This window comes from Rattus norvegicus, chromosome 17 (genome assembly GCF_021556685.1).
Source record: "Rattus norvegicus strain SHRSP/BbbUtx chromosome 17, alternate assembly SHRSP_T2T, whole genome shotgun sequence".
NCBI lineage: Eukaryota > Metazoa > Chordata > Mammalia > Rodentia > Muridae > Rattus > Rattus norvegicus.
Genome location: NC_141550.1, coordinates 49,334,784 through 50,442,328, shown reverse-complemented (window position 1 = coordinate 50,442,328; position 1,107,545 = coordinate 49,334,784). Strand labels below are relative to the sequence as shown.

At 40.8% G+C, this 1,107,545-nt stretch overlaps 3 protein-coding genes, 1 long non-coding RNA gene, 1 other non-coding gene and 4 pseudogenes across 19 annotated transcripts; 3 read left to right on the top strand and 6 right to left on the bottom strand.

The window, feature by feature from the left end:
* Positions 1-25,328: 25,328 nt before the first annotated feature.
* Positions 25,329-31,551, bottom strand: Gpr141-ps1 (G protein-coupled receptor 141; annotated as a pseudogene). 2 transcript variants are annotated; one of them, XR_015641689.1, is made up of 3 exons: positions 30,628-31,551; positions 29,371-29,450; positions 26,431-27,879 (listed from the first exon to the last, which is right to left on the bottom strand). The product of XR_015641689.1 is annotated as a G protein-coupled receptor 141, transcript variant X2 (transcript). The 2 variants fall into 2 exon arrangements; XR_015641688.1 differs by lacking the exon at positions 30,628-31,551 and having other exon boundaries at positions 25,329-27,879; positions 29,371-29,454.
* A 19,424-nt stretch (positions 31,552-50,975) lies between these two features.
* On the bottom strand, positions 50,976-114,294 carry Gpr141 (G protein-coupled receptor 141). Of its 4 annotated transcripts, XM_087590131.1 has the most exons (5): positions 114,086-114,207; positions 102,759-102,792; positions 74,205-74,404; positions 56,319-56,452; positions 52,916-53,987 (listed from the first exon to the last, which is right to left on the bottom strand). In XM_087590131.1, exon 5 carries the CDS (start codon positions 53,971-53,973, stop codon positions 53,056-53,058), a length of 918 nt encoding a protein of 305 aa, XP_087446257.1. In that variant the 5' UTR covers positions 53,974-53,987; positions 56,319-56,452; positions 74,205-74,404; positions 102,759-102,792; positions 114,086-114,207; the 3' UTR covers positions 52,916-53,055. The 4 variants fall into 4 exon arrangements, with proteins under 4 accessions (NP_001397233.1, XP_087446257.1, XP_087446255.1 ...); XM_087590129.1 differs by lacking the exon at positions 74,205-74,404 and having other exon boundaries at positions 114,086-114,294; XM_087590130.1 differs by lacking the exon at positions 102,759-102,792 and having other exon boundaries at positions 114,086-114,211.
* Positions 114,295-148,766: 34,472 nt separating this feature from the next.
* LOC148000162 (uncharacterized) lies at positions 148,767-196,692 on the bottom strand. Its single transcript, XR_015641687.1, has 4 exons — positions 196,081-196,692; positions 195,841-195,987; positions 190,692-190,752; positions 148,767-149,451 (listed from the first exon to the last, which is right to left on the bottom strand). It is a non-coding gene; the product is annotated as an uncharacterized LOC148000162 (long non-coding RNA).
* A 21,624-nt stretch (positions 196,693-218,316) lies between these two features.
* Positions 218,317-255,198, top strand: Krt18-ps6 (keratin 18, pseudogene 6; annotated as a pseudogene).
* A 171,450-nt stretch (positions 255,199-426,648) lies between these two features.
* Positions 426,649-431,738, bottom strand: LOC148000161 (uncharacterized). Of its 2 annotated transcripts, none has more exons than XM_087591857.1 (2): positions 431,315-431,684; positions 426,649-428,486 (listed from the first exon to the last, which is right to left on the bottom strand). In XM_087591857.1, the coding sequence occupies exons 1-2, from the start codon at positions 431,398-431,400 to the stop codon at positions 427,364-427,366; spliced, it is 1,209 nt and encodes a 402-aa protein (XP_087447983.1). In that variant the 5' UTR covers positions 431,401-431,684; the 3' UTR covers positions 426,649-427,363. The 2 variants fall into 2 exon arrangements, 1 of the variants encoding a protein (XP_087447983.1); XR_015641686.1 differs by lacking the exon at positions 426,649-428,486 and adding an exon at positions 429,560-430,484 and having other exon boundaries at positions 431,315-431,738.
* On the top strand, positions 427,082-950,815 carry Elmo1 (engulfment and cell motility 1). Of its 9 annotated transcripts, none has more exons than XM_087591058.1 (23): positions 427,082-427,215; positions 522,287-522,437; positions 544,642-544,682; positions 545,666-545,738; positions 580,346-580,396; positions 590,644-590,813; positions 600,804-600,839; positions 616,251-616,350; positions 624,945-625,096; positions 627,191-627,269; positions 629,499-629,543; positions 630,595-630,645; positions 631,840-631,962; positions 634,102-634,233; positions 694,717-694,821; positions 727,144-727,252; positions 800,174-800,310; positions 906,595-906,758; positions 914,291-914,403; positions 923,716-923,823; positions 933,874-933,956; positions 944,409-944,486; positions 949,367-950,810. In XM_087591058.1, the coding sequence occupies exons 2-23, from the start codon at positions 522,360-522,362 to the stop codon at positions 949,565-949,567; spliced, it is 2,229 nt and encodes a 742-aa protein (XP_087447184.1). In that variant the 5' UTR covers positions 427,082-427,215; positions 522,287-522,359; the 3' UTR covers positions 949,568-950,810.
* Positions 621,380-621,508, top strand: LOC120097999 (small nucleolar RNA SNORA17). The gene has a single exon (XR_015642072.1). It is a non-coding gene; the product is annotated as a small nucleolar RNA SNORA17 (small nucleolar RNA).
* Positions 950,816-980,462: 29,647 nt separating the features above from the next.
* Hnrnpa1-ps11 (heterogeneous nuclear ribonucleoprotein A1, pseudogene 11) lies at positions 980,463-981,748 on the bottom strand (annotated as a pseudogene).
* Positions 981,749-1,014,915: 33,167 nt separating this feature from the next.
* LOC148000160 (uncharacterized) lies at positions 1,014,916-1,015,836 on the bottom strand (annotated as a pseudogene).
* Positions 1,015,837-1,107,545: the final 91,709 nt, after the last annotated feature.

Below are 1,107,545 nucleotides of genomic sequence, written 5' to 3'. Positions count from 1 at the left end.
AGCATTAAAACAATCACACAGACAGCTCTTGCAGGATTGCCAAAACCTTCAATTTGAGGGACAGGGAGAAGTGCAGTAAATTTATTTAAGCATATAAAGATAAAATAAAAGCATCCCTGGGCTAGTTTGTAATCCAATGAAATGGGTTAAATAACACATCTTATCTGATTTTTCAAGTTCAAAATTCTTACGGCTTTCTTAAATTTTTAATAATGTCATTTTTTGAGCAGAGATGTACTTTTATTTCTTAGTTGCAGGGTATAGAAGCATTAGGGTTTATAAAGTATAATATTGTTAATTTGAATAAAGAATGTGATTAAATACTTATTTTCAAAATATTGGCTTAATCTTTGTGTGACTTATTTCATTGCTAGAAATACTTCTTCTCAAGAGAATGTGGCTTTAAAAGAAAAGGAGGAAAGGTTGTCTAGGTTTACTCCATCACAACACAGAAGACATTTGGTTTGGTATTATCAGGAAATTGTCCAGTGTTCTTTCTGTAATCTAGATCTTAGTTGCTTTCTCTCCCCAATAAATCAGGGTGCTTAATAGCTAGCAAATCATGGGGGTTGGAAATGAGAACATTTTCAGAAAAAATTTTGAGAGTATTGCAGATGCCAAGAAGTGCCTGCTGACAGCTGTCTCCTGAGAGGCTTTGCCAGAGCCTGACCAATACAGTGCAAATGCTCTAAACCAACCACTGGACTGATCACAGGGACCCCAGTGGAGAAGTTAGGGGAAGAAAGGAAGGAGCTGAAGGGGCCTTATGTGGCATCAATGGGAGGAGAAGCCCTTGGTCTTATAAAGGCTTGTAAATACTAGAGTAGGGAAGCAGGAGTGGGTGGGTGACACCCTCATAGAAGCAGGGTAAGAGGGGGTGGGATAGGGGGTTTGCAGAGGGGAACCCAGAAAATGGGATAACATTTGAAGTGTAAATAAATAAAATATCCAATTTAAATAAACTGGTTTTTAAATATAATTAATTTTAAAACATTCATTTCTTGTATGTGCTTGTGTGCATGCACAGTAGTGCTGAGGCTCATGTGTAGGAAAGTTGGTCAGAGGACAACCAGCAGGATTTGGTTTTATCCTGTTACTATGTGCATTTCAAAGATCAAACTCAAGTTAGACATAGTGGCAAGTACTTTTACTCACGCAGCCATCTCACCAGCCTGAACGTTTATTATTGAAAATATTCTTATTTGTCTAAATTTGAGATCATTTGTAAGGCAGCTTAATCCCTCTTAAGCTGCTGGAGTAGAACACACACACACACACACACACACACACACACACACACACACACGCCAACTTATTTTCTACAGTTTGAGATCTTGCTAGACCAATATCAAGGTATTGGCAGCAGTTAGGGACTTTGCTGTAGTGACCTCATATGGTTGATAAGGGAGAGCTCTCATACAATCAAATGGTCACAGGTCTGTAGGGGAAGGGGTTGAATCTATCCTTTCTTTTTTTTTTAATTTGAATACTTTTTACTTATTTTTTTCTTTCTTTTTTTCAACTTGAGTATTTCTTATATACATTTTGAGTGTTATTCCCTTTCCCGGTTTCCGGGCAAACATCCCCCTCCCCTCTCCCCTTCTTTATGGGGAGGGGAACACCCATAAAGAATCTATCCTTTCTTAAGGACATCCCCTGACCCCAACACAAGGCCATTCTTGAGAAACAGCAGAAGTCCATTCGCCAAGGGTGGAGCCCTGAGAACTAATTACCTCTCAATGCTGTCACACTGGGAATGGAGTTTCCATCCAATAGATGGAATTTCAAAGGATATATTAAAACCACAACACACATAAGGTCTGTTTTTATTATTAGTCATGATGGACTAACACCGAGGAACAGATTAAAGATGAATGGTATTCTGCAATGATGGGTCTGTGATTAGTTTAAAGGGGGTATACAAATTTGTTATCATTACTTGGGCATGATTATATACCTATAACCTGGTTTTGATGGAACCAAGAAGGACAAGGTGCATAACTGGGATGTTTCTGTTTGACAAGCTCCTGACAAATGGCACTCAAGAGATATTGAACATCCTCACAGCTTTGCACACATATAGTGTCTGAAGAGCTGGAGACAATTTTGTTTTTGTTACCCAAAAATGATAGGAAAAGATGCCAAGGAAACCATTACTTTTGATAAATATGCAAGTGTGTGATAATGTCTCTTATTTCAGATAAGTGAGATTAACGGTAACATCTATTTTTTATTATATTTTACGTGTGTTGGTGTTTGTCTACATGCCTAGTGCCCAGCTAGGACAGTTTATATGTATGGGTGTTTGTCTACATGCATGCCTAGTGCCCAGAAAGTGTTGGATATCCTGAAAATGGAATGACAGATGTTGGTGGGCTGCCATATGGGTACTGGGCATTGAACCCTGGTCCTATGAAAGAGCAGCCAGTACTATTAACCAGTGAGCCATTTCTCAAGCAGCCTTTCTTTCTTTCTTTAACTTTGGAGACTGGGCTGGGGCTGGAAAAGTGGCTCAGTGGCTAAGATCTAAAACTGCTCTGCCAGAGGACCCAAGTTCAATTCCCAGCACCCATGTCAGGCAACTCCCAACCAAATGTAACTCCAAACTTTGGAGAACCTGACACCACTGGCCTCCAAGGGCACCCATTTTCATGTACACTAAACACACCTAATTAAAAATAACAAAAATAAATATTTAAAAAAATTTTGGACAGTGGTTTATGTGCCCAGAGAATTTGAAGAAAGTAACTTTACAAAACTGAAGACATCCAGGCTGAAGTTGTAGACTTGCAAACAATTGGCATGGCCTGGGAGGACAGTAGTAGGCATAGCTGAAATGTATAGTTGGAGGACTGAGGGCGTACAGGAGAGTAACTAGGGACATTAAAATTATAAAAGAAAACTACGAGAAATCACGAGAGCCAGCAAGAGGAGCAGAAAAAGGTGATGTCAGCAATCAAACAATGGCAAAGGATAAGGAAGAAAAATCAGGTCCAGGCTTACATGTAATCAGGCAAAGAAAGGTATGACCCAAGCATCCTGAATGAAATCGTCACAGCATTGATGTGCGTGTAGCTGAGTCACATAAGAGAGCTGCCCAGGGAGTGAGTGGAAATAGAACCAGAACGGACAGTGCCTTCTAGAGTCTAAAGAATGATGGAGGGAGGAAGAGAAGAGTCCATTGCCAAGGAAAGGGGATGGCAGAGGGCTTGTCTAGACAAGCATCAGTTGGACCTCTCCCTGGAGGAGAGGTTGCAGAGCTGGGAGACCAGAGAGGAAAAGACATAGATGGAGGAACAGCTTCAGATGAGAGGAAGAATATTTCTTCCAGCAAGATCCAAAACAGCAACAAATAAATTCCAACCTCTCTACAGTCTACCTTATGCATTATAATTGTTTCTACTGTATTTGTGCGGATTATTTCTATAAAAGACACCTTGATGGATCCTTGTAGTAGACAAATGCTACCTATAACAAACAAATCTGTGTATGAAAGCTGTATTGTAGCCACTCTATAATCCCAGTCATTTAAAATACTTTAAAATGCAAAATAAATTTAAAAAGATTAATGCATTCACATTATGCTCTTATAAATACCAAATAAAAATAACATTGTACATGCAATTGTTAGGCAAAATAATTTCAGACATCAATGGATATGGCTAACTGTGACTGCCAATTTACAATTTCATCCTCCCACAGTAACTTCAGTATTCCTATGTGTATATATTTATATAGTCTCTGCTGCATGTTTTGTATATTTTGCATACACACATCATTTATCAGGTGAATTCAGTAAACTTTAATGTTTGTGTCATTTGAGTGAAAACACAAATATTACTGGTAGAAAGTAACCTGCCAAGCTTTGCTCGGTAGAAGTTAAGATGTGTAAAGGTACCACATTTTCTGTATCCATTCCTCTGTTGAAGGGCCTCTGGGTTCTTTGTAGCTTCTGACTATTATAAATAAGGCTGCTATGAACATAGTGGAGCACGTGTCTTTGTTATATGTTGGAACATCTTTTGGGTATATGCCCAGGAATGGTATAGCTGGGTCCTCAGGTAGTAATATGCCCAATTTTCTGAGGAACCACCAGACTGATTTCCAGAGTGGTTGTACCAGTTTTCAATCCCACCAACAATGGAAGAGTGTTCCTCCACATCCTCACCAGAATCTACTGTCACCTGAGTTTTTGATAATAGCCATTCTGACTGGTGTGAGGTGGAATTCCCAGGTTGTTTTGATTTGCATTTTCCTGATGACTAGGGATGTTGAACATTTCTTTAGGTGCTTCTCAACCATTCGGTATTCCTCAGTTAAGAATTCTTCGTTTAGCCCTTTATGCCTTTTATAATAGGGTTATTTGATCCTCTGGAGTCTAACTTCTTGAGTTCTTTGTATATATTAGATATTAGCCCTCTATCTGTTAAACAGCTTGGGTAAAGATCTTTTCCCAATCTGTTGGCTGCCATTTTGTGCTATTAACAGTGTTCTTTCCCTGACAGAAACTTTGCAATTTTATGAGGTACCATTTTTCTATTCTTGATCTTAGAATATAAGTCACTGTTGTTCTGTTCAGGAAATATTCCCCTGTGCCCATGAGTTCTTTTGAGGTGGGAGTGGGTTGGTGGGAGTGGGAGCATCCTCATAGAAGCAAGGGGGGGCAGGAAGGGGTATGGGAGAGCAGGGAAAGGACATAACATTTGAAATGTAAATACATAAAATATCCAAGAAAAACAAAATTGAAAATATAATAAATTTAAAAAAATAAAAAATAAAAAGGGAGGGAGGAAAGGAGGAAAGAGCAAATAAAGAAGTAGTTAAAATGCCTTGAGGGGTAGGTGGTTGCTTCCTTGTTTCCATAGTAAACAATGCCAACCAATCAGTCAACTTCCATGCATTTAAGGATGCTTTTGCTAACTCCTCTGGACATGCTTCCTGTGATGTCTCCATGAGGCCACATGGAGTGGTTGTGTTTCTATCAGCTTGGTCAAATTTCCTGACCTCCTGTCCTAACAATATTTTTGCTTCAGATTATAATGTTGGTGCTTCTGTGAAGGTTAACTGGTTGAAATTTTTCAGTCCCCAGTTTATGGTGACTATTCAGTGTTTATTACCAATTTCTGTGCAGAGATATTACTTTGTACTACTTTTCTTAGTTTTTCTGTGTGCGATTATATTCTTTTTAAAACTTGCAAAAGTGTCATTTCACAAAGGTTTCTATACAAACCAATAAAATAAAATAGAAGTGAGGAGCAAGGCTGAGGGAAAAGACTATGGGGATGTTTGCTTGCAGGATGGCTGCTGAATGTTACACTAAGTCACTGGTCACTAAAGGAGACAACAGCATTTGACTACAGCATTTGATTTTAGGTCATCTTAACACCATTATGTCATCTGAGACAAATTGCTCTTTCCACAGAATAAAAAGGGTCATGAATACCCATGACACATTGTTCTGTATTAAATTGCTTTGTTTCTCACAATGATAGCATAACAGAGTTAGATTTGGTCTCTAGACAAATGTACTAGAAACAATGATGAAATGCAAGAAACTATGGTTTTTAAGACATTAAATTGGCATAAAAAAAGGGTGATGATCAACAGGAGATAGCTACTAAATTAGATGAGCCCCTCACCCTTCACTCTTTCCCCTAAAGACCTCTCCCTGACCTCCTTTCTGTTACCTTCTCCCCTGTACTCCTCCCCCTGCACTCCTCCCCTCCGCTCCTCTCCCTGCACTCTTCCCTGTTCTTCCTCCCCAGAACTTATCTCCCTGCACTTCTTTTGTCCTCCTCCCTGTGCACTCCTCCCCTCTGCACTCATCCCCTTTCACTTCTCCCTTCACTCCTCCCCATCCCAGTCCCACATTTTGTTGAGTCCCAGCAATTTGGGGAAAGGAGAATACAGAAGTGCAGTAGCCACTTACTGTTCACAGAGAGCTGGGAGTAGTGCATGCTCCACCAGGCACACTGAAGTACTTAATTTAGTGGGTGTGGGGTGGAGTACTCAAATACCACTGGCTGAACACTGGAGAACTAATCACCCAAAATCCAACACTGCTGTGAATCTGCTTAACAAATCTTAGACACAGCACCTAAAAGGACCAAACTACATCCCAGGAAAAAAAGAAAAGCAGAAAATAGACAATATCTTACCAGGTAGAAATTCCACTGAATGTAGTTGAATTAAAAATGACAGCTATGGGGTGGGAGAGAAGGCTCAGCAATTAAGAGCACTTACAATTCTACAAGATAACTGGAGTTCAGGTCTGATATCAGGAGGTTCACAAATGTCTGGAACTTTCACTCTCAGGAGATCTGACATTTGCTTCTGGCCTACATAGGCATCTACACATATATACATATTCCCATATTACACACACACACACACACACACACACACACACACACACACACACACCTTTCTTTTTTTATCTTTATTAACTTGAATATTTCTTATTTACATTTCGATTGTTATTCCCCTTCTGGGTTTCCGGGCCAACATCCCCCTAGCCCCTCCCCCTCCCCTTCTATGTGGGCTTCCCCTCCCCATCCTCCCTCCATTACTGCCCCCCAACAATCATGTTCACTGGGGGTTCAGTCTTGGCAGGACCAAGGGCTTCCCCTTCCACTGGTGCTCTTACTAGGCTATTCATTGCTACCTATGAGGTTGGAGTTCAGGGTCAGTCCATGTATAGTCTTTAGTTAGTGGCTTAGTCCCTGGAAGCTCTGGTTGGTTGGCATTGTTGTTCATATGGGGCCTTGAGCCCCTTCAAGCTCTTTCAGTCCTTCTCTGATTCCTTCAATGAGTGTCCCGTTCTCAGTTCAGTGGTTTGCTGTTGGCATTCGCCTATGTATTTGCTGTATTCTGACTGTGTCTCTCAGGAGAGATCTACATCCGGTTCCTGTCAGACTGTACTTCTTTGCTTCATCCATCTTATCTAATTTGGTGACTATAGTATATGTATGGGCCAAATGTGGGGCAGGCTCTGAATGGGTGTTCCTTCTGCCTCTGTTCTAAACTTTGTCTCCCTATTTCCTCCAAAGGGTATTCTTGTTCCCATTTTAAAGAAGGAGTGAGGCATTCACATTTTGGTCATACTTCTTGAGTTTCATGTGTTCTGTGCATCTAGGGTAATTCAAGCATTTGAGCTATAGCCACTTATCAATGAGTGCATACCATGTGTGTTTTTCTGTGATTAGGTTACCTCACTCAGGATGATATTTTCCAGTTCCATCCATTTGCCTATGAATTTCATAAAGTCATTGTATTTGATAGCTGAGTAATAGTCCATTGTGTAGATGTACCACATTTTCTGTATCCATTCCTCTGTTGAAGGGCATCTGGGTTCTTTCCAGCTTCTGGCTATTATAAATAAGGCTGCTATGAACATAGTGGAACATGTGTCTTTGTTATAAGTTGGGGCATCTTTTGGGTATATGTCCAAGACAGGTATAGCTGGGTCCTCAGGCAGTTCAATGTCCAATTTTCTGAGGAACCTCCAGACTGAGTTCCAGAATGGTTGTACCAGTCTGCAATCCCACCAACAATGGAGGAGTGTTCCTCTTTCTCCACATCCTCGCCAGCATTTGCTGTCACCTGAGTTTTTGATCTTTCTCACTGGTGTGAGGTGAAATCTCAGGGTTGTTTTGATTTGCATTTCCCTTATGACTAAAGATGTTGAACATTTCTTTAGGAGTTTCTCAGCCATTTGGCATTCCTCAGCTGTGAATTCCTTGTTTAGCTCTGAACCCCATTTTCAATAGGGCTATTTGTCTCCCTGTGGAGTTCTTTGTATATTTTGGATATAACCTTCTATCTGTTGTAGGATTGGTAAAGATCTTCTCCCAATCTGTTGGTTGCCATTTTGTCCTAACAACAGTGTCCTTTGCCTTACAGAAGGTTTGCAGTTTTATGAGATCCCATTTGTTGATTCTTGATCTTAGAGCATAAGCCATTGGTGTTTTGTTCAGAAAATTTTCTCCAGTGCCCATGACACACACACCTTTCAAAAAATGGCAGATGACTGAATCAGAAGGAAAGGATCATTATAAACATCAATAAAGAGAAGGTGATTCAGAAATTATAGTATTCTGAGACTCATTGGATAAGGTCATTTCTGTAATCTGGATCTTAGATGAGTCCTTGACCTCCTGCCAGTGTTGCTATCAAGAGGTGGAGAAACCTTTAAAAGGTGAGGTCTACCAGAAAGGTGTCAGGTTAGTGGCATATATTGAATGTGTCAGTCTGCTGAAGATAAGACCATCCCCTAAATAGGATAGTGGACCCCAGCCTTATAGTACCCCTTTCACATTCCCAGCCAAATAGATTGTAAGATATCTCTTGGATTTCAAAGCATGCAGAGCTAGCTGTGTGTGTAAAACCACTTCATTTTCTTCATTGAATTCATTAGATGAAAACGGCCTGGTACTATTCATGGTTACTAAAGGGGAAGAAAGGAAGGAAAGCAAATTGGTATTGAGAAAGTCTTTCTAAAAACAAGAAGATAGTAAAGGGAAATCTTTAAGACTATTTAGTAAGATAACAATACAGGAGAATGAATCCCTGTAACATATTGATCCAAACTGCAAGAACCACAAAATGAGTTCATACAGCATTACGAAGCAGTATTTCTTGTCCTTTCATATTTAATGAGTTACTTACTCATAAATTATCCAGTATTTTGACATCATTCTTTTACTGCGCAGCCAAAGAAATTGTGCAATTATTTCTATACTTGGCCTCTGGTAATTCTGTACCTTTCTAAATAGTTCCAAAAATTCCCTGAATTTAATAATTTCTCAGATAGCATATGCTTGAAGTTCTAGACTTTGCAGAATTGTCATTTTGTGTCAGTTCTTGTCTCTCTCCACCTCACTCTCCCCACCCCGTTGCATGTATTTGCCAACAGTAACAATAGCCGAAGGTTTTGTAACTTTAAAGTGTCCAGCCATGAACATAACTTTCACCCCACAAGAACATCCCATGACAAAACACATATTAATCAGCCTCAATTTCTAGAATCTAAAATGCAAATGTGCTCTTCAGAGACAAATTGATAGCTTAGCCTGAGACAGGGTTTCTCTTTGTAGCCTTTGACCTAATCTCTGAAGCCCCAGATGTCTACCGAGATGACACTACAGAGGGTTTTATTTATCTTTGCAGGTTATTTTATTTTATCATTTCATGTATTTATTTATAATAAAATAAGATGTATATTATTTATTAATGTGTGTATGTCTATATGCCATTTATATGCCTTGTCTCTTTGGAGGCCAGAAAGAGTGTCAGATGGCTTGAAATTGGAGTTAACAGATGGTTGTGAGACACCATGTGGGTACTGGCAGTCAAATGGAATCCTCTGGAAGAACAGTGCTGTGTCATCTCTCTAGCATTACATGTCTTTTCTTATTACTTAAATTATCTCTTTCAAAAAAGTCTTCTAGAAAATTCTGCCTCCAATTTTAGCAAACATAATATCTACAGAGGCCTATTTCCTTCAAAGTGAGCAACTAGACTTTAATATATAGACTTGGAATAAAATCATAATTTACAATGTGGTCAATATGCCTATCTTTCAAATGTATTGCCTGTGACATTTGCTTTCAGCTGTCCCTCTGAATACTGCGTAAACAAAACTAAAAATCTACGTGTGTGGCAGGAGACAGTATCATTCATGAGGCCATACTTTGGTTGTTGCCACAGGTTCAGCTTATAAAACACCAAGGCTGCTGTGATTTTTTTAAAATGCCTCTGAAAAGTCCAGTATTAGTAAAAAGGGAATCATGTCAAAGCACAGAACAGAGGAAAATTAAATGTAAAGGTAGGAGCGTGGAAGATGCTAGACTGTACTAAGTATAGCCTAGGAACACAGGTTTAAACTACCCCAAGTTTCATGTTCCAACCTAGCAACAATCTGGTGGATTTTTGTAGTAACAGAACAGAAAAGTCATAAATAAAAGTAGCCTGTACAGACAGACATGTATCTCAAACAGTAGATGGAAGCTTATGTCTTAAAACCACAACACACACACACACACACACACACACACACACACACACACACACACACACACATTCGAGATAGAAAGAGATAGAGAGATAGAGATAGATAGATAGATAGATAGATAGATAGATAGATAGATAGATAAATAGATAGATAGATAAATAGAGATTGAAAAGTTTAAGAAATTTCGTAACTTCAAAACATTACCCCAGTGACAACTCCTCCAAAAAGACCATATGACCTACTCCTTCTCTTCATTTTCTTCTCTTCAAAGAGAGAGTGAGGAAAATAAGGGGAGATCTTTGTGTTGAATAGTTTAACATGACAAAAGGTAAAGTTATCTGAAGGGAGGGAATGTCAATTGAAAATGCCTCCATGGAATTCAGTTTTAGAGCATTTTCTTAATTACTGAATGATGTGGGAGAGCCCAGACCACCGTGGGTGGTGCCAAAACTGGGCTGGATTTCTGGATTCTGTAAGAAAGCAGACTGAATAAACCATTGGGATCAAGCCAGTAAAAAGCACCCCTCCATGAGTTTGCATCAGCCCTTGCTTCCAGGTTTCCTGCTCTGAGTTGCTGCCCTCACTGCATTTTATAATTAACTGTTATATGTAACTGTAAGCAAAATAAATTCTTTCCTCACCACAAAAAAAAGTAGCCTGCAAATACATTGTGGAAACCTAAGTCCATAGGCTGATGCCAAGTGGAGAAGCTTTTGTTATAGGTACCAGATACTCACTCCCGGATGAGACTGTTATCCTCTTGGTTAGTGAAAACTAGGCATTTGTTAGGTTAATGCATTCTATTAGCTTTCATTTGTTAGTCTGTTAGTTAATATGTCCAACTATGTCCAACACAGAGATGGGCAAGAAATGGCTAATTTGGGTGTAAATTTAGCCTAGGATAAGTTGTAATTAGACTCTGGGTGTGCAACATTCCAACGTCCCGCAGTAACTGAACTTCTAATCAGTTAATTGATTATGTAGAAGGTTCAGTTGAAGGTCTAATTTCTTCCTTGTTCACAGAGGGAAAAAAGTAGAGAACAAACAAAGCTAAGGGGAAATGAAGCCATAGGCATACTAAGAAAAACATGAAAACCAAGTCTAATTTCTTAAGGCCCAAAACACTAAAGTAGAATTGAAAATGTCTCTGATTGCTTATTATGGCTGAAGAGAAAAGTCTGAGTGCATCTCGACAGACAGATGTTCTAGAATAACTAGACTAAACAAATAAAGCAAAGCCACAGCTAACACATATATTAACTCAAAATAGATCACAGACCAAGCATAAGACACAAAAATAGATCCTCGAAAGTGAGCACAAGAGAGAAGCCAGGCAACCCTGGGTTGATAGTCTTTAAAGACAAGAAGAAATGATTGATAAGCTGGGATTCATAAAAGTAAAGAAAATTCTACTCTGAAAGAGAAAAAAAAAGCAAGTAAAGTTAGGGAAAATATTTATACTAGATATCATTGATTAAACATTCTTAGCTTCAGTACAGAAGAATTTTTGAAATCAACAATAAGAAATATTTTAAATGAGTCCAAAACTTCAGTACACACTCTTCATTAAAAGATACTCAGAATACAAGCAAATAAAAAATATTCTGTGTCACATGCTAGCCTGAAAATGCAAATTAGCAGAACAATGAACTATAAGGACACAGTGCTACAATAGCGAAAATCAGAACTCTGATCACAGGAACTCCTGCTCACTGATGGTGGGCTATGGAATGATACAGCTACTTTCTAACAGCAGACATTGTAAGCAGCTTGTTGCAAAATAAAACTGGCCTGACAATAGGATATAGCAAATGGATTCCTTAGCATATACTCAGGTTAGCTAAGGAATTAAAACCACATAAAACCCTGTATGGAACACCTATAGTAGATGAAAAGGTGGCACTCTCCAGAGGGTGAGTAGATAATCAAAAAAGAAAAAAAGGATGAGATATTGTTTGATTCCGACAAGGAATGACAATACCTGCCTGTCACAAAGAGATGCCAGGAAAACGCAAGCAAATTCTGTAAGGCTTTATGGCTCCAATCACGTGAATCTAACAATTGCAAAGTTATTAAGACAGCAAAAGGTAAGTGGTCCAAGGGTTAGGACAAGGAGGAGATGGATACAGAGGCCCAGAAGATTATTTTCTACCTGCCTTAAAATTATTCTTAATGCAACCATAACAGCAGATGCATGCCATCATGCAGTTTCAGAAACCCCTAGAATAAATAAAGCCAAGAATGAACTCTAATGCCATCTCTAGGTTCTGAGTGATCCTCAGAGCTATATGGATGCATTGGTGTCATAAAGGCACCACTCTGAGGAACAATGTTGGTGTCTTGTAAGGTGTGAATATATGCAGGTGTAAGAAGAAATGGGACCACTGTCTTCCTCAAGCTTTCTGACAACTAGAAATGGCTCCAAACAAATTTCTGATAAAACAAATAGGATTTCTATGGAATAATATCCCCATGTCTCATGGATCATATGCACTAACTGTCCTCCTTCCTGGCTTGTCATTAGCAGCACTGCAGGCACCTCTCCGCTGAGTAGATCATCACTAGCCCTGATATCCCATCCCAAGTCCCTCTGAAACCTTCAGAGGCGACATTCAAATGTCTGCTACTTCCAATTTCATCTAGGCTAACTGACAAAGTCAGATGCTTCTCTATCAAACCTTCCATCAAGATAGTTCCCTAAGCTGAGAACAGTTGTTAACTTAAGAGAAAATATTTCCATAGAGAATAATATCACTGCCACAAGTCTTCTAGAATGAAGGGATTCATAGTAAATCACCATGTCTCTTCATCTTTTGAATATTACCAAGCAATCCCATTAAATGTAATATTCATAGTTTATATTCTCATGCTAGTGATATCCCACATATATGACATTAGTACCACGCTGTCACCAGACTTGCTAAGGTCAACACCTAGGTTCTGGCAGCCCTACAAGTTGGTCTGTCTATTCCTCCTCAGTAGATCAATGGAAGAAAATCATGAAAGGTAAATGTATTCAATGTAGTCACATGAGGAGGAGAAAATGGAGATTGGATGACTCCAAGTTTATTGTCATGGCCATGAAATAGCCTGAGGTTTAAACACAGGGTAAGAGATGTGTACAACTAAGCAGTCCTGTTCACAGTGTGGTCCTGCTCACCACCCACCTAATACTGTCTTGGTTCCAAACTCTCCTGCAAGGTGGTCTGACATGTTGTCAGAACTCGTTAGAGAGATAGGTTCCTCCTCTGGCTGGCACAGACTTGAGTTTCTTCCTTCCCTCAGCCTGGGGTTCCTTGGTAAAGTCCAATTCCTTGAAGACCATTGCTTCAATAGTCTGGGAGTTTAAAGGGACACAAGTGTCTTTCTCTGGGATCTTTGTCCTGCTTTGCTACTTTCTTGGCACAGCAACAATCATTCTTGTCTATGCCCCCATGCTCCATGCAGCAGAAATGTGGTGTTGGCATCATATGTTATGCACATTGGGTCCTTGTATATTTTCCTATTGTAGTTTCTCTCCTTTTAAACCTATGTGACCTTTCTGCTTGATGAGCTCAGTGGAGAAATCTTATTGTGATAGAAACTTCAAAACCACTTTCAAGGTATATATGCACATTTAAAGTGATAAATGCAATAGTTTTCTTTTAAAAGAAGATTCTTATTGTTATTTTGAGAGAGAGAGACAGAGAGAGAGAGAGAGAGAGAGAGAGAGAGAGAGACAGAGAGAGAGAGACAGAGAGAGAGAGAGACAGAGAGAGAGAGAGAACCTGTAGATGGGTACCTGCACCTGAGGGCAGAGGCATCTAATCTGTGAGCCACCTGACATCTGTACTGGGAGCCAAACTTCGGTCCTCTGCAAGAGCAGTACTTGCTTTTAATCTCCGACTTGTCTTTAGAGCTCAGTAGAATGTCTTCTTAGCTTTCTTCAAATCCAAAGTTAAAAGAGTATTACCCAAGTATAAGGAGACCATTTGTAAAATTAGTAGTGTAAAGAGGGAAATATCACTCATTTCATGAACTAAGATATGTGGAGATATTTAGTATTGAAAATACTTGCAATTTAAGAAAGACAAACTTGAATGGATTACAAAATATATGCATATTTTTACAGTAAAATGCTTGCAAATAGAAAGTTGTTCCTCAATCCTGATCTTTTTTAAAAGTAGAAATTGAGACAGGAGTGAGGACATATTGGACACAACTCAGAACTCCGTGTTAGATTCTTCAGTGCTCTGGGGTTTGCACCAGAATTAAATCATTATAGTCCTGTACTGGGAAAAGGGGAAAAAGCAAGTGGGGTCTCTTGAAGGCAGGCTTAAAAGACCATGTTATCTTTTATCTAGTACCAAGAGTTCATAACCCAATCACAGAAAAACACACACGGTATGCACTCATTGATAAGTGGCTATTAGCCCAAATGCTTGAATTACCCTAGATGCATAGAACAAATGAAACTCAAGACAGATGATCAAAATGTGAATGCTTCACTCCTTTAAAAGGGGAACAAGAATACCCTTGGCAGGGAATAGAGAGGCAAAGATTAAAACAGACACAGAAGGAACACTCATTCAGAGCCTGCCCCACATGTGGCCCATACATATACAGCCATCCAATTAGACAAGATGGATGAAGCAAAGAAGTGCAGACCGACAGGAGCCGGATGTAGATCGCTCCTGAGAGACACAGCCAGAATACAGCAAACACAGAGGCGAATGCCAGCAGCAAACCACTGAACTGAGAAGAGGACCCCCGTTGAAGGAATCAGAGAAAGAACTAGAAGAGCTTGAAGGGGCTCGAGACCCCATATGTACAACAATGCCAAGCAACCAGAGCTTCCAGGGACTAAGCCACTACCTAAAGACTATACATGGACTGACCCTAGACTCTGACCTCATAGGTAGCAGTGAATATCCTAGTAAGAGCACCAGTGGAAGGGGAAGCCCTGGGTCCTGCTAAGACTGAACCCCCAGTGAACTAGACTGGTGGGGGAGGGCGGCAATGGGGGGAGGATGGGGAGGGGAAACACCCATAAAGATGGGGAGAGGGGAGGGGGATGTTTGCCCGGAAACCGGGAAAGGGAATAACACTCGAAATGTATATAAGAAATACTCAAGTTAATAATAAAAAAAAAAGAGTTCATAACCAGAGAAAATTGAGCTCCTCCCCCAGTCCTGTTATTTGTTTACATGTAGTGGCATTTGCAAAGCTTTGTGTGCAGGAAAAATGGAAGACCATGCACAAATGGAGAAGCTGGCAGCTGTTTCTCTATCCCTTCTGTCTTAAGGCAGAGGTTTAAGCTCTGTAGAATTCGAATTTGCTTCTTTAAAAGAAGTAGGAATCAAATTTGCTTCTTTAAAAAAAGTAGAATATAGGTTGTATTAATATTGTAATTTAGATGAGCTTGAGGATGATTCTCTTTCTAGAGATGTGTGAATAAGGAAATCATCAATGGAAATGATGTATCCTGAGATTAGCACCATCCGATCTGAAGAGACATGATAAGACACAGTGAAGAGCCAGGCTGCCTTTTAGAAGCAGTTTCTTAAAGGGATGTAAGCGGCACCTCAACTGTAATGACCAAGGGAAGAATTCCCAGTCCTCTTCCTCCCACTAGATGGCACCTCCTCACAGTGGTCAAATCCAACAAGCCGCCAGCTTGCAAAAGAACCCCGAAGACAGGCATGGAGGCCAGCCTATTGCTCACAGCGAGGGAGGACAGAAATAGTGCACAGAGGAAAGGAGCAACATTTATGATTAGAAGACTCAAAATCAGAAATATTCGAGCACACTCATCGGGAGGCTGGCTGATATTCTGCCCTTGGGATGAAGGTCAAAAGCTAATGACTCTGAAAAACAAGCTTACGAGACTCCTGGGCCAAACAGAACTGCTTTGGAGCTCAGCCAAGAAGTTTGAAAATGGAAACTGCTCATCATGCTCCCGTGGTAAAGCAGAGGCTTGTGGTTACTGCTTCACACAGCTTTTCTTCCTATAATCTCCCTTCTCACTCCAAGTCCTTCTGTGTTCCCCTCAAGAACTCCTCTTAGATTCTTGACATTTTATAATTACTATATTTGCAAACACACACATATAAAAGAGGAGTGTGTGTGTGTGTGTGTGTGTGTGTGTGTGTGTGTGTGTGTGTGTGTGTAAAATCTATAGTGGACTGAGCCCAATTAATGTTGCTCATATGTACATGTGTTTAGGGTTTCCCAGGTAGGGGTAGGAAACTTGCCAGGGTTTCGATCCTGGAGAAAATCAATTCTCTCTACCTTGGCAGTCATTGACTGCCTACAGCTCTCCATTAATGGGACTAATGTGGAATTCCCCACACATCCAAATTAACATGTCATGTGTAAGCAATGATACAATTGAAATAGTAAAATTGAAATTTTGTGGATATAGCATTCTGTCTTGTTCAAAAGACATTAGGTTTCAGCAGTCTTCCTGCTTTTGCAATCTTTCCATCCCTGATATTTTCTGAACCTTGGTGTACATCCTGTTTTATAGATGTACCAGTTAGAACTTTTACTCATTTATTTCCTGTATTTTAATTAGTTATGAATCTTTGTGGTAGCTCCCATTTATTGCAAAAAAAATTCTTTAGTGAGGAGTGAAAGCTACAATTTGCTATTGGTATTTACAATGTAATTGATATAATTAACATTAATTATTAATTATGAAATGTTAGTAGGTTCTGCCTTAGCATCTCTGATCTCTCCAACCACAGGTTCTTGGCTACAGTAAGTTTAGAGTAGTCTTAGACCTGAGTTTCTGCCTATTGAGCAGGACTAAAGATCAATTAGACAACTGTTGGTTACCCACAAGATAAAGTGCCATTTCTGCACCTCTAAGAATATGTAATTGGGTCTGGTCCTTATTCTGGTTCAGAGACTTTTCAGCTAGTCATGGCTGTTTATTAAATTTTCCCCTTAACAAATTGATTAACACCTTCCACTGCTACAACAGTCCCCAGCAAAGAGGCCTCTAGGTTAGTACTAGTTTGATTCCTCCAAGTTCTGTGTCCAAAACATGTGGTATCTTCAACAACAGGGTTTTACTTTCAAGTTTGTGAGGCAACGAAGGGCAACGGCAATACGCTGTATTGCTTTAGAAGTCTCTGGAACCCCTCTGACCAAACCATTCTAAGGGAGGAGTCCCTAGCCTGACAGACTTCCTGCTTTATTTTAGACAGTCAGTGGGTATGGGGGGAAATATTATCACCCCATGTGAGATAACAGAGATACAAGATAACATGTCTTTGCATATTTTGTAACTGAAGATATAGATATCACGATGGGGGTGCTGAGAATTGAACCTGGGTCCTCTGGCAAAGCGGCCAGTGCTTTTAGCTGCTGAGCTAGCTCTCTAGCTGTATTATACATGAAAGCCAGTAAAATGTTACCCAATGGCTTTTTCAAACATTGTTAGTGTTATTTATCCATCCTCCTCCTTCTTCAATGTTACTTTCTTTCCTCCTTATCCTCAGTTGTCTCTTCTGTTCTCATTTTTCACAGCAACTGTATTCTTCTGTGTCCCATTCAAGAGCCTTTCCTCCCCTCATGTAGCCCACAGTCTCTTACTTCTATGTTTACTTCAAGTTACACATTTCAATCTCAAGATTCAGAGTTAAGATCCACAAATAAGAAAGAGATTGTGACATTTGTCTTTCTGTGTCTGGGTCACCTCACTCGGTGTGATGTTTTCCAACCAATCGATTTAACTGAACATTTTATGATTTCATTTTTCCTCACAGTTGAAAAAAACTCCACTGCATATGCACCACATTTTTTCATATGCACACCGCCTGACTGACATCGATGCTTCTTGCATTTTGTATCTATTTTGAGTAGAATGGCAACTGACCTGGCCAAACAATTTCCTTGGTATTAGGGTACTTTAATATTTTAACTTTTATTTTTATATTGATGTTATCTACCACTACTTCCCTCCAACTTCCTCTAGTGTCCCTCACCCAACTCTCTTTCAACTTCATGCCCCCTTTCTTATTGTTATTATAAATAATAACACAATAATTCCAGTTCATGATTCCCATATGTGTGTAAGGGAAGGTCATCTAATAGGATGTGAATGGTCTAGCAGCAGCCATATCTCTAGAGCAGAGTGACTTCCTCCTTTAGCAACAATCAACTGCCAAGTCAGCCAAGGATGGAGCCTTGAAAGCTCCCATCTGACCCATCCTGGAAATATGACTGTCTTGATCTTGTGCAGATTTTGTTCAGGTAACAATAATTGTTGTGAGTCAATGTGTCGTGTCATGTCCAGAATAAGTCAATATTTCATAAGTCCTCTCCATGATCATAGTTCTTCAGTTCTTTCTTTCCCTTCCTTTTGAAATGTTCTGTGAGCTTTGGATAAAGAACATTGATAAAGACGCCCAATCTACAGCTGAGCACCCAGCTACTTACGTACGACACATTGAAAAGTTATGTTTGCATTATCTGCTGCAAAAGAAAGCTTCTTCTATCAAACTCTATGGATATAAATAGAATATTACAAGGCAACTCGACAGTGTGATCATTTATCAATCCTCAATTTCTCTAAAACCTATGATTTCTACAGTCACTGGCTTCTTAACCAGTGTGTGAAAGCGACACCAGGTGTGAAATCCTCTGCCGAGTCAGGTTCATATCCACGCATGAGAATACCTGGACGTCTTTTCTTGGATTTCCTTCAGTGATAGAATGTGATGTGTCAGGGTAAGTCAAACAGACCCTTGCCACTTCTAGGTGTTTTCATCAATGTTCTATATACAGTACTAGAAACTAAGTAGGATACAAAGGGTAAAAATTATCATAGTAAACTTATAGAGCCTTTGTGATGTGCTGGCCACTGTTATCTGTACCATGTTTAAGCATGCCGTTTTTAACATGCACAGTGATGGGGGAAGGGGTGGTAAGCACCAAATGATAACCAATTTTTGAACTTATACATGGATAATCTCTAAATGATTGCACTAATGCTTTATGTTTTGAGCATAGCTGTATTTGATACTGAAACATGGTGTGATGATTTGTATATGCTTGACCCAGGGAGTGGCACTATTAGGAGATGTGGCCTTGTTGGAGTGGGTGTGTTACTGTGGGCATCCTAGCTGCTTGGAAGCCTGTCTTCCCCAATCAGCCTTCAAATGAAGATGTAAAACTCTCAGTTTCTCCTGTAACATGTCTGCCTGGATGCTGCCATGTTCCTGCCTTGATGATAATGGACTGAATATCTGAACCTATAAGCTAGCCCCAATGAAATATTGTCCTTACAAAATCTGCCTTGGTCATGGTGTCTGTTCACAGCAGTAAAACCCTAAAACATATGGCTACTGAGTCAGGTTATGCTATATGCAATAAACATATAGACTTTGAAGACTTTAGTATAAATGAAAAAGATTATAAAACATCTCATGGATAATCTCATCTTGATTATCTCTTCAAGTAAAAGTATTTTTATTAAGTGAGTTAATAAAATGTGATCTCTCTATTTTGGATTATTATTTTTATTATATTTTTTCATTATTTAAAACAATTTTCAAGTTCAAATTATTTTGAACATGTTCTTCCCCTTTCCCACTTTAGGGTTGTCTCCCCCACTCCTACCCACACAATTTTAAGTTCTTTTTCAAAAACCACAAAATCCCAATATAGTAATCTGCCCCCAACCAAGAAAACAAAATAAAACCACATCCAAAAAGAAAAACACACAAACATACAAAACCCAGCAAAAACTGTAACCAAATAAAAGCACATGTGTGCACACACACTAATTTCTGTAGTCTAATTATATATAAGTTGGTCATCTAGTCCTGAATATGAAGGCTGTCCTAGAGTGGTTGATATACTCAGTGTCACTCCATTGGAGATCTTACCTCTTCTAGCAGGTATAAGTAACAACTCATTTGTTAACCGTTATCTAGGTTTTCATTCATTCATTTTAAAAAATAAAACAAAATAAAATATAATTAGATAAAGCAAAAAGTATTATGTAATAGTTGGACAAGACTAACCAAGAGAAGGAAAAGAGTCCAAGAGAAGGCATAAGAGTTAAATAAAATATAATTAGATAAAGCAAAAAGTATTATGTAATAGTTGGACAAGACTAACCAAGAGAAGGAAAAGAGTCCAAGAGAAGGCATAAGAGTCAGAGACCCACTTTTTTTCACACTCAAGAGTGCCATAAAAATGCTAAGCTAAAAGTCATAATGTTTACCCAGAGGGCCTGCTGCTGGTCCATGCAGTCCCTATATCATACTACCTCAATCTCTGTGAGTCTCTGTGATATTTTCTCATGTTGATTTAGAGGGCATGATTTTTATGGTCCCCTCTGGTCCTTAAGCTGTTTTGTTTTCTTCTTTCATAGGGTTCCCTGAACTCTGAGGGGAGGGATTTGATGAAACCTCCCATTTCGGGCTGAGTATTCGGAGGCCTCTCATTCTCTGCATGTCTGACCATGGGTCTCTATATTTGTTCCCATGTAATGCAGAAATAGGCTTCTCTGCTGAGAGCTGAACAAGGCACTGATCTGAGTACAGCAGAATATCATAAGCAGTTACTTTACCACTGCATGTTTTAGACCAGCAGTATTTAGTTTGCCTGTAGGTCTCTGAGCTACCTAGTCTCAGGTTCTAGTCACCGAAGCTGTGTTGAGTATGGTTTCTATCAAATGGCATGGGTCTTAAGGCAAATCAGTTATTGGTTATTTTCACAGTCTTTGTCCCACCATTGCCCTGGCACAATTACAGGATATACATCAGTTTAAATAAAGGGTTTATGTTTGGCTTCATGTTTATATTTTTCTTTTCAGACTGTGAAGAGTACTGTACCAAAGGCACTAGAAAATAGGTCTAAGGGCTCTATGTTGGCACCAACAAGACATTCATTTTTAATAAGTTGTGTAGAAATTATCTTCAACAATGAAGCCTTGCTGTCAGTTTGTGGAGAGTAACCTAATAGTTTTGGCAACAGCTTCCTTTGTTTGGGGATTCACATGAGGCCCCATTTAGCTAACAACTCAATTAGATGCATGGCATCAAATTTTTAAGTTATATATTTAATAATTATCTGTTGCTGCATAACAAATTATTCAAGAATCAAATATTTTATTGTATCTTGCAATTATATTTATTTTGTAAGTTTTCCAGTCTGTGGTATCCAGTTATAGTAACAGGAAATAGACTTAGAATCAACAGTTGTATAACTGATAGTGATTCAGGAACCATATATGAAGATCTAATGGTTTTATACTTAGCGTGACTAGCAATTCTTTTTTTTTTTTTTTTTTGCAATCAGCAAGAGGGTTTATTGGAAAACACAGGTACCTGCGGGCACACAGTCTCTTCGGAGGACTTGCGCCCCAGCAGCTCCAGCATGGGGCTTTTATAGGAATTGGGGAAGCAGAAGCGGGCGTACAGAAGCAGATGCATAGTTACAGGGATTGGTGGATTCAAATGAGGCACATAGACATGTTCACATATGATTGGCTATCTCACATGATGAGGTAGTAAGGTATAGCTACACACATTGGCAGGTTTGGGGCGTCCTGGATGTCGGGGGCTGGGGGCTTATCTCTTCCTGCCAGGTGGCCTGTGAGTCAGATCCGGTACTCCTGGTCTGTTCTGCATTCCGTTCCTTTTATGGTCTGTTAGTTCTAGTGGCAGGGCGGGGCTGCCTGGACTTGCTTTTCACAATGTTTAGTCCTGAGGTTGTGAATTTTGAAACATACTCTTTTAACTTCATAATTTTAAACCTTAAATCTGTATAATTTTCCTTTCATTCCTCTCTTCTTCTACTAAGTAATTCTAATCTTAGAATTTTGGTATCAAGTCTAGTATTTGGTCTCACCAGTTGTCCTGACTGACTGGTACTGTTGTCTCAGAACCATCAACTGCACAGCACTCACTCGATTTTTAACAAAAGCAATTAACCTGTTTGTCACGCAGGGTCCAAAAACTAAAACCAAGAAAATTATTAGTAATGGTCCAGCCATATAGCAGAGAGTAGGGTAGTCATCCATGGAGACTGAGTGAACCAAGACTCAAACCAACCTTGTTGAGCGTCTCTATCTTTTTGTAAGAGTCAAACCTATTAACTAGTTTCTCTAACACACATGGACCTATAATCAGAAGCAAAACTAAGAAGGGTCCCATAAGGGAAAATACCAGAGTAGTCATCCAAGGAGATCTACTAAACCAGCTCTCGAACCATCCCTGATGCGTTTCTCTGTCTTCCTTTTGTCTAACCTTTCTCTAAGTTTATTCATGGAGTCTTTAATTACTCCTCAATGGCAGTTCTGAATTCTCTATAAGCCTTGCATTGCAACAGCAGATGTCCTTGTGCTGCCCTTGCAGCACCTAGATAGCCTTAGCCCTAAGTAATTCTCAACTCCTTTTTTGTGTCTTACTAAGTCTTTAGCATCAGGATTCCAATCTGGACACTATCTAAACCTACACACCAAGGTCATGACTAGCTTTTAGAACTTCTAAACTTATACAGAGTGTGATCCCTGAGGCACAGTCCCAAGAAGTGTTAGGAGTACTAACATATGCAATGTTACATCATTTGTAATGGAAATCAAGCCTATCCCCACACCTATCTTGATAGAACCCAGGACAAACATGACTGAATTTCCCTCTAGGTCCCAGCTCTCAGCCCTAACAGCTAGTACACGGCTGGTGAGGGCTGAGAATTGACGGCTGTGACTAGCAATTCTTATCCAATCCCCAATTGTTCCCTTTGCAGTATTTCCAAAACCATGATCTGTTTTCATGTACTGTCATGTGTTTACACATTTGTAATTCATCTTTCTGATGCAGTAACAGGTATACTTCTTGTGTTTGCTTATTATCAGAAACTGGTAAAGAAGAGACTAGTATGTAGGTTATAAAACTCAGAATGCCATACAGAATAAAAGTGACTTAACTGAGGTGTTCCTTCTTGGCATCTTTCATGAAGCCTCAGTGAAGGGGCCAGCTAAATAGGCTGTTCTTTCATGGTTTAGTGGGAAAGTATTCCTAAGTAGGCTTACAGGACTGCTAAGGAGTCTCAGCTCTTTGCCATATGGACTTTCCCAGTTTCCCGTATCAGTACGCGGATTTTCCAGGAAAAAAAAATTCCAAATGAGAAGGAGAAAGATGGAAAGATGTCTCTTCATGAGCTATCATGAGAAGTGACATCTCTTCATAATGTCTACTTTATTTACAATTCAATAGAGGAGGAAAAAACTTGTTTAGTAATGTGATTATTTGCAGGAAGCAGTCATTAGCAGCCCTCTTAGAGGCTGTCCGTCATATTTAAAACACCTATGAAATTAACACACTAGTCTATGTGTTACTGACTATATCAATCAATCTTGTTTTGTAACAAAATTATAAAACACTTGGACTATAGTATTTTGAAGTATAATTGATAAGTATAGTATTAATAATGACAAGTTTTAGTGACAAAATAAGTATTTATTTATGTTGTGATTTAATAGTAAAGCATGAGATAAACCTTGAACAATAAGATTTCAACTCTCTAAAGTATATTTCTACATGAATTAGCATTCTGTGAAGTTTTGGCTCTAGTATTAATATTATTTTTACATCAATGTGACCAATACCCACCAAAATAGCTTAAGGGAGGAAAGGTTTATTTTGACTCTCAAGTTTAAATAATTCTCCATGCTCTCTCAGCTAAATGCACTTGGGACAAACACCCTGGGGCAGAAGCATACAGGATGGATATGTCTTTTCTTCTTGGTAAACAAGAAAACAAGATGGGGGGAGGGTGAGGGGAGGAAGAAGCTCTGCATCCTTAAGAAACCAAATTCAGAAACCTCTTTCCTCCAGATTGGCCTGACGGCCCCAAGTTTCCAAAATTACCAAACAGAGAAAAAGACTTTAGTACATAAGCTCTTGAAGGGACTACTAAGTCATATTTTCCCTGCCCCTCAAAAGTCTTTTGCACTGTTACAATGGATATTATATTCTGCTCATCTTCAAGGGCTGACACAGATGCTGGGTGAGCAAAGGCACCTGGTGTCAGGCTTGACAACCTGAGTTTGATCCCCGGTACCCAGAGAGAGTAAGGAGAGCAGTGACTTCTACATGTGCTATACGTGTACACACACACACACACACACACACACACACACACACACACACACACTAATTAATCAACTAATGTAATCTTTAAAATTGCCAAATTAAACATCTAACATATATTCTGAGACTTAAAGTAAACTTCTAGCTGTAAGTTTCTGTCAAATTTTAAGTTACATGCTTTAAGGTACATTGGCATGGAGTAAATAATTCACTCCAAAATAAAGAAATGAGGAGACAGCAAGGATAGGCCCCAAGTACAACTAAACCCCAGCAGAACAACCAGGAAATTCTATAATCCACCTTAAGCACTCAGAACACATGGTAGCACAATCTAATCTCCAAAGGTCTGAACAGTCCTCTGCTGTAGTCTTATTAGAGAAACCCACTTAGACTGCTACAGTTTTTCTCAGCTATTTTCTAGTTTTACGGTGTGTGTGTGTGTGTGTGTGTGTGTGTGTGTGTGTGTGTGTGTGTTTGTAGATGCCAAGTCTTTTTCAGCTTTTTTAAAGTTATGGCCAGACCAATCTGGCCTTGCACTTGTGATCCTCTTGCCTCTGGACTCTTCAACATATCCTTCTAGAATGTACTATCACATCTGACCACATACCACCACTCTTGTCTTACTCTTTGTCTAGTTTTTCTAGACACACATTTAAATTTCCTGGGCTATCCAATATCTCAAGGTATTCATAGGAGCTTGGTCTTAACCTTGAAGCATCGGAAGTTTGCTTCTTGTAGGTAGTTCACAAATTGTTACAAATTGATTGGACTCGCAGAACCTCTTTGGACTCTTGGTAGAAGTTTCACTGCCCCATAGCTTTTCTTTTCAGAAGGCTTGCAAAATATTCACTATAAACTGGATAAAAGCATCTGGACAAAAATATGCCATTGTGTGAATGCTATACTGTCTTGACATTTCATTCACCAAATTTATTTGTCCATCATAATTAAATGGTCTGACACATAATTTTCAGATATAGACAAAATGTAGACTTTGTCATAACTAGCATGTATGGCATTAGGTACAATTCCTAGGGAGTTCCTAGTTTCGTCCTAAACTTCATAAAGCTGTTCATAAAATCTCTATCAATATCTCTATCAATATTTGGTCTTCTGAGCTCTCACTAGAACATCCATTAAACACTGCATTTTAGAACCTCTCTAGCCTACATTTCATAATTCTTCCAAATTCTACTCATAAACCAGCCCCAAAGCTTCAAGAAATGAGTCATTTTTTTATTAATTACTTTATAATACTATAACCAAATTACTAACAGAACAAGTTAAAGGAGGATTTGTTTTTTTTTTTAACCACAGCTTGATACTATACACTTGAGTAAAATATGAGTGTAGAAGAGATGTGGCCAGGGGTCTTTTTCATCTATGGAAACAAGAAGCAGAAAATCAGAGAGGAAGAACTGTTGACCTACTTCGTCTTGGGAAGTTCTTGCTTCCCAAAGTTTCTAAAACATCAACGTGAGGACCAAACTTGTGATACATGAGCCTTGTGAGGGCATGCTTCATTATCAAGCTATGACAGCTCTGTCTTAAAATTGTACTTCATAAGGTGCCACCAAATTAGGAAAGCACTCAGTCCTACATGTTTGGAACTCTATCACAGGACCCATGGAGAGGATTGCAAATATTTAACCCAAAGTTCAATGATTAATAAACACAACTAATCTCCACATGACTCCAAAATTCATTTGTATTGACTATGCTCACCTATTAGCCACCAGAGAACTATTTGAGTGTGGTATTAATTAAATACATTCTTCAAGGAAGCATTATTATAAGCAAAAAATAAGTACATGTCAATTTCTATGTGATAGAAACAGAATCTAAGTTAGTTATCTTGGTTAATTTTATTGAGTATGTCAGACACAGATGCTCCTTTTAATTATATGATGGTTCTTGAGTGTCTAGAAAAATTATAAAAAAGAGCTATATGGCTTCAAAGGTTTGTGGCCAATGAGTCTGTTGGCATCATCAGCCCAGGTCCAATTTTTGTTGCTATTGTTGGTGGTGGTGGGGTTTGTTTCGTTTGTTTGTTTGTGTTGTCTTCCTCAATGTCTTTTACTGCTTCGTACTGAAGGTAGATCAGGAGGTAGCCTCCAGCTTCCAAATCCCTACTGTGCCTTGATCAGGATGAACCTCACTGATGTCCAGTCTCTTGGAAGAGTTTCTCCTAACTTTCTTGACCACACTGTTCAAGGTAATACTCTCCTCTCCGTGCTGATACCAGCAAGAAATCTTAATTTAAATAGATTGAGGTTATTTTAGTTCTTTTTTTTTTTTTTTTTTTTTTTTTTTTTTTTTTTTTTTGGAGCTGGGGACCGAACCCAGGGCCTTGCACTTCCTAGGCAAGCGCTCTACCACTGAGCTAAATCCCCAACCCCTGAGGTTATTTTATATCCCCATTTATAACTCTATGTTGTCTAAATTTTGATGGACAGGACTGGGGGGAAACACATTCAGAGAAAAACGTGGTAGAGTGAAAGCCTCAGGAGTTGGGGAGAACTAATACATGTGCTTGGCTGAAGTGAATACTGAATGAAACAGGAAAAGGATAAAAGGATGTGTTTGGTTGATATACAGCTAAGAAATCCAATATATTCTGGGATACATTTAGGGCTTGTAAGCATTCTCAAAGAAAAAGTAGATAATTAAGGTTAATTATGTTTTTGTAACAAAACAACTGTGGCTAAGAGAAATCCAAAAATCTGATATTCAGGATCAGAGAGCTTGAAGTTTTTAAAGATGATAACAGCACTCCATCTATTCAACTAAAATGATTTTCATCACTGTGTCCTATATACCAATCACAGAAAGAGCTTGAGAAGGTCTAATGGATGACACCACCTACAAAACATAACATATCCAGGCAGCAGAAGGCTGTTAAAGCAACACAAATTTCATTGTATAGTATCAACTTAGAATTTTCTTGCTCTGGATAATTTTGAATAAAATATACCCTGAACACATGGTGGGGTATAAAGCAGACAACTATGACCAACAGGAAGAAAAAGCTTTTGATCTGGGCTCTGTACTCTTGATGGGCCCACATACAAGGCCAATAGGCTTTTATCAAACGAAGAATGACAGCCAGCTGTATCAGAAAGAGGACCAGAACTGTTGTCATCATAATGACAATTATAGAGTAGTTTATGATGATGATGTTCCTGCAGTTGAGAGATCTATGAAACTCAAAGCACCGTTGTTGCTCTGTGTAACTTGGATCTGTGCCATACTGTAAAAAAAATATCGGTAGAAAGATGAAGCTTCCTACCATCCAAATTATAATGCTTAGAGCCACAGCATGGAACTTTTGTAGCTGTTGCATCTGGAGTTTCTTAAAATAGATGAGCAACCGAAGGGTAACAATGGCCACATAGAAAACAAAGGTAAGGTACATATGAGCATAAATGACCCCACTAACCATTCGGCAGGTAAAGGACCCAAGCTTCCAGACTGCTGAGAGATAGTAGCTGAGGCGGAATGGCAGACTAATCAGGAGAAGGGAGTGTAGCACAATGATATTAATGATGATTGTGGCAATCGCTGATTGGCTATTCCTCTTGAATATCATGTGTGACATCATAACTGTTCCAACGGTGCCTCCAAATAAGACCACACTATAGGCTGTTGTCAGAATTGCCCTGCAGTAGGCATCACAGCCTTGCCGTGCTGTAGGCGTCACCACACTTGAACCATTTGACACGATGGCTACATTCACCACATCCATGGTATATCGTGAAGAAATTGGATCACAAACTGTCAAATCAAAAGTTTTACAAAATTATGATTGACATACTGAAATGATGCAATCATGTCCCAATATTGAACTTTTCAATCCTTGAGTATTCTTTAAAAACTTTGAAATCATATAAAAGAAATTCTGTTGTAAATTCTGCCCAGTAATTCAAACATACTGGAGACAAGAGTGAATGAAGTTAAATAATGAAGTTGGGTGGGCTTGAATGTAAAACCCAGAACTGTGCTCTTATATATTCTATAAACAGATATGCTCACGTATGTATACCAGGACAAGTGGAGTATCATGACAGAGAAATATCTAGATCCAATCATATTCAAAACAGCACCAAACTTCTTCAATCGTTGAAATAAATAGTGTGCACTGTACATATATGTTCATACTGTGTGCATGAACATTCATTCATGTGCCTATCCATGGTCAGTTAGCAACAGGTTATCTTCCTCAGTGGCCCTGCACTTTAATTTTTGAAACAGTTTCTCATGGCTTCTGGAACTTTTCAACACAGATGGCCTATTTGGCCATCTGCACCCTGGAATCTGTGTCCAGACCTGTGTCCACCTCTAAGTGGACAAACGCCTCCATACCTAGCTCTTACTTGGGTCCTGAGGACCCAGACTCACATCCTTCTGCTCACACTGACCCTCTCCCAGCCGATAAATAGCATTTCAAGGCAACATATTCATGATACAGAAATTAACCAAATTTAAGTGAAACTGGGGTCAGTAGAACCCAGTGCATATTCAGATCAGATTTATAAATATGACCCCTCAAGTTTCAGGCAAATGGATTTATAACAATGCAGAGAAAACCCAAACAAATCATTTCACTATCACAGGAATGTTTGTCAGGTGACCTTGGATTTTTTTTTTCTGGGTGAAGTTTTTGAGCAAGAACCTTTCTAGCACATGCTTATTCTGGGACTTCTTTCTGCTTAAACTTGAATACTTTCACACACTGGTGTGTTTAGTTTTGGTAAAATGGTGTTGGAGGATGGTTTGTTTGATTGTTACTTGTTTTTCTAGTGTGAGTTTGTGGCCTATTGTTCCATGAGCAGTAAGACTGAGGTTGCTTGCAGCCATCCAGCAAATACAGGCAGTGCAGTTGTGTACTTAGAGGCTGAGGAGGGACATGTTTCAAGAGGGGCAGTTTCAAGAACTTCCAGAATGGAAGGAGGAAGGCTGTGCTGGCTGCAGTGAATGGTGATTTAGACATTCTGTGAGCTCATTTACTTCAGACTACTTCATGATTTAAAAAAATCATGATTTTTAATATTAAAACACAAGCAGCTCCTGACCTTTATTCTAAGTGTCATGGTAGATAACTAAGATATTTAAAATGGTTGCTACACAAATATATATTTAATAAATACCTATTTTAAACACTAACAATTTCTCAAGACCCCTGTCCTAACATCCCAAGACTGAGGCCCTGACAGCTCCAGCTTCTTGAGTGGGTCTGAGGCTTGTCCCCATGTGCCCCTTGCTCACCTGTCAAGAGGCACAGTAGAATTATTTGTGTCTCAGTGAGAAGTCATTTGCATGGCAAGTCTGAAGATTCTGAAGTTTTTCTGCAAATACAACATTTTTTGTGAAAAGAATAACTGTTGTTTTTTTTTAATAGAAATTCAGTTGACTATAGCATAGTTATTGCCCTCAATAAGATTTTATGTTAATTTAAAAACATTATAACTTCAATAATGTTTATGGTCAAACAGGCATTTTAATGAAGTGCATACATTCGAACTATGTGACTTTTGCCTGCTTTATGTGAAATTATATTTCATATGCTTACATTAACAAATTTAACACAATTTAGAGTTTAAATTTTGGTCTTTTTTGAATCTAAGTATATGATTTAAGACTGAAACTAATTTAAACTACTTTTGAAAATTATATGAATTTTGAATTTAATTTGAAAATAATTAGGCCTTCATTATGATGCAGTTCCACAGCTTAACTGGGTGTGTCCTGAGACAGAGGAGAACCTTTGGAGAAACACAAGTCGCTCTACTCTAAGCAGCTGCTTTAATAATGGGACAGGAGACTGAACTTCCCTGTAGCTATAAAAAACCGACTGATGACTCCCTTCAGGGGTTAACTTGGACTGCATCAATATAGAAAATTGAAATCATGACATTGGCAGGAAAAGACTCAGAAAAACATGAACAGCAAGTAGAACCTAGATATAAAATAATCTATGTATTCATACAAACACCTGTGTGTTGGCATGTAGATGTGTATGTATGCTAAGTCAGGAGATTAGGAAAGAGAGCATGGCAATAGAGAAAGAGATCTTAAAAGAAATGAGAACAAAATAGTATTACATTTTAAAAGGTGGACGATTTGAGGCACAGGAGATAGCCAGACTGAGGTGAGCTGAGGAGATGGAGTAGAACAGCGACAGACAGGATAGCTAAGAACAATATAATGATGCACATATATGAAAATGTTGTAACAAAACAGAACTTGGCGTGCTTACTTAAAAAACTAGTAAACTGATAAATAAAAGAACCTAACAGATTGTCTGACATCTCAGACAGACCTAGCCTGCCTTTTGGTATTTCTCAGGAACTTTCTACATTTTCTCTCACAACTTTACCTAGTGACTCCGACCCCATTTTCTAACCTTATCCTTCAAAAGCCTATAATGAATTCTGGGTATTTCTTGGGTCATTAAAACCAAGCACCAAAATGTCTAGAGACTCAGCCCTCCAAAAACCCAAACATAGCCATCCAAATACTTGCCTGCTTCTTTCCAGTTGTAATCTATCTTGGTGGAAAATTCAAGGCACCGTGGTCATCTGTTGTTCTACATCAAAGCAGCCAGTAAACGCAGTTGCTGGAGCCAAGACTATCCTAGCCCAACAGACAACACAGCCATGAGTGGGCCGATGAGTGGAGGGACAAGGGCAAGACTTGCACTGAAGTCTCCAGAAGTCCAACAGCCAAGATGCAGAGTCCTGATAAACTAAGCCTTTGAGCTCAAACGGACATTGTCTCGACAGTGGGGCAGATTCAAACCAGAGATGTGTTTTCACTCCCAATGACTTATTCGTAAAGTTAAAATGAAAACTGCAGAGGAATTTTCCAGCGCGGTTTCTCATCCTGCTTTTAGGGACCACCCCAAATTCTGACTCAGAATAAGAATGGTATGGGGAAATACTTCCTGGACAGCTTTCTCTCCGTCGGGGTCTCCGCACATCCCATTGTTCATGGGCTCCCTTCGCCCAATCAGGCTGCTGTCTGGAAGTGCGGTTCTTTTGGAGTTTCACCCTTCTGCTGATGTAGCTTCTACAGGTTTGCTTCTCCCAAAGGTCCCATATTCTTTCATGAGCTGTCTCGCCTCCTGTCCTAACCTTAGCTGTCCTAAAACATTGAAACATACTGGAAAAGAAGTGTAAACGGAGTCGCACAGGAAGATAAAAGAGACCAATACACCTTCAATGATGGCAGGCACCTGCCGTGAATCATACCAAGATTCAGCTACAGAAACTAAAAACAATGGAAATGTTGTTGTCTCTCAAGCTCATTACTGCCTACATTTGAGCATTAGTGGAGATTATTTTCAAGTTCCTTTCAAAAATGTAAACATCACCTGTACCTGTGCTATCTGCTACTCAATTGTTCAACAGTGCTTCTCACTTCGAAGACATAAGCTAACCCAGTCTACTTGTAACAGACCCATCTGCTTAATTATTCGAATAAAACTTAAACAAAAGATAAAACTTTGGCTCTTACTAAGATAGTAACAATTTCACCAGCTCAACTCAGCTAGAAAAAGAAAAATCACTACACACAGAAACAAGTTTCAACCAATTGTAAGCATGTCAATTCTTAAGTCAAATTAATTCATAAAATACAAAATCTGGGTCACAGCTCAGTTTTGGATGTATTAATCTGACAATCTTTATTTTTTTCAATAAAGTGTGTTCCTGGGATCTGTATGCTAAAGTATGTTCCCATAGAAACGGTGCTATGTTTAGAGCTTGCTCCTATGAGGAAGGAAAACTGGGAAATAGGTTACCTGCAACCAACAGCAGAGAATAAAATGAAATAAATAAAACAAAACAGTGTAATGAAAACTGCGCCGTATAGCTGTTGTGCACACGGAAGCCATGGATGTCTGCTAAAACGTGTGCATGTTCTATCACGGCAGGAGGAACTCGGCAGTCCCCACACCGCCTCCACCCACAGTCAGATGTAGCCTTTGCTCCATGGAGACATGAAAATTCTTTAATGAGAAACACTATTCCTAACAAGACAGCCTAAAAAGTGGTTTACTTCAGGATAATACTTTTTTTTTATTTAACCAAACTCAGAGCTGAGGACATTTTCACTGCGATCAACTAGGGCCAGAAACGATGTCATCCCTACCCCACCAGGAAGCACATGGTGGGAGGTTTGCTGTTAGAGGAACAGTTAACTTGTTTTCTACTTTTTTTTAAATTAAATTAATCTACATTCACGACCAAAAGGGATGCTTTTTGACATTTAAATACATGTACAATATATATTTTTCTTGGATTTCTTTCCAGATTCAATTTCTTGTGTTCTTTCTCCCCTTTCAATGTCTCTCCCTCCTCCCCTCAAACAGTCTCTACTGGGAGACCCCACAGCCTGGTCAGGTGGGCACTCCTGAGGCTGCAGAGCAGAAGAGACCACCAACACTGCCCACCCCTGCCCACATCCCTGGCCCAAGAGGAAACTGTATAAGGCCTCTGGGCTCCCGTTGGGGAGGGCCCAGGAGCGGCAGGACCCCTGCCTGAGACACCGCCGGAACCTGAAGGAAACAGACCGGAAAAACAGTTCTCTGCAACCAAATCCCGTGGGAGGGAGAGCTAAACCTTCAGAGAGGCAGACAAGCCTGGGAAACCAGAAGAGACTGCTCTCTGTACATACATCTCGGACGCCAGAGGAAAACACCAAAGGCCATCTGGAACCCTGGTGCACTGAAGCTCCCGGAAACGGCGGCACAGGTCTTCCTGGTTGCTGCCGCTGCAGAGAGCCCGTGGGCAGCACCCCGCGAGCGAACTTGAGCCTCGGGACCACAGGTAAGACCAACTTGTCTGCTGCAAGAAAGCTGCCTGGTGAAATCGGGACACACAGAGGCAGAACTCCTCTAGGACCGGGCACGTCCTGTGTTAAATCAGGAACAGATAAACCAGTTAAACAACCCCATAACTCCTAAGGAAATAGAAGCAGTCATTAAAGGTCTCCCAACCAAAAAGAGCCCAGGTCCAGACAGGTTTAGTGCAGAATTCTATCAAACCTTCATAGAAGACCTCATACCAATATTATCCAAACTTTTCCACAAAATTGAAACAGATGGATCACTACTGAATACCTTCAACGAAGCCACAATTACTCGTATACCTAAACCACACAAAGACACAACAAAGAAAGAGAACTTCAGACCAATTTCCCTTATGAATATCGACGCAAAAATACTCAACAAAATTCTGGCAAACCGAATCCAAGAGCACATCAAAACAATCATCCACCATGATCAAGTAGGCTTCATCCCAGGCACGCAGAGATGGTTTAATATACGGAAAACCATCAACGTGATCCATTATATAAACAAACTGAAAGAACAAAACCACATGATCATTTCATTAGACGCTGAGAAAGCATTTGACAAAATTCAACACCCCTTCATTATAAAAGTCCTGGAAAGAATAGGAATTCAAGGCCCATACCTGAACATAGTAAAAGCCATATACAGCAAACCAGTTGCTAACATTAAACTAGAAGGAGAGAAACTTGAAGCAATCCCACTAAAATCAGGGACTAGACAAGGCTGCCCACTCTCTCCCTACTTATTCAATATAGTTCTTGAAGTTCTAGCCAGAGCAATCAGACAACAAAAGGAGGTCAAGGGGATACAGATCGGAAAAGAAGAAGTCAAAATATCACTATTTGCAGATGATATGATAGTATATTTAAGTGATCCCAAAAGTTCCACCAGAGAACTACTAAAGCTGATAAACAACTTCAGCAAAGTGGCTGGGTATAAAATTAACTCAAATAAATCAGTTGCCTTCCTCTATACAAAAGAGAAACAAGCCGAGAAAGAAATTAGGGAAACGACACCCTTCATAATAGACCCAAATAATATAAAGTACCTCGGTGTGACTTTAACAAAGCAAGTAAAAGATCTGTACAATAAGAACTTCAAGACACTGAAGAAGGAAATTGAAGAAGACCTCAGAAGATGGAAAGATCTCCCATGCTCATGGATTGGCAGGATTAATATAGTAAAAATGGCCATTTTACCAAAAGCAATCTACAGATTCAATGCAATCCCCATCAAAATACCAATCCAATTCTTCAAAGAGTTAGACAGAACAATTTGCAAATTCATCTGGAATAATAAAAAAACCCAGGATAGCTAAAGCTATCCTCAACAATAAAAGGACTTCAGGGGGAATCACTATCCCTGAACTCAAGCAGTATTACAGAGCAATAGTGATAAAAACTGCATGGTATTGGTACAGAGAAGGACAGATAGACCAATGGAATAGAATTGAAGACCCAGAAATGAACCCACACACCTATGGTCACTTGATTTTTGACAAAGGAGCCAAAACCATCCAATGGAAAAAAGATAGCATTTTCAGCAAATGGTGCTGGTTCAACTGGAGGTCAACATGTAGAAGAATGCAGATCGATCCATGCTTATCACCCTGTACAAAGCTTAAGTCCAAGTGGATCAAGGACCTCCACATCAAACCAGACACACTCAAACTAATAGAAGAAAAACTAGGGAAGCATCTGGAACACATGGGCACTGGAAAAAATTTCCTGAACAAAACACCAATGGCTTATGCTCTAAGATCAAGAATCGACAAATGGGATCTCATAAAACTGCAAAGCTTCTGTAAGGCAAAGGACACTGTGGTTAGGACAAAACGGCAACCAACAGATTGTGAAAAGTTCTTTACCAATCCTACAACAGATAGAGGCCTTATATCCAAAATATACAAAGAACTCAAGAAGTTAGACCGCAGGGAAACAAATAACCCTATTAAAAAATGGGGTTCAGAGCTAAACAAAGAATTCACAGCTGAGGAATGCCGAATGGCTGAGAAACACCTAAAGAAATGTTCAACATCTTTAGTCATAAGGGAAATGCAAATCAAAACAACCCTGAGATTTCACCTCACACCAGTGAGAATGGCTAAGATCAAAAACTCAGGGGACAACAGATGCTGGCAAGGATGTGGAGGAAGAGGAACACTCCTCCATTGTTGGTGGGATTGCAAACTGGTACAACCATTCTGGAAATCAGTCTGGAGGATCCTCAGAAAATCGGACATTGAACTGCCTGAGGATCCAGCTATACCTCTCTATACCCACAAGATGCCCCAACATATAAAAGAGACACGTGCTCCACTATGTTCATCACAGCCTTATTTATAATAGCCAGAAGCTGGAAAGAACCCAGATGCCCTTCAACAGAGGAATGGATACAGAAAATGTGGTACATCTACACAATGGAATATTACTCAGCTATCAAAAACAACGACTTTATGAAATTCGTAGGCAAATGGTTGGAACTGGAAAACATCATCCTGAGTGAGTTAACCCAATCACAGAAAGACATACATGGTATGCACTCATTGATAAGTGGCTATTAGCCCAAATGCTTGAATTACCCTAGATGCCTAGAACAAATGAAACTCAAGACGTATGATCAAAACATGAATGCTTCATTCCTTCTTTAAAAGGGGAACAAGAATACCCTTGGCAGGGAAGAGAGAGGCAAAGATTAAAACAGAGACTGAAGGAACACCCATTCAGAGTCTGCCCCACATGTGGCCCATACATATACAGCCACCCAATTAGACAAGATGGATGAAGCAAAGAAGTGCAGACCGACAGGAGCCGGATGTAGATCGCTCCTGAGAGACACAGCCAGAATACAGCAAATACAGAGGCGAATGCCAGCAGCAAACCACTGAACTGAGAATAGGACCCCCGTTGAAGGAATCAGAGAAAGAACTGGAAGAGCTTGAAGGGGCTCGAGACCCCATATGTACAACAATGCCAAGCAACCAGAGCTTCCAGGGACTAAGCCACTACCTAAAGACTATACATGGACTGACCCTGGACTCTGACCTCATAGGTAGCAATGAATATCCTAGTAAGATCACCAGTGGACGGGGAAGCCCTGGGTCCTGCTAAGACTGAACCCCCAGTGAACTAGACTGGTGGGGGGAGGGCGGCAATGGGGGGAGGGTTGGGAGGGGAACACCCATAAGGAAGGGGAGGGGGGAGGGGTGAGGGGGAAGTTTGCCCGGATACCGGGAAAGGGAATAACACTTGAAATGTATATAAGAAATACTCAAGTTAATAAAAAAAAAAACAGTCTCTACTGTTACTACACGTGTGTGTGTGTGTGTGTGTGTGTGTGTGTGTGTGTGTGTGTGTGTGTGTGTGCGTGCATGCACATAGGCTGTGTATCAGAGAAGACAGAATATTTGCCTTTCTGAATCCAGTTCATTTCTCTCAACGTGATGATTCTGAATCCCATTCGTTTGCTGAGGCTGACATGATTATTACCAAGACACTACTGAGTACATGCTGCATTTTCTTTACCGTTCATCTGTTGGTAGGTATGCAGGCTGCTTCAGTCTCCTGCTTGTTGTGAACACTGCAGCTAGAAACAAGGTTGTACACGTGTTTCTGTAGCATAATGGCTCAGACCCCTTACAGTGTGTGCTCTGAATGGTATGTGTGGATCATATAGCTGTTCTATTTTTAGATTTTTGAGAGACCTCCACATGAATTCCATGGTGGTTGGATGAGTTTCTAAGGGTTCTTCACTGTTTGCTTTCTTGAGGAGTGTGGAAAGTTTGAGACACTCTCTGAAACTTTAGTCTGGGAATGGAATTAAGCATTCATATAGAAACACTTTGAAAAAAATCTCAGAGAATCAAAGATGCTGTTTTAAAGACTTACTTTTATTCACATGTATCTGTGTGTACATGCTCATGTGGGTGCATGAACGTGTGGAGGTCAGAACAGAACGTTGAGTCCCCCGAAGCTTGATTTTCAGGCAATTATAAGCCATCTGTCATGGGTGCTAGGAAGTACATCTTCTTAACCACTGACCTCTCTTTCCAGCCCTCAAAAGTGGTGTATATAGTCTATTCTCATGTCATAAACTGAAGTTTCACATGAGCATTAATTGTTAGCCTGTCATTTTTCAGAAGTCAATACATCTTCATCAGGTACATACAGGAAACCAATGTTTCTAAGGAGCTACTGTGTATCCTTCTATGCCAGGTGTCTTTGGAGATGGCTCTTGAGGGGCTGTCTCGGCCCCTGAAGGAATGGAATGGAAATTGTTCACCATCCTTACAGTCGCTAAAGTGCTGTTGGGAAATGTCCTTGGGCAACTGGTAAGAAAAATCAGAAGCTACTCACTCTTCAAACACATTTATACGCTTATGTTGTGGAATCCTGGGAAATGCCATCTGATCTTGACTGCCCAGAAACCAGGTCACCCTGAGTTCTGGATGTTGTGAGGGGACTTCAAGTGCTCTCCATAATGGCATCTCTGCTCTTAGTTTCTGTTCACTTACTTCTCTCTAAGGCTATGTGCATATGCGTTTCACCTCCCGCTCTCATAGCCACAAACAAATTTTCTAGTATAAAAATTTGAGATTTGGAATGAGAAAAGTAAATACAAATTACTCCTTTCCTCTCTGAAGATGAAAGCTAGAGGAAGTTAGTGCCCCTCTAACCCTTCTCCCAGGGAACATGCCAGGATCAGAACTTTTTAGAATCCTTCCGAGTCAACCGAAGTCTATTTTGAAAAGCTTATTCTCTGGCATATAGAGCTTCAAGTAATAAAACCACAGCTGGCACACAGAAGTATTTGGTAGCTGAGTTATAGATATTCATTTTAAAATATGTGCACATGCCCAATCTGCTTTCTTTTCTCCAGGGCATATCACGAGCAGATTTCAGGACCAAGTGGAAACTCTTTGAGAAAAATTTTCTGTACTAAATGTGCATACATTGTGTTGGCATTATTCTTGAAAAACATAACTCTTTAGGTAGCATTAAATTGCCTGACATATTGGATAGGTGGAAATGAGATGGTGATATGTTAATACTACCCTATTTTGTATAACAGTCAAGAGACAAGAAAACCATACATTTTGACATCATAGAATTCTTTTTTTAATTTTTATTGGTTATTTTGCTTATTTACATTTAAAATGTTATGCCTTTTCCTGGTTTTCCCTCTAAAAACATCCCATCCCACCCTCTCCCCCTGCCTCCATGAGGGTGCTCCCCTACCCTCCTACCCACCCGCCCACTCCTACTCCACCACCCTAGCATCCCCCTCTGCTAGGTCATCGAACTTGTTGCCAGATAAGTCCATCCTCGGTTACATATGCAGCTGGAGCCATGGGTCCCTCCATGTGTACTTTTTGGTTGCTGCTTTAGCCCCTGGGAGCTCTGGGGGGGAGGGGTCTAGTTGGTTGATCTTCCTATGGTTTGCAAACTCCTTCTGCTCCTTCAATCCTTCCCCTAATGCCTCCATTGGAATCCTGTTCTCAGTCCGATGGTTGGTTGCAAGCATTACATCTGTATATGTAAGGTTCTGGCAGAGCCTTTCAGGAGACATCCATATTAGGCTCCTATCAGCAAGTACTCCAACAATAGTGTCTGGGTCTGTAAACTGTATGATGAGTCTGTGCTTTTTTCCTAACATCCACTTATCAGTGATTGCATACCATGTGTGTTCTTTTGTGACTGTGCTACCTCACTCAGGATGATATTTTCTAATGCCACCCATTTGCCTGTGAATTGCATGAGGTAATTGTTTTTCATGGCTGAGTAGTACTCCGTTGTGTAAATGTACCACGTTTTCCGTATCCATTCCTCTGTTGAGGGACATTTGGGTTCTTTCCAGCTTCTGGTATTATAAATAAGGCTGCTATGAACATAGTGGAGCAAACATTATATAATTCTATCAGGAACAAATCTCATAAATACTGCAAGCTAGTTGGTTATCTCTTTCTGGCAGTGTGTTCTTTACAACTTAAAAGAAAACAAATACTATCTGGGTTTGGTGACTTTATATGGGATGGATCCCCAGGTGGGGAAGTCTCCGATTGGCCTTTCCTTCAGTCTCTGCTCCAAACTTTGCTTCTCTGTTTCCTCCTGTGAATATTTTCCCCATTCTAAGAAGGACTGAAGCATCCACACTTTGGTCATCCTTTTTTTGTGAGTTTCATGTGGTCTGTGGATTGTATCTTGGGTAATCCGAGCTTTTATCAGTAAGTGCATATACAGCCACCAAACCCAGACAACATTGCTGATGCCAAGAAGCACATGCTGAAAGGAGCCTGATATAGCTGTCTCCTGAGAGGCTCTGACAGAGCATGACAAATACAGAAGCGAATGCTTACAGCCAACAACTGAACTGAGAACAGGGTCCTCATTGGAGGAGTTAAAAATGATTAAAGGAGCTGAAGGAGTTTGAAACCCCATAAGAACAACAATACTAACCAGGAACTAAACCACCATCCAAAGAGTATACATGGACAGACCCATGGCTCCAGCTGCATATGTAGCAGACAATGGCCTTATAGGGCATCAATGGGAGGAGAAGCCTTTGGCCTTGCCAAAACTTGATGTTCCAGTATAGGGCAATGTCAGGGCAGGGAGGCTGGAAAGGGTAGGTGGGTGAACACCCTCATAGAAGCAGGGAGAGGGGGATGGACTAGGAGGTTTATGGACCGAAACCAGGAAAGGGAAAAACATTTGAAATGTAAATACAAAAAAATCTAATAAAAAAGAAAACAAATGCATTTTTACATTTTTTGTACATATTTGTGTATGTGTGATATATATGTGTATATATAAAACATATACACATTAGTATATATATGTATGTATATACATATATATATATATATACATATTCATGTGTGAGCATAGATGCACATATAACATGGAAGTCAAAGGGCAACCTCTAGCGTTGGTCCTCAATTTTCACTTTGTTTGAGACAGGGCCTTTGTTACTGTTGTTAGGCACTGTGCATGCCAGGCCAGCTGGCCAGAAGACCTCACTGCATCCTCATGTCTCCACGCAATCTCAGTAGACAAATGTTCTGGTGATTCAGTTCCTCACATTTGTGTGGCAAGTGCTTTGCCCATTGAGCCATCATCTCAGGCTAAGAAAAAACATTCAAGTAGGATAAGAGGGAGTTTTTAAGACTGACCCTGAAACACAACTCTGCTGAAGGAGAGATAAAACCTCAATTCACAGCATGCCCTGTCAGACCGACTTCTCTGCCCCTGGAGTACATTCACGTCTTTATGGATTGAGCCTTTGGCACCTGCCTCTCTGCTCGGAGTGGTGTTAGGCTGTCCTTTGTCATTCTGGTTTCATTAAGATAACTTTCTCAGATCCCAGACTGCATATCTGGAGGTCGCTTGCCTCTGTCACACTCCCCCATTCAATTTCTTCATGCATGAGCTCCACCTGCAACTTTATGATCTATTCACAGTGGTTTATGGCCCAGCTTCTCTTCTCCTAAAACCTCCATCTCTCTGGGGACTCAGCCTCTGGCATTCGAAAGTACAAGTCAGTGTCAGTTTTGAGAATTAGGAATGGTTGGCTTATCTACCACTCTCCTAAAGATACATTTTCCAGGGCTTCAGCATCTGCTTACGGTTGCTTCTCAGTGCTCAGATGAGGGGCTAGCATACAGTTCCTACATTAACTCAATAATTTAAATGAATGTGCAACTATATGTGACCTTCTGAGAGTGGATATGGGATAATAACTTGTTGGTGAGTTAAGAGTTCCTCGCTTAATCTTTACAACTTTTCTGGGGCTAGATCTGAAAGTGATAGTTGGCCTTGGTCTAAAAGAGGTTCTATCATATCAAGGTTCTTCATTTTTTCTTTTATTACTATTTTGTGAATTTTTCATCACACAATATAATTTGATTATGATGTCTGCTCCCTTAACTTCTTTGATCCTCCTCACATTCCTACCTACCCAGCCTAATATTCTTCAGTTCCTCATTTTACAGGAAGGAGCTGAGACAGAGTGGCACCTGGAGTACAGGCTGCACAGAGGACTTGGCTCAGAGGCTTGAAAACCCATCCTTCTTTCTTTACTGATTCAATGCTGCCCAGGGTAAGAATCCCAAAGCCACTATAGCAGATGGTCGCTATTATTCCATATTCCAAAAGATCTTTTCTGTCTTGGCTACTGTCTCTTAACATTTGGGAAGCACCCCAGAATATGAATGTTTTTAGTGAATAATGAGGAAGCACTGTGTTCAGCAGAGACTTGTATTATTTTTTTTTTCGATTTCAGATCCTTAAATGTTATGTGAGAATTGTCTCTGTGCCTTAGGGCTCCAGTCTGAAAAAAATGCAACTCACCTCTTAAAGTTGTCATAGACTGTGTTTGGACCCGTTCCGCTTTGATTCTACTCCTTTATGAAAGGAATACAATATTTTCTCAGAGAAGAGCATAGGAGAGGAATGGACAGTTTAGCTAACACATCAGATGTAGCTCCGATCAAAAGATTAAACCCAACACTTTCCTGAGATGCCAATGATCTTGAGATCTTACTATCTAGAGGGAGTTCAGTTGAGATACGGTTCACAATGTATCTGATTAATGTGGCAAAGGAGACTAGGGGGGAAGTCTCAATGCCTTTTTAAGGGTATACTAATACTCAGACATGTCTAGAATATAAACATGTGTGTCACTATAATCTATCTCCAAACCAACATTTCGAAGCATTTATTGTGTTTATGATTCAACTGGGATCTTATTAATATGGAAATTCTGACCCAGCAGTTCTGGGTCCTGAGATCCTGCATCTGTCACTCATACCCAAAAGATGTACAAAATACTTACTGCTCCATGGCATACACCTTATGCAGTAAGAGAGTACATGCAGTAGCCATTGGCACATGTATCTATTTTAAACAATCAATAAAATATAATAATTCATTTACTTCATCACCCTCCACATTTGAAGTGTTCTCTCAAGGCAAGTGCTATTAAACACAGTTATCTAAGAATGCACAATTTATTTTTGTTTTCTGCATATAAGTGGTTTCCTGGAGTATGTGCACCATGTTCATGCTGGTGCCCATGACAGCCAGAAAAAGGCAGTGGATCTACTGTAACTAAAGGCACAGAGGGTGGTGTGTAGCTTTGTGGGTGCTAGGAACCAAACCTAGATCTTCTTTAAGAGCAATGATAGCTCTTAAGTACAGAGCCATCTCTTCAGCTTCCAAAAACACAGCTTATTAAATAATTACTAGTCTCAGGGACTTCCTGCCACAAGCTTTGTAGCCATGAGGATCTTAAGAGAATTGACAAAACATCCAGAGAAGGAGGACTCTCGAGATGGATGTAATCAACATAGAGCATTGTTGCTAACATAACACAAACTTTCGCTCAAAATTGTTCACTCATGATAGGGATGTGCTCAGAGAATCTTTGTAGCTATAAAATACATAGGCTTACACATGGGATTTTTGAATGGAAGCTTTTTTGCTTATTTATATAATCAAATTCAAAAATATAACCCGTAGGGGTTAGTGTGGACTGTCCAATCAAAACGGGCCCTATGATGGTGACCTACTTTTTACATTGATAGTTCAATGTACTCAAAGAAATGCCCTTATCCATTTAACGATTCCACCCTCAATCCAGCATGTCCTGAGCTGTGAGAGAAATCTCACATTTCCTTCTGTCTAAGTAGAAAAATAATTACTGGGTCTTGATTACAATGGAGACTACAGAACTCTGGACTCTTTTTCAGGCTTCAGTTAGAATGAAGAACAATTTCACTAATCACATTTAACTCAAAATGCCACAAGTCTCTTTAAAAATAAACCTCCTTTTCACAGAAAGCCCAAACCCTAGGGGATTCTGCCAGTCCAAAGCGGACACCTTGCTCAGAGTGTTAAAAACTGTTTTTAATTAAGTGTACAGGCCAGTCTCCTTTCAAAGGAAATGAAACTTCTTTAAAAATCACTTCATTTGTCCTCTTATTAGTAAATGAAAAGGCACAGAAAAGCTTATAGACCTTGGTGATAAGCAGGGTGGATCACATTGTCCAAGTGCTGTGGTATGAAAGGACACTCAAGAAAACTGACACCATCACAGGGAGACAGGGAATAATTTCCCTGGGGCAATGTCCTGCCTCAGATACTCTCAGAACATTGCCTTGTATATAGTTTTAAATTCCTTCCAGACCATTACAGCACCGTGTTATGCAATGGACAGTTTGACATGCTGCTTGAATTGTACTCTTGAGGAAAAGGGACAGCTGACATTTGGGCTCAGATAGGTATTGTGTGCTTTGCACAAGGCACAGAATCTTTGAACCCTTATTTAAAAAAAAACAGGCAGTATATAATCTTGTTTCCTGTGTTAAGAAGGTTTTTTTTCAAAAGAAGAAACATGAAACTGACAGGAGCCCCAAGCATGACATGGCTTCCTAAGATGACAAAGTGCTATTGCACTAGTTCATTCTCCAAGCCTTCCTTCACTCTACTGCTAGTGGCTTTTTTTTTTTGCTTTTTGTTTTCATATTAAGAAATATCTATATGCCTCATGACTAAACAATAGTCCCATAAGGTCCTTTGGGATGTCATGGCTCAGTTTGGCTCAAAAGTAGACTTTGGCGGTTCGGGGTGAGGCAGAGCCTAAGAAAATGGGCACTGCAAATGCGTTACCTTAGGAGCTGCTCCTTGGAGTGCAATATAGATACAAGGTAGGCAGATTCTCAGAGTGACAGGACAGGAGAGGCTGGGTGTGGGAGGAGGAAGGAAGCAGGGAGAAACTACTTAAACAGGAAAAGTAATTATGTCACATAATCACCAATGTCCTTTTTCACCAATGGTTTTAATTTAAGACAGTTTTGCAAAATAAAATTTCAGTATGCGAGGAGACACTATTTTCTGAAACCTGTTACAGGCATGTCGAGCCTAACCCTGAATTCTGCTGCGTGCCGTCTGAAAGCTTGGTCTTCAGCCATCCCCTATGAATATCCAAGGATGCAGAGAGCAGAACGCTGCTGGTGAAATGAGAAAAGGGGTTTAGCTCCTCCTTGAAAGAGAAGCAGAATCTTTGGAGGATCTGTAGTGTTTTGAATCTGAACATCAGCCAGTCTTTGCGCATGTGTGACTTTCTCTGCATTAGTAACAAGTGATTTTCTCCCCCAATCAGGCAGAGAGGGAGCTTTCAGACTGATCAACTGGCCATGTCCTTAGATAGTCACTTGACGACTCTGGCTTTTACTAGCAACACCCAGAATTGATGAACAGTAAAAAGTACAAGATCTATATATGCATAAACTTTATATAATATTTCTACATTTGGTATGCAAATTGCCGCCTTTACTTCAATGCCTATATCACACTTCGATTCTCATTCAAACTTAGACAAGCATTATAGGGCTTCCCCAAATAAGTCATCAAGGCCAAGATCACCTTTCCAGTGTGTTCAAGAACAACTTTGAGTTATCAACTATTGTCAGAACTGACATTAATTATTATCAATATCTTCATCACTCTGAATTATCTTGATTTTTGTCCTGTTCCTTGCCATAAATATAAAAACTCATATTAGGCAATGGTTCTCGGTTAAAAGAGACGAAGATGAGTATTTTTGGTATCTTGGGTAGCTAATGCTATCGACAAATCTTGTAACGCTTTGAGATTTATCACATTTACTGGCATGCAGATATAACTAGGGATATGTGGACCTGTCTGCTTTCTTCCACTTAGATTTTATGTACCTGGAGATGTTATTAATTTTAAATTTTAATCAAATTCACTGAGAGAGAAGGACTGTCTAATTAAAATGCCCTCAACGTTTCTGTTAAAATTATTAAAGCAAGAGCATAGTTTAGTAAGACCCAGGAGACTTTTCAGATTAATGCTCTATTGGACTAACTCAAAAAGTCAAAATGAGTGATTACAATATCTTGAAAAATTATAGGAATTCTCCAGGAAAATGGTTTACCTTCAGTGAAAGAATGATCTCCCATAAGAAACAGAGAAAATTTTATTAGTGGAAACAGCTTCCCAGAGGAGCCTAAACATTATAGTTTTAGCTGAATAAATTTAACAATGTTAGCTGAAGAATAATTCATAAAGATATTCAGATATGAATATGCTGGTACTTACAGCTCACCCATCTAAACTCTTTTATCACCTCATTTTGCAAAATCAGGTATTTAGTACTTCTGCCTGACCCACTCATTCCAGCATGTACTCAGACCTACTTTATCTCTTGAAACATATTGTCATGACACCTTTCCTTATGGTTTTCTAGATAGTTCCATCAACATTTCACCCTTATTCATTGGGTACTATAGAAACCTCTGTTTCACTCTTTCAATCAAGTCTTAATTTCAACCCATGTCGGAGGAGCTGGGAGTGGCAGGCCTTAGATAGGTTTGTTTCCTTTTAAGTTCTCTAGCATACCCTCGCAAACAGCAGCCATAGCTCCTATTTACTGTATTCTTTAGTATTTTACTTCTCAGGAGCTATATTTATGTAATAAATATATTTATTACTCTAGTCTGCTATTCCAAATGACTCATTATATTAAATTTCCTCTGGTGAAGTACATGGGGGTCTCCATTTCCTGACTGGACCTTGATGGATACAAAGAACATTTAAGAATAGTTTATGGTATTTGGTCTTAGCAAACCAATAAAATGTGGTGCTAATATCTGAGATGAGGCAGGGCCCAGGAGGAAAGAAATCAAATATTCTGATCTAGTTTCTTTAGATTGAAGTTTCCTATGATCATAAGTGGTGTTTTCAAGTTAACTGTTCTGTGTTTGTGGCTAAAATTTAGGATAAAGGACAAGGCAAGAGCTATTTCTTGGAGGAAACAATTTACAGTTAACATTTATAGCCAGGGGATTGTGTGATATCTCTTCGGGAAGTGTGTACAAAGAAGCAGGAAGATCACTGAGAGTTGAGTCCTGTGGCACTCTAAACTTTAAAGATACAGTAGAGCTTGAAATTAAATAACTCAGGTGATACAAGAAAAAAAGACCTAAGAACAAGACCTTCTAATAGCTAAAGCAAGTATTTCAGTGAAAGAGACCATTCATTTTATCATTGCTTTCTTTGAGGTTAAGATGAAGATTCATCATGAACCACAAGATTTGTAAACTGATGTCATCAAAAACATTGACAAATTCTATAGCAGAGCCGACTGTCTAAAAACCAATGGAACTGGGCCAAAAATCTGATGGGTGGTGAGACACTAAACACAGAATACACTCAGTGTTTTGGAAACTTTCATAATGCGAAGCTTATAGGGGAAGCCAGGCAGTGATCCAACACTGAATGAAGGGAGTAACTGCATGTCATGCATCGCTCCAGCATTTTTATACAGAGGTTGAAATTCAAGTGTGTGTGTGTGTGTGTGTGTGTGTGTGTGTGTGTGTGTGTGTGTGTGAGAGAGAGTGTGTGTGTGTGTGTGTGTGTGTAAAATAGTGCTCCAATTAGAAAACAATGGAGGTGTTAGTACAACCTTCATAATTTTGTGGTTTCATATTTTAGAACATTGTCTTTACTTTAAAAGAAGTATCCACATTGATCTTTTGGGGTTATGTTTTATGTTTAAGGACATGAAAAGTTTGTATTTCTTCAAGCATCACAATAGAGCAATCCATTTGCCTCATGCACTAAAGCTGTTTTGTGATTTTTGTTGAACTTAATTAATCTGAAACAAATGTGTAAACATTGTATTTCCAGGAACTGCTCCTTGCCAAACTGGATACTGCTCTGGACACACGCTTCTGTGAACCTCCCAACCCCACAGCATAGTTCACATCTAGTACATTCTTACTCTTTTAGGCCTTTTAAAGAGCATTCAAGCATTCCACACCAACTGGAACCAACCACACGTTGACAGGCATAATACTCTTAATCCTTTAATATTGGCAAGAAGCAGACTTTACTTCTAAAAGTGAAATATATCACAAGTCAATTATTCCAAAGCAGTTCAGCATATGTTCAGTCTTTGAATATTTACAATGGTATTCAATCTCAAATAAAAATCTTTCTTTCTTTTAACATTGGCAGATTTTCTGAAGCACATGTCAGCTCGGATAATGTTGCCAAGAGCAACAGCAGCCACAACTCTTTTTATCTCCACGGAATTCTTAGATTGGGCACCAAGGGTATCAAGGTCAAAGTCTTCTTTTCTAACTGACTGACATTGTCAACACAGTTATCTATCTGTGGTTCTTGCCATAGCCACCATCTCACATATAACTATGATGGCATAATTAGTATTTATTATGTTTCTTCAGTGCTGTGATACAAATACAATGAATTATAAAAAATATATTTCAGAAGATGCCATTCAATGAATTTGACTTTAAGAAAGACTCACTGCATGGTTATTGTATTTCTCAGCATCCTTAACAGATAAACGGAATTCTCACTACGGACAAACACCTCTCATTTGCAGATTCCTACACTACTTAGAAGTTCATTGTCATTGGGGAGAGCAGGTTTGTATACAAGAACTAAACAGCTTCCCTACCCTGGAGTCATTCAAGATGGATGGAGCTGTCTACTCAATAGAGCACTATTAATAACCATAAACAAGAGGCGCTGAGCCTGGGGGAGCTTTCTATAGTCCCTCTGGCTGCTGACACTGACGACTGGCAAGCAACTTCCTGCTTTGATAAGAAGTTGCTAAGAAGCCACTGAGAAGTATGCCAACAGGGACAACAGGCAGCTGGTGTTGAATCATGTGAACTCTTTGAATGATGAAGGAAGGACTTGGAAAAGAAATCTCTGTGACAAAACCAAATAGTGGGCAGGATCAGATAGTTTTGAATGATTCATAAAATTCAGAATATATGCCTCTTGTAGAATAGGAAGTTAGAGCCAAAATTATGTCAGTAGTTTATGATAAAATTAGAGATGTTAAAAGAGAGCAATGTTACAACATGTTATAAAAATGCATAAAATGTAAAATGTTTATGATGGTTCGAAAATAAAGAGGAAGACAATTTAGAAGCTGTATCTGACTATTATTCAAACTGATAAAAACAAGGAAACAGAAGCATGGCTAGGAGTGGGAGGGTCCAGAAGACAAGCACAGGAAGTAGAATAAAGAGAGTTCACATGCCTGCTGCCGGAACTGTGAAAGATGCTCAGTGTATCGTACTTTAAAGGAAACATGAATTTGCCAGCAATTTGCCTCCTAAAGATGACTAGAAGGAAGCAGAGTTGGCCTTATGCTGGAGAAAATCCTGGTGTTGAAGGAGCAATGTTTCTGGGGTGATTTCTTCTACCATCAAGAGGAAAGAGGTCCAAAAATATCTTCATTAGCATATGAACATACACAACAATTCACCTATCTGTACACTTTATAGCTATACTTTTTAATCAAAATCCAACAGATATTAATCTCCCCCACCTTCCATTCCAACCCTTCATTTTTCTGGCCTACATAATATAAAAAAGCATAGTTAAATATTTCCCTAATTAATTTTCTTTTACTGATGAATGTTCCATTTTCATGGATTTAATGGTATGTTTCTCTGTCTTTAAATTATGAAACATGTTCAAATATAATACTGGTACTGTTTGCTTGCCTTATTCTCAAGGAAACCTTTGTAGTGAGGTTGTAATCTTTGAGCTGATGAACTCTGGATACGTTTTTTTGTGATGTCTATGCTTTAACTTTCTGCCTGTGCTCCATGCTTACATGTGAAAGCTCCTATCATGTTTCTCCAACCTGCCAACTATTAACAATTAACTTTTGTAGGTTAATTGGCATCTGGTATCTAATTGACTCATCCCCTGTTTTGGTTGTGAGGTCTGTTGCTAAGAAGAATGCTTTTTGTGATTGTAGAAAGGAAGTGGACAGCTCAAGGGATACGGCAGACAGTTGGGTTGTCATGAAACATATGTTTTATGTCCAGAATTGGACATCATCCAAGACTTTCTTCGCTTTCCTAAACTTGAGACTTTGTAAACCTTCAAAAGATGGGCAGACCTGAAAAAGTGCTTCTAGGAGGCAGGTACAGATTTTGGTGTTTACTCTTGTTACTTAAAACAATGTTTTTCTGAGAATAAATGACACAATCTTGACTTCTCTAGAGTCACTACTCTGCTTATTCAACCAGGGATGAGAGGAAGATTCTAAAATTACTGATCAAATGGGCAATGGTCCTATCTTTGTGCTAATACTATGCCTTCTAGAAGAGATATGGTTTAGAATGAAAAAGGAAGAAAGGAAGAAAGAAAGAAAGAAAGAAACAAACAAACAAACAAACAAAAAACAAAGAGGAAGGAACATATCTCAGTCATTGCTAATAACATGAAATATTAAGATGTACCTAAAAGAAACAATATTCCGCAACATTTTTTACCGTTGTCTGAAGTCTCTTCCTTTTGTGTTCCTCTTTCTGTCTTCCCCATCTGCCTTTCTCATGCCCTCTTGTTTACCTATAACTACTAAACAAGGCTCCTCCAAGACCCGAAGTCCTCAGCTTGGTTTTCCTCAAAAAGGGTCTATTTTCCCAAATAGCTGCTACCCCTTCTTCTTAGACCCCCGCTCTCCGATCTGTTTAAGCCCCTTGCTGGGTGAGCTTTCTTGGTTCACCTCTCAAAACAGTGCAGTATCACTGTTGCCTTCTGCCATGGAACTCTCCTCACCAGTTGTTTACATGGTGTTGAATGAGCTCCTATGACAAGGAGAAGTTCTTTGTGCAATAGTGCAAATGAGCAGGATGGTCTTGTTCTAGGCCTTGTCCCTCGTCTTATTGGAAGTAAGTAAGCAATTATCTGGTTGAAGATGATGGCACCACAAATGTTTCTCTCGCTGACTTTGACCCTAAAGCTGGTGAGAGAGCAGAGTTCCTGACAGCCTCATATTGAGACTGATATACAAATTTAAGGGCAGGTACTTGGAGGAGAATCTCGGAATGCATATATATTTTCTATACCACTTCATTCACCCCACACAAAAGATCCTACTACAAGTGAACCCAGTGGATTTCATTCTACTTCAGCAGCCCCTTCACAAGAAAGCTTAGTAGAGAACACCTGTCAACTATAGCTCTTAATAGCAGCTAGAAGCACACTTTCTACTTCTACCTACATCTCAAACACTGCCTTGTCTTTGGCTCTGGCCTCTGTTGGACACTGGCTGCAAGCCAGTTTGACAGCAATGATACTCAGAAAAAAAATGCCATTTAGTTGTCAATGAAGGAAACAGACAAAGATGTCCTTGCCATCTTGCTAAAAATCATATTTAACAGACAGAAGAAGGAAAGGAGTTCATCGTGGGGCGGGGGAGTATTCCTAAGGCATTAGCATATTTTCCAGGCTCCTAGCCTTTTCACAGACAGACCTCATTTTACAACTGATTCTGTGCATGGTAGGTTAATGATTCTCAATTCCTAGACCAAATAAGCCTAGATTGTATCACACTATTAAATAACACTTTCCTGTACTGAAATGAAGCTTGATGATAATGAATTTCATAGCGTTCCTGTGATAACACATGTAAGTATAAGAAAAATACATATATTAATGTGTGTTAACTAGAGAGATGAAATGAGGCAATCTGATATTGTCGTCTCTATATAATCTCCACCTGAAAACAACAGCTAAAATTATCACTTATGATAATGCCGTGTTGTATTTTAATATCATAAATGGTTTGCTTGTGATCATGTGATTTTTGTTTAAGTAAATTTCTGAAGTAATGAGAATAATTTTTCCTTGAAGTCTATGATAATTATAGTTTCAAAAGTATTATATGCTTATGAATGCTGAATAAAACCCATTGACTCCAATAATTACCCACTTCTATTCCACTTCTTACATGTCTGGATGATTATTCAAATACACAGCAAAACAAGATGATGCTTTTTAATGCAAGGTCAAATTTCTAGGTTCCAATCTCACCAATAGTTTCTACTAGTAATCCTTATGATGGTGACATCCAAAGTGGCCTTTAAGGCCAATGTCACCACCCATTACCATGTAGTATTCATTTTTATATCAATTAAATCAAAAGACCAGAAAACTTGAAGACTTTTCATTTATTCTGTGAAGCCTGATCAATAAGGTATTACATATTATAATTGCATATTATGTTACATGTCTATATTCTAGATAACAGTTTCTATATGTGCAGGCCCATAGAAAGAGATGAGCCTTTATTACAACACTGAGAAATAGATAACTGCTGCTTTGCATCAACATGTCTTAAAATCTGAAAGATACAATCCTGTCCATAAAAGTAGGATGCATAGTCCACAATTACAGTTGCCACTAGAAGAAAATCCCCAGAAAACCCTTATAACTAAAACTTATTTTAAATATTCCTTTCTACCTTTCTTTCTTTATGCTACAAATGGATATGTTACATATTTTCTCAAAATGTTTATGGGGCTAGTGATAGTATTGCAAATTTTATGAAACAAAGTAAGGGGAAAAATTAGAAAATAAATACAAAAGGGAAGCTAGCAATAAATAAAAGAAATGTTTTTTAAATGCTGGAAAGAAGAGATGTGATTATTTAAAGAGGACAGTTGGAAACAGTCATGTTTGCAGTGTGTTACTACATTTGATTCCTTTAGGATGAGTTGCCTTGCCTTGGTAATTTCACTGACACTAGAGCTTCACAAGAACCTTTCTTGTCCTTCAGATGAAGTTTGGAATCTGTGGATCAGCAGTAACTGATGAAAAGTCTTTAAGATGTAAGGATGTCCCTTCCAGGAATAATTGCTCTCTTGACCCACCTGTTCTTCTACTTACACCACTAATGACTTCAGTTTTTCTGAAGCCTTAAATCTGGACATGGCTCAGTTCCCTGAAAAGTTTCAAGACCACAAAACTGAGGGAGATGCGGCATGAATAACGAAGGGAAAAAAACCAACATAATTTAGTACAAACCATAAACCTGTGCGTGAACTTATCATGAATCATTCTTGAAATAAAAGTTTAATGCAATTTAATATGCCACATGTCACAAGTTATGAACAAAATTGCAAAATGTGACTAAGAATTTGGCAAGGATATCCATATGGCTTAATATTTTAAAGGATGGGATGGTATTACTTTTCTGCATATTTATTCACTCATTTTAAAATGTTTCCTAAAACTCTTTTAATGCAACCTAAGTCTCATATAGTCTAAATTAAGGATTATCCCATATCTTCCCCAAATTTCTTTCTGTTCAAAATACAGTTTTCATTTACTTAAAAATGTATGACTTTAAAAGTGGAGTATATCTAAAAGACTCCAGTGTATCTTCCCATTTTCAAATGGGTAAGAATACATTAACTATGGCCATAGACATGTAAAATTTTATTCAAAACTCAGAGAAGGAAAACAAAACAAAGCATAGCAAAGCCATAATTGTCCTGAATTGCATCACACTGGCCCTGGGCATTCCCTATGTTAGGCTTTCTCCATTACTTGGGTATCTTAGGAAGGTTACCATTAGTTTAATTTTCAGAGAAAGAGTGTGATTGATGACAGTGTGCTGCCAATCCCCATGTCCTTATACACAACCTTTAAAAGGACAAGGTTAGAAAAGCTCGTTAAAGAAGTCCTGCTGTTTCCTCCAAAGTTAGGATGATATAAAAAAATTTCTTGCTCCCCCAACTTCCAGGTTTCTTCCCAGGTGTGTGTGTTGACCGTGCCAACTAGTCTGGGAAACCAAACAGAATGTGTCTGTTTGGAGCCCCATGATAACCAGGATGAGCCTTCACAAGGTGAAGTGGAATAGAAATAACTAACTTCAGCTACCTGCAGCTTGAAGCCTAGGAGGGAAACCATGTTTCAAAACCAGGAAGTCACCACGCCCTAACATAACTCCAGCACCCAGTTGACACATGTTTTCTGGATAGCCAAATAGACACTGTATGTTGGAAAATAATGCAATATGGCAACTTCATATAGGTTCACTGCCAGTCATCTTTGCATGGATACCTTCACAAACAACAGGCATAGAATAGGAGAGGGTAAAACACTTGAACATTTTTTATTCCTTTTGTTTGTTTGGGCCAAGGCAAGATTTCGATGAAGCAATGAAAAGGCATTCTTAGCTCCTTGCTTATTCCCACACCCGACCTGAAGAAATGAATATGGTAATCTCGGCTAATGGCACAAAAGGCAATTCCATATGTCAATAATCTTTTGCTTAACCCAATGACTTCCTCCAAAGACAAAGAGCAACAAATCACAGCAGCTGATGGCTGTTGTGCTCAAGAGGATTTCATTGTAAAATGCAACTTTGTTTATACAGCTCTTGGAATGTGCCACGACATACAAGTAATACATCCTGAAGAACTGGTAGGGGAGAAAACAAATAAGAATGATACCTATAAAGAAAAGATTTTTCAGTTGTGCCCAGAACTCCTGGTGGGATAGTAAGGAATGGCGAAACTTCCTCACCATGGACAATGTGATGAAGGCCTGGCAACCCAAGAGAATCAGTGCAATGGTTATGACAATAATGATTATCATATAGTTGACGACTTGCACATAATCTCGGGCAAGTTCTTTATGAAATTTAAAGCACTGTTGCTCATTGTATTCTTCATTATTTCCATACTGAGAAACCACCAAGGGTACAACAATGACAATCACCAAAAGCCACATGGCAGTACTGGCAGCAACTGCATGCAATTTTCTGTAGAATTCTACTTTGTCTCTACGCTTAAAGAAGATGAGGTATCTGATGACAAGTATCACCACGTAGAAGAGGAAAGTGAGGTACATGTGAATATGTAGCATGGCACTCACAAATTTGCAGAAGGGCAATCCAAATGTCCAAGTCCCTTTGATGAGGTAAGCTAAGCGGAAAGGCACTGTCAGTAGGAATACCCCATGGACCACCACCAGGTTAATGACAGCCATGGTGGTCACTGAACGTGAGTTCATTTTCACCAACAAGAACAGGATGGAGATGACGCCTACTAGCCCTCCAATAAGCACTATGAAGTAAACTGGTGTTAAATGGTGTGCCAGTATAGGGTCACAAGAGGAATTCTCCGAGGTATTATATTCATCCATTCTTCAAACATTGCCTGCAAAAGCAAAAACACCAGTGAACCTTAACAAACTTCCAAACTGTTGTTCCCAGCTCCTCCAATGCACTGACAAAGTGGCTCTGAAGTGTATCTGTTCTCATGACATACTTATTAAGAATGAAGATAGCAGTCTCTGTATTTTTGTGGTGTCTATACCTAAACCACCAAACCATTTCATTGGTTGGTTTGATATTGATATTAATGCAACACTGCTTACTGAGTTTAGGAAGAGGTTCACAGTTCTGAAAGCTTAAGGTCAAAGAGCCACACACTTGATGTTGTCCTTCTTTCAGACATAATTGTAGGGAAGTAACAGAATATGGGGACTCTAAATGTAAACGTGTCTCCTTTTTTTATTGGTTATTTTATTTATTTACCTTTCGAATGTTATCCTCCTTCCTAGTTTCCCATCTGAAAACTCCCTATCCCATCCCTCCTGCTTCCATGAGGGTACTCCCCCACCCACCCACCTACCTACCCACCCACTCCTGCCTCTCTGCCCTAGCATTCCCCTATGCTGTGGCATTGACCACCAGCCAAAGACTGCATCACTTCTAATCTCTCACTCTTTTCAGAAAAGCATCAGGATTTAGTCATGAGGATTCTGTCCCCAGACACATGCTGAGTGGCTGATGAAGTCATACAAAATATTCTAGGCATATTTCTATTTCCTTCCTTCTAGTTCTTCCAAGTAATTAGCAAATGACCTAAGGATAATCATGCATAACTCCATAAGAATGCTGACTAACTTGACCACAGCTCAGGGATGTGAGTGCAACAGAGAACTATATGAATCTGATTTTCTCATGATGGTTTTAAGATCTTCCTCTATGAGGTCTTGGAAAAGTTCTTCCCCTGAAATGTGGCATGACTCCCAATCTCTCATCTTGTAGCTAATGTCTTGCAAATTTTAAGAACATCTACTCTCACTTCTTTGAACTCCTGAAAAACCCTCTTTATAAGTACTCAGTTCTCTCTAATACATTCTCCAAATTCTTATCTTTCATATTTATTTTAGATTTATTTTATTTTTATGTGTATGAGCACTTTGCCTGCATCTATATGTGTGTACCACATGAGTGCTTGGTATTCAAAATGGCCAGAAGAGGATGTCAGATAACTCTGGAACCGGAGTCCCAGATGGTTGTAAGTCACCAAGTGGGTGCTGGGAATTGAACCTGAGTCCTCTGGAAGAGCAACAAGTATTGTTCTCAACTGCTAAACCATTTCTCCATCCCTCTATATTCTTCATTAATTATTAGTATTTTTAAATCTCTCAATTTCACTGCACAAGTCAAATCTAATTTCCTATTTTTAAATCATTTAATAGTTTCTCATTCCCCAAATATCAATAATACCCTTTAAGTACAGTATGAACTTCTCAAGGAATTAATTAAAATATATTTTTAAAGTCCAGAATGTGCTGGATTACACTGCTCAAAGTTTGTATCTTAAAGGATAGAAAAGGAACTTGGCCACGTCTAGCATTCTGGCTTGAACAGTTGCATAATCATGAAATGTCTAAGGTATTTGTTTACTGATGCTAGAAAAACAGGAATTCACTGGGTACCTGACCTTTGTAACACATTTGCAATTATTCTTAATGCTTTTATGAACATCTCTTCAAACATGTATTACTATCCACATTATAAACCAATTATTAAACCAAATGATATACATTATGTTGATGAATCTCAAAAGCTTTGTATAAATCATGTAAATTCTCAGCAAGAAAACAGTACTCCTAAAGATAAAAAAAAAAGGTTAATGAAGTGTAAAAATATTACTTTATGTGCCAAGTAGAGCTGTGTGTACAGTAACTAGCCAGACACACAGGCATCCTAAATTTTCAGAGGAACTGGAAAGATAATTAGAAAAAAATCCTAAAATCTTTTCTAGGAAAATAATAATTTCTAGAAAAATTGAGAAATTCTGTAGTAATACAAAATGCCACAAAGTATGTGATGTGTGTGTGTGTGTGTGTGTGTGTATGTGTGTGTGTATGTATGTGTGTGTTCTAGGAAATTTAAATTAATGTGAGTGAAAACAGATAAATGTAGTCAAACTTGTAGTGGGAGATGTGGGCTTTAAATTGCTCTACAGAATACCAGGATGATGGATGTCTGATGTCATCATTGAACACTTAAAATGACAAATGATCATGTAATTTCTTTACCTCAACTAAAACATGATGATAGCCTAACCCCAGAAAGCCTCTGCTTCTGTGGAACATTCAGTACGCACTTCAGAATGCTGTGGCCCACTTCTCTGTATCTCCCTGCAAGCTCTGAAGTTTGCTGTCTTGCATTGGGCAGTCCCTCTACTCACCGTTACTTTCTCCTTATAAAAGAGCAGTTCTCCTGAGGAGAAATAACCTTGCTTTCCTCTGAGTCAGGCACGGATGTTCCACCGACACTTCTGCTTACCATTTCCTTTCACTGTTAGCATAGGAAGACTGATTCCTGAAAGAAAAGAGTAAAGTCAGTGCTCTGCTACTTGAATCAATCTCTTTATAAACTTCCATGATTGCTGCCTTTCAGATATCAGAAGTGTGAGTTAAATGATTTCTGTGTGCCAGCACTATACTATATTGGGCTACTTACTCTCACAGTAGGCTCCCAGATGCACAACATGTTTTTACATGGGATTTAAGGCCGCAAAACAGTCTTAAGCCTTCCTTTCTGTCTCTCTGTAATTCTCTAGGCTCTTGGGTTTTGGTCTCCTCCACTTCCTGTGGAGAGAAGCTATAGTTTCAGAATGTGACTTTACTTCTGCTAGAGATGAGAGTTAGCCTGTGATGAATATCAATGTGCAAAAGCTTTAGTTCATCTGGTATCAGGGTCATGGGCTGATCCATTTGCTCTGGGACAGCTGTGGCAGAATTCTGGTATTCGGTACTATAAGTCCCAGAACTCAGATATCAAGATGAAATGTTAAACATCCATCATAAATGTTGTTGAATGTAAACAGAATAAGGCAATAAAAGGTGAAATTCAAAGGCTGAGGACTGAGTTAAAGACTCTGTTTCACAGCGCTTATAACTTTTAATGTAACAGTCAAACATTGTGGTGTGCTTATGCATTCACTGTGAAATGCTCTCTTCAGTTCTTTTTATTTTGAAAACAAAGTCTGACTCTGAGACCTGTACAATTAGTTTTTGTTGTCAATTACACACATAGAGCCACCTGAGATGAGAAAGCATCAGTTGAAAATTGCCTAAATCAGATTGTCTGTGGCCATGTCTGTGAGACTTGTTTTGATTGACATGGGAGGGCTCAGGCGACACTGGCAGCACCATACCTGCATACCTGGTGTGTTTGGCTGTGCAAGAAACATAGCCAGGCATGAGCCAGCAAGCAGGATTACTCAGTGGTATGTACATCAAGTTCTTGCCCAATTTACATCCCTTCACGCCATCCCTCAGTTATCCACTGTAAGTTGTAAAGTTAAATATGCCCTTTCCTCTTCCAAGTTGTGTTTTAACATGGTTTGTGTTAAACATAATTTAACACTATGTGTTAAACACACATAGTTTGTGTTTTAACATAGAAAAAGAAAAGCAAACCAGGACAGAGTCTATGCTAGCCTAAGATGCATAATTGTAGACACAGCTGGCTGTCCAGTCAAATACTGAGAATGTATGAGAATGAGTATGTACCGAAACACCTGGCTCTTACTTCAATATTTCTAATGTTTTTTAAAGTCTACCTTTGCTGATATTCTTGAGCCTGTTTTGTTTACAATGGTTCTCAACCTGTGGGTTGCAACCCCATTGAGGGTTGCATGTCAGATAGCCTACATATCAGATATTTACATTACGATTCACAACAATAGTGAAATACTTATAATGAGGTTGCAAGGAAATAATTTCATGGTTGGGGGTCACCCCAACATGAGGAACTGTGATACAGGGTCACAGCATTCGGAAGGTTGAGAACCACTGCTCTCAAGTATGTATTTTGTACTTTTTCTTTCATTCTCTTTGCTTCTAAGCTTAAGAAATCTTAAAATATGCCTTTAAACAAAAAAATGTCCTCTTGTAGCACTACAAATTCAGAGTATTTTGATTCTATTTACCCCTTCCTTTCCCCTTAGTGTTTTCATGAATTTTAAGTCTATATATGCTTTATTATTCTAGAATAAACAACTTAAATACAGGCCTGTGGAAGTTTTTAGACAAGCTATCCAACATGGTCCCTGCCAGCACACTCACATTGGTATTAGCTGTAGGTTTAATGTTCTCATGTGGGTTAAGAGAGTCAGTCTTTCCATTGACTACAGCCAAACAAAAATCACATTATTTAGACAGTGTATGCTAAAGGAGCAGTTAGCAGAGTCTAGCCATCACAACTACATAATAATACCAAATGTGGTAAATATGCTGATAATTTTAAAATAAGCTAAAAATAAAAAAAAATACAAAAATCAGGACAGGTGATTCACACTAAAGACCTTTGGAAGAGCCTTAAAAAAACCTACTAATATAGAAGCTGCTGTGTGTGTGTGTGTGTGTGTGTGTGTGTGTGTGTGTGTGTGTGTGTGCATACATGTATGAAATTTTTAAAAAGTCACCATATAATGAGGGAGACAATATTCTAATTAAAGATGTTATATTACCAAGTAAAATTTCCAGTAACAAGAATGGATTACATCTTGTTGAGTTATTGGTCAAATGGGTTCCAAAGAATGCCCCAATCCCAAATATCACAGGACTATTGCTTACTCTCTACAACCTGATGGCAAGACCCTGTTTCTGAAGACACCACTTATTTATGTCATTGTACGTGGAAAAATTAAGCTGCTCCCCAACTAAAAGATTTAACTTTACTGACTGGTGTTCATGGTGCTAGAAGGTAATTTGCCGACACTCAAGGAGAAGAGTAACCATCAATATTACCCGAATCTATGGCCTGAAACATTCAACTGCCTGCAAAGATTATACTAGTGCAATGATGACAGAAAAGTTATGGGAGTAAGCACACACTTTTAGGGTCTGCTCCATGAGAGGGAATCCATATCTGACACAGCTAGGGTGCTCAAAAACTTGAGACTACATAGGTCCTGGGTCCTTGGTAAAAACCTACTACTCTTATTCTAAAGGGAACATAACAATAAAATGACCTCTAATAACATATTGCTACACAAATAGATCAGTGTCTCTCTCAGCTCTCATCATACAAATGTCTTCTTGCAGTACATGGTAATTAACACTGACAATGTTTAGAAAGTGAGAGATTTTGAAGTACCCAATCCTAAATTGGATGTCTCTACCAAACTTCTTCCTTCGAGTGTCAGGTATATCTAAAGAATAGGAGGTAGAAAGGTTTTAAGTAAGTAGATCATACCAAGGAAACAGAACTTTCCAGATATAAAAGAATTCATAAATATGTAAACTCACATAGATTGTGAAAGTATGTGCAAGATCTACACAGATTCAAGCAACACAAAATCTCAGCGCAGAGAAGAGGAAATGTGTAGGAAAGTTCTACTTCTAACCATGAAGCTGTTTGTAATTGCTTCTTGCTGGGACAGTGAGGAATCAGTCTCCTCCAGTGGAATTACACTGGGTATAACAAACACAATTCAGGGCAAGAAAGACTCTACTTTCTAAGTTTGCAGTGATCATGATGATACTTCTAGCTTCTGCTCACGCATTCCAAATGGTGAAGACAGAATGGAAATCTACCAATCTTTATTTAATCATTAAAGACTGAGGATGTCTGGATTTTATTCTATTGTGTTTCTAAGATTGTACCTATTAAATCTTAACAAAACAGAAGTGGCATACGTTTGGTGATGTGATCAATTTAAACAGCACTTCTGGATAGAGCCTAGTTCATGGAATTTTGTGGTTTAGGGGAACTTGACCTTTCAGTGCTCTACTGTGCTGCTTGCTAATGAAGCATCTAGGTTAAAAGCAATCAGAATAGTCTTCATGGATAGCACATCTCAATGGTCTGCCATTGTGGAGAGCACCTAGCTTTCAAATATCTAAGCATGTTCTTCCTAGACTGTCCATAATAAGTTGGTAAAGTTTGGTCATGAAACAGGCTTCAGGTTTTAAGATGAGATATTCTGGGAGACAGCTCAGGTTCAAAACTTCCTCCTTCGAAGAGGGAATTCCAGGGGCTATCAATAACCACATGAAAGTAATGAGCTTTATTCTTTTCTGATGTGCTTTTGTGTCAAGAGCTAGCTCACCAAAGATAGTTAAGGGAAAGGGCCCACAGTCAAAATCACTTACTAGTGACAATTGTTACAAGAAGACAAATCTGGGGCTTAAAGGGAAGGTCAGAGTTAAAACAGTGAGGTCAAGAACATTGGGATGGAGATAAAGGAGCTTGAAACTGGATGTGAAACAACTCCACAAAGAGCAGGTAAGAGGAGAGAGGGGACTCTGGACTAGTGTCAGCAGGCTGCCTGGCTCCCCAGGGTCCTCCTACCTCAGCGAACACACATGTAAGTGTCCTTTTCTCTTCTATGTAGCCTTGCTTCTGTTGCAGCTAAGTGGAACACATTCAGTTGTAAGGATGGGTTCTTACAAAGCCCCTGCCTATTTTAGGAAAAGACATTCCCATGCTGCTCCACAGACAAGGACTTAAATATTAGGTAACCAAGAACAACTCCTGCTCCACTGTGGTAGCCATGGGAGGAGTCACTCTCAGGATGGTTACAAGTTAACTACAGAAATGTGATAACAGACACAGCATTGGATAGTTTATAGCCAGCAAAACACTTGGCAAAAGTCCTAGTCAGAATCACTAGTTAACAAACAGATGCTTAGAAATTAGTGAAAGTGGGATGCCATCCACCCCTAACTGGGTCAAGAACAAGGATACAGCACACTCACCTACATATGTGTCAAGGCTGCATACACAGAGCACATGTGCCCTCCTCTGGCTAAGCCCATGACCACCCATAATACTAACCTGTCTCAACAGAAAAGTACATCTATCCTTGTTCCATTTCAACCAGAAAACCTCTGGAGATCCCAAGACAAACTAGCTCAACTTCTTTTCCTCTCTTGGGAATCCCTCCTACTCTCAGGAGTATATCTCCATCTTCCTTACCTTCTCATTTTCCCTCAACTTTCCTTACTAAAGCTCACTTCCACTTTGTTCACTCCTGTGGATGTCTACATTCTCCACCTTTGTTGGGATGAGACGTCAATATTTCAGACTGACAGTTGAGTGGCTGCTGAGTTTCTGAAACCATAAGTGCCTTGGTCGTGCAATGCTCCACGAGAACAGCCCATTCTTCCCCAAAGCTGCATCACGGAAATGCCAGGAACTGGGTTTTCTCAATGGTCCTTTGGGAATAGTGGCTTTCATGTCATTTAGTGCTGGTTCTAGCTGCAGTCATCTTACATGTGACAAACCAAATTCCTCACATGCTATGTGTCACACCATATTACTGTAAATGTTTCAGCCATAGCTTTACATTTATATACTGAGTTTCTTTATCCATTGCTTCTTATATCTCATGTGTCTCCTGGTTTCTATGCAGGGTAGTTTTCTTCTGATGGAAAACTCCATTTAGTATTTTCTTTAATAGAAGACTGTGAATTCTTATATTTTGTGTGAGTGCCTCTGAAAATGCCTTCACTTTATCTTCATTTAAATATACACTTTAGTGACTTAGCAGCATAGCATAATGCTACCTTCCAGCACTATAAAGAGGCTACGCTCTCATACTCTAGCCTTCATCATTGGTACTTAGGCCATTGAGGGAGCTCCTGAATCTGTTAATGTTGTACATCTTTTCTTAAGCTTTATGCCAGTAGATAATTTTCTTTGTGCTGAGCATAGTCTTTGTGTCTGTGGGGTGTTCTCTGATTGTCCTGCTAGAGATTCCTCTTGTTTTTTAAATGAACTAGTTGATGTCCTTGATTATCTTAGGGAAGGCCTTACCTTTGACCCTAGAGACTCTGTTTTGCTCCAATTCATTCCCCTCACAGTTCAATTATATTTATGATAGAAATTTTCAGTGTTTCTCTTGCATCTCTACTATTTTCAACTCTTTTCCTATCTGGGTATTTTCAGTTCTTCTTATTCAGTTCTTTTATAACTAGCTGTATCTTATCAATTAAAACAACTGTGTTCATAGTGAAATTCTTTCTGTTCTAGACTGTGCTTACTTTGATTTATTAATTTTACTTTGGTTATGACACTTTCTCATAAAGTATTTAATATTTTATATTTTCTTCTAATTCTTAACTATTTGACTACTCAATACATAACTACTTAAATTCTAGTACTGACACTTATATTTATATTTGATTTTTCTCTCATTTTTTTCTATTACATAATCATAACATTTCTCATATATAGTACTTTAATATGAACTTCTTTTTTTTTTTTTCGGAGCTGGGACCGAACCCAGGGCCTTGCACTTGCTAGGCAAGTGCTCTACCACTGAGCTAAATCCCCAACCCCTTAATATGAACTTCTGAAGCTTAGTTTTCGTCATGGAAAGCCTCTAGATGATGTTCTTTTCTTACCAGTAGTAATTATCTTTAACTCCAAAAATGGATTATTTTGAGCCAATTGAAACATTGCAACCTAGAAGAACAAGTAAACATCTGAAAACCTCAGGAAGATCCTGAAACTCACAAAATTATGAGCTTCCCTTCTTAGGTTATATGAGCAATAAAGATGAAATGAGGTTTTCCAGTCCTTTGGGTGGCCTGCAAGTCCTGAAGGGCACTCCAGGACAGCAGCTGTTGTGAGTCATTGCCCATGTTATTGATTTTTCAATGATACAGCTGCATGCACACATTCCCCCTTAATCCATAGCCCTCCATTCACAGTTCTGTAAGTAGTGAATTCATAAGTTTAGTAACATAGATATGGCTATACAGTCTTATTGGATTTGTCATTTGTCATGATCTAGAGTGAGTAGAAGTCTTTTCCTATCTCTCCAGAAAAAGTCACCTAACAGTTCATTCAGTCCTACTAAGGCTTAGTTTACCGCTTCACTCTACATTTTCAACAATACTCAAATGTGTTATACTGGGTACCATTAGAGAATGATATGGACTAGCAGTTCTCAACATGTGAGATACACATCAGATATCCTGCACATCAGATATTTACATTACAATAACAGTAGCAAAATGACAGTCATGAAATAGCAATGAAATAATTGCTTGGTTGGGGGTCACCACGACATTTTATTAAAGGATCTCAGCATTAAGAAAGTTGAAGACCACTGATCTTGACTTTCTTCAAACTTTTTCTTGCAAATCCATTTATATCTCTGTCATATTTTACAAAAAAATTCTGTCTTAATACTGTGGTCTCTCTCTCTCTCACTCCAGGATCCATCACATTCAGGAAGAATTTGAACTTGTAGCTCTGGGTTAGAAAATGTCAGTATGGAAGGGAATTGCTTAAGTTACTTGTTTAAGTTCTTCAGGAGGATTGCCTGATTTATCCAGAACCTTGGATGCACAGTGAGGCAAATTAATTTTGCATTTTATTTAACTTACTCAAGTTTGGGTCTGGAGGTTAACCCCTAGGGTATGCTAGGTTAGTATTCGCCTTTGGTCTATATCGCCAGCTCTGTGTTTTATTTTATTTGGCCTTTTAGGCTGTTCTTGATGAAACCTGTGATTGATCATCTGATAACCATTCCATCCCATGATTATTCAGATGCCAATGACATGGGAGGTGTTTGGGTAGCACACAGTAAACTAGTGTTTCGAAACTGTTGGATTCTGCCCAAGAGAAAGAGAACTTCCTTCTAAACATTCAAAGATTAATTTCCTAACTTTGTGAATGTTCTACTATGAATTGAATAATTCCATTATGAATTGTGAATTATGGATACTGTCATGAATTGTAAATTTGGAAGTGCATTATCTAATGCTTGCATAAGCAATTACACTCCTCAGTGTTCTCTAGTCACCGGCTATGCCCTGGCTACGCTCACCTTGCTCCAAGAGCTACAATGTTCAGACTTCTTTTCCATCTAGAATTCCCATCTCAAAACCATTACCCAGATATCCTCTAATTCTTCAGAAACCAACTCTGCTGTCAGTGCTTCAGGAATGCTGCTTTATGTCCTATAGTAGGTCTTGTCTGCCTGGCCTTTTCTAAGAGAATGGTCTATGCTCTTCACTTGAGTGCCTAAACAGTTACTAAAGCAAGCAGATACTGCTTTCTGATTTATCCTCACGCAAACCCTCAACTTACAAATTCTGAGAAGATGAAATGGTATACATTTTTGTTCTTTTCCACTCTTGAATCAAGAGAGTCACCAACACGAAGTATCGCCTTAAATATTACGTTGAGGAATAACTAAACGTCTAAGAGCACAGAATGTTATTTCATTCTTTGCTGTTTTCAAAGTTACTGTGGGAAAATTAATCAATGTCTATGAGGCTCATTTTCTCAGCTAAAATGTAATCTATTTCCACCTCAAATAATCCAGACAAATGACATAATATATGGGAATATGTAAATTAATATATCACTCAATAATTAATAATATCAGTTACTCTAAGAGAAAGAAAAAGCTTAAAGTATGGAGTCAAGATGTTTTCTCAGACTATCCTTAGCATTCTCCACGAGAAAAAGCCCTACAGCATTCTTGGTTCAGAGAGGAACCGGGAAATAATCTGCAGACAGCTGAAGCAGTAATATTTGATGGTGCTGAACTGCGTTTTGCCTTCCCACAACTGTCCTCATCAATGTCTCAGTCCATGTATTCTCTCAACATGCAATTTGTTATTCCAAGCTATCCCAAGCACCTAGGTTTTCCCTGACCTCGGAACTAGACTCCAAACTGTTTAAGGTGACATTCTTCACCAAGTAGCCTGTGGAAGAAACAATTCTAATCACAGCTGGAAATTGTTCGGCAAGAAGAGCAAGGAGTGCTCCATCTTCCCACACTGCCCATGCCCATCCACACAACTACTCATCCTCGCCTTGCCACAAACATCGTTTGGATTCTCTGTCTAACTGACATACTTTGGTTCACTCCAGGCCAGTCTCCTGACTCAGATGCCACTCTTCTAGCCTCATTTGGTTGTTTCTCAAAGAATTCCATCTGGCAATATCTTCCATCAGTCTACTTCTGAGGTCTGCTTTTCCCTTAGAGAATATCTTTTCTAGCCCCAGCCGTCACACCACTCATCATTCTTTCCAGTGATTTCAGTTCATCCTGAAGTTTGGGGCTAGCCATTTCCCAGTCAGCTATGTTTGTTGAAAAGTCAGGATGTTAAACCACTTGCCATTCTACCACGTCTGCAGGATCACTCCAGCAATCCTTTCTTTTCCAGTCTTTCTGTTTCTTTCTCCAGCTCGACTCCCAGGATGGCCTGTTCTGGGTCATCAATTCCATAGCATGTTGGTTGTCTCCATTAGTGTCTTGATAGTGAAACTTGCTCTTCCTACCTGTCTAGAACATCTGTCCAGCTAGGAACCTGGCCCTGAGGAAATCTCCTGGGACTGCCTCTATATACCTCCTTGGACCCAGATCTCTGCTGGTTTATGATTCCATTGCTACTGTGTTTACTCACAGGGAATCAGGATACTGTTAGTCTCCCAGATGGCCTCACTCAAGCTACAGCTTATTCATTATGCCACAGGGCTCTCAGCTAAGTTACCTTCATGTTAGCTGCTCGCTCTGTCTGTCTGTCTGTCTGTCTGTCTGTCTGTCTGTATCTCTCTGTGCTCTCTCTCTCTCTCTCTCTTTCTGCTGTGTGTGTGTGTGTGTGTGTGTGTGTGTGTGTGTGTGTGTGTGTGTGCCCGCGTGCTTATGTGCCTGCACATGCCTGCTAAGAGCACATTCTTGTTTGAGGTCATACCCAACCACCAGACTTTGATGGGAAAACAGAAGCTAAAGCCCTCTTTCTGTCTGGTGTTTACTAAAAGCAAATGCACAAATAAAAGAAAAAAGCAGACCTTCTTCCTTTTTACCTCTTTCTCTGAGGCAAGTATTCATTTATTCTTTTCTTAAAGAGGACTCTAAGCAATGTAATGAACACCTACCTTCAAATTGGCCACTAGACTTTAAAAGCCAAAGAATTATCAGACCAGGGTCTAGGAAAGAAGATGATGAATTGATAAAAGCTTTTGACTGCATAGCAGTTAGAACCCATTTTCTTCAGCAGGGATGGAGAAACAGAGAGAGAGGGGGGGGCAGGGGGGATATATATGTAAGAGAAGAAGTCTTTCTATACAGAGAGTACAGATTTAACTGTAGGAATGCTGGGACTGTTAAATTAAATAGCCTAAACTTTTTCTTTTTCTTCTCTTGTTTGCCTTTTTCCCCCCTCATAAAAGTGATTTGTTATCCCTGTGGATGAGTGGCTTATAGCCATTGCTTTACAGATCCAGTGTCATGCCAGCAGAGTTCAAGAGTGACAGAATCACCTGTATAGGAAAAATGTCATTGTTGTATTTATAACAGGTATGATAAGTGATTGCATGTTGCACCAAATGACTTTTATCAGTATCACCTCCAAGAATTGTACATTACACCCAGATTGAAGCAGAACATTGAAATTTGCAACAATTCTTATGTGCCATTTGATGTTAGCGGTGGTGAATATTCCCCTTGCGGGCCTCATTTCCTTACACATTGGTTTTCCAAACAAGACATAACAGGAACATTAACTACTCAAGATGAACACACTTGTTTGAATCTCGTCTCACTAAATATGCCACTTCTACATTTGCTGTTAGACTTGGAGACCCACAAGGAATAGGGCCACAGACACTTTGGGCAGGAAACAACAATAACAACCAACCCAAATGAACAAACAAACAAACAGACCTAGAAGGAACCAGGGATAGAATGAAATACAGTAGTTAAAGACACCACTTCATAGAGGAATGTTATAGAGGAAGGGGGATATAGTGACTCTATCTGAAATTATTCCATATACTCATGAAATAAATAAAAGCAATATGTCAAGAAAATGTGTAAGGGAAGGAGGAGGAAGATGAACACAGAGAAAACAAAACAAGGAGACAGAGTGGGGAGGAAGACTGAGGGGTCCCTGATAAGAGGTTGCTGTCACCTGGGAGCTTGGAGTCAACTATGACAGCTTTCTACATCCAGGAAAGGCTGCAAACTTATTGATCTACCTAGCTGGCTATTGTTTAATAAAACATAAACTGTTTGCCAACAAGGCAGCTGATCCCTGTTGAACTCCTGGAGGGATGTCATGTCTGCTTCCCTGGTGGAAGCAGCCGTGACAGCTGTCCAACAACATAAACAAGACTTACTGGAGTTCTTCTGACGTCTCATCCACACCTCTCCATCAGGCTTCCTCTTCTGTGGGAGTCCACCTCTCCCATGTTCCTGTGCATTCTCTGGGTCATTTCTCCAGAATCCTTTGACTCTCACTGTACCCATTCTAAGAGCTTTCCAGAATGTATATCTGATCGTCATCCTTTCCTTGGTTCATTAATCCTCAATTTAACTCCATGTCTTGATTGTATGCTTGTTTTTAACATTGATGACTTTTAGCATAGGTCTACTGCTCTAATAGTGGATATGAGTTGTTAACTAAACCAGTGAAATAGTGGTGGAGAATTCAGTGAGCTTACTGAGCCTTTCCTTGATAGACTCCTGATTTACTCTAGACCAGTAACTGATGTCAGGATCAGAGAAGCAATCTGTGGCCCCTGAGAAAACTCTCCTAGGGCGTTTATCCTCCTCTCTGTCTGTGCAGCAATTACCTGTCCTGACCAGGGACCCCTTCCCTGACTCTGACTGGCCATAAAGGACCAGCTTAAAGTCTTGTCTCAAACTCCAATCTCCTTCCCTCTCTTATTGTCCTACTTGACAACTCTTCTTTGATCACTTTTGGTCAGAACTAGAGTGCTTACCCTGTTCTGTCATTTATGTCCTTTGCCACCCAGTTCAATCTAACTTCAAGTCACATTGCTTCTCATGCCCACTTCTTTTTCCTTCATCCCACTGCTAGGTTTTTCGATCCAAGAATATTCTCCTTCATACCTCCAGGTTGTTTCTTACCCTCATGCACTCCAAATGCACAGCTAGACAACTAAAGTCCTAATTGCATCATAAATTATTCTGATTCTTTTATTTAAAGCATCTCCAAGGCTTCTGTTATGTATGGGAGATGTGTACTTATTAACATGATATACTAGACCAGAACCCACTGACTTTTGCATGCCTAAGCCATTCTCCTCCCTCATGACATGCCCAGACAACTACAGCATAAGAAGTCTGTTGGGCTGCTTACATTTCTTGAACTTCTATCCATGTATGTTTGGCTGAAGCTCAGCTGGTGGCAACTTCCTTGTGTCTTTCCAGTTCCCTCCTGATGCCTTGCCACAACTCCCGTGGGCTGTGTGGTCATTGCTCATTTCACCAGGAATACCTCAAGATCAGAAGTGAGATGTGGAAGTGGTTTCTATGGCTGTCTCTTAAAGTATTCATCATAAGACTAACACGAGTGAGTAGCCTACAAAATGAGACTCCTAGAAGTGTTATAGAAGTTTACAAAGTAATGCTATCCAATCCCCTATCCTTGTAGGTCTACAGCCTATGTCTAAGACATCTTTCTATTACAAGAAGATTAGGAACTATGATGTACATTGAGACTTCTCACCTTGGATGTTAAGTGATATCATTTTAAGTGTTTATTGTCTATTGTTATATATTGTATATTACCTAATATAGATTGTCTGAGATGGATAAAGCACATCTCTATATTTAAATTGCCTTTTTCATGGTAGGAGATAATGGGAAGATAAATTACTTAACGAAATCCTCATGTGTATAAAAAATACAGGTAATTTTAAAAGATGTGTTGTAAGTTGAAGATAAAGAGTGAAAGTATCAAGTGGAAGAGAGGAGCAGAAAGAGGATAATAGCCAGAGGATCAAGGACTTGGCTATGAGTTTGTGTCCCCTAGTAACTTCAGAAGTTACATGCATAAAGTCTCACTAACATGACTGCCCAAATATGAGCTGACTACAGAAAATACCAGTGGACATTCAAGTGTACAGAAAAAAGCCCATGAGGCCTCAACCTTACACAAAGAACTACAGGTAACAGAGAAAAGTTGAGAATGGGAGAGGTGGTTTTCCCCAGAAAAGAGTACACTAAATGTTTATTCAGTATTAAATGCCCATCCTTGAAAACATGCATACAAGTAACATTATAAGCACTTAACAGGTTATATTTATTAATATATATATAATATATTATATATAATATATATGAATACAATAATAATCAATGCGGGAAAAGTCTAGGACCTCAAAGGAGATTAGGGATGTGTATATGGAAGGGCTTGAGGAGAGAAGTGGGAAGGGTGAAATGATGTAACTATAATCTCAAGAAACAAAACAATATATGTATTTTTTAAAAAAAATAAAAATTGTTTAACAGAGTTACATAATAGGTGCTGGATTTTGAAGGACACTTTGAAGTTATGCTTGTGCAGAGGTGGAAATAAAGCGCTCGAGGGAAAGACAATGCTCTGAATAAAGACTTGGATGCATCTGTTGGGGACCTCCAGTCACCTGTTACGGGACATAGGATAAATAGAGTGCAGGTGTCTGCTAAGGAGTCTTACCAAATGCTCAGTGTGTGGCTGTATAGGCATTTCCTATTTTAGCCTGAAATTATGAGCAAGACAGAGAATTTTAGATTACCAGATGACATTCCCATGTCTTCACCTTTAAAACTGTTTTATTTTTGCAGTGGAATGAAAATTAGAGAAAAGCCAAGCAGACAAGTTCATATCATTGAATGGATATTCTGTTGGTCAAGTTTAAACAATATAAGGTTTGACAAAGTTTGACACCACATGGGAGAGTTTACCCCTATACTGAACAAAAGTTAAGAATGGGTTGAAGAGAAAGGTGTGTGTTTCAAGTATGTCCATCTACAAATAAAGTCAATGCTGTGCCAAATACAAACATGGAAATCGAGATCTAATTCTTGAACACTTTAGAACAATAAATTACATTAAGAAGACATCAAATTCCTCAGGCAAATGGACTATGCTGCTACTTCGTTTCCCAACAAGGAAAGTGTAATTTTGAAAGTCCTTAGAAAGAAGGAGGATATGTGAAAAAAGACTCCAGGGACTGGAGAGATGGCTCAGTGGTTAACAACATGAATGTTCTTCAAGAGGTCCCAGTTCATTTCCAAATACCCACAAAGCAGCTTCAAACCTGTTGGGAATTGGTTCTAATGCTTTGTCTTAATTTGCCTCCAAAAGCTGCACTTCCAAATGCTGAGGGTCCCTACCCCCCAGCTCTCTTTGATTGGTAATAAAGAATTGCTGTACAGCCAATGGCTGAGGGAGATGGAGGTAAGACCTTTAGATTGGACCAAGGAGGAGAGGAAGAGGAGAATTGCTATGACAGGGGAGCAAAGAGAACAAATAGAACAAAGAGAACGTAAAGACCTGCCAACGTGTAAGAATCTGGGAAAGTGGCCCTAGGGACCACTCCCCCAATTATGTTAAGTAAATACCTGGGGTAGCAGAGATGAAAGATAAAATTTAAAAGAGGTTAACTCAGGAATACCAGAGGGGAGTGGGAGCTAGCTGTGGAAACATTTAGAAGCCATTGAGCTAATGAAGGCATATCAAAATTAACATGTGTGTGTCTTTCATTCCTGAATCCAGAACTCTTGGGCGGGTTCAGCACATGTGCGACCTGATGGGAGCCAAAGTGGATTAACTATTTACTGCTACACAAACCATCCATAACTCTAGTTTCAAAGCATACTCTTCTAGCTTCAGCAGACACCAGCAACTCAAATGGTGCACAGGCATACAGGCAGAAATAATACCCATATGCGGACAAAGAAATAATGTTTTAAAAATGTATTTATTTTATTCTTTGTGTATGAGTCTAAGTAAGTATAGGGTTTCAGGATTGGCCACCTGATATTGAATTGCCTTTAGTGAACTTTTCCCAGCAAAGATCATTATTTCACAACCAGCACTCCTTGGTTGCTTATAGTTCAGTGTTTTCTTAATTTTTACTTGCCTGATGGCTAAAGATGCTGAACCTTTTTCCTATACTCATTGGCTATTTTACGTCTTATTTTGAGAATTGTCTGTTCAGTGCATTGGCCTATTAATTGATTAGATTGTTTGTTTCAACTGGTTTACTTTATATATCTTTGTGATGTTCAGCATACATTCTAAAAAGGTATTCTTTTGATGGCCATACGTAAGGACCAAGGTTGGGAAAGAACATTGCTGCAATTTTATTACTTAATCTCAGGCTCTGTTAATAATTTATCAATGACAACGAATATCATCTGGAGGCTGTGGATTCTGTGCAGGTTATTGGGTGGTGCAAGGATAGGATTTATTGAAGAAATGGAGATAAACTTGAGGGGAAAACAAGAATTCAGCAATGGTGCCTGGTCTTGAATACAGCATTTGGAAATGGACTCAATGTTATTCCAGAGAGGATTATAAATATAAGTAGTATTACACTGACATATGGGGTGTGCACATGTGTGTGTGCATGAGTATGTATATGTGTATGGGTATGTAGGTGTGTATGTGTCTCTGTGGATGGGTGACAACAACCGAATTAGGTCACAAATTTGAGAGAACAAAGGGATTGGAGGGAGGAAAGGAAAGGGGCAAATGATGTAATTATATTTTTTAAAGAGTGGAAAATTTCAAAGAGTGGAAACATTTAAAACAGAAACAAGCATGTGCATACACAGAGAACAATGACATTCCACTTTACTCTAGTCATAATGACTATGTAAATGTAATAAGCTCTAAAAATGCTGAAGATGATGCCGAAAAAGCAGGACAATTGATTATGCAGTCCTGGTGAGGATGCAAATTAGTACAGTCATTATGGAATCAGTCAGAACAAAAATTCCTCAAAAAACTAGAACTAAGCCAAGTGGCAGTGGTGTATGAACCAGAGGCAGGCTAATCTCCTTCAATTTGAGACCAGCCTGGTCTAAAGAGTGCGTTCCAGGATAGCCAAGGCTATACAGAGAAACCCTGTCTTGTAAAGACCAAAAAAGAACAAAATAAAACAAAACGAAAACTGAAAACTGAAATTAAAATTAAAACAGTCATATATTCGATCTCACTGCTCCTGAATACACAGCAGAAGTCAGAAAACGAGACAAATATGTGCATAGCCAAGGTTACTGTAGTCACAATAGCCAAGATGTGGGAACAGCCTACAGTGAAAGAATGAAGACAATGTGATATGAATATTTGGAGAATTGTTTTCTTTAGCCATAAAGAAGAATGAATTCATGTCATTTGCAAGGGAAGGAATGGAATTAGAATCATCAAGTAAGTTGATGTAAACTAGACTCCAAAGACAAATCTGTTTTCTTTTCTTTGCAAAATCTAGCTTTAAATACATACATGCACAAATGCATATGCAAACATGCACACACAAATAGAGATATGTATACACAACCACATACAACATGAGAGTGAAAGAGGACTCTTTGGAAAAAGGAAAAGGGCCAGCAGAAAGCAGGAGGGGATGAGAGAGGGTAAAGTGGGTGAATATTAGCAAGTAAGTAATATACACATAAGTAAATTTCATAATGAAACAATTAGGCTAATAATTAAAAACATGCTAACAATAAAGACCTAATCCTCCCAGTTAATCTTCAAATTAATTCAAAAGTTGCAGCATGCTTATATTTTAACAATGTGAAAGACCAGTGTAGTAAAATGCAATAGAGGAATCTGGGCTAAGCAAATATTAGAATTCTTTACATCATATTCTTAAGATTTCTGTAAATGGACAGTAGAGAGTTACTTATAAATAAATGTATTTTTAAATTAAGCAAAATCAATCTGCGGTAGGAACATTTTCAGCACTGACACTGCTATGACTGACAAGTTAAAATTCATCTTTCAAATGAATCTTCACAACGAACTCTTGAGTTCTTTCTTCTTCACTGTCCCTTCTATTGTCTGTCCTCCACTCAACAACCAGAGTTATCTGCTAAAAGGAAGTGAGATCACTCCTCCCACAATGCTCCAGTGGCTCTCCCCTTACTCAGCATCACACCAACACTTAGAAGTGTTCTACACCATCCTGTGGGGAGTCCTTCTGACTAGCTATGATTTTAGTCTCACCTTCAATTACTTCCCTCATTAATATGTGACAACTGGATATGACCATTGATATGCCTCTACCTCAGGGCTCTCGGACATATTTAAAGATCTTTTTTGTACTGTTCTCCATATAGCCATTCAGCTGGCTAGCTTCCTTCATGCTCTGGCTACAGTCCTTACTCAGAGATTTCCTCCCTACCTTTCTGTTTGAAATGATGTCATCCACACTCACTGTTCTTCTGGAGGTTATTCGTCTCTGCAACTGTATTGTTGCTTTACACACGTATTTGCCTGTCTATCCTATTGCTCTGTGTTCCTGTGTAGGTAGGTATTCTGTTTGCCCATTTGTACTATAGCTCAATACACTAGAACTTAAAAATAAAGACAAAAATGATTCTGCTTTGTTCGCATTTTTACTTCCAGAATTTGGATTGGGGCTCTGTGTGTATTATCTTCTTGATATATAAATATTTAATGAATAAAACTGGTCATCCTATAAATTCTAGTGAAGCACAAAATCACCACATAATCAATAAAACATGCTACATACAAGCCACGAGAAGAAAAAAACCAATCAAAGGCAGGAAGGACAATCGCAAACAGAAAACCAGCAAGCAAACAGCGTGCAACAATAATAAAAATGTCAACAATCCTACCTAAGAATAGCGGCGTGCCTTTAATCAAAGCACTTGATGAACTGACATAGCCAGGGTTTGGAGTCAGCCTGGGCTACATGAAACTCAGTCTCAAGATACTGATAGCAGTAACAGAGAGCCCTGGGAACTTGTCCCAGGCCCCTCGTCCTAGCTCTCATTCCTCTCTGCTCTTGCTTCATCCCTGGATTCTCTTCCTGTTGAGTCCTTGCATTTGGCCCTTGACCATTCAACTGCAGCCCTACCCAGTCGTTTTCTGCACAGAGCTTCTCAGTGCGCCTTCCCTTCTTCCCTATCTTTCTTCACTCAGTCTTACCCTAGTGCATCTCCAGGGCAGGAGGAACAAACGTACCAGAGGACAAAGAACACAGAACTAAGACTACAGTCTTTTGTAAAAGAAGATCCTCGTGATGAGAGACTGGATTAAATTGCTGAAGGCACTGAGACCCACACAGGAACCTTCAGAAGAGAGCCGGCCACTCACTGGCTAACCTCATATTCCCGTTCTCTTCCAGAGGCAAAATCCCCATGGTGGTGGCAGTGTCCTGTTTTAAGCCAGTCCAACCTCTAGCTCACTTGCTAGGAGCGTCAGAGGTTCTGAAGCCCAGATAGAAGGCATGGAAACAGGTTCTGAGACGGACGGGAGATCAGTCCTCCACCTTTGTCCAGCCCAAGAAAGCACATCCAGATTCCTATAGTAGTTGAAAAGGAATAAAAGCAGACACTTTAATCACTATTGGAAAATCAGCAACAGGCTACCCAAAGCATACGGAGGAGAACTCTGGCTGACAGAGGCACAGTAAAGATTGCCTTAGCCTACCTAAAAACGAGAACACAGCACTACCTTAAAAATACCAAGAGTAGGTGAACTGCAACAACAGATCAATCGAGAGAACCCCATTTGAGGAAATCACATATGGAAGTGGCATTCATCACCCCAACCCCCAGGTTTCCCCACACACTGTTTTTATATTTTCACTCTCTGGCGATCATTTTTCTCTGCATCCTGGAAATAATCACCTGGCCCTTCACAATCAATGGCTGTGAAAAGAAATCTCCTCTTGAACAGCTTCCAGTGAAATGAGACCTGGAGCCTACAGCACCAAAAACTACTCCAATGCAAAAACTAAACAATTGAAAACACAGAAAAACGTGAAAAGGGAATGGAGACGTGGTGGGGGATGGGAGGGCTGGGCTGGATGCTGCATGGGTATAAATGATGGTAGGAGATGAATGTAGCCGAAATCACTTATATACGTGTATGAAATAGTTAAACAATAAATTGATTCTTTTTCTGCTGCAGGCAGAGAAAGGAATTCTGGTTCAAAGTCTCCCTTTTGTCACTTGAGAGGTTAAACGTTCTTTTTCCTTTCTTTGTTTTAAACCAGTGTGACGACACCGTCTGGTAACCTAGAAGGAAAGTGGAAGTGAGGTAAAGCTCCGTGAGTTTGAATGCTGCGGGCTTTGGGTTTGTACAGGGCAGGAGCCACACTTGTCTCCTCTGCTTCTCCTCAAGCAGGAACAGCGGCCACACCGTCTTCCCCTTCCCTGGGAGGACTCTGCAGAGACTCAGGTCTCCTTATTGAGACACCTTATTAAGAAGCCTTGTGCATTTTGATCCTGCCCCTCTTCACCCTGCCACGTCCTTTTGCTTCAAAGAAATTTCCTATCCAGGAATTGTGATTTGCTCCTTAAAATATGCCTGTGAAGTTCTGTGCCTAAGATTCCTGAGGGTGCAGAGCTGTCCAGCCTTCTTGCCACCCTTACTACTTAGTTCTTCTAACGCCACAGAGAAGCAGAGTACCAGGCAAGCGCACTTATATAAACAGTTAAGGGATGGGAGGTCAGACCTACATAACATGACCCAGTCATTCCTTCTCTTGGTTCACTTTCCAAGGTTTACATCTACTATTTTAAAAAAAATCGTGATTTTAATTGCCTGCATTTCTGTGCCATGAAATCCCTTGTTATATTCCTCCCTCAGAGGATACAATTAGTCAATCCCTTGATTCAGTGTGCCCATGTCTTTGTTCAGTGTGTCCTTGCCATGACAGGACTCTCCTTGTACTCACTGAGAAGTCTCTAGTTATGGGATCCATGGTTGAAGTGTTATGTTCTTTTGTTTTATCTCATAACCATTTTTTACTTAATAACAGGCAGAAGTACTAGCTGGCAATCACAGAAAGCTAAAGAGAAACTGTAAGGCATTTTCTATGATTAAAAATATGATGGGGTTGGGGATTTAGCTCAGTGATAGAGCGCTTGCCTAGCAAGTGCAAGGCCCTGGATTCGGTCCCCAGCTCCGAAAAAAAGAAAAAGAAAAAAAAATATGACAATTGTTGACCTAAAGATAGGAAAGATATTATAGAAGGTGAGTAAAAATCAGTGGTAAGAAAGGTTTTGTATCTAAGACCTTGAAAAGGGAAGAAATATGCTGATTTTGCTGCCATATTCAAAATGCAGAAGTTTTAACCACAGAGCATGATAGGCTTGAAGGTAAAGTCACGAAGCAGGAGCTTCTGGAACTGCCTGCAGATTCTGCTATGCAGTGGGGTCACAGAGTGTATCTTCAAGGATGAGATGAGCTGGTGCAGTCAGCAATGCTAGTGTCTTGAAGCATCAAGATATCACAAGGCAACAATCAGAAACGAGTAGAGAAGGTTGCTTGCATGAGATCATTCCAAGCACCCCACTCTAGGCCTGTTTCAACTGTAGCATCCTAGTAGACTTTCATCATCACATAACCTGGGTTAATATCCACCTGCTCATCTGACCTGATGTTAGTTTTACCCTGATGTCAGCTTTACGTCCTCCTGACCACTGACAGGGTTTCTTTGTTGTTGTTGTTGTTTCTTTTATTCTCTTCCCTCCCCTTCCCTTCCTTCCCCTTCCCTTCCCTTCCCTTCCCTTCCCTTCCCTTCCCTTCCCTTCCCTTCCCTTCCCTTCCCTTCCTTTCCCTTCCCTTTCCTTGTCTTTTCTCTCCTCACTGGTTTTGTTTTTTAATCTTATTGTAAGAAAAGTAACCAAAAGAAACTGAGGGAATATTCATTTGGCAGATGTCTTAAATGCTCCAGCCTATTTCTTAGTATCTTTTGTTCATTTGTGCTATTCATGAGCTTTTTTACTTCACTTTTCAACAGTGATGTATGAAAGATGCTGAACCTTGAGGTGTCTGCACCTTTAAATCATGGCAGTGTTTTAGGGTTGCTTAGCCAAGTGCTCAGTGGTGGCATGTTTCCAATGGTCACCATAAATAATCATGGGAAACATTTTGTGAATTAAGTTTCGTTCATTTCTAGATGGTATTTAGCTATCCATATGATGGAGAAATATTTATGAATATAGATTTATAGTACCAAACTGATTTACTTTGAAATATACCAAATTTAGGTCAAAAAGTTATTCCTACTTTTCTAATGTAAGATTTTCCTAGTGAGTCAACTCCAAGGTTCATCTCTACTTGCTATTCTTGTGAACATATTTCTGAAATACACAAGATGAAGGACTGAGAAATACTTTCATCATCCCATGAGCCATACACTAACTCGCTGTGCTCTGTGAGCTAATCTGCCTGTAAGGGAACTCTCCCACAGTGGATCTGCAGGCTCCTCTGTTGCTTTAACTCCCCTTCCTCCCCAAGCAGAGCCCTGGAGAAATCACTGATTTCCATCATGATAATGAATATAATCTGCCAAGCAGTTCAGCTACCACAGTGGCATCAAAGCCAGAGAGTGTGAACAGCAGCAGGAGACAGCAGACATGCGGCACCTCGGAATATGTGGGTGGGTCAGTTTTCCTGGATGGTTTAATCAGATCAAGATCGAATGCTAGCTTTTGCTTTACAGCACTAATTTATGTTCTTCCAGTAAACTTGAATTCAAAAATAAAATTTTAAAAAAAATGTGAAGCCTATTTATTAAGGGGGTAGGTGTTTCCTTTGGAGAATGAGTTAACATCTATAGTTGGAAAGTACCATAATTCTAAAGCGATCCTGATTTGCCAGTGCTCCCCTCAAATCAGTGATCCACAATCCAGTGTGTCTGTGAACTGCACTCACATTCTATCCTCAGTGCTTCTGGGGTCCGTCTTTCTCATCAATACTGAACATGATTGCTATGATTACTGCTATCCGAGATTCCAAGTTGCTCTCCCAATCCTGACACTAAAGAAAGATCATATACAAATTAGTTATATGGCCCCCAAAGATTCTAGAGTGTGGGTATTTGTTACCTAGATGTTGAAAGAAGAGATTAAGGCCATGGAAATTAACAGGTCTCCTTTATTCCCTCAGCTAACTAGCAATACTGATTTGGGCCTCAGCACCATATCATGGGGGACAGGATCGCAGACCTTCACTGTACCATCATGCTCTCCAGGACTGGGAATTCTGGAAAACTAGCTAGTGGTCCCTAGCTTTCCTCAGCACTGTTTATACCTCTGTAACCAGTTGCTAGGATACTTGAAGGCATTTCATTTGCATACCAAGCAGAAGACCTAGGAAAATCATTTAAATGGGACTACTCAATGTTCTCTAAGATGGATAAATGCTGGAAAAGAAGTTCATCATGTTGCAATGCCAAGAACGCAACATCGTATTCAAAACTTGATTACCAAAATTTAATTTGTCCCTGAAAGAATCCAAAGCTTTTCTAAATTTTATTTTAACTCTTCTAAATCCTATATCTTTCACCTTTGAAATGGGAAATCATGCTGAGAATTTCATAGATCAGAGAGAGACTGTTCACATCCTCTGCCCCAGATGACTGTGCCCAAGACATAGAATACCTAGCCATCGAAGGGCACCTGGCATGGCATTTGTAAATGATTTCTGTCCTGTCTCCAACAATGCCCAGAAGCATAACCAGTTGTGTTCCTCTTCTCAAAGGTCTAGAAATGCCAGACTTGAGTCATAGCATGCCGTTCCTCTGACTGCTTTCTGCATAGCTCTGGGTTCTTCTCCCAGCTCCTTCTGCAGCCCAGGTCTTCCTGAAGGGCACCCAACTCTCCTTGCTCCACACTCCCTTCCCATACTACACAGCTGTAGTGAGTGGAGACGCACCTCAATGAATAATGATCTCCTCAAGAGCAGCCTCCCTCAGATTCTTGCTCTAACGAGGCTCTGCTGCTCCTCAGGGAGGTGGACGTATCTTCCACACTTCGTGTTGGACCCCATCCTTTCCTTAATTTTGAATTAGACCTAAAGAGATTCTATAAGATTTGAAATCTACCTTTCACTTTTATCCTCTCAACTCTTCTTGCCAAAATTTTATTAACCATCTCATTCTACATGAAAATTTTTCAGACAAAAGTGGCCCTGAATGAAGGAAGTTGTGGTACAAATTGTGTCAGTGTCCCATCTAATCTTCAGGTACTTTATCTGGCTTGATTTCAGCTACCCTTGTGCTGCACACTCTCACTTAACATGGCCACAATGACTTCTGAATTCTCTAAGATTGAACAGTTAATCCATTCTTGCAAAACTGATGCATGATTCATGGATGTTGCAGAAAAGGTGACTAATGATATGATGAAGAAGGGAATGTGACTGTTACAGATCTTTTAGGTCATCTCTACAAGAAACCAAAACCTATTTTTCTATTGTGAAGCAGGGTGAGATTTGTGTTCAAGTTAGGGTGATTTTTAAAAAGTGCCAGTGCTAGAGGAAGGAAGAAGAAATACAGCCATCCATACCTCAACTGGCATTTTTCTTGGCAAATTTGTGCATAGAAAATGCATTTCTGAGTGAAAGACCTATAAGACAAAAACTTCAAGGATTTGAAAAATGAATTGAAGAAATATCAGAAGATAGAAAAATCATCCATGCTCATAGATCAATAGAATTAACCTAGCAAAAATGGCCATCGTATTAGAAGCAATCTGGAGATTCAGTGCAATCCCCATCAAAACACAATTCTTTACAGACCTTGAAAGGGCAATACTCAGCTCCATATGGATAAATAAAAAGCCAGGACAACTAAGACAATCCTGTCCAATAAAAGGACTTCTGGAGGTATCACTATTCCTGATTTCAGGCTGTACTATTGAACCATAATAATAAAAACCACATGGGATTGGCATAAAACATACACATTGATCAATGGAATTGAAACAAAGACACAGACATAAATTCATACATCCATGGACACCTGATTTTTTATTTAAAAAAAGCCTGAAATGCAAAATGAGAAAAAAGAAACCATCATCAACAAATGGTACTGGTCTAACTAGATGCCTGCATGTAAAGAAATATAGGTGGATCTATATCACCCTGAAAAACAATCAAGTCCAAGTAGATGAGAGAACTCAACATAAAATCAGATACACTGAACCTGATAGAAAAGAAAATGGGCAACTGATTTGAACACATTGGCATGGGAGGTAACTTCCTGAGCAGAACACCAATAGTTCAGGCATTAAAAACAACAATCAATTAAATGGGACTTCATGAAACTGAAAAGGCTCAAAAGACATAGGACACAGTCAATAAGACAAAACAGCAGTCACAGAATGGGAAAAGATTTTTTACCAACCCCACACCTGACAGAGGACTAATTTCTAAAATATCTAATAAACTCAAAAAAATTAATAAACCAAATAATCCAGTTAAAATGGGTACTAATATAAACAGAATTCTCAATAAAGGAATATCAAATGGCTTAGAAATACTTAAAGAAATGTTCAACACTCTTAGCCATCATGGAAATGCAAATCAGAATGACTCTAAGAGTCCATCTTACATCCATCACAATGGCTAAAACCAAAATACACATGGCAGGTCATTTTGGCAAACATGTGGATTAAGGAGAACATTCACCATTGCAGGTGGGAGTGTACATTTGAATAGCCACTTTGGAAATCAATATGGCAATTCCTCAAAACATTGGGAATATTTATACCTCAAGACACAACTATAACACTCTTGGGCATATACCTAAAGGACCGTCCATCCTACCACCAGGACACTTAATCAACTATGTTCAAAACAGGGTGTAGAAACAACCTAGAAGTCCTCTACCAAAGAATGGGTAACGAAAGTGTGGTACATTTACACAATTATGGCTCTGTAGTTAAAAAGAAATATGACATCGTGAAATTTGCAGGCAAATAAATGGAACTAGAAAATTTTATCCTGAGGTAACCCAGACCCAGAAAGAGAAACATTTTATGTACTCACTCATAAGTAGCTATTAGCCATTAAGTAAATAATAATCAAGGTATAATTCACAGACCAAGAGAGAGGAAATTAAGTGCAGTGGGAACTCCCTGGAATCTAAAGAGTGACCCTGGTGAGGACTCCTAGGAAGATGTGGGGCCTGAACATCATCTCCAGTAACCAGGCCAGGCTTTCAACAATGGGTCTAGGACACCAACTAACCCAGTCATAAAACTTTCAACCTACAGTCTGTCCTGCTGGCAATATGTGCTAGGAATGACGACCCAGAACTTGCGAGAATTAACCACCAATGACTGATCTAATGTGTGGCCCATACCACCAGAGGGAGTGCATGCCCAACACTCCCTGGATGACCAGGAACCAAAGACTAGATTGCCTAGAGACCTAAGAGTAGAACCAACATGATTGGCAAAAATAAAAAAATTAAAATAAAAATAAAAAATAAATGAGATGATTCCTAATGATGTTCTGACATATTTATAGATCAGTGCCTGGTCTAATTGTTCAGTTGTCATCAAAGAAGGTGATGGAAGTGAAGACCTATAAACAAACATTAGGTGGAGAGAGAAGCCAGGTTGGAGGTTTCTATTTGATCCCTCTCCCCAGAGCACAGTGAACCTAGCCAGAGAGGGGGAATTATGAGAGTCAGAGGGGTCAAGAACACAAGAACATGGCTCTTTTCCTCCTACTGGGTTGCTTCACCCAGCCTCGATGTTAGGGTTTTTTCCTGGCTTTATTGTATCTTCTTGTGCCATGTGCAGTCAATGTCCTCTAGAGGCCCACTCTTTTCTAGAGGTATATGGGTGAGTGTACCTGGAGAAGAAGGGAGGTGGGGGCAGAGAACTGGAAAGAGTATAGGTAAGGGAAGCTATGGTCAAGATACATTGAATAAGAGAAGAATGCATACAGATTAAAGAGTAAAAAGAAAATGCATTGCTAGACTAGCAGCCAACATGATGGTCAATCCTGAGTTCTACATGTTAACAAAGACCTGGGTTCTTACAGTTTTATTTTGGTCCATTTCTTAGTCCATACTGGGTGCCTCCTTAAACTCAAATAACATAACTATTCTGTGATTGCACCAGTTGCCAGGCAACCAGCAACCTCCACCCTACTTCTGCTTCTGAGATAACTGAACTGCCCAGAACTCAGTGGGCATTTCAAAGGACAAATTAGCTATACTTTGTACCATAGTCTTTTCAGGTTATAGAAGAAAATCAATATCTAACAATGAAACATGTATAAACAAGAAACCAAACTGCCCCTCCCAATAAACTGATAGCTGGCAGAGTTGTCCCTGGATTTGTTTTAAATAGGCTGCTAGGTCACGGGTGTTATCTTCAGTCACTTAAACTTACCTTGAATTGCTGTTTTACCATCTTCATCTCACTGAGTATACTATTCACCTGTAAATGTTTTCTATTTCTTCACATATTGATTGACCATTTTCCTTACTAGATTAGAATCTCCACTTGTACAGCTCCTGTGACCATTTAATTTATATGGCGCCAGATACACAGAAAAGACTGCATACTTTTGTGAGCTATTTGCTTAGTTTATGGTTTTATTCTTACCACCTTTAATATTTCTATGCTTTTGAATGATGCAAACTTTTCATATAACTTAGTTACTTAAGCCCAGAGATGAAGAAATACTTTGCCAGATGTTGAAGCCAGAGTATCACTTACCTGCTATATTTATTATAAATTCTCTTTCTGAACAATGGGAAAACTTGCATTTAATTTTAACTGCACCTGTTTACCCAAGAGACATGTATAAAGATTGCTGTGATGTTTAACATTGGCAATCTGACCGGATCTAAGATCACCTAAGAGGCAGGTCCTCTGGGCATGCCTGGAGAGAGTTTCTAGATTAGGATAACAGATAGAAAGACCCACTATACTTTAGATGGCACCATCCTGTGGTCTGGGCTTCCAGATGAAATCAACAGTAGAGAGCAGGCTGAGTATCTATGTCCCTTGCTTTCTGTTTTCTATGAACAATATGTGATCAGTTGCCTCATGGTCTCTGTCAAGCCTTCCCTGTCATTACAGAAACCCGCAAACTGTGAAACAAAACACACCCTTCCTTCTTAAGAGTGTATCTTCTCTCCCTCTCTCTCTCTCTCTCTCTCTCTCTCTCTCTCTCTCTCTCTTTACGTTTGTCAAGTATTTTGTCCTAGATCCAGTTAAAGTAATTAATTTCGTGGTAATAAACTAAGAATTCAAGGTAAATTGCAGCCAAATTCCTCAAGCAATTCCAAGAAGAAGACAGATGGTGTGAGGGGAAATGGAGATAAAAGAAGACTGTGTCATGAAAGCATGGGTGGGAAACTAAACCCAATGGGGAGAGAACAATGCAACTGATGTGCTTAAATAGAAGAAAGGATCAGAAAGGATTGATCAAATGCAGAACAAGTGAGAAAAAGAATGTGAAGTGTCAGGATATGGAACAGAATTAGCCGCAAAGGACAAATGCCAGCCCTGGAACTTCTGCTAATGGTCAGATGTTCTTCTCTGTGCTGATCTGGAAAGCATCAGGCAGCAAACTCAGACTCTCTGTAGACTTCGACAAACCGGCTCACGTCTTTCAGAGATGTCCTCAGCAGCCCTAATTGCCAGTAAGATGGACGATCAGTTCTCTCTTTAGTTCAGCTTTGGGCTCTATAGCTTGGAGTAAAAGAAAACAGAGATTTCTCTTCTATGCATTTGATATGTTTTTTTTTCTTACTATGACTCATCTATATCTTCTAATCTTCAGCCTTTCTAGAGCACATATAAGAAATCACAGGCACTTACACCTTAATTTGAATATTCATAATGAATAGGGCTACTTAACATCAAATGTGTCCTTGATTTTGGACACAGCCACTATTTTTAAATATTGCATCTACGGGATTGCAGACTGGTAAAACCATTCTGGAAATCAGTCTGGAGGTTCCTCAGAAAATTGGACATTGAACTGCCTGAGGATCCAGCTATACCTCTCTTGGGCATATACCCAAAAGATGCCTCAACATATAAAAGAGACACGTGCTCCACTATGTTCATCGCAGCCTTATTTATAATAGCCAGAAAATGGAAAGAACCCAGATGCCCTTCAACAGAGGAATGGATACAGAAAATGTGGTACATCTACACAATGGAATACTACTCAGCTATCAAAAACAACGAGTTTATGAAATTCGTAGGCAAATGGTTGGAACTGGAAAATATCATCCTGAGTGAACTAACCCAATCACAGAAAGACATACATGGTATGCACTCATTGATAAGTGGCTATTAGCCCAAATGCTTGAATTACCCTAGATCCCTAGAACAAACGAAACTCAAGACGGATGATCAAAATGTGAATGCTTCACTCCTTCTTTAAATGAGGAAAAAGAATACCCTTGGCAGGGAAGGGAGAGGCAAAGATTAAAACAGAGACTGAAGGAACACCCATTCAGAGCCTGTCCCACATTTGGCCCATACATATACAGCCACCCAATTGGACTAGATGGATGAAGCAAAGAAGTGCAGACCGACAGGAGCCGGATGTAGATCGCTCCTGAGAGACACAGCCAGAATACAGCAAATACAGAGGCGAATACCAGCAGCAAACCACTGAACTGAGAATAGGTCCCCTATTGAAGGAATCAGAGAAAGAACTGGAAGAGCTTGAAGGGGCTCGAGACCCCAAAAGTACAACAATGCCAAGCAACCAGAGCTTCCAGGGACTAAGCCACTACCTAAAGACTATACATGGACTGACCCTGGACTCTGACCCCATAGGTAGCAATGAATATCCTAGTAAGAGCACCAGTGGAAGGGGAAGCCCTGGGTCCTGCTAAGACTGAACCCCCAGTGAACTAGTCTATGGGGGGAGGGCGGCAGTGGTGGGAGGGTTGGGAGGGGAACACCCATAAGGAAGGGGAGGGGGGAGGGGGATGTTTGCCCGGAAACTGGGAAAGGGAATAAAAACAAAGAGAAAAAAAAAATAAATATTTTCTAAAAAAAAAAAAAAAAAAAATATTGCATCTACGATGGAAAATTGAAACACACTGGCTAGGGAGCCTCTCATGTAGTTGGTAGGGACTCAGTACTCATAGGACCCTTGGGTCCCCACATCAGGCAACTTCTCTCTAGGGTATAAATAAACGTTCTCTCCTCAGCCACTGGAAATAAAGAATTTGGGTTGAAAACTTAATTGGACACTCACAACAGAAGTATACAGAAGTTTATAGATATAAAACAGAAGTAAGTTTATACATTGAAACTTCACTTTAAAATAGAAACTTCTGAAAAGAAACCATATACACTGAGGATTCTTTGCAATGTACTGGCTTCCTGATTAGACAAGGCTAATGCACCCAAGGATATAGAAGTTACCATTTTCAGTCAATGAGAAATGATACAGTTGTCTACAGGTTCCTGATTTCTTTCTTTCTCTCTCTCTCTCTCTCTCTCTCTCTCTCTCTCTCTCTCTCTCTCTCTCTCTCTCTCTCTCCCCCTCCCTCCATCGTTCCCCCTTCTCTCTCTCCCTCCCTCTAGAGAGAACCTAAATAAAATAGTGAAATGAGGGTGTGTTTTTTTTTGTTTTTTGTTTTTTTGCTTTTAGAGCACTATATTTTCTACCGAAGCCTTGGGCATTACTTAGTCATCCAATTCCTCTTGCTGCCTAACAAGGTTTATTCTTTTCTGTGTCCCATTTCTCCAAACAACTTATCACACAGAACTGAACACGTTCCTTGCCAGCTTCTCATGTGCAATGTTTTTGTATCTCTTCCAATATTCCTCAGAGAAAGTAACTACCCTAGCTAACAACCAAACCACATTTACTCTATCACATCGTCTTGTTTGGACTAGAGCTACAACTGCCATCTCTCTCCACAATAAAGTATAGATGCCCAAGTAAGGCAGGAATTGTAATTTTTTCTGTTTCTAGTTCAGTTCTTAGCAGATCTGCTGTCTAGTTGTTTCACTGGGAAGGACAGTGTGAACAGTCCTTTTGTGTTTCTCTCTCCAAACTCCATCTCTGCCTCCTCCGATCCTGTTTCTGTTCCAAAATCCATGCCATTGGGAAAAACTGACTCATATCTGAGCTCCTAGAGTAGGATCTGAGCATGCTCTAAGATAAACTGAATAGTGAGCCTTCATACCCACCTCATCCTTAACATCACCTCATCATGAACATATGATCTACGATGACCAATCAGATTTCATGACTCCTCAGGATGCTGGACAATGGCAAACTCCTGTTTTAAATAATGGGATGTGTTTGTCCAAGGACCAGTGATGTAGTAATTATACCATTGCTTTAGCAAGTGTTGCTACCCCTCACCTCAGGGGCTAACGTCTCCTGGTATCTGCTATAACAACTGTGTTTTAATATGAAATAAAACAGGATGGAAAATCCCCTACTAAGATTTGAATCTGTCAAAGTCTGGTTACAAAATAAAAGAAAGGGAAATCAGCCTTCTGCCCTGATAACATCAGTGAAATTGCACTAATCTCTTCATTTGCAATGTGGTACATAGCATAAAAGACCAGCACAAATGGGCCGTCACTTCACAAACCAACACTTGTCCTTTCTTTTTTTCCCCACATCTAGAGGTCTTTGTCTTTAAAAGAAAATCTTATAGCAATGCATTTTTAAATTCTGAATAAATATCTCCCAGCTTTAATGAGGATAAAACTAAAACAAATGAGGGCTCCCTGGGTACTTTGTAATGCCTCATGCTTGAGATACAGATTAATGAAAAGCCATTGCAGAAATCATAAGAGCTTGCATCCAGTTTCTGCACCCTGAAGCAACGCAGCATGGTGTAATGGGACTTGCGACACGAGGGGCAGATCAAAATGGCACATAACAAAAAAAAAGTTTCATTTCTTGGATCATGTCTTTAAAGCAAAAAGTGTTCCTGGAAAACTGAGCATAATATAAACTTTCTTCGAGGTTACTTTAATAATCATAAGTTAAGTTGAATGCTGTTAGGGTTACTCTTTAACTTTATTTTCAAGTTGTGCAAGGTCTGAGAAGATGAATCAGCCATTAATGTATTTGTTACACAAACCATGATGAGATACAATAATTTAAATTATATAGTTGGAAAATATAATGAGCCTGAGAGTCCAAGTTTAAATCCTCAGAAATCTGCATAGATGTCAAGTAGTCAACCAGCTTGGTGTTTGATTGAGGACCCTGCCTCAGTGAGTAAGACGGATTCCCAATATCAACCTTTGGCCTCCACATGCACATGCACCCTACAAACATGTAGAAACATGCATATACTCAAAGACATTCAATACACAAACATGAAAAATGAGGAAAACATAAAAATTTTTGTGTAACTGGCAGCTAGTTACCAAGAGAACTAAGTTATTTAAAATTCCTGTTCTAAACTAATACTCTGGAACCTATGGGGGTGGTCATTTGAATAGGTATGCCCCCCATACCTATTTTGAATGCTTGGTCCATAAAGAGGTGCACTATTAGGAGAGGTGGCTTTGTTTGAGAAAGTATGTGGGAGTCGGCTATGAAGTCTCTTGTATGCTAACGCTATGCCCAGTGTGAAATGCAGTCTCCTTTTGCTGCTGCAGATAAAAAGATATAGAATTGTCAGGTCTTCCAACACCATGTCTGCCTGCATGCTCAGTGCTTCCTGACATAATGATAATGGACTAAGACCATAAGCCAGTCCCAATTAAATGTTTTCCTTTGAAAGAGTTGCCTTGGTCATGGTATCTCTTCACAACAATGAAACCCAAACTGAGACAATGGCTACATAGTAATTCTCCTCTCCTGGTTTATTTTTATGGTGTCAGACTGTGAAAATACCCACACTTAAAATTTTAAAATTCTGAAATCTTAGAGGAAAATGCAGTCCTTGGAGTCCATGTTAATTGACTAGTTCCATGAGTAAAATTGTGAAGCATCACACTACCAATTACCATGACTACATTGTTCAGCTGTATGTCTGGGTACTAATTACCATCTACTACAAAAAAAAGAAGCTTTTTCTGGTGAGGGCTGAAAAATGTACTGCTGTATATGTATAATAGTATGCCATTAGGGTTATTGTATTGCTATGTTAATTTAGCAGAATAATTTAGCATTAGGTTTTCCATTAGAGCCCCATGGCCTATCTAGTCTCAGGTTCTTGGTTATAACAGTGTTAGGTACGGGTGTTATGCAAAAGTGTGTCTTAAATCTAATAAGAAAAAAAAGTGGTTGGTCAGTCCCCTAATATTTGTGCCACTATTTTACCAATTGCCATGATAAGATACAATAATTTAAATTATATAGTAGGAAAATATAATGAGGCTATGTACCAGCCTTGTGATTTAATGACTTTTTAAAAGTCTTTTTTGCTTCAGACTATTAGGCCTTTCAACTTTCTAGAGAATAATACAAGCCTTTTTGTGCCACACTTTCTCAAGAGTGGGAAATAGGATCCCACTCACATTTGTCCCTAAACTATCAACATAAAATCCATCCTACTTTGTATTTCAGAAAATCTGAAGGCCAAAGTGTGTATGTGGGGGGAAGGGGGAATCATTGAACAGAAGACAGAAGAAGAAAAGGAGGAGGAGGAGGAAGAGGAGGAGGAGGAGGAGGAGGAGGAGGAGGAGGAGGAGGAGGAGAAGAAGAAGAAGAAGAAGAAGAAGAAGAAGAAGAAGAAGAAGAAGAAGAAGAAGAAGAAGAAGAAGAAGAAGAAGAGGAGGAGGAGGAGGAGGAGGAGGAGGAGGAAGAGGAAGAAGAAGAAGGAGAAGAAGAAGAAGAAGGAGAAGGAGAAGAAGAAGAAGAATTGACTGCAAAATGAGCATCCTGCCCCATATTTAAATTTTGATGCTATTGGTTGCTCTAGCAGTACAATTTAATATAAAAGGTCATAGTGTCTCTTCACAACAATGAAACCCAAACTGAGACAATGGCTACATAGTAATTCTTCTCTCCTGGTTTATTTTTATGATGTCAGACTATAAAAATACCCACATTTATAATTTAAAAATTCTGACATCTAAGAGAAAAGTGCAGTCCTTGGAGTCATCAATACCACAAGATTGTGGTGAATCATACAGGTGACAACACAGGGATTTAGAAACTGTGTTTTAACCCTTGCATAGAGAGATTCTTAATAACTATCAGCTAAACATGTAATATTCTAAGAGGTGTTTTCACTCATGTGATATGTAACTGACCAGCATATTCAAATGTGAAATGGAAGCTCCTTAGTAACAATGAGGAAGATAGCATGTAGTTCAATTGCTGATACAAAGTCTGAGATGTTTATTTGGCTAATAAAGTTTAATGTAGACAACTACATCATTATAGCCAATACAAACAGGGAATTAAAAGAATGTTGATATTAAGAGAAGCAAAGAAATCTGAACAAGACTGAATAAATATAATAAATATTAGCACATTGACTGAAATTAGTTTCAGAGTTATTCAAACAAAACTTTTCCAAGTTATCCCAGTGGTATTTTATCTAAATTTTCTTTTTTTAAAAGATTTATTTATCTATTTTATGTTTATGAGTACACTGTAGCTGTCTTCAGACACACCAGAAGAGGGCATCGGATCCCATTACAGATGGTTGTGAGCCGCCATGTGGTTGGTGGGAATTGAACTCAGGACCTCTGGAAGAGCAGTCAGTGCTCTTAACCACTGAGCCATCTCTCCAGCCCCTAAATTTTCTTATGTGTAACAACATTGAACTTAATTTTATATGCATAAGAGTTTCTACATATCTAATATAATCTCCTCTCTCTCTCTCTCTCTCTCTCTCTCTCTTTCTGTGTGTGTGTGTGTGTGTGTGTGTGTGTGTGTGTGTGTGTGTGTGTGTGTGTGTATCTGCATGAAAGACATTGGCTCAGTTCTTATATACATGACCCCACCATTGGTACATGTAGCTATGTAGCCCCTTCCACTGCAGGAACAGGGCATATTAGTGCCTCCTTGACTTTATGTTAATCTGGTTGACTTGTTTGTTGAATAAGTGAAAGTACAAGAAAGTATGTCAGTTCCAAACTTTGCCTCAGAAGCATATGTTTATGTAATTCCCCTACCCCAGCCCCACCCCGTGTCTCCATCATTACCAGGAGACAAGCACACTATTCTAATTCTTGGTCATGAGAAAAAGAAAGACAATACCTAGTAGACCTAAACCTTCTCAGAGAGCTCACGGTAAGCACACATCAGTCATGGGAGCAGGCTCCACTGAGGTCTGCAGAGCCACCCTACAGCATGAGACCTAGTGGCTGAAACTTAGCCCATGCATGGGTCTCTGAAGACATATCACTACTCCTTAAGATGCTGAGTCTTCTAATGACATAGTACACAGCATTCTTTCTCAGTACTTAATGGAACAGAATATTGTGAAACATTTTTTAAATTATTGCTTCCATCTGCTCATATAAATGGAAGGGGAAACACTGATAGATATCAGGTTTACTTAAAAACACTGAGTCGTAATGCAATACACAAATAATGTCAGTTGGAGACATGAACACAAGTGATATGGCTAGCAAATTTCAGTCTACTTTCAGTGGTCAATATTAAAAGCAATATTAAATATGCACAGACAATCTTCATATTTTTCCATGCTTGCAGTTCCCATCTAACCTATTCCCCAGACATAGATCTCCAGAGTCCCTTAACCACTGACCCTTAATCTTTGAGTCTTTTTTTTTCTGAAAAGCACTTAGAATCCATGAGGGCCAGCCCAGGGCATCAAGACGTAAGGCACTGTACTCAGAAGGGTCAAAGCGAGAAAACAATTTCTCTTTACCCTTGTATCTAAGAGTCCATTGATGTCTTAGTTGCCTACTCGTGCTCCATATGCTCTTTCCCTTGGGATTTCCCATGGGCAGATGGTTTTTGTCTCTCTAAAACCTTCTCATTTGGATTATAGATTTTACTGCTAAAAAATAACAGGGAAGAGATAAAAAAGATGGTCTCTGGGGAAAGTTACAAAGCTTCTAGAAACTTCAAAGTCTAAACATGGTTCTTGAACTGAAGTTTCCGTATTGCTTCTAATGTGCTCCTACAATACAGAAAGGTCTGGCTGCCTCATTCCTCAGGCACTACTGGTTTTGACTAATCAAAATTCAGGTCCACTATTCCAGGAAATGTGTAGTTTTTTGCTATGCAGTTAAAAAAATCTGTGGCCCTGGGATCCATAGTTTGTTTTAGACCTTCCTGTTTGAGAACGTCTATTAGGGTATATTCATGGCCAGTAGAGCAGAAGGCCCAGACACATAGTTTGGCTAAGCAAGGAGGCTCATGAAACTGACTGAAGCCAAGAACAACTGTTTAAAATTTGCTTGAGACAAGTAGAACTCCCCTTTTTGATTTGACTTTCTGGGAGGACCTACCCTCAAAAGACTGAACCCATGATAAAAAGAAATCAAAACCTCTTAAATACATTCATAAAGCTTTCATATCCTCCTTCCATTGCTTTAGGTAGGAAAGCCCTGACCAAACCACAGATGGTGGCTTCCTGATTCCGTGCCTTCAGCATCTGCTTTCAGTTTACTCAAAATGGCCCAGCCGTACTGTGAAAAGAGTGGAGCCAAGAAGCTGCTTACCATGCCTGTTCACGAGGTAATACACAGACCACTGCTCTGAGTCAAGGCATTGACACTGAAAGTGTCACTACAGCCGCACCCTAAGTACAGTAACAATCCCTTCAGATGATTCCTGGCCATAGTAAAATCTGACGCACACTACCCTAGGTGACCTGGAGCTACTCATATCTTTGCCTTGGTGCATCTACCTATGACTCCATTTTTCCTGTAAATATGCACTAAATAGTATAGTTTCTTCCCTTGCACGCTTTTCTCTAATTCATGGTGTCTCAACAATAAAGGAGAATTTACGGAGCCAGATCATGTGGTCGGAGCCAGATCAAGTGGTGAGCCGTCTCTACTTTCACCCTAAAAGGTCTAGAATACAATGCTAATTACAATAATGTCACTGAGTATTTGACTAGGACATATGGAGTTCTAGCACCCATCTGGAAGGGAAAATACATTATATGCTTATGTAGATAAATGACAATTAAAATGGAATAAGCCAAATGAAAACATCTCCTACTTCCTTAGTTCTGTCCAGCAATAACATTCGTCACATCAACAGGAAGCGTCCTTACATCAAGATGGTACATTTATTTTAATAGTATGTTACACTGAAAGAAATAACAGCTATCTACAGCAAGCTATGGAGATCGCTTAGAGAGCAAAGCTCTTGCCAAAAGTGAGAAGAGGACTTGAGATCTTCAGAAGCATGTAAGTATGGCAGTCCTGCAATCCTAAGAGACAAGATCAAGCTGATAAGCAGACTCGTAGAATAGGAGCACTCCTGGCTTAGTGAGCAACCCTCAGTAGATGATGCGGAGAGTAGTACGTGAGGATGTACAATGTCAACATCAACTTCAGGCTTCAACATGCACATGTGTGTGGTGTGTATGAATAGGTACATGACAGTTTGCATGTGTGTCTGTGTGTGTGTGTGTGTGTGTATACATGCATATATACATACAATACATATGGAGTGAATCAAACCCGAGTATCTTGGAAATTCATCTCTGCACCTGAGTAAAACTAGACAATAGTTGCATAGTATTCCTAGTCTACAGTTCAAAAATTTCCACGATCATACCTTTTTAGAAAGGAACAAGTTTATTTACCATTGTGCAAAGAGAACACTGAGTATATTGGTGGCAGACCCCCCCCCCCCCGCTGCCCCCGGAACAGCACTTTCAAGTTGGCATTTTGAAAACAGAAAAGGAAGGGCAGAAAACCTGTCAAAGCAAAACACAGCATCCAGAACTGATGAAATGATGAAGATAGATACACTTCCATTTTCTTTTCTGAAGCATGGAGAGTAAAATATTACTTCAGTGAACACCCCCAAGAGAAGCGTTTTGTGAGGGCTCCCACTAGGTCACCAAGCTTGTAAGTTTCTGTTTGGAAGCTGCTTATCTACCATCTGCAGAGCAGGCTTGGGGGAAAGAGGCCCCATGCTGTGAAACAAAGCTGCTTAGTGTCTGCATGGGCACCTACAAGGCAGTTACTGACTGTTCCCTTGATTAAAAATACTCAAAGTATTTTCATTTAAAGTGAAAAGAGAGAAGCTGAGGAGCAGCAGGTGTATTTAAGGCTGCAGGACTCTCCAGGCAATTGCACTCATTATCTAGGAACACCTCACTGGTAAGTACTCAGTTTGGCACATTTAGAATAACACTGGGTTGAGGGATCTTTGCACTCAGTGGAGTTGATCTAGAGTTGACTGCTCTTTATGGTTTTGATGAATTGTACTGACAAGCTTAATTCATCTAGCTGTTAGTGGTTTTCAAATGAGTGAAAATTTTTAAAGTGAATAAAATTACTGTTTCTTTCACCTAAGCATCAGTGAATTAAGTAAGGTGTGATGATAATCTTGAGTGCTGGCAAGAATAAAAATATATAACTTGATAGAATTCAAATCAGTACTGTTTCTAGAAATCCACCAGACAAAATATATCAAGTGTATTAATGTTCATTTGGGATAAGAGTACTGCTCCAGGAGTAATAAAAAGTTAAACCAGTCCAGAAGTAGAAAACAAAATGTGTATTCTATATCCAAGAACATATGTTTCATCTATATGAGCTACTGTTTCCATTACACAATGCTACAAAATATAAGTAAAATTTAAGATGCCCTTGGAAAACAAGAAAGACAAGTGTTTTTAAGCTACTAATGCAATAGTTCTCAATCACACAAAGGTGCCCTGAAATTTTCCATTAATGACAGTAACTTTAATGTCATTAACAAAACAACATTCTTGGATAGAGTATGGAATTTGTGTCTTTATATAGTCTTCCTTGGATCTGCTTAAACATAGTTTAATAAACTATCTAGAGGAAATTTCAAAGATACAGTAGACTATCAGTCTTTAATGCTGAAGTAACCATGTTCCATGCATGCATGATGAAATGGAAAAAAAGTCGGAAATGAGCTGGAAGCTTCCTTAGTGTCAGCTAGCTTTTTATAGTCATTGAATGGGCCTTGCAGGCTGCTGGGGGAGAAAAGGCATCAAGGGTCTTACGCACCCATGAATTCTACAATCTCTGAGACCAACCTGCCAGGCAAGATTCACCCACTAATGCAATAGCAGCACTATTGCTGTAGGGGTAATGGACTCCTCTCTGAATTGGAGATCATCTCTACAGAAGGGAACCCATGGCTGGAACCATAAACATGGACAAAACTCAAAGGTCCAGTAGATTCTAGATCCTAGCAGGGAACTGAATACTGTTGCTCAGCTAAATTGACACAAAGCCAAGGTTTCTTCTAAATATTTATGCTAATATCCATACACAAATACTGCTTTCAGATTTAGTCAAAGAAGTCTCTCAAGTAAAAGGTGGTAAATGCTAAGCTTAATAGGTATTAAAGATGCTGAGAACAGTGACAGATGAGTGTTCAACCCTAAACAAGACATTTGTACTGTACTCCCCTCTAAAACTTACAGAATATTGCAGAAGAGGGGGAGAACAGAATGTATGAGCCAGAAGATAATAAGAAAGGCTGAGAAATGTCATCTTCTGGATAAGACATAGCTGTTACAATCAGAAATCCACCGCACTTGTAGATGCCTGCACTGTGTCTGTATAAGAACGAACCCATCAATAGTAACACATTGATGGGGGACGGAGGGTCAGGAGCTCCACTCATCACTGCTGAACTATTTGATGCTAATAGATTTGGAGGGTGGAATTGCTTATTGTCTTCCACTGCATTTCCAATAATGACCCCATCAGAAATCAGAGGAGAGCTCCAATCCAAATGTTACCCAGATGGCACTGGTTAAATCAAGTGGCTCATAAAACAAAAGACTTCAATTCTAGGAAAGGGAAAGGGAGGTAGGAATAGAGGTTAATGGAGATAAGAGCAAGATAAGGGGACTTGCTGGAAGACTCATCTCAAGGCATTATATGCAAGTATAAAATTCTCAGTAACAAATTAACCAAAAGAAAGCAAAGAGCAATAAGAGGCACTATATTAATGTATTCAAATAAGTTTCTTAAGCAAGGCCTTTGAGTTTTATATCTTTTGGTTGCACTAAAGTTCTGGTTATTCCCAATTCTTATGCCAAAGATAAGCATATTATCTATGGTTTTGTTTCCCTACAGATGCCCTGCTTCCTCTCCCAGCACAGTTCTCTGACTGCTTTTTCCCAGGAGCAATCCAGGATGTCTTTGCCTGCAGTTGGATAGCATCTACCTCACACACAGCATAATGTTCAGTTCCCCAAGTGGTTTGGGTTTGGCTGCTCTCTGAAGATGGCATCTTACGCTTTTGTCTCCTTGCTAGTAATTGCAAAAGCATGGGGGAAGAAATCTTTATTCCAATTGTAAAATTAAGTTCAAAACGACAGCCGAGTTAGTTAGAACAAAGGCTTCTCTGGTCCAGTTTTTTCCAAGAACATTGTAAAAGAATGAGTTTTGGGATTTTTGTTTGTTTTATTTTGTTTTTAATGCCTGTAGTACCAGAGACTAGATTTGGGACTTGCTTCAGTAACTAAGTTAGCTCTTCACCTGGGTTCAACATCTTTTCCAATTATGCCTCAGCTCAAGCTCTTAGAAAATGAGACTTCTAAATCTGCTGGGCTGTTGTAGCAGTTCCAAGAGCTATCTGCAGCCAAGCACCTTAGAGGCTACCTGTTAGCTTAGAGATCATGCATATTCCAATGTTCTCTGGAGTTTGGAAGATTTCTGTAGTATCTAGAAGCTTCCAGAGCCAGAGAACTCACTTTGTTCTCAGAGGCAGTATGTATCATTGTCAGACAAAAAGCAATTGATTTGTGTGTAGCAAGCCCACTGTGGGTTCATGTCTCAGGAGCTTTCTAATTATAGTATATGTTTCCTTCCCAACCACTATTTTATCATGAACTGAGCTCTCCTTTCTTGTCGATTTTCTCCCAACCTTTGTCTTCCTTTGAACCCTGTCATCCTTCATTACTGAGGAAAGGAAGATTGTAGTGGTGTGTGACTACAGACTCAACTCTGAAGCTCTGAGGCTTTCATCTAGCGGAACTATATTGAGAAGCTGACATGATGAGTCCACAAGTAACGTATCCTGAATTATTAAGTTCAGATGAGCTGATGCTTTCTTCATCTAAAAATTGTTCCATTTTGTGCTTTACAAATGCATACAGAGAATCTACTTAAAACATACGTTTGATCAGGCTTTTCATAAATGCTGGCTGCTGGTGACAATGAAAAGGTTGATATTATACTCTGTGTCTAGCCTATTTTAATACCTTAGCTTGTCAATAATCTTCATAAATTATAACTTCAAAACTGAAGACATAGGAAAGTTATAGTTAGGAGAACAAGAGTACAGAGGGATACTTAGCAGTTGGTGTGACTATCTCTTCTACCTTCCCAGGCCTATGGCTTCCTCATCTATAAAATCAGATGAAAATGCCTACCTTGTAACTTAGCAAATATATAAGTCTTAGTGCTCAGCACCAAATTTATAACTATTTAGGATTCTCTTGGTAAGTAATAAGCATTTAATTTAGCACATGAGGGGCTCTGGGAGGTTTGAGTTCACCTGGCAGCCCTGAAAGCAGTGTTTTTCCCATAGACTCCTATCTGAGGTCATTCTGCTCCCAAGAACTTCCATCCAGAGCTGTGAACAGTTCACTTTGATCTACCAGTAGATTCTTTAACAGAAGACAGTAAAGAAAAGAGAAATGAGTTCTGGAGGCATAGGAGAGAAAGGGAAAGAGAAGTGTGGAGCAGGTAGGTGAGTAAGTAGTTGTTTTTGAAAGCAGGGAGCACTTAGACAGTCACTCACATAGAAATCAGTGTCTCACATTCCTTTGTCCGTGCACAGTCTCATAGCCGACAGTCTGCATTACTATCTATGTGTAAAGAAAAACACACCATAAAAATCTACTTGTACCTTGCTTACAGTGGGCAACAGTGCAAAAGACAGGAAATTTGACATCAAGCATCTTTCCTGTGGTGTGGTCACATTTTGCCCTCACCACTCGAATGTCATTTTGCCAGAGCCTCTGCCAACTATACCTAGCCAATCACTAGATAAAAATCTTTGGGTTCTTGTTTGTTACTGATATGCAACAGCTTGTACAATGTTAACAGATAATCAATACATTTTTCAATCATAAGTGGATTGAGTCTCTGGTCTTTTCCCAGGGCTCACAAACTCCGTTACATACCCAAATAATTTTAACCATCTCTAAAAACTTGTGTGACTTTATATGAATGCTTGCAAAATAGGTGCCATCTTGTTTAGGGAAGGGAAATGACCTTGTAAATACATGCTCAGCACAAAGGGTGTTTTTTCTGAATAATTTCAATTTTCACTGGTTGGTTGAGCTGAAGACTATAGAACCTGTGGATTAGCATGGCTGCCTGTGTCTATGACAAAGTAGTTTGGGACCTAACCTGTCCCTAAGCCCTGCTCCATTCCTGTATGACTGGAAGAGTCTCAAAGTGGCAAGTAGTGATAATTTATTCTTTTCAGAGTCTTGACACTATGTTTCAACTTTAACATTTTTAAATTGTTTGTACTGGTATGAAAATGCAATTTCTTAGTCCCGTTGGAGAAGGACCTAGGTAGTACCAAGGCTGTGTTCAACTACATACATGTATTATTTGTTTGAAAAGCATTGACCGCAAGCTTGTCGCTGATAACCTAATGAGAACTCAGGCATGAACCTTGTAGGACAATGAAATAAGGGTGATCCTCTGTTAGCAGTTCAGTGTGTCTTAAGCTGCCAACCAACATCTTAAAACACTTCCCCTGTCTTCTCTTTTGGAAGTGCACTGACGAAATTGAATCCATTGCCTTGTACACACTAGGGAAGCTCTCTCACAGTAGCTACAACCATACCCTTTAGAAATGCTTAAAAATTCATGGATGAAATAAACAACACCTCCCTGAATGGGGTCGGGGTGTTCCAGAAATGTGGTTTGGTAAAGCTGACAGGCCAGTATACAGGGAACTACACAGTAGTTCACAGGCCAGTACACAGAATATAAAACCATGGTCCAAGTCAAGCTTAAAGTCAGATTGTTGTTCGACTATACAAAGCTGACTTGAAAGGAAAAAAGCCTGGAGAACATTCCTTTCCGGTGCAAGACATCTTCTTGTTCAGGGGGTGAGAAATAAATTCTCCTCAAACAATTCCACCTGAAAGCTCTCAGTTGAGAGGGAAAAAAAAGGTGAAATCTTAGTCTGAGCTGGCTAAGCAGCTGGAGAAGCCTGGGGCAGGGGGAGACTTCTAAGTCTAATGAAATATGTGAAACAATAAAAGACTACATTTAAAGCAAATTTAAATTTAAGAAGCTTTGCCTCTTGAAAGTCATTTGCTTAGGCTTCTAAAAAAACTCAAAACTTAAAAGTTACATTTTTAAAAGTTAACTTTTGAAAATAAAATGTATAATCATAAAACTAGACTCTCAAGGGAAATATTAAACACAGAGTAAAGGTTAGTGAATTCTATGCAATAAGAAATAAACATTTTTCAAAAGGAAACATTGGAATAAACACACTGTGCACATACTTTAGCACAGTGCAGCCTCGTTTAAGTCATGAAGATGTCAAGAAGTCCAGTGCAGCCTCAATGTTTTTAGAACTGAGGGCACCAAGGCACAGAAAGGCTAAGGAGCCCACCCAAATCAACACATCTACTAAGAAAGAAATACAGCCAATTTGCAGCCGAAAGAACTAGGTTTCAGTTCTGTTTCCTAGCAACTGCCCTGAGATCCTCTGAGGAAAACGGAAATCACTAAAAAGGAGTCCTGTGGAGGTTAAATTTGTCCCAGAAAAAGCAATAGTGAGGGTGAAGCAAATAACTTTTTGTAGAGATGATGCCTGAAAATTCTCCAGAATTGGAGAAAAGCATCAATCATTCAATTTGATAAAGGTCAGATTTCCTAAGTAGAATTTGGAAAAAAAAAAAGCCCATATCCAGACATAGAATAGTGAACCCGAGAGTGGTAATGTATAAGAGATGCTGACCACTTAGAGAAGACAAATTGATAAAAATGAAAGCCTGTTATAAAGGAGACTTCTAGAGGCAGTGATGGAAGCCACGTGATGGGCATACTATTGTCCTAGGAGCAAGGAAAGATGACCATGAAAGAATAAAAAATGCAGCTAAGAAGTCAGAAGTTTAAAAATGCTATCTCACCCCTAAGAAGCCCTAAATACCTCAAATTCCAGACCCTGCCCTCTACCTGAAAGTAGGTAAAAGGTCACATTTCTTGAGTCTGCTCTCCCAGGAACTAGATAAAAGGACTTAAGATAAGGCCCTTAGATATGTGATTCTCAACCTAGTAAAGATAATAGAAAGCTTCTCCCAGGAACTAGCTGACCATAAAGTTAAATTAGAATCTTAAGAGAACAATCTTGAGAGACAAGAAGCTCTTCCTTGTGATTTTTCACTGGTATTCTTCACACTTTTCCAATGATGCCATCCCTGCCCCTTCAGGTTGTGGTTTCTCCCTTTAAATACCCTTTCTCCCAGCCTCTGGGGGTGGAACTCCACTGCCCCTTCGTGGTATGTGAGTCTTGACCCCAGTGCACTGGTTCCTATCGATAAACCTCATGTGATTACAGCAAGGACGGTCTTGTGTGAGTTCTTGGGGGGTCGCATCATCCCAAGACTTGAGTGAGAGTCTCCCAGCTCTGGGGGTCTTTCAACCATCAGCTACAAGGTGTACCTGGTGGGATTGTCATTGAGGGATGTGAACAAAATAATGCCGTTTTATGCAAACAAAAATTGAGAGTACCTTCACTAAAGAAGAATGTAGAGGACAAATCTAAGAAAGAAAGAAAATCATATAAGAAAGAAAACTCTAAACTATAAAGCAAAAGAGTTAAGCTGCTAACATACATTAATAAATCTAAAACAGTTTTCTATAAATAAATTCTAAAAATTAAAATGTTTCAAAGAAAAATAATTAAAATCTATAACTGACAAATAAGAACAAAAGAAGTAGAAAGATTTGTCTGTTCATATTCTCATTATTACTGTAGAGATTAATGCGTGAAAAAGGCTCTCTTGGGAAAGTTGAGGCCTTTGGTGAGAAACTGATTTCCAGATAGGTCAGGGGAAGTTTGAAACAAGCATCAGAAAAATGTAAAAAGGAAAAACACATTTGGTCAACATTGGTGAGCACCCACCTTCCTAACAAAGAAATTTGCACCTCTCCTGTAGCCCCATGTCAGTGCTACAGTAGATTAGCAACTCCCTTAGCTAACAACTTACAGATACTACTAATGAGACTGCTGGAGTCTGTACATTTAGGAAACATGCAGGAGTGTGTATACATCCTGAAGTAACATATACATTACAAGACTGGGAGGTTGTTTAAATTAATTCACGTTGCTGTACAGTACTTAACTATAAATTACAATATACCTATTTAGTGTGTATCCTGTACTTGCAGAACAGGGAAAGTTCCCTGGACTGAGAACATGGGCATAGTGTGAGCTCAGCCGAGCAGAATGAAAATCTTCTTGGACTGTGCAACATGTTTCACCTCAATTAAGCTACAGGTGAGAATTACATGGTAGGGTTGGGTGGTCTTGCTGCCGAAACACTGTAGTGCCTTCTACAAAGGACCTTTAAACAAGGAGCTAATATGATCTGGAGCTAGTAGTAAAGAAACTGGACATTTATTGAGTGCTTACTGTGTCCCACATCAAGCCTTGCCTTAATCCTCCCAAAAGTGTCACAGTACGTAAGGTACAGCGTCAAGGTGACTTCCTACTAGAGCTTCCAGCTGGTAGCTGCTGCATTTTTAAGCTCTGTTTTGGACCCTACTTGAGCTGCTGGTGAATTAAGGTTCATTTATATGTTTTCCAAGCATTGTCTTAGCTCAGATGAGAGACAGATGTAAGACAAAAAGGCTATGAGAGTCAGTATGAAGGTGCCTCAAATGACTGAAAACAGATCTGTCCGCTCCATTTATACTATTCTTGAGCACATACCTAAATGACTCTGTATCCTGCTATAGAGATACTTGCTGATCCATGCTGCTCTACTCACAATATCTAGAAAATGGAAACAGCCTAAATGTCCATAAATTGATGGGCAGATAATGAAAATATGGTACATTAACATAGTGGAAAGTTACTAAGCTATTAAGAAAATTGGAATTATAGAATTTGTACTAAATACTTGGAGACAAAAACAGCCTGAGTGAAGTGACTCAGACCCAGGAAAACAAATATCACATGGTTTTTCTTCTTTGTAGACATTAGCTTTAAACTCTCAGACACGTGTGTTTTGTTTGAATACACACAGAGGTCAGTATATTATTAAGGGCCCTTGGGGGAGTGTTGGAGGCACATAAATGTGCTCATAGACATGCACTAGGGCAGTGGTTCTCACCCTTCCTAATGTTCTAATCCTGTAACTCAGTTCATGTTGTGGTGACCCTCAGACACAAAATTATTTTTGTTGTTACTTCATAACTGTAATTTTGCTATTATTATGAATTTCAATGTAAATGTCTGTTTTTCCAATGCTCTAAGGTTAGCCCTGTGAAAAGGACATTTTACCACCAAAAGTGTCAATTCCACAGGTTAAGAACAACTGCACTGGGGAAACCAGGAATGTTAAACGCAGAGGGCTTGTGCCCTCAAGGGAAAGAGTACAAAAATCAATTTTCACCCAGAAGTCTGAAGCAGATGTATTTTCTAAACTGGTGACCTTTGTACAATCTGTGTGGCTGATGTGGCTGAAGACCGTCCTTCAGACCTATTCTCGTAAACTTATTTTTTTCAGTCCATCTATGCTATCTATTTTTTATGCAAGGTGTCATACTTTACAAGAACTTTTTTCCATGAACTTTTCAAGAACTTTTTTCAATGATTTTTTTCCATGTTCCTTTGAGCCTGCTTTATTGTACATGTGATGTTGAGTTAATCAATACAAAAATGGTCTTCAGCATTGTGTTGAGTATAAATAAGCTTAAAATAGGCAAATTGGGGTCAGACTTCCAAAGTTTTACACAATGCTGGCTACTGAGTCATGTTGTGCCAAACTGCCTTCTTGATGACCATGGTTTGCCTGTCTGCTGTCAGTGAAGCTCACATAGATCCCTGCAGGGGATGGTCTTCCAAGGGAAAGAAAGCAAAATGAACTGGTATAAAGGCTTAGAGCATCGTTATGAGGGGCTAAAGAGATGGCTCAGTAGTTAGGAACAATGGTTGCTCTTCCAGAGGATTTGGGTTTAATTCTTAGCAGCTACACGACAGCTCACAACTGTCTATAACTCCAGGTTCAAGGTATCTGGGACACCCACACAGACATACATGCAGGCAAAATTCCAATGCACACAAAATAAAAATAAACCTAAAAAAATTAATTGTGTAATAAGAAAGGATAAATTGGGGTAAGAGAAAGGAGAACAGGGTAGAAAAGAAAAAAAAATGACAGGGATAAATAACACTAAAGAATTTTCAGAAAAGGTTAGATGGAAACCTACTACAGTAGAAGTATATATACTGCTCACTGGAGCAATACTAACACAAGCATCATGGGAGTAACCAACCACTCCCTGATTGTATTTAAGTCCCATTCCATAAGATATAACCCATACCTAGTATAATCATTAGGCTAAGACCCTACAACTATACAGAAGTCATAGTCTCTAGGAAAGAACTTATTACTATTTTTCTTCCAAATGTATTAAACTACATCATATTAAACTGACTGCTAATGACTTCTTCTACCCGTACATTAATGCATGTTTCAACCCTCATCAGAGAAGCTTCTATTTGCAGTAGATTATGATAAATATAGAAACACATAACCTAGGGCTAGGGATTTAGCTCAGTGGTAGAGCGCTTACCTTGGAAGCACAAGGCCCTGGGTTCGGTCCCCAGCTCCGGAAAAAAAAAAAAAAAAAAAGAAACACATAACCTGCCAGTGTACAGTGTAAGAAAATAGCAAACACTTAGCCCTGAATGAAGCATATATACCTCATCCCTCCTTCCAATGTTCGGGTTCACCACAGAAGAGAGGACAGAAAGAGGACAAGAGCCAGAGGCAGTGGATGACAAGGAAGGATTATTGTTTGATACAACATTGCAGATGTACACAGGAGCTCACTACAGTTACAACAGCATGCAAAAAACCTGTAGTAGCCTAAGGCAGACCAACTCTCAGCATGAAAAGAGGATGATTAGCATGATTCCACCAAAAGCCAAGGAGGTATTAACAATATTTAGTGGAGAGAGGAAAGAATGGGGGAGGGGAGCTAAGAATGATGAATTGATCAAGCAGCAGTGAAAGTTATTCGAGCAACACAAATTGACCTTGAAGGGGAAAGAGGAGACAGTCTGGATAGTAAAAGAAGAGTAGGTGGGCCTACCGTAGTTGGGTAATGAAGAGTGAGAATGATCAAAATACATTGCATTAAATGTCAAATAACTAAAAATCAGAAGAAAAAATTATTCTAGAAAATCAGCAAACTAAGCACTCACCCAGGCATTTGGACGGTGATTTTTTTCCCTCATCCTCTTCATATTCATTCTAACCAATATTATGCTAACAAATATAAGTCTGGCAAGGATTCCATAACCACTTTGTCCTTCTATGAATATCTCTGCCAAGATTTTAGTGGACCTGTTTCTGATCTCTGCCCACAAAGAAAATTTGACACTAAACTTTTAATTTTTCTTGATTGGAACATTCTGGAGAAAAGAACGTTCAGTTCATTCAGGGCAGCAAGCTGGAGAACCATGGTAGGTGATGTGCAAAATGTTGATGGTAGAAGCCATTCAGACTAAACTTCTCCTCATCCTAGCAATTGATGAAGGACACCAAGAATACATAGCTCATATTTATGTGACTCTTGGAAGCAACAATTTTTAATTATACAAAACAACCAATATTACATGAACGTATTCCTACAAATGTCCTAATTCTATCAAGTTCTTAGAAACTGACCATAGATGGAGATTATAGAGGACTTGGAGAGAAAGAGAATCAGGAAAAATGTTTGATATATACAATTTCCTCTGGGAATGATAAAAACAAGCATCTACTAAAAATAGGTCATTTTACTCTGATTACTCTGTTTGTCCAACAAAATGAATATAATTAGCAACTGAACTATATTAACATATGCAAATATGTTAACACCACCATAATTGTATTTTTAACAGCAGAAGAGGGATTTGTCTTCTACACAGAATTTCTCCTCAGTAAGGAAAGGGTGGTCCAGCTGATCCCATGGTGTATGAAAAGTAGAAGCCACTTGGAACATTGGAGCTGACTCAGACTTAGAGAAGCCAGATTCTGTTCAATGGTACTTCTTTCCAGAGATGGCCTGGCTTTTGACATTTTCTACTTGATGCCACACATACTTAGAGGTCAGGAGAGTCCAAATTTGTGCAAGTGAAAGTAAAGAAGGCTTCCCAAGTAGGAACAGTGAAGTTAGTGAAGTCATGTTTCGGGAGGAAGTATTCAGGGATGTATCAGAGTGAATCTCTTTAGGGATTTTCAAAAATATTTCTTCAGTACAATTGCTAAACAGAAGAACAATGGATGATGTTTACCAAGGATGATGCTCACACAGTCTATCACATAGTAAGTGGTACATTTCTGCTTTGTCCCCTGAGGACAAAGAAGCAGCAGCAGGTGATAGACAAAATGCCTCCTTTCACTTAAGAAGGCATCAGAAATGATACAAGATACACAGCATAATGCTGCCTTTTGTTATTACTTCCTGAAAATGTTATGAGACAAAAAATCTCACTGTCTCTTAAATTTTTTCATCTTAAAATTTAAAGGAGTTTGTAACCTGAAATATTTCCCATATTTCTTTTTAAAATTATATCAAATTCTTTTATACTATTATTTAATATCTAAACTGGAATTCTTTACATTAAATGAAATATTTTTAACAAATAGATGAATAAAATGTAGACTTCTTCTGAGAAGAAAACAAACTAGCTGCTAAATATTGAATGCTTTTTTTTAAAAGAAAAGATATTATTCTTAAAGGAAAAAGGAATAGATAACTCAAGTCCCTCCCCTACTCCATTCAGATGTGAGGACCCCTGACCAGCAAGCATCTTCAGATAGGCAGATGATGGGGCACAGAATGAACATATTTGTCAAGGAGCAGAGTGGATTTCCATTCTCTCATCTGACTCTTGGCCTGTGTGGAAGAGCCTGCAATTTATACACAACTTTCCACAGGTATGACTTCCTGTCCATTCCCCCAAAGGGCAGAAAGTGATCAGTAAAACTTCACTCCCATAGTCTATTTTATTAGATATTAGACTGGCTACTTCAGCTTGTTTCTTGGGTCTGGTTGCTTGGAAAACTTCTTTCCAGACTTTTACTCTCAGGTAATGTCTACCTTTATTGCTGCAGTTTGTTTGATATATGCAGCAGAATGATGAATCCTGTTTACACATCTATTCTGTTAGCCTGTGTCTTTTTTTGTGGAATTGAATCCATTGATGCTGAGAGGAATTAATGACCAATGACTGTTAATTCCTGTTATTTTGATGGTGGTGGCAGGAGAGAGGGAGGGGAGAGAGAGAGTTTGTTTCTAAGCAGACACAAGAAGCAAGCTTAAGTAGCCATTCTAATATCTAATAAAAAAGACTTCCAACCAAAACTAATCAAAAGATATGGAGAAGGACACTTCATATTCATCAAAGGATAAATTGGCCAATATGATGTCTCGATTCTGAACATCTTTGCCCCAAATGCAAGGGCAACCATATTTATAAGGATTGCTAAAGCTTAAAGAATACATCATAATACATCTCCAAAATGCTGACCATATAATCAGTCACAAAGCAAGCCTTAACAGATAAAACAACATTGAAATAATCTCTTTTGTATTATGAAACCACCATGGATTTAAGCTAGACCTCAATAACAATAGAAACAACAGTGCCTACAAAGTCTTGGAAAGTGAACTACTCTCTACTGAATGACCACTGGGTCAGGAAGAAATAAAGAAATTGAAGACTATCTAGAATTCAATGAAATTAAGGCAGAACATAGCCAAACTTATGAGACACAATGAAAACATTGCTAAGAGGGGCGTTCATATCACTAAGCACCTTCATAAAGAAATTGGAGAGATCTCATACTAGTAACTTAGCAGAGCACTGAAAAGTTCTAGAACAAAAGGAACATACACAGAAGTAGATGACAGGAACAATCAAACTCAGGATTAAAATAAACACTGTGTGCATGTGCATGTGAGTGTGTGTGTGTGTGTGTGTGTGTGTGTGTGTGTAATAAAAAAAAAAAACAAAAACAAAGAGCTGGTTCTTTGAGAACATCAACAAGATAGACCAAGATAGACAAACCCTTAGCCAAACTAAAAGGCAAAAAGATACTATACAAACTAAAAAAATCAGAAATGTCAAGGGGGAAATAACAGACACTGAGAAAATCTAAAGAATCATTAGGTCTTGCTTCAAAAGCCTTTACTCTACAAAACTGGAAATGAAATGGATGATTTTCCTGATTTATAAAACTTTCCAAAGTTAAATCAATTAACAATTAATTTGTTAACAATTTAAGTTGCCTTATAACCCCTAAGGAAATAGAAGAAGACAGTAAAAGATTCCCAACCAATAAAGCTCAAGGCCAAAGGGTTCTAAGACAGAATTCTATAAGACTTAAGGAGCTAATACAGAGACAAACTGTTCCACAAAATAGAAACAAAAGGAACACTGCCCAACTCATTCTATAAGTTCACAATCATCCTGATACCTCAACCACACAAGCCTTTTTTGACCAGTTAAACTGGAGAGCAAGGTTCACATAGCAACACTTGGTATATAAGAGGATATGTATCTCAGGGGAAACCAATTGTTTTTTTTTTTCCATTTACTAGATTTTTTCCCCCATCTTTATTAAATTGGGTATTTCTTATTTACATTTCAATTGTTAATCCCTTTCCTGGTTTCCAGGCCAACATCCATCTAACCCCTCCCCCTCCCTTTCTATATGGGTGTTCCCCTCCCCATCCTCCCTCCATTACTGCCATCCCCACAACAATCATGTTCACTGGGGGTTCAGTCTTGGCAGGACCAAGGGCTTCCCCTTCCACTGGTGCTCTTACTAGGCTATTCATTGCTACCTATGCAGTTGGAGCCCAGGGTCAGTCCATGTATAGTCTTTGGGTAGTGGCTTAGTCCCTGGAAGCTCTGGTTGCTTGGCATTGTTGTTCATATGGGGCCTTGAGCCCCTTCAAGCTCTTTCAGTCGTTTCTCTGAATCCTTCAGCAGGGTCCTGTTCTCAGTTCAGTGGTTTGCTGCTGGCATTTGCCTATATATTTGCTGTATTCTGGGTGTGTCTCTCAGGAGAGATCTATATCCAGTTCCTGTCAGCATGGACTTCTTTGTTTCATCCATCTTATCTAGTTTGGTGACTGTTTATGTATGGGCCACATGTGGGGCAGGCTCTGAATGGGCGTTCCTTCAGTCTCTGTTCTAAATTTTGCCACCCTATCCCCTCCCAAGGGTATTCTTATAGCCCTTTTAAAGTAGGAATGAAGCATCCGCATTTTGGTCATGTGTTCTGTGCATTTAGGGTAATTCAAGATTTGGGCTAATATCTACTTCTCAATGAGTGCATAGCATGTGTGTTTTTCTGTGATTGGGTTACCTCACTCAGGATGATATTGTCCAGTTCCATCCATTTGCCTATGAATTTCTTAAAGTCATTGTTTTTGATAGCTGAGTAATATTCCATTGTGTAGATGTACCACATTTTCTGAACCCATTCCTCTGTTGAAGGGCATCTGGGTTCTTTCTAGCTTCTGGCTATTAAATTTACATTTTAAATGTTATCCCCTTTCCCGGTTTCCTGTCCATAAATCCTCTGTCTCATCCCCTTCCCCCTCCCCAACCACACACCGCTTCCTGCCTCCCATTGCTGACATTCCCCTACACAGGGAATGGGGGGAGTCCAACCACTTCTTGAGAAGCCAGTCTTTTCTTTTATTGGAAATTTTCTTTATTTACATTTCAAAACCTTTCCCCCTCCCCCTGCTTCTATGAGGATGCTCCCGACCCATCCATCCACCCACTCTGTCCTGCCTCACTGCCCTGGCATTCCCCAACAGGTAATGCCATCCTCCACTACATATGCAGCTGGAGGCATAGGTCACTCCACGTATACTTTTTGATTGGTGGTTTAGTCCCTGGGAACTCTAGGGGATCTGGTTGATGTTATTGTTTTTCCTATGGGGTTGCAAACTGCTTCAGTGTCTTCAGTCTTTCCTCTAACTCCTCTATTGGAGTCCCCTTGTTCAGTCCAATGGTTAGCTGCAAGCATCCACATCTGTATCAGTAGGGCTCTGTCAGAGCCTCTCAGTAGACAGCTATATCAGGCTCCTGTACATGCACTTCTTGGTATCCTCAATAGTGACTGGCTTTGAAGACTGTATATGGGATGAATCCTCAGGTTGAGTAGTCTCTGGATGACCTTTCCTTAATCCTGGCTCCACAATTTGTCTCCATATTTATTCCCATATTTTGTTCCCCCTTCTAAGAAGGACTGAAGCATCCACACTTTGGTCTTCCTTTTTCTTAAGTTTCATGTGGTCCGTGAATTTTATCTTGGATATTCCGAGCTTTTGGGCCAATATCCACTTACTTGAAATCCTATCCTAGTACTTGAAGTCCTATCCTAGCAATAAGACAACTTAAGGATATCAAGGAGATATAAATTAGAAAAAAAAAGAAGTCAGAGTATCACTATTTGCAGATGATATAACAGTATACATAAACAACCCCCAAAACTCTACTAGGGAGCTCCTACAACTGATAAACACCTACAACATGTGGCTGGATACAAAATTAACTAAAATAAAAATCAATTGCCATCATTATGCAAATGATAAACAGGCTGAGAAAAGAATTGGGGAAACAACACCGTTCACAATAGCCACAAATAGTATAAGTTTTAACCAAGCTAGTGAAAGACCTGTATGACAAGAACTTCAAAACTCTGAAGAAAGAAATTAAAGAAGATATCTGAAGATGGACAGATTTCCCATATTCATGAATCAGCAGAAATAGCCATTTGAACTAGGACTGGGAAAGGGTTAGAAGTCAAGTGGGGGGAGGTTGCAGAAACCTGGGATTGGGGAGGCTCCAAAGAGTCTATAGGGGTGACCCTAGCTAAAACTCTTGCAGTCAGGGATATGGAGATTGAAGTGACCACCTCTGAAGTCAGGTGGGACTTCCAGTGGCAGAAGGGGAACTCCAACCCAACCACAACATCTTCAACCAAAAATTTGTCCTGGCTTCAAGATGAGCAGGGATAAAGACGGAGCAGAGATTGAGGGAATGGACAGCCAATGACTGGGCCAACTTGAGACCCATCCCATGGAAAAGAACCAATCCCTGACATTGTTAATGATACTCTGCTATGCTTGAAGAAAAGAACCTAGCATAAGTGTTATCTAGGAGGCTTCATCTAGCAGCTGATGGAAACAGATGCAGATGGACCCATAGCCAAACATCAGGTAGAGCTCAGAAAGTCTTATGGAAGAGTGGGACGAAGTATTGAGAGAGGCAGAGAGTACACTAGAAGATGTCCTATACAGTAAACTAACCTGGAATCATGGGGACTCAGAGATTAAACCACCAACAAAAAAGCACGCATGGGCTTTACCTAGGCACCCTACACATTTGTAGCAAATATACATCTTGGTCTTTGCTAGCATTCTACCCCACAATTACCTGGAAACAGCCAGGTATGCCTGACACTATAAATTGGACTGCTTGCCCCTCCTTGCTCTCTTCCTCTTGCTCCTGCTTCCTCTTGCTCTCTCTTGCCCCTTTATCCCTTCTCGCCCCATTCCCCTCCCTGCTTCTCTCCACGTACTTATGGTCGGCCTCTACTCCTCTACTCTTCTACTCTTCTACTCTTCTATTTCTCTCTTTCTCTCTTTTTCTTTCTCTGCCCTACTACCCTCTTAACTCCCCTCCCCATGCCCTGAATAAACTCTATTCTGTATTATACTGTCATGTGTTTGATCCCTCAGGGAGAAAGGGATGCCTCAGTATGGGCCTGCTGGGGCATCCCCTTTCCCCAGACCTCCATAGAACATATCCCCCCCATCTTTTATAAATACAACAGTCTTCATGTGGGTGCCCTAACAATTGGAGAAGGAGCTCTCTCTGGCTCTGTTGCCTGCCTTTGAATCCCCTTTCCCTAGCTGGGTTCCCTTATCTGGCCTCAGTGGGAAGGGATGTGCCTAGTCCTGCTGCACTCTGATGTGGCACAGTGGCTTTGCATGCATGGGTGGCTTTCCCTTCTCCTAAAGGGACGGTAGCAGGTCGGGGAGGCATTTATGAATGTGGGACTAGAAGGAGAAAAGTATGGGACTGCAATTGGGGTACAAAGTGAATACATAAATAAATGAGCAAAAAATAATTAATTAATTAATCAATCAATCAATTAAGAAAAAACTTCACTCTCCAGCCCAGCCCAGAAATTAGGGGGCCAGAAACTTTGCAAGAATTATTTCTCACCCCAGTGTGAGTCAAGTGCAACAAATGCCACTCTTTTTAAAAAGTCACCATACTCTGCAGGAACTGTGATCATTAGGCAACCGCATATTTCAAAATCACAGTTACATTCAAATCTGAAAAGAGAAGCAGCCTTGGAAGTCTGAAGTCAGTTCTTTGTGAGCACTGGAGTTCCAGGCCTTCACTGTTCCTCTACCATGGTCTTGGCCATGTTGTCTTTATCTTGTTGCTCACTCGCTTAGCTTCTGAGGATATTGCTTACATATTAAGCACCAGACACTGTTCTAGAACACAAAGATATGTGTGTATTGCTATTAAACATATCTTGTATCAAAAAGACTATGATCACCTAAAGTTTGATTGTAGTTGTTTTTAATGACATTTGCATACAAAATAAAATAAGACAGGGAAAAATTAGGAAGATAATTTAGCATAAGTTATGAACTAACTTTTTGGATCCTTTAAAATGTAGTATTTTAGGAATCCTTTCATATAGGGTGACTCTTTTGGATGGAATCAAGCTAATTCATTGGAACATTCTAAGACAGATCTTCACCAAATGTGAGATGCTGTCCTGGAAGCTATGCTGTTGAAAATCTGGGAGTAAGAAGAGGGGAACACAGAAAAAAACTATAGCTGCCAGAATTAGAAAGAGTCTGAGTTAATTGAAAAAAATACCAAATTCAACAAATTGAAACTTAATAAATAAGGGTTATAGTTGTTAAGTAGAAATATGGGGAGAGTCCTTAGATGTGGAGAAAGTATGTCTGCCTTGGACAGGGTCATTGACAGAGTGTCCTGCCATGGTCACAGCAGAGTAAGTTTATATCTCCTCCTTGATGTTGCTAAAGACATCAAAATATGGCCATGCTAGGGTTCCAATAGAAGTTATGGGTCTAACTCTGGGGATTTTGTTGGTGAGTGTACCATCAGAGTGATGGATCACTCTGATTACATCACAGTCAGACACAGGTATCAGTGTAGAAGCTGTTGATCCAATGTTCCAAACAAAAACATCAGAAATGCTAAGAGAAACAGGGATTCTGACATGACTGTCAGCTGGTATGCAGTCACCATGGCTTGGTGGTTGGCATTCTGCTGCTGATATCAACACACGGCAGAACTCTGATGCTTTCCCAGATACAGCAGTGGCCTTGGCTGTGGCTCCCACTCAGGGTGTAAAGAGACCAAGTGTTATTAATGCCTTCATACTGACTTGTTCCAATATGATGGGGCCTTAGAACATGAACCAAGACAACTTCAAGTCGACTCAATGAAACAAACTATCTACCCAGGCATTAATTAATTCATTAACTATACAAATGTCACTACCCTATTACACTATTAATTATCAGCCAAATGAACTGAAAAATACAAGATGCTGTTAAGTTTGCCTAAGTTGTGTTATGTGGAAGGTTTGACACCTCAGAACTATGGTGAACATTGTAAATAAATGAGTCGGTTGAGTCGGTGCCAAAAGAGATGGTAGAATTAACTAAGAATTCCAATGAGGCTGTGAAAGAAAACATAACGCCTGAACAACAAAGAATGTTAGCAAGCAGGACCCCAAACACTATTTAGAAGAAAAGGTAGATATAGTTATGATTTCAAATATTGTCCAGTGTTTTACAACAATTTTGCATACCGTTTCTTTAAATAAAGCAACACAGAAAGCTTTTCCAAATACATCTGGCTATATTCCTCCATAGTTCCTAATGCTGACAATGACGGGGACTCTAAAGGTGTACTTGGTGAAGTGTAGGACACATGGTATCATTTCAGCACTGTGACACCTCAGTTCTCAGTTATACAATCACTTCTGTTTCCTTAGTCACGGTATGGTAGATTCCAAAGTTGTGTAAGAATATATCAAAGTGAACACATTTTTCTAAGATTTGATTTACTATTTGGAAAAAAATAACAGAAATTTTTATTATTGACTATAAAAGAAAGTAAGTTTACAATAAAAAAGAAATATTTGAGCAGTTTTGGAATTTTTCTCGAGTCTCCTTGAAGGACATCATGAATCTGAAAGGGGTGTAACATTTATAACATACCCGGACCTGTTATTGCAGTGACAGCACACAGTGGCTCTCACAAAGTAATACTAAACACTTTACAGTGCTCACTGACTCTTACATTGAAAGAGCATATTCACGAATCAGTCTGATTTTCTTCACATGAGCTGGAATTTAGGCCATTGTAGTAATTGATGAGCTCTATATTCCTTTCTTTCATTAAAAACATTTTTTGCATACCCTCAAACTTTTGTGGACAAATTCAGGTGATTGGTAGATCACCCTATAGACAATCCAGTGCTAAAGTGACCTCTTAATTTTTAACTGTGAAAAATAACAATCAAGAACCGGGCCATGGGGGCAAACAATGTCTCCTAAGCTGGATCCACCTTTCTTCTTGCTTTTGTATCTGCTGTGAGGCAAGAACAATTGTTTTCAATGTTGCATTTTAAGTGGATTCACAGATACTTCTTGCCTACAGCTTTACCTCAGCATAAAATAATTACTATGCAGCCTTTATTAAAAAAGTTTGTCAAACATCTGACCTAGAAGGTTTAGACAATATTTCTCCAAGCAAACAGGATTTTGACAAAGAGAATTGCTATCCCCTGATTGTTCACCAGCTGCTCTTCCTGTTCTGCCTATTGACTAAGGTACTGACTTATGAACTGATTTGGAAAACAGGATAAGGAGTTGTAAAACTGAAGAAGTCATTTCTCAATTACATTCTGCAGCTGTGAGGAAACTGAAGCACAGTGAATTTAATGACTTGCAAGAACACATTACAGAAAAAGGCCAAGCTGGCTTCTTAGAGTCAGCGTGCTCTGATGACTTATCCTTAAGTTGCATCTTATCTCATTCCACATATTGGAAGCATACCATTAGTTGCAGATAGGAGATAATGGCATACATTTTTTAGAAAATAAAATTATTTATACAGGTATTCTTCAGTTTTATTTATGATTTTAAAAATTAACTTTGGAGTGATTTTGTCCCATAACTTAAAATTGTAATGACGAGTACAGTATGCTAAGGGTTCATTTCCGTGACCAATTGCTTGTCTTGCCTAAGCAGACCCTGAGTCTCACTCCCAGAAACTTAAAAGTAAAACAACAGAAAGAACTTAAAATAAGTCTTATCTCTCAGATTATTTTGAGCAAATTTCCCTAGAAATGTCTCAGCATGTGGTTGCTACCTTAATTTTTTGTATTGATGAGGGCTTTCAAAATGTTTCTGAATGAAACATGATGATATTGTCCATAATAGCATTAAAGGGATTTAATACTAAAAACCACATCATTTTAAAGATGTCTCCGAGTAACTGCCTATAAATTTAACACCAAGTCCTCTGATCTGTAACCAGGATTCATTTCTGTTTTTCTTCTGGGACGAATTCAGAAATAAGCGTGTCCACCTTAGTACCTAATAGAAACTAGGCTTCTTGTTCAGAAGCATGTGTCTTACACAAGATGGAGACAGCAATTCTTTTTATAACAGAGGTTTGTGGTAAAGACTGAGGAGCTTTCTTTTCACAGCACTTGGTTCTGAAGATTCCAAATTAGACGCAGACAACAACAGGCGGCCTATTTTTATCAAGGTCATCGCAGAAATCTTTACCTCAACACTTCAACACTTACCTTCAAAGCCAGATTTCCAGCATGAGTTGTTGAGTTAGGCTACAGGTCTAAGGTTCAGAAGGTTCTCCAGCAGCAGGGCTGTGTTGACACATCCACTCTCTGTGTGAACAAGGACCTAGACTGACCACTAAGCAAAAGGAAGCTAAAGGGTTCTGTGTTCCTCACGGTGTCGTCAGACCACAAAACCCCAGAGCCATTTTAAGCACACTGACACAATAAAAGTGCCAGGCTTTTAATGATGAATAGCCCAACATAAAAAAATATGACGGGAAGGACAACTGTCAAGAAATGTTTATTAAGGTTTACTGATTACTCTGAGTTAAGTATTTATCAAAATTTGTAGAGATTATGAGGTAAAGGTGATGTTATCAAAAACAGAAACGGAAGATGAACCATGTATTATGTTAAGAGTGAAGTGTGCATGCGTGCGTGCATGCGTGCGTGCATGCGTGCATGCGTGTGTGTGTGTGTGTGTGTGTGTGTGTGTTGTGTAATATTTTCTACACAGGTGACACCTCTATCTTTAGTGATTAGTTCTTGTATTGTTATTTTTATTAACGTACATCAGTGACCAAAATAGATACTCTACTTATATTACAGATTAGGAGAAAGAAAACTTTAAATCTAAATATATTCTAGCAATAGATGAAGAATGCATTTATATAGTTAGTTTTTATCTATTGATTTATTATTGCTGTCGTTGTTGATGTTGTTGTTGTTGCTATTGTTGTGTGTTTGAGACACACAAAAAATGGAAGAAAGGGAAAGCGTTAGAGAGAAAGAATGGGAGAGAATGTACACAGTGCGTGTGTGGCGGTCAGAGGACGATTTGACAGATTTGAGTAACTTCTTCCCCCTGGGTTCCAAAGGCTGTACCCATGTCACAGGCCTGCATCATAAACAGGTTTATTCACTTATTCATTTAGTCCCAGATTCACCTTGAATTTCAGCAGAATCTCAAACTAAATAAATAAACAAAGTTTATACACACAGTAATGAAGTATTATACTGTTTGGTAAGACAAGTAAGCTCTTTGAACTGTGCTTTATGTCATGCTTTGAACCATACTTTATGTCATTATTACAGATTACAATTTTAAGTTTGAATTATTTTATTTTTAATTTAAATTCTATAATTTTATTATTTTTTACTATTTTGAACTATTTTTAAATTTAAATAGATTTTTACCATATTCATCCCTTCCTCCAAGTCCCTCTAGATTGTATGCCCCTCCTTACCCATCCAAATTTAAGTTCTTAAAAAAAAAACCTAATCAATACCAAACCTCTCCCAACCAAGAAAATAAAATAAAACTAAATCCAAGAATAAAAAACAAATAAACGAAATGAAACGTCAAATTGTAAGCAAATAAAAGCGTGCACACAGGAAAGATGAAGGATGTGGCGCTCACTATGTGTTTGGTCAGCTCCTGAGCGTGAGGTCTCTCCCGCAGTGGTTGATACGCCCAGTGCTACTCTATTGGAGAAAACTGTTTTTCTCTCTCAGCAGGTATAGGTGAGTTCAGTTGTTAACCTTTACTCTAGTGGCTAGGTATTCATTCATTCATTCATTCATTCATTCATTCATTCATTTGCTCATTCACTTTCTGAAACTATAACAAAATAAAATATAATGAGATAAAAGCAAAGCTATTATATCATAGTTGGGCAAGACAAACCAATAGTAGGAAAAGTCCAAGAGAAGACACAAAAGTCTGTAACTCATTTGTTTGCACATTCAGGAATCCCACAAAAACACTAAACTGGAAGCTATAATATAGGCACAGAGGACCTGGTGCAGACCCATGTTGGCCCTGTGCATGCTGCCTCAGTCTTTGTGAGTTTATACCGGCTTTGTTCTTGTTGATTTAGAGGGCCTTGTTTCCTTGGTGTTCTCGATGCCCTCTGGCTCTTATACTGTGTCCACCTCCTCTTCTATGGGATTCCCTGAGCTCTGCAGGGAAGGGGAGTGTGAGGCATCCCATTTAGGGCTGAGTGATCCAAGGTCTCTCACTGTCTGCATAATGTGTGACTATGGGTCTCTATTTGTTCCCATCTACTGCAAGAGAAAGCAAGGTACTGATTGATATGCATAGCAGAATGTCACTAGGAGTCATGTTATCACATTTGTTTTGCTTTTTTTTTTTTTTAGACCAGTAGTATTTTATTTTACCATAGGTCTCTGGACTATTTAATCTCAGGTTCTTGGCCATCTAAGCAGGATCATATATGGGGTCCATCTCCTGAAATGAGCCTTAAGGCAAATTATAATATAATCATTACCTTGTAAATCATGTAGTAGTCTATAAACCTATGGGTTATGAAATTTGTTTTTAACCAACTATCTTAGACACACCTGCATTTTAAGCTACAGTTAGGCATATTTGTATTTTAAAAGACATTACGAGGTACCAAGTTGATACTAACCTTGAGTTCTTGTTACTTTAAAAGTCCCAGTTAGACATAGTTTGATCATTTCTGATCCCCTTTACAGTGCTGGGATCTTAATAGTTGGAGCCAGCTTCTGGCAGTGCATTCCTAGTTCAAGTGCTCTGAATTTGTAGTTTAAACAGAAGGAACTCTACATTAGGAAAGTCTTGAATTTCAGCAGTAAAGCACCATCTTTGTACATGAGTAAAAAGGTTGGGCATTAAAAACAACTCATGGCATATTTGTATCCCAATTGAAACACCTGAAAGATAATAAAAAGTATTATTCAAATGAGGTTATTTGGGACAAATCGAGATGTGAGATCAGTCTGCCTATGAGAACTGTTTTTGTTAAATAGAACACTATTCTGAGTAGTGTCATTGTGAGATACATTGCTTTGAACCACAAATATATAAATAAGAATGTTTTTCTTCCCTAAAATCTCTTGTATGACAAAACACATGTTGTACACTGATGTATTTTGTTTGTTATAAATATACCCATACACACGTATATGCGTGCACACACACACATGTATACACACATACACACACACACACACAAACACACACACATAGCATTCCCTGTTTAACTATCTGAAAATTATCAGTGGGGTTAGAGCACAGGACTGTGGTCAATGTTGTACGGATGTCAAGGCCTAGAACCTGCAGCAACTACAAATAAGGGGGAATGTATCTGATGGACGTAGGGTGTGAGGAAAGACACAGTACTACACAGTAGCACTAGTCACAGGGAAATAAAAGCCCAGTGTGAGCAGACATTACCCCTGGGCTGTGGCCTACTCACAGAGGAAGGTGTATATGTTGTCATCTTAATCTTGTGTCAGAACACTTCGTCTTGGTTTGTTCCACCTGTGTGGGAAAACTGGAGGAGCTGATGTCATGTGGTGATTTGGATGCCCTTGTGTGCCCTGAGGCATTGGGCATATTTATCACGGAAACTACAGTAGTGTCTGTGGCTGCTTCTGGAGTCTGGTCTGGTGCTTATGGCTGCTGTCTCTGACTCTGGGCTATCACTCATCTCTCTCCACTCCTTTCTGACATACTTCCCTGATGCTGGGCTCCACACGTGGACATCCCGGTTTCTCCTCTTTTAATTTCGGTAGCAACAGAGTTGCTCCATGCAGTGCTCCTGCCTGGGAGTCCTCCCTCAGCTGTCTCACTCTGATTACTGGCATGGTTTTCTTCTTCTCATTCTTCCTTCCTACTCCCAATTTTTCTTTACTGACTTTATGAGTGGTTAGCTCAGTTCTCTCGTTAATATTTTACCCACACTGCAGTTCACTGTCATTGACTCCCAGACATTTCCTCTACACTTTTACTTATCTGAAATATTAAATGATCCATACAATTAAAAAAAACAACTCATGGTAGAGGTATGTCCATTTTTTGGTATTCATAGAATCCATAGATTAAGGGGGACAGAGGGATCTAGAGAGAGGCAGTTTTTCACTAGTTATTGAGACACTAAGGACTTAAGGAACAAAACGTGCAGTGTGAGACATAAACTGGCACCCAACTGGCAAGCATGCTTCTCCGCTCAAGGAAGTGCTGACTCCTAGCTTAGCACTGAGACCTAGAGTAAAATAGGACCAGAAACACTAGACAGAACAGTCACCAATTTACAGGCAATATGAGAGGAGTTAGCCCTTTAACATATGACTCTGAGAGTGCTACGAAGTCATGAACTAGAAGTGCTGTATTAGCATATCTGTAAATCTCAAATTTACTGGACAAGTCAGATAATTATGAGATCACTGGAAAGATTAGGGACTTGGCACTATCCCCACAGCCATACTTGCCCACCTTAAAAAATCTGCCCTCTGGATGATGACATCACATAGCTTAGTCAAGTCTGGTCTTCTATAAAGTTAACAGAAGCTAGCTCATGAACAGGAGCTTTAGGGCAAGCGTTGTGCTTGTGCAGAAGTGCAGCGGCCACCTGTGATGACTGCTAATATACCTGCCAATGGCCTCTTTGTTTTCTTATGTGTTTGTTTCAGAAACGACCCTCTAAAGAAAACCACGGTGAACATGTTTAAACTAGTTTAGACCATAAAGTAATCTGCTAAATCAGTCCACTTTGTTCATTGAAATCTAATTCTAATAATAACTCTCTGGCCTAGAAACATTCTTAGCTTTTTAAACATGCAATGTATTACGAGATATGATTGTGAACTGCATCTGTGCATGAACATGACTGTAACTACATGCAATGACCACTATTTCCAGTATTAATGCGCATATATCTTTTCAGCAAAATCCTATTTTTGCTTTCTTTAGAGAGACACTGCTTTAGGAGGCTCTCTACTACTCTGTTCCCTTCTTACTTGCTATGACTAGTGTGTGTGTGTGTGTGTGTGTGTGTGTGTGTGTGTGTGTGTGTGTGTGTGTGTGAGAGAGAGAGAGAGAGAGAGAGAGAGAGAGAGAGAGAGAGAGAGAGAGAGAGAGCGCATGTGTGTGTGCCTCTGTGTTCTAAGGATTAACCACAGGGCTTCTACCACTGAGTTACACCCCAGTCTTCTTCCCTTTCCTACTTCCTTCTTGTTTTATTGACGCTGTCATACCAAATGGGTGAGCCCATCTTGCTGTTACAAATGCATGAAGATATATGGAGAATAGAAACAAGTTCCCCAGAGAGGTCTGGACAGGATTAGCTTGAAAATAACTATAAGTACTAGTTTAAAGAATGGAAATGAAGGAGGAAGAGTTTATACTGGACTCTACTCTTCAAATTAAATAGAAATTTTGAAAATTAAAAGATAATTCAACTAAAATTAAATGCTCAATTTATGGGAAGAAATATGGAAGAGAAGCCAAAATTCATGTCTATAGAAAGCAGTGGACTAAAGGACAATTGCAGAGAAACATAAAATAATAAGTATGTAAAAAGCACAAAAGAAGGACCTGTCATGCCTGTAACTGGTGCCTGAGAAAGAATGTGGTAGAAGCGGTGCTTTAAAAGGTAATGAATGAAGGCCCCGTCTCTAAAGCATCAGATGAACAGAGCGGGAAGAACAACAAAAAGTAATACACAGACCAAAGTTACAGAAAGCCAAAATTAAAAAAAAAATTAAATTGGAAGGTTGAAAACTATTTGTTTGCCTACAGAATGTGGGGTTACTATCCAGTTGGAAAAGTGCACAGGGGGGTAGGTGTATGCCATTATGCAGGTGAAGGCAGACAAGATAAAACGAGGGCTGCCATTGGACAAGAAGGAAGGGAGGTGGGAACAGAGGTTTTAGAAGGGAGGGAGAAGCAGGAAAGGAGCCAGAACGAGGAGAAGGAGCTGGGAGAGCATGGCGGCAAATGTTAAGAGTCTTCTCTGTGCACACAGATACAGGTTGATATGAAGATTTTATGGGGTCGGTATCTACAGGATTTTGTGCTGTCTGGATGGTAAAACTATATCTCACTATTATTGGGTCAGAGGTTCTGGTGTGGTGCATTCTTTCATGTGGCGACCTAATTTAGTTCAGGAAAATGTGTGGTGGCAGGATGCACCAAGCCCGCCACAGAATTGGAATGTATACACCTGGTGTGATAACAACCGCCAAGGGAACTGTGAATGAAAGCAAAGCAGCATGGCAAGGTGTCACCCTGGAACGGCTCACGGACCGCCGGAGTCAGAGAGAGAACCTGTGAGAAAAGCACGGAGCAGTATGAGCGAGCACCGGTCTCGCCTTTTCATTTTTACCGCAACACAAGTGCAGTGGTGTGTGTGTTTTAGACTAGAGGTCAGTCTCTAGTATTGCTCTGAATGCGTCATCCACCTTGTTTTGCAGGAACATAATTTCTTCTAGAGATTTGGGCATTTCCATTTAGACTGACTTTAGAGCCTGCAGGATCCACCTGTCTTCAACTTCCTAGGACTGGAATTGTGAACGTATCCTAACATGCCAACTCTTCCCATGAGTGCTGGGAATCAAATTCAATTCGTCATGCTCGGAAGACAAACACTTTACTGACTGAAGTATGTCCCTTTACTGCCCCAAATACTTTTAAATGAATGGCAATTAACAATGAAAATAGGTGTTTAGTTTTTTTGTTTGTTTGTTTGTTTTGTTTTGACATGAGAGGCAGAGAAAATGGAATAGTGGAATAGTATCCCTCAGATTATGAGTGAGAATCCTGCCAACTTAGAGTACTTTATCCACCAAACATATTTACTATCTACTAAACTATCATAGGAATCAAAATGATAATAACTTCTATCCTACTGACAGGCAAGAGGCAAACAAAAATTAATAAAAATACAAAACACAAGCGGTTTGGGATGAACAAGGGGATCCACGACTGAAGCAGGGGCATGTGGAGCTGAAGGGTGAAAGTAAGTGCAGGTAAGTCTTAAAATACCAAGATGTAAGGTTGTGATGAAAATCATCACTAGCGTGGTCCCAAAGCAGGAGGAATCAAAATACCTAGTTCTGACCGAAAAAGAAAATTGAACTGAATTTCTCAAGAGCATACATCTTTATGGACTAGGTAAAAGCACTCATTTATGTTTAATCAGTTAAGAATGTCCATTGTATACCTAAAGAACATCCTGGATGCAGCAGTATGTAGGTCAGAATGAATAGGAATATGAGGTACCATGAGGTAATCAAACAAGAGAAACCTGATTACAAACACAAACACTTGGGCACTATGTTGTGTAAAAGAAACAAGACACAAGAACTTCTTGTGCGGGAGCATTTCTATGAAGTTTCAATACAGACAGCACTGATGCATTGTATTGCAAGCCCAGCTAGTGAGGACCACTGGGAACTAGTGGGAAGACTAAGAGCAGAACCAGATGATGGGGAACTCTGAGCTGTGTCTGACTTGGTGGCTTCTTAACTTGGTCTCTGGTGGTTTGTCACTTTCCTATTGATACATCACACTGAAATAATGAAAGACATTTTTAATTAGCCACATGGAAGTTCTGCAATGCAATAAATGATTATTTCACAGTCCCATCAGTCCTAAGTAGTGCTTTGGCCAGCATTCTCTATTCTCCCGAGGGCTTGAGATCAACTGTCCTCCTGTTCCAGATTCCTTGCGTGCCAGGCTCATTTTCCGGAGCACGGTGTTGAAATATGCCCTTCCTCATTTTGAAACAGATCGGGCTTATGCTTTATCTGCACTAAAACAAGTACTAAAATAATTAACTCCAAACCTATATTTGGAGCCAATTGGAAGCAAATTTGCATAAGGTATCTGTAGGCCTCCAATTCTCACCCATTAACTCAGTATGCAAAACAGACTCTGGCTGAACTGTGCTGCAGATCTTCAAAACCATTGCAATCATGTAAAAGGAATGGCTTCCAATATAGGGTCAGTGCAGAAGTGAGCGTGGTGATATTACCCATGAATGTTTGGAAAGCCAGGCATGATGTGTGAATTACAAAATCTCAGTGTTCCTTGATGCTTATACATAATCACTTATCCCATTTCGACTTGATTTTGCCATAACCCTGGCACTTAAAAGTTTTATTTTACTACAAAATGAAATGCAACCTTATAATACCTGCCCTAATCTCTAAGTTATAACCACCGAGGAAAAGTGACAGTCACATGGGTCTTATCTGACTGGAATCTTCTTTTCTCCATGTACAGGATTGTAATTGCTTCATTTTCTTTCCATTCTTAAAATATTTTTCATATAAAATATTTCAATCATATTCTTTTCCCTTCTCCAACTCCTCCCAGATCACCTTCACTTCCCCTATCTACAGAAATTAATTTTCTTTCCCTCTTTGCTTTTCTCTCTCTTCCTAAAAAAAGAAAGGAAGGAACAAAGGAAGGAAGGAAATCAAACCAATTAATCAAACAAAAGAATGCAATAAGACAAAAATATTAAAACAAAATGCACACAAAACAAGTGAAGTCTGTTTTGTCCTAGCCACCTGCTCCTAGGCATATCCTGTAGTGTGGATCATATACTCAGTAACAGTCCTTTAGAGAAAGTGATTTTCTCTTTCTCAACATAGCAATTGCAAACAACTTCTAGGTTAGGAGTGGCACTTTGATCTACTTCCTCCTCTCTATGCTGATTTTTTTTTCTGGAATCTATGTCTTATGCATGCCGTCAGAGCCTCTGGATTGCATAGGAGCAGCAACAATCCAAAAAAGAAAAGCAGCTTCCTAGAAGTCACCCACCACCTACCTCTGATTCTTTTTGCTACTTCTTCCACATAGATGCCTGAACTTTTGCAGAATAGTTGATAAAGACATCCCATTTAGGGTGGAGTGCTCCAAAGTTTTTTGCTCTCTGCATATAGGCAGGTTGTGTGTCTCTGTGTTATCAGCCACTTACTGTGAAAGGAAGTTTTACTTAGGAGAGTTGAGTGATGTACTAATCTATGGACATAGCAAGATGTCCTTAGGAGTCATTAACTCCTATGCACCTTTAACAGAAGAAGAGCAGTAGGCGTTCCGCTACTATCTGTTTAGTCAGGTTCTTGGCCATTTTAGCAGTGTTAAAGCATGGGCTTCATAGTGTGGGCCACAAGTATTCCTTTTAAAACTGGTGGGTAACCTCAAGCTGTATTACAAAGCAATAGTGATTAAAAAAAACCCTGCATGGTATTGGTACAGAGACAGGCAGATAGATCAATGGAATAGAATTGAAGACCCAGAAATGAACCCACACACCTATGATCACTTGATCTTTGACAAAGGAGCTAAAGCCATTCAGTGGAGAAAAGATATCATTTTCAACAAATGGTGCTGGTTCAGCTGGAGGTCAGCAGGTAGAAGAATGCAAATTGACTCATTCTTATTGCCCTGTAGAAAGCTCAAGTCCAAGTGGATCAAGGACCTCCACATAAAGCCAGATACGCTCAAACTAACAGAAGAAAAAGTGGGACAGAGCCTCGAACACATAGGCATTAGGTAAAATTTCTTGAACAAAACACCAATGCCTTATGCTCTAAAATCAAGAATCAACTAAGAGGACTTCATAAAATAGCAAAGCTTCTGTAAGGCAAAGGACACTGTCATTACAACAAAAAGGCAACCAAAAGATTGGGAAAAGATCTTTACCAATCCTACATCCAAAAGAGGGCCAATATCCAATATATACAAAGAACTCAAGAAGTTAGATTCAGAGAATCAAATAACCCTATTGAAAAATGGGGTACAGAACTAAACAAAGAATTCTCAGCTGAGGAATATTGAATGGATGGGAAGCACCTGAAGAAATGTTCAATATCCTTAGCCATCAGGGAAATGCAAATCAAAACAACCCTGAGATTCCACCTCATACCAGTCAGAATGACTGAGATCAAAAACTCAGGACAACAGATGCTGGCAAAGATGTGGAGAAAGAGAAACACTCCTCTGTTGTTGGTTGGATTGCAAGTTGGTACAACCACTCTGGAAATCAGTCTACTGGTTACTCAGAAAATTGGACATATAGCTGGACCTGAGCTATACCACTCCTGGACCTCAAATGACACTCCAACGTATAACAAAAACACATGTTCTACTATGTCCATAGCAGCCTTATTTATAGTAGCCAGACTCTGGAAAGAACCCAGATGTCCATCAGCAGAGGAATGAATACAAAAAAATGTGGTACATTTACAAGTTTGGAGCAGAAACTGAAGGAAAGGCCATTCAGAGACTGCCTCACCTGGGGATCCAGCCCATATACATACAACCACCAAACCTAGACAATATTGCTGAATCTAAGAAGTGCATGCTGACAGGAGCCTGATATAGCTGTCTCCTGAGAGGTTTTGCCAGAGCATGATAAATACAGAGCTCACAGCCAACCATTGAACAAAGAAAGGGATTCCCATTGGAGGAGTTAAAAAAAGGATTGAAGGAGCCAAAGGGGTTTGCAACCCCATAAGAACAATACCAACCAAACAGAGCTCCCAGGGATTAAAACACCATCAAAAGAGTATACATGAACAGACCTATGACTCCAACTGGATATGTAGTAGAGGAGGGCCTTGTTGGGCACCAATAGGAGGAGAAGCCCTTGGTTCTGCCAAGGCTGGACCCCCAGTGTAGGGGAATGTCAGGGTGGGGAGGTGGGGAGGAGTGGGCGGATACCTGGGGGAACAGCCTTATAGAAGTAGGGGCAGGGAGATTGGATAGGGGGTTTATGGACAGGAAACTGGAAAAGGGGATAACATTTGAAATGTAAATAAAGAAAAAATACCCAATTAAAAATATATATTAAAAAAAGTACTGACAACTTTTCCAAAACAGCCAGGTTCTGTTCCTAGAATGAATATGGCAGCTCATAAAGCTCTGTAACTTCAGTCAGAACAAGGTAAAAAAAAATAAACAAAAACATAAACGATGTTGGTTTACTTCTATAATATTTGTATCACTATTGTATCAATACGTCTTATAGGCAGGTCACTATTGCAGGTCTGAACATTTGTTGCTATGTGATATTGATGATTACTTTTTTCTTCTGGTAGCATCAAGAGCACCCTTTAGCACCAGCTAAGCCTGGAGCTTCTATTTGAGAACTAGTTTGATTTGTCCATGTTCGATGGCATGGGTAAGTGGTGTCTTCAGCAACAGAGCTTTGCTAACAGGTTGTGGAGAGTAGCCAGTAGCTTTGCAGTATTGTGCATACTTGTGGTATTTAAGGGGTCTAATGAGCATTTTTGTCCAACAGATCATCAAAATTTAATCTATTGCTTCACTGAATGTTTTTCTTGATGACAAAAGATGTCAAGTCTTCTTTATTATATGCTGCCTACATTTTAATTCATTTAAAATATGTATATATTTAGAAATCTTCTACAGTGGTAGGTTTCTATGTGGCTGTTTCAAGCCTTTAGTGTTAGTTGTCCATCTCTATGTCCCCTTTCCCCCTACTCTTTCATCCCTCTTCCCAGTTAATCCTGCTATCCCAGTTTCCTGTTGTCTCTTCACAGCACTGTTATATTTCCCTAATATGTCTCAGTAGCATTGATCTTATTGGCCTGAATCTTCTCTTCTCCACATGCTGAGCTAAGATATGTACAAACAAAAGGAAGTGGTAAGGTTTTGAGTGAGTTCCTCTGTATTCCTGGCTTCGTCCTCTTCTTCTTCCTCCTCCCTCTCCTCCTCTCCTCTTTCTTCTCTTTCTTCAAATTCTTTCTTCTTCCAGGGTTCCTCTAAAGATATATCAAGTACTTCCAATGTTCTCTAACCTAAAAAACGATGTCATTCTTTGTTGTATAGTATGCTTTAAAAGAACTACCTATAAGCATATCTCCCACCACCCTGTGTTTTAGTTCTATAAGAAGATCCTTCCCATGGGCAAGCACCAATCCCTGACATTATTGATGAAACTCTGTTATGCTTGCAGAGAGGAGCCTCGCATGGCCTTCCTTTGAGAGGCTCCATCTAAGAACTGACTCAGAGAGATGAAAGCATTGGATGGAGTTTGGGGACTCTTAATGGAAGAATTGGAGGAAGGATTGAGTAATGGAATAGGAACTCCATAGGAAGATCAACAGAGTCAACTAACCTGGATTGTTGGAGGATCTCAGAAACTGAACCACCAACCAAACAACATACATGGGCCCGACCTAGATCTGCAGATGTGCAACTTGGTCTTCATGTGGGTTCTGAACAATAGGAGCAATGGTTCTCCCTAAAGCTGTTGCCAGTCTGTGGAATTCCAGAGTATGTTTTATCTAAGGATGAATTTATTCATTAATTGAAAAAATGCTTCTTCCTAGCCACTGCACTAACAAGGCTTTCTTGCTGCCTGTGGGTTCTCTGCCTTGGATGGGGAATTTTCATCTGCCATGTAACATTACAAGCCTCACTGAGCCTCACTGTCACTGCTCTGTTAAACAAAGGCTCTTTGTCTTTGACTCCCCTCACCATTCATACCAGTCTCCCCCCTCCCACAGCCTGTCATCCTTTACTGTTTCCAACATACACAATAAACTTTGATTTATCTAACACACACACACACACACACACACACACACACACAAACTTATTTGTGTGCTGGAAGTGTATGTCAGTGGTTAAACATGCACATGACTATAATGTACACAGTACCCTGAGCTCCATCCCCCAACACCACAGAAAATTTTGTATTCTGTTTCAATTTTATAGTCATACATCATTCGCATTTCACCAGAAAAGGATTCTAAGAAGTTAATGACTATAATGTATGTACAACTGAATAATAGTAACACAAAACACATTGCCTATTGTACATACTCAGTGTTTGCTTAGTGAATGGATAGATTCACTAATTAATATGCATCTGCATATTAATTGCATGCCAGGAGAAAGTTAAGAATTCCATGTGTTTTGTTTTGTTTTGTATTTTTAATTTTGTCATCATAACAATTTTATGGGCATGAATCATTAGTCTCATTTTATAGATAAGGAAACAACCTAAAATATTGTGATAGTCTATCCAGAACACCGTTAACAAACAATATTGTGATTTGATGTTTTATTAGCCAGTCATACTAATGACATTTATAATCCAGTTATCTAGTATTTATTGAATCAATGCTATCATACATTGCTCTTTCACACAGCTGGAAGGCGATGGTTTCTTGTGTTCATTAGGTGTGCTCTTTAACATGTCCTATGAATATGACAGTCTGAATGGCGATAATAAGAGTTTGTCTTCTCAGTTCTTTACTTATCTCCCTCCCTAGCCAACTGAGGAAGTAAACATACAGAAAAGCTTCTCCTTTTCTGGAAACAGTCTGAACAAAATAAAAATCTCCTTATATCTCATCAGTTACTCTAGTTCCTCATTATTGGAAACAGAGCCCTGTGAATCACTAAAATGCCTTCACCAAACAATTACAAACCTCCACACACCATTAGCAAAGGGATCCAGGTCAGACTTCAAGTTCACCAATGATTTTATTTTTCTTTTATATGTCATCTTAGTGCCATTTGGGCAGTGCCATGGACTGCGGACTGTATGTTTGTGTCTCTCAAAATCAATGTGTTAAAATCCATCCCCAACGTGATGCTCTTTGAAAGTGGGAATAGTACCTCAGCAGAACAAAGTGAGACTTCTGGAAGAAGTTCTGTATTATGGATCAAATCAGTACGACCATGATACTGGAACTTCCATCCTCCAAAACTGTATAAATGAGTGAATGAAGGAAGGAAGGAAGGAATGACTAAACAAATATGTATATTTACTAAACTCTGGTATTCTATGTCGCAGCATGGGCAGACTATGTAGGACTTAATGAGTCATAGTAAGAATATTTTATTTTACTCTGGGTGATATAGGAAGCCATGAAATGTTTTGTATAGAATAATGGTATTCTCTGTCACCAGACTAAAGCCTGTGATGACATGACAACTGTCATTATTTTGATGGCTGAAAATGGTCCAGGGTAGAGAATACTAAGAAGCAAATGGAAATATGCTACAAGGGAGTTATAACAACTAAATGTGGAGGTGGTTAGAACTGACTGGTTCAAACTACTGAAGTAGATCAGATATAGAATATGAGCAAGGAGGAGATGAAGCCAGTGCAGAGCTTCTGGCCTAAGTTATTAGCCCCATTCTTCACTAAGCTTAGAGAGAGTCTGTAGGAAGGTTGAGCTTGGAAAACAGTAAGAGTAATGATTATGAACATCTCAAGTAGAAGATGCCAATTAGACATCCAAGTTTTATTAGACAAATGCCTATATTTCCAGGTCAGCCACAAGTATTTGAAAATAGCTCAAGCTGTGGCTTTCATTTCTTCTGTTATAATAAAACTTCAAGAAATAGTTACCTCATTGGAACATGGTATTGGTTATAATAAATCTGCGCTGCCACTTAGAGCCACAAACAAGTTGTGTCTTACTCATTTAAGACGAGAGCCATTCTTTATCTATGTTTACAAAGTCATGACCCTGACTGAGAACAGAATGAAGACATTAAATGAGAAAGCTAAGAACTAAGCTGCTAGAAGCTGTGACATTTCAAGGGAAGAGATAAGGATAGTGCAGGCAGCCACCTGAGAAGGCGCAATGTGACCCACTAGAATGAATATTACGAATGTCTCTCCTCCACCTTGACAACAGCCATGCCTTAATGGCCTTGGTAGGATTCACATCCTAAACATGCCGCATGCAGTGTTCCTCCTGTAATCCTGAGTTTATAAGCTGCTTCTTGTCCTACATCTCATTGACACCTCCTCAGGAAGTCCTTCCCTGACTGCACCATGATGGGGCTGGACTTGCTCTATCACAGGCATTGTTCTGATTCTATCCAGACACATCTGAGCTGCTCAAATGTACTTGCTTGAGTCTTTCTGTTCATGTCAGTCACCAAAGCTCATAGTTGCATCACCCAGGAAACTTCTTGAACTTCAAGAAGTTTCCGTGGGAACAATAGACTGGGCAACACCAGAGACCACAGGAGTGACAATAGTCTACAATTCAACTTCCTAGTTCTACTATTTATGTACTATTTCATGAAACATAATTCCTTTTATATTTAATAACATTTGTTTGATAGCATAGAACAGTAATAGAAAAATTTCTATGAGCTTTGTGTATTGTGGTTTGAAATTGTGTGAGTGCATGTGTGTGTGCCTTTGTGTGTGTGTGTATGTGTGTGTGTGTGTGTGTGTGTGTGTGTGTGTTGTATGTATGTATGTTTGATGTAGAAGGTAGCTTGACTCCATAGTTCTGTAGCTGCATTTTAGTTTAGCTAATCTATCTGGAGACGAGAATGAAGGCATTGAAATCACAGACTATTTTATCTGCCCCTTTTACATTCTTTGGCGTTTGTTTTATAAAACTGGAAGCCCCCAGTACTTGGAAAGTTTTGTAATTATCACATCTTGTTAGTGAATTGGCCCATTAATTGATATGTATTGGGCCCTCTTCATCTCTTCTAGTGAATTTTGATTTGAAGTCTGTTGGTCGGGTTGGGGATTTAGCTCAGCAGTAGAGCGCTTGCCTAGCAAGCGCAAGGCCCTGGGTTCGGTCCCCAGCTCCGGAAAAAAAAAAAAAAGAAGTCTGTTGGTCATATATCAGAATAGCATTGCCAGCTTGTTTTCAGTCTCTATTTCAAAATGTACACTTCTGTACAAGGAAATCACATGGGTCAAAGAAAAAAGCTTGAAATTTTGGAGGGGCTTCTTCAAAAATTGGAGACTCCCAATTATGTACAGGAAATGAAATGTAGATTCTTGGCTATGGTTTAATGTTGTTACTGAGTCTCTACTGAGCAAGTGGCTGATGTCTGCATGAACTGCCTTTCCTGTGATATTTTTCATGCCTTACTTTTGCACTGAGTGCCAGGTAGATTTTCTCACCCTGAAGAGATACCCCAGATCATAGTCCTTGTGGTTACTGTTTTCATTGAAGGGCGTCTCCCAGATGGACTGAGATTGAAGATGTCATGGATGCCATTGGAACTTCAGAGTTCTTGGGCTTCATTCACATCCGTGAATAAAAGCTCTGTATTTGATCCACTGTTGGCCTCAGGCTATCAAACTTCAGGGTTAGTTCTTCTAATGACATCTGTACTTACCAAGGCAGGGTTTTCTCTTCCTAGCTTGAGACATGCCAACTGCCTCCTTTACACTTCAGTGTGTCAGTAGCTAGCCCTCCTGCTCTGCCCAGTTTTTTCTCTTGACTTTCCTTCATTCAGGGCTGATGGCAGGCCAAACTGGGGTTCCCTCACCTACAAGTGTTCTTGTAGGGTTGTAGACTCACATCTGTTCCATCACCTGTGCTTATCCTATGCTTCCAAAAGGGTGGGTGCTGGGCTGCAGGGAAGTGCCAAGGCACCACTGCAGGAGTGGGAAAGCACAGTTTGAGTTGTGGGAAAGCCAGAGTTGGTTCCAGGGCGGCTTGTGACAAAGCCAGGGCGATGGGGTTCTCAGACTCTTGGAAATCCAAGTACCACTTGGAGTTGCAGAAGAGCAGAGAATAGAGTCAGGGGCTCTCAGGCTGGGGACAGCATCTATCCCAAGTGGGTGTTGGGGGCACAGGAAGGGAAGCTCCAGCTTGTCCCATCAGGATGATTATCCTTATCTTGGCAGAGGCAGGCTTGGTGGTGGTTGTGGCTAGGAGCACAGAGAGGCCTCCTACTTCTACAGGACATTAGGCTGTGGCTCTGTAGGTGAAGGCCTTCTTCATGGCTTCCCACAGAGGATCTTGGTGAAGAGAGACAGTCCATGGTTCCAAACAATTCATCATAATGGCAGAAATGGATGTGTAAAACCACACCTCACTTCTCACTGTGGACCTGAGATTAAATACCTTTTGTAGGGAGGAATGTCTAGGAAGGGAAGCTTATTCACTAAGCCCTCTGAGCCTCTAGGTACCTCATTAGCATGGAGAAGTCTGTGTTGGGCCTAAGTGACCATAGCACACATTTCTTTTTCCGTTGTCTTGGTTCGAGATGTTAGAGATGCCTCATCTACATGTGGAAGGGTTTGAGGAATTGCTCCTACATGACTGATGGCCACAAATCTCTCTATTGGGGGGGCACTGCGGCTACATGATAGGGAACTGGTTCTGGGAGCTCCTACCATCCCTTGAGGGTCTCTGGGGCTTCTAGCCTTTAGCTCTACCTTACCAGGCTTCCTCTCACTGTTCATTGCCCTGCATGCTTCCTGCCTCAGGCTCCCTGTGTAGCATGGCATTCAACAACTCATTCTCTCTCAAAATGGTCCCTGAACACTGCCCTCCAACAAAATGGGCTTTCTTTCCATTGTTGACCTTTCTGAAAAAGAAATTATCGCCTCGCCAAAACTTGCTAAAGAATTGAGGCTTAGCAACAATCCTTGACACTATTAATGATACTCTGTTATGCTTGCAAACAGGAGTCTAACATGGTTGTCCTCTGAGAGGCTCTACCCAGCAGCTGACTCAGCAGATGCAGACATCTACAGCCAAACAGTAGATGGAGCATGGGAACTATTATGCAAAAATATGAAGAGTTATGGGCCCAAAGACAGGAACTCTACAGGAAGACCAACAAAATCAACTAACCTGGACCCGTGGGCTCTCAGGGACTGAACCCAAAACCAAAGAACATACACAGGCTGGAACTAGGCCTCCCTGAACATATATAGCAGATGTGTAGCTTGGTTTGTGGGTCCCGGGCAGCTAGAGTCAGGAATTTGGGTTCAAAAGACTTTTGCCTATCAGTGGGATATGTTCTTGTAGCTGTGCTGCCTTGTCTGGCCTCAGTGGGAGAGGATGCATCCAGCCTTGCAGAGACTTGAAATGCTAGGGTTGAGAGGGTGGGGATACCCAGGGCAGCCTCCACCTGCTCAGAGGAGAATAGGAGAGAAGAGGAGGAAGGTTTGTGGAAGGGGGTGAGGGGGTAAGGGAGAGTGAGCAATATGAAGTGAATAAGTGAAATGATAGATAGGTAGATAGATGGATGGAAGGAAAGAAAGAAAGAAAGAAGATAGATAGATAGATAGATAGATAGATAGATAGATAGATAGATAGATAGATAGATAGATTTATTCATGGCCTTTGGTAGATGTGGGCTTGCCTTGACGTTAGGAGGTTCTCACTAGGAAGCTGCACTCCTGAGGGTGTGTTCCACTTACCAGTCTTCTTTGCCCTTCTTTGGTGGTCTTTTCATTCACTTCAAGAATTTCTAAATCTCTTCCCCTACTTTTTTCTTCAGGATGCACCCAATTGTTTCCCTATTCTGGCTCTTTCAGGAGCTTTCATGGAGGTAGCATCTAGTCTGTCATCTTACTCAGAAGGCAGTGAAATTCATGTATCGAGGTTTGTCGTTTTTCTTTTCTTTTCTTTTCTTTCTTTCTTTCCTTTCTTTCTTTCTTTCCTTTCTTTCTTTCTTTCTTTCTTCCTTCCTTCCTTCCTTCCTTCCTTCCTTCCTTCCTTCCTTCCTTTCTTTCTTTCTTTCTTTCTTTCTTTCTTTCTTTCTTTCTTTCTTTCTTTCTTTCTTTCTTTCTTTCTTTCTTTTTTTCAGAGCTGGGGACTGAACCCAGGGCCTTGCGCTTGCTAGGCAAGCACTCTACCACTGAGCTAAATCCCCAACCCAAGGTTTGTCATTTTTCTTTTCTTTTTTTTCTTTTATTAACTTGAGTATTTCTTATATACATTTCGAGTGTTATTCCCTTTCCCAGTTTCCGGGCAAACATCCCCCTCCCCCCTCCCCTTTCTTATCGGTGTTCCCCTCCCCACCCTCCCCCCATTGTCCCCCTCCCCCCAACAGTCTAGTTCACTGGGGGTTCAGTCTTAGCAGGACCCAGGGCTTCCCCTTCCACTGGTGCTCTTACTAGGATATTCATTGCTACCTATGAGGTCAGAGTCCAGGGTCAGTCCATGTATAGTCTTTAGGTAGTGGCTTAGTCCCTGGCAGCTCTGGTTGCTTGGCATTGTAGTACATATGGGGTCTCGAGCCCCTTCAAGCTCTTCCAGTTCTTTCTCTGATTCCTTCAACGGGGGTCCTATTCTCAGTTCAGTGGTTTGCTGCTGGTATTCGCCTCTGTATTTGCTGTATTCTGGCTGTGTCTCTCAGGAGCGATCTACATCCGGCTCCTGTCGGTCTGCACTTCTTTGCTTCATCCATCTTGTCTAATTGGATGGCTGTATATGCATGGGCCACATGTGGGGCAGACTCTGAATGGGTGTTCCTTCAGTCTCTGTTTTAATCTTTGCCTCTCTCTTCCCTGCCAAGGGTATTCTTGTTCCCCTTTTAAAGAAGGAGTGAACCATTCACATTTTGATCATCTGTCTTGAGTTTCATTTGTTCTAGGCATTTAGGGTAATTCAAGCATTTGGGCTAATAGCCACTTATCAATGAGTGCATACCATGTATGTCTTTCTGTGTTTGGGTTAGCTCACTCAGGATGATATTTTCCAGTTCCAGCCATTTGCCTACGAATTTCATAAAGTCGTTGTTTTTGATAGTTGAGTAATATTCCATTGTGTAGATGTACCACATTTTCTGTATCCATTCCTCTGTTGAAGGGCATCTGGGTTCTTTCCAGCTTCTGGCTATTATAAATAAGGCTGCAATGAACATAGTGGAGCACGTGTCTTTTTTATATGTTGGGGCATCTTTTGGGTATATGCCCAAGAGAGGTATAGCTGGATCCTCAGGCAGTTCAATGTCCAATTTTCTGAGGATCCTCCAGACTGATTTCCAGAATGGTTGTACCAGTTTGCAATCCCACCAACAATGGAGGAGTGTTCCTCTTTCTCCACATCCTCGCCAGCATCTGTTGTCCCCTGAGTTTTTGATCTTAGCCATTCTCACTGGTGTGAGGTGAAATCTCAGGGTTGTTTTGATTTGCATTTCCCTTATGACTAAAGATGATGAACATTTCTTTAGGTGTTTCTCCGCCATTCGGCATTCCTCAGCTGTGAATTCTTTGTTTAGCTCTGAGCCCCATTTTTTAATAGGGTTATTTGTCTCCCTGTGGTCTAACTTCTTGAGTTCTTTGTATATTTTGGATATAGGCTTCTACCTGTTGTAGGATTGGTAAAGATCTTTTCCCAATCTGTTGGTTGCCGTTTTGTCCTAACCACAGTGTCCTTTGCCTTACAGAAGCTTTGCAGTTTTATGAGATCCCATTTGTCAATTCTTGATCTTAGAGCGTAAGCCATTGGTGTTTTGTTCAGGAAATTTTTTCCAGTGCCCATGTGTTCCAGATGCTTCCCTAGTTTTTCTTCTATTAGTTTGAGTGTGTCTGCTTTGATGTGGAGGTCCTTGATCCACTTGGACTTAAGCTTTGTACAGGGTGATAAGCATGGATCGATCTGCATTCTTCTACATGTTGACCTCCAGTTGAACCAGCACCATTTGCTGAAAATGCTATCTTTTTTCCATTGGATGGTTTTGGCTCCTTTGTCAAAAATCAAGTGACCATATGTGTGTGGGTTCATTTCTGGGTCTTCAATTCTATTCCATTGGTCTATCTGTCTGTCTCTGTACCAATACCATGCAGTTTTTATCACTATTGCTCTGTAATACTGCTTGAGTTCAGGGATAGTGATTCCCCCTGAAGTCCTTTCATTGTTGAGGATAGCTTTAGCTATCCTGGGTTTTTTGTTATTCCAGATGAATTTGCAAATTGTTCTGTCTAAATCTTTGAAGAATTGGATTGGTATTTTGATGGGGATTGCATTGAATCTGTAGATTGCTTTTGGTAAAATGGCCATTTTTACTATATTAATCCTGCCAATCCATGAGCATGGGAGATCTTTCCATCTTCTGAGGTCTTCTTCAATTTCCTTCTTCAGTGTCTTGAAGTTCTTACTGTACAGATCTTTTACTTGCTTTGTTAAAGTCACTCCGAGGTACTTTATATTATTTGGGTCTATTATGAAGGGTGTCGTTTCCCTAATTTCTTTCTCGGCTTGTTTCTCTTTTGTATAGAGGAAGGCAACTGATTTATTTGAGTTAATTTTATACCCAGCCACTTTGCTGAAGTTGTTTATCAGCTTTAGTAGTTCTCTGGTGGAACTTTTGGGATCACTTAAATATACTATCATATCATCTGCAAATAGTGATATTTTGACTTCTTTTCCGATCTGTATCCCCTTGACATCCTTTTGTTGTCTGATTGCTCTGGCTAGAACTTCAAGAACTATATTGAATAAGTAGGGAGAGAGTGGGCAGCTTTGTCTAGTCCCTGATTTTAGTGGGATTGCTTCAAGTTTCTCTCCATTTAGTTTAATGTTAGCAACTGGTTTGCTGTATATGGCTTTTACCATGTTCAGATATGGGCCTTGAATTCCTATTCTTTCCAGGACTTTTATCATGAAGGGGTGTTGAATTTTGTCAAATGCTTTCTCAGCATCTAATGAGATTATCATGTGGTTTTGTTCTTTCAGTTTGTTTATATAATGGATCACGTTGATGGCTTTCCGTATATTAAACCATCCCTGCATGCCTGGGATGAAGCCTACTTGATCATGGTGGATGATTGTTTTGATGTGCTCTTGGATTCGGTTTGCCAGAATTTTGTTGAGTATTTTTGCGTCGATATTCATAAGGGAAATTGGTCTGAAGTTCTCTTTCTTTTTTGTGTCTTTGTGTGGTTTAGGTATAAGTGTAATTGTGGCTTCGTAGAAGGTATTCGGTAGTGATCCATCTGTTTCAATTTTGTGGAATAGTTTGGATAATATTGGTATGAGGTCTTCTATGAAGGTTTGATAGAATTCTGCACTAAACCCATCTGGACCTGGGCTCTTTTTGGTTGGGAGACCTTTAATGACTGCTTCTATTTCCTTAGGAGTTATGGGGTTGTTTAACTGGTTTATCTGTTCCTGATTTAACTTCGGTACCTGGTATCTGTCTAGGAAATTTTCCATTTCCTGAAGATTTTCAAGTTTTGTTGAATATAGGTTTTTGTAGTAAGATCTGATGATTTTTTTGAATTTCCTCTGAATCTGTTGTTATGTCTCCCTTTTCATTTCTGATTTTGTTAATTTGGACACACTCTCTGTGTCCTCTCATTAGTCTGGCTAAGGGTTTATCTATCTTGTTGATTTTCTCAAAGAACCAACTTTTGGTTCTGTTGATTCTTTCTATGGTCCTTTTTGTTTCTACTTGGTTGATTTCAGCTCTGAGTTTGATTATTTCCTGCCTTCTACTCCTCCTGGGTGTATTTGCTTCTTTTTGTTCTAGAGCTTTTAGGTGTGCTGTCAAGCTGCTGACATATGCTCTTTCCTGTTTCTTTCTGCAGGCACTCAGCGCTATGAGTTTTCCTCTTAGCACAGCTTTCATTGTGTCCCATAAGTTTGGGTATGTTGTACCTTCATTTTCATTAAATTCTAAAAAGTTTTTAATTTCTTTCTTTATTTCTTCCTTGACCAGGTTATCATTGAGTAGAGCATTGTTCAATTTCCAAGTATATGTGGACATTCTTCCTTGATTGTTGTTGAAGACCAGTTTTAGGCCGTGGTGGTCCGATAGCACGCATGGGATTATTTCTATCTTTCTGTACCTGTTGAGGCCCGTTTTTTGAGCAATTATATGGTCAATTTTGGAGAAAGTACCATGAGGAGCTGAGAAGAAGGTATATCCTTTTGCTTTAGGATAGAATGTTCTATAAATATCCGTTAGGTCCATTTGGCTCATGACTTCTCTTAGTCTGTCTACATCTCTGTTTAATTTCTGTTTCCATGGTCTGTCCATTGATGAGAGTGGGGTGTTGAAATCTCCCACTATTATTGTTTGAGGTCCAATGTGTGTTTTGAGCTTTAGTAAGGTTTCTTTTACATATGTAGGTGCCATTGTATTTGGGGCATAGATATTTAGGATTGAGAGTTCATCTTGGTGGATTTTTCCTTTGATGACACTTCATAGTGTCCTTCCTTATCTTTTTTGATGACTTTTAGTTGAAAATTGATTTTATTTGATATTAGAATGGCTACTCCAGCTTTCTTCTTCTGACCATTTGCTTGGAAAGTTGTTTTCCAGCCTTTCACTCTGAGGTAGTGTCTGTCTTTGTCTCTGAGGTGTGTTTCCTGTAGGCAGCAGAATGCAGGGTCCTCGTTGCGTATCCAGTTTGTTAATCTATTTCTTTTTATTGGGGAGTTGAGGCCATTGATGTTGAGAGATATTAAGGAATAGTGGTTGTTGCTTCCCGTTATATTCATATTTGGATGTGAGGTTATGTTTGTGTGCTTTCATTCTCTTTGTTTTGTTGCCAAGACGATTAGTTTCTTGCTTCTTCTAGGGTATAGCTTGCCTCCTTATGTTGGGCTTTACCATTTATTATCCTTTGTAGTGCTGGATTTGTAGAAAGATATTGTGTAAATTTGGTTTTGTCATGGAATATCTTGGTTTCTCCATCTATGTTAATTGAGAGTTTTGCAGGATACAGTAACCTGGGCTGGCATTTGTGTTCTCTTAGGGTCTGTATGACATCAGTCCAGGATCTTCTGGCCTTCATAGTTTCTGGCGAGAAGTCTGGTGTGATTCTGATAGGTCTCCCTTTATATGTTACTTGACCTTTTTCCCTTACTGCTTTTAATATTCTTTCTTTATTTTGTGCATTTGGTGTTTTGACTATTATGTGACGGGAGGTGTTTCTTTTCTGGTCCAATCTATTTGGAGTTCTGTAGGCATCTTGTATGCCTACGGGTATCTCTTTTTTTAGGTTAGGGAAGTTTTCTTCTATGATTTTGTTGAAGATATTTACTGGTCCTTTGAGCTGGGAGTCTTCACTCTCTTCTATACCTATTATCCTTAGGTTTGATCTTCTCATTGAGTCCTGGATTTCCTGTATGTTTTGGACCAGTAGCTTTTTCTGCTTTACATTATCTTTGACAGTTGGGTCAATGATTTCTATGGAATCTTCTGCTCCTGAGATTCTCTCTTCCATCTCTTGAATTCTTATGGTGAGGCCTGTATCTACAGCTCCTTGTCTCTTCTTTTGGTTTTCTATATCCAGGGTTGTTTCCATGTGTTCTTTCTTGATTGCTTCTATTTCCATTTTTAATTCCTTCAACTGTTTGATTGTGTTTTCCTGGAATTCTTTCAGGGATTTTTGCGATTCCTCTCTGTAGGCTTCTACTTGTTTATTAATGTTTTCCTGTGTTTCCCTAAGTGTGTTCATGTCTTTCTTGAAGTCCTCCAGCATCATGATCAAATATGATTGTGAAACTAGATCTTGCTTTTCTGGTGTGTTTGGATATTCCATGTTTGTTTTGGTGGGAGAATTGGGCTCCGATGATGGCATGTAGTCTTGGTTTCTGTTGCTTGGGTTCCTGCGCTTGCCTCTCGCCATCAGATTATCTCTAGTGTTACTTTGTTCTGCTATTTCTGACAGTGGCTAGACTGTCCTATAAGCCTGTGTGTCAGGAGTGCTGTAGACCTGTTTTCCTCTCTTTCAGTCAGTTATGGGGACAGAGTGTTCTGCTTTCGGGCGTGTAGTTTTTCCTCTCTACAGGTCTTCAGCTGTTCCTGTGGGCCTGTGTCTTGAGTTCACCAGGCAGCTTTCTTGCAGCAGACAAGTTGGTCTTACCTGTGGTCCTGAGGCTCAAGTTTGCTCGCGGGGTGCTGCCCAAGGGCTCTCTGAGGCGGCAGCAACCAGGAAGACCTGTGCCGCCCCTTCCGGGAGCTTCAGTGCACCAAGGTTCCAGATGGCCTTTGGTTTTTTCCTCTGGCGTCCGAGATGTATGTACAGAGAGCAGTCTCTCTTGGTTTCCCAGGCTTGTCTGCCTCTCTGAAGGTTCAGCTCTCCCTCCCACGGGATTTGGGTGCAGAGAACTGTTTATCCAGTCTGTTTCCCTCAGGTTCCGGTGGTGTCTCAGGCAGGGGTCCTGCCGCTCCTGGGCCCTCCCCTACGGGAACCCAGAGGCCTTATACAGTTTCCTCTTGGGCCAGGGATGTGGGCAGGGGTGGGCAGTGTTGGTGGTCTCTTCCGCTCTGCAGCCTCAGGAGTGCCCACCTGATCAGGCGGTGCGGTCTCTTTCCCACAGGGTCTGGGAGCAGAGAGCTGCTGCGGGCCCGGGATCCGCGGGCGTGGGACCTCCGGCAAACACAGGACGTGCCCGGTCCTAGATGAACTCTGCCTCTGTGTGTCCCGATCTCACCAGGCAGCTCTCTTGCAGCAGACAAGTTGGTCTTACCTGTGGTCCCGAGGCTCAAGTTTGCTCGCGGGGCAGGTTTGTCATTTTTCAATAGCAAAATTTTAGGTGGCCAGTAAAATACCTGTATAGGTCCTTTCTTGCAATCCTAATATAGGTATACTTGAAGAAATTAGAGCATAGAGAGACAAGTCCTCTGCTCAAGTTCAGTTTGGTTTACAGCTTGAATTCAAGTTCATTTTTCTCTACCTAGAGATTATATCTTAATGTTGAGTTGTAAAAAGTTAAAGAAATGATAAATATTTGAGAACTCTATTTCTAAAAAGAGGTATATTCTTATAGAAAGATAATAAAAAATATATTTTATTGAAAGAGAAAAGAATAAATTACAGAGCAATTACTTATACTTAAGTATTACCAATGTGAAAAATTAAAGTTCCTGAATGTAAATCGGCTTATGTAAAATTACAGGCATAGATTACTGCATTAGAAGTTAAAAAGTCGGGGCTGGGGATTTAGCTCAGTGGTAGAGCCCTTACCTAGGAAGCGCAAGGCCCTGGGTTCGGTCTCCAGCTCCGAAAAAAAGAACCAAAAAAAAAAAAAAAAAGAAGTTAAAAAGTCAGATTTTTAGAGGTAAAAGAAGAATTTTCACATTGTTTCCCTAAATGTTTTAAATGTAAACTTCTTTTTAGGGCTGTGTTAGCCATGCTAAGTAAATATCAATAGTATGTAGGTGGAATTCTAATAAAATTAAACAAAGACTACCACTGTCCACAGCAACTTGTTTAGAGTACATCTGAAGACTGGGGTGGGGGGAGGGTGCAGCTCTCTGTGGCCATTTATAAAACATCTACCTGAGACATAGGGATGCAGACTTAGTGTCAGGCATGTGAGGGAGAAAGTACCTCATTATATTTACTGTGTTCTGTTCACTAGCACTGTTTTGTTTTTCAAATGTAGGTTTGGACTATGTAGAAGTTGAAAACAATTGCTTTGTGTGTGATTCATTTTACCATACGATACAGCAGCAATGCCTTATTCCTTTTTATCCATATGACCAAGCCCAGGTCATGGCTACCGTGATCTTCTGCATAAATACTAGAAAGGCTACAGTGATGATGCAGCAGCAGAACTGGGTACCACTGTCAGAAACTGAAATTTGGGAATTCTGATATCATAGATCTCTGTCTCACTCACACTTACAGTACTTCAAACTTGATATTCAATCATCAAAATTCTATATTTTAATCTAAGTGGAATGATGGAGAAAATATAAATAAGCAAACCAAACAACAGCAAAGTTATTCCAAGATCTATTTGTGATAACTCTGTGGATTTATATCAGTTTTAAAGACTACTGAAGTCAGGTAATAGCTCAGTCGCAGAACTTTAGATTAACATTCTAAGCACTATAAGCATGAAATAGCAAAATACAGAACAAGCAGTACAACTCTGACTCACACACTTAAGATTGGAAGCTTAAGGTCAAGATATAGTAGCTATATCAGTGCCAAAGTTAGTGCAGCCCAGAGAAGGCCATGTCAAGCCCTTCGACAGGGTGGAGTCAGCCCCGACCATCACAGAAAACCACTGATGTAAGAAATTTTTCTACCTGTTCACCACTTCCAATACCTGGCTTTCCCTGTGGCTGCAACTAAATGACAGTCACTGTGCAGAAATAGCACACCTCTCCAAGCCTCCATCCCACACAAATCCATTGAGGAAACAGAGACAAGGTTCTGAATTGATCACATGACGGTGGAATGGGGTTAAAATGGCAGTAGGAAACAGGCTTTAAGAGTACCGAGTCATAGTGGAGGTATCCATATTTTTAAGTATTACAGAAAATACTAAACTTTGCTTTGTGAACAGGATACCATCATTCCAAAAAGCCATGGAAATATTTAAATGGAGACTGGTTTATGAGTTTCATTGGGAAGAGTTTGGATGGCTATGTCATTAGGCAGCTTAAACAATCCTCTCTCTACAGGCTGTGAACTGGTAAGATAAGTATCAGCATGTCCAGCTTACTTTGTTAATGTGGTGCAGAACATGAGTCTGGGTCACATTGTTCATGGTAACATCAACAACTGTAACGGCTGTGGGGCAATAGGCAGAGTAGTATCTGTGGGACGAGTCAGTAGGAACAGTCACAACCTATTATTCAGTATTTTATAATATAACTAATACGTGCTATTACCTGGAATTAACAGTCACACGGCAGCCCTTTCCTAGCGTAAAACAAGAGTGTACAACAAACAAATGCTTCAAAACAGTATTTTCAGAACTTCATGGTTAAGGTGGCTCTATGTAAAAGGCTTATTCTTGCTTCTAGAACCAACCTTGGAATCCTTAGGTAGATTCAAAGAGTATCTGTGTATATCGGTTTCTTAAGTATACAAAGATGTTACATTCATGTTTTGGATTTTAGCATCTTATATAAGGCCAAGAAATAATTGCATGAGAGATACAAACAAATCCTGCTGATTTCTAAGATCTTCAGGAATCTCATTTGGGGCTGTTGAAGATAAAACTATCCCCAAGCTTTCACACTACACCCGACAACACAAGGAAACCCTTCTACATTGCGACACTGAGATGGACATCAGCAGAGCAGGTGTGACTACACCAAAAGGGAGTTGTGCTCCCGAGGAGCCGATACATAGTGGAAATTAACAGGATACTGAGATTTAAGAAGTCTGACATTTAAAAGAAATTGGCAAAGAATTCTCCCATGGTCTCTATTGCCATGCCTAAGCCATAAACAAGAAACTTGCCATTTTCCCAGATGCACAAGCCCCTAAGCCAGAAATCCCAAATGTCCTGAGGATTATCACTGTATGGAGGATTTGTTTTGAATCCCCAACAGATCTACGGGAACCAGCAGGAGGAAGGCTGCCAGGAGGTCTCTCTTTCTACTAGGCTGCAACTTTGTCTAACAATTAAGTCTTTCCAAAGTCTCTTTAACAAGGATAGTCACAGCTACTGCGGATTGACCACATTCTGCTTTTTCTCTCTTCTGCTATGTTTTAGTGCCAACCCAAACCACTGTGATTTGTTAGAAAGGTAATTTTAATTACATACCAAATACAGAAGAATGCTTAAGCTAGCATTCATTACCTGCTTAGATTCTGTGAATCTCAGCATAATTTGCTTCACTGCCTGTGATAATCTGATAATCAGTAGTAAAAGATTCCATTTTTACTAGCAAAGAGACTGTACCCACCCTGCAGCTAATGTGTTTCTACCTTAAATCTAATGTGGGGGGGTTAGTTCTTCCCACAGCATTTGTTGCCACGTACACTCATGGACATATCTTGACATAGCAGACATTTGTGCAGTTCACACACACACACACACACACACACACACACACACACACAGAGAGAGAGAGAGAGAGAGAGAGAGAGAGAGAGAGAGAGAGACCAAGATACACTAACCACCTGCCTGCCAGCACTCTGCCTAGCACCTTCTATCCCTATGAGAGCTAGCTAGCATGGATAGAGCTTCTCCATGTCCTGTGACCAATGTGTATAGCAACCAGATTCACTGGGTAAACTGACTAGTGGTTTGATGACTTGAGAGACATGACAGATACTGATACCAGAGATCTTACTTCTGCATGACTAACATTCTCATCAGGCAAACCTCAAAACAGCATCCATATTGGTATTGATGGGTTAAAGAATTCAGCTGGCTTCCCTCTTCCAAAATGCATGTAAGTCTAAAAGTATTTGAAAAAAAAAAAAAGAAGGCTGTTGTTTGTAATAAAACTCTATGACAACTGGAGACAAACCACATTGAAAAAGCAGGCAATGAGTCATCTCCAACAGACATGACTTGAGGACAGTTAAACATTTCCAATTACAACTTAGTTCAGTTAGCCCAAGGCAACTGGTTTTTCATCCACTGACTTCTCTGCTGAGGCCTGAAAGGCTACACTAATCTATGGGTAAACAGATATGAATTGACAGAGCAGTTTGAGACTTTATTTAGCAAAATAATAGCAATAGGTTCCCCCTTTGAGGCCTGTGAGCTTGCCAAGACCAGTGCCAAGTGTAAGATTTATTGGTCCGAGATGTCCCGGAGACACCCCAAAACAATACCGCATTGCTCACCAGAATTGATGGTAAGATCCAGTTGCTATAAACACCATCACATTGGTCACAGAACATGGAGAAACTTCATCTTTGCTAGTTAGCTCTCAGAGTAATGAAAGCTGCTATGTAGAGTGCTTGGGAGTGGGGTGTCATCAGTCTTACCCAGCCATGGACACTGTGAACTGCAGCAGTCACTGCTTGGTGAAGCTATGTCCTTGAGTGTAATAGTGCCACAGATGCTGTGGAGAGAACCAACGCCTTTCTTATAAGATTATAGGAAGAAACACATGCTTAGTCTTGCAAATCTGATATGATTTTCAAAAAGAAAATCACTACTGCTTCATCCCTCTTTTGCTAGAGCAAGAGAAAATGTTCCATCAATAACAAAAAATCATTGTTCCTTTTTAAAAATGTGGGATTTTTGGGGGAACCTTTAGAATATCGAGGTGTACAGAATCCTACCGTAGGGTGAAGCATAAGGAATTCAATCAATGAAATCCAGCTTTATTACTTCCATAAACCAACTAAGAAAAAAATTTAGTTTGACTTGTACTCAACTGTGAAGCCATGACTATTTTGCTGTGATCATTCTTCCTTTCCTTTTTATTAAGTTGTTAAGTGCACATAATTCCCACTAACTAAAGGCAGAAATTTAAAAAAGAAAAGGGAAGGAATGATGTGGGATAACCATGATCCCACAGACAATCATGATCCAAGCAGTTTTCTTTCTGAAAACCATTAATGAGATCACTAAAGCTTCCAAATTACTTCTGACACAAATTGCCATAAACTAGTAGTTTTTTAAAAGTAGAGATATATTCTACAATAGTCCTGTAGTCTGGAGCTTACATTCAGCACAGCAGCAGGGGCTATGGAAAAATCTTCCTTCCAGCTCTGGGGTATCCCAGGATCGCTGACTTGTATCTGTCTTTCTCCACTTCACATGGCTATCACTGTGTGATTTTCTCTTTTGTCTCTCACAAGGCTACCATCTCTGGATAACATCTCCTCGCTATCTTTACCTTCACTTTATCTACAGAGATCCTTACTTCAAATGACATTACACTCTGATACTATAGATAAAGCGATTCTTCTTTGCTGGGTATCATTCAACCCACCAAGGAGACCTACGAACCCAGGCTACACAATAACTGCAATAGACTTGTTCGAACTTCCTTGAAAGTCAATGCTTTCTCTCTTTTTTTTTTTTTTTCTGGAGCTGGGGACCGAACCCAGGGCCTTGCGCTTGCTAGGCAAGCGCTCTACCACTGAGCTAAATCCCCAACCCCAATGCTTTCTCTTTCACAGATTTTACAAAAGTACATTTCCACAGCTAACAGTACCACCCAAACCTGAGCCCACCAGGCAGCAGAGTATCCTGCTACATAAGAACACTGAACCTTTGGAATTACTTTTCCAAAGTCCCTGAAACAGAGAAGATCATTGGAACTACTGTGCCCGATTGATTAGCTAAGGAGTCTGTAGTTCCAACCCTTGAGACCTCCCTGAGCACTCAAAAACACACTCCCAGGTTCCATACTGACTTCCAATTCTGAAAGTAAGGGAAAGCTGATCAGAGGTTAGGGTGATGAAAAGCCAACAGAAAATTTAAAAAACACAAGCACTGCACCATACAGGATGAAGGGTTCTTACTTACCTGGTCTGTCCATGTGCTCTTCTGGCCTCTAACTAATCAGCAATGGAGGGCAAACAAAAACTGGATAATAAAATCCAGTGTTGAGGAAAGCACAGCTTATCCTATGACATGGCTATGTCCCCGAAGGAAACCAGGGAGAAGGAAAGGAGGAGGAGTGAAGGAAAAGCAAGCAACAGCAGGAGGAAGAGGTATGGGAAGGAAGGAGGGAGGGAAAGACAGAGAACTTACTACTCGCTTGGAAAGGAGGGAGGGAAAGAACTTACCACTCTTCATGGAAAGGAGGGAGGGAAAGAACTTACTACTCGTATGGGTTTTTGTGCCTTTTCTTTAGGTTTGGCTCAGTATTGTTTTGTCATTTCTGTTGTTTGTTTTAATTTTCAGTTTTTTGTTTTTGAATTTTTTGTTTCTTTTTGAGAGAGAGAAAGAGAGAGGACAAGAGAGGAAATTTGAAGTTGGATGGGTAAGATCTGGGATCAATTGTGGGAGGGGAAATATAATCAAAACATGTTTATAAAACTTTTAATTAAGAAATATAAAATTACACTCCCACTTCAATATCCTCCATGTACACACACACACACACACACACACACACACACACACACACACACACACTATACTATTGTTTTTAGCTGAATGGGCAGGAGAAACCCCTTCCCCCTAACAGACTTTTAAATGAAAGAGAGCTTCTGCATACTGAAGTTACTGTGTGATCAAGAGGCCCTATCATAAGCTGTCACACTTGGGAGGTGATGGCAGGGGACCAAGGGTTCAAGGTCATCTTCAGCTGTATGCAAGTCCCACTTGCTCTATGTGGGAGCCTGTCTCAACAGCTTACCAACAGCAAGATCACTAAGCTTCTATCCCTAACAACAGGAATTTGGTCTATATTTGCCAAAAAAAAAATTGAGTACAGCTAAATGATCATTCTAAGTGTGAGTAGGGTAGGGGATTATGAGAGTCTTAAGAGAACTACACTTCCCAGTTCGTATGCTCTAAAAACCCTCATCTGAAGCAGAATATAAGTTACTTGGCAGTATGCTTCATCAAATGCCCAGCACATGATTCAAGGAAAGTGATAGGCTGTCCTCATACAAGTTCAGCACTGTGAAGAGTAATAAAGGACTCACTGGGAAATATAGAGCTCCGATTGAAAAGAAGAAATGTGTGTAAACATTGACTAATACAGAGGTTAAAAACACAGAAACAGAGAGAAGAAGCACAATTCCCCTAGTATGGTGGGGGTGGATGCAGGATTAGATGTTAGGGTAAGAGTTTCTTCTCCTTGCCTAATAACTGAACAAGAATTAATACTCATAGCCTTTCATTAATTGCACCAAGAAAGTGAAAGCATAATCTAAGTCATAACCTTTGGAAAATGATTATATTAAATTGGATTAGATTATGATGGGGTTTCCAGGACTGACTTGTGCTGGATTTATTTGGAAGAAAGAGACCGCACAGATAAAGCAAAATACATGCTCTGCATGGTGTGATGCAGCCTGTTCCATGAAGTTTAGGTTTCTGGTTTCAAATTCAGTCTAAATAAAGCCGTTTTCTTACAAACAGACCATTTTATAAAGCAGTCTGCCTCGGGCATTTTGCTATAGTAACAAATGAACTAGCATAGTTGATAATAGCAAGTAGTCTGGGCTGGATCAAGATGAGTACAGAGCAAGGGTTATAGTCTTTTTGACTTAAGTACCAGATACGAGCTATTTTAAGCTTTCCAGAGCCAGACCTTCTCTACTGCAACTAATAAACTTGGAGGATGAAAGACTCATAGACAATAAATTAATGGATGCAGTTGTATTCCCATAAAATTGTATTCACATAAACAGGATATGCATCATTAATATTCCTTTAGAGGATAAGGGAGAACATTCTCCCCAGAGTTAGAAATCAGTAATTAGCAATTCTATGTTTTAACCATTGTAACAACTTTTTAATCCCTGTGTTCACAGAGAAGCAAGCCCCTCAGTGGAGCATCTCTCCCTGGGTAGTGAACTGAGAAAATAGTTTAAATATTGCCCAAGAATTTCAGTTTCACGGCACTGAAACAACCCAGGAAATAGTCTGTTTGGATTTCAGGCAGCATTAAACAATCATGGACACACAACAAAATTTCCAAAAAGTCTATCTCTGTCTCAGTTGACCATTTGATACAGGAGAATGTTTTCTGGAAATGTCACATTACAGCTTATTGCACAGTTCTGAAATGCAGTCTTAGACCTGCCCTCTAGAATTACATAGAAAGCTGCTGCCTTGGTGTAGTCTTGCAGCCTGTGTTCCAGGGAACATTCTGGGTTCTGCGTCTGGAAACCTGCACTCAAGACAGGACTGAGGAAAGTTAAGAGAATTGTAATAGAACTCCTAGTGATGGCAACATTATCCACAGAACCCAGCCCAAGTCTATTAGTAGCTGGCTCAGTGACACATTTCCTATTTACATATTTGGCTCCCATGAGGTAAACTGAACATCAATGAGTCTTTCTAGTAGATATAGAACCTTGGCTGAAGGCAGAACTCCAGCAAGATCTACTGGATTCTTACAGAGCCTCAAAAAGGATACACCAGTGGTAAAGTGCTGGCTCCTGCTGGCTCAGCATTAGTATTTGTTTTGGTTGAATTTCAGAAAGAAAAGATCATTTAGAATACTGCATGGGGACAGACACCTGTGCAGAAGCTAGTGTGTAGCCAAATGTTCTCTTGAAAATAATGCAGATTAAAAACAATGACTTCATGAAATTCTCCAACAAATAGATAGAACTAAAAAATATCATACTGAGTGAGGTAACCCAGTCACAAAAGAACAGACATAGTATGTACTCACTGATAAGTCGATATTAGAAAAAAAGCTCAGAATACCCATGATACAGCTTATAGACTATACAAAACCCAAGAAGAAGGAAGACCAAAGTGTCAATGCTTCAGTCTTGCTCAGAAGGGGGAGCAAAATAATTATGGGAGCTACAGGGAGAGAGGAATCTGGGAGGGAGAGAGTATGGGGAAGGAAGAAAAGGGCAGGATCAAGTGTGGGAGGAGACGGGAGAAGTACAGAGGATCAGGAAATTGAATGAACATGTGTAGTAGTGGGGAATGGGGAATTGGGGCTAGCCACTAGAAACACCCAGATGCCAGGAAAGTAAGAGGCTCCCAGGACCCAAAGGAGATGACATTAGCTGAAATATCTAACAAAGGGGAGAGAGAACCTGTAAAGACCATATTGAGAGGTTAAGCACAGCTCTCATTGAGGAATGGGGGACACCCACCCATCTCAAAAATATTAACCCAGAATTGGTCCTGTCTGAAGGAAATGAAGGAACAAAGAGTGGAGCAGAGACTGAAGGAGAGGTCACCCAGAGGTCATCCCATCTAGGAATCCATCCCATCTGCAGACACCAAACCCAGACACTATTGCAGATACCAAGAAGTGCTTGCCGACAGGGGCCTGTATAGCTCTCCCCTGAGAGGCTTTGCCAGAGCCTGACCAATACAGATGCGGATTCTCTCAGCCAACCATCTGATTGAGCATGGGGAACCCAATGGAGGTGTTAGGGGAAGAACTGAAGGAGCTGAAGGGGTGGTAACCACATAGAAAAAAAATTCAGCTAACCAGATCCCTGAAGCTCCCAGGGACTAAACTATCAATAAAGAGGTACACATGGAAGGACCAATGGCTCCAGACACATATGTAGCAGAGGATTGCCTAATATGGCACCAATGGGAAGAGAAATCCTTAGTCTTGTGGAGGCTTGATGCTCCAGCATAAGGGAATGCTAGTGTAAGGAAGCAGGAGTGGTTGAGTGGGTGAGGGAGCACTTGCACAGAAGCAGGGGGAGAAGGGTGGGATAGGAGGATTTGTGGAGGGGAAATTGGGAGGGAGGATAACATTTGAAATGTAAATAAATAAAATAAGCAATAAAAAACTTGAAGAAATAACTTAGAAGTGACCATCAACAAATGATAGGTAAAGAAAATGTGATAACAAGACACAGTAGAGTCTTCTTCAGCCATAGAGAAGAATAAAATTATTCCCTTTGACTGAAATTTAATATTAAACAGACTTAGTTATATCAAGAAGACAAACTGCATATTTTCACATGTGTAAATAGGAGGACTATTTGAGAAGCAAAAGGTGACTAATAAATGAGAATAATGGGGAGAATATAGGGCTACATCTGGTCAAAGTATGAGACACTTGAGTAAGAACATCACCAACTGTCACTTTGTACAACGAACATGGGTTGATCTTCATTTTTAAAACAGGGAGACCAGGCAGAACAGACAATGGAGAAGGTTGAAATGTTTACCTCCAGGAGCCAAATGAGAATGTTTGTAGAATTCTCATTGTTTTGAGCACATCTCTAACATTTAATAATTCAAACAACAAACTTCAGGTGTCACAGCTTGATCCAGCTAGATTGGTTAATTAAGTCTATTTGGATGGTTACTTGATGGCTTTCTCAGTTGGGATTGGAAGTCCTGCATGACTCAACACTTGAAAGTTCCTGCCAGAATGAGGCACAGGAGCCCTGCTAAAGTAACCAAATCTGTAGAGGTGATTGTGTTTGTCTCTGTCGTCAGTCCAACTTATGGAGGTCAAGGTTCTTCATGTAGTAGCAGAGAAGTTACATACAATGATAAGGCATTTTCCAAGCCCTTTGACTTCCATCACTGATGTCCTGTCAATCAAAAGTACAAGGCAAAAGTCAAGATTCTATAACTCATCAATAGCCTAGGAGCCTTTTCTGCCATGTAGTGTCCGGTCAAATCTATGAATATGCACTGTGGCTGTTTTGGGCATAGCTGAGGAGACTGGCCATACTATTCAGTCACTACAATGAATGACAGGGAAATAAGTGTAGACTGGCCACACAACTCGATCATTGCCTTCTTAATTATTTTTAACACTTTTTGGGTAAGTCGTACACACTAAAGCACACCTGACATGGTCAGAGGAAAACCTTGTTCTCCTTCCACCATATGGGTCCCAAATTCTGGTCATCAGGCCTTGCAGTAAGGGCCTTTACCCACTGAGCCAGATTACTGCTCCTCTGAAACACTTTCCTATGCTTGGGAACCAGATCATTTCTGAGAGTGAAATGATACATTTTTCTGGAAACAAAATTTAAACTTCTTTCAATGTATGTAAGCTGCATTTTCAAAAAGGTCAAAATCCAACTTAGTTTTTCATGACTTCAGTATACAAACCATTTTCATGAAGTTTTATTTTTTCATTTACTTTATATCAAAAATGAAATCTGTTTCTCTATATTGAATGGTGCCTATAAACGTACCAATTCATATACTGAAGTTTACATTAGTTATTTTTTTCTTTGCCATGACCAAAACCCTTATAAGAAGGAACCCAGGAGGCATCAAAGAGCTCTGCTTAGGAGGGGTGTGTGTGTGTGTGTGTGTGTGTGTGTGTGTGTGTGTGTGTGTGTGTGTGTGAAGTTTCTAAGACACATTTTGAAACTGTTCCTGTGAGGGTCTTCCCTCTTCCACTTTTCTCTCCTCTATGAAGTCTGGAACTCTTAGAGGAACTCATTCCCTTTGGAATTTGTGTTCTTCTGAGGTTCAAACACCAAGCTTTGTCAGAACTCCTAAGACTACCCAGCCCTTCCTGTTTCTTTTATGACAGTAGCCTTTTTTCGTACACACCTTCAGATCTCCCCAGGATTATTTTTACTGCTTTGTTAGTTATTTCAAATGTTTCCCTTAAAAACATCGGCCCTTCAGATGACCAATTAATCTTGGTTTCCCCAGGAGTTTTTGACTCTTGGAAAGCTCTAAATCTGCCTTATTGTGCACTCTTCAAAACGTGACTCTGATATAATTAAGTTGGGTAGTCTTGGTTGTCCACATTACTACATCTGGAATCAACTAAAACCAAACAGCTGGGCATGCCTGTAGGAGACATTCTTGATTGGTTCATTTGAGGTGGGAAGACCATCCTGTTTTGGGGCCACACCTTCTGGTAGCACCTCACACGAAGGGACATTGAAGAAGGAAGCTTGGCTTTTGGCCTGCTTCCTCTCTCTCACACTAGCAAGTTCATTGTTCCTGTTCCTAAGATGTCCCTTCACTGGTGTCAGAATTTACTCCCTTGGTGTACTGGGACTCCAATATAGACTGAAGACTAGCTGAGACATCCAGCCTCATGGGCTGAACAACTGCCTGATTCTTGGTTTTTACATCCGGAGACAACCATTATTGTTAGACTACTTGGACCACAGCCTATATAAATTCTAATAAATCCCACATAAACGTATATATTCATTCCATCAACTTTGTTCCTTTAGAGACCAAAGCTGACTAGCATATGAACTCTTATATAATTAGCACTCCATAATGTAATACTCTGAACAAAATCTCATCTTTCATCTGTTAAACAGTCTACATTTCAATACACAAGTCTTAATATTGCATCCAAATCCATATCAGACTTAATCATGGTGGTGGCAATGCTGAAAGGGAGGCTGCTTAGCAGCCATGGTGAGACTTCTGAAAACAAGATTCTACCAAGCCCTGACACCTCAATAGTGACACATGGCAGTCTCCACCCAGTGCAGGCTATACCATAACCATAAGAAATCTACATTGTAGATATGTGCAGGACTGATCCTCATAGCTATGCTGCCAATAGATTCAGTTTCCACAGATACACTCCTGAGAAGGAGCAAAGTACAGTTATAGCACTCATGTGGTAGTACTCATCAGCTAAGCTGTAGGATCTTTCCTGGGTGGGATCACAGCAAAGCTCAGCTAATTGAAATTAACCTGGCTGAGTTTCGTTCACACCAAGGGACACATTGTACAGGCCTGTTATCTGCCATTCTACATTTGCATCTTCAGGGAGCACGCTCTTGGATATTCTAGGCAGGAGTCAAAAATTATTTCTATAACTAACCTCATAATAGCTCATTTTTGCCTTTTTGAACTATATGGGATCTGTGGGTGGTAAAATTCAGTATTACCGATCTTCAGACTGCTAAATTTTTCAAAATTTTGAACTTTATCTTATTATTAAACTATGTGGGACAGCTCAGATATTTCACAATCACATGATGTCCTTAGTGTCTTGGGAGAAAGGACAGCCTTCCTCTGTATTCATTGCTACTATTTAACTCTCTAAGCCTACACATTCCATTGTTAAATATTTTGTGAAGGTGAGCATACCATTAAAATATTCCTCTGAGCACTTCTAAAACCTCTCATTTAACTTCAGCAGAATGAATACATGATTGGTCTACTTTTTGTCATAGCTCTCCAATGAAGAGGAACAAAATTTCCCAAGCCTTTAGAGAATTTTTCCTGAGTTACACTTTGGAGCCATCACAGTTCCTTGTGAGGGTGATTATCTGTAGTAAGGTATAAAATGCCCACAGACACTTAAAACTTACCCATTTAAGTCAGTGTCCTGTTAAATCGATGTTGACTAGGTCATTGCAAAGTGATCTCATTACACAATCTTTGAAAAATTCATAAAGATTTTGAAGCATTTACTGATCAAATTCCTATCTCTTTCCCCAAATTTTCCTCCAAAGAAAAGTGACCCCCATTTTGACTGCAAGTGGCCATTCTAAAACTGTAATTCCCTGTCAAAATATCTATGCTAAATCATTTTAGATAAAATTGTCAAAGAATTTATCTATTTCACCTTTTCAAAATATAAGAGGAAAGTACCTATTTGTAACATCAGTCCTGCAGACAGGCCTAAGCAAGCCTGAAACACATGTGCATTGGACAGGTGGCTCCTTGGGGACATACTCATCTACGCAGATCTACGTTGATGATCTGGCAGCATAGTCCTACAGCATCTATCAAAGCATCAAACTGGAGCAGGGAATTGTTCCAAATGCCTGTTTGCATGTAAATAGCCTAGAGTTGCTATCAGGAAATCAACTGCTTTCCTGGAAAGACACAACATCTGCATTTGCTGTCTATATCACACAGCAGAGTATGAATTTTGAGCTTGCCTTCTCTTCAGTTGGCACTAAGTTTGAAAAAGCTTCTCTGACTCCTGGCTTATGTGAATTATAAACCATCACCAGAAAATATTTATAAATAACCAGTCACAAAAATCCTTTGACATCCATCTTACAAATTGCTTAGCCAATGCTGGGGGAGATGGTAACCGAGAGGTGGTAGAGGCTAATGACTCAGTCACACTGGATTGTACATCTATACCTCCATTTGCTTGGTCCAGCAGTGAAACCTTAATACAGAAAAAAAAGAGTAATTCCTATAAAATACATTGTTATGCCAACACTCAATACACAAAGCTCACTTTAACTAGGATTTCCCATTGTTTACTGGTACATAGCTGTCTGAATATATAGCATAATATAGCTTTGTTGATGATATCAATGACCCAGATAATCATTTTGGTTTTATATGACTTTGAATTCATACCTTTTGGATAACACTGGGTCTCTGTGAGTTAAAGGTTGAGTCCTGACATAAGGCACCATTAAAATATGGCAGAACCCTCAGGAAAGTAGATTATCAACGGCATGAAGTGAAAGTACACACTGGAAATCCAACCATGCCTCTTCTTTCTACTCTTTGGTCCTTGCATTCCAAGAGGTGAGTACACACACTTCTTCAAACCCCCACTGCCATTTTGTGCCTCACAGGTCCAAAAACAATGGAACCAGGGGCTGAAATCCATGTCTATAAAGGTATTACTTCTGGTATTTTGTTGCTGTTAAAGAAATCTGACTAACTTGGAGGCCAATCTCTCAGCTTGTGTCCATCTTTCTTTCTGCAGTAAGTGCTGTGTACTCTATGTGGAAAAGGTATTTATTCTTATCAACAAAAGACAAGTCTTGAATAAGAAACATGTATTTGCTTTAATACCCATATGCTTTCTCTCTTATATATGTAAAAATATATGCTGCATGTGGCTGTGCATACTATTCATATACTATTATGTATCGTGTTTATGTTTTTCTAAGCTTTGAAATGATCCTTGAAGATACTGAAGGGGACCAGGAGGGGACAACATTTGGGATGTAAATAAATAATTAATTTAAAAAAGGATACTGGTTCTACTTGATAAATGAGGGATTTTTATTGAGGCTTCAGGATTTTTTTTATTTAAGTTTAACTGATTAGGGAAATGTATGCTACAGATTACCAACTAATTACAGAAATACACGTTGGCTTTTATGAATTCTTGTCTATTTTTAATGACTTGTTCCAACTAGACTGAACCTCTATTGTTTCGAGATAACATCCTATTCCTCTTTGTAACAGGTGAGGTCCCACTTTAACTGGATGTACTTTAAAAAAACTATTTTTATAAAATTTCTATCATTTAGCCTGAGATAACACCAGGTAATAGCCTGCATATCCCATAATTGGTAAGAACAACCCTCCTCTGTGCTCCAAAGACACAAGCAAGCAGCATGTCTCCAGTTTGTTCTTTTCTCTTTCTAAATGCTTCACTGGGACCCTACAAATGACATAGACATTTGATAGAGTCACGAGAAGTGGGAATAGAATGTAGTGTCAGGAGCAACAGTCTTGTAACAAACAGCTGAGGCTGCTCCAGTGCCGGAATTAGCTGATCATGATTAGCATGTGTGCTTCTGTAAAGCAACCAATACCATAGTTTTGCTTGAATTCAAAAGGATAAAAGAGACTGTATGTACAAACCTGTAAGTATCTATAATGACATAAAAGGGCTAATGGAATTTAGCTTTAAATGTCTGCCAATATTGAGCTGATAGGCCTAGTTTGAAATTTTGTAAAAGAGTAAAATTAAATCTGTCTGTTGAATGAGATGGCCACACAAGCCTGCCAAGCTGAGTTCAATCCCTGGATCCCACAAAGGAGTGGGAAAGCTGACTCCGGAAGGTTAGTCTCAGACCTCCACACATCCCATGGTAAGTATGCCCACATCCATACATGCACATCATACTACTACTGCTACTACTGCTACTACTGCTACTACTACTACTACTAATAATAATAATAATAGTAATAATAATAATAATAATTCAGAGTGAAAATATTTTGCAAGAAACATGCTCAAGCTTAAACTTGGATAGGAGCAGAGTGGCTCAGATTGCCACATGCTAAATAAAGTATAACCCAGAATACCATTAGCCATGTCCCTCTCTATGTCCTATATACAGTAACAATCTGACTCCAACCCTGTAATTTGGTGTACTGTTGGGTGATAGGAGCAAAATAGAACTGGCATTATACCACGGAGACCATGAAGCTCAGCAAGAAATGATGGGAACCCACTGAACCTTTGTGCACAGTGCCAACCGTATTTAGCCTACAGTTGTAATATTGTTATCATTATACAGATGACATGCCTCTATGGCATTCCTTCAGAATTTTCTGGGGAAAATGGATTTCATAGTAGACTGAAGCCATGTTCCATGAAATAAAGGAAAGAACCAGAACAATCTAAAAATTAATACCATGATTTCATTCTTGCTTCCATTTATCAGGGCAGGGTCTTCTGACTCTGGCTTTAGTTTAGTCATTTTTTGGCATTTCTAATATGAAGTATGTTAATGGATAATATCACAGCTTTCTTGATAAAGTAGCTCTGAGTCTAACTGTCCTTCTAGATATCTAGAGTTGTCACTTGCTAGTCTTGTTTCTGCTCTGAATTAACCTACTTAACTTTTGTATTCACTAAAGTTTCTACTGAATAATACAAATGGCCCTTTGTAGTGACAGTTTCTGCACCAGATGTGGAGTCTCTCAAATGCAAACTGATAAGACCCGTTTAAAATGACACGAGAAATCTTCTTGTCATTGTTCTCTAAACAATATAGTCTAATATTATTTACATGTTATTGACATTGTATTAGGCATTACAACGGATTTAAATTTTGCAGTAGGATGTGGAAAGGTCAAATGCAAATGCTATTATATGTCATATGAGGGCGTTGAGCACCCACTTATTTTGGAATCCACAGGGCGATAGAAACAATCACAACTGTACCCTCCTCAAGGAGTCACCTCATTAAACAGGATAATAAATGCAAACTGCACCGGCTCAGCCAACTGTATGCATTAAATTAGTATTTAGTGCATTTTTGTTATGTGTATCATCATAATTATTATGTATTTATTCTCTACTTGGGACATTATACAAACACAGCCTGCTCCAGTTTCTCATTTTCGCAGCAGTGTTATTTAGCAGTGTGGCCTTAGAAAGTTTTATAAAATAGTTGTGTGTGTGTGGAAGCAGAACTCTAGCTGTGAATTCTGATCCTTTTTGGAAGCACAGATACTCATTGTCAGATCAGTGTGCATACTATAGAGAAAAACCAGGGAAGCAAATGAGGAGAGTGGCAAGTGATGTTTTTAAGCAGAACTCCTTGCAGATAATAGAGTCTGGGGCTTTCAAGCTCAGGCACAGCAGAGTTATTATCCATGCTCTTCATAGTAATAAAAGAATAGTAAATCATTTAGAAGCTTAACAGGGAACCAAGGATCAAATTCTCTAAGAAGAGCCCTACAGGAGTAAACCACAAGCCAAGCCATGCGGCTTTGCTTTAATTGAACCAGACTCTGAGCAATGGCATCCTAAGCTAGTATAAACTGATAACCAGCTATATATTAGTGGAGTGATATTAGCCTATATCTTAATGTAGCATTCAGAGAAAAGCAAACATGGTTCCAGTTACCTACAAAGCTTTGTGATAATGCTTAGTAAAGGAGGGGAGGGGTGTCAGGGAAACTGTTCTATACTTTCAAGGATTAAACTCAGGCTATAAATGATGCAAAAAATATGTGCTCTGTTGAACTCATACACTTAAGTCATTAAATAAACATGCAAGCAGATACGCATACAGCAAACACTCCCAGGAGAGTTTCAGAGAAGGTGTCACTTTCTCAAATGCATCATCAAGGCGTCTATTTTTTTATAAAAATGATATCAATAAGACAATCAAAGTATACAGGAAAGTGATGTCTATAAACAAGAAAAGGAGCAGCAAACAAAAATCATTTCAGGAGCCTCTAGGCATTGTAAATGGCTGTCAATACACAGGTCCCCCACCTGTATAGAAGACTAGAGTCTGTGATTGGGCAATGAAAAGGGAAGGCAGGGCTGAGAGTTTCAGAGACAGAGGGCAGGAAACAGAGAGGAGAAGGACAGAGAAGATGGATCAAGAAGAGGATGAACCCAATCCACATGGCTTTAAATATCCACAGGTAGCTATGAATATTATAGAAGAGTGTAGAATAATATGGGGCAGCTTGTATCAATATATATTGGCTCTGAGTTCATTGTGCGGGCATTTTGTGGGTTGATAATTTATTGATACAATTCTAACTGAAAAATTACAAGCCTCTAGACTTTTGATTTACTGGGTTATGGGGATTTACGACAGCTAGCCACAGGTGGCAGATGACTGGGAAGGTGAGCTGGGAACCATGGGGCAGGGAGACTCATTACTAGAGTGTAGCCAGTGATAGCCTGGATTGGTTTTTAATATTTCACACGATGTGAAAAAACTTCAAAATAACTATTAAAGTAACAAAGGTTGAAAATGAGGCTTGTTTGCAAAGTAAAGGGAAGCATGATGACAGCCCCTCACCAAGTCAAACTCTCCTGAGATAAAAAGATGAATGGCCTAAACCCAAGTTCTGAATTTAAAGGTAGAAGAGCTAAAATTCATTTACTGTACAGGTTCAAAAAAAAAAAAACTACAAAGCCCGAGATACATCAGTAGAGATTGTAGAATCTGGAGAATAAAGAAGGAGAAATAAAAATGACACTGACCTCAATAACCACACCGAAAGCACTCAGCATCCTACTACAAACACTCAACAAGCAGGAGAAGATTATCCTTTTTACAGACAATAGCTGACGTCATACTTAATGCTGTGAAGCTGAGCACTTCCTCCCAAGATCAGAAACAAGATTAAAAAATGGTAGCTTTTTCAACATCTCTTCCAATCATTGTACCAGAGAGTCTAGACACACACAGCTAGATCATAAAGCATGAGATAAAAATTGTGAAAAAAAATCTATGAGATAATTTTCTGAACTGGGTGTAGTGGCATACTCCTTTAATCAGAAAACTTCGTGATTTCAAGGCCAGCTTTGTCTATAGAGAGTTTCAGGGTTACACAACGACATCCTCTCAAATGAAGAAAAAGCAGCCTTGCATTCAAAGAACATGATTTTGTGTACATGAAATCCCTCTTTAATGACCTAAGCTATATTGCAGAATGCAAGATGAACCTACAAAATTTCATGGTGTTTTCACACAGCTGAAATGAGTACTACAATGATGAAAATGAGAAAATCTTGAATACAAAAACTTACCAAGAATAAAATATGAGTAAATTTTGAAGAAGAAATGCACAACATAGACTGTGGCAGCTTTTGTAGTATAAAATAACAAAACTGTAAAACCATGAAATAGAATTAAAAGCAGTTAGAAAGGTCTAAAACAAAGAAAGTTTTTCCACATAAACCATCAGTTAGGCATTTTTCTTAAATATATAAAAAATTATAAAAATATAAGGAAACTCATAGAATGGACATTGTCAAAATTTTAAATATGTTTCAAAAGATGTCATCAAAAAAGTGAAAATAACTGATCGAATGGGAAAAGATCATGCATCTTATAATTGCCTAGCTTCCAAAATGCTCAAACTTCTATTACAACTCTATAATAAGGAATCCAATTTAAACAGGGTAAAGAGATTAGGTAAATTTTCTCCAAAGAAAATATAGATTCCCAAAATCATACCAAAATATTTGTGTTGCTAATAAGAAAATTTACCAAATCCACAGTGAGTTATTGCTTCATACTAGATTTCTTGTACTCAAAAAGAAAGAAGGATGGGTGGAGGGGGGTGGAAGGAAGGGAATAGAGAGGAGGAGAGAAAAAGGAGGAAGAGAACAGGGATAGGAAGATAAGCACTTATGACGTTCTGGTTGTAGACGTATATCAGAAAGAAAAAATGAGGAAGCACGGTGTCTTGGTTAAAGGTTACTATTGCTGTGTTGAAACACCATGACCAAAGCAACTTGAGGAGAAAAGGGTTTATTTGGATTACACTTCCACGTCATACTCCATCACTAATGAAACTCGGGGCAGGAATTCTAGCAGAGCAGGAACCTGAAGACACAAACTGGTGCAGAGGCCATGGAGGAAAACTGCTTACTGGCTTGCTCCCTGTGGCTTGAACAGCCTACTTTCTTTCTTTCTTTTTTTCCCCATCTTTATTAACTTGAGTATTTCTTATTTACATTTTGATTGTTATTCCCCTTCCTGGTTTCCTGGCCAACATCCCCCTAATCCCTTCCCCTCCCCTTCTATATGGGTGTTCCCCTCCCCATCCTTCCCCCCCCCATTATCGCCCTCCTCCCAACAATCACATTCACTGAGGGTTCAATCTTGGCAGGACCAAGGGCTTCCCCTTCCACTGGTGTTCTTACTAGGCTATTCATTGCTACCTATGAGGTCAGAGTCCAGGGTCAGTCCTTGTATATATCTTTGGGTAGTGGCTTAGTCCCTGGAATCTCTGGTTGGTTGGCATTGTTGTTCATATGGGGTCTCAAGGCCCTTCAAGCTCTTTCAGTCCTTTCTCTGATTCCTTCAATGGGGTTCCGTTCTCAGTTCAGTGGTTTACAGCCTACTTTCTTATAGGACCACCAACCCAGGGATAACCTCACACACAATGGGCTGGGCCTCCCACAACAATTAAAAAAATGCTGTATAGGTTTGCCTGCAGCCCAATCAATTGAGGTATTTCCTCAGTTGAGGCTCCCTCTTCTTAGATGATTCTAGACTTTGTCAAGTGTACATAAAATTAGCCAGCACACATGGGCACTAAAAATTACGGATGTGTAGATGTGCATGGTATCATTATTCATAGCAACTCACCCCAATATCATCAATTGCAACTGAAGTAAACAAAGCATGGACTGTTTAGGCAGCAGAGTATTACGTACCTATAAAAAGGAATGTAATGCTGAAACACATGTCAACATGAACAAGTCATTGAATGTTAAACACATAAAGACACATATTTTGAATGATTCCATGTATGTGAAATGTCTCCACTAGATAAAGCTGGAGAATGCCAGTTGTTAGGAGAGAGTAATTAGGATTAAGAGCTAACAAACACGAGGCTTCTTTTTGGAATGACAAAAAAAATTCTAGAAATAGTAATGATAAATGCACCACATTATGAAAATGCCAAGACATACGTACACAATTTAAAAGGAGAACTGCATTCAAAGTCATGCATTTGCAGAAGCTCAGTAGGTTTCCATATGATTTTATAAATGTATTCAGTATTAAGTATCTCTCCCTGTATTCTCACTGTGACGTTGTCCTCCCAACATTCACCAAACTCTTCCTGTAGCGTTGTTCCTCTTTAACCTTTCCATTCCATCTCCCACTTGATTTCCCACCCTTGGTCCCTGACTAATTTCATAAATGTTATGGTTAATTCAAATGAAACAAAAATATCTAAGATTCAAAGCTAATATTTTCAAATGAGAGAAAACATGTGTTTATCCTTTTGGGTCTGAGTTACCTCAGAATAATTGTTTCCAGTTCAATCTATTTACCTGAGAACTTCATGATCTCATATTTTCTAACAGACCAATGATACTGTATCATGTAAAAATGTACCACTTATCTAGGCTGTTTCCATTTCCACAGAACACAAAATGACTGCATGGAGAAAGGAAGATGGCATAAAGAAGAAACTGACTGTGGATAGCTACTAGAGATAGAGGGTCAGTTTTCCCTGTGGGTGTGATCCTCTGTACAAAGTTGGGTGGTTGAAAAGGGGGTACAGATTAGGGAGGACTGGAGGAAGTGGGAAACACTGTCAAAATTCAGTGCATGAAATTCTCAAAGAATAATTTTTAAGTGACAAATTTTGGAGTGCTAAGCTCTAAATAAAATGCCTTTATCAGGCGTCTCTCTTCAAGATTCAGGAATCTATACAGAAGAGCAGGTTAAAAAAAACTTCCGCCAAGTAGCTGAGTATAAAATTCACTCAAACAAATCAGTAGCCTTCCTTTATACCAATAATAAGCAGCTGAGAAAGAAAATAGGGAAACAATGCCCTTCACAATAGCCACTCATAATATAAAACATCTTGGTGTCAAGTAAAAGAACTATATGACAAGAACTTTAAGTCTCTCAAGAAAGAAATTGAAAAAACTCAGAAGATGAAAAGATCTTCCATTCTCATAGATTGGTAAGATTAAAATAGTAAAAGTGGCCATCCTACCAAAACCAATCTATAGATTCAAAGCAATCCCCACCAAAATTTAAGCACAACTTTTCACAGACATGAAAAGAGTAATTCTCAACTTCATAAAAACAAAGAAACAAACAAAAAAGGAGGACAGTGAAAACAGTTCTCAATGATAAAAGAACTTGTGGGGGAATCAACATTCCTGACCTCACGGTGTACCACCAAGCAATAGTGATTTAAAAACAAAACAAAACAACAACAAAAAAAAACTTCATGTTATTGGTACAGAGATAAACAAGTTGATCAATGAAATAGGATTGAAGACCCAACCACCTATGAACAGTAGATCTTCGACAATGAAGCCAAAGAAATACAGTGGGGAAAAAAAGCATCTTCAACAAACGGTTCTGGTCTAACTGGTGGTCTGAATGTAGAAGAATTCAAATTGATCAATTCTTATTTCCTAGTACTAAGCTCATGTCCAAGTGGATCAAGGACCTCCACATAAAACCTGACACACTGAATCTAGTAGAAGAGAAAGTGGGAAAGAGCCTCAAAAGAAATTTGGCACAGAGAAAAATTTTATGAATAAAACACCAATGGTTCAGACTCCAAGATCAATTGACAAATGGTACCTCATGAAACTGAAAATCTTCTGTAAGGCAAAAGACATTGTCAATAGGACAAAATGGCAACATACAGATTGGGAAAAGATCTTCATTAACCCTACATCTGATAGAAGGCTAATATCCAATATATAAAAATAACTCAAGTAGTTAGATTCTAAAACCAAATTCCAAATTTAAAAATGGGATACAGAGTTAAACAGAAAATTCTCAACAGAGGAATCTTCAAGGGCTTAGAATCACTTAGAGAAACATTCCACATTCTTAACCATCAGGGAAATGCAAATCAAAACAATCTTGAGATTCCACCTTATACCAATCAGAATGGTGAAGCTCAAACACTCAGGTGACAGTAGATGCTAGAGAGAATGTGAAGAAAGAGAAACACTCCTCCATTACCAACTGGTACAACCACTCTGGAAATCAATCTGGTGGCTCTTCAGAGAATTGGAAATGGCTCTACCTAAAGATCCAGCTATACCACTCCTGGGCATATACCCAAAAGATGCTCCATCATACCAATAGGACACATACTTCCCTGTGTTAGCCTTATTTGTATGAAGGTATGAACAACCCAGATGTCCCTCAACAGAAGAATGGATGCAGAAAGTGTAGTTCATTTACACAATGCAGAACTATTCAGCTTTTAAAAATGAGCATATCATGAACTTTGCAGGCAAATGCATGTAAGTAGAAAATATCATCCTGAGTGAGGTAACCCAGACCCAAACAGATAGACATGGTATGTACTCAGTGATAGATGGATATTAGCCAAAATTTCAGATTATCCTTGTTACAACTCACAGATTATAGGAAGCTTAACAAGAAGTAAGGTCCAAGTGTGGATACCTCAAACCCACTTAGAAGAGGAACAAAATAATAACGGGAGGCAGAGGGAGGAAGGGAACTGGGTGGGAGAGGGGAAGGGGGAAGAGAAAAGGAGAGACAGGATCAGGTATGAGGAGAGAAAGGAAGGACGCCCAGAGGGCCAGGAAAATGGATCAAAATATGTAGCAGTGGGGTTAGTAGGCAAAGGGAAAACTCTAGAAATTCCCAGGGACCTGGGATGTGAGATGCTACCTGGACTCAATGGGATGACATTAACTGAAATGTGCAACAATGTGGAATGGAACTGGAAGAGAGCACCTCCAGTAGATAACCCCCAGTTGAGGCAGGGGGGCACCCGCTCATCTTAAAAAATTTTAACCCAGATTTGTTCCTGTCTAAACAAAAACATAGGGGCAAAAATGGAGCAGGGACTGAAAAAAAAGACCCCAGTGACTGGTCCGACTTGGAATCCATCCCATGAGCGAACACCAAACCTTGACACTATTATCAACACCATATTGTGAGTACAGACAGGAGCTTGGCCTGGCTGTTTTCAAAGACGCTCTACCAGCAACTAACTTAGACAAATGCAGATACTTAGAGCCAACCATTGCATTGAGGTTGGGGATCAATAGGAAAGAGTTAGAGGAAGGACTAAAGGAGCTGAAGGGAATGGCAACCCCATAGGAAGAACAACAGTGTCAACTAACCCCGAACTTTCAGAGCTCCCAGAGACTAAGCTAAAATCCAAGGAACATATATGAGGTGGTTCATGGTCCCAGGCACACATGTGCAGAGGACTACTTTGTATGGCCTCAGTGGGACAGGATGTCCCCAGGGAAGCTGGTAGGGGTGAGGTCGGGGTGGGTGGAAAAGCATTCTCTCACAGGTGGGAGAGGAGTAGGGAAGGGGTGAAGAACTAGGGGAGAAGGGACCTAGAAGGGGGATAACTTTCGGAATGTAAATAAATAATATAACTTAATAAAGATTTTTTTTTTAAGTTTGTGAGAGCCAGAAGTGGTGGATGACTCTCAGGAAGCAGTTTCCCCCAGACACAACAGATCCTGGCACAGCATGTGCAAGACCTGCACAAGTTCACCAAGATAAAACTGCACAAGTTCAACAAGATAAAACTCCCAGCACCCAAAAGGGGAAGTGGGCACAAGGAGCTAACCAAGAAGCTATTTGCAACTGCTACATGCTAGAAGAGGATAAATCTCCCACTCGAGAGTATCTGGATACCCAACTCTGTGTGTGTGTGTGTGTGTGTGTGTGTGTGTGTGTGTGTGTGCACGCGCGCGCGCGCGCGCGTGCGTGTGTGCTCGTCTGCTTTCCTTTGGTTTGGTTTGCTTTCATTTGGTTTGAGCTTGGGATTTTTGTGTGTTGGTTTCTTTTTCTTTTGAGAAAAAGAATGAGAGAAAGAACATGAAATGGTGGGTAAAAAGGGAGGTGAATCTGGATGGAGGAAGAATATTATCAAGCTATATTGTATCAAAATTTTTTAAATAAATAAATAAAATAATTTAAAGTGGCGAATATAATGTTATATGAGCTTTAATTATTTCTCAGTGAAAACTTTAAATTTTTTATATGTGTGTACTGTGTTTACATCATTTCCTCTGTCCTTCCCTCCTTCTCTCCCTCCCTCCTTCTCTCCCTCCCTCCTTCTCTCCCTCCCTCCTTCTCTCCCTCCCTCCTTCTCTCCCTCCCTCCTTCTCTCCCTCCCTCCTTCTCTCCCTCCCTCCTTCTCTCCCTCCCTCCTCTCCCTCCGTCCTTCTCTCCCTCCCTCCTTCTCTCCCTCCCTCCTTCTCTCCCTCCCTCCTTTCTTCCTTCCCTCTAAATCCCATCTAAATCTTCCTTCAAGACACATATTTCTAGTGGTCTTAGGAACTGCAACACTGCTCAAAATGGTTTGCTAGACTAACAGTAAAAAATAGTATTCAAAATTACAGTTATGAATTAGCAACAAAGTAACTTTATAGCTGGGGGTTACCACAACATGAGCAACTGTATTAATGGGTCATTGCATTATAAAGATTGAGATCTAGTGATCTAAACCCATATAAATAAATATATATATATTAATATTTTTAAATTTATAGGTCTTTATATCAATACAACCTGCTAAATTTACTTTGTATAATGATACTTCTTAACCTAAACTTTTTAATCATTTCAAATCTTAGTTCAGGACAGTGTTTCCTAGCCATAATGTCAAATGCATGAAAAAATTAGAATGTATTTGAAGGACAATAAAAGTTAATCTATAATTCAATTGTACTGATAGTTGTATGCCTGTCACTACACAAAAAAGCTATTGAGTGGTTTAATGTACACATAACATTTAAACTAAGCTCACAAACAAAGAACACAGAGACTAAAGCATACACGATGGCTATAGCAGGTAAGAAAGGAAGAGGAAAGCCGGTCACACTCAACTTCATTCAGCGAAGGAAGGGATGCCAGGAGACTGGGTGCAGAGCAGTAAGTGGATGGATGTGACTAGATTTAAGAGATTTCTAATATGTAAAAATCTCCAAAATTTGGAAGCAAACGTGGAGATAAATAACAGCAGTCTGTAAATGAACATGGTATTGGAATAATTTACTCTAATTAGCTCTTCAGAGAATAACTGCCAGATAAGTCTAAATAAATAATGAGAAAGGGCTGCTTTGACTAAGACACAAAGCTATTCTGCAAATGTTCTCTATAAAATGCTACATCTTTCTTGATTGCTCTTGGCAACTGCTCAGAAAATCTCATTTAATTGTTTTATTGTGAGACAAGATGTTTTGCCGTACCTTCTAAAACTTGTGTTCTAAAGTAGAGTTTTTGTCAGGGTTTTAGGGTAAAAAAAAAAAACAAAAAACAAACAACGTGGGTGTTCATGATGCTCCATGAAAAACAGAACAACACTTTTATTTCAAAGCCAATGTTAATAAACAGAGGCCTGTATTTCAAGTAATCCTTTGCAAAGAAGAGAGACTGTCATTACTTATCTATAAGCAAGCCTGTCACCTTCAGTCCCATCAGCAAACTCATCATTTTGTGAGTTTCTCACCACAATCTACTGTACAATTTCTGTACACAATCTACTGTACCTAGTCTTTGTAGCTGAGAGCACTCATTAATCTAATCTGGTTTAGTGTATTTTCAGAATTAGATAGCTAAAAGACAAAATGGTTTGCTAAGCTAACAGTAAAAAATAGTATTCAGAAAGTAACATTCTGGACTTAAAAGTACAGTTGATAAGGATTCTTAACCATTTTACTAGACTGAGGACATCCCTGACTTTGACATCACGGAAGTGAAATCCAGTCTTCTGCTGCTATAACTAGCTGGCATTTTCCTTTGCTTCATACCCAGAACTAGTTACTAATAAGAAAACGAATGTATTTTTCTAACTAATAGTAGTGCGTTAGCAGTAATAGAATATAAGAATTTCTAATGTACTAAGTTCTGCGAAGTGTGTCTAGAACTTTCCGAGTCTGAAAAGGAGGGATCGTCAAAACAGAAAGCTATTGCTGCAACAAACTTAATGTATCTTTCAGAAATACATAAACGGTGGCTAAGAAAATCATGTGTGAGGGAAAACTCAAGGTAAAGTTCATAATATAGTTTTAAAAGGCAAACATTAGGTTTTTACAAATACACTCTGTGGTCTCTGCTCCGAGACCCCGTGGGAGAGAGACCTCACCGCCTGGTCAGGTGGGTACTCCTGAGGCTGCAGAGCAGAAGAGACCACCAACACTGCCCACCCCTGCCCACATCCCTGGCCCAAGAGGAAACTGTATACAGCCTCTGGGTTCCCGTGGGGGAGGGCCCAGGAGCGGCAGGATCCCTGCGCCTGAGACACCGCCGGAACCTGAAGGGAAAGACCGGATAAACAGTTCTCTGCACACAAATCCCATGGGAGGGAGAGCTAAACCTACAGAGAGGCAGACACGCCTGGGAAACCAGAAGAGACTGCACTCTGCACACATCTCTGACCCCAGAGGAAAACACCAAACGCCATCTGGAACCCTGGTGCACGGAGGCTCCAGGAAAGGGTGGCACAAATCTTCCTGGTTGCTGCCGCCGCGGAGAGCTCGTAGGCACCACCCCATGAGCAAACTTGAGCCTCGGGACCACAGGTAAGACCAACTTTTCTGCTGCAAGTGACCTGCCTAGGGAACACCAGACACAGGCCCACAGGAACAGCTGAAGACCTGTAGATAGGAAAAACTACGTGCCTGAAAGCAGAACACTCTGTCCCCATAACTGGCTGAAGAAAACAGGAAAACAGGTCTACAGCACTCCTGACACACAGGCTTATAGGACAGTCTAGCCACTGTCAGAAATAGCAGAACAAAGTAACACTAGAGATAATCTGATGGCGAGACGCAAGCGCAGGAACCCAAGCAACAGAAACCAAGACTACATGGCATTATCGGAGCCCAATTCTCCCACCAAAGCAAACACGGAATATCCAAACACACAAGAAAAGCAAGATCTAGTTTGAAAATCATATTTGATCATGATGCTGGAGGACTTCAAGAAAGACGTGAAGAACTCCCTTAGAGAACAAGTAGAAGCCTACAGAGAGGAATCGCAAAAATCCCTGAAAGAATTCCAGGAAATCATAAATAAACAAGTAGAAGCCCATAGAGAGGAGTCACAAAAATCCCTGAAAGAATTCCAGATAATCATAGATAAACAAGTAGAAGCCAATAGAGAGGAGTCACAAAAATCCCTGAAAGAATTTCAGGAAAACACAATCAAACAGTTGAAGGAATTAAAAATGGAAATAGAAGCAATCAAGAAAGAACACATGGAAACAACCCTTGATATAGAAAACCAAAAGAAGAGACAAGGAGCAGTAGATACGAGCTTCACCAACAGAATACAAGAGATGGAAGACAGAATCTCGGGAGCAGAAGATTCCATAGAAATCATTGACTCAACTGTCAAAGATAATGTAAAGCGGAAAAAGCTACTGGTCCAAAACATACAGGAAATCCAGGACTCAATGAGAAGATCAAACCTAAGGATAATAGGTATAGAAGAGAGTGAAGACTCCCAGCTCAAAGGACCAGTAAATATCTTCAACAAAATCATAGAAGAAAACACCCTAACCTAAAAAAAGAGATACCCATAGGCATACAAGAAGCCTACAGAACTCCAAATAGATTGGACCAGAAAAGAAACACCTCCTGTCACATAATAGTCAAAACACCAAACGCACAAAATAAAGAAAGAATATTAAATGCAGTAAGGGAAAAAGGTCAAGTAACATATAAAGGCAGACCTATCAGAATCACACCAGACTTTTCGCCAGAAGCTATGAAAGCCAGAAGATCCTGGACAAATCTCATACAGACCCTAAGAGAACACAAATGCCAGCCCAGGTTACTTATTGTATCCTGCAAAACTCTCAATTAACATAGATGGAGAAACCAAGATATTCCATGACAAAACCAAATTTGCACAATATCTTTCTACAAATCCAGCACTACAAAGAATAATAAATGGTAAAGCCCAACAAAGGGAGGCAAGCTATACCCTAGAAGAAGCAAGAAACTAATTGTCTTGGCAACAAAACAAAGAGAAGAAAAGCACACGAATATAACCTCACATCCAAATATGAATAAAACAGGAAGCAATAATCACTATTCCTTAATATCTCTCAACATCAATGGCCTCAACTCCCCAATAAAAAGACATAGATTAACAAACTGAAACACAACAAGGACCCTGCATTCTGCTGCCTACAGGAAACACACCTCAGAGACAAAGACAGACACTACCTCAGTGTGAAAGGCTGGAAAACAACTTTCCAAGCAAATGGTCAGAAGAAGCAAGCTGGAGTAGCCATTCTAATACAAATAAAATCAATTTCCAACTAAAAGTCATCAAAAAAGATAAGGAAGGACACTTCATATTCATCAAAGGAAAAATCCACCAACATGAACTCTCAATCCTAAATATCTATGCCCCAAATACAAGGGCACCTACATATGTAAAAGAAACCTTACTAAACTCAAAACACACATTGCACCTCATACAATAATAGTGGGAGATTTCAACACCCCACTCTCATCAATGGACAGATCATGGAAACAGAAATTAAACAGAGACGTAGACAGATTAAGAGAAGTCATGAGACAAATGGACTCAACATATATTTATAGAACATTCTATCCTAAAGCAAAAGGTTATACCTTCTTCTCAGCTCCTCATGGTACTTTCTCCAAAACTGACCATATAATTGGTCAAACAACAGGCCTCAACAGGTACAGAAAGATAGAAGTAATCCCATGCATGCTTTCGGACCACCACGGCCTAAAACTGGTCTTCAATAAAAATAAGGGAAGAATGCTCACATATACGTGGAAATTGAACAATGCTCTACTCAATGATAACCAGGTCAAGGAAGAAAAAAAGAAAGAAATTAAAGACTTTTTAGAATTTAATGAAAATGAAGGTACAACATAACCAAACTTATGGGACACAATGAAAGCTGTGCTAAGAGGAAAACTCATAGCGCTGAGTGCCTGCAGAAAGAAACAGGAAAGAGCATATGTCAGCAGCTTGACAGCACACCTAAAATCTCTAGAACAAAAAGAAGCAAATACACCCAGGAGGAGTAGAAGGCAGGAAATAATCAAACTCAGAGCCGAAATGAACCAAGTAGAAACAAAAAGGACATAGAAAGAATCAACAGAACCAAAAGTGGGTTCTTTGAGAAAATCAACAAGATAGAGAAACCCTTAGCCAGACTAACGAGAGGACACAGAGAGTGTGTCCAAATTAACAAAATCAGAAAGGAAAAGGGAGACATAACTACAGATTCAGAGAAAATTAAAAAAATCATCAGATCTTACTATAAAAGCCTATATTCAACAAAACTTGAAAATCTGCAGGAAATGTACAATTTCCTAGACAGATACCAGGTACCAAAGTAAAATCAGGAACAGATAAACCAGTTAAACAACCCCATAACTCCTAAGGAAATAGAAGCAGTCATTAAAGGTCTCCCAACCAAAAAGAGCCCAGGTCCAGATGGGTTTAGTGCAGAATTCTATCAAACCTTCATAGAAGACCTCATACCAATATTATCCAAACTATTCCACAAAATTGAAACAGATGGAGCACTACCGAATTCCTTCTATGAAGCCACAATTACTCTTATACCTAAACCACACAAAGACACAACAAAGAAAGAGAACTTCAGACCAATTTCCCTTATGAATATCGACGCAAAAATACTCAATAAAATTCTGGGAAACCAAATCCAAGAGCACATCAAAACTATCATCCACCATGATCAAGTAGGCTTCATCCCAGGCATGCAGGGATGGTTTAATATACGGAAAACCATTAACGTGATCCATCATATAAACAAACTGAAAGAACAAAACCACATGATCATTTCATTAGACACTGAGAAAGCATTTGACAAAATTCAACACCCCTTCATGATAAAAGTCCTGGAAAGAATAGGAATTCAAGGCCTAAACATAGTAAAAGCCATATACAGCAAACCAGTTGCTAACATTAAACTAAATGGAGAGAAACTTGAAGCAATCCCACTAAAATCAGGGACTAGACAAGGCTGCCCACTCTCTCCCTACTTATTCAATATAGTTCTTGAAGTTCTAGCCAGAGCAATCAGACAACAAAAGGAGGTCAAGGGGATACAGATCGGAAAAGAAGAAGTCAAAATATCACTATTTGCAGATGATATGATAGTATATTTAAGCGATCCCAAAAGTTCCACCAGAGAACTACTAAAGCTGATAAACAACTTCAGCAAAGTGGCTGGGTATAAAATTAACTCAAATAAATCAGTAGCCTTCCTCTACACAAAAGAGAAACAAGCTGAGAAAGAAATTAGGGAAACAACACCCTTCATAATAGACCCAAATAATATAAAGTACCTCAGTGTGACTTTAACCAAGCAAGTAAAAGATTTGTACAATAAGAACTTCAAGACTCTGAAGAAAGAAATTGAAGAAGACCTCAGAAGATGCAAAGATCTCCCATGCCCATGGATTGGCAGGATTAATATAGTAAAAATGGCCATTTTACCAAAAGCAATCTACAGATTCAATGCAATCCCCATCAAAATACCAATCCAATTCTTCAAAGAGTTAGACAGAACAATTTGCAAATTCATCTGGAATAACAAAAAAAACCAGGATAGCTAAAACTATCCTCAACAATAAAAGGACTTCAGGGGGAATCACTATCCCTGAACTCAAGCAGTATTACAGAGCAATAGTGATAAAAACTGCATGGTATTGGTACAGAGACAGACAGATAGACCAAAGGAACAGAATGGAAGACCCAGAAATGAACCCACACACCTATGGGCACTTGATTTTTGACAAAGGAGCCAAACCATCAAATGGAAAAAGGATAGCATTTTCAGCAAATGGTGCTGGTTCAACTGGAGGTCAAGATTTAGAAGAATGCAGATCGATCCATACTTATCACCCTGTACAAAACTTAAGTCCAAGTGGATCAAGGACCTCCACATCAAACCAGATACACTCAAACTAATAGAAGAAAAAGTGGGGAAGCATCTTGAACACATGGGCACTGGAAAAAATTTCCTGAACAAAACACCAATGGCTTATGCTCTAAGATCAAGAATCGACAAATGGGATCTCATAAAACTGCAAAGCTTCTGTAAGGCAAAGGACACTGTGGTTAGGACAAAACGGCAACCAACAGATTGGGAAAAGATCTTTACCAATCCCACAACAGATAGAGGCCTTATATCCAAAATATACAAAGAACTCAAGAAGTTAGACCGCAGGGAGACAAATAACCCAATTAAAAAATGGGGTTCAGAGCTAAACAAAGAATTCACAGCTGAGGAATGCCGAATGGCTGAGAAATACCTAAAGAAATGTTCAACATCTTTAGTCATAAGGGAAATGCAAATCAAAACAACCCTGAGATTTCACCTCAAAAACTCAGGTGACAGCAGATGCTGGCAAGGATGCGGAGAAAGAGGAACACTCCTCCATTGATGGTGGGATTGCAGACTGGTACAACCATTCTGGAAATCTGTCTGGAGGTTCCTCAGAAAATTGGACATTGAACTGCCTGAGGATCCAGCTATACCTCTCTTGGGCATATACCCAAAAGATGCCCCAACCTATAAAAAAGACATGTGCTCCACTCTGTTCATCGCAGCCTTATTTATAATAGCCAGAAGCTGGAAAGAACCCAGATGCCCTTCAACAGAGGAATGAATACAGAAAATGTGGTACATCTACACAATGGAATATTACTCAGCTATCAAAAACAATGACTTTATGAAATTCGTAGGCAAATGGTCGGAACTGGAAAATATCATCCTGAGTGAGGTAACCCAATCACAGAAAAACACACATAGTATGCACTCATTGATAAGTGGCTATTAGCCCAAATGCTTGAATTACTCTAGATGCCTAGAACAAATGAAACTCAAGACGTATGATCAAAATGTGAATGCTTCACTCCTTCTTTAAAAGGGGAACAAGAATACCCTTGGCAGGGAATAGAGAGGCAAAGATTAAAACAGAGACAGAAGGAACACCCATTCTGGGCCTGCCCCACATGTGGCCCATACATATACAGCCATCCAATTAGACAAGATTGATGAAGCAAAGAAGTGCAGGCCGACAGGAGCTGGATGTAGATCTCTCCCGAGAGACACAGACAGAATACAGCAAACACAGAGGCGTATGCCAGCAGCAAACCACTGAATTGAGAATAGGACCCCCAGTGAAGGAATCAGAGAAAGAACTGGAAGAGCTTGAAGGGGCTCAAGAGCCCATATGTACAACAATGCCAAGCAACCAGAGCTTCCAGGGACTAAGCCACTACCTAAAGACTATACATGGACTGACCCTGGACTCTGACCTCATAGGTAGCAATGAATATCCTGAAATAAAAAGCTCCAAGATATGTAGCAAAGACTTAGTGAATGAAAGATACTGAGGCAAAGTATATGTGATTGCTCCCAGGTATGCCACAGTGAGCGCTTCCTTGTGCAGTACAGACATGCGTCCTCCATGCCCTGCTCCAGCTGCATTTCAAGCAGGACAGGGACATTTTTTGCTGCAGGTTGTCATTTTAATATCCTTCCTGGGAAAGAGCTGATACCTGAAGGCAGAGGGTCAATATTTCCAGCAATTTGGTGGAAGAGAAGCACAAAGCATGAACTACACTGTAGGATAAACACAGGGTTGGATGAGTATTCTTGAGCGTACACTGTTTCTGCATCAAACATTCTGTCTGGTACTTTGTATAGTTTACTCCTCACAGCAGAACTATGTTCTCATGTTTTCAATGCCAAAGAACAATGTTTGTTATAACCTCAAGGGCAGATGAGTGCAGAGGCGGAATTTTAGCCTGGGCTTATCTGCCTCTAAATTGGAGGTTTTTTAAACATTATTACATCATGCCTCATCATGAAAAATGGTTTATTTCTTTAAAATGAAAGATGAGATTATTCAGTAGCCACTGAATTATACAATGTACATTTATCTTATGTTATCAAATGTATAGGAAATCTTACTACATGTAAATATGTTTACTCTTGGAATTCATATTATCTTTCAAATACACAATCTCATTTGAGCTAAATGTTATTTATCTAAGACCCAAAAAGCTTGTAGATTCGTTTGGTAGATGCCACATCTTTGGGGTCCTTACAAACCTTACAAATTCAGTGTTTGGAGAATCATCTTTATAGTTAAGATTTATCAGCTACAGAGAGACTAAGAAGACCAGAAACAAAGACCTTCTTGTGTATTTTTATATTCATGTGTTGTTTTGTTCAAGCTTTACCTGTTTATTTCTTTGCCATATATTTGCTTCTTTCCTAAGTACCTTTTCTGCTTTATTTCTTTCACTTATTACTTTTTGAGAATTCTGAACACGTGCACCTTATAGACATCATTTCTACCCCTGCCACTGTCCCCTGGTTTCTGCTACCTCAATCTCCCTGTCAAATTCATGACTTAAGTTTTTTTAATTATTACTGTTACATGCACATAGACACACATGAATACTATGCTACATTTAATAGATATATTATATAGATTTTCTGGTTATATATTTTATGTTTATTTTAAATTTCTCAAAAATTTTGAAATTCTTACTAAAATTTTCAATAGCTGTAAAAAAAAAAGAATTCTAGAATGCACATGGAAGAAAAACAATGTCTTCTATAAAACAAAACTTCAGTGGGCTGAACTGTGACCAAGTACAGAGTGTGCACTACACAAGTGTGCAGCGGGGAGGTCAGATCCTCGGCCCCTACAATACAGCATCAGCACGGCAGCTCCCCTCTAAACCTACCACTAGATAGTCAAAGACACAGGACCTCCAGGGCAAGTGGGTAGACTAACCAAACTGCTGAATGCTAGACAAGTGAAAGACTCAGCCTCAGCATGCAGGGGGAGAAAAATCAATGAAGACCTTGGACACCAACTTCTGCCTATATCATACATGTGCCACACACACATTTTCTAGTAGAGGAAATTGGATTACAGCAATGAATTGACTTGTTCAGTCTTCTCACACAGTCAGTGATAAAGCCAAAATGATGGCTCCTGACTTGTAGTCATCTTATTTCTTGGAAGTGCTCCTGACAGCGAGAGGCTAGAATGAACCCTAGTCATTTAATTGCCAGTCAAGGTTACATGACCTTATCCAAAGCTGCTTCCTAGTGGCCACCAGGGAGACAACCACTTTGTAGAAACACTGCCTCTCTTCCTACAAAAGGCTATGATGGTGTCACAGGTGGAGCCATTTCCTCTAGGGATTTTTGTTTGTTTACTTATGCTAAAAACGAAATTTTAATAAAAGATGCCTTTGAGGGATAATATGCTGCTTATAAAAAACTTTTTTTCCTGTTTATAACCCAAAGAACTCTCCAAAGACATGGAAACCTACCAAAATTGCGCCAAAAAGATTCAAATGCAGTGTGTGCTATACACTCCTGTGAGAGTCTGGGGAAAAGTCGGAGAGGTTTGAAAAAGCAGGATCTGAATAAAATTCAGCTCCCTGATCAAAACACCTACACACAGGATAAATAACACGAGGACAAAGGCTGGCTGCTCCACCCAGCCTGGGCAAACAAGAACACTCCTGACCATAGCATGGTTAAAGAGAGCTGTCACAGTGGAGAGGATAGGACCAATCCCCTGACCTGAGCTCTACCAAACCAAACAAAATGGCAGATGAAACAGCTAAGGACACTTACATAATCATTATTTCTGTGTGGTTTAGTAAAAATAGCACAAGCACTGACCCAGATCATTGGAATGGCTACAAAGTACTTAAAAGTCTTCCCGATGGATTTAAAGAAAACATATATGTGAACATGATGCATGCAAATATAAAACAAAACACACGTGTGCGCACACACACACACACACACACACACATATATACACATATATACATACACACATGCACACCCACATATATACATATATATACATATATATATATATATATGAAATATACACAACAGTACTATAGTTTGAATCTTGAATGTTCCCCCAGAGGCCCAGGAGCTAAAAGTTTATTTTATTTCGCCTGTGGTGCTATTGGGTGTTAGTAGAACCTTTAAGAGGTGGCACACAACCTATGAAAGTTATGCTGTTGGAGTTACCCTTGAGGGGATATTGGGACCCTGACTCTTTCTGCTTTTTGCTGCCACTAAGTAAACAGGTTTCCTATCCCATGAATTTCCACCGTGACACACTGTGACATCAGAGAGCTGAAGCAACAGGGTTCTGTGAAAGCAGACTGAAGCTGTAAGTCAAAGTGAATCTGTCTTCCTCTCAAGTTGTGTGAGGCACTTTTCACAGTGGAACAACTGACTTTAAAAATGTATCCATCTCCAGAGAAGAAACAAGTAGAAAACATGGGCAATAAAAAGGGACAAATGGAAAAAACGTGAAGGGAGACTTCAATAGGGAGGGGAGAAGGAGGGAGGAGGGTTAAATAACACTAAGGATGTTTGGGAAAGCCATAAGAAATTATAATTTAATGTTCACTTAAAATTACATAAATAATGAATGCATCTATACATACAACATACTTACATATATATACAAATATATTCATGCAGCTTAAACGAAGTTATACCATTTGAGGTGACAATGCTCCCCACCAAAGCTATAGAATTTAACAAAACCTCCAATGCCAAGAAAGGGAAACCTCCTTCAAAGTCATTGGTCAGAATAGCACAAGCATCTCCCCAAAAATACAGGATATAGCCATCTCCTCTGGTCACCTCCCAGAAACTGCAGGTATAAGGACAGCACACATGTCAGACAGAGGACTTGGATGAATAGAGCTGGAGCTGACCTGGAAGCCTCCTCCCGGAGAACTAGCTCTCAAAGTACTGGGAGGAGCTATGCAAGCTGCCCAAGGAGAAAAACAACCCATAGTAATAGCAACACACCTGTAATACCTACAAGCAACAGCAATATCCAGAATGACAAGCTATCCTGAAAGGTTCCGAAGAGCCATTATACCCCAGGGGTATGCAGCAGCTGTCTGCTCAACAGGAAGAAATGTAGGATTCACAGAGTAAACCCAGTCCAATAGCCATGGCTAGTGAGGCCAGAGGCCCTAGATAGGTTCTATTAGTGCCACTGCCCTAAACCAGTGTAATTCCTAAGTTCACTCTAAATGTTCCTTCTTATACCTGCAGGCAAGTGTAACTCTGTCCTGTCATCAAGAAGCTTCTTTTTGAAGCAGATAGAGAACATCGCAGAAAACCACAACTTGTCAAAATCCAGGGACCAGCTGACCATAGAGTACCTGGTATCAGTTAATGTATTACAACCCCTATCCCTAAGGCTCACGGACATCTTGGAAGAAGGGGTAGAAAAATTGTAAGAGCAAGAGAACCAGGATGTCTTCTGTGAGATTGGGCCTATTATGCAAGACAGGAAAGCAGCACCCTAGGAATTTCAGCAAAGAGGTTGCCTAATCAAAACCTGATTAGCAATAATAGGAACTGACCCACAGACATGAATGAGGCAAATCTCACAAACACCCACCTCTAGATGAAGAACAACAAACAACTAATGGCTACTAAAAGGCAGAATCAGCCTTCTCCAATGTTAAGCCCTAGGAGAGGTTAATCCCAAGTGGTCAACTCTAAACATATATACATATGCACATATGTACTAAATAAACTCTACAGGATGTATGTATGAATTTGTATTTATGTGCACATATATAACAGGAATTACAGAATAAGAAATCATGAATTTGAGGAGTAAGGGGCCGTGGGAAGTGTTAGAGAGGAGAAAGGGAGGGGAGAAATAATACAAATTTAATATTCATATATGAAAATCTCAAAAGAAACCACATATAGTATACTAACATAATAGTGTTTCTGATTATATAAAGCACTCAGTACATTATTTATGTACGCATTCACTTGGTGCCTAATAAAGGCTGGCTGATTAAGGTTTTTATGCTCTCTTCTCTGCTTCCTTATCTCAACTTGATCTTCCCTCAAATACTCTGAATCCCTTTTGCTATTTTGTGTTTAAAGCACATCTCCATGGGTTAAAGAAGCCATATTCCACCTGCTACTTCAATGCCCCTATTAGCTCTTCACCCTTCCACTGAAGAAGGTAAGCACTGGAGTCAGGAGCTTCTGAGGTTCATTACCTCACCTTGTGAGGCCAACAGCACTGCCATGGGTGTGCTTGGCTGTCCGGCAGTTCCATCGTCTCCTGCAGCCTTATTATCTGAGCAGCCTGCAGCACTTCCTTGTCCCGGGGGTATGTTGTTGCCCAATATTTGGGCCAGATTCCTTCCCCAAAAGATAAGCCGCGATTTGCTCTGACAATGTGTGAAGCTGTGTGTCACTGAACCAAGTCCAACCCTCCTTTGCCTAGGAGTTCACACTGCTGCTTTCTCACCTTCAAAGCTCTTGAATAAGTGCTACAACCCTCTATATCCAATCCTGAAATACCAACAGGGTGATAGTAAAGACTAAATTAGTAAAGCAAGAAGTCTGTGGGCAGAGACTACACTGGAAAGCACTTCGTCAAGAGTTATGTCTGAAAAACACAAACCGAACAAAGTTTCATCCACCTACCCATGCCTGGAAATCCCAGAAAATGCTCGCCCAATGGAGTTAAATATCTCCAATAGCTCTCAGACATTGCACGGCTCTACCCTCTCAGTAAAGCTGATCAGCCTTCTGATCTCAGCCACAGCTTGGGATCACTGGGTTCCCTGGTCATACAGTTCCCCCAAAAGAAATGTGCTATTATTTTAAAGCATGTTGTAGGTTGCACTGTGTATGTGTGTGTGTGTGTGTGTGTGTGTGTGTGTGTGTGTGTGTGTGTATTTACTTGACAAATAGCCATCTTTCTCATAGTCCATCATTTTAGGCTGCTCAAACAGTATGTGATTTCTCCAATATGTCGCCTCACTTTTAATGCTGTGACTGACACATAATACATGCACATGCATTTGTTGAATAGTACAATTTTAGTAATGACCCAGAAAATGAATCATTTAGATAAATATTTCTAACCTCAACTAGGATAACGCTGAGAATGTGCCAGCACAACAGGTCTCCATTGGGGCAGTGTGTAAGATAGCCAGGGTCTTAGAAAAAGCCAAAATTGTTAGATTGGATCCTAGTCAATTCATGTCTATTAAAGCCCATTTTGCATTCTATACCTATACTAACATGCCTCCAAAGCCCAGGAAAACAGATTGTTCTCTTTGTGCCATGACTACAGTCTTCTTTTCTTCTTTTAGACAATTGGCACACAGCTAGAAAGCATGTCAGTATCTAGCTGCTCTCCAATGTTCCAGGCATCTCATATGTGCCACTTTCAGAAAGGAAAAGGCCCTGTATCTACTTTTGCATATCCCGTAAATCATCTGTCAGTCTAGAACATGTAGCAAGCAGTTCTGTGACCAGTTATCAGCACTTGTCAAATTTTTGCATGCATGCCAGATATATGGGCAACTGCAGAATTTATAGGATGTATGTTGTATTTATGTGATTCTGAAAGAAAACAGTAACTAAAGTCAAATCCTGAGCATTGAAAAACAGAATTCTTAGTGCTGCACTAGAAAGTGATGAGACCAAAGTTTGTTTCTTTTGTTTTTGGGGGGAGGGTGGCTCAGTGGGTCAAATGCTTGCCAAGCAAGAATTACAACCCTAGTTTGAATTCCTCAGAGACATGAGCCCTGTGTGGTAGCAAAAATCTGTACTACTACTGCTTTCTGTGAGATGGAAGGTAGAAACAGAACAACCTTCTGTACTCGGGCCAGCTACCCTGGCATACAGAACAGGAATCAATAAGGAGACCCTGTCTCAAACAAGGTGGAAGCTGATGAGCAGCACCCAAGGTTGTGTCATGACCTCCACAGGTATACACATGAACACAGAATGCATTCACAAGCAACTTACACAGGGACACACATTCATGAATATAATTAGTCACTGAAACGTGTTTGCTAACTCTGCAAAAGTAAACTGCCTAGTCTCCAATAGGTCAAGATAAAGGGGAATTTCTTACAGGGAGTCCTCAAAACACACTATGGGGAATCTCTTCAGCTTAAGCATATGAAGCCTCCTAGTGTGTGTGTGTGTGTGTGTGTGTGTGTGTGTGTGTGTGTGTGTCTGTGTGTCTGTGTGTGTGTCTGTGTGTGTGTCTGTGTGTGAGTGTGTCTGTGTGTGTGAGTGTGTGTGTGTCTGTGTGTGAGTGTGTCTGTGTGTGTGTCTGTGTGTGAGTGTGTCTGTGTGTGTGTGAGTGTGTGTGTGTCTGTGTGTGAGTGTGTCTGTGTGTGTATGTGTGTGTCTGTTCACAATGGAAGTATAAGAATACAAAGAATGGTACAAGGGACTGCAAGCATCCATTGTTTAAGCTTCAATAATTCTAAGCGAAGCATATCTTGTTTCATTTTTATCTCCATCATTCCTACCAAAAATACATTTTTGAAAAATGTATTGCAGCACTTTATTAATAAATGTGTCAGTCATAAATATAAAACTTTTTAAAAATAAATTTCTTATTTTCACACCTAAAACCATGGTTTCTCGTTATCTTTCAAATTTTTTATTAAAAATAGATTCTTTTCTCTTACAATACATCCTAACCACAGTTTTCCCTCCTTCCACTCCCCCAACCTCCCCCTACTTCCCCATATCCACTTCTCCATTTTCTCTACAGAAAAGAACAATATCTTAGTATTCTTCATAATATTGGCATCTTGATATATCCAGTTAGAATTCAGATTTTCCAAAAATGCAGATTTTTGTCGTTGGCTGAATTTCATAGTGTTTGCTTTTGAGGGTGGCTTGTTTGAATCAAAACCCAGGCAAAGCATACCCTTTATCCTGGTTGATCCAGCTCAGAATTTCTATATCCACTCATCTGTAGGCTACCCACACTCCTCAGTATTTTTATTTGCAATTCTTGCTGTGATGCAAGTGGGTCACTTGTGCTCCAGCCTTCCGCACATGGGGCTTTCTGGGTATGGTCACTGTTCTCCAGCCTTCCACACACTGGGATTTCTGGGTGTGGCACAGCTCACTGCCTCACCTGCAGTCCTGTCCCTGGTGTTTCCTGAGCCTTTGCAGGCTACAAGAGATTTGGGGTTGACATCTGGAAAGAATATTTCATAGCTTCATGTCACCTGAAAAGATACATAATACCTCTTGATTGTATTTTTCTGTAATGAAATCTGTCATCAGGTTCACCTTGAAAGGGTCATAGTCAATCTGAGCCATTTTTCTGTGTGTGTGTATATGGCTATAACTTATAGTTAGCATACAAAGGGCAAAATAAATATTTTCCTTTCCTTTATTGTTTGTTAGGGAGATTTTTTTCCCCATCTCCCAGTGGTGTTCATTGGATTTATGTTGTGGTTCACAGCACTACTCTGGACACATGGATTTAAATATATTTGGTATGTTTCATGGCATTACCATTAAAATCCATATCAGTGGCCCAGTTACCCTTTTTTAAAATAAGAAGGCGCTCAGATCTTTTAGATGTGACCGGAATGTTTTCCAGTGACTTCCTAACCTGCCAGACCAAGGTTCTGGACTTATTTTGCATATCTGCCATCACAAACTTGGAACAGGTCATTTCTCAAGAGAGCATGGATTCCTTTATGAGAACTGGGATTTGGGAACTGTGGACTAGACACTTGGGATAATCATTTTTTTCAAGTTGCTGCTAGACATTTTCTGGAGGAAAAAAAATAAGAAAAGTGTAACTTGCAAAACAAAATGCACCAGGAATTTATAGAGTCCACAGTGGCATTGAGAAGTCAAATTTGGTAGCATACACAGCTGTGAAATTTCTTTGACTTCATGTTTGAATCTCTTTCCTCACACACTAAAAATATTGGTTTAAAACTTAACATTAGTATAACTAAATAATTTCCTTTACTCCAACACATACATGTTTATAAGTATGTTCACATACACATGAATGTACAATATATATACATATATATTGATTTATCATTTCAGTCAGACAATTGTATCAACTCTGAGCACAGCTTTGAATTCCTCAGTTGTGATTACTCTCTGTGGGATATGTCTTCCCACAAAGAATATAACAGTAATTCATACAATTTTATTTATTTTTTATTTTTTCACTGTTTTATTCCCCTCCTGGTCCACCCTCCAACTGTTGCACATCCCATATCCTACCACCACCACCCCCACTCCGCGAGGATGTCCGTACCCACCAGACCTCCTGGTGCCCCAGGTCTCTCCAGGGGTAACTGCATCTTCTCTAGTCCAGACCCATCAGTCCTCTGCTGTATATGTGTTGGGGTGGGAGGTTATATCAGCTGCTGTCTGAGCAATCTTGGGGATCCAGGTTAATTGACACTTCTGGTCTTCCTATAGCATCGCTCTCCTCCTCAGCGTCTTCCAGCTTTACTTAATCCAACCACCAGCTGCTGTTCATTGGCTGTGTATAAATATCTTTATCTGACTCTTTCAGCTGCTTGTTCGGCCTATCAGCGGGCAGTTATGATAGAGTACTGTTTGTGACCACACCATAGCATCAGTATTAATGTCAGTCCTTGGGGCCTCCCCTGAGCTGGATCCCAATTTTGGCCTGTCACTGCACCTCCTTTTCCTCAGGCTCTTCTCCAGTTTTGTCCCTGCAGTTTTTTCAGGCAGGGACCATGCTAGGTCATTTTTTGACTGTGGGATGGCAACCCCATCCCTCTATTTGATGCCCTGTCTTTCTATTGGAGGAGAGCTCTACAAGTTCCCTCTCCACACTGTAGGGCATTTCATCTAAGGTCCCTCCCTTGGAGTCTTGAGAGTCTCACCTCCCAGGTCTCTGGTACATTCTAGAGCCCCCATCACCCCACCGCAACACACATACATCCTACATCCCAAGGTTGCCTGTTTCCATTATTTCTGCTGGCCCTCAGAGTTTCAGTCCTTTTCCCCCATCAAATAACTGATCATGTTCCCCTCTTCCCTTCCCTGTTGCCTTTCCCACCCAGGTCCCTCCCTCGCCCTCCTGTGATTGCTTTCTTTTCCCTCCCAAGTGGGATTGAGACATCCTCTCTTGGGCCCTTCAGCTTGTTAGCCTTCATGAGTTCTATAGATTGTATCCTGGCTATTCTGTATTATTTTGGCTAATATACACTTATTGGTAAGTATATATCATGCATGTCCTTTTGGGTCTGAGTTACCTCACTCAGGATGATATTTTCTAGTTCCACCCATTTGCCTGTAAAACGTGGGATGGCCTTGTTCTTAAAAGCTGAGTAGTATTTCATTGTGTAAAAGAATCATATTTTCTGTATCCATTCTTCCATTTTGGGACATCTGGGTTGTTTCAAGCTTCTAGGTATCACAAATAAGACTGCTATGAACATAGTGGAACACATGCCCTGTGACATGGAGGGGCATCTTTTGGGTATATGCCCAAGAATGTTATAGCCGAGGTATATCTATTTCCAATTTTCTGAGGAGTATACATATGGATTTCCAGAGTAGTTGTACCACTTTGCAATTCCACCAGCAATGCAGGAGTGTTCCTCTTTCTCCACTTCCTTCCCAACATGTGCTGTCACCTGAGTTTTTGATCCTAGCCATTCTGATTGGTATAAAGTGGAATCTCCTGGTCATTTTGATTTGCATTTTCCTGATAACTAAGGACTATGAACATTTCTTTAAGTGCTTCTCAGCCATTCAAGATTCCTTTGTTGTGAATTCTCTGCTTAGTTTTATATCCCATTTTTTGATTGGGTTGTTTAGTTTCTTGGTGGTGAGCTTCTTGAATATTTTGAATATTAGACCTTTATCAGATATGGGGTTAGTGAAGGGTTGTTGTTTTTTTTTTCCCAATCTGTAGGTTGCCAATTTGTCCTATTGACTGTGTCCTTTGCTTTACAAAAGCTTTACAGTTTAATGAGGTTTTATTTATCAATTCTTGATCTTAGAGCCGGAGCCATTGGAGTTCTGTTTAGAAAATATTCCCTCCATGCCAATGAATTCAAAGCTCTTTCCTAATTTCTCTTCTATTAGATTCATGTATCTGGTTGTATGTAGAGGTCCTTGATCCACTTAGACTTGAGTTTGTGCAAGGTGACAAATATGGATTTATTTTAATTTTTCTATGTACAGACTGATAGACTAGAAACATTTATTGAAGATGCTTTCTTTTTACATTGTATATTTTTGGCTTCTTTGTCAAAGATCAAATGTCTGTCAGTGTGTGATTTTCTTTCTGGGTCTTCAATTCTATTTCACTGATCAACATGTCTGTCTCTATACCAATACCATGCAGTTTTTATCACTATTGCTCTGTAGTGAGGCTTGAGGTCAGGAATAGTGATCTCCCCAGAAGTTCTTTTATTGTTAAAAATTGTTTTTGCTATCCTGTTTTTTTTTCCAGATGAATTTGAGAATTTTGAAGAATTGTGTTGGGATTTAGATGGAAATTGTGTTGAATCTGTAGATTGCCTTTGGTAATATGACAATTTTTGCTATTATTTCCGCCAGTCCAGGAACATGGGCGATCTCTCCATTTTCTGAGATATTCTTTGATTTCTTTCTTGAAATACTTGAAGTTATTGTCATACAGATCATTCACTTGTTTGGTTAGAGTTGCCCCAAGATATTTTATATTATTTGTAGCTATTGTGAAGAGTGTCCTTTCCCTAATTTCTTGCTGAGTCTCTTTATCATTTAAATAAAGGAAGGACACTAATTTATTTGAGTTAATTATTTACCTGGCTACTTTACCAGTTGTCTGTCAGTTTAAAAAGTTCTCTGGTAGAATTTCGGGGGTTGCTTATGTATACCATCATATCATATCATATCATATCATATCATATCATATCATCTACAAATAGTGATACCTTGACTTCTTCTCTTCCGATTTGTATCCCCTAGACCTCTTTTTGTTTTCTTATTGCTTTAGCTAGGGCTTCGAGTACTAAATTGAATAGATATGGGGAGAGTGGAAAGCCTTGTCTTGCCCCCCGATTTTAGTGCAATTGCTTCAAGTGTCTCTCCATTTAATTTGATATTGGCTGTTGGTTTGCTGTAAATCACTTTTATTATGTTTAGATAAAGGCCTTGAATTCCTGATCTCTCCAATACTTTTAACATGAAGGCGTGTTGTATTTTGCCAAATGCTTTTCAGCATCTAAGAAGATGATCGTATGATATTTTTCTTTGATTTTGTTTATATAGTGGATTACATTAATGGATTTTCATATATTGAACCAGACTTGCACACCTGGGATGAAGCTTACTTGATTGTGGTAAATGACGGTTTTGATATGTTCTTGGATTCAGCTTGCAAGAATTTTATTGAGTATTTTTCCTTAATATCCATAAGTTCTATTTTTTGTTGGGTCCTTGTGTGGCTTCATAGAATGAATTAGATAGTACTCTTTCTGTTTCTATTTTATGGAATAGTTTGAGGAATATTGTTATTAGGTGTTCTTTGAAGGTCTGGTAGAATTCTGCACTACAGCCATCTGGCCCTGAACTTTCTTTGCTTGGGAGATTTTTAATCAATTCTTCTATTTCCTTAGGGGATATGAATCTGGAAAATCATCCATTTCATCTAGATTTTTTTCAGTTTTGTTGAGTATAGGCTTTTGTAGTAGGATCTGGTTGGTTTTTTGTTTTTTGTTTTTTGTTTTTTTTTTAATTTCCTCAGTTTCTGTTCTTATGTCTTGCTTTTTATTTCTGGTATTGTTAATTTGGATATTCTCTCTAGGTCCTTCAGTTAGTTTGGCTAAGGGTTTAATCTATCTTGTTGATTCTCTCAAAGAACTAGCTTTAGGTTTTGTTGATTCTTTGCATAGTTCTCTTTGTTTCTATTTGGTTGATTTCAGCCCTGAGCTTGATTATTTCCTGCATTCTACTCCTCTTGGGTGTATTTGCTTCTTTTTGTTCTAAAGCTCTCAGTGCTGTTAAGTTGCTAGTGTAGGATCTCTACAATTTCATTACCAGGATACTTAGTGCTATGAATTTTCCTCTTGGAACTGCTTTCATTCTATTCTATAAGTTTGGGTCTGCTGTGTCCTTATTTTAATTGAATTCCAGGAAGACTTTAATTTCTTTCTTTATTTCATCTCTGACCAAGTTGTCATTGACTAGAGAGTTGTTCCATTTCCATAGGTATGTGGGCTTTCTGTTGTTTTGTTGTTGTTATTGAAGATCAGCCTTAGGCCATGGTGATCTGATAAGATGCATGCTATTATTTCAATCTTCTTGTATCAGTTGAGGCCTGTTTTGTGACAGATTATATGGTCAATTTTAGAGAAGGTGCCATGAAGTGCTGAGAAGTGTATTCTTCTGTTTTAGGGTAAAATGTTCTGTAGATATCTGTTAAATCCATTTGGTTCATAACTTCTATTAGTTTCACTGAGTCTCTGTTCATTTTCTGTTTCAATGACCTGTCTGCTAGTGAGAGTGGAATGCTGAAGTCTCCCACTATTACTGTGTAAGGTTCAATATGTGTTTTGGGCTTTAGTAAAGTTTGTTTTCTGAATGTGGATGCCCTTGCAATTGGGGCATAGATGTTCAGAATTAAGAGTTCATCTTCGTAGATTTTTCCTTTGATGACTATGAAGTATCCTTACCTATCTAGCTTGATAACCTTTGGTTGAAAGACTATTTTATTGGATATTAGGATGACAACTCCAGTTTGTTTCTTGGGACCATTGGCTTAGAATACTTTTTTCCAGCCCTTTACTCTGAGGTAGTGTCTGTCTTTGTTATTGAAGTATGTTTCTTATATGCAGCAAAATGCTGCATCCTGTTTATATATGCAGTCTGTTAGCTTATGTCTTTTTGTAGGTGAGTTGAATCCATTGATATTCAGAGATATTAAAGCCAGATGATTGTTAGCTACTGTTTTGCTTATTTTTGTAGGTAGCATTATGTTCATGTGATTCTCTCCTTTTGGACTTGTTTTAAGATGATTAATATCTTGTTTTTTTACCTTTGGTGTAGGTATCATTCTTGTATTAGAAGTTTCCTTCTAGAGTCCTCTGTAGGGCTAGGTTGATAGCTAGATATTGTTTGAATTTGGTTGGAATTTTGGAATATTTTGTTTTCTCCATTTATATTGATTGATAATTTTGCCTGGGATGGCATTTGTGTTCACTTAGAGTCTGCATGACTTCTATCCATGCTCTTCTGGCTTTTAGTGTCTCTGTTGAGACGTCTGGTGTAATTCTGATAGGTCTGCCTTCATAAGTTACTTGGCCCTTTTTTTCTTGCAGCTTTTAACATTCTTTCTTCTGTGCATTTAGTGTTTTGATTACTACATGACAAGAGGATTTTATTTTCTGGTTCAATTTATTTGGCGTTCTATAGGCTTCTTGTATATTTATGGGCATCTCTTTCTTTAGGTTGGAGAAGTTTTCTTCTATGATTTTGTTGAAGACATTTCTGGGTCCTTTGAGTTGGGAATGTTTGCTCCTCTCTATTCCTACTATTCTTAGATTTTGTCTTTCCACTGTGTCATGGATTTCCTGGATGTTTTGGGTTAGAAGTTTTTTATGTTTTGAATTTTCTTTGACAGTTGTACCAACATCTGCTAAGGTATCTTCTACACCTGAGATTTTCTTCTATCTCTTTTATTCTGTTGGTGTTGCTTATATCTGTAATTCCTGACCTCTTTCCTAGGTTTGCCTCCATTTGTGTTCTCTTTATTGTTTCTACTTTCACTTTTAGGTCTTGGATAGCTTTGTTCGATTCCTCCACCTGTTTGTGTTTTCCTATATTTCCTTAAGGGATGTATTTGTTTCCTCTTTAAGAGCTTCTATTCATTTACCTGTGTTTTCCTGTGTTTCTTTCAGTGAGTTATTTATATCCTCCTTAAAGGACTGTATGTCTTCATAAGATAGAATTTTAAATCAGCTTCCTGATTTTCAAGTGTGTTGATGTATCCAGGGCTTGCTGTGGTGGAAGAACTGGGTTCTGATGATGCCAAGGCTTCTGTTACTTATGGTCTTATACTTGCCTCGTAGCTCTGGTTATCCCTGGTGTTTGCTGGTTTGGGTGTCTCTGTGTGGAGCCTGCCTCTTGTGTCCTTGGGATGCTTCAGGTCTCCTGGTAGGCCTGTGGCTCTGGTTGTAGCAGACCTGCTGTTGGGCCTTCAGACTATGGGGTCTTTATAGGAGCATGTATGTGGTGGTGTGTTGCCCTGCCTGCAGTGGCTCTTCTGGGAGGCCTTCAGACTATGGGGTCTTCAGAAGAGCGGTCAAGCTGTTGCCGTGTGTTCTCCAGGGAGGCCTTCAGACTGTGGGGTCTGTTGTCCTGTGTGCAGTCTCCAGGAAGGCTTTCAGAGTGTTAGGTCAGTTGCTCTGCATGCAGTGGAGCCCCTGGGAGGTCTTCAGACTGTGGTGTCAGTTGCCCAGTTGCCCTATGTTCAGAGGAACTCCTGGGATGCCTTCAGCCTCTGGTGTCTTCAGGGAAGCAGTCAAGCTAGTGATCTGCCCCTGCAGAAGGCACCAGCCAGAAAAAGTAAGTCATTGTTTAAAATAATACTTGAATCATTTTTCTCCAACTCTGTCTAGATTTAGGCACACATTCATGCTATTTTACCCTTTTATATATTAATTTTATTATCATTATGTAAAGAATATACATAGATTCAAAGTTAAATCTTCTAAATGAGATGTATACTAAATCATCTGTCTTCCAGCATTATCTTCTTTATTCTATTTCCTTTCACCCTTAGAAAAAAATTCTTACAGATTTTGGGATTTCCCTGACTTATGAATTAAAATAAATGTTTATGCTATTTCCCTCTGTAGGTAAAAGGCCAATTTTCCTACTTGATGCTACAGCTGTGTATGGTTAATTTCTAAAATTTTGGTGTTTTATTTTGGTTTCAGTAATCTGCATTTTTCTATTTTATATGATAAATATGCAATGCCCATAATAACAGAAGCCAGTATAGTGAAACTAATTCAATGGAATTACATCAAAAAGAGCACTGACATCTGAGTGAATTGAGATGAAGAAATGTCATTTACTTTCATGTTTTCTGTATCTCCCTACACCGAGCAGGTAAAACGTCTGTAATCTAAACATGAAGTTATTCCTTTAAAGAGTACACTGAGATATTGTTGCTCTGACAACAAAGTCCAAGCTTTATTAGAAAATTCATAAGCATCCAGATCTTGCTCACATCAAACCAACCCTCTTGTTGTCTCCTTTACTATAGTCCAAATATTGCAGAATATTGAGACAGAATTGTTCTCAGTGATTAGAATGCTTTACTTTTTCTTTAAAAGGGGAACAAGAATACCCTTGGGAGGGAATAGGGAGGCAAAGTGTAGAACAGAGGCAGAAGGAACACCCATTCAGAGGCTGCCCCACATGTGGCCCAAACATATACAGCCACCAAACTAGATAAGATGGATGAAGCACAGAAGTGCAGGCTCGGGTGTGGTTGGTAGCTCGTGGGAACTCGTGATCCCCACAGAGGAACATAAGCTATTTGTGAATTCTTCAGACTATGAATCTGTTAGCAGCCTGTGCAAATAGAAACTTGTTCTGGTAAATTATGAATTACCAGATAAGTACTTGCAGAATAAACAGAATACACAATTAGAACCCCCCCCCAAAAAAAAAGAAGTGCAGGCTCACAGGAACCACATGTAGATCTCTCCTGAGAGACACAGCCAGAATACAGCAAATACATAGGCAAATGCCAGCAGCAAACCACTGAACTGAGAATGGGACCCCCGTTGAAGGAATCTTAGAAAGGACTGAAAGAGCTTGAAGGGGCTTGAGGCCTCATATGAACAACAATGCCAACCAACCAGAGCTTCCAGGGACTAAGCCACTAACCAAAGACTATACATGGACTGACCCTGGACTCTGACCTCATAGGTAGCAATGAATAGCCTAGTAAGAGCACCAGTGGAAGGGGAAGCCCTTTGTCCTGCCAAGACTGAACCCCCAGTGAATGTGAATTTGGGGGCAGGGTGATAGTGGGGGGAGGATGGGGAGGGGAACACTCATATAGAAGGGGAGGTGGAGGGGTTAGGGGGATGTTGGCCCAGAAACCGGGAAAGGGAATAACAATTGAAATGTAAATAAGAAATACCCAAGTTAATAAAGATGGAGAAAAAAGAAAATGGCAAAGCTCACTGTCTTCTTAGGAGTCTCCGTAGCTCACAGGCCCCTTCCATATTCCTATTCTTCTATTGAAAATGCCTCCTCTTTCTCAAACAGCTCAGGGCCAGGTACCATGAAAATGGGGCACCATGGCCCTAATTGCAGCCTGATATGTTTTCTCTATATTTATCATTCTCTGTCCATGGACATAATACTCCCGTTCTGCAGTACCCAGCAGTAATAGTTTTAAAAATGTTTCCTCCTAATATAGTAATAAGTAGTCATCAAGAAGACAATGAATGCAAACCTATTTCCCATATGCCTAGAACAACATTCTTAACTTTACCTCATCGACTCTTAAATATTTAATACCCTCCATTCCTATAAAAAAGATCAAGGTCCTATGAGTTTAGGTTCACTCTTTACATCCCAACAGTAAGTCAGAGTATTTGCAGAATGGAAGCATGAACGCAGGACTGGATAGCTGCCCACTTGTCAAGCATACCCAAGGCCCAACACACACACACACACACACACACACACACACACACACACACACACACACACACACTCACACTCACACATATACACACACACGCATGGGTGCAATATGTACAAGCACCCACCGCACAAGTACTACTAAATCTGTTGAGATGATTGTTGATGTAAACGATACACCTTAATGGTCATTTCCCTTAGGAGAAAACTATGTTATGATTCAGCTTAGATGTATGAGTCATTAAAAAAAAGGCACCTTGCTAGAAAAACGGGCATGGGAATGAAAATAGGAATAGTTGAGTCTATATAATGTTGCTTGTATGTTTGATTTCATAGCTGACTGTTTGGCACTAGGCAAGCAATTAGTGTGCTCTTCCCCGCACTTCTCCCACTCCTAGACTTATCCAGTTGCTTTGTGAGGCCTCAGTCAATGGTTTTATTTTAACCAGGAAAACTAATCCAAAATGGTAGCACAAAATTACTTATATTATTTCCTATAGGTCACATATCGAGGCATGCATTGCCTGAAATATCATCTTAATAAGAACCTGCATCTCCTAAAATACATTTTCTAAACCAAGTAAAAATCTATAATTCTTTTAAAAGAATAAAATATTCAGAGAACTGGCAAAAATGTTCAGAAAGGACAAGGGATAATTTGTTGTTTTGCCTTTCCATTTACATTCTAAGTGTTTCGGATGGCTACACCGAGTGATTGGATTCATCTGCACTAGAACCCCCTGAGATATTTTTTTTAAAGTTGAACTAAACTCAATAATCAGTTGAACTCTTAAGCATGAACAGAAATAAATGTAAAGAATGCCCTCTCTGTTATCTGGCCGATGGAGAATGCATTATTGATGTGTTGTGATAAGAGGTGCTTTCTTCTCTGTTCCAATAGTGATTTGTTTTCCACTTCAGTGCCAGGAAATATTGCCACTGAAGGATGTTTTCAGCACAAGGGAATTGGATTCAATTCCACACCCTGCCTTTCCCTCTACCACAACAGCTCTTGGGCTTTGTCAACCAGGTGCCATTTATGTCCGAGTACCCGCTTTTTCATTCAGCAGGGAATCAATGGAACCAAAGTATTTTTCTTTCCCTAATCATACCTTTTGTTCCATACCTTGAATATTCTTCAAATTCCAAGTGATTTGTGGTTCATTCATGTTGCCACCATGCTTCATCTATAAAAAAAAATAAGCCTTCAACTGTGTCACCATTGAGAAGATAGTCATACTAAAGAACTAACTAACTTGGTTGCTTTTCAAAGGGTCAGCCTGTACTCTGTGTTTTGCACAGAGGTGCATTCCACAGCCCATTTTTCTAAATATACCTGCAAATTACATCTGCACGTCAGGTACTTGCTGTAACATCTTGACAATCTCAAATTCCAAATGAGCAGATTTTACTTAGAATATGAATCAGATGAGAAAAGCTAATTTGTATTTACTGTGACATTTAGGAATGCATGCTACACAGTTATTAGTAATTTTGGGCCCCAGTTACATGTGCTGATGGATCATTTGTCTTCTATTAGCATTCAGTTGGCACTGACTTATCAATACACACTAGTGAGTATGTATTTCTTCTTTGTCTTTCTGTAGCGGGAAGTCTCTGTGTGCCAAGCACTGTTCTAGCCACAGTCTCCAGTCTGACTGGGAAGGTGATGTAGGAGAAACTTGATGATGTTACATTAAAGGATGAACTATTACAAACCGAGCTGAGTGCCCTAGGGAAGAAGAGCATAGGCATATCATATTCTCCAGGCTGGAATAAATATCTGAGGCCTAAGGATAAAATAGAGTTAGTGGGTCTTGCTCTCTTACACCTCAGGTCTCCAGGCACTTGCTTCTTCAAATCCTGAAACGAGATGAGCAAGATGGCTCAGTGAGCAAAGGCACTTGTGTGCGAGCCTAGTGAATTGAGTTGGATGCCTGGAACCCACATAAAGAGAGAACTAGCTCATATATCCTCTCACCTCCACATGTATGTAGTGATCCATACACACCTGCACATATATGCATGCATCATACACAAGCATACAGAGAAAGTCTTTTTTTTTAATGAAACAAATCCTAAGATCATGACGTAGGGAAGTTCTGTGAGACTCCTTCCTTTTGTGAGACATTTTCTCTAGTACTGCTTGAGGTGACAATTGTGCTAGACCTAACCCTGACTAACTTTAAACATTTAGTGCTCTGCCCACTTAGAAAGGCTTATGCTTCTACTGTTGGCTCTGCAATACACCATAGCTGCAGACATGAAATGACAAATCCATGCGGAAGCAGATGACCACCTACCAGTGCTTTATTTGACAAATGTGATCCAAAGTTTTGGCATGTTCACCATCAAGAGAGGAAAAGAACAGAGGTGACGTAACCCAGAAGTGTCTGGGAATTCAGCTGGATGGAACAGCTATCCTTCCACAGCTCTGCCACATTTCATTATGGCTCACAAGTGAATGTTCTTCATGTCTTCACACACACACACACACACACACACACACATACACACACACATACACACACATGCACACACACATACACACACATACACACATACACACACACATGCACACACACATACACACACATACACACACATACACACACACACCTTTTATGGAAAATGTACACATTTTATTAGAAATATTAGGCAGATAAAGCAAGGTGCTCAGAATCGTCTCTGAAAGGTTTAAGCCAGAGTAAAGAAATAGAGTAATTTTTTTGAGACATGTTATTAAATATACATCCTCGAGTCAGATATTACCCTTGGGGAGTAGCTGTTTAGATTTAAGTTTTAATGACCTCATATAGTGGTGCTAGATGACTTTTCATGGGTTATGCATCACCTTGTACACAGGAATAGCCAACCTGCAGCCTATAAGCCCCAAACATCTAAGGTTAGCTATGAATATGCCTCAATGCAAAATTATACTTACTAAAAATATCAATATTGATTGATTGATGGATTGATTGTTGTAATTTGAGTGAGTGGCTCTCAAATGTGAAATTTGAAGATGACAAAGTCACATTGAGGGACTAGAAATTAGACATACACCTGGCAGGCTGGCAGATAGAAAAAGGGCTACAGAGATGATAGCAATTTCCTATTTCTTGCTGATATTCCTGACTCATGCCCTAAAGACCTGGTAGAAGCCAGTAAGAAGCCCTGCCAGTGAACTGGTTCTACAAGTTCAAGGCCAGATCAGTCCATGCTTCCTCAAAAATTGTGGGCCTATCAGCCTCCCTGTCTTTGTTCAAACTGACCAACCCTAAGTTTGAGAACAAAGACCACTCAAAGTCTCTTTGAGAGAGAGAGAGAGAGAGAGAGAGAGAGAGAGAGAGAGAGAGAGAGCAATGATACTTCAGCTCCCTGGGGCCCTCTGCCTCTCTCTCTCTCTCTCTCTCTCTCTCTCTCCCTTACTGCATGTTTTTTTTCTCATTTCTAATTAGTCTTCCTTCACCAGTTGATCTTGTCCTCTATGTCTGAGGATTTCCCTGCTGCCGCCTGTTGTACTCAGGATTTTTCCTGCCCTTTGAGAAAACAAGTCCAGTCAAGACCTCTAGATGATAGCAGTGCAACCTTGTGAAAATTTTGAACAGGCCTATCAGAATCTCTGAAAACCAGAACTCAACACTTGACCAAGGTCATATGTCAGTAGACACATTCTAAAATCAAACTTACCCAGAGCTCTGGACAGGTCATTGTTTGGAGAGAAAATGTGAGGTTGTATACATGATAAAACCTTGGAGTTTTTGATACTGGAAAAGATCCATAAATAATAACCTGGATAAAAACTGTAGGGTTCTGTGTTCTGGTCACAACATAGTTAGTTGTCTTTGGAGTAGATCAAAGGCCTTCATGCTAATGTGTCCAGTTCTCTAGCTAATAACTGAAGTGGAAACTTAATGGTCTCTTTGGAAAACTCATTGTGTCAAAGAACATTCCGTTGAGACAGACACAAGTGAAAAGATGTTTTGCTAAAGCAAGCACATGAAAGGACACATGATGAGGGATTCTTAGGTAATGACAGACTTGTATTTACCTTACATTGCCTTGTTGAACTCTGCTTGTCATAACTCCATAGAAAAAAATGCACCAGAAAACTTCTGGTAGTGTTCTAGTGGCTTTTTGCCACTTCCTCAGACTCAGGATAATCGACAGAGTAATGTCAACTAATACAGACTCACATGGAGTTTTGCTAACACAGACTCATATGCCGAGGCAAGACACAGAGTGAGGAAAGACTGGTGAATGGCACATGGTTTTTGGAGGGAGTATAAATAGGATTCAGTGGACAGTGACTGAAGCTTTCTGCATAGCTAGCTTTGCAATGCTCCTCTGTGTCTTTGCTGATATTTTCTTAGTTGAGAGGCATAGCAAAGAATTTCTCCTGCCATTCCTGGTGGTCCTGGACCCTCCTGCTGACTCAAGTCAATTTGACTGAGGTATTGCTGTGTCTGCTAGGTGGCGCCACTGCTGCTGACCCATGTTTGTTACCCTGACACTACTGAACTGAACTGCTGGCATAGTCGTAAACTGTTTGTGAGTGGATCGAGCTGCAGTTGCCAAACCTTGCGAACTGAATTGCTGATTTCCTGAAACACAGATGGGATTTGCTCCAAAGAACAATTTCTAAACAGATCCACTTCCCCAGTATTCTACTGTTTATTTTCCACTATCTCTAGTGGATAGTGGGCTAGAAGAGAGGTTAAAGCATTTAAGAACTGTTATTCAAAATAGTTTGAAAAAACAAAGATTACCGATAACCTTTGACCTAGAATCCAGATAAATGATTTTATGTTTTTCATGAAAGGCATCCATGTGTCTTCTCTATAGATCTCCCACCTCCTTTTTGTTTTTAACCTGATTTCCATAATATACATTGTGTGTCTAAAATATTAATTTGTTGTCTTGATCCTTCTCTCTCTTTGATGGATATTGTGATAAATTGCATTGTCAAATCAACTTGATCTTTGCAGAGAACGGGGATTTATGATAAGGAATCTATGTAAATACACACTAGTTTCTAAGATACTTTCATAACACAGAGAAAAACCATTTAATCCAAACTATAACACATGTAGACTATATAAATCTATATTATTATTACCACTTTATATATACATATATATATGCAGATAGTCAGAATCAATGTCATATTGCTCAGTAAACCAATGAATATTCAGCTTGAAGTTTGCGCACTGTCGTTTTTAAATTTCCTACAAGAAGAGGGTGAAATCCAGTGCTATTCCTCAGCAGTACCATAAAATGATTTGATTAGAAGACTTCCTTTGAGGTTAATCTCCCACTCTCTCAGAGGGGCACGCAGAACTCTGATTCCAGAGGCTTAGCTGCTTTAGTCACAACAAACACCAAAAACTGGGAGGATGGTAACCAGACTGCAACATCACCATCCATTTTTGAACCTAACAAAGACTTAAGAATACAAAGGCAAAAAGAGATATTCCTGCATGATGTAATGAACAATATCAAGGCTGATAAGAGGGGCCCACCTCTCCATGGGCACCAGTTGAGTGTCAGGCACTAAGAAAACACTGTTAAGTCTATTTAGATTACCGTTGGTACAAAGAGAATGTTCTTAATTTTATATTGTAAGCACTTCAAGTTTATGCTCCTGTACTAAGCAAAGACATTGGGGATGGAACAATGTGAGTCCATAGTAATCAGTGGTTAAACTATCCCTTGTGTCTCTGGCTGCCTTGGGCAAAAGAATTGTCAATCTGACAGTCAACTGGACTATCCTTATACCATTGTGCCTTGAATACTACAAAGGTTTCAAGACAACTGTACAAAGACTACAGCTGATTGCTCTGGCACCTGAATAACCCAGCAAGTCTCTTCAAGACATTTTGTTTGAGCATTTTTGCTATCAAAAGTCTTAGTGAACTCTAATACCCATCAATGCCTTGAAAAGAAGATTGGAACTTCCACTGATAGTCTAGCAGAGAGACTGCTGTGATTGGTGCTAAGAGGCAAGACTGTGGGTGGGGCAAATAAATAGTTACGATGCCCCAAAAACAGCTAGAACCAGTGCCAAGAATTTGATCTGTTTGGTCCAAACACCTCTTCTCAGACAATATAAGAAGGATGCTCAACCTCAATGATTCAATATACTTTAACAGAAAACAGTGGATGGAAAGCCTAGGACAAGAATAACCATTATTATTGAAGTAAAGCAGTCAGTAGGCATATCTGTAAACCGTCAGACAACTAATTGACAGGTGAAGGAACAGTGGTCTGCTCACCTCTGTCCTCAAGAACTCAGGTAGCACTAAGCAGCCCAAACGTCCAGCATTCACTCCTGAGCAGCTCTAGCTTCTAGGGGTCCTGACTTCTAAGTATAGTCCAGCAGAGTCAGATACCCAAGTTGTCCTGCTGACAGTTCTACATGACTAGGGCAGGCGAGGGAGAAGAGAAAATACAGATATAATAAGAGAGTGGAAAATTGAAATTAATGAAGTACAAAGGGTATAAAGGTTACATACCTTTATCATCAGAATTCCAGAAGGCTGTCACCATACAAGTCTGAGCCATTGCACTGGCCAAGCAAGATCTCAATAGCTGAGAGAGCAAGAGGCCTGTAAAGATTACACTTGTTGCTTCCCCCTGTTGACAATCACTGCTATCAAAGAAACAACTGGAGCAGCAAAAGCTAATGGAGACCTGCACTTGCTCTTCTTCTTGTCTATCCATGCTTTATTTCCAGTTTGAGCAAAAAATCATGAGCTTTAACATCCAAAAAGCAGAAGTAGCCACAAGGAACAAACACAAACTGAAACAAACTTCACCAGATACAGGCTGCACTGTGTGCAGTCGGACTAGAATTATCAGAATCTCTTGCATGGTTTTCAGAGCTACGTGGATAAAGCAATCAATCTTCTTGCCTTGAGTAAGGCCAGTTTTTTTATTTACAAATCTGAGGGTGTTACAACGGCACCATACTCAAGGTCTACAACTCTATTTTCATGAGGTCTTAGAGGTTATCTCCTTATGAAATTACATTTTCATAACTGTCACTACATACTTAGATAATAAAAGCTGCTACTAGCCCTGGGCTAGGGTCACCTAACAAAGTGCCTAGATATACAAGCTGCAGCCAGTGGCTGTGGCAAAGTTGAAAGGAAATTTTCCCTATGAAAGGAAATGATAAGGAGGAACTGGGAGCACATGGATGTTATGTTGAGGGGAATGAAGGTAGTGTCAAGAAACCACATTTTGAGCAAGAGACTTTAAAGAACAGAGATGTCTAATGGGGAGTTTTAAAACTGCTTGTTGGATATATCTTGTATAAACATCTTATTCTGCCCACCAGGACTCTTCGGTGATGTCTGAATTGTCCTCCAATGCTTTCCTATTAATAGGTTCTTAGTAGGGAAGCAGTCAAGTACTGAGTTTGATATCTGGGTTGGTGCCCAGCATGGACAGATGCAGAAACTGGGGAGGTGACCCAGCTTAAAGGGTCCAGTCATTTCAGTGGAACATGCCTTCCATCACACTGAGAGCTAAGAGTCTAATGTGGGAGGAGATAAAGACACAAAAAAAGAATAAAGGAAGATGATTGCAAGGAAGGGAGGGGAAAGAGTGAGCAGGGTTCTTTATTTCCTATTGTATGAACAGTTTCAGAACTGAACCAGTCTCTAGTCATAGGTCCTGAATTTCTAAAAAAAAAAAAAAAAAAAAAAAAATGCCTTGCTGTACAGCCACTCTAACCTCAAACTTTCTCTTTGTACACATTTTCTGCTTTTTACTGGCTCTTTTTCAGAGTTTGTGATACTCTTTGAATATCATACAATTACATATAACATTCATAATTGAAAAAGTGCATATAATATGAAACACATGTAAGCAAATTATATGACAGATAAGATTTAACTTTTCCTTTTGCTTTGCTTCCTATAACTTTTTATATTTAGCTCATTTATTTTTTTCTTTATTGAAAATAGACCCTTTGCATAATAGATTAAAGAAAATCAAACATACCAGAATAAAACAAAATGAACAGGAAACCAGAAGAGACTGCACTCTGCACACATCTCTGACTCCAGAGGAAAAAACCAAACGCCATCTGGAACCCTGGTGCACGTAAGCTCCCAGAAAGGGCGGCGCAGATATTCCTGGTTGCTGCCTCCGCAGAGAGCTCGTAGGCAGCACCTCACGAGCAAACTGGAGCCTCAGGACCACAGGTAAGACCAACTTTTCTGCTGCAAGAGACCTGCCTGGTGAACTCAGGACACACAGAGGCAAAATTCCTCTAGGACCTGGCACTTCTGGTGTTTACCAGGAGTCCCAAACCCACGGATCCCGGCCCGCAGCAGCTCTCTGCTCCCAAACCCCGTGGGAGAGAGACCTCACCGCCTGGTCAGGTGGGCACTCCTGAGGCTGCTGAGCAGAAGAGACCACCAACATTGCCCACCCCTGCCCACATCCCTGGACCAAGAGGAAACTGTATACGGCCTCTGGGTTCCCGTAGAGGAGGGCCCAAGAGCAGCAGGACCGCTGTGTCTGAGACACCGCCAGAACCTGAAGAGACCTACCGGATAAACAGTTCTCTGCACCCAAATCCCATGGGAGGGAGAGCTAAACTTTCAGAGAAGCAGATACGCCTGGGAAACCAGAAGAGACTGCACTCTGCACACATCTCTGACGCCAGAGGAAAACACCAAATGCCATCTGGAACCCTGGTGCACAGAGGCTCCAGGAAAGGGCAGCGCAGATCTTCCTGGTTGCTGCTGCCGAGGAGAGCTCGTAGGTAATACCCCACCAGCAAACTTGAGCCTCGGGACCACAGGTAAGACCAACATTACTGCTGCAAGTGACCTGCCTGGTGAACTCCAGACACAGGCCCACAGGAACAGCTGAAGACCTGTAGATAGGAAAAACTAAACGCCCGAAAGCAGAACACACTGTCCCCATAACTGGCTGAAAGAAACAGGAAAACAGGTCTACAGCACTTCTGACACACAGGCTTATAGGACAGTCTAGCCACTGTCAGAAATAGCAGAACAAAGTAACACTACAGATAATCTGATGGCAAGAGGCAAGCGCAGGAACCCAAGCAACAGAAACCAAGACTACATGCCATCATCGGAGCCCAATTCTCCCACCAAAGCAAACACAGAATATCCAAACACACCAGAAAAGCAAGATCTAGTTTGAAAATCATATTTGATCATGATACTGGAGGACTTCAAGAAAGACGTGAAGAACTCCCTTAGAGAAACACAGGAAAACATTAATAAACAAGTAGAAGCCTACAGAGAGGAATCGCAAAAATCCCTGAAAGAATTCCAGGAAAACACAGTCAAACAGTTGAAGGAATTAAAAATGGAAATAGAAGCAATCAAGAAAGAACACATGGAAACAACCCTGGATATAGAAAACCAAAAGAAGAGACAAGGAGCTGTAAATACGAGCTTCACCAACAGAATACAAGAGATGGAAGAGAGAATCTCGGGAGCAGAAGATTCCATAGAAATCATTGATTCAACTGTCAAAGATAATGTAAAACGGAAAAAGCTACTGATCCAAAACATACAGGAAATCCAGGACTCAATGAGAAGATCAAACCTAAGGATAATAGGTATAGAAGAGAGTGAAGACTCCCAGCTCAAAGGACCAGTAAATATCTTCAACAAAATCATAGAAGAAAACTTCCCTAACCTAAAAAAAGAGATACCCATAGGCATACAAAAAGCCTACAGAACTCCAAATAGATTGGACCAGAAAAGAAACACCTCCCGTCACATAATTGTCAAAACACCAAACGCACAAAATAAAGAAAGAATATTAAAAGCAGTAAGGGAAAAAGGTCAAGTAACATATAAAGGGAGACCTATCAGAATCACACCAGACTTCTCGCCAGAAACTATGAAGGCCAGAAGATCCTGGACAGATGTCATACAGACCCTAAGAGAACACAAATGCCAGCCCAGGTTACTGTATCCTGCAAAACTCTCAATTAACATAGATGGAGAAACCAAGATATTCCATGACAAAACCAAATGTACACAATATCTTTCTACAAATCCAGCACTACAAAGGATAATAAATGGTAAAGCCCAACAAAAGGAGGCAAGCTATACCCTAGAAGAAGCAAGAAACTAATCGTCTTGGCCACAAAACAAAGAGAAGAAAAGCACACAAACATAACCTCATATCCAAATATGAATATAACAGGAAGCAATAATCACTATTCCTTAACATCTCTCAACATCAATGGCCTCAACTCCCCAATAAGACATAGATTAACAAACTGGATATGCAACGAGGGCGCTGCATTCTGCTGCCTACAGGAAACACACCTCAGAGACAAAGACAGACACTACCTCAGAGAGAAAGGCTGGAAAACAACTTTCCAAGCAAATGGTCTGAAGAAGCAAGCTGGAGTAGCCATTCTAATATCAAATAAACTCAATTTTCAACTAAAATTCATCAAAAAAGATAAGGAAGGACACTTCATATTCATCAAAGGAAAAATCCACCAAGATGAACTCTCAATCCTAAATATCTATGCCCCAAATACAAGGGCACCTACATACGTAAGAGAAACCTTACTAAACTCAAAACACACATTGCACCTCATACAATAATAGTAGGAGATTTCAACACCCCACTCTCATCAATGGACAGATCATGGAAACAGAAATTAAACAGAGAAGTAAACAGACTAAGAGAAGTCGTGAGCCAAATGGACTTGACAGATATTTATAGAACATTCTATCCTAAAGCAAAAGGATATACCTTCTTCTCAGCTCCTCATGGTACTTTCTCCAAAATTGACCATATAATTGGTCAAAAAACGGGTCTCAACAGGTACAGAAAGATAGAAATAATCCCATGCATGCTATCAGACCACCACGGCCTAAAACTGGTCTTCAATGACAATAAGGGAAGAATGCCCACATATACGTGGAACGTGAACAATGCTCTACTCAATGATAACCTGGTCAAGGAAGAAATAAAGAAAGAAATTAAAAACTTTTTAGAATTTAATGAAAATGAAGGTACAACATAACCAAACTTGTGGGACACAATGAAAGCCGTGCTAAGAGGAAAACTCATACCTCTGAGTGCCTGCAGACAGAAACAGGAAAGAGCATATGTCAGCAGCTTGACAGCACACCTAAAAGCGCTAGAACAAAAAGAAGCAAATACACTCAGGAGGAGTAGAAGGCAGGAAATAACCAACTCAGAGCTGATTTCAACCAAGTAGAAACAAAAAGGACCATAGAAATAATCAAAAGAACCAAAAGTTGGTTCTTTGAGAAAATCAACAAGATAGATAAACCCTTAGCCAGACTAACGAGAGGGCACAGAGAGTGCGTCCAAATTAACAAAATCAGAAATGAAAAGGGAGACATAACTAGAGATTCCGAGGAAATTCAAAAAATCATCAGATCTTACTATAAAAGCCAATATTCAACAAAACTTGAAAATCTGCAGGAAATGGACAATTTCCTAGACAGATACCAGGTACCAAGGTTAAATCAGGAACAAATAAACCAGTTAAACAACCCCATAACTCCTAAGGAAATAGAAGCAGTCATTAAAGGTCTCCCAACCAAAAAGAGCCCAGGTCCAGAAAGGTTTAGTGCAGAATTCTATCAGACCTTCATAGAAGACCTCATACCAACATTATCCAAACTATTCCACAAAATTGAAACAGATGGAGCACTACCGAATTCCTTCTACGAAGCCACAATTACTCTTATACCTAAACCACACAAAGACCCAACAAAGAAAGAGAACTTCAGACCAATTTCCCTTATGAATATCGACGCAAAAATACTCAATAAAATTCTGGCAAACCGAATCCAAGAGCACATCAAAACAATCATCCACCATGATCAAGTAGGATTCATCCCAGGCATGCAGGGATGGTTTAATATATGGAAAACCGTCAACGTGATCCATCATAAACAAACTGAAAGAACAAAACCACATGATCATTTCATTAGATGCTGAGAAAGCATTTGACAAAATTCAACACCCCTTCATGATAAAAGTCCTGGAAAGAATAGGAATTCAAGGCCCATACCTAAACATAGTAAAAGCCATATACAGCAAAACAGTTGCTAACATTAAACGAAATGGAGAGAAACTTGAAGCAATCCCACTAAAATCAGGGACTAGACAAGGCTGCCCACTCTCTCCCTACTTATTCAATATAGTTCTTGAAGTTCTAGCCAGAGTAATCAGACAACAAAAGGAGGTCAAGGGGATACAGATCGGAAAAGAAGAAGTCAAAATATCACTATTTTCAGATGATATGATAGTATATTTAAGTGATCCCAAAAGTTCCACCAGAGAACTACTAAAGCTGATAAACAACTTCAGCAAAGTGGCTGGGTATAAAATTAACTCAAATAAATCAGTAGCCTTCCTTTACACAAAAGAGAAACAAGCCAAGAAAGAAATTAGGGAAACGACACCATTCATAATAGACCCAAATACTATAAAGTACCTCGGTGTGACTTTAACTAAGCAAGTAAAAGATCTGTACAATAAGAACTTCAAGACTCTGAAGAAAGAAATTGAAGAAGTCCTCAGAATATGGAAAGATCTCCCATGCTCATGGATTGGCAGGATTAATATAGTAAAAATGGCCATTTTACCAAAAGTGATCTACAGATTCAATGCAATCCCCATCAAAATACCAATCCAATTCTTCAGAGAGTTAGAACAATTTTAAATTCATCTGGAATAACAAAAAACCCAGGATAGCTAAAACTATCCTCAACAACAAAAGGACATCAGGGGGAATCACTATCCCTGAACTAAGCAGTATTATAGAGCAATAGTGATAAAAACTGCATGGTATTGGGACAGAGACAGACAGATCGACCAATGGAACAGAATTGAAGACCCAGAAATGAACCCACACACCTATGGGTACTTGATTTTTGACAAAGGAGCCAAAATCATCAAATGGAAAAAAGATAGCATTTTCAGCAAATGGTGCTGGTTCAACTGGAGGTCAAGATGTAGAAGAATGCAGATCAATCCATGCTTATCACCCTGTACAAAGCTTAAGTCCAAGTGGATCAATGACCTCCACATCAAACCAGATACACTCAAACTAATAGAAGAAAAACTAGGGCAGCATCTCAAACACATGGGCACTGGAAAAAATTTCCTGAACAAAACACCAATGGCTTATGCTCTAAGATCAAGAATCGACAAATGGGATCTCATAAAACTGCAAAGCTTCTGTAAGGCAAAGGACACTGTGGTTAGGACAAAACGGCAACCAACAGATTGGGAAAAGATCTTTACCAATCCTAGAACAGATAGAGGGCTTATATCCAAAATATACAAAGTACTCACGAAGTTAGACTGCAGGGAGACCAATAACCCTATTAAAAATGGGATTCAGAGCTAAACAAAGAATTCACAGCTGAGGAATGCCGAATGGCTGAGAAACACCTAAAGAAATGTTCTACATCTTTAGTCATAGGGGAAATGCAAATTAAAACAACCCTGAGACTTCACCTCACACCAGTGAGAATGGCTAAGATCAAAAGCTCAGGTGACAGCAGATGCTGGCGAGGATGCGAAGAAAGAGGAACACTCCTCCATTGTTGGTGGGATTGCAGACTCTTACAACCATTCTGGAACACAGTCTGGAGGTTCCTCAGAAAATTGGACATTGAACTACCTGAGGACTAAGCTATACCTGTCTTGGACATATACCCAAAAGATGCCCCAACTTATAACAAAGACACATGTTCCACTATGTTCATAGCAGCCTTATTTATAATAGCCAGAAGCTGGAAAGAACCCAGATGCCCTTCAACAGAGGAATGGATACAGAAAATGTGGTACCTCTACACAATGGAATATTACTCAGCTATCAAAAACAATGACTTTATAAAAATCGTAGGCATATGGTTGGAACTGGAAAATATCATCCTGAGTGAGGTAACCCAATCACAGAAAAACACACATGGTATGCACTCATTGATAAGTGGCTATTAGCCCAAATGCTTGAATTACCCTAGGTGCCTAGAACAAATGAAACTCAAGACAGATGATCAAAATGTGAATGCTTCATTCCTTCTTTAAAAGGGGAACAAGAATACCCTTGGCAGGGAATAGAGAGGCAAAGATTAAAACAGACACAGAAGGAACACTCATTCAGAGCCTGCCCCACATGTGGCCCATCCATATACGGCCATCCAATTAGACAAGATGGATGAAGCAAAGAAGTGCAGGCCGACAGGAGCCGGATGTAGATCGCTCCTGAGAGACACAGCCAGAATACAGCAAACACAGAGGCGAATGCCAGCAGCAAACCACTGAACTGAGAATAGGACCCCCTTTGAAGGAATCAGAGAAAGAACTGGAAGAACTTGAAGGGGCTCGAGACCCCATATGTACAACAATGCCAAGCAACCAGAGCTTCCAGGGACTAATCCACTACCTAAAGACTATACATGGACTGACCCTGGACTCTGACCTCATAGGTAGCATTGAATATCCTAGTAAGAGCACCAGTGGAAGGGGAAGCTCTCGGTCCTGCTAAGACTGAACCCCCAGTGAACTAGATTGTTGGGGGGAGTGAGGCAATGGGGGGAGGATGGGGAGGGGAACACCCATAAAGAAGGGGAGGAGGGAGGGGGATGTTTGCCCGGAAACCGGGAAAGGGAATAACACTTGAAATGTATATAAGAAATACTCAAGTTAATAAATAAAAAATAAAAAAAAATAAAAAAAAACAAAATGAACAAACGGAAGGGAAAGGAGCCCCAGAAAATCACAAGAAACACATATAGATACAGAGACTACCCTTTTGCACACTCAGGAATCCCATAAAAACACTAAACTGGAAGCCACAGTATATACACAAAGAGCCAATAGGCTAAAAAAGAGGAAAATATATGTGCACATATTTTTAAATATGATAATTTTTATTCCCTGACACATTATGAGACGAGGAATCTGCAAAGACGCTGCTGAGCTCATTTCGTGTTAGCCATCTGCTGCTAGGCATGCCATGCCCTTAAGAGCAGTTTGTTTGCCAGCGAGACTCTCTTGGGGAGAGAAATTTTCATTTGCCAGTGAATATCAATCAGATCTAGCTTCTGAGTTACTGATGGGGCATGTGTCGTCTTCTCCTTTCAGTCCTAGCATGTCATCTGGTGCAGATTCTGTGATTGCTACCTCAGTCTCTGTGTCAATCCTGTCGTTTAGAGTATCTCGTTTCTTTGGTGTCCTCCATCCCTCTGGCCCTTACACTCTGTCCACCTCCTCTTCTGCTGGGATCCCTGATCTCTGAATGGAGGGGTTTGAGGGAGAAGGGTCATTTAGGTCTGAGTGTTCCAAGGTCTCTCGCTCTCTGCATAATGTCTGACAGTGGGTCTCTGTATTTGTTCCCATTTGCTGTAGGCAGAAGCTTCTCTGATGATGGCTGAGTAAGGCCCTGATCTACGCGGATAGAGGAATATCATTAGGAGCCATTTTATTACATTTATTTCTTTAAACCAGTAGTATTTGCTTTTATTATCAGTCTCTGGGCTATCTATTCTCAGGTTCTTGGTCATACAAGCAATGTCAGATATGGGGTCCATCTTGTGGGATGGTGCATATGTTAAATTTTATCATTATCTTTTAAATCACATAACTGTCTATAGACCTATGAGTTATAAATCGTTTTTAATCAAAATATTAGATAGAATATCACTAGAGTTATTTTATTGTTATATTGGTTTTTAAGAATAGTGGTATTGATGATTGATGCAGATGATTGAGCAAAGAAAGAAAGACACTGAAGTCCCACACCCGCGGATCCCGGCCCGCAGCAGCTCTCTGCTCCCAGACCCGGTGAGAGAGAGACCCAACCGCCTGGTCAGGTGGGCACTCCTGAGGCTGCAGAGCGGAAGAGACCACCAACTCTGCTCACCCCTGCCCACATCCCTGGCCCAAGAGGAAACTGTATAAGGCCTCTGGGCTCCCGTGGGGGAGGGCCCAGGAGCGGCAGGACCCCTGTCCCTGAGACACCGCCGGAACCTGAAAGAAACAGACCGGATAAACAGTTCTCTGCACCCAAATCCCGTGGGAGGGAGAGCTAAACCTTCAGAGAGGCAGACAAGCCTGGGAAACCAGAAGTGACTGCTCCCTGCACACACATCTCGGACGCCAGAGGAAAAAGCCAAAGACCATCTGGAACCCTGGTGCACTGAAGCTCCCGGAAGGGGCGGCACAGGTCTTCCTGGTTGCTGCCGCTGCAGAGAGCCCGTGGGCAGCAACCCACGAGCGAACCTGAGCCTCGGGACCACAGGTAAGACCAAATTTTCTGCTGCAAGAAAGCTGCCTGGTGAACTCAAGACACAGGCCCACAGGAACAGCTGAAGACCTGTAGAGAGGAAAAACTACACGCCAGAAAGCAGAACACTCTGTCCCCATAACTGACTGAAAGAGAGGAAAACAGGTCTACAGCACTCCTGTCACACAGGCTTATAGGACAGTCTAGCCACTGTCAGAAATAGCAGAACAAAGTAACACTAGAGATAATCTGATGGCGAGAGGCAAGCACAGGAACCCAAGCAACAGAAACCAAGACTACATGCCATCATCGGAGCCCAATTCTCCCACCAAAACAAACATGGAATATCCAAACACACCAGAAAAGCAAGATCTAGTTACAAAATCATATTTGATCATGATGCTGGAGGACTTCAAGAAAGACATGAACACACTTAGGGAAGCACAGGAAAACATTAATAAACAAGTAAAAGCCTACAGAGAGGAATCGCAAAAATCCCTGAAAGAATTCCAGGAAAACACAATCAAACAGTTGAAGGAATTAAAAATGGAAATAGAAGCAATCAAGAAAGAACACATGGAAACAACCCTGGATATAGAAAACCAAAAGAAGAGACAAGGAGCTGTAGATACAAGCCTCACCAACAGAATTCAAGAGATGGAAGAGAGAATCTCAGGAGCAGAAGATTCCATAGAAATCATTGACTCAACTGTCAAAGATAATGTAAAGCGGAAAAAGCTACTGGTCCAAAACATACAGGAAATCCAGGACTCAATGAGAAGATCAAACCTAAGGATAATAGGTATAGAAGAGAGTGAAGACTCCCAGGTCAAAGGACCAGTAAATATCTTCAACAAAATCATAGAAGAAAACTTCCCTAACCTAAAAAAAGAGATACCCATAGACATACAAGAAGCCTACAGAACTCCAAATAGATTGGACCAGAAAAGAAACACCTCCCGTCACATAATTGTCAAAACACCAAACGCACAAAATAAAGAAAGAATATTAAAAGCAGTAAGGGAAAAAGGTCAAGTAACATATAAAGGGAGACCTATCAGAATCACACCAGACTTCTCGCCAGAAACTATGAAGGCCAGAAGATCCTGGACTGATGTCATACAGACCCTAAGAGAACACAAATGCCAGCCCAGGTTACTGTATCCAGCAAAACTCTCAATTAACATTGATGGAGAAACCAAGATATTCCATGACAAAACCAAATTTACACAATATCTTTCTACAAATCCAGCACTACAAAGGATAATAAATGGTAAAGCCCAACATAAGGAGGCAAGCTATACCCTAGAAGAAGCAAGAAACTAATCGTCTTGGCAACAAAACAAAGAGAATGAAAGCACACAAACATAACCTCACATCCAAATATGAATATAAAGGGAAACAATAATCACTATTCCTTAATATCTCTCAATATCAATGGCCTCAACTCCCCAATAAAAAGACATAGATTAACAAACTGGATACGCAATGAGGACCCTGCATTCTGCTGCCTACAGGAAACACACCTCAGAGACAAAGACAGACACTACCTCAGAGTGAAAGGCTGGAAAACAACTTTCCAAGCAAATGGTCAGAAGAAGCAAGCTGGAGTAGCCATTCTAATATCAAATAAAATCAATTTCCAACTAAAAGTCATCAAAAAAGATAAGGAAGGACACTTCATATTCATCAAAGGAAAAATCCACCAAGATGAACTCTCAATCCTAAATATCTATGCCCCAAATACAAGGGCACCTACATACGTAAAAGAAACCTTACTAAAGCTCAAAACACACATTGCACCTCACACAATAATAGTGGGAGACTTCAACACCCCACTCTCATCAATGGACAGATCATGGAAACAGAAATTAAACAGTGATGTCGACAGACTAAGAGAAGTCATGAGCCAAATGGACTTAACGGATATTTATAGAACATTCTATCCTAAAGCAAAAGGATATACCTTCTTCTCAGCTCCTCATGGTACTTTCTCCAAAATTGACCATATAATTGGTCAAAAAACGGGCCTCAACAGGTACAGAAAGATAGAGATAATCCCATGCATGCTCGGACCACCACGGCCTAAAACTGGTCTTCAATAACAATAAGGGAAGAATGCCCACATATACGTGGAAATTGAACAATGCTCTACTCAATGATAACCTGGTCAAGGAAGAAATAAAGAAAGAAATTAAAAACTTTTTAGAATTTAATGAAAATGAAGATACAACATACCCAAACTTATGGGACACAATGAAAGCTGTGCTAAGAGGAAAACTCATAGCGCTGAGTGCCTGCAGAAAGAAACAGGAAAGAGCATATGTCAGCAGCTTGACAGCACACCTAAAAGCTCTAGAACAAAAAGAAGCAAATACACCCAGGAGGAGTAGAAGGCAGGAAATAATCAAACTCAGAGCTGAAATCAACCAAGTAGAAACAAAAAGGACCATAGAAAGAATCAACAGAACCAAAAGTTGGTTCTTTGAGAAAATCAACAAGATAGATAAACCCTTAGCCAGACTAACGAGAGGACACAGAGAGTGCGTCCAAATTAACAAAATTAGAAATGAAAAGGGAGACATAACTACAGATTCAGAGGAAATTCAAAAAATCATCAGATCTTACTACAAAAACCTATATTCAACAAAACTTGAAAATCTTCAGGAAATGGACAATTTCCTAGACAGATACCAGGTACCGAAGTTAAATCAGGAACAGATAAACCAGTTAAACAACCCCATAACTCCTAAGGAAATAGAAGCAGTCATTAAAGGTCTCCCAACCAAAAAGAGCCCAGGTCCAGATGGGTTTAGTGCAGAATTCTATCAAACCTTCATAGAAGACCTCATACCAATATTATCCAAACTATTCCACAAAATTGAAACAGATGGAGCACTACCGAATTCCTTCTACGAAGCCACAATTACTCTTATACCTAAACCACACAAAGACACAACAAAGAAAGAGAACTTCAGACCAATTTCCCTTATGAATATCGACGCAAAAATACTCAATAAAATTCTGGCAAACCGAATTCAAGAGCACATCAAAACAATCATCCACCATGATCAAGTAGGCTTCATCCCAGGCATGCAGGGATGGTTTAATATACGGAAAACCATCAACGTGATCCATCATATAAACAAACTGAAAGAACAAAACCACATGATCATTTCATTAGATGCTGAGAAAGCATTTGACAAAATTCAACACCCCTTCATGATAAAAGTCCTGGAAAGAATAGGAATTCAAGGCCCATACCTAAACATAGTAAAAGCCATATACAGCAAACCAGTTGCTAACATTAAAATAAATGGAGAGAAACTCGAAGCAATCTCACTAAAATCAGGGACTAGACAAGGCTGCCCACTCTCTCCCTACTTATTCAATATAGTTCTTGAAGTTCTAGCCAGAGCAATCAGACAACAAAAGGAGGTCAAGGGGATACAGATCGGAAAAGAAGAAGTCAAAATATCACTATTTGCAGATGACATGATAGTATATTTAAGTGATCCCAAAAGTTCCACCAGAGAACTACTAAAGCTGATAAACAACTTCAGCAAAGTGGCTGGGTATAAAATTAACTCAAATAAATCAGTTGCCTTCCTCTATACAAAAGAGAAACAAGCCGAGAAAGAAATTAGGGAAACGACACCCTTCATAATAGACCCAAATAATATAAAGTACCTCGGTGTGACTTTAACCAAGCAAGTAAAAGATCTGTACAATAAGAACTTCAAGACACTGAGGAAAGAAATTGAAGAAGACCTCAGAAGATGGAAAGATCTCCCATGCTCATGGATTGGCAGGATTAATATAGTAAAAATGGCCATTTTACCAAAAGCAATCTACAGATTCAATGCAATCCCCATCAAAATACCAATCCAATTCTTCAAAGAGTTAGACAGATCAATTTGCAAATTCATCTGGAATAACAAAAAACCCAGGATAGCTAAAGCTATCCTCAACAATAAAAGGACTTCAGGGGGAATCACTATCCCTGAACTCAAGCAGTATTACAGAGCAATAGTGATAAAAACTGCATGGTATTGGTACAGAGACAGACAGATAGACCAATGGAATAGAATTGAAGACCCAGAAATGAACCCACACACCTATGGTCACTTGATTTTTGACAAAGGAGCCAAAACCATCCAATGGAAAAAAGATAGCATTTTCAGCAAATGGTGCTGGTTCAACTGGAGGGCAACATGTAGAAGAATGCAGATCGATCCATGCTTATCACCCTGTACAAAGCTTAAGTCCAAGTGGATCAAGGACCTCCACATCAAACCAGACACACTCAAACTAATAGAAGAAAAACTAGGGAAGCATCTGGAACACATGGGCACTGGAAAAAATTTCCTGAACAAAACACCAATGGCTTATGCTCTAAGATCAAGAATCGACAAATGGGATCTCATAAAACTGCAAAGCTTCTGTAAGGCAAAGGACACGGTGGTTAGGACAAAACGGCAACCAACAGATTGGGAAAAGATCTTTACCAATCCTACAACAGATAGAGGCCTTATATCCAAAATATACAAAGAACTCAAGAAGTTAGACCGCAGGGAAACAAATAACCCTATTAAAAAATGGGGTTCAGAGCTAAACAAAGAATTCACAGCTGAGGAATGCCGAATGGCTGAGAAACACCTAAAGAAATGTTCAACATCTTTAGTCATAAGGGAAATGCAAATCAAAACAACCCTGAGATTTCACCTCACACCAGTGAGAATGGCTAAGATCAAAAACTCAGGTGACAGCAGATGCTGGCGAGGATGTGGAGAAAGAGGAACACTCCTCCATTGTTGGTGGGATTGCAGACTGGTAAAACCATTCTGGAAATCAGTCTGGAGGTTCCTCAGAAAATTGGACATTGAACTGCCTGAGGATCCAGCTATACCTCTCTTGGGCATATACCCAAAAGATGCCTCAACATATAAAAGAGACACGTGCTCCACTATGTTCATCGCAGCCTTATTTATAATAGCCAGAAGCTGGAAAGAACCCAGATGCCCTTCAACAGAGGAATGGATACAGAAAATGTGGTACATCTACACAATGGAATATTACTCAGCTATCAAAAACAACGAGTCTATGAAATTCGTAGGCAAATGGTTGGAACTGGAAAATATCATCCTGAGTGAGCTAACCCAATCACAGAAAGACATACATGGTATGCACTCATTGATAAGTGGCTATTAGCCCAAATGCTTGAATTACCCTAGATCCCTAGAACAAACGAAACTCAAGACGGATGATCAAAATGTGAATGCTTCACTCCTTCTTTAAATGAGGAAAAAGAATACCCTTGGCTGGGAAGGGAGAGGCAAAGATTAAAACAGAGACTGAAGGAACACCCATTCAGAGCCTGCCCCACAGGTGGCCCATACATATACAGCCACCCAATTGGACAAGATGGATGAAGCAAAGAAGTGCAGACCGACAGGAGCCGGATGTAGATCGCTCCTGAGAGACACAGCCAGAATACAGCAAATACAGAGGCGAATGCCAGCAGCAAACCACTGAGCTGAGAATAGGTCCCCCGTTGAAGGAATCAGAAGAAGAACTGCAAGAGCTTGAAGGGGCTCGAGACCCCAAAAGTACAACAATGTCAAGCAACCAGAGCTTCCAGGGACTAAGCCACTACCTAAAGACTATATATGGACTGACCCTGGACTCTGACCCCATAGGTAGCAATGAATATCCTAGTAAGAGCACCAGTGCAAGGGGAAGCCCTGGGTCCTGCTAAGACTGAACCCCCAGTGAACTAGACTATGGGGGGAGGGCGGCAATGGGGTGAGGGTTGGGAGGGGAACACCCATAAGGAAGGGGAGGGGGGAGGGGGATTTTGCCCGGAAACCGGGAAAGGGAATAACACTTGAAATGTATATAAGAAATACTCAAGTTAATAAAAAAATAAAAAATAAAAAAAAATAAAAAAAATAAAAAAAAAAGAAAGAAAGACACTGTGGGATGAAAATGTTTCTCAAGCAGCAGGGGGATCAGCCTCTCAAAGTATGAACTGTGAACCCCTTTTACAGAGCCTCTGTGTTGTTACACAAGAGGCATCTTTAGCAAATCAATATCTGTGTACCAAAACTTCTTATCTGATTTAGGGGTTTTCTTAAAAGAACCATCACCTAAAGTAATTGTCAGCCATACAGACTTATTGATTTGCCAGGCATTTCTCAAGACTAAGTTTGGCAACTAAATAACTAAATTAGACTCTGAGAATCCTTCAAAAGAACCACCCCATAAAATCTCAGATAACAATCTCTGATAAAGGCTACTTTAAAGCCTAGGAGCCATAACTCCGGAATTCATGACTGATACAATGGTTCTCCTTAAATGATGTCTCAGGTTCCTGGTCACCCAAGTAGTATCTGATATGGGTCCCATCTCATAGAGTGGCTATTAAGTCAAATCAGATATTATTTGATTACTTTGTATCACCATTACACTCCCACGCCGTGCAGGCAGGACATCATTGTAGATTAAAGAGTTTGTAGTTCTGTTGGTGTTTACATTTCTCCTTTAGCAGCATACAGATACCTTCTGGTTCCAAAGATGCTAGAACATAGGCGTGAAGGTTCTATATAAGTATCAATACAACTTCTGCATGTTAAATGAGATATGTAGATGTTGTCTTCATCAAAAGGGCCTTATTATCAGTTTATGGAGAGCAATCTATATTTTTGGCAACCCCTAGTGAGCCTGATTTGTTTGGGAATTTCCATGGGACTTTTTTAGCTAAAATTCAACAAATCTATTGCCATTACTGGAGGCTTAATTTGAGAACTCCAGTTGGGGTTCTGTGTCTCCCAATATTTGATAATTTCATTTAGAGTGCCTTCATATGGTTTTAGGAAGCTTCTACTGTATAAAGTAATGGACTGGAGGAGATGGTTCGATGTCCTGAGGGAAATAGAATAGATAGTTATGAGTGGGTTGGGGAGACTGGAATGGGAGGATCAAATGGGGAAGAAGGTAAGAGGGGGACAGGTAAACTAAGAGTCATTTGCGAGGTAGCATGGATGTCTGGAAGCCTAGTGTCAACTTTCAATCCTCTTCCTCTTCTCCAGGGCTTTAGTTAAAGGTATGTGTCACCACATACAGCTAGCTCTTGCATGTTCGTCTATAGCCCGTCTGTTCAGTAGTCTTCATTTCTTAATGTCATCCCACTTTCAAGACTCTGCTGATTTCAGAAAGAAGACTGCATTCACCAGCTTTCCATCCCTGTGATGAAATGACTGGGCTGATCAGCTTACACATACACACATGAAACAAGGCTCACAATTCAAGGTTCCAGTTCATGATCTGTTGGTCTCATTGCTTCAGACTTCTAGCAAAGTAGGACATCACGGTGGTAGCACGTAACAGATTGAGATATTTACCTACACAGCCAAGAAGCAAAAAGAAAGTTGACAGTTCAGGGACCCATAATCCTCTTTGAGGGACCTAAGAAACTCCCAGAAGACTCCCACCTCCTAATGCTTCAAATATCTACATCCCGGAGGCCAAGCCCTCAACACACGGACCTTTGGGGTCATTCAACATGTAAACTGTATTACAGAGGTAACTAATGGCTCCCACCCAAACTTCCCAGAAAGACTATTCTAGCCTCCTAGTCAAAAGTTCCAGTTCATTAATCTAACATTTCTTTCTACCTTCTAGAACAGTCTGGCCTGCTTCATTTGATGTAGGCAGTCTCCCTTTACACTTCTTTTTTGTTCCTCATTTTGGACAGCCAAACCCACGTAGGAGGGACTCCAAATTTTTCTCACTCCATCTGCATACCTTCATTTGTCTCTGTGTCTGCCTCATCTTATGCAGTTGGTGTGTCCCTTATAAATCTAGGTAGTATGGGAACATAATCAGCTGCTTATAGATGTCAATCACTGACAATTAAAGATGATGTAGCTTTGATATTTCCTGAAGTAGACCTACGTAACTTGTCTTTAGGAAGTAGTTCTCTGGGTATGCGGCTCAGTGGTAGATTTTGCTCATCATAAATGAGGCCATCGGTTCAATCCATCGCACAGTTATTTAAAAATTAAAATCATTTCTAATATCAAGTGTCCCTCTTGGGGGCATAACAATTATAACAATTGTCATCTAAAAAGTTCACTACCAAAAACTGCAACGGGATTAAAATTATTTTAATCCTTGGAAAGATTGTTTTCTTTGTAAAGTCCTGGGTATTAAATCCAATGCCTCATGCATGCCAGACAAGTTCTGTCAGTAAGCTACAGCCTCAGCCAATAATGTTTAAATCATGTAACATTTTGATGGACTGGACAGTGTTCACAGCTGCTCTTGGCTGCATGCAGCCTGTGAGCCACAACTGAGACTGGCCTTGAGAAATTTCTCCTGAAAAAAGTTCTCCTAAAACATCCCCTCAGGATGACCTAAAGCTGCACTCGGATGCTGTAAAGCCAGCATGGTCTTCTACATCTTTCCTGTAGTGCTGCTGTCTATGCCTTCACGGTATGTGGAATGATACATAACAGGAAATACCCATGACCTCACTTTATCCCCCAGCGCTCGTCTGCACTGTCTATGTTCTAGTCTGATTTTGTTTCTGAGGTGAGGAATAGATTTGATGGGGATATTACAGAAGCTGGGGACACATATGGGGTTTCTGTTTCTCAACCAAGGTCTTCTTCAAACAGACTTCAAGGTGACAAATGTGTTTAGCAGGATTCTACACACACATAAATGACTGTCTCTCGCTGATGAGAGACAGGGATTCCATCCTTCCAAAAATCCATATGGAAATGAAAACGTACTTTGGTGTATAAAGTATCTTATTTATCCTGTACATACTACCCATTTAGAAAAAGTGCAAAATTATTTAAAAAATTTTCTATTCTGATGACCAGCATTAATCTTCAGAACTATACACTGACTTCCTTGAAAATGCCTCAAAGTGCTTCTCTGAACAAAATCAACCCTAAAAAGGAGTAGATACTGCTGAGTGCTGTGTTCAATTCCTGCCTCAGGAAAACTTCTTACAGTTCTACATCATTTGAACATGATGGATGAAAATGAGCAAAGGAGGGAAGGAGACTAGAAAGACTGAGATAAACAGAAAAAAAAACAGCAAGCGAGATATATGAAGCCAGATGTTTCCAGAGAAACAAAATGATGTCCGGAAGAGTGCAGAGCAGATTGACAGAAATATATCAGGCCAGCAGGAAGCCGGGAAGCCGCCTCCATCCGTGCCTAAACCCCACCTCGTCTGGGATGTCTTACAGCTATTCCCTCACTTCCTTATCTCCCTTTAAGAGGGACTCAGAGTGGCAGGAAAGCAATGAGGAAGGGCTCCTCTCAGTAACAGAATAACAAGTAGACAAAAGGGAAAAATAACAGGAAAGTGGGGGAAATCCCTGGCAAGAAGAAAAGGGAGAAAGAAGACAAGCATGAGGGTGTGTGTTTCAGGATGGCTACCTCTGGGAGGCCATTTTCCCACTCTGGAGTGATGCTGATGGGAACAGCATATGCATGGGCTGTACCTCACCTACACAGCATCTGGAGAGCTTGAAGGTCGCACCCCCATAACTATAGCATCAGCCACATGAGACACCTGAGTGCCTCAACCTTGTTTCCCTTTAGTGCTTAAGTGATTGTGGCTTGCATTCAGGAATGCAATGTCTATGTCTACAATTCTCAAGTGGCACAATATTCTGCAACTGATATGCAAACATTTCCTTAAAACAATGAATAATATAGTAAGTAATAAAACATTTAAAACCTATCTTAAAACTAAGAAAGAGAAGCAACACAAACATCACGCCATATTAATACTTCTTGACTACACAGTGGGCAGATGGTTCTCTTCTCTCAGTACTTCAGGATGCTTAGATTTTCACTTATAAAATAATGGCATAAATAAATAAAGAGATGCAATTACTTTGTCAATTAAAATTCTAAATGATGTTTTTAAACTTGGGCTTTAAGACGTGGAGAATAAAGCAGCAGCAAAGAGTAAAGGCCAGCCCCCTTCCTCCTCACCTGCTCCTCTTCCCTGTTGCTACTTCTGCTCCTGGCTGGGATCCTTAGCAGTCCACAGAACCACCTTGCCTGCAGCTTCTCTCTTGTCTCGTTTTCCCATGCTCCTGTCCTTTCACCCCACACTAACTCCAACATGGACTAGAGTGGCTTCTTCCCCCATTCACATAATTGTCCACTGTAGGCGGTTCACTACACTCCCTCAGCAAAGGTTATGGAGGAGCTTTCTTTTGTGCATCTCTAAAGCAGAAATGAAAACTGAATGCAGTCATCCCTTAGTGCTGACAGGAGCTTTGTCCCAGGCCACTATGGATACTAAGCTTTTCAGATAAAATGGTGAAATATTTACATGTAACCTACACACACCCTCCCGTGCCTTCTAAAGTCTCTCCCTTACTTTTAACAACACTAGATACAACGTAAGTGTTACATAAATAGTTACTATGTTAGACTGTTTAGGCTATAATAGCAAGAGAAAGTTTGCATTATAAATATTCCATTATAAACACAGTTTTTCCCAAATAGTTTTATTCTGACAGTGGCTAAATCTAGAGATACAAAACACTGGTGTGTTTTGAAACCTGAGGTTACTGAAACTCAGTTTGCCCTTGTGGCTTTTAAATGAGTGACATAGTCCAGCATTTTGTTTGTACAGGTCCCTCACTACCAGAAAGAAAGAAGGGCAAAGCTTTTGGAAGTCCCTACCAGCCCCCATAGGAGAAGATCCCAGCCCCTTGTTCATTTTTTCCTGGTCATTTTCTCTCCACACTCAGCCACTCAGTCAGTGCAGTTGGCTCCTTCTCAGAAGCCACTTTCCTCCTGACGCTACACTACACGCATTCTGAATTCAACTCCATTCCTTATGCAAAGCCTGCAGTTGGCTCTGCATTCTGCCCTCCGCCTCTAAATCACGGATCTGCGCATATGTTAGGGAGGCTGTGCCCGCAGCTGCTACATATCTATTAATTCATTTGGTTAAGTGAAAATTCATTTGCCCCTTGAGAGCAATTATGCTGGCAGAGGGCAGAAGCACAGTTGAAGTGCTTGTTTTAAAGCAATTTTTTAAACTCTTGCTACTCTGAACTGTAACTTCACCGAAGAGCCCTATTTAAAATGTGACAGGCACACAGGGGCAATTTGTATGGAAACGGTCTGCCAAGTCTGCCACAGGAAAGCAGTCCTCCTGAAAACAAGTTGGAAGAATCTGACTGTCTTAAATTTTCCTGGGTGACTGGCCTGAAAAAGGACGACTGAGAAGATGGGAGGAAGTCTGCCTCCTCTCTGCTTTCCAGACCGGTTATCTGCTCAACTTCATCTGCATTCCTCCCTCAGCGGACCTGCATCTCACGCCCCCTGAAATACCCTGTTTTGTTTCTTTCTCGGGGAGGATCCAGGAGCTTCTCAGCTCCTTCTTACTGGAGTCTTTGCTTTCTCTGCGTTATCCCCAGTCCCCATATCAGATGAATCATTTCTGCCACTTGACCCTGTCCATGACGTTTCTCTCAACTCAGCTCTCACAAGGTGTTTCTTCTTGCAGCATTGCAGAAGTTTCACCTTTCTGCCTTGGAAAGGACCAGTGTCTCTCTCTCTCTCTCTCTCTCTCTCTCTCTCTCTCTCTCTCTCTCTCTCTCTCTCTCTCCAGCTTTTGGAAACTGTATTATCAGGAAAAGGCACAGAAATATTAGTGGTCTAAAATCACCCAAAGGATTCCTCATTGTCAGCAAAATTGTCACAGAGCCTTCCATTTAAGATACAATAAAAAATTCAGGACAATGAGAAAAAGAAAATGTTTAAAAGTCTAAATTTCCCATACCCATTCCATGAAGCTCAGGAGGTATTCAAACAACAGCAGCACATGCACTCCTGGATAAGGACATGACCTTCAGACACATGGCCATCTGATCCTAAAGCCACCAAAGCTATCTAAGCAGCCAGTAAGACCCGTCCTAAAGTGATACAGCTGCCTACATTCTCTGGTTACCTCATTTGGGTCACGTGTTATTATCAGAAACTTATCTTACCAGATTTGGGACACTCTGGAATAAATTTCATCATAACTTGGGTAGAATTATAAAAGCAGGTGAGTATTTCTAAATGTTAGCTTTTTAGTCTATGATTTGCCAAAGCCAAGTGTTCTCCTTCATGGCTGTAATTTAATCTATCTACAGGACATTTATGTCTCACTGTATTTCTCCAGCAGTCTGTTTATCCATCTACCCTGATGGACTCAACGGCTCTCCAGGAATGGCTCTCATAGCACATGGTGGTACCACTGTAGAAATGAAGGGGGTTATTCTTTAAAGAACCTTTCTCCCTTTCCAAGTCCTTACAAGCACAACCATGTAGTGAACCTCTGTGGCCGATCCTGACTTGGCAGCTTTTCATCCTGGGTTAATCAGACTTCTTCCTTTGAAGTTGTATGGCAGAAGGTTGGACGATGCAGGCTTTTCCTCTTTGGAGGAAAGAGTTGAAAAATCATGGATTCAGTGGCACTAGCTCCCCTGTGCCAAGTTCATGTCTCCAGCTCACCCATGAAAGAGAAAATGAATGCAACGCAGTCAAGATAAAGGTGGGTGAGTATCATCAAGAGCACTGAGGAGCGTCAGGAATTCTCAAAAGGGCCACGGTGACACCTCCCCAGAGTTCTGCTACAAGACTGTCACAGTGACAGCTCCCCAGAGTTCAGCTATAAGGCTATGTTGGTGATTGGTTTTGTTATCCTGGTGTTTGTTGTTACTTTATGAACTACATTTACTCCTCCAGGAAATCTTGTTTTGCTTCAACAGATTCAAGCAATTTTCTATTACAACAAAGTCAGAGGATCACTAACCAATAACCTATAATTTAATTAGTTTATCAGTTACTCAGTGATGTGATGACTGTGCCAGAGTTTGTGTCAGGCCTTAGAGAAGGGGGGTTAACAGCATGTATCACACTATCAAAATATCAGTGCCTGGAGGAAAATGGGCAGAAACTCCCTGTCCTTGGTTGCACTGCTGCTGTCCAATGCAATCGTTAGAGGCTCTAGAAGGACTCACTATGGGAATAAATGGTATTTGGTGATATTCTCTTCCTTGACTTCAAAGCCTTTCAACAAACTATGTCAACTATCAGGACTATCTACCTGAGGGTCTATGCAACAGAAACATACTCAACAGTCATCACATCAGAGCAAAAACATCCCAGAAGGCTTAAGTCATTTCCCTTTTCATTGGGCTTTATAAATAAGCTTCTTTACTGAATAAGAATGAGCTAGCAGAAGATAACTAGGGAAAATGAAGAATGGCAAAAATACTTAGTTGGCATGACTTCATTTCCTAAAAATATATTAATTAGCTTTATTTATGTTTTTGTTTAGTTTTTTTTTTTTTTTGTGACAGGGTCTCCCTCAGGGGACACTGAGATTTCTGATTCTCTTGTCTGGCCCTTCCAAAGTGCTAGAACCATAGATAATCACCAAACTAGCAGCTTAATTAATTAATTAGTATCTGCTTAAGAGCCCACAGATACCCAAAGGCCTAATCCTCCAATTGTGGGTTGATCACCAAAGTTCAGGATGTGAAAATGTATAAAGTCACACGTTTTTACCCAAAGAATAGCATGAGATTGCATGCCAGTGTTTACATGAAAAAAGTATGCAAGTTTTCTGTTTATGAGGAGCATGACTGTTCCCACTCTGAGGAGTACAAGGTCCAGTACAATTGTGTCCTGGATTCACCTAGAGAGTGTCACAAAATGCTAGTCTTTGAATAGTGTGTGTGTGTGTGTGTGTGTGTGTGTGTGTGTGTGTGTACGCTATTGTGTATGTGTTGAGAGCTATCATTGCAAGGAATCACCCAGAAAGGAAAAGCACATAGTGAAACGGACAGACATGAAGCTCTGTTTGCTCAGGTTTAAGAGGCCACAAAGCCTTCTCAGAGAAGATATATTTCAATAGAAACAGACAGCCAGTCAGGTGGTAATGGGGGATAATGGAAGATGAGAGTCACAAGTAAGAAGAACAGGAAATGAATATATAGGAAAGTACCCTGAAAGAGAACCTAGTATGCTAAAAAAAAATCAAAAACAAAATGAAGGCCTTACAGAAGAGATAAAACAGAAGGTGATAAGCTAGGAATAGAAAACAAAGACTGAAACAAACTTGACATTCTGATACATAATTCATTCATAAAGCAATAGAATGGCAATATGAGGTCTGCTATAGGATACTGAAAATAACTATGAATGACATAGAAAGAGCAACCTTCCTCTTGTTTCTGTATGCATCAGAATGTCTCCTAGGGCCAGGCCTATCATAGGATCCACCTAGTAACAGATAGTCAATGTGCGTATATCGCTGCACTGATGACCGATCCTTCCCTATTCAAAAGTTACCATTCCTCATCATTGTTTGATATATGTATCCTCTCCAGTTCATCAAAGCAACTGCACCATCTCGTCAACCTTCACTCACCGCCCCAGGAGGACATGACAAGGTAAATTATATTAGGGAAAATTGAAAGCACTTAAAATTTGAAGGACTTGCCAAAAACTCAGTGTGATAAGCTAAGAAAAATGCCAAGTTCCAAGATGGCTTTTATCCCATGATTCGGAGACTCCAATTCATCTGTAAGGTGACATTGCTGAGAGGAACCGGTAGCCTGGAGCATCTCCACTGAACAGGGTTCACCGAGCTTCAAGCCAACCTGCACTTAGGAAAAAAGTAAGAGGGGAACAAAATTGCTTTCTGCTCAGGGAAACTCGTCCAATTTCAATTTCAGGGGAAATAGTTAAGTTTTGAACTGAGCTGTAAGGGGAGGAGAGACCAATCTGTCTCCTGAAGGATGCGGATTTGGAAATCCCCATTGGTAATAAGAATATTGAGCTGCTTTCTATTTGCCCTCACAGGTGAGATTTTCGAGCCTGTTTGTCTGAAGCTAAAGCACTTTGATTTGATTCCACCTCGTAGTTTTCACCAGCTCAGCAACTGCACATTGAGGTTCCCTCATTTATTCAGTTTTGGATCAGCCTGCTGTATTTCCCAGGACACTGCCAAACTCTTATATGCCCAGATATGATTTTTCTCCCACTCTGATCTTTCCTATCACCTGATCACTAGAGCAATTTAACTTCTTAGTTATAGCACTGACGTCAAACAAAATAAACTCAGAAAATGCAGGAAATCCTTTGAAATGCATTGAATGTATTCAATGCACCCCAAATCACCTTCAGACTATAAACTGACCCCAAATTGCCTATAGACTATAGATCCAAGTTTCTACATTTCCAATGTATTCCACTTGGGGTCTACTTTTTTGGAAGTTCTAAATTGGCCTCTCCCCTATTTCAAAACTATCTTTCCTATCACCCTGCTTTGGTTTCCATTATTAGAGAGAATTATATGGCTATAAAAGGTCTTTGCTTTTCCTGAGTCTTCTGCAAAGTACACTATCCCTGAAGGATTAATATTTGATGCTCTTTCTCTCAGCTAATAGTATTCAGGATTATCTTTCAATTGATTGAAATCTAAACCAAAATAGAATATTAGGACTGTGGGTGTTCAATAGCCAAAGTCAGCAAAGAGCAAGGAAAAGAATACATCAGTGATGATATGTCCCTGAAGAAAGGGGCAAAATGAGATACTCAGAAGAGAGATACACCAGACGGTGTCACAGAGATCATGCTGCATGGTTAGCTCTGGGAGTGTATCCCATTTCTGTTGTGAGGTAAGAGCACCAGAGACCACCATGCAGATATTCTTAAACGAAAAAATAAAGTCTTTATTGCTAGCCAGTGGCTGTGTGGGGCACTTGCCCAAATTATGCTTCCCTGAAACTTTCAGCTCTATTTTATTTATGCAGAAAACCCACATCCTGGTTGTCACAGTTTCATCAGCAAGAACCAAAACTACAGAAGCCAGAAAGCAAGGTTAGAACATTTTTTCTGGAACTCTGGACTAGGTCTCTGATGGGTGTGATGGTTTGCATATGCTAGGCCCAGAAGACAGGCATACAGATCTCTAAATTCCAGGTCAATCTACAAAGCAAGCTCCAGGACAGCCAAGCTTAGGTGGTGAAGAGGAAGCTTAGTTAGACAGCCAAGCTTATGTTAGAAAAGAGGAATCTAGTGATAATTTAGTAGAACAAGGAGGCCATGTTCCAGCTCCTGCAAACAGCAGAACTCAGCAGCTTCAGCCATGTGTTTCTGGCTTTATATTAAAGAAGAGAAGGAGACTACTAGGACAATTGATGCTGGTTAGCTGGAGTTAAGAAAGAGATCAGAGGGGTTGGGGATTTAGCTCAGTGGTAGAGTGCTTGCCTGGCAAGCACAAGGCCCTGGGTTCGGTCCCCAGCTCTGAAAAAAAAAAGGAAAAAAGAAAAGAAAGAGATCAGCATCACTGGAGTGAAATCTTCTGGGAAGTGTTTTCTGAGAGCACAAAGAAGCTGTGTTCCATTCACAGCCAAGGTTGTACCTCATGCTACAGCTGTACTTGGTAATGTGTAAGAGTTACCCAGGTGGAGCTGGTTTTAAAGGCATGAAGCAGTTGTGAAGAGTATCTGAGGTTGGGCACTGTGAGAGGCCATGGAAGGCCATTGGTGAAGGTGCAGCCTCAGTAGCAATTGATGGCCCAGGACTGAAGAGGTCATGCAAAGGAGTTGAGGCTTGGCACCATGAAGAGAGCCTGTGAGAGGCCACTGGTGAAGCCTAGTTGCAATGGAAGATCCAGTGTATTGAAGATGCCAGTACCATGGGATGATCACCAAGAATAGCTGAGGCAGTGGAGTGGATCAACCTGAGTGCTACAAAGGGCAGAACTAGAGAAATGAAGCCAGCCCTCTGGAAGTAGGGTTTTATTGCTGTAAACAGACACCATGATCAATCCAAGTTTTATAAAGGACAACATTATTTGGGACTGGCTTACATGTTCAGGGGTTCAGTCCATTATCATCAAAGCCGGAGCAGGCAGGCATGGTTCAGGAGGAGCTGAGTTCTACATATTCACCCAAAGGAAGCCAGGAACAGACTGAGGATCCCCAGGCAGCTAGGAGGAGGGTCTCCAAGCTTACCCTTACAGTGACACACTTCCTCTAACAGGCCATACTTTCTAATAATGCCACTCCTGGGCCAAACATATGCAAACCATCACAGTGGGTCAGGTCTGTGTTCCCATTTTGGCCAGTGTTGGGGCCTACATTCTGAGTTTTAAGGTCAGAATGGTGCTTCTAACATGGAATCATCTGCCATACATCTATCCTGGAACTGTGAATTACACAGATTTTACCTGGGCTTCCTAATCTTTCAAATAGAAATAGTATCTACCTCCAGACTATCCCCAAATTAAGAAGATTAAAAATGGTATGTGTAATCTTAAATGTGGCCAAGCACTGAGTATCAGCTAGCTGAACTTAGTAAAGTGAATTGCCTTACCCTTGGCGACTTTGAGTTTTGTGTGAGATATCCGTGGAATATTTATTGCACAGCACACAGCCCTGATGTGTGATTGTAAGGTTTCGCTTTTTCTGCTTCAATCCCCATCAGCATCCCTAGCATCTATCTAATGGCCATTTTCCCTAGAAACAAACACACATTGAAGACTGACCTTGGCTCTATTTTATTACTCTGTTTCAAATTTCAAGTGGCCATTCCTGTCCTTTCAGCCCTTGCCTTAACCATTGTTGCCCATTGTTCCACCAAATTTAATAGCTAAACAAATAATAAAACAAAGAAGAACTCTGTGATAGTGTGAAAACTGGGTTGTGAGACTGTAGAGCTGCTCTCTTTAAACAATAGGTCTGAGTAGGGAGATTGAAATATCTGTTGTAAGGAAGGAACTCAACCCTCAGATGACAGCTACTCACAAAAGCTGTGTTAGAGGAGCCCCACTATGGCAGCTGTATAATAAGGTCTGAGGAAGGTGGCCCCCTCTCCTCTAGAACCTAAATAGCCTCAAGCCAAGAATCAAAATCAAAATTGCCAGCATATGGTTTTTTCTTCCATCAAATGATGTTCAATTTGGTCTGTGATGATGTTTTTTAAATCTCATTTAATATAAATTCTGTTTTATATGAGCTAACAGATGGGCCTGAAAGCTACCAAGCAAAATGGCTATATAGTATTATAAGTCACATTAGCAGGAAGACAGATTCCATGACTCTTTATAGATTGAGGAGCAGTTAAAAATATTAAAAAATTAGGTTACTAGTTAGTTGTATTTGGAGTGAAAAAAAGCATAACTTACAGGTTCAGGACCTAGGTAATTTTAAGACAGGAAGTAAGTAGACATTGGATAGAAAACAACATTTCAAATATACTCTCTGCACAGTTTTCTCATTTGTAAAATGAGATTCATTCTGAGTCTACTATGGAGTAGGGCTTTCACCCCATGTGCAATATCTGTATAACCCACGCCAGTGCCTGCCCTGAAGACTGAATGTAGATGGAGAACCTAAAGTTCTACACTAGCCCAATTTCTCAAAGGAAAAATAAAGAATTGAGTGTGCCTGTGTGTGGTTTATTGTGATGTATCGATCCACATTCGCAAGGTCCAATATCCCATCATCTATCATCTGTAAGATAGACACTCACAAACACAGCTCAAGGCTGTTGACACCAGGTTAAGTCTGAGGTTTTAGATCCAGGAATGCTGAGGGCAAAGAACTACCAGAAGCTCTAGCAGACAGGCAGAGAGAGGAAGGAAACAACACTCCTCCAGCATTTCCAGTGTATTGGAAGAACATTGTAGAAGGCCACCTGATCCTTCAGTGCCCTTACTCAAATTCTAAAATTCTAACTTCTCATGAAGACATTCCTAGACACACCCCCAAAAATATATTATATATTATATATCAGTCAGGCTGGCACATAAAATGTTTGTCTCTGGTTTGATAGCATGAGAGATCATTAATGTAGCTACATATAACTTGACATCTATATGCTCTGAGAAGTGTGCAGCAAATGATTTTGCCATTGTATGAACAATGTAGAGTGCATTCACATAAACAAATATGGCTGTGATGTTTGCAGACAATAAAATAATTACAGAAGTACTGTCCTATGTGCAGCCCAGATATCATTGTGTGGCACAGGACTGAATCTGTAATAAGTCCAGAGTAAAGGAGGTCATGTTTGTTTGAAAATATCTTTGAAACTCACTAGGTAGCCCAGGCTGGTCTTGAACTAAGTACTAGGATTACAGGCATAAATCACTATGCCCTTTCATGTGTGTGTGTGTGTGTGTGTGTGTGTGTGTGTGTGTGTTTTTACACACTCATGTGTGCACATTATATGTGTGCACATATAATATATATGTGTACATGCTTGTGAAGCAGAGGTTGACTTCCGGTATCTTGCTTAGACACTCTTTGTTTTTTTAAAAAATGTCTTTCACTTTTTAAAACTTACTTTTGTTCTTTAACAAAATGATACATGCATATAATACATTGTGGTTACTTTCTTCAAAAACTCCATTTTCTTCTCTCCATCCATATCAGCCGCCTCTCTACAGTCCTCTTCTCAAATTCATGGCTTTTGGTTTGGTCTTGTCACTCATCCCATTTAACCCAACCCATTTTTTGTGACCTTCATGGAACTATCTGTTAGACCCTAGTACATCATCAGTGGGTACATAATGAAGGCAGTGACTTTCCCTCCCTGAATTAGTTCAGAAGTGAGTAGAGCCCCCAGCCCCTTTCCATCCAACCCTGATTATTGACACACCAGTTCTCATGAGGACCCAGTGCAAGTACCAATATCCACTGAGATACCGAAACTTAGACTGCTGTCTTTCCCAGCAGAAGGCATTCTCAGCCCTGCTCTAGCTTCCAGATTTTCTTTCCATTGCCCCTTCGGCAAAGTGTCCTAGTTTGCTTTCTGTAGATGTGACCAAAAGCAACTTGGAGAGAAAAAACATTATTTGGTTTCCATAACATAGTATTTGTGGGGGACAGGAACTGAAGCAAAAACCTGGAGGCAGGAACTGAATCAGAGCAGGGGGCAGCCCCACTTACTGCTTACTGAGATTGCTTTGTTTGTTTTCTTTGAGATTTGTTGTTGTTTCGATTTTTGTTTGGGTTTTGCAGTTTTGAAGCAAGATTTCTCTAGTCCTGGCTGTTCTGCAGCTGATTACCTAGACAAGGCTGGTCTTGAACTCACAGAGTTCTGCCCACCTCTGCCTTCTGAGGGCTGGGATTAAAGTCATGCACCAGGCCTGACTCACTTGCTTTTTTAAAACAACCCAGTAGCCTGCTCAGGGTAGCACAGTGCACAGTGGGCCAGACCCTCCCACATCATTAATCAAGAAAATGCCCCAAACATAATGCCACAGACCAATCTGTGGAAAGCCTTTTCTGAGTTGAGATTCCTCTTCCAAGATGACCCTTGCTTGGATCAAGTTGATGAAAAATCTAACCTGCATACTGAACCTTAGAAGGTTGGAGTACATGTGTAATGCAGGGAAGAGCGCTCTCACTTCCCTTGTGCTTGATACCTTGCCCACCTGTGGAGCCCATGCATTAGCGATTATTCACTGGAAAGAAAGACTTCTTTCTGATTAGGAATATAAACAAATGTTTGCCAGACAGCCTGACAATGTGTCAATTCAATTAAACTATAAAATAAGTTAACCCTAGAGCCTGGCACTTCCCCTACCGTGTAGATTTCTAGGACAGGACCTGGAGTCTCTCCTGTGGTATGGGCCCTGCAAATCAGAAAGCATTTAGTCGCCTACACAACTGTATTGCTTCTTGGTGCACTCATGTGCACATCTCACCTGGCAGGGTAGTCTCATAGTTCATAGGGGCTGGCTAAGACTACCAACAAAGTTGACAATTACTTTGTTCTCTCAGCAGCCTGCAAAGCACTTTCCAGCACCGTGAGTGCTAGTTGGAGGACAGGAAGCTTCAGCCCAACTCTAGCTTGGTTTATTGTACATTCCCCAACCTCCCTGTGGCACTGGGAATTATAGGCACTGCTGAATCTAGCTTTTCTAATGGGGGCTAGAGAACACAAGTTAAGCTTGCTGTAAGCATTGTGCTTGAGTCGTAAGCATTTTACCAACCAAAGAATTTCCCTAGCTCCTGCCTGAGGTTTTATTTTATTTTATTTTTTGTTGCATATTTTATGTATTTGTATGTCAAATGTTATCCCCTTTACCGGTTGCCCCATCTCCCATCCCCCTGTGTACTGGCTAGTTTTGTGTGTCAACTTGACACAAGCTGGAGTTATCACAGTAAAGGAGCCTTAGTTGTGAAAATGCCTTCAAGAGACCCAGTTGTAAGGCATTTTCTCAACTAGTAGTCAAGGCGGGAGGACCCAGCCCATTGTAGGTGGTGCCGTACCAGGGCTGATGGTCTTGGGTTCTTTAAGAAAGCAAGCTGAGCAAGCCAGTAAGAAACGTCCCTCCATGGCCCTTGCATCAGCTCCTGCTTCCTGACTGGCTTGAGTTCCAGTCCTGACTTCCTTAGGTGATAAAACAGCAATGTGGAAGTAAGCTGAATAAACCCTTTCCTTTCCAACTTGCTTCTTGGTCATGATGTTTGTGCGAGGATAGAAATTCTGACTAACACACCCTGCTTCTTTGAAGATTCTCCCACTCCCACCCACCTCTCCCAATTCAACACCCTGGAATTCCCTAAAACTGGGGGAATGAGCCTTCAAAGGGCCAAGGGCTTCTCCTATTGATGCCAGACAATGCCATCCTCTGCTACATGAGAGGCTAGAGCCATGGGTCCCTCCATGTGTAATCATTGCTTGGTGGTTCAGGCCCTCTGAGCTCTGGGGGGGGGGGTGTCTGGTTGGTTGATATTGTTGTTCTTCCTATGGGGTTGCAAATCCCTTCAGCTCCTTCAGTCCTTTCTCTAACTCCTCCATTGGGGTCCCTGTGCTGAGTGTGATGGTTAGCTGCAAGCATCTGTATCAGTAAAGCTCTGGCAGAGCCTCTCAGGAAACAGCAATATCAGGCTCCTGTCAGCAAGAACTTCTTAGCATCAACAAAATTGACTGGGTTTGGTGGCTCCATATGGTATGGATGCCAAGGTGGGGTAGTCTCTGGATGACCTTTCCTTCAGTCCTGCTCCATTCTTTGTTCCTGTATTCCCTCATATGAATAATTTCTTCCCACTTCTAAGAAGTACTGAAGCATCCACATTTTGGTCTTCCTACTTCTTGAACTTTATATGGTCTGTGAGTTGTTTCTAGGGTATTCGAGCTTTTGGGCTAATATCCACTTATCAGTGAGTGCATACCATGTGTGTATTTTGTGATTGGGTTACCTCACCCAGGATGATATTTTCTAGTTCCATCCATTTGCCTATGAATTTCATTAAGTCATTGTTTTTGATAGCTGAGTAATATTCCATTGTGTAGAGGTACCACATTTTCTGTATCCATTCCTCTGTTCAAGGGCATCTGGGTTCTTTCCAGCTTCTGGCTATTATAAATAAGGCTGCTATGAACATAGTGGAGCATGTGTCTTTTTTATATGTTGGGACATCTTTTGGGTATATGCCCAACAGAGGTATAGTTGGGTCCTCAGGTAGTTCAATGTCCAATTTTCTGAGGAACCTCCAGACTGATTTCCAGAATGGTTGTACCAGTCTGCAATCCCACCAACAAAGGAGGAGTGTTCTTCTTTCTCCACATCCTCGTCAGTGTCTGTTGTCACCTGAGGTTTTTACCTTAGCCATTTTCACTGGTGCGAGAGGGAATCTCAGGGTTGTTTTGATTTGCGTTTCCCTAAGGTTGAGTAGGGATGTTAAACATTTTTAAGGTGATTCTCAGGCATTCTGTATTTCCCAGTTAGGAATTCTTTGTTTAGTTCAGTACCCTATTTTTAATAGGATTATTTGATTTTCTGGAGTCAACCATCTTGAGTTATTTGTATATATTAGATATTAGCCCTCTATCAGATGTAGGATTGGTAAAGATTTTTTCCCAATTTGTTCATTGCCATTTTGTCCTATTGACAGTGTCCTTTGCCTTACAGAAGCTTTGAAATTTTATGAGGTCCCATTTTTCAATTCTTGATCTTAGAACATAAGCCACTGGTGTTGTGTTCAGGAAAATTTCCCCTGTGCCTATGTGTTCGAGGCTCTTTCCCACTTTCTCTTTATTAGTTTGAGTGTATCTGGTTTTAGGTGGAGGTCCTTGATCCACGTGTACTTGAGCTTAGTACAAAGAGATAAGAATGATTAATTTGCATTCATGTAGATGCTGACCTCAGTTGAACCACCATCATTTATTGAAAATGCTGTCCTTTTTCCATTGGATGGTTATGCCTCCTTTGTCAAAGATCAAGTGACCATAGGTGTGCAGATTCATTTCTGGGTATTCAATTCTATTCCATTGATCCACCTGCCTGTGTCTGTACCAATACCATGCAGCAATTGCTCTGTAATACAGCTTGAGGTGAGGGATAGTGATTCCCCCAGAAGTTCTTTCATTGTTGAGTATAGTTTTCGCTATCCTGGGTGTTTTGTTATTCCAAATGAATTTGCAAATTCTCCTTCTACCTCTATGAAGAATTGAGTTGGAAATTTGATGGGAATTGCATTGAATCTGAAGATTGCTTTGGGCAAGATGGCCATTTTTACTATGTTAATCCTGCCAATACATGAACATGGGAGATCTTTCCATCTTCCGAGATTTTCTTCAATTTCTTTCTTCAGATACTTGAAGTTCTTGTCATACAGATCTTTTACTTGCTTGGTTAGAGTCACATATTTAATGTTATTTGTGATATTGTGAAGGCTGTCATTTTCTTAATTTCTTTCTCAGACTGTTTATCCTTTGAGTAGAGGAAGGCTACTGATTTGTTTGAGTTAATTTTATACACAGTCACTTTGCTAAAGATGATTATCAGGTTAATGAGTTCTCTGGTGGAATTTTTGGGATCATTTAAGTATACTATAATGTCATCTGCAAATAGTGATATTGTCTAATTGCTCTGTCTAGGATTTCAGATACTATATTGAATAGGTAGGGAGAAAGTGGGTAGCCTTGTCTAGTCTCTGATTGTAGTGGGATTGCTTCAAGCTTCTCTCCATTTAGTTTGATGTTAGTTACTGGTTTGCTGTATATTGCTTTTACTATGTTTAGGTATGGTCCTTGAATTCCTGATCTTTCCAATACTTTTATAATGAAGGGCAATTGAATTTGTCAAGTGTTTTCTCAGCAACTAATGAAATGATCATGTGGGTTTTTTCTTTGAGTTTGTTCACATAGTGGACTACGTTGATGGATTTCTGTATACTGAACCATCCCTGCATTCCTGGATTGAAGCCGATTGATCATGGTGGGTGATTGTTTTGATGTGTTCTTGGATTCTGTTTGCAAGAAGCTTATTGAATACTTTTGTGTTGATATTAATAAGGGAAATTGGTCCGAAGTTCTCCTTCTTTGTTGGGTCTTTGTGTGGTTTAAGTATAAGTCTAACTGTGGCTTCAAAGAATGAATTGGGTAGTGTTCCTCCTGTTACTATTTTGTGGAATAGTTTGAAAAGTGTTGGTATTAGGTCTTCTTTGAAGGTCTGATAGAATTCTGCACTAAACCCATCTGGTCCTCAGATTTTTTAGTTTGAGAGAATTTTAATGACTGCTTCTATTTCTTTAGGGGTTGTGGTACCTGGTATCTATCTAGAATATTGTTCATTTCATCCAGATGTTCCAGTTTTGTTGAGTATAGGATTTTGTAGTAATATCTGATAATTTTTGAATGTCCTCATTTTCTGTTTTGTCTCCTTTTTCATTTCTGATATTAGTAATTTGGAAACTCTCTCTGTGCCCTCTGGCTAGTCTGGCTAAGTGTTTATCTATTTTATTTACTCAAAGAACCAGCTCCTGGTTTTGTTGATTCTTTGTATGGTTCTTTTTGTTTCTACTTGATTGATTTCAGCCACGAGTTTGATTATTTCCTACATTCTACTCCTGTTGAGTGTGTTTGCTTCGTTTTGTTCTAGAGCTGTCAGGAGCACTGTCAACCTAATAGTGCATGCTCTTTCCAGTTTCTTTTTGGAGGCACTCAGAGCTGGGAGTTTTTCTCTTAGCATGGCTTTCATTGTGTCCCATATGTTTGGTTATATTGTGCCTTCATTTTCATTGAATTCCAAAAAGGCTTTAATTTCTTTATTTCTTCCTTGTTATTTTCTTATTTCTTCAAGTTATCAATGAGTAGAATGCTGTTCAGCCTCCATGTGTATGTGTTGTTTTTCTTTTTATTGAAGACCAGCCTCAGGCCATGGTGATCTGATAGGATGCAAGTGATTATGTCAATTTTCTGGTATTTGTTGAGGCCTGTTTTGTGACCAAGTCACAATATGGTCAATTTTGGAGAGGTAAAATGAGGTGCTGAGAAGAAGGCATATGTTTTTGTTTTAGGATGAAATGTTCTATAGATATCTGTTAAATCCATTTGGTTCATAACCCGTTAGTTGCACTGTGATTCTTTTTAGTTTCTGTTTGCATGATTTATCCATTGATCAGAGTGGGGTGTTGAAATCTCCCACTACTACTGGGTGATGTGCAATGTGTGGTTTGAGCTTTAGTAAAGTTTCTTTTATAAATGTGGGTGATCTTGCATTTGGAGCATAGATGTTCAGAATTGAGAGTTTAGCTTGGTAGACTTTTTTGCTTTGATGGGTATGAAGCATCCTTCGTCATCTTTATTGAGAACTTTTGGTTGAAAGTCAATTTTATTTGATAATAGGATGGCTACTCCAGCTTGTTTCTTGGGACCATTTGCTTAGAAAATGTTTTGCAGACTTTTATTCTGAGTTCCTGTCTATCTTTGTAGCTTATGTGTGTTTTCTGTAAGCAGCAAAATGCTGGGTCCTCTGTATGGATCCAATCTCTTAGTCTGTCTTTTTCTTGGGGAATTGAGTCCATTGATGTTAAGAGATATTAAGAAATAGTGAAGAGGAGCAGACACACCTGGGATGCCAGAAGAGACTACACTCTGCCCACATTTCTGACTCCAGAGGAAAACACCCAATACCATCTGGGACCCCAGTGCACAGGTGCTCCAGGAAATGCAGCACAGTCCCTCGTGGTTGCTGCCCTCACAGAGAACTCAAAAGCAGCCCTCCATGAGCAACTTGAGCGGCCAGACCACAGGTAAGACCAACTTTTCTGCTCCAAGCGACCTGCTTGGTGGACCCAGGACAGAGGCCCATAGGAACAGCTAAAGACCAGTAGACAGGAAAGAATACACACCCGAAAGAAGAACACTCTGTTCCTATAACTGGCTGAAAGAAAACAGGAAAACAGGCCTATGGCACTCCTGACACAAGGGCCTATAGGATGGTCTAGCCACTGTCAGAAATAGCAGAACAAGGTAACACCAGAGACAACCTGATGGCAAGAGGCAAGCACAGGAACCCAAGCAACAGAAACCAAGACTACATGGCATCATCAAAGCCCAAGTCTCCCACCAAAAAAATACGGAATATCCAAACACACCAGAATAGCAAGATCTAGATTTAAATCACATTTGATCATGATGCTGGAGGACTTCAAGAAAGACATGAAGAACTCCCTTAGAGAAACACAGGAAAACATAAATAAACAAGTAGAAGCCTACAGAGAGGAATCACAAAAATCCCTGAAAGAATTACAGGAAAGCACAATCAAACAGGTGAAGGAATTAAAAATGGAATAGAAGCAATAAAGCACAAAGGGAGACAATCCTGGATGTAGAAAACCAAAGGAAGAGACAAGGAGCCGTAGATACAAGCATCACCAACAGATACAAGAGATGCAAGAGAGAATCCCAGGAGCAGAAGATTCCATAAAAATCATCAACACAATGATCAAAGATAATATAAAACGGAAAAAGCTACTGGTCCAAACATACAGGAAATCCAAGAATCAAAGAGGAGATGAAACCTAAGGATAATAGGTATAGAAGAGAGTGAAGACTCCCAGATCAAAGGACTAGTAAATATCTTCAACAAAATAAAAGAAGAAAACTTCCGTAACCTAAAGAAAGAGAGGCCCATAAACACACAAGAAGCCTACAGAACTTCAAATAGATTGGACCACAAAAGGAACTCCTCCTGTCACATAATAGTCAAAACACCAAATGCACAAAATAAGAAAGAATATTAAAATCAGTAAGGGAAAAAGGCCAAGTAACATATAAAGGCAGACCTATCAGAATCAAACCAGATTTCTCACCAGAGACTATGAAAGCCAGAAGATACTAGACAGATGTCATACAGACACTAAGAGAACACAAATGCCAGCCCAGGTTACTGTATCCTGCAAAACTCTCAATTAACATAGATGGAGAAACCAGGATGTTCCATGACAAACCAAATATATACAATATCTTTCTAAAAATCCAGTGCTACAAAGGATAATAAATGGTAAAGCCCAACATAAGGAGACAAGCTACACCCTAGAAAAAGCAAGAAACTAATCATCCTGGCAACAAAACAAAGAGAAGAAAAGTACACAAACATTATCTCACATCCAAATATGAATATAACAGGAAGCAATAATCACTATTCCTTAATACCTCTAAAAAACAATGGTCACAACTCTCCAATAAAAAGACATAGATTAACAAACTGGATATGCAATGAGGACCCTGCATTCTGCTGCCTACAGGAAACACACCTCAGAGACAAAGACAGACACTACCTCAGAATGAAAGGCTGGAAAACACCTTTCCAAGCAAATGGTCAGAAGAAACAAGCTGGAGTAGCCATTCTAATATCGAATGAAATCAATTTTCAACTACAAGGCACAAAAAGGTAAGGAAGGATACTTCATGTTCATCAAAGGAAAAATCCACCAAGATGAACTCTCAATCCTAAATATCTATGCTGCAAATACAAGGGCACTTACATACGTAATAGGAACCTTACTAAAGCTCAAGCACACATTCCACCTCACACAATAATAGTAGGAGATTTCAACACCCCACTCTCATCAATGGACAGATCATAGAAACAGAAATTAAACAGAGATATAGAAAAAGAGAAGTCATGAACCAAATGGACTTAACAGATATTTATAGAACATTCTACCCTTAAAAAAAAAAGGATATACCTTCTTCTCACCACCTCATGGTACTTTCTCCAAAATTGCCCATATAGTTGGGCATAAAACAGGCCTCAACAGATTCAGAAAGATAGAAATAATCCCATGCGTCCTATCAGACCACCACAGGCTAAAGCTGGTATTCAATAAGAATGAGGGAAGAACGCCAACCTATACATGGATGTTGAACAATGCTTTACTCAATGATAACCTGGTCAAGGAAGAAAGAAAGAAAGAAAGAAAGAAATTAAAGAATTCTTAGAATTTAATGAAAATGAAGGTACAACATACCCAAACTTATGGGACTCAGTGAAAGCTGTGCTAAGAGGAAAACTCATAGCTCTGAGTGCCTACAGAAAGAAACAGGAGAGAGCATATATCAGCAGCTTGACAGCACACCTAAAAGCTCGAGAACATGAAGAAGCAAATACACCCAGAAGGAGTAGAAGGAAGCAAATAAACTCAGAGCTGAAATCAGCCAAGTAAAAACAAAAGGACCATAGAAAGAACCAACAGAACCAAAAGTTGGTTCTTTGAGAAAGTTAACAAGATAGATAAACCCTTAGCCAGACTAACGAGAGGACACGGAGAATGTGTCCAAATTAACAAAATCAGAAATGAAAAAGGAGACATAATTGCAGAATCAGAGGAAACTCAAAGAATCATCAGATCCTACTATAAAAGCCTATGTTCAAAAAAACTTGAAAATCTGCAGGAAATGGACAATTTCCTAGACAGATACCAGGTGCTGAAGTTAAATCAGGAAGAGATAAACAATTTTAACAACCCCATAACTCCTAATGAAATAGAAGCAGTCATTGAAGGTCTCCCAACCAAAAAGAGCCAAGGTCCAAATGGGTTCAGTGTAGAATTCTATCAGACCTTCATAGAAGACCTCATACCAATACTATCCAAACTATTCCACAAAATTGAAACAGATGGAGCGCTACCAAATTCCTTCTATGAAGACACAATTACTCTTATACCTAAACCACAGAAAGACCCAACAAAGAAAGAGAACTTCACACCAATTTCCCTTATGAATATTGACGCAAAAATACTCAATAAAATTCTGGCAAACCAAATCCAAGAGCAATCAAAACAATCATCCACCATGATCAAATAGGCTTTATCCCAGGCATGCAGGGATGATTTAATATAGGGAAAACCATCAACGTAACCCATTATATAAAGAAACTGAAAGAACGAACCCACATGATCATGTCATTACATGCTGAGAAAGCATTTGACAAAATTCACCACCCCTTCATGATAAAAGTCCTGAAAAGAATAGGAATTCAAGGCCTATACCTAAACATAGTAAAAGCCATATACAGCAAACCAGTAGCTAACATTAAACTAAATGGAGAGAAACTTGAAACAATCCTACTAAAATCAGGGACTAACAAGGCTGCCCACTCTCTCCCTACTTATTCAATATAGTTCTTGAAGTTCTAGCCACAGCAATCAGACAACAAAAGGAGATCAAGGGAATACAGATTGGAAAAGAAGAAGTCAAAATATCACTATTTGCAGACGATATGATAATATATTTGAGTGATCCCAAAATTTCCACCAGAGAACTACCAAACCTGATAAACACCTTCAGCAAAGTGGCTGGGTATAAAATTAACTCAAATACATCAGTAGCCTTCCTCTACACAAAAGAGAAACAAGCCCAGAAAGAAATTAGGGAAATGACACCCTTCATAATCGTCCCAAATAATATAAAGTACCTCAGTGTGACTTTAACCAAGCAAGTAAAAGATCTGTATGATAAGAACTTCAAGCCTCTGAAGAAAGAAATTGAAGAAGACCTCAGAAGATGGAAAGATCTCCAATGCTCAAGGATTGGCAGGAGTAACATAGTAAAACTGGCCATTTTAACAAAAGTGATCTGCAGATTCAATGCAATCTCCATCAAAATACCAATCCAACTCTTCAGAGAGTTGGACAGAACAATTTGCAAATTCATCTGGAACAACAAAAAAACCCATGATAGCTAAAACTATCCTCAACAGTAAAAGGACTTATAGCAGAATCACCATCCCTGAACTCAAGCAGTATTACAGAGCAATAGTGATAAAAACTGCATGGTATTGGTACAGAGACAGACAGATAGAGCAGTGGAATAGAATTGAAGACCCAGAAATGAGCCCACACTCCTATGGTCACTTGATTTTTGACAAAGGTGCCAAAACCATCCAATGGAAAAAAGATAGCATTTTCACCAAATGCTGCTGGTTCAACTGGAGGTCAGCATGTAGAAGAATGAAGATCGATCAATTCTTATCACCCTTTACAAAGCTTAGGTCCAAGTGGATCAAGGACCTCCACATCAAACCAGATACAGACAAATTAATAGAAGGAAAAGTTGGGAAGCATCTCGAACACAAGGGCACTGGAGAAAATTTCCTGAACAAAACACCAATGGCTTATGCTCTAAGATCAAGAATCGACAAATGGGATCTCATAAAACTGCAACGCTTTTGTAAGGCAAAGGACACTGTGGTTAGGACAAAATGGCAACCAACAGACTGGGAAAAGATCTTTACCAACCCTACTACAGACAGAGGGCTTATATCCAAAATATAAAAAGAACTCAAGAAGTTAGACCACAGGGAGACAAATAACCCTATTGAAAATGGGGTTCAGAGCTAAACAAAGAAATCACAGCTGAGGAATGCCGAATGGCTGAGAAACACCTAAAGAAATGTTCAACATCTTTAGTCATAAGGGAAATGCAAATCAAAACAACCCTGAGATTTCACCTCACACCAGGGAGAATGGCTAAGTTCAAAAACTCAGGTGACAGGAAATGGTGGCAAGGAAGTGGAGAAAGAGGAATACTCCTCCATTGTTGGTGGGATTGCAGACTGGTACAACCATTCTGGAAATCAGTCTGGAGGTTCCTCAGAAAATTGGACATTGAACTACCTGAGGACCCAACTATACCTCTGTTGGGCATATACCCAAAAGATGTCCCAACATATAAAAAAGACACATGCTCCACTATGTTCATAGCAGCCTTATTTATAATAGCCAGAAGCTGGAAAGAACCCAGATGCCCTTGAACAGAGGAATGGATACAGAAAATGTGGTACCTCTACACAATGGAATATTACTCAGCTATCAAAAACAATGACTTAATGAAATTCATAGGCAAATGGATGGAACTGGAAAATATCATCTTGAGTGAGGTAACCCAATCACAAAAAAACACACATGGTATCCATTCATTGATAACTGGCTATTAGCCCCAATGCTTGAATTACCCTAGATGCACAGAACACATGAAACTCAAGAAGGATGACCAAAATGTGAACGTTTCACTCCTTCTTTAAAAGTGGACCAAGAATACCCTTGGGAGGGAATAGGGAGGCAAAGTTTAGAACAGAGGTAGAGGGAACACCCATTCAGAACCTGCCCCACATGTGGCCCATATATATACAGCCATCAAACTAGATAAGATGGATGAAGGAAAGAACTGCTGGCCGATAGGAACCGGATGTAGATCTCTCCTGATAGATACACCCAGAATACAGCAAATACATAGGTGAATGCCAGTAGCAAACTACTGAACTGAGAATGGGACCCCCGTTGAAGGATTCAGAGAAAGGACTGGAAGAGCTTGAAGGGGCTCGAGACCCCAAATGAACAACAATGCCAACCAACCATAGCTTCCAGGGACTAAGCCACTACCCAAAGACTATACATGGACTGACCCTGGACTCTGACCTCATAGGTAGCAATCAGTAGCCTAGTAAGAGCACCAGTGGAAGGGGAAGCCCTTGGTCCTGCCAAGACTAAACCCCCAGTGAACGTTATTGTTGGGGGGAGAGTGCTAATGGGGGGAGGATGGGGATGGGAAGGGAGATGTTGGCCTAGAAATCGGGATGGGGAATAACAACCGAAATCTAAATAAGAAATACTTAAGTTAATAAAGATAAAAAAATAGTGATTGTTGTTTCCTGTTTTTTTTTTTTTTTGTTATATGTGGAATTATGTTTGTGTGGTTATCCTCTTCTGGGTCTGTTGCAAGAAGATTGCTTTCTTGCTTTTTCTAGGGTGTAGTTCCTTCTTTGTGTTTGAGTTTTCCACCCATTATTTGTTTGTAGGGGTGGATTTTTGGAATGATATTGTGTAAGTTTGTTTTTGTAATGGAATATCTTGGCTTCTCCATCAATGTAATTGAGAGTTTTGCTGGATATAGTAGCCTGGGCTGGCATTTGAGGTTTCTTATGGTCTGTACGACATCTATCCAGGATATTCTCATTATCATAGTCTCATTTTAGAAGTCTGGTGTAATTTTCATAGGTCTGCCTTTATGTATTACTTGACATTTTCCCCTTACTGCTTTTACTATTCTTTGTTTTGTGCATTTGGTGTTTTGACTGTTATGTGATGGCAGGAATTTCTTTCCTGGTCCAATCTATTTAGAGTTTTGGAGGCTTCTTGTATGTTTATGGAAATCTCTTTCTTAGGTTATGCCAGTTTTCTTCAATAATTTTGTTGAAGATGTATTTTTCTGGCCCTTTAAGTTGGGAGTCTTCACTTTCTTCTATACCTACTATCCTTAGGCTAGGTCTCTCCATTGTGTCCTGGATTTCCTGGATGTTCTGGATTAGGAGCTTTTTGCTTTCTTCATTTTCTTTGACTATTGTGTCAATGTTTTCTATGGTATCTTCTGCCCCTGAGATTCTCTCTTCAATCTCTTGTATTCTGTTTGTGATGACCCCTGATCTCTTTCCTATGTTTTCTATTTCCAGGGTTTTCTCTCTATACAATTTCTTTATTCTTTCTATTTCCATTTTTAGATCCTAGATCTAAATTCCTAGTTCAATTCCTTGTTTCCTGTAACTCTTTGATGGATTTTTGTGTTTCTTCTTTAAGGGCTTCGACTTATTTACCAGAGATGTGATTTTAAATCCAAACCTTGCTTTACCAGTGTGTTGGCATATCCAGTACTTGCCATGGTGGGAGAACTGGGTTCTGATGATGCCAAGTAGTCTTGGTTCCTGTTGCTTAGGTTCTTGCGCTTGCCTCTTGCCATCTGGTTATCTCTAATGTTAGTTGGTCTTGCTGTCTCTGACTAGAGCTTGTCCCTTCTCTGGGCCTGAGAGTCTGTGATCTTAATAGTGAGAGCACTCCTGGGAGACGAGCTCTCTGCGAGCGGGTGTTGGATCTGGAAGGCTGTGGGACATCCTTAGCTCTGGGTGCAGATGGAGAACAGAAGTGTCATGTCTTAGGCTACCCTGCAGCTCCCGTGACCCATGTGCTTCTGGCATGCCTCTTCTTGGACAGTCAGTGGAGTGAAATTGGGGGTCACACCTGTGGGCATAGAAGTAAGAGCACTCCTGGGAGACCAGCTCTTTGTGAGTGGGTTTTGGCTCTGGAGGACTGGGGAACAGCCTTAGCTCTGGGTGCATATGGGACAGAAGAGTGCCATCCCAGGCTGTTTAGCAGTTCCAGTGCCCTGTGTGATCCTGGTATGTCTCTCTTTAGACAGTCAGTGGAGAGAAAGTGGGGTCCCACCTGTGGCCTTAGGAGTGAGAACCCTCCTGGGAGACCAGCTTTCTGCAGGCAAGTTTTGGTTCTAGAGGGCTGTAGGACAGCCTCTGCTCTGGGTGCAGATCCTGCCTGAGTTTTTTCATAGCCATTCAGTCTAATTTACCCCAGGGAAGATGAGGGGCACATGTAGAAAGAGTGTAGTACACTAGTTTGGGAAGTCAGCTGAAAGGAAAATCACCCCAAACTATAGCTGAGTTCAACAGTCTTCTTGAAGGTTGGCATGCTGGCCTTCCAAACACTAAGCACAAATTCAAGTCCAGGCAATATGTGTGTCACAGAACTTTAAACATAGTCACTTTTGAAAAAGTCACTAAAGATGAAAACTCTCATAATTTCTCATTCTCTATACCATTATGGTAGGTTAAATAGAAGTCCCAAAGAATATATCCACTTCTTAATTCCTAAAACATATGAATGTAAACTTATTTCCAGAGAGGATCTTTGTAGAAGTAATAACAACTTCTGTCATTTGAGGTTATCAAAGTAACCCGAAATCCAGAAACAGTAAAGAAAAAGGCACAAAGAAGAAGACAAGAGACTGGGAACACGGAGGGAGGTTGGAATAAAATAGTCAAAAAAGCCCATCAGCATCCATCGGCAGAGACTGCAAGAAGCCAGCAATGCTATGCTCGTGAGCAGCAGTAGCAGCAACAACAAAAAACCTGCCCTTGGCTTTGGCTTCTAGAACCAGACAAGAGTAAATTTCTGTTTTCTTTGGGCCACCAAGTTTGATGTAACTTTATGATATCAGGACTATTCCAGCACAACCAGAGCAATGGTAGCCATAGAGTGGCCCAAGTCAGGCCACAGAAGGAGTTGAGCACTGGGCAAAGGACATTGACATAGATCTCTATCTTCCTGACTCCTCTGGCCCTCTGACCATCACTGTTGTAGCCCTAAGTTGTAATTCTTGACCTATGCCAAATTAGCCCTCAATGGTATCATTCTGTCCCTCAAGGCCTGCTTTAATCCTGGCTATGCCCTACAGTTCACTCAACTACCAGCCTAATTGTTCAATATAATTCTGACTTCACAGAGCATGTATGTATGTGTTGAAAACATACTCCTGCTCGACATATTCCCATGCACTCTGTACTAATCAAAGAGAAAATGTCCAACAATGCACACATAGCTCAAAATTCTGGCCAGCATTTGGTGCCTGAAGAATGTGCAATGAAGAAAGCTTGGCAGTAAACAAGGGCCATGAAGTGTTTGATAAAGAATTGTTCCTTTGCAATACAAGCACATAAATGGTGAAAGGGTCATTTCTGAAATTTTATCTTGGCTTCAGAATTTCAACTTTCAGGAACAACTTACAATAGGAATAAGTGGCCCAAGTCATTAATTCTTTCAGATGTTACCACCGTGCCCTGTCTTCTAATGATGGTTTCCCTGACATACATCAAGGGAATCCATTTCAGAGCAATCTCTCCTGCTGGAAGCATATACAGTCACATTTGCTTCTGACTTCATTCCACAGCCACTTCCTTCTAGAAGGCCTCCTTGAGGAAAAACAAGTTGTCTTGTATTGTCTGCCTTCACAGCAATGTTTCCTCCCCTGCTATCTAAGAACACAGCATGAAACAACAAAAATGTCTGATCAAATCGCTTGATTTAGAGTGAGAAATCTGAGCGTGATGGTGTACTCTACTTGTTATATATTCTTTGTAATATGATAAAGTTCTCTATTCTACTCTCAACCATATGTATGATTCTGGAAACTTTTAACTTTAAATCTGGGGGACAGTGGTTTATTATAAGAAAGGAACATGCTATAGTTCCTTTGCATGATAACTATGGGACTAAACATATTTAGTTCCCAGCTTACATACAAATTCTCAATAAATAATAGTGATTCCACAGCTGTTTCTGTGCTTGTCATTGGTTTATTATTTAAGTTTAGTTATTACTTGCTTTATATGGTTGAGTGTTTTGCCTGCATGTAATCTATGTACTACATGCTTGCCTGATTCCTATCTAGCAAGCATCTAGGAATCAGGCAAGATAGGGCTAGATAGGGCCTTTAAATCCCTGGAACTGGAGTTACAGATGGTTGTGAACCTCTATGCACACTGGGAATTAAACTCGGGTCCTCCACAAGAGCAGCCAGGGCTCTTCAGTGTGGAGATATCTCTCTAGTCCCTGTACTGGTTATTAGAACCATCATAAAGACACCCAAGGGTTTCTTCCCTACAACGTCACTTCACTAATCACCATTTCTGTGTCATTCTATGTTGTTGATATAACAATTGAGGTGGGGATTAAAAAAGGCTTAAGAAATGGACACCAGTGGAAGAGGAAGCCCGTGGCCCTGCTAAGGCTGAACTCTCAGTAATGGAATTGTTGAGGGGAGGGCGGTAATGGGGGAGGATGGGAAGGGGGAAGGGTTAGGGGGATGTTGGCCTGGAAACTGGGAAAGGGAATAGCATTTGAAATGTAAATAGGAAATACCCAATTTAATAAAGATGGGGGAAAAGGCTAAAGAAATATAATGAAAGCTTTTTATGCATAGCTGTTGAAAGATAAGGGTAGCATTTGTTTCTCAATAATTTTGCTTAACTCTCTTTTGTATCTGTGCAGAAGTTATCACCTCTGCCCAGGAAAAAGAAGACAAAAACTTCATAGCAGCAAGAAATCATGGCAACTTAGTGGACTCTTGGTTGTGCATCCAAAATTACCTAAGAAATTATCTTTATGAATGACCAGACATGTGACTCTCAAAGACCCTGGTATGAACTACCTGAGCATTTCCCTCTAACTGAGGATTATACCATTTTCTCAGGTTACGTGTAGAGAAAAAATTTTCAGCATCTCTGTTAGCCTTGGTAAATGCCCACTGAAGTCATATCCTGTTTCTCCTGTTTCAGAGTGCTGACCCTGTGCAGTGCTTTAACCTCTACTAGTTCTCTACATATCCCTTCATGCCTCTACTATGTCCCCCATTTTCTGCTCTTCACTCATCCTCTCAAAATATCTACCTCTGCCTTCACCTCTGCCTCTAGCTTCGCCCTTCTGTATCTGTCTCACAACAAAAGTGCAGGTGATGAATTTTGCCTCTGACTTCCTTCAAGAAGTCTTAACTCCGCTGATTGTTAACACCAATTTATCTTTGATTGATTGCAAACACCATCAACTGGAAGTGTCCAGGCCATCCCAGTTGGGGTGATCCTTAGTCTCCCTGCAAGGGTTGTTCCAAATCCCCAACCTTCAAGGGAATCAACCTCTTGGAAATACACCTGAGGAACTAAGCACACTGGCATGGTGGCAGCCACTGAGACTTAATTGTGATACCAGCCCCAATCTATGTTGCTTCATCTTATGTCAGTCACTTGGTGTGTAAGTTCCTTAAGGATGCCATCAAAATATCAAAGAAATGTATTGTCCGAAGGTACACTCTAGGATGAAGGTTTCCGTGCAGTTGGTTTCTTCCAGATCAAAGAAGAATGACTTGTTGCAGAGCTCCCTCAGGGAGTCTTGCTCACTCCTTGGCATTAAGATAGCATCCTCCTGTCTTTGCATAATCTCCTTCCATATGTGTGAGTCTCTGTGACCAAATAGCCCCCTCAGTAAGACATCAGCCATAATAGGCTTCATGAGTGAATATCGACTGTCTTGGTCTCAGCTTACCCTGATCAAAAGCAACAAACTCATTTCACCAGCACCAGTGCTAAGAATCCCAACATCTGGCAGACATAGACAATTCAGCCTTTAATACTTCAGCAACATTAAAGTAAATGGAGAGAAACTTGAAGCAATCCCACTAAAATCAGGGACTAGACAAGGCTGCCCACTCTCTCCCTACTTATTCAATATAGTTCTTGAAGTTCTAGCCAGAGCAATCAGACAACAAAAGGAGATCAAGGGGATACAGATCGGAAAAGAAGAAGTCAAAATATCACTATTTGCAGATGACATGATAGTATATTTAAGTGATCCCAAAAGTTCCACCAGAGAACTACTAAAGCTGATAAACAACTTCAGCAAAGTGGCTGGGTATAAAATTAACTCAAATAAATCAGTTGCCTTCCTCTATACAAAAGAGAAACAAGCCGAGAAAGAAATTAGAGAAACGACACCCTTCATAATAGACCCAAATAATATAAAGTACCTCGGTGTGACTTTAACCAAGCAAGTAAAAGATCTGTACAATAAGAACTTCAAGACACTGAGGAAAGAAATTGAAGAAGACCTCAGAAGATGGAAAGATCTCCCATGCTCATGGATTGGCAGGATTAATATAGTAAAAATGGCCATTTTACCAAAAGCAATCTACAGATTCAACGCAATCCCCATCAAAATACCAATCCCATTCTTCAAAGAGTTAGACAGAACAATTTGCAAATTCATCTGGAATAACAAAACACCCAGGATAGCTAAAGCTATCCTCAACAATAAAAGGACTTCAGGGGGAATCACTATCCCTGAACTCAAGCAGTATTACAGAGCAATAGTGATAAAAACTGCATGGTATTGGTACAGAGACAGACAGATAGACCAATGGAATAGAATTGAAGACCCAGAAATGAACACACACACCTATGGTCACTTGATTTTTGACAAAGGAGCCAAAACCATCCAATGGAAAAAAGATAGCATTTTCAGCAAATGGTGCTGGTTCAACTGGAGGGCAACATGTAGAAGAATGCAGATCGATCCATCCTTATCACCCTGTACAAAGCTTAAGTCCAAGTGGATCAAGGACCTCCACATCACCAGACACACTCAAACTAATAGAAGAAAAACTAGGGAAGCATCTGGAACACATGGGCACTGGAAAAAATTTCTTGAACAAAACACCAATGGCTTATGCTCTAAGATCAAGAATCTACAAATGGGATCCCATAAAACTGCAACGCTTCTGTAAGGCAGAGGACACTGTGGTTAGGACAAAACGGCAACCAACAGATTGGGAAAAGATCTTTACCAATCCTACAACAGATAGAGGCCTTATATCCAAAATATACAAAGAACTCAAGAAGTTAGACCGCAGGGAAACAAATAACCCTATTAAAAAATGGGGTTCAGAGCTAAACAAAGAATTCACAGCTGAGGAATGCCGAATGGCTGAGAAACACCTAAAGAAATGTTCAACATCTTTAGTCATAAGGGAAATGCAAATCAAAACAACCCTGAGATTTCACCTCACACCAGTGAGAATGGCTAAGATCAAAAACTCAGGTGACAGCAGATGCTAGCGAGGATGTGGAGAAAGAGGAACACTCCTCCATTGTTGGTAGGATTGCAGACTGGTCAAACCATTCTGGAAATCAGTCTAGAGGTTCCTCAGAAAATTGGACATTGAACTACCTGAGGATCCAGCTATACCTCTCTTGGGCATATACCCAAAAGATGCCTCAACATATAAAAGAGACACATGCTCCACTATGTTCATCGCAGCCTTATTTATAATAGCCAGAAACTGGAAAGAACCCAGATGCCCTTCAACAGAGGAATGGATACAGAAAATGTGGTACATCTACACAATGGAATATTACTCAGCTATCAAAAACAAAGAGTTTATGAAATTCGTAGGCAAATGGTTGGAACTGGAAAATATCATCCTGAGTGAGCTAACCCAATCACAGAAAGACATACATGGTATGCACTCATTGATAAGTGGCTTTTAGCCCAAATGCTTGAATTACCCTAGATCCCTAGAACAAACGAAACTCAAGACGGATGATTAAAATGTGAATGCTTCACTCCTTCATAAATGAGGAAAAAGAATACCCTTGGCAGGGAAGGGAGAGGCAAAGATTAAAACAGAGACTGAAGGAACACCAATTCAGAGCCTGCCCCACATGTGGCCCATACATATACAGCCACCCAATTAGACAAGATGGATGAAGCAAAGAAGTGCAGACCGACAGGAGCCGGATGTAGATCGCTCCTGAGAGACACAGCCAGAATACAGCAAATACAGAGGCGAAGGCCAGCAGCAAACCACTGAACTGAGAATAGGTCCCCCGTTGAAGGAATCAGAGAAAGAACTGGAAGAGCTTGAAGGGGCTCAAGACCCCAAAAGTACAACAATGTCAAGCAACCAGAGCTTCCAGGGACTAAGCCACTACCTAAATACTATACGTGGACTGACCCTGGACTCTGACCCCATAGGTAGCAATGAATATCCTAGTAAGAGCATCAGTGAAAGGGGAAGCCCTGGGTCCTGCTAAGACTGAACCCCCAGTGAACTAGACTATGGGGGGAGGGCGGCAATGGGGGGAGGGTTGGGAGGGGAACACCCATAAGGAAGGGGAGGGGGAAGGGGGATGTTTGCCCGGAAACCGGGAAAGGGAATAACACTTGAAATGTATATAAGAAATACTCAAGTTAATACTTCAGCAAAACATATTATCATTGTGTGGAGCATAAGTATCTGAATAATTTAATATAATTTAATATTTAAAGCTTTTGCTAGACAACAGTAATTTTTCCAGTAAAAATAATAAATGGCTACAATGCAGCATGGCAAAAGGATCAATATTTGAATGTCTTTACACACAAGTGTTCAACACATTTGTCCTTTAAGATTGCTTTGTTTCTCTGAAGAATTTTCTCTGAAGTTTCCCCTGGGAACTCATTTAAAGTTGCTTCCAGGCCTCTTTCAGTGGGCTTTGGCTTGTAGAGTGGCACTTTATGTAAATTCTGTTACAAAGTTACTGGTTTCCAACATGATTTTTTTTTTATTAACTTGAGTATTTCTTATATACATTTCAAGTGTTATTCCCTTTCCAAGTTTCAGGGCAAACATCCCCCTCCCCCTCCCCTTCCTTATGGGTGTTCCCCTCCCAACCCTCCCCCCATTGCCGCCCTCCCCCCATAGTCTAATTCACTGGGGGTTCAGTCTTAGCAGGACCCAGGGCTTCCCCTTCCACTGGTGCTCTTACTAGGATATTCATTGCTACCTATGGGGTCAGAGTCCAGGGTCAGTCCATGTATAGTCTTTAGGTAGTGGCTTAGTCCCTGGAAGCTCTGGTTGCTTGACATTGTTGTACTTTTGGGGTCTCGAGCCCCTTCCAGCTCTTCAAGTTCTTTCTTTGATTCCTTCAACGGGGAACCTATTCTCAGTTCAGTGGTTTGCTCCTGGCATTCGCCTCTGTGTTTGCTGTATTCTGGCTGTGTCTCTCAGGACAGATCTACATCCGGCTCCTGTCGGTCTGCACTTCTTTGCTTCATCCATCTTGTCTAATTGGGTGGCTGTATATGTATGGGCCACATGTGGGGCAGGCTCTGAATGGGTGTTCCTTCAGTCTCTGTTTTAATCTTTGCCTCTCCCTTCCCTGCCAAGGGTATTCTTTTTCCTCATTTAAAGAAGGAGTGAAGCATTCACATTTTGATCATCCGTCTTGAGTTTCGTTTGTTCTAGGGATCTAGGGTAATTCAAGCATTTGGGCTAAAAGCCACTTATCAATGAGTGCATACCATGTATGTCTTTCTGTGATTGGGTTAGCTCACTCAGGATGATATTTTCCAATTCCAACCATTTGCCTACGAATTTCATAAACTCTTTGTTTTTGATAGCTGAGTAATATTCCATTGTGTAGATGTACCACATTTTCTGTATCCATTCCTCTGTTGAAGGGCATCTGGGTTCTTTCCAGTTTCTGGCTATTATAAATAAGGCTGCGATGAACATAGTGGAGCACGTGTCTCTTTTATATGTTGAGGCATCTTTTGGGTATATGCCCGAGAGAGGTATAGCTGGATCCTCAGGCAGTTCAATGTCCAATTTTCTGAGGAACCTCCAGACTGATTTCCAGAATGGTTTTACCAGTCTGCAATCCCACCAACAATGGAGGAATGTTCCTCTTTCTCCACATCCTCGCCAGCATCTGCTGTCACCTGAGTTTTTGATCTTAGCCATTCTCACTGGTGTGAGGTGAAATCTCAGGGTTGTTTTGATTTGCATTTCCCTTATGACTAAAGATGTTGAACATTTCTTTAGGTGTTTCTCAGCCATTCGGCATTCCTCAGCTGTGTTTTCTTTGTTTAGCTCTGAACCCCATTTTTAATAGGGTTATTTGTTTCCCTGCGGTCTAACTTCTTGAGTTCTTTGTATATTTTGGATATAAGGCCTCTATCTGTTGTAGGATTGGTAAAGATCTTTCCCTAATCTGTTGGTTGCCGTTTTGTCCTAACCACAGTGTCCTCTGCCTTACAGAAGCGTTGCAGTTTTATGGGATCCCATTTGTAGATTCTTGATCTTAGAGCATAAGCCATTGGTGTTTTGTTCAGGAAATTTTTTCCAGTGCCCATGTGTTCCAGATGCTTCCCTAGTTTTTCTTCTATTAGTTTGAGTGTATCTGGTTTGATGTGGAGGTCCTTGATCCACTAGGACTTAAGCTTTGTACAGGGTGATAAGGATGGATCGATCTGCATTCTTCTACATGTTGCCCTCCAGTGGAACCAGCACCATTTGCTGAAAATGCTATCTTTTTTCCATTGGATGGTTTTGGCTCCTTTGTCAAAAATCAAGTGACCATAGGTGTGTGGGTTCATTTCTGGGTCTTCAATTCTATTCCATTGGTCTATCTGTCTGTCTCTGTACCAATACCATGCAGTTTTTATCACTATTCCTCTGTAATACTGCTTGAGTTCAGGGATAGTGATTCCCCCTGAAGTCCTTTTATTGTTGAGGATAGCTTTAGCTATCCTGGTTTTTTTGTTATTCCAGATGAATTTGCAAATTGTTCTGTCTAACTCTTTGAAGAATGGGATTGGTATTTTGATGGGGATTGCGTTGAATCTGTAGATTGCTTTTGGTAAAATGGCCATTTTTACTATATTAATCCTGCCAATCCATGAGCATGGGAGATCTTTCCATCTTCTGAGGTCTTCTTCAATTTCTTTCCTCAGTGTCTTGAAGTTCTTATTGTACAGATCTTTTACTTGCTTGGTTAAAGTCACACCGAGGTACTTTATATTATTTGGGTCTATTATGAAGGGTGTCATTTCCCTAATTTCTTTCTCGGCTCGTTTCTCTTTTGTATAGAGGAAGGCAACTGATTTATTTGAGTTAATTTTATACCCAGCCACTTTGCTGAAGTTGTTTATCAGCTTTAGTAGTTCTCTGGTGGAACTTTTGGGATCACTTAAATATACTATCATGTCATCTGCAAATAGTGATATTTTGACTTCTTCTTTTCCGATCTGTATCCCCTTGACCTCCTTTTGTTGTCTGATTGCTCTGGCTAGAATTTCAAGAACTATATTGAATAAGTAGGAGAGAGTGGGCAGCCTTGTCTAGTCCCTGATTTTAGTGGGATTGCTTCAAGTTTCTCTCCATTTAGTTTAATGTTAGCAACTGGTTTGCTGTATATGGCTTTTACTATGTTTAGGTATGGGCCTTGAATTCCTATTCTTTCCAGGACTTTTATCATGAAGGGGTGTTGAATTTTGTCAAATGCTTTCTCAGCATCTAATGAAATGATCATGTGGTTCTCTTTTTTTCAGTTTGTTTATATAATGGATCACGTTGATGGTTTTCCGTATATTAAACCATCCCGGCATGCCTGGGATGAAGCCTACTTGATCATGGTGGATGATTGTTTTGATGTGCTCTTGAATTCGGTTTGCCAGAATTTTATTGAGTATTTTTGCGTCGATATTCATAAGGGAAATTGGTCTGAAGTTCTCTTTCTTTGTTGTGTCTTTGTATGGTTTAGGTATAAGAGTAATTGTGGCTTCGTAGAAGGAATTCGGTAGGGCTCCATCTGTTTCAATTTTGTGGAATAGTTTGGATAATATTGGTATGAGGTCTTCTATGAAGGTTTGATAGAATTCTGCACTAAACCCGTCTGGACCTGGGCTCTTTTTGGTTGGGAGACCTTTAATGACTGCTTCTATTTCCTTAGGAGTTATGGGGTTGTTTAACTGGTTTATCTGTTCCTGATATAACTTCGATACCTGGTATCTGTCTAGGAAATTGTCCATTTCCTGCAGATTTTCAAGTTTTGTTGAATATAGGTTTTTATACTAAGATCTGATGATTTTTTGAATTTCCTCTGAATCTGTAGTTATGTCTCCCTTTTCATTTCTGATTTTGTTAATTTGGACGCACTCTCTGTGCCCTCTCGTTAGTCTGGCTAAGGGTTTATCTATCTTGTTGATTTTCTCAAAGAATCAACTTTTGGTTCTGTTGATTCTTTCTATGGTCCTTTTTGTTTCTACTTGGTTAATTTCAGCTCTGAGTTTGATTATTTCCTGCCTTCTACTCCTCCTGGGTGTATTTGCTTCTTTTTGTTCTAGAGCTTTTAGGTGTGCTGTCAAGCTGCTGACATATGCTCTTTCCTGTTTCTTTCTGCAGGCACTCAGCGCTATGAGTTTTCCTCTTAGCACAGCTTTCCTTGTGTCCCATAAGTTTGGGTATGTTGTACCTTCATTTTCATTAAATTCTAAAAAGTTTTTAATTTCTTTCTTTATTTCTTCCTTGACCAGGTTATCATTGAGTAGAGCATTGTTCAATTTCCACGTATATGTGGGCATTCTTCCCTTATTGTTATTGAAGACCAGTTTTAGGCCGTGGTGGTCCGATAGCACGCATGGGATTATTTCTATCTTTCTGTACCTGTTGAGGCCGGTTTTTTGAGCAATTATATGGTCAGTTTTGGAGAAAGTACCATGAGGAGTTGAGAAGAAGGTATATCCTTTTGCTTTAGGATAGAATGTTCTATAAATATCCGTTAAGTCCATTTGGCTCATGACTTCTCTTAGTCTGTCGACATCACTGTTTAATTTCTGTTTCCATGATCTGTCCATTGATGAGAGTGGGGTGTTGAAATCTCCCACTATTATTGTGTGAGGTGCAATGTGTGTTTTGAGCTTTAGTAAGGTTTCTTTTACGTATGTAGGTGCCCTTGTATTTGGGGCATAGATATTTAGGATTGAGAGTTCATCTTGGTGGATTTTTCCTTTGATGAATATGAAGTGTCCTTCCTTATCTTTTTTGATGACTTTTAGTTGGAAATTGATTTTATTTGATATTAGAATGGCTACTCCAGCTTGCTTCTTCTGACCATTTGCTTGGAAAGTTGTTTTCCAGCCTTTCACTCTGAGGTAGTGTCTGTTTTGTCTCTGAGGTGTGTTTCCTGTAGGCAGCAGAATGCAGGGTCCTCGTTGCGTATCCAGTTTGTTAATCTATGTCTTTTTATTGGGGAGTTGAGGCCATTGATATTGAGAGATACTAAGAAATAGTGATTATTGCTTCCCGTTATATTCATATTTGGATGTGAGGTTATGTTTGTGTGCTTTCATTCTCTTTGTTTTGTTGCCAAGACGATTAGTTTCTTGCTTCTTCTAGGGTATAGCTTGCCTCCTTTTGTTGGGCTTTACCATTTATTATCCTTTGTAGTGCTGGATTTGTAGAAAGATATTGTGTACATTTGGTTTTGTCATGGAATATCTTGGTTTCTCCATCAATGTTAATTGAGAGTTTTGCTGGATACAGTAACCTGGGCTGACATTTGTGTTCTCTTAGGGTCTGTATGACATCAGTCCAGGATCTTCTGGCCTTCATAGTTTCTGGCGAGAAGTCTGGTGTGATTCTGATAGGTCTGCCTTTATATGTTACTTGACCTTTTTCCCTTACTGCTTTTAATATTCTTTCTTTATTTTGTGCGTTTGGTGTTTTGACAATTATGTGACAGGAGGTGTTTCTTTTCTGGTCCAATCTATTTGGAGTTCTGTAGGCTTCTTGTATGTCTATGGGTATCTCTTTTTTTAGGTTAGGGAAGTTTTCTTCTATGATTTTGTTGAAGATATTTACTGGTCCTTTGAGCTGGGAGTCTTCACTCTCTTCTATACCTATTATCCTTAGGTTTCATCTTCTCATTGAGTCCTGGATTTCCTGTATGTTTTGGACCAGTAGCTTTTTCCGCTTTACATTATCTTTGACAGTTGAGTCAATGATTTCTATGGAATCTTCTGCTCCTGAGATTCTCTCTTCCATCTCTTGTATTCTGTTGGTGAAGCTTGTATCTACAGCTCCTTGTTTCTTCTTTTGGTTTTCTATATCCAGGGTTGTTTCCATGTGTTCTTTCTTGATTGCTTCTATTTCCATTTTTAATTCCTTCAACTGTTTGATTGTGTTTTCCTGGAATTCTTTCAGGGATTTTTGTGTCTCCTCTCTATGGGCTTCTACTTGTTTATTTATGTTTTCGTGGAATTCTTTCAGGGATTTTTGTGTCTCCTCTCTATGGGCTTCTACTTGTTTATTTATGTTTTCCTGGAATTCTTTTAGGCATTTTTGCGATTCCTCTCTGTAGGCTTCTACTTTTTCTCTAAGGGAGTTTTCACGTCTTTCTTGAAGTCCTCCAGCATCATGATCAAAAATGATTTTGAAACTAGATCTTGCTTTTCTGGTGTGTTTGGATATTCCATGTTTGTTTTGATGGGATAATTGGGCTCCGATGGTGCCATGTAGTCTTGGTTTCTGTTGCTTGGGTTCCTGCGCTTGCCTCTCGCCATCAGATTATCTCTAGTGTTACTTTGTTCTGCTATTTCTGACAGTGGCTAGACTGTCCTATAAGCCTGTGTGTCAGGAGTGCTGTAGACCTGTTTTCCTCTCTTTCAGTCAGTTATGGGGACAGAGTGTTCTGCTTTCGGGCGGGCGTGTAGTTTTTCCTCTCTACAGGTCTTCAGCTGTTCCTGTGGGCCTGTGTCTTGAGTTCACCAGGCAGCTTTCTTGCAGCAGAAAATTTGGTCTTACCTGTGGTTCCGAGGCTCAAGTTCGCTCGCGGGGTGCTGCCCACCGGCTCTCTGCAGCGGCAGCAACCAGGAAGACCTGTGCCGCCCCTTCCGGGAGCTTCAGTGCACCAGGGTTCCAGATGGTCTTTGGCTTTTTCCTCTGGCGTCCGAGATGTGTGTGCAGAGAGCAGTCTCTTCTGTTTTCCCAGGCTTGTCTGCCTCTCTGAAGGTTTAGCTCTCCCTCCCACGGGATTTGGGTGCAGAGAACTGTTTATCCGGTCTGTTTCCTTCAGGTTCCGGCGGTGTCTCAGGCAGGGGTCCTGCCGCTCCTGGGCCCTCCCCCACGGGAGCCCAGAGGCCTTATACAGTTTCCTCTTGGGCCAGGGATGTGGGCAGGGGTGAGCAGTGTTGGTGGTCTCTTCCACTCTGCAGCCTCAGGAGTGCCCACCTGACCTGGTGGTTGGGTCTCTCTCTCACGGGGTCTGGGCCCAACATGATTTTTTAACACAGGCACAGTAATTTGATCAAAAGACATCTTGGATGATATATGTGGTATAAAAAGCTTTAAAAATTTAAGTAGCAATGAATATTAAAATAATACAAGAGTGAACAAAATCCCTTCCAGAAATTCTGGTGCATTTAAACCTAACGCTGACCCTCCTACACACACTTCCAGCCAATTGCAGGGTGCTTCACCAGCTGGCTGAAGTGGTACAAACAGCATAAAATTATATTGCTCCTATTTGAAACCCAGAGGCTTTTTCTTAATGTTTTTTTTAATTGGGAAGATCTATAGTTTACACTTTAAATTTGACCAACCAATTAAGAGTTTGCTCTTTTCTGTTATATAATTTTCAGTTATGTCGGTCAACTCTGCACTAAGGGCCACTGGACTATGGTGCAAGCACTTCTTCAGTATAAAGAACCATAAAGTGAAATTACCCAAAGGGACCAAGCTGGAGCAGGGAGACACATGCATGTCTGCAGAGGTCAGCCTGCTGTAGACTGAGGCATCAATAGGTCACAGGCACTTCTCTGCTCCTTGGCCTTCATAGTATTCACTCTCCTTGCCAAGACCTCAAAGCTACCGGCAAGGGAAATATTACCTTTATCATGTGTTTTCTTGAGCTCTCTGTCACCAGCCACCAGAATAGACCTGTCATCCTTGTATGTATTCTCAGACTAAATCAATATGAGCTGAAAACAAGACAGAGCAGTAAAATGTTTAGTGGTGTGGCATCCCAGTGACCAGGGACAGAAAATCCTGAGCTTTTTAGCTTTAACTTCTCGCTCTTCTATCCAGCAATCATACTTCTTGGAAATAATTTATTTGCTCCAGGAACACCTATTCCCCAAGGCAAATGGCTTTATGACTTTTTAATTATTGCTAAGTTAGTAAAATGCCAAGGGGAAAACACTAAATGTTTGACTAATCTTTTTATAGACATAATCTGTTTTGTGCCATGAGCACCTCAAGTCATGAGTCTTACCTGCTTGCCATTACATCTTGGCTCTTCTGAGTTGCCAGATGGGTCTAGGCCTAATCCTTAGAGAGCCTTGGGCTGCTTAGCCAGCCGTCCTGTCACAACTTTAATAGCCTTACCCACAGCACTGCCTCATTCTTATCTACACCACCTCTCCAGTCCCAGTATTCAAAAAGGAAAGTGAACGCCAGCAGTGTTGAATTGGTCTTTACCTTGACTGACAGCAGGTACTGGGGAGATGGGCACAGATTACTGCACAGAAGAGCCTGGGTGGATGTGCTGTCTATGTTTTCTAAATCAAATCACATCATTTGTGTCAAATAAAAATTGTATATTTTGACAGCAGAACTCCTGTCCTGGTCTCTCTCTCTGCTCTCCTCTGCAGACAAGCTGAGCTTCACCACCCGCTACAGCACCTTCTCCACCAACTACTGGTTCCTGGGCTCTGTGCTTACTCCCGGCCAGCAGGTCTGGCCTGTCACCAATGCAGCCAGCATCTATGCAGGTGCTGGGGGCTCCAGACCCCAGATACCATCCATCTGGGGTGGCTCTGTGGGGTCCGCAGGCCTGGCAGGAATGAGTGGAATCCAGACTAAGAAGGAGACTACGCAAGACCTGAACCAGCTACCTAGACAAGATGAAGAGCCTAGAGACCGAGAACAGGAGAAAAGGGAGCCCCAGGGGTCAGAGACTGGGGCCACTACTTCAAGACCATCGAAGATCTGAGGGCTCAGATCTTTGCAAATTCTGTGGACAATGCCCACATAGTCCTGCAGATCGACAATGCCAGTCTTGCCGCTGATGACTGATGACTTTAAAGTCAAGTATGAGATAAAACTTGCCATATGCCAGTCTGCGAAGAGTGGCATCCATGGACTCTGCAAGGTGGCAGATGACACAAGGTTGCAGGTGGAGACAAAGGTTGTGGAAGGAAGTCCCAGGTCTGGAAGTCCAGATTGCCAGTTCTGGGTAGACTATGGAAGTGAATGCCCCCAAATCTCAGGTCCTCAGCAAGATCATATCGGACATCCCCGCCCAGTATGAAGAGCTGGCTCAGAAGAACCGAGAAGAACTGGGCAAGTACTGCTCTCAACAGATTGAGGAGAGTATCACAGTAGCCATCACCAAGTCTGCCGAAATCAGCGGCACTGAGATCATACTCAAGGAGCTGAGACGCATCCTCCAGACCTTCGAGATTGACCTGGATTCCTTGAAAAACCAGGATATCAACTTGGAGAACAACCTTGGGGACGTGGAGGCTGGACACAAGGCTAGATGGAGCAGCTCAATGGGGTCCTTCTGCACCTAAAGTCAGAGCTGGCACAAACTCGGGCAGAAGGACAGCACCAGACCCAGGAATATGAAGCCCTGCTGAACATCAAGGTCAAGCTTCAGATGGAGATTGACACCTACTGCTGCTTGCTGGAGGATGGGGAAAATTTCAGACTCAGTGATGCCTTGGACTCCAGCAACTCCATGCAAACTGTGCAGAGGACAACTACCCGTAAAGTCATGGATAGGAAAGTGGTATGAGGATCTGACACCAGAGTTCTAAGGTACTGAGGCTGAGAAAGACGGAACCCCTGGGGACTGAGGGATCAATAAAATTTGAGAGCTCAAAAGAATAGAATTGTATGAGACACACCTGGGAAGCCAGAAGAGATTACACTCTGCCCACATTTCTGACTCCAGAGGAAAACACCTAACGCCATCTGGGACCCCAGTGCACCAAGGCTCCAGGAAAAGGCAGCACTGGCCCTCCTGGTCTCCACCCTCACCAAGGGCTCAAAAGCAACCCCGCACTAGCAACTTGAGCCGCTGGACCACAGGTAAGACCAATTTATATGCTCCAAGAGACCTGCCTGGTGGACTCAGAACACACAGGGGAAAATTCCTCTGGGAACAGAAATTTCCGGTGTTTAGCTAGAGCCCCAACCTCTCTGATACTGGGCCACAGCTCACTGCTCTCAAACACCTTGGGAGAGAGAGAGCTCACCGCCCGGACAGGTGGGCACTCCTGAGACTGCAGAGCGGGAAAGACCACCAATACTGCCCGCCCCTACACACATATCCCTGGCCCAAGAGAAAACTATATAGGGCCTTTGGGAACCAGAAGATAGGGGCACATAAAGAGCAGATCTCCCGCAGTCCAGACACCAACCAGACCTGAAGGGAACTGGTCAACAGTTCTCTGCACCCAAATCCCCTGGGAGGGAGAGCTAAACCATCAGAGGGGTAGACATGCCAGGGAAGCCAGAAGAGACTACACTCTGCCCACATTTCTGACTCCAGAGGAAAACACCTAACTCCATCTGAGACCCTGGTGCACCGGGGGGGGGGGGGGGGGGCCGGCAGGAAAAGGCAGCGCAGGCCCTCCTGGTTGCCACCCTCACAGAAATACAAAAGCAACCCCACAAGCAACTTGAGCTGCAGGACCACAGGTAAGAAAGACTTTTGTGCTCCAAGCAACCTGCCTGGTAGACTCAGGACACAGGCCCACAGGAACAGCTGAAGACCAGTAGACAGGAAAGACTACACGCCCGAAAGCAGAAAACTCTGTATCCATAACTGACTGAAAGAAAACAGGAAAACAGGTCTACAACACTCCTGACACAAGGGCCTGTAGGATGTTCTAGCCACTGTCAGAAATAGTAGAAAGAGGAAACACCAGAGACAAACTGATGGCTAGAAGCAAGTGCAGGAATGCAAGCAACGGAAACCAAGACTACATGGGATCATCGGAGCCCAATTCTCCCACCAAAGTAAACACTGAATATCCAAACACACCAGAAAAGCAAGATCTAGATTTAAAAATCATATTTGGTCTTGATGCTGGAGGATTTCAAGGAAGACATGAAGAACTCCCTTAGAGAAACACAGGAAAACAAAAATAAACAAGTAGAAGCCTATAGAGAGGAATCACAAAAATTCCTGAAAGAATTTCAGGAAAACACAATCAAACAGGTAAAGGAATTAAACATGGAAATAGAAGCTATACAGAAAGGACACAGGGAAACAACCCTGGATATAGAAAACCAAAGGAAGAGACAAGGAGTTGTAGATACAAGCATCCCCAACAGAATACAAGAGATAAAACAGAGAAACCCAGAAACAGAAGAGTCCATAGAAATCACTGAAACAACGATCAAAGATAATGTAAAACGGAAAAAACTACTGGTCCAAAACACACAGGAAATCCAGGACTCAATGAGAAGATAAAACCTAAGGATAATAGGTATAGAAGAGAGTGAAGACTCCCAGCTCAAAGGACCAGTAAATATCTTCAACAAAATCATAGAAGAAAACTTCCCTAACCTAAAAAAAGAGATACCCATAGGCATACAAGAAGCCTACAGAACTCCAAATAGATTGGACCAGAAAAGAAACACCTCCCATCACATAATAGTCAAAACACCAAACGCACAAAATAAAGAAAGAATATTAAAAGCAGTAAGGGAAAAAGGTCAAGTAAAATATAAAGGCAGACCTATCAGAATCACACCAGACTTTTCGCCAGAAACTATGAAGGCCAGAAGACCCTGGACAGATGTCATACAGACCCTAAGAGAACACAAATGCCAGCCCAGGTTACTGTATCCAGCAAAACTCTCAATTAACATAGATGGAGAAACCAAGATATTCCATGACAAAACCAAATGTACACAATATCTTTCTACAAATCCAGCGCTACAAAACATAATAAATGGTAAAGCCCAACATAAGGAGACAAGCTACACCCTAGAAAAAGCAAGAAACTAATCATGTTGGCAAGAAAACAAAGAGAAGAAAAGCACACAAACATAACATCACATCCAAATATAAATTTAACAGGAAGCAACAATGACTATTCCTTAATCTCTCTCCACATCAATGGTCTCAACTCTGCTATAAAAAGACATAGATTAACAAAATGGATACACAATGAGGACACTGCATTCTGCTGCCTAGAGGAAACACACCTCAGAGACAAAGACAGACACTACCTCAGAGTGAAAGGCTGGAAAACAACTTTCCAAGCAAATGGTCTGAAGAAGCAAGCTGGAGTAGACATTCTAATATCAAATAAAATCAATTTCCAACTAAAAGTCATCAAAAAAGATAAGGAAGGACACTTCATATTCATCAAAGGAAAAATCCACCAAGATGAACTCTCAATCCTACATATCTATGCTCCAAATACAAGGGCACTTGCATACATAAAAGGATCCCTACTAATGCTCAAAGCACACATGACACCTCACACAATAATAGTAGGAGATTTCAACACCCCACTCTCATCAATGGACAGATCATGGAAACAGAAATTAAACAGAGACATAGACAGACTAAGAGAAATCATGAACCAAATGCACTTAACAGATATTTATAGCACATTCTATCCTAAAACAAAAGGATATACCTTCTTCTCACCACCTCATGGTACTTTCTCCAAAATTGACCATATAATTGGTGATAAAACAGGCCTCAACAGATAAAGAAAGATAGAAATAATCCCATGTGTCCTATCAGACCACCAAAGGCTAAAGCTGGTCTTCAATAACAATAAGAGAAGAACGCCCACATATACATGGAAGTTGAACAGTGCTCTGCTCAATGATAACCTGGTCAAGGAAGAAAGAAAGAAAGAAATTAAAGCCTTAGAATTTAATGAAAATGAAGGTACAACATACTCAAACTTATGGGACACAATGAAAGCTTTGCTAAGAAGAAAACACATATATCTGAGTGCCTGCAGAAAGAAACAGGAGAGAGCATATATCAGCAGCTTGACAGCACACCTAAAAGCTCTAGAACAAAAAGAAGCAAATACACCCAAGAGAAGTAGACGGCAGGAAATAATCAAACTCAGAGCTGAAATCAACCAAGTAGAAACAGAAAGGCCACAGAAAGAATCAACAGAAGCAAAAGTTGGTTCTTCGAGAAAATCAACAAGATAGATGAACCCTTAGCCAGACTAACAAGAGGACACAGAGAGTGTGTACAAATTAACAAAATCAGACGTGAAAAGTGAGACATAACTACAGAATCAGAAGAAATTCAAAAAATCATCATATCCTACTACAAAAGCCTATATTCAACAAAACTTGAAAATCTGCAGGAAATGAACAATTTCCTAGACTGATACCAGGTACCAAAGGTAAATCAGAAACAGATAAACCGTTTAAACAACCTCATAACTCCTAACGAAATAGAAGCAGTCATTAAAGGTCTCCCAACCAAAAAGAGCCCAGGTCGAGATGGGTTCAGTACAGAATTCTATCAAACCTTCATAGAGGACCTCATAACAATACTATCCAAAAATTTGAAACAGATGGAGCGCTACCGAATTCCTTCTATGAAGCCACAATTAGTCTTATACCTAAACCACACAAAGACACAACAAAGAAAGAGAACTTCAGACCAATTTCCCTTATGAATGTCGACATAAAAATACTCAATAAAATTCTGGCAAACTAAATACAAGAGCAAATGAAAACAATCATCCACAATGATCAAGTAGGCTTCATCCCACGCATGCAGGGATGGTTTAATATAGGGAAAACCATCAACGTAATCCATTATATAAACAAACTGAAAGAACAAAACCACATGATCATTTCATTAGATGCTGAGAAAGCATTTGCCAAAATTCAACACCCCTTCATGGTAAAAGTCCTGGAAAGAATAGGAATGCAAAGCCTATACCTAAACATAGTAAAAGCCATGTACAGCAAACCAGTAGCTAACAGTAAACTAAATGGAGAGAAACTTGAAACAATCACAGTAAAATCAGGTCATAGACAAGGCTGCCCACTCTCTCCATACTTATTCTACAGTTCTTGAAGTTCTAGCCAGAGCAATCAGACAGTATTAGGAGATCAAGTGGATACAGATTGAAAAAGAAGAAGTCAAAATATCACTATTTGCAAATGATATGATAGTATATTTAAGTGATCCCAAAAGTTCCACCAGAGAACTACTCAACCTGATAAACACCTTCAGCAAAGTGTTTGGGTATAAAATTAACTCAAATAAATCAGTAGCCTTCCTCTACACAAAAGAGAAACAAGCCCAGAAAGAAATTAGGGAAGCGACACCCTTCATAATAGTACCAGATAATATAAAATACCTCGGTGTGATTTTAACCAAGCAAGTAAAAGATCTGTACAATAAGAACCTGAAGCCTCTGAAGTAAGAAATTGAAGAGGTCCTCAGAAGATGGAACGATCTCCAATGCTCATGGATTGGCAGGATTAACATAGTAAAACTGGCCATTTTACCAAAAGCGATCTGCACATTCAATGCAATCCCCATCAAAATACAAATCCAATTCTTCAGAGAGTTAGACAGAACAATTTGCAAATTCATCTGGAATAACAAAAAACCCATGATAGCTAAAATTATCCTCAACAATAAAAGGACTTACGGGGGAATCACTATCCCTGAACTCAAGCAGTATTACAGAGCAATAGTGATAAAAACTGCATGGTATTGGTACAGAGACAGACAGATAGACCAGTGGAATAGAATTGAAGACCCAGAAATGAACCCACACACTTATGGTCACTTGATTTTTGACAAAGGTGCCAAAACCATCCAATGGAAAAAAGATAGCATTTTCAGCAAATGGTGCTGGTTCAACTGGGTCAGCAAGTAGAAGAATGCAGATCAATCCATGCTTATCACCCTGTAGAAATCTTAGGTCCAAGTGGATCAAGGACCTCCACATCAAACCAGATACACTCAAACTAATAGAAGAAAAGGTGGGGAAACATCTCCAACACATGGGCACTGGAGAAAATTTCCTGATCAAAACACCAATGGCCTACACTCTAAGATCAAGAATCAACAAATGGGATCTCATAAAACTACAAAGCTTCTGTAAGGCAAAGGACACTGTGGTTAGGACAAAACGGCAACCAACAGATTTGGAAAAGATCTTTACCAATCCTACAACAGATAGAGGGCTTATATCCAAAATATACAAAGAACTCAAGAAGTTAGACCGCAGGGAGACAAATAACCCTATTAAAAAATGGGGCTCAGAGCTAAACAAAGAATTCACAGCTGAGGAATGCCGAATGGCTGAGAAACACCTAAAGAAATGTTCAACATCTTTAGTCATAAGGGAAATGCAAATCAAAACAACCCTGAGATTTAACCTCACACCAGTGAGAATGGCTAAGATCAAAAACTCAGGGGACAACAGATGCTGGCGAGGATGTGGAGAAAGAGGAACACTCTTCCATTGTTGGTGGGATTGCAAACTGGTATAACCATTCTGGAAATCAGTCTGGAGGATCCTCAGAAAATTGGACATTGAACTGCCTGAGGATCCAGCTATACCTCTCTTGGGCATATACCCAAAAGATGCCCCAACATATAAAAAAGACACGTGCTCCACTATGTTCATTGCAGCCTTATTTATAATAGCCAGAAGCTGGAAAGAACCCAGATGCCCTTCAACAGAGGAATGGATACAGAAAATGTGGTACATCTACACAATGGAATATTACTCAGCTATCAAAAACAACGAGTTTATGAAATTCGTAGGCAAATGGCTGGAACTGGAAAATATCATCCTGAGTGAGCTAACCCAAACACAGAAAGACATACATGGTATGCACTCACTGATAAGTGGCTATTAGCCCAAATGCTTGAATTACCCTAAATGCCTAGAACAAATGAAACTCAAGACGGATGATCAAAATGTGAATGCTTCACTCCTTCTTTAAAAGGGGAACAAGAATACCCTTGGCAGGGAAGGGAGAGGCAAAGATTAAAACAGAGACTGAAGGAACACCCATTCAGAGTCTGCCCCACATATGGCCCATGCATATACAGCCATCCAATTAGACAAGATGGATGAAGCAAAGAAGTGCAGACCGACAGGAGCTGGATGTAGATCGCTCCTGAGAGACACAGCCAGAATACAGCAAATACAGAGGCGAATACCAGCAGCAAACCACTGAACTGAGAATAGGTCCCCCGTTGAAGGAATCAGAGAAAGAACTGGAAGAGCTTGAAGGGACTCGAGACCCCATATGTACAACAATGCCAAGCAACCAGAGCTTCCAGGGACTAAGCCACTACCTAAAGACTATACATGGACTGACCCTGGACTCTGACCTCATAGGTAGCAATGAATATCCTAGTAAGAGCACCAGTGGAAGGGGAAGCCCTGGGTCCTGCTAAGACTGAACCCCCAGTGAACTAGACTGTTGGGGGGAGGGGGACAATGGGGGGAGGGTGGGGAGGGGAACACCGATAAGAAAGGGGATGGGGGAGGGGGATGTTTGCCCGGAAACTGGGAAAGGGAATAACACTCGAAATGTATATAAGAAATACTCAAGTTAATAAAAAAAAAATAAAAAAAAAATGTGTTACCTCTACATAATGGAATATTACTCAGCTATCAAAAACAATGACTTAATGAAATTCATAGGCAAATGGATGGAACTAGTAAATATCATTCCAAGTGAGGTAACCCAATCATAGAAAAACATACATGGTATGCACTCATTGAGAAGTGGCATTTTAGCCCAAATGCTTGAGTTATCCTAGATGCACAGAACACAGGAAACTCAAGAAGGATGACCAAATTGGGTATGTTCCTCTCCTTCTTTAAAAGGGGAACAAGAATACCCTTTGCAGAGAATAGGGAGGCAAAGTTTAGAACAGAGGCAGAAGGAACACCCATTCAGATCCTGCCCCACATGTGGCCCATACATATACAGCCACCAAACTAGATTAGATGGATGAAGCAAAGAAGTGCAGGCCGACAGGAACCAGATATAGATCTCTCCTGAGAGACACACCCAGAATACAGCAAATACATAGGGGAATGCCAGCTGTAAACCACTGAACTGGAAACGGACCCCCTTTTAAGGAATCAGAGAAAGGACTGAAAGAGCTTGAAGGGGCTCGAGACCCCATATGAACAACAATGCCAACCAACCAGAGCTTCCAGGGACTAAGGTAGTGACCCAAAGACTATACATGAACTGACCTTGGCTCCAACCTCATAGGTAGCAATGAGTAGCCTAGAAAGAGCACCAGTGGAAGGGGAAGTCCTTGGTCCTGCCAAGACTGAACCCCCAGTGAACATGATTGTTGGGGGGAGGGCGGTAATGGGGGGAGGACGGGGAAGGGAAGCCCATATAGAAGGGGAGGGTGATGGGTTAGGGGGATGTTGGCTGGAAACGGGGAAGGGGAATAACAATCGAAATGTAAATAAGAAATACTCAAGTTAATAAAGATAAAAAAAATTAATCCAAAACAGGAGTAAATTCAGACAAAATTAATCACAAAATTGAAAAGAAAATAAACAAAATAACAAAAGAAAATAGAATTGTATATTTTGAGGGTGAAATCATCTGAAAAACATGAATATCAAGTCCTAGTTTGTCACATCTGAAAAACAATTGTCTTCATTAAACGAAAAAAAAAAAAAAAACCATTAGGAGAGACAGGAGAGAAGGCGAGAAGCCATGGCAGGTGATGTTAAGATTCTACTCTGTTTATTTACAGGTTGTTATTAATGTTCCTAAGGGATGGATGGTACCGGGATTTGTATGTTTAAGTGGGCAATTATATCTTATGAATTGGATCTACGATTATTGTGTTGTGTGTTCTTTTATGTGAGGGTTTGAGTGTAGGAAAGTGTGCGGCTGGGATGTTTTTCCATCAAGATATCTAGCAGATATCTTGGAGCAGTGAGGTTCTGGACCTAGAGCGGGTAAAAGACAAACAAAACCATTTTTTTTATATATTTTTACAACAATAGATGGCAAACTAATGTGATGGGCAAGAATCCACTAGTAATCCTAAGAGTTGAGAGAAAGTTTTGATTTTAAGAAGCCAGCGCCATCGTAAGTCATGTGATATCTCAAGGGCGGGAATTCAAACAAAGAAACAGGGAAGTAGCCTGGGCTGGCAGGCTGTCTGTCGGTCCCCTGCTGTGTGATAAGTAATGGCAGCTCAGAGAGTTAGAGATTAAAAGCTGCCTTTTAAAGAAAGTTGTTTAGAAAGTCTTTCAGGACAATCATATTCTTTTTAATGTGGGCTCCATGGGAATTTTGGGTTGAAAACCTAGTTAGACAAGCTACTTCTTAATTACAGGTATTATTAAAAGGTGATTGAGTTTGTTTTTAGAAAGAAGAAAGTAAAGAGATTACCTGAATCAGGTGGGGATTTTCACCCACAGTTCATAACTTAGATATGGAAAAATTAGTCACTACCTACAAGTAGAGAGTTGTGATCAATGTCTGTAACACCAGGGAGAGTGAATGCAGACATATATTATAGAAGTTATTAAGGTTAAAGAAAAATCTGTGGCTCCGGGTAGAGAGCTTAACAGATGGATATATTTTGGGCTAAAGTCCTGAGTTTTAAGTTGCTTATTGGTTTTAGAATTGATAGGTGTTTAAGTTCGTCTTAAGGAGAGTAAAGAGATTACCCGAATCACGTGGTAATATTCATCTATGGTTCGGAACTTAGGGAAAAATTGGTCACTAACTCCAAATAGAGAGTTGTGATAAATGTCTGTAACACCGGGAAGAGTGAATGCAGACATATATTATAGAAGTTATTAAGGTTAAATAAAAATCTGTGGCTCCAGGTAGAGAGCTTAACAGATTGAGATATTTTGGGCAAAAGTCCTGGTTTGATATGTTGCTTATTGATAGTGGAATTGATAGAAAGTATTTGGTTTGTCTTATGAATTACCGTGCTAAAGGCCACATGGCTCGTTGATGCTGGCTAGCAAGGGTTTGTGGTTACTTTTGATATTTACCACAACAAAAAGCTCAGATTCTCTTAACGTGGGCTCCACGAGAACTTTGGGATAATTTCCTCAAATAACAGAGTACAAAAGCCTATCAGGCTCATTGTTTAGCTTACTTCCTTCTTAAAAAATTGTTTAGTCTTCATGATGGGTGTGACTTTGAGTTTTATGGTTATATTATTACTCTGGCAGAGAGTGCAAGATACAAGCTTTTCTGGTTTCAGACTAAGGAACACAGTATTTTAGGAGAAAGATTCTGTCTTTGTGTTTTTAAAAAGTGTGATTAGATTCTGGAAAACTCACAGAGTCATACTGATCAGATTTGATAGAGATAGATCGCCTGAAAAATTTATCCAGGAGAATCAAACAAAAAGATATCTCGATTCTAAACTTTTGTCTTGAGAGTTGTATTTTACAGAGTGTGCCTATTTGGATTCCTGGTCTCAAGGACTTTCAGCTGGATCCAGTCAGGACACATTGGCTACAGCATTTGCTTCATTCTTCCTACCCCCTACCCCCAAGGATATCTCAACGCCCATGTCCAGCTTGAAGAAGTTATAGAGGAGTCGTCGCCCCAAATCCCTGGACTTTGGGGGGCTGAAAGTGATTATTCTAAAGTTGTTTTTATGAAGAATTTAGAAATGGTTGTAATTTAACAGGAAGGAATTAGCTAGATCTGTTTATACAGTTGTAATCTCATTTATTAACTAAGCTAAAATCCTATCTTTGCTTTGAATTTGTTAAAAGTTTAAAAGTACAAGGGTTAGAGCCAGTCCTTCTAATGATGTCATTAAAACATCTGTGAGTTAAGGGCCAACTAGCAAATTCACATCTCTGACTTTGTGAGCGTACTTTCAAGACAATATTAAGATATAAAGACAACAGTCCAGATTGTCTTAGATAGATGGTTTTCAAAAATGTCAGAAATCCACAAAATTTGAGATTTAAAGTTATTTATTTTTTGTTGGGACATATCTGTTCCTAACAGTTCCCCTCTGATGGATTTAACAAAGAATTTGAACATCTCTACCTCCAGGTGAGGCAATACTTTGTGGCTAGGCAGCCACTGGACAAAACTGCCTGTTTCATCTGCAGACTAATACTGCCCAGAAAATGTCAAATTATGCAGAATAGTTGACTGATAAACTCTGCCAAGACAGCGTGATCAGCCCTTCAAAATCTGCATTTCAAGAGTCTGTCAGTTTATTTTGGGCCAGAAGCCTGAAGACTTGCCCTCACATGTTGCTAACAGGGGACTATGCTAATGGGATTTGTCTCTACAACCTCTCAGTTCTGGAAGCCGTGTTAGGCTTCCTTTGTGTATAGATATTTGGTCATTCCCAGATTTCTGATGGGGTTGAAGACTGATTATAGTCTCATAGCCTATCAGGCTGTTTAACTCTGAAAATACATGTTTTATTAGATAGTTATCAGATAGTATACAAGCTAGCCAAGATATAATATAGATTTTAAGCCTTTCTTAAGCTGGAATGGATAACTAAATGTTCTGTTTAATTGATATAGTGAAGGACTGGGTGTTGAGTATATCATATGCTTTATAAATTGTAGAATGGTAATAATTGTACACAATTTATATATAAGTGAAAAGGCTTTTTAACTGGACAAAAAGGGGGAAATGTTGTGATTTGCCCTGAAGTTATCTGTATTTTGATGCTAATTCCACTGCCCCAAGGACAGCTGCCTAGTCACTTACTCAGGAATCAGGTGACTTCACCAGAAACTTCTCTCCATTAAATTTGTAAAGTACAGGTGAGGGGCAGGTACAGGATAGAAGGAGGCCTGTCATTGTAGGAGAAGGAAGGATGGGTGGGAGAAAAGTTTGAAGGAAGAGGAGGAGACTAGAATAGAAAGGGAGAGACAGGAGAGGAGAGGGTGAGAAGCCATGGCAGGTGATGTTAAGATCCTGCTCTGTGTATTTACAGGTTGTTATTAATTTTCCTAAGGGAAGGATGGTACCGGGCTTTGTATGTTTAAGCGGGCAATTATATCTTATAAATTGGATCTAAAAATATTAGCTTCATCTACATATTTGTGCCAATTAGTAAGTACAGGGCAAGAATTCCCTCTTCCACAGCCCACACAACACTCTACAATTTCCAAAGCTGAGCGCCATTTCTTCTCTATAAAGTCCTTTCCCCTTTGCACAAAAGAAGATATTTCCAATCTCCTAAGAAAAAACAAGAAGACCTCTATTTCTGGTCTGTGGAACTTGAGTGGAAAAACACTCCCTGCATATTGAACATAGAAGGCTTGTTCTACAATGCCAATCAACCAGAGCTTCCAGGGACTAAGCCACTACCTAAAGACTATACATGGACTGACCCTGGACTCTGACCTCATAGGTAGCAATGAATATTCTAGTAAGATCACCAGTGGAAGGGGAAGCCCTTGGTCCTGCTAAGACTGAACCCCCAGTGAACGTGATTGTTGGGGGGAGGGCAGTAATGGGGGGAGGGTGGGGAGGGGAACACCCATAAAGAAGGGGAGGGGGAGGGATTAGGGGGATGTTTGCCTGGAAACCGGGAAAGGGAATAACACTCGAAATGTAAATAAGAAACACTCAAGTTAATTAAAAAAAAAAAAGAAAAAAAAAAAAAAAGAAGGCTTGTTCTATAAATCATATCTTCCAGAAGGGTAATGCATGTAAAGACTTGGTTTTGTACCATTCCGATTTATGCTCAACACCTGCGTGAGTTTGCTTCTGGTTGGCTGTTTCTGTTCTTGCAAGGGCATTGGGAGTCAACTTCTATCTGCCCTTACAGCACTGGAGGCAACTCCTGATAATAAAAAAAAATAACAGAAAATAAGAAAAATCACAATATCTGAGAGCCCAGTCTCCTCAGATGTGATTTGAATCTTGAAGACAGAACATTGAAGTCAGAAAAAGGCTTCAGTAAGGGTGTCTGAGAAATCAAAAGGTCTTGTAATCAGAGGGATTATGCTACCTATTCCTTTTTAAGAAATCCTGCTTAAAATGGAATTGAGAAAGATATCGGGGCACATGGAGGTTGCAGAGCCCTCTGGCAATATCTTCTGTGCTTAAAAAATGCTCTTTTGAATTAAAATCATGTTTAGTACCTACTAATCTGCAAGAGAACCAAACAATCAAATCCTACTTGCCCCTTACTGGTTTACTCACAGGCTTGCCTCATAAAACAAAAATGGGAAGATACTCCTGAACACTGACTTTGGATCCAACAGTCTCCCAGACAGCACTCTCCTGATCTGCAGACGCATGGGTATCTAGAAACTCTTGCAAGGGCATTGGAGAGTCAACTTCTATCGAGCCTCACAGCACTGGAGGCAACTCTTATAATAAAAAACTCTGGGTATCTAGAAACTCTCTGGGGTCCTGATCTCCCCATTCCCAGCTTCTCAAGCCCAGTTTGTACTTCAAAGGAACCTGAACTCTTCTGTACTATTGTCTTTATTTTGAATGGTAAGTGGTGTGTTTTCAAAATAATCAAAAACTGTAGTACTAATTCTCAAGGTGAACTTGGACCACTGAACAGTAGTTTTAAACTCTTTGACCTGCAAACTTGAGTAACAAGCTGTTTACAGTTTTTGATGATTGTAGAGGTTTAAAGGCCTCTTTATGAATTTCCTAATATTCTTAATATTTAATATGAAATTTTTTAATAATTAGAATAGAATTTCATATTTAAAAGTAGAATGTTTTTGAAGGGCATCATAACTATTTTATGTGTCTTCATATGTATACAGGGAACCTTCTATGTCTCTGGATTCTACATCTATGAATTCAAGCTACTCATAATTGAAAATAATTGCTTATGTTTAGAACATGTAGACTTTTCCTTCCATTCCCTAAAAGATGCACTGCATGGACTATTTAGAGGTATATGCATTGCATTATATGTTATAGGTAATCTGAGACATGTACAGGCTATATGCTATACCACTTCCTGTTTAGCTTTACTTAGTTCATCAGTACAGTAGAGGTGTCATGATTAAAATTAATAATGAAGAACCTTAAATATTCTGAACATGTAGCCATTTAAAATAGGCAGCATTTTTCAATAGCCATTGTGCAGTTAAATTGTGCAGTCTGTGCTTAAACCCTGCCTGGGTAATCCTGGGCAGCCACTGCTTAGTCTTTCTGAGCCTTAGTTTCCCATTTACAAAATGAGGTAGACACAACTACATCTTCCCAGATGGTGAGGAGGATTAGATAATGGCTCTCATTAAATGGCTGAGGCCTGAATTTGTAATGCAGTTACTATGACTGCAATCTGCAAGATCCTATTACTTGAGTTGAGAAACCAGATATTGCATAGCAGAGAGAGAAAAAAATGCCAAAATAAATAGTAGTTGGGTGTGAATTGTTATCCTTAGAGGGAACAACAAGAAAGATTAGTATCTCAAGACACCCAGAAGTCAGCTGCTGTGGGCAAGGTGAAGACCAGGTTCACAATGTGTACTTAGCACAATAAGACTTTGAGTTTAATCTCTAGCACACATACAATACCAACAGTAAGCTGAAATAAATTAAATACAAAGACAACAGTTTAATTAGAAGAAAATATAAAAGTATTTATTACAGTTTCTGTGTTGTAAAAATTTGTTAAAATATTACCAAATTCAACAATGTTCACATTAAGAAATCTTATTTAAAAAATAAGTTGAAAAGATAGGCACATAATATGAAAGCACACTTGTAGCATGTTGAGCAGACAAAAGAATAACATCTGGAAGGAAAGGACACCTATGAGTTATGAAGAAATAAAGATAAGTACCTAATAAAAATGAGCACAAGACATGAACAGGTATCTGCTAGATATCCTTCAAGAGACAATAGAAAAGGAAAATACTCTTGAGATAGGCTCAAGGTAGATAAGGCAATGCAAGTTAAAATCACAAAGGTATACCATTTCACAGCCACCAAGGAAATGAGGTACCAGCACAGGGGAAGAAGAGAAGAAGCAGGCAGAAGCACAGATGCCCTACATGGGGGTATACAGGAGGAAACATTTAGTAAAATATCAGGCTCTGCCAAGTAGTGATAAAAATACATGACCCTGCAATCCAGAAGGACCATTCTTAAGAATATGCCTCAAGACATCACTTGGAGTCTTTTAGAAACCCCAGTGCCCTGGCTGCACCAACATCAGTTAAATGAGGATCTAGCTTTATGATGCAATTATCAGTGGTTTTTAATGCACTCAGTTAAGTCTAATGCACAGACAAGCTTTCAAACCAGTGGCATTCTCTGGTCTGGCCCTGCCTGTGGTCTCTTTTGTGGGTACCAAAGTGGAGTAGGTCCAGAATTAATGGAGCACTCAGCACACACAAAACATGAGGAGTGAATCCTGTATAGAGCAGTGTATACAGAAAAGAGTTCTCATGTTCACATGTCATCTGCTTTGTCTCATAAAAAAGAAATTTCTCAACAGCACTTGGACCCAGGACATAGTCACAACCTGTTTTGCAAACACCAGATGGGTAATGCTGCCCAAAGTGGGTGGTCGGAATGGCATTTCTGAGCTGAGGGACAATGGATAGAGAAATCAGGCAGGCTTCCAGGAATGATGGTTTCAGTTAGATGTCTAAACCAAATACTTCTAGTAGTTCAGGACCAACCATGAAGAATGGAATAAGTGATGTGGCTGTGTACACCCACTTAGCAAGTAAGACTTCCTTCTCATAATCTTCAGTCGATTAAAAAAAATTATTGATTGTGAAATCCAATTGCAATGATAGGGTATCTTCAACCAAAAATGTTTCAACAGAAGAGAAGGAAGACATGTTCAATTTTTAAGCGTAACCTTTAGTTATTGAGGAGCTTTGATCCTTTGAGTGGTTTTTTTCATCTATGTGGCTGTTATTTCTTTTTTTTCTATCTTTATTGAACTGGGTATATCTTCTTTACATTTCAAATGTTATTCCCTTTCCCGGTTTCCAGGCCAACATTCGCGTCTCCCCTCCCCCTCTACTTTTATGTGGGTTTTCCCCTCCCAATCCTCCCCGAATTACTGCCCTCCCCCAAACAATCCCGTTCACTAGGGGTCCAGCCTAGGCAGGACCAAGGGCTTCCCCTTCCACTGGTGCCCTTACTAGGCTATTCATTGCTACCTTTGCACTTAGAGCCCATGTTCAGTCAGTGTATAGTGTTTGGGTAGTGGCTTAGTCCCTGGAAGCTCTGGTTGGTTGGCATTGTTGTTCATATGGGGTCTCAAGCTCCTTCAGGTCTTTCAGTCCTTTCTCTGATTCCTTAAACAGGGGTCCCATTCTCAGTTCAGGGGTTTACTGCTGGCATTCACATATGTATTTGCCTTATACTAGCTGTGGCTCTCAGGAGAGATCTATATCCGGTTCCTGTCAGCCTGCACTTCTTTGCTTCATCCATCTAATCTAGTTTGATGGCTGTATATGTATGTGTCACATGTGAGGCTGGCTCTGAATGGGTGTTCCTTCTGCCTCTGTTCTAAACTTCGCCTCCCTATTCCCTGTCAAGGGTTCTCTTGTTCCCCTGTTAAAGAAGGAGGGAGAGAACACACCTCCAAATACAAGGGCACCTACATACATAATAGAAACCTTACTAAAGCTCAAAGCACACATGACACCTCAGACAATAATAGTAGGAGATTTCAGCACCCCACTCTCATCAATGGACAGATCATGGAAACAGAAATTAAACAGAGACGTAGACAGACTAAGAGAAATCATGAACCAAACGGACTTAACAGATATTTATAGAATATTCTATCCTAAAACAAAAGGATAAACCTTCTTCTCACCACCTCATGGAACTTTCTCCAAAATTGACCATATAATTGGTGATAAAACACGCCTCAACAGATACAGAAAGATAAAAATAATCCCATGCGTCCTCTCAGAACACCACGGACTAAAGCTGGTCTTCAATAACAATAAGGGAAGAATGCCCACATATACATGGAAGTTGAACAATGCTCTACTCAATGATAACCTGGTCAAGGGAGAAATAAAGAAAGAAATTAAAGACTTCTTAGAATTAATGAAAATGAAGGTACAACATAACCAAACTTATGCTACACAATGAAAGCTGTGCTAAGAGGAAAACTCATAGCTCTGAGCGCCTGCAGAAAGAAACAAGAGAGACCATATATCAGGAGCTTGACAGCACACCTAAAAGTTCTAGAACAAAATGAAGCAAATACACCCAGGAGGAGTAGAAGGAAGGAAATAATCAAACTCAGAGCTGAAATCAACCAAGTAGAAACAAAAAGGACCATAGAAAGAATCAAGAGAACCAAAAGTGGGTTCTTTGAGAATATCAACAAGATAGATAAACCCTTAGGCAGATTAATGAGAGGACACAGAGAGTGTACAAAAATTAACAAAATCAGAAATGAAAAGGGAGACATAATTACAGAGAAAATTCAAAAAATCATCAGATCCTACTACAAAAGCCTATATTCAACAAAACTTGAAAATCTGCAGGAAATGGACAATTTCCTAAACAGATACCAGGTACCAAAGTTAAATCAGGAACAGATAAACAATTTAAACAACCCCATAACTCCTAACGAAATAGAAGCAGTCATTAAAGGTCTGCCAACTAAAAGGTCCCAGGTCCAGATGGGTTCAGTACAGAATTCTATCAGACCTTCATAGAAGACCTCATACCAATACTATACAAACTATTCCACAAAATTGAAACAGATGGAGCACTACCGAATTCCTTCTATGAAGCCACAATTACTCTTATACCTAAACCACACAAAGACCCAACAAAGAAAGAGAACTTTAGACCAATTTCCCTTATGAAGGTCTACACAAAAATACTCAATAAAATTCTGACAAACAAAATCCAAGAGCACATCAAAGCAATCATCCACCCTGATCAAGTAGGCTTCATCCCAGACATGCAGGGATGGTTTAATATACGGAAAACCATCAATGTAATCCATTATATGAACAAACTGAAAGAACGAACCACATGATCATTTCATTACATGCTGAGAAAGCATTTGACAAAATTCACCACCCCTTCATGATAAAAGTCCTGGAAAGAATAGGAATTCAAGGCCCAACCAAAACATAGTAAAAGCCACATACAGCAAACCAGTAGCTAACATTAAACTAAATGGAGAGAAACTTGAAGCAATCACACTAAAATTGGGGCATAGACAAGGCTGCCCACTCTCTCCATACTTATTCAATATAGTTCTTGAAGTTCTACCCACAGCAATCAAACAACAAAAGGAGATCAAGGGTATATACATTGGAAAAGAAGAAGTCAAAATATCACTATTTGCAGATGTTATGATAGCATATTTAAGTGATCCCAAAAGTTCCAGTACAGAACTACTAAACCTGATAAACACCTTCAGCAAAGTGGCTGGGTATAAAATTAACTCAAATACATCAGTAGCCTTCCTCTACACAAAAGAGAAAGAAGCCGAGAAAGAAATTAGGGAAACGACACCCTTCATAATAGTCCCAAATAATAAAGTACCTCGGTGTGACTTTAACCAAGCATGTAAAAGATCTGTACAATAAGAACTTCAAGACTCTGAAGAAAGAAATTGAAGAAGACCTCAGAAGATGGAAAGATCTCCCATGCCCATGGATTGGCAGGATTAACATAGTAAAAATGGCCATTTTGCCAAAAGTGATCTACAGATTCAATGCAATCCCCATAAAAATACCAATCCAATTCTTCAGAGAGTTAGACAGAACAATTTGCAAATTCATCTGGAATAACAAAAAACCCATGATAACTAAAACTATCCTCAACAATAAAAGGACTTCTGGGGCAATCACTATCCCTGAACTTAAGCACTGTCATAGATCAAAAGTGATAATAACTGCATGGTATTGGTACAGAAACAGACAGATAGACCAGTGGAATAGAATTGAAGACCCAGAAATGAACCCACACACCTATGGTCACTTGATTTTTGACAAAGGAGCCAAAACCATCCAATGGACAAAAATTAACATTTTCAGCAAATGGTGCTGGTTCAACTGGAGGTCAGTATATAGCAGTCATTGTTTCTGATTCCATTGTGTAGATGTACCATATTTTCTGTATCCATTCCCTTGTTGAGGGCATCTGGGTTCTTTCCAGCTTCTGGCTATTATAAATAAGGCTGCTATGAACATAGTGGAGCATGTGTCTTTGTTATATGTTGGGCCATCTTTTGGGTATATGCTCAAGAGAGATATAGCTATAGGAAAATTTACTGAACAAAACTCCAATGGCTTATGCTCTAAGATCAAGAATTGAGTTCCTTCAGATCCAGATGGTGTCTGGACTGCAGGGGACCTGCAGCTTGAGCGCCCTTATCTTCCTGTTCCCAGAGGCCGTATACAGTTTCCTCTTGGGCCAAGGATGTGGGCAAAGGTGTGCAGTATTGGAGGTCTCTCCCACCCTTCAGTCTCAGGAGTGCCCACCTTTCTGGGAGGTGAGCTCGGTGTTTGGGAGCAGGGAGCTGTGGGCCAGGATCAGCGAGGTTTGGGCCCCAGCTGCACATATCTCTAATTCTTACACCTAGGTGGAGGAGGCTTTAGGGCCAGAAATTCAAGCTTATTCGCTGCTACTTGGTAAACTGAAGGCCACCATAGGATACATGAAACTCAATCTCAAAAAAAATCAGATATACTAATTCTGAGGATGTAAGAACTAAAAGAACATCAAAATAGAGTCATACATAGCATAATTAATACACTCAGGTAGAAAATTCCCCAAATGGAGGAATGTAGGTGGCTATTCATATTTAGCAAAATTTGTAACAGCAAACCGACAAATCTCCCCACATCATATTACAGTTAATACACTAAGTATAAGGAACAAAGAAAAGTACAAAAGCACAACGTTGCACATAAATGAAACCCTTTAAAATTACAGAAAATTTCTTATCAGAAACACAAAAGCCAGGACAGCATGGAACAATAATATTCCATAGCAATAACTGTCAACCCAAATTACTGTGTCCATCATAACTGAAAGACAAAAGAAATTCATTAAGAACTTGAGTAAAGTAATTCATAACAACTAAGTCAGTACTATAGGAGATTTTGGAAGGGATTCTATATGCTAGAAAGAAAGAAAAACATTTATTAGAATACAGAATAGAAAAACAAAACAAAACAAACAAACAAAACATGGTAAAACATCAGATAAGCAATTAGAAGTATAAAAACCACAAGACTTTTTTTTTATCAGCAAAATGACAGGAACTTGCCAAAGAACAGACTCAACTTGGAGAAAAGTTCCTGAGAGGAAGGGTGGGGTTGAGGGTAGGGGGAGAAAAAAATAATTCAAAGTGGGTACAAGCTGACAACCTGTGTTCTGCTTGAGGCAGCTTTCTCTGAAGATCTCAAGCTCATCCATATAGCTCAGCTTTTACACAGGAAGCCCAGCCTTTTACTTACATACTAATTCAGTCATTTATTCCAGGTTCCCTTTTTTTTTTCTTTTCTTTTCTATTTTTCGGAGCTGGGGACCGAACCCAGGACCTTGCGCTTGCTAGGCAAGCGCTCTACCACTGAGCTAAATCCCCAACCCCTCCAGGTTCCCTTTTAATTGTCCACAGATCAGCATTCCAAGATCCCAGCACCTTGATTCTTAGATACAAAAATACCTTAATGATGTAACTTAGAGCCTTGGGAAAATAAATCAAACAAAACAAAATCAGTAGACAGAAATAAATCATAAAGATCAGGATAGAAATGAAAATGAAAGAATACACTGAATCAATAAAATAAAGAGGAGTTGCTGCTTAGAAAGGATAACCAAGATTAACAAACTTTTAACCAAACTATTCAAAATAAATACAGATAATTAGTAAGATTGGAGGTGAAAAATGAGATGTAACACATTTCAATAAAATTAAGATACCATTAAAGTATATCTTAAAAACCTGTATCCCAATCAGTTGAAAAATATAAAATATTGGCTATTCTAGCAACATATGAGCCACAAATTCTAATATTGTATCCACAACTTTTATAAAAGTATAACAAACAATAACATTGAAGCAGTAATCTGTAAAAATAATTTTAAATCTCTAGACTCAGATGGATTCATTGGTAAATTCTACCAGACCATTGAAGAAGAAATAACAGCAATGTTCCTCAACTTCATAAAGTAAAATGGAAGAAATATTACCAAACTCTTGATATAAAACTAGTATTATCCTGATACTAAGAACACCCAAAGTTACAAAAATAACAATAACAAATTATAGGCAAATCTTTCAAGTGAACATAGATCCAAAAATTCTCAGTAAAATCATTACCACCTGGGTTCAGGAATATATGAAAAAAGTCACTCACCAGGATCAACTTGTCTTCATTCTAAAGATTCAAGGATTGCTCAACGTACTTAAGGCAATAAATGCAGCATATCACATAACAGATTCAGGGACAGAAACCACATAATCAGTTTAATGGACAGAAAAGTTTGTTTGGTTGGTTGGTTTTTATAAAATTTAATATCTTTGTGATAAAAAAGTCTCTGAATAAATTAGGAGTAGAAAGTATATATCTTAGTATAATAAAATCTATATGCAAGAAACCTAGATTCATATTATCCTAAAAGGGAGACCAAAACTTTTCTAGGAAAATCAGGAACAAGACTACTATTTCTCTCTTATACAATATAGTGCCTGAAGTCTAGCTAGAGCTAACAGTTAAAGGAAACAAAATGGGAACCATGAGAAGATATCAAAAAGTCAAACATAGAAGTGTATTATCTCACAGACATGATGATCATAAATGTAAATGGTCCTGAAGACTTCACCAGAAAACTCCGAAAACTCATAAGTATAGCAAACTAATAGAGCACAAAAATTAATATATAAAAATCACTAACCTTCTTATATACCAATAATGAGCACACAAAGAAAGCTATCAGGAAGATAACAACATTAACTGCAGCTTCAGGAAATATCATGGAGTAAATTTAATCATGAAAGCAAAAGATTTCTACAGTGAATATTTTTATACACTGAAAAAATCATAACAGGCAGATAGAGACTCTATGCTCATGATCAACAAAATTAATAATGGAAAAATCACTGTGCTGTCAAAGAAATGCCGTATCCAACATAATCCCTATCAAAATTCCAAAGACATCCCTCGCGGAAATAGAATAAACAATTCTAAAATTCATAAAGTAGCAGCATTGTGCACAATGACTCTATGCCAATAATTGGCTTTCCCATTCTCAAGTGAGCTAAACTCACTGTCTATCACCCTTAGTCTGACGTGACTCTGGAATATGGCTTAGAAAGACAGCTTTCGACAGGGAGAAAAGAACTCAGGGTCAGTGGGTCAAATGTCCGCTACAAAGGATGAGGGCTGAATTTGAGTTCCCAGTATTCACATGAAAGCCAAACATGGTGGCACACTCCTGTAATCATAGTGCTCTGGGTTGCAGAGACAAATGCTTCATAAACTCACTGCCACCCAACCTAGCCAGCAGATGAGGTTAGTGTGAGTGAGTCCCTGTCTCAGAGAACTAGGTAAAGAGCAATAGGGTCCTTAAACACTTGCACACACATGAACACACACACACACACACACACACACACACACTTTAAGCAACATGGGTCAAAATTACCTGTGACCTCTATAACTCTATTACCATGTCCAATCATTGCAATAGTGTTACAAAACCACACAAGTCATTTATACAAACATGCCTCAAATTGTACTACTAGCCCTTCCTGTAACGCAATTTCCCCTGAGTTCTTACTAGGTGTGGATTGGAGGATCCGGTGCAATTGATCTTCAGGTGCCTTTAGGTGCCCTGCCCTGGTTGGGATTATGTTATGTAGATCAGGGAGATAGCTTCTGCAGCTGTACTCCAGGGACTAAGTTCTGACTCTGCTGGCCTCAGTAAATGAAACTGAAGAAATCACTTTAACTGTGTGCCTCCATTTTCTCATACCACTATGGAACCATTTATAATTTCACATACAGTTAAGAATACATTTAAGAGTCATATGTATGTATAATGTTTCATGTTATTATGTATAGTCTTAAGAAACATGGCTAGCACACATTGAGTGTCCCATGAACTATATCTTATTATAAACAATTCATGGGATGTGTTAGAATGGCTTTCATAATTATCTAAACCCAGTTAGAATCCTCGAACCACTTTATTTCCTTATTAACCAATATTTTCAAGAGTAAATTTGCTATTGCTGAGTCTTAGCTTCCTCAGGTCGGCCTTAAGAAAATATAAGTCACCTTCTCTCATTTGCCAGAAAACAGCAGATGTCGATAAGCAAGTATATTATTTTGCATACAACTCACAACTAACTGTAAGTCATAGATAACTCACGCTCACCCCTCCATGTAGTGGTAAATATTAAAAAATGAATCTACCATCCCACGCTAGTGCTGACTCCAGTGGGCCACATGGCAGGTATTTTCATCTTAAAGAGCAAAGTGTCTCAAGCCAACTTGCCAAGCTCGCAATCTTCATCCCATGCTGCTGCCAGCTACTCTGAGCCTGGCAGGATCCAGCTAGTTCCCAAGGCCAGTTCCACACAGAGACTGCCTAACTCACGGCTCTCATGCTGTGGACCCAGGTGAATGTCCACTCCAGTGATGCCTCTCCATTACCCCTCATGCCACATTAGTCTGTCCCCACCTTCCAGGACACTGCCTACTGGGTTAAAGTTCATATACCTGTATGTACATCTTCCAACCAGAATATGTCTTCTTTGGGGTCAGGATTGTATTTCATTTATATCCAGACTTGAGTGCCATCAACAGTGCCTGACACTGAGTAGAGAGTTGCATAGAAGGTGATGAATTGGTAAGTGAGTGGGAGGAAAGATGGGTAGGAAATTAGAGGAGTTCTGAAGCTGTCTTGTTGTGGATGGATGAAACACGGGGAGACAGCAATTTCCTGTATGAATCCTGTGGTTTCACAGTGGTATTGGAGGGTTTTAACAGCACATTACTGGGCAAATGGTGCACAATACCATTAGCTTGTGAATAGTGAGCCCTTTTCTCCTTGCTGCATATACAGACAGATTATAGAAATGACTGCTTGGAATATAGTTGATGTCTTACTTAAAAAGAGATATACATTAGGATTATTGAGAGATTATAACACTCTTAGGAAGGAGCTGGTTCCAGCCTTGCTTTTGTCTCCTTTCTTCCATACTCTCCACTATCCCCTGAGACCTGAGCCATCTAAGAATGCAGGGTAGAGACCCTGTCACTGTCTTCATCCCATTTCTGTAAACCCACATAGTTCTGCTGCCTTTTGTTCATTTGTTTTCCATTTCACAGATAAAGAAAATGAGGATCACAAAGATTAAGTAATTTGCTATCATCAGAGCTGGGAAGAAGAGTCAGGAAATTACCCTGGGTTGTCTAAGCCTCAGAGTAAGTGTTCTTGAGCCCATATGTCAGTGGGTACATCAATGGATTCTTAAACATCACACAGCTGCATTGACATGACCTGTTTAAAAACAAGAATGAATAAAAAGTTGCATGTTATTAGTTGTTTTCATTTTTCGATTATCATGGGAGTGTACTACGTATTGACATGCATACACAGTCAAATTGTGTAGGCTCATTTATAATTCATGTTTTTCCAAGGCTAGAATAAAGCCTGGAGTTCACAACAGGATCATGTTAACAGTAATGATTATTCTTTAATTAGCTTTCTGCCTCTTTCTTTACAGAAATGACACCAGCTGCCAAGCTTCTTCTTGGTCTGTTTGTTTCATGAATCCTTTGAAATGTCACACATGTTATAGTATTTGAAATTCTATTCACCTGGGTTCTGAGAATTTCAGATAAGGCTCAATAAGGCACCTCAGTTGCCATTAGTATGACAACAATGTTATTCTCTTAAGTCATCAAAGCTATCATTTATAGTCAAATATAAAACAAGAGAATGCCTGTTGCCCCTTTATATATCCTGAGAAACCTGCTCTAGTTTCATTCTCTGTCACTGTGATAAAACACTCTAGCCAAAACTGATTTAGAAGAGGGGTGGAATTATTTCAGCTTGCAAGTTATAGTCTGTTACTGAGTGAAGTCATGGCAGGAACTTGAACATTCCATAAAGGAATGTTCCTCATTCCTTGCTCATAGACCAGTGTTAAGCTAGCTTTATTATACAGGCCAGGGTCTCCTGCTTAGAAAACAGGACTGGTGACAGTAAGCTGGGTCCTCCTAAGCCAATTAATAATTAGGACAATCCCCCACAGACATGCCAGCAAGTCGAGTTGATCTTTGAATATTCTCTCTCAGAAGACTCTAGGCTGCATTAAGTTGACACATAAAGCTAATTAGGACAGAATCCTAGACTCTAAAGTACTTTTAGGTTTCTGAATGTCACCAAAATTTTAGCAAAAACAGTACTTTCTGTTTATGTCTAGAAATCCAATCATCAGGTCATTGGTCTGTCCTTAGTGTGGGGTCCCACTCTTCCTTCCACACCCTCACACTCCTCAACACACACTGTCTCTCCTGTGAAGGGGAGTTGGAGGATATAGGTAAACAAGAAAATACCAGATTCTGAGATAGTGGCTTCTTGACTTAGAAAACATTGCAAGGAGAAAGGCACAGGAGCATGTATTTAAAGAGGATCAGTAGGGGAAAGGAGAGGACCCATGAGACCCAGAGGACCCTATAACATGTCCAAGCCAGGGCATATGTGGTAGATTCCCAGAGTTGGGGCTATTCGCATCCCAAAGGGATAAAACTGTTATTTTTCTTTATCTTCAGCTTTGTCTTCTGTATTTCCAGGGCATTCAACTCTGTCCATCCCAGAGTAGACAGACTCAAGGCTTACATCTGATCCTGAACCTCTCTGGGATTCTGGCATGCTCTGACAATTTCTTAAGGTAACAAGACTGACCACCTTGCATATTTATACGTCTTTTGCAAACAAGGGCTTTCTGTATTTTATATTAGAAACTTGGCTGGTAACCTAGGAAACAGGCAGTGCTAGCATTACTAACTGTCCTCATTAGATGAGGGAATGTAGACAGACATCAGGGAGTACAGACAAAACATGACCCAACCCCACCCCTAAAAAAGGCTGGTTCTGACCTCCTTCAGCATGGTCAGAGAGACCTGGCTAGCCACTCAAATGACAGCTTTCAACTTCAGAAGTCCTTTAACCAGCAACTCAATTAAAACAAAATGTTCCTTTTTTAACTTTGAGAAAGAGAAATGTTTCCCAACACAATTCCTAGGGGTTTCAGAGCAATCTGCAACACAGACCTGATGATCATGGGAGGAGGCCATAAAGGAGGGCTTCAGACAATACCTAATAGAAGGGGCCATTTCCATCTACCTGAGACTGTTTAGGGCTCTGTTGGAGGGACATAATTTATAAGATCATAGGAACGTTCCTAGAATCTATAGCTTTATGGATGGCATTAAGATAGTGTTTCTCCCCAAAAACAATAAAATCAGGAAAAGGCCTTTTAGGCAATGGTTAAGAATATTTAGAATCTTTTAAATATTTCTTAAAATTTTCACCATGTAAGAATATGTAAAATGTCTCCACCCCAAAAAATGAGAGAAATGAGAAAGACTAAGCCATTACAAGGACCACACAGGGTTCCTGAACAGGAATACTGATCCAGAAAGAGAAAGAAAGGCAGGTGAAGAGAGGGCTTCTTTGAACTGTGAGAAAGATGAAATCCACCCATGGTGGTCTCACTCCCTGGAGAGTGGCTTTTGTACTTGGAGACATATGCCCTCTTAAGCAGTAGTCCTTTGGACCTTGCCAAGGACTAACAAAACTCTTTTCAAGGAAGAAACTTTAGGAAAGATAGGAAACAATCTGTGTTTAGGACTGGTGTAGAATTTACAGGAATGCAAACAAACCAAATACAAATCCTTTGTTTTGGAGGCCCAGGCTTCTAGGCCCACTTCTCCAGGAAGGCCATGCTAGGGACCAAACTGTACCCAACTCAACTCATATATTGAACCCTTAGTCCACATTATGACTGTATCTGGAGAGAAATCCTTTAAAATGGTGATTCAGGTTAGAAGACAACAGAAACTTGAGGTCCTAATGCTACACAGGTGGTATCCAAAGGGAGTTTTCTCTCTCTCTCTCTCTCTCTCTCTCTCCCTACCCCTCTCTCCTCTCCCTTCTCCTTTTTTATTCTCCCTCTTGATTTTCTTGGTGTACCAGCTCCTCCGCTGCAGCCACCAAACACAAACTTAGATGTGGTGTCAACTCACTCGTCTCATGTGTAGTTTCTTAGATGTGGTGTCAACTCACTCGTCTCATGTGTAGTTTCTTAGATGTGGTGTCAACTCACTCGTCTCATGTGTAGTTTCTTAGATGTGGTGTCACACTCACTTGTCTCATGTGTAGTTTCTTAGATGTGGTGTCACACTCACTTGTCTCATGTGTAGTTTCTTAGATGTGGTGTCACACTCACTCGTCTCATGTGTAGTTTCTGTGGGTTTTTTGTTTGTTTTTGTTTGGTTTTGGAGACTCAAGGATAAACAAGTAGACTTGGGATTCCTGGAAGTAAGTGTGAATGGAATGAATTGCACAAAACTCCCAAATAATTTATAAAAAACATTACGTTTGGGAGAAATTTATCCTATTTTCAATACCTGCCAGAAAGCCAGTTAGCCTGCAAATCTTTTCTTCTCCTCTCTTCCTCCAGATCCAATCCCCCAGTCCCCAGTTCTGCAACAGACTATCCATGGCAGCCTTTACTGCTTCCCTGCTCTCATCTCCTGAAGATCTTACAGATCTTCTCTATCTAATCTCCTTCTCCCACTCCTTTTTGTTCCAGCCCCCAACTTCAGCAGACACTCTCTGCTAACCTAGAGATTACTTTTTCCAGAGAAGTAGTAGGCTGTCTGTTGATCTTCCCCTGTCCTTCTGTTTCTTTAGATCCAAGTCCCTAAACTAGCACTATAACAGACCTCTCTTCAGTGTCTCACCCTATTCCAAAAAGACAAAATAACGTTCTACTCTTTTCCCTCCTGTGAACCTTTTCAGACCACTAGCCTATCCCCTAATACCTAAACACATTTTATGTGCAACTCCCAGTGACCACAACTATTAGGTTCAATGAAAGTTTCTTACCAAGCAACGCATCCATCACACTTCCCAAAAATAAATAAATAGATAAATAAATAAATAAATAAATAAATACCAAGGAACAAAACACCAACCCAACAAAGTTAAACCCAGAAATCACCACCTAGAACTATAATCACCCTAAACTCAGATGCCAGCATAAAACATAAGAACATCCATCAATGTGTCCACTAGAGTCAAGCTATCTTGTCACAACAGCCCATACCTGTTCCAACATAGCTGAAGCACAAGAAAAAGATGCTAAAGCTAAATACATTAAGATAATAAAGATCCTTAAAGAGGAAATAAATAAATCCCTTAAAGACATGCAGGAAAACACAAGCACTGGGATGAAATAAATCAATCTTTTTAAATCCAAGAAAACACAAGCAGTGGAAGAAAATGAATAAATTATTGAAGACATGAAAATGAAAATAGAATCAATAAAGAAAACACAGAATGTAGGAGTTCTGGAAATGAAAAGTTTAGGAATTTGAGCAGTAACTATACAAATAGAATACAAGAGATGGAGTAGAGAAACTTGGGCACTATAGATACTATGGAAATAATAAATACATCCACCGAAGGAAAAGTTTAGTCTAAAAAAGTCCTGATCCCCTTCAAAAAAAATTTGCACAAACTCTAAGACACTATGAAAAGACCAAACATAAGAATAATAAGGATAGAGGAAGGTGAAGATTTTCAGCTCAAAGGCCCAGAAAAAATTTTGAACAAAGTCACAGAAGAAAAATTTTCTAACCTAAAAAAGGAAATGTCTGTAAATATACATGAATCATAGAGAACACCAGGTAGGTTGGACAAGAAAAGGAAAAGGGAAAAGAACAAGTAACATATAAAGGCAGACCTATTGGAATTATATCTGACTTCTCAAAAGAGACTCTAAAAACCAGAACAGCCTGGATAAATGTCTTTCAGACCCTAAGAAACCACATATGTCAGCCCAATCTACTACACCCAGCAAAACTTTCAATCAACATGAATGGAGAAAACAAAATACTCCATGACAAAATCAAATTTAAATACCATCTACAAATGGGGCTAGAAGGAAAGCTCCATCCTAATGAGGTTAACTACATCTATGAAACACAGGGGATAAATAATCTCAGAGCAGGAAAATCAGAAGAAGGGAGGCACACACACACACACACACACACACACACACACACACACACACACCATTACCACCATCATTACCATCATTAATAACAACAATAAAATACCAGGAATCAGACATCTCTGGTTATTGATATGTCCCAACATCAGTAGTCTCATTCCCCAAAAAAAACATAGACTACAGAATAAACAAGATCCAGTCATCTGGTGCATTAAAAAACAAACAAACAAACAAACAAACAAACAAACAAACAAAAAACTTCATCATCAAGAATATACAATACCTCAGGGTAAAGGGTTGAAAAAAGTTATTCCAAGTAAAAGAACCTAAGACCCAAGCTAGTATAGTGATTTTAATATCTAACAAAATATACTTTAAACAGAAACTAATCAAAAGAAATGGAAAAAGATGTTACATACCCATCAAAGGAAAAGTTCACCAAGATGACATTTCTACTCTTCACATCTATGCCCCAAACACAAGGGCACCCACATTTGTAAAGGAAACACGTATTGACCCTCACACACTGATGGAAACTTCAATACCACACTCTCACCAATGAACAGGTTATCCAGACCAAAACTACACAGAGAAATGTTGGAACAAACAGACATTATAAACCAACAGAACAGAAAGTTTCACCAATCACAAAAGAATATACCATATTCTCAACCTCACAGAACTTTCTCCAAAACTGGCCACTTACTCAGACACAGGCCAATCAGATACAAGAAAATTGAAATAACTCCCAGGAACCAATCAGACAACCACAGATTTAAAGCTAGATATGAAGAACAGAAACAACAGAAAACTTACAAACTCATGGAAACTGTGCAACTCTTTTCTTAATAAAATGGTCCATATAGATGTCCCTGGTCTGTCCCACTGCATAAAGACATGTTGATGTTGGTGCCATGTGCTGCTTTTTAGGGCTATAAGGAAAATCCATAGCACTAAGTGGTTTCATAAAGAAATTGGAAAGATTCCATATAAGCAACTTAATAGCACACCTGAAAGCTCTCAAACAGGGAGAAGCAAGCACTCCCAACAGGAGTAGAAGGCAGGAAATAGTCAAATTCAGAGGTGTAATCAATCAGGTAGAAACAAAGAATAAACAAAACCAAGAGCAGGTTCTTTGATAAAATCAAAAAGGTAAACTTTTAGTCAAACTAACTAAAGGGTACAGAGACAGTATCCAAATTAACAAAAATCAGAAATGAAAAGTGAGAGATAACAACAGAAACTGAGAAAATTAAAAAAATCATCAGAACCTACTACAAAAGCAGGTACTCGACAAAACAGGAAAGTCTACATGAAATGGATGATTTTTCTAGATAGGTACCACATACCAAGGTACCTAATCAAGATTAAATCAAGATTAGGTAAAGTAACTAAACAATCCCATAACCCCTAAGGAAATAGAAATAGTCATCAAAAACATCCCAGAAGGAAAGAAAGAAAGGAAGAAAGAAAGAAAGAAAGAAAGAAAGAAAGAAAGAAAGAAAGAAAGAAAGAGAGAGAGAGAGAAAAGAAAGAAAGAAAGAAAGAAAGGAAGGAAGGAAGGAAGGAAGGAAGGAAGAAAGAAAGAAAGAAAGAAAGAAAGAAAGAAAGAAAGAAAGAAAGAAAGAAAGAAAGAAAGAAAGGAAGGAAGAAACAGACAAGCCCAGGGCCAGATGATTTTAGTGCAGAATTCTACCAGATCTTCAAAGAAGAGCTAATACCAATAGTCCTTAACTAGAAACAGAAAAAACACTACCTAATTCATCTATGAAGCCACAGTTACTCTGATACCTAAACCACACACAGACCCATCAAAGAAAGAACTTCAGACCAATCTCACTTATGAATATCAATGCAAAAATAATAAAATTCTTACAAACTGAAACCAAGAACACATCAAAACCATCATTCAGCATGATCAAGTAGGCTTCATCCCAGGGATGCAGGAATGGATCAATATATAAAAAACAACCATCAAAGTAATACACTATATAAACAAAATCAAGGGAAAAGTCATATGATAATCTCATAGTCTTTGACAAAATACAAAATCCCTTCATGTTAAAAGTCTTGGAGAGATCAGAAATTCATGGCACATACCTAAACATATTAAAAGCAATATATAACAAAACAACAGCCAATATCAAATTAGATGGAAAAAAATTAGAAACAATCTCACTAAAATCTGGGAAATGACAAGGTTGCCGTCTCTCTCCCTATCTATTCAATACAGTACTCGAAGTTCTAGCCAGAGCAGTTAGACAACAAAAGGATATCAAGGGGATACAAATTTGAAAGGAAGAAGTCAAAGTATCACTATTTGCAGATGAGATACTAGTATACTTAAGCAACTCCCAAAATACACCAGCAAAGTCCTATAGCAAATAAATGACTTCTGCAAAGTAGCAGGATATGAAATTAAAAAAATCAATAGCCTCCCTCTTCACAAAGGATAAATAAATGGTCTAAGAAATTAGGGAAACAACACCATTCACAATAGTCACAAAAATTATAAAATACTGGTGTAACTCTTACCAAACAAGTGTATGACAGTAATTTCAAATCCCTGGGGGGAAAATTGAAGAGAACCTCAGATGATGCAAAGATCTCCTGTGCTCATGGATTGGTAGGATTAACATAATGAAAATGGCCATCTTACCTAAAGCAATCTATGGATTCAATGCAATCCCCATCAAAATTACAACACAATTCTTCACAGACATGGAAAGAACAATTCTCAACTTTATATGGAAAAACAAAACCCAGGATAGTGAAATTAATTCTTAACAACAAAAGAACTTCTAGGGGAATCACTATACCTGACCTCAAGTTGTATTACAAAGCAATAGTGATAAAAATCACAGGTCAACAGACAAGTCGATCAATGGAATAGAATCAAAGTTACAGAAGTATACCCACACACTGTTGGACATTTGACCTTTGACAAAGAAGCCAAAAACATACAGTGGAAAGAAGAAAGCATCTTCAATAAATGATGCTAGTCTAAACTGGCAGGCTGTCTGTAGGAGAATAATCCATATTTGTCATGCTGTATAAAGGTCAAGACCAAGTGGATCAAGGACCTCAATGTAAATCCAGATACACTGAATCTAATAGCAGAAAAGGTAGTAAAAAGCCTTAAAGTCATTGGCACAGAGAAATTTCCTGAACAGAATACCAATGGTCAGGCTCTAAGAACAGCTATTAAAAATGAGGACTACAGGAATTTTGCAGGCAAATGGATGGAACCAGAAAATATCATCCTGAATGAAGTAACTCAAACCCAAAAAGACATACATGGTATGTACTTACTGATTAGTGAATATTAGTCAAAAAAGTACAGAGTACCTAGGATAAAACCCACAGACCATAAGAAGTGTGACAAGTAGAAAGACCCAAGTGAAGGCATTTCAATTCCTCTTAGCAAGGGGAAAGAAATAATGACAGGAGGTAGAGGGAGGGAGGAACCTAGGTGGGAGAGGGGAGGGGAAGAGGAATACAGGAACAGGATTAGGTACTGGGGAGCAAGAGAGAAGCCCAGAGGGCCAAGAAAATGATTGACATAAGCAACATGGGGAAATAGGTGGGGTACCCTCTACAAAGTACCTGAGACCCAGGAGGACTCAATGGGGGTAACCTTAGTCAAAATACCCAACACTGGGGAAAGGGAACTCAAAGAACCCACCTCCAGTAGAAGAACAGGGTTACTAACACACAGTCAAAATTTCTGACCCAGAATTGTTCCTGTCTAAAAGAACTGCAGGGGCAAAAATGGAGAGGAGACTGAAAAATAAAAGGTGGTCCAAATGACCAGCCCAACATGGGATCCATCTCATGGGACAGCACCAAGGCCTGACGCTATTACAAATGATATGATATGCTTATGGACGGGAACCTGGCATGGCTGTCCCCTGAGAGGCCCTACCAGCAACTGACTGAAACACAAGCAGATACTTACACCCAACCATTCTACTGAAGTTGATGACCCTTATGGTTGAATTCGGGGAAGAATTAAAGAAGCTGAAGGAGGAGCAACCCCATAGGAGGACCAGCATTCTCAACTTACCCAGACACCAGGAAGCTCCCAGAGACTGAGTCACCAACCAGAAGCATACACAGGGCAGTCCAAGGGTCCTGGCACAAATATAGCAGTGGTCTGCCTCCTCAGGCCTTAGTGGTAGAAGATGCACTTAATCCTTGAGAGACTTGAGGCCCCAAGGAAGGTGGAGGCCTGGAGGGGGGGATCACCCTCTTGGAGATAAGGGGGGAGGAGGAATGGGGTGAGGAACTGTGGGAGGGTAGAACAGAGATGGGAGCAACAACATGAATGTAAATAAATAAAATAACAAAACCTGCAAAAATCAAAATTAGCTCACAAAAATCAGTAGCCTTCCTATATACAAATGACAAAGGGACTGCGAAAGAAATAAGGGAAACAGCATCTTTCACAATAGTTTCAAATAATACAGATTATCTTTGGGTAACTCTAACCAAGTAAGTGAATGACTTATATGTTTAAAAAGAAACAAAACAAACAAATAAAAAAATCTTGAAGTTTTTGAAGAACGAAATTAAAGAAGATACCAGAAGATGGAAAGATCTCCCATGCTCATGGATCAGTAGAATTCATGTAGTAAAAATATGCCAAAAGCAATCTACAGATTTAATGCAATCCTCATCAAAATTCCCAGACAACTCTTCACAGACCTCAAAAGGACAATTCTCAACTTCATGTAAAAAATACAAACAAAAAATTCAGAATAGCTAAAACAATCCTGAACAGCAGCAGCAATAACAACAAGAACAAAAAACCTACTGGAGGTCTCACCATTTCCCAATTTCAAGTTATATTAATAATAGAAATGGTAATAAAAATGCATGGTAGTGACATAAAACAAACATGTTACTCAAATGGAATCTAACTGAAGACCCATACAAAAATCCACACACCTGTGAGAACCTGAGTTTTGATAAAGAAATCAGAAGCACACACACACACACACACACACACACATGCATACACACATGCATACACACATGCACATGCACACACACGCACATGCACATGCACAAGCACACAGATAGTATCTTCAATAAATGTTGCTAGTCAAATAGGATGGCTGTCTGTAGAAAATGCAAATCAATCCGTACTTAACACCTTGCATAGAACGCAAATCCAGATGAATCAAGACTTCAACATAAAACTCAATACACTGAGCCTGATAGAAGAAATATGAGGAATAGCTTGAATGCATTGGCACTGGAGACAACTTCCTGAACAAAACATTTGTAGCACAGGCACTTAGATAAACAATTAATAAATGGGACCTTGTGAAACTGAAAAGCTTCTTTAAAACAATGAACACCTTCAAGTAGACAAAGGAGCAACCTATAGAAATGGAAAGTTTTTACCAACGCCATATCTGATAAAGGAATAATATATGTTTTTTCAAGAAAATAGATATAAAAAATCCAATTTAAAACTTGGGTTCAATAGAGGAAATGCAAAAGACTAATAAACATTTATATAAATGTTCAACATCCTTACCCATCAGGGAAATGGAGAAAAATACTTTGCGATTCCTTCTTACACCTGCCAGAATGGCTCAGATCAATGAAACAAGTGACAGGTAATGCTGGTAGGGTGTGGAGCAAGAGAAACACACCCCCATTGCTGGTGGAAGTGCAAACTTGTACAACCACTGTAGAAATCAATATAGAAGTTCTTTAGAAAGTTGGGCATAGACACATACTCAAACGGCTCTCCATTTGTTCAACCATGTTTATTGCTACTTTACCCATAATAGCTAGAAACTGGAAACAAACTAGATGTCCCTCAACAGAAGAAAGGATAAACAAAGTATAGCACATTTATATATTTAAACTCGGATTTAAAAAATAATAAGTCATCAAATTTGAAATGAAACAGATGACACTGGAAAAAAATCATGCTAAGTGAGGAAAACAAGATCCAAAAAGATAAATATGGTATGTAATAGCTTAGATATAGATATTAACTACTAAGGAAATGATAAACAAACTACAACTCAAAGGCTCAGAGATGTTAGCTATAGAGGAAGGGTCTAGTGGGAGACATATGAATCTCCCGGAAAGAGAGGAACAGAATAGACTACATGGGTGGGCTAAGGGTAGGTGGGGAAAGAACTGGAAGGATCAAGTGGTGGGGTGACACAGGGTAGAGAGAGGGAGACTGCCGGAATCAAGGAGCATTTGAAGAATGATATGGAGACCTAGTGCAATGAAAACTTCCTAAAATATATGAAGGCGATCCTAATGAGGTCTCCTAATAATGTTAGATACAGAATCTCAATTGGCCATCTCTTGTGACCAAAGGAGGCTTCTAGTAGTGGGTGTGGATTGCATTCAGTTGAGTTGTTGGCCAAGAAATTCCCAAGAATTTCCCTAGAAATTCCCAAACAATCCATGTTGTTGCTAAGACAATGGATTGCTCTCTGCAAACTGACAGAAAGCCCCACTGCCAAGGACAGCACACACACACACACACACACACACACACACACACACCTCATTGAGCTTGGAGAAGATGAGCTGAAGCCTATATGGAGCTTTCACCCACACATTCTAGTGGTTTGGGGAAGAAGGGTATCCTAAAGGCTACAAAAAGAGAAATATAAACACAGGCCCAGCCATAAGACCTTTGACTTCCAGTCTGTCTGGCTTGCAAAGCTTGCTAGGTCAATAGTGGCACAGAACCTACATGAGTAGCCAACCAATGTTTGGTTTGACTTCAGATCCACTCTATATGACATAACCCATACACAACACTGCCTGAGTAACCAAGAAGCAGAGACAAGATGTCCCAGGGACATTGTTAGGCCAAACGAAACACTAATGGTCTAAAACAGTGTATCAGTGAAATGACTCTTAATGATATTCTGCTATCCTCATAGATCAGTGCCTTATCCAGTCATCATCAGAGAAGCTTCCAATTGCAGCATATAGGAGCAGATACAGATACAATCCCAGGCAGACATTACATGGAGAGACAATCTAAGTGGAATATCTCCATCAAATCCCTCCCCTTAAAGCTCAGAGAACCCCATGGAAGAGGAGGAGGAAAGAATGTACGAGACAGAGAGCATGAAAGGCACAGGAGAACAAGGCCTTCTGAACCAAGTAAGCAAGGCACATATGAACTTATAGAGACTGAAGCAGTGAGCACAGGGCCAACACAGGTCTGTACCAAGTCCTCTGCCTATATATGATAGCTTGCAGAGTAGTATTTTTGTGGGACTCCTAAGTGGGTCTCTAATTCTTGTACATGCTCTTAAGACTATCCTTCTGTTGGGTTACATTGTCAAACTTTGATATGAGAGTTTTTGCTTTATCTTATTATGTTTTATTTTGTCACATTTAGTTGTTGTTGTAAAATTATAAAAAATGGATGTCTTTTACCTCCACTAGATTCAGCCCTGCAGTGTCCCAAGATATTTGATAGATATCTTAATCTTAGTCAGCAAAGCCTCTCACCCACTTTGCTCCATCCCATATAATACTGTTGATGGCCTCTCTCTGAGTCTGGCAACAATCTCTCTACCCATCTAGTTCCCAAGGCAGGCTGCCACCATACCAGAAATATACATCTCAATTCCGTGGCGGCTTAGTGTCCCAGCTGCCACATACTCTCTTAAACTTAATTTGCCACAAGAAAGAGCACACAACACAATAACCTCTGATCCAATTGATAAGATATAATTGCCCACCTAAACATACAAAGCCCTATAGAGCCCTATATACATCCATCACTTAAGAACATTCATAACAACCTGTAAAGGTACAGAGTGGAATCTTAACATCTGCCCCCATGTTCTTTCGAAGGCTTCTTCTTCCAGTCTCCTCCTCTTCCCTCAAACTTTTCTCCCACCCATCCTTCCTTCTCGTCCAATGACAGGCCTTGTTCTATCATGTTCCTGATTTCACCTGTACATCCTACAGGTTGTTTTCTCTTAGAATCCTGTTCTTTTTTAATGAAACACAGAAAGGGAGTAGATCCAGAGGACAAGAGAAGGAATGAGGAATTGGAAGGAGTAGAGAGAAAGAAAACTATAATCAAGATACACCGTATGAGAAAAGAATGTATTTTCAATAGAAGGAAAAATTTTAGAAAAATTATTTTCACAGGCAAATGGAGCTACCAAGAGACTGCTATAATAAGGTCTACAGATTCCAAGCCTTTAAAAGTGGACTGACATGTTTGCACAACTCTCCAATTCCCAGCAGGTAGACAGCAGTCAACAGACACAAGCTGAGATGCATAATAATGACTAAAACTGAAGAAAAAGAGGGAGACAAAGAACAAAGCTATGTTGCAAGTATGTTGTTTTTGTTTTTTGTTTAGGGGTTTTGGTTTTTGGAATAGTCTTCATATGTATCCCAAGCTGGCCTTGAACTCACGATCTTTCTACTTTAATTCCCCTAGTGCTGGCGTTACAGACATGCACCACCACACCTGTCTGGGAGGAGGCTATTAAAGTAATGCAGTATATCTCTCTCTGTGGGCATAGAGTTTTAGGTTGTTGCAAGGCAAAGGCAGCCTCGTAAACAAATTACAAGCTCATAAAATGAGTTGTTCTGGTTTATTTGACAATTTGACACCAGCTGGAGTTATTGAAGAAGAGAAACATCAGTTGAGAAAATGCCTCCATACAATTGTCCTGTAAGAAAGTCTTTGGGGCATCTTCTTGATTAAGGATCAATGTGTGAGGGCCCAGCTCACTGACCAGTGATACCCCTAGGGAGGTGGTCCTGGAGAGTATAAGAAAGCAAGCTGAACAAGCCATGGGGAAAAAAGAGTAAGCAGTGTTCCTCCATGGCTCTGCTTCAGTACCTGCTGCAGTTCATGACTTGGCTTCTCTCAATAGACCATGACCTTGAATATGTAGGCCAAGTAAATTTTTTCTTCCCAAAGTTGCTTTTACTTGTATTCTTTATGACAGCAATAGAGACCTAACTAAGACATTGGTATTTAGCTAAAAGATCAGTCTAGGGATATTGTAAATGCTTCACATAATGAAAAGAATTATTTTTAAATAAAAAAGAAGGAAAGTGATCCAATAGATTCTTCTGAATTACCATTACATATCTACAATCCAGACTGACCGTCTTATCACAACCAGGATTCTGTGTTAGTGCTTGAGAAGTTTCATACGATACTCAAGGTTGGAGGATTGTGCCCAGCTGTAGGCTCAGATAAGCATTCTGAACAAATTTAATACAGGTTGTGCTATCATGCTCCTTACTTTTCTCCATACTCATTACTTTTCTTTTTATTAGCATAAATTAATTACACACTAGAGTGTAGGTTTATATTTTTCAAAACCTACTTCAATAAGTGAATGTAAATGCTTTAACCTCCCTTCTAGCCCACAAACCACCAGAGGTAGTGGAAAAGTTAATAGGGCAAAGGAGGATGTGGACCTATTTAAAAATAATTCTTTGGGATAAATCCAATCTGCCAGTCTGTGTTGTCGGGGTATCAGTAGTTCAGTTCTCATGAACCAGTAGCAACAGCTTGATCCACTTGCAAATGTAATTCAAGGATCATAAACTCTAGCTCCATTCAGAAGAAACAGTGAGACTACAATGTCATGACAGATGATGCTCAGCAAAGAAGACAAAGCAAACCAATACCACGGTGTCAACAAAGCCCGGAGAAGACCAGCAAAGAGTAGCAAGGTGAAACAATGCCACACAGCAACACCCAGTTGGGTTATATTTATAATCTTTCCAAACATCACAAGTTCTCTTAAGCATCTGTTCTGGCAAAACATCACATGCCCTTTTTCCAGGCACTTCCTGAAAAACTCTGTGTGTTCTCAGCAAAACATCTTCCCATGTGTTTGCTTCAGCAAACACATCCTCTTATAAGACTGTTTCCAGAAAAACATCACAGTGTTTCCAAAGAAACCAGAAATTTCTGCTTCACTATAGTGAGTCTTCTTAAAGTATTTTCATACGTGTATAACATATTTTTATTGTTTCCATCTCCCATTTTCCTCTCTTGTTTCACTCCTAGTTTCACATCTCCTTTGATAACCTCTATTCTCAATGTTTGTCTGCTTTCATGATTGCTTTGTATGGACTTCTTGTTTTCGTTGCAGTTTGGTGGGCAGGTTGGATGTTGTTTTGCCGTCTTTTGTTCTTGGTAACCCATTGTATTTTAGTAGAGTTTCGTACAGGATCCTCAGTGAATGTAGGCTCTGTACCAGTGGTTATACAACTAGAGAAAATGTCTCTTCACCTCTTAAAATAACTGACTACATATAAATAGGCACTCTGAAGTGGTAGGACCTCATGAACCATTCCTACTGACTACCATTAGATCAAGTCTATATGTCCTCAGAGAGAGGAACATTTGTAATTGGCAGCATCTGGTTTTTATGTACAAGAGTCACTTGATGCCCCTAAGTACTACTTGAAATCACATGGGTCCTGGGCCTGTCTTGTTCATACTCTGTGGTGATAGCTTGGTACCAAGATTTGTCCCAAAAAATCAAAATCTTTACATGTCCTCTCCCTCCCTGTTTTGCTGTACACAATCTACAGGTCCTAGTGTCTGTTCTTAAGGAGTCTCTTGCTGCTGCCCTTCTGTTCCCATCTTCAACCATCTCTCTTCTTCGCACTCTACTGTAACTTCTCACTGCTTGCTCACAATTTCACCTCGTACGCCAAGATTGAACATGCAAATAAATAAATAAAAATTATGCATTAGTTCAGAAGACATACAAAAACCATAGGAAAGTCTATTTCCTTAAAACTTAGAAAAGAGTAACTAAAAATAGTCTTTGAAAGTGTAAGGAAAGAAAGAAGGAAGAAAAGAGGAAAGAAAGGAAGGTACTATGAGAAAAATGAGAGGAAGGAGAGAAGATACTTTAATGTATATTGATCAAAAACACAAGAATAATGTGATTTTGAGGAAAGGGAACAAAAAACAAACAAAGAACCCACAAAAGCAGAGGGAGATTCAGATGCAAAGAAAACAGAGATGTGTTGGGAGAGTGTGAAACGTGAAAATAACAACAAAAGAGAAATCACACAAAATTCAAGCACAAAATCCATACTTAATAGGAGTCCCAAAAATCTCTCAGGCCGGAGAGGTGGCTCAGCAATTAAGAGCTTTGAGTGCAATTCCAGAAGACCCAAGTTCAATTCCCTGCACCTATATGGTGGCTCAGAACCATCTGTAACTCCAGTTCCATACTGACTCTAATGCCCTCCTCTGGTCTCTACTGGCAACAAGAACACATGTGGTGCACAGACATATATACAGGCAAAACACCCACAAACTAAAAAGCAATTTCTTACTCTTGTACATCAGGGCCTGGCTTGTCTCTCCTGCCCAAGCTAGGCTACAGATTTCCCAATATTTCTTTTACCTGTCCCTTCCTCTAGCTCATTCCTCCAGCTTCCAGTTCTCATGGGCTTGAAGAAAAATCACAACTGAGTTTGATAACATTTGTAATTAGTAGCTGAGTCAACTAGGCTTGTAACTCGTTTTCCTAACTACTAATCTGACCAATTTTGTGACTGGGTGTCAAAAGGCTGAAGATAATAGGATGACAAATCATCAAAGTAAAAGAAAACAAAAGTAAAAGGAGTGGTATAAATAAAATCAGGGACCATGACCCACTTCCTTCATAACATAATGTATTTTGTGATTTTTAAGAACAGTAAAAGTTGTGTTTACTATGAGCATTAGAAAAAAAGTTTTTTCAAATTTTAAAACCAAAAGCAGGTATTAACTTTTAACTATCTAAATTTCTACTGTTAACCTTAAAAGGATCAGTAAATATCTTCAACAAAATCATAGAGGAAAACTTCCCTAACCTAAAGAAAGAGATGCCCATAAACATACAAGAAGCCTACAGAACTCCAAATAGATTGGACCAGAAAAGAAACTCCTCCCATCACATAATAGTCAAAACACCAAAGGCACAAAACAAAGAAAGAATATTACAATCAGTAAGGGAAGAAGGTCAAGTAACATATAAAGGCAGGCAAAACAGAATTAAACCAGATTTCTCTCCAGAGTCTATGAAAGCAAAAAGATCATGGACAGATGTCATACAAACACCAAGAGAACACAAATGCCAGCCAAGGTTACTGTATCCAGCAAAACTCTGACTTAATATAGATGGAGAAACCAAGATATTCCTTGACAAAACCAAATTTACACAATATCTTTCTACAAATCCAGCACTACAAAGGATAATAAATGGTAAAGCCCAACATAAGGAGGCAAGCTGCACCCTAGAAAAAGCAAGAAACTAATTGCCTTGGCAACAAAACAAAGAGAACAAAAGCACACAAACATAATCTCACATCAAAATATGAATATAAAAGAAAGCAATAATCATTATTCCTTAACATCTCTCAACATCAATGGTCTCAACTCCCCAATAAAAAGACATAGATTAACAAACTGGATACACAATGAGGACCCTGCATTCTGCTGCCTACAGGAAAAAGACCTCAGAGACAAATCAGACACTACCTCAGAGTGAAAGGCTGGAAAACAACTTTCCAAGCAAATGGTCTGAAGAAGCAAGCTGGAGTAGCCATTCTAATATCAAACAAAATAGATTTTCAACTAAAAGACATCAAAAAAGATAAGGAAGAACACTTCATATTCATCAAAGGAAAAATCCACCACAATGAACTCTCAATCCTAAATATCTATGCTCCAAATACAAGGGCACCTACATACATAAAAGAAACCTTACTAAAGCTCAAAGCACACATTGCAACTCACACAATAATAGTAGGAGATTTCAACACCCCACTCTCATCAATGGACAGATCATGGAAACAGAAATTAAACAGAGACATAGACAGACTAACAGAAGTTATGAACCAAATGGAATTAACAGATATTTATTGGACTTTCTATCCTAAAACAAAAGAATATACCTTCTTACCACCTCATGGTACTTTTTCTAAAATTGATGATAAAATTGGGCACAAAACAGGCCTCAAAAAATACAGACAGATAGAAATAATCCCATTTGCCTTACCAGACCACCACGGGCTAAAGGTGGTCTTCAAAACGATAAGGAAAGAATACCCACATAAACGTGGAATTTGAACAGTGCTCTACTCAATGATAACCTGGTCAAGGAAGAAATAAAGAAAGAAATTAAAGACCTCTTAGAATTTAATGAAAATGAAGCTACAACATACCCAAACTTATGCTACACAATGAAAGCTGTGCTGAGAGGAAAACTCATAGCTCTGAGTGCCTGCAGAAAGAAACAGGAGAGAGCATATATCAGCAGCTTGACAGCACACCTAAAAGCTCTAGAACAAAAAGAAGCAAATACACCCAGGAGGAGAAGAAGGCAAGAAATAATCAAACTCAGAGCTGAAATCAACCAAGTAGAAACAAAAAGGACTATACAAAGAATCAACAGAACCAAAAGCTGGTTCTTTGAGAAAGTCAACAAGATAGATAAAGCCTTATCCAGACTAACCAGAGGCCACAGAGAGTGTGTCCAAATTAACAAAATAAGAAATGAAAAGGGAAACATAACAACAGAATCAGAGGAAATTCAAAATATCATCAGATCCTAGTACAAAAGCCTATATTCAACAAAACTTGAAAATCTGAAGAAAATGGACACTTTCCTAGACAGATATCAGGTAATGAAGCTAAAACAGGAACAGATAAACCAGTTAAACAACCCCATAACACCTAAAGAAATAGAAATAGTCATTAAAGGTCTCCCAACCAAAAAGAGCCCAGGTCCAGATGGGTTCAGTGCAGAATTTTATCAGACCTCCATAGAAGACCTCATACCAATACTATGGAATACTATTCCGTGAAATTGAAACAGACAGAGCTCTGCCGAATTGTTCTGTGAAAGCACAATTACTCTTATACATAAACCACACAAAGATGCAACAAAAAAGGAGAACTTCAGATCAATTTCCCTTATGAATATTGACACAAAAATACTCAATAAAATTCTTGCAAACTGAATTCAAGAACACATGAAAGCAATCATCCATCATGATCAAGTAAACTTCATCCCAGGTATGCAGACATGGTTTAATATATGGAAAACTATCAACGTAATCCACTATATAAACAAACTGAAAGATAAAAACCACATGATCATTTCATTAGATGCTGAGAAAGCATTTGACAAAATTCAACACCCCTTCATGATAAAAGTTCTGGAAAGAACAGGAATTCAAGTCCCATACCTAAACATAGTAGAAGCCATATACAGCAAACCAGTAGCTAACATTAAACTAAATGGAGAGAAACTTGAAGCAATCCCACTGAAATCAGGGACTAGACAAGGCTGCCCACTCTCTCCCTACTTATTCAATATAGTTCTCGAAGTCCTAGCCAGAACAATCAGAAAACAAAAGGTGATGAAAGGGATACAGATTGGAAAAGAAGAAGTCAAAATATCACTATTTGCAGATGATATGATAGTATATTTAAGTGATGCCAAAAGTTCCACCAGAGAACTACTAAACCTGATAAACACCTTCAGCAAAGTGGCAGGGTATAAAATTAACTCAAATACATCAATAGCCTTCCTCTACACGAAAGAGAAACAAGCTGAGAAAGAAATTAGGGAAATGACACCCTTCATAATAGTCCCAAATAATATAAAATACCTCGGTGTGACTCTAACCAAGCAAGTGAAAGATCTGTATGATGAGAACTCCAAGCCTCTGAACAAAGAAATTGGAGAGATCTCAGAAGACGGAACAATCTCCCATGCTCATGGATTGGCAGGATTAATATAGTAAAAATGGCCATTTTTACCAAAAGCGATCTACAGATTCAATGCAATAATTCTAATCCAATTCTTAATAAAGTTAGACAGAACAATTTGCAAATTCATCTACAATAACAAAACACCCAGGATAGCTAAAACTATCCTCAACAATAAAAGGACTTCCAGGGGGATCACTATCCCTGAACTCAAGCAGTATTACAGAGCAATAGTGATAAAAACTGGATGGTATTGGTACAGAGACAGGCAGTTAGACCAGTGGAATAGAATTGAAGACCCAGAAATGAACCCACACACCTATGGTCACTTGATTTTTGACAAAGGAGCCAAAACCATCCAATGGAAAAAAGAACATTTTCAGCAATTGGTGCTTGTTCAACTGGAGGTCAGCATGTAGAAGAATGCAGATCGATCCATTCTTATCACACTGTAAAAAGCTTAAGTCGAAGTGGATCAAGGACCTCCACATCAAACCAGATACACTCAAACTAATAGAAGAAAAAGTGGGAAGAATCTTGAACACATGGGCACTGGAGAAAATTTCCTGAACAAAACATCAATGGCATATGCTCTAAGATCAAGAATCGACAAATGGGATCTCATAAAACTACAAAGCTTCTGTAAGGCAAAGGAAACGGTTCTTAGGACAAAACGGCAAACGACAGATTGGGAAAAGATCGTTACCAATCCTACAACTGATAGAGAGCTTATATCCAAAATATACAAAGAACTCATGAAGTTAGACTACAGGGAGACAAATAACCCTATTAAAAAAATGGGGGTAAGAGCTAAACAAATTCACAGCTGAGGAATGTCAAATGACTGAGAAGCACCTAAAGAAATTTTCAACATCTTTAGTCATAAGGGAAATGCAAATCAAAACAACCCTGAGATTCTACCTCATACCAGTGAGAATGGCTAGAATCAAAAACTCCTCCAGTGACCCCAGATGTTGGCGAGGATGTGGAAAAGAGGAATACTCCTCCATTGTTGGTGGGATTGCAGACTGGTACAACCATTCTGGAAATCAGTCTGGAGGTTGCTCTGAAAATTGGACATTGCACTACCTGAGGACCCTGCTATACCTCTCTTGAGCATATACCCAAAATATGCTCCAACATATATCAAAGATAAATGCTCCACTATGTTCATCGCAGCCTTATTTATAATAGCCAGAAGCTGGAAAGAAACCAGATGCCCTTCAACAGAGGAATGGATACAGAAAATGTGGTATATCTACACAATGAAATATTACTCAGCTATCAAAAACAATGACTTTATGAAATTCATAGGCAACTGGAAAATATCATCCTGAGTGAGGTAACCCAATCACAGAAAAACACACATGGTATGCACTCATTGAGAAGCAGCTATTAGCCCTAATGCTTGAATTACCCTAGATGCACAGAACACATGAAACTCAAGAAGGGATGTTTGCCCGGAAACCAAAGAATTATTATTAAGTATTAAATAAATTAAAAAAAAAAGAAACTCAAGAAGGATGACCGAACTGTGGATGCTTCACTCCTTCTTTAAAAGGGGAACAAGAATACCCTTGGGAGGGGATAGGGATGCAAAGTTTAGAATAGAGGCTGAAGGAACGCCCATTCAGAGTCTGCCCCACTTGTGGCCCATATATATACAGCCACCAAACTAGATAAGATGGATGAAGCAAAGAAGTGCAGACTGACAAGAACCGGATATATATCTCTCCTGAGAGACACAGCCAGAATACAGCAAATACATAAGCAAATGCCAGGAATCAGAGAAAGGACTGAAAGACCTGAAGGGGCTCGAGACCCCATATGAACAACAATGCCAACCAACCAGAGCTTCCAGGGACTAAGCCACTACCCAAACACTATACACTGACTCACCATGGGCTCTAAGTGCAAAGGTAGCAATGAATAGCCTAGTAAGGACACCAGTGGAAGGAGAAGCCCTTGGTCCTGCCAAGGCTGGACTCCCAGTGAACTGGATTCTTGGGGGCAGGGCTGCAATGGGGGGAAGATGGGGAGGGGAACACCCGTAGAGAAGAGAAGGGGGAGGGTTTAGGGGGATGTTGGCCCATAAACCAGGAAAGGGAATAACATTTGAAATGTAAATAAGAAATACACAATTTAATAAAGATGGAAAAATAAAATAAAATAAAAGCAAAAAAATTAAAAAGAAAAGAAACAGTTTTCACCTCAATGAATTGAAAGAGAATGGTTTATTCTAAAGCCCAAGATGAGTGCATATAACCCAGGAAGACAGATTTAGATTTTGTCTGATGTAGTGCTCCAGTCCCCTAACAATTTTATGAAGTTTTAATAGAAACAGATAAAGAAAGTCATAAATCATGATACTTTTTAAATACATTCCTGGAAATATGAGACAGGTTGGTTGCAGCAAATTGGAAAAAAAATCTATTATAGGTTTCTGTTATAATCTCTTGACATTCTTAGCTTTGGGGTAAGTAAAAGCTTGTGGTCTGCTAAATTCATACATTTCAAAAGGTTTCACCTGTTCACCACAAGAATGTTGGATCAGACACCAAAGTGGGAAAAAAAGTGGCTAATAAGATAGTCCAAGGATATTTATTCAATATTTTTTATAAATTCTTTGAGAAATTCATAAAATGTCTTTTGAACATACTTCCCCCTCCTCCAATCACCCTATAGCCATCCTCCAATCTCTTTCCATTCCTCAATGAGATTTCTTTATTTGTTTTTATTTCCTTCACCAAGTCCAGTTTGTATTACCCAGGTAAACCTGGGAGTGGGTCGATCCTGGAATGTAGTTCTTCTCCGCTAAGGTCTATGACATATCTAGTCTAGGTGCTTAGCTCCTTTAATAGTGTCAGCAATGGGTTCAATCTCATAGACTTATATCCTACCAGAAAAGAATTGTTTACTCCAATAATTTCTGTGTTACTAATGCACCAGTAAGCATATCGAGACATTTCCAAGACAGTCATTGTGGCTTGCAGAGTTCGTAGGTAGGTGAGACTGAGGACTACTTTTCTCCTTGGGCAGCAGACATAGCACCTTCCACCACCATGGAACTAGCCACTAAGGATTAAGCTTCAGGTATCAGTTTAATTTGCCAAGTTTGATGACTCAAATAGGTAGTATCTTTTGCAATAGTGTCTAACCATCAAATTCTGGAAGGTAGCCAAGAGAGAGTTTGGCAATGGCCTAAAATGCATGGGGGTATATGTGACAACCCAAAAAGAGGAAATCCACTCTTGGTAGTAAGGCTTTCATTTACTAGCATGAAGTGCTAGTAATATAGTTCGAATATTGTCCCCAGTTGTAGAGTAAAGCCAGTAAGCCTCTTTGTCAGGGGTCGGGGGTGTGTGTGTGTATATATTTTAGAAAACTTTGACAGTTGCAGAGTTCCCTAGGTATTTTTCAAAAAGTCTTTAGTGTTACTTATTTCTCCCCATATTTTCTCCTCTATTCTGCTTTCCATGGCCTACCCAATTCAACCCTTCCAGTCTCTTCATCCACCTTTAAGCCTTGTTCTGTTTCCCCTCCATTAAAAGCACTTTCTCCATAGCCCCTTGCTGAATGCAACACTTGGAAGAGTACCCCCTGCTTTCTGCCATACGCTGGACAGCACAGTGGCTCTGGATGGTTGGTTGTGGGTGAGCCACATGTGGGCATGAGAGCAGGAGGGCTGACCCTGCCTCAGAAGGGTCAACATTGGGCTGCCTAGCAGGAGCAGTGCTGGAGAGCATGCCCTGGTTGTGCAGAAAAAAGCCAGAGAGCTGATCAGCTCTGCCACCACCAGGCCCAGATCTAGGGCTTTGGGATGGCCCACTTCGAAATCTCCATCATCTGTGAACTGTTGGGGTTCCTGAAAGGGCAGATCCTACAGATCCAAAACTGCAGGATCTTTAGGACACAAAGTAACAACAGGATAACATGAGGAGTCCCAATGAGAAGCCAATATTAATGGTGTCACAGAAGCCGGAGATGTCAAACTAGACCAACGATTCTTAAAGAATGCAATAAATATTTGCAAGTGCAGATGTGCTGACAAAATGGGATGCTGTGGGACACACTGTGACACACTACAGCTTCCATGATGAGAAGCTTTCTATACTTTATTTTGTTTACTTTGTGGGATTTTTATTTTGTGGGATTTTTATTTTGTGGGGGAGATTGCAAGGGCGGAAAACATATATGAGGGGACAGATTAGTGGGACAGAGGTACATGATTGGGAAACTCACAAAGAATCAATTTGAAAAATTGGGGAAAAAAGCATCTCTCCCCAATGGCCCTTTATTAATTCCTGACATCTGGATGGATATTCCAAATGGAATATATGAAGATTGAACTCTAACATCAAGAAATGGAAGAAAACATCTAGTGTTTTCTCTATGTCTGGGTTAGTTCATTCATTGTTTCCAGCTCCATTCATTTGCCTGCAAATTTCATAATTTAATTTTTCTTAACAGCTGAAAAATATTACAATATTAAAATGTTCCATATTTTCACTATCTATTCATCAGATGATGAATATCTTTGTTGTTTAGTTGCCTGGCTATTGTGAATAGAAAAGCAACAAACATGAACTCTGTGGTAAGATTAAAAACATCTCTCGGTTATGTGCCCAAGAGTGGTATGGTTGTCTTGTGATAAACCTTTTTTTCATCCTTTTGAAGATCCTCCACTCTGATTATCATAGTGGCTGCACAAGGTTGCACTCCCACCAGCAGGATAAGTATCCCCTTTCCTCACATCTGTGGCAGCATCTGCCTTCTTTTGCTTCTTTATCCTTGGCCATTCTGATGGGGAATAAGATAAAAATCACAAAGTAGTTTAATTTGCAATTCCATGAGGGCTAAGAATATTAAACACTTTAAGGGTTTCTCAGCCTTTTTTTTCTATTAAAGATCTATTTATTTATTATATGTAAGTACACTGTAGCTGTCTTCAGACACACCAGAAGAGGACACCAGATCTCATTACAGGTGGTTGTGAGCCACCATGTGGTTGCTGGGTATTGAACTCAGGTCCTGTGGAAGAGCAGTCAGTGCCCTTAACCACTGAGCCATCTCTCCAGCCATTCTCAGCCCTTTCTATTTCATCTTTTGAGGATTCTTCTATTTCATTTCATGCCCCATTTTCTCACTGGGTGGTTTGGTTTCTTGATGCTTAGTTTTTTACGGTTTTGGTTTTGGTTTTTGGTTTTAGATTTTGGATTTGGGGCTCTGCTTTGGGAGAGGTTTTTTGTTTGTTTGTTTTTTGTTTGTTTTTGGTGTTTTTTTTTTTTGCTTTTTTTTTTTTTGCTAGTTGGTTGTTTTTTGTTATTGATGCTCTTTGAATATTCTAGATCTAACCCACTGTTGGGTGTGTAGAGATAGGACATAGCTTGTTCTTCTTCAAGGAACTATCTGGTTTGTGCAACACAGTTTGTTGAATATGCTGCCTTTTCTCCAATGTGTGCATTCTTTGTTAAAAAAAATAAATGATCATAGCTGTTTTAAAAAGTAGAAGGACTTACATTTGGGTTCTCAATTCTATCCCACTAATAATTTTGTCTGTTTTTATGCCATCCATTCAGTTTTTAGTCTCTAGAGCTCTGTGCTATAGCTTAAACTTGGGATCTCCAGTTCTTTTATAATTCAGGATTGCTTGACTATCCTGGACATTTTTTGCGTTTCCAAGTAAAACAAAGATTTTTCCTGTGATGAATTGAGTCAGAGTTTTTGTGAGAATTGTGTTCAATATGTAAATTAATGTTTTTAGAATGATCCTTTTCAGAATATTAATCATATCTATCTGTGATCATGGTAGGTTTTTCCATCTTCTGGTGCATTTTTAAATATCTTGATGTTTTTGCTATATGTCTTTTCCATCCTTAGGTGGATTTAGTTCAATTTTTTGAGGCAATCATGAATAGAATTGATGTCCTGATTTCCTTCTTGGTGTGTATATAGTATTTGTATACAGCAAGGCTACTGATATTTGTGTGTTAATTTTGTATTCTACTACTTTAATCAATGAATTTATCATTTATCAGTTTTTAGGAATTTTCTGGTAGAGTCTTTGTGATCTTTTATGTACAATATCATATCAGTTGTGAATAAGCTGTTTTGGCTCCTTTCCCCATTTGTAGTCCCTTTATCTCTTTGGCGTGTCTTACTGATCTGGTGGCTAAGACTTGAAGCACTGTGTTGAACAGGAGTAGAATACACAATCCTGCCTTGTTCCTTATTTTACTGCAAACACTTTGAGATCTTCTCCATCGGCATGATGTTGAGCATGAGACTGTATACTGCCTTTATTATATTTAGATAAGTCCCTTGTAGTTCCCATCTCTCTGTTACTTTTATCATGAAAGGAGGTTGAATTTTTGTCAAAAACTTTTTTTTTGCATCTAATGAGATGATCGTGTAGTTTCTGTCCTAAAGTCTGTTTATGTGATGAACTACATTTATTGATTTGTATATGTTGATCCACACATACATCTCTGAAGTAAAGACGGCTTGATCATGGTGGATAATATTCTTGATGTGTTCTTCAATTCAATTTGTGTTTTATTGAGAAATTTTACGTCAATATTAGTTAGAGAGATTGACCAATAATTTTCTGTTTTATGATTGGGAGATTGGTCTGGCTTTGATATTAGGATAATACTGGTTTCGTGAAAGAAATTTGAAAGTGTCCCTTCCTTTTGTATTTTATGGAATCATTTGAGTAGTATTGGTGTCAGCTGTTCTTTGAAGGTCTGATAAAGTTTTGTAATTAATCTGCCCATGCCTGGAATTTTTTAGTTGTGATCTATTTCATTGTTTGTTATAGTCCAGTTTAAATTATTTAATTGATCTATATCTAATCTCGTAGGTTATATGTGTCAAGAATGTATCCATTTCTTTTAGATTTTCCAGTTTAGTGAAGTTAGCTCTTTTCTGTTTGGTTAGTTGGTTGATTGTTCAGTTCGTTTTTATTTGTTTTTCAGAAGATAGGATTTCTCTGTGTGTCACTGGCTGTCCTGGAACTTGTACTATAGGCTGGGCAGGCCTAGGACTTAGAAATCAGCCTGCCTCTACCTCTCTGCTGGGAGGATTAAAGATGTGCATCACCATCACTAGGCTATGGAGTGTAAATCTTTGAAGTGTGTCTTTACCATTCCTTGAATTTCCTCAGTATCTGTTGTTAAGCTTCCATTTTGATCTCTGGTTTTATGAATTTGGATCTTCCTTCTTTTGTTTCATTTAGCTAAGGCTCTGTCAATCTTGTGAATCTTTTCAAAGAACCATCTCTGCTTTATTGATTAATTGTGGTTTTTTTCTATTTCAACTATTTTGGACTCTGACTTTTATTGTCGGGTTAGTCTACTCATTTTGAATGCTGTTTGTGCTTGTTTTCACATGCAACATTAATTATTAATATATCTTCCAATTTTTTCTGTGCACTTAGTGCCACAACATTTATCTTAGGACCACCTTCATTGTATCCCATGGATTTTGGTATGTTGTATTTTCGTTTTATTTTTGGTGTTATAAATATTCTATTTTATTATGTTATCCAGTACTTTTTTATTGGATATTTTTTATTTATTTATATTTCAAATGTTATCCCCTTTCCCAGTTTCCCGTCCATAAGCTACCTATCTGATCCCTCCTCCCCCTTCTTCTATGGGTGTGTTCCCCCACCAATCCATCCACCCCTTCCATCCTCCCTACCCTTATATTCCCCTACAATGGGGGGGGGGGGTTCCAGCCTTGGCAGAACCAAGGGCTTTTCCTCCCATTGGTGCCCAACAAGGCTATTCTCTGCTACATATGCAGCTGGAGCCATGGGCATGTGTACTCTTTAAATGGTGGCTTAGTCCCTGGGAGCTCTGGTTGATTGGTATTGTTGTTCTTTGTATTTTCATTTTTGTTCAATCCTGAAAATTTTAAATTTTTCTTCTTGACTCTTTTTCCATCCATTCAAGTTTCATTCAGGGGCATGTTGTTTAGCTTATATGAGTTTGAGTGCTTTGTGTCATTTGTATTATTACAGATATCTAGCCTTGTTCCTTTGTGGTTAGGTAATATGCATAATATGACTTCAACTTTCCTAAGTTTGTTGAGAGTTGCTTTGTGCTCTACTGTGTGGTTTATTTTAGAGAAAGTTGTACAGGCTGCTGGGAAGAACATATTTTCTTTAATATCCGTGTAGAATGTACTTTAAATGTCTGCTAGAATCATTTGATTTATGATATCATTTAGCTCCAGAGTTGTCTGGATGACCTAAGAGTGGAATACTGGAGTCTCCCACTATCACTAGGTGGGAGTCAATCTGTGAGATTAGATCCAAAAATATTTGTTTTATGAAACCAGATGACCTACATTTGGTGCATAAATATTTGGAACTACAGAAGCCTCTCCATTATTTTTTTTCTTTAATGACTGTGAAATATCTTTCCTTTTTCTCTTTTAACTAATTTTGAATTTAATTAAATTTTTCAGTTATTTGAATAGCTACTGTGGTTGTTTCTTTATTTCATTTATTTGAAAAGTTGTTTCACCATCTTTTAGTTAAAGCCAATTCTATCATGAATAATAGAGATGAATGATTTTGGAGTCACCAACAAAAAAAAAATGTATGCTGTATGCTGTTTTCTAATCCAATCAGTCAGTCAGTATCCTTTCCTTGGAGAATTGAAACCTTTAGTACTGAGGGCTATTGTTGAATAATGTTTATTAATTGCCATTATTTTGTTGTGGTGGTGATGGTTTTTTACTCATCTTTTGGGGAAACTATTCTGGGATTATATATTCCTCATGTCCTCTTTGGTATGTTTAGTTTTCAGACCAAAGTGGTTGTCCTATCATTCTGTCAAGCTGGTTGAAATTCATCCCTCTTCTGGCCTTTGTGGGTACTGCACACATACATGCACATACATAAATGCAAGCAAATTGATTGTTTTTATCACGGAAGTTTTTCTTTCTTTTTTGATGGTTTTGCTGGGTTTAGAAGTTTTGTAGTTTTAGTCTGTCATCTGTGTTCATTTAGAACTTTTAGACTATCAGGCTAGGATCCTCTGGCTTTCAGAATTTCCACTGAACTGTCATGTGTTCTTCTAATGGGATTGTATTTATATGTGGTATAGTCTTTCTCCCTATTCTCTGTATCCTTTCTTTGTTCTGTGCATTTAAGGTTTTATTCTGTGGTGTGGGGATTTTACGTTCTGGTCCTGAATATTTGATATTCTGTATTCTTCTTAGACTTTAATAGTCATCTTTTCCATAGATGGGGGATTTTCTTGTATAATTTTATTGAAAATATTTTCTATGACTTTAATCAATGTTTCTTCTCTTTCTTATATACCTATTATTCAAAACCTACAGTTTTGTTTTTATTTTAGTTTTGGTTTTGTTGTTTGGTTGGTTGGTTTGGTTTTTCAAGACTTCTATGTGTAGTTTTATCTTGAAATTTACTTTGTAGACCAAGCTGGTCTCTTCCTCATAGAGGTCCACCTACTTTTGCCTCCCAAGTGCTGGGATGAAAGGCATGTGACACCACCACCTTGCTATTCATAGGTTTTCATTTTTCGTTGGGTTCCAGATTTTATGCATGTCATGTTCACTGATTTTTGGGTTTGTTTTGTTTTAGTTTAAATCTGCCATTTTCTTTGACTGGGTGATTTATTTCCTCTATCCAATATTCTCTCTTCCATTTGACTCAATATGTTGGCAATATTTCCCCCCCGGGCTTTTTGTTTGCATTTCTCAATTTGCATTTTATTTCTTTTTGACTTTCCGTCAGTGATTCTATATTTTTATTAAAATTCATTTCTATATGTTGAATTGTTTTCTTATTTTATTCAACTCACTTTATTTTCATGGTACTCACTCAGGCATTTGTTTGTATGCTCTTTTAGCTCCTTGGACATGTAATTGCTGTTTTGAAATCACTGTCCTTTTTGCAGAGAATAAGTCTGTATGGGTGCTAATGTCTGGAAAATATATAAGTCTTGGTCACTGGTGTTATATATGGTTTGGTAATTGGTCCTAGACATATTGACACCTAGGTCATTTGTGGTGTTTCTAAATGTGGATTTTCAGGCTCTTTTTGCTGAATGCTGTTTTGGATCCTTGTTTGCTATGACCCAACTTGTCAACATGTGGACTATACAATTGTGGAGCCATTGTATATTGGCATGCTAATGAATGCCAAGATTGGTCTGAGCTCAGCCATTGATTGGCACATTATGAACCTAGGAATAAACCTTTGTCAACATTCTCTATATAATTCTCTATTGTGCAGAGACTTGGAGATTCTCTATCCTTATCTTCCTTAGTTTGAAGAAGGCTCACATGGTTTTTCAGGTGCTCCTAAAATTCTAGCTAAAATCGCCAAGACCCTAGTACTTGGATGGAGGGTGGATATAATGAGAGAGAAATACACAAGTGGAAGAGAAGGCCCAGTGACCAACAGAAGATCCTATTGGATTCCTTATGAGTTATATGCTGGATGTGATTATGAATGGGATTACTGGCAGGCAGACAGGAGTGGGATGAGATTGAGGCAACCTACTGACAATTTCAGACAAATTGCACACAGTGAAGTGATAGAGGGGTGGAGCATATGCCAATTTACAGCCAGGTAGACAGGCCAAGATAAATTTTACTTAGGCTTTAAACCTGCAATCATTTAACCTTCTACAATTACTTAAGTTCTAGGAAGATTATTACCATTGCAGAAGGTTCAGGGGAAGATGGAGCTTCTTTCTAGGAACTTTATTCACAGTTCCCCCTATAAGACAATATATATTTTTGTACATAAAATATATTTATTAAAAATTCAATATCCCTCATAATTAGAAATATTGATTCCTGTGATGTCAGGTAGGATAGGCTGAGTGCTAAGAAAGTTGGCAGTTTTCAGGATAGAGAAATGGCTACAGAAGCTATGAAAGAAGAAAATTTTAGATAGTACCAAAATCTATAATGATTTGGCTCTGATTTCCATGTTGCTTTTTTTCCTGTCTGTATTAAATTGGTTATTTCTTATTTACATTTCAAATGTTATTACTTTTCCCGGTGTCCAGACCAACATCCACCTAAACCCTCCCCCTCCCCTTCTATATGGGTGTTCCACTCCCCATCCACCCCCGATTAACACCATCCCCCAAAGAATCCCATTCACAGAGGGTCCAGTCTTGGCAGGAACAAGGGCTTCCCCTACCACTGGTGCTCTTACTAGGCTATTCACTGCTACCTGTGCAGTTGGAGCCCAGGGTCAGTCCATGTATAGTCTTTGGGTAGTGGCTTAGTCCCTGGAAGCCTTGGTTGGTTGGCATTGTTGTTCATATGGGATCTAAAGCCCCTTCAGCTCTTTCATTCCATTCTCTGATTCTTTCAACGGGGGTCCCGTTCTCAGTTCAGTGGTTTGCTGCTGCCATTCACCTATGTATTTGCCATATTCTGGCTGGTTTCTCAGGAGAGATCTACATCCAGTTCCTGTCAGCCTTCTCTTCATTGCTTTATCCATCTTATCTACTTTGGTGGCTGTATATGTATGGGACACATGTGGGGCAGGTTCAGAATGGGTGTTCCTTCAGCCTCTATTCTAAACTTTGCCTCCCTATATCCTCCCAAGGATATTCTTGTTCCCCTTTTGAAGAAGGAGTGAAGCATCCGCATTTTGGTTATCCTTCTGGAGTTTGACGTATTCTGTGCATCTACGGTAATTCGAGCATTTGGGCTAATAGCCACTTATCAATGAGTGCATACCATGTCTGTTTTTCTGTGAATGGTTTACCTCAATCTCCGGGATGATATTTTCCAGTTCCATCTATTTCCCAATGAATTTCATAAAGTCATTGTATTTGATAGCTGAATAGATGTACCACATTTTCTGTAACCATTCCTATGTTGAAGGACGACTGGGTACTTTCCAGCTTTATGCTATTATAAATAAGGCTGCTATGAACATCGTGGAGCATGTGTCTTGTTATATGTTGGGACATCTTTTGGGTATATACCCAAGAGAGGTATAGCTGGGTCCTCAGGTAGGTCAATGTCCAATTTTCTGAGGAACCTCCAGACTGATTTCCAGAATGGTTGTACCAGTCTGCAATCCCACCAACAATGAAGGAGTGTTCCTCTTTCTCCACATCCTCTCCAGCATTTGCTGTCACCTGAGCTTTTGATCTTAGCCATTCTCACTGGTATGAGGTAGGATCTCAGGGTTGTTTTGATTTGCATTTCCCTTATGACTAAAAATGTTGAACATTTCTTTAGGTGTTTCTCATCCATTCAGCATTCCTCAACTGTGTATTCTTTTTAACTCTGATCCCGTTATTTTAATATGGTATAGACCCTGCAGTCTAACTTCTTGAGTTCTTTGTATATTTTGGATATAAGCCCTCAATCTCTGGTAGGATTGGTAAAGATCTTTTCCCAATCTGTTGAATGCCATTTTGTCCTAACAACAGTGTCCTTTGCCTTAAAACGCTTTGCAATTTTATGAGATCCCATTTGTCGATTCTTGATCTTAGATCATAAGCCATTGTTATTTTGTGCAGGAAATTTTCTCCAGTGCCCATGTGTTCGAGATGCTCCCCCACTTTTTCTTCTATTAGTTTCAGTGTATCTGGTTTGATGTGGAGGTCCTTGATCCACTTGGACTTAAGCTTTCTACAGGGTGATAAGCATGGGTCGATCTGCCTTCTTCTACATGCTGACCTCCAGTTGAACCAGCACCATTTGCTGAAAATGCTATCCTTTTTCCATTGGATGGTTGTGGCACCTTTGTCAAAAATCAAGTGACCATAGGTGTGTGGGTTCATTTCTGGGTCTTCAATTTTATTCCACTGCTCTATCTGTCTGTCTCTGTACCAATACCATGCAGTTTTTATCACTATTGCTCTGTAATACTGCTTGAGTTCAGGGATAATGATTCCCCCTGAAGTCCTTTTATTGTTGAGAATAGTTTTAGCTGTCCTGGGTTTTTTGTTATTTCAGTAGAATTTGCAAATTGTTTTGTCTAACTCTCTGAAGAATTGGATTGGTATTTTGATGGGGATTGCATTGAATCTGTAGATCGCTTTTGGTAAAATGGCCATTTTTACTATATTAATCCTGCCAATCCCTGACCATGGGAGATCTTTCCATCCTCTGAGATCTTCAATTTCTTTCTTCAGAGGATTGAAGTTCTTATCATACAGATCGTTTACTTGTTTGGTTAAAGTCACACCGAGGTATTTTATATTATTTGGGACTCTTATGAAGGGTATTGTTTCCCTCATTTCTTTCTCGGCTTGTTTCTATTTTGTGTAGAGGAAGGCTACATTTTATTTGAGTTAATTTTATACCCATCCACTTTCCTGAAGGTGTTTATCAGGTTTAGTAGTTCTGTGCTGGAACTTTTGGGATCACTTAAATATACTATCATATCATCTGCAAATAGTGATATTTTGATTCTTCTTTTCCAATCTGTATCCCCTTGATCTCCTTTTGTTGTCTGATTGCTCTGGCTAGGACTTTAAGAACTATATTGAGTAAACAGGGAGAGAGTGGGCAGCCTTGTCTAGTATGTGATTTTAGTGGGATTCCTTCAAGTTTCTCTCCATTTAGTTTAATGTTAGTGACTGGTTCGCTGTATATGGCTTTTACTATGATTAGGTATAGGCCTTGAATTCCTATTCTTTCCAGGACTTTTATCATGAAGGGGTGTTGAATTTTGTCAAATGCTTTCTCAGCATCTAATGAAATGATCATGTGGTTTTGTCCTTTCAGTTTGTTTATATACTGGATTACGTTGATGGTGTTCCGTGTATTAAACCATCCCTGAATGCCTGGGATGAAGCCTACTTGATCATGGTGGATGATTGATTTGATGTCTTCTTGGATTCGGTTTGCCAGAATTTTATTGGGTATTTTTGCGTCGATATTCATAAGGGAAATTGGTCTGAAGTTCTCTTTCTTTTTTGGGTCTCTGTGGTTTAGGTATAAGAGTAATTGTGGTTTCATTGAAGGAATTTGGTAGAACTCCGTCTGTTTCAATTTGAATAGTATTGGTTTGAGGTCTTCTATGAAGGTCTGATAGAATTCTGCACTGAACCCATCCTGACCTGGGCTCCTTTTGGTTGGGAGACTTTTAATGACTGTTTCTATTTCTTTAGGAGTAATTGGGTTGTTTAAATGGTTTATCTGTTCTTGATTTAGCTTTGGTACCTGGTATCTGTCTAGGAAATTGTCCATTTTCTCCAGATTTTCAAGTTTTGTTGAATATAGGCTTTTGAAGTATGATCTGATGATATTTTGAATTTCCTCTGATTTCGTTGTTATATTTCCCTTTTCATTTCTTATTTTGTTAATTTGGACACACTCTCTGTGGCCTCCGGTTAGTCTGACTAAGGCTTTATTTACCTTGTTGACTTTCTCAAAGAACCAACTTTTGGTTCTCTTGATTCTTTGTATAGTCCTTTTTATTTCTACTTGGTTTATTTCAGCTCTCAGTTTGATTATTTCCTGCCTTCTACTCCTCCTGGGTGTATTTGCTTCTTTTTGTTCTAGAGCTTTTAGGTGTGCTGTCAAGCTGATGATATATGCTCTCTCCTGTTTCTTTCTTCAGGCACTCAGAGCTATGAGTTTTCCTCTTAGTACAGCTTTCATTGTGTAACATGTTTGGGTATGTTGTATCCTCATTTTCATTAAGTTCTAAGAGGTCTTTAATTTATTTATTTATTTCTTCCTTGACCAGGTCATCATTGAGTACAGCATTTTTCAATTTCCATGTATATGTGGGCATTCTTCCCTTATTGTTTTGAAGACCAGCTTTTGCCTGTGGTGGTCTGATAGGACGCATGAGATTATTTCTATCTTTCTGTACTTGTTGAGGCCTGTTTTGTGCCTGATTATATGGTCAATTTTGAAGAAGTACCATGAGGTGTTGAGAAGAAGGTATATCCTTTTGTTTTAGAATAGAATGTTCTATAAATATCTATTAAATCCAGTTGGTTCATGATTTCTCTTAGTCTGTCTATGTCTCTGTTTAATTTCTGTTTCCATCATCTGTCCATTGATGAGAGTGGAGTGTTGAAATCTCCTACTATTATTGTGTGAGGTGTATTGTGTGCTTTGAACTTTATTAAGGTTTCTTTTATGTATGTAGGTTCCCTTGTATCTGGAGCATAGATATTTAGGATTGAGAGTTCATCTTGGTGGATTTTTCCTTTGATGAATATGAAGTGTTCTTCCTTATCTTTTTTGATGACTTTTGTTTGAAAATCGATTTTATTCGATATTAGAATGGCTATTCCATCTTGCTTCTTCAGACCATTTGCTGGGAAAGTTGTTTTCTAGCCTTTTACTCTGAGGTAATGTCTGTCTTTGTCTCTGAGGTGTGTTTCCTGTAGGCAGCAAAATCCTTGGTCCTTATAGTGTATCCACTTTGTTAATCTATGTCTTTTTATTGGGGAATTGAGTCCATTGATATTGAGCTATATTAAGGAATTGAGATTGAGTTTGTCTTGTCTTCCCTCTGTTTTGTTGCAAAACAATTAGTTTCGTGCTTTTTCTAGGGTGTAGTTTGCCTCCTTGTGTTGGGCTTTCCCATTTATTTTCCTTTGTAGGGCTGCATTTGTAGAAAGATGTTGTGTAAATTTGGTTTTGTCATGAATATCTTGGTTTCTCCTTCTATGTTAATTGAGTGTTTTGCTGGATATAGTAACCTGGGCAAGCATTTTTGTTCTCTTAGGGTCTGTATGACATCTTTCCAGGATCTTCTGGCTTTCATAATCTCTGGTAAGAAGTCTGGTATAATTCTGATAGGTCTGCCTTTATATGCTACTTGACCTTCTTCCCTTACTGATTTTAATATTCTTTCTTTGTTGTGTGCATTTGGTGTTTTGACTATTATGTGACAGGAGAAGTTTCTTTTCTGGTTCAATCTATTTGTAGTTCTGTAGGCTTCTTGTATGTTTGTGGGCATCTCTTTCTTTAGGTTAGGGAAATTTTCTTTTATGATTTTGTTGAAGATATTTACTGGTCCTTTGAGTTGGGTGTCTTCACTGTCTTCTATACCTATTATCCTTAGGTTTGGTCTTCTCATTGTGTCCTGGATTTCCTATAAATTTGGGCTAGTAGCTTTTTCTCTTTTACATTATCTTTGACAGTTGTGTCGATAATTTCTATGGAATCTTCTGCTCCTGAGATTCTCCTGAGAATACAAGAGATATAATCTGTTGATCTTGCTCGCATCTGTGACTCCTGATCTCTTCTCTATGTGTTCTATATCCAAAGTTGTCTCCCTTTGTGCTTTCCTTATTGTTTCTAATTCCATTTTTACCTCCTGTATGGTTTTGTTCATTTCCTTCTCCTGTTGTGTTGTATTTACCAGTAGTACTTTAAGGGATTTTTGTGTTTCCTCTTTAAGAGCTCCTAGTTGTTTACTGTGTTGTCTTGTATTTCCTTAAGGGAATTATTTATGACTTTCTTAAAGTCCTACGTCATAATGATAAAATGTGATTTTGAATCTACACCTTGCTTTTCTTGTGTGTTTCGATATTCAGTGTTTGTTTTGGTGGGAGAATTGAGCTCTGATGATGCCATGTAGTCTTGGTTTCTGTGCTTCTGTTCCTATGCTTGCCTCTCACCATCAGGTTGTCTCTGGTGTTATCTTCTTTTGCTATTTCTGCCAGTGGCTTGACTGTCATATAAGCATGTGTGTCAGGAGTACTGTAGACCTGTTTTCCTGTTTTCCTTTAGCCAGTTATGGGAGCAGAGTGTTCTGCTCTCAAGGGTATAGTCATTCCTGTCCACTGGCTTTCAGCTGTCCCTGTGGGCAGGAACCAGGAGTGCCTGCCCCTCCTTCTCCTGGGTCCCTGTGCTCAGGGTGCCCAGATGGTGTTGGTGTTTTCCTCTAGAGTCAGAAATGTGGACAGAGAGTAGTATCCTCTGGTTTCCCAGGTGTGTCTGCCCCTCTGAATGTCTAGCTCTCCCTTCCATGGGATTTGGGGGTAGGGAGCTGTTTGACTGGATCCATTCAGATCCAGGCACAGTCTGGCTGCAGGGTTCCTGAAGCATGACTGCCCCATCTTCCTTCGCCCAGATACACTATACAGTTTCCTCTTGGGCCAGGGATGTGGGCAAAGGTGGGCAGAAGTGGCAGTCTCTCCTGCCCTGCAGTCTCAGGATTGCCAACACTTCTGGTCGATCAGCTCTTTATCCCACAGGGTTTGGGAGCAGGGAGCTATGGGCCGGGATCAGCGAGGTTCGGGCACTAGCTAGAAACCAGAAGTGTCCTGTCCCAGAGGAATTTTTCCTTTATGTGTCCTGAGTCCACCAGGCAGGTCACTTGGAGCAGAAAAGTTGGTATTAGCTCTGGACTCGTGCCTGAAGTTGCTCCTCGAGGCTTGGTTTCAGCTCTCCATGAGGGCAACAACCAGAAGGGCCTGCCCCTACTTCTGCTGGGTCCCTGTGCACAGGGGGCCCAGATGGCACGAGGCGTTTTCCCCTAGATTCAGAAATGTGGGCAGAGAGTAGTCTCCTCTGGTTTCCCAGGCATGTCTGCCCCTCTGAAGGTCTAGCTCTCCCTTCCATGGGATTTGGGTGCAGGGAACTGTTTGACCAGGTCTGTTCAGATCTGGGCACAGTCTGGACTGCAGGGCTCCTGCAGCTTGACTGCCCCTATCTTCCTGTGCCCAGATGCACTATCTCTGTGTTATTTTTTAATGTTGTTTTGTTTTGTTTGTCCTCTACATGTGATATAATATTTATATGTGATATATAGTAGGAATATTATACTTACATCTAAAACTATTAACACACAATCTGGGCTAATAAAATAAAGGTAGCAGATGATTTAAATAGTCATCCCAACCAACCAAAAAATTCCTTTGCATGTATTATTCTACTCTTTAACTAAACTGATTATATGTTGTCCCTACTGTGTCAAGAGCCATTTGTACTTTATGAAACATTTTATTTGATGTTTGGAGCATTTGAACTAGTTCATCATCTTTTAATTCCAGTTTCATCTACCCACATTGATTCCATGAGTTGAAATCAATCATGTGGAGTGGCTAGCTCTATTTCCAGGAAAGATTGGTCTTCAATAATGTGGTGGTTTGAATAGGCATACCGTCCCCATAAGCTCATAGATTTAAATGCCTGATTTCTATAGAGTGGCACTAAATCGAAGGTGTGATTTTGTTGGAATAAGTGTGGGCTTGTTGGAGGAAGTGGTCACTGGGGGTTCGGGGTTTCAGAGGCTCAAGCCAAGCCCAGTGGCTCTCTTTCTTTCTCTTCCTGCTACCTGCCAATCAAAATGTAGAACTCTTGGATCCTTCTTGTCTGCCTGCCATCCTTGCTGAATTATCATGTAGGTTTTCTCAACCTCTGAGTTTGGGAATAATCCAGAACAGTTGGTTTAATATTTTTAATCCATTCTTACAATAGATTATATTCCTTTAATAGAATCCCAACCTTTAACCTCCTCTTAAAAAGGCATTCCCCTTATATTCCCTATATCAAAAAGTAAGTCATATTCTAAAGAAGGTCATTCCTCCTTTGCAATGAATTCAGCTTATTCTACAATTTGGTCCAGAATTTAAACTTCCAGTAAGGCCTCTGTCGGCTCTAACATTTGGCCAATTTTGACTAATCTACAAAGAATCTTGTCATAGGAAACTGGTAGCTTTTATTAATTTTTGACAAAGAGTCAATCCAAAACTTCTTGATACCCCATATAAAAGTCAGTAAAATAAAAGCCACTTCAATGTGGGTAGAAAACTGAGTGTGCTATAACGGTTCCCAAAGCCTTCCATGCCTGTTTTAATAGTTACACCATGTAGAAGGGGTAAACTATATTATTACTATGAGTTGGAGTTCATATGATTGGTAGGTATCATTTTGTCTCATGCCATGAGATCTTTAGAAATATTTACAGCCACATAACAGGGCAAACTGTCATCATAGCAGTTTATGCTGGGACTGAAACACAGGCAGTTCCCACAGGTTAACCATCCTATCAGAGAATCTGTTGTATCACATCATTTCCAGTATCACTGCTGACATAACTGGATAGACCCAACTAGAATTATTCCTGTTTCCTTTGTGGAAATTTTTTTAGTGCTTTAGGCATAGCAGTAAGATCTATATATCTTGAAGAGGGATAGCCCCCAAAAGAAATACTCTTACATTTAAATTAAGACCCTGCTAGTAAAAATCGTGAGGTTTTTTCCTTTATCAAAATTATATTAAATAATACAGGAGTCCTCTCCTGGAAGTGGTAAATTGTTTTATCCTTTAAAGCATTGAATGCATGGTTTAAGTGAGATGGGAGACTTGGGTAAGCAAGTCATCATAACAAAACTGTACTTAAAAAATGGTATAATATTGTTATAGTCTTTAATATAAACATTATTTCATTATTTCTATCATGGAAGGATATATACTGAATAATTTTTAATTTCTGAGAAAATATCTGATATGTCAATATAATAGAAAATATATATACTTTGAGTTCATCTACTAGTGATTTTTAGTAGACAGTAAGATTAAAAGTTAGTATCACTCATCTTTTCTGAAACCAAGTTAAGCATGTCTCAGGAGGAGACAATTCATGTTTGTGGTGGGGAATGGATTTAAGAATTTACCCACTGGAGTTTTATAGCACAAGAGAGGCAGTTAAAAATACATGGTAAAGTCTTTCCCAATGAGGCCAAATGGAGTCCTTGAAATACTATCTTTTCCAATGGATGAAATATCCTGGGTTTAGTTCATTAGGTTTTTCATCTCTGAGAGTTTGATGTACAAACCAATTTGAATTATTTAGTAATCAGTCCCAAAAGTCTTATTCCTTACTTTTGTAGTGCATGATGCCTAATAGAAATAGTGTGTAATGCCTCCTGCTAGCAGAGACGGCTCATGGGCACCCAATGGCTCTGTCAAAGGAGGCAATTGATGGTTTTCAAAAGGGAGAGATCTAAGAGTTAGGAGAACTAATGGGAGTGCTTTTGGCCAAGGGAGGCTGAATGCTTTAGTTAACTTTGCCAATTGTTTTGCCATAGTACCAGTTGTTCACTCAACAATTCTAGTAGATTAAGGACAGCAGACAAAGTAAAAATATTGTATAACAAGCCAAATTTTATAGATAGCTTGTCCTATCTAATGAATTCCATGATCACAAGCCAGGTAGGAATAATTCTTTCTAACAGAATTTTTCTTGTGGCAAGAGAAAGCTTCAACAAAATGAGAAAATGTATAAATTAGCACTGAGACATATTTATCTTTTTTTCATTTATTTTTATGTGAATGGATGTTTTGCTTGGTGTATTACATGTATTTGTGTACCCAAAGAGACCAGAAAAAATGTAAGATTGCTTGAGAATGAAGGCAGTAATAAATTTCTATATGGGCATTGAAAAATCAAACCAGGGTCCTCTGAAAGAATAGTCATTGCTCTTTACCACTGAACCATCTCTCCATCCTTCACTAATATCTCTTCTTATCCTTATTTTGGTGGCATTGTGGATAAAGACTAACTAAATAAGTTTCAAATGGCCCATTTGGCAAGGTCCATGGGCTGTGTTTGGGCCAAATAGAATATTTTGACTATAAATTGTAAGCCATTAGTAGGGAGGGCTTGCAAAAATATTGTTTTTTCTGTGAGATCACAATTTTGGGAGCCTGATGAGCTAAACTATGTATGTATTCCACAAGAGACAATTGGGCACTTAGGGGTATTATGGGCTTCTCATAAGAACCCAATCAAAGACTGCTATGCAGGCTGAAATGGGAACCCTCCTGTTGCCAGGAGTTCATTTCTTGTTATTGTGCCTTCTGTTGAGTTGAAGAAGGAGGTCAGAAACAGAGTCCATAAGGAATGGAACACACTCTCTCCGAGCAAGCCTTTCTGTTGAGTTCAGCTCTTTTTGCTGCTTTATCAGTTAAATTATAGCCCTTTGCTTCTTCAGTGTTTGGTTCGGGATGTCCTGGGATTGTAATGATGCTAACTGTTTGGACAAATGGAAAGCATCTAATAATGCTGTGATTTGATGATTATTTTTAATAGACTGGCCACAGGAAGTCAGAAATCCTCTTTGTCTCCACAGTGCTCCATGGGTATGTTCCACTCCAAATGCGTAGTGATTGTCTGCATAAATGTTAGCTGGTTTGCTTTCTGCTAAATGACACTAGCTCATTAAGGCTGTCAGTTTGGCTCCTGAGCAGATTTAATACCAGGCAAATGGGCACTCTCGATTATATCAAGAGTAGAAGTAACTGCGTAAGCTTCCTGAAAATGCTTCTCTTCATCTCATAAATAAGAACCATTCATAAATAAAACCAGTTCTCTGTTTTCTATAGGACTTTCTGATAGGTCTCTTGAAGGAGAAAGAACACTATGAGTTATTTGAACTCAGTCATGTTTATCCATTTTTAATTACTCTAATAGAATGAGTAAGAGTATGGGATTAAGAGAAAGCTTTAGGAGATGAAAGCAGAAATATCTCATTAGATGGTGCTTGGGGAGTCTTATAAAAGATTTGGGGTAAGGATTGAGGGACCCGAAGGGGACAAGGACTCACAAGAAGACCAACTAACCTGGACCCTTGGGCACTCCCAGAGACTGAATCATCAACCAAAGAGCTAGCACAGGCTGGCCCTAGGTGCTCTTTATGTGTGTAGCGGATGAACAGCTTGGTCTTCATGTGGTCACCCAACAACGGGAGTTGGGGCTGTCCCTAAATCTGTTACCTTCCTGCCTGTGGATCCCACTCATCTAAATGGGCAGCCTTGTTGGGGATGCACCTAGTCCTACAGCAACAAGGCAAAATGATAATAGAAGGGGGCTTCCCCTTCCCAAAGTAGAGGGGGAGGGAGGAATGGGGGGATATGCATGAGAGGGTACTGGGAAGAAGGGGGCTGATACAAGGATGTAAAGTGAATAAATAAATTTAATAAAAGAATAAAACATTGAGAAAAAAGGAAGTTAGGCAGAGTCAAATTTTGACACTGGATGTGTCAGCGACTTAGCAAAAGTTCTACACTCAGGTCCATCAGTTGAGAGAAGAGAGCCTAAAGTAACTTCTCTGGCTGTATTTAATGGAGCAGCAATAGCAAAGATGGCACTCAGACAGGACCATGTCCTCTGGCTTTTGGTTCTAATGCTGACTGAAGTACCTTTGGTCTGAGTCAGCATGCTAAATAAATGTCCTTCCTTCTCATGAATGAAAAGGAAAATTACCATTTGTGTGCCTGAGAGCAAGGGTTGTTTTTTAAAGCCATCTTGAGAATCTTAATTGTCATTTCTTCCTCCAGGCCTAGTTGTATGATATCTGGTTGGTCCTCTATAAGCTTCCCATGTGGTGGCTGGATAATTAATGAATAATTTGGAATGCACTGTCAACAATAACCTGTTAGTCCAAAGAAGCCCTGCAATTTTTTTTCTTTGTTTTTTGAGAGGTAGGATATTTTCTAACAGACATGCAATAAGGATTTATGAGCGGTCACATGGACTTGCTCTATGACATATGTATTTCACTTTCTGTTGGCTAAGTTGCATTTTATCTGTTGGTATTTTGTGGCCTTTTTTTTTTTAAAAAAAAAGATTTATTTTATTTATTATAAATAAGTACACTGTTGCTATTTTCAGACACATCCAGAAGAGGGCATCAGATCTTATTACAGATGGTTGTGAGCCACCATGTGGTTGCTGGGAATTGAACTCAGGACCTCTGGAAAAGCAGTCAGTGCTCTTAACCACTGAGCCATCTCCCCAGCCTTTTTGTAGCCATTTTTTATCTGCTTTCTGTGATAAGATCTTTAAGGCAGGAATCATATAAGAACACAATAACAAGCCATCTACATAATAAATTAAAGCACTCATAAAAAATTGCACATCTTATAAATCAGTCTTAAGAATTTGAGAAAAATCAGAGTATCCCTGTGGCACACAGTTAACATACACTACCGCTCCTCATGTGTGAAGGCAAACAAATACTAGCTGTTTAATGCAACAAGGATGCTCAAAAATGGCACTGAAAATGTCCATTACTGAAAAATATTTATATTTTTATACTTAGATATTTTTGGCATATTTTGGCAGGCAGGCCCTGGACATGTCTAAGCTTGCATGGGCTGTACACTCCCTTGTGTTCAAATAGATCAGTCTAAACAGGGGAAGGAACTCATCCTGACCCACCAACAACCTATGAATATTTATATATTTAAATTTAGAAGAATGTTAGATGGCAAGGTGTGTGGATAAGGCACCATTGGATAAGGAGAAAGGGCTATCTTCTTTTTGGCCCAAAGGCCTTATACAAATCTCTATCCACTTCAATTTTTTTAAGGGAAGGTGCGAGAGATTATAAGTTCTTTTCTCATTATTTTTCTAGGATGAGTTTGATTTTTGTCAGAACTTTTTGATTTAGAGGTGTTGCTTCTAGGTTGGGCAAGGGTTTACTTATATCCACTGTTACCCAATCAGACATGTCTTAATAAGGATTTCTATTACTCTGATTACACCATGACTAAAAACAACCTGGAAAGGAAATAGATTATTTCAACTTGTATATCTCAATCACAGACCATCATGGAGAGAAGTCAGGGCAGAAATGAAGGCAGGAAATGAAGCAGAGATTGTGGTGGGTCTCTGGCTACTGGTTATTTTCTTATGACTCGTTCTTTTCTTCTTATACCATCCAGAAAAGACCACTTGCCCAGGGGTAGCACTCCCCCACACTGTGTTAGTAGACTCACACATATCAATCATTAAGCAAGAAAATGCCCCCATAGGCTTTCCAACAAGCCAATCTGTGTTGGAGAATTTTCTAAACAGAGGTTCTTTCTTCTCGAATGACACTAGATTGTGTGAGGTTGCAATAAAGCTAGCCAGCACAGGACAGCTGATCTCATTTGTTCTGTGTCTGTTAAGGACTTTGCCTATAACTTCTCTGGTGCTTAAGGGATATAAGAGTCAAATGACACTGTGATAGATAAGGTAAGGGGCCATAAATAAACAAGATGGCAAACTTCCAACTTTTTTTTCACCCAGGACAAACTGTTCATGGGCTTCTTTTCCTTCCAGCAAATCCTTTTCAGATGACTTGTCTGGACAAATTTTTGGCAGGCCCCAGACATGTCTAAACTTGGATGGGCTGTGAGCCAATCAGCACACTTCCTTGTGTTCAAGCAGACCAATCTAAAGCCAGGGGAAGGGACTCTACCCAGTCCACCGACAACCTATAAAAACTCAGTTCCTCCTGGGGAAATTGATTCTTGATTCTGGATTCTCTTCTCACTCTCTCTTTCTGAGTGTGTGTGTGTGTGTGTGTGTGTGTGTGTGTGTGTGTGTGTGTGTGTGTTGTTGTTGTTGTTGTTGTTGTTGTTGTTGTTGTTGTTTATTCACTTTTAATAAAACTTGGTTGCTTGATGTAACTGCAATTGTTTTGTATTTTAATTCTTTAAAGGGAGAAAAATGACCCAATTCAGAATAGTAGGTAGTAACATCTGTGGAGAGCAGTAGACAGGTTGTCTTCTAAGATTTGTTCTGAAAATCACTGGGTCATTAAGTCAGTGTAAGCCAAGCCAGACCATGAGAGGAGGGGAGAAAGTGGGTGGACTCTTCTGGGCTTCTTCTTTAACTCTGGAACATGGAAAACACACACACACACACACACACACACACACACACACACACACACACACGGTTAACATGGTAGAATTCCCAGGCTAGACTTTTGTCTGTGCCAGGAAGGCTCAGTCCCCTTTCAGAGATTTTAGCTCTAATGCTATGTATCATTAAGTAAAGAAAATTTTTTCAAAATCGTATATTGACAGCCACCCACTGGAGCCAAAGTTGATGATCATTTTGCATTAATTATTAATAGCTGGCTTCAGGAAGAGTTCATGAGCTTTACTCCTAATGAGATTGAATTTTTCACCCTTGTCCTGCTAATCATAGTCTTCTCTGAGTAGCAGTGGGATTCTGTGAGCATCTTATTGTCTCTCTCTAAGTGCTTAATCTCACTTAACTAAGTCAGAATAAGAGGGGCCATTAATAAAGTAGTTCTAATACACTAGTTCTTTAAAGAAATTAAGTCCTTTGGTGATCTAGCTGCCTTCTACCACCCTTACCAGAGACTTGCAAATGGAGACTAATATCTCCCCTACTGGCCTGAATGTGGTATGACTTGAAAAGGTTTTTAATGCAAAAACTCCTTGAGAGACCAAAGGGTCATGATTTGAGGACTATCTTCATAAGGCAGAGATGTTCTTCCCAGACTTTGTCTGGGAAGTAATATTGAACTTACTAATGCTGAATTAGTAGGGAGTTTATACTGCCCCACCAAGAACCATGAAGAGCCTTCGTGACATTCTCTCTATGTCCATGTGGTCATATAAAGAGGCCTTCCAAGTACAGATCACACCTCCATAAAGCATTCTCCAGGAAATTTTATGCTCTTGATGCAGTCATTTTGCCTAACCAGGTGTCTATAATCCACCCTCCTGAACACCAGAAAGGCGCTGACCCAGTAACATACCAGGTGCTCATCTTCTGGGAGAAATTGTTGCTGCCTTCCAAGAAATCTAAACATGCTCAAAGTCTTTGCTTCTAAAGTGGGGTGTCACCTGGCCTCCTAAGAATGGTGGCAAAACCTATTAACCAGTGTTATTATCAAAGAATCTACAATAAAATGTCATAAATTCAGTATCAGATGTATTGCTTGGTGCAGGAAAATACACCCTGACAAAAAGGATGCTCAGAAGGTGAAGCTTAAACATGCTGACAGGTGGAACAGGGGTGTAGGTATGTCATAAAAACAACCCCTTACATGGGCCTCTCCAGTCCCACAGGATCCAAAGGCAGGGCATTTACCTTAGGAAGGGAAGATTGCAGCTGCCCCGTCTCCAAGTATCTCCCAGTCCTGGCAGACACCTTTATAGGATTAGAGGTTTTTCCAAATGAAAAGAGCCACAGAAATGACTAGGGTGTTGCTCTCAAAAATAATCCCCTGACTTAGACTACATAAAAGTCTCCAGAGTGGCGCAAATTACGCAGGGTTTGAAAAGCATTAGGTATTTAGTATCTTCTACATCGTTCCTGGAGGCTACATCCTATGGGATGGTAGAAAAGGCTAATGATCTCCCAAGGAGATACCTAAGGGAACTAATTGGAGAAACAAAATCTCCATGGGTTATTCTATTGAATATGGCCTTGCTCAGACTTAGAAATAAGTCTGATTGTCAAGGCCTCATGTCCTTCAAAGGTCTACATAGCAGGCCTTTTCTCACTAATGACCAAACTAAAGACTCACAACACCCTATTGAAAAATTCCAACAGATTTTGTCAGTGCTTTAGGCAAGACTTTTCAAGGAACAAGAAAGCAAATATCGCCCCCCCCCCTTTCTATGGACTCAGTGTAAAATCAAGGAATCAGACCTCTGTAAAGCCTTGTTCATTGACAATGGGAATGCCCATACACTGTTATCCAGTCCATACCATGGCAGTACCAGTCACAGGATCAGATGTGTAGATCCACCATACCTATGTCCAGCTCTGGATTACTATTGGCTCCTCTGAGATTGCAATGAACACCCTTGAAAATGTGGACTCCAATTCTACCTCTAAGCTATCACATGGCCTCAAGCTGCTTTCCAAGCGAGGGCCAGTGTTCTATGGACTCCAGTAAGTCCACCTGGCTGAGCAATCGTGTTGAGACATTGTATTTCTCACTGTCTCTTTGTTACTGTTTCTCTTTGGTCACCTATGTAGTTCAACCTTCCTTCTTGCATTTCCCTTAATCATGGGCTGGTGAAAGCAATGCTATTGTAGCATCACTGATTCTGGTCAGATTGGGGATTTATTCCAATACTAACACTCCACGAGGCACGTATACAGCTTTGATGCTTCAGTCCTCGTTTTTTTCAGTGTGGACTACTTGCTCTTAAGTGGAAAGGGACCATGCTAGACCTTTACAAATGAGAATTCCAGACCTTTACAAAGGAGAATCCATCTTGGAAATATTCTCTAATCTTGTTCTAGAGCCAAGCATTCATTCCCTACTCAATGACACCTGTTTTATGTACCAAAACTATTGAGTCCCTATCTGTGTTCTTGTTAATACAGTGAGTACTTCTGGTCACAATTGGCTAATAAACTGTGAGGTCTATTTTCAGCCAAGAATATCAATGTGTAAAGTCCACGAACCTGATCAGTTAGGTAAGATTCACTGTAGTGTAGGAACTGTCTAAGAGCTCCGTGCCCTGCACTTGTGTGATATTCTGGGATTGTTGGATAAACAATCTCAATAGCTGGGATGACTTTTTGGACTCACAGACCTCCAAAGACCAAATTCGGGTTTAATGTGACTAGATGGATCACAAGTCTTACAGAAACAGCCTCACCTTACTTACAGCCAGATGAATCTGAGAGACCCTCTGGTACACCCAAACCTTTGCTTACCTGAGAATAAAGCAGATGCTACTACCCTCACCCTAATCTCAGTGGATTGTTTCCAGATGCTGGATTCTTCATACTTTACCAAAGTTCATTCAAGCCACAGCCCTCTGGTCTCTATCACAGTCAAAGGAAACCATGGACCAAGGATTGCTCATAATTGTGGTCTCTCCTTCTAGCAAAAGGAACCTACTCAGGAGATTCCGAACAGATCTAGGACAATTATAGTGTGCAACCTTGGAGGAGGCACACTCATTGAAAAATGAGTTTATGGTAGTTTGCCTGAGATAGCCCCCTATAGGCTCATTTATTTGCATACTTAGCTCCCCCATTGATGAGCTGTCAGGGAAGGATTAGGAACTGTGGCCTTGTTGAACTAGCTGTGGCCTTATTGAAGGAGATGTGTCACTAGAAGTGGGCTTTGAGGTTTCAAAAGCCCATACCAAACCCAGTCTCTCTCTCTCTCTCTCTCTCTCTCTCTCTCTCTCTCTCTCTCTCTCTCTCTCCTCCTCCTCCTCCTCCTCCTCCTCCTCCTCCTCCTCCTCCTCCTCCTACTTGAGAATCAGCTACTTCTCCAGCATCATGTCCACCTGCATGCCATCATGCTCCCTGCCATGATGATATTGGATTACACCTCTGTAAGCAAGCCCCCAACTAAATGTTTTCTTTTATAAGAGTTGTCTTGGTCATGGTCATGGTGTCTCTTTACAGCAATAGAACTGTGACTAAGACTCCCTATCTAAAAAAAAAGGTATAAAGTTGGCATATTATCCCAAGGGGAAGGAACAGCTAGAATATCCTCAACTAAAGAAAATTCAGGATTAAAGGAATGAATGAATAGCATCGACAGTACAAATCTGATGTCTCCATGATGACCTTGGAAATAGTTGTATCTGAGTTCAACAGGCTTGCTGGATATTCTAATTCAAACATGATCTGAATGAGCATGGCCCAATGGTCCACCTTTCTAAAGATAACAATATTTGCACTGCCTTTGGTAAAAACTGTATCTCATAACTATAATGAGACATTTCTTGTCCTGATTGCATGAGTTCCTTGACTGAATGAGGTGATCAGACATCCTTTCCTCAAACTCATGGTTGGGAGAACTTATTCAGAGCACCTGTGTTATATAGAAGGGCACCACTAACAAACTTACAAAGAAAAACCCAACGGGATAACATTTCTCTCTCAAACTTCCAAGTTTAAAATAGCACATACTCTATCCCTAAGAAAATCTGGATCCAGTTTTCACATAGGTATGGTTGCCTGGTGTCCAGTCCCACCAAGAATTATTTCTGGTTCATGAGAAATAGCATGGCTTCATCAGCAGGGCATGGTTGATGATATTCCTGCTCCCAATGAGAGTTATAAACATTTCCTCCCTCTGTAGGACTCCAACCAATTGCACAATTATACTCCACCCTATTAGATAGTCTATACTAACCATGTTGGTTCAGTCTCATTAACCTCATCTCTCCTTGTTCTTTTTGAGGTTATGGTAGAAGAGACCCAAATGGCTAACTTCCTAATTCAAACTAACAGAAGCCTCTCGAGCAAACAATTCTCTTTGTAATGTTCACCTTAAGGTAGACAAAGATATTATTAACCTCACTGACAGTTTATCCAAGCAGGCAAAGCAGTTTTGGATGGTCTTCTTGCCTGTTGTGTTAACTATGTTTCCATAAGATTTATACTAATAATCTCACCTTGTTTATGTTATAGATGCTTCCTCACCTGAGTAACACTGTCTTTGGTGACGCATTGTCATCAAATTGCTGTAGTTCATTCCTGAACTCTGCCATTGGCTAAGTTGTACTGTGGCCTCTTAGGCTGACACTCATCAGAGGCACTTTGACTACAGTCTTTCCCTGCTTTACCCATTTTGTTTGCAGAAAACAACCAGAGCAACCTTTACCCTCCCGCCTCTGGGAGGAGTGATGTAGGAAAATTCAGACACCTTGACAAGCAGACAGATAAGGAGTCCAAAATTAACAAGTTAGCAAAATTCTGGCTGCTTCTCCACCCCAGACAAGGACTTGGTGGACTTCTATGATAGTTTGAATAAGAATGGCCCACATATATCCATAGGAAGTGGTACTGTTAGGAGGTATGGCCTTGTTGGAATAGGTATGGACTTATTGGAAGATTACAGCTAAGTCTTCCTTCCTGCTACCTGTCAAGCTAGATGTAAAATTCTCAACTTCTCCAGCATTATGTCTGCCTGCATACCACCATGCTTCCCACAATGAAGATAATGGACTAAACCTCTGATTGGACCAAAATAGCAACAAATCATTTTGCAGGTGTTAATTTTAAGAAGGAAATTGGGAAGTCTGTATTAGAATGAGCCAGACCGCCGGAACCTGAAGGAAACAGACCGGATAAACAGTTCTCTGCACCCAGATCCTGTGGGAGGGAGAGCTAAACCTTCAGAGAGGCAGACAAGCCTGGGAAACCAGAAGAGACTGCTCTCTGCACACACATCTCGGACGCCAGAGGAAAAAGCCAAAGACCATCTGGAACCCTGGTGCACTGAAGCTCCCGGAAGGGGCGGCACATATCTTCCTGGTTGCTACCGCTGCAGAGAGCCCATGGGCAGCACCCCACGAGCAAACTTGAGCCTCGGGACCACAGGTAAGACCAACTTTTCTGCTGCAAGAAAGCTGCCTGGTGAACTCGGGACACACAGAGGCAGAATTCCTCTAGGACCGGGCACGTCCTGTGTTTACCGGAAGTCCCACACCCGCGGATCCCGGCCTGCAGCAGCTCTCTGCTCCCAGACCCCGTGAGAGAGAGAGACCTCACCACCTGGTCAGGTGGGCACTCCTGAGGCTGCAGAGAGGAAGAGACCACCAACACTGCCCACCCCTGCCCACATCCCTGGCCCAAGAGGAAACTGTATAAGGCCTCTGGGCTCCCGTGGGGGAGGGCCCAGGAGCGGCAGGACCGCTGCGCCTGAGATACCGCTGGAACCTGAAGGAAACAGACCGGATAAACAGTTCTCTGCACCCAAATCCCGTGGGAGGGAGAGCTAAACCCTCAGAGAGGCAGACGCGCCTGGGAAACCAGAAGAGACAGCACTCTGCACACACATCTCGGACGCCAGAGGAAAACACCAAATGCCATCTGGAACCCTGGTGCACTGAAGCTCCCGGAAACGGCGGCACAGATCTTCCTGGTTGCTGCTGCCACGGAGAGCTCTTGGGCAGCACCCCGCGAGCAAACTTGAGCCTCGGGACCAGAGGTAAGACCAACTTTTCTGCTGCAAGTGACCTGTCTGGTGAACTCAAGACACAGGCCCACAGGAACAGCTGAAGACCTGTAGAGAGGGAAAACTACACGCCCGAAAGCAGAACACTCTGTCGCCATAACAGGCTGAAGGAAAACAGGAAAACAGGTCTACAGCACTCCTGACACACAAGCTTATAGGGCAGTCTAGCCACTGTCAGAAATAGCAGAACAAAGTAACACTAGAGATAATCTGATGGCGAGAGGCAAGCGCAGGAACCCAAGCAACAGAAACCAAGACTACATGGCACCATCGGAGCCCAATTCTCCCACCAAAACAAACATGGAATATCCAAACACACCAGAAAAGCAAGATCTAGTTTCAAAATCATATTTAATCATGATGCTGGAGGACTTCAAGAAAGACGTGAAGAACCCCCATAGAGAACAAGTAGAAGCCTACAGAGAGGAATCACAAAAATGCCTGAAAGAATTCCAGGAAAACATAATTAAACAAGTAGAAGCCCATAGAGAGGAGTCACAAAAATCCCTGAAAGAATTCCACGAAATCATAAATAAACAAGTAGAAGCCCATAGAGAGGAGTCACAAAAATCCCTGAAAGAATTCCAGGAAAACACAATCAAACAGTTGAAGGAATTAAAAATGGAAATAGAAGCAATCAAGAAAGAACACATGGAAACAACCCTGGATATAGAAAACCAAAAGAAGAGACAAGGAGCTGTAGATACAAGCTTCACCAACAGAATACAGGAGATGGAAGAGAGAATCTCAGGAGCAGAAGATTCCATAGAAATCATTGACTCAACTGTCAAAGATAATGTAAAGCAGAAAAAGCTACTGGTCCAAAACATACAGGAAATCCAGGACTCAATGAGAAGATCAAACCTAAGGATAATAGGTATAGAAGAGAGTGAAGACTCCCAGCTCAAAGGACCAGTAAATATCTACAACAAAATCATAGAAGAAAACTTCCCTAACCTAAAAAAAAGAGATACCCATAGGCATACAAGAAGCCTACAGAACTCCAAATAGATTGGACCAGAAAAGAAACACCTCCCGTCACATAATAGTCAAAACACCAAACGCACAAAATAAAGAAAGAATATTAAAAGCAGTAAGGGAAAAAGGTCAAGTAACATATAAAGGCAGACATATCAGAATCACACCAGAATTCTCGCCAGAAACTATGAAGGCCAGAAGATCCTGGACAGATGTCATACAGACCCTAAGAGAACACAAATGCCAGCCCAGGTTACTGTATCCTGCAAAACTCTCAATTAACATAGATGGAGAAACCAAGATATTCCATGACAAAAACAAATTTACACAATATCTTTCTACAAATCCAGCACTACAAAGGATAATAAATGGTAAAGCCCAACATAAGGAGGCAAGCTATACCCTAGAAGAAGCAAGAAACTAATCGTCTTGGAAACAAAACAAAGAGAAGAAAAGCACACAAACATAACCTCACATCCAAATATGAATACGACAGGCAGCAATAATCACTATTCCTTAATATCTCTCAACAGCAATGGCCTCAACTCCCCAATAAAGAGGCATAGATTAACAAACTGGATACGCAACGAGGACCCTGCATTCTGCTGCCTACAGGAAACACACCTCAGAGACAAAGACAGACACTACCTCAGAGTGAAAGGCTGGAAAACAACTTTCCAAGCAAATGGTCGGAAGAAGCAAGCTGGAGTTGCCATTCTAATATCAGATAAAATCAATTTTCAACTAAAAGTCATCAAAAAAGATAAGGAAGGACACTTCATATTCATCAAAGGAAAAATCCACCACAATGAACTCTCAATCCTAAATATCTATGCCCCAAATACAAGGGCACCTACATACGTAAAAGAAACCTTACTAAAGCTCAAAACACACATTGCACCTCATACAATAATAGTGGGAGATATCAACACCCCACTCTCATCAATGGACAGATTATGGAAACAGAAATTAAACAGAGACGTAGACAGACTAAGAGAAGTCATGAGCCAAATGGACTTAACGGATATTTATAGAACATTCTATCCTAAAGCAAAAGGATATACCTTCTTCTCAGCTCCTCATGGTACTTTCTCCAAAATTGACCATATAATTGGTCAAAAAACGGGCCTCAACAGGTACAGAAAGATAGAAATAATCCCATGCGTGCTATCGGACCACCACGGCCTAAAACTGGTCTTCAATAACAATAAGGGAAGAATGCCTACATATACGTGGAAATTGAACAATGCTCTACTCAATGATAACCTGGTCAAGGAAGAAATAAAGAAAGAAATTAAAGACTTTTTAGAATTTAATGAAAATGAAGGTACAACATACCCAAACTTATGGGACACAATGAAAGCTGTGCTAAGAGGAAAATTCATAGCGCTGAGTGCCTGCAGAAAGAAACAGGAAAGAGCATATGTCAGCAGCTTGACAGCACACCTAAAAGCTCTAGAACAAAAAGAAGCAAATACACCCAGGAGGAATAGAAGGCAGGAAATAATCAAACTCAGAGCTGAAATTAACCAAGTAGAAACAAAAAGGACCATAGGAAGAATCAACAGAACCAAAAGTTGGTTCTTTGAGAAAATCAACAAGATAGATAAACCCTTAGCCAGACTAACGAGAGGACACAGAGAGTGTGTCCAAATTAACAAAATCAGAAATGAAAAGGGAGACATAACTACAGATTCAGAGGAAATTCAAAAAAACATCAGATCTTACTATAAAAACCTGTATACAACAAAACTTGAAAATCTGCAGGAAATGGACAATTTCCTAGACAGATACCAGGTACCGAAGTTAAATCAGGAACAGATAAACCAGTTAAACAACCCCATAACTCCTAAGGAAATAGAAGCAGTCATTAAAGGTCTCCCAACCAAAAAGAGCCCAGGTCCAGACAGGTTTAGTGCAGAATTCTATCAGACCTTCATAGAAGACCTCATACCAATATTATCCAAACTATTCCACAAAATTGAAACAGATGGAGCACTACAGAATTCCTTCTATGAAGCCACAATTACTCTTATACCTAAACCACACAAAGACCCAACAAAGAAAGAGAACTTCAGACCAATTTCCCTTATGAATATCGACGCAAAAATACTCAATAAAATTCTGGCAAACCGAATCCAAGAGCACATCAAAACAATCATCCACCATGATCAAGTAGGCTTCATCCCAGGCATGCAGGGATGGTTTAATATACGGAAAACCATTAACGTGATCCATCATATAAACAAACTGAAAGAACAAAACCACATGATCATTTCATTAGATGCTGAGAAAGCATTTGACAAAATTCACACCCCTTCATGATAAAAGTCCTGGAAAGAATAGGAATTCAAGGCCCATACCTAAACATAGTAAAAGCCATATAGAGCAAACCAGTTGCTAACATTAAACTAAATGGAGAGAAACTTGAAGCAATCCCACTAAAATCAGGGACTAGACAAGGCTGCCCACTCTCTCCCTACTTATTCAATATAGTTCTTGAAGTTCTAGCCAGAGCAATCAGACAACAAAAGGAGGTCAAGGGGATACAGATCGTAAAAGAAGAAGTCAAAATATCACTATTTGCAGATGACATGATAGTATATTTAAGCGATCCCCAAAGTTCCACCAGAGAACTACTAAAGCTGATAAACAACTTCAGCAAAGTGGCTGGGTATAAAATTAACTCAAATAAATCAGTAGCCTTCCTCTACACAAAAGAGAAACAAGCCGAGAAAGAAATTAGGGAAACGACACCCTTCATAATAGACCCAAATAATATAAAGTACCTCGGTGTGACTTTAACCAAGCAAGTAAAAGATCTGTACAATAAGAACTTCAAGACACTGAGGAAAGAAATTGAAGAAGACCTTAGAAGATGGAAAGATCTCCCATGCTCATGGATTGGCAGGATCAATATAGTAAAAATGGCCATTTTACCAAAAGCAATCTACAGATTCAATGCAATCCCCATCAAAATACCAATCCAATTCTTCAAAGAGTTAGACAGAACAATTTGCAAATTCATCTGGAATAACAAAAAACCCAGGATTGCTAAAACTATCCTCAACAATAAAAGGACTTCAGGGGGAATCACTATCCCTGAACTCAAGCAGTATTACAGAGCAATAGTGATAAAAACTGCATGGTATTGGTACAGAGACAGACAGATAGACCAATGGAATAGAATTGAAGACCCAGAAATGAACCCACACACCTATGGTCACTTGATTTTTGACAAAGGAGCCAAAAGCATCCAATGGAAAAAAGATAGCATTTTCAGCAATTGGTGCTGGTTCAACTGGAGGTCAATATGTAGAAGAATCCAGATCGATCCATGCTTATCACCCTGTACAAAGCTTAAGTCCAAGTGGATCAAGGACCTCCACATCAAACCAGACACACTCAAACTAATAGAAGAAAAACTAGGGAAGCATCTGGAACACATGGGCACTGGAAAAAATTTCCTAAACAAAACACCAATGGCTCACGCTCTAAGATCAAGAATCGACAAATGGGATCTCATAAAACTGCAAAACTTCTGTAAGGCAAAGGACACTGTGGTTAGGACAAAACGGCAACCAACAGATTGGGAAAAGATCTTTACCAATCCTACAACAGATAGAGGCCTTATATCCAAAATATACAAAGAACTCAAGAAGTTAGACCGCAGGGAGACAAATAACCCTATTAAAAAATGGGGTTCAGAGCTAAACAAATAATTCACAGCTGAGGAATGCCGAATGGCTGAGAAACACCTAAAGAAATGTTCAACATCTTTAGTCATAAGGGAAATGCAAATCAAAACAACCCTGAGATTTCACCTCACACCAGTGAGAATGGCTAAGGTCAAAAACTCAGGTGACAGCAGATGCTGGCGACGATGCGGAGAAAGAGGAACACTCCACCATTGTTGGTGGGATTGGAGACTGGTACAACCATTCTGGAAATCAGTCTGGAGGTTCCTCAGAAAATTGGACATTGAATTGCCTGAGGATCCAGCTATACCTCTTTTGGGCATATACCCAAAAGATGCCCCAACATATAAAAATGACACGTGCTCCACTATGTTCATCACAGCCTTATTTACAATAGCCAGAAGCTGGAAAGAACCCAGATGCCCTTCAACAGAGGAATGGATACAGAAAATGTGGTACATCTACACAATGGAATATTACTCAGCTATCAAAAACAACGGCTTTATGAAATTCGTAGGCAAATGGTTGGAACTGGAAAATATCATTCTGAGTGAGCTAACCCAATCACAGAAAGACATACATGGTATGCACTCATTGATAAGTGGCTATTAGCCCAAATGCTTGAATTACCCTAGATGCCTAGAACAAATGAAACTCAAGATGGATGATCAAAATGTGAATGTTTCACGCCTTCGTTAAAAGGGGAACAAGAATGCCCTTGGCAGGGAGGAGAGAGGCAAAGATTAAAACAGAGACTGAAGTAACACCCATTCAGAGCCTGCCCCACATTTGGCCCATACATATGCAGCCACCCAATTAGACAAGATGGATGAAGCAAAGAAGTGCAGACCGACAGGAGCCAGATGTAGATCGCTCCTGAGAGACACAGCCAGAGTACAGCAAATACAGAGGCGAATGCCAGCAGCAAACCACTGAACGAGAATAGAACCCCCGTTGAAGGAATCAGAGAAAGAATTGGAAGAACTTGAAGGGGCTCGAGACCCCATATGTACAACAATGCCAAGCAACCAGAGCTTCCAGGGACTAAGCCACTACCTAAAACTATACATGGAGTGACCCTGGACTCTGACCTCATAGGTAGCAATGAATATCCTAGTAAGAGCACCAGTGGAAGGGGAAGCCCTGGGTCCTGCTAAGACTGAACCCCCAGTGAACTAGACTGTGGGGGGAGGGCGGCAATGGGGGGAAGGTTGAGAGGGGAATACCCATAAGGAAGGGGAGGGGGGAGGGGGGAGGGGGGAGTCGGATTTTTGCCCGGAACCCGGGAAAGGGAATAACACTCGAAATGTATATAAGAAATACTCAAGTTAATAAAAAAAAAAAAAAAAGAATGAGCCAGGACAGGTTGGTAAGTTCTGACTGGGTGTTTTAATTAGGGTAGTCAAGATAATGAATTTTGACTGCTGGACCTTGATATTTTGATAATTGGATCTTGGTAATCAATCAGTTTAGGGGATGTGGGAATAGACCCAAATAAGGGAATAGACCTTGGTGGCTAGCTTTAGGAATATAATCTAATTAATTTACAAAGTTTAGCAAGAAAGAGAAAAATGAAAGGAAATGCGTACTGATGCCACGTTTGCCAGGTTTGAACCTGCTACAGCCCTTCACCTGTTCTGACTAGATTTTCTTTTAAGGTCTCTCTCAGGGAACTGTGGTCCCTTTTAAGAAAGTACCCATTTTCATTTCTTATAATCTCTTTTAATACAGCCAAGATATTTACAACAGTTACAAATAACGGTCTTTTTGAGAACAGAACTAGTTGTTAGATCTCTTTACCTGAGAGCTGATCTACTTCAATTGGAACCTCATAATTTTTGTAGTGGTGTGTCTTTCCTTTTTTTATAGTAGTTCTTAAGATTAGCCTGCTAAAATGATAAGGGCTTCTGTGGGAAATGAAGCTCAATATGTCCAAATCTTTCTCCAGCCCTTCTATAAATCCAGAATTTAACAAGGCAGCATTCCTACAATCCTCCACATTCTTAAAGAAACTCCTGAGTACTGTTTAAATGTATTCCAAATCCAGAAGTCACATCTTACCTTACATAGCTGTATTTTGGCTCAGTCAATAACTTGGGTGGACAACTTCAATATCACAGCACAGAGGCAGCTCTCCAGCTCACAGTGGACACTTTAGAATCAGCATCTATTTTATTAAAGTCCTCAGGGGTTTCCTCCATTCTGCCAAGCAAAACCACCCTGTGCCTTACTTCCTGGAGCTAATAATTGAATTCATTGGTATAAGCCAGAAAACCCTGGTTCATTTCTCAGTAGAGTAATCTGAAATTCTTTAGCAAATCCTAGAGTGTCATGACATGGGTCAAAAAAGCCTGTAAGAAATGATTTCAGCTGGTTTTTTGTTATTATTGTTGTTGTTTTTGTTGTTGTTGTTTTTGTTTTGTTTTGTTTTTTGTCCGGGGAGGGTATCTGGGTTCCTGTCCCTCTGGGTTTTGTCTGAAGACAAATCATTCAACTTTTGCCTTTAATAGAAATTTTGTTACCCATAGAAATTCTTTAAACCCTGTTAGGAATTGAATGTTAGTCCTCTTGGGAAGTGCCAGCAAGAAGAGTGAGAGGCTGGGATGATGAAGCAGGAGGAAGCTGAGGATCTGGTAGAGAAGGCACAGGTAGATCAGGATAGGTGGAGCACAACAGGATAGGTGGAGCAGGGTGGAGGAGCAAGATAGGTAGAGCATATAGGAGCATAGGGGGATAGGGAGAAGGGTAAGGTTGTTGGGAATTTATTTTTGGTTTTAACACAATCTCTGGTTTTGTTAATCTCTTGTTCTTCAATGTCTTTCTTTAATCCTGATACTGTTTCCAGAATCCTCTTATTCATTTCCTGTAAATTGACAATCTTGTTTCTTCTTTTCGGTTTCTAAATTCCAATTAAAGTGACCTGAGCATTCATTATTATTCCCTCTTGCCTAGGACTTCTTGTTTTATGTAAAAATACACATATTTGGCTAGGCCTCCTAATTTTTCCAAATACGTGCAAGTAGAAAGTCTGTAATTATCACACATAAAGCCTGCTAGAGTACCAGATCACAGTGTTGGTATTCCGTCTAAGCTCCATCTCCACAGCCAGGTATGCTCTGCTCCACAGTTGCCTAGCAACAGCCAGCTGTGGGTGACACTATATAAGGGGCTGCAAGGCTCCTCCTCGCTCTCTTGCTCTTACTCTTCTCTGCTCTCGTGCCCTCTTTGTCCCTGTCCCTTCTCTCTCATTCCCTGCTTCCCTCCACATGTTAATGGCCGGCCTTCACTTCTCCCCTCTTCTATTCTTCCTCTCTCATTAAACCTTTCCACATGGATCCATGTTGGCTTGGTGTGGTCTGTCTGGATGCGAGCCAAGATTTAAACCCCAACATTGGTGGCCCGTAAGGACAGGGTTTATGATCTCCCCATGACTACCTGGCCCACCACCCCACTGCTGTGCACCACAGGCCACAGAGGAGGCTGACAGCATTGTCTGCTGGCGCAGGCAGGGCATCATGCTCACACGGTGCCGTGGTGGGGAGGGATGGAAACGCTGCTGCAAGTCCCACCATTACATCCACTGCTGTGGCGCACACCACCTGAATTGGGTCTTTGTGTCTTCTTGGCCTCCACTGTGCCATTGGACACCGCCACCTGCTGGCTGCTGTGGGACTCAGGTCTTCCACAACGTGAGTTGCTGCTGCACATGCAGACTTCCATGGATCACCACGTAGTGCCAGCTCTTGGCACGTGGGTCACTTAGACAGGCCCGCATCAACCACATGGTCCCTCTTCTCCTGCTACCAGAAATTCCTCAATTTCCAGCACCGACACGGTACCGAGAATCGACACGGTACCGAGAATCGGGCGAAAGCCTGTGGGATGAAAGAAGCACACACACACAGGTTATTCGTGTCAAGCCAGAAGAGGAAGAGAGCTTCTGGTTTCTTTATTGACCAAACTATATATCCAAAGAACACCACTTAGCAGGTATCTGTCAAGCACAGTGGAGAACCCTGGCTGAGACTTCGGTAACAAAGGACCGACTATGTGGCCTGAATAAATTAGGGAAATAACCAGGAAGGCCAGCCTAATTCTGACTCAGGTGAGAAGTACCTGGCCAGACTGTTCCCAGTTGGGGACAAAAGGTTTCCACATGCAAGGGCAGGGCTCGGCAGGGGTCAAACCTTGTTGGAGACCCAGAAGGGTCTTGTTCAGGCTGACAACATTCTGTGAATGTAAACTTCTTGTGCCACACAGTGACAAAGCAACCAGGCCCAAATCCAATATGGCTCCCACACTGGTGAGGTGACCTACTCCACCTCTGTGCACTTTCTTTATCTCAGAGCTTTACTTTCCATGATGTACATCTGGTCTCAGGGAAGCGTTCTTGAGTTCAGAGCTAACTGTGTGCTGCCCCTGGACAGATCCTTTCACTGACCCTCATTCTAGGACCTTTTCTCTTAGGTGAGATATTTCCTCCCTATTTTTTGAGACAGTTTAAAATGCCAGGCCCGGTCTGTATAAACTGCTCTCTGGCTCAGGAGCACTAACTCTGAGTGTAGCTCCAGCACCAGTAGGGGCAATTAATAGTCCCTAGTTTTATCCACGGGTCTATTGGTCTTCGCCGCCTGTCCCTGTTTCCTGAGATGTTTTGGTCTAATTTATACTAAGGAGAAAACAGTGTCTCTGCCTCTCCCCGCCCCCAGGCCTCCCCCTCCTCCCTTCCTCATTGCTGCTGCACTGCTGCAGCTACTGATTGAAAAGTAGGTCTGGCTCCATCCCTTTCGTCTGCCAGGGACTCTGTCTGTGAGACCTGCTTTCCCACATGCATGTGACCCTACACTTAGGGCTCTTGCTTCTGTGCTCTGCCTGCCACTGTGTAGCAGCAGGAAAATCGAGTCTGGCCCTGTCCCTTGCATCCTGCCAGGGATTCTGCTTGGTAAGACCCAAGGACAGTGAGCTCTCTCTTCTGTCCAGGCCTTTGTTCCTGTGCTCAGCCAGCCACAGCCTCGAGAAAAATAGTGCCTCAGCTGCAGCTGTGCAACCTGTGCATGCGTGCTTACTTACACCTCTCCCTTGCTCTTCAGATGTTTCGTTCCTACCCTGTCTTGACATATAATCCTTACTAATAATTTACTTCCTTAGGAACGCCAGCGAGTTTGGGAGCAGGTAAGAATACATGCAGACAAACACACCCAATTGGATCTAAGGCAGTACCTGACCAAGATCCCCAATGGAATTATAATTCCACAGGTGGTATTTTAACCAGAAATAGATTTATAACCTGCCTCCTGGCCGGTCTCCACAGGGCAGCCTTAAAATCAATGAATTTTGAAAAACTACAAGAATTCATTTAGGAAAAACAAAAAAACCCATCCCATTTTTTTCGAATGCCTTACAAAGGCTTTATTACAGTACACTAATCTAGACCCTGAACCCAGAAGGTAAGCAACTTCTGATGACCTATTTCTTTTCCCATAGCTACCCCAATGTAAAAGACAACTTAAAAAGCTAGAGAGGGGTCCCCTAACTCCACAGGCAGAAGTTTGGGTGCTGGCCTTTAAAGTATACCATGTAAAGGATGAGAAGGCTTGCAGACTAAAATACCATATGCTGGCAAAGGCTGTCTGACCAGCCTCAGCCACTGCTCAGAACTCCTGGTCTTCTAAGGCTAAGAGACCACCAGGCTCCTGCTACAAATGTGGTCAACACGGTTATTGGATAAGGGCTTGCCCTGACTTCCACAAGTCAAAGGGCTATGTTCTAGGGGCCCTCAAGAGGGACACTGGGCTGTCGATTGTCCTCATGTTGCACAGGACGGGTGAGCATCATGTCCAGATAACCCTCCAGCAGATCTCCTAGGCTTGGCTATGGATGACTGCAGGGGGCTGAGTTCCCTGGACCTGACCACTGCCATCGCCAGCAGAGCCCTGGGTAACCATCATGGTATGTGAGCAGCCCATCTCCTTCCTCTTGGACATTGGGGCCATTGACTCTGTCCTAACAGAATTTTGGGGACCCACCTCTCTCTCCCATTTCCCCATTGTCAGGGTAGGGGGTAACCTAACCGTCCTCACCAAACCCCACCACTTAGTTACATTTTTAGAGTTGTACCTCTCACTCATTCCTTTTTGTTAGTGCCAACATGCCCTGTTCCCTTATTGGAAAGGGATCTTCTAGCTAAGTTGGGAGCCTCTATTTTGCTCCACCCATTTGTCCAAATTCAAACTTGCCTGCAGCCCTTCTGCTCCCTCTAGCCAGCCAACCTACCAATATGGACATGTGGCTTCCTTTAGCAGCTTCTCAAGTAGACCCTTGAGTCTGGGAGGTCCAGAATCACTATGTTGCTAAACAGTTTTTCCAAGTAGGATCTGGAAACTGCTTTCTCTGTCTTTTTGTCATGGCAAACTGTTTTAAGACATCCAGGACATGTTCTCTAGGACAAATTCTTCCTTCTGTTCAACAAAAAGCTTATCTTAAAGAATGTTCACGTTGTTAATTCATGTTATCTCTTTTGTAAACTTAAAAGTTACAGGAAACCCACTCAGACCTACCTCTTATGGACCAAATAGACTTCACCCAGATAAGTATATCTGCCTAACGTTCCCACTTACTACCTATTTCCAAAAACTGGGATTCCTCTGGGTTTCAAATATACATCTAAGAAAAAATTTCTTTTCTACCAAATGTACTTAATCTTATTCTCTATCTATAATATATATACATATATATTATACATAACAATCTTCTTGTCAAGTCTAGTTGCTTACTACATCCAGGACAGCTCCAGAGAGGCAACCTCCAGATTTCCAATCTCCTCGCACAGATGCAGACGCTTCTATTAGACCTGTTCGTTTTTGCCTATTCTCAGATGATACCACAGACCCTGAACAACAAAGAAATGGACAACTCTAAGACTGGACAAACATCTCATACCCACTTTTCTAGGTTCCCTAGAGAAATTTCACCCCAAAGCAAGCTGGAAGTAGTCAGAGATCACAACAGCCCTATTCCTGCTCCACCATCACTTCTAATTTTTCTTTTTCCATTAAACCAAAACAGGGGAATGTTGGTATTTTGTCTAAGCTCCACCCCCACAGCTACCTGGCAACAGCAGGTATGCTCTGCCCCACAGTTGCCTGGCAACAGCCAGCTGTGCCTGACACTATATAAGGGGCTGCTTGGCTCCTCCTCGCTCTCTTGCTTTCACTCTTCTCTTCTCTGCTCTTGGGCCCTCTTTGTCCCTGTCCCTTCTCTCCCCATTACCCACCCCTTCCCTCCACATGCTCATGGTCAGTCTTTACTTCTCTCATTAAACCTTTCCAAGCGGAACTCTGTTGGCTTGGTGTGCTTTGTCCAGATGCAAGCTGAGATTTAAACTCCCAACAGACAGTGTATCTACAAACATTTCTTCCTTTGAAGCTTGTGTCTACCTCCTATCTTCCTACCTCCATTTATCCATACCTCTGCTTTTTCTTCTTTTCTTCCTTTCCTTTTTTTCCTCCTAAAATCGTGCGAGAAGCCTTTCTATGCTAGTTCATAGATGGTATTTTAAGTCAGGTCTGAGTGCCTCTCTGGGATTGACCATCTTCTCCCACTGGGCCTCAGGGTTAGTTATCCTGCGTGATTATGAAAATTTGAGGATGCATACATGTTTTGCAAGACGAACCAATAAAGTTCCTTCTGACTGGGAAGAATCACTGTAATCTTCACCAGGAGCTCATAAAAACCCAAGCTGAAGGCAGAAGGTTACAATAAGCAGAAGCCACAAGGAAGTGCAGACTTAGGCCTGGGAGGAGTGTCAGGAAACAGGTCAAATGGTGATAAATCAAATGTTCCATAAGGAAACAGAATAAAGACAAAGTGGACAGAAACCAAAACACCTTTAAAGGTCTAAAAACCACCCAAATGAAAACAAACACCACAAACAGCAACTGTAATCCTTCCAAAGGAAACAAATGGACACTTTAAAGCTCACAGCCTGAAAGCAAAGGAACAAAAGGATCACCATAGGAATAGGATCCTAAAATCTTAGCTCAGAACAAACCAATAGACCATCAACCAAATTCAGGCAAGTTCAAGCCCCAAGGGAGAACTCATCAATTTCCATGCAAGGAAGCAGTGCCAAAAGGTCTCAACAAGGGAGCACTGTGCTGGACCCTGGCACGGACCCAGCTGATTCCATCAAGTGAAAATGGATTGTTCTTTGGGGCCTGGTGTTGAGCTGCCAAGAACTGTCAAAGAAAGAAACATCTCTGACCTCAAAAGAATAAAACAAATGGTTTATTCTGGAGCAAAATATATATGTGACCATGGTCCAGGAACACAGACTTAGGTTGTAGGAAATAACATGCTCCAATGAAATAGCAACTTCGTGACATTTTTATAAAAGCAGAACAAAGGTCACAAATTAAGGCACTTTTCAAACACACTGGTGGAAACATCCCAAAGGTGGTTGTAGCAAAATGGGAAATGCTGTGTTTAAGGCCTCAGATGCTAGTAGATGACACTCTTAGCTTTGGAGGTTTATGGAAGCTAGCAGCCAGGTCTACTAAGATCAAAAAGTTTCCCTGATAGTCATGGGATGTTAGATAGGACACAGAGGTGAAAAAATGAATACCTAATAAGGAGGACAAAGACAGCTCAAAATAAATTTTAATTATGTTCTGGACCTGCAACCATTCTACCTTTCTATAATCTCTGCAATTCTAATCAGTTAAATGGCACTGCAGAAGGTTCAGCAGAAAGGGCAGTTTCTAGGAACTGTAAGTAAATTATAATTAATAGAATATTGTAGATGAAGTAGTATGTGACTTCTGAGACTAAATCAGTGTCAGAACTTTCTATTATCTTAACAAAATAACTGAAGCTTTGTAGTTTTAAAAGAAATGCAGTTTCCTTTACAGTTTTGTGAATTCCAGAGCATGACAAAGGATCTGATCTGCTATGGTCCCTTTGGCTGTGTCAAACATGGTTGATGGCTTTGAGAAGAGAGTACCTGTGAGAAAGAGAGAGAGATCATATAGTGAGGTTGCAAGCAAGAGATACCAAAGATGTCAGCTTTGCTCTTTTTATAACAACACACAGAAGCTCAATGGAGTCCTACAGAAGTCTTTTCATCCTTTATCAGTTAGCCCCTCTGTCAATCCCATGTCACCTCAATGATCTGTCCACCACTCACAAGACCCTATCTCTTAGAGTCCCCACCACCTCTTAATAACGCCACATGGAAGAACACATTATCAATTTTGAGGTAGAAATCCCATCTTTTTCCAGACAAACAACAAAAGGCCAACACGGTTTCACATGGAAAGATTTAATGAGAGAAGAAGAGTAGAAGAGGAGAGGAGTAAAGCCTGGCCAGGAGCAGTGGGAGGGGAATGAGGAGAGAAGGGACAAAGGGGAAGAGGGGAAGAGCAGGAGCAAGACAGCAAGAGAAGAGAGAAGAGAATGAGAATAGTGAGTCAGGCATACCTGGTTGTTGCCAGGTAACTGTGGGGCGGAGCATACCTGGCTGTAACCAGGTAACCATGGGGGTGGAGATTAGACAGAATGACAATGATTAACACTTGAACCCTAGGGCAACAAACTGTAGCTGTCAGGAAAAATGTCACAAATCCCTTCTCACATCCTCTCCCTTCTTTCCTGAATCATTTTCTCTGAGTAAATGCCAGCAGTCATGTTGTGATGCACAGAGCCTTTCTTTCTCCTTGGAATCCTTCTGGCCTGTGATTAGGATTCCTACAGAAGGGCAGAGAGTTCCTGTGCTCCTCCCTGGAGACCGAAACATGTTATTTCACGGTCGTATAGTGCTTGCTTTCCCTGTTTTCTAATAAGAGGCCAATATGCCTTGTCATTTCTAAAAATAGCCCATCTTCTCAAGTTCATTTTCACCTAATAAGACGTCCTGCTTAAGTAAATAGTTACTCAAATGACCAATCAAAAACGTGCTTCTAAGTGAAGACCTTCCTAAGACAGAAGGATGTCACAGTGTTTAGCACATCTCATTCTTCAGCTAAAAGAACACTGATTTATGTCCACTCATTGTCTACAGGGCTTAAATGACTAAATTAAAACTGCTCTTTTTTACTGAATTTTCACAAGTATTTCCATTCAATCGATATCAGATATTGTGTTATGAGTAAATTACTAACAAACCATAAGCTTACCTATCTCAAAAGGATACTAATATTTTATTAACTGAGAATTTTACACAAAATATTTTGATCATAGTCACCTCCTCTTCCAACTGTTCCCAGACCCACCCCTACCTCATTACCCACACGCATTTCTGTTCTCTTTCTTCTTTTTTTAAAAACCCATTAAGTCCAATTTGTGTCCAAATATAGCCTGGTGTGGGGTTTGTCCCTGAAGATGGTCATTCCACTAAGAGTTACACCATTAAAGAAAATCGATTTTCAAACCAGGTGTGGTGTTACATACTTTTGATCCCTGGAATCAGGAGGTAGAAACAGGCAAATCTCTGAGTTTCAGGACAGCGTAGTGTACAGACTGAATGAGTACCAGGACACCCAAGCTATACAGAGAAATCCTATTTCTATTTCGAAAAACAAAAGAATGAGGAAATTTAAATGAAATAATAATTTAAAAAACTGATTCTTCTTCTCCCTCTCCCAATAGCTATCAAATATTAATATCTCCTTAACTAGAAGTGGGGCTTTGTGCCCCATGCCACCCCTTCCCTTTCCCCAATGCTGCAATTGGGTATAGCTTGACTTTGTGTGGTTCTTGTGCATGTTTTCATAATCTTTGCCAGTGCATATGTGCAGCTGCCTTGTTATGTCCGGAAAGCATTGTGTCCGTGTAGTCATCTACCAACTTTTATAATCTCCCTGTCTTCCTCTTTGGCAGTGATCCCTGATCCTTGGGGTTGGAGAGTTTAGGGCTGAGCAGTCTGCAGTCTCTTATTCTATGCTTATACCAATTGAGGGTCTCTGTGTTGTGGCTCTCCAGTGAGAGTCACAGGATGCACTGACATATTGATATAGTAGCAAGTTATTAGAGGGCATTTTAATATTATGCCCATTTAGCAGAATGATAGTTGTAGGTTCTCTGCTAGGGTTTATGCCCTAACTACTTACAGGTTCTTGCCACTATTGCACCATTGGGAACATCTTGCCAGACTGGTAGTTATTTTAGCTCACCGGGTTCAGAGATGAGCAAGATTAATTATTTTTTTCCTCCTTCAGGAGTTTGTATAGCACCTTCTGGCACTATGAAAGCTAGCCAGTGGGGATAAAGCCTCTGGTCAGTGACTGTTTAATTTTTTAATGTTCATGACCCAAATATGCAATATCTTCAGCAATAAGAACTTACCAAGTTCTGAAGGATAACCATGAGCGATGACAATAGCCTGTGATGTTTGGAGGTATGTGGGACCCTGATTGCCAACAACTCAAAAAAGTATAACTGGGTTGAGTATTTGTGTGTGTGTGTGTGTGTGTGTGTGTTGTTGTTGTTGTTGTTGTTTGGAGAGTTTGTCTGTTTGCTTAATCTTTATTTATTTTATGCAAGTGAGTAGACTATTGCTCTCCTCAGACACACCAGAAGAGGGCATCAGATCCTGTTACAGTTTGTTGTCAGCCACCATATGGTTGCTGAGAATTGCACTCTGGACCCGTGGAAGAGCAGCCAGTGCTCTTGATCACTGAGCCATCTCTCCAGCCCTATTTTCTTTAATGTTTTACCAGCCACAGTTATTTGGCTGTTGTCCAGCACTCAAATCTCTCTTTAAAAGACAAACATCTATGCTATGTCAATTCCTGCCATGCTATACAGAGATGGACAAAGGAGGTTGGCAAGGAAGAAAAAGATCAGGGAGGAAGTGTGGAAAGAAAGCTCTGAGGGTGTTCAAACAGGAGGCTCTTCTGAAAGCGCAAGGGGCAAGTCACCACAGTCACCACTGCTTCTTAGGAGAGAGCATGACACAGAGTCAGACCCATGACTTCTCAATGCAAGCAACTGAAACAGCTCTCAGGCCTGTTTCTGCATCAGCACTACATATACACAGCAGCACCTTTCTCCCTGCCACCACACTGACTGCAGTCCTGAGATACTAAACTGCTACTGGAATACAGGAAAGCTGGAATAAAGGACTGTGAACTAGCTGGCTTAAATACAACCATTTGTGGGATTGTCTGTTTGTTTGTTTCTCCAGTTGGCTATGGGAGGCTTAAGATCACCATGTCAGCAAGTCTCCTGTCTAATGGAGTCCTAATGTGTGAATAATTGTCATGTATTGTTTTCTCTCATGTCTCTTAATATAAGGACATAAATATATCACAAAGTCTCCATGCTTATAACCTATTTAACTCCCACAGATGCTGTAAGCAGCACCACATTGGGGATTAGGGCTTCAACATATTAATTTGGGTAAAGGACAAAAATATTCAGTACACTGATTCACCGAATCTTTATGAGGTAAGATTCTCCAGCAAAATAAAACCAGAAAAGAAAGAAGGGTGATGAGAATGTGAGGATTTGGCTCACACAACAATAGAGTTTAAAAAAAATGCATTGTTTCTTTGCAGTGTCTGTCATCTGCTAGAAAGAGACATGAGAAAACTTACAGCAGTGTGCAGTGCTGACTGTGACTGAGACCAGAGGAGCTAAGGGTATCTCAGTCAAAAGAGAGATACTTCAGCCCAAGAAATCACCCAGAAGGCCTGAAATCTCCTTTCTTGCTTTGAATTCTAGTAAGACCCTCAGAAGACTGAAGGATGCTACCCACAATGAGCAATTGCATTGTTCCTTCCAAGTTAAATGCCAGTCTCATCCCTAAACACCCTCATGGACACATTAGAGACAAAATTTAGCCACATACAGATTCATCATTTAATAATCAGTCAAGCTGGTACAATAAAATCAACTCCTGTGTAGGTCACGAGTCTCTTAAGGGGTAACCAAAAGTATAAGGAGTTATGAGGAAAGAAATGGCCCCCAGCAGCACTACTCATTTCTAACCCTCCTCTGGCAAGGTACTCCTGCTGTGTGCTCAACAGACAGAGGCTTCTCAAGGGCTCTAAGTTGTTTGGTTCCCTTGAAGCTCTTTGTGGGAGATTATCAGAGAATGAACCAACATTTGCATCACATCACTGTTATATCCTCACACAGACACTTGTACTTTACTAACCAGAAGTTGCATCTCCAGTATAAACACAAATGCTGAAATAAAATGGACATGAAAATCACTGTAATCTCTCTGAGGACACAACAGCTAAGGTCCAAACTATTGTTAGACCCTACAATGCTTGGCTCACCACTAAAACAGCCAATAGCACACAACTGTTCACTCCTTCTCCACCCGCTTCCCCCCATGGCAGTGAAATACCCTCTAGGACTAAGACATTCTAGTTAATAGCCCCTGTGATGCAATAGCTTACAAATGCAATTCAAATGTTGGAAAGGTTTGTCTTGGCTCACAGTTCTAGTGTATAGTTTATCATAGCAAGGGAGGCATAGTAGCAGGACCCCATGGCAACTGTAAACATTGCCTCAGAAATCAGGAAGCAAACAGAAACTGGTGGATGGTACCTGCTCAGCTCTTTATTCATCCTAGAACCCTAACCCAGGAAATGGTGTCTCCCAAGTTAGGTGGACTTTCCCACTTCAGTAAGTACAGTCTAGAAACTCCCTCTCAGACTAACCAAAAGGTGTATCTTCTAGATGCTTCTATATCCTGTGAAGTTCGGCATCAGTATGAACCAACCCACCAGCCAAGCAAATTCCAGGCAATGTGAGGCCCATGGGGTGGAGAGAGGGAAACAATGTGCCCTGTGTGTTGAAAGAATGATCCTGAGAACAGGTCCCACCCAGGAAAGAGTTCCTAAAGCACCAGCTCAGAAAGTTAGATGACATCAAGGTCAGCAGCAGCCCCTGAGAAAGGGACCCAGTGCTATTCTGTTCCAGGGCAGTGAGGCCCTAACTCCTGCCTTAGTTTCCCTCTCATTTGCAGTAAATCAGGAAGCAGAAGTTAAAAAGTGAAAATGAACTTACTTCCAGTTTGACCAAACAGTGGGGGTGGGCTGGAGAGAAATCTAATTTCCTCCCCACTGTGCCTGTGATCATCCCGTTGTTTATAGAAAAGCTGGAGACAAAGTCAAAAGGAATGCAAATTTAGCTTTGAGACAGTTTAACCCATGGTTTCCTGGAAGGAGTTAACTTGGGCCTCAAGTTGACTGTTGGCCCCATCTATCTCTATAATATAGATAGACTTCTTTTATCTCTGTAATATAAATAGACTTCTTTTTAAATTCAAGTGCAAGAGTGGACAGGTGTTTTGTCTGAGACAGCCTCCATTGTTTAGAGAAAAAAAATATCAAGGTTTCCATTGGACGGCGGATACAAGCTTGGCAAACTCCTTTGTCTTGAAGTCCATTCTTTGGATAGGTATGGCAAAGAGATCTTTTGTGCTTTTCTCCTCTTGGAAGTCAGATTTTAGCTCAGACTACTGTGTGCTTGTTAAAGACAGAAGAACAAATTTATCTCCTTTAGAGTTTACAGTATCTCCTCTATAACAGCCTAGAGCCAGCATGGCTTCTGCATGTGATCATGCGTAAGAATGTCAGTCAGCTGACAGAGCTGTCCTGGGGAGGGACTTCCCTTTCTACACTGTGCCCTCCAGCTTTCACCTTCCAGCCACTATTTAGTGACGACTCTTAGCATAAAGCCAGGGAAGTACCCTGTTTGTAGTAAGTGTTTAATCTCAGTCAGGTGATTCTACCTCCACCCTCAACCATTCAGTTCCCAGATAAAGACACACAACTTTTTTTTTTTTTAGGAATTTATTTATTTATTTTATGTATATGAGTGAGTTCACTGTAGCTGTCTTCAAGCATACCAGAAGAGGGCATCAGATCCTATTATAGATGGTTATAAGCCATCGTGTGGTTGCTGGGAATTGAACTCAGAACCTCTGGAATGTTAGTCATTGCTCTTAACTACTGAGCCATCTCTCCATCTCTAACTTTTATATTTATAATAAGCCATTAGTAGATATCTAGGCCATTAGTTAATATCTACTTCCCTATCAATAACCCCAAGTTATAACTTGCCGTGTTCCATCAGGGCTGCTCTTAACTACAATTAGCCAGTCCTCATGGTCATGTTTCATGACTCACCTACCTCATGGTTTCTTCTGTTGTCTCACCTTTTTCTTCTCCCTTTACCTCTTGGTCTCTTACCACCATCTACTATTACCTGTTAGGAAGTTCTGTTCTTCAGTGGTCACAAACATGTATAAACACAAATAAATAAATACATACATAAATACATAAATATTTTACATAAAATAGTTAGGATGTCTGTTCTTCAATGATCACAGAGACACATGGCAATAGATAGATACATAGATAGATAGATAGATAGATAGATAGATAGATAGATAGATAGATAGAATTTTTGAATAAAAGCTTTAGTTACCCAGAGAAGGGGTCAGAATTATCCATCCAATGGCACTGTCCTGACTGCCCTGTCTTTATGGTCTTTGCCTCAGGCAAAAGAATCAATCTCTGTCTCTCTCTCTCTGTCTCTCTCTCTCTCTCTGTCTCCCTCTCCCTCTCCCTCTCCCTCTCCCTCTCCCTCTCCCTCTCCCTCTCCCTCTCCCTCTCCCTCTCTCCCTCTCCCTCTCTCCCTCTCCCTCTCCCTCTCCCTCTCCCTCTCCCTCTCCCTCTCTCCCTCTCTCCCTCTCCCTCTCTCTCTCTCTCTCTCTCTCTCTCTCTCTCTCTGTTAATCTTGGTCGTCAACCTGACTACATCTGTAACCAACTAAAAGCCAAGATGCTGGGCATGCTGGTAGGATATTTCCTTGATTGCTTCATTTGAAGTGGGAAGACCCACCCTAAATCTAGGCCATATTTGCCTGCATAAAAAGACACAGAAGAAGGCAGCTTTTGCTTTTTTGCCTGATTGCCCTCATTTTCAATGACAAGTTCATCTATCCTGTTGCTGAGCCATTCCTTTGCTGTTCTTAGAATCTGCTTCTTTCAGATTCCAATGTAGACTGACAACTGGAAGCTCTTCAGGAAATCTAAGATCCAAGTACCAGATTGGAACAGCTGAGACATCTGGTTCCACAGACTAAATAACTACTGGACGTTAGATATTTTCACTGGGTGGCTACCATTGTTGGAAGATGCAGACACCATGACCTCTAAACTACTCTAGTAAATACATATGTATCAGTTTTGTTCCTTTAGAAAATGCTAATACCCTCTCCATTATGTGTTTCCATATCTGTCCTTTTCCCCCACTTTGGGAACTATTTATATCCCAGGTACAAATCTTTCTTTATTTTTATACAGGGACTCACTGTGTAACTTTCACTGGCCTAGACTCACTATGTTACACAGGCTGGCTTCAAACTCACAGGAATCCTCTTACCTCTGTTTCCCAAACGTGGGGAATACAGGCATGTGCTACTGTATCCCACTTAAACATAGAAGTCATTTTTTTTCCTCAACACAAGTAGATCTCACAAGAAATTCTAGAGCAAGTACTAAGACAGTAAAATCTCCACTCCACACTCCCACCTGGGCAAGTAGGTGAGTAGCCCTGGGACCCCATCCACTTGGCCCCTGCTTACACACACTGCCAAGGCTGTGCCTTTCTCTAAAGAAAAAAAAAGTAGGTCAGCTATGAACAGAGAGAAGATGAGCAACACAAAGCCTTAGCTCTCTACTGGGTTTCTGGAGGAGTGATCTACGTTACAAAGCTGTTGAGGTGTTCTTGACCCTCAGATGTGCATTGAACAGAGCAGGCTCAGCTGGCTTCACTAGTAAATACACACATCACTTTTATGGCAGACTTGGAGAAGGTGAGTCTTCAGTGTGTGCTTTATTTTTATTTTATTTTATCTTTATTGTATACCCTATGCCACAGAATAGGAAATAGTTTCCAGAAAAATCATAAATACTTGTAAAAATTCTGTAGCCTGTGATGCCATCACAACAAAATACATTCTTAGCCCTTTTTGTAGAATGATAATCTTGTTCACTGCAACCTTGATATATTCTTTTATGCTTTTATCACTTTCATTGAATTGAAGGAGTTAGTAAATAATTTGCATTTAACAGATGAGGGCATGAAGCCCATGAATTTGGCAGGGCCACATGGGTGTAGATACGCTATAGTTCTTCACATTGATTACACATATCCTGGAAAGGAGAAAGTCTATAGCCTGTTTAGATGCTCAGAAATTAGTAAGTCCCTCTATTCATGAAAAGCTTCTTCACTAAATATGGACTTGACTGAACTTGCTCCTTAGTAAAGCTGAGAAGATCTAAATCAATGTGCCTGCTGCATGCAGTTCAGTGCCTAGAAAGAACCAGAGTACAGAACCAAAACTAATGGATGTGCCCAAAAAAGAAGAGAGTGGCTCTCATTCATCTAAAGCTTAAAATTAATGAACTTTAAAACATGTTTACAGATGACTTAAGCTGACAGGAAATGTATAGCTAGGAATGACAATTCTCAGTTTTCATACATCTGCATACTGCACATGCCCCATAGCCCACCCAGAAGGCTAGATGGATACTATTCTGTACCATGTCTTACTTGTTTGGCTCTTATGGGAATCTGATCAAATAGTTTATATGGAAGAACTCGGTAAGCTAAGTCAATCCACATGGTACCATTAGTAAGCACTAGGTGGAGGAGCTCTTGCCAAGATAGGGCACATATGGTGCCAGCCTCAGATGTAATTATTACCATCACCAATAGCAGCATATACCACATGAAATACATTTTGAACTTTTTATCACATGGGTCTCAATGCTTAGCACTCCTGAGTTAACTCTTGTGACAGAAGATAGCTGACACATGCTTGTGCGGTAATATCAGTAGATGAGGGATTTGGCATCTAATTAATATATCTTAGAGGAGAGAAACGTGACTGTCAGATATGTTTCTATCTAGAACTGGCCATTTAGAATGCTGTCTCAGGCAACTTTGTCTTAACTGAACTACGTCTTGCAACTAGTGAGAAAAAGGAGGACAGAGGGGTACACTTTTGTGAGACAAAGTATTTAATGAGATCTACAGACATCATAAAGTCTTCTAATGTCCTTTCATCATCATGGGCATGGAAAGTTTCTGGACAAGGTTTCCTGAAAGTTTGTTACAGACTATTCAGATTAGAGAGAGAAAGAGAATCAGACTGTAATTTCTTGAGTGATTCAGATCCAGGCTTCAGACCACCAAGGTAGAAGCAAGTTTCATGTGAAGCCCCCCAACCCCAGACTAAGTGCTCCTACTTTCTTTGTTTCCTGTTCCCATGTTCTAAATGCCCCATTTTCCATCAAAAGTCAGTCCAATGCAGAATTAAGAATTTTACTGGGACTGGAGAGATGACTCAGAGGTTAAGAGCACTAACTGCTCTTCTAGAGGTCCTGGGTCCAATTCCCAGAAACCACATAGTGGCTCACAACCATCTGTAATGGTATCTTATCACCTCTTCTAGTGTGTCTGAAGACAGTTATGATGTACTCATATAAATAGTAAATTAAATATCTCTTTTAAAAAAGAATTTCACAAATAGGACTGGGTAGGTATCTTAATTGGCAAAGTGCTTGCTTACCAGCACTTGAAAGACCAGGAATTCAAGGTCATTCCATGAGATATATAGAAGTCCAAGGTTAATCTGAGTTACATCAGGATAACTCAGTAATAATCTTGAGGATGATAATGATGATGAATATTAACCATGATCATGATGATGTTGCTGTTGCTGCTGCTGCTGTTGCTGTTGTTGTTGATAATGATGATGAGGAGGAGGAGGGTTGAGGATGAGGATGGTGGTGGTGGTGGTGGTGGTGGTGGTGGTGGTGGTGGTGGTGATGGTGACCATGATGTTCAGTTTCTGAGCCAGGTACTAATTCAAAGTGATTATGTGTTTGGTTCACAACCCCCAACTTAGACCTATGTATCACTATTACTATCCCTACTTTGTAGATGACATAAGTGAAACAAATGTTCTCAAGCAAAGCAGCAACACTGAAAGATAGAAATACATCGGGAAACCCAAGCAACCAAATCTTGCTGCTTTTCAGGCTATTTTTGAAAGATCATTTTATTCTGGAAAATCTCAAGAATGCCAGAAGTTGGTAGGGAAATACATGATAATAAAGTAAAATGTCTCCTAAGAATTAAGTGGTTTAAGACAGTATTGGATGAATTCACCAAGAAAAATGAAAAGCGTAATTAGAAATGAAACCCATGAACAGTGCCCAGCCTGAGTCTAGCACCTTGCACACTACAGTGGCTGCCACTGTGTGAGAACAGGGGACTGAAAACTGAGTTGCTCTTCTGGGCACCCCCTCCTGAGATTCCTACCAACAAAAAGAAGAAAATTGCCAGAATTTGGATTTTGAGTGTCCCCTGCAAGACACTCATATTAGAGGCTTGTTCCTTAGCATAATACTCTTGGGAAGTGATGTAGATTTTAAGGAAGTGAGGTCTAACAAGATGTTTAAGGTCACAGGAGCCATGACTGGAGAGGAGGCTATGGAATTCCAGTTTAATCTCTTTTTCCTTTCATCCTGGTAAATGTTTCTTCTCTATCGTGTGCTTCCATGATGTGCCATCGTATCAGGTGTTTAAAGGAAAGGGGCCAAACTATCACGGACTAACCACGCCAATGCTGTAAGCCTAAGTAAACCTTTTCTCTATGTAAGTTGGTTGTCTCGGGAATTCTGTTGCAGTAATGGAAAATCAAGAACTGCAGGAGTTTTCTGGGGAAGATCAGAGCTGGGCTCTGAAGCACTAACTATGACTAAGGTATAAAATCAGTTGATAGTAACCAAACACCATGATTATGAAGCCACTGCCCAGCTCAGCAAAGCTGAGAAGTGACTCTTCCAGACCAGAACTTCTGTCAAACCACCAGTCTGGCATCTTAACTCAGTTTGTTCTGTTCTGACCCTGCCAGTATCAACAATGAGAAAAGTACTCTGTTTCTTTGCTTATGTTTACTTTAAGCAATAGACATGAGAACATCACCTCTCCAGTGACTTCAGGAACCTGCAGAAAGAAAAAAAGAGAAATCAACAGCTAGAGATTAGAAATGCAGCCTACAACAAAGACTGTAGACTGAGTGCAAATATAACACCAACTTAGGAAAGCCAATCAATGGACATCCACCAGGATGCCAGGGGTCCTGGCTGGAGCGGAATGTTAGTGGCAAGGGAGGTGGTGACATGCGGGAGTACGTGGGTGTGTTGCAATAGCTGTAGTATCCTACGCTGACCCTGTTAGGAGCCTCACCAGTTGTCAGTAGCTGCATTAAAGTAAGTGTGTTTTCCTCCTGTTGTTCGGCTCTTGGTGATCCCTGTGCTTAGTTAAAACAGTGCGGCTTATCTTGTCCCCAGTCATCCCTTAGACAATCAGACAAGTGCCAAGTTTGAAAAATTTCAGGTATCCCTCCAAGTTTTGCCTGCATGAGAAACAACCAAGTGATAAGTACAAGCACATGCTCCAACCCTAGGTGGGGTCACACACTAGGCAAGTGTGATGTCTCCAAGAGGAGGAGAAACATAGATAATTGAAGTTCCACGTGAAGGTTCACATACATGAAAATTAACTGGCAAGTGGCTAGATGCTTGAGTAAATGTAGACATGTATGTCACTTAGCCTACCTCTGGAGGGCCACTCATAGAGGTGGCGAGGTGGGTTCTCAGCATACATGTAGGGGCTCACAACAGCCTCTAAAAATGTGAGCTTCAGACGAGCTGATGAACTCTATTCCATGGGCACCTACACTTACGTGAATGCACAGCCCCCCAACACGCACATAATTAAAAATAATAAAAGTAATTTTTAAAATCGTTCTCTGAACTTACTGTTTCAAAGATGAGAAACTGCACAGAACTGTGTGAAGTCTGAGTATCCAAACTCACAGGGACAAATGGTGACATCGCCAAGAAAGACAAAACTGGGGAATGTCTTCTCACATCTGTAATGCCAGTCTCCCAAGTAGAGGAAATTCTGCGGATGAATCTTAGTGGCTGTTTCCCAACAATTTAAGTGAGCATAGTGCTACTTCAGAGTGGTTAAAATGGTAAGTTTTATGTCATATATCTATACTTCAATACACTTAATCACACACTTTAAAATAGAGAAAGAAAAATAAATACCTGACTCCTTGCTCTCACCATTTGTACCCACAAGAACCACCAGAATAAAAATGCTGATTACGTGCGCATGCACTGTCCTCTGGGAAAAATTTATACAGATTTATACAGGTGGATACATATTCATCCTCTCTCTCTCTCTCTCTCTCTCTCTCTCTCTCTCTCTCTCTCTCCCTCCCTCCCTCCCTTCCTCCCTCCCCCCTTCTAACTTACAGGAGATACAAGCAATGCCCAGCAGGTTGAAAAACATAGTCAAAGTGGTATAGCGTTTCCCCACCTTCACAAAGACTCCCTTGGAGTGATGTGTGGAGGGGGCTCATTTGGAGGGAGGGTTGGTTGGTTTTTTAATTTGCTATCTTTTTAACAAAAATAAAAGTTATTTGTGAAACATTTGTTTTTATGTTATGTGTATATGTATGTGCTTAAGTGTGTGTGTGTGTGTGTGTGTGTGTGTGTGTGTGTGTGTGTGTGTGTGTGTGCCACATACATGCAGGTGCCTATGTCTGCCCATAAGTTACAGTTGGTTACAATTTGTTGACATGGATGCTGGGAACTGAGCCCAGATCCTCTGCAAGAGTGAGCCATCATTCCAGCCCCCTAATTTTCTGTCTTAATTTAATGTTTTTGGCCCCCAAAAGGGAAATTGTTTCCAAGAGAGCTACGTTAGAGCAGCGAGAACAAATGACTCTTCCACAGAGTATGTTAGTTAAATTATCACATAATTTAAATTATCAAATAAAAGCAATTGCTCAGTGACCCGGGTTTTACACGATAATGGAGTTCTGACTTGACTAGTCTTCTTTGTTTTAATTTGGCTGCACACCATTTACCAGATCATTCTGCAAAGTACTCAACAAATAATTTTATTGATATTCCCACAAATGGATACTGAGAAGTGTGTTTAGTCTCCATGGAAAACCTTCTGAAACACCATAGTGTGCCTAATGGGATTCAGGCTTTTAGATGTTCTTCTTCTCAGCTATGCAACGTCACCATCACCATCAAATCCCATCAAATCCCATCGCCAAATCCCATTTAGCTGCCAACATTCATATCTCATGAACAGAAAGATTCCTCCTTCCCTTGATTTGTTCTTTAACCTTGATTTCCTTGAATATGTCATCAAGTTAGCTTTGCTGCACTATGATTAAGGCAAGGAGACTGTTTTGTGGCTTGAAAGAACATTGTTGTTTTATTATATTAGAGAACCAAGGAGTCACAGATAAGGAAAAAAAGCTCTGTTTTGATGATAGGGTCTATCTGTCTTTCTTTCTTTCTTTCTCTCTCTCTTTCTTTCTTTCTTTCTTTCTTTCTTTCTTTCTTTCTATTAATCTCCAGAAGCCAAAGCTGTGCTGACTTATTTATTTGTGTCGTTTGTTTGTTTGTTTTTTACTTTTCTTTTTGACTTCTATTACAAATCGCCTGGAACCCACCAGTGTGGTATGTGGGTCCATGTGGAAGGTTCTGTTTAATGGGTATGAGCATTGCTCTCTCTTTACCTGATCCCTGGACTGCCACTGACCAACTGCTCAGGTTAAATGGCACTGATGGACGCTGCAGGCTCTGCCCAGTCAATTCTGGTTCTTCCATTTAGCCAAACGATTTAGGTGCAGACAGCTTTTCTCATTAGTGCTTTGAATACATTCAAGTCCCAAAGGCCCATTATTATTTCACCTGTCTTCAAATGGGAAGTGTAAGCACTCCGATAAGTGATTTGAAAGGCTGCCTAATTTCCATAACTACCTGACTGCTGTTTATGTGCAATTTTATTACTTTGAAAACATTCTGAAATCCCTCTATGCATATTCCTGAGTGAGCTGATTGCAATGTGTTCCTTGCATTAACAGTGCAAAATAAATATATAAATAAAAGAATGGGAGATGATTTTCCTCTTCCTTGGGCAGTAGAAGAATGCTGTTCTCAAAGATAGCATGCCTGAACAATTAGCCTGTCTCTAGAGCAATGACCGAGGCTTTAACAATACACCCAGGACAGACTCAATTCATTTAATTTCTGTCTCCAAGCATGCTCCCCTGTCAATACTAAGAATCAATGTGAGGAGAGAGGAAGGGAAAAGAGACTGATGAGTGATCAAAAAGGAACAACTCAAACACTAGCCAGCCTTCTGACTGTAGCATCTGAAAACCATGTCTGGGTGAAGGAATTTGTGCTGGGTGTTATGTGGATATGTGGGGTAACATTAAAAAGAGCTCTGTTGCATCTAGGAGATATTATCTATCTCCTTCTTTGGGCCTTCATTGTGGAAGGTGGGTATCTTGCTTCTATGTGGCAGGGTCCATTTGGTTTGTTGTGTGCACTTTTCCTTGGAGACTACATTAGCTTCTGATGAAGAATGAAAGGGTCTAAATCCGACTTGAGTATTCTGCATGTGCCGACTAACTATCTCTCAGAATTAAAAACAAAGGAAAACACAGAAAACTTTGCATCCTATGCCCAAACGTATGACCCTCTGCCTTACCTCCCCCTGTGTCTATAATAATCTATCTGCCTTCTCACATTGCAATTCACTCACAGCAAACTTGGAGGAAGTCAGCTTTCTTGGAAGTTACTCTTACAGACCTAAATCCAGAATTTCCATGAGGAAAGCCTAAGCAAACGATAGACTAAATAAACATCCTTGTGGCTCCAACATGGCAATCATGGTGACACACACATTGGCAGGAGCTGTGTGTCACAATAAATTGAAATGTAAATAGCCTTTGGTGCTATGGAGGATGGGTATCTTACAGCAGAGCCCAGATCACAGAAGAACACGTCTCTGAGCACCACAGGCAGGGTAAAGTGGACCATGTTGGGATATGCATACTCATCGGTGTCCAGGAAGAGAATGGGTGTGACCCTGTGGGCCTTCATTGTGGAAGGTGGTCTATAATAATCCATTCTGGCTAACTCACTTTCTACCTTTGAACGAGGATGCATAAATTTTCCTTGATTCCATAATGGAAGTGCTTTCCTGAACTGTTTTCTGTTTGTTTGTTTGTTTGTTTGTTTGTTTGTTTGTTTTGTGCAAATATGTAAAGTCCAACATGAGCCTTGCTAGGGAGGGATGCAATGGGACAATTGAGGTATCTTATTCCACAGGCATGGGCGTCATCCCTATTCTCACAGTACCCTTGCATGCTGTATTAGTTGTTAGCTAGACACTGGTGCACGGAACTGCCTTCCACCCTACCTTGCTCCTGTGTCTGTAGGGTGCTCTCTGGGAAGTGGTTCTCAACCCTTCCCATAAATTCTTACATTTTGCTTACTAACCATAACCCTTCAAAGAGGAGGAAGATGGAACAATACCTAGCTTGTCATTAGCAATGGCTCTAGCATAAATGAAAAAGTAATTTGGGAATATGTAAAAGAACTGTAAAATTATGAATGTTTGACTTAGAAACTATGCATTGTTATTCATTTTATCAAAAGAAGCACTGCTGCAATTCAGATGCATAATGTCCCTCTAAGAACCTTAGGCTGACACTCTCAAGTTGTGGTGGAAAGATTTGTCATGTTTGGGGAGGGGTTTAGATCATTAGGGGAATGGCCTCAAAGAAGAATGTGAGACCCTAATATTTTTCTGCCCCTCTTCTCTGATTCCTGAGTAGAAAAGTGAAGTATTTGTTTGATCTACTCTCTTCAAATTCTGTGCAGTCCTTGACAATGTCCCAAAGAGTGGGGCAACTCAGTCTCAGATTAAAATTTCCAGATCTGTGAGCCAAACTTCTCTTCATAAGTTAATTGCATCAAGTATTACGTTGCAGTGCTGATAAACTAGCTAACACAGTATTCCACGCACATATCCTAAAGAGGTGACACAAATGATAGGCAAACATGCATGCAAATCCTATTTATCACCAAAACCTAGAATTAAACTAATAGTTCAGTGTTATACAACAGGGTTACATGTAGGAGTTTGTGGCTGAATTGTGTGTTACAACTAAATTGTTAACTGTGATGGGAACCAAGGCTTCCAACATGATTTTGCTAATTGGCTATGAGTGAACTTTGCGAGCTAATTAGCAATCCTAAATTTCCAGTTTTTCATTTGAAAAATTTCAAATCTGACATCTACCTTACAGAGTTGAAAAAAATTAAGGAGCTAAAATTCAAAGGGCTTATTTCAGTTGCTAGCACCGGGTAGGGACCAAAGATATTCTACCCAACAATAGAACTATCTGTGAAAGAGATATTACACTTACTGTGAAATACATCTAGGATTAAAAACTAGATATGAGTAAATAAAACTTATAAGAATTTTATTTGGGGTAGTTATATTAAAGTCTACCAAATACAGTAACTGTACAACTGTTAGGCGAAAGGACAAAGTATTCGAGTAAAAGTAGATTTTCTAAGTTGTTACTGCATAAATTGAGACATAGGAAGCTTCTTCAAAACAAGAAGAGAAAGTTCTAGCACATTCTAGATTGAGAGATTGTCTTAGTAGAATGAGCCAAAAGATCTTTGTAATAACACCAAGGAGATGCCATCTATTCTGTTCTGCCCCCCAATGGGCTGGGTCTGCTGGTCCCTCCTTCCTCAGCTGTAAAGAAAGACAACTGTGATGTCTAATGGCTTCATGTGGCACCATAAACTGGATTATATTCATGTGAGTAAATATAAAAAAAGCCATTTGGCTTATAAAGCTTTGTTTATTTAGATCAAATCATTTTAGAACAATACACTCTTCTTAGTAAGTTGGCATTTTATTCATTTGATCCAAGAGGAAAGGAATGGTGGTTAAACTTAGAAGTGACAAGAAAAGGTACATATGTACTTACCTCCAGGGAATGCCACTCATCCTGAGTCACTCTATGGCCACAGTCTACGTCAATACTGTTGGTTTAGGAACAAAGCTGTTCTAACAGACTGAAATCACTCCAGAGCCAGGTCCTGACAGAAAGTAAAGAGCAGCTACTTGAGGATGCCCTTGACCTTGCAAAACACCATTATTTTCCAAGAACATTGTGTGCTTAATATTTTGGCCTTGTTATTTTTATAGCTGTAACTAAAGTGCCTGACATGTTTATGGACAAAAACTGGCTGACTCCAGGCTTGCTTGGGGGTTCAGGAAAGCTTCCGTTATCTGTATTCCTCTGTCATTTTAATCAAGATTTCATAAAATGTCACCCTGTAGGCACACTTACATATGTGTCCACAATCTCTTGTAAAGGATTCTCCCCAACCTTGCAAACTTTATGGGGGAGCATTAAGCAGTCCATCACTGTAGCTGCCAACTTCAGAACTGTTATAATAGGTCCAAGTGAACGTAAACACTGAAGTCATGTGTTGATTGGTCAGAGATTCCGTTACATCACACTTCTAACACTCAAGCTTCTCATGTGGAAATCATCAAGTAGCTAGCTGTGTTTATTACAAGGCAGATAAACAGCTATAGGACTGTTTTACAAATATTCAAAAAAATGGTTAAAAATCCCTTCTGGTTTCCAATTCCAGATTTATAAAAAATTAACATCAGTCACAATACATTTTTTTAAAAATGATGTATACACAAATATGTATATATATGAATATTCTTACTGCTGTCAATATATATGTATATATATATGTATATGTAATATTTTTTCTTGGAAACTTGACAGAATCTTGGATGATTTCTTCTAATTCCAACTCCAAAGTCAGCTGACTGATTTGAACAGGGTGACTGGTCAAGTCTGTTTTGTTTCTGAAAACAGTGAAGGCCTCTACTGTGTAATAGGCTAGATCTGTAGTTCTTCATTTATAGGTCTCCGCCCTGTGGTGTTACATGGCCTTTCACAAGGACCCCGCATACCAGATGTTTACATTTACATCACAACAGTAACAAGATTATAGTTATGAAGTAGCAACAAAGTATATTTTTGGGTAGGGGTCACTACAACATGAGGAACTGTATCAAAGGATTGCAGCATTAGGAAGGTTGAAAATCAGTGGACTAGACGAACTTCATCTTTTCCGCTTTCAACTTCCTGAGTCAGATCTGTATTTTGCAATCCCCTCAATGCTTGGCCAGAGGTTGTTGAGATGCTGGTGTATCAAGAGATGCTTTGTTGGACCTCCTCCCTCCCCATCTCCAGGGTAGCTTGTGCTCAACATCCTGAAGGATTATAGGGGACACAGAGGTGAGACACTGGTAACTCTGAGTGAAGGTAAGTTAGTCTTACACATTCTCAGAGTGTCAGGGAATCTCAAGCCACCAAAAAGTCCCAAATGAAAGCCCAGCAAAGTCTAAGAAGCCTTTCATAAGACTGTGCGACACGCGAGGATCAGCATGTGGATGTGAGCAGCACGACAGGCTCCCTGTAGACAGTGTGTCAACAGCTATTAGGACAGTTTTTAACCTGAGGATAAAGTAGAAAAAAGGGGGATCATATTTTTTCTTAAAAAATGGATGCATACAAGAGAAAGAAAATACCCTTAATACCTAATGAAAACACAATTTTCTGAACGGTTTACTAAAGAAAACAGTAAAAATCCATTTCACTAAAAACCCATATTCACAGGAATGCTAGGATTCCTGAACTAAAATCTTACTTGGGTTGTCACTATGGTCCAATTTCTCAATCCATGTGATGTGTATTTCTCTATTGATAAAAAGTGAGGATAAATTTGCCTTCCCTTACAGAGCCATCATCCATCAGGACAGATTTTTGGTACTGACAGTTCACACACACAAACGAGTTACTTAGTCATTAAGAGTTGTGAATGTCCATGCTTGATATTAATAACTGTCTATGACATACAGTTAAGCTTAAAAGCAAATTATAAAATAGCCACTAGACTCTTTCCATAATGGCTTTATACATGTTTTGTGCTGAAAATGCAAATACAAAAATTTGGGATGACATACATAAACCTTGCAGATTAACTCTCCTCCCAACATGCTCACATCCAAGCAAGCTTCCCCAGGTAGACTCCATCAGAGTATCGAACAGAAGACAGAGGAGAAGTATGGATGGGGATGGAAACTCACTGAACTTCAGAGGCGAGACAGTTTCCTCTAAGGACATTGGAAAGCTTTGAAGCAAGGCTCAGAGCTGGCCAAAAACAGAGACTTATGGAAGGGCAAGACAACTAGCAGCCCTGCATCCCTGCAAAGGGCCTGCAAGAGTGTTTATGACACAGACTCGTCAGGATGTCACACTGAGGGCAAAGCTTCCATTATTGTCCTCATGTTAAAGTTCTCCTTCATGGCACTGACCCTTCTTCCCAGTCCCCAGCAAAATCCCTCTGTCTGTCTGTGATGAAGAGGTCATCTCAACCATTGAATCCAGGCTGGGATGAGACCCTGTGTTGGCTGCTTTTATGAGATCTTGACACAGGCTAGTGGTCGTGAGGGAGAAGGAACAGCTGAGCCTGTAAGCAGACAGTCCTGTGGGGTGCTTTCCCGACTAGTGGTTGATGTACGTGGGCATCATTCCACAGGGCATGGTGCCACAACTGGGTGGATGGCCTCTTTTTCACAGCCAAGCATGTGGCTGGCATAGGCAGTTCTTTAAAGTTTTAGTTTGAGTTTATGTGTGCGGTCACATGTGTTCATGCGTGTGTGAGTGCTTGGAGAGGCCAGAAGAGAGTATGAGAGCCCCTGGAGTTGTGAGCATTCGTGGGTCACCTGTCATGGACACTGGGATCCAAACTATGATTGGGACCCTCATGATTCAGTAACAGACACTCTTAGCTGTTGAGTGATGTCTCTGGTCCCCAGAATATTTTTTTTTCTGCTATTAGATATTGAACATGGGGCCTAGACTATGCTGGTCAAGCAGTCTACCAGTGATCTAAATCCCCCAGCCTGGCAGTTCCTTCAATTTACTGAATAAGGATGTCTCTCTCATGATACATATAAATGAATTGCTAGCTGTTTTGAATAGCACCCATCTGTGACTACAGTTGTGCTGTGCTCATGGGTGGCAGTTAATTAAGACAACTTGGAAGGATATAACGGCTCACAAAGAGGAAGGAAGAGAAGGCAACGCCTCTCCTCCATGGTCTCAAAGTTATTTATAAGATCATGTTCGTCATATGCACTAGTGATGGTATCATCTCTGAGTGGTCTCTTTTAAAAATAAGGCATAGTTCTCAGAGTATTTGTAAAACTGTACTCCTAATTTATGGTGCTGTGTGGAAGAAGGACACATTTGGCTTCTCCTACTTTATCCATGTAATCTTAGCACAGGAAATGCTGCAGTATCCATTTATGCTTGTGGCTTTATAGGCAGCATAAAGTTAACTTTTCTATCTGATGTCATTTGTCAAGTGAGCTTTTAAAGCTGTTATTTTCCTGGATCCCCTAAAAAGGCAGCCCATCTTTAAAAGCACAGTGTGACACTTCACTCCAGTTGTCTCTGAAGAGATAAAGCGATGTGAGAGTCGGGGGTTCTAATACCAACTGAGCACTGAGCAAGGCAGCTAGCGACCAGCATCTTTCCACAAAAGCAAAGATGTAACTGAAAGTCTGGCGCCACTCAGCAGAGTAAAAGACTGCTGCCCTATGTTTAGTACTGAAAGTAGGCAGACGTTCAGACAACGCTGTGCATCTGTTGAACATCATAGCTGTACAGGGATTCCTTATGTGTATGTGTCTATCACATTAAAAAAATAGCTAAAGTAGAAGTATTTAACAAATGTTATCCTAAACAAAGCATTTATTCCAACAACAAAGTCGTTAAGTGTACCTAAATATACCTTTTGATAAATGCCTCAGATTTAAAGGTGCATGGAAGAGATTAGAGATCGCCCATATCTGGAACGTTGAGCAGAAAAACAGGATTACTGAGTCATCCTTGAATTACAAACAACTGAAGCACTGCACTCGAAGAACGTGCAGTTACGCTTCTTCTCGCTAGATGGCGTGCTCAAGTTTAAGAAAGCCTCCAAAAAGCCGGAAGCACTCATTTCCCAAGGTCACAAAAACAGAAGAGGGTAATTCTAGACTTAAAAAGAAGTGACTATTTTATATCCAATGTATTAAAAAAAAAAAAAAGATTACGAGACGTTAAGAAGGAAAGGCCTGTTCAAACAACCAGCATTTCTCAAGAGGTCAATTGCTATTAGAAGCGCCAACTGAAGTACAGACATGCTTCCTTATCCTCCAGCACAGAAGGCAGCAACCAGCATGGGGAGATGCAGTGCGAGGCCCAGTGCCTCTTCCTAAGGGGCATTTGATTTGTATGCAAAGTCCTGAGAGCTGAATTCAGATTGATTGGTCAGTGATTCCCTTAGTAAGAAAGTCTATTTGGTGCATCTTCCGTGGCTTGTATTTTGAAAAGGAGGGTGTTAATCACAGACTTAACAGGCAAAGTCTCCTGATTAATTATTGTAATTAGCAGTCCAGGAAAATTCAGAGTGGCAGACTGAATCCTACATGAGATGGGGCATTTGAACAGTTGTTGCAGCTTTGTGCAAGGGGAAAGATGTATTTTATATAATGTACTAGAAATGGCTCTCTTCTGGGAAGAAAGGGTGATATGTAAGATATTCAAAAGCTAAACCGTATTGATCTGTCTTTTGAAGTAATTGCATTGATCTCCTAAGTCTGTAGAAATACATTACTCATTCCCTGTGGATGCTTTCAAGCCCTTTCCCCTTTTACTCAGGCAGTTTATTTCCTGTTTAGTTTGGGTCACAGAGGAAAATGTCTTGCTGAAGTACAACTGTTTATGTAGGCATGCTTATGTGTGTGCATGCTTGAGTGTGCATGCTGTATGTGCACATCCTTGTGTGTGCACATGGGCTTCTGAAACGCCTTAAATTAATTTAATGTTTTTCAACCTTTATCTGTAATTTAAATCTTACTCCTTTAAGCTAATTTATTTGAAAATATTTTAAGGAAAGCGGGATTCTAAACTACATTTCCCACACTCTAGCCTTAACTGAATGAAAATAAATTCAGATGTTAAAACAGCCAGCCTGTGGATACCCAACCGTTATTGGTTGGGTGCCTTCTGCCCATCCAGACGCTGAAGACAGCTTGGTAAGAACTGCTCTAGTCTACACCTTGGAAACCTGGGCAGCTTTGCTCCATGAATGATGCACCTATACTTCACGCTTTTCTCACTTCCCCCTTACTTCCGCATGCTATTCTGGGTAGCTAAGCTAGAGAAAGAGGTGGGGAGTCCCTTCTCCATAGGCCCTTAGCTGAAGCAGCCTTGGAAGCTGGCAGCCAGGTTTTGGTTGTTAGATGTGAGTGCCGAGTAGGATGGCCGGCCTGAGTCATGCACACAGCTGAAGCCGCTTTGTGCTGCCTCCTCTACCTCTGCTTTTTCATTCTTTTCTGTCTTTTGATTGTTTTGCCAAAAGGTGAAACTGCAGGCAATTGTCTTTTGTGTATTTGAACTGTTTAAACAAATCTTTCTAATTTATTTCTACTTGGAACTATAATGAGAGAATTTGTAGAGAGTCTTCTTGGACCCCCAAGTTATAGAAAGCTGAAGTCTGTTATTTTTCAGAGCTAATAGGAGCACAGAGTATTTCCTTTGTTGTTCATGGAGATGTCTGACTGTGTTGGAGAATTCTAGTTATAAGCAGTACATTTGACTACATTCCCTTCCACCTTCCACATGTATGAGGCAGGTCTCCCTCAGATCAGAGCAAGCGTCATCCCAGATGCCCAGCGATGATGGAAACCTCAGCCACTACCAAACCTCGTTATACATAGTGTGTGTTTCCCTTCATATACAACCAAGAAAACTCTGCAAGAACCTGGGCACCTTAAGAGATGAACAGCCTCATCTAAAGCAACACAATATATTGTAAGAAAGCTTCTTTAAAATTTGTGAATTGAGCCGGGAGTGGTGGCACATGCCTTTAATCCCTGCACTCAGGAGGCAGTGGCAGACTTCTGCCTTTAAGGCCAGCCTGGTCTATAAAGTGAGTTCCAGGACAGGCAGGGCCACTTAAAAGAGAAACAAACAAACGACAACAACAATCTTGTGGCTCATTTACATCTGGAATTTTCCTTTGTGCACTTTCAAGTCACAGTTGACTGTGGGTCACTAAAACTTGGATGGCGCAACCACGAATAAGGAACGATCATAACACACAATATTCATACACAAATGTACACATCAGTGTGGACCTGCAGTGGCACAGACCAAGGAAAAGGCTGATTCTCACTTCTTCGTGGGCAAAGCTTCCATGTACTTGAATGTGGTCTCCTTGAGTTATTTTCATTGCTCAATTCTCTTTCTCAAGGTCATTAAATGGGAGAAATGCTAACAATGGAGAAATGATATTACTTGACAAAGAAGCAGTTCTGAGCACTGTGGCTGTTTGTCTGCTGGCTCTGGGGCAGGGTGGAGGAGCTGGCAAACAAAGGCTAGAGCTTCCCAGAACAACAATGGGCTTCTCTGTGACCTGCAGCCCAGCTGTCAGCACTGGGCTCTCAATCCTCTGTCCCCTTCTGCAGAAACACGCCCTCTACCACGTGCACATCCAACACCTCACACACATGGAAAAGTCCTAAAGACCATGCCTTCCAGTGAACAGAGCACATAGTGTTTATATTTTTAATTCATGAAGGATAGCCGTGAATTTACAGAGTGTAAATAGAAAAGTCTGGCTCTTTTGTGGAGACTGCTCTTACAGCAATTACTAAAGCTACCCTAACTACAGATTCAGTGATGGTCTTCTTAGCTTGGCCTCATGCCTGGGACAGGGTAGCTCACAATGAGCCCTGAAAGTTACAAATGAAAACTAACTTGTGTGGGGAGTGAAGGTATAAGCTAGAGCTGTGTAGTGTTAAAAGAAATGTGTTGCGTCTGATACTCGTGGCTTATTTTATCTTAAAACCTTTGAAAAGGTAGTTAAAATTAATGGGGAGTAGACCACATATTACAGTGTTTTGAGTCTTCACTGATGTCATCTCATCTTATTGTAAATAGTAAGAAGGCTGAGCTCCTGAAAAATGGGAACAAAAGTGTATTTTTTAAATATGCACACTCACTGAATATTTGTTGGTTAGTTTTTTGAGCCAGGGTCTCACTATGTAGCCTTGGTTAGCCTACATACACCTTGCCTGGAACTCATAGTTCACAGTCTTACTCTGGTGGGATTGAAAACATATTCCACTATAGCCAGCTTCCATATCTGTCTTTACTCATATCAAAATCTATACAATGGAGATCTGACATGTTTTGTACTCTCCTTTTTCCTACCTTAATGCTACTAATTGAGCATCTTCCCATCATTAAAGCCTCTTGAAACCATAATTTTAACAAATCATTTGGAATACTGTGTTTTGGTGATTGTCATTGTACATAATATGTGTATTTTAGAAGAGCTTTGTTAAGGTAGACTTTATATTTAATGTTCTTAATTGTATATCAGCCCACAGCCTTCCGGTCTGACCATACTTTGTCAACTAACGTTCTTTCAGTAAAGTATGAAACTCCTAAAGGAATCAGATCATGCACCTTTTCCTTGGGGGGGTTTTACTATATGCCAGACATCGAGCTCAGTGTGTCACATGCCAACTGTCTCAACATTATCCCTAGCAATGTGACGTAGATTCTCTTAAGCCCACTTGACTGATGAAACACTAGGGAGGCTATAAATAACTTTCTCCCAAGGCCTCGTAATCAGCCTGCAAACTCAGATAACTTGCAGTTCTAGAGCCTGGGGGAAGCTTGCCAGTACTGACTGGACACACAATGTTTAAATCTGGGGCAATTTGATAAAAGAAAAAATTATCTCATAGATGTTTTTAAGTTCATTCTTCCAACATGAGCTACTTTCCTGACAGTTATTGACCAGTTATGTCTGTCTCCTCCGCAGTGAGTCATCTCTCTTCTTTATTTGCTATTGACTGACTCTCCTATTATATAAATTTGTTAAATACTGAAAACATTCATCCTTGGCTCTGAATAGTGGCTAAATATTGTTCCTGTTTAACATTTACTTAGTTGTATGCTTTGAGCAGAGGACATTTCTTCACTCCTGTGCAGTCCAATATGTTGATATTTCTCTTCGTGATTCTTTCCCTGGGATTTTGTGCCAAAAGAGCCATTCTCCAATCAAAGATCTAATCAATATTAACCTCTAAAAACTATTCCCATGTTCCTCAGTCTGCCTACTCTACCCCAAAGCCTATTGCCAGCCCTGCACTTCTACATGTCTGAGATTTCATTGTTACAACAAATTGGAAAACAAACATTTTCTGACATTTCTGGTACCCTGTAAATAAGAATTTCAAGAACAAGTTCCTTCTCTTCAGCCTCTCATAAAAATGGGAAAGAAAGTGCAGCTTGCCAGTTGCTTCTGCCTCACAGTGCTGAAGGCCTGACAGAAGGAGTGTCAAGAAGGAAAGCTCTGATTCTATTCTCAGAGGGTTGAGTCTCACAGCAAGAAGATGATGGTGGAAGCAGAGCAGTCCTGAGTGACTTAGGACAGAGCAGAAGGAGCCCGGCTAGTTTTGTCCTTCGGCCTCTCTGATTCTGTCCAAGGCCCAGTCCATGGATCCCCAACCTGGTCCCTTCTCTTTGCAAATTCCCTGACAGACTCACTCAGAGGTGAGTTAAGACAACAGTGATGATTACTTCTCATACATAGGTCAAGATTGATAACCACATGGAGATCTGTTTGAGCTTAAGTGTCAACAGCACGAGCTCCCTTATCTGAACCTGCAGTTTATTTGGGTTGGGTCTCCATGTAAGAAGTCAAAGAATAAATCATGATGTATTACTATTGACTTTAGCCAAGATACCTGCTTTCTGAACTGGATACCAGCAAAGCAAGTCCTCAGAGCTCAGCCAAATCAGCTTATCTGGCAACAGAAACTGCAAATGCCACAATCAGGGCTCCACTGGTTCTGTCATTGCTACCTGGCTAATAGCTGTTTACATTCATGCTTTGAGTGGAGCCGGTTCCTTCCCCCGTGTACTAGTTTGCAGCACAGCAACCAGGAATGTGAATATTCTACTGCAAAGAAGCATGGCCATGCTTTAGGGAGACCACACACAGCTGCTCTACCCACCTAAAAATCTGAGCTTGAAATTGTTTACATGCCAATTTTAGGAATGTATTAGTTAATTAATAGCTAAAGTTGGGCTTGTGTTAAGAAGGGTTGATTTGCTATTGCCTCCTAACGCAGTCAATAATAGCTAGGACGAGGAAACCAGCAATCGTGACCAAGACACAAGCAGCCATGGTAACTGATAGATGTACTTTTTATAATAAATGCAATTTTCCAAAGCCAGTTGATATCTGTACATAACTAGACACATATACAGATGACGGACTTTTTGTTACAAGCTCTTCCAGGAACCCCTGATACCTTGTTAAAAAAACTTACTACGATGAGTTAAACTGACTTTAGTTTGGTGAGCCCAGGGCAAGTTATATTAATTTTAGGCTCTACAATCCTGCAGCTGTTTAAGATCCAGTATTAGACTATTTTTGCCACAAGTAATTTATCAGCAAACAGCTACTAATTTGAAGGTTATAAAATGACTTATTGCGTGTTATGGGATATTGAGCAATTTCTGTTTAAAAGTAATAGCTACAGTGGAAAGCAAAATTATTTTCTACATATAATCAGCAGTTACTCCATTTAATAACGCAAGGCAGAGAATATTTTTAATTTTGTCTGAATCAATATTGAAAATACGTCCAAGTAACTGGGAGGGTGAGGGGCAGTTCAGCTGAGCCTGAAGCCTGTGAGGTCCTTTGCTTCAAGTCCTGCTGCTGCTGATTAGACCGGGACACAGCTCCTTCTGCTCGAATTCAAAACCTAAGCTCTTAACTTCTATGGATAGACACGCATCAACACATTTTGCTAAAAACCAATGTTCACAGCTATTCTTTTATTTGCCCTGAACTTTATAAATCAGTCAACACAGTATGCAAAACATGGAAATAAGCCAGCAGTGTCTTCACTAGGCAAGAACTTGTTTTAGGCAATGAAAGTTGATGAAGTCCCATGATTTGAAAGTCTCTCTTCCTGAGCAACATGTGACCTTTGTATGAAACTTGTGCTGTGTGGAGACAGAATTCAACATGGCCTACAAGGCTTCCACTGAGACTCTCGGGTTTTGTGAAGTATAGAAATACCACATCTCACAGTCATTTTCAATCATTTCAGATGCAGGTAGCAAACCAAAATCCTCCAGACTAGGCACAGGTCTGCTTTCCCATGTTTACTGTCTCTTGCCAGACTCCTCCTTGTGTAAACATTCTGGATTGTATAAGATGTTATAACTGGTAACGGCTGGAAGAGCATGGACCGCTCTGGACTATTTTGGCAATTGTTCATGAGTCTGTAAAAATACAAAAATAAAAGCATTTTCAACTATTATCAAATTTCATCTTGTGGTGGTGAGGGTGGGAGGGGGTGAACCCATGCTTTTCATTTGGTAATTTAGAACCAATCAAGTTTCCTCTTGGGAGAATTGTTGTCAATTGGAGGAAGCACTCATGTGAAATGGGCTCCTTTGAACAGTGAGCTATGTCAACCTGGACCTGGGTCAGGGCTTCAACTGCTTGCATTCCACTAGGAATCTATCTGGAGGCTAAGTGCTTCTGAAAAACTCTCACTAAAAATGAAATTCAAGGTCTGAAGAGATGGTTGTCTGATTAAGAGAACTGGCCACTCTTAGTCTAGCCATTGGACTCAGATTTGATTCCAGCATCCACGTGGCAGTCCCACCTGCCATGCCAGTTAGAGGGAATCCGGTGCCTTCTTCTGCTCCACAGACATAAAGAATACACATGGTGTATAGACGTGCACACAAGCAAATACTTATTCACATAAAATAATAAAAGAGTATTTCAAAAACTGTCTTTAGAAAATGAAAGTTATGAGGCTAGGGAGATGGTTTGATTAGAAAAGTACTTTACCATGAAAATACAAGGGTCTGACTTTGTATTCCCGGCACTCTGTACAAAGGCAGACATGGTGGTGCTCACATGTCAATCCTAACTTTGGGGAGCAAAGAAAAGTTTTTTGCATTTGAGAAACCATGACTCAAAATATAACAAAGATCAACAAAGATACCAGCTTAGACTTTTGGCATCCATATGTACACACACACACACACACACACACACACACACACACACACACAAAGGCACACAAAACAAAAGTCCACCTGTTGAAGATTCCCCAATACCTCTGATGGTACTAATCCCCCTTCATAAGAGGAGTATAGCAAGTGAAAGGTTGAGACCTCCATTAGGTTGGATGGAATTGACTGTGCTCCTCTGGTTGCACTGTGGATTCTGACCGGAAAGACCATGGGATTAGTGCCTCCCAAGAAGAGAGTATGTCACGGAGAGAAAAGCAAAGTAAGCTACGTTGCTGAGCAAGGCCAGCACAGAACAGAGGCCCAAGGGGGAGCAGGAGCTCAAAAGTTATTGTTAATCCTTTCAGCTACTGTTCGGGGAGCCCACCAGAGATGATTATTCTGACACAGTTATAGCTATTGGAATGTCTTTTTTCCAGCTGCCTGGGACTACATTCAGGTATTCCGGACTGAAGTGTAATTTGTTTAGGGTAAGGGGTTTGTAAATGCAAAAATCACAGCCTGGTATCTCAATTAGCAGCCACTGGGGAAGGTCTTGCATGCCATTCAGCAGGTGCTAAGTGGTTAGCTGGAGGGGGTGGTTTGCACCAACAGGCAGTTTAGCAAAGCTGGGTTACCTGGGTTCCTAGAATAGAGTTGGGTAATTTTCCAGGAGGTTTAACAGGATCAAATTCTAGTTAAACCCCAAAGGGCCTCAGCAAGAATACCAGATGAAGGAACCTTTTCACTGCCTTAATGTGTACACTGTTATAAACCTGGAAGTGAGACGCTGACTTGAAACAGTAGCTAAGGTACAAACAAGGTACCTTAAGGTAGACCCACTTCTGAAGGTGCCTGCAGCATTCTCGGTACTGTGGGATCCTGTGGAGAGTCAAGGGAAGCTCAAACTGCTTTGCTTCATTAATGAGGCTGATCCAGAAAGGCCTTGGGATTTACCTCAGTCAGAATTGAATAGAAAGGCTTTATAAAGAAAACAAAACCACTCTCCTCATCACGGTCACAACTGGGCAGGAGTCTGCAGAGCAAGAACCCAGAGAAAGGTTGACACTCACAGTATAAACTCAGAGCTAGAAGCTGTGTTAGGAGAATCTGTGAAGCAAAATACAGGTACAGAGAATCCAAGATACTCTTGCACTAGTCATCGGAGCCATTTTGCAGAGGGCCCTGAAAGCCATCTGTGATTTTCACCTTCCCCAAAGCCCAGTTGGTGGAAATAGATAATGAAGTAAGCTTGAATTCTTTGGGTTCATAGAATGGTGAGTCAAATGGTTAGAAGACACATCTTGCACCTCACAATGATCATTTATTACATGACTAAGTGGCTCAGGATAAAACCACAATTAAGGTGATTCATGCCCACAAACCATTCTGTTGAGACAGAAATGAAAATCCACACTGAATCTGTCTGCTCCACGCACGGGAGAATTGCAGAGGCAGCTTAGCTGCTCTGCAGACACACTGAAGGCTGAATGTGATTGTTCTTGGAAAGGAGAGACAGAGACTCCTCCAAGGGGAGAGCAAAGTCCCCAGTCCTGAAAGAAAGGGCCTGGTGGACAGGGTGAGCAGCTGGTGCCCCTGCCAAGCAGGCACTGGCGTCTGGGAATATATTCCCGGATGGCAGCCAGCCTGGAGAGCTATTCAATTACTGTAGGTGCCTTGCCAGGAGGTTTCACCAGTCCCACTATTTATCAAGAGAACTGGACCTTGCTCAAAAAACACCTTTGCAAATTGTCATTAAAGGGGCTGGCTGAGCTAGTGATGTCTGCTGCTAGAGACATTTGAACTCTTCTCTGAGTGGCTCATTTTCCCTTAGCTGCAGTCTCCTGCAAAAGGTGTAATCCCTTCTCCCCAACTCCCCTTTTGGTTTCAAAGGCATTCAATTTAAGGATTATGTAAATTCAGGAGCTCAATGGCCCTTAGGCCAATTACTTTGCATCTTATGTGTTTCTTTATTGTATTAAGTCCTCTCAGATAATTTTCCCTCCTGCAGCCAGCTGCCTCCTCTTCTTTTTTAATTTTTTTAATTTGATTTGATCTCCATCAGTTCAGTTCTTATTCTAATAAACCAAAGCTGGGCTCAGGTACACAACACACCACTTGAGTGCTTTTCAAGGCAAAGTGTTCATGACTTGGTGCTTTTCTGAAACATGTAAATGTTCTATCCAATGTTGTACATTTTACTAACTAGATACAGGCCAGTATGCCACTTGCCCAGACCCATTGGCCCTGGTCTGTTGAGAGACTTTCCAGAGGGAGGTCTAGGCAGCACACTGAGGACTGTGACGAAGGTAGGAACCTGTCTGTGACAGGTTCCACCCAGAGGAAACCTATTGAAACCAAATTCCTTCCCAGAAAATAAATAAATCCTGTTAACTTATTGTACTTATCACAAGCATGTAAGTCCTTGTAAGCAATGGCTAACTATTGGCAATTTCTCTAGGCTCCACCCAACAGCTACCTAACAACAGCTTGCTTAGTTGCCTGCCAGGCTGGGGAAGCCTGACATGTAAGGATTGCTTAGCTACTCCTGTCCCCCCTGTCTCTGTCTCTCTGTCCCTATGTATCTGTCTCTGTTTCTGTCTTTCTCTGTCTCTGTCTCTATGTCTCTCTGTCTCTCTGTCCCTATGTATCTCTGTCTCTGTCTCTCTGCCTCTCTCTCTGTCTCTTTTTCTGTCTTCTTGCCCCACCCCCACCCCCTGTCTCTACCCCTTTTCTAGATCCTGTTCCTTTCCCCCAATAAATTTCTTGTTTTACTGGCTTGTGGCATGGTGGTGATTCCTGAGGAGAATACCTTGGCCCTCCCGCCACATTATAATGCCATTTATAAAACACAACACAAACCACCCTGTCTTTTATCCAAATAGCAGGAAATTGAATTTATGTAAGAACTATTTGATTTCTTAAAAGACAGTTCATGTCTGTTCTCACGCATACAAGACACAGTAGTAAAGACCAGCAAGAATCGAGCCTTGTCTTACATGGGTGAGTTAACTGGAGATTTTCTAGATTGATTCTACTGAAACTATTTCACATCTCAAGATGGTTGGCTTTTTCTTTCATTCTCCCTTTTCTTCAGACTGAGGGAAAGAATGTACTCCTAGCACCTGGCTGCTGCCCTTTAACTGACACCGGGAGAATTCACTAAATGAAGAATTTTAGAAGGAAGCTGAATGAAGGCAGGACAGCAACGGGTGGGGGGGGGGGCTCCTTCCGGGCTGGCTGATAGTCGCTTCGTGGAGACATGAGTGACAGGTTTCAAAGATGGATGCTGAGGGAAAGGGTCAGTGGAACAGAGGGTGTATGGGATTATGGCGCTGCCAGGATAATGTGGCACATCTTCCTCAGGAGTGCCAGTGCTGTAAAGAACTCTTCCCTCCTCGCTTCAACAAGTATGTTCCCTCTGCTGACTAACTGGCCCACGATTAGCAGGGATGAGCCCTCTATTTTCTCTCCCACCCAAACAAATTCTAATTGCCAGTTTTAAATTTTGCTTTTTATAATACAAGATGTTCCTATCAGACTTGAGTCAAATTCCTCAAAATTGGGTCTTTTGCATGTCGTGTTTTGCTTTGGGGTGGGTGTTATTTTATTTATCTACTTGCTTGTTAATAAATGTTTGTGCTCAGCCTTGAAAAACAATGTGTGTGTTTATGGAACCAACAAACCCTACAGCATGGAAAATTCCTTTGGCTCACATAGGAGGATTCAGTCACAAATATTCCTGATTTAAAAGCTGAATCAAATAAAACCTGACAGCAAGACAAAATATTGTATAGGCAAAGTGACACTTCATAATAACAAACTAACAAATACAGGAGCAAAACCTTAGCAAAGGCCAGCTCACATCCCTTGGAAACCTCAAGGATGAATCTTATCCAGACTTTTCTATTTATTTATTTGTTTGTTTTCTTGTTTGTTTTATATATGTGAGTGCACTGTCTCTCTCTCTTCAGACACAGCAGACAAAGGCAAAGGATCCCAATATGTGTGGTTGTGAGTTCCATGTGGTTGCTGGAAATTGAACTTAGGACCTCTGGAAGAGTAGTCAGCGTTCTTAACTGCTAAGCCATCTCTCCAGCCTCCTAGACTTTTCTAGTTTCATTTCACTAATAATTGTTTCTAAAGCTGAAGCACCCTCCCATTTAGAGGACGCCGGCATTTCCAACCATGTCACCACAAATCTCTAATGAGTCTATCTGAGATCAGATAGTACCTTGGAGAGAGAATAAAAGGACAGCCACGGGTGCCTTTATCAAGCACTTTAATTTGGAACCAAATCAAACAGTGCTTTAAGTTTTTCTGACAAACACAATCCACCCAAAGCACATCTTCAAAATTAGCTTTGAGTCATGTTAGAAATGTAATTAATCAAGAGAAAGCATGTTCATCTGCCTGCCCGTCTTTATCTTTCCTCCCCCACCACGAGGCAGCCACAAAGGCTACTTTTGGGAAATCATCAAGGGTCTATCCATCATTCTCCTGTTCCACAAAACAAGAGTTGTAAAGAGTGTTTAAAGCATTGATATTTAATGATATAAAAGAGAAACATTCAAGATGGGCTTTACAAAGCAGTTTAGATCAGGACACAGGAAGATCGGGTTTTCAGGGAGAAGAGAATTGGTGTATGCATCCTCTCTTGGTGCCTAGAGATGGGTGTTTGCTTTCTGCAAGCCCTACTTAAAGGTTCTTTGTGTTCAAAGTGGTCTCTTGCCTGTGAAAAGCCCCATTTTCCTCATTCAGAAACTCACAACTACCAAAGGATGTCCATGTCAGTAATGCAGAATAATGGACCAAGGTGATACGGAACTCAGTCTTCAAGTCAATAGATGAACCGATAATTTAAATAATGTGTCCAATATCTGCACATTTAGCCAGCAGGCAACTGGTAATGATGCTTATTTTGACAAAGGTATGAAAGAGAGTCTTCAGACAATCAGAAGTGATCTCAAAATCTTATCAGGAAACATTCAGCTTCATAAAATCTACACTGGAGGCCACACTCGTGTAAATTTTCCTATGTCCTGATAAATATGAGCAAGTCTGGAACCCACTGATCTGAAACATTGATTTCTTGTTGCACAGTTGCCCCACAAGCTGAGGCGGCTGCAGGAGAATCTAATCACAGCTAGTACATGAATAAATGGTAATAATTCCAGTTCCATGCCTCTGTGTGGTGTTTCTGGAGAAAAGATTCCCTGCTTTTCCACCAAAAACCATATTACTGTTTAGAAGGTATAACACCATCATGAACAAGTCACAAGATTCCTCAAAATGTAACGGCGTCCCTTTCCAGAATTCAAAAATGTGTTAATCACATCATAACCACAAGAGCTACTATGTTAGGCGCCATTTCTATCCATCCTGCATGTGACCTGGCACACATCCTGTTTCTCTCTTTGTGCCTTTTGCATTGTCTTCATCTCTGCAATCCAGGCTCAGCCCACATGTCCACAGTCTTGGCACCGCCTTCTGCTTCTGCCCCCAAGGTTCACCGACCTCCTCTGCAAGCCTTACACTCAGTCCACATAGAAGGTTACTTAACTGAAGTCCATTTGCCGCACAGGTGTGACATGAGTATCATCACAGGAATTTAAAAACAATGTCTACTTCCACAGAGGTGCAGAAGGATTACTTGTTGGCCTATCCAGAGGACTTGTTTGGCTGTTTCCGTAAAATGCATTTTTCCACAAAGAGTAAAGAAAGCTTCTACTCAGCATAGTGCAGAGGAAGCTGGTCAATGCCATACTGCCACCGCCTCTGTAGGCATTAGTATTCCAAAAGAATCCTCAGAATGTCAGTCTCCCTCCACACCCACACATTTATTTTGCTGGAGAAAAAAAGTAAGACCTGCATTTCTAGAGTAAACTGGATCTCTCTGTGCACAGAGCAAAGCCAGTGTCTGTGTTTAGCATCCCAATGTGATAATTATGCATTGTGTTTGCTCTGTGGCTAAATCTTACATTTTTATACTAAAACATAGAGGAGTGAATGAATGGTACCCACACATTATTTTACTCTGCCTTTCCATTGTGACTTAAAAATTCATCCATATGTCTGTGAAACAACTGTGTCTTTGAAACAAATGTGTGTTTGAATTGGATAGACATGGGAGAAGGTGAAATGCGGGACATTGTGCAGTTAATGCACACACATATCAAGGCCTGGTAAGCAGTAAGTGTTTAGGTTCATAAGTGTGTGTGTGTGTGTGTGTGTGTGTGTGTGTGTGTGTGTACTGATGTACATGTGTGTGTGTTAGAAAAAAGAGAGAGGAGGAGAAGGGAGAAGGGACTGGATGGCTGTGGAGGAAGGAGATTTTATTAATAAATGAAGAACAAAAGCTGGGTTATGTAAGCAACACTGAATTGCTTGTATAACGAGAATAGAAAGAAGGTATGCATATTCATTAGGAAAACTGAAGAAGTGCTCACTTGTGAGGAAGATCTAGAAATGGAAATCCGAGATTTGTTTGAGCATGATATTACCCAAGAAGCATTGTGTAGATCACATGACATGCCATAAAATCACAAAATTAACTAATTTTTTGTCTAAATTTTACAATTTTTCAACACAATACCTAGCTTATAAATATCTCCACTTGTCACTTTATTTGCTTTATGTAGTTTTGATTATTTCATATCTCAAGACCTAAAAGTAAAGGAAAAAAAAGAACAAAAACTAAGAACTTTACTAAAAATGTATTCCTTGGACCAGCAAGATGGCTTAGCAGGTAAAAGCTCTTGTTGTTAAAACTGACAACTTGGGGCTGGGGATTTAGCTCAGTGGTAGAGCACTTACCTAGGAAGCGCAAGGCCCTGGGTTCGGTCCCCAGCTCCGAAAAAAAGAACCAAAAAAAAACAAACAAACAAACAAAAAAAAAAAACTGACAACTTAAGGTTGGCCTCCAGAACTCACACAGAAATGACTCCTGCAAGCTGTCCTCTGACCTCCACATATCTGTTGTGGCATGTGGAAGTGTGTGTGCATGCACAAACACACAAATTTTAAAAAGAAATTAAGTCCAAATAAACAAAAGCATAAACTATAAACTTCTTATAAGAAAACATAAGTTCTCCAATATATTGGATTTGACAATAAATTCTAATGTAATGGAAAAATACCACCAATAACAATAAAAATATCAATGACAAAAGGAAAATGTAGAAAGACAGTTATACTGGAGTAGATAGCTGTATGCTTTAATACATATTGAATAAATGAAAACAGACCAGAGAATGGAAGAACATATTTGCAAATCTCATAGCTGATAGGGATCTCACGTCTAGAGTACAGAGAGTAAGAACCCTTACAATTAGTGACAGCAAGCTACAGATAACTGAGTCTAACAGTGGATCAAGGGTCTCAAGATGTTTTCTCCATTGATAGACTGATCCAATAAAAGGATGCTCAAAATCACTTGTCATTAGGAAAATGCAACTGAAACACAGTGTGATAAGGACACCATACCTGTTAGAAAGTTGATAATTAAAAAGTCAGATAATAACAAGTATTGGTAAGGAGTGAACAGACTGGAATACTCTTCCAGTGGGAATAAAAATGTTAGGACCAGTTCAGAAAACAGTGTAGACGTTTGGCAACTAGCCAAAAATACAACTAACATTTGACCCCAAATCTCTACTAATTTTCAGGTATATACCCAAGAAAAATGAAAAAAAAGTTTCTATTAAAAATTGTACATGAATATTTGTGTCCACATACTTGGAAGAAAGAATTCGTTGAAATGACCGAAATACACAATATCCTTCAGGATAAAACCTGATATATTCATGCAATGGGATATCATTTGAGAGGAAAGGGTAATGAAATATTGAGAAATGTTACACTATGGAAAAACCTTAACACTTTTGTTAAGTAAAGGAATCATGTTTAAATAGTCATGAAAAAGCATGTATTGGGGCAAGATTAGAAACTGTCTCTGTGACACCAGAGAAAGAAAATTCCAGATAAAATCCAATTCGCTCTATTCCCAGGAGAGAAAGAGTTGGAAAGAAAGGAGTCAAGTCAATGTGAGCTCTTGACAAAGAAGCAGAGGGAGGAACTGCCAGACAGCCCTTAGCAGCCCGCAAAGAGCTATAGAGGCCCACTTCCTCTGCAGACTTGAGGACCCCGAAGCAGAGCACTAGGTAACAGCCATTGCACTGTGCAGAAATGACCAAAATGAACACACATCAAAGAGACAAGGAGAGGCAGAAGGATCATGTAGGAAAGTAACAGTGAGATGCTCCAAGGACCCAGACAAAAAACCGGGCCACCCCATCTTACCTCCTGCCTGGGTCAGTGACAACGAGCCAAAGGGAGAGTGCTCTAAAGGTGGACTCTGGGAAGAGACCACGGGGGAACAGAGGTAAACACAGGTGGGTGGACCTTCTGTAACAACAGCTCTAAAGTCTCTTGCCTGGGAAGAATGAATCCCAAACCACAGAGACAACGGCAGAAATGGCAGCAGGGGTTCAGAGATCTCAGCATTTATCTTCACTCAAAAGTCCTTCTCAACTGAGATGTGTTTGATGACCCTAAAATGTGCTGGATTACCCCAGAACGTGCTTGATTGTTTAGACTATTGCTTTTAGCCCACCTCAGACGCTCCCACAGAAGACAATCAAGAGTGGGGCAGCCATGTTATTTCCAATTAAGAAGAAATACAGACTGAGATGCTCTCTTTTACTTCACTCCCTGGGCACGTTTTCTATTTTATTTCACTTACTTATTTATCTTTATTTTTAAAAGTTTGTTCTAGCTTCCGTATATCCTTAATAGGCTTTTATAACTTCGCTTTTGTTTTTAAAAATCATTCGTGTGTGTGTGTGTGTGTGTGTGTGTGTGTGTGTGTGTGTGTGTGCGTGTGTGTGTGTGACACACACACATGTACAAACATGTGCCACAGTGGGAGTTGTAGGTCACAGTTGTAGGTTGGCAGAACTGCTAACTTTCAGGAAAGAATTGGTTCTCTCCTTTGATCATGTGGGCCCCAGCGATGGAGCCCATGGAGGCTTGCTCGGCAGGGAGGGCCTGTCTGTTATCTGCTATCTGAGCCCTCTCACCCGTCCCTATCTGACCTTTCCTCCTCTTGCTCTATAACATTTGCTCTATTATTTTTTACACTTTATACCTACAAAATTCCTCCTTCACTCATACCTTACTTTTGCCTTTTCCTATTTATTTTCATCTTACCACTAAGTTATCAATGCCCTAATATGTAAGAACTATAAACTTTTTTTTAAAATCAGCGCTCTGAAGCTACTGTGACAGAACCTGGTCAGGGATGCAAGGGAAGTGCACACGCATTTACCCTATTACATTCGAAAACCAGAAATGCTCTCCAGTTGTATATCTTACTGCAGTCAGCTTTCCCCAAAACAGTAGGAGGCAACATAAACCCAATATAAGCCAAGATGCCAGGAAAAGGCATATATATATATATATATATATATATATATATATATATATATATATATACAAGTCACTATGACAATCCCACACACTAACAATAACTCATCAATATGGGAAGTCCAAGATAATGAGATTGCTGAACTGGCAGAAAAAAAGAGATTTAATGACTACATAGATGAGTCAAATAAACAGATATATAAAGTAATAAATTCAGCACATAAAGTTAGCAAAGAAGTAAATGAAATTGTCCTTAGATGGAAATATCCCCAAATTCATTATCAAGAGATAAGACTGACTGGTCAGATTAAAAAGCAAAATCCAACTATCTGTTTTCTCCAAAAACAAGCAAACAAACAAACCACACTTCACTGGTAAAGACACTCAGAGAAAAGGAAAGAAATCAACTTACTAAGCAATTTAATGTAAAAACAAAGTGGTACAGCTATTCTGAAATCTGATTTTTTTTAAAGTGGTGGGATAGGGCACCACATACTAATAACTATTTACTCATTTAGTCATTACGTAATTGTCTTCAAATAGGTTTTCCAAACAAAACATCAACAACTACAAAAACCGTCAGAGCTAAATTATATATATATATATATATATATATATATATATATATATATATATGAACAAGTCACTATGACAATCCCACACACTAACAATAACTCATCAATATGTGAAGTCCAAGATAATGAGGTTGCTGAACTGGCAGAACACACACACACACACACACACACACACACACACACACACACACATATATATATATATATATATATATATGTATACTATTGGCAAAGAAGTGACGTCGTTTCTGTGCTACACATGACCTCATGTTGGGGTTTGGAAATTGTTTGTGGCTAGAGTATGGAAAAGTTTGGTACTAAAGAAGCACAAGCATGCTATGAGGAGAATTTAATAAGCTATTGTGGTGGGAGCTTGAAAGAAAAGATCATTGAGAGAAAGGTAGATGGAGCTTTCAAAGGGCACCACGGTCTTTATAAGGAACTTGGCTAGGGACCTCTGTGAGATATTTTGCCTAAGAATCTGGTTTTACTGAATGAAATTGAGTTCAGATGTGATGCATTGATTTGTCTGCCAGAGGACATTTCAGGACAGGAGAGCATTCAGGCTGTAACTGAGAAAGTAGCTGTCATTGTTAGAAAGATCAGCACTACTGAAGAGACACACCCTGAGCTACAATGGGACAACGGGAAAGATATTTTCAGCAGCAGCTAAGTTTTGTGAACATTCAAGCACACCTGAAAGGGAGAGAACATAAACTCAGCTGAGGCAAAAGATGGAGGGGTTCCTTGCTCCTCAAAATCAGCTCCCTAGAGAAGTCTCTGCCCCAGGGTCTGTACACAACAGCTGTTGCAGCTGCGTTGCTCAGGGGCAGAGCATCTACCTCATGCTGGAGGCAGGGCTTGGCAGCATTGTCTATGTGGCATTGGATTTGCAGGCTTGAAAGACACAAGACTGAGGTAATCATGAAATCTCACTTTATGGGTTTAAGAACGAATAATGAAGCCAGGCAGTGTGTGGCAAGTTCAAAATTCCCCAGAGGTCATTATATGAAGTCTCCAGAAGTTTTCTCCTGCCCATTTATTTATCCCTATCGTCTGTCTAGCCAGCCAGCCATCTACCTAATCAACCACATCTCCCCCCATCCATCTTGATAATAACATTGCAACAACTATAAACCCTCTTAACAAATTGTTAAGAATATCCAGTACTCTGAGGCCCACACCTTTAACCCCAGTACTTGGAAAGTACAGACAGGCAGAAGTAAGTTCAAAGCCAGCCTAGTCTACATAATAAGTTTCAGGACAGCCTGGGCTACGTCGCAAGGCTGTCTCAAAAACAAATATAACTTCAAAAGTATACCACTGCATGGGTGGCTACGGAGAGCACAGAAGCATTCGACCTCAAGGACCTATTCAGCTCAGGTCCTCCACGCATTTGTCAAATAGCAGACTCTGTCTATCTATCTATCTATCTATCTATCTATCTATCTATCTATCTATCTATCTATCCATCCATCATCTATCTATCTATCTATCTATCCATCTATCTATGATTTATTATTACTGTGATAAGTCCCTTCAGAAGCTAAATTGGTTGTATTTCTTTCTTTTTCTTTTTTTTTTTATAAGAACACAAAATTTGATTAGGTGATCATTGGATAACAAGCTCTCATAGCCAGCTCTGGAATCAGGTGTAACGAAGGAGAAAGCATTGAGCACGCTGCCATGCATTCACACTGCATGTATTTAGCTCCAAAGCATCCCTAAGTCTGTTTTCTCAGACTCTCCAGATTCATGGAAAGAGAGAACTAGCGAGTTCTTTACTTTTCCAGTGACTAAAGCAACCTCATTGTAGCCATTTTAACACCAGCTCCAGCTTAAGGAATGAATATTGTTATGAAGATAGGTGCCAAGGCCTGAGATCTAAACCATTTTAACTTCCAGATGTATCTTAAATTGCTCCAACTTCACAGTGATTTTGCTAAATAAACAAACAAATAAAATAGTGTTGCATTCAGGATGAGTTTCATCCCCAGGAGACTTACCTAAAAAGAGTCTCCATCCCATGTGTTTCTGGGAGTATCTTAGAGTGTGTTTAACATGTTTATATAAGCTCTAGGACAAATCATCACTTATGCCTTTGGCAAGCATCACACGACATCTGCCTTGGTGAGGAATCCCTGTCCTGCCCTCCCCTCTGACCTCCACTATTGATCAGAAAGATTACCACTTCCAACCATGAGTAGCCGACTGTCTTCTAAATTCCACTGCACTACTTACTTAAAAATATATGTGCTTTAGAATCCCATTAGAGCAAACATGGTTCCCACTGATCCTAATTCCCACTGACCCAGCACGAGCCCAGGAAAGTAAGATTTTCTGGCTATGTAAAAATGAAATGAAATGAAATAAAATAAAATAAACTCTGTCCTGCTTAAGTCAGAGATAGAGTCCGATATTTTTATTATTATTACAGGGCATCAAAACTTAGTTTTTATCTGGTTTGTACAAGAAGGAGGCTTCTGAAAATCCAGCTCTCAGAATGAACTCCAGATGGTTTCACATGGTCCCTAACAGACTCTGCTTTGGCCTCATCCAGCTGCCTGCTGAAACACCACACAGGACATGAAGGACGAGGACACCTCAGACAGGTAGTCATATGAGACAGACAGCCCAGTTAATACCAGAAGCTATTGAACAGTTGTACTAACTAGCAAGAGGAATTCAACATTTGATTGAGCCAAAACTGGGTGTAGAGTTGAAAGAATGCAGTCCTCTTACCCAGCTTGAGGCCTGGGTCTCTCCAGCCATAACCTTCTTTATAACCCACTTCATAGCAAGTGCCTTTCTGCTTTGCCTGGTCGGTGTAGTCAACCAGTAGGCTGAAGTAGCCTTGGCTGGGAATGTAGCTCAATGATAGAACATTGGCTCAGAACTAGAGAAGTCCTGGGTTCCGTTCCTCAGTCTCAAAAACAAACTAATCCGTTCAAAGAACTGACTAGAAAAAAATCCAAGTACTTAGATTTTGTATTACTATATTTTAGAAGCATAAATATGGGTCTCTGTGGCTTTTGGTATTAGATGGGCTGTCTTGAGATGGCTGCCTGACTGAGGCATCCTTATTCCTTAAGCCAAGGTAGTTGTTTCACTGGGAGCTGTGTAAAGTCAAGGCAGAGAACCAGTTAGACGGCACCTGCAACCAGCAATAGCTCATTCTGAGAGCCAAGTTTCCAGAAGACAGTTTCTGTGCTGTGGTAAACACTATCTAAAGTTTAAATTATAATAAAAGGAAGTATATTTGTTCACTAGTACATAATACCCAGAGTCTGAGGTAGTGCCAGATATATAGTGGGTATTTATTGTGTTTATAAAAAGACAAGGAGAGAAGGAATATGTTTGGCAAATGTGTAGTCAGGTGTGGGGTAAGGGGGTACCTCCACGGGCCCATACTGAGGCATCCCTTCCCCCAGATGACCAGCCACATGATGGTACAGTATAGAATAGAGTTTATTCAGGGCATGGGGAGGGGAGATGAGAAGGTAGTAGAGACAGAGAAAGGCAGAGAGAGGGGGTGGGAAGGGAGAGAGTAGTGGGGTAGAAGCAGACCATGAGCACGTGGAGAAGGGGCAAGGGAATGGGAAGAAAGAGGGAAGGAAGAAGAGGACAGAATAGAGCGGAAGCAAGAAGGTAAGAGAGCAAGAGAGAGTGGGAGGGGGTGAGCAGCCCCTTTTATAGTGAGTCAGGCACACCTGGCTGTTGCCAGGCAACTGTGAGGCGGAGCTTAGACAAAATGCTAACAATATTAAATTAATGTTTATATCTGAATGTTTAGATATAGTTTTGAAGATCACTTGAATCTCAGATGAATCCAAATCATACATGCATTTCAACTTTCAGAAGTACTTAGTCACAGAATTGTTTAATAAATACACAGTCAATAATGTCATATGAATTTGATTCATGAAATTCTTCAAAAGTTTAGCGTTATAAAGACAAGCAATTGTTGGGATAAGGAATGGTCTGCTTGAAGGCAGAGAAACAAAGTGGCCCTGGCTTACTGAGGCCTTCAGAACTGTAGTCCTTACCCTCCAACACAGTGGGTACCAACCAGCTGGCTCATCTGTCAGGGCAGAGCCAGGTGCTGACACTGCAAGAAGGAAGAAGTAGTTACTTCTCAAGATCACGCATGCACTAGTTCTTAGGAAAGTTTATTTATAGAAAATAAAACATAAAGTGGGAACAAGAGCAAGACATTTAACATTGGGGAAGAGGATGGGCGATGAGAACTAGGCAGAATGTGGCAGGTGGTGAGCTGACCCCCAGAGGGAGGCCATCTTGCAGGTGGCTAGGGGCACCTGGACACTGGCGTGTCTCTCTGCTCACCTGCCTCCTCTTGCCTGCTCTGGCCAGCCCAGGTGGAGGATGCTCACTGACTGCTCGGTGCTGATTCCAGCAGTAATAGTTTTCTCGCTTTAGCGGAGCACAGACTGGAGGCTTAGATGCACAGGGCATGGAAGGCACCTCTGAGACCCTCATATTTCTCCCTGCACCCAACTTCCATGATTCTTATATTTGCATTCTTTGTCCATAAATAAAACTTCAAAAGGTATTATGTTATATTTATACAGTGTCTTGACTCTTCAATAACCTTACGTGTTTTGCAGACATTGTCTCTAATTAACTCACAACTTCTATGAGGTAGGTATGACTTTTATTTAACAAGAAAGGGAGACTAAAGCACAAAGAGGCTAAATAATCTTCCCAGGGACACACAGTTTAATTCACAGAAGAACCAGAGCTCCTGTACCTTAACATCCTGCTAGTCCCACCCAAATCCTAATGAAAGAATTTCTCTCTCTCTCTGAAATTTATTTAATTTTATGAATATTTATTGGTGTTTTGCCTGAATGCATGTCTATTTGAGTGTCCGGTCCCCTGAAACTAGAGTTACAGGCCATTGTTAGCTACCACGTAGGTGCTGGGAATTGAAACGGAGTCCTCTGGAGGAACAGGAGCAGCCAACACTGTCACCCATGGAGCCTTCTTTCTAGTCCCATCATAAGAAAATCTTTAATGAAGAGTACTGTTGTTTTATTTCTTCATTTCCTTAGCTCTGAGAGGTAGTTATGGTGTAATAGACAAGAACATTTTTAGTTCCCTACTGAAGAAGGATTTAGTTTGCCATATTAGCAAACTGACTTTCTCATGGTTACCTCTGTCAAAGCATGGGACTTCAGAACTGCTAGTCTAGGCTACTGTAAGCTCAAAATCAAGGAGAAGAGTCCCAAACTGAAGATGAGTGACTATTGCTACAGCCTGGAAGGGCTTTTGATCCTAGCCAGGGAAACAGAGGACCCATCTGCTCTGGGCTTTAAGAGGAGGATGGCTTAGGACCATTGATGACAGCAGGGAGATTCATCTGTTGGTGGGGAGCCAATGTGTTACTTCATAGGAACACATATCCCTCAGGAAGAGCCCAGTAGCTTCGAGGAATAACTCTTCAGAAATGTGTTTCTGTGGAGCACATGGATCTAAGGTGTCCCCTCCATAACATAACAAGTTTACCTTCATCTGGACTCCTCTCTCTCTTGGTGGCTGGAACTCTGAGGCTGGCCTTCTGCAGATCCCCTCTCTCTGGGGAGGAATAGGTGGAGGGAGAAGGGTAGAAGCATAATATGCCTGCAAATAATGAGTTATGGACTGGGGACACAAGCTCAACAGACTGGGAAAGACTGCACACGGCAACAGAAGAGACTGTGAGGGGAGACAGGAAGAGCCTAAGCCATTAGGGAAAAGCTAAGATAGAAAAGCAGGCCTGGAAAATCCAGCTACGGGGAAAACCAAGAGTGGCTGTTCAAAAAAAAAAAAAAAACCAATCAGTGACCGGGACAAAATAGAGAATAAAGAAATGGAAATAAAGAAGATGGGGATAATCAGTGTGTCCAGCGGAGCTGAGAATGTTCAGAAAAAGTACAGGGGCTCCTATGAAGAGTTGGCATGATGGGACACAAACAGGAGTCCCAGGTAAGTGTACAAGTCTGTCTTAGACAAAAGATAAAAGTAAAAAAAGCCATTGGGAAATGTGTCTCAATAACTCGCACCACATTCCCACAAAAACTAGATTCTGTTCTAACAAATACCCAGATTTATTAAAACCGCAGAGACAGGGAAAGCAAGCCTGAAAGGGAAATGTGGATCGTGAGCAAAGGATAAGAATCCAGCCAACCCCATCTTTTCCTCGGTGACACTAAATGCCAAAGACTAATGTTGGCTGGAGTTTGAGTGAGAAAATGGTAATAAGAATTTTATCAAATGCAAGATGGTATCATATAGTGTAAAATTGACATAAAAACATGTTTGGATTTACACATATTCTTAAAGCATATAAGTAGTTTCTGTTATTTCAAAATATGCATTTCACCTGAACAAAAGAGAAAACTGAAAATTAAAAAGCACTGAAGAATGTGGAATCTTCATGTCGGATTGGGCTATGTTAACAACTGACACCATTTAGTACAAAGAAACACTAGGGATTTCCTTACAACACCAAAACAAATCTCAAAATAATTCTTAAAAAAAGTCAGGCACTATAGAAAAATAATTAGTCCTACTTTAGTTTTTAATGACCAATAAACATCTACTGTAACAGGTGGCATGCTTTTTCATTTTAGTTTTAAGTGTTTTACAATTTAAAGAGATGCCCACATAAATTAGAAGAGATACACACAACCACTTTCCCTATTTCCAGTGGTCCACACTCACTTGCCCTATGAAACACTGTCAGAGGGTCCTTCTTACATTTAGACTCAGCTGGATGTCACCACAGAGAGGGGGTAGAGTTAGTGTGCGTCTCCAGTTGGAGTGCTTTAAAAACCAATGTGTGTTTCCTTACACAATGCTTTACACATTATTTTTACTGAGATTAAATTTATTTTAATCCTAGAAGTACAACCACTCATGTGCCCATGGTTTTATTGGACTATGATCTCATGGAGAGAGTTCCAAGATTCTTTCTTTGTAAATCTCTCCCCCTAGCACAGAACAGAGGAATATATTTGTCAAGCTTAAGTGGCAGGAGCTAAAGGCAGTGAGATTGTTCTGCTGGGTGGCTAATGCCATTGGAATATTCACTGTCACCATGTCAAAAATCACTGAGCTGTTTCTCAGAGTTCTTTATGTGCATATTGAGCCATCTCAAACCACTCCATTTTTTTCTTTTTCTTTAAATTAATTCCCGATCAAGGGGTATTTGTTACTATTATATATGCTTTTAGTATCAGGGGCCTAAATAAGCCACAGTTGTGAAGTTTCATTTTCTATTTAGATTTAAACTCTTTTCTCTATCTTCTGCTTTTATGGAGGTCTTGACAGCCATGTTTTTGGTTTTCTATTTTGCCATTTTGGAAAGTGCATACAAGTTAATAATTGGAAGATGGCATGTCTCTTTATACACCTGGTCTTTGCTAATGATGCTTACCTGGCCTACACATTCTTTCTCATGTCTAATCTGCCTCCTGTCAGGTGTATACTCCTCTCAATGGAGTGGTTACCTTCTCAGTGGATTCTCTTCTGCATGTGTGGTTCTCCATCCCCGACTGGAATGTTGTTGTGACAATGCTCACGAAGTAAGGTAGAGGCTATATACCCAGGCCTGTATCCCCTTGGTACACAGCCCTTTGTTTGTATCACTGTGGCCTGCACCCATTTGATAACATGGATGCCAAACCTTCTTCTATACTTTCAGGATATAATGGACGATCTGTACTGTCCTTATAGAGTCCCTAGTCTAATTTACAGCACAAGATAACTCATTTTGACAGAGCTTTGACCTAAATAAATGGAACTCTGTCCACACAATATGCAAAGAACTATAAGGTGGTCAAGTCAGTCCTACTGGAAGGGAAACTTAAGCAACAGAATTAGGAAGAGTCAGTTGGGGGTTTGGTGGGGAGGCCAGGTTAAGTGCATTCCAGGACTTCAAAAGAGCATGGAGAGATGGCTCAGTGGTTAAGAGCACCGACTGCTCTTCCAGAGGTCCTGAATTCAAATCCCAGCAACCACATGGTGGCTCACAACCATCTGTAATGGGATCCAATGCCCTCTTCTGGTGTGTCTGAAGACAGCTACAGTGTACTCATATACAAAATAAATAAATAAATCTTAAAAAAAAAGCAAAAGAGCATGTACGAAGGCATGAGCTATTCTGTTCAGAGAAAATAAAAGGGCAATGTGTCTGGACCAGTGGATGAAGGTTTCAACAAGGAGAAAGACAAGCTGAGGCTGAACCAGTTAGACAGTCCAGGTTTAGATAGTCCTAGCCCTCCAGCTGGTATACAGTTCATCAGAAATAGCTTACTATTGAAGAATGCAGGCATGACTGTGACATAACCTTATTTCTGCTTTTACAAGACTGATGTGAAGGAGAACTAGTGTGTGACCTTTTAATTGCCCAGTAGTGCCATTTAACTAAGATGGAGAGGAAAATGGAATATGAGGTCTATAGGTGGTTAATTTTAGATATGGTATAGAAGAACATAAAAAAACTCCAGATGACAGGTAGATATATGAGCTTTGGAAATATGAATTTATAGATTGTGGAAAATATCTGACTAAGAGGTTTGATTTGAGAGTTATTTACTGATATGAAACTGGTATTGGATGCTCTGGCTAGGAACACATAGATCTCCTTGAAGAAACACAATCAAACCCAGGGCAGTGTCTGAGATACTGCAAACAATGGGAGATCAGATGGAGAAGGGAGGGAGGAACCACAGAAGACTCTAAGAAGAAGAGGGTAGAGGAATGAGGCTGGAAGAAAAATCAAAGGAGAGGAGTAATATCAGATGGAATGACAGCCCACTGTGTGGCCAGTCCAGGAAGGTCAGCAGAGCAGAGCCCGGGGGATGCTTCTGAGTTAAGACCTGTTGGAAGCCCTGTCTAGTCAGTTTCAGTGAAGCAATGGGAAGAGTTGTCTGTCTAGATAATTATCTTGCCAAAAACAGCTCAGGAGGGGAAGGTTAAGAGGGATTGTTGTGGATAGAAGTTCTGCTGTGACAATACTTTCTGTCAAACCCCATTATATGTAAAGGACACGTTTGTTTTCTGTTATTTTAAGATAGAGTTTGCTACCATAGGCCAGGGTGACCTCAAAGTCAGTGTGGAGCTTACAGGCATATGGCCTCACTAGTCTGCTTTGAATATGTTGTAATGCTTATTTCTCAAGCCCACTCCCAATGTAAAATCCAATGACCAAATAGCAACCTTTACAGTAAGTGGAATGAGTGTGGGAGAATCCGTTCATTTACTTCTTAGCTACTTCCTGTTCTATCCTCCACAGCTGAACCAATAATAGCTGGCATTCTGTAGGCAATTAAAATTTCCAGCTAAAATATTTTATTTTGTTCAATATCTGAAGCTACGAGGGAGGAAAATATTCTGATTACCTAATTTTTTAAATGAGAAGCCCAAGCATTGGACAAGTAAAAAAAATTTCCATGAGACTCTCAAGTGCCACATAGCAGATCACAATGGGGACTCGGGTTCTGACTCACAGAGTCCACACACCTGCCCTTTGCAAAATAAGAGCTGGGGACAAAAAAGGAAGGAACTTATGGCATAAAACAACAATTAGAATCATAACCACCTTTACTTAAATATGGTCATTCTTGATGGCGAATAATTTCATAAGAGAATAAATATCTCTGATGAATAATCTTCAGACGTAATTTAAGTAATTTCGCTGGTACTGAAACTAAATGAATGCAGGCTGTAGGTGTGATTTTTTAAAATATACAAGTGGGAAGAAGATGGGAGGGTGCAATCAACTGCCACTGAATCTGGAATATTTAAGACTAAATGTTCTAAATAAGATCTCTGACAATATGCCCAAGAACCTCATAAAGGAAGTGTCTAAATGAAAGTAGACTGTTCTGGTCTATCAGATACATGAAAATGTACTTTACAGGAATAGACTTTGCATGTTAAAGAACAAAAAAACCTCCCCAAACATTTGACTAACCAAAGTATAGTGGCAAAGACAAGTTCCAAGGGGGAAAACTGGACTCATTCTTAAACTGAGATTTACTAAATCTAAGTATACCTTAGCAAAAGAGACACAAAGATCAATATTGAGTCCTGCATAGGACGGATGCCACAGAAAACCAGGTTCACCTGGTACCAACAGCTGCTTGTGGTGGCTAGAATTAGAAGAGGCTAATGTATTTGAAAGCTTAGTTAGAGGAACAATTTGGGAAGGATTAGAAGGTGTGGCCTTGTTATAGTAGGTGTGTCAATGGGAGTAGGCTTTAAGGTTTTGAAAATCCACATTAGGCCCAGTGCCTCTGTGCCCACTCCACCCTCCTTTGTCTCTCTACCTCTGGATATAAAGCTCTCAGTTACTTCTTCGGCACCACATATGCCTGTAAACTGCACAGTTCCTAACATGATGCTCATGCACTGGCCCTCTGAAACTGTAAGCCAGCCCCCCATTTAAAGGCCTGCTTTTGTAAGAGTTGCCTGGTCATGCTGTTCCTTCACAGCAATGGAACAATAACAAAGACATCCATCCATTCAAAGAACAAAATAAAATAACTCAATCAAATGCTCAAAATTTGCCAGCGTGTGAATTTAGTCATCTTCTGAGTAAATTTAATTCTTACAAATCCCAGCATTACAAGAGTAACACTCTAAGTTCTGAAAGAATCTGTGGCCTTCACAGGAAAATAGTTTTGTTGGTTTAGTGACCATGAGCTACTGGAATACCAGGCCCCATCTTAGGGCTTCTGTTGCTGTTTTAGAGCATCATGGCGCAAAAGTGACTTGAGGAGGAAAGGGTTTCTTTTCCTCTTGTAACTTGTACCCCATCATCCAGAGTAGTTGGGCAGGAACTCCATACAGGAACAGGGACTGATGCAGATGTCATGGGGGAGCACTGCTTATTGGTTTTGTTCTATGGTTTGTTCTTATAGACTGCAGAGACCCAGCTCATAAATGACACTACCCACAATAAACAAGGCTCTCCTACATCAATCAATGTTCAAGATAATACCTCACACTTGCCTACAGACCAATCTTACAGAGGTATTTTCTTAGTTAAAATTCCCTACTCCGAGATACATCTAAGTTTGTGTCAAGCTGACAAGAAACTAATGAGAGCAGACATCAAAACACATGGAGAGGAGAAATCAGAGAAGAGATGTGACATAATGTGCAAAGCTTCTGGCAAAAATACAATATAAATTAATATTTATTTTGTAACTTTGAAAGAATGTATATGCCTATTGATTCTATTACAAAGAAAAGAAGTGAAACAAACACATGCAGTTTGCTTGAAGTGCCTTCGTGTTCCCAGATATGCATCACTGTGGGTGATGGATAGTGTACAGCAAATTTCTGTGATGTTTTTTACATTGTGTATATTTTTAATTAATTAATAAATTAATTAATTTTTACACTCCAGATTTTATTCCCCTCCTAATCCCCCCCAGAGTTCCACATTCCATACCTCCTCCCTACCCCCACACTACCCCCCCTGCAAATTTCCTTTTGTTCCCTCAATAATTATTGTGTTTCATAGCACATTGTAGGTTCCTAACCTTATTAAAGCCCTTTATGTATGTCAGTTATTTATATGAGTGTTTAAGAATTTCTCCAATATTGGTCACTTGGAATCCATCCGAGTTTTTTTTAATATGTATTATTTGTATGCTTAGAGTATTCGTTAGCATGTATATATGCATACCATGTACATTCTTGAGACCCACAGAGGCCAAAAAGATATCCGATTGCTTGGAACTGGAATTGTAGACACTTGTGAGCTGCCATAGGATGTTAGGAACTGAATCTGGCCCTTCTGCTAGAAGAGCAAGCTCTCTCCTCCAAAGCCAGTTCTGAGCGCATGCAGCACCCCTGGGCGTCTGACTGCTGATAAAGTGAGCTGGGGAAAACTCTTCTGAGTAGGCCATTTGGGCCTCGTCCTTGTTCCTTTCTATTGCCAGGAGTGAGGAAACAGCGTGTGAAAGAAGAAACATGTCAAATCACTTTCCAAAAAAATAACAACAATTTCTACATCAACAAGTTCAAACACTGGACTGGCGTACATGCAAATTGTAAGCTAATACATTTAATAATGTGACCCATGATACAGTACCTAATAGCTATTTAGGGTCCTTATTGAATCATTTTAGTGTTCTGTAAGCCACCTCCATTTCTTTTCTTTCTTTCTTTTTTTAATTATCTGCTATCATCTCTTGCTCATTTGAGGTTTCAGAGGCTTCGTGTTTTAATGATGTGAGTTTATTATATGTCAACACCTGCAACCCACTCAAATTCACAGGAATTATTCAAAATATCTTCTTTGCTGCTGACTTGCTCTTTTAATTTCTCTGATGTTAATGAGAAAGTTGTACAGAAGCAAGGCAGAGACACACAGAAACATCTGGTGACTTTGCAATGGAGAAGGACTTGAGCAGTATATACTGTGTAAATAGAGATTGGCTGGAAATCATGTTGAGAGCTGTCAATAGTTTGTATTTGGGATTTTTATTATGGTATAGTGCTGAAATATGAGATAAATGATGTCATAAATTTAATCAGAGTTTACATAGCAGGTATTAAAGGAACACAGACTCTACTTAAGAGGTGAATATATCTGAACAAATCCTGGAAATGGTCTAGAAAAGTTGGAGGGCTAAAATTTTTTTTTCTTTTTAAAAATTGGATATTTTATTTATTTACATTTCAAATGTTATCCCCTTTCCCAGTTTCCCCTCTGCAAGTCCCCTATCATATTGCCCCTTACCCTGCTTCTATGAAAGTGCTCTGCCACCCACCCACCCACTCCTGCCTCACCCTGCCGCAAGCATTCCTCTACAATGGGGCATCAAGCTTTCACTGGACCAAGGGCCTCTGCTCCCATTGATGCCAGACAAGGCCTCTTTAGCGCCTTCAGTCCTTCCCCTAACTCCTCCACTGGGGTCTCTGAGATCAATCCGATGGTTGACTTCCAGCATCCACACCTGTATTGGTCAGGATCTGGCAGAGCCTCTCAGGAGACAGTTGTATCAGGCTCCTGTCAGCAAGCATGTCTTGGCATCAGCAATAGTGGCTGGGTTTGGTGTCTGCATGTGGGGTAGATCCCCAGGTAGGGCACTCTCTGGATAGCTTTTCCTTCAGTCTCTGCTCTACTCTTTGTCCCCATATTTCTTTTAGAGAGGAACAATTCTGGGTTAACATTTTGGAGATGGGTGGGTGGCCCCATCTCTCAACCAGGAGGCCATGCCTAACCTCTGTATGTGGTCTTCACAGGTTCCCCCTCCTCTTTGCTGATCATTTCAGCTAATGTCATCCCTGTGGACTCCTGGGAGCCTCTTACTTTTCTGGCACCTGGGGCTTTCTGGATTCTACCCCAGTTCCCCATCCCCCATTGCTACACACCTCTGTTCAATATGCTGACCCTTTGTATATCTCCATATCCTCCCATACCTGATTCTGCCCCTCCTCTCCCCCTCCCTCTCCTCTCTTCTTCCAAAATCCCTACCACACTCTACTTCCCTTGATTATTTTGTTCTCCCTTCTAAGTCGAACTGATCTTCTTTCCTCTTGAGCTTCATGTGATCCATGAGTTGTATCGTGGGTATTCCAAGCTCTTTGCCTAATATCCATTATCAGTCAGTACATATCCTGTGTGCTCTTTTGTGACTGAGTTACATCACTCAGGATGATATTTTCTAGATCCATCCATTTGCCTACAAACTTCATGAAGTCATTGTTTTTAATAGCTGAGGAGTACTCCATTGTAAATGAACCACATTTTCTGTATTTATTCCTCTGTTGAGGGATATCTAGGTGGTTTCTACTTTCTGGCTATTATAAATATGGCTGCTAGAAACACAGTAGAGCATGTGTCCTTATTACATGGTGGAGAAATTTTTGGGTATATGTCCAGGAGTGGTATAGCTGCGTTCTCAGGCAGTACTATGTCCAATTTTCTGAGGAACCACCAGTCTGATTTCCAGAGTGGTTGTATCAGCTTGTAATTCCACCAGCAATGGAGGAGTGTTCCTCTTTCTCCACATCCTCAAAGCATCTACTGTCATGTGAGTTTTGGATCTTAGACATTCTGACTGGTGTGAGGTGGAATCTCAAGGTTGTTTTGATTTGCATTTCCCTGCTGACTGGGGATGTTGAATATTTCTTTAGGTGCTTCTCAGCCATTCGAGTTTCCTCAGTTGAGAATTCCCTGTTTAGTTCTGTTCCCCAATTGTTCATAGGGTTATTTGGTTTTCTGGAGTCTAACTTCTTGAGTTCTTTGTATATTTTAGATATTAGCCCTATATTTCATGTAGGATTGGTAAAGATCTTTTTTCAATTGGTTGGTTGCCCTTTTGAACTATTGGCAGTGTCCTTTGCCTTACAAAAGCTTTTCAATTTTATGAGGTCCCATTTGTCAAATGTTAATCTTAGATCATAAGCCATTGGTGTTCTGTTCAGGAAATTTTCCCCAGTGCCCATGTGATCAAGGCTCTTCCCTACTTTCTCTTACATTAAATTCAGTGTGTCTGAATTTATATGGAGGTCCTTGATCCACTTGGACTTAAGCTTTGTACAGGGAGATTAAAATAGATCAATTTGCATTCTTCTACATGCTGACCAGCAGTTGAACCAGCACCATTTGTTGAAAATACTTTCTTTTTTCCATTGAATGGTTTTAACTCCTTTGTCAAAGATCAAGTAACCATAGGTGTATGGGTTCATTTCTGGATCTTCAATTCTATTTCATTGGAGTTCTCTGGTATAACTTTTGGAGTCACTTAAGTATACTATCATATCATCTGCAAATAGTGATATTTTGACTTCTTCCTTTCCAGTTTGTATCCCTTTGATCTCCTATTTTTTCCTAATTGCTCTAGCTAGAAATTCAAGTACTGTATTGAATAGATAGGAAGAGAGTAGGCAGCTTTGTTTAGTCCCTGATTTTAGTGGGATTGCTTCAAGTTTCTCTCCATTTAGTTTGATGTTGGCTACTGGCTTGCTGTAGATTGCTTTTACTATGTTTAGGTATGAGCCTTGAATTCCTAATTTTTCAAAGACTTTTAACATGGAGTGGTACTGAATTTTGTCAAATGCATTTCAACACCTCATAAGATGATCATGTGGCTTTTTTCTTTGAGTTTGTTTTTGTGGTGGATTGCATTAATATATTTCTATATATTGAACCATAGTTGCATCCCTGGGATGAAGCCTTCTTGCTCATGATGGATGATCATTTGTGTGTTCTTGGATTCAGTTTGTAAGAATTTTATTGAGAATTTTTACACCAATATTCATGAGGCAAAATGGTCTGAAGTTCTCTTTCTTTGTTGGGTCTTTGTGTGGTTTTGGTATCAGTGTAACTGTCAATTCATAAAACAAATTGGGTAGTGCTCCTTCTGTTTCTATTTTGTCGAATAGTTTGAAGAGTAATGGTATTACATCTTCTTTGAAGGTCTGACAGGATTCAGCACTAAACCCTTCTGTGCCTGGGCTTTTATTGATTGGGAAACATTTTTTTAAAAGATTGATTTATTGCGAATGCTTCACTCCGTCTTTAAAAGGGGAACAAGAATACCGTTGGGAGGGAATAGGGAGGCAAAGTTTAGAATAAAGGCCTAAGAAATGCCCATTCAGAGCCTGCCCCACATGTGGCCCATACATATACAGTCACCAAACTAGATAAGATGGATGAAGCAAAGAAGTGCAGTCTGACAGGAACCGGATGTAGATCTCTCCTGAGAGACACAGGCAGAATATAGCAAAGACATAGCCGAATGCCAGCAGCAAACCACTGAACTGAGAACGGGACCCCTGTTGAAGGAATCAGAGAAAGGACTGAAAGAGTTTGAAGGGGCTTCAGACCCAATATGAACAACAATGCCAACCAACCAGAGCTTCCAGGGACTAAGCCACTACCCAAAAGACTATACATGGACTGACCCTGGGCTCCAACCTCATAGGTAGCAATGAATAGCCTAGTAAGGGCACCAGTGGAAGGGGAAACCCTCGGTCCTGCCAAGAGTGAACCCCAAATGAATGAGATTGTTGGGGGGAGGGCGGTAATGGGGAGAGGATGGGGAGGGGAACACCTGTATAGAAGGGGGAGGGGTAAGGTGGATGCTGGCCTGGAAACCAGGAAAGGGAATAACAATTGAAATGTAAATAAGAAATACCCAATTTCATAAAGATGGAGAAAAAAAGGTTTATTTATTTATTATAAGTACACTATCACTGTCTTCAGACACACCAAAAGAGGGCATCAGATCCCATTACAGATGATTGTGAGCCACCATGTGGTTGCTGGGATTTGAACTTAGTCCTCTTAAAGAGCAGTCAGTGCTCTTAACATCTAAGCCATCTCTCCGGCCCAGTTGGGAGACTAATGACTGCTTCTATTTCTTTTGGGGCTATGGGACTCTATATGGTTTATCAGATCCTGATTTAATTTTGTTATCTGTTATCTGACTAGAATACTGTCTATTTCATCCAGATTTTCCAATTTTGTTGAGTATAGGTTTTGTCGTAAGATCTGATTATTTTTTTTTGAATTTCCTCAGTTTCTGTTGTTAAGTCTCCCTTTTCATTTCTAGTGTCATTAATTTGGATAATGTCTCTGTGCCTTCTGGTTAGCCTGGCTAAGGGTTTACCTCTCTTGTTGATATTTTCAAGGAACCAGCTCTTGGTTTTGTTAATTCTTTGTATAGTCCTTTTGTTTCTACCTGGTTGATTTCAGCTCTGAGTTTGATTATTTCTTGCTATCTACTCCTCTTGGGCATTTTTGATTCTTTTTATTGTAGAGTTTTCAGGTGTTCTGTCAAGTTGTTAGTGTATGCTCTCTCCAGTTTCTTTTTGGAGGCCCTCAGAGATATGAGTTTTCTCTTAGCACTGCTTCCCATAAGTCTGGGTATGCTGTACCTTCATTTCACCAAGTTCTAAGAAGTAGACAAGTTATTATTAAGTATTGTTCAACTTCCATGTGTATGTGGGTTTTCTGTTGTTCGTGTCGTTATCGAAGACCAGCCTTCGTCCATGGTGATCTGATAGGTGCAATTTGTGCAATATGTGATTTGAGCTTTAATAAAGTTTCTTTTATGAATATAGGTGTCCTTGTATTTGGGGGCATAGATGATCAGGATTGAGAGTTCATGTTGGTAGATTTTTTTTTCTTTGATGAGTATGAAGTGTCCTTTCTTTTCTTTTTTGATAAATTTTGGATGAAATTCAGTTTTATTTGATATTAGAATGGCTATTCCAACTTGGGACTATTTACTTGGGAATTATTTTCCAGCCTTTTACTCTAAGGTAGTGTCTGTCTTTGTCACTGAGGTACATTTCCTGTATGCAGCAAAATGCTGGGTCCTGTTTAAGTGTCCAGTCCGTTAGTTTATATCTTTTTGTTGGGGAATTTAATTCATTGATATTAAGAAATATTAAGTAACAGTGATTGTTGTTTCCTGTTATTTTTGTTGTTGGAGGTGGAGTTATGTTGGTGTGGCTCTCTTTCTTTGGGTTGGTTGAAAAAAGATTTATTTCTTGCTTTTTTGTGGGTGAAGTTTCCCTCCTTGTGTTGGAGTTTTCCATCTATTATCCTTTGTAGAACTGGATTTGTGGAAAGATGTTGTATAAATTTGGTTTTGTCATGGAATATCTTGGTTTCTCCATCTATGTTAATTGAGAGTTTTGCTGGATATAGTAGCCTGGGCTGGCATCTGTGTTCCTTAGGTTCTGTATGACATCTGCCCAGGATCTTCTGGCTTTCATAGTCTCTGTTGAGAAGTCTAGTCTAATTCTGATAGGTCAGCCTTTATATGTTACTTGATCTTTTCCCCTTACTGCTTTTAATATTCTTTCTTTGTTTTAGCATTTGGTGTTTTGACTATTATGTGACAGGAGGAATTTCTTTTTTGGTCCAATCTATTTGGAGTTCTGTAGGCTTCTTGTATGTTCATTGACATGTCTTTCTTTAGATTAGGAGTTTTCTTCTGTAATTTTGTTGAATATATTTACTACTCCTTTAAGTTTGGAATCTTTGCCCTCTTCTATACCTATTATTCTTAGGTGTAGTCTTCTCGTTGTGTCCTGGATTTTCTGGATGTTTTGTGTTAGGAGCTTTTTGCATTTTGCATTTTCTTTGACTGTTGTGTCAATGTTTTCTATGGTATCTTCTGCCCCTGAGATTCTCTCTTCTATTTCTTATATTCTGTTGGTCATGCTTGTGTCTATGACTCTTGATTTATTTCCTCTGTTTTCTATCTCCAGTGTTTTCTCCCTTTGTGATTTCTTTATTGTTTCTATTTCCATTTTTGGATTCTAGATGGTTTTGTTCAATTTCTTCACCTGTTTTGTTGTGTTTTCATGTAATTCTTTAACGAATTTTCGTGTTTCCTCTTTTAGGGTTTTTACCTGTTTACCTGTGCTCTCCTGTATTTCTTTATTTATGTTCTTCTTAAATTCCTGTAACATCATCATGATATGTGATTTTAAATCAGAATATTGCCTTTCTGGTATGTTCGTGTATCCAGGGCTTGCTGTGGTGGGAGAACTTGGTTCTGATGATACTAAGTGGCCTTGGTTTCTGTTGTTCATGTTCTTGTGCTTGGCTCTCATCATACAGTTATCTCTGGTGTTAGCTTGTCTGGCTGTCTTTGACTGTGACTTGTCCCTCCTGTAAGCCTGTGTTTCAGCACTCCTGGGAGACCAGTTCTATCCTGCCAGATTTGGGTATGGAGAGGTGTGGCACAGGTTCAGCTCCAGGCACAGATGGAAAGGATCCTTTCCCAGGCTGCTCCTCTCTTCCTGTGTTCTGAGGACTCCAGGTCGATCCATACAATCTGAAGTGGTGGTCTTACCTGTGCTCTCAGTATGTCATCACTCCTGGGAGATGAGCTCTCTCCTGGTGTGATTTGGGTATCAGTGGGTTAAAATTGTAGAGTACACAGTGACCTAAGATTAGATGCAATAATTTGCAGATAACAAGTTTAAATTTTATTCATCAGCTAGCTTCCTCAAAACATTAATCAGCAAATGAGCAATAGGGACTGAAAACAGAGTTGGATAGGAATCAGATCTTCCTGCAGTTACCATGGCTTTGATACACTTCCAGAACACAGTTTAGGAACATGTAGCAATATATGCTGCACACCAATGTTCTGGCCCAACAGTCTCATTTGTAGGAATTTATTTGTAATTGTCATAATTTGGGACACTAAAAATTGAACTCAGGGCTTCCTAAATGGTAGACAAGTTTGAAGTAAGGAAAAGTTTTTGAAGTATATGCAAGGGTGTCTATTGAGTTATTACTTACAATATCAGAAAAAATCTACATATCCAAAACAACTTCTGAGATGATACCAGTGAAGTTGGTATTATTAGATAAAGCACTGTGAAGTAGTTAAGTGTGATGATACATGTTTATATCTGTTCACCTTGGAATGCTTTTGTTACCAATCCAAACAGAATGAAAAACAAGTAAGAAGCAGTATATTTAGAATGGTGCTACCTTTATATTAATCCATGTATGTCACCGGTGCTAGCTACCCCTCTATCGCTATGGCAAAGGATCTGAAACCCACAAGTCTAAACGTTTTATTTTGGCTCACAGTTTCAGCTCAGGTCAGTTGATGCTCATCTCTCAGCAGCCAGGAAGCAAAGAGACAGCCAAGAAGTGGACTGAGTCTCCATATCTGCTTGAAAGAAAAATGAGCCCCCAATCATCTGACATCCTTCTACTTATCACCAACTTCCAAAAGATTCTATCACCTTTCAACAGTGCCGACAGCTTCAGAGCAAGACCTCAATGCCAGGGCTCTTGGTATCACCCCAGATACAAATGCCAGTGTCTTCTGATTCACATGTTCCTTGTCATCACACTTGGAGTTCCTAAAATAAATGTTATTAAACTTAGGCTCACCAGTTAAAAGTGCCCACTTCTTCATTTTCCTTCCTATGGAGAACTCAGTAAAGTAACAGAAGCCAATTTTCATCCAAGCACAATCCGTGCTCCAGAGTGACACCCAGCAAGTAGGTAGCTAACTGGCATTAAATTAATGCATGTTCAGCCTTACTTAGGCCTACAATGTACAGTAATTTGGCAATTCTGATTCAGTTCTGTGACTGCAAAGACATTCTGAAAAAAACCAAGTGGCAGTCTTTGAATTTGAGTCCACAATAGTCCCCTAGGATAAGTTGTAATATTTTATCATTATTATCTCTTTAAAAACTAAAATATGTCACACCATTTCCTCTCTTCCTTTAACTTTCTCTAACTCCTCCCATACCCCATTCTCTCGCAAACTCCTCAGCTCCTCTTCTTAGTTATTGTTATAGACATCCATAAATTTATAAACACAGTTTCCTCTGTATTTATACTCTGTTCAGTATACATGTACATGATTTCAGGGTTGGCTATCTGATATTGAATAATCGGTTAGGAGGATCCTTCATGAAGAGAGACTACTTCTCCCACTCTCAGCATCCCTCACTTGCCTGTAATTCCTTGTCTAGATGTAGAGCCCCATTAGTTTTCTCTCTTTCACATTAGCATCTACTCATGTTCAGGTCTTATTTAGGTAGCCATACTGTTGGATATCACGAGTGAAGCTTCCCTGTCATTTCTAGGAGACACAGTCTCATAGCAGATTTCTTGGTCCCCTGACTCTAATAGTCTTTCATTCCATATTCTATGAAGTACCTTGAGCCTTAGGTACAGGAGTTGATCACCTGGGTTTCTACTGTAGTGGAATGACCACCAGCTCCAGGTGAGGGTATCTGCTTCTGACCTTGATCAGTGACTTAATGGGTGTGTGACTTCAGTAAGTCGCATCACCCTTGGATGGTTTGCTTTGTAAGATGGGGGGGGGGTTCTACTAAAACTTTTTTTTAGTTAGTGTGAAATTAAATACAGAAAGATCCTGTTCTTTACTTAATTTTTGCCTCTCCAGGTGTGGAAAGGAATGTCAGTATCTAATGTAGAATATTTTCATATTATTTAAAAAGTAACATATTCATAACCACCTGCCTAAATGCTAAAAAATTTTATTTATAATTAATCCCCTTGGAATAAACCAGAGACCGCCCTTCCCAATTATTATAAAACTTTTCTCTTTTCATAATCTCATAAGCAAATTAGGGAGGACCCCACTTCAACTATGAGTGCTTAAGATAGCAAAATCCCTGCCTTCCTCTAACTTAACTTGGTCTTCTATTCAAGTTCATGGTGTGCTTTTCTGAAACATCTTTTGGCTCATCTAAAACATTTTGCTCATAGATAGAAAGTGTTATTTAGAACTTCTGCCTTCAGGCTAAAAAGTTGGAAATTTTACTAACCTTTTACTTTCCTTGTTCATGCCTTAAATACTAGAGTCCTTGGGGGAACAAATGCACCTGCTTGTAAGCAGGAATCTACCGACCTGTTCAAAAGAGCTGTTTTATTAGCAGATAGCATAATGCTATTTCCTCAAATTTTATCCAAATATCTAGTAAAACATGTTCTTCACCTTATACAACATTTACCAATCACTCAGACATTTAGATTAAAGTAGAATATTAGCTGTAAAACTGTTGCCCTATTTTTTAATTTAATTTTTTATTTAAGTTTTGCTTCTCATTTCCCTTTGAAAATTAAGAAGTAATAAGGAAGACAGTGCCCACACCTGAAGGGAACCAGTCAACAGTTCTCTGCACCCAAATCACGTGGGAGGGAGAGCTAAAAATCAGAGTGGCAGACACCCCTGGAAAGCCAGAAGAGACTACACTCTGCCCACATTTCTGACTCCAGAGGAAAATACCTAATGCCATCTGGGACCCTGGTGCACGGGGGGTGGGGGGTCCCAAGAAAAGACAGCGCAGACTTTCCTGGTTGCCGCCCTCACTGAGAGCTCAAAAGCAGCCCCCTACAAGCAACTTGAGCCGCGGGACCACTGGTAAGACCAACTTTTCTGCTCGAAGCAACCTGCCTGGTGAACTCAGGAACTGCTGAAGACCAGTAGAAAGGAAAGACTACACGCCTGAGAGCAGAACACTCTGTTCCCATAACTGGCTGAAAGAAAACAGGAAAACAGGTCTACGGCACTCCTGACACACAGGTCTATAAGACCGTCTAGACACTGTCAGAAATAGCAGAACAAGGTAACACCAGAGACAACCTGATGTCAAGAGGCAAGCACAGGAACCCAAGCAACAGAAACCAAGACTACATGGCATCATCGGAGCCCAATTCTCCCACCAAAGCAAACACTGAATATCCAAACACACCAGAAAAGCAAGATCTAGATTTAAAATCACATTTGATCATGATGCTGGAGGACTTCAAAAAAGACATGAAGAACTCCATTGGAGAAATGCAGGAAAACATAAATAAACAAGTAGAAGCATATAGAGAAGAATGACAAAAATCCTGGAAAGAATTCCAGGAAAACACAATCAAACAGTTGAAGGAATTAAAAATGGAAATAGAAGCAATAAAGAAAGAAAACAGGAAAACAACCCTGGATATAGAAAACCAAAGGAAGAGACAAGGAGCCAACAGAATAGATACAAGCATCACCAACAGAATACAAGGTCTCCCAACCAAAAAGAGCCCAGGTCTAGATGGGTTCAGTGCAGAATTCTATCAGACCTTCATAGAAGACCTCATACCAATACTATCCAAACTATTCCACAAAATTGAAACAGAGTGCTACTGAATTCCTTCTATGAAGCCACAATTACTTATACTTAGACCACACAAAGACCCAACAAAGAAAGAGAACTTCAGACCAATTTCCCTTATGAATATCGACACAAAAATACTCAATGAAATTCTGGCAAACCAAATCCAAGAGCACATCAAAACAATCATCCACCGGGATCAAGTAGGCTTCATCCCAGGCATGCAGGGATGGTTTAATATAGGGAAAACCATCAACGTAATCCATTACATAAAGAAACTGAAAGAACAAAACCACATGATCATTTCATTAGATGCTGAGAAAGCATTTGACAAAATTCAACACCCCTTCATGATAAAAGTCCTAGAAAGAACAGAAATTCAAGGCCCATACCTAAACATAGTAAAAGTCATATACAGCAAAACAGTAGCTAACATTAAACTAAATGGAGAGAAACTTGAAGCAATCCCACTAAAATCAGGGACTATACATGGCTGCCCACTCTCTCCCTACTTATTCAATATAGTTCTTGAAGTTCTACCCAGAGCAATCAGACAACAAAAGGAGATCAAGGGGATACAGATTGGAAAAGGAGAAGTCAAAATATAACTATTTGCAGATGATATGATAGTATATTTAAGCGATCCCAAAAATTCCACCAGAGAACTACTAAACCTCATAAACACCTTCAGGAAAGTGGCTCGGTATAAAATTAACTCAATGAAATCAGTAGCCTTCTTCTACACAAAAGAGAAACAAGCCGAGAAAGAAATTAGGGAAATGACACCCTTCATAATAGACCCAAATAATATAAAGTGCCTCGGTGTGACTTTAACCAAGCAAGGAAAAGATCTGTACAATAAGAACTTCAAGACTCTGAAGAAAGAAATTGAAGAGGACCTCAGAAGATGGAAAGATCTCCCATGCTCATGGATTGGCAGGATTAATATAGTAAAAATGGCCATTTTACCAAAAGCGATCTACAGATTCAATGCAATCCCCATCAAAATACCAATCCATTTCTTCAAAGAGTTAGACAGAACAATTTGCAAATTCATCTGGAATAACAAAAAAACCAGGATAGCTAAAACTATCCTCAACAATAAAAGGACTTCAGGTGGAATCACTATCCCTGAAGTCAAGCAGTATTATAGAGCAACAGTGATAAAAACTGCATGGTATTGGTACAGAGACAGACAGATAGACCAATGGAACAGAATTGAAGACCCAGAAATGAACCCACACACCTATGGGCACTTGATTTTTGACAAAGGAGCCAAAACCATCAAATGGAAAAAAGATAGCATTTTCAGCAAATGGTGCTGGTTCAACTGGAGGTCAACATGTAGAAGAATGCAGATGGATCCATGCTTATCACCCTGTACAAAGCTTAAGTCCAAGTGGATCAAGGACCTCCACATCAAACCAGATACACTCAAACTAATAGAAGAAAAGTGGGGAAGCATCTCGAACACATAGGCACTGGAGAAAATTTCCTGAACAAAACACCATCGACTTATGCACTAACATCAAGAATCAATAAATGAAATCTCATAAAACTGCAAAGCTTCTGTAAGGCAAAAGACATTGTTGTTAGGACAAAACAGCAACCAACAGCTTTGGAAAAGATCTTTACCAATCCTACAACAGATAGAGGGCTTATATCCAAAATATACAAAGAACTCAAGAAGTTAGACCGCAGGGAGACAAATAACCCTATTAACAGATGGGGTTCAGAGCTAAACAAAGGATTCACAGCTGAGGAATGCCAAATGACTGAGAAACACGTAAAGAAATGTTCAACATCTTTAGTGATAAGGGAAGTGCAAATCAAAACAACCGTGAGATTTCACCTCACACCAGTGAGAATGGCTAAGATCAAAAGCTCAGGTGGCAGCAGATGCTGGTGAGGATGTGGAGAAACACTCCTCTATTGTTGGTGGGTTGCAGACTGGTACAACCGTTCTGGAAATCAGTGTGGAGGTTCCTCAGAAAATTGGATATTGAACTACCTGAGGACCCAGCTATACCTCTCTTGAGCATATACCCAAAAGATGCCCCAACATATAACAAAGACACGTGCTCCACTATGTTCATAGCAGCCTTATTTATTATAGGCATTAGCTGGAAAGAACCCAGATGCCCTTCAAAGAGGAATGGATACAGAAAATGTGTTACCTCTACACAATGGAATATTACTCAGCTATCAAAAACAATGACTTTATGAAATTCGTAGGCAAATGGTCGGAACTGGAAAATATCATCCTGAGTGAGGTAACCCAATCACAGAAAAACACACATGGTACGCACTCATTGAGAAGTGGATATTAGCCCAAATGCTTGAATTACCATAGATGCACAGAACACATGAAACTCAAGAAGGATGACCAAAATGCGAATGCTTCACTCTTTCTTTAAAAGGGGAACAAGAATACCCTTGGCAGGGAATAGGGAGGCAAAGTTTAGAACAGAGGCTGAAGGAACACCCATTCAGAGCCTGCCCCACATGTGGCCCATACATATACAGCCACCAAACTAGATAAGATGGATGAAGCAAAGAAGTGCAGGCCGACAGGAACCGGATGTAGATCTCTCCTGAGAGACACAGTCAGAGTACAGCAAATACATAGGTTAATGCCAGCAGCAGTCCACTGAACTGAGAACGGGACCCCCGTTGAAGGAATCAGAGAAAGGACTGGAAGAGCTTGAAGGGGCTCGAGACCCCATATGAACAACAATACCAACCAACCAGAGCTTCCAGGGACTAAGCCACTACCTAAAGACTATACATGGACTGACCCCGGACTCTGACCTCATAGGTAGCAATGAATAGCCTAGTAAGAGCACCAGTGGAAGGGGAAGCCCTTTGTCCTGCCAAGACTGAACCCCCAGTGAATGTGATTGTTGGGGGGAGGGTGGTAATGGGGGGAGGATGGGGAGGGGAAGCCCATAAAGAAGGGGAGGGGGAGGGGCTAGGGGGATGTTGGCCCAGAGACTGGGAAGGGGAATAACATTTGAAATGTTAATAAGAAATACTCAAGTTAATAAAGATAAAAAATTTAAATGAAAATTAATAAATAAACATTTTAAAACTAAAAAAACAAATAAAAACAAAAGAACAAAAAAAAGAAATAGTAAGGTCATATTTGGGGGGCAAAATGCATGGGTTTTTGACAAACAATTGTAAAAATTGAGACATTGATATTCAAATATAATTGATATCTTGCTTTTCAGAGTTTTGGAATTCATGTTTTAAATTCCAAAGGCAAAATTTTAAAAAATATTAACTATCTGCATTTATGGAATTACAGATAAGCTAAATTTTTTTAGTGTTTTTGAGAGGCCTATCTGACAGCTGAGACCCTGTGGGGTGATCTCAGAGGAGAAGGTACAACATGTGGCTGAGATTGCTGGAGGCACGGTGAATGAGAATCAGGTGGATGAGCAAAATGGCTCAGGCATTTGATTTCAGTGCTGTGTGCCTGTGAGGAGAGGGAGAGAGCGTGGTTACAGGGAGCCCAGAGTGGCCTTTGGAGTGAAGGAGCACTGCCCAGATGGAAAGAACTTTAAACAAAGTTGAAGTTGTCATATTTTCTGAGACACTGTCTTGTCATGTTGTTCAAGCTTTTCCCAAACTCCTGGGCTCAAGTAATCACCTGTTATAGCCTGCTAAGGAGCTGGAATGTTATAGGTGCACCACCACACCTGAGATAAAATGCAAAACTTTTTATATCGTCATGTGAATGCATGCTAGAGAAACATGATAGTGAAGGTCCCATGTAACATTCAGTTTTCTCCCACAGTAAACTATGGTATCAGAGTCAGGATGATGGTGTCATAATATTGAAATGTCACCACCAGGATTCTGCTAGTTCAATCACAAGGGGTGACATCACTGTCACCTACCCTTGGAGACCACCAGCCACTCTCCATGTCTACAGTTTTTTTTCCCTCAGTAACGTTATTTACTAAAACCATGTAGTATATATAGGGTTAGAATGTTTGAAGTAAAATGTTTTCTATTCAACATAATCCCTTGGAAATTCATTGACTTTCTATACAGTTTGTTACTTTTTTGTTGTATAGTATCCATGGAAATTCATAGATGTACTCATTGAAAGTTTCCATTTTGGAAGCATTTTGTCAGTCAACAATCATCATCATAGTCCAATGATAGGGTAATTTCTCAAGAAGGAAGAAAATGTATGTTCGCACAAGCGACATCAATGCTTTTAGCACTTTAATTGGCAATGCCTAAAACTTGGAAGCTACCCAAATGTCCAATCACAGATAACTATATAATTCCATGAATAAATGATGGTGCATCTATATATTATAATTCTATTCAGCAGTAACAAACAACAAACGAATTTCAAAACTCCAGAGCAAAGAAAACAAGGCATGAAAAGTGCTCTGTGATTCCATACAGTATAAGTGGAGTTTCTAGAGAAGGCCAAGTCTATCTAGGGTGTCAAGGAGCACATCAGTAACTACACAGGGTTGAGCGAGTGGAAAAGGTGGATTTACATGACTGTGTATACGCGATAGAAGATTTTAATCTCTGATACAGTGATACAGTAGAATATATTAAAACCTAAATAGGGAAAGAGTCTGTGACTTACAATAGAAAGGTCTTACTTTCACAGAAAATAGGAAAGTAGCAGAAAATAAATTTGTTTATTAAGATAAAAAAGAACTAGAGTAGAAGTAGTAAAGGTTCAAGGAAGCAAGGCATGGAGTATAATGCATCCCAAAGGTGAAAATAAAGGAGGCTTGGAAGAAAGTAATGAACACTGCATTTCATAAAGTTGACTGAGGCAAAGACAGCACAAGAGACCCAGGTGACAACAACTTTGTGTGCAAGTCCCTATATTTGGTCTGTGATCTTTGTACAGCTGTGTGTGTTGATCTGAGTTCCAATAGGAAAAGTTGATTCACCAAGTGTTCATGGAAAGAAGAAAGAAATGTAAGACAGAAGCATTAACAGAAAAATTCTGGTAGGTAAGATGTGAAGTAACATTTATGCTATGGTTTCTATAAGCCCCCTATGGAATTATGTGATAGAGTTTATTTTCTAGCACAGCAGCATATAAAGGTAATAAAACCTATGTGAGATGCAGCCCAGCTCTAAGTAACTGTCAATCGTGCCTTTATCTGTAGAAGAGATTAAAGTAGAACTCGGCTACTACACCCTGATTAGTTCTTAAGAATGAGTGGCTACAAAAGATCAAGACCAACTCCTTCTTCTGCCTCCCTGTCTTGTCACACATCCTAATTGGCTTTCTATTGCTGTGATAAAATACCATGAACGAAAGCAACTTGGGGAGGAGAGGGCTTATGGGTCCATCATAAAGAAGCTCAGGATAGGTAAAGGCAAGACCTGAAAGCAGGAACTGAACCAGAGGTCATGAGAAATACTCCAAACTGTCTTGATTAGCATGCTTTCTTATCCCACCCAAGACCTCTTTCCCAAGTATGGCACTATCTCCAGTGGGCTGGACCTTCCCCCATCAATCATTAATCAAGAAAATGCTCCCACAAACTTGCCTTCAGGACAATCTTATGGAGGTATTTTCACACTTGAGGTTCTTTCTTCAAAGATGATCTTAACTTGTGTCAAGTTGACCAAAACAAACCAAACAACAATAAAAAACTGACTGGCATAATCTGCTGCTTCCACGTGAACTGCCTCAGAGATGATAGCCTCCATTTATTGTGGTGGGGATGTGGGGAGCTGATCATCATAGTCACCACTATGTGTTTCGACTTTTATCCATTTGAAAGAGATAAATAAGCATCTTTTTGATATAATGTTCCAGTATCAAATATTTTATTACATCCTACAAGTACACTGTACTAGCAAAAAGCCAAGAGAGAACAATTTCATTGCTTCTCTTGGGACAATTTCACACTAGAATAAAGTGACATATTCTACTGTCAGCGTGCTGGAAGCATGCACTATGCCACCAGAAAGCTTATAGTTGTAACAGTTAATAACATCCTCAGTCACAAAGAAGCCTTTTTGGTGCCATATACCCAAGTCCCCTCTATCCAGGAAAGAGGAGTACTTGCCTGAATTGTGAAAGACCAAATCTAAAACTGTGAAAAGCTTCTGATCTCCTATTAGAGGCGCGATCAGAGGCTGTAAGAGCACAGTACCGATACAGAAGGAGCTAAAAATTAGAGGGAAAACACTAATTTCAGGAGTCTGGAACTGGTGGCGAAATGAAATATGACTACTGCAGGTCAGAACTGGAGAAGTAAGTGCAAATAAATAGGAAACAGGGCCAGAGAGAGGCTTATAGGGTAAGCTCTTCCTGAGGACCTGGGTTCAATACCCAGTATCCACCAGGCTGTTCCCAACCATCTATAACTGTACCTCCAGGGATACAACACACCCTTCTATCTTCTGTAGGCTCAGAGCACACATAGGATGCTCAGAGATATATGCAGGTCAATACCTATACATATACAATAAAATTAAAACAGATTCTTTGCAAAAACTAGAAAGCAATCTAGAATAAAATTGGGAAAATCAATAGAGACCAATCTTTGGAAAAATTAAAATGGCCTCCCACTTTTTGATTAGGAATATAAAGGAAACACACGAGCTTTCACTCAAGAAACTTGGTGGTGTGACCCTGAGGGGTGCCAAGTTGGCATTCCTAGTATTGCAGGGAGTGAGAACAAGGACAATGAAGTGTTGTGTCTGGTGTCATAGTGAGGTCATCAAAAGGACTTGGTCTTGCTGAAACAAAGATTTCACCTAAAGCACACCAAAGCCAGCTTCCTCTGAAACAAAAGTGCAACAAATATACACAATGGTGAGGAGAACAGAAAAATCTAGACCATGTGACATTTTACTACAAGATACACCTGAACGCTATACAAGTTATAGGTCATAGGTATTAGGAATTCAGTTTTAATGTTAGAGTCATAAAGGTAACAAACAATAGAAACCGAAAACCAAAGAGTTTCCACAGAGCCCCTAGGCCAGCTGCTCAATAAAAACAAAAATAGAGCTGAAGATGAGAGTTCCCTGTATGCCACTTATAAAAAGTAATTAAGCTTGGTAGAACTATCCCTTGTGACTTCCAGCATAGAGAGTGCAATTGGGGACAAGAATGGACCATGAAGCCATTGTCTTGGAAGGTAGTGATGGCATTCTGTCTGCACTGAGAAGGTGGCAAGCAATGACAAGGTTTAGTTTAAAAAGAGTATTGTTTAACCCCACCTACAGGGCTGCCAGGTAGTTCTTCCACTCTGCAAGAAGTTTCCTGGGAAAAAGGAATTTTATAACAGCTGCAAACACCCACACAGGCACTGTCTATGTGCACAGCTAAAAATATGAAGCACTAATGATGTAGAAGCACTACACTCTCTAGAAGCCATCAGTGGCGGAGATAGGAACCAACGCTAATGAGCCAAAGAAAATGCTCCTACAACTAACTCACTGATCAGTCAGGAGGCAGAACACAATTGAAAAATAAAAGCAAGAACAAAAATACCAATGACTTTTAATTAAAATCTCCAAAGAAATTTGAGAGTATATGAAATCTTTAAAAAATTAATGAGATGCTGTGGGAAAAAATGGGAATAATCAGAAAAACTAAGACACATGAATACTGATTCTAAAAGAATTTAAAGCAGGAAGCTAGAGAAAGCCAAAGAAAGACACATGAAATGGTGTGTGTGTGTGTGTGTGTGTGTGTGTGTGTGTGTGTGTGTGTGAGAGAGAGAGAGAGAGAGAGAGAGAGAGAGAGAGAGAGAGAGAGAGAACACCAGAGATTAATGATGTTGGGTATCTTTCCCTATCACTATTCTCCTTATTGTTTTTCAGACAGGATCTCTCCCTGAACCTGTAGTTCACCAATTTTACTTTAGAAAGTTCCAGTTACCCCTGTCTTTGCCTCACCATTGCTGGAATTACAGATACTTTGTTCCGATGCTGGGGATCCAACTCAGGTCTTTATGCTCCAGCAGCAAGTTCTTTTGTTGATCTGATTCATCTCTCCAGCCCTAGAGACATGCAGCTGGTATAGAAGCCCCAATAGGAATATAAGAACTTCTAGAACAAACAATATAGAAGTTGGAAATAAAATATGAGAAAAATTTCCCCCAAGCTAACACATCAACTGTAAAGAAACTTTATGTATGTTGTCAAGACAGAAAACAACAGAATGCAAATATAACCAATATTCAAAACATAACAGCAATGCTATGTTAAATACTTACTGTATTTAACCCACATCTTCATTCTTCTAGCTCCAGATACCCAAATGAATGTAAAGATATGGGAAGAAAGAAGATTCCATAGCTACAGGAGGAAGAAAGGGAGAGAGAGCTGGGGGACAGCAGTGAGCTATAGAAAGTAGAAACAGTGTTGGCACAGGAAGAATTGCCCATGCAAAATTAGACACCCAACCAAGATGTCATCAGGCTTAAGTGGAAATAACATAAGGAAATTGAGTTAACAAAAGAACCTGAAAAGTTAACCCCATTAACATCTTCACAACAACAAGAGAACATGTTATAACCATATAGTCAGAGTCGCTAATGTCTTAGGGAAGAAAAGGCCTCCAGGAAGTTGGCAACAGAGTGTTCTTGAGAGCCGCCCTTGAGAGGAGGGAAGGCATGCAGTGATGAGCAGAAGGAGCTGAGCTCTTGATAGATGCTGTAGCTGTTTAGCTTTGGTTTTATGGGACTCTGAGCAGTGGTACTAGTAGGTGTCTCTGATGCTTTTGCCTACTCTTGAAACCCTTTCACTCTTACTAGGTTGCCTTGTCAGGCCATGATGAGGGTTTGTGCCTAGTCTTATTTCATCGTGTTATGTCATTTAGCTGATAATCACTGGGAGGCCTGCTATTTCCTGAAGAGAAATGGAGGAGCAATAGATCTCAGGAGAGGGTAAGTGAGGCCAGGCCCTGGGAGGAGTAGGAGGGGTGCTGTAGTTGGGATATATTATATGACAGAGGAAGAGTTTAAAAGAAAAAAGGAAAAAGAGGGAAAAATTAACCCTAGAGGTGTGTGAAACTAAGTATTCTTATTTACACCATCCTGACTATGAGACTCTGCTATGGCATTGTGAACAGAGTAAGAGACCATTCCTCCAGAATGCTTGTTCTCTCTCTGTGTTTCTGTCCATTATCTGTTTGAGGAGAGCCCAGAACAAAGCTGACTGTGATGCTCTCCTGCTGACAGCATCTCAGGGAAAAGCAGAGCAAGCCTGGAAAACTTCCCAGCACCCATTGCCCAGATTCTGTGACGCGATCCTCAGTGGTTTTAATATTTTGACTTCTGTCCCTATTCTTATCAATATGATTTTGATATTCCACACTTTAGCTACATTAATTTCAAAGGATTCCTTATACGTTCATATCTACAGACCCTCACACAAAAGAGCTTTTGGGCTTAAAACCATCCTCTGTGGTATATCCACTTCCATCCTCTGCTTATGACTCCCATGTCACTCACACTGAGGTTTCAGTCATGGGACCTGGAGCACGGTAGTCCCCTCCTGACCTGACTTGCAGATAAGGTCAGCATACCTGTCTTAATATGGTACAGCAAACTTATCCTTCCAATATCTTGCACTCTGCTTTTCTATTTGTGAAACATCTGTCTTCTTCTTAGATAGTCTTAGTCACTTTTCTGTTGCTGTGGTAAAGACCTAAAGTAACTTGGAAAGGAAACAGTTTGTTTCAGCTTACAATTCCACAACATAGTCCATCCCAGAGGGATGTCAAACAGATCAGGAACCTGGAGTCAGGAAGTGAATCAGAGACCTTGGAGGAGTGTTGCTTACTGTCTTGCTCCTCATGGCTTACTCAGCCTGTTTTTGTATAGCACCCAGAACCACTACCCACATGGAGCTGAGGACTGACACATTTAGTATAAATGGGTAAAATATACCACAAACCAATCTGATGGGGACATTTTCTCAACTGAGCTGCTCTCTTCCCAAATTACTCTACCTTGTGTCAAGTTGACATAACACAACCCTCATGGGTAGATTGGGGTGTCAGGAAGGTTCCCACAGTGTTTCCTTTGTAGCCATGCAAGTCTTTCTTAAAGACATTTAAGGTCACTTTACAAGGTTTTACACTGAACTAACTAATGACCAGTGAAAGAACACCTCCTGCAGACTCCTGTATCTCTCTACTTCCCTCAGGCCTGAGCCTAGTGACCTTGAATTCCAGGTATCTGCCTGCTGTCCAGAACTCATTATCTCTAGGGCAATAACTTCCTGGAACTATGACCATACTCTCTGCCCCACAGCTGTTGAAGACACGAGGCAGACATCTCACACAGGAAAAACAACATCATTCCTCCACAATATAGATTAAAGAACTTGTTAGGGCAGAATTCTGAAGCAAATCACTAACTGTATCATTAAATGTACAGGACCCATTTGCAGTTCAGTAAATGTTTCCACTTAATGGGTTATAAATTAATATTCTCAGCACTTGGCAAGGATAGAGTTGATCAACATGAGTCATCACTGATTAAAAATACAAGAAACCACTTTTACACTTAGGAGTTTCATAGTAACATTTTGATAAAGCTTCCTCTCACCTCTCCTTTCTTTGGGTTCTGAACACACAAAGAAGGGTAAAGGTTTGGGTAACAGTGGACAAAGTCTTTGAAATCTGGGAAAGTCCTCTAAAGAGCTCTCTATCTATTCACAGAGCAGTTCTAAGATCACGAGCTCAGTTTGTATCCTTCTAATCATGTGCCTCTAACCTTGTTTCAGTTATTAATCTGGGACTGAGAGGAATACTCAAGAAGGCCCTAAAAATCTCCCTGAAGTTGGTCTATTTGCACAGGGTCCAGACCCTGCCCAGGCAGACTTTTCTAGTCCTCTCCTTGTAGTTGCATCAATGAGGACATGAATTTGGGTAGTGGGGGAGAGTTCAGGCTGTGTCTTAGCTTTCTTCCCTTTGGCTGTGATTAAAAAAAAACCGACTAAAGGCAATGTTTGAGAGGAAAGAGTTTATTTGGTGTACAGGATATTCATCCCAGAGGGAAGCCAAGACAGGAACCCAAGGCAGAAAGTGAAAGAAAGGTGGTACTGTCCACACAGGGCTGGGGCCTACCATCTCAATGCCGTACAGACATGGCTGTAGGCCTTTCCGATAGAGGCAACTTCTCAACCAAGGTTCCTTCTTCCCAAGTATCTCTAGCTTTTGTCAAATGAACAGGAATTAGCTAGCATAAGGACACACTGTTTGTTAAGGGCTAACTAGATGAAAAAAGCTTGGAGCTACTCCTCATGAGAAGTCAGAGTAATAAATTGTTTACTGTTGGGAAATGTTTATGTAGAGTTTGAGGGGCTACAGTAAAACATCGGAAATACTGTCTCCTAGAGGAAGGACAGGACTCACTCTGTTTACTGCAAAGAGTAAAGCAGGAGACCTGGGTTACATGGCAGTTTGTTTATCTCAGTATTGGTCACTGGTGCCTGAGAGCAATAATATCCTCTCATACATACTGAGTGCTCACAATGCACACTGAAGTTAATGTCTCTGTGTGTCTTAACTAGAAGTTGTAGATCAAATTCACCATTACACCACTCCATACCATAGCGTCTATAGAGAAAATCCCTCTTATTGAGTGCTATTAAGTAACCCCATATCAAACACATTACTATTTTGTGGATGAGGAAATAGAGAACTTACTTTCCTAGAATGACCCTTCTTTAAATTAATAGCCTATAACCATCTGGGCACAGTTATTTCTACTTCTTACAGAGTTTGCTTATAATAAGGGTTACGATGAGGGCTGTTCATTAGAAATATAATGTGAGCCACTAATGACAGCCATATGGACCATCTTGCATTTTCTAGTAGTAAATTGTAGAAAAAAGCAGCCAGTGAAAGACCAGTTTAGCTCTTTCCCTTGGACCCTTTCAGCCTTCCCTTCTAACTATCTTTATTTCTTTGTGACAGTTGCTGATACCCAGAAAGAGTTTCTATCAAGGATGGCCAAGGGCCACACCAGGTTGGGACTTATTTAGATGATTTTCACTGTCCTTTCTGTCCTCCATGACAGTCTCTCCAGTTTCATCTGCAGTCCTATAGCAGGCTGTTTGAGGTGTCCTCCACCATCCCAGCCTCAATTTCATTCACTGGGGATGCTAATACTCGATACAGACATAGGGTCCTCTAGCCCTGCCCTGTCATGCCTGTCTCTCCAGACATATTCTTTGTCCTACTGCTGCCTACTTTCAAGAGCCACTCCTCCCACCACACCTCACTCCCAGGGGATTCTACATCATGGCATGGCCTGGATACCCCTAGCTCTTTCCTGCACCCCTTTTCAAACATTAGTCTCTATTCCTGTCTGTCACTGATAAAGTGTAGAAATATTCATGATAAAAGTTCTGGACAGGCTAGGGATACAAGGGACATACCTCCACACAACAAAGGCAACATACAGCAAGACCACAGCCAGCATCAACCTACCTGGATAGAAACTCAAAGAATCTTCATTAAGATCAGGAACAAGACAAGGATTTCCACTCTCTCTGTGTCTGTTCAATAGTTTGAGGTCTTAGTTAGAGCAATATGACCGCTGAAAGAGATCAAAGGGATACAAGTAAAAAAAAAAAAAAAAATTGGAGAAACCCAACCGCCTGGTCAGGTGGGCACTCCTGAGGCTGCAGAGCGGAAGAGACCACCAACACTGCTCACCCCTGCCCACATCCCTGGCGCAAGAGGAAACTGTATAAGGCCTCTGGGCTCCCGTGGGGGAGGGCCCAGGAGCGGCAGGACCCCGCAGGACCCTGAAGGAAACAGACCAGATAAACAGTTCTCTGCACCCAAATCCCGTGGGAGGGAGAGCTAAACCTTCAGAGAGGCGGACAAGCCTGGGAAACCAGAAGAGACTGCTCCCTGCACACACATCTCGGACGCCAGAGGAAAAAGCCAAAGACCATCTGGAACCCTGGTGCACTGAAGCTCCCGGAAGGGGCGGCACAGGTCTTCCTGGTTGCTGCCGCTGCAGAGAGCCCCTGGGCAGCACCCCACGAGCAAACCTGAGCCTCGGGACCACAGGTAAGACCAAATTTTCTGCTGCAAGAAAGCTGCCTGGTGACCTCAAGACACAGGCCCACAGGAACAGCTGAAGACCTGTAGAGAGGAAAAACTACACGCCCGAAAGCAGAACACTCTGTCCCCATAACTGACTGAAAGAAAGGAAAACAGGTCTACAGCACTCCTGACACACAGGCTTATAGGACAGTCTAGCCACTGTCAGAAACAGCAGAACAAAGTAACACTAGAGATAATCTGATGGCGAGAGGCAAGCGCAGGAACCCAAGCAACAGAAACCAAGACTACATGCCATCATCGGAGCCCAATTCTCCCACCAAAACAAACATGGAATATCCAAACACACCAGAAAAGCAAGATCTAGTTTCAAAATCATATTTGATCATGATGCTGGAGGACTTCAAGAAAGACATGAACACACTTAGGGAAGCACAGGAAAACATTAATAAACAAGTAAAAGCCTACAGAGAGGAATCGCAAAAATCCCTGAAAGAATTCCAGGAAAACACAATCAAACAGTTGAAGGAATTAAAAATGGAAATAGAAGCAATCAAGAAAGAACACATGGAAACAACCCTGGATATAGAAAACCAAAAGAAGAGACAAGGAGCTGTAGATACAAGCTTCACCAACAGAATACAAGAGATGGAAGAGAGAATCTCAGGAGCAGAAGATTCCATAGAAATCATTGACTCAACTGTCAAAGATAATGTAAAGCGGAAAAAGCTACTGGTCCAAAACATACAGGAAATCCAGGACTCAATGAGAAGATCAAACCTAAGGATAATAGGTATAGAAGAGAGTGAAGACTCCCAGCTCAAAGGACCAGTAAATATCTTCAACAAAATCATAGAAGAAAACTTCCCTAACCTAAAAAAAGAGATACCCATAGACATACAAGAAGCCTACAGAACTCCAAATAGATTGGACCAGAAAAGAAACACCTCCCGTCACATAATTGTCAAAACACCAAACGCACAAAATAAAGAAAGAATATTAAAAGCAGTAAGGGAAAAAGGTCAAGTAACATATAAAGGGAGACCTATCAGAATCACACCAGACTTCTCGCCAGAAACTATGAAGGCCAGAAGATCCTGGACTGATGTCATACAGACACTAAGAGAACACAAATGCCAGCCCAGGTTACTGTATCCAGCAAAACTCTCAATTAACATTGATGGAGAAACCAAGATATTCCATGACAAAACCAAATTTACACAATATCTTTCTACAAATCCAGCACTACAAAGGATAATAAATGGTAAAGCCCAACATAAGGAGGCAAGCTATACCCTAGAAGAAGCAAGAAACTAATCGTCTTGGCAACAAAACAAAGAGAATGAAAGCACACAAACATAACCTCACATCCAAATATGAATATAACGGGAAGCAATAATCACTATTCCTTAATATCTCTCAATATCAATGGCCTCAACTCCCCAATAAAAAGACATAGATTAACAAACTGGATACGCAACGAGGACCCTGCATTCTGCTGCCTACAGGAAACACACCTCAGAGACAAAGACAGACACTACCTCAGAGTGAAAGGCTGGAAAACAACTTTCCAAGCAAATGGTCAGAAGAAGCAAGCTGGAGTAGCCATTCTAATATCAAATAAAATCAATTTCCAACTAAAAGTCATCAAAAAAGATAAGGAAGGACACTTCATATTCATCAAAGGAAAAATCAACCAAGATGAACTCTCAATCCTAAATATCTATGCCCCAAATACAAGGGCACCTACATACGTAAAAGAAACCTTACTAAAGCTCAAAACACACATTGCACCTCACACAATAATAGTGGGAGATTTCAACACCCCACTCTCATCAATGGACAGATCATGGAAACAGAAATTAAACAGTGATGTAGACAGACTAAGAGAAGTCATGAGCCAAATGGACTTAACGGATATTTATAGAACATTCTATCCTAAAGCAAAAGGATATACCTTCTTCTCAGCTCCTCATGGTACTTTCTCCAAAATTGACCATATAATTGGTCAAAAAACGGGCCTCAACAGGTACAGAAAGATAGAAATAATCCCATGCGTGCTATCGGACCACCACGGCCTAAAACTGGTCTTCAATAATAATAAGGGAAGAATGCCCACATATACGTGGAAATTGAACAATGCTCTACTCAATGATAACCTGGTCAAGGAAGAAATAAAGAAAGAAATTAAAAACTTTTTAGAATTTAATGAAAATGAAGATACAACATACTCAAACTTATGGGACACAATGAAAGCTGTGCTAAGAGGAAAACTCATAGCGCTGAGTGCCTGCAGAAAGAAACAGGAAAGAGCATATGTCAGCAGCTTGACAGCACACCTAAAAGCTCTAGAACAAAAAGAAGCAAATACACCCAGGAGGAGTAGAAGGCAGGAAATAATCAAACTCAGAGCTGAAATCAACCAAGTAGAAACAAAAAGGACCATAGAAAGAATCAACAGAACCAAAAGTTGGTTCTTTGAGAAAATCAACAAGATAGATAAACCCTTAGCCAGACTAACGAGAGGACACAGAGAGTGTGTCCAAATTAACAAAATCAGAAATGAAAAGGGAGACATAACTACAGATTCGGAGGAAATTCAAAAAATCATCAGATCTTACTATAAAAACCTATATTCAACAAAATTTGAAAATCTTCAGGAAATGGACAATTTCCTAGACAGATACCAGGTATCGAAGTTAAATCAGGAACAGATAAACCAGTTAAACAACCCCATAACTCCTAAGGAAATAGAAGCAGTCATTAAAGGTCTCCCAACCAAAAAGAGCCCAGGTCCAGACGGGTTTAGTGCAGAATTCTATCAAACCTTCATAGAAGACCTCATACCAATATTATCCAAACTATTCCACAAAATTGAAACAGATGGAGCCCTACCGAATTCCTTCTACGAAGCCACAATTACTCTTATACCTAAACCACACAAAGACACAACAAAGAAAGAGAACTTCAGACCAATTTCCCTTATGAATATCGACGCAAAAATACTCAATAAAATTCTGGCAAACCGAATTCAAGAGCACATCAAAACAATCATCCATCATGATCAAGTAGGCTTCATCCCAGGCATGCAGGGATGGTTTAATATACAGAAAACCATCAACGTGATCCATTATATAAACAAACTGAAAGAACAGAACCACATGATCATTTCATTAGATGCTGAGAAAGCATTTGACAAAATTCAACACCCCTTCATGATAAAAGTCCTAGAAAGAATAGGAATTCAAGGCCCATACCTAAACATAGTAAAAGCCATATACAGCAAACCAGTTGCTAACATTAAACTAAATGGAGAGAAACTTGAAGCAATCCCACTAAAATCAGGGACTAGACAAGGCTGCCCACTCTCTCCCTACTTATTCAATATAGTTCTTGAAGTTCTAGCCAGAGCAATCAGACAACAAAAGGAGATCAAAGGGATACAGATCGGAAAAGAAGAGGTCAAAATATCACTATTTGCAGATGACATGATAGTATATTTAAGTGATCCCAAAAGTTCCACCAGAGAACTACTAAAGCTGATAAACAACTTCAGCAAAGTGGCTGGGTATAAAATTAACTCAAATAAATCAGTTGCCTTCCTCTATACAAAAGAGAAACAAGCCGAGAAAGAAATTAGGGAAACGACACCCTTCATAATAGACCCAAATAATATAAAGTACCTCGGTGTGACTTTAACCAAGCAAGTAAAAGATCTGTACAATAAGAACTTCAAGACACTGAGGAAAGAAATTGAAGAAGACCTCAGAAGATGGAAAGATCTCCCATGCTCATGGATTGGCAGGATTAATATAGTAAAAATGGCCATTTTACCAAAAGCAATCTACAGATTCAATGCAATCCCCATCAAAATACCAATCCAATTCTTCAAAGAGTTAGACAGAACAATTTGCAAATTCATCTGGAATAACAAAAAACCCAGGATAGCTAAAGCTATCCTCAACAATAAAAGGACTTCAGGGGGAATCACTATCCCTGAACTCAAGCAGTATTACAGAGCAATAGTGATAAAAACTGCATGGTATTGGTACAGAGACAGACAGATAGACCAATGGAATAGAATTGAAGACCCAGAAATGAACCCACACACCTATGGTCACTTGATTTTTGACAAAGGAGCCAAAACCATCAAATGGAAAAAAGATAGCATTTTCAGCAAATGGTGCTGGTTCAACTGGAGGGCAACATGTAGAAGAATGCAGATCGATCCATGCTTATCACCCTGTACAAAGCTTAAGTCCAAGTGGATCAAGGACCTCCACATCAAACCAGACACACTCAAACTAATAGAAGAAAAACTAGGGAAGCATCTGGAACACATGGGCACTGGAAAAAATTTCCTGAACAAAACACCAATGGCTTATGCTCTAAGATCAAGAATCGACAAATGGGATCTCATAAAACTGCAAAGCTTCTGTAAGGCAAAGGACACTGTGGTTAGGACAAAACGGCAACCAACAGATTGGGAAAAGATCTTTACCAATCCTACAACAGATAGAGGCCTTATATCCAAAATATACAAAGAACTCAAGAAGTTAGACCGCAGGGAAACAAATAACCCTATTAAAAAATGGGGTTCAGAGCTAAACAAAGAATTCACAGCTGAGGAATGCCGAATGGCTGAGAAACACCTAAAGAAATGTTCAACATCTTTAGTCATAAGGGAAATGCAAATCAAAACAACCCTGAGATTTCACCTCACACCAGTGCGATTGGCTAAGATCAAAAACTCAGGTGACAGCAGATGCTGGCGAGGATGTGGAGAAAGAGGAACACTCCTCCATTGTTGGTGGGATTGCAGACTGGTAAAACCATTCTGGAAATCAGTCTGGAGGTTCCTCAGAAAATTGGACATTGAACTGCCTGAGGATCCAGCTATACCTCTCTTGGGCATATACCCAAAAGATGCCTCAACATATAAAAGAGACACGTGCTCCACTATGTTCATCGCAGCCTTATTTATAATAGCCAGAAAATGGAAAGAACCCAGATGCCCTTCAACAGAGGAATGGATACAGAAAATGTGGTACATCTACACAATGGAATATTACTCAGCTATCAGAAACAACGAGTTTATGAAATTCGTAGGCAAATGGTTGGAACTGGAAAATATCATCCTGAGTGAGCTAACCCAATCACAGAAAGACATACATGGTATGCACTCATTGATAAGTGGCTATTAGCCCAAATGCTTGAATTACCCTAGATCCCTAGAACAAACGAAACTCAAGACGGATGATCAAAATGTGAATGCTTCACTCCTTCTTTAAATGAGGAAAAAGAATACCCTTGGCAGGGAGGGAGAGGCAAAGATTAAAACAGAGACTGAAGGAACACCCATTCAGAGCCTGCCCCACATGTGGCCCATACATATACAGCCACCCAATTAGACAAGATGGATGAAGCAAAGAAGTGCAGACTGACAGGAGCCGGATGTAGATCGCTCCTGAGAGACACAGCCAGAATACAGCAAATATAGAGGCGAATGCCAGCAGCAAACCACTGAACTGAGAATAGGTCCCCTATTGAAGGAATCAGAGAAAGAACTGGAAGAGCTTGAAGGGACTCGAGACCCCAAAAGTACAACAATGCCAAGCAACCAGAGCTTCCAGGGACTAAGCCACTACCTAAAGACTATACATGGACTGACCCTGGACTCTGACCCCATAGGTAGCAATGAATATCCTAGTAAGAGCACCAGTGGAAGGGGAAGCTCTGGGTCCTGCTAAGACTGAACCCCCAGTGAACTAGTCTATGGGGGGAGGGCGGCAATGGGGGGAGGGTTGGGAGGGGAACACCCATAAGGAAAGGGAGGGGGGAGGGGGATGTTTGCCCGGAAACCGGGAAAGGGAATAACACTTGAAATGTATATAAGAAATACTCAAGTTAATAAAAAAAAAAAAATTAATAAAAAAAAAAAAGTAAAAAAAAAAAAAATTGAGTAAGTCAAAGTACCTCCAAGAAACTCCTACAGCGGATAAACATTTTCAATAACATAGCAGTATATAAAATTAGCACACAAATAACAATACCCTTCCTTTATAGATATAACAATCAGAATGATAAAGAAATCAGATAAACACTATCTTTCACAATAGTCTTTAAAAAAAACAAAACAAAACTCAGAATAACTCTAATTAAACAAGGCATGGTAGCATACTCCTCTAATCCCAGCACTCAGGAAGCAGATGGATGAATCTCTGAGTTTGACAATGTCTTCATCTGCATAGTGGTTCCTGGACAGTCAGATTCTGTAAAATACCTTATCTCAAAACAAATAAACAATACTGAAGAAAACATTAGAAGATGGGAAGATCTCCCATGATCATATACCAGTAGGATTAATATAGTGAAAATAGCCATCATATTAAAAGCAATTTACAGATTCAATGCAAATTCCACCAGAATTCCACCAGAGTTCTTTATATAAATTGAAAAACAAATTTCAACTTCATAAAAAAATTAAAAAGCAAAACAAACAAAAACAAACAACAAAACCACCAGGATGGCTTAAATATTCCCGAATAATGAAAAAACTGTTGGAGGTTTGAGGTATCACCATCCCAGGCTTCAAGTTGTACTATAGAGTTAGAGTCATGAAAAAACAAACACATGGGTCATTGTGACAGAATTGAAGACCCAGATAAAACTCCACAAACCTCAGGGCACTGATTTTTGAAAAAGGAACCAAAATATACACATTGGAAAGAAGACATCATTTGCAACAAATGGTACCATGCTGATAAAACGGAGTGGCTGCACAGAGAAGTATTCAGATGGATGCTTATTTGTCAGCCGGCAACTCAAAATGAATCAAGGGCCTCAACCTAAAATCAGATAGAAGAGAAAGTTGCAAAGAGTCTTGAACTCAGCACAGGAAATGACTTTCTGAACAAAACACCAATAACACAGGCACCTAGGTCAGCAATTCATGAATAGGGCCTCATGAAACTAAAAAGCAAACACAACAAATGACACTATCATCCTGACAAAGTGATAAACTACACGATGGGAAAAAATATTTTTATCAATTATGTATCTGATAGAGGGTTAGTATTTAAAATATGTGAAGAACCCAAAGCACTGGACTCCAATCATAACTCAGTTAAAATATAGATTATAGAACTAAGCAGAGAGCCCTCAGAAGATGAAACATACATGACCAGAAACACTTAGAGAAATGTTCACTGTACTGTCATTAGTCACCAGGGAAACCCACATTAAACCTACTTGGAAATTTCTTCTTACACCAGTCAGAATGACCAAGATCAGTAAAACAAATGACAGCTCATGCTGGCGAGGGTGTGAGGACATGGGAACACTCCTCCATGCTGGTGGGAGTGCAAACTTTCACAGTCACTATGGAAATCGGTGTGACGGTGCCTCAGGAAGTTTGAAAAAGGATATCAGTCTTAGGCGTAGTCCCAGTGGACTCAATATTCCACTACAGAGATACTTGATCATTCATATTCACTGCTGCTCTACTCAACAACAGCCAGTGGGGTTGGGGATTTAGCTCAGTGGTAGAGTGCTTGCCTAGCAAGCGTAAGGCCCTGGGTTCGGTCCCCAGCTCTGAAAAAAAAGAAAAAGAAAAAACAAAACAAAACAAAACAAAACAACAGCCAGAAATGGGAAACAGCCTAGATGTATATCAGCTGATGAATGGATAATGAAAGTGTGGTACATTTACACAATGAGATATTGTTCAGCCATTTAAGAAAAGTGAAATTATAAATTTTGCAGGTAGATCCCAAAATACAAATATTGTATTTTTTCTTTCATATGCGAATGTTACCTTTTAGGTTTTCGATGTGAGTGCTACAATCATGTAACCACAGAGGCTAGATAACCAACCAGTGAGATATTAGGGAGGAGGAGGAGGAGAGAATCTCACTAAGAAGAGGCAATAGAATTTGTTGCTATAAAGAGACAGGGCAGAGACTGTAGTGGGAGTACTGAATGAGGGGGAGCAGGAAATATGGGTAAGGTGTGGGGACAGCTAATGCTAAGGCCATTTGAAGGGAAACCTCCCAAATACACATACATTTGAAAGGAATCTAAATGAAGTCACCAAACAATGGGGGAGTCAGTGTCCCCACTAGACATCTGCCTCCAACAAGTAAAACATCCAAGGCCAGGAATGGGCTACGTCTATTTGAGTCATTGGTTAGCGGGGCTAATGTCAAGGATATTACTGGTTGCTCTGCATAAACTGACAGTGAGACCATACTGCTGGAAGACAAGGCTTACATATTTCATCAATCAGGAGAAGTTGAGCTGGCCCCTCAGTAGAAGCTTCACCCCTAACGAATGTTCATGGTACTGGAAGATACTCTGCATGCTACTAGAAGACTAAAGCATTAATCAACCCAGTTACAAACCCTGTGATCTACAATGGTTACCTGCCTGCAAGATATGCTGGTGCTATAGAGGCACTGATGGTGTGGAAGTAACTGGCCACTCTGTGCTTGGATTTAGTGCTCGCTCCATGAGATGGAACACATATCTGACAGTCCTCAGGTGGCCAAGAACATGGGACTGGATAGGCTTGGGGAAAACCAGACACTATCGTTCTTCTAAGGGAACATAGCAATGAAATGACTCCTAATGAACTTCAGCTATAACAGCACATTATTCAGCCATCACCAGAGAGGCTTCTTTCTCCAAAGATGGGAACTAACAGAGACACACAGCTGCATAATCTGTAAAGAGTGAGAGATTTTGGAGCACTTAGTCCTCCTCAGGGTTGAGGAAATGAGGCACAAGAGCTGTCAGAAGAAATGTCAGAGCCACAGGATACAAATGAAGGAAATTGTTCTCCAGACACCACAGAACATTTGCGTATGAACTCACAGAGTCTGTGGCAGCACTCACTGCCCACACAGGTTCAAGCCTGATGGATTCCCAGCACTGAGAAGGGGAAGTAAACACAGGATCCGACCCCTAACCAGGAAGTTATCAGTCATTGACACCTGTTACCAAAGGAAAATTAGTTTTCTCCAGTGGAGTCTCAGCATATAATTAGTCAGTCACTCCTCAGGGTAACCTGTGTGGAGCACTAGATGACCCACAGGAGATGAACCCAATCATATTGTTGTAGACTCATTGTTTCCAATTGCTTTGTTTGGGCATCTTTTGTCTTACTGGTCTTTATTTGTATGCTTAGATTCCCACTTTTGTGTTTTTAAGTTTTTAACACAAGTGTTTCGTGTTTATCATCATCATCATCATCTATTTGGTTTTGTTATTTTAGTTTTTTCTTTTTGATTGCTTGTTTAACTTTTGAAGAAAGGAAGGAAGGTCATGGAGTTAGGCAGCTTGGGAGTTGGGGAGCCTCTTGGAGGAGTTTGGGAATGGGAAAAGCATGATTATATATTGTATGAAAACAAATGTCAATAAAAAGATCTGGTAAAATTAATTTAATCACATACTCATATTCTAACCTGATACACTGCTTGATTTATTGCGTAGGAACTGTAGAACTATTATATAGTGAGATGATAAAATCAGCTAAACAATGAAGCTATTTTATTTTGTTTTTCATGCTAAATCCCTAGTGGCTGCTAATGGTCAGTTATCACACAGTTGATATTTAAATATTCTGGTGATTAATCTAAAGGCATGGCTTTTCCCCTTAGATTCTGATATCTCCTACTCTGCTCTCTTCTACTGTGTACCCCAGATCCCCTTCTTTCTAGAGATAGGTTATGCACAGCAACTCCCCGCCCTTTCCAGGGGCTCCAGCACGGAATTCTGAATTGGGAGAGGACAGAAGTTTCTCCTGAACTTTCCAACTGTGATTTCTCTCCTGCCTGCTATGTTGGGAGTTAACTGGATTTGATTTCCGCTTTGAAAATTAGTGAAGTACGTTGCATGACTTCAACAATAATACAATAACCACAAATCACAAGTTCAGGGTAGAACATGTTGCTTTATGCCAGGTTATACCAACAAGGGAGTCTCTGGCTTCACTGAAGGAAATCTTGTAAATTCGTAGCTGATGGAGAAGGAAATGGTTTGTTATTTTTGCCATGCTACCCAGAAGAAAAGAAAGTGTCCAGACATATATGGCAGGTTCTTAGAGTACTTATTTTAAAACAGCCCACCGAAGTTTCCCCTTTGGTGGAGAATCTCAATTGAGGTGCCCAAAATGAAACCTTAAAAAGGGTGCCATGAGCTCTTTGTCCCCAGAGGTGACGCTACGAGTGTGACGAAGTTAATTAGTGTCTGCAAAACGTGGTTTCTGAGCTCATCAGAGAAGTCATGCTCAGCCTACACTATTTATAGCAGAGCTGAGGTGTGCACACTGTGTGACATTTTCCTCGTTTTAAGTAGGGGTACTTCAAAAAAGTCGTGGGTACCTGGTCCTAGGCACGGTGCAGGAGGGCGGGCAGCAGTGCGGGGGCGGGAAACAAACGCGCCAACTACGCCTGTCCGCGCGCAGGTGCCGGGGGCGGCGGCGGCAACTCCGCAGCCGCTGCCCAGGAGGAGAGTTCGCGGCAGCTCGCGGGATGCTCCTAGATGCAAGATGTGTCTCTGGCCAGCAGGAGGAAGGAAGAGGAAGTGAGAGCAGCGGCAGCCGGCGGCAGGGGCCGGCGACCCGAGTGTAAGTGCGTGCGTTCGGGCAGTGGCAGCGGGAGAGGATGGGCACGAGATAGAGGCAGAGCCACCGCAGTCCGCGGCTCCGAGAGGGGCGTCAGAGCCTCGGGCCCCGGTCTACGGCTCCGTCCCTAGTGCTCCGGCCTCTGGGAGCCCTAGTCGCTGCGTCCTGAGACCCCAGGCAGGTTTGTAAAGTTTGCTGGGTTGGCGCGGCGCCCGATTCGCTGACCTCGGCGGCCGGGGCGGGGGCCAGGGCAAGACGAGGGCGCCGCGGAGACACTTTTGTTTCCTCCCGGGGCCCCGCGGCGCAGGCGAGTGGGGGCTGCGGGCGCGCTGCAGTTGGGAGGTCTGGGCAAAGGGGCGTCCCGAGTGACTAGAGGCACCGGATGGGGGAAAACGGACACCGGGGGCAGCGCCGAGATGGGACTCAGTGCTGAGACCCAGGGAAACGGCCGGGGCAGGGTCGGCTGGAGGGGGCGCCGGCGGGCTGCGCCACCGGCGTAGGGTTGCTGGGACCTGGCACAGTGCTCCTGGGACCTTGCGGCCAGCAGTCGTGGGGTTGAAGAACCGGGAAGCTGCTCCGAGTTTACCGGCGGGGACACCGGGGCTCGCTCGGGTGTCGCAGACGGGAGGGGATCCCCGGAGAGCGCGCTCCCGAGATGGGGCGGGTTAGGCTGCGGGGACCTCTGAAGGCGTTCGCTAGGGAAGACCCGCCTCCTGGGGCCATGCGGGATTTCCCTCTGGGGTCCCCAGAGGGCGGCGGGGTCTTCGGTGGAGAGGCTGGCGTGGGAGGGGGCGGACAGCGCGCCTTCCCGGGAGAGCGGCGGGCGTGGGGCACTGGGGAAGGAGCGAGTAAGCTGCGCGCCGCGATAGCCGGGCGGCTTAGAGAAAGAGGAAACCCAGAACTCAGCCGGCCTCGGTGCGCTTGTGTGGTGTTGGGAAGTCTTGCTGTGCGGCGGGCGCGCGCCAGGCATATATATATGTGTGTGTGTGTGTGTGTGTGTGTGTGTGTGTGTACTGGCGCGCGTCATTGCGGTGGGGGCGCTCTCCCATTGACCCTCGGGGGTGGGGGCTCTCTCCCTCTGACTCTTCTGCCTGGGGCCCTTTGAACTAGGCAGCTGGGGCAGGGGTTGTAGGACTTCGGATTGACCCGACGCTACAGAGTTTGGCCTGAAGCAGGGACAGCTCCAAGGGCCTCTGGACAGCTCCCGAGGCGCATTGAGCTCTGAGATGCACCCAGGGTCTGTGGACCTCCTGTCTCTGGCCAGTACCGACAACCTAAGGATACAGAAAGAAACCAAGGGAAGAATTTCTGAATTTTTTCTTTTATGTACAAAATAAAAATAACTATCTTTTACATACTAAAAGTCTTTGAGAGCAACTTGAGACTGGAAAATCCAATTTACTTGCAGTGACTGCTAGATTGGGAATGCTGGTAGGAAAGCTGGTCCATTACAGGCTTCTGGTTGTGGTCTTCCCGCGTCTCACCTCTTCACTAGCTGCCAAGGTTATTTCAAGGTTTACTGTGTTCACTCCCTCATTTTACAGGACTGGGGCTCCTAGTGAGTTTAGAGCCAGGTCACTTGCAGGCTTATAACAAAGACTCCATACTTTTCTTTCTAGCCTGCCCTCCCTCTCTCCCCCACTTCTTTTTCTCCCACTCTCCTTTCCCCTACCCTCTTTCTCCCTAGCTGACCTTTTGATCTTCTACTTGTCACTATGACACATTTGTTATCGTTCAGAATTGCAGTTAAATGTGCATATGGCCTTTCTGACTGTATTCGTTACTTGATTCTTGTTGTTAAGTTAGATGGAATTATGATAAACCGGCAAAATGACCTCAACTGTGGGGGCACATGGTGAGGGAGAAGGGTAAGCAGGAGAAAGCTGGGGTACAGGAAGCTTGGGGAGACCGTAGTCTGAGGAAACTCGGTGCCTAAACAGCCATTGGGCCAAAGACTAGGTGGTCATATGATGGGTGACTATGCCCCGCACAGCAATAGGTCCTTGTTGACTGCAGCAGCTTTGACTGCCTTACATTTTCTTGTTTACTGCCTTGTCTCCCCAGGACCTTTGCACATGCTGTCCTTCTGCCTGAGGCGCTTTCCCTCACATGTTCAGATGACTCATCCTTTGCCTCCTTCAGGCCTCTACTCAGTTCTCAGTTTACAAGGCCTTGGTGGACAGCTGTCTGGGTCCTCTTGTGTCATCCAGTTTCCCTCTCAGTATTTGTTGTTCGTTGGCATTAATTATTTATCTGTTTATCTTATCGTTGTCTCTCCCATTAGGATGGAAGTTTGAGCAAGCTGGTGGCCATGTTCACAGATCTTCATTAACTGTTAGCACAGGGTAGCATCGTGCCTTGTGAATATTTTATTGACTGGTGGAAGGAGACAAGTCCACGATGGAAGAGAGCAATGGGAAACATACTAAGAAAATCCCAGTGTCAGTGGCAAGTGGGAAGCCGGGTGTTTACCAGACTCTAGTCTCCTCCACTCTCTGCCACTGTTCTTACTGACCCCCTCTTAGATCCTTCCCTCAGAACTGCAGGCTGAGGAAAGATGTAGAGGCCATTGCTTGAGTCAGGATATAAAGACCAGGGCACTTTATTAAAAGCTCAACTCTTCCTGATCTGCTGTAACCCTCGCTTCTTGAAGGATGTCTTTTCAAAGCGTGTGTTTCTTTAAGCCAAAGAAACGCTCATCCGGAGGATGGGCATCATCAGAAGCAGCAAGATACCCACAAATGCACCCTGTCTCTCCCTCTCTCACAGGGATGGAGCCAGATTGAAGGCAGAGAAGAGGTTGCTTCCAGGGACAGGGGAGGGAGACAGAGGGAAAAGCTGGGAGACGATGAAGCAGAAAAAGTCCTGGGCAAGGGAGTGAATGAAAAGAAAGTAGGCAGATGAGGGGGTTCTTCAGGAGCTGCTGACTGGTAAGCATTTCTGAAATGTCAGCACTGCCCCGAGAGTTCTCAAGTGATTTGCTTGCTTTGGGTATTTGGTGTGAGTGGGTGGGGAGGTGTATGCAGGAAAGGAGGGCTTTGAAACTGTGGCCCAGAGGATGTGGCTGGGGGGCATGGCAAGCAAGCAGTGCCCTAGTGCACACGTGCACACTTCCTCATCTGGCCCAGGCCTGCAGCTTCAGAAGGATCATTCCTGAGACCGTAGTTTTTGCATCCTGATCCAGAACAGTGAGCCGGAAGGTTTCTCACCGAAGTCTTCAACCACTATTCATTGCCTGCAGCCATCCAAGTAGATACCTTGGTTTAGACATCCTGTTGAATTTGGAGAAGGTGGGAGATTACTAAACCTCCCTGCCTTACATAGCCGCAAGAGTTTGCTGCAAGAGTTGTGTAACGAGTTCAAGTCAACGAACATAGTGCTTTGTTTGCTTAAGGTTGTAGCATCGGAGGAGAGCCTGATACCTACTTAGCAGGTCCGACCAGCAGTCCAAGACACAAATGGAAGCAAGCAGAAGGCTTGTCCTCTGAGGAGGTTAAGACTGAAGGATCTAGAATTAGAAGCAAGCCTGGGATAATTGCTAGTTCAAGACCAGCTAGAAATGTAGAAACATTGTTGATTAGCGTGGGCCCAATCATAGCTTCTGTCCTTCGTGCCACACAGAACAGACCTTGACTCTCATATACTGAAATGCGTTACACCATATGGGTTTGAATTTTTTAAAGTATGCTTTAATAATTCTGGAGGTTTTGAGTTTTTTTCATCACTTTGCCAAGAATTCTCATGGGAAAAAAAAGTCTGTGGGGCCATGCTTTCAGAAGTGTCTAGCTGTTTCCCTTTTCCAAATATTGTTAGTTTGATAGTTAATAGTTAACAGTAAAATAGTGAAAGATGCTGCTTCCAGTTGAAGCACATATAATGTATCCCTTGACTTCACCCTAAAAATGCTATTGTTTATAGATTTTGACATTGTGCCAGGCCCAGATCCCACCACCGCCTTAGAAGGACAGAGGACCCAAGGGACCAGTTCTTTACCCCAGTGATGCAGAGTTGAACAATCCTCAGTAGCTCTCACTGTACTTAGAAGGAAATCAAAACCACTACTGTTTTCTGGCCAAGGGTCAGCTTTTGAAAATTTACTCACCCGGACCTTTCTTTTCCTCTTTTCCTCCTGGTATTCGGTATGTGCATGATTCTAATCACTTTTTGGAGATTTGCAGAGGCAGCCATTCTGGTTTTGGTAGTAGTCACACATTACATCAGGTATTCATGCTGACTTGGGCTGACTAGCCAAAAAAAAAAAAAAACAGAGCCAAAGGCCAAGAACTTCAGCAGCATCCGAATCAGAAGGGTCATGAAGGCCAGCCATGCAGACAGGGTATGGTTTTAGTGTTATGTGTGGCCCTAGATTGCTTTCCACTGTGCACCATAGTGCATTTAGGTTCAGGAAAGCCAGTCTGCATACACCACACATACACTGGCTGTTGTGTTCAATTTCCTAGGCAATCTAGGTTGTCTGAGTGTCAACAATGGCAACTTATCTGTAGTAGGCAGAACCGATGCCTGCCAAGCATGCCACAGCCAATGATTACTTTAACCACTTGTGTTTCAGCCCTCTATAGGTGCAGGTACAAGTCGAAAGGAATTTCGTCAGCAGCCTACAGTGAGGTGAACAGTTAAGTACTGAGGTAGGAATATGTGTGGGTTAAGGAATGCTGTCTCATCAAACGGAATGAGCCATAGCAACAGCCTGGCCCAGTGCTGAGCAGAGAAATTAGTCACATGTATAAATAGTAGGAGATGCTTCTTTGTGTTCCTGGCCCCCACAAACACTGGTTCCCAGAGTCTGGGCAGAGTATAATTGGAACCTTCGTTTTAGGAAATGATGCTACAGTTGGACTATTTTAATTCTCACAGTTAGTATAGGGAACTCAGCTTTCTCTCTTCAGTAGAAAATGCTGGCAACTCACTACGTGCTCCACTCTAGGACAGTGTGCTGGGTGAGCGGTATTTCTGGATAGGCAGCAGTGGGCTAGGGGATGGTGCCCAGGTAAGGCATTAGAAAACACTGTGTCATTAATGTCATGAGATTGGAGTGACTCTTCATCCACAGCTGACACCCTTCTCTATGGTATGCTGTTTTGGAAGTAGGGAGCCACCAACAGGGTGGTATTATCGTTTTCTAGATGGTTTCTAAAGCAATGACATGACACATTGGTCATAGGCTCTAGAACTAAACTTTATTTAACTCTTCTGATTTTTTTTCTACTTTAGTTTCTTTTTTTCACCCAGCACATTATCTATCCTGGTTAGTTCCTCGTCTTGCTGGTGCAGTGGTATCTAGAGACATCTCTTCTCCTGTATGTCGCTAGATCCGCATAGCAGGGCAGAGTGGTTGCTGCCTACAACACCAGCCTGGGTATTATAGACAACCCCATCTAAAACCAAACCAAGCAAGCAAACAAACAACAATAACAAAATACAGAAGGAAAAAAACCAACCACTCCTCCAAACAAGCAAGCCACCACAAAAACCAAACCAGAGCTAGCTGAGGGTATGGCCTAGTTGGTAAAGTGCTTGACTTTATAACGTTGGAAACTGAGTTTGATCCCCAGAACTCATATTAAAAAAACTGAAGTGGGGGAGATGGTGGGAGACTCGGAACTTACTAGTGTCATGTAAAATCCGAATAACTGGCAAGTTCTAGGTCACCTAAAGATGCTGTCTAAAAATAGAGAATACCCAAAAAAATGACACCCGAGGTTGTCCTCTGGCTGTCACACGCATGAGCACACATGTGCACCCACACCCTCACACATATGTGTATACATAGACATAAAAAATAAATTAAAAATATTATAAATATAAAAAGAAGTAAGATATGCCCTCAGTTCAGGTAGGGTACTGTCAGTGGTACCACATGAACTTGACCTATGTGAGGCTTTGGGTTTGAGTCTCAGTGCTGTGAAAAGAAAAACAAAAGAAAGAAATGCCCTTAGTTCAGAGGGCTGTGTCCAAGGTTACTGTGACATCTAGCTCTTGAGATGGAGAATTTCAGAGTTGATCCTTCTCTGCATATTTCATTCTCAAGGTGCCCTTAGACTTGAATCTAGATCCATCTGTGGCCTCTCATATCAGCCAAGATCACAAAATTGGAGGATGAGGGCTATTTAATAATCAGAGAGAGAAGGGGGCAGTCTTTGCCAAGGAAAATATATTCTTTAGCCAACACATTAAAAAAAAAAGTGGATGAATTATGGTGCAGGCAAATTTCTGGAACTCACTGGGAGGGAACCAGTTGTCAGGGGAATATACTTCATAGTGCACTTGTCAGTTTATCACAGCTTTGCTTTTTCTGATTATGGACTAACACCCACTGGGGGAACGGAAAACCTGAGCCCAGGAAGCAGGATGGCTCTTCTTTGGTCGATGCAGATGTTGCCGCTGTTCTTTTTCTGCTTACAAACTGTCTCCTTTTTTATTTGCCCTGTATTTAGGGTTTCAGCCTTGGCACCATTGACATTTTGAACTAAATAATTCTGTCTTTTGAGGACTCCCCCATGCATTGTAGGATGACCACCAATTTCCCTGTTCTCTGTTCACTAGGTTCCAACGTTGCCACTCAGAAACAACCAAAACTGTATCCACCATTGGTGGGTTGTGGCTCAGGGGCCAACCCCAGCCCTCCCCTCTCCTCTCTTTCCTGGTTGAGAACTCCTGCTTTGTTTTCTGAAGAGATCAGAACAATTGCTTGTAATCTGATCAGACTTTCAACTGGAGTTGGGACCACCCAGTTCTCTGTCACCCGCTATTCCTTGAAGCCTAAACTAATGTAGTGTACTTACAGATGGTGACCCCACACTTGATGTTCGTTCATTTGCTTTAACTTATTCATTTCCTCCTTAACTTCCCTCACTGCTGAACTTCAATTATCTTCCTGAGTCAAACAGTGAGACTTTACTCACCTTCCTGTAGTGCAGGCAGACGAAAGCTAAACAGTGAGTTCCTGTCCCAGTTTTCTAGCAAGGTTTTGAGTTTGACTACTGATTACTGAATTAACTGTGATCTTTACATAACAGTTAAGAATGGATGGAGTGGGGTGGTAAGGAGCTGTCTGTCGTCTGGCTCAGTTAGAGGCCTAGTCACAAGGTAAAGAAATGTCTGCTTGGAATCCAGTAACTGCTCCTGTGCTTGGCTGTTCCTTGTGATCAGCTGGTAATGTGTATGGTGTTTCCCCAGGGCCATAGGACCTCTAGCAGGTCAGGGAGAAACTAAAGGCATTGCTTATATGAAGTCCTTTCTTATTCAGGGTATTGCATTTCTGTGCAATCTTGTGGCATTATTTTCTTATATAATTATATGTCAGCCTTATATTCGCCTCCTCTGGCTGCTGTAGTGTGGAGAGCCATAGCTGGTGGCTTCAGCCACGCAGACCCTATTGGTGGGCTGGCTATTAACTGTTTCCCCAAGTCAGCAGCCTGTTCCGAGTCACAGTCCTGCAGCAGCCCTCCACCCTTCTTCCTTCCGCCCTTTGTGCCTTTTTTTTTTTCAGTTTGAGATTGCATTTGGAGCACCACAGTTTGGTGCTCTGGGGTCCAGTGGCTGAGTGTACCGCATGAGATATATTTTCCAGGCTGCTACGCACAATTACCCTTAATTTTGAAGTATAATGCATCTCAAAATATTTTTTTTTCTGTTTTGGGACTCTTTAACCCAAATGCATAAACCTCAGCTGGCTTTGCCATGGCCTTCAGAAGACATGTGGCTTGGGAAGTTGAGCCAGTGGAGTACTTTGGTCAGACTGCACATTTTTGGCTGTGTGAAGAGTGAATTCCAACAGCACTCAGTAAGGCTGGTTTCAACTTGACTCCTACCCATCCCCACACTACCCTGCCCACCATGTCCTAGATTTTTCTAGTGGATTACTACCTTAATTACATCAATTATGGGCCACTAGGTAGAAGTGGCTTCTAGTTTAACATTTGGGCTTGGGGAAATGACACATATTCTTTCCTGTAGTGTCACGCTCAGTTCACACACGTGCTCACACGTTCCACCTAATAGTGAAGTGTCCTTTGAAGCAGAGGAATAATGATGTCAGCTGCTAAATTCTATTTTCTCTAACACTTGTCACCGTCATTGAATGGGAACCATGTTAAAGCAAAATTTTTTGCCAAGGAATGAATATGTTTCCATTCCCTTTGGGCCCACTCCATTGCCAGCAAGTAGCTTAGACTCACTGGAACTGTTTCCCCAATCACTATTTGTTCTTCGGCTCAGAGTATTTGAAAAACATCTGCCTGGATTTGCATCAGAGATGCATAAAAAAGCTTTATTTTTAAATTATATTTTCTAGCTAGAGCTGAGGAGTAAAGTATGTGCTCAGAGTGAACAAAGCCTTGAATTCTGCCCTCAGCATTTAAACAGAATTCACACACACACAAACACACACACACACACAAACACACACACACACCACAAACAGCACACACACACACACACACACACACACACACTCACACACAAAATATCAATCAATAAGGGTCCTAAGTGCATATAAAGACTTTTAAATTAAATTTTTATTTCCAGTCCTAACCTGTCATAATACTTCACCCATGTCTTCATCCTTCCGTCAGTCAGCTATGCCACAGCCATTTGAACAGTACTATATGTTCTGTGGTCAAGACACTCCACATTTGGAACTTTGCTAGGGATGGGTGGATGATATGAAGATCAGTTAAGAGATAATTGTAACTACCAGTGCTAGGTTTGTAGATCACAGGAAACGTACACAGATTACCATTTGGGAAAGATGTTGAAAAGTTATTATTAAAAAAAGATTGCTCCAGGAGTGCAGCAGTACATGGTGAAGGAAAGTTTGGGCAAGGCCAGAAGTCTGTTCTGCTGGGAGTTAAACATTGAGATGAATGGACAGGAAAGCTAACAACTCTTAGGCAAGGAAAACAGGCAATCCAGGTTTAATGAGGACAAAAGATGAGACAGGAAGCAGGCAAGAGGAACTAAGGAAGGTTGACACTTTATCAGCTTCTGTCTTCTAGACCTTATTCCAAATAAACACCCAGTCTTGAGAAGGGAAATAAATAAATACTGAGTGAGACTGCTATGAGGAAAGGCTGCCCCACCCCCACTTCCCTACTGAGACCCCACAGCTGGCCATCAGCCAGACCAGAGGGGACAGGGACAGTATGTGTTAGCCACCCACTGAAGAAAACAAATGGAGGATTGATGACTGATTGGATTTGGGAAGAGAAAAAGAACGACTCTTTGAAGTTTGGAACTAAATAAACATGCACTTGTTAATTGAGGATTCTAGCTGATTTTCAAGAGTCAGCTGGGTTGGGGAAATTCATCATCTAGCCTCAGTTTTCACATCTGTCAGATGGAGTTATGTAAATCCATAGTCTCTGGAACTGCTGACATGGTGACTTTAATACTGACTTCGAGGAGGAGGATTTGGTGAGTTGATTTTGTTGTTATTGTTGATGTCAGTGGTATTATTATCAGTGGTTTTTATGCAGGCTTTTAACACCAACATCTTGCCATACTCATTTAAAGACTCACATTGATTATTTAATTTTCTTTAAGAGGCCTGAACCCTTTCTCTTAAAAGCTCAACTAGACTTTGCTTTAGACATCATTGTTTCAGAAACAGAGACTTAAATTGCCACATTAGGATAAAGATCTTTGATGGTAAATTAAATGAACCAACATAACAGATGATGCAACCGATCTGGTTCAGATGAAAACCCATGTAAATGCAGCTCACCTGGAGTTTCACGTCATTGTTCATTTCCACTAGGGATAGGAATTGGAGGATGCCATTCAGGTCTCTTCCCCAACTCTTAATTCTAGCTTCCTGGAAAAGGGCTACACCTGTCCAACTACAGACCGGGACTCTGCGAGAAACTCCCAAAGTAGTGAGCCCTCGTGAGTAGCAATGGGCAGGTGTTTAATTGAAGTGAACTGTGTTTTGAATGATTATGTTGTCTGTAAAGGAAGCTCAGTGGTTCCCCAAACACTTCATAAGCATCCCTTTAGAATCACTTTGAAACTTCTTGAAAGTGACTGCTTTCAGTGGAATGTGAGTGGGTGTAAGATGTTCAACTTTCTTCCTTAACTAAAACTGGTTCGTTAGACTGTCACCCAGGGTCAAAGTTACTCTGAGCATAAAATAGAAAGGGACGAAGGGGAGGACCATGGTCTGAAGGGACAGACCCACACAGCTCTGCATTCTGCATAATTATAGCATCTTTCTCACTTTTTAAAATGTTCCATGTAGGTCATCTCACTTTATGCTCACTTCAAGCCATAGCCACTGCTCCCCATTTCTATTTGCTAGTTCTGGCCACTGCTTGCCCGGGTACCTGCTCTGCTCTGTAAGTTCCTTCAGGAGGGCAGCAGCTAGCATACAGGTTTACTCGTTCCTTCCACAGCAGCTCACGTGCCCATTCAATGGTCATTTAATAAGGGCCTTTGTGAGCAACTTAAAAGAAAGATGAACTCCAGTTTAGACACTAAACTATCATGAATGGAAACATAGGCTTAAAACAGAGATGCGTCTTTGGAAGGATATTCTACAGACTGCTTTGGAAGCGAGACATTCCCACAGTCCTGAAAAGCCACTTAGCTGAGCACTGGATGCTCCTGATCTGTTGATTTCAGAGTTCATGTCTCTTTCAAAGGCAGTGGTTCATGACTAGATGAAATGAAGGCACAGAGAAATGGACACAACAAATTACATACTGTCCTCAGTATATACAAATTACAGTCCCTTGTTGTTCCCAAGAAGAGCGACACAAATCATTTTTTCAGCTTCAGTAGGAGTTTATATAGGGGGCTTCCTCCTCCTATTAGGCTCAGGACATAGCATGAAAAGGAATCCAGTGTCAAATCTATTTGAAGAGTCATAGGAAAGTTTGTTTTCATAAGATGCAAGGTTCTGGTGAAACTGAGGAATTCTGCTCACACTTAACATAGTCGACAATTTAAAGATTCCAAGCGCCTTGGCTCCATTAATCACTTCCCCGTTGCTCCCGTTTTCTGCGGTTTATCTTAGGAGACACTTCCAGCTGTCAGCATCTCCCCCATTGCTGATAGTCAGTTCTGCCTTGGTTGAGCATGTGGCTTTGGAACACTTTGTGGAGTGGGTCACAGCTCTCAGTGACCACAGATGAGAAGCAATTTGTCTTAAGAGTTTTGCCACCTCAGGAGCTTGTGGAAGAGCAGTCATGTCAGTAAGCTCTCACCCCAGCTGTAGCCAGCTGCTTGCAAGCAGAGAGAGAGAAAAGGGCAGAATGGAGAGTCCAGTTCCCAGCAGATATCATTCTGTGTAGTGGACACTTTGTTGTAATATTTGCTGGCTGAGGTTCATTTAGAATCTTCTTAAATGTGTTGCCCATAAGGTTAGCATATGAAGGTGAACAATGAAAAAGTCTGAGGCCAGTTATGGCTTGTGAAGGTGTATGGAGCATAAGAAGTCATGGTGAAGATTTCCTGATCAGTTTTGATTTCAGAGTTCATGTCTCTTTCAAAGGCAATGGTTCATGACTAGATCAGATGAAGGCACAGAGAAATGGACCAATACCAGCCTTAACAATGGATTTCCTCTTCTTTTCAAATCTATAAATTACGTGGAAAGAGTGGGCTTAATCCATTTGAAAAACAAGCAGAAGAGAGTCTCTAGGGTCATGTGCAGCAGAAAACCCACTGTGACACGCCAGTGCTCACTATTAGAGAGCCATTAGAGCTTTTGACTTCCAGGAGAGGGACAACATACACTTATTTTTCTTCCTGAGAGAGGATTTCTCGGGTACCTCTGGCTGTCCTGGAACCCAATCCATAGACCATGCTGGCCTCTAACTCAGAGATCTGCTTGCCTTTATCTCCTGGGTGCTGAGATCAAAAAGGAGTGCACCACCATGCCTGGCCACCTTAAATTCTTAATTGCTCCTGAATCCAAATTTGCCCTTTGTGCGTAACTGAAATTTATTTTAAATTCATTTGTCCATTCACACATATTTATGGATTACCAGCTCTGTATCATTAGTAGGCCTTCTTCTAAAACTACGGGCGCGCATACACACACACACACACACACACACACACACACACACACACACACACACACACACAACTTCTAGGCAAGAAATGCTCATTCATCATTGAGTTCCAGAACTCTATATTGATATTTCTGAAAAATACTTTTTAAGATTTGCTTGTTTCATTCTAAGTGTATGAGTGTTTTGTTTGCTTGCATGTGTGTGTGTGTGCATATGCAAGCCTGGTGCCTGCAGAGGTCTAGAAGAAGCCATGAGATTTTCTGGAACTGGAATTACATTTGGTCATGAGCCACCTTGTGGGTGCTGGGGATAGAACACTAGGTCCTTTGCAGGAATCATAAGTATTCTTATCTAGTAAAACATCTCTCTAGCCCCTGTGTGGGACATTTCAAACAGAATGAGAGATGTGATATGAAATTATTGGTTCTCTGAAGGCCTGTAATAGGACAACTAATATTGTCAACATGTGAGAAAGAAATAGAACAGACTTTACTGTGAAAAAGAGGTGTTCTTGTCAAAGGCTGACAAAGGGGTGGTCTCTGGCTCTGTAGGAACTACAATCCATAGCTCTTAGGCCTGGCGAACACAGCCTTATGTTAAACTGGGGAGGCAGGCGGAGGGGGACCATGGATCTGGGCTCTTATCCATGAGACAACAGAGATCACCCATGTCTTTCCTCCGAGGAGTGACAGGGCAACGTCTATGCTCTATGCTACGCTCTTCCTGGCTTCCATGTATAAATTGTCCCATGTTGGTCACAATATGGCTGCTGCTACTACAGAGTTTTAGAATCTGAGTTTCTAATAGAATTTAGTCATTAGTTTAAATCTTTCAGAATTTTAGCAGCAGTTTAAAGGAGCGATTCAGTCTGGGTCTGGCAGGCTAGACGAATGATAGGGAACCTGGGTCTATGGTTCTCAGCTTTGAGAAAGCCTCAGACTCTTGAGAAACCAGGAACTGCATCTTAGCCAGATCCTGGTTGGTTCTGATCCTGAGGACCAGGCTCCAGTTTGAGAATAATAGTATCCAGGTAGGAAATAGGACCAGGAACCTCAAGTCCAAACCTCAGCAGGCAGCCAGTAGAGGATGGGACCAAAGCTGCCCACGTGTCAGGTTGGCTCCTTCTCCAATTCTGGAGGGATTTCCTTCCAGTACACTTGAGATGAATTTTAAATCCCTCAAGTTTCTTCTAATTTATTTTCTAATCCTTTCATATGTGGCTCTTAGTTCTATGCATCACACTGTCTCACTCTGTGTGTGTTTGCCTCTTTATTTCATTTGTCGATGCTTAGTGACAGCCTTCCTCTGTGAGACCTGGGTTCAGGCAGGTATGAGGAGTATCCTGTGTGATGAGCCGAAGGAGGATCACGGATAAAGCGGGTCTCTGGCTAAGGCCCGATTTGCCCTGCAGCAGCAGGCTGGTCTCAGTGTCTAGGGAGAGCTCACTTCACTGTTGCCACAGTACTGAGTTGTATACAGACAGGGAGGGACACAGGGAGAATCAGCTGAGGAGGGTTCAGTCTCTCTTTCCTGCTTCCTATGCTTGGCTTCAGAGGGACAGAGAGGAGCTACACATAAACCTTCTCAAGCAAGCAGTTAATAGAGCTCAGAATTCCGGCTTAGCTGTGGTCAGGGGGAGATGAATGTGAAAGCAATATCAGCCAGACAAGAAGTCACACAGAAAGGATCACATAGTCTGTAGGGCTGCTGCTGGACAGAGAGGGACTCAGAAGTACTTGAGCCCACACCCCTTGGTTCATACGATGCCACTAGATGGTCCTGTCTTCTGGGAACCTTCTGGTGTTCCCCAGTGCTGGTTTTCTGGAGCACTTGTCCCTTGCTGGCAGTGCTGTTGCCACCTTGTTTTCTGGTCAATGACTTTCCCCCTTTAGTAGCCTAGAGGATTTAAGTAGCCATGCTAAGCCCATAAGAGGTGCCGATGGGCATTGTATAATAGGAAGCATGTTACCCATGGGTGCTTGCTCTGTGTTCTTTTACAGTCCGTTTGGGACAGCTTTCAAACGCATTCAGGAATGGCTAACATGTGACTCTCCTTGTCCCCAAGTTTGCTGAAGACCAACCTTGCCTGACGTTTTGTGACAAGAGCTTCTAGCTGCGGGTCAGAGATTGTGTCAGATGTAGCAAGGCATATGGTATTGGCTGTTTAGTGTCTCATACCCTGGAGGCCTCAGTTACTGCCCTGGTGTCATTCCACTGGGCCCATATCTACCCTAGAACTTCAGGAGTTTAACAGAGAAGGGTATCACCTTTCTGCTATTGTGTTACCTCTGCTGAAGTGGGTCAGTCCTTTCTTGCCTCATAATGATCTCCTCAGAGATCACAGAACCCTTCAGGGGGTCGGGGGAAAGTTACAGAGAAGATGGCAACTGGCAAGAATGTCAAAGCTTTTTTATGGGTCAGACCTTAACACTTCTGACCCCTTCACCTTTGTCCCTAAGACAGCCAGTGTTAAACTTGGAAAGTCTATTTCTTTTCATTCTTCCCCAGTTCTTGTGGGTGACCAGGCATTTGTGACACACACTGGGGGTTGGGATCTTTACCACATATGTGGTTGCCCACACTTCATTTATTATATTCTGGAAGGACCGTGGCCTTGATAATTTCTGTTTCTGACCTTAATTGCATATTATATCTGGAGCAGCTATCAGGGTTTTCAGCTGGCAATTGAAATTTGATAGTGCTCGGGCTCTTCCTTGTTGGAATGATTTCTCCTGATGTCCAAGTGCTGAGCTGAGGCCATTTCTTTGAAACCAGGAAGGGCCCACATAGCAACTTTCAATTTAAATGCTGAGTTCTCTTTGGAAACAACAAAGCAGATCTGGGTCTTTGGAATCACATGCTTCCATCCTCTCTAGCCAGATTCCCCCTGCAGAAAAACAGACAACCCCTTGCTTCCACGGTGTGAGGATGCTGCCAGTCACTGAAGAGTTCTAGTTGTTCACTACAGAAGTGGAGAAATAGCCAAGGATGCTGTTGGGCCTACAGAGCCTGAGCCAAGGCTCCTAAGACCATTTTCTATAAGTTGCTTCTCTGAGTGGGGCCACAGTGGGCTTTGGGGTCTCTTGGAAATGGTATCATCAAAGCCCTTGCCCATTAGTCCCTGAAAGGCCTGATTCATTCCTTCTCTCCAATACATAATGGTCTGGGCAAACACTGAGTGTAGGTGCATTGTGAGGACAGAGACATTAGCAGGCTATACTTTTGTCAGTATGGTAGCATTCATTTTCAAAGCAAACTGGCCCTTGCCTTTGTTCCGGGTCTGTAGCCTGGGAACTGGTTGAAGTGCCGCAGCTTTGCTCTTATGGTTTAGCCTCCACCTTCATCCACTCGCACTGAAACTTTCCGTTCTCACAGACCAAGCGAGGGGTCTGTAGGCTTTTGTGTTAGTCATGTTACTATAAGAAAATGCCTAAGGCTCGGTTGCTTTATAAAGTTTATTTTACCTCAGAGATCTGGAGTGCAAGGGTGAGGGTCTGCATCTGTTATGTCTGCAGCATCCCAGGCTGGCTCAGTGTAGCACATGGGAGGTGAAAGAATATGCGTGTGTCTCCTAAGAAATAATCACTGTTTAGTTATGGGAGCTCCACTCCGTGATTTATCTAATTCTATCTATTAATTCTATATAACTCTAATCATCTCAGGTCATTCCTACCTTTAAATACCATCATAAGATTAGCTTTCTACACTCTTATCACTTTTAAGTGGGATTAAATTTTAAATGAACACTTAGAATATAGTCTCAAATCAAATTCAAACAATAGTGGTTTCTCAAACTTCTCCTTTCGGAGTCTAGAATACCATGATCAATTAGCTGGACCCTCAAGTCTGTGTGAGTTACACTGTTCACATTGCCATGATGATACTGCAGTCCATTTCAAAACTGTCGATTGTGAGGCCTGACCCCATGACTCTATCATGTACTTCCTTTAAGGGAGGATCTTGGTTTTTATAGACCTTGATTGGAGTAACCCGCCTCCTGTTTAGGGTAAATTTACATTCTCTTAAAAGTTTTTTTCCTTGTATATAAGTAGAAGTTTGACCGTATGTAGTCAAGATTTAAAAAAAATGTCATCAGTGAATAGAAGAGACTTTGTCCTTGCCAAGGATATATTAGATATAAAACCTTATATGTTTTTAAATCAATCAATATGTAAGTATATATATATATGTATATATATATACAACCTGTCCTCTAAAATTGTTGTTTCTAAGGCAATTATATGTTACCAGTGGGCATACCCTGCAGACCACTTGTTACTGTTTCCTTGTGTTTAATTTTGCTGGCAATCTGAAACACATGCTATTTTTAATTTCAGTAGGAAAAATATGCCATTGTCACTTGAAATCTTATGACAATCAAAAACTTCGTAGTGTTTTCTGTGCTTTGAATATGATTAAAATTTCAAGTTTGCTGACTTTTTAATACCAGGCTGTGCTTTCTGAGTCTAAGTGGGACAGGTGACCATCTTTCCTATGTCCCTGACGACTTGAGGACTGTTGTGAACCCCATTATGGACTTTGTTCATCAATTTATTCTTTGAGCTTCTAATGATAACCAGAGAAGTAGGGATATAGGAGTGATTTTCTCTCCCAGGGAAGGAATCCTATAAACGCAGTTAGAGTTCTTTGGCTGATGCTCTCCCTCAGACTGAGTCCACAGGAGAGCTTAGTGGGCATTCCTGTTCTTGGTGGAGCCCTGTGGAACCTAGTGCTTAAGGACTAAATTACAGGTAAAGAGGATCTTGTATCAGGGCTGGGCTGCCACTGATTGTAGTCTTCAACAGTTTCCTGCTTCATGGCCTCTTTAGCTGTCAATGTTGAGGGAGATGGTTAGACATGGCAAGGAGGACTCTATAGATAGATGTTTGGAAGTAAGAAGTTACCAACGAACTCACAGAGCTCAGTATAAGCCACTCACCAGCATGGAAAGGTTAAGCTTGAATCTTGGCACCAGAAATTCTGATTATGGGAGAGTTCCTAGAATCCATGTTTATGCAGAGCCCCAGGTGACTGTGCTAAGAAGCCCTTTCCACAGATCTCTGGATGACTCCTAGGTCTTTTCTTCATCTTTTTTTTTTTCTACTGACTTTTATCTTCAGAGTCTTCTTCATAAAGCCATGCTGACCTCATAAATACGCAACTTCTTAGTGAATCATTTCATGCTTCTGTATAGAAAAGGAAAACAAAAACACAAAGAAAAAGTGAAATTTCTGTGCTTGTCCATTTTCATATCCAGCTTCCCCATTTCCAGAGCTGTCCTTGGAGCACATAAATCTGACCATGTACCCTGTCAATCTTCTCTTAACCTGCTGTGCACTCTCACTTCCTGACACAGAGCATCTGATCACAAGGAGATCTTCAAAGATGGTACAATGGGAAAGTGCTGAAACGGATCAGCCCTTTCTCTGCCTCTTAATCTCTATATCAGTCCATGTTGTGTTACTATGACCAAAAACCTGATTGTCAGTATTTTATAATAAAAATAATTTTGCTTAGTTCACAGTTCCAGAGGTTCAGGTCCATGGTGTTGCTGTGGTCCCTGCTTTGTTGATGGCCTCTTGGGAGATGCCATCACAAAAGCAGGAACGCAGAAAACCAGAGCTCAACCCTGAAAACTGTAATAGTTCCTTCCAAGGTCAGTGACCCCAGAGACCTCTTGGTCTGTCTATGGATAAGACATCACCATAGCTTCCTGCATGGACGCTTGTGAGGACACTCTTAACCATATCTACTGTACAGTATCATCTCTAGGAAAGACTTAAGTGTTCCAGGTAGGACAAGGGCTGTATCTCTTATCTAGCTTATCTTATCTAGCAGGAGACCCTGGTCCCTCTAAACAAATAAAAATATAATGTCTCAAAGTGCTTATGTATTTGGGATTGCCCCCTGAGGGATGTTGGCTGCTGGCTGCTTCTTCTTCAGTATATGACTGTTACAAAGGTAACCAACTGCATTCCATCTGTTGGTCAGAAGTCGAGAAAGGGTACACAATCACAGAGGGAAGCCATTGGGGTGGAAGACAGGTGAGGTGCTCACATTTTAAACTAGGGGTTTTGCCTTGTACCTCTTTTCACATTATTATTTTTCTCTTTTCACGTTATTGTTTGCCTTCACCTCCTCCAAACCTCCCTTGTCCCATTGAAAAAGAGTCTAAGTGTACGTACGTGCGTGCGTGCGTGCGTGCATGCGTGCGTGCACGCGTGCCCAAATCCAACCCCTGATGGTAGGTACCTCAAGGAGAGGGGGAAGACTGACTTCCTTGTGTCCTTCCACAGGCACAGTTCTCAGTGCTGCCATCCCACGCAGTTTGCGTAATGGAGCTCCACACATTGCGCCGAGGCTGCATCTAAAATTTAAACACATTCGAATGAGAATAGAGAGCGCGGGGGGGGGGGGGGGGGGGAGTGTGTGGGGGGAGGTAACACCTTCCTGTAAGAGGCATAAATTCCACGTCTGTGTTTCCCTTCTTCTTTTGGATTAAGGACAGAATGTTAATTAAAAAGTAAACCCCCGCTCATCTTTGGAGCAGCGATTAATTTGTGTGTTGCTTTCCTTTTATCTGTTGAGTCTTTGAATTTTTGAAAACACAAAGTGTGAAATGGATTTCCTAGGGGTCGTTTTAGTGTGCTCTTTTTATTTTACTGTTTTGATCTTCAGGCTGTGTGTTAACTTGAAGAAAAGCCAGCCCTTTAGAAAGGAATTTCATCTTGAGAATCTGATTCTTGATCGTGTTCAGATGACCGGAGCTCCGAGCATACACGTGCTTGTTAACTGGTTCTGCCTGGCCCCTATCTTGGCTAGGAGATCCCTGTGGTCACAACTGCAAACCAGCAACATAGCAGGGTTCGTTACTTTGACTTTTGCAAGCTCTTATGAGTTATTTTTTGCATTCATACAATTTTAATATTTGGGGACAGGTTGTACCATTTTCCAGGGACCAAAAGTGATCATTCAGTTTTTTCCCCTTTTATTAGGTGCTAATTTAGCTTGGAAAATAATTTAATTTTTTATGGATACTGTGTGTCTTTGACCCAGTTCTCTGCTCCCTGAGCTGTGTGTCTTCAGAAGATAAAGTTTATAATATTAATAATGTCTGCTTATTAATTCCTTCCAAGCCAACCCCTCCCCTACATGCCCCGTGCATCCTTCATGTTGGTAATTGCCTTAGGGAAACCTGTGGTGCTTCTTTGAGTCAGCAGACCAGCCTGAGCACTGTTAGTATTGTTCCATGTAGCACCATTTGTGTGCGCCCAGGGTGGAGGTACCTAAATGAAGGCTCAAGGGCCTTCCCACCATGGAAGAGGCTGCCATTCACAAGTGAAAAGAGCTGTCAGCTCCTGTCTCCTCTAACTATAATTTGCTGCTGCCTGGAAATGGCTAAGTGGCAGCTATTAAAAGGGCTTTGGAATAATTTGCAGTTAAAAGCGAAGGCATTATCAACTATGCCTACACTTCTTTTTCCTCACAGAACGACTAAATATTTAGAATCTGTAAATGCATGCCAGATGCCACCCTAGGTCAGTCTTATATGTATAGTTTAGTAATAATTATTCTTCTTTGCTGTTTCCTGACATCTGAAGCAGAGTGACCTTCTATTGGTGTAAACTCTGGCAGTCTGGCTGCTGCAGAAGTGAGGTAGCGGGAGCTGTTTGTTTGTGATTAGGTCTGTATAAACTTTTGCTGGGGAAAGAAGGACTCTTGTTCTTGGCACACGTCTGTTGCATGCATTTTGTGACTTTTAGAATTTGAGATCTTTTAAAACCCTGCCATTTCTGGTTAGAGGGGTTGTAATGCCCTCCTTTGGCCTCTGCAAACATTGTACTCACATGCTGCATATACATGCATGCAGGCAGAATGTTCCTACAATGCATATAATAACAATAATCAATCTTTAAAAAGCTGGTGGAGAGTGTTTAGCCAATGTTCTATTGCTGTGAATGGACACTGTGATCATGGCAACTCTTATAAAGGAAAGCATCTAAGTGGGGCTGTATCCTAGGTTCATTCATTATCATCATGGCGGGAAGCATGGTGACTCACAGGCAGACATGGTGCTGGAGCAGAAGCTGGGAGTTCTACATCTGAATCTGCAGGCAGCAGTAGAGAAGAGAGACTCTGTGACTGGTTTGGCTTTTCAAACCCCAAGGCTCACTCCCAGTGACTTACAAACAAAGCTACTCCTACTGCAATAAGGCCATGCCCCCCACTGATCCTTTCAAACAGTGCCACTTCCTACACTTTCAAATATATGAGCCTATGGGATCAAACTCCCGTAGAGAGTGACTGGAGAAGACACTGGTGTGCACATGCATGTGCACCTATGAACATAGACAAATTTTTGTGCATGCCTTATCTCTCAGTTAATTTAATACATTACAGAGATATTGTTTTATTCTGTCAACTGGACTTCAGAAAAGCTGTCCTTTAGTCAAAGCATTATTTCCTATAATTGCTTATGTTAATTTTCTTGACAGGAAAATGATGTATTTGCGCTTAAGGGAGAGCTAGGCATGGCATTCTTTCTTGGAAAGTCATGAGTCATTTCTGAAACTGTGTTAGTTAGCTTTCATGTGACAAAATGCCTGTGACAGTCAACTTAAAGAAGTAAAGTTTGTAGTGGCTCACACTTTCAGAGGTGTCCTGGATCATAGTATCGTGAGCCAGTTGCATTTTGGCTTGGGGGAGCAGCACAACGGAAGAGTTGGGAGTGCAGAGCAGGGCTGTTAACTTTGTGACAGCCAGAAAATAGGAGGATGGAGGAAGGGAAGGAGGGAGGAGGTCAGAGGAAGCAGTAGTACCAGCAGCTGAAGTCTCCACATCGCCTTCAAGAGTGTAACTCGAGGAATTCCATTTTCTTCCCCAAGGCTGTCTTCATGGCTCTTCCACCTCCTCCTGGTCATGTCACAGGCTGACAACATGGGCCTGTGGGGGACATTCAAGGACCAATGATAGTGATGTGCTGTGTGTGTCATCTGGACTGCTCAGCTCTTAAGTGACTCACAAGTAGCTTCTAACTAGGATCCCTAGGTGTTCTGGATCACTGCTCTGCCTGGGGGAGGTGTGTGTGTGTGTGTGTGTGTGTGTGTGTGTGTGTGTGTGTGTGTATGTGTGTGTGTGTGTTCTCAAAGGTGACACAGAGTTTTCAGAAGAGAAGTTACAGACACTTTGGTGACAAGACCTTGGATGGAAATCCCAAGAGTGTTTTTCAGGATACAGGGTAAACGAGTTAGGCCTTGAGACTGGCTTTTAAGAAATGCTTATGTGGTTCTTCATTCACTGTTACGTGCTTTTGAAAGAGTATAACAAGCACACCATATCTCTGATTTCGTTCACTTTCTGTGTGAGACAAGGCTACGCTACAGTAATTTTAAGAGACATATTAAGTATAATTCGGCTGGAAAATGGTATGTCACCGGGAGTTTTGGAGGCACTGATGTCAGGCGAAGCCAGGAAGCTGGAGAGGGACAGTCTTGCTGATTAGTATGGACTGCTGACCTCTGTGGAGCGTTTGCTGGGAAGGATGCCATTATTTCTTTATGTTACATCATTTTGTCTCACTATAGTCCTTTAATTACAAGTATTCTTGTCCCATAGAGGAGGAGAAAACGGAGTCTAAAGACAGTGAGTAATTTTCCACAGTCCAGAGTCGATGGATAACATCTCTGCCCTTACTTAGTGACAGGAACTAACATCAAAGGTGACCTTTAAGAGTAGTTCTGCTGTTAAGTGGTTAAGCAGGCCCTTGGAAACAAATATTTATTTAGGGCTAAACTGTTGCAGGTGCTAGAGACCTCAGACTTCTTGAGCCTCTTGCCAAGAGAAAGCTTTTCTCTCTTTCAGAGTAGAACATCCTTGGGGAACTTCTCTATATTAATATGCTGAGAATCGGGGAACCTACGGTCATAATTCTTCCTTTTCTGTAATATTGATTCTCTGCCTTTTTAAACCATAGTCTTATTTCCTTCTCCAATTAATCTTGGTGTAATTGTAGACTTTATATGCTGTGAAAAACCCATTTAGGACACAGTCTAACACTTTTAACTCATTTTACATATGGAATACCAAAGGTCCATGATAACTATGAACCATAATGAAAAATTAACAAGAAAAATACATAAGCAGTCATATAAACATTTTTGTAATAGCTGGAGTGAGAATTTACTGTTCTATCACTTCTCCACTATCATTATCATAGTTAAAATCATGACTGCTGGCAAGACTGTGTTAGAAAGTAAGGTGTCAGGAGGTGATGTGGTCCTGCAGGTCCAGATCTCAGAGAACCCTTATCCTCAGTGTACAAACTGAAGGAGATCCTTCACTAGAAGTTGACCACACAGGCACTGAGCTCTCAGACTTCCAGCCTCAAGAACTAAGTGATAAAAATCTGTCACCAAAGCCTGAGGTCATGGCAGTTAGAGCAGCCTGAATTGAATAAGAAAACAAGGGTGTGTGTGTGTGTGTGTGTGTGTGTGTGTGTGTGTGTGTGTGTGTGTGTGACTCCCACTTTCCTCAGCATTCTCAAGGACATGTCCTCTTCACCTGTATTTTCTTTTCCTCTGCTTCTTGTATGATGCAGAGGTAACAGGACTTAAATAAATATTTAGTAGATAAATTAGCAATCTGTTGATGAGTTGGAATTTGTTTCCATTCATTTTGTAACTGAAGTTAACCTAATAGTAATGATGATAATATATTTGTTTTGGAGGATGTTATTCTTTTGCAAATTGAAAACTAAGCATTCCAAAAGGTCCCCAGATTGAAGTAGGTTTGTCTGGTGGTCACCACAGTTGAGGAACCCAGTTCTAAACAGCATTGTCCTTAGACATTCATTAGAGGACAGGTTGTTTATGCAACAAGTTGCATTTGAAAGTCTTCTCCAGGGCTGGAGAGATGGCTCAGAGGTTAAGAGCACTCACTGCTCTTCCAGAGGTCCTGAGTTCAATTCCTAGCCACCACATGGTGGCTCACAACCATCTGTAATGAGATCTGATGCTCTCTTCTGGTGTGTCTGAAGACAGCTACAGTGTACTTATATAACAAATAAATAAGTCTTAAAAAAAAGTCTTCTCCATAGATTTCTCTGCATTGCTAACTTGTGTCATTTTTAGGTCACATCTATCGTATTTCTTCATTTCTAGACTTTTGGCCATGTTACTAAAGCATCAATCAGTCTTCAAGGCCTCACCTAACTTGCTGCTATCAACCTGTTGGTTTGGAGTATATCATTTATTCAGATGCAAAGGAAGCCAGAGTCTTAGGGAACAGTCAATCTGTTTTGGGTTAAATTAGAAGATTCTAGGCAATTTTTCTGAAAGTGCATTGTGACATTCTGAAGATTTTCTCAGGAACACCGAGAATGAGTTTAAGGTTGCATAGTTTCTCTCACCCACAGAGCTAATGCCATTCCAGTAAGGGACAACTGTAAGCCAGCCCGGTGTGCTAGAGGCTCTGAGCGTCTCCCAAGGTCAGCGCTGGCAGGAAAGGTGGAGAAAACCAAGTGTCTCTACAGTTTACTTTGCCTTGCAAAGGGAGTTCTTGCCTCAGTGGACCTTGGTCTTCACTTTACTAGGGACTCCCTACTTCAGGGAGTCATTTTCCCACAAGGTCCATGGATTACCACACAACAGAGCAGAACAGTAAGTCCTAGACAGTGAGGGGAAGCAGATCATTTAGTTGAGGGAGAGGTGCCATCAGCTTCAGAGAGTGGTATTTTAGAGGCTGCTGATGAGTCTCTTTGGTAAAGGACACTTATCATTTAGGAGAAGAGAGGGGGATTAAACCTGACATTAACTGTCGATCACTTCTAGTATTCTTGTAGAAGCTTCCTTTCTCAAGAGCAGACTTCCCTAGGAAGGAATAACTTAATTTTGCTGTGGCTCTCAGGATTATAGAATACCAGACATGTATATTTGGAGTAATATCATAAACGGAAGGCTGTTGGTTTGCTTCGGCTAAGGCAGGGACAGCCTTTAGAAGTTAGTAGTGAGATGTGGGTTTTGCCACCATGTTGTCTGAAGAGGAACAGCACAGGATTTCTCCTTATCCACTGTTAGGGAAGAACTTGTAATGGGAAAGACTAGGTTCAGGGAAAGAATATGGGACCAGGAGCCTGAAGGAGTTGGGACTTTGAATTTAGTTAAGTGTGGGTTTAAGTGAGTTATGTAGTGCTATATGGGTTCACATTCCTTCCCTGTAAAATGGGCATAATACAGATTGTAGACTTTGCTGTGTAGGGTTGAACATGCCTGGGTTACAGTAGAGTCCAAGAAATGGTAGCTTTCACTATGAAACTATACCAGTCAAGCCCTTGCCAAGTCCTGGAAGGAGCTCTGAAGTGCCCTTTGGGGTACTCCCAGGGTCAGTGACCTCAACCCGAGCGACATCGTGCTTTAGCGAGGTCTGGTTCTTGCCTTGGGGCATATGACTCTGGAATCGTTTTACTCATTCTGAAACTTTTCATAAATCGATAAATGTGGCTCGCTCCCTCTGTCCTGATACACCTGCTTCAGTATTAATAAAATCCAGCAAAACATTTAAAATGCTGCAAGCCAAGCCTCATGAGTAAACACGATCCCATTTGGCACATTCCTGCCAGCAGCTGGACCCTTCAAAAGAACCAGGCAAGCTACATGAGCATCTGCATTGATGCTACTCATATGCTGTGGCTTGTACCGGATCCCTGAGGCCAAGGCAAAGCACAGATTGGAGGTGGGGTTGGGGCTGGATGTGGGGCTGTGAATTAAGCCAATGATATCCAGCTTCTCATCCAGGAAGATGTAAATAAGACTCTGTCCAGGCTGAAAACGACTTTGATGAATAATGCTGGCTTGTTTCTGTGTCACAATTCTTTCTCTGGATGTCAAGCACGTAACCGGCAATCGATAAATACTGTGTGCTTGTTTAGCGAATCACATTGGGGTGAGAAGTCTGTGGCTAATTTTTTTCATGCTGGGATTGGCTATAATCTTGTTAGCCAGATGTTCTAAGCATCAGAGCACAGCAGCCTGACAAGCCACAGTTATCTCTGTTGCACAATGCAATTGGATTGTGAACTACATTCTTTAAAGGTCACCATTTTTATGAGGTCAGAGGCACCACATGTCTGTATTTGAGGAGGGGATGTGCTTTCTGGTCTCACCCAGGACAGTGCAGAAACACTGCCACCTTCACCTTTGGTTCCATGCCCCTGAAGTTAATTTCACAGCACCTGTACACTTGGAGAAGTGGGACTGATTTGGGCCAATGTAACTCGTGGCCAGCCCACTCCTGCTGAAGAGACAAGACAAGACTGTTCTCATCCTGGCTTTCAGAAGAACATTCAGTGAAACCTGGAGCTATCCCCTATTTCAATAAAGACTTTAATTTACCACCTCTTCCTTTGAAGCTTCATCCACCTTGTCTCATATTCAAATCCCAAAGAAGCCAGAGCTGAATGGAGCTGGCAGCTTCAAAACAGCCTGGAGTTCTGAAGTCTTGATTATATTCGAGAATCTCAAGGCTCAAGTGTTCTTAGCTTTGATATTTGGGGGGATATACACATGGGCAAAGATGTATCACATCTCAGGGCGAGAACGTTACATGTGTCCCAATGAACCTTGATATTTTGCTAAAACCAGTGGAGATAGAACAGAATGGGTTTGTCAAGGGTGCACACAGACTGGAGCCCTGCTGGCTGGTAATTGCAAAATACATGTGCCCTGAATATCAGAAAGTATTCTGTGGGCAAGGTAAAAAAGAGACTTAAGCTGGATGGATTAAGAAAATAGTGGAAAAAACTGTTTGAGAGAGAACTTGGCATTCATTTGGTATTTGTGTCTGTTTTTCTCTTGAAATAGGCTGACGTGTTGGCAGCAGCTTCTGGCTGTTGTCAGAGATATGAACATCTGTGCTACTTTGCAGAAAACTCGGGGTTCTAAACTGTGTGGTAGAAACTGTGTAATGCTGCTACTCACTCTGCATTCGCATTAGAGGGGTCCAGCTTCTGTGCAAAGTGGACCTGTGCAAGGGAGGTAATGAGCATTCCAGGGTGCTGGGGTTTTGCTGCTTGCTTGCTTGCTTTCCTTCTTTCCTTCTTTCCTTCTTTCCTTCTTTCCTTCTTTCTTTCTTTCTTTCTTTCTTTCTTTCTTCCTTCCTTCCTTCCTTCCTTTCTTTCCTTCTTTCTCTCTCTCTCTCTCTTTCTTTCTTTCTTTCTTCCTTCCTTCCTTCCTTCCTTCCTTCCTTCCTTCCTTCCTTCCTTCCTTCCTTTCTTTCCTTCCTTCTTTCTCTCTTTCTTTCTTTCTTTCTTTCTTTCTTTCTTTCTTTCTTTCTTCCTTTTTTCTTTCTTTGTTACTGCATGTTCCAGCAAACTCGATTTTCCAACTGTGAGCTATAAGGCATTCACATGTGCACACTTTGTTGCTAGGTTGGAACTAAGAACAAAACATGCCAAGTTAGCAAGGTAATTGGGGTGCAGACGTGGTAGAGGGAGCCACAGGGATGTGTAGCACTTGAGTGACATGTTCTTGGAAGCCTTTGCTTCCTTAGTCACTTAGTTAATGCTAAATGCTGTTACAAATGTTAAAAAGAAAATCTCTTAGACTAATTAAATTCAACAGAGTGTAGTGCAGAACAATTAAAAGCAAAGCAAAACAAAACAAAACAATTAGTGAATTGGTTAGTCCACAGATGCAAAACAAGAGGAAAACTCAGGCCAATATGATCAGGCAACACGTTTAGAGACAGAAAGCAGAAATTAGATATAGAGCAGATCTAATTGGTTATAGCATAATTGGTTAATTAATTATGGCTCACCGTTTTACATTATTCAAATTAGCTAGCCTTATGCAATTAACTGAAGTTCAGCTGCTAGAGCTGATCAAAATAGGCAGTCACAAAAGTATATTCCGAAATTAGTGAATTTATTTAACCTGAGTGAGTACCGGTTTTTTTTTATCTGTTAGGACCAGTATGCATCCTGGTTTCATGCATTAGCTTTCTCAATATAAATGACTCCCACATATTAAGAGTGTAATGCAGTAAGAGTGTAGTGCTTGATTGCTTCAAAGTCTACTGCTGGTCAATTGGGTTGCCCTGGGTAACAGTGTTTACTTGCAGGCCACCCTGTGTTCCTCTAGTTAACCACATTTATGACCTATGAAGAGTACTCTGGGAAGTAAGGTTTAGCAGTGTGTTTGTGAAAATCACCACTGATATACTGAGCATGTTGTGATGTCTTTGCCCCACCCCAAATATTTTCCTCAACAGTGCAGATCTTTTGTTGATACAAATGCCTACTCTTGTGTTCACAATTAAGTATATAGCTTTCAACTTTCATCAAACAATTTTCTTTTTGCAGTGGTCAGAGACCATTACAGAAAGCCATACTGGTCAAAATGCAGAGATCAAGTGATTGATGGGTGCCCACCCTTGATTAATAAATAGGTTTACAAAACATCCCCCATACCTGAGGATTGGGGAACATCACAGAAGAGACTCGGGAAGACTATAAGAGCCAGAGGACCTTTATAATATAATTATTATTTTAATTACTATAATAATTTGTTTAATACAATAATTATTTTTATTTTATGTGTATTGGTGTTTTGTCCTCATGTGTGTCTGTATACCACATATGTACCTGGTGTCCTTGGAGACCAGAAGAGGACATTGAATCTCTGAGAACTGGTATTACAGCTGGCTGTCAACCCCACATGGTACTAGGAAGAGTAGCCTGAGCGAAAGAGCAGCCGAAGTTCTTACCTACTGAACTGTCTTTCCAGCTCCTCTAAGATAGTCTGTCCTTTAAAAACAAAAGGACAGGAAGTTGGAGATAATAGGAAAGAGGGGTGGATCTGAGGGGAGTAGGGGGAAGATGGGACTGTGAAGATGATCAAGATATGTTGTATGAAATTCTCAAAAAAATTAATAAAAATAGCATATTTTAAAACAGAAAAATACTAGGTACTAAAATCAACCCTTGTTTATAATGAGGATGGGCAGGGCTCAGTCATGTGAAAGTTTTTTTTTTTTTTAATCTGCTTCGTAAATGCATCTCTGCTTCTCGATGTCCAAATATAAAATGTGTTTTCCCTGATTCATGGCCTAATAAAAGTGTCCTTCTTGGCGCCCCAGTGGAGCACTTAGTGCTGGCAGGGGTGTGCGGGACAGCTACTCTCACTTTGCCCTTCAGAGTAAAAACTGTTCTAGCTTTTCGCGGAAACCATTTGGGCTTGTGTCTGAACACTCGTCACTCTGTGGTCCTCTCAGCCTCTGCCTGCCTGTGACGGATGTTTGACAGGGCTCCAGGAGGTGTGAAACCCATGGCTCCCTCCATCCCTCTAAATGGAAATCTCCTCTTAGATATGGATGTAAGCAGATCATGTGCCTACTGGTGTCTAGAGTATTGGGATCTGCATAGAAAGTACGTAAGGTGCCGTGGACTGTCTGGAACCTAGTAAGTACTTCCTTTGCCCTTTGCTTTAGATGAAGACTATGTTCAAAGATGTTTGCCCTGTATTTAGACTATGGGAAAAAGAAACCAACTGTACTAACAGTTACCTAATACTTTTACTACTCATAAAGTACCATGACATTATCATATTTCATATTTACAGAAACCCAGAAAGGGATGACAAAGAATGAAAAATTGCATTTTAAAACAGAAAACAGATAAAATAAAACCAATCTAACTACTAATTATACTGAGTTAAAAATTCCCAGGAGGCATAGATTCAAAGGTCCTATCTCCTTCCTCCTGTTCCCTAATTACCCTGGTCTTTACCTAGGATCTTGACACAGGGGCATCGTGGGTCTCCTGTCAATGCAGAGCTTAAGTTAAGGGATTTTGGCAGCATTTATTCAAGTATTTTGTATGGAGGTTCTAGGACACAGCTTAGTGCATGCTGTGTTTGGAGATGGTTTGTTGCCCAGAAGTCAAGTTGAAGTTTAGTCCTTACAGTCTATTGTTAACGGCATCAAGAGAGTTGGAACTTAATGTCGAGGTGGTATTCAAAAGTGAGGTCTTTGGGAAGGGATTGGATTAGATGGCCATTCAAGTAGAGTCTCTGGTAAACAGACAGCACAGACAGAGACATGCATGTTCCTGCCATGCTGCAATATGGCCAAGGCAGACCCTTGCCAGAATCTATGCCCTGTTGTTCACACTAGCCTACAAAATCATGAGATAACGAAATGACTTTCTCTGTATAACAGAATTCACCTCTGGTACTCCGTCCATTATGGTAACTGCAAAGCCGACTGAATGGGATCCTAGCGTTGTTTTCTAGGAGAAGCTTTAGAAAAGCTCAGTGTGCTGGAGGCAGGCCGACAGCTCCCTTCCTACTCATCCTCCTATACCCAAAAGTTTAACTCTACAGTTGAAAAAGGACTTCTGGGAAGTCTGCAGGACTGTGAACTCACCCCAGAGATATCTCAGCTCCCACGATTATGTGTCCTACCTAACCTGGCTGGAACTCTGTATGTGGTTTTGTCTTCAGCCAAATATTCGAAGTCTAGCAGCAGAGGTGGGCCTTTGTCTCTTTTTGGTTTCCCTGTCCTAATCATTAACTTTTGACCACAGAACCTGAAGTTTGCTTTTCAACCCAGCTTGCTGACCAATGACCTTTTTATTGTCTACTTGGAGACACTTGATTCTACCTGCCTGTTGTAGAAGAATCATATGTTCTTGTATCTGCCACCTCCTTGCTAGACTCAGAACCTAGGGATTTTAACTCAATGTTTTTAGTAGGATTGGTTTTGTTTTATCTGTTTTCTGTTTTAAAATACAATTTTTCATTCTTCGTTGTCCTTTCTGGGTTTCTGTAAATATGAAATATGATGATGCTATGGTACTTTATATCAGCCGACTGATGCTGGCCTGGTTACTGAGCTGACTCTGACACATCCAAGGGACTGATATTCCCCAGGCAGAGCTCCACCAGGGCACCATATGTGCTCCCAGATGCTGAAGCTCGCTCTCCTTCTGAGAGGCATAGCTTAGGGACCCAGATAGAATCAATTCTGGGTTCTGAAATCTCCCCAAGGGCCTAACCTCATTGTAGTGAACTGGGCCAGGCCACTAGACACTGCACTTAGTGATCTGTTTTTAAGTTCCTCATTGCTGGGTGTACTTGTGGGGTTACAGGCTGATGTGGAGGAGTAGGGGTGACTAAGCTGCTCTCGATAATACTCAGGAGTCAAACAATTCAAACCAAAACATACCAAACTCACTAATGTTGCAGATAGTTCAAAGTGCATTGAACAGTCTGTCTGCAAAGTCTAGAAAAGGGACAGGAAACAGATGCTTAAGTTTCCCTTAACACGTAGATTGAATGGAGTGGAAGAATAGTTGATGAACAGTCAGGGACAAGTCATTTTGTTTTATAACAAAATGCAGCAAATGAGATAACTTAACCCAATAGAAACTGCCACTGATGCAGTTCTGGAACTGGGTCTCAAAGGGTTGGTAGATCCACGCTCCTTTAGAAACATTTCTACTTCTCCAGCTCTGGGAGCCTCTGATGTTTACTGGCTTGTACAGAGTCTTCTCCTTGGTCTCTAAATGGCCGTCTCCTGGCATCTTTGTTTTTAATGTAGTGTTGCTTCCTTTTGATAACCACATCGTTCATGGTGGAATAGAACCATCCCTCACGACCACATTTTGATTCCATGGTGTCTGCAGAGTTATATTTATAGACAGAGGGTTAGGACTCGAATACATCTCTCCTGTGGACACAATTAAACATATTTACCTATGATTTGATCTTCCTATCCCATCTTCAGTTTTATGGCCACTAGGAGAACAGTTTTTTGCCTGTTTCCTTGCTATATATGTAGGTAATAATGGTATCTTCTTAGAGGTTGCTTTGAGACTTATATGAGATCGTGTTTGGCTCTGTCTGGTGTCTGTCACACTAAGAAGGCGGGGCTTAGAAATTCTGCCCACACCCCTTCTAGTTTTTTGGTTTCACAAGGAAGTTTGGAAGTGCATGGGCCACACACAGATACATTAATGTTGAGACTGAGTTGAAAAGTTAACCTTTTTAATACTGTGATACAGGTTTTTTTTTTTTTTTTTTTTTTTTGGTTTTTTCCCTCTCTCTTCTGCAGTCAAATGCTGCTGCGGGCTCACTGTCAGCACTTACTATGCATTTGGTTGTGAGGAATCTCTTCAGCTGCTCTTTAAAGCCAGTGCCAGAGAATCTGGGCACTGAGCTGAACTGGAATCTCTCTTGAGGTTCCAGCAAGTGTACTGTGCACCCTCATTACTGGCCTACCATTCTAGTGGTGCTGTGAGAGGTACAGCTGCACTGCCAGTTCAGCCAGGGAGTCCTTCTTGGGATTTAGTAAGGTTAAGAGTGGTTTATTACTGTATGATTCTTGAACCAGGAGTGATAATCTGCTTGCTTAATTATGTAGTGGGAAATAGACTACTGATTCAAAGCAACATGTTCCATGGCCTGAAGTTTGAAACTAGGCATTTATTTACCTAGGGTCAAACTCTTCTCTGCTTCATCTCAGTGTGGGTCACATTATCAGTTTTATAGAGAGCTGACAAAATGTGTGCTTTGGCACATGCCTGATGGGGAAAGCAGTTTTGAGGCCTAAGTAAAGCTCCATTTCTCCTGAAGCCCAGTTAAGGAGTTATCAGTGCCTTCTTAATGTTCTGTACAAATCAGTAGCAGATCTTAAAACAGAACCCACTGAATGTTCATTCAGTGGTGCTGATGAGTGGAATTGTAGTTTGTAGATTTCATTTTAAATGAACTAGGACCTTAGATTAAAAGGAGTAAAGATTTCATTGTGGCACGTATTTTAACTTGATTGTTTCTTTTCTGGAAATTTTATTCTTAATCATGTTGTAGAGACATGTAGAACCAGAGGTAGCTACTGGTTCGTGAGTTATTGAGGTATTATTTATACTAACAAACTGTGCTCTGTTTTCTTCCCAAAGCAAATAATCAAAAATTAATGTGTAAATTGTATCCATTTACTCTACACTGACAGTTGTTATCCCTTTAATTTTTTATTATATATAAGTACACTGTAGCTATCTTCAGACACACCAGAAAAGGACATCAGATTCCATTACAAATGGTTGTGAGCCACTATGTGGTTGCTGGGATTTGAACTCAGGACCTCTGGACGAGGATTCAGTGCTCTTAACCATTGAGGCATCTTTCCAGCGCCACTAATTAAATTAATTTTAATTTTCTTGTCTTGTAGTCTTGCTGATCGTTTGAATACATTGTTCATGTATTAATATATTAATTATTTTCCTTCTCAGTATGATGATTATAACCCTACCATGAACACCTTGTGCACTTACTCTGTGTTAGTACTATCGGAGTACTTAGATCGATTGTTATTATTATTTAATTTCTGGCTTGAGACAGAGGCTCACTCTGTAGTGCTAGCTAGGCTTAAACTATAACTTAGACTGTGCTGACATTGAACTTCTTCCTATTGAATGCTGGGGTTAAAGACTTGTAATACCAAGTCTGGTCTTACTGTTTGATTTGTGTTTCAGTTCTAGACTTCAAGTACTGCTTTCATAACTTTTTCTACGTGATAATTATAAGTGATGCCACAGAGAAACAACTGAACTAGACTGCTTCTGTGGGTTGAAAAACATATTTCTTAGGGAGCAAAGTGTCAAGACCAGCTCAGCGAGTAGGGGGTGGGAGCTAGGATTGGGCAGAGAGAAAAGAAAAATGGAGGAAAAGCAATTCGATTTTATATGACTTCAAAGGTGGGGATCTACTGGGATGCACTCTCTGGATTGACACAGAAGTAGTTCCTTGCCAGAAGTAGTTGACCTTTGGAAGGAGCCTAAGGAAGAGGTTCCGGAAGGATTAAGGGAGAATCATAGTGACACCAAATGCCTTAAGAGACTTACTTTATCATGAAAACTTTATTTACCTGATAACAATCCTTTGATTTTTCTGCCCAGAGTCCTCTAATACTGCCATTTTGGAGAAAGGGGTCTTTAGATCTGGTGATTCTCTATGGGAATGAGCTCGCTAAGGCTACATCTTTATAAATGGTGGGTAGATCCAGAACTTGAACCTAGGCGATGTGATGGTGGAACCTTAGTTCCTAAACTCTATACCTCAGTAGACTTGGTGCATCTTTGCATTTTAGGAGAGAAATACAGGCATGACCCAGAGATTTGCAGTGTTTTGAGTGGGCTCTGCATTGGCATTTTGATGGAACATAATTTAAGAAGTTGTTTTGTTGTTGTTGTTTTGCTTTGTTTTGTTTTTTACTGAAGTCGTTTGGTTCAGAGAGGACATTCGTGCTAAGTTACCTAGGCAGTGGCTAAAAATCAGTGGGAATTAGTCCACCAAGCCTCCTAGTTACAAGAGAAATTGTTGTGAACTTAAAAGATTTACGGGCCACACACGATAAGGGACAGTTGACTCAGGTGCTACCAAGAGGAACACTCTGTCCTAGAGCATTTATTTCAGAATGTCACTTGGTACTTGAGTTTGTGAAGTAAATAGCACTAAGGTCAAAGCAATTTAGATAACTAGCTTAAAAAAATAATTTTTTTTTAGCTGCAGGCATTTCTCGAGGTTCTTAATACACGCTGTTTGGTGTGCGGGCTCTGAGAGAACAAAGGGTGCATCTGTGTTTTCAAGTGGCTCTGATGGGTGTTTGATTGTTCCTTTTATTCTGGCAGGATGAGAGTTATTGACGGCACTTAACTGTTATTATGGAATTTTCCAGTAGAACGGTTAGGATGAATTTGAAGGTAACAGACGGAAACCCCAGTACTGATTGGCTTAAGCAACAGAAGCTTGACCAGGAAAAGGTTAAATGTGAGGTGAGCTGCAGAGTCAGGCTGGCTCAGCCATTCTCTAGGTCATTCAGGACTTGGTTTCATTCTGTGTTTCTGTCCCTTCCAGGTAAGGTTGAGCCTTGAAACTGGTAATGGGCAAATTCCTCATCAAACAAGCAAAGCAGTCGTGGGGAATAGCCAGAATAAAAGTCTTGTACCTTTTTGGAAGAACAGATGTTGCATGGTTGCTAGAGAGGTGGCAGCAGGTGTCTATGCTAGCTGGTCACTTGAATACAGGTTATTAATTTATTTCCGGGTGGTGAGATTTTTTTGAAGAATCTCTCAATAGTTACTCCTGCATAAATTGACTCCTGGTGGGTTCTACTGACTGCCTCTCTGCATTCTTCAGCCTGCCATCAGCAATTGTGCAGACTGATAGGACAATTAGTGTTCTTCACTTCAAAGCAAGTTTCAGTTTTAATTTTCTTAACAAAACGGATGTCACGATTTATTGCTGTGTCTTCTGTATTTGTACTTGTATTTATTTCTAATAAAGTGTCTTGGTGAATCTAAGTTGACTTTGCTTTATTATCTTTTACTGTCTGCACAGTGTTACTCTGATTGCAGGAAAATGCTGAAGGGTGGTTTTTTTGTTTTTTGTTTTTTGTTTTTTTTTTCTGGAGCTGGGGACCGAACCCAGGGCCTTGTGCTTCCTAGGCAAGCGCTCTACCACTGAGCTAAATCCCCAACCCCCATGAAGGGTGTTTTAATGTACCCCAGGCTGGAGAGTCTGGGCTGCAGTTTGCATGCCATATGCGTGCTTGCTTTTGGCCACAGGGATTTCTTTTGAGAAGTGAAAACTGTCTGAAGATCCCTTGCCTCATTTGGCATTGCTGTTGGCCTTCAGGCACCGGCTTGTATTTATGTATGCCGCCGCTCAAAGCATCAGCTGATTGTAGTTATGGGTGAGGTACTTTGTGTGGGTTCAAAGTCGAAGGAGAAATGAAACCTTCCTGGTCATTCATATCAGCCACAGAGATGAGACTGTTACACGGAAACTATAACGATCTGGTGTGAAGTGAGGCTTGAGCTGAGGTCTAGGAGACTAGTGGAGTGAAGGGGATTTCTAAGCAGGAGAGAGCCACATTTGATTGGTTAAGGGGTGAAGAGAGATTTGAACAGGTAGGGTGTAGAGAAAAGGGTGATCTTAGGTAGCTAGAGACTAAATGTTATACAGCAGGTAAAACAGAAAGGAAGTAATCGAATGATTTAAAGAAGTACTGATTTGTTGTTATAGAACTGGTTATCCTCAAGGCATTGTGACTGAGCAGTAGTGACCTTCTGTTCGTATTCATAGCTCTAGCAAGTTATGAATCCAGGGATAGCTGAGCCAGGTGCTTCTCACTGAGGGTCTTTTACTTAAGAAAAGATAGTTAGATGTTACTGGGCACAAGTACCTGGAGGGTAGTCCAGGCATAGCAGAGTCATTGCTGTCAAGTTGTGCTGGTTGGGGATGCTGTTTGAACATCCTCATGGGACAGCAGCTGGCCTCCTCTCCAGAAGAAACAGGGCAGTTAGCGACTGTATGCTTTTCTGACCTAGCCTTGGAGATTACAAGAATCCTTATCAAACCTCTAGTATGTTTGGAAAGACTCACTGTGATACCATAACAGAACTTATCAGTTTTGTAAGAGGTTCTTGTTTTAGAATGCTAGAGATCTAAGTTCACGGTCACTAGGCCATGTTGCTTTTGTGCATTGGTTGAGAAAGTGAGCCAGCTCACAGTGGTTGAGAATCCAAGAGAGAGTCTAAAGGAGTGGGCCTGTATCAATATCCACACACCTAACTTTTTTCCACATTTCAAGATTCCATCAGTCTTCATGGCACCTTGTCTGGGGCGCAAGCCTTCTACCTTGGGCCTTTAGGAGATTAATTACTATCCAGGCTACAGTGACTGGTAAGGAAGGTTGAGAAAGAGAAGGAATTGACACTTTCTTTAAAAAGGGAAAGGTGTCTGGAAGAACGCAGACACCTTGCAAAACCAAAAGCATTCTTTCACTAGGATAGAAACAAAAACAATACCTACAGCTGTATTTTTTAAAACTGTTTTTACATGAATATTCATAGTTCAGTATTGTAACTTTTTACATGGCAAACCATGGTGTAAATAATGTCTTAATGTACTAGTTATTATTTTAAAAACAAAAAAATTTTTTAAACAATTTACAGGGATTGGAGAGACGGCTCAGTGATTAACAGCACTGACTTATCTTCCAGAGGTCATAAGTTCAATTCCCAGCAACCACATGGAGGTTCAAAAACCATTTATAATTGTATCTGATGCCCTCTTCTGGTGTGTCAGGTACAGCATGCTAATAAAGTAAAAATTTTACAATTGAAGTTTTGTACAGAAGACAGGGAAAGTGGCCTTGGAGCACTGTTAGAAATGTGGGAAGGACTGACATGAAGCCTCCCTCAGTGTCCAGATGGGTCCCACAAACCCCTGGAACCCCAAGAATGGAGTTTCTTGGAAACCACTCTGAATCCATCCATCCATTCATCCATTCATCCATCCATGTCCAGTGGATAAGAGCAATGACTCCTCTTCCTGGATTTAAGTCCCAACACTCACCTGGCACCTTACAACTGTCTATGAGTCCAGCTCCAGGGGGCTCAGTATCACCACACAGATATGTATGTAGACAAAACATCAATGTACAAATTAATCAATCAATCAATCAATTAATTTGAAAGAAAGAAGACCTGAACTATTACAGAGAAAGTGGCCCACTAGAGCGCATTACCTCTTTTTTTGTTTAACACATTTAAAGGGAAAAGAGCGAAGAAAAGCAAGACATTAAAGAGTATGGAGAGCGTAAGAATGCTAACTTTTTCTCCACTATCATTTTCTACTTTTTCAGTGCTACACTCCATGGTGCCCACTTGTTCCTGGAAAAGAAAGCACTGTGTTGAGTTCTTTTTAAATAAAGAATACTGTGCCTATAGAAAGCATAGAAGAACCAGTGGCTGGTGGTAAAAGAGCTTACTTAGAGGTGTGTGGGAAAGGGTGTCCATTAACAGTTCAGTGTGCCCTTGGGATTTCCCACTTAGAATATTAAGGAAGTGGAATTTCTGTAGCTTGGTAATTGTTTCTTAAAACAATTTGCTAAAGCTAGCCAAATGCCCAGCTACGCCTCCCCACTTCCCGTTCCGGCTGCTGGGGTTCTATTATGAAAATGGAGAAGTGGGGGAGGGAGTCCCAGCTCTTCCTTCACAGAGCACAGCATGGCCCAGGCAGCCTTCCCTTGTTTTGTGGCCTGACCTCTGTACCAAGCAGGTATGGAGGCTCAGAAGTGCACTCTTGGCTTCATTGGATTAAAATCTCTTTCACTCAGGGCTTCTTTGTTTGTATTTGTATTGTTCATCTTGACATGTGACTGGAGGGTTCTGTTTTCTGCGAGTACTGGGGGATTGGAATGGAACAGAGGCTGAGAGAAAGGAGAACAGGGGAGTATACCTGGTCTCACTATGTAGTCCTGCCTGTTCTAGAACAATAGGTAGACTACACTGGCCTGGGACACACAAAGATCCACCTGTCTCTATATCTTGAAGGACTAAAAACCTTCACTACACAGTAACATAAATATTTTTAATTAAAATAATGACAGGGTGTGATTTTTGTAGCTTAATCTGGACTCCTGGAGCAGAGCAAACCTTAAGCCTATAGAAGTTGCTGAGCTCAGGATGGACCTGAAGAACTCAGCAGCAGATCCAGGATTTGTCAGCACAACATGAACCTCACCAGTTCCCTGAAATCTGCTGGACACCAAAAATTCCATGGGTGTGCACTGAGGCTGTGATCTAATCTGATTTAATCAATGTTTATCAGTGACTTTAGATGGCATCTGTAGCAGTGACTTACTGATGTATGAAAACAATCCTGAAACTCGATGCTTTCTTTCTTTTTTTTTAAATCTTTTTTTTTTTTTTTTGGTTCTTTTTCTTCGGAGCTGGGGACCGAACCTTGCGCTTCCTAGGCAAGTGCACTACCACTGAGCTAAATCCCAACCCCAACTCGAAGCTTTCTAAAACAACCATGTTTGCTTGTTTACTTATTGTCTGCTAGATTCATGCTTTCTGAAGGTGGGGACTCAGCTCAGGCTGCCTCATACTGGTTGACAGAGCACAGCCCGATCGCCTGGTTCTCTATATCCTATGTCTTTGATAGGAGATCAGCCACCATACTTGGTTTGGTTTTGTTACTGAAACAATACTTCTGGGCAGGACTAGTGAGTATGCCTTGACTGGGCTTACATGGAGCTCACCAGGGTCAATGAGTGAGGCCTTTCTGGGAATTTAGGCCTCTTAGAAACCCCCAGCACTGGGGAATTCCTCTGCCTTTCCCTGCATCTCCCTGTCAGCTACTGATGCCTTCATTACCTCTGTAGTTTTTCTAAAAAAAACAAAAAACAAAAAAAAACCTGTCAAGTTGTAGTCAAACTTTCTATAGACTTTGTAGTCAAATTGCTTCCTTTCTTCAGAAATAATTGTTTTGTCCATGGCTTGCTAACTTTCTTTCTCTTGCTCAAATTTCATTGTGTGCAAATACTTACAGTTTATCTCTTTATTGAAGGACATTTTGGTTGCTTCTGAGTTTGGGAAGTTATGGGTGAGGCTGGTGTAAATATTTGGGCACATGCAAGCACACATATGCACATATCACAGGAGAGTCAGGGAGAAGGAGAGAAAAACATCATTTAAATCCAATTTTTCGTAATGATGATATTTTACATAACATTTTCAAGAGTAGGAAAGTTACATTGCACACCACACTCACCCAGGTTGTGGGCTTTGCTAGGGTGTCATCCGTTTTTACTGTACCTCTTTTATATTTGAGTGTTTATAGCTCAATGAAATTTTATTGTTTGTGTGCCCTTCTCAACTACCAACCTAATCAAGATTCTGAACTGTTTTAGTCCACAAATAAACTCGCCAGAGTTGCCAATTTTAAAAGCTATACTCTCTAACCCCAGCCCTCTTCCCTGGTCACTGGGAGCATGGTATATGTCTTCTGAAACTGTCTTGGAAGTCACTAATCTAGTTCTGTTCTTCATCATCTGAAGGGTTTCGTCTTCTTTTTGACTTTTCTTGTTTCCCAGACTTAGTTCAGGTTGGCCTGCATGAACTTTGGCATCTGTAAAACAAGGAGCTTTGCGCCCTAGAAGCTGGTTATAAAGAAGTCCTAATTTGCATGTGTTCTCTGCAGAACCTGACATGTAGCTGTTAGTGTTAATGCAGCAGATAGATGAGGCTGAGATTGTTTTGTGATAGGGAACTTACACAAGGTTTATTAGCAAATTCCTTTAAAGAATGACCCACTTTACTTCATTTAAAACATGATTCAATTTACCCAAACATAATGTGTGAATAAATTTTTAGAGGGAATAGCAATTTGTATCCACTAACCAGCAAATGATAATGTGGTTAAAAACTAGAAAAATGAGAAAACGTAAATGAACTAGGAGCAGGGAGGAGACTTCGGGCTATGCAGGTGTCCGCTTTAGTTTTATTGAGCTTATTGATTTTATTAATGAGATTCATTAAGTCATCATAATGTAGACAAAAAGATGTTTAGAATATCAGGATTGTTTTAACTATCGGGGCTCAGAGGGCATAGCAACGTGACATGGCTTTGAAAGGAAGAGTAAGAGTGGCCCATTGTGCTCTGCGGCTCTGACCTCGTGTGCCAGGCAACATTTGCACCAGAAAATTGTTTAGTTAAATTGTCAAAAAACAACGTTATTCCAGAGTTCCAGAGGATGTTTTTTCAACCTCTGCAACATTTATGCTTTGGGCCAGATAAATCCTTTGGGATGAGCATATTAATTTTCTGTCACTGTGAAAAACAAATCAACTTAGGAAAGATAAGCTTTTGTTCCTGTTTTAGAGGTCTCAGCCCATGGGTGGTTAGCACCATTTCCTTGTGGGAGTGCATAGCAGAGCAGGGCTGTTCATTTCTGTGCAGCCAGGAAGCTGAGACTTCAGCGGCCTCCCTCTTCTATGCTGTTCTTACTGTGTACCAGCCTGAAGATGATGGGACCTCAAAGCACAGTCGTCTTGGCCTCGAGGATGTGTCTTATGTTATTTGTCTCTGGGAACATATTCACAAAGCCCACAAAAGTGCTTTAGTAACCTCTTAGGCATCTTTTTGTCTAGTCAAGTTGATACTTTAAGTTTGCCACTGTAGTGGGTAATGTAACTGTTTGTACCATAGTGTAATTATCAGTGGTGTTGCCCAGTATGCAGTGGTTTCCATCAGCACCTCTGCCTGAGTAATGAAGAAGAAGAAAGTCTTCAGGCATTATCAAATGTCTCTCAGGGGTAGGGAGAATCACCTCTGTGTAGGAACCACTCCTTTAACATGCCATGCATGCATGTGCACAAACACACGCGCGTGCGCGCACACACACACACACACACACACACACACACAAGATAGAGAGAGATGCATACTTAACATGCATATACATACACAGTAAAAGATTTATTTTCCATTTTACAGTAAAGATTTGCTGCTTAGATGATGTTCTTTCTCTTGCTTTGTCTATTCATTGTTTTTGTGATTCAGTTACGGATATAGCACAATTTATAATTTTAGCCATAGTATACTAGGTGCTGGCTTGTGGCTGAATTGCCCTCTGTCATGTAGTGAAGGCTTAGTCTCCCGTTTGTGAAGCTGTGGAAAGATGGCTGCACTTTTAAGAGGTGGAGTCAGGAGGAAGTCCCTGGTCCTCTGTCTTCCCAGCTGTCAAAAGTGAGCAGCTTCCCTATCATCCTCCACCCAAACACACCACTTCCCCCCGTGATGCACTGCTTTGTTACATACCAAGAAATAACGGGGCTAACCAACATGGCAAAATCAATCTTTCTTCTTTGTAAGTTGGCTTATGTCTGGTGTTCGTTACTGTAACTGAAAGCTGACTAACAAGTTGAACCACTTCAAGACTGTATTGTACTTTATCTAGCAGAAACACACAGCTTGTTTCTAATTTCACTATAACAATCTCATTCTTCAATGAACTTTTTGTGTGTGTATGTAATCCTGAACGTCTATGTGACAGTTCTGGACACTGAAGAAAAGCACTATAAAGTTCATTCAACTTCACTGTAGATCATCAAGCACATTGCTTGCCAGAGACTCCATCGCTTTATACCTCCCTTGAGCAGTGTCTGTGATCCTTTCTGATTTCTATCATTATTTATGTTTCACATGGTCTTCGCCCAGTCGAAGAGTGACCTACTACCTTATTGCTTTACTCTGTTTTCTGATTACTACTGAATCATCATCATAATCGTCAACTGGGAAGGACGCTTGAGATCTGTAGCCATACATTTTAAACATGCAGAAACCAACCAGCCAAACACACAAACAAAAACCAAAAAATGAATGAATACGAAGCTTAGAATATTTTTCTTATTTCCACTTTTTGCCTTCTATCAAGAGATCTTCAGAATGCCATTGCTTTCCTGGTTTGTGTCCCTCATTGTCACACTGACTTTGGCATCTCATCAAATAGACTTGTGTAAGGAGGGTAGCTAGTATGAGCAGAGAAAAACTATGAAGGCTTTTAACACACAAATTATTCCACTTTCACAATTAAAAAAAGTTGTATGAGTGCTTTGCCTGCATATATGTATATGTACTCTGTGTGGCCTAGTGCTTGTGGAAGCCAGAAGAGAGTGTTGGATTCCCTGGAACTCGAATTACCGTAAGCCATCAAATGGGTAGTAGGAACCAAATCAGATAGGTCCTCATCAAGAATAGCAGGTGCTCTTAATTCCTGAGGCACCTCTCCTCCGTTCCCCCTTCACAACTGTTTCCCCATACCCTGTTGCTTGCATCGGTGATGGAATGAGCCCTAAGAAGCAGTAGATGTAGGAGACAGTCCTGAAGGCTGGTTTCTCAACTCCTAGACCCAATCCACAGCTTTTCTGCAGCAGCCTGGAACTGCAGATAAGAGGAGAAAGGAGTGACATTTTCCTTGGCAGGATGGAGGACAGTCTTCTTGAGGCAGTCCTCTCAGAAGTCATTGTCTCAGTCATTCATTGGCTGGAGCTAGGGTCACATGGGTTCCTCTGTATAGCCTGTGGAATCTTGGCAAAAGCTGGCAGTGCTGGAGTTAGCCAGCCCGTGTTTAAACGGCCATGCCACCAGCACTCCACCCTCACAGCTTCCTAAGGACAGACACCCTTCCTTCCAGCAAGTCCTCCTGCTGGACTGCATTGCCCGGACACACAAACATGCTGCATTGGTTTATAGTGGCCAGAACTGTGAAATAAAGCAATCCAGTGCCTGGGAGGCAGAATTTGTGACTCTGCATTTATTACATCATAGGTATGTGTGTCCGTCCAGGCAAACTAAAAGCGTATTTGTTTTACTTGAAAGACCTGTTTTTCTTTAGTTTCTATGCGACTTGGAAGTGACTGAAGTAGGCCTTTCTCAGAGATAAGCTTTGTGGCCTTACTTTTTGTGCTAAATGCTAGACACAGTGTGTGTGAATTTTATAGAACGTAAAAACATTTCCTGCTTAAAATAACTCTCCTTATGAACTCTTAAAGCCCGCTGCACACAGGCTCTTGGAGAGTTCCTTGTGTTGCTTCTGCGGATCTGTGTATTAAGCAGACATCTGTGGGTGACCTATGCTAGGCAGCATACTGTCACAGAGAGACCCTGTCCTCCACAGCTCCCTGCAAACAGATGCTGTAGTCACTAGAGGGAAGAGAGGTACCAGGCAGTCTGTGGCAGAAAGGAAGAACTGAATAACCAGTCTGGGGAAATTGGAAATGCTTCCAATAGGAGGAACTCCCCTGCTGTATCCTGAATAATGTCTGTGGCTGTGACTGAGAGGGTGGGGGTAGGGTGAGGCCTGTAGGGGAGGAGACTGCAGGGAGAGGCTATTAAAGACAGAGGGAACAGTTTGAGCAAAGGACAGAGGACAGCTGACTTAGGAGAGAAAATGTGTTTCACTGGGTTCTGTTGATCTTTTAGTTTGAGGTATTCAGAACACCCATGTCCCACTCTTGGGGGTGATTCATTGCAAGAGAATCTCTTTATCTCGAAGAATGATACTGTGTTCAGCTATGTCAGTGCCCAGCTGGTGGCTTATTCCCATTGCTTCATTGATCAGGCCCCAGTGGTGCCTCTTCAGGGAACTTTGGTAAGCAAAGGCTTTCTTCCGGCATATCTCATGAAGCTGGAACTCTCAGTGAGGTCTCCTCGTCATGTGCCATTTGTTTTTTATTCAGGGGAAAAAAAAAAGAAAGAAATAGGAAAGAAAAAAAAAGGGCAGGAGACATAGCCAAGCAATAATTCATTTTTAAAAACTACTTACATCTGCAATCTACTTAGAACTTAGTATTCAAGCTGGCATTCCAAAATATAAAGAAAAGAAAGGGTCCAGAAAGCTTTTGGAACCAGAAATACTTTTCCTAATGAGCCTGAAAACCTAGCTACCTCCACAGCCGAGGAGGTGCTGCCCCAGGCCTGAGCAGCCCCAGGCCTCACAGGTGGGCGTGCTGAAGTATGTATTTCATTATCAGGACCTCTGCAGAAGCCATCTGGGAGATTTATATTTACTAGCTTGTTACTTCCAGAAACAAAGGGCGTCTCTGAACCGATTCTCTTCCTGCCAAAGTCATCATTATTGGTGGGAACCTTTGGGACACGCTAGCTAGCTGAGGGGATGGTGAAGAGCTCAAGTGACAGAGCAGGAGAAGGAAGCTGTGGGAACCCTTAACTCTGTTGAGGGCTTCACTTACTGGTAGCAGGAAGCGGGGAGCCACCCAGCTCAGGGATGAGTTTGAGGCTGGGGCTGCTTTTCCTGTTTCACAGAAATCATAAGGTTCAACAGTCCCATAGTATCACATGTTCACCTTTACAGTGTCAGAAAGAATAGTTCTTTTGTCGAGACTACTGTCTCTGCTCTGCCTGCCTGCTCACCCTCCTTCATTCTGGCCTCCAAATCCCTGGCACTTAGCATTTATGAGTTTCTTTTCTAGAATGCCAGCCATTCAGAATTATACAGTCTGCAGCTTTTTCAGACTGGCCTTCTCTTCCACAGCCTATCTCTCTGCCTCCTGAAGGGCACGTCGGTAGCTTCACAGTTCACTTCAGTTCACGGTGTTTTTCTTGTGGATATACTCTCAACTCATTTAGCACAGAGTCTAGGTTTCATGCCTAGGAGCACAATTGCTGGGGTGTGTGCTAGACCAGATTATTGTGTAAGGAGAAGTCAGGCTGCCTTCCCGCATGGCGGCATCATTTCCTCTTGGCTCTTTCATTTTCTGACGACTTTCATCTGGGAACCTTAGATATCAGTTGTGGAAGGCAGGTGCGGCTTAATGTATAGCCCCTGGACTTAAAGACTGAGTGAGTGAAGACCTGAGGTGCTTGTAGCTATGCAGATCTTTATTGCTAACTGAACCAGAATCACCAGAGCATATTCATCAAGTAATTGGAGGATGTCATCCCAGGCCCAAGCCAGTCCTTTCCTTCTGTTCCCCCACTGTAAATATGGTTAGGACCAGGCATCATGTCTTCATATCCTTAACATGAAGGAGATACCAGTAGTTTCATTTTACTTTGTCATTTTAATAAGAAACATAGAAGCCCCTACCCAGAATTCCTCAGCAGCTGTCCTTTGCCGTCATACTCACCTCAAATGGGTCTTCAGGTCATTCTGGCTACACAGAAGGCAGTCAATAGTTCTTTCTGAATCACTCTAATGTCTGTTTATGATTTCCAGCTATGAGGCTATGGTAGCCCATCGTCTGCTGTTATAATGAGATGATCTGATGAAAGGGTTATTGGGTTCATGGATGGGTTTAGGTTTAGAGGTTTGACTTCGGGGTTAGTTGGCTCTGCTTTTGGGGGTCAGGTTCAAATATGGCATTGAGCATATCGTAGATCCACCTTAACGAGGAGATGGGGAGAGACAGGGAGTGCAGATCGCCATTGATCTGCCTTCCTCACTAGGCTTCTGGAAGCTTTCATCCACATTTGTCCTTTCTGAGGACATCCAAAGGATGGTGAACATTACTTTTACCAGCAATCGGGACTCTTATTTCTACCAGGGCAGTATTGCAGAGGGAATGTTTCTCACACCCACCTCCAGCTTCACATTACAATAGTACAAATTCCTAGAACAAGAAGCAGACTAATAATGGAGAAACATTCAGTTTTTTAGTATGAGCTTAGGTGAGGACATGATGAAGCAGGCAAGTCTGAGTCCCTGGAATAAGTTTGAGGACAGACTGTTAAGTTCTGGATGGGCAGGGAGTTTAGGAGGACCCTGAGATGGTTTAGAGATTTCACAGTCAGAGCCTGCAGCCACAGGCTCTGATCCCCAGGCTGTAGGCCAGGAAGGGGCTGGGGTCCAAGCAGGATGTGCCCTTCCTACCAAGAGAGCACAAACTCCTTTGATGTTAACTCACCTTCCAGATGAGAGATCCTGACACCATTAGCTAGGGATCCCGAGTGTCTCAGTAAGGTGCCTATTGTGTCTGTGAGCCGGACTGCTGCTACAGAGAGTGTAGCTTGAGCAGAGGCACACATCTAACAGCAGCAAGTGGACATCCCTTGGATTGTGATTGCATATAGAGTATGATCCAACCATAATGAACTGGAGAGACATTACAAGGCCTGTTGGTTTAGTCTCTCGTCAGTCTCCAGCTTCAGGCCCTTCCTGCTGAGCACAGAGGGATACCTCTCACTGGGGGTCATATGACTTGCATGGCAGGGAAGGTCTGAAAATCATTTCTAGGCTTCCTGACCCATTTCAGAAGGGAATGAGGAGGAGCAGGTGTGAGTCACCTTCTTGCTTCTGCTGTGACATTTTGGGGCAGTATGTCCAGACCACCATCTCCTCAAGTTTCAGGCACGAGCTTAGGAATCCCCGCAGGAAGTATGCAGATGATATAGACTTTGGGCCTCTTGATTGAGTTCATTTTCTGTTCTAGTTAAAGAATTAAAAGGCAGGAAAAAGAGAAATTTCTTAACATTGCAAACAACAGCAGACAAAATCAGCAGTTGAGGAAAATTGTTTACTGGGCATCAAGAAATGCATGCATGCAGCACATACACAGGAAAAGACCCTCTACAAGGGGGGGGGGTGTGAAAATCTAGTCTTGTCCAGGGCTGGGGCTTTTAAATCTCTGAAGAACTTTCTTTCCCTAATTTAGGGTTGGTCAGTTTGATGAAAGATAGGGTGGTGGATTGGCTGACAAGTGATGTGTAACAAGCCCTGATCTGGCCTTGAACTTGTTGAGTCAGTCGGGACCACTGGTGGGGGACAAAAACATGCAAGGACTTTCTTTAAGCTGCCAGGTATTAGGTCTTAAACCCAGGACAAATGGCTGAAATGCCAATTAACATATCAAAGTGGACCTTGTCTGCCAGGTTCTCCCATCATCCCTTCTTCTGTCCCAATATGTAATAGGTTCCACTTGGCTGGCATACCCCACCCAAGTCCTAAATTTTCCAGCCCAGACACTGGGCTGGGCTTCCCTAACTGCAGTTCCTCTGGTCTCTATATAACTCTGTCATTTGGCTATGTGACTTTGACTCATGGCCAGTCTCTTGGCCTAACTGCAACTCGTTTTGTTAGCAGCTCCTCTTTTGCTCTCTTCCCCCATCTTTCCTCACATGGCCCAACTCTTATCTGGCCATTGTCACTCTGGACATTCCAAAATGTCCCTGCCTCTACCCCTTTCTGTATTCTCTCATATCTGCAATGTACCTTCTTCTCCACCATATCTATTTTATTTCTTTTTCATTCTCCAGGCCTTTGTCTCAAGTCAGAAAGGTGAAGAAGTTCATCACCTTTACCACCTAATCATGGTTCTTCTCCCTATCTCTCTGAGGGGTAGAGAGAGCTATGCTCTGCTTTCCCACCTATTTCTGGACATGCTTGCTCTCCTGGCATCTTCAGGCCATGGGTCTTCTTAATTTCCTCTGGATGACGCTGTTGTAACTCCAGCTAGAGACACAGCATCCAGGTAGATGGAAGTCCCTTTGGAGGTTGAGCCTTCTGGATAAAGGGGATGCCAGGACTCTTGGTCCTCTTCTTAGTCACTGGCAAAATCTTTATGAGCCTCCACTTGAGAACTTTGCCCATTTAAGACCAGATTGAAAGAGAATTTCACATCTTCATTCCCAGAGGGGTACTTGCTTAACATCTGTAAAATTGCAGGGAAATGAGGTCTGATCAGACCTGTGTTGAAATCTAACAATCACTGGTTTGTCTTCTACCCTGAAAAACAGAGGATTTTGTGCCACCTTTAATGTGGTTTAAATCACCGTTCTTCCTTGACAAGGCACTCACTGGAGGGGGAGATAAGGAGACTGAGGTTCCTGTGCTCCTTCCTGGAGTGGCAGGTTGCTCTCCCCTGCTGTTTTAAAGGGCAGCTTACCCAGTGTCACTGAATGCTGGCAGGCATGGTTTGTGATGTCTTCCTTCCTTCCCCGTTTCTCCTCTGTGTTTATGAGAGATCTGTAGACTTTCCAAATGAGCCCTCTATATTTGATGTAGTATTTAATTTGTGCTAGGAAATGCCTGTAGCTTTAAAATCATATTTTAGTTAAAATGCCTTGTAATTGGCATTTATGCCCTAAAGTGATTTTTATGAACTTTTAGGAATAGGTAAACACATGAAAATAAAAATAAAATGTAATGTTGTACTCAGGGTGAACGCGCTGCTGTGTGGAGCAGAGACTTTTTCTTTTTTTGGAGTTGACCCTACTGGCTTCACAGTTTGTTTACATGGCATCTATGATATACGGGTAATATACTAATAGTCATTCCGGTCCTGTCGTGGGGGCATGCTGGTTTCCCAGGCTCACTGGGCCATATTTAAGTAAAGAATCTTGCTGAGTGACAGCTAAAGGGCCTCAGAGCTCAGAGAGCATTTGCTATCTGATGTTCTTGGCCCATCTCACTGACAGCACCTAACTCTCCCTGAAGCTGAGTGCCATCCCATTTTGCAGTGGAAGACAGTTACACACTAAACTTGTGCCATACTAAATAGCTAGGAAATGGCAGGGCTAGAGCTAAAATGTCCCCGGAAGTCCATACATTTGTCACTAAGTCAATATCTCTGCTTCTGGAAAATTAATTGGCGTTCATCACATGATACGGGGGAGGGGGGATAAGCAAGTTTGGGGACACGTACTCTGTGTCAGATAACTTGCAGATTTATATTGGTTTAATCTTTCTGAGGACTCTGGGAGTCCTCTGGGAGAAAGGGGTTTATGCTGGTGTGTGGTGGAAAGGACTTTATTATCCCCATATATAACACAGAAGAATGAAACGTGAAGAATATATTTTGTCAAAATCTCCCGAGTGGGTTAGAGAAGAGGTGGCACAGGTTACTTTAGTGCTAGAGCCTTTGGGCTTTGTGAATTTGTAGAATTCCTATCCAAATAGCTTGCTTTTCCAGCCGTGAGAGTCTCTGCATTGTCTGAAAGGATGGTGACGGCCTACCACAGGAGAAGACCCTGCCTCCATTTCTGCACACTTACGTAGCGGCTAGTAGTCGAGTACAATCATCCCTCAGTGTGCGTGTGCATGTGCGTGTTCGTGTGTGTGTGTGATTCCAGGAAACTCTCAGGATACCAAGTGCTTTGGATGCTCAAGTGCCTGCCTAGAAATGGTGTGGAATTTGCATGTAACCTATCCACACCCTCTGGGACTCTTTAAATCATTTCTACATGACTTGTAATTCCTAATGCAATGCAAATAGCTATTACACTGTATAATTTAGAGAGTAATAATAGGATTTTTTTTTTACAAGTTCAGCACAGTCACAGTTTGAAGCCCACATACTACAGTCAGCAGCTGGTTGAATCAATGGGGGTGGAGCCTATGGAGGAAGCTGCTTCTCTCTGCCTGGGCTGGACAAGCATTTGGTGTTCAGTGGAGGAGGAGCCTGTGTTAATGCACAGTAGCTTTGCATAGGCCCTTGAATGTGAGCTGGGACCCTGGTGTTTTTCCACCATGAGTTCTTAACCTGGAAGCATTTACAGGATTCAGATTTATTGACAAGAAAAATCACGGGCGTTTGTGAGAATTCTCTTACCCTAAGAGTTGCTGAATGAGTTAATTACATATGACACCAGTCTTCACTGTAAGTTTTGGGCAGACTCTGGAGAGAGTATCAAAACAGGAGTCAGAACTCAGAACATCAGCTAGGTCTAAGGAATTTCCTGGTTGGGAGAACACATTGAGTCTGACACTAAAGGAGATATTTGTTTAGTCAAGATGCAGGATTGGGTATCCTGACTACAGCTCACCATTACAGGTCTTACGATGAGCATTTGGCTTGAGTTGGTGAATATACTCATTATTCATGCTTCAACAGTGCCTTTTCCCTGAGCCCATGGTGTTTTAGTAGCCTCCTATGCTTGTTAGGGGTGGGAACCTCACATATAAATGCACATTTGCTCAAGTTGTCTAAAGGTACAGTTGTTTGTACATGGTGACATTTTGACCAGTGACAGAATGCGTATATATATGTGTATATATATATAATATATATATATATATATATAATATATATATATCAATGAACCGGTGATGTGAAAACAGGGCTAAGAAATTCCTGTTAGCATGGCATTGGAGTGTAAGGTCACAGTGGCATGAAAAGTACCTATGCACTTGTGAAGTTGCTGTAAAGAGACTACATGCTGACAGTTGTATCAAGGTTATTTAGTAATAATCCTCATTACTTGTTTAAAGTAGCTACTACATTTTCTTATTTTATTTTACCTTATTTTATGTGTATGTGCACGTATGCACATGTGCAGAGCTCATAGAGGTCAGAAGAAGCCACTGGATCCCCAGGAACAGGAGTTTCAGGCAGTTGTGAACCATCTTGTCATTGCTGGGAACCAAACCAAGGTCCTCTGGAACAATGGCAGTCACTCTTAACCACTGAGCCACCTCTCCAGATTCTCCTATACTGTGTTTTCAATCATGATTTTAGATACTGTGTACCTTGTTTCCTGAGTCTCTCGATCACCTCAGAGGCTACATGGTGGCCCATGTGATTTGTATTTATCCAGGAATATTTCATAGAGACCAGTTCACCTAGTGACATATCTTAGAATGCATCTGGCATGTAGTAACCCATGAGTGTTTCAAAGTGCACTGATAATGGCCATCCTTCCATTGTCTAAGAAGGATTAGTGGACATTGTGATTGGACTGCTATTGTCTCCCCAATGTATATGTGGTGAAGACTTGGGTGTAGCGGACGAGGCTGATTGGGAGATGGTGGAAACTTTAGGAGGTCAAGCCTAGTTAGAGTGAAGAATGCATTGGGATTCTCCTACCTATCGATCCTCTCTGTGATTCCTTGCCCTAGGATGTGAGCTGCATTGCTCTGACATGGGATCCCTTCCAAGACATTTACCTTCACCACTTGAATGAAGCCAAACAACTAGGGACCAAATCCCTGACTTAAGTAAACCACTCATCCTCTAGGATGCCTGTCTCATGTATTTTGTCAGAATGGAAAGATGACTGGCACAATGGGTGACTGCAAGGTCACCTATGATGTGTTAGGAATAGCAATGCTTTCTATCCTCTGACCACTCACCCTTCTCTGGAGGAAATGTGAGTTCCTGGTTCCCTTTTATTGATCACTAGAAAGGTTTTCTGTTGATTCAGGTTTCTAGGAAATGCTTGCTGAGAGGGAAACATACAGACAGAAGTATAAACAGAGTCAGTGAGCCATCCTTTCATATTTGCTCCCTCAGTTTCTTATCCTGTTTCTTGAATGAAATAGATCTGATAGCATCAGAAGAAAGGGACAGAATAGTTGGGTGTTGGGATTGGAGAGATGGCTCAGTGGTTAAGAGTACAGACCGATCTTCCTGAGGTCCTAAGTTCAATTACACCATATGTAATGGGATGTGATGCCCTCTTCTGATGTGTCTGAAGACAGCTATAGTGTACTCATATACATAATCAGTCAATCAATCAATCAATCAATCAATCAATACATCTTTTAAAAAGATAATTAGGTGTTTACATTTAAATGGCATATAGTTTGAGCTTGCAGTAGAAACATTAAAATCCTGAAGGATAGGAAGGGAAAATGCTAACATTTAACTTTCTAGATGACTGTGAATCAAGCTCAAAAGCCTTTCACTATATTTTATGTGTTTATACACTAGTAAAAAGTAACTCTGGAGGTAGGGAAGGGCAAACAGTAGTAAACAGTGTCCCTATTGTGTTGGTAGACACTGTGCTGGGCACTAAAAATCTGAGGTCCTTTAATTCTCTTGACAGTCCTAATGAATGTATGCCATTCGCTGTGCTCATGAGAAAGGTGAAGCTCAGAGGAGACAGGGAGGTCAGTGGGGATCAGGGCCCACACTGCTGTGTCACTGTGTGGGCAGGAATCTGCTCAGCAGCCTGCTGACAGATGCTGTGAATGGCCTCTGCTTTCCCTCTTGATATTCCAGATATGTGTGCTTCAAGGATGACCAGGGGTTTCTAGCAGTTTTCTTGAACTCTCTGATAATCGAATCTTTTCATTTTTAGCATAGGGTATTTCTTTAAAGTATCGTTGTTCTAAAGAGTAGAAAGACAAAAGACAAATGAGTTTAAGAAAGTATCTTTATCAAAGAAGCCATGAAAAAAAGTATTCCAGGTTTCTCATACGTCTTGCACTGTTTCAGATTTTTATGTATAGGAAACCCCAGTTATTTCAGCTAACTATATAATTTGCAAATAATCTAGCTTGTTCATTAAAGCCAATGCCATATGACTTCCCAGTCAGCTTGTGTCTGTACCCTGTGTATTCTGGGCTTAGCTACTGTATACAGACAAACAAATCTTCAGATAGTGATACTCAGACTTACTGTTCCTTTTTGTGTGTCTTAGAGCAGCCACCCCTTGACTTTTCCTCTCCTTACTCTCGTGCCTAACTTATGGAATTTAATGTTTGTGTCCAGCATTCCTTCACTGCTCTCCCAAGATGTCCTATTTTGTCCAATGATATGAACTTTTCTTGCTGTTTCCTTGGTTTGGTTTATGTTATAGGTCTGTAAGGAGTATCTGCATTACCAATGACTCTTGTCCATGAGAAAAGATACAAAATACAATTCTAACACTTAGTTCATGACTATATCAGCAACTTGGTGTCATCACTTACTCTTTTGAGAATTGAGCATAATTATGCCTTCTCTCTTGTAACCCTTAGAACCCATGTCTGTACCCTACCAACGGTAACATCTCATTGAACTGAATATCTTTATTGAGTGCTCATTGTATGTTTGTATGAGTCAAGTCTTAACTGTTTTCTAAAAGAGTTCTTTATTCAGTGTGTGTGTGTGTGTGTGTGTGTGTGTGTGTGTGTGTGTGTGTGAGTGTGTGTGCGTGTGTGTGGGGTTGTCTGTATAGGTGTGTAAATGTGCTTTTGTACATGCCCTGATACATGTGGCAATCAAAGAACAAGTTACTGGGAGTTGGCAGTCTCGTTTTTTGAGACAGGGTCTCTATTGTCTCTACTATTGTGGGGCTTATAATACACACTTCTGCCAATTCTCTGCATAGAGCTTTTTCTTGTTTGACTTTGTTTTGTTTTTGATTTGAAACAGTGGGTTCTGAGGGTTGAACTAAGATAATTAGGCTTGCCCAGCATACCCTTTTTGCCTCCTGAACAATCTCCTTGCCTCAAGGTTTTTTTTAATCCTCAACACAAGAGTTTTTCTGCATAGCCCTGGCTGTCCTGGAACTCGCTGTGTGGACTAGGCTGGCCTCAAACTTAGTTGTACCTCTCCCTCTGCCTCCCCAGTGCAGAAATTAAAGGCATTTTCTATCACCATCCAATGTACCTTGCCTCGGGTGTTTAACTTTTGATAATTACAAAATAACACTAGGCTCAGGTTAGAAGCCTCCACTTGTATTCTGTAGTTAATGTTCTGACAAGTCTTCTTGGGAGAGCTTATTGTGGTCTCCAGTGGACTTAGAGAGATTAAGAGCTGAAAGTCATTCAAGTCTGAATGCAGAAGAGATGGCCAGATCTGAAGCAAGGACCCCTGTCAGCTGTCCTATGCTACGTTATCATGAAAACATACTGGTGTCAGGAATGGCAGGCTACACCTCAGGATGACGCAGTGAGATAAATGACAAAAAACATGGGTTCAAAGAATGAATTTGTGAAGGGAAAAGATGAAGATCGCTCCAGAAATATTTATGATGCTGTGGTATTTTCTTTGCATAGAACAAATGCAGTATGAAATTGTCTGCGCGATGGAGACATTGCACAGGTTTGATTTGGAATGTCCTCATTCTCCATCTCAGACTTGAACATTGGCTTTGGTATATGAAGAGAAGTGACTTAAAGAAAGAAATAACGAGGGGCTGGAGAGTTGGCTCAGTGGTTAAGAGCACTGGCTGCTCTTCCAGAGGTCCTGAGTTCAATTCTCAAGCAAAGACATGATGGCTTACAATCATCTGTAATGGGATCTGATGCCCTCTTCTGGTGTGCATGAAGAGAGCCACAGTGTACTCATAAATAAAAGCCAATAAACATTTAAGAGGAAAGAAAGACAGACAGAAAGAAGGAAAAAAGAAAGGAAGGAAGGAAGAAAGAAATCAGAGGCTCTTGCTCTCCATGAACAAAATCACATATGCATTATGTGGAGAGAGAAGAGCTGTAAGTGCCTCTTGATTCTCACCAAATGTGAGGTTGTCCCTTCCCAATAAGTAATCATAATGAAAATACACATAGCCTCTCCGCATTTAGCTCTTTAACACCCTCACGTGTTTGCAGGCATTTTACATGGACCTTGTGAAGTCATATAAAGTTGAACATAATTTGCTATACTTAAGAGAAAATATATGAGATATATACTTTAAAATCAAACCATTAGTAGGCTGCTCCAACTCCAGTGCTCCTGGAATCAATTATTAGGGAAATACAAGTAAGTGTCAGTGGGGGAGGGATGAGAAGGATCAACATGTCTCCCAGCACTCCTCCTTTTTACAATACTATGCAAGTGCTTCCAGCTCTGCCCGCAGGACTTACTACAGCAGTGACACTGGGGACACAAATGTAATGAACTCATTAACGGAAACATAGCTTACCATGGTGTCTGGTAGCTCATACTTGACCTTATGGTGGACTAGTTACCAGGATGAGATGCAGGTCCTATGTTTAAGAGATTAGGGGGTTGGTTTATCTCTGGAAGTGTTAGGTTGTTTACACTTAACTCTTCTCACTGTAGTCAAAGGCTCCCCACCTTATGTACTTAAAACGGAAGCCCTCTGGGCTACCCTGAGGTCTCCCTGCCCTCTGCCCCTTACTGCCCTGTATAAGCCCATGGATCCTATGTTCCCATGAAGGGAGCCAGTCCCAGTTTCTGCTGTACTGTTCCTGCCCCAGATTAACCCTCACTGGCCTTTGATCTGGAAGACATCCATTCAGATGTCTGCTCATGTATGTACTTGTGTGGCTTGCTTTCCTTTTGTTTTCTATTAATGTCTTCCACCCAGCTCAGACAGTTTACAAAAAAGTCCCTGTGGTTTGGCCACTTTGCTTCCAACCCTTTGGTGGTTCCCATGGCTATGTGATGAGGCCCCCCTTTAATCAGACCTACTTGTCCGTTTACTTTCAGGTTTCCACATGTGTCGAAAAGAATTGGAGTCTTTGTTGTTCTGGACTGCTTGTCTTTCATACTGGGTGAAGCATCTTTTCTCAATGCTGTCCCACAGCGAGTTAAGTGCAGTATTTCTGTAAGATTCCATGTTCTCCTTTGGAGCACCATGCTCTACAAGAGACTTTGCATACCTGTCTGTGTGAATAAATGAATAAAGGGGAAGCATAACTTTCTTCCATTTTCTCCCCAAATCATATCCTGTCTGTTCTTTCCTTCCACCAGTTTATCCTCATCTCTGCTAACAATGTGAAGGCAGAGTGCACCATCCAAAGTAGAGGAGATGCACACAAGATGTACCCCAGGCCCTCTTCATTCTGCCTGCTCATATCCAGTCTCCCTGGACTTTTGGGAATCTGAGCAAAGCAAGTGCTGGAGAACAAGTTAACAATATTGACAGCAGGGCAAATTAAAACCAGGCACCACCTGAGGACAACCAAGGAAAAGTTCACTACTTCACTAGTCTGTGTGTTCCTTCCCCAAATGCATAATCTGAATCCAAGCGGAGGGAACATTCAACAACTTGAGAGGCATTATGCAAATTAGCCAGCCTGCAATCTTCCGCAAGTGTCGAGGTCGGAAATGTGAAAGGAAGACAGAAAGAGCTATTTCAGCGCCAAAGGAGCTCAAAGCTAGAGACTGAGCAGGGAAAACACTAGATGAATCTAAGGCATCCTTTTTTCTTAAATTAGGGACAGTTGCAGGCATTGGGTGGAATCTGAATGGGGACCGAGGACAAGTGGAACGTGCAGTAATGTCTCTTCTGATGTTGATGGTCATGTTGTGCTTATAATGGAATGAGCATTAATGTGCTTGTGGCGGATGAAGCATCTGGTTAGCAGATTACCCTTACTTACAGGGTCCAAGATGAATGGTGGCTCTTTGTACTTTGTGCTTTTATGTTTTTTTTTTAATTTGAGATTTCAAACAATTTTAAATACAGAAATCAATCAATCGGTGTGGACTATCCTCATGGTGGGATGCCCTGCACTTACGCTCATGGAGTGCCTGCAGCTGGAGCTTCGGTAGACATTGGGATTAATTACAGGTGAATGTGCTGAGGCCAAGAGGAAACCCTCGTCCTGTGTCAGTAACCTGCAACAGCAGGCTCAGACAGCACTGCTGCTCCACAACAGGGTGACTCCCAGATCAACTGTAATCAACATGCTTCCTGGAACTTAGGGACAAGATACAGACTGATGGTTCATTATGTCAACTGGTAAATTTCCAACCTGTAGGTGACCTTCAAGGGGAGCAGAGTAGAAACCTGGAGAGTGCTGGGTAAACAGGAACTGGGCCATGGTAATCATGGACCCACGGATATCTGCCTGGGCTGCTGGAGCCCGCCATAAGATAGGCCTCATGCTTAGCTATGGGATGTGGAGTGAGAGGAATGAACGAGGAGATTCTGGGTTCCACCCTACCTGGGATAGAGCTGTGGTGATCCTATAGGCTCCCATTTTGCCTGCTTTAACTCATGGCCAACTTTTTGTTTGTTTGACCAATGTGCTCTTTCTTGAGTGTGGTTGTAGTCTTAGGCAGCAGAACCTGTCAACAGGTTCTATTTGATTGTAGAGCCAATGTCTGTCAAATGGTATGCTGGATAGTTTTTATGTGAACTTGAAACAAGCTAGACTTATCTGAGAGGAGGGACCTTGCTTAAGAAAACACCTGCATGGGAAACAAATAACCCTATTAAAAATGGGGTTCAGAGCTGAACAAAGAATTCACAGCTGAGGAATGCCGAATGGCTGAGAAACACCTAAAGAAATGTTCAACATCTTTAGTCATAAGGGAAATGCAAATCAAAACAACCCTGAGATTTCACCTCACACCAGTGAGAATGGCTAAGATCAAAAACTCAGGTGACAGCAGATGCTGGCGAGGATGTGGAGAAAGAGGAACACTCCTCCATTGTTGGTGGGATTGCAGACTGGTAAAACCATTCTGGAAATCAGTCTGGAGGTTCCTCAGAAAATTGGACATTGAACTGCCTGAGGATCCAGCCATACCTCTCTTGGGCATATACCCAAAAGATGCCTCAACATATAAAAGAGACACGTGCTCCACTATGTTCATCGCAGCCTTATTTATAATAGCCAGAAACTGGAAAGAACCCAGATGCCCTTCAACAGAGGAATGGATACAGAAAATGTGGTACATCTACACAATGGAATATTACTCAGCTATCAAAAACAACGAGTTTATGAAATTCGTAGGCAAATGGTTGGAACTGGAAAATATCATCCTGAGTGAGCTAACCCACTCACAGAAAGACATACATGGTATGCACTCATTGATAAGTGGCTATTAGCCCAAATGCTTGAATTACCCTAGATCCCTAGAACAAAGGAAACTCAAGACGGATGATCAAAATGTGAATGCTTCACTCCTTCTTTAAATGAGGAAAAAGAATACCCTTGGCAGGGAAGGGAGAGGCAAAGATTAAAACAGAGACGGAAGGAACACCCATTCAGAGCCTGCCCCACAGGTGGCCCATACATATACAGCCACCCAATTAGACAAGATGGATGAAGCAAAGAAGTGCAGACCGACAGGAGCCGGATGTAGATCGCTCCTGAGAGACACAGCCAGAATACAGCAAATACAGAGGCGAATGCCAGCAGCAACCACTGAACTGAGAATAGGTCCCCCGTTGAAGGAATCAGAGAAAGAACTGGAAGAGCTTGAAGGTGCTCGAGACCCCAAAAGTACAACAATGTCAAGCAACCAGAGCTTCCAGGGACTAAGCCACTACCTAAAGACTATACATGGACTGACCCTGGACTCTGTCCCCATAGGTAGCAATGAATATCCTAGTAAGAGCACCAGTGGAAGGGGAAGCCCTGGGTCCTGCTAAGACTGAACCCCCAGTGAACTAGACTATGCGGGGAGGGTGGCAATGGGGGGGAGGTTTGGGAGGGGAACACCCACAAGGAAGGGAAGGGGGGAGGGTGATGTCTGTCCGGAAACCGGGAAAGGGAATAACACTTGAAATGTATATAAGAAATACTCAAGATAATAAAAAAAATAAAATAAAAAAAAAAAAAGAAAAGAAAACACCTGCATAAGGTCTGGCTGAAGGCAGGTTTGTAGGTTATTTTCTTAATTAATGATTGGTGTGGGAGGACCCAGCCCATTGTAGGTGTTGCTATTCCTAGTCCTGTGTTCATTTAGAAAGCCACTGCTTGAATCAGCTATGAAGAACAAGGCAATAAGCAGCACTTTGCCGTGGCCTCTGCATCAGCTGTTGTCTCCAGGTTTCGGCCCTGACTTCCTTGGGTGATGAGTTGTGATGGGGAAGGGCAAGCTGAATGAAGCCAAGTTGCTTTGGGCATAGCGCTCCATCCCTGCAGTAGAAACCCTAAGTGCCCTGCAGCAGAAACCGTAAGTGAGACAAACATCTCTGCAGGCTCACGGCTGTGCCCCAGCTCTTCTGAGTTGGCTGCATGCTAACGTAGAGGCAGCTCACTTCCTGTTCTATAGTCACTCCTGGTTATTCTGGGATATCGTACATGGGTAGGAACTGCAGTTAGAGAAAGGCTAGTCTTTGGAGCCTCAACTAACCTGTTTCTTCTTGTATTGAAATATTTGATTTCCTCTAAAAGCCTTTAATGTTCTTGAGTTGCAGCAAACCTTGAGAGATTTAATCAAAATAGATACTTTTATCAGGAACACTGTGCCTCCCTGACAACACGAGGTTGTGAGTACCCCAGTGCCAACTTTGTGCTGCTCTCAGTGCTCTCCTCAGGTGAAACTTCTGCCCTCCTGAAGCTCACCAGACTCTTCTTTTAGGATTTTCTTTTTAGCCATGCCGCCCATGTTAGGCCCCCTGGGTACTACTGAGCCCTGGAGCCTGTCCATTTGTTCCCTGAGGTGTTCCATGGATGCTTGAGATTTGGAGCTTGATTTTGGAAACTGTGACCTGGAAGTCAGTCCACATCTGAGGGCATGGTGTTGTTCAGTGGCTAGAGACCAGACAGAAGCATCTGGGTTCTTCTGTGAGTGACACATGTGCTAACTGGTATAATAATAACCTTATCAATTTTGCTCATACTTCATGCACATACACACAGAAAAGCATGATGGGTGGGTGAGGGAAGGAGAGACCTACACACACTTATACATGGTGTGGGGAGTTGGAGGAGAGACTGGGACTGAAAGACCGCCTTTCACTCATGAAAGGTTCTGTTCTGACTATAATTTAATATTCATTTTATCCTTTGTTATACCAATCAATGCCTTTACAAGTAGTTGTGCCTAGCTTGGCCTTTCTGTGCTGTGTGATTTGAACCCCAAGTTCTAACCTGTTTGGCTGTAGAGAGAGACAACATCTCCATTGGGGTCACCAGCTCAGCTTGCTAACAGAGTGTGACTACCTGGGCTCTGAGGGCTGATGCTGGCAACCAGTCTGTTCTCGTTTTTTAAAGCACCCCTTCCTGAGGGTCTCTGGGACATGAGTAACCAAAGAAAGAGCAGTGGCATAGAGAGCAGGATAGTAAACAGACACAGGTTCAAACCTTAAAGATTTGCTTTCCATTTGCAAAGGGAACAAGACAGCCAGCTCTGTGGACTCTGGAGCAAGTCAGACATCTGCTCGAGTTAGGGACTGTGGTGGTGAGTCTCAAGACATGGACCAGTGAAAAGGGTTAGAAATAGAATCACCTAACATAAGCCATTCAGGGCAGTTGGGGCCTGAGGTCAGAGACTGTGGGTTTCACTTTCCTTTGTATCTGGGCTTTGAGAATCAGGGCAAAGAATAACAGGGTGTAATAAGCTAGGCGTTACTTGAGGTATCATCCTCAGGTCTCGGCTCTTCCTTTCCCCATCCCCTGTGGTGTGGGATAGACAGTTCTGTTGTCTGCTGCCGGATGAGGGTGTGTGGACTTGATAAGCAGCCAGTCACTTCATGCAGGTGGCAAGGGACGGCTGACAGTACTTTGAGAATGTGCTCCGTGAAAGGGGCATCTGCTCAGCATAGTTGAGGGATCAACTTCTTGGCTCACAGTGACAGCCGTGGAGTGCTGATGTGTGTGGGACCACCAGTTCTGAACCCCAATCACTATTTGCATCTTTAGAGTCTCCATTTTCGTGCTGCCGATATGCCGGTGCTGCTCAGTGCTGTGATAGGCTCTGTACAGCTAGTCCATCACTGATATTTCCAACCAAATGGTTTGCAGAGTGAGAACTGATATGTACTTAATATGCAGCTCTGTAGGACTTGGAAATGCTGGAGAATTTCTTATCAATTTTAGGAGTTGAGCCTGGGAGGTGGGATGGGAAGACTGGGAACATTTGGAAGAGAGGGGACACCCAGAAGACGGTTTATAATGATGATTTTTTTCCCCAGAGAGCATTTCTATATGACAGAGGTTGAATATGCCTGGGAGTTAATGTATGACTTTGAAATGCCTGTGCTTGGTGTTTTGTGCAGTCTTTTAGGTGGAGATGGAAACATGGTTTGGCTACACTTTGGACAGCCTGCTTCCTGTGATTGAGGGGTAGCTAGACTGCAGTTACAAAGTCTGGGTTATAGGGTCTTAAAACTAGTATGTCCCTGTCCCAGTGCCCAAGCTGTCACCTGTCCCTTTTTAATGTTCCACAAGATGGCAAACGGGAAGTTTGTCTTCTGCCCTGTCAGTTCTTCATTTGAAGACTCTCGTATACCTGAGCTGTCTTAGCAGTGTAATGTAGAGTGTTTCCAGTAATCTCACCTTGATGGACAGAGGCAACACATGCCAGTCAGCACAGTGGAGACGAGAATTCAACCTCTTGAAACAGACTCCTTTAAGACGTCACCAAGACTGCTTTGTGCTTAAAAACCTTTTGAACCTTGAAAGTCTTTTTCTCAGTATATAAAGGAAAGATTTTATGTGGCTGTTTTGCTTAATGTGGGCTGGTTTTATTCTGGACTCTTTGAAACTTGGTATGAAGGCTAAAATTCTGCTGGGTGGAGAACTTAAAAAAAAGGCATTTCTGGGCTTGGGCTGTGCTAAATTAAAGTGACAAGGCACAGATAACAAGGCACAATGTGGCCACAGATTAGCCCTCTCTAATTTGGTACTGTGGGAAGTAGTGCTTTGGCCTTGCATGGTAATTTCTTTCCTTGAACTAAAGTTTTAAAAAGAGAACATACTTTTATGAAAAGAGAGAACCTGAAAAAAAAAGCATTGTGGTGTGTGGTCTGGTGGTTCCCTGTGCTCAGGGTTGTTAGAGGAAGTCCTGCCTCAGACACATGTAAATGACATGCTCTTATTTTGGGAGCCTCATGTCTCAAACAGGCACCAGTGTATTTCATGTGCTGCTTTAAGTACCTCTCTGTGGTGCTGTGTGAACAGTTGCCAACAGTGTGCTGTTGTGCATGATACGCCATGTTGCAGACCTAGTGCGAGCCTTCTTGATGGGTGAGGAGGTGAACAAGATCACAGTCACTTTCTCCACGTTTGTTTAGTTCCAGATATCAATCTGATACGTGTGAGGGTCAGAATGGTATTTGTGTGGTTCCTCAACCACAACATGCCCTGCCCCAAATTGTACTACAGCATTCCTTTCTCCTGCTTTCTTGGGGGCTAGAGTGGCCTTCTTTGTGATGTGGTGGCACATGGACTGTAGCATCACAAAATATCAGCTTCCTAAGCCGGATATCAAAACTCAGGATTCCTGCTTGGTGAGATTCAGTGGTGAAAAGGTTAGCAGGCTGCAAGGCCCAGGGTCCATCTCCAGCACAAAACAAAATAACAAACAATACCCCCAAAAGCCCAAGTAGATAGCAACCGAATGTAGGCACTGTTTACTACAACACTGTAAAATTGCTCCTTTTGGCCACAGTACATTAGCTTTTGAGAAGCCATGACTGTTTGTTGAGCCTCCATTTCAGCAGCTTATTCCTAAGCCATCACAGCTGGCACTTCCATTTGTATTACGCTTCCGTTCCATCCTGCCATATTTGTTTCTTCTTCTACCTCCTCATCCTTGTTCTTATCCTGGTTGTTGTCCTTGTTATCCTCTTCCTCCTATTCCTTCTCCTGTTCCTATTCCTTTCTCTCCCTGCCCCCTCCTTTCTTCTCCTTTCCCCTTACTTGTTCTTTGAAAGTGCATGCCTAAGTACATGCTGGGGAGACATTACTGAACTCAGGCTCTTCTTGCCTTTTCTGGTTTGAATTTTGTCCCACACAAGGGATATATGCATGTGTCTGTCATCTCAGGATGTGACTGTTAGTTAACAGGGCCATTGCAGATATAATTATGAAAGATGGTGGTTATATTGGAGTTCAGTTGGCTTCAGATCTGCTGGAATTGGTACCCTTAAAGGAAACTATTGAAAGAAGCATGCATGGGCTGAACTGAAGACAAGACTGCAGAGAGGACCTAGCAAAGGCAGTTCGTTCTAGCTCATTCAGGGGGAGTTCAGCCCTGCTGACACCTCCGTCTGGCAGAACGCAGAATGCAAAGCAGGGAATGGCTGCTGTTTAAGCTGCAGGTGTCTGCTTTGTTAGGTCAGTCCTTGAAAACGCATATCCTCTTGGCTTGAGTTAAAATTCGGCTAAAACCACATCCCTGTTTTAGATGCTTCCTAATCGGGCTCACCTCACAGATGCCTCACCGCATCCTAGGCCAGCTCTTGTAACCTCTGGAAGCACAAACCAAGGAGTGGGTGAATGTGTGTGCATGTGGAGCCCAGAAGACATGGGCTGTGCATGTCTCCTCTGCTGCTCTCTGCCTCAGTGACATGGCGACGTTTGCCATTTGGTTAGGCTGCTTGGGCATTGAACTCTCAGGATCTGGTTGTCTCCATGTCACAACGCCTAAGTTACGGAAATGTGCAGCTGTTTACAGGGGTTTTGAGGGTTTGAACTTATGTCCTCATGGTTGCAGAGCAGGTTCTCTTACTCATCCTCTAGCTCCTGAATATTTTCTTTAAAATATCTCCATTTGCTGCTAAAGAGACAGGGACGAAGCTGTGGTGTGGTGGCAAGGCACTATGGTGATGATGGGGGGACCAACTAGAGTTTAGCAGATAGACAGAGAAGCACCAGTGATGTCACAGAGCACACACAGAGGTCAGTGGGCTGCAAGCAGTGCTGTGAGCATTTTGCTGAGTAGGATAGGATACCTCTAAAGACTGAGTACGGAATGGCATGATCTGACATCTGCTCCCATGGTTCATTCTGGAGCATCAACTACTTTGGGTGTAATAAGCCAGACATCAGGTAGAGGAAGATTTTCAGTTGTTCAAGGGGCAGCTGACACCTCCCCGACACTCTCCCAGGTAAAATTGTCACTCAAAATATTCTTTGAAATCTGTCCAAGGCAGTGTTTAAGTGAACTTAAAAGCAATATATGAGGGTTGGTGGCACATACCTTTAATCTCCCCACTTGGGAGGCAGAAGCAGGGCATCTCAAGTACTAGTCCAGCCTGGTCTACAGAGTGCATTCCAAGACGGCTAGGGCTACACAAAGAAATCCTGTCTCGGAAAACCAAAACCAAACGAAACCAAACCAAAACCAAGCTTCCCTCCCCAGAATATAAACAGAATAATTTTTGCTGTCTAGTTTCATATACAATATTTGCAATGCCATGTGAATGTGGTCACATGTGCAGATAAATTTGTGTGTATTTTTATTTCTGTTATTTTGCGTACAATCTCTGAAGTTTATTAGGGATCAGTGTGGAAGGGGCTGTTCACATGGCTCATTTTGAGTCCCTGTTTGAATAGATCTTTCCTGGCAATAAAATAAAACCCCCTCCCATTTTCTCTTTTCTAAATATTTTGACCACTGTTGTCTACAGTTTTTGGGTCTTTTTGACTTGGACTCTATCTGAAGATCTCACTGAATTAATCTTATTTGATTCCATGTAATCAAACATGTATAACAACATCTTAAATCTTTTTGTGAGGCTTCAGATTGTGTCCCAAGTGGGTGATATGAAGTATTTCTATGAAGTATTACTCAAGTAGCACTGAGAGCACAATGTTTACACAACTTAGTTCATGCCGTGAGGAAACCTCAGAAGACTCTTGATAGGAGGTATACCATCACTCCTGTGATATTTCTACTCTAAGTGGTAACCTGAATCTCATTGCAAACTGGTTATAGACTAAGCCAATTGGAGGGGTGCCCTACAAATTAACTTTAGTAGATGATCCACGTATACCCAGATTATGAAAAAGTATGGGTGGGGGAGGGTGAATATCAGTGTGGTATACCTGTAATCCTACCTCTCAGGAAGTTAATTCAGAAGGACCATAAGTAAGGACAGCCTAGGCCACATAGAGAAAATTTGTCTCAAGAAACAAAAAATAAAGGCAGCAATCACAAGATGGGATGAATTGACTCACTAAAAGAATCAAAGAGGCATGTTAACTACTCAGTGCCATGAGCAACCCTGGATTATTTACTCTGGATCAGGGAACCAATTTATCTTTGTACTTTTTAAACATGTTCTGGATAAGCCAGGCTGGCCTTGAACTGAAGATTGTTCTACTTCAGACCTATGAGATTGCAGAGATTCCAGGTTTTACCTCCATGTTGGATAACATTCAGTTAGCAAAGGTAGTTTTTGTTATGAGAAAGGACATTATTCTAAGAACTAGTGAGATTTAGAGGGAGCCTGTAATACTGTACATCATGCTTAATTTCCCAACTGAGACAATGATGCTGTCCAACTGGTAATGGTGCTGTGGTCCAACTATGAACTTGTGGTTGTAAGAGGGCAGGCATTTTGGCAGACATGCAGGTACTAGGACAGCCAAGGGTATCGTACCTGTGACTGTGCATGTATGTATGTACTGCTGCATGGAGGTAAGCTGTCTTGTTTCCTCTTTCCCTCTCACCTTCTCTGTAGGTACTTGGCAATTGACAAGAATGAAATGAATGGGTTTATTAATGTGTGTACCTGCAGGAGACCCTCAGTGGTAAATTATGAAGCAGCAATCAGATCTTTGGCTCATAGAGTGACTTACCATGGGACAATGAATGGAGGTGGGACAAAACAAAGGGGAGACTTTATGTTTCTAAACATGTAGGCTCTGAAAAAGGGGGGAGAGCAAAAGGAGACAAGCATAGTCTAGAAATAAGTCTGTCTTTAACCTACCTCATCTCATGTCACAAGGAGTAATCTTCTTCCTGACAGAGGAATGTAGGGAACTTCCATAGGAATTTAACTTTCAGGCATGTAGTGGGAGAGAGGAAAGCTTGTCCTATGTCTACTTTTGAAGAAATAAAAAATTCTTTCAACTCAAAGTAATCTTTATGCCTGCCTTGCATATTTGAGGAAGAGGTAAAGCTGGGACTACAGGAAATGCAGGAAGAATATTGTGTTAGTTAGTTTCATCAACTTGACATAGGCAAGGGAGTCATCTGAGATGAGAGACTCTCAATTGAGAAAATGTCTCTATTCGGTTTTCTGTACTCAGTGATGATTGATGTGGGAGGGCTCAAGCCACTGGGGACAGGACCACCACTGGTCCTGGATTGTATGAAAAAGCAGGCACAGCAAGCCATGGGGAGCAAGCCAGTAGGCAGCATTTCTCCATGTCTGATTCTGTGTCACAGCAAAAGAAAGCAAGCTGGGACAGGTGTCCTCCACAGTACCCTTTTCTGTCAGTCTGAAACTATTTTGACTTATCAGCTGTAAATTAAGTTCACGAGAGGACATTTTATTTTTTAAAAAATTTTAGATAAAAAACTCTTTGAAAAAAAATTCTTTGAACTAGTAGTTTCTAAATACACAGTAATTTTCTTCTCTCTCTCTCTTTTTTAAAGGAAAGCCAACTGTTTTTATTGAATATGGTGGGGCATAGGAAGTGTGTCTTACATACATAATTCACTCCAGTGGTAGAGAAATCTAATATACAGCTTAAAATATTTAATATAAGCACTCAAACTTGCAGATTATCAACTATCATTACTGAACACATTTTAAAAGAAGAAACAAAACTTTACTAAGAAGAAATTCACTTCAAAAGGAATTCCCAGGAGAAGATGTAAATGAAAACCACATTTCTATGCTTTTAAAGATTGACTCTTAAATAATCTTAATTTTCCTTAGGTTTATATTTTATCATGAGAGTACCTATTATTACATTTAATTTTGTGATTACTTGAGTAATTATCACTTAAGGTATTATCTTGTCTGTTTTGTGTCCTAGCTACCTATTGCTTTAACAAAATATCTTGTAAAGGCAATTTGAGGAAGGAAGCGTTTAGCTTGTCTCAGAGTTTGAAGGTATACAATCTGCCATAAGAAAGGCACAGTAATGGTAGGACGCAAGGCCACTGGTCACATTGCATAACCAATCAGGAAGCAAAGAGAAATTAAACCTGTTTTCTGCTTAGCTCCTTTTCTTCTCTTCAGTCAGTCCAGAACTTGAACCCATGGAATGGTACCACCTACATCTAGGATTAGTCCTCCCACATCAAAGAATCTAATTGAGAAATTCCCTTACATGCCCAGAGGGCTGTTGCTTTGGTGATTATAAATTCCATTAAAGTTGAGGGTCAAGATCAGCCATCATAGTTAATGAAATAAAATGAGTACGATTCAATGATTTTTGAGGAACAAAGGTCTGTCTCATGTTTGTGAAGCCTGAGACATCGAAGACTGAGGGTTATACCTTGTGAAGCATCCTTTTCCTGCATATGACACAGTAGAAGGCATCCTTGGGTAAGAGACAAGTGGCTGGACTCAAAGTCCTTTTTATAATTTATACTAATCTGTTACTGAGAGTGGAGTTCTAAAGACCAAAATATTAGTCCCTACCTCTTAAGAGTCATAGGTATTTAAGCTTCTAACATACATATTGAGGGATTTATTGATGTCTTAGAGCAGGCAGTGGCTAGTTCCTGTGTTTTATCTCTTCAATACTTCAGAGTAGTAGAGTAATAACTCATTTCCTAGACTTTTTCCACTTTGAGAAGTTTTGTTTCCCAAACTCAACTTTCTCCTCAATATTTGGAAACTATCATTTTTCCACAGTAATGGTAATATTACGCTTATTTTCTTGATAAGACTTGTCTACTGGATGACTGTTAGTGTAGTTCTCATGCCTGGGTTCTGTTTCTACCCAACTCAGCTGTGAAACTTTAGACAAGTCACCTTCCTTATTTATGGAAGTCCATTGTATTTAAGAACTCTACTAATTGGCAGTGTTTTCTCTTAAGTTTTAAGAATAAGTACTTCTGTATCAATGATTGTGACTTCAACAACTACAACCGTTTACGACATGATGGATTCATGTACACCTTTACAGTCTGTGGACCATCCAGGGCCAGATGAATTTCACCGTCTCACCCTGGTGCTTCCATCACCAATCTACAAACTCCTTTATTTTCCCACAGCCAGACAGGCAGACGGAAGATGTCCTTTCTTGTTTATTTGTAGTCATCAAATCAGTGCCCATTGTGCTTTTGTGGTCACGGTCACACGAGTAAAGCGCAGAAACCAGAAATGTCCACTTCATAGCAGAGTGGCCAAAAGTCTGTATCTCCTAGTAGGAGATTCCCAGCAGAGACTGAACAGAGACAGACTTCTTTTCTTGCTTCATTCCTCATATAGCAAACACATGGCATTTTAGTTGATTTGGATTGTCTTAGTTATGGAACAGCATGAGCACAGCAACTAGGGGAGGAAAGGGTTTATTTGTCTTATACTTTCTTTCTTTTTTTTTTTTTTTTTTTTTTTTTTTCGGAGCTGGGGACTGAACCCAGGGCCTTGCGCTTGCTAGGCAAGCGCTCTACCACTGAGCTAAATCCCCAACCCCTTATACTTTCTGTATTACTGTTCATTGTTGATGGAAGGCAGGACAGGAACTCAAACAGAGCAGGAACCTATAGGTAAGAGCTAAAGCAGTAACTATGGAGGGGTGCTGCTTGCTAGCTTGCTCCACGTGGCTTGTTCAGCTTGCATTCTCATAGAACCCAGGACCAGCAGACCAGGGTAGCACCACCCACGATGGTCTGGGCCCTTGACCAGCAATCACTAATTAGGAATATGCCCTTTCTCCAACTCTTTTTTTTTTTCCAGAGCTGGGAACCGAACCCAGGGCCTCGCGCTTGCTAGGCAAGCGCTCTACCACTGAGCTAAATCCCCAACCCCCTTTCTCCAACTCTTATGAAGGCATTTTTTTCAACTCAACTTTCTACTTTTAGATAACTCTATCCAGCACAATAACAAAGGTTTTGATTGCTTTTTCATGTTTTGTGCTTAATTTTAACTTTTATCCTCCCCCATCCCTTTGGTACTAGAAATTGAATCCATGAATAATAGCCACCCTATTGTATTTCAGCCCATGAGTTGAGCCTTTAGAGAGGCCACAATTATGGGTCTGAAGTACTATTTAATGTTTCCTTATATGCAAGGTTATGTCACATTTATGTAAGCTTGAGCTGCAGAGTTCTTTGGCCATCAGTTCAGATGTATATGATGCCTGTAGTAGTCAAGGTTCTCAGAGGATCAGAGATAATAGAGTGAATATAGGTTGCAAAAGGAGACTTAGTAGACTGGCTTACATGAATCAGGGTGGATAGTCCAACAGCCAAGGGCTGCACACTGGAGAAGCTTAGACTCCTGTAGCTCCAGGATGCTTAACTATTCTAATCAGTGGCTGATGACTTGGAAGGTTCTGGAAGAATCACTAGGCTTCAGTTCATCTTGGTACCCAAACACATAGCACATCAATGACAAGGAAGGACTTCAGACATAGTGAGACACATACATACTCACCAGAGAGAATGGAAGGCTATGCAGCTGTTTTCCTCAGAGCTCGTTCTACCTGGGTCTGTGTCTCCACTGAAAATATCACCCTGTCTTAGTTAGGGTTTTCATTGCTGTGAAGAGACACAATGACCAAGGCACCTCTTATAAGGGACAACATTTAATTGGAGCTAGCTTATACGTTCAGAGGTTCAGTCCATCATCACCAACGGGGAAAGCATGGTAGTGTCCAGATAGATATGGTACTACATAAGTTCTCTATTTTATTCTGAAGGGAACCAGGAGAAGCCACTCTCCCATGTGGCTAGGAGAAGGTCTCAAAGCTCATCCTCACAAGGTCTTACCTACTCCAAAAAGGCCACACCCCCTAATAGTGCCACCCACTGGGCCAAGCACATTCAAGCCACCACACACTCATAATGGGAGAATACCTCCCTTATCTAGTTAATATTCCCTGGAAATGCAATCTCAGAGCCTGCCAGAGGCATTTGTTGATTGATTCTAAATCTAACCCAGTTGACAATTAAGATTAATCATTACAGTGTCTTAGGTATAAAAATAAAGCTAAGTGTTGATCAGGTTTTTTTTTTTTAAAGCTATGTCATTATTCTTTCCAAGAGCTAGCTCTGTGCTTGCCTTAGGGAGTCAGGACTGGGTAGTCAGGTGCTTGTGATAATTAAAATATTGTATTTATTATACTTGTCTTGGCTTCCTGAGAAGTAAGTTGACTATATTAATTGCCACTCAGTCCAGGAAAATCATTGTCATCATTTTGCCAGGGCAAAGGTGAAGTCCAGGACTGTTGGGCACACTGGTCAGATGGCCTTTTAGTCCCAGCTGATAGGGAAGTTAAATTACTTCCTTTCTATAGCATTCGGCAAATAATTTCACCTCCTATGGTTCTGGGTAGTGTGCTATTCTGTGACTACCAGAAGGAAATAAAACCAGCATGTCCCCTGACTTCATGGAGTAATCTATTAGTCTCTTAGAAAAGGATGATATAAAATGAATAAGCACACAAATAAAATTATTGCTCTACATTTTGATTGGTTCTAGAAAGGAAAAGAAGCTGGTAGCAGAATGAGTGTCTGAGGAGCTGGCAGGCGAATCAGGGACAATTTCTCTGAAAAGTTGATGTTTACTCAAAATGGGCAGATGAGCTTCTCAGGCTCAAGAGGCCGACCTGCAGAGGAGGCCTTACTGCCTGTAAAGTGTGAGCAACTAATGTGGCAAGGCACAGGTCAGTGGCGGATTTGAGGGGTACTGGAAATACACTGGGGATTCTCGGTGTGAAGGAATGTTTTTGTGCTGTGCAGTCTCTGAGATTGGGAGTGGAGGGAAGAAGAGTAAACCTGAGACACCAGTTGGGCACCCACTTCAGTGGCCCTGGTGCAGGCAGTGGAAGTGGAGGTGAAGAGAGTGACAGGTTTGGAAGGGACTTGTGATGTCAGACTTGAAAATCTTGACAGCAGTGTGAATGTTCAGGATAAAATAAAGACCCACTGGGAATGAGTGTAAGACTGCTTGGATCAGGATGCTATTTTCTGAAGGAGAAATGTTGGAAAAGTAGATTGTAGAGAGTCAGTATCCAGATTTTGCCAAATTAGGTAAGTGTATCAACACAGAAAACCATCTTTAACTAGTAGTTTCTTTTCACCATTTTGTTCAGGCAATGGGGATCCCCCTACCCCCTTGATATGGGTTCATTTCTTCGTCCTTTTCCCCATGGACCTGTGTTAAATGGAGAACGTACTTGTTAACTTTCCCATCAGCTCTCATTGTTCTGCAAAGAGTTACCAGCCATCTACAGTTTGCCTGTGTGCAGGCTTCTTCAGGTTCCAAGGTGCAAGCTTCTTTTTGCTTCAGGGAGTCAGGAAAGATGTTGTGCATCTGTTCAAGGTTCTCATCATGGGAACTTCCTCCTGAGGCCAGCTCTGTGAACTCATTCCTGCTTCAAGTGTCTTTGGAAACCTTAAACTGGGTACTGTAAGAACTGTGGGGACATAGATATTTAGTTAAGTGATGCGTAAGGGGAGCTGTGAGTCCCAGTTTATAGACTTCTTGGAATTTTTCGATTGTTAGTAAACAAAGAAAAACAAAACAAAACACCAAAACCCAAATAACCAAAAAGCTTACCACTCTGTAGTGGGTCAAGCTTGACAGAGTCCCTTCAGCCCTCCCTCTATTTGGTGCTTTGGGGCAAGGAAACATTTAAAGTTTGCTTAAGTTATCCCTGTTATTTTCAGCTACTGAGACTTTAGCAGGGAACTAACTATATTGTTTGGAAGTTGTTAGGTTGCTTTGAGTACTGTTGTGCTTCTGTGGAGAAGCAATGTTAGGAAGATGGAAACACAGAGCAAATAACTGTAGCATTAGAGCTTTCATTAGCAAACAGGGTCTTTTTATGTGTCTGGTTGGTAGATGCTTTGGGTATAGTATGTTGAGCTGTTAGTGAGACTTCCAGGAAGCAAATTTTTGGACAACAAGGAGAAATGGAAGCATAAATGATTGTCTACTGACAGTATATCCTTAGCCACTGCCCCCCCCCCCCATCCTGAGCTGGCATCTGCATATACCTGCCCACATCCATTACAATTGGGCCTTATGTAAACCATGCTGGGTCAATCTCAGAGTGCAATAATGTGGAGCTCATGGGAAAAGCAGAAGGAAGAGGAGCCACTGCCAGATTAGCTGTTTGGGAGTTATGAATAGTGCCCTTACCCAGTACATGAATAAAATAAAAAGCAATTAGAAAAGAGGCGTAAAGAAGTCTAACACAGTGCAGATTTTTCCCAGGATAATGACTTCAATACAATTTTGGAAATATTAGATAACTCATTATGCGTTATTTACATACTGATTGCATGCTCAGTCTACTGTCTTGCAGATGGGTTGAGAGTGAGCTTCTGAAGACCTCTGGCAGAGCAGGGGACTGGGAATTGTGGCTTGACTCGATTTACATTTTGAGCTTCTATCTTTTTTTTTTTTCATTTTTATTTTGGCCATTTATTGCTAAGGATGGAGCCTGTCCTTAATTGTAGTTTATCCTCAGAGAGAGTCATTTGAAGAAAATGAATTTTTCATTTGAAAGAATTTGTCCATTGGAGATAGCTTCTGACTTAGGAATGGGGTCTTGTGTCCACTTCTCCTCTCAGGTTCTTTTCTTGATATCTAATTTATTAAATGCTTTATATGTTTTAGATATTAACCTCTATCAGATATGTAGTTGGCAAAACTTTGCCCATTCTGTAAGTTGCCACTTTATCCAAATGATGGTGTTCTTTTTGAGCTTCTATCTTTAGGTGCTGACAACATGTACAATTGTTTACACAGCCTGTATTAAGGGTTTTTTATAATGTGTTGAGACTCTTAGAAGAAAAGCCCTGCTTAAATTAAAGCAGCTCCATGAACTAATAAACCTTGTACTTTTAATGAGTCAGGGAGCAAAATATTCCACATAGGGATTTACTACATGAATGAGTGTGTGTGTGTGTGTGTGTGTGTGTGTGTGTGTGTGTGTGTGTGTGTGTGTTTACTCTATCAGTTTGCCCATTGGATTGTTGAAGTGGTTTGCTCATGGCCTCTGATATATGTGTCTTTCAAACTTATATCTGCCAGAACCATCTCAATAGTTTACCTGGTCTGGTCCCCTGCTGCACTGCTAAGTTCCAGGCAAGTGTGGTCTCCCAGGAGGAACCACTTGTCTGATGTTTCTTAATGGGTCTTGCAGCTCTCGAGCCTCCGCTTCTCCAGTGCTGACCTTCACAAGGTTCAGGATATATGACTGCTTTCAGTGCCATTTGCCATCCTTAAGTGCCTATCTGAATGGAAATGCAGTCTCTCAATAATCACTCCGCCTACCAGAGGCCAGGTCGGAAACAATGACAATTACAAACAAGAGTGCGCAAAGAAAGTACCAACTGCCAGATGCTCCAATGAATGAAGGGGTCCATCTGGAAGCACAATGGAACATTTTTGATTAAATATACAAACTAGCTTACCAGCTCAGCAAAAAGGAGAGTCACAGTTTTCTGTTGAATGTTTGTGTGTTTTTATTACTTTGAAATAAATACTTGCATATGTTTCTCTTGGCCCTGAAGAGAAGTAAAATGTTGATTAGCACAATTCAAAGTTATAATAAGGGCTGATGACTCAATTGGGATGACTTCCAAGATTAGATGTGTAGGTGAGGGGTAAATACAAAAATATATCTATGGAACATTCCGCTTTAGACCTGCTGGGTTTTGTAATCTCAGATAATAGAAGTGATCATTTCTTGAGCTGTTATTGTGCCTCAAAGACTCATTTGAAATTCTTGGATTCAATACTTAATTGGAATAACCTTAGGAGGTGTCAGTGTCACTCCAATTTTACAGATGGGAAAACTAAGGATAAAGAACATATAGGGTTACTTGGTAATAGACCCGGGGGAAAAGGGTTCTGTCTAGGCCTTTTCACTTCAGAGCTCATCCCGTCACTCTTTGCTTACATTTATTGGTTGACTTCCTTATTTTGACAATGTGGGTTTAAGAATACATTCCTTGTCATGGGGCCCATATATATACAGCAACCAAAACTAGATAAGATTGATGAAGCTAAGAAGTGCATGCTGACAGAAACCAGAAGCCAGAGCATGTCAAATATAGAAATGAATGCTAGCAGCAAACCATTGAACTGAGACCGGTGTTCCCATTGGAGGAGTTAGAGAAAAGATTGAAGGATCTGAAGGGGTTTGCAATGCCATAAGAACAACAATGCCAACCAACCAGAGGTCCCAGGAGTAAACCACTACCCAAAGACTATGTATGCATGGACTGACCCATGACTCCAACTGCATATGTAGCAGAGGATGACCTCGTTGGGCACTAAGAGGGAGAGAAGCCCTTGGTCCTGCCAAGGTTGGACCTCCAGTGTAGGGGAATGTTGGGGGTAGTGGGAAGGGGGGATGGATGTTTAGGGAACACTCTTATAGAAGAAGGGGAGGAGGATGGGATAGGGGGTTTATGTCCAGGAAACTGGGAAAGGGAATAACATTTGAAATGTAAATAAAAAATCCAATTAAAAAAAAAAAGATAATACATTCCTTGTAATCAGAACCCATGGGATAGCCTCTTGCCTTTCCCTTTTCATTTTCTTCTCCTTTTTTAAAACTGAAAGTAGCGTAGCCACTGTTCGTCACACACCCTTTGTAGCGGTCATAGATTGACTAAATGACGCTAGCCACTGATATTTGTAGCAGTTTAAGTTATTGCAAGATTTTGTCTTTGACAATTATTTTTATTAGTTTTAGTAACAATAGCTTGGAGAGAAGGCATTTCTGAACCTACAGCTTAGTTCTGTTCTGATTTCTCCCTCCAAGAGACTTCTTTCCAAACACTGTCACCTTTCTGGAGTTCTTAAATGATTTCATAGCCCACCGAGAGGGTTGGGCACTCCAAGTAACTCCTAAAGTTAGGGAACACTAAATGTAGAAGCTAAGGGAGAGGCGAGCATCTCAGAGAAAGAACCAAAGAGATGAGAGAGATGCCCAGAGAGACGACACTACAGCTACCCAGTGCCAGGCAGTTGTGAGTTGCTTAACTGTACATCTTTGGGAACTCTGTGTCTTTATCCCTTTAGGAAGGATGTGACCCTGTAGCCCATTAGAGTCCTCTGCACTGCTCAGAGTATCTTGAGACCATGCTACTACTAATTTAAATATGTTCAGGGAAATTTAAGGGGTTTTTCCATATTTATTAGTATAGGGAGTCCTCCTTCTTTGTTATGCTTGCTTCTTGCCTTATGTAAGTAAACTTTCCTGACAAGTCAAAACCAAAAGCTATAATTGCTAATAAATGATGATGGAGTTTGAATTTTCAATGAGTATGCAAATACATTAAAGAAACATATCCAGATTTTGACCACCCCAGCCTAATACATACAACATCACCAGTAAGTGAAACCCAGATTTCATTTTTATTCCTCATTCAAATAAAAATTATTCAGAATACTCTTTTAGTGACTTCTTTACTTTTCATTAAGGTTACATAAATACAAACAATACATTTTCCACTTCATAAATATGCAATTTCCTCCAAAATATAAGTGGTTTGCTTAACATCAGCATCATACTTCTGATTCACCCATGTCAATGTGTTCATTTTCGTTCTTCAGAATTTTCTTGAAGTTTATATCACTAGCGAATGTTTTGTTCCTCATAGAGTCTCATCTGCATCTGGTTTCTTGCTGTTGGAGGTGGATGGCTCCTCTTAGAGCAGCGTTTCTCAACCTTCCTGATGCTGTGACCCGTTAATACAGTTCTTCAGGTTGTGGTGATCCCCAACTGTAAAATTATTTTTGTTGCTACTTCATAGCTGTAATTTTGCTGCTACTGTCATGAATTGTAATGTGCATGGTTTTGGAGTTGGAGGGACCTCTATATTAGAGCATAGGAACTATGGTTTCCACCAAGTATGCACATGAGAGGAGATTCTGTCCATAGATCATGGCAACCATACTCACTTTGGTTTTACTGGGCAATGTCAACATTTTTCCAGAACTGCTGTGGGAATTTACCAGGAGACAGACATTGCTGTTGGTTTGGATGCTTGCTGACCCTTGAACTGTCAACTGTATGCAGCTTCTGTTCTCTGGGGTTTATTTATTATGCCCTTCATCAGTGCTGAATCTGACTACGGTGTTTGTTTTTGAGGTATACAACATAATCTTATTCTGAAAAGAAATATCCTGGACAAAAAGTATGGAAGGATACCATAGGAAACCTAAGGGCAGAGGTAAAGGTACTCTCTGAATTTCTTATCCTTTGTCAACTTCTGGGTTATTTTCTTGACCTTTGGATCCTCCTGGTAAGCATAAGTCTCAGTCTGGTGATTCAGCTGCCAGATATTTTCTTATCAATGCAGCGGTTGTGACATTTGTAGGTCTTATGATGATGACTGACCATCTCATGTTTGCATATTTGTGGAACTTAAGATGGATGGGTGACAACCTGAGGGTGGATGGTGCTGAAACTTTTCTGTGTTTGTGCCTGAGGAGAGACAAGGGTTGAGCTGAGCTGATGGGTGAAGTAACTGAGAGCAGAGAGCTACGCCTGAGAGAAAGGGCTTCTCAGACTGTCTGTCCCGGTTAATCTCAGTGAGTCAGGCTACTGCATTATCTCAGAAGCCACATTTCCCCCTTCGTTTGAACTTTTGGCATTGTTGATATCAAATTTTTCTTCAGAACAAAGGGTAACTGCCTGAGGTGGTGGTAGAGGCTGGGCCTCCTGGCACTTCTGAGGAAGTCAGCTTCTTCCATCTTCACTCATGGGGAGAGCTTCCTGGGAGTCACTCCTGAGCAGGTTGCTGGTGGTCTTCTTCCCAGAAGCTGTTCTGGGATTAGCAAGCATTGGCCAGAAGGAACTTGGTATCAGCTGTCCCTGGGGAGCTCTGCAGCTTCTCACTTTGCTCTATTGAAGCCACACTTGAGTGGAATCCCCTGTGGCAAGTGGCAATTGACCAGTGCTCACCAACTCCTTTCATTTTCAACACCCCTTTGAGAAACTCTTCACTCTTTTAACATTCCCAGCCTTTGATTCTCCTAAGAATTTGGACAAAGTGAAAATATGGCCTGGGTCACATTGCTTTCCTGTTCTATGTGGCCTCAGAGTAAGCCTGTGACTGTAAAGAGCTTTCGTTGATAAAAGCTGAAAATTGCACCCCCAAGCCTTACCTTTCTGATTAGGTTGGCCACTACTGTCAAATATAAAGATGTTCGAACACATTCGCAGATGATCTTCAACACCTTCCAAGTGACTTGACATATAGAGTTCATAAAAACATCCTGATCTTCGTCAGGGGCTGGTTCTGACCCGCCTGCAGCAGGATTCACCTCCTGCTAATTTTTTCCATCAAAGGTGCCAGGAAAACAAATGTCCGGAGCTGTCAGGCAGTGCTGGAGCAGAGTGGGAACACAAAGGCTCTCTTCCTCTAACCAAAGCTGCTAACTCTTAAGATAGCTCGAGCCAGTGAAATGGTGAGAGAAAATGTGGTGTGACTTGGATTGTTTTCTCTTAATTACCAAAGATAATTATTGTGAAAAATAGTAAACCAGAGATAAATTGTACCTTATAGAACATATGAAGTCTTTCCTCTCCTAATTAGAAGTTTTTAAAAGAAGGAAGAAAGTAAGTCTCTGGTTGACTTAATTAATGTTTAGGTTGAGGAAAAAAGTGTTCTCTGAGTTGAAACTGTTCAGGAAAGCTATGATTTCAGAGTAAGTAAATTAACATTCCGGTTTGTTATGTGAGCCAAGAATCTGTTCAGTCTTATTTTTATTGTTTTATTTGACAGAGTGTATATTAGACATGCCACCATGTGAGAGGTTCTTATCTCTGAAGTTTGTCTTGTATTAATGAGAAACAGTTGAAAATGCTTTTCTGGGGGTTGGGGATTTAGCTCAGTGGTAGAGCGCTTGCCTAGGAAGCACAAGGCCCTGGGTTCGGTCCCCAGCTCCAAAAAAAAGAACCAAAAAAAAAAAAAAAAAAAAAAAAAAGAAAATGCTTTTCTGTTTCAGTTCTAAAGGGAAAAGAGGTGAACATTTTGCTTTGCTATGATGGAAGGATGAGGGATGGACTTGTGCGGATGTAATGTGGTCTTCTGTGGGACAGGAACGCCTTATGTCACAGTGTCCTGATCCAGGACAGTTTTAGTTGGAGCGGAATTGAGGGAGATGCTGCATTTCCCAGGACAGAGTCAGGCAGGCTGTTTCCTGGCTGTCAGTCTCTTTTGTAAAGTGTAATTTTCCATGGAAACTGTTCCTTGATTTTCTTTTTAATTCTTAGTCACTTCTAGTTTATTTATGGAATTCCAAGGACCTTGAGGTATGCCTTCTGTTGTTGTTTTCACTATGGGGGTGGATGTGTGTGTGCACCTGCGTGTGTGTTGGAGTCATGTGGACAAGAAGGAAGGAGTACAAAATGGGGCATCCTCATTCTGACATGAGAACCAGAGGTCCCCAAAATGTACCACAATGCTGAGTCACCTACACTAACAGCAGTCTCAAAGTTGTATGCCATACAGCAGGATTTCAGGCCCTACAAAATCCACTGCAGGTCTACGTGACCTAGGGCAGCCATGGTCTAGACTGTCACAATTTCAACATAGCTGTGCCAGGCAAGCAAAATCCCTGGACACTGTGTACAGGGCTTCCAGAGCCTATGATACTTCTATCCAAGTGTCTTTGACCCCAGTAAGTCATATATACACAGTTGGCCTAGCCTATCAGAAGCTAGAAGTATAATTCCCTGGTGTGCCTAGAAAAAGAAAAATGGAAAAAAGCTGCCATAAAGTTGAAAGAGAAACTGATAATAAACATTATAATACTTTATGGTACTGTGTTATGTATTTGATAATATTTGACAATATATCTTTAGTATCAAAAATAACAATATTTGAGGTGCTTTTGGGATGCATAAGTAACTGTTAAGTAGACAGTTGAATATCGAGAGAGGGGAAGAGGAAGAGATGTGAGGAAGTAAGGGGTAGGAGCAAATAGTCTGGAACTTTTCCTGGATTTTGTGTGTGTGTGTGTGTGTGTGTGTGTGTGTGTGTGTGTGTGTGTGTGTGTGTCTGTCCATGGAGAGTCTACAGAAAGTCTAGAAAAATTGAAATCCTACAAATGAGTTCTATGTGAGTTAAATAAGGCAAAGTGCTCGGTGGGTCTGAATGATCTTTACACTGGTGGACTTACAGGCTCGCCCATGTTCATTGAGACAATATGAGGCTCCAACATGTCATAATTGCTCCATGTGGTTAGAAATGCAGCATGTTTTGCTCATGTTAGATCTCTGGTAACTGAAAGAACATCTGGTAGGAGGTAACAGTTATAATACAAATATAAATACATATTTTGATTTACCTCATATATTCATTTCAGATGGCTTTATCCAATAATAGTAAAGTGAATCAGATTTCATTGAGTACCTACAAACACATATACTCACATGACCATCATCAAAGCCAAGGAACTGGCTTTTTTTTTAAATCAGTCTATGAAGTTCCCTTGTCGGGTCTCTGGAGAGATGGCTCAATGCTTGGGAGCACTGGCTGCTCTTCCAGAGGACTCAGGCTCACTTCTCAGCATCCATGTCATAGATCACAGCCATCTATAACTCCAGTTCCTGCTAAAACACCAATGCACATAAAATATAAATAAATAAATAAATCTTGAAAGAAAAAATAGTCCTGCGAGTTCCATGCAGACGTTCATTGCCTCTGCAGTCACTGATATGCTTTATAGCAATGTAGCTTTCTTTTGTTCCAGAGTTTTCTTTAAATAGAATTATATAATACATGGTCTTTTATGTCTAGCTCCTGCTGTTGATTAACAAACGTTTCCATAGAGACCAGGCAGTAAATATTTGAGGCTTGTATGCAATATAGTCATTGTTGAAACTGTCTACTATGTCATTTGCAGCACAGAGGGTCTGAGACAATGCTGTACCATAGGAAGGTGTGTTGCCTTGCTTTACCAACTATGCAAACTATGTTTATGCTCTAGTTTGGTGAGGACTGGACAGGTAGGTAGACATTTAATGGACCAGAGCCTCTGTTTGTTGGTAACAGACTGTTGGTAAATCAGCAAGGACTGTTAGTTACTTGGTTTCTTTTCCACCATTCTGAGGCATTCCTTTTTGGATAGGACTTCACTAGGGTGAGGGGCATTAAAAGATTTTAAAAAGGGCAGGGGGGAGAATGACTTTTATGGGTGAAATGACAATTCTGGAGGACAGCAGTTTTCGTATTTATGCGAAGCCTCTGGGTGGGGGGTGGAGTGGTGGAACACAGAAATAAAAGTCTAATTCCCACGATTTTTTTCATGGGCTGAGACTTAGGTTAGACACAGGAAGGGAGAAGATCAGAGAGATGCTCTGTTTTTGAGGCCTCACTTTCTCCTTTGGTTGATAGTAAGCAGCCTGGGGTAACATTTTTTGAGCCAAGCAACCCATAACAGTCAGTGTGACTCTGTACTGGTAAAACTTCAATTACAAAAAAGGCAGAGGACTGGATCCCATTGTGAACTGTGTCAACACCCAACTTAGCAGAATGGACTTTTAATATTGTATTCATTGATAATTCATTATTTTGAATTGATGAGCTATTGTCCATTGTGTATGAATTTGTGTATATGCCATTCTATAATTTGATCATCATTATACCTGATAAGCATCTGAAAAGTCTCTAGGTATTAGCAGTTATGAATAAGAGTGGTAAGTTCATTCATGTCTCTGTATAGACACATTTTAAAAAGTAAATTTTTAAAAGAATTCTAAATTTGCTTATCAATAATGTATTCAAATTCTAAGCTGTTCACATTGTGATATATATATATATATCGATTATGTAATCATTAGTAGATGTAAATTATAGATGGAAATAGATTTTCTGTTGTCACTGATTCTTTTGACTTTTTACATATTTGTTTTATTGTTTTAAATTATGTGTATGTTTGTATATCTGCATGTGTGGTATATCCACATGCCAGTGCTTAAAAGGGCTAGAGGTATCAGATCCCTTACATGTGAAGGAAAATTTTTAAACAAGTATCCTATCCTTAATTGTTAAATTTGTCAATGAAAATTTTCTAGTAAAGAAACAGCAGTCACCAGCTTTATAGACAGCAATGAAGTCAGTGTGATACTTAAGTGTTCAGGTGCATGCAGGACACAATTAGTCTGGTCTCTGAAAATATTTACATCACATAGGTCTTGCTAGTTGGTTGGGCTGAGTATTGGTTGAAATTCCTTTGAAATTTATGCAGCCTAATTTGATCCCAATTTTAATAAATGGCTGCTTTATCTCCTTTGAATAGAGCCTGTAAATCTACAACAGACATATGCTGATTTTTTTTCCCTAAAAATGTCACTTGGTTCTGCTATGCCCAGTTTTGTGCTCTGTATGTATGGTTGAATTCATTTTTGCTTGCAAAATTTTTAAGTAGATGTTTAAAATCTGAATCATGTCTCCCCCTCCCCTCCCCCTTCCTCCTCCTCCCCCTCCTCTCCCTCCTCTTCCCCCCCTCTTTTCCTCCTCCTCCTCCTCCTCCTCTTCCTCTTCCTCTTCCTCTTCCTCTTCCTCTTCTTCTTCTTCTTCTTCTTCTTCTTCTTCTTCTTCTTCTTCTTCTTCTTCTTCTTCTTCTTCTTCTATTTCAGGTTTTTTTTTTTTTTTTATAAATTTCTACTTTAAGCTGTGCAACTTCCCAGTGAACTCTCTTGTACCCTAGTGAATTGATTTGCTATTTAGCTTCTTTCCCATAATAAGTTCATTAAATGCTGAGACCTGCTACCAAAAAGTGATGATTTCAGTTTTGAGTACTTGTTCTTGGACTGTGTGCTCTGAAGAGCTAGATGTCCATTAAGATTATTTCTTATTAGTAGAAATAAAATCATGTTATCTGCTTATAAAAGAATCTCTCTGCTCTTTCTCTAGGTGAGAAAGTAGATTCATGTCAGACAAAAGTTCATCCACTCATTCAGTGAGGAAGCTCAGAGGTAGGGGTTGTGAAAAAAATCCCTGTTTTATCACAGTCAAAGTTTTTTTGGGTATCTTTCCTACAGAACTGCGTCTCTGAGGTAGCATTAAGTTGCAAATTCTATCACAACACTCAGAATTGAATCTTTGTTAAGTATGGAATTCCCACACCAGAACTGATTTCCTGTCCAAAATGTTAAAAGATCTATATCTATATCTACATCTATATCTAGATATAGATATAGCGATAGAGATAGATTGATCGATCGATCGATAGATAGATAGATAGATAGACAGATAGATAGATAGAGATGGATAGGTGGGTGGATGGATGGATGGTTGGATGAATGGATAGATAGATAAAGAGAGAGGAGAAAAGAGCAAAGGGAAGTGTGGTCTTGAGGTTGGAGTGTGTTAGAACTGTGTTAGACCGAGGACTGGTCATCCATAAGAATGTTCTTGGCTTCCTATCCACTTTCCTGAGAGGCAGGTTGAATGTTGGCTTACTGTGTCATAGTGGGGCTCGGGCAGTGCTTGTTCTTGCTTTGGGCCAACACTGCTCCGAGCCTAGTGCACTAAGCTTAGCATAAGCTTTGGACTGGCACACCCTGCTCACTGCTATTCTTGGGGAATCCACTTCCTCATTCTGAGAGTGAGATTGAGGGAAGCACTTGTGTCCTGGCTGCTGTGTGGACAGAGTATAAATCCGTGTGGCTGCTGTCAGTTATGTAGTGTGAATCCTATCTCTGTCGTCTTAGGATTCATCAGTGTTCATAGAGATAGGTGCCCTGGCTTTCTCCATTTTGCATTTGAGTGAGATAAGATGAAGAGATCCATTTTGTAAAAGGAGGTGAAACTCAATTAAAAGACAGGCAGAGAGCATTGGGGCCTGTCAGCCAGTCCTGGATCTAGGAGGAGACTGTGGGGGCCTCTATAACTTGCTCCTGAACTATTGACTACTGGTACATTTCTGGGGAGGAACAGTTATTATCTTCAGCTGTGTACCCATCAGTCATCACTGGATACACACATATGGTCCTACTTAAAAATTAGTGAGTCAAAAAATAAAACCCAAAGCAGAACAACATGGAAGTGGGAAAGGGACTTCTAAAGTGAAAGAGGTGCTGACAATGGAGGGAGGCAGGGGAGAGTGTGGAGGGTGTGAGTAAGCTAAACGCACTATAGATACATGTGGAATTGTTGGACAGGTCAATTAAAGATCCAGGAACAAGGGTAGCATCTATAAACCAAGAAAGGAGGGCTCAGAAGAAACCAACCAGTAGCATCTCCTACTTTAGATGTTTGAGCTGTGAGCAAATATACGCCTGCTGTTTAAAACAGGAGGAAGATGAGGAGGAGGGGAAAGAGGAAAAGCAAGAAGAGAAGGAGGAAGAGGAAGATGAAAAGGAGGAAGAGAAGGAAAAGGAGGAGAGAACAGGTTGAGTTCAGTCTGTGGCTGTTATTGGCTGTCTTCTGCTTTTTTGCTGACTGTGGAGGAAATGACCATGCCTTTGCATGCATTCTATAGCAGAACAGCTGTCCCAGGAAGAGGGCAGTAAGAGGGGAGGTCTTATACTAACCGCTTGGATTTCCCCACTGGTTCTCCAGGAGAGTCCCCCCGCCCCCCCCCGACCCCCGTTGACACTGGTCATCACCATATTGTCTAATCGTCCAGATTCTGTTTGGAATAGTCCCATCTAGAAAAGGACACCATTATTCATATTTTTATGACTGCTGAATCCTGCAGCATCTCCCTCCTCCACAAGTCTGGGAGAACTACCTTTGGTTTCCCTTAAGCATGGCATATGGGATCCATTGTTACTGGTATTTGTGTAAAAACTCTTCATGTCTATATGTGCATACCAGCAACATGAGCTCTCATGGGGTTATCTCATTGCAAATCGCGCCACTGTGACTCCAGTAAGAGAGCTCAGTTTAAAAACTAGAAGCTCGAGATTTGTGATAGACTCTTTTGTAGTGAGAGAAGAAGGAAAATCCACAGGATCTGTTTGTTCTGGTAGGTGTGGAATTGCACCTCATAACCAGAGGTATAAATGCAGTTGTCCCTCAGGATTCAGGGCTCTCATTGACACCAACCCTGTGATTGTTGAAGTCTCATATAAAATGGGATCACATTGTGTATGACCTATGGATACATCCAATTAGGTTAAATCATCTCTGGGTATTTATACATCTTTATACAGTACATGCACACACACACACACACACACACAGACACACACACACACACACACAATTAGCTGCTGTATTCTATTTTTAAACACTTGAAACATATTTTCAGCTTCTGGCTGGTCAAATAATGAGTGCAGAGCTCACATGTGTGAGCAGCAGCAGTGTTTTTCCATCTGATCTTTCTTGAGAGAATTTTTGATAGCTTCTGCATAAAGCAGAGTAACCATAACACTTTTAGTCCCCACTGCACCAAGAGTTGCTGGTCAGAAGGGCTAAGCACGTACTAATGAGCCACGTTTACTCTCTGTCTTCTTCTGGGGATGGTCTGCTACAAGAAAGCAGATGGCATTGTGGGAAGTTGGAGGGATATAATTGAGGATGTTGTAGCATAGTGGGGCAGGTCCCCTCTGCTTGTGCTGCTTCTCCAGGTATTTCGTTGCATCTGACTAGAGGCAGTTCATGGGGAGGAAGTTGAGTCCAGGTCATGTTTCTTATAGAAAGTCATACTGACGTACTTGGTTCTGAAGTAGGAGGGACAGAGATTCTATCTCTGATGGTCTCAGATTCTATCATATAGCTGTTCAGGCAATTCTGCAAGGACAGTTGGTGCTCCTGGGCCCTTACCTGTCATTCCCACCCTCCAATTTCCCCAGCACGGCTCTCTCCTAGAACAGTCTGCATCTGTTTTTTTTTACATTAATTCATTTATTTATTTATTTATTTATTTATTTATTTATTTATTTATTTATTATGTATACAATGTTCTATATGCATGTATGCCTGCACACCAGAAGAAGGTACCAGAACTTATTACAGATGATTGTGAGCCACCATGTGGTTGCTGGGAATTGGAACTTAGGACCTCTGAAAGAGCAGACAGTGCTCTTAATCTCTGAGCTATCTCTCCAGCCCACATCAGTGTCTTTTAAAACCCAGAAGGAATGCTCTTCAAATCTAACAAAACCTTCCTGGGTGTAGGATGAAGCCATCCTTCCTTGTTGCATATCGTGTCCTAGACTGTTGTGGTTCTTTAGAGTAGGATAATTCCCAGGCAGTGGTGACTCTGTGTACCCATAAGATGACATTACCAGGCAGTGGGGACTCTGTGTACCCATAAGATGACATTAGCAGTGTGTTGTCTGGGTTACAGTCATTCAGGCTCACCTCGACTGCTAAGAAGAACACCAGGCAGGTGCTACCCTTATTGCTTTATACATATTTAATCTTCATAGCAGTCTCATGAAAGAGATGTCTTTTCTCACTCTCTGATAGGCCACTGGGCTTTCACAAAGAAATTACAAGGAGAGAAAAATATGACATTTGTTTTATCAAAGTTCTGTGTGTCAGAAGTTTTCAGGAATATAGAGCCAACAACAAAGGAAAGCTTGAACTGTGGCTCACTGGAAGATGGACAGCTTGTGAAATATGACGGAGGAAGAACATTCGCCTTGCTGGTAATGGACAGGACCCAGCAGAACTCTCCCGTGTCTCCTTACCTTCCCCTGTAGCACTCCTGGCTTAAGAAAGGCTCTGCTGGAATGATGGTTTTACTGGCTAGTTGTCAACTCAACACAGAGAAAAGTCAAGCCTCATTTGAGGAATTACCTCTCATCAGATTGGTCCATGCTCATGGCTGTAAGGCATTTTGTTGATTAATGGGAGAGGCTGCCCTTCTGCAGGTGGATTGTACAAGAAGACAGGCTAAGCAAGTCATGGAGAACAAGTGTGTTTCTCCAGGATGTCTGCTTCAGTCCCTGTTTCCAGAAACTGCCCTGTCGATGAACTGCCATTCTGCAGTGTATGAGGAAGTAAACCCTTGCCCTGCCCAGTGACTTTTGGTCAGGGCATTTATTATTCCAGTTGCCAGAAGCAACAAAGAGAATTGTCTCTAGGAAGTAAGGAGAAGGGATGGGATAACTTCCTGAGATTGCCTTTGTGGGTTTGCTGGAGAGCAGTCCTGGATTTGCTGAGGGGAGATGCCTGATTTCTATGGCCTGTTTCCAGGGATAAAGGAAGCAGAAAAAGAAGAGTGGGCACAGAGGTGCACCAGTGACCTTCCAATCTAAGTCCCCAGGCTGCAGAGAAACAGATTTGGGCTGTGTTTCTCTGACCAGCAGTTTGCAGATGAGGCAGAGGGTCCTCCTGTTTTGGGGTAACACCAACGCCCTGGATAAACGTGTACCTCTTTGGGAAATGAAGCTCAAAGGATTCAAGGAAAGGAAGCCACAAGGAAGAGTGCCTGTGAGTCATCGGATGGCCTTTGCTACTGAGGACTATTTTGTGTGTCCAGCACTGTGTGGTATTGAGTCGTCCCCACCAATCTGATGCAAACAAATTTCCTCGGCTGGCCCTAGAGTTCTGTGTGGCTGAATAAGGTGGAGAACAACGAAGGGAGACTTTTTTTTTTTTTTTTTTGATCAGCAGGTTTGGAAACTTTGAGTGTTTGGCTAAGAGCTGGTGGAAAGACTGCAGTGTTTCCTGTGGCTGTCAGTCTGGCTTCTGAGATAGGGAATTGGGCCTTGGCTCTGCCCCATGCAGGGGAATGTGTGCAGTCACCGAGGGACAGGCCTTGCAGGGAGGAAGGGAGCAGCCCTGGCTTTACAGCAGAGGAAAAGGAATTTGAAAAGCAAATATCCAAAAAAACAGAACAAGGGAGGAAGTATGTGCGTTAGTTTGCAAAATAATGAACTTTCCAGTAGAAATGCTGATTCCCAAAGCTGGGGAACCCAAAGTGAGGGAAAGAGACCCAGCAAGCTGCTCCAGTCTCATCCTGTTTTCTATTGAATTTCTTCACGAGGAAAAGAGTCTGGAATAGGCCTCTCTGAGCCTTGAGCTGCTGGCTCCCTTTCTGTTTCTGTCCGAGGAGACAACTGAATAGCTGCTGTTTAAAAATAAATGCTGGAGGATTCCTAGATTTAAAAACAAACAAACAAACAAACAAACCATTGGCTTGAGTATTCTTTCGCTTTAAAAAAAGTTTCTGCATTTATATTTAAGGAGTAAGTGATTCATTCATTTATTCATTTCAATTTGAAATTCATTCAAATTTCGAGCTGTTCTGAGCCATGGCATCTGTGTCAGCCTGCACCTACAGAGGTGAATACGAAAGGGTTCCTGTCTTTGAGCAACTGGCGTAAACACTCAGGAGCATGTCTTCTGACATGACTGGGAGCTGCTGTGCAGCACTGGGCAGGCTTTCTTGAAGCAGATGCAAAAGGAAGAGAAAACTGGCTGGCTCAGAACACAGCAGCCATTGGTGAGGAAAGAGTAGACAGGGGAAAACCAACCTGGTACTGTTTGGTTTTGGATCCCTGGTCAAGGGACCAAGGTGCATATTTTACATATCAAAGTAGACTTGGCCTTCAGGTTCTCCCAGCAACCTTCAGTCCCTACCTGGTATATTCTGTCTCCAATCTCAAACGTTCCAGCCCAGGAGGTAGACGGCCCTTCCCCCAGAGACTCTTCCCTATCTCTCTTTCCCTCCTTCCCTCCTTCCCTCATTCCTTCCTTCCCTCCTTCCCTCCCTTCACCCTCCATCCCGGGCCTTTCCTAGCCTGAATCCTCAGGGCCAGTTAACTTGCCCACCCTAGAGCAGCTTTCTAACAAACTTGCCTTTAATATAATCTAATATATCAGTGGAGGAATAACCTGTAAGCACACAGGACTAGCAACCCTTTGGAGTGCATAGAGTTGGGGAGCAGGATGGTTACTTGAAAGCAGGCTGTGAAAAGTTCATGTCCATTTAGATTCACATTTAGATAATCAAAGCAGGACACAAGATGCTCAGATTCAAGTAAACCACAAATAAAAATATTCTGGTTTCTTTGTTTGTTATGTTTTATTGGTTTGTTTGGTCATTTTATCTCCGGCCAATTTGAACCCAAGAAGCTGTATTTTGACTGTACTGTTTGAATTGGAAACACTTACACAGAAGCTTTGGGAGGCTTTCCTGGAGACAGCCTTTCCACCCAGGTGATGAAAATTCAGTATGGACTTAGGAAAACTTTCCTGCCATGTTCCATTAATTTCTGCCCTAATCTATTCAGCAGTTCTCTTTCTCTTGAGAAATCGATGAGGTGAACAGCCTCAATTTCATATTTCGTAATATCCCATGCATAGCCAGTGCCATAAGACACTGGTCTGTGGAGGAAAACTTCTGGACAGCTACATTTGCAAATATGTATGTTGGATATGGGAAGTTCCCAAGACAAATGTGTTAAGAGTCCCAAGAAGTCCCACAGTGAAGCCAGCCTCCACCATTTTTTAAAAGAATACTCTAGAAACTGCATCATGGGTTGTTTTAGGCAGGTGTAGCCTGTCTTCTGACATATTTGCATTTGAGACCCTTATTTCAGAACATATTTAGGAAAAGGATATAGTACGTTCAACAGTTATTAGTAGCTGCTATTTGAGTCCGGGTTTTCCAAGAGACTTGACCCTCCTCCTCCTCCTCCTCCTCCTCCTCCTCCTCCTCCTCCTCCTCCTCCTCCTCCTCTCCCTCTTCCTCCTCCTCCTCCACCACCACCACCTCTTTCTCTGCAGCCACCATTGCTGCCTCCTGTTCTGCCTCCTCCTCTTTTTCTTGCATTCCTTAATATCTCAGAGAAGTCATGTTGTGAGAGATGCTGGAAAGAGACCAATTCCAGAATCCATGTGTACCTTTAGCTAGCAATCCCAGAGTGGAAAAACAGCTCCTAGTGCCAGACGACTAGGAGATGTAGGAATTCCACAATTGGAGAACTGAAGTCAATTACCACTGGGTAGCAAACCTCAGTTGTGTAAGTTATTAGTAGTCACTATTATACTATTACTGCGCTTTCTGCCAGTCAACTAACGACAAAGTAATCATAACTCAGGGCAGTAAACGAGTGCAGTAAGATTCATGGATCATGATTCTTTCAGTTTCAGCAGAACTGGTGCTCAAGCTCACAGAAAACAAGAAAATTCATTTGTTTCTGTGTCTAGGAAGGGTATCAAGGTTGCCAGGGTGATCGAAACCAGAATCTTGGCAGCTAGCACTTTGCCCTCCCATATTTTTGCCATCCCTCCCGCCATTGGCTTCTGCCCTTCTGGCCTCTTTTCCTCTTTCAGGGTCTTATCCTACAGGAAGGACACAGGTCTGCAGAGGGCTTTCACTTTCCAGTCCTTAGCAGGCAGCCAGAGAGCCCTCTTTGCTACACCTCTGGGCAGTCTCTAGAAACAGACTTGGGTCCCATTTGTTTTTGGTGCCAGTCACCAGTGCTAGAGACGTGCATGGCTCATATATTATTGGTCAGGCAGTAGCTGTTGGTGTGGGGCCTACTACCCTAAAGAAGCTGTAGGGAAGTTGGATGGACAGAGTTTCCTACAGCTGAGTGACAGAATTGGGTTAGATTACTGTTCTCACATGTTGTGCAGATGTTCGTGGTTTCCCGTTGAATTCATTTTCCTATTGGTTTTTAGAAACTTTAAACAGACCCCTTATTTCTTCAACTAATGCTCACTTTGCATTTTCTCTCCGTTTTATACACTTGAGACTATTAATGTCCACTTGTAAAGCTAGTCTGTATGAGTATTTTCAAAGGTGAGATTGGAACTAACCTTTAAAGCCCCAGTCCTTAGTCAGGAAAGTCTCATCCTCATCCCCACCCCCAGGGGCACCATTTTGTTATGTCATGACCTCAAGGTCCTTTGGTGGGCAGAAGCTGGGGACACTGTCAACAGCCTGCAGTGCACGGATGTGTACCTTCCTCAAGTATCATGTCGCCTAAGTGCCTGTGGTGCCTTGGTTGTTAAGCCCTGCTGCAGTGGTTGCTTTGTGAGAATAGAAGTTTTCCTGGCTAAGATTGTCATTCCAAATTGTGTGGACTTTAAGGCTCATATTGAAAAAAAAAAGCATTAGCTTATAATTTTTCCCTTTGATTGTAAGTGTGTGTAAATATGGGGAGGGATGGTGCTTACTGAGGACCCAGATGCTCTGAGTTTCACCCCCACCCCTGCCCAAAGCTGCACAGAGAAAGAGGTACATGTTTGTAAACAGGATCAGCAGTTCGGGGGCATTCTTGCCTACATCATGAATTTAAGCCAGTCTAGGCTGCGTAAGAACTTACCTATAAATAAATAAGCATATGAACATTATTTTTTATATTCTTACCAATGGATAAATATTAAAATCAATATGATTGACAAGCATGCTTTATAATTTTAATTCTCATCCCTTTATTACATCTACTGTGTGTCTGTCTCCTCTCTCCAGATTGTTTCCCTAATCTCCTCAAGAGAAACAGTTGTAGAGGACTGTGAGGGCAGGTTGTGTCCTCTTGTGCTGAGTATTTTCTCAGCTGGTTACTGTAGGTAGTGTCCACACCGGTTCCGGTGCACAGGGCTTCTTTCTATGAAGCCATTACTTGTGTGCTACAGTTCTTGATAAAGTCCTAAGACAATGTCCTTAGAGATAACTCCTTCCCAGGCCTCTCACATTGGCTTACAGCCTTACACGCTTTTTTTCCTGTGTGTCTGCCACTGTCCTCATTCTTGGCAGGACAGCAGCCATGCTGGCTCAAAGCTCACCATCAAACTCTCATTTTTTAACTTCATCACCGGTTTAGAAGCTCTGTCTTCCCTTACAGTCCCAGCCTGAGGTCTTGGGGGTTAGAACTTCATCAGAGGAATCAGCATGGAGGGTTCACAGTTCACTGCAGTTACAACTGAAGAGACATTCCTTCCTCACAATGTGGCAACATTTGGAAAAAATAATTTAACTCAAGGTGAAGTGTTTTCAGTATTTACAGCAAATAACAGAGTTGGGACAAAGGGTAAATATAAGAATGTACCCAGCATTTGCCTCCTTGGAGTTTGTCCCTGTGTCTTCTGACACCTGTCCTATGCCATTCATGGTGACTAGTGAAGATGTTGGCAGGAAGATTTTCTGTCCAAGTTTCCCTTATGTTGTAGGGCAATGATAGTGAAGAGCACATTTCCTCTCACGGCAAGAAAATAGCCCTGGTTATCACTAAGATTATGGGCCATGGTGTTTGTCAACGGCATTTATGTAAAATGAAACACTGGGTTCATTGATTTAGTTTCTCCTTTTGCTCACTTTGTTTTCATATTCTGTGGTGTTCCTTGCTCTCTAAGGCTCTCTATTCCTTCCTTTTTTTACACTGTATATGGTTCACTGGAGCCCCCTAGTGTGTGGGGGCACATATTCCTCTCTTGTTCCCACAGACTTCCATGGCAGTCACAGCTCATCTCTTTGGTTTATCAAAAAGAATATTCTTTGTGAAATATATTTCAGAAGAAAATCAAAGGCAGGACTCAGCAAGTCTGGGAATCACAGCCCTGGCTCAGGCTAGGTGACAAACTGCATCATGATATCACTACACCACTACATCATTACACTGTCGTACAATAGGGATGTTGCTAGTTGTAATTTCAGGAACTGTGACAAGTACATGAGCCAAACAATTCATGAAGCAAAAAATTTCTTTTAATTTTGTGTCAAGAGTTTAGAGGTTTCAGTTCACAGTCATTTGGCCCTGTTGTTTCTATGCTTTTGTGAGGCAGAGCAGCATGGCAGACCAAAATTGTTCACAGTGTGAACGCCAGAGTGAGAGAAGAGAGAGAGAAGTGGGGGTCGGTGGAGAGCGACTGGGAGGAAGGAGACTAGGTATGACCTTCCTAAGTATAACCTTCTAAGTCATGCCTCTAGTCACCCAATTCCTCTCCCTAGGCCCCACCTCTTTCTACCATCTCCCCAGATTGTGCCACCAGCTGGGGACTGTGCTTCTAGCACTTAAGTCTGTGGTTATTTAATCTGCAGCAGATAATGAGATGCTATCAGTCTGTTTGGAATAGTGTAACGGAGCACCTAGAACCGAGCTCTCACCAACCCAGTCTGTCTGCCACAGACGTTCTTGAGGTACAATGCCCACATAAGGTAGTAACCACAGATGCAAAATCCAGAGAGCTTTAGAAAGATGGAGCAGGCCTCAGAGTGATCTGAGGCTGCTTTCAGTGGACGTCCCTTCCTCTTTCCACAGTCCAAGGCAAAGAGAAACGGGAACCAGTCAACATTTTAAAAACAGCTCCTCCCCCATCCCCATAGGCTTTGTCCCATCACTAGAAACAATGTCCATGAGTTTTGGTCAGAGGGAAGGAAGGAAAGGTTCAGGCCAACCCTTCTGCTGCTTTGTGGTTTTGTCCCACTGCTCCAACATGGCCGCCCGGTCTGGTTCTTTCACTGCAATGAATTGAAAGCCAGACAGACATCTAGTTAGGGATGGAGTGATTTCTGTCCCTTGTCTTAGAAACATGAATCAAGAAAACTTTCACTGGTAGGATGGATCAACAGTGGAAATAGAGCCACATGTAACCAAGATGTAGATATCAGTTAACTGACTTCCTAGTACGAAGGATCTCCTCTATCTCACATGGGCAAGTGTAAGCAAGCTATTGGATGTCTGTATTAAGGTTACAGACTCCTAGCATTCTGCATGGAACACATGGAGCTAGGAGGCAAGCAGGGGCACTTTAGAGCTCTCCACCCCCTCCGGGCGCCTCCAAAGATTTATAGTTACCTTGGAAGGCAGTGGTTAGAGTGTCTAGCCAGCTGCCCAGGCTGCTTCCCCTACTGTTTCTGCCCTCAGTGATCCTCAGATTTCAGTCTGAGTAAGTATTATACCAGACTGTCCATGCTGATTGCACTAACGGGGCAATGTCAGGAAACCTGCATAGTGCTTGGGAGATGTGGGGTGTGATAAACCTAGTTTTCCTTTTGTTCGTAGCTCTCATGAAAGGTTAGTCACCTGACAACCATCACTGAAAATGCTGGCCCTGGGAGTGTAATCGCACATGGGATGGATCTTCCGTTAGGGTGTTCTAGCATGTTGGGAGAAAGTGACAAGAGTTGAGTGTTACACTAGGGGAAGCAAAGGGTACCAGGAGACCAAACTTGTCCGAAAAAGACTTCAAAGTATATTTCTATCTGTTATGACTGACCAAGAATTGAGTCAGTCTGGTCTATGTGTTGGCAGTTGCTGCAGAGACAAGAAGGTAGTACCAGTGGCACTGCCCTGACCCTTAGTGATCTCCCCAGAGGATGTGCTGCCTCAGGACCTCTCAGTGAGGAGAGGTCAGAGATGCTGTCCACCCTGTTACAGTGCATAGGACAGAGGTCTTATCTTTGTTAAGGCCAGGATGAGTTCCTCTGAGGAGGGAAAAGAGGAAAGGATCGCTCACTTATGTCTCGAGCTCCACTCCCTGGAAACTTGGTGCTCCTTGTCTGCTCTGCAGTTGTCACTACAGGGAGAGCCCATGAGGCCCAGCTGGCCTGGGAAGGAAGCCAGGGAAGTCCTGGCTTCCTCCTTTCAATGGCTGCTTTGTGTCCGCTGCCCTCCTGCTCTCAAGGGGAGACACTGGAGAGCCTGCCTTTGTGTTCTCACCTGCTCAGCAGGTTTTCCTCCCAGAAATAAAGACCAGTTGAAGTGGGAAGAAAACAAGAGCGGCCTTTGATTCCTAGAAGGTTAAGCCCCTTCTTTCTTAATTGTAGACTGTTGTGTGGAGGGGCGGGGCAGAGGGCAGTTCAATGAGGTTTTTCTTTCTGTGATCTATTTTCTAGACTGCCAGGGTTGGCTGTCTCTTGAGTTGAATCCGGTTACCTGATAGGCACACAGCCTGATTTCATGGCAGAGCTTCTTCTGCACTTCTTATATTTGGGTGTGGGTCTCCCGAGTTTAAGTTATTTATTTGGCATCGATAGGGCTTCTGTTCTGAATGTTCTCAAGTATTCAAGCAGGGTGGAGACCATGCAGAGCCAGTCCCATTCTTAGCTGCAGAATGGGGTGCTAGAATTATTTAATAAGGTCATATTGTTTTCAACTTTGAGCAGTTTTAAACAAAACAAGCCTTGGTATTGTTTTAATGTCTTTAGGATATCATCCTAGAAGAACTAAACTTATGGAAACATAATGCAAACCATCAGGGTTTTTAATACAGCTGGCTGAAGGCCTTCTAAGCAGCTGTACAGGCACAGGTACTTCTTGCCTGGAGAGTGCAGACAGGGAACCAGCTGCTCCCTGAAGCTTTCTTCTTCTTTTGCCTGCTTTTAATTGGTTTCAGGGTCTTGCTTATTTGAAGACTATTCCAGGAATGCTTCTGCCTCTGGGCTTTTACACTTACTTTTTCCGAGTCCATGGAGTGGTTTCTCAGCTCTCCACAGGACCCGCTGTCTATCACATTTCTCTCAGCCTCAGTCGGGCTCTCCCTGAACTTGTTTTCTGCAATTGGGGTCCCTCTGTCTATGCCACCAGCAACAACAGGATGCATGGGAGCACCAATCTGCTTTATTCTTCCTTTCTCTTGCTAGCATCTGACACCCAGGTCTGAAACTGTGTCCTCAACACACAAAGCAGGCCTGGCGCCTAATGGAGGGGCAGTAATGATTTGTGGATGAAAGATTAAACCATTGTTTTGTGGGTTTGTCCTTGCTGGGTGCCACTGATTAGTACAACAAGGCTCCTAATCATCCTTTGCCAGGAGCCATAGCTTTGTTTGGGTTTAGTTCATTTGCTGGCCAGCTCCACCAAAACTACTTATCCACACAACTGCTGTTATCACGGAGGTGTCCCCTTTAACTCTACCAGGCCTGTCATCGCTGTGATGTGATGCTCATTGGCCATGGAATCGGGATAGAAATGAACAAAATTTATGCTGGTCTGGTAAACTGTGGAAGACATGTCTGACTAAAGTCTTCTTATAGACTTTTATTTCTGGGGGAAAAGGGCCAAGGATCTACAGAAATGGGCAGAGTTTGGACAGCATATAAGAAAGGGGACATGTGATTTGCCATCACTGTGTTTGCCAATGAGAAAAATACAAAGCTAAAAGGTATATTGAGGTGTGGGGTTTCCAGCCTGCCAGGGTTTTCAGGCTGGCACTCACCCCATCTGTTGGTGAGGCTGTGTGCAAGCAGGCTGCCTCAGGCTTTGCTAGAGGGAGGGCACGCTGGTCGAGCATTAAGGAGGGACTTTAGAGATGCCTATCACAATTTAAACAGTATATTCTCTTTGGCCCAACAATTTTGCCTTTACGATTCTATTGTAAGGATTAACTTTTACAGGTGAAAAAATTATACAAGCATAACTTTATGCCTTGCAAGCCTGGTTTGTGTCACTAAAGGCAAGAAAGAAACCATGGAGTCCACCCACAACAGGGACCTGGCTTGTCAGGGAGGACACACCCTGATGACAGAGACCTAGAAGATGCATTAAATTATGAAGGGTGCAGGATGCTGCCTTTGTATTAGAAAAAGGGGAAAAGTCAGAATATATTTTTGTTTTTGTTTTCCATCCATGAGGACACTCTGAGGGACAGAGAGCATCATGGCACAGCTGTAGGTTAGGGGAAAGTACTGTTAGGTGGGGTGACATTTGGGGAGTCTCCGCCTAGCACACCGGGTCTCTGCTTTTTCAAATTGAATTGTCAGTGAAATAAAGAAATGGAGAGGCAGCAGAGGAAAATCATTACTTCCTTTGTGAGAAAATTTAAGGCTCTTCAGAAAACTCCCAGAGCACATGGTTATTCTCTCTCTGGAAGACTGGCCTTGGGGAGGGAGTGTGAGCATGTGTGAACTCCTGGGGAATTTCTCCTTCCTCATAATATCCTGGTTACTATAGCGCAGATCTATTTGTGACACACAGAAAATGCTTTAAATAAAAGCTACTTCCTGACCATGACTTCCTGGGCAATGTGTTCTTCCGGAGACTGTTGAGCGCCAAGGTTTACATGCAGTCTGCGCGCGAACCCTGCTCATTCAGGCTGGAGGAATACTCAGAGCAGGTTTCCATCCTGTGGTCACGGGTTGCTGTGTTGCTCCTGGAAAAGGAAAAGAAAAAAACACGCAGCAAGCCGAACCCCCAGGGTAGTGTCTGCTGGAGCCTTTGCCTCCAGTGTTTTAGCGCAGCCTCCATCTTTCTTTGGGGACCTGGGGCGCGGTTGACTGTGCCCCTGTGGCTTCGTTCTCCGGGGCGCCAAGGGGAGCATTTCTCATACACCAGTGAAAACAGGAAGTGATGATGAAGCGATTTGCCTTGCATCTGCGCTGAACTACTTTCTTTTTGTCATTCTTCATTAGGTGTAGACACGTGTGACAGTCCACGCAGTAGGACCCCTATTTCTACCGGCTTTGGACTTCCTCCTGTCGCACAATGCCGCCGCCTTCGGACATCGTGAAGGTGGCCATAGAATGGCCTGGCGCCTACCCTAAACTCATGGAGATTGACCAGGTGAGTAAGGCCGGGAGAACTAGAGAGCTCACAACAGTTTTCCACTTCACGCTAAGTGATTGCAGATTTTGAATAGCTTCATCTCCTTACTCTAAGGGGCTGTGAAATCCGGGCAGTAATTACTACAGTGTGGTCTGTGTATGTACAATGGCAGTGGATGGGACTTTTATAGTCTTGCCCCATCTGCTGGATTGTGTCAATACCGGGTTCCTATCTGAAGTAGTAGTGATAGCAGCTGGAGGGGTTGGGTTCTGGACATCAGGACAGATGTGATGGAATGTCGAATCTTACTGTGAGACACATGAGGGGGCAGATTTTTATATGGACAATGTAAAACTTAGTTTAAAAAAACATATTTATCTCCAGAAGAATCAACAAGTATTTTGTTATAGTAACAACTTTATAATAAAATTACTACAGAGCACATTATCTGGAATATGGTACAGAATCAGAAAATATGTAGTGAATATAAAGGGAGATGATAAGAATCATTTCATTTGTGAGCATGGATGGTTGACAGTCATGTGACTGTCATGGCTCTGACTCTTTGATTACAGATTGTCCAGGGAATTTGCTTTGTTCTCATTTCACTGAAGTCATTCTAGAACACATGATTGGAGGGAAGAAGGATGAGACTTAATTTATACTTACAGGGTTCAAGAGGCATAGTGGCATTCTATATTTTCAATTAGAACACCATGGCAACACCAGCCATTCTACTCTTGATACTGTTTTATAATTATATTCACAGTTCGTTTTCTCGTCACATTTTATTATCAGATTGAAGATCATTGCAAGAGTTACACGGCATTGTGTAGATTCAAAGGAGTAATCAAAACAAACTCCACAGGTCAGATCAGAATAAGTGGGTTTAAGTTTGCATGTAGGAAAGGTTCCACTGTACAGACCAGCTCCTCACTGTCATTTTAACTCAGTGGAGAAACAACGCTTACAGATGCTTGGGCCTTAGAAATGCAGATACTTAGGCCTGACCCAGATATGCATGATAACAAGATTCTCAGGGAATGTCTGTGTGTGTGCAACTAAGTGGCGTGGCACCCAAGCCAACATGCACATTAGAGTCACTATCGCAAGGTTTATTTCGTGGTTCTGATGAGCTATTTAATTGTGATGTAAGCATGGTAGGTGGAATGTATATGGCCTTCTCTGTTATGGAATATGTTGACTCATATTCCATATCTCTGGGGAGTCAATGTAATGGTCTCTGCTTTGCGGATGGCCTTCTCTGTACATGTGAGTTTCAGCAATTTTAAAAGAAAACAATCTTTGTACTTTGGGACAATTTTAGATTTATACAAAACTGCGAAGATTCTATGCATTTCTGTCTGTTCCCTTGTGTTTTGTATTCCCTAACATTAACATTGTCGCATAATTTTAGACCAGGTGCTTGCTCCACACTCACATAAAATAAAGTATATGGTCCATATTTATATCTTGTCAGTTGCTCCAGTAAAGTCATTTATAGCCATTTTTCTATGACATCTAATGGCCCATACAAAATCATTTACTACATTTATTATTATACCTCTTTTGTCTCCTTGCCTGAAATAATTCTTCAGTCATTTCTGGCAGCTATTTTATGGAAGGCACTGCAGCTTGGGGTTCCCTGGTACATTCTGTCTAGTAGATTGGAATTTTGCATTCTGAGATAAAGTACCAGACAAATGGTGCCGTTTCCTCTTCAGGGAGGCATGTCAGAGTCTCTTGTGACTTTCCTTCATTCTTGTTCATTATTCCAGGGCCATGAATGAGAACATAGACGTTGAGAGGAGCCGTGTTACCTGTCAGTTAATGAGAGGCCAGGTCAGGGCTATAGGCTTCCTTTCCTCTCAAGACTTAACTTTTAAATGGTTGTCTAAGTTCTAGAATGGCAAAGTGGCCATTCCGTACTGAGGCAGACATAGAACAAGGAACCCATGCTCCTCCTGCCACTGTGTACTTAGAGCAGACCCACAGCAATGCTGCTGTCAGACCTTCTTTCCCGTACAATGAGAACTTGGCCTGAGACTTGGAAACACACTTTCACATGCACTGGATACTTGGAATGATGACTACCGGGAGTTTCTCCTGGTCCTCTGCATCCTTCAGTAAGGCTCCTATTGCCTGCCCGCCCCTTTTTGTAAGGTTGGGGTAGGTATTGCTGTCTTAGGGTCTTCTGCCTTCATGCTGTCCTTGTCTCAACCCTGACGAGAGGTCCTTAAACCTTGTTGTAGGATCATGCAGGAAGTTTACCTGAAGTATACAGTGCCGTGCTGCAGAGAATTTTATTCTGTCACCAAGGGCAGGGGTGCACTTAACAAAATAAGCACCGGTGGCTGAAAAATAGCTACTGTGCTAGGAGACGACTTGCGTTTAAATGCTCTTCTGCAGTGCCTTGTGACCAGTCCTTACTTGATAGAGACACTTCACCAATGAATCGTGGTGGAGGAGCTTCTGCCGTGGTAGTCATCTGGGCTCAGCTCTACCCAGCTGTCCTCTAATGGCACCTGTTCCTGGGGACATCTGCTCACAGTGGCCCTGTTTACATTCTTGAGCGGATTCTTTTGTGTTTTCTACTCAGCAGGAAGAGTTCTTAGGATCTTTTCCTGAGTGGACTTTTGCTGCACCAGATGGCACATTCCAAAGTCATCTTTTCTCTTGGTCCCTGACTCTTTTCCAGCCAGGCTATGTAGGGCTGCAGAGCGTGGTCATGGGGAAGCACAGAAGCTACAGCGGCTGGCACACATTCTATTTTAGTTACCTTTCACCTAGTAAATACTGTATGTCCGTGGAATCTGAGCTTCTGGCCAGATGTACTTCCTGAGTGGCAGTGCAGTGTATTGGGTAGTGGTGGTAGCAGTAATGGTGTGCAGTATAAATGTGCATTGTCTATGCTGGGGGCAGAACAGGGGACTGATTCCTGGCAATAGTCTTTATTTGGGATTCAACTGCACTAACAAAGAACTTTACATGCAATAATAAATAGAATCTTGTTGTTCCCAGTTTTGGAGGCTGGAGGTTGAAGATCAAGGCAACAGTGGTTGAGGATCTGGTAGGATCTGCAGTGTACCAACAGTTTCCTTCCATGGCTCATGGTACAGGCTCACTCTGGACCATGTTGTACAAATAGGCTTTCCTAATCATCTACCAAAGTCCATACTGCCCTGTACTACCACCAGAGGCTTAGTTTCAGCTCACACTGAGAATGCACACATTCCAAGCTGTACTATCTGAGGGCTCTGATTTCTGGACTAACTCAATTTGCCTCCTGGAGCCTTTTTTTTTCCTTGCCTCAAAAAGTGGGTGGGGCATAATAATTTGTTCTTAGGAAGATTAAAGAAAATGTATGAAAATAATGTCATTTATTGCTGGTTCAGAGCCTTAATCACCAAGGTGGCCGTTCTTGCTCTTAATCTAAGCAAGTATTCATTACATTGGAAATGTAGCCTGGTTCCTTTCTGTCGTAGACAGCATTAGATAGCCACCTTGTTCCTGCTCTACCTTGTTTTCTAATCATTTAGGAAGGAGAGAAGAAAAAATGAAAGACAAGTGGAAGATATTCTCTGGCAAGAGGAAACTACTCACTGGATGTGCAGGTGGTTTGTGCTGTGGAACAGTCACTGGCTCCTTACCACCCGAGCCACCAACATCCCCGAGTAACGCCACAGTTTGTGAAACAGCCATTGCATGGCGTCTTTGTTTGCATGCTGCTTCTCCGGTGCCTGATGACCCATTCTTACATGATAGATGGGCATTTCATTAATGAATAGGAAGAGGAGGAGGAAGAGGAGGAGGAAGAGGAGGAGGAAGAAGAGGGGGAGCAGGAAGAGGGAGAGGAAAAGGAGGAGGAGGAGGAGGAAGAGGAGGAGGAAGAAGAGGAGGAGGAGCAGCTTCTTCTGGTGATTTTATCAGAGGCTCAGCTCTGTTCCCCATACTCCACTGACAATTGTGTCTGAGGGGACATCTGCACACAGACTCTACCAGGTCTAGACAGTAGTTCTTCTGGTCCTAGTACACTCTTCAAGCTCTAGCATCTTTTTCCTATTCCCCTCCCATTCACCATTTGCTAGACACTGAGCCCAGAGAGCATCATTGCTGTGCCTGAGAATGTTCTGCCCTGTGTTTATGGATGTTAACTCTGGCTCTTAGCACCTTCTCTCTCTAGCCTGTCTTCCTGTTCCAGGAGAGACAGAAGAGGGGTAGGCACTTCTTGTTTCTCTAGGCCTCTCAGTCTATTCTAGCCCAGTCCAGTCCATTTCTTGTGCAGCCTTCTTTGATAAGCTTTGACTCCGTCCAGTGCTTCTCCCCTTACATGCTCCTTTTTCCAGCCCCAAGCCTGTAAGAGACGGGTCTGGGGGTACCTGGAAGAGAATGGGGGACAAGGGATGCGAAGAAGGACACCAAGACAAGAGTCTGGTCAAGGCGACAATTTTAATTTTCCCCAAGGCTGGAAATTGTCCTATTACTTGGAACTCTGATCAGTCGTTACCTTACAGTTCCTCCATCCCCATGCTTACTTGGATGTTTTCTGTATATTGGCTATGCTGTCATCGTGCGTTCTGTGAATGAACAGCACTTTCCTTTCCTCTGGAGCTGGCCTTACTGTATGGTATCTACTAGCTTCAGTCACATGGTCTTCCCATAGCCTCATTTCCCCTGTAATCCTCCTGCACCTCTATCCTCAGACATCAATCATTCCTGTGAGACTGCATTCCTTGGTTATTCTGGACAAAGTTTCCTCTTTAATGCTAGTCTGCCTCTGTCCAGATCTTTTCTATCCCCAGCCCCCTGGTTTTGTGCTCACTGTGGATGGACAATTTTTATTTTAACTCCTAGATCTCACAGATGTTAAACATCATCCCTGTCTAAGTGATACCTACTCCCATGACCAGTGTGGGCTATATCTGGCATCACTTTCAAATCTCTGCATGTTTGAGGCATGGTTTTCCATGTGTAAACTGTCCTTACCTTCAGAAGACATACAAATGGTTAATGGAATTCTCCACTTGTGAAGAAAAGGATCTCAGGGGATCATTTATAGCCCAGTGGATGAGCCTTGTACAATTTGCATATCAGACGAGGAGCCAAGTCATCTTCACTGTGTATTAGGGAATTGCTGATCAAGGCCCAGAGAGTGATAATGTTTGACAAACTTTTCCTGGGGAGACACAGCACACATCTAATTATTACAGGTTGGTAGCCTCCCCAAGCAGCTCAGCTGGTCATTGTTTCTTCTAGGCAGTTTGGCCTGCTGCTTCATCCAGGCTGCTAGGCTTGGCTCCCTGTTTTCTTTGTAGCTAAGGTCTTCTGTGAGAACTCGTAGGCAGTCTTTACTGTTTCCTCTTTAAGAGGGAGGAGCCTAGTGCATCCGGTCACTTTTAGGCACTTCCTGAAAGTATGTTGAGTTGTTTACTACTTCCTGTCTTAAGGAGTTTCACTGTAGCCTGGAATGCTTCCATCTCAAGGAAACTGCCACCCAACAGAAGGAAAGACGTTCTTGGCTTCCAGACTTAATTTGGCAGGTTCTTAATTGGTTCCTGGATTTTCAGGGCCTCATTCCTGCCACAGTGAATTTGTATTAGCCCATTTTTTCTGTTTGGAGGATTTAGAGAAGGATTTTGTTTGAGAACAGTGCAATATCCTAAAGGGAGAAAAAGATTATGAATGATTATGATTATGGGATTTTCTAGTGCTTCTCAGTCTCAAATCAACATCTTCAGCAGAGCTAGCTTCACAGCCCCTGTCATTTCCTCCAAGGAATCTGTGTCCACAGTATCTGTAGTTTTGAAGTCCTGGCCTGTTTAATGAGTCCTGATTCTTTAGACATATGTCTCTGTGGATCCACAGACTTTCTCATCTCTCCAAGTTTCCCTCTAGCAGTTTACTGCCTCCTCCCGGTGTCTCACCTTGCTTGCCCCTGCTATGAATCCTAGCTCCTGATGAGGCCTCCCTCCCTACCCAGGTCTTATCTGAGCACATTGTAATACAGTCTTTTCTCCAGCCTATTTTGGAGCCATTTTTATTGCCTGTTGCTTTTATTTGCAGTTAATAAATTCTGTATGCAATGTAATTTACATTTCTCTTGTGAAATTGACTAGAAGCTCCTAGTGGTCAGCCCATAGTTTAAGATGTTTGTAGCCTGGGGCCTACCTAGTACAATGATTTCTCTTGTCTGTCTGTGTACTAGGACGTGAATTTTTAACAGCTAAGATAAAAGTAACGTTTTGATAGCCTCCATTGTTACTCTTTAAAGAACACCTCTCCATATATCGATGGGAAGTTTCTCTCCTGAGAAAAAACACAGATACATGTCTTTGGGTAACCACATATACATTGTCTGCATTTTTTCCTCAGTTACCAGGTTTTTGTAGTATGTTTAAGGTATAATTCAATGGGTGAAAATATGAGTTAGATTAGACCTTTTAAAAGTAAAGTACATTCACATTTTATATTTCAGGGTTTTGTCGATCCTTCTCATAACAGTAGCAACAGGAATAATAATGGCTGCCAGCTAGTCAGTGTGCACTGTGCCCGGCAGCATAAATGCTCTGTATATCACGTTTTGTCATATTCCAATAGCCCTATGAGTTCCACGAAGCTTTCCTGTTTCATAATTACTCACAGGCTCATCCACTGGGCCACCGAACCACTGGGCCACCATTAAATCCAGCACTGTCCAATGAGCTGCTCAGGCAGGCATTAGTAAATCTAGGTCTCTCTGTTGGCTGGTTTTGCTTTAGCCTCTCCATCTACTGTGTTTCTCCATAGTGATTCTTCCCCATGAAGCAGTTTGATTTGAACGAAAGTGTACACCATCATCATAAGTGTGTCTCTTCCATGATTACCACTGACAATTTAGGGACTTGTTGGGTGAAGAAAGTCAAGACTGCATTTTCTTAAAAACTAAAGGCTGTCCCCTGGGCTGGGACATCACAAGAGGCCAGGCAAAGCCCTACAGGGTCTGGCACTTTAGTGTGCAGGAGGTGGGTGGGTTCCTGGGTAGGCAGATTAGCAGGGTGCTCAAAAGTTTGGATTTGGTAGAGACTGAATGGACTCAAAGTCAGCGTTTCCCCTGGGGGGTGACCAAGAGAGGGTTCCAATTTTGTAAGGAAGAATTGGCACTATTCCTAAGTCCTTTCTTGCTTATATGGCACTGTGAGGGAAGCATTCAGCTCTCTGCCTAATGATGCCACCATTAGCAGCCAGATCTCATTCTCCTGTTATACTGAATACAATGGGCATCTTATGTTTTAGGCAAATCTTGAACCAATAGTCAAAATTTCTCCTTGAATACATTAAACCAGATCTTCAGCTTGGAAGGCTGCAACTCTCAAGGCATTTAAACATTGATTGTCTGGTCAAAAGCAACTGATAGATGCCAAGCTCCAAATAGAAACACCTGAATTCAGATGAAGCTCTTAAGATAATGTGAGATGAGAAAAATCATACAGACTTGTGACAGAACTTCTTTGTAACCTGTGCTGTAGGACCTAGGATTTCTATGCTGTCCCCGCCAGCAGGGACCCAGTTATTCAGGGTCCCGAAGGAGCGCTACCCTTGGGCCTAAATGGGGGGTGAGAGAAGAAGGAGACCAAGCAAGATTCTGTTGTCAAGGTCTCGTTTATTGGGGTGAATGTTACAGCTTTTAAGGCTTTCAGGTAGGGGGAGTGTCCTTTGTGAAACACAGAGAAGGGGGAGGTGATAGCTGGAGGCAAAGAGGTCAGGCGGTAGAAGATGAGGTCAGGCGGTGGAGACACCGGTGTTGATTCAGGAGATAACAGGTATCTGCTAAGGGAGCTGAGGCATCCCTTGAATGTTATCTTCCCATGCTGTAAATTCATGGGAGAGGCTTTCATTCAACAATCTTAAGACTTAAGGCAGTCATCTTAGGGGTGAATATCTGTGGCCAAACAGCCCAGAGTCACCTAGTCACTTTGAGCCATGCAGTCAAAAAGCAGCTAGGCCCAAATCCAATATGGCTCTGTACACTATGCAGTGTTTCTCTCAAGCTCCTGGGTTACTTGCTTCCCTCTGGTGCCTTGAGCCTGATGATGCTCATTTGTGGGGCTGTCCTTTGTCTTCTAGCATTTTAAGGGCATCCTAGCTCTACTCATTAGCTGCCAGTAGCACCTCTCTAGCAGGGTGATGAACAGAAGTGTCCAGACATTGCCAAATATCCCTCAGGCAGTGGATAGAATATCTATCCTGTTCGAAATGCACCAGAAAAGCTCCCTAGCTTGGCTTTGCCTTAGGATTGCAAAGGGCCCTTGAAAATGCAGAGAAGATGGATGAGTGGTTCGGTACCACGGATTGCTGCTTTTATCCAACTCCCTTGGGGGACGATCTCACGGCTTGTATTGCATTTGGAAAACACTGTTGTGCGGTCTGGGCATTTATGGGCTCTGCTGGCAATGGGTCTGGCTCCTGCAGTAAATTTCAGTGTCTCCTTTAAAGCTGATGAGCTGCTTCTGCATCAGTAACAGTGTCCTAATAATTCTGAGCCTCTCCTTGCTTTATACAGCAAAGCAAGGAGTACACACATAATACCTTCAAAGAGTCCCTTAACCTCAGGTGAGAAGTGTGTGATAAGCCAATGATACTACATTAGGCTTTTCTGGAATGCTGTTGGTGGGGGAAGTTATCGGTCGTCTGATTGTTGAAATGCTTGGGTTTGGTAATGTAGCAGATATTTCTTAAACTTCCTTGAAAATAATGTGATTATGGTAGTTCCTTTTCTGGGTCTCGTCCCCCCTCCCTTATAGGCTAGTTTATAGAACCTCATACAATAGAATATTACACGAATAGGGAAAGAAAAACAACTCAAGGATTTCTGTCCTTAACTGAATTTAACTGAGCAGGAGTGAACCCCAGCATCCATGCTGCTCTTCATTTCGAAGACAGGTTTATGCTTTGCACCCTCACTGGTTAGTGTGGGGGTGTCCTGCAGCCTACCTCCTCCCATAGCATCTATGCTTAATGACGTTTAGGCAACTCAGGGCATTGTTTTGAGTCAATAGTACTCAACTGAAACTTTGTGACTAAAGCTTTCTTCATTTCTGCAACATTTGGTATGTGTCATGCGATGTGTTTCCTTTTAAAATAAATCAGCTAGAGATTAGTTTGTGATAGGATACACAGAGACACAGACCCATTTGTGTGGGTGCGCTTGTGCACACACAATCACTTCAGTCTGAAGGACTTTGTGTCCTCAGAATGATGACCCTTGTACTTTGTAAATAAAGACAGATTCTGACTAAGGTGAAGTGTGTCCAGAGCTCTGTGGAGGAGAAGACATTTGTGGGGAGGAAGCCCCTGTTTGCTCTTCTTTGTTTCTAGCAACTCCTCAGTTGCTAAGTGTATCCTTTCAGTCATTGCTGTCTCTATCATGATGGCAACTCCTTGCATCTCCCACAGTTCCCAGAAGACATCAGTGTTGGAGGGCCATCTTCCTAAATGGTTTAGGACTCTGTCTATGTTCTGTTCATTCTGTGACCTCTAGAACCCATGTCCTTATCCCTTATGGACTTTGCTAGCCTTTGTAGGGCCATGGTGGCTTATGTCTGTCATATGTCACATTCCCTCCGGTGTTCCTCCTTAAAACCATTATTAGTCAAGCTTTTCTGAGCTGGAAACCACATCCCTTGCTTCTGCCTAGCTGCATTCATTCTGCCATCTTAGACGAAGCATAGATTCTTGAGAGGAGTTCATGTCTGACTCCTCAGACTAGATAAATGAGGGCCCTTGTGTGCACCTGCAGCACCAGGAAGGACACCCCTTGCCGACCTTGAAGCCCTTGTGCAATAGTCTGCATTGTTCCAGAGTGTGCCTTGTGCTTGTAGTGTCTGCTATATGGCGAAGTCACAGCTGTATGCTCTGTTAGCTGAGTAAAGGAGAAAGATGGCGTCATCATTCTCTATGTTTATTGGTAAATACAGTGTGGTACAATTGTGAAAAGGGATGGCTTTTGACAGGGTACCTCTTTCCTTACCCTCACTAAGGATTCTAAATATATTTATAAGAGCCTCATGAGGACCCACATAATGACTGTGGGACAAGTTTGTGGTAACATGGTAGGGCTTAATATGGTTTTTATCAGTGATTCTAAGTTCTAACTGACACCCCTGACTTCCTAATTCATGTAGATGACTATACATCTGCCTGTTTGCCCTTCTAGGAATCTCTGGTTATTCAGCTTTAAAGAGTCTCCACTCCAAGGTTTCTTCTGCTGCTAGGTAGTTCTTTTCCTCCCTCCTGGGTAAGGAAGGCATGCATCATCTTATCCCCTCTGCTTAAGCAAAACTGTGTGCCTTCTTAGATTCCCCTCTTCCTCAGCATTTTGCCCACTCAGCCATTGTAGACAACTTTCTCTCCACTGTGATCTTTTGTTTTTACACCTGCTACTGAGGCCTTTCTTTCAGTGATGAGGAAAACAGCCCAGGAAAACCGAAACATTGTACAACGTCAAGTCTTGTCAAAGGAATAACTTTAAAAGAGAGGCAATAGTAACTACAAAAACAAAGACTGAACATAGATGATTGTAAACCAAGAACAATAAGCATGAGAAAAAACCAACTGGAAACCCTAGAAATGAAACATTGATATAGCTAATAAAATGTAATGTATAATATACTAAATATTTAAATGAATAAAGCACACAAAGTGATTTAACTAAAGACAGACTCGATTAAAAAAGATAAAAGTAGGATTCATCCAAAACATAGCCTTTAAAAAGGAATGGCAGACTGGAGAGATGCTCAGTGGTTAAGAGCACTGACTGCTTTTCCAGAGGTCCTGAGTTCAATTCCTAGCAACCACAGGGTGACTCACAACCATTTGTAATGGGATCCGATGCCCTCTTCTGCTGTTTCTGAAGACAGCTACAGTGTACTCATACTAAATAAATAAATAAATCTTAAAAAATAAAAAGGAATGGGAATTATGAATGTCAGGCTTTACTTAATTCTAACCATAAGAGAATGAATGGAACAAAAGCAATGTTTAAAGAAATTCTACCTAATATTTTATCCCTTTGGTGTTGAAGAAAATTTGACCATGAGAAAGAACAGGATTTTGGTGACTGGACGCGTCAATGCTTTCTCATCAGGAACCTCAGGGGCATAGTTCTTTGTCCAAGAAATGGAAAATCAAAAGGCATAAGCAGGGGTTGAGGTGATGCTTTGCACTTTCAGATGGTCCCAATGCCACCACCACAGCCCAGCCTCTCACAGGGAGGCAAAAATAATCAAGAAATCTCTTTCCTTCAGTGATGGCAATACCATTGCTGTGGCCCCTTAGAAATGTCCCTCCCTCACTAATTGTGCCTCAGCCTAGCCTAGTTCAAATGGCTGTCTCTTGCAACTTTCCCTGGGGTTTTCACTGGCCTCTCCGCTTCTATCTAAATCTGCTACTGTTTGAGAATACAACCTAATTATGCTACTTTTTCCATTTAAAAACCTGGGATGCACCAAGTTTTCAAGGGTTTCTATATATGACCTAGGTGGTTCTGCTTCTAGCTTACCCTTTTAAAGTCTTGTATTCTTGTGATGGTGGCAACTCTTCCATATTCATCATAGAAGTCCATTTAGCCATTCCTTTTTATTGTGCTGTCAGCTAGAAATGCCTGAGGATCTTCACAGGCTACCTGTTGTTGCTCCTCTCTCTCTAGAGGCAGAATAAAGAGAAAAGTTTGAGGTTTTTCCTCAAAGTGAATTGACAGAATTGGGACCCAACATTACAATGCGAAGGTCAGGGAAGATGGAATATTCATTGCAGGTCTGTATTTTGGCAAGCTGGGAGACAAATGCAAATTGAAAATTGAGAGTGTGGAGGTAATAGTTGAGTTTGAGCTTGTGGGTGAATACACACACATTCGAAGCAGCCTGAGACAGAAGGACCTAGGTGCAGCTGCCTCGGAGGTGGTGATTTAAATATTAAAAGCAAAAAGGGAGCTGGAATGGAGAAGCTGGTGTAAAGAGTTCTAGAGTTGGGCTGGAGAGATAGATGGCTCAGGGGTTAAGAGCACTGACCTCTCTTCCAGAGGTCCTGAGTTCAATTCCCAGTAATCACATGGTGGCTCACAACTATCTGTAATGGGATCTGATGCCTTCTTCTAGTGTGTCTGAAGACAGCTACAGTGTACATATAAATAAAATAAATAAATCTTAAGATTAAAAAAAGTTTTGGAGTTAATAATTGTTTTCAATCATGATTCCTATGGAGAATGTGTGTGGAAGGATTATCCAATAGTTTCCTGAATCCGCTAAAAATTATAAATAATATTTATCACCAATATTAAGTACCAAGTTACCTAGAGTCACAGTGTCTTTCCATTCTGATGGTGTCACCTGTGTGACATGGCTTTTAGCACCTTCCTTACACAGAGTCCTACAGTTTTCTCAGCAGTGTAATAGGCTTAGTAATATCCTCTGATATGAGTATGGGATAAGATAGCAGCCATTGTTGCTAAGTATTACAGTACTGGTCACATAAGGACATGCAGTAAAAGTCTTATTAATGCTTTGTTGAAAGCAAAGTAATATGGAGACTTCGTGCCCATTGTTTGCATATGTAAGATTTTCTTTGCAAAGCCTGTTGTAATATTCTTCAAGCCTGCAGTTCTGCCTCAGGTTGTCGCCCTCACATTAATGGAACATTTGTCTCAGATTAAGAAGCCCAACATTTCTCCAGCGCCTGCTGGCAGATGTCTCAGCAAACCCATTGCAATTAAGAGAGGATAAATCTGCATAGTGCGTCCACTTACAAAAATGGACTATTTATGTAGTGTATGAGAGACCAGGCAGAGGGTGGGAACTTGTTCTTAAAATTGCCGCCACCATCAGTTCATTCCCGTATTCTTTGGACTGCCATGTGCCAAGTAGGTTTATGTCATCTTGATACAAGTTACCATTATCTGAGAGGAGATTAGGAAAAATAAGAAAGTGCTTCCATGGGATGGGGAGGGCCTGCTCATCATGGGTTGCGCCACCCTCGGGCTGGGGATCTTGGGTTCTGTAAGAAAGTAGGCTGAGCAAGCTGGAGGAGCAATCCAATAAGTAGCACCCCCATGGCTTCTGCTTCAACTCCTGCCTCCAGGTCCCTGTCCTGCTTGAGTTCCTGTCTTGACTTCTGTCAAGCCAACAAAACCTTTTCTTCCCCAAGTTGCTTTGGTCATGATGTTTCACCACAGCAGTGGAAACCCTGACTTAAGACAAGTGTCATCTCTCACTTCCGCCTTCTTTGCAGTTGACAATCTTTCTTGGATTTTTAAAAATGGTTTATTTAAATGTATAGTGTTCTGGATACATGTGAGTCTGTAGGCCAGAAGAGGCACCAGATCTCATTATAGGTAGTTATGAGCCACCTTGTGGTTGCTTAACCTCTGAGCTATCTCTCCAGCCCCTAACAAGACTTTCTCAATCCCGTGTTTATACCTGGATCCTACTTTGCCATGAACACTTACCTGGCTTATTCACATCTAAGTCTCTTAGTCCAGTCACTTTCCATTTACCAGGGTAGACAGTCGTATTTTGTCATTCTGGCTTCTTCTGTTCAAACTGTGCTCATAAATATGTTAAGCTTCAGAATATGATCTTGACACACATAAGTAGATTATTTGACAAGGAGGCAGGTAAGCAGACCACAAGACCTGAATCAGTTTACAATGTGGAAACAGCACTGGATGGTAAGGGTGGGGCAGAGTGCAGCAGGCTGCTATTGGGGCAGAGTCATCATGAAACAGTTCTTAGAAAGTTTGATATTGAGGAAAGTGGAGAATGAGATAAGAAGTAAGAAATTGGTTCATTTTGTCAGAGACAATGAAATGTAGCAAATATTGGTATGAGCAAAATAAAATAGTAAGCAGCTAGAAGAAGGCTCAGGAGATCATATATGACACAGGAGCTTCTGTGTTGTGATTTAGTTTTCTTCAAAAGTTGGAATTTCTCTTTAATCTGAGCTTCTACAGAATGTATTAGAGCCTCTAAAAGAGACAACTCTTCATTAACCCACTAATGTGTTGGGGTAATAATTATTTATGTCTTTGCTTATCTTCATATCCCAGTTTTTTTTGAAAAAAAATTACATTTTATGTTGGTAAAAATATTTTGTTAGTTTATGAATCTTGAAACAAGTACCATTTAATAAACCAATTTTCAAGTTAATCATCATTTGTCAAAAAATAGCAGGATTTGTCATCTTACACTTTCCTGCTCTGGAATCTTGTTTTGGTGACTCACATTGCAACTGTTGTCAAAATACTTATTTTGCAAGAATTATCTGTATTTGCCCCCGGAAGTGTGATGCTTGTTATCTTTCAGATCAGTTCAGTTTTTGTTACAAGAACAGGCAATGTATACACACACCACTCTCAGAACACACCGCATACCTCCTTACTGATCCTGTAGTTCAGCGTGGCGCAGTCAGAAGATCTTTGGAGGACAATAAAGCTAACAGAGTAATTGGTGTCATTGACCCAGTGTCAGGGCACCCTGGGAACTAGATGGGCCATTGTACAGAAGTTTCCCCAAGTCATATTGTGCAAGTTACAGTCAACATTCGAATGCTTTCTCTGTGGTACCCTGACATTTGGAAGCTGGGTCTCTTTTCTTTCTGGGCCAACATTATGCATGACTGCTGTGCAGAATCTGTTCAACGAGTTTCCATCTATAAAGCACAGGAAAATCCCCAGCGCTGTGCAGTACTGCTTCAAAGTGTCAGAATAAAGTGGCTGCCAGATTCTTTTAAAGCACTGCAGAAAGGATTAAGATTCTAGGACCAAAAGTGTGAGATCTCTATGGAAATAGTTTTCCAATTAAGGGGCTGTGAGTTAATGGATATATGGTAAGGCTAGTGATTTACGGGGACTAGATGTTGCTTGGCTGTCTTGCTGTATCCCTCCTCAGCTATGTGTCTGTACTTCAGGAATAGTCAGAGACCACAGACAGAGAAGTTATACTCTTCAGGATTCATAAATTGCATACTGTGTGATGGCCTGTACACCTGGGAACTGCCAGAGGGTTTCAGAGGCTACTATCTTCAAAGCAAATAGACTCTCATTGGTCAGATATGTAAAAATAACTTTAAGAATAAAGATTGGGGGGCTGGTGAGATGATTCAGCCGTTAGGAGCACTGCCTGCTCTTCTAGAGGTCTTGAGTTCAATTCCCAGCAACCACATGGTGGCTCACAACCATCTGTAATAGGATCTGATGCCCTCTTCTAGTATGGCTAAAGACAGTGATAGTATACTTACATACATAAAATAAATAAATCTTTAAATAAAGGAATAAAGACCAAGATGAGTCATCACAGGCTAGAGTCATGTGAGAGCAGGAGGAAGGGTAGAATATATAGGAATTTATTTAATTTATTTAACTAGGGGTTATTTTTAATAAGTATCTGTGAATTTCTAAACAGGGGGATTATATTGAATGGACTTATATGTAGGTGACGTTTATATCTTACTATGTGTACACCCTTCCAAGGATCTTGCCTCATGGTCTCAATTTTTATGATGCTACTGTGTGCAAGGGATAGCTTTTAGTATTGTTTTTGGAAGAGTAAACACACACCGAGAGGCAATGTACCTAACTTTACAAAACTGGGGCTTGCAGAAGATAGGGTGCTGACCCTGGATATTTTTCAAAAGTTGCTCAGAAGGTCCTAACAGGGAAAAGGTTGGGGAGCTAAGAGGTAACCACAACCCCAAGTGATTTTCAGGGGTCCTTTCCCTTAATCTTACCTCCAGAGCATGTTTTTCTGTCATAAAACATCACAAACATACTTGTGATGGAGTTGAGTGTTGTTTTACAGAGATACTTGTGGTACATAGGGCATTCTTGATCCTAAGCTGTGGCTGGCAGATTTAGAGAACTGCAGCCCATAGTGCCCTGTCACTGGCAGGTGTGTGGGTACATCAGCTGGGTTACTGCCAGCTGCAGCAGGCAGGTGGCAAGGCAGAAACGTGGACAGCAGCAGATTGGAATGCTCAAAGGTGAACAGGGTCTGCCTAAAGTCCCGGAGCCAGGAGTGTTGGATGGCAGTCAGGAACAGGTGGCCGAGTAGCCAGGATCATCCTGTGCTGGACCTCGGGAGGATCTCTGATGAGGGATAACAGCTGAGAGGTCTCCTGGGGAAGAGCCTCCTGGCAGACTGGCTTGGCTTCCTCTTAAATAAATAGCCCTGCACAGGTCTTTCCTGCCGGAAAGGGACATTTGCCCTGAGTTGACAGAGTGGTCGGTTTTTTGTTGTTGTTGTTTGTTTGTTTTTTGTTTTTTCCATTTTAAGGATCTCTGTAGAGCCATGGATCTGTGTAAGGGTTACTTTCAGAACCAAACCTTAGAAGAAGCATCAGAGAAGGAGATGAGGACTCTGAGGACCTATGATACTGCATTTTTCTAAAGGAAGTGGAAGAGGTAGAGAGGGTGAGGAGAGGGAAACCAGCATGCAGGTATCACACACTATGCCAGAGATGCAGACTAGAGATGAACTGCCAGGAAAGGCGATGTTTCAGGATTCTAGCTTATTTTATGAAAAGTGGATAGAAATCTTCTTATCAGGAATTTGCTCTCTGCACTTACACACTCGGATCAAGTAGATGAAATTAAAGAATTATTTTGGGGAATAAAAGAAAAAAAATGAGAAGAGTAAGTCCATTAAAAGGCTGTTACCTTCTGCTGGTGATATAACTCAGTGGCAGGACACTTGCCTAGCGTATGCAAGGTTCTAGGTTCAAATCCCAGCATAAAAGACCTAGGTAAAACTCTCAGCACATACAGGGAGAAGGCAGAAATAGTTCCCAAGATGAAACTGTATGTATTAGTATATGGTGTCCTGCCAGTCAGTTTCATATGGGAATGCATAGCTCATTTAACAGATGAGTTTGTCTTGCAAAGATTAAACAGCTCAACTCACAGTGGCTAAAAGAAAAGGAGAAAAGGTTGTAGCTCGGGCTCCTGTGCATGTAGAAATATGGCCGTGGTCTGGTGGTCCTGGTTGTTCTGAAATGCAGGCCTGCTGTTCTGACCTTGGTCCACTATGTAGTTCAGGAAGGTACTTTCAACTTCCAAAGCAAAAATCTTCAGAAATTTAGCTCTATTTGGTTTTTATATATATTATAAAACATTATACATTATAAGCAATTGGAATACTTTACTTTCAACATGTGAATTCTAATGATTTCCAATATAGTCTACAACTGATTTTGAGTTCTTTGGGTGGGTTTGGAATTACATGTTAGACCTAACATTATTTGCTTTTAATCTTTTTCTTGCAATGAATTTTCTAGTTAGCTTTAGTTGTAAATTTAACATAGCCCATCGTCACCCAAGTGGAAAGCCACAAATGAGGAACTGCTTGGGTCAGATGGTCTATGGACATGTCTGTGTGGCTTGTCTTGACTATTAGTTGATACAGGAGTGCACGTCTTGTTCGTACCATGCTTAGCCAGGGAAAATGAGCAGAAGGAGAGTTATTCAGTGAATCTTAGGAAGCCCTGGATGGATGTGTTGCTCAGGCCACTGTACTCCCAATCTTGAAGAGCCAGACATAAACAGAAAGCACAGAGATGTGTTTGAGGAACATCTTAGACAAGTGTTATTTAGCTAGCTAGAGTCCAAGAGTAGACTCAATATTTCTATTAAATGGAAACTCATATCCTACTATTGGCAAAGATAGTGATTGGCTTATAACTCACTGGTCAGCCAGCCAGCTGATGCCAAACTCAAGGTTTATACAGGAAATGAGAAAACTGTGATACCAGCCCTGTGCTTTCCAGTTTGGTATCTTAGGTTAACTTGAGAGTAGCTTGGCTTGCCTGTTGGGTATTGCTTACTGAAGGTGCTGGATTGTGGTCTGTGTCTCTTTCACCATCTGCAGAGTTATCCTCATCGACTGGCTGGCTCCAAGCCATGCATAGCATTTCTACCGAGATTGAATTTGTAAAGAGTAATGACAGCTTTTGTGTATCTGTGGGCTTATGGCCAGCAGCTGCTAAGAGCCACCTAGCAGTGGAATATATTGTTAGAACTGGGAAAACAGTCTATTATTCCAGTCTCTCCTTTATAATAGTTTGCTTTTTTACTTACTTATACATTCTTTTGCCTTGAGTCATTTTTTAATTACTTGATTAGTGATTTTAGAAGTGAACCCAGGGTATACTTTAAGCAGGCAAATGTTCTATGAGCAGAGTTATGGTTTTCAAAGAATTATTTATTTATTTTATGTATATGAGTACTCTGTCACTGTCTTCAGACACACTGGAAGAGGGCATCAGATCCCATTATAAATGATTGTGAGCCACCATGCGGTTGCCAGAAATTGAACTCAGGACCTCTGGAAGAGTAGCCAGTGCTTTTAACTGCTGAGCCATCTCTTCAGCCCCAGTTTTGGTTTTTAAAGTCTGTTAGTCTTATGGGTTTCCATGTGATAGAAACACTGAGTCTCCTTTGAGATTCTACTGGTGCCTACATACTGTGATACTAACACTGAGGGTGGAGAATTGGGGAGGTACACATGAACTAAGATACCTTTTTTTCAAGGGACAAGAAGAAATGACAAATGCAAAGTGCTCAGGAGTGAGCCATCTTTTGTTTCAGGTGAAGAGAGAGAATAATTATGTCTTTCTGGCAAGATCAGGGACTTGTACTTGGAGAAGGTGGCTTTGACATGGATGATAAATAATTGGTGGGATCTCAGTTGTTAGATGTAGAACAAAGAGAACGGGGACATTTCAACATAGCACATGACAGTGAAAATGTGGATCTGGCATATTTATTTTAATCATCTACAAAGTTCAAAAAGCAAGGGTTATTTGTACAAAGTAGAATTTTTTGACAGCGGACTCTAGAAGGCCTTACATCTTAAACTTAGGGATGTATACACTTCCCTAATAGGTAATAGTGATCGCTGAAACTCCAAGGAATATTTTAGAAGTAAAATCTGAGAGAAAAGTTGAATTTTGTTTAATCACGGTTAGACAATAAGACTAGAGATGTTGAGACCTAACTTGCTGAGGACTTGGGGTGACAGCCAAGAACAAAGTGACAGGCACAACTTGAAAAGAGAAAGGTTGTGGTGATGATACAATAAGAAAATGAGAAATGGTATTTTGTGTTTGTGTCCTGGAAGGGAGCAGAGGAAGGCGGAAGCAGGACACATTCTCTGAAATGTGCCTGGAAGACCTGCCAAAAGCAAGGAGACAGTCTGAGTTGACTTGGCAGTCCACACAGTCAAAAGGCAGGGCCACAGAGGGTTTGTGCCATGAGAGTGAGAAGTCATAGGGGGTGGAGTTCCATTGAGAGGGTGAAGGGTCACAGTGGGTGGGATGCCTCAGTGAGGGTGAAAGGTCATAGTAGACTGGTAACACAGCAAGGTGAAGTGTCATCTAAGATAGCTAAAGTGCAGGTGAAGAGCCATTGTGAGCTGAGTAACGTAATGAGGTGAAAGACCACAGAAGGTAGGGTGCTAAGGTGAGGGTGAGGAAGTGTCATAGTGACCTGGGTACCACAGTGAGGACGAAGGGTCACAGAGGGAGAGGTGCTACAGTGAGAATAATAGAGGATCATAGTTGGTGAAGTGCCACAGGAATGAAGGTGCAAGGTTACAGTGCCAAAGCCAGGGTAAAGGGTCATAGTAGATGAAGCACTGCAAGGAGATTGAAGGGTCACAGAAGGTTGTATGCCACAGTAATGGTGAAGAGTCATGATAGGATAGGACAGGGAGGATGTGAGTGGGATGGTATACTCCCCTAGATGCAGAGCTAGCTTAGGGAATCCCAGTGACGCCATCTTACTCATCATCACACCGAAGTAGAGCCTTTATGGTCTGTACAACTGAATTTTGAGAGAGACGTTAACAATAGAGCTCTGCACTTGGAATTGTTGAAGTCAGTAAGCTCTATAAGGGTTGACTGGTTAGAGTGAGGGAAACTAGAACTGAATTTTGGGCTTGGGAAACCTGAGGTAAAGGGAGGAAGGAGATATTTCTTGGACTTTGTGGAAAGGAATGTGTGCAAAGGAGGTCACCAAAGAAGGACCAAATATAATGTCAAATGAAACTGACAGGAAAAGGAAGGTGTGAAGTGTTCTCGATCACTGGATTAAGGTTTGATTAGAGCAGCTAAGAGAAAGATCAGAAAGTGAGCCATGGGGCCAGCCCCAGCCTTATGTAACAGTCGTTTTAATTGGCTGAGATGCATGATCAGCTTACTAGACCAAGCCTTATGTAACAGTCATTTTAATTGGCTGAGATGCATGTTCAGCTCACTAGCCCCAACCTTACATAACAGTTATTTTAATTGGCTGAGAAGCACATTCAATGTTCAGCTCACCATTGTTCCTTCCCCTCACCTGTGACTGAGAGTTTTTGTTTAATCTTTCTGTATTGAGTTTGTAAGCTTTTTTGGACCCATGGTCTTTATTCTTTTCATATATCTCACTTCAGAATGTTCTAGATATAATAGTATCCCAGTGATGTCTATTCTGAATCTATGGATCAGATATGAATTAAAACCCAAGTCATTGTCTGAGTCTTGGATTTAGAGGTTCAGCTTGGTTCAGAACAGGGGCTTTGGAAACCTTGCAGCACCCAGGCTTTTTTGGTTTGATTAACGAACGACTGAAGCTTACCCTTCTTACCCCTGACTTGTCTTTGAGGGCACAAGATTTAGGAGTATGGGACTTCCTGGTCAGACCTATCCCCACACCCCAACTACTTAAAGGGGTCTGCCAACTAGAAATACACAGTTGTTGTCTTATTAGAAAGAGCCATTGCTCGTTTGATATGTCTTGTTTTTATTTGTGAGATAGTTTTACTGTGTAAACGAAGCTGATATTGAGTTTGCAGTCCTCTTGCCCCTGCCTCCAGCATCCTCAAATTACAGGCCTGCATCCATGAAAATTTTATTTTCAAAGCTTCTTGCCACTTGGTTTAAGAACACATTTGCTTTCCAGTTCACAGATGGAGTCAGTGTACAGTCCCTGGCAAAGGCCCAGGATTGTATAGCATGTAACTTAACTAAAGATCTCAGTCAACCTTTCTTACTCTCAAAGTCGATCAACTCAGAATGTCAAAACCAGGGTGGGTAGCAGCCACCTTCATTACAGATCAGCTAGTGGGGTTCAGAAGATCGTGGTGACAACAGTTTATTTAGTAAGTTCAGTGTCTGAGCTTGCCAGCCAGACTCACAGTTTCTAGCACACTGATCTCTCTTCAGAAGGGCGGCAGCACTAGCTTTTTAAGTGGTTGTCTTTGGCAGACCCTAACTGCACTGTGACTTGCCTTCCTCTGTTCCCTGTGTCTGTCCCTTGTCTGGGATTTGTTCTGGTTGACACATCCCTCTCAGCCCTCTTTTCTTGCTGACAGACTGTGTGTGCTCACAGAGTCTCATCACTGCCTTCCTTCTGTTTGGGGGTGGGGTGGGGGGAGCACAGCTGTGCCAGTGAGAGCAAGAGCACAGCTGTGGCCAGCCACCTGTTGATTGCTTTTCTCTGGTGGCTCAAGCTGCAGAATAAGTGGCATTTACTAGGACCACAGTTGGATGAAAACTCTTCATACCTGTGAGAACAATTGTTCATCTCTCCAAATCCCATCTGCTACATGTTCTCATAAAAATATGGATCATGGGTTGGGGAGGTAGCTCAGAAGTTAAATCTCCTAACTGCTCTTCAAGATGGCTTGAGTTCATTTCCAGCACTCACATTGGATAGCTCTTAATCTCTTGGAACTCCAGTTCAAAGGGGCTATAGTCACCTCTGTGCGCACACACACACACACACACACACACACACACACACACACACACACACTCACATAGACATATAATTAAAAATAAGTCTTAAAAAAGAGCATGAAGATCACGATGATGCTTGTCTGCATAAAACCGATGGGAACCTTGCCTGACTCCTGAAGAGCTTGAGGAGCCCTGGGTCCACCTTGACGTTGCAGGCTCCTGTTTGATTTTAATAAGACAGACTTAAATATGATGGCAATGTTCAGTATAGAAACAAGGAGCATAATGAATAATTAATAAACTTGAGGGTGATACTTAGTAATTTGTTACCTTGAGAAAAGTAAGAGACTCACTGGCAGCTACAAGTCACAAATGTAAACTCCTTAGCTAAACTTGTTTATTAGTAGTTTCTTTTTTTGTTTAAAATAATGAAACGAAACTAACTGTATTTCCTTTTTCTTTTTTTTTTCCTTTGTAGAAAAAACCACTGTCTGCCATAATAAAGGAAGTCTGCGATGGGTAAGTGTAACTTGGAGCTTGGTCGAGGCTCTCTAGTCTGTACATAAAAGGCAAATAAAATATTTGCAGTAGAGTGGTGAACATTATTCATAGTACTATAAATAATTCTAACCATACATATGTTCCCAAAACACTGCTCAATCTGCCCAGAGTCACTCACAGTTCCTGTGTGTGAGTGGCACCCCGTTCTGCTGGTCTTGGCCGTTCTTCCTCCAAGAGCAGATAGTGGAGGAGCTGGGGATCCCTCACTGTAGACTAGCTTTCCTTCATTTAGGAAGCTGTGCTCCTTTTTTGGCCTTACCAGCAGGGGCAATCCCCAGGTTCCTGGGGTTAAGCACATACTCCACCCATAGAAACTGAAAGGATTTCTAGGCCAGAGACAATGTGGAACCTCACATGCCTGGAGGCTTGCCTGCCTCTCTGCCTGAGCTGACAATGCAAGGGGGAACCCACTTGAAAGTTACCTCAGATGGTTGACCAGCGCAGCGGAACTGGGCCTCTGTTATATTCCTGATAAATTGCATAAAACTTGGATAGGCAGGATTACGTAGAGATACCCTACCAAAATGGAGTATTCCAGTCCATGCTAGGTATACCAAATGAGAGTTTAGAATTCAGAGACAATTGAAGAACGTTAAATGCAGAATGTAAATTGTGTTCATGTCCTTTGTTTTTACTCTCTTTGTTTCAGTCTTTCAAAAGGAGAAAGAAGGTTGTTTTTAATGTTACACCCACCTCACCTCTGATGTTAAAGATGAAATGTTAAAAGAGGGACCCGGCTTAGCCGGTCGACCTGTGAGATGGCAGGTTTTATCTGGGTAAAGAGACTGAGCAAATGCCTTGTTGTCCTGGAAACTGCCTTGTAACAAGTGCTGTTCTGGGCCAAATCTAACCCTAGATTTAATTTGTCTTAATCCTATAGAACTACTAAAACAGAAATGACCACGTTCATGTTTGTGATTATTTATTCTTATGTTTTAAAGGTGGTCTCTTGCCAACCATGAATATTTTGCTCTGCAGCATGCTGATAGTTCAAACTTCTACATCACAGAAAAGGTAGGTCATAATCCGGGCACTTAAACTGAAGGGAAGCAATCATGGCGCCTTCTTCTGTTTAGGGCCAAAGTTTTGTGTCCTTACTCTCCGTGATAATGAGGTCTATACAGCAAAACCTGCTACTTCAGCATCAAAAAAATACTGTTTAGCACATTCAAGACTGAAGTTTATTAATCCCAGCACTTGGGGAGCAAAGGGAGGTGGATCTCTGAGTGTTAGGCCAGCCTGGTCCACATAATGTTCCAGGATAGGCAGGATTACTTAGAGAGATCCTATCTTAAGGGAAAAAAAGAGTAAAGTCCAAGTAGGTTTCTGAGTCTATTTAACCAATCACATTTGCTTTCTTTACATTTTAAACAAACAAACAAACAAACAAACAAACAAACACAGTTTATTTGTGTGTGAGGGTATGGAGATCAGAGGACAACTTTCAGGAACTGGTTCTGTCTTTCTGCCATATGGGTCGTAGGAACCAAACTCAAGTTGTCAGGCTTGGTGACAAGTGTCTTTACCTGATGAGGCATCTTGTCTCTCTAGCAAATATTTTATCTTTTACTTCTCCTTTGTCAGATTTTTATTTTTTCTCTCTGCATCTTTTTTTTTTATTAAATGTACTTACCACAATGACAAAAATTATTGTGAGATGCGACATCATCTGGACAGTGACTCTTCCCTGGCTCTCAGGAACCTGCTTTCTTCCTGGGTCATTTTAACACTGTTTAATTAAAGTTTGGGAGAGATGTAGCAATATGTGAAGACTTTGCAAGACTCTAAAAGAAAGAAAAAAAGATGTGTAAGGCCTGTGATAGGAAAAGGAAAACTTAGCATTTACTGACCTCCTAATGTGTGCCAGAAACTGGGTCAAGGAAATTGCCTGTGTTTGCTCATTTGTTTCAAGACTAAACTCCAATATGATAATATCGACTTTGATTAACAGGTGAAAACTGAGTCACTGACGTCACGTTGTTAGACCACCATCTTGACTCTAGAGTTAAGAAGGAGCTTTAGATCTTGTGCTTCTAGGATTTCATCTTTGAAAGTTTCTGAAGTACTATAGTGTCCCACTGAACTCTTGAGAGAACTTGATGCACTGTAAAGGAGCCATGCATCCTCATGATGTGGGGCTGTTGGGGGAGGAGGGAAGAAATAGGTAAGGCCTGTCCACCAGTGGTTCCCTGGCTGATGCTGGAACCAGTGAATGCATGATGCTCTTGAAATGGAGAAGTAGATGATCTCAGGCTCTGAAATATGGTAGACTTCATTTGCTCCAATCAACAGTTTCAGGGATGACCTTAGTAAAGTCATCATGAGTTATGTGGTGATTGGAGGTGGAGATGGTGATGTGTCCTGCTTGTGTCTCAGTTACTGTCCCTACAGGCCCTACATAGGTAGGAACCCTGTAGTTAGATGCCTGGAACTGCCTTCAGAAACTGCCCTTTTCTTCCCAGAATGGACACTGGGACTTTCAAGAGTGAGCAAGTTTTCCCTTCATATTCCTGGCTGCAGATGGTGAGGTAGCATGGACTAGATTTTCTGGCAGGTGCTGATTGTATAGTACATACTTTTAGTTTACCCTTGGTTCCTTTAACTTAGTCTATAAATACTTAATTATGTTCCATTTGATTATTTTCTTAATATTTTTAGTGGCACCTATATAATTTGCATGCTAGTCTTTCTGAGATAAGGGGAGTATAAATAAATAAAAGTTGAATGTTGGCAGTTACATTTTAGCCCTGTGGTTTCAGTCATCAGCCATGGGCAGTGAAATTGATTCAGATGGTTGCAAAGCCTTTAATAGAAGGATACAACAGAACTTGTATCTCCTGTGGGTTTTGTGAAATATTTTTCTCGTATACCCACATATCAAACATGTAGATTGAACTGATTCTGCAACCTGTGATGAATATAAGCCACTGCGGTCACTGAGGCCCTGCCTTTGACTAATGTATGCTGACTTGTATCCCCCAGTGGCTGTCATATTCCTTGTCATCTAAGGCCTTAGTTCATTGTTCATTGGCAGCTAAGACCCAGAGCGGAATTATCTCAGGGAAATGGGGTGGGGGTGGGGTGGAGAGGGAGATGGGAGACACACACACACACACACAGAGAGAGAGAGAGAGAGAGAGAGAGAGAGAGAGAGAGAGAGAGAGAGAGAGAGAGAGAGAGAAGCTTTCACAGGGCAGGTTTTCAAATCTTAGTCTCAGATACTAACCAGGTGAGTTTTACATCTGGAAGTTTCCATTTAAGGAACTGTCCTGGGAATGCTGATATAGTGTAGCCAGGTATTTCTTAAGGAAGAAAGAGCCCTGGTGCTTCAGAGACAGACAGATCTCCTTTCTAAAGAGCCAGACCTATATCCACGAGGCATGGTGCACTCTTACCCAAAGTAGTTACAAGGTTGGTTGAGGAATATATGTACTTTCATTTCTTAGAATGATTTTTATAGCATCAGAAGAGATTTAATAGCATTTTTTAAGTTAAAAGTCATATACATCTAGAAAATTGAAACTGCTAAGAGTAGGGGCGTTGTTGTAAAATTATAAAATGGGCTGTCTTTTACCCCCACTAGAATCAGCACCACAGTGCCCCAAGATATCTGCTAGATATCTTGCCAGAAACACACATCCCAACTCCATGGTGGCCCAGTGTCTCTGCCACCACACACTCTCCCAAAGTCAAATTGCCACAAGAAAGAACACACAACACAATAACCTCTGATCCAATTGATAAGATATAATTGCCCACCTAAACATACCAAGCCCTATACACATCCATCCCTTAAGAATAATCATAGCAACCTGTAAATATACAGAGTGGAATCTTTAAGTCAGCCTCCATGTTCTCTCTGCAGCTTCTTCTGCAGTCTCTTTCAGTCTCCTCTCCTTTCAATTCCAGTCTCCTCCTCTTCCCTCAAACTTTTCTCCTGCTCATCCTTCCTTTTCATCCAATGACAGGCTTTGTTCTTTGTACCTGCTTACACCTGCGTGGTGACATCATCCCACATAGGGGGACTTTCATTATTTTTTGAGGCACTGTAATCATTTTTGGAGGGAATCTTCTTTGCCTAAGACATTCTTTCTGTTGGGTTTCTAAGGGACTGTCCTTGTACATCTGCCATCAATCCTTCAGTGCATAGTCACAAAGATTAGTTTTATCCTAAGCATTTAGAGAGTAAGAATGCTCCTTCCAGTCATAGTCCTGTGTTTGTAAATAATGTGTCACAGCTCTTCTCCTCCAACTGTGTGTGCCTATGTAAGGCACAGAGCTAGACATGCAGTAAAGGAGACCACAATGTATCTTGACCCTTTTGGGGTCAAACTGGGCTATCCTTGGTTTGCATCTAAGTTCTTGTAAATTAGTTCCCTCCAAAAATAGAGACCCCTTTCTGTTCTTAAAATAACATAGCATTCTCCTGATACAACCTAGTGAATTGTTATGTAATATCTGCATCACCATGGTAACAAGTGACTAATTTTTGAAGCTTGTACATGTCATTAGTTCCAGACTTTTACTATGGGATGGTTTTCCTCTCCTTTACAAAAATCACCTGTAATTGAAAAGGTAAATATTGCACAGCCCTGATCCAACATGAGAACACATGAAACCACTGAGGGATGCTTGAGTTTTCTCCCAAAGATCTTCAGGAAGGAAGCCCTCCTCTGTCTACTTTTCTCATGTTATCTGAACCTATTTTCTAAAAGAGTTCTCATTTGCTTATTGAGCCATTAACATGGGTTTTAGTGTAGTGGGTACGATGTTAAGGAACATTTTGAAGTATGGTATGAAAAGTTGTAGGGGACTAGTAAGATGTATTTATTTGCAAGTTCAAATTCTGGCTCAGAAACATAAATTTCAGGATAGATGAGTGGTGTGTGTGTGTGTGTGTGTGTGTGTGTGTGTGTGTGTGTGTGTGTATACACTTCTCACTGTTGCTGTGAAATTTCTCTTTTGAGGAGGAATGGTAGTGAGGGAGTGCTTCTGGTTTTAGTGATCACTGATTATCATCATTGTAATATAATGAGGAAATGAGCACCTTCATTTTCATGGGGAAAGTGAAGTCAAGGAAGTTATGAAACAATTTGGGTAACCTGATACACTAGAAGTGATCAAGCCTAGCCTGGCCTTGGTATGTCTGCTTCCAGAGCTGTCTCTGTTCTGTTGTCTGGGCTCCTGAGTGTTGGTAATACCCTGTCTTTGCTGGCATGGTGATCCTGATTCTGATTGCCTCAGGAGTCACAGGACAACAGTATCATTGTTAGCAGTGTCAGTATGTGACTTTCTTGTACTTGTACTTGTAACTTATATCAGGTGTAACCTCCAGTAACTCAATAGAGAGATACAAACTTTTCCCCCTGTCTTTGCTATAGATTATCTAACCATCTGGGATAAGTACTGTGATTGTACTATTGGCATTTTTTTCTTTTTAAGGGAAATGAGAAAAGTCCCTTGCTCTTTTTCATAAGTATGCAGAAAGGGGTGGGCCTCTCCAAACTATAGACACGGGAGGAAGCATTACGAGTGATATCCTTTTGATTAACTGAGGCTGTGCCGTATTTCCAGAATGGTATTTGGCTCCCCTCTGCTAAAACTAACTCAAGTACATATGAAGTAGAGAAATCTATCCACATAAATTCAGTAAATTATCTTGTAATCACAGATGTGATGAGCTTCATGCAGGCACTGTCTGCAAAGCTGCCCCTGGAGCCTCTGGGAGGAAGTGGGGCTATTTGAGGAATACCTGTGTTCTCCTATCCCCATTCCTCTAAGTGCTCTGGTTTCTCTATGTGTGGTCCAGGTTCCTGGCAGCTCTTGGTGGCCTCTGGGACAGGGCCTCCTGTCCTGGGAGATTATTGTGCAGATTCCATTGTCACGAGTCAGTCATAAGTCATCAGAATAAAACCAGTGTCCAGCAAATGCCAACACTCTGTGATAAGCAGAGAGGAGCAAAGCTTCCGGTCCTCATTTCCATCTAAGGTTTCTTTTTCCTGTGTTTCACTCTTGTCCGAGGCCAGTCAGCCCCACGCCCTGACTGAAACCAACTTAGTGACGATAGGTCAACAACTTTCTCAAAGACATAGATTTGAACTTCAGCAAACCCGAGCACGGGGGTGGGGGGTGGGGGGTGGGGGGTATAAAATGTCTGGCATTGTGAGGTTTTTCTATAAGAATCAGGGTTCTTTTTTTTAATTGGATATTTTTTAACTTTATATTTGAAATATTATTCCCCTTTCCCATCCCTCCTACCCCTACTTCTATGAGGGTGTTCATAGAACATACACCCATACACCTACCCCTTCCTGCCTCCCCACCCTGACATTCCTCTACACTGGGGCATCAGCCTTATCAGGACCAAAGTCTTCTCTTCCCATTGGTGCCCAACAAGGTCATCCTTTTCTACATATGTAGCTGGAGCCATGGGTCTGTCCATGTGTACTCTTTGAATGGTGGTTTAATCCCTCGGAGCTCTGGTTGGTTGGTATTGTTGTTCTTATGGGGTTGCAAACCCCTTCAGCTCCTTCAATCCTTTCTCTAATTCCTCCATCGGGTACCCCGTTCTCAGTTCAATGGTTGGTTATGCGCATCTGCCTCTGTATTTGTCATGCTCTGGCAGAGACTCTCAGGAGATAGCTATATCAGGTTCCTGTCAGCATGCACTTCTTGACGGCCACAATATTGTCTGGGTTTGGTGGCTGTATGTATATAGGCTGGATCCCCAGGTGGGATAAGGTCTGGATGGCCTTTCCTTCAGTCTCTACTCCAAACATTGTCTCCGTATATCCTACTATGAATATTTTTGTTCCCCCTTCTAAGGACTGAACGATTCACACTTTGGTTGTACTTCTTCATGAGTTTCATGTGGTCTATGGATGGTATCTTGGGTAATCTGAGCTGGGCTAATATCAACTTATCAGTGAGTGCATACCGTGTGTGTGTGTGTGTGTGTGTGTGTGTGTGTGTGTGTGTGTGTGTGTAAGATATTTTCTAATTCCATTCAATTGGCTATCAATTTCATGAAATCATTGTTTTTAATAGCTGAGTAGTATTCCATTGTGTAAATGTACCACATTTTCTGTATCCATTCCTCTCTTGAAGGACATCTGGCTTCTTTCCAGCTTCTGGCTATTATAAATAAGGCTGCTATGAACATAGTGGAGCATAGGTCCTTGTTATATGTTGGAGCATCTTCTCTGTAGATACCCACGAGTGGTATAGCTGGTTCCTGAAGTAGTACTATATCCAATTTTCAAGGACTGATTTCTAGAGTGCTTATACCAGCTCTCAATCCCACCAACAATGGAGGAGTGTTCCACTTTCTCCACATCCTTGCCATCATCTGTTGTCATCTGAATTTTTGATCTTAGTCATTCTCACTCATGTGAGGTGGAATCCCAGGGTTGTTTTGATTTACATTTTCCTGATGACTAAGGATGTTGAACATTTCTTTAGGTACTTCTCAGCCATTTGATATTCCTCAGTTGAGAATTTGTATTTTAGCTCTGTATCCAATTTTTAATAGGGTTATTTGATTTTCTGGAGTCTAACTTCTTGAGTTCTTTGTATATATTGGATATTAGCCCTCTATCAGATGTAGGATTGATAAAGATCTTTTCCCAATCTGTTTGTCACTATTTTGACCTAATGACAGTGTCCTTCACCTTACAGAAGCTTCGTACTTTTATGAAGTCCCCTTAGTGATTCTTGATCTTAGAGCATAAAGCATTGGTGTTCTGTTCAGGAAATTTTGTCCAGTGCTCATGTGTTCAAGGCTCTTCCCCACATTTTCCTCTATAAGTTTGAGTGTACCTGGTTTTATATGGAGGTCTTTGATGCACTTGGACTTGAGCTTTGTATAGGGAGATAAGAATGGATCAATGTGCATTCTTCTACATGCTGAGTGCCAGTTGAACCAGCACCATTTTTTGAAAATGCTATCTTTTTCCCACTGGATGGTTTTAACTTCTTTGTCAAAGATCAAGTAAACATAGGTGTGCGTGTTCATTTCTGGGTTTTCAATTCTATTCTATTGATCTACCTGCCTGTCTCTGTGCCAATAGCATGCAGTTTTTATCACTATTGCTCTGTAATACAGCTTGAGGTCAAGGATGGTTATTCCCCCAGATGTTCTTTTATTGTTGAATATAGTCTCGCTATCCTGTTTTTGTTTTTTTTTGTTTGTTTTTTGTTATTCCGAATGAATTTGCAAATTGTTCTTTCTAACTCTATGAAGAATTCAGCTGGAGTTTTGATGCAAATTGCATTGAATGTATAGATTACTTTCAGCAAGATGACCATTTTTACTATATTTATCCCGCCAATCCATGAGCATGGGAGATCTTTCCATCTTCTGAGATTTTCTTCAATTTCTTTCATCAAAAACTTGAAGTTCTTGTCATACAGATCTTTCACTTGCTTGGTTAAAGTCACAGGAAGGCATTTTATATTATTTGTGACTATTGTGAAGGGTGTCATTTCCCTAATTTCTTTCAGTCTGTTTCGTATATTTGGCATTTTGACTATTATGTGATTGCAGGAATTTCTTTTTTGGCCCAATCTATTTAGAGTTTTGTAGACTTCTTGCATGTTTATGAGCATCTCTTTCTTTAGGTTAGGGAAGATTTCTTTTATAATTTTGTTGAAGATATCTACTGGCCCTTTAAGTTGGGAGTCTTCACTCTCTTCTTTCTATACCTATTCTCCTTTTGTTTGCTTTTTTCATTGTGTCCTGAATTTCCTGGATGTTTTGGGTTAGGAGCTTTTTACTTTTTGCATTTTCATTGACGGTTGTGTCAATGTTTTCCATGGTATCTTCTGCCCCTGAGATTTGTTCTTCTATCTCTTGTATTCTGTTAGTAATGCTTGAGTCTATTACTCTTGATCTCTTTCCTAGGTTTTCTATCTCTAGGGTTGTCTCCCTTTGTGATTTTTTATTGTTTTTATTTCCATTTTTAGATACTGGATAGTTTTGTTTAGTTCTTTTGCCTACTTGGTAGATTTTTGCGTTTTCTCTTTAAGGGCTTCTACCTGTTTACTTGTGTTATTCTGTATTTCTTTAATGGAATTATTTATGTCTTTTTTAAAGTCCTCTATCATCATCATGAGTTGTGGTTTAAAATCAAAATCTTGCTTTTCCTGTGTGTTGAGGGTATCCAGGGCTTGCTGTGGTGTGGGAACTTGGTTCTGATGAACCTTGGTTTCTATTGCTTAGATTCTTGCCTTTGCCTCTCACTATGTGCTTATTTCTGGTGTTAGCTTGTCTTGCTGTTTCTGACAATGGTTTGACCCTCCTGTAAGCCTGTGTGTCAGCACTAGTAGGAGACCAGCTTTCTCCTAGTGGGATCTGGGTACAGAGAGCTGTGGCACAGGGTCAGCTCAGCATAGGCAGAAACTGGAAAGATCCTTTGCCAGAGTGCTTCTTAGTTCCTGTGTCCAGAGTGCTCTGTGAGTGTTCCTCTTGGGCCAGAAATGTGTGCAGGAATGGTAGTCTCACCTGTGTTCTCTGGTGTATCAGCACTCCTGGGAGACCAGCTCTCTCCCAGTGGGATCTGGGTACAAAGAGCTGTGGCCAAGAGTCAGGATTCTTGTGATAAAGAGTAATTGTTGCTTCCTCAGCAAACTTTACACCTCAGTAAGGTGTGTACAGAGTCTGTTCATATGAGCAGAGTTTGGTAGCTCCTCCAGGCCTGATTCTTAGCGAGCATCTAAGTGGGGAAAAAAGGCTCTTGTACCCCATATTTCCCTGATGCTTATTCCTTGTGGGTTTCTAGCACACATTTATCTCCTTGGCCTCTTCTTTCCTTGTGACATGCCATGCAGATGTCTCCTCTGCAAAGCATATACTTGCTTTGTGACCCATCAGGGCATTTGTTAACAATGCTTTATAGAGGCCATGTTAGCTACTTGACTATCTGTTTATAGACTTTGTCAAGCACAGGACTCTGGTAGACATGATACATTCCCCAGTGGGTTTCAGGCATTGGTCTAAGTGCTAAGTTTGTGTAGAGTTCCAGTCTTCCTGATTCTCACAGACAGACACTTATCCCTGTCACTTCATTACAATGACAGTATGTGCCACAGAGGAAAAATGTGCCTGAACTTAATGACATCCTCTACAAGTGATATTTAAGTGAAAGTCCAAAGCAGACAGAGTACTGGTGTGGACAACAGTAACATGGCTCAGATTAGTGCTGCTTGTCAACTCTCATGACAAGGCCATGGTAAGAGTGTTGCCCTGCTTTTGAGGCCAGCCTGGTCTACATAGTGAGATCCTGTCTTAGATAAAACAAGCCAAACCTAATCAAATAAGAAAACCACACAAACAAAACAGGGAATCATTTATGTGCACAGAATAGGCAAAAAGAGCCGAGGCTAAGGGGCTAAATATTACTGGACAGTTTTGCATAAGCCACAGTATTTTAGGCTTTTTAAGGGTGTGGTAAGACTTTTAGCTTCATTCTAAAACTATATGAAAGCTTCGAGGTATTTTGAAGCTGTACTTGACCACAAATGTTTGGGCTATTATTACTCTGTTTAATTGTGTTGGAAGCATAAGTCAATGGTAGAAATTACAAAAAAACAAAACAAAACAAAACAAAAAAACTATTTCATTGTGGGTAGGAAAAGAATTCAGGATTGGCTTGGAATCCACATAGGCTGACATAAATGCTGATTTCTACTCTTGAATCTGAGGAGAAAATGCGACCAGATAGCAGAGTTGAAATCTCTACTGTCATCAGGGTGTGTTGGCTCTTTCTTGCCTTTAATCTCAGCACTTAGGAGGCAGAGGCTGGTGGATCTCTGAGTATACCTAGTCTACAAGAGTGCTCCAGACAGGCTAGGGCTACAAAAGGAAGAAATATCCGCTTTCATAAAGTTTACTGTTCATCGCCTCCTTGGCAACTTGCTAATAGTTATAAAACCTTTGTACTTGAATAGTAGTCATCTTTTCTAATTTCAGATGATCTTTTCTTAATAAGTCTATTTTCATAACTAGATAAAATATCAGAATACACTTATCCAACTAATACGCCAACTTCAACTTATTGTTTAGAATTTACTTCTTGTACAAGTGTTCCTAATTTTGAATATATATTTTTTCTAACTTATATTAGGAAAAATAAAAAAAATACATGCAATATTTTCCTATAGATCAGTGTGCAGAAATATAGGAACGAGGAATTTTTTCTTATATTTGATAGCTCAGTGTATGATGGATTGAAGAAGATAAATAAGAAAAAGTCTTTGTCCCTCATTGGAGCTTTCAGTCTGGAGACAGTTTAGTTAACATCACCTGGTAACTGAAAGCCCAGTGTTTGTAAAGTTTACTGTGAATATAATTTGAATTAGGTAGGTTTATAGAACCACTTAGTTATGTTTCTTATTAAAACATTGCTGTGTGAAATGCAACACTTCTACTCTGTTTCTCTATTGTTACTATGGAGCCAGACTTCACATACCCTAAATATAACTGTTTTAGTGATTTTTCTCTTGCTGTGACAAAGCACTATGGTAAAGACAACTTATAGAAGAAATAATTTATTTGGGATTACAATTTCAGAGAATGATTCTACGACCATCATGATAGGGGTGTGGCAGCAAGTAGGCGGGCATTGCATTGGATCAGTAGCTGTGAGCTTACATCTCATCCATAAACACTACGGAGAAAGCAAGAGAGGTGGGGGAAGGGAGGAAGAAGGGAGGAGAGACAGAAAGACATAGAGACTGAGAATATGTGCATGCTAACTGGGAATGGAATAGGCATGGAACCTCAGTTATATACTTCCTCCAAGAAGGCCATACCTCCTAATCCTTCCCAAAGAGTTCCAGCAACTGCGGAACAAGCATTCAAATGTATGAGCCTCTGGGGGCCATTGCCAGTCAGAGGACAACAATAGCTATGACATAATGTTTAGATGAATTTTTTTTATTTATATTTTTTAGGATAGCAAACCATGATATCTTGTAGGATATTTCTGTCTTCTAAAACAGTAGTTTTAAGACTTAAAGTCAGAACTATATATTTACTTCCACTGGCCCATAGCAAACACCCTGACACTTCTAAACAGTACAGGTCTACATAGAATATTGCTACAACCTGGTGGGTAGAAGTGTACACTCTGCATCTGAGGATCAAGAAGCAATAAGAGACTCATCAACTTATATGCATACTAAGGTTTCCAGAAAGGAAGACATTGACCCTGATTTGAAAGTATTGCTGACTGCCTTCCCCGACGACACATAGTATTTTTCATTAAATAAAGGGAAAGTCTCAGTACTCCCTGTGACACATTTTCTAACAACGATGGGAACATTTGGACATAACTCTTTGTTGGAGTCAGTCACTAGGAATGCAGATTGGAGCAGACATGGGGAAAACAGTTGTAAACAGGTCCTTTTGTAAGTTGTTTGCTACATGTGAACCATGAGCCAATAATTTGTCGGTCACCCCTACCCCAACCCCTATGTTTTTCCTTTTCTAATTGGAAATCCCAAAGGTTGTTAGTATTAATATTCACTTTTAGAGCACATTGGATTTTTGCCCAGTTCAATAGTTGAAGATCAAAAGCAGGCATTCAATCAAGGGTGAAATGCTAGTTACAGAATGTGTCTGGTACTTGGTTCTGGAAAGATGATTGCAGTAGAATAGAACTACTACTCTTGGACCCTGTTTACCTTTTCTGAATCTGTCAAGTATGGCATATAAAAATTGAAATGCACATACCATATCCAGATCACAGGTGTTACACACTTACACATGTACAATACTATACACATGCATGCATGTATACATGAATATACACATACACACCACACACAAACACACACACACACTCCTCACATGCACCAGATGGACACATACCATACTATACACACACACACACACACACACACACACACACACACACACACTCCTCACATGCACCAGATGGACACATACCATACCATACATACACACATACACACACACACACACACACACACACACACACACACACACACAGAAAGAGAGAGACAGAGATACAGAGAGACAGACAGACAGAGACAGAGAGACAGAGATAGAGACAGACAGAGCCTTCAGATTGTCCTGACTTTATCTAGCCCTGATGCTGGTTATGCCAGTGGACAGCTAATGCCTTTGCTGTCAGGGGCACTCCACTTACATTCTGTTATATCCTGGTGCATTTGCTCTTAGTGACTCAACTAAACTGGCAGTAGACATTCTGAAATCTCTAAAACCATTTTTGGGTGGTTTTGGAACTTTGTAATTACAGTTTGAGAACTGGATAGAAGCCCTCATTTTGAATTACTCAGTGTTTTTCCTTTAGCAGGGACTTGGACGTGCATAAACTTCAAGATGAAGAGAAAAGACAGTCTAAGTTGAATCACATAAATGAGAGGGCGTGTAAGCCAGAAGGGCAGTGATGCTGTCAGCATTCTTCAGCTGGCAGTGGGTTCTATGACATGTTATTTAAGTTTACCACTGACTCGTGGATATGGGCTAGAATAGGATGATTACATAGATGGATGCCTTGTTTGCCTGGGCTCTGGGGCTTGTGCTTGGTAAGATATGGCTGCTTCTAGAATTACAGGGAAAGATAAATGCCAGAGGTCATCATGATTCCATGTTCTGCAGTTCAGCTACCAAGCCAGTGAACAGATTGCTTCAGTTTCTGAAACATTTAACTGTGTGGTGTTCAACTGCACAATGAAGGACACATTCAGTTCCTCCAAAGACAGAATTCCTCCTGGATTCTTTCACAGACAGGTTTTTTTTTCTCTGACTGCAAATGACCCCAGAGACAGCAACCCACCCTTTTCAAACACAAACAGGCAAAAATGAGACACAGAAACTCATTATCAAAGCTCTCAGTCTCACGCCTGGGCCTGTCTCTCTCATCATAGATTCCAAAGCCAGGGTCTTCTTGAAAGGCCTCTAAGTACAACCCTGCTCCTGTGTTTATGCATCAGAGAAATTTAATTTTAAATAGTATTGGACTTTCTTCCTCAGTTAGGGATGGAAGCCCAGTGTGTTTGCATCTGTATTTGTGAATAATTATGTGTGTGTTTATAAAAAGAAATTCATGCAGCATTAGCTATTTTGTTACTTCTTTTGACTGTTGTGTTTTGTATACTATTTCTACCTTGCTTCATATTTTTAAAGCATTTGCTAAACCCATCAAAAGGATTTTATGATAACTAATGGTTGTGTTTAACAGTTGGGTAGCCATTTCATTATTGTCTGCTCTCTGTGCTCAAAACCAAAGCTAGATGCCCTCAGCCTTTGTTATTCATGTAGAGATGGGTGTGGATAAGAGCATAAGGAAAAGGAGAAGAGGAAGAAGGGTAGAGCTGTGTGAGGGGGGAGAACAGAGGAAGGAGATTTTTTTTCTGTCCCTGGAAATCAGCATGCCTGCAGTATCACAGAGGTGGCATATAGGCTGCTATTTTTTCCATCATGCTCAGTTAAGATAGTAATTACTGTATAATGGTCTTTTTCTTTCCTGATTTCTATTGTTCTAGTTATCTATTGCTCCCTCCATAAACATTTCACAATTCGTAACTTAAAACTCATTCTAGGTGGCTGTGATTGGTTTCATTGAAGTTTCTGGTCTGGTATTATTGTGGTAATTATTAAAAATGATATTTTTCCCCACGGTAGTGCTGGCACCATAGGGCCACATGGCATCTGTGGGGCATTTTCATCTTAACTGCTGCGGCTCTATGGCACCACGCCAATCTAACCCCAGCTATTCTCTGTTCCCAGTGGCAGTCCCTTCCACCCCCATTGCTAGCCATCCTTTCCCAGCCAGCCAGGAACTCTCTGGTCCCAGAAACCAGGTAAGATTAGGACTCTAGAAGTCTCAACAGCGGCTGCCTCCTACTTGGTTCTTCTTCCTTTTTTTCTTCTTCTCTCCTGCCTTACAAAAACTTTGTCCCCACCTTACTTTTTACTGTCCAATCATGGGCCTTGGCCTAACTTGTGCCAGCCCTCACCTGCATATAGACATCAGCCTATAGGAATTTGGATATGCCAAAACAGAGCCAGTGGCTTTTCATTACTTGGTGCCTGGGCCACAGCTTAGAAGACATGTGCTGGAATCATTTAGAAATGTCTTTACTTGTAGGCTATGGAGACTTAGAGGACTCTTTTCAAAATGACTTCTTCTGGCTTCTTTGGGTACCAGTCATATGTATGGTAAATAAGTAAAATACCCATACAGAAGTACATACATGAATGCATATATTCGCACATGCATGCACACATACATGAATGCCTTCTTCTAGAGGGCACGATAAACTGAGGTCTCCTCTCCTTACTACCTGTATATTCCTGTGTGGCCTGGGCATCTTCTTACCTCGGCAGCCACAGAGTTCTCTTGTGCAGCTCTGTGGGATGGAGACTGATGGCAAAGAGTGAGGCAGCAGCTGTGAGGCTTCTTGTGGCCTAACTGCAGAGATCTTGTTGGTTACTGCACTGTGTCTGGAGATTGAGTATTCCTAGCCTGCCCAGATTCAAGGAGCAAGGTCGAGGGTATTCTTGCTGGTACATTGAGTAACAAAGAACCTTGAGGGCTTTATGATAAAATGTCCTATCATCCTTGGCAATCTCTAACAGGGAAAATTAGGAGGGAGGCATCATCTTTCCAGAGGTTATCAGAATAGAAACTGGCTTCTACCTTTGCTAGATTTTGCTTAAGCAGAAAAAGAAGAATGAAGAAAAAATAGAAGAAAGTATGTGTCATGATTATGGAGGGCAGCAATGGACCACATATTCATGTAGATGAAGGACATACAAGAAAAGATCCTTGGGGCTGGAAAAATGACTAAGTGGTTAAGGGCACTTGCTAGGTTTGATTCCTAGCACCCTCATGATGGTTCACAGCTATTTGTTACTACAGTTCCAGTGAATCTGATGCTTTCTTCTTGCCTCCTTAGACACTAGGCATACATGTGACACACAGACATACATATATGCAAAACACCCATACAGATATGTATGCATGCATGCATACATACATACATACATACATACATACATACATGGATGCCTTCTTCTGGCCTCTTTGGGCACCAGGCATAAGTGTCAAACAGATGTACATGCAAAACACTCATATGAATAGAAATGAGGAAATGTATTTGAAAAAGTAAAAAACACAAGAAAGATTCTGCTCTTTCTTAACTGGGGAGGAGGAAATTGCCTGGTCATATGTTCTCAGAAGCATGCATTGGATCCTTTGGTTTAAGTCCAGATTTGGGGGAAGTTGGCTTGGGCTCTTCCCTCTGTCTTGGTTCAGTAACTGCTTTTCACTGTAACACTGGTGCTCTGTCTGAGCAGAGAAGCCGTGGAGGAGCCTTTCCAATCCCCAGTTGGGGCAGGAATTAGGATAACCTTGGTTACCAAGTTAATAAAACACACCTTGTACTTTTACAGACATGGGCGGGAGGAGGCAGTAAAAGTGAACTTTCACAGCTAATTTCTCTGTGCTGGATTTTGTGGAACACAGCTTTAGCCCACAATTAGGAAGCAGAAACAGGTGGATCTCTGTGATAGCCTTGTCTACACAGAAGTTCCAGGCTAGCCAGGATGACACAGAAGGATCCTGTGTTTGGGATTTATATGTGTGTGTAAGGGAGTGTGCACCATACTGCAGTGACTGTGTAGAGGTTAGAAGGTAATATGGGCAAGTGTTCTGTCCTTCAACCATGTGGATCTCAGAGATCAAACTCAAGTCTCTAGGATTCTGAACAGCTTTGAAAACCCATCTAGCCATCACACTTGCCCCCCCTCCCCCCGTTCTTCCTTCCTTGGTCTTTAGACACCCTCTTTTTGCAACTTCAAAGCATAGCAGTTATGTTCATATTTTCTTATACTAAATAAAAATCCCAACAACTTCACTAACTAGAAAAAAACCCTCATAAAATGTTTTTAAGGATCTTCAGCTTTTAAGCAAACAAATATGAAATTTCACTATATTTCTGAAACATTTGCAAAGAGAAGAAATTTTAAAGCAGAGTAAACAAAATTTCAAAATCCTACTTATTAAATTATTAGAATAAAACTGGTGTTTTGGCACATAAGCTAAAATATTTAATATAAAGACTGTATTTGTATTTTGCATTTTAACATGCTAGTTAATACACAGGGTCCATTTCATTGTGGAATGGAGATTAAATGAAGTGATGCCAGCAAAACAGTCTAGTATGTCAGCCGGTAGTCCTCCCATAGCTAGCCATGTTTCCGATTTGTTAACATTTACAAAGGTTGAACAATACACAATTCAGTTCTGCTGATATCTCATTTATATTTGTACTTTTGAGCTGTACCACTCTTTGTTTTGTTCTTTCTCTCTGCTTTTGAAAGATGCTGCTGTAGTATTTAGCTTATAAAGAGTTTTAGCAGTTCCTTAATTTTGCCTATAAATTACAGGTAGAGGGTGAATGCTAACTCCCAAGAAATTGTATCACCCAGGGTCATCTGTAGCATCTGTTCACTGGCAAGCCCTGAGGTGCCAGGCAAATTTTAGGATTTAGAAGTCCTAGGATGTTGTAAAAATATAAAAATAAAAAAATGTATTGTTGTCTTTTACCTTGCTGGGTTCGCACCGTGGTGCTTCAAGACATCTGCTAGATATCTCTGAGGAATCACATCCCAACTCCGCCGTGGCGGTGCAGTGTCTCCAGTCGCCGCACACTTTCTTACACTCAAACCCTCACATAAAAGAACACACAACACAATAATCTTTGACCCAATTGATAATTGCCCACATAAACATACAAAGCCCAGTACCATCCATCCCTTAGGAACATTGATAACAACCTGTAAATACACAGAGCGAGATCTTCACATCAGCCTCCATCGTCCTGCCATCTCTCTCTCTCTCTTTCCCCCCCCTTCTTCCCTCCCTCCGCTCTCTCCTCTCTCCCCTCTCCTCTCTTCCTTTCTGTTCCAGTCTCCTCCTCTTCCTTCAAACTTCTCTCCCGCCCATCCTTCCTTCTCCTCCAATGACAGGCCTCCTTCTATCCTGTGCCTGCCCGTCACCTGTACTTTACAAATTCAATGGGGAGGTTCCGGTGAAGTCACCTGATTCCTGAGTACTGACTAAGCAGCTGTCCTTGGGGCAGTGGAATTAGCATTAAAATACCCATAACTTCAGGGCAAACCACAACACTAGGACTTGGGGGATTTCAGGCCAAAGAGGTACAAAGTGTCAAAATCAGAACTGAAAGCAAGATCCTCTGTATTTCTAAATAGTCAAAGAAGCAAGGGATTTTATTAATAGGACCTTCTAAGATATATTGCTTTGAATTGTTTAAGCACAAATAAAATAATCAAGTGGAACTCCCCCAGTAGACCTACCTAAACGTCAGTGATAGACAGTGGCTCTGTGAAGGTAGGTATTCTTATGGTCAATGACCTCATCACATTGATTTCAGATACTTAAGTAGGATGCGTTTTGTTTCCTCCTCCATGGTGCATGCATTTACACTCTAAAAATGTGTACTTGATTGGGAAGATTGCTTTTATTTTAATTCATTCAAAAAAATTAGTTCAAGCTAGTTACCTGTGGTTCCTGATAGCCTTCGCTACTGGGAGGTAGATGGTGGAGTGTGTGGGCTTGAGGACATGTCAGATGTCCAATAAAGATAAAGACCTAGTTGTACTACTTTCTGTAAGTGTTTGTCAGGTTTCCTGTATGTGTTTTAAAGAACAATTGAAAGTAAGAAAGATCCTGATACAAAAATGTCCATGGCGCCATCCATACCCTTGTGTTCAGCACGGAGGGAACTGAGGAAAAAGCTTGGAGAGTTCAAGCCCAGCCTGTACTATATAGTGAGACTCTGGAGAGAGTGAGAGAAGGGGATGGGTAGAGAGCTCGGGAGGAAAAAGGAGGGAGAGGGAGGGAGAAGAAGCAAGAAAGACAGAGGTAGACCCATTTTTTATTTCCAAGTTCTGGAGGACTCAGCTAAGTGGCTATAAATGGTTACCACAAACAGTAGACAATTTACCTGTGGGTCATATGTATTTCTCTTGCTTTGAGCATGAAATGGACTGAGAAGTAGGAGGAGCTATCTTTTGATCATGCCACATGCTTTCCTAGCGTAATTAAGCTCTGCAGTCAGTTATCTGTGAACTAATCAGAAGGGTGATGATGCTGTGCATCTGTAGAAGAGAGATAAGCATGAGGAGATATTCTGCTGACTCCAAGGAGGAGCACAGAGCATGTCGTGGATAGGTTGAGAGCAGAAGGTAAGATCTAGAGTCTTGAGAGTCCTGTCTGTAAGTGGAGAGTGGTCCCTGGCTAAGAGCTAGAGCTGGGAAATGGTGCCACAGTGATTTAATCCATGCAGTCAGAGAAAGTGAATTCTGATGAGGATTCAGGTTCCAGGTAAGGAACAGCTCAATGCCACCTCATATATGGTTTCAGCCCTACAGTCCCAGAATGGATGATTGCTCTCAGGCAGGCTAGTCTTCTGACCAATAGAAACTTGGCTCTGTGATAATGCATTAGGCAGCCTTTGAAAACTAGGACATCGGGAAGGAAATGCAGAATCCCTCCACCCTGAGCCAGAAAACAGAACACAAAGGCAAACTGTATATATAGAATATTGGTATATTATTATAATGATCAGCTGTATCACTGATTATTGAATTTTTATGTTAATAAGAAGGTCTGACTAGTCCGGTTGATTATGTCAATAAAACATGCATTTACAAGCCCACCATGACACGCTGGTTCTAATGCAATGCTTCTTTGTCTATTTTTGTTTCTGGGGCATCATCTGAGATTCTTTTTTCACCCATTTCAGAATAAAATGGGTTCCATTATTTGAAAACCACTGTCTGGCTAATAGGCACTTTGTAAGAAGACTACATTTGTGGTATTTTAAGAATGTGGCGGTTGGTGAAGGAAAGAAGAGAAGGATTGTATGAGGCTACCTTAGAAAGCCACATTGTTTTAAAATATGTTTCTCTTTAATTGCTCTCTTATTACATGCAGAATAATGTATAGCTATAAAAAACCTAGATACTAATGTTGATTCAGATAGGAGTTTTGCATGAGCAGTAGTGGCTTCCTTAAGAGTTGAAATTACTTAAAGGGTAGTTTGAAATTGTTTAATTGAGCCAAATATAGCATAAGTATACAATGTGAGCAGACACCCTCACATTCTACCACCAAGATGATAATAGCATTAGCATTTTGACTATTGCCACAGTCCTACCTCATTTTCCCATTCTGCTCCTCTGTTCTCCCCTCCACAGAAGTAAATAATAGCCTGAAGGCGGTGGGCATCCTTCTGAATCTTTGATAAGTTTTTTGCATATCTGTATGTTCATATATAATATACTGTATTGTTTAATGCTTAAAACTTTAAATAATTGGGAAAGAGAGGCTGGGGAGATGACTCAGCAATTAAGAGAACTCACTGCTCTTCCAGAAGACCTGGTTTTAGTTCCCTAAACCCATGTGTTGGTTCACAATTTTAACTCCAATCCCAGGGGCTTGGACACTGGCTCTGCTGACACTGCACACACACGACACACATACATATATTCATTTAGGCAAAACATACTCATATAGACAAGAACAATAAATACTTTTTGAAAAAAATAAATAATTGCTATTTCTTGAAAGTAATCTTTTGTAATTGAATGTTTTCATTGGGTAATGTTTTTGTGGCGAACAATGTTTGCTGTCCTATGGCACACATAAAGCAGTGGACATGGCCATTTTTCAACAAATAATCAGTTACTTTCCTTGCTTTTGTTGACACAGCACTGTGCTATATGTTTTTGTGGAACCATTTAAAAGTTTTTCTAGAGTGGAATACAAACACATACTGAGTCAGCTACAACACGGAGAGCTACAAGGCTTTGTGGGTGTACCCTCAAGCTGCAAGTTTCTATTCCCTGATATGAACTAGTGTGGTCCGTCTCCTGCTATCCTAAGCCAAGTGGATGGTGGTACCATGGGACTTTTTTGTGGCATTAACTTGCTTTTACCCAACTGCTGTGGCTGGGCATATTTTCCCTTATTTATTTTCTCCTCAGATTTCGCTTCTAAAACGACCAGTACAATCTTTGTCCATTTGTGGTATGGGAGTGCTTGTCTTAAAGAGTTGACTATGGTGTTGCCAAACAGGCTTTTATAAAAACCATTTTTACACGATCTTACTGATTCATTTTCCTTTGTCATTTGGCTTCAGTATTTTCAAAGCACCTTTTCAGGTATTTTAAATTTATTCACTTATGTTTCTTTCATAAATTTGAAAGTTTCAGTTTTCATATAAGTCATTTATCCACTTGGACACTCTACATCGTGTGTGCACATGGACGAGGCTGAGATTCATTTTAATTCCTTTGAATGGAGACAGCCAATCACGTTAGCGTTGTTTATTGGGATACTTTTTTATCTCTCTCCTCCTGCACTTGGCTTGCGTTCGTTGTCGTGGTGCAGCTTGCCAGGTTTTTGTGATCAGGATCCCCTCTGTACTTTGTTGTATTACCAGGTAGCTTTGACTGCTTGCAGCTTAGTAACAAGACTTTATTTCTAGGGGATGGAATTCTGGGGCCTCCTTTACTCTTCTTTCCTCTTCCTTCTCTTTATTCTCATAGCAAATCAACTTTCTTATTTCTTTATTCTACCATGAACACTTTAACAGTTGCTTGCCAAATCCCAATAGTATTTTGCTGAAAATAGAATTTTAATGCATGGCTTAACTTTTTGGGGTGATGTGATTGCTTTCTTGAGGTTATTGACTGTATCACCCATGATGACATTAGAACATTGAATAATAAAGCTTTATCATTTTTTCCTTAAAGGTTTTGTGTATATTGCTTAGCTAGCTCATACTTTTGTAAACGTCATAAACAGCAGCTTCCTTATATTACTGTACCATTTGCTGAGGGTTTCTTGCATACCAAATACTTTTAAGCTTACATTCTGCAAAGCTAGAGATAATTTGTGGATCAAATCCCCCTTTTGCATAGATTAAGATGGTGAAGTATAAGTAATTGACTCTGGTTCTGTGGGCACAGGTAGCTAGCTATGTATTCTAGGATTTTGCTGAGTTTTATCTACTCTTCCTGTTCTGCTAGAGCCTTTTCTTTTCAAATTAGTCAGTGTTTCTCTGATTCATACTACCTTGCTTAAGTATCTTTTTATAGTAAGAGACTAAAATCTCATTCCAGACCTTTCATGAACAAGGCATTTAATTTACTAAATAGATGTCCTTAATAACAATTAGCAGACACATTCATGGCCATGAATAAATCTACTAAATAAATGTTTTCTCTGGCCAATAGCTTTGGTTGGCCTCTTAAGGAAAGCACCAGTCCTAATTGAATTGCTTTTAAAAATGTTATTTACTGCATTACTAATACTCAGGTATATGAAGGGTCAAGGTCCCTGGAGTGACAGACAGCTGTGAAGACTCGTCCTAGCACTCAGTGTGCAGCTCCAGAGAAAAGGGGCAGTGTTCACATGGTATGCTGAATTACACATGCAATTTATGGCTTTTTAATGGGCATATAATTATTTTTCCTTTTTATAGTTAAAATATTATATATTATTGTGTATACATCATTTAATTATTACATTCATTATGTGACAATCATTCTTTTTATGGCTGAGTAGTCCTATGTGTCTTCATGTCCATTGCATTTTCTTTCTCCACTCACCCTTTGAGTGGCAACTAGATGACTGCTCTCATGGCTCCTGTGGTTCCTACTGCCCTAAGTACTAGAGTATCGGTGTCTTTCCAATGTACCGAATTCATTTCCTTTGGATATATACTCAGGAGTGAAATTGCTACTCCATATGGTAGTTCTATTTCTAGCATTTTGAGAAACTTCCAAACAGTTTTCCATAATGTCTGCTCTAATGTGACATCCCCACCAACACTGTTGAAGTTCCCTCTGATTCACAGTCTCTGCAGCATTTGCCAGTTTCTGTCTTTTTGAAAATAGCTGTCGGAGAAGCTGGCGATGGTGACACACTCCTTTAATCTTACACTTGGGAGCAAAGGTAGAAAGATCTCTGTGAGTTTAAGGCTGCCCTGCTCTACACAGTAAGTACCAGAATAGCCAGGGCTATATAGTAAGACTCTATCTCAACAAAATTAAAACAAAACAAAACAAAACAAAACAAGTGAGAGAAAGAAAGAAAGGGATGAAAGAAAAAAGAAAGGAAGAAAGAAGGAAAGAAAATAGCCTACTGGTTAGTTAGTTCCTTACTGTGTTTTCGATGTGCATTTAAATATTAACACTTTTAAAACTGGGAGTATTTAACTCTTTCTTTAAATGTGCCGCTTCTATTATCTGCTAGAAATGCCCCCTTAGGTTGTAATTTCTCTTCTGGCTGCAGCAGGAGAAGAGAGAATTGGAGGGAAGAAGGCTGGAGTGGAGCCTCTGTGAAAGCCTGTTCTCTGATGTGGGTTCCTGGGCTGGTTGACTGTAGCTCTGAGTCTATATCCTGTTTTTCTGAATCATCTTTCTGGCTTCCTCTTATATAAGGACACTTCTCTTTGGGCTGGAACAGGTGATTTTTCTGGGAACATATCTAGCCAGAGCTTGAGGCTCAGAGCCCAGAAGTGGTAGATGTCTTCGGCTCTTTGAAACAGCCCTACAGAGGGCTGGAGTCTGACTCGTTTGTATTTAGGTCTCACTGTAGAAACAGACATCAGGGTGGGACATGATCTCAGTTTTCAGTGATACCTATGCTTAATAAAATAATTATTCACTGGATAACTGAAGGTTAGGGAGGGTTTGAGACTTAAGTTGTGGGAAGAAAGATTCTTATTCCTGCCTTTTAAGTCCTATGTGGCCTATGGGCTTTAGTTCTTGGATGTATTTTATTTCTTCCTCCAGGTTCTGCCATGATTAAAATATTCATTTTATTCATTGAGAAAGCACATACTGAGTATATTTCAGGCCTTGGTAATGAACTAAACCCAGAAGATGCCCACTCTTTTCAAGCACATATTCCTGTGGGTGTAGAAAGAGATCAGTAGTTTTTAGAAAATGAAAAAGTACTCATTTTATTTAGAGTTGGCATAAAACACACCTGTGGGTAGAGTATGGTGTGTATTTCTATTTTAGTTTATTCTGAGATCACTGCTGTGCACTCTAGATTTAAGAATGGACCAAAAATAAGATTTGACTAGCTTCAAACTTATGATAATGCAAACATAAATGAATGAAGCATGTAGATGAATGCCCCTGGTCTTGAGAGTCGGGGACTTATGTGGCTCTGAGTTCTCTAACCATGTGAGTCTTAAGAGACACTCCTAGACCCTGATTGATCAGGTTCCTGCTGTCAGGATGTGTGCTACCTGTGGCCCAGGCCTGTGTTCTGGGTCTGTGTTATGCTTAGGCCAACACTGGAGCAGCTTAGATTCCCCTGAAAGGACCTGACTGTTCGTCCTGGCCAAGATTGCTATACTACACAAGGGGCTGTCTCTTTAAAAAGAACAAAAGGCAGCTAGATCATAGCACACAGAGCACAGAACAGGCAGTACGGATGCCCCAAAGCATGAGAGAGCTCGGTGTGTTACAGAACAAAAGGGAACAAGACATGGGCTGGTGTGGGTGGAGTGTCGGACATGAGTGCAAATATTGGCTAGGGGAGCACTGGGCTGAGTCTTCTAAATCCATGGTAGGAATTTTAAGTATCGTGGAGGGCCTTTATTTTAACCTGCTGTCTATGAACGTGATTGAAAGTCAGCTTAACATTACTCCACCAGGAAGGTGCCCATCAAGCTATACCCATCATCTAAACAGCAGCTGAGCTTTCGGGACCGGTAGGAAGCAGAGATATCTGCTACTCTTATTGCAGAATCTTAAAAGTATCGCTCATGATCATGTATTTTATTAGAACTCATTATACTTTATTAGCTCTCAGACATAAAACCTACTTTTTTTTTAACACATAGGTTCAGAGGTCAGTTACTGAAGCCATTGAAACAAATTCATGCTGTTACCTGCTTTTGCATGTTAAGATTCTTAGTGCACCCTTTCATCTGGGCCTCTCTCTTGTCAGACAGTTTCTGGCCCACAGCACATAAACTATTGTTTGATTCTTTATGAGTGATGTCTGCCCACCCATAGGTTGCTAAAGTAGAGCACACACTTCTATGAGACAATTTAAAAATATTCAAGTAGCCATTTGGCTTGTTTGCAAGCTTACATTTTTTATTTCATACATTCAAAAACGTTGCTTTGACAAGAGATCCATGGATGTCAGACTCCTGAAACGTCCAAGACCACAAAAGCAAGGAAAGAGAATCCTCATACATGGTGTCTTACATAGGAGTTTCAAATGAGTGGGCTGACCTATGCTTGGCTGCTCTGTCTGAGACTCATATCTTCCCGCATGGCCATTCCTCCATTTCCTCAGAGTCTGTCACCTAAACTATATGTTCTTTATGAATAGAGCTGAGTTATTGCACATATATTGAGTACGTTAATCAGAGGGCTGGTTTAATCCAACAATAGTGCTATGTAGTGTGATTGTCTATCTTCATCTAGCACTGAGGGATGTTATATACACCTAGTAATCACTTCCTACCTATGCTTTCTGCATTCATGGATCCGAACAACTTTCAAAGTGTAATTCATGTAGCACCTTTCTCTCTTGTCTACATTTATACCCAGTACAATCCAACAATCTTTTTCATAGCTTCCAACATTGAATTAATGATCATAAGTAATCATGATTTAAGGTATACAAGAGGGTGTGCAGAGGTAAGATACAAATGCTGTACCATTTTTACCATATGTCATGTGTCTGAGGGACATCCGACATTATCTCACATGAATCAAGATGTTCTCTCTCAACCTTTGCCGCATGCCAATTCTGTGTAGGCCATTTCTGCAACTAAGGTTCCTTCTTCTCAGCTGCCTCTAGATTGTGTCAAGTAGATAATAAATTCTAACCTGCAGGGGCTGGGGAGATTGCTCAGCAGTTAGGAGCTCTGGATACTATTCACGGTGATCTGGGTTCTAGGGGATTCTATATACCCTTCTGTCCTCTGTGAGCACCAGGCATGCATGTGATATATAGATATATATGTAAGCAAACTACCGATACATATAAAATAGGTAAAATGATTAAAATGCAAACAACAATAAGACTAAGCAGCAAGCCATGTGTTTCCTCTGCCAGGCTTCTGTGTGCCAGAAATAGCGGATGCTCAGATGACAAAGCTGTTATCACTGAAGCCAGCGACTGAGTCAGGCCTTCCTGACAGTCGCGACTCGGCTCATAGCAAGGGAGAATGCTCTAATGCTCAGAATTTCATTTGACAGCACAGTAGCTCATACCCGGAAAGTCTTCTTTTCCTGAGTGTTGCCATCATTTAGTTCCCTTGCTCTCCTGTGTGAAAGTCTGTATTACATTTTCTATCTGTAGACTTGTTGGCACTGGTGCTGCCTAGAACAGGATGTGGAGTTGGTACTTTCCAAACTGTAGAGTCCCTGTGATCACTGTACCGGAACTGGACCTTTAGAATGTTTCTTCCATGTGTGAGTTTCTTTCTTTCAGATGTGGCTGCGGAACTTTGCGGTTTTCTGGGAGTACAGGCACTAACTTGCCCATCATAACTCATTTAAACCTTAGTCTGTGCCCTTTGGCTGAAGGTAGATTAAAGTTGATGATATCAGCTGGGGCTGGCAATTAGGTCTCCATTTCTGTGGTATTAGACTGTTCTATGTTTGCGTGGAGTTTATTTGGATTCTTCTGTCCTTAACCTTAATAATCACTCTCTTAAAAATGTGTGCAAGACATTGTGTGTCAGGCATTCTTCTTATTGTCATCCTTGCCATATTGCAGAAGAACAACATACATAGGGTTCCCCAATAGGACATCAGTATTTCTTCAGCATGAGCATTTAGAGTCATACTCCCGTGTGGCTTGCTGTCATTGCCCATATCTTATGCAATAGAAAATTCTATATTTTCAAACATTAAACATTCCTCTAAAGTAGTACTTTAGTGACCATATTATATAACTATCCTGCTTGGCTATCATTTCTTTAAATTTCCCTTTGTCCTAAGGAACATTTGCAATTTTTCAAATTTGCAAGTATCAGTCAAATCCAATCAGGGTACAACAAGCATATCAATAGTGAACCAGCAGGAATTGAATTTAGACAGATGTCTACTAGTAAAATCTGGGTAGTTATGAATATCAGGGTGAAAGGGAGTCTGATGAGCCTAGATGGAATAATTGCAGAGAAGTGGTGATGGCTCTTAGTCTATGGATGAAGCTCATGCAGAGGCTCAGGGGTGAGTACCGCTCCTCACTGTGTGGCTCTGGGAAGTTGGTCTGACTGCTGCAGAGACATCTCCAACTGCCAACCTCACAGACTGGAGGGAGGAAAGCAGTTTGAGGAGCGGACCTGTGCTGAATCATAGCGCCATTTTAATGCTGGAAGGTTGGGTTGCAGAGCTTCTTAGAAGTGGCTTCTGGTAAGAGTCTGCCCAGTGATTTGGGGGCATGCAAGATCTGAGACCATTCACATGAAGTAATACCGGGGGAGAAGACCTTCATTTTCCTCTCTGGTGAAGTATCACATTTCCCCAGTTGGCCAAGGGAAAGAAGAGCTCAGGTCCCGCGTCAGTGTCTTAAGGCAGGGCCAAGGTTTCGAGTTAAGACAAGAAAGTGAGTGGTCTATGAAGGTCAGATCTTACCTTCTTACTCTGCTTTAACTGTGGGTAAAGGGACATCTTTTATGAAATATTACCTGCACATTCAATTTTTCTTTGAATAGATGGTGAGTTTGAACATTCAAAAGCTTTTGTCAGACATGACAAAATTTATACACCAAAAAAATGTGTCCTTGTTGACTGTCCTTCATCCTCTGTATGGAAGCAGGGGGTATTATTTTTTAATATCAGGGAACCCACTGTCTATTCACTCTTGGGATCTTCACATTGTCTCTTGGATTCCACACTGTGGTAGTGGGAGGTGCTGAGGGCCCTCTATCTTTGGGGTTAGAACCTGTACACAGCTGCTCAAGCCCTTCCTCTCCTGGCTTAGTTTCCTGGACTTTCCCCTTCCCTGTCTAATTCACCCTCTGACAGATTTATTTCTCTAAGATTCCTTCATCATATCAGTAATCCTGCTCAAGAGCTTTAAATATTTCCTCTCTGTTTGCTCTATTGAGAATAAGATACAGAGTATTGACGCTTGGCTCTGGGCCCTTTGCCTCTTGCTGCTGATAAGGAAACAAGGCGATTTAGAGCAGCTGGCCCAGGCCCAAGCTGGAGCTTCCTTCCTCTCAGTCCATTGTACCTCCCAGACCACTGCTGGTCCAACTTCCTTGTCCCATCTCCAGCATAGCACCTGTCCCTAGAGAAATTTGACTGACAGTTGACCTCACCATCTGGTGCTCACACTCTGCCTTTGCTGGTGCCACTCACCTAGATGGAATGCTCACATTGTGCTGTGATCTTCTACATATAGAGACTGCCTGCACTCACTTAAGCATTTTACCAATCATATCCTGCCTGTATTAAACAAATTGCATTAGATAACGTTTCAGGATATTAGAAGGACAGGGTTTTGAAGTACATTCTAATTGTATTTAGGTACAGGGCCCAGCACTTCCTGCTCTGTGAAAATAAGTTTATTTTCCCAATGTGGGACATCAGTAGATATTGAATAGTGCCTAGTCCTTTAAGACAAGCTTGTTTGTCTTCAGAAAAACATATTGTTCTTTATCTCTGGCTTTACTCTTGATTAAAATACCAAAGGAGATAGGCAGTCTCCTTCTGTTTATCCACTCAGATTTGCCTGATCTAGGACACTTGTGGGAGCTGCTGACTCCCCCATCCAATCCCTCTGGCCCAGATCTAACTGTGGAAAGCAAGAGCGAGAACTAGTTACTGAGGATGGCAGTTCTGTGTGACCGTAACATATCTCACTGTGGGCTTTAGGTCTTTTGGACCTAAACATCTCTATCAATAGGCCTTATTCGTCATTGTGGTTTTTCAGTTTTCAGTCTTGAGAACTGGATATCAGACTGCAAGTGAAAGTATGAAAATGGAGTGACAACTGAGTATGACAGAGATGGAGGAAGTAACATAACTGTCAAGGGCACCTTTACCTAGCAGAGCTGACAGCTGCAGTGGGAAACGTAGCATCCCTGACCGTCTCTCTGGAACATGTTAGTTGTAGGGAAAGGGCTTCTTTATTCTTCCACCCTACTTCTTCCCCCGCACCCCAGAGTACTGCGGTGCTGGGGGGCATTCATATCTTACTTTAGGGTATTTTATACACTCCTTCCTAAAGGTCCTCTGTTGTCTTCCATGTTCAGACATTGTTCTGTAGCTTAGCAACCGATACTGCCCTTATTGGCTTCATTAGTCTCAGGATGGGAAAGTGAAGCAAATGAACATACAAATGAATGGGGCCGTGTTTACATGCAGAATCACTGTCTGAAGCTTAAGTAAAGGTGGTGAAGAATAGTCTTTTGTTGGATTAGAACATCTCAAGTTAGGGGCTCCTCACAACTGAGGGATGCAACGGACATCAGTGGAGAGAGGAGGCTGCAGGGGACCCTGGAGGTACCTGCCTGCTAAGAGCCAAGACCTCTAATATTGGTAGTATCCGAATTCCCTGAGGTTCTCTGCTGTGCTAGTCAGCACAGATGAGGGAGCATTTATGTTTTGACCAGATGCAATTCTGGATTCGCCTAAGTAGGACATTGACCAGATGCAATTCTGGATTTGCCTAAGTAGGACATTGACCAGATGCAATTCTGGATTTGCCTAAGTAGAACATTGGTGTACTGAGGAAAGTGGATTCTGGAGGAGATGATATGAAAGGAATGGCGTGCTTCCACAGGATCCTACCACCCAGGTCACAGAGGCTGAGTGGACGTGGTAGGAATATAAACACAGGCATCTCGTAAGTGCAGACTGCAGTGGCTATGTGGGGAAATATGAGAGCTGTGTTAGCTGCTTTCCCTTGGCCGTTGTCCTTCTTCCCATACGGAGTGTGCAGGCCTGGCAGGTCCTACAGAAATGTTCTTTCTGCCTCTTTTCTCCTCTTTATTCTTGAGGCAGTGGCAAGAGGGAGACTGTTAACTGCAGTCAGTGTTACTTCAGAGTTCAGAATGCCTGTTCTAAATGGGTCTTGTGATGGTCTGTTTTTCCTTTTGTGGAATTTAAATAATTTTAAAAAATGGACACATAAAAACATTGTAATTACACATAATCTTGGAACCATATGATGTTTTGGTACTCTTTCTATATTGTGTGATGTTTGAATCATGGTCTATTCCCCCCATCCCCCGTCTGTGTGCATGTGCGTTTGCCTGTGTGTGTGTGTGTGTGTGTGTGTACACCTGGGTATGCAGAAATGTGTGCATGTGTATATATAACTGTGAGGAGAGATCAGAGGTTGGCCTTGAGTGTCACTCATCATGACACCTCTATTTTTTGGCAGGCCATTTACTGGCCTGGGGCTTATTGATGATGGTAGACTGGCTAGCCAGCAGTGCCTAGGGATTCACTAGTGTCAGTCTCCCGAGTATGGCATTACAAGTACAGGCTATTACTACTGACTTTTCTCCATAGGCACTAAGGATTGAACTTGCCAAGAGGGCAACTTACTGACAGAACGATCTCCCAAGCTCCTTCCTATACAATCTCTTTCCTTAGATACTGATCACTTCTGAAAGTTGACAATGTGCAAATTCCCTGTCGTAGGTCTTTGAGATGCACAGTACTGAACAATTACGTAGAGTCTCCCTCTGTAGAAAAACACTTTGACAGCCCAAGCTCACACACAACTGTGGCACAGCTCCTCTTTAGCAGCCTCGTTTATTTTTTACTCTTGCTTCCCCCTCCTCATAGCCTCTTGGAACCACCATTCTCAACTCCCACGAAGTCTGTATTTCACAGATGAGTGAGGTCATGTGCTATTTGTTGTGCACCTCGTTCATTTCCCTCGGTGTAGTGACTGGTTCTGCCCTTGTTTAAACTAATATTCCATTTTCCTGGCTGATCAGTCTTCCATTGTACATCTATGTCCATTCATTACTTGGTGGACATATAGGTTACTTCCATTTTTGGCTACACTACATATCACTACAATAAAAATCTAAGTGTAGGGCTGGAGAGATGGCTCAGTGGTTAAGAGCCCCGACTGCTCTTCCAGAGGTCCTGAGTTCAAATCCCAGCAACCACATGGTGGCTCACAACCATCTGTAAAGAGATCTGATGCCCTCTTCTGGTGTGTCTGAGGACAGCTACAGTGTACTTATATACAATAAATAAATAAATCTTAAAAAAAAATCTAAGTGTAGATGTTTTGTACACGCAGCAGTTTCACTGTTTGTGTCCATATATGGGTGCATTGCTAGGCTCTAAGGGAGATGTTCTAAGTTTCTGAGAAACTTCTATTCATTTCCCTATAACTGCATTAGTTACCAATTGTGTACAGTGCTCCAGTGTGTTTTTCTAATTGTTAACAGCACTTTAGTTAGTTTTGTTTTGTTTTGTTTTTGAGGCAGGGTTTCTCTGTGTAACCTCAGCTGTACTGAAGTTCAGAGATCCACCTTCCTCTGCCTCCTGAGTGCTGGAATTAAATGTGTGTCACCATGCTTGGCTGAGTTTTTTTTTTTTTTTTTTGTTTTTGTTTTTGTTTTTGTTTTTTTTTGTTTTGTTTTGTTTTTTCGTTTTTTTTTTTAATGACAGTCATTCTTAGAGGATTGAGGTAGTAATTCATTGTGGTTTTGATTTACATTTTTTAAGATGATTAGTTATACTGAGAATTTACAAAAGACTTCATAGCAACATCAAGACCAGTATTTGGTTGAATGGTATTTAGTCCCCTGGGCATATCAGATAGCCTAAACAAGCTGACAAGCCCATCAGGGAAGAACAGAATTTACTGAGAATTAGAACTTGGCTTAGATTTTAAATGTGTGGATCTTGATACTACACACACTTCACAATTGGTAGAATTTTGAATTGGTGTCAAAAGAATCTTGGGATCAAAATAGTTGATACTTTGATTTTAGAGCTTCTGGGCTTCTCAGGAAGTTCTTGCAATGAGCACTCATACTTTGGTCCGAGCAGGAGATTTCTGAAAGAATAAAGTTGTGGGGATCAGGATTTTAATTGACTTTTTGGAGAATGAGAATTGGTCTTGTTTCATTTTTGATCTGTCTCAGTGGAACAGAGTAGTAATGTAGTCATTTATCTAGCAGATGCTTACTGAACACTGACATGGACCTTTGTAGATGGAGAGATCCAACTGTGATAGTCATCCCTTTTCACTCTCATGGAGATAGATGCATTTTAGGATTAAGTGATGTGACTACTGGACAACCTGAATAAGATGATAAGTAAATCACACACACACACACACACACACACACACACACACACACACACACACTCACACACACACACACACACACACACACTCACACACAATGTTGGTGCTTGTGAGAATGCATCAAGGAGGGGCAATACGGTGACTGAGAGGTGCCCAGCCTCTGATATGAAGCTGCTCTAGGGCAGAATTCCCCCATAGCTATGCTGATCTGCTTATTAACGGGACATGTGCTTATTAATATGCATTATTCTAATGGATGTGCTAATATCTTTAGGGTAATATAGAGTGAAATTTACTTATTGGGCTGTCAATCAGTTTTCAGTTGCTATGTTAAAATACCATGACTAAACAAGTTAGGGAAGAAATGTTTTATTTTGGCTCTTATAGTTCCAGAGGGCATACGAGTCATCATGGCTGTGAAGGCACAAAGCAGGTATGTGAGGCTGGCCTACCATTCAGGAAGCGGAATGATCACCTTTTTTGTATATACTAGAAGCAGAGAGATAACACAAAGTAGGGCCGGGCTGTAAAACCACAGCTCCCTACTCCAGTGATGTATTTCTTCTAGTAAGGTTCTGCCTCCTCCTGATCCAGAGCATTCTCAAAGAGTGCTACCAGCTGTGCACCAACTGTTTAAACACATGAGCCTATGGGGCCATTTCACATTCAGACCACAACTGGGTACATATAGGGACAATATATAGGGACTACATATAGGGACTAGCTCCAAACATGAAAGGGCTCAGCAATGTGGTTTGTGAATGCTATTTTTATGTTTAATAGTAAACATTTGGCTTTTTTTTCTGTGTATTTTCAACGTGTGATTCCTAGTCTAACTAGCATCAGTGGATTAGCCATTGAATCCCTATAATGACCTGGGGAAGCTGGGCCAGCTGCCATCCATGCGGCTTGCAGCAGGGTTCCCAGCTAGGAAGTGGAGACTGATGCTAAACTAGTCGCTGTGCTGCCACCGGTGGGAGTAATGAAACTGAAACAACTCAACCTCTCTCCGTGTTAATGAATTTTACTGCAAGGTAGAAAGAGGTGTGGTCTAGTTGATCTTCCTGATAGGATGTTGTCCCAGAAACAAGGCTGTACCACAGACATTCTTTCTGAGTTCAGTTTGCCTTGTCTCAGGAGTTAAAAGTTTGTCATGATTATAGACATAGCTCTTCTCCTTCCCCTCCCCTCTTGTCCTGTCCTGTCCTGTCTTTTTTCCTTCCCTCCTGCCCATCTCTATCCAAAATACCAATCACTGATTAGTCAGAGTTAGCTGTTGACCCAGGGCCACGGGCAGTTTGATGGCTGCTATTCTAAGAACAGGAGCAACTGCTTTCATTTTAAACAGTCCCAGTGTAGACAAAGCTCTCCTCTGGCTCTCTCTACACAGTCCAGGCAAGGACATATTCTTTCCAACAGAGGGGAGAAAAATTAGATCAGAATGGTTAGCTAGACATTTGGACCCAGCTCTGACTATAAGTAGCTTGAATAGTTTTAAGAAGTGGACAGGACAAACCAACCTCTTCCTCCTTCTTCATAGAAGTCTTGCGTTGATTGCAGAAAGCCAAGACTCCACATGGGAGCCTGTGGACAGATTTTGTTCTCCCCAGTCCAGCTCCTACTAGAACCCCTGGAACCTTATGTTGTCCTGGAATTGGTAACTAAGCTCTGATGAGCTGCAGGTCTTTAACTTCCCTGCCTCTTCTTTGCTCTCATAAAAGCTGTTGACTGTTGGGGTGCTCCAGGAAGGAAACAGGATGAATGGGTAGAGCAGTGTGAGGTCAGCTAGGTCACAATCTAAGTTTTAAAGTGTGCATAGAATTATTATGGTGTTTAGATAAACATTAATGCCAAAATTTTTAGCTTAATGCCAGAGTACTGGCACTTTAAAAAAGATTAAAATACCTCACTCCCCACTCTAGTTTTCCCTGAAAAAAATCTCTCTAAATTTTTCTGGGTTTCCTTTTCAAATAGGAAGCCTCAGGTCCGGCTCACTTTTTCTTTCTTTGGAACATGCCTGATCTGAGGGCTTACCTTGAGAGACCTTTATTCTCCAGAATCCCTAATTAAGAAGAATTTTAGTTCTCTATCTTCTGGCTCTGATTCCTCAGTGTACTCAGAAGCTGGCTATGGAGGAGAGATTGTGTATCTCCAGCTTCCTCAGTACTTTCCAAGTAGTCTTTGCAACTAGCTGACTTCCTTTTCAGCCTCATGTACACATTAAGCTCGAAATGAAGTGAATTAATATTGCTGTTCCCAACCAGCCTGCTCTGTGGCCACTGCCTGTCCCTCTGGTAATAAAGCGATAGTTTCCTACAGAGTAGCTTGACATTTCTGGGACATTCTAGATAGGGATGAAAGGACCATGTTGAACTTTTATTTTTTATTTATTGGGGATGGGCTTCAGGCTTGTCTGTGCATGAGGTGAAGTATCTAGGAGTACTTTTCTTTGGGAGGGAGTGTTGGCCCCTGACAGCTTGTTTGTTGTACAGAATTTATTGTTTATAACTAGTGAAACTGACCATGGGAACAAGTGATGGATGGGCCTTGACACATCAGGGAGACATTTCTCACCACCTCTGTGCTCCTGCTGCATCATAGCCTGTGGCGAGTTTTAAAGGATGTGGAAAACGAGCTTCCTAGCCTCAGCTCCTTGAGGCTGTAGCCAGGGAGAGTCCTGCTAGTTCTGGAGGCTGAGCATGGTCCATTCTCTGGTTGAAAAGTCAGTGAAATCCAACTTTCACTTCCCAGGATCTGGGATCTACTCATTCCCGCTGCTTGTTTATTCCTTTAAGGGATCATGCACAAGGAAGCAGCCAATTCCAAGAAACTTTAAGATTGCAGCTTTATTTGAGATATGTTCAATTTGATTATTTTTATTTTATTTGGGGGGAGGGTTGAGCGATTGTGACTACAATTAATTTTCAAAACTTTTGAGTTAAAAGTAAGTATTTCTGTGGATATGAGCATAGAAGCTTTTATGTAGACATGTTTTCAGTTCTATTAGGAACAGAACTTCTAGGCTGTTTTCCCTGAATACACTTTTGTAGTTATTATTTTGCTTTTGGATTTTGAGGACTCATATTACTATTCTTCGAGTTAAGCTTCTTTGTAGAAATAATTGAAAATTACACAAATGAGAACAGAGAAAATTGAAAGAACGCTGCATAAAATGAAGACCATGTTGTATTTGTTTTTTCCCCTTTGTCACAATTCTACTTAAAAGATTTATTAAAGCTTTTCTTTCATCTTTTGCAGAATCGCAACGAAATAAAAAATGGCACTATTCTTCGATTAACCACGTCCCCAGTAAGTTGATCTTAGCTTATGACTTCTCATTAAAAATTTCCCGACTGTGTCTGCTATACATGACTGTGGGTAGAAACCAATAAGAGTGACTTCTGCAGAATCCGGGGTGCAGTATCCTCCCAGGTAGACTCAAGACTCCCAGGAGCATTTTACCTTCCCTTTCCACAACAGGGGTTGACGATGTCAAGTCAATGGATGGCGAAAACATCACCTTTGTGGTAGTCAACCCACCAGCAGTTCACACAGTACAGTGGAAGAGTGGCTGTCTGATTGATCGGGTTAGCCCACTTGCTCCCACATTACCTCATGTCATCAGACAGATTCAGACAATGAAGAAAAGGAGCCTACTATTGCCTTTCCTCTGTGTGTGTGTGTGTGTGTGTGTGTGTGTGTGTGTGTGTGTGTGTGTGTGTGTAGGATGGGGTGGATGGATATTTGATCATTTTCTAGCCTGGGTCTGTTATTAAAGCATTTCCTAAAATCAGCTCAAGAGCATTGCCTGCTTATGTTGTTTTCCTCTCGGCTGATTTTTTATAAAACATTTGAAGGTCTCTGAATAGAAGCTGCTAAACAGGATGCACTGATATATTTAGACTGTGGCTGGGATCGTGCTTGCTCTTATGTGTGGAGATGCCGCATAGCAACATTAGCATATTTAAAGTATATTCCTCCACAGTGCCCTTCCTTGCTTTCCTGAAAAATAACATGCACAAAGCACCCCAAGTGTTACTATTTTCACACTGCAAATGTGATGAAATGTGTATCGTCTATCTATCATTCTCAGTTTCCACTGAAGCCATGTGCCAGGCTAAAAATAAAATTAAAAATTGGGAAAAGCATCTGGCTACAATTAAAATATGCGTACTGTAAGCGACCACAAAGTCTTCTCATTGAAAATTACATTAAAGCCTTAAAAACTCAAACACTTTACCCTGTACCATCTTGAACGGCTGCTTGCTGGACTTGGTGGAGCCATCATTCAATGCCTTCATGCCAGGTGTAGAGATCCTGGTTTGCATCTGGGTTTGACTGACTATAGTATGAGCTGAGCTGATTGTCATAGGCTTTTCACAAGCCTTCATTCATCAGGTCGAATTGCTATTAACTTGACTTTAGAAGCTACCACATCATTAGTTTTTTTTTGCTTCTATTTCCTTTGCTAATTACTATCTGTAGTGAGGCTCAGTGTTGTATCCAGGCTGGATCTCTGTGCTGCTGCCTCCTTGGATTCCTAACAAAATTCCATATGCAGTGATGATGTGAAAGAGGAAGCCAAACTGTCCAACAGACGAGAACTGAGAAGGAGGGGAGAGCCGAAGGGTGTGGTGAGGAATAGTTTCATAGTACACAATGTACTCCTATGAAGACAATTCCATGTTAAAAAAAAAAAAAACCAAAAAACAGAAGGCTCAGGGTAGGAGAGAGGTTTTCTCTGGAAAGAGAATCTGTGATATAAGTTGTCATCAGAGACAATAGATGTGTGTTTGTCAAAGAAGGATTCTCAAACTAAGTGTTCTGGGAATGATGGGTAACGCAGTGCACAGAACACTAGTATAATACAGTCCACCCACAAGACACCACTTTCATACTCTGCAATAGTGGTCTCTACACTTGGACAGCTGTGGGACTTAGGGATGCTGATGTTTAGCCTTGCTAGTAAGAGTAGGCAACAGTGTCTGAGAACAGGGCCCGGCACCTGCACTTCCAATAGCCTCTTATGGTTGGGCTCACTGCTGTGTTTTTTTTTATTATTATTATTATTTTTTATTTAAATGAAAACAGGTTGGACAGGCCATCTCACTTTTAACAAATATTTTTGTTTACGAGATGGGATATCTCTATGTAGTCCTGGCTGTTGTGGAACTTCCTATGTAGACTAGGCTGGACTTAAACTCATAGACATCTGCCTGCTTCTGCCTTCCAAGTGACATAATTAAAGGCATATACCACCATGCCTGACCTGACTTGCTTCTTGTGTATATAATAAAAAAATAAAGAAGTGTCTTCATCAAATCTGTTAGGCAGTAGTAGAGTGCTATAAGGAAGCCAGTATTGTTTTTATACAACCCTTTTACATGAACTTTCTTTTCTACAGTGGTTGACTGAAAATAAAGAACAATGTATGTAAGGGTATATAGAGTTAAATACATGATTTTAGACATGGACACATATGTATGCATACACCACACACACACACACACACCTCATTCTGCAGGCTTGTGTGTTCTCACTTCTAGCTCCTAGCAGGCAACAGAACCAGATCCGCACACTCCAACTGCCTCTCAGCCATTTCTTTCATACACTATCCTCTTTAGCTGGGTAAATCAAAGTTCCAAAAACTTGTAATCTAGCAATTAGTTTTACATGTTAATTTCTCAGCCGCACAATAAATTTGCTGCCAATTATTAAAGATATAAGCCGTCCGCCTAGACAAGATAAAATTGACCTAATCCACCTCTATCTAGATCCTGCTGCTGTGTTGTCTCCATCCTGATTCCTCTCCCTCTTCTTCCTCCTCCCTCCTTCCGAGACTTTTCCCCACCTATTCTTCCTTCTCATCCAGTGATAGACTATGCCTTATCCTGGACTCGGCTTGCTACATAATGACATCATCCTCATAGCTGTGTATTCTTAGACTTAGTAGTATGAACCCTGGAAGTAATTAGATGTATTAAAAAGGTTGATACATTTAATATCCTAGAATAAAATCATCAAAACTTCTATGTTTGGAAATAACTCCAACCAGGATCAAGAATGTTATATCAGAAAAAGCAGGTGGTAGTTTGCATGCCCTAAGGGTGATTTCTTAATTTACAGGATCCTTTATGAGTGAGTAGAGACTGCTTTTCAATATTTGTGGTTATAGGTATAGTGGAAGCAAAAATGGGAAATTATGTATCATATGTGTATGTATACATCTTCTCATGCATATATGTAGAAAGGTCGTGGTCTCATTTTTAGTGAGAACAGAGTTTATGTTCTTAGTTATTAGTGTGAGCAGAGTATGCTGTGGACTGGAGTATAAACTGATGTAGCCTTGGCATGGAACCTTGCTGTTTCTACCCAAGCACATTATATACATTAACTTTTGTCTTAATTCTCCTGTTGAGAATGTATCTGATGAGTAGATTCACAAAACCATAGGGCATATGCACCTGCACATGTGCATCCAAACATTTCTTCTAATGAACAAATCTTGGAACCCAGTTATGATTTGAGTAAGAATTTAGCATGTTATACCCTAGAGGCTTCTCTAAAGACTATTAGTAAGTACAAAAGCAGATGGCAGAACAGCATGTATACAATGTATTTTCTGAGTATAGACAGGAAAAAATATATATTCTAATGAAAGGATCAGATGTCTCTCAGAGGGTTCCACAGATGGGTAGCAGCACAGCACACTAGCTATTCACTGCAGTCTTACTGAAGTACTTATGTGTATCTTGTGTGGCGGTATCCCTTTTCATTAAATGTAGTATGGAATTATCATAGTATACAGAAAGTAAATCATCTGCAGCCAGAAGCATTTCTGTTTACAGTGTATGCAACTGCGTGATGAGCCATTAAGACATAGAGATGGGTTTCTCTTCCTGCTTTCTCATTCTCTGCCTTGTGTAGAGAAACTTGCACTGCTTATCAAGTACCATATTGCTTTGTGGTTCCCAAGCATAACCCTCCCTGCTGTTCTCTGGTGTTCCAGATCCACTATGAGAATCATCTAAATCACAGGGCCTGTCACAGTGATTTTGTGGCCTAACTCCTATGGTGATAAGAAAGATTTTGATATATCAGTCATTCTATAGATTCAGGTTATCAGAGATTATTATCAAGGAGAATTGATTTATTATTGACAGATATGGATTTTTAAGTCTGCACTGGTTTGAAAAATGAGAGGATTCTCTATAACAGTAACAGGCCTTCAGAGAAAGATGAACTATAGGAGACAAGAAAGCAGTTCTGTTCCGTAGGAACACAGCACCTCGTGTTGGTTCAAACTTCTGGAGTCTGCTTTATTTTAGGCATGGGTAAGCATAGCACAATTTGGTGAAAACTTCTCTGGCGATAATTAATCCCAACAAAGCACACATAAATCTCTTTGAGAAACAAAATACACTAAAATAGAAATCAGATGTGGCTTTGTAAAGTAGGCATGGTACCTTCCATAAAGAGGTTCTACAGATTGGCTGAGAAAAACAGGCTCATGACAAGAATCTGGGGGAGGGTCCAGTGTTGTCCCTGACCACGCAGGTAGTGCAAAGGTCACCAGGCTAGAAAGCACATCCGTTTCCAGCCTTCTGGGCAGATAGCAAGTATTACATTCCTTCTCTTGAAGGAACAGTACCGTGTGTTTAACTTTCCAGGTTTGCCTGGGCTTATCTGTGAGCACAAGACCTCAGTGCCTCCCACACAAAAATTGAAAAAGTTGCAGAATGTCTGTATTCTATTTTTCCCATTGCTTTGGAAGCTTCAATCTGAAGAAGCCAGGAGAGAGAACAGATTGTAAGGTCAGCAAGTGGCAGGTTAGATGTTCCCAGACTTATCCACATGGAGGTGCAAATGTGCATTTGGGAAAATCTGGAAAGTATGAATTTAAGGAGTTTTCAGAAACTTAAAAACATTTTGCTTTTTAATTGACTTTATGCGGCTGGAATTATGCTAGATGTTTGGAAGGGGGTTACTTCAAGAACAGAGATGGCTAGTTCTGTGTGTTCATACCTTGGGTCACTTCCTGTGTCTCCAAGTGATTCCTCATGGATGCACTGCTCCCAAGTCAAGCCCAGAACCTTTCCATCCATCTGAACTTTTTGAGTGACTTGAGGTAAAACTTGTTTTCTATCCTTTAAACAGTACCAGGAAATAAAATTTACTCTGGGATGTGCTCTCTTATAGAGCTGTTAAAGTCTTAATTGTGTTGAGCCTGGAAAATGAGAACCAAGGACATCTTGCTTTTCACAATCATGATTCTTTCATCTCAAATATGGAAGCAGTACAGAATCATTATGGAATAATAAAGCCAAGCTTGCTACAGAGAAAATTATCAACTAGTCACATTTTAATTTGCATATATATGTATATATAAATATAAACATAAATTACTTCAGTTAATGATGTCTTTCAAATTCCTTGTGAGTGCCAGGTACTGTTGCAGATTCTAAGACTGTTATTTAGCAAGTCTCAGGTATTTCTTCTCCTGGAGTTGGTGTGCTAGAAAGCACAAACATCTCTGTGCTCACGTACTCTGCCTTTGCACACAGCAACATATTTGTAAACTGACTGTTGCCCTTAATACCTTTATTAAAAGATATACCTATCTATCTCACATAGCTATATTCTATCTTACATTTTCTTGGGATTTGGTTAGTAATTTCACATATGTCATCCTGTGTCACATGTTCAACAGGAGCATCTGCTGTGTGAATGTAAACACAACTTTGAGGTCTCCTATTCACTGCAGCAGACATTTGCATTAGATGTCCAAATGCATCATTTCCAAGAAGCATATCACCTTCCAAGATGTCTCCAACTCTCCATACTCCTGGGGCCAAAGGGCTTTGTGGCCTCTCACCTCTTCTGTTCCTTTCTTCTTCCATTTGTGTTTCATCCTTCCAGGGTTAGGATCTCTACAAATCCTGCAGGCTTCCTTCCCCTGTGCAGCCGCACTCACCAGCCCTTCTGCCTACTGAACTCTCCCAACCCAATATGCTGGCCTCCATCTCACCTCTGCATGGTTGACACTACCTTCCTTAGGCAGCTTGTGTTGGGTCACCCCATGTAAAGAGTTCTCCAGTTGTCTTCTGCCATAGCCCTCCATTTTAGTGTTTCCCGTTAGCAATACACTATTTAATTTTTTTATCTTTACTATTTTAAATCTTTACTATTTGCCCAAAGTGAGTAAACCTTGTTTATTGCTGTCTTTCACATACACAAGACTGAGAATAAACTTTCCAGAAGTATCTATGAGTCAGAGAATGAGGATTATGAGCCTTAGCCTTGTTTTAAAATAGATGATTAAAAAGATTATCTGAGAAGAGTTTAAGCAAAATTGTGTGCTTTTCTGCCATTAATTGATGTTTAGACAAGAAGTTTCCTTTTTTAAAACACAGTTGGATCATTAAAGACTTTCTTCTTTAGCTTTATTCTATAGAATGAAAATTTTGTATCTAGACCTATTAGAAATTAGATCATATGAGTACCCATCTGACCTCTTCTAGTTTCTTCTGCACAGATGCTACAGTAACAGTGTCCTGTCAATTCTACTTATTATTTTGATCAAAGGGCACATCTAGGACTCACATTTATAGGGCCCTTCTCCTGGCCTACTCATGATGGGGGTTCCTGGTTAGCCATCACTTTGTGGGTTGCAAGGAATCTTTAGTATAATCCCATCACAGTTCCTGGATGGATCTACTTATAGGAAAATGATCCCACCTGGTATGATCAGTGCCGGAGCTGACATGACAGCTACCAAGGAGCTCTGTGCTCGGCCACACTGGATTGCTTCAGCCCCACAAGTCTTCTTTGTGGCTCCTCCAATGCTTTAAGTGAGACTTGAGATGAAGATGAAGGCCTCCCAAAGGCAAACAAGGGGAATTAAGAGTACAACACTGAACTCTAAGAAGAGTTGCTCCTTCAGTAAATTCCAGGGTAGGATGACCTCTTGCCTCAAGAAAAAAACACCACGCAGAACCAGCATACACAGTTTTCAGGCCTTTGGGCAAATGAGGACAGAAAACTTTCCCAGAGGAATGTACAGGGCCTTGGTGTCTATGGATTCTATGTAGTGTGAATATTTGGCACAATCTGTAGGAATTTCCATGCTGCCCTTGGAAAGGTACTTGGCTGAGAGCTATCACCAGCCAGGTACTACTGTGCTGCACTCATGTGTGATTCTCTTGGTAGAACAGTTTCCATTTGTACTTACATTATCTTTGTGGTCTTAGGATTTGGGAGGACTCCAATCTTGACTTCTCTGTCCAGGTTTTGGTGGTTATCCTTCTTCCCTTATTTTAAATGAACTAATTAATTAATTAATTAATTGAAATAGTTCCCTATCAAAGGCATAACTAACAAATGAGAAAGAATCAAATTTCACTTCAGCAAAGGTTCTTTGTTGTCAATATGCAGGTGAGGGCTGGCACCAGTTAGGTCCTGGTCATGAATGGACAATAAAAACAAACAAACAAACAAACAAAAAAAAAAACAGGGACAAAGTTTTTATAAGGTGGGAGAGAAGAAGAAGGAAGGAGAATCAAGATGGAGACAGGGAAGGATGACCCAGATCAGGGTGGTCTTGAATTGCCAAGGTAGCTGGGATGGATTTCTGTAGGTAAATTTATCTTATCTAGGTGATCAGTTTATATCCTTATCAATTGGTTATGTTTATTGTGTGGATGTATTGTGGATTGAGAATTTAACATATAAGTCTGGTTGTTCGGTTACAGTTGGTTGAGTCTTGATTTAAGGGGGTTGTTGGGAGTTTATACATTAACTATGAGGGAGTGGATGTTGGGAACACAAAAAGAGCAGTGGCAGAGAGTTACGCAGCTGAGACCAGGAGTGCATGCTGGAAATGTGAGCAGAGTCCACAGTAAGAGAGCCATGAAATAGGCAGTCTTTGTATGAAGTTGGTGTGGCAGCGACCTGCCTGGGTCAAAGAGTACTTTGGGAGCAGCGTGGAGTCGCTGAGGTAAGTTAGCGCTAGTTCCAATGGCCTGCTTGAGCCGGAACTAGGGAGGACACGACCATAGGGTATATGCAGGAACCGGCCGCACCTTCTTTATTTTTTACTGCAACAGGTCTTTGCTGAAAATTGCACAACTTTAAAAAGGTGCAGAAGTTCTTCTTGGTGCAGTAGAGCTGGAAGGCTTCCTAGTGGCCCAGCTGTGAAGGACAGAGGGGTGACTGGGCAGCAGAACCAGAGTTGCACGGTCCCACAGTGACTGCAAGACGCCGAATCTTGTTGATGTGGGACATTCTTTCAGCCAGGGGTTGTGAAGAGACAGCATGGCAACATGAGATGGTTTAGCAGATGTTTTGGAGACCCCGACCCAGTCTTTCAAATCAAGAAACTGTGTGAATGAAGGATCTGTGGTTTTTGAGCTGCCTGGGTCAGGTGTGTTCTGGGAGCCTTTGTCAAACGCTGTTCTGCAGAGTCCAGTTGTCCAGGTTTTATCCCAGCAACAATGGTGAGCTGTGGGAGCTGGGTCACGTCTGTCACATAGCTTCCCTGCCACTTCAGTTTCCTTTGTCAGATGAAGAAAATAAAAAGTGTCTATATGATTGGACTCAGTTCAGATTAAATGAATTACTTCATCAAGGCTTTAGAATAATGGTTGATAACACATCATGGGTGATGGTTCGCCATTAATCGTGTTAATATCATCAAACACTGCAATTTTCATCAGTGATGATGAGGAAAGTGAGGCAATTTCTGAGTTGTTATAATCTGTAGAGAAAATGATATCCTGTGGAGAGAAGTGTAGTTTTCAAGGAATTCAAAGTGACTCAATTTGGTTAATAATACTAGGTCAGTGTTATAGCAATTTAAAATATTCATCAAAACATCCAAATTTGGAATACCTGCTGCAATTCTATGTACCCATAAATATTTGGAGAAAGGTGTATCTGTAATGATATTAAAAGGCTGAGTGGTCTGCATCCAGCTGACTTAGGTCTCTTTGTAAGAAAATGGACTTTTAGTAACTTGGCTTGTCTGCTTCCCAGGAATGAGTTCTCATCCTCCAACCCTGCTCCAGTGTCTTTCTTTGTTCATTTCTGATTTCTGCTGTTGACTGTGACATAATGGGAAAGCCTGGTACACTCTGTCTACATGGTGCAGAATGTACTCTTCTGTCTGTGTTCCAGAACAACTCCTTGGAATTCCTTGCTGTCTTTCTTTTCCCCACAGGGGACGGCTCTACCACTGCTGTATAATCCCGCTCTATCGTCGAGCTCAGGATGTTCTCCAGTTGTTCTGTAACTAACTTCTGTTCAGCAGAGTTAGCTGGTTGTTGATGTAAAATACCATGCATTATGCTCCTTCTGTTATTATAATGAAATACTAGGGGCTGGATAATTCATTATAACAAGGAGTTGGTTTAGTTTATAGTTTCATAGGTTCAAAAGCTTAGCATTGTTATCAACTCAACTTTGTTCAGGCCCTCATTGTGGTAGGGAGAACCTATAAGAGAGAGAGGTGAGGTGTGAAGAAGGAAGACGGCAGACCCTCACCAGGTAGGGACCAGAGACAACCCTCCCACTAAGCCCCAACTCTTAAGGCCCTACCATTGGGAGACAAATCATTTTCAAGCGATAATGCTTCCATCTTGCTGTGTCCTTCCAGTGTCACAAAACATCAAAGGAAAAAGCAAGTGGCAGGGAAGCCTGAGGATGGCAGATACATCAACCACTATGGTTTGAAACTAAGTAACTAAAGGATGGGGCATGTAATTTGTCTCACTGCCCACCCCCACCTAAAGGCAGGCCCCACAAACCTTGATGAGAAGAATAGGACAGATGCTCACTGGTTCTCCGAAGCTCAGGCCTGCTATGCATTTGCACTCCTCTCTGCTCTGCATGCTACATGCAAGTGCAGAAGCCTAGGCAAGGAGAACATTAGTTCTAGGAAGAGCTGTTAATTGGACGTACGGTTATTCTGTTTTAAATTCATACAGCAAGTAGCCAGCGTGTGAGAAGTACATGCTGTTGGAAACTGCAAAGACTCATTTGAGTGTCTAATGAAGCTTCTGAATACAAGCACTTATTACTCCGAGTTTTGACTGAATGGGTAATCATGATGTATAAATTTGTGTAATTGCTTAACTAAGCAAGTAGCTTTTTGTCACTTCTAGATAATAATTTTATTGAAAGAGTAAACATCCTCCCTTTCTCTTCCTGTCTGCCACACTCTCTCGGTTTGCAGGCTTTAATATTCATGTGTACTTGCCCTTGTTCTTCCTTCATCCATGAAATGGGCCCTGTTATTTTCCTCCTGTAAGGAAGGATGGAGCGATGGAAGGAGGGATCTTTCTAATGGAAACCCACCGCTGAAGTGCCTTGCTTCTATGCACATCTAGCCTATGATTCTGGGCTCTGCTCATTTATTTCTTAGGGACTCATTGTTTTTTGTGCTGTTGTATTCACACACACACACACACACACACACACACACACACACACACACACACACACACACATTGATAGCATGCTCTTATTTTCTTTCTGTTTCTTTGTCCCTCTCCCTGAAGGCTCAAAATGCCCAGCAGCTCCATGAACGAATACAGTCATCAAGTATGGACGCCAAGTTGGAAGCCCTGAAGGACTTGGCCAGCCTCTCCCGGGATGTTACCTTTGCTCAGGAGTTCATAAACCTGGATGGCATTTCACTCCTCACTCAGATGGTGGAAAGTGGCACTGAGTAAGCATATTTCATCCTCATGCCTCCCTCTGTCCATTCTACCTCCTCTATTCTGGCAGGTTCCAGCTTTAAAGATTAGAGCTTGACAAGACTCTGTGAAAAGTGTCTAAAACATATCAGGAGGTGATGGTTTTGTGATTCTCATAGCTGTGTCCTTCACATACCAGTTCTGTGGTGGAGCATGCTCAGAGTCCCTGAACACCTGAATTTTCACAATACTGAGGTACATTAAGTACATTGCCTCTAAAGGCCTAGCCAACATTAAAACTATAATTCTCTAGACTATTAATCCCTCAAACCTTTTGCTTACCCAAGGGAACTTCTTGCCTCTGCCTGGAATAAAAATCAGAATGGGATCATATGTTTTGAGGCATGCAGAGCACTCCTAAAATACTTTTTTAAAATGAGCATTTTAATGATTGAAACATGCATAATTAAAAATTTAAAGTAATAAGTATTTATTGAGCAACTGCTGTATGCAGAATGGTGACAAGTGGCAGAGTTTTTTCAATGTGAGCCTCCTCTTTCCAGAATTGGTGAAGATTATTATATAGTTAGAATTCAATTAGTTATTAATTCCTGCTGAGGGCAGAGGACTAGAGACTTGGCCAGTTACATCTAAAAAGGCCTTATAGGGGATGAGACATTGAGTGAGGCCAGGAGGGAGCTTGTGTTCTCATAATAGAGGAGTGTGTTAACATTTCTGGTAAAGACATTTGTCTCTGATGTGACTAGAAAGACTAAGGAGCAAGGCTTGTCCTGCTTCCAATGTGTGGGAGAGAAACCTGATCATCAGAGTCCAGTGGGAAGAGGAAGATCAGAATGCTTGTCCATGGGGTTGGCTACTGGTGGCATGGACAGCAGGTGACAAGGCTGATTCAGTTAATTAGACATTAGTGCATTGAGAAGGGTAGCTTTAGAGTAAGAGGAGGAAGAGTCACTAAGAACTGCAGTTTAAGGCTGGCCCTTTAACTCTCCTTCCATTCTCAGGAATAAAAAGAACAAATGGACCATTGTAGACATTGGAGACCTGTGTGGTTTCGCCTCCCTCCTCTTCCTGGCTCTTCTTCCTCCCACACTTGGTATCATTTAACTTTTACAGTTAGCATTAGTGAAAGATTCTTTGTTTTTCATTCAAAGACAGTATGGTTTTACAACAACATGAGCCTCCCCCAGCCTATAATGTTCTTTAGAGCTTAGAATTGGAAATCTTGTTTTGTAGACAAGTAGAAAACATTTCTAAGACTGAATAAGAAAACCAAGTGAAATATGAGAACATTAACAAGTGTTGGAGATCTGGACAAGGCCACTGTAGGCAGTATCCCATAGCTGCTGTTTTGTTTGGGGTGATGACTAAACTTCCCTTTAGACATGCTGGAGCTTAAAACAGTCAGGAAGAGATAGAGAATGAGTTGGCAGTAGGGGATTTGACCGGGAAAGAAAGTGCCTGTTGCTGTAAGAAAATATCCTGGCAGAAAGGAGAGGTTGTTCAGTGGTTAAGAGCCTATACCGTTCTTTCAGAGGACCCATACCAGGTTGCCCACACAACCAGCTATAAAGCCAGTTCCAGGGTATCTGGTACCTTCTTCTGGAATTTGTTAGCACCCACAAGTGTGGGTGACACACGCACTCACACATACGAGAATACACACACACTTTAAAATAAAAGTGAAAGTGTTTTTAAAAACAATTTAAGGGAGAAAAGGTTCAATTTGACTCAGTTCCCAGGTGAAGACTCCTATAGGGAAGCTGAGGGAATGCTGCTCATATTGCATCCATGTTAGGAAGCTTAGAGTGAGGGATGTCAGTGCTCAGCTCGCATACTTTCTCTGTTTTGTATAATCCAGAATCCCAGGTGTGGGAGTGGTGCCCTCTATGGTGGTCGGTCTTTGTACTTCCATTAATCTGGTCAAAACAACTTGCCGGAGACATGCTCAGAGACCCATCTCCAAGGTGATTATTCAGCCCCTCAGGTTCACATTGACTATCACAGGCTCACCCATCCTTTTATTTTGGATTGCAGTGAGCAGTGGAGAATCCCTTTTGACTGGGAGGAGTATGTTCTTATCCTATGTCCTCACCAGATGGCCACTGATCCTCCTGGCCACAGCGAGTCTTTGGGGCTTATGTTTCAGGGACATTTGCTAATATGCTAGATTAAGGTAGAAAGCTGTTAGTATATTTGCTGATATGTCCCAGTGGTAGTATTTGCAAGGGGACTGTTCTAGTGGGCAGAGGTGATGCTAAAAGTAAGAATTTTGTTTATATATGATAAGCCACTTATATATCTGGGAACTTTAGCTTTTGAATCTTTACACTTTGAATCAGGTGTGCACATATATCTGAATTTACAAGAATGGCAGTAATAGTTACAAGTTGAATATTAAAGGCCCCAAGTCAGGGGTCCATGTGTATCACAAATACAAGATTGTTATTGGCCACTGTATTTGGTCAATGAAGGCTGCATAACCAGACCCTCTCCATTCTAGTTTCCCATGGCCTTGGTCAGCTAAGAGTGCCATAACACAGTCCAGAGCCTGGCAGGTCAAACAACAAGAATGTTCCTCCTCTCACTTTTCTGAAGGCTGGAAGGTGTTAGTATGCTTTGTTTCTTCTGAGGTCTGTCCTTACCATACAGATGGCTGCCTCCTGTGTTCTCACATGTCTTCTCCACATGCCTACACATCCTATCATTTCCTCATATGCAGATATATATGCTCCTCTCAAAGAGACACCTGTCAGATTGAATTAGATCCCATTTGAATGGCCTCATTCCAAAGTAATCAACCCTTGAAAGGCCCGTCTGCAGCTGAACTCCATCCTGAAGTACTGGAGGTTGTAGATTCTGCATATGCATTTTGGGGAGATCATAGTTCAGCCTGTAACGCTCACTGAAGGACCACTACCACTTTTGTTTGCCGACAATGTAGGAATGGGTAGCATGTACATACGTTGTTCAGATTCTAACGTCTCACCTGTTCTATTGCCTTTCTCCATGGAAGAACCTGGTGCTACTCAGAATAATCCCTATGCCTAGCCCCACCTTGTCAAAGGCAGACCTTAATCATATCATGGTGCTCGTTTCCACCGAGAGAGGATGTTAACACCAGTTGTTCCTTGTGAACAAACAATGCATTTTATATGTGAGCAGTACATCTCAGTACTTATTTTTATTTTCCGAAGAACACTAATTAACATGGCAATTGCTTGTATTCAGCCGTTCCAACTTGATGTGTACTGTCAAATTTCAGACAGTTTAAGCAGCAGGAGACCAGATCTTGGATGACTACTCTTTTCTATTTTTCTTCCACATTCCCATCATGCCACTTTTCTGGAAAGAGAAGACATCTCTTGGGATTCTCTCTGCGTTCCCTTACTGTTTTGCATAAAATCAAAACCATGCTGGTTTTGAAGACTAAGGAAGTAGGCATGAAGCCCCAAGGTCTCTTTTCTCCCCTTTGCCAATCCCACATCTCAGGTGGTTTATTTGATCCCCAGACACTTTTCTGATCTTTTGCTCAAATTAAAAAGAAAAGAAAAAAGCCATTTTTCTTATAAGTAAAGTGAATTCTTGGTTGAACGTCATGCAAGACTTTAACTAATTACCAGGAAACTTTGGAGTAGGAACCCCTGCAGCTGGAAAGCCATTTCGTCATGCCTTCCTAGGTAGAGATCCCGGTGGGAAGGTGGATATTTCCCTAGAGGGCCTTGTGGAACGTCTTGAGAAATACTGAGGAAAGAGCACTGAAAACTTTCTCCTTACTTATGGTAATGATGTCATTCAGACAGTTCGAGCCCCTTGCTATTACCCAAGGCTTCCTTAGGGTCACTCCCCAGCTGGTACCAATAGAGGCTTGTGGTGAAATTCGTAACAAAGAGGAGCACAGTGTCACTTTGGCAGAGAGCAGGACTGAAAGACTGGAATGAATATTTCCATCCTTGTGGAGTGTTAAAATTCTACCCCTGCATTCTAACTGACGCAGGTATGGAAACAAATAACACTTGTGGGGAAATGCATTGCCCAAAACAAACAAGGGGAAGGATGTTAATGAAAGATGGAGAACAAAAGATGACTATTCAGAGAGTGAAAATAATATCTCTGCTTTGATTCCAGAGAAGGAAAATGTGTGTCATTCAGGCAAGACACACACACACACACACACACACACACACACACACACACACACACTGTGCAGATTACTCATCTCCTATTAAGTGGCCAGTCATTGCTAGGGACAGACAACAAAGGACCTTTCCAAGAATGGAGGGCAGAACACTTACAGTTTCCTTCCTACGTGGCAGTGTGAAGGGAACATGACACCATAAGCCTCTTAGTAAGCCAGAACACCGCCTTGGACAGCCCAGACAAGATCAAAGAAAGCAATTCCTCTGCTTCTCAGAACCCAATCTTTATTAAAGTTAACCTACTCCTTATCAAATCACACTTATTGTTAAATATACAAAAGTATTTGCAGGGAAAAAGATAATGCTTACAAGCAACCCTGTTTGTTATCTTCATGCATGATCATGTTATTTTAAATATACGTATGTATATGATTTCTGAAAGTAGTATTATAAGCATTTCCTTCGTGATATGCTGTTTTGTAACCATGTCAGTAGATGCTATTCTTTATTGTAATTTTCCACATATGCTTTTATTTTAGAAAGTAGTTGAAATACAGTTGATATGCAGAGAATACACTTAATCAAAGGATACCCATAGTGGCTAATTTTATCTATACTGTAAGAGATTGCCTTCATTTTCAGGGTGTTTTGTGATCTTTTTCTGATTACTTTTCTTGAACCCACAACTGTGACTATTTAAACACTTTATACAAAGTAGATAGATAGCTTAGAAGAAAAGAGCTTCATTTTGCAGAGGACCCTGCTTCAGTTCCCAGCACCCACATCACGAAGCTCACACCTTCCTGTATGTCTACTTTCAGGTATTTGGAAGTTGGCTGGCCTCTGAGTACCTACAAACATGTAGACATTCGCCCCGGCAGACATACACACACACACACACACACACACACACACACACACACACACACGCGCGCGCGCACACATCTTTAGATTACTTTAGGCTACTAGCTCAGAGGATATAGGAATTTTAAACTGTTTTCCAGTGAGAACAATTCAACAGCCTGTGGGGATATCTTGATGCTTTATTGTTCCTTTAAACACATATCTGTTTCTGGTCATCACTGAGCTGGCAATCCAGGATTTTTCTAGTATTTCTAGGAATAGTGACACATTCCGGGTGGCCTCTCTAAACTGTGAAATTAATACTAACTTGTTGGGCTGAGATTATTTCTCATAAATTTGGCTTGTTTTTTTTAAATGACATTTTCATAATCATTTAGTGATTTGGAAAGCTCTTGAGTAATTATCTTTAAAATAATCAATATTATGTATCTGAACATCCTATCCGTCGCCAGATTCTGTGTGTATATGTGTTGTGTAAAGGTTGCTACTATAGTGTCAGAGTAAACTTCGTTCTTCAAATTGGTTTTGCTTCCCTGAACTGGAGTTGTTTCCTCTTATGTATTGTGAGATTTGTTGAAGTGACTGCACACTGAAGGTGCTGTAGCTTTGGGGTTGTTGACACCCACAAAGAGGAGGGATTTGTAGACCCTATTCCTTTAATCATGTATGTGTTCTTTGAGTACTGCACAGAACTCCTGACACAGAGGTGTGTGTGTGTGTGTGTGTGTGTGTGTGTGTGTGTGTGTGTATGTGTGTGTGTGTGTGTGTGTGTGTGAGAGAGAGAGAGAGAGAGAGAGAGAGAGAGAGAGAGAGAGAGAGAGACTAAATTCTGTATTCCAATGTGGAAGCAGTTTGATGATGTTTCATAGTAACAGAACAGAAAATCAAAAATCAAAATACATGGGTAAAATCATCAGAGGAAGGTTACAGTAAGGTTAGAGAGCCTGGTAGAGGCCTCTGAGGCTATCTGATACCACTTGGGATTGGTAGAGGTAGTAGTCTGCTAGTGTAATAGCAGGTTTCACCTAATAGTCACAAGGATGTCAGGTCAGATCCACAAGTGGGAAGAGGACAGCTAATACTTGGGCCAAATAAGGCTGGCTCAGTAGTAGTTTGTTAAAGATACTCTTCAGAGAGAGGTAGCATTATGTCTTCCGTGTAAATATAGACATGACTATGCGTTAAAAGAATTTACTTTACCCGTAGAATATGAGGGAACCAGACAGGCTTAAATATTTTCAAAGAAAAGTGAAAAGAGCACAGATTTATAGGCAGCAAAGGAATGTTGAGAGGAATTGCAAATGGGTAAAACCTGTTTTTTCACAAGCCCGAGGAAACCAATTCTTTCACTACCAGACAGAACAGTAGCGTGCTTAGTTATCTAGAGGTTGCTGAGCTGTAGAATGCCTTCAGCTCAGCATTCGAGACCCTGATAGTGCAGACGCTGTGTTGCACACATTTGCACAGTTGTCCATGGGAACTTGTGTTTTCCTTCAGCTTCATCTACTGTTCTCCCAACGTCAGACCCATAGCCTCTCCCGCTCATAAATACCTGTCAGGTCTTTTAAGATTTGATCTTCCTGAGGCCACAGGATGTCTCTTTGTTACATTTGGCCACTTGATTAGGTCTAGGATATGTGATATTTCTTTAAAATTTGAACTGATTAATAAATGATTTGCAGGAAATACTGTGGAATCATGCAAAATTGGACCTGTCATCCCAGTTCCACTCCAGTTCTGACATTCTTTTCTGAATGGCTTGTGTCAGTGATGGTCTCCCAGAGTGCTCTGCAGCAGCTCTGTGTCTGCATGTGCCTTCCTTTGGTAGCGCTGATGCTGTGGTCTAGTGTTCATATGTTTTATCCTTTGCTAAGGAGGTGTTTGGCTAGTTCCTTGTCATTTTGTATAACTATTCTAGATGTGAGCTCAATGTTGGCATTTTAAATTGGCCATGGTTAGCACGGTGACACAACAGAGGTTAATAAATCAGGTTTCTATGACTACCCCAGAGGTTTTGTTCTTAAAGTTTATGGCCATATCACCTTCTACAGCCAAGCAGGTCCTTTATTCCTGCTTGCTCAGTAGGTTGTCCTGTCATTAGAGTTGTTTATTGCATGACCCTCTTCTCCCAGACTTGACCCATGGCTCTGCAGTCTCTGTCTTTCTGACTGTCTCTCATTATTTTCAGAACACGCTTTCTGTTTTGGGTCTCCATGATGTTCCCTCTACTTAACTTTTTATAAAAACCTTAATCCTTACAGGAGACATTTTCCAAAGAAGTGCTTTCCCTGTAGTTCCATTGGGTTCTTATCATGTCCCTAGCACCTGTCTGTTTATGCCAGTCTTTCCTTATGCCTTTGATTCTGTCAATAACTTTGATAAAGGAAAGGAGTAAAATAATACATATTATTTTAAATAAAGGAAGGCGAAATGAAAGGGAAGAGGGCAAACTTACTTTGCCTTTTTATTAATTACATAAAGTTTAATTTCCAAGTGGCTATTTGGGTTTCTGGAGGGATTTTCAGTTGTGTGTGAACAGACATAGCTTGATACTGTCACCTCAGCAGCCTATACCTTATCTTTAGATCATTGACACTAGCCAAAATCAGGTATGTTGCTTTGACATCTCCAGTAATAGACCAGGCCTTCAGGACCTGAACTTGCTGGTACAATGAGGAAGAGGTGGAGACTCTTAAATACATTTTGACCTAGCCTTTAGCCTGGCAAATGAGAGAGAAAGAGAGATTGTCATGGATAACATAGGATATACCCAAGAGCATGAGATATGCTTTCCTAAGAGACATCCAGAGAGGATAAGACACACTCAAGAGTGGGTATGGGTTAGTCTAGGGAGTCATAGAGGTAAGACATATGCAAGTGTGTAGATACCCCCTTCTCTGGGGAAAGTCACAGAGTAAGACATACACCAGTGTAGGTATGGGATCCTTAAGGGAGATTCATGATTAATTATCTTAGTATTAGGCATGCACACCATTTTGCCAAGTATCCATTTTTCTCTTTCTTTTCTTTTTAAAAGTGAGGTAAATGAGCAGGCTTTGGAGACTCCAGCATGGTATTAGGGTTTGGTAAGGAAACAAGCCCAGGAGCCACTGTGCTTTTATAGGGCCTTACTACATGCTCCTCCTTGCAAATGGGCTCCTAGTGGGATTTCTAGGAAGCTACAGCTTATATCTAGGAAGGAAAAATGCTTAAGCAGTTGGTAACGTGCAGGATTCTTCTTTATTGGCAAGAAACTTCAACCAGATTCCTAGGTGAGGGGGTCTCTTCCCTTCTCATGTAGCCCTAACTTTTCCTATCATTTTTTCTTGCCTCAGGGTTATATTTAGATATAGGCTGTAATTTCTCTTGAAGGGTGGAATCATTCAGCAACCACTTAAGTATATAACTGTGTATTTCAACTTCTGACCCTTTCTCTTCATGCAAATCCCTGTTCTTCAAAAGACTGAAAAGGCAGTGAGCTTAGAGATGGGATACCCTTTGTCACTGAAGAGGAGGAAAGAAAATCAGATGTCAGTCAGGCTCCTGTATCCTAAAAGTCAGATGACTGGGGGGGCGGATATGTGGGAAATAAGATAATAACAAATTCAAAAGACTAGCAAAACCAAAACTTCTCTAAAGATTTATTTATGAGTACACTGTAGCTGACTTCAGACACCAGAAGAGGGCATCAACCCCAATACAGATGGTTGTCAGTCACCATGGTGGTTGCTGGGAACTGAACTCGGGATGTCTGGAAGAATAGTCAGTGCTCTTAACCATTGAGCCATCTCTCCCACCCAACAAAACATTTTTAATATACTATTTTATAGAAAGTATCACCAGCACAGAGAAAACAAGCAAACAAACAAAAATAGGCTGGTGGGCTGATCTGGCACAAAACAGTGTATTCTGAACAATTCCTGTCTTCTCCCATAGGTTAAGACCTTTTCCCTTCCCAAGTGCCACCTCCTTGGTTTAAGACACAAAGATTTATCTAATGAATAATCTGGGACTTGGGACGTTTTCTTTTCTTTTCTTTTTTTTTTTCCTAGTGGTGTGCTCAGTCACACAGCAGACGACCTGAAACTTTCCAAGTCTCGGAGTTCTGAGAGAAGCATGCACCAGCTTTAGCTGGAGGAGAGAGGTGCCCAGTGCCTCCTGCTTGTCTGTAATTCTCATGAATTCTAAGGACACCTTATACTGAAAGTGGGTCATCAGTCTGTTTCCTAGAAGGGAAACTAGCTGTATGGAGGTATAGACACTACACAGTCAGTGATCTGAGAGATGGGATAGCCTGGTCCAGTAAAGTGGTCCAGTACAGCACAGACAGATTTAAAGCTAGAGGAATCTGGCTGACATGAAAAATGGAAGTGTCTTGAAAGAATTCGAGTCATTTTAGTCTTTACCTCTGTCTTCTTGAGCTTAGGAGGTATTGTGCCCTGTTCCCAAATTTCTTTTTCTCCATTTAGTAATCCTAACATTTTTGAGGCTGAGGAAAGAGGATATTGCAAGTGCAAGGCCGGCCTGAGTTCCATAAGGGTCTTAAAATGAGTAAGCATAAAATATTTTAAAATACACGAAACATTTAGGAACCCATGTGTCCTTTAGTCAGATTTGTCTGTGCCAAGCTCCATCCCGAGTCTTACTCCTAGCTTCTAATATCATGGTTCCTGCACTTGCTCTCAAGAGAGGAAGACATTACAATCCATGTGGATTTTATTGAAGAAAGAAAATAAGTTACTTCTAATCTAGTCCTTTTGACACAGATTTACCCATTGCAATGTTACCCATACTCGCTCCATGGGGTTTCTTTCTCCATTGAGCATGGCTGTCTTGGTTTCTGACTATTAGCACTGTTTCCATCAGTGATACTATGGCTCATGTTTTTAGATGGCTAAGTGTTTCTACTCGCTTGTATCTAATCCTGAATTTTCTTCTAGATGGGTTTATTACATAAAAATCATTATTTTGAAGCTCACATGGGTGTTCTTAATTTTTCAGACGATACCAGAAGTTGCAGAAGATTATGAAGCCCTGGTAAGGATACATCTACTGATGTGATTTCATTTACTGTGCCTAATTAAATCCTGACCTCTCATTTCATAATTATGTATCTAGATATTTTGAGTGTCTCCCTTTTTGTTTAATTTTCTTTTAAACAAGTTAAGATAATTTAAAAAAATTTTTTCTTTTGTTATTTACTGTGGCAGAAATGGTATTTTATGATTGTTATCACTAAGTGATCAAAGCTGAATTGCTCTCTTCCTTGACAATTATAGGTGTAATTTTATGCATTACTTCAAATAAGATATTCTCCTTTGTGGCTCATGTGTTGTTGAGCATTAGTCTTTGACTTTCTTCTGTGACTCGGAAAGCAAAAGATTCGTATTAAAAAACAAAACAAAACAGGATTTATACATAGAATGAAGATTACTTAAGTCTAAAAAAGGAAGTTTTCTCTCCCATTTTCTACATATTAAGTCATCTGCATGATAGCCAGATCTGGACATGTTAGAAGTTACCTTTTGTCAAAAGGTATTTTCCATACTATTGAGAATTTACTAGTGTATACAGTGAAACATGATTATTTGAATATCTGAAAACCTACCAACTTCCTCTTTGTGCCCTGACACAATGACTTCCCAATTTATTTCATGCTTGCTTCTATGTTTGTATGTTTTGATAATCATTAAGTCCAGTTAACTCTGTCCATACACACAGAAAGAGTCATCCACTGGAACAGGAGAAACCTCCCAGGGGTCACACCCATGAAAAATGATAATTTCCCCTTACCCAGCCACTGCCAACTGCTAGTAGCTCCTTAATAAGGGGTGGGTGCTTTCCCATCGATGCCAGAATTTTGGTTGGCTTTGTCATGTACAGGCCTTCTCCAAGTAACCACAGATGTATGCTTATGAGTTTGATAGCCATATCATGTCTAAAAGATAGCATTTCATAGTACTTTTTCTCCATTTCCTAGTCTTTTGATTCTTTTTGTTTCCTATTCTGCAAAGTTTCCTAAGTGTGTGTATGTGTGTGTGTGTGTGTGTGTGTGTGTGTGTGCGTGCGTTTATGACTGTAAGCCAAATATGTACGTGCCAGCTATAGGAACCAGAAGAGGGAGTTGGATGCCCTGTAGCTGGGTTTACGGGTAGTTTGTAAGCCACCAAATATACATATTGGGAACTGAATTTGAGTCTTCCAGGGGAACAGGAAGTACCCCTAACTGCTAAACCAGTTCCCCAGGCCCAGTATGTCTCATTTACAGATGAGCACTTAGTCTCTTATTGGTACCATTGACTGCTGCCCTCTGCTAAACGAAGCATCCCAGACAAAGTTTGAGAGCTGCCTTCATCTATGACTAGAATAGTAAGTATTTGGAAGGCAATTTGACAACATGACCATTTAGCAAGGCAACAGCAGCAATTTCTACCAAAAGGAGGATGGTCTAGTCATGGGCTTTTGACCAGGATTAAAGTACCAGCATGAACTTCCCTCTGGTAGAGCAGGTATCAAATACAAGCAGAAAGCAGTGAGTTACTCCACAACTAACACCGTTATTGCTGCAGTGGGCACATCCAACCTGATAGGTTGGTGTTCTAGTATTCAGATTCAAGTGCTGAATAAAACCCTGGGTAGCTTTTATCTCCCAGAAGTCTCCCTAATAACTTTTGACTCTATGAAAGCTAGCCAGTAGGGAGACAGTTTCAGTTTGCAGTTGTTTTCTGTCTTCCAGCCAAAGTTTGTAGTTTTACCATGTAGCTATGGTGGATAACCAAAGGCAAGGCAATCAACCTGTATTGCTTTGGAGACTTCTAGAGCCTCCCTGACCAGTGAGTCATAGAGAAATAACCAATGCCTTGAATTGTGATTCTCATTTAATAACCTATGTCTTGAGGGATAAGTGCTGTCCATTTATACAGGGTAATTCTGTTGAAACTATTTTTAGAATTATGTTTTGTAATTAACTTACTAACAGACTAGTCTGTTACTCTAAGGTCTTTCCATAGATCCTTAATCTTGGTAACCTCTTCCTCTCCATGACCTCCCTACCCCACCCCTGCTTAGGCCTTTATTCCCACTATTCCTGACTTCTTTCACATCACATTTACTTTCCTGTGTCTCCAGTTAAACCTCTCTTTTGGGAGCTGGAAATATAGCTCAGCAGATAAGAAAGAATACACACACTGTTCTTCTAGCGATCTGAGCTTGCCTTCTAGCACACATATTAGGCAAGGTCACAATTGCCTATAACCCCAGATCCAGAAGCCTATCACTTCTGACTCCTACTGACAGTGACATACACATAGCAGATACCCACACAGATACACATGGATAGAGATAGATAGATAGATAGATAGATGGTTAGATAGATAGATAGGTAAGCTCCACTTGCCCCTGCCTCCTCAGTAGTAGAATTAAAGATGGGTGCTACTGTCTCCTGGCTTGATTTCAAGTTTCAAGCATCCAGATGGAGTATTGTTGCCTAGGCCTGTAGTGCAAGTTCTCCCCACAGCTTCTACAAAGTAGGAGTGTTAGTTTGGGAACTCTTTTGTATATGAAACTATAATAAGGTAGAATTAAATAATATATTTCTAGTGTAAGGTTTCTAAATTTTATTTTCACACATTTTTATGCAGTCAGAACACTTAGGTAAAGCAGCAGAAAGCATCTTTTATGATGTGTCTTGAACATGCCATCTCAGTAATAAAGCCATTACTTTTAGCATGCACTTAAGCCCATTATACAAGTCTCCATAATGAGCATCCGTTCTGTGGTGCAGAGTTTAAAATTAGATGGCAGAGTGAGGATGCAAACTTGCCTTTGGCCTCCCACAATTTATCAAGGTAGGAGAATTGTGGTTCCTAAGCAAATACATTTTCTTTAAATTTGGTGGCTAACTTTAACTTTGTTCTGTTCAACTACTGAAAAACTTGATGTTCCTTTGTCATTTATGGACATAAATTTCTAACAAGGGCCCTAGTTCTGCTATGACAAAGTAAGGTAGCCAGACTAGTACAGATAATGATGAGAAAATATAGATTAAATCTTATAATCAAAACCTCTAGAGATACCTATTTAATGATACTAACGGAAGAACGTAGATGGAGTCAATATCTGGGGGGAAGAAATGGGCTTCAGTGAGATTCATTTGTTTGCTTCCGGTTTGTAGCAGAATACCTGCTACTCCCAGTATAAGACACAACAGCGAGGTTCAATTAGCCTGTTATTAGATTGGAGCTAACAGGCAGCTAGAATATTAATGAGAATCCATGGAGTTGGGGGAAGTTCAGATCATGTAAGATGCCACACCGTATGACATTTTTAGGAATCCATCACATCCTATTGCAATGTAAATGCGTGTGTGCAGAGCCTCCAGGAAGCCTCATTTAAAAAGGCCAGGTCCTGACTGAAAGCTGAAAGGATTGTTCAGAGTTGTGAGCTAACCTAGTAGAATAAAAGTCTAATTGTGAAGATTGAAAATCTTACTCATGTCTAGTACTAAATAATACTATATTAAAAAATAGTAAGAATGATCCATAGTTAAGAGAGGGAGAAAAAATAGTAGAAAAATCAAACCCAAGATAACCAGATATTAAAATTGACAGATGAAAATTCTTGGACTTTTGAAGGCAGTAGTAGTGTAGTAGTAGTAGTAGTAGTAGTAGTAGTAGTAGTAGTAGTAGTAGTTGTTGCTGTCGGTAGTAGTGGTAGGTGTGTGGTAGTGGTGGGTAGTGTATGTGTGCCTATGACAGAGACAAGGGATACTGGGTAAAGGCGGGTAATGGTGATGTGGGTATGAACAGAAGTCAAATGAAAGAAAGACATTGGGAAAATGTCATAAAGAAAGTCATTACTTTGACAGAAATTAATAATAATAAAAATGTTTAAAGTGTTAGTATAATGAATGAACTTTTGGCAAGTCTTTACAGAGAAATAGAGAATATGAAACACAAGCAGGTATCACTTATAAGACTGAAAAAGTAGGGATTGGAGAGATGGCTCAGTGGTTAAGAGCACTGGCTGCTTTTCTGGAGGACCTGGGTCCAATATTCAGCACCCAAATGTCAACTCACAACTGTTTGTATTCCAGTTGGTGGGCACCTGATGCCTTTTTTTCTGGCCTTCATGACCACTACATGCAACCTGTGCACAGATTTCCATGTAGGTGTAAAGAAAACCCTCAAAAAATTTAAAACTGTATAAAAAAATTTCTACATAGCCTAAAAAGTGCAATAGTTAAAATGAAAAATTCACTTTACGGAATTGAAGTTAGCAGACAATGTGGCCTAGCATTGAAATATGTAATTATTCGGGCTAAAAATAGAAAACTGACTGTAAATACTTGACCTATGAGGTAAAAAAAATGACTTAAAGTATACTTATTAGAATCTCAAAAGGAAAGAAAAATAGATGGGACAGAAAACTATTTGTAAACCACTACCGGAAAAAATAAAATTCATAGAGATATATAAATTCACACAGTTAAACTATGAAACCCATGAAAGGTGAATACAAAGGAAATTATACCTGGAAACGTAAAAATTTCTGAAATCCAAGTTAAAATTAAAACCTTTAGGGCAGCCAGGGCAAGAGAGCTTACTACAGTACAGTCATAAAAATAAGAAATAATGAAGACCAGAACGCAGCACATAAAGAAAAAGAAACAGGGGAAGTGGGAAGGGGAGGAGGAGGAGGGAGGGGAGGAGAAGGAGGAGGAGAAAGAGGAGGAGAAAGAGGAGGAGGAGGAGGAGAAAGAAAGAAAGAAAGAAAGAAAGAAGAAAAAAGATGATTATTTTGTATTTGATTAAACTCTCCCTGGAAATGATGGTGAACTGATAGTCTTTTCATTTCCAGAGGGGAGAGATTAATGAGAATGCTTTATGGAATTGTCCAATAACTAAAAAGACAACTTATTGCCAGCATACATACATTATATGAGATAAAAAACAAACTCCTCAAATGGAAGCGATCTGAGAACAGATAAAAATTGGGCTTTATCTGAAAGTATGAAGAGCACTGGAAACTGTTAGGTGTATAACTATATGAAGATAAAATAAAATGTACTTTTTATTTGAAGACATGTAACAATATAAGTTGAAATTAAAATGCTGTTTTATTATAGGATTTATGACTTATGTGGATTTAAAATATATAACAGTAGAAGTGCAATAGATGTAGATTAAGCAAGATACTCTAACAAACTTCCTATTGTGTAATCTTTTCTGCACGTAGACCTTAGTGTGTTAATAGTTCACTGCATAAAATTATAAAAGTTTTATAGCTCAAAATCCAGTGGAAAGATTAAATTGAGCTGTTAAACAATATTTCATTAATTCAAAAGCAATGTAAGATAGACTGAGAACAAAATGTATCTGAGACAGATAAAACCAATTATTAATTGATATTTTAATCTTAATAATATAGTAAATGTAAATGGACTATATACTTTATTTAAAAGGCTAGATTGTGAAAGCAAATAATGCAAGATGATATTTTATAAACAGACTGTTTATAAAATAAAAGGGGAACTTACATATTGAAAGTTAAGATGGAAAAGTACATATCTTGTACATGCTACTAGTAATATATGAGTGTTTTTATTAATATCAGGAAATATAAGAATGAAAGATAAAATGTTGTCAGGAAAAATGGTATAACTAATAGTGAAAATAAGCCATCAGGAAACATAAAAGTATTAAATATATGTGAATCCAACATAAGCTGCAAGTGCATGAGGCAAATAAACCCATCTTGCTAATTGAGGATTTAAAGACGATTGTCTCCTACTGGGTGGGAAACTTGGTAAAGCCAGTAAGATAAAGATGCTATAATTAACATTACTGTAGATTGTTCATGGAGTGTCATGCTTATTAACATATGAATACAGATCTCCTTATATGTGAAATGTTCATCAAGGTGGATCAGATGCAGATCATAATGAATCCCAAGATTTTTACATTAACTTGAATTATGCAGATTATGCTTTTCATCCCAAGGACATTTTCAAAAAATCATTAATAATAGCTAAAATATGCAGATGCCTGGAAATTAGAAATTAGAAATCATGCTTGTTTATCTAAGAGTTGAGGAACAATAACTTGGGTGAAAATACAAAATAATTTTAAGCTGTGGTCCCAAAATTTGTGCGTCCAGGTAAAGGCAGTGTATAGAGGGGATTGTATCTCTTAAGAGCTTATGCTGAAGAAAAGGTAAGAATATAAGGAAGGACACATAATTGAAGAATTAAGTGGGAAGGGGTGGGAAGGCAGGGTGGAGGAGGGAATATGAGTAGGAACTATTAACACTAAAGCCTTTGAAATGCCACATGGACTCCTACTCCTGTAGAAGCTTCCTAAAAGAGATATGTATATGAAAGAGTTATATAATATATAATTATGTAAACTTATGAAGACTGTGACAGTGCAAACAAAAAAAGCACAGGTTTATATCACCCAGAATTAAGTAACTACAACACAAAGAAGATATTTACAATAGAATTGACACCTGCTGGCTGATGAATAAAAATCAGTTTTCTCCAGTACAGTGTATCTGACTCTGTTAGTTACATTCCAAGATGTTTCCTATTCCCAGTGTCCTAAGCCCAGGAATAGAGAGCCAGCAGAAAATGGACATCATGTATTTGGGGGATGGGACGTGGGGATGGTGTTTGTCTTATGTTGTTTGTTTGCATTTTTGATCTTTGGATGTTTTGTTTGTGTTTTGAGAGACAGGGAAATAACAAGATGGTCGGTATGGCGGTGAGGACAATCTGAGAGGAGCTGAGAGAGGGTAAAGAATATGATTAAAATATTTTGAATGAAAAAATTAAATAAAAAGAAAAAAGCAGGGATATAAATTTATACTCAGGGCAGTAAGAAACACCTAAACATATTAAGTAGAGAAAAGAATAAAAAGAGCAATCAATGAAGTATGAAAGAGATAAATAATAAAGTTTATGAACATAAATTATTTGGAAATCTGGGCAGTAAAGAAAGGCCATTGCAGAGGTGAGCTCTAGGGGCAGCAGAGAGTATCGGTGTAGACCCTGCTGTTTTTAAAAGCAAAATGAAGGCATACTGCGAATATCTTTCTGCTGGTAAGTTTTAAATTTTAGATAAAATGCACCAAGTCCTTATGAAGGAGAAATCACAATGTGTACCTGCCGTGGAAACGCATGACTTTGATCTCCTTTCCAGAATAAGTCTGCTCAGTCACAGGACTGTAGTTTCTGGAGAGCTTTCAGCTATGTGGATTCTGAGTCTGCCAGCTTTAAACCATGGCTGTGATCTCCCAGCAGCCTCTCGTCCCTGAGCCTGGAAGCACACTAGGCCCTACCTCTTTCTGCCCATCATAGGACTCTTCCAACAGCCATTGTTCATTCTGAAGCTTTTACTCACCGTTCTAAATTTCTTCTAGAAGTTTCTTGAGTTGACTGTTAGGTCTTCATCTGTTTCGGATATGTCTTTTGGATATCCAATCTGCAGGATGTTCTGCAAACTCTCATGCCTTCTGCTTTGTGTGTGTGTGTGTGTGTGTGTGTGTGTGTGTGTGTGTGTGTGTTTTAAAATTGCGTTCAAGTGTCTGCATATGTATGGAGGTGTGCATGCACAGAGGGGTGTGTGTGTATGTGTGTGTGTGAAGCCCAATGGAAATGTTAGATGCCATCATTGAAAACAAAATCTCTCACGGGCCTGAAGTTTGCCAGCTAGGCTGGACTGGGAGCCCCAGGGACACTCCTGTCTCTGCTTTCCTTAGCTCTGGGGTTTCACATTCCACCCATCATACCCAACATTTTACACATGGATGGGGGTGGGGTATATCAAACCCAGCTTCTTTCCCTCACAAGACCAGCATTTTACTGACTAAGCCACCCCAGGCCCAGGCCTTACCCTTTGTCTTACACAGACTTTACCTAGTTTTCCAATAAACCCCTCTGTCTCCTTACTCTATCCCAGCTTCTTCTTCTTAGAGAAATAAAACCTATATATTAAAACTGACTCCTGATGAATAATAGCTGTGGGCACACATATTTTCTCAGGAGTTAAGATCATTATGAAAAACCTTAGTGGTGTGAAAACTGATTACATGGGTGAATTCCATTATACCTCTGTGGAAGAATTACCAAATATATAACAAAGAAGGAGGAACCCGTTACAGCAATTTCATGTGGTCTGTATCATTCTGATATCCCAACCTGACTATGACAATTCAGGAATTAAAAATTGGAGGGTCAGAAGACCCTAGTATGATATTAACATAGAGCCAAGAAACACAAAAAACTGGTGCCAGCTCTAAGTCAAGGCTGTTTTTTCCCCAGTGGCATCTAGTCCCTAAACATGGGCGACATAGTTAATTTTTACTTTCAATTTGATTGACTTGAGAGCTACCTAGGCGATAAATAAATTAAATTATAATATTCTCTCCCCCTCCCTTCGCCCTATTCCTTTCCCTCCTCCTTTCCTCCACCTCCACCCCACCATGCACACATGCACTTAAGTATGTGGATGTGAGTCATTTCCAGAGAGCAGTATTGATGGAGGTAGGAGGGGTGGAGGGGTGGAGGGGCCTGTTCCAATAGGCTGAGAACCCAGGTAGAATGAAATGGAAAGAAGGAAGCTGTTAGCATAGTCATTCATTCTCCGTTCATCTTTTTACTCTCTCTCTCTCTCTCTCTCTCTCTCTCTCTCTCTCTCTCTGTCACACACACACACACACACACACACACACACACACACACACACACACACACAGAGTCATTCACATACAGACTTCTCTCTTTCTTTGCCACTCTGAGGTAAACAGCCTCTGATGGCTGAAATGTGCAAACTGTGATCCATGGATTCTTCGCTCATTTATATTGTGTCATCAGATAATTACCACAGCAACAAAAGTCTAAAAAAGACCATAAAATTCAATATTTGTCCATATTAAAAATTATTAAGGTGTGGAGAGATGGCTCCATGGTTGAGAGCCCTGACTGCTCTTCCAGAGGTCCTGTGTTCACTTCCCAACAACTACATGGTGGTTCACAGGCATCTGCAATGGTATACAGTGCCCTCTTCTGGTGTGTTCGAAGACAACACCACTGTACTCATATAAAAACTGAATAAATCTTTAAAAAAACTCTCAGCAGAACAGCCTGATGAAGACCATGTGTATACATATATACATACACACACACATATATATAAATGGTGGAAAATCTAATGTGTTCTATCTTGAAGATTATCAAATGGCATATGTTTTCTTTCTGTCCTTCTTTTTGGCAGAGTTCTGTATGAGTTCTTGCTGTTTGTGTAAAGCCAAGAAAGAAGATAAAAGGCCCAGTGTCAGAAAGACATGAAACTAGATGCATAGAAAACATGGTTCTGTAGAGAGCCGCTGAGAGCCTGGCAGATGTGATAACATACCTACTAACATCTGGAGATCTAATAGCCCTGTAGAAGATATTGTGTACTTTCGTTTTTACAGCAAACAAAAAGGAATAAGATTACATTCCCCCATTTATAAAGTGTCAAAACAAAAAAATTCTTTTGAATAAATTCAACCCAAATTTACAGTTATCTGTTCATGGGAAAATAAAAATTACTAAGCCAAATTAAAGATCTAATTCAACGGGAACAGACCATTTTATGGATGGATAAACAATATTAAAGATACTGATTCTTCACAGATCTCAGTTTAATACTATGCAAATCACTGAAAAAATATAAGAGATGGCTCACTGGCTAAGGGCACTTTGCTGAGTTCAGTTCCTGGAATTTTCATGGTGAAAGGAGAGAACTGAGTATTGCCAGTTAAGTTGTCCTTAGATCTACATGTGTGCACACACATGGGTACACACACACACACACACACACACACACACACACACACACACAGACTCACACACACATAAACACACTCAGGTGCATACACACAAGTGTAAACACACAGGTACACAAACACACACACACACACAAATCATCCCCACCAAAACCACATATACAACACATAAATGTAAAAATTTAAAAAAATGAGAACATTTGAAAGTGAAGCTATGTAGGTGAAAGCACTTATTTGCAAAAATAGCTAAGAAGAAAATCCTAGAAGTCTATAGGTTGCCTGTAAGCGCTACTGTAGGACTGGTTATCGGAACAGCATGATATTGACATAAGAGAGGCAGGTTGAGTAATAGAAATGTAAGTCATGATTTTATCTACTAATATGGGTCAAACAGATTCTGGAGGATAAGCAGAGTGTCTAATTGGGGATTTAGTAATCTACAACTTGCAATGGAGGTAAATGTCACCCATATTTGGTAGACATAGGAAGCCTGTACTGGAGAGGAATCATAGCCTTTGACAATTAAGGATCTATTTGCTTCTGTTCATGAGTAACCTTAAAACTTGCCTTTATATTTATTATTTCACTGCTGGTTCTTCCTGTCTGGGGCACCCCCTGTTATGGAAACATTTGGAAGGACTATGCTTTTACAAAATTACCAGCTTAGGTTTACATGCTTGTTTTTAGATTGGCTGGGTTTTGCTTGGAATGAAGCTTCCATCGTCACGTTGATGAGAAACATTTACTTGAGTCATTCCAGCACACATGGCGTGTCAGCTGCGAGAGTGGAGTCGACCAGCACGTGCAGTCTGCAGACAGCTTACTGTGCAGCAGTCAGTGCTGCCAAGTCTTTAGCATTGCATGTTCTTAAAAAATAAGCAAAAACATCCCAGAATGTGCCGTGTGCTTTCTCTCCATTTGTAATTCTTTAAGGGCTTCATCTTCCACTCAGCTTTGACTTCAAAAGGAGTACCTGAGCTTTTGTCTTCCCTCTGTGGAGTTTGAGTCACTCCTGCAGGAATGGAAATAAATATTGACATCTGAGTTTAATAAAAGCTTCTATCTCTACCTCATTGGAAAGAGGGCTTTTGATTTAAAATAGAATAAAAATTTAGCCTTGCATCTGAAGTTTTAAAGTTGAATTGTGAAAAAGTCTTCACTATGCTGCTACTTAGCAATTAGCCATAATGAATTATGTGTACTCTGTGGAATATATGTATATATATATACTATAATGTGTATTGTACATATGCATGTTATATATTGTACCATATAACACATACCACAATACTATTTAACAGTTAATGCATTAGGAGGAGGTCATATTATATGATGCATTCTATCATCCTGTCAATTATCTAGCTATTATCTTAGTGAATGGGCCAATTCTGTCTGGAGGGCATCATCTTGGTAGCCATGTTATGTGACACAGTCATTCTTTTCCTTGTCAGTCACCATTGTTGATGGTCCATGACAAGTACAGAGCTCGCTATCTGCAACCTGGGGATTTCCGCTCTTGCTCCTCAGTAGCTATCCATATTAAAGTCTTAGACAGCTCACTTGGAGATTCAGAAACCAGTGCACTTCTGCTCTTCTTCTATCTCCCTTTCCCAGGCTCTTGAAGCCTGTTGGAGGAATCTGTAGACAGATTTCTTGAACATTTTGAAAGAGAATGATCATCTCCCTTAGGCTATTTGGACTGAGATTACACCGAGCAGATAGCTGAAGAGCTGAGTCATTTGCCTTTAGATTCCTTTAGAAGGAATATATATGATTTATCTGTTGTTTTTAAAGACTATAATGGAGACGGATGTGGAGCCTAAGGCCAGAGGTGCTCCAGGGCTCAGGTAGCTGGCTGGGAAGGAAGAGTTGAGGCAGTAAAGGATGCTTTATTGTGCTTTGTTGGTTCTCTCATCACCAAAGCAGGCATTTTTGTGCTGAGTAAAGGCTATGGTGACATCACTTTATGGGGGGCATGGCAGACCCTTCATAGACACTAAGGTGGGCCAACGAACCACAGACCCTAAAGGTTTGCTAACCTTTATCATATCAGGTATATGTAAATGCCAAAGATTGCTTTACTCTTTGCAAGTAAATAAACAAAATTGGCATATTACTTCTAAATAATACATTTATCGTATTATTGTATTACTGTTAAATAATATTTTCACAGCAAAACAAAAACCTACTGAATCTAGTTATAAATCTTACTAATTGAATGTGCCTCTATTTCCTGAGGCATTTCCTCCTATACAGGCTGATAATGGACTTTTTTGTGATTCTCTTTGTATAGGGTTACTCTTGCAGTTTTATCTAAACTTCTTTAGTTTTTTTTTTCTTTTTTTCCTACTCTAACTAGTTTTTTGTTCTTTCCAATACTTCTGTATATTCTGTTTTTGGCTGTTCATTTTGAGGAACCATCAATCCTCTGATGCCACCTAGGGGACACCTGCAAGAATCAGATTCCCATGTTTTCCCTGTTTCTATGAATAGAGCACATTTTCCACAGTGGGTTGTGGAATCTTGAAAACCCTGAGCAACTTTGGTGACACTAGGTGACCTTTCCTTGCTACTTACTATTCTCCGTGCTGTTTGAAGGACTGGCGGCATGTCAGCTGGCTTGCTTTTCCTAAATAACCCCCAGGGTAGGACCATCATCACCACCACTGACTTCCTCTTCCCTTGCTTTTAATAAATGAAGAAATGGAAGCCAGGACAATGAAGTAACTTGCTATGTAGAGCTGGTGGCCAACCCTTCGTCATGTGACTTGAGACCTCCTAATTGTTTCTTTTGAGTGTGTTTCTTTCCCTCTAATCTCTGAATTATTGTTCATCTGTGAGAGTCATTTCCTTTTTTATGGGCTTCTGTAAGCAAGAAGGCTGCAAAAATGAAAGTTGCTTTTTTAAAAAATTTACATTTCAAATGTTATTTCCTTTCCTGGTTTCCCCTCCAGAAACCCACTATCTCCCCCTGCTTCTATGAGGGTGCTCCCTCCACCCACTTATTCCTTCCCTCCCCTCTGCTCTGACATTCCCCTACACTGGGGGATCCAGCCTTGGCAGGACCAAGGGCTTCTCCTCCCATGTGTCCAACAAGGCCATCCTCTGCTACATATGCAGCTGGAGTCACAGATCTGTCCATGTGCACTCTTTGGATGGTGGTTTAGTCCCTGGGAGCTCTGGTTGGTTGATATTGTTGTTGTTATGGGGTTGCAAGCCCCATGAGCTTCTTCAGACCTTTCTCTAACTCCTCCATTGGGGATCCGGTTCTTAGTCCAATGGTTGGCTGCAAACATCTACCTCTGTATTTGTCATGTTCTGGTAGAGTCTCTCAGGAGACAGGTATATCAGGCTCCTGTCAATATGCACCTCTTGACATCTGCAATAGTGTCTGAGTTTGGTGACTGTATATGGGATGGATCCCCATGTCGGGTAGGCTCTAGATGGCCTTTCCTTCAGTTTCTGCTTCACACTTTGTCTCCTTATTTCTTCATGTGAGTATTTTGTTCCTCCTTTTAAGAAGGGCTGGGGCATCTGCACTTTGACTGTCCTTTTTCCTGAGCTTCATGAGGCAGAACAGCAGCAGGGAGGGTGCGGAGAAGCAGCTGGACATGAGTTTTGAACCTCTTTTTCATTGCATTAGTTGAAAACAGAGAACTTTAACCTAAATTTGTTTTGGGACTTTGAAGTGGAGAAATAATGTGATGTGTTATTCTGAACAACCAAGTAAAACCTGAATATGGAAGAAGGCATTACTATATAATGTAGTATAGGAATCCCGACTGGCATTCTGTGATCCTTGATTCCGTGAGGTCTTTTGTCATGGCAGGAATGCGAAGCACAAACCCCTTCTCATGCTAGAAAGAGGAAGAGGCTAAGGCTTCGCTGCCCTCTTCAGGAGCAGTCTTGTAAAGACAGCTCATTAAGCCCCACCTCTCAGGTTCCACTAGTTCTCCTTGGGGCTCAGGTGGGTAAAGTCTTAAACCCGGGGCCTCTGGGATATGCTGATCTAAACCACAGCACTACCCAGTCTCTAATCTCCATTTGAAGGAGACAGTGCTGAGCCAGCAAGCCCATTCTGTAGAATCTCTACAACCATCATGGCTAGCAGAGTAATGATCTGTTGGAGGCAAGAAGGCAGTTCAGTTCAACCCGATTCAGTAGCTAGACTCAAACTTCCAGACTCTAACTCCAAATAGTTTATTTTAGGCATATTTAAGTATAGCATAACTTGGTGAAAAATTTTCCTAACATTAACTCAATCTGTGTACCATAAAGCTTAAGACATCAAAATTCTATGTAGAGTACATATGGTTTCTATAGACTGTGTGTGACATCTTCCATAAAGATGGGTTCTATAGACTGATAAGCTCATAAGGGCCCAGAGCTTCCCCTAGCATTTAATCTGTGAACATAAGAACCTTCATGCCTTCCACACATAGACATTACTTAAAATCCAATAACTAAATATAAAATTCTAACTCATGTAAAACAAGTGAGTTTATTTACATACATGTTTGCATGGGTGTATACGTACAAACATATAAGAGTGTATGAATTTCTTTTGTGATATCTTTTGACTTGCGTGCATATGTGTGTGTATGTTCATGTGGGTACAAGAGCATATGGAGGCCACAAAAGTCTTTGGATCCCTTGGAGCTGAAGTTAAACTATAGTTAGTTGAAAGTGACCTAACATGGGTGTTGGGAACAGAACTGTGGTCTTTTTCAAGGACAACAGGAATACTTAACCACTGAGCCATCTTTTCTGTGCCTTTGAATCCTGTCGTAAGGGCTAGTGTTACAGGGAACCCAACAGAGATGACCACTCAGACACAGTTTATAGCCAACTGAAAGTCTTTATTCTAGCTGGCTTGGACTATACTCAGTCATTTGGATCACCATGAAGCCCTCAGCATTTAGATCAAGGGAATTTTAAAAGGGCAAACCATATCCTCTTATCTCCCTCAGCAGCTGCAGGGGGAGGCTTGTACAAGCAAGCAGTTTAACTAAGCTAAGTTGACTGGGACATTTTGACTTCAGGTCCTAGAATAGTTTCCATGGGATTCTAAATCAAGGAGATCAAATTCTGGGTAAACATGAAATGGCCTCAGAGAGAAAATAAGATGGAGGGACCTCTGTGTTGTCTTGGTTTGTCACATTTCTGGTTTGAATTTTTCTTCTTGATTCCTTTAGGCCATAAAACTCCTTTCTTAATTATCTGCCATTTACTGAGAAGTTGGTTAAGCTACCATTACCAAAAGCAATCACTCTTTACCCTTTTTAAAGTACTTTATATGCAGCCTCTGGATATACGGCAATTACCCAGCTTCCCAGTAGGGGAAACAGAGTCTCAGAGGGGCTACGTGAAATGCCTAGTAGGACATAGCCCTGCAAAGTGTGGCCCATGTGAGACAAACCTGTCCAGTCTTTGGCTGTACTTGGTTGTTTTGAGTTTCTTCCCTTTTCCCATAACTTGTATGAGAATACTTTTCTGTTAGTGTCCTGCTTCTCACCCCTGTTGTCTTTGAGAATTTGACTCTCCTAAACCTTTTCATTTCTGCATCCTTCCTGGTGCCATGTTTTGGTGTCTGTGACGCTGATGCCTCTTGTTTTGCAGCTTTGGAGACATGCTGTCCTTCACTCTCACAGCCTTTGTGGAGCTGATGGACCATGGCATCGTGTCATGGGATACATTCTCAGTGGCGTTCATTAAGAAGGTAAGGTAATCTTCCCTAGTCCCACATCCTTTCTTTTTTCACATAGAGTTCTCTGCATTGTGGTATCTTACAATTGTTCCTTTAGTTTTTATGTTGAAAGTGGTGTGATTTTTGGTAGTATTATATATGTGAGGAACAAAGCCCCCAAATACTGTGTAGAAGTTGCATTTTTGTCCTTACAGAGATCATAAATGGTCGCGTGTAAGAACCCAGAGTTGAAGAGCAACAGAGTACTCTGCTCCAGTTTGCATAGTGTATCTATAGATCTTAAGACCTAAGCACAAGACAAAGATAGGGCTAAGTGGGAATGGTGTGGGCTTTTGAAATCTCCAAGTTCACTTTCAGTGACACACTCCTAACCCTTTCCAAACAGTTCATCATTGGGTTGGGCGGGGGTGAGTAAGCAGCAAATATGTAGTCTTCAGGGACCATTTTCGTACTAAGCACAACCATTAAGGAATAATGTTATGCGTTTTCCATTTGACATTCGTCTTGGGGAACTACTTTAAATTAAAGACAGGAGAGAGACATAGTCTCTGGACCAAGGGTGTTGGCAATAGACGCCCTTGCAGGTCCCATGTCTACAGGATGTTTATGTTTACTTAAGGTAAGAGCTAATTGGAAACTAAAGATCTTCTTGGTATACTTCTAAATCTTTCTTTTTCTACGTCTACAAATCCAGACGTCGATGTAAGAAGAAGAGAATCATACTGTTGTCAGTTGGCTAAATTGCTCGGAAGAAAACTCTTATAGATGATAAAGCCAAACACACTGATGTGTCACAAAGAACATTCACTTGAAGGTGGCAGGGGCAATAGGTGATGTATTATGAGAACAGAGCATGGATGGCTTTCTGGAATAAGATCTAGAGAAACAAGTCCACACATGAAGTTACTGTTTTTTTTTTTTTCTGGGATTTTATTCTTAAAAATGTTAACACTTTCTGAATTTACAGCAGGTCTTTCCTGCATAGTCCGAATGTCCTGCTCATCTTGTGTCAGAGATCCTCTTGCTGGATGGTGGCAATGCTGTTATGAGTAAGAGTGTTTGTGAATCATGTAGCTCACTGGCATTAGCTTTCTGGGTTTACTGTAGTCTCCTCTTCCTCCTCCTTCTCCTCCTCCTCCCCCTCTTCCTCTTCTTCCTTGTTTTCCTCCTTTGTGTGTGTCTGTGTATGTGTGTGCGTGCACGCACTGGCAGGGTCATAGAAAAGGAGGTCCTCCTTGATGGTATGGGGCCACTATCTTGCCCTGTCCCCTGAGCTGCCCTCGTTGGCCTACCCAGCATAGTTCAGGGATTCTTGCTTCCTTCTGAGGCATATACACAGCCTGAGAAGCATTTATTTTTTTAAAAGAAAACCATAGAAGTTGAAAAATAGAAGGAATGAGGTAAAATTTGATTTAAATATATTTTCAAAAAAATGTTCATTTATGAGAAGGTAATAATAAAACTTTATTTCTTTAAATGATGTGAGTTAAGTGTTCAGAGCCAACTTATTTTTTTAACTAGCTAAGATGATTCCAATTCACTTTAAATTAAATTTAAAAGTCACATTAAAACCAAGGAGGTGAAAGCTAATTAGTTGTCCTGGCACTTTAAAGGAAAACTGAACTATTTTAGAGGCAGCATCTGTAGTACATTCTTGTTCTAATTTCTGTTGCATTGCTACTTAGGTAAGAGGGTTTGAAAAACAGCAGAAAATTACTTATGCTGTTTGAAGTTAACCGTTTTTATTCATTAGCTGGATCAAATTCAGCATTCTGAGCCCCTGGATTTGTAAGCAGGGGTCTCTTCAGCAAAATTCAACTAGGAAATACACAAAGCCAAGTAAAATGTCAGTGCTTTGTCTTACAGGGAATGCCACTTACACAGGCTCTGAGGAGCTGGCTTACCCTGCAGGTATTTCCCGTGTAGAGCAAACATTCAGGCATTTCTCTTCATTGACCCAGTGAATTTTGCCTTTTGGAGAGATTTATGAGCACCTACAAGGATAATTAAAAATTTCATAGTGCAGTTTTATGTTACCTATGGATGGCCCCTTTTGCCGTTTTTTAATGCTTCATTTACTTTTTAAATTAAATTGATGCATTCACTTTAAAAATCCAATATCAGCCCATCCTCTCTTCTCAGTACCCCCTCATTCAAGTGCCCTTCTATTCCACTTCTGGGTGTCACCGTTCATCACCCTTCCCACTGCACATCAAGTCACTATGGGACCAGGTGCATCCTCTCCCACTGAGGCCAGACAGGCCTCTCCATTTAGGGGTGCCCAGCCCATAGGCAGGCAGGCAGAAGGCTCAGGGATGACCTCTGCTCCAGTTGTTGGGGGACTTCAGTGAAAACCAAGCGGCTCATCTACATATGTTCAGGGGCCTAGGCCCAGCCTGCGTTCACTGGTTGGTAGCTCAGTCTCTGGGAGACCCTAAGAGTCTAGGTTAGTTGACTCTGTTGGTCTTTCTGTGGAGAACTTGTCCTCTTTGGGTGTCTCAGTCTTTTCCCTAGCCTTTCTGTAAGACTTCTGAGCTCTATCAAATATTTGGCCATGGCTCTCTGCACCTCTGTCGACTGGCCGCTGGGTGGAACCTCTCAGAGGGCAGTTATGCTAGATTCCTGTCTCTGCAGACTCCATGGATGGCCTTTGAAAGTGTGGATAGCATTCAAGAAGTTTGAGACCTAAAAAGTATTTTTGTTCTCCTTGTTTTACATCCTGTTGATGTCACCTATATTCCGTATATGTGGTTGGGGTGGGGGTGAGGACATGTGTTGGGGTGTATATGCATGTGTGTTGTCGGGAGGTCAGAAGCCATCTGTGAGTGTTATTCCTCTGGAGACATCCATCTTGGATTTTTTAGACTGGATGTCTTTCTGAGACCGGAAGCTTGCCAATTAGGTTAGACGAACAAGCCTCAGGTATCCACCTGTTTCCCTCTCCTCAGGAATAGAATTACAGGCATATACCATTACAACTGACTTTTTAATAAAAAGGTTTATTTAATTTATGTACGAGAGTACACTCTCACTCTTTTCAAACACACCAGAAGAGGGCATTGTATCTCATTACAGATGGTTGTGAGCCACCATGTGATTACAGGGAATTGAACTCAGGACCTCTGGAAGAACAGACAGTGAACTTATTAACCACTGATCTATCTTTCTAGCCCTACACTTGGCTTTTCACATGGGTGCTGGGGATCAAACACAGCTTGTGAGTCAAGCATTTTATCACCTGTGCTGTTGCTGCAGCCCTGCCCCTTAGCTCCTTAAAAATTTCCCACACATTCCTCCTATGTATTGATTTGCATTTGCTTTCACCGGTCTGTGCTTTCCTGCTTCAGCTGGCTCAGCGATGTAGTGAGCAGAAGCTGAAAGGTACAGGAAGTACTGATAATCTCGAGTGTGTGTGTGTGTGTGTGTGTGTGTGTGTGTGTGTGTGTGTGTGTGTGGTGGGGTAACACTCTACAATTTAACCAGGTAGTCTGTAATCTTCCATACTCTCATCTATAATTTACAAGCTGTTCAATAGGATGTTTGTAATTTCACTATTAAGGAGTTTGTCTCTAGTTTCCTGGAAGAAGACAGTACATATGCTTCGATCACTTCCGATGGAAAGAATTGGAACATTTAAATGTCTGGTTACGCCAGATGATGGATGACGACAGAGGAAAGATGTCAGTTTCAAAGCCCAACTGCTTGCCTTAGGACTGTGCAAGGATTCAGCAAACTGGGCACATACTTTCCACCAGGCCTGTTCTCCACTCTGGGTTTATGTAAGAAGCTCATTAGGTGAAATGCCTTAGGGTTGCAGAAGTGATTCATGCTCTTTGTTAAAGGAGGAATTAATGTGACCAATTAGTTTCATAGATGAGACATGTGAAGACATGGCACCTAGAAGTAAAGTATGGGTGAAGATACTCATGCCCTCAAATGAAAGCAAAGATCATAGGTGATTTTACTACTACTTAGTATCCCATTATGTGTAGGAGAAAATTAATATTTTCTGAAGAACTTAAAACCTTTTTAAAGAAGGTGTACTTTATCTTACAAAATATTTGAGAGTACTAATTGAATATTTTAAGTAAGCAATTGCTGTCAAAGGATATTTGCAAAAGTAAGTGGTAAATCTCTGTTTAACGAAACACTTGACAGAGGTTACACAGATGGCTGAGCAACTAAGAGACTGGGTTCTCTTCTAAAGGACTCCAGTTCCATTAACTGTACCCACACTGCTGCTTAGAACCATCCATAACCCTAGTTCCAACCTGTCTCACCTCTGTGCACCAGGCACAGAAATGACACATAGGCACACATGCAGACAAAAGACCTGTACACATAAAAAGGAAATTAAGAGTTAAAAAATGCTTGACCATTGGAAGCCAGATGCGGTGGCTCATGCTTTTAACCCCAGTGCTCACCCCAGCATTTGAGACACTAGGGCAAGATGACCATTGTGAGTCAGAAGTTAGCCAGCCCAGGCCAACTCCAGTGGATTCCTGGAAACCATGAACTACATAGCAAGACATTTTCTCAACAGAGAGAAAGAGGAGAAAGGAAGGCATTGAGAAGAGTGTGCAGGGCAAGGGATTTGATCACAGAAGAAACTGATGGTGATGGTGTTTTGGGAACAGTGGACTGGTGCTGTGTGTACACATGAGAGTGCGTCAGAGGGAGATGTGGTCACAGGAATGGAGGATAGGGGACTAGGGATATTAACCAAGAATGAATATGGAAACTTGGAAAGTGTGACAGTTGACAAGAAGGAAGAAGCCAGGAGGCAATGTGGTGGTTTCCACACCATTTAATATTAGGCTGGGTTGCAATATCCAAAGCCTTTTGATTGCCAAGAATAAGCCATGTGCTTCATAGTCCATGCCCTTTTGTCTATCCCTGCAGGACTACCGGGAGACTAAAGCCAAAACTGGGTTGAGTCCTGTTCCTTTGTATAGTTTTCAATCTGTAGGTCTGAACCACTCTGCTTTAATTGAATCTAGTATGAATGAGTAAATAATGAAAGAGTGAGAGAAGGAGATGGCCAGCCATTAGATGTGTTGCAGTTGTGGCTGCATGGCATGTGCATCAGTAGGTGACAGAGAGGAAGGAGGCCATGTCTACACTCACTGTTCTAAACTGTGAACATGTGAATGATTAGTAGCCTACCACTCCCTGAAAAAAGGCCTGAGATGACCACCAGTCTGGGTCCAGGCAGACTCCCAGGATGTAGAGCAACACAGAAACTAGAAGAACCTGGGTCACTGACAGGAGTGAGCCTGAGGAAGGGCTGCTGGGGTGGACCAGGCAAGGAACAAGCCTGAAAAAACCCACCAGATGAGCACCATTGGACCCAGACAGGGATCTAGCCTCAGATGGCATAGACTAGTTTTGTGCAGGCCAGTGGTGGTGGGGGAAGGCCAGACCAAGCCTGGTCATTAGAGATGACCCCTACCCGGCACAATAATGCACAAGTAGGGCCTAACAATCCTGAGATAACATAAAACACTCAGAGACCCTGGGGGCCACTAAGAAGAGCAGATAAGTGGTGCAGAAATGGAAGAGAAGCAGAAGGATGTAGATACAAAGGAGAGAGGCAGAATTGGAGACTTGAGGGTAGCGGGGAAGAGCCTGAGTAGGCAGTGATGCCACCTGGGACCATGGTTGGCTCCTGGCTTGTCCTGACACTGGAGGCCACATCTGCCTCTGTGGCCCTGAACTAACAAAGCTATGTTACTACCAGTCCTTGATGGATGTCCTTGGTTTGGGTTGCTCTCTAGGGACATGTTGATGTCTGAGGACTGTACAGAACTGGTTCCATACCTTACCTGGGTATCATAGGAGAGCTGGCCCTGCTCCAAGCCAGCTTAAGTATTTGGGAGAGTGCCCTTCTCAAGTGCACATTGCTGGAGTGGCAGGTGGCCAGCTTTGAGAATACGTGAATGTGGGAGAGCTGGCCCTGCCACTCATCTCTCCTGTGGTGGCATGGAAGAGATAGAGATAGGCCTTTCCTCCCTTGCTCTTCACCAGCTGCAGCAGGTGGCAGACCTGGGTCTGAGGTCATGAGAGCAGGAGAGCTGTCCCTGTCTTTCACCTGCTACAGCACTTTGGAGAAGGGTCCTAAACCTCACCTGGACAACACAGTAGAGCTAGCCCTGGATGTGGAGCTGCAGGTGCGCTGCCCAGAGGATATGAGTGCAGGAGAGCTGGTCCTGCCTCTTGTCTCTGAGGAGGTGGCATAGATGAGGGAGAGATGCTCTTCTCCCTTCTCCCACCATCTATGGTAGGCAGGTAAGCTGGCCATGTCCCTCACTAGCTGCAACTTGTGGGAAAGTGGGCCCTGAACATTGCCCAGGCAACAGGGTAGAGTTGGCCCTGGTTGCTGGAGTTGCTGGTGAGCTAGCCCTAGGCTGTGAGATCTGGAGAGGCAGAAGACTCACCAGCTCAGATCCCTCTCAGGCCCGGATTCAGGGCTTTGGATTGGGCCATCCCAACATCTACTCCATCAATGAACTGCTTGAGTGCACAAGGGGGCCAGTCCTACAGATCCAAAGCTACAGGATCCCATGACACAGGGCAACAACAGGATATCTGAAAGGAGTTCCAATGAGGATCCAGTATAGATAGAGTAACAGAAGTCATATGGTGTGTACCAGACCAGTGACTCATTGCAGTGAACATTTGCAAGCAAAGAACTGTGGACAAAAGTGTATACTGTGAGACACACTGTGACATCCTACAGGTTCTACAATGAGATTTTTCCTCTGGGGACTGGTTTGCAAGGTTGAGGGCAGGTACTAGAGAAGGGGGAGATGGGTGGAATTGGGGTGCATGATGTGAAGTTCTTGAAGAACCAATAAAAAGGTTTTTTTTTAAAGTCTACCACAAAAAAAGAAAAGAAAGGAAGGAAGGAAGGAAGAAAGAAAGAAAGAAAGAAAGCAAGCAAGGGAGACGAAGGAGGAGGATGGATAGATTTGACAGTATCAGCAACAGGTTCTCAGGAAACAGACTCCCAGACCTTAAGGTACATCTCAGTGAGAGTGGCAAGAAGGGTGGCCAGGAATAAGAGAATGAATGGGAGAATTAACTACAAAGAGCTCTCCTTGTGTGTTTTCTAATACCAGTTTGAAGTATTATGCTGAGATAATAACTGGGGTGAAGGAGAAGTCAGGGTATTTGTACTCTGTCCCAAAGGAACTTATCTTAAGTAAAGAGCCATGAAAGCTGTGAGGCAGGTGGACTTTTGTCAGTAAACAGTGAATTTAAAGAAAGAGAGGTGGTGTTCACACAGTGGATTTTGTAGATTGGAACAGATGTGAAAATGGAACTTGCCAAAGACAGTAAACACGTTCGCGTGAGAGGAGCTGAGATGGTCTTTTAAGGATTTTAAATTTTCCACAAACTTCCTGTAGTTTGCGATATGAAAACAGTTTGAGGAGTGTAAAGCCTCCTGTGCTGAGCTCCTTCATCATTTCCCGTTGCCTGAGGTCCACATGGTTCTGGCAGAGTCAGCTGTGTTCCATCCCTGCCTTTACAGTGGTTCCTGAGAGAGTAACTCAGGGTAGGTCGCGGTAAATGGCCAGGGTGCCTTTTGGATTTTATCAAGTTCAGGAATGGAGGGAATTTGAGGACAAAGGATGTATGACATGGCACAAAAGGAGGAAGTGGGGTTGACAGAGGAAGCCAAATGTTTACCCACCACAGAACAAAGCCAGGTAGCTTTTAAGTCAGACAGCTTTTAAGCTGTCCTTGTGTGGATGTAATAATCATTTTTTTAGTATGAGCTGTCAACAGACAGCAATAACTTTTAATGAGTTCTCTAAAATAAAGTCTTTATAGTGCTCCTGTGTTCAGATTGCATTGAGCAGTTATTATAACCATGTTCTGTCTCCCTCTTATACTGTGATTTATTGTATTTAGCCTTTTGCTGATTAATTTCTTAGGGAATATGTTTTACATATTATTATGCTAGCATTGCTAATTTAAATGACTTCTGTTTGCTATAACTCAGAGGATAGAGAACAATTTACTTAAGCTACAGAATGCGCGCGCGCACACACACACACACACACACACACACACACACACACACACACACGAATAGCCAGAAGGACGGGCAGGTACAGAGCATTGCCTGTTGAATTATAATGACAAATATGATTTATGCGAGTTTCTTAAGAACATAACAGAAATACAATGAGAACATAAAAGTCATGTGTCTGGATGTTGTGGATGAAGAAGCAACCTAGGACTTTGCAAGGAGGGACCATTGGCAAACTAGAAATTGCTATCTTAACAAGAAAGTCATTTCTTGAAAACTGAAACTCAGAATAATAATCTTGGGGAAAACAGGCAAGATGGTCCTTTAAAGATGTCTCTTAAAGAGGCAGTCAGTTATTACAGATTCCTAAGATGGGTAACTGTATTTTGTGACAATTCATGAACAGTATTGACTCCATGCATTTCTTGTTCTTCTGCAGTATGTTTTGTTCTGACTGTATTACTGTGCATTGGGCTCCCAGTTTGCTTTATTGGATCCCTTCTTTCCTTCTTTGTTTGGCTTACCATCCAATCATGAGTAGTCATTTGTGACCTAATTGTGTTTTCAGATAGCAAGCTTTGTGAACAAGTCTGCCATAGACATCTCAATCCTGCAGCGGTCCTTGGCCATTTTGGAGTCAATGGTTCTCAATAGCCATGACCTCTACCAAAAGGTAGCTCAGGAGATCACCATTGGCCAACTCATTCCTCATCTTCAGGGGTAAGCATGCTAGGCACTCTTGTGCCTTGTTTCTGGGAAACAGTCATTATGATGGACTGGGAAACATTGGGAACTGGTTAAGTTACATGCTCAAAAGAGCTTCACTTGGGAGCAAACTAGATACTACCTTATTGATCATGATACATCCCCGAGGAACCATATGTCTCTCCCCAGAGCCTAGACTACAGGATACAGTCAGCTTTGGTGACTTTTGGTAGACATTGGTTGAGTTTTACTTTTTACATGACACAATAGGATATTTTCTTCTCTTAGGTTCTCAATAGGGTCTGTGTTTTATAATATTACCTATGATATTTTCTGTGACACTGTGAATATTTTCATAATTGTTTTGGCATTTTAAGGAGTTAGTTACTTCAGGTTATATACTGAAACCTAATGTTTGAAGCTAGGATCGATATATGGAGAGAGAACGTGGGGCGCTTGTGGTTTTAGACTAGGTCACCTTAACTAGCAATGTTTAAAGGCAGGCTTCTTCCATCACCAAACTTCAGGCTTGATAGATAAAATGGTGAAAGAGTAAAACACGTGTATTATTTTCTTAAAAGCCTGAGTAAGATGTGGAGGTTAAACAACTGCCCTCAAACCCTGCAATCTTTGCAGAAGTTCCCCATTTTTATACTCTTTGGTAAACTAATTGATAACACTGAGAGGGACTCTGATATGCTATGTGGCTTGTTATATTTAAATATTGGTGGGCGTTGGCTGGTAGAAGAAACATTGTGAGCTAGCTCACATAAGAAGTGAGTTGGTTGGAAGGATATGAGGATGCATTGTAGTGTCTAGAAATGATTTAAGGAGATGTGTTTTCAAAAACAGTTTGACTGGCATCAAGGTGACTCCCAACTCTGCTCTTCTGGGTTACATTTGCTTATTCTTAATAGTAAACCTGATTGAACCATTCAGGATGCGTGTAACCATGCCTAGAAGTATAGATCGGTGGGAATAGAAGGGGTAAGCCAACAATTCTCAATATACTGAAGATGTTGGCTTATGTTTGTAGTCTAAATTACAAAAGTACATTAGATATTTAATTCATTTGGAGGTAAGGTGTGAGCAGAATGTAAAACTAAAGTCAGAGAAGCTGTGGACTTTGGCCTCAGGGACTTAGCCCAATCTCTAGTAGGATGTATTTTGTATATAGTAGCTTCATTTAAAATGACAGAGTTTTCATTGTCTCTTAGTGTGAGAAATGTTGATTTCACTGTCTGGATTTCTATTTCTGAATCTCAGGGGCACACATGTTCATTTACAGTACACTTCACTGACAAAAAAGCCTGTTGTTTGCCAAGATTTGTGCTAAGGATGGAGATGTGATGTCTAATTCTGCCCTAGATAGAGCAGCCCTAGGAAACAGTATCTTCCCTGAGTGTAGCTCTGAGTCTCTTGGCTTCTGCCTTGAGCCCTTATTCACTGTTTACCTCAGAATTTCTGCCCTCTTTCCAGTGAAGAGCAAAATTTTGAACAAGAAGTTCCAACATTTACTACTGTTACAGTGCTTGTGTTTGCCAACAAGATTTTAGAATATGTAATGTTGCTATGGGAACAAAGCTGTTTTCTTTTAGATAAGCCCAGGAATGCTGAAATGCTAAGACATCTACAACTGCTCCCATACATGGACCAGGCATTGGACAGAAAATCACACACACACACACACACACACACACACACACACACACACACACACACACAGAGAGAGAGAGAGAGAGAGAGAGACAGAGACAGAGACAGAGACAGAGACAGAGAGAGACAGAGAGTACAAGCCCACAGTATCTGGGTACTTGGCTTTTAATCAGATGACAAAGAGGGAGTAAACCAGCTGGCCTCATGCCAGCTGATCTCTTTTGACCAGGTGAGCTCTTTTGATCAACTGGTGTAATAGCAATTGTGTGTCTACCTGTCCAGTCCAGGGATGTTGGGAATATGTTATTATGTCACAAGTGCTGCCTGTATTTTCTGGGTCCTGCCCTTGTCCTCTGTGCAAGGCCTGCTTTATTTGTGTGTGATGCTGAGCCTTGCCATGGCTGACTCGGGACTAGTGTCTTCTGATTTCCTGTGTTCTTTGGGTCTTTACAGGACAGACCAAGAAATCCAGACTTACACCATTGCTGTAATCAATGCACTTTTCCTGAAAGCGCCTGATGAGAGGAGACAGGTAAGTCTCAGGTCTTTAGTCCTAAGACTGGATGGGGCTAGAAACTCTCTTCTCCTCTGGGAGCTCAGTCCATGGAACAGCCATGCCTTGAAGACTGGATGGGGCATAGGAGGAAAGAGTAGATGAAGAAATCATTTAATAAACCAATCTAACAGCAGAATCCATTGTAAATTCAGATTATTTTATGAGGAACCCAGTCTCAGAAATAAATTAGCAACAAGATACACACTTTCTTATGGAAAGTTAATGTTGACTCTGATAACCACGGAATAGATTGTTACATTGTTTAAATGTAAAATATCTGAGGAGAGTGAGCCCTGAAGATCAAGATCAAGTTCACAATGGTCTGTCTATGGATGTTCACTGCAGGCCTGTAAAGTGTGATTCACACATCTGTTTACCTGGATGCTTCTAGACTGTATCAGCGGCAGAGGGTTTATACTTTTATCTGGATTTGACCTTAGATGTAAAAGAGCATTTAGCTTATCTACATTTGATATTTGCATTTTATTAGCACAATTTTCATATTAAAGGAAAGGCATTTTATTTTCACTTTACAAATGAGGAAAGAGTTGTTCCAAAGGAGTAAAAAACCTGACCAGGTCAACACAGCGGTGAGAACTAAAGCTGTAGGCCAGCCTCCTACTTGATTTTAACTGCAAAGAATCCCATTAAATGCCCCACAAGCAGAGAATGCCCAAATTCATGAGGAAACAAGACCCACTTTCTCAGTCCAACTGGATTAGAATATTACTTAACTATTTTTACCTTGAATTTTATAGAATACCCCCTTTAAAGATTGATGATTAAGTCTGGGACATTGGATCAATTTTGCTACTATTGAATAATTTGTTGTCCTGCTTGTCAGGATTTTATTATTTACTTAAATGCATGAAATGAATTTGGGAGGACTAAGCTTTGGTATCTCCTCTTGGATTAGTGGTTGTGCTGTTTCTACCCCTGTGGGAATCCTTTCTTGCTGCGTGGATGAAGGGACTGTGCTCCTTGGTTTTGTGGGAGGAGGCACAGCTGCTGAGTGGCTATATAAATTTTTTCCTGTGCTATTATTTTAGTGGAAGATGTGCTGAGATGTTTTCCAAAGTTCTTTACAAATACTTAATGGCTTTATATTTGAAAATAACCTTTAGTTAACAAATTCAAGATGAAGAAGGTTGAAAGACTCCTTCACTGGGGTCCCTGGGTGGACCCTTGCAGTCCTTGTGCTCAAACACATTCATGGCACAGTTCTTTCTTTATTCTGTGTACATTTCCTTCACTTCTGCATTTTTCCACCAAAGTGAGCCATCCATCCATGAGCATTATTCTTATTTACAGACCTATTCTAAAAACGAACAGAGATACTTGTGGCCAACTTCCCATGTCAGTTTACCTATATCTACATCTCCATGTGAACTTGTGTGTCATTCATGGCTATATGCTATTCCCTGTGAGTTCTCGTGATTATTCACACAATTCACTTATAGTTGATATATATCTACTAATAGGACAAGGATACTTTTGTTTTCTCTCTAATCCAACTCTTTCTCTTAGGGAGAATTGTATAGAACACTTTTGATTTTTCTGTCAACCCCTTTTTGTCTGCTCTGTGCTAGACACCATCTCTTTGCGTGGGATACAAAGAAGGAAGCATTCTCTGTGTCCCTGAGGAGTTCATTTAGGAAAACATCGTGGATAAGTAATTAAAAACCATTGCATGGTGAAGCTGTCTCATTCCTTCTAATTGTGTAGACCAGTGGGCTACATCTCCTTTTCTTGTTTGTGTTGTTCTGATAATATTGAACAGCACTTCGAAAATAATTTTATAAAATAATTAGAAGAACTGTGGGATTCATTGGTCCTACTATTTATATGACTCAAGAGAAGAAAGTCCAAACAGAAGAAGCCAGTGGACCTCTGTTTAGGTGGAAAGAAAGCCTGCTTTCTCCAATATGGAAGAGCTGGTCTTCTGAGTTGTCATTTAGCTTGCTTCTGGGGGTGTCCTTGGCCTGCATTATTGGTTTTAAGAGCACAGGAGAGCACTTCACACTGAGTTTGGACTTAACGGCCACCTCGCCATCTAGCATCTCCTGACAGAATATCCACCCTTTCCAGTGCAGAGGGTCAGCAGGGTGTGACACTGAAGCCTCCAGCTTCTAACAGTTGCTCTGAATTTCCATCCCCTCTTCTCTCCTGCTTGCTTTCCTTTGTGTGGTTGCGATGGCGCCTTAGGTTGATGTAGAGAGCAATGTTGACATCCTTGATTGCCCTCTGACTGTAAGTCTCCATGTTTCCTTTGTCAGTTTCCATATCTGGGCCCTGCTCTCCCATTCCACTCCTCCCCTTCCCTTGCCTGTATATTCGCTTGTTAGCTTCTCTCCCCATGCTCTAGATTCTCCCAGCTTTCTGCCCATTTACTTTAACCTTGGTAGAACTTAGAGTTTTGCTTTGTAGTGGTAGTTCAGCGCCTTCTACTTAGTGAAAATTGCAATGCCAAAAATACTCCCAGCAACCACAAAAAGAGAATATTTTGGTGTCTTCCTGAATATAAGCAGTATTTTTTTATATTTTTTTAAAGTATCAAGCCTGTTTTTGACTAATTTTCCCTTAGAATCTGCTGGTCAATATTCGTAACAACAATCTGAGAATCAGTCCTCTTCCAGCTTGCTTCCTGTACTAGCTATTGCAAGTCCATTTGATAAAGTTACCCCCAAATCCTCTATAATAGTCAATAAATGCCACAGCTCAAAATACAGAAAAGAAGCTTTGCTAAGCTAAGTGAGTGTGAACTCCACTGCATAGCATCTGTCCAGTTGTTAGTCCTCCAATAATCGGTACTCAGTTCACTTGCATAGCTTTCTCCACGTCTCGGGTCTGTGTTCTTCATTCTCAGTTTGCACAGATTAACAGAACTGACTTTCAGCAGACTTTAAACTTTTGACTCTTTCCATTTTTCTTTGATCTGCTTATTAACAGTACTTGCTTTATAAGTAAATTTACAAAGCTAACAACATTAACAGTGATAAGAGCTGTGGAAGACAGAGACAGTCTCAGAGGTGTGGGGACACTTTTGTCTTCTGTAGTGCTTGAGTTTTTGTAATTCTTTTCTAGAAAAAGCAGAAATTAAAAAAAAATCCTACTTTGCTTTTGGAGCCAGATTTTATAATCCAAGTGGAATGTACAAACATTAATTTGAATTGGCCATTTCCCAAGAAATACTGCTGATATACAGTTAAGAAGCACACCCCAGGGTGCAGCAGCTTCTGGCCATGCTGAAGTGAGTCTTTCTAACTGAAGCTTTCTGTGGTCCTGTTTTTTTCTTTTCCAGGAGATGGCTAATATTTTGGCTCAGAAGCAGCTGCGCTACATCATTTTAACCGTGAGTACCCATGCACTGAAGCCACCATGTTAGGGAGAAATGTCCTAGTGTCTGTGGGTCCTTCTGTGGTTCCACACGAGTTTGATCAGTGGGGCCAATCCAGGAGGGGAAAGTGTGTGTTAGAGTTGGCACAAACAGTTCTGGGCTGCAGCTACTGCCTTGTGTGGCTGGAGGGCAGAGCCTCAGACTGCTGGAGAGTCGAGGAAACATTTAGTGCACCTCCACTTAGTTTTGCAGGTAAAGAAATTCAGGTACTCCTTGGCTCAAAAAATCTACCAGTATAAGCTCTTTTTGAGGAAGGTAGTTGGAAATATGGAAGGTTCTGGGAGAAGGGCCTTAAAATTCAGTCGAAAAGAAGCTTGCAATGTCATCTTGCCAGTGTTTAGAGATGAACAAAACAGATAGGATTCTTTACCAGCTATTCACCAGTTATTGGAAGGAAGCAACTTTAATGTTTACCAAAGTAACAAACAGCAACAGCCCAATGTGATGTTGTAATTCTAGAGCTTAGCAAGCTCAACACATACACACACACACACACACACACACACACACACACACACACACACACACACACAAAACAAACAAAACAAAACAAAACACACACACATTTGAATTATAGGTTTTATATTCTTTAGGTATGAAGAAGAAAACAGTTCAAAAGACTATTGCCTTTTGAAAGGCATTGAAAAGAAAGCTTGTTACTTAAAATTCACCAAAGAATTGGTATGTTCTACAAGAAGGAATGGGCCTCAGCATGGGAGTCACATAAGAGGGAGGACCCAGGACATAAGAGATCTGCAGGAAAGTGAGGGACACAGCTGCACTATAGTTTCCTAGGGAAGGGATGCTTCAGAGAACACTTTCCAGCAAAGTGCCACTCAGGTTCAGGAATGGCTACTTCAGTGATTTCTGTAGGCCACAGTGTTTATAGGTTGTGTCTAGTCTCAGGGTACCTGGCTTTGGGTGTTTGGGACACTGGGAAGTGACCATAGTCCTCCTAGTATGCATATGAAAGTAGTTCTGCTATGTTATCTCTACAAACTCTTTGGGGCTGGGACTTGAGTGCAGGTTCTGCAGGGTAAGGAAGTTCTCACGTGTTAGAACTTAAGAAGCATGACAAGAGTTAACTTTGTGATCCGAATCTTTCCTTTAATAATTTTTTAAAAAGTAATTTGTCAACTATGTCTCTAGCATGTCATCCGAGCACAGCGGGCCATCAACAACGAGATGGCACACCAGTTATATGTTCTCCAAGTGCTGACCTTTAACCTTCTGGAAGATAGGATGATGACCAAGATGGACCCCCAGGACCAGGTAGGTGAATGATCCACACAAATATAATGAGAAACAGCAAGACAGTGCATCAAATGTCTGCCTTTTAGTGACACTCAAATCAGGAGTCTTATATGATCTTATAATTGTTTTATCAACATCTCAGAACTTGGGTATATGGCTTTAGAATTTAGGTGACCCTAGCATCAGAGAATAAAACAGATGGGCTATTCCATATGTCCCATACACATGCATATTTTTTTTTTACAGTTAAGAGCTTGAGGTCAAAGCCATACTTGACCATACTACATTAAGTGGGGTCAAGTTCCCATTGAGGGCATCAATTCTACAAGTGGGAGTGGTTTCCATTCTCCAGTTACTAAGACCAAAGGCGGTTCTTCCCTGTCCCTGGTGCACCCTCACTTCTAGGCTGGTGTTTTTGTTGGCTGACAAGTTTTCTAACTCTCGGCTACCTCCGTCACTGTGTACAAAACATTCTGTTTCCATCCAGAAGGCTTTGGGGGAGCTTCCCTGCGTGAGGGTAGAGTGAGAGGAAGCAGCTGGGAACCCTGCCCCCACTGTACTCATTTTCAACTCAAACAGTGGTGCAGCTGTGGAAAGGAAAACAGTCATTATTGGCACATGAGGGCCTGATCTACTGCAGATGCTGAGCTGCACATGTGGGACGTGTGGCTGCTGCAGCCCTTCATTCATGGCTTGAGACTGACGAGGTGCTTGGATAGGCCAATGATTGTGCCCCATGCTTTTTTTCTGGCAGCCAAACATGGTAATCTGAGGGAGATAAGACGAGTTATCTTTCTACTTGGAGTGAGGGAGATCGGTACTCTTAACATGGAGCAACACTCTTTATTTGTAAATGCTTCCTCTTGTTTATTGAAAAAACAAGCACATAGCATAATTAATCATTTTAATCACTAACTGCATTCACATTGTTATAACTTCCCTGCATTTATCTCCATGCCTCTTTGTGTGTTGCCAAACTGAATTTCTGTGCCCGTTGAAACCATATTTGCTCTCCTTCCCGTTCCTCCCATCCTTCTGGCTCTTTATAAGTTACCCCTCTGCTTCTTGTTTTTATTAATTTGGCTCTTCTAGGAGGCCTCGATGAGTAAAAAATGTATTTGTGGCTTTTTCTATCTCACCTGTTCTACTCGGCCTATTTAATTTTTTATTATATTTTTTTGTATTTTAGATTGTAGCATATTTAATTACATTATTACCCTCCTCCTTTCATCTCTCCCACCCTTCCTATATACTGACCTTCCTTGGTTTTAAATTCATGGCCTCTTTTTCTTTAGATGTTGTTACATATGTATATAAGTATCTGTATGTGAACTTCTAAATACATAAATACAACCCGTTCAGTCCATATAATATCACTCATATGTGATTTCTGGGCTGGACATTTGGTCTTAGATAACCAGGGGAAGATGATCTCTCTTTCTGTTAGCATCCTTAGTTACCTTTCTCCTTCTCCACATTAGCATGTCCATTGGTGTCATCCTTGTTCCGGTGTTCTTTAAGCAGTCCTGTTGGTGGTACTTCATAGGCGCAGCGTCCCTGACATTTCTAGGAGACACACTCTCTTTGCAAATTTGTAAAGTTCTTCCCTATGGTAATATGTTGATAATTTGCTCCTGGCTAAGGCTAACAACATCCCAACACCACACTCAACCTTGGAAAAACACTTGCCATTGTTTCTGCCTTTGGGCCCTCTCTTTTATTTTTATCTTGTTCTTGTTTCCATGAAGTCAGGCCTCGGTCGAGTGAGAGATCTCTCATAGTTAAAATATTGCCCAAGAGCCATGTGAACATCTCTTAATTTGTTTCAAACAGAATATTACTCAAACACTCTCACGTTTAGCCTTCGCCAACATCAGTCCTTCTGTTGTATTTGAGGCTTTTATGTAGGACCGTCCTAGATAATATTTATCATTGCTCCAAATGGCTTGACTGAGGGATAGATTAATGCTGAGCCTGAGCAGAGAGGAGTCTGGGTTCTCACTGAGGACGCGTCTTGTCTTCTCTCTTCTGCTTCGCCTGAATGCAGTGACTGGTTTAGACTCTGGGCAACAGGTCAGGGGGGAGTCTTCTGTCACACACAGTGAAAGCAACTTTCTTACTTTTTGCCTCTTTTCTTCACCTCTCTAACGCCTTTAGGCCCAAAGGGACATCATATTTGAACTTCGAAGGATTGCTTTTGATGCAGAGTCAGAACCGAATAACAGCAGCGGCAGCATGGAGAAACGCAAGTCCATGTACACTCGGGATTATAAAAAACTTGGCTTCATTGTAAGTACTCTGTCTCCAGGATGCTCTCCCCTCCCACCCTCCCCATCTGACCTCAGTCGTATCGAACGTGTGGTCCTCTTGTGCTTTACAGAATGGTTTCCACATTTCCAGATGTTTAGCTGGTTTAAATAGGATCACATGGAAATCTCTTCTGGCTGCGGTGCAGTGGAATACGTTGCACAAGTGTGACTAATCCTTCGCTTGTTTATCCAGTTCTGATTAAGTGTCATGGAGAGCAGTTAGGCTGGAACACATCGAGCCTTCCTGAGCCTCCTTCAAAAGCCTCCATGGTTCTCCTGAGTGGAATGAAAGATGACAGTTCTAGGAGGCTTCTTATTATTGGGCTAGTGATTGGATTATGCAGATGCATTGATTCCATATTTAAAGAAAGCTGGAAGTCTGGAGTTGAGTCATCATGAGATTATATATAGTTTATGTTTCTTAAAACATCTTATCTTGCTTCAGATGTTAATGGGTTGTTCCTTACACACACACACACACACACACACACTTTACAAATCAGAATGCAACATGTGTTGAATCTAACCAGCTGTCGTGGTTGTTGCCTGCTTAGGGATAGCATCACTGTTCTGAGAATGACCTTTAGCTAACTTGAAATTCCGCAGTTGTCAAATTAGGTTTCCATTTTGGCCTCCAACATAAATGATACAAATAGTATGCTGGCTTGAAGGTTAGAAAATACTAGGCAATAGTTTTTATTTAAGATACATTTTTCTCCAAATAAAACAAAACAAACCCTCAGATAGGGTTTTGATTGTGCGAAATTGCTTTGTTATAAGCATCTAGTAATTAGCTTTTTATCTAGAGTACATCAAAGTGACCATTTTTCAACTTTGTAATAATGTCTCTTTAATTTAAAAAAGTTCAAACTATTGATTTTATGGTGTTAATGTCTTTCTGAGTAGAATATTTATTAATAACACATTCATCCTTGCAACTTTCTTAGGAACACTTTTGGGCACTATTTATTTCTCTGTGTTACATCTTTGGTTTTGCCTGTCCATTTGACACTGTAGATGAATTGAGTTGACTGGTGAGACTTTCATGTGTCTTTGTGTCTTTCATGCCACCTCCCCACCTTTGCAGTGTTGCTGGCTGAGACATGTGGGCCAGTTAAGGTGGACAGCATCCCCTTCCACCATTGCCTCCCATGGTTTCACTCTGGGTTGGGAGAGAAGGCATCACTACTTGACATGGAAGCAGCACAGGACTGTCTGGTCTTCTCTACCCAGACTCTCAAACGAGGCCTCTTTCTGTGTACTGTCCATCTGCCAAGGCCTTGGTGGGCCTACAGTGCAGCCTGGAGGCCAGGGGATGCTGAGTTCCCCTGAAGGTGAAGTGGTGGGAGGCATGAGGAATCAACCTCTTGTTGCAGCCTGTGTACCTACATCATAAGCCAAGGATGAATCATTTTCCTCAGGGTCTATGTTCTCTGTCCGAGCATTATTGGTAAATCCAGACCCACTTTGGTTTTCAGGTGTAGGGAGCTCTTGACTTTGGAGTGTTCTGTTTCCTGAGTATGTGATAGGCAAGAGTGGAGTTTTTTCACTGAAAGTCAGTTTGATGCGACTCTAAGGACTCTCACATTTATGTGGCACTTTCCATGAAGACTCGAAAAGTTATTTGAAGGGTTGGAAAAAACAAAAAAACAAAAACAAAAACCATCATTCACTAGAGACTAGTCCAGTGGGAGCAGTGGTCTCCTGGATTTTGTTCTACAACTTTTTGATTTTCACTTCTAAGTTCCTTAGAAACCTATCCCCAGGGTTAGGTCATGATCTTGCATGGGAGGGCTGAGAAATTGGAAAGACTTTTGAGTAATGATCTATGCTGAAAATGAGCCAACCATCTTGACAAGTTGATATTCTGCTGGAGAATGCATAGCCAAGGCAGAAAGAAGCCTAGGTGCAGACTCCCAGGTTCCTGCTGACACCTAGTGGCTGTCCTGCAGAAGTGCTGCGGGCTGCCCACCACCGTCTCAGCAGACCTGGGTTGAATTCTTTCTGTGCTTCCAAAGCAAATACCATCCTGCCTGGCAAACTCTGAACCTGAAAGAACACTGAGAAGTTTGGTTAATATTTCCCTTTCTATGAATAAAGCTTGAATTTATAGAAAGACTTTAATTTCTTACTTTGTTTCTCCCAAGTAGACAGAGCCCAGGAGTTAATAGATAAACAGTAAGTTGACAGGTTCTTACAATCTATGCAGGCTACATTTCAGCTTCTGCTTTCCTGTTTCCAAGCCACAGGATATGAAGCCTGTCTTTTAGTCTCTTTATATATATATACATATACATATATCTATATATATATAGATATAGATAGATATATAGATATATAAAAGTGTGTGTGTGTGTGTATGTGTGTGTGTGTGTTTATTAAGTGAGCTTTAAAAGTACAGCTAAATAATACCCAAGAAGCTGAGAGCCTGGCAGTTTACTTGTTCCTTGAGGCTGATGCCTTAATGGCCTGATTGTACTTGTCGTTCACCAGAGTGGTGATAACCCATAGTTGTTCCATTTACATGGTGAGGTGCCTTTGTAGTCACATAGCACCAGAAGCTTGGCAGGTTCCTGGAGAGCCCAGTGGTCCCTTGTCCATAATGACAGCTATTGGAAATGCTGGTTCTGCTGTTGACTAAGACACTAGCAGAGAAATACCTGGGAAAATCAGCTCAGCTGTGAGAGGAAGGCAAGTCCAGCAAAAGGAAGGCTTACCCTTTTAACCTGGACCACTAAATTAAAAGGGGGCTTGAAATACACAGTCAAACCTCATTATTAATGGATTCCACACTTGAAAAGTCTCCTATTTATTTAAATTTACTTGTAAGTGCAGCACGAACACTCAAGGTGCGTTCCAGTGTTCTTCTCGCTAGTACATAACTGTCTCAGCTGCTTCAGACCTGTTTGGACGCAGCTCCATCGACAGTGAGCAGACTCCTGTGTCAGCTCTCATGCTGTAAGCAAGCTTGCTGTCACTGATCTCAGGTTGCATTCTCTCATCTCTGTCATTAATGTTGCTGCCTGAAATGGCACAATACTGAAATTTTGGGTGAGGTTCCTAAGTAGAAGGGACTTTGATGTGTCATATGGAGAAGCTTCAGGATATGTGTTTTAGGTGAGTTTCCTCTAGGCATGGATTATAATATCTGTTGGCTACATGCTAAATGAAAGAAAAGAAGGATAAATATTAAATAATAAAGATGTCTTTAAGTAGAAGTGCACTTGAACTTGGCTATATAGGACTGGATAGTTAACAACAGTAACAAAATGAATCCAGTCCTGTGCTTCCCTGAGGAGCCATGCAGTTGTGAATTTAGACTCTGTAATGACGAGTAGAGCATAACCAAGATTGCTTAGTGGGTAGAGGCATTTGCTGCCAAGCCTGCCCACCTGAGCAGGAGCCCTGAACCCACAAGGAGGGGAGTGACTCATGAAGGTTGTCTTCAGACCTCTCTAAGTGTGGTGTCTCACATACTCGTGGCACACATGTGCTCATACACACACACACACACACACACACACACACACACACAGAACATTTAATGAATTTTTTTAAATTAAAAAATTGTACATTCTCCTAATAAGGAGAATCTGGTGTGGTGTCCCTGTGGTGCCAGAGAGCAATGTCTTGTTTGTGGAAAGTAGGGAAGACATGTCCCTTTCTGAGTTATAAGGTTTTTGTATACACTACATGCTCTTGGAACAGTCAGAAATGTGGGGTGAGGAGGATAGTGCACCATATTATGGATTGATTAAGGTATTTTAGAGCAGAAATTTCTTGGAATTGCTGCTAACCTAATATCATGCCCATACAACTGTATGGATATTCTCTTACTCTATTGTGGGTCAAGAGCTACGAGCCTGTCTTCGGTTTTAGCATGGTTCCCAACAGGGTGTTGTAGGTATGCACACTGCCAATGTAACTCCATCTCTTCGAAAGCAAGGACACTATTAGTAAGAGCTGACAGCACATTTGTCAAAGAAATTAAGCTGTGACACTTACTTTGATCTGAGATCTCACCTTTGTAGTGTCCCCTTCCTTTTACATGAAGGAGTTTGTGGAAAGCACAGTGTAGACTGAGCTTTGCTGAGAATCGAACCACTCTCCTACCAGGATAATGTGATAATTGGGTAGTATTATTAGCCAATTCCTTGGCTTGTGTCTTAGTTACAGATGCACCCATAACCAAGACGTATGCATTTTTATGACTCATCATAGTTTTGTACACTTTAGCTCTATAGAATTCTGGATGAAGTAAATCCTGGCTAATATTAGTGAGGATCCAAGCTCCATCTGGTTCCTCCTCTTTCACGAACCCATGCAGGACACAGGCAAAGGAATCATTAGAAACTAAGGTCAGTGTGTAGTTCCTATGCTCCTTTTACTTCCTTTTATTCTTCCTTCTTGTTTTAGACAGGTCTCAATAGGTAGCCTTGCCTGGTTTGGAACTTGCTATGTAGACCAGGGTATAGACTGATCTCATAGAGATTGACCTGTCTGTGCCTTTGGAGTGCTGGGACCAAAGGCATGCCATAGTACCATGTCCTGCTCTGTATATGGTCTTGTGAACTCTCAAGCAGGTACTGTGTAGACTTGGTTCTGTTCTTACTTCTCTCAACCCTCTTGAAGCTTCACCTGCTGTCTTTTCCCATCTGACACCTGCATGCCCAGTTCTAACAACTTCTAGGTACAGTCTTGTTTCAAACTAAGGCAACATGAACGTAAACCAAAAAATCATAAATTTGGGTACTTAGAGAAGGGGGTTCTGGGAGCATTTAAGAGAGGAGAAAAGCATGATCAAAATTATTATAACAAAACAAACACAAATAGCCAACAGGTGGCGCCAAACCACAGCTATTAGCTTCCAGGCACCCTGCCAGCTCTGCTGCAGGGGTGGAGCTCTTGTCAGGCATAGGACTAAGTTGGGGCTCTCAGAGTGCACTGGCATCATAGAAAAGACTAGACTCATTCCAAGATATCTTCCTCTCCTCCTTGTGAGATGGTATTTTCCTGCCGCACCTGAGAGATAAGTTTTATCAGCACCCTCCTTTCTAGAGTCTGATTGTCAAGCATTTCTCTTTCTGCTCTTAGGAAAGCCTGCTGAGTGTGGCAGAACATATCTAGTTTTATTCTTTCCTGCCTTACAATGTAATTGAAGGAAAATGTACTTGAAATGCAAAAGTCCTTCCTTCCTTCTTCCTTCCTTCCTCCCTCCCTCCATCCCTTCCTTCCTTCCTTCCGTATCCGTCCTTCCTTCTCTGAAGCAAAAAGGCACCGTCCAGCAAATGAAAGGATGCCAAATGGAAGATGAAAATAAGAAAAGAGGGATGGGGTGCACGGGGCCCCCAGGAAAAGGCAGTGCAGGCCCTCCTGGTTGCTGCCCTCATGGAGAGCTCAACAGCAGCCCCCCCCCCCCCAGGAGCCACTTCAGCCAGGGGACCACAGGTAAGACCAACTTTTCTGCTCTAAGCCACCTGCCTGGTGGACTTAGGACACACAGAGGCAAAATTCCTCTGGGACACTTCCGGCTTTTAGCTGGAGCCCCAACGTCGCTGATTCTGGTGCACAGTTCCCTGTTCCCAAACTCCTTGGGAGAGAGAGAGCTCACCTCCTGGACAGGTGGGCACTCCTGAGACTGCAGAGCGAGAGAGACCACCAATACTGCCCACCCCTGCCCACATCCCTGGCCCAAGAGGAAACTGTATAGGGCCTCTGGGAACTGGAAGATAGGGGCGCTCAAGTGGCAGGTCCCCTGCAGTTCAGACACCTCCCAGATCTGAAGGGACCCAATCAAAAGCTTCCTGCACCCAAATCCAGTGGAAGGGGGAGCTAAACCTTCTGAGGGAAAGACATGCCTGGGAAGCCAGAAGAGTGTACTCTGCCCACATTTCTGACTCCCAAGGAAAACACCTAACACCATCTGGGACCCTGGTGCACAGGGCCCTGGGATAAGGTAGCACAGGCCCTCCTGGTTACCGCCTTCATGGAGAGTTCAGGCCCCCAAGAGCAACTTCAAGTTGGTAAGACCAACTTTTCTGCTCCAAGCGACCTGCCTGGTGGACTCAGGACACAGGCCCACAGGAACAGCTGAAGACCAGTAGGCAGGAAAGACTACACGACTGAAAGCAGAAAACTCTGTTCCCATAACTGGCTGAAAGAAAACAGGAAAACAGGTCTATGGCACTCCTGACACACAGGCCTATAGGACGGTCTAGCCACTGTCAGAAATAGCAAAACAAGGTAACACCAGAGACAACCTGAGGCAAGCGCAGGAATCCAAGCAATAGAAACCAAGACTACATGGCATCATCTGAGCCCAATACTCCCACCAAAGCCAACACTGAATATCCAAACACACCAGAAAAGAAAGATCTAGATTTAAAATCACATTTGACCATGATGCTGGAAGACTTCAAGAAAGACATGAAGAACTCCATTGGAGAAATACAGGAAAACATAAACAAGTAGAAGCTTATAGAGAGGAAACACAAAAATCCTGGAAAGAATTCCAGGAAAACACAATCAAACAGTTGAAGGAATTAAAAATGGAAATAGAAGCAATAAAGAAAGCACAAAGGGAGACAACTCTGGATATAGAAAACCAAAGGAAGAAACAAGGAGCTGTAGACACAAGCATCACAAACAGAATACAAGAGATAGAAGAGAGAATCTCAAGAGCAGAAGATTCCATAGAAATCATCGACACAACTGCCAAAGATAATGTAAAACAGAAAAAGCTACTGGTCAAAACATACAGGAAATCCAGGACTCAATGAGAAGATCAAACCTAAGGATAATAGGTATAGAAGAGAGTGAAGACTCCCAGATCAAAGGACCAGTAAATATCTTCAATAAAATCCTAGAAGAAAACTTCCCTAGCCTAAAGAAAGAGATGCCCATAAGCATACAAGAAGCCTACAGAACTCCAAATAGATTGGACCAGAAAAGAAAATCCTCCCATCACATAATAGTCAAAAGACCAAATGCACAAAACAACAACAACAAAAAAATGAATATTAATATAAGTGGTGAATAAAGCTACAGGAGACTCTCACTCTTCTTCCTCACTCTCACTCTTCCTTCCGCTCTTCCACTCTCTGTCTCTCTGTCTCTGTCTGTGTCTCTGTCTCTCTCTGTCTCTCTGTCTCTCTGTCTCTCTCTCTCTCTCTTCCTCTCCTTCTCTCCTGGCTTGACACGATTAAAAAAAAAGAATATTAAAAGCAGTAATGGAAAAAGTCAAGTAACATATAAAGGCAGACCTATCAGAATCACACTGGACTTATCATCAGAGACTATGAAAGCCAGAAGATCCTGGACAGATGTCATACAGACCCTAAGAGAACACAAATGCCAGCCCAGGTTACTAAATCCTGCAAAACTCTCAATTAACATAGATGGAGAAACCAAGATATTCCATGACAAAACCAAATTTACACAATATCTTCCTACAAATCCAGCACTACAAAGGATAATAAATGGCAAAGTCCAACATAAGGAGGCAAGCTACACCCTAGACAAAGCAAGAAACTACTTGTTTTGGCAACAAAACAAAGAAAAGAAAAGCACACAAACATAATCTCACATCCAAATACGAATATAACAGGAAGCAACAATCGCTATTCCTTAATATCTCTCAACATCAATGGACTCAACTCCCCAATAAAAAGACATAGATTAACAAACTGGAGACGCAATGAGGACCCTGAATTCTGCTGCCTACAGGAAACACACCTGAGAGACAGAGACACTACTTCCGAGTGAAAGGCTGGAAAACAACTTTCGAAGCAAATGGTCAGAAGAAGCAAGCTGGAGTAGCCATTCTAATATCAAATAAAATCAATTTTCAACTAAAAGTCATCAAAAAAGATAAGGAAGGACACTTCATATTCATCAAAGGAAAAATCCACCAAGATGAACTCTCAATCCTAAATAACTATACTCCAAATACAAGGGCACCTATATACATAAAAGAAACCTTACTAAAGCTCAAAGCACACATTGCACCTCAAACAATAATAGTAGGAAATTTCAACACCCCACTCTCATCAATGGACAGATCATGGAAACAGAAATTAAACAGACATAGACAGACTAAGAGAAGTCATGAATCAAATGGACTTAACAGATATTTATAGAACATTCTATCTTAAAACAAAAGGATATACATTCTTCTCAGCTCCTCATGGTACTTTCTCCAAAATTGACCATATACTTGGTCATTAAACAGGCCTCAATAGATACAGAAAGATAGAAATAATCCCATGTGTCCTATCAGACCAACACAGGCTAAAGCTGGTTTTCTACAACAATAAGGGAAGAACACCCACGTATCCATGGAAGTTGAACAATGCTCTACTCAGCGATAACCTGGTCAAGGAAGAAATAGAGAAAGAAATTAAAGACTTCTTAGAATTTAATGAAAATGAAGGTACAACATACCCAAACTTATGGGACACAATGAAAGCTGTGCTCAGAGGAAAACTCATAGCTCTGAGCGCCTGCAGAAAGAAACAGGAGAGAGCATATATCAGCAGCTTTACAGCACACCAAAAAGCTCTAGAACAAAAAGAAGCAAATATACCCAGGAGGAGTAGAAGGCTGGAAATAATCAAACTCAGAGCTGAAATCAACCAAGTAGAAACAAAAAGGACCGTACAAAGAATCAATAGAACCAAAAGCTGGTTCTTTGAGAAAATCAACAAGATAGATAAACCACTAGCCAGACTAGTGAGAGGACACAGAGAGTGTGTCCAAATTAACAAAATCAGAAATGAAAGGGAGCATAACTACAGAATCAGAGGAAATTCAAAAAAATCATCAGATCCTACTACAAAAGCCTATATTCAACAAAACTTGAAAATCTTCAGGAAATGGACAATTTCCTAGACAGATACCAGGTACCGAAGTTAAATCAGGAACAGATAAACCATTTAAAGAATCCCATAACTCCTAAAGAAATAGAAGCAGTTATTAAAGGTCTCCCAACCAAAAAGAGCCCAGGTCCAGATGGGTTCCGTGCAGAATTCTATCAGACCTGCATAGAAGACCTCATACCAATACTATCCAAAGTATTCCACAAAATTGAAATAGATAGAGCACTACCGAATTCCTTCTATGAAGCCACAATTACTCTTATACCTAAACCTCACAAAGACCCAACAAAAAAAGAGAACTTCAGACCAATTTCCCTTATGAATATTGACGCAAAAATACTCAATAAAATTCTGGCAAACCAAATGCAAGAGCACATCAAAACAATCATCCACCATGATCAAGTAGGCTTCATCCCAGGCATGCAGGGATGGTTTAATATACGGAAAACCATCAACGTAATCTATATGTAAACAAACTGAAAGAACAAAACCACATGATTATTTCATTAGATGCTGAGAAAGCATTTGACAAAATTCAACACCCCTTCATGATAAAAGTCTTGAAAAGAATAGGAATTCAAGGCCCATACCCCAAAATAATAAAAGCCATATACAGCAAACCAGTAGGTAACATTAAACTAAATGGAGAGAAACTTGAAGCAATCCCACTGAAATCAGGGACTAGACAAGGCTGCCCACTCTTTCCCTACTTATTCAATATAGCTCTTGAAGTTTTAGCCAGAGCAATCAGACAACAAAAGGGATATAGATTGGAAAAGAAGAAGTCAAAATATCAATATTTGCAGATGATATGATTGTATATTTAAGTGATCCCAAAAGTACACCAGTGAACTACTAAACCCGATAAACACCTTCAGCAAATTGGCTGGGTATAAAATTAACTCAAATAAATCAGTAGCCTTTCTCTACACAAAAGAGAAACAAGCCGAGAAAGAAATTAGGGAAGGGACACCCTTCATAATACTCCGAAATAATATAAAGTACCTTGACTTTAACCAAGCAAGTGAAAGATCTGTATGATAAGAACTTCAAGCCTCTGAAGAAAGAAATTGAAGATCTCAGAAGATGGAAAGATCTCCCATGCACATGGATTAGAAAGATTAATATAGTAAAAATGGCCATTTTACCAAAAGCAATCTACAGATTCAACGCAATTCCCACCAAATTTCAACCGAATTCTTCATAGAGTAAGACAGAACAATTTGTAAATTTATCTGGAATAACAAAAAACCTAGGATAGCTAAAACTATCCTCAATAATAAAAAGATTTCCGGGGGAATCACTATCCCTGAACTCAAGCAGTATTACAGAGCAATAGTGATGAAAACTGCATGGTATTGGTAAAAAAACAGACAGATAGACCAGTGGAATAGAATTGAAGACCTAGAAATGAACCCACACACCTATGGTCACTTGATTTTTGACAAAGAAACCAAAACAATTCAATGGAAAAAAGATAGCATTTTCAGCAAATGGTGCTGGTTCAACTGGAGGTCATCATGTAGAAGAATGCAGATTGATCCATGCTTATCACCCTGTACAAAGCTTAAGTCCAAGTTGATCAAGGACCTCCACATCAAACCAGATACACTCAAACTAATAGAAGAAAAAGTAGAGAAGCATCTCAAATACATGGGCACTGGTGAAAATTTCCTGAACAAAACACCAAGGGCTTATGCTCTAAGATCAAGAATTGACAAATGGGATCTCATAAAACTGCAAAACGTCTGGAAGGCAAAGGACACTGTTGTTAGGACAAAACAACAACCAGCAGAGTGGGAAAAGATCTTTACCAATCCTACAACTGATTGAGGACTTTTATCCTAAATACACAAAGAACTCAAGAAGTTAGATGGCAGGGAGACAAATAACCCTATTAAAAATGGGGTTCAGAGCTAAACAAAGAATTCAAAGCTGAGGAATGCCAAATGGCTGAGAAACACCTAAAGAAATGTTCAACATCTTTAGTCATAAGACTAATGCAAATCAAAACAACCCTGAGATTTCACCTCACACCAGTGAGAATGGGTAAGATCAAAAACTCAGGTGACAGCAAATACTGGCGAGGATGTGAAGAAAGAGGAACACTCCTCCATTGTTGGTGGGATTACAGACTGGTACAATCATTGTGGAAATCAGTCTTGAGGTTCCTCAGAAAATTGGACATTGAACTACCTGAGGACCCTGCTATACCTCTCTTGGGCATATACCGAAAAGGTGCCCCAACATACAACAAAGACACATGCTCCACTATGTTCATCGCAGCCTTATTTATAATAGCCAGAAGCTGGAAAGAACCCAGATGCCCTTCAACAGAGGAATGGATACAGAAAATGTGGTACATCTACACAATGGAATATTACTCAGCTCTCAAAAACAATGACTTTATGAAATTCATAGGCAAATGGATGGAACTGGAAAATATCATCCTGAGTGAGGTAACCCAATCACAGAAAAACACACATGGTATGCACTCATTGTTAAGTGGATATTTGTCCAAATGCTTGAATTACCCTAGGTGCATACAACACCTGAAACTCAAGACGGATGACCAAAATGGGAATGCTTCACTCCTTCTTTAAAAGGGGAACAAGAATACCTTTGGGAGGGAATAGGGAGGCAAAGTTTAGAACAGAGGTAGAAGGAACACCCATTCACAGCCAGCCCCACATGTGGCCCATATATATACAGCCACCCAACTAGATATGGAACGAAGGAAAGAAGTGCAGGCCAACAGGAACCGGATGTAGATCTCTCCTGAGAGACACACCCAGAATACAGCAAATACATAGGTGAATGCCATCATTAAACCACTGAAGTGAGAACGGGACCCTGGTTGAAGGAATCTTAGCAAAGACTGATAGAGCTTGAAGGGGCTTGAGACCCCATATGAACAACAATGCCAACCAACCAGACCTTCCAGGGAGTAAGCCACTACCTAAGGCCTATACATTGACTGACCCTGGGCTCTAACCTCATAGGTAGAAATGAATAGCCTAGTAAGAGCACCATTGGAAGGGTAAGCCCTGGGTCCTGCCAAGACTGAACCCCCAATGAACGTGATTGTTGGGGGCTGGGTGGTAATAGGGGGAGGATGGGGAGGAAAACACTCTTAGAGAAGGGGGTTGGGGAGAGGTTAGGGGGATGTTGGCCTGGAAAAAGGGGAAGGGGAATAACAATCGAAATGTAAATAAGAAGTACTCAAGTTAATAAAGATGAAAAAAAAAGGAAAAGAAAAGAAAAGAAGAGAGGGATAACTAGTGATGTTCTTGAGAGCAGCTTTACTGCAGACCCGTGTTGTGTAATTTCTCATGCTGTCCTCCCGACCCCCATCCCAGTCTCTACCACTAGGCTTCAGGTTTTGCAGTTCTGTTCCATTGCTTGTTAGTAGCCGACTTTGCACAGTTTATCCTATCTCTTTTAATGGTTCATTAGCAAGGAGGGTTCAGTAACCAATCTACTTTGGCTCGTAGTGGAGATTGATGAATTAATATATAACAGAAACCTGACTCACCCTAAGCTGATTTTCACACATTTTTTTCGCTCTCCACCTCTCGTGTAGCTGTGTATACACGTGCATGTAAAGGCCATTAGGTTGGCCTCATGGGGTCATGGCCAGGAGCTGTCTGTCTTAGTTTTTGAGATAAGTTCTCTCTCTGGCATCTGGGGCTCACTAATTAGGTGATGCTGCTGACCAACTAGCTCCTGGGATCTTTCTGTCTCCATCCCTTCAGCACAGAGCATAAGTTGACTTGGCCACAATTATATGTAGGCTACCACCATCTATTTTTATATGGGAACTGGTCCTCTTGTGAGACCCCTTATGTGAACTCAGGTCCTCTTGTGTGTCCAGTAGGCACTTCACTAATGGAGCTCTCCCCATCCCTCCACCTGACCATAACATAGTCTTACTATTGATGTGAGTAGCTGATGGTTAGAATGAGCTGAGGTGCATCCTGCCCCTGCTGGATGACTAGAACAGCTCTTTACCTGGTAATGAAGCTCCAGTACCAATCCCAATCCTGGGAAAAATACATCTCCAGATCCATGAGTTTTAGGGAGTTTTCCTAGAAATGATTATAGGGTAGGAACTCCCCACCCCCTTTACCAAACATCTTTCATAATGAAAGAGTTGGTTATTATTATTATTGTGCATTTTTACTAGTAAGCATGTGTATCTAGATTCATTCTACTGTTCTAGAGAGTGTCTCTCTAGATACTCTACCATGAGCGTCTGCTCTCATGAAGGCATGATTTAAAAGCATGAAAGACTCAAACCCATGGTGTGCATTAAATTTGATTTTGCTGCTTTGAATGGAATGACTGTGTGCATCATAGAGTTGTGGTCTTGGAGAAGAGCTCTCACTGTGTGATCCAGGCTCACCTCCATTTCAGTCACACTTCATCTACCAAGTGCTGTTATCACAGGTGCAAAGGCTTCCATCAGCACACCCAGCTTACTGCGTACCATTCCTAGGACGTAGTATGGACAGTACTAGGACCAGTGTGTTTGATTAGAGTGTAACTTAGGATAAGCCGCTAAGATGCTCCAGGTCATTAGGTCAAGTTCTTCCTCTTACCCTGGGCTATAGGTACCAGGCTGATATTTGGACTCTGGAGAATCTTATCAAAGTCTCCTAGAGAATAAAGTTGGGCATTCTTGGAGTCAGTCAAGAGCTGATGCAATGGACAGATTAGAGACTCATAGTTGAGCCATCAGCTTTCTTTCTTTGACTTTGAGTTTGACCATTTTGAAGAAAGCAGCATGAGATGAGCATTTCTCTTGATGTTGGCCGTGTCTCGGAATACTACACAGTTGCAATATGCTTTATTTTGTTCCTGCTTGCCAAATGCTACTCATATGTTAGTGTCCTTCATAACTTTGAATTCCATGTGTCATGGATTTACTGGCCATATTTACTGGGACATAGCTGTTTCAAATCCATGGGGAAGTTGGAGCTGGGAGCTGGCTTCATGGCGTGGGATACTAATTCTGGTGATGGCATTCTAGATGTGTAGGAAGAGTGTCAAAGCCTTTCCAATGGGAAGGGACTGAAGCAGTTTGAGAATCACATGGTTACATAAGACCCATCCCCATGCAGGTATCTCAGCCCACTGTCTGTTCTGTTCTTATTCATTCTGACCAACAGGATGGAGGGATTTTCGCATGCATTCCTGCAAACATGCTAACATTTGAATGGCCATTCTGGCACAGTGCTTGGGACAACATACTGACAAGGATGAGGGGTATATATTATTACCCTTGCCCTTACTCTTTAAATGATTACATTCCCCAGATGGTAAGCCTGCTTGATGTAGAGGATGGAGGGTTGCTGGTTTTATATAACTGAAGAGTTGCACCTGCTGCCCTGGGAGTGGGAGCCTTTTGGATGCTTTAAAAAACCTCAGTCCTTTAGGCCTCCTGTAGTAATATCTCATTTCATCTCAGAAATGCAAGGCGTAGATATCTGATGTAGATAGGAACAAACCATTGTGTTCCAGGTTCGTAAGATTGCAGTGCCCTTAAGGATCTTCATTGTTCTGCTGGACAAGAGCACATAATGCTTGCATTCTTTCTCTGTTTAGCCAAAGTGCACACTGCAATGGAGGCAAGACAAAGAGTAGATAAAGATATGATTGTCTCCTGAGAGGCTCTGCCAGAGTCCTGCTGATACAGATGAGTGTGGTTGCAGCTAACCTTTGGACTGAACAAGGGAACCCCAATGGAGGAGCTAGAGAAAAGACTGAAGGAGCTGAAGGGGGTTGTAACAGCATAGGAAGAACAACCAGACCCCACCAGAGCTCCCAGCTCTAAACCATCAACCAGTGAATAGGCATGAAGGGACCCATGACTCCAGCCACATATGTGGCAGAGGATGGCATTGTGCAGCATCAGTGAGAGGAAAAGCCCTTGGTCCTGTGAAGGCTCGTTTCCCCAATATAGGGCAATGCCAGGGTGTTGAGGTTGGAGTGGGTGCGTGGGAATGAAAGCACCCTCAGAGAAGCAGGGGGAGGGGGAATAGAAGAGGAGGAAAGGGGGATAACATTTGAAATGTAAATACATAAAATATCCAAGAATAATAAAATTGTTTTAAAAAAGGATAAGAGGACTTCTTACTTAAAAAAAAAAAGATAGCATATGTCTATGTATCTTTTCTGTGGCTTCCAGAACTATAAAGCAGATATGAAGGGCACTCTCCATGCTTTTAGAACCCTTGGAGAAGCACTGAAAACCACTGGGCTTATACTGTTGTACATAGTATTACTGTCAGTGAGGAATCAACACCAATGCTCTTGCCTTTTCTGGAAGGAATAAATATACTACACTTCTCAAATGGAACGTGTAGCCGCAAGGCCACAGGTCTATTGGGTCCAAATCTGAGGAGTGCTTCACTGAATCAGCCTTGCATCCTGCTTTCTGCGGGTGCTAGGTAATCTTCATAAATGCCATAACAACAAGTGGTGACACTTCTGTCTGCCCCCAGTTTCCTGCCACTCAGCCTCAGGGCTGTGCTGTGCCGAGGAGACACTCTGATGAAAGGCCTCAATTTGCAGAAGCTGGGCATGTCTGACAAGCTGCATCTAATCTCTGCCTCTACTATTCTCAGTGCTTCATTCACGGGTTCTATTTCTGGGTTTTCTTTGCCCTCCCTTTTCTTCCTGATCTAGAGACCCTTTTCCCCTTCTTCACCTCCCTACATAGCCAAACATAGTAGTGTAGACAGATATTTTGAAGATTCTGTTTGCGAATGCCCATTGTCCTTTATTTAATAACAACTCAGAAACTAGTCTTGCCTCCTCCACCCACATCTCCCATTGTTCAGAGATCCTAAGTTACTAAATTTTGGTCTTGCTGCAGGGCGATCTATGCTGTCTGAGAGGTGATACACTGAGGTTCTTGTCTTCTTGGTTCCATGGAAAGGTTTTCTCATAGTTGTCTGACTGTTGACTCCTCTCTTATTCCTGAGCTAGGGAAAGGAGCAGGGTTACTGCATGTGAATCAGTATGGCTGTTCAGCCAACAGATCACCAGAGAGAGTGCATTTGAGAGCAGGTCTGCTAGAACAACCAGGTGAAGACCCAGAGAAGAAAGCTCAGTGATCACCCTTTTCTCTTGTCTGAGGAAACATTGCATGCCCTGAAGCTCCTTGGAGAAAAGTAACTTCTAGCTGTCTGGGCATGGAGAAGAATCTGTACCAGGTATCCAAGGCTGTAGGAGCGCCTTAAGGATTCCAGCTATGTGGACCACTGAGAAATCGCATTTCCCTCACATACCTGTGTGGTGCCTTAAGATCATGGAGTAGAGTGGCTATGTTGATTTTCAGTCTGCTCTAAATATAAGAACCATATTTTTATTTAAGTTTATCTATTAGCAAATTTGATACTTAAGACTTTGAGGAAGGGATTATCAAGTCACAGTGATGAGTTAAGGAAAGACTAGGCCTCCCTAGAACTCAGTTAATGAACATACTGTCATTCAAGTCCTCCACACCTGCTGTTTCCTCTGCTTGATGTCACTTTCTCCTCTCAACCCTGCTGCTGTGTTTCGGAGTTGAGTGGCGAACGCTGCCCCAGCTTTAGTCCCTTCCCATTTCAGCACACATCCCCTTGTATTGTTTACCCCTCCAATACCACCCCCTGACGCACACTGATAGAGAACCTTGTTTACCTGACACGCAGTGAAGTTCATTGAATAGACACAGTGAGTGTACATTAAATGACCAAATTAACAAATGTATTAGTGGATCAGTGAATGATTCTCCATTTAATAAAGGTTAGTTGTTTACTGTTGTCTATGCATAGAAAGTGGAGCTGTACACACACACACACACACACACACACACACACACAAAGACTTTACAGACTGTATCTATAAAGTCTATAAATACCCTAGGCAAGACCCTTGACATTCCCTGAAGGAATAAAAATATCATGTCAGTGGCATCCATGAAGTTTTCTAGTAAAGGGGAAGATGGATGTGAGAAGGTTTTGGGTGAGCAGAGGTGATGAACTAGGGGAAAAATGGAAGAATATAAAGTTTCCTTCTGTTTCTGCTTCTTTGAACCAGGTCATAGGAGAATGTTTGCTGGAGCATTTGATGTTTGGTAACTTTTAAAGTAGGAAGTAATTTTAAATTATTATGCCTAGAGCCAAGTATTTCACAGTGGTGTGGGTATAAAGAATTTGATAGGAACTTAGGGAAGCCTGGGAAGAATACTAGTAAAGACTGGGAACAGGAACCCTGGGGATGCAGAGGGAAGGATAAATGTGAAAGTAAAGGTACAAAATGTTGGGGTTGGTGACAATGACTGCGTGATGTAGAAGCTCCCGTATAGCAGCAATTGGCATTGCTCTTTCCATGTGCAGGCCTAGGCAGTGGGTTATTCACTTATAGAATAGGCACTGGTCTGAGTGTGTGCCCCCACCCCCTGCCACGCACACATTCTGCATGGTGGAGCCCCTCAGTGCTCCTGTGAGAGAGTTCAGCAGGAACTCACTTATCCTTCCTTGCTGTGAGGACAGTGCTCATGGTGCCATACTTGAGCCCTCACAAACACAAGGAATCTGCTGTCAGCCTGAGGCTGGACTTTTCGATGGCTATACATGTTTGAGAGAAATTTCTGTCCCCTGTGATACAAGGTTTGAACTAGTTTATTATAGCAGGCCAAACAGAGTGTGTTGGAGGACATTGAAATTACTGAAGGGCCATCCATTGGCAATACCCAGAAGAACATTCAAAGGAAAGGAATACTTGGTTCTTTACATTTACTCAAAAGACGCTAATATGATCCTTGTTTTGTTATCTGAAAAAGAAAGCTGAGGTGGACAGAGAATTGCTTACAGCCATTGCATTAGACTCACACGCTGGGTTTGGGGTTCCTTTCCTTACTCACTGATACACTTGCTTCTGAGGCTTCCCAGGCCTGGCATAGCCTCAAAGCATGCTGGTCTCCAGAGAATGATCTTGTGAGGGAACCTGAGTAAGACTTGTCAGAACCAAGAGTCTATGTTCAGCCAGGAAGGTTGGCCAGCACCACGTGCACGGGGTTGTAAGCACCGCCTTTGCAGAGGAAAAGGAACCGGGGAGGAGAAAGTTGATACAGAAACAGACAGCAAGGGCACTGCTGCCGGGGAACTGGTCTGGACCATGAGCTATGAATACTGAAGAGAGAAGGGGGTAGAGGGGAACTGAGAAGGGCTATGGTATTCAGAGTAGAACTAGAGAGAGGAGAATGCCCTTAAAGAAAGTAGTTTCATGAGTTCATAGGGCTGAGAACATCTGGTATGAATTGGTTAGAAATATGAAAGCTTTCTGGATGGCTAAACAACCTTTTCAGGAAAAGAATGCTTTTGTCATAGGTACTGTGTAGACATGTTTAGGAAAATGTAGAAAATGTTAGAAAAACGAAAATCACTACAATTTTATCAAGTTCACAGAAAAATGGTGAGCTGTTGTCAGTATCATTTTCATCTGCCTCCTATGCACACACATGTCCCTTCCATCTCCCTCCTGTTCACACAAGTCCTTTCAGTCTCCCTCCTGTACACATGCATGTGTCCTTTCCATCTCTCTCCAGTGCACACGTTCTTTCCATCTCCCTCCTGGCACACATGTGTCCTTTCCATCTCCCTCCTGGCACGAATGTGTCCTTTCCATCTCCCTCCTGGCACACATGTGTCCTTTCCATCTCCCTCCTGGCACACATGTGTCCTTTCCATCTCCCTCCTGTACACACATGTGTCCTTTCCATCTCTCTCCTGTGCACACATGTGTCCTTTCCATCTCCCTCCTGTACACACATGTGTCCTTTCCATCTCCCTCCTGTACACACATGTGTCCTTTCCATCTCTCTCCTGTACACACATGTGTCCTTTCCATCTCTCTCCTGTGCACACATGTGTCCTTTCCATCTCCCTCCTGTACACACATGTGTCCTTTCCATCTCCCTCCTGTACACACATGTGTCCTTTCCATCTCTCTCCTGTACACACATGTGTCCTTTCCATCTCTCTCCTGTACACACATGTGTCCTTTCCATCTCTTTCCAGTGCACACATGTTCTTTCCATCTCCCTCCTGTGCACACATGTGTCCTTTCCATCTCCCTCCTGTGCATGCATGTCCTTTCCATCTCCCTCCTGTGCACGCATGTGTCCTTTCCATCTCCCTCCTGTGCACACACATGTCCTTTCTATCTCTCTCCAGTGCACACATGTTCTTTCCATCTCCCTCCTGTGCACACATGTGTCCTTTCCATCTCCCTCCTGTGCACACATGTGTCCTTTCCATCTCCCTCCTGGCACGCATGTGTCCTTTCCATCTCCCTCCTGTACACACATGTGTCCTTTCCATCTCTCTCCTGTGCACACATGTGTCCTTTCCATCTCCCTCCTGTACACACATGTGTCCTTTCCATCTCCCTCCTGTACACACATGTGTCCTTTCCATCTCTCTCCTGTACACACATGTGTCCTTTCCATCTCTCTCCTGTGCACACATGTGTCCTTTCCATCTCCCTCCTGTACACACATGTGTCCTTTCCATCTCCCTCCTGTACACACATGTGTCCTTTCCATCTCTCTCCTGTACACACATGTGTCCTTTCCATCTCCCTCCTGTACACACATGTGTCCTTTCCATCTCTTTCCAGTGCACACATGTTCTTTCCATCTCCCTCCTGTGCACACATGTGTCCTTTCCATCTCCCTCCTGTGCATGCATGTCCTTTCCATCTCCCTCCTGTGCACGCATGTGTCCTTTCCATCTCCCTCCTGTGCACACACATGTCCTTTCTATCTCTCTCCAGTGCACACATGTTCTTTCCATCTCCCTCCTGTGCACACATGTGTCCTTTCCATCTCCCTCCTGTGCACACATGTGTCCTTTCCATCTCCCTCCTGTGCACACATGTGTCCTTTCCATCTCCCTTCCGTGTATACACATAAAAGAATTATGTTGAATACTCAGGATAAGGTCTGAGACAGTGTGGACTAGATTCATGTTTACTTGTTGTTATGTGTTTCTGTGTGCCTGCATAAGGTGTGTTCATTTGTGTTCCTCTGTACCAGGGAGAGGGAAAGTTATGAGAGAAATTGGAAATGCGATGGGCTGAAACTAATTTGTTGTTAAGAGGTAGAGAACAGACTTGATAGTCCCTATAAAAAGTCATTGCTGCTGTGCTATTTTTAGGTTTCCTAGTGACTCAACACTACTTATTCTCTGCACTGAGGAAGAGTACGTTTGCTGCACAGAACTGCTGGTTACCAAGGAGCCACACTGGAGCTCCCAGGCCTGCAGGGAGCTACCCTGGATGGGGGCTCCTGGCACTGTACTTCTGATGCTTCATTTATCCCTTGTGGTCCACACCTCTATCTCTCTTCCCTGCATTCCAGACTATATGATACTCATCCTCCCCCCCACCCCCCGCGTGCATGTAAGAAGTAAGCTGTAGCCTGAGCAGGAGCACACAGCTAGTACTGGGTGGGTAAGCATCTCCATGTTGGTTTGGCATTGCAGGCTCTACCTGGAAGAGAGGCTTACTCTCTCTGAGTCTCTCTCCTAATTTCCTTTGTTTCCATTTCAGAGACCAAGGCAGAGTGCCAGACAGGGTGCTAGGGAATCATGTGTGGTTCCCAGTGAATACTGTCAGATTTTGAAGTTTTCAAATCCCTCACAACACCATGTGCAATTTTCTTTTGTTGTATGTTTAGCCGTGAATGTTTTCTTTACACTTTGTAACAACATTTATTTTGGGAATCAATATGATGATGTCCCTACCAGAGAAGCTTTGCAGAGAAGATTGTGACAAAGCAAATCAAGCACTCAGGAAGCACTGCCCCCTTTCAGCAGGCATGCTGGGTAGCAGAGGTGCATCTTCCCTTCACTGTACTTTCTTTCAGTTGTTGGGTTTTGTTATTATTGTTGCTCTTTGTTGTTTGCTTGCTTGTTTGAGACAAGCTCTCCTTATATAGCCCTATCTGGCCTGAAACTGGTCTACTTGCCTCACACTTCCTGGGTTCTGGGAATAAAGACATACGATGCCATGCCTGGGCGAACTATGTGTTTGGTTGGTTGTTTTTCAAGGTCTATATGTGGAGCCCAGGCTGCCTTCGTGCCTTAGTCCACGGAGTGCCAACTCTGTAGTTTTTTCTTACCACACCTAGCTTCCTTAACTGTGTGCCCCAAATTACCAATAAACTTTGTAGTGTTTCATGACAGTGTTCCATCACTGGCCTGTGATTTGGGGAAGGATTCTGTGCATACTGGGGAATTTTTACATTTCACAAAAGGATTTTGTAAGCATTTCTGGGTAACTTTTGTGTACAATTAGGATTCTTTCCTGAGGCAAGAGTAATCATAGATTTGGGTCAAAAATATGAGAATGTTGGTGAAACTCTTATTTTAAATTAAATTTAAATTATTTCTAGTGTTTAATTTAAAAAATATTATTCAACCTTTCCAGATAAAAATTGACAAGATCTTTTTTAGACATAGTTCTATGTTCTTTGAATTTGTGTTTTTAATTAACTATTTAAACATTCTCTCTCTCTCTCTCTCTCTCTCTCTCTCTCTCTCCCTCTGTGTGTGTGTGTGTGTGTGTGTGTGTGTGTGTGTGTGTGTGTATGTGTATGTGTGCGCGCGCACGTGCGAGCTGACATTACATACTGAGAGCTTCCCCATGTAGGTGCTAGGAACTGAACTCTGGTCCTCACAAGAGCAACAAGCACTTTTAACCAATGAGTCTGTTCAATCCCTAATAATTATAATTCGTATTTGCTTTTGAAATTGTTCTAATTCTGAAAGAAGTGCTCATTGTAAAGTACTACAAACTCTAGATAACAAATGACTTAGAGAAAAGCCAGGTGTATTCCTCTGCACCTTAAACACACCATGCATGCACGCATGCACGCATGCACGCATGCATGCACACATGTGTGCATGCACACGTTTACAAGTTGGATATGTGTCTTTCAGATGTTTTCCATGATTATAGAAATAATTATAATTTCACTAACATGTGACTATATTGAGTATTTTAAACCAAATGGAAATTATACATTTTTTTCTAGAGAAGAACTAAGATAGGTGACTGCCATGCTATGGTCTTAGCTTTATCAGACAGGAAGTTACAGAAGTCTGGCTGTGTTTATGTCTCCATTTGACCGCCTGCAGAAAGCATATCCAGTCTTTGCTCTCATGCTGCTCTTGGAGGCAGTGACGGATAATCATTGCTGTTCAGTAATGTCCATCTGAGACCAGCGTCTGTGCAACCAAGCAAGCAAGTGCAAGTTGTTTCCCAGCCCTGTTGTTCTTTATGACCAGCAGCCTGTCATTAGCATAATGTTTGCTTTATGCTCCTACAGACATTTTATCACATGAATTGCAGTTTATAAATATTAGCCTATTGATCTTTTCTCCTCCTCTGTCTCCTGTGAGAATGTCTGATAAATGCCATCATTTCTTTGTTACATAGGTAAAGGACAAAACAAGAAGGTAAATCCCCAGGCGGGTGACACTCTATGTTTGGTAAATGATCTACAGCTACCATGAGACATTCAGAACACATACAAACCCCCGAGCTTTTCTAGAGGTTTGCTTTCTACTTGATTCTTAAAATCCAAGCTGCTGTGTCCCCTTGCTCAGCTTTTCCTCTCAGCATTGTGACTTCTGACATACACAATAATGATCAGATTATAAATGATCAAATAGCATGCTAAAAACATACTTGATTTATTCCACAGAAACCTCTACCATTTATTTTATTTTTACATCTTAGCAGCAGTTTATTGAAGAAGAGTCTGGAATTCTTCCATGGAAAGCAGGCCCTTCCTTCATTTAGCAGATTTTCACTTAACTAAGAGACAGTCTTATTCATGGTCCTCACTGAAGACCACTTTTCCAAGTGATCACTACTGTACAGCCTTGTAGCCCCCAAGAGCAACTGTCTGCTCTGTCTGCTAAGCCTTGGTTTCTGTAGATGTATGTTGATTGACATGTCCTCATCTTCCTTTGAGCTTCCCTGTGTCTTTCTGGAATGATTTGGGGATTTAGTTTTGTGGTACAATGCCTGTTTAGCAAGAGCATGGCCCTGGGTTTAGTCCCAACATGGAGGAGAGATGATATAGGAAAGAGGGAAAAGGGGAGGAAGGGAGGGAACGAGGGAATGAGTCTGATTTCTCCTAAGGTACATCTCTGTTGTCTACTCATAGTGCACCTTGACTTAGGAATTATTTTTCCATTGTAATTTATTTTGTCTTTTACACATAATGAGCAATCCAGGATCATTAACTCAAGCAGCTTGGCTCCATATATCATAAGCCATGTTCTTTCAAACAGTTCCTTATGTCTATGTGCCAGTTTTAAAACTAAACTATTCTGTGCAGTGCCACAGTGCACATGTGTATCCCATCACTGCCTTTGGATGGTATATTCACATCCTACCCAATACCCCATCTGCCTGCACCATTGACGTGGACAGACTCTAGCTGTAGAAGAGAGATCTCAACTGACACAAGGAAGCAGCCCCAGAAACACTCTTCACCTTGAGCATAGACCAGAAGTCATCTACCAAACTAAAGAGAGCATCGCTCACCAGAGAGAACAAACAGAATCAGGGTCTCCACAACCTGCCACTCACAACTCTCTGACACGCTAAGAACAAAGACAACCAGAGACACCCCACTCCATAATGAGCCAGGTGTTGAGACTGACAGACAAAGAATGTAAATCTGCCTGCAAAGTATCCCCACTGTGAAAACAAACCTGTTTTCATGAGTGAAAATTTTAGCAGGGAAATAGATACAGTGGGAAGCAGCCAAGTGGAAAGTCTAGAAATGAGAAGGATAGTTTCTAAAATTCCCCAGTATGTTATAAATTTGTACATGTAAGCTCTTATCATGCATGAGGATAAGCAGGAGGCCCCTCCTCCATTGCGATACACTTGTACTAAATGAGGTAGCAAGGGGCGGGGCAGGTTTATCCATCTGAGAGACCTCGTTCTCTGTAGCCTCGAGGAAGATAATTTGGGAATAAGTAAGATTTATAAATAACAATTTATAAATAAGTAGATCTATAAGAAAGTATATTAAATCTTGCCACATTATTTACTGACTATGATGGGAAATACTGTTTTCAGTAATCAAATTATATCTATATCTACATAACTAAAAAATGAACATATTAGGGCACTATACATAGACCTGTCTTTTCTTATCTGATCCCTACTTTTGTGTTAAACAGTTTCCTCAACAAATTCAATTATTTAGTTCATCCTGTTGAAAGGTTTTATGGTACACATCCCTAAGCATTCTTCCTGAAAATATAAATGTATAAAAATATAAAATTTATTATACATTAGTGTATGTGCCAACTTTTGATTGATGTGTCTGCTTCCATCCATTGTACCATAAGCATCTTGGGTTCTGCATATTAAATGGATCCTTCATATGTTCACCCTTCCTGACAGTTTGGATGGTTTATGTGACAAAGGGAAGAACAGGAGAGAGATTGTTCCTCTGTGGACCGCCGGGGAGAGAGAGGGACTAACTTTTGTGTATGTGTTTATGATAAAATCACAGGGCTGTCTTGGATATTTGGCACACTTCTACTTTTATGCTTTCTGGCAAAGGAGGTGTTTGGTTCTTTGTCTTAAGTTTGCAAGTGTCGTGTGGGCATCACTAACAGCAAGAAAGGGCACACTGGAATTCACTGCCAGCTGCTGCTGCTGCTGCTGCTGCTGCTGCTGCTGCTGCTGCTGCTGCTGCTGCTTCTCCTCCTCCTCCTCCTCCTCCCCCTCCTCTTCTTCCTCCTCTTCCTCCTTGTCCTCTTCTTTATTAAGGATAATAAATGTCTTCAAAATAGAAAGCTGGGAGAATTCAGAAGTGCATATATAAGCCATTCTAAAGAAAGAACAGCCTCTGTCCTATGTTGTCACTGTAAACTTTATTCTTACTAGAATGGTCAAGGGCAACATTTCAGTATACACCGTTTCCCAACGGAGATCTATTCTATTGCCAGCTTTCTACCAGATCTTCATACTACAGCCAGTAAGGGACTATTGTAGTGGTGGATTTGAGCCTACTTTACCATGTTTGTAGTACACATCCATAACCCACCTACCTTATTACACATACTGCTTGCTTAGAGAAGCATATGAATGGCCTTCTAGTTGAAGTTTATTGGTCAATGCTGCCACCAGAGGGCAGCATCTTCGCATAGTTTTGTGCACATTCCTTGGGCCTGAATGCAGTATGGAGAGCACACAGGAAGCTAACACTAAGCTCTTTCTTATTTCACTCATCCTCTGAGTCTGATCCAGTTCAGGTAAACCAATGCATGCCAGCTTCTGGTTGTTTTTTCGTTGCCTTTATTTATAAGGCATGGGTTGGCCACAAGGAAGAAAATGTAGATTACATGTTAGCATACACATTTAAAATATTTAACACTTTATGAAAACTATTGCTTTATGTGTATTTAGTATTCTTTTCTCTGAGAAAGTAACAAATTCTTCTCTCTGTCCTCACTGCCATGTTCAATGCCCATCTTACTTGTAAGCTTTCCTCATATATATGGAATGCAAAGCTGTGCCCTAGATACGAGTCTTTATATATGCCTCACAGCTTACTTTCAAATATGTTGGCATCTTCTTCGTTATCTAGGTTTGTATTCCTGTCAAAATCCCTGGCTGATAGAGAACTTCACAGGCAATCCAATCTGTGTGTGTAGGGCAAAGACGCTTCCAGCAATGGCAGACTATTTAAATGCTGCAGGCTAAGTTGGCATGACCACAGAGACAGCGGCTTGATAAACTGCTAATTTGAGACATGAGGTAGACCCACTTCTCACACCAATCCTTTCTAACTTATCACCTCTGCATAGAGGTGGGGAGCTTTTGAGCTAATATCCATTTATCTGTGAGTGAACACCATGTGTGATCTTTTGTGACTGGGTTACCTCACTCAGGATGATATTTTAGAGTTCCTTCCATTTGCCTAAGAATTTCTGAAGTCATAGTTTTTCATAGCTGAGTAGTATCCCATTGAGTACATTCCTCTGTTGAAGGATATCTGGGTTCTTTCCAGTTTCTGGTTATTATAAATAAGGCTGCTATGAGCATAGTAGAGCATGTGTCCTTGTTATATGTTGGATCATCTTTAGGGTATATGGACAGGAGTGGTATAGCTGGGACCTCAGGCAGCACTATGTGCAATTTTTTAAGGAACTGCCAAACTGATTTCCAGAATGGTTATAGCAGTCTGCAATCCCGCCAACAATGGATAGGTGTTCCTCTTTCTCCACATCCTTGCCAGCATCTGTTGTCACTTGAGTTTTTGATTTTAGCCATTCTGACTGGTGTGAGGTGGAATATCAGGGCTGTTTTGATTTGTATTTCCCTGATAACTAAGGATGTTGAATATTTCTTTAGGTGCTTCTCAGCCACTTGATATTCCTCAGCTGTGAACTCTTTGTTTAGCTCTGTAACCCATTTATAATAGGGTTATTTGTCTTTCTGGAGTCTAGTTCTTAAGTTCTTTGTATATATTAGATATTAGCCCTCTATAGGATGTAGAATTGGTAAAGATCTTTTCCCAATCTGTTGGTTGCCATGTTCTCATATTGACAGTGTCCTCTGCCTTACAAAAGCTTTTCAATTTTATTAGGTCCCAGTTGTCTATTCTTGATCTAAGAGCAGAAGCCATTGGTGTTCTATTCAGGAAAAATTTCCCTATGCCTATGTGTTCGAGTCTCTTCCCGAATTTCTCTTCTATTAGTTTGAGTGTTTTATGGTTTTATGTGGAGGTCCACAATCCATTTGAACTTGAGCTTTGTACAGGGAGATAAGAATGGATTGATTTGCATTCTTCTACATGCTGACCTCCAGTTGAACCAGCACCATTTGTTGAAGATTCTACTTTTTTTCCACTGGATGGTTTTGGCTCCTTTGTCAAAAATCAAGTGCCCATAGGTGTGTGGGTTCATTTCTGGGTCTTCAGTTCAATTTCACTGGTCTACCTGCCTTTCTCTGTACCAATACAATATAGTTTGGTTTTTTTTTTAATCACTATTGCTCTGTAATACAGCTTGAGGTCAGGAACGGTGATTCCCCAGAAGTTCTCTTACTGTTGAGAATAGTTTTTGCTATCCTGGGTTTTTTGTTATTCCAAATGAGTTTGCAAATTACTCTTTCTAATTCTATGACGAATTGAGTTTGCATTTTGATGGGGATTGTATTGAATCTGTAGATTGCTTTCAGCAAAATGACCATTTTTAATATATTAATCCTGCCAATCCATAGCATGGGAGATCTTTCCATCTTCTGAGTTCTTCAATTTCTTTCTTCAGAGCCTTGAGGTTCTTGTCATACAGATATTTCGCTTGCTTGGTTAGAGTCACACTAAGGTATTTTATATTATTTGGGATTATATTGTGAAGGATGTCATTTCCCTAATTTATTTTTCAGCCTGTTTATCCTTTGAGTAGAGGAAGGCTACTGATTTGTTTGAGTTAATTTTATATCAAGCCACTTTGCTGAAGTTGCTTATCAGTTTAGGAATTCTCTGGTGGAATTTTTGGGGTCACTTAAGTATACTATCATATCATCTGCAAATAGTGATATTTTGACTTCTTCCTTTTCAATCTATATCTCCTTGACCTCCTTTTGTTGTCTAATTGCTCTTGGTAGGACTTTGAGTACTATATTGAATAGTTAGAAAGAAAGTGGGCAGCCTTGTCTGGTCCCTTATTTTAGTGGGATTGCTTCAAGTTTCTCTCCATTTAGTTTGATGTTGGCTACTGGTTTGCTCCATACTACTTCTAGTATGATTAGGTATGGGCCTTGAATTCCCGATCTTTCCAATAGTTTTACCATGAAGGGGTTTTAAATTTTAATACCTCTTGAGTATATTAACTTTCTCAGCATCTAATGAGATGATCATGAGGTTTTTTTCCTTTGTGTTTGTTTGTATAGTGGATTATGGTGATAGATTTCTGTATCTTGAACCGTCCCTGCATTCCTGGGATGAAGCCTACTTGATTGTGATGGATGATTGTTTGGATATATTCTTGGATTCGGTTTGTGTGAATTTTATTGAGTATTTTTGCACCTATATTCATAAGGGAAATTTGTTTGAATTCTCTTTCTTTGTTGGGTCTTTGTGTGGTATAAGGTATAAGCTTCATAGAAGGAATTTGATAGCTCTCCGTCTGTTTTTATCTTGTGGAATAGTTTGGACAGTATTGGTATGAGGTGTTCTATGAAGGTCTGATAGAATTCTGCACTAAACCCATCTGGTCCTGGGGTTTTGTTCTGGTTGGGAGACTTTTAATAACTGCTTCTATTTCTTTAGCAGGTATGGGCCTGTTTAGATGGTTTGTGTGATCCTCCTTTAACTTTGGTACCTGGTATCTATCTAGAAAATTGTGCATTTCATCCAGATTTTTCAGTTTTGTTGAGTATAGGCCTTTGTAGTAGAATCTGAAATTTTTTGAATTTCCTCAGATTCTGTTGTTATGTCTCCCTTTCCCTTTCTGAACCTGGTAATTTGGATACTCTGTGCCCCCTCTGGTTAGTCTGGCTAAGGGTTTATCTATCTTGTTGATTTTCTCAAAGACTCAGCTTCTGGTTTTGTTGATTCTTTGTATAGTTCTTTTTGTTTCTACTTGGTTGATTACAGCTATGAGGTTGATTATTTCCTGACGTCTATTCCTCTTGGGTGTATTAACTTCTTTTTGTTCAGATCATTGTTGTATATTGAGTGTGTTCATTGAGTTTGAAGTGTCCTTTGTTATCTTTTTTGATAACTTTTGGTTGAATGTTGATTTTATTTGATATTAGAATGGCTACTCTAGCTTGTTTATTGGGGTCATTTGCTTGGAAAGCTTTTTTGCAGCCTTTTACTCTGAGGTAGTGTCTGTTTTTGTCACTAAGGTGTGTTTCTTGTATGTAGCCAAATGCTGGGTCCTGTTTATATATCCAGTCAGTTACTATATAGCTTTTCATAGGGGAATTGAGTCCATTGATGTTAAGAGATATTAAGAAATAGTATTGTTGTTTCCTGTTACCTTTGTTGTTCTAAGTGGAAGTATGTTTATGTGGTTATCCTCTTTGGGTTTGTTGAAAAGATTACCTTGCTTTTTCTAGGGTGTAGTTTCCCTCCTTGTTTTGGAGTTTTCTATCTTTTCTTCTTTGTAGGGTTGAATTTATTGAAAGATATTGTATAAATTTTGTTTTTTTTTCATGGAATATCTTGGTTTCTCCATCTAGGGTAATTGAGAGTTTTGCTTGGTATAGCATTTGTTTTTCTCCTAGGGTCTAGATGACATCTGTCCAGGCTCTTATGGCTTTCATAGTTTCTGGTGAGAAGTCTGGTGTGATTCTGATAGGTCTGCCTTTATATATTACTTGACCTTTCCCCCTTACTGCTTTTAATATTCTTTCTTTGTTTTGTGTATGTGGTGTTTTGACTGTTATGTGACGGGAGGAATTTCTTTTCTGGTCCAATCTATTTAGAGTTATGTAGGCTTCTTGTATGTTCATGGGCATCTGTTTCTTTAGGTTAGGGAATTTTTTCCTATAATTTTGTTGAAGATATTTACTGGTCCTTTAATTTGGGAGTTTTTGCTCTCTTCTATACCTATTATTTTTAGGTTTGGATTTCTCTTTGTGTCCTGGATTTCCTGGATGTTTTGGCTTAGGAGAATTTTTCATTTGCATTTTCTTTGACTATTGTGTCAATGTTTTCTATGGTATCCTCTTCCCCTGAAATTCTCTTTTCAATCTCTTGTCGTCTGTTGGTGATGCTTGCATCTATGACTCCTGATATCTTTCCTAGGTTTTCTATCTCCAGGGTTGTCTCCTTTTGTGATTTCTTTACTGTTTTTATTTCCCTTTTTAGATCCTGGATGGTTTTGTTCATTTTTTTTACCTGTTTGGTTATATTTTCCTATAATTCTTTAAGGGATTTTTGTGTTTCTTCTTTATGGGCTTCCTCTTGTTTACCTGTGTTCTTTTGTATTTTTAAAAGGAGATATTTATATTCTTATTAAAGTCCTCTTTCATCATGATGAGATGTAATTTTAAATCCAGATCTTGATTTTCCAGTCTGTTGGTGTATCTAGGACCTGCTGTGGTAGGAGAATTGTGTTCTGATGATCTCACGTAGCCTTGGTTTGTGTTGCTTATGTTCTTATGCTTACCTCTCCCTATTTGGTTATCTCTGGTGTTAGTTGGTCTTGCTATCTCTGACTGGAACTTGTCTCTCCTGTGTGCCCATTAGCCTATGGTCTTACGAGTGAGAGCACTCCTGGGAGACTAGCTCTCTTTAGGTCAGTTTTGCATATGGAGTGCTGTGGAACAGCCTTAGCTCTGGGTACAGATGGAGACTGGACACTTCATATAATTTTTAACTGGAGAAAAGAACAATCCAGGGGAAATCGTTCATAGCTGTCAACCAGATGCAGCCTTTTTATCCCTGTTGCTATTGCATCTACTCATTGGTTGGTATTATCTGTCTTTGTGTCTCTCTATGTAGACATGTGTCATCCTCCTCCACCCTGAAACTTTTGCAGGCATAATGAAGTCCTGGGCTCTCTGTTACTGAAGACTGTGACTTACACACACCTCCTATGAGGCCTATAGTGTGGTTCTAAAACAGTGAAAATCTACTGTTAATACAGTGTTCTGGTCCCATCTAGCCATAGTTTTTCTCTAGATTCACCAGGTATCATTGTGTGTGTGTGTGTGTGTGTGTGTGTGTGTGTGTGTGTGTGTGTGTGTTGTGTTCGTCTCCACCAACCCTCCATACAGAATCTATATTCACATGCTCTGTGTGGGTATTGCACCCGGTGCCCTCGAAAACCCTAGGGCTGCTTTCCTTTAAGTACATTGATCTTGCTGCATCCTGTGGAGTGCAGCCCTCTCTCAGCTCGAATCTGCCCACGACCTGCCTTGCTCATGTTTAAGCTCCTATCGCATCTTAGGCTCTCTTCTCTTTGTGGAAATGAGCCTCGATTTTCAGGATTACCTTAGAAACATTGTTAATTACATTATTCCTCCAAAAACCTATTGGGTGAATTTTTAATTTTAGAAACTGTGTAAACTAATTTAGAACCTGTGTAAAGCTGTCCTGGTCCCATGGGCTATAGTGATAGCTTCATTTTCCCAAGAGCACATAGAGGATCTGGTACTTAACTTTGTATTCAAGAATAGCCAGAGTTTTATAGCATCAGGACCCCTAGGCAGAATGAAAAGGCCCATCAGGCGGCACCCTGATACGTTGCCAAAGGTTTTGCTGTGTTTACTTCTTGGATACTGAATTAAAATTTGTAGTGTGAATTGTTGTGATAACTAGTTTAGTTTTCAGTGGTACATGAATTCCTGAGGCCACTAACTGGGCTCTCATCTTTCCAAGGCAGGATGGATCACTGTGAACCCCAGAATCTGACTTTCTCCTTCTGGAAAGAGCACTGCTACTCCCTGAGAATAAGTTGGCGTCTTACCGTTTCTATTCCTACACAAACATCATTACCCAGCAGCAAGTTGGGAAGGAAAGGTTTTATTCAGCTTACACTTTCACATTACTGTTCATCACCAAAGGAAGTCAGGACTGGAACTCAAGCAGGTCAGGAAGCAGGAGCTGATGTAGAGGCTATGGAGGGATGTTACTTACTGGCTTGCTTCCCCTAGCTTGGTCAGCTTGCTCTCTTATAGAACCCAGGGACCGCACCACTCACAATGGGCTGGGTCCTACCCCTTGATCACTAATTGAGAAAATGCCTTACACCTGGATCTCTTGGAGGCATTTCTTCAAGGGAGGCTCCTTTCTCTGTGATAGCTTGTGTCAAGTTGACACATAAAACTAGTCCTTAGAGTTGGCTTTCCCGGTTTTGATACATAGTTAACTTCTCATGACTGCTCCTTATGTTCCAGCTAACAATAGGAGCAGGTGCTTGAAGAAGTAGCATGGCCCTTCCACTCCTCTCTTAAATCCCTCACTGGATGTCCTAAACATTCACTCTTTCTGACCCAGTCTGTTGACTCTGATAAAAAATTTCATGAAAATGTTTCAACTTTTATTATAAAGTTGAAATGTAAAACCAAAATATACCATGGGCAAATTAAACCAAATGCACAAAAAGTTACGGTCCCAGTTTGTTTCTACTAAGGGGAAGTTCTCTGTGACTCTGACTTTATAAGCTTTTATTTAAGGTTTGATGTGACCCTTTAACCAACGGTTAAAACTCTGTGGTATAGTAGACCACATCTAGGTAGTCAGTCACACTGGGTTTTGTACGAATACCCCCTTTCCCATCTGAGATCCCTACTGTGTTAACTGCCATGACTTAGTCTCCCTTGACCCAGGCAAATTCCTCATGTTTCTTTGTCTGTGCTGTTTTTCAATGAATTCTTGTCAGGTATCTTAGAAACTGTTCTTCTGTTGAGTTTCCTCATGATTGGACTCAAGTTAGGTTTCTTTAAAGAGCAGTGCAGAGGTAAAGTATTCTCATCACAGCATGGAGGGATGCAAACTCTCTCTTGACTTTTAACACAGTTCTTATGTTCTTCCTCTGCTCCTTACATAGTTTGTGGTTCAACTGATTTTTTAAAAGTGAAATACTATATACAGGTTGCTTGGTCATCTGTGCTTTTAATTATCTATATAAAATGAGGAAACTCTGTGTCAGAATATGAAATCAAAACATTCTATATCTGTCCAGAGTCCTTTTGCAAATTTTAACTTCTACTTGAAAAGCATGGATATACTACTTTGAGAAATATTGAAAGACTTTTGGACAAGATTTACAAGTCTCAGGTGCTCCTCTAGAGTTTCTAGGGCAAGTCTTAGTGAATCCTGGACAGAACTCCTACAGTTAGTACAGGGGAAATGAAGTGATTTTTCAGAATTAGTTAAGGTTCTGCAGAAAGTAGGGATGGGTGAAAGAGGTTGTCTGATAATAAAGAATTGCCTCAGGAGGGTTGTGCATCTCAAGAAATTTCTCATCTGGCTCCTACAAGATGGAGACCTGGAACAATCAGTTGTGTAGTTGGAAGGCCTGGACACTGGGAGCTGATGACCTGAGTTCCAGTGAGTCTGAAACTGAGGAAACAGGAGCCTGGAGACAGAAACCCATGTCCTGGCCCACATCAGCATTTGTTTCCCACCGTGTTTTTGTTCTCCTTGAGTCTTTACTGGACTAGATGGTGCCCGCCCATGTTGGGGAGGGTCACCTACTTTACAGACCCATCAAGGAATTATATTTAACCAGATGTGGGAAATCACTTGATCTACTCAAGCTTACAACTGAAATTAACTGCTGTATTTTGATTGTCCCCTCCCATTGTAATGGTATTAAGAAGCGTGTCCTTGAGGAAGCTATTTAGCCACACAGGCTCCACTCTCATGAATGAATTGAATGTGATCATTGAATGAGGGGGTGAGTTATCATTGCAGTGAACTACTGATGCGAAGGTTACAGTAGGGCCTTGCTCTAATGTATCCCACATGCTCTGTTACCCTCCCACCACACCACCTTATGAGGCAGCCCTCACTAGATATTCAGTCGTGTACTTCCATGTCTCTGGAATAGTGGGCCAAATTAGCTTTTATCTTTTATAATTTATTTCAGTCAGTGGTATTCTATTACAAGAACAGAAAAAAAAAGGTGAAGACATTAGCCATTCCATTAACCATCCTACTGGGGTGAGCCCGCCAATTTCTGACTTCACACCCAAGTGGCACTTCCTGCATTGATTTTGAGAGGAGGAAATTTATATCTGTCCGTGGATTGTTCTGGAAATTGATCTTAACCCAATATATATACACCCGAAGTAAACGTAAACTAGATATGGATTGATATCATTTCATTCTCTTATGAACCCTTGGCCTCTGTATATACACTGAGTACTACACAGTAGTGAAATTCAAGGCCTGGAGCATTCTACACACTCTGTTCAGTGCAGAACCAACCAGCAGCTGAGACAATTACTCATTAGCAATGCACCTCGGGAAACTGTCATTACAGTGATGTCCTCAGCACAGTGACAAGAATAAAATAAAACACCCAGCAGGGGAAAACAAATATGGGTAGGCTCTTAAAAATGAAGTTAATATTTAGAAGGTCATCTTTGTTTATTTCCTAAGATTGAATTCTACTTATGATTCCTGGCACACTCTGAAAATTAGTGTGCTGTAACTTGAATATCACTAATCATGTAGGCTTCAAATTGGAAAGAAAAATTAATTTACACTGAAGCTGGAAACGTATGGGAATGAGCTGTGCTCCCATGTCACTTCCTACACTCTGCTTCTGCTGTTCTTCATTGTTTGGTGAGTGGTTGGCAGCCATGCCAGGGAGTTAGGAGCTTGGCAAGCTCCACATGTGCTGAAGACGTCCAGAGAAAGCTCCACATGTGCTGGAGACGTCCAGAGAAAGCAGAGGAAAGTAGGTTGATTTGTTTCAGCCCACAACCTTCCTTTGTTTAGAGACTATCAAAGTTCTCAATTGGGAAGGCGACCTGTGATTCTCTCAGGCTCTCATTTTGATCCCATTGAGAATACTTCATCTCATTTTCTACCTAGTTTTAAACATGCTAGGTATGTGTGTTTCTGTGTTGGGCCCTATTTCCCACTGAAATATGTACTCAAAGTTCTCCCTAAGCTGCCATGGAGGCTCTGTGCCTTGTCGTTAGACTGCATATCCTTACTGACTTATCAGAATCATTTGAAGTAATATAAATATGAAAGCAATGAAATACATTTTTATTTAGTTTTTCTAGATTGTTTTATTTATTTTTTTACCAACATCAGTGACAATATAATGATCAATTCTGGTTTATTATTACTATTTTTATTCTCTGCTTCTTTCTAGGTCTTATTATCCCCAGGGGAGATAGTTCTGTTTTACTTGACATATCATGGCACAGTGCTCTCTTGTTTTGTTTAATCATGGTCCCCTTAGTGACTGTTCCCTTCACTATGTTGATATGTTGCCATAAACTTTGATATTTAAAACACATTAATTTAATCATGTGCCTATTGAAGGCCTGTGTGTGGAAATACACACCTAAGTACAGGTGTCTGCCTAGTAGGAATCAGATCCCCGGAAGCTGGAATTACAGACATTTGAGAGCTGTGTAGTGTGGGAACTGGGCACTGGCCTTGGCTCCCATGCAAGAGCAAGTACTCTTAGCCACTCAGCATCTCGTCTCATCTCTGCAGCCTAACTTACTCTTACTTATTTAATGCATTGCATTTCAATGTTGTATTATATTTATCAACATAATTCAACCCTTTTCCATTTGCATTACTTGATTGTTTCAAGATGTCTGTGCCTCTATGGCTGGACATTGACTTCTGTTTTTTGTTGTTTTTTTGTTTTTTGTCTTTTTTTTTTTTGTTTTGGTTTTGGTTTGTTTTTTCGCATTGGCATTTCTATGAAAGTGCTTTGTCACTGATCAAGGTTCAGATGGTAATCAGTCTCTTCAGAAGCTGCTGTCTTATGTGATGTTATCTTGGCATTCTCAGGAAGGTTTTAATAGGAAATCACAGTGAAGGGATGGTGTCTTGGAGCCTCTGGTGATATTGTCCAAGTGAAGAGTTGTAAAACGTCCATTTTGAAATTGATTTATGCAACCTGCTGGACTCTCCCTAGAAGGTATTTCTGGTACACACACACACACACACACACACACACACACACACACACACACGCACGCATTACCTTCTCTCCTGTACTCACTTCCTAGAATCTAACTTTGTTCTCTGCTCTGCTACTCCAAATATTACTCAGATTGTATCCTAATCTGTCACCTATTGTTATTGAGAGTTATTTTCAAACATCACAGCCTAGCTTTTAGCTAAAAGTGGGCACAATTCTGCACTGAGAATAGAGATCTTGTCTATTCTAGCTGATCATGGGCCATTTATTGGGTTTTGAATTAGTCAATTGGAAAGAGTAAAAGCAAAGGTTTGAGAAATGTTTGAAGGTGACTCTGTGTTTGGGTCTGTGGCAGGCAACTAGGACAAAGAGCTATTTGGCTTCCCTTGCCCTGGAGGCAGGACTCACTCCAAGGCTGACAACACCTTCTGTGATCTATCACTCTTGTCATCCCTGGTGAGCTTTACTGAACCACCTTAAGGCAGTGTGAGCAGGAGCTAGTTTGTATTGTGAGGTGACGACTCCAGGAGGCAACCTGCTATGAATCCTAGATTCAAACTTTGGAAGGAGCTGCTGCTGACTCTACTCCCTGACTAGGCTCACCTACACACTACCCCGCCCCTTTCTCTTTCATCATTGTTTTTCCTGTCCCTGAAATTGAGTGTGCTGATCCCCATCCCACTCCCTTTTCCTTTCCTCCCTACCTTTGTAGTATTGCCTTTCTGTACGCTCCTTCTACTATGACTTTAGATCCTACTCTTCCTTGTGGCTGCATTCTGAACCCATGGGAAAACGTGTTTAAACTTGAAATATGTCAAGAAATGTGATTTTTTATAGTGAAAAACTACAGGATTCAGAGATGGTAATAAGAGGGTATTGATAGGGCCAAGGCTGCTGTATGTGTACCATGTGAGTGATTCAGGGTGATAATGGAGTGTCTCAGGTGGATTTGATGATATTGTGGGGCAGCTGGTGCCATTTTAGCCAGATGCTGACCTCTCCCTGCCATGTAATTAACACTTTCCCAGCCATAGATCATAAAGAGACTGCTGTTCAATGAATACTATCGGGTGCTAGTGTCTGGAATTTCTTACCCAAGGGATCCAGTGGGCACAGGCACCCTTGACTCTCTTGGCAGGAGTGACATTTAAACACTGTGGCTTGATGCTGGATTATGAGGGCTCTGACATTGTTTCCCCGACAGCTGCTCAATACAGATGGCTGATGAGCTCTGAAGCTTCAGGCTGACATGTCCAGATGCCCAGGGGCAAACTGATCCTTTTCTTTTGAGACACAGTGTCTGTCCTGATTATTTAGAAGAGAATCAGAAACCATTTCAATTTGTTTTTCAGCTGCAGCTTGGGGGTTCAAGTTTTGATGATTAAACTGGATGGTTAAATATATTTTCTCCGGGCTCCAGGCATCATAAATGGAGATATATGCATTGAAGAAAGCTTGGCCCCTGTCATGCATGTCTCAGTGAAGTCAGATCTTTTCATGACTTCTGTCTATGGCAGTCCATCTTTGCACTTTTTAAACAAGAGAAAAAGTGTCTTGGCTGAAAGCTCATTTAGTAAAGGACTGGCATGAAGCCTGGGATGGACAGCTCATTTGCCTGAGAAGTAGCTATAAGTTGGGGTGAGCTCAGCAAGGTACAAGACAAAAGAGTTGAGCCTCTTGTTGGAATCTCATGCTCTAAATTAAGGAATTGGTTCAGTGTTTCCAACAAATCCAGGACTAGGAGTGGAGTTCTCAGTCTATCACCTTCCTATACGTATAAGGTTGTATGTATGATACCAACCAGGTAACCTATGTTTCAGCAAAATATATGAGGATGAGACTATATAGGACTGGAATGGTTGCCGCCATGACAGTCTATCTTTGCCCCCTTTAAAGCCATGTTAAATGATCTTTCAGGCATAGGATTGTGGGGTTCTATGCGCAGCTAATGGGAAGTAGGGGCGTTTTAGGAGGAACACATGATTTCTCAAAGTTTTGAATGTAACAAGCTGATATCAAAGGAGGATTCCCCTCTGTCTCTATCCTTCCAAGGTAGCTGAGGTGGGATGTTTCCACAAGCCTTGAAGAGACCAAAGAAAACGGGACAATGGGACAGTCACAACTCCTTACAGACACATGGTTTTAACTATTAACTATTTAACTTTTAACTATTAAGGAAAAAATATCACCGTGACTTGTTGAAATTTTGAAATATTGCTTCTCTATTTCACTTGAAATAAATTCCATAATTGTTCCTATTTATAACCACAGGCAAATTTCAAATAACACACTCCAATGGAAATAAAAGGAGTTTTAGACACTGAGTTGATTGCTTCTTTTCCATCAGTAGTCACTGTGGAGTGGTCTGTCTTCAACTCAGGGGGTCACACGGGCCAGCGGGTGGTGTAACACACACATAAGAAGAGCTGGGTCCGGTGCCCTACTGATGAGGTCCAAGTAGGGGGTGACATGGCTGTTCCCCAGTCTGAAGTCAGAGTGTGTCTCTAGAATGAAGTGAGTATGTTTTAAACTCTGGGCTACTGACGATGTAATTCTTAGAGACATTTTATTAGGCAGATTAAGTTAATACTGAGGAGAAAAAACTGGCGAGATTTGTTACTGCAGCAGAAGCTTCTGATTGTCCTTTTCCCGTTGCTTTTCTCATTCTTTTCTGGCCCAGGGTTCCCTGCTGCTTTCTACCCACCCCTGCCCTGGAGCAGAAAGTTAGTGTGCTCAGAGCTTGCGGAGATGGAGAGCAGGGTGGGTTCTGTGAACATCCCCTCATTTTGCCTCATTTTGCTGAGTTGAGCATGAGGTATTTGTAGACATATTGAGAGCTTCAATTGTTCCAGTGAGCTTGCTGCTTTTCTTTCTCTGCATGTCTGTGCTTGCAGTCCATAACTGCTTAGAGACTGGACATCTGACTTGAGTTCCAGTTCTAATAGTATCGATGATGCTTCAACTAAGGGAAATCACTGGGCCACCAGCACATAGAATGAATCTTGGCCAAAGTTTACCTTCGTATTCATTTAACAGATAAAGCTCTGTCTGACAGAGGGAGAGCAGTGTGGTGAGCAGACTTGATGTTGCGTTGTTTGGATCGGGTGCAGGAGGCAGAGGAATGGCCTGCTGGAACTTTTTTCTCCTTCCTATGTTAAGCACCAAGAGAGTATTTTTTGGACATTCAAGTTGGTTTTGTTTCCGAAATATCTTAAGTGGCTCAGAAGAGCACTTCAGTTCGAAATGACCTTTTGTGGGTAGCTTTGAAATAAAACCACAGGCAATCTCTCACCACCCCCAGCCTTAAGAAAATTCTAAAGATCAGGGTTTTTCAAAGAAGAGACCCAGAGATGAAGGTGGCAAGAGACATCATCTAGAATCAGTGCTGCCCCAAGGGGATGCTGTTTTCTCCTGACATTGCCTTCCCTGTGGCCCTAGAACTCCTTGTCTGAGAACTACCTGCAGGATGGTTCCTGGAGGCTCTTGTCACTCCGGCTCCAGTTACTCTCTGGTTGTTTGTATCTTCTTTAAGAACTTTTGGGATCACTTAAATATACTATCATATCATCTGCAAATAGTGATATTTTGACTTCTTCCTTTCCAATCTGTATCCCCTTGATTTCCTTTTGTTGTCTGATTGCTCTGGCTAGAACTTCAAGAACTATATTGAAAAAGTAGGGAGAGAGTGCGCAGCCTTGTCTAGTCCCTGATTTTAGTGGGATTGCTTCAAGTTTCTCTCCATTTAGTTTATATTAACTACTGGTTTGCTGTATATGGCTTTTACTATTTTTAGTATGGGCCTTGAATTCCTATTCTTTCCAGGACTTTTATCATGAAGGGGTGTTGAATTTTGTCAAGTGCTTTCTCAGCATCTAGTGAAGTGATCATGTGGTTTTTAATCTTTCAGTTTGTTTATATAGTGGATTACGTTTATGGTTTTCCGTATATTAAACCATCCCTGCATGCCTGGATGAAGCCTACTTGATCATGATGGATGATTGTTTTGATGTGCTCTTGGATTCGGTTTGCAAGAATTTTATTGAGTATTTTTGCATCGATATTCATAAGGGAAATTGGTCTGAAGTTCTCTTTTTTTGTTGGGTCTTTGTGAGGTTTAGGTATAAGAGTAACTATGGCTTCATAGAAGGAATTCAGTAGTGCTCCATCTGTTTCAATTTTATGGAGTAGTTTGGATAGTATTGGTATGAGGTCTTCTATGAAGGTCTGATAGAATTCTGCATGGAACCTATGTGGTCCTGGGCTCTTTTTGGTTGGGAGACTTTTAAGGCTGCTTCTATTTCTTTAGGAGTTATGGGGTTCTTTAAATGGTTTATCTGTTCCTGATTTAACTTTGTACTTGGTATCTGTCTAGGAAATTGTCCATTTCTTGCAAAAATTTTCAAGTTTTGTTGAATATAGGCTTTTGCAGTAGGATCTGATGATTTGTTTTAATTTCCTCTAATTCTGTAGTTATGTCTCCCTTTTCATTTCTGATTTTGTTAGTTTGGACACACTCTCTGTGTCCTCTGGTTAGTCTGGCTAAGGGTTTAATCTATCTTGTTGATTGGCAATGTATTTCTTATGCCATTGAAGGAAGGGTACGTTTTTTTCAGCCCTATTCCTTCGAACTGTTGCCCAATGCCTACTAAGAGCTCTGAAGACTTTTTATGTCCTTTGAATGAGCTCTGATAGACTCAGTGATATACAGACATCTACAATAAGCACACAGGAAGTACATGGGAATTAACTCAGCTGCCATTTGTTTTTGAAACCTTTTTTGTGTTTTTATTTTATCTATAATTGTGTGTGTGTGTGTGTGTGTGAGAGAGAGAGAGAGAGAGAGAGAGAGAGAGAAAGAGAGAGAGAATGCACATGCACATGTACACTTGCTATTATGAGTTTATATACACCCCAATCTCCTACAGAAGCCAGGAGCGTGTGCTGCATCCTCTGGCACATCAAGCTGCTATGAGGGTGCTAGGAACCGGACCCTGGTCTTCTGTAAGAGCAGGAAGTGCTCTTAACCAGGAGAGCCATCTCCCCCAGATCTCTTCTTGATGTTATTACCTTTGGAGTTCAACACCTTTGAATAATTCAGCCTAGCTGCACTGCCTGATGCTGCTGTTTTTGTGGTATAACTTTAGAAGGCTCTGAAGCAGAGCAGAAGCTCACTGGTGCTGTACCCTGGAGTGACACTTTAGAGCAGTATACTTCTGACAACTTCCGGGCTAGGAATGGAGAGAAACAGGCTTGCAATCATTTGGATCTTGGCATTAGAAACTGTTCTGTAGGCTCCTGTGTTATCATCTAGATCTTGATACCCATTGTGTTAATTTGATGGTGGCATTTTTAATATTCACACATGGTCACTAGAGGATATGACAGTGGCTGTCTATCTGACAGCAATTAATTTGCAAAGTTCTCTATTCCCCAAGTTTAGAACCATCAAAATTTGGAGAGCTGAGAAAAGGCTTCCTAGGATCAACGAAAGATGGTAATGTAGTTCTGAGTCCTACTAAGTAAAAATAGAACTCGTGAGCTGGAAATCATCTCTAAATTGTGGAGTTTTGTAACGTTCATCAATCAAAGCTGTAACTCAGAGACTTTGAGAGTTGAACTGTCTTTGTCCTAGTATAAAGCACTTTTCTCTTGGAATGCTCACAAACATTAAAAATGTACTCAAAACATTTTGAGTAACTTAGTTCAAATATTTAAGTGGACAATTAAAACTTCTTTTTCTTAACGAGTCAGCTGGTTATTTTTACTATAAGAAACCCTATTTAGAGATATTCTTTTAATTAAGAGAAGCTGGGAAAGCTGGCTCTTGAACCTAGGCACATCTCAGATCATAGATGTGCCTCCTCCTTAGGAAGGTTTGACTTAGTAGCCATAGCCTATCATCATTTTAGAAATGTAAATAGAGCAAAAGAAGGGAGTATGGCATTTCCTCTCAGAGTCAGTTTGAGGCACTTTAAATAGGAGAGCTCAAGGATTATTTAATCTTCAATAATGTCTGACTCTGCTGTCAGTCGTCCACCCAGCAGCCAGCTAGGAGCTGAATGTCAGTACAGGACGTTTGAGTTTGATTGCTAGGAAGGCTGCACGCAAAGGTTGTAGTACTCCTTAGAACATTGTAGCTTTCCAGGTAACCTAGCAACCTTGCAGTCAAGTTTCTTCCGCAACTACAGTAAACATTGTTTGCCTGAACTGATCTTTGAACAGCGAGCCTCCTTACCATTCTTCTGGATACTTCAATATCACATTATACAACTCTTTATACATGTTTACCGTTTATATGAGTCCAGGATTTAACTTTTAGAAACTTCACTGTGCATAGCATTAAACCTTGCAAGTCACATAGAGTTTCCATTTATCATGATTCATATTTGCAGCCTGCCACCTGGGGCTGGTTCACAGGAACCTGAAAGAATGACGCTCCTTAGCATATTCAGAAGTGGGTGTCTGAGACTGTGCAGAGGTTAGACTTTATCTAGTGTCTCGAAAGTGATTTATCAAGCATTCTCCTTGAGTGGATGAAAGAGTTTCAGGAGTTAGACATGGAGGGTATGCAGAAGGACATCCAGAGCTGGGGCACCTACTTCCAGAGTTAGGGATGTGGGCATGCAGGGAACATTGGAAAAGCATTTGTGTTCTCTTATCTTCTGTGGAGAATTTTACTCTTTGGATACACTGCCTCCCCACAGTTACCACTTGCTTTTTCAAGGAGATGGATACCATGCTGGTTTCAGAGGCCCTTGAAACTCATTAATTGACTCTTAGAATGATTCTTTTATTATTATTATTATTATTATTATTATTATTATTATTATTATTATATATTTCTTTACTTACATTTCAAAGGTTATTCCCCTTCCCAGTTTCCTGTCCATAAGCCCCCATTCCCTCCCCTCCCCCTCCCCCATACGGGTATTCCCCATATACATCCCCCTTATTGCCCTCCCCCATAGTCTCCTGCACTGGGGGTCCAACCTTGGCAAGACCAATGGCTTTCCCTTCCACTGGTGTACAAACAAGGCTATTCTCTGCTACATATGCAGTTGGAGTCCTGGGTCAGTCCATATATAGGCTTTCGGTAGTGGTTTAGTCCCTGAAAGTTCTGGTTGGTAGGCATTGTTGTTTTTATGGGGTTGCAGCTCCTTCAACTCTTTCAATCCTTCCTCTAATTCCCCCCAAGGGAGTCCTATTCTCAGTTCGGTGGTTTGATGCTAGCATTGACCCCTGTATTTGACATGCTCTGGATGTGTCTCTCAGGAGAGATCTACATCCAGTCCCTTTCCGCATGCATTTTTTAGCTTCATCAACCTTATCCAGTTTTGGTGGCTGTATATATGGGCCACATGTGTGTAAGGCTCTGTATGGCCATTCCTTGAGTCGCTGCTCTAACTTTTGCTTCCATATCCCCTCCTATGAATATTTCCCCCTTTTAAGAAGGAGTGGCAGCATCTGCATTTTGGTCTTCCTTCTTCTTGAGCTTCCTGTGGTCTGTAGATTGCATCTCGGGTAATTTGAGCTTTTTGGCTAATATCCACTTATCAGTGAGTGCATACCAAGTATATTTTACTGTCTTCTGACACACACCACAAGAGGGCATCAGATCCCATTACAGATGGTTGTGAGCCATCATGTGGTTGCTGGGAATTGAACTCAGGACCTCTAGAAGAGCAGTCAGTCCTCTTAACCACTGAGCCAACTCTCCAGCCCCTCTTAGAATGATTCTTAAGGAAGATGTTCTAAGACATTAAATTCAGTTCTGACCTCCACGTCCCTCACACACTGTTTGCTGTCTTCTTGCTCAGCAGTGGCTCCCATTTCTTTTTGTATGTTTGAGTTTGTTTTGTTTATATTGGATATTTTTTTATTTACATTTCAAATGTCCCCTTTCCTGGTTTCCCCTCTGGAAGCCTCTATCCCATCAAACACTATTGTGGATGCCAAGAAGTGCTTGCTGACAGGAGTCTGATATAGCTGTTTCCTGAGAGACCAGAGTCTGACAAATACAGTGGATGCTCACAGCCAATCATTGAACTGAGAACAGAGTCCCAATGAAGGAGTTAGAGAAAGGACTGAAGGAGCTGAAGGGGTTTGCAACCCCATAAGAACAACAATACCAATCAACCAGACCCCCAGAGCTCCCAGGGACTAAACCACCAACCAAAAAGTACACATGGAGGGACCCATGGCTCCAGCCACATATGTAGCAGTGTTGGACTTGTTGGATATCAATGGAAGGAGAGGCCTATGGTTTTGGGAAGGCTCGATGCCCCAGTGTAGGGAAATGCCAGGGCTGCGAGATGGGAGTGGGTGGGTAGGTGGGGGAGCACCCTCATAGTGGCTCCAATTTCTATTCCTTCCATCTCTGTCTCCCCTCTGTTCCCCCCTCCATTTCTTACAAATGCTGCCTCATATGGAAAGCTGTAGGGGTATTTAGCTGAGGTGTGTATTTACTTCAGTATGTGTAGGTTTTCTGTAGTGCCTTGGTGAAATCCTCTGTACCAGAATGCAGAGCAGCACATAAGAAGTACTTTCCTGTGTACTTTGATAGTGCACTTGATCTGGCTCCTAGGATAGCATAAGCTGGACATCTATCTTTGATATGCTTGGGGCGAGAAGTGCTTTAGAATCCAGAGGTTTAGGGATTTTATGATATTTACATAGACTATTCACTGACCATACTTAATCTTTAGTCTGATAGACTCCAAAATTCAAAACTTTTCAAGTGATGTGTGTTGGTCCTCAAATTTTCTCATTTCAGATTTTGGATTGCCAGCTCTGGGATATTTGACTTGGAATTAAAGTATCCCATAACTGAAGTGACTTAGGTCTCTAATTTTGATCTGAGTGACTTCTCCAAGCACATTACTGCAGTACCTTATGTAACTGAGCACCTGGAAGTTAGGTGAAATGTGGCTGAATCTATACATGTGTCAAAACTGAGAAATGTTACTGAGTCTTCTTCGCCAGGAATCCTTATAAATAGAACAAGTTACCTTCCCTGTGGGACACTGGAAATTTCCATGCTTGAATGAGGGACTCAAAGATGGTGGACTATATATGCCATCCTTGGGGAAGTTTGATTCTTAATCAGTTATTGTCTATCCTTTTGGAAGCAGCCTGAGGATGGGGAGATGATGTCATAAAGGAGGGCCCTTTAGGAGGATGTCTGCAAGGATTCCATGGAAAAGCGAAATTTACATTGAGATGGGAAGTCTAAACAGTCTAAACAGATTCTGAAGGATTCCAAGCTTAGGGTAAGGGCCGAGATGGCCCTGGGGAGCGATGCTGAGAGCAGCACTGGCCTACTGCTAACATTTCTCTAGGGCCCACCTGGCTCTGTGCATGTCCTAGTTGTACCTGTCAGGACAGTGAGTTTGCACAGCAGACCAGGTAAAGAAGTGAATGCAGGAGAAATTTCTAGTTGGGAGAGCTTTTTTTTTTCCCTAAGATTATCAGCTAAGATAAAAGATTACACTGGAACTGGGTACTGCCTTGATGGTGACCCTCTGCCTCCTCCTTACCTGCTATGACAGGCTAGTTGAGTTGGCCGGCTGCTTTCCTGAGAAATACCACCAGGTCTGGAGGACCAGTGTCTTAAAGGCTCTGAAAATGCTGGGGTCATATAAGCCCTGGAAGCACAAGGCCCAGAAAAGGGATTCTCCTAGGCATGTCTCCATCCTGCTGTGTGTTTTGGGTTGTCCCTTGCCGTATTTATTCTAGCAACCTCCTACCTACCCACCCACTACTGCTGCCACTAGAGCTACTACCAGAGGGGGTCTGACAGTTTTGCCACGAAGGATGAATGCTTGTCACTGAGCAAGGCCAGTAGTGTGCTTTGGCTTCTGTGTGACAGTGTGAGGCATCCACAGAAACTTCTTCCATCAGCTGTTGACTAGAAAATATGAACTGGGTGAGGAAAATGTGCTCTTCTGTAGATGGAGGGCTGTGTAATATGCTGGGGGGGGGTGCTGCCTGGCCAGAATTGTGCACATATGCGCTGAGTTCATTCACAAAGGCTTCATTGGTAAAGAATTGAAATATTTCTATTAATATTCCTTATCTGAGAGAAACAGGCATCTACTGGATGTCACAAAATGTAATATGAAAACTGATCTCCAAAGTCGTCTTTATTTTCCTTCCTCCTATGTTGAAGGAACAAATTCAGTTATCTTTTATTTGCTGGGACATAGCAGAGGGAAAGTCTCCGCATGCAGCATTGAAGTATTATTGCAAATAAACACACATTTGAGCTTCTAGGATCAACCTCCTTTTGATCTTATTGTGATTGTATTATTCAGTGATATTTAAACATTCAAAATCCTAAAGTATTAAAAACTACTCAAACTTGCTATGGTCATAATGTTTAATTATGCTTTACACTTCAAATATATAATAAAGTCTATGTTTTCTAAGTTAAGATTTTCATTCTTTAGTATATTGAGCATTGGACAAAACAGAAGAACAGTGACAGTGTTTGTGCTCCTACTCAAATGTCTACAAGTCTGAGGACTTTATGGTAACCTAGGAAGAAGACCGAGGCCTGCGGATGCTGTTACTCAGTCCTCTAGGTTTCTCCTCTTACTTATTTCTACCACCAGTGTGTATTCTCCTTGTGTTTGTACACTTGGAGAAATGATTGTGCTAAGCAGTGAGAGAATTTCTCTTGCTCACTGGATTGTGAGTAACATTATCAACTTAGAGTCATTAAAATAATTTAAAGTAAAATTTCTGCGAGATTTAATTATTGAAATGCCCACTTGTGAGAAGTTGTTTTAGAAAAAGAAACAAAACAGACTCTAAGGAAGTAGCTCTTGTTCCCGCCCACCCACCTTGGCTCGCTCTGAGCTGCATGACAGACCCTCTACACACACTCCCTGTTAGTGTCCCTGTGGCACATGCAGCCTGAGTCCACACACAGAAAGCCATTGTTTGCTTTGTTCCTGTCCCTGTACAACCAGTTTATATGCTACACAAAAGCTTGCTTCTTTGCTTTTCAGTGTACCACGAGCAGTATGTGAATATATGCAGATCCTCTCTAATACATCTGTACATAAGTTCCCATCACGAATTCTGTTCCTTTCAAATCCTTCCTTTCCATGTAGCCTCTACTTCCTGTCATCAGATCCTTGCATGATCCCTTCTTTCCTTACTGGCATTAGAGAGTGACATCCTGGTGCCTACCCTGACTGCTATTTCTAAATGCTTTCCTCATCTTTCCTGCAGATGAATGCATGGAAATGCATACCCATGCTTTACGTCCACATGATCTCTGCTGTACCAAAGGAATATGGAAGATGATATTGCTTGCTGCATTCTGTATTTGAACTTGCTATTACTATTGATGTTTGTAAAAGAATGTTAAAACATTTTAGGAAGAGAAAGCCTTGTGCAAAGTGCTTTAATGAACCCTGCTGAGCCAATACTGTTACTCAGGTCTTTGGAAAGGTCTCTTTCCCTTGAGTCTTACCTTCCAGTGAAGCTCCCTCCTGTGCATCCGAGAACTAAGTCCATGGGTGCTCACATAAACATTTGTGGATTTTTAAGACCTTCTCTAACCCCTTCTGCCTTGTAGTGCCTCATTTCAGGCCGGCATCTTGAGGCTACATTCTATTCTGCCAGGGACCATGAACATATGAGGGTCACCAGAACAATAAAAGCTTTAAAGTAAATAGTAGTTCTTAATTCCACTTAATCCTTTGGCTAAGGTTAGGGGCCACTCAGCATCTCCATGGTATTTACTTAACATTTCCAAGACTTCTCATTCTTCTGGGGGATTTATTGCCTCTGTTGGTACTTGTTTCAGGTCTTTACTCCCAGGCTGAGGGAGATGCATGCCTATATGTGTAGCTAGGCAGGTTTTTATGGGCTGCAACAAAACTGTTGGCCTTGATCCTCTGTTTGCTACTGTTATTATCTGACAGTTTTTTTATATACATTTGTATAACCCATTTTGGCAACACTTATCTCCCCAATTCAGCTTTCCTCATCTTCTTCACCCAATCCCTAATCTTCCCAACAAGCCCTTTCCACTATCATGTCTTTTTCTTTTGTAATTGACAATTTTGACCAGGGATGAAGATGAGTATGATGCTCTCCACTGGATCATGTCTAACTCACCAGTGTCTATTCTCCCTCCTTAAGCAGCCATCAGCTGCCTGTAGTTCTTGAGGACTGATCGGACCTTGTCCTGGATTAGTTTCAGTTGCTATGATAAAATGCCAAGCAAAATCAATGTCGGGAGGAAAGGATTTACTTCGCCTTATAGGTTTACAGTTCACCTTAGGAAGAAGCCAGGGTAGGAGCTCGAGGCAGTAACTGAAGTTGAAACCATGGATTGGTGCTCAAGATAATAATCAACTTCCTTTCTGACACAGCTCATGCCCACTGGCCTAGGGATGATTCTGCCTGGAGTGGAACCATTAGTTTGTAATCAAGAAAATGCCCCACAGAAGTGTCTATAGGTTAAGCTGTTGTAGTCTTTCAATCGAGATTCTTTCTTTCCAGGTATGTCAAGCTAACCAGCCACCACAGACCTTATTAACCCTCCTTCACCCATGACTGAGTGTAGGTGAGCCCAGTCTTGAGTAAGCCTTGTTCATGAGTATAATAGCCATCTCATGCTCACAAGACAGAACTTAGAGGCCTTCTTCCTATAATGCTAGTTTTAGTGTGGTATCGCAAAGTGCAATTTTAAAAGGTTAATTTAAAACTATTTATTCTGAAGTTCAAACTAAAACTATGGCAATTTCTCTGGTCTTTTACTCATAGCCCTGATTGGTTCTATCTTTAGTTGCTTCAGCATCTCCAGTTACCCTTTCCTTGCATTCTGTTGCTCTTAGGTTGAACTCAATTGGGCGGATATTGGCGGCTCGATTGCCGCTCTCTCCAGGCTTCTGGAACCTGGGTAGTGTAGGAACCTGGGTACTATAGGTTATACACCTGGGTAGTGTAGGAACCTGGGTGCTATAGGTTATACAGCACTGGGAAGCTACATCAGAATCATGTTGGTTTCCCAGCACTGCCAGGCCATCCCTGAAAGCTGGACTAAGATTGTTTTGTTGGTGTTAAAGTGATATCCCAGGCTGGAGCCCTGATCCTATGGTTCTGAATAACTGGACAAACTGGGAAGTGTGGCACAAACTATAAGGAGAGGCTAGCTGAAAGAGTGAGAATACAGAATGCTGGTCCCTTCATGCTCTCTTGAGCCACTCTGGCAGGTCAGGCATATTGGTAAACATCCTGGTGCAGCCGAAGTCAAAAGAGGATCTCGTATTGCTCTTATAGTGTTGGGAGTGATCTTATAGAGGTCTGTCCCCATGCCCCTTCTCTCCTTCTATCTCTCCGAAATAAAGACATTCTGTGTCCATGCTATTTTCTGACCAGAGCATGTCTCTCTGGCATAGTTGGACTCTTACTCACAGAGAAGTTCTTGAGAAAGACTCAAGCAGGAAGGAGCAGGATGAAGATCCAAGCTATTCTTCTGTTCGGCTATGGAATGAATTTGTTTTCTTGTTAGAATGCTGTGTAACACCCCTAGTCAAAATTAAGTAAAAATCAATGCACCTTCATTAGGAAACTATGAACCCCAAGATGTATTATCCATCTTCCCATCACTATAATCATTATTAATATACTTGTGAATTTCCCTTTAGTGCATTTAAAAATAGCTATGAAATATCTATCTTAATCTACATAATAAAATATAAAGAAGGTTATGGATAAAATACTCATAGGAAAGTGACATGTACTACTATAGAAACTGTACAGAAATAAACTTAACATAGATTTACACTTCTGTCTTTGTCACATGTAATAATTACTCTGTACATAATAGAAAAGATAAAAATGTCCAGAAATAGATACTCCGCTGTGTAGCTAACTAATGTTTCCTATAAGGTGTAAGTTTAACACACAAACTGTATAATATTGAGTTCAAATCCCAGGACTGTGATCAATTTGAATGTGGGCAAGATGGCTAACCTCTCTTCTCCAGGGTTTGTTAATATTTAAAATGAGCTTGTATGGGAAAGGAACTGTGGCCTCCAAACTAAAAAGCCAGATTCTGCTACGTTTGAGAGGTTCTTGGACAGGAAAAAGGAGGAGAGTCCTTACTGGGAACTTGAGACTCTGTGAAAATAGCTGGCAAGGGAAAGGAGAAGGGGACCTTCAGAGACAGTGAAGGCTGCTAATAGAATCCCTCCTTTCAGTATAGTCTTCGCAGAATAGAGTTTTCCAGTTAAATGACCAGGAATCCGAAATATCATTACAATAAACACTCCGAACACTTACAAAAGGGCCATAGTGATGTCCAAGGAGTAAAACACTGGGGTTTTAGTTTAGTTTATTTATTTTATTTTATTATTTTTTTTTGGCCCAGTGTTTATAACAATGGCTGGAAAATGGTTTCTGCAGAGGCCAGGTGACAAATGTTTGGGCTTTGTTAGCCATCTGAAGGTTTTTTATTACTAATCAGCTCTAGACAAGTGAGCATGATTGAATTCCAAAAATCCTTCATTATAGACATAGGAATTGAATTCCATGTAATTTGCAGACCACAGATCATTCTCTGCTTGATTAAAAAGAACTATTTAAAGTTATAAATGAAAAGAAAAAAAGAAACTAGATGCACATCTGTAGAAAATAACTAATGGACCCAGCTCGGCACCTGAGCGACATTCTGTTTCCACCCCACCCACCCCAGCTTGGCTGAGTGCTCGCCGTCCATTATCATATTAAGAGTGTTTCAGCATCTGCTCCCACAATGACGTTCCTGCCGTTGGCTCCATCCGAGCCTTTCTGCTGATAGACAAGGCCTGGAAGGATGTCTTGTTAGAGATAGCAGCTGCAGGAGGCTGAGTCCCTGGGTCCCCCTTGGTAGGTTTTGTTTCTCGTGCCAATGGCTCTTCTGTGCCAGAACCTGCTCAGACAGATGGGAAAAAGTGCCGGACAGGAAAGGGGTCGGTGATGCTTAGGCAAGGCCTGACATGTGTTGATTGTTGCACATTAGTTTATCCTTTGTTGGATGGCTTAGCCTCTGCATTCCCTGTAGATGGGGGAGAGAGGAATCTGATGTCTACCGCTGCTCCACCCCTAGTTTTGAAGTGATAACAGATGATAATAACAGGGAATGGGACAAAAAGGAACTGGGGAGTGAGGGCAGATGAGAGACCGGATGTTTGTTACCCAGAGTGCAGGGTGCTCTTTGGATTGTTCATAGTCCCATATATGCTTGGCGGAGTAGAGAAAAATGTGGGTATTTTTATAAAACCTGACAACAATTTCCTTATTCATAAAGGCTTTAACAAAAAACTTTAGCCAGCTTCATTTTAAAGGAAATTTATTCGCAAGGCATTTTAATTGAGTTTTTATGGTAATTCTGTGTATTGCCTACTAATCAACATACCAAATAAACCATGTTTTGTTTATCCTTTTATTCTGTGAGTCTCTACTCTGTGTCTTCAAGATAATGACAGGAGTCAACTCAGAGTTTCATGAATTTTATGCATAATAGAGCAAAGTCCTTTTTTGATGTCTTACAGCTTACTTAAAGCAGTATTTTTTGCCTGAAGTTTAAGTGCAGTTTTTAAATGTTTATTTATTTGTGTATAGTATACTCACATGTGTGTATAAACATGTGAAAAGTCAGAGGAAAACTGAGGGATTAGTTCTTTTATTCTACCATGTACATCCTGGGGATGGAAGTCAGGTCATCGGGCTCAGTGGGAAGCATCTTCACCCACTGAGCCATGTCACTGGCCACACATAGGGACTTTTTGATGAAGGATTCTACTTTAAAAGTTTTTCTCATTTTTTATCATGTGTATATGTAGGAGGTCGGTCTATGCACAGGTGCTGCCTGAGGAGTCTTAACGGAGGCCAGCTGACCCCTTAGAGCTAGAGTTATATGTGGCAGAGAAGTGCCTGATGTGGGTGTGGGGAACTGAACTTGAGTCCTTGCAAGAGCACTCTGTGTTCTTAACCACAGAGCCATCTCCTCAGCTCCCTGATAAACTGTCTTGTACATGTGGTCAGAATATATAAATCATACATAAGTGTATATGTGTGTTCATGTTTATGTAGGCCAGATTTCCTTTGTTCTGTAGAGGTGTGCTTAAATTTCTAAACATTGTCGTTACATTTCTCTGAGTAAGTCCTTTCTTGCTTTCTACTTTCTGAACTTAGTACCTTTTGAACTTAGTCCCTACCCTTTAGACTAGGCTGTGGAACATTCCCAGGGAGGAGGTTCCCCAAGTGACAGTGGTAATTGCAGACAATCCACAGTTCAGCTGAACTAGATTCATCATCCAACAAACTTGTTTGAAATGATCAAGGAGATGCAGACCTGGGGTTCAGGCCAGGAGTTCAGGCTTGTAGGTGAAGAGACTTAGAGCAGTTTGCAGAGGACTAGGGGGTTCCAGGCACACAGGGAAGAGACCGCAACCAAGGGCAGAGATTGATAGGCTACTGTGAAGTAGAAATGCTGGGGCCCGGACTTTCAAGCATCATCCTCGGTGGTTTTGTCCTGAGGATTTTTTGTGAGTTACTCAAAGAATCAAATTTTAATGATGAGGAACTGGACTCTCATGAATTATTCTTAAGCCAGATTTCCTTTGTTCTGTAGAGGTGTGCTTAGCTTTCAAAGCATCATTTCTTTGAGTAAGTACATTTTTGCTTCCTGCTCTCTGAAGCTCTTCTGAACTTGTTATAAACAAAACAAAACAAGAAATTGCCCAAGCAGTCACATTTAATAACTGTGGCTTTGGAGAAGTCTCTAGTCCTGACCCTCATCTGGAAGATAAGAGTAGCATCCTTCTCTTTTCTAACTCTTGTCTCTTTGGGGACTTGGAGGATTATCTGAAATTCTGAATTCTGCACCTAACATGGTGCTGGCACTACCACTGCTCCAGTCAGCTCAGTCTTGTTTCTGTTCTCATCATGTTTGCGGTCTTCCACTGACAGATGAGGCATGCTGCCTTCTCTGTCACCCTCCTGAGTTTTTGTTTAGCCATGCTGATCCAAGAATCCTTCAGGTTGCCCTCAAACTTGCAGGGACCTCTTGCTGCCATTTCAGTCTTGAGCTACCACTAGCAGCAAAATTATAGGTTCTTAGTGCATTTAATGGAGAGAGACCAAGGCTAAAATGGGAAGTTCCTCAATGCTACTTGGAGGATATAGGAGTTATGTGAGAAATTGTGAGGTCAAATGTTTTCAAGGCCTCATCATACAAATAGGTGAAAGCAACAGAGAAAGTTGTGAGCTTTGCTAACTGAATGTGTGTTCTGCCTTGCCTAGAGCAGCCATTGCAGTAAAAGTTGCTGCCTATTCCAGGACCTGGTATAGGACATGGAGGTTCATACTGCATCAGCAAGAACAGAGATCCATAGCTCCCTGCACTTGGTTATGGTGACTAACTTTAAGAGTCTAGTTGTTTGCAATTTATATCTCAGTTGTGAATTAGGAGGTAATTTTCAATGTATATGTTGCTGAATTTCATTTCGGTACACCTGCACAATTGGAAACTTTGAAAAATATCTGTGAATATGTGTTTTGGGGTTTTATTGAAGACATCATGACTATGGCCACTCTTATAAAGGAAAATGTTTAATTGTGGCTGGCTTACAGTTTTAGAGGTTTAGTCCATTATCATCGTGACATCATGTGTAGCAGGCATCATATCCAATCAGAAAGCAGTTGGTTATCCCCACAACTGTCCAACTGTTGAAGCAATGAACACAATTCTGGCAGATCAGGATTATAAAGTCTGAGGTCCAGCAGTGAGTAGGATAACGTCTTTTTTCCTAGTACTTTCTGGCAGAGAGAAAGTTTCCTGGTCAACTCAAGATTGTTTTCTCCGTGTCTCACATCCAAAGTGAGTGTCTTGTCACGTAAGTCGCCAAGAGCAATAACAATGGCCTGTGTTGTTTTAAGTGCCTCTGGAGCCTCTCTGACCAATAAATTGTATCCTGTGCCTGGCTGTGAGATTTTCAGTTAGTAATCCCTGCTTTCTGGAATCACCCATGTAGGGTACTTTTGTTCAAACTACTTCAAAATAAAAAAAAATTAAATTAGGATATACACTAATTTCCATAAGGTTTCCTTACATATGTTTAGCTTTGGCTAGCCTGCTCTGTACCTTTTCCTCTCCTCAGTCCCTGTATCTCTACTTACACATTTAGCTTCATGAGCCTGTCTTCTGTTCCTGTCATGGGGAGCCAGTCTGCCAGTTACTTTATGTCTCCTCAGGTTAAAGGGTCATAGGTTTCTACACAGCTTCATTTCTATATCAGCTTTGTCTGATCCCATGGAACCATAAATACCAGGCTTTACCCCAGCCTCAGGGAAGTTCTGACATTCCTTCCCGTTTGAGAACCACTGGTTTGGAAAAGTGGTTCTCAGTGTCTTTGGGGCATCACAATCATGCATGGGTTTTAAGAATCTAATTGCTTGGCTTCCAGTTAGTTTCTCACTAATGTGGGGTGTGGAATGTACTTTGGGACTTTTAACAGCCCCCCAGAGAATTTCAGGCTGTATTCTAGCTGTACAGAGCTTGATGAAGTATCATGCACTTAGTACTCCTGAGTTGAGGAGATGAAGAGAGAGGCATATTGCTCCTAGCTCTACGTGACTTTCCCTCCCCCCGAAGAACATGCCCTTCTACTGCCTGATTAAACAATGTTTGCAAATGGGGCATTTTCATTGCTAAATGAATATTCATTCAATATGATTTGTTTTAAAGGTTGCTCATGATGCTATATTTGTTGAACAAATGTAGACACTCATATAGTACAAATATTAACTCCTAAATCCTCCAAGGTTTTCCCCATGATGTGCCATCTGGCAAGCATTATTGCAATCATCTCTTTATTATCCACACTAATGAAGGACTAGCATGGCATTGGTAATTGAAAAACAGGGATTGTTTAAAAATCATTGAGGCTGTTACCAGCTCTGCACCCCAACCAGGAAGCACCCCAGAGTAGAAAATATTGACCGATTATCACTTCCCATTATGGTGACAATGCATGCTCTGTATGCTCAAAAAATAGGAAAAATAAGAGCCTTTTAAATTATAATTCCCCTTTTCTGAATAAATGCATTGTTAAATGCACAGCCTAAACACACAGCAGGTGACAGTAGCGTGTATACTGACATTGAACCAGTGAATTAAATGTGATGCAGTATATGTTGTACGGGATTTGGGATTTTGGGAAACCTAGTTCTCCAGCTTCTGATACTGTCTGTGTAACTGGAGATGAGCTGAAGTGTTCCCCCACAACCAACAACAGGTATATCACCTGAGAATTTATTAGAGATGCAAGGTCATAACTCAGCCCGTGCTAACATTGAAGTCTGGCAGTGAGTGACAGCACTTGGTTCTTCAATAAATCTCTTGGGAGATCCCAACACCTGCTAGCCCGAGGCCTAGGTCCACCCTAAAGCTACTTGCTCTAGCTCTTGCTGGTCAGTACATTGCTTCCCAAATATAGACTCTGGTGCTCTGAGAAAGAAAGCATCCATTCTGTTCCCCATCCCCTGGGAGTTGAGTGCTGTCTGCTGTGATTCATGGAGCACCACTTCCTTGGGAGCTAACAAATGACATCTCAGAAGAATGTAGAGGTGCACAGGCTTTGCAGTAAAACAAGGGGAAATTTCAGGCTATTCATCAAAACCTTATACCTTCTTTTCAAGACAGGGGGAAGAAATAACATGGAACAAGCAAAGAAAATGAATCTGTCCACAGAGCATCTCATCAGTGAAGGAATGGTTCAGTCCTTGGTCTTACTGGGATCTCAGCATAGGTTTTATTCTTGTGACAGTACAGAAAACTCCCAACTATGTAGGCCTGTACTTCTATTCCTTTTCTTGTTATCAAAAATCTATGCATGTAAAATGATGTCACTCACTATTAAGGAACAGAAGCTAAAGTATCATTTCAGGAGACAGGGATCATGGTACTTGGAACCAGACAGAAGAACAGTTTACCCACCAACAAAATAGGATATCCTTCATCTGAAGTACAGTGATGTTTCTTAATTGGAACATTTCATTGAATAATCAAAAGCAATTTTCTAATTGGCTGTTGTGTAGTAAGAGCCTCTTTTTTCAAGACCAATAGGACACAGAGAGTCTTCTCTGTTATAAGGTCTGGTAGGGATGAAGAAGTTAGGGCTCCTGCTAAATAGGCTGCATCACAGGTGCATTCTGCCTGGGGGAATGATGTGCACTGAGAATAGACAGTGAGGGACCTGCACTGGATTTCACTGTGAAATTTACAGCAATGATATATTGATCAGCAACCTGTCGACAAAAGATTATGCCTCCTATCTACATCCTAGAGTCAGCCTCTGGCTCTGGTACACAATGGCTCAGTTTTGGCTCTGGTTCTGGCTCTGCCACATACTGGCTCTGAAACTGACAAGCTGCACAAACTGTCAGTGTCTCAGTTTTCTTTTTTCACGAGATGAGAATTACTTCATAAACCTGGTGATGGTTTGCTGAGAGTGGAGAGGTAGCATCCAAAGGTAACATCTGCAACATGATAAGAGATTTTTATTATATACCAACTGGCTACATGGTACCTTAAAGGACCTCTAGATATCCGTTACAGTCAGCTTTCTGCATCCATGGGTGGTTCTTCGCCTATCAACCATGGATTGAAAATATTTAAAAGAAGTTTCTTCTGTACTCAACACGAAGCTTTTTCTTTCATCATTTTCTATTAGTACAACATAACATCATTTTATATCATTGACATATTAGATAACACAAATAGTCTAGAGGTGATTGAAGTATGCAGAGAATTGCTTCTCTTCCCCCCTCTCTTCCTCTCCCTTAGTTTTCCTCTCCCTTTTCATCTCTCCATCCCTCTCTGTCTCCCTCCATGCCTCCCTCCAATCCTTTTCTTTCATTATAAGGACCCTCTGAATACCAGTACTGTATTTAGTGTGCAGAATATGTGGCCAGGAAAGAATGTTTGATAGAAGAAAGCTTCAAGGGTCTGAGTGTGAAATTCAAGCAACAGTGATAACTCTTAGTGTATAGGGGTTTCTCTTAGTCAGATTCTTTAAGTGGGTTATTTATTAGAAATAGATTGTGAATTCAGAGTCTTGTTTTGTTTTGTTTTTCAGGTGAGTGTGTTTTCTTTAGTATGGGGATTTTTTCCCAGGGCCTCATGGCTGCTAGACCAATGTTCTGGCACTTGGGTATTCTCTTAGCCCTCTGTAAAGTTTTCTTTTTCAGACAGGCCCTCACTAAGTTGTTTGAGATGACTTTGAATCCCAGAAAAACTATAAACTTGATAGTGTCTTGTCTTAGCCACCCGAGTAGCTGAGAGTACATAAACAGTCACAGCTTGGTTTCCTGTTTATTTATTGTTGGAATAGATGAATAGGCTAATACTAGAAATTAGTTTGTTTTCTTTTATAGCACTCAGTCTTGTTGGGTAGCCCATGCTGCTTGGTGGCCCATAATTTTGTGAAGTAAACTTTTAGTCCAAATGCCAGAAGTACAAAAGTAAATATGTTCAGCTTCTAAACTGTGAAAGAGAAAATGTAGAAACCCAAAATGCTGCCAAGTCTTGGTCAAATCCATGCTCTGAGGTCCTGTGCTGGCATGTGGAGGCATCTAGCTACAGTTTCTTATGGGCTACATGAGGACAGCAGTGACATTTGCTTGATGGGGATGTGGTAAAATTTAATGCTCACAAGGTGAAAGTTAGCAACAGCACCTTAAACTGCTCAGTGAGGAGCAATTCTTGTACTTTCACCTGGACTCAGGAAAACCAGATGCATCAGAATAACTAGTTTGTCTACATGGAGCAAATTTTACTCCTTTCTTTTTCTAAATAATTAAAGTTAACGAATCTCCATTGGATAATTTCATGTACTTTGATTTTCATTTTTCAGTTGGATATGATTAAATCCTCTCACTCCAATAAATATTAAATTAAGACTAAACTGGGGTTGGAAGGATAGCTCTGTGGTTGAGAGTTTGTACTGCTCTTTCCATAGCAAGAGTTCAGTTCCCAACACTATATAGGGCAGCTCATAACCAGCTGAAATGCCACCTCCGGGAGTTCCAATGCATTCTGTCCTCTGAAGGCAGCTGCACTCACAGGTACACAAACCCACACATAGATGTAGACAGACATAATTTTAAAAAGACTGAGCTGCACTGTTTGAAATGCCAAATGATTTCTTTTTGTTATATTAATTCCATGAGCTAGGTACTTCTTTCTCCTTAGTAGTTGATCCTCAGTATTTTAAAAATTCTCCAATGTTTTATGGCACAAATTAGGCTGGAGTGCCATAACAACATCCAAACCACTGTGATAATATAACTCACTGGATACACATGGTGAACTGGATGTTTGGAAACAGGAACTCTGGGCTACAGACAGAACCACTCTTCCTGGATTTTAGATAATCTTAATTAGTTCTCAAATAAAACTTCAGATCATCCTGGGAAAGACAAGTGACATGAACTCTTATTCAAATGAACACATTATTCAAATGTGTGATTGAAGGTGGTTTGAACCTCGAAGCAGTGAATAAAAAGGCCTTCTGATACTAAAGTTAGAAAGAATCACTACTGACCAAATTTCCCTAGCAAAAGAGACTGAAGCTGTTTATTAGAAAGTAGTTAGATATATAATGAAAATACTTGTTTCATGCAAGTTATATACATTTTAAGGAAGTTTTAAAATGCCATTTAAAGAAGCAAAAAACCTCATCATATTTGATTATTTGAAGTCTGACTTTAATGTTTCTTTTCTTTTTTGAAACTTTTTTCTTGAAGTAGATTCTTTTCTCATACAATATATCTTGATTATATTTTACTCCTTCTTTGACTACTCCTAGTTCCTTCCTACCTCCCCTTCCACTCCAGACCCACTCGCTTTCTGTCTTTCATTAGAAAGGACAGCTGCTTAGAGATAACAACCAATCATGACAAAAATAAAATATAAGATGAAGTAAACAATATCATATCAGAATTGGACTTAGCAACACCACAGGAGGGAAAGAGTCCCAAGAACAGCCACAGGAGTCAGAGATCCACTCATTTTCATGGTCAGCAGTCTCAGAAAATTACTAAGCTAATGTCTATGAGAGAGGGAGAGGGAGAGGGAGAGGGAGAGGGAGAGGGAGAGGGAGAGGGAGAGGGAGAGAGAGAGAGAGAGAGAGAGAGAGAGAGAGAGAGAGAGAGAGAGAGAGAGAGAGAGAGAACGAACCTGATGCAAAGCCATGTAGGCCCTGGCCTGCTGCTTCAGCTCTGTGAGGTCATATATGCCTTACTCAGCTGATCCAGAGGTCTTGCCCTCCTGGTGTCTTCCATCCCCTCTGGTTCTCATAAGCTTTATGCCTCCTCTTCAGTGTGATTCCCTGAGCTCTAATGGAAGGAATTTGATGGAGCGCTCCAGTTTAGACACTCTCTCTCCCTGTATAATGTCTGGCTGTGGGTCTCTGCATCTCTTCCCATCTGCTGCCAGAGAAAGCCTCTCCGATGACAACTGAATACGGCACTGATCTATGAGTGTAGCAGAATATCATTAAAGATCATTTTACTGATTTTTATTTCATGGATTTAATTTTTTAGACAAGTAGTATTTGTTTTTACCTAGGTCTCTGGGCTATCTAGTCTCTGGTTCTTGTTTACCCAAGCAGTGTTATGTGTTGGTTCTTTCTTGTGGATTGGACCGTGAGTCAAATTGGACATTGGCTAGCTACTCCCACAAGTTCTATGCAAATTTTCTACACTGGCATTGTGTGAATTTTATCACACACAACATGATGTTTTGAAGTAGTTGTAAATTGTGGAATGTTACCTCTAGTGACTTAACAAATACATTATCTCATATTGTTATAATTTATATGGTGGAGTAGGGTACCCATTTTCATAATTCTTATTCAGTACAGTATTGGAAGTACCAACCAGAATAATTAGAGTAAGAGAAAGAAAGTCATTCATACTGGAAAAGAAGTCAAATTGTTCCTATTCGAAGATGACACTTTCCACCATTTATAGGATTTCTTATCTCATGACAAGAACAACCACCAACCCAAACCTGTTAGTACTCAGTGAATTCAGCAAAGTTGAACATTATGAAGTCAGTATACAAAAATCAGTCTTTCTATACAGCAAGAGCAAATTGTCTTCAGCAATCTTTTCTTTCTTTCATATTTTTTAACATATAAAAAATAAAGATCACAGGTTTGGGGTTGTTTGTTTGTTTGTTTGAATCCCTTCACTGTTTAGGTCTATGTGGAATGGGCTGGTTTTGGTGACCTGTGGAATAAAGCAGATCATTTGGGCTTCAACTTCTCGTTGGCATAACTGTGTGCGATAACTCATGCTAGTTATTCTTCTCGAGGGCAGGCAGATACCAGAACCCTGTGTGTATCTTCATGGTTCCCACTGCCTGTGCTTAGAGACCTGTCTAACCCTGTATGGCTCACAAGCCAATCAAGAGTCATGATCATCCCTGGCCTCACAGTCGAGGGGGAAGAAGATGTTCGTAGGTTGTGGTTTCCTGGGGTTAGCTTCTGTCATAAATGACAGAACTGGGGCCTCTCCCCACAGCTGCTCTCCCAAGTGACATTGGCTTCAATTCAGTGTAGTACCATAGAATTATAAAACACATAGTATTTTATTTTTCTTAGAGTGTTACTTGTCTAACCTTATATTTGATTTCCAACTATGTCTTCCAATCCCATGTGTAAATGCTCTTCTTGCTGGGGGCAGGGGATCCCCATCCATGCAGAGAGGCAGACAATGCCAGCATCTGTGACTGTCATCCACCTCATGATGCTTACATCTTGAGGGGAGATCTCAGTTATTTTGTGGTTGATGTCATCTGATGGAGAATTAATGGTGGGAACATTTTTTTTCTCCTCACAGAATCATGTCAATCCTGCCATGGACTTTACACAGACCCCTCCCGGGATGCTGGCTCTGGACAACATGCTGTATTTCGCTAAGCACCACCAGGATGCATACATCCGGGTAAGCATTACTGGCTTCTCTCAGATACTGCCAGTGTCCTGTGGAATTCTGTTTTCCAACCTACGCACAGGAGGATATTGCTATTAGATGAGTCACTCCACTGTTTTCCTTTTATCAGTGGTAAACTAAAGAAATGAAACTGATCAAGGGGCTAAAATAAGAGTGCCTCATTTTTACATGTTTTACACATATTTAAACAAAACAGGACTGGGAAATGTTTTCTACAGTTTCATATTGAAGTATGAGGAAAAACTCTTAAGTAATAAAGCGACAGGTCAGGCATACTCTCCATGAGGTTGTTAGTGGAAGGCTGAAGGATGTAGAGACCTCTGTGCTTCTAGCAGATGCACCTGCTGCCTGGGCAACACCCTGTAGAGAGAGAGTGGGTGTCGCAAAAGCTTATGTATTGGGTTGTACATCTGAAGCCCTGTGATCATACCATGTCTGTGTCCTCAGGGAGGAGAGCTCAGATGTCATTAGGATGGATACATGCAAGATTGAAATCAAGGAGGGATATGAATTCAGTGGGAGTTGGCGTGTAGTTACAGTGATGACTATCCAAAGGCTAGAAAGCATTTGAAGAACAAATTGCTCAAAGTAAGAAGAGTTGGACTGAGCTGAAAATGGAACATGTATACCGGGACATTTGCTACTGAACTCTCATTAGCATTGGTTTCCTGTAGATGTGACCTGGCATTGTTAGTAGTTAGTGGTTTAAATGTGGAAGTGTCTTCTATTAAACAAGGGAGACTTGTGGACTCTCAGCCATGATGGTGCTTCCTTGGTGGGTCTTTGGAAATAGACATTGCTATGCCCACAAGAGGATCCTGGGAACATTTCGGTAGTCCACAGTGAGAAATTGCACTATCCAGCAGTGGCTTCTTTGAACAAAGCTATGTCGGACTCCATATTTTAAGTGTATTTGATTTTCTATGTATGCACTTTGTCTTAGACAGTTTCTATTCCTGCGCAAGCATCATGACCATGCAGCATGTTGGGGAGGAAAGGGTTTATTCAGCTTACACTTCCACTTGTTGTTCATCACCAGAGGAAGCCAGGACTGGAATTCAAGCAGGTCAGGAAGCAGGAGCTGAGGCAGAGGCCATGGAGGGATGTTACTTACTTGCTTGCTTCCCTTGGCTTGCTCAGCTTGCTCTCTTTGTGTGTGTGTGTGTGTGTGAGTGTGTGTGTGTGTGTGTGTGTGCTTTTTTTTTTTCGGAGCTGAGGACCGAACCCAGGGCCTTGCGCTTGCTAGGCAAGCGCTCTACCACTGAGCTAAATTCCCAACCCCTCAGCTTGCTCTCTTATAGAACTTAAGACTATTAGCCCAGGAATGGCACCCACAATGGGCTGGGTCCTCCCCTTTGATTACTAGTAGAGAAAATGCCTTACAGCTGGATCTTACGGAGGCATTTCTTCAACTGAGGCTCCTTTATCTGTGATAACTTCAGCTTGTGTCAAGTTGACATATAAAACTAGTCAGTACACACTTTGATAAGCTTTGACCTATTATCTGTAATTTGAGAATATAAAGGATTTTATGGTCATTTCTCTGAAAGAATATGCAGTCTGGTGCTTGTTCAGTCTGTCCTAAGATAATTGTTTTTCCGTAAAATTTTGATCTGAAGCCAAGGAATCGTGACTATATGCCTTTAATCCCAGTATTTGGAAGGTAGGGCCAGGGTGATCTCTGTGAGTTTAAGGCTAGCTGCACTGTCTCAAAAACAAACAAACAAACAAACAAAAAACAAGAAATCAACAAACAAAAGTAAGCCCCACAAAACCCTTTAATGTCATAACACACACACACACACACACACACACCTCTCTCTCTCTCTCTCTCTCTATATATATATATATATATATATATATATATATATATATATATATATATACTGCACTAGCATTTTCTGTGCATGTAATCTGTTTTTATCACAGGGAAACTAGTATTTAGGGAGATCATACAATACCTAGCCTTGGAGAATTGACTGTGAAAAGTAGAAGCCGAGTGGAAATTGAATTTTCGTCAGCTGGTTGATGGTTGCAGATAAATGCTCTAAGATTAGAGCTTGCTGACACCAAATGTATTGTTAATTGCATAAGAAGCATATGTCTTATGAAAAGTAATTTAATGTTTTAAGCTTGATTTCTCAATGCATTTTCTAAACTGTGATGAGTTAAGTTAATACCATGGCAACCTGAAACAACCTTGTATTTAGCAGTGATGTGAAGAGAGCCTAGGTACAAAGCAAGGCTGCTCCTTTTTGTTCTCCTGCACTTTTCAATATGGATTGAGATGCATGTGACTCACATATTATTACGTTTTCTCACAAGAGTCTCTTCTACCATATTTTCTAGGTCCCATGTGATTTTGGGACATTGTGTACTAGATGGAAGGCCAAAGCTACCTATTTTACACTTACCTGTGTAAAATCTGAGGGTTTTGTATCAGCAGGATTCTGGTGAATCTGAAGGTAGACACTATGGTGGTGAAGTTCATGTGCTCTAGAGTACTAAGTGACCCCAGTCAGCTGACTTCATTTGCTCTGTGACCTGGGAGGCCCCTTCTAAAACATTAAGAGGGATTTATCTTTAAATAACATTATTTAATTCCTTAAGAAGTCCATACATTGTATCTTGATTGTATTCACTTGTTCCTTCAACTCTTCCTATGTCCACTTCCTTGTCCACTCAACCACTTGTTCTCCCCCCACCTCTTCATCCAGTCCGGTTGCTGCTGGCCAAGTACTCTTGGGAGTAAGGTCTGACTGGGAGTTTGAGATATATCTGGTATATATGTCTGGTACACACACACACACACACACACACACACACACACACACACACACAGAGATATGCATACAGACACACACATATAGACAGACACACATGCATGCACATGCACACACAGAGACAGTATTGTTCTTGACACTCCTCTATCTTCATGCTTCCTTGATTACTTTGTCTTCAGGGTTTGGCTTGTCTGCAGCTTTATGTCCCTGCCTTTGTCTTAGCAACCTTAGGCATGTAAGCTTGTGCCTGTCACTTTGCAGATTGTCCTCAGCTTTGCCCTTCTGTTTACCCTTGGCATTATTCCTTGCTCTGAAGCTATTCGGATTGCTCCTGAGGATTGTTGCCAAGCCTCTTTGGGCATTTCTTTTCTGCTGTCTACCTGTCATGGTTTTAGTGTGCTTGGCTAAGGGAGTGGCACTATTTAAAGGTGTGGCCTTGTTGGAGTAGATGTGTCACTGTAGGTGTGAGTTTTAAGACCCTATCCTAACTGCCTGGAAGTCAGTATTCTGCTAGAAGCCTTCAGATGAAGATGTAGAACTCTCAGCTCCTCCTGTATTATGCCTACCTGGATGCTGCCATCTTTCTGCCTGGATTATACTGGACTGAACCTCTGATCCTGTAAGCCAGCCCCAGTTAAGTGTTGTCCTTATAAGACTTGCTTTGGTCATGGTGTCTGTTCACAGCAGTAAAACCCTAAGACACTACCTGAGAAGTGAACATGACACACAGGGCTCTTTACTGTTAACCTTTGCAGGCTTCATGCGTTTTCTGAATAATTATTGATAATTATCAATATTTATTAATTATCAATATCATCAGCTAAGTGTTGGCCACTCGTCAGGGAATACATTGTTAGTAGGTTCTGACATTGAGGAATTTCCTGTCTAGGATGGACAGAGAAGAATCACATGTTGGGCAGATGAAGAGACTGTGCCAGGCAATTTCTAAGTCACTTGGAATGTACTTTAATATGAGAAGTGGTAGTACTGGACAGAGGACAGTCCCCAACGTAAATATGGGATTCAAATGAGGAAAACTTCCTGGAGGAAGTGGTATATCTTAGTGTTCTATTGCTGTGAAGAGATACTATGATTAAGGAATTCAATTGGGACACTTACTTATAGTTTCAAAAGGGTGGGAAGCAGTCAGATGGGGTATAGAGGCAGTAGCTGAGAACTTTATATCTGAATCCGAATGTAAGAGGCAGACACAGAGAGAGAGAGAGAGAAAGAGAGAGAGAGAGACAGAGACAGAGACAGAGACAGAGAGACAGAGACAGAGAGAAAGACAGACAGAGACAGAGACTGGGCCTAGTGTAGGCTTCTGAATCCTCAAAGCCTATTCTCAGGGACAAACCTCCTCCAACAAGGCCACACCTTCTAGTGCTTCTTAAATAAAACCAAATGTTCAAATATTTGAGACTATAGGGGCCATTCTTGTTCAAACCACTGTATGGTTTTAACTAAGTGCTTTAGTTACTTTACACATTTGTGTAATAAAATACTTTGAAAAAAGCAATTAGATAAAGGAAAGGTTTATTCCAGTTTACAATTCCATTTAATATAGTCCATTATGACAAGGAAGTTGTGGCAGGAGCCTGAGGCATCAAGTTACATTTCTGTAGCCAAGAACTAGGCAATATATGTTAGTAATCTTGCATTTTAGCCAGCGTTGGATCCAAGCCTAGGGAATGATACTGCCCACTTGTAGGGTATGTATCCCTTCTCAGTTATCAAAATCAAGATAATTCCTCCCAAACATGCTGTTGTAATAGAACATTCTGTCAAGTTGAGAGTATTAACCCTCATACCAGGTGAAGGGAAGACTGAGGTGAGCATGTCCAGTAAAGGGGGACATGAGCACAAGGTCTGATGGAGCGTGTTTTGTTTGGGGAGCCAGCAAACTCTAGTATGGGAGTGGCAAAGTGGGGACAGGTCATTCAAGACATTTAAAACTATGTTATGGTGCTTTTTTGAGCTCAAACATCATTTTTCAGTAGATATGACAATCCAAACAATAAACATTTTCCTAAGTGAGTTGAGCAAAGATAATAATTTTAGAAAAAACACTCTCTTGCCTGGCAAGCAACATGAAAAATATAGATCGGAGGCTAGTGAAGAAAGCAAGGACTGGGCAGGAGGAGACAAGGCCATAACTGTGGTGTGGAAAGAGAGTGTAGAAATGTGAGAAATTGTAGAGAATTGATGTTAACTCAACCAAGAATTGCAGTGTGGCAGTGGGGAGAAGCAATTTGGTTGGACTAAAGTAATTTTGGCTATCCAAGGAAGAAAGAGACTTCTTTCTGACTTGAGATGCCTAGCAAGTCTCTTTGGCCATTTGGAGCCACATCCCCTTCCTTTTCTGATCTGTGCCTTTGGGACAACTGCCTGTGTATCTTTATGAAACAGTCAGTGAGCTTGAGGAGCACAGCTGACACCACAGAATGTGGCCTTCTTTGTGTTCCACTTCTCAAGGATCTGCACCCTCCCCAGCCTGTGTATCTGTATGGCCCCTAAACTCCTTTCTGCCATCTCTGGCTTTCTCTCTCACTACCCCATCCCTCTTTCTCTATCCTCTGCACTCCAACCAAACCCTTTCTCCCAACAAAATAATGGCAGGGCACATGTTAGCCAGGCATATCGCCAGCTGAGAATTTGTGACACCATTATGTTTGAATGTTTCATGCCATCTTCCTGCTGGATGGATCTCAAGGCAAACTTCATCTTTTTAAAAAAAATCCTAGTACTATCCCTAGAGGATATTACAGACCCAGTACCTTGTGCACTCAAATTAAATATCTATGACCTTTTGTAGCTTTAAATGTATTTAACCATGTATTGTGTCTCTTGTGCTTGACTTAAAAAAACAAACAAAACAAAACCAAAAAACTGTGTGAGTAGATACCAAAGTTTACACAGGTTCCCCACTCTTGGCCTAGTGTCTAGTGCCTAATAACTTCTTATTAATTAAGCAAATAAAAAATAGTTGGCCAATATGAAATGAATCCCAAATTTGTTTCTTTTTTTATATGCTTTTGTTTTCTTTTGTTTTTGTCTTATTGTTTGATTTTTGTTTTTTGACAGATAGTGAGAGAAAGAACATGAAGTTGAGTGGGTAGGAGGATGAGGAGTATCTGGGAGGACTTGGGGAAGGGAAATAATATAATTAAAATGTATTGTATATGTTGGTTTTTGAGACAGGGCCTCTTTATGTATGTAGCCTTGACTGTCCTAGAACTTGCTTGTAGAACGTGACCTCCAACATGCAGAGATCTGTCTGCGCCTACCTTCAGTGTGCTGGGATTAAACCCATAGTATCACCACTGCCTAACTCTGAAAAAATTTTTTTCATGGCAAGAGAGAACAGAATTTTCTCAGTTTTATTGTTTTCTCCACAACAGAAATTCATGGCCTTCATGCTTACAACACTTCTAAGGATATTGTTTGCCACATGAATTTCTTGATGGTTGGCTATGTTTCTTATGTAATACTTAAAATGCAGTAACTGTGTTCCAGTGAAAACTGCGGATGTAATTGAATTACCCCACAGTTGGATAGGCACGAAACCCAAGGAGGAATTGCAGATCTAAGCAGAGTGAAATCACCATGTGATTTCAGATATGAATCTTTCATCATATTATCAAATATTTGGTTAACACCAAATGATTGTATTTCCAGGACTAAGAGAGCCTGGTAAAGGTGTCAGAGCAGATCATTCTTGATTGATCTTTCGTTTCCGAGTAGTAGCATGAAAGAAAAGTAACAGCAATTCACATATTCAGAACCTATTGTAAGTCAACAGACTGACCCTTATGAAAACCAGTTATGCTTAAATGTGCAACAATAAAAGCCAAATGCATGCAAATGAGATTCTGCTATGGTTGTTTATATATTGACAGAGAATACAAACGATATGGGAGAGAAAGCCTATGTATGTCTTTAGATGCTTAAAGGAAACGTTGAAGAAAATTGCCTTAAGAGTTATAATCATTCCCTCATTAACTCATTCAAAAATATCATCCAACACCTAGCAGACATGGTACCATGCACAGTGGATGTAGAAGTAAGGGAAAAAGCTAAAATTCGGCTCTTATATAGAAGGAATAATTACACACACACACACACACACACACACATACACACACACACACACACACACACACACAGAAAGCAGCAGTAGTCATTGTTTTCTGTTTGTGAAAATCCTTGTTTCTTTTGGGGATTTTAGATGTTCACTATATGGGGGAAACTAATAACTCATAAAGGCTCTATTTAATAACATAAAGTTTTTCACAATTTTATGAAGTTTATATTATTTAGCTATATCAGAATCGTTCAGGACTTTCTCCTGCGATCTGACTTTGAACAACAGTCTGGCTTCGTAGAGAAACCTAGTGGTAGTCGGTATGGGATAGAACAGACCTGACCCTTTGCTCAGTTGCAGTTCATGTTGGGCTATATCATAAATACAGGTTTTCCTAATGAAGCTGCTACCTCACTGGTATATATAAAAAAAAGCTGTTACTTAACAGAATTTATAAGATCTGGAGCCTTCCAGGAACAAAATAAAAAGTTAGCCCCGGCAATGGTTTGTTCTTTATATAACCTGCAATCCTTTTTTATTGAGGGTATAATTGGTATACAAAAACAATTTGCAAAATGGATATATGCAATTTTGTGAGGTACCCTGCAATTCTTGTGCAATTCTTGCTTCATCATCCCTCCTAATTTATGACTAGCATTTTATCCACTGTGATATCATGGGCTACTGCCTGACTGTAGTAGAAGATAATGAATTTCCTGATGAGAGGAAAGAAAAGATATGCTTTTTAGAAATATGATTAATTACTATAGTTTTATGCAATTGTAGGCCAAGAAATATGTTTCTAATATTATACCAAATCAGAACAAAATATATTGATAGTGTGTCAAGCAAGAGATTGTGAGAAAAGATGGATATCTCCACCTAAGAATGGGTTTTTCAAGGTCCTTTTCTTCACAGCCATGTTTTTTAGAGATGAATACACACACACACACACACACACACATGCACACACACACATATACACACACACAAACACACACACACAAACACACACACATACACACACAAACACACACATGCACACACACAAACACACACACACATACACACATACACACACATACACACACAAACACACACATACACACATACACACACATACACACACACAAACACACACATACACACACATACACACACATACACACATACACACATACATACACGCACGCACACATGCGCACACGCACGCACACACACACAAACACACACACAAACACACACACACAAACACACACACACACACACACACACACACACACACGCACACTATTTAAAATCTCTAGGTAGGTTTTTCTCTATACCTACCAAACAGTACCTTCTCAAACCTCTTGGCATAGCTAGGATCAGTGGCAAATCCCTGCTCTCTTTGTACTTGTGACATTGACACAATCTGTCATTCAAGGCTGGCCTCAGCTCTGTGACAGTGTCTCAAAATCCCAAGTGAAATAAGGAAGGAGGGGAGGAAGGAACAAGAAAGAAATGGAAGAGACTAGTTAGATCCGGATCTGGGGCAGCTGAGACAGAATCCTGGGGTGCGGGGCGTGATGGGTACTCCTGGATGCTCTACTATGAGAAGTGCCACTTCTGAGGCTCTACACTACACTGTGATCCTCTCTTTAGTGCAGGAAGAATGGGTGACTCTGCCTTGTCTTCCGTCTGCGCATCCCTCTGCTGTGTCAGCAGAGGTTCACCTCAGTGTAGCAGGGGAGGCTCATGTCAAGTTTCCTCCCTGGGCTGTCAGCACCAGCACAGTTACAAAGGTGAACTCTCACCTAGTACCCGAGCTTGCTGGGAGGTAACTGCAAGGTCTCTGTTAATTGCTCACAACACTGTTCTGCTGTTGGTACTTTCAGTACTTAAGCTTGAGGGAACTGCCACTCAGAGAAGGTAGGTTTCCTGCCTGAGGCCACAGAGCTAGAGGTGTATCAGCAATAAACTTTAAACATTTATGCTTTCTAATGTATTTTTTATTAAAATATAATTTACTCCTCCTTTCCCATTCTGGCACCTTCAATGGCCCCCTACTCTCAAATTAATAGCCTCTTTTCTTTTTTCGTTGCTATACATATGTATATGTATACGTAACATAATGTAGCTCAGGAGACAGTCTCTCAGAAATGGCTGCATAGCAAAACCAGAATAATGACAATACCAGTAGATTGCTAACATGGAAAGGGGGAGTTCTCTCACGGCTTCCCCCCTAGAGAGGGAGACCGTTTCACAGTAGGCATTCTCATAATCTGGCTCTTAAAATCTTCTGCCTTCTCTTCCAGAATATTCCCTGAGGTACAGACTGGGGCTGTCATGTAGATTATCTGCTATGGCTGGGATCCCCATGATTCACTGATCTCTGCATCTAGTTGAGATTTTCTGGGATGCTTCTGTGAGCTATAAAGTGAGGCTTCTTTGATGAGGGATAGAAGCTGTGTTTTCCTCTGAGTATAAGATTTAAAATGTAGCTAGGGACTATGCTGGTCTAGTGAAGAGTCAGTGATAGATTCTTTTCTAAGGTTCCTGACCTCACCAGCCCAGGGAAGCTAGCTAGCTCTCCATTACCAACCATGACCTCCCTCCTGTCGAGCGAGCCGGAAGTGCAGTGAGACAGCTGTTGGTTACGCTAACTTGTGTACACTTCTTGCATCCCCACCCTGCTGTGCTATCACTGTGCAATTCAAAGGTGTTGCATTTGTGTCAGGAACTATTTAATTTTTCCCTCTCAGAGCAAGCTAGACTGCAAGAAAGAGGCTTTCAGGTCCAATCCAAGAGGAGTCACCTAAAAGTGTAGTCTCCATTTTTCCTTATAGCTGGGTGGTGTTCGGTTGTGTGCATGCATTAGATTTTTATTATCTGTTCACCTGTTAAAGGACGTTTGGGTTGTCTTCCTTTCCTGGCTTCTGCGTGTAGAGCAGCAGTGAGCATGGTCACCTGAGCATCTGAGGAAAGGCTGCTGAGTCCTTTGGGCGTGTGCCTCTGGCTGGGCCGTATGGTACGTTTATCTTTAGTTTTCTGAGGACTCTCATATTGATTTCCAGAGTGGATAATCTGGATTATCCAGAGTAGCTGCACCAATCAGGGGCTAGAAGATTAGTGTGGAGGTTTCAGCCATACTTCAGATGAACCCAGCAGTCATTCTTTTGTTTGTTCGTTTGTTTTTGTTTTGCATTTTTGCCCCACTAACCCTATACTTTCTTAGCAAAGGAAATTTGATTTGCCTGGGAGCACTCACTTGTATTCCTTACTCTATTCTGCTTAGCTTCTATGTCTGCATGGTACTTGACCAAATTGGTGGCCATTGATAAGAATCATCTCCAGCTGACTGAACTGCTCAGCCTATTGCTGGCACCTGGGAGGTCTTCTTATGGCTGTACCTGGCTGTGCCCATTGCCACTACTCAGGTCTGGGTAGATTCTCCACCTCCCTTCTGCTTGCTCTCTCCCATCCTTGTCAAATCCCAGGATTTTTATCTTGTCCTGGATGTTACTTTTTCTGAAAAATAAAAGACTTACTTTGGAGAGGAGGGAAGAGGAGGATTTATGCTTCCAAGTTTCTCCTGCTATAAGTTTAAAAGGGAAGAAATAACACCATCCACTCCTGGAAAATCCAGCCTGAGTTTTGGGTGCTGTGCACACCGGCAGCCCCCTGGTGGCTCCAAGAAACAAAAACCTCTAGTTTCTGTCCACCTGCCCGCCCTGGAAGTGCATGTGCACCAAGACGGGTGCTGGTGGAGGCGATGCTGACTCTTCAAAGTAAATTAAGGAACTTTTCACATTTCAGAGGGGGAAATTGGCAGTTTTCCAAGTGGCATAATTACAGGACAGTGTGTAATGTGTAATTAAACTTAACTATGAAGCAAACGATTGGAATGCAGCTTGCTGGAACATCATTTTTTGTTCCCATAGCACTGACAGATCTTCCCCTCCCCTTGTCCCTAAAGCAGCTTCAGCAGCAATTGCTCCTAATTTTTCTGAAATAAAATTATATGTTGCCAGTTAAACACAGTTTCATGTAAAGGAACCTTTTTTTATTTGAGTGACATTTTCCTTCTAGGTGATGCGGAGCAAAGATTCAGCTTAGAATAGCAAAGACCCCACAGCACAGCCTTGTAGGGATTAAAAAAAATGATTCTTTGTCCAATAATTCATCTAAATACTTTATTCCTGCCTCTTAATCTCTTATTTTTTCATTCGTTCTCTGACCAAGGGCCATGGCTCGGAGGCTTGTTTTTGTGTATAGTTTCTTTTTTTTTTCTCATGCTTTAAAAATAGCAGCATTAATTTCGTTGATTGTGAATATGCAATCTGTTCAGCCAAACAATCGGGACCCCTTGAGAGTGTAAATGCGTGTGATTGGATTTACTAATTGGGCTGGTAAGCACAAATTCTGACTCCCAACGCCAAAGATTTGAATGGAATGCTTCAGTCCTTAGGATGAGATCAGTGTTAAACATGGGCCTGGTTTATTTCAGAGGGCTGGTCCTTTGGGAGTGGGGAGGGCGGACCCACAGAGATATGCTGCTGGATGCAATGGCTGTAGACAGCCTGTAAAGCACCTGCCACCTGCCGTTCCACTTGCCTTCCTGTGGCCTCTTCTCAGTGTCTGAAATCTCAGTAGTTCTGTCTTAACATCGCTACTGCCTGCTTTGGTCGTTCTTGGTTGCAGACCAAGCGGGCATAAAGGTTCAAAGTTTTCCACTAGGTTTCATGCAGTCTTCTTGCTAATTTTAAAACACTGGGAAGGGGTGGTGTGATACTTACATATGATTACCATGTTTGGGGGAGGGGGTGTATTTACAGTAAGAAACAGAAGCAATGGACATTAAGTTGTTAATGAGTTAACTGAAATAAGCATCTCATCCTATGATGAACTGTATGTTAGCACATTACAAACACAGGTTCACTGTGAATTATAAGCTACAGAAGGCGTGTATGGTTGCCACCCTCATGGCCCTGTTGGCCTTAGCTGCTGATTTTCAGGCACTTCTCTGGTTTTTCTGCCTCAAGCCCAGTCCAGATTTTCTTATTTCCTTGGTGATTTAACTAGATGTTTGCTGGCTCTCTGTTTTATGACAAGCCCTGCTTCTTTTTGCTAAAATCATGAAGCATCTTCCTTCAACTGAGTGAAGCTCAGAGAGTAACAGGGCACTCCCGCCCATGCCTTGGGTTTATAGAAAGATGGAAGGTTTCAGGCCTTCATGACTTTCTCTTTTCTTGTTTCTCACCCATGGCCTTTGCATTTGAAGGCAGTTTCGGGTCTAGAGAAGGATCACTATCCTGTTGCCTTCCTGGAATTGCAGCGTTGCAGGGAGTTTTGCGTTGAGAAATCTGTGAACAAATCCAGCAGAATTGTTTGTGCCTTTCTAATCTGTAGCAATTTTCATTTCCTTATTTCATTACCTTAGGACTACCGGTAAATACTAAATAGGACTGGGGAGTATCATTATATCTAATTTTAAAGAGAAATGTGTTCCACATTTAAGTATGGTATCTGCTGTTATTTTCTTATAGATGTTCTTTACCAGATTGATAAAATTTCCTTTTATTTTTAATTTTAAGGGTGTTTTGTCATGGATGAGTACGTCTGATGTTCAATGTTTTTATTTTTAATTTATTGGTATTAATATATCTTGAACTTGTGAATACTCTGGGTTCTATCAATATATTTTCACTTTACCGTGATGTGTAATTCTTTTTATTCACAGATTCTACTTAATATTTTATAGATTCTTTATTGATAGATTATCATTACACTTACTATATGTTGCATAATATGCACTTTGCATACAACTGACATGACCACAAAAGTCAAGTGTGGTGTGCTTTCCGGCTTCATGTCGTATGATTATAACTACCCACTTCTTCCCCACTACCATCCTGTCCTTGATTGTGGCAATCCCCATGTTCCCCATATCCGTGATTTTGTCATTTGTACAGGATGCCATGTAGACAGAGTCATGAGCACCTCCACACTGGGCATGAATCTCTAAAGAGTTCAGGTTATCTGTATCGAGGACGTTTCCTTTTGTTTCTTTGAAGTAATGCTCAGTGGGCTCATGTGACACAGCCTGGTTTACTCTCTTTGCTCATTGACAAACATGATTCATTTGTACTTCTCTGTGATAAATGTTCCTGGAAAAAATTTGCATCTATGTTAAAAGAATTGTTGGTCTGATGTCCTCCTTTATTACACCTTTGGTTTTGGTGTTAGGGTGATCTGCCCTCATGGGAGAGTTTAAGAAGGGGTCCTTTGCTCTGCCCTCTGGAATAAATTGTAGGCAATCACTTCATATCATCCCTACCGATTCCCTCACCAATGAATCACTGTGCCTGATCCTTTCTGGTTAGGGAGGCTACTAATTATTGATTCAATTTCTTTAATTGACCTGTAAGTACTTATATGATCTGTGTCATTGAAGGAATTAGTCCTGACCTGTAAATCATCAACTATGTGAACATGGAGTTGTCTGGGAGATTCTGTTGTGAGGGCTTGTGGTTAGCCAGGACTGCTTGGCTCAGTTTTCACTTTCTAAGTGAAACTGTAATTTGTTCTGTCTCTATTACCTTAGGCTGGTTAGTATGTGGTGATTGTTTTTGGTTGTAACAAAGGGTCAACTTTTCATTTCTGTAGTGTTTTTCCACTGTGTCTTTTCAATTTCACAGATTTTCATCCCACCTTTTATTTCTTTCTTTTGCTTTCTTTGGGTTTTAATTTTTCTTCCTTTTTTCTTAAGGTGAAAGTTTAGAAGTTGTTCCTCTGTCAGGATTTTGACTTAGCTAAACCTCTTTGGGACTTGTTTCATGGGAATGAATATGGTTTGCTTTACTATACCTTCCCAGTGATTCCACTATGTCTGCCTCAAGGTTACTCTGCACTGCAATAAGGACTATTATTGAACATCCAGCAGCAAGGCCTGTTGCCTCTATCCTCAGAAAATGTTCACAGCCTATTCTCATACTCACCCCTCCCACCCATTGCTGAAATAATGCAGCTCATCTGCTCTCTTTCCTACAGTCCTGTAACAACTCACTAGTTGGATCTGTCTGTGTCCAGCTTTCCTCTCCTTATCTGCTTCCGATATGCTAATCACACTGTTAAGATACAGTGCGATCCTTCCAAGGTCTGCCAAAGCCTGTTCCTACCATATTCACAACCCTTATGGTTCACATATAATGCAGAATATAATCCGGAGCCTCCATTGTAGCTCATTTACATCCGTTGTGCGCTTTTCCTAGGGAACAACGCAAATGTCCACTCACCCAAGGTGGGTAACAGACAACAATATAGATTCTGTTAATGTCAGATGTGGTGAAGGAGTAAGCTTGGTGTTACTTACAGGAGTCGGGGTGATGGGCAATCTACAAGAATGTGGATGACTCAAAAGCAACCACATCACCTAAAAGCTTCTCCTAACATGGGTCATGACTCATGGCAGCTGCTGTCCTGAACAGCTTGGAGTCCTCTTTCTCAGTAGTTGTTTAGTGCTGCTATGTGAGTGTTAAAATTCTTGTCAGTTACAACTTTCCCAGACCTGTCAGATTTGGTTACTCCTGAGTCTTCTTCCCTCCTCCCTCCAAGAGTGAACTGTTTGGATTCTGAGACATTTGCTATATATTAACGTCCTGTGGCTTTGCTTCTCTACTTCTGTCCCACTCAACTCCAGCCACTGATTCTTTGTGCTAGTCATTTGGGGCTCACACAATAAAATAGTCATAGGCTGGGTGGCTTACACACCAGACTTTTATTTCCTCACAGCTAGGAAGGTTGGAGGTATAGGAGCAAGGTGTCAGCTGGGTTAGTTTCTCCTGAGGTCCTTCTCTTGCTAGTGGTGTATAGAATGTTGCCCTCTTGTTGCCTTGTTATCTTGTTAATGCTGTTGGCATAGTCATTCCTAGGGGAAGGTACATCCCAGTGTGGGTTTCTGTAAGAACACTGGGATTTACATCCCATCCTGATGCTCTCATCCCCCTTTTCCCCAGCTTCTTGTTTGCTGGTTTTTGTTCCAGATGTAGTCACATGCTGAGAAAGAGTGTTAGGGCTTTTATATATGAATGGAGAGTCACTGTTCACTCTGTAGTATCCTTGCTGACCTGAGTATTCCATTGACTGGGCCCTGTGGGTGTTCTTCTGACTTTCTGTCTTGTGTATCTGTCTTCTGCTTAGACATGCAGCTGACTCACCTAGCTCCTCTGCCTTTAAAGACTCTCATAGATTCCATTCCTTTTCCTTTGTTTTTTTTAACATGTCTAATGTCTGCTACCCCCAACACACACATGTATTCTAGGTATTGATTTCTCTTCTTATTTCCCCGTGGCCCTCATGAACTTGGAGGCCCTCTCTGGCTGCACACATCTCAGCTACCAGTGTCACCATCACAGCCCAGAGCAGTGAATTTAACACTTATTTACAAATGAGCACCTGAACCAAACCAGTGGCAGGGCCCACTCACAAGGTTCTGGTGTCATGTCTACCCCCAAGAAGGAAGACATGAAAACAGATTTCTCTCTGCAGGTGCACCATCCCAGGCCGCAGCTGCCTTAGCCTGTGTCTGTCTTAGCATGGGAACCAAAGAAAGAGCTGGCTTGCTTCAAGATGGCCTTGCCCCAGATATGTTGGCATTCATACTTGGGTGACTCACTGCTGACTTTCAACTTTTAATTGTATTCATGTGACCGTGTAATACTGGGCAAGCCAGTATCAGCAACCTGCCTGCCAAATTCAAAGTCACTCTGCTATTGGTGTTATAAAATGTAGGTGGTAATGTTTCCCCAAATCCCATTATATTAGTTAAAAATAGCTTCCCTAACTTAGGAACTGTGAGATAGACCTATTATACCCAGGAGTGTGTGTCATTGCCAGGTAATTTTATTTTTACATTAACATTAATTTTTTTATCAGATTTAGTCTTGCACTGATTCAACTTAAGATTCCAAAATTTAGAAAATCATGGGCAGTATTTTCATATATTTTGAAAATATATTCAAACAAATTCAGTCTCAGATGTAATGGTACTAATAACTAAAGTCAGTTCAGCTATTGTATCATATTGCTCTTCTGTAGCAAGGGCCCCTAAAACCCAAGGTTCTGGTGTTTGCCACTTGTGCCTGTCTTAGTCAGCCATAGAACACAAAGGGGATTGTTCAATGGGCTTACACAGTACTGTCCGGGAAGTCCAGCAATGGCTCTTTTACTCTAGAGAGGCTGAGAACTTGGATGTTGCTGAGTCCATGAAACTGGATGGTTGAACAGCCCCAAACTGGAGGCTGAGGGGCAGGAGAACCCTGGCAGAACTGCTGATCTGCAGTCCCAAGTTTGAAGCCCAGTGGGGGAATGGAGCAGCAGAAGCAGCAACAAATGGAGTAGAATTGCCAGTGAGACACAAAGTCAGAAAAAGGGCAAAAAACAAGTGTGTTCCTTGTACTGTTTTTCTAGAATACAAATGGAGGATGCTGCCCACATTTAGGATAGGTATTTCCACTTTAGCTAACTAAAGAAAAGACCACACCATTGTGCCCAGTGGATTAGTTGATTCTGGTCAAGCTAAGAAGCATGATTAACCCTCACAGCATCTGTCTGTAAATTTGCTATTACCAACCACAAGAAAGTAACCTGGCTAACCTTTTAGTTTTTGAATGGTGATACTTCTGTACTGTAGTACAGTACAGACCTTGCACGTGCAAGAAAAAGGAATACATCTTGATGAGCAGGTCCGACCATCACAGGTCTGAGGTTTGAGTAGTGTCTTAGGGTTTTACTGCTGTAAACAGACACCACCACCAAGACAACTCTGTAATAAAGGATAATATTTAATTGGGGCTGGCATACAGGTTCAGAGGTTCAGTCCATTATCATCAAGGCGGGAGCATGGCAACATGCCTAGGCTGGCATGGTGCAGACAGAGCTGAGAGTTCTACATCTTCATCTGAAGGCTGCTACTGGAAGACTGACCTCCAGGCAGCTATAGTGAGAGTAGTAAAGCCCACACCCACAGTCACACACCTACTCTAACAAGGACACACCTCCAAATAGTGTCATGCCCTGGGCCAAGCATATTCAAACCATGACAAGTGGCAAGGCATTAAGCAATATGTAACTATTATGCTATGGAAGCATGTTACTATTAGGCTCTGGTGAGGTGCACCTGTGAGGAATGTTGGCTGGAGCAGGTTCTGACAAGCCTATTGGAAACACCAAATCCCATATCCAGTGCTGCATATATAGGTACACAGTTGGCACTTGGCCTCCATTTTCTGTTTCTTCTTCCTCTTCCCCTTCCCCTTCCTCTTTCTCTTCCTCCTCCTCCTACTTCTTCCTCGATGTAGGATAAAGTCTTTAAAGAAAGGCTCTGAGATGAAAAAAAGCAAAGATATTTGGTAAATGAGTCTGAGATACTTGTCTTCCCTAATATCTCAGTACCTGCACTTCTGGGGAACCAAGAGCAGACCACCTCTCTTTGAAACCAGTGTGTGTAGATTGAACATATTGGGTTCTTTCCTGAGGTTATTTGAGTAGCTCAAGTTGCTTCCTAGGAAAGACACGCATATCAATTGCTTTGGCATGTAGCACTTTCTTTCTTTCCACATTTGTCATCCAAGGTTCTCATCCTTTATAGAGGAATTACGAGAAATCTCCCTGCTCACCCAGATATTTTGGGATTTCTTGAGAGCCTCCATTCTTCACCCAGGTCAGTCTTCAGGTATGGTTGCAGGGTGAGTTTTAGCTAGAACAAGGGCCATGGTACCTAAATACCCTCCAGTGAATGGGAAGGGACAGGAGAGTCCATGGGGTATCGGTTTATAGGAAGCAAGTGGGTTTTACTTTCTTCACTTCTGGCTAGGTATCAATGTCCAAGCATCTCTTCATGGATTGTGATTTACCCCAACCTCACAGTGTTTCCCATGCTATCCTTTGTGGGTGGTTGGGTGCTGCTGTGAAGCACACAGGTGGGAGGAAGGTGTTGGGGACACCTCCTTTGCTGTGGAGGCTGACTCCCATCATGGTTTGTTTTGTTTCCCACTCAGCATTTACAGGAACCATTTATAGCAAACATTGGCCAAGTGTTTTCCAGAAACTCACAAGTAGGACATTTCCACACATTCCAGCCTTATATAAATATTTATTTCTTCACCATACATAAAGGAGGTTGAGTGCAATATCATGAACAGGCCTTTGAAGGGTAGGCTTTGGTCAAGTGAGTGTTGCTTGTGTATTTCTTATTCTACCCAAGCACATCTCACTTGAGGGCACAGTAGGCGCAGGCAGTCAGCACCAATGGTGTTCAACAGTGTTTTCCTCCAGGACCTGGATCCTGTCTGTGGATATATACCCTAATGAGTTATCCCAGGGCCTGGAGGCACCTTGTGATGAGAAACGGGGTTGGAGGTTAGGCATATTCCATAGCTGAAAGGTAAAGAGGGACTGTCGACAACAGAGGCCAGGAAGGTGGCTCTGTCTGTGATTAAGATAAAGGGAACATAAAGAAATGACAAATTATGGGAGAGCATGTAGAAGTCAAGTGTGGCCAAGTTCCTTGTGAATGACTGGGCTGCTGATTCCATGCACACCTAGGCCCACCAGAAGCTAGAAACATTTTCTCAATCACCCACTTGTATACTAACTGTATTGGTAAGTGCCTACTATACCCAGCACTTGGTTGGGATGAAAAATTCACAGGTAAGATGGCCCTGTCAAGGCTGATACCACCAGTAAAACCAAGACACACACACACACACACACACGCACACCACACATCACACACATCACACACACCACACACACCACACTCACACATATGCCTTCATCCCAACTGGAAGCAAAATACTCTAGGAACATAAATATAAGTACTACTCTAGGAAAAGAGTGAATAATACTCTAGGAAAAGAAATGTAAAGGTCCACAGAGCTTTAGAAGAAGGAATTAAGGAAAGATTTATTGAGTAATTATCATATGAGTTATATCTAATAGGAAGTGTGGGGGAACAGCTAATGTAATTTCTATAGGCAAGGTCTATATCTAGCCTGGCTCCTACAGGAATGGACCACTGTGACAGGATCCTTTCTTCAGCAGAATTACCTAGGCTTAGAAATTCTTGTACAGGGTAAGATGAAAAGCCACACGGAAACCAACTACTGTAGAAGCTTCTCAAAACATATACATGTATGTATATTAAAATATATACTTATATTGGAGGAACCTAAAAGGAATCCACAATGAGAGAGACAGTGCCCCTAGTAGGTATCTTATGCTATCACTTCAAACTTAAAACTTCCAGGACTGGGAACGAGTTACATATTCTTGATCTTTTGGCCATAGAAGTCTCAGTAGAACCCTGCACACATCAGAGGACATTGCCAAGGCTGTTGTTTGCTGTCCACACCTGGTGATAATGTCACGTTACTGAAGATAGCATCACTTGTGCTGTTGGACAGGAAGAGGACAAGCTTGTGCCTACATAGACGCTTCATTCCTACTGACTAGGCTAAGATGTGAAGGGATGAGGAACATGTGAAAAGCTAGATCTCAAAGAACAAACACTTCCTTTTCTCAGTCCTTAACTTTAAGTCTTTCTGGTTGAAGAGATTATAGATTAACTTTTTAACTGAGTTTTAGTCAGGGACTTTTTTATTGTAGATAACCTTGTAAGTGCTAACCAGAAACCATACTCTGCTCAAAAATGTGTTTCTGAAATGGCCAGCTTGTTCGTCCAGAAGAAAATAAATAATGCTTTCTTCTCCCATTCCCATGCCCTCAGATCTCCTGAGCCAGAGTGGATTTCTGAATGTAGCCTCGATGCTGGGATTTGAAAAGGGAGCTGACTTTAGAAGCACATCTCGCTGCTGATTTTCTCACAAGAGCCTCACTTAGTAAAGCAAGCTCTCTCTGAGCACACTTCTGACAGTATACTGGAGGGTAGCTTAGCTTTAGGAGCTCTGTAATGTTAACACGCTGGTCACAATATGAACCTGGGTTTCAGAAATGCCAGGCTTACTTTTTCATTAACAGCAACCAGCGGAACAAACCTGACTGTGCCATCTTGTGCTCTTTGCTTTCGGGTGGCAACCACAAGAGGCATTTGTAATCAGTCACGTCGTATGAACAAGTCACAGTTCTGCACTGTGACTGTGAAATTACTGATATTTTGCCAATATGGAGAGGGCCTCAGCTGCTGTCGTTCATCCAGCCCTCACTTCTCCACTTGTCATGTGCCTTTCTTGCATACTGTTGCTCACCTTGGCTCAGAATGGAAAAGAAATAACTTAGGAGAGATACTGGCAACCTTTCTTCTCCTATGATACTGAACTTGGAGTTCCCCTCTGTCTGCAGCTTTGCCTGCCTGTCCTCACATATCACTTCACCTCTACTACAAAAGTTGTATTGCCTTGCCTTATAAGCAACATAAACAACTAAGGAAGTATGTCAAAGCAAAGCCCACGAAGTAAATCAATCCATCCTGTCTTACTTTTATTTTCAAACTCGGCCAATTCCTCAACTTGTTATTTTCATCATTCATGTCTCCTTTTTTTGTCTGCATGTTGTTCTGCAATATCAATGCCTTTTGTGAGTAGGAGAGATGCCTCAGAGGTTGAGAGCACTGATTGCTTTTCCAGAGATCCTGAGATGCCAGCAATCACATGGTTGCTGACAACCATCTATGAGAGCTGACACCCTTTTCTGTCATGCAGACATATATGCAGGCAGAACACTGTACACATAATAAACAAATAAATCCTTTAAAATGCTTTTTCTGATCAAATGGAGTGGTGAATGGATCAAAGAGTGGTGAATGGTGGGGAAGTGGGAGGATGTGTGCGGATCTGGGACTTAGCTGCTAGACTGAGGGAACACTGCTTTGCATTTCAGAACTTTGTCCTTGAGCATTGAGCATCAGTATCACCTAAGTGTTTGGTAGGAATGCCTACCACAGGGCCTAGTGCTGAATCAAGTCTGTATTTTAACAAGGTCTCTGAGTGATCTGAGAATACTTTTAAAATATGGGTCTGGGATAGTGAATGCCTATGGAAGAATTCAACACTTGAGCTGTCAAAAACAGAGGCAAGCAAGTACATGTGCCCTTCACTACCCTAAGCACCCAGTTCCTGCCTTTTGGACTTCTGTAGGACTCATCTGAACAGCCACCTATGGTCACCCATCTGGTCACTCCTAAACTGCAGGTAGCTTGTTCTAAGGAATGTTTTCCTCGTCTGTGAAAGGAGATCTTGTTCCAATGACTTGGTTCCAAGGACCAAAGAAACTAAACGTGGGAGTTTGTGCATGTCAATCATTTGATTTGTAGTAACCTTTTTAAAATTTGAGGTCAAAGTCACATGCCAAAAATTAGGCCTTTTAAAATGAACTATTCAGTAGCATGTCACACATTTGTAAACTCACCTTCATTGTTTAATTCCAAGACATTATCACTGCCTCCAAATGGCCTTAAGGAGTGGCTGCTATTCCCCATACTCTCTAGTCCCAGCCACCAGTTCACATGATCTCTCTAGGGCTCTTCTCTCCTTAAGGATATTCAATATTAGTTATAGAAAAAAGCAGATGTATTGTATGTTCATTGGTTCTCTTTGCTTTGAATGTCTTTTAAAATAGGAATATTGTTAGTGAGGGAAACGGAAGAGGATAGGTGTAGTCCACCTTGTTTGTTTCCTATTCCTATGTGTGGTGCAAGGGTCCAATTGAGGACCTCATTCACACTGAGCCAGTGATGCATTACTACTGAGTCCAAGTCCGAGCCCCATGAAAAATAGCTTTAAGCCAAAGATTCTCAAAATATAGACACAAACAGCACATATCATATCACATGGGAATATGTCAAGATTACAGGTTCCCAGGTCCACATCAGAATTAGTGAAACCCAGTTCTGGAGCTAAGGCATTGCGGTTGGTGTTTTCATGTGCTTCCAGGGGAGTCTAGTGCACGGTCAAGTAAGTCAATCACTGTTTGAAAGAAGCAAACCCATTCTGATGCCTGCAGGTGCTCAGTATACCTGTACCCATCCCTGAGCACAGCAACATTGCAGTGGCCTAGCCCAGCTCTCCGATGGAGTGATAGCAGTGGCTTGCCAGGCCTCAAGAGGGGTCAGATGCCACACAAGCACGCATATCCCATTATCCCTGTTGTTACTTGAGCCCCTCCCTCCACCTCATTCACAGAGGAGGGCCAGCAATGAGTGTTGTGATTGCTTCATGTGTTCCACATGTCCGACTTTTGCACTATACCAAAGTGCAGAAAGCGTTTCTTTTCAGTTGATTAATGTTCAATTCCAGGTCTATTATGAACCTCCAGACTTTAATTACTACACTATTACCCAGTCGATTCCTTGCCATTTTATATTTATGGCCTTTATTATGCCTTGGTATGTGCAACTGCCTAAATGTATTAGAAATGCATTTTACCTCATTAACTGGGTTTTATTCCATTTTTCTCATTTGTCCACATTGTTATTTATCTCAGTACCCGTGTGTATTTTCTGCTTTTTCACCAATCTGACATCTCATGAATTCTCTTTCTCTTTTCCCTGGATTGTAGCATTCTCTTGCCCTTAGATAGAGCTCCCAAACTTCCTGGACACACAGCACTGGGGACTCTCCACCCTGGCTGTCAGTCATACTCATGCTTAACTTGGATGTTTCTAACCTTTTGAATTTCAGCTCTTCAGCTCCTAACTTTGTAGGCTGTATCCATAGATTTTCAGCCTTGCTTGGCTGCTTGTAAATTTTAAATAGCAAACTGCTCCTCAGGGAAGTATTTGTTTTTGCTTTTTTGTCTTTAAGACTCCACTGCTAAAATATTATTAAAAATGGTTTCTTAACTATTCTTCTACTATTCTTAACTATTCTTCTACTATTCCCTTTACCTGCGAAGTGCCTTAGAAAGCTTATTGTTTGCCCTCCTGACTTGCATACTTTCCAGAGTTTTATTCTAGACCAGTGGCGTGAAATCTTACGGGTACCATGCAGCACCTATGTTGAATCAGACGACCAGCAGTTCCTGGCACAGTGCCGCTGTTTCAAAGTCATGCTAAAAATTTGAAGAGAACCATCAAACTCAGAGGCTGTGTCTGCCACCAGCTCCTTGCTTTGCTCTCGAGCCTGGGTTACTGCTGGGTACAGTAGGCAGCTTGTGTCTCGCTGCTCTTGAGCTATAAGAATGTTTCAGGAATGCAAACCCAGGAGAAGAGCTTCATTGGTTGCTGCAGCATTACGGCATCACCATCTCCACCATCCCGTCTGAGGTCTTTGGGGCATAAAGATCTTCGCTTCCATTTTTACGTCCAGTTAATCTTTACAAGCTTTTTGTGGGAGACATTTCTGACCCACTTGTACATGGGAAAACAGATGAGTCACAATGTAGAATGTGCCAGAAAGTTATCTCAAGTGGGAACACATTTAGGTCCACAATGCTGTGTGTGGTAACCCTCTCCCATGGTCAAGGTTGTTTAGTATTTAATCTTTCACTTTTAGTAGGACTCCTTAGCAAAAAATGTGTCCTCTCAGGTCAAATCACCAAAGTGCCTGACTGGACCTATTTATTTTTATACTGTGTGACCTTGGAAAACTTGAACAGCATCTCTTTGCATGTGTCCCTATCTGTCACGTGACAATGGTGTTGCACTTCAGTTATGCATCCTGTGAGTGAAAGAAGGCGATCAGAGCAAAGCATTAGAACAAGGCCTGAGAGATAAGCTCTATGGTCGCTACTTAGCTTTTGCTGCAGTCTCGGCGACATTCAGAAGGCTTTTTTCTTTTAGGTGTATTTTCTTTGGAGCCACACTCCCTCACCGGTAGATCTGGTGGGCATGTGAGTGTAGTGGGCTGGCAGCCCTTGATTGCTGTGATCTGCTGGCTTGCATGGAATACCTTCCATAATTGCAGAGCTCCTGTTTTGCCCACTTAAAAATTACTCTTTCGGGACTTTGGTGGTTTGTTTGATCCCATGGACTTGCTTAAGATTCATGATCACAATTAGCCTCTTGTACCACCTTATTGAAGTGTCCTAGTGCTCTTGTGAGTAATTGTCCCTGGCTTTCTGAGGACCAATTATCATTTCACTGGAGACAGGAAGAAGAATGATTCTTGCCTGGCTGCCGGTCTTTTCAAGAGTAGGCAGAGTTGCTTCCCCTTTGCTCTCGTAGAAACCTGGGATTGGAGACATAATATAACACTGTTTGCGGTGTCTGCTGTCATTAATGCAATGGCACTTGCGTTGGTGTGTATGAAAGCTGATTGCTACAGATCAGCATTTCCATTTACTTCTTGGTCATTTCCCTATCTAGGTAGAAGGTGAGCTTTACAGCTCTTTTAATGTCATCAAGGGTTCTAAGTGTGAATGCTCTATGGTGGCTCTGCATGATTTGATGCAATAAACAGGATGTCATGAGGGGGGTTGCCCTGGGGTTCCTTGCTCATCTTTGTGCTAGTTCCTTGTATTTCTGGGGTGGGTTTCTGCTTAAATGAGCATAGGACTTCCTGATTTGTGCTTCCAGTGTAAGTTGGTCAGAGCACTTAGATCCCCAGACTCTTACACTAAAAACACATGAAGGCTTTTGGCTTGCTTTCATGTGTCCCCCAGAGGTGTGTCTCCAGAGAGGTAATCTTTTACAGTCATGATTTTAGTTTAGTTCCTAGTAAAAGTTTTGCATGAAATGTTGACCAACAGCCACAGAGGAATAAGAAGTGGGGGGTAGAATAGAGAATGAACCCCGACTCTGCAAAACTTGTTTTAGGTGCGTTGCTTCCATAACATGCCTTTCCTAGCATGGCAGTCTCATAAAATGGGTGTTGTGGGATATCTGAACATCTTGAAGACAGTGAGGACATCACTGAGCTCCTCATACCTCAGAGTTAAAGCAGGAAGATTGAGAGTGGAAGAAAAGCCTCCCATGATGACATGTAGGATATTACACACGGGTTTCTTTTTTTTTTAAACATGAAAGGATTGTTTATTACCCAGACTATGTAAGTTTCAAAGCATTCAACTTTTCTATCCTTGATAAGACATTCAAACAATCCATCTGAAATCAATGAAGATAACACATATTCTACAACAATATGACACTTATTCCACAGTGGAACGAACTGTTAGGACAAGGAGCAGTTATCATTAAAAAGCCAACAGACCCCTCTGAAGGGGTTTGCAACCCCATAAGAAGAAAAACCACCCCCCCCCAGAGATCCCAGGGATTAAACTACCAATCAAAGAATACACATGGAGGGACCCATGGCTCCAGCTGCATATGTAGTAGAGAATGGACTTGTCTGGCATCAGTGGGAGGAGAGGCCCTTGGTCCTGTGAAGGCTTGATGCCCTAGGGTAGGGGAATGCTAGGGTGGTGGGGCAGGAGTGGGTGAGTGGGTGAGGGGGCACCCTCATGGAAGCAGAAGGAGGGGGTGGAATGGGGTTTTCAGAGGGGAAACCAGGAAGGGGATAACATTTGAAATGTAAATAAATAAATTAAATTAATTAAATAAATAAGTAAATAATAAATAGCCAACAGACAACAAAGAGAGGTAAATGCATATTCTGAATTCAGAGTGAATTTTTACAAATAATGACTATTTCAAATGTTTTAACTTAGTCTGTTTTATACTCTGTAAAAGATTCCCTACAAAGAGGACCAAATTTAGAACCAATTACATGAGACATGAATTCACAGCCACTTTTGACTATCTACCAATGTCATGACCTTGGGAATACCCCCTCAAACTCCACTAAAATAGAAATAATGTGATCTATTTTTCTTCATTAATTTATTCACTTTAAACCCCAATAATGACCCCTCCCTTCTCTCCTCCCAGCCCCACCCTTACAAATTCGCTCCTCTAATACCCCCTCCCCTTCTCCTTAGAGAATAAGAAGACCCCATTGAGTAGAACTGCACCTTGGGAGATTAAATCCCAGCATATCTTCTCCCACTGAGGCCCAAACAAGTAGTCTAGTTAGGAAAAGGGGATCCAATGGCAGGCAACAGAGTCAGAGACAGCCCCCACTCCATTTGTTTGGGGACACAAATGAAGGCCAAGCTGTAATCTGCTACAAACATGAAGGCTGCATAGGTATAGCCCCTGCATGCTCTTTGGTGGCTCAGTCTCCACAAGCCCCATGGGCCCACATTAGTTGACTCTGTAGGTCTTCTTGTGGTACACACAGGTTTCAATCCAGGGTTGGCCACAAGAATCACAGAATAGATTGTCCTTGGCCCAGTGGATAGAACTTCTACAGAGAGTGGAAGCATATGTATCAGAGGCAACACCCTAAGTGTTTGTTCATCAGCAAATGGATTCTGGACACAGAGAACATGCATGGGCAGTCCTGTGAGTCAGGTATTCACAGCCATGGTACAGAGCACGTAGTACCGTTAGTCGGGCCCAAGTCAACTGGGTCCTAGATCTGCAACAGCTGAGAAGGCAGGTGTTCCGAGCATGCGTGCCTCCGGGAGGTGGGATATATGGAAATGTGTGGAGATGCCTCAGCACCTTCGATTGCAGACCCTGAAGAACAGATACTCATCTTTAGTGAATGAGGGAGCTTAGTGAAAAGTATCTATTTTAGGGCATCTGGGGCTTCTGAACCTACTTTACTAAGACACAGAAAAACAAACAAGCCAACCCATGAAACTTCCCTTTGTCTAAATGGGCTAAGTTCACTGATGTTCATGCCAGGTATATGAAGTTAGGTCATACTCTCATGGGCTGGGAGAGTTTGGGAATGGAAGATTAAAAAGAAAAATAAATGTTTGTTTGAGATAGTGTCTAACTGTGTAGCCCAGGCAGTCTTTGAACTCAAAATACTCCTGCCTAAGGCTGCTGAGTGCTGGGATTACAGGTAGCTTGTACTACCACACCCAGATAACACTTTAAAAATTGAATTCCAAGCAGGACCAAGGCTAGCTATGATCTGAGAATTCATCTCTTCCTTTTATTCCCAACAGTCTTGAGAGGATAATAGTAGCTAATATTTTCCTTCTTAATCCAGTGGACATGTTGGGGATCGGTTGATAAACAGCAGGTAAAGACAGTTGTAAACTACAAAATATATAGAGTTCAGGTTTACATAGGTATACAGTGTTCTTATTTTGTAAAACAAACTTCTTTTGGTCCATGACTCATTGTAAGATGGGTGATAGTAGTAATTTGAAGATTTCATTCATTAGTCGCTAGTACTGCTCTTGCAGAGGACCTGAGTTCTGTTCCCAGCACCCACACTACATGCCTCACAGCTTGCTACAACTCCAGCTCTAGGGAATCCAGTACTCCCTTCTGGCCTCCACCAGCATTGTGTTTATGTGCACATATGTTATCCCCAACCCCATCTAATTAAAACTAAAATAAATAAAAATATTTAGACTTTAATTTTGGTTTTTGTCTGTGCTGACTAGATTTAAGTCAACTTGCCAAAAGCTAGAACTGTCTGAGAGAAAGGAACTTCATCTGTGATAGCGCCTCCCTAAGACTCCAGCAGGAGTTTAAGTTTTGTTTTTGGACACAGGGATTCTTTGTGTAGCCCAGGCTGGAATTTCCTTCTGTAGATAAGGCTAACCTTGAACACAGACATTGGCCCTCCTTTGCCTGTCAAGTGTTGGGATCAAAGGTGTGTGCCACCAATCCTGCTGACACAACCTTAGTGAGTGATACAAAGCTCAGCCTATTGTGTGTAGGGCCCTACCTGGGTGGATGGGCTTCCAGCTATAAGAAACTAACCAGGAGGAACAAACCAGTAGGCTGCATCCCTTCGTGGCCTCTTCATTAGCTCCTGCTTCCAGGCTCCTGCCCTGTTTTGAGTTGCTATCTTATCTGTCTGTGATGATGAACTGCAGAAAGGAAAATAAACTCTTTCTTCCCTGTGCTGCTTCATCAGCAAGAGGAACCCGAGCTAAGACAGTGTCTCAGAGTATAATGTAACAGTAAAAGAGAAAATAAAGATTAAAAAGTATGTGCTGGAACTTTCTAACGGCTCAGTTAGGCATGACTTATTTCAAAATACTGAAGTTGAATATACTTATGTAAGTGTTTAAAAAAAAAACCAAAAGCTGCTGTCAGTTTGAGCATCTCTCACTGTAGTAAAACTTTGTTAGTAATAGTTGTAATAATAATTTCTAAATTACTCCTGTAAAATCTCTCACCTTAATACGTAAATAGGGAACTTTAAATACGGTGTCTGCGGTGACTAAGAGAATCAGGAAGGAAGGTTTGCTTTTCTTTGGGCAGGTAAATGTGAGAAGATAGATGTAGTATTAAAAATAAAGAGAAGGGCTTCTCCAGGCGATTTACATATTGATTACTTAAATTACTACTTAATTTAGTGCCTGCTAATAAACTGTGCCTTGGAAATGTTTCCTGGACATTTATTGGCTGCAGTAATTCTGCCTAGTGTATGCGGTTCACATCCTCATTAAATATTGATGCACTCATGAAATGTTAATAGAATGTTAATACGCAGTACAGGGGAATGCGCTCCCTCGGAGCCTGGAGCTAGATGTGAGCTACCTGTCTCTGGCTTTGCTTTATGTCCTGTCTTCTTGCTGTTTTCTTCAGTTTGTTTCCTCATTACCAAAAAAGAGATTCACACTTCTCCCTGATCTGCTGCCTCAGATACATTTTTTTAAAGGAGAAATAATGATTTTTTTTTTCTGATCTATGGGAATGCGGTGGTTCTCTGTGCCTGCTTTTCCAAACTGGAATTCTTGCTTTGAACCAGAATGAATTCTGTTAAAGAAAGTGGGGAAGGGGAGCTAGGCATGAGCTCTCAAGGGTCCGATCACTGCACTCTGCAGTGGCCTTGTGTGCAGATAAGCCAGTTTCGATCTCTTTCCTGAATGTCCTGCCTTGTCACCTTCATTCTCTTGCCTATTCCTCTCCTGACATCTGGGTTTCCATGGCCACTCAGCTTTCATGGCCTTCTTGGGTTCTGGGCTCCAGATGCTGGCCATCAGGTCCAGATCCCTCCACTCTGTAGACTAGGCAATGTGTTGGCGTTCTAATGTACACAGTCTTGCCCAAGGGGCTGTGACCTGAATCTCTCTACCTGGCATGTTTTCCTGCTCACAGACCCAGATCCAGCAGGTTCTTGATCTTCCACTGACTCTTGACAACCAAGGAAACATCCTCAACCTTCTGAGACACAGACTCACAGGCCTTCTGTCTCTTTGTAGCATGCATGATGGATTGAAACTATATTAACTTTTCATCCTTCTCTTCATCAGAATCAATGTACTGTGAAATCAGGAACCATGTGTACCTTGTTCCTTACTTGGAGAAGTTTACCCTGGCAGCTAATAGGTGCTCAATTAATATGGTTGGTTAAGTGAATAAATACCACCCCTTCCACTAACAAGCTTATGGTCTAGAGAGATATATTAGCCTGCTTTGTGGCTATGATAACCAAATATCTGAGGATGAATAACTTTATAAAGAAACCAGGTTCATTTTGGCTCACAGTTCTGGGACTACAAGGCCCTACATATGGTGATGGACTTTTTATGCATGTGTGCACACATGCACACATATCCCTCTGGTGTCTATTTTTTCTGTCTGTCTGTTCCTCTTCTTCCTGTCTATTCTCCCCACCTCCCTTATAGAACCATCAGTATTCAGTAACAGTCTGATCTGGTCTAGATCACCTATCACTGTCTCCTCTCCTAAACACCAGTCTTAACTCCTCACAGTGGGGATTAAATTTCTGCACAACCTGAAGGAATGCTCAGACTGTCTCCAAAATATAACAAAGGAGGAACTAAAACACGCACTGAACAGCAGTGCATCTGAGAGGCCAGCATCTGAGTGTCCGAGCAGCTAAGGGGATAGCAGCTTTGGCTTACAGAGGAAGTTTCAGCCCAGGTGGGTGGGGGTTTATTTCTTCTCGGTCAGTGGAGGGGGAAGAGCAGCAGGGGATAAGACTTGGTCTGACAAGATATTTAGGATTGCTGTATAATAGTAAAAAGTTTACTTATTTAAGTTACTATGCTACTGTAGCTGACCTGCCTTCTGTGTTCCTCTGAGGTCAGAAACTGCAGTCTCTGGCACTTAGCACCCCATCCTAAAACAGCAAGAGATTAAGTAAAGGGTTAATTGCTAGAGTCTTTTCCCTTTTGTCCAGATGCCTTTTGCTTGTTGGGCTAGGGGAAGTTTTTAGCAATAAACTTCTATTGAACCAGGAGAAGAGAATAACATTCACAGAAGGAAAAACTTTTACATAAGCAAATATGCATAAAGTCAGAATTTACATGATTTTTGTTCTGTTTAAAACCTTCTCCTCAGCTCAGTTTCCTCTCACAGCTCAAGTCTTCTCAGCTCAGTTCTGACTCTTCTTTGTCCTCAGCACTTAAACATCTTTCAGAATACATGATCACATGTTAAAATATCATTAACAATTCACACACAAAATCAAATCATAAATTGAAATAGGAGTTTACAACATACATGCATATCCATTAGGAGTGATTATCTGACTAAATATTCCATCACCTGCAGCAGCTCCATAGGTTCATTGTAAATTGAAAACCATAAGTTATTAGTGAAGTTTTGTATAGATAAACCCTGTCAATATTTTATCTCCAGTCCTAGCACCTATAATAAATCATCAGTTCCCTTTTTATGACTTTTGGTAAATTGTATTACAACCTCTTGGAATATGCTTTGAGTAGGAGAAAGTCTGGTTACTGTTTCAGAGCAGTTAACATGGGAGACTAACAGAATTCTCATTGCACTTTTGACTATCAGAAAAGGATTTAATAGCAGTCCCACTAAAAAAGCTCTTAAAAATTACAGGTATAATTTGGGGAATTCTTATAAGATCATCATTAAAACTTAAGAAGTTATCTATTTGTCTATATAACATCACTACAAGAAAGTACATCTTCATAGATCTGCAGAGATCTTCTCCAAAGGGGTGGCCTATTACCTAGTGATTGTTATATATGATTAATAATAACAAGAAAAGCATATCAATAGCAGGAATCTTTTCTAAAATGAATTCTCTTATGGCCCTGTCTTAAAAGAGTGAATCTTCCGCGGATTATATAATAATCTAAAGCAGACCATCTCAGGAAGATCACCAGCTAGTATTCAGCTTGTCCTATTATGGCTCCTGACAAGCTATATCTAGTAAGCAGCCTCCTCAAATATTATTGCTTTTGTTGACATACAACTTTGGCCTTCATTTTCTTTGGAGAGCTGTGTGCTCTGTTTTTGTTCTATCTATGTGAAAAATAGTTCCCTTAGGTTTACGTAGTGAGATCATTTTAAGCTAGCTATAGGAGACAGGAGAATATCTTATGAAAAGCAGAATTTTCAGAAGATAGACTGAGAGGCCAAACTTTGACTACAGGGAAGAATCCTCTACACAAAGAATAGGAGACCTGGGACTCATAGATATTCCCTTATGTTTATTTTCTGTCACCAGCATCCATGTAATGCCATACCCAGTGGATGCTGTCAGCACTGGTAGGTAGGACTGTTTTCCCTATTACATTAGTTACTGTTCTTGTCACTGTGATGTACAGTATGGCTGAAAGAACTGAGGGAAAGATTGCTTTTTAATCTGGCTCATGACTATACAGGTATCAGGCTAGCATGGGGTCAGAAGGCGTGGCAAAAACAAAAAAAAAAAAAACAAAAAACTGGGTCACATCATAGCAGACAAAGAGAGGAGGTAAAAAACCAGAAAGCATCCAAGGGAAGATATCACCCACTTCTACACCCCCAGGATCTTACGTCATCTAGCTAGATAGGCCACACCTCCTCCATTTCAATACCTTTAAAGCTGCTGTACCTTTGTGGCTTCAACAAATCTATCCACTGAATAGTCAGGAGCCTTGTGATGTAATTATTTCTGGAAATGCCTTTGCCAAGACACCCAGAGTAGTGCATTGCTGAGCTGAGGTGGTTTATATTCTGATGAGGTTGGTGAGAAAAGCAAACCATTCATTTAGTTGAGGAAGTCTCAGTGAAGTACTCCAGTTAGTCTAATTGATATGGTCCCCAGGCACGGTTCAGTGAGATCATGCAAAAATAAGGAACTTTTAGCAAGAAATAAGCCATGGAGGTGTCGAAGTTACACACAGTTGCTGTTTCTGAGCACAAGAGATGATGTGGTAGACAAGGATGAAGACTTGTCACTTAAGTAATAAATATGTATTGTTTTGTCTTTAAAAATGCTTCACAGGTCCCTATATGTAGATGAAAACCAACAAGCCAAGCAAAAATATTTTCCCAAAGGCCAAGGAGCCATAGGAGGTTTGAAAAGTATCAAAGTTTCAGGTGCTGTATTCTTGATGTTCTATTTAGTGCTACCTGCAACAGTCATAGGTGGGGGATCACCCATAGGCTGAGGTGATTCACCTGGTACCTTAATTGGAGTGAGCCTAGAGTCTTATGTGTTTGGCCACAGTTTCTTTTCTGACCAATCCCTCTTCTCTCCACAGATTGTGCTTGAGAACAGCAGCCGAGAAGATAAGCATGAATGTCCTTTTGGACGCAGCAGTATAGAACTGACCAAGATGCTGTGTGAGATCCTGAAAGTGGGCGAGCTGCGTGAGTACTCATGTATATGCCCTGTGGGTGTAGAGTTAAGTAGACCTTCAACTTCCAAGGTTGAGCCCCTACTTCTGTATCAAATCCAAAGCTCTGTCACTTTTACATCCCTTCATTAGGGTCCATTCTCTAGCTCAGGTTTTCTGCGTATGTGTTTCTACATGTCTGCTACATATAGAAACATTAAAGACTACAGGAAAAGAGAACTTGACAGGTATTGTGGCAGTTTCCAATATTATAAAAATGGGTACATATTACATACAACTCACTGTTGGTTAGGTAAAAAATCTGTGGGTTTCTCTTTTATTCTAGTTTCTAGTCCTCTTATAGAACATTTCCTTTACTTTCTTTTGAAACAATTTTTCTCTATAAAGAAAAATTGAATACTTTAATGAAATTCTCTTGCTACCAGTGTTGCAGTTGTGGGGAATATTTACTCTATAAAGAAAGAATTATGGAAGGAAACGAGTAGCTGAAAATGAAAAATTGGCCAGAGATATGCCTTGGGCTCTTTTCATACTCACATTGCAGAATTTATGAGAGGACACCCAGAAAAAGAGATTCTAATGTCCCTATCTGTTCATTCATTGGTACAGCCTACCTTCTATGTGAAGGTAGATATGACTTAATCTTCTTCCATTGTCCTTGCCAATGTCAAGTCTCCTTAGAGCAATTGATTCTCACTTCTACATCTGTGGAACTGGCACACACATATACATCCTTTCTCTTAGACTTAGTAGCACAAGTCCCAGAGAAGACTGTTTACATCAGGAAAATGCTCAAGTGGTATGTGGTTCTATGTCGAAAAGCACAGATAATGTAACCACCTGTTTAGAGAAGTTAAAAATAATGAGGTAGAGTGATTAACAGGAAGGGACCTGATGATTAAATTGAAAAGGGAATTATGTTTTATTTACATGGTGGAGAAAACGACAGGTACTGTTGAGAAAATTTAGGAATTAAGAAAAACCTATCAAGTTGTGTTGTTGAACCACACAGGAGCCAACCATCTTTCAACCACTGCAAGTTGGGTAAAGAAGCCAACCTTGGCATGGACCTGCTGAGGAAGGTCATTGCCTGTGAGGCCTCAACACTGTAGAGTTGCATTAGGAAGAGTGGAGCAGCACACCAGGGGATCTGTTAACTGATGCTCTTCACTGAGTGTTGAGAGTTCAGTTCATAGGGATCCCTGATGTGAGTTGTCTCTACCTTCCCTAATGGAGCTTGTTGTCTTTGGTATTGGTTACTGTTTGTTCGGCTTAAGTATGTGAGTCCTACATCAAATAAGTCCCGTGTACTCCATCTGATCACAATTTTGTGTTTATCTCAGTTTCATGGAGGGAACTGTTTAAAGTCATTTACTTACAAGGCTATCTGAATTTCTCCATTTCTAGAAAATGTAGAGACACCAGGATTTCTGTGTTCAAGTTATTGAGCTCCATTGCTCCTTTTTCATCTGCCCTTTCTGTCTTCCCAATACATTGGCCTCTTGATCTCATCTTGAGGGAACCGAAGAGGACACTTGTGATGTGATGTTCTGTGCATGGCTTTCTGATCTTCTCCTTTGCTCCGATGTCATAGTCTTTCCAAAATTGGGCACAGTAGCAGGGAAAGAGATGTTAGCAACAGAAATACTGCGTTCTATCTGGTACCTTGTGTCTATATTCACCAGACTACTCACCAGAATCAATGGCTCTGTTAGTCATTCCTGGTCCACAGGATAGAAGAGCTCTAATGGGAGCATTTGAGGTGAAGATTTGAGAGGTGTCTTCACTTTGTAACTGAAAGTGCAGAAACATCAGTGTGTCAGGAGCCTGCTAGAAGGAAAATACTCAACTCAAGGGGCTGGCAAGGGAGGCATGGTTGGATTTTAACGTATGTTGTGGGTAGAGTAACTGTGGAGCTGCTCTGAAATGGTCCTTGGGTCATTGCAGCCATCTTGGTAAAGGAAAGGAACTGAAGTGACAGGAGTCCGAAGTCACAGCTATCTAGGAAGTCTTTGCTTTGTATTGGTAGCTGGGGTTGATTTGGAAGAGGTCACAGGTTCTAACCTTTGGCAATGTAAATTTGCTCTGATAGCTCTTTGAGGTCTTGCCATTGCATTTGGGAAAATGATGGTTTCCCTCTCCTGGGACTGATATAATAGGGTAAAGATGAAGGCATCCAGCCCGAGGACCTGGCACAGGGGTGCAGCTGTACGTCTCCCACCTTCTAATAAAGAAATGTCCTTGGCATTCTGTACAGCTCACACAGCATGTACTGCAGGTAATGAAGAGATGTCCTTGGCGTTCTGTACAGCTCACACACCAGGTACTGGAGCTGCCTCTGCACCCCGGCTGGGTTTGAGTGGCAGACTGGTAGAACTGTCCTTTCACCTAAGATACGGATTTATATCCATTCACTCAGTAAAAGTCTACTGAGCTTTTATAATATGTTGCATACTGCAACTGTAGGTGAAGCAGATAGTCTCTCTCTGCAGGAATGTCTGGAATTTTCTTAAACATCAGAAAGTAAGAAGATGAGCTGAGACTGACAGCTTCTCTATGATTTTTAAATTTGTTATGTTTTTAAAATAATGCCTATTTGTGATATAGAACAATGTTTCTAATATTTTGATAGTTTCATATTTACCTCCCTTTTCCTCACCATCACCCTGAAGGGCTATTCTGGGCATCTTTCAAGGCTTGCAAAGTGTTTTCACTTCTGTGAAGTGCAACATGCCTGAATGACTTGTTTTCTGCTCATAAAATATAAAAAGACGACTGCACTCTGATTAAACGCTGGACATCAAATGATAAAATACCCCATGGTAAGAGGAAAATTGCTTTTTTAAAAATGGATTGCCTTTTGCCCAGTGCCATATTAAATATGTTACTAATATGAAAAGCACATTTGAATGCACTCTTGTACTGAAGGAGACACCTATTTTTCTTTTTCTAAGGCAAATTAGTTTCACATGCAAATTCATCTTCACTTGGTTTATTTGCTTTTTTTCCCTTCTAACTCTTAAGTTCACAGTTCTGAATTCTTCTCAGTTCTGTATGAATAATTGACCTTGAAAATCTTGGTCAGTTTCACTGTTAACAAATTCTGATACCAAAGAAGTGCCCAGTTAAAAATCTAACCAGAGGCAGCGAAGGAATGCTTATAAGTAGAAAGATTTAATTTTCTAGAAATTATTTCTCCTTTGATTTTAATTTTAGGTCTCTCTAGGAAATCTGGTTTGGAAGTGCCAATTATAATTTGGATCTAAAGCAAACATTAAATTATAGACACCAAATATATGTGAACATTTTTTTAGGTTGCTTAAGTACACACACACACACACACACACACACACACACACACACACTCTACACTATTCTGCTTCCTACTTATTGGGATGTCAAGAGGTAAATATTAACTCTAATAGTATGGCTTAAAATAACATCTATTTCTATTCTCAGAACACTTTATCAAGGTTATTTAACTGAAGTCTGTAACACTCAAGATCAATAATATCTATGTTTATTAATGCAGGGAGGACCTTTGATGACATTGTGTGGAGTAACTCACTAAACTGGCACTCAGGATGCCCAGGGAACTGCAGAGAGTTAGGTGAAGAGAATGGTGGCATTTGGAGGTCTGAAGGACCGAACTTGGAACACAGCTCAGCCACTTGTTGGGTGTCTCAGCATGATTTTCCACTATTTTGAGCTTCTGGTTCCCTATCTATAAACATAATAAATGTTTGCATTGTTGGAGCTTAAATGAAATAGTGAACATTGCTTTAGTTGAAACACCAGTAGGGTTCTGTTTTATTATTTTTCTTTACAAGTGGCTTAGTCTTTCTTTCCATAAACAAACTGAAGATTAATTGGGTGGGGGAAGGTGTTTCTACTTTAGTGGGAGCTAGTGCAATGATTCTGTTTCTTCTTTTGTATATTGTTCAAACTTACTATAGTCAGCTTTCCATCTGTGTGGAATTTGCATCCACAGAACTGTCCATCTCTGGATTTAAACTATTTGCAAAATAAATTTTGTCTGTACCAAGCATGCACAAACTTTCGGCCTCTCACTGTTGTCTAATACAACAATGGGTGTTAATGCACCATTTACAATGTGTTCTTTCCTGTAGACTATCTAGAAATCATTTCAAGTATATGGGCCGCTATGCACAGGTTGTTTCCAAATGCTGCATCATTTATGTAAGGTTGGGGCATCCTCAGTGTGTTCTAATGGGGTTAGTATGAGTTCCCTTTATGGACAGAAAAGCACAACTGTATTCTTTTCAACCTGCCTTCTCCATGAGGCTCTTTTTTGAGAGACAGGCATGTATTTCCCTCAGTTTTCTGCTTTAGAAGCCACAGAGAATCCTTACAAACCTGGATGTGATCATATGTACCCAGAGACAGGGTTACATATTTGTCAATCCAATGGAAAGAATAAAACTGAGGAGGGAAGAGGAGTAAAACCTTCATGACAGAAGAGGTGTTTATTTGCTTGGAGTTTTCATAGGTGGCTGGAAGGCTTTTCTTACAGGAGGAGGAATATATGTAAACCCACAGGAGTGCTACAGAGCTGAGTCCTCAGGAAGCTGTCAGTTCTCAATAGAGAGAGATAGGAAATAGATAGTGATGTTGGTTTTTAGAATATTTTTCTCCAAATACATAATGAACGAAAACTTAATTTCTGATACAAATTGAGTAATTGCTTTCCTGTTGAACCTGTAACACCCTCCCTATACCTTATCCACTAGCTGATGCAAGTGTGAAGTCATAAGTATCTGTCATTCAGAGGGGTTTGAACCTGACCCTAAAAACCATGGGAACCAAGAGAACTTTGATTCACAGAAGGCTATTCTAGTCATGAACATTACCTTCTAGTGTTTGACTGTTTATCAGATGTGAGGAGGAATTTTAAGAATGATGGGTAGAGCCAGGAACAGGGCCAAGCCAACATTCAACAAGCCTCTTCCTGGTAATGCAACAATGAGGATGATTTCAGCTATAGCCAATTGAAATCCCACCTGAGTGCATGAGGGCAGAGTCAGCCAGGTCCGAGGCTGATGAACCTGTAAGCAGGCCTTCAAGAATCCCAGTCTTTCCATAAGTGTTCTGCTGCTAGCAGAATCGTGGCCCCTGACACATGGTCCAGAAGCCTTTTTTTCCTAAGGGTCACTTCTCTGTGCATAAATAAGTTTCTAGAAGTCATCCATATACTCCTCTGCATGTATCAATGTCTGACACCTTGGCCTTTGCCCGCCTAACCCAGACCTCAGAACACAGAGTGGGGCTGGCCCAGGCCAGAGCAGTCACTGCTGCTAACTAGGATGGAAGTACAGCTTTTCCTTTGTGTGCGACGCCCAGATGCCCATCAGAGCCAAGAGCACCAGAGTTCTGCTCTGATGAAGAAATGATGTCTTGGAATATTTTCTGTCCTTATGTAAAAAGGCTGTTCTGCATTTTTCTTACTGAAGTAGAAAACTACAGCAAATTATAGCCAGACTACTGCCCCGTCTCATCTTTCCTGGGAATTGGGCAAATGCACGAGGTTTTTTGTTTTTGTTTTTTATTTATTTAATGTGACAATATTAAAGGTTGCAGAAAGATGGGAGTTGAGGTTTGAGTATAATGCATTTCTCTTTCATCAGCAAGCTGCAAGGCCTGGGACCCCACTACACTACACTCATGCTAGCGAATGGATGTTCCCACTGCCTCACATAATTTTCTGTGTATCAGTCCAGGGTGGCTTCTGAAGGACAGAGGGACACACTTGTGGTGAAAGCCTCCACACTGCCTTCATTTTTGCCGTGTTTATCTCTGTAACCACTTGCAATCAGATCAAATAACAAGTTCTATTTAGAAAAATTAATGAGGAAGAAACTGACACCACACCATGAAAATGACGATCCCTTCCAGACTTTGTCTTTCGGGGCACTGTTTATTGAAATGCCCCAGTGGTGCTGAGTGGAGCACCTTGCTCCACTTGTCACCTAGACACTTGTGCTTTAGCAAGGAAAACAACACACTGAGCATGGAGAGTGCTCTTCGGTATGCCCGGCAATTAGAACACACACTTAACTCTGGGCCACTGGTGTGTGTGAACGTTGAGAGCTACAATCCATCACTTTCACTCTTAGTCACAACATTCTAGTTGAAGAAAGGACAAGAAAATTAGATTTTAGCAATTAAAGCTGTTAAAGACATTTTCCCTCGAAACACTAGCCTGTGTGCCCTTAGCCCTTAGAAAGCTGAGCTTCTCCGATCTTGATTCTGCCTAGAGTTTTTGTATTGTACTTGACTTTCTTATTAAACTTCAACTTTTAAAGTAAAAAGAAAATACAAAGTAAATACTGATTCAAATGTGGCCTGAGAAAATATATGTAGCCTGTCTGATCCATAACCAAAAAATGTCAAAGTGTTGAGATGTTTCTTTACCATAATTATGCAATGGCAGGATTTATAATGGTATCATTACAAGTTAGGGGAATTTATTCCAGCATTTATTTTGTCATTCAGAGTCCAAATCCTTGAGTAGGCATGTAGATTTCTGTCAATGTGTTTAGCCTGTCTCCCTCCTTACCTTCGACATTTGGAACATGAGATCATCTTCCCCTTTTCTTTTCCTCCTCTTCGTCCTCTTCTCCCCTGATTTGCTAATTGGGCAAGGAGCTGTAAGAGCGAGTTCTTGGTTGGCTGTGAAGTGCTGGTGAGTAGGGAATGATCTTCATCAGGTTGTACACAGACTAGGAGACACTGGGGCATATCTGGCAGAAAAGCTAGCTATTCTACATGTTCTATATGGGTCATAAACTTTCAGCTCTCTGGTTTGTTTGCTCATGTTTGCAAGGGTAATATTATGGAGGGCTTCTGAAATTAGAAGAAAATGTTTATCCTCATGAGACTGGATTGTGAAGAGAAATGTGACAGTTTAAAAGGACATTATATCTAGCCTATCTCCATTATAAATAGAGGAAAGTAACATGTTATTCTGGGCTTTTTATTAGCACTTACTTCACTTTATGCTATCTGTGAAATGACATGTGAACTGGAAACAACCAGGGTCTATTCCTGTTGCCTGTTTGAGCGGATTTCAGACTGTGAAGAGAGCCTGCAGTTTTGCCTAGCCCTGTAGGGAAGAGAGATACAGGCCTGTTGAGAAAGCCTGCTGCTCACCCTTCTCACAAGGTGAGCTTCCAGCATGATCTGGGCCTGACTTTCCTGATCCTCTCTTGTTCTGCCACATGAGGCATCACTCTCCTTGAAAGACCGTAGCGTTTTTATCTCAGTGTCCTTAGTTCCACTTCTGATTTCTTTATATTTCTTGATTTTGTTTTAATTTGGGTTTTGTTTGTTTTTGTGCTTTATTTTTTTTTTTTTGCTTTGTCTTGTTTTGGTGGTCCCATTTTTCTTGAAAGTTGAAATGGTTTATATTTCAAAAAATTTAAGATTTTTTAAAAGGAGAAACAACTAAAACACATCAATAAATAAAAATAAGCTGAAAATGGTGGTAATTTGTGTCTGCAAAATGCATGCTATTTTTGTGTTAACCTAAAATGGACACTGAATTTGACTAAAAATTTCATTGGCAAGGGTGTGTGTGTGTGTGTGTGTGTGTGTGTGTGTGTGTGTGAGAGAGAGAGAGAGAGAGAGAGAGAGAGAGAGAGAGAGAGAGAGAGAGAGTTTCCAAGGATAGAAGCCTCAGGACAGCCTTAGGAATCATTCCTCAGGTGAGCATCTGGGATGGTTTGCATATGCTTGGCCAAGGGAGTGGCACTCTTAGGATGTGTGTCCTTGTTGGACGACATGTGTCACTGTGGGTTTAATAACCTAGTCCTAGCTGCCTGGAAGCCTTCAGACGAAGGTGTAGAACTCTCAGCTCCTCCTGTATGCTTCCATGTTCCCACCATGATGATACTGGAAAGAACCTCTGAACCTGTAAGCCTGCCCCAAGTAAATGTCCTTTACACGACTTGCCTTGGTTACGGTGTCTGTTCACAACATTAAAACCTAAAACACCATCTTTCTTTTTTTTAACTTTTTAAGGTTTATTTATCTTTATTTTATGTATGTGCATATTTGCCTGCATATATGTACATGCACCAAGTGTGTGCCTGTGGTGGTCAAAAGACAGGCTCAGGTCCCCAGGAATTACAGTTGTGGATAGTTCAGTCCTACCCTGTGGGTGTTGGGAACTTAACCTGTGTCCTCTACAAGTGCAGCTGGTGCTCTTACTTGCTGAGCCATCAGTCAGAGCCTATTTTGCCTTTTAAACCAGGTCTCTCACCAGCCTGGCAGACTCCACGTAAGCTGGGCTGCCTGACCACCACGTCCCAGGGCTCTGCCATCTCTGTCTCCTCAGCTATCTCCTCAGGTATCTATTCCATCCTTCTTGGCTTTTGGTTATATGGATTCTGAAGATAGAAGTCAATCTCCCCTTTTGCAAGACAAGCACTTTACCAACTGAGCTGTCTCTCTAGCCCCAGGACCATCCTCTTATCTTTTAAAAAAAGCTACTATAAACCAAAAAACTAACATTATATAATTATATTTAAAACTGAAAAAAGGTTTAAGAACCTTTAGGATGCGGTGAGATGCTGACATTCAGATACATTATTTTACCTTGGTCAGGAGAACACAGCAGAGGTACAGTTCATCAACAGAAATGGTGTTTTAAATTATGGATAACAAGACTCTCTATCTAAAACTCCCTGAAGAACTCAAGGAAAATCTGTTAGAACTGATCTAAATTAGAGGGTAGATGCTGGAGAAATGAAATGTAGTAGGCTTTTTGTTTGTCATTCACTATAAAGTAGAAGAAAAAATTGTAGAGGAGGTGGCAATGAGAGTAATCCTAATGGAAAGCCCCTCAGACGGGCAAAGGAACCTGGGAGGCTTTACTACAAAAGAAACAAGTAGATTCCTCGTAGGGAAATATTAGTATGTAGAAAGTATATGCGCTGTCCCACATCAATGTGCTAGCTCCCATCTTATCCTGGAGTAGCTATGAGAATTAAGACAGAAACATGAGAGAGATGATTAAAGAGTTCATTTGAAAGAAAAAGCCCATAATTTGTAATGAAGACTTGATAAAGAATACCAATAAAAATGCTGCATTAAGCACCACTCTCACAAGCCCATGGATCTCTGTCCTCAGTTGTTATAGAAGAAAACCTGATACCAGGTAATTTATAAAGAACAGAGGCATCCCTTCTTACTGTTGGAGTGCTTGTGAAGTTAAAATCTGGCACTAGCTGTTTGGACACTCCCTAGACTAGAAAGTGGGAGAGGCAGGAAAGCTGCTGTAGGACACTGGGGCCTGTGGGGGACTGAGCTCAACACTTCCCAGGAGCACCCTAAGACAACCATCGACTCCCTGGTAATAGTATGGAGGGTACTTCCTAGTGGAGGAAGGTGGGAGTGAGTGGGGCTACATGGCACCTCAAGCCCTGTGCTCAGTGTGCTGAAGGGGAGTGGGAAAGGGCAAGAGCGGTTTTCAAAAACCTGGACATAGGTCAGACAAATTTGAATGAATTTTGTTTTGGATCCAGTGGCACTCATTCTCCTAGGCTTTGCAGTCAGAAGTCACCTCTCAAAGGTCTCCCCTTGGGAGATTATTGCAAATGTGGATCCAGTTTCCTTTGGAGACACAGCCAAAAACAACCTCCTTTCACCCAGACTCAAAATGTAATTCTTAGTTTTTTTCCACAATTAGAATTCCTCTGTCTCTGTCTCTCTGTCTCTGTCTCTCTGTCTCTGTCTCTCTGTCACACACACACATGCACACACACACACACACACACACACATGCACAGAGAGAGAGAGAGAGAGACAGACAGACAGACAGACTCACTCACACACAGTGATTAGATTATGAAAAATATGTTTCTTATGACTTTCAGGATTTGTGAAGAAACTGTAAACTAAAAATAAACCTTAAAGGCTGGGGATGCAGCCCAGTGCTGTTGACAGGGCTCTGGGTTCAGTACTTCGAGTCTCCACAAAAGAAAATAGACTGACAAATCTTGGTTCTGTCCTCTTATCTGTGAGGGATGAACCTGCATGGCAAGTGCCCCTCCAAGAGACCTTGAGGAGGAAGGAAGGCAGCAAAGACTGCTGCTGAGAAGGCATCTGTGTCCCGTTGCAGCTTGTGGTGACCAGCAGAGGTTAGCGAGGCTCTCTGCCTCCTCTGCATCACAGGGGCCTCTCAGGACCCATCTTTTGACAAATGTGTACAATCTTCACTTCTGGACTGCCATACCTTAGTGGGTATAGCTTGACTAAAGTCCATGGTTATACACATGAGCAGCTGTGATCTAGGACATGTGGCTTCTTATGAAAGAAAATCATTAAGTAAATGAAAAACATAAAATTATTAGATTCCAGCCCCCAACGAAGCTGTTTACATGAACATTGCTACGATGTTCCATCTATAAAATTATCTAGGTTTTATAGTTACTCCATAAAGGGTTGTTGTTGAATCTTCCCTCCCACTTCACAGAGACGCCAGCTGCTTCACATCTCCAGGCTCTGAGCTATGGGGTCATTGGCTGGTCTGCTTGCCTGTTTCTTCCACATCAACAGGCACCATTCCACAATTTTTTGTAGGACATTTAGACCAGACCATGACCTCCAAAGTCTAAGTTGTAAAAATTACATTAACATGAGAGGGAATATAGAAAAAAAATAAAGCAACATTTAAGCTGAAAGCAGTGAGATTCAAATGGATTAAAAGCAAACAAAAGGAAAATACTAAAACTACAGAAGTAGTGCTGAAATGATGACAGATACTAACATGTAACGCTTTTAAACTAAAAAGTCCATTGTGAAAGGTTTTGACACTCTGGAAGTTCTGTCCCAGTGCTCAGGGGACAGCAGACAAGAGAGCTGTGGACTGCTTGTTTTCCTCATCCTTATCCTGCAGCCTCAACACTTCTTAAAAGATTTCTGTAGACTGGATATTTTCTAAAAAGTAGATAGTTACCCGAGGTCAACACTAAGCACAATCTATCTGTGGGGAGACTTTTATAGTTACAAATGAGAAGCCAGAGACACATAGAAAGGTGAGGCAAGTGCAGGTCAAGAGGATGGAGACAGACAGAGCCTCTGTGACACTTTCTCTGTTAACTCTGTGCAGTGTTATCAGCAGGTTCCTGTGCTCCTTACAGAGAGGAGCAACTCCTTGAGAACTTGTGCAAACTCCTTGAGAACTTGACTCCCAGTGCATTCATTTCCTACCCCCATTACTAGTGGTTCATGCATACAGTCTGCTTTCAAGTTAGTGGTGATTGTAGGATTATAGTAGCTTTCAGTTTGCTTCATGGTCAATTATAAATGAATGAGTAAAAGAAATAGAAAAGAAAAGATACATGACTGGTCCCAAGTTTCAGCTATTCATTCCATCTGAATGAAAAAGAAAAAAATGACAAAGGAAAAGAAGGGGGAAAATTATGACTATTCACAGGTATGGTGGAAGAGAAAGTTTATTAGATAAAAGGGAGAACATAGAGGCAGGGACATCTGGGAGAGCCCAGAATGGTCATGACTAGACTGAGCTGTGCCATGTGGGGAGGGGTGGGAAGAGGGGAAAAGGGGGAGACAGGTATAGCAGCTGGAGACCCAAAAGTACAAAGAGGGGTAGTTAACAAAAATGGTTGAGTTATATAGGGAAGAACAAATCTGCTCCCTGGACTGGAGGATTCAAGCTAAGAGGCTGGCAATGCCAGCCAAGAAGACCCTGTAAGAAGTAGGGACTCAGGGATGCTGAGAGGACCTGGATGCCAGATCTGTTTCTATACGTTGAATAGGCACCTTGGCCTGTCCTTGGTTTGAAACCTAACAAACCCACATCACTATTTTTTTCTGAACTTTACATCTCTCAAACACTTTCTTATTCCAACCTGGCTGGCAGTGAGATACATAAGGGTGTCTCTTAACTCCTCTCCTCCTCAGAGTAATCTGGTGAGGGGCCATTGGGTCACATTTGAGTTAGAAAATATCAACACAATAATTTGGTCCCCCAAAGAAGAAACATGATCTATTATTAATCCTGTATTTCAGAATATACAGGGTTATGACTTGATTCACCAATCTGCTATGTCCCTAACTTTCTCTAGACAGTTCTGAGCTTGCTCTCCCTTCCCTTCGGAGGGAACAGCTCCGATTTTAGCACCAAGATTTCTCTCTGATTAGGGGCAGAGCTCCAGGAAAGTTTTGGAATGCTCAAGGAAGAACAAAATGTCTCCATAGATACCTTTGCCTCCAGCAAGGTGCGTGAGAAGCTGTCTAGAAGCAGGGGGCCTTGTGCAAGGGAGGGTGCAAGCCAAAGAAGTTGGGCTTACCCGATCTAGTCACTTGGAGGTCCGCATAGATACAGGTCTGTCTCTGAGTAGACTTGCTCCTTGCTTTGCAGAGAGGATTTCTGACCTGTGGAGGCATAAAACAGCAAAGAGCAGAGTTCAGCATTCACTCAAGCCTACTGTAGCTTTTCTTAATTTGGATTTCCAAGGGTTTGGGCCACAAGAACAGATTGCAGCTGTGGCCTGAGCATCTTTAGAAGTGTGAATCATATTTTTCCTCCTGAAGAAGCTATTTTGAGCTTTATAATTGCATATTCCCATGTTGTTTTTTTTCATATAGTGAGTAAGAAGAATGACTTGCATCTTTTGAAAATGGAAGTCTGCTTTCTTTGCTCTTGTGTCTTATGTAACCTAGTATGTTCCTGACCTTGTGATTCCTGACCTTAGCTGTGTATCAGGGGCACTTGAGGAACTTGTGGGGAACTTGAAGTTCAGCAGAGAAATCTAGAGGCTGGCATACTAAACACACTTTCCAGATGGTTCCTAGATACAGGACTAGATTTCTACCTTCTGTCCTATAGTGATGTGGACTGCACATAAGTGCATTTCCACAGCGTACAGAGCTCTGGAAAGGCACTTGGAAAACATGGATTCTATGTGTAGCTCACTACTGACCAGCTCTGAACAAGTATCAGTAAGGTCCTCATGATGCTCTGTCTTCAAGCACTACCAATGCTCAGGTGGTAGTACAGAGCAGCTGGGAAATGGAAACTTAGGTTTAATTTAACTAATATGATTATCTTAACTCCTAAGTTAGTAATACTAGGAATTTCTCAACGATGGCTGTTTCATGGTGACAATTTTTTATTGTGAAAAAAGTAACTGAGAGAACAACTTAAGGGAGTGCCAGAGAATCAGTCCCTAGATATATGGCTCCAAGCACGGCTGCTGTGGCGTGGCACAGGATGGTTTTTCCCCTCTGTACAGGAAACAGAGTGTAAGGTCCATGGCAAGATTCACCCTTCTAAGATGGAGACTTGCTGCCTCCAACCAGGAATCCCTTGCTATCTCGAGCCTCTTGAAATAGAAACATGATCTGGAGACTCAAGTGGTCAACACACTAACTTATAGGGTGCCTTATAGGAAAAGCATAAGAATTTTGATTTATTCATTGTTTGGTTGGTGGGTTGCAGTGTTTGAGATTGGACCCAGGACAGCATGCAAGCTGGGTAAGTGCTCTACCCATGAGCTACATCCCCATCAGTACCACCATTTTCTCTAAAGAGTAATTCTTGCCTAAGTCAGCTATAGGGCTGTTTGCAAGAGAATAAAGGACGGACTTTGATAGCAGGGCTATGTGATAGATTTATGTGGCTGTGTGGACCACAGGGCTTCTTTCCAGGCAGGTTTGATGCCCTCTCTCTTTGCACAGAGTTTTAAATAAATTGTGGCTTTCTCACTCTGAAATTTTTTCTTGTTATAGATATAAACTCAATATCACTTTTATGAAGTATTTGGACCAGAAGGATTTAGAACTTATGATATTTTTTAGATCTTGAGATACTTATATAAGTAGATAATGAAATACCTTAGCAATGGGATCCAAGTATAAATATGAAATTCATTCATGTTATACATACATACATACATACATACATACATACATACATACATATATACATATATACATACATACTACTCACATAGCCTGGATGTAATTTTATATAATTTCTTAATAATTTTATTTATAAAAGTTTCACAGTGTGAAATTTTCTACCATGATGTAATACAGTTGATCAACAAGATTTGAGGGCTAGGTATGGTGTGCTACATTTCTGTTTCTACTGCTACTGCCAGCAAGAGTCATTTGAGAGTAGTTAAGCTTTTGATTCATCATACTGTTCCTCCCCCAAACCCACCCCTTTTTTGTGTGTTCCGAGATTGAACCCAGGGCCTTGCTCATGCTAAGTGTTTGCCATCAACTGGAGTACACCCTGCTCCATTCCTTCATCCTCTTCTGCTATGCTCATTTTCCCTGGGTATTCTCACACCTAGATATGTATAGGTTGGCCTTGGAAGCTTTTTGGCAGGGAGTGGGGTAGGGAATCAGCCTGGGTGGCCTATGGACATCTTTTCCAAAACTTATAGGAAATAATAGTAATAGTAATAGTAATAGTAATAGTAATAGTAATAGTAATAGTAATAGTAATAGTAATAGTAATAGTAATAGTAATAGCAATAGATGGGTCAGAGTGTAGATGTGGGCTGCCAAGTGTACCCGAGCACCTCTGGGCAGAGAGTGTACAATAAGCGCTTAGCAGATGCTAGACCAATCTGACACTGATGGTACTTTCAAACGCATGATCTGTTTCCTAGTGATTAATTTTTGCTATATGTTTTAAAATAACATTGGTTTCTAAACAACAGGTTAGAAAAGTTAAACAAACCAGTCTTTACCACAGATGCAATGGATGACTGTTTAAAAAGGAGTAGCTACACAGTTAAGCAAAAACAAACAAACAATTTAATCAGGTTGAAGTGGAAGAGTATTATCATCAACTGGGTTTGGAAAACTCTGTATGTATTTATATGCTCATTAACAGATTAAGTGGAGAATAGATAAGGATATCCTGACAGTGAAGGGGACCTGCATCTCCACAGCCCATAGCTCCTTTTCTTTTCTATTTCTCTTCTCTTCTCTTCTATTTCTCTTCTCTTCTCTTCTCTTCTCTTCTCTTCTCTTCTCTTCTCTTCTCTTCTCTTCTCTTCTCTTCTCTTCTCTTCTCTTCTCTTCTCTTCAATAATGAAAAGCAGGAGGAGGGATTATTCAATGCGGCCTCATTGGGAAGAGGGACAAAGAGATCCAGAGACTCCCCCAAGTCCATCTCATCTTGGTGATTCCTGACAGGAAAGAGAGAGGTTTAAACAGTCAACTAAGTGAGCTCTCCTACCCACACCTAACACTGTCTGTGTGGAGACTGTCCTTAGCGGGCTAGTCTCCAGGATACAAGTTCCTCCTCTTTTCTCCTTCAGCCTTTTTCTCTCCCATCAGCAGGTTCCTGCACAGTCTAATTTCTTGGGGTCTAGTCTTTCAATAATCAGATAGCCAAAGAGGTAGCGTGCCTACCCTTTTAGCATGATATTTTATCTTCATTTCAGCCTAAAAGCTTGGGTACAATTCCCCTTTCTTTAGCACTTCAATCTTGTGAAATATGAAACAAATATAAACAAAACCTAAGTAAGAACCAAGGTCAGAACACTTTTGGATAGTGCCAGGTTATTCTGTCTAAGAACTGTTTCTGTATAACCTCTTGTGTTTTGGTTACTTGTGAAAGGAGAGGATGCTACAATCAACTACATCTTGTTGACTTGAGACAGGGTCTTCACAGAAAGGAGACTGAAGTTTACCTCAAATGTAGAATCCTTCTGATTCATCTTCTCACATGCTGGTTATAAAGGCAAGCACAACCATGCCCAGATAACTAGTCACACACATCTGTATCTTTGCACTTATTTCCCCTGCTCTTCATAGAGAAATGTCAGTGCTGTATCCTAAACCAGGCAGTGTATATATATATTTTCAGCATCTTTTATTAAAATTTCAGGCTAACCTATACCTATTTCTGAAAAATCTTAAAAAGCAAAGAAGCAAAACTAATAACCATCCATTATTCTGCCACCAAGACAAAATCATGTTTCTTTCCAAACATTTTTTGTATTAAAACAGAATTAAACTATACTATTTGTATATTGCATTCTTTTTATTTAATATATTGTGCCTATGTTTGTTTCCACAACAGCAGAAACATAATGATAGCATTATTTCATGGCTGAATCTACTGTAATTAATTTGCTAGACTGCTTTTGGCAGGATATTTAGAGATGTTTCCATTTTTCGTGAGAAATAGCACTGTGGTGAACACCCTCGTGTTCTCACCTGTTTATTTACCAAAGAGTAATTCACAGCAGACAGAGCCATGTTTAATGGCCTGACAGTTTAAGGCTCTGCTATTGTTTGGCACAATTTATTCCTAGAAACTCAGCAGGGTTGCTCCTCTGCTGGCCTCTGCATCTAGACATCTGATCCAGGGTTTAAAGCACTGATGAGTGTGAGTGGAGAAAGTGGTCTCATTGACAGTGAAGGTAAGATGGAGATCATTTGCTGTCAGATACTGAGATGACAGGTGAGTCACCCATAGACATTGTGGAGATCAACAGCTGTGTACATGGTGGAGACCTGTATACACATCTGGCTGTGGCCATGCCACGACCGTGGTGGGTGCTGGATGATTTGTATTTGAGAGAACTTTTCTCTGTAAGACATTCTTAAACATTGTATTTTGTAACCATACTGTTATAAAGAATATATCCTGGGCTGAGTTCATTATAATATATGTAGGGTTATTGTTTTCCTTTTTACTTACAATTTTAAGGCATTTCTTCAATGGTTATAGGCTTTAATTAGACAGATCCTTCTATCATAAGAATAATTATTACTCATAGCGTAAACAGTGAAAGAGGAAAATAACTGAACTGAATCCATGAGTGCTCACGATTCCTGAGCAGTTAAAGAGAGGAGGAGTTGTGTTCTTCATTCCCCTAAGAACAGTGGGCTATAATGAAAGACCTGGCACTTGACATTTAAAAGCATTTTTTAAAAAGTAAAAGCTCACTAATTTCTGCTAGTCCACAGTTTGCTGCTGTTGCTGATCTCCGTGTGCCCTTGACAGAGGTGACAGGCCTGGGAGCCAGTCATTCATTCTTAGTCACCACTCCATACGCTCTGGGCTTGGAGCATCCCAGTGCTCTGAAGTCTCTTGATTGCTGTGCATTCTCACCAGTTACCCTAGCTCCCATGGTCACCTGGTCACCTCCTCAGGTGCCTCCTCTGCTCTGTCCCTGCTTTGTCCTACAGACTAGCTTTCTTCCAAGATCTAGTTAGAGCCCATGTGGGTACCTGCATCTTTTGGGGATAAATTCCACTATTGCTTTTCTCATTCCACATTTCACAGATCTCAGGATGGTCTGCTTCCTCTTCATCCAGGGCTCTTCTACCCTCTGTGCCTTCCATCTAGAACGTGCTTCTTACTTTCCTTTGCTTTCCCAATTCAGACCCACACCTGAGCTTTGCTCTCCAACAGCACTCTTCTACTGGCTTGACCCCTGTCCTTCAGCCTAGAGAGAGATCTCACCCCTTGTTGAAATTGAGTCTGTGCTTTCCTTTCTTTGAAGACTTTCCCCGGTAGCTCCATCTATCTCAAAATGTCATTTCCCCCCTTGATTTTAGTATAAGGTTGTCCATCCATACAGCACATGTGAATGGCTGAGTAGAGGAGAGTTAGAGGGTGCCTTTGAAGCATATGAAAGGCAGTTATGTTAGAAAGTTGAATCCTTGTCTGTGTAGACCATGGTTGAAGCAGTTGATAGCTAATAGAACATCCCAATCACATAAAATAATAGAAGAGAGAATCAGACATACAGAGAGTGCGCAGCAGACTCTGATTCTTGCTGCATCCCAGTGGAAGCAGCATTAGGAATCTGACTGGCTAAGAGTTTGCCCTAACACACTCTGGGTGTTGTTAGGGACAGGTCAACCTCAGGATGGTATGTGCTACTAGCAATCAGGTAAAGTCAGGCATTAGCAGCTGGGGACAGTTGTGCTGTTGCTTTTTCTAGTGGTGGTGATGGTGGGGGTGGTGGTGATGGTGAGGGTGGTAGTGATGGTGGTTCTAACCAGTAGGATTTGAGTCTTTGTTCTTTCAGCATGAGACTGGGTCTCAAGTTTCTTTGCTATTCCTAGTTCTTAGGAAAAATTTAGATTCAAAGCTAGATAGAAGGTGGATTTTCAAGTGGTGAAGCATATGCATACATGCAAGTGCACACACACACACACACACACACACACACACACACGCACATGCACACACACACACATCAATGTCACGGTAAATCTAACTCCCAGGTTAGTGACTGCATTTGCTCCTCCTTCAGCATGCTGCTGGTTGTCTCATAGCTGTTAGGTGAGAAGGGGCCCTTGTTGGACTTTTTCATTTTACCAAATCATGTTCCATGGATTGTGTGAATCTAAACTTAGATAATAGCATATTTTCTATCATTTTTAAATATTCTTCTTGAGTCACGACCTTGAGTCATTTGATTTCTGACTTTAAATTGTTCATGAGATGTGCTTTTGGGCATTTTATCTCAAGAAAGAAGAAAAAAACAGTAGCTGGAAAGAAGCAGTCAAGTGGATCGCTCTTTGGAAGATTCATGGGGTGGGGTGCAAGATAAAGGAAATCACTTTAGTGAATTCTGAATAGTGCTTTTAAAAGATGAAGTAAAAGAATTGTTAGTGTGTACAAGCAGCTAAGGCAAGCATTTCCTAACTTTACAATACTCTGCCTGTATACCAGGATGTGTACAGAATGCTTTGTTCGTAGGTCACAGCTGAAAAGCAATTCACCTTGAAATTACTTATTCAGTAGGGCATTGTCACTCCCATTATAATGTATGGGTTCTGGTTTTCCTGTTCAGACATGTTGTTTCCCTCAGAGTTGAACTTTGGGAATTGATTAGCTGCTATACTGTAATCCAGTGAGGCTAGTTCTCATTGCCAACTGCTTATGAGTCTCTGAGTGATAGCCTTGATTCTCAACATAGTTCCCTTTGGAAATAACATTTAGATTAGAAAACGTAATCTGTTCATGTGATGTCTCCTATGTGTATTTGGAGGAAGGGGCAAGATGTATGTTTAAATGATGGGGTAAAATCCATCCTTTAGGATACAGAGTCATCCTACAGGAACTCAGCTTTAAAACAGCCTTCGTGTTTCTCATTTATTTCACTATTTTATATGGAAGAGAGTATTCTGTTTCATATATTTCAAAATGAAAAGCCATGACTTAAAAGCCCCTTTCTGAACCCAGACAGAAATGCTCGCTAAATGATAAATACCCATCCTCTTCTGAACTGTTTCATACAGTCAAGGGGATGGAGTAAGTGGGGCATGAGGAAGCAATTTCAAGGTCCCCTGGAATAAGGAAATAGTTGCACAGGCTTTCACTACTACTCAAGGCAGGTCTGTAGAGGGCTTGGGGCTTGGGTGGCTCTGTAATCTGGCCTCTATTTGGTTTTCTAACTTAGCTTTCTAAGGCCACTTTTTAAAAAGCTGACCCATGCTTAACAAAATAAAGAAAATAAGAACAAAATAAGTTTATGCTTGGTTTAGCTGGCTCCCGTTTGCAGTTCCCTAAGCAAGTCAGCTCACTGCATGTCTGTCTTGACCCTTTTTCTCCCCAGCTGTGTTAATCTAATATTGTCTAGTCTCTGTGGCCCAGCCTCATGCTCTCTCCTGCCACAAAACCTTCGGGAGCCCTGACTGACGTCCTTGCAGTTGGGCTGAACATTTGCTGTAACATCCTGAAGACATAGAATAGGAAAAGTGATGGGTTCCCTTCTGCCCTATGCTGTCTATATTTGTCTGCATAGCCCTATCTGAATACATACACTTACCTCTGCATTCACATATGAAAAGAGGGGACCACACTCCCTCTGCAGTTCAGATTTACTTCTTCTTTACTCAAAATTATTATATCACTAGCTTCCTTTAGGAAAATAATCTTAATAAGAAGACAACATTCCGGTGTATGAATATATCATAATTTATCTTTAACAACATTTGCTTTTCTATATTGAGGCTGAATCCTATTACAAAAACCACCAGAATGAATTGAGAGAATTCCTTTTTCATCCTTTACTTGGAATAGATTTCTAGAATTGAATTTGCCACTCAGTAGATATGTCCATTCATAAGAGATCTTTTATGCTACTCTATTCTCCAAAGCATCCTGCATACATCAGGAGATGAGAGGCAGTGCCTATTTCACCATATCGAGTATAGTCATAAAAAGCACAGCCGAATACAGGGCCTCTTCTATCAATCCTGAGTTCATATCGCAAAGAATAAAACATGGAACTTTATGTATGTATTGGGCAACTTTTCATTAAAATGGTTGGTTTTATTCTAGCTGCATGACATGGGCACATGTCTTACATTTTTAAAATAAGAAAATTCAACAGTACTTCCTCATTCCAGGCTCTAATTAATAAGTAACATGTTATTGATATAGGAACTAAGAATGCTGCTTCTTTAAAATATTCTGATATGTGATTCCTGTTTGGAACATTTGCAGAAGATCAATTTTACTTAATATTTTAGAGTGTTCTGAAATGGGAAAACTGAGGTGCTATGTTGATGGAACTCTCCTAAGAACTCAAGCTGCAAGAGATCATTCCTGGTTACTGTGGGGGGGACCCAGGAGGCTCCAAACTACAGTATCTGGAGCCTTCTTGCTGCCTGTAAATGATAGGTGAGAAATCCCTTCTTGGTGTACCTATTCTCATTAATAAAACAGGTTAAAGTTAGACTCAAATGGAAGTTCTGGGATACTTATAGAATGGGGGTTGGAGGGAGATCTCCCAGAGCAGGAAAGGTCTTAACCTCTGCTCAGGGGGAAAGTGTGATAGAGAGATGGAAAAGAAACCCACTCTTTGTCTAATGCTGGCATGGGCATCGGCTCCATGTCAGGGAGGGGCCGTTGGAAAAAGCAAGTGGGCTACATCACTAGAGAGCAGGCACTGCACCTGGCCTGGATAGTGCAGGACCTGATGAAGTGAGTGTGGGTGAGCTGTCCTAGGGCAAGTGTGCAGGAGAGCTGGCCCAGTAACTTCTCTGCCCTGGGGTGGCATAGGTGCAATGGCGTTAGTGGGTGATTCCTTTTCCTCTCCCAACCCCTTGCTACCTACAAGTGGGTAATCTGGAGAGCTGACTCAAAGGACAAGAGAACAGGAGAGCAAGCCCTGCAGCCTCCCTGTCTGTAGCACTCAGGAGAGTGGTTCCTGGACCTTGTCTGGGCAGCACAATGGAGCTGGCCAGGATAGAGAAGGAATGGATAAGCCAGTCCCAAGGGTGTGAGGATAAGAGGTGAGCCTGCCTCTTGCTGATGGTGGCATTTGGTGGCTTACCTGAGTGGAGCAGTGCTTGAGAGTTCACCCTAGTAGTCCAGATAAGGGAGAACCAGTGGGCTGACCAGCTGAGCTACCACCCAGGCCCAGACCCAGGGCTCTGAGTTGGTCTAACCCAACTCTATATCATCTGTAAACAGGACAGTTCTGCCTATCCAAAGCTTCAGAATCTCCTTGACACAAGGCAGCAACAGAATAACCAGGAGGAGGTCTGGTGACAATCCAATCAGTATTGATGGTGTCACAAGCCAGAGATCTCGAACCAGACTATTGCAATGAGCATTTGCCAGTGAAGACATGTAGACATAGGAATATACTGTGTGTCATGCTATGACATACTGCAGCTTCCATGATGAGATGTTTTTCTGTGTCTGTGTGTGTGTGTGTGTTTGTGTGTGTGTGTGTGCGCGCACGCGCATGTGTGTGTGTGTGTTTTATTTTGAAGAGGGGATTTTCATGAGTGAAGGGTGGATAATAGGGGATGAGGAGATGAATGGGACTAGAGTACATAATATGAAACTCAAAAGTCAATAAAATGTTCAAAAAAGGAAAAGAGCAAACAAGTCCAAAGTACCAGAGAAAGCATGCTTAGGTTCTCATTTTACATCCATTGGAGACTGAAAAGAAAAAATCAACTGAGTCAGAACTCAGCAAGGTGGATAGGCCCAGCTGAACCTTATGGCAACTTGGCTTATAGGATCTATTCTAGAGTGTTGGAATTTTAGGAAAAAATGTTTAAAGAAGTAATTAATCTACTTAAGGTGAAGTTAATCTAAGGTGTAGTCCTAGAATGTTTGGTCTCTACTAAGGCCAGTGATTCTCTTCTCTGGACCAGAAAGTATTTCCATAATGGTCCTTTACTATATTCTAAGAAAACATGATAGAGGTGTCACAAGTCAAAGGGAGCCAATGTGGCTAGCTCAGGTGTCCTCTCTGCCTCCTCCTCTTCCTTCTCCTCCTAACAAGAGGTATCATGGGGACTTGCCTTCATGTTTTTCTCTATCCCAATTTTCACCAATTCCCCCAAACATGACATCATATTTGACTTTGGAAATTAACTTTTCATCACATGTTCATTGGATTGAACATCAGATCACAGCAGGATCCTTTGTACAAAGTCTCTTCTGTGCTTCTTCAGACACTTAACACTTTCCTTTATTGCGGGGTGTGTGTGTGTGTGTGTGTGTGTGTGTGTGTGTGTGTGATATTATTATAAAGATTTTATTTTTGATGACTGAATAATATTCTAGATGATTATATGACCTGAACACAAAACTTTACTTTCAATGAATGTTCTTTACTGTACAAGAAGGTAAGAAAAGGCCTAGAAGACAGTCATTTCAACCAATGCAAGTAGAGATGGTAAGACGGAATAGCTTCATTTTAGTGTTTATCTGCTTGCTTTTTTAAGTTACCCAGAAGACAAGACAATATAACTGATTTTAATTGTCTTCTTTGCTTGATTAATTTATTCAAAAATTGGAGCCAACTAAATTGAGGTAGACTGTAGCCTAACTGTGTACATCTGGTGGACTTATTTTCAAAGCATGTAGAATTGATTTTGTTCTTGAATCTTCTCATCTAAGACTAAAAAACACATTGAAGAATTTTTTTCTTGCTAGTACTTTTTCTTGGACATAGAGGCAAACTTTGGAGAAGTACGGTTTTTTTCTAATATAGGAAGTATGGTAAAGAGTAGCCCAGGATATATATGTGTGTATGTTTGTGTGTGTGTGAGTGTGTGTGTGTGTGTGTGTGTGTGTGTGTGTGTGTGTGTGTGTGTGTAGATGTGGGCTAGGAGTGAAGAGTTAGCTCTCTATTGTCTTTCAGTCTCCATGTCATTGGAGTGGGAAGCCTTGTCTGTCTGCTTTTTTTCATTCTTGATAATGAAGCATTCAAGCCACTGAGCTTGTGCAATGCTGACTTGCTGGCCAGTAGGCTTTAGGTTTGACTTATTCTTCTCCTTTTTAATGAAAGTTTTTCTTGAATTATACTTCAGTACAATAAAATTTACCATGTTTCAGGGTATATTTTTGTTTGTGTTGATAAATGTGTACCAGCTTATGCCTGGCCTCACTACTGGGCTTTCAAGTTTGCTGTCCCTGAAAGCTCTCCCTGGACACTGTGTTTTGCCCATCTAACTAGTAGTTCTAGGCCCAGAGACGATCACAGGACACAGTGACATCGAGTCTAACCTCATCAATTCCACTTCTAAGATTACACATCTCGTCTTTACTATGAGTGTGCCTTGTCCTGTGAACTGTGTAAAGGAGTTCTGGGCAGAGAAACCATTTCAAATGTAGATGCTCCTCACATCTGGATTTCCTTACCTAAGTTACTTCCACACAGTGTTCCCTGACCTCCTCCTGACCGCAGATCACAGTGTCAATAGCCATTCAATAGCATCACCCACACAGAGGTAAGGCCACACAGAGGTAAGGACAGAAGAACACAATGAATGACTCAGAGAGAAGTACAAAGACTTCAGATAGGGAGAGATTGGTAAGCCCCTTATTTGATAGTTTTCATCTAATAAATAGGTATCGTTTCAAAACAAAACAAAACAAAAACACTGAGTATGACATATACTCAGAGTCTGTAGATTTAAGTAAAAATTTAGAAGTGTAATTTTTTTTAAAAAAATAAGTAAACTGACCAGGCCGACAAATCCTGTTTTAGATCCTAGTCCTCTACTACAAGTGAAGAGGATATCTAGAAGAGTGTTTTCATGTGACATTTTCTCAGCCCAACATGACCTTCTTACCATAACCAGGCAGATGGGAAGGCTGGTGAGAGCTGCCAGTGATATGACCTTAGCAGTGCAAGCCGTGTCCTCTCAGATGGACCAGGGCAGGATAACTAGAGGATGCAAAGTGACAAAATTTCAGTCTCTTTGTTTGTACCTCCCTCGGGTGCTGTCTCCTCATCCCCTACAAGAATATCTTCCAAGTCTAGTAGGATGAGGTAGAAAAAAGAAAATTACATTTATTTTCAGCCTGACGTTTAGCCAGATGGGAACTAGCTTAAGCTTCCCTGGATTATATTTCATTTTCTCCCCCTGTCACCATCCTGTGGTAAATTCCCCCTGACAGCTGATAAAATTCACATTTTTTTAGTGTATCGAGGATTTAGATATAAATATGCAGAGTGAGCACACAAACTGACTCATATTCTCAAAGTTAAGGGGAGGTAGGGTTAGAGTAACATCACGTAAGAAATATTTCAAGTTATGTGAAAAGAGGGGAAAATAGACAAGGACACAAAATTAGATCCCAGAATTCTTCAAGTTCACGAGTTTCAGCAGTCTGGGGAACATTCTCCCAGAGTTGATCACTAAGTCTGAGACCCATTTTCTCATTAACTTTTAGTATAAAATTGGAGATGGACTCCTTTTCAAATGATTTCCCCCAAACACTGAACTAAAAATGAAATAAGTTTAAAATTGGGTGTTATGAAATGGGAAGCTCCAGAGTTTAGCTCCTGGTAGTGACTCATTCTTGGCACAGATTGAGAACTCTCCTGAGGGATTTCTTCATTTCATACTTGATGCTGCTGTGTGGCTACTGCTCTTGGTTCCACTAAGTCCAGATTTTTATGCTGACTGGAGGTGAAGGAGCTAGGAAGTGATGATGTCTAATCTGGTTTTGCTCTCTGTCTGCGGTTGGGATTTCCAGTTCTACTCATATGGATATAGAGGCTGGTTCTTTTCATTCACAATTGATCAATCTTAAGAATAGACTTGTTTAATGTTGGTGAGGCAGGGTGTTGTACATATTTCTGTTGACCTTTGGTAGACTTATGCGGGGGGGGAGTGGGAGGAGTCCACGGTTCACAGTAGTCAAGGGTGAGACACTCTTCTAGCACCATGTGCTGCAGGTGGTAGTGGATCATGTTGAGGCTCCTTGGGAGGCAGCAGCTCCAATGGTAGAGAACGGAAGAGTCTTGCTATATCAGGATACCTGGGAAATCACTGTGTGAGTGTTGGAGTACACATCCTGATGCATAGGACAGAATAGGCACTTAGTGGCAAATGACCCACCAATTATTATAGATGAAGTTAACATGTTCATATTTCAGACGTAGGATTAATACTAATTTCAAACTGTATTCTTACATCATCTTCTATCCCTCATCTTGAAGTCATAACCTGAGTGATCGTCTGATATCGCTGGGGCAAGAGGGCTGTCTTGAAGGATCAAGCCTTCTACAAGACATTTCTGTAGGAAGCCTTCGAAATGCCCAATGCTTAGTAGGAATCAATACCCCTCTTTTGTAAACTTGACTTAGTACTCTCAGCTTTGTTATGTCCAGAAATGAACCACTATACCACTCCTCTATATCACGTCCCTTAGTTTGAAATGCATTGTATTAAGTCCAGATTTACATGCATCATGAAAGTACCGACCTTCTAAAAGTTGATGATCGTATTTATTGTTTTACACAGGAAGGAGTTAAAGTGCATCTTCCTTATTGGTGTGGGTCTGCTAGTTAGGCATTTAGAAGGTGTGAGTATGGTCTAGGAATTAGCATTGGCAATTAGTATCATATACATAAGCCTTGTTCATGTATGACATTGGTACATGCTAGCTACATATAAGACTTGTTATCTTTGGTACGTTCCATTCTTTTGGTCCAGTATTTTCTCTCTTATATTGAAATGTGTATTTTCTGAGAAGCTCCATAACTGAATTTGGGATTCTCCTAATGTCAGGCAGAATTTGAACTGTTTTAGTTATGAATGAGAAAAGCATGTATGGAGTTCATATTCCAGCTTCTGCTCCTAAGATCTATGATGAATCATGTGCAAGGTGAGTGCAGAGGGCTGCGTTAACCAGCCACATAACCTCCACTTCCAGGAAACTCTTTAACCTTCACAGTGCAGGTAACAGAAAATTTCAGTCTTTAAAAAAATGATAGGCGCTTTCAAGCTGTTCCAGACACACAGCTTCTATCTCTGCATTGTTAGTTTTGTGATTATGTAGTTAATAGAGATGGCTCAGAGAGAAGCAAAGATAGTTTAATCTTTTAACAGTCTCCAAACATTATAGAAATTATCTCTCTTTTGACATTTTCCCCAAAAAGTGAGAGTGTATTTTCATCTGGTGATGAAATGGATACTTTCTGCAATTAAATAATTAGAAGATTGGGCGTGTAAAGGAGAGAAGCATCATCAGATAGCCATGGTTTGGTTTCTCTCAATCTCTGCCGTGCATCTGCTTAGGCAACATATTCATCATCATGCCCAGGAGCTGGTAGGTCTTCTGAAGGAGGAAGACGCTCACTGCAGTACAGGCTGGCTGGTCTGCAGGCCCATTATTTGCTGCCTTCTCAGCTGATGTCTCAGCTTAGCACTGTCTAGTAGATGCTTCCTCCCAAAGCATCCACCTCCACCTCCATGTTGAGCTGCTGCCTCAGAGATCTGGTTTTATGTGGTCTTCTTTAAATGTGGCCACGTTTGATTCCTAAGTGCAGCTCAAAAAGGACTTTTTCTCTAAAATTACCCTTTTATAATTTGCCTCCAATCGCTTTGTAGCCAGACAGAAACCTCATGTTTTATTGCAGCTTGCCTGCTTTTCTCATTGAACACTGCACTGAAATTCAAGTGAATTTCCAAGTGTTAAAACCTATCCAAAGCATGATGCTCTCCTATGTATCTACTTTATAAATTAAAAATTCTCTGCCTCAATTGAGATGGGCTTTTGAGTTCAGCTTTCTCTGTAGTAATAACTCTTTGAGGCACTGAAGCCTGATGACTGTAGCCACCATGGCTTCTCTATAAGGCCCTGGTTAGAGCCAGAGGTCTGCATTTGCTGCTATAGAGTTATTTTGTACTGGGGGAAATACAGTTCTGAAGTATAGATATTGTCCTTAAATTGCCAAATACTAGGTGCAGAGGAGTAGGGTATGAACCTTTGCGCCACAATGTCATTTGACCAAGGCCTACAGGCTGTCCTCAGCTCTTTGTGTACTTCTGACTTTCATGGTTGGCTATCTTTGAAGGTTATAGAATATCATGTTCCAAGATAACCTGAATACTGTTCAAGACTGGCAATGTTCCTATGCTCATCTTAATTCACCCGTTGTCAAGAGGAGTGCGTTGATTTTTCTAGTAGATACATATTCAGATGGGAGAGCACTGATAATGATTACCAAGTTTCTGAAAGAAGAAACAAATTAACATCCCTTGCCTGCAATCTACTCAGGTCCTGAAATCAGTTTAAATTGTCTCAAAAGAATATAGAGCAGGAAGCACAGAGACCAGGCTGCTGGCCTAGGTAAACCTTTCACAAAGGGCCTTGGACAGGAAAAAAGGGAAGACCTATTTGAGTCAGAAGCCCCAAAGGCATGGAGAATTACTAGAGAGAGAGGTTGAAGAGGATTGATGTACATCCTGAGAGATGTTAGAGACCTAGCAAGAATGGTCTCCCAGAAGAGATGGAGATAGGACACAGAATGGAGTGAGAATCCATCATGGATAACCCAGACTGACGGAGGCTCCTCTTTCCAAGGTAGCATTTCAGTCCCAAATGGCAACCATGAGAAGCTAAAAGGAGAACCGTCACTAGAACGTTAGATAAGACAAAGGATGAAGGGTTTGAACCCTAGAATTGGTTTTCCTTTATTCAGGTGGTGTTTAAGTTTTTGTTTTTTGTTTTTTTTTTTTGTTGTTGTTGGTTTTTTTTTTTTTTTTTTTGGAGCTGAGGACCGAACCCAGGGCTAGGCAAGCGCTCTACCACTGAGCTAAATCCCCAACGGTGTTTAAGTTTTTAAACTACTAAATTTTTTGCAAATTTGGTAACCATTTGCAAAGTATTCAACAGCTTAAAATTGCCAATAGTAAGAGGATTTATACCACTGAAACTGATCAACACACTTTACCTCCGATATAGCCATCAAAAGCTTGTCAATAAACACTAATAAGAATAAGGATGAGAACGTCTGAAGGTAGGCAGATGGGATCCATGAGAAATCCACATGACTCCTGGAGAGAGAGAGAGAGAGAGAGAGAGAGAGAGAGAGAGAGAGAGAGAGAGAGAGAGAGAGAGAGAGGTGGGGCCAATATCCCAACCCTGAGGATATGAAAGGAGATTGTACTAACATGGAGGAAGGCTTCTTAGAGGAGAAAGGATCTAAAAGAAGGAAAAGAAACTGTCAGAGGAAAGGGCCAAGATCCACAATGATAATTATCAAGCTAACAACCCTGAGTGCTTTCTGTCTGTGAAACAGTGTTCTTCATTCTTCCCCTGGCTTGCCTCCTGTAGCAGCCACCGAATGGAGGCAAGTAACATCATTGTGAACTCATGAATGAATGGTCAGAGGCATAGAATAGTGTGCCCAAAGCCCCACAACTGTCAGAATAAGAGATGAGGATTGAATCTCATGTAGGATCTGATGTCCTATCATTATACCTTCCATCTGGGCTACAGCCCAGACAATTCGCGGATTCTATGGCAAGAAGTTGCTCTGGGTTTTCTGATGAAGATTTCTGTGTCCTTTAAGAAGAATGTAGCAACATCCCCTGAGACAGAGGGAAGACAATAAAAGATAATGTTGAGGCACTTAGAGCATGGCAGAGAAATGGGAGGGAGTGTTCAGGTAGCATTAAGGGTCTTAGTGGTAGTTAGGATTCTAAGGGAATAAGGAGACTCCTGCAGAGAGAGGTTGTTCTCTGAAAATCTCCTCTGCTGCTCTGTTTATGCATAGAAAAAGTGACCTGGAAGGCTCCTCTAGTTAGGCTGTGACTGATCAAAGGGAGGTTGAAGAAATGTAAGAATTGAGGTAATCATGAGGAAAAGAATAGTATTTGCCCTCAGAACCTGCACTGATGTGAAAGCAGGAGGAGTTGGTTGAATTTGAACCTTAAAAGAGGCTGGAGAACTTGAGTAAGGAGCTAAGAGAAGAGGCCATTTTTGAAAACAGGACCATTGTAATCTATCAGTTTTGGTCACCATACAGTTTTCTCATACTCTTCATTTACTGTTTGTCTTAAAAGCAGTGAATGGAAACAATCATCATACAAGATGAGATCAAAGGTCATACAAATGGATTTTAAAATAGTCCAGGGTGAAAACAGCAATATCAATGAAGAGAGCCTGTGAGAGGGTATGTTCTAGGATATCTACTGTTAAATGACAAGTCATTTAAATTCTTTATGTGATGCTGACTTTGCAAATAGCCTTTGCAATTAATTTTGATTGTAAATTTGTTACATTTTTAGAGAGAATGAACATATATGTGTGTATATAGTGACTAAAGTTCAAGATCTTTAATCAGATACTATTTTGAAGATTTAGACTACTTGTGGAGCCTAAAAATGAGTGTAGGCACACTGAATAAATCCTAATTGGATAGTATTCATTAAGCTCAGTCATCTTCCAAAGGCTGTTTACAGACTAAATTACAGTCTGTAGCCCTGCTTGAGTAGTACAGTAGGACTTGGTCCAAGGTGAAGCTGATCAGTTTGAATGGCAATTACCCAACTTTGACCTTCACATTGCTTCCTAATCTCCATTTGTTTTCCTGTTCTTTTCCTGAAACCTAAAAAGGGGAAATGGCATTTATAAGTCATAGTAAATTACACCATGTATATTGTAACCCCTCTCCTTCTTGTCTGGGTGAAATAAATTCATGTCCCTTACCTTGGCGTGCAGAGGAAATGCATCTGTTATTCCTTTTCTGATCCCCCTGTGACATCTGGGTTTTCACTCACTACCCCATTCCCTGGAGGTAGTGACAGTCAGAGAAGATATTTTTCTTTCTGAAAAATAGCCAACAGTGGATTGTGAATGCAGACGCTATTGCCCTTGGACCTCCTCTCCAAGAGTTTGTTGCTCAGTTTTTACAGAGCTTAATCTGACTGTGTGTTCCTATGTTTAGGAGTCCAGTTTCCTTATACTCTAAATGGGATTAGTTTATGTAACTCAATTGACCAGGTTGAGGAGGCAAGCTCCAATTGCTATGAAAACAGTTACCAAGTTTCCTGGCTTTTGTATACTTAGTGAATCAACAATGACACCATAGTGACATAAATGTTTTTTCTATTCCCATTTTCATTCTATTTTCCCTTTTTTGAATATATTATTGTTTATGAATGTAGGTTTAATTTTACTGGCTGGCTTATTTGATCTGTGTATATTCATCTAGGGAGAGATTTTCATGATAATTACATGTCCAAGAAATACATATGTCTAAACATTACTGCCTACCTTTGGTGTAAGCTTTGATGGACTTTTCAAATGTGATGAGACTCATGCAAAAAGGTAGGGAGGAAATGTTCAACTTCACACTATTTGTTGAACCATAACTTGGCCTCCTATACCATGGTAAGGATATTGCAAATTTAAAATGTTGTACCCCCTCATTTCTTCTCTAAAACTGAAAGGTCTTTAATCTTGGATGTCTATATAGCCATAGAATATGATTGGCAGACGGATACTTGCATTGCATTTCCAGGTCATGTAATCTTTACCCTGGCATTTGCATATTAATAGATAATTGTAAAACATTATGTAAATTAAACACGGTGGTGAATATATTACCAAATCAAATGGCCTTTAGGGATAATTACAGGATTGTGCTATGTAAACTAGGACAGTGCAGGTTGAATGCTGAACATTTTCCATAAAATGAAATATAACCCAGACAAGATATTTATTTTCATCAATAGTCATGGATTTTTCTTTTGAGTGTGACTATTTTTGTTTGATTAAGCACATTTAGGGTCAAGTCATAGAATTATAGGAACTCATAGTACTCTGAATGAAAGATAGAAAATATGAATATTTTTGGGTAATGATTATTCCAGATATTTGACTTACAGAGACATTCCTACAAATATTAATGTCTTTCACTGTCCTTTTGGATGTAATTTATACTTTTCTTTATTTGAAAATTACCCCACTCCTATTGTTTTATCATTGTAACAGCAGACAGTACAGCCTCCTTTTTACCATTATAGTCCACTTTTGCTACTATAGCATAATTCCTCAGACCGGGTAATGTATAAAGAACAGAGTACATAGATTTGTTTTGTTTATTGTCTGGAAGGTTTGAAAGTAGAACATGCCATTGGCACTTAGCCAACACCTTTGTGCTTCTTATCCCTGGATAAAAGGGAATAGTGAGAAGAGGGAGGGAGGAAAGAAGAGAGAGAGAGAGAGAGAGAGAGAGAGAGAGAGAGAGAGAGAGAGAGAGAGAGAGAGAAGAGCTCATGGTTTTATATGAACCATGCCTACAATAGTAACTCAGAGATGATGTCATCAGTACCTTCTCACCTTTCACAGTTCCCAAGTGCCAGCATGGACTGCAGTAAGAATGAAGTTTTCAACATATGGATTAGGGGGAATGCATTAAAGGTATAGCACACTCTCTTGCTCAATAAATCCATTCTTTTCTAACTGCTCTCGTCTGACTAGTCTATGAGCCTCATGTGCTGATTCATCCTCTTGTTCTCCATGAGTCTTCCTCCATTCTATGCTTTATATCGGGGTTAGAGGCATGAAGGAAGATAGGGAGGAAGGGAAGCAACTCATCATTTTCTTCAAACCTTCAGTCAAAAAAACCTTGGTGTCTTTCTCCCCATATATGAATTTTATTGCCCAGCACTTTGGAAGAAGGCTGTTTGTCTGCAAATATTTCCTCTTATTAAACAGGAGACACCAACCCAGTTGATCTTGGTCATTGTTTTAGTCTTTTCACTTCTCCTCCTTTTATCAACCTTCTTTTTCATCTCTTTCTTGATTCCACTACAATGCCCGCTCCCTTCCCTCCTCTGTCCATCTAAGTGCTTCTAGATCACCAAGTATCTGGTGTTACTCAATGACAGCTGAATATAGCAGACTTTATGCTAAAAGAAACCTGGTATTATGGCAAATAGCTCCCATGCAAACCACAGTATAAATATTGATCAAGTTTAGGAGAGAAAAAGACTATTCATTGACAAAAACAATTATGTCCTTTGAAATCTGAATCTCAAGACTGTGGAATGTTCGAGTCAGAATCTTTTTGTGGCATATCTTCACACAAGGTTACAGTCAGGTGGACTGGAGCCACCTGGTTCACCTGATTGAAAAAAATTACTTCTTAGTTTAATTATACAATAAATAATATAAAAACAATGACACACTTTCATAGATCTCAAACTTGACTAAAAAATTGCATTCTGGTTCACTTGTTCTAGAATGCTCTAGATGTTCTAACCAAAATGTAAAGAGAAATGCTCCTTAAAAGTTAATTATCTTGCTTTCTCAGCTGCAGACCCACTCTGCTGATTCGGTAATATCTGATGAGTTACTAAATTTAAGCTTTTCCCTGGCCTTATTAACATGTGTGATAATTACTAAATCAGAGATGTGTCATAAAGATCAAAAGTAATAAGGTAACAAAGTCCCTAACAGAGGGTGGGGTCCATTGTTGGTGTTCAATGCATGCCTGTCTCTAAGGCCTCTTCTCATGTTTCCATACCCTTCTGCCAATGGAGTCTTAGACATTTCAAACACTGATGATTGCCATAACTAAAATACCCAAAGGTCTGTACCTACCCTTAGGCAAGTCATTTATTTATCATTCTTTCCCCCTTCTCTCTTCCCAGCTTAGATGTGTAATTTGAAGCCAGTGGGAACTAATGAGAAAATGAAAGTCGTTGTTACCATTATTGCTCTGGTGCCATGAGATCTCTGGTGGGGACATTTGTGGGAGGAAAAGGATAATAAAGGAAAAAAAGACACCTGCCTAGATTTAAGCTGTGCCTTCTAGGGCCTCCTGCCCATAACTCCAAAGCTGCGTTTCTTTAAGTAGGAGTTAAAGGTTTAATCTCCTTGCCATTAGAAATAATTCCTAATGATTAGCATAATAGCAATTCATTTCTGCACCCTGTGAGATACTATTGATGGTGTTTTCACTGAAAATGCAGTGAAACATAGAAATGGCTTCTGCCATATGATGAAAGAGGAAAATACAACAGCTAATTAATAGACCATGAAATGGTTTCTATTACTACCCTCTGCAAGATTGACACACATATTATTAGCTTTCCACACGAAGTTGTCTGTTTTTTTATGGTGTTGTATATTAAAAGAGATTCATAGTCTGCCTCTTGTACTCTTGGTTCACAGTCATTTTATCCCACAGCCTTGAGGAGTGCTATAGCAGACGATCATGACTTGGTGGCACTCACCATCTGGGCTTTCCCCCAAGAGACTCTGTGGCACCAGAGCAATATAGCACTGAAGGTGCTTATCATATTATCATTTGCTCCCTCTGGCTCCAAATTACACATCTAAGCTGGTAATGGAGAAAGAGGAAGGGACAGTGAACACGTGACTTGTCCGGACGAATGTCAGTGTTAGAGGTGTTTACGGTACCATCTCAGAGGATGGAAACAAGAAAATACACATTCAGTGATGGATACACTTTGAACATATACTTTGGTAATGATTGAATTGAAATTAGCTACCCTGCATTCATTGAGAGAATTAGAAAATGATGTCATATCAGGACCAGTGAGTCTGGAAAAATTCCAGCATCCATGTCTAACTTCAAGCTATTGCTACACGGAGACTTTGAATCACCTCCAAAGACTTTAATGGAACTTTGAAGCCAGTGAAGAGCATCTTGACAGTAATACTAGGACAAGAAGGAGATCAGCCTCTCCCCACGGTTCTTGATTCTCTCATAGATCATAGATGTCCTCCCTGAATGTAAGGAAACAAACATGTTTAAAACACTTGAGCAATCCTTGTGAAGTACATATAAGATTAAACCGTTAATGCTAGACTTTCTCTAATAAATCCTATACCTAGTCACCTCTTGTGCTATGCTACTACCCTAAATATTTCTTAATGGAGAGTCTGGACTGGAGGACTGTATTTTGCTAATTGGAGGTGAGACCCTCTTAAATTTTTGGTGTTTACCATCATGGTGTCCACAAAGTTATGTTATACCAGTTGTTAATGGGTCTGTGGAAAGATTGGTGGGACTTCTTCTATCCTTCCTCTTCTTCCCTACTCCCTTCTGGCTGAGTATAATGCCTCATGCTACAGAATGCAGAACTGTGTGCAGTGAGAAGGAGAAGAGGGAGTAATATTCTTAAATGAACCATCAAATCTAAAATGAAAATGTAAAAAACCAGCTAAAATTCTCCTGCAATTTTTTCTTAAATTGTATCTCTGTTGCCTTGATTTGAGTGGTACCTACTCCAGGAGACAATTTGTATGAAATCATCCAGGTGGAGTGAGAGAAGGGGAGAAGAGGTCTTGACTGTAATGCTAAAGCAGTTTGCAAAACTCCTGAAGTCCTGCTGGCGTGGGAAAGAATACTTATTCAGTGGCATACAACAGATGGATAATGTTCCTTCATACACTTATATATATACATGGGCATATGCATGTACATGCTTGTAGAACACTTCATTTTCCATTTCTTTGGTGTACTTAAGCCTGGATTCTGGAACTGTGCTCCGACATCTTGTAGATATATTCTTCCATTAATTTCATTATGATAGACAAATTTTTACTTGATGTTGTTAGACACAATAGGGAGCTGATAGCTTTGTCAATGGCCAAATTTAAAAGAATTTGCTAGTCTGAAAACTCCTCAGTTAGAGGCCATTTCTTAACAGAATCCTTTATTACCAATGTCCTTCTAGCAGCTTCTAGGTGAAGGCTGAAAATGTGAAGAGAAACACTCTTACTAATGGGCCTAAGAGGCAAGTTCATGGTAGTTGCTTATACATCCATGCGGATGTGTGGGCTTCAGAGGCTGAGATAAGAGTTGAGCTCATGGTGAGTGTGTGTATAGCAGTGCACGTTCACAGGCTTCAGAGGCTGAGACAGCTTTTCCTGTTCCACGGTCTTGAGTTTATATGGCTGATGTACTGTTGCTGAAGTGGGTACATCTAAAACATGGAATGATGCATATTTTATTATAGCAAAGGTCAGGAAATAATTTCTTTTGGTGAGAATCTCATAAAAGCCTCATGGCTTGAGAGAACCTGACTTAGACCTACAAATCATTTTGTTGTCATCTACCAGTAGTGAGAGAGGCAGCACATCTCACATGGACAAACAGAGTGGTACCTATGGGATTAAGGACAGACTGGCTCCTAACAGTTTCTTTTCTTTGATCCTGTGAAGCTAGGTTGTGGCATAAGAGGCTGTTAAAATTTATATCTTTTTAAAAACAATGACAACTATTTAGTATGATATAAATTATTTCAACTTCTTAGAGGTACAAAGGCAAAGCCCATCAAAGAAAGTATAAAAAGAATATAATATTATGTAAAAACTCTAATGGCAATTTAATTTTCTTCAAAATGATTATAATTAATGCCTTTCTTATTACATGCTTGTTTAACCCCATTTACTAGTCATTTATTAAGTACCATCATTTTCCTTTTCCCTGTCTTACGAATATAATACTAAAAGCAAGAATTACATATGTTTTCGTACTTACCATGTGTTAGAAATCCTGCTAAATGTTGCATTTATTGTTTCATCTAATTCTTAATTCATCTTATAAAACAGATGGTTACCGATGGCATCTGAAATATCTCCCAGAGACTCACATGTCAATGACTTGCTGCCAGTCTGTAGTGCTCTGGGATACTGTAGAAGCTTTAAGAGGTGGGACCTAGTGGGAGGAAGGTAAGCCATTGGAGGTGTGCACTTGGGAGTGAGATAGAATCCTTCCCCCTTTTTCTCCATTTCTTGCATCATTCTTTTACAAACAAACTAGGAGAAAGAAATTCAGTTTGTGTTCCCTTGTTTTGTTTGCTTGTTTTGCTTTGCAGTGCTGGGTATGTGACCCAGTACACATGCTAGACAAGCATGCTTTACTGAGGTATGTCCAACTCTCCCTGTCTAGTTTCCCAACAGGCATAGACTCTCAATTCTGATGGCCTGTCATTTGGTTTATAGTGTTCAGAGGAGCTGGATGTGTTCTGAGCAAAGTGGCTACAGTAAGAATTCTGAAAGATGATGTGCTCAGAATTATTTATCTCATTGTGGACTGATGCATGAAAAGGTGCCCTGGCTCCATGCCCCTGTCAAGGAATTCACTTAGAAGAAATAGTGACTGCACTGGCATTTTAATCGCTGCATAGCTTCCCTCCTGGGTATACAGTCCTTGTAAAGAGTTGCTTAGAAATCTATAGTCAATAAAAAAAAGCTTGTGCTTATAAATCATTTTTACTTTACGAGTAAAAATCTTTCCACAAATTTTAGAAGAACTAAAATCTTCATGAAATATCAAAGAAATCAAGGCTATAGTAAGTTGAATTAGTTTTTTTCTGGATAGAATGCTTCATATTTTTATTGTTTCTCCCAAGCACCAGTGTTTACCAAATACTTTATGGTTAATTGGTTCCCAGTTAAGGTTAAGTCCATTGTTTAATTGCAATGGATTCCAGTCGAACACGAAGGATATTCTTTCACTTGAGGCTTGAGTAGAATACTGACTTTAGAAAGATTAAAGTAGCCCACTGTCTGTGTCCATTCATAGCTAGGTTTCATCATTCATTAAAAAAAACCTATGAGGACCTGCACTGCCACTCACCAGGGTCCAAGCTTACCTCTGGTACTATGGTCATGAGGGTAATACAGATTTAGTGACGTGTATCCTCAGGCAGTCCCTTATGTTATTTTATCTCAATTTATTCATGTTATCTTATCTTAGAAGATAGAGCTAATATTAGATTCCACCTGCTGCAGGGTTGGGGCTAATACCTGTTGACATCATCCCATAATCTGGTTGGGCAGATGGGTAACTTGAGTCTACAGTTGGTTCCTGAGAGGATGTTTGGGTAGTGAGATACAATGGGAGAGGGAACCTTGATTGCTAATGTTTTAGCTATAGCTTCATATACATATGTCTAGAATTCTGGAATCTTCCATAATGGTCATTCCAGAAACTTTTGTTGAGGCGCGGGGGTGGGAGTGGAGATGGAGGTGGGGTTTCTCATGTAGTATCAATTGCCAAAAGAGGAAGCAATTGAAGATACAGGAAGGCTACATAGCTTAGTTGAGGATATTGAATTCATGCAGATCTTTCAAGCTGTATCCTTGACAGTATTCTGTGCTACTTCTAGTACTGACAGTGTTTTCTGATATATATTTGAGCTTTCTTAAAATAATTTCTTTCTCAATGTCCATTGTTTATGTTTTGGGGTGAGTTGAAGTGCACTTTGATGTGGCTGACAGTGAGTCATAAGTATTCTGGGATGCTGAATAATAAATTCCTCTGAAATCCATCTCTAGGTAATGGAATACACTTGGTTCTGTTGTTTGCAAGCAGTAGCATTCCAGATAAGACAAGAAGTGTTATACATATGCTAAAGTGTGCAAGCATGGCTGGGAAGATGTTTGAGTCAACGAAGATTGCCTATTTCACATTAACAGCCAATGGAATTCTTTTAGTGGGTTTCCTTGAAAGCGGGAGAGGTGCAAGAGTTGGAGTTGATTAACCAGTAAAGACCTCTTTTGAACTACTGTATGCAGGTATATAAGGGGATGATAATCTTGAAATCCTGGCTCAAAAATACCACAGAGTATACATGAAATAAATCACTCGAATTTGTTGCACACACTATGAATAAACACAAGTTCTTAAATTAAATCGCCTTGAATTAGGATTATGTAAAATACAAGAAGCTTTCAATACTTTGCTAAAGTATTAAAAAAAAACATTGGTACATGTGGTTTGTTCTCACTGATCTCAAAACAAAATGGATGCTTGAACATTTCTTTATTACTTTATCATGGCAAATGTCATTGTCATTCTTGAAGTGAAGGACTTGGATCTATGACCTCCTCTACACTACTTCTCCCAGATATTTGAAAACAAAGCCTATGTATTAAGCATCTCTGTGGTAGTCAATCTATGTGTGTGTCAAGCAAGTGATAGCAGAGGTTCTCTTCACACCCTTATTTTTAAAAACATGTCCACGGCAAAGTTTTAAACAGATCATTGAAAAAAAATCTAATACTGGATACTTATGAAATGAACTAACAAACATGTATGGAGAAACATCTTGGGTTGTTAAAATGTAATTTCTTCTCAAACCACTTTATTCTGTCAGAAATATTAATTGATCAAATAGACAATGGCGCACCTAGACTTTTAGCCTGAGCTCGTGCTTGAAGAATTTGTTAGAATAGGTCTCTCATTGGCTGCATTTCTTTATTGAAAAATTGAACCACAGTATGAATAAAAGCATGCAGACTGTACTCAACAGCTTTTTTTAGAAGACTCCCAAATGAAGAGGGGATTATCTCATAATTAAAGAACTTTTATGTCCTTGTAGACTGAAGCTATGAGACAACTATCAAGATTATCTTAATTTTGATGGAAATATACTCTGAGATTGTATGTCAGTTGCACAGGAGAAGAACTTAAGAGCCTTTGATCAATATGCTTGGATAAAAATACTGAGAATTAAGTGGAAACACATTCAGGCATATTATGGAAACTATTGAGTAAAATCACTGAAATGTCTTTTTCCACTCATAGGATAGTTTCTAGATTCAAAGAGGCAGTTAGTAGTCCCATTAGAAATATATGTTCCTGACACCGTAGTTCAGATAGTTGGAAGCACTCTGGGGTATGCAGTGTAAGGAAGGAACAAAATGCTTGGAAAGGAGGAAGGTGAAGGCAGGGGGACAGTTAACTAGAGACAGGCATTCTCTTGGCGCTGTCCTTGGTGCTGAACCGAGGCAAAGTTTTTCAAGATTTCTTGCAGGTTGAAGTTCACTTTTCTTTCTCACCACTCTGCAGCAGTTGAGATCACACCTCTTGCTCTATCATCTGCCTCCACATTGCGGTATCTGAACACATAGATGGCATCCTCATGCCAAGACTTCTGATAATGCTTCTGCATGCCTTGCCTTAAATCCAGAAGGCACTTGTAATCTGTATTTCAAGAAAGATGACTTGTTAAAGAGATTTGAGAGGAAGACTCAGCACAAAGACAGCATATTTGTAAGTCTATGTTGACTTACCAAGCAATTGCATTTATTACAAATTTAAAAGTTATTGAATGATATATGTTAATGAACCTACTTATCACAGAAATGAAAGCAAGTGTTGCCTATGATAGATTTTGCATGGGGAAGAGAATTCTAGGGGCTTTATAAGCCACTGATAAGATAAATATAAGAATTGTATTTCTCCCTTATGCTTTAAGATTAATCTCACGTATGCAAAGCATAGTTATCAGTGACCTGAATGTCAATTCTTAAACATGCTTTGCATAAAATGAAATATCTTTGAATAAAGGTCACCATATGATAACTTAGAAGTACATTGACAGAACTTCTTTGTAATAACACTAATAATACCCTCACCTTGAAGTGGCAGAATAGATAGCTCAGCAGAAGACAGGAGGACTGATAGACAGGCAAAGAGGGGTGCACCTACCCCCCTCCACCCCTCGCAGCTCACATCAGCCAGAGAGAAATTCAATGCTGTAAGCATTGCTTCTGTGAGGATAGATACCTGGCCTGAAATGAGATAGACCTTAAGTGAAGAAATCTTAGAAATCTCAAAACCAAGAGGTATGGAAAGGAACTGCTACAATGAAAAGGAGGATAGGTTCCCTTACATGGATTGTAAGGAAAAGGAAGGGCAACAAAAACCATATTTAGTGATACTTAACTTCTGTAAAAGCCTACCCAGAAAACAGGACATTTCAGACACATCAGCTATATAGCCAGTTTTTAATGACAGAATTCCATAAGTAAAATATTCATCCAAAAATACCTCAGTGCTTAAAATGGATAGAACATTGCTACACTCAATTACACAATTAGTAAATGTTTCCCACAATTCATGTGAGTTTAAGGAAAGTAATTTCTTTGAAATTAAGGGGAAATAAAAAACAAGATTCAGAAAACAAAACATGATTAATATTCATTTCTTCAGATTCATCAAGTATGGTTCTATGATTAGATAAGACCTTTAAATAAAGAACTTTAAAAGTGAGAAAATTAATGCTAGTTAATAATTTAAATAATCTTTTAATAACTGGCTAAGCTCAAGTTCAGATTTTTAGTCCTGGAGTAGTTATCTGAATTGGGAGTAGTCATTGAAGAATCAGCTCATTGATTCAATGATTGTCTTGGTGTCATTCAGAAATATTCTCCAGAACTAAGGTGTTCATTGTCTCTTTCAGTCATATTTCATCCACATGCTCAGGGAGCCAAGTAGACAGAGCCTATTTCTCCCTGTTTTCTTGTCCTTTTAGAATTGCAGTTCCTTCCAAAGCTTTTCTGCCCTTCAGTTACACTAGACAGAAAACAACATTCAGTCCTTGTTTTCCCGGAATGGCTAGGATCAAGCTCTGTGTTCTTTCTCAAGGAGAAAGGAAGACACACATATCAAAGAAAGAATTCCCTTGGGAAATCCCACAGTTGCAACAGGGCATCCTCAAAGCAAACAAGGCCTTCTATCTATCTGGACTGTAGTCTGTGCTGAAATTGCCTCCCTGGACAGCAGTTAAGCAGTAAAGGCAGACTACATAACAACAACAAATGTTTGATTTTCTTCCACTGAACTTCAGATGAGTTTGTGATAAAACATTAGTCAGCTACTGGACTTGGTTTTTTTATTTGTCAAATAGAGTATTTTATTATTTTTACCATATAAATAACACACTTAGACACATATAGTATTTAAATTACTCAACATAGTGTGCTGTCAAATTTTTATATCTTAAGGCCTTTGCATATATGAGTGATGAGAATATAATTTCCTATCAGAGAGCACAGTTGGCACATTTGCAATTTTCATAACTAATGTAGCATCATATTGGCATGTAAGTGAGTAAAGGGCAGGAAGACCATGGACATTCTCAGTCACCTGGACAATTTCCTCTAAACAAGCATCAGTATTATTGAGGTTGAATGACCATGGTATCCCTCACTGAAACCACATTATCAGGAACCTCGCAGTGGAATGATGTAGTTCTACATGACAAACCCAGTGCAATGAAGTAGAAGGATGTTTGCAACACAGCATTATTTCAAACAGTTGACAGCGCACCAATGAAAGTAGAGCTTTCTAATTTTAAGTTTTAAAAATGAGAGAGAGAGAGAGAGAGAGAGAGAGAGAGAGAGAGAGAGAGAGAGAGAGAGAGATATTACAGCACTTGTGTGGATTTCAGAGGACAACTTATGGGAGTTGTGTGGGAATCAGAAATCGGCACCATGTGGGTTCCTTGGATGGAATTTGGTTTATCAGCCTTGGTGACCACTTTGATATCCTCTCTTTTAAGATTTTTTAATTCATTATTTCCCTTCCTAAAACATCTGTAATACAAAATCTTTTCTGAGGATGCTTAACTGATAGCCTCAACTATAGCACAAAGATCTCTAGCTGATGAGTAGGAAACTTCAAGTTTACAGACTGAAAACCATCCACTTTAGTTAGGAAAACACACTTGAACTACTTTGTAGTGGAGATATGGTCAGGAAGATTTATAGTTGTAGTTCAGCCAGAATTTCTGTACTTGAAAGATCTAATGATATTCTTGTGTATTAATCCCATAAGGGGCAAATGACACTTGAATAGCTTAGCACCATCTGCTTCCTTGAATAAATGTTCTCTTTGCTATGTTGAAATTCTTGCCAGTCCCATGGAGGCCAACCTGTTGTTCTTGTCTGTTTAGAACCTTTTGTGGTCACTCTAGGTCTCTTGACAGTTTTAAAGCTCACAGTGTTACATAAACATGAACCAATAGAGAGGACAAGTTGCAACAGGAAGGTATCAGCAATTAATGAACTATTTCTGTCTTTAACGAGCATCTCTTTTTCTCCTAAATTAGCCTATAAAATGGAATGCTAGCCCACCCGTATCAGCAGTCGTACACTGCAGCCAGTGTTAACGGCTAGGGACTGAAGGTGAGCGAGCCTCTGTAGACGTGCACTTCTGGGCTTCCACTCTGGCTCTTTCTCCTCTGCAATTAGATAAGCAAGGGTAGCACCTGCTAAGATAAAGTCCTTCTAATAGCCTAGTGTTTGACTTTTCCTGGGCTATGGTTTCCTTTGATGGGAACCCATGGCTTGTAAACATTGAACAAAGTTCCCGTTTCATCGGTGAGCACACACTGACTTCCCGTCATCTCCCAGACCCTTCTAAAAGCTTCAAAGAGTCCTGAAACCCCATTTGTGCTTTGTGCTGGGATTGTTTAGCCTTCCCAGGTTCCCTTAAGATCAGAAATCAAATTTATGGCAGCTGTTATGTTCCAGAATCCCCCTTGATCTTCCAGAGGTCTGCTTGTCGGTCTGAGATAATCTGACACAAGATAGATGTTGTTGCCTTTCCTGATCCCTTGGTGATTTGCAGAGCACCAGGGGTAACTGCAGACTCTGGTGCTGTTCTTTGATTGAATTACATTTTGATCCCTTTGTCTTGGGTGCTCATCATCCCTGTTCACTCATTTGATTCACCAGTAATTATTAAATATCAAACCACAGAGTCCCAACTCCTGGTCTAATGAGGGCAGCCACAGTGGGGTTCTTTCCTAATCTAACCCAAAACTCTGAGCACAACTCTGAGGGGGACATCTCCACACTGTCGCTCTTCAAAGAGAAGGTCACTCAGAGAGGCCTGGGCCCTTCCACTTTCTCGCACATTAGTAAATGCTAATATCTTGGGACTCCTTGTAGGAAAAATACGAAGAATGGTTGATCTTTCTGGTTGAGTTATCTATGTCGGTCTGATTTCTAACAAACCTGATTTTATATTTATAGAACCAGAATTTCTTTTTCAAAAGCTAACCTCAAGTAGTCTTAGAATTGTATACAATTACAGGGCAATCATGCAAAGTCTATAGTGTTTAGGGTGATGAGGAAAATACAGATGACAGGAAAAGAGCAGCTGGCTCTGGACTTGTTTGTATTTGGTAAGCAAGGAAGTTTGGGTAGATATAAAGGCTGGCATGAAAATAAAATGCTTAGGGCTGCTTCAGATGGGAGGATGTTGTTCATGTGGTCATTCTCCACTAAGAGCTGCTTTCCATGAGACTGCCATGAGCTGGAGAATCACAAGGTCAGGGGCAAATCACGGTCTTTACAGGAAGTCCACAGTTCTACATGGCTAGGCTACTCAGAGCCCTGAGAGGGGAATAATTCTGCATCTCATAACCACCATCAAGAAAACTGAGAAGTATATGGGTGATACACTCTGCACTCCAGTATAGCACTTGAGATGCTTATGGTCCTTTTACAGTCTTCAGCTATTGTAGGGATCTGGGAAGGAGAACGGCTGACTGTTTGCCTTTTCTCCTGTTCTTTTCTGAGATGAGGTACTATGCTGATTTAGGGGAGGATGGGGAGGGGAACACCCGTAGAGAAGGGGAGGGGAGGGGTTAGGGGGATGTTGACCCAGAAACTGGGAAGGGGAATAACAATCAAAATGTAAACAGGAAATACTCAAGTTAATAAAGATGGGAAAAAAAGATATATTCTCTCCTCTTAAGTGATTTTTTAAAATATTTTCTACATAAAGTTTCATAGGAAAGAAAGGAAAGAAAAATTGCTATTGAGCAAAAGCTGTGAGCAAGAAACAGAAAGAGTTTGAACTAATAGAATTTGGAGGGAGGGGAGGTGGAGAATTTGTTTTTTTTTTTGTTGTTTGTTTGTTTCTTTGTTATAATAAGGTCACATCACAAATTTGGAGCATCTAGTCCATAAAATAAAATATTTAATACTAGTATAGCATAGATCTAAAGAAAAATGCAAAGGCAGCACAGAGAACATATATTTTTGCCTTGACTCACTACTGTAAGTTAATTTGTTACATTTGTTACCATCGATACATTTGTTACCATTACTAACTGCCACATCAAGTAAAGTCATACTCAGTTTTTATGTAATTCATTTTCCCTGTGACTGTGGATCAGTCACTGATTTATATTCAGTCCCAGGTTGTCCTGTGAGTCTGTAGATTGATTGGTTATTCTTTCCACAGAACTTAATTGATCTTGCTAGTGAAGCATTCAGAGCCACACCCTGATTAATAAAAGCACCTCCATTCCAGAGTTCATCTGCAAATCCTGGGCAATGCATAGCACAGAGGAGGCAGAGCATATAACAGTGTTATCTCTGTTTGTGCACAGTACTCATAGCCTTACTTTTACAATGTATTTGTGCTGATTTTTACAAACAATCCACATGTGTTTTAACTGTTTTGTTACCATTAAATATTTTGATGCTTAAGTTCAAAATTAGTTTGTATCCATAGCAGCTGATATTTAATTGAAATTCAAGAATTAACCTCAGAGATGAAGGACCAAAATGATACGTGTATTTTCTTTTCCCTAATTTGACGTACCATATATCCAAGCATAACACTAGGAATGCAGGTGCTGACTGTAAAATATTGACACATGTATGTTCAAGGAAAGTGTAAAGAGTTATATCCAAGCCCCAGCTCTGCATAACTCAGAAAGTTTAACCTTGATAATAGGTTAAATGAATTATAAAATCAAGGGGGGCCATCAGATGACTTAATAATTGTAGCTCTTTCCACCCAAGAGTGGTAGTGCCTTTGCAATAAGCTACAGGTATCATCCAACAGGTCCCAGGCAGACGTGTGGCCCTGATATCACGATCCACTTGTCCTTCTATGGGAAGTTCCATGTACTGTGGGTTGCATCAGGATTACAGAGTAAATGGCTAAGAGATAGGAGAAAACCATCTAAGGAATACACATCCTGTTCTGTTGTGCTGTACATAGATGGATGAGTACCTGGCATTTGTTGACAACTGGAGCCAGCAAGATCAAAGGAACAATGGTGCAAGGGATATATTTGTATATATTAATATATTTGTATGTATTAATATATTTGGGGATGGCATGGTCTGAGAGGTCTTTGTGATACTGTGGCAACTATTAGGAGGACAGGAGAGGCAGAAGAACAAGCACGAGCGTCTCTTAGAAGCCACTGATTTTGAGGTCCTGAGCTGTGTATTAGCATGTACAGAGCAGGACCAGGAGTTATGGTGGGCAGAGGCAAGGTGGGGAGTTGATGGGTTGATACCAAGATAAAGATTGGTCTTTTTTTCTGAGTAAGATTAGAATATTTGTGAGGTAGTGTGGCAGTGACATCATTTTTTCATATTGTAAAATAATTCCGTTGGTTTCATTGTGGGAGGAAGGGTGAAATAATACAGTTAGGAACCACTATTCGATAAGAGGTAAGAGAGTTTGGTTTTAAGTGGTACTGGCAGGATTTAAATTTTATTCCTTAGTTAACATGTGATATTTGAGGAGCCAGAGATGCTTCAAGGTCTTTGATCATCTTGATTAGGAACAGGGAATAGATGAATGGCAGTTAAAAGTGCTATCGTTGATGCTGAATTTAGACCCTCGCAATGGAGATGTTGGCAGGCAGTTAGAAGTGTGTACTTGACTAGAGGGAGAGGACTCTTGATCCATGGACTCAGATGAGAGTTCCTTAGCCAAAGAGGGGATGCAAGTACAATGCTGCTCATCAGGTTAAGAGTGGAGGAAGGATCAGTGATGCTGCCAAGCTAAGTAAAAACCCAGAGGGAGGGAGAGATTACCTACCTGCAAAGAGAAAGATGGTTGTTGTTCCAAACCATAGCATAGGCAGAGGGAAGCAGGACTCACCACATAGTTTGCAGTATAGAGATCATGGGAAGCTCAAGACTGTACCATTTTCAACCAAAGATAGTATTATATTAATTGTTGCAGGGATTAATATACACTGCAGGGATGAATTTACAATGGAGGCTAACTGTTGGCACAATTAGTATTCTGTTCATGTCATCTGCCCTAACTAGATAAAGCTTAGGCATCACTTCCATGGGTGGTGGTCACTCTAAGCCTTCTCAGTGATCTGGAGGCAAAGGCAGACCATTGTTGTCATTGTCTGTGTTCATAAGCAGTGATGCTCAGAGAGCCTGGAGTTCATGCCTCCCTGAGCATTTCACATCAGCATAGAGATGAAAACTGAAGCAAACTTGCTCGTTATAACCCTTCAGTTTAAGAAGGACTGGATTTTAGAGTTTCTCCTCTTGAACTTGTTTAACTTTTTTTTTAAGAATGTGAGTAATTCCTAGTCCATATTTGAGTAGAACAAGAGAGAGGAACTCTAACTTGCAAAGCAGGACCCTGAGCTCTGTATCTAGAGCAGATTGCTGAGCCAGCCTTGGGGCCCTCTGTGCTTTTTCTCCAACAGCTGTGGTTGTGAGGAATTTTATATTTACACATTTCTCAATCCCAACTACGTATGGTGTCACTGGAGAATATTAAAACAACCCTACTCTTCTAAACCTAGCTTCAGTTTTCTGACTTAGCATTAGGGCCAGATAGCATGGTGGTTTTTTAATTTAGGGTTTTTTGACATGTAATTTCTGTACAATGTTATTTTCCCTTTTTTTATATATGGTTGAGCTCCAGCAAATACTTAGTTATGCAGACATGATCACAGCCAAAATTGAGTCCCTTTGTCACTACAAACAGCCTTGTTCAGATTACCCTGGACCCTGAGGTCCATTCCTCCTCCTATCTGCTTGGGGCATTAGCATTTTTTAAAGGGCATAAATATGATGCACCAGAAAGGCAGCCTTTACCAGAATGTCAGTGTGTAGTGGATGAACACCACTGGGTTTTCTATAATCTAAGCATTACAATTGTTTTATGACCATGAGTTGAGGGAAGACAGCTCTGCTCTTGACTGTTGAGGCTTTGTTTTAGCATCATAGTTCCAGGGAAGGAAGAATTGGTGTGAATGGGAAACTCCAAGGTCTTGTCTGGACAAGTTCAACTTCCCACAGCAGCCACAGTGGACATAGTGAAGGCGCCATGCATAAGTGAAGGCTTTCCTGGTTTCCACCACTGTTTGGAACAGCACTGTGGACACAGTAAATCACGAGCACACCATGTCTGCCCAAATGAGACTAATTTAAAGTGAATGGAGATGGCAGTCACAATCAATATATTCAGAAGAAAGATTAGGAAATATCACATAGGCCTACCCCTGAGTGAAACAACAGGGAAGATGTGGGGCTACTTTACATTTGGAAGCCCAGGAGAGGTTTCTTCATGCTCTTTAAGCTAAGACTTGAATGTCCTGAGGATAGCAGCCATGCAAAATTAAAGGAATATGTCAGAACGCAGGCTTAATGCTGGAAATGGAATTTGTGGGAATTCAGACAGACAGCAAACCCTTGTGCATTTTGAAGAACAAAAGGGGAGGGGATAAGTGGGAGAGAAAGGCAGAGTCTGCCTCTCTTGGAGCTCTCAGAACCATCAGTGTGGATAGCCATATCATTCAATACTGGAAAATATTGTGTCCATTGTGTTATGAAACATGACTTTGGTTACTGTGGAGAGAATAGGCTGTGGGAGGTTGGCTGAAATTGAAGAGAGGTTCCCCTCTCTGTATTTCCTCCAACCCTGGACACAAGCAGGCTTTGCTCTTACGGTCCAGAAGAAATCTCTCCAGGGCACAGGTAGAGCAAACATGGAATCAAGGTTGATCTTATCAGGTGAGAAGTAAAAATGGAGAGCAGTAAGGCCAGGGTGGAGTGGTCTGAGCAGGCACAAGAGCAAGAGGCTGCCTCTGCTACCTGGATGATGGTGGCTGGGGTGTGAGGCTGATTAAGAGTGAAATCCAAGGTCTCTCAGATTTGGCCATCTTCCCTTTACTTGTGATAGATTTTCACTGTCCTCACCCCATACGCATACGTAGAGCCTACATCTTTTCCATATAGATTTTCCACGAGCTAGCTAAGATTCCAGCTTGCTGGGACCATGCCCAAGAGGCTACAGCTGTGATGACACATGGCAGCTGACCAGCTTGACTTTGGATTATCTTCTCCTACAAATAAACACAGGGAGAGGGAATTCAGGCGCGGGGATTTTTTAGTGTCTAGCACCATTAATTGTGTTAAATATGGAAATCTCTAATTAATTACTACGATAAACTGAAGAAAATATGTTTGTTTGTTTGTTTTGTTCTTGTTCTTTTTTGTTCAAAAGACACAGCCATGCATATGACTTTCTAATGCAGCAGTCAAGTAGGAAACTTACATTGCCAGCTAATATGTAACTCTCTTAAATAAAATAGAGCTGTCAACAATATGTGAAAACAATTATATGTGTTATGAAACAAAAATTACGAATCTCTTTATTTTCAAAAGTGTAATTATCTTTGTGTGTTCCATCCAAACTGAGACTAAAGCCCAGGAGTTGTGAGACCACATCTGTGCATCCATTCATTCCTTGTGTGTCTGCTCCCAGGCAAGGTTGGCTTTCCACTGATAACGTGTGCATTGGCTGTGAGCTCACGTGTGCTCATTGGTGCTCTTATTTTCTCTGTCCTAGTTTTGACCAATGTTTTAGAGGATGCAACTTTATTTTAAAGATATGTATACATTTTTAACAATTAATTTTATTTTTATTTTATGTGTATGGGTGCCTTGCCAACATGTATGTTTGCGAACTTTGTGCATGTAATGACCACGGAAGGCCACAGCTCCTCTGGTATCACAAATGGTTGTGAATTGTTAAATGGATGCTAGAATAGAAGCCAGGGTCCTGTGAATGAGCAGCCAGCGCTCATAATCACTGAGCCATCTCTCCAGTCCCCAGTGTGCACATATTTTAAGCATATGTAATAGACCATCTCTTTGTCTCTTTGACCATTCTTCCCAAGCTGCATCTCTAACTTTTATCACTCTTGCTGTGGTTATCTGGAGATGGACCCAGGTACAACACTTGACTGAAGTGGACAAAGGTAATCACAATCACAATACTCACAATCCAAGGAAGAACATATGAACTTAATCTAGGTGCGGTACTATAGCCTTATGGTGAAGGAGGGACTGTAGCCTTATGGTGAAGGCCTGCCACAGAAGCCTCACACAGTCAACTGAGGCGCCCATAGTAGGTCATCCAGGAAGGCAAAGACCTTCCTGTTTATATTTCAGAGTCCTGTAATCTGTCCATGATGAATATGGCCTTCAGAAGTCTCAGGCTTATGGCTATAAAATGACAAATGGTAACATTAATCTTCATGTGGTTTCTTTCCCCTATGGTCATTATAGGGACAGCCAAGGTCAGTGAAGCAATATGTCCCAAGCACAGTTTTTCTTCTCCTTTCCCACAGTGTTGACATTACCTATTATATGTACTTTTTTCTCATGTTCCCCAAATCCTATTCCAGTATAGATTTTAGAGTTGCAGAGTCCCAAATACACAAACACAAGGGAGATGTGTCTCTTCTATGCACCATGCAGATCTGCTGTGCAGGCTGCTGAGATTTGCTGTACTGCCCTATATGGATACAGAAACCTGTAATAGGCATGATGTAGCAAGGTATGGGAAACATATGCTGCTACAAGTCTGCAATTGCTCCGCCTCTGGCAAGACTGTAGACAGTGTCATCATTTGGGTGAATAGGAGAGATTCATCATCCATAAACTTCTGAGTAATCAACTTGGGAGCCATGCCGCTAGCAGTCTCACCTGCTATTAACATTGCTGTTTCTGTCTCCATTCATGTTTTCAGCATTATGATTTCTTTTACTTACAGAATTCTTTTCTTTCCAGCTTGCATTCGACAAGAACTATTTGTACAGAACCACAGCTATTTATGTCCCTAATAAAGTCAACTGTACAACTATTAACCCAGGGATTGATGGTGGAGAAAATGATCCTAAACTGTTTCTTTGGAGGTGATTTTGGAGGTCTATCTAAATAGGTAAAAAATTAATATATTAATTAATTAATATATATTAATTAATTAATTAATATATTAATATATAAAATAGGTAAAAAATTAAAGTCCACCTGGTCACACTAGAACTATCACAGTGTTTTACACATACACACCCGTCATCACAGAAATTTCAACTGGTTGGCAGTATAGTATAATGCCTTTCGTAAATAAGATGGAAAAAAAGTCTTTGAACTGTTTAATTATTTTGGATCAGTGCATACATTTCTTGTTAAATCTCTGAGGTGTTGATCAATATATGCCAATAAGTAAAATTCAAAACTGCATTTGTCAAACTATTGACTGTGAATATTATCAATACTTAGGAAGCAGGATGAAGTATGATTGGTTACTGTCAGTTGGACTTAAGCTAATGGGACTGTTTTCCATTAGTGAAATCATGCAGGATTGACCGCATTTTTGCTTCCTTATTTCTCTCATGATGGTGTATGCAGTGACTCTTAACACTTAGGTAGTTGCAAAATCAAGTGGTCCTCCGTGCCATCTCATATGTATGTTACAACTAGCTAGATTATTAGTGAAACCATTCTCCATTCTGTGAAGAAAGGGCCAGACATGGTGCTGAGCACCAAGTCAGCTGGACCCAGAGCATGCTGCTAACTATAAGGAGCCTACCAGAGTAGAAGCAGCATGATATGTCCTTTGTCCTTTTCCTGTGACCCTCAGTCAAAGTCAGAGGAGAGAAAGAATGGGTCTTCCTAGGAAAAAATACCAGTATTCTGAAGCAAATTAAACCATTTACCACAGACTACAGATGTCATAATCTGTGTGTCCTGCTCCCTTGATGGGTGTATGATGTGAAGCGCCATCCATTTGTCAGCCTGTACAGATCCACATGACTCACCATGTGATCTAAATGGGATATTTATTCATCTTAACAGCAATTCTCTCTTTTAAGTGTTCTTTGGTACTTTTATCATTTCTTCGAAAATGGTAAGTCCCAGGTTTTTCCAAGTGCTACAGAGTTTCCTCCCCTGTCCCCTTTTACTTTATCCAGTGCATGTGCTGAATGTCAAATCCACCGGGCAGTGGCTTCTGGAGATGGAGCGTTTGGGAGGTAGTTGTTCTAGGTTTAGATGAAATCACGAGTCTGACCTTCACAGTGGGATCAATAGCGAGACTGTGTGTTCTCTGCCCCTCTCCATCACCATGTGAGTGCACAGCAAAAAGGGTGGTATGCATGGGATGTTGTGTATCAGTGACAGAATGCTTGCTGAGCAGGAAGAAGACTCCTCTCGAAAGCAGCTATCTGCAAGCAAGGGAAAAAACCCTCACAGCACCAAACATTGTCACATGAGGCCAATACAGAAAACCTAACAGCATATTAGAAGGAAGTCTCCAAGCAAAGAATAAGTGTGGCATTTGTTCTTCTATTTCTAGCTCAGAATGGAAATGGGAAGAGAGAGTTCTCCGAGCATTCAAAGTGCAAGTGCTGTTTAGTTTTCGGGGAGAAGCAGCAGCGTCCACGCTAATAAACAAAGACATGAAAAAGCCCAACCCACCCTAATGTGAGCATCCCTTTTGACACTGGTGTGGACTCAATTCTTCCCATTCAAACCCATCTAATAATATCAAAACAGTAGTTCTGGGAGGTGGGGTAGGGCACAGCCTGAGTGCAGTGCCAGGGTTACAGTCACCTGAATAAATGGGTCTGAAAGGAGCAGCATCCACGGATAGAATGAATATGGTGCTGTTTGGAATCTGTAGCATGTGAGAGAAGAGCCAAATAAGCATGAGAAAAGTCAAGACTACTAAGCAGAGAGACATGGTGTCACAGAAGGGATGAACATGATGATGGTGGCATGATAGCTTCAGAGTAGAAATTCCCAGGGACTTGTGAGGTATCCTTGTCTTTTAGCTGTGTAGCTCTAGCAGAGAAACAGAGGGTCATGGCAGAGTTAAGGGGTGTGCCTCAGTGTTTGGGGGTCAGAGTGGCCAGAGCAGGTGACCCTATTCTCATGTCGTATAAGATATAGAAGGAAGGGCTGTGTGGTTAGAGCAAATGGGCCCCAATAGCCTGGTTTAACATGTGTGTATGTGAGGGGATGGTATCCAGAACATATTCATCTACTCTGACCTGGCTTTGAATGTAGAGAATGGTGGTCAGAGCTTGTATATCTGCCCAAACCTCTTGTTTTGGCAGCAGGAGCCAGTACATCCGGGTCTAGTCTAATCTTATATGTGATATGGAATGTACTAGTCAGAGAGCATGGGAGCACCCTACCTGGGGCGGGTTGTGGGAGATAGCTGCCATGGATAGGGCCCTCTAAACTGGTGTGTACTTAAGCTGAGCTCTGGAGACATACATGCTCTCAATTGTAATTTCCAGTTATGTCACTCAACGTGTCTGAGAATACTTACATGTCTGAATTTCTGAGAGTCTTTTGTTCAATATTAACCTTTCTAGAAGCTTTACCTGCGTACAGTAGCCATATCTTAAAGTCAGCCATTATTGTCTCTTCATGTGAATCTGAATATTGTCTAATTAGACAAAATAATCCTGAAGAATTCAGTTTTCATTGGTGAGAGTCAGGCCAATGAGAGATTCTGCCGCAGAACCATTGCTCTTCAGCCAATTTTCCACAGGACCATGTGTTCTCACATCGCTTGCTTAACGTGATAAACCTGTGTTGTCTTATAGACTAGTTTGGTGTGACACAGTGACTATGCCAGGAAACTTGGTAAGGTAGAGCGGGTCTGAGTCCCTAGCACCCAGGCATCCAGCCCTGCTCCCTGTCAGATTCCAGACCTGAAACACTTGCCCCACTCCCCATGTTGATCAGATAGCCCAAATCAGAGTTCTTCATGTTAATGAGGTATCAAGAGGCCCTGAGGATTTAGGCAATAAGCATCCTTTCCCAGACTTACTTCCCTGCAAAAGGTATTTAATCTCTGGTCCACCCTGAGAAGTTGGGGTACATCCATTTTCCATAATGAACAGTAATAAACGGTGTGGATAAACATGGACTGTCTCTTCCATTGAAACCACTGTATGTAGCATGGAGAAGACTGTTGCCTACAGAGTTGCAACCTAAGTCTTCTATTGAAGACCTCCCTGGGATTCCAGACAACTGCTATCTTTGCTGATGAGCAGCGAAGCCTGAGTTCCCCATTTCCTTGGCCCCGGGTTTATTCTCCTCCTCAGTCGGCAGGGCCCCAATGGTCCCAGCCTTGTTGCAGACCATGGATCCCAGATTCATTGTTCCTGACTCTTCTGTGTGACACCCTAGTAGTCACTGGGTATCTGAGAGTCAGGGAATACCAATTTAGGCCTCCTGCAACTTTGACTGCTCTCCCCTTCCCAATTGTGTCCCTGCTTTTCTCTAAAGGCAGTGGTACAGTGGGAGATGCAGTCAAGCACTCAGTGAGTGCATTTTACCTCACTAGCAGAGTGTCTCACACACCAAAGGTGGGGCAGAATGCAGGCACTCAGTTTGGGGTACTGTCTCATAAGTCATTGACAGCAGAGGGCAACAATATACTGGTTTTATCAGTCATATAGGTGAGTGGACAGAATTTGGCTGGGACACAGAGAGGGAATGGTCAATCAGGTTGTGGATGACTCAAGGTGGGGGGAGAATGCAAACATTAATATAGAATAAGCTCTTAAGATCATTGAAAAATAACAGGAAGTCCTGTATACCACACAGGAACCTCTGGCATTGGATACATTCCCCTGAGAAACCACTTCACTGCAAGTTTCCTTTTGTTAAGACATGAAAGGGCACGTTCTACCCTCTGCAGTTGAGAGCTGCCATGTCAAATATTGTGCTTTAAATTCATGGATGTAGAAAACTTCCATAAATTAATCATCAGTCCTCGCTTTATTATTTTATCAGAAGCACGTGGGTGATCCTGCCCTAGTCTGCTGGCAGTTACTAGATGTGCCCCCCCACTCCCCTGTATCTTTTCCATTTCACCAAGGCTTTCCCTCTGCCTAGTCTCCTATGATGTCGACAGATTCAGGCTGGAAGGAAACCTTTGTGCCTTTTATTTTTATCTTCTACATCTGTTGGAAATCTGTTTTGAATACTTCTTGATATGGTGTCTAAACCTTGATGATATCACCGATGGGTCACCAGACTCATGGCATAAGATTCAACTAACTTAAATGTTTTATGTTGTCTTTTAAAAGAAAACCCAACAACTAAAATACATGCATAGCTCTCATTTTCTTGACTTTCTGTCATTTTTAGATTTAAGCTCAGATTATAATTGTCCTGCCTTTTTTTTTTTTTTTGCTATAAGACTGCTGATATGTAAGTTTTGTTAAAAATAGATTCTTCTCTCACACAATACATCTGGACCAGTTTCCCCTCCCTGTACTCTTCCCAGAACCTTTCCAACTTCCCTTTCCTGTCACCCCCAGATCCACCCCTACTCATCTCCTCTTTACAAAAGAGTCAGATTCCGAGTGACAACAAAACATGACAATAATAATAATAATAATAATAATAATAATAATAATAATAATAATAATAATAGAGTAAGACAGGGAGAAAGCTGGAGAAAGCAACCTAACAGGAGAAAAATAGTCCCAAGACTAGGCAAATACGTCAAAGCCACCCTCACAATTAGTCTTACACACACACTAAGCTAATGGCCACAGTATGTATACAGAGGACCGGGCACAGACCCACTCAAGCTCCATGCATCCTGCTTCAGTCTTTGTGAGCCAGCATACAACCTTCATGGTTGATTCAGTGAGCCATGTCCTCCTGGTGTCCTTCATTCCCTCTGGCTCCTACAATCTTTCAATCTCCTTTTCTGTGGGATTCCCAGAGCTCCAAGGGGAGCGACTGGATGGGGATCTCCAATTTAGCCATTCCACATAATGTCTCATGTGGGTCTCTATACTTGTTCTCATCTATTGATGAAGGAAGCCTCTTCAAGGACAATTGGACAAGGCACTAATCGATGAGTATAGCAGAATATCCTTAAGATTCATTACATTGATTTTTCACCTGGCTGGTTGTGTTTGGTTCTACCCTAGATGTGTGGCACTTCATTTGGCTTTCATGTGGGTGCTAGGGATCTGAATTCAGGTTTTTGTGATTGCATGACAAGTGTTCTATAAACTGGGCCATTCCGTAGCATCTGTAATTTTCTATTTAATATTTTGGAGCACTGTTGATCATGGGTAAACAATATTGAAGAAAACCAAAACCAAGGCTAATGAGAACAATTATACCACAAAGGAAGAACAGATAAAGGATCCAGAGCAGGGAAGAGGTGGCTGTTTCTACCAAACTGGTATTCGAGTTGAGTTGAAAGACAGGCAGGCTCTAATCCATCTAATTCGTAGTTCTGAGTGTGTTGTTTTCTCAGAGCAATTTCTCTGTCAGGCTTATCACAGATACCATTGACATTCACACTGCACAATCCTAGAGTCCCCGTTACCTGGAAACACTGTCTCTCTCTCTCTCTCTCTCTCTCTCTCTCTCTCTCTCTCTCTCTCTCTCTCTCTCTCTGTGTGTGTGTGTGTGTGTGTGTGTGTGTGTGTGTGTGTGTGTGTGTGTGTATTCTCTGGAAAAGATGGTCTTCTGTTCTGTCCACGATCTGTTCTGTTTGTCCACAGTGAGTTGATGGTGGTGGATAAAACCTGTGGAGCAGAGACTGGCTCAGGCCAAGCTGCTCAGCCTTCCAGGGGGGGACTGTTTTGCAGTGAATTCTGCCTCTGCTTTAATAAAATGGGATAAATGTACTAGCCACCTACTCACCTACAGGCATACTACAGGGATAGACCATGCTCAGAGTGCTTTGAGTTTTTCAGGAGGAAAGAGCTTTATGAAACATTCACACAGATCACTGAATGTGGAGAGTTCGATTTGATGCTACCTGGAGCCTGCTCACCAACCTAGCCATAAAGCCACCAACTTTCAATCTTTCCTGCCTGCAAAATGTGCTGGAGCAATGCTGGCATGGACATGTAGTAGTGTGAACATTGGAAGTGGCCAATTGGTGTGTGATTTAACTTGAAACCTACTCCATTAGAAGGAGCCCATGCCAGATATTGCTTGGATGGCCAAGAATGGGAGACTGGATAACAACAGTCAGATCCCTGGAGCTTGCTTCCTTGCCAGCCTAACCAATCAGTGAGCAATAGGTTCAGTTAGCTATCTTGTCTCCAAAGAACAAGGTGGAGAACAATAAAGAAAAGCAATCTATATTTACTTCTGGCATACACACACACACGTGCACATGTGCATGCACATGTGCATGCATATGTCTAAGCAACCCCCCCATATACACATGTGCACACATATGCACACAAACATTTATGTATACTATACAAAAATATACCACACAGAAAAACATAGAAATAGACATTGAAAGATGTTTGAGTTATACACTGTCAATAGTACCAATGATAATTTGCAGCATTTCAGTGCTTCCTCCCTAGAATCTTGCAGTTGCTCGGTGTACAACCCTTATGGTATCCTCATGTTAGTCCCATAGTAGCTATTTCAGTTGTCAGGTTCATTGTCATAGTATCACATTACTTATATTCAGAGTAACCTTTATTTTCCTTAATAATGGCCCAAGTCACTAAAGTTGACAATGGAGATGCTTCTTTTAAATAAAAAATTAAAATCCTTGGATTTATCATAGATGTGCCAAAAGAAAACATAGAGTATCTACATGGTTTAATAGTATCCATTCTCAAGTACCTACCAGGGTCATGGGATATGCCCTTACTAATAAGGGCAAGTTTTTCATAACTCATTGAGCTTAGTTCTGTTAATCATCTGCATGGAGTCCATAAAGTTTTCACCTCTGTGGCTACATAACCAAAAATGCTTTCTGGAGTGGAATGAACAGAATTGATCTCTAGTGTTTTAACTGTCACCTTGTTGGGAGGTCATGAGTCCCTTGAAAGGCACACAGAAGACCACTTAGTTTGCCCTCTCCACCAGGTCACTGCTTGACTATATTTAAGAAGTCTTTTCTCTTGGGTCAAGACTTTGAAGTAATAGACAGGGAGCATGATCCACCCAGCCACTTTATCTCCAGCTTCTCTGAGAGCTGAGTTTGCCTTTACCTCCTGCAATATTTCCCTTTGGATGGACACAGCAGAGTGCCAAACAGTCGAACATTGACATCCCAGGAGGATTGAGAGCAGCATCGGATGGCTCAGGCTTCCAAGTGTCTGCTGCTTCTATAAAAGGTGCTTTAAATAGAGCTTCCTGTTAAAAATAAGTACTGTCAATTCTCAAGCTGCCCCTGTGTTTCCCTCTTTCTTGCTCCCTTGGATGTTTTTCATGATGCCACAAAAGTCTGAAAAACATGGATAATGGAGAGGAAAGGAGAGCAAGCTCTTTTGTCATAAGGATGAACCATGAGTCATCGTTCTGACTCACCTTGAACATACAAAGGGAGCCAATCAGCAGGGAGCACTCTAATGGGATGTTTCTCCAGTGACTCATGCAGGCCTGCAACAAGGAGCCTGAAGCAAACCAAACAAGTGTATTTTTAAATATGGGAGGGAGTATTTTCTAGGACAATCTGATGGTGAGTCCTACACACTTGCTGGCTTATTTTAAGGCAGATCCTGAAATGTGTGGGCATGGTCTCCACAGAACATTCTCCAGTGGTTGTTTTTGTTTTTCTATGCTTAAAGGAGGTGTTTAATGATTAAATAACACTAACAGGAACTAGGGCAATATGTCCATATGAGGAGATGAAGAACTTTCTAATCTAGGGTCTCCATTGACTTTCCTCCTGTGGTAAAAAGACTGTTTCATGTCTAACTCTACACTGTACATGACAGAAAAGTAACACTTCAAGCTCTGAGATGCTTAGAGTTTCTACAAAGGGACACAAGAAGGAAAAACAGAGTTTATAACTTGGAAAACATGTGTAATGGAAGCATATAGTAAGATCACCCTATGGAAATGGGTTAAAGAGACCCACAAGAGGTGAACATGAGTCCACCAGCTCCTGCAAGAACTGTACTTGCTGCTGCTGCTGCTGCTGCTGCTGCTGCTGCTGCTGCTGCTGCTGCTGCTATTGTCTCTATTCTAGAAGTATAGAGAAGCTCACTCTAGAAGTTTTAGTGTTCGAAAACTGTATTCTATCTCCCCTCTTGCTAGATCTTCCCTCCCCCATGGCCATTTACTAGTGTTCTAACTTCTCTAAGTATTCCAAGTGAAACACACATGTCTGATCTTCAGCTAATGAGCACATATGAGGGAAAGCCTGCACTGTTTGTCTTCTGAATCTGGCTTACCAATCTTTGTTTCATCAGTTTTTTTGCATCTATTTATTTGTTAATTTCAGAATTCCAAGAAAGGATTGTCTGTAGTAGGTTCAGTGGACATTTTTGTGGGGGTAGTCTTGATTATGTCAATTGAAGTGGGAAGACTTACCCATTTTGAAGGGCATCATTGATTAGAAAGGGGATGTTGTATTAGAAGGGAAAGGGGACAGAACACTAGCATCCATCGATTAACTCAATGCTTTGGTCTCATCACTGTGGATTTAATATGACTAGCTGATTCAAGGTCCTGCTGTCTTAACTTCCCTGCACAGACTGTAAACTGGAACTGTGATCTGAATAAACACATTTTTCACTTCTCCCTAAAAATGGTAAAGAAAAAGAAACAAGAAAGAAAACAACAATAAAAAGTAGCCCTGAAATTGGATATTGAGGTGTTGGCAGGATCCACATAGAATGTAATAAGAAGTTAAGACTTTACTGAAGGATTTTGAGGACAGGGAATGTATAGCTATAGTTAGGTTATAATTAGTCCTCACTAGGGGTCAGTGTGGACTACTGATATGGTTTGAAGTTGACACTGGACAGACATTAACCCAGAAGTTCCTAGGCTGTTAGGTTTTGCTCTCTGAGGCCTTCAGAGCTATCTCATAATTATGATGGGTTCACAAGGACTCCACATTAGGGAAGTACTTAATAGAAATACTATTAAGAATGTAGGTGATAACTGTGTTTTATACAATTGTCTTTACCTATCAATTTAAACTTAACTTCCTTATAAGCTAAGACATAATTTAAGATGGGCACCTGTGCCCAAGGTACAGGAACAAGCAAGCTATGTCTTTATAACACAAGTAATTTTTATCAACTGAAAACCACATTCATTTCTGTGATGTCTCTATGTTCAAACATTTCATTGTGATCAGGGATCGTATCTGGGTAGTGCCTGGTCTCCTCAGCAAAGCTGACAACAACCCAAGTACTGGTTTCTGTAAAGCAGTGAGATTCAGTTCTTACTTGATGTTTTGTTTTAAAAAAAATCAGAACAGATTTGTTTTGATATAATTTGTCTAGTTTTCCTTTTCTGAAATCTTTAACAGTCACATGATAATTGGACACATTCATGTGGTATGGTGTAACACTTAAGTACATGAATACAATGTATAATGCTCAACTCAGGATAAATGGCTTTTAACTTGGTTACTTATTGGTGAGATAGTCTAATACGCAGGAAATTTGGAATGATTGTGGCTCTATAGGATCAGTCAAGATCATTTTGCCCTATTATGCCAAAGCTGGGCAAGCCCCCATCTCTTCCTGGGCTACTGACTAGGACGAGTGGCAGTGCTGAGTCCAGAATGCACTGTGCATGTACCAATTTAGTCGAGAGCATCTTCATGCCCACTGCATTCTAGAATTACTTTGGCTCTGCCTCTCTAACCATGTGATTTAAGGAAGTTACAGAACTTTCTGTGCTTCCATGACTCAAGAACTTAGTCTGTGACCAAGCATGGTGGCACATGCCTTTAATTCTAGCACTTAGCAGGGTGTAGCACAGAGGTAATTGAATTGCTATGAGCTTAAGGCCCGCTAGGTCTACACCATGAGGATGAAGCCAGACATAGGTACTTAATGAGACCATGTCTCAATCAAGCACAACAGAAAAGAGTAAACCTGTCTCATGAGCATCCTGTGAGAATTAAATAATAACTGTAAAGCATCAAGAAGAGAGGCTAGTATATATGACAGTAAAATTGGAAAATGCCAGCCTCTGCTGCCACATTCAGTATCATGGGTTCAAATCCACCTCAGATGAAAATAGTCAATCAGAGGATTTTTTTTTAAGCTTTGGTTTTTGAGACAGAGTCACACTGTGTAGCTGAGGCTGGCTTGGAAGTCACTACATAGTCCAGACTAGTCACACTACGTAGCTGAGACTGGCTTGGAAGTCACTACATAGTCTAGTCTAGCATGAATCTCATGGCAGGACTTCCTCCTCAGCCACTGCATCCGCTTGGCTTAATTTTTATTTAGTGAGTTATTACTAAACCACTTCAGATAAAAATCCTAAGGAATTTTAACCTTTTTCTCATGGTAGACACTCTCTTTTCAGTTAGTGTAAAGACTTTTATAGCAAGTGAACGTTAAGCCCTGAATCCTGTTACTGCTGGTCAGTGAGCTAAATGAGTATATAACTTTTGTTTCAGTTCTAAAATACTCTGTAAAAAATCAAAATAAGAGAGGAAAGAGTTTATTTGTCTTAAAGTTCCAGTCTATAGTCCATCATGAAGGGAAGTCAAGGCAGAAATTTGAAGGCAGGTGGGCTTGGTATTTGTAGCACATTTATTACTTCGGATCAGTGAACTTACTTCATAGCTATGAAGTACAGAAGAAATTCTAGAGGACGGGAGCTTATACTCACTAGCTTTCTTATCCTGCTCAGGACCAGCCACCCAGGGATGGTGCCTCCCACAGTGGGCCTTTCAACACCAGTTTACAATCAAGACAACCTCCTATAGGCATGTCCATAGGCCAATCTGCTCCAGGCAATTTCCCAATTGAGACTTTCCTTTCAGATGACTCTAGGTATCAGTTGACAATTAAAGCTGCCCAAGACAATGAGCTACTACTGCTTGTTGCCTTAGACAACAGTACTGATACCAGAAGCATCCCATGGAATCGTTATGAAGATGAACAAAAATTTGTATAAAAAAAATAATCCTGGTACTTGTGTTTCCAGGCAGCTTTTCTACTTGGTCATATCTAATGCCCAAGTTATAGAATTAAGATTATGTCCTTTTAAACTTTTGTAGCTAGCTGTTACCCTTTCTACATGTTGAAGAACTTGTTTGTTCTCCTCAGAGCTCTCAGATGATCCTTGACCACAGAGTGTGATCCTTGTGTGTTTCTATTTAAGGTACTGTACAGAACTGTTTGAGGTAAAAATGTTAGGGATTTAACTCATTGCTCATTTACTGATAGGAATCTCCATCCTCCCAAATCTCACACTGGCAAGGGCATGCTTGTCAACTGATTACTCCCATATGGTCACACACGTTTCCTTAATTCCAGCCCCTAGGGTTAAGGCCCTGTTAACAATGCTAAGCATTAAGTCTGTAGGACAGATTAAGAAGGACGAGCAGTGAGCAGTAAACTCTGTGCCTATGCAAAGCTGGAATAGTTAATGCGGATCCCCACTGCTGGGACTGAGTTGTAGAGGAAGGATGCAGCTTTGTATTTTAGAAACATAATCAGATTTTTTGTGTTGAAATTGTATAGTAAGTTTTCTTCCATTATAATATTCTTCATCTTTTGAGAGGATCTCTACAGTCTTTATACTATTCATTATAATAGTCTTCACTATTCTCTTTCTTGAGGGTTTCCCTACTCTGTTTATAATAGTCATTGTCTTTTTTAAAGGAGGCCTCTACTCTGTTTATACTAATCTCCATTGTCCTTTCTGTAGAATCCAATTAGCAAGATGGCTGCAATATATCTTTTTCTTTCTTTTCTATTTTTTTTACAGCTTTTTGTTTTGTTTTGTTTTATTCTGGGTCCCTACTGTGTTTGAAAGGCCAAATTAAAACAAACTGAACAGTAAGTCTGAGACAGAGACTAAAGTAGAGGATAAAATATGTCAGCCAGACTCTGGCACCTTTAAGCTACACTATTGTAACAAAAATAATTCACTGCTCTAAGGAATAGATATCAAACATACCACAAGTTGTCAAAGCACTAGCCAGTGTAACTTATGACCTGATGTTTTTCATTGTCTTCTTTTAAGAGAACATCTAAGATTGGTTTCAGAAAGTCAAGGTTGAGTAGACACACACTGGGTCATTTTGAAAGATGGACTACTTTAAGGCATCAGGTAAAGATGTATTTTTTGTGGCACCTATTTGAGTAAGTCTCCTTCTGTCTGCTGCCCCACGAAAGGAGGGCTATGATGGAGCTGATTGCACAAAAGTATGCTTCATGTCCTGTAAATGAAAAGGTGATGTAATAAAAACTACAGAGAAATAAAGGGTGCAGCTGGTGGTGCAAGATGGATGGGGGCCAAGAGAAAGAGTGTGAGCTACTGTGTTCCTGAAAGGTTAAGAAAGTGGGAGCCATGAAGAGACCAGACATGACTAAATCACAGCCCTGGTTCTTGTGAGCTTGCTACTCTGAGAGACTCTGGAAGACACAGAGGATACAGTCTACAGAAGCCAAAGGGGTAAAGTGTCTGTAGCAGCCAAGAGCCAGCTTAGAGAAAATAACTTACTGCACGGGCTTCACACCAAGAAAAACGAAGAGTTCAACATATTGAGGCACAACCTGTGGGATAAAGAAATATTGGTTGCAGTTGACTTTAAGAGTTTACTCAGTGGTCAGAAAAAGTTAAACATGGCAGTATCAGGTAAAATGTAGTTGGCTGCCTTGCTGAGTCCTTTGTATCTCAATTAGTGTCACCTACAGGTGGTCACTGATAGATCACCTTAACAGAGGCATTGACTGATCAATGACAGGTAGGCACATGTGTTATGAGCAAGCCTTGACCAGTCATTCCTTAAATTCACATGTATCCAACTCAGGATTACTGATATATTATATATATTACTGCAATATATATGGTATACATATTGCACAGTACATGCAGTTCATGGGATACATACTAGCTACAGTTTATTCAACCTCTTACCCACTATAACGCTCAAGTGCCAACATGCATATATATATTGTACTTTGTATGTATTAATGCTTGGAGTTTACATCTAGTTATGAGCCACCACAGTGGTGCAGATCCTCTGCAAGAGCAACAAGTACTCTTAACCACTGAGACATCTCACCAGCCTTTCTGGCAATCTCTTAGTATGCCATTCCTCAGGATGAATTTCCTTAACTAATGCTTAAAAGGGATGCACTGAAACTACTTTCTGAATGTGCTCCCCCACTGGCTGCTTTGGAATTCTTACCACCCAACTAGAACATTCCTCTTAATCACTCACTATCCTTCAGGTTCCTGAAGAGAAACAAAACAAGCAAGATACATGCATATATATGTATATGTATATATTATATACACATATATCTTCATATGCATATAATATATGTACATAATATAAATATATGTATATATATTTTCTTCATAAGAAACCTCTTATGTATTCATGAATATACAGATTTTTTTTTAGATTTATTATGAGGAATTGACTGGTAGAGTCACTGGTGACCAAGTAGCCCCAACATGCACCATGTGGGAATAGAAAAGCCTGTAAAGCTAGTGATATTATTTGGTCTACATTTGAGGTACTGAAAAGTGGTGAGTTAATTCAGATCTTGTCCTGCACAGAGAAAGTTGAACTGACATGTCCCAGATCAAGCAGTTAGGGAGTCAAAAGGACTAGATTCTTCCTGACACTAAATTTTGTGCTGTTGGATTTGAGTCAGGACCCAGTCACACTGACCAGGGCAGTCTATGCTATATTCATTCAAATGGCAACTTCCAAAACCACTTCTACAGACTATCTTGACCCACAAAATTAAACTTCATATTGACCCCCAAAACCAGGTAGCCTGTATTTATCTGGCTGAGTGCTACACATTGATGGGCATTGCAAAGCCACAGTATTAAGTGCTTTCCAGTAAATGCTTTCCCTGTACCTGCTTTACATCCTTGGGCCAAGAATGTGCAGTCTCATCCCTGGAACTGGCTCCAGGAATGATGTGGATTTTTTTCTCCCATAAGATCAAGTTCCAGGGGTGTGGATTCTGTTCTCTACTTTTCTTGCTCTGAGAGGACAAAGGAGAGATGCAGGCACATATCAGCATGATCGTTTTATAATTAAAAAGCAAGCTCTCAGGGGTCTCTTCACTCCTGTTATCAGAATCTTCAGTTACTGGAATTTCTTTATATTTGCTTTTGGCTAAATACCTCCCAAGATGGCCTTGATTGTGCTACTTTATGACTTATCAGAAGAACTGGACTAAGTCGTGGGAAGCTAACTCAGAAAGACTCACCACAACTTAAACCAAATGCATTTTGATTAAAATACAAATAATATATAATATAATTGTGTGTGTGTGTGTGTGTGTGTGTGTGTGTGTGTGTGTCACAGAGCACTTAATACATAGCAGATGTCCCTTCTTTCTCTACCCCTCTCCTTTTATGTCCTAAATTCAGTGAGTGGACATGCATGCTTCTAACTGGAGACCAAGTTATTTTCTATCTTTTATTTTTCCATCCATGTGCGAATAGTATCTTTACATAATTACTCTGGTGCTGTAGTTTTATAAATCTTTGCATTTGATGGTATTGGGTCTTCTGAATTTGCCATTTGAGCTATATATACTAATTGCTAACTTGTTTATCTTTGTAATGTTTATATTTGATAACATTTGAATCACTCTACATTCATGTGTAATACCCACAGCTCAGTGAGATCAAAGGTACTGTCTTTTTATTTTAATGAGAAAATTAAGATTCAGTACAACCAGAGGGCACTGAAGAGCCTGTTGCTACTTAGTGGTGATACCAGGATTGGTACACAGATCAACCTCCCGCAGTCCCTCTGGCCTTCTGTATCCACAGTTCCATGACTGGGGCACAGCCTCAGGAAATTTTGGGGGAAGTAAGTGTCTTGCTGTGCTGTGTGTGTCTTGATTTTCAGCATGAATACTGGTTTAGTATTTCTTTCCTTTTTCTCCAGACCCTGGAGAAAGGCCTACAAGGAAAATGAACAGCAAAGCACTGGATTCACTATTATTTCTGTCTACTTATTGTAGATTTCACACTATTTTTAGGTTTGGTAGATGTTAAAAGAGCAACTAGAGTTCGATTAAAGCTGACTTCAGGAGCTGTGAAGTGCTGAGAAAGTTTAAAATCTCTGATTCTGTCTGAAGTAGTAGTGGTGGGTTAGTTGCTTCTGTATTGACTGAACGTATAGAGATGAGGGAAGTACACGTTTATTACCCAGGCTTTCCTCACTGCTCCTACCTACAAAAGGTTCTAAACTTTGAGCATCTTCCCACATAGTGCTGCTCTGCACGATGAAACAGGAAAGGTTTCCAAGTCTAAAGATAGAAAATGCAATGTCTTCTGGGGAACAGCATAGCATACTGTAGTACAACCACAGATAGTCCTAGTGTGAGTTTCTATGCCACAGATAGCTGCTGACATTTTGTTCCTGCCCTAGCAATTGTCATGAGTTAAATTCTTTTGAGTGTATATGACTTTTCACCTCTTCCTTGGAATTCATCATTTTACTGCAAAATGCGGTATGTGTTAGCCCTATTTATTACTCTTTCAAAATGTACATTTTCAAAGATGAGTGCTAGTCAAATGGCTCACAATGTCATGGTAGAAATAGTATAATTTTCCCAATGCTCCCAAAGCCCAGGGCTCCACGTTACTGCAAATGGGTTTAAAGACTCCCTTTGCATAACTCAGGTCATTGATAGCTTTTTAGCATCTTAAAAATTACATGTGTCTGAGAAAATGACTGTGATAGAGCAAAATTGGTCTATACTTGCCTGTGCCTCCTTGTTATCTCATCTTTAGTCAGCTGCTTTTCTTTTGTAATGGCCTGCATTAGGTGGTATGAATCAGTTGAAACAACTAGCAATTTTCTTAGGAAGAATAAATACTAGCACAGAAAACCTTAAGCTAAACCAGAAAATGCCATGATGATGCCTTAACACCCTAACTAAGTTGCACAGATGAAATATGTAGCCATCTCCTCTCTAGAGGGAGAGATAGGAGCTGTGAAGTTTGGTGCAGACACAATCTCCAAGTTCTATAACTTTTGATGAGCATTAGAAAGTAAGAAATAAAAAAATTCTCAATCTCATGTGTGCACGTGTGTGTGTGTATGTGTGTGTGTGTGTGTGTGTGTGTGTGTGTGTGTGTGTGTGTGTGAGAGAGAGAGAGAGAGAGAGAGAGAGAGAGAGAGAGAGGTGCTAGTTGGGATTTTGCAGTTAGCAATATATTGCCCTACCTCATATATAGGTATATTTTCAATAGGATCTGTGGGTTTTAATGTCACAGGATATTTTTAGAACCAGTTCTTCCTTCCTGCTCATAGTATATTCACCACACTACACAGGCCATTATTTTCTGAGGACCTCACAACAACATGGGCCTTATCTCATATTATCCAATAGAAAATAAGAATATATCTATTTTGGCAGGCTGCTGGTTTGGACGACTTTTGTATTCTATGTGTTCTTGTATTGGAGGCTAAGTCCCCTGTGTAACTGTACTAAGTAAAACTTTGAGGAAATGGAGGCTAGTCAGTCACTGGGAGTGTTGCTGTGGTTAGGATCATTGATGGTTTCTTAGAGTGAATTAGTTCTCTTATATGACTAGGTTTTTAGAAAAACAAATCTGCTTTCTTGTCCTAGGATGCAATCTCTCCTCCTTACAAACATTCCCACAGGTTTTTCATCTTCCTGTAGACAAAAGACCTTGGGGGCAGCAGATGTTAGCACAATGCTCTTAGACCCTTAAACTGAGTGATATAAACATCCTTCGCATAAAGAGCCTCCAGCCTCCAGCACTTCCTTACAGCAATAGCGAATGGGGTGATAATTCTGCTAAATAAATGTGTCACATTCTTACTTTATTTTTAGAACTTACATGTGTAGGTTATATTTCCTTATAAATGAATTAAATGTTGGCAAATTAACATCCTAACTTAACCCTGAAAGTATCTTTATATTCCACACTGAAAAGACCAGTGAGTCAATTCTCTTGTACAAGATGGAATCTCACTGAGATAAAAATAGTGTGCTTAAGAACAATTTGGCTTTAAAAATGTCATACTATTTTTGTCTCATTGAGTGCTTCTCTCTAAATTTCATTTATAAAATGATTGCCTGCTGCTTCAATTTTTTTCTCCAATAGGCCTTGCTGTTTTCTTTTAAAGACAATAATAAACCCACCCTCCCTATAATTGTTTTTTTTTTAATCTCTGAATTAAAGACTATTCTTGAGACCCAATCTTTCCTTGTGATTGTCCACAAACTCTCCTGTGTGTGTGGCCTTGGACATCAATATCCTGACTGATGGGCTTAATAATCCTCTTGATCTGAACTACATTGAGCTCCCTCTTGTAGTTACCACTCCCACCCCCTCAATGGCCTGATAGAATTCTTTTTAATGTTGCATGGGAGAAGAGTATAGAGTAGATCACAAAAAAACTTTCCTGTGTAACCAGCTGATACAGCTGGGAATTGAGCCTTAGTAGTTTAACTTAAAGCACCTGTTATCTCAGAGTCATGGATAAACTGATTTACTTATCTGGCAGCTTTTGCCTTCAAGTGTATAAGATTATTCCATTGGATTCAGTAACAGCTAATTCCTTTGGCCATGTGACACACCATGGAAAGAGGGAACCTTAGCCGAAGAATTCTCTCCATCAAGACTGACCTATAGACATGTCTGTGCAGACATTTTACTGGTTGCTGTTTGATGTCGAAGGTCCCAGCCACTGTGGGCAGCACCATACCTAGGCAGCTGGATCTTGGTTGTATAAGAAAGGTAGCTGAGCACAAATAAGACAGATAGCAAGCCAGTAAGCTTTGTTCTGTGGTTTCAAGCTTCAGTCTTGAGCATCTATCATGGCTTCCCTGGATGATAGACTGAAACCTATAAAATGAAATAAACCCTGTCCTCCCCTAAGTTATTTTTGGTTATGGTATTTGTCTAGAGCAATACAGAACTAGATCAAACTCTGACTGTCTGTACTTTGAATATTTTAGAGAAAAAATTCTACTAATAAATACTGTTTGTTTGTTTTAATATGCGAAGATATTAAAGAGTAACATGTCCATAGAAGTCCTATAGTTGTTTCTAATGTATCATGTGATAGACTAACTTGCCCCTGATTTGTTGTCTCCCTACTCCAATGAAAGGGGCAAGACTTAAAGAGTCATAGGATGAAGTGTACGTGATGGTACACACTTGTGTTTCCAGGAGGCTGAGTTAAGAAGACCATGAGTGGAAGGGCATCTGGAGGAACACTGAAGGATTCCACATCAAACTAAGCAGACAGGAACAAAAAGGAGTGTAAGGTGATATCAAGGCAGTCCTGTCATGGAGAGTCTGAACACACTGACTACAGACATGGAAAGAACAGTGCATTCTGTTCCTGACTTTTCTGCAGGGCACTTAACTCCATTACCTTAGGTTTCTGTGTGCAGAAGGCGAGGAAATCTGACCAGTGAACAGCCTTTATTTGTGAAATTTCACCTTTGAGATCTCAGTATTCTCACGGATTTTAACATAATCAATAAGAGTAATTGACTCCACTCCCTCTATATCTACTGGAACCCAAGGGCTACTTCTCAGCATCTTCTTGCTTTCTCATCTCTAGCATTGTTAGAGTGTTGGATGTAGCTATGGAGTGATGATGAAATAGTAAAGAATACGTGCAAACGCCTCACCATATGCTTTACAGAAATGATTTAATTTAATGCTCTTGACCTTCACAGTTGATGTAACAGGCTCCAGGATCTTAATCATCTAAGGATATAAGTCATTCGAGGAACATCAAATTTGATGTTGTCATGCAAATATGTTTGACCAGAACACTTGTACTCACTGCATCCGGCACATGTTTTCTTGCATTGTTATTCAAGTACTTCCCAAATTTTAACCTTCCATATGAATAATTATATATCTAAGCATAGTTTAAAAAATATAAAAACAGTGATTTAAGCACAGAATTCCAGAGGAAAAGTTTGGGTTGTTGTGGTGTCTCCACAGTGGCACCAAGAGCTCTTTCTAATTATCTAGGATGCAGCCCTCATTTTTAGGCTGACAAAAGGGTTGTAGAAGCGCAGTCATCATCTTACATTCCAGACACAAAAGAATTAAAGTAGGAAAGAACAAACAAAGAAGGATAAGCTAGTCAAGCCTCCTCCTTCTCTTTCCTTCCTGGAAACTCTAAGAAATGTCTACTTTTCTGTTATTGGTCATGATTTGTTCATGTGACTTCTCTTAGTTGAAAGAGGACCTGAAAACTGTATTTTGCAGCTGCGCTGCTTGTTATCAAGGTCAAAGTTGGTTTTCTGTTTGCATGGACCTGAAGTTTTGAGTTTCTTGAAATATATCAATCATATGAATTCATCCAGAGGGATTTTCACTGGTGGCCAACTACCTGGGAATAACTTGGTATTTGAAGCCACTGAGAGGAGCATTATGCAACAAAAGGTTGGAACTAGGTTATGATTTTCTTGGTACTTACAAAAGCTGTCAAGGTGCAATTTGACCCAGACCCAAGGAAAAGAGAGAAACGCTCAGAAAATCAGAAAACAATGTCCTGATAACCTGAAATCATTGTGGACCATGAATAACAGGGAGATAATAGCCCTGAAATGTGACTTAAATATTCAATGTTGATTACCTTGCACCACTTTATAAATATGTGATGAAGAAAGAAGTTATTGCTTTTGAATTATATTTGGGGGGTTCAGCAGAGGCAGGTAACCAACAAACACAAATACAGAGGAAGAGCACTACAGAGCAGCAATGATGGGCTTTGGAGTCGATTCTACCCAGGTTTTCATCCTGGAACTACAATATGTTATCTATGTATAGTGGTCTAGATGAGAATGACCCATATAAACTCATTATGTGACTGCTTGATCCTCAGTTGGTAGAATTATTTAAGAAGGATTGGGAGGTGTGGCATTTTTGGAGGTGTGTTAGTGGGCATGGGTTTTGAGGTTTCAAAAATCCAAACCATTCTCAGTTTGTGCTTCCTAATTCCAGTTTGCAGATCAGGGTGTAAGCTCTCAGGGACTGCTCCAACACCATGCCTGCCTGCCTGCTCCTAAGCTCCCTGCCATAGACTTGCTCTCTGAAACTATAAGCCTGCATTCAGCTCTTTTATCTATAAGTTCCCTTGATTATGTGTTTTTTCATGACAATAGAAAAGTAATGAAGACACTATGCACCTTGAAAATTCATCTCACCTCATCTTTCTGAATCTCCTATTTCTTATCTTTCAAAAAGGATAAAATGGAAAAGAAAAAGACCTCTCATGTGCTTGTACATTACTGATTATGACAGACAAAACCTCCATCCAGTGCATGGCCCACAGTGGTAGAATTGCTAGTTTTAGTACTATGATCACAAGGGCATGTGCTCTCAGCCAGCAGGCATTAACTGTGTACTTGCTGGGGAGCCCCATTGCACTGCAGGCCATGATGTGGGTCCTTGTTGAAGAAGGTATCACAGGAGGTCCAGGGAAGTGCAGGGGGAAATTGATTTTCTAAGCAGCAGCCACCAGGAAATTCCCTGTGCTCTTAATGTCAGTGAATGCTGGAAACCTACTGCTAGGTCAGCTAAATTGTAGATTTCAAATGCTCACTTAGGGCCACCTACAAAAAGCTCATGATGGAAGGATTCATTTCTACAACGTTTGCCTTCCTCATATATAACATGAAGACACTCATAATGTCCGCCTCCCTGGCTTGTTACAAGATAGTGTCTGTGGAACCTGGCCCACAATGTGCATCCAGCAAATGCTGCCTATTGTGAGCTACTCCCCTCTTTCCACCCAACCAAAAACAAGGCTCATGGGTTTTGGAGCTGTCTCAGCTCCAGTAATGCTATAAAAATTTAACTAGGGCATAAAGTACACATATAATCACACTAGGTCCAAAAATGATTCTGTGATAATGTGATTAATAACGAGTTCTTGGATCATAATAGCATTTTAAGTTGCTTCTGTAGACTTGTAAATTTCATAGGCTCCAGTGATTATGAAAGTGAGACCGGTGGCTAGCTGCCCATTCTGTCTGTATTGGTGTTGCACACTCCCTAAATAGCTTTGTGTCTCAGGTCAAAACTTCACATTTGCTGGAGTCTCTCTGGGGTGGAGTGACTTTCCTTGTGTGATTTTTCTTTTCCTTGCTGAGATTTGAACACGCTTGATAAGGAAATCGAGGAAAGTCTATGGAACAGAGTGCTGGTATCTGAGACTTGTCATGAGCAGCATCTCTGTGCTCCTGGTAACTTTTATCTTTTCCAGGGCAGGTTTTCTATGAACTGTGCCAGGTGATCCTCGCTAAAGCCTGGAAAGAAGGGAGAGTGATTCTCATTACTGCATTTTATTTAAGAAAATACAAGCTAAGAGATTGAAAATAGTGTCCCTCTGCTTGGCATGGGCTAGACATGACTCCAAATCTTTGCTTCTAGGTCCTTTCTGTATGACTTCATTGCAGGTCACTTCTGTCCTTGTGCTGTCTGGAAACACTGGCATTTGTGTATCTTCATATCAAGTTTTCCTTTCAGAAGGAGCAAGCTGTATAAATGCACACCCAGTTTCTTAAGATGGGCAGATGTTCAGATGCTCTATACTCCAGGCCTGTGGATGGATAACAACTGTGCTAGAGCAGAACCTGCTCGTTCTAGGAGTGCTAGGGTTCCCAACTACAATGTCGTTGTGTCAGGAGTGAAGTGGCTTGTTATATGCATGACAAGCAGGAGTTCTCTGCTGTACGCTCCATCCCAACCCTCCCATCTGTCCCCTCCTGAATTTCCAAAGCCAAAAGTTCTACCACCTCAGATCTTAAACACTAGCCAACCTTTGAAGAGATTGCAATAAAATAAAAGCATGTGCCTTCAGTATGTACAACAGCACTCGTTATCGTTACTGTGCATGCATGCTTGCATGTGTGCACGTGTAAACCTTGGCTTTTGTGTATGTGTTTGGGGGGGGCTGATAATCACAAAGCTGAGTTCCCTGAACTCTGTCACATCCTCCTCTATGACACAGGTGATAATAGTGGTCAGCCAAGTTGTAATATTTATAAAAGGACTGTATTAGGGGGCTGGAGAGATTGCTCAATGGTCAGGAGTGCTTATTGCTCTGTCGAGGACCCAGGTCTTTTTGTTTTGTAAAGGACTCTTAAAAGTTCAAGTTTGGAACATTGCTAGAATATGAGGAGGCGCTTAGGGCAAGGCAGTGGGGAAGCCGGTCTGAGGGAAGGGAGGGAGGGAGGCAGACAGCAAACCTGGATCTTTCCCAAGGAAGCTCGCCTAGCTGGGCTTGGAAACAGTCTAAGCTAACTTCCTGGTTGCCAGTGAGCGCTGGATACTTCAGAGCATTTGGGTTGCTTTGACCTCCAGCCATCTGTGCCTGGCCTGTAAAGTGAAATGGCCAGTGGCATCAGATGGTGAATGATCACAAGCACTCCCTGCTCACTACCCTTGTAAGGGGAAAAAATGCCCCCCTGGAGAAATAATCATAGATGCTATTTTCAAAGTTGGAATTAATTGTATATTCAGGAAAACCCATCCTCTGCCAATTATTTTATTAAGGCAATGGAGGCATTGTGCCTCAGGAAACAGCGGGAATAGTTTCTCAAAGGTCACCTACCTCAGCACTCCTGGAACAAAGCCCTTGGGGTCACATCCTCAGGTGGATTAGCAACTGACATTTTACAGTCAAAATACATGCCAAAGAATAGGTCTGACCCTCTGACCTTAAGCTTTTAAGGGTAGGAGCTGTCCTTTGGTGACTTTTTAAAATTACTTTTCCCCATGGTCACATAATCTTAAATATGTCTCTATGGACACCAAATTGAGCTTGATCACACATTTCACTATATTAATCTGTCTGCCTCTCTTTCCATCTCTTCCCTCCAGCTAGTGAGACCTGCAACGACTTTCACCCGATGTTCTTCACCCATGACAGATCTTTTGAAGAGTTTTTCTGCATTTGTATCCAGCTCCTGAACAAAACATGGAAGGAAATGAGGGCAACATCTGAAGACTTCAACAAGGTAAGGGAGGTGATGTCACCTGCGCTCCCGCAGGTCTGGGGCTCATGCCTCAGATATGCTGTTTCCTCAGCTGTGTTTACAAGTAGTGGTCAAGGGAAGAGAGAAAAGGCATGTAGTCTTAATTGTACCAAAAATGGAAGCAACCATTAGGTATCTGCTTCTCGTAGCTTTGGTCCCTTTGTTTCAGCCAAGGCCACCAACAGAGATCCTTTCTGGAGAAACTGTCATGGTGAATTTTTCCTTTGTGGTTTTTGGTATGGAATGCTTTGTCACTGGTATGAGGCTATTAAGAAGGGTGTCATGTTGTCTCCACCTGTGAAGAAGACAAGTACAGAGTCAGCTGATACAACCCAGAAGACAACTGTCTTCCTGATTCCATAGATGTGAGAATTTCTTGGTTAGCTTAGAGGAGTTCAAAACAAGGTCCCTGCTTTTAGAGATAAAGAACATATTTCTCCTTGTAACAAACGTGTAACAGTAATGGCTAATTATGCCTAATTTTAGGGTCTGGACAGGTATAGTTTAGCCTATAACAATTGTAACATGATTCTAAACAAGGTTCTAGCCCAAACCCACTAACATTGCTCCCAGTTATAAGGATCGCAAATAAGAATTTGGTGTGCTACTTCTGTGGCCTTGGTACATAGATAGCATCTACACTCCTAACTGCATTTGCCTCCCTGATACCTTCTGTCTGAACACTTGTCACATCTATTATGTTTCGTTTCCAAGTTCTGGAACCACTAAAGGTTGAAAAGAAAGGAAGGTGGAGTCAGGCACTGACCTGCCTGTTGCCCTAGGCATAGTTACCTCACCACAGGCCATTTCCCTCAGCAGTGCCTACCATCTTTCCTTTGCCCCTAGGACTGGTTACTGAAATCCAGCCATCCAGTGTGACCCCAACCCCAACCCCAACCCCCGTTGAGCCCTGATCAGCAAGGTGCAGTTGTCTGAACATCATTGTCTGAGTAGGCATGATTCAAGGAAGACTGGGGAGAAAAGAAGGCATTAATTCACTGCAATCACAGCCACAGCTTCCTGTGTACTTCACCTGATTATGAGAGACTATGCTATTCAGGTGCAAATCACCCCAAAGACGGCCCTCCCCACTCAAGCCACAAGAGGAGACTTAAATCAATAGCCTTTCAAAGTGGCTGTGGCCACTCTGCCCTGGATCAAAGTGACTCTTCATGTGCTGTGGTGCATAGCCATCCAAGTCTCTGCGTTCGGTGTTAGGATACTCACTCTTCGTGGAAGGCCACCTCACCATCTGAGATGTATATTATTAACATTGGTTCAAGAATTAGGGTCAAAGAGGGGTTAAGCATGGGAAAGACAATGGATTTTAATTTCCCATAATACTCTGCTTTTCCCTGCTTATTAAAGAAAAGCATATTTCAAGATGAATGCATAAACATATACATGAATTTATTGAAATGGAAATAGACTGACACATAGATATAAATGAATAGTAAATATCTTATGTATTCATTTTCTATCCCCACTGCCACAAATGACTGCAGAATTAGTAGCTTAAACAATGCAAATTTCTTATGCAACTGTTCTATAATTCAAAAGCTAACAGTGTTTCATTGAACCACAGTTAAGGCTTCAACAGAGTTGTTTCTATCTGAAAGTTCTAGGGGAGAATTTGTTGCCTCACAGTCTTTAGCTTCTAGAGGCTGCTATATTCCTTGGTTTGCATCCTGTTTCTCTCTCTGAAGCCAACAGCTGTGGGTCTAGTCCTCTCTGATGCCATCCCATTCCTCTGATGTCTTTTTTAAAATTGTCCCAAGATTATTTAGAATTTGAATAATCCAGGATAATAATCTCCCTGTGTTAAGGTTGGCAAAAAACAACCTTAATTCTACTGGCTTATCTAAATCACACTTTGCCATGTAGCACAGTTACAAGTCTTAGGGATTTTAAAACATGGGCCTCCTTGGAGGGTATTTTTCTGACCATCATGGTCTATATTTTATTTGCATATGTGTTTTATCTTTAAGTGTTAATAACAATGTTTAATACAGTATTGATAGATAAGCCCTTTGCCTGTTATTTTAAGGGTAGACATAATTCCAGAATGCTGCTGAGAGCTACACAAGCTCAATTCAGATAAGTTTGTGTCCCTTTTCCTTTGTGTCCCTGTTCTGCTGCAATTGCCTTTTTACTTTGGTGGAAAAAAGAAAGACAACAAGGAGTTTGCAGAGTAAGAACCACTACCACAATTCCATGCAGCCTTTCCATTTTTTTATTCTTGTTTCCTGCCTATCAACCACTGGGCTGCTTTATTCAATAATAAATGGAAGCAGAGAGAAGTGCTGAAATTGAAATCAGTTCACTTTTCTTCTTGTTATTAAGTTGATAGCAGAAGAGATTGAATTTAGGAACAAATGTGGGCTTGGAGTTACTGTTAGACTTAAATGATTTCATGTTCCCAAGACTGTCTAAATTCGAATCCAGGAATAGCTTAAAAGAACCTAATATGAAGCACCATTGCTTTTGGAGTGCTTTGGATACTGTCTAAGGCTCTGGCTGGTTTGTATCAACAGGAAAAGGAGATTGAATTGCCTACCTCAAGGCCACTAATTTCGCCAACATACCACGTGCACCAGGTTATAGCAGAGGCAGGAATAGCTTCTGCTATCCGCCTGACTTGAGCTTCGGCTTGGAGGTATCTGGAATGTGCTAGTTAATGTCACTAGTCAGTGCCACTGCTGGATGAAGGCATTTGGAAAAGCAGCTGTCTACTGCTCTTCCAGTCTTGAGGAGCAGCAGATGGAAGGCCTTTCTTATTTATATAGAGAAGTAGAATTGGGGGGTGATTAAAATATTTATGGTTAGGAAAGAACTTTCACTTTCTCAATATAGCAGTCTAAAGAATAATCCATTGATTCAGGCCGTTGAGTTTGTATTCTGTGCTTTTGCCTTTTATTGCCGATATGTAGGACATGCATTATTCATTTGCAGAGGTGTCAGGGAAGAGCTAAACTGCTGCTGGTTACCTCCCCACACAAGCGCCCAACCATCATTTGAGGGCTTTATTTGCACTGTTTCATTTACAGGAATTTTATTTTATGCCTGTGTGGGTTGTTGTTGTCTCAGTTTAATTATTCTAACAAGAGTTTGCATGTGGAGTATGGATCTATGCAACAGTATTCCTCAACCTTGGGTACATTTGGAGCACATGGGGCCTCTTATCCCAGTGGGCAGTTGAACCACAGACCAGTGAACCCCTTGGTTGGGGGAAAAGGTACCCATGAGTTGTTTTCATGAAGTTAGAATTGGTCTCTAAAGGTGATATGCAACAATGGAATTTCCACCTCTTGAATATGCCACACATATTTCCAACTACTACAGACTGCCTGCATTGATAAGAGTACTGTGACCATTTTTCATTCTCAAATCTTCCATGCATGAAAATTAACAAAAAAATAAAAATGGAAATCCTATCTCATCCTCTCTTATTGGTGATATTACAGTAACTGGAGTCAGAAGTATAAAATATGTTGAGGAAGTAAATTTATATGCAGATGTTACATGGCTTTTTAAAAGGAAATCATAAGATAAATCTCATCTACAAACATGGGTAAACAGCTTTTGATGGTCATTTTAAGTATAACATGTTAAAATGATTGTGAAGATGTCCATGAACCTTACACTAAATTCTGCATGGAATGACCAACCTAACAGTGGCAACATTAAACTTATGCTGATTTCAGCAATTTGTTTTCAAACAGCTTTATGAACTGACTTGGTTTCCCACACTGACATGTCATGATGTCAGCCTCATAGAATACCAGAAGGTCTTATGAACCGTGTGTCCTTAACAGTTGATAACACCTAAGGCCTCTCAAAAAGTTGACTACTTGAACTCATTTGGTTGTACTCAAGCCATTCTAAGGACCATGACCTATGTTCTTTTTATGGTTTTGGTGGCATTATCAAAATTAACATTATAAACTGAGATGACACAACTTTGCATGTTTCAATGTAAAGAAATGGAAGTGATCATTTTAAAAGTGGCCTTACTGTAAAGTAATAGAATTATTTTGGAATTTTATTCAACAGCAAAACAAGCCAGGCCCACTTTGCTAGGTTTTGGAATCTTAGGCTCATAGATGAAAAGTCAGTTGTAGATGCTTAAATATCAGGTTGTGGTGGGGCAACCCAGGTCCAGCAAAGCCCCAAGCTGTGAGCATCATCTGTATCAAAAGAGAAAATCCCAAGTAGAAAGAACTGGAGAATGGGCCAGAAAGAAACATTCTTAGAAACCCCCTGAAGAGGAGCCACAGAAAATAATGGATTTTGGTGTGGGATGGTGTTTAAAATGTTAAAGCCAGCAAATGCTTGGGCTCAAAGGAGAAGGCTTACTTTTCACATTGCTTTTGGCTTACTGACTTTCAGTGTGTGCTTTGCAGAAGACAATTGCATATTCAGAAGTCCTCCTCCTAGGCCTGCTCAGCTCACTCTTTAGGTTCACTGAGCCAGCCTATGGAATGAAAGGTAGTCTGTAACTCTCCTCATGAATAAACATGAACCTCCTCATTTGCATGAGGCAGGTGACTGTAAAATATCTTGCAGCAAGTAATGAAAGGGAGCTTTGTGTGTCAGGGCCCAGGGGGAGCTGAGCAGACTCCAAGTTGTTTATCTTCATTAGAATTCCATCTAGTGCTGCTGTTATTGATCTGAACTGGACCTGGTGTGGCTAATAAAGGAGATGTACATTTTAATTGAAACATGAATATTTAAGTAGAGGAGATGTCGTTTAAAGAAACCCTGTGCCATGCGATGAGATTATGTATTATTTTATCTGTCCAGGCTATTAACAAGTATTTATTCAAAAGCCTTCTAATCTGCCACAATAGATTTGCAGTATAGACAGACATCCTTTAGAACCATGTGCATTGTAATGAAGAGATGTATAGTTTCCTTTAATGTTTCCCAATGAGTAGTGGCAAGTAGATTCCTGGGTTTGTATTTGTCAGCTGCTAATTTGGGGTTGTGTTGGGCTTTGTTCATGGTGTTAGCCACTTTTTATTAGATTATCTTCATCAGTCACAATTACATTTTCTTAGGAAAATAGGAAGACCAAGAGTTACTTCGCTAACTTTAGTTTGATACAAAGCATTTGTTGAAATAGACTGTAAGGTATTTGCTTCATAAAAAAGGAAGTGTTGATAGCAGCTGACATGAGGCTGCCTGAGTCTCGCAGGCGACAGCAGTGTGGAGCTGTGTGGAACTGTGTTTTACAATCTCTTTTCGTTAGACTTTTTTTACATAATTTCCCTACCCTAATCACCTTTTCTCCTGAAATTATCATTACAGAAATACCAAATCTCATATATTGGTACCCAAGGTAGATTTTCAATTATCAATAATATATGTTTTTTCCTGCCTTATATAGAGAACCACTCAAATTTGGCTTGATCACAAAGAGAATTCGACCACAGTAGAAACCCATCCCTAAATGAGAGAGCTTTCTTTTAAGGTCCCTGGTATTTCCTAGTTCATCTTCCAATGTAGTACATGTCACTCAGTGCGGGACAGATGCAGTGGTGACTACACAGCTCAGCTCTTCTTTCTTGTACCTGGATAACCATGTGGAAAGGAAAGCTTGGGCTTCAGGTTTCTCATCTGTGAAATAAGAGCAAGAACTTTACCTACTATTCAGGACGGCTCCATACTTTCCGGGTGTCATGTAGATGAACTGTGTATCTCATTTCTGGATGGAGCTGGTACCAGGCAATGGTAATAGGGAGGCAAGAGGCCATATGCAGTAGCATTTTAACTACAAACATTTCCAGGAAAAGTAGACAAGCTTCTTACTTGGACAGGGACATTTCTGAAGAGAACCCCTGTTGCCATGGTTCCACTGTCACAGGGAGCATGTCTCATTCACGAAGAACCTAAAGATGACCTTTCCCAGATGTTCTGCCCCTCCTGCACAAAACTGCTTCCACACCTACAAATGAGAATGCAGGGAGACCCAGAGTCCTCCAAGAAATCATGTTGTTGCTTCTGCTCATGTATTGACAACACAAATGGTTTAGTGGTTTAACATTTGTTTGAAAGGCTAGCTATAACCATAGTCTGCTGAAGTCATGACTATTTTTCTGGACATTGTCTACCAGTATAAAATTCATGAGTTTCACAAATATTTCCAGATAATCCTGACTATGCTAATATATTCAAAGGGTGTCCCTTTATAATCCAAGACTGGCATAGAGTTCTCACTTCTAAAGTTTTTCTCAAGCCTGTATAACTTTCTTTGCTGTGTCCAGACTTAGCAACTGCGAGAAGGAAACAATTAGCAGGTTCGTCTGCCCGACAGCAGCACGATCCATCAGTCCCTTGGTTCAGTTACAGACCATCCCTTAGCAGGAGAATCCTCACTATTCACCAAGCTTATTGCTCCATTCATCCACTTCTGAAGCTTCTCTCCCTTCTATTAACTGTGCTTCGGGGACTCTGTATGAATGGTTAACAAGTTCCTGTGACCTGAATTCCAGACTCCAGTGTGGAGTATAGGAGAGATTTGATAATGACAGAGAAACCATTTTATTAGTATATGTTCAATTAACAGGAAATCACCTGCATTTTAAGTAAGACATAATGAGATGAAAGCATTTTAAATTAAAGGGCATACAGGAATCAGAGTTGCTTAACCAGGAAGGGTACCATTAGGTGCTGATCTCTCATGAAGTATAAGTCCTCATTGATCAAAAAATGTTTATCTTGTGATTGCAAAGTAAATTATGTTTAGTGGGAGATTAAAAATGCAGTTGTAGGGAGTACAGCAGAGAGAAGGTCATGGCTGTATCATGTAGTCACTCCTTTTGTCACCTGAAATGGCAGGTGTGATGGGTAACTAAGGTCAAAGAGGGGACAGAGGTGAGATGAAGAGTCTGTATTTAGTTACTGTTCTGCTGCTCTGTTAAAATGCCATAATCAAACACTTTTCCTTAGAGCTTCAGAGGGCTAGATGTCCATAACGGAGGGTGGGGAAGGCACGTCAGCACGAGCAGAGAACTGAGACTTCCATCTTTATCCACACACAGGAAACAGAGAGAGTAAAAACAGTGTTCGTCAGAGTTCTCTAAGGGAGAAGTGATAGAGTATGCATGCCTGTGATTTATTACACAGACTCACATACAGGCTGTAGTCCAACTAGTCCAACAATAGCTGTCTCCTGACAAAAGCCACCGACCTGGTAATTGTTCTGTCCACAAGACTAGATGCCTCAGCAGTGCCCTCCTGTGCTGGAGTCCTAGGGAAGTTTGAGAAAGTTGCTGTTCTTCAGTCTACATTGGACTCCTGAAGGAGTATGTTCTAACAGCAGTGAAGGAATGGTTCAGGAACAGGATAGATGAATCTGATAGCAAAAGTGAGGTCTAACAGGCAGAAAGCAAAAGCTTCTTTCTTCCATGTCTATTTATGTGGGATGCTATCACAAAGTGTGGCCCAGCTTTAGGTTGGGTCTACTCACCTCAGATGTTCTAATCAAGAAAAATACCTGCACGGGTGTGCCTGCCTGTTTGGGTTTTAGTTGAGTCCGTATGTAGTCAAGTTTTCAACCAAGACTAACCATCTGAAACTGGAAGTGAGATGTAGCTATAAGCCCTCAAAACCCACCCCTAGTGATACTCTTCCCCCAGCAAGTCTGTACTGTTCCATGCCCTCTCCAAACACCACCACCAAATGAGGACCCCAAGTGTTAAATACAGGAGCCTATGGGGACCAATTGTCATTTAAGTCACCACGGAGAATTAAAGAGAGTGACCAGAAGTCATTTATAAAGAATACATTTATTTATTTTTTTTTTTGGTTCTTGTTTTTTGGAGCTGGGGACCGAACCCAGGGCCTTGTGCTTCCTAGGCAAGCGCTCTACCACTGAGCTAAATCCCCAACCCAAGAATACATTTATAAAGAGCTGTGAGAATTTAGAAAACCCCAAGTGAGATCTGTAGGTGCCATCAGCAATGATGCTAGAGAGGTGGCTCGGTAGGGGAAAAGTAGCACTCGCTACTTTCCAGAGTCTAGGTTTGATTTCCAGAACCCATGTCTTGACTCACAACCCTCTATTATTCTAGTTCAGTCCTAAGGGAGCTAATGTTCTCTTCTGGCCTTCATGGGCACCAGATGTACACATGATACACCAGGCCTACATTCAAGCAAAATATTCCTACCCATGAAATAAAATAATTTTTGACCAGCCTCCCTCAGCCACTTACCAGCCTGCTTCTTGTGACCAGTCATAGACTGTCTCTGAGTCAAGAGGCCAGAAACAGTAACAAAGGTTAAAAGGCAGAAATAGGCCAAAGGGGAGGTCTAAATTTATCAGTAGTTTCTTTAGCCCCTTTGTGGCAAGTGTTAAAAGGAGACAAATGAATACTGAAGCTTGACTTTGAGAGCTCTGGGCTCCTAATTGTTTGTTTTGTTTTGTTTTGTTTGTTTATTCTCTCCCCACCTTCTTCCTGCTTTGCAGACTGTAAAGTTAGAAGGAAGTGGTTCTACTTGAATCTAGATGATAAGGAGGAAATGATATGGAGGCAGTCAGCCCCTTACTTCCTCAGGTGGCTCTTTCCTACTAACAGCAACTCACTCACATGTCCCTGGGTACCTACCACCCTGCTCTATCACTGTGGATACTTATCCTCTACAACATATGGCAGTAAACTCTTAATTCTCAAGTTACCTCAGAGCAGAACCTTGGATTATGTATATTCATGAGTCTTGCACTATGCCTGGGATTTAAAGATATTTAAAATTATCTCACAACCATTATACAAATAGCAAGGCTATATCTATATCTACATCTTGGCTAATAATGCGATTGATTAAGCAACATTTTCAATGTAAGTCATTCATTCCATAAATCTTTCTGTCTACATCAAGCTGGGCAACAGAATATCAAAATGACAGACCATGATCAGCTCTGGTAGGACAGACAAGCTACTAATGTTCTCCTTGAAGAGACTGGCCTCTGTTTGAAACTAATCGCTAGGCAGAGTCATAATCACTGCATAACCCATTATCCTTTCATCATTACATTGACTTACAGGTCCCTCTTCTTGGCTATTCCTAGTCACACTGTGCTTGCTTGGAGAGTCATTGTACCTCCAAGTCTGCAGTATTCCCCTTGGCTTGGCTTTCTTACACTAATGTGATGTGAATAGATGTAAAATGAGCATAGTACATAAGAGCTGTGCACTATGGGTAACTGCTGCTAACTTGGGGCAAGCCCTAGACTAAGACATATGCATACAGTTATCTATAGTCAACCTACACAATTGGAGATATCAAGGTATAAACAAATTCTCCTTTCAGCTCACCTACACATCTGGGAGTATAAAAATCTCTTGTGATTCCTTATTGCACAGCATCTATATGAAATCTCCTTGTTATAATCTGACCATATTATTTCCACTTCTAATCTTCCTGAGGCTGTCTGTTACCTGGCTCCAAAAGTTTTCATGGTAACATACTTTTCCTGCCTCTACCTGGTGTTTTCACTCCTCACCTTTCCAAGGCTGCTAGCATACCCTGAATGCCCACCATTCAGGGTTTTGTTTTGTTTTGGGTTTTTGGGTTTTTGGGGTTTTTTTTTTGGTTTTTTTTTTTGTTTTTTTTTGTTTTTTTTTGTTTTTTGGGTGCGTGCTGTAACACTTTCATCTCTCAGCGTTAGCTCATCCTCATTCTCTCTGCCAGAAACGTCTTCTCTCATCTGCCTGTTGAGAGCCTACTTATCCTTTAGGATTTTGCACAAGTGCCACCTCAGTGTGAGAGTTACCATCTATCTCCCTTTCAATTCAGTACGAAGCTTTGCACCTCCCTCTCCACAATATAGAATTCTGATATTCTATTGCAAAATAGCTTCTAGCTCTACAGTGGCTTTTAATTATAAATCTAACTTTCCAAATTAAGTCTGTATATTACTGGATGCAGAACCTTCATATCTCAGTATTCTCTAGATGCTTTGTAAGTATGGGCTCAATTAATTTGGGCCAGATCCTAAATGAATGGCCAGAAATATCTGATTCATCACTTAAAATGGTCCTTCTGGCCAAAAGCTGAATTGATTTACATCATTTCAATACAGAATGGATACTGTAGCTCAGATCCCAGACGCCAGAGGTACTGAGAATTTTGCAGTTATACTAACTAAAGAGTTGTCTTATTTAGACATAGTAGCACATTCAATAATCCCAGGACTGCAGATGTGCAGAAATGAGCAGAGAACTTGGGAACTGTGTGCTATGGATAGCTGCTGCTAACTCAGTGCAATCCCCAGACTAAGGCAAGAGGATCAAGAAAGACAGCAAGTCTGAAACCAATCTGGACCCTTCATCAAAAACCAAAACCAAGCCAGCCAGCAAAGAAAGTAACCCACCATAACTGAGATATGCTCTACTGGTAAATCCTGTTAAATCTACCCTTCGAAATGTCTTCTTCCGATATCAATGCTTTGAAAGACTTATAAAATAACTTTGCCATTTGTTACTTAATTAAAGTCACAGTAATAATCATTTTTCTCCCAGCATAACTTATGTAAAGTGATGAAAACCTTCAGAGAATTTGATCCGCTGCAAAGTAAACTCAGTTTATCCTTCCTGAATAGCACAGTTGGAACTGTCCTCTTGTTTTCCAGCTCCACTCATTCATTATATCACTGTTGGTCATGCTCAACCCACACACCCCGGCAATTCAGGGAACCCTCTAGTCTCCCATTTGTCATGTTTTTGGGCCATTGAGGGGGAATAATGTCAATAATACCATTTATTCTCTCCTAAGATGGCTGTCAGGACAGGGCAGAGGACAAATGCAGCTTCTGGCTGTCCATCCCTTTGAGGTTATGGGTGCTACCCAAGCAGACCAGCAAATGTGAATGTGAGAGTCAGGCTTCCCAGATGACAAACAGTAGTGTGTTAAATGTATCATGTGCACGCACATGCACACACATACACATACACACACACACACACACACACACACACACACACACACACACGCCACTATAAGTTACCTTTTGCCTCCAAAGTTATCTTAAATTAGGGGGCCCTATATTATCCCATGAGTGGCATAATACAGGAAGACCCCTCAGGATGGAGTTTGTGTCTAGGAAGAACTGGAGTTGGTATGTTGCTGGAATGGGTTCTGGTCCTCATATTCTTTATTTCTAGTTCACATACCCATTGGTGTGGCATGGTTAGATCTGAAGTAGGTGGCATATGGCTTTTTGCTGCTTGAACTACCACAGAAGGAAATGTCATTGGCATAGAATGCCAGATTTTCATTTCGTGAATCACAGAGCATGGAATTCTGTCTGAAGGCTTCCTGGCTGCAATGTGTCCTTAAGGCAGAAGGACACAAAAGGTGTGCATCTCCCAGGTGTGCCGTTCCTATGTGCATAATTTATCATGATGGAAAATTTACTTGCAATGGACATGGACATGCCAATGGCCTCTGGCGTGGCAGAAAGGCTGTGTGGCTTGTTTAATTGTGGTTGACTGAGCAAGCAGGTTGCTTTTTTCCCCGAGCCTGAGTTGAACAGATATCAGAGAGGTATGATTGTTTTCTACGTTTTTCAGATAAAGAGAAGTTTACTTGTGCATGTACCAGAAAAAGGCTGTGAGTAAAAGATTCGTGTGTTTAGAGGATGGAGTTTGCCATAGTGTTGTAGTCACTAGAATTTTCAAATTATAAGTCACTTCACAGCAGAGTAGGCTGATGCAAAACACCTAATGCTGTCACTCACAGGCCCAGCCTTTTTCCCTCTCCCACCTATCCTCTTACTGAGGATCCAAGAGAAATTTGAAGGTTTCCCAAATAGGCTATTAGAACCGTATGAAATTGTCTTATACTTGACAGTTTAAAAGTTATTTCTTTTATCTTTTAGATTATAATTACAACATCTTGTCTTCCCTCCAAACCCTCCCTCCTGTTCTTTCCTGGTCTCCCTTCACACTCTCCCATATATGTCTCCTTCCTCTCTTTCAAATTCATGAGCCCCTTTTTCTTTAATTGTTGTTTACACACAAAACACACAGACACACAGACACAGACACAGACACACACACACACACACACACACAACATTTAAAAAAAAGAGAGAAAACACCAACCTACTCAGGCTGTATGATATTACTTGTACCTATGTTTCCAGAATACAGGAATATGAAGTGGTTCTACTTTATAATTGTGGGTCACATAAGAGCAGAGGTGGCTACCTCCAGAACTGACCACTGATTGCCATCCTGAGTTTTCCACAGAACCCTTTCCTCTTTCATGTTCCCTGTTCTGTGATCGCTTAACTGGTTAAAAAAAATTGCCATAAAGTCTAGCAGGACTGACTCTGAGCACATGCCTTGGGGTTCAGTTCTAGCTCCAGCATTGCATTTCATTTTTGGTGATTAACTGTTTTGTTATTTATCTCTTTATCTGTCGAATATATACCTTAATAAAATAGTTGTGAGTGTTAAATGAATCAATTGAGATAGAGCCACCTGAAAGGCCAATATTCAGCCATTTTGTAAATGCAGAATTAACCATACTCTCTGGCTTATCCAGTATGTCAAGCACTGCCTTCTAGAAATGTAAGGATCTCAAAGGAGGCATAGGAAAGCATGCTTCTACTCCAGGTCTCTTCATATTTTTTCCATCCTCTGCACTCATCACCCATCTCCCAGGTAGAGCTTGTGTTTCTAGACTCCACACAGCCAGCTCTTCTGTTTTTTGAGTTTTACCCCTCTTCGCCACCTCTGGGATGCTACTCTGTCAGTTATCAGTTTTAATTATTACATCATCAATGTGTTCCTCTCAATGCCATATGAATGCACAGAAGCCCCCACTTACACTGGTGTCAGTCTAAGTCAGGCATCCTCAAAGGGCTATGCCTTCATTCACCTTCTCTATTTTTCCCTTATTAATCTACTAAAAACTCCATCCTTCCCTCGCTAAAAATGTATTCCAGCAAAGGAGGGGAAGTCTGTTTATAAAATATATTGTTGGCCCTTGAAAATCTCTTTAGTTACAAAATCTACTAATTTTATCAAATGCATAGGGAACAGTTCCAAATTTCAGTCATTTTATTTGCTTTTTTGTGGTACTTTGACCCTTTGGACACTTGGCTTTCTTGATGAAGACTGTCTTATGGTGGCTTACAAAGTGGACATATGCAAAAAGGATCCATGCCCAGACTAACCTACACTGAGAAAAGTTACATGCAGGACATGAAGTAATTATGGTTGTTTCAGTTACTAGTATAATTTGTACAAAAATGAAAGATAAGCAACACTATAACTACACTAAAAAATGGGAGCATAACTTTCAGTCATGATGCCAGTTCTGTGTATTAACACTGAGAAAATTCTTTAGTCAGCAAAGGTATGCACATCATAAACTGATATCCACTTACCCAAGGTAGAGTACCAACGACAAAACAAAGAAATGATTCTAAGCAAGTCAAGCTTGGTAAAGTAATGAGTTTAATCGGTGCTTCTTATGGAAAATGGGTAAGAAGTACCTGTAGAAATAAGAACAATTTATATGTAAACCACCAAAGAAAGGGCTGCTAGTCCTGGAAACTGTTAACTACATTGCTATCTCCCCAAAGGAGGCAGGGCCTTTTGGATCCTCCCCCCAACTCCATTATAGAATGTTAATATGTCCAATGGCCTGAGAGTAGACTGCAACTAATGAATGATGCTGAGGGCCACCCTCTGCCCAGAGGACAGTGCTCCCTAACACATGCTATTTCTAAGGAAAAAATGAGATTGGAGCTGCACAGTTATTCTAAATGTAAGATTAGAATAAAGTTCTAATGAAAACGACATGGCAAAGTTATAAAACTTACATCATCATGCTTGTTTGCACTTCTCCTACTCTGATCTCTTCTCTTCATCCAAAATATGTAGACAAGTCACCCCAATACTTACACAATATTTTCTAATGCTTTCCTCTGCAGAAGTCAGATTCAGTCCCCACCTGCCCTGGTGGTAACAAATCCTCCAGGAGAGAATGCTGTCTCTGCTGCCTCTCCCTCTTGCTGTGGTCTCTGTCACTGATCCACCTGCTGCAGGTGCTTGTCTAGAGTAGCAATCAGCTCCTGATTGCAGGTTGGGAGATCTCTCCCCAGAGCTAGTCCCATCCCATTGCTCTAAAGCATGGCCGTCCCACCTCTGTGGTCCTGGAATCTTTGCCATGTTACATTCAGGCACTGCTGCCATTGTTCTTCTGACCTCTTTAGCATAAACATTCCCTAAGCTTACCCTTTTGTTGCTATTGTATTTTTGTATGATGTCCTCCTGGCCACTCAAAATCCCTTGACTTTAACAGAAGACAAATTGAAGTTTCCTGAACTTGGTTTGCATGGCTCATCCACAGACCCTTCAAACTGGATTAGTCTAAAATGAGTCCTGTTTTATTCTCCTCTCAGCTGGCTTTTAGTGTTTTCAAACTCTAAGAGCTCCTCCATGATCTGCCCATCTTTTTTACTTCAAACTGTGGGTTGATCTGACTTTTTAACTTCCTTTTAGTGGGTCCCTTAATCCTACCAGTTTTGGACAAAGGGCCATCTGCCATCTGCTGGGACTCTGCAGGAGCTTCCATGTCTTCTGCAGACTGTATGTGCCTTTTATTGTTTATTGAATCTGGACATGGACCATCCATAAATTGTCTTGTCCCTGGGTTCCAAAAGGATCTTTTAAAACCACGGGTTTATAGTATGATCTTTCCATACTCAAAACTCCTGGGTGGGAGGGTGGCTAGAAAGATAGCTCAGAGGCTAAGATCACTTGGTTTTCTTATAGAAGATCCAGGTGTCTGCTGTGGGGGATGGCCAGCAGAGTATCCCAGAAGCCCTGTCTCCTGCTCAGACTGGAGTACATCAGTGGGAGGGGGAAGTCACTAAAATGTTTTTAGAGATGCTCATCTCTAAGTGTTCATGGTGCTGAGGAGAAGAACAGAGTACCCCCAAACCTCCACACTGTGCCTGGGGAATGCTCTCCCAGATACTGAGAGGTATTCCTGGGGTTTAGATAATAAATTTAGTTCTAAAGTGTTCCTGGCATAGCACTTGGTGGGCATAACTTCACCGTAAAATGCAGGGACAAAGCAGTAGCATATGCATTGTACAGAAATCACCCAAACTTACAAAGAAAACTACTTTTAAGAGAGCTTTGGCCTACGACTCAGAGCACAGTGGGGGGAAAAGCAAAGTCTGCAAGGAGTTGGAGAAGGATGAAATATAATAGGATACAAGAGAAAAAATTTAACCAGTTGAACTTTATTAACTTCTAGATACCAACTGTGAAGACTTGAAGGAAACACATGGCAACAAGAGGAGAGCACGCTATTGGTGCTTTCCAAGTATTTAGTTTAGTAAACGGACACCTTACTTCAAACTGAAATTTTTGTTGAAATGTATTTTTTTTCAGTGTATTTTCTGAAGAACCAAGATGTCTAGTATAAAATAGATTCCACAGCAGCGCAAGCAAGAACTTTTACCCATGATTCAACACTGGGGATTATTTGAGCTATTTGCTTCATAATTCTCATGCCTGTCAGTGTGCTGGCAGAACTGTACGTGAGCTATTTGGAAACCACACTTCTTATTCTCCTGGGAGGACTTGATAGAGGGGGGCACTTTTGCATTGCAGATTAGCAGATTACTTATCACCCAGGGGGCCGGTTTTTTTTTTTTTTTTCATTTGTATCATCAACTTGATAACTACTTTCTTATGTTAGAAACTTAAATATACAAGTGAGTATCAAAGTAATAAAATCAGATTATGCTGTATCTGAATTTAATTCCTGTACAATTAAAGTTGTAGAGCCTGTTCTCTGTGAGAGTCAGGGGTAATGACTCCAGGAGTCATGACGCATAGGTGCCTTTAACTTAAAGTAGAATGAGGGACCGTTTGAAGCCATAGGGTCATGTTAAGCAGACAAAGACTGGGCTTAAAGAACAAGCAGCTCATCACAGTGAGGGCAACAGTGTTTCACTGTGTTCAAGCACACTGCTGACATTGTGTTTCTACACTGTACAGTTGCCACTGCTCAATGCAACTTCACACAGAGTTGTGGTACTCCCCACTTCTGATAATATCCATTCTCATTACAGAAGGTTAACATATAAATAAGTAATTTTTATGACACTTCATAATTCTAGGTGACTACTCTGTTCTGTAGAACGCCTGCCCACTGTGTTTCTATACCTTACTCTCTGCAGACCTCTTGGATCTGTTGCAAACCAGTCTCCTTTGTCTATTCTCTTCAGCGTCTGCCACATGATTGTGGCTGCCTAACCCTGTCCTGCATGCTGCGCTAGTAGTCTTTACCTGCTGGCTGGAAAGGAAGTCCACTTACTTGCTCCAGCTTCTTGTTCCTCTTTTTCTCAGCACTGATCACCTTTCCCTCATGCCTAGCTTACCATGCTCTGGTGCAGCAGCAGCAGGAGATCAGGATGCACTAGCGCCTGTCTAGTTGATGTATCTGTCAATCTGAAGCAGAAAGGCAGAGGAAGCGATAGTCTCTAGTGCTTAAACATTTGATGGAAGAGTAAGCCAAAATGCAATCTCTAACATGTTGGATAAGAGTAGTCTTCAGAATGAGAATATCAAAAACTCGTGTTTTCTTCCTCAAAAGATGGAATTACTTCCATGGGAAATTGATGTTTCAGGGTTAGGAAAGGTGGACTCCAACAAAGGCCTGGAAACTGGTGTGTAGTGAGAGCCCCAAAGTCCCCTTTTCACAATGGCACAAAAGCTGTTTGTATTTTGCACTATTGATAAAGTATCTTCCTGTTGACCCAGTAGGATTTTGACACCATATTGCCAGGGACACACTTGGCAACATTGAACTGAGAATGTGGGCATTTTCATTTCCTCCTTTTGGCATGATTCTCTCCACCATTCAATTCTGGAACACATTTTCCTAGCATATTTGGAAAACTTGAATTGGCAAGATGCTGAGATCTGAATTTTTCCAGCTTTCCTTTCTAAGATACTTGGGATTGTTAAAAATGTGTCACATGAGGCAGGCCTTCCCTTCCTCTTTCCCAAGGTCTTCAGGTAAGTCCATTCTATTTTGTCAAGTCTGCCATGCTCCAAATGTCCCTCAACTGTATCCTAACCCTGTGAGTGAAAGTCACCTGTCATTTTGGAAAAGGAAGAAGGACAGTGCAGGTTTTAAAATGTGTTTGTATTTTGTGGATATATTTTTTCACAGCATTTGTAGAATTTCCCTACACTTTAGGCATTTTTTAGGGAAATATCACCATAGCAAAGTCTGAGGAGATATCACCAGGTTAAAGCATTATTTTACATAACTTAACCTTAGATTCTGTGAGAGCGAGCCTGCTCTAGTGGCTTGCTCTGGAATACTGAGGCCATGGGATGCTATCTCTTCAGACAGATTTCTGAATCTTTTTCATGACAGTCCCCTATCATTAGACAATGGATGAAATCAAGGTACTTAAGAATATTGAACATCACTGTCTCCATTTGTAAATGAAGACTATGATACTAACTTGTGGAAAACATGCACACGTATGTGCTGATAGTTCTGTGCACCTAGAGATGTCTAGCCCTGTCACAAAGAGCTTTCTAGCTTGGGACCTAAAGACATGGTGACAGAGTATTAGGTTGTATATGTTTTATTTATGATTGTCTTTCCATGTAATTGAAAAGCCAGGTAGCTATCCATGTGTGGAATAATTCTCTGGGCAGTTACTAATCTTGTTCCCTCGAGGTAAAAAGTTATTCTGATGTGTTTACTTAAAAATGTGCATGTATGTTCTGTATTTAAAATATATAATCAAAGATGATTGTACTACTCAACCCCAACCGTGTTACCATGACTGGCCAACTGTATTACCCATGTCTGTGGAATGAGATAACTAAGTGAACCAAGCCAGTGATAACTATTTGGGCAGTTAACATCCTGCCCACATATCTTTATAAACATGGTTTAGCCTAGGCTGGAGTCAGCTTGGTTCTGTTTTAGAAGTGAAGTAAGTGTGTGTGTGTGCATGCATGCATACGTGTGTGCAATGTATATGCGTGTAAAATGGGGTGTCTTAAGAAGACAAATATGTGGGTGAAAATGAACTTATTGAAATGTACACTATTTGTTTGGAATTTCATTAGAGCTCAACTTTTCCCTCAAGACTGTGTAGAGGAACTAGCCACTCAAAGAAAGAGCCATGCAGCAGAGCTGTATTTTGAACTGTGAGGTCATCACTGTCACATTCATTGTAGTGATTCACATGTGTCTTGATGAAGTAGACACTGAAGGAAGAGAAGCAACATGTTTGGGACAGAGAGTTTGAAAACAGATGGGCTGACTATTATTACTGTTACTTCTTTGTGATGGAAAGAATTATCATTTTTCATCTTTTAATGTGTATTGTAACATGTACCAGGCTTTTTGTAGATTTGAATATTACTTTAGAAAGCATTCTGTAGCAATTGCAGTAGTTTTGAGGGAAAAAGAAAGAATAGTTTGTCTCCAAACAGAACTTTTTTAGTTTGTAAAGTTTAAAAGCATTACACAAATATTAAAATATTAAAATATTGTCAGATTTGATGCAGTATATATGTCATGGTTGGGAAAGAAATCAGACTTAGAATCAATGCCTGAGAAGATGCAGGACTAGGGATCTGGCAATGCTTTTGGTAGAGCAAAGAACACAGGCTCAGTGTGTGGCTCCAGTGGAAAGAGACATCTTCCTACTGATGACGATACCCAGGCACTCTAATTCTGATGTGTAGCGGCAGTTCTAAAAGTTTGTGTGTGCCCTTCTCATCCCACAACTTAGTGAGGAAGATGAAGAGCAAAGTGCCTTAAAAGAGCAGCCAACCTGTGCTCTACGGAGCAGTACTACAGGACAGGACTCCAAAGGGAGTCATGGATGTGCCCTAGGGGACTGTGTCTTAGGAAGGGCCTCTTTGGAAATATCAGTGAAACTGACTGTTCTCTAAACTAGATCCATGAGTAGGTAAGTTTGTAAGCATGCTCACCTTGCTAGCATTGAATACACAAATAAGGGCAAGTGAATGCAACTGAAGCTTTTTAGAAATAGTAGCTGCCTAACTTTGCATTTTGACTTAGTTTTAGGGTGAAGATGTAACTGACTGCTCTACCTTTAGGGTTAATGTGTTTCTGCATTAAAAGTGGATGTTTGCATGTTTTCAACAAGGTGGGAGGCTAAGAGTAGGTCAATGTGCTTAGAGTAGAGCAATCAGCAAAGCTGATCCCTAGAAAAGCTGTACTGTCCACGGCCCCCTGAAATCTAAAGAGGCCTCTCATGCTTCTTCATGAGCCTGTTCACCAGAGCAGCTCCTGAGCACCCTAGGATGCTGGGTACTCACCTCAGCTAACTTTATGACTTATGATGCGATAGGAGTTTGCACTCCCTAAGATAAAGTTGACCTTATTTTTTTTTAAGAGTGGGTCTTTGGAGATGGCCTGAAATAGTGAGACACATACATCAATTTTCAAAAATAATGCCCTTTTGCATAATATACACTGAAAACTAATCTGAGGCTCATCAGTTTCTCTGTGCAAGCATGTCTGTAGTAATCATCAAGTTGAGTTTCTAAGAATCCTCTAGAGTTCTTGAGAACCTGGTTTAGAAGAGACAGTGAAACCCCAAATCTGCATTTTAATAAGGACTTTCATACAGATGGTTGACATGAAGCACACCTGGAAAAACTGAAACCAGAGTCCTTTAGTTCAAATAACAGCTCTACCTCTTAATGTTTTTGGAACTGTGGTCAAATTATTTAATGGTTTTAGACCTCAGTTCATCTATCTACATAATAAGGATAGTGCTATTTCTCAGGCTTTCAGTAAGGACTACACCTTGTTAATCAAGGTGAAACACTTAAGACGTTTCCCAGAGTGACTGTTAAGCTTAGTCCTGCTTATCTGACCAAGCCAACAAATTAAGAATATCCTGGAATAGATTTGAATCATATTGATATTCTGTTGGAATACATTGAACTTAACTGAGAAATCTACAAAGTTGATACTTTGGTGACTAAGATATCATTTAATGGAGTACCATAACTATTAATGTTTACAGAATAAAACCCAACCTTTCACCTGGTGTCTAAGACTCCATTTGCCTCACCTCATACCATCCTCCCCACCCTTACTGCATCTAGTCTCCTGTGCATTCCTCCAACTTTCCTAGATGCCAAGCTTTCAGCACAAGCCCTGTGTGGGTGTGTTCCTTACATCAGTTCATTAGCTTTGATTTTCTGGTGCTCTGTATACTGGCTCAGATCGCACTGCTTCTAAGATATGCTTCCTGACCTCAATAGGTCAGACCCACTTTCTGTGCTCACTGCACATATAGCTCAGATCTTTCCTGCACACCCACAGGTACACTTTATTATGTTAGTTGGCTATACTCAAGGCTGCGAGATGAGGGCAGAGGCTCTGTGTCACTTAGTTGTGTCACTAGCCTAAATTCCTGACACAATAAACAGCTGCTGAAAAATACTGAATTTTGTTTGATGGAGGATCTGCGTGGAATGGCATGTTTCTGCATAAAACAAACTGGATACTTGGATATTTTCAACAAGGTGAGAGGGTAAGAGTGGGCCAGTGGCCTTAGACTATCAGAATCAGGAAGGCTGATTACAAGAAAAGCTGTACTGTCCACAGGCCCAGAAATTTGAAAACAGTGGAGAAAATTGCAGGTTGTGGATCTTCTCAGTGAGGATTCCTTCCCGAGTTCACAGTGACATAAAGAGACAAAGTAGAACATCAGGGTCCATAGTCTTCAAGGAGCAAATCTAATGTGATCACAGGGTAGAACTCAACACCATCGAGTGGAAGGTGTGGGATTTGAGCCCCTAGTCACTCACTTTAAGAATAAAGGGAGGTCAGAACTGCTGTTCTTTAGGAATAGAGGATGTACTAAGCATGTAAGTCACCTTGCTGCCAGAGCCAGAGCCAATGAGCCTTCTCAATCTCAGCCCTGTCAAAAGCATGCTTCGTGTAATTACCACAAAGACACCATACTTGCAAAGACCTTTATGGAACAGTTTGCCTTGAGGAGATGGTGACACTGATAGTGACAGCAGATCCGCTTAGACGTTAGCTTGTTTTTTCACGATGTCATGTTTTATATATGTAAACATGTATGTCAGAGCTTAGCTTTTTTCATGTTTATCATTTTCTCTATATGTAGGCATGTATGTGAGAGATTGATGTCTTGGATTCCCCTTCCTAAGGAATCTGATAGTGCCATTCATGCAGCCATTCGTTGCTCAGTGGTGGCCCCTGCTGCTAAGGAGACAGACAGCAGCACATACAGTGTCCAACATTAATTCTGATCATGCCCTGCATGTAACCAGGAGAATTTAAAGCAAGCAGGAGGGGAAGAGGTGGGAGAGATGAAAATGTGCTGAGAAAATTAAGGGATTTCTCTCATGTCTGAGGTGCTTTGATGAAATTCTAATGCAGGAAAGAGCTTAACTAAAGACTCTGTGTTTGCAAAATCCTCCTGATTTGGCCATTTCAATATGTAAAGGCTTGCTAGAAACCAAGAAAATGCTTTGTGAGAGGCACCAGTGCAAACTTTTCTTTGGGGTTTTCCAGGGCTATTGTGTAATGATTTAAAGGTACCCACCCATCTGCTAGGTCAGAAGTTTCTATGGATTTGAATTAGGAGTGCAGGCTGTTTAGGTTCATCTGCATCCTTAGTTGGAATCAGAGTGTGGATCCTCTCGTGGGACCTCTGCTAGGATGAATGCTCCTCTCCCCCATCTCTGTGTGTTTCTGGGTGTGTGAGCATCCCTTAAGCACATGCTGTATTTTACAAAGCAAGCGTTTACGTAGCATTTTTGTCTAGAAACTGTAGTGGAGAGAAGGTGGAAGTGTGCATTACAATCAAATAAAAGTAGAGGGGGGCAGAGATGAGATTGTAGTTGATTATGGGTCTGGCAGCAGATGTTCTACACGAATCCAACTCGCTGCAGCCAGTCTGTTTCCATGGCAACAGAATCAGTAATTATTGAGCCCTGGCACTCCCCCCACCCTCCTTCCTACCAAGGTGGAGGCTGATGAATGTGAACTCTCCCTCTCTCCTTGTTCCTCTTCTTTCCCTCGCTTTCTGCAGTCCTTCATAGGAGAAAGTAGAGGTATCAACGAGAACTAAGAGAGGGAGCTATTTGTGTCTTGACAGCAACTGTGAGAAATTAAATTGCAAGTAATCTCTTTCCCTGCGATACTATCAGATCAGAGAAAAGCTCTTCCCAGAAAAGCCGGTGATCTCTGAAGATGCTAAATAAATGAGCAGGAGTTTCCCTGAAATGGAAGCTCCCTTTGATTGGCTGATCTTTCCACAACTCCTGCCAATCGGAGCACCCCTGGGCTTCAGCTCCATAAACATAAGCAAAGCTACATGCTTATTCTTCTGGACTTGGAGCGTATTCCATTCGAAGGTGTGCAGCGGGTCTCTGTTCACATGGCTCAACTGGAAACCTGTTTCTTGAACAAGCTTACTGGGGAGCCATCTGGTCTTCCAGCACACTGTCCTGCTGGGGCACGACTCTAAGTCATATTTGTGGCAGCAGCTTAGAAGCAGTATATGTCGTTGGAGACGATGGACTTACGGAAGCTTGGTGAGTAAATCTTTGTCTTACACATCTGTGCACTGGTATTAGCAGGCTGAGATAGAATGTAGCTTTGTTCTATTGTCTGCCGAGAAAGCCGAATTGGAAGGAACACATGGAAGGCACCATGCAAAGGTTCCCATGATATGGGAGACTATTTCAAAAGGCTTCTTGCTTTGTCTGATTCTAGTCAGATTTGTAGTTGATTGTAAATTATATTCGGATGTTGGCAATCTAGTTAGGATTAGTGTGAGGAGTGGAGTTGTGTCCTGTCTGCCTGGGTATTGATGCATTTCAAATAAAATGTGTTTAAAACCACATTAGTAAGAATTAACCCTGTGGAGTGATAAAAAGGAAGGCACAGCATGGGTACAGGGCTTAAAGCTGCCAGGTTGTATAGCTGACATTTGCATTGAGAAGAGAGATGTTATTAGAATGATCTGTCACTCTTCAGAACCCTGGCCATAGAAGGAAGCACCTCTTCTCCATGTACTGCTGTTCTCAATTCCAGAAATGTGCAACCAGGCTAGGTCATGTCCTTGCCCTTTTTCAGGAACCAATGTCCAAACTGAAATGTGCTTTTTCAAATCAATTTCAGAGATGAGTTGAGATGCAGTCAGGAAGATTTTAGCAGCCAGAAAGCATGTGTGAAAGGGCTCTATGTTACATCTCTCCAACCTTGGAAACCCAGGGGGTTTGCAAAGTTACACTTAAGCACTGGCTCTGTACCAGAGCTGGAATGCTTTGTGCTATTGCACTGCTCCTTGGGATTTAATTTTCTGATACTAAAATTTGCCATGTACAGTAGTCACAGACAGGCAGGAGAAGAGTACTGTGAATGAGCAGTGACGATCAGCACAGGGAGAGGAAATGTCACTGCCCTTGGAGACCTCCTAGCCGCAAACTTAAAAATACACATGTCAGGAGGAAGCCTGGGCAAAATGCAGAATTCCACAGGAGCTATGATCTTGGCAAATGTGAGAGAGAAGGGGTTGTCTTCTGCTTGGATGCAGAGAGCAGGGCTGAACTTGAGTTTCTATGATGTTTGATGCTTCGTGACTGTTGCTTTTTATAAGAATGTGATTTCCAATCCTATGTCAGCAAAGTGCTGTAGCACCTTTAGAATCTTTTATGGATAAAGCATTATCAATGCATTTATTAAGAAAATCATTTGCAATAGTGGTACATGGGAATGCATTGATTAGAACCTTTAAAAATGTCCTTTTGCTTGAAGAGTGTTGTGACTCTTTACATGGAGGTAAAAATTAAAAATTGCTGGGTCCAAAATGGAAATCTGTGATAGACTGACAAAGATACAAAGGAACCAGGAAGGCTCTGCTTGTCTGAGACTTGGGAGAGGGCACTGGATTGAACAGATCTTCTGCCATGTTCATTGGAGAAACAGGGTCAGCGAGGATTTCCTGACTGTGGCTGACAGTGTACTGAGGATCTGGCCTTCACGCAGAACAATGACATGTTTCTTAGCTGACATCCTCTCTAGGCATACAGGATGGCCTCGGATCCTGAGGCTGCATACAGTCAGATGCATTGAGTCTCCCATGTGATTAGAGGTGCATTTCTGTGTGAGTTAACTCATCCTGAAGCTTCTTCCTCTGGCACCCACTTCAGTGCAGGAACAGGTTTGAGGAAGGCTTGTTTCTCATGGATCAGTGTTCAGGAACAGTCATCTTAGAGTGATTCTCCATCCACCTTTTGCCCCTTCTCTATCTCAGTAGTATCACTTTACATGGGTGGGGGAGTGCTGGCACCTGTTGGCAAGAATGAGAAGAAAGCAGCCTTTTATGGAAGAAGTAAAAACTGTTTCGAGAAATTCTAAAAATGTAGCTCACAAACTATATTTGGATCCTGGAACTCTTTCAGAAAGCTATAGCCTCCTACCTGCCCCCAAGAAAATATATTTTGCATAATTTTTCTCACACTTTGATAACAAGCTGTTTCTGGGGAGAAGGAGATGCCTGTCCTGGGGAATAGCAAAGGATTTTTATACGTAAAGTCCTCATCAACATTTTTTCTTTTTCCAGTGTGAACACTAACTATTACTACATCTCCATCTCCCTCAACCCCACTGGTGTTAGCAGTGAGGCTGACTTCTGAATGAGGTTCTCAATACAGTCAGTCACAGCTGAAATTAAATGTCTTGAGGCTAGAACCGCAGCTCAGTGGTAGAGGGCCTGCCTAGTGTGCATGGGGCCCTGGATCCAATGGGTGCAATGGTCTTCTGTCTCCTGAGCTCGGAGAGTTGTTGACAAAGCAGAGTTGTGGGATTGGTGCTGCACTTGTCCCTTCTGTGTTAGGGTGGAGATGTGCCTGGTGACTACTCTGCTCACCCCTGAAGGAGGATGCCGCTCTCCATTGCTTCTTCCTGCCCTTCATAAACTATAGAGTATTAGAAAGATAAAGGAATAGATAAAAATGTGATACATTTAGTTACTATTTTGCAGAGCACAAAGTTACACAGTAGAAATATAAAAGGATATGGCTATGTTAAATCTCATTCCTGAAATTAAGTATTGAGATTTTGAACAATTCTTCACTTTTCCCATCAATTGTAATAAAATTGATCACAACATGCCTTTGATTGTCACTGTGCCCAGTACAATTATGTGCTTCAGAAATGGAAGAACAATGGGGTCCCCACACTATCCCTATTTTAGTATATTTTATTAATTCTTTGAGAATTTCATACAATGTATTTTCATCATATTTGCCCCCAACTTCTCCCTCTCACTTCTCCCAGATCCACCCACGACCTCTTTAATCTCTCCCAACTTTGTATCCTCTTTGTATTTTGTAATAATCCACTGAATCCAGCTTGTGCTGTACACATACTCTTGAGTATGCAGCATGGTTGACTTACTAGGGGCTGCATCCTTAAAAAAACTGACTCTCTGACCCTAAATGCCTTCAACTATCTATAGCTCATCAGTACAGGATTGGAGCTCATAAACCTCTCCCCAACCATGGTAGAATGGGTTGCTCTTTTTTAGGTTCTGTGCAGGCTGCCAGGGCTGCTGTGAGGCCAGAAGTACAGTGGGGTCCTGGCATGTCTACAAGAGATTGTTTCACTCTGCTCTTCTCTGATCTCTGGCTTTTACAGTCTTTTTGTTCCTTCTTCTTCAATGTCCTTGATCATTAGTTGGGGAGGGTTTCAGATGTAGAAATGTGCTATTTGTAGATTAGTGTTCCACTGACAGATAGGCACAAGACTTAAATCAGCTGTGAATTTCCGCATTAACTGTTGTCCATTGCATAAAGAAACTTCTCTGATGAGAACTGAGAGTCACAGTAACATAGGGGAATAAACAGACAAAGTAACAAGGAGTTTGATATATGTCCATTTAGCAAAATCTCACTCTTAGTAATCTCACTCCAAGGGCTTACCTGAACTTTGAAGGGTCGGGGGAACAGATACAGTCTCACTTTCTCTGTAAACCAGGGCTGGCCTGGAACTCTCAGAGATCCATCTTCCTTTGACTTCTGAGTATTAGAGTTACTGGTGTATGCCACCATGCCCAGCCTGGGCTATTTTTAATGCCTGTTTTGTAGATGAAAATATTGAGCTTTGCTGGGCTGCTGGGAAGAAGTTTCAAGGTTCCAGTGTTGTCCATAGCTACTTAGCTAGTGTATCCCAGGAATGCCTTGCGGTGACCAGAGCAATTGTAAGAATGGAGCAGGAAGCCTGGGGCTAGGCTTGTCCTATGTTTGAGCTCTGAAGCTTTCTGAAGATCCATGAGTAAAAGCAATGGGCCCAATTTAAAAATCACACACACACACACACACACACACACACACACACACCTTGATGAAGCAACCAAGGCCCTATAGAAGAATAGTCTTGGAAATCATTTGATAAAATTGTTTTCAAAACATATTCCACAGAGTTTTAGGGAGAGCTGATGGATGCTTGCTTGCTTATTGTAGAGCTCATGGAGCAGATGGATTCTCCTCTCCCACACCCACCAAGCATCTCCATTTCTGCTATATACACTAACATCCACAATGGAAATGCATTAATAATAATAATTATAAAATAATAATAATTAATAATTAATAATAATAATAAATGAAAGAGAAAGACCAGTACCGTGAGGAAGCTTGCAATGCCAAGCAGGATGGAAATCCATCACATAAGAGAACATGTGTCGTCTATTCTACCCTCTTCTATCCAGTCATTCCTACCACTTATATCCTTATGTAGCCTGAGTTGCCTCCCCAAGACCCACATAGCATCAACACCTGAATTAGAGGATTAAGATTTTAATACAGGAACTTTGGTAAACACATTCAAACACTAGCATTTCTTGATTCAGGATAGAATGTGGATTTAATTTCAATTATATGCAAACCATCCTCAAGAAGGTAACTCCATGGCAAACAGATAATTCTTTACAAAGGTGAGTACAAATGAAGACCAAGAGCAGTTTAATTGCAATTATCTTTTTTAATTCCTCAGTTTGTTTAGCTGGAAAGTATTGACTGTATTAACTTGGTCTTAACTTCTAACCTTCAACACAAGATACTTCCTAGGTCTCTATCTCCTTATAAAAGATATTTTAAATGTAAAAGTAAACTTGAGTGATCAAACTCTCTACTACTAAAGTAAAATTATACTTATAAGGTTTCTTAACATAGTCAAAACCCCTTGAAAATGTCCCAAATGGATGGTTTCAGCCAAATCTGGTGACAGGAAGAATAGAGCTTACTCTAAGTTCTGTCCTCTCCCACCTCCCTGAAATAAGGAGCATCATTTACAGTTATACAAAAAAGGGACAGAATTCCATATAGTGCAATAGTATCTGAAGCTCAGGGAACCATTCTGATCCAAAAGTCTCCATCTCTTTCATGTAGCACAGAATCTCTGTGGAGATTCTCCATGTCTAGTGTGCTTCAACATTAACAGGTATTTGTTGAAATGAATTGTATGTTTTCCTTATGACTTCTTTATCACTATGGCTTGACTGGAACTTCTTCCCTGAGGCAGCACTGGCAGGCTAGGCAAAGAAAACTTTAGGGTTGACCCTAACTGCAGAATGAGTCACTTTGCATCTCTGCTGCTATTTGACCAAGCGAAGGGCTAAAATAATGGAAGAAAGTGGCTTGGGATGTAAGTGAGTGCAGAGGCACTGAGACACAGCTGTCTATTACACACATAAGATTAGTGTTACAACACTAATCTCAGGATTACTACAGTGTCTGAAGCCAGTTTATTTGCTGCTTTGTCTTGAGCAATCTGAAAGAGTCCGGACTCCATGACTAGACCAGTTCTTATAGCACAAATGTATAATTGAGGCCTCAGGTTATGCCTCGATTATTAGCCAACTTTCGCAAGTGACTTGATCTATCTTCTTCAGCATCTTTATGTGGGAAAGGGCAAGTTTAGACCTCCTGATGTATATGCAAAATAGGTGTAGAATTTTCTGAATGTTCTGCACCTGTGTTCCACTGATTCTAGCCATCTTTTTCAGTGTACCTAGCTAGAGCCTTGGATCCCTTCTTAGTGTAGAACCATGCCAGCTGCAGCTGAAATCAGAATTGGCTAATAGCTGAAGTAGATTTTTAACTCCTGTCCTCTTTTTTGTACTCCAATGCCTTGGTCAAGACTTTGCCATGGAGCACATAGGGAATTTTCATCAGTGCCGGGCTTCAGAGATGAGGTGAAGCCCTATCTCTTGCTCATCCTCTTGCTCAGCTGCTCTGGAAAGGTACTGCAATCTGACAGGGAGGGCTGTAGGCTGGCACTTTGGGAGCTCACTTTTCTTTGCCTTTGAGCTGTAAGTGATGAGAGACCTGTCAAGGAAAACGGTTCGCTGGCATCATTCCCAGACCTAGAAGCATAATGAAATAAAGTTTCATTCTGACTCAGTTGGAATTCTTGCTGCTGAACATTGAAGATAGCATCTGGAGTATTTCTACCATCCACTCTCCTGGTGGGAAAGAAGCACTCATTAGTTAATGGAACTTGGACCTTCTTACTGGCAGCACAAGCCAAAGGCCCTTGGAGCAACTCATTTCAAACCAGAGTCACCCAGGCCACACACCAACATATATAGTAGAGCCTACTGTCCTGTAGACCAACCACTTGAAATGCGTATTTCAGAGGTTTTACCATGAACAGAGAAAGAGGTATCAAAATGGTTCTGAAATTCAGCCACACTGCTCATGTTCTCTAGGTCAAGACAACCAGTGCCAAGGACTCTGCACTTGAGAGTTGAAGTCAAGGCATAAGAACGTTGTCATTTTTATTCCCTTGGGCCTTGTTGTGACATCTCTGCAAAGGCCAGACCTAAAAAAGCATCTTCAGGAACATCTTCTGCCTTCTCTGAAATGTCCTGAGAACTGTGTAGATAGGCTTTGTAAATTTTCTGGAACCCTGAGTTCCTTGCTTGTAAAAATGGAAGCAAAGGCATAGTTCTCATGGAGAACAATAAAATTAAAGAAGAATAATGTCTGTGTGAGTATTGCTCTGCAGTTGTGTGTGGGCTGCATTGGGTCAAGCAGGGTGATTACATTCACACTCAGGTCAAAGCTGCCTATTTGTTCATACCTCGTTGCAGAAAGCTGCTTTTGTTGTCAAAGACTCTTTATTCTTAGATCATTTTTGTACATCCAGATAGAAGCCCTCTTCTCGAAATAGCAATGGAGGCCACCCAGACAGAGCTGGAATAATACTTATAGATAAAAGGGTAGAGTCAAATTGGAGTTTAGCCATCAGAAAAAAAATTAGGTTCTTCTGCCATTGCCTCCCTAATCTGTAATTTTTTTTTGCTCATGTTGCTACTATACTGATACTTCTATAGCTGACATACACAGATGTTTAGAGAGTGGCACAGGCCACATGTCTTGCAGACTATAATGTAAGATATTATATAATATTTATTTCCCCCCAAATCCTCTGTCTTCTAACAACTGGGCCTTGCTTATTATAGCAGAATTATTAGAACTCTGTGGAGCTAAAACAAGTGACAGCTCATAGCTGATGATGTTTTCTTCCCTGACTTTGGAAACCAGTCAAGATCAAACAGGCTTGTGCTCCTGGGAATATGCTAAGTGGCATTCCAAGATGCTATGACCTGCAGTAACTAATCTATGGTTTTTACATTTGTAAGTCAGCATGTTCTTGGTCTGCAGAAAGACCGTAAATCTATCTGATAGCCTAGCCTTGGCCATCCTGCCCTACCTGTACCTTTCTTCTTGAAGACAGAGTCAGGCTTTGGAAATGCACACCTCCAGTTATTCTGTGAGCAGGTTCCTACCCTCTTCCCTCTTACTTTATTCCCTGCCTCATCTACTACATATAGCCCACCCCTGACTTATGTTTATGTCAGGAGAGGAGAAGGAGTGATATCAAACTCTATCATGTTTCTTTATCTTTTTAATCCATAAAGTGCTAGACCTTAAGGAAGCCTGAGCTGAGAGAGGACATGCAGACAAGCGGAGTATACTTGGGCCCAGTGGGCCTGTGGGCAGGAAGGGGAGGGTATTATCATATTACAGGGAAGGAAGAGTGCCCCAGAGAAATTAATGGCATGCCCTGTCAATGGGAGCAAAGTTTGCATTTTCTTATTCTCTTAGTTTATTCACCAACTGGCCTTTGCTTAATATCAACCACTGAGGTATTATAACCTCAGGATTAGAGGTTGTGAATACCTGTGGATTATACTACCTATCTATCAAGGTGGTATAATTTATTTTTTCAAACAATCCATGTTTTAGGTTTCTCAGAATATGGAGAAAAAAAGTCCAACAATTCACATTTGCTTATATATTCACTAAGGTATTTGCTTCTTCATTCATTTCCATGTCACTTAAGTAATAGGGAAAAACTACTACTTAAATGAAATAGTGCACTGATAAGAGTTAGTTAGAAACCAACTTAAAAGTGATAGATGAACAAGCTGGCCAATAGCTTCCCTTGCCTCTGCCTTCCCTTCCAAATAACTAAGAAATTAAACTATGAAAGTAAACTCAAGTCATCCTACTAGACTAGTTTTACATAGTAAAAGTTTTACATAGTTTTACATGATAAAGCCTGGATGAACCCAAAGCTCTCCACTATACCAAAGTTGGCTGAACTGTCAGAATTGTTCATGAAAAACTGTCTTGAGAGAAAGTTTATAGCCATGGTGATCTAGAACTGTTGTGATTCCATATCACCTAGTAAACAATTGGCATGAAAACCTCCTGTTCCAAAGATTGAGCATTGCAGCTAAATTAACAGCAAGGGCACCAATTGTTGGTGGCCTTTGTCTCTCTCATACCTGGTATAACTGTCCTTTATAAGTCTAATCCCTGTCACGTGCTTCAAGGCTAGACCAATGTCAGAAATATGGCCTGAGGGTAGGCAATTTTTGTTTTCTGCAAACTGGATATAGGGCATGGCAGGCAACAGGATTTTCTGAAGAGGAAATATCACTACATTGAAAGAAGTAAGCCCCAGGATGAAAAGACCCCATTCGTCTCTCCCCAGAGCTTTAGAAGCAATGCTAAAAGGCACAGTATCTCCTGAAAATGCAGGAAGAGACACATAAGAGCTTTGGATTCATTTATTCTCTGTCCAATAAACAGACTGATCTTCACATCCACCTAGGTCCTAGTTCCAGGCTTTAGCTTCAGAGGCAAAGTCAACAGCTGCAGCAGTAATCACTTAGTCGGTCGTTACTATTGGGACTTTTACATTAAAAAGAAAAGCATTGTTGACCCCATTGAAGGTGGAAAATATTGTTCTAAAATTTCTAGCTGTTTAAAAAGGACTTATTTGTGTTTTTTAAATGAGTGGGTATTATTGAAGATACTCAAATTACATTTAAAAGTGTGACATTGCATTTTCTTCATAAAATGCCAATATTAAAATACACGAACAATTATATTATTTAAAATGGTTTTAATTTCAGCAAAACATTTTACCATATATATATATATGTATATATATATATATATGATGAAATTTTTAGTGTATATTGTTAACTTTTCAGAATCTAGAATTTTCTTGGAGATGGTCCTTTGAGCATCCATGGTCAGGGGTATGATCTTTAATTCCTTACTTGAAGCATGAAGTCCTATGCATTATGAATGACACCAAGCCCTGCCTGCGTTGTGTGACTGAATATGTGGAGAAAGGGAGATGAACAGCAGTGTACATCTGTTGCCCAGTTCCTTTTCTGCCTGTGCAATGTGACCAGTCCCCTCCCCTCCTGCCACTGTGACTCCCTGTCATGAAGGACTATAACCTAGACTGCTGAGCCAGCACAAGAGCTTCTTTGTTTAAATTCCTTTTGTTGGGACATTTTGTGACATCAGCAAGAACAGAAGTTAAAACCAAGGGTTACCTTGATTTTTGAGAATAAGAATGTGAGAGGTATACTATAGAAGGCAGTTTACGCATGGCCTCAGGAGTTCAAGATCATTCTAATGGACAGGTTCTTGGTTGTTTCTCAAGCAGCAAACCATGGGTCCAATGGCTCTCTGAAGAGCTGTTTTTCTGCTATTTGAGAAGTAGTAATGTAGACATGGAACCCTCATAGTAGATTATCAAGGAATAGTCTCTTAACTTCTGGGCATACAGAATAGGAAAATTCTTCAATAATTGACTTGTTTACAGACCAGCGTGGAGTCTGAGGTCTGGGGATCTCAGGAGCAGCTTTCTAGGAAGGTAAATCAACTGGCAGAAACCTGTACTGAGGGTTTAGCATCTGAGGGGGTGTTTAAAACCTATTTTGTAATCTGGATGCATGCTACAGGTTACTATGCTAGAGTCCTGACCTTATCATGATGATATTTAGATATTATGTTAAATTGAAATCAAAAGATGGCCTCTCGCTCAGTATAATTGATGTTTCTATACAAAAAGACAAGTGTGGCTTTCAAGACCTGAATTCATAGAGGGAAGATAATATGAAGATGTGTAGGGAGAGCACAGCCATCTATACTCTGAGGAGAATGGCCTGGGGTCTCCCCATAACCTCAAGAGGAACCAGTCTTCCTGACACTTTGATCTTAGGGTCCCAGCCTCCAGAGCTATAAGGATGGTTCCTGTTCCTGTCATGCAATCTGCAATCTTTTTATGCTCTCTTAGCACACAGCTACAATGATCCTGAAAGCATAGTTTCATCAGATGAACTTTCCTAAGTCTCATGACTATGCTCTACTTTTGTTTACTGCCCATTAGGATATATTTGTCTTGCTTCCCCAGAGACTCTCCGATTCCTAAGTGCAGGGCTCAGGAGAACAGTCAAGATCAAGTCTGAGTTCCTGGGTTTAAATGTGAGTGGCTGTGCAACCTTTACCTGAATGGCCTGATTTGCAAAATCCAAGTTTGGAAGGCACATGGTCAGTTAGTTGCCCTTGCTGCTTTGGGGTCTGACTTGAGGCAGAACCTCACTGCAGGGAGCTCACCTTTTCAGTGGAGTCCAGGAGCCAAAACCAGAAAGCTGTGGCACTCACCTTTGGACTGAGACTTCCACAACACTAACACAATAGAGCAAATCTACTCGCCTGTTAGGATGCATAGTTTTAATTATCAACTTGACACAACCCAGAATCACCTAGGAGGATTGTCTCCATAAGGGATTTTCTAGATCAGGCTGGCTTGTGAGCATGTCTGTGCAGAATTGTTTTTACCTTTCAATATGCACTAACATTTTAGTATTTTAATCATTAAAGAGAATTCTTGGAATACATTTTTCTAAAATTATTACATAAAACAGCACCCCTTCAAATGTTGACACAAAAGTTTTGAAAGTGGGCCTCTCACTTGTGACTTTATTAGAGAAACATATGCAGGGATTTATTCTGGCCGTATTTAAAGCAGTGATTATCACCCTTTGCTGTACACAGCAATCACCTTGAGAAGAGCTAACAAATGAAAATAACAAAAATTGGAAGGGTAATATGGACAGCATGAAGCCCAAATGCTTACAGAGCAAAAGTCATTTTATAAATTTTAAAGCGCAAGCTATTAAGTAAAAAACGAGTCTTTGCTTATAATAGAGCTTCAACATATCAGTGAAAATGGAACTATAGGAGACAAAATATGGCTGTGATTACTTATTAATGATTGCACTATTATGCTACAAATATATAAATTTGTGTGGTTAATAAGTATCAATGAATAGGTATTGAGAGTATGACTCAGTATTCACATAGCTCTTTAAAACATGTGTAACTTATTTGACTAAAGTTAATTTTTTGTCAAGTCAAAGAAGAAAACCAAACAGCTCCTAAAAAGCATTTGGAGAATGTTGACTGAAAATCTCCTATGCTGAAATGTAACACATGCAGCCAAAGCTGCCTCCACCTCGTACATGGATATCCCTAAAGCCACTGGCTTTTAGAAAGAATCAAAAGGTAAACTAAGGTGGAACTCATGTTGGGAAATGTGTAACAGTAAACTACAGACTACTTGAGAATAAATACTATTTGGGGCAAAACACACATTAAAAGAAGTGTGTGTGTGTGTGTGTGTGTGTGTGTGTGTGTGTGTGTGTGTGTGGTGTATATGTGTGTTTTTGTCTGGTGTGTATATTGTGCCTGTGTGTGGTGTGTATCTGTATCCATGTGTCCGTGTCTGATGTGTATGTGTGGTGTGTGGTGTGTGTGTGTGTGTGTGTGTGTGTGTGTGTGTGTGTGTGTGTGTGTGCAGGCACTCATATGGATATGGGACAGCTCCCAGGTATTGGGTTTCTCCTGCTACCTTGTGGGACCTGGGAATTAAGCTCAGGCCATCAAGCCTGCATGCAGGAGCCCCTCCCCACAGAACCATCTCACAGGCACTGAGAGATACTAAGTTTACCAGAGTCATCCCCACTTTGCTGTTTCATGTATGGGTGGGTACTGCCTTACAGAAAATCGGCAGTAGCTTTCAAACTTTTCCAATGTTCTCTGACCTAAGTGAGGGAATTCATCCTAAGAAAACAAAAATGTTGAATGTATATTCTGTTACTTAAGACACATGAATTTCAGAAAACTAATGCTATGGAATCATGCTAATAATATTAAAATCTGTGGCTAGAAATAAAATACAATGATTTCATCCAGACACACAACTGTGTAATTATAAACATAAAACTAATTCTGGAAGACTGCATTTTACCTTCTTTCTTGTTTTTTTTTTTACATACTCCAAATATTAAATAGTAACATAATTTTTTAAAGATTTTATTTTAAATTTTTATATATAGAGCCCTGCAGTGTGTCTATGCACCGCATGCATGTGATGTCCATAGAACCAAAGAAGGTGTCATTTCCCCAAGAACTAAGAAACAGCCAATAGTAAGCTGCCTTGTGAGTGCTGGGAATTGAACCCAGGTCCGCTTGAAGAACATCCAGTGCACTAGAACTGCTGAGCCATCTCTCCAGCCCCTAAGTTATATTATTTTTACATCATACTAAAACAAATGAAGAAATTTAGTATAAAATAATTGGAGAGCTTTACTAGGAGGGCAAGACCATACAGGAAGCATTGTGCACAGTATATCAAACTGAGGATGTCGCTCCATCTCTTTGTTCCCTAGGTAGTTTATCAGTTTTGTGTTCCCTGCAAGAGTCTGCCAAAAGGCAAGACTTTGGGAAAGATATGAGCTGAGACATTGTCTGCCTCCCAAACCTCAGATCTTTGATAACCACCTTGTTTGTGTTTTGGGTTATCATTAACCCAAGAAGACAACATCTGTTTATTCTCAGACACATGAGCCTGTACCCCAAACACTGCTTGTTATTACCTATGCAAGAACAGTGGTTTCTTTTCCTCCTTTGGTCTGCCCATCCTTTTCTGTGAGTCAGGGGCTCCTGTTCCCAGATGGACAAAGTTTAGCCAATACTCCCCCTAGTGGCCATTTGGGAAATCTCCTGGACTAGCCTACCCCTATAGAGAACTGATAGTGTTTGATCAGGCTCCAACTCCAGATTACTGCTCACAAATGTGTATTCTGTTTTTGTCACGAAATAGTGCAGGTTATGAAATATTCAAGTTGCCATATAATGATCTGGATTGTACAGTGTTTTAGAAGAGAGATGACGAGGAACTCTTGTAAACTAAGGAAGTGTTCATTTCCTACAGTAAAGTCTTATGAAGACTCTTCTGCTGTGAACCATCAAGTCTGTATCCCTCACAGAAAAGCCACTCAGGCCAGGGCATTGTTTCATTAGTCTTCCTGCACATTTCTAAGCCTATCACCTTGGGTTGTCTAGTTGCCAGCCAGCCAATCCATTTGAAACAACCTGCTGATTTAATCAACATGCTGTGTATCATGTTTTCCAGATGGTTAATGGGTTCCTTAGATAAAACTGGCCCTAATTCTATCTGATGTTTCTATTCTGGCCCCTTTTGTAAAATAATTTGTTTTATGGTCCAAGTTTTCCTTTCTTTATTACTCTATAGTTTTTGGTGATCTCTTCCTACAACTTCTTTATTCAAAATTGTCAATGGCACATTAATTCAATTAATTGATGTTAATTTGTACATTCAGAGAAGAAGAGACCACTCAAATTAATATCAACATATTGCCCTAGTTGTTTGGCATTATTGTTACTTATCTGTTAATAGTGTCATCATCATCATCATCATCATCATCATCATCATCACTCATGAACTTTAGAGACCAGGTTTGCCAGCATTGAGGGAGGAAGGAAATTACTTTTATGTTTTGGAATCACAGACTGGCAGTTTCTTTCCATTGCAGATTGTGCCTCAGGAAGAGGAGTCCTTGTCATGTGAAGCAAGTGTTATCTGGGAATCAGCACATGGATTTGAGTTTTTAGGAATCTTGCTTAAAAACTGGTAGTCTAAGTGATCCACATTACAACAAAGAATTCCAAATCTAAATAGCTGAGCCGACTGTAGATTTAGTCTGATTCCCATTCCACAAATGGTTCCTGGGTATACAGTCAGTTCAAACTGAAGTAACATTAAAATGTACACTGGCAGAATGCCATCGTGCATGACTTCCACAGTAATGAATGGCTGAAAGGAGTCGAGGTAATGTAAGATTTGAATGTTGGTGCACTCTAAAAGGAAGGCAGCCAGAGGGTCTGGAAATTAATGGTGGAGCTACGGGGGGGGAAAATACAGTTCTATTACAGCACACACTTGCCTCTTCTTCCTTTCTATTGCCTGCCTGAGATGATTTGGCAGAGTTTAAAAATAAATGAAGTGTATTCATTTTTTTCCTTCAGAATTTTGCTTTGAAGGAATCTGTAAGGGAAAAAATGAAGTATTTAAATGAGCAGAATGGGGCAATCAAGACATAAAACTGTATGCCTTGTATCTAGCAGGTGTACCCTTACATGGGGAGATGCACATGCTTCCAATTAAAGCCAGTCAAACAGGTGAGCATGTTGCTTCTAAGCAATGTTAATGATCAGAGAAGTGATGCTGACACAATGACATTTTGAATGGGTTCTGCTCTCATTTGTACCTCCTTACTGCCATCTTTATGGACTGAACCATACAGTGACAGGGACTGGGTTTTTAGTAGAAACTTAATGCGAATTTTTAGTACTGACCAAAGATGTGATTCCACACACACCCAGTTTATGTTGATATGCTTTTCACATTTCATTTTAGCTGCAAAACCTTTATTTCAGAGTGGAACACTGTACAGATGCACATGGAGTTTGTCTCTACAGGAAACCAGGATGGATATCTCAGTGATTTCCCTGCTGAGCTTTTTTCCCAGTGCCTGTCTCTTTCTGCCCTTAGGCAAGCTAAGGAAATACTCCTTAGCTGACCTGAGAGGAATTGCTTCAGTGTTTACTTGTTCTCAAATATTTATTCCATGCCTGTGATAAGCCAGACCCTCTTCTGGGCAGTAGGAACACAGCAATAGAAAGGAAAGACAATGCCTGTCCTGATCAAGGGAGCAGCAGTCAGTGGAGATGGGGATGGCACTCCTCTGAAGAGAGTGAGAGGCCTAGAAAGGGAGCCTGTAGGACATTCCCTGTGTTAGGGAAGACCAAACACAGGAACTTAAGTGTTGAGAAGAAAACCTGTGTAGAAAGCTTGGGAAAGAATGTTCTAGGGGTTGGGGATTTAGCTCAGCGGTAGAGCGCTTGCCTAAGAAGCGCAAGGCCCTGGGTTCGGTCCCCAGCTCCGAAAAAAAGAACCAAAAAAAAAAAAAAAAGAATGTTCTAGATAGAAAATTTCTAAAAGTACTGTTAGAGAGTGTAGGGCTATAACCTCTGCCCCAACAAAGCAGGTTGGGCCACATGTCTTTGATAAATCAATTGAAAGAGCCAAAAACTGGTAATGAAAAACATAAAGCAGGTATTTTTTTCAGTATAGCTACATTGGGAAGATGGACAGAGAGATCCATAAAAGTACAAGTTTGTCTGGTAAATAGAAGGTAAGAGGTATGTGTAACTAAGCTGTCCTGTCAAGGTCTTGCCCTGCCCCCCATCACTGTCTTAGGTCTAAGTCACTCCTACAAGGTCAGTTTCTCCTTCAAAGTTAACTGACAAGGTGGAGCTCTTCCTCCAGAGGACAAGTTCTTCCTGCTGTTGTCTCCAGAGCTGCAACTTTTCTTCCCTGAGCTGGAAATTCCTGGGCAGAGTCTAATTTCTTAGACCCACTGTTAGCTAGAGAGAAGAGTTGAAGTGTCTCTTTAGAACACATTCATTGCTGTGAGGTAAACCAGATAGCTAGTTCCCATCTTGGGGTTCTAGAGTTGGAGCAGTTCATATAATGGGATATCTGCTATACATGGTGTAAATTCACTGTTTCTCTTTTGTTGTACATCTGCTTTTACTTTCCATTTACTGCATTTTATCCTGTTAATGTCAATAGCTAAAAGGGTTTGAGGAAACTGCTGTATAGGGCATATACTGTGGTCTTTTTGCTTTTTGTGTTTTTTTTTTAATTAAAACTTCAAAGCCATGTAAAGGAGAAGGAGGGATTTATATATTTAAATTTTTGGTATGCTTTAGATAGTGCAATTGAGAATTTTAAAAAGTAGTTCTTCAGAGTCCAGGTAGAAAGAAGAAAGGGTGGGGAGAAGAAAGCCAAATGATAGCTTACATAATTATGATTCATCAAAAAAGGCACGGTGTTCTCTGGGGAAGAAATGCCTGGTGCTAAATTCTAAATATAATGTATTACATTGGGCCTTATGTAAGAGATATCAATAATTCTCTTTATAAATATTGAATGCTTAATATATGCAAATTGGGGAATACAACCATAATCAGACATAAATTCTACCTTCTGGGAGCTTGCAGTTTAGCAGGACACATAATAAACACACAGGAAAACTATGCAAGGCAGGAGATATAAATACAAGATGACTTGTTAGTGGACTTAGAGATGGGCTTTCATGAAACTCTCAGTCACAGCTTACATGCATGAGTCTGGGGCATGGCAGAGTGAGAACAGAAAGGAGCCGGCCAAGTTTGTCAGTATTTTATAGTCAGAACTAAGCACTCAGTACCGAGTAGATTGTCTGTTAGGTTCCCCTGAGACATCACTTGGAGAAGATGATACGTACTAAATTCGTACTTGACATTGTCAAGAGCCTTATGAAATTTGATTAGTGCTTTCCCCCTATTTAAATATATATTTATATAGAATAAATTCTAGGTAGAAATTTCAAAATATAGATATATGAATAGAAAAATGCATAATGTCTACCCCATCGTCCACAGGCTCTTGAGCACTGCACATATGGCATGTCACCCTGTTTCAGTCACTCTCTGCTGTGCCGGTGTACCAGCAGGCATGGGAGCAGGATGCCCAGTGGACATAGAGATTGCCCCCGTTTTTCACGCAGTGCTGTAACAAGCATCGTCCAAAGCTATTTCCTAGCACTTTCCCACTTCTATAGCACTTTCATATTTCTACAGAGGGCAATGATTTTCACTTCAGTCTCTTATGAGTCACTCTTCTTCACAGAGCTCTTATTTAAGACCTTTACTGATTGACTATAGCTGTAGAAATGCTAAGCTATCAGTTTTTCCAGAAGTGGTACCTCAAAGCACTTAGCAAGTCAATGAATTTTACATCATTTGCTCTTCCTGTCTTGCCATCTAAGCCTCCATCAATTTCCTTAAATGAGCAGCCCAGGCCAGACCTGGGCTGCTTTCACTTTGCCTCTTTATTCAACAGTTACCCTTGTCTGGTAGTCACTGAGGGCATTGGGTCATACCTCCAATGTCTGGTAGTCACTGAGGGCATTGGGTCATACTTCCAATGTCTGGTAGTCACTGAGGGCATTGGGTCATACCTCCAATGTCTGGTAGTCATTGAGGGCATTGGGTCATACCTCCAATGTCTGGTAGTCATTGAGGGCATTGGGTCATACCTCCAATGTCTGGTAGTCATTGAGGGCATTGGGTCATACCTCCAAAAAAGCCCTGCGCATACATGCTTCCTTTCTTCCACAATGCATGATGGTCTGGTCACCTTTCCCAGGTGACTTCAGGATCTCCTAAGTCCTCTCGTCTTTTGGGTTTCAGTTCCTCTTTTAAGTCATAGTCAATATCTTATCATAATGTCAACTTGATAATACTATGTTCTGCCTCAAAACTTTCAATGGCTCCAAACACATTTCTGGATAAATTTCAAATCCCTCAAAGTGATACACAGGCCTTTATTTCTGGGTCAAGTCAGTGGATTAAGGTCTTAGAATCTGGATTTTCTCTGTGGTTTTAGGGCAAGCATATGGACCCCTTGGTAATGTCAAAGTGGGCACCGAGGACATGCTGATTTGCTTGGGATCCCCTTTAGGAAGCTTGAGCCAGCTACAGCTGGAAACTCCTCCCAGCCAAGGCCTAAAATTACCCCTGACAGTGTAGTTATTTTAGGAAAATTTTCAAAAGCATTCTACCAAAAAGCAGCCTGTTTGCAAGTATAGATTAGAGGATCATTTCCATTTAGGAAGCCTAATTTAATTAAGTGACACAATTTTTGAGGTAGTAAAGCTTTTCCTGCCAAGTCAGGATCCTTTTATTTTTATATATCTGTGTGTGCATTTTTCTGCTGATGTAAAACAGGTAATACCAAAAAAGATACTGGCTCCTAGAGATTCCTACAAGTCCAGCTGGCTGCCACCATGGTCAGAGCAGCAAATGTTTTCCACACTATGAAACAAGAGGCTAACTTGTAGAAGTTTTGTTAAAGCATTAAGTTCTGAGTTTTTAGTGGAGATATTTAAATGTCAGGTTCTTTTTAAAATGCCTGAAGATTATTAGTGATCCATTCAGAAAGAAAGCAAGAAGTTGTAATTGATAATTCCTTTCAGGATTGAGTCTTGGCATCCTTCTTCGAGTCTCTTGTCCCCCATTCTCTTCCAGGTACCCTCAGCACTGTAGTTGACAGCTTATTAGCATGAAAAGACCTCTGGGCCAGGGCTGGGCCCTGAGGTGAGAAGACATCAAAGACAATACAATATGAAGACACAAACATGTAAAGGCTTCCCTTGAAAACCAGGAGAGAAGCCTCACTAATAGCTTGATGGCTTAGTTTACCCAATTCGATTGCAATAATTCATACATAAAATTATCCTACTAATGTCCAGTCCTGAAAACCATCACATGAACCTGCACAGCCAAAAAAACCTTAAGATACTGATAGGCTATCCCCATCAAAAATGACCACACAAATGTTCACATAATATGAGGAAATCTCTCAGAGTCCTTTTTACCTTTTCAGAAAAAAAGAGTCTGTGTGATTGCAAAGGTGTGGGAAAATTTTACTCAACCAGTGCCATATACCACTCTGAAACAGTTTTGTTTTGATTCTGGATATTTTCTATTCCTGTAAGCGTACATACACACACACACACACACACACACACACACACACACACACACACACACACATGAGAGAGAGAGAGAGAGAGAGAGAGAGAGAGAGAGAGAGAGAGAGAGAGAGAGAGGCTGAGTGAGAGATGACCCTGAGGTAGCTATGACTCGCATCAGGAATCCAGAGCAGCCTCTTCAGTGAGCAATCTTTAGAGCAATCTCATAAGCAACTCAGAATCTGCAGTTATCAACACACCAGTCCCCATAACAAAGGAAAGGTCTGACTTCTTATTACCTCTTAGAGGGTCACAACAACATTTACATCACATGATTTAGTTCAACACAGCACGAATAGAAAGGAGCATGGAGGATCCGGCTACCATAAGTTGTCAAGTAACAGCAGGGACCACTGTTCTGAGAGAATTGCCAGAGGCTTAGCCTTAATCAGGAACAGGCATTTTCTAATACTTCATATGTCTTATAAGAAAGGAGATACATATATGCCACCAAACTGTTGCACAAAAGAAAAGCAAATGTAAACTATCAAGTTTCTTTGACATTGATGGTGAAATATTTGGAAAAGATTGTGTGTGTGTGTGTGTGTGTGTGTGTGTGTGTGTGTGTGTGTGTGTGTGTGTGTGTGTTGACAATAAAATAATATTTTATTTTACTTTGGGTACTTACCTTGAAGTAGTTTAATGTGTTATAGTCATTTAGCTTTTAAGTCATGTAATATGAACACCAGGGGTGGTAATATTTCTATAAACAATAGAGATGAGATTTTAAAACAATTTCTGTGGTTTAAATTCCTACTCAATATATGCCATTTCCACAAAACGCACCTGTGTCTATCTCCCACCATGTCCCCAGTGTCTGTTTTGTGATAGCCACAGGGCAAAACATCTGCCTAGTGCATACTTGCACCCACAGAGGTATGAACGCAAGAGAATTGACCCTTGATCTAAAACAATTCTCTGATAGAAATAAAGACCTCCTTCTAACCCACCTACCTGACTTATCAAATTATTATTATGCCATGCACACTGGCAATAAGGTTTTTAAATAAGATCTATTTCGTCTTCCTATATATCTCTTTTGCCTTCATGCTTCATGCATATTCTCCACTCATGCATTCCATAATTTTCACAAATATGTAAGTCCTGTATATGTGTGTAGTGGGGTCAAGTAAGCTATTTTCTTAAGTTATCTCTAAGTATGCAAAATAATAAAAGTTAGTTTTTGTCATCATAGATAGAGAGACGAGCGTCCCCTATGTGGCTATGAGCTCTGTGGGACTTTGTGAAGCAGGAAAAGGAACTTCTACAGAATATAAGTCAGCTATGTCCCAGACCACAGTGCTGAGTTCAGTCTACATTTCCCAGGGTGAACATTCTGAATGATAAAGGGAGTGATACACTTGCCTTCTCATGAGAGCTGATGAAGTAGCACTTATCTGTAAGCAGGTATTAGATTTAAAAAAAAAAGTCTAGTAATAAAAAATATCTCCAAACTGCTTCCTAAAGGGGTCAATTTACATTTGTTGAATAGTTATTTCTTAATATTTAGAATGCAAGTAAATTTTGAATAGACAAGCGGATAGATGGTGTTATGTCAGATAGTAATGAAGTTATGGGTTTACGGTGGGATATCAGGTACTTTAGGCATCAGAGGACTCAGGGGTGGTATCCGAGTTTTACTTCTGTTGTTATAATAAAATGTCTTAACAAAGAAACAAGTCAAGGGAGGAATTGTTTATTTTAACTCACAAGTCTAGGTGCTTCTCTGTCATTGCAGGGGAGTCATAGTGGCAGGAGCTTGAAGCAGCTAGTCACACCACATCCATAGTCGAGAGCAGAGAGAGATAAATGCAGGCATGCTCACTGCACAGCTAATTTATTCTACTCTTATACCATCCATGATCTCCGAGGCTACTAGTAGTGCCACCTACAATTGGTTGTGTCTTTTCACATCAATTACTAATATTCAAAACAATCCCATGGTTACACACCAATCTCTTCCAGATAATACCTTATTGAGACTTCTGAGTGATTTAGGCTATGCCAATTTGATCATTAAACCTAATATCGTGAGTGGTTTCTTTGAGGGGAAACACCTGATCTGGGAAACTTAAAGCTACAGAAATTTCGCTTCAACCAGAGCGTTCTTGAAAGAGGAAACAGCATCTAACAACCCGAAACCAGGCATGAGAAGCCCTCCTTCGGATTGGTCAGAGTTGTCCAAGAGACTCCCGAAACATTACAGGCTGCTGCCAGTGCCCTCAGTTGTCTGATAGAGGTAGAAGGTAGATCTTTTTGTGGAGACACCATGTATACCAGAGGCCCCTGAGTTGGAACTGACCTAGATGCCTCCTCCTGAGGACTATCTTTCATGGTAGCAGAAGGAGCCATGCGAGCTTCCAAAGAAGGGAAGCAACCAGCAGTCCTATCCAGCTATCATGCCTGTGAACTACCAGCATGGCACAATAACCCGAGAGCAATATTAGCACACACACCTTCCAGATAACCAATAGCTCTCTTCTTGGGCTTCAGTCCTGCTCAACAAGAGGGAAGCCATGCTTGGTACTGGAAACATAACCAATTACCTGGGGTTACTAAAGTCCTGAAGCTTGGAGAAGAACCCAGAATAACGCCTAACTACATTCTAAATATTTGTCATACCCACAAATGAAGTATTTCTCGTGCCTCACTGGGAACACTTCTCTTTACAACAGACAGAGACCAAGTATAGAAAACCACAACCAGTCCAAATGAAGACTTGTGGAGCCCAGTTCCAACAGACAGAGCTACAAAACACTCTAGCACCCAAAGCCCAGGAAACATTGCAAAAGAAGGGGTGAAGATATTGTAAGAGCCAGAGGACTAGGAAGTTTGCTGTGAGATTGTGTCATCTAGTAATGGAAGAATGTATACTCATGAACTCTCACCAACCTGACTGGCTAAACATGAACTGAACAAGTCAACAAAAGACAAGCCCAAGTGGATGGGAAAAGGTCACAGGCCTCAACCCTACACAAAGAACTACAGGCTACTGAGGAAAGCTGAGAGGAAGACAAACTATCTTCCACAGGGAAGAACACACCAATTATTTATCCAGTTCCAAGTGGTCAGCCCTTAAAATGGACATATGAATAACTTTTTACAGACTGAACATGTTCTATTTAGTTGCGTGTATGTGTATATAATAACAGTTTATGAAAAAAAGAGGCCATGGATTTGAAAGAGAGCAAGAAGGGTATATAGGAGTCTGGAGGGAGGAAAGGGAAGGAAGAAATGGTGTGATTATATTACAATCTCAAAAATAAAATAATCTCAAAAATAAAAAGAATGAGGCAGGGGCTGAAGAGATGGAAGTGGATGAATGACTTGCCATGTAAGCATGGAGACTTGATTTTAATCCACAGACCCCATACAATGGAAACACAACGGTCTGCAGTTTTCACATTCTTGTGTTAAAATGGGAGGCAGAGATAGCTTAGCTAATCTAGTGTATTCAGCAGAAAAACAACAGAGTTCTCATTTCAAACAATGATGGAAAGGACCAAGTTTCTCTAGTTTATATATATATATATACTGTAGCAGGTATATGCTCACATTTGGACACAGAGATGGCACACACATATTATATGCAGAGAGACGGTTAAGGGAGGTAGGTAAATATGCTTGGGAACATATCAAAAACATCAAGGCAAAATTTCATTTAATTTAACATTTAACTAATATATAAAATTTTTTCAAAGCAAGCTTTCATTTTGCCTAGGGGATAATGGACAAGAAAGAGCTGTAGAGAATTAGATGAGAGGTAACCACAGACCAGACTTTTCAGGGCCTCGTAAGCTATGATAAAGATATTTGCTTTCACATATGGCAAGATAGTGAGCCTTTGGAGATTTTGCAAGTCAGAAGATGCTTGATCTGACAGGTTTGAAACAGTAACTGTGACTACATGGAGTACAGGTGAAAACAGGCAAGTGCGACTGTTACTGTTAGTCATGCATGGAAAGAATGCTATCTTAGACCAAAGTGGACAGGATGATAAAAATGTCAACTTGCTATTAATATATTCTGAGCTTTTAATTTTTAAATACTTTTTATTTTTGAGATAATATGATTATATCAATTTCCTGTTTCCTGTCCTACTGCCAAACTCTTCCGTGACTATCACTTATTCTCTTTCAGTTTCATGCCCTCTTTTTCTTTAATTGTTGTTAGAAATGTGGTGGCGGGCTGTGCATGTGCGTGTGCATGCCTAAACACCATCATATGCTGCTTGTATGTAAATGTTTCAGGGCTGATAATTTGGTGTTGGATAACCAAGTTGGTGTGCTCTTCTCTGTGGGAGAATATTTCTTCCACTCTCATCCCTCCTAGTTGCCTTTAGTTTTTCCTTTAGTGTTGAGGCTTCTGTGAGCTTCCAACTTCCATAATCACATATCTGTTGCTGTTGTCCTTGTTCAGGTCATGTTTAGTGTAGCTTAATGGGTGTAGCTCTTTTGCAGCTTTTAAAAGGCAGGTAAGTTAAGACATATTAGCTGGGAATGATAGATGAGGAGTGGGATGGGGGAGAATGAATGAATACAGCACTACACTAGGTTTAATGACAACACCATTGAGATGAGGATTATTGAAGGATGGAGGAGGAGAAGGAGGAGGAGGAGGAGGAGGAAGGAAGAAGCAGGAGGAGGAGGAAGAGGAGAAGAAAGGATGACATTTGGAACTCTTGGCTATAAAATACATACTAGCCATCCTAGAGCAGATATGGAGAAAGCAGGGGAATACATGTACCAGAGTCCTAGGAAGAGGTATTCACACATAGATTACGTTAGATCAGATCACCTAAAGATGACAGAGTAGAGTGCCAAGGACAAAATGCAGGACACTTCAATAGGTGGATCAGGAGTCTGATTTAAAACAAAACAAACAAACAAACAAAAAAGACTCAGCAAAGGAAGATGGAGGAGAGGCACTGGGCTTGAGAAACAACCAAATAGCAACAAAAGTGGAAAAGTGGTGTTTTCTCAACACCAAGAGAAGAAAGGTTGTGAGAACCAGACCTTGAAGCACAACTGTGAAGTGAAGGTTATAAAGGATCAGATTTGGCCTCATGGAGGTCCTTGGTGCTCAAGATCAGAGCAGCTTCAGATATAATACATTGCTTAATTAGGGGAGCTATCTTATAATTTCTGTTAGTTTCTTGGTGAAAGGATAATTAGTTATCTTGTGAAAAACTAAGGAAGAAGGAAGAGGTTTAAGAGCTCTGTAAAAAAAAACTGTAGCTTAGTAAACTGAAGAGCAAATCCACTTGGAAACAACAATAGGACTTCTGGGTAAAAAAATAATTTAAAGTTATAAATTTAAAATGGAAACATTGCTTTTTATAGTCTTGGCAGACATATTAAGCTGCCCAGGTGAATGGAAGCAAAGAAGAAGATTTAAGCAAGATCTAGCTATGATAGGAAGGGTGTTGGGCCTTTGGAAATCAATATGAAAGGGTGATTGTATTAGAATGGAAGTAAGGCAGACACGTGGTCGATAGAAAAGGAAGAAGTGTTAGTATCAAAGATTAAGAGGATCAAAGACATTTTTTAAATGGAGATGCAAGAAAACGTAATGTAAAAAGATATGACATGGCCATAAGTTAAAATTTTGTTAGTGACTTGGTGTTTTGATGGTGTGATTAAAAGTATTTGATGATGATATATTGGCAATGGCAAGGCTTAGGATTCAATGGATACTAACAGCAAAAGGCCATAAAGAATATTATAAGGAGAAAATCATTTGATTAAGAGTCACAGAATGAGAAACTTGGAGGACTCATATCTTGAGTTCTTTATAATTACTAAGAACAAAAATGAGTGGAAGGAAAGGCAAGAAATTCTCCAAAGAACTGTGGCATGGCCAGGAGGAGCTGAAGAACATAGGAGGAATGAGGTACTATTCTCTCATGGAAAATGGCCCAAGAGATGAGCAGGAGTTTAGCAAATAGAAGCCTTCAGGCTAGAAGTAGCACTGGAGACCAAGAAAGTCAAAAAGTAAGATGAGAAGCACCCAGGTTGTTGGAGAAAAACTAGAAAAGACAGTGAAATAATAGCCATGCCCCCACAGAATCATCCATGCTTATATGAGGACCAGAAGGAGTAGCCTGTGCCCAGAGAAGATACAAAATTTACTAATGGCAGACCCTGGTTCTAGACACTCTCAGGGAGATATGTGGGGGAAGAACTTAGGTTAAGGAATAAGCAGAGCCTCTAGAAGTATAGATCTTGAAGATTCTGGTTGCTATAGCATGGACCAAGTAGAGTCCTTGGCCTTCTGAACCAGTGTTGAGTAAAAAGAGAAATGAGAGTTACATGCTCTTGGGAATTATGTCTACTGGTTCTGGTGATGGGGTGGGACATATTAAAGAAAGTCTATGGGACGGTTTTGACAGGAACTGAAAATATCTAGGTAGGTGTTTGCTTTCAAACTGTCCTTTTGTTGAGGGTAACCATAAAGTTTACAGAAACTTCTCCAATTATTACAATATCCTTGACAAAGAAAAAACCATTATGGAATGGGGTCTTTGCCCAAATGTATTTAGGAATTCCTGAGTTGGTTGAAAGCATCAATAAACACTATTTTCATGGAGAACCACACCACATTTACATTATAAAAGACCTGGTATTTCTTTTCCTCAGATACAAGGCTGGCAGTCCCTAAATAGCTTTGGCTGTCTCTTAGGGAAATCACAGTTGGACCAAACTCTACAACATTACCATGAAATGTAACTTGGAAATGAAATTTTTCTTTGGTCACCACTGAACAGGTTGAACTTGAAGCTCACACTGCTGCCAGAGTTTTTCTCTCCTGCAGGTCAACCCTGGTTTATTTATGAAGCAGTATTTGTGAAGGGCACATGCTTCTACTAATGATTCCCCATCCTTTTTCTTGCATTATAACCAAACCCCATAGATCACTCATTATTTACTAATTTATTAAAAATTCAGCTTTCTTGTTTTCCCCGTTCCAAAGTATTCATTTGAAAAAGTAACCAACTGATAATTTTTTATGTAGAAAGAACTTGACATCTTAGTGACTTGCCCCATAACAATGATTAAATACCCTGACAAGAACAAGTTAAGGTGAGAAGCATGTATTTTGGCTCTCAGCTCAAGGTATGTGTTCATCATCACAGAGAAATCCCAGCACCACGAGTCTGAGCAGCTGGTCACACTGCATGTGTGGTCAAGGAGAGAGTGATGCAGGCTGCTCCTCACCCACCTATTTCCTTCTCTGCAGTCCAGAACACAAGTACAGGGGATAGTGTCACCTACCTTCAGGGTGGCTCAGAAGCTAACCTAATCTAGATAATCCCTTAGCTTGTCGGCTAGTGGACGCTAAATCCAATCAAGTCAACAGTCGATGTAAATCACACGCATCATTTTGATAATTGTTTTAGAACTACTAAAACCGTTGTTATTATAAATTGTCATGAAATAGATTCATTAGGTCATCTTAGACTCTAATTAGTTTTCCTGAATACCTGGGTGCCTTTTGCGACTGTGAAATTAAACTTGTTACCTTTTTTTTCCCTAAATGCAATCTCTCATATTTCAAAAATGTCCTTTATAAGCATATAAAATATTGATTGACTTGATAGCATTTGGGTCTAAAATTACTTCTTAGAATTGTAAGAGAACAAGGCCTTATTTTTGAAAGTTTCTGACCTAATGTCTTTCTTTTCAAAAAGAAGACAAATTTAGAATTTGAAAAGAACTATAGATTTCATCCTGACCTGCTCCAGACTGAATGTTTAGAGCCCTCAGGATGCCCCAGAAAAAGGTTTTCAGAATAAGAACAGATACTGAGATGAATAAATCTGATCTGAGCACTGCTGTGCACCTGGCAGCGTGCACACAGTCCAGCTAAGGAAGGAAGTGTGCGATGAATGTGGCATGAATGAGTTCGTGGTAGACTTCCGTCCTACAGAATATGGGGGGATGGCTTTCTGTCTTGGAGAAGAAGAGAAAGCGGGGCTTGGAGGAAGGAGGAGGTACTTGGAATTTACAGAGAATGTGTTTGAATTGGATTTTGATATATAATTAGGAATTCATCACCTATTTTGGATGGGAATTAAATATTCATCATGTAATTTTACATAGAATAAGATAGAAGGCATCAGGAAAAGGGTTCAGAAATGGGTCAAGAATTTGAACACAGACAGAGGCAAAACTAAGGCAGCCTTTGGAACCCTTGAGATTAGTAAGGGCTAGAAAGAAGTGCTCACTGGGTCATTACATATGGAAAAGAATCTTATATTCATTTTTTGTTGTAGTTTGAAGGATCACACATAGGTCCTTGTATGTGCTTGAGAGACAGTTAGAACTGGGCTACAATCCCAGTCCTGGGAAATGTTAACTAAGGTTCCTAGGACACCAGACATTTGACTAATTTGGAGAAAATCAAAAGATGTTTTTGTTTTCAAAATGTTACAGAGAACATTCACTTTTGTTACTTATGTACTAAGAGATATTCACGGGTCAGATTGTTCTAATGAACTAATGATGAGATTGGAGCATTTCTTACAATGAGTCTGATTTATCTGGTGGGTGTTTCTACAAAGGAAGACTTTACACCTGCTTGTGTTTGCTCTTCCAACTATAATACAGACTGTGAGTCTCTTCTACAAAAATGAATTCTCTATTTTTGTTGAGTGGGGACCATGGAATATAATAAAGAGACAGAAATCAGCAATGTCATCCTGTAATAGAAACAAAAGACTGGAGACAAAACCTAAGGAGGTCTTATTTTCAGGTGAGACCAGTTAGAGCCTGGCATTGTTTGGTTACAATTCCCTCATTATCAGGGGAAGCCAAGTTTGAGCTTGGTTATGTCACCTTTCTCCAGATAGAAATGGGATATAAGCTTCAAGCTCATGTTGGGTGTGGTATGAGGAATCAAAGCTGAGGCTGCTTCTGGCCCCAGTGTCTTTGCTGGTAGCAGTCAGGCTCTGAAGTCAGACTCAGCCTTCTCTCCTACTGATCCTCTTACCTCACTTTGACCCAGCTCTGTTATCAGGGTGCCCCCAGCCGAATCACTCCACTTTCCCAAGGCTTCCATTCTCCCTCTGCTCCCTCTCTCTACAGTCTCCTGCCTCAAGTAAGAGCTGTGATGCAATAGAAGGTGCTTGAACATAATCATGGTACTTAGTGGGACTGTGACCTTAGGCCATTGCCTTGTTTCCCCAGTCTCCATTCTCTCAACTGTAAATAAGGATGGCATTCATAGCTTGCAGCATTTCTGTGATGAAGACGCATTGTGGCAGGATGCAGGGTGTTCTATGTGAGCTGCTGTGTTGTATCTACTGTTCAGACCATGATGACTCTGGTCTTCTATAAGTTGCCTATTAGTTATGCACTTTTAGAGTCAGAGTGAGGGGCCAAATTTTAGGTTGAAAGCAAACAAACAAAACCAAGCCAAAATAAACAAACAAAACCAGCTTTTAGATTTCTGCTAAAAGATGGTAAGCTCTCCTTGTAGTCTGGGATATGTACCAAGACCCTGGTGGGTACCTGAAACCACAGATAGCACCAAACCCTACAGGCTCCATGTTCTTCTTTATAATCTGCTATCTCCATAGATATGACAAAGTTTTGTTTTTAAATTAAGCAAAATAAGAGATGAGCAACAAAAGCTAGTAATACTGTTCTGATAGAATACTGTTCTTACATAAACTCATTTGTTTAAGGAAATTTTCACTGTGTTTCAGACATGGCAGTGTATATGTTGCTGAAATTGCAAAATGTTCAAGAAGAAAAAAACTATGATATTAGCTTCTAAATAGTGCTAGTAATATTTAATTGTGCAACTTAGCTCTTTTCCTTTGGAATTTCCTTTTGAAGTAATCAATACGCATGGGTACACAGAGAAAGACAAACACACACACACACACACACACACACACACAGAGAGAGAGAGAGAGAGAGAGAGAGAGAGAGAGAGAGAATATGATATATATGCTAAAACTATATTTTAGAATACTCTTAGATACATGCCAAAAGTTTTCTCTTAGTGGTAGAATTAGAGATCATTTAAAACAATTGTTTACTCATAATCTATTCTACCAAACTTCATGTATTTCTCTAATAAACAATTTTATTTGGCGCTCTTATTAGTTTTTGAAAAATATTTCTGGTGGGTTCCCAGATGCCATAGTATGTGTGTCAAGGTCAAACAACAACCAGTGGAATTCTGCCGTCATTTCAACTCTGTTGCTCCCAGATACTGAAATCATATAATCAGCCTTGGCAGTAAGCACCCCTATCTGCTGAGCCATTTTTCCAGTTCAAGCGTTTCATTCTAACTGAATGACTAAAAATGTTTTCTCAGAAAATTGTGGTGGGCTTCGTGTGATGACCTACTCTATGTCAATAGCACTGTACCCTGTCTTCATGTCATTCAGATGTCCTCAGGCTTGATCACTATTCTCTGGGTACCCCAAGAAATATTTGAGGGACAGTAAAGAGACATGGTACCTGTAAAAGCAGACACTGTTTCTTCCTTCCCCAACTGTTCACATGACAGTAGAAATTTTCTTAAGGAAGTAGACCTTCTTGAGACATTTTGTGATGGGTTGTAGTTGCTTTTCAGAGAGTTAATACACTTTCCTCTTTCTCACCATTTATTCGTTCAAGTGAGTCTAGAGTGATTTCTTTCCTTGTGAACCTTGCTCAGTATCCCATTCGCTTTCACCTGGGAGTTTTGGAAGGTTAGGCTGAAGCCTTGGGGCTGCTGCTTATTAATCAGGTGTTTGCTCTGTGTGTCATTAACCACACAACCCACACAGCTTGGGTTGGATTCATTAGTGTCATCTTCCATAGCACTCCTCTCCCCACCCTGCTTGTTCTCTGTGGCATTCATTAAAATGCCACCATCACTTTGGTCTCTGGCTCCCCTTCTTCCTATCTCTTGGGTCCCAGTCATGGGCTGTGTTTGCCCTCTTGAGTGTATGGAAAGATTACTAAGAGGTTACCAAGCAGAACATTTAATTACAGGGCCTCGGCCGGCCTTATAGACAGATTTCCTTTCAGATCCTTGGATCATCTAGAAGCTTCATCTCAGGATTTGTGTTCCATGCTGAGCCAAATGGCAGCCCCCAAGGGTGTAGACGACCTCAGTGTGTTACTGAGCATCTGTGTGTAGGGCTTTCCCAGTAGGACAGCTCTGCTCATCAGTCACTCCCCTCAAACCCCAGCTAGGGAATGCTGCTGATGACATACCTTGTCCTTGGGTCCCCAGCCAGCTCCTTCTCAATGTACTAACTACACAATTTCCACAAAGACAGCTTTAGGCACAATGCATTTCAGTGTTCTGGTCTTTAAATCTGCAATTAGTCACTGTTCAGCACATAACTATAAAGTTCCTATTATGTGCCAGTTCTGAATGAGGACATAATACTAAGTCACAGACACAGAATTCTGACCTGTATATCTCCCGTTGTAACAGGGAGGGCATATAAAAGCAGAATCAAAGAATTCTCAAGTATAAGAAGTACTATGAGGGGACAAAACTGGGCAGATAAAAATTTACTAGATGTGGTTGACCATAGTTCAAATGGTGTGGTCCCAGAACCAGCTTCATCAGCATTGTCTGGAACTCTCCAACCCTGTCCCCACCTACTTTAGTCTTGACTTACTTGACACTCTAGAAGGTTCTTGGGTCCACGCCAGTCTGGACAACACTCTACCTCTGTGATGGGAAGGAGAAATTTGTGTACAGAGTGAAGACAAATACCACAGAAGGCATGGCTGGTCCAAGAAGTAGAATCCAAGACCATGGAATGCAGGGTAATTTAAGAGCAAGATGCAGGACTCTGCTGCAAGAGGAGCAGCCATCTTCCTATTAAAAAGGGATTGACTTCCTCTACTCAAAGGATAAACAGGCTGAGAAAGAAATTAGGGAAATGACACCGTTCACAAAAGTCCCAAATAATATAAAATATCTTGGTGCGACTTTAACCAAGCAAGTGAAAGATCTGTATGACACGAACTTCAAGTCTCTGAAGAAAGAAATTGAAGAAGATCTTAGAAGATGGAAAGATCTTCCATGGTCATGGATTGGCAGGAGTAATATAGTAAAGATGGCCATTTTGCCAAAAGCAATCTACAGATTCAATGCAATCCCCATCAAAATTCCTACTCAACTCTTTATAGAGATAGAAAGAGCAATCAGCAAATTCATTTGGAATAAAAAAACCCAGGATAGTGAAAACTATACTCAACAATAAAAGAACTGGGGAAATCACCATCCCTGACTTCAAGCAGTATTACAGAGCAATAGTCATAAAAACTGTATGGTATTGGTACAGGGACAGGGATATAGATCAGTGGAACAGAATTGAAGATCCAGAAATGAACCCACACACCTATAGTCACTTGATCTTTGAGAAAGGAGCTAAAACCATCCGATGGAAGAAAGATAGCATTTTCAACAAATGGTGCTTGTTCAACTGGAGGTCAGCATGTAGAAGAATGCAAATCGATTCATGCTTATCACCATGTATAAAGCTTAAGTCCAAGTGGATCAAGGACCTCCACATCAAACCAGATACACTCAAACCAATACAAGGAAAAGTGGGTAAGAGTCTCAAATACATGGGCACTGGGGAAAATTTCCTGAACAAAACACCAATGGCTTATGCTCTAAGATCAAGAATCGACAAATGGGACCTCATAAAACTGCAAAGCTTCTGTAAGGCAAAAGACACTGTCATTAGGACAGAACGGCAACTAGCAAATTGGGAAAAGATCTTTACCAATCCTATGTCTAATAGAGGACTAATATCCAAAATATACAAAGAACTCAAGAAGTTAGACTCCAGAGAGCCAAATAACCCTATTAAAAAAATCCGGTACAGAGCTAAACAAAACATTCTTAGCTGAGGATTATTGAATGGCCAAAAAGCACCTAAAGAAATGTTCAACATCCTTAGTCATTAGGGAAATGCAAATCAAAACAACCCTGACATTCCACCTCACACCAGTCAGAATGGCTAAGATCAAAAACTCAGATGACAGCAGATGTTGGCAAGGATTTGGAGAAAGAGGAACACTCCTCCATTGTTGGTGGGATTGCAAACTGGTATAACCACTCTGGAAATCAGTCTGGAGGTTCCTCAGAAAGTTGGACATTCCACTACCTGAGGACCCAGCTATACCTCTCCTGGGCATATACCCAAAAGATGTTCTAACATACAACAAAGACACATGCTCCACTATGTTCATAGCAGCCTTATTTATAATAGCCAGAAGCTGGAAAGACCCCAGATCCCCTTCAACAGAGGAATGGATTCAAAAAATTTGGTACATCTACACAATGGAGTACTACTCAGTTATCAAAAACAATGACTTCATGAAATTCCTAGGCAAATAGAATGAACTAGAAAATACCATCCTGAGTGAGGTAACCCAACCACAGAAAAACACACTTGGTATGCACTCATTGATAAGTGGATATTAGCCCAAAACTTGACTTACCCAAGATGCAATCCACAAACCACAGGAAGTTCAAGAAGAACAATGACCAGAGTTCAGATGCTCCACTCCTTCTTAAAGGGGGGGGGGTACCCATAGGAGAGGACATGGAAGCAAAGTTTAGAGCTGCAACTGAAGGAATTCAGTGCCTGCCCCTCATATGGCCCATATATATACAGTCACCAAAACTAGATAAGATTGATGAAACTAAAAAATGCATGCTGAAAGGGACCGGATATAGATCTCTCCTTAGAGACACATCCAGATCTTGTCCAATACAGAGGTCAGCACTAGCAGCAAACCACTGAACTGAGAACAGAACCCCCTTGGGGGAATTTGAGGCAGTATTGAAAGAGTTGAAGGAGCTTGCAACCCCATAAGAACAACAATGCCAACCAACCAGATCCTCCAGCGACTAAACCATTACTGAAAGATTATACATGAACTGACTCAGGGCTCCAACTGCATATGTAGCAGAGAATAGCCTTGTTGGGGCACCAGTGGAAGGGGAAGCCCTTGGTAAGTGGGATGGATGGGGGGAATACCCATATGGGGAGGGGGAGGGGATGGGTTCTTATGGATAGGAAACCGGTAAAGGGAATAACATTGGAAATGTAAGTAAAGAAATACATCTAGTAAAAAAAGGGGGGGGGGATTGAGTTTTGTCATCCTTGCTTGAGGAGTTTCTTCCCTTAGGAAGAAGAAAAGTAGAGAGGTAAATGGCTTAAGGCAGTGAAGCCAAGACTGCCCATACTTCTAGTGAAGTTTTAACCAAAAGCCAGAAGCAGATGAAGAGGTGACAGCCAGGAGCAAAGGAGGAAGCTAGAGGAGTCTGTGATCCAGGGCAAGGGACCTGGCAACCAGTTACTAATGTATAGAGGGAACTACAAGAAGAAATAGCTAGGGGGACAGATTTTAAACTCCTCCATTCCTACAGAGAAGTGAGTTTGGTAGCTCCAGACGCTGTGTGGGGGCTTTGCAGGTCTTCAGTCCCACTTGGATACTGTAGGAGACCTCCCATCTCTTGTGTCTGTCAGTCATGGCTATGTCAGTTTTGCCAGTCAGGAGTTGATCCTCTCCAGTTGTCCAGACTGCGTTATTGATGGTGCATCTTTGTGTATTATTTGCCATGTCAGTTTCCAGATAAAGAGGTTATATTTTCTAGATATAAACCCCCCAAAAACACCTTTGACAAAAATGAAGGATTGTCAGGAAAGTGTTTGCTCATCTTCTGTAATTTGACATCTGCCTTCATGAATTCTACCATATTACTTCAGTAAATATATTGGTATGCTCCCTGATGAAAGAAAGAGGTGACCATGAGGAGATTCCACAGAGAAGAGGAAGTATGGGGCCTATAGACAAATATGGCACAGTAAACTTGTGTGTGAAAGCCAATGAAAAGAGAACCACGCCTTCAGGTCAATGGTCAGAGAGTATGGGTTGTGCTGGAGTTTGGAAAGCGCCCTGTAAAGTGATGTGGAGGTGAAGCTTCAACACAGGGTTATAGCAATGTTCTCTAAAGGAAAAAAGGAAAACATTAAGCCCAGGACAGATGTACTCAGATTTGCACTTCAGAAAGATAACACTCTAGACAAAAGACCTTGATTTCTGAAAAGAGACCTAGTTGGGAGTTTCTCTCTGAGCAGGAGATAGAACTGTCTAACCAAAGTAGTGGCCAAAGCTTAGAATGGAGTCAGTGGATTGCTTAGACTATGGAACCAACAATTAATTGCTTGTTATTGAAATTGAGCTAGATAATTAGAAATTGAAGATGATTTCTTAGTAAATTCTGGAATAGGATGAGCATTCATAGTCTGAGACCTCAAAATATTACAAATTCCAAGACACTTCAGTATCACAAGTGGAATTTTTACCCTGACCTTAAGTGATAAGTCACAATTAAGATGCTGGTTTATTAAATATACTATATAAAATTACCTTCAACCCATATGTATAAAGTACATATGAAACATAAGTTTTATATTTAGACTTGGATCTTATCTTTGAAATATCTCTCTGCGTGCATGAAAATGCTCCAAGATGCTAATGGGTTGACGTCTAATACATTTCTAGTCTCAGGAATTCCAGATGAGATATGCGCAAATCTGTGCCTGTGGTGGAGACTGGGGAACAAGAGCAGACCAGGGTTGGGAGGAGAGAAGACAGGGTGTGTGTTTATGTAAAGGAAATGCTTTAGGTCAATGCAAGTGGCAACTTTTTCTTTCTTGATAGTGGAGAGCCTAGAAAGTAAAAATGGCTTAGAGATGTAGATCTAATGATCAAAGTAAGTCATTTGAATGGATTACATCATTGATAGAGAAGGTAAAGAGAAGGAAAGGGACTCTGCACCTTCTCTTAAGAGTCTTACAGAAGAAAATGAACTCCCAAAGTCTCATAGGATAATCAGAGAGGTATATGGGGTGTCTCTTTGCAGGGAAAAATATTGGATCCTGATGGTTTCAGAAGGTGACTTTTATGAAGACCACCTGATTACTTGTCTTTATCATAGGTACAGTCTTCTTTTAGAAGACATGGGAAAACAAACACTGTCTCCATTATCATTCTAGCTTAGCCAAGTGTGGCTTTGAAGATTCAGCCACAAGGAAGTGATAGGAAGAATTCCAATTTTGTGTCCTTGATACCTTTTATCTTCACTGTATAGAGGGAGGATCCAGTGGCCCCATGGATGACAGGTACACTTAGCTTCTGACCATTAATACCATTCATTCTCCCACCTACTGGGAGGGCAGTGTAGTCCTCCTGGCTGCCCCTGGTCTCCCTTTCTGGTGATAGAAATTTCCATTATTGACAGGGAAACTGCTGGGTAATGGCACAGATGAATTGTAAATTTTGACAACCCTGACAGGTAAATATTGGCTTTGCACAAACAAGTTTCTATAAATAACCTGTCTGCTGTGGAAACGCCACAGATGGCAGCAGGGCTGCCCAAGCATTAATTTTTCCCAGGATGCTCGGTGCAAGAAAGCACAGCTGTCAGCTTTGCTGCTCTTGCTGGAGCTAAGGCTCCTCTGCTGTGCTGCATCAGACTGCCCATGCCCAAGGGACATGGCAGACAGACCCAGGACAGGTAGAGATCAATCATTCTGTAACCTCCCTCCAATGCTTTCCATCCCTCAGTTCCAAGGGGGTTTCTTAGAAATGTCACTTCTTCAGTTTTATAGTCAAAGTGAGGAGTTCTCTGATCTGAGGATTTATTGGCCTCTTTTAATTAAAGTCAACCTTATTGAAAAGAAAATGAGGAGGAATGAGGTGTGATCATTGTGGACTGTGTTCCATATGGCTGGATTGCTAAAAATAGGGGTTTCAAGATTCTGAAAAGAATGTCAGGTTATTATTGTATGTGGCACATGGTGGACTCCAACCCAAGAGATGCATTGGGTATGAAACCCTTCATATCAGAGAGTCATTCTAGGGAGAACATTCACCTAGTGGCCATCACATCTGAAAAGCTGAGGAGAGAGGGGCAAGCCATTTTAGGCAAATTACAGAATATTTTTCACCTCTGTGTTAAGAGCCCTAAAGGGAATAAAGCTCAGTGAAATGTCAGTGCTGAGTTAGCTTGTTAGGAGACTCCTGAGCTATGGTGAGTAATACACCCTCCATTACTGAGAGCAGTCTCTGTCTTGGATTGTATACCTTCCTCCCTCCCTCTCTCCCTCTCCCCCCTCCCTTTTTCATCCCTCTTTCCCTCCCTCTCTCCCTTCCTCCCTCTCTCTCCTTCCTTCCCTCTCTCCATCCCTCCCTAATGGTCAGTTTTGGCTTCTGGTTATATCTTTGGCTCCTTAGTCTAGTTTACTTTATCATAAGCCCCTTCAAGCCCTTTAAAAAGTGGACAGGGTCTGAGGAAAGGGAGTTTGGAGATGTTCAAGGTAACAATAATAACCAGAGAAAATCCTCTACCAAGGCCACGAAAAAGCACAATGTCAATAGACACCAAACATTCAGAAAACATGGGTAGAAAATTGAGAACAGTGCTGAAAACTGGAGTAAGACAGAACTCATGGACAATGGAGTAATGGTGCTGCCACACTGAGAAGAGAGGAAGGCAACATTACCATTGGTAGTGTAGCAAGGGAACATTTCCTCACACTCTGAGCTTACTCAGTTCCCACTCCTGAGTAATGGGTCACATCAGTGCATGTTCCTTTGCTTTTCTGCTGGGGACACTTGCTGCTTATAGCTCCATGTTCAGAGGATGAGAATGTGGACACTTTACACACAAGGCTGTGCCCTTGTGGGTCCTGGCAATTTTACACAGCACTTGGCATCCAGCAGGTAACAGATCAATGTGTGTGAAAAGGAGGTGACTTCAATGAATCCTAGTCGTCAGGTAATATAACTTCCATATTGAAGAAGCAACCAGAGAACAACTTTGTAGATAAAATTAGAGATTCCTATCCAACCCTAGATTCAAGTAATATGGTCAGCATGCACAATCATAACTTACCATCCACTAAACATGTGATACTTGCAGGAGGTCTGGTAGTACAATGATAAGTATTTAGGCTTTGAAATCAAGCCACTGTCATTATAATGTATGCACTATTCAATGTGAACTGGTGGGCTTTGGTCAAGTTTTAATCTTTGAATCCTTCATTTTTACAATATAGGCAATAATAATTGTATTCTCCAGGTTCCCCGACCCAAAAGGTACTATAAAGGGCAGAGATACAAACAAGGATGCAGGAGCTGCAATGCCAGGTTCTGATCTCCACGCTGATGTTCACTGCAGAGTGATTTGTATCTAATGGTGTTATGTTTCTGAGTGCAACTTTAAAACTGGGATAAGGGTAGTATGTGACTTAATGGAAGGGCATAGCCCTGGGTTAAAGCCCAAAAACAAATAAGTAAATTCATGAAGTGGATGTAAACAGTATTTAATGTTGTGACATTTTTTGAACACTGTGACACATAAGTAGTTCGCATATGCTATGTCAGGTGTCACTGAGAACACCCTGTCAAGAGTCCTTTTCTACCACAGACTTCTAACTCTCAAGCTTTCACAGAAGGTTCTGGGTCACTTTAAAATGTGGAACCACATATATTATCATATGCCTAAAGGATTATACATGATATTATTTAGTGTTGATTCCCTAAGAGGGAGCCTTGTACTGGTTTCTCACAGAGCCAAGAAGAAAGCCCTTAAGGCCCTGGGAGATAGCAAGATGAGAGATATTAGGTAGAATGGTAGTTAAGGTTTTGTTTTTTCTTGTGGTTGTGAAAACAAATTCTTAAATTGGAGAAGAAAATGACGGCATGGTATTCTGAAAACAAAGGTATTAGCCATGTTTAATGAATAAAATGTGATTGAGCCATTTGACAGAAGTTAGTGCACATCTGTTATTCAAGACAGGAGACTATTCCAATCCTTTGCTCATTCATTCAAGTTTTATATACATGTAGTCATTGTACATTTAGTCCTACCTTAGGTAGAAATAAGATCCTAATCCAATAAAATTGGTAAAATCAACGAATGAATGTTGATGATACAAGCAGTTAAGCAACAATCTGTGAATGAAGAACCAGATACAGACACTTAGTTTGAAATCCAGGTTCCATTGGTTCATCTCTCTGGTCCCAGTGCCTGGGCCCTATGCCAGCTTGCTACTGCTATGATAACAAAATGGTTGGTCACAATGATGTTCCTAAAACATTTTTTTGACTGGAGCATTAAATTTCTGAATTAGTGTGCAAAAGCCTTGTGTGATTTCCAGTTCCAGTTCCTCTGGGCGGAAGCAACAGTGAACCCATCATCAAAGCAAGAATTTCCCTCAAGTGAGTGAAGTCATACCATTGGTTTCAACCTGCTTCCTGTAATGTAAAGTCTACAGTTCTCATGAAAGAAACTAGTCATGATCCATCACCTTGTAATCCAAGTAGCAGCAAGCTAACATGGGGTCTCATGCACTGGGAACCAGTCAGATGCCACCTGCAGAACCTGGATTTCCATCGCAGGTGTCCCTGGAGAGTACCTCCCTATCTTTCCTGAGTCAGAGTTCCTTCCTACAATCCACATCCTGTGTTGTAAGCTTGCTTAGTGACCAGCAGCTTTTCCATTCTGTCTCCAGAGCCTTTCCACATGTCAAGGGCTGTCACTTATAATCACTTCATAATTCTATTTTAAGCTTTGTTGACATGCTCCAGTGAAAGTGTTTGTTTCCTCCAAATAGAGCTGAGGGGTCTTAGAAGTTACAAGCTGCTACACTTTGCAGAAGAGGAGGAGAGATTTACCTTCTAGCTGTGGCAGAGAGGACAGGACTGCATAGTGAGTCAGACTCAGGGTTCTTTGCAGTTCTTTATTCAGAGTCCAACTAGTTATGAACCACTCTGTGGACTCTGACCTAACAAGTGAGTACATTGAGAGGCTTTGCCTTTAAAAAGTTAAAGAAAAGATAAGTACAGCTTTATGCAACTATTGATGAGATGACTATCTAGTCCATTGGTTTGTGAAGTAAATTGCACATCAATGCTTACTTTTTATGCCCAAGTTGTAGCCTTCTAGAACCAATCATGATGATAACTTCTTAAGGCTATTGTGTACCAAGGCAGCCAAGCTGGGACAAAAAAAGGAAGCTTCACAAAAAGAATTCAGTTCCTACCACTGCCTGGCTGTGTGGTCTTAGACACATTGGCTCATCATGTTGATCTTCCATAGGGTATCTATGGAAAGAGAGGCATGAAACTAACTTCATAGAGTTTTCTAAATGTAAAGTTCAAGAAATCCAGTGGAAGTTCCTGCTTGATGAATTGCCCAGGAGTGGTCACCAGACTGATGTCCTGGGTGAATCCTTCTAATGGCTAGGAATGTTTTGGGCTTGTCTTTATGGTTTGATTGGTGCTATGCTAATTATTGAGTTAACAGTTTCCAAGGTGAGCTGAAAAGTGAATCATTTACCAGCTCTTAACCTGCCAGGGTCAATGCTCTCTAAGACCAAGTGTGATTGTGACGTGTCCAGTTTAAGAAGTTGACTAGATATGAGTGATGCCTGCTGACAATATGCATAGTAAGCCTCCAGAAGACTGTTTCTCAAAAGTCCTTATCATAAAGTTCTTTTCACTTCTCAGAAATTTTAGATTGATATGGCACAGAATGTCCTCTAAAAATGCATGTTAGATTCCAACATTACTGCTCTCTGATCTTGACACTTGTATTAGTACAAACATAGAAATTATACTCAGGATAGAGGATTAGCTAACTGATAGAGCTTCTTCCTAGAATATGCAAGATCATGGATCAAATCTCTAGCATACTCCTCCCCCAACACAATCAGCAAGAGAAAATGGGAATTGGTTTGGTTTTGCTTCTTACTACTAGCTATATCTTAATGTACCTGATGTATTTGAAAATTTCTACTATATAATTATATACATGGTTTATTTCCTCTGCTGGTAAAGACACTCATGTTATGGAATTCTACAAGGCCTAGCACAGATCATGGCATGAGGTAGACATTCAAATGGTATCTAGATACTCAGATACCTCGTTAGTCAGTGAGCTTCTCCTCATATTTAATTTCCCATTATTATTGATATTATTACCTGTTGGATATTTATTCATCACTACTGTGCTCATCAATTTTAATTGATTATTTCATTCAAAACAATACTCTGAAGAAGATATTCTTTCCCTTAGCTTATAAAAGAACAGAGACATTAACAAACTATGAATACCTTGCCTAGTCTCATAACCAATATTCCAAACTGGCATTGATCCACCCAGTTCACCTTCCAATCACAAAGTTACTCTCCTCAAGATAAAGGAGCATAAATATTCACAATTCTTATGTGTGGCCTCAGAGGAAAAGAACTCTCCCCCATTCCTTGAAAGTCTCACTATAATCAATACTATAAGCAACAATCATTTCTCCCAGATGGTCTGAATGTGGAACTCTTTCCTAGGCCTATTTGTCTAAGGTTGTTTCACTAGATCTAATGACTGTGACTCTGAACCCTTGTTAAACTTGGGTTAATTGCCAATTTAGGCAGTGTTCTTGTTTAGAAAGTCCCTTCAGGGAGCACAGCGTCAGAACTGGGAGATGGTTTTCAGTTTGCTCTCACTTGCCCAGCTGCTGATGAGGTTACAAGGATGCCAACAACATATGCTACTCCAGATTCTGCTCATTTACAGAAGTTTAATGGTTTCCACACTTGTATTTCGGTCTGTGACCATCTTTAGAATCAGGAAGTCAAGCCTGCCAATATTATTGGGCACACATCAACTCTAAGGCCAGAGTAGGCAATGAAGTCATTCATGGTCTCTCTTGTTCCTGGTTTGCTCCTACTTGGAGAAGTGGCATGGCGAGGAATGAAACAGAATTTTGAGCTGTTACTGTTAAGTCATATACCACTGTTTGCATGCCACGGGCCAGCCATTTGTTCCCCCAGGCTCCAGGTCCCAGCAGCAGTAAAAGCAGAAGAATGGAATATTGCTACTATGTCTTATCTGTGTTCTTAGAGTAGAGACCTCCCGAGGGAAGGGTTTTCCTGCATTCTAAATACACAGGTTACTACCAGTTTGCATGTGAAAGTGCAAGGTTGCTGAGATGTTTCACCTACCATCTCATCGCAAAATATCCAGAAAATGGAGCCCTTATTTTGCTGGTGTGAGTGAAATCAATCCGGAAATATAAGTTGGAATAAAGGCTACTTAGTGTCAACATTATTAACATGATGTTAATGTTAGTGTCAACATTATTAATGGAGCCTGCAGGAAAAGACTATGCGAGGCTACTCAGCCTCTGGGGCTAGTTCCTAGACTTTTGTCTCTGGTTAGTAGCTGAGTCTTTGTACCACACCTAATATGACCAAGGAGTTCACCTCCTGCCTGCGTTGTGTCAAAATATATTCTTATGTCCTTAGGAAGGTGATTTATGGCTTCTCATTTTTTTAATGATGTAGATAAATACATGCATGTGTGCACCTCTAACATATCATAGTGTTTTTGATGTTCTGAGTCAGAAGTTTTATATAGAACTTCATTAAACAAAACAAACACTCACCATCCCAGCTTGCTGTTGCTGTGGTAAACACCATTCCCAAAAGCATGGAGGGAGAAGGATTTATTTTGCCTTACAGCTTAGAGTCCATCATGAGGGGAAACCGGGTCAGGAACTGAAGTGGAGGCCATGAAGGACTCGTCTTACTAGCTTCCTCTCTATGGCTTGGTCATCCTGCTTTTCTATACCATCCTGGACTACCTGCCCAGGGTGGCACTATTCACAGTGGGTTGGGCCCTCCCACATCAATCATTCAATAAGAAAATGTCCCATTCATATTTGCCCACAAACCAATCTGATGGGGTCTTTGTTTGTTTGTTCATTCTGGTTGTTTTGTGTTGTTATTTTGATTGAGGTTTCCTCTTTCCAAATGATTCCAGTTTGGAACTCGCCACTCTTGACACTAGAGGATAAAACATGGTCTTTGCCTATTTCAGGAAAGCATCTCAGGTGAGACCAACTGCAAGAGAGTCTGACTATCTTAACCCACAAAGCTCACTAGTTAAAACGTTGACAAGAATTCTTGTTCTGCTTTTTATTGCTATAACAGAATACCTAAGACTGAGTAAGAAAGGATTGGGGTCATCAGATTTCTGGAAGCTGAGAAGCCCAAAGCAGGTGGCATTTCTTGGATCACTTTAAACATGAAGCTAGAAGGCAAGATATACCCGAGAGTACACAAATCCAAAACTTACAAAGTAGCAAAGTAACAGCCTATTCTCAAAGTAAGTAACCGATAACTACCAATAACCAATAACTATTTCAGGCCTTGGAGTGAGAACTCACAGGGAAAGGATTAACCCCCTAAACCAACTATCCATCAAAATAACCCCCACCAACTGCCAAAAATCAATTGAATTTCAGCCTAATTTTTAGAGGGGACTAACAGTCTTTGACATGTAAAATAGTCATGGATGGTGGCCTCTTTAAGTAATTTATTTGAATGCAAAGCATATACGCATATATTCAGCCACAAAGTTTTTTTTTAAATGTAGAGCCAAAACATGTGTTTGGGCTCCAAATTATTATTAGTACCATAACTCTGCTTAAAACACCACGTTTTATTTCTAGTTTCAGAGATTTTTTTTTAAAGGCAACTCAAATCTTCGAAATATCTGCAACACAATCTAGGTACTGAATCTCTAATCTTGTGTGGTTGACCCGCCAAGCACAGGTTTGGTTTGTTTTCTGCAGTGTGTTTCTTTCTTCCCTTTGAAGGCAGGCAAGCTCATTCAAGTAAGAGCTGTTCCTTTTCACATTCATGCATCATCATTGTATATAACATGCAATCAAGTTACATAATTACAATAACAAGTGTAACTGTCAGAATCGCGTTTGGAAACAGGGACTCCTAAGTATCATATCACAGCTGGCAGAAGCAGAAGTGTGGAACAATCCTGAAGCTTGCCTGTTAGTTTAGAGTGTCAGCTTGGGCATCAGGCGGCACATTTTTACAGAAGGAACTGAGCCTGTTTTTTACTCAAGCAAGTCAGCTAAATTAAGAGGTTTCATACATTCAAGAATGCAGTGATAGGCACGTGTTATTCATGTCCCCTAAAATCGTATTTCCCAGAGTTCCTCAGAGAGCAACAGGTGTGAATCTTATCAGTGCCCTTCAACAGCAAGAGATCTGGTAGGAGCTGTGTTTATCTTCTAAAAGGATATGAGGAGATGAGTGTTTTAGACTGTGGGTACAGTGTGCATTGAAGAGGACATCTTAGGCTTTTAGCATCCTGCACAAATTGCTTTTGGTTGAGGACACCTGTTAGCAGTTTTAAATCTTTCTATAAAGACACATAATTTAAATTGTCTGCTTGGCACTTGGTTTCATATCATTGTTTCTGGGCTAGTCTTGGGGTAGTTTTCTAGGACTGCTATGACAGAGTACAAGAGGGAAGTGGCTTAAAATGTGTCATTTCACAGTCTGGAAGCCAAAGGTCTAACGTCAAGGAGCCTGCAAGGCCTTGGGCCTTTGAATCCTGCAGAGAAATCTTTCCTGGCCTCCTGGGTATTTCTCATGATTTTTTAGTAGCCTTCGGCAGTCCTTAAGTGTGCTGGATCCAGGGACCAGAACTATGCCTCAAATGTGACACTATTTGTTAGATAGTCAGAGGTCCACATCTTAGCCACTTATACCAGCAGTGACTAGTTCTGCTCCCCGGCCCCAGCACTTTCAAGCCTTAAGGACTTCCACGGAATGATGTTAACGTTTGTAATGTCAGGCTTGGGAAGAGCCTTAAATACATTCCCTGAAGGATTTTGAAGCGTAGGTCAGGCAATAAGCCCCAGATAAAGGAAAAAGTAATCTGTGAGAAAAAGTAATCTGTAGTTTGCTTCTTGCTCAGACCTATGCAAACAAGTACTACCTGCAATTCATTAATTTTTTCATTTGCCAAAATCATAACAAGTATACTTGTCATGTCTTATGTCTTCACTCATATGTAACACATCTTTCACTAGAAACATTAATGTTTGCTAAGTAAGCAGAAGCTAAAAATAGAATAGACTTCAGTGCTAATATAATCATGGTGTTGACTTCAGTACTGGCCTAATTCAGGGCCAGCAGCTAGCAGTGTACTTCCCTGAGTTCTTCCCACATGCAGCAGATTTACTTCAGTGATGGTAGTAGTGTGGGACATTTGCATACCACCCCACCTCATGGAATACAGAAGGAGCAAGGACTTTTACAGACACGCTCAGTTGATCCAACCCTCTCATCTCCTTGGGACACTCACACATCAAACTCACATACTATCAAAGGAAAAGAAATGGTAGACCAATTAGGTCTACACCTATGTGGCAAACGGGAGTTAGGGCTTGGCGTCTGTCTGACTCCAGGCCTGTCTGATGGAAGAATAGAATAAAAATGTTCTCCAGGAAGGAAGAGGACTGGTTAGTACCGGCAGCAGGCCCACTCAGAGATGAAATCACTGAGGTTCGGTAAACCAGGCATCTTTGCAAAAGCACACAGCTCCAAGTATGAGATTCCCAGACGTGGGCTCTGATTTGTTTTCTTCAGTGCTTCACTACCTCATCCTGTACTAGAGAGAATGGCCAACCACCTCCTATGGCTGGGGGAGTAGTTTCAAAGTTGCAGCTTATTAGAAAGAAACCTGATCTTCAAAACCTTTGGTTGTGTTTTCTAACAAGATCACAGTGTGAAATGCAATGTCACTGAGAGGTGAGGAAGAATTATGAAGGTTGCTTCTGGCTGGAGGATCTCTCACTGGAATAGACATTTCCCACTGAACCCTGGAATCATTTTCTCAGGATAGCAGATAGATGTTCAGGAAAGGTCATGTGGGGAAATAGAGCCTCCTGACTTTGTGTTGGGCCATCTGGGTCTGAGAGGAGAAAGTGCTTCAAGGCTGGGCATCTCAGAACCATAGACCGTGCTGGGCGTCAACCATTCCCACGCTCCCAAAAACGTGGAGGGAGGGGTAGGTTTCTGCAGCTCACACCTAAAGCACAGCTAGGCTTTAGTTCTGACCTGAGTTGAATTCCTTCCAAGTACTCAGTTAGAATTGCCCTAGCCCTTGGCTATCTGAGGCTTGTTCTAGAGCCACTACAGGATTTCCTTTTATGGGTATTCTACTCTTTGTCAAGAAGGGAAAGGGAGGAAAGGAAGGAGGGAAGAAGGGGATGGAGTGGCGAGAAGGAAGAAAGGAATGAAAAAAGGAAGAAGTGTATTGCCTATTATTAACCTTTGAGCTAATTGTTTTTTTACTTTCATTTCTTTATCATCAGAAGCTCATATTTTCATTTCTGTTTCAATCATTTCAGTTATTTGCATCCTAAACAGAAACCATCCCAGTTTTATCACCTTTTCTAATGGCCAGAAATAATCATCTCTGAGCCTCCCCTGACATGACTCAAAGGGCCCACCTGTCTTAGAAGGCCAGCTACAGTGCCATATGAGTGCTGAAGTCAAGGGTGGACAGTATCAATTCTAGTGTCCTTCCTGGCCTGCAGAGCCTCTGAATCCAAGATGAAGTTTGTAATCCTCCCAAAGCCACCCCTCAGCCACTCTCATTCCTGAGCCTTATCAGAATATGCTCCCAACCTCACCCCAGCATAGCTACTTGGATTGCCCGGAAGGAAGGCTGCCATTTAGGACCCCTTGGCCTTGCACATTCTTATGCTCCTTGCTTATTTGCCCAATTGCTTTGAAACCTTGCTCACTTGTCCTGGTCCTCACTTGTCCTGGTCCTCACCTGTCCTGGCCCTCACCTGTCCTGGCCCTCACCTGTCCTGGCCCTCACCTGTCCTGGTCCTCACCTGTCCTGGCCCACTGCAGCACTCTGCATGGCTTCAGGGATGACCTAAGTGAGATAATGAAGGGATGAACACAATACAGAAACCCACACAGAAAAGACAGCACTTGCTCTTATTGAGGGCACCAACTGCATCCCTCAACAAAGCAGAACCCCAGCACGTTTATTTTCTGTGTTTGAATTGAGGAGGTGGATTTATTGCACCCACTGAACAAGGAGGCTGGTTTAGCTAACCTCTGTTGGAAGTCTCCATAAGACAACAGTCTCGGGTTGTAGTTTCTCCTGGAGGAGAAAGTTGAGGTTGATAGGTTCTACATACACTGTTAACTTTTGCACTCAGAACTCTCTCCAGCCTCACCAGGAGAAGGCTTGGCCACTCCCATAAGTCTGAGGCACTGGGGTCCTTGACATGGCTGTGCTCATGTCAAACAGCACACATCCACTCAGGATCTGCTTCATCTGCTCTGCACCTTCTAGCCTTATACTTGTCCTTAAACTTAAACCTCTCAGCTTCATTTCCCAAGGGTTCTTCCCAGGCCCCAACCCACTCAAAACCGCTACAATCTTGCTATCATATCTTATATTCAATTCATTTCAAACATTTTCACTGCCAAACCCTATCTTTAAAGGAAATAGGGGGAAACTCAGTAGTAGTGTATATCAAAGCTGAGCTGTTGTCATTCTGATGGAAGGGACAAAGAAGTTCTCCCCTTGGTTCTCTGAGGGAGTCCCAGCTTATAACACCTGCTTCTTTCTAATATGGTGAAAAGGCACAGACATGAAATTCCACAGATACTACCAGTGAGGCTAGAACTCCTAGCTATTCCTTTGTTCTGTTCTCTGACTCCTTCCTGCTTTGCTGAAAACCCCAAGTCTCCAGGTTTTGCCACATGTCCAAAAGGTCCCCACAAAACTGTCTTCCCCTCTGCTGAAGACTGTACTCTATATCTTTTTTCTTCTGGTCCTAGATATCTGTTTATCTCTTTCATTAGAGTGCTCCAACACACAGGATTTTCCAGCCTACCTGTAATTGAGATTCTGTAGCTTATTTCTTACCTAGGAGGCTTGACAAGGGCCACCACACTAAAGTATTAAGAGAACAGGGTAGACCTAGAGCCTTTGTGAAACTTTGCCTAGAGAATAGCACTGACTTTTTAGGAGAAAGTGACCTGACATTCCTATCTGGGATATCCTGGGCCAAACCTGCTTTATTGTCTTCAATGATTAATATTAATTATCAATTGAACATTACAAGTCACCATGGAGACAAACTTTTGGATATGTGTAATGAGGAAGTTTCTAGACTGAACTAACTGAGGTGGGAATGCTGTAAATGTGCATGACTCCATTTCATGGGCAGAATGCTGACAAGGAGGAGAGCACTAAGCATGTGCTAACAGTTGTAAATCTCTGCTTCCTGGCTGCTGCTGTAATGTGATCACTTGTCTCAAGCTCCCTCTCCCGTGGTTTTCCCACTTCCCACTTCTCCCCACAAACTATTAGCCCAAAGTAACTCTTCTTTCCTTAAGTTGCTTTTGTCTGTTATTTTATTACTCTGAGAAAAGTAACTAACATTAATGGAGTGGGGGTGGGGGCTTCTGAAGGCCCTTGCCACACTGTAGAAAGTTGTGAAACCAAGGATGGTATAGTAAGTCACTCTTCTGGGAAGGGAAATGCAGGTGAGTCAAGAGTTCAAGCTCATCTTTTGTTAATACTAAATTCGAAGTGCTTAGATATATAAAACCCTGGCTCAAAAAAATCAACAAAACTAGACAGGAATGGAGGAAAAGAAAGTCTGTAGAATGGTGAATTGTCACATTTAAGTGTTGAAGTGGTTACTATACCAAGTAGTTGTTAGGGTTCATTTGTTTGTTTCTTTGTTGGAGACAGGGTTTCCCTATGTAACCACTCTGGCCGCCCTGGAGCTTTCTTTGTAGATCAATCTGGCCTAGAACACACAGAGATCCACCTGCGTCTGCTTACTGAGTACTAGTATTAAAGCATGCACCACCACCACCCAGCCTTGTTCCAGACTTGTAGCCTCTTGTTTAGAGTAGGAGAACCAGAAAAGCAAAAATAGAGCAGCAAGACATTTTACTAGAGAATGTACAAGTTTGGGGTACACTGCCAGGTGTGACAGCAGATAGCATGAATAGAAGGACATTCAAAGGCCCCGGTTATTGTTTGGGGGTGCCCTTTTCTGGGGTCCAGTAGAAGAGGGAACTGGGTGGGTGGCTCTCTGGTTGACAGGTTTGAGTTACATAACCTGTCTTCTACTGCAAATGGCCTTCCCCATGATGCATCTGATTTAAATCGTGTACAGCCATTTATGCATAGGCATAAGGCTTTAATGAGATTCTGTTTAAAAAATTCATTCAGGACATGTACCCTGAACCAGTCCTGACTTGACCAGCCTTTCTTCCCTGGTGTCAGGATGTATTCTAGAATATCTTTGAATAGAAACAGAGCTTTAGCCGGGGGAAGTAACTTAATCCCATTGTTTAAAGCTGGTATATGTGCAGGCTAATATGGGTCTAGGTCCCACATTACCTAGAGGATATTAGGCATATTGTTAGGAAAGTGGTGTGTTCACTGAAGTCTTATGCTTGTTTTTTTCATAAGCAAGGTTGGCATTCAGTCATTCCTAGCCTGAAGCCTGAAGTCCCATAGTCTTCTCAAGTAGGAGTCAGTGAATAGCACATATAATTTGTCTTCAGATATTCTGGTGTTGCTTCAAGGCAGGGGTTAACTGAGGAAAAGGTTACCTCAGCATCTTAAACACTGTAGCTCTGGGCTTCAGTAAAAAATGGGGTAGAATTGATTCTTGTCCTTTTCAGGCAATTGAGCCCTGAAAGGAGCTTTTCTCTACCCACTGTCTCAGATGCAGAAGAATCCCATTCACTGTCACAGATGAGAGCAAACATTTCCCATTTGTCTGCTGTATCAACAACCTTCTGTGAACCCTTTCTGTGCTAGGCACTGAGCATGAACTCTTGCTGTTGAATGGAAACAACACCAAGGGTGTTTCTAAGCTGATGCAAGAGGCTGAAGATTTACAGGAGCCCCCTCCTTAGATAACATGTAAGAACAGAGAATGCACTGGCCAAGGCTTGGCCCTCAGTGCCTCTTCTCACATACTTTTCTCCACTTTCCCTCTCCAGCTAACAGGAACAGCTTTGTGGTTGGGAGGATGGTTCAGTCCACATGGTCTGTAAGTATGAGTGCAGACTCTCAGGACCCACATAGAAGGCTAGCCTTAGTCACATGTGCATTTAACTCCAGAGCTGAGTAGGGGAAAACAGGCCAAATCCCTGAGGCTTGCTGACCAGCTCTCCTAGCTGAATGGATTTGACCCCAAAGATGACGAACAATCTAGGAAAGACATCTAACATCAACCTCTGGCCTCAAAACCTACATGGACAAACATGTGCATGTACTAGCAAGTACACGCAGCACATGCAGAACACCCCACAAAGAAACACAGCCATGCTTCACCTGATTTTAACTTGCTAGTTTGTCCACCACCACCTCTTACAGGTAAGCAATAGTTAACCCTTTCTGGAAGACTTTCAATTACTGGCTTTTGATATCGTGTTATTTGTGCATTTAATGAGTCCCAACTAAAGGCAAATGCATCCCCACCCTAGCACACGTTTTGCACTCCGTCCATGAAACTGAAAAAAGGGATTTAGTTCATGCTCCCTCCTACCAATTATCATCCTGTTCTGGGTTAAGTTTATTTTGTACCCTTGTTAATAGAAGAACAGAACAATGGTGGAAAGAATAGAAAATAATAAAAATGTATACTAAATTCTGCATCATCTAGAACTAAACTCTTCAACCATCAAGCAGGTCGAGGGCAATGTGAATGCTGAGTGCTCACATCAATTCTTACCACTTTCAAAAAGGAATGGAGACAGAATGAGCCAGACCCAATGGGGCTCATCCTCTCACTCGTCAGACAATTCTCCACAGTCTGCTAATTCCCTACACGCTCTCATTATGAACAGTCTCCTATTTAACACAGGAAAACAGACTCTGATTTTTTTTTTTCTTTTTTCTGTTTGCCTCACTGGAAACGACTGGGATTGCAAATCTGACCTGTTTGGGTTGATAAACTTGCTCATTGAAGTGGAAAAATCCAGTCAAGTTTATGTTTTAAAAATTGGTGATGTTTCTAAAAACAGATCATTAAAAATAATGTGCTTAAGCATGCGCTGTAGGAGGGAATGGCTCTCTCTGGGGTATGTCAGTGATGCCTTCTCTGGGAGCTCTGGGGACCAATGCCTCTGGAGCACAGGCACTGTATGCCAGACTTGGGAGACTTCCTGATAAATTCAGCTTAGGGAATCAGAGGCAGAGTTGATTTTAATGACAGACTAAGAGAAATAAATCTTCAAAGGTTGGGAAATTTCACCTTTTACTTGGGTAAAAATTCTACACTTTTCATCTTAAAAAGACACCCCCTAAATTATTACAATATATGCGAGTGGAATAAAATTCACCAGATGTATAATGTGAAGCAAAATATAGCTTTAGAATTATTCTAACATTGGTCTGTTATTGATTTTTAAATAACATAAGTGCCCTGAGCCCAAAAAATCAACCTTAGATTTGTAGACACATGGCATTGCTCTTCTTCTATCAATGGTAGCTGGCCCTGGGCTGGACAATCCTGAACAGTAGGTTGGCTCAATTGTAGTATATGTAAAGAGAGTTTGTGACTGCTTAATGATGGCTTCTTCCCACATCTCTTTGCTATGAGATGCTCAGATCTCCTCACAGCAGGGACGCTGCCTAATGAGCAATATAATCTCTAACCATGATTCAGGCCCTTGTGGGAATGCATTATTTCATTAGGCCACTTGTATCTCTTGAAGCAGCAAACTGTTCATTTTCTCAATCACTCCCAAAGGATGTACATGGCCGATGAAACTCCTTACTTACACTTTGGGCACAATTCAATGACCAGGAAAGCTCTGGCCCAAATCCAGAGAACTAACTCAGGAGTTTAGTGCCTGTGCAAACCACCATAATTGATCTGAGCATCATACACATTAATATTTCATGTTTCTGTACAGTGTCGCCAGCAATGTTTATATTGTTCTTGTATAGCAACTCTTGAGACTTACAAAAAATTACCTGTTGCTTGAACAATCATTGTTAATTCATTCAACAAATATTTTCCTAGGAGATGAACATTTTAGAATGGACCGTGCTGAGTACAAAGCAAGAGAACAAATATGGTGCTTTGTGGGTTATTCCTTGTGATGCTGAGAGTACTAATGTATTGTCCATTGAGAAATAGCTATATACGATCATTTTAATTCCAACGTAGAGTTTTTTGCTCAGTGTCTTGACATCTATCCAAGTATTTTGACCTAAAGAGGAGGAAGGCATGGCTCCAGGTACCTAAGAGTTATGGCAACACCACACCATCTCTTCCATCACACAGGATGGGGTGTAAAGCTAAGCCCTACCCCTGCGTGCTTAGAAGAGGTGGTACAGGCCTAGTGGTGTGGTCAGCCTCCGGACACTGGGAATTAAGTGAACTTTTAAGAGTCCTCTCCCCAGTCTGTGGTTTCCCATGGAGACAGTAGTAAAGCTTTAATATGTCCCATCTCTCCCGCTCCTAGGTACCCACTGAGTCCTTGTGTACATATGACCTTCAACTTAGCCACCGGCTAAAGCAAATATTTTGTAGATGGAAACTGCCCACAGTTGATATTCTTACACTGTTCTTAGTCACCTCTAGTCCATTTATCACAATGTTCATCGTGGACATTCCTGTGTGTACGTGGATGCTTTGTAGCATTTGGGAAAGTTCCTTTCTACACCCATCTGGTAGAGAAAGACTTTCCCTGTGGGGCTGTTTGATTCCTGGGGGCCTCTCCAAGCAGACTGCATGGGTGTGATGTCTAACTGTATTTCAAGCAATAGTTAATATTTTCAGTCTGCACTGTAAAGGGGCAGGACAAAAGACTGCCTGGCAGGCTGCTTGGTGGTGACTGGTAGTCATCCGGCAGCAGTAGATCATCAGGGCCGGGCATAAATGTCAACTCTCACTGTTGGTGGCAGAATGTTGCTGCCTCTGGCTTTTCTTGTCAGTGTTTCCTGAATGGCTATAAGAGAAGATGGCATATTACACCATTCTTATCAGATGTGTAGCTTTTCAGCTATCCAGTGCCATCCTCATGTTGCCAAGGCTACTGTAATTGCCTTCTGCACCTGACGGTGCCTGTTGACTTAAACCTTTATCGATTGGGTGAGGAAGGACAAACCTTCCTGTCAAAGCCCTGCCATTCTGCAGGCAAGGAGTTCGGAGGAGATCCAGTGATGCTATTCTGGGGTAGCAGCAAAGATTATTTTAGGCAGCCAGCTTCTTGTTTCTGGGAATTTGCACTTATGAGTTCCAGAGTTAGCCCTATTGCTCCATTTGACTCCAAGGCACTCATTAAATTAACAAGTGTCCAAGCAATGAAACGTTGAGATGTTATGTATCCTTGACTACCTTCTGTGTTCCATAGAGTCTCGCTAACATCTAAGGTCAAGTTTGGGTTTCTGAATAAGCAGATGTTAACTAGTTCAGGCTAAATACCGATTAAATGGAAGTCTAGCTTACTGGAACAGTGTGAGATGACTCATCTATTATATGACACTGCATTCCAAAAGTCTCTTCTGCTTGAGCCTACTGTAGTGCTTAATGGTAGATTTGGGGAGTAATTAATTCCTTCGGGGATATAAATGGCACTTAAGCTCTGTCCATCATCCATCAACACATTAGTAGAAACAAATTCTTTCAAGTCTAATCCCTAGAAGAGAGAGCATGCACATATATATGCATATATATATATAAATATATATATAAATGCATATATATATTATATATATATGGCAAAACCCAATAGTCTGATACAATCTCCCCAAGCAGTAGAACTTGGTGTGGTGAAAAACAGTGAAGAGTTCCCCATCCTGGGCTACCTTGTTTAATTTAAGCTTGCCCATCTACTAGTCTAATTTTTCTCAAGGGATTGTCGCTCTAGTTCACTCATTGAGATTCATTGACATTAGTACAAGAATTGGTCGAGAAAGACTAGAAGGTTCTCACTAGCAGTTATATGAACAAAGATTCTTACACATTATGTTCCTTGAAACATGTTCATGCTACTGTTAATAGGTATAACATATCAAAGTGTTCTGCAGTCCAGCATCTCTGACATATACACATTAAGCAAGGGTCCAGAACTTGGCAGTTTGTGAATTTCCAATGTTCTGGGACATCGTCCTTTGCTCACTAAGCCTACTGTATCGTGATTAAGGAATTCTACTTCCTGCTCTCCCGCTCACTTTCTGCTTTGCCTTCAGTCTCCCCTCCTCTGTGGTGGAGGAGTAAGAGCAGTACCTAAGTTTTGAAGTAATTGAGTGAACTGAGCTCTATGCATCTAGACTATGCATCTAGATTCTGGGGTTCTTCTCTCCCTCCACTTTTTCCCTTGAACAGCTGGGATCTCCCTTATGTAACATGCTCAGGGGTTCTTGAACAGCAGTGGATGTGCTTTCACTGGTAGAACCTTCTTGCTTGTGACATTCAATCCTAAGGCTGTTTGTCTTATTAAATGATGCTAAGCCTCCACCCAAAGCTCCTATATGACCCACACTCATTATAGGGAGGTACTTGTTCTTGATCTTAGCCAAAAGGCCGAGAAACGATGGAGGTACTTGTTCTAAGTTAGGGTATTTTGTTTTTCCTTTAGCATATATGGAATTAAGACACAATTACAAAAACAGGAAGCATAAAATAAATTACAAGACTGACTCATTGTGCATTAAATTATAAATTTACATTAAAACACAAATATAAATTATAAGAGTCAAATAAGAAATTTAGCGTTATATTTGAGATCAATAAAGGGCAGGCCTTGGCTTTTGGCAGTGCCTGGCATCCCTGGTGTCAGGCATTGGAGACTGGCTCAAGGATGTTCTGGAGTACCTAGAAAGCAGCATGTAGCTGCCATCCTAATCTGTGAAGGAGAAGGGGGAAGACTCAGCAACCCAAAAGCTACAATTCTAAACAAGTTCTATGGATAAGAATGATAAAGCTAGGACTAACCACAGTGTGAGTGGGTCACCTTCCTTGTGGCTCTCATCTTTAATACAGAAGGCTAGTCAACCCTAATGCTAACCCTGCCACTCATTACAAACACACAACTGGGCTCTAGAGCAATGGGAGTCCAGTAAGGCCTGCTCCCTAGCCTTGCCCCATGTGTAACCTTGTAAAAGTCAAACAGACTCGGTCCAGTTCTACATTTCACTTGTGCTGACCACAGGGACTTCTGTAGAAGTGGGAGTGGACTATGCATCTAGATTCTGGGGTTCTTCTCTCCCTCCACTTTTTCCCTTGAACAGCTGGGATCTCCCTTATGTAACATGCTCAGGAAAAGGAGGACAGGAAGGTAAAAATATTACCACAGAGATGAGTTCTGGGGATGGAAAAATGAAGATGGAGGGACCCAAGGGGTAGGAGAGAGGAATGGGATGGGTCCCTGCCATTCATCTATGCTTTGTCTTCCTGCTCACTGCAGGAGCTGCCTAAGACCAAGAGCCTTCATGGAGGGTTTGGAGTGGAGACACATCCATCACCATTGCTCAGTGTTTAATTTTCCAGAAATTGTCATTAAAAACATTTCACAGGCCTTTGAGGGAAGAAAATTACCTGTAGGTGATTGGCTGAGGTAATCACCAGGCTGTTTCTGGATGCTTAAGGTATTTGTACCTTTTGCCTTTAAAAAAAAAATGCTTGTTAGAAAGTTTATTTTCCAGATAATCTTAGTCATCAACTTTGCAAGGATCAGAGCAAAAGAAAAAAGAAAAGGATCAAACATTGAACTTTCAAACCCTATACTGGGGCACAGGAGGCTTGAAATGAGGTGGGGGTAACCTTGGAACCAAACAGAAGGGCTGGAAAGATGAGCTGGGAGACACTGCTCATGAGAAAGAGAACCTTTACTGCAAGCTCCTGCCATTTTATGCTGAGAAGAGCCTCCTTTCATAAGTTAAAGCTTTCTCTTTTGTGCAGCAGCTAGCCTTGGAGGCGGGGACAAGCAGAGCGTGGTGGATCTGAGGCCGAGCTATGTATAGATTGCAGGGCTTTGCTTTCCAGACTCTGGAAACCTTCAAGCACTCTGAGAGTCACGAAGAAATGATCGCTCTGTTTGTTCCTTGAAGTATAAAAATGGTTTTATTTTTAGACATGACTGTGTGTGTGTGTGTGTGTGTGTGTGTGTGTGTGTGTGTGTGTGTGTGTGTTTTCTTTAATCTACTGACAGCTGTCTTCAGAGGCAGCCAGGGGAAGCAGAATAGTGCAGCCAGAGGTGGGCACAGGCAGGAAATGTCTAAGATGTCAAGCTGCCTCACCCTCAGCACCCTTGGCATTTAGGGTTCGATCTTCCTGGGTTGGGAAGCTGCCTTATACATCTTGGAATGTGAAACAGAACTTCTTACCTCTGCCACCTAGATTGTAGTAGCATCCCAACTCAAGCTAGGAGGACCACAAAGTGCTTAATGTTTCCTGGGACAGAACTGCCCCTAGGTGAAACATTGCTCTGAAGTCAGTCATTCAGTCATTGATGTTCTGTCTTCAGCACAGTGGGCCTCTCCTGCAGCTCCTGCATATGTTTCTTGTGGTCAGCTGTGTTCCTGCACTAGTGTCTCTCAAGTCCTCTTTCCTTCCAGGCTCCTGTGCCACCTCTCCTGATGTTACTGTTCCCTGTCTTCTGCTGTCCTCGAGCATAGTGAAAGCATTCTCCCCTCCTTCCACCCCCATCCATGGAACAAACGTAGTGTGTGCCAGTCTGTCAGGAAATGTTTGCATTGTATTTACCAAATGTATTCACATTAAGTGAAACTTGGCAAAATATGTTGCTTCTGCTGGAGAAACACATTTCCACTGTGTTTTATGTTGGCTTTGTTTATGTGTGTAATCCAAGGCAGGGCCCGGAGGCCGTGTTCATGCTGGGGCTGCTGTGGTTCTAGTTGTGTGTTTGCTGTTATTAATCTATTCCTTGTTGATTTATATGTGGATGTCATACATCAGTCATGGACACCGTGCCTCTCCACACACACCCCATTTCCTATCCTTCCACACACTCCCTTTTCAACAGGTCCTGTTTCATGTCTTTTTGATTTGTTTTTTCATTCATTTTGTTTTGTTTCCTTTGTCTTTGTTCTGTGACCTACTGGGTTTAACTAGGCCTCTTAAGTGAGCACGGATATTAAAACAGCCATCCACATGCAGCTTCTGTTCTGCTGTTTTGGATACTCTCTTTCCTAATGTTTGAACCTCTAGAAGGAAAGCAGAGATACAGTCTACTGGTGAGAGGACTTGAGTCAAAGTACCTTGATATTCCCTAATAAGAGAAGGTTGTGTTATCTAGTGGGGAGCCCCCAATCTATGGATATGCAAGCTCACTCCCCACTGCACTTAAGGGTATGCTCAAAGAAGAGAGACTATTTTCTTAGGAAAGGCAAACTAAACCATGAAATCAAGGCCAGGATTAAAACCTAAATTTAGAATTTGGAAGTGGAATCTGGCAGGAATCAGATAGGTTTAGAAGAACAATACCCTACCATACAGCTCCAGGGATAACAGCGTGACTCTTTGTTTAGAACCCCTGAGTATGCCTTCCTCCCTGGGATGCAAGGTCCCTCTGACCTGCTTCATATGCCCATTGCCTTCTTTTCCTAAGCCCCTGCTCCCTCTCCTTACAACCAGAGAGATAAGGTGGGCCATCACTTTCAGTTCCCAGACATACCAAACTCTTTCTTGCATTTATTTGGAGAGTCCCACTCTTCTCTTATGCCTGGGGAATTCCTACTTACTCTTAGCCTGATTCACACATCTTTATGATACTGCTTCTGGGTTCAGTGCTGATGCTGTACTTCTGTATCTAAGGAAATAATGGAATTGTTCACTTCTGCTCTTCTATGAGTTTCTAGTCTAGGTGCAGATTCCTAGATGTTCTCTGCATAGAGGAATGGGCTGGGGAATGATCCAGTTCTCACAGAACTAATTTAGATTTGCCATCCTAGAAAAGACTTTTGCTGATTTCTAGAGACTTCTGCCCAGGCCCAACCTCATATATGAGGCTCTCTGCTTCTGACACCAACCTGCAGGCTGTGTTTTTCATGATCTGTCTTTGTGAGTTCCTCAGTGGCATCTTAGAACTCTTTTCCCTAAGATTTAGCTGTGTTTCCTCCTATCCTTCACTCTCCTCTATAAAGATGTGGGCGGGCCCATTTTCATAAAGAATTTCACTCATTGCTAAATTAACAAACTCATTAGTTCTATAAAGGCATCTTCTATCCTACAAATTTCCATATCTTTGAATTAATTAATTAATGTATTTTGTTACTCTTCAGTTAATGAGCATCTCAAAGATGTAGAAAAATTGCAATTTTACCACAGAGAGTTCACAGTTGCTTCATTTAACATTCCTTCTCCATAATTCATGCTCTAGGGACTTCTATGCTGGGAATTGACCAAGCCATTGAGGGCATGTAAGAGGAGAGACTGTACTGGCACAGGACATAGGTAAATGACATCAAGCAACTTAACAGAGAAATGATGTCCTCACAGTCGAAGGTTAAAGCCCATCATTTTAGGAACATCATGGCATCAGGAGCTTGAGGCAGCTGGTCACACTGGGCCTGCAGTCAAAAAGTAGAGATGAATGCTTCTGCCCATTTTGCTTTCTCTTATTTATTCAACCTGGGCCTCATCTTCTGGGATGGTGCTGCCTACATTTTGATGTACCTTACCGCCTCAGTTGACCTAATCTAGACAATCACTCATGAGCATGCCCAGAGAACTGTCTTCCAGGGAATTATAAATCTTGTCAAATTGATAGTATTAACCCTTATACTCTGGTGTATGCAACTTGAGTACATGCTTGCCATTCACCCTGTCTAACTGTGTTGATACTGGTCACTCCTTGTCATTCTTATCTTTAAGAATGGCATAAGATACAATGAAGGGTAACACAAAACCTTTCCATAAGAAGTTTGTCTTTATAATAAAACCTGCTATTTGTTTAAAAGTGATGGTGGAGGGTGAATGGGAAGGGTGTTCTTAGTCCTTGGTTGACACTTGCAGCCAATTAAAGTGTCCAAGCAGAAGCACTTATGTCTGCCTGGAGCCCAGGCCATTTCCAGTGTAGCCATCATTTCCAAACTACAGCAAATCCATGGTTAAGATGAATTTACCTATAAAATGAAGATAATAATTCTTTATATCCATTTTCCTTTTCTATAAACTCATTTTGAAGGTGATTTCCTAACTTTCTGAGGCAAAGGAGCCTTCTGTCTAAGAATAAAACTAATTATAATGACAAATTGACCAAAATGAGAAAAACAATCTGTGGGCTGAAAATTTCCCCAAAGCCATGAAATAAATAAAATGTCTTTTAAATACCTGGTGGAAGAGGCTGATAAAAGAAATTTAATTGTCTGTTAATTTTTTAAATCAATAATAATGTGAATTTAAAATGAACAAATGATAGCAAAATATTTAAGCATATAATATAAAATAACAGAATTTCATGAGCTTTGTGGATTTGCAGGTTGATGGAATATATTCATAGTAAAATAGCTAATGAGTCTTTAGATTTGCTTTGAAACACGGCATCTCTCATACAGCCCTCTTCTCCTCTGTGTTAAATTGCTTCAGGTGAGATGGCTGGACTCATTATTAGTTTTGCACTTTGGCTTTACTAAGATTTTCCTCATTCTCACAAGTGAATTAGCCAAAATTAGAAGATAACAATTATTTAGAATTTCAATTGTTTGAAAAAAGTTCCACAAGAAAGAAAAGTTTTGGACCTTGGTAATCAGGCAAGTTAAGAGAGGGTTACTACTGTAAGTGACCTGACTTTAACTGTCACTACGATCCAGTATGACAGACCCATCAAATTCCCTGGATACAGTCCATTCTAAGGGGACCTTCTCTAACCTTATTCTTGACCACAGACTAACCTGCTTCTCAAGAGGCCGGCAAGTTCAGAGTCTTGTGGCACTTACTTTCTTCACAGGGCACCTTCTCTCTTCATCTCCACATGACAGAAGCAGTTGTAAGCTCCCTTGGGCCTCTTCTATAATAGCTCTAACACCATTCTAATTTCCTTCCAAAGACCCTACCTCTCCACATTATTGCATTGGTATTAGATGTCAACATGATATTTAGTGAAGATAGCAACATTCAGGCCATACACTGATCTGAACACTGATAGACTGAATATGCTCATAGAAGCCTGGGAGATGTATAAAATATAGAGACACTATAGGAAGAGTCAAGCAAGAGGGCATTTTGTGAAACAAAAGTGATCAGACAGAAGGAAATTAAGTGAGCAACTGCGAAAAACATGGACAATTACATTATTGAAAAAATAATTTAGTATGGATACTTTATGCCAAGATTTTAAATAGATAAAACTATAGTAAACTATAGAGACTATATATTATATATATACTTATATATATACTTATATATATACATACATATACTATATATACTATATATATACATACATACAGAGAGAGAGAAAATCTCATCATGTACATATATAAATGAATGTATTTAGTGAGGGATGATATAATATAACCAGAAATTATATTCTGATTAAATTTTAAAGACCTTTTGAATATTTAGAAATCATCAGAATGAGAAACTCCATGCATTTCACATGTCTCCCAACAGGTAGTGCTTGGTGACAGCCTACACTGGGCAGTGATCCCATGTGTGCAATCAACCCAAATATGACTTGGAGATGAAAAGTAACTCACTCATTCACACAGTCATTCAATTTCATTAAATTCTTTAATTAACAACCACAAAAAGTATATTCCCTATAAGTTGGCCTTTGAATGACTTGGCCAAGAAACATATTAGCCAAGGCAGAAGAGGCAAGAGTTGGGTGTTACTGGCTAATCTCGAGGAATGAAGTTTAGGTCTGGCCCTTGAAGTAGAAAGCTCTTGACAGTCCAAAACAGAACATTCAGGAAAAGAGCCAAAGCATACATTCTAGGACTGTTGATATCAAAAAGATGAACTTTTGTCACCCTACCAGGAGTTCCCAATAGTCAAGTAGCAGCTGTATCAATGCACAGAATTTAAGACATTTTGGACATATGCTGGTGATTTAGTGGCATGGGCTTGGACTTTGTGAGCAGAGGCTAGATATGACCATACAGGATGTTTGGCAATGGGTTTTAAGATGGGCTACAGCTCTGATGAGAGATCTGGTTGCAGAAACGTTCTTTCTGCCCACAGCATCAGTGAGCTTTATCCTCAATAAAGCTGTGAACCATAGCTCCATGAGCACTTAAGATTAGAGTTTCCCATGGAGCTCAGGCACTGGCTTTGTAGCAACACACTATAAACAGCAACAGCTTTGTGTTCAATTTCTTTGGTTAGCACGATATGGACAGTGTACAGTTCCCTAGAAAGGTTGATGCCATTATCCCACTTTACAGAAGAAACTGAGCCATCAGGTGGGAGAGCTACCCTGAATGTCCCAAGTGTGCATGATTCCTGTACTGCTTCCTTTTGATACAATCCAAGCTTGATTTACTGTCCAAGAGACACTGCCTGAGTAACGTATCTCAGTTGTCTTTCAGTATCCAAGCAGAACAACAGAGACCAAGACTTGTGTATGCTGAATGCTGTAGGGCCTGTGGTTGGAGGGGATATCTTTGTTGATGTTCACTATGTGACCAATACCACAGAGTTCAGAGTGACGTCCAACAGGATGCATTGCACACTCTGGCTTCTCCATTATCCAACTGAAGGTGCGCATTGCTTGTTGGCCTATTGAGCTGTTAGGAGGAAAAATTGCAAAGTTTGTGCAAGTTACCATTATTGTGAACAATAAGTTCAAACTCAAGCATTCTCTATTAGCCCAGATTTGGGCTGACTGGAAATATGAAGACATGTTTCTCACTGCTGTAGATTCGCTTGCTTTATTAAAAAGGCAAACCGGAGGAAAAATAGTTCCTATCATCCCTTAAAGCTTGACTACTTTGTTTGGTGGGAGCTAGCAATTTTATAGACCTATCTACAACATTATTTTCTAAGATTCAAGTATTTTGGGAGAGCAGACAGTACACCCTGCTGTATATACTCATTGTGTGCTTTGAAATACATTCCTTTTTGAGAACCTCAAATTTAGCAAAAGCTTGAAAGTTTTGAAAGCATCAATTGGGAGAGCATGAGTGGCTGATATCCAAATGGAAAGACCCTCAAGCTCAGCTAGGACTCCCATATTCATGTCGTCCTACAGATACAGACTGTTTTGTCCTGTGCTCGTGTAGGTTGTAGAGGGACTGAGCCTAGCTATCTATATCCTTTTCTAAAGTCACTGAGTACTGCTGATGTACACCCAAGTTTAAAAGAGCAGTCCTCCGTGCACACCTGACTGTCCTCTAAATACCTCATTTTCCTGAACCCATATTTTCATCTATAAGACTGAGAAAATGAAACTCATCCTTTTATTCTTAAGAGCTGTAGGGAAGCAACACATGTTCAATGGGTCTGATTTTGCCAGGAAATGACTTACAGGGCATGGCATTTAATCTTCCCAAGAAATCACAATATTTAAAGAACAAACTGACTCTCAGGTAAAGAGTGAACTATTGGTTCATCTTAGCTTAGAGTTTGCCACAAGTCCACTCAGCCCCTCCTTTATTTTGTTATTGTTTCCCTTTCTAAATGACTAGGATTAATTCTTATGTTTTGGTAATGGTTATGTTGCTTTTCAAGCACTCCCTTGCTGTTTCATTGTCTGCATACTGTAGTGAGAATTTTAGTTTCTTTAAAAAATATAGAAATGTTATAAGAATATGTTTTTGTTTTAATCTTAGGTGTGGGATATGGGGCTGCTTCAGATTATCTATACAAGCTGACTATGATTTGCCTCATGCTCTAGCAGGGGCATGATTTTGCCAGTTGCAGATAGCTTGCACAAGGACATTTGGAATTCTGGGGACTTTTGAGTGGGTAGATAAATGCTAAGGTCCTGAGGGGATGTTGGAGGGTTGTTGTTTGGTTGCTGTTGGTTGCAGTTTGATAAGTAGTCGTGTGAAAATAAGAAACAATGACAAAAAGATATAAGATATCTTGACAGCAACATTCAAACTTGCCCCAACAACCTCGATGTCCCTAATCAGCAGGAAGTAGTAGTCTCTCAAAACAGTAACCTCCTTTCCTTTTCCCCCTTCTATCCTTTTTCTCTCCTACCTAATGTTTGGGGATTGAAAGGGTGAAAAAGGGTGAGTGGAGAAGGGTAAAAAGAACCCACAATGTAACAACGGCCCATCTACAGCATACATCCCATTTTAGTTTATATTTACCCTGGTTGATAAGCATTCATGCTCTATTTAGCTCCCTTCTACCACAAAGAATTCCACAACTTACATCCTCATTTGTGACTTTTGAAGATTTACATGGAATTATTTCTTAGATTTGCCCAGGAGTTAGATCTGTGAGTCATGTTATATATGCATATTTAATTTCAGGTTGGCTTCCAGAATGGAAGCCGTTATATGAGAGGTCCCATATCCTTACCTTTCCACCAGTATTTGATATGAAATACCTCTTGGTCATTCTGATATCTGAAAGTAGCATTTAATTATTTTAGTTTCCATTCTTTGGATGGCTAGTTGGGATTGTATATCTTCACTTTTTTTTTTAAATCTAATGTTCCTTTCTGAAAATTTGTGTTTTGTGTCTTTTATCTACTATACATTCTTAATAGCCTTAGTATAAATACCTTGTTACTTTCAAATGCTACAATAATTAACTCTCAATTTGTAATTTAATAACTTATCAATGATATCTTCTTTTTACCAAATATAACTACTACATCATGCAGGCAAATCTGGCATACTGATACTTAGTGGTTAGTGACTCCGGAATTATTTTTAGGAAATAATTTCTATTCCAAATAAGAACTTTAGCTTTTTATTGTAAATGAGGAAATTATTATTTCATGTTACTCAATCAGAAACATGACTTGAAACTCAGTAATTAACTGTTCACAACTTAGATCATGATATTCACAACATTTTAAAAGCAATCAGGTATCAAGTACATGTAAATTATTTTCTGAGTTTTACTCAAAGTTCTCTCAAAATTTTTTCTATAGCCTTTCATTCAATTCCACTGAACTTTCCTTTCTGCCCCTAAATTCTCACAAAGTGTCTTAAATTGCCTTGCAACCAAGCTGGTTGAAATTATAGCTTTGACTTTCATTAAGCTAATTACTATTTGTACCCAAATGAAGCCATTTTGCTCAAGTAGCATGAATATCCATTCTCTGTAGTGTTTCTGCCTTGTCTAGGAATGTCCAAAAAAGCACAAAGGTAGTGTCTATGTGCCTTGTCTCCTTAGGCAGGGGCCATTATGTCCTGTTTCTGTAAGCTCTCAGTGCTCCTCAAATTTGCAAGAGGAGTGAGGAGGCTGGGACCAGACAGGAAGCTGGCATAAGCCCCTTTTGAAATTTGTCCATACAAATGCTACCTTTATTGGCTTTGTGTATTAGCAGGTAATATGCACAATCTGTGTGAGGAAATGTCCTACTGTCCCTCAGGAGGATGGGGTGGTAGAGTAGGGTTGAGAAGTACTGCATCAGAGAGCTAAGCTACTTAATAGAACGCGCATGTGCACGCACACACACACAGACACACACACAGACACACACACAGACACACACACACAGACACACAGACACACACACACACACAGACACACACACAGACACACAGACACACACACAGACACACAGACACACACAGACACACAGACACACACACAGACACACACATAGACACAGACACAGACACACACAACACACACACAGACACACACAAGCACACACACAATACACACACACACACACACACCTGTATAGTGCTTTAAATTTATGAAATCTCTCAAGGCATGTTTATTTTAAGAGTTGTGGCCAAATCAGCTTATTTTTAAAACTGTACAGTTCAGACTCCATTCCAGCAGAAGGCTGAAGGCTAGCCATGAGAAGCATGGTGGAAAATGATCCTCTAATTCCTTTGCTATGCCTAGAATTGACTGCAAAGGAAAATATCATTTAAAAAAAGGAGTAAGGAGGTAGTATGGGTAGTTTTTTTTTTCAATTAGATGGGCTTAGGTTGTGTGTAAGCCCTGATTCATTGCACATATACTTTCCCATGATGTATCTGATTTTAACCATAAGTATACTCAATCATACATAGGCATAAGGTAGGAAATAAAGGGTTTTCCCTAAATGTTCACTCAGAGGACAGTTAGTTTGACTTTGCAATCTGGATCCAACCCCCTGGCTCTAGGGGGTTATACCCAGATGTATTCCAAGATGTGATCAGTGGTAACAAGAACTTACTAAAGAGTTGTAAAGGGGAGCTACTTAGCACACACACACACACACACACACACACACACACACACACAAAGGAGTAAAATGGGTCTCATTGGAAGAACTCCACCCGTTTATCCATTTATTGACCAGCTTCAGGTGCAGCCCCCATGCCAGGTGCCTCATGCGTAGAGCTTCCCACAGAGGGCTTTTCAAAATGAAAAAGTGTAACCTAATAAGATGATGGGGGGAAAAAACGTCACTCTGCCCCACCCCTCCTACCTGAACTTCAAACCTTTGCTATTTCAACTGCTGCATGGTGATTTTGCATAAGCCTCCTGTAAACTGGTCTCCTGGGACCTTTACTGAAGCACTTGCAGCTTAGGAAGGAAGCCCTCTGTAAGCACTTCAGGCTCTCCATGGACACCTGCTTAATGCCTTCATCCCTTCCAACCACATAGTCCTCATCACCTGTCACCCACAGCTACATCCATCCTCCTTATCTCCCAGGTCTCTTGCCATGACTCAGCTGGTGGCATCTTTCCTGCTTTGATTTCTTGAGTTGGCAACAGAGGCCAGTGCTATTTTTAACTTGTCTCAGACAGGAGGATTGGGAGGTAGCCCTGCAGCCTTCTGCTTTGCTTTGCTGTCGCTGCTTGGCCTTCTCTCTCTATTCATGAATTCCTTTGTCCTTCAAGTCGGCATTGTCTTTGTTTTAACTCTTCACAGAACCCAACAAGGTCTGAAGCCAAACTCCCTGCTCTTCCTGTCTTAAATGAGTAAGCATATTAGAATGCATGGCTGAAAAGGTTTCTTTCACCTATGCATAGGTTATGATCAGCATCCTGAGCCGAACACATCAGCCACCTAAACGGGAACTATATTAGGGCTGGTGGTTAAATAAATAAATAAATAAATAAATAAATAAATAAATAAATACTGCTGTATTAAATAAGAGCTGACTGTTTTTCAGTGCTTGAACTGAGAGTGTTGTGTATTTTAGGCTAGTTTACTCAAATGTTTCTGATCGTTCGAAAACAATGCAGTAAACAGATGCATTCCTTTAGTGCCTTCAAGCTTCCGCAGCTCCTGTATGCACTGTCTATTTCATTATATTATATTTCTATTATAAATCTGGTGACCCAGATTTATAATGGGTAGATTTTATTGTTTGTATTCCACAAAACAGATTCAGATGCAAAATTAAAAATAAAGAAGTCAACTTTATAATCTAGTACTGGTTTTGAAAACCAGTGTGTTTGGGAGATTGGACAGATTCACATAGGACCAGCATATCCAAGTGATCTGTTCTTCAGGGGGTGGGGCTGGATTCCTGGAATGAATTAGGAAGGCTTTGCACCCTCCTCTGTGCAAGTTCCTCTGTGTGAACTGATTTCCCTCATATCCTTTCCTTCAGAAGAACTTCTGGTCCCCAGCTTCCACTGGCCTGCTCCCATTAGACCCCTGGAAGCTCCTGGTGGAGAAAGAACATGTATGTGCCTGTTGGGAGAGTATTGCACTTCTTCAGGTTGTTTGTAGAATTCCTCATTGTTAATCCTTGCCTAATGGTGCTTTCAAGCTCTGAACAGACTTTTGAGCTGCCAAGTTCTATGGTGATAGGCTGTGAGGGATCCCTCTCAGCGGCTTCTGATAGGGAGGTGTCTCACCACAGTCCCATGATTCGTTGTCATCACAAGTCAGTCAATGACCCAATGTCTGCTCCACCTAGAAGCTGTAGCATGCAGGCTCCTGTTGACTTATCTGCACATTACTCAAAGTCTTTTTGTGTTCCATTGTTTGCCTAATTCACAAAGTGCTCAAGACTTTCCTCCTCGGTAGGGAGGGTGGGACACAAGTTCAGGCTTTGAGGTTTTTTTTTCTTTGTTTGTTTGTTTTTTTTTAAGTAGTTTGTATGTGCTCCTTCTTTTCTTCCAGTTCATTTTATAAGACATACAAGACATGCTTTCTACTCATGAAGGTAACAATGATATCCATGCGCTTGGTCTCCCACTGTCTTCTCTGCTCATAAATTGGGCAAGCTGTCAAAATTAAATTTGGTCTTGTTGTTCCAATAATACAAACATTCTGCAATTTTCACTTGTAAGTTTTGACACTTGCAGGCCTCTGGCACCTGGAGCTCTCCACAGCAATCTCCAGCCTGGCTATGTGCATGGGTTCAGGTGAAGGGGAGAGAACTCAGGCAGAGAGGGGGAACAGCTTTCACTGCCCCTGCTGCTGGCAAGAGGTGTAGAGGAGCTTCTGGCAGTGGTTTCAGGAGAGTAGATCTCTTTCCCAAGTGATAGTATTACAGCTCTTATGACAGAAGCTCTCAGATGATGGAATAATTCCTGCACATTTTTAATCCTGAACACTGACTCTTGAACTTGGAAAGACCTCATCTACATATTCGGGGTCATGGTCCTGTTTCTACAACTGATCTATCTTGAGCCTACATGACCTGTGGTCATGTCCTCACCTGTAGAGGAGGGGTTTGGGGCGTTGTTCTCTGTGACTGATCTGTCTTGAGCCTATGTAACTGTCCTCACCTGTGGAGGAAGGGCCTGGGGCATTGTTCTACCTGACTGGTATGTCTCAAACCTCTCTACAGGGGTCTGGGGTGGGGGGAGGGGGCTGCAGCTAGTGAGGTCTTGGTCTGGAAGATTGGGAATGTGCCTGCCCTTCCTATTAGGGTTTCCAGGGATTCGACCTATCTCAACCAGGAATCAGGGTACTTTTCTCAGACCACCGCCCCACAGACCCTTTTTTTTTAACAAGCCCTGTTTAAGTTTTCCCAAAATAAAGTAAATATTTTATTCTCCAGAGCACATATCTCATTGGCATTCCTCTCCTCTGATGTAACAGCCGCCTTTGAATCAAAGGTGCACACATAGTGTGTTATTGTCATTACAGTGTGTAATGAATATTTGTGTACACTAGATGTCCCTTAGATTCCAGGCTGATGAAGGAGATAAATGATTCAATAGCAGAGAATCAAACCTTGAGTTCCATGATGCATGTTCTATTCTGTCCCATACTGAAGCACTTTAATCCTCTTCCAAGGCTATATCTCTTCTCAGCAGTGTGCTAAGTGTTTCAGAGATAAACTTTGAATTTGAGATACTTCCCCAGTTTAATTAAAATATATAAAACGAGCTCTATGAAGTGGTAGATATTATATAGGGCATAAATAGAAGAACAAAGGCAAAAATGTCCCCTAATATTTACCAAGAACATACTGTATACAAGGAAATCATTTTGGACTTCCCCTCGTATTATCTAATTTAATTCTTCACTGGTCTTTGACGTAGGTACCACCTCAGTTTTTACAAAGGCTCAGGAGTTTAAAGTTGCTCAAGACCTTGTCTCAGGGTTCCATTGCTGTGAAGTGACACCATGACCAAGGCAACTCATATAAAAGTAAACATTTATTTGGTGCTAGCTTACAGTGTCAGAGGTTCAATCCATTATTATCAGAGCAGAAGCATGGCAGCAGACAGGCAGACATGGTGCTGGAGGAGCCTATAGTTTTATCTACATCTTGATTAGAAGATTCCTAGAAGACTCTCTTTCCCTAGGCAGCTAGCAGGAGGGTCTCTTCCACATTAGGTAGTACCTCCTGCCTTCAAAGTCCACCTACACAGTGACACATTTCCTCCAAGACCACGCTTCCTAATAGTGCCACTTCCCATAGGCCAAGCATATTCAAACCACCATAGACCTTGTTTTTCTAAAGCATGCTGTTTCTACTGCATATCACTGAAAAGGCCTCAGGAACAATATAAGAAAAAAAGTAGGAAAGAGTGCGACCATTTAGTTACTGTCAGCATCTCACTCTTCTCTCACTTCTTCTTTCCTCCTGCATACCATACATCAATTAGACTTATCCCTGAACAACTCTGGCTACAAGATATGTTCTAAGAACTTAAAATTCAATCCATTTGGATGTGACTCCATGACTCTCTGTACAATTCCTGATGGCTTTGTAACCATGAGCATTCCCTCTGAAGCCATAGAAGAGAGAGCTCTCCTCTTACAATTCAGGACCTCTCATCCTTTTTACCAAGCTAGTAACAAACTCTCTGGTGGCTCCACTCCTAGAAGATGATTACCATAGCTCTAATACATCTAACCAATATCATAAAAGTTCATGGTTGTATTCACTGAATGACCCAAATTTCATCAGTCTCACAATTTAACACTCTAACTAAAGCCAGCAAGCTTCAGCACATTAGAAAATGACTGTCTAAAACAGCTTGGATATCAATATTTGTCATACATTCTTCCTCCTCAGTGTAACAGCTAAAGCAATGCTCATTTAGCTGACGTGCATTCTCTGGGAGGTGTTTACCCAACAGTCATCACTCATGTTTGTTCATGAGGTATTGGGGTGATGAGCCAAGCAGCTTGTATTCTCAGCTGGGCCTAGAGCCTGCTAAGTTTGGCACTGATTAATGATGTGCAAGGAACAAGCAGTGTGCAGAGCCACCTTAGAAACCCACTTAACCAAAGACAAATAGCTGAAAGTTGGCTGAGAAGTAAGGGGGCGTGGCTTTCGCAACAGAAGGGTCATTCAAAGACACTAGTAAGACTTCTGGCTATCTAACTAAAGAAGGGCCTAGCCCAGGATTGATCATGTTTGGGGGTCTAGACGTGTGGTAGATACTCAGGATAGTTCTCAGGCATGTTATTGATGTACTAGTGCTCACTGACTTAGGACAAGGCTATCTTCTAAGATACCCATGGTAAGTTGAAAATATCACATGTTGAAAGTAAATTTAGCTGAGCACAGTGGTGTATACCTGTAATCCTAGTTATTCTAGAGAAGAGGTTATTATAGCTTAGAATTTGAGGCTATCCTGGGCAACATAGGCCCCATTAAAAATAACACATTAAATGAACTTAATCTATACAAACAACATATCTTACTGGCGTAATATCCTACGCAGTATTTCATGGCCCAACAATTGTTTGGCAGCAATGGCAGACTTCTCCACTGCCCAGCATCAGGACGAAGTGCCATGATACACATCATAACCCTAGGAAAAGATCAAAATTCCAAGTGCAGCTTCTATTAAGATACTTGGAAAGATCTTATGCTACAACAGGGAGGTTCATAGCCTTACCTTGTCTTTACAAACACACTCTTCACTTACAACTGTTTTGATGTGGTCTGGTTGTGCTGACAGTACCACCTATATTTTTTTCTCATTTCATCTCCACATGTAGTAGGCTGCTTGGACATCCATTTATTTACTCTATTATTCTCTCTTTGGTCTCTTTCTATCATTTAAGTAGAACATAAGAAAGGGATATGATGGTTTTTAAATTGTACAGAAAATGCCATTATTTTTTTAATCATGAGCTCAAATAAAACACAAAACTTCCTAAAAGTTATTGTACTTTACAGGATAAACACATTTTCTCTTTACCACCATGGGGATGTTTGTCCCTAGCAAAAACACCTTCCTCTATTTTAGTGTTACATTCCAATGATATTGCTGGACCAAAGACTTGGAAAATAGTTCCTGAAGACAAAATCGTTATTGTATGGAGCTGGGGTTTCTCACAAACATGGTAGCAGTACTCAGATCAAAAGTCATATGGAGGGCTGGAGAGATGTCTCAGTGGTTAAGAGCACTGACTGCTCTTCCAGAGGTCCTGAGTTCAATTCCCAGCAACCATATGGTTGCTCATGACCATCTGTAATGGGATCTGATGCCCTTTTCTGGTGTGTCTGAAGACAGCTATAGTGAACTCATGTATAATAAATAAATCTTTAAAAAAAGTTATATGGAAACCTAACATCACTTGGAGAAAGTACAGAAATGTGGAAGGATGAAACTTGTAAGCAGAAAATCGTGATACAAGGGCGCCGTGCCTGGGCTCCACTGCTGGTCTTTGGCTTTTTTTTTTAAAGATTTATTTATTTTTATTTATGAGTACACTGCAGCTGTCTTCAGACACACCAGAAGAGGGCATCGGATCCCATTACAGATGGTTTTGAGCCACCATGTGGTTGCTGGAAATTGAACTCAGGACCTCTGGAAGAGCAGTCAGTGCTCTTAACCTCTGAGCCATCTCTCCAGCCCTGGTCTTTGACTTTTATCATCCATCCCTATGTATGAAGATTGTGCATTTCCATTATCATCTGCAAGGTGAGGTTCAGACTGCATTGTTGCATGTAGCTGCCCCAAATGTCTACACTTGGATCTCAAGTTGTCTTCAAATTCCTGGTTCTTCCTAAATGTAAAACAAGCACAAGCCATTTGTAGCCAACACCTCAGAGCTTCTTGACAAGATTCTCACTTTTAATCTTGGGCTGGGGTTGTACTTGACTGTCCAATTTATTGTGAGTCTGAGACTTAGAACAAGTCAGATATTTGACCAAGGATGCACAGATGGTGAGTGAGCCAATAATCAAACTCAGTTCTTCTGACTCAGTTTTAACCCTTACATTGGACTTTCCTCTCATGTCAAAATGATCAGAGCAGCAGCCTTTCTGTCACCTCTTCTTTTTAGAAGAAACTCTTAGCCTCCATCAGGAACCTCCTCAGCTCACAGAGGGCTTCTGGACATTGCAGTTGGGTGGGGCTCCTCCTTTAACCTACAGAGTACTTGGGGTGATCGCTGGGCATCTGTGCCTGCACAGCAGACAGTTAGAAACTTGGGACTTGTAAGCTTTCAGGTTCATATAATTGCTTTTCCACTTTTCAGAATATTATTTTGAGTAAGTCACTGAATTCTGCCTATCAGTTGCTTCATCCTGTCTCCAAATATTAATATCAGCCCCAAATTCGAGGATTCTCAGTTTATTAGAGATACACATACATAGATATATATGATGCAGTTATCTGTAGCCAGTGCCAATCTCACTTCTTGTTTTTCCAATGTCTAGTAGAATAATCATGCAGAAGGGCAATTAAATAGGTGCAAGACCATTTGCTCTTCTGCTCTAAATTCCACCCCCTATTTGTCTACTTGTTGGTTTAATATCTCTCATGCTTTCATTTATTGCTAATATTGAATATTCCTGGTACTTTCCAAGATGTTGCCCAAACATTTTGGAGACCTCACTCTGCATTGGGAAGCATAGTTATTCATTTGGATTAAGTCTTTGGGGGGATAAGAATCATATATAAAACAAAGATAAATAAAGAAAAGTTCTTTGCAGTGTATGAGATTTCAAATACCAGCCAGCACTTTGAAATGTTGCCAGCATTCCCTCAATCCTCAGCGCCAGAGCCGTAGTTTTCTCTGTCAAAAACTCATGATGATTCCAAGAGTCCATCTTAACAATAACAGCAAAGATAAAAACATAGCATTGAGTGGGTTTTATTTGTGATGGCTTGTTTGATGTGTATTACTCGCTATTCTTGTCAACTACTTAGTGCAGAGTCATTTGTCAACTGTAAGTTAAAGTGAAAAAGATTTTTCATTCAACTCCAGTATTCCAAAATCAGCTGCAACTCAAAATTTACACTGTACCAGTTTAATGCATGGGCTTCCCAAGTACAGAAAGTCCCATGTTACCTACCAGTGAAAACTATCAAGCTCTGTTTCTGGAACTGAGAAAAAATAGAACATATCTACTTGGGAGGATTACAGTGAAGATATGTGCTGACATTTCACTATGTGTATGCAAGTAGGTCCCAGTAAATGTTAGCAGTCTCTGTGCTGTTCCCTATGGCAAAGACCATGGTTTTGGTTGATGTTGTAAGCTGGGAAGTTGACTTAGTGGGTATGACCTGAGCTCAATGCCAGTCACTCACTACAAAAATGTAGGTATGGCATCATGCACACCTGTAACCTCTGAGCAAAGTGGGTAGAGACAGGGAGATTCCTGGGGCTTGCTGGCTGTTAGCCTAACTATAGATTCAATGAGAGACCCTAAATCAAGGGAATAAAGTGAAGAGTAACAAAGACACCCATGTTCTCTTCTTACCATGCACAAATACTGGCATCTACACCTTCAACATACATGGACATCTGCACATGCATACACTCACACATTCATACATACACAAATACACACCCAGTATTTTGCACATTCATAACTGTCTAGTTAAGTGAAAGAAGGGGGTAAGTAGGTATCGTAGTGAGAATTATGGAATTTTGGTTTCCTTAAAAAACAGAAATATTATAAAAACTTTTTTTCTTGTTAAGTCCCAGGTTTAGGATATAGGACTGCTTCAGATTGTCCATTGTGATTTGCCTCATGCTCTAGTAGGGATGTGATTTTGCCATGCCACAGAGAGTTCTTTGATTGGCTGACATTTGGGATTCTGGAGACTTTTTATCGGATATATAAATGCTAGGATTCTTAGAAGTGTTGAGGAGGGGGATTGTTGGTTCTTGTTGGTCATGGGTTTTTAGGTAGTCATGCATAAAGAAGAAATTAGATATCCTGATGGCAAAGATCAAACTTGCCCCCAAGGAACTTGATACCCCTAATTATCAGGAAGTAGTTTAATGCTAACTGTCAGAGTCTCCTGGGTCCCCTGCAGTGTCTCACCTCCCCTTGTCAGACCCTTCTGGGTCCCTTGCAGGGTTTGACCCCTGCTGAGCCCTGCTGATGCATGTGGAAGCCTTTTGTTCCTAACAAAGGAGCAGTCTGATCCAGTACACCTGTGGGCAATGGTGATGGTCAATTCTTTCCTGTCTTTTGTCTTCACAGTCTTTTGTTTTTGAGATTTAGGCTGGTCTTCCAGGATTTCTCCCCAGAAAATTGGGGGTACTATTCGGACTTTCATTACCGAAGTCTTGAGCCGGGTTTCCCACTGTGCTTCCTAAATTTTTCCTCCTGGTCAACTTGGGGTATATATTTGGAAAATAAAGCTACAGAATGGGCATTCTTTCTTAACACAAATAACCTGCACACGCAAGTGCATGTGAATGTACATGTGCATGTGAGTGTGTGTGTGTGTGTGTGTGTGTGTGTGTGTGTGTGTGTGTGTGTTTTAATCCCGCAGGCTTGGGCCTGGTTCTCGGTGCCGTGAAGGTGTGGGCATCGACAGCTAGCATTTCCCCCTTTCTGACTGCTGACTTTATTCAGGGATATCTTCCCTTTTCTCTCTATCCTTTTTTCTTTTATCTAAGTTAGGAGGTTGAAAGGGTGGAAGAAAAAAAGAGTGGAGAAAGAAAAAAGAACCCAAAAGTAGCAAAGATGAGCTACTAAGTATTACATTTATTCTCAGTTTAAAAGTATATTTCCTAGTTAAGAATGATATACATAACAAAGTCCAAAACAAGATACAAACTTTTCTGGATGACGTATGAGGAGTGGGAGGGAAGAGTTGTGGTAGACGTGATTAGGATGCATTATAGCATATATGAAATTACCAAAGGAAAAAATACAAGGGGTAAAAAAGAACTTTAGAGTTACCATGATGTAGTTTGACATATTTATTTCTGAAGCTTGCTCTAGTTGTCATGTCATTTAACATGATGTGTAACATGTGGGTACAAGAACATCTTTGTTATATGAATAAATATATGTTTTTAAACTTAATTTCATTCTAATTATAATTCTAAGATGTTTCTTAGAAGTTAAATATACTCAACTTTCCCTGGCAGTATAAAACATTGGATTTTTAATATAAAGATAGTCATTCTAGGTATCAGAAGGTCTATCCCTTGGCCTAATGTCTGCTTATAGTTTCATTCATTCAATGGTATTCCTCAGCCCCTCCTGAGTGCTTGAAATGGCTCATGAGTGGGTTCTTACCCCAAATATTATACTATTTCCAGAGATACGTATATGGGCTTCATAGACCGAAATGGTGATGATAGAGAGATTCCATTTAGTTATTGGACTAAACAATCAATATTCATGAGCACATAAACATACATTCAAGTTCAAGTTATAATAATTTTTGGCTACTCTGTAAGGAATTTTAGTTAGTAGACATTGGAACTTTTAAGAATATTAGATCTAAAGTTATTGATCATTCCTGTGCATTAAGATTAACTAGTGTTTTGCCTTTCTGCATGAAATTCAGTTGATGACTAACAATTCCTTGCTTGTAGCATCCTCGTTCAAAAAGGAGAAAGTGACATAATCAATTACTGATGTTGCCCACTGGCATGATAAAGAAGAATGCTGGTGCACATGTCACACAATTGCCATCCATGCTGTTCCTTGCTTTGGATGCAAAGAGAACAGGAGTATCTGGGGAAACCAGTGAATTTTTGGAAGCCATGGGGACAGTTTGTTACAGAGCTTTGAGTGGTCTGGACAAAGAACAGAAAGAGATACCGGAGCCAGGGTGGAGGTTAGGGAGGAGCCATTTCAGTTCTGAGTGCTCATTGACTTCAGACACCAAGTGGCAGCAAGTTTTGCATAGTCACTTCCACCACTTTAATTGTCTGAGCATTGTGGCCATAATGGATGGCAGGCTCTCCTTTAAACATAATAAATGGCTCACAATTACTTTACTTTGGAGAGTGCTCTTCTGCCCTGGGACACTATAATAACCTGCAAAAGGAAAGCAAAGGCCTAGGGATTTATGAGATGTCTCCATTTCAACCATCTGGGAGAAATACAGCACAGTGCCAGTGTGACCGTGTGCTTACCAGAGTTAATCTATCATTGCTCCTGCTATGAGCCCTTTTCTCTCCTGCTTAAGACTATCACAGGGATTTGTCCCTAGCCTTCACAAAGACTGGCCAGAAATCATATTTTTCATGTAACTCTAGAAATATGGTCCAGCTGACCTTCAATTTATTGGACCGAGGGGGAATTTTTCTAGTTAGAAGGATTTTTAAAATCCAGTGGTGATATTAAAAGAAAAGAAGAAGACTAATGAGATATAGTCTCTCCCTGTAAAGCTTTCAAGGTCCTACTGGAGAGACAAGTAGTGAATAAATATTCTCAGTGCACTCTGAGAAGTTGGTGAAACCTAGATTAAGAGTAGAACTCTGCTTGATGAGGAAGCCAGGGGTCTGCTTAATTCATGTTGAGTCCCTGCCACTTAAATTATATGAAGAGCCCATATCCACACAGCACTTTCTGAAGTCACCGTGACTTGTTTATGTACATCTTCCCTGCTTGGTTTCTCTGGGTGGCCATTAGGTCTAGTTCCTGTCCCTGCCAGCACCTCACCCAGTGACGAGCATGTATGTGGTGCATATGAGCAGATGCAAGATTGATTATATTTCTAAATTTTCTTTTTAAGCTTTCTTGAGAACTTCAAACATGAGTATCATATGTAAGTATCACATCTACATTACACCCCTGCAACTCCTCCTCTGTTTGCTGCTGTAAATGTGTGGCCCAGGCTAGTCTCGAACTTGTGATTTTTTTGCCTTACCTTTTCACTATTTTCTACTAGCAGGCACCACCAAAACTAGCTAAATCATCTTCATACCAATACCAGGAAGCAATACTTATTACATAAACTTAAACCCAAATGTATTTATCCTTAGTATAAATCTGCTAGACTTGGTCACATATCATGGTATTGAATGTTCCAGCTAAGACTAGGGCCTTTACTATTTTGCAATCAGCCTCGTGTCTTCTGAACAGGGAAAGGTAGTCAGATGGTGAGGACACCCAGCCCTCTATGTTCACAGACATGGCATCCACATAAGGAATCTAAACTCTTAGGCCATGGAGGGTTGTCTCTGTGCTGAGTATATACAGCTTCCTTCTTATCTTTAGTCTATAAACAGTATGTTAGGAAAGCTCCTGACAGCACTGATGTTCTATTAGGGATAGTACCTCATTTGCAAGTGATTTGCAGTAGAGGGGAGGATATAGGTAGTAGGCGTTTGCAAACACTATGCCATTTTATGTAAGAAATTCAGATCTTCAAATTTGAGAATCTTCAAACTAATCCCTCACAGACACTAAAAGAGGGTTTTATGGATAGCTAAGTATTGACCAGTGAGCCCCTACAGGGGCTCTGCCCTGCCACCATCTATCTGCAGAGGGGCATCCCCAGTGTTGGATACCGACTCTTTGTGGAGGATGTGCTGAGTCAACCACGCAATGGCTTGCTTGACACCAGGACTTCTTTATGGAGCCAGACTTTTCTTTCCCACTCCATTTCCTCTGTGTTTGCACCTAAGCAGACTGCTTTTAAAGTTTATTAAATCTCCCTTCCAGTGGGGCAAGTTCTTCACTTTCATTTGTCACTATTTAATAATGAATTCAGAACAGGCTGAGAGATTTAAACCAGCACATATTAGGTTTTTACCCTCAAGATGAGACCAAAGGCACTTCATCTACTCCTTCCTGATGTCTGATCACCACGTCACAAGAGTCTTCTTTATTTGGGCCTGCTATGTTCCTCTTCTCCTTCATTTCCCCACAAATGTTTATTAAATTGACAACAAGAAACATACAGATGAATTAAGGGAACCCCAGTGATCAGCTGTTGTGACACACAAACGGAGTGGCATAGTAGTCAATGGCTCCCTCTCCCGGGCCTTAAACAGGAAGGGAAACAGAGTCGGTGATGCACCTCACACAGGCTGCAAGCAGCTGTAGTACCTGCCAACAGGAGAGCTGTGCAGACCATGTAACTCCTGACAAAAAATAAGGAATTCTTCACTATTTTTAATCACCCTGTATTTTGGCACCATGACTGTGTGTGAGGAGGAACGGAGGTGATGGTTGCTCGGCAGGGTAAAGGTACATCCTGAGCAAGCAGGAGGTCAGGAATCCCAGACACCCATATAAAAAGTGGGTGTGGCAGTTCATGTTAGTAACTCCAAGGCTAACAGGAACAGTGCAGACACAGGTGGAGTCCTGGGAATCACTTGACCAGCCATCCTAGCCAAGTCTTGAACTCTGTGAGAAACCATGTTCCAGTAAATATCCTAACTAGGGGGATCTTAGCAAAATGTGATCATTATTCCTCCTCCCCCATTACCAGGCAGCCATAGTTTAAAGACAACAAAACCCAAAACTCCCAGTAGCTCTCATCAATGTACTTTCCAGCTGGGAGTGTTCTTTGTAAATTCAAAAGGCCTTGCAAAGACTGCTTCGGCCCATGCTGACAGTGTCTCTATGAGATTCGTGAGCGGGAATTAGAGGACCAAAATGGAATGAGCTTGCTAAAAATATGCTACCTTTTTACCCCAACCTTAATAAGGAAAAAGTATAAAGTACCCTCCCATACCCTCCCTACACACATTCATAATGACTTGCCTGACCTGTCAGTTTATTTAAAGCTGTGGATTAAATGTCATTCTCTAATGTGACTGGCACGGTTCCTCTTTGCCTGAGGCTGATTCTATCAGATGCTGGTGAAAATAGCTTTCTCTTGCCCACTGGGGCCTTCAATTAACTAGTCAGCAAATTTAGCCTGATTGCCCATGTTAATTTGGCTCCCTGTTTCAGTGGGGCAAAGTGGTTTGTCACACAGCTACATGACTCCTGATCATACTAGCACAAGGGGAGCTAGTTCTCAACCTCTGCTCTCCAGCTTCCTCCATGAATGAGCTTCCTGCAGAGACTACAGAGACAACAGGGAGGAGCATGTGCTTCCCAGGTCATTGTTCTTCTGTGAACCTAGCACTGATAGATTTTTACATGAATCACTGGTTGAAAGGTTTACTATTTTTACCACCTATAAAAATGCGTTAAACCTTACATTAAAAGATCTTCACAGGAAGGGCAGAGCAGCTGTTGACATTACCCACCTTAGTCTTCAGAACTGGACATCTCTGTATTATCATCTGCATGGAACACATTAGGTTCAGTCATTATATAATGAATTATTTTGGTTATTTTGGTTGTAACACCCAAGGTCCTCAGAGATCTCAGTCCGGATGATGACAGCATGCTTGAAGCTGTTACGCTTTCTCTGAAGCAAAAACCAGTCCGTGGGAGAGCTAAACAGCAGCCCCGTTCTATTTTGGTCTCAGGGAACACTTGAAAAATCACCTGTGATACTCTCACAGTTGTGTATCCTCAGCCCTTCCTGCACTCTGTCAGCCATAGTTTGCCTGCTCTGCACACAGCTCTGCTCTAATCACATATTTGGAGACTGTTGCCCAAGGAACTGTGAGCTCCTTGGGAAAACGTTGGCCACATTTGTGAAAGCATTCCTCATTGAAGTCACCAGATCCCTTCAACATGAGCTCTGTGGCTACCTTAGAGAAAAACAGCCCAGGAAACAGGCTATGACCCTAGTAAAGGTGACATCTGAGGAAATTGCACAAACAGGCTGGAGCAGCCACTTCCTTGGCTATAGCTGCTTGCTCTTGGTGCCTGACTGCTCTTGGCAAGAGCACTGATGTCCTCTGCATTTTAGTGGACTGTCAGGCAGTAGCAGTAGGACTCAAGTCCTCAGCTGGTATCTGTGTGTCACACTAAGCAGTCACGCAGAGGGCAGAAGCAGCCCCACTAGCTTTCCCTGACAAGGCAGTCCTCTTACTTGTCTCATCTCTCCTCTTTGTTCAAGTCCAGGTGTAAATTAGCCTCCTGGAAGGAACTGGAAAAAGAGAACCCATTTCTTGAACCCATTCTAGAATCAAAGTCTTGAGGGTCAAGCCAGACAAAACTCATCCTAATTTCTGTTTTTCTCTGATGCTTGGAAACTGCTGACTTTGGGGCTTTCTTCTAGATTCTTTCTTTTGACCATTTGATGAGCCCTCAAAACATAAAGGAAACAGATGTTTTCCCCAGTAACTACTCCATGACTGGACTGCTCCATGTTCTGGAGACAGAGTTATAAGTGAAGAAGATAAGTAGTCTTCACATGATGCAAGCAGTACTGTGATAGGGGATGTAAGCTCAAATCCCAGCTTTGCAGGAAGGCATATCAGCCCTGTCTTCTCAGGCAGAACTAAAGAACAGGTGTTAAAAGGAAGATGTAAAGAGCAAAGGGAAAGAGAATAGGAAGGAATGTAGAAGAGTGAAAGTCAAGGTGCTGAGCAACCCTTGGTGTTGAACGGTCATGGAGTTCACATGTGGGACCCAGCAAAGAAGGGAAGATGAAAGATGCATTAGCTTCCTTTCTGTTGCTGTGATAAAGTTCTGTAGCAAAAGCAATTTATGGCTGAAAGACTTCTTTTGGTTCACAGTTCTAGACTGCAGTCCATCACATCTAGAAAATCACAAGCACTTAAGGGAAATGGTCACAGCACATCCCTAATCAGAAACAGAGAGCACCCATTTCTGCACGTCAGTGTTCAGTTCATTTTCTGAATCTGTATATTCTGCCTAGATATTTTCTGCCTCTCATAGTGGATGGGTCATCTCACTTTAATTAATATAATCAAGATAATCCCCCAAGGACAGGTCTAGGAGCCTGTGATTTTAGCCTTCCATTCAATTGACAATAATATGACAGCCAGTGACACATTGACTATCCAGTCTACACACCAAAGGTAATACTCAGTCACTGTAGCTTTTAACAAGTGATTGACTTGACTTTATATTTTTAAAGGAGGTGGAAATTGGGAGGAGAGGCTGGAAAGGACAGACAAGTTCAAAGTCTACTGGTCAAACCAGGGTAGGCATATGGGCAACAGTTCTGGAAAGGTCAGCATAAACACTGTGAAATTAACAGAAGGAATGGTCAGAAGGCAGTCAGCATCTCACTACACTTCACTTGGCAGCCGTGACCCTAGAGCAACATTTCCAGCTTTTTGTGAGCAGGGGGCCACCTAAGCCCTAATGGTTCCATGTTTTATAACCATTGGTTCAGAATTCACCATTGGGTTTACTTGACAGTCATGAGTACAGGTATCTGTTCCCTAGAGAACAGACTTATGGATGAATTAGATCCCAGAACTCTAACTGGAAACATAGTAACACCATTATGAAGATTTAGTCTCCAGAAAATGGTCATTTTCCTAGCTCATGATCCTTAGCTTTTTAGTAGACTATACGAAGTAACTATTATACTATGAACTGGTGTGTTCAGAGAAAGAAACCCAAGAGCCTCTCTGTACTTATCAACATGGACTGGCTTGTGGTTATAAATTAGGCCTTGTTGCTCCTTCAGGTAGACATGGTAGAGGCAGGGTTCTCAGAGCACCATGAGGAGGAACACAATGAAGAAGTGGAGACAAAGTATAGTTAATGATACCAAAGGAAATCATATCATTTGTGAGATGTTGAAGAGCATTTTTGCATTTATCAGTGACACAATTGTTTCTGATTCATCTGAAGTAATTGAGAACACACAATGAAATCATGAGAGGCCAGAGTTTGACACCAGGCCTCTGTTACTTCAAGGCATTCCTCTTTATTCACAATAAGCCTGGCCCACACAGCTTTCATCAAGCCAGGCCTCATACCAGAGGTATAGAATGGCCATACCGTGCAAGATGTTTGGCAGAAGGGTGTAGAAACAGGCCACAGAATCTGCTAAAGCCCTGAAACCACTCAGAGTGACAGTGGGCACACTGTAGAATCTTTCTGAACCAATTTTTGTCAATGCAACCCAAATATAATGGTGAGCTGCCATCTAGGTCCTATGAATACATAGAGTCCTCACATGAGGTGTGCATGTCTGCAGGCTGAAAGGGAGATTATATTTTCTGTTCAAGCTACCTTTTAAATTTTAATTCAGAAGGAGCTTCATAAGATATGATCCTCGATGGTCAGCATTTCCTAAATCTGATTACAGATGTTGTCTTATGTCAGCTTGACATAAGCTAAAGTCATTGGGGAGCAGGGAGCCATAATAGAGAATGCCTTTATAACATTGGCCTATATGCAAGCCTATAGGACATTTTCTTAATTAGTGGTTGATGGGAGCTACCCAGCCCATTGCTGGTGGGGTTGGTCGCCTTGGCTTCTATAAGAAAGCAGGCTGAGCAAGCCATGTGTAGTAAGCCAATAAGCACTGCACATCAGATTTGACTAGTTATGCATTTAGTAAAGAACTCATTGTTTCCAAGCAAATATTCAACCGTGGTATATAAAGAAATGTGAATTTAAAAGTCATTTCCCTTTTTAAATTTAAATTTGATTTTATGTGCACATGTATATGCGCCTGCACGTATGTTTGTGTACCACTTATATCACTGATGCCCACAGAGTCCAGAGAGCATTGGCCTCCCAAAACTAGGGTTACAGATGGTTGTGGGACACTTGGTGAGTTCTAGGAAATAAACCCAAGCCCAATAGAAAACCAGCCATTTTTCTTAATCACTAGCTATTTCTGCAGTCTAACTATCTTCTTATTAAAATAGTCAACTCTATTCATCGTTCCCCTTGTCTCCTTCTGTCTGTCTTCTTCAGCCCATAGGCGTCTACCAGATGTTTGTCGGGGGTCTGGCTGCAAATAGTAAGAGTCCCATTCATATCAACTTAAGAAAATAGAATGTATATCAACTTAAGAAGAAAAAAATTTTTCTTAAGAAAAGAATATTGATTAATGTACCAAAAATACCAAAATGTAAATTTAGACAGATTTCAGATTGTACAAAGCATAACCTCCATCAATATTCTCTACAATCAGAGGTCTACCTTTTACCTGATTCTGTTACATTTTCTCTATGTCCCATATCCTCTATATTAAGGGGCATGTTCTTAGTCTCAACTTGAGAATGAGCAGCCTTTGACTATATCACAAGTTAAATTGGGACAATCTCAACAAGGGTGCTGATGGAACAGTTTGGATCACATGATCACTCATGAGCCCTAGCATGAATCTTAGCAGCTATGATGTGGATACTCCCATCTTTTGGGACTCTTCCTTAAATACATGGAGTGGTAAAATCACCTTAGCTCTCTGAACTTTCAGTTTTTCATTTGTTAAACGAAGGGGATAGAGCGAGCTCCACACTATCTCAGTTTTGTCCTGATACTATTTAAAATACCACTTCTTTATTTTAATTATTGCACCATTCTCTTGCATGTCCCATCATCCTACCAGAAGAGCAAATAACACCGGGTTTCACTCCAAGGCTCGATAAACGGGCAGCTGGTAACCCCCAATGGCAAAGCATATAATTCAGTCTTGACCAAATTTAGCCATTGAATATGCTTCACAGCATGAAATGTTTAGAATTTTAAAATTTGTCAAGCATCCCAAATTGACAATTATGCCTGATTAGAAAAGCCAACGCAGTTGAAGGTCAGCTGGAAAGTGTCCTATCTTGTTACACTTGGAGCATGGAACGATGCTTAGGTAGTCAGTTCTGATTTAGTTGTAGCCCAGGTTCAGAATCGCTAATGTATGGAGGTGTTCTAGGTTATTTGTCTGAGTATACACCAGTGGAACACCCATTGTTCCTCCAAAGATCATCTCAAGTGTATTTGAATACAATGTCTCCTGTCTGTCAGTACAGTGTAAATGTCTCTTCTCCCCACACGTCTGTTGTGATGATCTGGTGCCTTCTTTCCATCTCTCATTAGACCACTAGCTCACAGAAGGCAGAGTCTGCATCTGATTCATATTTCTTCAGCATAAATTCAGTATTATAGTCATCATACTTGGTCCCTGAGGATGCTTCTAGGTGTATGTTAGGCAAGTTATCAATCTTCCCTCAGTTCCTTTATGTGTACAATACTCATATCCTGTTCTTCTCTATTAGAGAGAGGATTAAATGAGATGATGCATAGCAAAAGTACTTGGTACCAAATTTATCATGAAGCAGACACATATAGGTTGTTTTATTCTGTTTTAAATGTCTGAACAGCACTCAGAAACAGTAAAGAGGCAGTAGAGTTCTACAAACTTGAAATTAAATCTCAGCCTATCCGCATACCAACTGACTGTGATTCTAAGCTAATTTATTAATGTTCTGTAGCTTCAGTTCCTCATAGAATAGAAATGCTGGTCATATCTGCTTGTAGATTTAAGTGGGGAAATAATAGAAAGGGCAAACACACACACAGACACACACACACACACACCACATAAAGTATCTACTAGGCCACTGGGTACTTGGTACAGAGCCAATAAAGGGTAACATTTGTAATAGAGGTTCTCATTTGTAATGAGCGATGAAGAGTAGCAATGAGATTACAAGCCCTTTGGATACCTCTGACCTTTTTTTTTCTTTATGTATTTTGATGAAGATGAGTCTACATTCATAGAGGCAATGGTTAATGGCCCCATGTGGACCTGTCTAGAGGCATAAATTACCATGTCCTTATTTTCTTGAAGTTTCCAGTGGGATATATCTGTTGTAATATAACAAACCCTCTGCCTAGTGGCTGACTCAAAGAGAAAGAGCTTGTGCCCATTTCCAAATGCATATCCAAATCCTTAATGTGTATGAACACTTAGGCCCTAACGACAGGAGAAAGAGATCTGGAAGGTGTATCTCTATATCCATTTGAATTGGTGCCAGCCAAACCTCACAGTTAATTTTATCACAGCAATTTTCTCCTGGAAGAAATAATTAATATGCAGGCTTTTAGCTGTGGTTTGGCCTTTGCTGCTTTCTGACTTTCGAGTTTGTGCTGTTTATATTGCCATATCAGTAGCTGTCACATAATATACAGAGCGACTAGGCATTCTCTCCTGCCCTTCACTTCAACTTAGTCTATTTTTTTCCTCGTGGTTCCCACGGTGCAAGAAAAAAAAATAGAAGTATACATAATGAAAGTTTATGTTTTCAGAGAGCACACTCAAGGTTGGAGCTGAGAGGTCACGCTGTGCACCCAGGGAGCAGGGAGCTTTTAACAAGGTAGTCATTTCTGAACAGGAAAGATTGGCCCCAGGAATGTAAAGCTCTTGTTTTCCTTGACAGGTAATGCAGGTGGTGAAGGAGCAGGTTATGAGAGCGCTTACAACCAAGCCTAGTTCCCTGGACCAGTTCAAGAGCAAGCTGCAAAACCTGAGCTACACTGAGATCCTGAAAATCCGCCAGTCTGAGAGGATGAACCAGGAAGATTTCCAGTCTCGCCCGATTTTGTAAGTTACCCACATCTGATCGCGGTCTCTGCTACAGCCCCCTAGTGATTTGGTGCTGTAACAGCAGGGACAGGCTGTAAGCTCCTTCGACCTTAGGATGTGCGCAAGAGACCTTCCAAAAAAAATAGCGTTTAAGGGACGTCTGGCTACAACCAGAATGTAAAGTGAATAACTAAATGAAATAATAATTTTTAAAAATGGAGGCCTTCCAGTAACTCCTTGAAGTGGGACTTGTGGGGTTGGCAGCTGTGATCCCTCAGGATCTGTAGCCAAAATACACTTGACTTCTTTCACATTTAGAACCTAAAAAGGGATATGCGCAAAGGATGTCTTTTGTTTTCTCATGTAAAACTGTATTTCACACAGGTACCTCTTAAGTGGCAAAATATCATGCTATCCAGAGATAGGTACACTAGTTATTAAAGAATTGGGAACTCTAAGGTAGCATAAGTTCCAGTGAGAGCAGTGGAGGGAAAGGGGGAACAACCCTCCCCGGCCCCAAGCGTAGGCCAGTGGTTAGCATCAGAGCATCTCCTGTCACTTTTATGACTATAAATCTACAGGCTCCCAGTGGGAAGACAGCAGGGGCCCCCTTTATTTATAGGACTTTGCATTAAATGTCACTTGCAACCATTTCAAAACTTCATGTATCTCCATCTCTAAAATGCTCTGAATCTGGAAAATAAGAACTCTTTTGTTCACCTCATCTCTTCTGAGACCTGGCCTGTTTTTCTTTGCTAAGAACCGGATTAGATTCATCACCTTTGTATTTTATAGAAAAGGACAGAGGAGTAACGGTGGGAAGCAGGGAAGGGATTTGACAGTTATTTCTCTTTTGTAACAAGAAGACTAGAAGTGACTTCCTCTGAGCTTTCCTATGTATTATCTACTGTTCTCTTTCTCTCCCTCTCCCTACCTCTCTCTATGGGGTGTGTGTGTGTGTGTGTGTGTGTGTGTGTGTGTGTGTGTGTGTTCTTTGCTTGAATAATCTGATAATTTTTATGGCTGACAATTGTTAAAACACCCTTTATTCTAGTTCATTTCCTTACTTCACTTGAGGTAGGCAAGTGTTATTCCCAAAGAGGGAGAAGACACCTAGGGAAGAAGCTAGCCTTGAACCTGCTGAACCCTCAGCTACTCCATCAACCACACCTTCAGACTGGGTCTGCATGTGCAAGACTGAGAGTAAGTTAAGAAAGTATACGGGTTAGAAAGGACAGTAGTCAAGTTGTAACATGTATGATTTGCTTTCAGGTCTTAAATTCCTCCCGAAACTGTACATTCCAACTGTAGAGTTCAGTGGACATGAACTTCATCAATAGGGACCAGAAAATGCTTCTAAGGGACTTGGCTCATGTCATTATAAAACATAAGACATACCATACATGTAATACTGGTCCTTATAAGAGACACAACTGGGTTGTTTGTTTGTTTTGTTTTTTGTTCCTCAGCCAGGAGATAGTTACAGTCAGAAAGACCAAACACAGAACCATTGGAGTCAGTAGCTAGATCTTGAGAAATGCAGTTGCGCACTCACAAGGAGGACCGATGGTGCCACACCCTTTCAGGACCCACCTTCACAAAATGCTGACTTTTCAGTTATCTGTCCTAGCCAGTGTACAAACACAAGGACAGTTTATTATTCTCTGACAATTCTTAAAACCTAAAGGGAGAATTGAACAGTTGATTAAGTGAAGGTCGAGTGGCTCTAAATTACTACCACTTCAGCAAAGCCAAGTGAGTCTAAATCAGTGCTTGACCGTGACTGTTGGAGAGGAGAATGTCGGCTCTGCCCAGAGTGAGCACTGCTCTACTCTGCCTTTCTTTCTTTACTTGCAAAACTCTGCCTCTACACGCTGGTGGTTTTTCCCTTTATCACAAGCTCTTACCTTGATATTTCTTGAGTGAGGAGACACAATGCCAATGAAAAGATTATCTCCTTCACTGATATAACTTTGATACCACTCGTGTCTAGGAGACTGGAAAGCACCAGGTCTCACTGGAATTATTGATAAATATAACTGTAGCACAGTCATAACAAGCTGCTAGGAACCTTAGTGATTCAACAGGAAGCTGAGGGACCAGCCTGCAGCTACAGCCTCTGCTACCAGTGGTAGGAAGAAGAATGCAGTTAGAGGGATCTGTCCACTGGGCATCTGTTCTGTCTATTGCTATGATCTTCTAGATGGGAAACTTACCATGGGATTGCATGAAATGTAAGTGCTATGCACATAACTCACGATGAACAAAGTCACTCAAGGGAAGAGGAATCATTGTGCATGTCTCTTTTCTTCTTAATCATTTGAACAAATGCATATTAAGCAATCTCTCCATGGTAGGCTCAGCACAAGGTGCTAAGAAGCACTAAGGTGCCTCAGTATCCAGACTTCAAAAGATGGGGGAAGGGTAGGGCTAATCACAGACTTCTAGGTGTTATAGTAAACACAACTAAATTTCTACAAAGACCACAGGAACTGCATTCATGAAAGCTCAGTTCTTACAGTACCAAAGCTTTAGAGCTAAAAGTGCCATTAAGACTGTCTAGTTCAGGCTTTAATTTTGCTAACAGGGACAGCAGCCTGGCTAGAACATGGGTACCAGTCCACTGCTCTTCACTGGCTCTCTAGTATCTCCCCCATAGCATTCTGTCCTGTCCATGGCTGCCTGAACATCACACACAACCCATCAACAAACCTCAAGTCCAATTGTCTTGATAAAAATGGTCATGTACCCCAAGAAGAAAAAAGTAAACTCTACATGAACAAATGTTTGCTGAACAGCTACGGCTGAAGAAGCACCCCTGCCTTATTTCCTGGTTCCTGATGAATGATTTCAAAGAGTAGATACTTTTTTTGTTTGCCACTTAACAGAGAAGATAAATCTATCCTCATTATCAATACAGACTAATAAATATGAAGAGCTTAAACACTCCAGAAATAGGTCATTTAGCATTGAGTTGGAAGAAGAGACAAGACAAGGACAGAACAGTAGAACAGACAAGTAAACTGTGCTGCAACCTTGAGCTCAGGCACCAGCTCAGTTCTCAGCGAAGCCATTTGCAAGCGTGCCTTGTCACAGTCCATTCAAAGCCTGCCTTTCCCCTCTTCAAGAAAGAAAAACCATCCTGTCCTTATGCCGCTATGAAGATTCACATGACTAAGTGAATTTCACATGTATATAAAAAGGATTTCAAGCGTATTTGAAAAGCAACAAGCACATGCTCAGTTTATGCTATGCACTGACTGAATGATCATGCTTATTACAAAACACAGAACTTCACAAATTGTGGTATTAGTGGTGTATATAAATGGAAAACCCAACCCTGAGTGCATTTGTATATTTCTCACATTAGCTAAGAATATACAAGAGAAATAAATGAGGAAAAAAAACAGAAATAAGGTTGATAGACACACACACACACACACACACACACACACACACACACACTGTACCTTTTCTACAGCCCGGATGACCAGCCTAGTGTTTCGCTCAAAGCCTTTTCTAGTAGGTCAGTTTATATAGGTATACCATGTTCAGTGTTCAAACATCTGACAAATACTTATCAAGGCCTGATACATGCTGGACATTGTTCTTTTTGTTTATGGTTCAACAATGAATAGAACATATACAAGCCTAACCCTCATGGTATTAAATTTTAGAGGGAGTAGTAGATAATATACACATATAACATATGTAAGAGGACAGCAAGTTACATGGTGATAGAAAAGCTTTATAGATAGAACATCTATATAGGGCCAGATAAGAGGAATAAAATATAATTATAAAGATGGTAAAATATCTCTTTAATTGTAATGATGACATTTAAATGAAGATTCATTAGGGATTCAAGGAGCATACCAACTAGTATTTGGATGAAAGATACCCCAAGCAGAAACAATTACTTGTGCATGCATCCTGAGGTCAGAGCATATCTAGGTTCTCAGTGAACCATGAGATAATGTGGCAGGATTCGAGTGAGTGAGGACAATTGCAATAGGAGGTGATTCTGGGGAGGCATCTAGAACCATAATGGTTAGGGCTTTGCTGGAACCATTTGGGACTTTTAGTGGACAACAAACATGGAGTTCTGCATTGGACACACTGTAATGAGGCCCATTTAAAGGCAAGGAGGTCAGTGAGGGAGCTGTTTTAATAATTTAAGCAAGAGATCATAAGATTAGTTTTTACTCTTCATTAGTTATATTTTGAAGAGAAGGGAAATGGTATTTCCTGGTAGATTAAATGTAGTTGTAGAAAGAGAAAACTCAGAGAAGAGCTTTAGATTTGGGACCTAAACCACTAAAGGGCAGCATTCGGGATGGATAATTTGAACAAGGAACCAGGGTTTCTTCTCTGAACATACCAGGCTATGGAACATCCAAGATGGATGATCAGGCAGATGAGTTTGAGGTCAGTAGATGGGTCTAGGTTAGAAATACTAATTTGAAAACTGTCAGAATAAAATTGGCACTTAAATCCATGAGTCTGTTTAGTTGAAGAACCGACTAAGACTGGGACTGGACCCTGAAGATCTCTACAACGGAGACAGAAAAAGATCAGTTTCTAGGAAACTGCCATTCTCACTCAGCCCAATGCTTCTGACTCAATCAGGGGTCCTTGAACGATAGATCTTGGGCCAAGTCTACCCACTGCCACTTTCTGTACATGAGTTTGATTAAAATTCATCCATATTCACTCATTTTTCTATTAGCCTAAAAACCCACAAAGCTTAAAACATTGACTTTCTGATGCTTTAAAGAAAACATTTAGCAAACCCTGTTCTAGATGGCCAGTGGGGAATAGTAGTATCTCAGCTGGGTAGATAGAAAGCTAAGAGTTAACCTCAGTCTAGAGGTGTTGTGTCTTCCAAATACTGCACTCATCTTGCTGAGCCTAAATTAGAATTGTATTCTAGAGAAGGTTCTAGAATGAACTGCTGCACACACACACTCATTTATCCTCCCTGGGCTTTGGATGAATATATGGCTACTGAATCTATTTTCAAGAAAATGAAAAAGTTAAAAAAATTTTAACCTATTTCCCTCTGCCCAATCAATTTTAGAGCTTCATTTGAGGAAGGGAGAGGCAGGGAGGGGCGTGCAGGGGGGAGGGGACTGACTCTTTTTTAAGTTCCCTTGGAGAGATATGGATTTAGTTCTTCTTTTAGTGCATATACTGGATATTGATTGATGTGTTCCAAACTCTTTTCTCTTGTGCTCTCTCCATCCCTAGAGGATGTCTTTCCCACTTTGCTCAGTTGCCCAGACTTAGAAGTCTAAAGCAGTGGTTTATCACCATGAACATGCCTATGCAGTCTTCAACTTCTCCATTCCTTGTAGTGTTCATTAAAGCCGTGATTTGCTTAGTGTATTTTATAAAAGATGAGCACTAATAAGAAATAGTTAAAGTAGTGATCTGCAAGCCTGACCAGAGATCCCCAGAGGCCTGTGGATGGAGGGCCTTGCAAACGCTCCAAACTCTATCATTAGTGTAGCATTTCCATACAGCACATGATTCCAAGGATATGTCAGCTCCCAAATGTGTATTGTTGTCCTAATGACTTTTCCCATGGCTGTGACAAAATATCCTGGCAAAAGCAAGTTAAAGGGACTCATGTTGGCTCTTAGGTGAAAGTTAATGTACAGTGGGCCAGAGAAGTTACAGCAGTGGGAGTTTTGTAGAAGAAAAAGAATGCTTGTGCACAGCTCACTGTTTTGTTGTTGTTGTTGTTGTTGTTGTTGTTTTAATACAGTCTGGGATCTCAGCCCAGGGAATTATACCACCCATAGTTATCAGGTCTTCCTACCTATATTAACCTAATCATGATAATCTCTTACAACTATACCCAGAAACCTATCTACCAGGTTTTGTTAAGTTGAAAATTAAGTTTAACTACCATATTTGTTCTTATGTTACTTTTCCAAAAACACACTCTTTAGTTATTTTATGCATATAAGTATTTTGCCTGCATGCATGTGTATACTCTATATACATGCCAGCTGCCCACAGTGGACAGAAGAGGTCACCAGATCTTCTGAAACTAGAGTTACAGACAGTTATGAGTCAGGTGGGTGCTAGGAACCAAACCGTTCCTCTGCAAGAGCAACAAGTGTTCACAGCTGCTGAGCCATCTCTTCTCCCCACTTCCTTTTCTCTGTCACTCATTATCACAAGAAAGACCTGAGTCTGAATGATGTTCTATCCTTAACCTTTCTGAGGAGTTTTTACATCTATAGGATAGAAATGGTGATATTAAGTACTCATCCGCCAAATTCATTTTAATCTGGGGGAAGTGAAATGAGATAAAATTACACAATGTACTTCCAGTCTTGTGAGTATTTGAGGAGCACAAGTGCCTACCCCACCTGCAAATCAAGAACAGGTGAAAACAGATGTCCTGCCCAATACCAGGCAAAGTACAGAATCAAGGTCAAATCTGATGAATGTGTAAGCCGTGAGTGCCTGTCATAATAGTCATTTAGAGTGTTTAGCTAAGCAAAAGAGAGGTGATCACCAAGGTATATTCAGCAATGTGTTTATTACTGTTCAATGTTTATAAAGACTTAATGCTAACACTGTCTCCTTTGGGAGTCATAGCATTTTCTCAAAAAAAGATTCTAATCTCCATTCATGCTTAAGAAATTGAGACTCAAATGAGCTATGTAAAACACTAGTTATAGACTTGGCCTAGACTGGACCCTGGTTTTCTGACAACTGGATCCATGTTATAGGCAATATTTTTAATACGTCTCTGAGGGCTGAGCTCTATAGCTCCCAATACAGCTTTGATCAGAATACTGCTGACTTTACTAGCCTCAGATGCCAGGGTGCTCAAAAAGCCTTGTAAGATAGAAATCCCTTAAAGAAAGTACTGCACTCTATCATGAAAGCTTTGCACCATAGTTCATCTAAAACTAAATTACATCCTATTAGCCTGAGACATTATAAATAATTTGAATTTATACCATCATTATCTCAATCTCTGTGGGCTAGAATCTGGGACAGTGTTGTGGTTCTCATTTATGAGAGATTGAATGGAAAGCAAAAAAGGGGTCCTTGCACAAGATACCATTAGTATTGGTTTCTTGCAATTCCATGGTTACACTATATTCCTGCTTGGTTAGCCACAAAATTAATGTAGAGGTTTTCTGTTTTGTTTTATATTTTTGATTGTTTGTTTTGTTTTTCTATAAAACTAAGCGCATCTATTTTCTTGGACTTTTGCCTAAGCTGCATCCATTGCTTTGTAAATAAGGAATTTCTCAGAAGGCTTTGTTCTAGAGAAAAGTCACAAAAGTGGCTGGTATTTTTGTGGATAGTCTATAAATGTCAGAGAACCCAATATTGTTATTTCAACAGGGAACCCTGACCTAAATTGTCCAAACACCACTTAGAAAAAAATCGCTAAATGATTCTCTAAAGCATGTGTTGGTGTTGGTGAAAGAAGGCCACTCATGCTCCCTGCCCATCAGCTCACAGTGGGCTGTTTATCAGGGTGCACTGTATAATATGCTGTGTTTGCTCTCCAATAGGGAACTAAAGGAGAAGATCCAGCCAGAAATCTTAGAGCTGATTAAACAGCAGCGTCTGAATCGCCTTGTGGAAGGGACCTGCTTTAGGAAACTCAATGCTCGTCGGAGACAAGGTATGGTTTAGCGAATTCCATACACAGGCAGGGACAACAGTAGCTTGCTTCTTGGTACTCACAAGAAACATAGTGTCATTCAAGGACAGCATTGTTCTTGATAGAAGAACAGCAGTATAGATCAGTTCTTGTTTTATGTGTTGGGAGAACCAAATTACAAAAGATCCATGGAGCTAAAAGGCTGTACTTTGCCATTTAGTGACACAAGGCTGCTTAATGGTGGTGCCAACAACTGGTAATGCATGCTATAATTCAACCATGTGCAAGGCTATTCTCTCAATATGTTACATACACAACCATGGATCATGTGCCACTTGACTGGGGACAACACATACAATGGTGGCCACTAGGAACATTGTGCCACCTTAGTTTTTATATAAATGTATAAATCTGGGGGAAGTGAAATGAGGTAAAATTACACAGTGTACTTCCAGTCTTGGGCGTACTTGGCGTACTTATAGCTACACACATTTGTATATAACAAAACAGAGGGCCCAAGAGTTAAGCAACTTGTAAAGTCCTGAGAAAGCAACAGTTTGTCATCTAAAGCTATAAGCTCTTTCTTCTAGTTTTTACTTTTTACATGTCTGTTTTGTTTATCCTTATTATATCTCTGTCTGTATGACTTATGTGTGGGTAAAGGTGTATGCATTCTATGGTGCACAAATGTAGGTCTAAGGTCAACATTTGTGAGTCTTTTCTTCACTGTATGTTCACTGAATTGAACTTATGTCAATAGGCTTTCATCCCAAATGTTTTTTCACCCATTGAGCCAGATGTTACCAGATGATGCTGAGGCATTGGTATCAAATCCTTCTTTTTGTGACTCTCTCGCACCATCAGGAAATTGGCAAGCACTGTCTGGGTGGATCTTGGCCCTTGCAACATGGGTGGTTCACACTCTCAAACTTCTCACACTAATGCTGTTCCATGGCAAAGTTATTTTATTGAGGTATTAGCAAGGTGATGTAAGAATCTATTTTCAGAATCTTTCAAGTCAGATTTCTGATCTGTCTCTGATTTCTGACCTCAAAATGTCAAATCAAAAAGACAACAGTAGACCAAGCACATTAGGTAGGAAGCAGTCCCAACTGTTCCTCTGCCTTGATTGTTTTCTTGCTGCCTCTATGTGCTTCTGACTGTAAAAAGTGTTCCTATCATACTGCCCTAGAAGAAAACAGCTGGAAAACAGAACTGAGAAACAAGATTTGAAAAGAGGTGAGGAAACTGAGCAAGGTCAGCCATAAGTAGAGGCATCAACAACTGTGCTTAGATCAAATATTAGTTATGTGCTGGGAGCAACTCTGGCAGGTAGTTCTGAAACCCAATAGATGCTTTGCTCAGACACAAAGCTCACCCACTAATGACAGTAATCAATTTGTGTTTGTGCCCATCTCCCTGGCCATTTACTTTAACTGCTCTGGGCTGAGTGTTCAGTAACTGAAATATGTTAATGTTACCACTGAAAATTACACTGAAGAACTTCAGAAGGCGAACCTTCCCAGAGTAAATGTGGATTATTTGGATATAAGCCTTGAGCTTTATACTAAGCCTACGAAGAGGATTTAGGGAGCCGGGGGAACAGCAAATTGAAAGGATGAGTTAGACATGAGAAAGACTTGCACTATAAAACCAGTGGAGGAGAGAACTCAGCCTTTGAAGAATGAGGTCACTCCCTTCCTTTTCTTTGCATTCCTCATGCTGGTCTTCATATCCAGGTATATGATACTCCAACAAGACATTATACTCTAGTGCTAAGCGTTGGCTGCTCTTGTCCAACTATGTGGATTTGAATAGTTTTCAGTCAGTATAAGTATCTGTTTCTTATGATTTTTGCAATGTAGCTCCTAGGAGTCAAGCTAAAAAGAATCACTGTTCTTGTGGAAGATTGTATAAACACACACACACACACAACAATAACAACAACAACAACAACAACAACAACAACAACAACAACAAAAACCGGTCTGAGTGACAAGACTCTCCACTCTACAATTAGCCCTATCAGTGTCTTCAGGCAAGATATCAGATGTCTGAAAACCCTACAACTTGGGAGTCTAGCACTCTGGGCTCTGAGAGCTATTAGCTATTAGCTATGTGCCCTTATCTCCTTATTGTCTCGGTGCAGTTCAATATCCAAAATATATGGATCCATAAATGTAATTTAAATCATTTTCTTTTTGTACTTGACATTGTTCAAAAGACCTAGAAGTATTGGGAATGGGAAAAGCATATAGAGACACTAAAAGCATTGACTGATGCCAGCTGAGTCCTAGTGCTTAGAGTTAAAACTTTTAAGCCACTAACTACCCTATTTGATATCCCTTTCTAGGCTGAAACAGATAGGCTCTACCAGAACTTCCTTCCAGATTTTTGTTTTAAAAAATATTTATTCTTCATTGTTGATGGACGTTCTAATGAATAAAGGTGTTAGTATGTCGCTGATAAGTTAGCAAACACCTGGACAGAGAAATGCAAATCTCATTACCAGCTCTCTGCCTCTGCTGCATGGGCTTTTCCATTGCTCCAGCCAAACACTGTGCTGAGATTTTGCACAACCAAGTAGGCTGGGCTGTAAAATTGATTGCCACTCTTTCAAGTACATGCATGTTCAGGGAGACTTCATCATAGATTGAATCTGTTACTCCCTGTGTAGGAGCCATGGCCACTTCTCTTGTCCCTTCCAACTTGTCTGACAGGGAGGAGGACACAGATGAGCAGATTCAGTAATTAAGTTCAAAGGAGAAACTTTGTAAGTTTCCAGTAACACAGAACTGGAAGTGGAAGAGATTGCAAAGCATCTTTTCCTTTGCTACATTTTGCCAGAATACAGTTGTCATTTGCCTATCACCCTATCTCATCCATAACTTTGATACTTGGACAATCTGATGCAAACAAGACAAGTCTGGGCTTTTGGAATATCTGGCCACAGTACACTTGGGAAACAGTCATATGGTACATACTAATGTAGCTTAAGTCCCAGTCTCCCCACTCCAGGCTGGACACTTCCTCTTCTGTCATGCAATGACGATGTTGCTTCCTACACCAAGTGGGTAGTTGCCAGGATTACGTAAAATCTCTTTAACACCTAACATGATGGGTTGTACATTCTTGACATATAATTTTTAAACATAGGAAGCAGACTACTATTGGATTTCTCAGGACTGCTTTTCTCTTTCTGTTGACACAGTGCAAGGCTCACCATTCTTCTCTGTCCCGTGTACTCCTGGAGGCGAGAGCAAAGATAAACTCCTAGAGGTTGTCTGTGGTACACAAATTATTGCTTCACGAGAGTCTCCAACATTTTCCTCTACTTTCTACAGTTCAGAAATCCAGCTTTCTCAGAATCGATTGCATTGAATGGTCTTGATAACCCCTGGGCTAGACACCAGAGAATCATTTCAAGAAATGATACCTTAAAGCTTACTTCTCATGAAATACGTTTGGTAATTTCTTGTCTCTAAGTGCCAACATGACTGAGTTACCTCAGAATTCTGTGCTGGATTAAACTTGTCTCCCCACTTCAGCCAGCAAGGCCTTTGTACCTCACATAACTCTCATAGTTCAGTCAGAATCCTGGAGCCAAATGGATCATTCAGGTGCAGCATCTCTATCAACCCTTCTGGGCAACAAGCTGCTTCTTTGCTGTTTTAATTACATTTCTCTTTTGGTGTTTCATGAAACCTAATCAGCTCATTCTAACAAAAAGGCAGGAACAAATAAGTATGTATTTCCAAATGAAGGAAAAACAGTTGAATTTTGGAAAAGTCATTCAATAGGTCGAATAACAGTAATCACCATCTTAGAAATGTGGAAGGGTAAGCAGTGGGGTTAGAGTGGCATGTTCTCTGACTGGAATGAATGAGTGCTCCTAGCCAGTCCTGTGGAGAATGTAGGATGTATATATAATGTATGTTTTACTCATGAAGTTAAGGCTATCACTTGCAAGTTAAGAACAGTGGTCTCTCGGGCTATAATTTTGCTAAGGTCTAAAGCTAAGTGTCAAAATGAGGTCTACAGTCAAGGTCTGTGTGATCACCCCAATATTTATTAAGACCAATCATCTTCCTGAGTGCATGAGATTCCTGGAATCATAAGCTAGGAGAGGATACAATGCCTCCAAGAAGGCAGAATTCAGTATCAAAACACAAGTCTCTGGTTTTGGAGAGTATTCAGTGAATTGAGAAGTATTTGGATGGTGGAATGGACTTAATTGCCACCCACAGGTACCATTCCCCTCTGTGAATCAACAGAGAAATTTGTGGGCCTCATCACTGGGAAAGTGACACTTCACTTTCCAGGCATTGTCCAGATCTTTGACTTGGAAACATTGAGTCTTAGGCAAGATGTGGACCTTCTGAACATAGCGATGATTTGATATAGTTCAGGGCCTCCTAGCAAAATGGAGCATCCTAATGGAAGTGCTGTAATAACACTGGTTAGGAAATGTTTCCACGTGTCTGTGACCGAAGGTTCTCAGGGTGTGCTACCAAATGGGGCTCTGCACCTAACTCTAGTCCGGCTCCTGCTTCCAAAGCAGAGTTGAACAGACTCAATTCTTACGCCTATTGAACATCCAGCAAGTCACACCAATGGTAGTAACTATTACTTGATATGCTGGTCTCCTAAGATCAATAGGCATGCATGCCTGTGGCTAAGATGGTAAAATCGGGGAACGTTTAAAATTTGTTTTCTTATTGGATAAAGGAGATACAGATCATTTTCATTATTGGGGGAAGTTATTGGACAACGTTATAAAAATTTCACTTCTCAGTGATTTTTAGCTTTTAGTAATCCACATGACACTAGAAATTAATTGGACCTTTCCCAGGCTTATAGGCTTTCCTAGTTAGCACTAACTACCAGCTTGACGTAGCCTATAAACATTTGAGAGTAAAGCTTCACCTGGAGAATCACCTAGATCACACTGGTCTGTGGACATGTCTCTTATGTCTGTGGTGATTGTCCTGATTATTGATGCAGGAGAGCTCATCCCACTGTGGGCAGCACCATCGCCAAGCAGGTAGGCAGTCTTAGGCTATTTAAGAACAGTAGCTTAAGAACGAGCCTGTGGGCAAGCCAGGAAACAGTTCCTCCATGAGTACTCTCTGGCCATCAACTTTCCTCAATGATGGATTGTGACTTGGAAATGTTGAACCAATAAAGCCCAACCACCCAAACCCAGGTGGCTTTTGGTTAGAGTTATTGCAGTTCAAGAAAGAAATGAAAATGTGGGCTTGGAAGCCCTCTGATCCTTAATATGGGCAGAGAGCATGGAGGGAGGAAAAGAAGGAGAGATCAATGACAAAGGAAAGGAGAAACAAGGGAGAGACTGAAGGGCAAAATGAATAAGAACAAAGGAAAAGATTGAAGCACAACATTGTCTCCATATTTAGTTTGGAGAAGGAAAGATAACTGTTAATATATTCTAGTTTGTAATTGACTGCAAGGCCTCCACATTAGCTCTCACATCCTCCTAGATGCTAGTAAACAATCTTTGATAATGTTCTCATTGCTTCTTGCTAATTGCTTTTAATGAGGAGATCTACTCTTGTATTGCCCAAAGGGATTGAGCAACTCACTGCACCATGCTGAGTCTTAAAAGGAAAATGCACATTTTTCCCCACAAAAGAAAATGACAAATCAAGCTGCTGCTGTTGACTGACACTGATGTCTCTACCACTGTGTCATATGCTGTGCTTGTGAGCATGGGCTGCATATACAGTGGTATAACATCCCTTCCTTTGAGACAGAATTATACAATGTCATGATGGCTGTCACCCTAAGGTCTAAATTTAGCTTCCATCCCAAAGAAAGTGCTACTCTAGCATCCTCCCACTTGATCACAAGTCAAACATGGTTTCCGTCTCTTCAGCCCTGCTTCACTGTTTTGTAAACTATCCAACACTTCTTAATTGCTGAGAAAAAGAGGAATGCATTGCTTCTATCAGGCATACAGAGACCCTTTTGCTCTTGGCCAGTATAGTAGTGGACAGTAAGGAGAACTTGCATACAGAATAAGAGAAGAACTAGCTAAAGGTAAGAAGAAAACCAGGGAAGGGTGATGTTCTGTAACACAAAGTCATTTAAGCCTCTTCAAGGAAAAAGTTCTCTTTAGTTACAAAAACAGATAGACAAGCCAGAGTTGTAGGTAGCCTCTTGTGTTTCTGATAAATAAATCTCATGTATGTGGTCGTTTTTGAAAAGTGATAAGTAGCCAGTGTTCTGTAGTGGTTTATGAATTAAGAATGCATTACATAAGCAAGAGAAATTTCCTCTTCTTATTTTCGATTGTCTTTGTCCCTACTTCCCAGGCCTGGACACATCCTTTATGTAGTCTTTCTCTCTAATTGCCACCATGAATTGATGGAACATCTTTGTGGCATTCTGTGAGAGTCAGTCTTTCATGTCTGTCATTCATTTAATGGCTCCCTGCTATTCCTGAGGAATACTTGGCACATTGCAGACTTATTGCAAATACTCTTAAATAAATAAATTTATCATAAGTGTAAGCAGCAACACAAAAATTAATATAGTTTATAAATGAATATACACAGTGAAACCTCATGACATATTGTATTAAACTAGTTCAATCACATTTTCCTGTAAGATTAAACTGAGTATAAATGATCACTGTGTCAAATGTACTTAATGGCTATGCAGAGTACTACTGAGTCATGGGCTAGCCCCAGCTTGCAGAGAAGGTATTTCTCCAAAGAGCAGGCAGATCTTAATCAACAGAAGAACTGAGGATCCTAGTGTCACACCTCACTGGCCTCCTTCCTATTACCCATCAGTAACTTACTTAGTCCCAAAAGTTCCTCAAAGGTAACACGCCTTACAAAACATGGTCATGATAGGCCATGTAGACCAGGCCATAGGCTATGCAGTCTTTGTATGCAAAGAGGGTCACCATGCCCTATTATCTCAGGCTCTAACAGTTCTGGGATACTCAGAACATTTGATATCCTCTGGGTTTCACAATTCCTATTGTAAATTGTAGCTCAGTTCCCCCATATGCATTCTTCATTTGGAAATCCAGTACTTTTACATTTACTGATTATAGTGGCTGTGAATTACTGAGGGAATAACTTGCTTAACTCTCTTTAAAGTCCACTCAATAACTACCTGTGATTACTGTATGTATAAAATGATTTTTGAGCAGTTGTCAAGCCCAAATAAATTCATGGGCATTACATAATCTTCCTCCCCCTCCTCCTTCTCCTTCTCCTCCTGCTCCTCCTTCTCCTCCTGCTCCTCCTTCTCCTTCTCCTCCTTGGTGTTTTGTTTGGTTTTGGATTTCAGCAGAGTTCAGAGTCCTTTAAGTGCATAGTTGCCATGTTCTAGATACTGCCAGGGATTTTCAAACAGTTCTAAAATTCTCTTATATACTAAGACAAGAATCACAGACAATTTCCTTTTGTGGGTCAAGTTGGGCATTTTAGTTGTTCATTATGTGGCTTTTACTTCCATTTTTAAAGCTTTTTGTTGATTAAGTGAATTATGGTTAAGATAGGACTTTTTTCAGTGAAAACAATTTTATATTGAAATCTTCTTTTGTTAAAATGTAATGGACATTTTTGTCAGAGTAGTTTCAAAAAAATTTAGGACTTCAGGTACAGTAATGAAGTGATTTGACCAAGACCATAGGGTAAACCATGTGTGTGAAAAGTACCAAGAGGCAGATAGGGCACAGATGCTGTGTGCTTGCTGTGCTTGAACTAAATCTTTTTTTTTGAAGGAAAATCACACTTTCATTTATTTTCATGAACAGGTTATAAGCACACAACAAGAAAGTTTAAGAGTCATCACCAAGTGGTGGTGAGCACAAGACAAGAGACTGCCCAGGGCGTCTGCAAAGCCATCTCCTTATACGAACTAAATCTTTTTAAGTCTTCATTTTCCACTTTAGCCAACACCAATCATGCACATATTCAGTATGTGGTATTGTACCAAAGCTTAGCGACCACAGCCATTATGAACAGACAGGTCGACTTCCATACACTGTCCAGGGTGATGAGTACCCTCGAGTCTCTTGTCTGATCAACAACTGTTTGTGGTACATCCACTAGGGAAAGCTATTTACATTGAGTTTACTAGGGGGTATTACCTCAGGTCGCTTTTTTCTTTTTCTTTTTTCTTTCTTTGGTTTCATAGCAGGGAACAATAAGATAGCTAACATGTATATGTAAATCATGTCATCCCATGTTTTATTCATGCTAATAATTTCTGGAAATGCTCAGATCATAATGGTGATCATAGAAGCCTTTCTGGAGGAGGCATCATCTAATTGAGCCTTCATAGCTACACAAACAGTGGAGTCATGGTTCAACTTCTGAATCTGTAAATGTATAGGTCTACACCAGTAGTATTTGCCTTCTTCTCCCTGCATTTGTCTTGCTCACACTTTCTCATCACCATTGGGAGCTGAAGGGATAAAATGGAGGGAGTTCATAGTAGGAATATCCTTAAGGTCTTGGCCATTTCCATTCAGGCACTACACTGAAGGGTTTAGGAGGGAAGCTGCTTGTGAATATCTTCATTCTTTCCCTAAATCCTAAATTATTCAGGCAATTTCTGATGGATCCCACCTCCAAGTGTATTACCAATATCCTGATAATTTAATCACAGATTATGGATGTGGACTGTTAGGTATTTGTACTAACTGAAGCATGGCCTAGTGTACAGCTGTCTCAGCAGGCTGGAAATCAACGTAGAAACATCTCAAAGCCCCAAAAGCTATTCTTCTTCACTTCTTTCCACTGTGCCAAGATTTTGTATCTAAGGACTAACCAGCCCTATTGGTAGTTACTGATAGAATGCCCATGGAAACCACCATCTTGGAAAATACCTAGCCATTGAGATAGAAGGGTTTGGTAACATTCTCGATGGTCACCAATGTATGCAGTGCATGCTGGGTGATACTGAAATACCAAAATCAGAAGGGGGCTCCACCATCCAGTTCAATAAAATTCATTACTTCTTAAGGTCTAAAACAGTGGTTCTCAACCACCTGCCATTTTCAAACCCTTTGGCAAACCTCTATCTGCAAAACTATTTACACTACAATTCATAACATTACAAAATTACACTTACAAAGTCACAGGGAAAGTAATTTTATGGTTGGGGGTCATCCCAACATGAGCAACTGTATTAAAGGGTCACACCATTAGTAAGGTTGACAACTACTGGTCTAAAGTCAAATGAATGACATTTCTCCTTCGGGTAGCACTATTAAGAAACATCATGACAATGACAATGTTTTTGGAAACCAGAATCATTAACCTTTTAAACATGTGTTTTTCTCCTCAGATAAGTTTTGGTATTGTCGGCTTTCACCAAATCACAAGGTCTTACATTATGGTGACTTGGAAGAGAGCCCCCAAGGAGAAGTGCCCCATGATTCCCTGCAGGACAAATGTAAGTGGCTCCCTTCCTGGGTCAGGACACCTGGGTTTTGGTTAGTTAGTTAGTTCTTATTCATAGCAACCCATACTATGGATTACTATGGGTTAATAGAAATCTATTAACTTAAATGAACCCATTTGTACCACTCATCCTATAAGTTCAGCCTGTGCATTCCCACCAAGGAAGGGTTTGAGGCTCAGAGATGAACAGGACAAATGTCAGAGTGGTGCTTACATACCTTTCCTGAGGGGTGAAGTAGGAGTCCAAATGTCTACTTTGGATAGTGTGTAATGTGTATAGAGGTATTTTACGGGAATAAAAACCTGATTTATCAATTGTATTTTCAAGTAACCTAAAATAATTTCTTATAACTTATATGCAATAATTTTTACCACATATGTACTGTAATTAGAATATAGAGTTAGTGAAAGATTCAAATACTGCTTTTGAGAATGCAGATATTTGGGAACTTAGGATAAATGACCCAGGAACTCAGTAGTCATCTGAGATAGGTGTTATTTCTGTTTATTTACCTTTTCCATGGACTTTGTTTTAACGTGGTTTTAAAGAGACAGTAACATGTTATCCTTCTAATACCAAAATAGGTAACAAGTACCAAGGTTCAATGTTAAGTGTAGAGACTGTTATTAAAGCAACATTTAAAAATGCCAGGATGGTGAATTAATCTGGAATAGAAATGAGACAGAAATAATACATTCTAGTCAGTCTAGTCAGAGAAATCAACTAGGGACCAGTTGTCAGGACATGCTTAAATAACCTTTAAGAGTAGCACTGATCCTGCTGTGTTTAGACAGCTGTATCTGCATAGTTTCTTTGACCTCCTACCACCTGCAGTCTCACATCTGCCCTTCTATCTCCCTAGGGCCATGACAGTTAAATCTGTACTGCCTGCTGTACAGATCAGGACCACAGGAAGTAAAAATAAACCTGAGTGGGAAACTTCCTGACACTTTCAGGCTCAGGCAGAAAGCCTAGAACATTTTCTCTTCCTCCAGTTTAAAAATGGGGCAGTCTGGTCTTCATAGTGTCACATAGTTCATTTCTGTCTATAGGGGAACTGCTTTCCAAGTATGCATTATGGACACCACCCCCATAACATGAAGAAGTAATTGGGAACCATGAACAGAAGGCTATGCCTGGACACACACACACACACACACACACACAGAGAGAGAGAGAGAGAGAGAGAGAGAGAGAGAGAGAGAGAGAGAGAGAGGAGTCCTTTAGGCTTTAGGCTTTGGTCAGAGTTTACAAAGCCAAACCACCCTGTCACGTGATACCAAGCCTGTGCTTCTTCACCTGTGAACCAAACCATCAGACCTTAGAAATTTGAAACTCGGTGCTGGGCAGTTGGGGTAGATGCTTTTATTGTCAACAGTCAGAAGGCAGAGGCAGGAAGATCTCTGGCCAGCCTGGTCTATAGAGTAAGTTTCAGGACACCCAGGGGCTACATAAAGAAACCCTGTCTTGAAATAAAAACAAAAAAAAAAAAAAGAAAGAAAGAAAAAAACGCCGTACTCAGTCAGGCCTCACAAATTAGAAAACCTGAGTAAGAAATGGAGCCTCTGGGTGACTCTCGCATACTCTTAAGTTTTAGAAATGTTAGTGTGACATTGCTAAACATGTCACAATAATTTCACAAATGTGACTTTCTTTAAAAGCTCTTGTAAAACCTAAACTGTAAATATGCAGTCAACTGTAATTTTTGGTAAAAGGAATCATAAAAAAAACCAAAAACTAACTAAGATTTAGTATCACTATTTTTTTCATAAAGGAAAACATCCTTGATCTCTCTCTCTCTCTCTCCCTCCCTCTCTCTCTCTCTCTCTCTCTTTCTCTCTCTCTCTCTCTCTCCCTCGCTCTCTCTATAGAGCAATATATATATATATATATATATATATATATATATAGCATACACACATACATGCACACATGCTCACACAGTAAGAAAGGCTTAATCTTAGAATAAAGGACTCTCCTTTCTGCTCATTGAATTGGCTATGTGAAGAGCACACATGTCCTCCTTTTTCTCCACTCGCTGTTAATTGGTAAAACAAAAATCTCTCATGAGCTACAGCATGTCCACAGCCAGTGATCTGGAAAAGCATTAGACGTTTCTGGTACTTAAAATAACTATTGTTTAGGCCATCATCTCCCAGGACTTTCTTTACCTGAAGAAAGTAGTTTGGGCAAAGACTCACCGTACTCCTGACTCCACCCTGAAAATCCGCTGTACATTTACAGAGCATGTAATTTACCTTCACACGTACAGATAAACAATCCACTTTTCAATTTGAGCATAGGTATATAACTGGCACTTTGCCAGTTTTAGTTGCCATACACCAATGCTTAGGAAATGAGAAGCCCTAAAGAAAGTTCTAGAAGTTGGCTGGCACCAGCGCCCTATTAAAGAGCAGTTGCTGGAGTTTCCCACCAAACTATGTCCCTCACTTCCAAAGCCCCAGAGTAAAGGAAACAAGAAATCATCTAGGTATGCAAGGAGAGCCCTGGCCTGGGTGCTCATAGAGAGCACAGCTGAAGCTGTGCGTCTCCATTCTCCACACAGGGTTGGACAGTGGCCAGTGGCTGAGGTGGCTTCTGTTTCTGAAGATGATTCCAAGAGTCATGTTCCTCCTTTTCCTCCATAGACTTTAAAGTCCAGTGATGTAGAATTCCAAGGCCATCTCACACTGGATCCCTTGAAATATAGGTAGAAAGCATATGTTTAAAGTGTGGGGGTGGGGTGGGGGAGGGTGTGCATTGGTGAGATTGTATCTATCTGTGTAAGAGCAGGGAGTATGCTTATATTATAAAATGAAATGAAGTTGGGAGCCTAAGAAGGCCTTGCCCTGCCCTAGGAAATTAAGGGCACATGCCTGCTTGCCTTCTGTGCCAATTCTATATTCTGTCTGAGCTCTTAGAATCAGAAAAGACTATTCCACTAGAAAAATGAATGAGCGATCTTGAAACGCTCAGCCCTTAAAGGTATGACTCCATCACATCCCTCCTCTCAGGGTTCAGGGAATCCTGCAGAAGGGGATGAGGAAAGAATCTAAGAGCCTAGGGATGGAGGACACCAGGGAAACCAGGCTTTCAAAACACAGCAGGGCCAGAGCATAGATTGACTCACAGAGACTGAGGCAGCATGCACAGAGTTGCATGGGTCTGCACCACATGGGGTCCTAGAGCTGAAGGGAGAAGTGGACACACAGCCCTACCCCTAATCCAAATCCTATCACCAATCGATAACCACTTGAAAATGAAATTTTAGTTTTCCCCAAGGGGGTCTCATTGAGGGAACAAAGTATTCTTAAGGGACTGACTATGACCAGCAGTAAATGCCAACAGAACACAAAGCCAATGGCATCTTTTAAGGTTCTTTGGTTGACAATGCTGTATCAGGACTTTCCCTTTTCTCGTATTTTTAAATGGTATCTCACCTCCCTGTTCCCAACATTGGTGCCTTCCGGTTTTGTATTGTTATAGGATTTCTGAATGTGTAACAGGTGACTCTCTCTGATGACATCTGTTTCATGGGCTCTTTTGTGTCTGTTTGTTTTTTGTACTACTCCGATGTGTTTATTTTTGTTTTCTTTTATTTTGTCTTATCTTTAATCCTTAAAAACCTGTTCTTTTCTAATGAGAGACAGGAAGGGAGTGGATCCAGATGGGAGGGGATGTTAGGAGGAACTGGGAGGGAGGGGAAACTGTAACCAAGATATAACTTATAAAAATATGATTTTTCAGTGAAAAAGAAGGGTTACTGTTAATTAATGGTAAGAGTCATCACCTTGCTGTGTATTGTCCTCTCCAGAAGCCAGGGGGAGTTATCTTTCACCCCTTGAGTTAACTAGGGCTGAATATTAAAGCATTAGTGAATCACTTGGCTAACTGGAGTGAGCACTGGAGGATTCCCCTTGGCTGTCTTCTTCCCTAAATCTTTGAGCTGTTGCTTTTCATATTCTTTCTGAGCCACAGGAAATGGGGCCCATGAAAAATCTACGTTCCCTTGCATCTCCTCTCACTCTGCTCCCTCCCTGTGCTTACCAGGCTGAGGCTTGTTTGCTTTAGCCATGCCTAGTGCCCTTTAAGGCCTCTGTGTAAAAGAATCTAGGCCAGCATTCTTACCCCCACATCACAGGGACAGGGTGGAAAGCACAGGCCTATGCCCTCCTCAGAGATTAAGCCTATTATAGAGGCTGAAGAGAGCAGCTGACAGCTAGGCAAAGTGGGGGATTTGGGTCATGGAAGCACAGGGAAGAATCTGGGTCCCTCCATTTACTAAGAGAATTAATGCCAATTAAGAGTAATAGGAATAATGGCTGGTGGCATTTGCTAAGTGCATAAGGTATGCCAGGCACTGTGCTCCGAGCTTGCATAAGTCATCTACTGTGCAACCTGAAAGGACGTTTCATCCATAGTTTATAGATAAGAAAAGTGAGGTGGAGAAGCATTAAGTGTAACTAGTTGACAGCCATGGGTTAGTAAACAGTAAGATGTAGGTATTTGCAGGTAGCCAAACAGCTCCATGACCAATTGTAATTCACTGTTTTTTCAGGCCTGGACTGAAATTGATCTGAGACTCTGATCTAGAGCAAGCCCAGCGTGGTAGATCAAGAGGTTAATCAAGCCCCTAAAGCCTTAGTTTCTGATTCCAAAGGCAGGGGATGGCCCCTCCCGTAGTGCCTTGAAGCTGATCTGCTAGGGTAGGAAGAGCAGGCTCTGTCCTAACTGTTGGAGCAGCCTGCCTCCATCCTGGCTCTTGCCACAGAAGCTTCTACTGAGGATACATGCACACAAAAGTGTCTGCAAACAACATATACTCAAGGTGTAGAGCCACTTCCTGAAGATGTCCCTTTACTTCTCCCACGGGAAAAAAAGTTAAAAAGTGCTTGCGTCATAGTGACCTCATTTGGTTTTTAGTAATATTTTGTCATTTAAACCATAATTAAAGTTTCTTGTAAGATACTAGTAAAGAATTTCATCAATGTCTTTAGAGTGAAGCCCTCATGTGTGGCTAGTCTCATTATGATACAGGTGCTTACACCTTCCAAACACAAAGGGGCAGGAGCCTAGTAAGGGAAGAGCATGGAACACTAAGAGCAGACCTGTCCCTGGCTAACTGTGTGACATTGTATAAGGAATTCTACCTCTTGAACCTTAGGCTTCCCATCTGCAAGATGGTGTGTTGAATTAGACCACCCCAGCCCTTCTTAAACTGGGCAAATATGAGAAATGCAGATGTGCCATGAAGTAAGGGTGCTACTTCCTTCTCTGGTGGCCTTCTGCTTCCCCCAGCTCTGTGCCCTACAGCTTTATCTTTTTCCCATGTAGAAAAAACAAATCACAAAGCTAGCTTGGCTTTGAAGTCCTCAGGAGCTCCCTACTGTGTGAGTTTGTGCCCCTGGACTACAGAGGACATTGTTTTCAGTTTTTCCCATGTTTAAAGTTCCAGTGCATCTAGAGAAGAGCTATAAAAGAAGGAAGGAAGGAAGGAAGGAAGGAAGGAAGGGAGGGAGGGAGGGAGGGAGGGAGGGAGGGAGGGAGGGAGGGAAGAAGAAAAAAACAGCTTTTTAAAGGACTATATTTTTAGCAGTTGTGTTTTCTTTTTAGTCATAATTCCATGAGTGACACAGCAGCTTATCACCCCAATAAGGAACAATGGATAGTTAAATATAGAATATGTGCAGCCACAGTACCCAGCGAGAAGAGATTTTTCTTCTGTAAAACCTTTTCATCAAAGATTCAAAAGACAAATCCAAAGCAGTTTTGTATTTTCTTTGTCCCATTCTATGTGTTTTCAAAGCCAAGACTAGCTTACTTTTATAGAGAATAGATAATGGAGTTCATTAAACATTCCATATCTTATACAAAGGATTTTCTACAATTTCTTGTGATTTAAACTCCAGGTGAAGCTTTAGGAGGTTTTGTGAATTCCTTTGCTAATTAGATTTTAAAATTCCCCTCAATGTCTCCATTATGAAGGTAACCAATTTCCCCAAGTGTTCAGATATGCCTTGCAGACAGATCAGTCACAGAGGCAGCAAGACTAGCTAGCCTTTGGTTATGAAAGTGGACTTGTGAGACCTGAAGTCAGTGTTTAAGATAGGCTCAGGAATCATAACATCCACCTGTAGGATTCCTATTCAAAGGAGATCAGAAGAGGGCCAGAAAGAAAAGGCACCTGAGGCAGGGCTGAACCAGTGGCAAGAGGCTATACAGCTACACCATGGTGCAGGAGAAAACAGCACCCCCCCCCTGCCCTACTAGTGTGCTTCAGCACAACAAGTCACTAAAGACCACAAGCTAATCTCCCTTTTGACAAACAGATATAACTGCAAAATCTGGATAGAACACAGGAAGAAGAAATGGTAGATTAGAACTTTTCAGCCCCCTTAGTGTAGATATTTCCTCTTACCTCTCACCTAGTGACCAGACCCCAGCTAACCATAAAAGTTCCTGGGAAGCATAGTCTTCCTTGTGCCTAGGAGGAGGAGCAGCCAGATACTGATATTGAAATTGAATACAAGTACTCTGGACAGAGTGGACTAGAATCAGGGCTACATGGTAGGGGAGTAGATGTTAAACAAACAGTGGTGAAGCCTCCAGAAATTAAAGCTCATAACATGCCCCCTTCTGTGGGCTTGAGAGCTCTGGCTATGTTTTCCATACTTAGGCAGAGTCTTAGTATCCCTGGGAGATTAGCTTTTACTGCTGTTTTAATATTCCATAACTTTATAATTTTGTTTTTTATTCATACTACAATCAGTTTCTTCTGTGAAAGAGTACAATCTCTCACTATGAAATCTGCCACTATGTTCTCCTTAAGAATGTGTAAGGCACTGGTTGCTTACAACCCTCTTTTGCAGCTAGATTCACAATCATTGTGGGACTGGGCAGTTTGGGATTGGAGAAGGATGGATAATTTAGTGGTTTTTAGTTTGTTTTGTTTTGTTTTTAATGAAGATTGCCATGCTACTTGTCCTTGTCTCTAATTTTAAAGAGTATTTTGAATGCAGAGCCTTTTCTGTTTCTTATCTTCTTCCTACTCCTGAGCAAGCCATAAGATACCATCATTCTATCTAACTGCATTATTTTCCAAAGGCTCGACAAGAAAGAAAGGTTTCCTTTATTTTATTGAGTTTCTTTCCATTGCCTGTTGAACAAGGACAACCAAATCTTACAGAGCTGCTATTGACAGCTCATGATCTGGGAAAGGGAACAATTTGGAAGGAAAGTTCAGAGCTCTTGGAGTCAGATTGGTGATTTGAGCTAGATCTGCTTACTCTGTTCATTGAACCATCAGAAACAAACATAGGTGCAAATGCTATAGCTGGAGATGCCAGTACATATGACATGCTTGGCTTTGCTCCTGGAACTGAGAAGCCATTACAGTGTCAGTATTAGAACTGCCCACATCGTACTGAGCACTGCTGCATCTATCATAATACCATCGCTTACAACACCACTACGGGTATTATTTCAGGTTTTAGTGAACCAGATTATATTTATAGAACTACCATGCTAGAGATACATTTTACCAAAACATAATATGCTCGGGTGTCTGGTTTCTAAACACTGCCTGACTTCTCTTCCTCCTGTCACATCTCTCTGCCTCTTTCTTTCTTCCTTCCTTCCTTCCTTCCTTTCTTTCTTTCTTTCTTTCTTTCTTTCTTTCTTTCTTTCTTTCTTTCTTTCTTCTTATTGAATATATTTCTTTACTTACATTTCTTTTTTTAATTTTTCCCATCTTTATTAAATTGGGTATTTCTTATTTACATTAAAAATGTTATTCCCTTTCCCGGTTTCCAGGCCAACATCCCCCAACCCCTCCCCATCGACTTCTCTATTGGTGTTCCCCTCCCCATCCTCCCCCCATTACCACCCTCCACCCAACAATCACGTTCACTGGGGGTTCAGTCTTGGCAGGACCAAGGGCTTCCCCTTCCACTGGTGCTCTTACTAGGCTATTCATTGCTACCTATGCAGTTGGAGCCCAGGGTCAGTCCATGTATAGTCTTTGGGTAGTGGCTTAATCCCTGGAAGCTCTGGTTGCTTGGCATTGTTGTTCATATGAGGTCTCAAGCCTCTTCAAGTTCTTTCAGTCCTTTCTCTGATTCCTTCTATGGGGGTCCCATTCTCAGTTCAGTGGTTTGCTACTGGCATTTGCCTATGTATTTGCTGTATTCTGGCTGTGTCTCTCAGGAGAGATCTACATCCGGTTCCTGTCAGCCTGCACTTCTTTGCTTCATCCATCTTATCTAGTTTGGTGACTGTATATGTATGGGCCACATGTGGGGCAGGGTCTGAATGGGTGTTCCTTCTGCCTCTGTTCTAAACTTTGCCTCCCTATTCCCTCCCAAGGGTATTTTTGTTCCTCTTTTAAAGAAGGAGTGAAGCATTCGCATTTTGGTCATCCTTCTTGAGTTTCATGTGTTCTGTGTATCTAGGGTAATTCAAGCATTTGATCTAATAGCCACTTATCAATGAGTGCATACCATGTGTGTTTTTCTGTGATTGGGTAACCTCCCTCAGGATGATATTTTCCGGTTCCATCCATTTACCTATGAATTTCATAAATTCATTGTTTTTGACAGCTGAGTAGTACTCCATCGTGTAGATGTACCACATTTTCTGTATCCATTCCTCTGTTGAAGGGCATCTGGGTTCTTTCTAGCTTCTGGCTATTATAAATAAGGCTGCTATAAACATAGTGGAGCATGTGTCTTTGTTATTTGTTAGAGCATCTTTTGGGTATATGCCCAGGAGATTCTCAGGTAGTTCAATGTCCAATTTTCTGAGGAACCTCCAGACTGATTTCCAGAATGGTTGTACCAGTCTGCAATCCCACCAACAATGAAGGAGTGTTCCTCTTTCTCTACATCCTTGCCAGCATCTGCTGTCGCCGGAGTTTTTGATCTTAGCCATTCTCACTGGTGTGAGGTGAAATCTCAGGGTTGTTTTGATTTGCATTTCCCTTATGACTAAAGATATTGAACATTTCTTTAGGTGCTTCTCAGCCATTTGGCATTCCTCAGCTGTGAATTCTTTGTTTAACTCTGAACCCCATTTTTTTAGTAGGGTTATTTGTCTGCCTGCAGTCTAATGTCGTGAATTCTTTGTATATTTTGGATATAAGCCCTCTATAAGTTGTAGGATTGGTAAAGATCTTTTCCCAATCTGTTGGTTGCCATTTTGTCCTAACAACAGTGTCCTTTGCCTTACAGAAGCTTTGTAGTTTTATGAGATCCCATTTGTCAATTCTTGATCTTAGAGCATAAGCCATTGGTGTTTTGTTCAGGAAATTTTCTTCAGTACCCAGAGCAGAGAGTAGTTTCCTCTGGTTTCCCAGGCGTGTCTGCCCCTCTGAAGGTCTAGCTCTCCCTCCTAAGGGATTTGGGTGTAGGGAGCTGTTTGACCAGGTCCCTTCAGATCCAGGCGCAGTCTAGACCACAGGGCTCCTGCAGCTTGAATGCCCCTATATTCCTGTGCCCAGAGGCCCTATACCGTTTCCTCTTCGGTCAGGGATGTGGGCAAAAGTGGGCAGTACTGGCGGTCTCTCCTGCCCTGTAGTCTTAGGAGTGCCCACAAGTCTGGGCAATGAGCTCTCTCTCCCACGGGGTTTGGGAGCAGGGAGCTGTGGGCCGGGATCAGCGAGGTTAGGGCACCAGCTAGAAACCGGAAGTGTCTGGCCCAAGAGGAATTTTGCCTTTGTGTGTCCTGAGTCCACCAGGCAGGTCACTTGGAGCAGAAAAGTTGGTCTTACCTCTGGTCTCAGGTCTGAAGTCACTCCTCAGGGCTGGGTTTCAGCTCTTCATGAGGGCAGCAACCAGAAGGGCTTGCCCCACCTTCTCCCAGGTCCCTGTGCACAGGGGACCTAGATGACACTAGGTGTTTTCCTCTAGAGTCCTGCCTTTTTCTTTCTCCAGTGACTTCAGGCAGTGCCAATCATGGTAGCAACGTCAATGAGTACATTCACTCCTTTATCAATATTGAAGCTTCCAGTGGTATCATAACTTTCATTATTTTTATGAATTGCAGTGCCGGTGGCAGATATCAAAGCAGTGGTGACGGGAAAGGACTGCCCGCATATGAAAGAGAAAGGTGCCCTTAAACAAAACAAGGTATGGTTTTCTAGATTACTGTAAATGTCTCTACCTGTACAGTGCAATGAGCCATCAGAATGACCCCTGCCTTCACTCATGCATGTATTGGAGGGTTTGCATGGAACTGAAAGGTATTTTATGTAGGATTGTGCATCTTCGCTCTCCTCCTTTCTTGATCCATTCCTTTCCTGTTAGTGCTTTACTCTCTCTCTTTCTCTTTGCCCAATCACTTTGCTAGTGCCTGTTCTCTCCTGTTCCCCCACTCTCTGGTAGGAAGTACAATGTCTGTCTTCCCTCTGTCTTTGTATGAGCCTCCTCTTCTCATCTTCATCCATTCTACAGTCTTCTTCTCACTGCCAGTTTATGGTATTCCCTCTCCCTACCTGACCTCACTGAGTCTCAGTGAGGCCTAAGACAGGTGGACACCAGCCTCATGAATCAAAGGATTTTAGAAAATATTAAGCACCTGGCCATTTAGCATCATAGAAAGTAGACTATTTAGTATCCAAATGAAGCTTAAAGGAGAGTCATATCCAGGAGTACATGCTTATCTCCCAGGAACAACACCCAGTGGTACATGCTTAGCTACCAGGAACAACACCCAGTGGTACATGCTTGGCTACCAGGAACAACACCCAGGGGTACATGCTTGGCTACCAGGAACAACACCCAGTGGTACATGCTTAACTACCATGAACGATACCTAGGGGTACATGCTTGGCTACCAGGAACAATACCCAGGGGTACATGCTTAACTACCATGAACGATACCAAGGGTACATGCTTGGCTACCATGAACAATACCCAGGGGGTACATACTTGGCTATCATGAGCAGTGCAGCATTTCTCCCCATTCCCCTTTACCTTACCAGCCAGCTTTCACCACGATGGTCCACAGTGTTTTGTGAGAAAACAGAGTGGGGGACAGAATCTAGAAAGACAGATTCAGGACCCATTTTTGATTTTTTTCTTATACCCCTATGCATCTTGTGTTACATGCTACATCAATAAAACAATTTGACTGTAGTGCATGGTATACACCTGTAATCCTAGCACAAAGGGGGAAGAAGCAACTATGAGCCAGTCTGGTCTACAAAGCAAAATCCTGCCTTAAAAACAAAACTAACCAAAGTCTAGATTTACCTGGCTGCTCTAGATATCTGGGTGCCGAATGCTCCATGAATCGATCATTTCTTCCTTTGATTCTAAAATCAGTGTCTAAGAGGAATGAAAATATCTATCCTGCTTATTAGTCAGCATTAACAAAAATAATCCCTGTTTTCTGATTTCAAATGAAGATAAAAGGTCATTGCATACAACTGTGCTCTTAGAAAACAAAAGGTACAGGGAAGGCATTTATCAAGATGTTAGAGGGGAAAGATACAGGCAAGGGTGCCAATTTACAAGATCCTTGTTCCTTGTGTTATACAGATATAATTCAACTCAAGTCCATGAGCATGGCTTCTTTGGAGCACCAGCCTATAAGGTGCTCCAGTGACAAGCATAATAAGACGAAGGAATGCTGGAGAGACTAGAGTCTGGGTAATGTGTTGCATAACACCTGTGGGGGTTTCCATGTCAGACAAACAAGGATTGTATTGTGCACAGACTCCCAGGAGCATTCTAAACTGTGGCAACAAGTCTCAGATTTCATGGTTTGCCTCTTATGGTGCTGACTTCCTTCAACAGCAGCAGGGATTGCCATATGTTTCACATGTCAGGTGCTCCATCTGCAGTCTCAGAGAGCACAGACTCTGCTCAGCTCCATGAAGGTTCTTACTTAGATAACACTTGAACTGAGCAGGAAGCCATGTGCAGAAATTGACAACAGGAGTCTAACCCAGAGGGCTGCAAGGCATGGCTGGCAAGAGAGCAGTCTGCCAGGACTTGAACATGCTGACTGGGAACTGGGAATTCTGTAAAATATGTTCAGAGGGGTTTCCTACCTCAGCCCAGAACATAGAGGTTTTGAGAGCTGTCTGTTACTCTCCTCCTTATATTAAGGAGCTGAACAAAGTGTCAGGTTTGGCGAGAGACCCTGAGGCAGTAAGTAAAATGGAAAATGACATAGGAAGACACCTAATGTCAACTTTGAGCCTGCAGATTCAGGTATACACACATGCATGTGCACTTGAAAGCACACACATGTGTGCCCAACATATGAACACTCATACATACCACATACACATGCAAAAAAAAGACTAAAATTTTCTTGCTATAGTAACATAAATTATCACTCTAACGACCTCGCTATGTCATTTCGTATTACCTAATAAATTCCAAAACAATTAGAGGCGTGCCTTCTCTTACCCTAAAAAGAGGAGTGAGGTGGGGCAGCCTACAGAAACAAGACAACCACCAGGATCAGAGTTCTGATTTCTCTTTAGATTGTGTAAATCATTTACCCTTTACCAGAACTACACAGATAAAGAACTTGTCGGATTGGAAAGAAATAACTATGATATAAAATATTGTAGGCTACAATAGAAAAAGTCAACATTATACAAGAAGTGTTCAAATGAATTGGTTCTGACAGAATAGAAAGGATAAGGACTAGAAACTTAGATAAAAGTAGAAGCAAGAGTAATATCAGAAAAAGCAAAGGGGGAAGATAAAATAAAAATTGGTTTTTTAAGTCAGCCATGCAAAAACCATGTGTTACTTAAGATCATAGTAGAAAAAGAATACTGCAATGTGAACGTGACTGGATAAGCAGAACAAATGGGAGCTGACTTTAAAAGACAGGAAGGAGTAATTGCCACACTCACATTAAACAAGAAGACAGAAGGGAAGGGGCAAAAGTAGTGGATAGAGTTATCAACATGCTCACATTGCACTGATCACATTTGCTATAAATAGTAAGTACATTAATTAAGAGACAACAATTTTCAAACTGATTTTTGTTAAAAATGATAAAAGTGTATTTATTTAATATACATTGTAAAGAGTCAAGAAAACTTATAGCACCACAGTTCAAGGAACAGAGACCTGTAAATAAATAAAGGATAGACCATCTCAGGAGAAGCAATGATGACACAGGAGTGAGGCTGCACAGATGGGCTTGGTGCTTTTAGGAGGGGGATTTTTCAGAACTCAGCAACATGTGTGTTCAAAGGGCTATTTTGGGTTTTCCCAACAGGCTCTTGATAGGGAATCAAATACTCCTGACATCATAGAGGACAGACCACTTTCCCTTGGGGATGTCTAGGCAGATGTTTCCTGGATAGCCACGCTCAGGTAGTATCAGGTTCTGGGGAACACTAGACACCTATAAAGGTAGCAACTGCAGAATTGTAGAGAGTTTATACCTCAATTCTTCACAGCTCTATGAGTGTCCCTGTCCATTTGGAAATTCAAGGAGCATAGATTTGTCAACAGACATTCAGTGCTTCTGCTCCAGCCTCTTGCCCATAGGGCCCCAGGTGGCACCTCATTTATAAATGCTGCAAGTAGCTGGAGAGTGATTTGGAAAAGCTGTTCCTGAGCTGCTGGGCTGGCAATGAGAACGTGGAGAAGGCATAGCAGCTACAAACTGATTTGCATTAAATTAAGAACTACATGCTATCTGTCAGAAACCTACCTCCAGTATAACTATAAAGCAGTGGATGGGAAAGACACACCATATTGATTCTAATCAAAAGAAAGCTGAGGTATCCCTGTCACCCTTATAGAAATCAGACCTCAGAAGAGAGGAATTTGTTATTAAGGAGCTATTTTTCCGAAAAGACACAGTGACCTTACCTTACACACATGGAAGCCTAACAAGAAGCATCAAATACATGAATCCAGACACTGACAGAGCAAAAGGCACCTAAGCATCCATGCCTCAGTAACTAAATGGAGATCAAGCAAAGGCCAATCAAATGGTTACTGGTGGTGTGAACAGCACCATCAATCAACTCAGTCTAATTGACATTAATAGAATATTCTAGCCAACAGCACAATCCACGTTCTTCTTGAGCTCACAAAAACATTCACCAAGATACACATTGAGCCACAAAACATGTTTGGTTTGGTTTTCATCATGACAAAAATAAAATGTTGTATTTTTTCATAACAATAATATTGCAAAGCATATTTAAGTAGAAAACAATAGGGCAAAAAAGAAAGCAAAAATGTAACTATTTGGAAATTTAACAACACACTTCTAAATAACCAATAATTTAAAGAAGTCAAGAGAAATTTTGCATCTTAAACTAAATAAAATTCAAAAAAACAACTTATGCTGGATGTAGTGAATGTATCGTTTGTGAAGAAATTTAAATTAGGTGCTCAGAAGAGAGGCATGCTCCAAAAGCATGTGTCCCTATCATAAAATGCTGTAAAAAGCAAGAAGTTTACTAAGAAATAAGTGAATAGAAATTAAAGATAATGAAACTAAAAACAGGAGAATATTCAACAAAACTCAAGTGGAAAAGAAGGAGGAGATTGATTCTGCTGTGGCCTGGTGGAAAGAGAGGGAGAGAAGGAAGGCGAGAATCTGAGTCACCAGTGTGGGTCAAGTGTGGAGACAGGATCTCGAGAACACGTGACATGGCCTTCTTCTTTCAGGCTGTATGCCACTCACAAATCCACAAATTAGTAAATACTATTTTCTAAGGCACTAATGTCTTCATTATTTCCAGGATGTCATAAAAAATTGAATGGATGGATGGATGGATGGATGGACAAGTGGATGGGTAGGGCATACTGCTGTAAACAGATAAACTTGTCTGTAAGTGGAAGCTGCTTCCTTGTGCTTACCAGGTGTTCCGGCCACTTTTGCCATTTCCAGCCTAACTCAATATTCCATCAGCCTAGCTCTGTCCTTCACTTGAGAATTACTTGCCTTATGATATTATTATCCATAGACCTTATTTTTTAAGCAGTGTCAAGCAGAAAGGAAAGCCACCATTTTACCTCAGCTTCACGCCCACAACTATTTTCCCAGGACCCAAAGAGACTCCCTTTGGGACTTATGGGTAAGAAAGGGCTATCTACAATTTCAAGGAAGAGTTAGCCAAAGTGTATCTACAACAGGACCACCTCTACCTGGTGTCCAAAAGCCAAGTCATAGTGTTAGCTCTTTAAACAGTTTTTGCAGCTATGGAGCAGCTTCTGAGATTTTGTGTAGCAGAACTCTCCATGAGCTAAACTTCTGAACAAGACCACCTTAGGCACTAGCATCCAGAAACAAGACTTTGTTCAGTGACTTAGTCTTGTCATGCCATAGGATGGCAATATAAAGGCAAGAGAGTTGGCCCTTCCCTTGAGGTTTCTGCTACAGAGCACCTGTATATTTAGTCAGTCAGCACTGACCTTCAGAGATTTGATGAGCTCTAACAAAGAGTGGTGACCAGGGCAGATGTGGCTCAACCCCTTGGAGCTAAAGCAGTGGCTCTCAACCTTCCTAATGCTGTGCCTCTTTAGTACAGTTCCTCATGTTGGGGTACAACCGTAAAATTATTTTTGTTGCTACTGCATAACTGTAATTTTGCTACTGCTCTGTGTCATAATATAAATGTTTTTGGAGACAGAGGTTTGCTGAAGGGGTTGTGACCCACTCAGTGGGTCAGTTGAGAACCACTGAGCTAAAGTATAAAGATTTAACAGAGGTTAGTGCAACAGGAAAATGTTGATGGGGGCAAGAAGTGTGGAGATTCTTCGCAGTAGAGTTTTCTGACATTTGAATTATCACAGAGGGATAAAACTTCAATTTTAAAGAAACTAGGGATTGTAAACTGACACTCTGTAATTTTGAAAGTCTTTGATGTTTTGTGGTGTGTTTTAGTCAGGTATTCTTGGCTCTTGGCTCCCTAGTTATGAGGCTTGTAGTTGGGCAGCCATCAAATATTACCAAAACACAGACTTCACTGAACCCTAGAGGATAAAATATGAATGTACTTCATATAAGAGGAACTACCATATGTCCATGTTCAGAAAGAAATGTAATGTGGCTGTTGGTAGCCATCTATGGATTGCTGAGTTCATTCTCTGGCTCAGACAAATGAACATCTTGGAAAGACAGAAGACCATGTGTGGAAGAAGGGAAAAATAACTGCTTTATCCCTTCAGGATGAGTGAAACCTGGGGCTGGGATCCACCAAATGAATGGTACTTTATAGGGCTGCTGGGTCCCCTCTCCCTTCCCCTATTGGTCCTACTTTGATATCCAGCCCCATGCCTTCCAACCATTTCTCCTCACAGTGTCTTGTAAGAACAAGAAGCCACCAGAACTGCTTTGCTTTCCCTTGTCTCCCTGTGATCCCTGACTGTTTCACTGAGCCCAGCTTCCATTATGCCATGATAACCAAGACAAGAAGCAGTTTCTACTAGAACTTAAGTTCTCATCTTAACTAAATATCCTGCTATTTGGTTGACTTCACTAATCTTTAATTCGCTGAGTGTACTGAGCATCTTCCTGGTTGCCAGGAACTTTAAATGCAGAGATTAATATGGTCCGTTCCTGGTTCTGGGTGTCCAGTGGATTAGGATAGATGTATATATAAACATAGTCACCATTTATCACATGTCTGTGAAAAGAAGCAAATAAACACAAAGGTAATGAAGAGAAATCTGAGACTAACCAGGAGGACATGACACCTGAGCTGGGTTTTAAAGTGGCATCCACCAGGTATGGAGTAGGCAAGCTTCCAGGTAAAGGGAACATGAAGAGAAGACCTCATGGGAAGAAGCACCTTCTGCCTGCGTCTGACTAGACAGGGACAACTAAAGACACTGTTTTGAAGAACTGTGGGGCTGTTCAGATGAACTTGAGCCAGAAGGTTTGAGAGGTTTACCTTTGTGAAAAGGGCAATCTCTGTGTTAAAGGGATAAAAGATAGTTTTTTCTTCTTTTAACATAGAAACTCAAGCTCATAGGTCTCCTTAATCATCACCTGGATCACCTCATTCTGAACCATTGCTTGGCTTTGTTGCAAATTGACTTTTTTTAAAGATCAGTATTAAAAATTTCCCCCTATTCTGTATTCCCTCTGTGTTTTTAGCTTGACTCTGTAGGTTCTTTTTATTCCAGTAAAGAGTGGAAAGGCTAAAGCATTCTGGCTTGACCATGTCTTTGCCTTGATTTACTGATCATGCTCACTCTACTCTCTGCTATATTTCACCTTCTCACCTCACCAGAAATAAGGGCGCCCTTAACTCCACAGTAACCTTGGGTTTTCTTTCTTTTTTAATCAAAGTCATTGGATTATTTGTTTCCAGATCCCTTAGCTCTATGCCAGTTCTAAATTAAGATACATAGTTTGGCCTATAAACCCACATTTTTTTAAAGATTAGCCTTTTAATTTTTAGACACACTGGAAATCTGGATTTTTTTCCCCCTTAGTCAGAGATTAGTTTTCTTCGTGTAGCCCTGGCTGTCCTAGAACTCCCTCTTTTGACTAGACTGTCCTTGAACTCAGATCTACTTACTTATGTCTTCCCAATTACTAGGATTAAAGGAAGCATCACATGCCCAGGCTCTCAAGCAAATGTGAAAAACATTACATGTAAGATTTATAGAGAGTTCGTCATCTGCATATCCTCTGAATGTATGTGTAATATAAAATAAAGTCATACAGAAACTCACTCACCCAACCAGTGGTTAACTTTTATTTAATAAATTAAAATATTGCTTCTGAAAAAAAAATAAAAAATAAATCTTTGAAATCTACTACTATGTATATGGCCATACTTAACATCCACACATATGCCAAACTATTCCATGTATCTTTCTTCAAAACACTCTTAATGTGACTGAATAGCTGGAGAACCCACATAGTTCAATGAGCTCTGAGCAAAATGACCACTGTGTTGTTATCCAAAGTGATATGAAAAATGGTAGCAAACACTGTATACTAATGATATGTTGTATAAAATTCTATTCTCATATTGCCAGTCCATCACTTACCTATGAAAAATTCAATGTTCAAATGCCTTCTTATGCTAAGGTACTGTTTCTCTGAGTACCTGTGACTCTGCCTGTCTTGTTACAGTTACCATAGCTACAGAACTGAGTGTGAGACTATGAGTTCAGAGGTCTCAGCAAGTGGGGGGTTGTTCAGCAACTCTTGTCCCTTCTCTCCCCATATCAAGGCCCATTCAAAGCCTTCCTGGACAAGGCAAAGAAGTCCCTTGCCTCAGGGAACAGGGCAGAGATAAGCTGCTATGAGATCCAGCTTCTCTCATAATTCCAGAAGGAACACAAGACCTTTACAGTGAGCAACAAAACCCTGAGGTTTTAGATACCTGTGAGTGGTGTGTGTGTGTGTGTGTGTGTGTGTGTGTGTGTGTGTGTGTGTGTGTGTGTGTTAGGCGCAGAGGGAGACACTAGCCAAGATCAGTATGAGCCTGTTCAGCTGCCACCTGGAGCCTGTCTTTCTTATGGGCAGTTTGAACAGGTGGCAGTTTCTGGAGAGTTAGCCTGGGAGGTGCCATTGCTTCCAGCTCTGCATCCTCCCTTCTTAAAGTACTGGAAAGCCAGCTGACCTTGAGCAAATGACTCAGTGTCAGCAAGCCAAGGATGTCAATAAAACCCATTAAAAATGATAGCACCCTTTCATGCAGGCATGCAGCTGAGAGAATGAATTCCTCCCACCCCTCCCAGGGAGCCCTGCTGAGATTAGAGTGGGAATTGACATTCTCACAAATTTCCCATTTCCTGCCTGTATTTATCAGGAATCTAGGTCATGGCAGCTCAGATCCTTCATGTCCTGAGAAGTGTATACCAAAGGAGGGTAAAACCCAAGGTCATTGTGCTTCTTCCTGTGTACCTTCTGGCTCTCTTAAAAGAAAAAACATCTCAGTTCCAACATCCTGATTGCCAATGGCTTCAGCATCTAGTCAAGGGCATGTGTCTTAGCTATGTGTTGTTCACACCAGCTGTTGCCACTGTTGTTGCACAGGCTTGGGCAGAAAGACCTTGGTGAAATTCACCTTGTCCTGTTTATTTTCAAAAGGACCTCCTTGAAGCTAGACTTCCAAAGCCAAGCCACCCCTCCTTTCCCTCCAGTCTTTCAAGTATGAGTCAGAGTCCTTCCAATGAATGACTCTCAGATCAATAAAGAAAAAGTCATTTCTATAAGATTTCTAATCAAAAACAATTTTAACAAAAACCTATTTTAAGAGGACATAATGGCCCATAGTCCGAGCACCCAATAGTCATTTTCATCTCACATGCTCACTTCCAGTCTCTGTCTGCAGGCTGCATTATCACAACCATGACCAATAGGCACATTTCTCCTGTTTTATTTTTAAACTTAACATTAGACTCTCCTTCATAATTATCTCACCATTTGTGATTTCCTTAATACCCAAAGAAGCAGGAGAGATTTAATTTCTCATAACTTTCCTACAAGTAATAATTTGTAACTTTGGCTTGCTTGGGGATTTTCTTTTAAATACTCCCAGGAGTATAATTCGTGGTTGCTGATATGTGGGGTTTTTTATTGATTTTTTTAAAAGATGACAACAATTTATGGTACCACTGCTACAACTGTCAACATTTTGATTATAAATTTAAAGGCCCTGAGACAGTGTTAAAAAAACAGATGCCAAACTCAATGGAAAATGTGCTTGCTTGCTTACTTGCCTGATTGTTATATAACTTTCCTGGAGCCTGAATGGAGGGCTGAGGGAGAAAGTGAATAAGAAGTGGAGAGAGGAGTTTATGCAGACGAGCAGACAAGCATCCGTGATTCAGCATCCTTTCCTTCCAGGGTTTCTATTTCTGGTGGAGTGAGGGACCCTTCGAATGTGAGATGCATGACTGTTTATAGCCTATGTATTAGACATGGTACTAGGTATATCAGCCAAATTTATCTAGCCACAATGCAATCAAAGTGTTCTTAAAACTTGGTATTGTAGGTCCGCCTCATAGTGTGCACTTAGTAAGTTCACATTAGTGATTTAATGTCTTCTAACTCTGACATCCATGCTTCTCCTTGATATCCTGTAGCCTCAGTGGATAAGTCTTGGATGTGTATATCCTTCGCTTACAGTGGTACAAAGATCCTAGGATAGATATCAAGATAGGGTTTACTCAGAAGTCTTATTAACTCTGGAATAGCATCTATATTTTAGAGGGTCCATACCTCTATGGGTTTCTGTTTGCTAGGAGTGATTAAAATTGATCACCCTTAATACTGCTAATTAAAGAGTGGTCTACCTTTCTATCTTCTTGGAAGGGAGATACACAGTGTTGTTGGCCATGTGCCATTAATCTCTCAAAACCCTGCCTTACAAAAAGGCAGTAATAAAGCTTGTCCCTGTGTTCTTATGAAAGTAAGGTCATTCATGCAGGCCTGTGCTGAATGCAGAGGAGGACTCATGCTGGGAACCTGGAGCAAAACCCTTCCTTTTGCCAGCCTTGTGGGTCCTCCTCTTCTCTGAACAGAAAAGAGGCCATGTTCCATGTTTAAGCTCAACTATAAGTTTTGTAGAAAAGAACACAAGTTTTGTTGAATGTCATGTTTCCTTTATTCTCTCCTAGGAGGTGCTTGAACTTGCTTTCTCCATCTTATATGACTCAAATTGCCAACTGAATTTTATTGCTCCTGACAAGCATGAGGTAAGAGGTCTTGGTAAGGGTTACTTGATGAGAGAAAAATAAGCAAAGATCCTAGAATAGAAGAAATGTTACTTCTTGTAGAAACCTGTGTTTGAAAATCACAAATAGAAGGTTATCTTTTTGACATGGAGCAGACACCTCCTAGAAAACCACCAGCTACAACAGCTCACACTTGTTAGCAGCTGAATCAGCAACCATGCTTTTGCCCAGCTTCCCTTCTGTTACTATAACAAATACCGTGGTTTGCATTTGACTTGGAATAACAGTTTACATTTGGCCTCTCTTTTCTGTGGTCAGTTGCCTTTAGATGAGTGTCAGGTGCACATGGAGGAGACGTCTTCTTGCTTCGTGGCAGCAAGGATGCAGAGAGAATGTCCCAGTATTCCTCTTCAGGAATATACCATCCAAAGTTCTAACTCTTTTCCACTGGCCTTACCTCCTGAAATGTCCAGCATCTCCAAATATTTCTCCTTTAAGACAATGTTTGGGGGATATTCAAAGTCTAAACTGTAGACTAGTCTTAAAGAAAATTGATGTGCAAATGACTCAGGCTCAGCAAGGGCTTAACTAATCCAGAGGCAGAGGAAACACTAGCTTTGGCTTTGATGCCTACTGAATATTTAAGTTTTGCTCCAGAGCTTCTCCAGATAAATGGGTGTCTCTATTCGTGGGAGCATCTGATGAAGTACTTTCTCTACCAAGTCTCTTTAAGTTATTTTAAGAGGTTTAGGGCTGTCTCTTCTGTTGGAATCTTATTTCCAAGATGCTTTCATTCCTTTTTGACATCTTGTTATATGTATAATTTGTTCCTCTTCTTGAAGCACACTGTCAGCTATATTTAAAATATTTAGCATAAGTCTAAGAAAATGCATTTGTAAAATAAAGTAGCAGTTATGGTTGATTTAACTTTTTCTCTTGTAAATTAGACCCCACCATAATGCTTGAAACTTTATTTTTAGATAATACCATTCAGATTTTTGTTTTGCATGTAACTGCACAAACAGCATTTAGAAGGAAGGAACATTTGAATAGAATCTGACTTTTGTTCCCATCTCCCTGAGGAGACTCAGTCATTTCAAAGGTATTTAGTATCTGGTTTTCTCTGGTTTGAAGATTTTGAATAAAATTATCCATCCCAAAGAAAGAGGAAAGATTAGACACAAATCCCGCATTTAGAATGGTACTTAAATATAATTCTGTGTCACTTGACATTTAGTTTGCAGAAGGGTAAGACTTTGTCTTTATCTTGCTGAAAATAGATGCCATATCTTCCTATTTCTGTTTTTAAGTAAAGTTGTGGTTATGAACAAGCCAACATATCCAAGATATAGAAGAGACACAGAAAACAACCAAAAATAGAAGTTGGGCTGTTACTTAAGTCGCTGCCAAGCTATTTTCCCCAGTGTGTGCATTAGTTCCAGATAAGGATAAATGCTATATGGCTGCCAAGCTTTTTTTAACATAGCGGCCACTTCTTATAGACTGCATATGCTTATAAGAACTTTCAATTTCTTCAAGACACTTGCATATCTAGTATCATTTTATTTTCATAATTGCTACATGGAATAGAAGGTTCTTTTTCAGATAAGCTCATTAATCAAGGAAAGAAAGAGGCCTCCCCAACTGAATCCCTGACAAGGAAAAGGATAACAGGTCTGGAAGACTAGCTTGGTCAGCAAAGCCTTTGTTGTCCAAAGGTGACAACCTGAGCTCTGATAACCAGAATGCAGGCACAAGCCATGCACCGTAGCACAGGTGTGTATCCCAGTGCTTCTGCAGTGTGAAGGGAAGAGTTCGAAGAAGTTCATGGGCCAGCTAGCTTGGCATGCACAGCAATGAACAACACACAGACCCTTTCTTAAACAAGGACCAAGACGAAGACCAAGACTTCCACCCTGTGGTACACACATGCACACATGAACATGCACATGCACACAGGATAATTATAATTAACCTTACTAGCTCTGTACCTGATTAAATACTACACAAATTTAGACATTCTGGAAGGCAGCTGTCTAATGTGGGTGCCACCAGGCTAAGGTCAAGGTGACAGCAGGCTATATTGTCTCTCAGAGGCTCTAGGAAGACTTGTATCCTTACCTTTTTTCCACTTCAGAGATCACCTGCATCCTTGGTCTTTATCCAATTTCCTCAGTGGCAACTTGAATTCTCTCTACAAACCTGTCTCACTTTCTGTTCCATAGTGAAGTCATTGTCTTTCACTCTTCTGACCTTTTCTTCTCTCTGAACTTAAAGGCCCTTGGAATTACATTGGGTCACATAGATAATCTAAAATAATCTCTCTCTGTTATAGTCAATTGGCATCAACTTTAATTTTTTTCACTCAACTTAAGCTCTTCCCTAGATCCTGGGAATAGACATCTTTGAAGGAGTTTTCTGTCTGCCCCAAGCTGCAACATCATTGTAGTATCTCTCTTTTTCAGGAATTCCTCGTAGTCAGAAGTCTCAGCTATTTCAGTGAAGCCTTTAAGTAACGCCAGTGGTGTTTGTTTGTGTGTGTGTGTGTGTGTGTGTGTGTGTGTGTGTGTGTTTTGTTGTTGTTGTTCTTGCTTTGTCTCTTTTGTAAAGGTTAGTGTCCACTGATGATTAATTGCTGTCTAAACTCTGGCTATACTAGAGTTTGCTTTGCCTTGTTGCAATTCCATCATTCCAATTTATTCATGAGTGAGAGGATATAAAGAGAACCAGGCCTCAACAACTGCTTATGTTCCTAAAGTTAGAACACATGATGGCAGGACAAATACTTGATTCCTTCGCCAATCTCTAAAATAATAACTATGTCCTAAAGAAGATAAAGAAAGTATATTTGGTGTTTGAGTGTCATTATGATGTCAGAATTTAAACATATTTGTGTCTTCATATGTTGCTGTTGTCTTTACTAGTTTCCAGGTTACCCTATCTGTCTTTCTGGTAAGACAACATAGTCCAGATTCACCTTGTGTAGTTCCTGCTTTGTTTCTATCAAACTTACTTAATTTTGATAGGAATTTTAGTAATTAGCAAACAGAACCTTGGTAAAAAGATAAAATTATCACAATTTGGTTATAATTTTTAGGCTTTTCAGAAAACAGCTGAAAGTGAGATTTTTTTAATGTAAAATATATCATGAATTAGTGTTGAGAATTTCAACTCAAATTTAGGAGTACACGAGTTTTGTTTATTGGTCAATGTAATTTTGATGAAAAGGTCACTGCCCGCTGCTTCTCAAAAGCAATACTGCTGTAGGTTAATCTGTACCAGGAAGGTAGCCAAGGCTGAGAAGTCTTTGTTCAAAGGAAAATAGTCCTAGGACTTAGGGATCACTGTGACATGCTGCCAGAGCTGTGAAGGCCTTCTAGAACACAGCACTCACAGGCACCCATACCTGGGTGTTTGTCACAATGATCTAGGAAGCTTTTATAAATAAGGTCTCCCACCTATGACCAACAAAATCAGTTATCTCCAGGCAAGGAATTAGGTATCTATTTCTATCTGTTATTTATGAGCAGATAACTGGTTGGATGTGGTCAAAATGTCTGAGATATTCATGAGCACACTGGTTTTAACAATGCATTTGAGTTTTGATGGGCTGTATGCTTTGTCTGAGATCACACGACTGAGGTAGAAAGGAATTTTTACAGCTCTCCTCATGCATGACTCACACCAATGCCATTGACGTGCATTGTGGAATATTTCCATTGCTTGTAGGTTTCAATTGCTCCTGCTGAAATCTCCTATCACATGGTGAAGCATACCCTAGGTAACCAGATATACGGTGTGTAAGCTCATTTGGGCTGGAATTACAGCTTGACCCAGAGAGTACAGGAACAGATGGAATCTAGAGCTGATATTAGGAGACATTCCAAACCAGCAAGAAGCAAGACAGTTGTCAGCATGGAGTCCTATTTAGGGCCAAGGACCACTTTACAGGTGAATAAGCAGTATCCATTGAATACACAGACCATTTTCTGAGATTTGGCTCTTTCTCCAGACACTAATGGTACTCTTTTGAAGTTAGAGCAGAACTCTACTCTCTGAAGAGGAATCTGCAAAGAACAATGTAGCTTTTCTAATAAATGACCTATGGTTCCTTCTCCCCAAAATTTCATAGTCAACTGAAGAGACAAAGGCTATCATTTATTTTATAAAGAAAACAAAAATACTTAATAATGTAATCCAGTGTGTTTTCCAAAAGAGGTGATGTCCCTAGGAATAAGTCGCTAGAAGTCCTGGGTGTTAGGGACCTGAACACAAGAGGTTCAGACAGACACTCAACCTACCTACATCTTCCTAAGATAACCAATGAGGCTAGCCATTTTAGTTACCAAACACTGAGCAACTGAAGGCTATTTTCTAGGTCTTATTTTGCTAAGAAACTTAAAGGCCACCTTGGCTTCATGATGGAACTGAGCTGTTAATGTCTATGCTTAAATATTAGATATGATAAGAAGGCATTAGCTACTAAACAGGGAACTGTGTTAAATATCAAGGAAGAGAATGTTTGGCCTGCTACTAAGTGCAGACATATTGGGATACATTTCACCAACATCTTAATTAGCAATATCTGGGAATCCAATTCTTTGTTTGCATAGGGAAACACTATTACACATAAGAGGAAGCTTCTAGAGTCAGGTTGCCTGAGTTCAAAACCTGTCCACTCCATCTTTCCTACATCACTCCATTTTCAGTGCCTTGGTTTTCTAAACTTGAAAAACATGATAACAGGAGTTTGTGTCTCTGTTAAATAGAAGGTATAGAGAGGGTGTGTGTATTAGATGAACACCTAAGACCACCTGGTACATGCTGTGTACTAAGTGCCTATAATTAGTGTTCCCACAATTACCATCAATGATGTTCACTGCCACCTCCTCTCCCACCAGTACTGCATCTGGACAGATGGGCTGAATGCACTGCTTGGGAAGGACATGATGAGTGACCTGACACGAAATGACCTGGACACCCTGCTGAGCATGGAGATCAAGCTTCGCCTACTGGACCTGGAAAACATCCAGATTCCGGATGCACCTCCCCCCATCCCTAAGGAGCCTAGCAACTATGACTTTGTTTATGACTGTAACTGAACTGGCTGGGCCCTGGACACATTCCTCCCAAACTGGAAGATCTAGCTATCAGCAGAGAAGAGAGCAAACACATCCACATGTTGCAACCACCCTTTGGTGGAGTAGAAGCTGCAGGTCACTTCTTCCTTTGGCCTCATTTTTAGCCCTCCCCCCCACCCTTCCTGGCATATCACCATCTCCTTAAATCTATTTCCTAACTCAGTGTTTTAGATCCTTTCCCATTGCTACAGCTCACTGATGGGTCATGAGCAAAAGTCACCCCTAGTAAGAAAGTCAAAAAGTCTTCTCATTGTAACCAGCTATGAGCATATCCATCCTTCCTTCCTTCCATCCTTCCTTCCTTCCTTCCTTCCTCCCTACCTCCTTCCTTCCTTCCTTCAATCTTTCCTTCTTGCCTGGAGTAGGAAAGCCATTTAGTCCCAAGCTGCCCCATATTTGCTCACCAAACCAAGAGAAATGCCTAAGGCCAGGGCTGGATGAGATGGCTCTGCTAGTGAATAAGAAGACCAAAGGCCTCCTACCCCTTCTCTCCAGGGTCACCTCTCATCATCAGCTCTATGTGAGTTGAGACCGCTTTCTCGTTGCCTCTCTCCCCCTTCCCTGCCTTGGTCTTGCTTTGGTCCACTTTGGTCTCACATGTAGCAGCAGCAGCCTCATTGTAGTTCTCTACAGCATCAGGTCTCCTAAACAGTCCAGAGTCCATGCCTGTTCCTTGTCTGCACTGTGACCATGACCACCCTCTCTATCACACTGTCTAGTCGTGGGCCTCCTGTCCTTGCTCCAGCCCGGACCTGCCTTCTTTATTTCTTCAAGCTCCCAGCCCTTAGCAGAAAGCACAAATGAAGTCAGTAGTCCTGCTCCATCTCTGATAGACTAAACCTAACCGCCTCTAAGGCAGCTGTTGCTATCCAACAGTTCCGTGTCACCTTCTCCCTGTGGCTCCTGCCACAACCCAGGTTCCCCAGGGTGGTCAAGCTGTCAGACATCCAAGTTTACATCGTTGTAATTATTATAGGTCTTTAAAATTTGCAAGGGTTTGGGGTTATTTTGTTTTGTTTTGTTGGCTTTGTTTTTGTATAAAAGAGTCTAACATTTTTTGCCAAACAGATATATATTTAATGAAAAGAAGAGATACATAAATGTGTGTACTTTCCAGCCTTTTTTTTAATTATTTTAACCCCAAACATCTTCCTGAGAATAACATTCCCTTAAACATGCTGTGGAATAAAATTAAATGTGATGAGTTGGGGAGCTGGTGTTTTGATTTAGTAACGTGGGTACTTGCTACTCCAGCATATCCATCACCTGGGAACTTGTTAGAGATGCAAAATCAGGCAGCCCCTCCAGACTTCTGAACCGCACTGTTTGAGGAGGTGTTAATTTGAAAAGCATCAATCGGCAGCTCTAAGCCTTACCGATATTATTTCTAGGAGGTACATCCCAACTCGCCAAAGAGATGAGACTCACTGTACAAAAATATGATCTATTCCTTTTACATTGCTGCCTCTTCAGCACACTTCCCCATTATTTCCCCCTTACTATTTCATGATTTATAGAGCTAGTCCAATTAAAGATACTACTGACACCAAGCGGACATGTTGCACCATGGAAAAGAATACAAACCCACACACCTGAAATCAGTTACACCAAAACCAATCTTACTGTGAATTAATAAGTTCCTGCCAGAGCACCACAGAGATTTCTTCTGAAGTCAGCTCCCCTACAAATGTCATATGGATCGTAAACTCTCAGGGCTGGGAGGGATGACAGAACTCCATGCAGTGCAGCTAAGCCACTCTGAACTGGCAGCCAAGCTGTAGGTACATGTAGGCGACTGCTCTTTGTGGCTATCAAAATGGTCGATTACAGATTGGCCTGGACTCAAATGACATGGTCCAGAGCACCCCATAAATTGCAAAATCCATAGTCATTCGCAGGGTCATTCTTTCCAGCAGAGTGCCCACATCTGACACTTCAGATTGACAGGTTGACATTTCCTCCATTCTTAAGCTTGAATCTTATTAACATGCATGCCCTTCCTGACAGAGTCATCTCCTGTTTTACCTGCTATGTAATAAGTTAGTTAAAAGAAAGTGGATAGAGGCATAACACTTTTTACTTCAAAGCTTAAGCAATCCACCTGTCCTGTGACCTGGCTGAGAAGAATTCATCTCTTGGTATTCCTAGTTTGGTCCATAGATTAGAAATTTGTGGGGACTTTTTTTTCCTTTTCAATTTATATATGACACTTGTGCACATGTAGGGGACAACACAGTGTTTTGATCCATGTTACACTGGGTAATGAGAAAGCCTCTCTATTGCCATAATCTTTTATCATATTTATAATGAATTCACTAGAAATCTCCTCCTCTAGTGATCACAACCTTGTGAACTATAACCACATTCCTGTGCTATAGGACCCCAGAGTGTACCCTTTCTTTCTCTCATTGTGCCCACTGGCCAGTCCATTGTATGCCCCATCCTCTGTTCTCTCTGGCCTCCAGTATTCACTCACTATTCTGCCCTCAGCAGCTACAGGATTCCATGGCAGATGTTCTGCTTACTGTCCTTGAGCCTATCTCATTTAATAATGTCTTCCAGTCCCATCCATGGTGTTGAAAGCGACTACATTTTATCTTTTTATGGCTCCATAGTAGCCCACTGTGTACACATGCCACCTTTTATTTTTGCACTCACCTCTTGGTGGACACTGAAGTTGATCCCACATCACCAGGTTTTGTGCAGTAAATATGAGAGTGCAGGTTTCTCCTGATAAGCTGTTGTTTCCTTTTTAGTATGTGTGGAAGACATTCCTCTTCACAGACTGACAACAGCTTAAGAACAAGCTGTCATTCTTCCGTATTTATTTTATTTTGTGGCAAGGTGGGAAAAGGTTGTTGCCCATATTCAACACCTCACCTCTCCCAAGGCTGCTCAAGGCATTAGAGTACATAGTGAAACCTGTCTCCAAAGTTAACAAAAAGCAGATACTGTGGTAGTGAAAATGAGGGGATGACTGGCAGAAAATATATTTAGAGCTTAGAAAATGTACTCACCATGGAAGAAAAGAACTTTCTAGGTAAAGCAAAGAGTATAGAGTTGGGAGAAGGGAACACCTGTGACCACACAGGAATCTGTAAGCCTCTCTGTGTGTAGGGTACACACAGCAAAAGAAGGAGAAAGGCATGGAACAAGAATTCAGTGACAGAGTCGGCAAGGGACTTTCATTTGAGGACAAAAGAAAATGCATTAGATGTGTTATTGTCCATTTTAGCATTCACAGGAAATACCACAAAGCAGCTATGTGGGGAAAAGATTAGAGTTGAAGAAATTGGAAGCTGACATACAGCAAAGAAATAGTTACTGAAATAGTCCCAAGCTGGAACCTTCTGGACCCAGACTTTCAATCTGCAATTGGAAAGGGGAAGGGCAAGGGGAATGAAGTCATCAGAGAGGCAGCACAAGCTGGACACAGAGACTTAATTAAGGAGGGACTGAGGGAGAGAAAGTGCAGTGGACTCCTGGGCTTCCGGAATAATGTATGGGTAAGCACCTAATAGGGCTGGGCCCATATCTAAAATCAAGAAGAAAGGCAGAAAGGGAGAGTTTAGGGAAGGATAATGCAATAAGATAATAAGATAATGCAATAGGTACATTCGTTGGACTTCTCCGAACAGAAAATTAAGATGTGGGGCAAGTCACTTAACCATTGTGAGCCTCTTACGTCACTTCTAAAATGGAATTCTCATTAATTGGAAGTATGAATAAGATGTCTGCAAACTGTCAGTGTTCAGAAAGTACCCTTCCCATTCTCTACCATTCTCTTTGCACTCTCCCTCTCCTCTGTTATTCATAACAGTCTGTGTCTAGGATCTTTACACAGTTGAAGTAAATGCCATGTTTTCAGCAATCCAGGAACATGTACATTTCTCTGTGGCTGGTGAGGAGGGCACACATTATAGGAAAGAGGCATGGAATAAGAATTCAGGGACGGAGTCGGCAAGGGAATTTTACTTGAGGACAAAAGAAAATCCATTAGGAATGTCACTGTCTGTTTTAGAATTCAGAAATATTGTAAGACAGCCATGTCAGGGAAAGATTGGAGTCAAAGAAATTGGAAGCAGACATAACAGCACAGATGTTATTGAAATAGTTCAAAGTAAGAACTTTTTGAACCCGGACTTTTAAATATGCAATTGGAAAGGGGAGACCTTGTTTTGTAAGGAGAGCAGAAAAACTAGAAAAATAAAACTCAATATAGATAACAGAAGATCTGAGATAAAACAACAAAATCACAATTCAAAAATAGGTTCGGAAGAGAAGGTTGCATGCCATAATGCTATATGAAAATATAATTGGAATTAAAATTTTATGTAATTTATTTCTTCTGAGAGAGGCTATGTATGTAAAACAATCACTTCAAGTCCAATGCTTATTTTTAATTCAGAAAAATCATCAAAATATACTCAGATGAAGGAGAGAAATGACTACAATTTTTAAAACCTCCTGACATAAGGATAGTTGTTCCATTGAGTACCAAGCCTAAATCTGGACTTCCTGGAAGCCAGAAAAAAAATGAGGAAGCATGTTGGGATATACTGCTCTCGTGTTTTTCAACATCATACTCATAAGGAAATATCCTTCTCCCAACTTTGGGAAAAGACATTCCATTAAAATAGCTGCTTCAATAGATAACCTGTAAGCAGGTCATGTCTGTCACCATTGTGCAGAGTGGAGGATGTGCCCATTGGCCATTTGAGAAATAAAGTAAGTGGGTGCCTCTGAAGGGACCATATGAGCTCTGAAGTGAGTTCAGGGAAAAAGTGATCAGTAGGAGACTGGGAAGGGGACTCTCAAAGTAGAGCCAGCAGGAAAACTTGGCCCTGGAAAGGTCCAGAAACTCATGATCTTCATCCAACGCTAGAAGACCGGTCCTTGGCAGAGTATAAGAATTAAGGACAAATGGTGCAAAATTCCATGGAGCTTCCATGGCCAGCAACTATACATAGTGTCCAGAATATAAAAAAGAAATATGAGACAATGTTTTGAAGTTGGTTATCATTGAGAATTAGAAAAAGATTAAAATGAGTACAGTGCATACCTAAAGTGACTAAGTGACTTAATGTGCATTGCTGAGCCTGCATGGTAAGCATGAGGGAGGAAGGCTGGCCTGAGAGAGTAAGAAGGACAAACAGGCTTTGCCCATCGAGTAGCAATAAAAGGCCGCTGCTGCACTGCTAATTGTTTTTTGTTCTTATGATAAAAGTGAATTGTGTAATAGTTTGTTTGCCTTATAACTCCAGCAGGAGAATCTATAATGGTGTGGAAGTCCAGTTGGGTACCCACTGGTGAAGCCATCAGGGTTTAATGGATAGTTCTAACCCCATAGTCACATAGATGTCCAAGTCAAATTCAGTGGACACAAAACAAGACAAAAAGTAATTAATGTAGGAAAAAAATCTGTGGAGAAGAAGGGGCACTAGTAAGGGTGGAGGAGACAAGACCGTATGGAGGAGAATGAACAGAATATATTATTTATATATATGAAATTGTCAAAGAAACAAACAAAAAAATATAGAAAAAGAAAACTGACTTCTAAAAGTTGTTCTCCAAGCACCACATGTATACTCTAGTACATGCACACCCAAATTCACACCACACACACACATGCACAAACACACACACATATACACACATACACACACATGCACACACACACATACACACACACATGCACAAACACACACATACACATACACACACATGCACACACACACACATACACACACACACACACACACACATGCACCAAACACATTCACATTACACGGGCACACTCATACCACAAATGCACAGACAGCACACACACTCACACCACACATACACACTCACACCATACATGTACACACATATATGACATACGCAACATACATAAAATAATAATAACAATTAATTAATAATAAGTTAATTTAAGAATTTTAAGATTTCTATGTTTATGGAGGCCAAATAAGGATGTTAAATGTCCTGGTCCACCATGCTTCATCTTACTCCTTTGAGACAGGGTCTTTAATTAAATGTGGAGCTTGTCTGTTGGTAGCCATTAAACCCCAGAGAGCCTTCTGTCCCCTCCCAAAACCCTGCAGCCTTGGGGTTACAGCCATGTACACCCATGCACCGTTGTTTCTTTTAAGTGGGTGCTGGGATCTGAACTGAGTACTGTGAGCACTCTTCCCTGAGTCAACCCTTCAAGCCCTCTGCATTGCATTTTAAAATCCTCAGTCAGAAAGGGTGTAGATCCAGATGGGAAGGGAGGTGAGGAGGAGCTGGGAAGGGTCGGGGGAATACATAATCAATATACATTGCATACAAAAAATATACTTTCAATAAAAGAAAAAATAAAAACACAAGACAGAAAAAATAAAATCCTCTGTCAACAGATTTCCCTCTTCTTCTGCATTCACCTATCCATGCTGCTTTCCAGTCCTCAGGCCTCAGCTGATCTACCCACCATGCCAGTCCCTCCTGAGCTCCCCTTGAGTTCTCCTGGACTCAGCTCGGCTGTCATTTTCCTCATCTTATCCTCTCTGACTGGTCACTCCCTCTTGTCATCTATGGGCAGCTGCATCCCTATTTACACCTCTAATTTGTCTGCCCCAGATTTCTCAAAGCTTTAACTAGTAAAGAGAACTCTGTCAATATGGGTAATTATTTTTAATAGACTCTTAGCCATCATTAATTTGAACTATCCAGATGCAAAAAGAAAAAAAATCATTCTTAAGTCAGCCTTTGTAAGAACCATGGTACCCTAGCAAGCGCAAGGCCCTGGGTTTGGTCCCCAGCTCCGAAAAAAAGAAAAAAAAAAAAAGAACCATGGTACCCAAACTCAAGGTCCCACCAAAATGTTCCCTTTAGTAAAGACTAAGGACATGAAAGTGTTCATAACATTCAGTAACTTTCACTGAACAAAGCCGTTAAGGGCACATGGCAACATTTAAGTTGATGGTTGGGGGGCCAGGGAGAGTCAATTTTCTTAAAGAGTGTGTAGGTCAGCTGTGGATAGCAAACACTGAACTTGATAGATTATTTAAAAGAAAAAAAGGATGCGAAGTTAGGACTAGGGTGTGAGTGGATCTGGGAGGAGTGTGGAGGTGAATATAATCAAGATAAGTTCCATGAAGTTCTCAAATAACTAATAAAATATTACATGTAATTTTTGTACAATCCTTTTTAAACATCAAAATGCCTAACAATTATATTATAGCATATGTATTACTTTCAGTAGGTGATGTTTGACATAGAGTAAATATTCAGCTAAATAATGCATATTAAATACTTTCAGTTAGTTCTCTTTGATGCCCAAAGGCAAGCCCATGTCCAGTTTTGAGGTTCCTCTGAATTTGAAAGTAAGATAGAATTCTATCTCTTCTTGCTAGAATGAGATAAAATCTTGATTTCCAAATCATATCCCCATCTTCCTGTAGGTAGGGCCATGTGAAGAACAGACAGATCAGGCTTTGGATGTGACCTGGAAAACCAGGATCAGTGGTGCAACCTGCAGAGATAAAGCTAAATATGGAAACTGAGTCAATGCACAAAAACTGAACAGGACCAGAAAAGACAGTGCAGATAGTGGCTACCAGTACTCTATCTGCTGCCAAAAAATGGTTGTAACATCTCCACAGCTTGCCTTTGTTGGGCAAGAGATTGGGATGGATGTTGAGCTGTCTGCAATTAGTTCTAGCAGCTACTATTCGCTAGCTGCCTGGTACAAAGCACAATGCTCTATGCTTGTCTTTCATGAAAATGGTGTTCTTCTCTTTATAGTTTACCTTTTATGGCTTTGGTTACCTGAGACCAACAGTTATAAATGCAAAAATTCATGCAATCTCTTCTGCAAAGCACAATAAAATTGCCCATCATCCCTCTCCACCAACCCAGAATGTGACTGAACCTCTATTCTTTTGTTTAGCACAGCAATTCTGTAAATGCCACTCCTTCTGTTAGGCAGGAACCATCCCAGGTATCAGATGGACTGTCACAGTAACCTAGTGCTTTTGTTCAAGTAACACTTAAAAATACTTGTGGCCATAAAATGCAAGGCTAGTGATGTTGTCGATTTCATTATGGTGTGTTGTTATGATCATTGTATTTTATTAGTGTGGCTGTCTTAGTGGACATAATTTACAAATGGAATTTTATGGTGAGTTTATATGTAGGAAACAATATGACACATATAGAGTTTATTACCCATAGTTTAAGGCATCCTCCAGGAGTCTGGGATCATGCTCTCAGAAAATAAGAGAGGATACTATATTTCACTCTCTGACCACCCACCTTCCAGCCCTGGGTGCTGGTATTGTTACTTACTCTACAGATGAAAGATCAAAGCTCATTCCCCACTGTCACTCAAGAAGAAAGTTGTTGACTCCGGAGTTGTCAGGCCCTTCTGATTCTATGGACTCTACTGTATTATTAAAAGTGTGTAGAAGAACTAGCCTGTGTTAATCATGCTAGTCAGTCCTTAACATTCTAACTCTGGAGCCTTGTCTTTCTTTCTAGGCTGGAGAAATAGACCACTTCATTTTTCTGGTGGAATTTTTTATTTCTGATATATTAGTCCTCTTCGTAAGCCTCTGACACATGCCTTGAATGTCAGTGTACTTGGGGACATGCAGTCCTTATTGGATCCCCTTTGAGGTACCAGGAATTAGACAGATCCCCCGATAGGCAGACAAATAGGTAGAAGGGCTATAACTAGAAAAGAAAGATGGTGAACTTCCAACATGGTTGCTTTTTTTTCTCCAGACCTGAGATCTGTGGGCTTTTCTCTTGCCAAGAGGTTCTCTGCTGATGGACTGGTTCAACATGTTACAAGCAATTGTCTCATCAGCTACCTGTCTCTATTCAATCTGGTCAGCCCTCAATTAGGAGAGGAAGATCTTTCAGAAACTTAAAAGTTCCAGCCCTCAAGAAGAATTTACAGCCTCCCAAGTCTCCCTTCTACTTTCCAGTGGGTTTTTTCCTCTGAGTGTCTGTTCCACATGTGTTTCCTCACCTGCAATAAAAGCCCATTTTTCAACTGCTGACTGTTTGCAACCTTTGAAATTTCTCCACTGCTACCTGTGGCGCTCAATATTTTTCTTGCTTTTTAATTCTTTAACTAGTAGAGAAAAAGAACCCAATCAAGACATCTAGATGGCTAGCACCTTGGCTCCATGCCTCACCAGCTCACCCTCAAGCCTCAGCATGTATACAGTTGGATCGATCCTCTAAGAATTTTCACCAGTCTTTATGTTCCATAATCTCTTCACCAGGTCAGAAATTGTAAGAGAATTTCCTCACTGTCCTCAACATCTCCTGTAAATTTTGATATATCCTATTCTCCCAACTCATCTCTTCCTGATTCTTCTGTTTGTTCTGTCTCTCTTAGGTAGTTTCTCTAAGTACTTCTCCATTCTTTTCGGGATCATTGTAGTCTATGAGCACTGGAGGGGATGCTTTCTTAGAGAGTTAGATTAAAATATATATGCTCAACCATTAAGAGCATGTGCTGCTCTTGTAGACTACCTATGTCAGATGGCTCAGCTTCCTGTGACTCCAGCTCCAGGGGTTTCTGCAGCCTCTGCCGTCTTTATGCACCTGAATTCATCCTCATCCGTACATACCCACATTTACAGATAATGAAAAGTAGAACGACTCATAGAGAGATGATATATAGATAGATGTGTAGATGGATGAATAGATTAGATAGATAAATGATAGGTAGGTGAAAGATAAATAATAGATGGATAGATGTCACAGATATAGATAGATTAGATATATGATAAATGACTGATTGATAGATAGATAGATAGATAGATAGATAGATAGATAGATAGATAGATAGATATGGATGGGTAAGAATAGAAAATATAATTCCAAAATCACTGTCTATTATAAAGAACATAGAGTTCTTAAGTGCTTTGCTGCATTTTCCCCATTGCAAACTAGCAACTCCTTTCCAGGTGAGAACAATCTTTCTCAGTACTGTTTCTCAGGAAATCTCAGAATTTCCATATGTTACCATGACAAAATGGAAAGGAAAAGGGCATGAGCACCTGGGGTGGGAGCAGACTTCAGGCTCAGCTGCACATGCTGCTAGGTGGGTGGTATTGCTGCTCTGAGTTGGTCATCCATATACAGTTGTCTGACTTGTCCTGTGGAAAGAGGAAAACAATGTCATATCACTCCCCTACCCTGTCCTACGGCCATCTATCCTGGCACCTACTGTGAGTGGAGAGAGAAGAAATGAACAGTCAAACATGCCGTTTCATTTGGCCCAAATTATTTCAGCATCTGTAAATCAAGAATTCATCTATCACAAGTAAGGCCATTATCGAAGCAGCCGCTACCCAGCCGTGACCCCAGCTGGACAGGTAGGAGAGCAATTTATCTCTGAGCAGCAGTTTGCCAACAGCTAACCTGCCACCTGTGAGCAAGATTCTTCAGCACATAAGATCCAAGGAGATACAGATGAAATGGTTCTTTAATTCTTTTCAAAACAATACCAATTGCATTTTATTGTGCATAAAAACCTTAAAAATTGGAGGATCTAAAAACATATGCCTAGAGAAGTACCTGCAATCAAGATAACAGCTATCATTAATATTTTAATATATTCCCCATCATGTCACATAAAGTTCAGACTATAGGCTCTCTCTATATGTGTTTCTGTCACCAACTAAAATGCAACACCTGGAGAGGGTTTAACCAGGTTTAACCAGGTGTGCTGGGGTTGTAACAGTGACCTAGTGTTCTCCCTCCAAATTTCTTTACACAAGGCCATACACCAGGACCCTCTGAAAACTTCCTGATGGTTGGAAGACTCACCTTCACATGCAAAGGATTTCACATTTCAATGAACATCAACACATGAGAAGAATAGCAAAATTAGCAAAGGCTATGTATTACATGAGGGAAAACTGAGTGAAAGGCTTCAAGTTCAAAGGAACTGAGGTGATGGAGGGTGAGGCAGAAATGGAAGAAAGAGTGGTTAGAACCCGGATTGAGACAGAATTTGCATCTGTCTCCTTTATGCTTTTTGATGTTTTCTGTTTGTCCACATGACACATATAAAATCACCTGGGAAGGGAGTCTCAATGAGGAATCACTCAGGTTAGGCTGTGAGCCTGCTTGTTCCTCTCTACTCTCCACAACAGATATAATGTGGCCAGTTCTCCCAAGACCCTGGGACCATGGCCTCCCTGCCATGATGATCTACAATATGGAGTTATGAGTCAAATAATCCTTTGATTTCTCAAGTTGCTTTTGTCAGGGTCTTTCAGTACAGGGACAAAAAAAAAGAAAATTAACTTGTGCTCACTGTAATCCATTTAAACACTTCTCCACAATCTTCTTTAAAGTATTTCCAGAAGATAAAGTGGACAGGATGGTGCGTGCCTGCAATCCCATTAGTTGAAGAAGCAGAAGCAGTAAAAATGGTGATGTTGAGGCTCACCTGTGCTGTCTCAAAAACAATAAAATCCAACCAAAGCAAACAAAACAAAACAAGAAGGGGAAATATAAGAAGCATACACTTTAGTTCAGGGAATGTGGGGATTACAGTATTCATTCTCTCCTGGGCAAATTTTCCAGCTTCATCACTGTTGATGATTATGAACAAGTGACACCCAGGTGACATGTTGATATAAAGGGTGACTACTACTGTGAGGATGTTTGACAGCATCTAGGCCCTCCACCCTCTGTGCCAACAATATTGGCCCCTTGTCCAGTAGTTGTAATAATTAAATCACTCCCAATATTACCAATTGTCCCTGGGGAGGCAAAAATAACCCCAAGTTGAGAACCATTAAATCACACAGGCAAGGCATGCAAGTCACAGACATTTCAGTGGCATTTTTGAGAATGCTAGAGCTCAGATGTACAGCTGCTTCTGGGTCTGAAAAGACAGGAAATACAGAAGGAACATAACTTATAACTTAGTTCTCTTGACAACCTCAGAAGGTCAGCCTTGTTCCTTCTCATTAAGGGTGGGAAAACTGATGCTCAGAGAAAGTGAGCTCTTGTCCAGACCCATCACACAGCAGGTAAATACGAGTCCCTCCTTCACAGTGGTGTACCAGTCCAGAAAGAAACTGCCAAGGTGTAGGAACAACTTACAGATTCTAGATGCATACAACCTCCAACACAGAGCAAGAAGAGATGGGTTTAAATGAAAGCAGGCTTATATGACACCAAACACTTAATGCTTCCATGGATAAAATTTTATCCACATTTCGGAACCCTTCAGTTTGTTTAGAATTACACTGTCAGCAAAATTGTCATTGGAGTATTTTGCATACTGATTGGGTTCCGCAATTAAGTCTTCCTTGATGAAAGCGCATTAGGGCTAATTTTAAACTGATTGCTGTCAGCAAGGCACCACTTGAAGCTGCTTTCACATAAGCCCCAGTGAATTTCCCAGGAGTGTCAGCATCAGAGCTTGCTGTCAGAAGTCTCTGCAGACACTTTGCCTTTCCCACCTTGGTAAAACCCCTTCAGAACTGTCAGTTCACAGTGTGTTAAGCTCAAAATGCACTGATGCACAGAAAGCCCCAGTGAATCTTGAGAGCCCAGAAATACTGAGCATCTTAGTTTGGGCCTGAATCAAGATAACAACAGAAGATTGAGCACCTAATCAGACTACTGAGACAAAAGGCTTGGACCACGGTCCAAGGTCCCTTGACTGGAATTCTCCTGTATTAATAAAAATAATATATGGCTTGCTCTGCTTCATTGTGGAGGGATAAAGGCAGAGAGGGATTGGCATGGATTATTAAGTAACCTCTTGGCTGTAAAGCTTTCTACTCTGTCTCAAATCATTCAGTCTTTCTGTGAATAAAACATGTGTTAACCAAGATAGAATTGTGAAGTGTGATCTCAGCAGACCATGCCAGCCAGTAAAAGTGATGGCCAGTCCCCTTCTACTGTCCAAAAAGAGATTATGCTCCAGTGACTGTGCAAAGTCATGTCAAGTAGGACAGTTGAGAATATGCCCAGGGATGTAGGCCACGCCTCTTAAAGGTTCTATCATCTCAGCATCACCACAGAAAGTTCTCAGCATAGGGACCTTTGGGGACAAATCAAATCCAAGCCATGAAATGGCCTAAGGGAAAACAGCAAGGCAGCCATACAGTTGGATGCTTGGCAGCATAGGAGGCAGAGAGCATGGGCAGAAGCTACCTGTTTCAGCTCTATACTTGAAGGCTCACCTTTAAGTTCTTGGAAAGTAGCTGAGCTGTAACCTTGACCTCCAGCTCAGCTCAGAGGACCTCCATTCTCCTGGAAAAACCATTCAGGGGACTTCCCTCCTCCTGGAGGAACCATCCAGGGGACCTCCCTCCTCCTGGAAGAACCATTCAGGCCCTAGAGTGTCCATGGCCTCTGCAAACAGTTGCATGTTTTCTTGTGAGTTTCACTGCTCTCATTGTTGTTTTTAATATTTCAAATTTAAAAACATCTTTGATAATTATAATTTAATGAGTTTTATCCTTTTGAATTAGTTTAATAATTGATTGATATTTGTTTAATTTCTTTTTTCCTGCTTTAAGGTATCTTTTTATTGAACTATGTCCCTATTCGCCCTTCAACTTTTTATATTTTCAATTTTTGTACTTTTAAATAGTTATTCTTTGATATTTGTATATACTTTTATCATATTCTTTCCAACTCTCAAACTCTTCCAAGATTCTCCCCTTACCCACATCCTTGTCCTTTCTCTCTCATAAAGAGAGAGAGAGAGAGAGAGAGAGAGAGAGAGAGAGAGAGAGAGAGAGAGAGAGGGAGAAAGGAGGCAATGGTGTTTCTTTTTTCCTGCTTTTTCACTCTCATGTCTCAGGGCAAACTATAAAAAACTAGGATCTTGAACAAAAGTTCTGAATATAATTCTCAACACACAAGAACAGACTAGATGCCGTTCACCTTACTGCTTACTCGATTTCTTTATGATGTTGTCAATAAATTTTCCACATAGGACTTTAGAAATAAAGTTAAAGTTGACTTCCAACTCCAGGGTGGCAACAGCTCAAGGTGAGTAATCAGCCAGATTCTGTTGTCAAAACAAGTTAAATAATCGGAGTGGTCTTAACTGACAAGCCTTAAATTCTAAGACACTATTTTACCACATGGAGGAAAGCACTGGACTCTATTTCTCATGCAGGTGTGTGTTCAACCTTTTTTCTTTAGATAATGCTTTTTGAACCTTGATTTTTTTCTAGAAAAGGGGATAGTTGGACACAACTTCTTCCAAGTACCATTCAAGCTATCAAAAACACCTTTTTGTACCGGTTTGCAATCCCACCAACAATGAAGGAGTGTTCCCCTTTCTCCACATCCTCACCAACATGTGCCGTCACTTGAGGTTTTGATCTTAGCCATTCTGGTTGGTGTAAGGTAGAATCACATGGTCTTTTTGATTTGCATTTCCCTAATCACTAAGGACTTTGAACATTTCTTTAAGTGCCTTTCATCCATTCAAGATTCCTCTGTTGTGAATTCAGTTTAGTTCTATACCACATTTTTTGATTGGGTTGTTTGGTTTCTAGGTGGTTAGCTTCTTGAGTTCTTCACATATTTTGGATAATAGCCATCTATCATATGTGGGATTAGTGATGATTTTTCCCAATCTATAGGTTGCCTATTTGTCCCATTGACTATGTTCTTTGCCTTACAGAAGCTTTCTAGTTTCATGAGGTCCATTTATTAATTTTGATTTTAGAGCATGAGCCATTGGAATTTTGTTTAGGAAATTTCCCCCTACGCCAATGAATTCAAAGCCCTTTCCCGCTTTGTTTCCATTAGGTTCAGCATAGTTTCAGTTTTATGTTGAGGTCCTTGGTCCACTTGGACTTGAGCTTCATGCAAGGTGACAAATATGGATCTATTTTTATACAGACTGTGCGATTGTATATTTTTGGCTTTGTAAAAGTGTAGATAAGTGTGTGGTTTTATTTCTGGGTCTTCAATTCTATTCCATTGATCAACCTGTCTCTCTCTGTTCCAGTACCATGGAATTTTTATCACTATTGTTCTGTAGTATAGCTTGAGACCACTCTGGATATCAATCTGGAGGTTCCTCAGGAAATTTGAAATAGATCTACCTGAAGACCCAGCTATATCACTCTTGGTTATATACCCAGAAGATTCCCCACCTTGCCACAGGGGTGTGTGTTCCACTTTGTTCACAGTGGCCTTATTTGTAATAACCAGAAGCTGGAAACAACCCAGATGTCCCATAATAGACGAATGGATACAGAACATGTGGTTCATTTACATAATGGAATACTACTCAGCAATTAAGAATGAGTACATTGTGAGTTTTGCCGGCAAATAGATAGAACCAGAACACATCATCCTGAATGAGGTAACTCAGACCCCAAAGGACATGCATAATATATACTCATTAATAAGTGGATGTTAGCCAAAAAAGTACACAATACATAGGATATAATCCACAGAATTCAAGAAGGATAACAAGCCAAGGGCCCAAGTGAGGATGCCTCAATCCCACTTAGGAGGGAGAAGAAAGCCATCACAGGAGGGGGAAAGGATGGAAGAATCTGGGTGCGAAAGGAATCAGGGTAGAGGGGAATATGGTCAGATATTGGGTGGGGGGAAAGGACTGAAGCCCTGAGGGCCAGCAGAATGAATGGAAACAGGCAGCCTTGGGTGGTGGGAGGTGGGGAGATCCTCTAGAATATACCAGAGTCCTGGGAGGTGAGACAATCTCAGGACTCAAAGGGAGGGCCCTTAGATAAAATGTCCTACAGTGGGGAAAGGGACCTTGTAGAGCCTACCTCCAGTAGAAATAGAGGACATGAAGTGGAGGGATGGGGTTGCCATCCCACAGTCAAAAACTCTGACCCATAATTGTTCCTGTCTGAAAGAATTGCAGGGATAAAAATGGAGAAAAGCCTGAGGAAAAAGAGGTCCAGAGACAGACCCAAATTGGGATCCAGCTCAAGGGCATGCTCCAAGGCCTGACACTATTACTGGTACTATGGTGTACTTACAAACAGGAGCCTAGCATGACTGCCCTCCAAAAGGCCCAACAAGCAGCCGAAAGAGTCAGATGCAGATATGTACACCCAACCAATGGACAGAAGCTGGTGACCCCTGTGGTTGAATTAGGGAAAAGCTGGAAGAAGCTGAGGAGGAGGATGACCCTATAGGAGGACCAGCAGTATCAATTGACCTGGATCCCCAAGATCTCGCAGACTCTAAGCTACCAACCAGGTAACGTATACCAGCTGATATGAGGCCCCCAACACATATACAGCAGAGGACTACTGGATCTAGGTTCAGTCAGAAAGATGCACCTAACCCTCAAGAGACTGGATGCCCCAGGGAGTGGGGTTGGAGGGTGGACACATCTTTGTGGAGATGGGGTAGGGAAGGTATGGGATGTGGAACAGTCAGAAGGTGGACTAGAAGGGGGATAAAGTCTGGGCTGTAAAAAAAAAGATTAAATTAAAATAAAGGGTAAAACCCTACCTTTTCAAATTCACTATTTGCAAGTAACAGACATTTTCTCCAACAGGTATTCTTATTGTCTCTGATTTTCAGTCAATAAATAGATAAATCATGATAAACTATGAGTAACTCAGCCAACAATCTATGTGCTTTGTGGAAGCACAGTACAGGTTCACTGCTCTACCAGAAATGCTCCAAGGCTTATCATTGTGTTTGGAACTCAGCAAGAATTCAGAAGTAATTCTCAACCACATGATCTCCATATGCATAGTGTATGACAGTGGAAAATAACCTACTCCAAGTCCCACCAAGGTTTCTATTCACTATAGTAAATACAAATTAGTAGCAAAAGCTGTGCCTAAAAAGTCCACCTTTCTGAATCCTAATTCTCTCATCTGTAAAATAAAAATTAGCTTTGACAGACCCTGTGAGAGAGAGACCCAACCGCCTGGTCAGGTGGGCACTCCTGAGGCTGCAGAGCGGAAGAGACCACCAACACTGCTCACCCCTGCCCACATCCCTGGCCCAAGAGGAAACCGTACAAGGCCTCTGGGCTCCCGTGGCGGAGGGCCCAGGAGCGGCAGGACCCCTGCCAGAGACACCGCTGGACCCTGAAGGAAACAGGCCGGATAAACAGTTCTCTGCACCCAAATCCCGTGGGAGGGAGAGCTAAACCTTCAGAGAGGCAGACAAGCCTGGGAAACCAGAAGAGACTGCTCTCTGCACACACATCTCGGATGCCAGAGGAAAAAGCCAAAGACAATCTGGAACCCTGGTGCACTGAAGCTCCCGGAAGGGGCAGCACAGGTCTTCCTGGTTGCTGCTGCTGCAGAGAGCCCGTGGGCAGCACCCCACGAGCGAACTTGAGCCTCGGGACCACAGGTAAGACCAACTTTTCTGCTGCAAGAAAGCTGCCTGGTGAGCTTTGGACACACGGAAGCAGAATTCCTCTAGGACCGGGCACGTTCTGTGTTTACCGGAAGTCCCACACCCTCGGATCCCGGCCCGCAGCAGCTCTCTGCTCCCAGACCCTGTGAGAGAGAGACCCAACCGCCTGGTCAGGTGGGCACTCCTGAGGCTGCAGAGCGGAAGAGACCACCAACACTGCTCACCCCTGCCCACATCCCTGGCCCAAGAGGAAACCGTATAAGGCCTCTGGACTCCCGTGGGGGAGGGCCCAGGAGCGGCAGGACCCCTGCCAGAGACACCGCCGGACCCTGAAGGAAACAGACCGGATAAACAGTTCTCTGCACCCAAATCCCGTGGGAGGGAGAGCTAAACCTTCAGAGAGGCAGACAAGCCTGGGAAACCAGAAGAGACTGATCTCTGTACATACATCTCGGACGCCAGAGGAAAACACCAAAGGCCATCTGGAACCCTGGTGCACTGAAGCTCCCGGAAGAGGCGGCACAGGTATTCCTGGTTGCTGCCGCCGCAGAGAGCCCGTGGGCAGCACCCCACGAGCGAACTTGAGCCTCGGGACCACAGGTAAGACCAACTTTTCTGCTGCAAGAAAGCTGCCTGGTGAACTCAAGACACAGGCCCACAGGAACAGCTGAAGACCTGTAGAGAGGAAAAACTACACGCCCGAAAGCAGAACACTCTGTTCCCATAACTGGCTGAAAGAAAACAGGAAAACAAGTCTAAAGCACTCCTGACACACAGGCTTATAGGACAGTCTAGCCACTGTCAGAAATAGCAGAACAAAGTAACACTAGAGATAATCTGATGGCGAGAGGCAAGCGCAGGAACCGAAGCAATAGAAACCAAGACTACTTGGCATCATCGGAGCCCAATTCTCCCACCAAAACAAACATGGAATATCCAAACACACCAGAAAAGCAAGATCTAGTTTAAAAATCATATTTGATCATGATGCTGGAGGACTTCAAGAAAGATGTGAAGAACTCCCTTAGGGAAACACTGGAAAACATTAATAAACAAGTAGAAGCCTACAGAGAGGAATCGCAAAAATCCCTGAAAGAATTCCAGGAAAACACAATCAAACAGTTGAAGGAATTAAAAATGGAAATAGAAGCAATCAAGAAAGAACACATGGAAACAACCCTGGATATAGAAAACCAAAAGAAGAGACAAGGAGCTGTAGATACAAGCTTCACCAACAGAATACAAGAGATGGAAGAGAGAATCTCAGGAGCAGAAGATTCCATAGAAATCATTGACTCAACTGTCAAAGATAATGTAAAGCAGAAAAAGCTACTGGTCCAAAACATACAGGAAATCCAGGACTCAATGAGAAGATCAAACCTAAGGATAATAGGTATAGAAGAGAGTGAAGACTCCCAGCTCAAAGGACCAGTAAATATCTTCAACAAAATCATAGAAGAAAACTTCCCTAATCTAAAAAAAGAGATACCCATAGGCATACAAGAAGCCTACAGAACTCCAAATAGATTGGACCAGAAAAGAAACACCTCCCGTCACATAATAGTCAAAACACCAAACGCACAAAATAAAGAAAGAATATTAAAAGCAGTAAGGGAAAAAGGTCAAGTAACATATAAAGGCAGACCTATCAGAATCACACCAGACTTCTTGCCAGAAACTATGAAGGCCAGAAGATCCTGGACTGATGTCATACAGACCCTAAGAGAACACAAATGCCAGCCCAGGTTACTGTATCCTGCAAAACTCTCAATTAACATAGATGGAGAAACCAAGATATTCCATGACAAAACCAAATTTACACAATATCTTTCTACAAATCCAGCACTACAAAGGATAATAAATGGTAAAGCCCAACATAAGGAGGCAAGCTATAACCTAGAAGAAGCAAGAAACTAATCGTCTTGGCAACAAAACAAAGAGAATGAAAGCACACAAACATAACCTCACATCCAAATATGAATATAACAGGAAGCAATAATCACTATTCCTTAATATCTCTCAACATCAATGGCCTCAACTCCCAAATAAAAAGACATAGATTAACAAACTGGATACGCAACGAGGACCCTGCATTCTGCTGCCTACAGGAAACACACCTCAGAGACAAAGACAGACATTACCTCAGAGTGAAAGGCTGGAAAAAAATTTTCCGAGCAAATGGTCAGAAGAAGCAAGCAGGAGTAGCCATTCTAATATCAAATAAAATCAATTTTCAATTAAAAGTCATCAAAAAAGATAAGGAAGGACACTTCATATTCATCAAAGGAAAAATCCACCAAGATGAACTCTCAATCCTAAATATCTATGCCCCAAATACAAGGGCACCTACATACATAAAAGAAACCTTACTAAAGCTCAAAACACACATTGCACCTCACACAATAATAGTGGGAGATTTCAACACCACACTCTCATCAATGGACAGATCATGGAAACAGAAATTGAACAGATATGTAGACAGACTAAGAGAAGTCATGAGCCAAATGGACTTAACGGATATTTATAGAACATTCTATCCTAAAGCAAAAGGATATACCTTCTTCTCAGCTCCTCATGGTACTTTCTCCAAAATTGACCATATAATTGGTCAAAAAACGGCCCTCAACAGGTACAGAAAGATAGAAATAATCCCATGCGTGCTATCGGACCACCACGGCCTAAAACTGGTCTTCAATAACAATCAAGGAAGAATGCCCACATATACTTGAAAATTGAACAATGCTCTACTCAATGATAACCTGGTCAAGGAAGAAATAAAGAAAGAAATTAAAAACTTTTTAGAATTTAATGAAAATGAAGGTACAACATACCCAAACTTATGGGACACAATGAAAGCTGTGCTAAGAGAAAACTCATAGCGCTGAGTGCCTGCAGAAAGAAACAGGAAAGAGCATATGTCAGCAGCTTGACAGCACACCTAAAAGCTCTAGAACAAAAAGAAGCACATACACCCAGGAGGAGTAGAAGGCAGGAAATAATCAAACTCAGAGCGGAAATCAACCAAGTAGAAACAAAAAGGACCATAGAAAGAATCAACAGAACCAAAAGTTGGTTCTTTGAGAAAATCAACAAGATAGATAAACCCTTAGCCAGACTAACGAGAGGACACAGAGAGTGCGTCCAAATTAACAAAATCAGAAATGAAAAGGGAGACATAACAACAGATTCAGAGGAAATTCCAAAAAATCATCAGATCTTACTATAAAAACCTATATTCAACAAAACTTGAAAATCTTCAGGAAATGGATAATTTCCTAGACAGATACCAGGTACCGAAGTTAAATCAGGAACAGATAAACCAGTTAAACAACCCCATAACTCCTAAGGAAATAGAAGCAGTCATTAAAGGTCTCCCAACCAAAAAGAGCCCAGGTCCAGACGGGTTTAGTGCAGAATTCTACCAAACCTTCATAGAAGACCTCATACCAATATTATCCAAACTATTCCACAAAATTGAAACAGATGGATCACTACCGAATACCTTCTATGAAGCCACAATTACTCTTATACCTAAACCACACAAAGACACAACAAAGAAAGAGAACTTCAGACCAATTTCCCTTATGAATATCGATGCAAAAATACTCAACAAAATTCTGGCAAACCGAATCCAAGAGCACATCAAAACAATCATCCACCATGACCAAGTAGGCTTCATCCCAGGCATGCAGGGATGGTTTAATATACGGAAAACTATCAACGTGATCCATTATATAAACAAACTGAAAGAACAAAACCACATGATCATTTCCTTAGACGCTGAGAAAGCATTTGACAAAATTCAACACCCCTTCATGATAAAAGTCCTGGAGAGAATAGGAATTCAAGGCCCATACCTGAACATAGTAAAAGCCATATACAGCAAACCAGTTGCTAACATTAAACTAAATGGAGAGAAACTCGAAGCAATCCCACTAAAATCAGGGACTAGACAAGGCTGCCCACTCTCTCCCTACTTATTCAATATAGTTCTTGAAGTTCTAGCCAGAGCAATCAGACAACAAAAGGAGGTCAAGGGGATACAGATCGGAAAAGAAGAAGTCAAAATATCACTATTTGCAGATGATATGATAGCGTATTTAAGTGATCCCAAAAGTTCCACCAGAGAACTACTAAAGCTGATAAACAACTTCAGCAAAGTGGCTGGGTATAAAATTAACTCAAATAAATCAGTAGCCTTCCTCTACACAAAAGAGAAACAAGCCGAGAAAGAAATTAGGGAAACGACACCCTTCATAATAGACCCAAACAATGTAAAGTACCTCGGTGTGACTTTAACCAAGCAAGTAAAAGATCTGTACAATAAGAACTACAAGACACTGAAGAAGGAAATTGAAGAAGACCTCAGAAGATGGAAAGATCTCCCATGCTCATGGATTGGCAGGATTAATAGAGTAAAAATGGCCATTTTACCAAAAGCAATCTACAGATTCAATGCAATCCCCATCAAAATACCAATCCAATTCTTCAAAGAGTTAGACAGAACAATTTGCAAATTCATCTGGAATAACAAAAAACCCAGGATAGCTAAAGCTATCCTCAACAATAAAAGGACTTCAGGGGGAATCACTATCCCTGAACTCAAGCAATATTACTGAGCAATAGTGATAAAAACTGCATGGTATTGGTACAGAGACAGACAGATAGACCAATGGAATAGAATTGAAGACCCAGAAATGAACCCACACACCTATGGTCACTTGATTTTTGACAAAGGAGCCAAAACCATCAAATGGAAAAAAGATAGCATTTTCAGCAAATGGTGCTGGTTCAACTGGAGGTCAACATGTAGAAGAATGCAGATCGATCCATGCCTATCACCCTGTACAAAGCTTAAGTCCAAGTGGATCAAGGACCTCCACATCAAACCAGACACATTCAAACTAATAGAAGAAAAACTAGGGAAGCATCTGGAACACATGGGCACTGGAAAAAATTTCCTAAACAAAACACCAATGGCTTACGCTCTAAGATCAAGAATCGACAAATGGGATCTCATAAAACTACAAAGCTTCTGTAAGGCAAAGGACACGGTGGTTAGGACAAAACGGCAACCAACAGATTGGGAAAAGATCTTTACCAATCCTACAACAGATAGAGGCCTTATATCCAAAATATACAAAGAACTCAAGAAGTTAGACCGCAGGGAAACAAATAACCCTATTAAAAAATGGGGTTCAGAGCTAAACAAAGAATTCACAGCTGAGGAATGCCGAACGGCTGAGAAACACCTAAAGAAATGTTCAACATCTTTAGTCATAAGGGAAATGCAAATCAAAACAACCCTGAGATTTTACCTCACACCAGTGAGAATGGCTAAGATCAAAAACTCAGGGGACAACAGATGCTGGCGAGGATGTGGAGGAAGAGGAACACTCCTCCATTGTTGGTGGGATTGCAGACTGGTACAACCATTCTGGAAATCAGTCTGGAGAATCCTCAGAAAATTGGACATTGAACTGCCTGAGGATCCAGCTATACCTCTCTTGGGCATATACCCAAAAGATGCCCCAACATATAAAAAAGACACTTGCTCCACTATGTTCATTGCAGCCTTATTTATAATAGCCAGAAGCTGGAAAGAACCGAGATGCCCTTCAACAGAGGAATGGATACAGAAAATGTGGTACATCTACACAATGGAATATTACTCAGCTATCAAAAACAACGACTTTATGAAATTCGTAGGCAAATGGTTGGAACTGGAAAACATCATCCTGAGTGAGCTAACCCAATCACAGAAAGACATACATGGTATGCACTCATTGATAAGTGGATATTAGCCCAAATGCTTGAATTACCCTAGATGCCTAGAGCAAATGAAACTCAAGACGGATGATCAAAATGTGAATGCTTCACTCCTTCTTTAAAAGGGGAACAAGAATACCCTTGGCAGGGAAGAGAGAGGCAAAGATTAAAACAGAGACTGAAGGAACACCCATTCAGAGTCTGCCCCACATGTGGCCCATACATATATAGCCACCCAATTAGACAAGATGGATGAAGCAAAGAAGTGCAGACCGACAGGAGCCGGATGTAGATCGCTCCTAAGAGACACAGCCAGAATACAGCAAATACAGAGGCGAATGCCAGCAGCAAACCACTGAACTGAGAATAGGACCCCCGTTGAAGGAATCAGAGAAAGAACTGGAAGAGCTTGAAGGGGCTCGAGACTCCATATGTACAACAATGCCAAGCAACCAGAGCTTCCAGGGACTAATCCCCTACCCAAAGACTATACATGGACTGACCCTGGACTCTGACCTCATAGGTAGCAATGCATATCCTAGTAAGAGCACCAGTGGAAGGGGAAGCCCTGGGTCCTGCTAAGACTGAACCCCCAGTGTACTAGACTGGTGGGGGGAGGGCGGCAATGGGGGGAGGGTTGGGAGGGGAACACCCATAAGGAAGGGGAGGGGGGAGTGGGATGTTTGCCCGGATACCAGGAAAGGGAATAACACTTGAAATGTATATAAGAAATACTCAAGTTAATAAAAAAAATATTTAAAAAAAATTAGCTTTGAGATGCAGTATGTAGTGAAATACTTATGTAAATATGTATGTCCTGTGAATTGGAAGTTTCTGGTTTCTTTAAGAATTCAGTTGTGTCACATGATGTTTTTCTGGAAGCTGTCTTATGAGAAGGCACATGATGCTTTGCTGAAAGCAGAGACTTGAGAGACTTGTGTGGTACTTAGAAGGAATGTAATTAGAACCCTACAGACAATGAAAGGATCCCCTTATACTGGGACACTGTGCAATGCTTCGCTGGTCTTTGCTTGTCTTCATTGATCTTCATTTCCTAGAGATAAATGTACCAAAGAATTCCTTGTGGTTTCTGCTGGATCATGTCACCACTACTGATTTGTGTTTGGTGTTTGCTATGGGACTAGACAGATGATATCCTAAGAAAAGGTGAGATCACCCCAAAGAACTACTTCTAAATAGAAGCACAGGCCCCTTTCCTATTAACTTTCCTTTTTCCCTATCTCTGGTTGGTGGGCTTGAAGGTGGTTGAAGCATTCAAAAACCCAAAGTTTAGAAAAATCTAAGCCTATAGTCCTTTTGCTGATCTAAAAACCAACTTGCACAAGAGGTACAACTCAGTGGTACAGAACTTGCTGAGCATGTAGAAGGCCCTGGGATGCAGCCCAAAAATCACAAACATTTTTTTTTCCGTAAAACGTTTTAAGAAAACCAGTGAGGGATATGAGGAGACCTATGTCCAACTCCAGCATAGTTAATAGAAGCAAGAAGTCATCTTCCTCTTTTTATAATGCTTAGAGACTAGTTTTGCAACTTGGAAGTTGTCAAAGAAACTTCAGCCTGTCATAGTGTTGGATGCTACCACTATGCCACCTGCAGTGTTGATCTGTATTCCAGTGTAAGGCATTGGACTGCTTTGAAAGAGTGGCCATTGGGACCAGTGGTGTGTTTCAGAGCAGTGTTGTCATGGGATATCTATTTCCTCTCACAAATGACTACACTTGCTATTTCACAGTTTCTTTGGGTCAGTAATGTGAATGGGGCTGAACACCATTCACAAGATAGGAATATACTTGTCCATGTATTTGACTAGGGGCTAATATATAAGATTGATAGATCATGCTTATTGTTGGTGGGAAGCCTCAACTTCCTTCAATAGGGATCTATAAAATTCTTTAGTGTCCCCAAGACATGACAGCTGATTTTGTCCAGAAAGAAGTCCAAGGACACACAATGTAGAAGCTTCAGTAACTTTTATAGTCTAGTTATAGAAGTGACACTTTATGGCATCTGTCATATTCTTTTGGCTATAAAAACCAACTCTCATTATGGGAAGAGAACCACAAGACATGTATCCCAGGAAATAAGAAATCCAGACAGCTACTTTAGCAACTGGGAGACTGCTCAGCAAAACACCTCATCATTATGTCTGTCAAACATAAAAACAAGTGCTCCATTTGCACTTTAGACAAGCCTCTTAGGACTGAGTGATCCAGTTTAAAAACAATTGCTTCATCATACTTAAGCATGTCTACCTATTCTTGTATCCTACCTAAGCATATCTACCTATTCCTCTACGAGAGTGTAAAAATATTGTAGGTATGAATGCTTGCTGTGAGGAATGAGATTTAGGGCTAGAAGGGACAAGCCTCTGCTACTTCTTCTAATAGGAAATCATTTCAATTGCTATTTGCAATCCCCACAAATGTTTTTCTGTTATGTCTGAATTTCTTTTGGACTTTAAGTTACAAAGAACAAGTTCTAAGAACACAAACTGTAAACACTGACACTGTCTCCTGCTACATTGAGACAGAAGCTAATTCTGGGGAATACTGCTAAAGGAAAAACACCTGTTCTTGCTTGCCATGCTCCTCTCCAAAGAATTGGAAGCTAATCAAGGAGAGGCAAGGTGACCTACTTTCTCTCCCTCACCCCTCCTGCCTCTGTGCTTGCATACCTACAGGACAGAGCAGACACTTTGGAGAGAACTTTGTGGTGAAAGTGAGTGAGGATGGCCTTGTTTTAAAAGCCCAAATGCTTTCATTGTCCTACTTTCTACATCTATTTATACAGCCCCATATCACAAAGAGAGAGATTTCTCAGATCAAAACTCCCCAACTGATTTCAATTGGTCAAGACCATACAGTTTTATCACTCAGGGTTGTATCCAGAGTGAGGCTCAGAGCAGCAAAGGTGAGTATAGAAAGATGAGTAGAGACTGTATGTGGGATGGATCCTGAGGTGGGGCAGTCTCTGGATGGCCCTTTTTTCAGTATCTGTTCCATACTTTGTCTCTGTATTTACTTTTGTAAGTATTTTGTTCCCCTTTCTAAAAACTGAAGCATCCACAATTTGGTCTCCCTTCTTCTTGAGCTTCATGTGGTCTGTGAATTGTATCATGGGTATTCCAAACTTTTGGGCTAATATCCACTTATCAGTGACTGCTTACCATACATGTTCTTTTGAGACTGGGTTACCTCACTCAGGATCATATTTTCTAGATCCATCCATTTGCCTATGAATGTCACGATGTCATTGTTTTAATACCACATTTTCTGTATCTATTCCTCTGTTGAAGGACATCTGGCTTCTTTCCATCTTCTGACTATTATTTTTTAAAAAGGCTGCTATGAACATAGTGGAGCATGTCCTTGTTAATAGGTTGGAAAATATTTTTGGTATATGCCCAGGAGAGGCATAGCTGGGTCCTCAGGTAGTACTATGTTCAATTTTCTGAGGAACTGCCAGACTGATTTCCAGAGTGCTTGTACCAGCTTGCAATCCTACCAACAATGGAGGAGTGTTTTTCTTTCTCCATATCCTCACCAGAATCTGTCAAATGAGATTTTGAACTTAGCCAGTCTGACTACTGTGAGGTGGAATCTCAGAGTTGTTTTGATTTGCATTTCCCTGATGACTAAGGATATTGAACATTTCTTTACATGCTTCTTGGGCATTCAATATTTCTCAGTTAAGAATTCTTTGTTTAGTTCAGCACCCCATTTTCCTCCATCTTTATTAAATTGGGTATTTCTTATTTACATTTCAATTGTTATTCCCTTTCCCAGTTTCCAGGCCAACATCCCCCTAACCCCTCACCATTCCCTTCTATATGGGTGTTCCCCTCCCCATCTTCCCCGCATTACCACCCTCCCCACAACAATCATATTCACTGGGGGTTCAGTCTTGGCAGGACCAAGGGTTTCCCTTCCACTGGTGTTCTTACTAGGTTAGTCATTGCTACCTATGCAGTTGGAGCCCAGGGTCAGTCCATGTATAGTCTTTGGGTAGTGGCTTAATCCCTGGAAGCTCTGGTTGGTTGGCATTGTTGTTCATATGGGGTCTCAACCCATTCAAGTTCTTTCAGTCCTTTCTCTGAATCCTTCAACGGGGGTCCTGTTCTCAGTTCAGTGGTTTACTGCTGGCATTCGCCTATGTAGTTGCCATATTCTGGCTGGTTCTCTCAGGAGACATCTATATCCAGTTCCTGTCAGCCTGAACTTCTTTGCTTCATCCATCTTATCTAGTTTGGTGGCTGTATATGTATGGGCCACATGTCAGGCAGGCTCTGAATAGGTATTCCTTCAGCCTCTGTTCTAAACTTTGCCTCCCTATTCCCTCCCAAAGGTATTCTTGTTCCCCTTTTAAAGAAAGAGGGAAACATTCGCATTTTGGTCATCCTTCTTGAGTTTCACATGTTCTGTGCATTTAGGGTAATTCGAGCATTTGGGCTAATATCCACTTATCAATGAGTACATACCATATGTGTTTTTCTGTGATTGGGTTACCTCACTCAGGATGACATTTTCCAGTTCCAACCATTTATCTATGAATTTCATAAAGTCATTGTTTTTGATAGCTGAGTAATATTCCATTGTGTAGATGTACCACATTTTCTGTATCCATTCCTCTGTTGAAGGGCATTTGGTTCTTTTCAGCTTCTGGCTATTATAAATAAGGCTGTTATGAACATAGTGGAGTATGTGTCTTTGTTTTATGTTGGGGCATCTTTTGGGTATATGCCCAAGAGAGCTATAGCTGGGTCCTCAGGAAGTTCAATGTCCAATTTTCTGAGGAACCTCCAGACTGATTTCCAGAATGGTTGTAGCAGTCTGCAATCCCACCAACAATGGAGGAGTGTTCCTCTTTCTCCACACCCTCGCCAGCATCTGCTGTTGCTGGAGTTTTTGATCTTAGCCATTCTGACTGATGTGAGGTTGAATCTCATGGTTGTTTTGATTTGCATTTCCCTTATGTCTAAAGATGTTGAACATTTCTTTAGGTGCTTCTCAGCTGTTTGGCATTCCTCAACCAGATACACTTAAACTAATAGAAGGAAAAGTGGGGAAGAATCTCAAACACATGGGCACTGGAGAAAATTTCCTGAACAAAACACCAATGACTTATGCTCCTGTGAATTCTTTGTTTAGCTCTGAACCCCATTTTTTTCTTTTCTTTTTTTTTAATAACTTGAGTATTTATTTACATTTCGAATGTTATTTCCTTTCCCTGTTTCCGGACAAACATCCCCCTAACCCCTTCCCCTCCTCCTCTATATGGGTGTTCCCCTCTCCATTCTCCCCCATTACCGCCCTCCCCCCAACAATTACGTTCACTTGGGGTTCAGTCTTGGCAGGACCAAGGGCTTCCCCTTCCACTGGAGCTCTTACTAGGCCATTCATCGCTACCTATGAGGTTGGAGCCCAGGGTCAGTCCATGTATAGTCTTTGGGTAGTGGCTTAGTCCCTGGAAGCTGAACCCCATTTTTAATAGGGTTATTTGTCTCCCTGCAGTCTAACTTTTTGAGTTCTTTGTATATTTCGGATATAAGCCCTCTATCAGTTGTAGGATTGGTAAAGATCTTTTCCCAATGTTGATTGCCGTTTTGTCCTAACAACAGTGTCCTTTGCCTTACAGAACCTTTGCAGTTTTATGAGATCCCATTTGCCGATTCTTGATCTTAGAGCATAAGCCATTGGTGTTTAGTTCAGGAAATTTTTCCCACTTTTTTCCTAATAGTTTGAGTGTATCTCATTATGTGGCAGTCCTTGATCCACTTGGACTTAAGCTTTTTGCAGGGTGATAAGAATGCATTGATTTGCATTCTTCTACATGCTGACCTCCAGTTGAACCAGCACCATTTTTTGAAGATGCTACCTTTTTTCCACTGGATGGTTTTGGCTCCTTTGTCAAAGATCAGGTGACCATAGGTGTGTGGGTTCATTTCTGGGTCTTCAATTCTATTCCTTTGATCTACCTGCCTGTTTCTGTACCAATACCATACAGGTATTATCACTATTGCTCTGCAATACAGCTTGAGGTCAGGGATGGTGATTCCCCCAGGAGTTCTTTAAGTGTTAAGGATAGTTTTCGATATCCTGGATTTTTGTTATTCCAAATGAATTTGCAAATTGCTCTTTTTTTAACCCTATGAAGAATTGAGTTGGTATTTTGATGGGGATTGCATTGAATCTGTAGATTGCTTTTGGCAAGATGGCCTTTATTTATTTATTTATTTATTTATTTATTTATTTATTTATTTATTTATTTTTATTAACTTGAGTGTTTCTTACTTACATTTCGAATGTTATTCCCTTTCCCGGTTTCCAGGCAAACATCCCCCTAATCCCTCCCCCTCCACTTCTTTATGGGTGTTCCCCTCCCCACCCTCCCCCCATTGCCGCCCTCCCCCCAACAATCACAATCACTGGGGGTTCAGTCTTAGCAGGACCAAGGGCTTCCCCTTCCACTGGTGATCTTACTAGGATATTCACTGCTACCTATGAGGTCAGAGTCCAGGGTCAGTCCATGTATAGTCTTTAGGTAGTGGCTTAGTCCCTGGAAGCTCTAGTTGCTTGGCATTGTTGTTCATAAGGGGTCTCGAGCCCCTTCAAGCTCTTCCTGTTCTTTCTCTGATTCCTTCAATGGGGGTCCTATTCTCAGTTCAGTGGTTTGCTGTTGGCATTCGCCTCTGTATTTGCTGTATTCTGGCTGTGTCTCTTAGGAGCGATCTACATCCGGCTCCTGTCGGCCTGCACTTCTTTGCTTCATCCACCTTGTCTAATTGGGTAGCTGTATATTTATGGGCCACATGTGGGGCAGGCTCTGAATGGGTGTTCCTTCTGTCTCTGTTTTAATCTTTGCCTCTCTATTCCCTGCCAAGGGTATTCTTGTTCCCCCTTTTAAAGAAGGAGTGAAGCATTCACATTTTGATCATCCGTCTTGAGTTTCATGTGTTCTATGCATCTAGGGTAATTCAAGCATTTGGGCTAATATCCACTTATCAATGAGTGCATACCATGTGTGTTTTTCTGTGATTGGGTTACCTCACTCAGGATGATATTTTCCAGTTCCAACCATTTATCTATGAATTTCATAAAGGCATTGTTTTTTTTTCCATTCAAGAGAATTAAGTCGTTTATTGAGTACACATGATAATGGATGATACACAAGCTTCATTCCATCTGTTATTTTATCTGATACCGTTATTCAATTTTGATATTGCATAGGGTGTGCCAACAACCATTTTATAACCAAATTGTGATCTTGCTTGGATGACCCTTTAAATGGTGAAACTAATTAATTTACAACAGTAACTGGCAGTTTAGCAACACCAAGGTTTTTGAAGACAATGGCTTCTCCACCCAAGCAACCATAAATAAATTCCAAATGGAATTTGGCACCACACTGAAGGAATTCTAACTTCACACTATTGGGGAAGTTTACCAAGATGGCTTCAGAGTAGACTAACTTTACACAGCACATTTAAAAAAAAGACACATTTATTCAGCGTCATGATCAGACTTTTACATTTAGCAATCAACAGCATGGGTGAAAAAGGTCTACAGTAAAACCCTTCGTTGAAATGCTTTACACTTTCCACAGAACAGAAACTAAAATAACCTGTTATACAATTAGTCACAGATACAGTCTTGGAGTTTTTGCCCACACACATAAGTATTGTCTAAAACATGTCTTCCTTGTAGCAGCTAGGCCCTGCCACCACTGTGCTTGGCTAAGTTCACAAATCTGTTGTAACCTGTAGCTTCCCTGTCACTTCTCTGGCTCTCCTCTCCTGCTAAGCTTTGTTTCCTGGCTGTAATTAGAACCTCCTGCCACTGCCATAGCTACTGCTGCTGCTGGAACCTCCATAGCCACATTGGTTTCGTGGTTTAGCAAAGTACTGGCCTCCACCACCATAAGGGCCAGAGCTCCTGCCTCTAAAGTTTCCTCCTTTCATCGGTCCAAAATTTGATGACTGGTTGTTGTAATTGCCAAAATCATTGTAGCTTCCACCACCTCTAAAATTGCTTCCACTACCACTGCCAAAGCCGCCTCTGCCTCCTCCGTTGTTATAGCTGTCATAGCTGCCACTCCCGCCATAGCCACTGCCCTGGTTTCCATAACCCTGTCCACCACTTCCATAGCCTCTGCTTCCTCCAGAGTAACCAGGGCCGCCTCCTCCATAACCACCATCATTGACAAATCCATTATAGCCATCCCCACTGCCACCATATCCACCACCACCATGACTGCCACCAAAGCCACCACGACCACTGAAGTTCCCTCCTCGACCAAAATTGTCATTGCCACCGAAACCACCTCCATGACCACCACCAAAGTTTCCGGAACCACTTCGACCTCTCTGGCTGGATGAAGCACTAGCCATATCTTGTTTCAACTCTTGTTTCACAGTTGTGGCCATTCACAGTATGGTATTTCTGAATAACAATCTTATCCACAGAGTCATGGTCATCAAAGGTGACAAACGCAAATCCCCTCTTTTTTCCACGGCCTCTGTCAGTCATAATTTCAATCACTTCAGTTTTCCCATACTGCTCAAAATAATCTCGTAGGTGATGTTCTCAGTGACTTCTTTAATACCTCCAACAAAGATCTTCTTCACAGTTAAGTGGGCACCTGGTCTCTGAGAATCTTCTCTTGACACAGCTCTCTTAGGTTCCACAACTCTTCCATTCACCTTCTGTGGTCTTGCATTCATGGCAGCATCCACTTCCTCCACAGTGGCATATGTGACAAACCCAAAGCCTCTGGATCTTTTGGTGTTTGGATCTCTCATTACCACACAGTCGGTGAGTGTTCCCCATTGCTCAAAATGGCTCCTCAGACTCTCCTCGGTTGTTTCGAAGCTCAGCGCTCCAATGAAGAGCTTCCGCAGCTGTTCCGGTTCCTTGGGGGACTCTGACTTAGACATGACAGTAGGATGATGAGAGCGTTCAGCGATGCTTCCTCGCCAGCGTCAAAGAGTAGAAAGCAAGGCATTGTTTTTGATAGCTGAGTAATATTCCATTGTGTAGATGTGCCACGTTTTCTGTATCCATTCCTCTAGTGAAGGGCATCTGGGTTCTTTCCAGCTTCTGGCTATTATAAATAAGGCTGCTATGAACATAGTGGAGCACGTGTCTTTTTTATATGTTGGGGCATCTTGTGGGTATATGCCCAAGACAGGTATAGCTGGATCCTCAGGTAGTTCAATGTGCAATTTTCTGAGGAACCTCCAGACTGATTTCCAGAATGGTTTTACCAGTCTGCAATCCAACCAACAATGGGGAAGTGTTCCTCTTTCTCCACATCCTCGCCAGCATTTGTTGTCCCCTGAGTTTTTGATCTTAGCCATTCTCACTGGTGTGAGGTAAAATCTCAGGGTTGTTTTGATTTGCATTTCCCTTATGACTAAAGATGTTGAACATTTCTTTAGGTGTTTCTCAGCCGTTCGGCATTCCTCAGCTGTGAATTCTTTGTTTAGCTCTGAACCCCATTTTTTAATAGGGTTATTTGTCTCCCTGCGGTCTAACTGCTTGAGTTCTTTGTATATTTTGGATATAAGCCCTCTATCTGTTGTAGGATTGGTAAAGATCTTTTCCCAATCTGTTGGTTGCCGTTTTGTCCTAACCACAGTGTCCTTTGCCTTACAGAAGCTTTGCAGTTTTATGAGATCCCATTTGTCAATTCTTGATCTTAGAGCATAAGCCATTGGTGTTTTGTTCAGGAAATTTTCTCGAGTGCCCATGTGTTCGAGATGCTGCACTAGTTTTTCTTCTATTAGTTTGAGTGTATCTGTTTTGATGTGGAGGTCCATGATCCACTTGGACTTAAGCTTTGTACAGGGTGATAAGCATGGATCGATCTGCATTCTTCTACATGTTGACCTCCAGTTGAACCAGCACCATTTGCTGAAAATGCTTTCTTTTTTCCATTGAATGGTTTTGGCTCCTTTGTCAAAAATGAAGTGACCGTAGGTGTGTGTGTTCATTTCTGGGTCTTCAATTCTGTTCCATTGGTCTATCTGTCTGTCTCTGTACCAATACCATGCAGGTTTTATCACTATTGCTCAGTAATATTGCTTGAGTTCAGGGATAGTGATTCCCCCTGAAGTCCTTTTATTGTTGAGGATAGTTTTAGCTATCCTGGGTTTTTTGTTATGCCAGATGAACTTGCAAATTGTTCTGTCTAACTCTTTGAAGAATTGGGTTGGTATTTTGATGGGGATTGAATTGAATCTGTAGATCGCTTTTGGTAAAATGGCCATTTTTACTCTATTAATCCTGCCAATCCATGAGCATGGGAGATATTTCCATCTTCTGAGATCTTCTTCAATTTCTTTCTTCAGAGTCTTGAAGTTCTTATTGTACAGATCTTTCACTTGCTTGGTTAAAGTCACACCGAGGTACTTTACATTGTTTGGGTCTATTATGAAGGGTGTCGTTTCCCTAATTTCTTTCTTGGCTTGTTCCTCTTTTGTGTAGAGGAAGGTTACTGATTTATTTGGGTTAATTTTATACCCAGCCACTTTGCTGATGTTGTTTATCAGCTTTAGTAGTTCTCTGGTGGAACTTTTGGGATCACTTAAATATACTATCATATCGTCTGCAAATAGTGATATTTTGACTTCTTCTTTTCCAATCTGTATCCCCTTGATCTCCTTTTGTGGTCTGATTGCTCTGGCTAGAACTTCAAGAACTATATTAAATAAGTAGGGAGAGAGTGGGCAGCCTTGTTTAGTCCCTGATTTAAGTGGGATTGCTTCAAGTTTCTCTCCATTTAGTTTAATGTTAGCAACTGGTTTGCTGTGTATGGCTTTTACTATGTTTAGGTATGGGCCTTGAATTCCTATTTTTTCCAGGTCTTTATAATGAAGGGGTGTTGAATGTTGTCAAATGCTTTCTCAGCATCTAATGAAATGATCACGTGGTTTTGTTCTTTCAGTTTGTTTATATAATGGATCACGTTGATGGTTTTCCGCATGCCTGGGATGAAGCCTACTTGATCATGATGGATGATTATTTTGATGTGCTCTTGGATTCGGTTTGCCAGAATTTTATTGAGTATTTTTGTGTCGATATTCATAAGGGAAATTGGTCTGAAGTTCTCTTTCTTTGTTGGGTCTTTGTGTGGTTTAGGTATAAGAGTAATTGTGGCTTCATAGAAGGAATTCGGTAATGCTCCATCTGTTTCAATTTTGTGGAATAGTTTGGATAGTATTGGTATGAGGTCTTCTATGAAGGTCTGATAGAATTCTGCACTAAACCTGTCTGGACCTGGACTATTTTTGGTTGGGAGACCTTTAATGACTGCTTCTATTTCCTTAGGAGTTATGGGGTTGTTTAACTGGCTTATCTGTTCCTGATTTAACTTCAGTACCTGGTATCTGTCTAGGAAATTGTCCATTTCCTGCACATTTTCAAGTTTTGTTGAACATAGGCTTTTATAGTAAGATCTCATGATTTTTTGAACTTCCTCTGAATCTGTAGTTATGTCTCCCTTTTCATTTCTGATTTTGTTAATTTTGACACACTCTCTGTGTCCTCTCGTTAGTCTGGCTAAGGGTTTATCTATCTTGTTGATTTTCTCAAAGAACCAACTTTTAGTTCTGTTGATTCTTTCTGTGGTCCTTTTTGTTTCTACTTGGCTAATTTCAGCTCTGAGTTTGATTATTTCCTGCCTTCTACTCCTCCTGGGTGTATTTGCTTCCTTTTGTTCTAGAGCTTTTAGGTGTGCTGTCAAGCTGCTGACATATGCTCTCTCCTGTTTCTTTCTGCAGGCACTCAGAGGTATGAGTTTACCTCTTAGCACAGTTTTCGTTGTGTCGTATAAGTTTGGGTATTTTGTACCTTCATTTTCATTAAATTCTAAGAAGTCTTTAATTTCTTTATTTCTTCCTTGACCAGGTTATCATTGAGTAGAGCATTGTTCAACTTCCACGTATATGTGGGCGTTCTTCCCTTATTGTTATTGAAGAGCAGCTCTAGGCCGTGGTGGTCTGATAGCACGCATGGGATTATTTCTATCTTTCTGTACCTGTTGAGGCCCGTTTTTTGACCAATTATATGGTCAATTTTGGAGAAAGTACCATGAGGAGCTGAGAAGAATGTATATCCTTTTGCTTTAGGATAGAATGTTCTATAAATATCTGTTAAGTCCATTTGGTTCATGACTTCTCTTAGTCTGTCTATGTCTCTGTTTAATTTCTGTTTCCACGATCTGTCCATTGATGAGAGTGGGGTGTTGAAATCTCCTACTATTATTGTGTGAGGTGCAATGTGTGTTTTGAGCTTTAGTAAGGTTTCTTTTATGTATGTAGGTGCCCTTGTATTTGGGGCATAGATATTTAGGATTGAGAGTTCATCTTGGTGGATTTTTCCTTTGATGAATATGAAGTGTCCTTCCTTATATTTTTTGATGACCTTTAGTTGAAAATTGATTTTATTTGATATTAGAATGGCTACTGCAGCTTGCTTCTTCTGACTATCTGCTTGGAAAGTTGATTTCCAGCCTTTCACTCTGAGGTAGTGTCTGTCTTTGTCTCTGAGGTGTGTTTCCTGTAGGCAGCAGAATGCAGGGTCCTCATTGCGTATCCAGTTTGTTAATCTATGTCTTTTTATTGGGGAGTTGAGACCAATGATATTGAGAGATATAAAGGAATAGTGATTATTGCTTCTTCATATTTGGATGTGAGGTTATGTTTGTGTGCTTTTCTTCTCCTTGTTTTGTTGCCAAGACGATTAGTTTCTTGCTTTTTCTAGGGTGTAGCTTGCCTCCTTATGTTGGACTTTACCATTTATTATCCTTTGTAGTGCTGGAATTGTAGAAAGATATTGTGTAAATTTGGTTTTGTCATGGAATATCTTGGTTTCTCCATCTATGTTAATTGAGAGTTTTGAATGATACAGTAACCTGGGCTGGCATTTGTGTTCTCTTAGGGTCTGTATGACATCTGTCCAGGATCTTCTGGCTTTCATAGTCTCTGGTGAAAAGTCTGGGTGATCCTGATAGGTCTGCCTTTATATGTTACTTGACCTTTTTCCCTTACTGCTTTTAATATTCTTTCTTTATTTTCTGCATTTGGTGTTTTGACTATTAGGTGTTGGGAGGTGTTTCTTTTCTGGTCCAATCTATTTGGAGTTCTGTAGGCTTCTTGTATGCCTATGGGTATCTCTTTTTTTAGGTTAGGGAAGTTTTCTTCTATGATTTTGTTGAAGATATTTACTGGTCCTTTGAGCTGGGAGTCTTCACTCTCTTCTATACCTATTATCCTTACGTTTGATCTTCTCATTGAGTCCTGGATTTCCTGTATATTTTGGACCGGTAGCTTTTTCTGCTTTATATTATCTTTGACTGTTGAGTCAATGATTTCTATGGAATCTTCTGCTCCTGAGATTCTCTCTTCTATCTCTTGTATTTTGTTGGTGATGATTGCATCTATGACTCCTGATCTCTTTCCTAGGTTTTCTATCTCAAGTGTTGTCTCCCTTTGTGATTTCTTTATTATTTCCATTTCCATTTTTATATTCTGGATGGTTTCATTTAATTTCTTCATCTTTTTGGTTGTGTTTTTCTGCAGTTCTTTAAGGGATTTCTGTGTTTCTTCCTTAAGGGCTTCTACTTGTTTACCTGTGTTGTCCTGCTTTTCCTTAGCAGAGTTATTTATATCCTTCTTAAAGTCCTCTATCATCATCATGAGATGTGATTTTTAAATCCAAATCTTGCTTTTCTAATGTGTTTGGATATCCAGTATTTACTTTGGTGGAAGAATTGGGCTCTGATTATGCCATGTAGTCTTGGTTTCTGTTGCTTAGGTTCCTGTGCTACCTCTTGCCATCTGGTTATCTCTGGTATTATCTGGTCTTGCTCTTTCTTACAGTTGCTTAACCCTCCTGTAAGACTGTGTGTCAACAGTCCTGGAGACCAGCTTTTTCCCAGCAAGGTTTTGGTACAGGGAGCTGTATCACAGTATCAACTTTGGGCACAGGCAGAAACTGGAAGGATCCTGTCCCATACTGCTCCTGGGTTCCTGTGTCCTGAGTGCTCCAGGTGGGTCCTTCAGAACAGAAGTGGTGGTCTTACCTCCACTCTCAGGTGTGTCAGCATTCCTGGACACTGGTTTTCAGCTTTGGGCACAGGAGAGACCAGAAGGATCTTATCTCTGACTGCTCCTAGTTTTCTGTGTCCAGAGGGCTCCAGTTAGGTTCCTCTTGGTCCAGAAATGTGAGCAGAAGTGGTGGTGTCCCCTGTGCTCTCAGGATTGTCTGTGCTTCTGAGAGTTCAGCTCTCTCTCCCATGGGATCTAGGTACAGACAGCCATGGAATTGGGTCAGCTCCAGGCACAGGCAGAAACCAGAACTTGTCCAATGTTTTCAAAGTTTATTCACAGGAAAATTTATCAATACTTCCCTTCTTTTATTATTCAGTAGTATTTTATTACCTAAATATATAATATTTTGTACATCTTTTATTTGTACAGAAGTGGGTTTTTTGTGTGTGTTTTGTTTTGTTTTAAGACAAAGCCTCATGTAGCCCAAGCTGGCTTCAAACTTACTAGCAGCTAAAGATGATCTTGAAATTTGGATAGTCCTGCCTCCACTTCAAGGATGCTGTTACTATAGTCAGTCCAGTGCTGCCACATTTAGTTCATGTGGTGCTGGGGAGCAAACCAGGAATATATGCACATTGGACAAGCTCTCCACCAACTGAGCTTTATCCATAGCCTGAGAAATTTCTAAAATTATTTGCTATTCATATCTATGAATATACCATATGCAGAGACCAAAGAAAAGTGTCAGATTGCTTGGAACTAGAATTCTGAATACCTTCCATATCAATGTTGGGAACAGAACCTGGGTCCTCTATAAGAACAGCAACTATTCTTAACCACTTAGCAATGAGTATTTTTAGTATAAGTTTTAAAGTATAGAATTAAGTATAAAGTATAGAATTGATACAGAAAAGAATGTCAATCATAAATTCATCTCTTAATGAATCCTTGTCAAGAGAGTTCATCAGCACCAAATCAAGAAACAGGATGTTACCAGAATTATCAGAGCCTATAGAATCCTCTTTAGGTTTCTAGTCATTCTTCAACTACTACTGCTTCTCATGCTATCCCTTTGCAAAATTGTGTGCAGATGGAGTCATTGAATTTGTTGTCTTTTATATTCAGTTTCTTTACTCAGCTTAACATTTGTGAGATCACTACTGGTTTTTGTAGTTGTCATTGATTTTGTTTCATGGTTCTCTGGTTTTTCCATTGTGTAATACCAGAGTTTACCATCTGCTTTTTGATGAATATTTGGGATGTAATTCTTAGCATTAACGGTGTCACTCTTGAGTTCTTTTATATGTTTTGCAGTGAGTATATGAACATTTTTTTGTGTTTGTCTGGGAGTAAAATGATTGACCCTTAATGTATTCCTATCCTCAGTTTGAGTAGTTACTAATAAATAGTTTTCAAAAACAATGTGACTTTCTTCCCAGCAGTGTATATGTGTTACAGTCCCTTCCATAAGCAGCAACATGAAGGACCATCTGGCTATTTCTAGTTTGCCATTATAGAATAAGTTTTCTAGTTTCACATTGTACTTTGATTTGACCTAGTGACTACTTATGTTCAGCACATTTTTACATAGCTACTGGTCATTTTGAAGCCCATCATCACTGGAGGGCCTAGTCAATGCTCTTCTTCACATTTCTGCGAGTCTATTTATTCTGATTACTTTGTAGAATTTTTTATGTCCTGGATCTGATTCTTGGGGTGTATGTGTATATATTGCAAATGTGTTTTTCCATGCCACTTCCTCCTTTATTCTCTTAATGGCATCTTTTGAAATGATCCTCAATTTGAAAGTAATCCAGTTTATCTGTTTTCCTATTGAGATTAATGATTTTAAAAATATTGCATTTAAGATTTTTTTCCTCCTCAGATTGTGAGATTGCTGTCTTGAGAAAATGAAAGCAAAGAGCTATCTTATTTCATCTAGTATGCCGGCACCCCTCAGGTCTCTGCAGTCTTCTCTGATACTCTTTGTGTTTAAGGGGATTTGATATAAAGTCGTCTCAACTAGCATGCTCATTATGTCTCAGCTTCCTTTCCAGCTGGAAAGCATATTATTTGTGGCAACAATTAGTTTTGACTCATTAATCTTTGTCTTTTCATAGAAGGAGAAGTCACACTTCATGACTCAGTTTGAAACTGGTCCAGGCAGAAGCAAGGAGCTTCAGGGAAGGGCAGTTCAGCAATGTTCGGCTAGATTTATCTTCCCATCTGAAGATGCCAAGCGTTCTTTCAATTACTGATCTGGTGACACATACAGCATCATAATTCATGTTGTAGAGAGTCAGGGGAAGGGAAATAGAAATTAACTAGCTTTTCAATGGTTTTTCACTGTCATGTGAAACAGAAGGACTTGCACATGTGTCATCCCCCATTCAAAGGTCACACTGCCTTCCATAGCTCACTGCAGAACACACAGTGCTGTCATCAAATTGACAGTGATGGCTGACTCTGCTGTCATGCTACAATGTGAAATATAAAGCATTATCTTTCTCTAAATTAAGTACTTTGAAATATAAGCTAAGCAGTGCACACAGGTGATGGAGAAGGGTCTCTTTGTGGGTGCTCAGATCAACAAAGCAGTATAGAGGCTTATTCCCTATGGAGCACAGCATCAGTCACTCTTCATGGTAGGATAATTTGTTTGGGTTTTTATAAGACAGCACATTAAGGATCGTGGCAAACACAATAAAACATGGCTGAGGATTTGGACTGTAAGAAGCAGTCAAAATAGCCCCAGAAACATTCCAAAATTGACACAGCAGGCATGAGATTTTAAGTCAGAGGACCATGGATCACTGTCCCAGACTTTGGGTCAGAGAATGGCCTGGGAAGATGTGACAAAATATGTTCGATCTTTCCCCCATGTTCTCTGAATATTCAGGAGAAACTGGTAGATAAAGAGAAAAGATGATAAAAATGCTTATTAAAAACTCTTACTTATGAAGAATTAACTATTTACCTCAAATATTACCTAATAAATCTTTCATAGACCATGAGAGACATTTCAACAAGTTAATCTGCAAGAGCGTTTTCTATTGCTTTTTAAAAATGGCAAGAAGGCTGGAGAGATGGCTCAACCATTAAAAGCTAGGCTCACAACCAAAAATAAAAATGGCAAGAGATGTTGACAGCAGCAGGAGGATAGCAAGGCTGCAAGATTGTTGAAGGGACAGCTGCTCACCTGACCATAGCATACTAGGAGGGCCAGAAAGAAGGACCAGAGTTGACACAGTGGCTACTTTTGGTTTGCTTTGCCAACTTAGGGCCTTGCACTGCTGTTTTCTGCATAGCCTTCTCATCACAAATTCTTTCCATGTGAACACAGCTTCTTCTGGAGCAAGTGATTCAGGAGGTTCATAGGACAATAAGAATTGGCAGAGTCTTTGAAGCCTACTCTTATAAAGAGTTTCCTTGCAATTAACTCAAAGGCCATGAGGCCTTCTTTATCCACATAGAAGAGATGTTACTTTGTTGCAACTCACTACTGGTTACCCTCATGTAGACTAATCATTTATTTATTCCATGAAATTTATTAGCAAATCCAATCATTCCTGAAGACATGGTCTATCTGAACCATATATGAGGTATGATCTTTGTCACTGGTGCACTGCTCTGTTCTTGAAGCCCAGAACAGGGCAAACATCGTTGGTGATTAAATAGTTGTGCAAATAATGAGATACAGACAAAAATATGGCTGAAAATTAATGGCCAATAGTTTAAAATATAAATAATAAACTTTAAATCGACAAATGTATTGCTATACTACAAGTTCTTAAGACAGGCATTTCTTCTGTAAAGTCAGAATGCTGCCCTAGTTGTCCAGTAGCTTGTGATAAATGACTCTATAACTTAGCAGGTGAAAATAATAATTTCTTTTCTCAGTTTCTGAGGGTTCATTACTCAGGGATGTTAGCTGCCTGCTCTTCTGGGTCACACATGAGATTATTGTCAGAAGGGAGTGCTATCTCTAAAGAATTTATGGTGATATCAGGATTCAGTTGAGGGTTCACTTGTGCTGCTGGTGACAGACAATATCATTTACTTCAGTGTTGACCTCCCTAGGGCACTGTTGTGAACACAGCGGCCACTGGAGCAAATGACTCAAGAGGTTCACAGGACAATAACAACTGGCAGAGCCTCTGAAACCTACTCATATAAATACCTTATATAAATATCATATCATCACTTAAGCAGTCTGCTGTAAAATTCTGTCTCTTCAGAATGTTAAAGCTATACCTATGAAGTCTCATCACTGTGACTGCCTAAGCATGACTTGAACAAAAACAACACACAGACACACTGATGTACAAAGGGAAAAGGTCATGGGGCCTCACCTCTAGGCAAAAACTGCAGACAACTCTAGGAATACTAAGATTATGAAAAATAGCTTTTCCCAGGGACTTACTTTGGAATTATATAATCTACAAATGAAAACACTGTGACTTCTTCCTTCCCTGCTTGTATCTTTATAAATTTCCTTCTCTTATCATACTGCTCTAGCTAAGATTCAGCCATTGTATTTAGTAGGTGTGAAGAAAACGGATGCCTTTGTTCTTGACCTCACAGCTTCTGGTTTTTCTGGTTCTCACCCAGTGCTCTAAGGTACATCCTCAGGTTGTTTATCTGAGATCTCTAATTGTTGTATATATATATACATATATATATATATTTACTTATTTATAGCTATGTATCTCACAGGTTTTCTTATGTTGCTCTTTCATTTTCATTCAATACTAAGAATTTTTTTAGCCCTTTCTTGATTTAAGTATTTTAAAACAGGTTTATAATTATTGGAAAGTTGAACTGTTGAAACATGTTCACTGAAATATTTTGATGTCGTTGATACTTTCCATCATCTATATGAAAAAATTCACACTCAAATGAAAAATGGAAAAGCTACCAATAAACTGATGACTCCTGCCTCATTTTTCCTCTTGTAATCATATGCTTAGGTACTGTTTTACATTGTGATGTTGAAATTAATGTGTGATCTTGGGGATGAACAAAACTGGCTTAACAGTGATGTGTTTCTTTGTGGTTGACAACAGGTCGATTGTATCAGCTTGTTTTGTGTGGAGCTTCTCATCTGAGAGGAGGAAACTTCAACTGAGAAATTTCCTCCATATTACTAGGCAGTAGGCAAGGGATTTTCCTAAGTAATAATTCATAAGAAAGGGCACAGAACATTGTTGGTGATACCACCAGTGGGTTGGCGGTCCTGGGTTCTATAATAAAACAGGGTGAACGAGTCATAAGTAAGCCAGTAAGTAGCTCTCCTTGGGCTCTGAAAGAGCTTGCCTCCGTGTTCCTGCTCTGCTTTGAGTTCTTGCCCCTGATCTCCTTCAGTGATGAACAGTGATGTGGAAGCATAAGACAAATTAACCCTTTGCACCCAAGTTGCTTTTCTTTGTGGTTTTTCATTGCAGAAATAGCAATCTTAGCTAAGATGGGTCTTTTGAGCCCTTGGGGGATGGGGGTGGGGGTGGGGGTGGGGATTGAACATTCAGGACTATTAATAACAGGAAGAACAGAAAAATGTGTTTTTTGAGAATGAAATGTTTCCCTCATAGTGGATTGTTAAGTACATTCCTCATGTCTGCGGCCTCCTAGCTAGTTATTCTTTGGTATAATTATTGCAGGGTTGGCATTTTTCAAAGAGGTCAGCCACTCTGGTAGAGCAGACTTGTTCTGAGTCCGGAGCATTTCCCACATCAGATGCTAGAAAGGGAGCTTGTGGCGAATCTGAAGTTTGATGACCTGCTGATAGTGTCTGATGACAGAGAGCCACTGTATCAGCCTGTAACAATGAGGTTTCTTCACCCTTCCAGGAAAGCATGCACCCTTGCAACCAACCTTTGTAGACTACTACTTTACCCACTGCGGATTTGCAGGCAGTAGGCTCTGAACCAGTCAGGGTATAGACACTACCTTATTTATGGCTTCTCCCTGCTGGAGCTCTGAGAGTCACAAGCATCACTGGAATTAGAAAACAGAAGTCCCTTCTTGATTTGTAAATTACCCCATCCATCATTCAAATGTGTGTTGTTTAATGTACGTGAAATTAGACTCTGTGTGTGTGTGTGTGTGTGTGTGTGGTGTTTCTAGCTTTATTCAGTGGTCAGATAGGATATAAGAATTTATTTCAATTTCCTTTTGTTTGTTGAGACTTGCTTACTGTCTGGTTATCTGATTTCTTTTAGAGAAAGTGCTAAGGCTGCTGAGAAGAATGCATATTCTGTAGCATGTGAATGTAAAGTGTAGTTGTAAAAGCCAGTTGATATATGACACCATTTAATGCCAGTATTTCTCTAGCTTTTTTGTCCTGATGGTTTGTCTATTGGTGAAAATCAGAAATTAAACTACACTAATTTTATTATCAAATTGAGTGATGGATAAATATATATTTATAACTATACTGTCTTCTTGATAGTTGCTCCCTCAGTCAATATGAAGTGAACTTTATTTCTTCCAAATAGTTTTGTTTAAGATCTATTTTGCCAGATATTACAGTGATGTGCACTCATTTTTTTATTCCATTTGCTTGAAATACATTTTTTTCTCTCACCATAAGGTATACTTTTTTATGGTGGGACAAGTTTCTCAAAGGTAAAAAATCGGTGGATCTTGATTTTTGATCCAATTGGCTTATCTTTTATTGGGGGATTAAGTCGACTAACATCCAGAGTTATTATTTAAAAAGTTTGTTATTTTGATGATTTTATAGTGTTTAGTGTTTTTTCTAATCCTTGTTTGTTTAACTTCCCTTCTAGAATCTCTTGGGGTTCTTTTTCCTCTGTAGCCTTTTGGATTTATTTACGATTATTTTCAACCTGAAGAATTCTTTCCAGTAGTCACTATAAAGCAGACTTCATGGTCATAAATTACTTAAGTCAGCTTTTACCGCACAATTTTTTTTCTTTTTTCCTTCAATCATGACAGACAGTTTTGTTGCACAAAATAGTCTGGGTTGGTAGTTGGAGTCTTTTAAAATCAAATATACATTGTTCCAAGTTCTTCTAACTTTTAAAGTTTCTGTGGAGAAATCAGTTGTTATTGTCATGGGTATGCCTTGATTCATGACTTTCTTTCTTTCTGCTTTCAATACAGTCTTCTGTTGCTTTTTAAAAAATACTTAGTGTTTTAATTATACAGTACTAATGGATTTTCTTTTCTGGTCCTACTATTTGGTGTTCTAGTTAATGCTCTTAATTTATAGATTGTGTCTCTTCAAGATCCCTCAAGCATCTCACATTTTCCATTCATAAACGTTTATTAATTATTATTAATTAATTAATATTATTAATTTGTCTATGTCATACACTGAATACTCCCAGTTCCTCTAATTTGTTTCCAACCCTGATAGTCTGTCCTTTCCATGATCCATTCTTCCATTCTATTGGGGAGGGTTTTCACTGAGGTTTGTGTACAATTCACTGACTTTTCGTTTCCAGACCTCAGTTTGACCTCTCTCTCTCTCTCTCTCTCTCTCTCTCTCTCTCTCTCTCTCTCTCTCTCTTTATTTTTATTTTTATTTTATTTTTTTTACTTACTCACTTTACATCTTGCTCACTGCTCCCCTTAGTCACACCCTCCCACAATCCTTCCACCCATCCCACTTCCCTTTTTTCTCTGAGTGGGTGGGGGACCCCGGATATTCTTCCACCCTGACTTTTCAAGTCTATGTGAAGCTAGATGCATCCTCTCCCACTGAGCCATACAAGGCAGCCCAGCTAGAAGAACACATCCCATATATAGGTAACAGCTTTTGGGATAGCCCCCACTCCAGTGGTTTGGGATCCTCATGAAGACCAAGCTGCACACCTGCTCCACATGTGTGAGGAGGCCTAGGTCGAGCCTGTGTATGTTCTGTGGTTAGTGGTTCAGTCTCTGGGAGACCTTCAGGGTCCAGGTTAGTTAACTCTGTTGGTCTTCCTGTGGAGTTCCTATCCTTGTTGGGCTGGCAATCCTTTTTTCCTATTCTTCTGTAAGAGTCCCCAAGCTCCATAACTGTGGGTGTCTGTATCTGTCTGAGTCAGCTGCTAGCTGGAACTTCTCAGAAGATAGCCACCATCTGTCTCTTTAATTCCATTTTCATATAATACATTGACTTTATTTCATTAAGCTCTTTAGGATTTTGTTTTCTCTCCAATTTCTCTAAATATCTCCATGCTTCTTTGGAATGTTTTGTTTGGAATTTCATCTAAGACAGTCTCATTTTTCACTGTTAATGTGAGGTTGGTAATTTGGGGATGATATGTGTTATCTTGGCTTTTCATGATACTTTTTCTTTTGATTGAGATATGCATATCTGGAGTTATACCATCAGTTAATTTCCCTTCCATTTGTCATCTTTTCCAGTGGAAATGTTTGCAGTGTGCAAGAGGGACCAGAGTTGTAGTAGGTTTGGCCCACCCTTTCTTCTGTTAGACTGTGTATCAGGGAACCAGGCTCCAGTTCTAGAATTCCTCCTAAGAGTAAACACTATCAAAACAACAGTCACTATCAAGAGGTAGACTATGAAAATAGAGTAAAACTCATCACTTCTTAAGTACCATATAGTTAGAGAGTAAATGAGCAATGATGTATTAATTTTTGAGGGTATGAGTCTAAAGAAAGAAAATTAAAACTACAATAAAGTAGTATTGGTTTTGTAGACTGTGGAGATAGGGAATGTAAATGGAAGGGTAAACTATAGAGACAAAAGGAGTGGTAAAGATGGGGCAGGTATGCTCTATTTTCAGTTCATCTTTAAGCACAATGACCTCCCCCAATTGCTGTTGTGGTTGTTACCATTTGCTCCTGAAAAGGCCAGGCTAGGACTAGCTGTACTATGAGCTTCCCAGGATTCTCTCATCTCACTATAGAGATGCTAGGATTTCAGACATGTACTATTGAGTCCATCTTCACATGGGTTTAGGGAAATTAAAGTCAGGTCTCCATACTCATGTGTCAAGTGCTTTGCCCAGCACTTTAACTTGTTATTTTTATAGCTTCTTTAGGGCTTTCTTTATGTTAGACCATGTTATCTTTCTCCTCTATCTATTATGTTTAGTGTTTTTCTTAGACCAGAGTTTAAGCTAGAGTTCTTTTTTTGTTTGTTTGTTTTTTGTTTTAGTTCTTATTCTATATATGGATTTTTCTATTCTACTAATATAGTATATCACATTGATTTTCTTATGTTCAATCATTCTTGTGTGACTGGAAGAATTAGTATTTTGTCATAAGCCTATTATCTTATAAATATAACATTGAAATTGCTTTACTAGTATTTTTGTTGAGCTTTTTATATTTAAAATCATAAAGGATACTAGGATGCCTTTTTTTCTTATAACATCTGTGTTTTGGTACCAGTGCAGTGCTAGATAAATAGAATGAGTAAGAAAGCATTCTTTTCTCCTCTTTTTGGGGCAGTTTCAGGACTGGAGTCATGTTTTCTTCGATTAGTCACTGTAACTAGAAAGATCCTGCAGGCCTGGTCTCTTCTCTCTGGGAAGTGTTTAAATGGCAAGTGGGATTGATCTCCTTTAGACTCATCCAGAGCTCTCTTTCATCTTGAGTCAACTTTGGAAGTCCACATATGAAGGGTGCCCATCTCTAGATGGCCAGGTCTAATATTTTTTGACAAGTATATTACAAGTGCCAAGTTGATGACCTAGAACTCTTAGGGCGTATCCCTCTTTTTCTGTTACATAAAGGGAGAAGAGATGAGTTGGGTCTGAGGAGTGTAAGACTGAGTCCCAAAGGAGGGCCTGTTGGAGCCTCTGAAAGTGCTTAGTAACAGGTTTAAAAAGATGTTTTTGGTAGGGGCCTAAGATTGCCTCATATAAGGGGTGGGAAAGAGGGAAAAGGAAAGAACCCAGAAACATAAAAACAGCTGTTCCTAGGAATGATAGAATCTCCTATTTAGTAGAAGATTTGGTGCTTTCTATCTAAGGTAATGAATTTGTGGGTTGGAATAATTGCTAGTAAATGGCCTGAGGGGGGGGACAATTGGATCTTAGAAGGTGAGACTCTATAACTTCTGTTGGACAGAAATTTTAAAAGACCAGTGGTGTTGGCTAATATCTAGAGTAGGGACTGCAGAGGAGAATGTCATCAGTAGAAAAAATAAAATTAGATTTAGGGAGAAACAAAGAGAGTAGGTCAGAAGCTAGGATCTGGCCAAGTAGGTATGGACTCTCAGAATCCCTGGGGTCCAGGTGAGTTGGGTACAGAGTGGGTGTCAGGGTCTCCAAGAAAAGACAAAGATGTTTTATGACTGGGCATCTAGGGGCGTAGAGAAGAATGTGTCCTTGAGATCTAGGACCAAGAAATTAGAGGTCCATGAGGAGATAGTAGAAAAATGTGTGTAAGACTTAGCCACATAGGATGGAGAGGAATCACTGCAGAACTGAGGAACCAGAGATCTTGAACCAGGTGATAGGTCCAATGAAGGTTTTTAGTTGCAAGTATTTGGGTGTTAACAAGGGAAAAGTAAGATAGAGAAGTTTGGGTTTTTCCCCCCCTTAGGAGGTCAGAGTTGAAAAGTTTAAATCTTCTGAGGCTCTGGAGTCAGAGGGAGTACTGAGCTTGGGTGATGGACTGGATAGAGTCCTTTAACTGGATGATGATGGGGGAATAGTGTTAGGGTTCTAGACATCCCAGACTCTGGTCCTCCTGGGAGGCTGGCAAAGAAAATGACATGTTAAAGCAAGAAGGTTGGATAGCTAGAAGAAAGAGGAGTGGGGCTGCTGGCAAGTTTGAGTTCAAGTGAAAGGGGGCAGCCAAAGAAACAGAGGTTCCAACTATTACTAAAATATCCCTTCCTAATAAGGGAATGGGACACATTGACACCACCAGAAAAGAATGGGTGAGAGGAAAGCCCCTAAAAAATGCACCTAAGTGGTGGACTCTGGTGAGTTTGGTAAGGCTGTCCCTCTACTCTGACAATAGGGAAAAATGAGAGATGTGTCCCCAAATCTTCATCAGGATCGAGTAAGTGGTCCCAGTGTCCAAAAGGAAAGAGGTGGGCTTCCCTGATACCATAATGACTACCCAGGGATACCTGTTAGTGATGGTGGTAGTTAGGTTAAGGGAGCCTGGACCCTTTTAGTCATCCATGGGCAGGAGGAGATCAGCTGTAAGGAGATCTGGGAGTGAGGTCCCTGTGCCACCAGTGACACCAGATCAATCAGTTGCCCAATGTTCCTCTTGATGACACATGGCCACAGTAGTTGGTGTGTGTTAGGGCAGGTCCATACCCAGTGACCCTCTTGACTGCATTTGAGACTTAGTGGTTCCTGAGTCTTAGGAGGCCAGGAAGCCTCAGCAGTCTCTGAAGCTGGTTGAACAGCCTTGGCCAACATATGATATTTTTATTGCCAGGCCTTCTCATCTCTTTCATGGTATACTTTAAAGGCTAATACTAAGACTTCTGCCTGTGGAATTAGGGATCCTCTCTCTAAGTACTTGAGCTTGACCCTAATACCAGGGTAGCTTTGGGAAAAGAAATACGTCATCTGGAATCGTTTACCTTCTGGGTTTTCAGGGTCTACTTAAGTAAATGATAAAGGGGCTTTGTAAGGTGCTCTAAAAAATTAGTTGAGTTTTCCTATTTGTCCTGGATGACCTCTTGGAGTTTTCCATAATTTACTGGCTTAAGAGCAGGATTATGGAGACTGGCCAGGAGGCAAGCTATAAATTGGTCTCTAACTTAAATGCTACCGGGAGTAATATGATTTCATTGGGGTTACTGGGCAAATGCTCCTCAGACTCAATCAGGTGTGTTGCATTAGTTTGAAGTATTACTTTTTGGGGGGGGTGGGGAGATGGTTTTATTGGTTATTTTATTTATTTACATTTCAAACGTTATTCTCTTCTCAGTTTCCCCTCTGAAAGCCCCCTATCACACCCCCTCCCTCCTGCTTCTATGAAGGACCTCCCCCACCTACCCATCCACTCCTACCTCACCGCCCTAACATTCCCATATGCTGGGACATTGAGCCTCCACAGAACCAAAGGGATCCTCTCTCAAGATGCCAGACAAGGCAATGCTCATTGTGTGAAAGCCATGGGTCCCTCTTTGGTTGGTGGATTAGTCCCTGGGAGATTTGGGGAGGTCTAATTGGTTAATATTGTTGCTCTTCCTATGGGGTTCAAACCCCTTCAGCTCCTTCAATCCCTACCTAACTCCTCAATTTGGGTCCCCATGCTCAGTCCAATAACCACTGGCACTACCAGAAAAGAATAAGTGAGAGGAACACCCCTAAAAATGAACCTAAGTGGTGGGATCTGGTGAGTTTAGTAAGGCTGTCCCCCTGCCCTGACAATAGGGAAATGAGGAGAGATGCATCCCCAAACCTTCATGGCTAGGAGGATCTATATCAATATTGGTCAGGCTCTAGCAGAACCTCTCAGAGAAGATCTATACCAGGCTAATGTGGGCAAGCTTTTCTTGGCATCAGCAATAGTAACTGGGTTTGGTGTCTGCAGATGGGATGGATCCCTAGATGGGGCAGTCTTTGGATGGCCTTTCCTTCACTCTCTTCTCCACTCTTTGTCCCTGAATTTCCTTTAGATAGGAGCAGTTCTGTGTTAATATACTTGATGTGTCGGTGGCTCCATCCCTCGTCTTTGTTGAGTACTTTGGCTAATGTTATCCCAGTTGGGTCCTGGGAACCTCTTGCTTCCCTAGCATCTGGGACTTTCTAGTGGCTACCTGTGGTTTCCCATCCCTTGCTGCTACATATCTCCATTCAATTTCCCGACCCTCTGTACTTCTCCCCCATCTCCTCCACCACCTTATTTTGTCCCTCTTTTACTTCCCATCTACTCTCTCCCTCCCAGATCCCTCCCTTTCTCTACCTGCTGTGTTCCCCCTTATAAGTAGGACTAAAGCATCAACACTTTAGTCTTCCTTTTTCTTGAGCTTCATATGGTCTGCAAATTGTATTCCAAGTTTTTGCCTAATATCCACTTTTCAGTGAATATGTACCACCATGTGTTCTTTTGTGAGTGGGTTACCTCATTTAGGATGATATTTTCTAGTTCCATCCATTTGCCTAAGAATTTCACAAAGTCATTGTTTTTAATTGCTGAATGGTACTCCATTTTGTAAATGTACCACATTTTCTATATCCATCCCTCAGTTCAGGGACATCTGGGTTGTTTCCAGTTTCTGGCTATTATAAATAAGACTGTTATCAACATGGTGGAGCATGTGTCCTAGTGGTATGTTGGAGCATCTTTTGGGTATATGCCCAGGCATGGTATAGCTGACTCCTCAGGTAAGACTAGTTCCAATTTTCTGAGGAACCACCAGACTGTTTTCCAGAGTGGTTGTACCAGTTTGCAATCCCACCAGCAATGAAGGAGTGTTCCTCTTTCTCCACATCCTCACCAGCATTTGCAGTCACCTGAGTTCTTTTTTTCCCCTCCATCTTTATTAAATTAGGTATTTCTTATTTACATTTCAATTGTTATTCCATTTCCCTGTTTCCAGGCCAACATCCCCCTAACCCCTCCCCCTCCACTCCAATATGGGTGTTCCCCTCCCCATCCTCCCCCCATTACCACCCTCCCCCCAACAATCACATTCCCTGGGGGTTCATCTCCTGAGTTTTTGAACTTAGCTATTCAGGATGGCCTGAGGTGGAATCTCAGGGTTGTTTTGATCTGCATTTCTCTGATGACTAAGGATGTTAAGGATGTTAACCATTTCTTTAAGTGTTTCTTGGCCATTTGAGATTCCTCTGTTGTGAATTCTGATTAGTCTACATCCCATTTTTTAATTGGGTTGCTTGGTTTCTTGGTTAGCTTCTTGAGTTCTTCATATATTGTAGATAATAGCCTTCTACTAGATGTGGGGTTAGTGAGGTTTTTCCCCAATCTATAGGTTGTCCATAAATATATTAATGCCTCTATGACCTCCTCCAAATCAAGAAAACTATCTGATTTTGTTCAATCCAATCCATATTTCTCTAGATAAAGATATGCTTATCTTTCCTTTTTGAAAAATATTTTAGTGTGTGTGTGTGTGTGTGTGTGTGTGTGTGTGTGCGCGTAATGTGTGTGCAGATATCTGTGGAACCCAGAAAATGGCCTTAGATTGCCTGAATCCAGAATTAAAGGTAGCTGGGTGTTGCATTTTGGAAGTGTTACGACCCAAACTTGTGTCCTCTGGTACTCTAAGTATGAGTTCTGTAAGTATGTCAACTAAAATTATAAAGAAGAAAATGAAAGAGCACAATAGAGTGTTTCTAACCACTCTGAAAAGCATAGCCACCTCTTCAGTCCTAAAACGTGTTCTTCAAGAAGCATCTATCAGAATATAGTTTTTACTGAATATCATTTGGAAAATATTAAACAGTGACAAAAATTTTTTATAGAAAAGCTGGGGTTTATAACTGACATCACATTGCACAGCTAGTATCACCACTGAACTTCAGATTCAGGTCTGATGCAGAAATCTGTGCTTTCTACTGTTCTATATAGGCCTTCAGAGATATTTTTCTAACCTGCCTAAGATCTAAAAGTGTACTTGCAAAACCAAAACAAAACTGTTTAAGAAACCAACAACCTCAAAAACAAATAGAAGGAAGGAGGAGGAAGAGGAGAGAAGAAGAAGAAGAAGAAGAAGAAGAAGAAGAAGAAGAAGAAGAAGAAGAAGAAGAAGAAGAAGAAGAAGAAGGAGGAGGAGGAGGAGGAGGAGGAGGAGGAGGAGGAGGAGGAGGAGGAGGAGGAGGAGGAGGAGGAGGAGGAGGAGGAGGAGGAGGAGGAGGAGGAGAAGGAGAAGGAGGAGGAGGAGGAGAAGGAGAAGGAGGAGGAGGAGGAGGAGGAGAAGGAGAAGGAGGAGAAGGAGAAGGAGAAGGAGAAGGAGAAGGAGAAGGAGAAAAGGAGACAGAAGCAGAAGCAAAAGACTGAATCTACTGAATCTATCAGGTGTAAAGGACATTGTAATTCTCCAAACTCTAAAAGGCAGTCCAAATATCCAGAAGTGGGCTCAGGCTGGACTACAGGAGAATTTCTGGCAGTTAGATGAAAGCCAGCATTCCTCTGGAACTTATGAAGTCAAGCCAGCTCCTCTCTATAGAAAGGAGTCATTTCCCTTATCACTAGCAGAAGGAACAAATGGTTATCTGTCGTGCCTCTTAGCATTCCAAAGCTCATGGTGGCCTCTAGGCTCCTCAGTATCACAAAGTACCTGGTTCAAAACTCAGAGTTGATGCCCATTCTAGCTCTTCTCACCTATTTCTCTACCCTGAACTTTTTCAGCTCATAGATTTCTCTTCCCTTAGCTACACTCATTATCCTTATAATACTACTATACCACACCTCCACCCCTCTCATCACCCTAGCCATGTCCAGCCTAATGGCCATGTTCTGCGTAAGTCTTTCTCTCTTCTCTGGATTCTTCCAGATGCCTCTGACTGTTTTCTTTTTCCCTCTCTTATATCTGAAATAAAAACCTTCCCTTTAACTCTACCATGGAGTAGTAATCCTGTCAGCTTATATCTAGTGTGGAACAGAGGGAGGGTCACAAATGGACCCTTTCTTAAGGGTTACACCTCTCCTAACTGAACCAAACTAGAGGTTCTGTTGTCAGTTTTCACAAAATTCACAGGATACTCCTCATGTTTCTAAACAACCTGTCCTCTGTATTTTGTGAGTGTGGTATCTCCTGACTAAATGCCATACTTACGTCAAAATAGAGATATAACTTGAGAACAATCCCGAAGACTGTGTCGCTATATTAACCCAATAAATTTATTAAATATTTGAGCATCTACTATGTGTCAGGTATTGTTTGAGGTACATGAAGTATGTAAAGTGATCAAACTGACCAAAATTCCTTCCTTTGGAGAGGGGTTATTTAATGAGAGAAAGAAGTGATAATCTGTTAACATAACACACAAGGACTTTTGCTTTACAAGGTGCTATTGGAACTTAGAATAATGTGAAGTATCATGCATGTTGAATGGGAGATGTATGATCAGGAGATCATGGACATGGAAATGATAAGGAATGTAAGTTTTAGGACTTGTGATGTAGCTCAGCAGGTAAAAGAGCTTGCCTCCAAACCTAAAGACACCAATCCCCTGTATTCACAAGGTAAAGGGGAAGAAATGATTCCTGCAAACTGTCTTCTTATACCACATTCACACTGTGGCACACATGCACCCCCTCAAAAATGCACACACATGGACATATTTGCATGACATAGACATACAACACACAGGCACACACACATACACACACAAAATGTAAAAATAAATGAATGTAGAAACTTTTAAAATAAGTCAATTTTAAATGAAGACTTGAATAAAATAAAGAAATAACCAATAGAGATTTGTGGACAAAGACATTTTCTTGAAGGGAAAGGCTCTTCTGACATCCTATTGATAGTTGTTCCTGCCACATCCAAGGTCAGGCAAGTAGCTAATGGATTTGGAGTTTGGAAGTGGGACAATGTAATCTTCTCTTTGCAAATGCAATTAGAGGACAACTTGCTGGCTTTCCACCAGGAGGAGACCACTATGCATCTGAATTTCTACACAAAAGCCTATGTGTAGATTTTCTGCCATGATTGTCAGAGTCCAGAATGAAGAAAATGAACATTCCTGTGTTCATGGGCTCACAAGGGTGGCCAATATAGGAAAGTGACTTGTGGTGACTTAATAGCAAGAGAGGAAACCAAAGTAGAAATAGTAAAAGACAATGTACTAAGGACCAAGGAGAGGGCTTTCTGCTAGCACCTATTCACCCCTGCCAGCCCCGCCCCTGCCAGCCTCTCTCCTTGGCAGCTCTTTTGCAAAGAGTTTAAGTTCTTAGATTTTTTGAGCAGATTGGGTATCCTTTTCAGACTTCTCAATTCCATGTGATGCAGTTAAGAGAGATAGTTGCTCTGGAAACAAACCAGACCTGACTTTGTAGCTTGCCATTTGGTTGCTGAATGACACTGGAGAGTTAATTTTGGATTGTGATGAGAATTCGAGAACACACATTATTTCCATTCCTGATGGTTGGTCAGATCTTTTCCTCCAGGCCAGTGAGCCACAGCCCACAAGCTTAGCGAATTGCTCTAAGTTCATGTGGAAACCTAAACAGTTCCCCATCTCTAACCCCACAGAACAGAACAAGTGAGACTGTCAAAAACTGTCGAATAGCCTCAAAGGCACAGCTCAGCACAATTCAAAGACCCTCCTCACTCAGCATCCTGCCAGTTATCTTAAGGAAAGGATAACAAGGGGTCAGGGAACATCTGAATTGCAGCAGCTGAGGGTCAGAGGCATGATCTCTGTAGTTATTAAGACCAGAATTTTGACAATAATTTCTGCTAAATCTGTGTCCCTGACTCTGCTGAATTACAACTAGGGGACATTACACTGTTTGTTTGGAAATTTATTAGAAGAAAAAAATTCTGCTTTTGAGATGGCTAGAGTCTTATCAATACACTTTGTATTTGTTATCCCTTTAAAACAGTATAACCCCTGTGATTAAACAATGTCCTCTCCAAGGCTGCAGTGCATCCATCATTTGCATGACAGATATGAGTAATGCCAGAATATTATGAACAATATATAGGTTCCATCCTCTATTCCCCAGAGGCCCTCTACCTTTCAAGTTGGTGCTGCTTCCTTGGGAATAATACTCAAGGCACCTCCATTTCAACAGTCCCATTGGCTTACCTTATACTTCTTCAAAATTGGATTTGGACCATTCACTCCCCAACACAATTCAGGAAGCCACACCAGTAACCAGGAATTCCATCAGGCATAGTACCAGCTTCTGAATGGGCCTGAAATACACCAACTGTGAAGGCCAAATGCTTTAATTTGGGGGACATGAGCTGAATGTAAAAGCTTCACTGTTGGGTTCAGGGATGGGAGGGAGAGAGCCTATCCTCCCATGGCAATTTCTGATTAATCAGATGAGCTTACTGTCCGTGGGTTTGGCTCTGTAAATAGAAAGCAGATGCCACTGTGGGGGCTGCCAGGAGAAGAAAAACAGCAGAAAGGACTTGGAGCTGCAGCAATCTCAATGAAAAGAAATTGGAGAAATAATGTACAAGGCCTCAGACACTTTGCTATAATTAGGAGGGAGCAGATACATCCATAACACCTTACTCAGAGGAGAGCTGTCTGGAAGATGTTTCAGGCAAATATCTCCAATCTCTTGTTAAAAGCATACAGCAACCAAAAGATATGGGGACATAAATTATCAACTACCTGTCCAGTCACCAGTTCCTGTAGTTTTATATGTAGCTTTTATTTTTACAAAGTGTATGCTTGTTCTCTCAAAAACCATAAAATCTGTATTTAGTAGGTCTTGTCTCTGCCAGTCACTTCACAACTGTTATCTGCTTGATTCCTATAAAGGCTCTGTCAGAAGACTGGCTTTTTGTTTGTTGTTGCTGTTTTCCTAATTGTCTTCTTCTAGGTGAGGGAATACAAGGCAAAGGGGGCAAAGCCCCTTAGTGTAGCTCCTACAACTCAGCAAGGGAAGGCAATGAGTGGAACCACATCAGACAGAAGTGAGTGAGATCTGCTTGTGTATCTGACCTCTGTTTGGAACTGTGGGTCTGAAGGAATTGTATACCTAGTCTGCCGTCCTTACCATTAGAGTGGAGGGAACAGAAGTACAGACAGCCCAAGGCAATATGATGAGTGAGAGCAAAGTGTACATGACCAGAATGAATACAACGATGGGATGCTGACTTTCCAGCTCCCTGATAACCAAGAAGTCAAACATCTGTAGTTAATGCAAAAGGCAGGTCTTGCTCAATAAGTATTGAAAGGAAAATTATACAAATTTAAGGTTTAAGAATATAAAACTAAAAGAGTAAGCCCCAAAAGCCACAAACTCAGGGCTAAGCCCTGCCACCAGGAGTAGCAGGCCATAAGGATAAAGAAAAGGAATACAAGAGAACTACTTTGCTTATCACCCCGTGTGAGTAACTGTTCTTTGTTCTGCCCCTGTGATGTTTATTTAAGCCCCTACTTGTGCTTTCCAGTCCTACAGAGAGCACTCCAGGAAACCGGTGGCCCAAGCTTAACCAGAGGTGTTTCAAATACAGATGCTTCATCAATTCTGACAAACTTTTAAAAATAATGAGGACCTGAAGACCTGACCGTTCTCCTGATTTAGTAGCTCTGTTCCAGGAATCAGGGGGCCATAAAACCTTCTGGTGCCCCCTTATCTCCTGGAGCCATAAAACAATCCTATAACTTGTGGTGCCTTCCCCTTTGACATCCCCCAACCCCTGGGCTCACAGCCTCTGCCTTTAAATACTCTTTCTCCCAGCCTCTCGGGGTCGACACCTCTGTCTCCTGCGTGGGATATGTGTCGGCCCGGAGATCTCTGTAATAGGTCTCTGTAATAAAGCTCGCCTTTGCTTATTACATCCAAAATGGTCTCTCTGTGTCTGGGGTCCTCGATTTCCCAAGACTTGAGTAGGGTCTCTCTGCGTGGGATCTTTCAGTATCAGCTGCCTCAGTTCCATTACACCTTAGAACATCTAGAGAAAATGAACCTCACCCAAACAAACCATCCATATAGACCACCATCTGATCCTTGAAACCAGCACGGCATCAGAAGCTGCCTCATCCACAGCTTTCCCCTTCCTTGTGTGTCTTTGTGTCTCTGTCGAACAAAAGAAACGGACCTCCTTGCTGTGGTGGGACCTGAATAGGATATGTGTGGAAGCTCTCCATTCAGTTGTGTAGTAATAATAATAATACCAACCTCACAGGCTTGTCACAGCATCAGCATGATAATGCAAAGGCCTTAAAATACAACTTTATCATGTTCTCAGTTACTCTTCTGGGCCAGTTTCACAGTGGAAAGGCAGATTCTAGTAAATGATTTGCTCTGAAACCTACTACAGTGTAGGATTTGGGTAAACATTTAGTTGTGGCTCTTCTGTAACACCCAGAGCAATGTTGTTATTATTACTCTATAAATGAGAAGTCAGAGACTCTACAAAGCTGAAATCAGAGAAAGAAGACAAGTGCCAAACTCATGCAATTTCCAGTTCTCAAGTTCACCCTCCAGCAGGAGTTTTAAATAGGCTTCCTTGCAGATATTTTCTCCTTGAGGGGTTTATGCATGCCCAGCTTTGATTGAGTGGGTGGGCCACACAACTTCTTGATTTATATATCCACTAACCACATTTATATCATGAAGCAATATAATGAATGGAACTTTCATTTCTCAAGTAGGTACCAGGAGTTGAAATTAAATAGGTTTATAGGGTGGGTCCTCAGGAAAACAAGGGCCACAGCAGAATACTCTGCCCTGTGCTGTGACACAGAGAGAGGATCAGAAATTTACCCTGGTGCAATCTGTTTCCCTCTTTTTTTTTCATCTTTATTAACTTGAGTATTTCTTATTTACATTTCGATTGTTATCCCCTTTCCCTTTTTCCAGGCCAACATCCCTCTGACCTCTCCATCTCCCCTTCTCTATGGGTGTTCCCCTCCCCATCCTCCCCACATTACTGCCCTCCCCCCAACAATCACGTTCACTGGGGGTTCAGTCGTGGCAGGAACAAGGGTTTCCCCTTCCACTGGTGCTCTTACTAGGCTATTCATTGCTACGTATGAGGTTGGAGCCCAGGGTCAGTCCATGTATAGTCTTTGAGTAGTGGCTTAGTCCCTGGAAGCTCTGGTTGGTTGGCTTGTTGTTCATATGGGGTCTCAAGCCCCTTCAAGCTCTTTCAGTACTTTCTAAGATTCCTTCTATGGGGGTGCCATTCTCAGTTGTGGTTTAATGATGTCATTCGCCCATATATTTGCTGTATTCTGGCTGGGTCTCTCAGGAGAGATCTACATCCGGTTCCTGTCTGACTGCACTTCTTTGCTTCATCCATCTTATCTAGTTTGGAGGCTGTATATGTATAGGTATATGTGGGGCGGGCTCTGAATGGCTGTTCCTTCTGCCTCTGTTCTAACTTTGCCTCCCTATTTCCTCCCAAAGGTATTCTTGTTCCCCTTTTAAAGAAGGAGTGAAGCATTCACATTTTGATCATCCGTCTTGAGTTTCATGTGTTCTATGCATCTAGGGTATTTCAAGCATTTGGGCTAATATCCACTTAACAATGAGAACATACCATGTGTGTTTTTCTGTGATTGGGTTACCTCATTCAGGATGATATTTTCCAGTTCCATCCATTTGCCTATGAATGTCATAAAGTCATTGTTTTTGATAGCTGAGTAATATTCCATTGTGTAGATGTACCACATTTTCTGTATCCATTCCTCTGTTGAAGGGCATTTGGGTTCTTTACAGCTTCTGGCTATTATAAATAAGGCTGCTATGAACATAGTGGAGCATGTGTTTTTGTTATATGTTGGGGCATCTTTTGGGTATAGTTGAGTCCTCAGGTAGTGCAATGTCCAATTTTCTGAGGAACCTCCAGACTGATTTCTGATAGCAGTCTGCAATCCCACCAAAAATGGAGGAGTGTTCCTCTTTCTCCACATCCTCGCCAGCATCTGCTATCACCTGAGTTTTTGATCTTAGCCATTCTCACTGGTGTGAGGTGAAATCTCAGGGTTGTTATGATTTGCATTTCCCTTATGACTAAAGATGTTGAACATTTCTTTAGGTGCTTCTCAACTGTTTGACATTCCTCAGCTGTGAATTCTTTGTTTAGCTCTGAACCCCATTTTTAATAGGGTTATTTGTCTCCCTGCAGTCTAACTTTTTGAGTTCTTTGTGTATTTTGGATATAAGCCGTCTATCAGTTGTAGAATTAATAAAGATCTTTTCCCAATCTGTTGGTTGCCATTTTGTCCTAATGACAGTGTCCTTTGCTGTCCACAAGCTTTGCAGTTTTATGAGATCCCATTTGTCGATTCTTAATCTTAGAGCATAAGCCATTGGTGTTTTCGTCAGGAAATCTTCTCCAGTGCCCATGTGTTCGAGATGCTTCCCACTTTTTCTTCTATTAGTTTGAGTGTATCTTGTTTGATGTGGAGGTCCTTGATCCACTTGGACTTAAGCTTTCTACAGGGTGATAAGCATTGATTGATCTGCATTCTTCGACATGCTCACCTCCAGTTGAACCAGCACCACTTGCTGAAAATACTATCTTTTTTCCATTGGATGGTTTTGGCTGCTTTGTGAAAAATCAAGTGACCATAGGTGTGTGGGTTCATTTCTGGGTCTTCAATTCTATTCCACTGGTCTATCTGTCTGTTTCTGTACCAATACCGTGCAGTTTTTATCGCTATTGCTCTGTGATACTGCTTGAGTTAAGGGATAGTGATTCCCCCAGAATTCCTTTTATTGTTGAGGATAGTTTTAGTTATCCTGGGTTTTTTGTTATTCTAGATGAATTTGCAAATTGTTCTGCCTAACTCTATGAAGAATTGGATTAGTATTTTGATGGGGTTTGCATTGAATCTGTAGATTGCTTTTGGTAAAGTGGCCACTTTTACTATATTAATCCTGCCAATCCATGAGCATGGGAGATCTTTCCATCTTCTGAGATCTTCTTCAATTTCTTTCTTCAGAGGCTTGAAGTTCTTATCATACAGATCTTTCACTTGCTTGGTTAAAGTCACACCAAGGTATTTTATATTATTTGGGACTACTATGAAGGGTGTAGTTTCCCTAATTTCTTTCTTGGCTTGTTTCTCTTTTGTGTAGAGGAAGGCTACTGATTTATTTGAGTTAATTTTATACCCAGCCACTTTGCTGAAGGTGATTATCACGTTTAGTAGTTCTCTGGTGGAACTTTTGGGATCACTTAAATATACTATTATATCATCTGCAAATAGTGATATTTTGACTTCTTCTTTTCCAATCTGTATCCCCTTGATCTCCCTTTGTTGTCTGATTGCTCTGGCTAGAACTTCTAGAACTATATTGAAAAGTAGGGAGTGGGCAGTCTTGTCTAGTCCATGATTTTAGTGTGATTGCTTCAAGTTTCCCTCCATTTAGTTTAATGTTAGCGACTGGTTTGCTGTATATGGCTTTTACTATGTTTAGGTATGGGCCTTGAATTCCTATTCTTTCCAGGACTTTTATCGTGAAGGGGTGTTGAATTTTGTCAAATGCTTTCTCAGCATCTAATGAAATGATCATGTGGTTCTGTTCTTTCAGTTTGTTTATATAATGGATCACGTTGATGGTTTTCCGTATATTAAACCATCCCTGCATGCCTGGGATGAAGCCTACTTGATCATGGTGGATGATTGTTTTGATATGCTCTTGAATTCGGTTTGCCAGAATTTTATTGAGTATTTTTGTGTCGATATTCATAAGGGAAATTGGTCTGAAGTTCTCTTTCTTTGTTGGGTCTTTGTGTGGTTTAGGTATAAGAGTAATTGTGGCTTCGTAGAAGGAATTCGGTAGGGCTCCATCTGTTTCAATTTTGTGGAATAGTTTGGATAATATTGGTATGAGGTCTTCTATGAAGGTTTGATAGAATTCTGCACTAAACCCGTCTGGACCTGGGCTCTTTTTGGTTGGGAGACCTTTAATGACTGCTTCTATTTCCTTAGGAGTTATGGGGTTGTTTAACTGGTTTATCTGTTCCTGATTTAACTTCGATACCTGGTATCTGTCTAGGAAATTGTCCATTTCCTGAAGATTTTCAAATTTTGTTGAATATAGGTTTTTATAGTAAGATCTGATGATTTTTTGAATTTCCTCCGAATCTGTAGTTATGTCTCCCTTTTCATTTCTGATTTTGTTAATTTGGACATACTCTCTGTGTCCTCTCGTTAGTCTGGCTAAGGGTTTATCTATCTTGTTGATTTTCTCAAAGAACCAACTTTTGGTTCTGTTGATTCTTTCTATGGTCCTTTTTGTTTCTACTTGGTTGATTTCAGCTCTGAGTTTGATTATTTCCTGACTTCTACTCCTCCTGGGTGTATTTGCTTCTTTTTGTTCTAGAGCTTTTAGGTGTGCTGTCAAGCTGCTGACATATGCTGTTTCCTGTTTCTTTCTGCAGGCACTCAGCGCTGAGTTTTCCTCTTAGCACAGCTTTCATTGTGTCCCATAAGTTTGAGTATGTTGTATCTTCATTTTCATTAAATTCTAAAAAGTTTTTAATTTCTTTCTTTATTTCTTCCTTGACCAGGTTATCATTGAGTAGAGCATTGTTCAATTTCCACGTATATGTGGGCATTCTTCCCTTATTGTTATTGAAGACCAGTTTTAGGCCGTGGTGGTCCGATAGCACGCATGGGATTATTTCTATCTTTCTGTACCTGTTGAGGCCCGTTTTTTGACCAATTATATGGTCAATTTTGGAGAAAGTACCATGAGGAGCTGAGAAGAAGGTATATCCTTTTGCTTTAGGATAGAATGTTCTATAAATATCCGTTAAGTCCATTTGGCTCATGACTTCTCTTAGTCTGTCTACATCTCTGTTCAATTTCTGTTTCCATGATCTGTCCATTGATGAGAGTGGGGTGTTGAAATCTCCCACTATTATTGTGTGAGGTGCAATGTGTGTTTTGAGCTTTAGTAAGGTTTCTTTTACGTATGTAGGTGCCCTTGTATTTGGGGCATAGATATTTAGCATTGAGAGTTCATCTTGGTGGATTTTTCCTTTGATGAATATGAAGTGTCCTTCCTTATCTTTTTTGATGACTTTTAGTTGGAAATTGATTTTATTTGATATTAGAATGGCTACTCCAGCTTGCTTCTTCTGACCATTTGCTTGGAAAGTTGTTTTCCAGCCTTTCACTCTGAGGTAGTGTCTGTCTTTGTCTCTGAGGTGTGTTTCCTGTAGGCAGCAGAATGCAGGGTCCTCGTTGCGTATCCAGTTTGTTAATCTATGTCTTTTTATTGGGGAGTTGAGGCCATTGATGTTGAGAGATATTAAGGAATAGTGATTATTGCTTCCCGTTATATTCATATTTGGATGTGAGGTTATGTTTGTGTGCTTTCATTCTCTTTGTTTTGTTGCCAAGACGATTAGTTTCTTGCTTCTTCCAGGGTATAGCTTGCCTCCTTATGTTGGGCTTTACCATTTATTATCCTTTGTAGTGCTGGATTTGTAGAAAGATATTGTGTAAATTTGGTTTTGTCATGGAATATCTTGGTTTCTCCATCAATGTTAATTGAGAGTTTTGCTGGATACAGTAACCTGGGCTGGCATTTGTGTTCCCTTAGGGTCTGTATGACATCAGTCCAGGATCTTCTGGCCTTCATAGTTTCTGGCGAGAAGTCTGGTGTGATTCTGATAGGTCTCCCTTTATATGTTACTTGACCTTTTTCCCTTACTGCTTTTAATATTCTTTCTTTATTTTGTGCGTTTGGTGTTTTGACAATTATGTGACGGGAGGTGTTTCTTTTCTGGTCCAATCTATTTGGAGTTCTGTAGGCTTCTTGTATGTCTATGGGTATCTCTTTTTTTAGGTTAGGGAAGTTTTCTTCTATGATTTTGTTGAAGATATTTACTGGTCCTTTGAGCTGGGAGTCTTCACTCTCTTCTATACCTATTATCCTTAGGTTTGATCTTCTCATTGAGTCCTGGATTTCCTGTATGTTTTGGACCAGTAGCTTTTTCCGCTTTACATTATCTTTGACAGTTGAGTCAATGATTTCTATGGAATCTTCTGCTCCTGAGATTCTCTCTTCCATCTCTTGTATTCTGTTGGTGAAGCTTGTATCTACAGCTCCTTGTCTCTTCTTTTGGTTTTCTATATCCAGGGTTGTTTCCATGTGTTCTTTCTTGATTGCTTCTATTTCCATTTTTAATTCCTTCAACTGTTTGATTGTGTTTTCCTGGAATTCTTTCAGGGATTTTTGCGATTCCTCTCTGTAGGCTTTTACTTGTTTATTAATGTTTTCCTGTGCTTCCCTAAGTGTGTTCATGTCTTTCTTGAAGTCCTCCAGCATCATGATCAAATATGATTTTGAAACTAGATCTTGCTTTTCTGGTGTGTTTGGATATTCCATGTTTGTTTTGGTGGGAGAATTGGGCTCCGATGATGGCATGTAGTCTTGGTTTCTGTTGCTTGGGTTCCTGCGCTTGCCTCTCGCCATCAGATTATCTCTAGTGTTACTTTGTTCTGCTATTTCTGACAGTGGCTAGACTGTCCTATAAGCCTGGGTGTCAGGAGTGCTGTAGACCTGTTTTCCTCTCTTTCAGTCAGTTATGGGGACAGAGTGTTCTGCTTTCGGGCGTGTAGTTTTTCCTCTCTACAGGTCTTCAGCTGTTCCTGTGGGCCTGTGTCTTGAGTTCACCAGGCAGCTTTCTTGCAGCAGAAAATTTGGTCTTACCTGTGGTCCCGAGGCTCAGGTTTGCTCGTGGGGTGCTGCCCAGGGGCTCTCTGCAGCGGCAGCAACCAGGAAGACCTGTGCCGCCCCTTCCGGGAGCTTCAGTGCACCAGGGTTCCAGATGGTCTTTGGCTTTTTCCTCTGGCGTCCGAGATGTGTGTGCAGGGAGCAGTCTCTTCTGGTTTCCCAGGCTTGTCTGCCTCTCTGAAGGTTTAGCTCTCCCTCCCACGGGATTCAGGTGCAGAGAACTGTTTATCCGGTCTTTTCCTTCAGGGTCCGGCGGTGTCTCTGGCAGGGGTCCTGCCGCTCCCCCACGGGAGCCCAGAGGCCTTATACAGTTTCCTCTTGGGCCAGGGATGTGGGCAGGGGTGAGCAGTGTTGGTGGTCTCTTTCGCTCTGCAGCCTCAGGAGTGCCCACCTGACCAGGCGGTTGGGTCTCTCTCTCACCGGGTCTGGGAGCAGAGAGCTGCTGCGGGCCGGGATCCGCGGGTGTGGGACTTCCGGTAAACACAGAACGTGCCCGGTCCTAGAGAAATTCTGCTTCCGTGTGTCCCAAGCTCACCAGGCAGCTTTCTTGCAGCAGAAAATTTGGTCTTACCTGTGGTCCCGAGGCTCAGGTTCGCTCGTGGGGTGCTGCCCAGGGGCTCTCTGCAGCGGCAGCAACCAGGAAGACCTCAATTCCATTTATTTTCAAAGAGAATGCTGGGTTGTTTTACATGGCAATACTAAAGAGTCTAGCCTACACATATGCATGTGCGCGGGGACACACACACACACACACACACACACACACACACACACAGGTTTGCCAGGGTTTTCCTATGGCTATAACAATTTTGGGTGTTTGGTTGCCATGTTCTGTTTTACCTTATTTCTGGGACATGTTATTTGACATGTAGAGTAGGTGCCTGCTATTTTTCCATGGTAAATTCTACTCTTGTTCATTAAAACAATAAACGTCCTTATTTAATGTGTTTGCACATGATTACACATATTTCTACCCATAGCCTTTTGCATATGTGTACTTAATCTCTGGCTCACTATTTTATTAAAAACTTTCTGGTTATCTGCTATTAGATGTGTTCCTTGTATTAAAAAGCATATGATCTGATGCCCTTTGTGATTGAGTGATTGAGAATGTCATCTGCACTCTGCCTGTGACCTCCTTCTTATCCTCTCCAATGCAGGTAACTTTTTCTTTTTCCATAATAGTAGATGCTTCTGATTCTTAATGCATATTTATACATTTATGTTCCATATTTTTATTTTAGCCTTGTCAAAATTAAAATTCTTTCTTTTGCAAATTAACTTCTGCTTCTAGCTTATGAATTTCAATGTCTATGTCTATTACTCATTTTCTTGTTAAAAAGTGTGAGCCATACATCTTTATTTTTTATGAAATATCTTTTTGTGTTTTGACTAAGGTGATTTTTTTAAGTGAGAGCCAGAGATATGGTTACAATTACAGTACTCTCACCCCCCACACACACCAAAATAACAAAAACAAGCAAAACATAGGAAAGTTATAAAATAACAAAGGCAACACTGAGTATATGAAGAAGACCTGTCCCAGAACAGCAGGAGCCAAATTAATATGGTTTCTTCCTCTGCCCTGTTTGTGCTCACCTCAGGAGACCATCTTACCAAGGCAAAGAAGCCTATGTTTCCATCACCATGCACCTCTCAGAAGCCCCACCATCCTTGATTTAGCCTTGGTAGCCACCCTGATCATATCGTCTTTTGCTACATCAACCATCTCCATAGCTAGGAGATAGGAGACCTTCCTGTTTCTCCTTTCTTGGCCATCTAGGTTATAGCCTTTTTCAGGTTGCAGTCATCTCAGTTCATGTACTCACACAGAAGATTTGGACACTTACAGGACCCAGTTTGTCACGTCTGCCACTTCCAGTAGAGAATCCTCACCAGCCACTGTCACCACTTTGCCACCTCCTCTACGGCCTCCACAGAAAATAGGTCTGCCTTGCTCGCAGCCTTCATAAACAATTACACCACCTTGATTAATATCTGCTCCACAGATAGGAGATGAAACCTTGACAGGGTTCCCAGAGAATTCTTTACCATCAAACTACTTGATAACCCCTTTAGCAAAAAGTAGGTCATCAAATACAATTGTTGCCTCACCTGCAAGCATGCCAGTTTCTCTGTATGTATGCAAATTAACCATAGGCTTTCCAGTTTGTGTTTTTTAAATTGTCCTAATAACTCCAATCTGTTGGAAGCTATCGACCATAGACTCAACTGTAATATTCTCACCCAAGCCTTGCAGAAAGATGGCATTGTTGTCTGCATTATCTTCTTCAGAACTGTGATGTGATCCTTGATACAGAGGCCCACCAGACCTATTGAATACACCATGGTTACTTCTGTTCATGCTGCCTCCGCCTCCGCCTCCGCCTCCGCCTCCGCCTCCGCCTCCGCCTCCGCCTCCGCCTCCGCCTCCGCCTCCGCCTCCGCCTCCGCCTCCGCCTCCGCCTCCGCCTCCGCCTCCGCCTCCGCCTCCGCCTCCGCCTCCGCCTCCGCCTCCGCCTCCGCCTCCGCCTCCGCCTCCGCCTCCGCCTCCGCTTCCACAGCCTTTGGAGACTTAGCTACCACAGCTGTGGTTGTAACCACCTCCATCACCCCTATCCTCAGCCCTTCACTGTCCTGCTGGTTCCCCCTTTAGCCACCTCCTATTATTACTTTGGTCTTCATTGCCATAACTAGTACCACCACCACCCCAGTTGTCTCCATTACTTTCTTCCGCTCCCACTCTTGTACTGATTCTGCACTCCATAGCCCTAAAGCAGGTTCTAGACACTTTGCTGCTGTCCATAGCTTGTTGCTATCCAGAATGTTCCTGTCAGATTCTTGGCTATTGCTTCCACTGTGGGGCTGCCCACAGACCCTGCTCTAAGAACTGCCACCAGTTAACTTTTCCAAGATGCAGCTAGGAGCTGGCTGGCTGTTGGTCATAGGCAGGGTATGAGGACTGCTGCTCTGCCTATAAGAGTAAGGAACTCAGGCTGCTGCCATAACCTCCAGTGGAATCATGCTCCAGGAAGCTGACTATTATAGCCTGTGTTTTGTGTTTGTCCATAGGAAGAACCATAGATGCTCTGATTGGTGATAACTACTGTAACTCTACTTGTCATAGGGCTGATTGCTCTGTTAGGAATAGCCCTGCCCAGGCCTGTAACTCTACTTGTCATAGGGCTGATTGCTCTGTTAGGAATAGCCCTGCCCAGGCTGAATAGGATAGAATGCATAGTGTTTATCTACTTGCTGGTATAATTTTTTGAAGCCACAGTGGCACACACATGCTCAACCTGCCATTCTACAAAATCCAGATGACTGAGAGCTGAGCTATGAAGCATCTTTGCTATAACTTAGGAACTTTCTCTTTAGATGTGAGATCTATGCTTGTGGTGATAACTACCCTCTCAATCATTCTTATCTGTGGTTTTAATTTCTCACTTGATTCCATTGCTTAGTGATTTTTTTTATTTGCAAAAAATTGTTTTAAAAGCCAGTATGTTGACAATATGCCATTTTTGAGAACTTTGGTTGATATAACACTTTTGGAATTATTGAAACCTGACATATAGTCTAAGAAATTGGTTTTTGAAAATATATTTTGGGTGATTTTAATAATTGTAACTCACAACGGTTAGCTAGCTTGAAATACAATGTTATTAATAATATTAATTTTTAAAATCCATCCTAATTTACTTTTCTGTATCAAAGTATACTATTAGATGCTTTATTTTAAATCAACTTCTGTTTCTAATAGGTTCTTCAATGTTTTAATACTGTGTGATTTTCTGTGGATGGATTCAGCATCATTTAAGACTACTTTGTATTTATTGTAGTTGTCTGAAAATATGAAGCCACACTTCATCCCACTTGGTACTTCTCTTTATTTCAGCTTTATTGATGATATTGTTATCATTGTCATTCTTATTCTGTTCTGTGTTTAGTGTATCTTCTTCAGCCTCATTGCTGTTTCCTTGCTTTTTAGTTTTGTTTCCTTCCACCTTATTATTTTTTAACTTTTCTGAATTTTAGTTGAGTTTCTGGAAAATAATCACCTATAAATGTGGTTTACTTAGTTAAGATGTATTTTTCATTTTTTCATCTTTATTAACTTGGGTATTTCTTATTTACATTTTGATTGTTATTCCCTTTCCCGGTTTCCATGCCAACATTCCCCCTAACCCCTTCCTCTACCCTTCTGTATGGGTGTTCCCCTCCCCATCCTCCCCACATTACCGCCCTCCCCCAACAGTCACGTTAACTGGGGGTTCATTCTTGGCAGGACCAAGGGCTTCCCCTTCCACTGGTGCTCTTACTAGGCTATTCATTGCTACCTATGAGGTTGAAGCCCAGGGTCAGTCCATGTATAGTCTTTGGGTAGTGGCTTAGTCCCCGGAAGCTCTGGTTGGTTGGCATTGTTGTTCATATGGGGTCTCCAGCCCCTTTAAGTTCTTTCAGTCCTTTCTCTGATTCCTTCTATGGGGGTCCCATTCTCAGTTCAGTGGTTTAATGATGGCATTCGCCGATGTATTTGCTGTATTCTGGCTGTGTCTCTCAGGAGAGATCTACATCCGGTTCCTGTCTGACTGTACTTCTTTGCTTCATCCATCTTATCTAGTTTGGTGGCTGTATATGTATGGGCCACATGTGGGGCAGGCTCTGAATGGGTGTTCCTTATGACCCTGTTCTAACTTTGCCTCCCTATTCCCTCCCAAGGGTATTCTTGTTCCCCTTTTAAAGAAGGAGTAAAGCATTCGCATTTCGTTCATCTTTCTTGAGTTTCGTGTGTTTTGTGCATCTAGGGTAATTCAAGCATTTGGGCTAATATCCACTTATCAATGAGTGCATACCATGTGTGTTTTTCTGTGATTGGGTTGCCTCACTTAGGATGATATTTTCCAATTCCATCCATTTGCCTATGAATTTCATAAAGTCATTGTTTTTGATAGCTGAGTAATATTCCATTGTGTGGATGTACCACATTTTCTGTATCCATTCCTCTGTTGAAGGGCATCTAGGTTCTTTCCAGCTTCTGACTATTATAAATAAGGCTGCTATGAACATAGTGGAGCATGTGTCTTTGTTATATGTTGGAGTATCCAGGCGGTGAGCTCTCTCTCCCACGGGATTTGGGAGCAGGGAGCTGTGGGCTGGGATCAGCAAGGTTCAGGTTCCACCTAGAAACCGGAAGTGTCCGGTCCCAGAGGAATTTTGCCTCTGTGTGTCCAGAGTCCACCAGGCAGGTCGCTTGGAGCAGAAAAGTTGGTCTTACCTCTGGTCTGAGGCTGAAGTTGCTCCTGGAGTGCTGCTTTTGAGCTCTCTGTGAGGGCGACAACTAGTGGGGCCTGCCCCACCTTTTCCCAGAGCCCCGTTCACTGGGGTCCCAAGTGGCATTAGATGTTTTCCTCTGGAGTCAGAAATGTGAGCAGAGTGTAGTCTCTTCTGGCTTCCCAGGTGTGTTTGCCCCTCTGAAGGTTTAGCTCTCCCTCCCACGGGATTTGGGTGCAGGGAGCTGTTGACTGGGTCCCTTCAGGTCTTGGCGGTGTCTTGTATTTTTCTTTTCTAGTGGTTAAAGTTCATTTATTAGTCTTCATTTTATTAATTAATTTCATTCTCATTTTGCTAATTTATTTTATGCTTTTAAACATTTTCCTTACCTTTCCTAGCTTATCTGTTGCTGTAAAATAATAAAAAATTATATGTTGTCTTTTACCCATATCTGATAGATATCTTAATCTCAGTCATCAAAGCCTCCCACTAGCTTTGCTCCATCCGATATCACACTGCCAATGGACTCTCTCTGAGTCTGGCAGCAATCTCTCTCCCCATCCATTTCCCAAGGCAGGTTACCACCACGCCCAAAATATATATCCCAATTCCATGACAGCCTAGTGTCTTCGGCCGCCACATACTCTCTTAAACTTAAATTGCTACATGAAAGAACACACAACACAATGACCTCTGATCCCATTGATAAGATATAATTGCCCACCTAAACACACAAAGCCCTGTACACATCCATCCCTTAAGAATATTCATAACAACCTGTAAAGGTGTAGAGTGTAATCTTAACATCAACCTCCATGTTCTCTTGGCAGCTTCTCTCTCCAGTCTCCTCCTCTTCCTCTAAAACTTTTCTCCTGCCCATCCTTCCTTTTCATACAATGACAGGCCTCGTTCTATCTTGTACCTGCCTTCATCTGTATGACATCCTACAATTATCCTTTTTTTATTACAATGGCAATTTTTCCCCATTAATTAATTTAATTAATGAAATTAATTTTTCATTAGTCAATGATTATACTTAAACTGGGAAACCTTTTTAAGTTTCTTAAAAATACAGGAAATTGAATAAATCTATACTTCTGCCTTCCTTCTTCCCACATCTAACTTTCCCTTAGGTTTTACCAATAAACACCGGACTTCCTATTGGTTCAGTCAATAATAGTGATTCTTTTTGTTGTGAACATTAAGTTTACTTTAAAAGTAATGATAGTTGTTCAACCAACTTTCACTTCAAGTTAATATTAGTTGCTAATACTAGAATACTTGTTCTATTAATTCTATATCTGCTGTGGTTCAGATGTGTTTCCTCCAGATAGTATTGTAAGCATGCTCAAAGATTGATCCCCAGTATGCAGGTCATCATGTGGGAAACCTTTAAGATGGATGTCTACAAACTCAGAAGAAAAAAAAAACCAAAACAACAACAACAACAAAAAAAAAGAAAACCACGTCCTCCTCTCATATGCAGATTCTGACCTAGAGAGAGGGAGGTGGGGAGTGAGAGCCTGCAAAGCTAGAAAGGAGACCAACAGAATACCAAAAGGCTGGTGGAGATTGGGGGAGAAGAGAATGGAGAATTTACTAAAAGTCAGTTTGTGTAAAAGTGCCACAATGATACATAACACAATGTATCTTTACTTAAAAAATAATGTAAGAAAAGCAAGTAGGTGAAATAAAAATAAAAATAAAAGAAAGTGAAATTATTACTGTTTCTGCTTTCAAGAAGGAGTTAATTTAGTACAGTCTGCTCCTCAAGGGGACCTAGGTCTTCCCAACACCTACATTACTGATCACAGACTTTTATAACTCCAGCTTTAGGGAATCTGATGCCTTCTCCTGGTCTGCATGGGCATTGCACACATGACATAGAGATATGTATGTAGAGAGAACACTCAAACATATAAAAATACATCTTTAATGTAGTTCTGTGGAGTGAAATAGCTCTCAAGAAAGCAGGCTGTTGGAGCAGGGCCACTGCATGCATTTGGTTTTCTCTACAGGCATTTCTGTTCTTGCAACTCTACCATGTTATAATATGGCCTATCAGAGTCTATCCTGAATCCAAATTAATGAGAACATCTGATTTGGAGCTGTCAGACTCTAAAACTCTGACCTCCGTAAATTTTCTTTATAAAGTGGCAGATTCATATACTATTTTTTGCTTTAGTTTTGGTTTTTGTTTTGCCAAAACAGAAAACAGACTTAGGTCCATATTGAAAACATGATTCCATTAATACTTTGAACAATATTTTTAAGGCACAGTATGTGGTATGTAGGTGAGAAAGGCTTAGTCCTGCATGTATCATATGTTCCTGGTACTCTGTTATGATCATTCATCATTGTATTTTCTCTTCAGATGCAATGGTAATTCTCTTTTAAAGCTAAATGGTAGTTTTTTAGAATTCTCATGGGAAATGAGCCAATTTATACTTGAAAAAGGTTTAACTTTAATTTCTAGATGTCTATAAAATTTTCTTCCATGTCTTTTGTGCTTGCCTTGTGAATATAGGAACTAGCGTTCAATCTCTAAAATCCATATTTTAAAATTTGGGCATAATATTTGTAATTACAGTGCTAAGAAACAGAGATAGGTAGATCCTTGGGGCTTGCTTGCTGCCCAGTCTAGTTTATTTGGAAACTCCAGGCCAGTGAGAGACCCTGCCTCAAAATACAAGGTGACTGAAAATGATGCCTGAGATTATCCTCTAGCCTTCACATGCATATGCACAAGATGTACACTCACCTGCTAATTCCTGTGCATCTACACATATACATGCACTCACCCCCCGCACACACAGAGGGGGTATATTGTATTCTTCTATATGACTTTGTTTTTCCATTAAAAGGAAAGTTTCTGCTCATACTATTTGTGCAATTTGCTTTCTTCATGTAACAAGATATAAGGAAGGTCTTTCACCACTACCTTATTCAACTCTTGAGATGGAGATTTGCATGTATGAGGCTTTAATGTATTGTCCTGCTACTTATAATAACATCTGTGGAAAGTAAGGGGTATGTGTTTCATCAATTGAAATGCCACCACAAAAAGGACTTCAGCCACCTTATAGACATAATGGATGCCTTCTAACTTATTTTATATGAATTCAAGTAGTGTTTATCCTGGTGTGTATTTTAGAATGCTTGTGAACTACTGGTGGACGAAGGCTATGAAGTCATGTCCAAAGTCTGTTAGGGAACATTGGTTAAAAAGTCTTCTGTAAAGCAAGGGGAATCTCTCTTTCTGTAAGGGACATGTACAAAAGAGCACCCCAGCACACAGCACCCATAGGACTCATAATAGAGAATTCATACATAACAATTTTTAGAGTTGAAGATTCATAAACAAATGAAGGTAGTGTCATGATAGCTGCCTGTTTCAAGAAGTATATCTAATGATAAATATGATGCTCATGATCCACTAGTACCATGATGCAATAAGAAAATATTATATGAATAGTGTCAAATAAACCAGAAGATTTTAAAAATGTGTAATATATACTACCTAGGAGAAGCCCTACAACTATATATTGCTTCAGCCCTAGTTTGAATACAAGGAAGACTTACTAATTCCAGAAGCCAGGCTCAGTGACTTTGATTCTGTAGTTCCACTTTCCAGTCTTTCAAGGAGGCCAGTTAAGGTATCTGACCTTTACCATAGCTTCCAGCAAGAGTGATGTCTGAACCCAAATTCAATCACCCTTTGACCTATCACAGACAATGACCATCTTGGTAGTAAGACCCAGGATGCTGAAGACAAGAAACACAGTAACATCTGTGAGGAAAACAAATTTCCCAAGAGTGATCATCATCATACTTGAACACTTGGCCATTAGGTTAATCATTAGTATAAAGAAAAACCCATCAAGGACATACAGTGAAGACCCATGACAGTCATCAGGAGCACATCAGGAATAAAAAGACTGCAAGAGCAAACTAGAGGAAAAATACACTCCCATACTGCTAGCACCTGAATTCAACAATAATCGAGATTTTTGTAATACTTAAAGAATTTGTTTTGTTTTTGTTTGTTTGTTTTTGGTACATTTTAAAATAATTTCATACTTTATGTCAAATCTATCCTTAAACACTGAAGTCTGTATCTAAAATAAGATATGAGTTTCTTATACTACTGTCATCACACCTAATAAACAGTAAAGACTGTTGGTATCAGGAAATATTCAGTGTTCTGATCTGGTTTCTATGAGTATCTCCAAGTGTCTTTGCCTTTGCTTTCTGACTTCCCGTGTGCTCATTCTTTCTCACAAGAGTCTCTAATCTAGAACTGCCACACACTCCCCTGGGTTTTTGCTTTACAACATCTGGCAGTCTTATAAATGTCTGTAGTCAGGTTTGCAGCCTTTTGTCAACTAGTTTATTCTCCCACTTACCTGCTCCTTCTGTAAATGGTTAGCTTTAAAGGGTCAAATAGATTTCCCTTCATCATTTTTGGCAAATCTATCAGGTGGGACTGCAAGGCTTCCACTGGGTTACAACAAGAAACAGAACATCTGGATGGGTGGTTGCCAGCACCATGTTGGAGAATATGCCTTCTCTGGTTAACACTATGGTTCTATTGCTGGAGTATTGCCAGAGTGAGCTTGACCTTCACAGAGTGTCTTCTTTCTACTGATGGCAGCCACTGCACACCATTACCCAAATCAGCCCATAAACTTACAACTCCACTAACTCAAGTTTTCATGGTTAAGTAATCATTTTGCTCATTGTCTGGATTGCTTTTTAAAGTACGAAATTCTCTTCAGTCCCATTAAGATGCTGAACATATTTTTCAAATATGTTATCTGTATTTGTTCATTGTTTCTTGTATAGCGAGAGATTCCTTCTATAAAGATTTTTTGTTGTTGTTGCTGATTTTTCATTCTGGAACTGTAGAAATGTATTGAATGACTGTAATTTCATTTTTTACTTGCTTACTCAAGCAAAGAAATAAATCTTTCTTTTTAGGTTTGGACTCCAGTCTTACATGAAAGATAGACAAATGTGGCAGGCACAAATGTTACAGTTAGAAAGTGAGCAAAGTAATTTCAAACTGTCTGTAGGCTGAGGGTTTTACTCCTTTTAGACTCTGGAACAGCCCTGGCTTCTGGCTCCTGACTGCTCAAAGAGGACTTGTGGCAGGTGGTCTCTGCTGCTTCTGGTTCCTGCTGCTGTGTTTGCTTTTGCTGGCTTGCTGGCTTGTTGGCTTGCTGGCTTGCTGGCTTGCTGGCTTGCTGGCTTGCTGGCTTGCTGGCTTGCTGGCTTGCTGGCTTGCTGGCTTGCTGGCTTGCAGGCTTTCAGGCTTGCTGGCTTGCTGGCTTGCTGGCTTGCTGGTTGGAGATATCCTGACAACAGAGATTGGACTTGCCCCAAGGATCTTGACAGCCCTTATCAGCAGGAAGTAATCCAAAGAGTTCTACATTCCCTTTCCCCTCTAACCTACTTACTCTCCTACACATACTGCTGCGGGGGTAGGGGGTTGGATATTGGGGTGGAATACGGGTTGGAAGGGTGGTAGATACAAGAATCTAATAAAGTAGCAAAAAATATGCTTACATTTGCCCATGTGTTGCCATCTTTCCTGCCATAGTGACAATACACTAAACCAAAGTCCCAATTGAATGCTTTCCTTTTTAAGAGTTTCTGTGGTTGTGGTGTGTGGTGGTTTGTATATGCTTTGCCCAGAGAGAGGCACTATTTGAAGATATGGCCTTGTTGGAAGAAGCGTGTGATTGTGGGCCTGGGCTTTAAGACCCTCATCCTAGCTGCCTGGAAGCAGTTTTTTCCTAGCAGCCTTTGAGCGATGATGTAGAATTTTCAGCTCTTCCTGCATCATGCCTGCCTGAAGGCTGCCATGTTCCCACCTTAATGATAATGGACTGAACCTCTGAACCTGTAAGCAAACCACAGTTAAATGTTGTTCTTATAAGAGTTACCTTGTCCATGGTATCTGTTCACAGCAATGAAAGCCTAACAAGATATATTGTCTCTTCTCACCAATAAAACCCTAAGATATCCATTAAGCTTCAAAATATTTAGCAGTTCTACTCTTATTTAAAAAAAAAAGCAGTGTCCTCTGAGAGGGGACAAAAGGCTCACCTTTTAGGTAAAGTTCTTCCGTGTCTCTTTCTTTGTGGTTTCTAATAACCCTCTAAGTTATTTCCTTTTTATTTGCTTGTTTTGTGGCACTAGAGATCAAATCTTGAATCTAAAGTATTCTGGGAAGTGTTATATATGATTTATGTAGTATTATTCTTTTTTGTAATATAAATGTCTATTTCCAATGGTTCCTGATATGGATTCTATTTCATATCAGTAATGAATATTACCTGTTAATTAAAAAACTATTTGTTTACAGTCATGAGACATCTCTGAAACATTCATAAGAGGGAAACAGATTCCTGCCCCTTGGGAGAGAGCTCACTGCCCAGACATGTGGGCACTCCTGAGACTGCAGAGCGGGAGAGACCACCAATACTACCCACCCCTGCCCATATCCTGGCCCAAGAGGAATCTGTGTAGGGCCTCTGGGAACCAGAAGATAGGGGCACTCAAGCAGCAGGTCACCTGCAGTCCAGACATCACCCAGATCTGAAGGGACCCAATCAAAAGCACCCTGCATCCAAATCCCGGGGAAGGGAGAGCTAAACTTTCAGAGGGGCAGACATGCCTGGGAAGCCAGAAGAGACTACAGTCTGCCCACATTTCTGACTCCAGAGAAAAACACCTAACGCCATCTGGGACCCCGGTGCACGGAGGCCCCGGGAAAAGGTGGCATAGGCCCTCCTGGTTGCCACACTCATCAAGAGCGCAAAAGCAGCACCCCAGGAGTCACTCCAGCCACGGGACCACAGGTACGACCAACTTTTCTGCTTGAAGCGATTTGCCTGGTGAACTCAGGACACAGGCCCACATGAACAGCTGTAGACCAGTAGACAGGAAAGACTACACGCCTGAAAGCAGAACACTCTGTTCCGATAACTGGCTGAAAGAAAACAGGAAAACAGGTCTACAGCACTCCTGACACACAGGCCTATAGCATGGTCTAGCCACTGTCATAAATAGCACAACAAGATAACACGACAGAAAACCTAATGGTGAGAAGCAAGCACAGGAACCCAAGAACAGAAACCAAGTCTATATGACATCATCGGAGCACAATTCACCCACAAAAGCAAACACTGAATATTCAAACACACCAGAAAAGCAAGATCTAGATTTAAAATTACATTTGAAGGGGTTGGGGATTTAGCTCAGTGGTAGAGCGCTTGCCTAGCAAGCGCAAGGCCCTGGGTTCGGTCCCCCAGCTCCGGAAAAAAAAAAAATTACATTTGATCATGAGGATGGAGGACTTCAAGAAAGACATAAAGAACTGCCTTAGAGAAACAGAGGAAAACATAAATAAACAAGTAAAAACCTATAGAGAGGAATCACAAAAATCCCTGAAAGAATTTCAGGAAAACACAATCAAACAGGTGAAGGAATTAAAAATGGAGATAGAAGCAATAAAGAAAGGACAAAGGGAGACAACCCTGGATATAGGAAACCAAAGGAAGATACAAGGAGCCGTAGATATAAGCATCACCAACAGAATACAAGAGATAGAAGAGAGAATCTCAGGAGCATAAGATTCCATAGAAATCATCGACACAACTGTTAATGATAATGTAAATCGGAAAAAGCTACTGGTCAAACACATACAGGAAATCCAGGACTCAATGAGAAAATCAAACCTAAGGATAATAGGTATAGAAGAGAGTGAAGACTCCCATCTCAAAGGACCAGTAAATATCTTCAACAAAAGCCTAGAAGAAAACTTCCCTAACTTAAAGAAAGAGATGCCCATAAACATACAAGAAGCCTACAGACCTCCAAATAGATTGGACCAGTAAAGAAACTCCTCCTTTCATATAATAGTCAAAACACCAAATGCACAAAATAAATAAAGAATATTAAAAGCAATAAGGGAAAAAGATCAAGTAACATATAAAGGCAGACCTATCAGAATCACACCAGAGACTTCTCACCAGAGACTATGAAAGCCAGAAGATCCTGGACAGATGTCATACAGACCCTAAGAGAACACAAATGCCAGCCCAGGTTACTGTATCCAGCAAAACTCTCAATTAACATAGATTGAGAAATCAAGATATTCTATGACAAAACCAAAATTACACAATATCTTTCTACAAATCCAGCCCAACAAAGGATAATAAATGGCAAAGCCCAACATAAATAGGCAAGCTACACCCTAGAAAAAGCAAGAAACTAATCATCTTGTCAACAAAACCAAGACAAGAAAAGCACACAAACATAATCTCACATCCAAATACGAATATAACAGGAAGCAACAATCACTATACCTTAATATCTCTCAACATCAATGGATTCAACTCCGCAAAAAAAAAAAAAAGATATAAATTAACAAACTGGATACGAAATGAGGACCCTGCATTCTGTTGCCTACAGGAAACACACCTCAGAGACAAAGACAAACACTACCTCAGAGTGAAAGGCTGGAAAACACCTTTCCAAGGTAATGGTCTGAAGAAGCAAAATGAAGTAGCCATTCTAATATCGAATAAAATCAATTTTCAACTAAAGGTCATCAAAAAAGATAAGGAAGGATACTTCATATTCAAAGGAAAACTCCACCAAGATGAACTCTCAATACTAAATATCTATGCCTCAAATACAAGGGCACCTACATACATAAAATAAACTTTACTAAAGCTCAAAGCACACATTGTACCTCACACGATGATAGTTAGAGATTTCAACACCCCACTCCCATCAATGGACAGATCATGGAAACAGAAATTAAACAGAGACATAGACACACTAAGAGAAGTCATGAAGCAAATGGACTTAACAGATATTTATAGAACATTCTATCCTAAAACAAAAGGATATACCTTCTTCTCACCACCTCATGGTACTTTATCCAAAATTGACTATATAATTCGTCATAAAACAGGCCTCAATAGATAAAGAAAGATAGAAATAATACCATGAGTCCTATCAGACCTCCATGGACTAAAGCTGGTCTTCAATAACAATAAGGGAAGAACGCCCACATATACATGGAAGTTGAACAATGCTCTACTCAATGATAACTTGGTCAAGGAAGAAATAGAGAAAGAAATTAAAGACTTCTTAGAATTTAATGAAAATGAAGGTACAACATACTCAAATTTATGGGACACAATGAAAGCCATGCTAAGAGGAAAACTCATAGCTGTGAGTGCCTGCAGAAAGAAAAAGGAGAGAGCATATATCCGCAGCTAGACAGCACACCTAAAAGCTCTAGAACAAAAAGAAGGAAGTACACCCAGGAGGAGTAGAAGGCAGGAAATAATCAAACTCAGAGCTGAAATCAACCAAGTAGAAACAAATAGGACCATGCAAAGAATCAACAGAACCAAAAGTTGGTTCTTTGAGAAAATCAACAAGATAAATAAACCATTAGCCAGACTAACAAGAGGACACGGAGAGTATGTCCAAATTAACAAAATCAGAAATGAAAAGGGAGACAAAACTACAGATTCAGAGGAAATTCAGAAAATCATCAGATCCTACTACAAAAGCCTATATTCAACAAAGCTTGAAAATCTGCAGGAAATGGACAATTTCCTAGACAGATACCAGGTACCGAAGTTAAATCAGGAACAGATAAACCAGTTAAACAACCCCATAACTCCTAAGGAAATAGAAGCAGTCATTAACGGTCTCCCAACCAAGATGAGCCCAGGGCCAAATGGGTTCAGTGCAGAATTCTATCAGTCCTTCATAGAAGACCTCATACCAATACTATCCAAAGTATTCCACAAAATTGAAACACATGGAGCGCTACCGAATTCCTCCTATGAAGCCACAATTACTCTTATACCTAAACCACACAAAGACCCAACAAAGAAAGAGAACTTCAGACCAATTTCCCTTATGAATATCGACACAAAAATACTCAATAAAATTCTGGCAAACCAAGGGCACATCAAAACAATCATCCACCATGATCAAGGAGGCTTCATCCCAGGCATGCAGGGATGGTTTAATATACAGAAAACCATCAATGTGATCCATTATATAAACAAACTGAAAGAACAGAACCACATGATCATTTCATTAGATGCTGAGAAAGCATTTGACAAAATTGAACACCACTTCACGATAAAAGTCCTGGAAAGAATAGGAATTCAAGGCCCATACCTAAACATAGTAAAAGCCATATACAGCAAACCAGTCGCTAACATTAAACTAAATGGAGAGAAACTTGAAGCAATCCCACTAAAATCAGGGACTAGACAAGGCTGCCCACTCTCTCCCTACTTATTCAATATAGTTCTTGAAGTTCTAGCCAGAGCAATCAGACAACAAAAGGAGATCAAAGGGATACAGATCGGAAAAGAAGAGGTCAAAATATCACTATTTGCAGATGACATGATAGTATATTTAAGTGATCCCAAAAGTTCCACCAGAGAACTACTAAAGCTGATAAACAACTTCAGCAAAGTGGCTGGGTATAAAATTAACTCAAATAAATCAGTTGCCTTCCTCTATACAAAAGAGAAACAAGCCGAGAAAGAAATTAGGGAAACGACACCCTTCATAATAGACCCAAATAATATAAAGTACCTCGGTGTGACTTTAACCAAGCAAGTAAAAGATCTGTACAATAAGAACTTCAAGACACTGAGGAAAGAAATTGAAGAAGACCTCAGAAGATGGAAAGATCTCCCATGCTCATGGATTGGCAGGATTAATATAGTAAAAATGGCCATTTTACCAAAAGCAATCTACAGATTCAATGCAATCCCCATCAAAATACCAATCCAATTCTTCAAAGAGTTAGACAGAACAATTTGCAAATTCATCTGGAATAACAAAAAACCCAGGATAGCTAAAGCTATCCTCAACAATAAAAGGACTTCAGGGGGAATCACTATCCCTGAACTCAAGCAGTATTACAGAGCAATAGTGATAAAAACTGCATGGTATTGGTACAGAGACAGACAGATAGACATATGGAATAGAATTGAAGACCCAGAAATGAACCCACACACCTATGGTCACTTGATTTTTGACAAAGGAGCCAAAACCATCCAATGGAAAAAAGATAGCATTTTCAGCAAATGGTGCTGGTTCAACTGGAGGTCAGGTTGTAGAAGAATGCAGATCGATCCATGCTTATCACCCTGTACAAAGCTTAAGTCCAAGTGGATCAAGGACCTCCACATCAAACCAGACACACTCAAACTAATAGAAGAAAAACTAGGGAAGCATCTGGAACACATAGGCACTGGAAAAATTTCCTGAACAAAACACCAATGGCTTATGCTCTAAGATCAAGAATCGACAAATGGGATCTCATAAAACTGCAAAGCTTCTGTAAGGCAAAGGACACTGTGGTTAGGACAAAACGGCAACCAACAGATTGGGAAAAGATCTTTACCAATCCTACAACAGATAGAGGCCTTATATCCAAAATATACAAAGAACTCAAGAAGTTAGACCGCAGGGAAACAAATAACCCTATTAAAAAATGGGGTTCAGAGCTAAACAAAGAATTCACAGCTGAGGAATGCCGAATGGCTGAGAAACACCTAAAGAAATGTTCAACATCTTTAGTCATAAGGGAAATGCAAATCAAAACAACCCTGAGATTTCACCTCACACCAGTGCGATTGGCTAAGATAAAAAACTCAGGTGACAGCAGATGCTGGCGAGGATGTGGAGAAAGAGGAACACTCCTCCATTGTTGGTGAGATTGCAGACTGGTAAAACCATTCTGGAAATCAATCTGGAGGTTCCTCAGAAAATTGGACATTGAACTGCCTGAGGATCCAGCTATACCTCTCTTGGGCATATACCCAAAAGATGCCTCAACATATAAAAGAGACACGTGCTCCACTATGTTCATCGCAGCCTTATTTATAATAGCCAGAAAATGGAAAGAACCCAGATGCCCTTCAACAGAAGAATGGATACAGAAAATGTGGTACATCTACACAATGGAATATTACTCAGCTATCAAAAACAACGACTTTATGAAATTCATAGGCCAATGGTTGGAACTGGAAAATATCATCCTGAGTGAGCTAACCCAATCACAGAAAGACATACATGGTATGCACTCATTGATAAGTGGCTATTAGCCCAAATGCTTGAATTACCCTAGATCCCTAGAACAAACGAAACTCAAGACGGATGATCAAAATGTGAATGCTTCACTCCTTCTTTAAATGAGGAAAAAGAATACCCTTGGCAGGGAAGGGAGAGGCAAAGATTAAAACAGAGACTGAAGGAACACCCATTCAGAGCCTGCCCCACATGTGGCCCATACATATACAGCCACCCAATTAGACAAGATGGATGAAGCAAAGAAGTGCAGACCGACAGGAGCCGGATGTAGATCGCTCCTGAGAGACACAGCCAGAATACAGCAAATATAGAGGCGAATGCCAGCAGCAAACCACTGAACTGAGAATAGGTCCCCTATTGAAGGAATCAGAGAAAGAACTGGAAGAGCTTGAAGGGGCTCGAGACCCGAAAAGTACAACAATGCCAAGCAACCAGAGCTTCCAGGGACTAAGCCACTACCTAAAGACTATACATGGACTGACCCTGGACTCTGACCTCATAGGTAGCAATGAATATCCTAGTAAGAGCACCAGTGGAAGGGGAAGCCCTGGGTCCTGCTAAGACTGAACCCCCAGTGAACTAGTCTATGGGGGGAGGGCGGCAATGGGGGGAGGGTTGGGAGGGGAACACCCATAAGGAAGGGGAGGGGGGAGGGGGATGTTTGCCCGGAAACCGGGAAAGGGAATAACACTCGAAATGTATATAAGAAATACTCAAGTTAATAAAAAAAAAATAGAAAATAAATGGAATTAATAAACTGTAGCGAAGTTCCCAAACCTCATATTTCTTCCCAGAGAGACCATAAAATGCTAGCAAAACTCCTTGGAGCACTCTCTCTGAATGGAAATGATGCTTGTTTGCTGTTTAATATTTCTTCCAGAGACAAAAAAACAAACAAACAAATCAAGGCGGCCCCTAAGCTTTTCAAATGTAATGGCATAAGACTTGCAAGTATCCTTGGTCACTCTATCTCCACACCAGGAAGAAGAGGAAACAGAAATATGACATGGCCCTTCAGTGCCAGCCACATGGTAAATCCCACCTACCCTGGGGAAACATTCTTTCACTGCCACCTCTGTGAAAGTCCTCCTTGGATCCATGAAAAACATGAAACCATGTAACCACACGGAAGCAGCAAGGAAAAAGCATACATCAAGTCTCCCTACCCCTGCCCCCTCTGCAGAAGGACCAAAACACTTTGGGTAACATCTAAATGTTGATCAGGCTTGTCCTGATTATACTCTGTGGGGTTTTTTTTTTGTTTTGTTTTGTTTTTTTTGGTTCTTTTTTTCAGAGCTGGGGACCGAACCCAGGGCCTTGTGCTTCCTAGGCAAGCGCTCTACCACTGAGCTAAATCCCCAACCCCTATACTCTGTGTTTTGAAGTGGTTCCCCTAGCTTACTGCTTTTAGAAGACACAAAGTAACATGTAGACCAGAGAAACAATGTCTCATTTTTAGCAAGATTTAAAACAGGATAGATTTTTAAGTAAGTTTTCTTCATAAACTTAAAGATCAAACAGACAAAAGCACATGCCAGTTGGTCTCTGAAACTCACAGCTCTGATAAATACATATAATGGGACTGTTTGCCATACCAAAAGTGATCTTTTGAAATAAAGTCTGAAACATTTACAAAAGAGAACCAAAGCAGGCCACAAATACAACATTAATACATTTATAAGTTGAAATCTTATGAGCTCCCTTCTGTCTGATCCATGCATTCATTCAATATTTAAGAGAAGCTCTCAGTTACCAAGCAGAGTGCTAAGTACTAATAATTGAGCCAGAAATAAAAATTAAACTTTTGGGGAAATTAAATTTAAAAGTCCTCTTTTGAGCTTGGGGAACTAAAATTTATTTCTACAAAATAAACTAGACTAAGGAGTAAATCAAATTGCAGTTATAAGCTACTTTGAAAATATCAATTATTATACCTTCTAGTGAAAACTGTCCTTAGGGAAAATTCATACCATTTAATGTTTTCATTATTAAAGAAGCAAGGCATAAATAAGTAAATTAAGAATTTCCCTTAAGTACAACTAACTAGTTAATGAAAATAGTTGTCTGGAAATGTATCCATAGATTGCAATAGGTCCACATGAACCATAATACATTTATAGATATTGATAGACACCATTTTTCCCACAGGAATATATGAAGGGATAATGGAAGGAAAGTCAGGGTTCAGCCTTGGGGAGAGGCCAACCTTTCCTTCAGGATGTTGAGAGTTGTGTTCTTAGTTACAACCCTTGCCTATCTCGGCTTCCTGAGTAACACCCCTTAAGTGACCTGCTTCAGGTCTGAATTACATTCTCCAAAGATCAGTGGGATCCTAGGTAATAGGGATCAGATCAATTCCCAAAGAATGGAACCCTGGGAAATAAGAGAGATGTCTATTTTACTAAACATTCTGGTCAGGATAAGCCACAGACAAGAAGGCCAGAATCACTAAAGCACACAATAAGAATGGGAGGCTTCAACAATCCACTCCCATGACTAGATAGATCTTCTGAACAAAAAACTCAGCAAAGACAATCCTACAGCTAAATTCTACCTTAGCTTAACTGCTCATCACAGCAACAGATGAGGAATAGATACTCTCGCAAAGCACATGGAACTGCCTCTAAAATTGATCACATTACAAGCACAAAGAAAGCTTCATAAACATAGAAACCTAAAAAACAAAATAAGAATCCCCCTGTCATATCAGACTGTAGGGAAATAGAACCAGAAAGCAGAATCAAGACCTCAGAAAATACATCAATGCTCGGAGACTAAAGAGTATACTTTTGAGTGAGCAGTGGATTGTTGAAGAACTCCAATAATCAAATTAAAATATCTCTAAAACCAAAGAAAAATGAGAACTCTGTCCAGTGAACCCCTGGGATACAGCTCAGGCAGTCCATCAAGGAACACTTAAACCTGTAAGTGTTCACATTAAAAAACAAAAAATTGGTATCAATACTATGTCTATTTAGCAAAATGATAATAGTAGTCTAGGTCATAGTCTATGACCTACTCAGTCACGGGCTTTTAGCCCCATTAACAGTGCCATGTATAGATAGGTTCTGTCCTGTGCAATGGATCTTAAGTTCAATTTAAAAAGTGTCCATGTTTCTGTAGGTGTCCCTACACCTACACAAATATAGGGCAGCAACAAAGGGACTCAATGGGTTAAAAAAATGAAAAAAAAAAAAAGCACACAAAAATGTGAGGGAATAGTGGCACGCCGTAATAGGGAAGAAACTGGAGGACAGAAAATCGGGGGGGGGGGTACGTAATTAAACACTAAGTATGCATGTAAAATTAGAGATGCTATTAGAGATGAAAAGAAAGTTGTTATAACTGATTCCAATGGAAACCAGAAGATCATCAGGGGATACTGTATAATAATTAAAATATTTAAATGAATTTTTAAAACCACAATGAATTAATCAGTAGAAGTTGAAGAGATGGCTCAGATCTTAAGAGCACTGGCTGCTCTTCCAGAGGATCCAGAATCACATTCCTACACTAACATGGCAGCCCGCAGCTGTCTGTAATTCCAGTTCCAAGGGATTCTATACCTTCTTCTGGCCTTCATAGGTGGCAGGAAAGTGGTGCATAGACAGGAATGAAGCAAAACACTCATGCAACAAAATGAGAGAGAGAGAGAGAGAGAGAGAGAGAGAGAGAGAGAGAGAGAGAGAACACCAATGAGGAAAGTAGTATTCAGTAAAGATTCTTTTCCTACCTCAATCAGAAACAGTGGGAAAAAAGAGGAGGGATATAGAAATAATTAAGGTCAACACATATTTATTGGAAACTAAAATACAGTTATTCTGTAATCTTTTGTGGCAGATGCTCTTTCCTTGTGGTAGTGAGATTTTCCGATTGGAGCACTCCATCACTGTCTTGTATCCACCATTTCCATAATGCGTCTCTGCTTAGTACTGAATCCTAGGATTTGTTGGGCGGTTACTTTCCAGATTTTAACAGTTCTCTCTCCCATATCTAATGGAACAGAATATGTGAAGCAATGTTTGTTGTTGCTATTACTATTTGTTTGTTTGAGTCAGAGTATTACTTTGTAGGCATAGCTGACCTCACTCAGGGCAATCTTCTTTTCTTAGACTGCTGTGTGCTGGAATTCAAGCATGAACCACGTTTCTTTGATAATTTTTAATAGGGAGCCTTACCAAAACATTCAGCCAAGTTTTCATAGAAACAATTTTTCTTCACATTAACATTCATTGTCTTGAGAGTATTTAAATAGATAATGAAGTTGCAATGATTTTCATAAATGGTATAAACAGGTTTCAGGTAAGCCCATCACTCAGTCAATGAAAGGGTTCAGAGTTCCTACAGAGTTAAGTCCTGATTATTTGCATTCTAGATGTAGGCATTTTTCATCTGTTTTAAAGGGCAAGGAAGAAAATTTGAAGACTATACAATGAATCAGTGGATGTTGTATAATAATAAAATTGCAACTCTCATTCTTTCTAATTCATGCTTCCCTCTTACCATGGTCTTTGAAGTCTGAAATTGTGTCACCACCAAATCAGTAAATATATAGATAGACAGTCAGACAGACAGACAGACAGGTGATAGAGATCAACTTGGGAAGTGATTAAGAACATTGCAAAAGAGCTGGTAGTATCACATTCTTTCATCCCAATGCTAGAGGGGCAGCAGCAGGCATATCTATGAGTTCAAGGTCAGTCTGATCTATGTACTGAGTACTGGATAGCCAGCACTCTGTAGAGAGTCCTGTCTAAAAACCAAAACAAACAAACAAACAAACAACAATAAAAAGCAAAGAAAAACAAAACAACAAAAACCACTTCAAGGGATCTAAGTAAAATAATGAGCTAATACATTTAAGAATGTAAATTAAATTAATAGAAAATAAAATTTTTAAAAATTAGTTAAAATTGACACACGAGTAAACACTAAAGGAATGGAAAAACAAAATCATCAAACTATTTCTGTATCAATGTCCAAGTGATTTTACATGAGTTCTACTAAACCTGTGACATGCTACATGACATGACAGTGCATGCCTCTAATTCCAGCACTTTGAAGGCTGAGGTAGGAAGGTTGTGAACTTGAGGTCAGCCTGAACCACACAGCAAGACCCTCCCCCTCAACAAATGTCAAACTTTCAGACAGACCTCCCATCTCATTTGAGGCATTTCAAAAAAATCAAAAAGAACCAACCTTTCTTGGCTTATTTTACAAGGAAAATATAATCACAACTCAAGATCAATAATAACAAAAATTAGAAATTTAAGGTCAATGTTATGATGACACGTATGAAAATTCCCATTAAATTCCAACACCTAAATCTGTCAGGCCATAATAGAATAACACGCCAAGGCGAAGCAAACTTGATGTCTGGACTCCACAGATAGCTGGACGTTAGAAAATGCTTTTGTAACCAACCCTCTTGTCTATTAGGGTCTCCCTGATCTTCAGGAATTTGTACTTTGTTTTTTTCTAAATCCCAGCCCTTACATCTTTGTACTTTGTCTTTTCACATTTCTCACAGCCTCTAAGCAGTCATTTAATGTCAGCTACATGAAAAACACTATGCCTTCTCTATTGTCTAAAAGGAATTTGACTTCCCTTTTCAATTTTTTACCATTCTGAAATGTTTGATTTAATAAGTACTAGAAAAAGTCAATGATATTTCAAACAATGTTTCTATACACCTTGGTAACATTCTCCTTTCAACTCTCTCTCCTTCTGAGGCCAGGACTCCTAAGGGGTGGCCCATCTCCATTCCACCTCAGTTTCCATTTCTGATTCCTTATCAGCTATACTTCACTTCCATTGCAGTATATGTTAAATGTATTTTCTAATTAGGAAACATTCATGCAATTTTCATTATAAAATTATAAAGAGGCTATGAGAGGGGCATATACTAATCCCATTAGATTCCCAAAGACACTTGGGAAAAATCAGCATTCATTTTTTATAGTTATTTACTTAATTGTTGTTTCTGACAGCTACTGTAAACATGTAGATATCAGAGGATAGCTTGTAAGTATGTTCTTATCTCCAAGTATATAATATACTTAGATCTTATGGATCGACGTCAGGTTCTTATCATTGGGGCAAGTGCCCTTACCTGTGGAGCAATCTTGCTGGTCCATTGTTAAAAATTGTGGGCATGTATGTTGTGTGTATGTAAATGCATGAGAATCAGGGTGCTTGTGTGCTGAAGTGCATGTGTGAAAGTTGGGGTAGAATCTTGATCATCACTGTCCCCACAACCTCATATGAGACAGGGTCTCTGTTATTTACTACTGCAGTACAGGCTAGCTGGCCTGTGGATTTTGAGGATTTGTCTTTCCTTGCCTCCCATCTTGCTATAGGAGCACTGGGATTCCAGGTACATGCTACCACACTCGACTTTACATGCGTTTTCAGACCTTAGGCATGAGTTCTCATGCTTGCCCAGAAAGAACCTTACTCACTTAGCTGTTTCTCCAGTGTCAGCATTCATTCTTAATGTAAATCTTGATATATAAAAATATGAGAAATACCTGAGAGCAGAGGTAAGACCAACTCTTCTGCTCCGAAAAACCTGCCTGATGGCCTTGGGACACACACAATCAAAGGAACAGCCTGGAACAGGACAATTCTAGTTTCCAGAGCTGAACCAGTCCCACAGCACTCTGTACCCAAATCCCCTGAGGGAGAAAGCTGGACTCTCTGAAGTGCAGACAATCCTGAGGGCTCAGAAGAGACAACTAACTACTTCTGCTCAAATTCATGGCCCAACAGGAACCTGCCTAGTGCCCTCTGTGCCCTCTGGTCAAAGGAACTAACAAGAACTCAGGGGCAGGACATCTGGTTTATGCCTGCACCAAGAGCTGACCCTGTGACACAGCTCTCTGTATCCAGATGCAGCTGAAAAACAGGTATACAGGAATACTGAGTCACAGGTTTACAGAAGGGTCAAGCTACTGTCAGAGACAGCAAGACAAGCTAACACCAGAGACAATCTGATGGTGAGAGGCAAGTAGGGGAACCTAAGCAAGAGAAACCAAAACTACTGGGCATCAGAACCCAGTTCTCCCACTAAAGCAAATACTGGATGTCTAAACCCACCAAAAAAGCAAGCTTTGGATTTAAAATCACATATCATGATGATCCTAGAAGAATTTAAAAAAGACATAAATAATTCCCTTAAAAACATTCAGGACAACAGAGAAAACAAATAGAAGCTCTTAAAGAGGAAATGCAAAAATCCCTTAAAGAATTACAGGAAAACACAACCAAACAGGTGAAGGAATTGAACAAAATCATCCAGAATTCAAAACTGGAAATAGAAACAATAAAGAAATCACAAAACGAGACAACCCTGGAGATAGAAAAACCTAAGAAAGACATCAGGAGTCATAGATGCAAGCATCACCAATAGAATACAAGAGATAGAAGAGAGAATCTCAGGGGCAGAAGATACCATTTAAAAAAAAACATTGATACAAGCATCAAAGGTAATGTAAAATGCAAAAAAGAAAATTCCTAACCCAAAATATCCAGGATATCCAGGACACAATGAGAAGATCAAACCTAAGGAAAATAGATATAGAAGAGAGCAAAGACTCCCAACTTAAAGGGTCAGTAAATATCTTCATCAAAATTATAGACGAAAGCTTGCCTAACCTAAAGAAAGAGATGCCCATAAACATACAAGAAGCCTACAAAACTCCAAATAGATTGGACCAGAAAAGAAATTGCTCCCATCACATAACAGTCAAAACACCAAACACACAATACAAAGAAAGAATATTAAAAGCAATAAGAAAAAAAAAGCCAAGTAAGATACACAGGCTATCAGAATTACATCAGACTTCTCAACAGACTCTGTGAAAGCCAGCAGATCCTGGACAGATGTCGTACAAACACTAAGAAAACACAAATGCCAGCCCAGGCTACTATATCCTGTAAAACTCTCAATTAACATAGATAGAGAAACCAAGATATTCCATGAAAAAACCAAATTTACAGAATATCTTTCCACAAATCCTGCCCTACAAAGGATAATAGTTGGAAAACTCCAATACAGGGAAGGAAATTACACCCTATAAAAAAGCAAGAAAGTAATCTCATTGTAACAAAACCAAAAGAAGAGAACCACACACACATAATTCCACCTCTCACAACAAAAATAACAGGAAACAACAATAACTGTTCCTTAATATCTCTTAATATCAATGGACTAAATTCCTAAATAGAAGGACATAGATTAACAGACTGGATTCATAAAAAGGACCCAGCATTTTGCTGCATACAGGAAACACACCTCAGTGAAAAAGACAGACTCTACCTCAGAGCAAAAAGCTAGAAAAATTTTTTTCAACCACATGGTGCCAAGAAACAAGCTGGAGTAGTCATTCTAATATCCAAGAAAATCAACTTTCAACCAAAAGTTATCAAAAAAGATACAGAAGAACACTTCATATTCATCAAAGGAAAAATCACCAGGATGAACTCTCAACCTTGAATATCTATGCTCCAAATGCAAGGGCACCTATATTCATAAAAGAAGCCTTAATAAAGCTCAAAACACACATTGCACCTCACACAATAATAGTGGGAGATTTCAATACCACACTCTCATCAATGGACACATCATGGAACAGAAACTAAACAAAGACATAGAGAAACTAACAGAGGTTATGAACCAAATGGATTTAACAGATATTTATAGAATATTTTATCCTAAAACAAAAGAATACACCTTCTCAGCACCTCATGGAACCTGCTCCAAAATGGACCATATAATAGGTCACAAAACAGGCCTCAACAGTTACAAGAAAATTGAAATAAGCTCATCACAGACTAAGGTTGGAGTTCAATAACAACAAAAATGACAGAAAGCCCATATGCACATTGAAGTTGAATAAGGCTCTACTCAATAATAACTTCATCAAGGAAGAAATAAGAAAGAAATTAAAGACATTTTAGAATTTAATGACAATAAAGATACAACATACAAAAACCTATGGGACACAATGAAAGCAGTACTAAGAGGAAAACTCATAACTCTGAGGGTCTCCAAAAAGAAACTGGAGAGAGCATACATTAGCAGCTTGAGAGCATATTTAAAAGCTCTACAACTAGAAGAAGCAAGTACACCCAAGAGGAGTAGAAGTCAGGAAATTATCAAACTCAGGGCTGAAATCAACCAAGTCGAAACAAAAAGAACTATACAAAGAATCAACAAAACCAGGAGTTAGTTCTTTGAGAAAATCAACAAGATAGATAAACCCTTAGTCAAACTAACCAGAAGGCCCAGAAAGTATATTCAAATTAACAAAATCAGAAATGAAAAGGGAGACATAACAACAGAATCTGAAGAAATTAAAAAAAATCATTAGATCTTACTACAAAAGACTATATTCAAAAAAACTCAAATATCTGGATGAAATGGACAAGTTTCTAGATAGACCCCAGATACCAAAGTAAAGCCAGGATCAGATAAATAATCTAAAAAGTCCCATAACTCCTGAAGAAATAGAAACAATTATTAAAAGTCTCACAACCAAAATGAAGCCCAGGACCAGATGGGTTTAGTGCAGAATTCTATCAGAAATTCATACAAGACCTAATACCAATACTATCCAAACTATTCCACAAAATAGAAACAGAAGGAGCACTAATCAATTCCTTCTATGAAGCCACCATTACGCTTATAAATAAACCACACAAACACCCAACAAAAAAAGAGAACTTCAGACCAATTTTCCTTACGAATATTGATACAAAAATACTCAATAAATTTCCCACAAACCAAATCCAAGAACACATGAAACGTTCATCCATCATGATCAAAGAGGCTTCATCCCAGGGATGCAGGGATGGTTCAATATATGGAAATCTATCAACGTAACCCACTATGTAAACAAACTCAAAGAAAAAAACCGCATGATCATCTTATTAGATGCTGAGAAAGCATTTGATAAAATTCAACACCCCTTCATAAAAACAGTCTTGGAAAGGTCAGGAATTCAAGGCTCATACTTAAACATAGTAAAACAACATATAGCAAACCAGTAGGTAACATCAAACTAAATGGAGAGAAACTTGAAGCAATCCCATTAAAATCAGGGACTAGACAGAGCTGCCCACTCTCTCCCTACTTATTCAATATAGTACTCAAAGTCCAAGCCAGAGCAAGCCAAAAATGAAAGGAGGTCAAAGGAATACAAAATGGAAGGGAAGAAGTAAAAATATCACTATTTGCAGATGATATGATAGTATACTTAAGTGACTCCAAAAGTTCCACCAGAGAACTACTAAATCTGATAAACACAGTGTCAAAGTGTCAGCAGTGTCTGTGTATAAAATTAACTCAAACAAATCAGTAGCCTTCCTCTACTCGAAGGATAAACAGGCTGAGAAAGAAATTAGGGAAATGACATCCTTCACAATAGTCCCAAATAATATAAAATATCATGGTGTGACTTTATCCAAGCAAATGAAATATCTGTATGACAAGAACTTCAACTCTCTGAAGAAAGAAATTGAAGAAGACCTCAGAAGATCGGAAGATCTCCCATGCTCATGGACTTGCAGGATTAATATAGTAAAAGTGACCATTTTGCCAAAAGCAATCTACAGATTCAATGCAATCTCCATTGAAATTCCTACTCAATTCTTTAAAGAGATAGAAAGAGCAATTGCAAATTCATGTGGAATAACAGAAGACGCAGGATAGTGAAAACTATACTCAACAATAAAAGACCTTCTTGGGGAAATCACCAGCCCTGACCTCAAGCAGTATTACAGAGCAATAGTCATTAAAAACTGTATGGTATTGATACAAAGACAGGCAGATAGATCAGTGGGGCAGAATTGAAGACGCAGAAATGAACCCACACACCTATGGTCACTTGATCTTTGACAAAGGAGCTAAAACCATCCAATGGAAGAAAGGTAGCATTTTCAACAAATGGTGCTGGTTCAACTGGAGGTCAGCATGTAGAAGAATGCAAATCAATCCATTCTTCTCACCCTGTACAAAGCTTAAGTCTAAGTGGCTCAAGGACCTCCACATCAAACCAGATACAATCAAACTATTAGAAAAAAAAGTGGGAAAAATTTCCTGAACTAAACACCAATGGCTTATGCTCTACGCTCAAGAATTGACAAATGGGACCGCATAAAACTGCAAAGCTTCTGGACGGCAAAGGACACTGTCATTAGGACAAAATGGCAACCAACAGATTGGGAAAGATCTTTTCCTAATCCTACATCTGATAGAGGGCCAGTATCCAAAATATACAAAGAACTCAAGAAGTCAGATTCCAGAGAGACAAATAACCCTATTAAAGATGGAGTACAGAGCTAAACAAAAAATTCTCAGCTGAGGAATATCAAATGGCCGAGAAACACCTAAAGAAATGTTCATCATCCTTAGCCATCAGGGAAATACAAATCAAAACAACCCTGTGATTCCACATCATACCAGTGAGAATGACTAAGATAAAAATTCAAGTGACAACAGATGCTGGCTAGGATTTGGAGAAAGAAGAACACTCCTACATTGTTGGTGGGATTGCATGCTGATACAACCACTATGAAAATCAGTCTGCAGGTTCCTCAGAAAATTGGACGTAGTACTACCTGAGGACCCAGCTATAACATTCCTGGGCATATACCCAAAGATGCTCCAACATACGACAAAGACACATGCTCCACTATGTTCATAGTAGCCTTATTTATAACAGCCAGAAGCTGGAAAGAACCCAGATGCCCTTCAACAGAGGAATGGATACAGAAAATGTGGTACATCTATACAATGGAGTAATACTCTGCTATTAAAAATAATTACTTCATGAAATTCATAGGCAAATGGATGGAACTAGAAAATATCATCCTGAGTGAGGTAACCCAATCATAAAATAGCACACATGGTATGCATTCGCTGATAAGGGGATATTAGCCCAAAAGCTCGAATTACCCAAGATACAATTCACAGACCACCTGAAGCTCAAGAAGAAGGACGACCAAAATATGGATGCTTCAGTCCTTCTTAAAAGGGGGAACAAAAATATTCATAGGAGTAGATATAGAGACAAAATTTGGAGCAGAGACATAGGAATGACCATATACATAGCCACCAAACCTAGACATTATTGATGAAGCCAATAAGTGCATGCTGACAGGAGCCTGATGTAGCTGTTTCCTGAGAGGCTCAGCCAGAGCATGACAAATATGGAGGGAAATGCTAGTAGCAAACCATTGAACTGAGAATTGGGTCCCCAATGGAGGAGTTTGAGAAAGGATTGAAGGAGCTGAAGGGTCTTACAACCCCATAAAAAGAACAATACCACCCAAGAAGAGCTCCCAGGGACTAAAACACTACCCAATGAGTACAAATAGACTGACCCATGGCTACAGCTCTATATGAAGCAGAGGATGACCTTGTTGGGCACCAATGGAAGGCGAAGCCCTTGGTCCTGACAAGGATGGACTCTCTAATGTAGGGGAATGTCAGGTCAGGGAAGCAGGAATGGAGTACAGTTGGGGAGGGTGAACATCCTTATAGAAGAAGTGGGAGGAGGTATGTGTTAGGGGGCTTAAGGACAGGAAACCAGGAAAGGGAATAACATTTGAAATGTAAATAAAATATATCCAATAAAAATTAAAGTTGAAAGAATTAAAAAATGCAGCTAAGAAGTCAGAAGTTTAAAAAAGCCCTAAATACCTCAAATTCCAGACCCTGCCCTCTACCTGTACTAGCTGACCATAAAGTTAGATTAAAATCTTAGAGAATAATCTTGAGAAGCAGGAAGCTTCTCCCAGGAACTGATGGACCATAAAGTAAACAATCTTGAGAAACAGGAAGCTCCTCCTTGTGATTTTTCACTGGTATTCTCGACATTTCCCAATGACGCCCTCCCTACCCACTGGGGTTGAGGTTTCTTCCTTTAAATTCCCCTTGTCTTAGTTACTGGGGGTCGAACTCCACTGCCCCTGTGTGGGATATGAGTCTTGACTCCAGTGCACTGGTTCCTATCAATAAACCTCATGTTTATTACAGCAAGGACAGTCTCACGTGAGTTCTTGGGGGGTTGCATCATCCCGAGACTTGAGTGAGGGTCTTCCCGCTACAGGAGTCTTTCAAAGTTAAAAAATGAAAAAATAAAAAAATAAATAAAAATGAGAAATAATTGCCTATTTTTGTCATATGATAAAGAGAAATAGTATTATATTTGACACTGAAATAATAAAGTTGACTTATTAGAGTTAAGCACAGACCATGTATGCCTCAGTGGCCTTTGTAGGCAAATCTTTTTCTGTAAGTGCAGGGTAATCTAACTTGATATAAAAAAACATATAAATTGATGACTGGAGTAAAAATACCATTGTTTTAATAAACTATAATTACCACTTTGGAAAAACCATAGAAATCAACAGAAATAGGAGTATTTGAATAGGCAGTAATGAACACTAATAATTATACATAGCTTCTCTGCAAATAGACAATACCATCAAAAATGCTGAAAAAATACAACACAGGTATAAAATTCTGAGCCCAACATTTAATCAGAAATACACTAAATGTTTCTGAAGAAACTATTTTCTGGAAAGCATAAGAAATTACACTTTTATAGTGGACTTGAAAGAATGTATATAAGGGGGCTGGAGACATGGCTCAGTGGTTAAGAGTACTGACTGCTCTTCCAGAGGACCTGAGTTCAATTCCCAGCAACCACATGGTGGCTCACAACCATCTGTAATGGGAAGCGATGCCCTCTTCTGGTGTATCTGAAGACAGCTAGTGTGTACTCAAATACATAAAATAATAAAAAGAAAAATCTGTTAAAAGAAAAAGAGTGTATATAAATTGACACATGCATACATCAGATGTATAACTAAATAGTAAGTGTTGGTGATTCGCCTGTTTATTAAAACATAATAATAGTCATGGGCCAGTGCCATGGGCCATGGGCTCAGCAAGAAAAGGAACTTAATGCCAAGTTAATGATCTGAGTTCAGTTTCTTGGACCATATGGTAGAGTGGAGATTTGACTTCTGACTTACACACACACACACACACACACACACACACACACACACACACACACACACACACACATGTAAGCATGCACATGCACATGCAAATAAACAACAGAAAAATCAAATAGTATACAAAATTTTGACTCTAGCATGTGTTTTTGCTTTAGTTCTTCAGGACTGAACTCTGGTTTGTGAATAAAAAACGAAATATATATACTAGAGAAAATGCCTGAGATTTATTGTAGTATTCTAATTTTTCAGTTCCTCATTGAACTAACTCAGGAAGTCCCAAGTAAAGAGCCATGAGCAACCTTCTTTCATGTATTTCAAGTCATTCTCAGGTCTATAATGCAGAATTTTGACTTGCTCATGACTTCTGAACTGCTATGCTTCTTAATTTATACCTTTGCATTTATATTTCTTACTTGTGTAATAATGGCTGTTTTAACTTACAAATGTCTGCTGAAACATGGAATCTCTGCTCCAGTAATGCCTATTACCAAAATGTTTTCTGAGTCTAATCTTGTACTACCTGGGACCAGAAGGGAGTGGCTACAAGGAAATTATAGCCAAGACTTAACCAGCAATGTCATGTGCTTGATGGTGCAGAACTGTCACACTCTAGTTGAAGTGAAAGAGGCAGGTAGCCAGAAGTACAAGTCATAACTCCATTTCTGAAGTCCTTATTCCCTACCACAATCAGCCACCATCTCCTTTTGCAGACACACACAGAACTATGTGCACTATGAATGAAGCCATTTTGTCAGGGGACTGTTGTAAGACCCCCAAAGTGGCCCTACATCAGGAGCGCCACCCACAGAGCACAGCTTGTCAAAGTGACCACTGCAATGTCAAGAGGTTTAATGATCCATGTACGTGGGGTTGCTCATCCACACAGGGAGAGATAACCCAAAAAGCACACAACTTTTATTCTTTACAGAGGGCAGACTTCAGCAACAGGGTTAGCTGGCCTATTCTCATTGGTAGTACACAGGCAAAGGATCTGGTCAGGTATTGGCTGGCTTGCTCAAGGGGCTGTTCTTGGCTCAGTTGGTCACTTTCCTCATCCAGCCTCTCACCTGGCCTTGGAAATTTACTGGGAAAAGGCTAAGTTGGCAAGTCCCTTGTGGGGAAGGGAGGAGGAACTGGGTGGTCCGGCAGGGTCAGGATGACACCTTGTGGTTGTTCTCAGGATTTACCTCAGGGAGTGGTGGTGGTGGGTCTTTCTGAGAACAGTTATCTTTGTTTTGTACTAACTTATGGTCAGAATAGTCAGCTCATTCTGACTACTAAAACTTAGTCATAACATGAGGCAACCTGACATCAGTTGTATTTCTCAAAACCTTGTTTTTATAACTTTGTTTCTCATATCTATGAAACTTTATTTCTTCAGAACAATCTCCTCATACTCTATTTCCCAATCCTGCAATGTAGTTGTCTATGGCGTCAGATGTACAGTTATTCAGTTAGCACTTGCTGTGTGTTTGTATATAAGGGGTTGTGATCTTCAGACAGCCTTGGCATCCCTGTACAACTCTATTGCTGGCTGTACCACCATGTCAAGTCATGTAACCTTCCCCCAACCCCTGGGCAGACATGTGTGTGTTTCTTATGGAAATAGAATAACTGTGATGGCTTCAATAAAAAAACAAAACAAAACTCATAGGCTCACATGTCTGAACAGCGCTGCTTTGGTGGTTATGGGACCTTTTGGATTTGAAACCTCGGTGGAGGAAGTATTTCACCAAGAATGGGCTTTACAAATTTACACCTTCATAGCACTCTGAGTTCACTCCACTGAAGTGGAAACTTAAGGGTTCTTTGGAAACTCAGTTGTGTCAGATGGTGCTTTGCTGGGGCAAACACATGGAATGTTTTCCTGAAGCAGACACAGGTGAAAGAATGTTTTCCTAAAGCAAGCACTTAAAAGAACACGTGATGAAAAATTCTTCACTAACCACATACATGTATTGATTCGGCATGTATTGAGTAGCTGAGTTCCATTTCTCCTGACTCCACAGAGAGAAATGAACCAAAAAGATTCTGGTAGTGTTCTGGCAGTGTTTCGCCACTTCCACAAACTCAGGTGATTGGCAGAGTGATGTTAACTGATACAGACTCATGTGAAGTTTTGCTAAGACAGACTTACGTGCTGAGGCAAGATACCTGGTGAGGCAAGACATGCGGAGAGCACATAATGTTTGAGGGGAGTTTAAATAGGACTCAATGGACCGTGATAGGGTCTTGCCTGCATAGCTAACTTTGCAATGCTTCCTTGGTCTCCCAGATTCGCTAAGCAAGGCAAAGCCAAGAACTTCTTCTGGTGTCCCTGGTAGTCTTCATCATTTCTGCTGACTTGTGCTGATTCAGCCAATACCTGGCTGTTTCTGCTATGTTGTGCCACCACTGCTGATATATATATATATATATATATATATATATATATATATATATATATATATATATATATATATATATGTATATATGTATATATATCCCATCGCTACCAGACTGCTGGTATATTTGTGAAGTGTTTGCAAGAGCTGCTGCTGATTTATGTGAACTGAACTGCTGATTTTGAATTTGCTCCAAAGCATAATCTCTAAACAGGTCTACTTCACCCATATTCTAAAACCTTTTCTTTTCCACTACCTCTGGTGAGTGGTGGGCTAGAAGGGAGGTTAAAGCATTTATGACCCATTGCTCAAGATAGAATTGAGAAAAATTTAAGCCAGCAGTCTACTCTCTGACTGGGGTTGAAGATGTGACTCTTTTTTTTTCTTTTCAGTTTTCTGCTTTGGTCACCTGCTGCCATGCCTGCCCTGTATTTATGGGATCATGCTCTGGAACTGTAAGCCAAAATAAACATCTTTGTCCACAGTTGCTTTTGGTCATGGTGTATTAGCACAGCAGCATAAAAGTAACTAATATAGCGATGAACAAAGTCATCTTAAAACTTAAAAGAGACGTCTTCCTTTCCATGATTGAATCTGAAATGATCCTCACAGAGTCATCTGATTTAATACCTGGTCCCTATTTGGTGTCACTGTTTCAGGATGCTATGGAGCCTGACTTGTAGAAGTGGGTTACAAGGATTATGGTCCCATTTCAGCATTTTGCTTTCTGTTTCACTGAGATGTGAGGAGCCTTCAACATATTCCCACCACTATAAACTAACTCTACAGTGCCTTCTCTGCTCTGATGGACAAAAATAATGAGTCAAATACATTCTTTCTCTCTAATTATTTTATCAGGTATGTTGCCACAGTAAAGTAGTTAATATACTTATGCTGTTCCTCTAGGAATGAGCTCTCAATGCTTTTTGCATTTTCTATGTATGAGCATGACATGTAGTTCCCCTTCCTGCCTGCACACCCTCCCAGTACTTTCATTGCTGCTTTGTCTTGTTTCTTTGGTCACTCTATTATTCCATGGTACCTCCAAATCCGACTCAGACAGCTCATGAGAGAAGACGCAAAGTCTGGATTTAACCAAGATTTCTGTGGCTTTAACAGAAGACTGATGAACTGGTCGAATGGGAGCTGACCACACCACTAAACATTCAGTTTAGATTTTTTGTGAGGTTATCGTAGCATACGTGTCTCTGGCTACCGTAGCCATATCTAAACATTGACACATGGTTTGATTATATAGTTACAAGTTAGGATATGTATAGAGACAGGAATTTTTTTAAACACCAACTAGTTTGTAAACTAAGATGAAATAGATCTTTCAAGGGGATGTTATCTGTTTTTTTTGTTGACATTGACTTTGGCAAAGACTTTTACTCTTAGAAGTCATATTAAGACTAGATCCTACAAGCTTATTTTAAATACATGATGGGCAAACTGCCTGATATAATCTGACTTATTTCCCTGTGCACATATTTCAATTCCTGTGGAGCAATAGTAACTATAATAATGTGGCCCATTATTATTCAACTTTCATAGTATCTCTCACTGAAATGAAGGCTTCAAGCTCCTCTGCTATTATGAGAGTCTTGATGCATGTCAAATGCCAAACTCTAAATGTTCTTAAAGAACAAGGGACATAATTTTACCAAGAAAATTATCATACAAAAAAAATTATCAAGAATCAGTGAATGACTCTTCATTTCATGTTTTACAAGTTTAAAGGGTTATTCATGTATTAAAGACACCTTACAGCTAAGCAGCCTTAATTCTGTATGTTAGTATCTAAGTGAGAAGTATTGATATATTTCTTTTTCTTTGGTTATTGTAAACATGAGTTTGAGGGGTCCACAGCAAGAGATTTGAGCTATTTGGGAAATTAAGAGTTTCTTATTAGATGATCACAGAATCCTTTCTTGTGTCCCACAGTAATGAGTCTCAGTAAAACTATTATGTGGTTCCCACAGTTCAAAGTTCAGATTTGATATGTCTTATAATAAAGCCTGAAAATCAGTCCAGAAGTTTCTCAGAAAACTATCTCTGTGTGGTGATTCATGCTTGTATCCCCAGCACTTGAGGGTGAGGGCAATTTGAGGCCAGTCTAAGATACATAGACAGTTTAAGACCAGCCATATCTACATTGTAAGATCTTTCTTCAAACAAACAAAAAACAAGTGGCTGTTCAACTGCCATATGCTGTAGCTATTCCATTCCTGTCTGTATACCTGGAGGAATCTAAGCCAGTATTCACAGAGGTACTTGTATATACATGTCAATTATAGCACTATTTCTAAAAACCAAGTTATGGAATCAGCCTTAATGTCCAAACACAGATGAATGAGTAAAAAAGATGTAAGATGATAATGGTAGTTTCCCCTCACCAAGGAAACTTCTCTCTGCAACAGGCAGAAACCATTACAGAAAACCATAACAAATCAAACTACAGATTTGGGGAGAAAAATCCCAACTAATATATCTACAACACAACTCCCATATCTAAGGCACAGGGATCATTGTGTAAGGTGGGGTGCAGTTAAGAGCAAAAGGAACTTGAAATTTACAGTGAGATTGTGTCTCCTAGAAATGTTCAAAGATACATCCATGAAGTTTAACTAACATGCCTGCCTAAACATGACCCAAACAAAGATAACACCTTAGACACTTAGAAAGCAGAAAGCTTATAAGGCCTCAACTCCAAATGAAGCACAACTAAGAGAAACTAAAAGCAGGAGAAATAGTCTTGCTTGAGGAAAATTTCAAAAATTGATCATCCAATACCAAAAGTTAGCCCTGAAAAAAACATACATACAAGAAAAATTGTATGAACAGAGCAGATTGTGTTTAAGTGTTTAGGTATTTATATCCACACTGCATCAGATATACTGGATCCTGTGCCACAGTGCATGTATCTTCAGGACTTACTTTCAACTTCGAAGAGACAACAAATATCAATAACTTACATTGTTTTATGAGTCACTTGGATTAGCCTGACCAACAACTTGAAAAGAAATATATATGTATATATATTCATTCATTCATATGTAAATACTTGAGAAAAAGAAGGGGACCAATAATGGGGCAAAGAAATAAGAAATGGTAACAAGAAGGCAAATACAATCAAAGTAAATAATATATATGTATAAAAATCATTTATTGCTTTGGAGTGTGTGTGTGTGCGTGTGTGTGTGTGTGTGTATGTGTGTGTACTAATTTAAAAAGAGAAACAATCTCTTATTATGATGAGTGGAGTTTTTATGTCTTGTTCTCCATTTTCTTTAAAGAAAAACTTCTCAGATGTGGGGTGGGAACCATCATCATTCTGCCTGAGATGGGTCTGCCTGAGGAGTATCATGGCTCATAGAGAGTGGACACTCCAGACAAGTTGAAAAGAAAATTTATCATATCACTCACCCTTTGCTCCCTGACATAAAGCAGATTTCAATAGTTTCTCCAAAGAATCTCTTCATGCTAAGGCATATATTCAATATATATTTGGACCAAGTATTATGAAATTTACATCAGATAGATTGTCTTCTGGTGCTTCTTCAAATTTCTTTTTTTAATTTCTTCCACTGCCCAAAGAGACAGAGAGATCACTCTATGAGGTGGGGCTTTTGAGGTTAAAACAGGATCAAAAACTCTCCCAGATGTGCCCACTTTAGTGGTTAGTTATTTGTCAGCTTGACCCAAATTAGAGTGACCTGAGATGGGGGAGCTTTGATTGAAGAATTACCCCTGTTAGCTTGCCTGTAAACAACACTGTAGGGTAGAGTTTAATGCTTGTTTAATGATTGATACGGAAGGTCCAGCACACTGTGGGTGGAGCATGTATTCCTGTGTTGTTCAAGAACACAAACTGAACAGCCATAGAAAGTAAGTCAGTGGGAAAACTCTCTACATGGCCTCTACTTCGGTTTTGGACTCTAAGTTTCTGATTTGAGTTTCTGCCCTAAATTCTTTCACAGTGGACTATAAAGCTGTAAGACGAGGTAAACCTTTTCCTTCTCAAATTGCTTTTGGTCGTGTTGTCCATCTCAGCAACAGAAGGCAAAGAGGGGACAAAATTTGCTACTAGAAATGATGTATTGAAGTGACAGAACCAACCATGGTTTTGGGGAGAAGATTTTGGAGGAACTTTGGAACTTTAGACTGGAAAAGCCATTGACAAGTTTCAAACATAATGGGGTGTTCTATGCTAGCTTGCAAGGTAAACTTGTTGAGAGTAAAGCAGACAGTTGAGGCATAACTCATGAACTTTCAGAGAGAGGCAAACACTTTAATCAGAGCAGTTCATATGATAGTATGGGCAAGGAATACTGGTCTGCATTCTGTAGTTTCTGGTCATCTGGGGCTGAAGAATCAATAGTGACACTGAAGGGAAACATTTGCTTCACTGGGACAATTGATGCTGGTTAGCCAGGGCTGAGTAGTCACCTGTGATTTAGACGGGACCAACATCATTGAGGTGAAATATCTATGCAGTACTTTTTCATTGGAGGCCTGTACATAGAAGGACCAATGGAAACTGTGGTCCTGAAGGCATCAAGGCTGGCAGCTGAACTTGGCAATGTGTAAGTCTCCCACATGGCATTGGTTTTGAAGAATTGAAGAGGTCATGGAAAGAATCTGAAGTTTGGTACCATGAGATGCCAGAAAAGGCTGCTGGTGAAGATGCACCTCAGTTGCAGTGGGAACACCAAGAGAGTGGCTAAGACTTGGCACCATGTGTCAGGCTCAGAGAGAGAGAGCACAGGAGCCCACTGATGAAGAAACCATATGTGAAGACATGTCTAAGTTAAGGTTACTCTTGCTGTGATCTAAAGCAAACTGGAGAGGAAAGGATTTCTTTGGCTTACACTTCCACATCATTGTTGACAAAGGGAGTCAAAACAGAAATTCAAGCAGGGCAATAACCTGGATGGAAGAGTTGATGCAGAGGCCATGGTGGAATGCTGCTTATTGGCTTAGCCCCAGGACAACTAGCCATAGGATGGCACCACCCACTGTAATCTGGGCCCTCCTCTATAAATGACTGATTAAGAAAATGACTAAAGACTTGCCTACAGCCTACTCTAATGGTGGCATCTTAATTGAGGTTCTCTCCCCACAGATGACTTTAAGCTTGAAATAAAAACTTTATAGCACAATTGGCACCTTGTCAACTTGACACACAAACACCATGACTGTTAAGCCATAATCTCTCCTTCTTACACTCTTCAAGATCTTACATTAAAATATAAATATCTTTTAAAATCCCACAGTCTTTACAAATTCAAACAAATTGAAAATTCTGTCCCACTAAAATACTCAATCTCTTCAAAAATCAAAACTCCTTTTTCTTAATTAATTATTTTATTTATTTACATTCAAAATGTTACCTGTTCCCTGTCTCCCCTTGCAGGATTCTTTCTCCCCTCTGCCCTCCATATCCGCCCACCCTAGGGGATCAAGTATCTACAAGATTATGCACATTCTCTCCCACTGAGGCCAGACAGGGAAGGCCTCTGTTATATATGTGCCAGAAGCCTTGGACTGGCCTCTTTGTGCTCTTGTTCTGGTGGCTGAGTCTCTGGGAAGTTCCAGGAGTCCAAGTTAGTTGACATTGTTGTTTTTCCTGCCATCCCTTCCATTTCTTTAGTCCTTCCCTTAACTTTTACATAGGGTCACTGACCCTCCATCTCACATTTGGCTGTGAAAATCTGCATCTGTCTCAGTCAGCTGCTGGGTAGAGCTTATCAGAGTACAGCTATGCTAGGCTCCTGTCTTGCTTGTCCTTTTGGGTCTGTGTTACCTCACTCAGGATATTTTCTAGTTCCATCCATTTTCCTGCAAAATTCATGATACACTCATTTTTAATAGCTGGATACCATTCAATTGTTTAAATGAGCCACATTTTCTGAATCCATTCTTTGGTTCAAAATCTCTCAACAATGAACTTCTGTAAAAGTGAAAAGTAAGCTGTGTTAGGGTTTTACTGCTGTGAACAGATACCATGACCAAGGTAAGTTTTATAAAGATAACATCTAATTGGGGCTGGCTTACAGGTTCAGAGGTTCAGTCCATTATCATCAAGGTGGGAGCATGGCAGCATTCAGGCAGGCATGGTACAGGAGGAACTGAGATGTCTACATCTTCATCTGAAGGCTGTTAGCTGAATGAATATTGGCTTCTAGGCAGCTAGGAGTAGGGTCTTACAGGCCAAGCCCACAGTGACACATCTACTCTAATAAGACCGTACCTCCAAATAGTGCCACTCCCTGGGCCAAGCATATATAAACCATAACATAAACTAAATACTTCCTTCTTCAAGAGGGAAGAACCAGAGAACAGTCACAGTCAGATGAAAGCAAATCCAACGTCTCAAAATTGTAAATATAAATCAAAATGACTCTGAGATTCCACCTTACACCAGTGAGAATGGCTAAGATCAAAAACTCAGGTGACAGCAGATGCTGTGAGAATATGGAGAAAAAGGAACACTCCTCCATTGCTATGGAATTACAAGCTGGAACAACCACTCTGGAAATTAATCTGATGGTTCCTAAAAATAAATGGGAATAGCTCTAACTGAAGATTCAGCTACACTGTTTCTGGGCATATACCCAAAAGATGCTCCAGCATATAACAAAGACACATTTTTCACTGTGTTCATAGCAGATTTATTTATAATAGCCAGAAGCTGGAAACAGCCCAGATGTCCCTCAATGGAAGAATAGTACAGAAAATGTGGTACAGTTACACAATGGAATACTACACAGCTATTAAAAATGATGACTTCATGAACTTTGTAGGCAAATGGATGAAACTAGAAAATTTCATCCTGAGTGAGGTAACTCAGACCCAAAAAGGTTATTCACTGGTAAGTGGATATTATTCCAAAAGCTCAGAATACTCATGATACAACTCAAAGATCATATGAAGCTTAACAAGAAGGAAGGCCAAAGTATGGATACTTCAATCCCACTTGCAAGGAGGAACAAAATAGTCACAGAAGGCAGAGGGATGGAGAGACCTAGGTGGAAGAAGGGAAAGAAAGGAAAAAGGGAGCAGGACCAGGTATGGGAAGAGACAAGAGAGAAGTCCAGGGGGCCAGGAGAACAAATAGAAATAAGTAGCAGTGGGGGTAGGGGGACTTGGGGAACCACTAGAAAGTCCCAGACACCAGGGACATGAGAGGCTCCCAGGACCCAATGGCAATGACGTTAGGCGAAATACCCAAAAGCAGTGAGATAGAACCCAAAGTAACCACCTCCAGTAGATAGACATGGCCCCCAGTGGAGGAAAGGCCCTAGCCATCTAAAAATTTTTAACCCGGAATTGTCCCTGTCTAAAGGAATGCAGGGATAAAAATGGAGCAGAAGCTGAAGGAAAGTCCATCCAGAGACTAAACCCTGACACTATTTCTGATGCCACAATGTGCTTACAGATAGGAGCCTGGTTTTGCTGTCCTCTGAGATGCTCTGCAACTGATTGAGACAGATGCAGATAGTCAAAATCAACTATTCGACTGAGCCCGTGGGCCCCAATGGAAGAGTTAGGTGAATGGCCGAAGGGGGTGGAGGGAACTGCAACTCCATAGGAAGAACAATGGTATCAATTAACTGGACCCCTCAGAGCTCCCAGGGACTAAACCACCAGCCAAAGAATATTGTGGGCTGCTTCATGGTTTCTGTTACATAGGTAGCAGAGGACTGCCTATCTGGCATCAATGGACAGGAAAGTGCTAGGTCCTGTGAAGGCTTGATGCCCCAGAGAAGGGGGATGCTAGAGGGGTAAAGCAGGAGTGATTGGGCAAGTAGGAAAGCACCCTCTTAGAGGCAAAGGGGAGGGGTAGAGGTTTGTGGAGGGGAGACTGGGAACAGGGATAACATTTGAAGTGTAAACAAATAAAATGATTAATAAAAAGCTGTAAATAATACAATATCCAATAGCTGGAATCCACCCAAGAGACTTATATCATGACTTTTTCACTCTGCCCTCTGCAGCATTACACAGTGTTTTTCTAGGCTCTGTCAGGCTCCAGTCCACTGCTGCTGCTATTCTTGTTCGTCATCTGATGGCACTGGCATCTGGGGTCTATTTATGAATCTGTGCTGTACTTTCATGGTGCCAAGTATAGGCTTATATTTTTCAAAACTTACTTTAATAATGGTACTTAAATGTTTTAACCTCCCTTCTAGCCCACCACTCACTAGAGGTGTTGGAAAGGAAAAGTCAATAGGACAAAGGAGGATGGGATGTGGACCTGTTTAGAAATAGTTTTGGGGGCAAATCCATTCTATATTGTCAGGATGTCAGCAGTTCAATTCACATGAATCATCAGTGGGGGCTCAGTTCACTAACAAATATTGTTCCTGAATCAACGATGGTAATTTGATCCATAAGAAACCACGAGGCTCTGCCAATCAGCCCAAGTCTACAGAAACAGCAAGAAGCTATCAGAACACCACCAGAAGTTCTTTGCTTTGTTTCTCTTTATGAAGTGATGACAAATGATGATTAGCAAAGAAGGCAAGGTGAACCAATGCCATAGCACTATAGCAAATACCAGAGTCAGCAAAGCCCAATGAATACCAACCAGCAAAGAGTGGCAAGGAGAACCAATGCCACACTGTGTCGTCCATTGTTTGTTGGGATATATTTCATACACTTTGCAAACATCTTGTGTTCTCTAGAGCATCTGCTCTAACAAAACATTGTGTGCCTGGTTTCCAGGTAGCTTGCAGAAAAACACCACATGTCTGTTCTCAGCAAAGTATCTTCCTATATGTATCTTCAGCAAAATCATCCTCTCATAAGACAGTTTCCAGAAAAACACCACATGATACAACTGAGTTTCCAAAGAAACCAAAAATTTCCATTTCAGACAAGCCTGAACTTCTCTTCAAGACCCATTCATTCGTGGACCTTCAACTGGCACTGACGATTCCCCTTCACCAATAGCCTCTTCTGGCTCCTCATAGTGCTAAGCCTAAGCTACTCTCCATGACTCCTTCATGTCTTCAAAACTTGTATTACCTGGGTGACTCTTAGACCACCAAGTTTGGCTGCCAGTGTAAGGTACAATCTTGGGTGGCTCTGGAATATAGCTTCTATGTGCTGACTCTCAGGAACACTTTCCAGAATATTTAGCCTAAATGATGCTGGTCCCAATCACCACTAATTTTCAGCTACAGCTAACCAGCTTCATTTGTCCCAGTAAAGCAAAGTTTTACTTTAGTGGCTTTGATCTCTTTTTCATCACAGCTGAATTTTTAGCTCTAGCTGAGCAGAACCACAGGTTATTCACATAAATGGCCAGGTAGAGATTTGCTTCCCTCTGAAAGGCCAGGCTTACATTGTCTGCTCTCAACATGCTTAAAGTTCCAACAAAACATCCTACGGAGTTCTTAAAACACAATGGTTCTTCTATCACCAAGTTCCAAAGTCCCTCCACAATCCTCTCTAAAACATGATCAGGTCTGTCACTGTAATACCCTACTTCTGGTACCTCTTTGTCGTAGAGTTACTGTTGCTGTGATGAAACACTACAACCAAAGGAAACTGGAGAAGAACGGTTTTATGTAGCTTATACTTCTACATCCTTGTTTATCATTGGAGAAAGTCAAGGCATGAACTCAAGGAAGGCAGGAACCTGGAAGAAGGAGCTGATGTAGAGGTTATGGAGAAATATTATATGCTAATTCCTAATAGTTTGCTCAGCCTACTTTTCTAATAAAAATCAGGACTATCAGTCCACAGATAGCACTAGCCACAATGGGCTGCCCCTTACCCACATCAATCACTGATTAAGAAAATGTCCTACAGCTTGCTAACTACCCAGTATTACAAAGACATTTTCTTATTAAAGGTTCCCTCCCCTCAGATGCCTTTAGCCTGTATCAAGTTGACGAAAAGTCTATTCAACAGAAGAGCACAGCACATTAGAGGTCTAAAACTGAGATTACCACCCAGGACAGCAACAGCTATTGAGTGAAGCCAGCATGAAACTATGAGATGAACTATATGTGTTCTTAATGTCAGAACTGGAAAGATTGAAGGACCCTAGTCATTTGGGGCACAGAAGACAGTGAGTAGATTCCAGATGCAGAGCACTGAGCTACAGGATTTAATTTCAGTTTCGGAGTTTGGTTCTGCTACGATTTGTCTGTGATTGTAATCTGGTCCTTTCCTTTTGGAATATGAAGTATGAGCTTTAAAAAAAAGTCATAGAGACCCATGATTAAGAGATTTTGGATTTTCGCAGGCTTTGGATGTCCAAAGTCCTCTGTGGTTACAGTTAGTCCCCTGTATTCATAAGTTCTGTCTTTGTGGATTCTACCTACCTTACATAAGAATATATCCAAAATACGATTGTATTATTAGTATCTAAATGCAAAGTTATGACAACAGTTCATGTAGCATCAGCATTGTGTTAGAAATCATGTCATCTAGAGATGATTTAACATGGAAGGGAATACTTATTAAGTTTCATACAAACACTAACCTCATTTATGTAAGAGTCTTGATAACCCATGAGTTTGGTATCTGCAAGGATTCTGGAACTGATCTCCCATGAATCAATAAGGGCATCTATATATTGGTGCATCTGAGTCATTTAGGATACACTTCCTAAACTAAAAGATGACTGATTTTTTTCCCTCTAACATGTATGCAATTTATTCCCAGCTTCCAGAAATTAAGTTGTGAATATCTTAAGGTGGAATTATTTTTGCCTACCACATAATAACTACACATTTAAAGCTACTAAGTAGAATTTTTCTGGACTTGAATAAAGATCTCTTTGACCCCAGCTATTAACCCCAATGAGAAATGCCAGCATTAACATTCTACTAGCAACATCTCTTTCTAATATTCTGAATAATGGGAGTCTAGTCTGGCTATACATAAGACTAAGAGTTAACCCTGCCCCAGAAGGGTTTACAAGTTTGTTAAGAGGCTCACAAATGTCAATAAATAACTATAATGATAAGAGAGAAAGCAGTTTATGCTAAATGCTATGGGTGCTCAGAAGAGGCGTGATTAATTCTGCATGAGTGTAAGGCAGTAAGAGATGAGGTCGAAGAGTATATTTGAAGTAGATCTGAAGGATAATTAATTCACTAGTCAGGGGAGGAGGAGAACACATCATGAATAGAGAATGGTGTGAGAAAGGCTGAGCTATGGAAGTGCCAGCGTGTTTGTGGGGAAAATAACTTATTTTGGTAGACCAGACTGACTGCTTAAGCTAAGAATATGGGACTATATAGTCTGAGTCTGGATGGTGGAGAGCCTCATTCTAGAAAGTGCTCAAAAGATGAATTATTTGACAGATTTCATGTAAGGCAGTAGAAATGAGATCACTATCCAGGTGAGAGGAAGTGAGAGCCCAAGGATGGCTGTTGACCGAAAACAGATTAGCAGAAGCATGGCTGAAATCTTTTGTTGTGATCTCAAGAAACATTGGCAGTTGTGTGATGATCATAAGGTAAGAGATGTAGTAAAGTCAGTCAAGTCAAGGATCCCCATAAGACTTCTAAGTTGGGGGTTGGTGGCACATTAAAGAGATGTTAAACTAAAACATTTAGTATGGTTGGTTTTAATGATGTCTCACTACAATTTAGATTCATCTGAGTAGGGAGTCTCAGGAGAAGTATTGTCTTGATTGCCTCAATTAATTTGGGCAGCCCACCCTGCCCGTGGTAGCAGCCCAGATGAAATGAATACAGGAGAAAAAGGTAGACAAGACCAAAGGTATCTGCTTTGCTCATTTAGCCTTTCCTCTTGTTGCTGAGTTGATTTACCTGATTCTGCTGTTTCCATTGATATTGGAGCCAGTGTTTACAGGCTCCCATTCCACACTAAGAACCATCAGCTTTCTTGGACCCTTCTAGGTTTTACATGCCAGACTGGGACTGCTGAACCCTCCAGCCATGTGGCCTGAGCAACTACTCGATTTCCAGCTTCTCAGGTGTGATTCATCTGTTGCTGCTATTTTAAAATAAAGAGACTTAATAAATTTATGTATTATCTGTACACACATACATGTATTATATAGTATACATATGTATATACTGTATATGCACATGTGTGTATATATGTACAAATATGTGTATGTCGTGTGTGTGTGTGTGTGTGTGTGTGTCTGTGTGTGTAGGAGAAAGTGTCTTTATTAGAGTAACTACCCATGTCACTGCAGAATGGGGCTGTTTCCCTCTACTACCCAAGGACATAGTGAACAGAGACTCTGGCTTCTGCATCTATTTCAAACCACATCATTCCCTGTATCTGTCATCCCACCTTGGAATCTTCTCAGCTCTCACATATGAAGTGGGAACTGATATTGTAATGACTACTTTGGTAATGGCAGTATCTGTTAGAGAAATGTTCATTGTGTGTGTGTGTGTGTGTGTGTGTGTGTGTGTGTGTGTGTGTGTGCATGTTTATGTCTATATTTGAATTTATAAATTTATATTTCTGCTGATCTTAGAATATGTGTTTGTCTAAGAGTTGGCAAATTCAGCAAACAAAAATACAGTTTGCATAGCTAAATTGAAATTTCATGAAATATCCATCCCATCATCATCTGTGTGTTCATGTGGGGTATATACACATGCATGTATGTGTATTCCTCTATAAGTATGCAAGTAAGTGTGTATGGTGACCCAAGTTTGACACCAGGTGTCTTCCCTAATTGCTTCTCCACCTTGTGATTTTTGGATACAGAACCTCTCCCTGAACCTGGAGATCACCGATTAGCTCTTCTAACTGACTGGCCAATCTTTTTGTCTATATCATACTTGTCCCGGGATTACAGGCATGTGCTGCCATGCCTGGCTTCATATATAGGTACTGGAGATTTGAACTCAAGTTTTCATCCTGCTGACTGAGCCATCTCCCCACCTCAAACAATCTTTCTAGTGTACATACCATAGGTTTTTTTGGTGCCATATTCAGAGTTGATTTACATTTCAAACAATTACTCATAGGTCACATGAAGTTTTAATGTGTAATATTGTTTTGTGCATGTGTTATGTGTATAGATTATATATGTCTGTGCTTCCTTGAGGGTTTTGTGATTTTTTTATATCTAAGCATGTGTTTATGCACTTATGTTTGTGAGTCTTTTGTATGTGTTTTATGTATGTGTGTTTATGTGCTTATGTAGGTCTGGGTTACAAGTCTCCTGATAAACAGTTTGTTTTACTACTATGGCCTAGGAAAAATAAACCTTTCAGCTCACAAGACAAACAAGCAGTAGCATCTCCCCTATGATTAATTAATTCTGACTTTGAACGATTCACTGCAAAGTGAGGGGACTGAAGTAGATTCATTCATTTAAATATTTATTGGTTGTCCTAAGAAGAGAAAGTGCAAAGACAAATAATTCATGGTGTCCCACAGTCCACAGAAAGGACATTTATACAACTGATGAGTTCGTGATGCAGTAAATGGCACAGTAAACGTGCATGCTGGGCCCTCCTCCTCCAACGATGGAGGCAGCACCTTCTAGTTCTTTGTGTCTGTGAAGTCAGCAAGACACCAAAGGCAGAAAGATATTTCAGTGTGATGGCTTTATTGCTTAGGATCTTTAAATTATGATTATCGATGGAAACACACATGCAGCTCTGCTAAACACAAATGATCACCCGAGCATTGGCTGTAGGAAGTATTGCTCCATCTATCAACTTTGTTTGTCTTTAATACCAGCAGTGCTCATGAAAGCCAAGAAATGTCACTGCCTTCTGCATCTGAAGCATTTCTCATCATCCCTCCTGTAAACTTGTGTAGGTTACCCTGCTTCTTTCCAGGGCTGCCTGCTTCTCCTGTGGGGTATTCCAGCTGGTGCCTGACTCTTAGGCCTCTCTTTCACTTATATCCATGTTTGGCTCACCCACCACTCTCAAGCCGTGTCTTTCAAACTAAAATTAGCTAGCTGTGTGTGGACTTGGCCTTTCTCATCTAAAATCTGCCTCAAACTCATTTTCACACCCCTACAAGAAAGATGCTTTAATAGCATAATTGAGGAATTATGTAGGAGGTTCTGAATCCAATAGCACAAATTAGAAGGAAAGCCAAGCTGCTGGGTAGCAAAATAGATGTCAGGGGGTGCGAGCAGACACAGTTTATTTCTCTTTACCTCACGGTGTGAGTCCAACTCCTCCTGACTGAACCTTCAGTCCAGTGGGACAAGGAGTTCAGTTCCTTTGGAACTGTTCCTCTATTGGATTGCATCTATGACTATCAACTTATGATTCAGAATATTTCTCAGCAATATGTTCCATTCCAGCCTTCTGGAGTGAGATAGAAGAAGGCAGCACAGACCTGTTTCCTATTGCCACAATAGCCCACTGATCTCTAAACACTCAATGGTTTCTCTAGCTCAAAATTTCAAAGTCCTTCTAGAATCCTTCCAAATCATGGTTAGGGATATATCAATCAATGCCCTATTTCTGGTATAAATTTTTAACTTAGTTAAGGTTTCTGTTGTTGTGATAAAACACCATGAGGTCACACTCCATCACTGAGGGGATAAGGGTAGAAACTTAAAGAGGCAGGAACTAATAGAGAGACCATGGAAGAGTGATGCTTACTGGCTTTCCCCTCATGGCTTGTAGTTCTGCCTGCTTTCTTATAACACCTAGTGCCACCAGTTCATGAGTAGTACTACCCACAGTGAACTGGGCTTTCCCACATCAATCATTGATTAAGAAAATTTACCACAGCCTTTCCCACAGGCTAATCTAATGGGAGTATTTTCTCCATTTAGAAAAATGACTAAAGTCTGTGTCAAGTAGTCATTAAATTAAACAGCACAATATCCATGGAGTCTCAAGACATGTGGTAAAAGCATGAGATTATTTTATGAGAATATTTCTCTGTATACATTTCTCTTTGCTCACTCACCAAGCATGCCTTAGACACAAGCTGTATCTACGTGGGCAGCATCATAGATTTTACTTATCAAATAAAATTATCAACAAAACTATATTTAATAAAAGTTAAGGTAGTTAAAATTGTTATTACTGTCAGTATGATTGTTGCTAATAAAAGGTAAAGATTTTGTGGATGTTGTTGCATTTAATCCCAAATAACCCTGTTTACTATAATTATGCCTGTTATATATAAGTGAGAAAGCTGAGAAACAGCACCAATCAGCTTGCGAACTCTCACACCGATAGTTTTGACAATGCTGGGAAATGAACCCAATTTCCCTCATTTCAGAACTCACATTTTAATAGACTAATTTAGTTCCACTTCTGTGGCAAATAATTTGCCAGTTACTACAAGTTCAAATCAGGACTCAGGAGTCAAACAGTACCCCAGGAGAGACAGGAAAACAGGTAGTAGGCAGGTTAGTGTTTCCTTCACATTCACACCTAAAATGTCCAACTCTGCGTTTCTCTCTCACCCAAAGACTTGGTGAGCTTTTTCACTGAGGGAGCTGATTGATGAGACTTTCAAATCTCCCACAAGGAGGACTTTTATGGTGGGAACTGGGAGACTAAGAATTCAAGAGACTCCTGGGTAGGTAGACAGATAGACCATGGTTAACTCATAATAAAGGTGATGAATCACGAAGATGGTGGCTTCTTGCTCATCCTCCTGACTGGAGACAAAAGCCTGACAGAGACTTTGTAGGGGCCCATCTAATGGATTTCCTCCTCTCAATCCAATCTCTCAGCTGACTCAACAAGTTCAAGGTCTGCTTAGATATGTCCCTCAAAAGTTCTGGGTAGCTTTCTTCAAATTAGTCAGCCCTAAATTAGAAGAGGAAACCTCTTCAGAGGAAACCTCTCTTCAGAGGCTTAAAAATCCCCAGCCCTTCAGAAAAGACTGGATGTTTTGGCTTCCTGAGTCCTCTCTCTGCTCTGCAGGTCTTTTTCTCGGTGTATCTCCACATGGGTGTGTTTTGCCATCCCCAGTAAACACCTTTTTAAATTGCCCATTCTGTCTGTTGTAAGATCTCTCTGCTGCTACCTGTTTCACTTCAGATTGTTCCTGCTTTTTATTTCTTAACTGGCAGAGAAATGAACCCAAGGAAGACACATAGGCTGTATTATTTCTAACTTGTATGAAAATATGCTCTTCATACACACCTTTTGGTCTGTATTGTCCAGTTCCCTGTGATTTTCCAAACCACCAGTTACCACCAGTTCTAGGGAAAGGCAATTTATTCTCATTACCAAATAGAAAAACAAGTCTGGCTTTGCTAGACAGTCTTCAACTTTGTGGTCCATAGCTCCTTCCCACTCTCAGTATGCTTTGTTCTCTCTCTCTCTCTCTCTCTCTCTCTCTCTCTCTCTCTCTCTCTCTCCTCTCCCTCTCATTGAGTATATATGTATATATTTGTTTGGTTTTGCTTTCAATTAAACTTTGTTGAGTGCTGACACCTTGCTTTTTCCTGCCTTCTTATTCTTGCAACCTGCAAAGAAAAAGAATCCATTCCCTCAACCTTCAGTGACCTCACCAAAGTAATCACAATCCTAATACATGGGTAAAGTATCGAAACACAATGGATCTTCTTTTTAGTGACCACAGAGCCAATAAGTACAATCTGAATATAAATATTAGAGAAAGATTTCTTATCTACGGAAGATTAGGAGAGCTAAAGAGTTATTTCCAAAACAGTGCCCTCCTGGAGCAAAAGAAGTGTGGAGATTTAAATCTGGAGGTAAGACATGTTCATATTAGAAAGTACATTGGGACTTCAGTTTGCATACCTGAGCATGCTCAGTTTAAGATATGATATATATTACTGAATATTCTCAGTTTAGAGTCATAGGTTAAAAAGTGACTATGGTGAAGTTGCTGTATGTCTGGGGACATGGAGCATGCTTACCTCAAGGCTTGGATCAGATGCTGAAAAGCAAGAAACATCAGGCAGGAACACTTTCTGTCACACATAACTTGGAGAAGAAGGAAGAGGAGGGAGAAGAGGAAGAGGAGATGGAGAAAGAGAAAAGAATAATTATTTAGATTATTTAGTGCAAAGTAAAAGAAAAGGGCATTGAAAATATGTTCATGTGGACTTCGACTTTGCATGCATCTATCTTACTTGGTTGCTGACAATAAATACTTAATAATTTCATTTAATAGGTATACTTGGTAAGGAACCTAGTTTCTGACTAATTTTTAGATAACATTTTAAAGAACAAAGAGCAGTAACTATGAACCTGGGGCAATATATCCTCCATAAGTGACAATTTCTGAAAACATTCATTCAGCTAGGGGAAAGGGGTTGATAATTGGCCAGTAATACTTCCTCACCCTTCAGTGCTCAGGATCTCATCATATGTAAATAGTGTCACTCTTGAAAACTGCCCTCAAACAATGTAGACTATTACCATTGCTCTTGGTTGTCTACCAAAACTAATCGGCAAATTCCTATTCCTAAAGCTACCACTGCAAAACATAGAGAATTAAACTGGAATCAAGCTTGAAGCCTCCTCTCTGCTGACTCTCACACATAGTATTAGAAGGTGTGATGCAGACTGTTTAGCTAGAAAAGACATTAATAGTCTTACAAAACTGTAAACCCTAGACACTATAATATTAACTAACCTTCAAGGCAAGATGTGTCCACTGGTGAACGTTGACATGAATATTATGTAGTAACTAACCCCCCTTCTGATTAGATTTGAGTCATGTTCTTCCACAACAAAGACTCATGCTTAGTCCTTTCAACCTGGTCAGGAGCCTCTGGCTAGGGAGGTCATAGGCCCATAGGACAGAACTTACAATTAAGATGCTGCATAATATGCTGTCAAACTTCCTTCTAAATATGTCTATAAGGGGCTGGAGAGATGGCTCAGTGGTTAAGAGCACGGACTGCATTTCCAGAGGTCCTGAGTTCAAATCCCAGCACCCACATGGTGGCTCACAACCATCTATAATGAGATCTGATGCTCTCTTCTGGTGTGTCTGAAAACAGCGACAGTGTACTTATATATAATAAATAAGCAAATCTTTAAATATGTCTATAAATTTGTGCTGCTCATTCTTCATCAAAGAAGCTTCTTATTGCAGTGATCAGGGGCAAAGAATATGGTGGCTTTCTGCTTTTGTCCAAAACATCTGTTGGAGGCTAAGTCAAAGGGTTTTGGACTAATATCGTTAGCAAAGAAGATGTCAAGACAGCCTAAATCAATTCTGTTATGTGGTTATTAGTGATCATTCTTATGCAGATGTACAAAAAATGAGCAACCTATTCAAAGAGAAAGAAAATGTACACTTTAAAGAGAAGAAGAGAACCAAGAAATATATTGTTGGAGCCAATTCCTTCCAAAGGGGTAAAAAGTTTAAAGAAAGGCCAGATTCAAAGTAGAATAAAAGGAGTGGTACCCTCAGGATAAGACCCCCACCCCAGTCAATTCAACAAAGGAAACCAGTGACAAGTCAAAGCTTATGCAAATGTCAGTCATGAAATTGGTCAGACTCCAGTCCAAGTAAGCAGAAGAACTTGGCAGTTTTAGTCACGAAGCTCTAGTTGAAGTCAACCATACTGAAATAATGGGGTCGTGGAACATTCCTCCATGTTTTAGGAAAGCTGCAGAGGCCAGACATGTGGCAATGGAGTTCCTGCATGGAGGTCTGGAGAAGCCATTGTGTAAGGTTGTGATGTTGAATCCTGGGCTATGTTGGGGCCCCCAAGATGCTGGGCATGCAAAAGTCATGAGATATCTTCCAAGGAGAGATGCAGACAGGGTGTGGAACCAGCACAAAAGAGAGAAGTCTGTTGTAATCAACAAAGCTAGAAAAAATGAGAGATCCAAAGATCCCTCTCTTCTGTCTGTGGATCAGATACAAGTTCCCCACTACTACCAAGTTGGGATTTTGGGCTTGTCCTGCTAGATTCCAGTTTTGCTTTGGTTTAGTACTTCCTCACTATGTCCCCCTCTCTCCCATTCAGGATAGTTATGTATATTTTGTTCCATTGTATATCAGAAGTATATGACTTGATTTTGATATTATAGTGGATTTACAGCTAAGAAATTCCCTGAGTTTCAGAAGAGACTTTGGACTTTTAAACAGTATTGAGACTGTGAAGGACTATGGGGACCTTTGAAGTTGGATAGAATGCATTTTGCATTGTAATATGGCTAAAGTCTAAAGGAGCCAGGGAATAGAATGTAATGGTGTGAATGAGAATACTCCCCACAGACTCATATATTTGAATGTTTAGTTCCCCTTATTTGTAATTGTTTAGGAAGGATTAGAATGTGTGACCTTGTTGGAGGAGTTGTATCACTTTGGTTAGGCTTTGAAGTTTCAAAAGCCCATGCCCTCTTCCTCTCCCTCTCCCTCTCTCCCCTCCCTCTCTTCTGTCTGTGGATCAGATACAAGCTCCCCACTACTATCCCAGTAGCAGGCCTGTCTGCCTGCTGCTAGGTTCTCAAACATGCTGTCATAGACTAACCCTGTAAAAATGTAACAAGCCCCTAATTAAGTGTTTTCTTTTATAAGCTGTCTTGTGTTTGGTGTCTTCACAGCAATAGAGCAGTAACTAAAACAGGAAAACTTTCTGGGAAGAAGAAAGGTTTCTGCTTGAGAGAGAGAAGGAATGAGGGAAGGTAATGAGAGATGAAAATGTCTGAAATTCTTCACATAATTATATGAAATTATCAAATAAAATACTTTTAAAAATCTCATTTAGAAAGTAGACTGGATTTTTTGCTTCTCGTGGAAACAATGTGCTGTCCAAAATTAATTTAAATTCAAATCAGTTAAAATAATTTAAAACTTGAAACTTAATCCTTCATAGCCACATTTCAAATCATCAATAGTTAGATGTGGTACAAGAATAAAAAAAATTCATCATCTCAAGTTCCTTGGATCAAAGAAAGATCAAAGAAAGATCTTCCACTAGGGAATTCTTAATATCATCTGGCTTTTGTTTCTTTTCACGTCACAAGAAACCAAATATCAAATATATCACTTACAAAGATTAATAAGACATATTTATTCACAGTGTAAAAGTAGTTTTCTAAACTTGAATGTTTCCGAAATATCTGCTGGCATTTCTCTTCATCAAGCTGTTGCTTTATTTGTTTATAGATCATCACAACTGGGAGTGAGAATTTAAGCCTTGGATTAGCAATGCCATTACCATTTGCCACTCGAGGCCATGGGACTGTTCTGAAACCTCAGACTCGGAAAGTTACAAAAGATTTGAGTTTAAACTAGAATTTCTCTAATCTTGAGGGAATTTGATTTGTGTTGTTCTGTTAGGAGTATAGAGAGGGAAAAGATACAGAGAATGGGCAGCTACGGAGCATGAGAAAGAGAGACTCGAACCTGGGAATCTGGGTGAAGCCTCTCACCAGCTGAGAAGCAAGTTTCAGCACAAGGGGGACAGAACATTTGCTATACGGATATCAGCACCACGTTCATTCCTTCTACATACACTTGCCTTATATTAGAGCACTAGTGATCCAAGTTCAAAGCTTAAAAGCATATGACATTGGGGAGGGCCTTGTCTCCTCACAACATACACATACTTAAGATTTATAAACAGCAATATGATATTGCTTATAGCAAAAATACCCTGCCTTTCTGCATCTTGGGAATCTCACCAGTTATTATCATGTCATGTGCCTTTCAAGAACCACCCTATGATCTCATATATGTTTCTTAACAACCATTAAAGACAGTAACACCACATTCTACATACAATTATTGTGAGAAGTCAGTCAACCTGTATACTTGGGTATGTCTTACTTTTCTTGACACTTGCTTGTGAGGCCCACACCCACACTCTGCCGTGTCTCTTTCACACTGAGTGCCAACCCTTTTCCTTGACCTTTATGCTTAAGTCAGTATTAAACCCTATCTCTCTTTCATCACCAGAGTAGTCTTGAGAGTCTTTTCTATGTTTGGTCTGAGTCAGGGTCCCTTAAACATCTCAGGAAGTTAAGTGGGATAATGGGAAGCTTCCTCTGCCCCCTAGATTGCTGACAAGAGGTCTGAGGAAATGGAGAGGAGCATGTTAATGCCTACTACATGACACATATAGGCACCATTTCCACCTGACTTTACAGTCAATGACTTTCTAAACCCTCTCTGTCCTATTTCCTATCATTCCATGTCCCCCATGTCACAGATGAGAACATTGAGGTCCTGAAAATTAACATGGCTTTGCTCAAAGTTTACAGAGCAGCAGAACCTGAGGCAGGAAATGAATGTCCAGTTTTCAAGCCTTGTGCATTTGGTTGGAAATACTAAGCAATTCAAGGCACTAAAGGAGCTAGTCTTCCGTGTGTTAAAGGTCACACTACTACTATTCAAAATCATCAGACCTCTAAGGAGAGCAGCAGCTCTGAGAAAGAAAACAACCTTCAGTGTGGCCAGAGAAGAGAAGAGGGAAGTACATATGAACTTAACCTGAAATCCACCAACTGGCTGAGTTGGGATATTTGGAATTACCAAACAAGTTCTGGAATCCTGGACCCTCAAATGTTCTATCTTTGGTCATCCATTGCCTAAGTACTAGAAACAATCTACTCTCCACTAGATTGCATGATTGTCTGCATCTTTCAAGTAAGGCTGAGGAAGCAGTGTGTGACTTTCTTTTTGAAGAGCTCATTATGCAATATGCTTTTGCTCCTGACTCCTGTCACCTCTCTTGTGCTGTATCTTATTTGTGCTTTTCTTTCAAGGCCAACAAAGAACCTAGAAAACTCCCTTTTAAAAGGTTTTAAAATTCAACTGTGTTTTTAGCAAAGGATTAATTACAAGCTGTGCTACCCCTGTGGAAATCGGGCTTTTCAAAGCGCTTCATTATGCAGAACAGTGAGCAGATAGCCATCCTCACTGGTAGTCAATCTGCACAGAGCTACCACTCTTGAAATGCTGAAAAGAGAAAGAACATTCTCCAAAAAGGAAGCTGCCTTGAGGGCTGTGCTTGACTGATCTTACAAACCCCAAGCAGGGCTCACTGAATCAAGTACATCTCTGCTTAGTGCCTGGGACACAGCAGTCACTTGCAAAGGATCTACCCATGAATAAGCCGAATGGGCCCATCTCTTCCTTCTTCTTTACTCCTACTCTCCATTCTCAGTTCACCTCCCTTCCGTCTTGTCCCTGAGGCTGTGCCTCCCTCTGTTATACCCTCTTAGGTGCTTTTAAACTGGGTTCAAACAAGAGAAGCTGGAGGGTGGAGAGATCCATCAGCTACCTGTTCTGTTCCTCTGTGCTCTTGGACTTTACTTTGGATTGGCTCTGACCTCCATAGTCACAGCTCTCATGGGGTGATGCTTCTCCTGGTTGTCACCTCTTCTTTGGTACAGGAGTATTATCTTTAATCCTGTCTCCATTAGATCTAGAACTAATAACCAGTTTCTAACTTACTAGTGCTTCCATGACTTTTTGTTCTTTTGAGTCCTTTGAACCCAGTTCATGCCTCAGCCTACCATCGTCAATTAAAGTCTTTAGCTGGGTCAAATGAGTTTTATTTGAATCTTTGCCAATACACCATGCTGAGTCACGAATAGGGCCCAGCTAATGGACAACTAGTTTTGAAGCACTTGCAAATGTACTGTTTTTACATTAGGGAATAGTGAACACACACATAAATTTATAGGGAAGTAAGTGTGTTACATGTACACACAAATATATCACATAGTAAAACAGTGTTAATTTTTCATAAAAATTCATAGGTCAGACTAGTATATCGTCTGTGGCCCCACTTATCAGAAAGAGCAGTGTTCATTTTGTATCACAGCTGCTTGATTTTAGAAGGTAGGGGTCTGATTAGTACTCTGACATAGACATAGGTTGGTTTCAGATTACAGGGCCGTTTAAAGAACCTGATTTTTAAAGCTATGAAGAAGCAAGCTTGAACTACTTTAGTTCTGTGGAGTTATTTTGATGGTGACTCTGGGGGTCAGAATGAAGTTTCTGTACCTAGCACACTGACCTGGGCTCTCCCTACCTTACACTGGCTCATTATGATTCATTGTAGCTTTCTTTCTCTAAAAGTATGGCACATCCAACAGGGAAAGTATCAAAAACCTAAAGATAAAGACAAGAGAAATAAAACCTAAAATGACGCATAATCTTTGCCCATGGCGATATCCAGGCTTTACAGTTTGCCCTGTTGCCCTACACCTGAAGGGCGATAGTGCTAGTGGGAGAGAAGGTGAAAGAGGCATAGTTTCTAGGGACAAGCTAATCAAATGCTCACTTTATAGCTTGTTTTCTTTTAACAATGTTTTTAAATACCTTTGTAGGTAATTGCCTGCCTCGCCTTATCATTTCTTATTTCTGAAAAACATTTGATTGTATGAATCCTTCATGGCTTGTGTATCCAACTCCCTGCATTAGAGATATATAGATTCTTTCTAGAATTCCTCATTTTAAATGACACTTTAAAAGATATCTTTATATAATTCTCAATTTCAATAGGGAAATTATTACCACGCCTGGATCTTTTGAGTACAATGGATGCAATGGAGTCCATCTCTCCAGCCCAGTGCCTCTGTTGGAGCTAGGTGATTCTAGCGGGAAGAACCCAATCCCCAACATTCCATAGCACCACTCCTTCATCTTAGTTAACACGAATTAATGCTTCCTTTCCCTCACAGATGCTAGCAGTCACATGAAGGAAGACATGAGCTCCTTTTGGATTTTTTTCACACTCACCTGTGAAGCATCTAAGTGCCATTTTCATCATGTGTTGAGCTTCATAAACAGGACTGAGAATGAATAGGAAGTTGACTGCCGTCGGATTGGATTGTTCATGCCATAATCAGTTTCCATCCACAAAATTGTAGGTCATAAAATATTTTATAGTCTTGCCATATTCATAGGATCACAGCCCAGCAATCTGAAGTCACTGAAGAAAACATCAAACCTCCAGTTCTGGCCTGACCTTCACAGAGTGACTCTAGAAAACACAGCTGGTAATGGCTGTTGATGTTTGAGTGACAATCAGGTTAACTAAAACTTCTGGAAATTTCAGTGCAAAGCACAATAGTCACACATATACTTCAAAAATGTATATTTATTGAGCGCCTTCCTGTATCTACAGCTGTGGGAGGAGCTCAGGTTACAATGTGAAGGACAAGTAGCAAGCTCCTGTCCTCAGGCTCACATTCAAACTAAACTAATTAAATGACTTACGCATGCAAAGCACTTGAGGCAGTGAGTGGCACATGGTAGGCACCATGTAAGTGGCACCTAGTAGTACCATCTACGAAGTATAAATATCTGTAAAGAAGTTTGTGAAAGCAGACGTGGACACAGTTGTATCAGGCAGCTTTGTGTAACTGTGAGCATGCGAGACTATTAATTTACAAGGAGAAAAGGTTTGCTAACTTTCTCAGAGGTTCCATTCAAGACAGAGTGGCCCCATTCCTTTGGACTGCTTATAAAAGCAAGAGGGAACAAAACCCTTATATCATAAGCCAGGAAGCAGGAAAAGGAAAGGGCCCCACAATCATTTTCTAGGACGCGCTTTTAGTGACCTAAAGACTTCCCACTAGATTCCAGCTCCTACAGGTTCCATGGCATGGCACAACCTTAGCAACAAGGCCTTTAAAGCATTGGCCTCTGGGAGACATTGTCCACACCCAAAGCACATCAGTGGTCAGAGAAGCAAGTGACAGAGTTGAGGCCGGAAGATGGTGGACGCAGCAGTGCCCTGCAGGTTGTTTCATTCCTGCTGAAGCAGCATAACTCCCAAACAGCCTGTGACTTCTTCCTCTCCATGCTCCTTGGTTACCACAACCAATGGGGTGCTCTTTAAAAAACAAGTGACTTGACTTGGAGTTCATGACAACTTTGTTATGAACTGTTTCAGTGTCACAAGAGACATTTGGTCCTTTTCAACGTTCCTCGTCTGCATGGGATACTGTCCCCTCCTTTTGGTTTCTTTTTTTTTATCGTCTCTGAGGCCCAGAGAGTAAGGTAAACTGTACTTCTATTTTAAAAGAAACATAAGTGAAGCCTGGAGCCATTGTTCTTATACATGGTGAGCACACAGGAGAAGGCACAGGTCCCTATGGTGTTTCAGTGGGAAGGGAATGTGAGGTAGCATTTGAAAACTGCTTCTTATCTCTGCTCCTCCTTCCATAGTTCAGTTGTATTTCCATAATGAAGAAATACAAATTTCATTTCCCATACTTTGCTGGTTCCCTGCTTTCTTGGCTTAATTAAATCTGATATGTATAGGATTTTAAACATTTCTTCCTGATGAAACAGGAAAATTTATAAAGGGAAATTTTAAAGATTTGGCCAAAGTAGTTCGACTACTCTTCAGGAATATAATTTTCATTGGAAAAATTTCAATTTTATATTGCAGGGGGAACAAAGAAACTGTCCCAATTTCAAGTGATGCTGTTATGAGTTTGTAAAGAGTGCCATGTGTCAGGATGCCAAGGAAGCGAGGTAAATTTGGAGAGCAGTGCTTTTACACTTGAGTGCTCCACACATCCTAGTCTGTGAGAGTTATAAACCTGTGCAGCTCAGTGGGCTCTTCTGTAAGAGGAGAGATGTCCAAGACACTGTGAGGGAAGAGCCAAGGGTGGCTTTTACTGGAAAGCTTGTAGATGTTAAGATCAGACAATGCTGGTCCCTTCCTCCCTCTGCCCTCTGTTTTGTTATGCTGATTCATGCTTCAAATAAACCTCATGACAATGTCAGTGTTGTTTTTGTTTTTGTTTCTAATTTTCTGCCATTAACAACTTCATTGATCCTTCCAGACCGAGCTTTCTGAATATAGTAAAGAAAAGCTCCAGACAAAATACCAAGCCAGCCCCTTTAAGGCATTTGAAAAGGAGCATTTGACTTGGGAGAGCAGGGAAACTGAATTCATTTCATTTGCAGTCTATGTATTCATTGTGCCTCACAGGATAGCTGACACCAATAGAAAATTCTTACAACCCTTGTGGTCTGAGGAACAGGGGCCTAGATCCAAGTGAATCAAAGCTCCCAGGGAAAGCAAGGATGCTAGAAATGAGAGTGTCAGAGAGCTTCCCTAACCCAGAGTACTGGCTGACTGTAGATTCTCATATGTGCAGTGTGGCTAAACAGGAACTCGGGTACAGAGAAAAGACGGGTAGTCAGGAAAGAGCAGACACCCCAAAGAAGTAGGGCTGTCAAGCAAATGTTTTCCTTGTTGGTGCTAATAACACAATTTTATAGTCACAGTGTCTAGGATGCAAGGTGAAGTTTTCAAAAATCATGTAAATAGCTAAAGGAAAGGGTATATTCTCAAGAAAAGAAATATCAATGAAGATAAAAAGGAAACATGTAAGCAGTGCACGGCAAGGTAAGGAACCGAGGTAACAAAACTGAAAAGCATTTTAAAATCTACAAATTAAAAACAGAGTGCCTCCAGCTCACTGCTCCCAAACCCCGTGGGAGAGAGAGCTCATCGCCCGTACAGGTGGGCACTCCTGAGACTGCAGAGCAGAAGAGACCACCAACACTGCCCACCCCTGCCCACATCCCTGGCCCAAGAGGAAACTGTATACAGCCTCTGGGTTCCCGTAGATGAGGACTCAGGAGCAGCAGGTCCGCTTCCTCTGAGATACCGCCGGAACCTGAAGAGACCGACCAGATAAACAGTTCTCTGCACCCAAATCGAGTGGGAGGGAGAGCTAAACCTTCAGAGAGGCAGACACAACTGGGAAAGCAGAAGAGACTACACTCTGCCCACATCGCTGACTCCAGAGGAAAACACCAAACGCCATCTGGGACTCTGGTGCACGGGGGTCCTTCGCCAGTCCTCCTGGTTGCTGCCCCCGAGGAGAATTCATAAGCAACACCCCACGAGCAAACTTGAGCCTCGGACCACAGGTAAGACCAATGTTTCTGCTCCAAGCGATGTGCCTAGTGAACTCAGGGCACAGGCCCACAGGAACAGCTGAAGACCTGTAGAGAGGAAAAACTACACGCCCGAAAGCAGAACACTCTGTTCCCATAACTGGCTGAAAGAAAACAGGAAAACAAGTCTACAGCACTCCTGACACACAGGCTTATAGGACAGTCTAGCCACTGTCAGAAATAGCAGAACAAAGTAACACTAGAGATAATCTGATGGCGAGAGGCAAGCGCAGGAACCCAAGCAACAGAAACCAAGACTACATGGAATCATCAGAGCCCAATTCTCCCATCAAAGCAAACATGGAATATCCAAACACACCAGAAAAGCAAGATCTAATTTCAAAATCATATTTGATCATGATGTTGGAGGACTTCAAGAAAGACAGGAAGAACTCCCTTAGAGAAATGCAGGAAAACATAAATAAACAAGTAGAAGCCTACAGAGAGGAATCACAAAAATCCCTGAAAGAATTCCAGGAAAACACAATCAAACAGTTGAAGGAATTAAAAATGGAAATAGAAGCAATCAAGAAAAAACACATGAAAACAACCCTGGATATAGAAAACGAAAGGAAGAGACAAGGAGCTGTAAATACAAGCATCACCAACAGAATACAAGAGATGGAAGAGAGAATCTCAGGAGCAGAAGATTCCATAGAAATCATTGACTCAACTGTCAAAGATAATGTAAAGCGGAAAAAGCTACTGGTCCAAAACATACAGGAAATCCAGGACTCAATGAGAGGATCAAACCTAAGGATAATCAGTATAGAAGAGAGTGAAGACTCCCAGCTCAAAGGACCAGTAAATATCTTCAACAAAATCATAGAAGAAAACTTTTCCCTAACCTAAAGAAAGAGATGCCCATAAGCATACAAGAAGCCTACAGAACTCCAAATAGATTGGACCAGAAAAGAAACACCTCCCATCACATAAGACTCAAAACACCAAATGCACAAAACAAAGAAAGAATATTAAAAGCAGGGAAAAAGGTCAAGTAACCGACCTATCAGAATCACACCAGACTTTTCGCCAGAAACTATGAAAGCCAGAAGATCCTGGACAGATGTCATACAGACCCTAAGAGAACACAAATGCCAGCCCAGGTTACTGTATCCTGCAAAACTCTCAATTAACATAGATGGAGAAACCAAGATATTCCATGACAAAACCAAATTTAAGAAATATCTTTCTACAAATCCAGCACTACAAAGGATAGTAAATGGTAAAGCCCAACATAAGGAGACAAGCTACACCCTAAAAAAACCAAGAAACTAATCCTCTTGGCAACAAAACAAAGAGAAGAAAAGCACACAAATATAACCTCACATCCAAATATGAATATAACAGGAAGCAATAATAGCTATTCCTTACTATCTCTCAACATCAATGGTCTCAACTCCCAAATAAAAAGACATAGATTAACAAACTGGATATGTGACCGGCGGATCCCGGACCGCAGCAGCTCTCTGCTCCCAAACCCCGTGGGAGAGAGACCTCACCGCCTGATCAAGTGGGCACTCCTGAGGCTGCAGAGTGGAGGAGACCACCAACACTGCCCACCCCTGCCCACATCCCTGGCCCAAGAGGCAACTGTATAAGGCCTCTGGGTTCCCGTAGGGGAGGGTCCGGGAGCGGCAGGACCCCTGCGCCTGAGACACTGCCGGAACCTGAAGGAAACAGACCGGATAAACAGTTCTCTGCACCCAAATCCCGTGGGAGGGAGAGCTGAACCTTCAGAGAGGCGGACACGCCTGGGAAACCAGAAGAGACTGCACTCTGTGCACATCCAGGCGCCAGAGGAAAACACCAAACGCCATCTGGAACCCTGGTGCACGGAGGCTCCTGGAAAGAGCGGCGCAGATCTTCCCGGTTGCTGCCACAGCGGAGAGGACTTAGGCAGTACCCCACGAGCAAACTTGAGCCTTGGAACTGCAGGTAGGACCAACTTCTCCCCTGCAAGAAACCTGCCTGGTGAACTCAGGACACACAGAGCAAAATTCCTCTAAGGCTGGGCACTTCCTGTGTTTACCGGAAGTCCCACACCCGCGGATCCCGGACCGCAGCAGCTCTCTGCTCCCAAACCCCGTGGGAGAGAGACCTCACCGCCTGATCAAGTGGGCACTCCTGAGGCTGCAGAGCGGAGGAGACCACCAACACTGCCCACCCCTGCCCACATCCCTGGCCCAAGAGGCAACTGTATAAGGCCTCTGGGTTCCCGTAGGGGAGGGCCCGGGAGCGGCAGGACCCCTGCGCCTGAGACACTGCCGGAACCTGAAGGAAACAGACCGGATAAACAGTTCTCTGCACCCAAATCCCGTGGGAGGGAGAGCTGAACCTTCAAAGAGGCGGACACGCCTGGGAAACCAGAAGAGACTGCACTCTGTGCACATCCAGGCGCCAGAGGAAAACACCAAACGTCATCTGAAACCCTGGTGCACGGAGGCTCCCGGAAGGAGCGGCACAGATTTTCCCGGTTGCTGCCACAGCGGAGAGGACTTAGGCAGTACCCCACGAGCAAACTTGAGCCTTGGAACTGCAGGTAGGACCAACTTTTCCCCTGCAAGAAACCTGCCTGGTGAACTCAGGACACACAGAGGCAAAATTCCTCTAAGGCCGGGCACTTCCTGTGTTTACCGGAAGTCCCACACCCGCGGATCCCGGACCGCAGCAGCTCTCTGCTCCCAAACCCCGTGGGAGAGAGACCTCACCGCCTGATCAGGTGGGCACTCCTGAGGCTGCAGAGCGGAGGAGACCACCAACACTGCCCACCCCTGCCCACATCCCTGGCCCAAGAGGCAACTGTATAAGGCCTCTGGGTTCCCATAGGGGAGGGCCCGGGAGCGGCAGGACCCCTGCGCCTGAGACACTGCCGGAACCTGAAGGAAACAGACCGGATAAACAGTTCTCTGCAACCAAATCCCGTGGGAGGGAGAGCTGAACCTTCAGACAGGCAGACACGCCTGGGAAACCAGAAGAGACTGCACTCTGTGCACATCCAGGCACCAGAGGAAAACACCAAACGTCATCTGAAACCCTGGTGCACGGAGGCTCCAGGAAGGAGCGGCACAGATTTTCCCGGTTGCTGCCACAGCGGAGAGGACTTAGGCAGTACCCCAGGAGCAAACTTGAGCCTTGGAACCACAGGTAGGACCAACTTTTCCCCTGCAAGAAACCTGCCTGGTGAACTCAAGACACAGGCCCACAGGAACAGCTGAAGACCTGTAAAGAGGAAAAACTACACGCCCGAAAGCAGAACACTCTGTCCCCATAACTGGCTGAAAGAAAACAGGAAAACAGGTCTACAGCACTCCTGACACACAGGTTATAGGACAGTCTAGCCACTGTCAGAAATAGCAGAACAAAGTAACACTAGAGATAATCTGATGGCGAGAGGCAAGCGCAGGAACCCAAGCAACAGAAACCAAGACTACATGGCATCATCGGAGCCCAATTCTCCCACCAAAGCAAACACGGAATATCCAAACACACCAGAAAAGCAAGACCTAGTTTCAAAATCATATTTGATCATGATGCTGGAGGACTTCAAGAAAGACATAAAGAACTCCCTTAGAGAACAAGTAGAAGCCTACAGAGAGGAATCGCAAAAATCCCTGAAAGAATTCCAGGAAAACACAATCAAACAGTTGAAGGAATTAAAAATGGAAATAGAAGCAATCAAGAAAGAACACATGGAAACAACCCTGGACATAGAAAATCAAAAGAAAAGACAAGGAGCTGTAGATACAAGCTTCACCAACAGAATTCAAGAGATGGAAGAGAGAATCTTGGGAGCAGAAGATTCCATAGAAATCATTGATTCAACTGTCAAAGATAATGTAAAGCGGAAAAAGCTACTGGTCCAAAACATACAGGAAATCCAGGACTCAATGAGAAGATCAAACCTAAGGATAATAGGTATAGAAGAGAGTGAAGACTCCCAGCTCAAAGGACCAGTAAATATCTTCAACAAAATCATAGAAGAAAACTTCCCTAACCTAAAAAAAGAGATACCCATAGGCATACAAGAAGCCTACAGAACTCCAATTAGATTGGACCAGAAAAGAAACACCTCCCGTCACATAATTGTCAAAACACCAAACGCACAACATAAAGAAAGAATATTAAAAGCAGTAAGGGAAAAAGGTCAATTAACATATAAAGGCAGACCTATCAGAATCACACCAGACTTTTCGCCAGAAACTATGAAGGCCAGAAGATCCTGGACTGATGTCATACAGACCCTAAAAGAACACAAATGCCAGCCCAGGTTACTGTATCCTGCAAAACTCTCAATTAACATAGATGGAGAAACCAAGATATTCCATGACAAAACCAAATTTACTCAATATCTTTCTACAAGTCCAGCACTACAAAGGATAATAAAGGGTAAAGCCCAACATAAGGAGGCAAGCTATACCCTAGAAGCAAGAAACTAATCATCTTGGCAACAAAACAAAGAGAATGAAAGCACACAAACATAACCTCACTTCCAAATATGAATATAACGGGAAGCAATAATCACTATTCCTTAATATCTCTCAATATCAATGGCCTCAACTCCCCAATAAAAAGAAATAGATTAACAAACTGGATACGCAACGAGGACCCTGCATTCTGCTGCCTACAGGAAACACACCTCAGAGACAAAGACAGACATTACCTCAGAGTGAAAGGCTGGAAAACAATTTTCCAAGCAAATGGTCAGAAGAAGCAAGCTGGAGTAGCCATTCTAATATCAAATAAAATCAATTTTCAACTAAAAGTCATCAAAAAAGATAAGGAAGGACACTTCATATTCATCAAAGGAAAAATCCACCAAGATGAACTCTCAATCCTAAATATCTATGCCCCAAATACAAGGGCACCTACATATGTAAAAGAAACCTTACTAAAGCTCAAAACACACATTGCACCTCAAACAATAATAGTGGGAGATTTCAACACCCCACTCTCATCAATGGACAGATCATGGAAACAGAAATTAAACAGAGATGTAGACAGACTAAGAGAAGTCATGAGCCAAATGGACTTAACGGATATTTATAGAACATTCTATCCTAAAGCAAAAGGATATACCTTCTTCTCAGCTCCTCATGGTACTTTCTCCAAAATTGACCATATAATTGGTCAAAAAACGGGCCTCAACAGGTACAGAAAGATAGAAATAATCCCATGCGTGCTATCGGACCACCACGGCCTAAAACTGGTCTTCAATAACAATAAGGGAAGAATGCCCACATATACGTGGAAATTGAACAATGCTCTACTCAATGATAACCTGGTCAAGGAAGAAATAAAGAAAGAAATTAAAAACTTTTTAGAATTTAATGAAAATGAAGGTACAACATACCCAAACTTATGGGACACAATGAAAGCTGTGCTAAGAGGAAAACTCATAGCGCTGAGTGCCTGCAGAAAGAAACAGGAAAGAGCATATGTCAGCAGCTTGACAGCACACCTAAAAGCTCTAGAACAAAAAGAAGCAAATACACCCAGGAGGAGTAGAAGGCAGGAAATAATCAAACTCAGAGCTGAAATCAACCAAGTAGAAACAAAAAGGACCATAGAAAGAATCAACAGAACCAAAAGTTGGTTCTTTGAGAAAATCAACAAGATAGATAAACCCTTAGCCAGACTAACGAGAGGACACAGAGAGTGCGTCCAAATTAACAAAATCAGAAATGAAAAGGGAGACATAACTACAGATTCAGAGGAAATTCAAAAAATCATCAGATCTTACTATAAAAACCTATATTCAAAAAAACTTGAAAATCTTCAGGAAATGGACAATTTCCTAGACAGATACCAGGTATCGAAGTTAAATCAGGAACAGATAAACCAGTTAAACAACCCCATAACTCCTAAGGAAATAGAAGCAGTCATTAAAGGTCTCCCAACCAAAAAGAGCCCAGGTCCAGACGGGTTTAGTACAGAATTCTATCAAACCTTCATAGAAGACCTTATACCAATATTATCCAAACTATTCCACAAAATTGAAACAGATGGAGCCCTACCGAATTCCTTCTATGAAGCCACAATTACTCTTATACCTAAACCACACAAAGACCCAACAAAGAAAGAGAACTTCAGACCAATTTCCCTTATGAATATCGACGCAAAAATACTCAATAAAATTCTGGCAAACCGAATTCAAGAGCACATCAAAACAATCATCCACCATGATCAAGTAGGCTTCATCCCAGGCATGCAGGGATGGTTTAATATAAGGAAAACCATCAACGTGATCCATCATATAAACAAACTGAAAGAACAGAACCACATGATCATTTCATTAGATGCTGAGAAAGCATTTGACAAAATTCAACACCCCTTCATGATAAAAGTCCTGGAAAGAATAGGAATTCAAGGCCCATACCTAAACATAGTAAAAGCCATATACAGCAAACCAGTTGCTAACATTAAACTAAATGGAGAGAAACTTGAAGCAATCCCACTAAAATCAGGGACTAGACAAGGCTGCCCACTCTCTCCCTACTTATTCAATATAGTTCTTGAAGTTCTAGCCAGAGCAATCAGACAACAAAAGGAGATCAAGGGGATACAGATCGGAAAAGAAGAGGTCAAAATATCACTATTTGCAGACGACATGATAGTATATTTAAGTGATCCCAAAAGTTCCACCAGAGAACTACTAAAGCTGATAAACAACTTCAGCAAAGTGGCTGGGTATAAAATTAACTCAAATAAATCAGTTGCCTTCCTCTATACAAAAGAGAAACAAGCCGAGAAAGAAATTAGGGAAACGACACCCTTCATAATAGACCCAAATAATATAAAGTACCTCGGTGTGACTTTAACCAAGCAAGTAAAAGATCTGTACAATAAGAACTTCAAGACACTGAGGAAAGAAATTGAAGAAGACCTCAGAAGATGGAAAGATCTCCCATGCTCATGGATTGGCAGGATTAATATAGTAAAAATGGCCATTTTACCAAAAGCAATCTACAGATTCAATGCAATCCCCATCAAAATACCAATCCAATTCTTCAAAGAGTTAGACAGAACAATTTGCAAATTCATCTGGAATAACAAAAAACCCAGGATAGCTAAAGCTATCCTCAACAATAAGAGGCCTTCAGGGGGAATCACTATCCCTGAACTCAAGCAGTATTACAGAGCAATAGTGATAAAAACTGCATGGTATTGGTACAGAGACAGACAGATAGACCAATGGAATAGAATTGAAGACCCAGAAATGAACCCACACACCTATGGTCACTTGATTTTTGACAAAGGAGCCAAAACCATCCAATGGAAAAAAGATAGCATTTTCAGCAAATGGTGCTGGTTCAACTGGAGGGCAACATGCAGAAGAATGCAGATCGATCCATGCTTATCACCCTGTACAAAGCTTAAGTCCAAGTGGATCAAGGACCTCCACATCAAACCAGACACACTCAAACTAATAGAAGAAAAACTAGGGAAGCATCTGGAACACATGGGCACTGGAAAAAATTTCCTGAACAAAACACCAATGGCTTATGCTCTAAGATCAAGAATCGACAAATGGGATCTCATAAAACTGCAAAGCTTCTGTAAGGCAAAGGACACTGTGGTTAGGACAAAACGACAACCAACAGATTGGGAAAAGATCTTTACCAATCCTATAACAGATAGAGGCCTTATATCCAAAATATACAAAGAACTCAAGAAGTTAGACCGCAGGGAAACAAATAACCCTATTAAAAAATGGGGTTCAGAGCTGAACAAAGAATTCACAGCTGAGGAATGCAGAATGGCTGAGAAACACCTAAAGAAATGTTCAACATCTTTAGTCATAAGGGAAATGCAAATCAAAACAACCCTGAGATTTCACCTCACACCAGTGAGAATGGCTAAGATCAAAAACTCAGGTGACAGCAGATGCTGGCGAGGATGTGGAGAAAGAGGAACACTCCTCCATTGTTGGTGGGATTGCAGACTGGTAAAACCATTCTGGAAATCAGTCTGGAGGTTCCTCAGAAAATTGGACATTGAACTGCCTGAGGATCCAGCCATACCTCTCTTGGGCATATACCCAAAAGATGCCTCAACATATAAAAGAGACACGTGCTCCACTATGTTCATCGCAGCCTTATTTACAATAGCCAGAAACTGGAAAGAACCCAGATGCCCTTCAACAGAGGAATGGATACAGAAAATGTGGTACATCTACACAATGGAGTATTACTCAGCTATCAAAAACAACGAGTTTATGAAATTCGTAGGCAAATGGTTGGAACTGGAAAATATCATCCTGAGTGAGCTAACCCACTCACAGAAAGACACACATGGTATGCACTCATTGATAAGTGGCTATTAGCCCAAATGCTTGAATTACCCTAGATCCCTAAAACAAAGGAAACTCAAGACAGATGATCAAAATGTGAATGCTTCACTCCTTCTTTAAATGAGGAAAAAGAATACCCTTGGCAGGGAAGGGAGAGGCAAAGATTAAAACAGAGACGGAAGGAACACCCATTCAGAGCCTGCCCCACAGGTGGCCCATACATATACAGCCACCCAATTAGACAAGATGGATGAAGCAAAGAAGTGCAGACCGACAGGAGCCGGATGTAGATCGCTCCTGAGAGACACAGCCAGAATACAGCAAATACAGAGGCGAATGCCAGCAGCAAACCACTGAACTGAGAATAGGTCCCCCGTTGAAGGAATCAGAGAAAGAACTGGAAGAGCTTGAAGGTGCTCGAGACCCCAAAATTACAACAATGTCAAGCAACCAGAGCTTCCAGGGACTAAGCCACTACCTAAAGACTATACATGGACTGACCCTGGACTCTGTCCCCATAGGTAGCAATGAATATCCTAGTAAGAGCACCAGTGGAAGGGGAAGCCCTGGGTCCTGCTAAGACTGAACCCCCAGTGAACTAGACTATGCGGGGAGGGTGGCAATGGGGGGAGGTTTGGGAGGGGAACACCCACAAGGAAGGGGAGGGGGGAGGGTGATGTCTGTCCTGAAAACGGGAAAGGGAATAACACTTGAAATGTATATAAGAAATACTCAAGATAATAAAAAAAATAAAATAAAATAAAAAAAAAAGAAAAAAAAAACAAACTGGATATGTAATGAGGACCCTGCATTCTGCTGCCTACAGGAAACACCTCAGAGACAAAGACAAACACTACCTCAGAGTGAAAGACTGGAAAACAACTTTCCAAGCAAATGGTCAGAAGAAGCAAGCTGGAGTAGCCATTCTAATATCAAATAAAATCAGTTTTCAACTAAAAGTCATCAAAAAAGATAAGGAAGGACACTTCATATTCATCAAAGGAAAAATCCACCAAGATGAACTCTCAATCCTAAATATCTATGCCCCAAATACAAGGGCACCTACATATGTAAAAGAAACCTTACTAAAGCTCAAAACACACATTACACCTCACACAATAATAGTAGGAGATTTCAACACCCCACTCTCATCAATGGACAGATCATGGAAACAGAAATTAAACAGAGATGTAGACAGACTAACAGAAGTCATGAACCAAATGGACTTAACAGATATTTATAGAACATTCTATCCTAAAGCAAAAGGAAATACATTCTTCTCAGCTCCTCATGGTACTTTCTCCAAAATTGACCATATACTTGGTCAAAAAATGGGCCTCAACAGGTACAGAAAGATAGAAATAATCCCATGTGTGCTATCAGACCACCACGGCCTAAAGCTTGTCTTCAATAACAATAAGGGAAGAACGCCCAGATATGCGTGGAAGTTGAACAATGCTCTACTCAACGATAACCTGGTCAAGGAAGAAATAAAGAAAGAAATTAAAGACTTCTTAGAATTTAATGAAAATGAAGGTACAACATACCCAAACTTATGGGACACAATGAAAGCTGTGCTAAGAGGAAAACTCACAGCTCTCAGTGCCTGCAGAAAGAAACAGGAGAGAGCATATGTCAGCAGCTTGACAGCACACCTAAAATCTCTAGAACAAAAAGAAGCAAATACACCCAGGAGGAGTAGAAGGCAGGAAATAATCAAACTCAGAGCTGAAATTAGCCAAGTAGAAAAAAAAAGGACCATAGAAAGAATCAACAGAATCAAAAGTTGGTTCTTTGAGAAAATCAACAAGATAGATAAACCCTTAGCCAGACTAACGAGAGGACACAGAGTGTCCAAATTAACAAAATCAGAAATGAAAAGGGAGACATAACTACAGATTCAGAGGAAATTCAAAAAAATCATCAGATCTTACTATAAAAGCCTATATTCAACAAAACTTGGAAATTTGCAGGAAATGGACAATTTCCTAGACAGATACCAGGTACCGAAGTTAAATCAGGAACAGATAAACCAGTTAAACAAACCCATAACTCCTAAGGAAATAGCAGCAGTCATTAAAGGTCTCCCAACCAAAAAGAGCCCAGGTCCAGACGGGTTTAGTGCAGAATTCTATCAGACCTTCATAGAAGACCTCATACCAATACTATCCAAACTATTCCACAAAATTGAAACAGAGGGAGCACTATCGAATTTCTTCTATGAAGCCAAATTACTCTTATACCTAAACCACACCAAGACCCAACAAAGAAAGACAACTTCAGACCAATTTCCCTTATGAATATCGACGCAAAAATACTCAATAAAATACTGGCAAACCGAATCCAAGAGCACATCAAAACAATCATCCACCACGATCAAGTAGGCTTCATCCCAGGCATGCAGGGATGGTTTAATATACGGAAAACCATCAACGTGATCCATTATATAAAAAAACTGAAAGAACAAAACCACATGATCATTTCACTGGATGCTGAGAAAGCATTTGACAAAATTCTACACCCCTTCATGATAAAAAGTCCTGGAAAGAATAGGAATTCAAGCCCATACCTAAAAATAGTAAAAGCCATATACAGCAAACCAGTTGCTAACATTAAACTAAATGGAGAGAAACTTGAAGCAATCCCACTAAAATCAGGGACTAGACAAGGCTGCCCACTCTCTCCCTACTTATTCATTATAGTACTTGAATTACCTCAAATAAATCAGTAGCCTTCGTCTACACAAAAGAGAAACAAGCCAAGAAAGAAATTAGGGAAACGACACCCTTCATAATAGACCCAAATAATATAAAGTACCTCGGTGTGACTTTAACCAAGCAAGTAAAAGATCTGTACAATAAGAACTTCAAGACTCTTAAGAAAGAAATTGAAGAAGACCTCAGAAGATGGAAAGATCTCCCATGCTCATGGATTGGCAGGATTAATATAGTAAAAATGGCCATTTTACCAAAAGCGATCTATGGATTCAATGCAATCCCCATCAAAATACCAATCCATCTCCTCAAAGAGTTAGACAGAACAATTTGCAAATTCATCTGGAATAACAAAAAACCCAGGATAGCAAAAACTATCCTCAACAATAAAAGGCCTTCAGGGGGAATCACTATCCCTGAACTCAAGCAGTATTACAGAGCAATAGTGATAAAAACTGCATGGTATTGGTACAGAGACAGACAGATAGACCAATGGAATAGAATTGAAGACCCAGAAATGAACCCACACACCTATGGGCACTTGATTTTTGACAAAGGAGCCAAAACCATCAAATGGAAAAAAAGATAGCATTTTCAGTAAATGGTGCTGGTTCAACTGGAGGTCAGGTTGTAGAAGAATGCAGATCGATCCATGCTTATCACCCTGTAGAAAGCTTAAGTCCAAGTGGATCAAGGACCTCCACATCAAACCAGATACACTCAAACTAATAGAAGAAAACCTAGGGCAGCATCTCGAACACATGGGCACTGGAAAAAATTTACTGAATAAAATACCAAGGGCTTATACTCTAAGATCAAGAATCGACAAATGGGATCTCATATAACTGCAAAACTTCTGTAAGGCAAAGGACACTGTGGTTAGGAGAAAATGGCAACCAACAGATTGGGAAAAGATCTTTACCAATCCTACAACAGATAGAGGGCTTATATTCAAAATATACAAAGAACTCAAGAAATTAGACCGCAGGGAGACAAATAACCCTATTAAAAATGGGGTTCAGAGTTAAACAAAGAATTCACAGCTGAGGAATGCCGAATGGCTGAGAAACACCTAAAGAAGTGTTCAACATCTTTAGTCATAATGGAAATGCAAATCAAGCAACCCTGAGATTTCACCTCACACCAGTGAGAATGGCTAAGATCAAAAACTCAGGTGACAACAAATGCTGTCGAGGATGTGGAGAAAGACAAACATTCTTCCCTTGTTGGTGGGATTGCAGACTGGTAAAACCATTCTGGAAATCAGTCTGGAGGTTCCTCAGAAAATTGGACATTGAACTACCTGAGAATCCAGCTATACCTCTCTTGGGCATATACCCAAAAGATGCCCCAACATATAAAAACGACACATGCTCCACTATATTCATAGCAGCCTTATTTATAATAGCCAGAAGGTGGAAAGAACCCAGATGCCCTTCAACAGAGGAATGGATACAGAAAATGCGGTACATCTACATAATGGAATATTACTCAGCTATCAAAAACAATGCCTTAATGAAATTCATAGTCAAATGGTTGGAACTGGAAAATATCATCCTGAGTGAGGTAACTCAATCACAGAAAAACACACATGGTATGCAGTCATTGATAAGTGGCTATTAGGTCAAATGCTTGAATTATCCCAGATGCATATAAAACATGAAACTGAAGACGGATGATCAAAATGTGAATGCTTCACTCCTCCTTTAAAAGGGGGAACAAGAATACCCTTGGCAGGGAATAGAGAGGCAAAGATTAAAAGAGAGACAGAAGGAACACCCATTCAGAGCCTGCCCCACATGTGGCCCATACATATACAGCCACCCAATTAGACAAGATGGATGAAGCAAAGAAGTGCAGGCCGACAGGAGCCAGATGTAGATCTCTCCTGAGAGACACAGCCAGAATACAGCAAATACAGAGGCAAATGCCAGCATCAAACCACTGAACTGAGAATAGGACCCCCACTGAAGGAATCAGAGAAAGAACTGGAAGAGCTTGAAGGGGCTGGAGACACCATATGAACAACAATACCAAGCAACCAGAGTTTCCATGGACTAAGCCACCTCCTAAAGACTATACATGGACTGACCCTGGACTCTGACCTCATATGTAGCAATGAATATCCTAATAAGATAACCAGTGAAAGGGGAAGCCCTTGGTCCTGCTAAGACTGAACCCCCAGTGAACGTGATTGTTGGGGGGGAGGGCGGCAATGGGGGGAGGATGGGGGGAGGATGGGGAGGGGAACACCCATAAGGAAGGGGAGGGGGAGAGTTAGGGGGATGTTTGCCCGGAAACCGGGAAAGGGAATAACACTCGAAATGTAAATAAGAAATTCTTAAGTTGATAAAAAAAAGTAATAAAAAAAACAGAGTGAGATTTTTAAAATTTCTGAATGTTTAAACAACCAAAGAGAATGAGAGAGAATAGGGAAACAGAAAGAAAATTGTCAATCCAGATTCTTACTGTTTGTAAGACAAAAAGAAAGAAAACAAAATAAACAAGGAAACACCACCCTCCCAAAAGAAAACCTGATAAAAGTGACTGAGCAAAATCTAAAGTGAGGTGCGGGAGCCCATAGTGGAGGGACTTCTGCCTGTTCCTCCTCACTGCTCTGCCTGTCAGGCTCTATCCTTCCCACGTGGCGCACCACTGTCTCCAAAGCTTCCAAGCCGCTCTGTTTCTTTTGTGATGTTTTCTTATTCCTGGTTCTCTCACTTGATGGTAATAGCCGTGCAAGAGCACAGAGAAGCAAGAACGCCTGGAAAGGCGATACCGACTTGGACTTCATACTCAGAGACTCTTCCAGTCATCACTTGGTCTGGGAGCCAATCATATTCCATCCTTACAGGCTCAGTTTGGAGCAAACTGATGGACCCGCAGACTTTCGGCAGATAAAATCTGCAGCTTTCTGAAGCACTTTCTTATGCGTATTTATATTTACGCTCTCCAAGCCGTGCGTTAGCTAGCTGTGTGCCATAAGGCGCTGTCTGAGATGCACGGACTATTGATATGAGGAAAGAGCATAAGGAACCAGGAGGCAGATACCTAAAAGTACCCCAGGGAAATGCTACAGCAGCTGAGGTGGCGCCGGGAGGGTTAGGAAATCAGGCAAGGTACTCAGACGGGAAAACAAACCCTACTCAGAGAGGCCATGATTGACTCCAGAACACGCTTGCGGCATGCACTGAGGGATGGGATCGAGCAGGTGACATTATTTCAGTTCATCCTTTTAAAAGCAGTCTTGAAGCTCTTTTACTTTTTCATATAATATATTTTGATCATATTTCTCCTTCTCCTCCTACTCCCTCCTACCTCCCAATCCACCTAACTCCATGTAGCCAAGAACTTGAAACTAGATAAATCATGGTCCTAGGGGAGAAAAACCCTACTAGTATTATTCCACTAAGGAACACAACAATATAAAAAGACTCCCAATGACATAGTACTATACTCATAGATTATCTTCTCTCTCAGAGAATCTCTTTAAGAAAAGCTTCTGATTGCCATAGATGGTTTGAATGTGAAGGCGCAGAACTGAACCATGTGCAGAGTGAGAGACTTTGGAGTGCTGAGTCCTAAATGGGATGTCTTCATTAAACCCTTCTCTTCAAGGCTCAGGGATCTATGCAGAAGAAGAGGCAAAAGGATTAAAGAACCTCAGGATGACTCCGAGGACAGTGTCTTCCAGACACCACAGGATTCATGTGCACAGGAACTCACAGAGGCTGTGGCAGCTTGCCTAAAAACCAGAAGGAGCCCCAGCATTGAGAGAGGTAAGAGGACACAGGATCCCACCCCTGAAAAAGAAGCTACTTTCTGTCAAAGGGAAACAAATGTTCCCCAATGGAATCTGTGTGGAAGAGGCGACCAACAGACTGTAGCAACCAGACGCAGTGGGTGGGGTCAGAGAAATAATGTCTTTTGTTTTGTCTTTGGCACTTATTGTCTTAATTGGGGTTGGTTTTGTTGTTTTGGTTTGAATTTTTAACACACACACAGACACACACACACACACACACACACACACACACACACACACACACACACATATATATATATATATATATATATATATATATATATATATATATATATATATAGAGAGAGAGAGAGAGAGAGAGAGAGAGATAGATATGCAATTTTTTGGTATGGTTAAATTTACTGATTCCTTCTAGGTTTTAGCTTGTGTCTTATACCAGACTCTAGTTTTCCCAATCCTTGCGCCCATGCTGGCTTTTCCAGCCTTTGGTTTACTGAGTTGCACCTTTGGGATGACTTTTTCACTCTCTTCTCTCTGGCATTGTCTCTATATAGCCCAGTCAAAGGGAAAAGTCATTGTTTTAAGTCAATGAGTCTGTCTTCTGCCACTGATTAATCCCTTGCCTGGATCCAGGATCTTGTTAGATTCCTTCCTCTCTCTGCTTTTTTCCTTCAGTAATTGCTCTCTGTTGTCATTTATTGTCAATACCTTTGTATTAAAATAAACAGAGCACCCTGTGTCCAAATGTCTGGAGTCCTGTGCCCATTCTTTATCTCCATTTATCCAGCCCCAGCACTGTGCCAGGACTGCCCTCCCATGCTCACCATCGAGCCCTGAATGTCAAGCCTAAGGGATGACTCCAAGGACAGTGTCTTCCAGACACCACAGGACTCATGTGCATAGGAACTCACAGAGTCTGTGGCAGGTTGCCTAAAAGTCTGCACAAGCCAGAAGGAGCCCCAGCATTGAGAGAGGTAAGTGGACACAGTTTATAGTGCATGTGCTCTTTGACTTGGCATCGTCATTTTAACAGCTTTTCACAACTGTCGCAGTGGGCATGCTTCCAACTGTATCTCAAGAAGATAATTCTTTGGACTTCAATAGGGTAAAACTAATTGACTCGGTAGAATTTCCTTTTGTACAACACGTGCCCGTTTGAATTTGGTGTCTTGGTGAGTACCACTTTTGTTCATGCTTTTGCCAGGTAATATTAGAATCCCAACCCCACCCCAATGTTCTTTCTCTGTCCATCCTCACAGGAAGACAAACATGAAACCATCTGGATTTCCAAAAGAGCTCCAAATTTAGTTGAATTTTTATTTTTCTTCTAATTTCCCAGAGCCAGCATTATACTGAAATGCACCTTACATGGGCCCCTACTTGTCAGTCTAGCACATGTATTTTTCTTTCTGATGACATATTTTGCATCTTTGAAATTAGTCACTATGTGTAAGTAAGAGAAGTGTGTGTGTATGTGTGAGTGTGTATGTGTGTGTGTGTGTGAGAGAGAGAGAGAGAGAGAGAGAGAGAGAGAGAGAGAGAGAGAGAATGTATACAAGGTGTGTAATGTATGTGTGTGAGTGTGGTCATACAGAGTGGATGCATGTGAAAATCAAAGGACAGCCTAAAGTGTCAACTGTTGCCTTGTTTGAGAAAGGGTCTCTGATTTGTTCTTTGCCACTGTGTGTGCCAGGCTGTCTAGTGGGTTCACTTGTCTCCCCCCTCATCTTGCCTAGTAAGAGTAAGACTATAACCTGGAACTTCTGTGCCCAGCTTCATGTGGTTTCTGATGATTTGAACACAGGTCTTCATTTTAGCTGCTCAGTCACCTCCCCAGTCCTAGATCTGTCACTTATTAATGACATCAAATTGATTTAATGATAATGTTTAAATTATCATGTTACATGTTACCCAATAGAACCTAATCAGTTCTTCCTCTCATTCTGTGGCAAAATGTCCACTGTATCCAGTTCACTGTTTTCTGTTGGTCTTGTCCAGGTAAGAAGTAAAATTTTCTTCAGATTATGACAGTAACATAGTGGAGTCTGTGCTTTCTATGCCTAATCAGAAATGGTTTGGTTCAACCCTTTTCATTTTCTGTTCCCTTAAGCTGGAATTCTAAAATGGCTGTTTCATCATTAAATATATATTTATGAGTGCTCAAGCAGGCTGCCTTCGCCAAGAAGCAGAGCCCTGTAGTTGGACAGGTGGAAGGATGACAGACACCCTGCTCCCCATGGTCTGCTGTTTTTACCTATGACAAGGACCACATTTTCTGAGTTCTAAATCAGCATGTGTGGTCTGACAAATACTTTCTCTCACAAGTTCTAATTTATTTTTATATAAAGGTTTTTAGGGATATTAAATCACATGAACTTCAGTGAATAATCTCTACTGTGGATAATAAAGTCTTGTGAAAATTCTGAAAAATCTTTCTGTGTTAGTAAATTAGAACTTGAGTAATCTGTGACAATTGAGTATTGTAGGTTGCTTGGCAAATCTTTGGGTTTTTCCTCTGCTCTGCTTTGCTCCCAGGCATCCCCTCCCTTAAGCCTCTCCTTTAACATAGGCATTCCCCATTTCAGTCATATGACCATGAGAGGGGCCATACATAGAACACTTTCTTCTGGTTAAAGAAACAGATCTGTGAGTGGGCCCTGATTAGGTCCCTAATGGACAAACAGATCTACTGACAGATCTGTTGGACAGATGCAGGAAAGAACTTCCTCTCTTGTGCTCTCCAGCAGCAGGTGTAGGATGTGGGTGCAGCCTGTTGCTGGCCACTCTTGCTCTGCAAAAGGAAGCATATGTTCCAGATCTGAAAGAGGCAGAGAAATTTCCAAAGAGATCACAAGGCCATTTGCCCCAGCTGTTGCCTAATGCCACCAAGCACCCGTCTCTATATGTGATCCAACTGATCTTTGAAATCTTCTACTTTTTAAAAGATTTATTTATTTTATGTATGTGAGAATACTATAGCTGTCTTCAGACACACCAGAAGAGGGCATCGGATTCCATTACAGATGTTGTGAGCCACCATGTGGTTGCTGGGAATTGAACTCAGGACCTCTGGAAGAACAGTCAGTGCTCTTAACAGCTGAGCCATCTCTTCAGCCTTCTGAAATATTTTATTTTAAAAGTTATTATTTTTATTTATTTTGTATGTATGTATGTGGACATACCTCTGCCACATTGCATGCTTGGAGGCCAGAGTTCAATTTGGGGGTGGTAGGTTCTTTCTTGCTTTTCTGAAATTTCTAGTATTCTTACTTGGGCCATAAAGTCTGGTGGCAAGTACCCTAAGCTGTCTTGATGACTCTCAATCTTTCAAAAATGAGATATTTATTGAAAAAAAAGAGACTCATGGAAACAATAGAATATCATAAAGAGACCTTGAAAACCATGTTCCAACATGAGGAAAACAGACAGGATAGAGAAAAAATGGATAGAGCCTGTTGGTCAGAGGAAGAGCAGAAGAGGCCTAGAGTCAGAAGTTCTGAATCATTGTCCATCTCTGCCCCATACCAACGATGAGACCTTGGCTGAAAGTAGAAAGAATTATTTTGATTTAAGGGTATCATGCAGGGCACTTGATCATATTGTTTTGGGCCTGTGGTAGCACAGAACACTATGATAGGACCATATGGTAGGGAAGGCTGCTTATCCATGGCAGCACGAAGGAGTGAAAAAGAGTGAGGAGCAGCTGTGTTCCTAGAGACGCTTCAATGGCACATAATTGCCTAGGCTTTACCTTCTAAAGGCTCCACCATTTCTACAAGCCACCAATAGAGCCCTTAGCATATGGGCCTTTGGAAGACATGTGAGATCCAAACTATCCCAGCAACATTTGGGGTCCATTGTAAAGGCCTGCATAGTGAAGGCCTGTTAGATGGCTGTGTCACATGTCAGTATAGTGTGAATACTCTATAAAATGTTAAGTAGTTGCAAATGACATTTATCCAGAAAATTACACAATTGATGATGAGGGTGATTATGATGAGAAGGAGGAAAAGAAGGAGGAGGAGGAAGAGAAGGAAGAGGAGGAAGAAGAGGAAGAGGAAGAGGAAGAGAAGGAAGAGGAGGAAGAGGAGGAGGAGGAATAATCTCCTGGGCTGAAAAAGACTTGAAAGGAAAGGGATAGTACTTAAGTATCAGAATCCTGAGAAAGTATGGAGAGCTTTTGGTGCCACTCATAGAAATTTTGGCAAGTACCTGTCACTGGGCTCAAGGAAGTACTCAGATAAGAATATTCACAGTTGGTCTAATGGAAGAGTCAAGGTAAACACATCCAAGGAATGTGTGACTTCCATTTTCTCTTGACAATACTATTGAGTCCCCAGACCCAGTGATTCTGGGGACCTTATTGATTTGTTTGATTGCTACCTGGTGTGATCTCTTTGATCTTTACCTCGCTTAATCACTTTATCTTTGATCTGAGAACTGACTGTGTTCTTTGAATTACCTAGATTGTTATAAAAGCAGATTGATAAAAAATAAAGCTGCTTCAGCCTCAGCACTGGCTGGAGTCATGTTGTACTTTTGTCTAATTGTCTTTTTTCTTTTTAATCTTCACTCCCTCCCTCGACATCCTGTTGACTGACTGAGCTGGCTTAGTCAGATGGCACCTCAAATACTTGGGATACGGTAAAGGACAACATGGGAAAAGCAAGTGCGTGCAGAGGCAGCAAAAGCAAAGGAAAATAAAGATTTGGGCCAGCAGTGAGTAAACACTGTAAGAATAGGTAATGGTAGAATGCTTTATGTAATTATGTTCAAAGACATGCTAAAATCTAGAGGAGCAAAGATAATTCACATAGATGGTTTTGGTCTTTGGACATTGATTAGAGATCATTTAACCCTGGACATGAGAGAGAGAATGGGTTTCAGAAAAACAGTCTTCTCCCTGGTCCAGGATGATTCAGCGAAAGAGAAAAACGAACACACGCTGTTTCAGAGCTCTCCTAGGGACAGAAGGAGGTTGGGAAACATCCTGCTTCCTTCCCGGCTCCTGCTGGAGGAATACTTAGTGTGGGTCCCTTAGGTAGGGTATTTGGGTCCCTTTGGTGGCACAGCTAGTTCTTTTCCCTCTCTTGTCTATTGTTTACCCTTGGCACACCAATCTGTCCATGTCGGTTAGTTTGTGTCTGTGTTTTTGTGTCATTGCTTGATTGTTGCTCTGTGTTTCATGTTCAAAAGAAAAAAATGGTTAAAACTTTATATGCTGGTCATTCACCCATTGATTTAGTTTTAACTCATTTAAAAAAAAAGCAATCTCAATTTGCACAACTCATAAGTTGACTTGCACCTATAGCTAGGTGTCAAGCACAGCTGGGCCTGCAGTTTCTTAGCTTCTATGGTAAGGGAGTTGATAGCTGTTTTTCTTAGACAAATATCCGTGACTATATTTATTGGGTTCAGCAGGTGACGAGATGTTCCTCCCTTGCCTTGAAATTACAGTTAGAAAAAGTAAGAAAATTTTGCCTAGTCTAAACATATAAGATGTGTGTGTGGGCACTCACTCCACATTTGTTTCTGGTCAGTCTTATTTGTATAATTATGTTCTGTATATCTTGGTTATAGTATAAGTTATTGGGTATATGATTTAGAAATTTGTAATGTTGGTAACATAAAGTTGGCTTAAAACTGGTAACTTGCCCACACCCGCGGATCCCGGCCCGCAGCAGCTCTCTGCTCCCAGACCCGGTGAGAGAGAGACCCAACCGCCTGGTCAGGTGGGCACTCCTGAGGCTGCAGAGCGGAAGAGACCACCAACACTGCTCACCCCTGCCCACATCCCTGGCCCAAGAGGAAACTGTATAAGGCCTCTGGGCTCCCGTGGGGGAGGGCCCAGGAGCCGCAGGACTTCTGCGCCTGAGACACCGCCACCAGAACCTGAAAGAAACAGACCGGATAAACAGTTCTCTGCACCCAAATCCCGTGGGAGGGAGAGCTAAACCTTCAGAGAGGCAGACAAGCCTGGGAAACCAGAAGAGACTGCTTTCTGCACACACATCTCGGACGCCAGAGGAAAAAGCCAAAGACCATCTGGAACCCTGGTGCACTGAAGCTCCCGGAAGGGGCGGCACAGGTCTCCCTGGCTGCTGCCGCTGCAGAGAGCCCCTGGGCAGCACCCCACGAGCGAACCTGAGCCTCGGGACCACAGGTAAGACCAAACTTTCTGCTGCAAGAAAGCTGCCTGGTGAGCTTGGGACACGGAAGCAGAATTTCTCTAGGAGGCACGGTCTGTGTTTACCGGAAGTCCCACACCCGCGGATCCCGGCCCGCAGCAGCTCTCTGCTCCCAGACCCGGTGAGAGAGAGACCCAACCGCCTGGTCAGGTGGGCACTCCTGAGGCTGCAGAGCGGAAGAGACCACCAACACTGCTCACCCCTGCCCACATCCCTGGCCCAAGAGGAAACTGTATAAGGCCTCTGGGCTCCCGTGGGGGAGGGCCCAGGAGCGGCAGGACTTCTGCGCCTGAGACACCGCCACCAGAACCTGAAAGAAACAGACCGGATAAACAGTTCTCTGCACCCAAATCCCGTGGGAGGGAGAGCTAAACCTTCAGAGAGGCAGACAAGCCTGGGAAACCAGAAGAGACTGCTCCCTGCACACACATCTCGGACGCCAGAGGAAAAAGCCAAAGACCATCTGGAACCCTGGTGCACTGAAGCTCCCGGAAGGGGCGGCACAGGTCTTCCTGGTTGCTGCCGCTGCAGAGAGCCCCTGGGCAGCAACCCACGAGCGAACCTGAGCCTCAGGACCACAGGTAAGACCAAATTTTCTGCTGCAAGAAAGCTGCCTGGTGAACTCAAGACACAGGCCCACAAGAACAGCTGAAGACCTGTAGAGAGGAAAAACTACACGCCTGAAAGCAGAACACACTGTCCCCATAACTGACTGAAAGAGAGGAAAACAGGTCTACAGCACTCCTGACACACAGGCTTATAGGTCAGTCTAGCCACTGTCAGAAATAGCAGAACAAAGTAACACTAGAGATAATCTGATGGCGAGAGGCAAGCGCAGGAACCCAAGCAACAGAAACCAAGACTGCATGCCATCATCGGAGCCCAATTCTCCCGCCAAAACAAACATGGAATATCCAAACACACCAGAAAAGCAAGATCTAGTTTCAAAATCATATTTGATCATGATGCTGGAGGACTTCAAGAAAGACATAAACACACTTAGGGAAACACAGGAAATCATTAATAAACAAGTAGAGGCCTACAGAGAGGAATGGCAAAAATCCCTGAAAGAATTCCAGGAAAACACAATCAAACAGATGACGGAATTAAAAATGGAAATAGAAGCAATCAAGAAAGAACACATGGAAACAACCCTGGATATAGAAAACCAAAAGAAGAGACAAGGAGCTGTAGATACAAGCTTCACCAACAGAATACAAGAGATGGAAGAGAGAATCTCAGGAGCGGAAGATTCCATAGAAATCATTGACTCAACTGTCAAAGATAATGTAAAGCGGAAAAAGCTACTGGTCCAAAACATACAGGAAATCCAGGACTCAATGAGAAGATCAAACCTAAGGATAATAGGTATAGAAGAGAGTGAAGACTCCCAGCTCAAAGGACCAGTAAATATCTTCAACAAAATCATAGAAGAAAACTTCCCTAACCTAAAAAAAGAGATACCCATAGGCATACAAGAAGCCTACAGAACTCCAAATAGATTGGACCAGAAAAGAAACACCTCCCGTCACATAATTGTCAAAACACCAAACGCACAAAATAAAGAAAGAATATTAAAAGCAGTAAGGGAAAAAGGTCAAGTAACATATAAAGGGAGACCTATCAGAATCACACCAGACTTCTCGCCAGAAACTATGAAGGCCAGAAGATCCTGGACTGATGTCATACAGACCCTAAGAGAACACAAATGCCAGCCCAGGTTACTGTATCCAGCAAAACTCTCAATTAACATTGATGGAGAAACCAAGATATTCCATGACAAAACCAAATTTACACAATATCTTTCTACAAATCCAGCACTACAAAGGATAATAAATGGTAAAGCCCACCATAAGGAGGCAAGCTATACCCTAGAAGAAGCAAGAAACTAATCGTCTTGGCAACAAAACAAAGAGAATGATAGCACACAAACATAACCTCACATCCAAATATGAATATAAAGGGAAACAATAATCACTATTCCTTAATATCTCTCAATATCAATGGCCTCAACTCCCCAATAAAAAGACATAGATTAACAAACTGGATACGCAACGAGGACCCTGCATTCTGCTGCCTACAGGAAACACACCTCAGAGACAAAGACAGACACTACCTCAGAGTGAAAGGCTGGAAAACAACTTTCCAAGCAAATGGTCAGAAGAAGCAAGCTGGAGTAGCCATTCTAATATCAAATAAAATCAATTTCCAACTAAAAGTCATCAAAAAAGATAAGGAAGGACACTTCATATTCATCAAAGGAAAAATCCACCAAGATGAACTCTCAATCCTAAATATCTATGCCCCAAATACAAGGGCACCTACATACGTAAAAGAAACCTTACTAAAGCTCAAAACACACATTGCACCTCACACAATAATAGTGGGAGATTTCAACACCCCACTCTCATCAATGGACAGATCATGGAAACAGAAATTAAACAGTGATGTCGACAGACTAAGAGAAGTCATGAGCCAAATGGACTTAACGGATATTTATAGAACATTCTATCCTAAAGCAAAAGGATATACCTTCTTCTCAGCTCCTCATGGTACTTTCTCCAAAATTGACCATATAATTGGTCAAAAAACGGGCCTCAACAGGTACAGAAAGATAGAAATAATCCCATGCGTGCTATCGGACCACCACGGCCTAAAACTGGTCTTCAATAACAATAAGGGAAGAATGCCCACATATACGTGGAAATTGAACAATGCTCTACTCAATGATAACCTGGTCAAGGAAGAAATAAAGAAAGAAATTAAAAACTTCTTAGAATTTAATGAAAATGAAGATACAACATACTCAAACTTATGGGACACAATGAAAGCTGTGCTAAGAGGAAAACTCATAGCGCTGAGTGCCTGCAGAAAGAAACAGGAAAGAGCATATGTCAGCAGCTTGACAGCACACCTAAAAGCTCTAGAACAAAAAGAAGCAAATACACCCAGGAGGAGTAGAAGGCAGGAAATAATCAAACTCAGAGCTGAAATCAACCAAGTAGAAACAAAAAGGACCATAGAAAGAATCAACAGGACCAAAAGTTGGTTCTTTGAGAAAATCAACAAGATAGATAAACCCTTAGCCAGACTAACGAGAGGACACAGAGAGTGCGTCCAAATTAACAAAATCAGAAATGAAAAGGGAGACATAACTACAGATTCAGAGGAAATTCAAAAAATCATCAGATCTTACTATAAAAACCTATATTCAACAAAATTTGAAAATCTTCAGGAAATGGACTATTTCCTAGACAGATACCAGGTATCAAAGTTAAATCAGGAACAGATAAACCAGTTAAACAACCCCATAACTCCTAAGGAAATAGAAGCAGTCATTAAAGGTCTCCCAACCAAAAAGAGCCCAGGTCCAGATGGGTTTAGTGCAGAATTCTATCAAACCTTCATAGAAGACCTCATACCAATATTATCCAAACTATTCCACAAAATTGAAACAGATGGAGCCCTACCGAATTCCTTCTACGAATCTACAATTACTCTTATACCTAAACCACACAAAGACACAACAAAGAAAGAGAACTTCAGACCAATTTCCCTTATGAATATCGACGCAAAAATACTCAATAAAATTCTGGCAAACCGAATTCAAGAGCACATCAAAACAATCATCCACCATGATCAAGTAGGCTTCATCCCAGGCATGCAGGGATGGTTTAATATACGGAAAACCATCAACGTGATCCATTATATAAACAAACTGAAAGAACAGAACCACATGATCATTTCATTAGATGCTGAGAAAGCATTTGACAAAATTCAACACCCCTTCATGATAAAAGTCCTGGAAAGAATAGGAATTCAAGGCCCATACCTAAACATAGTAAAAGCCATATACAGCAAACCAGTTGCTAACATTAAACTAAATGGAGAGAAACTTGAAGCAATCCCACTAAAATCAGGGACTAGACAAGGCTGCCCACTCTCTCCCTACTTATTCAATATAGTTCTTGAAGTTCTAGCCAGAGCAATCAGACAACAAAAGGAGATCAAAGGGATACAGATCGGAAAAGAAGAGGTCAAAATATCACTATTTGCAGATGATATGATAGTATATTTAAGTGATCCCAAAAGTTCCACCAGAGAACTACTAAAGCTGATAAACAACTTCAGCAAAGTGGCTGGGTATAAAATTAACTCAAATAAATCAGTTGCCTTCCTCTATACAAAAGAGAAACAAGCCGAGAAAGAAATTAGGGAAACGACACCCTTCATAATAGACCCAAATAATATAAAGTACCTCGGTGTGACTTTAACCAAGCAAGTAAAAGATCTGTACAATAAGAACTTCAAGTCACTGAAGAAAGAAATTGAAGAAGACCTCAGAAGATGGAAAGATCTCCCATGCTCATGGATTGGCAGGATTAATATAGTAAAAATGGCCATTTTACCAAAAGCAATCTACAGATTCAATGCAATCCCCATCAAAATACCAATCCAATTCTTCAAAGAGTTAGACAGAATAATTTGCAAATTCATCTGGAATAACAAAAAACCCAGGATAGCTAAAGCTATCCTCAACAATAAAAGGACTTCAGGGGGAATCACTATCCCTGAACTCAAGCAGTATTACAGAGCAATAGTGATAAAAACTGCATGGTATTGGTACAGAGACAGACAGATAGACCAATGGAATAGAATTGAAGACCCAGAAATGAACCCACACACCTATGGTCACTTGATTTTTGACAAAGGAGCCAAAACCATCCAATGGAAAAAAGATAGCATTTTCAGCAAATGGTGCTGGTTCAACTGGAGGGCAACATGCAGAAGAATGCAGATCGATCCATGCTTATCACCCTGTACAAAGCTTAAGTCCAAGTGGATCAAGGACCTCCACATCAAACCAGACACACTCAAACTAATAGAAGAAAAACTAGGGAAGCATCTGGAACACATGGGCACTGGAAAAAATTTCCTGAACAAAACACCAATGGCTTATGCTCTAAGATCAAGAATCGACAAATGGGATCTCATAAAACTGCAAAGCTTCTGTAAGGCAAAGGACACTGTGGTTAGGACAAAACGGCAACCAACAGATTGGGAAAAGATCTTTACCAATCCTATAACAGATAGAGGCCTTATATCCAAAATATACAAAGAACTCAAGAAGTTAGACCGCAGGGAAACAAATAACCCTATTAAAAAATGGGGTTCAGAGCTGAACAAAGAATTCACAGCTGAGGAATGCCGAATGGCTGAGAAACACCTAAAGAAATGTTCAACATCTTTAGTCATAAGGGAAATGCAAATCAAAACAACCCTGAGATTTCACCTCACACCAGTGCGATTGGCTAAGATCAAAAACTCAGGTGACAGCAGATGCTGGCGAGGTTGTGGAGAAAGAGGAACACTCCTCCATTGTTGGTGGGATTGCAGACTGGTAAAACCATTCTGGAAATCAGTCTGGAGGTTCCTCAGAAAATTGGACATTGAACTGCCTGAGGATCCAGCTATACCTCTCTTGGGCATATACCCAAAAGATGCCTCAACATATAAAAGAGACACGTGCTCCACTATGTTCATCGCAGCCTTATTTATAATAGCCAGAAAATGGAAAGAACCCAGATGCCCTTCAACAGAGGAATGGATACAGAAAATGTGGTACATCTACACAATGGAATACTACTCAGCTATCAAAAACAACGAGTTTATGAAATTCGTAGGCAAATGGTTGGAACTGGAAAATATCATCCTGAGTGAACTAACCCAATCACAGAAAGACATACATGGTATGCACTCATTGATAAGTGGCTATTAGCCCAAATGCTTGAATTACCCTAGATCCCTTGAACAAACGAAACTCAAGACGGATGATCAAAATGTGAATGCTTCACTCCTTCTTTAAATGAGGAAAAAGAATACCCTTGGCAGGGAAGGGAGAGGCAAAGATTAAAACAGAGACTGAAGGAACACCCATTCAGAGCCTGTCCCACATTTGGCCCATACATATACAGCCACCCAATTGGACTAGATGGATGAAGCAAAGAAGTGCAGACCGACAGGAGCCGGATGTAGATCGCTCCTGAGAGACACAGCCAGAATACAGCAAATACAGAGGCGAATGCCAGCAGCAAACCACTGAACCGAGAATAGGTCCCCTATTGAAGGAATCAGAGAAAGAACTGGAAGAGCTTAAAGGGGCTCGAGACCCCAAAAGTACAACAATGCCAAGCAACCAGAGCTTCCAGGGACTAAGCCACTACCTAAAGACTATACATGGACTGACCCTGGACTCTGACCCCATAGGTAGCAATGAATATCCTAGTAAGAGCACCAGTGGAAGGGGAAGCCCTGGGTCCTGCTAAGACTGAACCCCCAGTGAACTAGTCTATGGGGGGAGGGCGGCAATGGTGGGAGGGTTGGGAGGGGAACACCCATAAGGAAGGGGAGGGGGGAGGGGGATGTTTGCCCGGAAACCGGGAAAGGGAATAACACTCGAAATGTATATAAGAAATACTCAAGTTAATAAAAAAAAAAAAAAAAAAAACTGGTAACTTGGTTGGAGTCATTCTAGACAACAACACATAGAATGAGCCAACCTAGGGAAACAGGTCTCTATAGATACCCAAAAATTGGGATAATATTTTATGTAATTCTTGTCCTAGAAAACAGACATAAAAGATACAATTTAAAATAATGAGGTGTTAAAAGCTGCACCATCATGCATTCGTATATAAGAACTGGTAGCCAAACTTTGTAATGTGAAAGTAATGTACTTGGTATTGATTTTAGAGGGAAAGGGTTGTTACATTGTTAAAATTGGGTTTTGCTTTCCAAAATTATGATTGTACTCTAGTATTGCAAAAGAAACTTAAAAATTATAGTTAAACTGCCAATGTTCCATTAGTTGCAGTTTACAATTCAATCATAAGCTCAAGATTTTAACTCACTCATATTTGTAATTAAGAAGAAATCAGGCAAGTGGAGATTACTGCAAGATTTATGAAAGGTTAGTGAAGTTAGGAACTTCTGAGAGCATTACAACCTGGCTTACCTACTCCAGCTGCCATTCCAAAAATATGTATAAAATTATTACAGGTTTAAAAGATTGTTTTTATGCTATTCCTTTGCATCTTCATGACTGTAAAAGGTTTGCATTTAGCTTGTCTGCTTGCAATTTTAATGAACAATTGGAAATTTTTGCCTCAGGGAATGGCTAATAGCCCTTCACTATATAAAAAGTTTGTTGCTGCTTCAGTACAAGAAGTTAGGACTTCGAATCCTTCAGTGTATATTATTTATTATATGGACAGTATTTTATTAGTTGATTTCTCTGAAGGAGTTTTACCATAAACTTTTGCTCTTATGCAATGAGCTTTAAATGTTTTGGGAGTAGTTCCTGCTCTAGAAAAGATTCAGAGACAATATCCTTTTCAATATTTGGGACATAGGTTATATCCTGAACAAATTATGGCACAGAAATTCAAATAAGAAAAGATAGTTTACTTACTTTAAGTCATTTTTAAAAGCTTTTATTGGTAACATAAAGTTGGCTTAAAACTGGTAACTTGGTTGGAGTCATTCTAGACAACAACACATAGAATGAGCCAACCTAGGGAAACAGGTCTCTATAGATACCCAAAAATTGGGATAATATTTTATGTAATTCTTGTCCTAGAAAACAGACATAAAAGAGATGTTAAATGGCTATGACCTCACCTTAAGCTCACCACAAGAAGACTTAAGCCTCTGTTTGATATTCTCAAGAAGGATGCAAATCCTAGTAACCCTCAACACTAAACTGATGAGGGATGACTAGCTTTTCAGAAAGTAGAGGAAGCTATTATAATAACAGATACAATATATAGACTATGATCAATTTTTGGCTGGTTGCACCCACAACAGTCCTTTGGCAAAGGACCCATTAATGTGGACTTATCTTTCTTCATCTCCAAAGAAAGTTTTAACAGCCTGTTCTGAAGCTGTTGCTGTGTTGATACAGAATTGTACATTAGAATCACGAAAGTATTTTGGGAAAGAACTTGATGAAATATTTCTTCCTTATTCTAGACAGCAATTAAATTGGTTATTGCAGAATACTGATATTTGACCTATTTCATGTGCAAACTTTTCAGGCAAAATTGATAATCATTATCCAAAGGATAAGTTGTTACCATTTGCCTCTATACATGCTTTTGTATTTACTGTAAATTTGCTCATATTTCCAATAGAGAATGTGCTTACTGTATTTACAGATGGCTCATCTAATGGGAAAATAGCATATGTAATTGGATCACAAGTTTATTCTCTTCACTTTCCCCCTGCTTCAGTACAGACAAGTGAATTGCGTGCTGTAGCCGCTGCTTTTGAAATGTTAAAAAAAAAACCAAGTTTTTAATTTGTATACTGATAGACAATGTATAGTTCATGGTTTACAATTGCTTGAAACTGCTCCCTTTTTAGATACTACTAATTCTCAAATTTTGCAATTATGTATGCAAATACAACTTAATTTAAGAGAACTTACTCTTCCCTACTTTGTAGGACATTTAAGAGCTCATACTGGATTGCCCACACCTCTTAGTAAGAGCAAAGCCACAGGACATTTGTATACTATAGGCCTTATACAGGAACAGTTAGTCAAAGAATCTCATTCTTTACATCATCAAAATAGTAATAGCTTGAGACAACAATTCGGTATTTCTAGAGAATGTGCACATCAAATTGTAAAGACTTGTCCTGAATGTCTGATCCCTCTTAAGAAGTAAGAGGCATACTTATGCCTAGGTGAAATGGAAGGATCCACTTATTGGCATATGGCATCATCCCAAGCTTGTATTAATATGGGGAAGAGGGCAAGTTTGTGGTTTTTTTCCCCACAGGATGCTGAAGGAGCACAGTAGCTTCCAGAGTAATTGGTGAGACATGCTGATGCTAGGACAAAAATGATGCTGACCTGTGAGCTTGCTGAGTGGCCTGACAATGGTGACAGGGAAGCTGTATTGAACATATGTTCCTGACCCACATTTGCTTGCCTATATCAGAGATTGGACAAGCTACCCTGCTTCAAGCTTTTAGACCTTGTGGGCTAGAGAACCTGAAGACTATGGAAACTGCCTTCAAAATGCTAATCAAATAAGAGAAGTTTAATAACCTTATCTTTCCTTTAATGTGAACAGTTATTCTGACTTATTATTGACTGGTCTGTAATCCAATATTAGAAAAAAATGACATTCTCCATTCAGAAGGCTGGTTCTGGACATTTTCAGAGACATATTTGAAAACTGACAACTGTCATATATGATACTATGATTGCAGTGGATAAAGTTGGAACAGAATCTGGATTTTGAAAAGATGTTATGGCATGTGTTAAGACTCCTAATCTTTTATTAATTGGTCATGTTCAAATTACTTTTGTTTCTTATATGATATTTAATATAAGTTATATTGATTTGTACACTTTCTAATTGTGTTAATGTATTAAAATCTGACATGTCTGTTATGGTGATCTATCAACCAGCTTTTGTTTTATTCCCTGTGAGTATTACAGGACCATGGTATTCTGAAAAAACTTGCAGATATTAGAAGAAGTGAGTCAGGCTTTACTCAGAAGCAAGAGGGTAGTGGGCTTAATCATTCCTGGTCTAGCAGCTCTAATTACATTAAGAGCTCGCACCACTGCTTCTGCAATTGCTTTGACACAAGAAGTTAAGACAGCTACTTTTGTTAATCATTTAGCAAAAAATGTTACTAATGCTCCGAGTATTCAAGAGGAGATAGATAGGAGTATGGAACAATGGATTGACGCTCTTTATGATACAATTCAAATTATTGGAGAGAGGGTTCAGAGTTTAAAAATAAGAAGCCATCTCAAGTGTCATGCTAAATACCGATGGGTTTGTATTACTTCTAGAATTTACAATGATAGTTGATATAATTGGTGAAAAGTTCAAAGGCACTTGCAAGGTATTTTTTATAATTCTAACACCTCCGGATGTTTTAACTTTGCATACTGAGATTATGAATTTAAAGAATGCTAGTGCGCTGAACTTTGATTCTGCAGATTTCTGGTGAAATTACTCATGGCTTAAAAACAGTATTTCCATCTTGGTCATACTTCTAAAATGGTTTATATAGCTTGATCATGTTAGCCATTCTCGTTCCTGCCCATTGTAATAAAACTTGCCTTTAACAGCATCAATATGTTGGCGACCAGAATACATTGCTTGAAACCAAAAATGGATTCTCGAATAGACTTATTAATTTAACAGGCATTAGTCCACAACAGGTAGGTTTCTGTACAGTGCCTTACCAACCTATGACAGAATAGCATTGCTTTTGAAAATACATATTCCATGATGAGAAATGAAGGCACTTTTGTCAGAACAACCTAAGGCAGAAGCAGTCTTATTTATGAAATAAAAAAGGGGAAATGTCAAATCTTTTGGTGACACTCAGAAATTTTGGCAAGTACCTGTCACTGGGCTCAGGAAAGTAGGCTCAGATAAGAATATTCACTTTTGGGCTAATGCAAGTGTCAAGGTAAACACAGCCAAGGAATGTGTGGCTTCCATTTTGTCTTGACAATCCTATTAAACCCCCAGACCCAGTGATTCTGGGGACCTTATTGATTTGTTTGATTGCTACCTGGTGTGATCTCTTTGACCTTTACCTCGCTTAATCACTTTATCTTTGATCTGAGAACTGACTGTGTTCTTTGAATGTACCTAGATTGATATAAAAGCAGATTGAGAAGAAATAAAGCTGCTTCGGCCTCAGCACTGGCTGGAGTCATGTTGTACTTTTGTCTAATTGTCTTTTTTCTTTTTAGTCCTCACTCCCTCCCTCAAGCCCCTGTTAACTGACTGAGCTGTCTTGCTCAAGAAAGCAAAATAAAAATTGATCTTTAAAATATCTGAAGAACACATTTTGTTCTGAATGTAATTGGTTCAAGTAAATTACATATAATCCTAGTGAAACGCTACAGCTGTGTATAAAGTAGAAAGGATGAAAGAGAAGAGAGGGGGACCCAGCATCACAAGTTGTCTTCAACATGATCTACCTTGAGTCAACTGCAAGAGTTAAATGTTGCTGTCCTTTTCTTGTATTTGAAGAAAATAAGATCGAGAGCTTGTATTCAAGGGCAAGTCTTCTATAACCAGATTACTAGAAAACATCACATCCAGATAGGCTCTCTGAAGCTTCAGTTTGAGAGTTATATAAATATATATTTGTCAGTCATATTCTTCTGTCTTCTTCAGGGACTACACCCATGTGGTATGCATGAAGTGTGCATGCTTGTGCTCACACATGTACATGCACACACACATACAAAAAATACAGACATATATATGTGTAGAGATGTATAGAGATATAGATATTATATAAACATATATGTCTAGTTTTCTTGCCAGATTGTACGAACCAAGCAATGGTTTCCAAAATACCAGAGTTTATTTAAACAAAATCCATTTATTTGTGTACAGTTTTCTATTATATGTAAAGTCTAGTGCTTTCAGGGTTGGAGAGATGGCACAAAGGCTCACAGTCATTCTGATTGTTTATTCAAGTTGGGTAACCAGCAGCCATATCAAGAGGCTCACAACCAGGCTAATTAGAACTCCAAGGGATCAGTCACATTAATCTGGCCTCTGTGGTATACATGTTTGCATGTAGGCATGTATGCATGTACACACACACACACACACACACACACACACACACACACACAAGCACACACACCAATTAACATTAAAATGTCTAATGTTGGGCTGGAGAGATGGTTCAGAGATTGAGAGAACTATCTGCTCTTTCTGAGGTCCTGAGTTTAATTCCCAGCAATCACTTGGTGGCTCACAACCATCTATAATAAAATCGGGTGCCTTCTTCTGGCCTACACGTGTACATGCAGGAAGAATGCTGTATACATAATGAATAATTTTAAAAAAATATATAATTCATTATTTTAAATGTCTAATGTTTAGGAAATATCGGGTTCCTAAAACTTTATTTTGCTTTACCTATGCACCAAGAGTTGCAGGAGGTCTTAGAGTTTACCTGGCTTAAAAGTGAATGTTAGCCTATAGTTGTTGTTTTATGGATGCTGGTAAAAATACATAGGACTCCAGGGCAGAGCTAAACATCTTTATTACTTGCAACAAAGCAGTATCCCCATAGTTTAATTTCATGTCTTGTGTCTATTGGTTCTTACCCCACCCTACCAGCTCCCATGCAGGTGCCACAGACAGAAGGAGGCAGCAACCAGCTCCTATGGTCTCCTAGAAAACCAACCAACAATAATATAGATGTTGAGTGGGAAGATTCTACATGTATGAAATGTTCCATCAGTTGACTCATTTTAAAGAACAAAAGAAAGAAACAAAAAGAGAGGAAGAGATGATCCTGAGCAAACCAGACTTAATGGGAAAGATTTAAAGATAGCTTTGGACTTTCCTGAGCTAGAGACCAAAAAACAGCTGTGAGCTTCGTACCAGCTCTGAAGTAGCCCTCTTTTCCTCTCAGATCTTCTGCTCCTTCTACCTGCCTGAGATAAATACAACTTATATCCATGACATTCTCTCCTGATTGTGTTTGTCATTTGCCTACTCTATGAACTCAGGGCTTGCTAAGTCAGTCTCCTCAACTGTGCAAACCAATTACCTACAAGTTCCGTAACATGGTAATACAAATTGTTATATCACTGTCAATTATTGAAATGTACAACCAGTACTTGTACCCTACTGGAAATGTTTCTTTAATGGAGCCCTGGATGGTGTATGTTATTATCATTGAACTGCTCCTTCGGTGAGACTGAAATTTTTTCCTTCCAGTCAGCAGTCTCAGTCTTCATCTGAAAGGGTTCCCCTTCTAATATTGTCTTTAAATG

Excerpts from the sequence above, each read along its gene's own strand:
- Elmo1 (XM_087591058.1), top strand. The coding sequence starts at position 522,360 with ATGCCGCCGCCTTCGGACATCGTGAAGGTGGCCATAGAATGGCCTGGC. Across the intron at positions 634,234-694,716 it reads ATAAAAAACTTGGCTTCATT|AATCATGTCAATCCTGCCAT; the intron begins GTAAGTACTCTG and ends TTCTCCTCACAG. Across the intron at positions 944,487-949,366 it reads TTGCTCCTGACAAGCATGAG|TACTGCATCTGGACAGATGG; the intron begins GTAAGAGGTCTT and ends CTCTCCCACCAG.
- Gpr141 (XM_087590129.1), bottom strand. The coding sequence starts at position 53,973 with ATGGATGAATATAATACCTCGGAGAATTCCTCTTGTGACCCTATACTG.
- LOC148000161 (XM_087591857.1), bottom strand. The coding sequence starts at position 431,400 with ATGGCTGCCTCTGCAAATCTCCAAAAAGTGATTAGAATCATGCACATA. Across the intron at positions 428,487-431,314 it reads AGAGGAAAAGAAAGGTCCGG|GTTGTCGGTACTGGCCAGAG; the intron begins GTGAGTAAATTT and ends CTGTATCCTTAG.